Below are 1,153,433 nucleotides of genomic sequence, written 5' to 3' on the forward strand. Positions count from 1 at the left end.
CACTCCTAATGCGTACTCCCAGACAATTTATGGAATTAACTGCTTCCAATTGCTGACCTGCAATTTTGTAGCTAAATGATAAGGGACCTATCTTTCTATGTATTCGCATCACATTAAACTTGTCTACATTGAGATTCAATTGGCATTCCCTGCACCATGCGTCAATTCGCTGCAGATCCTCCTGCATTTCAGTACAATTTTCCATTGTTGCAACCTCTCGATACACCACAGCATCATCTGCAAAAAGCCTCAGTGAACTTCCGATGTCATCCACCAGGTCATTTATGTATATTGTGAATAGCAACGGTCCTATGACACTCCCCTGCGGCACACCTGAAATCACTCTTACTGCGGAAGACTTTTCTCCATTGAGAATGACATGCTGCGTTCTGTTATCTAGGAACTCCTCAGTCCAATCACACAATTGATCTGATAGTCCGTATGCTCTTACTTCGTTCATTATACGACTGTGGGGAACTGTGTCAAACGCCTTGCGAAAGTCAAGAAACACGGCATATACTTGTGAACTGCCCTCGTGGGCGAATAGCGCGAGCTGGGTTTCACACGACCATCTTTTTCGAAACCCATGCTGATTCCTAGAGAGTAGATTTCTAGTCTCCAGAAAAGTCATTGTACTCGAACATAATACGTGTTCCAAAATTCTACAACTGATCGACGTTAGAGATATAGGTCTATAGTTCTGCACATCTGTTCGACGTCCCTTCTTGAAAACGGGGATGACCTGTGCTCTTTTACAATCCTTTGGAACGCTCGCTCTTCTAGAGACCTACGGTACACCGCTGCAAGAAGGGAGGCAAGTACCTTCGCGTACTCTGTGTAAAATCGAACTGGTATCCCATCAGGACCAGCGGCCTTTCCTCTTTTGAGTGATTTTAATTGTTTCTCTATCCCTCTGTCGTCTATTTCGATATCTACCATTTTGTCAACTGTGCGACAATCTAGAGAAGGAAGCACAGTGCAGTCTTCCTCTGTGAAACAGCTTTGGAAGAAGACATTTAGTATTTCGGCCTTTAGTCTGTCATCCTCTGTTTTAGTACCATTTTGGTCACAGAGTGTCTGGACATTTTGTTTTGATCCACCTACCGCTTTGACATAGGACCAAAATTTCTTAGGATTTTCTGCCAAGTCAGTACATAGAACTTTACTTTCGAATTCATTGAAAGCCTCTCGCATAGCCCTCCTCACACTACATTTCGCTTCGCGTAATTTTTGTTTGTCTGCAAGGCTTTGGCTATGTTTATGTTTGCTGTGAAGTTCCCTTTGCTTCCGCAGCAGTTTTCTAACTCGGTTGTTGTACCACGGTGGCACTTTTCCATCTCTTACGATCTTGCTTGGCACATACTCATCTAACGCATATTGTACGATGGTTTGGAACTTTGTCCACTGATCCTCAACACTATCTGTACTTGAGACAAAACTTTTGTGTTGAGCCGTCAGGTACTCTGTAATCTGCTTTTTGTCACTTTTGCTAAACAGAAAAATCTTCCTACCTTTTTTAATATTTCTATTTATGGCTGAAATCATCGATGCAGTAACCGCTTTATGATCGCTGATTCCCTGTTCTGCATTAACTGATTCAAATAGTTCGGGTTTGTTTGTCAACAGAAGGTCTAATATGTTATCGCCACGAGTCGGTTCTCTGTTTAACTGCTCAAGGTAGTTTTCAGATAAAGCACTTAAAAATATTTCACTGGATTCCTTGTCCCTGCCACCCGTTATGAATGTTTGAGTCTCCCAGTCTATATCCGGCAAATTAAAATCTCCACCCAGAACTGTAACATGGTGGGGAAATCTACTCGAAATATTTTCCAAATTATTCTTCAGGTGCTGAGCCACAACAGCTGCTGAGCCCGGGGGCCTATAGAATAATTAGCAATAATTAGCGTAACAAAGTAAGACAAAGCAAAGATGATGTTCTTTGCAGGAAATGCTAAATAAGTCCACCATCATTCCTCAACAATAGCTGTAGTCGAGGAATAATGTTGTGAACAGCACTGTAAAGCATGTCCGGAGTTATGGTGAGGCACTGGCGTCGGCTGTTGTCTTTCAGCATCCCTAGAGATGTCGGTCGATCACGATACACTTGCGACTTCAGGTAACCCCAAAGCCAATAATCGCACGGACTGAGGTCTGGGGACCTGGGAGGCCAAGCATGACGAAAGTGGCGGCTGAGCACACGATCAACACCAAACGACGCGCGCAAGAGATCTTTCACGCGTCTAGCAATATGGGGTGGAGCGCCATCATGCATAAACATCGTACGTTCCAGCAGGTGTTTATCAGCCAGGCTGGGGATGATGCGATTCTGTAACATATCGGCGTATCTCTCACCCGTCACGGCAGCAGTTACAAAAACAGAATCACGCATTTCCTCGAAGGAAAAAGCCCGATAACGGTAGATGTGGTAAACCCAACCGATACCGTGACTTTCTTGTCGTGCAATGGAGTTTCCACGACAGTTCTAGGATTTTCAGTAGCCCAAATTCTGCAGTTGTGGGCTTTGACAGACCCACGGAGCGTGAAACGAGCTTCGTCGGTCCACAACACGTTACTCAACCAACCGTCATCTTCCGCCATCTTTTGAAACGCTCGCACCGCAAATGCCCTCCGCTTCACTAAATCGCCAGGTAACAGTTCATGATGCCGATGGATTTTGTACGAATAGCATCAGAGGGTACGCCTCAGTGCCAACCAAACAGTAGTGTATGGAATGCCGGTGCGACGAGCAACTGCACGAGCGCTGACTTCCCCGTGCATAGACGAACCCGCTACAGTCTCCATTTCTTCCTGAAATGTCTCAGCAGCATTACGCGTTATCGTATAAACAACCCGTGTCTTCGAAATTCGAAATCATTCTCGAAACAGCTGCATTTGTCAACGGACCTTTACCCGTTCGAATCCCCTTCCTATGGCGATAGGATCGTAACGCTGAACTAGCACATTCCCCATTCTGATAATACAGCTTCACTAAAAGCGCCTTTCAGATACCGTCAACATGCTGCGGCTGCTGGCGCATCTGATTCTCTCTCTTTTTTCCCTTTATTGTTATTTTAAACCTGTTTACAGGCAGGCCTGCAGCAGCATACTACGCCGCTCTTCGGCCGCAGAGAAACATACAAGACAGAAATGATGACAATGTGAGATAAATAGATGGTGGACATATAAACGGAGACAAACACTTTTTAAAATACATGGAGCCGTTCACAGGTGTAGAGTCCAAGATAAAAGTTGTTCAGACACTTGGACACAGACATGGACGAAAAATAGTCACACGTGAACGTAGGTGCACAAAACGAATAACACTGAACCACTTAAGCACAAAACGACGGCGCACACAGAAACACAAGGCGTCGATCTCCGGCGCGCGAATGTTCTCTGAGCGTGTGCGAGTCCGGGGACCTGCCAAGGGAGGGGGAGGAGGAAGGAGAGTGGGACAGGGAGAGGGGAGAGCAGATGCCATGGGCAAGGGAGATAGGGGGAGGGGGGGAAAAAGGGGGGAGCCTGGGGGAAGAGGGGTGGAGGAAGGGGACGGGCGAAAAGGAAAGAGAAAGGAGGGATGGTGCCAAGAGGAGAGGACACGGGAGTGGGGTGAGGAGGGTCAAAGTTGATAGGAGGGGTAGATGGAGGGGAGGAGGACATCATCATGGAGGGGGAGCTGGCGAAAGCCACCTTGGGAGAGGGTAAAGAGGGTGGAGAGATGGAGACCGGGTGGGAGATGGGAATACAGATGCAGCAGCGGGTGGGGGTGGGAGAGGATGGAAGAGACAAGTGGGAGAGGAGGGTTGAGTTTGCGGGAGGTGTACAGGATCCGTATCCTTTCAAGGAAAAGGAGGAGGTGGGGGAAAGGAATGAGATCATACAGGATCAGTGTGGGGGAGGGGAGACGGATGCGATAGGCGAGGCGGAGAGCATGACGTTCAAGGATTTGAAGGGATTTATAAAAGGTAGGGGGGGCGGTGACCCAGGCCGGATGGGCATAGCAGAGGATAGGGCGGATGAGGGATTTATAGGTGTGGAGGATGGTGGAGGGGTCCAGACCTCACGTTCAGCCCGAAAGGAGCTTCAGGAGATGGAGTCGCGAGTGTGCCTTGGCTTTGATTGTCCGGAGATGGGGGGTCCAGGAGAGGTGACAGTCAAGGATGACGCCAAGGTACTTGAGGGTGGGAGTGAGGGTGATAGGACGGCCATAGACGGTGAGATAGAAATCAAGGAGGTGGAAGGAAGGGGTGGTTTTGCCTACAAAGATCGCCTGGGTTTTGGAGGGATTGACCTTGAGCAACCACTGGTTGCACCAAGCGGTGAACCGGTCAAGATGGGATTGGAGAAGGTGTTGGGAGCGCTGCAGGGTGGGGGCAAGGGCAAGGAAGACGGTGTCATCGCCAAACTGGAGAAGGTACACGGGGGGGGGGGGGGGGGGTGACGGCGGCGGCATGTCCGCCTTATACAAAAGGTACAGAAGGGGGAGAGGATGGAGCCTTGGGGCACACGGGCGGAGGGAAAAAAGGTGTAGGAATCCGTGTTATGGATGGTGACGTAGGAAGGACGGTGGGGGAGAAAGGAGCCGATCAGACAGACGTAGTTAATGGGAAGGGTGAAGGTTTGGAGCTTGAAGAGCATACCGGAATGCCATACGCGGTCATAAGCTTGTTCGAGGTCCAGGGAGAGGAAGATAGCGGAGCGGCGGGAATTAAGCTGGTCGGAAAGGAGATGAGTAAGGTGAAGGAGATGGTTGTCAGAAGAGAAGGACGGCCGAAAGCCACACTGAGTAATCGTAAGGAGGCGGTGCTGGCGGAGATCCTGGTGGATGCGGCGGGAGAGGATAGATTCCTGGACCTTGCTGAAGACCGAGGTAAAGCTAATGGGATGGTAGGAAGAGACGGAGGATGGCGGTTTGCCAGGTTTAAGGAACACCAGGATACAGGAGGTTTTCCACAGGTCGGGGTAGTAACCAGTGGACAGGACTACATTGTATCGCCTGGCCAAGGTGGGTAGGAAAGAGGCAGGAGCTTCACGAACGTGACAATAGGTCACACCATCGTGACCAGGAACGGTGCTGCGTTTTGTGCGGATTGTAGCAATGAGATCCTGTTTAGTGATTGGGCATTGAGTTTGGAGTGTGTAATGTTGTCCAAGTACTGGAAACCAGGTGCGAGGGGAGGGAGAGAGGTGTCAGTTCGATCACGGACATCCGGGAAGAGGGAGTAATCGGAATGGGGATCATCAGGGATGGAAAAGACATCAGACAGGTAGGAGGCAAAGTGATTGGCCTTACTAAGGGTGCCAGGGAAGGGGTGATAATCATGGAGAATAGGATAGCAGGGGGAGGGTTTAGTTCTGGTAAGGCGACGGAAGGCGGACCAGAACTTGGATGATTTGATAGGTAGGGTAGCATTTAAATGGGTGCATGTCTGTCGCCAGTCCCGACGTTTCTTAGCCGCGAGCAAATTACGAATGTGTCGTTGGAGTTGCCTGTGGCGTCATAGTGTGTCCGGGGTCACGCGTGTGGAGGAAGGCACGATAGAGACGGCGGGATACTCGGAGGAGGAGGACAGCCTGTGGGGGTAAAGTAGGACGGTGGGGGTGGATAGCGACAGTAGGGACGTGGGCCTCCACGGCCTCAGACAAGGTCTGCTGGAGAAAGGTGGTGGCATAGGTTACATCGTCAGGGTGACGGTAGGTGAAGGGGTGGCTATCGACCTGGGTGGAGAGGGTATCCCGGTAGGCATTCCAGTTAGTAAGGGAATAGTCATGGACATACTTAGGGGAAGGGTCATTACGAGGGTCGGGGCGGGGGCGACGACCGTCTGAAATGGTGAGGAGGACAGGGAGATGGTCGCTACCAATAGGTTCCAGGACATCCACCGTTATGCGGCCAAGGAGGTTGGCGGAGGAAAGGACAACATTAGGAGTGGAGTTGGATTCGGGACAGGTGTGCTGGGGGATGGGGATGAGGTGACCTTGAAGGGAGGAGAGAAACCGATGCCACCGCTGTAACTGTGCGGTGGATCGTCTGTGGATGTTGAGGTCGGCGGCGATCACGTAGGAGGAGAAGGTATGGTCAACGTGGGAGAGGAAGTCGAAGGGAATAGGGCGTTAGGGCGGACATAGATGGTGGCTCAGGTAAAGGTAAGGCCGGGGAAGAAGAGACTAAGGATCAGGTGTTCAGTGGCGTCGGGAAGGAGAGGTTGGAGCCGAACAGGGATTTGGCAGTGGTGACCAATGGCAACTTTGCCACGCGCAATAGGGAGGGGATTATCAGAACGGTGAAGGAGCTAAGGCGAAGTGTGGATGGTGTGGTGGGGTTGGAGGAAGGTTTCATTGAGGAGGAAGGCATCCATGCGGTGGGTGGCAAGGGTGTGCAGGAAGAGGTTCTTGTTGGCGGGAAGGGAGCGGATGTTGTTGCAAAAGGATACGGTGCTGTTACGCCATGACAGGGATCTAGACAAGTATGTCAAGGCGGGAGGAGGTGAAATGGGCCTGGTTGTTGGAGTACGTGGTGTACATTTTAGGTGGAAAACGGAACGGGCGGCGAGGGATACCTGTTGGAGGGTGTGGGGGCGCTGAAAAGGATGAACATTCTGAAGGACGATGGTGAGCAATCTGATGATGTCCTCAGCGGTCGGGGGTGGACGAAGGGAATTGCCGGGAGGGGTGGGGGCGTCCAGAGGGCGGAAAGGAACGGTGAGCTTGGGAGTGGTAGGAGGGGGTCAGGCTTTACATTTCTGGGAGTAAGTGGGGTGAGGGAGGTTACAGGTATTACTGGAGGGGGAGGACTGGAGATTGGGGCACTGCCTGAGAAAGTGGGCTTGCCTACAGTTCGGGCAGGTGGGGACCTCGCGGCACTCAGATGTAGGGTGCGCATTATACCGCAAGCACCTCTGGCAGCGGAGGGATTGAGGAGAGGAATGGGAAGGGTCAAGTGGGTAGCGGTGATGAAAGAGAAGGGCACCCTCCTTCAGGAGACGGTCGATGGAGGGGGCGCGCTCGGAAAAGACCCGCATAAGATGGGTGGGGCCGGCGGAGTTATGAATGCGGCGAACCGCACGCACCTCCGGATGGGGATGCGCCTTGAGCTCTGCCAACACCTCCTCCTCCGTGATCGCCAGACTAATCCGAGTGATCACGGCGGTGAGGGTTGGCGGGTGACGCAGGGGTTGGGGTTGGTGGGAGGGAGATGGGGAAGGAGCAGGGGTGAGGGAGGCATTAGGGCCAAGGCGGGTGACAGGGATGCGGGAAAGGAGGTCGTGTGGAGGGTAGGGCTGGGGGAGGAGATGAGCAACGAATCACGGCAAGGAGTGAGGAGGGAGATGGAGCACCAGGAACATTCTGGCGAAGGAAGAGGGTGAGGTTCCTGACTTCAAGAAAGGAGGGATCAGGACGGGAGAGGAGGTAGCAGTAGGAGGGGGTGGAAGAGGAGGAGGAGGAGGAGGGGGGCAGGTGGGGAGACATCCATGGCATCATGAGTTGGGGAAGGGGGACGAGGAGGAGCCTTTTTGGGAGTAGAGGAGGCAGGGGTGCCACTGGGGCGCTTGACAGCGGTGGAGGAGGTGTGGGGGATGGGAAGGACTGGAATGTGGCGGGGAGTGACAGGTCCCGGTGCTGGAGTCGGCGCTGGAGATGGTGACAGCAAAGGCGACGGTGAAGATGATGACGATGAGGACGAAGGGGAGAGTTGAGCACGAGCTGTAGCTCTCCGGGCAACCACCCTAGAGGGGGCCGCAGAAACGGAAGGAGCAGGGGGAGGAAGGGGAGGGAAGGGATCAGAGGAGGCACGGGAGGGAGGATCCAGGGATGAGGTGACAAATAGGGAGGGAGATGGGAGAGTGAGCAGTGCGGGGATGGACTGAGGTGGGAGTGATGCGACACACCATGTGATAGTGGTGGCAGTGGCTAAGGGGGAGGTGTAGACGATGGCAGTGGTGGTGGCTGTAGAAGAGGTGGTGGGGATTGACATTATGAGGAGAGGAAAAACACAGGACAACACAAGGAAACAAACGAGAGATGGGCAGGGCGACGAGAAACACAGAGTAGAAGGTGGCGGAGAACGACGAAGGAGACTGGGGCCGAAGCCCCACTCCGCTGTCGCTGGCGGTGGGGGCGACCCGGCTGGCTGGCCGGTGGGGACGCCTCCGCTGCTGCTGCTGCTGCTGCTGCTGCTGGAGGCAGCTAGGACCACCGCTGGCTGCTGGCTGCGACCAGGGCTGGCGGGGACCGGCGCTGGCGGGGACCGGCGCTGGCGGGCTGCTGGCGGGACCGCTGCTTCCGGGGACTGTTGCTGGCTGCTGGCTGCTCGCTGCTGGCGGGTACCGCTGCGCGTCGACGGGCGGGCTGGCTGACACGTGCAACACCTATCGCTTTGATTGGTACCGCAACAGAACAATCGAAGGGCGGTATTCAAACGAATTACCGCCAGAGAATGATTTCTCTCTCTCTCATTAGAGCTCCTTTTGTACACGATTGCTATGCGTAGTCGCTGACGTTTTGCTGTCCAGCGCTATTTGTCGGACATTTTGTGAACTTTTTTTGTTCTAATAAAACCCCATGTCATTCCAAGCATGTGTGTCAATTTTTACCTCTCTACCTACCTAATTCCGTGGTTTATTAAGTTTTCAATTTTATACTGAGTTTTTGATCACTCAGTACATAATGGATGCACAAGGGCGGGATGTAGATTCATGTTTGATGACATATGGCGAATGCGAGGTGTGCTCCGCTAGCCTAATTGTAAGGCGACCGCTCCCGATAAGCGGGAAATCCGGGTTCGAATCCCAGTTCGGCACAAATTTTAATGTCACCATTCCATTATACAGCTGCTGATGATGGTGTTGGTTTGTGGGGCGCTCAGCATTGTGGTCACCAGCGCCCGTACAAGTACCCAATCCTTCCATTTTCCAGTCTCACCCCTTCCCGAATGCTGATGAGATTAAGAGGACAACACAAACACTCAGTCCCCGGGCGGAGAAAATCCTCTAGCGGGCCGGGAATCCAACCCGGGATCCAGAGGCAGCAACGCTAGCTAATAGCCCACGACTTTATATTATACAGCTGATGGTTTCCCATATCCGCAAATAAGAGTACATTTCATGTAAAGAAATACAGCTCCGGTAGGCAAGGAGAGGAACACTGACGCGCAATTCACCCCATGTTAAAACCGTCTTCTCAATAATGGGATGGTACAACTGCCACAAAGGAGACAGCTCTCTTTTTAGGTGACGTTGAACACTGTTACTAATAATCGATGAAGAAGAATTGCATGACGTCTTCAGTGGAATTAACAGTGTAATGAGTACAGACTATGGATTGAGGGTAAACCGAAAATACACGAAAGTAACGGGCAGCAGAAATGACATTAGCAATCAAAATTGGGAACCATTAAACAGACGAAGTTCGGGCGTTTTGCTAGCTTGGTAGCAAAGTAACGCATGAGGGACGTAGCGAGGATGACATACAAGCAAGTCAGCACAGGTAAAGAGGGGATTCCTGGCTAAACGTCAGATGGTATCAGACATCGGCTGCAGTATGAGGAAGAAATTTCTGGGGAAGTACGTTTGGAGTACAGCATTGTATAGCTGCGCTAAAACCGGAGAAGCGGAGAACTGAAGTATTTGTGATGTTCTCCCATAAATGAATGTCAAAAATTCAGTAGACAGATGAGATAAAGATTGAAGAGATTCTCTGCAGAACTGGCGAAGAAAACGCTGAAAAGAGGAAGGGACAGGCTGATAAAACCATAGGCGAAGAGAAAGCTTGAATACATCCAATGAATAATGAGGACTTAGGGTGGAAATATTACGCTGAGATGAAGAGGTTGCCACAGAAGAAGAAGTCGTGGCGGCTCAGAAGACTGATGACTCCTAAAAAGAAGTTGAAAAACGTTGGACACTATATAAACAATGCTCATGAATATCCTTGTTTAATCATTATAAATGAAAGAATTTGCGAAGTTGGATACCCGTATGTTCCCTCGCCACTAGCTCGTGTCCGTTTTTTAATAGGACGCTGCCGTCAAATCTTGAGCATGCAAAATTAGAAGGAGCAGAATAAACCTGAATATAACAACAACACTCTTTTTTCCCTGTCGAAGGTCTCCATCTTCATCTACATCTACACCTACATCGATACTCCGCAAGCCACCTGGCGGTGTGTGGCGGAGGATACTTTGAGTACCTCTATCGGTTCTCCCTTCTATTCCAGTCTCGTATTGTTCGTGGAAAGAAAGGTTGTCGGTATGCCTCTGTGTGGTCTCTAATCTCTCTCATTTTATCCTCATGGCCTCTTCGCGAGATAAACGTAGGAGGGAGCTATATACTGCATGATTCCTCGGTGAAGGTATGTTCTCGAAACTTCAACAAAAGCCCGTACCGAGATGCTGCGCGTCTCTCCCTCAAAGTTTTCCACTGGAGTTTATCTATCATCTCCGTAACGCTTTCGCGATTACCAAACGATCATGTAACGAAGCGCGCCGCTCTCCGTTGGATCTTCTCTACCTCCTCTATCAACTCTATCTGGTACGGATCCCACACTGGTGAGCAATATTCAAGCAGTGGGCGAACAAGTGTACTGTAACCTACTTCCTTTGTTTTCGGATTGAATTTCCTTAGGACTCTTCCAATGAATCTCAGTGTGGCATCTGCTTTACCGACGATCAACTTTATATGATCATTCCATTTTAAATCACTCCTAATGCCTACTCCCAGATAATTTATGGAATTAACTGCTTCCAGTTGCTGACCTGCTACATTGTAGCTAAATGATAAAGGATCTTTCTTTCTATGTATTCCCAGTACATTACACTTGTCTACATTGAGATTCAATTGGCATTCCCTGCACCATGCGTCAATTCGCTGCAGATCCTCCTGCATTTCAGTACAACTTTCCATTGTTACAACCTCTCGATATACCACAGCACCATCCGTAAAAAGCCTCAGTGAACTTCCGATGTTATCCACCAGGTCATTTATATATAATGCGATTAGCAACGGTCCTATGACACTTCCTTGCGGCACACCTGAAATCACTCTTACTTCGGAAGACTTCTCTCCATTGCGAATGACATGCTGCGTCCTGTTATCTAGGAACTCTTCAATCCAATCACACAATTGGTCTGATAGTCCATATGCTCTTACTTTGTTCATTAGACGACTGTGGGGAACTGTATCGAACGCCTTGCGAAAGTCAAGAAACACGGCATCTACTTGGAAACCCGTGTCTATGGCCCTCTGAGTCTTGTAGACGAACAGCGCGAGATGGGTTTCACACGATTGTCTTTTTCGAAACCCATGCTGATTCCTACAGAGTAGATTTCTAGTCTCCAGATAAGTCATTGTACTCGAACATAATACGTGTTCCAAAATTCTACAACTGAACGACGTTAGAGATATAGGTCTATAGTCGTGCACATCTGTTCGACGTCCCTTCTTAATAACGGGGATGACCTTTGCCCTTTTCCAGTCCTTTGTAACGCTACGCTCTTCTAGAGACCTGCGGTTACCGCTGCAAGAAGGGGGGCAAGTTCCTTCGCGTACTCTGTGTAAAATCGAACTGGTATCCCATCAGGTCCAGCGGCCTTTCCTCTTTTGAGTGATTTTAATTGTTTCTCTATCCCTCTGTCGTCTATTTCGATATCTACCATTTTGTCATCTGTGCGACAATCTAGAGAAGGAACTACAATAGTAGTCCTACTCTGTGAAACAGTTTTGGAAAAAGACATTTAGTATTTCGGCCTTTAGTCTGGCATCCTCTGTTTCAGTATCATTTTGGTCACAGAGTGTTTGGACATTTTGTTTTGATCCACCTACTGCTTTGACATAATTCCAAAATCTCTTAGCATTTTCTGCCAAGTCAGTACATAGAACTTTACTTTAGACAGGAGGCACGATTTAATTCAATGTCCCTAGTATGGTTACCTTCGAATCACTTCAGATTACTGCCGTACTAAGTGGCTGTAAGCTGTTGTAAAGTTAAATTAGAGAAATATGAACGGCTTTGAATTTTCCACTAAAATGTGGTCATGCTATGTCAGTACTGTAGACAGTCAAAAGGAAGAAGGGAAATTACAAACGTTTTATTTCTCAGGGACATGAAGATCTAGCCGGCCGCGGTGGTCTAGCGGTTCTAGGCGCGCAGTCCGGAACCGTGCGACTGCTACGGTCGCAGGTTCGAATCCTGCGTAGGGCATGGATGTGTGTGATGTCCTTAGGTTAGTTAGGTTTAAGTAGTTCTAAGTTCTAGGGGACTAATGACCACAGCAGTTGAGTCCCATAGTGCTCAGAGCCATTTGAACCATTTGTACATGAAGATCTACTGCACCGTTTAACGATAATTGTATCCTCCTGGGATAATATTAATATAGCCCAACGCGGATCTGGGGACTACTCAGAAGGATGTTGTTATGAGAAGGAACAGAACTGCGATTCTTCAAATCTGTGGACTCTACCTTTAATCGGGTAGGTAGGTTAAAAATTTGAAAAGAAAACTAAATGTGTTGAAATTGGATTTAGTGGTAATTAGCGAACTGTGGTGGTAGGATAGCAAGGTATCTGTGTTGCGAGTATAGCGTTACAAAATGAAACAACAATAGGTCTAGCATCAACAATGAAATAAGAGTGCACAATGGAGTCAACGCATATCACAGCGAAGATAGACACCATTTCCGCATATGATGAAGAGATTAATCTAATGTATGAAGAATTTATTCATGATATTAAGGGAAACGAAAATTTATTTGTAATTGGGGAATGGATTTCAGTAGCAGGAAAAAGGTGAAGGGGAAAAATGTGAGGAGAACGTGGACTGGGGGAAATAAATGAAAAGCGAATCCAGCTAGTACAATTGTGTACTGTTTAATCATTGTAAACACGTCGTTTCAGAGTAAGGAAAGAAGACTGGATGCCTTACTAGCAGACACCGTAAGTTTTCATATAGATTATATGATGTTAAGACACATATTTTGAAACCAGATTTTAAACTACCAAACATTTCCAGGAATATTTGGAAATTAGTGGTAAAGTCTCGCGAGATACTGGCAGAAGTAAAGCTGTGAGTACCGGGCGTGAGTCGTGCTTCGGTAGCTCAGATGGTAGAGGACTTGCCAGCGAAAGGCAGAGGTCCAGAGTTCGAGTCTCGGTCGGGCACACAGTTTTAATCTGCCAGGAAGTTTCATATCAGAGCACACTCCGCTGCAGAGTGAAAATCTCATTCTAGTATAGTATAGTTCGCAAACTTACCTTTAGGAGGGAGCGCGCAGTTTATGAAGTAATGCCACCACGGCCGCATTAACACTTTCGCTGCTACAGTGACGTGCTCCCCGCATTCCGCGCTGAGCGCGATTTTGTCATCACTGCACTGCTCGCCTGTACTGATACATGGTGTTCCGACTACTTTGACACACGTATCATTCGATTTCACAAAAACTATTTGGGCCCAAAAATTTGACTTTTACACATCATCTTGACTAATACCTTCCCCCCCCCCCCCCCCCCCCCCATAGATGACTTAATTTTGTTTCGATGTTCAACGCAGTTATTATGCAGCGTTAAATGTAGTAAACCATTGCACGAAATTTTGAAGAGTTTGCACAGGTAAAAGTCCATAGCATATACTTTCCGTATGGTCGATTTTAGTTGCCACAATGTTGAGAATGAAATGTGGACAAGATCCCTAAGTTTGATATAAAATTTACTGTATAACAGTATCTCATTTAATTTAAGTACCAGATAGGTGTCGTATGTAATACTGAGAAATATTCCGTCTTTCGCGACTGTAATAAAAGTTTTATTTATACCATAGTCATTTTCTAAAAAGTTCTGATTAAAACAAAATTGGCGAAGTACACAAAACTTAATTGTGGACGAAATAAAACATACAAACTAAAATATATTTTCAGCGAGGCGCAGTGCGCAAAAAATTTGTGTTTGTCACAATGGATAGCCAATACTTGCCAAAACATAGATCAGTTGACAAAATATGATGATATTGCCAAGGCAGCGAAGCAAAGAATTGCCTCAGACAATCAAGTAGCTCGGCAACGAACGAGCAGAAATTCTGATCTAAATAATACTTTTAATACTGTCGCAAAGAATATATCTCAATATGGATAGTAAAACAGCTACTGCGGAAGAGAAGATATACAAACAAAACAGATAACATGAATATTGTATGTGTGCCTTTTCATTGTTTTTAATTGCTGTGAAAAGAAATATTGGAGGACAAAATAAGAAAAACCGAAAACTTATTATGACTGTAATGAAGAGACAAAGCACTAGAAATTTCAAAAAAATTACATTCAAACGAATAAAATTCCTGAAGTAAGACACTTCGATATTGTTTTAAAATAAAGAAAATATAAATTACCAAACAAGGTTTTAACTCAGAATCTTTTGCATAGCAGCCAAATACCTTCACCACTACGCTAACGCAGCTCCTTATTCGAATGAACTACTGGAGGACTTTAAAAGCGCACGCAAAATATCGACAAACACTGTTGGTATGACTATGAATTATTCACGTTTCGTCGAAGTACAACAGGAAATAAACAATTACTGCTGTTCTGTATTGCGAAAGAGCGGTTCGTGAGAATGATACAAACACCTTCCCGTGCCATCGCCTGAATTAGGAGGCTTATTGCTTGTTTGGTTTAATTAATTAATAGAATATGAAGCAATTGGTATAAAGAATGCTTTTTCTAAACTTTCTATAAAACAAAGTCTGCTATCAAGACATTGCTTTTGTTCAGTTACTTTATTTATTACTGAACGTTTCTAATACTGCAGCCACTCGTCCGTTCTCTGCTCTGCAGTCGAGCTCTGGGAACGTCGTTCTCTGTTCATTGGCTGACTGTGTTTTGTGACGTCAGATGCGCAGAACAAACCTAAACTCGGCCGTCGTCGTGAGTGACGCGCATTATAGTTAACTTGGTGAGAGCTCCCACTACCCTGAAGCGTGCATTAACATATCAACTGATTAAACTGTTTGGTTTTTATAGAAATTTTCTGTTAACAATGTACCCTTTTCAAATCATTGTTCACTTTGTTAAACATAGTACTGTTCAGACCAATGTTATGTGTGAAGTTCACGCGAAATTTTACCTTGTCTCTTTGAATACACACTTAATGCTAAAATCGTTGTCTTGGAATATCATTTCATAGGGATAGTTACTCTCCCGATCCCACAGTTTAAAGAAGGGATTACGCATTACCACCCTGCACCATGTGGTACGCAACAGTTTGAATATTTATCTAGAAATAGAAATCTAGCTTAACCACTGCCTGCTTGCTGTTTGCAGATGTGCTTTCGAGAAATCTGAAACAATGTTGTCAAGACGCGAGGTAAGTGGAATTTTTGATTAGGGCCAGAGAATTGTTTTACTTCAGTTGCGCATTTCATATAAAGACGAGCTGTATTCAGACCAATTACAGTTCAGCTCAGATCAGGTTATGTTTCGTCAAAGGTCAGCATACGACTTTAAGTTGGATCACTGATGGTGGGCACATAGTTTTGATAATACGTATATATTTGTAGAGTGGGAGGTAAATGTGGGCTAAATTTCATACAGATACGTGTAGTGAGGAGATTACAGGACGTGTAAACTGATATTCCTCATAATCTCATCACACTCTTACGAGCATTCTGGAACGTACTGTGACCTGTGCCCTCCGGGTATCGTCCTTTTTGCTACCTCTTTGACAGCATTAATAAATCTGTCATAGTTCTTAATTTGCACGGAATGAAATCAAGAATATCGTCGAGTTTGTCAGCTCGCTTTTTTAATAATTCCGGCGAGCTTTAGCAGTTGAATTTATCAACGGTATCCGTATGCCATATCATAGAGAATGGGCCTATTTTTGCTGTATGGGAAAGTGTTTAAATTTTCTTGTTTGCCAGTTCATTTCCAAAAGTTTCATAGGTAGTGATAAAGCATAGGTCTTGTAATGTGTCTTTCTGCCATATTGCGATCGGAACGTTCTTTTGTCCTTTGCGCTAAAAACGAAATACAGGTTACTCAAGGACAGCCGATCGCGTAAGATGTTGCCATTCATGTCATTATCCTTATATACCCAAGCATTGTGGTGGATACTAAAGTCTCCAACATAGATACGGCTATGACGCCATACGGTGTCAAATGCGGCCATAAGGTCAAAAAATGGCTCAAATGGCTCTGAGTACTATGGGACTTAACATCTGAGGTCATCAGTCCCCTAGACTTAGAACTACGTAAACCTAACTAACCTAAGGACACCACTTGGTCTCGCGGTTCTAGGCGCGCAGTCCGGAACCGTGCGACTGCTACGGTCGCAGGTTCGAATCCTGCCTCGGGCATGGATGTGTGTGATGTCCTTAGGTTAGTTAGGTTTAAGTAGTTCTAAGTTCTAGGGGACTGATGACCACAGCAGTTGAGTCCCATAGTGCTCAGAGCCATTTGAACCATTTTTTTGACACCACACACATCCATGCCCGAGGCAGGATTCGAACCTGAGACCGTAGCGGTCGCGAACTATGGGCACTCCTGAATCGATTCCATACGAGGCATGGAAGATGTGGTGCCTGTTTGTATGAATGAAATGTACCAGCTTTTAACTGTAGTGACCCTGTACAAACTGTGCAACACCTGATTGAGAAGTGTATATAACGAAAACTTCCTGGTGGATTCAGCGAGCTGTATTTGGTGACACAAAGAGGTGTAGAGTGAAACTTCCTGGCAGATTAAAACTGTGTGCCGGACCGAGACTCGAACTCGGGACCTTTGCCTTTCGCGGGCAAGTGCTCTGCCATCTGAGCTACCCAAACACGCCCCTTTGTCACAGCTTTGCTTCTGCCAGTACCTCGTCTCCTACCTGTGGAGGACGGGGCGTGAGTCGTGCTTGGGTAGCTCAGATGGCAGAGCATTTGCCCGCGAAAGGCAATGGTTCCGAGTTCGAGTCTCGGTCCGGCACACAGTATTAATCTGCCAGGAAGTTTCATATCAGCGCACACTCCGCCGCAGAGTGAAAATCTCATTCTGGAGGTATAGAGTGGTTAAGACACCTAGATATTCAGTTATTCGTAGCATTTGTTCCGGATTGTTTTTTTTGCTTCTTTATTTTACCTACATTTGTGTATATATTTAACGTTTTATTACGAAGTTCTTAAATAAACCTGTAAATTGGCCACATACGCCATACGAATAAATAAATTTATAAATAAATCCCCATACTTCCTGCAGAGCGGAAACTAACAAGTAGACGGGGTTACGATGGGCCCACCTCTGTCAACTGTTGTGGCGAACTTTACGCTTGAAGAATCTGAAAAGCTTGCCTAAGGATAGCGCTTCTCCAAGCTACGCACTTCTATACAAAGGTGGGCGACACGCTCATAATATGGCTATATGGGAGGGACTTTCTAGACAAAATCTTCGACCAGCTCAACAAGATTCATCAAAACATTAAATTTACTGTGGAGGTAGAGGAAAACAATTGTCTCCTGTTTCTGGATGTCCACGACGGCACTTGGAGACATGGACTACATAGCAAACCCAACGACTAGGTCCTGTGTCTTCTAGTGAATAGCTGCCAATATTCAGGACAGCGATACTCTAGTCAGATGGCGCTAGTGCATAGACCGCAAACCTTATGTGATTATAACTACTTACTCAAGGAGCCGGACCACCTAAAAGAGACTTTCTTTCCAACAGCTACAGGAATGTTCAAATTAAGAACAAGCTGGGGCACATAGACGCAGCAGTAGACACCAAGGGTAAAACAATGAACGGGAACAGAAGACTGATTTCCTACCTTATGTTGGCGCAGCTTCCAAAAGAACAGGTAGAGCTCTGTCTGAGAAATTTATCAAGACCATATATTGACCACCTGCCAAAACAAGGAACCCTGTGGGCTGCGTGACAAGTATCTGCGGACTTCGCCACCAGGTGTCTCACATTCCGCGCGAAAGTGGAAAATTTTGCGTCGGACAAACGGAGCGCTGTATATCCACGCACAACGCTCAACACATACGCAACATAAAACTGGGGCAGGAAGATAAATCTTCTCTGGTCGAGGACAGATTAAGGGATTTCGATTTCGAAAAGGCGTCTCTCATCTGCTCGCCTAATTGTTTCTAGGATAGTGTTATTAAGGAGACAATCGAGATACGAGTGTCGGCGTACCTTATTAATCGAGATATGGTCTTTGGCCTCGGCGCTTCTTGGCAAGCAGCCTTTGAAGCAATTAGACGGGAGGGACAGCAGTCTGCTTTTCTTGGGGCAGCAGTCGACGGTGAACTCGAATTGCGAGATATTAAACAATTGGTCGGGCCAGTGTAAAACTGCTATGAAGCAGACGTTGTGAGATTTAAATGTTCAACTCCAGTACCTACGCAGGATGGTCAGAAATAGTGTGCTGAGAAACAATTTTTTTACAAAAAAATTCGATACATTGCGCCGTTTCCTATGTAACTGGCATTGACAGCCAATCAGGTTGATGCGCGCGCAATTTCGTGCACCTACAAGCGCTAATATGCAGTAGTGCCCATATATGTGTGGGTAAAATGCTCATTACCAGTTAAAATGTGCCTTTTTCAAAAGTGATAAACTTAAGCCAGGTGAGCAAAGGCTACGTCTGTTCGGTTGCAGGGAACCAAACGAAGAACACGTTTGACGACACTATCTGCGGCAGGCTGCTTAAATTTACCCGTCCAGTGACCGGACTGGCTAACTTCAACGCTAATTAAATCTGAAACAGTGCAACATATCGAATATTTTTCTTAACAATTATTTCTCAGTACAACCTATCCTGCAACTGATTTTCCATCTGTTTCTGATCACTCTATATAACGATGATATGCCGATCAATGTCAGGAGATGGAAACAGAGAGCAGTCTTTCTGAAACGCATGAGAAAAAAACAACGTTTAGCTTTTACTGCGATGACACACCGTGAAAACTTTCCAAGACGTTTACAGTAGCAGAAATAAGTGTAAAGGCATGTTTCCCACGAAAGTAATAGTAAAATGTTTACAGTATATTGTATCGAATTTATTATGGAAGTAGTAGATACATCTAAGACGTAAACGATCATGACGGAATTAGGTAGTTTATTTCGAGACGCCGACCGGTGTGGCCGAGCGGTTCTAGGCGCTACAGTCTGAAACCGCGCGACCGCTATGGTCGCAGGTTCGAATCCAGCCTCGGGCATGGATGTGTGTGATGTCCTTAGGTTAGTTAGGTTTAAGTAGTTCTATGTTCTAGGGGACTGATGACCTCAGATGTTAAGTCCCATAGTGCTCAGAGCCATTTATTTCGAAACACAAGTAACGGAATATGGCGTTTACATTTCCTGGGTGGAAATTGGTGTAAAACCACTCACTGTCCAGTTGTTTGATTGTTAGAACTTTTCCCACCTCCACTCTTCCTAACTGCCTCAAAAATTCTCTTCGGCATTGATTTTGTTAGTCTCTGTAGTTCTTACAGTGAGGCTATCGGCCACTCTTCTCGTATCGCTTTTTTCAGCTCACATACGACCCTAAATTGCCTTCCATTTCTATCAACATGGTTTTCTACAGGGCTCATATATGGGCTACGTGCAGTCCAAGGCAAGACATCGATTTTTTTTATCTTCAAACCACTTTTATTTATAGCAGGAACATGCACAGATGAATTATCTTGTTGAAACATTAGACTTTCATTCCCTAGGTCCTCATACTGTAAGTAGGCTGTTTAGGTTTTTTTTATTGGTAACGCCACGTAGCGCTCTGTATGAAAATCGCTGGCTGTGTTGTGTGCGGTCTGTGGCTGGTTTGCATTGTTGTCTGCCATTGTAGTGTTGGGCAGCGGCAGCTGCCTGTTAGCGGCGCGTAGCTTTGCGCAGTTGGAGGCGAGTCGCCAGCGGTGGTGGATGTGAGGAGAGAAATGGCGGAGTTTTGAAATTTGTAAGAATGGATGTCTTGAACTGATATATATATACACTCCTGGAAATTGAAATAAGAAAACCGTGAATTCATTGTCCCAGGAAGGGGAAACTTTATTGACACATTCCTGGGGTCAGATACATCACATGATCACACTGACAGAACCGCAGGCACATAGACACAGGCAACAGAGCATGCACAATGTCGGCACTAGTACAGTGTATATCCACCTCCCGCAGCAATGCAGGCTGCTATTCTCCCATGGAGACGATCGTAGAGATGCTGGATGTAGTCCTGTGGAACGGCTTGCCATGCCATTTCCACCTGGCGCCTCAGTTGGACCAGCGTTCGTGCTGGACGTGCAGACCGCGTGAGACGACGCTTCATCCAGTCCCAAACATGCTCAATGGGGGACAGATCCGGAGATCTTGCTGGCCAGGGTAGTTGACTTACACCTTCTAGAGCAAGTTGGGTGGCACGGGATACATGCGGACGTGCATTGTCCAGTTGGAACAGCAAGTTCCCTTGCCGGTCTAGGAATGGTAGAACGATGGGTTCGATCACGGTTTGGATGTACCGTGCACTATTCAGTGTCCCCTCGACGATCACCAGAGGTGTACGGCCAGTGTAGGAGATCGCTCCCCACACCATGATGCCGGGTGTTGGCCCTGTGTGCCTCGGTCGTATGCAGTCCTGATTGTGGCGCTCACCTGCACGGTGACAAACACGCATACGACCATCATTGGCACCAAGGCAGAAGCGACTCTCATCGCGTCTCCATTCGTCCCTCCATTCACGCCTGTCGCGACACCACTGGAGGCGGGCTGCACGATGTTGGGGCGTGAGCGGAAGACAGCCTAACGGTGTGCGGGACCGTAGCCCAGCTTCATGGAGACGGTTGCGAATGGTCCTCGCCGATACCCCAGGAGCAACAGTGTCCCTAATTTGCTGGGAAGTGGCGGTGCGGTCCCCTACGGCACTGGGTAGGATCCTACGGTCTTGGCGTGCATCCGTGCGTCGCTGCGGTCCGGTCCCAGGTCGACGGGCACGTGCACCTTCCGCCGACCACTGGCGACAACATCGATGTACTGTGGAGACCTCACGCCTCACGTGTTGAGCAATTCGGCGATACGTCCACCCGGCCTCCCGCATGCCCACTATACGCCCTCGCTCAAAGTCCGTCAACTGCACTTACGGTTCACATCCACGCTGTCGCGGCATGCTACCAGTGTTAAAGACTGCGATGGAGCTCCGTATGCCACGGCAAACTGGCTGACACTGACGGCGGCGGTGCACAAATGCTGCGCAGCTAGCGCCATTCGACGGCCAACACCGCGGTTCCTGGTGTGTCGGCTGATCATTGCTTGTACAGCCCTCTCGCAGTGTCCGGAGCAAGTATGATGGGTCTGACGCACCGGTGCCGATGTGTTCTTTTTTTCATTTCCAGGAGTGTATATTATGACTATTAAGGTAAATACATTGTTTGTTCTCTATTAAAATCTTTCATTCGATAACTAAGCCTATCAGTAGTTGTGCCTTCCGTAGTTTGAATCTTTTATTTAGCTGGCAGTAGTGGCGCTTGCTGTATTGAGGTAGTTCGAGATTTTTGTGAGGTAAGTGATTTGTGAAACAGAATGTTTAATGTTAGTCAGGGCCATTCTCTTGTAGGGATTACTGAAAGTCAGATTGCGTTGCGCTAAAAAAAAAAAAAAAAAAAAAAAAAAAAAAAAAAAAAAAAAAAAAAGAATTATTGTGTCTCAGTTTAAGTACAATCTTGTAGAATTGTTCTAAGGGGACGTTTCAATACATTCTAATCAGTTCTGTCTCTAACATCTCAGTGTACATGTTATAGTTCATTCTAGTGTTCAGTCAAGCAATACCGGACTTACCTTTAGTGTAGAAGTCTCATCTAATCAAATATTTTCGACACCAAAATTTTAGTCCTGTCTCACCTGCTGCTATGTTCTCCTATCACGCCAGTAATACTGAAATCCATGCGACCCATCTAAAATAAACTGCTTCTAGTCACTGAAGATCACTTTATCCCATTCTGAAGTCCATGAGACACAGGGTGAAAATTAATAAAACCGAGAACCTGCAAGGGCGGATTCCTGACTGAAAGTCGAGAAAAAGAGGTCCTGTGACCGTGTGTTCTGAAATGCGTCGTTGCCACAGTAAGCAGCAGGGCGGTGCGGTATTCACGTAGGGGTCAAGGCGAGATGTGCACGGCTAAGCACCTGGATACGGTCGAGAGGTAGCTCGGCTATACACCAAAATAAATACCTTCACAGCCACCAACCACATCACCCAACCTTTCAAGCCCTTTTTGGGCGTTTGTGTGATCATGGGTCTTTTCAGACAGAAGGAAGTGCAGGGAAGCGGTGAACTGTGCGTACGCCAGATTTGGAGGACCGGCTTGTACAGGATTTTGAGACGAATCCAAGTACAAGCTTCAGTCAAGTGGCCCGCCAACATGGTGTAAGCCGAAGTATGATTACGTGTATCCCGCATGACAATCGCTACTACCCCTGTCACCTTCAACAAGTGCAAGGATTATCAACAGCGGACAGAGGAACTTTCATTCGTCAGCGTGATCTACCGCGGCAACGATGCGTTTCTGGCCAAATGTTCATAGGACTTCTTTTACTCCATTTGCAGCCAGGAATCAGACAATGCCGTTTGGCTATTTTATTGTGTTACCCTGTATGTTTTTCAGCAGAATCCAACACAGACTACTTATGTTTGGGTGTTAAAGCTCGTTTCTGCCACTGTTTCCTGAAAACAAAATTTTTGTCAATTGACAAAACGTGTCAAATACGTCGTGCAGTTACTGACAACTGTAAATCAGCAATAAGCTGAGAAGAATAACGGTTTGTGGCCCTTGCTTTGCGCAAAACGAACCGACTCGATGCATCAGATAATTTTCTCGCCCAGTCTAAAGAGATTATCAAACGCTGTACTTGAACGGTTCAACTTCTTCGCAATTTGCCGATAACAAAGTGTAATTTCGTTGTACTCACCAAAAACGTTTTCATCTCACGATAATTGTTTTTCCACGTGGCTCTGTCACAATCATTGTTTCTGTACACAACACACACTGGCACGAATGGTGTCTGTTTCCCACTTCCAGTAAAGGCACACACACACACACTAACACCACGCACAGCCGACTGCCTTTGTACTGAGTTCCACCGTCTATTACACTACTGGCCATTAAAATTGGAACACCAAGACGAAATGCAGATGATAAACGGGTATTCATGGACAAATATATTATACTAGCACTGACACTTGGTAACATTTTTACGCAGTTTGGGTGCATAGATCCTGAGAAATCAGTACCCAGAACAACCATCTCTGGCCGTAATAACGGCCTTGATACGCCCGGGCATTGAGTCAAACAGAGCTTGGATGGCGTCTACAGGTACAGCTGCCCATGCAGCTTCAACACGATACCACAGTTAATAAAGAATAGTGACCGCCGTATTGTGACGAGCCAATTGCTCGGCCACCATTGACCAGATGTTTTCAGTTGGTGAGAGATCTGGAGAATGTGCTGGCCAGGGCAGCAGTCGAACATTTTTTGTATCGAGAAAGGCCCGTACAGAACCTGCATTATGCGGTCCTGCATTATCCTGCTGAAATTTGGGGTTTCGCAGGGATTGAATGAAGGGTAGAGCCAAGGGTAGTAACACATCTGAAATATAACGTCCACTGTTCAAAGCGCCATCAATGCGAACAAGAGGTGGCCGTGACGTGTAACCAATGGCACCCCATACCATCACGTCGGGTGGTACGCCAGCAGGGCGATGACAAAATCATGCTTCCTATGTGCATTCACCGCGATGTCGCCAAACACGGATGTGACCATCATGATGCTGTAAACAGAACCTGGATTCATCAGAAAAAATGACGTTTTGCCATTCGTGCACCCAGGTTCGTCGTTGAGTACACCATCGCAGGCGCTCCTGTCTGTGACGCAGCGTCAAGGGTACCCGCAGCCATGGTCTCCTAGCTGATAGCCCGTGCTGCTGCAAACGTCGTCGAACTGTTCGTGCAGATGGTTCAGAAGGTTGTTGTCTTGCAAACGTCCCCATCTGTTGACTCAGGGATCGAGACGTGGCTGCACGATCCGTTACAGCCATGCGGATAAGATGCCTGTCATCTCGACTGCTAGTGATACGAGGCCATTGGGATCCAGCACGGTGTTCCGTATTACCCTCCTTAACCCACCGATTCCGTATTCTGCTAACAGTCGTTGGATCTCGACCAACGCGAGCAGCAATGTCGCAGTACGATAAACCTCAATCGCGATAGACTACAATAAGACCTTTACCAAAGTCGGAAACGTGATGGTACGCATTTCTCCTCCTTACACGAGGCATCACAACAACGTTTCACCAGGCAACGCCGGTCACCTGCTGTTTGTGTATGATAAATCGGTTGGAAACTTTCCTCATGTCATCACGTTGTAGGTGTCGCCACCGGCGCCAACCTTGTGTGAATGCTCTGAAAAGCTAATCATTTGCACATCACACCATCTTGTTCCTGTCAGTTAAATTTCGTCTCTGTAGCACATCATCTTCGTGGTGAAGTAATTTTAATGGCCAGTAGTGTATGTGAATAGTTGGTATCTTGTTATATACTGTGCTACTGACTTCGAACCTGATACCATTTGATTGGGTCAGTATACTAGACCTCATATTATTACAAATACACTGTGCACAACTACTCTAAGCGACAGTGTTAATTTTTCTACTAATATCAGTGCATTCCTAACGATTTCCACTACTGTACGAGCAAGTGTGTGTTTAGGAACTGATGTCAGATTACACACGTCCATGGAATTCGTCCAGATTAAGAGACGAAGATACACCTGGCACTTCATTTCAGATTCAAGCCAGTTCCGGCACTATCTGCAGCGCTTACACGTGAGGTCTGGCTGGAACCAGCAGACGGGCGTTGTTGCCTAGGGCGACCACGCGCGCACCTCTGCGCGGACTCGTATCTACTGAATCATTTAGGTCCAATTGAATACAAATCCGCAGATAATCTGGCCGTTTGTTTCCTTAATTGGGCGACCGAGCCGCTCGGCAGCAGCCAATTGAAGAGCACAAATTAGCCACGGCCGGCGCCGTAAATCTCAGCGCACTCGTATCTGGCGATCGGCCGGGCGTCGCGCGGTTTCCCGCCGTGGAGGCAGCAGGGTAACCCCCGCTGGGCGCTGCCCACGGGAACTGCGGCTCGAGGTCCGGTCGGCCATTACCGTCCAGATAAATGCGAACGTAAAACCAATTACAACGCGCAGAGGTTTTTCGCTAAATGGCACACGCACAGATCAATCAATATTCTGTAGATTAACGAATATCTCAGCACACACAAATCTTATTTATACTGAGTGTGCCGAGCAGGGTAGCAACGCGGTCTGAGGCAAGTTACATTAAGTAGTGTGTAGGCTTAGGGACGGATGACCTTAGCAGTGCCGGCCATTGTCGCCGAGCGGTTCTAGGCGCATCAGTCTGGAACCGCGTGATCGCTACGGTCGCAATTTCGAATCCTGCCTCGGGCATGGATGTGTGTGATGTCCTTAGGTTAGTTATTTTTAAGTAGTTCTAAGTTCTAGGGGACTGATGACCTCAGATAGTAAGTCTCATAGTGCTCAAAGCCATTTGAACCATTTGAACCTCAGCAGTTTGGCCCATAAGACCTTACCACAAATTTCCAGTTTTATACTGGGTCTCAAATATTGTGCTACATAATTTTGTTTTTGCCTTGTGTTTGCATGTCAAGATGTGCGATACGAGATGGTAACGTCAGGGGGAATGTTCCTACGAATAAGAGGATAAGGCAAGTTTCTATACAAGATGAACGCCAATAAAATTTCGGACGTTCTTGTTTTCTGATTATTTAGTATAAGAGCATGTGGTCTCCCGTGGATCGGTACAGATTGATCATGTAATTACGAGGATGACTCAAATGAAAACCTTAAATTTGTAATAACAAATCGAAATTTCGCTCCATTATCCTGTAAGTTGGTAAGCGTGCTACAAACAGCGTGTAGAATGGCCTGTAGGTGGCAGCATAGTGCAGATGCAAACGTACCGTCGCAGTATCAGTATAAAGATGGCCGCCCCACTTGCACCAGGGAAGAAAAGCGTTCTGTTATTCGAGTTTTGCGTAGTGAAGGTGTGAAACCGATTGAAATTCATCGACGAATGAAGGTTCAGTACAGTGATGCATGTTTGTCACAGCAGCAAGTCTACGAATGGAGTAGGAAGTTCGCAAATGGTGTGACTACAGTGGAAGATGTTCCTCCTCCAGGTCAGTCACAACGAATTGTGACTCCACAGAACATTGCAGCAGTTGAAGCCATAGTGAAAGAAAACCGCCGAGTGACACTGAATGACACTGCTGCATGTTTACAGATTAGTCATGGGTCAACTCACCACATTGTGCGTGATGTGCTCCAGTTTCACAAAGTGTCTGCAAGATGGGTGCCACAGCAGCTGACTCCTGAAATGAGAGAACGACGTGTTGATGCTTGTGAAGAACTTCTTCGGCGCTTTGAACAAGAAGGTGTTGGCTTCCCTGCAAGAATCGTTACTGGGGACGATAGCTGGGTTCACTTCCACCAACCGGAAACGAAGAGAACGAACAAGGAGTCGCGCCATTCCTCATCACCAAAACCAAAGAAGTTTCGAAAAGAACCATCAGCAGGGAAGGTTATGCTGACTCTCTTTTGGGACGAAAAAGGCGTCATTTTGGATCATTACATGCGTAGAGGGAGCATTGTCACCAGTGCATCATACACATATCGCCTAAAAAATCTTCTGCGGCCTGCAATCAAATCAAAGCGACGTGGACTGCTGTCAGCAGGTGTCCTTTTGCAACATGACTATGCAAGGCCCAACATTGCCCGTGCAACAGTTCCAACAATCACAGATCCGCATTTTGAGTGTCTTCCTCATCCACCATACTCACCAGACCTTGCCCCAAGTGATTTCCATATGTTTGGACCACTCCAAGACGCAATGGGAGGAAAGAAGTTCCGTTCTGATGAAGAAGAACGCCACGCAGTGCATGAGTTGTTGCGCGAACTACGAAAAGATTTTTTTTTTCTAAAGGAATTTATGCACTTTGTAAGCGCAGGAGGACTTACATTGAACGTGGGGAAGATTATGTTGAAAAGTGATACAGCTTTGCACCACTTCTGCACAATTAATAATATGTAAGAAATATTTCAGGTTTTCATTTGACTCACACTCTTATGATTAATTCGGTTTGTTAGCCCAGTTACCAACCTTTCTATGAGAACCTGTGAAGGCTCTTTTAGTGGAACTTGTCTGGATATGTAATTAAGCTTGATATTGGTCATGCTTTAGACAGAGGGAGCAGGTGCAGTACCTGCTGCTTCGACGGTGTGGAGAATAGCTGGCTGGAAAACGACTATCTGCGATGGGGAGGGTGACCGGTCGCTCGCTCGGTGACGAGAGACCGGGTAACGCTGGACGCAGAGAATTAATTCCGTTTTCGGAAATGTTTGTGAAGATGCCTTGCGACCCTGCAGTCGCTACGGAATCGTAGAGTATGAGAAAAGTCAGAGGCTGTTGTACATACATAACACGGAGATTTCCTGGGAGCTGCCAAACACCAGACACAGCCAAGTTAAACTGCTCCCGGAAGTATCCGGAACGATGCCTTGCGACCCCAGGGGTTATTATGGAACCATAGCAGCAATGAGAACTCCGAGGTTATTTTGAAAGGCAGAATGGTTCAAAATGGGTCAAATGGCTCTGAGCACTATGGGACTTAACATCTGAGTTCATCAGTTCCCTGGACTTAGAACTACTTAAACCTAACTAACCTAAGGACATCACACACATCCATGCTCGAGGCAGGATTCGAACCTGCGACCGTAGTGGTCGCGCGGTTCCAGACTGAAGCGCCTAGAACCGCTCGGCCAAACTAAGCCAGAATGGAGCTGTGTCGGCAGCTGCCAAGTGTTACATTCCGTTGACAGTAAAATCTGTTTCCCATGCCTACGTTGTACCAGGAAATTCACCTGGCAGGATCAAGAGAGGCAGTGAGGGTTGCAGGGAACTGAGTGACCAGCTCGTCGTTGTGGTTGTTTGTGAGACAGACATTCGAAAACGGGCTGAGGCCAAGGTTTCTGTACAGGGTACAGAAGTCTTGGTCAGGAGTCAGAACCGGTGCCCGTAGTGTAATTGTGAAGTGATGAGAGGTTGTGAGGGGTTGGAAGCAGCCACGGGAGGACGAGGATAGCAGTTCGGCAAGGGCCGGTGGAGAACGGTGTGTCACGGCGCTCACTCACAAATGTAAAGCGCGGCAGTAAATTTTCTGTTGTTTCATTTAAGGGTGGAAGCAAATGCACTGCTGGAAAAAAATAGTAGATCTGGAAAGACGACATAGATTTTGATCCGATGATGGTATATGGCACCTAGGGGATAGTAAATGTACTGATAATGGTTTCAACGTCGTCCACCAACAGATAGTGTAGTCGCTTCGCTACTGGGGCGTCATCTGAGTCTACTCTTTAATAGGAATTCTGTCAGCCAGAAGGCTCAGTGTGGTGCAGACGTGTGAAGCAAGCAGGCAACCATGCCAATGAGATGCACTCGTGCTTTCTACAGCCAACTGAGTGAGTGTGAAAGGGGTCAAATTATGGCCTTCTGAGTGGTGGGATGGACATTTTCGAGAATTGCGACGCAAATTGGACATGCTGCGTCATTTGTACAGCGATGTTGGTATCAGTGGTCACGTGAACATCCTAACATCAGTAGACGAGTTTCTGGAATTCCACGCAGCACCGCAGACGGCTGCCAGGACCGCCTTATTGTAAGAGCAGCAGTGGCTAATCGTACAGCGACCAGAGCACAGATAAGAGGGCTTGTGAGTCCAGACGCGTCAACACGAACCTTAATAGCCGGTTATTAGCACAGAGACTACGGGCACGCACACCTCTAGCGCGTCTTCCATTCACGCCACGGCGTCGGCATGCACGGCTCAACTGCTCCCGTCAGAAGAGCACTTGCAAGGTGGAATGGCGCGCCGTGGACTTCAGTGATCAAAACAGATCGTGCCTGCACCCAAGCGACGGTGGTTTGTGCGTTCGACGTGGACTTGCTGAGCTATGTCTCGTAGAGTGCGATAAGCTTCAACTCTCGTTCACCTTAGGTGTTCTGGAGGCGACTGTACCCAGCGTTCGGTATTTGAAGAACGTTGTCGGTGCGACTCTTCTGCTGTTCTTGCAACAAGGTGATGTGTACTTCCACGAGGATAATGGTCGTACACGCACTGTTCGAGAAACTCTATGTGCTCTGTAAGACGTGCAGCAACTTCCCCGACCAACACGATCTCCAGATATCTACATCTACATGGATACTTTTGCAAATCAAATCCAAGCAGAGGGTTCATCGAACCACTTTCACAATTCTCTATTATTTCAATCTCGTATAACACACGGGAAGAATGAACACCTATATCTTTCTGTACGAGCTCTGATTTTCCTTATTTTATCTTTGTGATCGTTCCTCCCTATGTAAGTCGGTGTCAACAAAATATTTTCGCATTCGGAGGAGAAAGTTGGTGATTGGAATTTCGTGAGGAGATTCCGTCGCAACGAAAAACGCCTTTCCTTTAATGATGTCCATTCCAAATGCTGTATCATTTCCGTGACACTCTCTCCCATATTTCGGGATAATTCAAAACTTGGTGCCTTTCTTTGAGCGTTTTCGATGTACTCAGTCAGTCGTATCTGGAAAGGTTCCCAAACCGCGCAACAGTATTCTAAAAGAAGACAGACAAGTGTAGTGTAGGCAGTCTCCTTAGTAGGTCTGTTACATTTTCTACGTGTCCTACCAATGAAACGCAGTTTGTGGTTAGCCTTCCCCACAACATCTTCTATGTGTTCCTTCCAATTTAAATTGTTCGTAATTGTAATTCCTAGGTATTTAGTTGAATTTACGGCTTTTAGATTAGACTGACTTATCATGTAACCGAAGTTGAACCCGTTCTTTTTATCACTCATGTGGATGACCTCACACTTTTCGTTCTTTAAAGTCAACTGCCACTTTTCGCACCATTCAGATATTTTTTCTAAATCGTTTAGCAGTTTGTTTTGATCTTCTGATGACTTTATTAGTCGATAAACGACAGCGTCAACTGTAAACAACCGAAGACGGCTGCTCAGATTGTTCCCCAAATCGTTCATATAGGTAATAAACAGCAAAGGGCCTATAACACTACCTTGGGGAACGCCAGAAATCACTACTGTTTTACTAGATGACTTTCCGTCAATTACAACGAACTGTGGTCTCTCTGACAAGAAATCACAGATCCAGTCACATAAATGAGACGATATTCCATAAGCAAGCAATTTCACTACGAGCCGCTTGTGTAGTACAGGGTCAAAAGCCTTCCGGATATGCCTCCAGTCGAGAACGCGTGGGATATGATGGGACGATAAGCAACTCGTGCGACTGGTCATCCAACAACTCTTGCAGAACTACGTGAACAGTTCGGGCAGACGTGGCGCAACGTATCCCAGGACAGTATTCGCCATCCATAGGATCGACTGTGTAGGGCGGTGGGTCAATAATATTAATAACTCGTAAGTAATAGGAAGTATTAGAATACTGTTCGCCTTCTTTTACGAGAGCCTGGAGACTATTTCTGTCGTCAGGCAGAAAGCGATCGAGAACATACTGACCATAGCTCCCAGTCTGAAAGACCACAGTCTTGTCTAGTCCTCTGAAAGAAATGTTTCTATTCTCTATTCTATTTCTATTCAGCGAAATCAGGACTATGATTATAAATAAATATTTTAAGTTCTAAATGATAGATATATTTGGTAAATTTTTACATGGGCAACATCGTAATATTCATTATTTTAATACTAATAATAAATCTCTCTATTCTAAACAGCACTGTGAGCAATTCAGAGGCGACCTCTATGGTAAGTTCCCATTAAACGGTTTTACGCCCTGACTTCAGATAACGTAAATAATATTGCTCGCCACAAAAGAAAATAATTGTTACCACTTGCGGATCTGTTAACATTACTGGCGGCACACTCAAGTTACTTCCGCGAAGTCTAAGAGATCCAGGTCGGTGTACAGTCACGCGATTTCACTTCCTATTTGTACCGAAAACATGAGTTTAGTTGCGGCCTGGCTGTAACGTCATCCGAGGCATCGCATACTCCAGCGTTTGACTGACGTGGACCGTATGTTAGCTGCGAAGTGAAGCCTCTCAGGCCGTATTTATACACGGTCGCAAGCGGAAGACCAAGGGAACATCTGCTGTTATCCGCTCTATGCCCAGGGTAGTAGCCTCTAAAGGGTTACTTTCTCAGACACACAATATTTTATAACAACGTCATGAATCAATTTAGAATCTTCGCAATTTTTGTATGAATGTAGTTGAGTAGGTTTCAATCACAGAAAAACTTATAGCTCGCCTACATATAAACTTTGCCGTCTAGAATTTTTGGAACGTAACTGACAGTAGAACATGACCTCTGAACTACAAATTTAAGAAAAAAATGTTCAAATGTGTGTGAAACCTTATGGGACTTAACTGCTAAGGTCATCAGTCCCTAAGCTTAGACACTACTTAACCTAAATTATCCTAAGGACAAACACACGCACCCATGCCGGAGGGAGGACTCGAATCTCCGCCAGAACCAGCCGCTCAGTGCATCAACTTTAAGAGACCTCGAAATTTGTTTAATAGGTTTCATCACGTCCTGTAACCAGAACTTTCTAGCATTAATATAGCAGATACTTAATCTACTACAAATTAGGATATTTTGTTCCAAATTTGGTTTTCAGTAAATTACTCGAAAACTATTAGAGGTAGCTCAATGGGGACACGTAGTTACTACTTTTATGTTGAACTGAAGCGTCATACAAATTTTCATATTTCTAAGTCTAATATTCAGCGCTTTCAATTTTTCTTAAAAAAGTGGATTCTAGCCAAAGTATTCCTCTAATCAAGCCGAAACTTGTAACAATTTTGACATGCATTTGGACATTATGACCAAATTTTGGCTTTCTAGCTTTATTATTTAGCGCGACTTATTTTTTTCTTAAAATGATGTATTTAGGGAAAAATATTCATCTGATCAGTCTGAGATTTGGCAATTTAAACGTTAACACACCGAAGCATATGTTGACAAAGTTTGGAAGAGCAACTTTATCTGTCAATTCCATTCTTAAATTATGGCGCAGTACTGGTGTGCTACGCACAGACGCGTTGTGGTGGCGTGGCGCTACTAGGAGTCTCGGTACTCTCGCTCACCACTCTATCTCTTAAATGTTGCAGCGCTTGTTTCGCCACAGCTGGATGCCGGAGTAACCGCTTGCGACACCACGAACTAATATGGGTGTTTCAGCATGGGTCGTAAACTGGTACCTCAGAACCGCTTGTGCTACTAATCTGTAAGCGTTATCGTTTCATGTACTCCGTGTGTACTGCTCCAGCAATAAATCTTGAGTGAATTATAAACCTCTAAAAGGATGTATTAATTTTGTTCTTATCCGTCGGGACAGGTAGTTGTGGGTTTCACTAGTTGTCAGTAAGAGCTAGAACAGCCTATGGGCATAACAGAGGCTAGATTAAATCTTATTTGTCAGACAGCATAAATACAGTATCAGTTGCAAAGCGATTTAGAAAAGATTGTTGTATGGTGTGGCAGGTGGCAGTTGACGCTAAATAACGAAAAGTGTGAGGTGATCCACATGAGTTACAAAAGCAATCCGTTGGAATTCGATTACTCGATAAATAGTACAATTCTCAAGGTTGTCAATTCAACTAAGTACATGGGTGTTAAAATTACGACCAACTTCAGTTGGAAAGACCACATACATAATATTGTGGGGAAGGCGAGCCAAAGTTTGCGTTTCATTGGCAGCACACATAGAAGAAGCAACAAGTCCGCTAAAGAGACAGCTTACACTACACCCGTTCGTCCTCTGTTAGAATATTGCTGTGTGGTGTGGGATCCTTACCAGGTGGGATTGACGGAGGACATCGAAAGGGTGCAAAAAAGGGCAGCTCGTTTTGTATTATCACGTAATAGGGGAGAGAGTGTGACAGAAATGATGCGCGAGTTGGGACGGAAGTCATTAAAGCAAAGACGTTTTTCGTCGCGGCGAGATCTATTTACGAAATTTCAGTCACCAACTTTCTCTTCCGAATGCGAAAATATTTTGTTGAGCCCAACCAACATAGGTAGGAATGATCATAAAAATAAAATGAGAGAAAGCAGAGCTCGAACAGAAAGGTTTAGGTGTTCGTTTTTCCCGCGCGCTGTTCGGGAGTGGAATGGTAGAGAGATAGTATGATTGTGGTTCGATGAACCCTCTGCGAAGCACTTAAATGTGAATTGCAGAGTAATCATGTAGATGTAGATGTAGATGTAGATGGAACCTTACTCGCCGAAGTGTGAAAGGATGGGAACGGTAACTAAATGATATGAATAAATCCCTTATCGTGTTTAAATTACATTGGCAAGTCTCTTTAACATTTAGTCTCTCCACCAGTAAGTGTTATGTGTCCTATTTTCCGCCATTACTTTCTCAATGTTTGCCGTAATCTATGTGTGATGTTAGGCTATGTTTGTATATATTGCTGAACTGATTTCCCAACGATTCGAAAATCATTTCGAAAGGACGTTGGGTCCTTGTGACTGTCAGACGGGCCAGCGATTTCCGTTTATAATAATTCCCTTTTCCTGCTGCTGTGAACCTTTTATAGTAAGGCTGGCAACCCACAATAATTAGAATTATGGTGACGGGAGAGTGGATATGAAAGGCTTTCAATAGCAATTAACCTGATTTAAGTGGTACATTTAGGGGACGGAGCATTGCATCCTCTTTTGAAGCAGTGAAAAGTCCTGTAATATTCTATTATCAAAACGTACAACTTACACACTGATGCAAATGTACTGCTGTGTGGTCGCCTTCGCTGCGGATAAAGCTTACCATTACGTTTCACTGTTTCCTTCCAATGGGTAGCAGGCTGCACAAAACAGCTATCAGCTGCACTCCTCCCGAGCAGTTACCGTTTACATCTATATCTGTATCTATCATCCACGAGTCACCTCGCGGTGTGTGGCGGTGTGTATCACAGCCCTTCACCATTTACCTGCTCCAGCCGCGAGTAGCCCGCAGGAAGTACGGTTATTGGTAATCCGAAGTGTGAACTCGCATCACTCTACTTTTACGTTCGTGGTCTTTTCTCGCGATTTACGTTGGATGAAGCAATTATGCATACACTGTTCTAAGGCTGTATCTTCTCACAATTTCAAAAGTAAACCACATTATGATCCCAGACTGACGAGCAAAGTTCAAATGTTGGTCGAAGGGGAGTTTTGTAACGTACTCCTTTCTGGTTGGACTGTAAATCCTTAAGATTCTAGCAATGAATCTGTCTGGCATCACCTTACCTGCGATTAATTTCATGACGTCGTCCCACTTTAAATCGCCCCATACGCACACTCCTAGGTATTTTACGGATATGACAGTTTCCAGTGATTGTTCTGCAGTTGGGTCTTTCCGCCTATTCCTCCTATTTATGAACAATATGTTGATGTTTTTATTTTGAGGGTAAACTACCAATGCGTCCAGCAAGCATCGACCCTTGTTGCGGCATTCTGGCACGCCTTCGGAGCGTTGAGGCTTTTCTGTACGCAACAGCACCATCTGTGGGGAACCTCACGGAGCTTCTAATGTTATCCGCTGAGTCATTCACATGCAGGGCTCCAGTAAATGATGCATGGTTTCCAAAACTCTGTATTTTCAAAAATATTACATGTATAAATATGATTGTTGCGTGAGTAAAACCGCCAAGTTTGCATTTTACGCACTACGAATGTTCTGTGAGTGCCCCTCTGGTCACACGACACACGTCCAAGCAACAGTGACAGTTCTTTCCTTTCGCCGTGTAGCAACATCCTATAAATGGCCACCACAGCAGTACTGGCGCATTCTCTGAGCTGTTCCGGTGTTCTTGGCAGAGGGAGTACGTAATCACAGCCCTTAATGTATCCCCAAAAGACAAATTCACAGGGCGTTAGGTCAGGCGACATGAGGAGCCAAGGAGAAAGAAGCACATCCGCTTCACCACTATGGCAGATCAGCGATGCCAAGGTACGCCGTTTAGGGGGCGACGAACATCGATGCTGCAATGACGGTGTGCCCCATCTTGTTGGAAGATGAAATTCTCGGAATCAGCATTCTGTTATAGAAACAACCATAGTTGCACCTTATAAAGATAACAGATGTCCGTCACAGCCTCCTTACAGAAGAAAAATTGCCCACACAAACACAGCTTCGCTATGCGCCACAATTTCATGTGTGTGTTGATCGTCCTCGATTAATTTGTTCAGCTAACTGGAAGGTTGCTTCGTCCCTGAATATCTGAAGGGAGACAAAATGTTCATCGAATGATGATGTCTAGTTTGTGGGGCGCTCAACTGCGCTGTTATCAGCACCCTTACAAATTCCCAACATTTGCACAGTCCAGTCTCGCCACTTTCATGAATGATGGTGAAATGATGAGGACAACACAAAAGCACCCAGTCATCTCGAGGCAGGTGAAAATCCCTGACCCCGTGCTCGGGAAGCGAGAACGCGGCCGCGAGACCACGATGTGCGAACTGTACGTTGAATGCTTTCTGCATTGTGATGTGAAATTGAAAGCGCCGGACGTATAATGTTCCCGTTTTAATTGGTGCACAAGTTGCAGGCGGTACGGTTTGAAACATATTCGCAGTCGCAAAATTCTCCACATAATTTGCTGCGGTAGTCCTTGTTCGTGGTCTACGTGGGAAGTTGATTTTCTTTTCTTTTTTTTTTTTTTTAACTGCGTACGACACTTTCTTCACTGTCGCTACGCGTATTCAAACACAAAAAAGCTCTTTTCTTGCTTTGTCGCCATTTTGTCAAGAGCACTGCACTCGTAACACCAAATGGTGAACACGGTGCCAACTTGGTGAGTTTGCGGTTCTATTCAAGCATCAGTCATACACTCAGGAACATTGGAAATAGCGCACCCAGAGGGGAGCATTGGATCGAAATGAAATTTATTAGACATAACGATACAGATAAGAGATTCGCTTGATCCCAAAATCAAGACATGTAAACAATTCCACTGACTACAAGTAGACAGATACAGTGCAATATCAATAAGGGCCGGCCGAAGTGGCCGAGCGGTTCTAGGCGCTACAGTCTGGAACCGCGCGACCGCTACGGTCGCAGGTTCGAATCCTGCCTCGGGCATGGATGTCTGTGATGTCCTTAGGTTAGTTAGTTTTAAGTAGTTCGAAGTTCTAGGGGACTGATGACCTTAGAAGTTAAGTCCAATAGTTCTCAGAGCCATTTGAACCAAGCCATCAATAAGGCGTTCAACCACTTTTTTCTGCAGTACAAGGGCAACACGTTTCGGCATCGAGTTGATTAGAGTGTGATGTTGTCCTGAGGCAGATTTGCCCAGCAATCTTGAACAGCCACCTGCGCACAATGTACAGAGTAACACGGACGGTTCTGCTTTATCAGCTGGTTCCAGGCAAGCTGTATTGGAGACAATTCCGATTAAGAGGCCGATCATGGAAGTGTGGGAATGTCGTAGGAAGTCTTGAGGAACTCAAGCTGTATGGAGACGAGTATTATTTTGCTGGAAAAGTGCCCCTGGTACACCAGTAGGTCCAACATGGCGTCGAAGAAGAACGCTGATCTATTGAGGATACACGTACCACAATTGGAGGGGCTTACTAACGTAGGCCGATGCCTCCAGACTATTACGCGAGCTAGGAGGGTGGTGAGTCGCGCGTGGTTGGAACTGTACCGTTCACCAGCCTGCTTTCACACACGTATGTGGATGTCATCTGTCCCAAAAACCAGTCAGGACTCATTACTAAACAACACGTTTTGCCAGTCTCCGGCAATTCATGTCGCTCTGGCTTGGCACCACTGTAGACGGCGGCGGCGATGTCTCGGTGTTAACTGCATCTACGTCTACATAGATACTCTGCAAATCACACGTAAGTGCCTGGCAAAGGGTTCATCGAACCACCTTCACAATAATCTCGAACAGCGCGGTGGAAAAACGAACACCTACATCTTTCTGTGCGAGGTCGGCTGTGGTGGCCGAGCGGTTCTGGGCGCTTCAGTCATGAACCGCGCGACTGCTACGGTCGCAGGTTCTAATCCTGCCTCGGGCATTGGATGTCTTTGATGTCCCTAGGTTAGTTAGGTTCAAGCCGTTCTAAGTTCTAGGGGGCTGATGACCTCAGATGTTAAGTCTCATAGTGCTCAGTGCTATTTGAACCATTTTTCCGTGCGAGCTCTGATTTCCCTTATTTTATTATGAAGTTAATCTCTCCCTATATAGTTCAACGCTAACAAAATATTTTCGCATTTGGAGGAGGAAGTTGGTGATTGGAATTTCGTGAGAAGATTCCGCTGCAGCGAAAAACGCCTTTGGGAGTAGAGACTCCTGAGGAAAGTTAGCCCACGTGCTCTAGTGACAAGGACTCCACAGTAAATGTGCCCAGGAAATCTAGTACTCTTTCCGTAGTGATAGGGCGTGAGGATGGCGGCAACGTGCTGCCAAAACTGGTCGTGCGGGGCAATAACGACATTCTCAAGATATGGCTGTGGTGGTACTTTTTCTCGTACATATCATCAGCAGAAGTCCATCGTCCAAGCAATAGCTTGGAAATCCATAAATAGAACTAGTTGTGTTTCTCAAGAACGATGGTTTCTAAATCAGTGTTGACTGTGTGTCAATAGACCGTTCTCATGGAGGTAATTCATAATGTTCTAACACAATATCTGTTCCGAAATACTGCTGCATATCAAGGTTAATGCATTGTTACGTAGCTCATAGAATCCCTGTAAGTTACCTGATCATCAAATTACTCATATCAGGATGCAACCTCTCCTTCCACAGTGACCTCTATCTGTCATTCTATAGCCCTTGCCAACCTAGTTCTGCAAAACCATGTAAATCAGGCCCAAACCTCCTTGTAATACTTTCTCTCCATCTGTAAATCTCTACTGCTCTATCTCTTACATTGAAACTCTTGCCCTCCAGGAAAAAGAGGAGCATGCACAATGCCCCCTCAAAAAAACTGTTCACTTTCCAGTCTTTGGGTACGCATCTTTCATCGAGCGAACGGCTGTTAAGTATGGAGCTAGTGTATCAGCGTACTCTGAAAGGAACATAACTGATATACAGTCTGGACCGGAAGACTTGGTTTTGTTAAGTGATTTCAGTTGCGTCACTACTCTGAGGATGTCTAAGTTACTTATGTCGGCAGCTGTTCTTAATTCGAATTCTGGAATATTTACTCCGTCTTCTTGGGTGAAGGAATTTCGGAACCACGCTTTGGCAGCTCTGTCGTCGGTAGTATTTCCATTGCTCACGCACAGAGAAAGCACTGATTGAGTCTTGTCGCTAGTATACTTTACATACGAAGATAATCTCTGTGGGTTATCTGTAGGTTTCAAGACAAAGTTTCGTTGCGGAAGCTATTATTAGTATTTCACATTGACGCCCGCGCTGCTCTACACGAGAAGGGTGCCTGGACTGCAAATTCGCATCCGAAATCCGTCCGGAAATGGTTTGTCGAATAACCGGGACACTTAAGTCTGCTTGTATCGAAGAGCAAGACACTGTGATCTCTGATCGCCTGCTGCACGAACCTTCGATCCCCTGACCTAGAGTCGCCTTCATGGTCGCTCCAGACCCGGTACGTCGCACGTGGGTGCCATCTTGGGCCCATTGCTCCAAACTTCGTCTGACGGAACACTCCGACCGATCGAACTGGCAAACCACAGGGCGTGTCGACCAGCCTGTGGTTTTCATGCCGATGTTCAAAATGTTCAAATATGTGCGAATTCCTAAGTGACCGAACTGCTTAGGTCATCGGTACCTAGACTTACGTACTACTTAAACTTACTTATGCTAAGCACATCACACACAGCCATGTCCGAGGGATGACTCGAACATCCGGCGAGAGGTTCATGCTGATGGTTAGGCCCCTCTCATACTGGCTTATCTGTGAGCAATGTCGCCAGACACCACTATCTGGCACTCTGCACCTACTAAGGAGGCTGCAGTCGGGATGTGATCGACACATGTACGGCTGGTCCACTGTGCGCCATTTAAAAAGAGTCGTCCGTCCGATTGCAGCGCCAGAAGTGCGGTTGCAGCGTTTTCACACTAATGTGCATATACAAATGTTGGTTACTAAAATGTTATTGCAAATTTTGGGTCTCACGTGAGTGTCAGGGGATGATTTCCACACTTCCACACCCGAGCATTTTTTATAGTTTTGAATTAATTATTCACTCAGACATAACTACAATTTATGCTAGGGAACAAGAGTTAGGCGGACTTTATATTAAAATCAGTTTATCACGACACAGTTCAATCACTATTTATTGGAGCAGTCCTTTTCTTTCACACAATGAAATTATCGCTGGTGAGACGGTTTACAGTTTTACTTTAATAATAATTTGACTCCGAGGCCCCAATAGCAGTAATGTAGGCTGCTGTAATCCAAAGTTATTCAATCAATTCGAACAGAACCACAAGTCCCACTGTCCTCTTTGTTCAAACAGTTTTGGCGCGAAATCACAGTTCGCCACATGTTCACTTACGACGATGTATACCTCGTAAATCGCACTCACACAACTGATCGTAGCACTTCCAGTTCACCAAATATATGCTTGCACACCTGCACCATTAAACAATACTCTTTGTCAAAATAAATCGGCGCAAAAAAGAATTCACAAACGACCACATGGGCCACCCTCAAGTGGGGCTTGCTCTCCACCCACCCTCCAAAACGATTGACCAACGACTCACCCTGGCCAAGATGGCCGCTCGCTTATGCTCGGACGTCAACCCCCTGGTTATGCAAGTACCAATCCCACGAGTTAAGGTTACAAATTTTGATACATACATCCCTCGACAGAAATACGTACACCGCGCTAAAAAGTATATGTTATTTACGATCTTACATTAATTTCTATGATTATTCTGTCGCCCGTAAATCAAATTTTAGTTTTTGCAAAGTTTCGCCACTTAGCGCAAATTTGTTTGTTTACATCTGTGCTGCAAGGTTTTAACATAGAATTGCATATAGCACCGTTTTTAAACGTTATCTATAGCGATCTACACATTTCACTGCTCAAAATCTTCATATCTATAATAATTAATTATGGGCGATAAATGTTAATAATAATTTCCAAACAATGAAAACTATTGCAATTTAAGTTTATAGTATAACTGAACTAGTTTAAAATACGTGTGATTCCACCCAAAATATTATATAGTGCCGTTTTTTACGTAATGAATTTTCTATTGAATTTTACACACAATTTTCCCTAAAACTTTGTTTATTGCTCTTTACGGGCTTAACTATTTATGATCTTAACATATGAGTACGGCACTCGATCCGCTATGACAAAACGTTTTTAATGAGTGCTCCCTCATCCCTGTAAGTTGGTATTTACAATTTTATTAATCTTTCAGCATTCGTGATATTAACCGATTTTGAGGTTGCTATAACTTTTGCGCCTCGTGACTTGAAATAAAGATCGATCTTTCAGAAGGTGCATATTGCTGACCACAATCCACTGCCGCATCGCTCTTCGCCGTAAGTGACACAGTTTTCGCGTAAAGCGCGAAAAACCAAACAATGCCCCAAGCTGCCGGCCACGTGGTCGCCCGGCGGCAGAGACCATCGCACCGACCGTTGCAAATCTCGCGCGGGCTCACAACGTGCTTCCGCGAATCGCGCACCATGTAGCGCGCTCGCTCTCCACAAAGAAATCCTTGCATACTAGAAATACTCATCTAGTAACGGGGGTTTGTACCGTCAAAATTGGCAGCAAACTCCGATTATTTCCATATCGTAAATTTCTGTGCTTGTCTGCAAAGTTTCGCCATTGTACCTTTGTTCCCTCTGGGTGCCCTATTTTCAGTTTCCAGAGGTGTATTTGCGCATGAAGTACTTCAGAAAAGATAGAACTCTAAAAACGGATGAATCTTTTATAGAAGTACTGTATGTATTGTGAGGACCTACACTCCTTTGTGGTACGACCGAAGTTACTCCTACGTCTGAATGTTTCCCTCTGTCAAGACTGACCCGCTGTGTCCTACTTGCTGCTACATGTGTCGACATTAGAATACGAGCAGCCTCTGGTGCAAGCGAGCTGCCGGCGGAGACTGGAGGCGAGTATTAGGCGGAATCGGGCGGCCGGTGCCGGCGTGCCGCGCCAGATAATCTAATTAACGCGATCCGCAGATGCCGGCCGGCGATCGGCCGCGCCCTCCATTACGGCCGGCGGACGTGATTATATTTATTATAGATCGTATCTCGCCGTACCGCGCCGAGCTGCAGCAGCCCAGGCCGCCTTTTTGGGGCGCGCGCGCCTGCTCTCCACATTCCCGGACGCCGAATCTTTATTAATGAATGTATTCTCCGGCCGCCGTTTTAATCGCCAGTTTCGGCACTCCTGCGCCGTCCTCGGGAGGCCGTTATGTGGTGCGGGGCCGGCCGGCCAGCACAGCGGCACGCGCGCTCCACGTAATTGCGGCGGGCGGGCGGTTCCGGCCGTTTGGGATACGGCGGCGGCGCGCCAAGCCGCCCGGGCTGCGCTGCGTGACTTCCTCACTGGGTGCGAGACACGCGAGATCGCTACAGCTGCCAGCGGGTGGCGGACCCCTTGTCCGAGCTGCCCTCGCAATCGCTCTCTGTGGACCAGTTTGTGATGGCCGTCTGCTGTCTGGTAACAGGTCCTTTTCGAAAACCAAACCATGGTAAAGAACGTCGTTTAAAATGTTACGACAGTGTGCCGTCCTCTCACCACAGCAACTTCCTCTGATACTCGGTAAAATTTGGCTATAGGCAGATAATTTCGTGAATATTTGCAGGTTCACTTCATTTGAGGAACTCTGGGGTATCAGAAGACGGACGATCGAAAACTACAAGACAAATCTTACAGAAACGACACATGTCAGGATTCAAAAAATTCCGGAACTGTGTCCACAAAATTTGTCTACTCTTAACTATTACACTACTGGCCATTAAAATTGCCACACCACGAAGATGACGTGCTACAGACGCGAAATTTAACCGAAAGAAAGAAGACGCTGTGATATGCAAATGATTAGCTTTTCAGAGCATTCACACAAGGTTGGTGCCGGTGGTGACACCTACAACGAGCTGACATGAGGAAAATTTCCAAGCGATTTCTCATACACAAAACGGCAGTTGACCGGCGTTGCCTGGTGAAACGTTGTTGTGATGCCTCGTGTAAGGAGTAGAAATGCGTACCATCCCGTTTCCCACTTTGATAAAGGTCGGATTGTAGCCTATCGCGATTGCGGTTTATCGTATCGCGACATTGCTGCTCGCGTTGGTCGAGATCCAATGACTGTTAGCAGAATATGGAATCGGTGAGTTCAGGAGGGTAATACGTTACGCCGTGCTGGTTCCTAACGGCCTCGTATCACTAGCAGTCGAGATGACAGGCATCTTATTCGCATGTCTGTAACGGATCGTGCAGCCACGTCTCGATCCCTGAGTCAACAGATGGGGACGTTTGCAAGACAACAACCATCTGCACGAACAGTTGGACGACGTTTGCAGCAGCACGGACTATCAGCTCGGAGACCATGGCTGCGGATACCCTTGACGCTGCATCACAGACAGGAGCGCCTGCGGTGGTGTACTGAACAACGAACCTGGGTGCAGGAATGGCAAAACGTCATCTTTTCGGATGAATCCAGGTTCTGTTTACAGCACCAAGATGGTCGCATGTGTGTTTGTTGACATCGCGGTGAACGGACATTGGAAGCATGTATTCGTCATCGCCATACTGGCGTATCACCCGGCGTGATGGTATGGGGTTCCATTGGTTACACGTCTCGATCATCTCTTGTTCGCATTGACGGCACTTTGAACAGTGGACGTTACATTTCAGATGTGTTACGATCCGTGGCTCTTCATTCGAACCCTGCGAAACCCTACATTTCAGCTGGATAAAGCACGACCGCATGTTGGAGGTCCCGTACGGGCCTTTCTCGATACAGAAAATGTTCGACTGCTGCCCTGGCCAGGACATTCTCCAGATCTATCACCAATTGAAAACATCTGTCAATGGAGGCCGAGCAGCTGGCTCGTCACAATACGCCAGTCACTACTCTTGATGAACTGTGGTGTCGTGTTGAAGCTGCATAGGCAGCTGTTCCTGTACACGCCATCCAAGCTCTGTTTGCCCCACGCCCAGACGTATCAAGGCCGTTATTACGGCCAGAGTTGGTTGTTCTGGGTACTGATTTCACAGGATCTATCCACCCAAACTGCATGAAAATGTAATCACATGTCAGTTCTAATATAATATATTTGTCCAATGAATATCCGTTTATCAACTGCATTTCTTCTTGGTGCAGCAATTTTAATGGCCAGTAGTATACATTTCTGACAAAACGATTAAAAATAATTTTGTGAAGCAAGTAATACTAGAAGTGTTATATATAAACCAGAAGCAAAAAGTTTATGTACACATGTGATAATTGCCAGTGTCTCAATAGTAGAGCACACCAGTAATGACGAAATTAGAAAAATTATGAACGTGGAAAGCAATAACGTGGGAGCTCCTCAGCAGAACAAAAATGTTCGAATGTGTGTGAATTGCTACGGGACCAACCTACTGAGGTCATCGGTCCCTAAGCTTAGGCTTACACACTACTTACACTAACTTATGCTAAGGTCGGAGTGGCCGAGCGGTTCTAGGCGCTTCACTCTGAAACCGCGCGACCGCTACAGTCGCAGGTTCGAATCCTGCCTCGGGCATGGCTATGTGTGGTGTCCTTAGGTTAGTTAGATTTAAGTAGTTATAAGTTCTAGGGGACTGATGACCTCCGCTGTTAAGCCCCATAGTGATCAGAGCCATTTGAACCATTTCTGAACAGCACACACAGTCATGCCCGAGGGAGGACTCGTATCTCCGGCAGGAGGGGCTGCGCAATCCGTGACATGGAGCCTCAAACCACGTGGCCACTCCGCGCGACTTCAGTAGAACAGGATGTTATGGTATGGCCATTTAGAATGAATGGATGGATGATAATAGATGACCAAATAAAGTAAGGAGTAGGGTCCCAGAAGGAAAACGAAAACGATGTCGAGAGTTGTAAATCACTGGACTCAGGTTAGAGTTCAGTTTTTAGAAGTAAAACACAATTAGCCTTATGGACCAATAAATAAAGAATATTAAATATTATTTCAGTTCTAAAGTAAGGATGTGGCAGTATTGTTAAACTATTTGCATACTTCATGGGTCTATCTATATTATAAGCTGTATAGGGGTTTGTTGCTCAATTGACGTGCAGTTTGTCATTGTTGGTTCACCATTTCTATGTTATCAAGCGTTTTAAGCTTTTTCAAATTATAGTCCGAATGAAAATTAAAAGTTATCGTTCGTCTGGGAAGGATTAAATCTGTGAAAATACAGGGCTGTAATTACTGAACTACATGAAATAAAATGGTCGTAACTTCTGAACACTTTGTGTTAGGAAGTTCAAATTATACAGTTGGCCGCGTGGCATGACGGGAATTAGTATGCGCTGTGTGGTTTGGTTTAGCGACGAAGCCCACTTTCATTTGGATGGGTTCGTTAGCAAGCAAAATTGCCGCATTTCGGGCACTGAGAATCCGCATTTCGCGATCGAGAAGTCTGTTCACCCTCAACGGGTGACTACGTAATGTGCTACGTCCAGTCACGGAATAATCGGTGCGACATTTCTTGATGGCACGGTGACTACTGAACGGTACGTGAAGGTGTAGGAAGATGATTTCATCCCCATTATCGAAAGTGACCCTGATTTCGATAAGATGCGGTTCACCCAAGACGGAGCTCGACCTCATTGGAGAGTGATTTCCTGGAGGAGCACTTTGGGGACCGCATTCTGGCTCTCGAGTACTCGGAGGCCACTGGAATAGGCCTCGATCGGCCTCCATATTCTCTGGATCTGAACATGTGCAACGCCTTTTTGTGGGGCTATATTAAAGACAAGGTGCACAGCAATAACCTCAAACCATTGGTGAGCTGGAAACAGCCATTCCGGAGGTCATCGACAACATCGATGTTGCGGCACTTCAGCAATCATGCAGAAGTTCGCTATTCGTCTACGCCACATTATCTCCAACGATGACAGGCATATCGAACATGTCATAACCCAAATCCGAATATCTGTAGTGACATTTATATTTTGTTTAAAGCGAGTACCGGCCGTAGTTTGTAACTAATTTGTGTTTTTTTCATATAGTTCAATAACTGTCACTCTTTAAGTGGTTGTTTATTCCAACATCATTGCATTATCAGATGCAAGTTTATAAAAATATTTATAATTATAGTGCGTATTGTAGTACTGAGGTTCAGATTCTTAGGCACGGTGATTCAGTGCAATTGCTGTCCGTTATTAGCAATCTGTGTCAGAGTGCCTGCTAAACTTTTTCCTGATTTTAATGCACATGTGGCTATAAGATACGTGAGCCACTACTCGATCCTGTCAAAATGAACTGGTGACCGTTTCGTTTGAAAACTGTTCATGTTGCATGGTGCAAACAAGTAGTTTGTAAACATTTTGGCCCGTATCATTTCCATTCCTGACATCCACTACATTGAAATAACTAATAAAAAATAACTTGGTATCATAATTTCATGAATGCCGGACATTTGCCACGCCGAACATTAGCTGCATTTGCCCCTTCGTCAAGTAGCTTGAGTACCGATTCCTCAGGTAAGGGACGCCCTTCCTCGTACTTCTTCTGTCCGCTTTCAGGCCGCCGTCTCGACATCTTACTCGATACAACCAGTACCTAAGGGACCTTCTTCTTCAACATCTTGGCGAAATACAGAGCTTCTTTTCCGAAATCAAAATATTTATAACTTTTGGGAAACGAAAGCAACATCGACGATTATGTCAGTATGTAATCTGTTCTGGCAAGTATAAATATAGATCCCTCTGTCTGTACGGTAGCTTCCTTTCACGCTTATTGATCGCGATAGAAACAGTCGATCGGCAGGGGAGCAACAAGAAAGGAATGTTGTAAAGAGAATGCGAATGTACGCTACTCATTTCTTTTTGATCACTGCATTTGTGCCAACTTTAATTACTACAACTGGATGCCCAAAAGACAATAAGGGAAGAAGTGGGAATGTGAATGTTTGAAAATAAGAACGACATACTCCATATTAATTTACTCACTAAAATCTGATATCCCTTGCAGCGAAACATTAGTTAATAAAGTGTAGCGGGACAATGTTCAAAACATGACTGAAAATACGTTCACTAAATAGAGATAGGAACATTTACGATGGACATGTCATCTAAAGTCGACGTACAATTTTAAATGTTAGAAATAAGGAAATGAAGTAATACAGAATTCTATGCTTGTAACGTACGTTGTTATTCTACATTGTTTAGCTCGAGTATTTACAGGGTCACAGAGAAAGCATCCTAGGTTTTGGAGGGGAAAGCCGTAATTGTAATGATCTGCACTACAACAGAAACAAGAAGCACAACTTAAGGAAAAATGCTGTAATGTGTGTTTCAGCTCACAAGTGACATGGAAGCAAATAGTTCCTGTGACTTAGTATGGGTACAGATTATATTCGACAACCGGAATAAATTAATAACTGGCTCCTTTTACCGACCGCTGCTCTCAGATGAAACAGTTGCTGAACAGTTAAAAGAAAACTTGTGTCTTATCACAAATAGGTACGCTACTCATACAATTGTTGGCAGTGACTTCAATCTACCTTTCGTATGTTGACAAAAATACATTTTCAGACCCTACTGCGAAAATTATTTTGAACAATTAGTTCACGAGGCCATTCAAATTGTAAATGATTACGAAAACACACTTGACCTCTTAGCCACAAATAATCCTGAGCATCATGACGGATACAGGGATTAGTGAACACGCAGTCGTAGCGAGGCTCAAGAAATTCACCAAAACTAAACGCGAAATATATCTATTTATAAAAGCAGCTAAAAATTCGCTTGACGTCTTTCTAAGAGACAGTCTCCTTCCAAACTATGTAAGTGAACACAATATGTAGCTTCAGTTCACAGAAATAGTATCAACAGCACTCGAGAGATTCACACCAAATAAATTAAAAGAGACGGAACTGATCCCCCATGGTACACAAAACACGACAGAAAGCTGCTGCAGGAGCACCGAAAGAGGCACGTATAATTTAGACGAACGCAAAATCTCCAAGATCGGCGAAGGTTTACTGAGACTCGAAATTTGGTGCAGATTTCAATGCGAGATGCATTTAATAGTTTCCACAACGAAAGTTGTGGCGGAAAATCCAAAGAGATTCTGGTCCTATGTTAAGTGAACCAGCGGAAAGGCTCAGTAAGTGCCTTTACTGCGTGACAGCGATGAGGAGGAGGAGGAGGCGGAGACGAGGGACCCAACCCTTCGGAGCAGGTAAAATAGTGGCAAATGTCCAGTGTGGCAAATGTCCGGCGTGGCAAATGTCTTCGCACCTAATTTCATAACTGGTGTGGAGCCATTCTCATTTTTGCTGTCGCACTGTATGCGTCTCCCGTTTTGGTTCGCCAATACTCGCAGTCGAGAGCCGTATTTCCAAAAGCACGCAGCGGCGCGACCACAGGGTCCGGTGATGGACCGCTCGGCGCGGTCTGACGGTGTCACATTAGCGCGCACGCGCGGACCGTCTGCCGGTAGCGGTGGCCGGCGTCCGTGGCGAATCTGTAAGCTGTGCCAATCTGCGCTCCAATTTGCATCCGCGTCATCCCGGCGGCCGTTCCTCGCGTGACGGCGTTTTCACGACCCGCCTCCGTGACCGGCTGCTTTGCGACTCGATTAGCCGCCATAGAAAGCTGCCGGCGTTACACACGAGTTCAACATCTGGTGGCGACGTCGCGGCCGTGTCCCGCAGGTATGCTGCGAGGCATGGCGCGGCAACTAAAACGAGGTTACGTCTCTCGCCATGTTCCACTCGTTGCAACGGATCATTCACTGTACGAGGGGGTAACGAAAAAGGGCCGGGATTATTTTTTAAAAGCTATATAAGTCTTTTGACACTGTACCACACAAGCGGCTCTTAGTGAAATTGCGTGTTTATGGAATATCGTCTCAGTTATGTGACTGGATTTGCGATTTCCTGTCAGAGAGGTCACAGTACGTAGTAATTGACGGAAAGTCATTGAGTAAAACAGAAGTGATTTCATGCGTTCCCCAAGGTAGTTTTATAGGCCCTTTGCTGTTCCTTATCTATATAAACGATTTGGGAGACAATCTGAGCAGCCGTCTTTTCAAAATTACAGTAGTTACAATTTTCAACAACAGATGGAGCTGCAAGTGATGTGAAAGATATAGAAGACAACGCAGTCTGTGGGTGCGTCATTCTGTACGTCGTCTTTCTGCTGTAGGCGTGTGCTGTTCACAACGTGCAAGTGTGCGGTGGATAACATGGTTTATTCCTTAGACCAGAGGATTTTTCTGGTGTTGGAATTCCACCGCCTAGAACACAGTGTTGTTACAACAAGACGAAGTTTTCAAAGGAGGTTTAATGTAACCAAAGGACCGAAAAGCGATACAATAAAGGATCTGTTTGAAAAATTTCAACGGACTGGGAGCGTGACGGATGAACGTGCTGGAAAGGTAGGGCGACCGCGGACGGCAACCACAGAGGGCAACGCGCAGTTGGTGCAGCAGGTGATACAACAGCGGCCTCGGGTTTCCGTTCGCCGTGTTGCAGCTGCGGTCCAAATGACGCCAACGTCCACGTATCGTCTCATGCGCCAGAGTTTACACCTCTATCCATACAAAATTCAAACGCGGCAACGCCTCAGCGCCGCTACCATTGCTGCACGAGAGACATTCGCTAACGATATAGTGCACAAGATTGATGACGGCGATATGCATGTGGGCAGCATTTGGTTTACTGACGAAGCTTATTTTTACCTGGAAAGCCCCATGTTGCAGTCCCATCGTCCCTGCATCCTCAAAAAGTACTGGTCTTGGCAGCCATTTCTTCCAAAGGAATAATTGGCCCATTTTTCAGATCCGAAACGATTACTGCATCACGCTATCTGGACATTCTTCGTGAATTTGTGGCGGTACAAACTGCCTTAGACGACACTGCGAACACCTCGTGGTTTATGCAAGATGGTGCCCGGCCACATCGCACGGCCTACGTCTTTAATTTCCTGAATGAATATTTCGATGATCGTGTGATTGCTTTGGGCTATCCGAAACATACAGGAGGCGGCGTGGATTGGCCTCCCTATTCGCCAGACATGAACCCTTGTGACTTCTTTCTGTGGGGACACTTGAAAGACCAGGTGTACCGCCAGAATCCAGAAACAATTGAACAGCTGAAGCAGTACATCTCATCTGCATGTGAAGCCATTCCGCCAGACACGTTGTCAAAGGTTTCGGGTAATTTCATTCAGAGACTACGCCATATTATTGCTACGCATGGTGGATATGTGGAAAATATCGTACTTTAGAGTTTCCCAGACCGCAGCGCCATCTGTTGTTGAAAATTGTAACTACTGTAATTTCGAACGTTTGTCTGCCTGAAAATGTACTGTTGTCCCAAGCATATTGCAACAAACGGTGTATTTCTATCGCTGCTCGTTTAGTTTGTATTGCCGTTTCAAATATACCGGTCATTTTTGAAACGCCCTGTAAATACCTAGATATTACAATTACGAACAAGTTAAATTTGGAAAGAACACGTAGAAAATGTTGTGGGGAAGGCTAACCAAAGGCTGCGTTTTATTGGCAGGACACTTAGAAAATCTAACAGACCTACGAAGAAGACTGCCTACACTACGCTTTTCCGCCCTCTTTGGGAATACTGCTGCGCGGTGTGGGGTCCTTACCAGTTAGGACTGACGGAGTACATCGAAAAAGTTCAAAGTAAGGCACCACGTTTTGTATTATCGCGAATTATGGGAGAGAGTGTCACAGAAATGATACAGGATTTGGGCTGGAAATCATTAAAAGAACGGCGTTTTTAGTTGCGACGGAATCTTCTCACGAATTTCCAGGCACCAACTTTTTCCTCCGAATGCGAAAATATTTTGTTGCCACCGATCTACATAGGGCTGAACGACCACCACGATAAAATAAGGGAAATCAGTGCTCTTACGGAAAGATATAGTTGTTCATTCTTCTCGCGTGTTATACGAGATTGGAAAAATAGAGAATTGTGAAGGTGGTTCGATGAACCCTCTGCCAGGCACTTAAATGTTTCTTGCAGAGTATCCATGTAAATGTAGATGTAGATGTATTTGCAGACTGTTGACAAAACAACCTTATCACCTTCGAAATGCTCTCCATTACAACTGATACGTTTGTCGCACCAGTGCTTCCACAGTTCGAAGCATTTTTTTGGGTCTCCCTTAGAAATGGCTGACGGCTCCTCTCTTGACTTCTTCACTGTTGTCCTTTCATACCTCTTGCCATGCGTGGAAATAAGAAAATGTCGTACGGAACCAGGTTAGGTGAGTAAGGTCCGTGGGGCAGCAGAACCATGCCATTTTTAGCCAAGAACTGTGTAACAGTGCAAGTGCGTTGTCGTTGTGGAAGAACCAGACTGCCACAAATCGGCTCTTTTTTGACAAACGCTGTTGCGCAATCTTCATAAACTTGCAAATGAAAGGTTTGATTGACGCTGTGACCTGGGGAAACCAACTCTGAATGAACTGCTCCCTTGGCATCAGAAAAGCAAATCAGCACAGTTTGATGTTTGGTTTGACTTGACAACTTTTTTTTTTTTTTGGTTCGATGATGATGGCTTGACTGTTGCTTTGTTTGTGCATCGTAACTATAGCACCATGACTCACCACCAGTAAATGACCTTTGACAGAAAATCTGGATCAGTTACTAGCTGTTGTTTCGAAGCACGACATGTTTCAACTCGATGTTGCTTTTGATTGTCAGTCAGAACTCGAGGAAGAGACTTGGCAGCAACTCTTTTCATTTGCAATTCATCCGTTAAACTTCGCTGAACCGAGCTCCAGGATAACTCACTAATCTCTGACAGTTGATCAATTGGTTATCCATGGTCTGTGAGCTCTGGAATTTTTTCAATACTTCCGTCGATTTGGGCAGTCGATGGACGACCAGCACGAGGTTTCTCATCAATCGACATGTCGCCATTTCTAATTCGAGAAAACCACTCGTATTCGCACTCCTGAGTTTTTACCATAGCGTCATTTTGGTGAGCTATTTTCAACATTAAATAAACGGTTACAGCAGCATTCTTACCGAGCAGGAAACAACGCTTCATAGTTGCACATTGTTCACTTAATCATGTTGTTGTTGTTGTTGTCTTCAGTCCTGAGACTGGTTTGTGCAGCTTTCCATGCTACTCTATCCTGTGCAAGCTTCTTCATCTCCCACTACCTACTGCAACCTACATCCTTCTGAATCTGCTTAGTGTAGTCATCTCTTGGTCTCCCTCTACCATTTTTACCCTCCACGCTGCCCTCCAATACTAAATTGGTGATCCCTTGATGCCTCAGAACATGTCCCACCAACCGACCCCTTCTTCTAGTCAAGTTGTGCCACAAACTTCTCTTCTCCCCAATCCTATTCAATACTTCCTCATTAGTTATGTGATCTACCCATCTAATCTTCAGCATTCTTCTGTAATACCACTTTTCGAAAGCTTCTATTCTCTTCTTGTCCAAACTATTTATCGTCCATGTTTCACTTCCATACATGGCTACACTCCATACAAATACTTTCAGGAATGACTTCCTGACACTTAAATCTATACTCGATGTTAACAAATTTCTCTTCTTCAGAAACGCTTTCCTTGCCATTGCCAGACTACATTTTATATCCTCTCTACTTCGACCATCATCAGTTATTTTGCTCCCCAAATAGCAAAACTCCTTTACTAATTTAAGTGTCTCATTTCCTAATCTAATTCCATCAGCATCACCCGACTTAATTCGACTACATTCCATTATTCTCGTTTTCCTTTTGTTGATGTTCATCTTATATCCTCCTTTCAAGACACTCTCTATTCCGTACAATTGCTCTTCCAAGTCCTTTGCTGTCTCTGACAGAATTACAATGTCATCGGCCTAACCTCAAAGTTTTTATTTCTTCTCCATGGATTTTAATACCTACTCCGAATTTTTCTTTTGTTTCCTTTATCGCTTGCTCAATATACAGATTGCATAACATCGGGGAAAGGCTGCGACCCTGTCTTACTCCCTTCCCAACCACTGCTTCCCTTTCATGTCCCTCGACTCTTATAACTGCCATTTGGTTTCTGCACAAATTGTAAATAGCCTTTGGCTCCCTGTATTTTACTCCTGCCACCTTTATAATTTGAAAGAGAGTATTCCAGTCAACATTGTCAAAAGCTTTCTCTAAGTCTACTGATGCTACAAACGTAGGTTTGCCTTTCCTTAATCTTTCTTCTAAGATAAGTCGTAAGGTCAGTATTGCCACACGTGTTCCAGTATTTCTACGGAATCCAAACTGGTCTTCCCCGAGGTCGGCTTCTACTAGTTTTTCCATTCGTCTGTAAAGAATTCGAGTTAGTATTTTGCAGCTGTGGCTTATGAAACTGATTGTTCGGTAATTTTCACATCTGTCAACACCTGCTTTCTTTGGGATTGGAATTATTATATTCTTCTTGAAGTCTGAGGGTATTTCGCCTGTCTCATACATCTTACTCACCAGATGATACAGTTTTGTCATTACTGGCTCTCCCAAGGCTGTCAGTAGTTCCAATGGAATGTTGTCTACTCCGGGGGCCTTGTTTCGACTCAGGTCTTACAGTGCTCTCTCAAATTCGTCACGCAGTATCGTATCTCCCATTTCATCTTCATCTACAATCTCTTCCATTTCCATAATATTGTCATCAAGTACATCGCCCTTGTATAAACCTTCTATATACTCCTTCCACCTTTCTGCCTTCCCTTCTTCGCTTAGAACTGGGTTGCCATCTGAGCTCTTGATATTCATACACTTGGTTCTCTTCTCTCCAACGGTCTCTTTAATTTTCCTGTAGGCAGTATCTATCTTACCCCTAGTGAGATAAGCTTCTACATCCTTACATTTGTCCTCTAGCCATCCCTGCTTAGCCATTTTGCACTTCCTGCCGATCTCATTTTTGAGATGTTTGTATTCCTTTTTGTCTGCTTCATTTACTGCATTTTTATATTTTCTCCTTTCATCAATTAAATTCAATATTTCTTCTGTTACCCAAGGATTTCTACTAGCCCTCGTCTTTTTACCTACTTGATCCTCTGCTGCCTTCACTACTTCATCCCTCAGAGCTAACCATTCTTCTTCTACTGTACTTCTTTCCCCCACTGCTGTCAATTGTTCCCTTATGCTCTCCCTGAAACTCTGTACAACCTCTGGTTCTTTCAGTTTATCCAGGTCCCATCTCCTTAAATTTCCTCCTTTTTGCAGTTTATTCAGTTTTAACCTACAGTTCATAACCAATAGATTGTGGTCAGAGACCACATCTGCCCCTGGAAATGTCTTACAATTTAAAACCTGATTCCTAAATCTCAGTCTTACCATTATATTATCTATCTGATACCTTTTAGTATCTCCAGGGTTCTTCCATGTATACAACCTCCTTTCATGATTCTGAAACCAAGTGTTAGCTATGATTAAGTTGAGCTCTGTGCAATATTCTACCAGGCGGCTTCCTCTTTCATTTCTTAGCCCCAATCCATATTCCCCTACTACGTTTCCTTCTCTGCCTTTTCCTACACTCGAATTCCAGTCACCCATGACTATCAAATTTTCGTCTACCTTCACTATCTGAATAATTTCTTTTATTTCATCATACATTTCTTCAATTTCTTCGTCATCTGCAGAGCTAGTTGGCATATAAACTTGTACCACTGTAGTAGGTGTCTGCTTCGTATCTATCTTGACACAATAATGCGTTTACTATGCTGTTTGTAGTAGCTTACCCGAATTCCTATTTTCCTATTCATTATTAAACCTACTCCTGCATTACCCCTATTTGATTTTGTGTTGGAAACCCTGTAGTCACCTGACCAGAAGTCTTGTTCCTCCTGTCACCGAGCTTCACTAATTCCCACTATATCCAACTTTAACCTATCCATTTCCCTTTGTAAATTTTCTAACCTAACTGCCCGATTAAGGGATCTGACATTCCACGCTCCGATCCGTAGAACGCCAGTTTTCTTTCTCCTGATAACGGCATCCTCTTGAGTAGTCCTCGCTCGGAGATCCGAATGGGGGACTATTTTACCTCCGGAATATTTTACCCAACAGGACGCCATCATATTTTAATCATACAGTAAAGCTGCATGCCCTCGGGAAAAATTACGGCCGTAGTTTCCCCTTGCTTTCAGCCGTTCGCAGTACCAGTACAGCAAGGCCGTTTTGGTTATTGTTACGAGGCCAGATCAGTCAATCATCCAGACTGTTGCCCTTGCAACTACTGAAAAGGCTGCTGTCCCTCTTCAGGAACCACTCGTTTGTCTGGCCTCTCAACAGATACCACTCCGTTGTGGTTGCACCTACGGTACGCCATGTTAGAATCTATTCTGAGGGATTCCAGGGGAATGCCCGTTTGAAAATGTTCTATTTTTCCTCTTGAACTTCCTTCTCTCTGATGTACGACAAATATCGCCTACAAGACGTCAATTCAGCCACAATCTGTAAAGACTGGGTTTCTTTCAGTTAGTTGTAGCTTCATTCCCCACACTCTTACGAGTCTTTTCACATATGTGAGCGGGTAGCGGGTGATGGAGGGAGCTAGTGGAAGCAGTAAAATTAACATCCGCTCTACAACCAAAGTAGTTTTAAAGAAAAAAGCAGTGGGAATTTCTAGGTTTTGAAGATGAGGTGTGTAGTAAGTGTAGGGGAAAGTCGGAAGAGGGTACGCACCTAATATTTAACCGCTGACATCTTGTAGATGAAAAGCTTAAAAAAAACTTTTCTTATAATAAATTATTGCTGGTTTATTTGGGAACAACATACATCAGGTACACCTGCCTAACTTTTAACGCAAATCTTAAAATCAACACATGTAAGACATTGCTCTTTCGCACCCATAGCCGCGTCCTCTGGTAAGAGCACGCAAAATGTAGTCAAAGAGTACGCTCTAACCTAATCACAAGAAAATTCACCATGTGCTCCATAACCTGTGCATTCTTCGTGCCTCCATTGGGAGCAGTTACCACACTTAATCCAGTCCTCCTTGTTACGTTCCTTGTAGGCTTCAACACACCCTGGGCAATTCAAAACATTAGATTCCTTCTTAGATTTGTACCTGGTTGTTTCTGAAGATGACGGTGCGGTTAAGTCCGGATTAGTGCAAGAGATTCGGCACTGTTGGTACTGGTATTTTGCCTCTTCTTGGTTTTGTCTGGTTCAGCTTGTTTATCTAACAATGTATTTTTGTACGGAGACCCACACAAAATCTCGGATTTTTTTCCCATTTTCTTCATTGTTGTGGGTCGATCATATTTTGGCAGTAGATAAATACAGGATAGGTTTATACCTGTTCGTACATCAGCTCTCTGAACTTCATTTTGTCACGTTCTTCATTTTTTCCTGGTGAGTACACAGACAAATAATCTGTCACTAAGAAGCAGCAATTGTCCTTGGGCTTCTGTTCAACTACTTTGCGTTCTTCAGTTGTTGGAAATTCTGTTCTCTCAGTAGTTTCTGATGGAGCAAAGTCTTCTGCTGTGAAGACATCCAGATTGAACGAAAATACGTCGACTAGAAGGATTTCTCAGCTGCTCGAACTGCAGCTACTCTAGAATGTGCAGCTCGAAACAAAACACGAAAATCTGTCTGCCTAATGGGTGTTACTGTATTAGCGTTAGAAGCGAAGAGGGTGGAGGGTTAAGAGTACGCGCGTAGCCTTTCCCGCTATCTTAAAGTACTCTTAACCGACATGTATCAGATAGATTATATAATGGTAAGACAGAGATTTAGGAATCAGGTTTTAAATTGTAAGACATTTCCAGGGGCAGATGTGGACTCTGACCACAATCTATTGGTTATGACCTGTAGGTTAAAACTGAAGAAACTGAAAAAAGGTGGGAATTTAAGGACATGGGATCTGGATAAGCTGAAAGAACCAGAGGTTGTACAGAGTTTCAAGGAGAGCATAAGGGAACAATTGACAGGAATGGGGGAAAGAAACACAGTAGAAGAAGAATGGGTAGCTCTGAGGGATGAAGTAGTGAAGGCAGCAGGCGATAAAGCAGGTAAAAAGACGAGGGCTGCTAGAAATCCTTGGGTACCAGAAGAAATATTGAATTTAATTGATGAAAGGACAAAATATAAAAACGCAGTAAATGAAGCAGGCAAAAAGGAATACAAACGTCACAAAAATGAGATTGACAGGAAGTGCAAAATGGCTAAGCAGGGATGGCTAGAGGACAAATGTAAGGATGTAGAAGCTTATTTCACTAGGGGTAAGATGGATACTGCCTACAGGAAAATTAAAGAGACCTTTGGAGAGAAGAGAACCAAGCGTATGAATATCAAGAGCTCAGATGGCAACCCAGTTCTAAGCAAAGAAGAGAAGGCAGTAAGGTGGAAGGAGTATATAGAAGGTTTATACAAGGGCGATGTACTTGAGGACAATATTATGGAAATGGAAGAGTATGTAGATGAAGACGAAATGGGAGATAAGATACTGTGTGAAGAGTTTGACAGAGCACTGAAAGACCTGAGTCGAAAAAAGGCCTCCGGAGTAGACAACATTCCATTAGAACTACTGACGGTCTTGGGAGAACCAGTCATGACAAAACTCTACCGTCTGGTGAGCAAGATGTATGAGACAGGCGAAATACCCTCAGACTTCAAGAAGAATATAGTTATTCCAATCCCAAAGAAAACAGGTGCTGACAGATGTGAAAATTATCAGTTTAATAAGTCACAGCTGCAAAATACTAACTCGAATTCTTTACAGACGAATGGAAAAACTGGTTGATGCGGACCTCGGGGAGAATCAGTTTGGATTTCGTAGAAATGTTGGAACACGTGTGGATACTGACCTTACGACTTATCTTAGAAGAAATATTAAGAAAAGGCAAACCTACGTTTCTATCATTTGTAGACTTAGAGAAAGCTTTTGACAATGTTGACTGGAATACTCTCTTTCAAATTCTGAAGGTGGCAGGGTAAAATACAGGGAGCGAAAGGCTATTTACAATTTGTACAGAAACCAGGTGGCATTCATAAGAGTCGAGGGGAATGAAAGAGAGACAGTGATTGGGATAGGAGTGAGACAGGGTTGTAGCCTCTCCCCGATGTTACTCAATCTGTATATTGAGCAAGCAATAAAGGAAACAAAAGAAAAATTTGGAGTAGGTATTAAAATTCACGGAGAAGAAGTAAAAACTTTGAGGTTCGCCGATGACATTGTAATTCTGTCAGAGACGGCAAAGGACTTGCAAGAGTAGTTGAAGGGATTGGACAGTGTCTTGAATGGAGGATATAAGATGAACATCAACAAAAGCAAAACGAGGATAATGGAATGTAGTCAAATTAAATCGGGTGATGCTAAGGGAATTAGATTAGAAAATGAGACACTTAAAGTAGTAAAGGAGTTTTGCTATTTAGGAAGTAAAATAACTGATGATGGTCGAAGTAGAGAGGATATAAAATGTAGACTGGCAATGGCAAGGAAAGCGTTTCTGAAGAAGACAAATTTGTTAACATCGAATATAGATTTATGTATCAGGAAGTGGTTTCTGAAAGTATTTGTATGGAGTGTAGCCATGTATGGAAGTGAAACATGGACGATAAATAGTTTGGACAAGAAGAGAATAGAAGCTTTCGAAATGTGGTGCTACAGAAGAATGCTGAAGATAAGGTGGATAGATCACGTAACTAATTATGAGGTATTGAATAGGATTGAGGAGAAGAGAAGTTTGTGGCACAACTTGACTAGAAGAAGGGATCGGTTGGTAGGACATGTTTTGAGGCATCAATGGATCACAAATTTAGCGCTGGAGGGCAGCGTGGAGGGTAAAAATCGTAGAGGGAGACCAAGAGATGAATACACTAAGCAGGTTCAGAAGGATGTAGGTAGGTTGCAGTAGGTACTGGGAGACGAAGAGGCTTGCACAGGATAGACTGGCATGGAGAGCTGCATCAAACCAGTCTCAGGACTGAAGACAACTACAACAACAACCGACGGTAAAAAAAAATCACAAATCGCACTGATTGGTTGGTTCCGCTGTTTGTTATGCCGTGATTTTCTTCCTCACAGAGTGGTGATTCTTTTGGCTAATAATGTTATTTTCTAGTACATACCATGGTAGTGTTGATTACTTAAGACATACAACTTTAAGATTACATTATTTTAAAATAAAATTTACATTTACCAGCTACAGCCAACAAATCTGGCGGAGCTCTTCAAGATTACTTGTTACGGCTTCTCTGTAGAACCAACAACTAAATGTAGTGTTTCATTGTCGGTCAGTATTGCCAACGTAGAGAATATGCCATTGCGAACTCTTACCAGACGCCTAGTTTTACCCGACCTTATCTTAAGTTTGGTGAAAGAGAGAAGTGCTTTCGCTTTTCATGGCGGGCGCAGTGTTGCAAAAATGAAGGGGCTGATATGATCACAAAACGGACCCTGATACAAATTTTTGTAAGGAGAGGAGTGAGTAGCAGAGGAAATCTGACATGCAAAGGAAACGATGGGACCTGTTACATCAGAACAGATACGCAGGTCTCTCTCATTTTATTGTCACGTAATGGATGACAGTTAACGAGCCGTCGGATGTCGAAAATATGTTACTTAGCCTGGACTTATCGTGAATCTTTCGCCCAGTGAGAAGCCCCAAGTGAATGGAGAAAAGCACAGGTGATTCCTGTATACAAGAAAGGTAAAAGAACTGGGCAGCACAATTACAGACGAATATCTGAGCCGTGCTGCGGCTAGCGTTGGTGCTGTTTGTAGGTTTTCGTCCTCTTTTGGAGGCCAGACCATATCGTTTAGTTGACGTAGTTGCTGTTGTTTGTCTTCTTCTCGTGTTGACTGGCGCCACTTGGTTTCACAAGCGTTGCCTGTCCGCTAGTGGCAGCAGCGGTGGTTATCGATATGTAGTAACTGTGGCCCTTATCTTTGGGGCGACGTCGTGGTTCTTCCGGGTCGTGTCAGTGTGCAGTTGGGTTCGGGACTTCGGAGGAGCCAGGTCCGCACACTGCGAAAACATGCCGGGACCGCTGGTGGCGCACATGGATCGAAGGCCTGTGGTTACGAGGGTCCTGCAAGCTTTAAGTTGAGTGCATTTGGATACAAGTAGAGAAACCTCCACCACTGTGAGATCTTGCGATTGTCCAATGACTTGGGTTCGTGTTGCTGCTCGTAGTGTTGCCGACGCGAAGAGCAGCTAGTGCAGTGCTTGGGGAAGGCGGATCTGATTAGCTTTCCTGGACTTCTAATTACTATTCATTGCATTCAGTTTGTTACTATTTATTTCGTCAACCAGTGGTATTTTTCTTGCCTCGAGGCCGCTAACGCCCCAGTTACCTTCACTGGGGTTAGTGTATGAAATGGCAGTGTATGTTTCCTCGCCTTGCCGCTGCTGTCCGGTGAAGCATTTAGTTTGGACAGCTTTCTTGATTGTAAATTGGTTGGCGATTCTTCTGCTCTGGTGGTAGTGATTCCTTTCTCGTTGTGGGAGCTCTCAGCACACTATTCTGCACACGGAGTCCAGACCGTCGATTCTGGCTTCCGCGTATTTTCACATATTTGCATTTGGTTTATTGGACGTCATGTAGCATCATCAAGATTATCATTAGTCATTCGTTAGACTGCCACTACTATGAGGTACCATCTTGTGAAGTGAATGCAACTCTTGGCTGCCTATCTCATCGCTCGCGAAGGCGTTTTGACGGACCTACTGAGAGGTCGATTCCTGGTGCACCATCTGTGACTGGCCCTTGTGTTTTATTATTGTATTTGCTGTTTTATTGTATGTTTCTAAAATGTTTTATATAATTGCCATTCTTGGCGTTACAGCAGGTTTCAATGGTTGTGGCACCAAGTTTACTATCATTTTTATCTCACCCGTTTGGTGATCAGTTTCCTGTCTTTTTAAATTAACCTTTGCTGCTGCATTGCTGTTTTACAATGTGTTTGATAAATTTTTAATAATTGCCGTTCTTGACGTTAAAGGCATTCAGCCGCGATTGTGGTCACTTGCCTTAAAATTCTAATTGGGATCACAATGGCTTATTTTTAAAACATTATTTGCTCATTTGATAAATTGCAACCACTGAAAGCATTATTAATTACTCAGTCTTCAGGTCACGAGTGGCCTACCGGGACCATCCGACCGCCGTGTCATCCTCACATGAGAATGCGGATGGGAGGGGCGTGTGGTCAGCACACCGCTCTCCCGCCCGTTATGATGGTATTCTTGACCCAAGCCGCTACTATTTGGTCGACGAGCTCCTCAATTGGCGTCACGAGGCTGAGTGCACCCCCTAAAAATGGCAACAGCGAATGGTGGCCTGGATGGTCACCTATCCAAATGCCGACCACTCCCGACAGCGCTTAACTTCGGTGATCTCACGGGAATCGGTGTATGCTCTGCGGCAAGGTCGTTGCCGTACTATTAATTACACAGTTGTTTATTCTTACATTAACGACATGTGATATGTTTATTTATTGCTGAGTCTGGAATTAGCGTTTTAAAATAAATGTGTGTAATTGTAAAAGAGAACCAGTAGTAACTGATTACGGCCCCATTCACAATCGTAACCGAATCCTGCCTTCCTTGACTACCAGGTGTCAATATCCTTATCTTCGGTTTGCTGTAGAATTCATGAACACGCTCTGAGTTCCAGTATTGTACATTTCCTTGAGACACTAAAGCTTCTGTCTACAAATCGGCGTGGATTTAGAGAGTATCGGTCTTGTGAAACTTAGCTTGACATTTTGTCTTATTATATCTTACGGATCACTGATGGATGACAACAGGCATGTTCCATATTCGTAAATTTTCAGGAAGCATTTGGCGAGGTACGCCACTGCAGACGGTTGGCGAAGGTCCGAGCATCGTTTAGATTTCCAGATATGTGAGTAACTAGGAAACGTTTTGAGTAATAGAACCCAGTACGTGGTCCTCGACAGCGAGTGTTGATCAGAGACAATGGCATCGTGAGGAGGTCCCAGGTAGGGGTGTCAGGACTGCTTTTATTCTTTATATACAGATATGACCTTAGGCACGGGGAGAGCAGCAATGTGCGGTTGGTTGTTGATGACGGTGAATTGTACGGGCAGGTGGAGTAGTTGAGTCAGAATTTCTGTTCGGTATGATGTTGCAAATGTTGAAAAGTGTAAGTTAATGCGAATGAGTAGGCAAGGGAGTCCTGTCATGTTCGAATACAGCATTGCTAGGGTACAGCTTGACACAGTCAATTGGATTAAATATCTAGACATAACGACACAGAGCTATATGAAGCGGAATGAGCTTGTCAGATCAGCATAAAGGAAGGCGAATGCTCAGCTTCGTTTTATTGGAAGAGTTATGGTAAAGTGCAGCTCATCGTTGAAAGAGACAGCGAATGGAACACTAGTGCGACCCATTCTGGAGTAGTGTTCGAATGTTTGGGATCCCCGCTAAGTCTGCTCAAAGGGAGACATTTAAATCAATTCAGAGGTGTGCTGCTATATCTGTTACCGTTAGGTTCGATCAGCACACAACTGTTGTTAACCTAACCTAACCTAACCTAACCTAACCTAACCTAACCTCCGTGAGGTCTAATGCGAATCCCTGGCGGAAAGACGACGCCCTTTCCGCAAGGCACTATTGGGCATATTTACTGAACCGGCACCTGAGCCCGACTGCAGAACGATTCTCTTACCGCCTAAGTACACTTAGCGTAAGTACCATGAAGGTGGGGTGCGAGGAATTGCGGGTCGTATGGTGGATCCCAGACTTGTTTTCCGTCGCTCTATCTGTGAGTGGAACATGCAAAAAAATGACTAGAAGTGGTAGGAGATGCCCTCCGTCATGCTCCGTGTGGTGGTTTGCAGCGTATGTACGTAGATGCAGGCGTGCTGGTATATGTACTGTAGCGTACGCGGATTGGTAATAGAAGAGAAAATGATGCGGTGCTTGAAGCCACGTTTTTACCTTCCATTAGAATTGAAATGTAATTTTTGTGCACCTAAAACTTAATTTAAAGTCCACTTTATTGTCCATCTGTTGTTACTTTATAAACTACATATTCATCGTTTGGTATGTTTTGTATCTTCTGTATAAGTAAATTTGTATGTTGCATACATATTTGCTGTTGCCATCTGACGAGGGACTAAGCAGTCGCTGGCAGGTGACCAAGTAAAAATAATTTTTTCGCAACACTGGGGAAATGTTTTCTATTTCATGCTGTCGTCATGTCTATCAAGTACACTACTGGCCATTAAAATTGCTACACCACGAAGATGACGTGCTACAGACGCGAAATTTAACCGACAGGAAGAAGATGCTGTGATAAGCAAATGATTAGCTTTTCAGAGCATTCACACAAAGCTGGCGCCGCTAGCGACACCTACAACGTGCTGACATGAGAAAAGTTTCCAACCGATTTAACATATACAAACAGCAGTTGACCGGCGTTGCCTGGTGGAACGTTGTTGTGATGCCTCGTTTAAGGGAGAGAAATGCGTACCATCACTTTTCCGACTTTGATAAAGGTCGGATTGTAGCCTATCGCGATTGCGGTTTATCGTATCGCGACATTGCTGCTCGCGTTGGTCGAGATCCAATGACTGTTAGCAGAACATGGAATCGGTGAGTTCAGGAGGGTAATACGGAAAGCCTTGCTGGATCCCAACGGCCTCGTATCACTAGCAATCGAAATGGTAGCCATCTTATCCGCATTGCTGTAACGGATCGTGCATCCACGTCTCCATTCCTGAGTCAACAGTTGGGGACGTTTACAAGACAACAACCATCTGCACGTACAGTTCGACGACGTTAGCAACAGCATGGACTATCAGCTCGGAGACCATGGCTGCGGTTACCCTTGACGCTGCATCACAGACAGGAGCGCCTGCGATGGTGTACTCAACGACGAATGGCAAAACGTCATTTTTTCGGATGAATCCAGGTTCTGTTTACAGCACCATGGTGTCGGTGTTTGGTGACATCGCGGTGAACGTAAATTGGAAGCGTCTATTCGTCATCGCCATACTCGCGTATCACTCGGCGTGATGGTATGGGGTGCCATTGGTTACACGTCTCGGTCACGTCTTGTTCGCATTGACGGCGCTTTGAAAAGTGGACGTTACATTTCAGATGCGTTACGACCCGTGGCTCTACCCTTCATTCGATCCCTGCGAAACCCCACATTTCACTCTGTTTGACTCAATGCCCAGGCGTATCAAGGCCGTTATTACGGTCAGAGGTGGTTGTTCTCGGTACTGATTTCTCAGGATCTGTGCATCCAAATTGCGTGAAAATGTCATCACACGTCAGTTCTAGTATAATACATTTGTCCAATGAACAGTTTATCATATGAATTTCTTCTTGGTGCAGCAGTTTTAATGGACAGTAGTGTAACAACGGAAAAACTGAGTTAATATTATAATAACAAATTATTAATGAGCTGTTGAATGAGAACATAGAGGTGGTGTTAAGGTAATAACAGAGTCAACGTGCAGAGTAAGCGGATGAATAGAAAGAAGCCAAAATTACCTACGGAGTGAAGGCATCAAGAGCGTCGCGTACAATTTGTGAACGTCACAGATGAAGATCTCCCAACGAGTTTCCACACAGTTGCGCAACCGGCGAGCTCCGTGCCTGAGGAAGCCTGCCCGGCGCGGTCCCGAGTTGCCTGTTGTAAGGAAGTGTCCGACAGGGTCGTACGTCGCCGGCCACTTTGTCGTGACACGGCGCAGGAATTTCGGTAAGCGAGCAGGAAGGGCCGCCGTTATTTACAGCCCTGCCCTGCCGTGAGGTACCGCAGAGGCGATCGGAAGATGCCCCGCCACGGCTTTACGAGCCGACTCTACGACCTGGGCTTCTTCCGGGGGCATATCTCAGCCTCGCCATCCGAGCCCGACTCTATCTCTCTCATTCCCCCTTCCCCGGCATCTAGCCCTTTTTCGCTCTCTAGTAATTTATCCCCTTGTTTCTGGAAGTTGACAAGCATAACTGCATAGTTCTCTCACAGATGCTATCCTCTTTCCATTCGGCCTCAATGTAGAAAACACAGTTGGTATTCAGAATACCTGATCCCAGTCCTGCCAACTGTTCCGAAGCTTTTTACCGAGTTGTTGGATGCCTGACCTCTATGCCGTTTCGCCGGCCGGAATGACCGAGCGGTTCTAGGCGCTACGGTCGCAGCTTCGAATCCTGTATCGGGCATGAATGTGTATGATGTCCTTAGGTTAGTTAGGTTTAAGTAGTTCTAAGTTCTAGGGGACTGATGACATCAGAAGTTAAGTCCCATAGTGCTCATGTCCATTTGAACAATCTATGCCGTTTCCTCTGCAACTTTTCGTTAGTCCCAACTATTAGCTCTTCATGTGCAGTTCCTTCATATGTGCGACGCACCCAATACGAGGCCATGAAAAAACCTATTGGTCTGGCAGATAAGGTCTGCGTCTTATGTAACAAAAGAACGCACTTTTTTGTTTCCCGCAGTTACTCATAGGACAAGGCACTTTGTACATACATCGAGTAGTGCCAGAATTGCAAGATGGTAGTGTACGCGTCGATAATTAGAGCGGCGTTTTATTACTGTCGTTAAGATCCTGTCCAAAGCACTCCAGAGCAGGCTGGTAAGTACCTGACCGGTTTCAGAGAAGGACGTTCCTGCCCAGAGCATGCTTTTGACCTGAAACATTTGATCAGGTACTAGACGACTCGTAGGTAATGGCGTCTACATCTACATCTACACCTACATTTATATTCCGCAAGCCACCCAAAGGTGTGTGGCGGAGGGCACTTTTCGTGCCACTGTCATTACCTCCCTTTTCTGTTCCAGTCGCGTATGGTTCGCTGGAAGAACGACTGTCTGAAAGCCTCCGTGCGCGCTCGAATCTCTCTAATTTTACATTCGTGATCTCCTCGGGAGGTATAAGTAGGGGGAAGCATTATATTCGATACCTCATCCAGAAACGCACCCTCTCGAAACCTGGCGAGCAAGATACACCGCGATGCAAAGCGCCTCTCGAGCAGAGTCTGCCACTTGAGTTTGCTAAACATCTCCGTAACGCTATCACGGTTACCAAATAAACCTGTGACGAAAAGCGCCGCTCTTCTTTGGATCTTCTCTATCTCCTCCGTCAACCCGATCTGGTACGGATCCCACACTGATGAGCAGTACTCAAGTATAGGTCGAACGAGTGTTTTGTAAGCCACCTCCTTTGTTGATGGACTACATTTTCTAAGGACTCTCCCAATGAATCTCAACCTGGTACCCGCCTTACCAGCAATTAATTTTATATGGTGGTGGTGGTGGTGGTGCTTAGCGTTTAACGTCCCGTCGACAACGAGGTCATTAGAGACGAAGCGCAAGCTCGGGTTAGGGAAGGATTGGGAAGGAAATCGGCCGTGCCCTTTCAAAGGAACCATCCCGGCATTTGCCTAAAACGATTTAGGGAAATCACGGAAAACCTAAATCAGGATGGCCGGAGACGGGATTGAACCGTCGTCCTCCCGAATGCGAGTCCAGTGTGCTAACCACTGCGCCACCTCGCTCGGTTAAATTTTATATGATCATTCCACTTCAAATCGTTCCGTACACATACTCCCAGATATTTTACAGAAGTAACTGCTACCAGTGTTTGTTCCGCTATCATATAATCATACAGTAAAGGGTCCTCCCTTCTATGTGTTCGCAATACCTTACATTTGTCTATGTTAAGGGTCAGTTGCCACTCCCTGCACCAAGTGCCTATCCGCTGCAGATTTTCCTGCATTTCGCTACAATTTTGTAATGCTGTAACTTCTCTGTATACCACAGCATCATCCACGAAAAGCCGCATGGAACTTCCGACACTATCCACTAGGTCATTTACATATATTTTGAAAAGCAATGGTCCTTTAACACTCCTCTGTGGCACGCCAGAGGTTAGTTTAACGTCTGTAGACGTCTCTCCATTGATAAATATTCAAAATGGCTTTCACAAAGTGTACGACTCAGCTGACCATGAGTCGAATTGAATGCTCTGTGAGAACCTGGGATGGCTGATGCAGCCTGGTACCTGATAACAGAGATCCTAACCGAAACAGTGTTAAAAGTGAAATTCGTTGGCGAGATATCGGACCCCATTGTAAAATCAAAACTGGTGTCAGACAAGATGACAGATACTCTCCACTCTTTTAACTGTGTCTTGGAAACTGTCATTCGAGAGTGAAGAAACATACTGAGAAGAAAAAGAGGGGAGTGAACAATGGTTCAGAGTATGGTCGAAACTGAAAGGGGTGTACGCTGATTGGTCGTCCTGTACGGACGACCTAGTCATATTTGGCGACAATATTATCACAGCATTCACAGAGATTGATCGATTGACAAAGATTGCGAGAAAATAGGAGCACCGGTCTTCTTTGGGAAGACAAAATACATGACAAACATCAACAATGGATCACACTGGATGATTTTAAACAAAGAGAAGAATAATCGTTTGAAGAAATTCGGATACCCACAGTAGGTAAGTTGACGGAATAGCGTAGAACTGGAAAAGATCAATCTTAGGATAGGTAAAGTGGAACGAGAGCGTCACCTGGCCAAAACTTCTGTAATAGGAAATCGCTGAGCATTAGAGCGAAATTAGGACACCATGATACGGGACTGATAGATGTAGTAGTCAAAAGAGAACGCAGAATATTCAGGATGGATTTAGGCAACATATTCATTAATGGGGACACATGTTTCAGAGAAAAAAAGGGACTGCACAGAATGATAGAACCAGTAACACCAACGTTTGAAAGGAAAAGGTTGTTATTCTGTGGGCACATTATTAGAACATTCGATGATCGCCTAACAAAGAAAATCTCGAATTTCATAAGGCTAAAGACGAATAGACTGGAATAGCTCCAAAACGTGATGAAGATCTTATAGGAATCCATGTCCTAGAGGACAAAATCAAGACTAAGAAAGAATTTAGTGAATGATATAACACTACCGAGGTTTTAAGCTGGGAGAAGAACTTAAAAGACGAAAGTGGCCTCCCTCAAGAGACTGGAAGATGGCACTGAGTGAAGGGCTCAAGAAGTAATGGCAGCTCGTCAAAGCTGGCGGCTGGACAAGAGCTAAAAATTGAAAATGATGCTGAGTGGCTCAATAGGCATATAAAAAGTATTTCTACTCTTCCAGAATGAGATTTTCACTCTTCAGCGGAGTGTGCGCTGATATGAAACTTCCTGGCAGATTAAAACTGTGTGACGGACCGAGACTCGAACTCGGGACCTTTGCCTTTTGCGGGCAAGTGCTCTACCAACTTTTTTTTTTTTTTTTAGATCCAGTTAAAGGAATAAAGTAATAAATGTGTAAAGTAACGTATGTGATTACTTGAAATATTGCATAGATGGGAACGAAAGTAAGAGGTTTCTTCGTCTGAAGCTTAAAATGATGAGTATTTCGTTTCAGAGTTCTGAGCTGTTTAGGTATGACTCACAACCTCCCTGGCACTGTCAGTTGTACCAACACCTCTGTCCTTTCAAATTGTGAGCTGTGTCCAAACCATTTCTCCCCGGTAGTCTGCTAGTCCAGTAAGACATACAAACGACCTTTTGTTAAGTTTGTAAACTAGGACAGAGGGCGATCCTGTTGGAGGAACATCCGCAACTGACTATTAAACCAGAGGTTGAAAATACCGCCACAGCTGTAAAGTTCTTTTATTATCACACGACCGGTTTCGGGCTCTTATAAGTCCATTTTCAGGTGTTGTACTGAAAATAGCAAGGGACGGGGGATAACTTTTACACGTAGCAATACACATAAGAACACGAAATTTCTTAATTTTTTTTTTTTTTTTTTTTTTTTTTAGAAACATTTCGAAACCGCCGGTCGGGCTACTTGCTGTGAAACTTATGCCAATATGAAAGTGACATAATACAGTGCTATGGACGACTGCCTGGGTAGAGAAATATACAAATAATAGGACACTTACATTTTGTGCTGTGACCCCCAAGCGCCGCGGTAGACGTGAACACATGTAAAGGGAAAGTTTCATTGCGTTTTACGTTTTATATATTAATTTTATATCGCTGCTTGCACTCAGTTTTACTACAGTTCTGTACTGACCTGTTCAACATGCTTCTTTACTTCATCTAATGCACTTTTAGCGTCTTTCGTGTATTTTTTATGATTTTTTTCGTCTTTTTTTCATTTGAAACGTAAACCACTGATTCAAACTGTGAACGGCCGGGCTAGTGGCCCCGTCTTCTTCTCCCCATAAACAGATGGCAGCACTTTTGCCACTCTGGTTCATCAGTTTGCTTTCTCCTTCGCATTCGCTTCTTCCTGTTCTGCGCTCTTAGGTAGCACACCGCGCCTTGTACACATCCACTGAGACGCTCAGGGATCATAGGACAAGGTGTAAGTGTCCTGCCACTATTTGTATATTTCTCTACCCCAGCAGTCGTACACAAGGTTCTGTGTTCGAGTACCAGTTTGGCATACGGTTTACGTCTGTTAGGAAGTTTCAGAACAGCGCACTCCCCGTTGCAGATTGATTTATCCTGGAAAAATGAATATCAGTTGATCATTACAAATACGAAAATGTCCCTTATGAAGAGCATAGATAACAACAACCCTTAGCTCACAAACGAAGCTGATCAATGCAGAAAATAAGATGTCAGGAGGTGAGAATAGTATAAAATTTGTGAAAAACCGTCTATATCGCAATGGTTATTTTATTTAAAATGGCTGGTTTCGGTTTAGTCTTAGGGCATGTTCAGAATAGCACTGCGAAGGATAGAAATCTGATTGTTGCACACCATTTTTAACTACCTGTTCTGTCCTATAGGCGCGACTTTTTTTTATAATTATTCAATTTTAGGTAAGCTGTGACTTCAAATGATGCGTACTTTATGCAAATCGTTCCTCGTTGGCTGACGTTGATGTCACACATAACGAAACGCCTTCGCCAGATTTACATAAAGCAATGCTGTCTAGCCAACAGGAGCACTTGCAGTAACTAAGGTCTAGTGACCGTTCTGAACATTGTCCACTTCAGCTGATGGGTAACGACTCTTCATTTCAATAAGTATGAATTACTTTATTTTAAGCCACTGACTTATTTAAGTACGATTTCTGTCCTTCACAGTGGTGTTCTGAATATGGCTTAAAACTAGGCCAAAACCGGTCATTTTAAATAAAATAACCTTTGCGATCTAGACTGTTTTTCCATAATTTTTTATAACTTACAAGATCGAAGTATGAAATGAGAGTGGGGTATCGTGAACACAAACCATTTTCCTCGTCAGTGGAATGATATGGATATTAATGACAACTTTTTTATAATTCAGTAACATGTATAGCAGAAATCGGAATAACTTAATGTGACTTAAGAACTTGTCTCAGAGGAGGCAGTACACGTGGTTAAATCCTTACTTCATCGCAGGAGCGACAATTTAATTAACGGGAAAAGACATTGAAAAAGGATATAGATTAAATGCTGCTGACAGTTTACTGTATTTCGAATTGTGGTCTTAAAATGTTGAAAACATTGGAAGCTCGACATACTGTTCGCCATTACCAGAGCATCATCTAATGAGGGTTCAAAGTTACCATACTGAACGCGGAGAAACCTCAGTTACTAGCTTCTTAGCGCATTTGAAATAAGATTATGGAGATCAACGTTATTGATAAACATACCGCGCAGAAATACACTTAGTTTAGTTAATAAGATGAAAAGTCGAAGTAATAGATTGACCCGCATTTCTTCTTTGCACCTCCTTGAATCCCTTGTAGTGGCGGCTGAATATTTATTGCATGGTTACCACACAAGGAACTTGAAACACTGTACTAGTAATAAAACTCATTGCTCTGTTTTCTTCTCTTTCAGATCCAAACGCCAGGTCAAAAGTGGAGGTAAGAGGAAAATTCACTTTTTTGATTAATACTGTACTTATGTAGATAAGCTTCGTAAATAACTATCGAATTTGCAACAATAGAACATAAAATTTTATCTCAGTTGTCTCAATCAAGTTGGACGTATATCACGGAATATAATTTTTTAACATACAAGTAATGCAGTAATCAATTACTGACACTTACGTTACTGAGAGGAGGGACCAACTGAGCTACCCAAGCACGACTCACGCCCCGTCCTCAAAGCTTTACTTCTGCCAGTACCTCGTCTCCTACCTTCCAAACTTAACAGAAGCTCTACTGCGAACCTTGCAGAACTAGCACTCCTGAAAGAAAGGATATTGCGGAGACTTGGCTTAGCCTAGCCTGGGGGATGTTACCAGAATGAGATTTTCACTCTGCAGCAGAGTGTGCGCTGATATGAAACTTCCTGGCAGATTAAAACCATATGCCAGACCGAGACTCGAACTCGGGACGTTTGTCATATGCGGGCAAGTGCTCTACCAACTGAGCTACTCAAGCACGACTCACGCCCCGTCCTCACAGCCTAGCGAAGTTTGAGTATTTCTTCTCTTACTTTCTTCATACAGTTGTTCTTTTAACATTTTCTTTCAAATAAATGCTTTTCAGTCATGTAATTACTAAAGAGAGAATTAGTTGCCTATGCCAAGGAATAAGTTCTGAGATTGGTCAGATGATATCTGTTGCTTCACATTTGAGAGAAAAAAATTTCAGAAAACACTGATTGCTACTGTCTTAAAGCTTTGCAAGAGCTTCAGCTACAGTCGCTGAATTACTAGACAGAACATTCCCAAAGCCACCACATGCCCATTTTCTAGCATGTTGCGGGCTGATGCTTGCAGTTAAGAGCACTCTTATGATATTGATTCTCTAAAACTTTTTCTGCGTTGAAGACTCGATGATACACATTTCTTTTGGAAGAAAGAAATCAGCGTTATACTGAAAGTATGACCGTAATACTCTGGTTTCGAAACTTGTGTAGATATCACAATTTCCTGCGATTAACAACTTACTTCACACTGCAGGGCACTAGAGACGAGGTCGGACTGCAGTCACAAATTCATTGGAACATCATACAGTAGCATAAATTACTTGCTCAAAGGAATTTTTCTGATGTGTTTCATGAACTTTGGCTTGTATTGCAGCAGCAGCAAATGAAATAACTTATATCTAAACATGACAAAGCTGAAGCAGAAAAAATATTACAGTTAAAATGTTTAATACCTATGTCACATCTTAACACTAGAGTGATGCATCACGAGAACATACGCTAGCAGATAAGTTACCAAATCGTAAAAAAATTATTTTTGCAATTCCTGTGAAGGGAAATGTCTATTTGTGCTCTCTTTTCTAAGAAAGTACATCATAAAATGATCCTTTATTGCGTCTGTAGACAGAAAATAGTTATATTAGTATATGTATTAAATTTTATTTTAACCAATGCTGCAGTGCAGCAAGAAACTAGATATTAAACAAAATGAGCAATCTCTCAGCTAGAAAGACAATAGATATAAAATGTTGCTCATCATTTCATTTCAGTAAATGTCATAAATTAAGAACTCTACAGTGTAATCATGTTTTCAAGTTTGAGGGTGTCGTATTTACGATACTTTCTACAAAGGAATGTCAATAGCGAGGATAATGGCTTCCCTTTTTTTTTCACCTGTGCCTCTGAAAGGCACATACTAATGGCTTTTTTCCCAGGCGACTGTCGCACAGCTGGGTGCCCACGACGCATTACGTGCAGGTGGTCACTTACCTTTCTTACTGAAAAATTTACGACAGCAGTTTCCGCTACAGTGACAGTCTCATATAAAAATATTTTCACAGGTTGAGAATTTGCGTTAGAAATCTGTAGAAACAAAATCCTTTAAATATAATAGTGTCCAAAAAATTTTCGTCGGCATTGTAATACATTCATGCATTTACATACATTTCATAACTCTTAAAGTACGATTCTCGGTTTCCGACATCCTTTTTCACAAACCAGAGTCCCTAACCACTACTCTTTATTCCTTACCTTATTCGTCGACACTTCTTCAATATTTCATCATAACAGATACATAGCATAATCAAATAACTCATATAGCATCAGCTTATTGACCATAAACATACCACAACAGCATAATACACATAGTTATCGTAATAATAACATCATAACACCTCAGTCAAATCTCAAAATCGTCGTAGCTTTCTCCAATAATTTCAAAACCTAAAAAAAATTATCTGCTCATGTCAAAAGTGTCACCTGCCTCAAACGTACTTTAAAAATCATGATCCCATACCAAATACATCATTCAAAGCTCTCATAGTATCACAATGGTTCCGAAAAAAATATGAAGGTTTCAACAGTACAGACAAAATACAATTTCATAAGTGTGAAGTTATCCAACTGTGTAATTACGTAAACATCTGTCATTGATGTAGTAAAAAAAGTTTGTCTCTCAGTTAAATTATCAGATAGCTGTGTAATTTATGTGTTAGAGAAATATGGTACCGATGTGTAAAGTTGTATAAGTAAATACCATATTAGCTAGGGCTCCTTGTGCTTGCCAAACACATGGTACACAAAGTAAGCGTGTACCCCCCTGAGGATTAATGTAATTATATCCTCAGATGTTACAGATTACAGCAATGGAATGAAATGTATCACGGAAAACCTTTGTATCATTGTATTTCAAATATCTTTAAAAATAAATGCTTTAAGTACAAAATTAGTCACTCAAATACGCGTACTGTAGCGCTAAACTGTGCGTCGTGTTGTAAGATAATCTCTGTGGAAGTGTCGTAGTTATCGTCCTCCGAAAGCTAAGTTCTACAGAAGACAATGTACTTATCTCATGATAAACAAAAGTGAAATGCTTTGCGTATAGATATCGTAGTTACTACGCTTATTGCCGTGATGAAGGAAGTACTATACTGTAACGTATTGTTGTGCTACAGAAAAGGTTGTCTCATTGTAGCTATACCACAAAGTTACTACTAAAACATGTTTTACTTTCCAGAAAAATTCAGAAAAACTATGCAGATATAAAACAGAAAAACTGCAAAAGCAACATTGTAAATTGTCACTCATTAGTAGCGTCGTGATAAAATCGTGTAGCTGTCACATAAACTAACCACTGTGTCATCTGGTATCTCACAGAAAGTACTTTAAATCCAGAATTGTATTTTCAAGTAAACCAAAATGTTGCATTAAAATCTCATTAGCAGTACTGGTAACTGTTCTAAATATGTCAGCCTTATAGTCGTTACGTAATCGTGCAACTAACAAGCAAGAATGTACACACACAGTAACATTGTGTCCTCTGTTCACTATCACAATGCAGTGGTAATTACTGTATGTTCCATAGGTTCTAGACTGGATAGTTAACTTCAAAACATTGTTGCATGATAACAGTTTCAATATGTCAAAGCATACTACTAGCGTGAAGTGAAAAATTTTATGGCAAAGACAAAGTTAAAAAGCAGATTATCTCTCAATAAACGGTTTTACATGTGAAATATGGTGCAATCCCTTACTCTTCATAGTACTCAGAGTATCAGCTTGAACGCAATTATCATGCGGTAACGTCGGTAAACAATATTGAAGTTTTCTCAAGGTTAGCGTCTATGTTATTTTTCTCTGAGCCAGACGGCGCACGTGGCTGCCTGCGGTGCGAGTCATTGTCTGTTTCTTTGTTGTCGCGCGTCGTTATTGGGATTAGGAGACTTAACTTCTACAAATTAACCTTGCCGAGAGGACCCAGCTCTGTTTGGATCCCGCCAGTTCTGATGAAATTCCGGTCTGTCGTTATGATTATATCGTCTGTCGTCATGTCGGTAGATTCCATAGTTTCTTTCTTGTCGGTCACGTGGTGAAGAATTTCTCCCTGAATCGTAACTGCGCTCTGGACTGTTGCGTCTTAAGTTATTCTGTCTCCCTTGATAATAATTATTTTGGTTTCCATATTGTCTGTTTCTCTGATTGTCTCTGTGATAGTCATTACTACGGAAATGCGATCTTTCTCTGTAACTATTATTACTCCGCCAGTGGTTGTCATATGGGTGGTGTCCGTTTTGGTCACGATTTGCGTTGTAAGAATAGACTTGTCGTGTCCAGTTATTGTTTCTGTCGTCACGGAATTGTGACGGATGTGAACTGTAGTGATTGTTTTCCTGTTTTCGCATCCCGCGACTGTCTGTGTCAATTTCTAATTCTTGTAAGAGTCCCTGAAAAGCTTCAATGTCGTCTTGCCTTAAATGTTCAGGCAATTTCATTATGCAAATGCAGAAGAGTTCTGAAGGGCTATATGTGTTTGAAAGATATTGGTTCTTATGCAACATGTCTTCAAAATATTTGACAAGACTGGAAAATTCAGATTGTTCAAAGTGTTTCATCATCATTATGCTATGTTTTACTCTGTCTTGTGTAGCTTGAGACCAATATGCTGAGAGGAAAGCATGATAAAATTCTCCTTCACTGTGACAATCGTGAATGACCGATTGCATTCTTACAGCTGGTTCATTCTCCAAGTAGCCACACATAAATTCTAATCTGTGTTCTAATGACCAGTTGGGAGGAAAACAATGAGAGAATTGATGAAGCCACGCTTGTGGATGAATGTCGTTGCCAGAATTCTTAAATGTTTTGAATTTACGTGTAGTAATGAACAGCTTATAGTCAAAATCATCATGTCGGCGAGTCGCATGTCGGTCATTGTTACGTCGTTTCGGCGGTTCCATCTCAAAATTCGGTGTACCTTGCCAATTTCTTTCATAATTTCCGAAGTGCCCTGTGTTATTATTTTGTGGCTGTTCCGTATTTCTGTGTCCCTCTTCCCGTATTGGAGCGCGAGTGTCCTCTGAAATACGTAATTGTTGTATTACCTGTGTCAGCTGATCTTGTACTTCCCGGATTTCTCTTTGGTGTTGCGTACTAATTTGATTCAGACTTTGTTTGAATTTCCTAATTTGTTCGCACTCTTCTGTGTCATTAAAGACTACCGGTTTTGTGTCATTCAGATTATCATCTACCTTCGTAGATAAATTAGTGAACTGATCCGAAAGTTCGGCTACTTTCTCCGATAGTGAACACATTTCCTCAGTGTGTTTTTCTGAACCAAATTTCAGAGTGTCCATTTGAGTTGAAATCGAATCTACTGTGTCCTTTAAGTTTTCCTGAGTTCTTGCAAGTTGCGTAACCGAATCGGTGGATGCAACTGAGTCCATTTTAGCTTGCAAGGTGTCGTGATTTTCACGAACAACAGTTTGCAATTCTTTTATGGCTGCTTCGTGATTCTGTAATGCGTTTTCATTCCGCGAAAAAATAGGTTGAAAATGCTCACAAATTTGTGTTTTTACGTCATTACAGATTTTTTGACATTTCGATTCAATGTTATGTAACTCAGTAGTTAAATCTTCACGTGTTTGTTAAAGTGTGGTGTCTAACTTCCGAAGATTTTGTACCATTGTGTCTAACTTTTGAAGCTTTTGCTGTGTTTGTCTCTGATTTTGTTCCATTGTGTCTAACTTTTGAAGATTTTGCCCCATTTGTTTCTGATTTTGTTCCATTTGTTGCATTAATTGCAATAATAATGTATTAGTGTCTGGAATCTGTTTTTCTATGCTTTTTGGCAATGCATTTTCACCAGCAAAATTTACATTTTGACAGGCAGAAAATGTGTTTTGACTCATTTGAGAAGTCTACAGTATTTGCAATATTATGCTCTGTCATTTCGGATTCCTGAGGCGAGCTGCTGCCGACTGATCGATCGATAATTGTTCCCTGTTCACTACTTGTTTCATTGTCTACACCATTATTTGCCGCCCGATCCATTTCCCTATGCACAATTACCAAATTACTACTTCGAATGTCTGTTAATTCACTACACATTGGTGCTGATAAGCGACGCTCATCGTCACTATTATTTCTCAGTTTACTTTGGAGCCTAGTGTTACGTTTTTCACACGCCATTATTGTCACAATATTTCACACGATAACACATAAAAGCACAATTTGAAGAGCAAAAAATAAGAGAACACATTAACATAGCACTGAAAATAATATCTAGTTAATTGCAAGCGAAGCTGCGAAATACTTGATGCAAATCAACATGCATGCCACAATTGTTTTACTGTACAACAATGAAAGACTGCAACTACAAAGGAAATTGTCTCTATGATTACGCGCTAGCAATAAACAAAGGCTACACTAACTACACAAACTACAAGAAAAAAACAGAAGATTCCAGTGAGGTATCCTTGGCTAAGGGTCGACATATGAAACGTCCCCTTAGAATAATTTATACACGACTGTGCTTAAACTGACACACAATATTTTTTTTGCGCAACGCAATCGGACTTTCAGTAATCCCTACAAGAGCATGGCCCTGACTAACATTAACCTATACGTTTCACAAATCACTTACCTCACAAAAATCTTCGTTACTCAAGCTACTGCAATACCGCGAGCGCCACTACTGCCAGCTAAATAAAAGATTCAAACTACGGAAGGCACTAACTACTGATAGGTATAGTTAGCAAATGAAAGATTTTAATAGAGAACAAACAATGTATTTACCTTAGTAGTCATAATATATATATATCACTTCATGACACCAATTCTTACAAATTTCAAAACTCCGCCACCTCTCTCACCACGTCCACCACTGCTGGCGGCTCACCTCCAACTGCGCAACCCTACGCGCTGTTAACAGCCAACAGACCAACGCTACAATGGCAGACAACAATGCAAACCAGCCACAGACTGCACACAGCACAGCCAGTGATTTTTATACAGAGCGCTACTTGGCGGCGGCGTTACCAATAAAAAAACCTAAACAGCCTACTTACAAAACCTTTCGCCGAGACGTCAGTTTCGCCCGAGCCTGTACCAGACAGAAATGGTGAGCGGGGAGGAGAATAGTTGGTTAGGGTCCGTGAAAGCTGATGTCTGTTTCTTCGTTGACTTTTTGCTGCATATACGTAGGAGAAAGTAACAAGTTCGTTAACTCTAGTAGGAACGCATGCTCCCGAAATTTTAAAGATATATCATACAGTGATCCATGACTCCTGTCTTGTAACAACTGCCAGTAGAGTTGTATGAACATCTTAGTAACGCTTTCACTCTGAGCAAGCATACTTGAGCCTAAACGTGCTCCTCTTCTTCGGATTTTCTCTATTTCGCTTGTCAGTCCTACATGGTATGGTCACAAACTGAGGAGCGATATTCAAGTATTGGTCAAACGAGTGTTTCGTAAGCTGCCACCTTCGTGGGCGGGCAACACTTTCTTCCAAGGAATCTGTCTGGCATCTATCTTTACTGAGGTTAATTTTGTGTGATTGTATCACTTGAAATCCCTCCGTTCACATAGCCCCCTATATTCAATGGACCTAGCTGTCTCCAGAGGCTGTCTGGCAATAGCAATACTTTGTAGCTATTTATGTGCAACGCAATATATTTGTTTGTTTTGAGGGTTAACTGGTAATCCCTGCATTAAGCGTTGATTATTGGCAGGTCATTTGCATTTTTGCTACAGTTTTCTAGCGTTGCCACTCTTCTATGGGCCTATACAACACTACCATCCGAAAACAGCCTCATGGAAATTCCGACGTTGTCCTTCAGGTCGTTTACATACATGGATTGGACAAAAATATGGACACAGCAACACTCAACACGTTACGGCGCCTAAAACGGTATACGAAAACCGTTGGAAATCCAAACAGCTTTCAGTAATCTGGGAATGGTTAAATATAGGTTCTGTATGGGTTTAATGGGTGTCTTATACTGTTCTTCCTGCAAAACAGTGAAAAGTTCAGGTAATGACGATGGGGGTGAATAGCGATTACGCACCCTTCTCTCCAAAGTAAACCACAAAGGCTCAATAAAATTGAGATCTGCTGACCATGGTGGCCAGGAGAAACGTAACAGTTAAATCTCCTGGCCAAAAAAGCAGTCCACGCTATCCGAGCTAAGTGGCTCCTGTCGGCTTGAAACACACCATCACCGTTGGGGAACAGACAATGTACCATAGAAAGGGCACGATCATCCGGAATGGTCACATAATCCTTTGCAAAAATGGAACCTTGCAGAGTTACCATGGGGCCTGCCGTACCAGGGTACGGCTATCGATACCATCACCGAACACTCGCCATGTTTCACTCTTAGGAAGTGAACTTGGCCCGAAGTTGCAGGCATTGTACAACAAGACTCATCCGATTAGATGAAATTCTTCCATTGCTCCACAGACTATGTTTTATGGTATCGGCACCACCCTTCCTTGTTATGGGCATTTGCATCACCGACGTGTGGTTTTGGAATTTAGCTTGCCGCGCTATTCCACGTTAACGGAGTTCCCTTCGTATTATTTTGATGCTGTCAGGATCCTCGAGCGCGACGTTCCGGTCTGCAGTGACTATTCATCTGACGCCTTCATATTTTTCCTCACAATCCTCTTCAATGACCGTCTGTAGCGACCACTCAACACACACTATCGTCCGCATTGTGACTTAGCGGTCGATGTTTTTCCGCTCTCCCTGTACGCGTTGTCAATATTCGGTACCTTGCCTCTTGAGGTACCAAAAACTACGGCTACCATAGTTATGGTAGCGCCCTACATACGAGCATCAATAATTTGCTCAAATTCACTTAGCTGCGACAGAGTGCACTCGCAGCTACACAGAATAATGTTCTGACCACGAATGACACTCGCAACGTATTGAGAATTTTTTTTTTTTTTTTTGAAATTTGTGGTAAGGTCTTATAGGACCAAACTTCTGAGGTCATCGATCCCTAAGCTTGCGCACTACTTAATCTAACTTAAAATAACTTACGGTAAGGACGACACACCCACCCATGCCCAATGGAGAACTGGAACCTCGGACGGGGGAAGCCGCGTGGGCCCGCACAAGGCGCCTCAGACCGCGTGGTTGTTGAGAACATTGCACAGGCGCCACCCATGCTCGAATACAACAGCGCAGTCTTCAGGCTTGGCTACCATCTGCGTATATGCTCAGACATGCATTTCTCGGTGTGTTTCCATGTCTTTGTACGGCCCCTGTATATTGTGAACAGTAATTGTCCTTAAATACTTCCTTGCCGTCCGAACGAAGTTACTTTTAGGTCTGAAGATTGTTCTCCGTTAAGAATGACATGCTACCTTTCATTTTCTAGGAACTCTTCAGTCCAACCACAGAGCTGGTCTCATATTCCGACGTTCGTACTTTGTGTCAGGATTCTCTGCAGAACTGTGTCGAACGCCTTCAGAAGTCAAGGAACAATGTCACTACATCTACATCTACATCTACATCTACATCACTTGTCGTCTCCACTCAAAATCGAGCGCTGTGCCTCAGTAGTTAGCACGCTGGACTCGCATTAGGTAGGACGAAGGTTAAGAGTCGCAACAGGTCATTCAGTTTACGTTTTACGTGATTTCCCTAAATGACTCCAGACAAATGCTGGGATGGTTCTTTTGAACGGGCACGGCCTATTTCCTTCCGCATCCTTGACACAATCCCAGCTTTTGCTCCGTCTCTCATGATCTCGATGTCGATGAGACGTTAATCCCAGTCTTTCTTCCTTCCTTCTCCATCCAAAACCAATACGAGCTTGTGCTGTTGTCTACTCCATAATCTGCTTTCTTCTTCTTATTCTGTCTTCTCTTTTCTAATTTGAAAGTGTACACAGCAAGTAATTCTAATTTTATCAGTAGGTACATATTAAGTCCTGCACGCTCTATGTCTCTTCCTCTTTTGTTTGCAAATCACACACTTAGTTCGTTGCTCTGCCATCAGAGCTGATTCCTTTGAAGTGCTATATTCGTTCAGCAACTCTCTGAAATTTCTGAAAATACTTTAAGCTTGGGAAAATGCCAAAAAAAGTTTAATTCATTCAAACGTTATCTCTGGAAACCGATGTAAAAGCCAACAATGATGGTGACAACTATTTGTGTATTCTTAACAACCAGAAACATACTTATTCCTTTAACATGCGATGAAGAATTCAGGAAATAGTGCTATGACTTAGTATCTGTAATAGGAAAGGAGAAGAAAAAGACAAATTAGTGTTGTAAGCGGTTCTATAAACATGGACAATGCTTCGTAACCCACTCCCAGAGCATGGTGTCAGCCATTATAAGGGGGATTTAATTTCGGTAAGACTCATTGATGTCTGTGCACAGCACTAGCAGAACAACAAACGGAGGGCTTCGAGCCAATCGCTGGCATTTACAAATACAGCCAATTTGTAGAAATTATCTGCCCGCTTCAGCATAGCTCTGTGACTCAAGACTGATCACGTAGGCAAGCTGCCCGGCTACATGCCAGCACACGCACCTGTTTCCTGGCCACCAGCAACTGTCGCGACTGTGGAACCAGTAGACACGTGCTGCCCACTGTGCAAATATCTTCGGAGACATTTCTGACCTAATTAACATTAAAAAATAGACTCTCTCCGTTATTGCGAATTAGTCTAATTAGGGCCTACGAACTTGACCTTTTACTGAAATCGCGTGAAATCAATACTCTCTACCCGTTTATCACCATTACATCAGCAAGGCCAAAAGAAATATTAATTCGGCAACAGTCAACTGAAATAAAGCCATCTTTCCAGGCTACAAAAAATGTTTCCAGACATCATAAAACATCACCGTCGCAATGCTCTGCTGCTTGGCATAATTTATGTGGAGAACACTAAGCACCTTATCGTTAAACCATACAATCCCTACACATGAAACGTTGCATGTATCAAGGAGTTTGAGTAAACGAAAATTTCAAAGAAAGTTGAGAACATGTCAATAATGTCCAAATGAAACGGTAATACAGCTATTATAGAATTAATGTCATTAAAATAGGTGCAAGGAAACTTTTGTGAGAATATGTCAGCTACCTAGTTACATGTTATATGTATCATTTGAACGATCAATCGAAACTGTGTGGGACAAGTAATTTTACGTTCACATTACACATTCATATTTAAATATGGCTACATGCTTACCTGTAAAAAGGTGAGTCACTTATTTCTACCCATGACCTTCTACACATTACAAGAGTAGAAGTTATTCTACGGATTATAAGAAATTATCAAGGAGAAACTTTTGCAGCTTGATTTGAAATCTGATTTTGCTGGCTGTTAGTCCTTTTATATCATTGGGTTACTGATCAAAAATTTTGAAAATTTGTGATAAGTTCCTATGGGATCAAATTGCGAAGGACATCGGTCTCTGGGCTTACACACTACTTAAACTAACTTAACGCTAAGGACAAGACACACCCATGCCCGAGGGAAGACTCGAAACTCAGACGGGAGGAGCCGCGCGAACCGTGGCAAGGCGCCAGAACCGCGCGGCTGTGTTCTTTTTTGTGCTGAAGACAACCTTAATGTGGAGTAATGAATGTCAGTTATTCTTCTGATATTGTAGTTGTGCAGTCCTAAAGCACAGACTGAACACCAACCAGCACAGTGCCGCGAAGCAGCATCAGGAAGGCTAGCTACCCCGTGTACCAATGGAAAGGGTAGGCATTGCCACAGCTCCAGCAAGACAGCGCCCTTCAGTCCTCCAATCGCTTGTCGGCCCAGTTCCGTCACAGGCTTCGAGAGCATCAGTATTAATAGAAAGATGATACTTAGCCTCCGTGTTGCGAATGGTAACAGTAGCTAAAGTACTTGCCAGTAGGAGGCCCATAAGCCACTTCATAAGGAAAGGTTTTGATTACTTTCTTTCTAGAAATAAAGCGTCCTTCTAATTTGAAAGTTTAACGCCAAGGTCATTTTTTGATTCTTGCCGCGGCCCATCGCAACTAAGCTCCATGTTTGTGTCAGTGCTGACTCCTACAATAGCAATCACAACTGGCACCGCGGATTCCGGAACCAACGCTTTCTTCTCTCCACGCCGCTCAGTCACAGCTTGTCACGAATATTACTCCTTTCAGAGGTGCATTGCTAATAACTGCTTTTTCTTTTGCCTTGCTCTTACTTATGTACACTACTGGCCATTAAAATTGCTACACCGAGAAGGATTGCAGATGATAAACGGGTATTCATTGGACAAATATATTATACTAGAACTGACATGTGATTACATGTGGTGGTCGAGCGATCCTACGCGCTTCAGTATGAACCCCTCGAGCGCTACGGTCGCATGTTCGAATCCTACCTCGTGCATGGACGTGTGTGATACCCTTAGGTTAGTTACGTTTAAGTAGTTCTACGCGACTGATGACATCAGCTGTTAAGTCCCATAGTGCTCAGAGCCATTTGAGCCATTTTTTTGTCATTACATTTTCACGCAATTTGAGTGCATAGATGCTCAGAAATCAGCACCCAGAACAACCACCTCTGGCCGTAATAACGGCCATGATATGCCTGGGCATTGCCCATGCAGCTTCAGCACGATACCACAGTTCATCAAGAGTAGTGACTGGCGTATTGTGACAAGCCAGTTGCTCGGCCACCATTGAGCAGCCGTTTTCAATTAGTGATAGATCTGCAGAATGTGCTGGCCAGGGCAGCAGTCGAACATTTTCTGTATCCAGAAAGGCCCGTACAGGTCCTGCAACATGCGGTCGTGCATTATCCTGCTGAAATATAGGGTTTCGCAGGGTTTGAATGAAGCGTAGAGCCACGGGTCGTAACACATCTGAAATGTAACGTCCACTGTTCGAAGTGAGCTCAATGCGAATAAGAGGTGACCGAGACGCGTAAGCAATGACACTCCATACCATCACGCCGGGTGATACGCCAGTATGGCGATGACGAATACACGCTTCCAAAGTCCATTCACCACCATGTCGCCAAACACGGATGCGACCATCATGATGCTGTAAACAGAACCTGGATTAATCCGAAAATATGATGTTTTGCCATTCGTGCACCCAGGTTCGTCGTTGAGTACACCATCGCAGGCGCTCATGTCTGTGATGCACCGTCAAGGGTAATCGCAGCCATGGTCTCCGAACTGATAGTCCATGCTACTGCAAACGTCGTCGAAATGTTCGTGCAGATGGTTCAGAATGTTGTTGTCTTGCAAACGTCCCCATCTGTTGACTCAGGGATCAAGACGTGGCTACACGATCCGTTACAGCCTTGAGGATAAGATGCCTGTCATCTCGACTGCTAGTGATAGAGGCGTTGGAATCCAGCAAGGCGGTCCGTATTTCCCCACCTGATCCCTCCGATTCCATATCCTGCTAACAGTAATTGGATCTCGACCAACGCGATCAGCAATGTCGCGATACGATAAACCGCAATCGCGATAGGCTACATTCCGACCTTTACCAAAGTCGGAAACGTGATGGTACGCAATTCCCCTCCCTACACGAGGCATCACAATAACGTTTCACCAGGCAACACCGGTCAACTGCTGTTTGTGTATGAGAAATCGGTTGTAAACTTTCCTCATGTCAGCACGTTGTAGGTGTCGCCACCGGCGCCAACCTTGTGTGAATGCTCTGAAAAGCTACTCATTTGCATATCACAGCATCTTCTTCCTGTCGGTTAAATTTCGCGTCTGTAGCACGTCATCTTCGTTGTGTAGCAATTTTAATGGCCAGTAGTGTAATTTGTTGTGGTGCTCCTATCATCAAAATGGCTTGTAACCCACCTCCTACACCAGCTGCGCCTACACCTCCGGTTGCCATTGGCTTTGACCTAAGGCAGTTTATTGAGTTTCAGAACCAACAAACGTCGCAGTTGATGCTGGCCGTCCAGCAGCTCATTAATACGCAAGCCGCTGCTGCATCAACTCTGACACAACAGACAGATACGTCCACACCACTGGCTCCCTGCACTCCACCGCTAGGAGCCTTCGATACACAGGAAGAGGAGTGGAACAAGTACCAGGTTCAGTTCAACGCTCATTGTGCAACGCAGCAACTACAAGGTGCTGTGAAACTTTCTTATTTCTTGTCAACGGTCGGCACAGAAGTTTACCTCCTTGCTCGGAAGTTATTCCCGACTAGTACGTCGGAGTTTCTAGTTTTCAAGAGTTAGTTTAAGCCCTCACTAAGTATTACGAGGACCTAACCTGTATGCTGCAGCAGGTTACAGGTAGCTGCGCGGGATTAGCCAAGCGGTCAATGGCGCTGCAGTCATGGACTGTGCAGCTGGTCCAGGCGGAGGTTCGAGTCCTCCCTCGGGCATGGGTGTATGTGTTTGTCCTTAGGATAATTTAGGTTATGTACTGTGTAAGCTTAGGGACTGATGACTTTAGCAGTTAAGTCCCATAAGATTACGCACACATTTGAACATTTTTTTGAGGTTACAGGTTCTCTCGATTGTAGAAAAAGCGGGAACAGACAACCGTCAATGGGTCACTGAACTTAAGGGTTTCACATGACAGTGCCGTTTTCAATGCTATTTTGAAGCAAGTGTGAAAGGTCCTTGTTGGATTCCTTTCATGTTAGTTTCTTAAATCTGTTGTCATTTATGGCATAAATTCCTCTTCTAAATTTACTGTGGTGTTTCTGACTATCTGGGAGGAGACTGAGTAGTGGAACGTGTTACTTTCACACATAAACAAGAACGATCTGTCACACTACTACACTTTAAAACACAGTTTACATGTAATTCATGTCACACAGTCTCATCAGAACCTACATACGCTTTCTTTTATATACTGTATATGATAAGATACTGTCATCCCTCTTCCCTTCTGTGTGAGAGGATGAATGAGCAAAAGTATTTCTAGTTGCATGCTTGATGGTAGCAGACAAGCCAGTCTGCTGGAGAACAGTAGGACCAACATCGGAACAGGTAGCTACACTTTCTAAAAGCACAGAGGTTTCTATTCTTAGTATGGTCCTGTCCGTCCCTTGTCATGTTGGTATAGGAAGCTGCCTCTCTGGTCACTTCCGTTTGTATCTGCTAAGCACGCTCGGTAGGGACCCAGGTCAGTCTGTCCACGGCGAGCGTCTGAAGTGGTAAGATCTCCGGCTAGGCGCGTGTCTGCTAAGTCCGTAGGACAAAGGATTTGTTAAGTTCAACCGAACTGAAAATTTAACTTTTTTAGACTTTTCCACTGAACTATAGGACAACTGCACACTCCATAGAAGCGGACCCTAACTTTAATCTTTCGTTGCACTACAGCCATATTGCTTGGTTTCGTTCCGGGAAAAATATTCAGAATTCTTTTGTGCCTCCCCGCCCAGCAGGGTGTGACTTTATTGCAAAATGACTCTGGAAAGTCGCGTTTCAAAAAGATGTGTTGCGTTTGCTCCGCCAAGAACAATGGGGAATTGTGTTCACAAAACAGTCAGCGCGCCGGCACTGTACTTGGCCAGGCATGGACGCCCCCGTTGGACAGATGACGTTAATGTCGCCCTTGTGCTGAAACTCAGTCTTCCCCGCCGTAAGTGTTTTCATCTTGTCACTCCTACAGCCACAACCTACCAAACCTGAGCTCACTGTCCCAATCCATCTCATTGGTAACCTCAACAATTTTCCCCGTCCAACTACCAGTACTGAAGAAACTATCATTACAGTTGTCCTCTAAAACATCCGTTCATTCCAGTGTCCACACACCCTCCAACACACCTCCTTTGCTGCCCACTCCATCTTCGATGTCAACACCCAAGTTACCTACACTCAGAACAAGATGCTCTTCGTGTTCACCAACCTTGACACTCTTGTCTAAAACTCCTCAGGCTTCATCCACACAAGCTTATTTAATCCTTATAATGATGCGAGAACAGTACAAAATCGTGTCCCGCAGCACTCACTACCTCCCTTCCAATAAACATCTTTTGATGCATACGCTATCCCAATACAACATTCATATATTTAACCTCAACGAAACGTTCCTCCAATCCAATCACACCATCCAAACCTCTCCCTATATCCTCCGCCACAGAGATAACCCCCTTCCCTTAGCCAGAGGTAGAGTTGCAATTGGCCGCAACAAGAACATCCTCCTTCGGCGACGACCATTACACAACACTCCCACTGAACATATTATCCTTACCCTCTTCTCCAAACCCTAACCATTATCCGTGCCACCATCTACATCCAACCTCATCATCCCATCTTCTATGACTTCCCCACCCACATAGATCGTACCTTTCCAGTCTATATTATTGCTGCAGACTTCAATACCGCCGGCCATGGCGGCCGTGCGGTTCTAGGCGCTACAGTCTGGAACCGCGTGACCGCTACGGTTGCAGGTTCGAATCCTGCCTCGGGCATGGATGTGTGTGATGTGCTTAGCTTTGTTAGGTTTAAGTAGTTCTAAGTTCTAGGAGACTGATGACCTTAGAAGTTAAATCCCACAGTACTCAGAGCCATTTGAACCATTCTTGAACTTCAATACCCTTAGTAGATCCGCCGCAAACTCCAGCGGTGGCATCAGATTACCGACACCCGGCAAGGCGACGTTCACATCGCATACACATATAGTGGTAAAGCTTTAAAGTATGCCCAATGAACAGTATGAAGTACCAGCCTTGGCAGGATGCAAAGTACCGACGGATACGCAGCTTCTGTACTTAATGGAGCTGCACGGCGAGGCAGGTAAACCCTGGCGGCCTGCCAGAACAGTGTTTCCATTACTTGGGGCGGACTGAATCTACAGAGGAAGCCTGGCGAGAAAGCCACATCAGAGCGGCCCATAAACACTGTGGCACCGTCTAACAGGGCGGAAGATAAGCAACGAACATTCAGCTGTAATGGTTGCATCACATACAGCTCACGAAAACGAGGTGATTATGGCTAATCTAACCTAAGATAGAACAACTGGGTAGAGTCCAACATAAATTACGTATAGTGTCTTCAAATAAATTCAATAACCAGTTCCTGTTGAAACACTCCTGCTCATTAAGTAATCGATGTGATTGCAAAAATCAGTATGTATATACGTATGTCAAATTTGATCCAGGGTGTCTAAAACAAGACTAGGAGGCCGACGTGCGAAACCTCAAGCCCATCAGTTGTCGGGAACACAGTATCCTCCTTCGTTTTTAAATGTTGTCCCACAGCACTACGATTAACAGGACATGAAAGCTCCATCTATTTAGTAGTGAAATCCCTCCCCTTCTTAACTATACAGGGTGTTACAAAAAGGTCCGGCCAAACTTTCAGGAAACATTCCTCACACACAAATAAAGAAAAGATGTTATGTGGACATGTGCCCGGTAACGCTTAATTTCCATGTTAGAGCTCATCTTAGTTTCGTCAGTATGTACTTTAATTCCTCGATTCACCTCCAGTTGGCCCAATTGAAGGAAGGCAATGTTGACTTCGGTGCTTGTGTTGACATGCGACTCATTGCTCTACAGTACTAGCATTGCTCTACAGTACGTAGCACCAACAGGTTAGTGTTCATCACGAACGTGGTTTTGCAGTCAGTGCAATGTTTACAAATGCGGAGTTGGCAGATGCCCATTTGATGTATGGATTAGCACGGGGCAATAGCCGTCGCGCGGTACGTTTGTATCGAGACAGATTTCCAGAACGAAGGTGTCCCGACAGGAAGACGTTCGAAGCAATTGATCGGCGTCTTAGGGAGCACGGAACATTCCAGCCTATGACTCGCGACTCACGACGAGGACCCCTGCAATGGACGAGGCAATTCTCCGTGCAGTTGACGATAACCCTAATGTCAGCTACAGAGAATTTGCTCCTGTACAAGGTAACGTTGGCCACGTCACTGTATGGAGACTGCTACGGGAGAACCAGTTGTTTCCGTACCATGTACAGCGTGTGCAGGCACTATCAGCAAGCAGCTGATTGGCCTCCACGGATACACTTCTGCGAATGGTTCATCCAACAATGTGTCAATCCTCATTTCAGTGCAAATGTTCTCTTTACGGATGAGGCTTCAATCCAACGTGATCAAACTGTAAATTTTCACAATCAACTTGTGTGAGCTGACGAGAAACCGCACGCAATTGTGCAATCACGTCATCAACACAGATTTTCTGTGAACGTTTGGGCAGGCATTGTTGGTGATGTCTTGATTGGGCCTCATGTTCTTCCACCTACGCTCAATGGAGCACCTATCATGATTTCATACGGGATACTCTACCTGTGCTGCTAGAACATGTGCCTTTACAAGTACGACTCAACTTGTGTTTCATGCACGTTGGAGCTCCTGCACATTTCAGTCGAAGTGTTCGTACGCTTCTCAACAACAGATTCGGTGACCCATGGATTGGTAGAGGCGAACCAATTCCATGGCCTCCACGATCTCCTGACCTCAGCCCTCTTGACTTTCATTTATGGGGGCATTTGAAAGCTCTTGCCTACGCAACCCCGGCAGTGATACAATACGCCATTCTCCAGGGCTGCATCAGGGATTTCATGCGACAGAGGGTGGATGCATGTATCCTCGCTAACGGAGGACATTTTGAAAATTTCCTGTAACAAAGTGTTTTAAGTCACGCTGGTACGTTCTGTTGCTGTGTGTTTCCATTCCATGATTAATGTGATTTGAAGAGAAGTGATAAAATGAGCTCTAACATGGAAAGTAAGCGTTTCCGGACACATGCCCACGTAACATATTTTCGTTCTTTGTGTGTGAGGAATGTTTGCTGAAAGTTTGGCGGTACCTTTTTGTAACACCCTGTATAGAAATTAGCGCATTTACCACACTGTATCTTATACAGGGCGAACATTTTTAAAACCGACAAACTGCAGGGACGGATTGCTGACTGCAAATGGAGGAAAAAAGGTCATATGGACATGTGTCTGGAAATGGACGGCGTGCTTGGAACGACAGGACATCGTCGTAGACCACAGAAAAAAGAGCTGCATCACATCCACGTCACAACAGATTTTCAAAGTCAAGTCCGTGAGTTGGAGGTGACAGGCATAGTGGTGGGTGTCATGCAGGATACACGTTAATCTTACTTTACCTTACACCATGTAGGCAGGTCACCTGCCTGGAGCTTGTGCTAGGGTTTGTCAAAACATGCTATCGAACCCGGTCCTCCAAAGCTGATGTACGCACAGTCCGGCGCCTCCCTTTACATTCGCCTGTCTGAAATGACCCATGATCACACAAACGCCAAAAAAAAGCACTTGATATGTGGTGTGATGTGTTTGGTGTCTGTGAGGGTACCTGTTTTGGTAGAGCCGTGCTGTCTCTCGACCGTTTCCCTCTGCTTGGCCGTTTGCAAACACCATCTCGGCCTGTTCCCGACACGAATACCGTTCCATTCTCATGCTTACAGTGCGCTGCGTCTATCTCACAGCCTGCAACGCACAAGGAACACACGGCACGTGGTCAGAGGAACTGTTATTCGTCAGCCACATCTACCGTGCCAACGATGCATTTCAGGACACACATTCATAGGATCTTTTTTCCTCCATTTTCAGTCAGTGCTGCTTGTCGCTTTTAGTAATGTTCACCTTTTATATACCTGGTTTACCAAAAATACTTCTTGGTTTCTATCCTCTGTCACACCTTAATCGCATGTGGAAATTACCTCTGGTTTTAAACAAAACGTTGATATTAGCCTTTTCAAACTTTCTCAATTCTGTCACAGTCGGGATCATTGTAGATTAGACTAACAATACGACCTTTTTATCCTTTTTTAAATCATTTAAGATCATCTTCTGTATAGAATAAAACAGTTTACGAACACAATTAACTTGCAGTCATTTGCTAGTCCTTGTATCTTTCCTCCTGATTTATATGTAACTTCAAAATTCTGTGTATTATGGAGCGAAGATACGCATTATTCTAGGTGCTCGAATTACATAAATCTCTAATTATAACATCAGTGCAAGCAAATTTAAGTAATTTAATGACTCATTCACTTCCTCTAAAAAGTGAATTTAATGTTATGATACATGGAGCTGAAGTAGCCACAAAATTTGTAAATGTTCTCATCACATCCTTCATGGAATAATAATGTCATTTACATAACGATGAGATACTTTAATTTTTGGCATGAACTCTGAACGGGATTAAAAAATGTTGGTTCCAAGTGATTGTCAAAAATGTCTGCCAGTGTACCAGTAAATGAATTACCCATAGCTAATGCATTTGGCAGTGAGTAGGGTTTATTACTAAAGGTAAAGGCATGGAAAGATAAAAACGGTTCCAGTAACTCAGTCAGATCAACAACCTCATCGTGGGAAACCATATTAGGGGACTATAAATTATTTCTAACTACATTAAGAGTTTTATTAATTGGTATACGTGAGTTCAAGTTGACAGTATCCATTGAAGCTAAACGGATGACATTTGGGACATGAAGGGTTTTGATTTTGTCCATCAGTTCATAGGAATTTCTTTTTATGCAGAACATAATTGGAAAAGTGTAAGTTTCTTTTGATTTTTTATTTAAAAATCTATCAAGTTTATGATTGGGGCTGGAATAAACATTAACAATTGCCCTTATAGGAAAAGTTACTTATGTAACGTCACACTTCAGATATAAAATTTGGTATTTTTGGGTTCACCATAAGAACGCTATTCTTCTCAAAACCAGTTTGAAACAAAAAGTTACAGTTTCTGATAAATACATTTACCTTCTAGCGAAATCTGTTTACCGGACTGCGTTTGATCTCAACTATTTCTGTGTCCTTGAAGAAATTTTCAATTTTTGTTACGTAATACATGTCAGAAGGAAGAATCACAGAGTTACCATTAGCTGATTTCGTGACAAAAACATGCTCGTCATCGAGCTTTTATTAAGCTGTTTTAAAATGCGTCTTCAGTCTAACGTATACTTGGGTAAAGCATTGAAACCTGAGTGCCTTACCTGACGCTACCGCAACTTCGGCTTGTTGACCCTTTGAAATCTTAGCATATTTATACTGTTTTAACCTCCGCAATTGTATTTTTTACAGTTTGTCTATTCATACGAGGAACGACGTTATGTTTGAGACCTTTATTCAAGATATGTAATTCATTTGGGGAAAATCTAACTTATTAAGATTACCTACAAGATCTGCAAATTTATGAACACTCGTAGTGTGTCAAGCATCATATCCATAGTAATCACACAGTCTTGACAGTTTACGTTCCTATCTATGAAAACCCTTCTCTTTTTCATACTCAATAGCGTCAGGTGACGAATTACAAACTTTAGAGAAGTCTGCCTGAGGAAACAAATGCGCTAAACAACACTGAAGATAGAACGCTTACTGAATCATTATGGCTTCTATCCTGTAACCATTGGGAAGCTTACTTTTGACGAGAGCCACTTCACACCTATGTATTATCATATGAAACTTTGCTGAACAATTTTTGCTCTTAAGTTTTCTTAGTTAACTGTAACACTGTGAGATAAACATTTTCTTTTGAAACGCACTTTCTTGAACGCTTTCATAGCCCTCAGGCTAGAATGATACAACCAGTTAATTCCATTCATAGCTCTGCGATGCACACATTCTATTATTTTACTTCTTGAAACAGACGTATGGCACTTGTAGCCACTCAAAGATTTATGAGGAGCTCTTTTGCAAGTCTACTCGCGTCGTTTTCGGCATCTTCTGCTGACTTACGACTTACGAATCCGTATTGATAGGAGTTCATAGTCTACCACATAGCAGGTTCTTCAGGACTTTCACTAAAGTATCGAATAGGCAAATTGGTTTGTACGACTTTGCAGCTAAGGGATACTTGTCTTAACCATGCTTCAAGATGCTGACATTTGCTTTATTCTATATATCGTCTATATACATTTATCTACGAGGGTTATTCGGAAAGTAAGGAACGATCGGTCGCCAAATGGAAACCACAGCGAAAATCCAATGAAGTTTTGTGCAGGTGAGTTGCGTCGCCCTTTTTAGTTCTGAGCACACATGGGGCACATAAAGATACCTAGAACAATAGAGTCTCCCGCCAAGTACGAGGCCCTGGTGAGAAATTGCGCCTGAAGCGATGCAGCCAACATTACATAACTGTCGTGCGTTTTCTTCTTCAGGACAATTCTCAGCCGCATTCTGCAGGGGCAATAAAGGTTCTCCTGCATCGTTTTCAGTTTGAAATGTTTGATTACCCACAGTACAGCCGATAATTGTCTCCCTCTGAGTTTCATCTCTGCTCACTTGAACCTCTCGCTATGAAGACAACATTTTGGCATAGACAACGAGCTGTAGGCCAGCGTAGAGAATTGGCGCAAAGCACTAGCGGCTGCCTTCTATAACGAGGGTATTGGAAATTTGGTAGAACGCTACGCAAACGTCTAAGTCGGATCGGCGACTACGGAGATAAGTAGCTGGAAGTTGTAGCTAACTGTAGCAAATAAAATAGTTTTGATTTTCACTGTGGTTTCCATTTCGCGACCTATCGTCCCTTACTTTCCGAATAGCCCTCGTACAATACACCTGCTTTATAGAGTTGGCACAAATACGAAGTTATTTGTGTACGAAAAACATGCAGGAGTGCAGTCAGGACCATGTGATTTATACCTTTCAATTTTAGGACTTCTTTCTCACATCCTCAACCGAAAACGGAGAAACTGTCCCGTCTCCAAAGTATGCTGCCCCACGTTTATTCCTCATTCCTCTGTGCTCATCCAAGTCGCCTTCTGCAGTGTCGCCTGAAAAAAAACCTCATTCAGTAACTGAGGAGAGCTTCCAGATTTCTGTCATGCTCCCATCCGCTCGTTTTGGATTTGACAACATTGTCAGAGACTTTATCTTTTTCCGACCATTTTATACGGCGTACTCTATAGGTCAAGATGTGGATTATGTGTCACAAATCGGTCCCAGCTCTCTGTTCTTGCCTGCTTCAGGCGGTCTTTAAATTTCTGCTCAAGTTGTAAGTAGGCTGTTTAGGTTTTTTATTTGTAACACCACCTCTGTATGAAAATCACTGGCTGTGCTGTGGGCAGTTAGTGGCTGGTTGGCATTGTTGTAATACCCGCCATTGTAGTGTTGGGCAGTCGGATGTGAACAGCGCGTAGCATTGCGCAGTTGGAGGTGAGCCTCCAGCAGTGGTGGATGTGGGTAGAGAAATGGCGGAGTTTTGAAATTTATAAGGCTGGATGTCATGAACTGCTACATATATTATGACTTTTGAACACTATTAAAGTAAATACATTGTTTGTTCTCTATAAAAAAATCTTTCATTTGCTAACTATGCCTATCAGTAGTTAGTGCCTTCAGTAGTTTGAATCTTTTATTTAGTTGGCAGTAGTGGCGCTCGCTGTATTGCAGTAGTTCTAGTAAAGAAGATTTTTGTGCGGTAAGTGATTTGTGAAACGTATAGGTCAATGTTAGTCAGGGCCATTCTTTTGTAGCGATTATTGAAAGTCAGATTGCGATGCGCTAAAATTATTCTGTGTCAGTTTAAGCACAGGCTTGTATGATTTTTCTAAGGGGACGTTTCAAAGTCTCTATGTATACCAAGTCTGCGAGATCTTTCTTCCGCAGTGCAGCCTTCCTGGTAAAATCTTCTTGCCTTTGTGACTTCTGTTCTCAGCCTTTGGGGACCCTTTTTCTATGACACTTGTGAACTCCAACCCGTTTATCTTACGGCTGGTGTTACACATTACATGGCCTCTTGTACTGCAGTGACGAGTTCTCGAAGCATTTGTGTCCTCGTTGTCATCTGCTTCCACCTTACTTCTCAGATGGTTCGAATCGGCGTAATTTATGTGCCGTGACTTTAAGGTATTTAAGGCATCGTCATCTCCGCATTCATTTCTGCAGGAGTCAGTTGTGAAGATTACGCTGAAGTGACAATAATCGTGATATATCCCTAATATCATCAATAGCCGTCCATAATATTGTGAAAGTGTTGCCGGTGCAGTGTTTTGTGCACTAGCTCACCTCTCGAACATGTCTCAGAAATATTTGATGGGATTTATGTCAGGCGATATGGATGGCCAAATCATTCGCTGGAATGGCCCTGAATGTTTTTCAAGACAATCGCGAACAGCTGTGGCTCGGCGAATTGAGGCCTTGTCATCCATAAAAATTCCATCGTTGTTTGGGAAAATGAAGTCCATTAACGGCTGCAATTGATTCCCAAGTAGCCGAACATAACCATTTCCTTGCAATGATCAGTTCTAGCAGAGGACCCAGTTAGTTCCATGTAAACACAGACCACAGCAATATGGAGCCACCACCAGCTTGCACAGTGCCTTGTTGACAACTTAGGTCCATGGCTTCGTGGGGTCTACGCCGTACTCGAACCCTACCAACAGCTCTTAACAACTAAAATTGGAACTCAGCTGACCAGACCACGGTTTTCTTGTCACCTAGGGTCCAAGCTACATGGTCACAAGCTCAGCAGAGGCGCTGCAGGCGATGTCGTGCTGATACCAAACGCAGTCGCGAAGATCGTCTCCTGCCATAGCCCATTAATTCCTACATCTACATCTACATCTACATCCATACTCCGCAAGCCATCTGACGGTGTGTGGCGGAGGGTAGCTTGAGTACCTCTATCGGTTCTCCCTTCTATTCCCGTCTCGTATTGTTCGTGAAAAGAAGGATTGTCGGTATGCTGCTGTGTGGGCTCTAATCTCTCTGATTTTATCCTCACTGTCTCTTCGCGAGATATGCGTAGGAGGGAGCAATATACTGCTTGACTCCTCGGTGAAGGTCCAGCTTGCACAGTGCCTTGTTGACAAGTCCATGGCTTCGTGGGGTATACGTCATACTGGAACCCTACCAACAGCTCTTAACAACTGTTTTCGCACTGTCCTAGCAGATACGTTCGTTGTACGTTCCAAATTAATTTCTGCCGTTATTTCACTCTGTCTTGCTTGTCTATTAGCACTGACAACTCTACGCAAACGCCACTGCTCTCGGTCGTTAAGTGAAGGCCGTCGGCCACTGCGCTGTTCGTGGTGAGAGAGGATGCCTGAAATTTTGTACTCTCGGCACGCTCTTCACACTGTTGATCTCGGAATACTGAATTCCCCAACGATTCCCCAAATATAATGTCCCATGCGTCTAGCTCAAATTTCCGCGTTCAAAGTCTGCTAATCCCCGTCGTGCGTTCATAATGATGTTGGAAACATTTTCACATACAAAATACAGCTCCCCACAATGCACTTTCCTTTTACACCTTCTGTATGCGATACTACAGCCTCCTGTATATGTGCATATCGCTGTGCCATGACTTTTGTCAGTGTATAACATTGTGGTCATACCAATTTCAGCTTTCCGAGTTTTGATCTTTCCGACCGCATGTTCGTTAACTATTGTGACATCTTTATTGGACTACACATGAGCCCTCCATTGACACGTCGATGGATTTCCTCTTCCGTCTGCCACTTCCATATTTAATTCCGTTATGGCTTTCTGTAGTATAATGTATTTTATTCTGCACTGAACTAATGTATAATGGTGACATAGCGTTCGCGTCCATGGTATAGATTAGTGGCTTCCTTTGCGTGAGGTAACTGATGTCTTCAAATTGCTGTACTTAGTCATCTATGACGCCACTGCACTGGAAATACATTGAGACAAAAATCAAACTTCCGTGAATGTCAGAACTCCAACACAATTTTCGTGTTCATTAAAGTTTTGTCCTATTTTTATAGATTAGATATTCTTTTCAAATATGACAATGGTTGCCATCGGTTTTGGACCGTGTGTGACGACCTGCGCTGCGATACGTTTTACAAGGATTCTCCTCGTTTTGTATATTGTTCCTGTAATCGTAGAATGTCGAACTTTATTTCCTCAGCTGCTCTGCGAATTTCATGACTGAGATAACGACTTCTCATATAACTTAGTTGGGCTATTTTTAAACACCTTGCGCCCATCTATGGATAATATATGTGGAAATAGCAGGGTGGGAACCGTTACTAAGGGTCAAATGCTGTTCTACCATGCCTCATAAAGAAGTGCTTATACAGCTTCTCAGTATCAATTGCTCTATTTCGTCTATGAATAACCTGAAGCAGTAAGTTCTCCAGAAACTGAGGCTAAGTAGACACGTTGTTCTTCGATTCCAACTGCATCGGGTAGAGGAAACATTGTAGATTATCCTTTCGGTTGTTTGGTTCTTCTTATTAGTCTCAGTGCTGTTAGCAGGTTTGAAGTTCTTTCAGTCTGGCAAGGGGGAGTGCATCTTCACATCCTTGATAGATCTCAGACTTGTGCTCCTTTTGCTCTCAGTTAAAGTTGTACATCTCTGTCTGTGCTATCTCAGTGCTTGTGTTACGAATTCTTGACTGTGCTGACTCGCGACTTTAAAGTGCTACGGCTTCTCTTCTTTGGAAACTGCTATTTCGAGTCATGAGTGGTTCTTTTCATTTAATAGTTCTTGGCTGCACTGGGATTCTGCTGCGGGGTATTTTTCGTATTTACTATTTGTTTTCGATATCTCATTGTACTTAATTTCGGTACCTTCGCTTGTTGGAGCGTTATTGTACCCTTTCCCAATGTGCGACACACGTTTCCAACTCTGCCAAATTCTGTTCGTATTACAGTCGTTGTTACTGTTTGCTGATGAGTGGTTCACATATTGAGTAGCTGCATCTCTACTATAACCCCTGTTTTTATATTTTCTGCCAAAAAATTCCGTGCTCTCTCAGCATTTCACTTTATTTTGGACGGGAATTTCTGCTTCCAGAATATTCGGCAAGTTATCTTCTCCTCTGGTAGTGCTCTGTCATTAAGTGTCATTAATCTTTTACCCATAATCGATGAGGATGATAAGTATACCCAGGAACATCTGAAACTTCGGACAGTCCTTTCGATTTACATTCCACGACCTTCCCCTTCTCAAATACGGTATACACGTTGGGCTCTGTGTGTTACTTCCACAGTCTGCTTTCCTATGCGCGCTTTCCCAGCAGTGAGTACAAGTGATTTCTAGCCTGGCGCAGCTCTTTATCATAATGCTGTCACGTGTGGTAGCCGGATACTTCTAGGTGGTCCTTCACATCTTCGAAGCCTACTACACATACCTCCTGCTTGTAGAGAAGGGCGTCCTTCTTGTTAGGTTTTACCTCCACTACGTGATTAACTACATTCCTTTTTTACGACACAAAATTTTGATATAAACTGTGAGTCAAAATGATGCCTTTCTAGTTCCCACTTTCGTGGCAGTTAGTATTATTCACTAATTTTGCAGTATCTTCTTCTGACATTGTTTCCACGATAAGTGTATCTTTCGTTTCACACATCAGCTTTACGCAGAGTTTCTCCTATGTTTGGGTGACGATAACAGTTATTTTCCGCTGGACCACTTTTGCATCCTCGTTTGTACTAGAGCTTATACAAATAGCATTGCTGTTTTGCTTAACTGCTACGTTAACTTTTTGGTCATACTTTTATCGGTTCCTTTGCTGCACTGAGGTGTCTAACCGCTAGACTGGCGTAAATTTTCCTCTCTCTTTCTCTCTCTCTCTCTCTCTCTCTCTCTCTCTCTCTCTCTCTCTCTCTCTCTCCCTCCCTCCCCCGACAGTTTACAGGCACTCATTTTCTCGTTGAATTTGCTGTAATCTTCCCAATACTGTAGCTCGATGAATTGCCCAAAAGTTGCATTTTTTCTTCATTTTATCTGCCTTAGCTTTTCGTCTAATGTCCAGAAAGCTCCTTATTAATGAACTCTGTAATTTCCTCAAAAACTGGCGCCGCAGAGACACAATTATCATAAATACTGACACAATAAACAGAACTGGAAGAGAACTAAATAAGGCTCAGTAGGTTGGCATTAACGATTCCTGTTATAAGAAACCTGTGAGCGCTTGACGCTAGCTACCGAGTACAGACACAGCGAGCTACCGAGTACAGACACAGCGAAACAGAACGGTTCCAAAGGAGCGATGGCCGACGTCAATACAACGTACAGATGGCATTGACACGGCATCCAACTCCGTTACTAACATAACCTATCATTGGATGGTCTGTCGCAGATAGCAAGGAATCTGCTATTGCTCTTACTGTCAATCCAGAATAACGCTGTAGTTTTTCTTTCTTTTTGCTTGCCTTAGCACTTTTTCCCCCACTGCTCTTAAACTCTTTCTTCTTTCAAGCTTTTAGACCACTTACGGTCTCCCGATATGCCCATATTAGTGGTAAGGTATTCACATGTTTTCTGTCATTGTAAATAATTCACTTTCACTGTACTGCGACAAAGATAGATGAGCGCCGCACGAGTAGTGAATAAGATCATTTACTGTTTTTAATATTATCTGTGGTTCACTTGCTCGCCAGTCAGCTGTGCAGCGCTGGAGCATTCTTATCTGAGGCAGAGTAGCAAGCAGTTTTCAGAGAAGGCGGTTTCGTATCTGTGAAACTGAGATAAGTTACCTGGAACACTTTATTATGAAGATGAAAACTTGTTTGTAAACATCCGTTATTGATTCCACTGATGAGAAGAGATTTTGGAGGAATTCTGCAAGGTAACCAATGCAAGCGCAAGAATGAAATCTATGTTCGTCAGAATTAATAACTGAAGGAAATCTTTGTCCCTCAGGTAACTGAAAAGTTCATGATTAATGTAAATTTTCTCTCTTTGTTTTTATTATGTCACAAATAACACAGTTGTCTGTAAAGTCTGTAATTTTTGTACTGACAGAATTTCGTAATTCTAGGGTCTTCTCATGTTGTATAGTCTTCTTTGACAATCAACAGAATTTAATTTTTTGAGAGCGACTTTCTTTAAATTAAAACCCTCCTCCCTCATTATTAATAAAGCCTAGTATATTTTGTCGTCTGTGCATTGTATCTTACGTCACACGAAGCTACAAATTGTTCCTGACAAGCAAAACAGTGTACGAGGTATCACGAGAAAACCAATTAGCCACCAGCCATAGGGGGCCAAAAATTCTGAAGATTCAACATAAGGCGAAACCGGTTAATAAACAAATATTGTTGAGATCTAGATTGTTGCTTTTAACCTAAATATAGCAACAGGTCCCTGTATTGCATGGGCAATGCTGTCTAAAGTTATGAGAAAACGAACTTTTTAGTGAGTGGTTTATTTTTCTTTAGCTGCTTCATCTGCTGATTTCTGTTTGCTTTCGAGAACATCAGTACATCAGACACAAAACAACATGCGGAGCATGAGGTAAGTTACTTTTATTTCAGGGCAGATCACACTTTGCATTCTTATGAATAAACAGTTCGAAGTCATAATTATCAATTGTTACGGTAAGCAAGCAGATTAATTTACAGTGAACACTGTAGATAATCTTAAACAGCTGTTTTTCTTCTGAGTAGAGCAGTATTTCATTTTTGTCCATATTTCAAGTCATAAATTGCACTTCATGTTACGCAGCTTTAATAATGAACTTCACTGTTGAGTTGCAGGCAAATAGTTTTCACTAAGCACTCAATTAGTTACTTCTGGCATTTCATTATATTACTTTTCATTATTTCAAATTCATTATTTCACTGAGTCTAAAGTTTTGTATCACAAATCAGTTCACTTGTGCATCACAGGGCCAACCAACAGCCAGTATTGGTCAACAGTTGCATACAACATCAAAAGCACAGTCACACGAGGAGAGCGTTTTTGAAAAAAATGATGTTCAGTATTTTCAATTATAAATAATTTTTTATGGAAAGCCTACATAGTGTATAATCCTACTCAGATGTACGCACAACATCACAGACCCCGCTCCTGTGATCTCCTCGATATATATGGTAACAAATTGCAGCTGTGACTGGGGATCTTTTGAGATGGTCACCATCCTAGAGCGGGCGTCGAGGGGCTGCACTTATATATAACACAAAAGGCAGTCGTTACCACCTCTGTATTTCTTATAACCTTAAAAATAATAGTTGGCCACTGCAAGCAACAGGAACTTGTCACAATGAAGCAAACCTCCTGGAAATGCAGCTGGTTCTGTTTATTATTTAAGGATCGCCTAACCTTGGGAAAACTGTGGGACGTTCAGAATCTCAAAGAAATAAACACGTGAGTTCAGAGCATGTTCGTAAGTATTCACCTAAAGATGGCCAGAAGACATTGCGCCTAAATACCATGACAGGAAATTGCAGACAACTGGCAGTTGTCCCGAAATTTTATACAATGAAATAAAATGACTCTGAAACGTGTGCACTCACTGTCAATTGGGGGACTGTAGGAAGCGAACGATGTAAGACTTCCACGTCCGGCCAGCTCACGAAGACAGATATTCAGCATAGGTAATCTAGTATCCAAGATATATACCGAAATAAGTTACATACGAGCTACTAAAAAGATGGGTTGCCCTACTACATGGGTGAAACCTACATTTTCCAAGTACAGCTTTAGAGGGCGCCGGTCAGCCTCAGACGGGAGCTGAGAAGTGAACACTCTGCCTTAATAATAATAATAATAATAATAATAATAATAATAATAATAATAATAATAGTAATAATAATAATAATAATAATCTGTCTAGAACCCTCACCATTACAAGCTTCACGTGGAGCGGAGACTGAATGCTGCTGTCAGTGTGATGAACGAATATGTTATCTTTCCTACGCAGAAACAGAGGAAACCAACGGACATTTTCCACTCTAACTTTGCAAAAAAGGATTAATACAATTAATACACCACAGTGACACAATCGCAGGAGAGCTTCTGTAAAGTTTGGAAGGTAGGAGACGAGGTATTGGCAGAAGTAAAGCTGTGAGGACGGGGCGTGAGTCGTACTTAGGTAGTTCAGTCGGTATAGCACTTGCCCGCGAAAGGCAAAGGTCCCGAGTTCGAGTCTCGGTCCGGCACACAGTTTTAATCTGACAGGAAGTTTCAAGGATTAATACGATTCGCGATTTTGGTACTGGTTTTGAAGAAGGATTTGGTCAGGATCAACTGCACTGCTTCTGGTAGCGGGGCTGTCAGTTTGGAATTGGACAGTAAATAATTTTTGGACGAAAGAAACTAAATTTTCTGCAGACAGAACGGACAAGCACCCGCAGGGGAAAGCTGTGGTATTCGTGGACATCTGTGTCTGTGGAAAGCGGATTGGCACCAGCAACCGTCCACAATAAGCATTTCCTGAAACACGACCATGTCTGTGGAAACTTTCGGTTACCGGGAAGGCGCCTGTTTGCCGATATTGAGACACGGTAAAAGCCTTCTGCACACGTTGTAAGACGATCGAGTCTCCTTTCTGACGAGAAACTGAATCCATTCCACTCCCAAGAAAATGTACAAAGCTCAAAAAAATGGTTCAAATGGCTCTGAGCACTATGCGACTTAACTTCTGAGGTCATCAGTCGCCTAGAACTTGGAACTAATTAAACCTCACTAACCTAAGGACATCAAATACACCCATGTCCGAGGCAGGATTCGATCCTACGACCGGAGCGGTCGCTCGGCTCCAGACTGTAGCGCCTAGAACCGCACGGCCATTCCGGCAGGCTACAAAGCCCACATAATTATTGAGTAGTCATGACAAAGCTGAAACATAATTGTAAGACGATACGTAACAGGCATCTCACAGCCTCCCTAAATTACATTTATTCCTCTTGCAGCATTATATTATTTCCAACTGAGACAGACGAGTCTGTTTTCCGTTACACTTGTGAAAATTAACTGTTGGCGATACATAATTTATAGCCAGAAGCATTTTTATCATTTACATGTGACTGAGATTCTTTTGGTTCAGTAATGAATTTAAAAAAGGCAACTTTTAGCTTTCTATGTATACAGGGCGATAAATTGTAACATTAATATTTTTCTTCCAGTTTGCCGATTCTCAGTTTTGAGCTAATGGATATAATTTATAATGTGATGACGATGTTTGGTTTGTGGGGCGCTCAACTGCGCGGTCGTCAGCGGGAATCTAACCTGGGACCCACTGATCCAGAGGCAGCAACGCTAGCCTCTAGAGCACGAGCTGCGGACAATTTCTAATGTATATTGCAGCTGTTCGACGTATGTGACGTTCTTAGCAGGACTCAGTAGCTTGAAGTTCGACACACTAAACGGAGATGAGTCCACTCCAGGAAAGTAAAATTTTGCACGCGTAACCCGTTCAGTGGCCAATAACGCAGCCTTCAAGAATATATGAGAAAGAGCGAGTAATGAAACCTGCAGTTCTCTTGTAGTCTCGTGTTCTAACGTTACGCAGTGCAGTAACACGCAGCTACGGACTACATCTTGGAAGTCTTCCAGTGCACATGTATTTCAGCGTAAGCTTATCGTAGAATAGCTTGCGTAGAGAGAATCACCTGGTTCGTACCTTTGACTGTTTCAAGGACACGTGGTTTACAGTCTTGCTGCTGTTCTTGCAGTTTAATCTGAAATTTAATGGTAAGTGACTCTCCAAAAGAAGAAAACAGCAACCTGCCTCTGTTGAAGATGCTATTTATTTATACAAATAGCGCCATTGCAAGTACCGAACCGGTAGTTTCATCTACGGACGGCTGTTGATGCTTACGTAAGCATTTGTCGTTGTGTTTGCATTACTTGTCGACTGTTTCTCTCTCACTTGTGGTGAAAACTGCTCAAGGTGGTAGTGCGCTACGAAAGTAAACGATGTGAGGAGTGGTCTTTTCAACTGCAGCTGTTGCTAATAACAAATGGGAAAAAATGGAAAGTAGTATATTTTTGGGTTACTGACGTCGAAATTCCTGCGTCGTTATGTTGCATTGTTGACTGCTTTTGTCCACAAATGTAAAAAATGTACGAAACATATTTTTTACACGCAAATATGCACATAGTGTACAGTACCACATACATACAGACACCGAATTGTTTTATATACAAAGATGGTGATATCAGAGGTACAGCTCCAAAGAATTTCTCTCTCGTAGATGTTACGATATGTACACTGAGCTGACAGCAAAGAATTTACAAAGTATAAACGCTGCATTTCATACCATGTACATTAAATAAGCATTAGTTTCGATTAAATTAAACGAATAAAGGAAACATTATTATAGAGTGTTATTGAAATAGATATTATGTAAACATTGTGGTGGACTAAAGAAACAAAGTAAATGATAAAAACCACTGTACATAAATAAATATTACGACAGTGCAAATTATATTAACATATGATACCTAGCTGACAGTTTAATTTAACTTTGGTATTAATGTATGAATAAGCAGGCTGTTATATTCTAGTGTAATGTCTTAAATTTTTAAATACGCCATCTCTCACATCATTTAGCTCTATCTCACCACACCGAAGGACCTTTCGCCGCAAGGGGGGAATTAACAGCCGAAAACAAATATAAGCAACAACAAATGTAATACAAAAGCAAACACGCACCGAAGATGAACCACTCGATTCCAAATAGGTAATGACGCTGTTTGCGTAAATAAAGAGCATTATTAACGTGTGCTGGTTGCTGTTTTCTTCTTTGCAAGCATCAGTTTATATTTCGTACACAGCCACGGTCTCAGATATGTCAGTTTTCAACAAAATACCACGAACTTTAACTCTCTGTATCTCCGTCCATCTCTGTCTTTCGCTATTCTCTGGCTTGATTTTATAGTGTGACATTTGGCAGCTGTGACTATACAAAACAAAACGTCGTTCATCATGTGTTTCATTTCGCAGTCATAGTTCAGAGTGAACAATGGCTCATAAACACAACGAAATGCACATCACTAAAATATAAAGGAAATCGGTTTTAAGTAAAACCTATTTTACATGTCACAGCACAGCTGGGCACCATACGTAGAGGCTGTGCTAATACCAATGTTTTCTAATTGTCATACAACAAACAGTGGCTAGTTACAGCCTTACAACGTTATTCGTAATCATTTCATCACTCAGAACACTCGTCACTGTCCGTTAGGCGGACAGACTGCTATCCGGTACCACTGTCGAAATATCCACTTTGCTACTTTCAGTGTATTTTCCTAATCTAAAAACAGCAAACAAGTAATTGACATGAACTATGTACAAAATAACTAAACAACAACAATCTACCCAGTTTCATACGCTGTATAATTCAGGGCTCAGCTAGCGCTGAACTACAGTGTTACTTAGAAGTACCGGATTGAGCAGCTGCCGTCGAAGTGATGACCAATGGCTGCAACAATGCGGCAGTGAGGAGCGAGCCGTTGTTGCTTCCACTGTCCGCCGTTTATCTTCGTGGCGGAAACCTTCACCTTTCCTCGTCGCTGGCTGTCCACTATATTGCAACACAGTGTAAAAGCTTTAACCTGCAAATTATCTGATTTTCAAACCTTTGCTATTAAACGCTGTGGTATGAGAGTTGCCTACGGACGAGACTTTTAGCTGATATATCGAAAAAAATCTTTGATAAACTTCAGTTCGCATAAGCTACAGCCACCATTATCTGCTTAATACACAATGTATCATTCTGAGTGTAATTAGTGCTGTCAACGTGATTTACGGCATTATTGCCTGAAATTTAGGCGAGCCATTTCTCTACAAGAATGTTTGTCGCCTCCAAACTGAATACCTAAGGAACAAGTAATAGAATTAACCCAGTTACAAGCCTAGTAGGGGATACATGAGGGCTTTGGTCTTTCTAGACGAATTTTTCAACAATTTCGTTTTTAATTCAACGCACCCTTGCCACCTGTTACACAATGTGGATGCAGCAAATAGAAAAGTGAAGACCAATTCTTGTCCGAAATAACAAACTTAACAAGTATAAATATGCCAGTTTTATCTGCGAGCTGAAGAAAAAGTGAGTTCAAATGAACTGAGGCAAAGACAAACAGAGCGAGCAATAATCGACGCTAACAAAGGCTTTAAGATACAGTATTTCTTATAGCTATTAGGCAGTTCATTTCCATATAGGAATAGCCAATACTCATACATTCGATTGGATCAATAACGCAAGACCTGGGTAGAAAATGCACAACAGCACTGTAAAGTTCCTTGGTAATATAATCCTTGTGGAAAGAAATCTTGCAGCTTAATTTCGCGCATTTCATGTTCACCCGCAGTGAAATAAAAGAAGAAACAAGTGAAATTATATGCCTATTAAGAACATCACCTCTTTGGCGTGCAACTTAAAAGCAAACGGCCTTTACGAACAAGCAGTAAGTTAACTACTCCTATCACTCAGTTTGTAGTTACGAAATATCCTATGATTACCCCTTGAAAATCAAATCAAGCATCTCATGGCACAGAGAAGATTCTTTAAAAAGCTGTGACACTTCCTATGCCAAACTAAACAATTGGTACAAGATGAATTTACAGTGTAAGATCCTACTTGTGTGTCAGTTTAGTGATGATCAGAATAAGTAAAGTGAGAAATGTCTGAGTACGTTCAGTTTTGCTCAGCTGTTTGAAAATCAAATAACGTAAGGGGTTTACCAGCACAGTAATTCAAAAATTTTTCTAATGGGACGTTTCAATATTACACACAAATACTGTGTTTCCCGTTAAAATGATATCAATCAGACAATCTGGTTTGAGAATCTTCTTTCTCATTATTAGGTATACAAGTAAGGGGTGAGTAAATATTGACACACGATACGAAGATACGACTGAACTAATCCGGAGGAAAGAATGTACACTACGCAATTTTTAAGCAGACTATGATAACTGAAAGAAAGTTTTCTGCAAGTGACATGACCAACGTTTCGCAGTGTTTTTGTACTAAGTATAACTAACTTACCTGTACTAAACTAAAGCACCTACAACTTTCTTTAAAGTGAAACTCTGTGTCTATAGCTGTCTCTCGATATATATATACTGTGTATTAATGTAACACTTGTTTGTTCGAAGTGAAACGATTGACTCAAATAACAGAAAAGTATGATAAATCAGAGGCCGAACAAAGTCTGTACACATAGCCCCGCTATTGAATGTTTACACGACAATGTAAGAAAAGCTCCGCCGTTGCGACAGTGATAATTATAATTTTTAGGTGTACTTTTGCCAATAACTTCATTTCAAGTAAGTTTTATCAATGAATTTCCCTTTCATAACTTTTTCTTCCCTTTCATAATTTATTTTTAATTCAGTTTATATCTTTAATTTTCCCCTTAAATATATCAATTTTATAATAACTTCGTATTAAGTATTAGAAATATTTCACATGAGTTTAAATCAGGACTAAAAGTTGTTGTCTCTGAAGAAAAGGGTTCACATGCAGTTCACATGCAGTTTGGCAGACAACAACAAATGATACCTTTGTAAAAATCTTACTAAATATTGATATTAATTAAGGACTGCAACAGAGTTACGGATATCGAATACTGAAAGCGTCCAGATGTGGTATATGTCATATGGAATTGTGGTCTTCAGTCCAGAGACTGGTTTGATGCAGCTCTCCATGCTACTCTATCCTGTGAAAGCTTCTTCATCTCCCAGTACCTACTGCAACCTACATCCTTCTGAATCTGCTTAGTGTATTCATCTCTTGGTCTCCCTCTATGATTTTTACCCTCGACGCTCCCCTCCAATACTAAATTCTGTTCAATACCTCCTCATTAGTTATGTGATCTACCCATATAATCTTCAACATCCTTCTGTAGCACCACATTTCGAAAGCTTCTATTCTCTTCTTGTCTAAACTATTTATCGTCCACGTTTCACTTCCATACATGGCTACACTCCATACAAATACTTCAGGAATAGACTTCCTGACACTTAAATCTATACTCGATGTTAACAAATCTCTCTTCTTCAGAAACGCTTTCCTTGCCATTGCCAGTCTACATTTTATATCCTCTCTACTTCGACCATCATCAGTTATTTTGCTCCCCAAATAGCAAACCTCATTTACCACTTTAAGCGTCTCATTTCCTAATCTAATTCCCTCAGCATTACCCGATTTAATTACACTACATTCCATTATCCTCTTTTTGCTTTTGTTGATGTTCATCTTAAATCCTCCTTTCAAGACACTGTACATTCCGTTTAACTGCTCTTCCAAGTCCTTTGCTGTCTCTGATAGAATTACAATGTCATCGTCGAACCTCAAAGTTTTTATTTCTTCTCCATGGATTTTAACTCCTACTCCGAATTTTTCTTTTGTTTACTTTACTGCTTACTCAATATACAGATTGAATAACATCGGGGAGAAGCTACAATCCTGTCTCACTCCCTTCCCAACGACTGCTTCGCTTTCATGCCCCTTCGACTCTTCTAACTGCCATCTGGTTTCTGTACAAATTGTAAATAGCCTTTCGATCCCTGTATTTGACCCCTGCCACATTCAGAATTTGAAAGAGAGTATTCCAGTCAACATTGTCAAAAGCTTTCTTTAAGTCTACAAATGCTAGAAACATAGGTTTGCCTTTCCTTAATCTAGTTTATAAGATAAGTCGTAGGGTCAGTATTGCCTCACGTGTTCCAACATTTCTACGGAATCCAAACTGATCTTCTTCGAGGTTAGCTTCTACCAGTTTTTCATTCGTCTGTAAAGAATTCGTGTTAGTATTTTGCAGCCGTGGCCTATTAAACTTATAGTTCCCTAATTTTTACATCTGTCAACACCTGCTTTCTTTGGGATTGGAATTATTATATTCTTCTTGAAGTCTGATGGTATTTCGCCTGTCTCATACATCTTGCTCACCAGATGGTAGAGTTGTGTCAGGGCTGGCTCTCCCAAGGCTGTCAGTAGTTCTAATGGAATGTTGTCTACTCCCGGGGCGTTGTTTCGACTTAGGTCTTTTAGTGCTCTGTCAAACTCTTCACGGCGTTTTATATAGAGAGATTAAGGTAATGTATGAGAGTATTGCTCAGTGTGAAGAGTTTCCCATTACAACTTTCGGTAAAAATATGAATGTCGAGAAAGCTTACGTGTCTGATACTGAGCGTAACTTTTATTTATTGGAGATGATGATTACAACTGCTTGACTGTTCTTTCCTTACGAGTAAATCGCCTGTGGACGGAAATACATACGGAAACCGATGTTGCAGCAGGCAGGACGTCGGCGCCCGCCGGCCTCCCTTACGCGGCTGGAGATTGCGGAACCCTGCGCGGCTTTCCGTGACCCGGCGGCGGCCGTAAGCGCGGCGTCACGTTTCTGCCGGGGCCGGCTTACCTTTGACTCCGGCCGACTCTTCTTCCGCGTCGCTCTTCCGCGGCGCTACGACAGAAGCGCCAGCACGCACGGTGGTAGGGGAGCTGGCACACTCCGCAGTCGGTTACGCAATTAATTAGTCGCTCGAGGCCCGTGACTATCGCGGCCGCAGACTGCGTTATGGCCCGATGGCCCGCTGGCTGGGTTTCTCGCTGCCTGCCGCCTCCTGGATGGCGCGTCGTGACGCCTGCCGCCCATTAGCGTTTATCTGCGCCACTCCGACACTCGACCTCGCCTTGGGAGAGCCGACAACTCTGCAAGGCGACGCTATTTACTTGAGTGAGGAGGTCCGCCTTCCTCGCCGCCGAGCAAAGTAATCGCTCACGTAGGCCAGCACGACCATCATTCTCGTCGCGTCGCCACAGCGCTATCAATCACTGGCTTGTTAGGTGGAAGCTCGAGGTAGCCAACCACGTTAGACTGCGTTTCTTCTGAGACTTACTAGCGTGGCTGACAGATGTACAGTGGACTTGTAAAAGTCACTGAACAAATGCTCTCAAAATTTTATTGTTTACTATTTAGTAAAAGATAGTTGTTATATAACTTGCAACGGAGGTGTGTCATTTTTGGTGAAAGTGTAGCTTAAAGCCCAAACTAAAAATATCACTGTAGGTTTTCGAAATGGTCACCATTAACATCTACACACAAACGATGCCGTCGAACTGCAGCACGAACTACTGACTGCAACGTTTTCAGCCGGCCGTTGTGGCCGTGCAGTTCTAGGCTCTCAGTCCGGAACCGCGTGACCGCTACGGTCGCATGTTCGAATCCTGTATTGGGCATGGATGTGTGCGATGTCCTTAGGTTAGTTAGGTTTAAGTAGTTCTAAGTTCTAGGGGACTGCTGACCACAGACGTTAAGTCCCATAGTGCCCAGAGCCATTTGAACCATTTTTGCAACGTGTTCAGTTGGATATTTGCACGTGAATGTACGATGGATTCTCGAAGTTCATCCAATGTGCGTCGCTTTTGTCGATAAACGACGTCCTTTAAAGTTCCAGAGGACTTTGGTCTGGGGAACGTGATGGATACTCCACAGCACATCTACGCCTTATCCATCTTCCTGGTAGATTATTTACCGGTGAGGTGTACCTTCAGAAGCTTCAGACATCCATTTTACATGCCATTCGAGACTTCTATAGAGATGGAAGAGTTTACTTTCAACAAGATGTTGCCCCAGCCCACTACCAAATTCGTGTTAGGGCTTATCTCGACGAAAACCTACCAGGAAGATGGACAGGCCGTAGAGGTGCTGAGGAGTATCCATCACGTTCTCCAGACCTAACTTCTCTGGACTTTTACCTGTGGGGAACACTAAAGAACGTCGTTTATCGACAAAAGCCAAGCGCATTGGATGAACTTCGAGAATCCATCGTACATTCATGTGCAAATATCCAACTGAACACGTTGCAGTCAGTAGTTCGTAATGCAGTTCGGCGGCATGTTTTGTGTGTGGATGATAATGGTGACCATTACGAACAACTACAGTGATATCCTTAAGTTGGACTTTAAGCTACACTTTCTCCAAAAATGAGACAACTCCGTCTATTTGCTTGCAAGTTATGGACTTATAAACAGTGGATACATTTTTTTGGACCCTGCTTATCTGATTTGCCAGATAAAAGACCGCTGTTGATATTAAAATTCATAAAAGCTGCCTGATCACTTGAATTTATCAAAATGGTAGGTTAAACCGGGCCAACGCTACAAGTAGCTTATACATTTTGATGATTAATTGATAAATACCTAGAAATCATTTGACTTCCTTAGTTTAACAATTTTCGATCAAAAATCAACGCACAGAAGATACGTCTCTACCACTAAAACACAGTGCACATTTGAAGATAATGTTTTTTTTCCTTTTTTTTTGGGGGGGGGGCAAGTGCGGAAGGCTGAAAGTAGGTGAATAGCAGGTTAGGCACATTACTGATCAGATAACGAGTCTGCTCCTAGTATCAGCGTAAAACAAATCTATCTCCTACTTGATGAATGGCCCTGTATACATTTACGCAAAGGGAAACATCGTACGATGTAGCCTAGGAAACAGAAATTGGTACGTGTGGGATAAACCACTACGAACAAGGGTGAAACTCAATTAAAATTACACTGAAGCATTTATTAATTCCAGAATTTTGGGGAGAAAGCACAGCATATTCAGATTAGAACGCAATGCGTTGCTGGCCCCTAATTTTTAAGCAAGCAATAACAAAAATTTACAAAATATCTGGGCTCATGGGCTCGTGTACCACTGGTAACTTATTACATGAGAATAGTTTGATGGACAGGTTATCACACATTTCCACTTTTACACTAACACCACACAGAGGAAAGAAAGTAAACGAGAAGAGTTGAAACACACACTGAAATCACGGACGGTCGGCAGAAAGGTAAGTTCCCACCGGCCTGACACATTAATGACGAACACCATGGAATTCGATGAAAAGTCACGACACGAAAGGCAATTTAGAACATAAATAGTGACTCAATGATGCACAGAAGGAACCACGTGACCAAAGAGGTTGACATGCACAATAAGCCACGAAAATTCCACAGTTTCGGAAGTAATAAAAATGAACGACAAGAAATCGGAAACCTAAAAGAACACTGCAAAACTGAATTAAACACAATCTCCTACATGGACTAACCACCTCCGGTACTACAGTCACACAAAGTAGCTGTACAGAGAAGAAATCACGGAAAACTACGAACGATCAGGAATATAGGTCAGAATTAACACACACGTGAATGGAATGGAATTAGTAGCCTACTGGTAAAGAAAGCAACTGTACGGCGAGGATCTGAAGGCTCATTTGTCTTTGAAGCACATGGTCCAAGTCACACAAAACGAGACCACGAGAATCCTGAAAATTTCGTAATCCTGGAGAGAGATTTACCCACATAAGAAAATTACTGAGAAATATGTACAAAATAAAACAGCCAGAGAACTGAAGGCTCTACAAATCACCTACAAATACGTGGAATCGACCCTAAAGGAGACCCGTTTGAAACAGAAATTGCCGAATAAACTGAAATTAATGATAAAAGAAGAATTATAAGGCAAGAAACAAAAACACATGCACATATACAATACAGAAAATATGAGTATTAGCCGAAAGTAAGTATAGTTCGTCCACTACGCTTCCAAATTTCTCAGTTCTAAATAAAGTAACTACCCAAAAAAAGTCGAATAATAGCGAAAATCTGAGTACCCCCTATGTTGAATTAACTATACTGCATGGTTACCAAGATCTGAGGCTGTAAAAGAAATGGATTAACACTTCCACTATGCTGAAACTTACACAATCTCAATTGCCACACTAAAGGCTACTGTAGACGAGCTGTGAAGAGCAACCTAACCCAACTAGAAACCAGGGTGAGTGCCTGAGCACGCTAGCAATATTTAGGTCTCCACAGGTAGCGGATGGGGCCAGAGAAAACCTTACCGTAGCGTGCCAACTTAAGTACAATAGCGTTTCGATCAGAGGGGGGGCAAAACTCTCCGCCTCTCTCTAAGTACACACAAGAATTGGCTAAATTACCAGAGCAGCAGACGGAAACTACACCCAAAGTCAACAAACACTATGAGGTCACCATAACCAGACACATTCACTCATTCTGTCATTCAAAGAGGGGAGGAATGGGAAAGAAATCATAGGGTCACAACATTAAAACATCATAACAGGAGTGTGGCAGGTAGACGAAACACAGATATTTACTGAATCTACATATATACGAGTAATTAAGTTACGAAACAGACTTAATTGCATAAAATATTTGAAATTGTGGCTGGTATAGACACATTCAGATCCTCACTCCTTATCCAGGTGTGTGTCACTAAATGCACCGAGAGTGTGAGATGCTGATGACTCGAAAAATGGTATTAATATGAGTAGACATTATGGATTCCCTCATATAGAGACATTTCAGTAGCATTTAGGGCATTGCCCCATTCTAGTTTCTCAAATTTCTCATCTTCGCTAGTCTGAAACACATCTCCTCTCTTAAACAAGTGCTGACAGCTCTTAAGGTATGCGTTTTACAGCCCAAGTTTACAAAACATTTGTTCTTGTTTCGGTCCATACCACCACCTCACAAAGCTGCCTACCCAAAAATCTTAGCAACAACAGTACCAGTACAAGTATTCCATTGTCAGAGGTATTAGACTGATTCTCGCTTATAGCTTTTGACTCGATCGTTTCCAGTACAGGGACTCTTACCTGAAATTGGTACATTTATTCTTCTTCATCATCCCTGAAAGTCTGTAACATTATCACGGAATCACCCTGCGTACACATGCATTTACAGGTGCCGTCGCCTGTAACTGACGCTCTGTAGCATCGTTGGATGACGATTCCGGACGTGGGTTCCTTTGCAAAACCTGATGTACTAAGTCTCCTCTACAACATATACAAGTGTGTAACATGGATTGTGAAACACCCTGTATAAGGAGAAATTACGTGCGCGTTTCTCCTTTAGAATATAACATGCGAAAGTTGTTTGTGAGTTTATCGTGTGTGTTGTGTATTGTGGCACCTGTCGGATTTCATCAGCGGCAGGACCGCGACATGTCGTTCGGCGTTACCAATTCATTTAGGTTACCAATTAATAATGATATCGGTACATATGCGGCTCAAAGTGACACACCACAATACCACTGTTAACTCTTCAGCAAAAAAATCTTTGACGACCACTGATCTTATTATAATTCGCCTCCATTCTCCCCTACAGTCATCTCTTGCCCTCGCCAAATGTACGTTCATCGGCCAGGGTTCTGTGCCATTGTTAGTATATTTCCACTTCCACATACTGAAATATTTGACATTTTCTAAGGCGAAGGTTTTAATTTCCTACTGCTGAAATCAGGAACCACTATATCACTACCTACGATCTGGAACACGGATATCTGTAATCTGGAGCCTTCCTGAAGGAGGGGGGATCACCCCAGAAACACGGAGCTTCTCGTTTCGTACTCGAGACGCCGGACGTGCGCGACCTCAGAGCTGATCCGTGCGTACACACGCCGGGGTCGATCTGCGCAGTCGATGACATCACTGCGTGTGGGTAATGAACAGTGCGTTGTCGGCCTCGCGGGGCTGAGCAATAAAGCCGGGGGCGAGCATGGAACATCCGTCTGGCGTCTGACGTCTGCCTCGTAATGAGACTCGCCGCGGACCTACTGGAGGCGGGCTTCCTGGCTGAAGACCTCGGGAGGGCTCCGGCGCTTCGGGACATTACTCACATCCCAGACAACGGCGGCGCCGTAATTGTGCCTTTTAATTACCGATGCCGGGCTAAAGATATTCTATGCTTTCAATGGACGTCTAAATTTATTGGCCAATTAAGACGTTACGTGGGAGGACGTCTGTGTCTTCCGTTATCCTCTCGGACTATTAGAATCGGCGAGAGTGTTTGCATCCTCTCAGAGGTAATTTTACATGAAATCTAGCACGGTAAAACGATTTTGTTTAATTATCCAGTTCGAGTGGTCTCTCCGTGGATAAATGAGAAATTTATTTACGAGCGTAATGAGAGACATGAAGTACGTAATATCTAATGGTTTTACTCGGCAGTGAGACAGGAATGAACACCAGTTTCAATAACTGAAGTTATTATGCACTCATGAGAAAATGAGTTAGGGATACCTCCTAACGATTCGAGAGAGCGCGACTGTTTCAGTAGCCGTGGCCTGGACAGCTGTATCATCCAGAAGCAACTCACTACAGGACGCCTCGCACGATTACCTCTATGCAGCACACATCAGAGATCAATGACATTACCAAGGACGTGGGACCAGCTCCACTGTGCGCTGGATGTACTCAAAAGTATGTCTCGCTACAGTTTTGGAACACACAGATGGCGAGATACGAATATGTTGAAAACTGTCTAAAACACTGCATCCAGTCGGGTATCGCTCATGCTGTGGGGAAGGCTGTTTTGACATGGGGGATGTCCACTTGTGTGAAATGGGGAGCTTTATGCTCTGATGAGCGACAACAGGACGACAATCTGCTTCGTAACGTGCTGGTCCACCTTTGGAACGTATTACAGCAATAACTCAGTGGTATGGGTTCGGCATGTTATGTTTCCGGAGATGTATGCCACCAGGAGTCTACGCAGTTCCCGTAGATTACAGACATGTGGCTCGTGGACGCAGACCTGCGGCTGATAGTGTCCCCAGTGTGTTCCATCGAGTTCTGATCACGTGCATTTGGTAGCCAAGATAACAATATGAGTTCACTGTCGTGTTCCTGACAGCAATTCTGGCCTTGTGGCGCAGTTATCTTGCTAGTAGATGCCAACGCTGCCAGGGAAGACATCAAGCATGAAGGGATGCAACGGGTTAGCAATAATGTCTACTTAGACCACAGGTCTTACGGTGACTTCGACCACTACCGTAGGTCTCTTGGAAGCCCGGGTGCGTGATTCCAGCATCCGTGTGCCTCGATGACGGCGTACCCGTACACGATAGTCGATTCTGTGTGACAAGAAACAAGATTCGTCCGGCGAAGTGACAAGTTTCCATTGATCGACTATCAAATCTCAATGAACCTGGCCCCACTGCAATCGTAATTAGTATCAATGTATCAACATGGGAACACGTAGGGGTCATCTGCTGTGGGGTGCCATGTTTAATAATGTACGCTGAACGGTATCCTCCGAAACAGTTGTGTCAGCATCAGCACAGTATTCTGCCGTCAGATCTGCCATTAGCTCACTGGACTCGCATTCGGGAGGACGGCGGTCAAGCCCGCGTCGGGCCATCCTTATTTAGGTTTTACGTGATTTCCCTAAAATATCTTCGCACAAATGCCAGGATGGTTCCTTTGAAAGGGCACGGCCCATGTCCTTCCCCATTCTTCCCTAATCCGTTGGGACCGATAACATCGCTGTTTGGTCGCCTCCCCCGAGTCAACCAACCAACCAACCAGGCCTGCCGTTCGCCTGCTGTCCTGCTTTATAGAGAAGGTAAGGCTCCGCAGACCCCATTCTGTGATTAGGCGTGCTCATCCAACAGCTGTTCTAGTCATTTTTCATTGTTCTTTAAACGTTTTACACAAGTGCTCACGAAAGTAGCACACGAGCAGCCGGCCAGTTTCGCCCTTAGCGAGAAGCACGTTCACAGCCGCCAGACCATAACAGTCAGCCCTTGTGTCGTGTATTGTGTATTAAACTGGGGACCTAGAAACGACGGAGAGGCTTCATCCTGCAGTAGCCATCAGTGGTTCACAACCCCACAACAGGCCACAGCAGTCCACCTACTCTACCGCCGCCCCACACAGAACTCTGGGTTACTGGTTACTGAGGTGCAGCCCCCAGTGGACACCCACTTCCCCCCTCCCCCCCCCCCCCCCCGGTAACGTCTGATACCACACAAGTGTTACCCCAAATTAACCCCAAATGTTGGCCATGGTAGAGTAATTATGGAGTAGGCATACATGGAGACAGTGTTTGCGCACAGCAATCGCTGACATAGTGTAACTGAGGCGGAATAAGGCGAACCAGCCCACATTCGACGTGGTAGAAGCGAAACCGCCTTAAAAACCATCCGCAGGCTGGCCAGCACACCAGATCTCGACAGTAATCCGCCGGGCGGATTCGTGCTGGGGACCGGCACGTTTTCCCGCTCGGGAAGCAGCGCGTTAGATCGCGCGGCTAGCCGGGCGGGCACAGTCGGCCCTTAATCAAAGTGGCTTACGCCGATGGATTTCCCGAGTTACTGTCCATATCGTGTCTAAGCTGTGTGTGTGTGTGTGTGTGTGTGTGTGTGTGTGTACTTCCTCACCGCGTTCCGTGACTGCGACGTCATCAGACGGCAGTCAATATCACGATCGGCAGTGCTCACCGTGTTTTGGGTGGCCAGCGTAAGGCTGCCTCTCATAGGCGAACGATATTTAAGTGCCTACAGCCACATCGTTTGCATCCATTTATTCAACTACAGTTCATCACAAACGGACTTTCAGCAAGATAATTCATCAGTGCATCATTTTGTAATTGTGCCAGATCTATAATATAGAGTTGATGCTCCTGAGACGAATTTAATCTCATGTTTATCTAAGATAATGATGAGGGCTGAAGAAATGAATTAAATTTGAAGCCGGCTACTGTAGCTGAGCGGTTCCAGGCGCTTCAGTCCGCAACCGCGTTGTTGCTACGGTCGCAGGGTCGACTCCTGCCTCGGGCATGGAAGTGTGTGATGTCCTTAGGTTAGTTAGGTTCAAGTAGTTCTAAGTTCTAGGGGACTAATGACCACAGATGTTAAGTCCCATAGTGCTTAGAGCCATTTGAACCATTTGAACCATTACATTTGTACCACTGATGCGAATAGCAACGGGCTGAAACGTGAAATGGAATCTGTATCGGGCTGGGAGACGTACCAAGGTAATCCTTACAGCTGCGTCAGATGCACTGCCAATGTGGCGGAACAGTTAGCGTGCATCTGTCTAGTAATTGGCAGACTCGGGTACGAATCCTAGCGCTGGTAAAGATCTTAATTCATTGCTTTAGCATGTATCATTACGGTAGATAAATGTGACAAATCAGTTGGTGGAACACCCGACGATGCTTTCATGTCTTCGTCGAACATCCTACCAAAATAAAGCATAAGATCTAATTTTTCCTATCTGCTTTTACTCCTTAGTGATCCCTGTTTTGAGAGTTGTAGGTCGCTGAACTTTCAGTACATCAAAATAGAGATTATTCTTTCAATATCACCAGTTAATTACAAATTTTATTTTTAATTGATGACTTGTTTCCATTATTCGTTTCGAATCTAATAAGAATAAATAGATCTCAGTTTCAGAGAACATGTAAATAAAATATTAAAAACATAATGCAAAGTCCTATTTCTTAGAGGCAACCAAAACACATTACAGAAAGAAATTATTGTCCATCATCTAAAATACATTTATTTTATTGTGAAGCCATATTTAAAATTTAACGAATTGAATGTTCCTGTTTCTCTGACCAGACTTAGCAAGACGTGATGTGATAGTGTAAACCGCATCTCTTAACTGAGAGTCATCACTGCTCATGTCACAGCACGAGTTAGACATACTAAAATTGTGTGGTGGACTTGGACTAAAGCCCATAACTACGCTCTTCGTAGCTAATGTTCTTTCCAACTGAAATACTTAAGCGTCACTCACGACACTCTTTAAGAGCTCCAATTCTCTTTCGAAATTCCCGAATCCTCAAAAGTTCTCCAGCATATATTTCTCGACTGTCACTTTTGGAAGAAAGGATCCTTAGAAGAAATGCCTTAGGAGCAGCTCAGGATTTGTTTCGAGAATGAATATTTCACTCTGCAGCGGAGTAGGCGATTTTTGACACTTTTCTTTTTGAGTCATCAGTCTTCTGAATGGATTAATGCCGCCTGTCACGAATTTCCCGACTGCGATTCTCAGAGTAGCAATGGCAACCTACGGCCTCAATTATTTGTTGGATGTATTCCAATCTCTGCCTTACGCTACAGTTTTTACCTTCTATAAATCCATCCAATACGATGGAGGCTATTCGTTGATATCTTAACACATGTCCTATCATTCTGTCCCTTCTTTTTGTCAGTGGTTTGCATATGTTCCTCTTCCACGGAGATCCGCCCCATCCTTTATACACGGTGTTTCAAAGAGAATATACGTATTAAAAAGTATTATTTTGTTCAAACTATCGATCCCTGCGCCTCGGCTTGGTTATTGCAGAAACGAATATATAATCTAGTTTATATTAATAGCCGATAGTACCCGTGGTCTAGGGGTTGATTCATAATAAAAAAAAAGTCTTCGGTCCCGGGTTCGATCCCCGCCACTGCCTAAATTTTGATAAATAATCAGCATTGGCGGCCGAAGACTTCCGGTATAAGAAGTCAGCCTCATTCTGCCAACGGCCTTGTCAAAGAGGGCGGAGGAGCGGATAGAGGTTCAGGGCACTCTCTTGTCCTAGGGGTGGGAAATTGCCCCTAAAGGCGGAAAAATCAGCAATGATCAACGACATGAGGATGCAGAAGGCAATGGAAACCACTGCATTAAAGACACGTAACGTGTATCCACAGGACATGTGGCCTGTAGTTGAAGAAGTGTCATGATGATCTCTCCATTGGCAAAAGATTCCGGAATAGTCCCCCATTCGGATCTCCGGGAGGGGACTGCCAAGGGGGAGGTTACCATGAGAAAAAGATTGAATAATCAACGAAAGGATAACGATCTACGAGTCGGGGCGTGGAATGTGAGAAGCTTGGACATGATAGGGAAAATCTGAAAAGGGAAATGCAAAGGCTCAATCTAGATATAGTAGGGGTCAGTGAAGTGAAGTGGAAGGAAGACAAGGATTTCTGGTCAGATGAGTATCGGGTAAATTCAACAACCGCAGAAAATGGTATAACAGGTGTAGGATTCGTTATGAATAGGAAGGTAGAGCAGAGGGTGTGTTACTGTGAACAGTTCAGTGACCGGGTTGTTCTAATCAGAATCGACAACAGACCAACACCGACAACGATAGTTCAGGTATACATGCCGACGTCGTAAGCTGAAGATGAACAGATAGAGAAAGTGTATGAGGATATTGAAAGGGTAATGCAGTATGTAAAGGGGGACGAAAATCTAATAGTCATGGGCGACTGGAATGCAGTTGTAGGGGAAGGAGTAGAAGAAAAGGTTACAGGAGAGTATGGGCTTGGGACAAGGAATGAAAGAGGAGAAAGACTAATTGAGTTCTGTAACAAGTTTCAGCTAGTAATAGCGAATACCCTGTTCAAGAATCACAAGAGGAGGAAGTATACTTGGAAAAGGCTGGGAGATACGGGAAGATTTCAATTAGATTACATCATGGTCAGACAGAGATTCCGAAATCAGATATTGGATTGTAAGGCGTACCCAGGAGCAGATATAGACTCAGATCACAATATAGTAGTGATGTAGAGTAGGCTGAAGTTCAAGACATTAGTCAGGAATAATCAATACGCAAAGAAGTGGGATACGGAAGTTCTAAGGAATGACGAGATACGTTTGAAGTTCTCTAACTATATAGATACAGCAATAAGGAATAGCGCAGTAGGCAACACAGTTGAAGAGGAATGGACGTCTCTAAAAAGGGCCATCACTGACGTTGGGAAGGAAAACATAGTTAAAAGAAACCATGGGTAACAAAAGAAATACTTCAGTTGATTGATGAAAGCAGGAAGTACAAACATGTTCCGGGAAAATCAGGAATACAGAAATACAAGTCGCAGAGAAATGAAATAAATAGGAAGTGCAGGGAAGCTAAGACAAAATGGCTGCAGGAAAAATGTGAAGACATCGAAAAAGATATGATTGTCGGAAGGACAGACTCAGCTTACAGGAAAGTCAAAACAACCTTTGGTGACATTAAAAGCAACGGTGGTAACATTAAGAGTGCAACGGGAATTCCACTGTTAAATGCAGAGGAGAGAGCAGATTGGTGGAAAGAATACATTGAAAGCCTCTATGAGGGTGAAGATTTGTCTGACGTGATAGAAGAAGAAACAGGAGTCGATTTAGAAGAGATAGGGGATCCAGTATTAGAATCGGTATTTAAAAGAGCTTTGGAAGACTTAAGGGTCGAATAAGGCAGAAGGGATAGATAACATTCCATCAGAATTTCTAAAATCATTAGGGGAAGTGGCAACAAAACGACTATTCACGTTGGTGTGTAGAATATATGAGTCTGGCGACATACCATCTGACTTTCGGAAAAGCATCATCCACACAATTCCGAAGACGGCAAGAGCTGACAAGTGCGAGAATTATCGCACAATCAGCTTAACAGCTCATGCATCGAAGCTGCTTACAAGAATAATATACAGAAAAATGGAAAAGAAAATTGAGAATGCGCTAGGTGACGATCAGTTTGGTTTTAGGAAAAGTAAAGGCACGAGAAAGGCAATTCTGACGTTACGGCTAATAATGGAAGCAAGGCTAAAGAAAAATCAAGACACGTTCATGGGATTTGTCGACTTGGAAAAAGCGTTCGACAATATAAAATGGTGCAAGCTGTTCGAGATACTGTAAAAAGTAGGGGTAAGCTATAGAGAGAAATGGGTCATATACAATATGTATAACAATCAAGAGGGAATAATAAGAGTGGACGATCAAGAACGAAGTGCTCGTATTAAGAAGGGTGTAAGACAAGGCTTTGGCCTTTCGCCCCTGCTCTTCAATCTGTACATCGAGGAAGCAATGATGGAAATAAAAGAAAGGTTCAGGAGTGGAATTAAAATACAAGGTGAAAGGATATCAATGATACGGTTCGCTGATGACATTGCTTTCCTGAGTGAAAGTGAAGAAGAATTAAATGATCTGCTGAACGGAATGAACAGTCTAATGAGTACACAGTATGGTTTGAGAGTAAATCGGAGGAAGACGAAGGTAATGAAAAGTACTAGAAATGAGAACAGCGAGAAACTTAACATCAGGATTGATAGTCACGAAGTCAATGAAGTTAAGGAATTCTGCTACCTAGGCAGTAAAACAACCAATGACGGACGGAGCAAGGAAGACATCAAAAGCAGACTCGCTATGGCAAAAAAGGTATTTCTGGCCGAGAGAAGTCTACTAATATCAAATACCGGCCTTAATTTGAGGAAGAAATTTCTGAGGATGTACGTCTGGAGTACAGCATTGTATGGTAGTGAAACATGGACTGCGGGAAAACCGGAACTGAAGAGAATCGAAGCATTTGAGATGTGGTGCTATAGACGAATGTTGAAAATTAGGTGGACTGATAAGGTAAGGAATGAGGAGGTTCTACGCAGAATCGGAGAGGGAAGGAATATGTGGAAAACACTGATAAGGAGAAGGGACAGGATGATAGGACATCTGCTAAGACATGAGGGAATGACTTCCATGGTACTTGAGGGAGCTGTAGAGGGCAAAAACTGTAGAGGAAGACAGAGATTGGAATACGTCAAGCAAATAATTGAGGACGTAGGTTGCAAGTGCTACTCTGAGATGAAGAGGTTGGCACAGGAAAGGAAATCGTGGCGGGGAGCATCAAACCAGTCAGTAGACTGATGACCAAAAAAAAAAAAAAAAAAAAAAAAAAAAAAGGTTAATAGCAGCTAGATGTCAGTTGTCTTCTGTTTTTCTTGGTAACAGTCATATGTTTAAAATGACTACTACGCAGTAGAAATCATTTTGTTTTCTTGAGTTTGCGAAGTGCAATTCCGCGATTACAGTGCAAAGCCGTTTCGAGTTTAGGTATCAAATTGATCATCCGATTCATTTTTCAACAGGACGGGGCTCCCCTCACTGGAGTCGCCAAGTTCGTGAATATCTGAATGAAACTCAACCGAACCGTTGTATTGGTCGTCAAGGAGCAGCTGGGTTCCATGGTCACCAGATTTGACAACCTCTGACTTCTTCCTATGAGGTTTCGTTAAAGAGAACGTTTATGTACCATCTCTTCTACAGAACCTGGAAGAGCTGAAGAACCAGATCCGTACTGCCATAACATCCGTGACGAAGGACATGCTTCACCGAGTATGGGAGGAATTTGAGTATCGATGTGATATTGTTCGCGTCGCTGATGGAGGACATATTGAACGTCTGTAATCTGAACTTGAGAGGTTCGTTAATATGTGTGTAAAGTTGTAAGTAGGCTACTTAAGTTTTCTTATTGGTAACGCCACGTAGTGGTCTGTATGAAAATCACTGGCTGTGCTGTGTGCAGTCTGTGCCTAGTTTGCATTGTTGTCTGCCATTGTAGTGTTGGGCAGCCGGATGTTAACAGCGTGTAGTGTTGCGCAGTTGGAGGTGAGCCGCCAGCAGTGGTGGATGTGGGGAAGTGAGATGGCGCATTATTGAGAGCGGGTGATCTGGACGTGTGTCCATCAGAAAGACTACATTTGTAAGAAGGGATGTCATGAACTGCTATATATATTATGACTTTTGACACTATTAAGGTAAATACATTGTTTGTTCTCTATCAAAATCTTTCATTTGCTAACCATGCCTATCAGTAGTTAGTGGCTTCAGTAGTTTGAATCTTTTATTTAGCTAGCAGTATTGGATCTCGTTGTATTGCAGTAGTTTGAGTAACGAAGATTTTTGTGAGGTAAGTGATTTGTGAAACGTATAGGTTAATTTAGCCAGGGCCATTCTCTTGTAGAGATTATTGAAAGTCAGATTGCGTTGCGCCAAAAAATATTGTGTGTCAGTTTAAGCACAGTCATGTATAATTTTTCTAAGGCGACGTTTCATTAAGTTTCATATTCGTATGTATTAAAGTTTAATAAATATATGCGTTCGAAATACGTATATTCTTTTTGAAACACTCTGTTCAAATGGTTCAAATGGCTCTGAGAACTATGGGACTCAACATCTTAGGTCATCAGTCCCCTAGAACTTAGAACTATTTAAACCTAACTGACCTAAGGACATCACACAAATCCGTACCCGAGGCAGGATTCGAACCTGCGACCCTAGTGGCCACGCGGTTCCAGACTGTAGCGCCTAGAACCGCATGGCCACACCGGCCGGCGAAACACCCTGTGTTATCAATTCATTTGATTCTTCTGTAGTACTACATCTCAAACGCTTCGACTCTCTTCTGTTCCAGTTTTCCCAATGTTCATGATTCACTACCATATGATGCTGTTATCTAGTGGTACATTCTTAGAAATGCCTTCCTCAAATTGAGACCCATATTTCGTAGACTGACCTCTCTTGACCAGGAATGCCCTCTTCGCCTCTGTTAATCCGCTTTTTATCTCCTCCTTAATTCATCCGTTATGGTCCGTTGTGGGTTATTTTAAAGTAGCAGAATTCCCTAACTTCGTCAGCTTCCTGACCACCAAATTTTGCTGTTACGTATCTCGCTAATCTCTGGTCTGCTACTTCTCATTACTTTTGTCTTTTTCCGGTAATTTGTACGTCTATATTAGACTGTTCATTCCATTTAACAGACCCTTCCTGGCAGATAAAAACTGTGTGCCAGACCAGGACTCGAACCCGGAATCTCGCCTTTCACTCCAGTTCTGTTACCAGAGATCCCTGCAGAAACATTAAATCTGTAGGGCCGGTCGCCAGTCTTCACTCTTATCTGTATAGCTTAGCCGGAAGCGTAACAACAAAGAAGGTGAATTAATGCGTTACTACCACATTAAATTTCAGAAATTTGAAGGAATGGCTAAGACAATACGAACATTTTGTGAAGTGAAGAAGAACTGTGGGCATGGTAGTTACTCCATTATGACGCCCATGGAGTGCCAGGTAGAAATTTTCCTCATTGAACTATCTATGCACTGCTTACGACCTATCTTCGCAGCTTGAATTATTCTGCCAGTACGTTTGGTGACTGTATTTTCCACAAATACAAATCCGAGGACTGACCGCAACTTGGTTTACCTATAATTTTTCAATCCACGTATTTGACAAAGAATCCTGTTGGGAGAACATCCGCAACTGAGCATTATAGCAGAGATTGAAAATACCACTTCAGTTGTAAATTACTTTATTTTCACAGGACCGGTTTCGGACTGTTATAAGCTCATCCTCAGGGGTCGTAGCTGTGCTGTGCTCCCCGAGCGCCGCGTGTACCAGGCGCGGTGTGCTGCCTCTGAGCCAGAACAGGGACTCCCTCGGGAACTACAGTACAGCTACGACACCTGAGGATGGGCTTATAGCAGTCCGAAACCGGTCGTGTGAAAATAAAGTAATTTACAACTGATGCGGTATTTTATACCTCTACACGTATTTTATTTCCGCTAAATTTAAAATTTCAAATAAAGTATGCTCGTAAAATGCATTAAAAACTTTCTCTGTATCGCTAAACGTTATAAAACAGGATGTGTCTTTCTTCATTCTTCTACGTCGTATGGTCAGTACTGCATCTCGTGTAATACTCCCTCTTGTATTATGGTCACTATATTATTCTTCAAATGTGGGTGTATTTAAATGGACAACAGGTAATCACAAGTCCAAACGGTAATGGGATGTTGAATCTCTGGAAGAGACCACAAGGGTGAGATCTTTATTTTGTGCAAGTAATAAAAATTTGTTTTACTGCTTTTATCTGCTGATATTGACTTTCACTCACAGCAAATACGTGGGCGAATTTGCGTCTTTGGGGTATCGGAATGACTGCCATAGCACTGGTAGTAAACGCTTGAGTTAGGGGACGCTGGTTGTACGGAGTGGCGCCGGTCAGAGGACAGAAGTAGTTGTGGAGGTTTCCGCTGCTCGAGACGATAGCGCGTGCAGATTTATCTTTACTGCGAAATAAATAAGGCGCTTTGTAGCCGCACGTGCAGTTGCCGCGGGGTGCAGGAGTCGCGCCTCACACCACACCCATTGCTCAGGAATAACGAGGGACAGCCCGCGAGGAGAAGGGCAGAAGGGCACCAGAGCGGCCTGCAGCTGATATACGGCTTCTGCAACTCTCGTGCTGGTAAAAGAGTGGAATCTCAGACAGGTGCAAAGCCACAGGAGGAGGAAGAGGCGAGTGAAATTTGCCGGACCGACTATATCGATTCTTTTAGAAGTGCGGGAGTTAGTTGGTGAGTGGTACGGAATGGAGGAGGCAGTAGAAATCTTGGAGGAGCAATCGCAGTTTTCACCGTAGTGTCTGAGCGACGTAATGAGGATTTGTAAGACCGGAATGAGATTTGAGAATTGCTCCCCACACTCAGGTGTACGACAGGACTTTCCAATCTGGGATGATTCTCTGTCAGGGCACACCGAGGAAGGACCAGACTACCCCGGATCCCGGAATACTGACAAATATTTCTCCATATTTCAGTACTGTTTGAAAACGAATTACGGCTTGTACTGTAAAAGATCATCTCGACTAGGAGAAAATTTTGTACGTATCACTAAATGTAAGAAGATACTGTGTTAACAGTGGCCCAAAGAGACTTCAGTAATCCCCTCCCACTCAGCAGAAAGACAGAAAGGAAGAATCAGACAACCAAGGAAAGGACTCGCCCGTGTCAGGACATACAACTTCACTGGCGCCTCTTTCTCCACCTTCAGAGAGGTTGGTGGAGGAAAACTGCTGCACTCTGCCTCAGATTTTCATGTGAATCCACGTGGTAGCTACTCAGTGGTTGAATACGTTGACAAATACGAGAGACCTCTTCTTTAGAACTGTGATGGCACGTATATCTTCGCATCTACATCTACAAGTACATCTACATCCATACTCCGCAAACCACTGCGAAGTGCATGGCTGAGGGAACGTCCCATTGTACCAGCTGCAAGAGTCTATTTCCCGTTCCATTCGCGTATGGATGGCAGGCCTAACGACTGCTTGAATGTTTTGTGCGCGCTCTAATTTGTTTTCGCAATATGTATAGCAACGATGCGTAGGGTCTGTGGTACGCTGCTAGTTCCATTACTTAATGTCGGTTCAAGGAACTTCCTAAGTAGGCTTTCATAGGATATTCTGCAGCCATTCTTAAGCATCTGCCAGTTCAGTTCTCTCCCATGTGCCAAATAAACATGTGACCCTTCATGCTGTCCTTTTTTACCACTTCAGTAAATTGTATTAGTCCTATTTGATATGGGCCCCACGCACTTGAGCAATTCTAGAATGTAGCGCACCAGTGTTCTGTATGCAATCTCTTTTGTAGACTGACTGCATTTTCCCATTATTCTACCGATGAATCACATCCATCACCTCCTTTACTGACGGCTGAGACCACGTGATTTTTTCCATTTCATATCTCTACACATTGTTACACCCGGGTATTTGTATGCTTTCACTGACTCCACCTGTGGCTCACTGATATTGTTCTCAAAGGATACTAAGTTATTCGTAGGAAAGTGCACGTTTTTCATTTCTGAAAATTTAAAGTGAATTGCCAATATTTGCACCACTTTGAATTTTTACGCAGATGTGACTCAGTATTTGTACAGCTTTTTTCTGTCGGTAATTTGTTGTAGACAACTGTATCACCTGCAAAAACGTCTGACACCACTATTAATAATGTCTGCAGGGTCATTAATATAAAACACGAACAGCGACTGAAAGGCTGTGAAACTGACGGTTTCATCGACTTTCACATAATCGATACACAGCTCCAGCCCATTGACATCTGCCGCAAGATTTCTGCATAGTCTCAGACGCGGCAAGGAGGGGGCATGGTGTGGATATCTTTCAAGGATATGAAGAAAGAAACAGAATGGTTAGGAAAATAATAGCATTCGGTAGTAGGATGCTATTTAAGAGTGAGCGGAACTATTACGTGAGAGAACTAGAGGCACTGACAGTAATGTGCCCCTTCCTCAAATTTATTTATTTTCTCTTCGGGAGAAAGAGACGATGCCGACCACAAAGCATTACTGATTCTCCTTACGACAAAAGTGAAACCAGATCGTCCTACCAGAAGGATCTTATATCTTCAGAAGTGTGATTTTTCACTAACATACATAGCTGGTTCGACGAATGTTGTGGCAGTCGCATTACCACGGTCTCCAATAGTGGTGATGGAAGATATGAATGAGAATGCTGAATAAAACCACTTCAGTTTCTTTTATTTTAAGAAAGTAGCTCGGAAACAGTTCACAGTCACGTCACAAAAGCACATTGCAAAAAGACAAGATAAAAACCCAGTACTACTTGCTATCAAGAATAGATGGAAGGACAAGAGCCAAGTGAATATCAGGCAGTGCTACTTATTGAGTAAAGGGTTATTATTCTATAGAAGGAACACGGAAAAGTCGCAGTGGCTGCTCTGTCTTCCAGAAGAATTTAACGACAATATGACACTCCATTTGAGCCATGCTCACTTTGGACCAAGAAAATGCTTTTCGAAATTAAAGAAAAAATGTCATTTTATGAATATGGAATGGAGGTTTACAAAGATGTTGGCTAATTGTAAGGAATTCCAAAAGGGTAAACCTTCGACACAAGGTATGCTGGCACCTATGTTTCCGATTATTCAGCACAAATCAATGCAACTCGTGTACTATGACCTTTGAGGGTACCTTCCCAGGACAAAATGAGGTTTCTGTTATGTTTTTGTATTTATACCTAGAAGTAATTTCAAAAATACAGGACACCCACGCCACTGCGCAAAGCAACAGCACTGACAGTTTTGTAAGCATTCTACAGGGATTTCTTGAAATAGGTGAGTTGGAAAGGATTATTTTGTACACGGTCCACAATTTCAATCGAAAAGATGGGTGCAAACGTTAAAAAGGCTAAGATTAGACCTACTTTCATTTCATCCTACAGACCTAACCCTGCAGAACGTATTATGATTGATTTAGGAAGTCTATGTACGATTTATTGCTCGAAACAGCACAGGAGCTGGAACGTTTTCTTACCAGACTTCCAGCGTGTCGTGAATGAGCTTCCCCATGGCTCCAGAAAGTTTCCGCGCATTGCTGTACTGAAGAACCGACAACTGCGAGATCAGATGAGAGAGGAATGACATGAAAATACTCCCAAACAGGCGCTGATCCATCTCAGGACGGCTGCCATCAAAAGGAAGGGAAGACCAGCCAGAAAGCGAGGATGTGGCAGTTACAGTTACGAGTGAAGCTGTTGATAAGTTCTCACCATCTCCCGAACAAACAAAATGAGGTGTGCCACAAATTCTTTTCGGCCTATGAAGGAGCCATGCGAATCCGCAGAACTGCACATGACAACGTTTTGGAACTGGAATCGATGAAAATAGGAAAATCAATTGGTGTCCACTGTATCAGCAACTTTAAGCCCTTGACGGAATAAGGAGTTTGTGTGAGGAGAAACAAATGCAGAGCTTAAATGCAAGTTGGAAGTAATCGGCCTTGCATAATGGAGCAGAAATTGATATTACATTTTCTTTTGTTAATATCGTTTATCTCATATGGGAAACATACGCTTGGATAAATTACTTCGCAGTCAAAGGACAGATTAGTAATTGAGAGGAGCAGTGATTGTTACCTTAGATTTTTGTGCTGTTTTCTTCTGTCACGGTTGCTATTTATGCAGTAATTAAAACAGTCACTGCCGCTAAAAAAAAATTGTAGAGTTTTAAAAGGTGTCGACGTATTTTAAAGGCGCGAACAGTTACTGCATCAGATCAGTAACATGTTTTAATCTGAGGGAGAAACATGGAATTTTCACGATGAATGTGAAGATCAGAGAAGTAGGCAGATGGAAATAGAAAGGGGACAGACTGGGTTACCTTTTGTGAGAATTTCGTATAACGTGGAGAAGATTTCTGCTATTCAAAGCACCAAGGGTGACTATGTGGTTGATGTCTCACAGGGTTGTTGTAAGAATGGAGGGAAGTAGTATTGAATTTGTGGTGTTAAGGTCCACGCCGAGGTTGCATTTGGACACAGAGTAATATAGTGAAAAAACTTGGAGGGGGAAGCCGAGGATCGTTTGCACCCGCATATAGACAGGAAAGGAAAGAGGTGTTATGTAAGCCACACCAAAGTGCGTTTGTGCTCAATTTTAAAGGAATTATAGAGAGAAGGAGATGGGAACTTTCATGTTAGTTTAGGGGCATGCGAATAGTGGAAGATGTGGGACGTCAAGGATAGCTAGAAACAGAGGCTGTACTGTGTGGATCGATAGAAACTGGATGTCCATCAGCCAAGAACTGTGCTGTAAACCTACATATACCAATTGAAACAAAGGGTGAATTATGGTTAATGAATTTATTTTCTTAGGTAGATGATACGACTCCTTTGGCGTGAGAGCGAAAAGGAGGAATAAGATGGAAGGAAATACTCGATGATATATCAGATGCCTGAAGAGGAACTTGTCATGGGAAATAAAGGTTCACAAAGGAAATGAACAGATGTAGAGAGCAACTGTCTCTATACTTTACATTATATTTACAGAGTTATTCTGTTAACGTTTGTTCCACACCACATTTGAATAATTCAGAGTTGAGGGTTTGTTTGTTTGCATTGCTGTTTTCTTTGTTTAAGTTTGTTTAAGGCAAGATCGACACCCAGTCTGAGAGAAGAACCATGTGAGGAGTAATAAGGGGAAGATTGGATACAAAAAGTTGATTGACAGGTTGTTTAATCGAGTATATAAATATATATATATATATAAGTAGAAAAGCATGATTGTTAAGAAGTCATTTGATCTAGCTTCTTGTCTAAAGGTGAGGGAAATTGTATTAGGTTAAAATTACATAGGGGTATGAAAGAAAGTACGATTATACTAGCATGATGGCGCTGAACGGTTAAGGCATGTTGAATTATTGAAAACGCTAGCTTAGTCTCCTCGAATGTAAACATGAGTTATCATAAAGGAATTAATGCAAACTTTAAGGCTTGGGATTCTTCCTCTATCGTTTCGCCCCATACAAAACCTGTGTTCTTTCCTGTCAAGGTACACAAACATGGGGTCACTATTGTTGCAATCTCCACAAATTTTTTTTATTGTTTGCGAAAGGGAGCAACTGCCTCAATCGTCCCTGGATCAAGTTACATTCCTTGTGTTCAGACGATGTGTCCTAAAACCTTTACACGCAGCGACCCAAAAGATGAGTTGTCTAGATTGACAGTAACACCACGATTTTTTAGGGTGATGGGAATGTCCTAAGTACCTTATTGGCCTCTCCCCTTGAGCTTTCAATTAACAGTATATCATCCACATAGCTGGTGATACGTTGCTTTAAGGTATTATCCAGTACGCCATCCAAACAACGGATAAAAGCAGCTCACGATATACGCAATCCAAACGGTAGAGCCGGCCGCAGTGGCTGAGCGGTTCTAGGCGCTTCAGTCTGGAACCGCGCGACCGCTACGGTCGCAGGTTCGAATCCTGCCTCGGGCATGGATGTGTGTGATGTTCTTATGTTAGTTAGGTTCAAGTAGTTCTGAGTTCTAGGTGACTGACGACCTGAGATGTTAGGTCCCAAAGTGCTCAGAGCCACTTGAACCAAACGATAGACTTTTGAATTGGTATCATCTGCCGAAAGCAAGAAATTTCATATATTTGCGACAGCATGGGTGGAGCTGTACTGCGAGAAACTTGCTTTTAATCCGTCATTGTAAATAATGACATTCTATTAAACTTCTGTTACAAGGTCTCCAGCTTCTCTGGCCTGTCTGTTTCTGGCGCAGTTATAGTGACCATCTGCCAATTGATTGATCCTTCTTTACCACCACATGCAAGGGACAGTTAAAAGGTGATGTTGCGTGCTCGATGACTCCTTCATCAGTATCTTGTTCAGTTCTTCACAAACCTTATTTTCATGTACAAGTGATAAATTAAAATAGCAGAATGTCTGATTGTCACTAACTGTGAATTTGTACTGAAGATTTCTAGTTGCACCTGTATTGAGCAACAATATCTCCTCATTGCCCTCTAAAACATCATATAATTCTTGCTTGTGCTGATCCTCGACATCATGCTTGCCTTCACTATTTCCTTGATCTTCTGGTCCATCTCACGTCTCATCAGTATCTCGTATTGTCGGAATCGCCGCAGCTGGTTCCGATAAAGTTTTTCGTACGATTCTACCTTCGTTTCCGGTTCCACGATCATTGATAGACAACTCATTGGGATCTGTGCACATCCTATGTCAAATCTAGCCTCATTTTCCCTCATGAAATCTATGCCGAATATTAGTTATGTGGAATTCTTATGCACTATGATGAAGTTACACTCCTGTCCATGTACCTGACATGTAAATTCTATTCTAGCTTGCCTGTTTAGTTCTGTGTATTCGTCCATAATTGCCCACTTATGTATGGCTTTTTTGAAGACAGCATCGGCCATCGAGACTCCTCCTCACATTTTTCGAAGCTGACATCGGGCTGGGGTTGTTTGGGGAAGGAGACCAGACAGCGAGGTCATCGGTCTCATCGAATTAGGGAAGGACGGGGAAGGAAGTCGGCCGTGCCCTTTGAAAGGAACCATCCCGGCATTTGCCTGGAGCCACTGAGGGAAATCACGGAAAACCTAAATCAGGATGGCCGGACGCCACCTCGCTCGGTAGCTGACATCGACAATCGGAGAGCTTTCACTGGCACTATCAAAAATTCCCTTCAGTTCTACATTCCCCACTTTTATCTTTACCACTGGTGTAGCTTCTAACTGTACAACCCTTCCTTTTCTTCCAAAAGTGTCTTCGATATATCTTTGTACTTCAGTGAGTTATATGTTCTTTATCGCTTCCTTTTTCACCCTATGCTCGCTTGATATTCCTGTGGTATCTCCTTTCTTAATTCAGTTTACCTCTTTCCCATCTCCTCTGCTCTGGCATAGCTTTTCCACTACCTTTGGTCCAGCTTATGTTTCTGAATCCTCTCATCATACCCAAAATTTTCTTTCCGAAGTCCTAATTATAAAACGTCATCTACGTGTTGTTCAAAGTCTGGAGTCGACTCCCAGTCTTCGTCATCCTCTACTCCCTCATTTCCTCCTCCTCTCAAGCATGGCTTAACGTATAATGTTTTCCTATGATCTCCATCATTATTTCCCAGTCGTTCCTATTCACCACTGCCGTCACCCCCATATTGTGCATCTCTCTCATCATTTTAGTCTCTCTTTTGCTGCTCCACCTCTGACATATTTACGCAATCTACAACTTAGTTCACGCAGACTCCTAGTTGTTCTGCGGGTGTTCTAATGACCGATCCCGCCTCTGACATTTGTCGTTGTTTTCACTTAAAACTTCCGGGCTGATAGGCCGTCGCCGAAGTATAAAACTCTCTCCTGACGTTTCGTCTGCGACTGCGGGAGACATTTTCGGAGGTAAAGCGGCGAACTGCGAAGAGAACTCGAGGAAGCGCTGATTATATAGGCACTACAGAGGGCGCCACTGTCGATCACGTGGCATCGGCTATGTGATTGTCTCTGGTAATGCCAACATTCTCGATTGAAAGTAATCGATCGTCACGCTTGCGGTGCAACGCTGACATCCAAATTTTATCCAGTTTAGAGAGGCTATCGAGATTGATTAACCACTGCGCCACCTCGCTCGGTGGAAAGACGAAGGTGTTAAACTGAATGAAATTTGGATGTCAGCGTTGCACGCAAGCGTGACGATCGATTACTTTCAATCGAGAATGTTGGCTTTACCAGAGACAATCTCATAGCCGATGCCACGTGATGGACAGTGGCGCCCTCTGTACTGCCTATATAATCAGCGCTTCCTCGAGTTCTCTTCGCAGTTCGCCGCTTTACCCCCGAGGATGTCTCCCGCAGTCGGAGACGAAACGTCATGAGAGCGTTTTATAACGACGACGGCCTATCAGCCCGGAAGTTTTAAGTGAAGGCAATACCGGCCGTGAAAGCTTACATTGTATGATTTGTCGCTGTTTGTTAGGTTTTGTTGTGTGATTTCTGTCGCGAGCGTCTGGTGGTCTAATCTCCGCACCCTTTCATTAGGTTGTGACGACGTTGGTATAAATTGTGGGCGATTGTACAATTATTTCGTGGCTGTTATCCGTCTCCAAACGTGAACGCGGCACAATCGGCTCACGAAACCTATTTTCATTACTAATTCTTCTTCCTGTGTTGTACTCGACTGAACCAATGACCCTGGTTGAAGTTATATTCGAATTTCCAGAATCCTCGTGTCTCTTCTGTATTTCGCGTGAGATTAATTTCTCCTTGCGCGATTCTTACAGTACTGTGGCTTCACCTAATTTCGTGACAATATTAACATTAATGTTGTCCAGTCATCTTCCAGTTTTCACCACGCATATTTCTTGACTCATGATGGGTATCGCCTTCGGCGAACACTGCCCTATCTGGCATTCGTGTCACCTTTTGCAACCTGCTTTAAGTTAATGGTGCCCTTCGGCTTGCTTTCATCTGATGTCTACCGGCCGCGGTGGTCTCGCGGTTCTAAGCGCGCAGTCCGGAACCGTGCGACTGCTACGGTCGCAGGTTCGAATCCTGCCTCGGCCATGGATGTGTGTGATGTCGTTAGGTTAGTTAGGTTTAAGTAGTTCTAAGTTCTAGGGGACTGATGACCACAGCTGTTAAGTCCCATAGTGCTCAGAGCCATTTGAACCATTTTTTCATCTGATGTCTGTCTGTAAATTTGCCAGCACAGCCAAACGTAATTCTCAAGAAGTAAAACTCCTAAGAGTACTTCGTATGTTGGCAATCACTACTGGATAATCTTTAACAAAAATTAAATTATAAAATCTGAGGAAGACTGATGTCCACGCCGGTGGTCTCGCGGTAGCGTTCTAGCCCTCCGAGCACGGGGTCCCGGGTTCGATTCCCGGCGGTGTCAGGGATTTTCACCTGCCTCGAGATGACTGGGTGTATAGTGTCGTCTTCATCATCCTCATTCATCGCCATTGCGGTCGGCGGAAGGCTACGGCAAACCACCGTCCTAGTAGGACCTTGCCTAGTACGGCGGTGCATGTCTCCTGCATCGTTCCCCTATGCTCTGTCGAGAAGCGAGGGATCTCATCACCATCATCATCAGGGAAGACTGAACTGATGATGCCGCAGCTAAAGAGACACTTCTCTGAATTAAGTGTGGCTGGCTGTTTGTTTTTCACTGAAGAGCTGGATCAATTTTCTTTTCGAAATATTTAAAATTATTTTAATGTATATATATTTGTGTGTGTGTGTGTGTGTGTGTGTGTGTGTGTGTGTAGGTCTTGTGGTGTCGTGCGTGCTTGTGATGTATGGTGATGAGAACAGGAAAGTGTGAAGAACGATGCTGGCACATAGCATCAAAAGGGACCCCGGGCTTAACGCTTCCATCCTAGAGACGCATCATCAACAACGTCGCACACCCTCCCACCGTGAGACAGTGTCGGGAGGCCTGAAATATAGCCCGGTCATTGGCGCGACGTCCAGTTTTCAGAAACTTTACGCCATCACCTACCGTCCCCTGGTGATGGAAATTTCACCCCGCACCAGGATTCGAACCGAACCGACTGCCTCCGACACGAAAGTCAAATCACACGCGTGCTTCAGCGAACCTTGCCGTAAAGGCGGATTTAGTTCTTCAACATAAGTAAATTTATACTTCCATACACTTACGAGCCTCGCATCTAACTTCACATAGTTTTTGTCAGAACTGTGTAGCTGTTGCACCCTAACAAATTCGATACGAATATGATCATCGTGAATATGATGCATGAAATATAACTATTTACCGACTATCTGCTCAAGCAAAGTCTATCGAAACTATTGCATTGATGTAGTGGGTTTGGTGCATCTGCACTTCCAAAGGCTGTTGACGTCTGCCATTACAACGTTTCACAACGAGAGGCTTACGTAAGGCGCTGAAACGAACGCGGCTGGACGTAAAATAATTGACGTAAGGCCAGGCGGTGACCTCACACCGGTCAGGACAAGGGATGCATCGGCCGCCGGAGGTCTCTACTGGCGATGCTATCTGCTCCGCATGGGATGCTATCCGCTGATGGATATGAATTAGAGATCCCGCTCAGATACGGAGTCCATTAAGAGAGCCAACGGTAGTCGTGAGAGCGAGGGTACAACCTACAGACGTGCCGTGGCCCCGCGCCTGCTCTCTCCTAAAGACGTTGTAATCACCCGTATTGTTTCGTTACAGCAAGAACAGGTGTTGTGACAGTGGGGTCTGACAGTTCTGCAACTCCAATTTATGTTGGCAATTACTGTCCAGATCTCTCCCGCAGCGTTCCTGCAGCTCTGCGAGAGAAAAGAGATAGCGGAGATATGTTGAGATGAAACGAGCTTAGCCTCTTTATCACTGTATCTGTGACAATTGCCTTCTACACCTTTCTATATGATGTACACATACAGTGAAATTACTCCGTCTAGGTATGCATTTAAATACATGCACTCATGAAGTCGATTGTGCAACTGAAAACATATTTCATTACCTTCTGTTTTTGTTGTTCCGTAGGCGTATCTTACTTATTTCGTAAAAGAATCATAAAAAAATATTTGTGAAAGTAGTTGAAGTACTTTTGTCATTTGTTACACTTTTCGCAGCTTATGTCTTTGATATTTTTATATATTTTAAAAAGGCCTATGATAGCATACACTGACAGACACTCGTAAACGTAATGAAGGAATAAAAAATACCTTCAGAATTAGTCAGATTATAGATGTGTATAGATGAAACTTTATGTCACATAAACACAGTGGTAGGAGAAACTGAAGATTTTAAGGTGTACACTGGACTGAGACAAGGGGATGCCATTTCACCCATTTTATTTAACCTTGTCCTAGAGAAGATTGATAGAGAATTTTCTAAAACCAGTCCACAATGGATCCAGCTACAGGATGTGAACATTACAAGACTTGCCCATGCAGATGATGTAACACTAATAAGTAGTTCCAAAAGAGAATTAATGCGAATGATGCAAAATTGCTGACAAAACAGGATTACATGTTAATGAAGAAAAGACAGAATACCTGCCCTTATGTAAGAAAACCAGAAAAGATGCACCTCTGACTGTAGATGGATTCAATTTCAAGCCTGTTGACCACTTCATGTACCTAGGAAGTCTTTTTAACAATAACAACAGAACAGATGTACAAATAGATGCCTGTATATCATAATCAAACAGGAAACTTTTTAGTTTCATCAAAATTATAAGAAATAGATTACTTAGCTGTAACTTCAAAATCCTCTTATATCAATCGACCATTATACGTGTAATGTTATATGGAAGTGAAAGATTAATATTTAGAAAGAAAGATGAAGAAAAACTGTTAATATTCGAAAGAAAAGTACTAAGGAAAATTTTTGGACCTGTATACGACGAAAATAAATGGAATGGAGAATAAGAATAAATGAAGAATTAAGAGGGCTGTACAAACACCTTAACATCGTCGAAGTGCTCAAGAGGCGAAGGTTGAATTGGTCAGGCCACGTAGCAAGAATGACAGCGAATAGACTACCTAGACTAGCATTCGGCAGAACAATAGATGGAACGAGAGGAAGAGGGAGACCCAGAATCAGATGGCGGGATAACATTCGGGAGGACACAACTAGGATGAACAGCAACAGCAACTGGACAAACAGCGCATTGGACAGGCAGAAGTGGAACAGGCTATTGGATCAGACGTATGGTCGATAAGGCCCTTGCCCCCTGTAAAGTAAAAAAAAGAGTCTGTGAGCCTTCGGGTAGTCGGGTACAGACTGACTGTAAGTCCCTTCTGGTTTCTGAGAAAAGTTTCAGGTTTAATTAACGCGAGGGCGTTCAATAATTACTACGATACATTTATATCGACCAATTTCTGCTGAAAAAATGCGCAATTTGTCGTGGGATATAGTGGAATATTCCCACTTCAGCATCCTAGTTTCAAGAAGTTCTGATAGGTGGCGGAGCTATAAGCAGCCTTCAAAATGGCATCCGTACCGAAGGTGCGTTCCAAGAAGAGAGAACTGTCATTGGGTTCATTTTGCCGTGAAACCAGATCGTCGCAGATATTGAAGAATGTCATCGGAGACCTGGTAGTGAGAAGAAAAAGCACAGTGAGTCGTTGTGCGAGGCGTCTGTCGTCATGGCAACATGGCCACGCTAACTTGTCCAGTCTCCCGCATGCCGGCCCGCCGCACACAGTTGCGACTCGTGCAGTGTCGGAACGTGCGGACACTCGTTCGAGGTTTTTGTATCCCGCTTGTGAGGCGCCGCGTGGGTAAGGAACAGGAACAGGAAAAGGTACTAATCTCTCGGTACTGCAAATACGGTTTTAGCACCTTTACTAGTGGATAAACATATTACATAACTTGTAAGGTGGTGCGAAGTTGAAGCGAAGCGTCCTGGTTGGCTGCAGCTGATGAAATTGGCTGAAGCTGTAGCGATGCTCGCAGAGCTCCCCAGCGCCGGCTAGCGAGCGCTTGTCGTCGGTGTCTGTCGTAGTGCCAACCTAAGCACTGGCATCGTAGCTATCGATACCACTGAGGTGATCGACGGATCACAATCAAACACCTCGCTCTTCCATGACTACGCAAGACGTCACACAAGGCTGCGCACACGAGCGGAGCTCAAAAAACTTCACTGGATTTTTTTCTCATTCACCCTACAGCTCAGATCTCGCATCTTTCATCTGTTTTGCCCAATGAACGATGCAGTCTGTTGGAAGCAGCAGGTGGATGTGGAGAAGTTATTGATTTAGCAAGACATTATCTCCGTCGTTAACTAGTAGAGTTGTACCATGCGGGAATACAGGCCCTCCCAGATACGTGGCGCAAGGTCGCCGCATTAAATGGAGATTATGTTGGGAAAGAAAAACAGGATTTTTTAGCCGAAAGAATGGGGAATAATGTGGTGTATTAGAATCCAGAATAAAACCTACCTGCTCTCAGAAAAAATATATGCTGCGTTCCTTATGAAAGCTCCTCGTACTTTAGAATGTTACATAGCTCCTCCGCTCACACGCCATCATTCACACTTCTCTATAATACTTCTACAATAAGGAAAACTGTAATTTTTCTGTTACTTAATTGGTTTCAATAAACAGATATGCAGGGTGTAAACTCAAGGAGCAAGAAAAACATAACTTATATTCACTGTTAAAATATATTTTCAGGTTAACATGGAGCGCGCATTTTGCGAAGCAAACACTAAATTTTCAGCTGGACAAAAGACAGAACGCTCGATGAATAGTTAAATAAGTAGCTAAGTGGAGAGACATCAAAAAAAGAAAACAAGTTTACGTCCTTAGGCTGCATTTGCCACAAAAGTGGAAACTTGTTCTCTCAAGAACGGGTGAAGATGGAGCTCTTAGTCCCTGTCATTTAATTTTTGCTCCCGCTTTGTCATTTTTTTAGTGGATGGCTACTGCGACGCTGCTAATGCTTGATTTAGTGAATGTAACATACATCTCATCTCTCTACGGTTTGTTTAGAATTCTGCTACTTTATCAGCTGCCATAAGTAAATTAGTTTTTGATGTGCCAAAAAGGAAATGTAAAATGAGGTTTCCGAGGCAAAACTAATAAAATTACGTTACACACTTACCATACACTTACACTTATACTTACACACACTTTATTCATATTCCACAGAACACTGCGCTGAGCATAACGCCGGCGATTACCAATTCTACCGTGTGTTAGGTTTCTTCTCACTCAATAGCATATGGCGCACAGGAAGAGTGGTTCCTTAAATGGCTTTGTGCTTGCTATGTAAGGTGTCAACGGTCTTGCACCTTACATGAGTCCATTTAACGTGAACACAATCGCTTTGCAAATAAGTAATTGTTGTTTGTTGGAGTAGTACTCTAAATTACGGTGTAGGAAATCTATGTGGAAACGCATCGGCACGCTGGCTAATACAGCGAGAATAACGCGATTTTGTAATTATAAGATTCTGCAAGCGAGACAGAGCTCGGTTACTTCCCCGACTAGCCGCCGAAGGCCACAACCTAACGGCATGCATGGTGAACTGGGGAACTTCTGTAACCCGTTTAGAGAGGCCAGAGCGCCCGCCAGCCTCTGAGGGTCGCGCAGCTTCAGATGCTCAAGTGTTTGCCAAAACAGAGCAGTGGATAGCTGGACGGGCTTTCCTGTGCGAGTTCTTGCCTATGTCCCACTAATTTTACGCCTTCGAGTAACTCAAGTGGGGCAGGCCAAGAGTTCCGAACAACAAAACTTTCAATGCAGGAGTCTGTATTCGCTACGACGGGGAATCTTGCTGGGAAAATCTACAGTGGTCCCTTAGGAGAAAACTTCCAGTAAACATTCATACAATGTAAGTTTTCACGGCCGGTATTGTCTTCACTTAAAACTTCCGGGCTGATAGGCCGTGGTCGAAGTATTAAACTCTCCCCTGACGTTTCGTCTCCGACTGCAGGAGACATCCTCGGAGGTACAGCGGCGAACTGCGAAGAGAACTCTAGGAAACGCTGATTATGTAGGCAGTACAGAGGGCGCCACAGTCGATCACGTGGCGTCGGCTATGAGATTGTCTCTGGTAATGCCAACATTCTCGATTGAAAGTAATCGATCGTCACGCTTACGGTGCAACGCTGACATCCAAATTTTATACAGTTTAACACCTTCGTCTTTCCTGTTAAAATTATTGTGGTGTTTATCAATATCGATATCCACTCTCTACATGATAATGCGAGGTTTTTGATATGACGCTCGTCTCGCTGAATTTTATTTCATGATCACCTTCCTGGTAAACATGTTCCGCTACGTCCGATTTATCCATGTGACCCAGTCGGAAACTCCTCTTATGTTCAACAAGACGGATATTAACACTTCTCGTTTTGGTACCGCTATAAACCTGTCCACAACTACAAGGAATTTTATATACCCCCGGTGTAGCCAAAGGGTGTCGTGCATCTTTTGCAGATCTTAAATATTCTTTTATTTTCCTGGTGGGTCTGAAAATAGTTTCCACCCCATACTTGGTTAAAACTTTCCCAATGCGATCTGTGACCTTACTAATGAATGGAAGAAAAACTTTGCCCTTGGGCGACTGTTGTTCGTCGTTGCTCCTGATTCTCTGCCTAGAGCGAAGTGCTCGATCTATATCCTTGCTAGAAAAGCCATTCTAACAGGAAAGACGAAGATGTTAAACTGGATAAAATTTGGATGTCAGCGTTGCACCGCAAACGTGAATATCGGTTACTTTCAGTCCAGAATGTTGGCATTACCAGAGACAATCTCATAGCCGACGCCACGTGATCGACTGTGGCGCCCTCTGTACTGCCTATATAATCAGCGCTTCCTCGAGTTCTCTTCGCAGTTTCGCCGCTGTACCTCCAAGGATGTCTCCCGCAGTCAGGGGAGGGTTTCATACTTCGACCATGGCCTATCCGCCCGGAACTTTTAAGTTCCAGTAAACGTGTTATTGCCCACAGCTGTGGTTCTTCCCAGCCGACGTGGGCGGAGTTAACTTGTGAAATTTTGTAGAAATAAAAGATATGTGGAAAAGAGTTCTATTCGCAGGCCTCACATTGGTCACCACTGGCAAACTGGGTATTTTGAGAGCTTCTACTGATGTGGTGATTCGGCCGGCCGGGGTGGCCGAACGGTTCTAGGAGCTACAGTATGGCCCCGAGCGACCGCTACGTTCGCAGGTTCGAATCTTGCCTCTGGCATGGATGTGTATGATGTCCTTAGGGTAGTGAGGTTTAAGTAGTTCTAAGTTCTAGGGGACTGATGACCTTAGAAGTTAAGTCCCATACTGCTCAGAGCCATTTGAACCATTTTGACGTGATTCGCTCGGTAAAAGTTGAGGTGGGAAGACAGAGGTGAAGAGCGATCTTGTTCGGCTCTCGGCAGAGGTCTTCCGTTCTGGGTTCTCGTACTGAGAGGATGTTAGCCACATCGTCTCTGGTCTTGGTCTTATGCTATGAGAGGACATTAGCCGCGCCGGCTCTTTGCTGCCGGGAAGATTGTTACAAATAGTGAAGTTTACGGACAGCAGTCTGTTGTCCGAGTATCGTAGGAGTGTACTTACAGAGACGCCATACGCCGACTGTACAGCCGCGCCGTCGCCGTCGGAGACCGCCGCTGCAACAGGAATATTACGGTGAGATCTCTCCCTCTTCGGCCTGTGGTAGGATAACGTTAAATACACTCCTGGAAATTGAAATAAGAACACCGTGAATTCATTGTCTCAGGAAGGGGAAACTTTATTGACACATTCCTGGGGTCAGATACATCACATGATCACACTGACAGAACCACAGGCACATAGACAAAGGCAACAGAGCATGCACAATGTCGGCACTAGTACAGTGTATATCCACCTTTCGCACCAATGCAGGCTGCTATTCTCCCATTGAGACGATGGTAGAGATGCTGGACGTAGTCCTGTGGAACGGCTTGACATGCCATTTCCACCTGGCGCCTCAGTTGGACCAGCGTTCGTGCTGGACGTGCAGACCGCGTGAGACGACGCTTCATCCAGTCCCAAACATGCTCAATAGGTGACAGATCCGGACATCTTGCTGGCCAGGGTAGTTGACTTACACCTTCTAGAGCACGTTGGGTGGCACGGGATACATGCGGACGTGCATTGTTCTGTTGGAACAGCAAGTTCCCTTGCCGGCCTACGAATGGCACCGGTGTGTCAGACCCACCATACTTGCTCCGGACACTGCGAGAGGGCTGTACAAGCAATGATCACACGCACGGCACAGCGGACACACCAGGAACCGCGGTGTTGGCCGTCGAATGGCGCTAGCTCCGCAGCATTTGTGCACCGCCGCCGTCAGTGTCAGCCAGTTTGCCGTGGCATACGGAGCTCCATCGCAGTCTTTAACACTGGTAGCATGCCGCGACAGCGTGGACGTGAACCGTATGTGCAGGTGACGGACTTTGAGCGAGGGCGTATAGTGGGCATGCGGGAGGCCGGGTGGACGTACCGCCGAATTGCTCAACACGTGGGGCGTGAGGTCTCCACAGTACATCGATGTTGTCGCCAGTGGTCGGCGGAAGGTGCACGTGCTCGTCGACCTGGGACCGGACCGCAGCGACGCACGGATGCACGCCAAGACCGTAGGATCCTACGCAGTGCCGTAGGGGACCGCACCGCCACTTCCCAGCAAATTACGGACACTGTTGCTCCCTGGGTATCGGCGAGGACCATTCGCAACCGTCTCCATGAAGCTGGGCTACGGTCCCGCACACCGTTAGGCCGTCTTCCGCTCACGCCCCAACATCGTGCAGCCCGCCTCCAGTGGTGTCGCGACAGGCGTGAATGGAGGGACGAATGGAGACGTGTCGTCTTCAGCGATGAGAGTCGCTTCTGCCTTGGTGCCAATGATGGTCGTATGCGTGTTTGGCGCCGTGCAGGTGAGCGCCACAATCAGGACTGCATACGACCGAGGCACACAGTGCCAACACCCGGCATCATGGTGTGGGGAGCGATCTCCTACACTGGCCGTACACCTCTGGTGATCGTCGAGGGGACACTGAATAGTGCACGGTACATCCAAACCGTCATCGAACCCATCGTTCTACCATTCCTAGACCGGCAAGGGAACTTTCTGTTCCAACAGGACAATGCACGTCCGCATGTATCCCGTGCCACCCAACGTGCTCTAGAAGGTGTAAGTCAACCCTGGCCAGCAAGATATCCGAATCTGTCCCCCATTGAGCATGTTTGGGACTGGATGAAGCGTCGTCTCACGCGGTCTGCACGTCCAGCACGAACGCTGGTCCAACTGAGGCGCCAGGTGGAAAAGGCATGGCAAGCCGTTCCACAGGACTACATCCAGCATCTCTACGATCGTCTCCATGGGAGAATAGCAGCCTGCATTGTTGCGAAAGGTGGATATACACTGTACTAGTGCCGACATTGTGCATGCTCTGTTGCCTGTGTCTATGTGCCTGTGGTTCTGTCAGTGTGATCATGTGATGTATCTGACCCCAGGAATGTGTCAATAAAGTTTCCCCTTCCTGGGACAATGAATTCACGGTGTTCTTATTTCAATTTCCAGGAGTGTATATTTCCATACGCTTCCATGTTCTTCTTGACATATTTTTGAGCATGTCGAGTGTTACAGTACGAAACAGCATTGCGCAGCCCTTTGTATGCAGCATAACGTCGAGCAGAAACGTGGGCCTTAATGACTCCCCACAACGAGTCGTTACGTGTGGCGAGATGAGGACTTCTTGATGGCCATTTCAAGGGAGCTGGTGTTGCTGATGAACCACGACCTATCTACGGTCATGGAAAGTGTTTATTTATGAACGCGCACTGAGTTGCTGCAACCACATGCGTTCTCTGACGCCCCTTTCCTCAAGCTAAGGTATTAACCACGATTGAAATATGTGTAAATAACTTACGCCATTTACAGTCTCTTCAAAAATGTACGGCCGAAGCAGGTGTTTTGATGTCATCACTGCCCGTATCATTACTTGAGGCGGGTTCCTTTCCAGCTCGACTGTGTAACGAGGATTCTCTTTGGCTCAAACGACAACATTCCTAGCACGTGAGCTGCGATTAATGGCGCATTCATCTGAAAACGTAGCCTTGGCTCGGTTCACTGCCTTTGGAGCTATTGAATTTACAAAGGATGGATGCTATAACGTATTGACGTTATCCAAGCGTAAATTCAAGCAACCCGCCAGAAACTGTGTCCCCTAACGTGTTCTTCGTTTGATGTCCTCAAACGGAGCAAAAAGCGATATATAAACTGGACGTGAGACGGTAGTGATGATCGAACCCGAGCCAACGAGTGATCGGTCTCGTGCACTGCCACCTCTGCACTATGACAACACGTGACACAGGTTGTATCTGGCAGACTGCTTGAATTTGAGTGCGAAGCAACCCGATTGGCTAACTTCAATGCTAAATAGCTCGGAAAATACGCAACTTACAAATTTTTCCCTAACAATTAGTCTCCAGCACACCCTCTCCTGCAACCTTCAATGCGAGTTCTTCAGACTTTTTCTGACCATCCTCTACATGAACTGAGAACAGTTGCCTGACAAGTTAAGGAACACGCTTCAGTAATTAAAGGTTAGTCTGAAGAGCCATTCCTGTCAATATAAAGTGTTACCTAATCTTGTTCCTGTGACTGATGCATCACACAACGTTCCTCAGATAAGCTTATTCAGATAACTTCTGATATTGCATTAGTCTCACTGTGTGATGCACGACTATACTGCACACAAGAGTGCTTATAAATGATTTGCCACAGAGGTAGCTGCGCAATTCAAGACAGTCATTAGCACTGAGGATCATAACTAATGGGACTACTCCAGATAGATTACATCAAATTAAAAGTACCCAAAGTTAAATTTTGACACACATTAATGAAAACCATGCGTGAAGTTGCTAGAGAATCTGCAATGCGTCTAAAATTAAAAGTACTTTCCTTCTGATTACAGCATGTCCCTAAGAACAAACAAATTTCTCACTCAGCCACTATAAATGTTGGCGCAGCGACAGCAACTGTAATCGTACGCGCAGAAATTCGCAGTAGCCCACGTCAGATAATTTCCAGCCAGTTAAATGTTGCCTCCACAACTAACGTTCCAACGTGACTTCAGAGCTACCCCGCAGCGTTAACGTGGGCTCTCATCCCCTACTCAACAACGACAGATAGGACGGCACTCAGCTTGCCACTCAAGCTTATCTCTAGATTTTTACACGTTCTGCTCTCTATACTTTCATTTCTCCAGCGCAACTCTTACAACATGTTTACAACTTCGGTATACTTTACTGCGACACATGCCTTTGTTAATATCTGCTCATAAACACATTAACAAAGTTCATTGGATACCTTTTACAAATATGAATAAGTACCCAAAACTGTACTAAGAACTACATCACAGACACATCACCAATTACATACGATACACCCACATAGTGTTAGTGAACCCAACAGAAGCAAAGGAACTATCAAGACTTCAATGAACTTCCCTAGTCTCCAAAGCCACGTATGTAACTCTTCATGAAAATCGGTAAGACCACATTGATCGTCACATTCTCTACGTAAACCCCTCACCTTGCATACATTAGCAGATCTAAGTAGTACTACAAGTATGGGACAGTAAAAGAATTTAAAATGGATAATCACTTCTCACTCGTTTTGGTATTTACGGCAAAAGTCGTTTTCCACACCTACTACCAGCCGATCGCCGTAACACGACTCGACACCGTACCTTACAACGTGAGAGGAAATTGTTGTGTTATGTAGACGATTTCAAACAGGAAATTCAAGTAAAGAAAACCACTAGGTTTCTAAAATTCTTCTTCATAAATGGCAACGTGGTTGCCATCAACTCTATTGTTTATGACAATTTCCATGCCTGCAATTTTGGCCTTACATCATTTATAAAGTTGTACGGTGCTGAAAAGAAGCAACTGTCTTCTTCATAAATCCATACAAATACAATAGCTATTTTGAGCGCGAAAGTGTTCCGTCAGAATGCATGTGCGGTTTTGAGATTTGGAAAGTAAACTATACTCTCAAGCTAAAGCAATTGTCTCGAATTATTTACGGTGTATACTCATGTACACTCATGTTATCCTACATAAACAAGTTCGGAAATGTGCCATGATATATGGTTTCAAGTGAGTGACTACGTTTCTTTCACATAAAATTGATTACACGCTATTCAGTAAGATTTGTGTTCTGCTCACCTACTCATTCTTACGAAGCACGTGAAAACTGCGCTGCGGGCAGAGGCTGAACGGTCGAGTTTTGAGTCATGAAAAAGAAAAATATCGCGGCTGAGACACTTTCCAGAAACTTCATTTTAATTTTTTTTGGGAAATCCCTTGATTGTGAGCAAATTTTGTAGTCCCTTGGGAATATGTACTGGAATAAGCGACCCCAGGTTGCAGACTGTAAGTGGGATACTCGCAACGGAAATGACACGACGAACGCTAAAATTGCCTTGTTAGCGAGGAAGGGACACCGTGTCATTATCTCCAGTTTTACGGCCAGTACTTCTAGAAAACGTCTCTCGGTTTCCCAGTTACGACTTGCAGGTGCAGGTGTCTCGCGTGGGGTAAGACAGTAACAGCCGACACTTCGGCTTAATTCACTTCAGACGGTGGTTACGTTGCACTCTGCAGAATACCGCCTGTGTTGCCCCCCATGGCTGAGCAGATAATTGGAACTCGTCGATATCGCCGACACGTGTGTGGTACTGTGCTCTGCTGGAATCGTAAACCGAGTTGCTTACACACTGCAATTTGTCGCTCCGTTAGATGAAACGGTATGAGGCTGCATCACACGTCTGGTTCGCCCTGTAGTCACGAGGGAAGCCTTCTGGATCCAGTACAACTTCTTGGAGCGTTACATAAAATTCGAGGGTGCTCGATGAAAGGATACAGGTGAAAAACAGAAGGGTGGAAGTCAATGACACCAAAGCGAAACGTTCCATACGTTAGTGTTATTTCATCCACCAGATGTTGGTTTACGCCAACCAAACTTCTTAACTTATTGCAACGACATTTTACACATACTTGGTTTTTCCAGTGAAGATTCACTCATTCACTGAGATTTTCAGGGTAAATACTCAAGGAAAGATATTATCACGAGAAATAATGTAATTCTTTTTTATTGATTTAAAATGACTTGTATAGGAAATTTAAGTGGATATCTTTCAGTCATGGGTTGTAGTTTATCAGTAGCGTTTCTCACTAGGAAAAAAGGAAAATAAAGAGTTAACGTTCGGTCAACGACGAGGTCATTGAAGACAGAGCACTAACTCGGACTACGGAAATGACGGCTAACCTAAATCTTGAACGGCCATCCTGCCTAATACGAGTGCACTGTGTTACGTCTGCCATAACCACCTCGCTTGATTCTCTCACGGGAGAATAGTGTTCGAGCTGACTAGACGAACGAGCCACGAATCGCTCGCCTTGTCAGAGAACCTCTTTCAGTTTTCCTGTTCATCCAGTTGCGTTTTTATCCCAAGTAGATGAATAAAGAATCAGTCAAACGAGAGTTAGGGAAAAAACGACCTCCACCGATGCAGGCGTGCTTCCAGTAACACTTCCCATCCTTTTTTCTCATAGAGATAGTTATGTTGTCTTATCTTAACTCATTTAGGACTGATACCAACAGATCATTGTTGGCGTTAGTTTTAGCGATTGCTCTGCAATTTTGTAGTGGCAACATAACTGTTTTTTCAGCAACTGATGCACTTGGATGCATTGGATTACATTTGCGTAACTTGGCGCTCAACTACCGTTCACTGCACGAAGCGGCGATAATCTAAAGATTTCCTGCAATTTGCGACAATTTTCTAGCGATCTGGCTTTGCGAGCATACCTTCATCGTTGACGAACAGTCTCAACGAATACTGGTTAATTCTTGCAGAGAATAAAACAGCAACGAGCCACTTTTAATGGAGCTGTTTATTCACACAACTAGCGCCATTACCGGTTTCCAACCAACAGATTCATCATCAGACGTCTGTTCACGCTAAGATTCGATGTTTTTTACGGTAGGTTTAACTTTATATTCCCCTTGTGATGAAAATTCCTTGGGATATTGGTGTCCTACAAGCAAAAAACGATGTGAGAAACGACCTATTTCACTGCAATTGTACCAAATAACTATTGAAAACAATGTAAACAAATCATTAAAGTGAAACTCTTTCACTTTTGAGTTACTTGCGTCGCTACTTCTCAGTGCTAACTGATTGTGTTCATGAAGACTACAGGGTGTTACAAAAAGGCACGGCCAGACTTTCAGGAAACATTCCTCACACACTTAGAAAGAAAATATGTTATGTGGACATGTGTCCGGAAACGCTTACTTTCCGTGTTAGAGCCCATTTCATTACTTCTCTTCAAATCACATTAATCATGGAATGGAAACACACAACAACAGAACGTACCAGCGTGACTTCAAACACTTTGTTCCAGGGAATGTTCAAAATGTCCTCCGTTAGCGAGGATACATGCATCCACCTTCTGTCGCATGGAATCCCTGATTCGCTGATGCAGCCCTGGAGAATGGCGTATTGTATCACAGCCGTTCACAATACGAGCACGAAGAGTCTCTACATTTGGTACCGGGGCTGCGTAGACAATAGCTATCAAATGCCCCCATAAATGAAAGTCAAGAGGGTTGAGGTCAGGAGAGCGTGGACGCCATGGAATTGGTCCGCCTCTACCATTCCATTGGTCATCGAATTTGTTGTTGAGAAGCGTACGAACACTTCTACTGAAATGTGCAGGAGCTCCATCGTGCATGAAACACATGTTGTGTCGTACTTGTAAAGGCACATGTTCTAGGAGCACAGGTAGAGTATCCTACATGAAATCATGATAACGTGCTCCATTGAGCGTAGGTGGAAGAACGTGGGGCCCAATCAAAACATCACCATCAATGCCTGCCCAAACGTTCACAGAAAATCTGTGTTGATGACGTGATTGCACAATTGCGTGCGGATTCTCGTCAGCCCACACATTTTGATTGTGAAAATTTACAATTTGATCACGTTGGAATGAAGCCTCATCCGTAAAGAGAACATTTGGACTGAAATGAGTATTGACACATTGTTGGATGAACCATTCGCACAAGTGTACCCGTGGAGGCCAATCAGCTGCTGAAAGTGCCTGCACACGCTGCACATGGTAGGGAAACAACTGGTTCTCCCGTAGCACTCCCCATACAGTGACGTGGTCAACGTTACCTTGTACAGCAGCAACTCCTCTGACGCTGACATTAGGGTTATCGTCAACTGCACGAAGAATTGCCTCGTCCATTGCAGGTGTCCTCGTCGTTCTAGGTCTTCCCCAGTCGCGAGTCATAGGCTGAAATGTTCCGTGCTCCCTAAGACGCCGATCAGTTGCTTCGAACGTCTTCCTGTCGGGACACCTTCGTACCACGTCACGGCTTTGCCAACTCCGCATTTGTAAACATTGCACGGTCTGCAAAACCACTTTCATGATGAACACTAACCTGTTGGTGCTACGTACTGATGTGCTTGATGCTAGTACTGTAGAGCAATGAGTCGCATGTCAACACAAGCACCGAAGTCAACATTACCTTCCTTCGATTGGGCCAACTGGCAGTGAATCCAGGAAGTACAGTACATACTGACGAGTCTAAAATGAGCTGTAACAAGGAAATTAAGCGTGTGCGGACACATGTCCACATAACATCTTTTCTTTATTTGTGTGTGAGGAAAGTTTCCTGAAAGTTTGGCCTTACCTTTTTGTAACACCCTGAATATGCGGCGCTATGCACACACTAAAGCCTTTTGCCAAATGGAAAGATGTATGCAAATATGGCGGTATTGCATTTACAAAGGTGTAATACAAATTCTGTTTAATAGATGTTTCAATGTGTAAACAGGTGTGTCAGCAGAAAATTTACAAAATACAGACTTTTCATAACATGCATTTTATATTCAGTGAGACGTGGTTATAGTTAAGATAAACAAACAAAGAAGCCGGTATGTTAGTTACTATTACTGAAATAATAGTATGTAAGTATTAAGGTAAACTACGCAAAAAGTAAATCATGGGACACACTTTTAGGTAAATAAATGTTACAACAGTGGGCATTATGTTGAATTGTGATAGATAGTTGAAGGGTTAAATTAATGAGACTATTGTAATGATGCATGACTAAGCAAGCTCTTATATTTTTTGTGCTGTTTCATGTTGGTTTAGAGTCTGCGTGTTGTTACTGTCGACGGGAGAAATGTTTATTTATGTTTTAAACTGGAAATCAGCTGAATGAAATTTTGAGGAAAGGCTGCGATGGCTAACTCAATCTGTTCATAGAGGAGATTATGTGGTGATTTGTCGTTATGTATACGCATTTAGAGTCACTTCAAGCGGATTCATAATTAGAATGGCTTTATACCCCCAAAGTGACATTATTTCCTCAATGACATAATTTTCATTATTACTGCGTGTGTGTCAGCCTCATCTCTTTGCGTACTCAAATACAGCGCCAGAAAAAATCTGTACACCTAGAAAAGTGACGTCGAGTTGGATCCGATGACGACTTATGTCACTTAGGGGGTTTAGATATACCGACAATGGTTTCAACGCTGTCCGCCAACAGATAGCGAAGTGGCATAGCAATTAGAGCGTCATCTGTGTTCATCCTTCAATAAAGAATGCTTACTGCCAGAAGACTCAATGTGATGTAAACGTGTGAAGCAAGCAGACAACCATGCCACGGTGACGCACCCGTGCTTCCTGCAGCCAACTGAGCGAGTTTGAGAGGGTTCAAATTGTCACCTTCCGAGTAGCGGTACGATCCTTCCGGAGAACTGCTACACAAGTTGGATGTGGTCCGTCAGTTGCACAAGGATGCTGGTACCAGCGATCACGTGACCATTATATCATCCGTAGAAGAGGTTCTGGAAGTCAGCGTAGCACAGACGGTCGCGAGGAAAGTCGTATTATAAGGGCAGCAGTGTCGGATGACACAGCTACCGCAGCACAGAGAAGAGGGCTTGTGGGCCCAGACGAATCGAAACGAAATGTTGTAAACTGGTTGTTAGTTGTAGGACTACAGCCGTGCAAACCTCCAATCCGTCTTCGATTCACGCCACACCATTGACTTACACCGCTTGACTGGTGTTGTCAGAGGATCATTTGTCTTGTGTAGATAGTTCCGCACAGTCAGCCAGTACACAACTTTCCCACTAGAGTGCGCCCCGCTAAGCATAACAGCGCAGGCGCAGAACTCGTCCCTCTCCGTACGAAGAGATGGCGCTGCCATAGAGACAGATCAAATTCTGCTTCCGCCAATCCGCGTATTAATATGTAACGCACCCAATGAGATTGCTGCTAACGTAGAACTTTTCTCCTCGCGGATCACACTCGTGCAGTGATACATGAATGCGCAAGGTATTATAATGAGTGTACAGACTTCCGATTAGTACGTGGGGTCTGGACCCCTCCACCATCCTCCACACTTATAAATCCCTCATCCGCCCTATCCTCTGCTACAACCATCCGGCCTGGATCTCCGCCCCTCCTACCTTTTATAAATCCCTTCAAATCCTTGAACTCCATGCTCTCCGCCTCGCCTCTCGCATCCGTCTCCCCTCCCCCACGCGGATCCTGTACGATCTCATTCCTTTCTCCCACCTCCTCCTTTTCCTTGAAAGGATACAGATCCTGTACACCTCCCGCAAACTCGACCCTCCTCACCCTCTTGTCTCGCCCATCCTCTCCCATCCCTGACCGCTGCCGCGCCTGTTTTCCCACGTCCCACCCGGTCTCCATCTCTCCACCCTCCTTACCCTCTCCCAAGGTGTCTTCCGGCAGCTCCCTCTCCGTGATGAAGTCCTCCTCCCCTTCATCTACCCCTCCTACCAACTTTGATCCTACCTGCCCCACTTCCTGTGGCCTCTCCACTTGGCACCCTACCTCCCTTCTCTCTCTTTTTCCCCCGTCCCCTTCCTCCACCCCTCTTCCCCCGGGTTCCCCCCTTTTTTTCCTCCCCTCCCCCTGTCTCCCTTGCCCATGGCGTCTGCCCTCCCCTCTCCCTGTCCCACTCCCCTTCCTCCTCCCCCTCCCTTGGCAGGTCGCCGGACTCGCACACGCTCAGTGAACATTCGCGCGCCGTAGATCATCGCCATCAGTGTCTCGTGTGTGTGCCTTCGTTTTGTGTTCAGTGTCCTTTCGCCATCACGCCACCACCGTTCACGTGTGCCATCGCAGTCATCCGCGTTCTGTGCGCTGTGTCACCAAGTGTTAGTGTTTTTCTCATCCAGCGTGAACGGCTTCATGTTTACTGTTTTTTTTTTTGTATCTACATTTTTTTGCCCGTCGTTTTTATTGTATTGTCTGTGCCACCTATATGCCATGTTATTGTACCACTCAAGGCTGAAGAGCAGGGTAATATGCTGCTGCCAGCCCACCTTGTATTGAGGTGATTAAAATTACAATAAAGTAAAAAAAAAATTCCGATTAGTCAGTCTCCATTTGTCTGCACCAGTCTGTACCAGTCTACATTTGTCTGTACTAGTCAATAGTCTAGTCTCAGTCTGTGCCTAATAAGATTACCATATTCCTGTACATATCCATGAAGATAAATGTATAGGCACTTTTGTCAAGTATCAGAGATATATGTGAGAATAACATTAACGTACCAATACCAAAGGGATTTCAGATTGTCAATTGTAAATAGCATCCAGAACCAAGTTAAGTAATTTTTATGCTTGTTATTATTTTAATAAATGTGTGTGAAAATTAATGAAGTTCTGTTTAAAGTTGGTCTACTACTCTAAGCATGCCAGTGGCATTTCTATCGTCTGACCTAACGGCAGAAGATAAACACGATAAGACCATGAGACATATTGCTGACAATCGCCTACTTCGTTAGAGCGACAAATCAAATAACCTGATGGTGTGTGTACAGAAGGTCTTACAGTACGCACACCACAATTTGGAAGATGGAATGGCGCGCCATGATCTTCAGTGAAGAAGCCAGGTTTTGCCTGCTCGCAGGCTATGGTCGTTAGCACGTACAACGGATACCTGGTGAGCGCTATGTTGTTGAGTGCGTTCGTCCAAGACGCAGTGGCCCTAACCCAGGCCTTACGGTCTGGGATGCGATAAGAAACAACTGTCGTTCACGTTTGATGTTTCTGGAGGGGACGCTAACCAGATCTCGGTCATGCAGACTGTTGTTAGACCGGTTCTTTAGCCGTTGTAGCAATAGGAATGCCATATGTTGTTCCATCAGGAAAATGCTCTCTCTCTAACTGCTCATGAAACTCAACGTGCTCTGCAAAACGTCCAGCAACTTCCCTGACCAGCACGATCTTCAGACTCGTCTACAATCCAGGACGTGCTGGACATGACGGAACGAGAAGTGACTCTTGCGATACGTAAACCAACAACTCTTACAGAGCTACGTGAACGGTTCGAGCAGGCATGGAATAACGTGTCCCAGGACAGCATTCATCACCTGTACGACCGAATGGATGCCAGAGTCTGCGGCTGCACTGCCGTCCATGGAGGCTACAGCACCTACTAAATTGAGTTTTTCAGCGTCTGATGACACCAGTTACATCAAAACTGCTAGTGCTTTGTATCTGTAAAGGTAATCATTTAAGGTACTCTATATGCACTGCTGCAACACTATATTTTGAGTGAATTGAAAATCTCTACCAGGGTGTAACAATTTTTTTTTCGGCATGTATCTGAAGAAATCTTTACTGCTCGTACTACTTTTTTTTAATGACTCAACTATCTGCGACCGTAAATGATGAAGTTCCTTTTCTTTACACTCCATTTTTAACTTTTCTTGTTTGTCGATACTATATGGCTGAGCACAAACTATGTGATCAAAAGTATCCGGATAACTGTCTGAAAATGGCTTAGAAGTTCGTGGCTGCCTCCATCGGTAATGCTGGAATTCAATACGGTGTTGGCCCACCCTTAGCCTCGATGACAGCTTCCACTCTCGCAAGCTTACGTTCAATCAGGTGCTGGAAGGTTTCTTGGGGAATGGCACTCCATTCTCCACGGATTCCTCCACTGGGAAGAGGTATCGATGTCGGTTGGTGAAGCCTGGCACGAAGTTACCGTTCCAAAATATCCCTCCCAAAGATGTTATTGTTGTGGTCTTCAGTCCTGAGACTGGTTTGATGCAGCTCTCCATGCTACTCTATCTTGTGCAAGCTTCTTCATCTCCCAGTACCTACTGCAACCTACATCCTTCTGAATCTGCTTAATGTAGTCATCTCTTGGTCTCCCTCTACGATTTTTACCCTCCACGCTGCCCTCTAATACTAAATTGGTGATCCCTTGATGCCTCAGAACATGTCCTACCAATCGATCCCTTCTTCTAGTCACGTTGTGCCACAAACTTCTCTTCTCTCCAATCCTACTCAATACATCCTCATTAGTTATGTGATCTACCCATCTAATCTTCAACATTCTTCTGTAGCACCACATTTCGAAAACTTCTATTCTCTTCTTGTCCAAACTAGTTATCGTCCATGTTTCACTTCCATCCATGGCTACACTCCATACAATAACTTTCAGAAATGACTTCCTGACACTTAAATCTATACTCGATGCTAACAAATTTCTCTTCTTCAGAAACGCTTTCCTTGCCATTGCCAGTCTACATTTTATATCCTCTCTACTTCGACCATCATCGGTTATTTTGCTCCCCAAATAGCAAAACTCCTTTACTACTTTAAGTGTCTCATTTCCTAATCTAGTTCCCTGAGCATCGCCCGACTTAATTCGACTACATTCCATTATCCTCGTTTTGCTTTTGTTGATGTTCATCTTATATCCTCCTTTCAAGACATTATCCATTCCGTTCAACTACTCTTCCAAGTCCTTTGCTGTCTCTGACAGAATTATGATGTCATCGGCGAACCTCAACATTTTTATTTCTTCTCCATGAATTTTAATACCTACTCCGAATTTTTCTTATGTTTCCTTCACTGCTTGCTCAATATACAGATTGAATAACATCGTGGACAGGCTACAACCCTGTCTCAATCCCTTCCCAACCACTGCTTCCCTTTCATGCCCCTCGACTTTTATAATTGCCATCTGGTTTCTGTACGAATTGTAAATAGTCTTTCGCTCCCTGTATTTTACCCCTGCCACCTTCAGAATTTGAAAGAGAGTATTCCAGTCAACATTGTCAAAAGCTTTCTCTAAGTCTACAAATGCTAGAAACGTAGGTTTGCTTTTCCGTGATCTTTCTTCTAAGATAAGTCGTAAGGTCAGTATTGCTTCACGTGTTCCAAACTGATCTTCCCCGAGGTCGGCTTCTACTAGTTTTTCCTTTCGTGTAAAGAATTCGCGTTAGAATTTTGCAGGTGTGACTTATTAAACTGATGGTTCGGTAATTTTCACATCTTTCAACACCTGCTTTCTTTGGATTTGGAATTATTATATTCTTTTTGAAGTCTGAGGGTATTTCGCCTGTCTCATACATCTTAATCACCAGATGGTAGAGTTCAGTCAGGTCTGGCTCTCCCAAGGCCGTCAGTAGTTCCAATGGAATGTTGTCTACTCGAGGGGCCTTGTTTCGACTCAGGTCTTTCAGTGCTCTGTCAAACTCTTCACGCAGTATCGTATCCTCCATTTCATCTTGATCTACATCCTCTTCCACTTCCATAATATTGTCCTCAAGTACATCGCCCTTGTATAGACTCTCTATATACTCCTTCCACCTCTCTGCTTTCCGTTCTTTGCTTAGAACTGGGTTTCCATCTGAGCTCTTGATGTTCATACAAGTGGTTCTTTTATCTCCAAAGGTCTCTTTAATTTTCCTGTACGCAGTATCTATCTTACCCCTAGTGAGATAAGCCTCTACATCCTTACATTTGTCCTCTAGCCATCCCTGCTTAGCCATTTTGCACTTCCTGTCGATCTCATTTTTGAGACGTTTGTATTCCTTTTTGCCTGCTTCATTTACTGCATTTTTATATTTTCTCCTTTCATCAATTAAATTCAATATTTCTTCTGTTACCCAAGGATTTCTACTAGCCTTCGTCTTTTTACCTACTTGATGCTATGCTGCCTTCACTACTTCATCCCTCAAAGCTACCCTTTCTTCTTCTACCGTATTTCGTTCCCCCATTCCTGTCAATTGCTCCCTTATGCTCTCCCTGAAACTCTGTGCAACCTCTTGTTCTTTTAGTTTATCCAGGTCCCATCTCCTTAAATTCCCACCTTTTTTCAGTAGATACCTTAGGGGTTGCGAAGCAACTCAAATCGCATGATTCGGGCAAGTCTTCAGGTCCAGATAGTATACCGATTAGGTTCCTTTCAGATTACGCTGATACTATAGCTTCCTACTTAGCACTCATATACAACCGCTCGCTCACCGGTAGATCTGTACCTACAGATTGGAAAATTGCGCAGGTCGCACCAGTGTTCAAGAAGGGTAGTAGGAGTAATCCATTTAACTACAGACCTATATCATTGACGTCGGTTTGGAGTAGGGTTTTGGAGCATATACTGTATTCAAACTTTACGAATCACCTCGAAGGGAACGATCTATTGACACGTAATCAGAATGGCTTCAGAAAACATCGCTCTTGTGCAACGCAGCTAGCTCTTTATTCGCACGAAGTAATGGCCGCTATCGACAGGCGATCTCAAGTTGATTCCGTATTTCTAGATTTCCGGAAAGCTTTTGACACCGTTCCTCACAAGCGACTTCTAATCAAGCTGCGGAGCTATGTGGTATCGTCTCAGTTGTGCGACTGGATTCGTGATTTCCTGTCAGGAAGGTCGCAGTTCGTAGTAATAGACGGCAAATCATCGAGTAAAACTGAAGTGATATCAGGTGTTCCCCAGGGAAGCGTCCTGGGACCTCTACTGTTCCTGATCTATATAAATGACCTGGGTGACAATCTGAGCAGTTCTCTTAGACTGTTCGCAGATGATGTTATAATTTACTGTCTAGTAAGGTCATCCGACGACCAGTATCAGTTGCAAAGGGATTTAGAAAAGATTGCTGTATGGTGTGTCAGGTGGCAGTTGACGCTAAGTAACGAAAAGTGTGAGATGATCCACATGAGTTCCAAAAGAAATCCGTCGAATTCGATTACTCGATAAATAGTACAATTCTCAAGGCTGTCAAATCAACTAAGTACCTGGATGTTAAAATTACGAACAACTTCAGTTGGAAGGACCACATAGATAATATTGTCGGGAAGGCGAGCCGAAGGTTGCGTTTCATTGGCAGGACACTTAGAAGATGCAACAAGTCCACTAAAGAGACAGCTTACACTACACTCGTTCGTCCTCTGTTAGAATATTGCTGCGCGGTGTGGGATCCTTACCAGGTGCGATTGACGGAGGACATCGAAAGGGTGCAAAAAAGGGCAGCTCGTTTTGTATTATCACGTTATAGGGGAGAGAGTGTGGCAGATATGATACACGAGTTGGGATGGAAGTCATTACAGCATAGACGTTTTTCGTCGCGGCGAGACCTTTTTACGAAATTTCAGTCACCAACTTTCTCTTCCGAATGCGAAAATATTTTGTTGAGCCCACCCTACATAGGTAGGAATGATCATCAAAATAAAATAAGAGAAATCAGAGCTCTAACAGAAAGGTTTAGGTGCTCGTTTTTCCCGCTCGCTGTTCGGGAGTGGAATAGTAGAGAGATAGTATGATTGTGGTTCGATGAACCCTCTGCCAAGCACTTAAATGTGAATTGCAGAGTAGTCATGTAGATGTAGAATCTACAGGTCATAACCAATAGATTGTGGTCAGAGTCCACATCTGCCCCTGGAAATCTCTTACAATTTAAAACCTGGTTTCTAAATCTCTGTCTTACCATTATATAATCTATCTGAAACCTGTCAGTATCTCCAGGCCTCTTCCATGTATACAGCCTTGTTTTACGGTTTTTGAACCAAGTGTTAGCTATGATTAAGTTGTGCTCTATGCAAAATTCTACCAGGCGGCTTCCTCTTTCACTTCTTTGCCCCAATCCATATTCACCTATTACGTTTCCTTCTCTCCCTTTTCCTACTAGCGAATTCCAGTCACCCATGACTATTAAATTTTTGTCACCCTTCACTACCTGAATAATTTCTTTTATTTGATCATACATTTCTTCAATTTCTTCGTCATCTGCAAAGCTAGTTGGCATATAAACTTGTACTACTGTAGTAGGTGTGGGCTTCGTATCTATCTTGGCCACAATAATGCGTTCACTATGCTGTTTGTAGTAGCTTACCCGCATTCCTATTTTCCTATTCATTATTAAACCTGCTCCTGCATTACCCCTATTTGATTTTGTGTTTATAAACCTGTAGTCACCTGACCAAAAGTCTTGTTCCTCCTGCCACCGAACTTCACTAATTCCCACTATATCTAACTTTAACCTATCCATTTCGCTATTTAAATTTTCTAACCTACCTGCCCGATTAAGGGATCTGACATTCCACGCTCCAATCCGTAGAACGCCAGTTTTCTTTCTCCTGATAACGACATCCTCTTGAGTAGTCCCCGCCCGGAGATCCGAATGGGGGACTATTTTACCTCCGAAATATTTTACCCAAGAGGACGCCATCACCATTTAATCATACAGTAAAGCTGCATGCCTTCGGGAAAGATTACGGCCGTAGTTTCCCCTTGCTTTCAGCCGTTCGCAGTACCAGCTCAGCAAGGCCGTTTTGGTTATTGTTACAAGGCCAGATCAGTCAATCATCCAGACTGTTGCCCCTGCAAAGACTGAAAAGGCTGCTGCCCCTCTTCAGGAACCACACGTTTGTCTGGCCTCTCAACAGATACCCCTCCGTTGTGGTTGCACCTACGGTACGGCTATCTGTATCGCTGAGGCACGCAAGCCTCCCCACCAACGGCAAGGTCCATGCTTCATGGGGGGAGGACCCAAAGATGTTGTATAGGATTCAGATCAGGAACCTGCGCAGGCCAGTCCATTACAGGAACGTTATTGTCGAGTAACAGCTCTGCCACAGGGCGTGCGTTATGGTCAAGTGCTCGATCGTGTTGAAAGATATAGCCGCCATCTCCGAATTGCTCTTCAACAGTGGAAAGCAAGAAGATGCTTAAAACATCAATTTAGGCCTGTGTAGTGTGGTAGTGCCAGACAAAACAACAAGGAGTGCAAGCTAACTCCATGAAAAACGCGACCATACCATAAAACCACCGCCTCCGAATGTTCAAAATGGTTCAAACGGATCTGAGCACTATGGGACTTAACTTCTGGGGTCATCAGTCCCTTAGAACTTAGAACTACTTAAACCTAACTAACCTACGGACATCACACACATCCATGCCAGAGGCAGGATTCGAACCTGCGACAGTAGCGGTCGCGCGATTCCAGACTGTAGCGCCTAGAACCGCTCGGCCACTCCAACCGGCCCTCCGAATGTTGCTGTTGGCACTGTACACGCTGGCAGATGACGGACATTCGCCATACTCAAACTATCCATCGGATCGCCACATTGTGTACCATGATTCGTCACTCCACACAACGTTTACCCACTGTCCAGTTGTCCAATGTTTACGCTCCTTACACCAAGCGACGCGTCGTTTGGCATTTACCGGTGTGATGTGTAGCTTATGAGCAGCCGCTCGACCATGAAATCCAAATTTTCTCACCTCCCTCCTAAATACACTCCTGGAAATGGAAAAAAGAACACATTGATACCGGTGTGTCAGACCCACCATACTTGCTCCGGACACTGCGAGAGGGCTGTACAAGCAATGATCACACTCACGGCACAATGGACACACCAGGAACAGCGGTGTTGGCCGTCGAATGGCCCTAGCTGTGCAGCATTTGTGCACCGCCGCCGTCAGTGTCAGCCAGTTTGCCGTGGCATACGGAGCTCCATCGCAGTCTTTAACTCTGGTAGCATGCCGCGACAGCGTGGACGTGAACCGTATGTGCAGTTGACGGACTTTGAGCGAGGGCGTATAGTGGGCATGCGGGAGGCCGGGTGGACGTACCGCCGAATTGCTCAACACGTGGGGCGTGAGGTCTCCACAGTACATCGATGTTGTCGCCAGTGGTCGGCGGAAGGTGCACGTGCCCGTCGACCTGGGACCGGACCGCAGCGACGCACGGATGCACGCCCCAACATCGTGGAGCCCGCCTCCAGTGGTGTCGCGACAGGCGTGAATGGAGGGACGAATGGAGACGTGTCGTCTTCAGCGATGAGAGTCGCTTCTGCCTTGGTGCCAATGATGGTCGTATGCGTGTTTGGCGCCGTGCAGGTGAGCGCCATAATCAGGACTGCATACGACCGAGGCACACAGGGCCAACACCCGGCATCATGGTGAGGGGAGCGATCTCCTACACTGACCGTACACCTCTGGTGATCGTCGAGGGGACACTGAATAGTGCACGGTACATCCAAACCGTCATCGAACCCATCGTCTACCATTCCTAGACCGGCAAGGGAACTTGCTGTTCCAACAGGACAATGCACGTCCGCATGTATCCCGTGCCACCCAACGTGCTCTAGAAGGTGTAAGTCAACTACCCTGGCCAGCAAGATCTCCGAATCTGTCCCCTATTGAGCATATTTGGGACTGGATGAAGCTTCGTCTCACGCGGTCTGCACGTCCAGCACGAACGCTGGTCCAACTGAGGCGCCAGGTGGAAATGGCATGGCAAACCGTTCCACAGGACTACATCAAGCATCTCTACGATCGTCTCCATGGGAGAATAGCAGCCTGCATTGCTGCGAAAGGTGGATATACACTGTACTAGTGCCGACATTGTGCATGCTCTGTTGCCTGTGTCTATGTGCCTGTGGTTCTGTCTGTGTGATCATGTGATGTATCTGACCCCAGGAATGTGTCAATAAAGTTTCCCCTTCCTGGGACAATGAATTCACGGTGTTCTTATTTCAATTTCCAGGAGTGTATCATAGTAATTGCAGTGGATCCTGATGCAGTCTAGAGTTCTTGTGTGATGGTCCGGATAGATGTCTGCCTATTACACATTATGACACTTTTCAACTGTCGGTGGTTTCTGTCAGTCTACAGAGGAGGTCTGCCTTTACGCTTTTGTGCTGTACGTGTCCTTTCACATGACTACAGAGGTCTCAGATATGGAGTACTTGGCAGTAGGTGGCAGCACAATGCACCTAATATTAAAAATATATGTTTTTAGTGGCGTCCGGATACTTTTGATCACATAGTGTATGCTTACTCTAAACTGCTTCTCTGCGCTTGCTGACCAGTGTCTGCAATTATCCAATCATTTGTAGTCAGTTTTACCTCTTCACTGTCTTGAACGATGTCCTCGTTCCTTCCTCTTCGTGGTCTCACTAACCTTCTTACGTGTTTACAAGTAGAAAATGGTGCTGTCTCTGCAACGAAGATTGCACAAGCGGTCATCCACGAACAGCGACGTCTCCTATTTCGACCTACACACTTACCAGCTATGAACGACGTAATCATTTTTCATCTTCCATATTCTCGTCAGCCTGAAGTTATATCTTGTCTCCATCAAGCATCTGAGAACAATCGATGAATCAGTTTGGAGTTTAAATTTTCAACAGGATTCCATAACCAACTAAAGTGAATATCTCAAGTTTATAAGCTATCATAGAACAAAGTTTAATTGAATTCTTATTTGCAAGCGAAAGTTGAAGTAAGCCAAAGCAATCATATCTAGGCCGAAAGAGCTAACACTGATAGCAAATTTTTTTAATGTAAAATTGTTGAAAAAAAACCTACGTGAAATCGGTCAATGGATCAAAATCGTCTGTTGAATAATTGTTTTTGCATTTACACAGAAATGAAAAATGTTAAAGTAAATAATGAAACAACAACTACCTTTATTCGATATTCTTTCACTGAAGAAAATCGCGGTATAGTTCCTCCTTTCGATCATCGCTTCTGTGCGCAGATAGTAGATACACATCGTGGCGTTTCCCCTAGTTGGGATGTGTGGGTGTGTAGGAATATAATTTGAACTATATGCTGTCTGCTCCCGCGCTTCGAATCCTGAGTGCTCAAAGAGTTACTCTTCTCCATGTCATGTGAAAGTACCTACAATAGGGGCCTAATATGCAAATCCGCAAGTAAGTCCAGCGGATATATAACTTATGCTCACACTAAATCTAAAGTTCAATTTCTCAGATATTCTGTCAATTCCCAGGAATAAATAGGACCTTCAGCTCTTTCAAGTAATTTTCAAACAACGCAAGAAGTTGCACTGCAAGTCATTCTACAAACCAATAACCACGTTTGATTATTACCACTCAGATATCTTCCAACAACGAAGAAAAATCACTAAATCCTGTGCAATACACTTTAAATATATTCTTCAAAAATACAGTGTTTCACGTACCTCTCTATCTAACTAAATATTCAATTCAGTTTTAACATTAAATTCAGCTGATGATCTGGCCCGGCGTAGCGCCAATCTTTACGTCAGTTAATTTACACAGACCAAAGACTGGTGTATTATACAATTAGTTTCATTTCCTCCTGAGCAGCAATGGCGTGCTGATGCTGCTTGGCGACGGGTGCATTCTCACACCACGTTCAGACCTGGCCATACAGTTTTTTTTCTTCAAAAATGGTTCAAATGGCTCTGAGCACTATGGACTTAACTTCTGAGGTCATCAGTCTCCTAGAACTTAGAAATACTTAAACCTAACTAACCTAAGGACATCACACACATCCATGCCCGAGGCAGGATTCGAACCTGCGACCGTAGCGGTCGCGCTGTTCCAGACTATAGCGCCTAGAACCGCTCGGCCACTCCGGCCGGCAGTTTTTTTTTTTTTTTCAAACCGCTTCCGAAGTGTGAGTTGCTTCGCAACAACTGATTCTAGAACATTTTATAACGAATTAATATAGTGTTTACTCCCCGCTTGTGACTTAATCTTGTCTTTCAGCAATTTCTCTTTTCACATTCTCCTAGCGGTTATATTTATGAGAGGAGTAAAACATTTGTGTGAACGGTCGACATAGGAGGATCGTTACAACGGTTATGTGGTCGTCGAATAAAAACAACAAATGAAGTTTCTCGATAAGGAGAAGTACTATGCACATGATGAATTATGTGATAATTATGTATCAGTTCACCGATGCTTTTTATGCTTATCATGAATATGTCGATATACTTTCACACTAACAAGCAGTAAAAAACATATATATGTTCTTAAGAATTTTGGACCAGGTAAACAACGGAACTGAGAACTTCCTTGCAAATACAGCTCGATATGTCCTTCTCAGTCGCGAGACGTTGTCGAAGAAAAACCAGTGTCAGTGTTACCTCAAGGGAGTGTGATAATGCCGTTATTTCTGACCACATATCTTTGTCTCTTGTCACTTCTTTTACCTCTCTCAGTGATTTGTATGTGGGAACACTGGCGGGTTCCGAAGTCAACAATGACCTAAAGATGTGCCTGTAACTCAGGGGCATCACTTACTGCCCGTAACACGGTTATGGCTAGTAAAGCGCCGCCGTATTTAAATCATATTTTGGGCTGACTGCAGTTTTACCTATTGGGACACAACGTCAGTTCGTCCTTGAGACTGGTATTTTGTCCAAAACTGACATTTTGAGAGCTTGGATACAAATACAGTTTGATTCTTGCAGAGAAGAAAACAGCTACCAAACTCTGTTAGTAGTTCTATTTATTCATATAAATAGCGAATTTACCGGTTTCACCCCGATTGGTTCGTCATCAGAATGCTGTTCACATTAAGAGAGCAGCGCGGGATTAGCCGAGCGGGCTCAGGCGCTGCAGTTGTGGACTGTGCGGCTGGTCCCGGCGGAGGTTCGAGTCCTCCGTCGCGCATGGGTGTATGTGTTTGTCCTTACGATAATTTAGGTTAAGTAGTGTGTAAGCTTACGGACTGATGACCTTAGCAGTTAAGTCCCATAAGATTTCACACACATTTGAACATTTTTGAACATTATTATTCACTTTCTATTCCTCCTTGTGGTGACAATTTCTTAGGCAGGTGGTGCAACAAAACATTGAGTCTTTGACACTGGTATAGATGTACAATCATTATATTTTTAATAACAAAACATAGAAAGATGAGTTGCCAACGGGTAGCTGCTTACATGGGAAGTTAGCAAATATTTACATAAACCACGTTGAGCAACCATTTTTAAAAGTTAACAGTCGCATCAGCGGAAAATCATCTACTATAAGAGATAGGTTGATGATAAAATTATTCTTTTTAAGGGCACGAGTGAAGTTCAAATGGTTCAAATGGCTCTGAGCACTATGGGACTTAACTTCTGAAGTCATTAGTCCCCTAGAACTTAGAACTAGTTAAACCTGACTAACCTAAGGCCATCACACACATCCATGCCCGAGGCAGGATTCGAACCTGCGACCGTAGCGGTCTCGCGGTTCCAGACTGCAGCGGCTAGAACCGCACGGTCACTTCTGCCGGCTACGAATGAAGTAATTGATACATTATCAACAAACCTCAGCAGCTTGCAGAAAATCATTGAATCCACTATTGAGCATGAGACCAACAACAGCGTCAGTTTCTTCGAGTTAAAAGTCTCTAACAAAAACCATAAACATCATTGAAATGAAATGTTCTGTGGCTAGGGTCTCCCGTCGGGTAGACCATTCGCCTGGTGCAAGTCTTTTAAGTTGACGCCACTTCGGCGACTTGAGTGTCGATGGGGATGAGATGGTGATGATAAGGACAACACATCACCCAGACCCTGAGCGGAGAAAATCTCCGACCCAGCCGGGAATCGATGCCGGCCCCATTGGCATGACATTCCGTCGCCCTGACCACTCAGCTACAGGGGTCAACATAAACATCATTTAATGATGTTAAAAAACCAGCAGCGACTCAGGTGTGCATCCACAGCTCACCTTGTCGTCCAAACCATCATAAGAGGGCATATTTTAGATCAAAATTGAATCGCTTAGATAAAATTCCACCAGTTGCTAAAGAAAAACAAATTATTATCATTAACACCGTACACCCAAATAGTGGATAAAGCCCTCTCATGATAGATAAACTACTACAAAAAATTGAAAAACCAGCAGACAGCAAAGCTTCACACCAGACAACCGTACAGCTAACACAAGACGCGGTAGATAGCAGCAAAAAATATGTTGCATCCCTTTTAGGGAACATGTCCTAGAAAATGAGCGATCTGTTCAAAAACACAAACATTAAGATAATCTTTCACACAAATAACAAACTTCAGCAGGCAGAAATTCAAAAATTAAAAAATAAGAAACCGCATACAAAAAATCTCAAAACTGCCCTCCACCCCCCTCCCCCCCCCCCCCCCACCACCTGCTGCCGTATACAGGACAAACTGGAAGAAGTTTTGGGACTTACAACGAAGAACATGTAGATGTCATACACGAATAAAAAAAACCCCGAAGAACATATCCAGGAACTGCATCATGCTGGGATACGTCTCTCCATGCCTGCTCGAATTGTTCACGGAGCTCTGAAGGAGCTGTTGGTTGACGAGTCGCAAGAGCCACTTCTCGTTCCGTCATTTCCCGCACGCCCTTGAGTGCAGATGAGTCGGAAGATCATGCTGGCCAGGGAAGTTGCTGCACGTTTTGCAGAACACGTTGATTTTCATGAGCAATGTGAGGGAGAGCATTTTATTGTTGGAAAAAAATATCGCATTCCTGTTGCAAGAACGGCTAAAGAACGGGTCTAATAACAATCTGCACGATCGAGATCTGATTAGCGTCCCCTCCAGAAACACCAAAGGTGAACAACAGTTTTGTCTTATGGCACCCCAGACCATAAGGCCTGAGTAAAGACCAGTGTGTCTTCGACGAATCATGTAATTGTTCTTGTTCGAAGAAGGTACACGAGACATAAACAACTGTAGAACCATTAGCCTGTTCTCTGTAATTTACAAGGAATTCATATAAACTGTCAGTAACCTTACCAAAAAGACAGTTTATTGAAGAATGTCTGGGGGCGAATTTTGTACCTTGGAACACTTTCCGGACTAACGCCTTCAGCTGGCCGTGCTATAGAAGTTTAGTGTAGGTTCTGTTTCTATTTCTAATGATAGCATGCACTATATGTGCACTGCAATTTTTTTCTGAAATTGCAAAAATTGTTCCGGAAAAGTAAGTTTTCCCTCAATGTGAGAAGTTGATCTAAGGTGTGACGTAGTCACGTATCTAGTAAAAAATATTCAACTCAAATTTAAAAGTGTTGCAGTCGAGAAAATCTTGCCAACACTGTATTTAATATTCTATGAGTTACGTTAGTACTGTACCACGTTCCAGTAATCATTAAGTGAAATCAGATTAAGAAGAAATATTATCAGAAACCAATTACCAGCCAGCTAACACTTTTTGAAACAGAAGCTATTGGCCCTGCACAGGGATTTCCATTTACGGGACATGGAAAATTATTGACACATCAAAGCAACTCATTTCATTTGCAGATATCACGTCTTCTATGGCAAAATGACCTTGTGGGTCAAGGCACAAGAGGGTGGGCGACTGACGAAATAAGGCTTAAACATCCACTCGTTATGTAAGTAATTTTAAAAATATACATAATTTTAATCAACATAAAATAAGAATTAACAGCATCCTCCTACACCTTTAATATATTACATATCATTTAAATAAATAGAACACGTAGTACAGAAAACACAATCGCGTCTCTAACAACAATAAAAACAGAAGAAAATGCTGGAAACCGGCCATGGCGGTTTCTAGAGACCGTTCCTTCATGTGGTTCTAAAATCAGTCACTAGATTCAAACATCTACCAGGAAACATCACGGGTTCGTAGGTACACTATCCAATAGGCACAACACTTCCGTACATCGGTCCTACGTCTTCTGGTATGGGTTATCAATATTGTGAGAATTTCAGAAGAGAACGATTTGTCAGGCAAGAAGATTTCATACTTCCGTAAACTATTCCCTGCAGGTTTAGCGGAGATCTTCAAATTAAGCATCAAGTCTAAAACCTGGCCTGGAAACAAGTATAAGAAGACTAAAATAGAAAGTATCCAACGTATCAAAAGGAATACAGAACAAATTAAGAATGAAGACATGGAACAAATTGAATAGATTTCTGTTTGTTATAGCTGAAGATAGTGACTAGATGGGGAACAACAGTAATAACCGGTACAGTAAAATCAGCTAGAGTGATTTTAGTGAAGTTAATGGTTTTTTACATACTGTTGTGTACATGGCTCAAAAGGTACACATTCAATGCACGAAATTCCGCCACCATACAGGCGCATCACCGCCCGGCTCCTTAGTTCTGACCAACCACCTCCACATGGCGTTCGCTACTAGGGACTTCCTGTTTCTACATTTACATACATACACCGTTAGCCTCAGAATGGTGCATGGTGGAGGCTACGTATACCACTACCAGTTATCTACATCTACATAAATACCCTGCAAATCTCATTCAAGTGCTTGGCAGAGGGTTCATCGAACCCTTCCCTTTCCTATCGCAGAAAGAGTGAGAGAAAAATTGCTGTCCATATGCTTCCAAACGAGCCCCAATTTATCTTACCTTATGTTCGTGGTCCTCACTCGAAATGCACGTTGACTTCAGTAGGATCGTTTTGCAGTCACCCTCAAACGCCGGTCCTCTAACTCTCCTCGACAGTGTTCATCGAAAAGAAAGTCACCTTCGATCCAGGCAAACCCGAAGCATCTCCGTAATACTTGCTCGCTGATCGAACATACCAGTAACAAACGAGCAGCCGCCTCTGAATTACTTCGGTATCTTCCTTTAATCTGACCTGAGAAGGGGGGAGGGAGGTTGTACGAAAAACTAGAGCAGTACCCATGTTTTCGAAATAAACCGTTTTCAGCTGTGTATAAACTTTTACGTGATTTCAAAGCATATATTCAGGTGTACATCTACAAGACAGGAAACACACAATTGACATTATGATAAAAAAACATATATCTAACCTAATAATCTATCCTATGTGATAGTCAATATGATACACAGGTGAGTAAAATATTAAAGCTCTGCTACGGGAAGGACTGGGACTCAACTTCCTCCAAATGAAAAACTGTTACCCGTAACAAGCAGAGTGCTGTAGTTCAAACTGACCAGTTGAAAAACTGACATGTTAAAAGATTGTTTACCTACAATGAAAAGAGTAAAATAAGGAAACAAGAAAAGGTAAAACCCCAGCTAGCAACATTCAAAGCCCATGCTTCAGTAAACTCACTTCTTACCTGGAAGCGGTTGACAGGAACCCTCCAACAGCCTCGGCGTGCTGGACCACACTGTTTGTCAATGTGTTCATGTGGGGAGAACTACAAATATTTTCATGCGTATCATGTATATCATGGGAATGACTGAGCCCCGTAACACAGCATAACCATATAAACTACAAAATACTCCCGTGTAAAAATCGTTAATAGCAAATAAACGAGACGCAAGAGCACAGAGCATCAAGCCCAGGATCAATAACCAAGCAGTCGAACAACTATGACATTATGCCCTTGAAAAGGCAATCAGTGTTCGACAGTATATTGTAATGTCTTAACTCGACCTCATTGTTAAGTGTGTGTTGAGGTTTTACTTTAGCAACATGGATTACTTCATCTGCGGTTGCCCTCAACAGAAAACTACTTTGTAACTAACGCAGTAATCAACAATGGGTTGCACTAGTGTTCTGCATGCGGTTTCCTTTACTCAGGACTCTCTCAATAAACCGAAGATGACCATTCGCCTTCCCCACTACAATACTTACACGTTTGTTCCATTTAATATTGCTCTGCTAACGTTACGCCTTGGGATTTAATCGACCTGACCGTGTCAAGTCGCTCAGCAATAATGTTGTATTCGAACATTATGTTATTTTATTTCCTACTCATCTGCATTAGCTTACATTTCTCAACTTTTAGGCCTAGCCGCTACTAATCACACCAGCTAAGTCACCTTATATCCATCTACTGTTACTAAACTACGATACCTAACCGTACAGCCGTGCGGAGTCAAAAAATGGGTCAAATGGCTCTAAGCACTATGGGACTTAACATCTGAGGCCATCAGTCCCCTACACAAAGAATTACTTAAACCTGACTACCCTAAGGACATCATACACATCCATGCCTGTGGCAGGATTCGAACCTGCGACCGCAGCAGCAGCGCGGTTCCGGACTGAAAAACCTAGAACAACCGTGCGGGGTGGTCGGGTGGTTTAAGGCCCCATGTGACGGATTGTCCCCCCCCCCCCCCCCCTTCCATGAACCATGGACCTTGCCGTTGGTGGGGAGGCTTGCGTGCCTCAGCGATACAGATAGCCGTACCGTAGGTGCAACCACAAAGGACGGGTATCTGTTGAGAGGCCAGACAAACGTGTGGTTCCTGAAGAGGGGCAGCAGCCTTTTCAGTAGTTGCAGGGGCAACAGTCTGGATGATTGACTGATCTGGCCTTGTAACAATAACCAAAACGGCCTTGCGGTGCTGGTACTGCGAACGGCTGAAAGCAAGGGGAAACTAAGGCCGTAATTTTTCCCGAAGGCATGCAGCTTTACTGTATGATTAAATGATGATGGAGTCCTCTTGGGTGAAATATTCCGGAGGTAAAATAGTCCCCCATTCGGAACTCCAGGCGGGGACTACTCAAGAGGATGTCGTTATCAGGAGAAAGAAAACTGGCGTTCTACGGATCGGAGCATGGAATGTCAGATCCCTTAATCGGGCAGGTAGGTTAGAAAATTTAAAAAGGGAAATGGATACTTTAAAGTTAGATATAGTGGGAATTAGCGAAGTTCGGTGGCAGGAGGAACAAAAATTCTGATCAGGTGACTACAGGGTTATAAACACAAAATCAAATAGGGGTAATGCAGGAGTAGGTTTAATCATGAATAGGAAAATAGGAATGCGGGTAGGCTACTACAAACAGCATAGTGAACGCATTATTGTGCCCAAGATATATACGAAGCTCACACCTACGACAGTAGTACAAGTTTATATGCCAACTAGCTCTGCAGATGACGAAGAAATTGAAGAAATGTATGATCAAATAAAAGAAATTATTCAGGTAGTGAAGGGAGATGAAAATTTAATAGTCATGGGTGACTGGAATTCGGTAGTAGGAAAAGGGAGAGAATGAAACGTAGTAGGTGAATATGGACTGGGGAAAGAAATGAAAGAGGAAGCCGCCTAGTAGAATTTTGCACAGAGCATAACTTAATCATAGGTAACACTTTGTTCAAGAATCATAAAAGAAGGCTGTATACATGGAAGAAGCCTGGAGATACTAAAAGGTATCAGATAGATTATATAATGGTAAGACAGAGATTTAGGAACCAGGTTCTAAATTGTAAGACATTTCCAGGGGCAGATGTGGACTCTGACCACAATCGATTGGTTATGACTTGTAGATTAAAACTGAAGAAACTGCAAAAAGGTGGGAATATAAGGAGATAGGACATGGATAAACTAAAAGAACTAGAGGTTGTACAGAGTTTCAGGGAGAGCATAAGGGAGCAATTGACAGGAATGGGGGAAAGAAATACAGTAGAAGAAGAATGGGTAGCTTTGAGGTATGAAGTAGTGAAGGCAGCAGAGGATCAAGTAGGCAAAAAGACGAGGGCTAGTAGAAATCCTTGGGTAACTGAAGAAATATTGAATTTAATTGATGAAAGGAGAAAATATAAAAATGCAGGAAATGAAGCAGGCAAAAAGGAATACAGACGTCTCAAAAATGAGATCGACAGGAAGTACAAAATGGCTGAGCAGGGATGGCTAGAGGACAAATGTAAGGACGCAGAGGCTTATCTCACTAGGGGTAAGATAGATACTGCCTACAGAAAAATTAAAGAGACCCTAGGAGAAAGGAGGACCACTTGTATGAATACCAAGAGCTCAGATGGAAACCTAGTTCTAACCAAAGAAGGGAAAGCAGAAAGGTGGAAGGAGTATATAGAGGGGCTATACAAGGGCGATGTACTTGAGGACAATATTATGGAAATGGCAGAGGATGTAGATGAAGGTGAAATGAGAGATACGATACTGCGTGTAGAGTTTGACAGAGCACTGAAATACCTGAGTCGAAACAAGGCCCCCGGAGTAGACAACATTCCATTGGAACTACTGACGGCCTTGGGAGAGCCAGTCCTGACAAAACTCTACCATCTGGTGAGCAAGATGTATGAGACAGGCGAAATACCCTCAGACTTCAAGATGAATATAATAATTCCAATTCCAAAGAAAGCAGGTGTTGACAGATGTGAAAATTACCGAACTATCAGTTTAATAAGTCACAGCTGCAAAATACTAACACGAATTCTTTACAGACGAATGGAAAAACTAGTAGAAGCCGACCTCGGGGGAGATCAGTTTGGATTCCGTAGAAACGTTGGAACATGTGAGGAAATACTGACCCTACGACTTATCTTAGAAGCTAGATGAAGGGAGGGCAAACGTACGTTTCTAGCATTTGTATACTTAGAGAAAGCTTTTGACAATGTTGATTGGAATACTCTCTTTCAAATTCTGAAGGTGGAAGGGGTAAAATATAGGGAGCGAAAGGCTATTTACATTTTGTACAGAAACCAGATGGCAGGGACATGAAAGGGGAGCAGTGGTTGGAAAGGGAGTGAGACAGGGTTGTAGTCTATCCTCGATGTTATTCAACCTGTATATTGAGCAAGCAGTAAAGGAAACAAAAGAAAAATTGGGAGTAGGTATTAAAATCCATGGAGAAGAAATAAAAACTTTCAGGTTCGCCGATCACATTGTAATTCCGTCAGAGTCAGCAAAGGACTTGGAAGAACAGTTGAGCGGAATGGATAGTGTCTTGAAAGGAGGATATAAGATGAACATCAACAAAAGCAAAACGAGGATAATGGAATGTAGTCGAGTTAACTCTGGTGATGCTGAGGGAATTAGATTAGGAAATGAGACACTTAAAGTAGTAAAGGAGTTTTGCTATTTGGGGAGCAAAATAACTGATGATGGTCGAAGTAGAGAGGATATAAAATGTAGACTGGCAACGGCAAGGAAAGCGTTTCTGAAGAAGAGAAATTTGTTAACATCGAGTATAGATTTAAGTGTCAGGATGTCATTTCTGACAGTATTTATATGGAGTGTAGCTATGTATGGAAGTGAAAAATGGAGGATAAATAGTTTGGACAAGAAGAGAATAGAAGCTTTCGAAATGTGGTGCTACAGAAGAATGCTGAATATTAGATGGGTAGATCACATAACTAATGAGGAAGTATTGAATAGGATTGAGGAGAAGAGAAGTTTGTTGCACAACTTGACCAGAAGAAGGGATCGATTGGTAGGACATGTTCTGAGGCATCAAGGGATCACCAATTTTGTATTGGAGGGCAGCGTAGAGGGTAAAAATCGTAGAGGGCGACCAAGAGATGACTACACTAAGCAGATTCAGAAGGATGTGGGTTGCAGTGGGTTCTGGGAGATGAAGAAGCTTGCACAGGATAGAGTAGCATGGAGAGCTGCATCAAACCAGTCTCAGGACTAAAGACCACAACAACAACAACGTGACGGATTGCGCGGCCCCTCCCGCCGGAGGTTCCTCCCTCCGGCATGGGTGTGTGTGTGTGTTGTTCTTAGTATAAGTTAGTTTAAGCTAATTTAAGTAGTGTGTAAGTGTAGGGATCGATGACCTCAGCAGTTTGGTCCCTTAGAAACTCTCTCTCTCTCTCTCTCTCTCTCTCTCTCTCTCTCTGTCTGTCTCTCTCTCACACACACACACACACTCACACACACACACACACACACTTACCGTACACCACAGCGGCTTAGAGACAAACGCAGATTGCTGATCCTGTTCGTCGGGTCATTTATGGACATAAACAGCCGTCATATTACGCTTCCCAGGGCACTCCTAACGACACCCTTACCTCGGAAGAACACTTGCCGTTGAAGACAAAGCGTTCGAGCCACTCATGTTTGGGGAACTGATCTGTATGTTCGAATCTTTTAACAGTCTATCAAACACTTTTCGGAAATCTAGGAATATGGATTATACCTGTTGCCTTCTTCCATAGTTAGCAGGATTTCATGGTAGGAAAGGGCAAGCTGAGTTACCCATTACCGACTCTTTCTAAAATGGTAGTGATTTGTGGACAGAAGCTTTTCCCTCTCAAGGAACGTAATTATATTCGTACTGAGAATACGTTCAGAAGTTCTGCAGCAAATCGATGTTAAGGATACTGGTCTGTGACCTTGCGGGTCCGTTTTTTTACCCTTCTTATATACGCGAGTCACCTGCTCATTTTTCCACTAGCTTGAGGAGTCGCGCTGGGCTATAGAATCGCGAAAAATGGAAGCTAATTAAGGGGGAATTGCCGTAGAGTGTCCTCCTTAAAACAGAACTGAGATTACGTCCGGACCTGGCAACTTATTTGTTTTCTGTCCAATGGTCGAACGACGGTATGTTTGTACGATCCTGGTGCCCGAAGGATTTCTTCAACGTGAAATTTAAAATTCCAGCTTACCTTTTGCTCTATTTCCATACCAGGATGGTCAACGAGGGACTGAATAGAAGCCTTCGACCTGTTTAGTGATTTTACGAACAATCAGAATTTTCTTGGGTTCTCGAGTAAACCTTTCGCTAAGATATACCGGTGGGAGTTGGTGTATGCTTCGGGCATACATCTTTTTACAGACGCACGAATCTCTACCAACTTTCGCCATTTGCACGTCATATTTTGAACCGAGAGTGCATCAGTCTTTGTTTGTTCAACATTTCCCAAATTTTATTAATGAACTACGATGGGTCTTTTTCTGTCCTTAATCTACTTATCGGCACATACTTCTATAGAGTACGATTTACAATCCGTTCAAACTTCGCCCGTAGTTCCTCTACTTCCATAATACTGGAAGTAATTGATGCCTATGCATTCTCTACGTGGGATGCTAGCGAGTGCTTATCTGTTCTCTCGAACAAAAATAATCTCCTTGCCGTACTGATTGATTATTAACTTTATCAACCATCATCACTATGATATCACTCTATACTGAACACCGTCGATAAGGTCAAGCCTGCTTGTAGCTACAAGGTCTCAAATGTTTTCTTTGCGTGTAGGCTGTAGAACTAGCTGCTCAAGATAGTTTCAGGAAAATGTGTTCAGAAGCACTTCGCAAGACTACCTTTCCGTGTCTCGTGCAATGAATCCATAAACATTCAGTCCATACTCAGTAGGTGAAAGCTGCTTGCAACTAATGTTTCATGATCTGCGAATGACCGCACTACACAGCGTCCACTTGGTTTGAACAACTCTAAAGACGTCAGGGAGGAATCAGGTGGCCAGTAAAAACGTCTCATAGCTAACCTGATCTCTCCTAGATCTGTTATTCGCGTCCAGGATACTTCACAGTCACACTCAAAATCGACCTAATCATATATAATACTGTTGTCGACTGCAATGAGCACTCCGTCCTAATTTGCCGTCTAATCTGTCTTTTCGATAAACGTTCCACGACTCGCTAAATATTTCAGAGCTTTCTGCTCAGGGTTCCAGCCAACTCTCCGTCCCAAGAATAATTTGAGCACGACAAATTTTCTGGATGGGAGTAAATTCTGGAGCTTTGCTGTGAATACTATGATAATCGAAACATCTTTATTCTGACCGTGATCTAAAATCGCTGTCTGCTGTTTACTGTCGGACGTCCATCAGAGTACCTCAAACTGTTGCCTAACCTTCACAAAAAGCTCGACAAGTACATTTGCTACCCGATTAGCTGCTTCCTGTATGTAGGGCACCCCTGACCTATTATGGGCAGTCCTACAACTGCTCACCAAATGACGCTAGTCTAGAAATCTGCAGCCAAGTCTGTCACAGTGTAGATCTCGGTTGAGACCCTCCACTCGACTCCTAACCAAAGGACGCCGATCAACTCTGGGAACAAGGTTGCAAACTGCGAACTCTGCTTACACCGCGCGAGAGACCAGAGGCCCTCACCACCCCCGCCAGCCGCCCCCAGACGCCGACGCCAGACACAGCTCGTAGACGACTGCACCTTGCACGCTCAGCAGTCGCAGACGAGGCCTCCCCCACATCTCGGATGTTGCCTCACGGCAGACATACCGGGTGCAGCCCCGAATGCTATTTTCCTAAGAACTTCCATTATGCGCTCAAACTTGGAGCGCCTGATAACCAGAAAACCCTTCCCCTCCCCCTTGTGCATGCTCGGATTCTGCTGAAGAAGCGCCCACCTGTCCACTCACGCAGTGAATGAGCGAGACCTGACAACCAGCCTCCAATTTGGCCCTCTAGCTCGAGCGACACGAACGCTTTACCAGTTACGACTCAGCCTGCACTGAGTGCGGATCCCTCGCGTCGGGTCCACTGGAAGGTGCTGAAGCATCCCCTTAGAAAAATTAGGACTGATAGTGCTGGTAAACCTCGTACATTATTTGATTTTCAAACAGCTGAGCAAAACTGAACGTACTCAGACACTTCTCTCTTTACTTATTCTGATCAACACTAAACTGACACAATATTTTTAGCGCAACTGACTATCAATGATCCCTACAAAAGAATGGCCCACAATAACCTATACCTTTCATGAATCATTTACCTCAGAAAAATCTTCGTTTCTCAAACAACTGCAATACAAAAAAAGGGTTCAAATGGCTCTGAGTACTATGCGACTTAACTTCTGAGGTCATCAGTCACCTAGAACGTAAAACTAATTAAACCTAAGTAACCTAAGGACATCACACACATCCATGCCCGAGGCAGAATTCGAACCTGCTACCGTAGCGGTCGCTCGATTCCAGACTGCAGCGCCTAGAATCGCACGGCCATTCCGGCCGGCTACTGCAATACAGCGAGCGCCAATACTGACAGGTTCTAACTACTGAAGGCACTAACTACTGATCGACAAGGTTCGCAAATGAAAGATTTTGATGAAAGTGTTCAAAAGTCATTATATATATAAGTTCATGACATCCGGTCTTACAAATTTCGTTATTCTGTCGGACACACGTCCAGATCGTCCGCTTTCAAAACTCTGCCATCTCTCTCCCCACATCCACCACTGCTGGCGGCTCACCTCCAACTGCGCAACGCTACGCGATGTTCACATCCAACTGCCCAACGCTACAATGGCAAATACTCCAACAATGCAAATCAGCCACAAACTGCACAAAGCACAGTCAGTGATTTTCATACAGAGCGCTACGTGGGCCTACCAACATAAAAACCTAAACAGCCTAGTTACAGTGCCTCGACAGCAGAGCTCGTGGGCGAATCAAGCGACACATTAGGTGGGCCATTAGGAGCGCTAGATGCTGCTCCACCGCCACACCCCGAGGCAGCAGCCGGAAGATGGCTGTCCATAGCCAAAAGCGCCTGCAGCTGTTCGTAAAATGCGACCAAGCCCTCCTGCGTCACCATACAGCATGTACGCATAGTATTTGTCCCAGTACCGCAATGAAAACAGAGGAAAAACTAAATGGTGCTCTGTCGCGCTCTGCTCTGTATGTGTGTAGCAAGTGACAGTGCGAACCTGACTCCACTCTGGCACCACATCCATCAGGTAATCATACTAAGCCGCCGATAGTGCTGTCGGTTGATAGAGAATTAGTGTATTGGTGGGGGCGGAGATGCTTCCGCCGACAGGCACAAAGCACAGCAGGGCGCAGACACTTTCGCAATTCAGTGCCCGCAGGCAGCTCAGTTCAGTTCCTGCAGCTCAGTCGTTTCTACTTCCTTGATTTACGCTAGTGAGCACAGTTTCGGAAATTAAGTTTAGAAAATAACAATACCTACTTATTAGTCACTGTAAACGGAGAATTAGGACAGTCACATGAGTGTCTGCAGATTTAGTTTCATTCACCGTGACATCATAGACAGCCAAGACACAGAAAAGTTATTTAGATACCATTACCATAGGTGTAGGACAAGTGCCTCACATCCAACTGTTACCACAAGTTAAGCAAAATTTGTATCATACATTTAAACATATTATTGGTTTTTCTCAGTCTATTGCCACATTTCTTTTCTGCTGTTGCCTTGAAAAGCTAGTGTATGATTTGATAGCACTAACGCGCAGTCACTTATTTTAGTGAACTATTGCTGAAACACATTCTCGACTACTATGGATGTTTTGAGAGAATTAATAGTAACGGACAGTTACAACAGCTCATCACATACGAATTTTTTAACACATCTGAAACCAAGTACCCACTCAATGTGAGCTACCAATTTTACTTTAGGGAAAAGAGATATGAAAACATTCAGAAATTGAGGATAGGTCACCGAACAATCGGGGGATGAATTCTGGAATTTACTACGAGAAACAGGAAAACAATCAAATATATCAGGGAACAAACTGGAGTATCAGTAGTGATTATGAGTGTCACCAAGATGGAATGCAGTTGTGCCGGAGATGTAACTATGCGAATAGATGTTATACAGACCAAGAATGTTTTTCGTTGGATTCCGAGACGTAAATAATTAGCGAGATGAAGTACTAACTGAAAGTGGGTATATGACATCAAAAAAATGTACGAGCTCTAACTATGCTAGAAGTCAATAGTTCTTGGAGAAATCTGATAGCGGCGTTTGTAAAGCAGTGGATGAAGAATGGCTGCTGTTTATAACACTCCCGTCTGCTACTGCTATAAAATAACCTTAAAGTTGGAGGCAGGTTGTGAAAAAAAACTATCTTACTAAAGCAGGAAGTGCAAAATGGCTAAGCAGGGATGGCTGGAGGACAACTGTTCAAATGGTTCAAATGGCTCTGAGCACTATGGGACTCAACTGCTGTGGTCATAAGTCCCCTAGAACTTAGAACTACTTAAATCTAACTAACCCAAGGACATCACACACATCCATGCCCGAGGCAGGATTCGAACCTGAGACCGTAGCAGTCGCACGGTGCCGGACTGCGCGCCTAGAACCGCGAGACCACCGCGGCCGGCAGAGGACAAATGTAAGGATGTAGAGGCTTATCTCACTAGGTGTGAGATAGATACTGCCTACAGGAAAATCAAAGAGACCTTTGGAAATAAGAGAACCACTTGCATGAACATCAAGAGCTCAGATGGAAACCCAGTTCTAAGCAAAGAAGGGAAAGCAGAGAGGTGGAAGGAGAATATAGAGGGTCTATACAAGGGCGATGTACTTGAGAACAATATTATGGAAATGGAAGAGGATGTAGAAGAAGAAGAAATGGGAGAAACGACACTGCGTGAAGGGTTTGACAGAGCACTGAAAGACCTGAGTCGAAACAAGGCCCCCGGAGTAGACAACATTCCATTGGAACTACTGACGGCCTTGGGAGAGCCAGTCCTGACAAAACTCTACCATCTGGTGAGCAAGATGTACGAGACAGGCGAAATACCCTCAGACTTCAAGAAGAATATAATAATTACAATTCCAAAGATAGCAGGTGTTGAAAGATATGAAAATTACCCAACCATCAGTTTAATAAGTCACAGCTGCAAAATTCTAACGCGAATTCTTTACACGAAAGGAAAAACTAGTAGAAGCCGACCTCGGGGAAGATCAGTTTGGATTCCGTAGAAATGTTGGAACACGTGAGGCAATACTGACCCTACGACTTATCTTAGAAGCTAGATTAAGGAAGGGCAAACCTACGTTTCTTGCATTTGTAGACTTAGAGAAACCTTTTGACAATGTTGACTGGAATACTCTCTTTCAAATTCTGAAGGTGGCAGGGGTAAAATACAGGGGGCGAAAGGCTATTTACAATTTGTACAGAAACCAGATGGCAGTTATAAGAGTCGAGGGACATGAAAGGGAAGCAGTGGTTGGAAAGGGAGTGAGACAGGGTTGTAGTCTCTCCGATGTTATTCAATCTGTATATTGAGCAAGCAGTAAAGGAAACATAAGAAAAATTCGGAGTAGGTATTAAAATCCATGGAGAAGAAATAAAAACTTTGAGGTTCGCCGATGACATCGTAATTCTGTCAGAGACAGCAAAGGACTTGGAAGAGCAGTTGAAGGGAATGGATAGTGTCTTGAAAGGAGGATATAAGATGAACATCAACAAAAGCAAAACGAGGATAATGGAATGTAGTCGAATTAAGTCGGGTGATGCTGAGGGAATTAGATTAGGAAATGAGACACTTAAAGTAGTAAAGGAGTTTTGCTATTTGGGGAGTAAAATAACTGATGATGGTCGGATATAAAATGTAGACTGGCAATGGCAAGGAAAGCGTTTCTGAAGAAGAGAAATTTGTTAACATCGAGTATAGACTAAAGTGTCAGGAAGTCATTTCTGAAAGTATTTGTATGGAGTGTAGCCATGTATGGAAGTGAAACATGGACGATAAATAGTTTGGACAAGAAGAGAATACAAGCTTTCGAAATGTGGTGCTACAGAAGAATGCTGAAGATTAGATGGGTAGATCACATAACTAATGAGGAAGTATTGAATAGGATTGGGGAGAAGAGAAGTTGATGGCACAACTTGACCAGAAGAAGGGATCGGTTGGTAGGACATGTTCTGAGGCATCAAGGGATCATCAATTTAGTATTGGAGGGCAGCATAGAGGGTAAAAATCGTAGAGGGCGACCAAGAGATGACTACACTAAGCAGATTCAGAAGGATGTGGGTTGCAGTGGGTTCTGGGAGATGAAGAAGCTTGCACAGGATAGAGTAGGATGGAGAGCTGCATCAAACCAGTCTCAGGACTGAAGACCACAACAACTACAACTAAAGCAAATATGGTATAACGCAACAGAACAGTGTTACCCTCTGAGAGGAATTTTGTTAGGTTGACCGTGTTGTACCTAATGAAGATGGCTTATCGGAAATGAAAGTCAGAATTACGTAAATATTCGAACAGTAACAAACAATATTTTTGCCTAGGTATACTATTTAAAGAATAAGGACAACGGTCGCCAGCCTAATTAGGCAAGAGAAAGATTAACGTTCTCGTTTAAGAAAGTAGGTATGAGTAACTTTAATGGACAAACACCACCTATACTTGGCCACACGCGAGTGCAATGAACTCCGACACATACATATGTTTACGGTAAGATTGAAGCTAGCAGCTAGAGCAGCACAAACTATACCGAAACACTCTATTACTTTCAGGACTTGTTCAAACTGAATGGTCTTTATAACATTACTATTAACTTTCACTGCAGGATTATAAATTGGACATGGGTTAAGTCTCTCTCAGTTAAATACTTTACTATTTGAGATGGAAGTTAATTGGAATCCACTAACAGGTTGCTTCTCACTATCTTTTGAATAAAGAAATTATGGTTTTCATAGATAGTGGTCGTCCCATTACTTGTTACCTAGCATTAACATAATAGACAAACGGTGGATCCCGTTATACTATTAATATGCACTTCCAATGCACAAGAGAGAGAAACACTTAGCAGTCATGAACATATAATTTTCTACTATTGCAGTTTTCCACTTTTACTACAGCGAAACACAATGCTGACAAAATTGCAAGAAACTGACTCACCTTTTAGAATTTACTACAGACAGCAATGTGATCATTTACTAAGCAAAACTTTATAAGCCTCAGTCTTAAGAACTTTTAATTTTGAAGTTGGCAATAGAACTTTAATAAGCGGATTTAATAGGAAAATAATTTTCAGCAAACAACATTTACTTTAACTCACTCTCTTGCCACATCAACTTTAACTTTCTTTTTACTATGTTGGAGAGGCATTAATTAGCAAAATACTGGGCTTTAATGTTCTTTCAGTAAGGACACTCGGTAATCACTTTATTTCAGACGAAGAGGAACCTGAGAGGTGCTATGATAAGGAAAACAAAAATCAAGGTAGGTACATGAATTCAGTTATAAGTTACCTTATATTTGAGCACACTATCACATCCAATAAGCTGATCCTTCACTGTACATTATTATATAGTATTCCGTTACAGCGATTGCGCAATGTGGTGGCAACTGCATGTTGGTAGGTGGATTTTCAGGCACAATTGTTGGACTCTGTCCCTTCTTGGTGGCGATGATGGATACCAACCCCAGAATCGTTCCAGCTATTTATCCATCCATCCGAGGCATTGGACAGTGGCAGGAAAAGCCTCTCTCGGAACCAGCACAATATACAACTTTTACATGGCAGTGCACAGTTTGGTAGCTAGTCCCCGACTGACTCTTGATTCTACCTTTTCTACCTAGACCAACCACAATTTGTACGCGCTACACAGTTCCGTTCCTGAGGGGAACCACTACACCTTTTACATACAAACTAACTAAGAATCCTAAGTGAAGGTCAGCAATTTACATAACAGCAACCAAACGCATTAAATAACACAGAACATTTGTACATATTAACATTTCTACAAAAAAATTTTCACACAGAAATTACAATTATATATAAAAAGTTTTGTTCCCTCCAAATGGGATAAGTAATTTAAATGACAGATATACTACATTGCATAGAATCAAATCGTGACATCAAAGTTTTAACAAAGAAAGGAGTAAACAATTTTGTGTTGTCTATTCAATCAAACATATTTACAGAAGCTCAACGATGTAAGATTAAATAAAACAAAAGCAAAATTAAATCTGTACAGCATAAGAGCTATGGTGTTACATGTTGACAGAAAAACACTGTATCAGTGTGTAGCAGGCGCCGCTTGATGGCCCTCTCGACTCTGCTGACCGTGTCTGTGTGGCGCCTTAGATGTAGGCTGCCCGCAGCTCGACGTTGGCCAGCTAATTACACGCTGGAGCTGTTGCGCTACCCGTCGACTGCGACCCGAGTACCTATTGCGTCCCTGCTGCTCTGGCATCGCATAACGCACGTCCGATCAGGGAACACCTGGTAGCCGGCAGCAATTATACGCTTTCTCGCTGACCTGTCGGTTGCCACTGAGCGGTGCGCTGAAACGTAGGAGGAAGTAAAATGCAGGTGTGCGGTTTAACGACCTGACGGCATGAGTTAATTAGAGACGGGGCGGTGGCTCTGGCCAAAGACGGCAGAGGGATATCGACTGCAGCTTCTCAAAGTCACACTCCCAGCATTCTCCTTAACTGATTTAGGAAAATTAAAAAAAAAAAAAGTTGAGCGTCAATGGATACAATGGGATTTGAACCACACTGTGCCCTAATGCGAGTCCCGTGTGTTATTAGTGCAGCACCTCTCTCACTGTGGAGCGCAGAAGAAACCAGACTATCTCAGATGAGAGCCTCGTAGTTTAATATTTCTGTGTCAGTATGGCGCTAATCAATACTGTTGAATCCTGCCTAGTCGTCAAAGATGAGGTGTGTCGGAAACCTGATTCTCGAATCGCTAGACAACGTCTTGAAGTGCGTAATGCTGGTGGCTGGTGTAGAAGCGGTCCACGCCTAGTCGGCGCGGCGCTTGTGTCCTCTTCGCACAGAGGCCGCTGCTGTTGCGTTGTCGTCATGGAGAGGGGTCGGTCAGCGTGCGATTGGCTGACGTCTTCTTCACAGCCCTCTGTGCTCTCTCGATTCCCGCTGGCGTGCCGGCGCTTGACTTTACGCCGTAACAAATATCATCTCAATATTCAACAGGATTCTGTAATGCATAACATTATGTTAAAGGTCTACCATTTTATTTGAATAGTAGATGACGAAAGCATCCTTGTCAAGCGGAACAAATAATCACCCACAAGGAAAATAGTATATCTTGTTTCTGTAAAACTGGTTTTGTAGAAATAAACAACTCTCAGTTATAGAAACAAGAGGAACGAGAGTCATGTCTTCAAGTTTGCCCAGCCTCCTAGTAAAAAGCGCCCAATTGAAAATAATGCACAGCATAGACAGTTTTAGTGCTGTGGGCGTGCATGTTGCTGAAAACTTAAACTATATAGTAGTCCTGCAGAAGGGATTAGTTGCAGGTATTGTTGCCATAATTGTCAGCTTTCAAGATATGAGTATCAGTACGTCAACACCTTCCGCACGCTTTTATTCACTGATGTCCCAGATAAATATTCTGGTATAGTTCATTACAGACAGAAATTAATTAGAATAACGTGTGGAGGTTTACATACACACATCTTGCAGACATCTGTTCAGCCAATCATAAACATTAATCAGTGTCTCAGAATAGATTTATGAATATTATTATCAAGAAGATTATTAAGCTCTAAGAAAATGGGAAGCGTACACATGCAGACTGAAACGACGAATGAAAGTTTGTACCAAGGCCAGGAATCGAACCCGCGTCTCTAGCTAACTAGGCAGAAGTGCTAACCACAGCGTGGTCCTGGCACAGCAGCTTTGCAAACCTGCGCGACTACCCTAGCACGGCTCCCCCTTCAGTCCAAATTCAATTCACGCCTCAGGCAATTTGGTATTCCCATAAACTCACGCAGCTTTGGATTGGAGAGAGGCGTGCTAGGGTAATCGGAGCAAGTGTGGAAAGTTAGTGTGCCAGGTTAGAGTAGTGGTTACGGCATCTGCCTACTGAGCAGGAGGCCTGCGTTCGAATCCTAACGTCGGCACATATTTTCATTCGTCGCTTCAGTCTGCAAATATACGTCATAGATGTTTCAGACTTGAAAAGGTCTCTGGAACAATATGGTTTCATTTGATTAAAATGGGAAGTCTTTCGTGAGAAACCCATACCCAGCACAGTACAAAGTCAAAGACGTTAATAAAAAATCGGATCCTGACCCATGAGCACCTGAGTATCTTCCTTACTACCCTCAAAGGACGGATCATACCCAAGGGCATGACGAATATAAATCGTGCCACTAGAGCAGCTAAATCCTCAGAAGCCCAATCACAGGAAATAACCGTAGAATCTACAACATGAAATTAGTTATGAACTTAGGGCTCTCTACGCTCGATCCATTATATTCAGTGTGACCAACCCCGTGATTCTGTGGAAGAAACTTCGTAATGTGAGTGTTGAAACAATGAGAATTTTTTTTCAGTTTCTAGCTGACAAACACATCAGCCAGCCCCCATGAGGCAACAAAATATCGCCCACGAGCACTCCAAGACCACGTATCTACATACCACATACAATTTCCACCGCAAACACGTCACAGTAAAGACAGCAGGACAAGCAATAACGAGAATTTATTCTGAAGCGACAGATAACGATGGTACCAGAACAACGACGATCAAATTTTTCGTGGAGACTTGAAACACGTCAGCATCTAGCGGTCGGAACTTTCTCTGCGAAGGTCACTTGCTTACGAATGTCTTACAAGAATCGATAGACAAATGGCAAACATCTGTGCGCCATCTTACCTTAGTGAGCTCTGTTACTTGGACCTGCGCGAGACATTCGTTTTCCGGCATGCTCCGAGCCCTGAAAGTCACTCTTGCTGCTGGGTCCGGTGTAGTTATGGTGACGATGCTTCAGTGTTTCAGCATGTTGTTTGGGTCAGACTGCTTTTAGTTGCGAGTGCTGATCAGATATTTGATTCGCGGTCTGTTCATGGTTTGCGGTTCACGAGTTTCGAATAATGTCCCGTCAAGGTAATGCCTCGAAATGCGTATTTGACGATATACTACGGGACTTAGAATGTGCACGTGGATGCTAAAGCCTCAGTAAGGAATCTCTCTCTCTCTCTCTCTCTCTCTCTCTCTCTCTCTCTCTCTCTCTCTCTCTCTCTCTCTCTCTCTCTCACTCACTCTCTCTCTGCCTTTCTCTTAAAAGGCATTAAAATTTTTATAAATTTCATTATAGGCGTAATCATAAGTTATTTATGAATTTAGGCCTCAGTTGTATTACTGAACTATACTGCCCATATAGGACTACAACTTTTGTAATATTTATTCTCCATCATTATATCGTTCATTCGATGAAATTTTTCGTTCTCATTATACTGAAGTACACTACTGGCCATTAAAATTGCTACACCAAGAAGAAATGAAGATGATAAATGGGTATCGTTGGACAAATATGTTTTACTAGAAATGACATGTGATTACATTTTCACGCAATTTTGGTGCATAGATCTGAGAAATCAGTACCCAGAACAACCTCCTTTGGCCGTAATAACGGCCTTGATACGCCTGGACATTGAGTCAAACAGAGCTTGGATGGTGTGTACAGGTACGGCTGCCCATGCAGCATAAACACGATACCACAGTTCATCAAGAGTAGTGACTGCTCGGCCACCATTGACCAGACGTTTTCAATTGGTGAGAGATCTGGAGAATGTGTTGGTCAGGGCAACAGCCGAACATTTTCTGTATCCATAAAGGCCCGTACAGGACCTGCAACATGTGATCGTGCATTATCCTGCTGAAATGTAGGGTTTCGCAGGGATCGAATGAAGGGTAGAGCGCCGGCCGGAGTGGCTGAGAGGTTCTAGGCGCTACAGTCTGGAACCGCGTGACCGCTACGGTCATAGGTTCGAATACTGCCTCGGGCATGAATATGTGTGATGTCCTTAGGTTAGTTAGGTTTAAGTAGTTCTAAGTTCTAGGGGACTGATGACCTCAGCAGTTAAGTCCCATAGCGCTCAGAGCCATTTGAACCACTTTGTTCTTGGGCATCATGTCCTTTCTTACGACTGCTGGGTTTATCTTTTAGTTTTTCAAACTGTCGTACCGATTTTCATGTCAGTGTGTTTGAACTCATCCTTTGAATACACTTTTCGTAATTTCGCCTGTAATTTCTTCTACATGATTGTACACTCCTGTGTTATTTCTGAATTTAAATGGTTCTGCTATAGATATGTTTCCTAATATCTCTCATAACATTTCTTTCTTTTTCCTGAATTTTTAATTTCCTTTAGTTGCTCCTAACCTAGTGTTTCACATGCACAGGTGGATTCTGGCCGAATTACTGTCTCGTAAGGATGTATTTTGTTATTTCTGGAGAATGACTTTTATTATAAATTTCTTTTTAAGTGAAATTCTATATCCACCTTTCGTAATTTTGCTCACAACATTATTCCTCGACTACAGTTATTGTTGAGGAATAATGGTGGACATAGTGAGCATTTCCTGTAAAAAACATCATCTTTCCTTTGTCTTACTTTGTTATACTAATTATTGCCATTCTGATCAGATGAAGCGCTATCTGCCAGCCATTTTTTGAACTTTTGTATTTTTTGTGGTTCTAATAAAACCCCATGTCATTCCAAGCACGTGTGTCTATTTGTACCTCTCTATCTACATTATTCCATGATTTATTCAATTTTCAATTTTATACTGACTTTTTGAATACCCGGTAGTTTTGGAAAGCTCCGGTTTACCTAATATTATAGTATTCTCACTAGCAGTTGCCACTGTAAGTCTTACTCCTGCTCCGTCGAGGTAACTGACGTCCTCCAGTGACATACATTGTTAGAAATGTCCGAGCAGAAAAGAGAATGTAGAGCACTGATATTGATGTCCGCTGCGCAGCTGATCGACTTGCGAGGGCGCTGTCCCTGAGGTAAGCGGGCTTTATTAAGGGGACAGTGCCTCTGGAGCGACGGGGCGTGACGGCGACACTGACGGAGTTCCAGCAAGGAGCGGGGCGTGGCCGCCTGCTCGCAGCACGGCTCCAGGCAGCCATCTCGCAACCAGAGTGCGCCCTTCCGTGCCTCTCGGAACATTGTTCGCTTGCTCCTGTGATTTACTGTGGATATTAGAGCAAGGACTTCATCTCACCCAGCTGACACGCGCTACAATGTACTAACGGCTCTGCCCAATTGAAGCTATTTTCATGAGATACATATGATGCCAGACCAAGGAAAGATACGAGTGTTCATTTTGTTCAATGACGGTTAAACGGTCCCCAAACACAGCTGAGATTCACGAAGTTCTCTAGATGGCTCACGGAAGTTTGTTTGGCTAATGCTGTTTGAAACCGAGTTATGTTGTGCAGTGGGGCATCACTAGACTCATATGCGAAACACGTAAATCTGACCCCACATCGTTTATTATAATTACTCCTTTTTTTATTGAGTCACCATATTTCGGATTGGTTTTACGCGACTCGCCACGAATTACTCTTCTGTGATAACCTTTGTATCTCAGAGTAGCACTTGCAACCAATGTCCTTCCTCATTTGCTGAATGTTTTCCAGTTTCCATCTTCCTCCTCAATTTCTAACCTCTACAGGTCTCTCTAGTACCACTGAAGATATTCCCCATTCTCTTAATAGACGTCTTGGATGTTAAATTGTTCCAGCTGTATTTAGCAATTATTGGATGACTAGTGGTTTCATAGCACTAAAAGCCACATCTTCAAATGAACATATAACTAAAACACTAGAGTTGAAAAGCTCGGAACTTCGTAGCCAACATCCGTTGTCCGTCAGAAAAAAACACCGCGGTATGTCTTAGAATAAAACAGCCGGACTGCGTATAGACCGGAGGAGCGAACCCATGCACTATATTGGAATCCGCGTGCTTTATTTTATGAAATATCGCTTTAAGGGGTGTTTTTTTCTGACCAACAACGAATGCTGGGTACAAAGTTCCGAGCTTTGCAGCTCTAATGTTCTACTTACATCTTCACCTGTAGATGAGGCTTTCAGTGACACGAAACAAGTAGTGATCCAATAAAAAAGGACTAAATACAACTGAAAAGGTTTACTAATAACCAAGACATCTCATGGCTGTGGTTGTGCTACCTACAAGGTAGACTTTATAGGCGTCCTATCATCCTGTCCCTTCTTCTTGTCAGTGTTTTCCTCGCAGATTATTCGGAGAATTTCCTCGTTCCTTGCTTCATCAGTCCATCTAATTATCAACATTCTTCTTCAGTACCACGTCTCAAATGATACAGTTCTCTTCTGTTCCGGTTTTACCACAGCCCATGTCTCGCTGCCATCTAGTCCTGAGATGCAAACGTACATTCTCAGAAATTTATGACACTAGTAGACTTCTCTTGGCCAGAAACGTGCCTTTTGCCACTGCTAGTCTTGTTTTATGTCCTTGTTAAGCTCGTCATAGGTTAATTTACTGCCTAGGTAGCAGGATTCTTTAACTTCATCTACTGCGTGTTCACCAATTCTGATGTTAACTCTCTTGCTCACCGTTCATCTTGAATTGAACTGGCTACTGAGCTATTCATTACCGGAGCCTACGTCACCATTCCTTAGTGCGAGTATTTCCACGTCCGACTTCTTTACTCATTGATTCTTCCTGACCAGTCTCCTAAACTTCAGCCTACTCGTCATCATTACTAAGTTGTGAACCGAGGCCATATCCGCTTCTGGGTATGCCTTATAATCTTATTGATGAATCTCTCCTTGACCACGATGTAATCGAATTTAAAACTTACTGTATATCACCGTCTCTTCCAAGTAGACCTCATCCTCTAGTGATTCTTCAACAGAGTATTCGCTATTACTAGCTTAAATGTACTGCGGAACTCAGTTGGTCTTCCCACTAGCTGACTCCTTGTACCGAATCCATATTTTCCCGTAACCCTTTCTTCTACTCCTTCCACAATAATCCCATTCCAGTCCTCCATGACTATTAGATTTTAGTCTACTTTACGTACTGAATTATCCGTTCAATATCCTCATATACTTTCTTTCTCTCTTCATCTTCTACTTGTGACGCTGGCTTGCTGTCGATTCTGATGAGAGCAATCTTTTCGCTGAACCACTGACAGTAACTGACTCTATGCTCTATCTTCCTATTCATAACGAATCCCGCTTCCGTTATACCATTTTCTGCTGCTGTTGATATAACCCTTTACTAAATTCTTGTCTTTTTTTCCATTTCACTTCACTGACCCCACTATACCTGGATTTTGCCTTACTATTTCCCTTTTCATAGCTGCTTGATTGAGAATTAGCGACTACGGTCTCGTAAACTGCCATACGTCCAGCAGAGCGGTGTGCTGACCACACGCCCTCCATAGCCATATCCAGTGACGCCTGTGGACTGAGGACGACACGGCAGCCGGTCGGTGCCGCTTTCAGATGTTCTAGCTTCCTTATCACGTTCAAACTCCTGGCATTCCGGAGGGGGGGGGGGGGGGAAATTGCTGGTTCTAAACCAAAAAGTGTTGGTTGAATTTATCTGCTGCAAACGTTATAGTAAATGTTTTCTGGAATCCGTGTACCTGATTGTTGTTGAGTTGTCTTCAGTCCTGAGACTGGTTTGATACAGCTCTCCATGATACTCTATCCTGTGAAAGCTTTTTCGTCTCCCAGTACCAACCGCAACAAACATCCTTCTGAATCTGCTTAGTGTATTCTTCTCTTGTTCTCCCTCTACGATTTTTACCCTCCACGCTGCCCTCCAATGCTAAATTTGTGATCCCTTGATGCCTCAGAAAATGTCCTACCAACCGGTCACTTCTTCTTGTCAAGTTGTGCCACAAACTCCTCTTCTCCCCAATTCTATTAAATACCTCTTCATTAGTTATGCGATCTACCAATCTAATCTTTAGCATTCTTCTGCAGCACCACATTTCGAAAGCTTGTATTCTCTTCTTGTCCAAACATTTTATCGACCATGTTTCACTTCCATATACGGCTACACTCCATACAAATACTTTCAGAAACGACTCCCCAAATAGCAAAACTGCTTTACTGCTTTAAGTGTCTCACTTCCTAATCTATAGGTAATTGCCTTACATCACCCGACTTAATTCGACTACATTCCATTATCCTAGTTTTGCTTTTGTTGATGTTCATCTTGTATTATCCTTTCAAGACACTGTCCATTCCGTTCAACTGCTCTTCCAAGTCCTTTGCTGTCTGTGACAGAATTACAATGTCGTCAGCGAAGCTCAACGTTTTTATTTCTTCTCCATGGACTTTAATACCTACTCCGAATTTTTCTATTGTTTCCTTTACTGCTTGCTCAATATACAGATTGAACAACATCGGGAAGAGGTTACAACCCTGTCTCACTCTCTTCCCAACCACTACTTCCCTTTCATACCCCTCGACTCTTATACTGCCCTCTGGTTTCTGTACAAATTGCAAATACCCTTTCGCTCCCTGTATTTTATCCCTGCCACCTTTAGAATTTGAAAGAGAGTATTCCAGTCAACTGTACCTGATTACCTCTTCGGAATTGTTGCATGATAGAGGTTAGTACAAGGCAAGTCTTCTTGATCAAATTATGAACGGCGTATTTAAAAGTAAAAGGATTTTCATCAAAACAACGAATCTGCTCTCAAAGTGCGTTTGATAATAGGAAAATTAAAGGATATTGTAAGCACAACCGCGCACTGACTAGTACCTTTTCCCAAGCCGAAAATATTTTGTATCCGGTGGAGAGGTAGATGGGTATTTAGTATAATATGCACATTCGTACTTCACAAAATGCATCCTCTCTCTGGAAAGAGGTTGAAAAAGTTCTCTGACCTAAAGGTAAGGAAAACAGAGTATCTCGGAAGTTTCACCTTAACTTCGTACAATGATCATCCAAAAAACAAATTGCTAGTTGATGTTACCCAACACGGAAACGGAAGATAAAACGGAACCTCATAGAAATGTATGATAGATTCAGTACTATGTCTGGCTCTCGAACTCATAAAAATCGTCGTTCCGGAATAACGCGCTTATCGTGTGAGGTATCCAGAGACTAATCACAACGAGCCTTCACAGCTTCACTTCTGGCAGTATCTCTCTCCTGCTCTATAAAACTCAAAGAAGTATATCTTGCTGTACCAGCGCTCCAGGAAGAAAAGATATCGGTGCATGATAGCTCAGCCTGTAAGAATATTGGCATCGACTGGGTGTTTCCGCTTTGCAGTTCTGATCGATCACAGAGTTTTAAAACAACGCACCCCATGTTGCAGCTTAAAAGCATACTTCTCTAAACAGTTTAACTCTTCTTCAAAGCTGTTTATAAAAATTCTGGAAACAGCCTCTATACGGTCAAACTGTTGAAGTCACAAATTTCTTGGGTATTCGTCGTAATGTGATTCAGGAAGCTGCGCGCTGCTGCCAGGATTGGGCCCGCACTACTCTGCATCATAAAACTGATATCAGTGAGTGTCATCAACGTCTGGATCTCTACCACACTTGTCAGGAATTCTCCAGTAGTTCTTATGCAAGTTGTTTCCCACTCGACAGAAAATCTGTGCGTTATAAATCGGAAACAGACTTTTCGCTAGTACTATTCTTCGCAAGTCACGTACACACGGTCATTACGACTTTGTGCTACAGACAATTGCACTTAATCGGTGTTGCCTGTCTTCAGGTCAATAGGAGCTTGACCCGAAAGTGGCATATCTTTGGTAGTTTCCTCTTCGTCCCGAAGCGACTGAGCTAGTCACAAACACAACTCTCGCAAGAAACAGTGAAGAAAAGACAATGTTTCTGCAAAATAACGTGTTTCTTCATCGTCGTTTCTCCCAATTTATGACAAAACCTGTCGATTGACCATTGTCCTATTTGGCTACTTGATGAGTCATTACGCTCACTATGTTTGACTTGTCGCAAAAGGAAAAATAGGTTTAGCTTAAGAGTGTTATTCTGTATGAATTATTAGGAGACGCTCATATACACTACTGGCCATTAAAGTTGCTACACCACGAAGATGACGTGCTACAACGCGAAATTTAACCAACAGGAAGAAAATGCTGTGATATGCAAATTAACCATGGACCTTGCCGATGGTGGGGAGGCTTGCGTGCCTCAACGATACAGATAGCCGTACCGTAGGTGCAACCACAACGGAGGGGTATCTATTGAGAGGCCAGACGAATGTGTGGTTCCTGAAGAGGGGCAGCAGCCTTTTCAGTAGTTGCAGGGGCAACAGTCTGGATGATTGACCGATCTGGCCTTGTAACATAAACCAAAACGGCCTTGCTGTTGGGGAACTGCGAACGGCTGAAAGCAAGGGGAAACTACAGCCGTAATTTTTCCCGAGGGCATGCAGCTTTACTGTATGGTTAAATGATGATGGCGTCCTCTTGGGTAAAATATCCCGGAGGTAAAATAGTCCTCCATTCGGAATTCCGGGCGGGGACTACTCAAGAGGACGTTGTTACAGGAGAAAGAAAACTGGCATTCTATGGATCGAAGCGTGGAATCTGGAATCCCTTAATCGGGCAGGTAGGTTAAAAAATTTAAAAAGGGAAATGGATAGGTTAAAGTTAGATATAGTGGGAATTAGTGAAGTTCGGTGGCAGGAGGAACAAGACATCTGGTCAGGTGAATACAGGATTATAAATACAAAATCAAATAGGGGTAATGGAGGAGTAGGTTTATTAATGAATAAAAAAATAGGAGTGCGGGTAAGCTACTACAAACAGCATGGTGAACGTATTATAGTGGCCAAGATAGACACGAAACCCATGCCTACTACAGTAGTACAAGTTTATATGCCAACTAGCTCTGCAAATGACGAAGTAATTGAAGAAATGTATAACGTGATAAAATAAATTATTTTGGTAGTGAAGGGAGACGAAAATTTAATAGTCTTGGGTGACTGGAATTCGACAGTAGGAAAAGGGAGAGAAGGAAACATAGTAGGTGAATGTGGATTGCGGCTAAGAAATGAAAGAGGAAGCCGTCTTCTAAACATTCATGGTCGTGTCTGATTGTTATATATCGTGTCTCCCTACCACTTTCGCGCAACGACGCTCTGAGTGTGTTTTTTAGGGAATTGACTAGTTTGAACCTGGGACCTGTTGCTGGTAAGGAGACGCCAGACCACACATGACATGTAGAATTCAGAAGAGTTCAGTGAGACTAGCGATGATATAACCCAATACTAAATGATCTCAGCGTCAGCTCCACTGCACTCCCTGTAAAAGAATCTTAATACTAACTAAATATAGCGGAAAGGGTTCAAGGCTTTCCTATTTTTAGTTAGCTGGTAAAATAACGTCGAAAAAGCAGTTAAGTTTACCATTGGAAATTTTATTCTACTCACAAAACATCATTTATAAATTGCACTATTGATAAAAGGAAATGTTTTAATACAGGATGGTAAAAACCAACTGCGTTCAACAAAAATGTGAACGAATATTCCCTGAATGGGTTTCCAAGTTCTACAATCGATCGAAGGATGACCTATGCCATATCACATCTATAGTCTAGGTTTAATTTAAGTTTCACAAAAGAGAAAACTATCAAAATGGTCTACAGTGACCCTCAATTATCTTTAATTACTTATCTAACTTGTCGTAAATTACAGTGGATGATGTGGCTTCTCAATAAATATATAAAAGAAAAATCATCGCGTTTCAGATCTGTTCTTCAATTGGCAAATGTGAACACCATGAGTTTTAATTAACGATCGACACTAGTATTAAGCAAAAAGGGGGTGTAACAGATGAGACTTCTGCAGTTCTGAGTGAAGCCTTATGCGCTCAAAAATGCGGCATCGCGTGCGTTCATTACCTTGTCGGTGTTTAGGCAGCGTCAGGGCGACAGCGGCTGGCGCACCAGCCATCCAGGTCGCCGTCTCGGAACTCACTCTCATCTAACTTCTCCTTACTACAATTTACCGAAGTTAGTTTAAAAAAAACTATCTGGCTATGTTTTCATCTGACCAATCAGGGTCTCAATGTTAACCTTAAGCTCCGCCTACAAAGATTCTGTCTATCCAATGAGAAACGTTATACTTTTCGTGGTGGGGCAATGTTTTTAAAGTTTGCAACGTAACACGCTAAAACGTGCGGGTGGTGTGGTCCTTTTAGCGTTATCGTGAGATCTATACTGTTCTTCTGGAGGCCTCTATATTTTAACATGGGCTGGAGGATTGTCCTAATGTAACAGACACGCGAAAAAGTCTCACGCTAAAACTTGCGGGTGGTAGTGGCCCTTTTTGTGTTATCGTAAGATCTATACTGTTTTTATGGAGGGCTCTAGCTTTTAACATGGGCTGGGGGATGGTCCTTGGCGTACCTGAGACGCTTTACCTCACACTAAAACGTGCGGGTGGTGAGCCCTAGTGGTTAGCTGGAGACGTGGGTGTCCGTCCCTTATCGTAGGGCCTTCTAGCTTAACACGGTTCTGCTCTCGGCTTCTGTCCTCGTTTCTCCCCTCGGAACTGCGTCTGCCTCACGGTGGGAAGGTACGACATGCATTTAGGCATTCTTGTGTTAGTCTGTGGTATTCAATTTCCTCACTCGTTACTCGTATTACTTTGGTTAATTTAATGTCACGATTTATTCGGAGCTATGTGACATACTAGTAGATTTGCTTATTATGTCAGGGTTTTCATGGAAGGTGTGGGATTTGCCTGACACCTTACAGTCTGTTAGAATTTTTGCACAGACCATAACGTAATCATAGCTAATACCTGGTTCAAGAATCATAAAAGAAGGTTGTATACATGGAAGAATCCTGGAGATACTAAAAGGTATCAGATAGATTATATAATGGTAAGACAGAGATTTAGAAACCAGGTTTTAAATTGTAGGACATTTCCAGGGGCAGATGTGGACTCTGACCACAATCTATTGGTTATGAACTGTAGATTAAAACTGAAGAAATTGCAAAACGGTGGGAATTTAAGGAGATGGGACCTGCATAAACTGACTAAACCAGAGGTTGTACAGAGTTTCAGGGACAGCATAAGGGAACAATTGACAGGAATGGAGGAAAGAAATACAGTATAAGACGAATAGCTAGCTCTGAGGGATGAAGTAGTGAAGGCAGCAGAGGATCAACTAGGTAAAAAGACGAGGGTAGTAGAAATCCTTGGGTAACAAAAGAAATATTGAATTTAATTGATGAAAGGAGAAAATATAAAAAATACAGTAAATGAAGCAGGCAAAAAGGAATACAAACGTCTCAAAAGTGAGATCGACAGGACGTTCAAAATGGCTAAGCAGGCATGGCTAGAGGACAAATTTAAGGATATAGAGGCTTATCTCACTAGGGCTACGATAGATACAGCCTACAGGAAAATTAAAGAGGCCTTTGGAGAAAAGAGAGCTACTTGTATGAATATCAAGAGCTGAGATGGAAACCCAGTTCTAAGTAAAGAGCGAAAAGCAGAAAGGTGGAAGGAGTATATAGAAAATCTATACACAGGCGATGTAATTGAGGACGATATTATGGAAATGGAAGAGGATGTAGATGAAGATGAAATGGGAGATACGATACTGCATGTAGAGTTTGACAGAGCACTGAAACACCTGAGTCGAAAGATGGCCCCCGGAGTAGACAACATTCCATTAGAACTACTGACGGCCTTGGAAGAGCCAGTCCTGACAAAGCTCTACCATCTGGTGAGCAAGATGTACGAGACAGGCGAAATACCCTCAGACTTCAAGAAGAATATAATAATTCCAAACCCAAGGAAAGCAGGTGTTGACACATGTGAAAATTAGCGAACTATCAGTTTAATAAGCCACAGCTGCAACATACTAACGCAAATTATTTACAGACGAATGGAAAAAAATGGTAGAAGCTGACATCGGGGAAGATTAGTTTGGAATCCGTAGAAATGTTGGAACACTCGAGGCAATACTGACCATACGACTTATCTTAGAAGAAAGATTATCTAGCATTGATAGACTTAGAGAAAGCTTTTGGCAATACTGACTGGAATACTCTCTTTCAAATTCTTAAGGTGGCAGGGGTAAAATACAGGGAGCGAAAGGCTATTTACAATTTGTACAGAAACCAGATGGCAGTTGTAAGAGTCGAGGGACATGAAAGGGAAGCAGCGGTTGGGAAGGTAGTCAGAGAGGGTTGTAGCCTCTCCCCGATGTTATTCAATCTGTATATTGAGCAAGCAGTAAAGGAAACAAAAGAAAAATCGGAGTAGGAATTAAAATCCATGGAGAAGAAAAAAAACTTTGATGTTTGCCGATAACATTGTAATTCTGTCAGAGACAGCTAAGGACTTGGAAGAGCAGTTGAACGGAATGGACAGTGTCTTGAAAGGAGGATATAAGATGAACATGAACAAAAGCAAAACGAGGATAATGGAATGTATTCGAATTCAGTCGGGTCATGCTGAGGGAATTAAATTATGAAAGGAGACACTTAAAGTGGTAAAGGAGTTTTGCTATTTGGGGAGCAAAATAACTGATGATGCTCGAAGTAGAGAGGATATAAAATGTAGACTGGCAATGGCAAGGAATGCGTTTCTGAAGAGGAGAAATTTGTTAACATCGGGTATAGATTTAAGTGTCAGGAAGTCGTTTCTGAAAGTATTTGTATGGAGTGCAGCCATGTATGGAAGTGAAACATGGACAATAAATAGTTTGGACAAGAAGAGAATAGTAGCTTTTGAAATGTGGTGCTACGGAAGAATGTTGAAGATTTGATGGGTAGATCACGTAAGTAATGAGGAGGTATTGAACAGAATTGGGGAGAAGAGAAGTTTGCGGCACAACTTGACTAGAAGAAGGGATCGGTTGGTAGGACATGTCCTCAGGCATCAAGAGATCACAAATTTAGCATTGGAGGGCAGCGTGGAAGGTAAAAATCGTAGAGGGAAACCAAGAGATGAATACACTAAGCCTAAGCAGATTCAGAAGGATGTAGGTTGCAGTTGGTACTGGGAGATGAAGAAGCTTGCACAGAATAGATTAGCATTGAGAGCTGCATGAAACTTGTCTCAAGACTGAAGACCACAACAACAACAACAACAACATACAAATCATTAGCTTTTCAGAGCATTCACACAAGGTTGGCGCCGGTGGCGACACCTACAACGTGCTGATATGAGGACCGTTTCCAACCGATTTCTTATACATGAACAGCAGTTGACCGGCGTTGCCTGGAGAAACGTTGTTGTCATGCCTCGTGTAAGGAGAAATGCGTACCATCACATTTCCGACTTTGATAAAGGTCGGATAGTAGCCTATGGCGATTGCGGTTTATCGTATCGCGACATTGCTGCTCGCGTTGGTCGAGATCCAATGACTGTTAGCGGAATATGGAATCGGTGAGTTCAGGAGGGTAATACGGAACGCCGTGCTGGATCCCAACGGCCTCATATCACTAGCAGTCGAGATGACAGGAATCTTATTCGCATCCTTGTAACGGATCGTGCAGCCACGTCTCGATCCCTGAGTCAACAGATGGGGACGTTTGCAAGACAACAACCATCTGCACGAACAGTTCGACGACGTTTGCAGCAGCACGGACTATCAGATCGGAGACCATGGCTGCGGATACCCTTGACGCTGCATCACAGACAGGAGCCTCTGCGGTGGTGTACTGAACAACGAACCTGCGTGCACGAATGGCAAAACGTCATATTTTCGGATGAATCCCGGTTCCGTTTACAGCACCAAGATGGTCTCATGTGTGTTTGTTGACACCGCGGTGAACGGACATTGGAAGCGTGTATTCGTCATCGCCATACTGGCGTATCACCCGGAGTGATGGTATGGGGTGCCATTGGTTACACGTTTCGGTCACCTCTTGTTCGCATTGACGGCACTTTGAACAGTGGACGCTGCATTTCAGATGTGTTACGACCCGTGGCTCTAACCTTCATTCGATCCCTACGAAACCCTACATTTCAGCAGGATAATGCACGATCGCCTGCTGCAGGTCCTGTATGGGCCTTTCTGGATACAGAAAATGTTCGACTGCTGCCCTGCCCAGCACATTCTCCAGATCTCTCACCAATTGAAAACGTCTGGTCAATGGTGGCCATTGCCACTGACTCCTCACAGTACGCCAGTCACTACTCTTGATGAACTGTGGTATCGTGTTCAAGGTGCATGGGAAGCGGTACCTATACACCCCATCCAAGCTCTGTTTGACTCAATGCTCAGGCTTATCAAGGCCGCTATTATGGCTAGAGGTGGTTGTTCTAGGTACTGATTTCTCAGGATCTATGCACCAAAATTGCGTGAAAATGTAATCACATGTCAGTTCTAGTATAATACATTTGTCCAATGAATACCCATTTATCATCTACATTTCTTCATGGTGTAGCAATTTTAATGGCCAAGAGTGTAGTTTGCCTAATGTTGGGACGAAGCTTAGTGGATGGTGATGCTGAGGTTTTTGAGTTCTGGATAAGCTGACAGGAAATGGATAGCAGATGTTAGCTACGCAAGTGAGCAGAGCATATTAACGGCACAAATTAGACAAAAATCAAGAGAATGGAAAGAGAGACTGTTGCAATCTTCTACTGTATTTCGTGTATAGTTGTGCAAAATTACTTCCTACGTATAGACGAAAACCCCGAACATGGGGCTAAAAGAATTTTGGTAGTTAGACCACGATAATTAACCGCTCACGACCGATTTTTTTTTTAATTTTTTGCGCAGAAACCACATCATCATGATGATTCATCTTCTAAATGCGCGGAACCTGGCGCGTTGTGACATCCTCCTACTCTCCACTTGAAATGAAAAGAATCTTGAAAAGACGAAGTTCTGCCTTCTTTGTAGATATAAAGGTACGACAGCTGAAGGAGACAAACGAAGTAACGAAGTCTGTGTTTTGAAGCGTTTCAAGTATCAGAAAAATCGGTAGCATATAATGTGTTATATCCCGTGAAAAGTACTTTAAAGGAGGTAAAATAAAGGTTTTTTGAGAAAAAATCGCAACACAGCCATTGGTTTTCAGTAGCATAATGGTAAAAGAAGCTAAAATTGTATAGTTAAGTAACAGAATACAAAAGAAAAAACGTTGAAAGAGGAGGTTAAAGGTTTATGAAACAAAAAAGCACTTTCTATCAGGAAGTAAAAGATAAATATAGCAAAATATGCATATTACGTATAATGCCTAAGTAGTTAAACTCGGTTTGAGAATATATTCGACACGTTTTCCCTAGAGCTTCAGTCTAAGAGTGTTTGGGGAGAACTTAACATTAAACAAAGTCATACCCGGTACTGGACGATATATCACCAGTTAAATGATGGGCTATTCCATCAAAATGTGGAGAACTGTTAAGACAGGAGTAACACTGGTGGCTCCTCTTGGAGAAATCCTTTCTTTAACGGGCGACGTCCTCGACGAAGGGGAGCTAGAATTGCTTGGTTCATGTATGATATCTAGCGTCAGAACCATCAGTTTAATAAAACAGGGCTGCACTATAATTATGGATTTAGAGGAAGCTTTTTATAATGCAGACAGAAAGACACTCCTTGAAATTCTGAAGGTACCTGGTATGAAATTCATAGAGCGGAAGGCTATACAGGTGTCCCAGGGGGAATGAACACTACTCAGGGATATGAGAGGCACGATCATTCGAAGCAGAAAAGCCCAGTGAACGTGGATTCTAAAATGCAGACCTTAAGAGCTGTGAAATTGCCTTCATCTTGGACAGTGTACAACAAATTTCTTCTGCTGTAAGCTCTTCGTTTTTCTTATTATGAAGGTTGGTAGTATGGACTAAAAAAGAAGAAATGTCCATTGAACATGGGCTCTAAAGTGGATACCTTAAGAACAACGAGCACTTCTTCATGTTCGCTAATTTGAAACACGTCTCTTCTATTAAACAAGTGCTCATAGCTCTGGATGTATGCACTGTAGGGCCCATGTTTATTGGACACTTTTTTGCTGTTTTGGTCTATACTACCAACTCTCAAAATATGGACGCCAAAGAGCTTACAGTAAAAGAAATTTCTGCGGAAACCATACAGCAGTTAGGGGAAGTTTGGAAAAAGAGTTAAAGTTTAGGGAGAAGAAATAAAACTTCTAGGCTTGCCTATGTCATTGTAATTCTTTTAGAGACAGCAATGAACGTGGAAGAGTAGCTAAATAGAATGGACAATATCTTCGTATCATATTAGGTATGAATATCAACAACAACAAAACAAATGTAATGGTATGTGATCCACCTAAATCAGGCAATGCTGATGGAATCAGGATGGGAAATGAGACACCAAACAGCACATACGTTTTTCTAGTTGTGGAGGAAAGTAAATGAGGATGACCGAAGTAGAGAGGATGAAGGTATTAACCTAAAGTGTAGTCTCGTACGGAAGTGAAACATGTACGACTGAAGGTTGAAGCAAGACGAGAATAGAAGCTTTCGAGAAGTGGTGCTAAAGAAGAATGGTGAAGAGTAGACAGGCAGGTCGGGTTACTATTGAGGAGGTAGTGAATGGAATTGGGGAAAACAAAAATTTATAGGAAAACTTGACTAAAAAGCGGGATCGGCTGACAGGGCACATAGGTATTTCATTTGGCAATGGAGGGAAGCGCGAGGGATGGAGTTGTAAAAAATGTGTGTGAAATCTTATGGGACTTAACTGATAAGGTCATCAGTCCCTAAGCTTACACACTACTTAACCTAAATTATCCTAAGGACAAACACACACACCCATGCCCGAGGGAGGACTCGAACCTCCGCCGAGATCAGCCGCACAGTCCATGACTCCAGCGCCCTAGACCGCTCGGCTAATCCCGCGTGGCGATAGAGTTGTAGAGGAAGAGCAAGTCCTCTTGCAGTAAGCAAGTTGAAATTGATACAGAATGCAGAGTTATGCAGAGATAGAGTCTTGCACTGAACAGACTATATTAGACAGTTGCATCAAACCAAGTTTTATGACTGAAGACCACAACAAAGAAGTATCATCCGCCGTCATCTCGAGTATTGCCACCCTGACAATTGAAATCTATGGCAGCGCTTGTTTATTTGCTGAGACGAGAGGCAATGACGCGAGTTAACGTAACAAATGGTTCAAATTGCTCTGAGCACTATGGGACTTAATGCTGTGGTCATCAGTCCCCTAGAACGTAGAACTACTTAAACCTAACCAACCTAAGGACATCACACACTTCCATGCCCGAGGCACGATTCGAACCTGCGACTGTAGCGGTCTCGCGGTTCCAGACTGACGCGCCGAGAACCGCACGGCCACACCGGCCGGCAGTTAACGTAACACATGAACATGTTTTTTGCTCGCGTATCATGTCATTTCTGGAAACCCAGAATCTACTCTGTAAAAATCAACATGGATTCCGGAAACAGCGATCGTGTGAGACCCAACTCGCTTTATTTGTTCACGAGACCCAGAAAATATTAGATACAGGCTCCTAGGTAGATGCCATTTTCCTTGACTTCTGGAAGGCGTTCGATTCAGTTCCGCACTGTCGCCTGATAAACAAAGTAAGAGCCTACGGAATATCAGGCCAGCTGTGTCGCCGGATTGAAGAGTTTTTAGCAAACAGAACACAGCACGTTGTTCTCAATGGAGAGACGTCTACAGACAAAGTAACCTCTGGCGTGCCACAGGGGAGTGTTATGGGACCATTGCTTTTCACAGTATATATAAATGACCTAGTAGATAGTGTCGGAAGTTCCATGCGGCTTTTCGCGGATGATGCTGTAGTATACAGAGAAGCTGCAGCATTCGAAAATTGCAGCAACATGCAGGAAGATCTGCAGCGGATAGGCACTTCGTGCAGGGAGTGTTAACTGACCCTTAACATAGACAAATGTAAGGTATTGCGAACACATAGAAAGGAGGACCCTTTACTGTGTGAGTATATATGATAGCGGAACAAACACTGGTAGCAGTTTCTTCTGTGAAATATCTGGGAGTGTGCGTAAGGAACGATTTGAAGTGGAATGATCATATAAAATTGTTGGTAAGGAGGGTGCCAGGTTGAGATTCATTGGGAGAGTCCTTAGAAAATTTAGTCCATCAACAAAGAAGGTGGCTTACGAAACACTCGTTCGACCTGTACTTGAGTATTGCTCATCAGTGTGGGATCCGTACTAGTTCGGCTTGACAGAGGAGATAGAGAAGATCCAAAAGAGCGGCGCGTTCCGTCACAGGGTTATTTGGTCAGCGTGATAGCGTTACGGAGATGTTTTGCAAACTCAAGTGGCAGACTCTGCAAGAGAGGCGCTCTGCATCGCGGTGTAGCTTGCTCGCCAGGTTTCGAGAGGGTGCGTTTCTGGATGAGGTATAGAATATATTGCTTCCTCCTACTTATATCTCCCGAGAAGATCACGAATGTGAAATTAGAGAGATTCGAGCGCGCACGGAGACTTTCCGGCAGCCGTTCTTCCCGCGAACCATACGCGACTGGAGCAGGAAACGGAGGTATTGACAGTGGCACGTAAAGTGTCCCCCTCCACACACCATTGGGTGGCTTGCGGAGTATAAATGTAGATGTAGAAATATCAAGAAGAGAAAAACTCTTGGTAGAATGGAATGTTGAGTCAGTGTTATTTAAAGCCTTACGACATGTTTCGTGTTGCTGACGTCACCAAAGCAGCAGGGGCTTCGTTAACCTGCGAGCACTTGGCTAAACCATAACACGCGTAATTAAATTACTTTACGAGCCTAGAACCTCTGGCAGCGCCATGTTCCAACGGCGCAGCCGGTGGTGCTAATACTGGCGTGTTACTGGTTTCCCCTGGTATTAATGAGCCAACAGCGTCCACGAGAAGCGGTGAGTACGACCGCGCCCTCCGTTCCGCTAGTGAGAGTGTGGGGTCTGCTCCGTCCCGGTCCGCTGTGGCGGCGGAGGAAATGGACCTGCACGCGGCTACACACACCTGCGCTATGAATATGAATGACGACAATCCCAGTTGGACACGTTGCTAGCGAAACGATCTAGTACTCTGTCGCCGTGAGCCCTGGCTGCTCGTGCGGAGCCGATGAAACAAATAGACAGCACTCAGAAATAGCCAACAGCTTTCTCGTATACATTGCTAATATTAGACCTATACAGCGCGAGCATGTACCTGTCCTTGTGAAAGGCGAGAAATAATGCGCCATAATATAGTGTTGTACTTACAATTCGTTCTCGAGGTTGCACAGGGAAGGATCGAAGCCTCCACCTGCGTAACGAACGAGTTATTAGGTCGCTGATCTGTTGCTAGTCCTGCGAGGCAAGGAGGAGAGTTTCTGTGTAGTTTGGGAAGGGGGAGATAGGTACTGCCACGAATAAGCCTGTGAGCAGTAGTTCTCTCTTTAAAGACCAGCGCTACCTCAATGTGTACCAACTCGGCTAGAAATTGCAATGGGACAATAAACACAGAAAAAAAGGAAATGACTGGTTGAGGGTTTCATTTAGTTTCCACTGAAAATATTATAGGGAGGGAGGAGGGGGAGGGATAATGTTCATCACCACAATTTACTGAATTGGAATTCATTTTTCAAATGTTGACTTAACACTTCAACTGTATGATCGCAAGAGAAATGTTAATAAAATGTGACGACATATCCATATCACACACATATACACTAAGACAGGATTTTAGGCCTTGCGGTTTTAGGCGCTTCAGTCCGGAACCGCGAGACTGTTATGGTCGCAGGTTCGAATCCTGCCTCGGGCATCGATGTGTGTGATGTCCTTAGGCATCGATGTGTGTGAGTTCTTAGGTTAGTTAGGTTAAAGTAGTTCTAAGTTCTAAGGGACTGATGACCTCAGATGTTAAGTACCATAGTGCTCAGAGCCATTTGAACCATTTTGAACAGGATTTTATCACCGTTTCTGGCGCTCGATATATCTGACAGCTACAAACTGCAAACAGTTGATGTTACATGAATCGCTTACTGCTGAAAGGCAAATAGTCCAAAAATTATAAATTTCTGTTTTCTCTCGTTTATTGCCCTGAGTAGTTCAGTGTCTTGTTTACTGCAGAGACGAAACCTGTTCGCACGGTAACACAGGTGTGGCAATTTTCCGTTTGCTGCAGATAGGGAACTAGTCTGGTACTAGGTGGAAGGCGGAAAGATACTACACAGTGGATGACATTGATTAAGTCAAATTTTCCTCAGATAACGACAAGTTTTCCGTTGTTCAAAGAAGAAGGATTCTTTCATCCATTATAGTTCCTGATGGCCTACATTCTATAAATGAAATTGCCTGATCAATGATTCGTATGGTAAAGTCGTTCCTAGGTACTTGAAAAAAGTCCTCACTACATCAAAATACAATGAGATGACTTTTCAGCTGAAAATCTACACAGCGTTACGTATAACATGAATACTGCTGGCTTGACGATGGAATCTTTTATGCTGAGAAAATCTGTAAAATCATTGCAAATCGTTTCAAGGAAACACTACATATCTGTACTGCATACAAATAACATCGAAATAGATGGTATCAAGAAATCATTCGTCAATGCCCATCTAGACAAGATCTAGTTTTGAAATTCAGCCGCATCATGGCCGACAACAACAACATCTCGTGATGTACATGAAGATTACTGAACAATATAAACATGCATAACATCAAATCTTGTTCAGAAATATGTCCGAAATAATGTTATTTCAATAAAACTCCTTTATATGTACAATTCTACTGACAAGTAATTAATTTAAGCCTAAAATTAATTTGAAAATATAGTGTGCCGCAGGAAGAGAACATGTCCAACACCATTACAAGTTGTTCCCCTCTTTCCTCTTGCGACATATTTGAAATTTGCGTATGTGTATTAAGCAGTTGTAACTACATCAAGAAACCAGAAATACGTGTGGAGGACAATGCAGAATGTGCATTTAACCCGTAGTATTTCCATAGTACAAATTATGAGACTGTTTTTTGTGTAGAAAAATTATTACTTTTTATGAATAGATTGTGTTATCATTCATTCCCTCAGTAACACATCGTGATTCAGTTATGTGTTTGTGTGTGTGTGTGTGTGTGTGTGTGTGTGTGAGAGAGAGAGAGAGAGAGAGAGAGAGAGAGAGAGAGAGAGAGAAGTAATGGTTACTAGAAATCACAATATTTGGCATTTTAAATATACAGAGGTATACGTGTGTACGTATGCAACTCATTTATCTGATCCTTGGAATATTTTAGTATTAGCCAGAGGCGTGTATGTGCTGAATTTTGACACTGATATCACTTTAATACGAGTGTGTGGTTGTGTGTGTGTGTGTGTGTGTGTGTGTGTGTGTGTGTGTGTGTGTGTGTGCGTGCGTGCGTGTGTGTGTGTGTGTGTGTGTGTGTGTAAAGAATGTAACATGATAGCCTTCTTATTCTAGAGATTATGTTAGTCTTTGACTTTCAAAGCGATAATGAATATTTTTGACAAGAAATGTTTGCTAGTAATCATGTTAAATACAGATGGTGTGTATGTGTAAACACGTATTGTACACTGCTGGCCATTGAAATTGCTACTCCACGAAGATGACGTGCTACAGACGTGAAATTTAACCGACAGGAAGAAGATGCTGTGATATGCAGATGATTAGCTTTTCAGAGCATTCACACAAGGTTGGCGCCGGTGGCGACACCTACAATGTGCTGACATGAGGAAAGTTTGCAACCGATTTCTCATACACAAACAGCAGTTGACCGGCGTTGCCTGGTGAAACGTTGTTGTGACACCTCGTGTAAGGAGGAGAAATGCGTACCATCACGTTTCAGATACTGATAAAGGTAAGATTGTAGCCTATCGCGATTTCGGTTTATCGTATCGCGACATTGGTGCTCCCGTTGGTCGAGATCCAATGACTGTTAGCAGAATATGGAATCGGTGGGTTCAGAAGGGTAACACGGAACGCCGTGCTGGATCCCAACGGCCTCCTATCACTAGCAGTCGAGATGACAGCCATCTTATCCGCATGGCTGTAACGGATCGTGCAGCCACGTCTCGATCCCTGAGTCATAAGATGGGGACGTTTGCTAGACAACAACCATCTGCACGAATAGTTCGGCGACGTTTGCAGCAGCATGGACTATCAGCTGGGAGACCATGGCTGCGGTTACCCTTGAAGTTGCATCACAGACAGGAGCGCCTACGAGGGTGTACTCAACGACGAACCTGGGTGCAAGAACGCCAAAACGTCATTTTTTCGGATGAATCCAAGTTCTGTTTACAGCATCGTGATGGTCGCATCCGTGTTTGGCGACACGCGGTGAACGCACACTGGAAGCGTGTATTCGTTATCGCCATACTGGCGTATCACCCGTCGTGATGGTATGGGGTGCCATTGGTTACACGTCTCGGTCATCTCTTATTCGCACTGACGGCACTTTGAACAGTGAACGTTACATTTCAGATGTGTTACGACCCGTGGCTCTACCCTTCATTCGATCCCTGCGAAAGCCTACATTTCAGCAAGATAATGCACGACCGCATGTTGCAGGTCCTGTAAGGGCCTTTCTGGACACAGAAAATGTTCGATTGTTGCCCTGGCCAGCACATTCCACAGATCTCACCAATTGAAAACGTCTGGTCAATGGTGGCCGAGCAATTGGCTCGTCACAATACATCGGTCTCTACTCTTGATGAACTGTGGTATCGTGTTGAAGCTGCATGGGCAGCTGTACCTGTACACGCCATCCAAGCTCTGTTTGACTCAATGCCCAGGCGTATCAAGTCCGTTATTACGGCCAGAGGTGGTTGTTCTGGGTACTGATTTCTCAGGATCTAAGTACACAAATAGCATGAAAATGTAATCACACGTCAGTTCTAGTACACTATATTTGTCCAATGAATACCCGTTTATTATCTGCATTTCTTCTTGGTGTAGCAATTTTAATGGCCTGTAGTGTATATCTTTGACTTTGGAATCATTTTAGTATTAGACCAGAGGTATGTAAGTATGTATGTGCATTTGGAGTCGTTTTTCATTACACTAGAGACATGTATCTGAATTATTATGCCAGAAATAATGTCTATGTTTGACTTTCAAGGAAATAATGAGTATCTTTGACGAAGAGTTGGAGGTCACATTATTTTTTATTACTCATCCTTCACCATTTTCAAACAAAATTTAAATCCTATGCTTTCACATGTTGGAGATAAGGAGAAGGGGCGTTGTGTATTAAACCGCAATTAGACTATTTCCATCATGTTGGATTTTTGGTAGTGCAAAATTGTTCAAATGGTTCTAAGCACTGTGGGACTTAACATATAAAGTCATCAGTCCCCAAGACTTAGAGCTACTTAAACCTAACTAACATCAATGCCCGAGGCAGGATTCGAACCTGCGACCGTAGCAGTAGCACGGTTCCGGACTCACGCTAGCAGTGCACTATGAGTGGTTGGAGAAATTGAGTAGGGGAGGGCAGGCCGGACTTTTAATTTCCAAATAACGCATTTGCGCTGTTTCAACATATTTGATTTTTAATGCTGCTCTGTGATTGGCTGAAGATGAGGGGAGGTGTATAAAACGCAACTGGTTTGTATGTTTTATTTTAATTTATTTTTCCTGATTGAATGCCTTCTTTTATTGTTTCTCTGTGACTGGCTGGACAATTTGCTTATTTTGCTGCGGCTGCTGAGAGGCAGCACCGACGCAAATAAGCAAGGAGAGAAGTTGCGATAGCCGGTGTGAGGAATCCCAAAATTATCTGTACATAACACTTGCAGTTTAACGGAACACTTTATTACTAAAAAGGAAAGAAACATAACTTTTCTTTATGAGGTGGCTTGATATGCTTCCTGCCTTCTGTTACATATACACGCTGTTACAACTCGCAGGAGACAGGCTAAGTATCGTCTTCCTTTTACTCACTATTGGTGCTCTCGAAGTCTGCAACCGAACTGGTCCCGACCACCGATGGGCGGCTGGTTAAGTCTGCGTTGACAGGGAGCGCTGAACACTCCCTTCTTGGAGGTGTGGCGCTGCCCGCTATTTCCATTAGCGTACGGGTCAGCACCTTACTGATGCCGTTTCGCGGCGCTACGCTGGTTGGAGAGCAGTCGATGCTTATCGACTGCACGTCTTTTTGCAACACTTTAGTAATAAGCACACGCGACTGTCCAGAGTCATTTTGTAATAAAATCACGTAACGATGGACGGGGAGGCTAAGCCGGTGAGCAGAATATCGACGTACAAAAGAATTCTGAATGTTTTTCACTGGACGGATGTAGTGCCACAAAAGGTTCAAATTAGGTCTGCTTCTGGGGCCTGTGCAATTTTCCTATACTGCATTGGAAAAGTCTGTAAAAGTTCAGTGTCCCGCGCATCAATCTGACAACAAGACGCGACAGTGATGGCGAATTCAGAATCAGGACCAACAGGAAACTGAAAATTGGCGTCAGCATTTGCATGCCTCAAAGTGGGCCCGTACAACATTTCATACTGATACTGTGACAGTAACAAAGCCCAACGTTGCTGGTTCTGAGCCGTTGTAAGTAGGCCGCTTAGGTTTTTATGTTGGTAACGCATCGTAGCGCTCTGTATGAAAATCACTGACTGTGCTGTGTGCAGTCTGTGGCTGGTTGGTATTGTTGGAATATTCGCTACTGTAGTGTTGGGCAGTTGGCCATGGACAGCGCGTAGCGTTGTGCAGTTGGAGGTGAAGCCGCCAGCAGTGATGGATGTGGAGAGAGAGATGCCAGAGTTTTGAGAGATTACTATGTGAGCACGATATGGACGTGTGTCCGCCATAAAAACGAAATTTGTATATGATGACTTTTGAACATTTTTAAGGGATGTACATTGTTTGTTCTCTATCAAAATCTTTCATTTGCTAGCTACGCCTATCAGTAGTTAGTGCCTTCAGTAGTTAGTATCTTTTATTTAGCTGGCAGTATTGGCGCTCGCCGTATTGCGGTAGTTCGAGTAACGAAGATTTTTGTGAGGTAAGTGATTCATAAAAGGTATAGGTTAGTGTTATTCAGGGCTATTCTTTTGTAGGGATTATTGAAAGAAGTCAGATTGCGTTGTGCTAATAAAATATTGTGTGTCAGTTTAGTGATGATCAGAATAAGTAAAGAGAGAAATGTCTGAGTACGTTTAGTTTTGCTCGGCTGTTTGAAAATCAAATATCGTAAGAGGTTTACTAGCACAGTCGTTTATAATTTTTCTAAGGGGATGTTTCACCGTGCGAGACAGCACAGCTCCGATCCCGTACGAAGAAGCGTCCACTGCCAAAACCAGCGGGATCGAAATGAACAAGGCTTCTGTCACTCAACGAGGCGTTTTTTATTTTCTGGACTGCAGCCCGGCACTCTTTGGTAAAAAAAGGCAAATTCTTCCGGCGCAAACAATGCAATGGAACAGAAATCTGGGCTGCATTGAGTATAAACCGGATATAATATGTCAACTTTCAGAGAACTGACTGCAATTCCTTCATATTTCGTGGGGCGTGGAGTCCTTAAGGGTTAGAAAAAGTGTTTGAAGGGGATGAACACCTTCGCTATTAAGAATATGGCATTAGTGCTGAATTTCGGTTTGAAAAAAGTCACATTTGTCCAGGTGATTCTTCAAACCTGCAGCTGAAAGTACTTGAAAAAGGGTACGATGTTTACTGATACGTTCCTCTGGTGCACGTCATGACACCACAATATGGTGAAAGCAATTTGAACAGAATGGAACTTCTGCAATAAGCCGTTCTAAGCAGCGTTAAGCGAAAAAATTAGAACAACCCCATATGTGTGTTGACCACAAACACTTTCTGAGACTCCTCATCTAGCGGAATTTGCAAACACGCATGGCGTAAGTCAACTTTTGAAAAATAGCAGCCTGCACCAAGCTTGTCCATAAATTCCTCAGGCCGAGGCAATGCATAAGTATCAATTTTTGTTTGTGGATTCACTGTGGATTTAAATTCATCACACAGACGAAGCCTTCCAGAAGGCATTGGTAAGATTAGTAAGGGAGAAGCTCATCGACTAGCCTGGATAGGAGCAATAATACCATTGTCTTGCCATTCTTTAAGTTCACCTGCGACTTCGTCTCTAAGTGCGTGAGTGACGGGACATCCCCGAAAAAAGTTACGTTGGTCCTTGTCCCTCATTGTAATGTGAGCCTGAAAACTATCTGCTCTGCCAAGTCCTTCAGAATACAAGTCAGGAAACTCTTCAATCAATTGAGTGAAACTGTCGTTTGGGTTGAAAGCAGTAACAGAAAGTACATTATCGTGAATATGAAGACCAAAGAAATCGAAAGTGTATAACCCAAAAATACTTCCACAGTCTCGCCAACGCAGAATTGTAAATGTCACTGTGTGTGGTGTGAGATCAGAATGTGGCGGCAAACGACAGGTACCAAGGACTTGCATGTGCCGACCGTTATACTCAGTAAGCTTCATGTAAGATTTTGGCAATTGTACAGAGGCAGACTTTTCTTAACTGGCACGATTAAGGAATGTAACGGAGGTGCCATTGTCTAACTGAAGTCTGTTCGACTGTCGTTGCATTGCACTTGAGCAGGGTGAAGGCACATCCTTAATTTGGTGATTACTAGTAAGGCAGCTAGTTTAGAAAAAACTACATTCACTGAGTGAGAAAGTGTCCCACGCTTACGAAAGCATACAAACTGTACATGACCTGGCTTTCCATAAGCAAAGTAAGTCGCGTTTCGCGAAAGGCAATTTTGCATTTTATGCGTGGAAAAGTAGCGGAAACGTGATTTCATAGCAGACACTCGCGTTGACACTTATTTACACTCCTGGAAATGGAAAAAAGAACACATTGACACCGGTGTGTCAGACCCACCATACTTGCTCCGGACACTGCGAGAGGGCTGTACAAGCAATGATCACACGCACGGCACAGCGGACACACCAGGAACCGCGGTGTTGGCCGTCGAATGGCGCTAGCTGCGCAGCATTTGTGCACCGCCGCCGTCAGTGTCAGCCAGTTTGCCGTGGCACACGGAGCCCCATCGCAGTCTGTAACACTGGTAGCATGCCGCGACAGCGTCGGCGTGAACCGTATGTGCAGTTGACGGACTTTGAGCGATGGCGTATAGTGGGCATGCGGGAGGCCGGGTGGATGTACCGCCGAATTGCTCAACACGTGGGGCGTGAGGTCTCCACAGTACATCGATCTGGTCGCCAGTGGTCGGCGGAAGGTGCACGTGCCCGTCGACCTGGGACCGGACCGCAGCGACGCACGGATGCACGCCAAGACCGTAGGATCCTACGCAGTGCCGTAGGGGACCGCACCGCCACTTCCCAGCAAATTAGGGACACTGTTGCCCCTGGGGTATCGGCGAGGACCATTCGCAACCGTCTCCATGAAGCTGGGCTACGGTCCCGCACACCGTTAGGCCGTCTTCCGCTCACGCCCCAATATCGTGCAGCCCGCCTCCAGTGGTGTCGCGACAGGCGTGAATGGAGGCACGAATGGAGACGTGTCGTCTTCAGCGATGAGAGTCGCTTCTGCCTTGGTGCCAATGATGGTCGTATGCGTGTTTGGCGCCGTGCAGGTGAGCGCCACAATCGGGACTGCATACTACCGAGGCACACAGGGCCAACACCCGGCATCATGGTGTGGGGAGCGATCTCCTACACTGGCCGTACACCTCTGGTGATCGTCGAGGGGACACTGACTAGTGCACGGTACATCCAAACCGTCATCGAACCCATCGTTCTACCATTCCTAGACCGGCAAGGGAACTTGCTGTTCTAACAGGACAATGCACGTCCGCATGTATCCCGTGCCACCCAACGTGCTCTAGAAGGTGTAAGTCAGCTACCCTGGCCAGCAAGATCTCCGGATCTGTCCCCCATTGAGCATGTTTGGGACTGGATGAAGCGTCGTCTCACGCGGTCTGCACGTCCAGCACGAACGCTGGTCCAACTGAGGCGCCAGGTGGAAATGGCATGGCAAGCCGTTCCACAGGACTACATCCAGCATCTCTACGATCGTCTCCATGGGAGAATAGCAGCCTGCATTGCTGCGAAAGGTGGATATACACTGTACTAGGGTCGACATTGTGCATGGTCTGTTGCCTGTGTCTATGTGCCTGTGGTTCTGTCAGTGTGATCATGTGATGTATCTGACCCCAGGAATGTGTCAATAAAGTTTCCCCTTCCTGGGACAATGAATTCACTGTGTTCTTATTTCAATTTCCAGGAGTGTATTTTGTCCTTGGCGAGGTGGCTTACTTGCGCCTGGTGGACAGTTGCAAGGCCGTACCTGTTTGTCGTTTTGCATTCCCCTGTAAATGGGAGAGACTTCAAAGTTTCCCACGACGCTATCACACGGGTGCTGATGTTCAATAACTTGCAATACTAGTTTAAAAGTAGGATCAGAATGTTTGAGAATTTGTTCACAATTCCTACTGTCTTGCACATTGTACATAATTGCATCATGAAACATTGTGTCCCTACAGTACTGTCCACAGCTACATTGAAAAGGACACTTTTGTGTCAAACCCTGAAGTTCAGTGAGCCACTGACAGAATGTCTGTTCTGGATTTTTCCGAAATCGAAAGAACTCGCAACAAGATGCAGAAACCTGCACCTGATTCTCGTAACACTTAGGAAAGGCAGAAAATAAATATTCAAAAACTACCAACTCTGTTCTACTAGTTCAAAATGGTTCAAATGGCTCTGACCACTACGGGACTTAACACCTGAGGTCATCAGTCCCCTAGAACTTAGAACTACTTAAACCTAACTAACCTAAGGACATCACACACATCCATGCCCGAGGCAGCATTCGAACCAGTGAGCGTATCAGTCGCGCAGTTCCGGACTGAAGCACCTAGAACCGCGGTCGGCCTGAAAAAGAGAGGGAGAGGACATAAAGAACACAGCTGGTTTATGTCCTTCATAGCGAATTTTTTCAGTGGCTGAAAACAAGGGTGGGTAGGGGAGAGCGTTTAAAATTTCCCATTAACGCATTGGACTATTTCCGCCATTTTGGGTTTTTTCATACTGCACTGTGATAGGCTAGAGCTAAGGAGATTTGTGCTTTTCCGCTGATAAAGGTGACGTCGCTGATAAGGCTTATGACATCAGGAATTCGTGGTCATTGATGACGTGATGCATAATGACCATTGAGGTCAATGACCATGTTCAAGGTCAAAATGCTCCAGAATTTCCAATTAGTGCGACTGTACCAATCCTAGATACCTATAATGCTACAGTCCGTGTTTTATTTGGGCTACCGCAATTATTTTATGATTCCGAAAGTCGGATCTGCTCTAAAAGCGACTTATTTTTGCGTCACTGGAATACATTAAGGCAAAAGGACGTGGCTCGTGCACAGACTAGCATAAAACTTGTTGTGCTTGGCAGGAGAGCCAACCCGTATAACTAAAGGAGGCCGAAATGCACGCGTTTTAGCTCACGCAGGCTGGCGTGATGTCTGGGACATGGCAAGCGAATTAGACTTGAGAAAAACGGACGTAGCTGGTGGAATACTTAACTTTAATCCATTAATGGAGAACGTCGCTCTTTATGGTACATGATTCACAATATCAATAGTACGGATACTGGCGCCTTGCTACGTCGTAGCAAATAACGTAGCTGAAGGCTATGCTAACTATCGTCTCGGCAAATGAGAGCGTAGAAGGCAGTGAAATATCGCTAGCAAAGTCGTCTGTACAACTGGGGCGAGTGCTAGGAAGTCTTTCTAGACCTGCCGTGTGGCGGCGCTATGTCTGCAATCACTGATAGTGGTGACACGCGGGTCCGACGTATACTACCGGACCGCGGCCGATTTAAAGGCTACCACCTAGCAAGTGTGGTGTCTGGCGGTGACACCACATTCCTCCGCCGCAAATCGGCCTACGGTTGTGGCATAAGGCTTCCGCCCGCCGTGGGGAGGACCGGATGTTGACGTATGCGACGAGGTGGGGAGCCTAACAACAGGCGAGGCTGTGCCACCCGCACCCTGCCATTCGGACCGCGGGGAGCTAGGGAACGCCTGAAAACCTGCTCCAGGGTGCACGCCAACATGCGGTGTCTGCGCCCGTAGAGATACACGAGGGGCTGAAGGGTCGACCTCCATCGGGCCGGGGCACCCGACGGGCGAAGACGACATATGGTCCGGAGCGGGCAAGAGTTCCATGACGGAGGACAACTGGTCACAGGAAGCAATCGGCGGCGCGTGACCGCGGGAGGCGCTTAAAGCGACGCGTCCACTGCGGGCGTCGCCGGCGGGAGAACAGGCGGCGGCGGCGGCGGCGGTGGTGGCGGCGGCGGCGGCGCGTCGTCATGGGGCAAAATGGAAGGCAGCGTCGGTAACACCTGGGGCTGAGGCGAGCCAGTAGATGGGTCCCCGGGGCGCTGACCGGACGGCACCGTCGCTGAAAGCAGACGGCGAGCGGCAGATCCCGTGCGACGACAGAGGCGCAGCTGATTGAGATGCCGACGCACCTCACCAGAGGCCCCCAAAACCAGATACCGAGGCAGCGAAGAATGCGCCCTTCGAACCAACGCCGTGAACCTCGGTAGTAACGATAGTAGACAACGTCGCCTGGAGCAAAAACAGGTGTCTGCCGCTGCACAGGAACCTGATGCGGCGGATGTAGCAAAGACATCAAGGTTCGATGATGACGACCGTGGAGCAACTAAGCCGACGAGCGACCATCTTGGGGCTGAGAGCGATACGAGGACAAAAAGAGCAATAACGCGTCCTCCCGAGAATGCGACTCTTTCAACTTCAACATCTGTGACTTGAAAGTCCTGACCAAACGTGCAGCAGCACCGTTTGACTATGGCGAAAACGGCGCGGACGGCAGATGTTGAATACCATTGGCCTTGCAGAATGACTGAAAATCATTGAATGAATCTACCACAACCAACCATCGAGCATTCCAGAATGGACCAGCAAAATCGATGTGTAAGCGCTGCCAAGGGGAAGTGGCTTTTGGCCATGGAAAGAATTTCCGCGGTGGTGCTGATTGTTGTTCGGCACACACCATGCAAGAAGAGCACATATGCGTAATCGCGGCATCGATTCCGAACGAAGTACAGTGCTGACGAGCAAGTTGTTTCATTCTCACTATACCCCAATGTCCTTGGTGGTGAAGCTGTAAGACAGAGGACTGTAACGAACGTGATACCACGACCCTGGACTGATCATTATCAGAACGCAACAGCAAAACACCACGTCGTACAAAAAGTCTCTCCTTGTGAGCAAAAAATCGGCGAACCAACGGGTCCCCGATCCGTGACTTTGACAAGGGCCATTGCGTAGCAACAAAACGCAGAACGGGAGCAAGGACAGGGTCGGCAGCTGTGGCTGTAGCTACACGACGAAAATCAATCGGAAACGATGCGACCACGTCATCGGTTTCCGCATCAATGAACATGCAAGCTAATTCGTAGGAATCGAATGCCCTATCCTTAACAACAGGCAAGCGGGACAACGCATCGGCGTTTCCGTGCTTAGCAGTGGGCCGATACAAGATATCGTAGCGGTACTGTGAGAGGAAAATAGATCAGCGAATGAATTTCTGCGCTGTACGTTGGGGTACAGGCTTGGTAGGATGAAAAAGCGATGTCAAAGGTTTTTGGTCTGTGATTGTGGTAAAGTGACGACCATACAAGAAATCATGAAACTTTGTGACACCAAAGACGAGAGCCAATGCTTCTTTCTTGATCTGTGAATAATTTCTTTGCGCAGACGAGAGCAATTTGGACGCAAAGGCAATAGGGCGATCGTGCGATCCATCTTTGTGCGCAAGCACAGCTCCGATCCCGAAATCCGATGCATCCACCATCAACAAAAGAGGCTTCTGGGGATCGAATGGCGTAAGGCAAGTATTGGAAAGCAACGCCGATTTCAACTGGCGAAAGGCGCGTTCGCATTCCGTCGTCCAGACGAACGGAACACCCTTACGGTGTAAGCGATGAAGCGGAGCTGAAATGGAAGAGGCATGCGGCACATAGCGGTGGTAATAATTTATTTTTCCCAGCACACTCTGTAGCTGCTTCAAATTCTGTGGCGACGGCAAGTCTTGTATGGCACGAAGGTGTGTGGGACTGGGATGTATGCCTTGGGCATTGAGTACATGTCCTATGTATGGCCAGTCCCGAGCAAAAAACACAAATTTGTCCTTACGCAAGCGAAGACCATTTTGTCGCAAGACCTGAAATAATGTTCTGAGATTGGCCAAATGTTCTTCTTCCGTCTTTCCTGAGATCACAACATCGTCCAGATAATTTGTTGCAGTAGGGACCGACGCACAAACAGTTTGTAGATATTACTGAAACAATGCAGGGGCGGATGCACACCCGAATGGCAGTCGTTTGAATCGATACAAACCAAGATGCGTGTTAACCACCAAAACGCGCTGGGATTCTTTGTCCACCGGTATTTGCAATTACGCATCTGCTAGGTCCAACTTCGAAAAATATTTACCCGGGACAGTTTGTCAAAAAGATCTTCCGGGCGGGGTAAATGAAAAGTTGCAATCACTATTTGTGGATTCACTGTTGCCTTGAAGTCCACACAAAGTCTTAATTTGCCGGAAGGTTTCGGCAAAATTACTAAGGGTGATGCCCAGAGAGAAGCCTGCACACGTTCAATTACACCTTGTGATTCCAAATCGTGTACTGTTTTTGCGACCTCATCACGCAATGCGTGGGGAACATTGCGCGCTCTGAAAAATTTCGGTTGCGCATTTACTTTCAGTTCCAAATGCGCTTTATAGTTCTTAGCGCAACCGAGGCCCTGTGCAAAAATGTCTGCAAAGTCTTCACATAGACGAGTAACACTGTCTGAAGGCACAATCTGGTTGACTGATAGGACCTGATTTACTATAGACAAGTTAAACAACTGAAATAAATCGAAACCAAACAAGTTCACTGCAGAAGAAGAACGAAGGACGTAAAATGACACAAGTTTTGTTTGTTCTTTGTATGTTGCAAGAAGGCTGCACTGTCCTAACACAGGGATATTTTGACCTGAATAGCTAGTTAATTTAACATTTGCGGCACGCAACGGAGGTGTTCCCAGCAGTTTATAAGTGTCTTGATTGATCAGTGAAACTGCAGCTCCGGTATCGAGATGGAATGGTATCACTAAGCCGTTAATGTCCAAGTCTACAAAAATTTTATTGTCCTGCTGACGACAAGAGCGACTGTCTCATGCAATGTGAACTGACACTGGTACAGAATCACTTGTGACTTGACAGGAGTTCCGGCGATGGCGACGTACTCTATTTTTGCGACGAACACAGTCACTGTTAGAGAGAGTGGCACTGCGCGGAGTGGAATGAACTACATGAATTTCCATGGGCGAAGTGTCGCGAGCCTGAGTATCCTTGGATCGATTCCGAGTCCGGCGCGAAGCAAAGGGCCTGGAACGGTTTTGAGCTTCCGATCTGAGCTTTTTCTGGCAAACACTCTGAACATGTCCTTTTTTTATTACAATAAAAGCAAATAGCTTGGCGTGACGGGCAATTCTCACGCGAATGTTTAGTAGCACACCGCGGGCATGATTTGATCACTGCATTTGCTTGCCTGCGCTTGCCTGCGCGGTACACGTGGCTGAGAGCCTGGCGGCAGCGGCGCGGCCGGGCGCGAGGGCTGTTTACAGCTCCGTGCAGCTCGCCCGGCAGGCCGGTTAACCTGACACACTGCTGGCGAAGTTTCAAATGATTCCTGAGCAAAGTCAAGTGTCCAATATGTCCATCACTTGTTGAAGGGAGGGATTTACAAGTTTCAAAATCTGTTCCCTTATACGAACATCAGAAACGTTCTGTGCAATTGCATCACGTACCATAGTATCTGAATAAGGGAGTCCACATTAACACTCAAAAGCACAATCCCTAGTAAGGCTTTGCAAGGTTGCAACCCACTCCCGATTAGTCTGACCTGCCGTACGTTTTGTACGAAAGAAGCTATACCGTTTGGCAACCACATTGACTGATTCTTTGAAATATACATCTAATGCAGACAAAATTTCTTCGTAGGACATAGTTGCTACGTCGCGTAGGGGAAATAATTTGACTATCACACGGTACGTGTGGACCCCGACGGATGAAAGGAGAAAAGGCTGCCGCTCGTTACCTTGAATTCTGTAGGCGGCGAGAAGGAACCCAAATTGGCGTGACCACTCTATCCAGCTTTCCAGTGCAGCATCAAAAGGTCGAAAAGTGGGTGCAACAGCGTGTTGTGGCTGCGTTAGCGGTGAAGAGGCTGCTGCCGCATCGTTTTGCATCGCACGTTGACCCTGGACGAGCTGTCCAAGGGAATCCAGCAAGGCCAGCGTCTGCTGATTCTGTAAGCGATAAAATTCGGATCGTACATCTGGTGATTGTGGCGAAGCCAATACACAAGTAAATCAGGGCAGTTTAGATAAGAACACTTTTACTCTCGTCGCCAATGTTGTTGTTGGCAGGAGAGCCAACCCGTATAACTAATGGAGGCTGAAATGCACGCGTTTTAGCTCACGCAGGCTGGCGCGAGGTCTGGAACATGGCAAGGGAATTAGACTTGAGAAAAACGGACGTAGCTGGTGGAATACTTAACTTTAATCCATTAATGGAGAACGTCGCTCTTTATGGTACATGATTCACAATATCAATAGTACGGATACTGGCGCCTTGCTAGGTCGTAGCAAATAACGTAGCTGAAGGCTATGCTAACTATCGTCTCGGCAAATGAGAGCGTAGAAGTCAATGAAATATCGCTAGCAAAGTCGGCTGTACAACTGGGGCGAGTGCTGGGAAGTCTCTCTAGACCTGCTGTGTGGCGGCACTATGTCTGCAATCACTGATAGTGGTGACACTCGGGTCCGACGTATACTACCGGACAGCGGCCGATTTAAAGGCTACCACCTAGCAAGTGTGGTGTCTGGCGGTGACACCACAAAACTACTTGTTCACGTCTGTAGAGGAAATGTGTCTTACCACCACTGCCTACTGTATCCTAGTGCCAGCCCCACCCTTTCTATTGTGTCAGGTCAGATCTCGAGGCATCCGGTACTTGTAAACTACTCTCTGAGAAACTAGACTTGTCTAGATTGACAAGTCATTGTAATTGAAAAAGGAAACATATTTAAATTAATTTTGCATCCTGCGATACTATCTCGTGTCGGTTTAGATAAACGTGTTGTGTTGCTACTTTTGATATGTGCAGTTTCTCTTTTTCCTTTTCCTTTTATTGGAAACAAATGTACAATGAATGCAAAAAATACATTCACACTATTCATTTGTATCACATCGCTAGCCACTGACCACACTATACATAAATACTCTCTGTAGTACACTATAATACACTGCACTTACGCCTCCCCCCCCCCTCCCCACTCCCACACACACACACAAACGCAAATATTATTTCAGTTGGCAACAAGCCCTTGCCCTTGTGTATACCTGTGTCATTCTATTGAATTCTTAGCGTTGTCCCCTTGGCCTGCCTGGAAAAGCTGAGTCAGCACCTCACAAAAGTGGCGGAGGTGTTGAGCTCAAGAAAATGGAATTACCCATTACAGATATAAGGCAAGAGATCCTACAGTAAGATTCATTAAACTATAACTGTTTGCTGAAAAATGATAGTTATTTATTACTAAAGAGTATCAATTTTTTGCCGTTCTATACTCTGTGATGTCTAAATTAATCCTTGTGATATAATAAACATACATATTTGAGAGACTTGTCAATAGCATCAACCATGGACATTGAAATGCGTCAGGCAGTAGCCAGCCTCGCGTTTCATTCTTTTTCACACAGTAAACTTTATTCCTCCATGTGGTAGGACACTTTCATCATTGAGTTCTAATGTGTATGCAAAGTATCCTTTGATTCTAAAATGAATGTTGAGTCAGCAGGGATTGGAATTACGGCCCCGTGGTTTCCGCCAGCCTTAGCAGGCAAGTCAGCAGACATACGATAGGTTTGTTGGCGGGGGAAGGGGGGGGGGAGGGGGGTGGCGGAGGGAGAGAAGAGCGGGACCACCGATGTACCTGAGCTCCCACGTAGCAGGACTAGGCCCATTCTCTGTGGCTGAGGGTAGCGTGAACCTTCGATCGAACTAGCAACGCTGGTGGAAGATGGTGCTTGCGTGCTGAGAGTTCAGTGAGTGCCCTCAGACTTTGCCACGGTACCGAATACGAATACAGAGATTTCTCCAAAAGGTCTCAATCCCTCACTCATTGCTGCGTGTCTCGTAAAGACAATATCACACAATTCAGCTGGGGCCACAGGATGGATCCGCAGGTGAGTCTTCTGTTCCGTACCACTGGGCCAGTAGTGCCGCTACCGTAAACACTGCGAAAGGAGAGCTACAGGAAGTTTTGGTGGGACGGCTTTTGGTTGGTCGGCGCTCGAAACTTTGGGAGCGACGAATTGCGATAGGTCGGTAGTGGCAACTTCTTGGAATTTGGAATTGTCATAGGCTCTGTCACTCACAATCTTCCTGAAAGTTCCGCCAAGCCTTAAGTAGAAAAATTGTTAAAAGTTTTCTGGTTGACAGAATAAATTAGCTGTCTGAGATTAACTTAAACTGTAGTTCTGGTGGGCTCTTATCACGAAGGAATAGGGAACATAAGGTTACAGAGGAATTCGATGTTTGGAATTCGGCGAGGCAGTCGGATTCTGGAGTCGACTTTGGGCTCTGGAACTGGAAATAAGCGATCGATTAACAGCTTTAGAAATCCAGTGGACAGTCAGTAGCTTTCTGGACAGCAGATGGGCCTCACCTTGTCACTTTATCTCCGTTTGCAATCTCACTGTAACTTGTATCACAGAACTGATGTAAGTTTTGCAGCAAAACAGCGTTAGAGAATCATACCAGATAACGGGTGCATTGTTTCGTGTTAATTGACCAGTCACTTTTAAAGTGACGTTGTAAGTAGCTGTTTAGGTTTTCTTATTGGTAACGCCACATAGCGCTCTATATGAAAAATCACTGGCTGTGCTGTGCGCAATCTGTGGCTAGTTTGCATTGTTGTCTGCCATTGTAGTGTTGGGCAGCTGGATGTGAACAGCGCGTAGCGTTGCGCAGTTGGAGGTGAGCCGCCAGCAGTGGTGGACGTGGGGAGAGAGATCGCGGAGTTTTGAAATTTGTGAGACTGAATGTCATGAACTGCTATATATATTATGACTATTAAGGTAAATACATTGTTTGTTCTCTATTAAAATCTTTTATTTGCTAACTATGCCTATCAGTAGTTAGTGCCTTCAGTAGGTTGAATCTTTTATTTAGCTGGCAGTAGTGGCGCTCGCTGTATTGCAGTAGTTCGAGTAACGAAGATTTTTGGTGAGGTAAGTGATTTGTGAAAGGTATAGGTTAATGTTAGTCAGGGCCATTCTTTTGTAGGGATTATTGAAAGTCAGATTGCGTTGCGCTAAAAATATTGTGTGTCAGTTTAAACACAGTCGTGTATAATTGTTCTAAAGGGACGTTTCAACGTCTCAGCACGATTTTGCTGTTTGGGGTTCCCAGTCCTTTCTTTACTCACTAACTTCCCGTCGTAATCATCACCACCAATTTTATTTAACGATTAATAGTCAGTTAGCACGGGCAGACACGTCTCTTATCCATTTGGTTTATATTGTCAGATCATTTTCGGTCCCTTCCTTGCCACTAATCCATAATTACCATGCACTGATAAGCATTCTGCACTCATTCTCTCGTAAAGAGTTATTTGACCCAAAAAGCACTCCGTCTTCAGGCCACAAGAGGCCCATCGGGACCATCCGACCGCCGTGTCATCCTCAGTTGAGGATGCGGATAGGAGGGGTGTGTGGTCAGCACACCGCTCTCCCTGTCGTTATGATGGTTTTCTTTGACCGGAGCCGCTACTATTCGGTCGAGTAGCTCCTCAATTGGCACCACGAGGCTGAGTGCACCCCGAAAAATGGCAACAGCGCATGGCGGCTGGATGGTCACCCATACAAGTGCCGACCACGCCCAACAGCGCTTAACTTCGGTGTTCTCACGGGAACCGGTGTATCCTCTTGTTCTGAAAACAATCACCAACAAATATTCGTCATTTGTAATCCTTGTTTCATTGCAGTAGCTATTCGTCACCATAACTACTTATTAATTGTTAGTGTTTATTAGACCAGGCAGCTACAGCCCACGTGTTAGGACCTACCCTCCCTTCCGTTTCCCTGTGTAGTAGCTAGATTTCAACCTAGGCAGCCGCACTGTCATAATCGGCCCTCAACCAGTTTCTTTGCAGTGATTCTCTGAGGAAGGCCCTTCAGGCTTAGTCCCTGAGAATATGTTGTATTAGTTCATGGTATTCCATGTTACGAGATGCAGTCCTACAAAGATAAGTAATTTTCATTGTACTATGTGTTTCTTGAATAATAATCCTCTCTAACAGTGTGCCGTACCTGGGCTCCTTCAGCTCCTATCAACTCGGCCTCCTCCTTATTTACATTTAGTAACGAGCTGAAAACACCCACGCGTTTTGTGCCTCTAAACAGTGAGACACAATACCCTGTGCACAATTCATTTTCTACATCTACATCCTACTCCGCAAGCCACCTGACGGTGTGTGGTGGAGGGTACCTTGAGTACCTCTATCGGTTCTCCCTTCTATTCCACTCTCGTATTGTTCGTGGAAAGAAGGATTGTCGGTATGCTTCTGTGTGGGCTCTAATCTCTCTGATTTTATTCTCATGGTCTCTTCGCGAGATATACGTAGGAGGGAGCAATATACTGCTTGACTTATCGGTGAAGGTATGTTCTCGAAACTTCAACAAGAGCCCGTACCGAACTACTGAGCGTCTTTCCTCCAGAGTCTTCCACTGGAGTTTATCTATCATCTTCGTAACGCTTTCGCGATTACTAAATGATCCTGGAACGAAGCGCGTTGCTCACCGTTGGATCTTCTCTATCTCTTCTATCAACCCTATATGGTACGGATCCCACGCTGCTGAGCAGTATTCAAGCAGTGGGCGAACAAGTGTACTGTAACCTACATAAATATTGACCGTAGTGGGAGACTTGCACTTTGAGCGAGGATACTCTGTGCATGCCACAGGCAAATTATATCGAATAGAGCCCTAACCCCATTAGCATCTTCCAACGTACCCCTCCGGGAACAAGACGTGTACCTGCTAAACAGAAGGAGTAGTCCGTTTCTTGAAGACACTTGGAGAGCATATCCTTAACAAAAGTGTTCATTAATATTTGAGTAGTTCATTGTCGAGTCATTTCCTTATAACTGCCCCTCATTCTCATCTATCTTTACTGCAGATGTCAGAAAGTGTAGTACGTATGGCGTTCTCTCTCCGTCAGCTAGAAAGCAAGCCCCAATCTTCCTTCTAGCATTCATCGTCTCTGCTGATAACCTCTGGTAGCTGCCAGTGGTTTTCGGCAATTCAGCACGTTACCTTTTCTCTCACTGTCGTCCTACAGCGAGTGCGATAACAAGCTACACAACGGCCGTGGTTTATGCGAAAGCGGTGTGATTCATATTTGGAAACCTGCTTTCGCTGGTCAAGGCTTGGGCAGGAGAGCCTAACCGACACCAGACGCATTGTGTCGTGTGGTGGGTGAACGGGCTAGTTAAATTCTGGATGGGGCAGTTTCATTAGCTAATCCTCGTACGTTAATACATGTAACAGAATAACTTACATGTGGGATGGAGCTGTCTTCTTTTCCTTTCGTTACAGACAGACCAACTAAGAACCACGTTTATACCACTAAGTCTGTCTTGAGAGACGTGATTCACGCACGTCGACAACGAATCTAATGTTATTTCAGGTGATATGAAGTGGTCAGTTCATCCTCTACCCGGAACCTGGTTCGGATCGCATCCTTAACCCTTCCATTTGACGCTGCTTCAGCCGTAACAACTGCGCCTTTACATTCCTAACGCCTGCAGTCCGCAGCGGAACCTGGTGAGCACATTCACATAGTACACGTGAGAGAGTAAAAAAAAAAAAGGGTTGCGTTTCCCCGAAATACCGGCACTCTATCAGCACAGAATCGTATCAGCGTTTGTCTGAGCGTCGGCTTTGCCACCTGAACCCACCATTCCAAAATAGAGGGATTTCGCGCAGTTGAACGGAGACTACGGTGCCACACATCCCGGATCGCCTCATATTGAGAGGTATCCTTCATGCGCACCACACTTAGCATTCATGGATTTCGAAACAATTTCACCCACTGTCACCAATGATTTAAAGTAAGTAACTGAACGGGGCCGGCTGGGGTGGCCGAGTGGTTCTAGGCGCTACAGTCTGGAACCGCGCGACCGCTACGGTCGCAGGTTCGAATCCTGCCTCGGGCATGGGTGTGTGTGTTGTCCTTAGCTGGTTAGGTTTAAGTAGTTCTAAGCTCTATGGGACTGATGACCTCAGAACTATTTTGAACTGAACAGGCAGTGGTGCTAGCGGGGAATACATCGACAACCAGAATCCTACCACTCGCCCTATCAGACAAATAAAATCTGTCAAGCCTACTGGTAGAAGTATCAGTAAAATAGGTATATTTGACAAGGGTCGGATACTGACAGACCCAAACATCTTGCAGTTTCATGGAACGAACTAAATCTTGCAATTCTCGGCAGAAATTAAAATTGGGAGACTGATCTAAAGAGCGCAACACAGTTAAAGTCGCCACCTATCAAAATATTTTGTGGACTCTTCCGTAACAAATAAACTACCTGTTCCTTATGAAGTCAGGGCGATCCAAAGTGCGTCCATACTGGACTGTGCATAAAGGAGAATCAAGGTCTGGTAAAGAAAATTACATCATATACCTGTATCATTATTAAGAATTTCAATTCCTTCAGTGGGAATACTCTCCCTAGAAAACAAGGCAGTCCTCCTGGAACGTTCAGTAGCCACAGGAAACACGGTGCAAACACCGTGGACAGTAAATTGAACTTCCTGTAGGAACAAGACATCCTGAAAGGAATCATAGATAAATTGACGCAATGAAGCGAGCTGCAGGTTCGATTCCGCCTATTAACATTCAAAGGTAGAAACATATAAGTCTGCATAATCCGTCAACAAGAAACGAAATTCGTGATGCTGACCAACTGAGTTACGTATTCAGTGTGTGTATAGATGCGTTGCTGAGTCCAGTGAAAAGTCAGAGGATAGGGGGCTCCCACCCTCGACTCTGTAATTTTTATGTTTCTTCTTCTTACGAGCCACCACCCGCTTAGGTTGGACGCGTTGTTCGCAACGACTACAAGGCAAGACCGCATCGGCAATCGGGGACGTAGCCGGTTCTGGAGCATTAGCCAAATTACGTGACACACGAGGAGCCTCAGAGGTTCATTCCGCAGGATGAGATCCTTGCATTTCAAATCAAGATGCAGGAGTGGGGTCAGGCATCACAACATCTGGGTCAACTGCTAGTATTTCATAACCACAAATCGCCTCCACAAGAGTAGCAATAGTTGGTCATTCCGATAACATCTGAGTGGGTGACATCAAGGTAACAGGTAATTTTAGGGGCATCTCAATTTGCTGCTATTGCATCACTAGAACTTCAAATGTCTGAACGACTTCACCGCCCTTGGTGGGTTCCGTAGGAGTTATCTCATCTGCGGGAAGAATACTAGGAGAAACACTAGAAACCTCAACACCTGTTTTCGCTTTATTGACTCATTAGGACTGCGGGACCCTACACTACAAGATACATCGTCCGACAAAGTTACTTCAGAGAGGCGTGACTGACAAGTAGACGATCCGGCTCTTCACCAGCCTGTGTACGACGTCTCCTTTGTTACACTGCGGACACTGTTAGCTTGGCAACAACAATTTCACGACTATGCTGCGAGGGTAAAGGCGGAAATACATTTGGTAGCAGTTCCACTGCAACGGGGAAAACGTGTCAACAGCCTCGTCGTGAGAAGCAGAAACGAGGTCAGCTAAGGTCAATTTGCATAGCTATTCAAATAAGGACTTCAGTAAAAATACCTACCGCGGGCAACTGGATCTAAGATGGCCACTTTCACTGGAAAGAATACATGTGCCCGCTTGCCCACTATAAGTTATATGGATGCGCTAATTACAGAGCAGTGGATGGGAAGGGAATGTTACGTATGATTACCACCTTCTATGAACAGATTCCGTAACCGCCGTTCCCATCGTATTCCCTCACATCACCATAAGGGAGAAACAACTCCATAAGTAAACTGTCATCAACTTTCGGTGGGAGATTCAGCATTCGGACATTGATATAATCTAGTTCCGAGTTAGCAAGAAGCACCATACTAATGGAAGCATCTCGATGCTTAAAGGGAACTTGAGAACTATGACGCAGAAGCAACCTACCTGGTTGTAGTAGATCCAAAAACTTTATGAAAAAGATATATTTATGATACTCAAAATAGACAGTATGATCCGGAATAGATGTTACATCAATGGTATCAACGAGCCAATCATGAATTTCCAGGCGCGCGCGAAGCTGCGGTGAAGTGATAAACTGACAATCTTCCCGCTCGGTGCTCGCGGTGGAACTACCCCTAAGCCGCGGTGGGATATTTAACCCATACAGACAAAGGCTGAACTAACGGTCACAGATTTGTTTGACCCATGAGAAAATGTCACGGAGATGGTGATGAAACTGAAGCAGACGCTTGAAGGTCGAGGAAAACTATCCCGAGGTAGCCTACCTAGTATCAAGAATCAGCTTTAAATGATGTATTCAGGAATATATTACAATCCCCTATGTATCGGTCCCGTAAGGATCTCGAGGACAGGATTAGAACAGACACCGTTGATGACCCTCCGCTGTATGAAATACTGTGAAATTAATTCTCCGAATGTGAATTCCTTGAGATCAACTTTGTTATGTACAAATCAGCTGCTGTGGTCGAGCGGTTCTAGGCGCTTCAGTCCAGAACCACGCGGCTGCTACGGTCGCAGGTTCGAATCCTGCCTCGGGCATCGATGTGTGTGATGTCCTTAGGTTAGTTAGGTTTATGTAGTTCTAAGTCTAGGGGATTGATGACCTCAGGTGTTAAGTCCCATAGTGCTCAGAGCTATTTGAACCAAACGATAGACTTTTGAATTGGTATCATCTACCGAAAGCAAGAAATTTCATATATTTGCGACAGCATGGGTGGAGCTGTACTGCCAGAAACTTGCTTTTAATCGGTCATTGTAAATAATGACATTCTATTAAACTTCTATTACAAGGTCTCCAGCTTCTCTGGCCTGTCTGTTTCTGGCGCAGTTATAGTGTTCATCTGCCAATAGTACAGTACATTTTCTATGTGTTTTTTTCCAAATGAAGTAGTTCGCAATTGTAATTCCCAGGTATCTGGTTGAATTTACGGCTTTTAGATTAGACTGATTTATCGTGTAACCGAAGTTTAACGAGTTCCTTTTAGCCACTCATGTGGATGACCTCACACTTTTCGTTATTTAAGGTCAGCTGCCACTTTTCTCAACATTCCGATATTTCTTCTAAATCGTTTTGCAGTTTGTTTTGATATTCTGATGACTTTATTACTCGCTAAACGACAGCTTCATCTGCAAACAACCGAAGACGACTGCTCAAATTGTCTCCCAAATCGTTTATATAGATGAGGAAGAGCAAAGGGCGTATAACACTACCTTGGGGAACGCCTGAAATCACTTCTCGTTTCCTCGATGACTTTCCGTCAATTACTACGAACTGCGACCTCTCTGATAGGAAGTCCCAGATCCAGTCACGTAACTGAGACGATATTCCGTAAGCAGGCAATTTCACTAAGAGCCGGTTGTGTGCTAGAGTGTCAAAAGCCTTCCGGAAAATACGGAATCGATCTGAAATCTCTTGTCAATAGCACTCAGCTCTTCATGTGAATAAAGAGCTAGTTGTGTGTTATTATTAAAGTGGTGGGCATCTAATCCCCCACAACTGAAACCTACATTCTTGCTATATTCAAGTGGCAGAAAAATGTGATTGTGTCTTTCCTGTTGCTTCGCTCGTTCCACATGCGCAGTGTCTCTTCCCGTCTTGCAGGTGCCTCAGCTGGGAGCGTTCGGCGTCGCCTGCTGGAATTTGGCGGCCGGCCGGCATGGCGGCGCGGATGTGCTGGGGGCGTGGCCGCCGCCCCCGCACCCACCCGCCGCCGCCGGGCCGCCACTGGCCGTGCCCGGGGCCCGCGGTTGGCCGTAGCCCGCGGCCAAACACGCCGCCCGGGCCACACGGCACGCACGCACGGCGGCGAGGGAAGGGCACTCCGTCACCGCAGTCACAGCGTCCTTTGTCCTCTGCGCCGGACGTCGCTCCCTACACACGGAGAGCGAGCAGACCGTGGCGCCACGTCGGACATACTGTAGGTAAAGGACGCAGTTCGACAACAGCTTCCTCCTTACGAGGAAGATGCCGAATATTCGTAATCCGTAACTTGCGGTGCTCGCGTAATACGGGGATCTGTTACTATTTGTTTTTTTTTCCATTTTAAAGTATGTTTTTCGTCAGACGCGATTCGATTTCATTTATAAAGCATCCTCTATGACCGTTATGTAAATATGGATACATTACACCGGGTAATCAAAAAGTCAGTATAAATTTCAAAACTGAGTAAACCGCGGAATAATGTAGATAGAGAGGTAAAAATTGACACACATGCTTGGAATGACATGGGGTTTTATTAGAACCAAAAAAATACAAACGTCCAACAATGTCCGACAGATGGCGCTTCTTATGATCAGAGTAGCAGTAATTAGCATAACAAAGTAAGACAAAGCAAAGGTGATGTTCTTTACAGGAAATGCTCAATATGTCCACCATCATTCCTCAACAATAGCTGTAATCGAGGAATAATGTTATGAACAGCACTGTAAAGCACGGCCGGAGTTATGGTGAGGCATTGGAGTCGGATGTCGTCTTTCAGTATCCCTAGAGAGGTCGGTCGATCACGATACACTTGCGACTTCAGGTAACACCGAAGCCAATAATCGCACGGACTGAAGTCTGGGGACCTGGGAGGCCAAGCACGACGAAAGTGGTGGCTGAGCACACGATCATCACCAAACGACGCGCGCAAGAGATCTTCACGCGTCTAGCAATATGGGGTGGAGCGCCATCCCGCATAAACATCGTACGTTCCAGCAGGTGTTTATCAGCCAGGCTTGGGATGATGCGATTCTGTAACATATCGGCGTACCGCTCAGCCGTCACGGTAGTAGTTTTGCTGTCCAGCGACATCTGTCGGACATTTTGCAAACTTTTTTTGTTCTAATACAACTCCATGTCATTCCAAGCATCTGTGTAAATTTTTACCTCTCCATCTACATAATTCCGTGGTTTATTAAGTTTTCAAATTTGTACTGACTTTTTGATCACCCTATATATCTGTACGTTTAGATTTTTATAGATTAAAAACACTATTTTCTTATACACCGTCCAGCCACATTAATGTGACCACCTGTCAAAAGCCAGCACGAACACTGTCAGTCAGACTCTGGAAGGTACCGATGGGGATGTGGAGCCATTCCGATCCAGTAGTCGGCCGATGTGGCCTAGCGGCTCTAGGCGCTTCAGTCCGGAACCGCGCTGCTGCTACGGTCGCAGCTTCAAATCCTGCCTCGGGCACGGATGTGTGCGATGTCTTTAGGTTAGTTAGGTTTAAGTAGTTCTAAGGTCTAGGGGACTGATGACGTCAGACGTTAAGTGCCATAGTGCTCAGAGTCATCTGAACCGATTCCAGTGCTGTGGCCAGCTGCGCCAGGTTTCTCGGTTGAGCATCCACGTCGCGAACAGCCCGATCGAAATGGTCCGATTGATTCTCGACTGAGTATAAATCTGGCGAGTTGGTAACTCATCCTGGTGTTCTCTGAAACACGGACATAGAAACGAAGTAACATCTTGTATGGTGCTGCTGGTAGATGCCATCGGGCTAAGGAAAAACTAACTGCACGTAGGGGTGGACGTGGTCCCCAAGTGTAGACGCGTACAATTTGCACGAAAATACTGTGAGACGACGGAGCCATCTCGATGCACTTTTAACAGCTTTACTTATGTCTTGACCACAATTTTATTTTTTATTAACCTTACGTGTTTCGACTTCGCGTCGTTTTCAAAGGCATTCCTAAGTGAGTCATATAAAACATTAGATACATTATATGCAGGGTTTACTTCAATAGTGGTACAAGTTCATTACCTCTACTTCTCTGATTATCGTGCTTCTGACATTAATGATCCAAATAAACAGAAAGAAAGGTTCATATCTAGCAAAAAGCCATATGCTGCAATATTGCTGGTATCTCTACTGCAGATTTTTCAGCGCTCATTTAACATTAGGACTCTGTATCTCAAAATGAACAAAATTGGACTTGTACCACTATTGAAATAAGCCCTTCATATCACGTCAACATTTCGAGAAGAGACAAGTGCAAACTGTTGATGTGATAAAATGTATCTAATGTGCTAATATGACTGACCTAGCAATGCCCTTGAAAACGACGGAAAGTCGAAACGCGTAAGACTGATGAAAAATAAAGGTGTGGTGAAGGCATAAGTAAATATATTAAAAGATAGATGCATAATTGTGTTGATCCATTGTGCCTTCCTGAATGACGAGATCACCCAGAGAATGGGCGAAAACATTCCCCAGACCATAATGCTCCCTCCTCCAGCTTTCACGGCTATCTGTCCGATGGAGCATAAAACGTTATTCCTCTGAAATGGCCGTCTGTTGCCAGTCAGTGGACGTCCAGTTACGATACTGGCGAGCAAATTCCAACCTCCGTCGCCTATGAAACACAGTCTACAAGAGTGCTTGGGCAAGGCGCCTGCTGCTGAGGGTCGTACTCATCAACGTTTGGTGAACGGTCGTTGAGGAGGCACTGTTGGTAATCCTGTGGTTCATCTGGGTGGTCAGTTCCTCAACAGCTGCACGTCTACTCACTAACACACGTATCTGCTGCGGTCGTTCAAAAACAAAATGGTTCAAATGGATCTGAGCACTATGGGACTGAACATCTGAGGTCATCAGTCCCCTAGACTTAGAACTACTTAAACCTAACTAATCTAAGGACTTCACGCAAATCCGTGCCCGAGGCAGGATTCGAACCAGCGACCGGAGCAGCAGCGCGGTACCGGACTGAAGCGCCTAGAACTGCTCGGCCACAGCGGCCAGCTACCGTCGTTCACCTGTGTCATTTATGGCCCGTGGTGCACCGTAACTGCCACGCCGACAGCTTTGGATAGAGCCATTTTGTCACGCACGGTATACTGTTAGCTCGGCAGTACCTTGGCAGCTAACAGACTCATCCGTTTCAGAAATGCGTTCGCCATTGGTCTGGTAGCCAATGGGCACGCCGTTTCGTACGTTAGACAGTTTGCTCCGTTTATGCACTTCGACAACGACTGCATTGTTATCCACGTCGTCCTCGTCCCCCCCTCCCCCTGCCCAACACAGTTTGTATGCCCTCCACTGGTAGTGGTCGCACCTCCCGTCTATGAATGGTTATTTCACGGTGCCATCACATTAATGGACTGTACTGTGTGAAATTAGCATACTATTTTCTTACGGTGTTTTTGCCTTTTGTTTACATACTCTGCAAACCGCTACTTCTTTCTTCGTTGTTAGCGGACGTTGAAGTCGAAAGAAACTTGGTTGCACATTGACTTTCTCAGTATTTCTCCCTTTATGAACCAACATTTTCTTACGTTGCATTGGTCGTTTTTCCTCTTCACCTCACTTTTATTTAACTTGATAAGAGAAATACTACTCTAGTTTGACATGTTCCACTACTGTTTATGTCTATTCATTTGTTTTTCTGTAATACGTGAGTTTTGTCAACCTGTGATGAGTGGAAATTAGTGAGGATGTGTTACACATTCAGCAGAGGAGTGAGTGGGAATAGGACGAGGGCCAGATTAGTCGTCAGAAGCTGTTCGGTGGTGACAGTAGTTATGGGGGAAGCAACTGGGAGGAGATAGTTGTAGTGAATGGGAAGTAAGTGAGTTTTATGGCTTTATGAACGTAGTAATTTTCTTCTGAGATGAGAAGATGTTTTTGGTTATTTATCACCGCTATTGCCTGGTGGTACATTCATGCTGGAACAGTGTAAATGTTCTGCAAAACTTGAATGATTTGTGCTCTACTTCCATGATTTTACAAGGTCTTTGTACCCAGTGTGAGATATTCTCCAGATCTGTATAAATTTCAGCACATTTACTATGTTTTACTTAATGTATTTCTTACGTATATCTGCTTTTTGTAATGCTTTTGGAAACGACTTTTTGAATTGAATTATGGGTTTGGTGATCTATTTTTATATCCTGTTTCCTGAAAATATTAGACATTCAGTGTGCGTGTTTCTATTTACGTGTCATTGAAAACCTCCTTTCTCTTTTCGTTCTTCTTCTTCTTAATCTGTGTTGTTCCTGTTCTTTGTCTTGTATGGTTTTTTTTTGCGTGTGCGCCTTGTGTTGTTGCTTGCTGGGTATTTGCTATTTCCTGTTTCTACAGTCCACTGAGCTTAGTTGCTAAGTTATCTTTGTAATACGTAAATTTTCATCGCCGGAAATATCGCACTTATTAAAGTATTACGTGCTTTTACGCAGTGGTCGGATGAATTTCATAAGAAGCCCGACATTTCGTCCCTATTTACGGAGAATATCTTGAAAGGGCGTTGCAGTTTCTTTGAAGATCCGATGCTCACCCAGGCTCGCTACTAACTGGATTGGAATTCGGTGAGCAGAAACGTTTTGAATACTCGAGCACAACTGACCGTTATCGTTTGCTGTCAACCACGATGGGGTGAAAGACGTGCGTTTGTTTCGCACCCCTTTCACATTTTTAATCACTGGCCATTCCGCCTCGTTCGACCGGTCTGCTAAAACAGCGACTAGCGTTCGCGGCTTTCCTGCCAATCCTGACTGGCAGGTGGAGTGGGTGCCACCTCCCTAGAGGTCGACATCGCTAGGGAGTTGTGTTCGAGCCTTTGGTTGGTAACCATGTGTGTTCCTAGTTTACATGTTTACATGAAGTTAGATTAATAAGCGACGCGCTTAGTGAATTACAAAGTCAATAAACTCCAAAGCATCAGCGCTTTCTCGCTCCCCTTAAAATTTTTCCTTATTTTTGTATTTATTGCGTGGGAAGTTAACTGTACCGTACAATCCTTTGTGACTGTCAGTTTTCATGCATGTGGATCCACTTGATACCCACTTTCTGTAACGCCTCTCGCACGAAATTTGTTTCTGCCCCTATCGATAATCCATCCTGTTCTGTAATCCGTGTGCCAGTTGAGTGTATTTGATTTAGTAATTTCATGAGAGAGAATCTTGTCGCTTTATGTGTGAGGTGTTGAGATTGCGTCGCGAATGGCTGACTTTATACCATACTGGAATTAATATTCATGCTCGCGATAATACTAAGTTTTGCTTTCAAATAATGCAAGTACATAGTAACAAATGTTCTCTAAACTTACGTAAGAGGCAGAGAGGAGGCCATTTTGTTCTTTTACCGACCCGTATTGAGTTATTCCTCAGTTTGTCTGCTATCAGTGTAGTGTGTAGGCTAACAGTTTCCATCTCTTTGCAATCACTAGCGTGTTTTTAATTCCGTAACCTTCCTTTTCCCTCCTAATCATTTCATCTCATTCTTTATTGTGATATGCTACTGATGAGATGTGTGTTAACCCTGTTATATCAGGTTAAATTGTGAGAGAGTAGAGTGAATTTCATAAACCGGCCTATTCATGCGTTCTGTATTTGAAAGTGAAAACTTTTAATTAATCTGATCTGAGCACATGAATTCTTCTTTTAATGAGGCTCCACCCCCCAAAAATTACTTTAAAGTAGAAGAATTTGGAAAGCACTTGTAAAGAATTCCAGACACAGTGGTAAAGGGAACAATGTAATTCGAAATCTGACTTTATATGGTCTATCGGATCCTGCTTTTCCTGTGGGTTGTTGCTTTGCTGATTTAGAGTCAGATGCCTGTGCTTAACTTTTCTCTGATCCATCACGATTCTTGCTCACACTATAGACAACATGTAGATGAATGATTTTTTCATTCTTCCATTGACAGAAAATAACATGTATGATTATTTGGCACTAAAGGAAAATCCACTTGATGTGTTAAAAGAGGATTCTTTATTAGGAAGGCTACAATGAAGTACATATTAATATAAATCGCCCTAGGCATTTTTCTTGCTCTTTTCCCCTAAATCCTATATCCTTTTAGATCGAGTGGATTTGTTAAGTGAATGTAATCTGTCCTAGAAATCCCAGAATCCTACAACTCACTACTAGGGACCTCTTTTATTGTGATAGAAACATAAGGCCACAGCAGCCAACAGTGGCCAGTTGCCCTCAAGTATTCAAAACGTATGATGTCACGGAATTTCATTTCAGTTAGTAGCGAGCCATGGTGTGGATCTGGCCTTCAAATACTCTACAACCTCCTCTTGAAGGCGTACTCTACAGATGGGAACGAATCGTAGGATTTCAATAACAAATTCAGCCGACCACAGCATAATATCCCAGGATATTTTAATAAGTTCAAAAATGGCTCTGAGCACTATGAGACTCAACTTCTGAGGTCATTAGTCCCCTAGAACTTAGAGCTAGTTAAACTTAACTAACCTAAGGACATCACACACATCCATTCCCGAGGCAGGATTCGAACCTGCGACCGTAGCGGCCTTGCGGTTCCAGACTGCAGCGCCTAGAACCGCACGGCCACTACGGCCGCCTTTTAATAAGTGTAAGTTTCCTTTGCGTCCATTGCGTGTGGCTATTTGTACTATGCTATTCATATGTTTAGTCAGTGGAGTATGTACTTCAGTAGTGCTTCTTTGCGCAAGGTCGGTTGACCTGATGTTTGGTGTATTACTGTAAGAGGAAAAAACACCATAAGTGAATATTATTGAAATTTTATGAGTAAATACTGTTTCCAGTTCACAAATACCAAAATGTAGAGCACACTCTGCATCGATGTTTACTGAATGGTCATAGAGGATGCTTTACAAATAAAAGCGAAACGGTTCTGATGGGACATACTCTTTAAGTGCAGCCAACACCAGCCGTGGAAGATAGCCATGCAAACGGACGTATCAGTCCGGGGTATTCAAAACGTTGTACCCATTTCATTAATTTTCTCTTCATGGGATACAAATTGCATATGAATAATCTATACGCCGTTGGAAAGAAGAGAATCCAAAGCTTGCATAAACACCGTTGCAACGATAGTAGTTGCACAGACGAACAGTATAGTGCCGCGCCAACAGACAGACGGTTAGTCAGATGAGTGTGAAGGTACTTTCCCACCTAGGGCAGCACACTAGCGGGAGCCGTTTCCGTGGACTTCAGTACAGCCCTTGTGTACGAAGCGTGTGGGAAGTCCTATGACTCCAGAGCTAGGCGTGAGGACTAGCGCCGCGTATCAAACCTCTCTGAATTTCAGTCGTGAATTTGGCCTTCGATGTGTCAACAGGTCGGGTGATAAAAATTAGAAGAGAGTAAATCTCCGCTGTTTCGGGAACTGTGTGTAAGTTAATCAGGAAGAGAGACATGAGAAAGGCAACGACAAAGAGCATTTGCATTACGCTAGCAGTTCCTTGTCTTAGTCCAAAAGAGTTGTTTGCAAAATTTAAATTCTGTAGAATAGTTATTGTCAGGAGTTGAAGATACATAATCGAGCGGTCAGGCTTCTTCACTGATCACATTATCGCACCAAATGTATTCGATAAAATGAGTCCTTATTTTGGCTCTGAGCACTATGGGACTAAACTGCTGTGGTCATTAGTCCCCTAGAACTTAGAACTACTTAAACCTAACTAACCTAAGGACATCACACACATCCATGCCCGAGGCAGGATTCGAACCTGCGACCGTAGCAGTCGCACGGTTCCAGACTGCGCGCTTAGAACCGCGAGACCACCGCGGCCGGCAAAATGAGTCCTTACTTTCGTCCGTTTGTTCAGCAATCTAATTCTACAGAATCTAATTTAGTAAGCGAAAGAAACGTACGTATGTATCTACAAATTCTTTACGTTCCTTTCTGATAGCTACGCAGATATCCGACACTAATCTACTAATTGTAGTTTTTGTACAACGAAATAAATATTCGGGACTCTGTAAGCCGTGTAATTTTTTTAACTCAACAGAGTACACATGCAATAAAATTTCGTGAACGTGTACCCATTCTTTACAACATTTTGACGCAATAAATAATTTATTACGCTACTGACCTCGGATTATAAACATAATCAAGAGTAGGAGATGCTTGCACTGTGCAACAGGAAGAAATTGGGGCGCGTATGAACATTTGGATGGATTTAAAATAATAATTACTTCAACAACTTCCTTAGCGTGATTTAGTGAGCGTGTAATGGATCTTACTTGTAGAAAGACGAAGTGCTACGAGGATCTAACGCCTGTCCACACAATATGAAATATATTACTCGCGTCGAAAATAATCTGATAAACAGGAAGTAGTCTGAGAGTCGCAGCAACATCACTTGAGCTGTAAAGGCATGCAAACACATTGAAAAGGAACTCCTGTTAGTTTCAGGCTGACTTCGCACTTATTAATATTTTTGCTTAAGTTAACGTTCACTGGTTCATAGTAAAGTTCGCACTCATATTCAATGAAGAATGACGAGTGAAATAGACAATCACGTGCGCTGTCGAATTTTAACATGTATTTCAAATAGTGTCTTGCAATAAAAATAAAAATCATAGGTATTCTACTTAAATTCGTGATTCCTGAGATTCATTTGAAACGCAATAACACATGAATCATTACACTTGCGCATGAAGATGGACCACGTGGTATACAGGGCCACGGTAAATGAATAGCTGAAGAATGAAGAATTCTAGACACATCAACAAATCCTGAACACATTTTAATTAACGAGAGTGTGAAACAGTTAGTACGCCTATCGCACGGATGAACAAGTGAAAAACCGATACTGTACCAAGTGCTCGCTTGTAATGAAGTTTCTGGCGACGAAATCTCTTTTGTAACAAGCAACATGGGTAACGAAAACAACAATCGTGTGAAAACCAGCTTGCTCTGTCCGTCCACGAAACCCAGAAAGCAGTAGGTATACGAGCGCCCAGGTAGATGCCGTGATCCGTGTCGTCCGGAAGCCGTCGCTACAAAAATTGCTCTGAGCACTATGGGACTTAACATCTGAGGTCATCAGTCCCCTAGACTTAGAACTACTTAAACCTAGCTAACCTTAAGACATCACACACTTCCATGCCCGAGGCAGGATTCGAACTTGCAACCGTAGCAGTCGCGCGGTTCCGGACTGAAGCGCCTAGAACCGCTCGGTCATCCCAGCCTGCCCATCGCTACAGATCCGCACTGCTGCCTAACGAACAAAATATGAACAGACGGAATATGAGAGCAGCTGTGTAACTGGACTGAAGAGTTTCTAGCAAAGAGAGCACAGCAGATCATTCTGAACAGGAAAAGTCTTCAGACGTAAAAGTAACGTGTGGCGTGCCGAAGAGAAGCGTTTAGGGCCATTACGTTTCACAGTATATAGAAATGACCTCGAAGATAAAGCAGGACGTTCCATGATACTTTTCTCCGATGATTCTGTTGCATATGGAGAAGTCGCGACGCTATAAGATTATAGCGAAACGCAGGAAGACCTGCAGAGGATCGACTGCTGGTGCAGAGTGACAGTTGACCCTCAGTATAAACAAATATAAAGTCTAGGCATGATCTAGCAGCTGTGAAGCCACATTGTTCTTCCTGGGTTCTAAAATATATTTCCAGCTTATTTATAATTTTTTACCCAAATATTCTCAGTAATGTGTTTATGTCACAAATTCCTCGGTAGTTCGAGCAGCTTTTGCGATATCCGTTTTCAAATATAGTATTAAAAATACTCCAGTTTCATTTCCTAGGATACTGATTCTCCACGTAACATTCTACCGAATAACCGTGTTATTAGCAAATGGTTCAAATGGCTCTGAGCACTATGGGACTTAACTTCTGAGGTTATCAGTCCCCTAGAACTTAGAACTACTTAAACCTAACTAACCTAAGGACATCACACACATCCATGCCCGAGGCAGGATTCGAACCAGTGAGCGTAGCAGTCGTGCAGTTCCGGACTGAAGCACCTAGAACCGCGGTCGGCCTGAAAAAGCCACCTTACTTTAAGAGCTCTTGTTTACATTGCCTGGTCCAGGTGATTTACCATTTTTCCCTGTTCTTAGTACTTTATTCACTTCACTTTCTAAAACTTAGATTCCTCCCTTTCCTGCTACTTTTCTTCCACTGTTGCTTCCGCTAGATGCTTTTCTCCATCCTCATTTAATAATTTCCGGAAATATTCTTCCCATTCTTTTGGAGTTATCAGTTGAATATTGGTTTTGGCTTTCGTCTCCTGTCGAAGCACTTTTAATACTGACCACGCTTGTTTCGCTCTCCTAAATCCTAGTTTGCTATTGACATTAGCACATGTCCTTTCCCATGCTTCATTCTTTGCTATCCTTATTTTTTTATCACTTCGGTCTTCTTTTCCTTATAGAACTTCCGAAAGTGTCAGCTCTGAAATCTTTCCATCGGCCATCCATAAGGAAACCGCTTGATTACAGCGCTGGGTGTCGTCGTTCTGAACTCCTTCGAAGAGGCGTCAAAAGAACGGATGAAATATATGTTATAGAGGGTGTGGCTACCTTCCCATCTTGTGGTGAAATTTGGTGCCAATGTGACATTATTAAGCTATCCTACAGTTCATATGAAGGTCTGAGGTCTGGCCTTTTTTCCCCAAGTGTTGACACCGTGCTGTTTGAAGCGTGGTTGAGCCCAAGGTTGATGCCACAGGACGCCACTCTTTTGAACCATTACACAGGAAGGTTTTAGGCACCTTTGAACCAGATTTCGATCTTATCCTTCGCAATGGGAATCAATCAAGGGTTTTCGAAAAATTGATCGTTCTATTCTGCGGCGCAGTAGGTTTACTTACGTATTTCTGAAAGCACTATTTTAATGTAGACCTTATGGCGTAAAATCTTTTGTTACTTCGTTGCAACTGAAACACTAACGCTAAAAGGAATTGAAATGCAAATTCAACACAAAACGTGACTGGATATCTTCAGATCCCCTGCAGGTGAAAGATAAAGAAAGTATTACGTGAAACAGCTCTGGAGCAAGCAAAGTAAAGTTGCCATTGGGAGAAACATGGCAGTTCCAATACACTCCATAGTACTTAATAGACTGCACCTTTGATTTACTAATTTTCATCCATGATCATCTTAATGAAAAATGCAATCTCTTAACGTTAAAAGGGAGACACATCCGTCTGATATCCACTGTTTCACCTTTTCCTGTGTAGACTGCCCCTTCATCTGAATTGTCCAGCACCTTCTCTATGTAGAGTCTTGGTAATTTGAGGATCCGAAGTGAAACAATTCGGGATCCCACTTTAAGCAAAGTATGATTTGGTGGTAACAGAATGAATGGGAATTTTTTTCTGTTGTAGTTCCACGTTCCATTACTATGCTCTCTGCGGCTTTCTCTAAAGGCTCCGTGACGTCCTATTGTAATGGACGCTCCCAGCTACTGTTTCACGGATAATTCAAATGTGTTTACTATTATTCAACAGAGATTGCATAACTCATTCCATATGGAGCTTATACGTAATTAGAGGCTGTGTGGAGTTTTCTTGAGGAATGGTATGAACGCTGTTGACTCTGTATTCCTTTGGGGTTCAAAAGTTTATTGATACTATCGTTTAAATACGAGACCGTTGTCTGCACCAGCTATTACGAAAGTCTGCTATTGGCTGTTCGTTTTGCCTTTCTGACTGGCATCCGCTCATATTTTTTCTATTGGTATTGTTAAATACAGATGACTTACGTATCTTTACTGTCACTGTCTAGCTTACTTTCTAGTTTCCTTGCTTTTGTTCCATTTTAATATCCAAGAGAATTACTTTAAACATTCAGATCAGCCTATTCGCTGTATTCACCAGTTGCGAGCTGTCGCAAGCATTTCTTTACTTGGTCTTCTAGAGACGACACAACACTAATTTGCTTATACTCCACAACATTGTGCAAAACATCACCACCGAAAATGTGACATTTTTTTATTCACTAAATGAAGCATAATCGTTACATATTTCTTCACGTAATTAATAAATAACGGACAGGAATTTGCTTAGGACACGTAACAGAACCTTCACGTTCAAAGTTCAAAAATAACAGAACACTACCTCTTCTTATCCAATAGACAACTCAAAGGTCTGTGTCTGATTTACAGATAATCGTTAAGACATTCTTTCACAATAATGTGTGGATCTTTTTCTCCAAAAGCAGTGCACCATCACTAAGTTTTTAAATTTTCTATTATTAATTGAATCCATTTTGCCCAAAAGTCATAACCTTACCAAAACAAGATCACGCTCACTAATTTTTCAAATCTGAGAATACTTCCTTTCCAAAAAAAAAGAACTTACCGTTATTTAAAACTATAAAAGTGCTGAGCTCAATCTAGACGCAGAGTATCAGAGTATTAACTAAAATTAAGAAGACGGAAAGCTGCGTATTGATTACAGCCCAGAAAATTAGTCAACGTATGGGTATTAGCTAAACATAGAACTGAAAAATAAATATTAATTAAATCTGAGAAAGAATGGAAAAGCTAGGTATTTTGGAATTAATTAAGATCAAACATCTACTCCCACTTAAAAAATTACTTTCTACAAGTTTTCTTCCATAATGTCTCATTGTTATATATTGACAAATAATATTATCTCTGTCACATTGGGATCTGCTCTACAGTCGTTATACCGTTGGACCAAAGTTTTGTGTGATCTACAACACAGTCTATATATTATTAGTTTATTTTTTTAATCCCATTTCACCGCTACCTCCACCGGTCCACTGGTTAACCTTTAGCTTTCATTTATCTTATTTTACTTCGAGATTAATTTAAACAGCTTCGAGAAGGTATTGTTAAATACTACAACACACAAAAACAGTCTCAGGCCAAAGATAGAAATGCAGGACTTGGAGCATAATAGACATCGTACGAAACGCTACTTACCTACGAATACGTAACAGTCTACCTTTAACTAAAAGAAACATTAACACTCAGGCCTTTCTTTGACGAAATATCGGAATGCTTACTGCAAATTAAAGTTGTCATACCTTCATACTTTCTTTTGGCTTAGTCATTTTAACTACTGTACCCTCTGGAGGGATTACTTTAAGCATCGGTGTTTTGGACTCCAAAGATTCAGATTTTCGACTATTCTGTCAGTTAAATCTCGACTGGTTTATAGTACTAGTTCACTCTGCTTTTGGTGTGTTTCTCCCGTTATTCACGTTTTTTTTGTATAAATTTTTGTTAATAACTATCTATTCAACGGCTATTTTCCATAGATATCACTGTAATTGTTACCATTTTTATTATTTCCATCAAATCTACATTCTGAAAGGTATCCTCTGCGATTATTTTTTTCTTTGCCTTGTGGAAACTCAATTACTCTTTTGAGCCTTATTTTACCTTTGCAGATCACATCCCCTTTTGATTATTTTCCGACATCGCCAGGGATTCTGTCATCGTTACTCGGTATTTACCTGTCCCTTTTTTACGTTTTATGCCCCTTTTTTCTTCTTCTTCTTCCGAATTCTTCAGACTTTATAACTCTCACTCTCCTCCTTTCGTATCCATTATTCTTCTCAATAACACCATTTTTAACGTTCATTACCACATGTTTATTGGTTACGTTCCTTTGACTTTTCCCATAACAAACTTTTTTTCCTCCTTAAGATTGACGTTAATGTGCATTTTCACCTTTATTTTCCTTTAAAATTTCTTTTGTGAGTAAGGTTCTCCATTTATCTGTTCTTACCAAATTACAATAGCTTTTCTGACTTACACCACGTAGCCATTATCAAACTTCTTTCTTGCACTTTTTGTGCACACTAGTCCAGAAATTATCGACTTTATTTTTTTTCTCTATTAAGTCGTAGTCCATCCTTTATTACTGTTATTCTCCTCTAAGTTACTCTTATGACAATTCCTGGGATAGTTTCCATAACAGCAGTGGAGTCAAGAGACTGCAGTTCGTAAAACTAAAATGAAGGATATCTGCAAACAGCCTAGGAAGTCCAGTGTCCTCCACACGTATTCACTTAGGTAGCGAATTTTCTGACCCCATATTTCTCTTATTCCCATTAGTCATTGGACGACTCATCACCCACTAATGCCGCTTTCAACTTTTTATCTGATGGCTTTCTCCTCTTTCTCTTAATGACATCTGCTTCAGTGTCCTTCCTCTCTCAATAATATTCTAAAAGCCCCTTTTTTCCACTTTCATTTTTTGTATGTATGGTATATCCCACAACATCGCGCTTCCGCATCATTTTCACTACAATCCTCATCCGAATATAGCTCACGTAACTCATTTCTGCTCTCATAATTACTGTCTTTCTCATTTTCCTCTGATTCTTTGCCATTGTTTTATTATAACATTTTTCGTTTTAGTATTTCCACCTGATCCTCGTTTTCTGGCCTACCAACACTATCAAAATTTGCTTTGTTTATCTGCCTATCCAACTCAGTTGATGTATCAACTTATTCACCAAACTTGTTTTTAGTTTTTCTCTCCCAGTTAACACAATCCTTTAACCTAATCTGTTCTCATTTTGCTTACGCACACCCTGAAAGAATGAAAACAAGCATTAATAAACTTCACTACGTCTGCACTCAGAGAACTGCTGCCTGATTTTATTTGTGACATCATAGACTTATAATTTTATCACAAGGAACCTATTTCTGATTTCCACGCTCCAATCAGACTCGTTATTTAACCTTGGCTCTGATTTCAAAGATTTCTTTCTGATTCCCAAGACTATGTTGTTTCTTTCCAAGATTCTGAAAGCGAATTCATTTCTGATTTCAAAAATGCTTTCACTTCTAGTCAAAAGACCCTGTGTTTACTTTAACTCACAATTTCTGAGCTGCTGTGTTTGCTTTCATTGATGATTTCAAAGCTTCTTTCTTTGCTTTCACTGCTTATAAGCATGGTTGGAAAAACGTTGACCCATTTTTGGTTTTTAGTTCTCTTTTGACATCAAAATTACAGTCAACTTAAATTTTAATAAGCCTCTTGCAGTCACTCAAGATTATTAAATACGTGTCACTTACTGGTGATGTCTACTTTAAGCAGGAAACTTTCTATAGATAAGCACTAGATTGCCCTGTCATCTGGTTCACCACATGGAACAGTCGCTGTCAGTAAATCTTTCACATCTAATCCAACTTCAAACGATAACTTTACTATCATACAACCGAGATTCTGTCACTCTTACCACTTGAACCTCGTACGTAATTATAGATCGTGTGGAGATCTAAATGGTGCTGTTCTAGTACAGGATATTCTTTCTTACATGCAGATGAATTACACATCATCACTGTCTCTAATGTAACTTTTAGTTTTCTTATTTTTTCAATTTTCATGTTTAGGACAATTTAAATACTCAAATCTGCCTGTTTGCTTTATCGGCCAATCAGTGGGGTATTTAGAACATCTCCTTACTTGGTTATCCAACAGAGGACACAGTACTGCTTGGCTTAGACGACACTACATGGAGCAAAACTTAGCGATCACAATTAAAAATACATTTCTTTTCATGCACTGAACGAAGCACAATCGTTACAGTACCATCCTTTTCCATCTCCTACTTAGTGTTTTGCGCCTATCCGTTCCTCACCTATTCTGCGTACGGCCTCCTCATTTCTTATCTCAGTATTTCAGTTAATTTTGAGCACTGTTGTATAATACCACATCTCAAGCACTGCGAATCTTTTCTTTTATGGTTTTCTCACACTCAATGAGTCATTTCTATACAATGGGGTCCAGACTTTTTTTTCTCAAACTGAGGCCTCTGTTTGATACCAGTAGACTTCTTTTAGCGAAAAATGTTATTTTTGTGCTTGCTTGTGTGTTTCTTGTATCCTCCTTGCTTCGTCCGTTATGGGTTGTTTTCCTTCAAAGGTAGCACAATTCAATCAATTCGTCTACTACGTCTTCCTTAATATAAAAAAATGGTTCAAATGACTCTGAGCACTATGGGACTCAACTGCTGTGGTCATTAGTCCCCTAGAACTTAGAACTACTTAAACCTAACTAACCTAAGGACATCACACACATCCATGCCCGAGGCAGGATTCGAACCTACGGCCGTAGCAGTCGCATGGTTCCGGACTGCGCGCCTAGAACCGCGAGACCACCGCGGCCGACTCCTTAATATAGATTTCATTTTTATTGCTAATGGCTTTTACACTACTACTAATTACTTCCGTCTTTCTTTGGATTACTCTCCCTCCATGTTTTACTAATTAAACAGTAAATTCTATTCAACAGGTCATCTAATTCTGCTTCTTTCACTGAGGATACCACTAACATAAGCGAATCTTATCTTTGATATCCTTTCACACTGAATTTCTATCCCACTCTTGAATTTTCCTTTTACTTCCTTCAATGTGTTTTCGATGTACGAGTATATACTGAACATCAGCGGAGAAATTCTGTATCCCTGTCTTACATCCTTGTTAATTCGAATACTTCGTTCTTTGTCTTCCAGTCTTATTATTCTCTTTTTTCCCTATTGTTGACATATAATTTTCTCGGAGTTTCAAACATCTTGCACCATTTTACGTATCAGAATGCATTTTATTGATCGACAAATGCTATGAAAGTGTTCTGGTTTTTCTTAAGTCTTAGCTCTATCATCAAGTCCAATGTCGGAACTGCCTCTCTGGTAACTTCATCGTTTTTGAAGCGAAATATGTTGATATCTAACTGGTCCTCAATATTCTTTTCCAGTTTTCTGTATTTTATTCTTGTCAGCAGCATCTCGGCTGTTAAGCATTTGTCTCTCTTTGGTATCTTCGGTATTGTGTGAATGATATTCATCCGTAACTCATATGGTGTGTCTCCAGTCTCTCAGATATCGCTTATTAAGTTGAGTAGTCTTCTGGTTGCGACTTCATCCAATGATTTTTGAAATTCCAAAGGTATGTTATTTTAAGTTGTACTTCCTAGGAAGTTCTATTTCGTAAGCTCCTTCAGGCTCTATGTCTTCCAAACCGACGCCCATTTAATCTTCTATCAAGTTGGGAGGCAGTTCCTCCCTATCGTAGAGAACCTCAATGTTATTTTTCCTCCTATTCCTTTTGCACCACTGTACCTTTTCATTTCATCGATAGTTATTTTGGTTCCTTTACGGGCTGAATATATCCTTACGATGACTTTCCTTTTTTAGTTTTTCAATTTGATCACATTTTTCTTCGCAGTTATTCAGCATTTTCTTCGCTGCGATGTTGATCTCATTCCTAAGTGACTTATACTGCAGCATTTCTTTCTTTACCTCCATACTGTTGTATATTCCTGTTTCGTAGATCAGTTGTAGTGTTTTTTGGTCATCGTAGATTTTTTAGCACTTAACTTCCATGTACCATAATTGTCTGTCCAACGTTTCCCATTGCCCTTCATAATGATGTCCATGGCGCTTCGAATGAACTGTCTTCTGTGATACTAAATGATGATCGGAGCATCAGCATTAATCCATTTTTATATGTTTTCTCTTGATAAATGAAAAACCGCAACAGCTGTTAAATGATCCTATGTTGAAACGACCGTTTCGCAGCTTGTAGCTGCATCCTCATGAATTGATTATGTATACCTGAGGATGCAGCCATAAGCTACAAAACCGGTCGTCTCCTTTCAGGATCATTTAACAGCTGTTGCGGTTATCCATTATCAAGATATATTTCCACAGCTGTGGCTGCCTGGAGTATAAAGGGTTTTGTACGTTTTTTTATTTATTTGAGGCAACACGACAGAGTGTCCACAGTGTTACATATCGTCTCAGCAAGCAAGGTAATGGAATATTCGTGCACTGGGGCGCATCGTTGCTTTAACTGTGTTAATTATTTTTAAATGGTGTGAATTAACAAAAATGTAGCAGTGAGCTTCAGTCTACGGGTTTTTCTGACTCTATTGATATGTTACGTTCGGCAAAAATTTCGTTCTTATTTTAATAATTACAATTTTTACAAACCGTGTATGAGAACCTGATTAACTGGGTACTAATTATACAACTAAGTAGGTATACAAAGAACTGCTTCAGCATCACATCCATACTCAAATAATAACTTCGCTTTGCGTAAATTCCAGTAACGATTACATGACCATTTTCTTGTTAAATCTTAAAGTGCAGAATATGCAGCTTTTCCAGCAAGATTTAAAATGCTACTTTTGTATACGTATTCTGGACTGAATTAAGATCATTTCACATATCCTATTTTTTTTTTTAAAAAAAAAGCGTATAAAGCATATAGAGTCAGAGATTTCTAAGGCTGGCAGCACATGATCGACAAGCAATACGAATGCGAGAAACACGTAAAATACCACCGTAGTCAAATAAAGAAATGAAGGATCTTCAACGAGGAATCGTTATAAGGAATACTAGCTGTTTCTTTTCAAACTATTATTCCGAAAAACACATAAGTACAAATACTTCATGTGTTATTTAAGCTTCAAATATTACTATGAAAATTACAAAATCAAAAATATTTTTAACGTTTAATTTAGGATTTCTTATGATAAAAGTATGTTAGAGACTTCTACATCTACATCTACATGATTACTTTGCAATTCACATTTAAGTGCTTGGCAGAGGGTTCATCGAACCACAATCATACCATCTCTCTACCATTCCACTCCCGAACAGCGCGCGGGAAAAACGAACACCTAAACCTTTCTGTTCTAGCTCTGATTTCTCTTATTTTATTTTGATGATCATTCCTGCCTATGTAGGTTGGACTCAACAAAATATTTTCGCATTCGGAAGAGAAAGTTGGCGATAGAAATTTCGTAAATAGATCTCGCCGCGACGAAAAACGTCTTTGCTTTAATGCCTTCCATCCCAACTCGCGTGTCGTATCTGCCACACACTCTCCCTTATTACCTGATAATACAAAACGAGCTACCCTTTTTTGCTCTCTTTCGATGTCCTCCGTCAATCCCACCTGGTAAGAATCCCACACCGCGCAGCAGTATTCTAACAGAGGACGAACGAGTGTAGTGGACTTGTTGCATCTTCTAAGTGTCCTGTCAATGAAACGCCACCTTTGGCTCGCCTTCCCCACAATATTATCTATGTTGTCTTTCCAACTGAAGTTCTTCGTAATTTTAAGACCCAGGTACTTAGTTGAACTGACAGCCTTGAGAATTGTACTACTTATCGAGTAATCGAATTCCAATGGATTTCTTTTGGAACTCATGTGGATCACCTCACACTTTTCGTTAATTAGCGTCAACTGCCACCTACCACACCATACAGCAATCTTTTATAAATCGATTTGCAACTGATACTGGTCTTCGGATGACCTTACTAGGCGGTAAATTACAGCATCATCTGCGAACAACCTAAGAGAACTGCTCAGATTGTCACCCAGGTCATTTATATAGATCAGGAACAGCAGAGGTCCCAGGACGCTTCCCTGGGGAACACCTGACATCACTTCAGTTTTTCTAGATGATTTGCCGTCTATTACTACGAACTGCGATCTTCCTGACAGGAAATCACGAATCCAGTCGCACAACTGAGACGATACCTCATAGGCCCGCAGCTCGATTACACCCTTGATTATATCCTTCCCTTGATGTTGTCCCACCCTTCCAGTGGCTGGCGCTACTCGTCACAGTGTTGCACGTTGCACTGAACCACCTCATCTTACCAAGTTCTATTGTTTACACATTTTATTATTTCTTTAAATGGCTGCTTATGAAGCTAGCGTAGATGGTTTTCTTATTATTAAATATGTGGACTTGATTGAACTTGGATATACAAGGGCTATTCGGAAAGTAAGGAACGATCGGTTTGCGAAATGGAAACGATAGTGGAAATCGGATGAAGGTTTGCACAGTTATGCTGGAAAATGTCTTTATTATGTCCGTACAAAGCGCCACGGCGCTTTTCTCACTAATGGTTCAAAAACTGGCTCTGAGCACTATGGGACTCAACTGTTGTGGTCATCAGTCCCCTAGAACTTAGAACTACTTAAACCTAACTAACCTATGGACATCACACACACACCCATGCCAGAGGCAGGATTCGAACCTGCGACTGTAGCAGTCGCACAGTTCCGGACTGCGCGCCTAGAACCGCGAGACCACCGCAGCCGGCTCTCAATAATGGCACAGTCAGTGCGTGAAGATACCTAGAAAACCGGGTCTCCCTCCAAGTATGGGTGACTGATTTCATCCAGCCCCACACAACGTAACCATCAAGCATTTCCTTCTTCATGGCACTTCTCGGCCGCACACTACAGGGCAATGAGGACCCTTCTTGCAGCGTTTTCGGTGGAAGGCCCGCAGCTTGATTAGAAGTCGCTTGTGAGGAACGGAGTCAAAAGCTTTCCGGAAATCCAGAAATACGGAATCAACTTGAGATCCTCTGTCGATAGCGGCCATTACTTCGTGCGAATAAAGAGCTAGCTGCGTTGCACAAGAACGATGTTTTCTGAAACAAGCTGTAACCAATCGTCTGCTAATGAAATGAGCAGAGATTGTAAGCTAGTGCACGAGATGTGAATTTTGTTGTTTGGAATTGCAATGGTGAAAATTAGATTTGCGTAATGGCTATGAATGGCCAAGTATACTAAAACAGAAGATAAGTAATATTACGTGACATCCTTTTGAATTTCGAGGAAGTATTTTGTGATATGACCCATTAAATTATTCACAAGTGTTAGAAGGCTAATATCGTATTAGTAGGAAAGCCGTGATGTGCATGTGACTTGTCACATGACACTTGTTACAACATACTTGTCTGGCATCCGAAACAAAATTCCAAGATCACAACTGGGCCAGGTGTTGCACTGGTTAGCACATTAGACTAGCATCGGTGCTGAGCAGGGATTACTTCAATGTAGATCCATTCTGATACTGATTTTCGCTGGTTTTCCTAACTCAGGTGTGGTGAATGTTACGAGTATAATGCCCCTTGGCTCCAACCGATTTCCTTCCTTAACGTAGTTGGCATTTATTCCGCCTTTCAAGACTGCATTCCTCTTCAGGAAACTGGCAACGCAATAGAACTGGATAAGTAAGCACTGGACGCTTCTGGTACAACACAGGTGATTTACGCAGTATGAATATAGATGCAGACATTCATGCATAGCAACTGCTAATGTATAAGGCACGCACACATAAAAATGTTTGTTCGACCATTTTATAGAGAAATGTCAATGAGCCTGGAAAAAGAAGACGAAATGCGCAATTAAGAGTTGATCAGATCGTTCATATGAATGAAACATTCTTCAGCTCAGTGATCACACGAGTGGCGGGAAGTGTAAGCACCAAATACGGCTACAGCAACTCTTAACTCTTTCCGTGCGCTCTACATGCTCGACAGGAAAATTATAAGCTTGTAATTAATATTCATCGTTTAGTTTATTACTTAAATTACACGCCATTCCTCGACGATGTGTTCACTTTCATCAACATTCTGTTATATCAGCATGCGGCGTAAAAGAATTTTTGCACATAGACACCTCAAGAGGCTACTGAATGATCTCAACAGGTAATGGTATTAAATATCAATCATAAGTCAGCAGTGACAGACTACAATTAATTAACAATTACTGTTGAATGTCGCTGTCGAGATACAACCTCTGCGTAGCACTGTGCTGTGCTACCGCCTCAGTCCGTACACCGCTTCAAGGATACTTAGGGTGTACTCAACGAATGTGACGACAAGACTGTAAGAAGCTCTTACGGCCTAACTTTACTTATATTTACGCCCGGAAAGAGCGTGAATATAGCACTTACTTGGTGGAGCGGACACGAGAAAGAATCATGATAATATTGGAGACCGGAATCAATACTGTCGTAAAACAGTTCTCTGAGCTCCAGTTACTTAACAGCGCGCGTCTCACAGCCTTGTTAGTATAGGATTGCGTAAGATGCTTTTAGAATTTGTTAAAACTGATGTCTAAGCGGAGCGTTCATACAGACGAAAAGCGTAACCATAATCTCAGGGATTGTATTTAGTGTCGTTAAAATATTGCTGCAAGGTTCTTTGCTGTATAGAAATTTAACTAAAATAAACCTTTGAATTAAAGAAAGTTTTTCCCTTTTTTAAACGAAATAATCATTGGTTTGGCGAGAAGCGACCAATGTCGGAACAGAATGTTCTTATTTTTTATCCTTAATACGACGTAAATTAATATATTTCATTTCTTTTCCTTAATAATAATGGCGTGAGTCTTTTAAAGCATACGTTGATGATAGAACGCAATGAAATTATAATGAAATTATTCCTACGCAAGATGTCTGTCAAGAATGGTCGATTGTTCGAGCATTCTTGGTGTTAAAGTTGCATTCTGAAAACCTTACAAAAAATATTTTTACTACTGCACGAAGGTCACTAGGCATATGAAAGAAAAATGCACAACAGCACAAATTACCATATATTATTTAAAATTCAGAACTTACAATGCGAAATGGCCGTCGTAGCGTGCGTTATCTTCAAGACTAGAAGAGAGAGTGAGTAATAACGCTGGTCCTTTTAGTTTCTTTCGCTAGCGAGTGAAAGAACAATTAATTACCAGAAAGGTTCTATACGGTTATCTTATAGAGCCTTTTTGTACCATTATAATTTTACTTCATTAAAAATTACAGCTAATTGCAAGCGCTTTTTCAGAGTTATTTTTTTACAATTTTCATTTTACTTTGTTTTGTGCCCGACTTAGCATGGCACGATTTACTATTTTGTACTGTGTATCGGTACAACTGCCTAACAACCACATTACCCAATAACAAAATGAAAAAGATTCCGTAAAGGCCATTTGATGGTCGATGCTGTATTCAGCTTGCAACAGAAAAACTAAGGGCGCTGACAGTATGATTTTGGGAAGAGACATTCCACTCACCGGAAGTACAAAATCATTCGTTAAAATCATAGGACAAAATTTGCAAGAAATACTTTCTGAAAAGCACCTTAAGCTATATCATGGAAGATATAAAAATATGTACAGATGTTCCGCAAGTTTAATCGACAACAACATTGACTAGCTTCATATTAGCGTATAAGTGGCCTAGAAGGTTAGATCAGGCTGTAGCCTCTCGCTGTTGTATTGTTCTCGTTACATACTGGCGACATGTTTCGAACACCGGCAGCAGAAGTACCCTTTGAGATTCAGCTTAGTCATCAGAAAACCCTCTTATTTGCATTTGACCAAGACGTTTTTTAACCACGAGACATTCACCTGCCAAACAAGATTTCTGAAACATACAATTACAAAACGTCCAAAAAATAAGAAAAAAGGTTTGGCATTTTGAAGGATAAGCTTTGTGCTACAGTATTAAAAACCTATATCAACAATGTGATATTCTAAAACTTCAAATCAAATATCTAGAATGTAATAACACGCACAAGTATGACATTCACTGAAGATACTGTTTGTGATTTTCTCTAAAATGTGTGGTACAATATCTATGGTAAAGTACTGCAGAAGAAAAACGAAGGAAATTTCTATGAAACAGAGGCTGGCTAGTCTCTGTTGTTTGGGGTCGAGAAATGGATGATAAACGGAGAGATGAATCCCAGATCGAAGCAGCAGAAATGAGATTGTATGTCCTCCTAACGCCTGATAACAAACAGTTAAAACCTGAGATGAGAATGGATGAAAATCACGCACAACAATTATCTCTACTTAATAACTCTTCAACAAGTATGTTCCACCACAGCTCCAAAAACGTGCATTACATAGAACACGAATAGCGGTGGCTGCGTGGAGTGGACTGGACAATTTTTTGGTTGGAGGGTCTCGGGAAAGAGCAAAATGAGGGGTACATTCTGAAAGGGTTCAAGTCAAACACAGGGCAAGGATAGACATACCAACCATAAGTATTGTAATAAGTAATAAACAGACGTAGCTCTGTTGGGAAAGAATAAGAGGTTCAAGCACTTATAGAAAGCACTGAAGCTCAAATCGTTAGAGGTACTGAAAGCTGCCAAAGCCGAAGATAAGTTCAGGCGTGATTTTTTTCAAAGGACGGAACGGTAACTCGAAGGGATGGATTAAATACAGTTTGTGGTGGCGCGTTTGTTGCTGTTAGAAGTAGTTTAATTTGTAGCGAAACTGAGGTAGATAGTTCCTGTGAATTACTATGGGTAGAGGTTATACTTGATAACTTTTCCCGACCCCCTGAGTCAGCTGAAAGAGCTGCTGAAAGACTCAAATAAAACTTGAATATTATCTCAGGTAAGTAGCCCTCTCAACAGTTATAGCTGGTGGCGACTTCAGCCCGCTCTGGCGACAATACATGGTCAACGCCAGTGGTAGCCATAAAACGTCGTCCGAAATTGTACTAAATGCTTTACCAGAAAATTATTTTGGACAATTAGTTCAGGAACCCATTCGAAAAGTAAATGGTTGAGAAAATATACTTGGCCTCTTAGCCATAAATAATCCAGAGCAAATGGGGAGCGTTATGATGGGTAAGGAGATTAGTGAGATCAAGGTCGTTGTAGTGAAACTAAATCTATTAGAAAAAGCAGATAATAATTCGTTTGATGTCTTCCAGAGGGACAGTCTCCATTTCCTCCGAACTAATTATGTGATTGCTGACTAGATGTGGCTTAAATTCATAGAAATAGTATCGATAGCGAGTGAGAGCTTTATCAAAAAATCATAAGACACGTAAATTATACCCCAAGGTACATAAAACATCTCGGAACACTGTTGCAGAAGCAACGAAAAAAGCATGCCAAATTTAAAAGAATGAAAAATCGCCAACATTGGTTATGGTTTACAGAAGTTCGGAATGTGGCACGGACTTCAATGTGAGATGTTTTTAATAGGTTCCACAAAGAAACTTTGTCTCGAAATCTGGTACAAAATCCAAAGAGATTGTGGTAGCATGTAAAGTGTACCAGCCGCAATCACTATAAATACCTTCACTGCGGAACAGCGGCGGTAATGTTATTGATGACAGTGGTATTAAAGATAGTTTCTAAATACTAAATATCGACAGGGGATCACAAAATGGTTCCATGTATCTAGACTTCCAGAAGACTTCTGATATCATTCCTCCCAAGCGGCTTGTTATCAAATTCGGTGTCTATGGAATATCGTCTCAGTTGTGCGACTGCATTCTTCATATTCTGTCAGAAAGATCACAGCTCATAGTAATGGCGGAAAGTCATCGAGTAAAACAGAAGTGATGTATGACATTCCATAGCTGTTGCTGTCATTTCCCATACAGTAAAGTCATCAGAAGTTCAAAATCAATTGCAAAACTATTTTGACAAGATAAGTGTATGGTGTGAAAAGAGGCAATTCATCCTAAATAATGAAAAGTGTGAGGTCATCCACGTGACTGCTCAAAGAAATCTATTAAATTTCAGTTATAAAGGCCGAATAAAAGTAGTGGCAATACTATTATAGTTCATAACATATTTTATTAACAGACGTTCACGGTATTATATGCCCTCAATATGATTGTACCACGTCTCGATCACCTTCTTCCACAAACAAGGTAGCCTTCGTACGCCGTCAGCCCGACCATCTTTGTCAATATCTCGTAAGGTCCGCCCTATGCCATACACCATGTCTTCTCTTCTGTTGCAGCATGTACTATGAGGAGGGTGCTTCATTTTGGCGAACAGTTCGTAATCGCCAGGAATCATGTCTCGTGAATACTGTGATGTTCCAGTCTCTCTCACACGAGGAGCTCCCGCACGGCATTCATGTGGACTCGCGTATTGTCATGAAGGATGATCAGATGCAGCCCGTCGCTTTCTTCTCAGTGCGGAAAGAACGTTATGTCACAAGAAATTGCAGTATTATGGTGCAGTGATCGTCTGCCCCTGCGGTACAATGTGATGGATGTAAGCCACAATAAGCATCGCTTTGGTACCTTCTGGTTCACGGCACGTTCTGGATGGGGAGGACCAGGGCGTTCCCGTTGATTGTGCCGGTCTTGAATGACATTCTTGCCATCCCGAAACATTTTCATCCACCCCGCCGCCGTGTGGCATGGCGATGCTGCATTACCACACGCTTCATGCAGTCCCTGAAAACACTACTGTGCACTCAGAGCACGTGTCACTTCAGTCTTGATGCACACGCTGTTTTCGCGTTTACTAAACATACTGTTAGGGCGCTTGAATTGGCTTCCCACATTTTCAGACAGTACACGCCGCAAATGACTCAAACACAGCCGTCGCCGCTCACTGCACTGCTGCAACTGACCCTCTCTTATCAGCTACACGTATTGCGTATGCCACTGGACGCACATTCTTCATATTACAGCAGTCTTGTCACTGCTTCTTATCCAACCACATTACACGATAAATCACACAAATCTACAAGCTGTCAATTAAACTAAATACCTAGGGATTACATTTATGAACAAATTAAGGTGAAACGATCACACAGATAAAGTCATGAGGAAGGCGTAGGAGAGACGGCGTTTTACTGGCACGACAGAAGATTCAATAGGATGCATTAAAGAGAATGACAAACCTATGCTTGTCCGTCCTCTGCTAGAGCATTCCTTTGCGGTATGGGACCCTTACCAGACTTGCAAAAAGTTCCGAAAAGGGCAGCTCGTTTTATGTTACCGCGACATAGGGAAGATACCCGAGTCAGGATTACAATAATTAAAGCAAAGGCTTTTTTCCGTCACCGCGAGATATGTTCATGGAATTTATGTCTCTAGTTTTCTCCTTCGGACGCGAAAGTATTTTATTGACGCATATCTAATTGGGGAGAAACGATCATCGTAATAAAATAAGAGGGCTCAGAGCCCGCACGGGAAGATCTAAGTTTCCATTTTTTCCCCACGCAGTTTGATAGTGGAACGGCAGAGAAATAATGAGAAAGTGGTTCGATGAACCCTCTTCTAGCCACGTAAGTGTGAATGTGCGAAAGCCATGTAAATATAAACAGAAGCGCGAGGGGACTACTTTGAAGATGACGGTGGGAATTAAGATCTAAGGTAAGCAGCACCAGGTATAGCAGAATTATTTTCTCCTTTCGCAATGAGTCTACAGGTGTTACCTGCGTACAAGGATTGTTGGGATACCTCCGTATGAGATATAAGTTTTAGAATTTTACTATTATGGTCATCATGTTAGACTTATGTTGTAAATAATAAAGTGTTTAGCATGACAGCAGTGTGCCTCCTAAAAGTCGTTATACCGGCTGTGAAACAAGTGAGTTCGCTACGATATTGCAATACCTGTGCGCTTGTCCGAAGACAAGCGCACAGGTCATATTTCTTAACAACACAGGCACTGCAACGTCGTATTTACCTGCTGATACGAGACAGCGACTTTCAGTTAGATAGTTCTATCATTGTACGGGAATTACATAATGTGCTTGAGTGCAGGTTGAGACGCTCATATGGATGTTTGGGTCTGGCTGTGACTTATGCACGGATAACCAAAGCGGTTAAAACGACCTCTCTTGTAAAAGGGGAAAATCCGGGATCGAGTACCGGCCCGGCACAAATTTCCATTTTAGGCATTCCCTTATTCAACTGATGGTTGTATTCGCAACTGCGAATGCAATTTCACGTAAGTAAGGAAGTAATTGGGACTTACAAGTTCTGCGCCCCCTCGCCCCTTACCACAGTTGTGATTAGCCAGCCAGGGAGCTCGCACCTATTTGTCGCAGAGCGTTGTTAATGAAGTACCCTCTTCGGGTATCGATGTCGGCCGGCCTAATGACCATCCCCGAGCCAAGAGCGAGAGCTGTGCCTGCCAAACATTGACGACAGCTGCGGTCGCTGCGTGACTAATGGTGCGTCTCTGCTGTCGCCAGGGACGGGACGGCCACTGACTCCTAATTGACCAGCGATTGTTTCCCAACACAGGACGCTATCGGCTCTCCGCTTGGACCCGTTATTGCTGCACTGCGAAGCTATTTGTTCACTAATGTCGCATTCACAGCTCATCACCGCAGTTAATGCGGGCGCCCGTCATTCTAGGCAGCATGGAAAACCATTGTGTACATCGCCACATACCGCTGTTGTCATTTTTTTTTCCAAACTGGACTGATGAGATGAATGTAAACTTTTTGAGCTTTCTCCAGTGATAGCGACATACTTCTACTTTCACAAACAGTAGAAAATATCCCACTTAAAAGTTGTTTACAACTTTGCCTTTACACAGGGAGCTAAAAATTTTAAAAGTAGTGAGAGCTCTTTTCTCAGGATGGGGCAGGATAAGGTTCCGATTGTACATGGGCCGTAAACTTTATTTAAAGAAATTAAAATGGTAAAACAATATCTTAAAAAACACACAGTTGACTGTATGACGACTGAAGGGCTTATCACAAAAAAAAGAAAAATTCCAGAATTTTAGGGTCGAAGGCTACCAACGTTAACCTCAAACAACAAACGGCTGAAAGCCTGAATTAGAAGTCAGGAAAACATTTCCAAATATCATTTTTTAAAATAAATCCCTTGCTTTTAAAACAAGTGTGCTCAGCAAGTGTTCCGATGGTCGGCCTGGGAAGGTAACTCAAACATATGGTAAGGTGAGACAGGCGGCCAAGAGTTGTACTCACGTAACAGGATGGCAACTCAAAATAGGGGCAGCTTAAGCGCCGACCGACCGATTAACCAATCCGCCTAACGTCCGATCACCGGTACAACGATGGAATATTTTTAGGCAAGGGCGAACTGACAGACAGCACTACGTCTTCAGAAAATATCCAAGGCCGAAGGAAACACTAGAACCGAGGTAGACCTTCCCCAAAAAAAAAAAAAAAAAAAAAAAAAAAAAAACAGTACAATACAAGAGGCTGTCGAACTACACGCCGTGTCTGACAGCATCAACACGACGAGGAAAGGTACGCTGCCGGAAAAGTACGCTAACCTCCAGGGCAGGTAACTGGGGCGTAAGCGGCCACAATTCCATAAATACTACTGGTTATTCAATGATGAATAACGAATAGAGAAACACGGCTGCAATACTTCTCCGCCTCGAAACACTTCATTCATTGCCACCAGCCTCAGCGGCCCTGGGAGCAACAACCCGCCGACCAAACGCGGGATCCCAGAATGGTCGAGGTTGCCTTAGCAGTTAACTCTTCACTCAACGTAAACGTCCAGGGTTCGGTGTGCAACGAAGTCGTCGCTTTCGCAGCTACCCCTCCTCGATCCGGTAGTGCCAGCTCGTCGCCAGCGGCCCCGGCTTGCACTCGCGCTGCTCGGATCTGCTCGCTGCTGCGCACCCACCAGACCAGATCTCCGTTCGCGACTCCTCTCCAAAGCCAGTACACAGACAGCGTTCAAACAACTGCTCATTCAAAACCACACGATATATACGTATCCGGGAAAACAATTGCACCAAACAACTGACAATACTAAAACCAGTCACTGTGAAACAACACGGATGAATTTTAAGTTGGCACAAATACAGAGAAGCCAGAAGCGGTCGGAAGAACCAAATGCACGTCGTCCGCTGCGACGACCGACCGAACGAATAAACCAACGGTCGTCGCCACTCAAGTCAGGCACAGGAAAGATCCCGGTATAATCGTCGACTAACAAGGTACTGCCATGATATCACTTTGACGGGTGGACATACACACACAGGTGAAAGTGGCACTACTCGAGTATCACGGTCCATTCAACTGAAACTCGCTGAATGCGGTCCTTGACGTGGCCGTGCACTCTCGCGGTCACACCTTTCCTTTGGACAGTGCGTGTGTGTCGCCAGCGGTCGGGCGACTACTGGCTGTCTGGACGTCACTGCTGCTCCCTCCCAACTCAACTCGCTCGACACAACGACGACCCTGAAATACTAGAGGCCGCTCTAAAGGGGGTACTACAGTACGCGCTATCGATAAGCGCTGCTGCTGCCACTCGCGGACAGACAAGGCGAGCAAACGTAGTGGCGCCAGTGGACACACTAAGAAAACGAGACGCCACTATGACTGTTACAAGACCACAAGCTATGAACGGTATCAACTCGAGCTGTGCACGGCTCAAGTATCTACAACGATGTCACAGGGAAAGTTTACGGGACTGTTTTGTGGAATGGACCTGCAAAATATCCAAATTCACTAGACTCAGATTAGAGACCCAGTCTCGATCTGCGCAGTTAATTGGTCTTACATATACGAGTGATCATTATTTGCAAGAGTATAAAAAAGGACCTGCGTGCTCTCGAGCAGTAAGGAAACGTTCTGTAGCAAATGTGGCATGTGGCCAGTAAAATCTACAAACAGATAGCCAGGCAGCTGGTTGTGGTTCTTCTGAGAAGGGACCGTGTGGGGTGGAGGTCACATTACTGTCGAAGGCCGGTAGAGCTTTCTCTGACGCCCTGCGTCGCCGCCGTGCAAAAGGGAGAGTTTCCTGCAGCGACCACTTGCGAGAACTTTTTATGAAGGGAGTGAGTAGAAACCCTACCAGAAAGCGATATTGTCAGCCGAACGTAGGCAAGACTTGTGGGAAGGGTACGTGCAAAGAAAACTCTCAATCTCTGAAAACTGTGAGGTGCTGCTGAATGCGAAGCTCTTACACAAGAAACTTTGTTTAGGAACATAAGAAGGGCATTGGTTCATCTGGAACTTTTCCCAGAGTGATCGAGAGCATGGCAGTGCTGCTTTAGCTCCTTTTGTGGCTGCAGGGAGAGACAGAGAGTGCGAGGAACAGCTTTTTTCCCTACGAACATTTTAGGAACAATTTAACTGGTTCACGAAATTAAACAGGGCATAGGTAAGGGAACCAGCACTCTCAGAGATGCGTTTTTAGCAGTCAGAGATCGCAAGAAACAGAATTCCGCCAGTCAGGTCCAAACGGTTGCAAGCTTTCTACTTTCAGAACTATCAAGACTTTAATGAAAATTGCAAAGATAAGCACATTGGGAAGAGTTATGGTCTAAATAACAATAGATTTATTCATTCGTAACATCACAAGACAAAAAAAATGGGTAAAGAAACGGCACACAAGCATATTTTTACTGGACAAACGCTTTCAGTGATATGAGGTCTATGATGAACAAAGTGATCAGCTGAGGATCAACACACGACACTAATCGCTTTACCTGACTTCATACATGTGAATCCGTGGTACAGCCCAAAAACTACACTGCTATCAAGCATCTTTACTCTACTGTTCCATAAAGAAAAATATAGTTTCAAAGAACAGGGTGCTGAGAAGCATATGTTTGAACCCTACGTCGTAGCAGCGAATACTTCAGCCTCCTGCCGCAGGCCAGCACGCCACGATGCGTTCGGCGACTGGAGTCATGGGCGGCAGCAAACTGTTATTAAAGGAGCGCCCAAAAAATGCAAGTATGCAGTCTTGCGTTTGGTCAATTCGGAATGCAGGTATTTCCGTATGAGCCTCTGAAACCCATGTGCATTCCAGTGTGCAGGTGGACACGTTTGCTGGTCTGCCAAACCAGTTTGACACCATGCCACAACTATGCATGACAGAATATGTCAAATGTTTAGACAGATGACTCAAAACAAATGACTATACACACGCATCACTCGTGTGTGTGATGCTAGAAGCAGTACCTCTGATGGTTCAGATGGTGATTGTTACAGGCTCTAAGTGGCACACTAGGAAAGGACACAAGTCTCACTGTTTAGGTAAAGACCTGCAGTGCCAGTACAAGAGTGTCCTCTTCTCTTCCTCTCAGATTTCCTCGCCTTCTCGGTAGCATAGAACATTTACATTTTGTGCTACTCCCAGCACTAGCCAATCACAAGCTGGAGCGCAGCATTCAAAGCTGGTGAGGCGTAGCGCCGTATAACGATCCCGCCTTGGAGGCGGTTAAGTGTGAGATGTGTCTCAGAGCTGGATAGTGGTAGATGGTGACGAGAGACTGGACGCGCAAGTAGTTTATGTATGAGCCGATAGAGGACAGTATTGGATAGGGGGACTGTGATTTAAGTTTCCATTGTGCCCACTAGAGTGCACTAAAGTAATAGAATGGTTTTTCGTAAACTGTTCTAGTATTTTCATAAAGTATTATTATATCTTTTTGTGTATGTAAAATGTTATAAATGTGTTTTCGCAGTATGAATGATGCGTGAGTGTGGTTTAAGGTTATATGAACAAATTTCTTTAACGAGTTATGTAGTAGGATTTACTGTGGGAACATTTCGAAGAAGTATGGATATGGACAAAGGGGATTTTTGTAGAATAGATTTGTAAAGTAAGTTTATGGTAAAGGGAAAGTTAATTCAGGTGTAAATAACAATAGTAAATAACTCTAAGCATAATCAAAAGGTCAGCATATTAGAGAATTACGTCGGTAAAAAGTGCAGTCATTAGGTTTACTATTTTGCGATTGGTTATTGATGAAAAGCGCTGATTGACGCGGGAGAATGTTGTTTTGCTATCGGCTGTTGAGTAAACTGACCAATGGTAAAGCAATATTCTTCGCGCGCCTTTCTCTGCTGCTAGAGAAGACTTAGAGTATTTTAGGGAAGACTGGAAGCCTAGCCATGAAACAGTTCGGACGTGTGTAGTAGTAGTTCAGATGGAAACAATAAGTAGCCGGATCTAGCAGTGTTTCATACATCAAAAGTGTGGTAAAGTGACGGCATAATTATACCGATGGGCGTGTAGAAATTTCGGAAATTTTAAGTGAATTTTGTGACAAAAAAAGACATATATTCTGCATGGTGTATTGAGCAGGACGATGGCTAAAAACTTTGCATTTGGTAACGACAGACTTAATATTTGGCGAGCATTCTCAATCAAAAACAATCAGTATTTTTGTAGCTATTACGTTTTCGGGAAATGCAACACCATAAACTTGCTAACGTGAGTGAAAGGGATTGCGAGTGACTGTGTTAAGACTAGCACAGGCTTGGCACTGATACTTGTTCACCTAAGTTTCACAATATATTAATTGAGGACAACATTTCTAACCTTTCATTTGTGTGAAAGCATTCTCCCGAAACGTAGATTAGTGTCTTTAGTTGCAGCCTGGTTCACGTCGACGTACAGTAGGTTTCACTCGGCTTTCCTACTGATGATCTACTGAGACAATGTTCACAGGTAGGCGCAGGTTCGTCGTAAAGGGACGGAAAGAACCGCGCCGCCGCACTGGGAGACCGCCCCCCTGCCGTGCATACACAGATTTGACCAATTAGCGACTTTAAAAACTAATTTGGAAGAAAGGAAAAAAGATTCAGCTTCACGGCCTCTTTCCCACGCATTTACGCCGTGTCTTTTGCTAGTAGCATGACCTGGGTGGAACCACAGCCCTCCATAAAAAGATCGATATCTCCCATGTAGAGCCCATTTCGAACTTTCCAAAGAACGGCCATAAACTCACTAAAAGCCTCGTGGCTTCACAAATATGTTTTGTACTAGAGACTGGACGTCTGGGTGCCACTGACCTGTCCCACGGAGAATCTCAGAAACACGCAGTTGTAACATCGGCTTCCTGCCTAACGAGGGCCCATCCTCTGCTTTATTGCCGGCCATCAATGCTCTGGCCATAGCAGTGACGACTCCTTGGTGCTAGTCAGCCTACCTGAATGCAGCCACAGACCGACCGGGGCCATACAACCTGTCTGCACAATGAGACCAAGAGACTGGACAGTCCGCAAATCTCTTCACCCAGGTTCCAACGAAAATACGCTCCGCTCGGCCCTCAGCCGGCATAAGCTTTTACGGCAGTCGTTTAAATTGGCACCCTATTCCTTTGAACGCAGGTAAAGCTTACCGCTATTCTGTCAGTAGTGAACACAAGCAAAAACGCTAACTACTGCCAACCATTTCAGCATATGAATGAAGTTAGATCGTAAGCAGTATAGCAAGCAATTAATAGAGATCAACTTCCCTAAGAACATTATGCAGAATAACACCGTATCAGAACTGAGAGTGCCCTGCAATCTCTCCCGGTAATGAAAAATGCGGTAAAACGTGGCTTCTTGATGGATGCTGTCGCACAGTAAAATCACTATTCATCTTATTCTTCCCTCCTCTTTGTCCTCTCATAGAGCATCTCCGTAGGGCATCTACTGATATCTCCATCACAACTCTTCAACTTGTGATGCCATCTTAGAAGGAAGGACCATAACGCTGCCACAGATTGAGGTCCAGGTTTTTCTGCCACCAACAGCTACAGTGTGTTGAGACTGAGCCACTACTGCATGAGTTGTAGGGAAAGTCAAATCAGTTTACAACTTAAACATCTTAGAGGTTCAGTCTAATGATATGTCTTGAACATCATGAAACGCTTCTAAATTCTACAACAGGTACAAAGCACTATCTTCCGTAATTGTATATGTTTTCCGTTGCTAACTCATTCCACGGTGGTCACTCAGTAATTAAACGAATTATTTTCAGTTTCGCTCGCCCCTGAACCCCATGTCAGGTTACTAGATTTGAGTTCGGACAAGTCGCCTTAAGTGGAGACGTTGTCACAGAATGCCTTTATGAAATATTATTGAGCATTTAACACTTTATTTATAGTTGTGAATTGTTGAGATGATACCCGGCCTGTGTGGCCAAGCGGTTCTAGCCACTACAGTCTGGAACCGCGCGACCGCTACGGTCACAGGTTGGAATCCTGCCTCGGGCATGGATGTGTGTGATGTCCATAGGTTAGTTTGATTTAAGTAGTTCTTAGTTCTAGGGGACTGATTACCTCAGCAGTTAAGTCCCATAGTGCTCAGAGCCATTTGTTGAGATGATACGCTATTCACAGAAACCGCAGTGAGAATTAAATCTTCTTTACTTGCAACCCTTAGCTACACCTCCCAGCTATATATCTACAAAGTCGCCACTCCGACTTAGACATCTGTCGCAGCATTGTACGAACTATCCACTACCCTCGTTACAGAAAGCGCCTCGTGTGCTTTCTAACAATTTTTACGCTGGACTGCAGCTTGTTGTATGTGTTAAAATGTTGTTTTCATAGCCAGAGGTTCATTTGAGCAGAGACGAAAACCATAGGAGCCACATCTGAGCTGTAGTGTGGGTGATCACTTCCACCGAAAACGCTGCAAGAAGGGTCCTCATTGCCCTGTAGTGTGCGGCCGAGAAGTGCCATGAAGAAGGAAATGCTTGATGGTTACGTTGTGTGGGGCTGGATGAAATCAGTCACCCATACTTGGAGGGAGACACGGTTTTCTAGGTATCTTCACGCACTGACTGTGCCATTAGTGAGAAAAGCGCCGTGACGCTTTGTACGGGCATAATAAAGACATTTCCCAGCATAACTGTGCAAAGCTTCATCCGTTTTTCACTGTCGTTTCCATTTCGCAAACCGATCGTTCCTTACTTTCCGAATAGCTCTCGTATATCCAAGTTCATTCTAGTCCACATATTTAATAATAAGAAAATCATCTACACTACACACTAGCTTAAAAAGCAGACATTTAAAGAAATAATAAAATGTGTAAACAATAGAACTTGGCAAGGTGAGGTGGTTCAGTGCAACGTGCAACACTATGACGAGTAGCGCCAGCCACTGGAAGGGTGAGACAACATCAAGGGAAGGATATAATCAAGGATGTAATCGAGCTGCGGGCCTATGAGGTATCGTCTCAGTTGTGCGACTGGATTCGTGATTTCCTGTCAGGAAGGTCGCAGTTCGTAGTAATAGACGGCAAATCATCGAGTAAAACTGAAGTGATATCAGGTGTTCCCCAGGGAAGCGTCCTGGGACCTCTGCTGTTCCTGATCTATATAAATGACCTGGGTGACAATCTGAGGAGTTCTCTTAGGTTGTTCGCAGATGATGCTGTAATTTACCGTCTAGTAAAGTCATCCGAAGACCAGTATCAGTTGCAAAGTGATTTAGAAAAGATTGCTGTATGGCGTGGTAGGTGGCAGTTGACGCTAAATAACGAAACGTGTGAGGTGATCCACATGAGTTCGAAAAGAAATCCGTTGGAATTCGATTACTCGATAAATAGTACAATTCTCAAGGCTGTCAGTTCAACTAAGTACCTTGGTGTTAAAATTACGAACAACTTCAGCTGGAAAGACCACATAGATAATGTTGTGGGGAAGGCGAGCCAAACGTTGCGTTTCATTGGCAGGTCACTTAGGTCCACTAAAGAGACAGCTTACACTACATTCGTTCGTCCTCTGTTAAAATATTGCTGCGCAGTGTGGGATTCTTACCAGGTGGGATTGACGGAGGACATCGAAAGGGTGCAAAAAAAGGGCAACTCGTTTTTTATTTTCGCGTAATAGGGGAGAGAGTGTGGCAGATATGATCCGCGAATTGGGATGGAAGTCATTAAAGCAAAGAGGTTTTTCGTCGCGGCGAGATATATTTACGAAATTTCAGTCACCAACTTTCTCTTCAGAATGCGAAAATATTTTGTTGAGCCCAACCTACATAGGTAGGAATGATCATCGAAATAAAATAAGAGAAATCAGAGCTCGAACAGTAAGGTTTAGGTGTTCGTTTTTCCCGCGCGCTGTTCGGGAGTTAAATGGTAGAGAGATAGTATGATAGTGGTTCGATGAACTCTCTGCCAAGCACGTAAATGTGAATTTCAGAGTAGTCATGTAGATGTAGAAGAATTGGGGGGGGGGGGGGGAGGGAGGGGAAGTCGCTGCTCATAGGTGGATGCTGACTAGTGACGGAGGCGGGTAGAGACATCGATCATCCTGTGCCAGGATGTGAGGGGACAGCGCATCATCAGTTGGAGGGTCATCATCTTGTGCACATACACGATGGAGGCAGTTAATAGTAGAGTTTTGTTTCGGGTTGCGGACTGCTGTCGTCCGACACATTGCAAGACGGAGTCAACGACCATGGGGTCGCGACAGACGGCTTGCATCTGCTCACGGCTAACGGACGTTGACACTGCCTTCGGCGGCATTGTAGGAGCGACAGGAAAAACGACCATCACGTCATCGATAGGAGTCGACGCCGGTGATAACTGATTCAGAAGGGGCGCGACAGGCAGCTCCTACTCCTAAGATACATATAACACAGTGGGAGCTGTAAGGAGAGCGACGTCTTCGATCGGCGTGTGAACCAGTCTACGTCGGAGACAATAAAATTGGTGCCGTACTTCTGGATTTCCAGAAGGCTTTTGACACTGTACCACACAAGCGGCTTGTCGTGAAATTGCGTGCTTATGGAATATCGTCTCAGTTATGTCATCGAGTAAAACAGAAGTGATTCCTAGGTAGTGTTATAGGCCCTTTGCTGTTCCTTATCTATATAAACGATTTGGGAGACAATCTGAGCAACCGTATTAGGCTGTTTACAGATGACGCTGTCGTTTATCGGATAGTAAAGTCATCAGAAGATCAAAAACAAAAAATATATATCAAAACGATTTAGAAAAGATATCTATATGGTGCGAAAGTTGGCAATTGACCCTACATAACGAATAATGTGAGGTCATGCACATGACTGCTAAAAGGAATCCGTTAAACTTCCGTTACGCGATAAATCAGTCAAATCTAAAGGCCGTAAATTCAATTAAATACCTAGGAATTACAGTCACGAACAACTTAAATTGGAAGGAACACACAGAAAGTGTTGTGGGGAAGGCTAACCAAAGACTGCATTTTATTGGCAGGACACTTAGAACATGTAACAGATCTACTAAAGAGACTGCCTACACTACGCTTGTCGGGCCTCTTTTAGAATACTGCTGCATGGTGTGGCATCCTTACCAGATAGGACTGACGGAGTACATCGAAAAAGTTCAAAGAAGGTCAGGGCGTTTTGTATTATCGCGAAATATGCGAGAGAGTGTCACAGAAATGATACAGGATTTGAGCTGGAAATCATTAAAAGAAAGGCGTTTTTCGTTGCAACGAATCTTCTCACGAAATTCCAGTTACCAGCTTTCTCCTTCGAATGGGAAAATATTTTGCTGACACAGACCTACATAGGGAGGAACGATCACCACGATAAAATAAGGGAAATCAGAGTTCGTACGGAAAGATACAGGTTTTCGTTCTTTCCCTGCGCTTTACGAGATTGGAATAATGGAGAACTATGAAGGTGGTTCGATGAATCCTCTGCTAGGCACTAAAATGTGATTTACAGGGTATCAATGTAGACGTAGATGTAGAACGGGCATGAGATTCCTGGCCGCAACCTGAACAAGTACGCTGCTCGCCATCGTAAATGACAACAGCCCTGCAGCCGGCAAAAACCAAGTAGGTAGGCACGTCTTTCCTCAGTTCAGTTTTTGTCTGATGGGCACCATAGAGTACGAAAACCCGCAACGTTCGGAGGCCAAAATTAGTGTGATCAACGACAGCTCCGATATGGCCGTCAGAACATCGGAAATTGAAGTCGGTTTCATGGCGCCGTACAACGACGGCGTAAAGCTCTTCATGGATCACCTTTATGTACACAGTGGTACTAAGAATCGGAAAATAAATTACGGGAACATCTTGCGGCTCGAGACGCATTTCCTTTTTGTCGTTCATGATTCAGAACTTAATTTAATCGTGGCTTAGGACAGGAGCCGGCCGCTGTGACCGAGCGGTTGTAGGCGCTTCAGTCCGGAACTGCGCTGCTGCTACGGTCGCAGGTTCGAATCCTGCTTCGGGCATGGCTGTGTGTGATGTCCTTAGGGTAGTTAGGTTTAAGTGGTTCTAAATGTACAAGACCGATGACCTCAGATGTTAATTCCCATAGTGCTTAGAGCCATCTGAACCATCTTAAGACAGCAAAACGCCATGTTCGCTGATGAATTCGGATACGAAGACAAGCCGTTATGCGAGAGTAAACAAACGCGCACTCTCTCGTAAGCAGCGCAACAGACAAGTTGTGCTCGTGTCGCCACTGTCGAAGGCAAAATGATGTATTTGACCACGAACGGAGCCCGTGCAATTTCTTCAATACGTTGCGAGGTCAGATATGGTCGGAACAGTACTCTGTGTAGCTGTGAGAACATTACGTCGCAGCTATGTGCACACGAATGTGGGAAAAATGTTTGTGGTCATAGGGTGGGTGCTCTGATAGTCGAGGGTGCAGAAGAGTTTGATGTTTCACGAGGCACCGTATTGAAGATTTGTATCACATACAAGGAAATCGAGAAAAACATCACCCGGTGAGACACAAACTTACGAAAGTGTGTGCTGAATGATCGTTACAGACGGTCATTGAAGATGCTCGTGACAAGAAATAAGAGGACGACATGCACAAAAGTCATTGCAGAACTGAATGCCGAACTCGCGAAACCTCTCAGCACCAGAGCAACACGAAGGGAGCGCCGCAGTTCCATAAGCAGGGAATTACAAGGCGAGCTGGAATCCAAAACCACTAGCTAGCGATGGAAATGCGCGTAACGTGAAAACGCGGTGCCGAAGCCATAAAACCTGGACTGTGGAGCAATGGAAGACTGTCATTCGGTCACATGAGTCTTGTTTCACACTGTTTCCAACATCTGGCCGCGTTTACGTTCCAAGAGTGGAACTTGTAGGGGGATCGTTGATGATATCGGTAGAAACATCATAGTATTCCATGGGCCACGTAGTTACTCTGGAAGGCTGCATTGCTGTGAAGGATTACGTGACCATTTAGGCTGATCAGATTTCTTTGTTCCTGAATTATGACGCTGTTCACAGGTCTAGGACTGGTTTTCTGAGCACAAAGATGAATTGAATCTCCCTTGGCCATCAGTCACTAGATCTCAATATTATTAAGCCTTTGTGGTCTACTTTGGAGAGAAGGGTAGTTATCCCGATCCAGGTCCATATCCAGCACCCGCTCTTGCCACAGTTTTGCAAGAGGTGATATAACAGTCCCTTGAGAACCATACAGGACCTATGCAGGTCCGTTCCGAGACGAGTGGAAGCTATTTTTGAATGCCAAAGTGTTTCGTACACAGAATTTGGCACGGAACTTAGCTGTGCTTTTGGTGTTTCTATATTTCTGTCCAACCTCTGTAATTATTAACTGCGTGCAGCTATATTACAGTACCAACGATACTTCTAGCACGTGCCGACTTCTGCTGTTGCGCCCTACTGGCGTTGGCTTAGCTTACCCCGGACAAGTGGACTCCGAATGTACTTGTACGTGAAGCTCAATGCTGAATACTCTCATTCGCTAAGCAGGGATGTGTACCAGAGCTTTCGAAACAACACGCCGATAACACTCCGTTGTTAAGTACAACGGCAATCTCTTGAGTGTAAATTTTAATGAATTTTTCGGACTCTTCTAGGTAAATTGTGGGCTAATTCCTCATTTCCGCCTCATAAACACCGTACGTTGTGAGTTAAAATGTGAATAAACACAGAAAAAACGTCTCACGACTCACGGAGATTGTGCACATGACTTTGCTTCCTCAGGACAAGTGACCGCAGCCACAAAAAGAAAGGCTTTACGTAACACAGATAAAGTAATATTAAACAGGAAACACTTCCTGATGTTCTCCAAAATTATATTTATTTGGTCACGAAATGGCATTCGGCCTAGGCAATCTTCATACAATAACTGACTGTTCCAAACACATATTCAGTGCCTTGCGACTTACAAATGCTATTTACATAGAAGATACAAATGATAAAAAAACTATAACATGTAGAATATATACGAAAGTAGTAAATTTTTTCTTCTGACGGTAATAAATAGCATCAACTAAAACAAGCAGATTTTCTTGTAAAGATACATTTAACAGCTGGTATAAAATAATTTTGAAAGTACAATTTCAAACCAATATTTGTAATTAAAACTTAAATTTAAAGAGGAAAAAAAGGAAACAGAGTTGATCATTTAATCATATGGTTGTTGATTCTGAGTTTTGCTAGTAGCTTTATATTTTTACTGTTCTTTACGGACACAGAGTTGATCATTTAATCATATGGTTGTTGATTCTCAGTACTGCCGGTAGCGTTATATTTTTACTGTTCTTTAGGAATGCAAAATTTCTGATTCTACATCACATGACTTGTTTTTTGTTAAAAGGTATTGGGAAAAAGTTTAATCTTTCTCTCTTAATCTCCAGATAACGTACTTGGTACAGCTTTGCCTATATGGCTAATATACACTTTTACACAACGCTTCCATGTGATTTCAAATACACCACTCTGTGCCAGGGGTTACAGTTTGTCTTTATTATTGAATAAGATCTTTGATACAGTGTTGGTAATATGAGATGCAGATCAGTAGTTGGGAAAATTCAACTTTTCATTGAGCTTATCTGAAATTTTGACATTTTACGAGATGACGCACCAACTTTTGTTGCTGCTGATTAGCTCCTGTAGGCTTGGATACAGGGGTGGCGTAATTTTACAGATTTTCTTTTTTGGTAGTACATCATTTATCAGGGCAAGAGCTGTAGTCGTTACTTGAAGAGATATGTATGATAGTCTGCAATTCCGATTGAAACGTGGATACAGGTAGTGGAACAGATACGAGGCGATTCGCAGTTGTATGGAAAGCTGCATGTTTGTGCCTGTGTGGGTGCCGGAAACTTGCAGAAATTATTGTATGAGTGTGGTTATTGTTTTTATGTAAATTCTAATTAAGTGACTCTTTATGTTAATGTTTATGTTAATGCCCGAGATATTTCTAGAAGATCCTCCTAGCTCCACTGTGAACTGAATTTTCTTAAGTTGGAAGTTTACCTGCTGTAGTAATAAATCTAATCGTTTAGCGACTCCGGGACATAAACATTTATTTGAGCCAATAATTAATTTGGCGCATTCATTCACTCTTTCTGTTTCCGGAAGTAATGTTGTGGTCTTCAGTCCGAAGACTGGTTTGGTGGAGATCTCCATGCTATTCTGTCCTATGCAACACTCTCCATCTCCGGGTAACTGTATTCATCTGTTGGCCTCCTTTAACGATTTTTACCCCCCTCACTCCCATCCAGTACTAAATTGGTGATCCCTTGATGTCTCAGAATGTATCCTAGCAACCGATCCCTTCTTCTAATCAGGTTGTGCCACAAACTTCTTTTATTCCTGATTATATTCAGTACCTCCTCATTATTTACGTGACTTACCTATCTAATCTTCAGCATTATTCTGAAGCACCGCATTTCGAAAGCTTCTGTTCTCTTCTTGTCTAAACTATTTATTGTCCATGTTTCACTTTCAGTCATGGCTACACGACTTCCTGACACTTAAATCTATACTCAGTGTTAAAAAATTTCTCTTCTTCAGAAAAGCTGTCCTTGCCATTGCCAGTCTACATTTAATATCCTCTCTACTTCGACCATAATCAGTTATTTTGCTCCCCAAATACCAAAATTCGTTTACTACTTTAAGTGTTTCATTTCCTAGTGTAATTCCCTCAGCATCACCTGATTTAATTCGACAATATTCCACCGTTCTTGCTTTGCCTTTATTGATGTTCATCTCCTGTCCCACTTCCAAGACACTGTCCATTCCGTTCAACTGCTCTTCCAAGACCTTTGCTGTCTCTTCCAGAATTACAATGCTATCAGCAGATCTCAAAGTTTTTGTTTCTTCTCCATGGGCTTTAATTCCTAATCTACATTTTTCTTTCGTTTCCTTTACCGCAGAGATTGAATAACATCGCGGACGGGCTGCAACCCTGTCTCACTCCCTTCTCAACCACTGCTTCCCTTTCCTGCCTCTCGCCTCTTATAACTGCCGTCTGGTTTCTGTTCAAGTTGTAACTGACCTTTCGCTTGTCGTATTTTACACCTGCCACCTTTAGAATTTGAGAGAGAAAGTGTTCCAGTCAACATAAATGCTGTAACCGTAGGTTTGCCTTTCCTTAACCTATCTACTCTGAGAAATCGTAGAGTCACTGTTGCCTCGTGTGTTACTATATTTCTGCGGAATCCAAACTAATCTTCTCAGAGGTCGACTTCTAATAGTTTTTCTAGTCTTCTGTAAGGAAGCTCAACCGTGACTTATTGACCTGGTAGTTTGATAATTTTCATACCTGTCGGTACCTGTTTCTTTGGAATTGGAATTATTATATTCACCTTGAAGTCTGAAGGCAATTCGCTTATCTCAGACATCTCTTCCGCAGTTCGTGGTCTTGCAATAGTGTTCTCGCTTCCCGCGCACAAAGTCCCGGGTTCGATTCCCGGCGGGATCAGGAATTTTTCCTGCCTTGAGATGACTGGGTGTTGTTGTGTCGTCTCCATCATTATCATTCATCACCATTAAGGTCGGAGGAAGGAAATAGCAAACCACCTCCGTTAGCACCTTGCCTATTACAGCGGTCCTGGTCTCCCGCATCGTCCCCTACGCTCCCCGGAGTATGGGACCTCGTCATCATCATCATACATCTTCCACACCAGATAGAAGAGTTTTGTCTTGCTCTTCCAAGGCTATCAGGATTTCTAACGGAATATTGGCGATTCCTGGGGCCTCATTTCGACTTAGGTCTTTAAGTGCTCTGTCAAATTCTTCACTCAGTATCATATCTCCAATCTCACCTTCATCTACGTCCTCTTCCATTTCCATAATACTGCCCTCAAGTACATCTCTCTTGTATAGACCCTCTGCTGGTTCGCTGTTCGCATGCTACTCTCATGAGCGTCTGTAGAAAGTGGTCGAAGGACGGTGAAACCACGAATAGGTGACAAGGTGTTGGACTTACACGCCTAATTATAGAAGAATGATGTTGGAGGCTTGTCCGCTCTGTGAAGTACTGCACACAATGATCTGTGCCAGATGTACAGTGCTCATGCAGGCAAAAGTGTTTCTGAGCACGTCTTTGAGTGGATATGGCTGAGCATGAACCCTCTTGAACTGATGGTACAAGACAAAGGCCTGGGATATTACTACTATGAAAACTTCTTCCCGTACGTCATGGCAAATATAAAACTGATTATTATTCAATGCCGTGACGGGTGAGAGAAACGCTCAAAGACTGCAAAACGGAGCAAAAAATATACAGGGTGATCAAAAAGTCAGTATAAATTTGAAAAATTAATAAACCACGGAATAATGTAGATAGAGAAGTAAAACTTGACATACATGCTTGGAATGACATGGGGTTTTATTACAACAAAAAAGTTCACAAAATGTCCGACAGATGGCACGTGAAAGATCTCTTGTGCTCAGCCGCCACTTTCGTCATGCTTGGCCTCCCAGGTCCCCAGACCTCAGTCCGTGCGATTATTGGCTTTGGGGTTACCTGACGTCGCAAGTGTATCGTGATCGACCGACATCTCTGGGGATGCTGAAAGACAACATCCGATGCCAGTGACTCACGAGAACTCCGGACATGCTTTACAATGCTGTTCACAACATTATTCCTCTACTACAGCTATTGTTGAGGAATGATGGTGGACATATTGAGCATTTCCTGTAAAGAACATTATCTTTTCTTTGTCTTACTTTGTTATGCTAATTATTGCTATTCTGATCAGATGAAGAGCCATCTGTCGGACATTTTTTGAACTTTTGTATTTTTTAGTCCTAATGAAACCTCATATCATTCCAAGCATGTGTGTCAATTTGTACCTCTCTATCTACATTATTCTGTGATTTATTCAGTTTTCAAATTTATACTGACTTTTTGATCGCCCGGTAGATAAATTAAATTATTACTGTCAAAAGATGTAAATTATTTATTTACGTAATTATCAGTTTACAGCCTATTAATATGGAACCACGAAAGTGACTACCGAGGTCACTGCTCGAAGGTAATTGACCGAGCAACTTTACATGATTCTTAAGTAAAAAATATACGTAAGGTATGAAAAGAAATGATCGAACTCTCGTTCTCAGGGTGGTTATGCTTAGTGGTAGTGAGTAGGTAACGAGTGAGTACTTAATGTGTTCGGTTGTTCTATCTTTGAACAATTCGTCACCAATCCTTCCTTTACGGCGTCTGAAAATAAAGACCAAATTTTCATGCTAAGTTATGGTCATGGGACACTATCAGGACTGGTACTATAATTAAATTTCACTTAAACATTCGCAAGAAATATTCATATTTTATTTATAGACATGATACATTTGTGTTCACTCTCCAACAGCCAAGTACACAGAGACGCCACAAAGCGGCGAGAATAAATGAAATGCTGTGTCATTTGTTTTACAGCAAAATATACACAGAGTTCAGTTACGTTTGGCTTCTTTAGCAAAAGTCTCTGACCAAACGTTTTTATTACGATTTTAATTACAAGAAATATTTTTAGATAGTTATGAAGCTACATTGGGTCATTGTATATTTGTATTTCGTGGCTAGCATATATTACGCCTTAGGTAGTACACGCCTGCCACGTGTTCTCATTTTTATCCAACGACATCGTAAATTATGATGAAAGAGGGCAAGAGGGCACGGGATCATCGAGATTTGACCTTGGATCCACGGAAACGCGTCGCCTGCTCGAATGAATCACGTGTCTTGTTACACCAAATCGACAGTCGTGTCAGGATACGTCGTCATCCAAACGAAGGACTGCTCTAAACATGAACCGCGTCACGAACACAGGCCCGTGTGCGCAGTTTTGTGCTATGGGGCACATTCTACCGGGTTTCTGTGGGACCTATGGTAGCAGTCAAGGGCACCATGGAAGCTGTAGACTACGTGGAAGTAACTGCGTACCACCTGCATCCTTTAATGCTGGATGTTTGATGATAGTTGCAACTTCGAGCAGAGTGTCTGTATCCCAGGCCCACTGGTTTGAGGAACATGAGGGTGAACTCCAGTTGGTATCTTGTTCACCAAATTTGCCTGATGTGTACACGACGGAGCACATCCTGAACACTATCGGGTGCTACGACGCCACTATAGTAGTGACTTCCACGTATAATAAATTATATTCCAGCCAAAAGCAAGCAGTCTTCCTCCTTCAGCGTCGAACAGTTAAGTTTGCACAAAATTCCTTAAAAAAGTAAAAAATAAATGTGGTTAGACTCAAAAGAAGCAGGACACGAGTTCCATAACATCAGGTGCACGTCAAACTAAAATTTAACGCGACAAATGAAAATATATGGCGAACCTACTTGTGAAAACAAACTTTGACTCCGAGGTTGATCTATATGCAAATTAATCACTGCAGGCAATGTACTGGTACCGGTTGCCGTCATGAGCAGAAATGTGGGTATGAAGATACCTTCAGGTCTTACAAATGAACTCCAGTAGACGTGATGAGGGCACATACAAAAAAAATAAAATACACTTGTTTGATCATGAATTTGCTGTTCATTACAGAACAACATGACAGATCTTTCAAGAGAGCTCTCTTAAACGAAAAACCAGTCGCACCCGTTGAATAACGCGCTTAGACTTCACTTGGGGAGTCCTTCTCACCACAGCTGTTTACTGCTGCGCTGTGCTACCTTCATTTCGAAGGCATCACCCTCCGGACACGACAACCATATATCTTCACAGTTCCCTATTCAGAGCTCTTACTTCTGCAGCCATTACATATGCATCTCAGCCTGTTTCATTAGCGGCGCCGTGCATTCCGGTGTCACCGCACCCTTTATAAGTGGTCCATTAGTCTCACTCACTGACATGTCTCTCTTAGTGCTGTCTAGTTCGCGTACGTAGTCTATTTAGCTGTCAGCAGCGACTATGACCTTTTTTCTAGGGAACGGGGGAGGGAGGGGGGTTGGAATGAAGCGATGAAGCGTTGATCAGTCATTCGATAGTGAAGAAAACGTTCCTTACGCTAAAGTGCATCCATCAAGACGTAGCATATTACTGATGTTTATTTACATTCGTCAGTGTTCGGTGGAGTAAGATGTTATTTCAGTCTTTTACTTTGGATGACAAGAGGCAGATGGAAAGCAGGCTTCTTCCAGCATGTAGAAGGGTTTTAACGAGATGATATTTGACTTAGTTCAGGACAGTCATACCACAAATGCTGTTACGAATATCTGTCACAGGAAGTCCACTGAACTCTAAATGGAATCTCAAGAAGGAAACACACAGTTCTTCTCCGGAAAAGATTGAGGAAAATATAAAAATTACTGTCGACTACCCAAACTTGTTAACGTTTTATACGTCTGACGGCGAAATCAGCACTATTGCCCATCCCATGGCTAGCTTATAATTCTTTAAAAACCTATGTCAGAATGTCATATACTAGATAGTATAAAGGTACTAACCGTTCGCAGCACACGAAAGAAGTGGAGCGAATTGAAAATCGTTGCAGTATAAAAAAACTGGAAAGAATGTAGAGAGACCTAACGATTACAGGTCATTTCTCTACTCTGTACAGTGCATCCTGTACCGGTCAAAGGAATGACAAATAGCTAACATGATGGTAGCGGGAATCCACAGGCAGAACAACAATTCTGAGCTCCCCTAAATGTGGAACGCGAAAAGGATGACATGAAACAGTGGAGAACGTGAACGTCAGTCCCTCCAGCCGATAAAACTCGAATGCCTTGAGAAAGATAGCCGAGATGTACACCGAAGCCAGAAAGCCTAACCAAGTTACACCTGACTTTCTAAAATCATCTGAGATAACTGTGGCAACACTCTATACGAAACCAATACGGAAATAAATGGCCAAGTTCTTAAAACTCACTTCAAGAAGATCAGTGACAGGATTAAAAGAGAATTAAGGTGTTGAAATATGGGTCTGACTCAGATTTATAGAATTTGTCTATAATAAAAGAAGTCACTATAGTTTTTCTTGACGTTATATTAGTGCAGACAAACAGACTACTTCTGAAACAGACAAAGATTGAAAATGCAATGAAATAATGCTTCTGTCCCCAAACATACTAAAGAAAACTACTGTTTACAGTCCGCTTAGATGGAAAAAGAGGAAGGAAATGTTTATTAACAGTCTGAGCCAGGTATTGTCACCCGTGTTCTTTAACCTATACAAAGGTTGTAACAGATACAAGTTCAAATACTTGAACTGAATTTTTTTAAAGGGGCGTAACTCATCATTTCACCAATTTTCAGTTTTTGTTGTTTCAGAAACCCGATAGATGTGGTTCAAATGGTTCTGAGCACTATGGGACTTAACATCTGAGATCATCAGTCTCCTAGAACTTAGAACTACTTAAATCTAACTAACCCAAGGACATCACACACATCCATGCCCGAGGCAGGATTCCAGCCTGCCCATGACGGAGCCGATTGTTCATCGCCTGTGAAGTGCGTGAATTGCTCTGGGAGTCACCCTGTCTGGAGCCGGATCTGCCCCATCTATCTCGAAGAGCGGAAGGTACAGGAGATTAAAACATCTAAGCGCATCCCCTATGGTGAGGCCAAGAAGATCTTTAAGGCCATGCAACCTCCTGTGTTTTCCACATCCTTCGCTTCCGCTCTCAAAAAACCGGTACAACTGGCCACTGTTGCTACACAAACGGAGGTTGCTAGTGTTAGCACTAAAACCTGCGCTTGCCAATGCACTTGTGCTGCTGCGGTTGTTTTGCAATCTGCGGCTCTCCCCGCTACATCGGACAAGGCCGTGGTTGCTGACATTGAGGTACTTCCAGCCTCCCCCCATATGGCGCCTTCTGCCCAGGCAAGTCAACCTCCAACTGTTGACAAGGCTCTGCATTCCAAGCCCCCCAAGACAAAGCCTCAGAAGATGAAGGTTCTGCCACCTGAGGAGACTAGTCAGCGTCGGTCCGATGATGATGCCATCGTACTGTCTGACATCTCCCGTGGGTCGTCATCGGATCTTATGGACATTGATGTCGACCGGGGGCAATCTTCTCGCCCCAGGAATAAATCTCCGGCCAGTACGGTCTCTCCTCCAAAGCACAGAGTCAGGGTGAAAGTTCAGCCACCCTGATCACTGGCTCCCATATTACAGTGGAACCTGAATGGGTTCAGGACGCATGTGGCCGAATTACAACTCCTCATACGAGAGTGCCCCTTGTGCTTATGTATCCAAGAGACACATTTTCGGGCCACTGATTCTCCTTCTTTACGCGGCTATACCGCATATCGAAAAGATGATCTGACGGGGCAAAGGGCAAAGGGTGGTGTTGCGGTTTTTGTCCGTGATGTGCACCCCTCATCTGAGCTCCCTCTCGTCACCGATTTGCAAGCAGTTGCAGTTGACATTCTTGTGGGTCGGAGGCTCACAGTCTGTTCTGCTTATTTACCACCTCCGGATGCGATAGACTCTGAGGCTCTCACGGACCTTATTAGCCAACTCCCTCGCCCATTTCTTCTTCTGGGGGACTTCAACGCTCATAATGTCTTATGGGGCTCTCCGACTACTTGCCCCAGGGGTCGCATTCTGGAAAGCGTCATGATGTCTGAAGAACTGTGCCTCCTCAACTCTGGTGCTCCCACTCATTTCTGTACTGCTTCCGGATCGTCATCGGCTATTGACCTTTCCTTTTGCTCTCCAGCACTCGCGGATTCTGCTCTGTGGGAGGCTGCAGCTGACCTCCATTCTAGTGACCACTTCCCCCTCTGGATTCGCCTCCTGGATGAGGCTGTGGCATTACCAGTGCCGCCCCGGTGGCACCTTTGCAGAGCTGACTGGACACTTTTCAGCCAACTGGCTGTTTTGGAACACCGTGCCAGCGTCCACGAATGGGTAGACCATGTTGCAGCCGTGATCTCTCATGCTGCTGAATTGTCAATCCCACGATCATCCGGTCATCCCAAGAGGCGTCCTGTCCCTTGGTGGACCACTGAGTGCCACTCAGCCGTCCGCGCCCGCTGTGCAGCACTGCGCCGCTTCAAGTGCCGTCCCTCAGCTGACAATCTTGCGGCCTTTCGGGTGGCAAGGGCCAGAGCGCGGCGAGTGATTAAAGAGAGCAAACGACGGTCATGGCAATCGTTCTTGAATTCCATCTCTCGCTCCACTAGTTCAACGAAAGTATGGGAAGCCATCAGGAGGATTTCCGGGAAACTCAGCCAGCTACCTGTCACGGCATTGCTGCATCAGGGATGTCTCCTCACGGCGCCGAGAGACATTGCCCAGACACTGGCCATGCATTTTGCGGAATCTACCGCCACTATTAACTGTGATCCAGATTTCTGCCGCTACCGCACTGCCGTCGAAAGGGGTCACTTGGACTTCCGGTCTCTAAATTCTGAACCCTATAACTGCCCCTTCACAATGTGGGAACTGGATTCTGCGCTGTCTGTGGCTCATGATACTGCGCCTGGTCATGATCAAATCCGGTACAGCATGCTGCGGCACCTGTCGCTGCCATCCAAGGACGTTCTCCTGAACTGTTTCAATATGATATGGTTATCTGGCACGTACCCTGACTCGTGGAGGGAGGCAATTTTGATTCCCCTCCTCAAACCAGGGAAGGACCGAACGCATCCCAGTAGTTATCGGAGTATTGCCTTGACGAGCTGTGTTGGGAAGACGTTGGAACGCATGGTCAACCGCCGCCTGGTTTGGCTGCTCGAGACCAGGCAGCTCCTTAGCCCCTCTCAGTGTGGCTTTCGGAGATGTCGTTCCACTACAGACAACTTGACCCTGCTTGAGGCCGCCATCCAGCAGGCCTTTCTACGTAACCAGCATTGTCTAGGGGTCTTCTTTGACATTAATAAGGCGTATGACACTACTTGGCGCCGCCTTATCCTCAATCAACTCCATGAGTGGGGCTTTCGTGGCCGTCTCCCCATCTTTCTTTCTCACCGCCTCTTTCGGTATCGGGTTGGTAATGTGCTATCGGATTTGTACGTGCATGAGAATGGTGTTCCTCAGGGCAGCGTTTTAAGTGTCACCCTCTTTGCCGTTGCTATTAACAGTATCACGTCCACTATCCGGAGTCCTGCCCAATGCTCCTCGTTTGTGGACGATTTGGCTGTTTTCTGTTCTTCCTCCAGTCTTGTCAGTGCTAGTCGGCAGTTACAGCTTACGATAAAGCGCTTAGAGGCATGGACTGCAAAGACGGGTTTTACCTTTTCTGCAGACAAATCTGTGTGTGTTCATTTTAATCGTTCTCGGCGTCTTTTTACCTCCCCTGAATTGCGTCTGAGGGACACCGTTCTTCCTTTTAGAGACACTGTGAGGTTCCTGGGCCTCACTTTTGATTCCAAGTTGTCGTGGTTGCCTCACCTTAAAGACCTCAAGGTGCGGGCCCTGAAGGCACTGAATATTTTGAAGTGTCTGAGCCATCGGTCCTGGGGAGCAGATCGGGCGCGTCTGCTGCAGTTTTATAGGGCTTTCGTCCGATCGCGTCTTGACTATGCTTGCACCGTGTATGGGTCAGCAAGGCCTTCGTATCTGAAGATCCTTGACGCAGTACACCATGAGGGTATCAGGCTGGCCACTGGTGCCTTCCGTACCAGTCCCATCCCCAGCCTGTGTGCTGAGGCAGGGGAACCGCCGCTCGCCATCCGGCGGAAACTCCTCATGGTGCGACGGGTGTGTCATTTCCTTGCCTGTCCTACCTCCCCTGCGTACCCTACCGTTGCCCGACCGCCTATGGAACGTCTCTTTTCCAGTCGTCCCAGGGCAACAAAACCATTTGGGATTCGTGCCAAGCATTTGCTTGAGTCCCTTGGTGTGGAGCGTGTGGCCCCCCAACGACAAGGTTTTACTCGCCTGCCTCCCTGGTTGCTCCAGAGGCCCAGCATCCTTTTAGACTTGTCGGAGAACCGGAGGAACTGCACTCCGGCGTTTGTTTTTACCTCCTTATTTTACGATATTTTAAACCAGCATCCGGACCATGTACCTGTATTCACAGATGGCTCTAAACAGGGGGACACTGTAGGTTGTGCTGTTATTTTCCCTGATCGAGTCGTCAAGTTACGGCTTCCTGCGGTGTTTACCATCCTCGATGCCGAATTGTTTGCAATATTGCGGGCATTGGAGCAGATGAGATGTGTTCCCAGTATTAAGTTCCTCATCTGTTCTGACTCCCTGAGTGCCCTTCAGACCATTCAACACTTGTACCCAGCGGATACGGTCGTCCAGAACATCCATGATGCCCTACTCCACCTGCAACGGCAGGGGAAGGAGGTTTCTTTCTGCTGGGTGCCGGGGCACGTGGGTATTAGGGGAAACGAACTGGCGGATGTGGCTGCCAAAGATGCATGTTCCCTCCCTCACGTTGTTGAATGTGCCGTCCCCCTCCATGCTGTAACCTCCCTTTTGCGTTCTCGTGTTATGCATCAATGGGAAGAGGAGTGGTTGGCAGTTTCTGACAATAAGCTGCGTCTGGTAAAGGCCACTACGCGACCATGGCGTACGTCCTACCAGTCATACAGGCGGGATGAGGTTCTCCTCACTCGCCTCCGCATTGGACACAGTCCCTTCACGCATGGTTTTTTACTCCGGCGGGAGGACCCCCCAATCTGCAGTGCTTGTGGCGTCCAGATTACTGTCCGCCACATTTTACTTGACTGTCTTTTATTCTCTGACCAGAGGGCGGTGGTTTCCTTGCCACCGGATTTGCCCTCTATTTTGCAAGACGACGCAGCGACTGTGGTTAAGGTTTTACGGTTTTGTGTCCTGTGCAATCTGTTGCCTCGGATTTTAGGGAGAAGGTTTTAATGTGCTGCTGGGTGACTGGCTCACCCAGGTTTTAGGTAAGAGGTCCGCCAGTCACGATTACCTCCTTGTTTCACTTCGGTATCTGTTCTCTTTTCCTTGTGTTTCCTTTCCTTTTTTAGTGTGTTTCTTCTCCTCTTGTTTTGCCTCTGTATGTGCGCATTTGGAACTGCGTCAGGCCTGTGTCTTTTAGCCGTTCTCATTGTTCGGCGTCCGTCTTCGTCCCTTCACCGCCTGTGTTCCTGTTTCTATGCGCTTGGGCGCTGATGACCACGCTGTTTAGCGCCCGTAAACCTCAAACACACACACACACACACACACACTCGAGCCTGTGACCGTATCGGTCGCGTGGTTCCAGTCTGCAGCGCCTAGAACCGCTCGGCCACTCCGGCCGGCCGATAGATATGCCTATCGATTAGTTCTAATGTGACAAAATAGGTGCCAGAACCAGAAGTCTCTCTCCCTCCATGGCAGGACGTCAAAACTCTCTCCATCCACTGCAGGAAGGCAAGTACCCCAAAATTATCTTCTCTGAACCAAATTCCACACTTTTAGAAAAACTCTATGCGGGGGGAAGAATTCCCATCCATTGGGCCGGAGTGGCCGAGCGGTTCTAGGCGCTACGGTCTGGAACCGCATGACCGCTACGGTCGCAAGTTCGAATCCTGCCTCGGGCATGGATGTGTGTGATGCCTTTAGGTTAGTTAGGTTTAAGTAGTTGTAAGATCTAGGAGACTGATGACCTTAGAAGTTAAGTCCCATAGTTTAAATGGCTCTGAGCACTATGCGACTTAACTTCTGAGGTCATCAGTCGCCTAGAACTTAGAACTAATTAAACCCAACTAACCTAAGGACATCACACACATCATGCCCGAGGCAGGATTCGAACCTGCGACCGTAGCGGTCGCTCGGCTCCAGACATTGGCGCCTAGAACTGCACGGCCACTCCTGCCGGCTAAGTCCCATAGTGCTCAAAGCCATTTGAACCATTTTTGAACCATCCATTGGCATAGTGACCAGCGAGAATTTCGCTTTTTTCACTTGGATACAGGAGGACCCTGCAGAAATGTTCTATTCTTGACTTACAGAATGCATCTTAACATGTGAGCCATGTTCCATTCAGTGGTGAGACCTTTGTGCCTGAGCACAGTGGTGGACAAGAAGCAACTGACTGGATAATCAGATCTCTACAGAGAGGTAACAAATAGTCTCACAGCGACCGAGCAGCACTGTAGCGGCCCATTCTTGCGCTGGCCAGGTCAGTGAGTCGGCCAACCCTCCCATCCCATCCCTGCGCAGTGGGTCGCCGATCCGTCTGTGTGTGGGCACACTGCGACCTCATGGCGGACCCTACCTGTATCCAGCCATATGGCAGTTTTCACCATGCCTAAACAGAAGGGGAAAGGATGGAGTGTGGTACAGCAGGTAGAGGTCATATTGGTGGGTAGCAGCGCACTGGTGGACTTGATGCACCCAGACCCTGCACCCGACTGCTACAAAATGGTACACGACAACGTGTCGGGGCAAACGAGCTTGGCAGGGGTGGTAGGCCGCCTGATCGGCCTGCAAATGAGCGACTTTATATCTGCATTCAGGAAGGTGAACTTGTCACACAGTATTATATTCTTGGTACTTTCTGTGGCCTAGCAGCAGCTGCCTTCAAAGGAGGAGACAGCAGTCGGCTCCAAAACATGGTGCAGCGGGTTACCACAACTGCTTCTGGGAACTATAGTGCCCAGGTGACCCAGTATCCCTCTGAAGAGCTGCTGTGGTCGGAATCAACACCGTTAAAACAAGATAATTTGTAGGCCTCTTCCTGAGTTAGCAAACCTTTACACTCCTCAAAAAAGCCAAGAAATGAGCAGAAAATTAACCAAATATCATTCAGTAATTTGTGACTGTCAGTTTAGAAAAGGAAGTGTCGAGACAATTTTGTCATGAACAGTTTTTTCAATCACTGACTATACTTAAACTTGTATTCTTTGTCAGCTGGAAGTAGTGCTTGAACACATGAAGTGTGGTAAGATTTCAGGTGTAAGATAGTAAGTAAAAGTATGACAGATATATAACAAACACCTGTTGTGAAAGACACCTGTCTGATACTTTTCGGGTAAGCAGTAATTTTCTGCAAAATATTAGCTACCTGAAGGCTTATGATTACTTTTAGAACTGGACACATTGACACTGACTGCCATTTTACTACCAATTTCTGAAACACTACTTTTCGGCAGAAATAGATACTAGACTAAATGAAAACTTTCAAGAGGCTTCTTAAATGGACTAGTACAGTTTAAAGATTTAACTCTAAACACTCTGCCAGTCACATTGTGCCCGGCCTGATGGTCTAGTGGTAAAGCGGATGCATACGAACTGAGAGGTCATGGGATCGAATCACCGCCGAACCAAGGAAATTTTCAGTCTACCCTTAATCTAGCCTTCACTTTTCAATTATGTGTTACGCCTACAGGAGTAACACCCGATTTGGAATACACGTAAAAATGTAAGTCTTTTCACAGGTTGGATGGCTGGGATGGATCAGTGACACACTTGCTGAAGAGGCATTCAAATGAAACACTTGTATCTGGTTAGCCATCTATACGAAATTATTGCAGTTATTTACAGAATAAGAAACAGAACAGCGAAAGTCCTCTCACAGCGTTATCAACCATCACCTACAGTTACGAAATTAACCAAGCTATTCATATGATCAGAAGATTGGAAGCGAGGGAAACAACAGAAACGTGTGGAATTGCAGATGGCAGCATCCACTTTTCTCTTAGGGATACTGATTTGTTATCCACACTCAATACCTACTTGGTTTGCATTGCCCCAAAAACTCTTACAACTGTATAGAACTGAAGTTGATCCAGTATGTGACTGACTGTAAGGAAATACTGACGGTTGGTTGGTGGGGAAAGAGACCAGACAGCGAGGTCATCGGTCTCATCGGGTTAGAGAAGGACGGGGAACGGGGAAGGAAGTCGGCCGTGCCCTTTGAAAGGAACCATCCCGGCATTTGCCTCGAGCGATTTAGGGAAATCACGGAAAACCTAAATCAGGATGGCCGGACGCGGCATTGAACCGTTGTCCTCCCGAATGCGAGTCCAGTGTCTAACCACTGCGCCACCTCTCTCGGTGAAATACTGACGATGGACCAGTATATGACATGTATAAAATTCGTTTGAACAGATATGATGTAAAGGACTACATAACAGACAGTACAGAAGAAGAGATGATGACATAAATGGATGGAGGTGATCGGACGTGTAACCTAACAGAGTCGTATCTTGACGTATCAGCGGTCCCATATCACTCCGACTGCACACGCCCAACCCCATTACAGAGCCTCCATCAGCTTTTACAACCCGCTGCTGACATGCAGGGTCCATCGATTCATGAGGTTGTGTCGTACCCGTACATGTCCGTCCACTCGATACAATTTGAAACGAGACTCGTCCCACCAGGCAACATGTTTCCAGTCAGCAACAGTCCAATGTCGCCCAGGCGAGGCATAAAGCTTTTTGTTGTGCAATCATGAAGGGCACACTAGCGGGTCTTCACCTCCGAAAGCCTATATCGATGATGTTTTGTTGAATGGTTCGCACGCTGCACATGTTCACGGCCCAGCATTGAAATCTGCAGCAATTTGCGTAAGGGTTGCACTTCTGTCACGCTGAACGATTCTCTTTAGTCGTCGTTGGTCCCGCTCTTGCAGGATCATTTTCTGGCAGCAGCGACGTCGGAGATTTGATGTTTTACTGGTGGACTTTAGTGTAAGGCTGAGTTTACGCAGAGATTTTCAGTAATTACGACCTTCATGTCTATGCCTTATTTGCAGAAGTTCAAGATTCTTTCAAATCCGGCAGTAGACGCACATTATTATCCTTCTGTACTATTTCCGATCTCTGTGTGCTAACCTACAGCAGTCACGACCTCCACGGACATAAATGTTTTGTTCACATACGCATTTTCCATGAATTATCGGTCCAAATCCTTTATACAAGTTGCGAAGGCATTAGTTTATTGATGTCAGATATTCTTAAAACAGTTTCTTGGAACACTTGATTATTTGAGAATAAGAAACTGAATCCACTGTATTCACAGTTCGATTCAGTAGTCAGGTGCATTTCTTCATCATTGATTTCATCTGTATTTATTCACTTGTATCAAATATTCCGGGGCCATATTCATTAATGTTAGTAAAGAGCTCCACCCACTCAATAGGCAAAATACAACTAACAGTGTATCCGTACAATAGACAGATGAAGGGTGTTCTTTGCTGTGTTCCAGTTGCAAGTAGGCTGTTTAGGTTTTTATGTTGGTAACGCCACGTAGCACTCTGTATGAAAATCACTGGCTGTGCTGTGTGCAGTCTGTGGCTGGTTGGACTCATTGTTGGAGTATTCGCTTGTGTAGTGTTGGGCAGTTGGATGTGAACAACGCATAGCGTTGTGCAGTTGGAGGTGAGCCGCCAGCAGTGGTGGATGTGGAGAGAGAGATGCCAGAGTTTTGAGCGGACGATCTGGAAGTGTGTCCGTCAGGAAAAAGAAATTTGTTTAAATGGATCTGACTTTTGAACATTATTAAATTAAATACATTGTTTGTTCTCTATCAAAATCTTTCATTTGCTAACTATGCCTATGAGTCGTTAGTGCCTTCAGTAGTTAGTATCTTTTATTTAGGTGGCAGTAGTGGCGCTTGCTGTATTGCAGTAGTCCGAGTAATGAAGATTTAAGTGATTCATGAAAGGTATAGGTTATTGTTAGTCAGGGGCATTCTTTTGTAGGGATTATTAAAAGTCAGATTGCGTTGCGCAAAAAAAAATATTATGTGTCAGTTTAGTGATGATCAGAATAATTAAAGAGAAAACTGTTTCAGTACGTTGAGTTTTGCTCAGCTGTTTGTAAATCAAATAACGCAGAGGTTTGCCAACACAGTAATTCATAAATTTTCTAAGGGGTGTTTCATATGCTGACCCTTAGTCGAGGATACTCCACTGGAATCTTCTGACTTTTTTCTTATAGTTTGAGTAATTAGTGTAGTTATTGTTTATTACTAGGGCATAATTGTAGAGAGAATCTCTTTTGTAGTTGTAGTTTTTCACCGTTGTACTTTAAAACAGTTGTAGCATGCATGTAGATTTGCGCCAAGTATTTCGCAGCCGGGCTTCCAATTAATTGGATATTATTTTCAGTGCTATTTTAATGTGTTCTCTTATTTTGCTCTTCAAATTGTGCTTTCCTGTGTTATCGTGTGACATATTTTGACAATTATGACGCGTGAAAAACGTAATACTAGGCTCCAAAGTAAAGTCAGAAATGACAGTGAAGAAGAGAATAGTGTGTTAGAGCAACCATGTAATTAATTAACAAATATTCAGAATAGTAATTTGGTAATTGTGCACAGGGAAATGGACCGGGCAATAAATAATGGTGTAGGCAGTGAAACAGCTAGTGAACAGGGTAGTATGTCGATCGGTCGGTCGGCAACAGCTCACCCCAGCAACCCGAAATGACAGGACACAATCTTGCAAATACCGTAGATTCAGGTTTTGCGTCCTCACCTTTTTCTCAATTAAGTAAGACACATTTTCTGCTTTTCAAAATATGAATGCTGCCGGTGCAAATTCACTGCCGATAGGCACAAAGGAACATGTTCCAGACACTGATACATTATTATTGCAAATAATACATCAAATGAAACAAAACCAAAAACAAATGGAACAAAATCAAAACTAATCACAGCAACAAATGGAACAAAATTAGAAACAAATTAAAGAAACACTTCAACAAATGTGTGAAGGTTTAACTGCTGAGATACTTAAAATTGAATCTAAACGTCAAAAAGTTTGTAATGACGTAAAAACACAAATTTGTGAGCATTTTCAACCTATGTTTTCACGCCATGAAAATGCATTACAGAATCACGAAGTAGCTTTGAAAGGACTGCAAACTATTGTTCATGAAAATCACGACACCTTGCAAGCTAAAATTGACTGAGTTGCATCCACCGATTCGCTTACGCAACTTGAAAAACTCAGGAAAACTTAAAGGACACAGTAGATACTCTGAAATTTGGTTCATAAAAACACACGGAGGAAATCAGTTCATTATTCGAGAAAGTAGCCGAACTTTAAGATCAGTTCAGTATGTTGTCTACAAAGGTAGATGATGGTCTGAATGACACAAGACCTGTAGCCTTGACTGACACAGAAGGGTACGAACAAATTAAGAAACTCAAACAAAATCAGAATAAAATTAATACGCAACACAAAAGAGAAATCCAGGAAGTACAAGATCAGTTGGCACAAGTAATACAAGAATTACACATTTCAGAGGACACTCGCGCTCCAATACGAGAAGAGGGACTTAGAAATACTGGAAAAGTCACAAAGGAATAACAAAAGGAATTTCGGAAATTATGAAAGAAATTGGCAAGGTGCACCGAATTTTGAGATGGAACCACCGACACGACGTAACAAACACCGATATCCCACTCGCCGACATGATGATAGATTCAAAACATTTAAGAATTCTGGCAATGACATTCATCCACAAGTGTGGCTTCATCAGTTCTCTCATTGTTTTCCTCCCAACTGGTCATTAGAGTACATACAGGATGTTTCAAAAATGACCGGTATATTTGAAACGGAAATAAAAACTAAACGAGCAGCGATAGAAATACACCGTTTGTTGCAATATGCTTCGGACAACAGTACATTTTCAGGCGGAGAAACTTTCGAAATTACAGTAGTTACAATTTTCAACAACAGATGGCGCTGCAAGTGATGTGAAAGAGATAGAAGACAACGCAGTCTGTGGGTGCGCCATTCTGTATGTCGTCTTTCTGCTGTAAGCGTGTGCTTTTCACAACGTGCAAGTGTGCTGTGGACAACATGGTTTATTCCTTAGAACAGAGGATTTTTCTGGTGTTGGAATTCCACCGCCTAGAACACAGTGTTGTTGCAACAAGACGAAGTTTTCAACGGAGGTTTAATGTAACCAAAGGACCGAAAAGCGATACAATAAAGGATCTGTTTGAAAAATTTCAGCGGGCTGGGAACGTGACGGATGAACGAGCGGGAAAGGTAGGGCGACCGCGTACGGCAACCACAGAGGGCAACACGCAGCTAGTGCAGCAGGTGATCCAACAGCGGCCTCGAGTTTCCGTTCGCCGTGTTGCAGCTGCGGTCCAAATGACGCCAAAGTCCACGTATCGTCTCATGCTCCAGAGTTTACACCTCTATCCATACAAAATTCAAACGCGGCAACCCCTCAGCGCCGCTACCATTGCTGCACGAGAGACATTCGATAACGATATAGTGCACAGGATTGATGACAGCGATATACATGTGGGCAGCATTTGGTTTACTGACGAAGCTTATTTTTACCTGGACGGCTTCGTCAATAAACAGAACTGGCACATATGGGGAACGGAAAAGCCCCATGTTGCAGTCCCATCGTCCCAGCATCCTCAAAAAGTACTGGTCTGGGCCGCCATTTCTTCCAAAGGAATCATTGGCCCATTTTTCAGATCCGAAACGATTACTGCATCACACTATCTGGACATTCTTCGTGAATTTGTGGCGGTACAAACTGCCTTAGACGACACTGCGAACACCTCGTGGTTTATGCAGATGGTGCCCGGCCACATCGCACGGCCGACGTCTTTAATTTCCTGAATGAATATTTCGATGATCGTGTGATTGCTTTGGGCTATCCGAAACATACAGGAGGCGGCGTGGATTGGCCTCCCTATTCGCCAGACATGAACCCCTGTGACTTCTTTCTGTGGGTACACTTGAAAGACCAGGTGTACCGCCAGAATCCAGAAACAATTGAACAGCTGAAGCAGTACATCTCATCTGCATGTGACGCCATTCCGCCAGACACGTTGTCAAAGGTTTCGGGTAATTTCATTCAGAGACTACGCCATATTATTGCTACGCATGGTGGATATGTGGAAAATATCGTACTATAGAGTTTCCCAGACCGCAGCGCGATCTGTTGTTGACAATTGTAACTACGGTAATTTCGAAAGTTTGTCTGCCTGAAAATGTACTGTTGTCCCAAGCATATTGCAACAAACGGCGTATTTCTATCGCTGCTCGTTTAGTTTGTATTGCCGTTTCAAATATACCGGTCATTTTTGAAACACCCTGTATTAGAATCTATGTGTGGCTACTTAGAGAATAAACCAGCTGTAAGAACACGTTCGGTCATTCACGATTGTCACAGTGAAGGAGAATTTTATCATCCCTTCCTCTCAGCATATTGGTCTCAAGCTACTCAATATCGCGTAAAACATAGCATCATAATGATGAAACACTTTGAACAATCTGAATTCTCCAGTCTTGTCAAATATTTTGAAGACATGTTGCGCAAGAATCTGTACCTGTCAAACCCATGCAGCCCCTCAGAATTCTTCCGCATTTTCTTAATCAAATTGCCTGAACATTTACGACATATTATTTTGGCAGGACGTTCCAACTATGATACTGAAGCTTTTCAGGGACTCTTACAAGAACTGGAAATTGACACTGACAATCGCGGGATCCGAAACCAGGAGAACAATAATTGCAGGTCACATCTGTCACAATACCGTGACGACAGAAATAATAACTGGACACGGCAAGGCTATTGTTACAACGCAAGTCGTGACCAAAACAGACACCACCCATATGACAACCGTTGGCAGAGTAATAATAATTACAGGGAAAGCTCACCTCTCTGCAGTAATGACTGTGACAGAGACAATCAGAGAAACAGACAATATGGGAACCAAAGTAATTATTATCAAGGGATACAGAATAACTTCAGACACAACAGCCCACCGCACAGTTATGACTCATGGAGAAATTCTCCAACCCGTGACCGACAACAAAGAAATTACAGAAACCACCGACATGACGACAGACTATATATTCATAACAACAGACCACTGCTACGGTCGCAGTTTCGAATCCTGCCTTGGGCATGGATGTGTGTGATGTCCTTAGGTTAGTTAGGTTTACGTAGTTCTAAGTTCGAGGGAACTGATGACCACAGCTGTTAAGTCCCATAGTGCTCAGAGCCATTTGAACCATTTTTTAACAACAGACCTGAATTTTATCTGAGCTGGCGGGATTCTAACAGGGCAGGGCCCTGTCGGCAAGGTGAATTTGTAAAGTTAGGTCTCCTAATCGCAATAACGATGCGCGCCAACAAAGAGACAGTAGACAATGACTCGCACTGCAGGCAGCCACGTGCACCGTCTGGCTCAGAGAAAAATAATATAGACGCTAACCTTGAGAAAAATTTGAGCATTCTTTACTGACGTATACCACATGATAATTGCGTTGAAGTTGAAACTCTATATACTAGGAAGAATAAAGGTTTACAACCCATTTCACATGTAAAATCAGTTACTGAGAGACAATTTGCTTTCTGAGTTAGTGGTTTCTATAAGATTTCTACTTCACATTACTAGTATGCCTTGTCACACGTAGAAACTGTTAAGATGCGGCAATGTTTTAAAGTTAACTATTCATTCAAAACCTAAGGAACTTATTTAGACAGTAATTACGAATGCATTTTTGTAGTGAACAGACGACACAGTGTTATTGTGTGTACATTCTTGCTTGTTCATTGCGTGATTACATAACGACTATAAGGCTTACATACTTAGAACATATACTGCTAATGAGATTTTAATGCAACATTTTTTTACTTGAAAAGACATTCTGGATTTAAAGTAATTTCTTAGAGATACAGATGACACAGTGGTGAGTTTATTTGACAGCTACACCATTATATCACGACACTATTAAACAGTAACACAATTTATATTATTGCTATTGCGCTGTATCTATTTTATATCTGGACATTTTTTCTACATTCTTCTGGAAAGTAAAATATGTTTTAGCAGTAACCTTTGTGGCATAGCTACAATGAGACAGCCTTTTCGCAACACAACAATACGTTACAGTATGGTACATTCTTGGTCACGGTAATGCATGTGATAACTAAGATATATATATATATATATATATATATATATATATATATATATATATATATATATATATGACATTACACAATCGTTTATGACAACGTAAGTACATTGACTTTTGCAGAACTTTGCTTATAGAGGGCGATAGTTACGACAATTGGCACATTTTTACCGTTAAGTAATGACAGAAATTATCCTACAGCAAGACACACAGTTTAGCGCTACATGACAAGCATTTGAGTGATTAATTTTTGTACTTAAACATTTTTTAAAGATTTTTGAATTACAAAGATACAGAGAAGGTTTTCTGTGATACATTTCATTCGATTGCTGTAATCTCTAACATCTGAGGGTATAATTACATTAATCCCCAGGGGGTACACGCCTACTTTGTGTACTAAGCGTGTGGCAAGCGGTAGGACCCCTAGCTAATATGGTATTTGCTTATACAACTTTACACATCGGTACCTTATTTCTCTGACACAGAATTACACAGCTATCTGGTTATTTAACAGAAAGACAAACATTTTTTAATATGTCAGTGACACATATTTATGTAATTACATAGTTAAATTAATTCACACTTATAAAATTGGGTTTTGTCTGTACTTTGTAAACTGTTCATATTTTTTTGGAACCATTGTGATACTATGAGAGATGTGAATGAGGTATTTGGTATGGGATCATGATTTTTTAAGCACATTTGAGGCAGATGACTTTATTGAAGGTTTTGAAATTACTGAAAGAAGTTGCGATGATTCTGAGATGTGATTGGTCTGTTACGATGATGTTATTACGACATGGATGTATATTATGCTGATGAGATATGTTTATGATCAATAAGATGATGCTATACGAGGAATGTGATTATGTTTTTATATGTATATGAATAATGAGTAGTGGTTAGGAACTCTGACTTGTGAAAAGGATGTTGGAAACCAAGAATCGTAATTTAAGGCATGCATGAATGTATCACAACACTGCTATTCATGAGATTTCGTTTCTACGCATTTGTAACGTAAATTCTCAACCTGTGAAATTTTTTATATATATGAGACTGTCACTGTAGCGGAAACTACTGTCGTAAATATTTCAGTAAGGAAGGTAAGTGACTGTGCCATAATGCATTCTAGGCGCCCAGCTGAGTGACAGTCGCCTGGAAAAAAGCCATTAGGTGGAGAAAAAAGAGGCCATTAACCTCGCTACTGACATTTCTTTGTAGAAAGCATCGCAAATACGACACGCTCATACTTGATGACATATGATTACACTTTGTAGCTCGTAATTTCTGATTTTTACTGAGATTCCATATGGCTAGTGAATGACGTTTCATGATTTGCTTTATGTATATATGTGCTTATTTTGTTTAATATCTAGTTTCTAGTTGCACTGCAGCATTGGTTAAAATAAAATTTAATAGATGTAGTAATATCACTATTTTCTGTTTACAGATCGGTTAAGTAATAATTAAAGGACCTACTTTCTTAAAAAAGGGAGAACAAATAGACATCTCCCTTCACAGGAGTTGCATACCTAATTTTTTTAATGATATGGTAACTTTTTTGGTAGAGTAAGTTACTGTGGTGCATCGCTCTATTGTTAAAATCTGACATAGGCATTAGACATTTCCTATCTTTACTGTGGTATTTTTTCTGCTTGAGCTTTGTTGTGTTTAGATATATGTTATTGCATTTCCTGCTGCTGTTTGTCAGGCATAGGGCTACTGAATTTTACGTTTTGTTAAGCCAGTTTTACTACTAATTTATTTTTGCTGCACATTAGCTCATATTAGTTATAATGTTGCATTTGCTCTGCTACTGTATATTTATTGCTGCTTGTTTGTCAATTTGTATTTTTTGTTATTGCTGTTTGTTTTAATTGTCTTGTGCTGCTGCACTGCGACGTTCTCTAGTATATACAGGTGTCACAAAAAGGAACGGCCAAACTTTCAGGAAACATTCCTCATACACAAAGAAAGAAAATATGTTATGTGGACATGTGTCCGGAAACGCTTACTTTCCATGTTAGAGCTCATTTTATTACGTCTCTTCAAAACACATTAATCATGGAATGGAAACACACAGCAACAGAACGTACCAGCGTGACTTCAAACACTTTGTTACAGGATATGTTCAAAATGTCCTCCATTAGCCGTCCACAATACGAGCACGAAGAGTCTCTACATTTGGTACCGGGGTTGCGTAGACAAGAGCTTTCAAATGCCCCCATAAATGAAAGTCAAGAGGGTTGAGGTCAGGAGAGTATGGAAGCCATGGAATTGGTCCGCCTCTACCAATCTATCGGTCACCGAATCTGTTGTTCAGAAGCGTACGAACACTTTGACTGAAATGTGCAGGGGCTCTATCGTGCACGAACCATATGTTGTGTCGTACTTGTATAGGCACATGTTCTAGCAGCACAGGTAGAGTATCCCGTATGAAATCATGATAACCTGCTCCATTGAGCGAAGGTGGAAGAACATGGGGCCCAATCAAAACATCACCAACAATGCCTGCACAAACGTTCACAGAAACTCTGTGTTGATGACGTGATTGGACAACAGCGTGCGGATTCTCGTCAGCCCACACATGTTGATTGTGAAAATTTACAATTTGATTACGTTGGAATGAAGCCTCATCCATAAAGAGAACATTTGCACTGAAATGAGGATTGATACATTGTTGGATGAACCATTCGCAGAAGTGTACCCGTGGAGGCCAATCAGCTGCTGACAGTGCCTGCACACGCTGTACATGGTACGGAAACAATTGGTTCTCCCGTAGCACTCTCCATACAGTGACGTGGTCAACGTTACCTTGTACAGCATCAATTTCTCTGACGCTGACATTAGGGTTATCGTCAATTGCATGAAGAATTGCCTCGTCAATTGCAGGTGTCCTCGTAGGTCTAGGTCTTCCCCAATCGCGAGTCAGAGGCTGGAATGTTCCGTGCTCCCTAAGACGCCGATCAATTGCTTCGAACGTCTTCCTGTCGGGTCACCTTCGTTCTGGAAATCTGTCTCGATACAAACGCACCGCACCACGGCTATTGCCCCGGGCTAATCCATACATCAAATGGGCATCTACCAACTCCGCATTTGTAAACATTGCATTGACTGCAAAACCACGTTCGTGATGAACACTAACCTGTTGATGCTACGTACTGATGTGCTTGATGCTAGTACTGTAGAGCAATGAGTCGCATGTCAACACAGTCACCGAAGTCAACATTACCTTCCTTCAATTGGGCCAACTGGCTGTGAATCGAGGAAGTACAGTACATACTGACGAAACCAAAATGAGCTGTAACATGGAAATTAAGCGTTTCCGGACACATGTCCACATAACATCTTTTCTTTATTTGTGTGTGAGGAATGTTTCCTGAAAGTTTGGCCGCACCTTTTTGCAACACCCTGTATATCTGAGCTCAGTAGATTTAAGTTAGCTTAAGAGGAGGTAGGCTATATAAGAGAATGAGTTGTGATGAATTGGAAGAAATGCATTGAAAAGCTACAAGAAAAAGGTTGGGCCAAAAAAGTAGTGTAAAATGAAGAATAATTATTTTGAAAGATGATATGAACAAAAAAGTATAGTTTAGGGACATCGGGTATAGATAGGACTTTTTGGGAACAGTGATGAACAAAGGGAGATCTCCGAGAAGTAAATAAAATTTTGTTTGCAAATCAAATACTATAAATACTGCAGTACCGAATGTCTCACTGAAAATAAACCCTGTTCTGTCCTTTTGTGTTATTCTGCTATGTGATTGTGTACCCTTGTGTATTTGTGTTCTTCCTGTTTTTTTCCTGATAAGAGTTATGTTGTAGAATTTTGCCAATACTAAGCTACATTCAATGTGACGAGGAATACTGTAATCCTCAAATATAATTGGCATTAATAATATGTTATTTGCTTTATAATGTTTAGGCATTCTTTATCCTGTTCTGTTTTAATGCTCATGTGTGAAGTTAATGTTTCGAAAACTATTCTCATAATTTTATTTGTTTACTTATGTCATAATTCCTGTAACACTGACTTACATGTTTATTTCTATTCTTTAGTATTACTACTAAAGTTATCTGTATTATTATGTCCTTTAGTTAAGTATTTTGTACCTTTGCAATTGTATTTTCATTTCGTAAATTTGTAATTGTATAGACGCCAGTTATTCAAATTAAGTATTTTCATTTCACTGCACACATGTCTGTTGGTCATAGTATATGCACAATATGTGAGAAGTTAAAAAAATTAAAAAAAAAAATGGACTGCTGGTGCTCGCACGTGTGTTGATAATTCAGCAAGGGACTGGTTAACAGCACTACTGGTTCTAATGACATTCCTAAAAGTTTGTGAGTCCAGAAGTGGTGGTTTATGGACTTGCTATGTTATCCACAAGACTCTTCAATGGTGAATGTGCACCCGCACAGTCGCTACACATGGCTGCTGGCCCTCTCTACAAGGACTACAGTGGGACTGCGCCTTTGATGGCCCACCAATTTCTCTACAAGAAATACTGGGGGTCTGCCCTGTGATGACCTAGTTACCAATATTCTTCAAAACTTTGACTGACTCTGCTGTGGATTTGTTCTGTTGTGGCCCATTATCTGTCTGCATGTCAAGAGTAAGCACTATCTATCCGTTGGAAGGACAACACTACTTCTTCAAGACTACATGGAAATCCACTACTTCTGTGTGCATTTTCTTTTACTCATCAGACTTTGTGCAATGTAATTACTACTGTGATGAATGATCAGGACTGTCTTTAAGAGAAGAATTTTTGCTTTTGATCAACATTGTATCAATAATTGTGTGCATTTGATATATTTGTTATCATTAATATAAAAAATTTAGCAAATAATTATTGGGGACTGCCCAAAACAATTTTTAATTTTTTTGTGGGGAGCATGGGGGCTGTGTAAGTAGGCTGTTTCGTTTTTTATGTTGTTAACGCCACGTAGCGCTCTGTATGAAAATCACTAACTGTACTGTGTGCAGTCTGTGGCTGGTTGGACACATTGTTGGAATATTCGCTTGTGTAGTGTTGGGCAGTTGGATGTGAACAGCACATTGCGTTGTGTACTTGGAGGTGAGCCACCAGCAGCGGAGGACGTGGACAGAGAGATGCCAGAGTTTTGAGCGGACGATCTGGACGTGTATCCGCCAGGAAAAGGAAAATGGATCTCACAAAATTATATATATATATATATATATATATATATATATATATATATATATATATGTGTGTGTGTGTGTGTGTGTGTGTGTGATGACTTTTGAATATTGTTAAATTAAATACATTGTTTGTTCTCTATCAAAATCTTTAATTTGCTAACTATGCCTATCAGTTGTTAGTGCCTTCTGTAGTTAGAATCTTTTATTTAGGTGGCAGTATTAGCGCTTGCTGTAGTGCAGTAGTTCGAGTAACAAGATTTAAGTGATTCATGAAAGGTATAGGTTATTGTTAGTCAGGGCCATTCTTTTGTAGGGATTACTAAAAGTCAGATTGCGTTGCGCTAAAATAACATTGTGTGTCAGTTTAGTGATGATCAGAATAAGTAAAGAAAAAACTGTTTCAGTACGTTGAGTTTTGCTCAACTGTTTGTAAATCAAATAACGTAGAAGTTTACCAGCACAGTAATTCATAATTTTGCTACGGGGACGTTTCACAGTAAATCAAAAATGAACAGAAGGCTAGTAATGGACAGCAGAAAAAGTGCTCGGAAACAAGTAAGCTCAGTATACGAAAAAATTATGATGAGGTCTGAATCCAACAGTGGCCGTACTATAATCAATACGGAAAATTGTTTAGACTTTGCGTGTGGCCCACTTATTAATTCATATTCTGCTGCTTTTTCTCTTTGTATCCTCTACCGACTGTAATTTCTCCATTTTTAGGATGTTTCACCAGTCTCAGTGGCTGCTATTTTTAAACAATCATTCTCCATTTTTGTCATAATCAATCCATTTTTTCTGATGAATTACCCCAAAATTCCATCAGATATTACTAAACAAAAAAATGCTAAATATGTTGTGGTTAACCGAGAAAACAAAAATGCTGATCAGTAGTTAAAACTTCCGGGCTGAGAGGCCGTGGTCGAACAGTAGAACTTCTTCTCCCTGACGTTTCGTTGCCAGCTGCGGACAACATCTTCCGAGATCTCGGAAAGCCTACACGCTATGAAAAATGCTGATATTCCTGCTTAAAAGTTGTAGAGAAATAATGACTTAAAAAAGCTTGAGCAGTCAGCAGCATACTTTCAGCTCTTGATAGGAGTATGAGGGAGATAGGGAGATCTTGTAGATCAAGTGAGGTATTTTGAGGACCATGCGCTAGTGGAAGGGGTAATTATGGTTCAGTAATAGTAATGGAATATTACTACGAAAATAGAAGGAGGTGCATGGTAATTACAGACGAAATCGACACTGCTCACAACTAAAACCGTACGAATTCATCTCAGGCATGATTCCGTGGGGAGCGGAGCACGATCACCTGTGTGGATGGCAAGGCGCACAGGCTGCCCAATCCATAGACTTTCTCAAACGATTGAAAGAAACTATTATGTAACAAAATTTGATTCTCTCACATTTTGTAGCTACTACGTTCATCAGCTCCATGATGAACTGCCTATCGTTTCGTTAATGGGCAAACTTAATGTAATATTTTGAATTTAACTAAAGTAATGCAAGTAACTTTAAACGTTTGCAGTGCAAAATTGGGATCGCTATGAATTTTCATTCGGCGCATGTTAGGTCATATGTTGTAGTGTATGAAATGTAGTTAAGATATTATATTGATTTATTCTTCAAACTTAGAAGGATATGATTTGATCCATTATAAATGAGTTTTGAAAGCCTGCGACTGTAGAAAGAATATGTTTGTTTATAAATAAATAAATTTTTCACTACCAGTCACGATTTTTCTTTATTTTACTTTTCGCACGACGCGTTCCCAGAAATAATTCCAATTTTCAAGTGCCTTTTTTGTGTGTATTAAGTCATTTCTTTTGATGTTATCCGTGTGTGAGTCTGCTTCATTCCGTTGACTTTTACAGCAATACATAAGAAACATTAGATTTTTTAGTTGGGTATCAATTCTTTTAGTGAAGAAAAACACAATGACTGACAAGACAAACACTGCAACGTCATGCAAACCAAATATCCATAAACAGGCAGCATACAGGTCAATGATGCATAGGGCAAGAAAATATGCAACAAGAAATAAACACATTGAAAAGGATTGCAGTTGCCAATGGTTACAATGCTTCCGTGGTTGACACAATCGTAAACAAAGTGAAGAAAAACCCAGGTGGAAACTGCAGCACAGAAGAAAAAGAGAAAAACAATTGTATATCTAGTATTCCATACATAGGCCAAGTCTCACAGAAGATTGCAAATATTTTCAAAAATCGCAAAGTAAAAAGTTGGGTTTTCTACATCTAATATACTATAGCAAAAACAAATACATAATATAAAGTATAGTTATGAGCCATATTCAGACTCTGGAATTTACAGGGTACCATGCCAGGAATGCTCCGTGTTCTACCTAGGACAAACATGCCGAAATTTCAACACCAGGTACACAGAGCACATTAGAGTATACACACACAACAAAAACACAGCAATAGCAACACACATACATAATACAGGACACCCATATGGAAAAGTGGAGGAAAATGTCAAAGTACTCCACCGACTAAGTCTAGGACATAAAATGGATTTGCTAGAAGAACTGGAGATAAATTCACGTTGTAGAAAATATGAAGATAAAGTATTAAATGAAAAACTTGAAAGTGAATCAGAGAATTTCTTCAGATGTTTCGATAATATATTTAAATAAATATAGTAAAACATAGAAATAAGCACAATTGTAAAATCAATATAAGTAATTTACGAGCCAAATTGTCACGATAAATAACCTTTGTACAAAAACATATCATAATTGTGGAAGACCTTTAATGTTGTCTCTGTGGACTACCTGTAAGAAGATCTTTGTAATTGCTTTGTTTATAAAAATATTTTCGTTGTTTAAAGTGCACAACAAGCAATGTGTGATGTTTAATGTGTGTGATACTCTGCACAAATGGACCATTAGAAAACTGTAAGTACAAATTCTTCCAAATTTCGCCACTAACCTCACCAAAAGAACTGATACCCAACTAAAAAAATCTCGCCTTTCTTATGTATTGCAGTAAAACTCAACGAAATGAAGCAGACTCACACAAACTGACAACATCAAAAGAAATGGCTTAATACACACAAAAAACGCACTTGAAAAAGGGAATTATTTCTCGAAACGCGTCGTGCGGAAAGTAAAATAAAGAAAAATCGTGACTGGTGGAGGAAGATTTATTTATTTATAAACAAACCTATTAGAAGGATATCACTATGTATCACCAAACTCGAGAAAAATGATTGTATATAAAGCGCTTCATCCCGAACTCGTGCACCAGCAAAAAGGCCGGAAGAAAGTATTACTAACATTCTTTGTATCTCGTAAGTGGTCTGACATTTCGAAACAAGACTGGAGCATATTATAGTATGCTAATATGAGAGAATTTTTTACCATATGATTAATATACGAAAGTTCCATATTTAACGCGTTGGTCCTTAAAAATTACATTATTTCACTGAAAAAACCTTGTAGTTGCTTGCATATCGCAGTAGATACGGAACTTTCCGATGTAAATCATATTGAAAAATACTCTCCCCTTTGCATAGTATTATTTTCCAAAATCTTGTTTCGATATGAAAAACCGCTTGACAGATACAAGGAATCTGCTGATTGCTTTATTTTGTCTTTTTCGCTAAGGCACGTCTGGGATGGAGTGGTTGACGTCCAATCCACGTTCTCGAGGTTGGAGAATAGCGATATCATTCCAAGTTATATACATCAATTCAATATGTTATGTACATTTCATATAGTAACTACATTTCATGTGTTATCTATATATGATATAACATGCACCAAACCCAAATTTACAGGCGACCCTGTTTATCACAGCAAACTTTAAGAATTTCTTGCGGTACTTTACTTAACCTGAAAACTATGGCCATTAACGAAATGACAGGTAGTTTATCATGAAGCTGTCGAATGAAGCTGCAAGTTGTGCGAGAATCCGACTTTTTTTATCGAAAAGTTCTTTCAATATACACTCCTGGAAATTGAAATAACAACACCGTGAATTCATTGTTCCAGGAAGGGGAAACTTTATTGACACATTCCTGGGGTCAGATACATCACATGATCACACTGACAGAACCACAGGCACATAGGCACAGGCAACAGAGCATGCACAATGTCGGCAGTAGTACAGTGTATATCCACCTTTCGCAGCAATGCAGGCTGCTATTTTCCCATGGAGACGATCGTAGAGATGCTGGATGTAGTCCTGTGGAACGGCTTGCCATGCCATTTCCACCTGGCGCCTCAGTTGGACCAGCGTTCGTGCTGGACGTGCAGACCGCGTGAGACAACGCTTCATCCAGTCCCAAACATGCTCAATGGGGGACAGATCCGTAGATCTTGCTGGCCAGGGTAGTTGACTTACACCTTCTAGAGCACGTTGGGTGGCACGGGGTACATGCGGACGTGCATTGTCCTGTTGGAACAGCAAGTTCCCTTGCCGGTCTAGGAATGGTAGAACGATGGGTTCGATGACGGTTTGGATGTACCGTGCACTATTCAGTGTCCCCTCGACTATCACCAGAGGTGTACGGCCAGTGTAGGAGATCGCTCCCCACACCATGATGCCGGGTGTTGGCCCTGTGTGCCTCGGTCGTATGCAGTCCTGATTGTGGCGCTCACCTGCACGGCCCCAAACACGCATACGACCATCATTGGCACCAAGGTAGAAGTGACTCTCATCGCTGAAGACGACACGTCTCCATTCGTCCCTCCATTCACGCCTGTCGCGACACCACTGGAGGCGGGCTGCACGATGTTGGGGCGTGAGCGGAAGACGGCCTAACGGTGTGCGGGACCGTAGCCCAGCTTCATGGAGACGGTTGCGAATGGTACTCGCCGATACCCCAGGAGCAACAGTGTCCCTAATTTGCTGGGAAGTGGCGGTGCGGTCCCCAACGGCACTGCGTAGGATCCTACGGTCTTGGCGTGCATCCGTGCGTCGCTGCAGTCCGGTCCCAGGTCGACGGGCACGTGCACCTTCCGCCGACCACTGGCGACAACAACGATGTACTGTGGAGACCTCACGCCCCACGTGTTGAGCAATTCGGCGGTACGTCCACCCGGCCTCCCGCATGCCCACTATACGCCCTCGCTCAAAGTCCGTCAACTGCACATACGGTTCACGTCCACGCTGTCGCGGCATGCCACCAGTATTAAAGACTGCGATGGTGTGTCCGCTGTGCCGTGAGTGTGATCATTGCTTGTACAGCCCTCTCGCAGTGTCCGTAGCAAGTATGGTGGGTCTGACACACCGGTGTCAATGTGTTCTGTTTTCCATTTCCAGGAGTGTAGTTTGAGAAACATTGCATATCGGCTAGCAGGCACGTGATATTCTGTTTCGTCTTGAGGGTTAACTGGCGTTGTCTGAGACTTCCCGCCCTGTAGGCTATTTGTCAGATGCCAAATAGGACTCCCGATTGGCCAGTGCAGGTAGGAATCACGTAATCTTTCAACGAGTCACAAGGAATACAACACGATGGCTAGTGCAGAAAACCTGCACAACTCGCTGCAGGGCACCAGGTTGCGGAGGATAGAGCCAGCAATGGAAATGTCGCGAGAGTCGGCAAGTAAGCCCTTCGTAAAATATCAATGGAACTAAGTAATCTGCCCTAATGCCCGGTGATCTCTATGGTACCAAACAGATCATGAGAAAATGAAGACTAAAATATTAAACTCCATGTTCCGAAAATTCTACACTGAAGACTGTTCCGACTTCCCACTACTGCACATATGCGAAAATAAGATAGAAATAATGGAGCGCAGTACTGAAAATCATCTGAAGCAACTCTATACAGTAAAAGTGCTGCCAACCTCTCTCTTCCCGCAGACCATCCGAAAGTGGAACACAATAAGAAGGCAACATTTCTCGTAGATTATTTATCCTCTGCGATCGGAGTAGATGTAAGTTTACGAACAGTCCTCGTACATGGAGGGTAGTAGACTTATTCACAAGTGTGTAGTGTTACTGTCTGAAACACAAAATGTCTGTTGCCTAGGTAGGTATGTCTTTATAGATGCTACATGTAACATTTGAAATATTGTTGAGTATTAACGCTACCTCTGTCTGCTTACTGATGTTTGAAGCACACATCCATTTAGCTCCTGGAATCTGTGTGCACCAGAGAGGCACCGCTGTTTCATTGCTACCAACTGCTGAATAAAATACAGCGAAGCCTAAGCGACCTGCAGAGTGGTCTAAACATTCATGGTGGTGTCTCTTTGTCTTATATCGTGTTTCCCTACCACTTTCGCGCAACGACGCTCTGAGCGTGTTTTTTTAGGGAATTGACTAGTTTGAACCTGGGACCTGTTTCTGGTAAGGAGACGCCAGACCACACATGACATGTAGAATTCAGAAGAGTTCAGTGAGACTAGCGATGATATAACCAAATACTAAATGATCTCAGCGTCAGCTCCTCTGCACTCCCTGTAAAAGAATCTTAATACTAACCAAAATTAATTGGAAGGGGTTCAAGGCTTTCCTATTTTTAGTTAGCTGGTAAAATAACGTCGAAAAAGCAGTTAAGTTTACCATTGGAAATTTTATTCTACTCACAAAACATTGTTTATAAAATGCACTATTGATAAAAGGAAATGTTTTAATACAGGATGGTAAAAACCAACTGTGTTCAACAAAAATGTGAACGAATACTCCCTGATTGGGTTTCCAAGTTCTACAATCGATCGAAGGATGACCTATGCCATATAATATCTATAATCTAGGTTTAATTTAATTTTCACAAAAGAGAAAACTATCAAAATGGTCTACAGTGACCGTCAATTATCTTTATTAACTTATCTAACTTGTCGTAAATTACAGTGGCTGATGTGGTTTCTCAGTAACTATATAAAAGAAAAATAATCGCATTTCAGATCTGTTCTTCAAGTGGCAAATGTGAACACCATGAGTTTTAATTAACTATCGACATTAATATTAACCAAAAAGGGGTGTAACAGATGAGACTTCAGCAGTTCTGAGTGAAGCCTTATGCGCTCAAAAATGCGGCATCGCGTGCGTTCATTACCTTGTCGGTGTTTAGGCAGCGACAGGGCGGCAGCGGGCAGCACAGCTCCGCTCACCTCGCCATCTCGGAAGCAACTCTCTTTCTCCTTACTACTATTTACCGAAGTTGGTTTAAAAAAACTATCTGGCTGTGTTCTCATCTGACCAATCAGGGTCTCAATGCTAACCTTAAGCTCCGCCTACAAAAATTCTGTCTATCCAATGAGAAACGTTATACTTTTCTTAGTGGGGCAATGTTTTTAAAGTTTGCAACGTAACAGAGACGCTAAAAAGTCTCACGCTAAAACCTGCAGCTGGTGTGGTCCTTTTAGCGTTATCGTAAGATCTATACTGTTCTTCTGGAGGGCTCTATCTTTTAACATGGGTTGGGGGGTGGTCCTTGACGTAACAGACACGCGAAAAAGTCTCACGCTAAAATTTGCGGGCGGTAGTGGCCCTTTTTGTGTTATCGTAAGATCTATACTGTTTTTATGGAGCGCTCTAGCTTTTAACATGGGCTGTGGGGTGGTCCTTGACGTAACAGAGACGCGAAAAAGTCTCACACTAAAACGTGTGGGTGGTAGTCTTAGAGGTAGGCTGGCGAAGTGGGTGTCCAGTCCGTCCCTTATCGTAGGGCTTTCTAGCTTAACACAGTTCTGCTCTCGACTTCTGTTCTCGTTTCTCCCCTCGGAACTGCGTCAGTCTAACGGTGGGAAGGTACGACATGCATTTAGGCATTCTTGTGTTAGTCTGTGGTATTCCATTTGCTCACTCGTCACTCGTATTTCTTTGGTTAATTTAATGTCACGATTTAATCGGAGCTATGTGACATACTACTGGATTTGCTTATCATGTCAGGGTTTTCATGAAAGGTGTTGGATTTGCCTGACACCTTACAGTGGTACCAAAAAGGACCACAGACTCCATCCTGCTGGTGATATTAGGAGCTGCATTTTCTGCAGCATCTCGCACACGTTCGCGTTTTCCTTCTGGAATTTAACATTCCTGTAGCAGTATCACTTAATGCCTGCTTTATGGACAACAGTCAACCTGATGGTAGCTCGGTTCAGTGGTTTCCCGTTCTGTGACCTGTCGACTGCAGCAGCCGCTGGCTCGGTGCGTGCAAGTTATTCACGCCGCAGAATGCGAGGACTTGCACTCAGCAGGGCGCGCCATTTGCATTTCTAATTAACCGCTTCATCAGAGCTCTTTCATATGCTGTCTGCTTTCCAGGCTATTTGTGTTTGCTTCTTAGCATAAGTGGCGTTCGCTGACTGTATTTAGAAATTCCGTTGACAGCTGAAATTTCAAAATGTGTCGTCAATTGCTAGGCTGTCTAGTGTGTCGTGTTTACTGAGAATCTGGACCATTTCGCGACATACAGAATGCAGGCATTAAGCCTCTGTGACACACTTCGTATCGCGATAGTTGGGAAGAAATTTCGTTACTGACGTCTGGAGAGGTAAAGACGCACATTTCGTAATACCGAACTGCGTTTCTCGCCGCATAATGTCTGTTCTTAACGTTAGTTGTAAATTATCCGTGCGGTAACAATCTTGATTCATTCCTGTAGGAGCGTTCTTCATACAAATGTGAACTTCGGCCTCATATTTCAGTAGCTTGGATTTCGGATTGCTCTCGTGCTAGTACATTTACATCTACATGATTACTCTGCTATTCACAATTAAGTGCCTGGCAGAGGGTTCAAGGAACCATTTTCAAGCTGTCTCTCTACTGTTCCACTCTCGAACGGTGAGCGGGGAAAATGAGCACTTAAATTTTTCTGTGCGAGCCCTGATTTATCTTATTTTATCGAGAGGATAATTTCTCCCTTTGTAGGTGGGTGCCAACAGAATGTTTTCGCAATCGGAGGAGAAAACTGGTGATTGAATTTTCATGAGAAGATCGCGTCGCATCGAAAAACTCCTTTGTTTTAATGATTGCCACTCCATTTCACTTGTCATGTCTGTGACACCATCTCCCATATTTCGCGATAATATAAAACGAGTTGCCATTCTTTGTACTTTTTCCATGTCATCCGTCAGTCCCACCTGATGCGGATCCCACGCCGTACAGCAGTACTCCAGAATAGGGCGGACAAGCGTGGTGTAAGCAGTCTTTTTAATAGACCTGTTGCACCTTCTAAGTGTTCTGCCAGTGGATGGTAGTCTTCGGTTTGCTCTACCCACAACATTATCTATGTGATCGTTCCAATTTAGGATTCTTGTAATTGTAATCTCTAAGTATTAATTGAATTTACAGCCTTCTTATTTGTGTGGGTTATCGTGTAATCGAAATTTAGTGGCTTTCTTTTAGTACCGGTACTCAAGTGCAAAACTTCACACTTTTCTTTATTCAGGGTCAATTGCCACTTTTTGCAGCACACATATATCCTATCTAACTAATTTTTCAATTCGTTTTGGTCTTCTGACGACTTTACAAGGCGGTAAGTGACAGCATCATCTACAAATTATCTAAGAGGGCTGCTCAGTTTGTTCCCTATGTCGTTAATATAGACCAGGAACATTAGAGGGCTTGTAACACTTCCTTGGGGAACGCTGTATGTCACTTCTGTTTTAGTCGATGACTTTCCGTCTGTTACTACGAACTGTGACCTTTCTGACAGGAAATCACGAACCCAGTCGCACTCCATATTCCATAGGCACGCAGTTTGGTTAAAAGACGCTTGTGAGGAACGGTGTCGAAAGCCTTCTGGAAGTCTAAAAATATGGAATCAATATGACATCCCCTGTCGATAGCACTTATTACTTCATGAGTATAAAGAAATAGATGTGTTTCACAAGAACGATGTTTCCTGAATCCGTGCTGACTATGGGTCAATAAATCGTTTTCTTCGAGATAATTCACAGTGCTCGAACACAGTATATGTTCCAAATCCCTACTGCAAATCGACGTTAGTGATATGGACCTGCAGTTCAGCGGATTACTCCTATTTCCCTTTTTGGGTACTGGTGTGACCTGAGCAATTTTCCAGTCTTTACGCACGGAACTTTCTGTGAGCGAGTGGTTGTATATAATTGCTAAATGTGGAGCTATTGCATCAGCGTACTCTGAAAGGAACCTGACTGGTATACAATTTGGACCGGAGGCCTTGCCTTTATTACGTCATTTAAGCTGCTTTGCTACACCGAGGATATCTACTTCTATGTTTCTCATCTTGGCAGTTGTTCTTGATTGGAATTGAGGAATAGTTACGTCGTCTTCTTTGGGGAATGCGTTTGGGAAAACCGTGTTAAATAACTTTGCTTTGGTGGTACTGTCGTCAGTGACTTACTACCGCGCAGTGAAGGTATTGATTGCGTCTTGTCACTGGTGTGCTTTATTTATGACCAGAATCTCTTTGGGTTTTCTGCCAGATTCCGAGACACAGTTTCGTTGTGGAAATTATTAAAAGCATCTCGCATTGAAGCACGCACTATATTTCCAACTTCTGCAAAACTACGCCAATCTGCGGGGTTTTGCATTCTTTTAAATTTGGCATGCTTTTTTCATTGCTTCTGCAACAGCAATCTGACCCATTTTGTGTACTCATTTTCCTGTCAGTGTTAGGGAACAAATCCAGAAGATTCCAAACTTCCATTCGTCCTAACGCCTAGCATTCCCCCCTTGTGCCCTCTACCTAAGTTTCCAGAACCGGTCCATCCATCACATCAGGACAGCTCGAATTAACTCTTGATCAAAAACTTGATGTAAATCATGACCTAATAATGATGAAACGGAAAGCAGAAAAAGACTAAAATTTCTAAGCAGCCGAAAGTGGAAGTTAAATATCATTATCATTATGCACACATACAAGACATTCATTCTTGCCATTCTCACATTTGGAAATGTTGCACCGATCCTCGCAAGTCTTGCTGCTTTCCCAAATCCATGAAAGACGGGTACTCTACCTGGCTTTCCATACGAGACTATATTTCCCATTCGCGTTTTGTACCATTACTATACAATGAGGTAACAAAAGTCATGGTAACGTCATAACATGGCATCGGACCTCCTTTTTTCCGGCAAAATGCAGCAACTCGTCGTTGGATGTCCCCTGCAGAAACACTGGGCCACGCAGCCTCTATGGCCATCTATAACTGTGAAAGTGCTGCCGGTGCAGAATTTTGTTCGATGTGTGGCCAAATTATTCGCTCGAATTGTCCAGAATATTCTTCAATCCAGTAGTAAACAATCGCGCCCGTTGAAATGTCTGGGAACGTAAAGTACATGAATGGCTGCAAATGGTCTCCAAATACCCGAGCATAACCATTTCCAGTAAATGGTCGGTTCAGGTGGACGAGAGGACCTGGTCTATTCCATGTAAACACGGATCACGCTGTTATGGAGCCATCACCAGCCTGCACTGTGCCTTGTTGACAACTTGGGTCCATGGCTTCGTGGGGTTCTGCGCCACACTTGAACCCTACCAACGACTCTTAACAATTGAAATCGGGACTCATCTAACCACGCCACGGTTTTCCAGTCTTTAGGGTCCAACCGATATAATCACGAGCCCAGGAGAGGCGCTGCAGGTGGTGTCATGCACTGCTGTTAGCAAAGGCACTTGCGTTTGTCGTGGGTGCCATAGCCCCTTAACGCCAAATTCCAGCACACTATCCTAGGGAATACGTTCGTCATACGTTCCACATTGATTTCTACAGTTACTTCACGCCGTGTTGCTTGTCTGTCAGCACTGACAACTCTACGCAAACGCCATTGATCTCGATCGTTAAATGGAGGCCGTCAGTTGCTGCGATGTCCGTGGTGAGAGGTAATGCCTGAAATCTGGTACTCTCGGTACACTCTTAACGTTTTGGATCTCGGTATATTGAATTGCCTAATGATTTCCGAAACTGAATGTCTAGTTCCAATAGCATCCCGTTTTCAAAGTCTGTAATTCCCCTCGTGCGATACAATCACGTCGGAAGGCTTCCCTCAGGAATCACCTCAGTGCAAATGACAGCTCCGCCAATGGACTGTCTTTTTATACCTCACCTACGCGATACTACAGCTATCTGTATACGTGCTTATAGTTATCCCGTAACTTTTGTTCACCTCAGTGTTGTTTCAAAGCCCACAAACACCTTATCCCTTCATATATTCCCCATGAATTTAAATTCAAGAGTCCCTTTGTCTCACACATCCTTCAAAACTATGTCCGACTCCTAACCTACAATAAACAATAAAAATAGAGATGGGGCCCCTCCACTCTCGCATCAACGTGGTGACCAGACCAAAAGTTCTACTGTCACCTCCGTCAACATGTTAGTTATCTAATAAGTGGATCACAAGATGCTGTGCTGTGATGTTATCCGTGCGTCTAGGTAAGAGCACACATTAACACGGTCCATCAGGTGATAGATAGTGGAAGAAATGCGAGTGAGAGTAGCAATTTGAAGAGCAGAGGGAAAAAAGTGCCAAGGCTCGTGCCGTGGGAAAGAAACCTCTGCGACAGTGAGATGGTTAGTAAGAGCAACAGTGGCTTACTAGCTGCGATAGTTCATGCAAGTTTGGGTTTGTTAGTATGGGTATCATGCATCTTTACCTTGGCAAGCGATGGCGATGTATCCCAGTTGCTGCAGCCGCTACGTTCCTGGAATAATCAAAATCGTTATATAACAGTAGGAGATCGGCCATAGATCATCTCACTTTGTGTGTGTGAGGGGGGGGGGGGGGGCGGTGTGGAGCTTGTCTGCCTGCAGTGTACGTACGGCTTCCCTGCGTGGTGCTAGTTATTCGGCAGTGTGTTCCAGCTGGATATCCAGTAACGGCGTCTGATTAACAGGGGCTCACCTGTACCGTTGTGTTTGCGTGTGCTTGGCCATTGATGTTAGGTCCTCACAAGTATGTCTTTTGGTCTTTTATGTTTCCATCTATTGTTGTGGTCGTAGTTCCCCAGATTCAGAATAAACTAGTTCTGCGAACTTCTGCAGTTTCTGTATAGTCTTGTGTTTGTGTATTACCTCCATGAGAGTCTCAAGTCGGTATTCCTGGTGAAGGTCCGCGATGCGTATTTATCGTGGAGCATTGCTTATGATTTTGAGTGCTTTGTTTTGTATGAGCTGCAGACTAAACAATCACCATCGTCCTTAAAGTCATAACGTCAACTTCATAACGACGCATGCTGTGAACGGGCATTGCTAGGATTGGTACACCGGTTCTTGACAGATCACCGAAGTTAAGGAGCATCAGGTGTGCCCAGTGCTTGGATGACTGTCAGGGTACGCCGCGCGTTGTTGATCACTTTCCCTTTGCATCTACAGTTAACGGAGTAGGAGGGGTGATGGAATAAAGTCCATGATCACTGGACTTTGCGCCAACGTCCTAGTTTAATTACCAAAACTCTCTGTCATGATCAGGACACTACACTACACACACACACACACACCATTACGTCATCTACACTTCCCACATCGAAAAGGAAAGGTGAGCGTGGGTGCCGAGAATATGTAAAAACCTTTCCAATTCAGCGGCTGTACCTGCCCTTCGGGGTCTCCCAGCCATGCCTGTCATACGACACAGACAATTCATTGTGTGTCCTTTATTTTTCACTTCAAGTACTAAATTTTTGCCTGTTGCGGTGCCCAGCCTTATCTTCGGCTTACCAATCTTCTTTAGCCCAACGAATTATTATTTCTGACTTCGTAAGGTAGTCCGCCACTGTTCAGTCTATTGAGATGCTACCTCCATTTTCTTCTGTTGTCTTCTGTTTTGCTTATTACGATAAATACGTTTAATTCCTTCCTAATGCTGCTGTTTCTAAATAGTAAAGTTTTGAACATGGGTGCGCTGTCAGCAACCGTTACAAAGTAAAATTAAACCAATAACAGCCTTCGGTCGCAAAAATGAAGTCCCTTTGACCTATGTTTCGTCCACTACTAAGAGTGCCTTCATCACAAATAAAACATTTAAACTGGCCTATAACGTAAGTACAAAGTTATGGGAAAAAAATTTCGAAGTGTAAGTACTGACTAGCAGTATAAAAAAAAGGCATAGTACTTACAAGTTGCGTATAAAATAAATATCAAGCGATAAAGGTTTAGTAGCGTTCTCGCTTCCCGCGCACGGGGTCTCGGATTCGATTCCCGGCGGGGTCAGGGAGTTTTCCTGCCTCGAGATGACTGGGTGTTGTTGCGTCGTCTTCATCATCATCATTCATCCCCATTACAGTTGGAGGAAGTCAATGGAAAATCACCTCCACTAGGACCTTGGCTAGTACAGCGGTGCAGGTCTCCCGCATCGTCCCCTACGCTCCTCGCAATATGGGACCTCATCATCATCAAAGCTTTAGTCGCAAAATTTTAAAATAGAAAACATGGAAGGCAAGCCACTATGGGCTGCTCACACATGTCGAGCCGTGGTAGCATCAGACTGAGGCGACCGCTTTAGCATCTGCAGCCGGGTGAGCATTACACCAAAAGTGCCATTTAGTAGCTGCAAACACAAACAGGCTACTTAACATTCAACATATAGACAGACGAATATTGTGATGAACATTATTTAATACATGAAGTAAGAGGCAATATTTTATCTGACAGCAGCAGACATGGTAACAATTTGTCTACATAAGAGCTTACACACAGATTTCTATGCATATTTTTCTGGTCTGTACTTCACGTATTAAGCCTTTTGCTTGTTACGATGCCGAGCTCCTGCTTGGCGTACCCAAACTTCTTTAGCCAAGCGAATTATAATGTCTGATTTTGCAGTGCTGAAAAAAGTTACAGGCATATCAAGGTAATTAAATCACAAATAATAATTAAACAATCATACTCCAAGAAGGAAGCAATGAAAACGTCAACGTGCTCGCAGAGATGGATGTAAGCTCGGACTGGCTAATGAAATAGGCTTCGTCTTTTTCAAGGGAAATGTTGTGAATGTGTGTATGGAGAAACTGAAAGCTACTATTAATTCAACCCAGATATCTACGGTATCAGAAAACTGTTTCCTTGGTACCATTCCTTAATGTGGCTGAATTGCGTGCCTGCAGGTAAACACTTGTTTGATAGGGTGGCACTATGATAAGGATGTGGCAACACAATAAGAACCAACAGATTACAGTTTTAAGAGTGAATTACAAATGGTACTTAACTCTGGTACAATTTGACACTTCATATCCTACACCTGAAAGGACCCTCAAATGTTCAATATTTATTGCTCAATATTGAATATTGCGCAATAATATTTACCGTCTGAGATCAGTACTGACGGTTTGTGCGGTACGTTGAATGTATTGAAGATGACTGAATACTGATGTTAACTCAACATATGGCGCAATATATTCTGCCACTTAGGTGTGGTATTGCGCAATAAACGTCAGTTCCTGCCGAGATCAGCAGAAATTCAACTTCCGCGAAGGACTGAAGAAAGTAAATGCTGAAAGATCAGAGAGTGTGCGGGAGAATGTATTTTAAAGCACCAAGCGGTGCTTTGAGGAATAAAATTCCTGACTCACTAGGAAACGCCAGATATCTCATCGTCCACAACAGCAGAGGAAACTGAAAATCATGGTCTCATGATAGTAAGCAAAAATATTTATCTAACTTGTAGCAGTTTCTAGAATTGACAAATGAAATCAGATCAGTTGTCCAGTGAGCATCTTATTTTTTCTCCAACAATTCTCACATCACGCACGTAAGATCATGTAATCTTTCATTCAGTGCTCAGTCAGCAATTGTTTTACTTTGTTATCAACATTTGTTACCGCAGAGAAATACGTCGAAAACAGAATGTGTACATGGCAAATAACGCAGTACACTTGTTTAATTTGTAATTAGTTGTTGTGGTAATGGAGCGAATAAGCACCTGATATATTGAAATGTTCACGGGAGGCTTTCCAGACTTAATTAATCCGTTCTGCGTAATTTCTGCTTGTATTTTGCAAGACAAGCAACTCATAGCAATACATGCGAGTTTCACATCGTAGCCCACCGAATGTTTGCTGCGAGAGCAGAGCTTCTAACTGACACGTCCTGGGAATGAATACTGCGGAGCCGTCACAATCTCCACTGCTTGGGTCATCAAGAAAGTGGTCACTAAGCAGCTTTAGGCAAAGAGTTTACTAAAGCAGTGAATCGATACACCACACCCGCAGCTCTATTCTCCGCGCCTTAAAGGAAAAAACACGATTAAGGGGGCAGGTCTCGTGCCCATGTCATATAAGGCAACTCTCACCGGTGTGCAAGAAAAATACTGTTGTCTTCATGGCCTCTGTATTACAAACCTCAGGAAGGAGTTCGTTTATTGACCACAGATTTTATATCAGCGAATGAACTGGAAATGAAAACACCAGTCTGGCAGCTGTAGTCTTAACAGGTGTTAAGAGCGAAATTAACCCAGTTGATGGATTGATCCTACTTGGTGTGAGACGGGCAACGAAAAACTGTCAGAGACGATTTCAAATTACGATTGACTCGTTCCGCGAAAAACGGCTGCAGATAATAGGGAGTGGTCACGATGTAAGAAACAGAACTATTGAAACAAAACCTCCACAATTTCCAGGACAAAATGGCTGGCACGTTATCAGTTACTAAAACCTTGGGTGCCCCCAAACAATGAACATATATTGGCCAGTTGCTCTCATGGATTTACTCGGAAGCAACCAAACAGAATTAGTAAACGCCTCAATCACCGGACGTATGGGCCATTTAGTGCGAGCTAGGAGCCCCAAATAGTCTATAAACAGCTTATCCGTGGAGTTCCCGACTGGAATGAGTATGCCCCCCCCCCCCCCCCAAGGAGTATTGGAATTTGGCTTAGCTATTTTACATTATTGACATTGGCCGACAAATTTCCTCACGTCATTAGCCAACATTGGGCACGTTAGATGTTCCTTGATACACATAATGGTATTGTAAATACAGAGACGTTCACCAGAAACAGACTAATGAAAGTATTAAAAGACAGCTGTAATCAATTTATACGGGAAAAAGATCATAGTCTTCCTGTCGTAGTGGTTACAGAAGCATGAGAGACCTTTACTGATACAATAAACCGGTATCAGTTTACCTTCATTAAGCTGTTATTTCACGTCCTTTAATCGAACATCCTCATCTTGTTATTCATCTAAGTTACCAAACAGCGCAGCCATCTCTCTGAATACATTAGAAACGCACACTGACTCCCAGTGATCTTTCGGAGTCTCACTACATCCAAGTGGCAGTGGAACATGCGACTGAGAGCATCAGACACTTGGTTGTCCGAACCTCTAATATGATTTACATGAAAACGGAAGGCGTAAATTCTAACTGTCCAACATGCAGTCCTTCCTGCTTTACAGAGTCTATCCAAAACATAGGTCAAAGACGATGAACTGTGAAAAGCCCGAATCCCTGCAACGTATAAATAAATACAATGATGTTCACATACAAATTATTTAAGGAGCACAAATCATCTCCGTCACATTTCCGTGAACATGAATAGGAAGATATTATTGTTTTCAAAATAAAATTAATGATGTATTATAGGGGAAGAAATCAGCTGCACTGTAGCACTGTTCAGTCGTTCTATAAACAGCTGAGAATTTCGAATCCGTCTATTACAGCTCCTTGGCTGCTGTTGTACATAAAGCCTTGTAAGTAGGCTGTTTAGGTTTTTTTATTGGTAACGCCACGTAGCGCTCTGTATGAAAATCACTGATTGTGCTGTGTGCAGTCTGTGGCTAACCTACATTGTTGTCTTTAGTGTACTATTTTTTCTGCTTGAGCTTTGTCATGTTTAGATGTAAGTTATTGCATTTGCTGCTGTTTGCCAGGCATAGTGCTACTGAATTTCACTTTGTATTACTCTGTTAAGCAGTTTCACTACTGATTTATTTTTCTTGTTGCTGCACATTGGCTCATACTAGTTGTAATGTTGCATTTTCTTGGTAATTTAGATTTACTGTAGCTTGCTTTGACAATTTCCATTTTTTTCATTGCTGTTTGTATTAATGGTTTTGTGCTGCTGCATTGCGTCGTCCCTTAGTTTAGCTCACTAGATAAAAGTTAGCTTAAGAGGGGGTAGACTATATAAGAAACTAACTATGGTGAATTGGAAGAAATGGATTGAGAAGCTATAAGAAAACGGTTTGGCCAAAAAAAGTAGTGTACAGTGGAGAAAAACTATTTTTGAAAGAGGATGTGAGCAGAATACAGAAAGCATGCTTGGATAGGATTTTTTTGGTGGAAACAAATGTTGAAATAAGAAGAAAGATCTACAGAATGAAGTTTTGGGTTGGACTGCAGTACCAAATGTCACACTGAAAACAAACCCAGTCCTGTATTTTTGTGTTATTACACTGTGTGAATTTGTGTTTTTCCTGTCTTTATGTGTTTATCTAATACGAGTTATGTTAAGAATTTTTCTGATAATATGTTATTTTCTTTGTAAAGATGTTTAGACATTATTTATTCTGTTCTATTTTAATGCTCATGTGTGAAATTAATGTTTCGAAAACCATTCTCATTATTTTATATATTCACTTATGTCATAATTCCTGTAACACTGATGTATCTGTTTATTTCTATTCTTTTGTAAAGCCTGTACTATTACAAATTTATCTGTATTGTTATGTTCTTTAATAATGTATTTCGAACCTTTGTTATTGTATTCTTATGTTATAAAATTGTAATTGATACCAGTTCATAAAATTAACTAACTTGTAAGTTACATTTCACTGCACACGTTTCTGTTGGTCATAGTACATGGACAATATGTGAGAAGTAGGGACTGATAGTGTTTGGACGTGTGTTAATAAGTCGGCAAGGGACTGGATAACAGCATTGCTGGTTCTAAGGACATTTCAAAAAATAATTTTGTATGTGCACAAGTGGTGCTTATGGACTTGCTATATTACCCGCAAGACTCTTCAATGGTGATTGTGCACCTGCACAGTCAAACAGATGGCTGCTGGCCATCTCTATAAGGACTGCAGTGGGTCTGCTCTGTGATGACCTACCTACCAATATTCTTCATAACTTCGACTGACTCTGCTGTGGGTTTGCTCTGTTGTGGCCCATTACCTGTCTGCATGTCAAGAGTCAACACTGTCTTTCCCTTGGAAGGACAACACTACTTCTTCCAGACTGCATGGAAATGCACTACTCCCGTGTGCCTTTTCTTTTACTGCTCAGACTTTGAGGAAAAAAACTGCAATCTTACTATGATGGATGATCAGGACTGTCTTTATGGACTGTGAGAAAATTTTAGCTTTTGACCAACATTGTATCGATAAGTGTGTGAATTTGATTTCTTTGTTATTGTAATTATGAAAAAAATTTTCAAATCTGCATGACCACTGACCAAAACAATTTGTAAAATTTGTTGTGGGGAGCATGGGGTCTATGTAAGTAGGCTGTTTAGATTTTCTTATTGGTAACACCACGTAGCGCTCTGTATGAAAATCGCTGGCTGTGCTGTGTGCAGTCTGTGGCTAGTTTGCATTGTTGTCTGCCATTGTAGTGTTGGGCACTTGGCTGTTAACAGCGCGTAGTGTTGTGCAGTTGCAGGTGAGCCGCCAGCAGTGGTTGATGTAGGGAGAGAGATGGCGGAGTTTTGAAATTTGTAAGACTGGATGTCATGAACTGCTATATACATTATGACTTTTGAACACTATTGAGGTAAATACATTGTTTGTGCTCTATCAAAATCTTTCATTCGCTAACTATGCCTATCAGTAGTTAGTGCCTTCAGTAGTTTGAATCTTTTATTTAGCTGGAAGTAGTGGCGCTCGCTGTATTGCAGTAGTTCGAGTAACGAAGATTTTTGTGAGGTAAGTGATTTGTGAAACGTAGAGGTTCATTTAGTCAAGGCCATTCTCTTGTAGGGATTATTGAAAGTCAGATTGCGTTGCGCAAAAAATATTGTGTGTCAGTTTAAGCACAGTCTTGTATAATTGTTCTAAGGGGATGTTTCAGCCTCAGTTTATATTTCTTTGGATGTAAGCACTGAAAGCTGGCTAAAGCCGGACATAAGCTCAGCCGAAATTTTTACGAAGAACCTAACTGTGTTCCGAAAGTACAGGCTAAACAGGGTGGCGGTGGAGAGAAACTGAACTAGATAGTACCTGTGAGTTAGTATGGGCAGAGGTCATTGTAGTCAACCGGAATAAAATATAACTGGATCCTTTTACCGACCTCCCAATTCAGATGATACAATTGCTGAAAGGTTCAAAGAAAACTTGAGTTTGATTTCAAACACGTACTCGACTCATACGGTTATAGTTGATGGTGACTTTAATTTACCCTCGATATGTTGGCGAAAATACATGTTTAATTCCGGAGGTACGCATAAAATACCATCCGAAATTGTGGTAAACGCTTTCTCTGAAAATTATTTCTAGCAGTTAGTTCATGAGCCCACACGAATAGTAAACGGTTGTGAAAACACACTTGACCTCTTAGCAACAAATAATCCTGAGTTAATAACGAGCATCAAAACGGATACAGGGATTAGTGAACACAGGGGTGACGTAGCGAGACTGAATATTGTAACCCCCAAATCCTCGAAAAATAAACGAAAAATACACCTATTCAAAAAGGAGATAAAAATTCCCTTGACGTCTTCCTGAGAGACAATCTCCACTCATTCCAAAGTAATAGGATCGGCAGCAATTGAGAGATATATACCAGATGATACACAAAACGGGTCATAGCACTGTTTCGGAAACAACGAACCAAACATGCCAAATTTAAATAGACACAAAATCCCCAAGATTGGCGATCTTTTACACAAACTCGAAATTTAGCGCGGACGTCAATACCAGATGCTTGTAAAAGTTTTCACAACAAAACTTTGTCTCGATACCTGGAAGATAATCCAAAGAGATTCTGGTCGTATGTGAAGTATGTTCGCGGAAAGAAACAATCAATGCTTTCGCTGCGCGATAGCAATGGAGATACTATCGGAGACAGTGCTGGCAAAGCAGAGTTACTAAACACAGCCTTCCGAAATGCCTTCAAAATAGAATAAGAAGCAAATGTTCCAGAAATCGAATCGGAAACAGCTGCCAACATGAGTAACGTACAAGTAAATATCCTCGAAGTAGTGAAGCAACTCAGATCACTTAATAAAAGCAAGTCTTCTGGTTCAGAATGTATACCAGTTAGGTTCCTTTCGGAGTATGCTGATGCATTAGCTCCATACTTAACAATCATATACAACCGTTCGCTTGACGAAAGATTCGTACCCAAAGACTGCAAAGTTGCACAGTTCACACCAATATTCAATAAAGGTGGAAGAGTAATCCACTTAATTACAGGCCCATATCATTAGCATCCATATGCAGCAGGATTTTTGAACATATATCGTGTTCTAACATTATGAATTACCTCGAAGAAAACGGTCTGTTAACACACAGTCAACATGAGTAGAAAACATCGTTCTTGTGAAACACAACTAGCTCTTTATCCGCTTGAAGTGTTGGGTCCTATTGACAAGGGATTTCGGATTGATTCCGTATTTCTGGATTTCCGGAAGCTTTTGACACTATACTACACAAGATGCTTATAGTGAAATTGCTTGCTTATTGAATATCGTCTCAGTTATCGGAGTGGATTTGTGACTTCCTGTCAGAGGGGTCACAGTTCGTAGTAATTAACGAAAAGTCATCGAGTAAAACGGAATTGATTTCTGGCGTTCCCCAAGGCAGTGTTATAGGCCCTTTGCTCTTCCGTATCTATATATATATGATTCGGGAGACAGTCTGAGCAGCCGTCTTAGGCTGTTTGCAGATGACGCTGTCGTTTATCGATTAATAAAGTCATCAAAAGATCAGAACAAACTGCAAAACGATTTAGAAAAAATATCTGAATGGTGCGAAAAGTGGCAGTTGACCCTAAATAACGAAAAGTGTGAGATTATCTACATGAGTGCTAAAAGGAATCCGTTAAACTTCGGTTACACGATAAATCAGTCTAATCTAAAACCCATAAATTCAACTAAATACCTAGATATTACAATTACGAACAACTTAAATTGGAAGGAACACATAGAAAATGTTGTTGGGAAGGCTAACCAAAGAATCCGTTTTATTCACAGGACACTTAGAAAATCTAACAGACCTACTAAGGAGACTGCCTGTACTATGCTTGTCGGTCCTCTTTTAGAATACTGCTGCGCGGTGCCTAACCCTTACCAGATAGGACTGACGGAGTACGTCGAAAAAGTTCAAAAAAGGGCAGCACGTTTTGTATTATCGCGAAATATGGGAGAGAGAGTCACAGACATTTTACAGGATTTGGGCTGGACCTCATTAAAAGAAAGGTGTTTTTCGTTGCGAAGGAATCTTCTCACCAAATTCCAATCACCAGCTTTCTCCTCCGAATGCGAAAATATTTTGTTGACATCGACCTACATAGGCAGAAACGATCACCAAGATAAAATAAGGGAAATCAGAGCTCTTACGGAAAGATACAGGTGTTCGTTCTTTCCTCGCGCTACACGAGATTGGAATAAATAGAGAATTGTGAAGGTGGTTCGACGAACCCTCCGCCAGTCACTTAAATGTGACTTGCAGAGTATCCATGTAGATGTAGATGCGAATGAATCCAGAATTTTCTTCATTTTCTTATTCGTGTGAAATAATACAAGAGAACAAGTCCTTCCTCTAGTTTCGAATCTGCGCTTCAGATGGCGAGTGTAAACAAGAGACGCTCTGGTGCTAGAAGTGATTCTCTCTCATCGCCACGCCTCGCAGACGACAACTGCACTTGACTGCTAGCTAGTCGGGATCGCCTGCCCGTTGTGTTCCTTTTCAGTCGCTCCAAGTGCGGACGGCGTAACGGTTCAAGTGGGAGTTGCAGTCAGACGTGAATACTTCAGACACAATTCACAAAAGTTCTGTCCACTCGCCTCGCATCTTGTAGTGGTTGTGACCGCCTCGCAGAAGATCTCACAATTCGTATGTGCGCTCATTGCACCCATCGTGAATGCTGTGTATATGCTCGGTTCTGTACCGATATTGATTTTTTTTTCAGGTATACCACAATAATATACTAATATAGCGCACTGTGTACCTCTACACATCGTCATAATGACAATGCAAAAATTACACGTGAATTAAAACCGCCGCACTGTGTAAATGTCAGAGCGGCCTCATGATCCCAATTCTCCTTCCTAACTTTAACTTCCAAACCGGTTTTCAAAACTGAACTGACACCATGGACCTAGTACCAAACTGTTCTTGAGTCCCTCTTCTCGACTTTAAGCCAATTAGAGGCCAGGAAACGCAACGCTTCCTTATAAGGAGAAGCAAGTGGGAGACGAGAAGACGCATTTCTCTATTATTAATTCATTTATGAATCAGTTTTATGACATTAACTTACTCCTTTTAGTTTTACTGAAGGGGAGCAACAATATGGAAATTCGGAACATATTTCTAATAAGGGCTGCATATCAACTGCGTAAAATCCCCCTACTCTAAGAAACTCACGATGAAAAACTTAATCAAATGATATGTTTCTTTCAATTAAACTCTCTGAAACTGCTGTACGTTACAACAGAAAGCAAATCATTATGTAAGGTGTGTAAGATGGCCTTGCAAAAAACTCATCGAGCAAACCAGAATAATAAATTTTATAAAAGTGGGGAAGTGCTCAGTCTGCTTATAACCAGCTGTGTAAATGAAAACCAGAGTTCAGAGGAAGGGAAAGGCATTCCACTTTCTATAGGACCATGTCTAATAAAGCACTGAAGTGTTGAAATCAACTTGTCCGCTGAAGACAGGATTATTAATTTTCCCCTTTCTTTATGCTCAGGGCAGAATGATTCAACACGCGTTGTAAATTTATTCGTACGGTACGCATCAAAGGCAAATTAAGTGGGCTCTTGTCGCCATTCATTTTCGAAGCTTCAGAAGTCTCATACACTTAAATCACGAACTCAAGAGCTGAGAAGAATAAGCTCCATTACAAAAATGATAATCTGTGTGTGATCTACGCCACCAGTCGTTGGTCAAAGTCTGTCAATGAGATCCTGAAATATCGGGTATACTTACATACACTGCTGAGCCAACGCGTCATGACAACCAACCATCGTGAGGTTGAATGCCACCTCGTGACATGGTGGGCGCGAGATGCTTCGAAGAATGTTTAGAAGGGAAGTAGAGACGAGTGGGGAATCATTTAGATGGCGTCATTCTATTTGACGCAAGAATACCAAGGACCCCAAGTGCAAAGATCTAGGTGAAACACTTGAGCGACATTAGACGAAGTCTGGACAAATCAGCTCCCATCTTTGATTCTTTACAGCCAATGATTAATGAAAGCTGTACACTCACTGTGAGCAACAACAAAAAAATGGTTCAAATGGCTCTGAGCACTATGAGTCTTAACATCTGAGGTCATCAGTCCCCTAGAACTTAGAACTACTTAAACCTAACTAACCCAAGGACATCACACACATCGATGCCCGAGGTAGGATTCGAACCTGCGACCGTAGCGGTCGCGCGGTTCCAGACTGAAGCGCCTAGAATCGCTCGGCCACACCGGCCGGCTGTGAGCAACAGTTGCATCAAAAGAACTGCCAACGCCTTTTGCGCAGCCATCGTAATAACACCGGAGACAAACTCAGCCTTGGGCCGCGTATGACCACCCAAGGAACTAGAACAGCGGTGAGGTCGATCGGCGTATGGCTGCTCTCCTTACTAGCAACAACGATTCTCCCTTGTAACAGGGGAAGCCTTCCCTACAACCAGAGAGCCAACAAACAATGGAAGAGGCAGAAGGAACTATAACGCCCTTCACAGCGCCCAAGGACCCAGCAGGACGTGCCTATGGACCGGGAAACGACGGAGTGCATTGTGGAACCTGACAGACAAGAACTTAGGTTTACGTAGGAGAAGAAGAACTTCTTCGCCGATATCGCTACAAAAAAAATTTACTGTAGATAACCGGTTTCGGTAAATCTAAGTTACGATTTTCAGGTCTGCAAGAAAATTACAAGAAATACTATAAAATGTTATACAAATAATGCAACATTAGCCATACAAGAACAAAATGACAACATTCCTTCATAAAGGTTATTACAAACATCTTGTGCCACCTACACACACAATCTTTCCATTGAACTTCCAGGAACATAGAACATGAAATGAGCGATGCGTTGGCTCTTGAGAATTAAAATTACTGTGTACATCACAATGCGCTAAAACATCGTTCCCATAACATAACAAGTCATGAATACCAGAGCGCCACAATACTGTCGAAGTGACCACATGCACCAAATCTGTCGCTACAGTACATAGATTCTATCACTAAAAGCCAAATACGTAATTTAAAAACAACCACGATGAAAAATACAGATACATAAAAATTCTGAAACGTTTATACAATAATTTAAGTGGTTTCTTCATGACAGAATACTGCTAAGAAACCCTCTTCGCCATATTACATTAAAAAACTGCACGTACCTTTTATCGCAGTACGCTAAGTAAGTGACAGACATAGGTAAAAAAAAGAAATTTTTTTAAACGTGTTGTAACAAACAGCAGTTAAACTGTCTTCTAAAACATTTATTACTAAATTATTAAAATGAAAATACAGCAGTGTTCAACCCAATACCTGCGGCTAGCGCAACCAATATGAAAATTATACCGTTATAGTTCAAAGCATCATATTTAGCTCACAAAAATAAGGCGATGCGGTATCCTATATCAGGGCCATGAACACTACGTAGGACACCAACGGAAAACGGTCAGAAATAATTACAGCCGGCATCTGAGATTGAGTACATGGACGTTTGTAGCCAAAGAATACTGAACATGAGAAACCAAAACACAATCCTGACTCACAGACCTATGAAAGTTCATTCATTGCATTATATAAGTACTAATATATAACTTAATGTCTAGGGCTATCGTAATGTAGCCAACCAACTGTCTTCACACATGAACGTACGGAAAGGCTATACAGTGTGGGTGGAATCTTGAATACACCACAGGATACACCATTGCCGTTCATCAAGGTAGCAACACTCAAGAAAAATGCAGACACGTTCATACGATTTTTCGACTTGGAAAAAGCGTTCGGGAGTGTAAAATGATGCAAGACGTTCGAAATTCTGAGAAAAAATATGGATAAGCTGTAGGGAAATGCAGGTAATGTACAATATGTACAAGAGCCAAGAGGGAACAATAAGAGTGGAAGACCTAGAAAGAAGTGCATGGATTAAAAAAAAGGTGTACGGTAGAGAAGTAGTCTCTCGCCCTACTGTTCAATCTATACGTTGAAGAGGCAACGCCCGAAGCAACGTGACAGAGTATCAATGTTAAGATTCGCTAATGACATTACTATCCTCATCGAAAGCGATGAAGAATTACAGGATCAGTTGAATGGAATGAACAGTCTAACGATACGGGATATGGATTGAGAGTAAATCGAAGAAAGACGAAAGCAATGAGAAGGTGCAGGAATGAGAACAGCGAGAAACTTGACATCCTAATTAGTGATCATGAAGTAGATGGGGTTACTGAGTACTGCTACGTAGGCATCAAAATAACCCATGACAGTCGAGCAAAAGCAGACTAGCACTGACAAAAAGGGCATTCCTGACCAAGATAAGTCTATTAGTATGAAACATAGGCCTTAATTTGGCGAAGAAATATCTGAACATGTACATTTGGAGGCTAACATTTTATGGTAGTGAAGCATGGATTGTAGGAAAACCGGAAACGAAGAGTATCGAGGCATTTGAGATAAAGCCTTACAAAAGGATATTGAAAATTAGATGGACAGATGGGATAGGGAATGAGCAGGTTCTCCACAGTATCGGAGAGGAAAGGAATATAGGGAAAAAATTGCCAAAAAGAAGGGACAGGGTGTTACGGGACACCTGTTCAGACATCAGGAAATAATTTCCAGAGTACGAGAGGGAGCTGTAGAGGGCAAAAACTGTAGAGGAAAACAGAGATTTGAATGCATTTAGAAAACAACGTAGGTTACAAGTGATATTCTGAGATGAAAAGGTTGCCACAGGTGAGGAGTGCTTGGGTATATCTTGCGTAGGGTTGTTAGATCGCCTATTGGGAGCCTTCTCAGATGGAAGATAGGGAAAATCTTCCGAGATATGGATGGTACTAGGGAAATGAAATACCCAGGGTAGACCAAATACTAACTGAGTCCTAAACCCGTTAATGTCTGCTCTGGCTTTCAGCAGCTAGTGGTCAGCGTCTGTTCATCTTGGTGGTGCTGCGGATGCTACAAATGTGTATCAATCTCAACAATTATGTCTTTCACATGTGTGATCTCCAACAGAGATCACCAAAACACCTTTAGCTTGAGAAAACAAAGATCTAACAACAGGAAAAATATTTACTATCCTAGTACTCAAAAAATATACTGAACGTTCCAGGTCATCGGGTTCTGTGGGACCAGGCACATCATGGCAAGCAGAAGTAGGAGCTTCTCGAAATTCTTCGCAAACACTATATTGGCACGCTCAACACAAATACGCTGGTCAAGATAGGCAAATTCAAACCGCTTACGGATGTTCTGGAAAAACTACTCATCAAAGTCCTCGCAATACATGAGACGCGTTTTACCGACGAGAACCACTTCAGCACAGGGAACTACAAGATATACAAATAAAACCCTGATGTCAGAAGAGGAACACCGACAATGTTTATCACAGGATTTGCCGTTCACAAATCAGTCATAGACAACATTTTAGATTTAAGTTCGGTATCAGAAAGGATCTCTATAATAACCTTCAAATCAGGAAACAAAAGATACACAGTCATCTATGCACGTGCACCGGCAAACTATCACAACAGCAAGAAATTACTTTTGGAAACACATATAAGAAATAAGAAGCAAAATACCAGAGAGACATTTTAAAACTGTAGTATGAGATTTCAATGCACAGGTGGGCAAAGATAAGAAATACAAGAAAGAGACATGGCAAGATTTCCACACAGTTTAGAATCAATCCACGAAAGATATTAGGAAAGTGGAAAGAACATACGACAAAAATATAATAAACGAAATCAAGGAAGACTTCAAGAGAAGTAACACGAGAAATTTCTAGAAAATATTCATGGAAAATGTAAAGGGTTATCAGCCTCCTTCAAAAGAACAGACGGATCTCAAGAAACAAATACTAAATAAAACTGCAAAACTATTAAAACCTATTTTGATAAATTCCTCAGCTACAAGTAGCCTAAAGAAAAATTACACTTCACAGAAACAGTACCAAATCTAGATTCAAAACAACCTTCAACAATAAATTATAAAACAACTGAGAACGACAGAGCCAATGACATTGAATCCGATATCTGGAGACTCAAAGACCAGACAATGACAAAGAAAATCCATAAAATTCTCACAGAAATATGGAATCCAAAGAAAATTCCACAGGAATGGAAACGTGCGCTGATTCATGCACTCCACAAAATGAGCGACAAGACAGACCCTAATACTACAGACGTAGCTCGTTATTACCGGTCACCTGCAAAATTCTCTCCAAGGCATTACCCAAAAGACTAGAACTACAGGCTGATACAAAGACAGCTGAATACCAAGCAAGCTTCAGCTAAAGAAGGTCCTTTATTGACAAATTTGGAACCTGGGAACGCTCCTGAAGGTAAGATGGACGAACAACACTGTAGTCACATCCGAGGACTTAACAGTCCTACGACTCCATAGACAATCAGATTATCTTTGACATATTGGAAGAATATAGAGTAGACAGAGAAACTAGGACATCCATACAACAGACATTTACAGACATCACATCCAAAATAAAATTTATGGAATAAATCTCAGACCCATTCGACATACATACAGGTGTCAGACAAGGAGATGGTCTCTTACCGCTTTTATTTGATATGGCCTTGGAGAAAATTATCAAACAACGATAATAAAAAGTAAAAGGAATTCAGCTAGGATGAAGTGTGCAAAGAAAACGATCATAAAGTGACGGGATTTTGCAAATGACCTGGCAATATTCGAAAACAATAGACAAGAAGCACAAGAAACACTCGAATAGTTACAGGAAGTCTCTACCTAACAGGTCTATAGATACCGTATGAGAAAACGCAACAATGAAAGACGAACAAAACCAAGCCATGTACGCAAAATATGGAAAGGTTAACAGAGTGGAAAAATTCAAATATCTTGGGGAGTATATTGAATATATTCAAACAGGAGGATCGAACAAGGCATCCAACATAGAAAGAACAGAAAATTTGAGAAATCGGACTAACTGACATGGACGTACTACAATAAAAAAGATATTCCAAGACAGGCAAAACCACTACAGTACAGTTGCAGTATCACAAGCACTCTACGTATCAGAAAAGGCCACAAACGGAGCATCAGGGATCACAGAGGCAGAAAAATTGTTTGAGCAATACACAGAGGTGGTATATGGATGAACAGACCAACCAAAGAATTGTATGAACACACAGACAGGTTCACAGACATGATCATAAAATGCCAACTAACATTCAATGGTCACATACACAGAATGAACAACAGTAGACTCATAAAGCGGATTTTTTATGTTGTAAACAGTTCAATAAAAACCCGGTTGGTTTCAAGAAATAGAAGAAGACCTAAAACAAACAGGGATAAGTATTGAAATGATAAATGAAAGAGACAAATTCAGAAACAAAATTATCAACATGAAATTAGGGGTAAAATAAAGCAAGAATGCACTTAAAATATCGACAGAGCAAAGGAAACAGGAACACAGCTTAAGAATGAAGAGATTTTGGGAAGAGAAAAATAAGAAGGAAACAAGAAAAAATGAATAATCGTGTAACATACAAGTTTACCACTGTCCTGGAAGCAAATATGTGTAATAATAATAAATGTTTTGGAATGAGAGTTCTGTAAATACTAAACAAGAACCATCCCATGATGCAATACTAAAAACAAGAACCATCCCATGATGCTTTCTAGGAGCACTGTGAAAGTTACTTTTGTTTCTCGTGACCACTTGCTGTCCAGGTAGATTATTGAGTTTTGTGACTGGAGATCATTTCATCCAATCCCGTACGTGAAGATATTCAGCATGTATATATGCAGTGTCTTTTTCTTCGGACGTATCTGAAACAACAGACACCTTTTTGATCCTCCAGCCACTATGAGTCAAGACACAAAGGAATTAAGGCATTAGCTGCCTGAAGGAATTAATTTGTATGAATATGGCACGTTGAAAGTTTACAATGGACAGGGATTCGAATACGGGTCTCCGGTGCTTATGAGCTAGATGCGCTGACCACTATGCCATCCAGACGCAATGGTCACCAGAAGCGTATGGGCTACCCTAGCACGCCTCTTGTATGACACAAGTTGTCGACTCCTGATTACTCGCAGCATATATACGTGGTGTCTGTGCCTTCAGATGTGTCCAAAATATTACAGCTATGACTGCCAATAATCCCTTCAGTGCAGATGCACACCAACCTCGCTCTTTCGGAGATCGACGAGATGTCGCAATTAATGAAGCTAATGAGTAGGGGCACTACGTCAGCAGCGTGTTGAGAACTTGGGTATTTTGGGAGGTGTGCTAGGGTAGTCCGTGTGGTTGTGGCGACCACTATGTCTGGTTGGCGTACTGATCAGCGCATCTACCTAGTAAGCAAGAGAACCGGGATCGAATTCCGGCTCAGTACAAATTTTCAACAACCTGCCCCATTCATGTAAATCAACGCCCACTGGTAGCTAATGTCTTTAATTCCTTCGTGACTTGATATTGAGCATGTTACCACCAAGAACGTACGACTACCAAATACTGCTGGTCATTAACGTACATAAACAGTATGGTAGTCAGGGCTCGACACTACATAAAGGTAATCACTGGACGACGTCTCCGGGATGCACGCCGCTACTCTAATGAAGGGAGAAGGTATGGGCGGAAGAGCCACTGCTGGTAGTAACGACGCTGAACGGAGTGCCCCAACATAAGCGAAGGCACGCGATACTGGTCCGGCGAGTCTGACGTCTAAGTAGCTGGCTGGCTCCTCTCGCCCTCTTTTTATTTTTCTCGCTTTCCGTTGGTATCCGGCAGACGGAGAGAGCTTTTTGTTGCAGTTGTCGAATTAGAGCCTCCCAGTGAAGCGGCCGCTCGCGTGCCATTAACACCCCGCCTCGAACTCCGGATTACGCGCAATATTTCATTAACAGCAGACAGCTGGAACTAATCGTCTGGATGCCAGTTGCTCCGTTCTTTTTTAGCGGGTCTGCGTCCGCATAAGCTTCGTACTACAGCGGTGCAAGAAATCGGGTGGGATGCGGAACGAATATACAGTCTTAAGCGGTGCACTGCACGCTAATGTGATTACTCTCTAAAGCCAAGAGTCACGAAGCTAGTGGTGGTGCACGTGTTACGGAATTTTGTTCTGGCTGTCCACACGATCACACTTTGTCCTCGTTTAACCAGCAATGCCATTAACGCCGGCCACATTTGTCACGTAAGTACGAGTTTTGTATTTCACTGGTGATCTAGTAGGTTATCTCAGGAACTAGAACATTCATCTTTGGAGCTAAGAAAACCAACATAAAACGAAATGGTCCAGCCCCTCTTTGCCACATCCAAGATTTCCTATTTAATATTCTCTACGTATCAGTTAGGACCGCCATTTTCTGATTTCTATAAGAGCAATTAACAGCTTCTTTGAGACCCCCAAGGACACGTAGAGAATTGCTGATGCTGGAGCTGGTGTACATCATGACATTCGTGTCCAAGAATTCTCCAATGACACGTTTCGAAATGTTTCTAGAGCCCTCGTCAGCACATTTGCCTGTTTTCCTGATCTCTCCTGAGATGACAGCGCCCACTGGAACATTACTAAGCAATATATGCCACGTCAATCGCAGGAAGCAACGACTGAGTTAAGCATATCTTATGCTTTGTCATTCAGATAAGTAGCATAGGCCATACTTCCTGAAGTTTCCTGGATAGAACACTAACTCTTTATTCCGCACCGGGTAGACCTCCAGTTAGTTGAGTTGCACTATGAATATTTTTGCTTCAGTCTATACTTATACATATTTCCTCGAGTGTAGGACGGAACTGGGCTTTTGGTGAGCAGTGCGTTTCTAATCTCATCACAAGTTGGGCTCTTAATTCAGTGTGTTCAGTGGAGACCCTGAATATTATACAGCTGTCGACAGGATAACTTCGTCGTTTGTCGCATACACTTGTTAAAACCATTATTTATTATTCAGCCAAAGTTGCAGTGAGAAAAATCCTTTATTTGCTGTGACTAATTTCGGACATGCATCCTTTAGTAGTCACCGCAAATAAATGATTTATGTCACCGCATCTTTAACAGAATTACTGATAATAGTTTTAATACATCTCATTTACTGAGGTATTTTTCCTGTCTCATGCTGTAGCTCCATGAACAGTCTTATATTTATCAGGTAAGTGCATATCTGGACGCAGAACATACTGGAACAGTGTACGCAAGCACTTAAAGCTATTCTATGGCATTACCAGACTTATTCTTAAATTTATAGTGAAGTTTTAACCACTATATGTGGCCTCGAGCTGTGAGCAGAATTCCACGTTTGCATTTAACATGCGCATTTGTTGAATTAAATGCGTTTGATATTGAACTCTGATCTCGCTACTGGACAAAGTTATGTGCATGCTGTGCTCATGAACCACCTAACAGTTTTATGCTCTGATTATGCGTGTTTAGGCCAATTAATTTGAGGTTTATTACTGAATAAACGACAGTTACGGTCTCTAATACTTCGGTAAAGATACGAGGCAAAGGAAATATATATAATTTTATTCTCTTACAGTCGCAGCAATGTGAAGATGGAAAAAGCTACCATGTCGCAATGAAATGCAGGAGTAATACATACATCGGTGGTATTAAATTAGAATATTACATATTACCGAAATTTCCATGTATGGAACGTGTTACTAACGGTTATACACTCAAGAGCCAAAGAAACTGGTACACCTGCCTAATATCGTGTAGGGCCCCCGCGAGAACGCAGAAGTGCCACAACAGATGATAGGTAAACTCCAGTGGAAGACTCTGCTGGAGAGACGCTCAGTAGCTCGGAACGGGCTTTTGTTAAAGTTTCGAGAACTTACCTTCACCGAAGAGTCAAGCAGTATATTGCTCCCTTCTACGTATATCTCGCGAAGAGACCATGAGGATAAAATCAGAGAGATTAGAGCCCACACAGAAGCATACCGACAATCCTTCTTTCCACGAACAATACGAGACTGGAATAGAAGGGAGGACCGATAGAGGTACTCAGGGTACTCTCCGCCACACACCGTCAGGTGGCTTGCGGAGTATGGATGTAGATGTAGACGTGGCATGGATTAGGCTAATGTCTGAAGTAGTGCTGGAGAGAACTGACACCGTGAATCCTGGTGGGCTCTCTATAAATCCGTAAGACTAAGAGGGGGTTGAGATCTCTTCCGAACAGCATGTTGCAAAGCATGACATGTAAGCTCAATAATGTTCATGTCTGGAGAGTTTGGTGGCCAGTGGAAGTGTTTAAAGTCAGAAAAGTGTTCCTGGAGTCACTCTGTAGCAATTCTGGACGTGTGGGGCGTCGCATTGTCCTGCTGGAATTGGTTAAATCGGTCGGAATGCACAATGGACATGATTGGATGCAGGTTGCTTACGTACGTGTCACCAGTCAAGTCGTATCTAGACGTATCAGGGTTCCCATATCGCTCCAACTGCACACGCCCCACACCATTACAGAGCCTCCACCAACTTGAACACTCCACTGGTGACATGCAGGATCCATAGTTTGAGGAGGCTGTCTCCATGAACGTACACGTCCATCCGCTCGATGCAATTTGAAACGAGACTCGTCCGACCAGGCAACATGTTTCCAGTCGTAAACAGTCCAATGTCGATGTTGACGGGCCCTGGGGAGGTGTAAAGCTTGGTGTCATGCAGTTTTTGATGGCCCAGCACTGAAATCTGCAGCAGTTTGCGGAAAGGTTGCACTTCTGTCACGTTAAACGATTTTCTTTAGTTGCCGTTGGCCCCGTTCTTGCACGATCTTTTTCCGGCTGCAGCAATGTCGGAGATCTGATGTTTTACCACATTCCTGATATTCACAGTACAATCGTCAAATGGTCGTATGGGAAAATCCTCACTTCATCCCTACCTCGGAGATGCTATGTCACATCGTTCGTGCGCCGACTAACACCACGTTCCAACTCACACAAATCTTGATAACCTGCCATTGTAGCAGCAGTAACCAATCTAATAACTGCACCAGACGCTTTTTGTCTTATATGTGCGTTGCCAACCGCAGCGCCGTATTCCGTCAGTTTATATATCTCTGTACTTGAAAACGCATGCCTGTACCTGTTTCTTTGGAACTTCAGTGTATAATGTGGACACAAAAATTCTGTTTCAGAAAATTCTAAGGCAGAGTGGCAGCTGGATTTAGGTTGGCTATAGGTGTAATTTTGATTCTAATAATGACTGCAGAAAACTGGAAGAATCATTCTAATTTTAGTGCTTCACACATGATTTACAGTACATCAGACACTGATCACGTGTGCTGTGTTAGATAGTAGTGACTAGTAAGTACTGGGATTCCTTTTAAAATGAAACCGAGCTTGTAATATTTTGAGATGCTGTTAAATGTGGTCACACTGCAGGCGATGTTGACAGTAAATGTGACTGCGCCCTGCATTTCGTTACTATACAGGGTGAAAAGTGTTTAAACCGACAAACTCTCGGAGGTTGTACGGGACATCAAAACAAATATCTTTCCCTAATGTCATTTTTTCCTATGAGGATTATTTAAACTAGTGGAGGCCATATTTCTCTCTTCAGTTGTTAGAGGCCTTATTACAATCTTTACTTGTTAGAGGGCGTATTACGCTCTTCAGTTGTAGGCAACCGCTGTCCACCAGTGTAGTAGTGCATTGTCTTTGTTTACTAATGGAGCGATACACCTGGAGTGAGTACACTGATATGGTTGGTGCGTACTACGAAGCGCACCACAACGGCCGAGCTGCACAGCGGGTTTATCAACAACAATATCCTAATCGCCGTATCCCTCATCATACGACCTTGCTGCTGTGTACCAATTTCTGCGTGAGACCGGGCCATTTAGCACATTACCTGGACAGGGATGCCATCGCACGGTAAGAACGCTGCAATTTGAGGAAGCTGTCTTGCAGCATGTGGGGGAGTAGGATCCTTCAATCAGCACTCCTGCAATTGCACGTAACATGGGGACAAATCAGCTGAATGTAAGAACAGACCTTCCAGAACAATTACTACGTCCATTTCACATACACCGTGTACACAACCTGGAACCAGTTGATTATCCACCCAGAGCACAGTTTTCGCAGTGGTACCTGGAACAATGTGAAATGCATCCTACATTTCCATCCTCTGTGTTGTTTACTGATGAAGCAACGTTCAGGCGTGGTGGAGTCTTCAGCATGCACAATTCGCAATTTGGAGTGAGGTTAACCTACATGCCACAGTTACTAGCGCTCATCAAGTGCGGTTCTTCGATAATGTGTGGGTCGGTGTTGTTGGGGACTGTTTAACTGGGCCGTATCTGGTACCTAGGCCATTAAATGGCAGGCACTAATAATTTTCTCGCCAGAGCATTGCCAGAATTGCTGTAAGACGACCTCCTCCCTACAAGACAACGCATATGGTTCTTACACAATGGGCTTGAGCGCCTGGCGGGGCGACTGACCTCGATCGAGTTTCGTCTATTGTATGGAGGGTGAAATGACCTGCGTGCCGTCTGAATGTCGCCACAGTTTATGTGTTTACCGTTCTGGTGCATCTGGAACGAAGACTGCTGGCGCCGGCTGACACTATTGTCTTCATGATTCTGTCTGGTGACAGATGGCTGGTGGTCTTGGCATGCTGTTTTCACAGGCGGTCAAACGGTAAGCTCAGTGCCCCCAGCTAAATAGCAGAGGTACGACTGATCAACTTAAACTGAGGCCAGTTGGCGTGATAAAGCTCTGCACAAAATTGGAGGGAATGGTCACTATTGGCGTGAATGATGTTCTGAGATAGTGTGAGGAAATTTTGGAATCAGCATTGAACGCTTATTCGTGGCTTTTCGAGGGTAGTGGGGAGTTGAACAAGGTTGGCTTCGCTCTTGCATGGCGCGGGCGCATGTTTGTATTTTTGTGTTTCTTTATTTCCGAGCTCTCAACCGGGATAAAGTTCACTCACTGAATAATTTATAGCACCACAGAATGGGTGGAAAAGATGTTGCAAGACATGCAGCAGTACCAAGAGAAGCAGCATTACCATATTATGAATGTAAGCATTTCAGCTACCAGTACTGTAGCGATTATGGACACTGTGTCTTTAGAGTTTCCTGCAAGAGGAAGCCTGATTGACACCCAGGCTTACTTGTGCACCATTTACATGTTGCCTGATTTAGTGATATGACAAAAGGTAATACTGAGTAAGTATCTCGAATCATACATCTATGAATTCTTAAGTACAGGATAAAGAGTGGTCTGGGAATTAGTGGCATTCATTAAGGAATTACATGTAAGGGATTACGCTTTGTGTAGTTAGCTTTAATATACAAAATAATGGGAGAATTAATTATGAAGATGTGAACATGTTTATTAGTTAGTGAAAGGGAGGATCTGAGTGCATGAACTCGGCACGAATTTTCTAAAGGATGGCGGAATGTTGTGCAGCAAAACAGTATTAGGGCGAATAATGGAATTTTGAGAGATCTGGAATATTGTCCCTGTGTATTGCACCTGCGGGATACACAATGGTTGCATAACGAGTATAAAGGTGCCAGAACACAAACAAGCAAGGAGAACATTGCTACAGGCAGTGCGAGAGAGAGCATCGTGACATCACTGCATATGAGGCGTAATGATATTCCTTTAACAGAGCAGCGTGAAGTAACTACACCTAAAGAGTAGACAAGAACATCTTTACGGCTGCAAACCTTACGTAAAAGAACGTGCAGAGGCTCCGAAACTAAACATTAGTCCAGCACAGAGTGCTGACAGGCTAGAAAAACTGGAACACATTCGGTCACCTGTACTGGGGGATCTTGTTATCGACAACAAAATACAGCCCTCAACCCCCCCCCCCGACCCCCTCCTTCTACTCAGGGCCCACAGCCAGGTCATTCCACTTGCATGACTGATACAGACAGAAGGCCAGCTCCGTTAATTATAGGATGACGTGCTGACATAAGACGAAGTGGTGCCAGGGACTGCCATTTTGGAGTCTATGTCTACGAGTCCACAGCCATCCAGCTGTGAGAAGGAGGAGGATTTCAACACTGGAAGCTGCCATGTTGCCATTCCAGCTCTTCACTATGGTGACTAACTGAAGATGACAGCCAGACAGGTCTTTCACGCATCAAGAACTAATCTGTCCAACTGCAAGGTGTTCGACTTCGGAGTATGACGCCTGATACCAACACCCCTTGCCAGTACACGTTTCACCTTAGCAGCTGCATGCTGGGATTGCCCTCACGCTGTCCTACATGTTGCTGTCGGGACTCTCTGACACCATCACGAGAACCATCATTAGGAGTATACAGAGATCTTAGGGAGGGAGGGGGGAAGGGAGCCTAAGCACACTGCACACAACGAGAGCGCTAAGGCTTTGGTGGACATCCACAGTCGTGCTAGGCTATGGGGACTCAACGACTGGCGATCCGCCCCCAACGATGCCATGGAACTCGTTGCCTGCAACACCTTGAGGTATTTCTACATCTGCAAGTAGCTGGATATCAGCGTATTTGTCAGACCCAGGAGAGAATCACAGAAGTCATAAGGAAGAACCAGGCACCAGGTCTACGACGACAAATTCGACAACAGGGGATGACACTACACTTAGAGCATTACTGCAGTCTGGACGCAGCACGACCGCTACCAGGGCGCACTGTGGATGTTACTGAATCACTGTAAAACTTTCAGCTATAAATGGACGTTAATTTAATGCTATCTCACTGACGACTAGGGCGTGACGCATGTCCTCGTCATAGGGTGTCTGCTGGACTGTCCTGTACCCCTGTAGGGGTTCACATCCAGTGAAATCCAACAGCGCTATTTGCAAGGCATTGGCTATGTTCCAGCATCAGGTTTCACCCTCCCCTTTCCATTCCTCCACAACAATATGAACGCAATACACGACACAGATACGGACTTGACATGCAAATCATCTCCACTAGAACATTGCCCAGAACTGCAGTGCAGAATGACTGCATCTGTACCCAATGCTCATTTCTTGAGTATAGGTCAACCTTGCTCATTAGATAATCGACATGCCAGCTCTCTTACAGCAAAGACAATGTAAGCTAGAGTAACGTTTCGGTGACGTCGCTATCTTTAGACATTGTCATACACTATCTGATCCTAAGTGTTGTAGCGGCACCACCGTTTAGGATAGGGAAAGTTAGTTTTGTGCAATAATCAGTGCACACGTTGCAGCCAGGTGTGGGCCAGATTGGAGTAAGTTATGCATACCAGCAGTTGCAAACGCAAATAGAGGCTATGTGGACGTAGAACTGCTGGAGAGGGCGCACACAGCAGTTTCCATGGCACAAGTCAGAGGCAGAGGAAGGTCACTGGCCAACCTAAGTGTTATGCGTACGTGATATGAAGCAACACGCTTGGCAAAACAGAGGCGCACAGCCGAGTATAAATAGGTAACGCTTTCTAACGAGATTCATACAAGTGTGGCACCTCTCCTGGATGGCGAGGCAGGTCACCGCCGGGCTGCACACAGCAACAAATGGGGCGACAGCGTTCCAGTCCATGGCGGGTCATTGGTTCAAACGTCTGAGGCCAATGCGGGGTCCGCAGCCAGCCAGGGCGGGCCACTCTTCGGCTTGCTATCACGGGCAGTTGTCTCGGCTCCCGACACATGCTGGAGACTTCTGAGGCGAGGGCCTCAGATTCGGACGCCGGATCGCGGGCAGTCATTGCCACCACGTTCTCAGCTACGCTAGCAGGGACGAAGCAACAGCGGGACTGGCCTATGACTCCTCGCGCAGCAGTGCAGAGTCAACAGGGACGGTGGCCGCTGATTCAGCTGCTGGTGCAATCATCCTGTCATAATCGGAACCCTTCAGCTGGCGTACTAGACCAGCACGATACAGCATTGCGTTGCACAGGCTGCTGAGGTGCTTCCTCAGCATTGCAGGGCCCTGTGACACAGACTGAGGTGAACAGAGCACTGTAGTGGCAACAAATAAATCATTTGGAAAGTTCACGCTGAGTTTTAATACAGCACCTCCTGGCACCCACACACTAAATTTAGTGTCTTCCTGTTACTTTTGGTCATCCTGATACATTCGGTGGCAGAAGCCACCACAACAGTATCTAGACACTTATTAGTGGATATTAATAAGGAGTGTGTCCACCCTTCACCTTTATGGCGGCTTCAGATCTCCTGGGGACACTTTCAACTAAGTGTCTGAATGTCTCCTGAAGAAGGACGGCTCATTCTTCCTCCAGAGACGAAATCAGAGAGGATAGTGTTGTAGGACAGTGGGGCCTGTAGCGAAGTAGACATTCCAACTCATCCCAACAGTGATCAATGGGATTCTTGTCGGGAAAGTTATTGTCCACAACAGCTGCTTCGCAGATGCTATTATATGACAGATTGTGCTGTCATGCTGACAGAAACACTCACATTCTCCGAACTGTTGCTGTACTGTATACAGTATACAATGCTGTAGAATATATTCATGTGCACGCGCATTTATCGTTTTCTTCAGCGCCTTAAGGGGACCACAGTGCAACCACGTAAAACACCCCTGTGCCGTTAACAACACTTCCTCTGCACGGTACTATTAGCACCAGATATGATGGCAGGTAACGCTCTCCAGGCATTCGTCGAAGCCAAACACTTGCATCAGGCTGACACAGTGATTCATCACTCGTTTCCAGTCATCCAGTGGCCAGTGGCTTCCCCCTTTACGCCAGCTCATGCCTGACTTATCATTGGCGGCAGAAATGTGTGGCTTTTGGGGAGCTGCTCTACCTTTGCACTCCAATTTTTTTAACTTCCTGTGGACCTCCACGGCGGGTAGCACTGTGGAATTCACGGAGGATTCCCTGTGCTGGTTTCACGCGATTTATTATATCCGCCATCTGCAATGCTCGACAGCCTCTACCCATCAGGAAACGTCCGCTAGATCTTGGTTGAGCTGTGGTTGTTTCTTCGCGTTTCCACTTCCCATTCACATCACCAACCAGCTTTAGGGTTTAACGTCCCGACGACGTCGAGGTCATGAGAGACAAATCAACAATCGACTTTGACAGCTTTTGGAAGGCTGAAATGTCTGACGGGTTTATTACTCAGATGACATCACTGAGCTTTTCTGACCGATTCAATTTGCTGTTACTGTTTAGTGGCAACACAATATTCTCTGCCTCATTGTATACTGATTGGCTAGATCTAGTGACATGTGATAGTAAATTCCGCGTTATACATGGTGTGTCCGACACTTCAGATTGTGTATTGAGCACGCGGAAAAATGTGCTAGGAAATTGGCTTCTGTCTTGTTTAAGGAAGCAACCCGACATTCGTCTCAAGCAATTTGTGACAACCACAGAAAACTTAAATCAGGGTAGCTGGGGTGGGGGGGGGGAGGGGGGGAGATTGAATTCCTCTCTTACGAACACTAGGTTCGTTGCGACACTGAATACTGTGCAGCAATGTTCGTTGCCTCCCAGTGAGGTCATTTCTATCGGCACCACTGCCACGAGGACAAGGCTTCTCTGCATTTTTTTCCTCACCTTCACATGCTGCATGCGTTACTGTCATTTTCAGGATCTTACTGCACTGACCTACTGCACGATCGACATTATTCTTGTCACATATAAAGACCAGATCTCTACAGTTACATGCCTAAGCTTGATCACTAATAATTCTCGGATTAGCGACGCACATATTCAAATGGGTCTCAGAATCGTAATTCTTTTGCGCAGGACTGTACCGCGGCATACGAGCGTGCGGTATTAGCACTCTGTCTTGGTTCTGCTGTCAGAACGGTTTGTTACCGTCTCCAGTGGACGAAAGACAGGCGACGACGTGGGTGACCGCCGAGCAAGCCTCAAGAAATGCGACCATTAGCATTTACACAGGTCCGTGGCGCCAGCCTTTGTTGTGCACCTCGTGCTCGTCAAGTCCTGCAGTCCCCTGTGTGCAGGCAGCTTTTACCACGTCACTTTGCTTACGTCTTGCTTCAGATTGTGTCGTTCGCAAATAAATATATCGTATCCAACGAAGTATACAGTTTTTAATACTAGGAACTTTCATCGAAAGATTTTTCTCTACATCATGTGTCTCTGCCAAGTAAAGGACAGTCGGTGCACGAATACAAAGGAATTAAAATTACTGGGCGATATCATTAGGCTGTATTTTGACGATGAAACAACTTGTCACCACTGTAAAGAGGGAAGTAAGGATTTTTATACTAAACTTATTTAGTAGCAGATCTCCTCGATCGGACATAAGTTTTCTATTTATATATAACCAATGATAAAGGGTGACTGAAGCACCCCATTTGTGAACCATAAATATAATACTCGATGGACAGTTCTAGTCAGTGACCAATGTTCATTCAAATATGTGTTTAAATTCTTTGCAAAATGAATGTAAAAAGTGTAGTGTGAATTGTTTACATAAACGAAGAGTAAGATTAACACAGACATGGCAAATCGACAAAAAAGAAGTTGAGTCATAAATGGTAAAGCAAACAAAACTGCACAAAGGAACCACAATAAGTTTGTAAGTAGGCTGTTTAGGTTTTTATGTTGGTAACGCCACGTAGCGCTCTATATGAAAATCACTAACTGTGCTGTGTGAAGGCTGTGGTTGGTTAGCATTGTTGGAGTATATGCTATTGTAGTGTTGGGCAATTGGCTGTTAACAGCGCGTAGCGTTGCGCAGTTGGAGGTGAGCCGCCAGCAGTGGTGGATGTGGGGAGAGAAATGGCGGAATTTTGAGAGCGGATTATCTGGACGTTTGTCCATCAGAGACAGTAAATTTGTAAGGCTGGATGTCATGAAATGCTATATATATTATGACTTCTGAAAACTATTAAGGTAAATACATTGTTTGTTCTGTATCAAAACCTTTCATTTGCTAACTATGCCTATCAATAGTTAGTACCCTCAGTAGTTTGAATCTTTTATTTTGCTGGCAGTAGTGGCGCTCGCTGTATTGCAGTAGTTCGAGTAACGAAGATTTTTGTGAGGTAAGTGATTTGTGAAAGGTATAAGTTAATGTTAGTCAGAGCCATTCTTTTGTAGGGATTATTGAAAGTCAGATTGCGTTGCGCAAAAAATATTGTGTGTCAGTTTAGTGTTGATCAGAATAGGTAAAGAGCGAAATCTCTGAGTACGTTCAGTTCTGCTCAGCCGTTTGAAAATCAAATAATGTAAGAGGTTTATCAGCACAGTAATTCAATAATTTTTCTAAGGGGACGTTTCAAGTTGCAGCAAGTGATGTGTAGCGTTATCTCTAACAGGAACACAATGAGAAAATGCAGATTATAGTAAACAACAGAGAAATTTGAGATCTAGACTCCGTCACAAGATTGGAAAGAAACGCAAGACTTGTGATCGTGTGAGTAGGGTTGCAGTATGCAATCAGTTACACGGTCCGAAGAATAAAGTCTCGCGCTTACAAAACTCCACGAAAAGTTTTTCCATGTCTAGAAATGATTATAGCTTTAATGCACTTGAAGAAGTAGTTTGCAAACAAGAAGAAGCTGCTATAGTCAGTGCCCAATCTGCAGATAGAGTACAGACTTAAGAGAGGTATATTTAAGCAGTTTACCGGCATGAGTGAAGGCGAGAGCTGCTGCAAGTACTCTTGTTTGACAGTTTCGTATTTCGTGTCCTCTAGGGTTGTCAATGTGTGCTGCTGGGTACACTACAAGTAAGTTTTCCTACATCGTCCTCACACGACAAGGAGTTCACCTTGGGATGAAGTTGATTCACTGGGGTGCTTCGTGTATGAAGTTCTTATATTATAGAAATAAGCTTTGATATTAATGGAATATTCTTACGGCTATATGCCTAAAGCTCATCAGTTTTAGTATTAAATTTAAGTACGTAAATGCTTGTTGGTTAGTTTTAAATCAAAATCACTCTTTAATAGAACAACACTGTTATTTTATGAAATAGAGAATTTCGCAAGTTATCAGCCTTGGGACACTATTGCACTTGTAAAGCGAGTCATAGTCTTTTTACTATTACACTCACATACAAGTTAGGATTTTTTGACGAAAATAGTGTTTCATAAATAAATAAAAAAATAGATCACATTTCTCGATTCTGAGCTACATTTTCTGGAGATTTCCTTACATAAGCACCGCAGCTGACAATCCGTTACCAAGGATTCCCAATTGCAATCTTCTCTCCTCCATTCAACCTCTCAGGATTTAGCTGAACGAACAGAATTGTACAATGGGCCTATTCTCAGACAGATCACTTTACGTATGGACGTCAGGAATAAAACGAGTAGAAAAAGTTACCTGTTTGACCAGCAAAATTCCACCGCGTCTTCGGTTTCAAACAGCTTGCACCGCTACCGCTTCTCGACTCACACACACTTTCTCATCACCTTCATATACATGATATCATGCCTAAAATGTAGCCTTAACAGGCCACCAATTCGCGTAAAAATGCATTTTCCTCGTACCCACCCTTCCATTTACACGTCCCAGGAGAAGCCACTATATCACAAGAGCACAGCCATATATCCTTGTACAGCACCATGTTCATCAACAAATTTTATGAATTTTAACCATTCATTAATTATTTCTTAATATTTTAAAACACTCCTATAAACTTTCAAAAATTCATAAAGACTAAAAGCGCTATAACGGCAGCTGAAAGCTCAACCCTGTGGCGGACGATTGGAAAGTTACACAATATAGTACTGAGAGTTTGAAATTCCTCGTGGAGTCATGCAGGAGCTCGTAGGACGCAGAACGAAATAATGTTTTCCCACTCGCCAATGACGGCCTTCCGTAGCCTGGAGTGCGTTCTGGGTTTCCGTCTGTCACCTAATGTACTGTGTTCGGTCTCGCCTCCTACCAGTTCGTTGCTTTCAATTCTTCTTGTTATCATCGTCATCATCTTTGTCCTCTTCCGTGTCTCCTTTTCCCCGTCATTTGGTACTTTTCTCCATGTTACCTGTCGTCTGCCAGATGCCACCATTGCATCATTGTCCACGGAGGCGGATAGCTGGATGGCTCTGATGGTTCAAATGGCTCTGAGCACTATGGGACTTAACATCTTGGGTCATCAGTCCCCTAGAACTTAGAACTACTTAAACCTAACTAACCAAAGGACATCACACAACACCCAGCCATCACGAGGCAGAGAAAATCCCTGACCCCGCCGGGAATCGAACCCGGGAACCCGGGCGTGGGAAGCTGGAGGCCGGCCGTTATGCATGGAGAAATAGGCAGGTGTCAATTCTCAAGAAATGATTGTTAAATATTTGATCATAATGATAATGGAAGCTTTATTGTCATCTCGGATACAGTAGGAGGAATGCTGATTTCTATAAAACACCGCACTGTGTTGTACAGATATTACACATATCTAATTAACAACGTCTATATATAGCTCCGGCGCCCAGTGGAATCCTGACACATTCTTTACAGAATCTGCGGTCGAGTTAGCCCCTTTTTTAAACATAATGTACCGCAGTCCACTAGAACATAAACCTGTTACCCTGTAGTTGGAAGGAAGCACAAGTCACACCCGTATGCAAGAAGGCTAGCAGAAGTGATCTACAAAACTATCGTTTATTATCTTTGACATCTATGAGTTGCAGTCCCTTGTAACATATTCTGTGCTCAAACGTAATGAGGTATCTCGACCAGAATAAACCAGTCCACGACAACCAGCGTTGTGACTTTACAGCTCATCTCTTTATGGGACTTTATAAATACCTTCGTTGGTCTAAGTTGCGCTTGTGCGGCAGTGGAGGGGGAGAAGGGAGCAGTGCCAATGAGGAGCGGTATTCTTTCACTTTTTTGACAGCCAAAATCTAACAGAGGCATCAGGCATGAGAATTGCGCTGCTTTTCGAAATATGCGTCATGCGTTGTGTTATAAAGAAGACGTATATCTATAAGTAATTAGCTTATTCAACGTATGTGGGAATTAAACGTAGGTATACAAATTGTTCCTACACTGGATGCATGCCATAACTGACACGAAAAGCGACACAGTTAGCAGGCCAAGAAGAGGTAGGAAAAAAGGTTCCACCAACTTCTTCTGCTACAAAAACGTGTGAGCGTTTCACACTGGCTATCACCTCTGCATCCCTTAACATTTTCTAAAATAGTGCTTGGCCACTGTGCACAACAGAAAGTCGTCACAGTGAAGCAAATATGACAAACGCAGCAGGTTATATTTACGAGGCGCATTCGGAAAGTAATGTCTAATTAGGCGCGTAATGGAAACCTCTGTGAAAATCCAATGGAACTTTGCTCTGATGTGTTGGGCAGTGTCTTTAGTGAGCCTGTCGATCGCTTCACGTCGTTCTTTTCAGTTCAGAACGCAAAGCGATAACATAGAAATGCCTAAAACAACAGTCTCTCCCGCCATGTACATGGATCTGGTGAGAGATTTCGCCTGAAGCTATGCAGCGCACATAACATAAATGTCATGCGTTTCTTTCTTCAAGACAGGTTTCAGCCGCATTCTGCAGCGATGCGAAGTGTATGATCACCCACAATAAAGTTCTTAATTGGCTCCCTCCCTTGTTCATCTCTGCAACATTAACCGATGGCTACGAAGACAATATTTTGGCAAAAACTACGAAAGGCAGACCAGTGTAGAGAATTCGCAGAAAGCACAGGAGCTTGCTTTCTGTGACGCCGGTACTGTAAAGCTTGAACAACGCCACGATAAATGTCTAAGCCGGAGTGGCGACTATTTAGAGGTAGCTGGAAGGTGTGGCTAACTGTTGCGAATACAATTTTTTTAAATTTTCACTGTGTTTTTAATTTCGCGACCGATCGGACCTTATTTTCCGAACAGCCCTCGTATTATTTACGGATCACCTAAACATAGGGGTGTTGTAAGACATTAGGGTACTCGAAATGTAAGTCAGATCGAGAATACAAAACTATTTAATCAAGCAAGTGATCAATTGACAATGAGTAAGACATAGCAATGTTCTGAAAATTGTAGTAAACTCTAGAATAATGACTGAACTCCGTCGGACTGGCATTTAATTGGAAGATTCTTCTTATTCTCCTTCCTGAAACGTTTCTGTTTAAGCACGTCGTTCACAGACACTCCTCTAAGCTTCTCTTTTCTCCCACAGATTATCATTTAGCATCTCTAGCCATTGCAGTTCTCTTTGGTTCACATCGTCCTTCACCTCGTCTCTCTATCTTGTTCGTGGTCTTCCAAGGGCTCTTCATCCAGATTATGTCTATTCTAGGGTTCTTATCGAAAGCCTCTCTGGTCCCATTCTTTTAATGTGGCCAAACCATTTAAGCTTATTTCTCTCCTTAGTTACTCTGGAGGTCTCGACCTGCAGTCTGTTTCATATTTTTTCAATCCTTATCCTGTCCTTTCTCACCTTACCCGAGATCTCTCGTCGAAGGCGTATCTAATTGGAAGACTGCAAGAAGCAAAAATGAATAACGCTTCCACATCCGGACAACTACCAGAAATAAGATAAATGAGACAAATATTCATACAATAACTAAGAAATCATTTAAAATGCATAACCAAATGAGTAAAATGGGAAATTCTCAGAAGGTTTATTATTCTACTGCCTAAGCGAAACTTACACCCTTCAAGTACAGCGAGAGGGAAGCAGTCAGCACCAGATAAGAGCTGGGGGGTCAATCTTCAGTCTAAGTTCTTTCCTGAAATCGCACAATTATCAACCTCTGTTGAATGCTGCTGCGAATCTGATGAAATCAGCAGAAACTTCCCACTAGGACTTATAAAAAGCATCATTACGATTAATGAGGTTTTTACCGGTTTTGAACAGTTTCTCTCCATTGGTCAGTGCCGTCTGCACCACATCTGGTGGTGGGAGGCAGGGGGGCCGGGGCGGGGGCGGGGGGGGGGGGGGGGGGCATTACTTCAGATTTGACAGCCAGTAATTTGTGACGTAAGCTACGAACTTCACACCAGGGAAGCACCGATGTGATGTGCGGACAGAAAGGCGGACCTTCAAGCAGCTCCCAAGTAACCTGTGGGCCGGTGACACTGCACTTGTGGCAAGAGGATTAGCGCCGGGATGAAGGGCACCAGGCAGATTAGATTTTTCTAGATTTCCTAAAAGCATTCGATACGGTACCCCACTGTAGCCTGTTAAGGAAGGCAAGAGCACACGGCGTAGGCTCCCAGATATGTGACTGGCTGGAAGAGTTCGTAAGTAATAGAACCCAGTATGTTGTCCTCGACGGCGAGTGTGCATTGGAGACAGAGGTAACATCAGGGATGCCCAAGCGAAGTGTGATAGGGCCGTTGCTACTTTCTGCATACATGTTTGTAAACAATCTGGTGGCCAGCGTGGGCAGCTATCTGTGGTTATTTGCTGATGATGTGTGGTGTACAGGGAGGTGTCGAAGATCAGTGACTGTAGAATCATACAAGACGACGTACACAAAATTTCTATTTGGTGTGACGAATGGCAGCTGGCTCTAAATGTAGAAAAATTGAAGTTAATGTGGATTAGTAGTTAAAACAAATACATAATGTTCGGACACAGCGTTAGTAGTGTCCTGGTTGACACACGTCGTTTAAATATCTGGGAGTACCTTTGCGAAGCGATATGAAATGGAACGAGCATCTGAGGATAGTGTTAGGGAAGGCGAATGATCGACTTCGGTTTATTGGATGACTTTTAAGAAAGAGTGGTTCATCTGTTAAGCATACCGCATATAGACGCTAGTGCGACCTATTCTTGAGTACTATTCGAGTGTATGGGATCCGCACCAGGTCGGATTGAAAGAAGACATCGAAGCAGTTCAGAGGGGAGCTGCTAGATTCGTTACAGGCACGTTCGATTAGCATGATGTGTTACGGGTATGCTTCGGGAACTCAAGCGGGAATACCTGGGAAGAAGAAGACATTCATTGTGGAGAACACTACTGAGAAAGTTTAGAGAACCGGCATTTGAAGCTGACTGCAGAACAATCCCACTGCCGCCGACTTACACTTCGCTTAGGGGACACGAAGATAAGATATGAGAAATTAAGGCTCATACGGACTCGTTTTCCCCTCGCTCGGTCTGAGAGTGTAACGGGAAAGGAAAAGGCTAGTATTGGTACAGCGTTCCGTCCGCCACGCACCGCGTGGTGTCTTGCGGAGTATGCATGTAGAACTGTCCACAATAAGTATGTGGGAAACAAGACCATCTCTCTGAAAACTGCCGGCCACCCAGGAAGAGCCCGTTCCCTACTATCGAGACTTCTGCCAATTCTACGGGAATGACGTGCCGTCCATACCTGTTCCCACCTGGCGAGAACTCGAATACTTCCCACTCCCAGCAAAATATAGCACCCTCACACAATTGGTTACCGCGTAATCATGACAGAGCTCAAACAAAACATCAAAACCGATGTGTGATAGGGAACTCTAAATGAAACAGCAGGCTACAGCCACTGCGTTTATTGGTTCCTCAGCGCAAGAATATAATGCGAATCCCATACGTTTTCATTGGCTACGGCTCAGTTTCTTGTTGCTGCCACGTCACTGCTTCATATGAAATTATTTCAAGTTCAAATTTCGACTGAAATTCAGAGCTGACTATAGAAATACAGTCCGCATGAGCTTATATAACTCTTCTGAACAAGTATCAGAAATAATTCGATGTTCGGTGAAAGAAGAAAATATTACAAAATCCAAAAGCACTCGAAATATTTCTAAGTGTATATAGTCGGAATATTTATAAATTCCTTGATCTAGCAACTATTAGGATTGCTCCAACGATTGTCGAAAATATTACGAAGTCCAACATCAGATGCATTATTTCCAAGTCTGACAGCTTAGCAAGTAGTAGAAGTCCACATGCGGGCGTTTCACGGCCTATATCGTGGTACTCGCTAGCGACCGTCCGCAACTCACGATCGCCAAAGACTGCTCGCACGGCAGACAACGCGTTGGGCTTGTGTGTGACCTACAAGGTCCGAAAACATTCTTTCTTGTATTCTGTATTTACTAGCATTTTTATGCTTAATTCGATGAGTACTTACATAGTCTTACTGGAAAGTGTACATACCTTTTAATAATGTTTGATACAATTAAAACCAAAATTGGTGGGTAATGGCGCTTTTGGGAAGTTTAAATTTAGAACTGACCATCTCGAAAGAATTTTTATCACTCGATATTGCCCGCCTTTACTCAAACGTACCTATTCAAGAAGCAGTATGCGTAATCTAGAAGAACCTTATGAAACTTGCATACATATAGATGGTTGAATTCATTACAGTCCTCCAGGAAACACTAAGTTACGACTACTGTACATTTAACGGCAACATGTGTAAGTAGCGAGATGGTCTGTCAATGAGATCATAAATAAATTGTACCATCGCTTACTTATACATACATAATTTGGAACAAAAATTGTTTAACAGCCAAGAACCTCGCCTAGAGAAACCTGTATCATATAGGAGATGACAGAGTACTATTAGTAAAAGGGGATACCAGAGAAACAGTAGAGCCGCCCAGAGTCGCCGAGCGGTTCTAGGCGCCACAGTCTGGAACTGTGCGACCACTACGGCTGCAGGTTGTGTGTGATGTCCTAGGATTAGTTAGGTTTAATTAGTTCTAAGTTCTAGGGGACTGATGACCTCAGATGTTAAGTCCCATAGTGCTGAAAGCCATTTTTAGAAACAGTAGGCAATATAAACTGCTTCAGTAGTCTACACCAGAAAATAACACAGTGGAACATGACCAAGTCAAAAGCATCAATTACCTGGACCTAAATATCGTAAGACACAAAAATACATGCGCACTCAAAATTTTTAGGAAAAATATAGTGACGAAAATCACAATTCCCGCAATTTTTCATGACACACAAACACTCATAAACAAACGGCGTATACGAGTAGATCAATAAAGCACAGCGCAATTAAAATACTTCAGAACCAAGGTAACATCTAACAGGAAATAAATATAGGTACCAATTATTTCAATTCATCATAGAAGCGAAAATACTTGGGAAAATGTTTGTTGGAAGACGAAGGAACTCGTAGCTGAAGAACATTCGAAGGTGGTACAACTGTATGCCAACAGATGTCATCCATTCTCGCAAAGTTACATCCAGAGCTGAGTAGGTGGACCGCCAATCTCCGCCAGAAGAAGGCACCTTCAGAAGAAAGATGGTATCTATATCATCCATGTACTGCTTCCCACGGAGTGCATCCTTCATTGTGCCAAACACATGGGAGTCGGCAGGTGCGAGATCCAGGCTGTACGGTGGATGAGGAAGAACAGTTCAATTAAGTTTTGTAAACTCCTCCTGGGTGTGCAGATATGTCTTAGGCCTTGCGTTCTCATGGAGAAGGAGAAGTTCGTATGCATTTTTGTGGCGGCGAACACGCTGAAGTCGTTTCTTCGGTTTCCTGCGCGTCGCACAGTACACTTCAGAGCTGGTCGTTGCACCACGAGGGAGTACATCAAACAGAAAAGTCCCTTCAGAGCTCCGAAAAAACTACATTACTGGCCGAGGGTGTGGCTTTGAACTTTTTCTTCGGAGGACGAGAGGTGTGGCACCACTCCATGTTTTACTGTTTTGTTTCCGGTTCGAAGTGCTGAACCCATGTTCCATCGGCTTTGACGATGTTCGACAAAAAATTGTCACGATCAGCCTCGTAACGCTCAAGCAATTTAGCACATATGGTCCTTGGTTGCGCTTTATTCTCTTCTGTTGGATGGAGATGAACCCAGCGGGCACACGCCTTTGAGTACTGGAGGACACTTGTGTCAACACGTGACAGAGACGTCTGTTTGACTGTGATCCGTCAGTCACCTCGAATGAGAGTGTCCGCACGTCCCAACACTGCAGGAGTCACTGCTGTGAGCGGCCGGGCGGCGCGCAGAAGATCAGGTAGATTTTCGCGACCTTGTTGCGATGGTGACAGACGCCTCTACGAACGACTCATCGTGCTTTTGTTCACTGGCAATTCTCCGTAGACATTCCGAAAGCGGCTATGAATATCGGCGATGCTCTGGTTTTCAGCAAAAACAAACTTAATGACAGCAAGTTCGATTATCCCCTGGGACCCAAATGTTCACATTATTTGTTACCTTTGGAATTGTTTCTCCGTGTGTATCTGACGACTTAGTAACTAATGCAAATTTCTAATTTTTCCTCGTTACTGTTAAAATAAAAATAAACAGGCAGCCTTGTCTTACAGAAATACGTTATTTATCAACTTCATAAAGGCTGAGAGACACCGTGAATGCAAAACATTTAGCTATTTGCCACATATAGAAAACATTAGCCTAATTTTAAGCATTACTAGATCGTTTTCTGAATTTGACGGTGAAGAAATGTGTTTTTAGGTACAATGGTCAATATTATTTGTCTACAGTCTTTCAAAATAGGTTCAACTGCTTAAGTGGAGTACCGAAAGGTACTCAAAATACCCATCTACTCGTGCTGAATCTCTTCACTGTGCTTGAAACGTTTTCCAATCACAAATTTCTTACTTTGGGAGTACGTGGAAGCTAGCAGGTGCGGAATTTTGTGAATAGGGTCTGTGTTCCAACAAGTCACACTTCAGACTACTTACTTGCTTAGTTTCCAAACCGCCTTTGGAATCAGGTGTAAAATTCCTTTTTTTCGTTTTTGTACGCTTCGATGGCTGTGTTATTTTCGACATGACAGAGGAAAAAATCTATTGACCTCTCTACAAAACTGTCAAAACATTTCAACGTGTACATTTGTGCATTTAGTTCTGTCAACATTCAGTAAATGTGCAATTTACCTTGCAGAAATATTTCTCACAGATAAGTCTTCTCAAAAATCTAAGTTGTTCATTCTAATAAGAAGCCTTTAATTACCGATCCCTCACTACCATAGTGTACAGTTGCTCGTCGTTTTCATCTGGTGTACGATTTTGGGACATCCTTTACGTACACGATTTCAAGAGAAATTCTTCAACACCTGAATATAGCAGTCCATTGCTTAACTTGGAAACTGCAGCATCAGGCTCCTTATAATCCAACACCAACTTTCTAGATTATTCATCGGAACGAGGACTACATATTACTATAACAGCCGTATATAGAAACATACTCTGCAAATCAAGTAGACCCTAGGGATGCGTCATTGTGCAACATGTTCAGTTTGTTGTGGCTATCAGTCTTTTGATTGATTTGATACGGCCACCTCTGTTTCTTCTTTTGTGGCAACCAGTTTACCTCAACGAACACTTACACACTACGTCCTCAGTTTCTTGTTCTATGGATTATACTACTTGTCGGACCTTACAAATTTCTACTCTCTACGGCTCCCTCTAGTATAATGAAAGTTATACCCTCATGTCTCAATACATGATATATCAACCTATCCCCCCCCCCCCCCCCCGTCTTATATCACTGGTTTATTAGGTCACTAAAATAAACGAATCATTTGTTAAAGATTATATTTGCTGACGCGGTTTCGTAAGTAGCAGTAGAACATCTGCCAGATAAAACTTAAATGGCATAAGCACACCTTTTGCATAACGCTAAGAGGAAAAATGCTTAAAAACAATCACAATTAACTTTGCACGTCATATAAGATGCTTCAATATATAGTAATAGGTCATACAATTACATTCTGTAGATCATATCTCAATTGATGTCTGGCTGCCGTTTCAAAAACTAAATTCCAACGTATGTCAACTGGTGGAATGGTTGTATGGCAAATATAGTACTAGGAAAAGATTAAAGATAATAGGAGCAAACTTAGCTAAAAGAAAAATTAAAAACAGTTCTCAAAACAGTGTAGAAACAGTATATCAATAAACTATGTGATTCATTTGAGGACTGATGGAAAGAGGATGAAAGAAGAAAAGGGTGGAGCTTTTCGAGAAAGTCACAAACAAATCGGAATTCATAAAGCTGAAGGCCAACGCATACAGCATTGTTGAATCTAACACTATGGAAACAAGAATCACCTAAGGTTTTCTAGAAAATGCACATAAACCAGAATGGGGACAGAAATGACAGAAGACAACGTACGTGGTCGAAGTCTTCTCATTGACGTGCGATGCTACTGGACTAACAAAATTATAGATACATGTACTACCTAAATATTTAGGCTATATCAGTGTTTCGTACCTTTTGTTAGCCCTGCAGCACCATGAGTTAATAACGATATTTCTTCCCATATACACCATACATCACCTGTCCCCTCCTCACCACTGCTGTTCTGGTTTATGTTAATCATCTAAAGAACCTTACGTAAGTTTCGCTTTTACAATTTTAGTTTCGACAACGCTATATGTTATTGGCTCTCATCTGTATGAATGACGATTGATATTTTTACTATTCTAACACGCTCCCCCTCTTCTTCTTTCATCCCCTTCCTATGGCCCCCCAAATGAATCACGTAATTTATTGTTGTTACATAGTTTTGAGTATTGTTTTTAGATTTCTCTTAGGTATTTTCTCCTATTATCTTTACATTATTTCTAATACTGTTTTCTTTATTAAATTTTCCATCTACATTTAATATATGCTTTTAAAGCCAATGCAAAAGTACAAGTATACCACCTACTGGCTTTTGTTTGTGGTTTGTTTCTGCTAAAATGTTTCACTGTAACGATAACTTGACCCACTACGAATAAAACACTCGGTTTTTGTCCAAATTTTCTTAGCCAGCGAAGAGTGGGAAATGGACAGATGGGGTAACAAATTGATCTGCGAGAGGTATAATTTTTTTTTAAAAAGGTTAAGATACTTTAAGTAACCCGTGTAAATAAGAGAAACTCAATTAGTGGTTTGAGGAAAATTTTTTGTCCTAATTTTCATTGCCAAACGAAGAGTGCGAAATGGACAAATGGAATACGAAATTGACCAAATTCAGGTCTAGTTTCGCATAAAAGAGTTTGAATACTTGAAAGAAATCAGGGAAATTAAGAAAAATTATTTGTGTGAAAATTTCAGTCCGAATCCTCATAGGCAAACGAAGAGCTGATAACTGACAGTTGGAATATCAAATGACCAGCATGAGGTATAGTTTTGCAAAATAAGATTTAATTGTTTGAAACAAATCAGGATACTTTAAAGAAAACCTGAAATACACTGCCGGGAAAAAAATTACACCACCAAAAATTACTTATCGTAGAGTAATGAAATTTCGGGAATAAATTTGTGTAGGTAACATATTTAAGTAATTAATATCGCAGGATCACAGATTAATGTAAGCGCGAGATAAGCCATTGCAAATGTGAAACGTTGGTACATTAATTACCTGCGTAACCGCCAGAATGTTGAATGCAAGCATGTAAACGTGCATGTATTGTGTTGTGCAGCTTCCGGATGTCCATTTGTGGATTGGTGTTTCATGCCTTGATCAGACAATATAAAACAATATACAGAGGGTTAATGCTGTTTGAGGATGACGCTGGAGCTGTCGTCTGATGACGTCCCATAAGTACTCGATTGGGGAAGGCTCAGGCGATCGAGCAAGGCGAGGCAAGACACACAGTGTCTGCAGAACGTATTGGGTGGGCTTCAACAGCGGTATGTGGGCGAACGTTGTGCTCTTGGAAAACACCCAATGGATTGCTGTTTCTGAATTGCACCACATCAAGGCGGATCACCAGATTTATAGTCAGCGTGCATGTGATAACCACGAGACTTGCTACAATACAAAATCGCACACCAGACCAAATTCCAAATGTAGATCCAGTGTGTCTAACACGCTAACAGGCTGGTAGCAGGTCCTCAACTGGCCTCTTTCTAACCGAAGCATGGCCATCCCTGGCAGTCAGAACCAGCTTTCATCAGGAGACACTACAGACATCCACCCTGCCCTCCAATGAGCTCTCGCTTCCCGCCACTGAAGTCGCAAGTGACGACGGTTTGGCGTCGGTGGACTGCACGCTACAGTGCGTCTGGCTCGGAACTGTCCTCGAAGTAACCTATTTGTAACAATTCGTTGTGTGACTGTGGTGCCAACTGCTGCTCGAATTGCTGCAGCAGATGCAGTACGTTCATTTTCGTGACCACCGTTGCCAGCAATCATGTACAGTGGTTTCATTCCTGCGAAGTCTTTCTGCAGTATTGCAGAAGGAACATCCAACTTCTCGTACCCCTTTTGCACGACCTAGTTCAAACAATGTGAGGTGTTCAAATGAAATGAAATGTTGTGTGGCTAGGGCCTCCCGTCTGGTAGACCGGTCGCCTGGTGCAAGTCTTTTCAGGTGTTGATATTGAAGTCTTTGCCGCCTAAAGGATATTCTTGACTGACATGAACTTACCACGTCCAGTCTCAAAGGTAAATAATGGTTTCGACCGTTGCCGAGTGTATATAAAGCAAACCGGATTTGAATCCTCATAGTGATGCTACCAGCGCCCCTGTTACGCTTCCGGCGTGAAATTTGAATAGATATCATCTTTCGGAGGTAGGAACATGCCTACTAACTTCCTTTAATATCGCACACCTCCTTATTAGTGTTGTATTTTTTTCCGTCAGGGCGTATCACGGAAAACTGTTCTTCCGAACGTAAATGAAGTATCGAAAGTCCATCTCCTTTAGAGCTGGCGATTTTGTATATAAATTGTGGCATTTGTGTGATATTTAACTGTCAAAAAGCTTTCCTTCGAATCAAGTATTAAATTTAGGACATTTCGAGAACATAAGACGCTAGGAAGGCAAATTGGGTGTCAAAAAGTTCATCTCTTCAAGGTCTGGTTGTTTCGAGCATAAAACGTTGCATTGGTACTATATTTAACCGTCCGAATGGCTTCCTTCGAACCAGGTACTAAATTCAGTTCATATAAATAACCAGAGGACGCCACAAAAGTGATTTTGTAAGCGTTTCTACAGTGACGCCCCAGTTTTGTCGTTGCTCTCTAGATGACTACTGTATCTTACGGAATATAAGATGCTACGAACTACAAGACGCACGTTAATTTTTAAGCAGTTTTTAAATAACATTTTTACCATGTTTATTATCAGATCAGTCTAAAAAAATCTTTGCTTATAAAACCGAACTGACCATTAAAATCCATGAAAATCGCCATCTGAACTTTCTTCTTTGTCGTCATCATTGTCCTCTTCATATGTAACATGGTCTTCACTCCCATCGAAAGTGTTACTTTCGCCGTACTTGTTGAAGGATTTAACAATACTCTCACTCTAGTCCATGACTGTTTTGTTCACTGACACACTTGTTTGATTGTAGGTCGTTTTAAAGCTCCCTTCGGCTTGAATTCCTGTTGAATTTCACCCATCATCCATTTTCTCCATTACTATCTCATATACGCTTTAAACTGTTCGTTTATGGAGACATCAAGAATTTGCAGTTGTGAAATAAGCCCTCCTGGAATAACAGAAAGTTCTGTATTTCCCTGTCTGAATTTCTCTTTCATAGAATTTTTCAAACGACTGCTAAACTGATCTTTCACAAGAAGAGACTCTTCTTCAATAAAGCACCTTTCCTTCTATGCGACACTCCATAATTTCATACCAGCCTCGTCCATCTAGCCCTTGTCTTGCACGTGAACAGCAACACCTGGCGGTATTTTAGAAGGCTTGTTTTACGCTTGAAAATGATCATTGGATACGTCTAGTGCCGTTAGCTCAACGTGAAAGGACAACAGTGTAGTGCATTTTTCATGTTCACTTGTTTTTATAGTTACAGTTTTAGCACCTTCCTTGGCAACAGTTCTATTACTCGCACATCAAATGTCAGAGGAGTTTCGTCCACATTCGCTGTTTGGTTTAGTTTCACAATTGTTTTCGTCCGATGTTGAATAGTTAAGGGGACTGGTCCGTGAACACCAGGGGAAACCTTGAAAGAATTGTCAGTTTTCTAAACAGTGTAACTCAAAGAATAAGATTTGTAAAACCAGATTATGATTACCATCTTTTGAAACACCTTTTTGGAACATTTTTCTGTATGAACCACAGCTTTACCCCTCACACTTTTTTAAAATTGTATTATTATGTTGCTAGTGAAATAATTATATTATTAATGTACACCTTAGCTACACATTACTCAAAATATAAACAAAGTAGGAGGTTTATTTTTTCTGTAAGTTCTTTACACTGTTACCTTTAAGGCAAACTAATGAAGAGACGGTGCTGTCACAAATTGTGGTACAAAACATTTGTAAATATGTTTGTCAAAAATGTTGGTAATGAATTCTGGGTTTTTCTTCAAAAAAGCATTTTATTTTCAAAGTTAAGCCACAAGAGTAATCCACTTTTTAGTCAAGCAGGTTTTAAGACAGTATACAAAACTTCAGCTCTCCATCTTTAACAGTTGTTAGTCAAACTGTACCAGAACATAAATTAATTTAAATTTGGGGGACTTCGAGTTAAAATTAAAACTTCCTTCTTCTATTAAACTTGCATGGCACTAATGGACCCCAGGTCCATATTTATCTTGTTATCTGTGTTGTTCTCCTGCCCTTCTCTTTTTCACACTACTTCTTATTTTTGCTCTTACTTCTATGGAGGCTTCCAAACTCTGATTTTTCTGCTTCGGCGAGTCTCCTTCGGTCAATCGCTATTAGAGCTCTATGCTTATTTAGCCCACCAGACACTCTATCAGTTCATAACGTTAGGCCTTGACACTGCACCTCATTGAAACATACAATAGCATCTAGCACACTTATTTTCAAAGTATTTAGTCCTACTAGAAGAGTTTGTGGAATCTGTTCACATATACAATTTTTGAAACGTTCATTTGGATTCTGAGTCCTACAATGTAAACATTTCTCTAATAACCTTGTTTAACTAAGGTCCCTATATATAGGTTTTATAACTTACATTATAGCAAATGGCAAAGAATGTTTATGGCTGTAGGTCTCACCGTGAGTAAAAGCCCTCTGGTAGCCACACCATGAATCACTGTCAGGTGGGCAGAGTGCATGACTTTGGTTGTCATCTGTAGAGGATTTATTTCATTCCCTGAAGGTATTTTTATTTTGTCTTATGGCTTGTCTATAATAATACTGCAACCTGTCTATTTCTTCATCTGCAAACCAAGCATGTCCACTAATACACTTACCATCAGCTAATTTCTTTTCCTTAAAATTCCTTTTCAAGTTCCTCAGTCTTGTACCTAACCTTTTTTGGATATGTCCAACATTCCATTTTTTAAATTTTCGTGTCAGCATAATGTTTGGGTATACAAACTTTTTCGTACCCTTTTCAGTCTACATCTCCTAGGTAAGATGCATACATCACACCACTAATCTGTAAAATATCTTGACAACAACTTCAGATTCCATACCTCCACTATAACCATTAAAATTAATCAAGTATTTATGATTTTCTAATACAGCTGTGACAGTACTTGATAATACATTCTACATCAATGATTTTAGCATTGTCAAAGGCGGTAGCTGCCACTACACCATTAAGGGAACTATGGACTCTTCGGTGTCAGTACACATCCAGGGCTCCAGACATACATGTAGTGCTGTAATTCCCGTCTACAATTTCCTGAACAGCGTTTTTCATATTATCATTTGCTACTTCTTCTAAGGTTTGTACAATAATTTTATTGCACATGTCCATAGGAGCACGCAAAATTTATACATTTCGGTACCCTTTGCCTATACATTTCATGGCATAAGCAAGTTTAATTTTTGTGTTATATATTCTCTGTTTAGTTACGCCACAAGTATAACAATATTCGCTTAAGTCACAAAAATTACAAACAATTCTTAATTTTTATGCACAACCTCATCTAGCACATACATCCTCGAGTACCTTCACACAAGTATTGTCACATTCCTTACACTGCAAACACTGTCAAGTCCATTGTCCAAATAATTCAGTTTTAGCTTCGTTACACTTGTAATAGTTGAAGCTGATTGATGTGTTGTATCACGCTGTATTTCAATATTAGCAGAGTAAATCCGTTTGGTGAACCTATTTCCATAAAATTTACGTTGTTTAACACCGAACTGCTTATTTTTCCCCATTGTTTTCAAGTGGAATAGGAAACTCACACACACAAATACTTCACTGTAAACAGAACATTCGCGGCAAAACAACAGCAACCAATAATTAAACTCTCCGTATAAAAAAAGATAAGCAGCTGTAAAGCTTTGCAGGTTAGCCAACTTAAGCCACTAGAAAGTCATAAAAACGAAACAAATGAGAGCTTAACTCTATTTTTAACAGAGCTGGCTGTGTGCCACGAGGACGTCGTGGTGTGTGCAAAAACTTTTAAAATCCTCTAATTTTTTTGGTTCTTTCTGTGGTCCATTTACCTGGAAGTAGTTTAGAAAACTACACAGAATTTTATAAGACAAAAATTAAATAATCGATTTTCGGACAGTTACTCACGTACAAGTCCCCTTAAGTGATGGGAAGATAATATTTTCTCGTCATATTATTGAGGCATTTTGTGAGATATTTTGGTTTTGGTTCGCATGCTAAGTCCATGAAGCTTCATGAACCTGGAGCACCAACCCAGACCACCCTTAACGTCTGTTAAGTCCACCTGTAGCACTAGCTTACGAGCGTGTGCTTGAATCATTTTTGCATTAATTCCATTGCCATTTTGACGGTGTCCTTGAACCAGTTTCATTACGTTATTTTCTAGTTTTGGCCATTTTGCATTCAGTCCTTTACTTGCACATTTAGTCTTCCTCATACTTTTTTTTTAATTCTGCTTTACTGGCCCGCTGATTGCGAATGATTTTTTCTGTTGGTGGAGGGTCAATATGCCACTCAGCTGCTCTGTTTCCAAGTTTTTCTGCATATGCTATTACTTTCAATTTGTAGCTCACATCATATGAATAGCAATTTTTTTCTTTTGCTAAATTATCTACAAAAAAAAATATTGTACTGTTACCGAAATCACAAATCACCTTCAATTCAAGTTCACTGGCACCATAGACTGCAATGACGCATCATAGGCTAGATAGTGTTCTGGGTTTGTAACGGCGGCGCTGTAGGAAGATAGTGGTAGCAAGGTTGTGAACCCCGTGACTGGTGTTCGTCGAATCGATGCACTGATGCTGACTGTTGAAGCCAATGTTGCTAGATAGAGATGGGTTTTCCACTGCATCGAATATATGGCCGTTTTTCAGACTGGCGAGAATTTTAAATCAAACGCTGGACATTTTTACACTATGTTCCAGTATATGACGCACCCGAATTTTGGTTGCAATTTTTCGAAGAAAAATGTGTGTCTTATAATCCATATAATACGGTATTATTTCTCCTTCAGCCGTTAGTGCATCACAGTTCAGCTGGAAAAAGCGCTGCTAGCTGTCAGGAATCTTCTTACACCGACTCGACTGAAAAGAGTCTCACGCATCATCTGCCCAAGCGCAGCCGACCATCAAAAAGACCCCAACTTAATGACAGAGACGTCTGATTCTGACGAAGATAGAATCGCGAGTGAAAAACAAGCTCTGCTGGGGAATAAGGAATTCCAGCCTTAAGTCACAGAAAAAGTGTTTGAAGAAAAAAACTTAAAAATGAAAAATAATTTGAAAAAATGGTCAAATGTTTGGTGAAATTATTTGTCTAGAAGAAGTAAGGAAAATATATTAGAGAAACATTTGACATAGTCGAAATCACACACAGTAAACCAAATCAAGTGCTAACTGACACTCGAAAGTTTTACTTTGAATTTTGGAATTTTAAAGCGCGAGCGCGGCAGCGTTGGCCACAGATGATCCGATCGAGACCGGTCGACTGCCATGTCATCCTCAGCCAGTGGCGTCATCTGGATTGGTATGGAAGGGTGCGGAGGGGGTGGGGTTAATCAGCACACCGCTCTCCCGGCCATGGCGCTTAGCAGAATTGTGCTGCTACTTGCCATTCAAGTAGCTCCTCATTTGTCATCACTTTGTTAAGTGGGCGTTGTTCCAGTCTTCTCACCAGAAAAAATTCCCGACAGTACCGGGATTCGAACCCAGGTTCTCTGCCTAGCTACGGAGCCGGACGATTTTGAGGACTGCAGAATATGTGTCTTGTGGACTGTGCAGACTGCTCTCGTGTAGTTTTGACATATTTTATCATCTCTGCCCGTAGGTTAAAAGAGTTCCAACAAATATTGCAGCCCCAAAAATTTGTCAATAGTGAATCTTTTAAATACGGGGAAAGAGACTGTGCGCTCACAATCAGCATTTCGCTTGCTGTACATGACTTCGAGCATTCTTCAAACGCACCTCAAATGTTTGTCTAATCTATTTTCTTTCTTGATATTTGACGAATGATTTCACGAAACAAATGACCGTTTCTTTCAAAAAAATCTTTTTACTGAAATTGCATCCCGCCATCAGTTGAGCACTGATACCGAGAATACAATTGTGTGACATAATACTATGCATTTATGCTTTTTATTGGGTATGTAAACTTAATTTTGAATGTTTTAAAATATTTTTGGTCTTGTGTAAATGCTCTTAATGTCATGTACACGCTGTGCTGTGCTTTCATGTCAATTACGTTTCATTTAGCAGATGTTCTGGTGATGGGTTACACCAAAAGTGAGCCATCGAAGAGTCCAGAAAGTTTCGGCACTGGCTTCAAAAATAATAAAATAAAGCAAAGAAAACAAAATTTAAGACCTTGGCTTTAATTCGTCAGGTGCTCTACATAGTCTCGCCTCAGTTGAGTACATCGCAGAGACAGTTCATACAAACCATGTGGAACTGTCAGAATAGTCCTTTCTGTGATCTTGTTCAATTCGCATGCCACACTGGCTTCAATGATGTTCATGTCATCAAAAAGTTGGCCCTTCATATGATTTTCTGCACTTCCTCGTTTTGTAGTATTTTCGTATCTATAACTCGTCACTGCTGAGGTTTTTTTCCAGAAAATAATTATCCGCATTTTGGGTTTCAATCAAATCGTGGCAGTTGTTCACGCGTCGTTGTTACTGCTCGAGAGTCAGGGTGTGAGGCACTAACTTTGCACACACTTTTCTCATCTTGAAAGCATTCCGGAGAATACGATATTGCGGTGCCTTGGTTATAAGAAGACCGATAAAGCATGTCCGAAGGAACACGGCATGATACTTCTTAACAACTGAGGCACAACAATATTGCATTTATCTACCTGTACCAGGCAGCGACTTGAATTAACATTCAAATGTCTATATCAATATTTCATTGTGGCTCACCATCGCAGTGAAACGAATATGAATTTCATAAATCGATATACCAACGACCAGAGTTATGGTACGTGGGAAGTAATGTATAATTATAAATCCTCGACAAAAACTATGTAATCGATTATTAAATAATAAGTACCAAAAATAAAAATTATAGTTCTTGAGCAGAATACAAAAGGGAACAGGCAAAAAGTTGCTGACTTGATGACGCCTGATGACGCTTCAGAGAGTTGCAGAAGGTAGAAACATCGGTAGAATACAATTATGGCTCATTGCTAAGATCTACTACGATAATATCAGTGAAAATGTCCTTGTCAGATTACGGTATCTGTGTATACTTAATTACTTTCTCTCTTCTTAAGTTTGGTCGTAGACGTGCGTATCACATCTATGAAACTCACGGCTCTCTTATTTGTCCACTTCCGCACTCCTATAGACAACAAATAAATCGAATGCCTCTGCATAGCCTCGCCGTCTTTCGAACGGAAACGAAATATTATTGTTTCAGTGCTAAGAGTACGTGACTTAGTACTGCAGTGCTTTTGGCGTAAGAGAGAGAAAAGCAGAGAGTGATAGAGAAGCATTTAAAGAAAAAGGCTAAGGTAGACAGTGTCGCAGGAGGATTGGTAAGTGTTGAAGGATATGACAGTAACGGTCACTCGAACCAAAACGTCCAACAGACATTGGCTCTAAAATGCATATCTTAAGAGCTATGACCACTTCTTCATCTTAGACAGTGTGAAACATATCTTCTGTAGCAAGATCGTTGCTCTCCATGCTTTGAGAGGTGATAGTAAGGATCAACACAAGGATAAAATGTCTCAAAACAAGGGTAAAATGCCCAGTTAACAAGGGCTCTGAAACGCATACCTTAAGAGCTAGGAGTAGTTGTTCATCCCCGCTAAAGTGGAGCACCTCTCTTATAGTGAACAAGTGCTCACAGCATTTTAGAGCCCATGTTTAGCAGATTTTTTTGCTTCGAGTGGTCTTCCTTGTTATATCCTTGAATACCGACCATTGTTCCTAGAACAACCAGTGAATGGTCCAGTCAAACGAAATATCTAGACGGCTCTGGCGACACATAGGCAATACGTCTATCTTTAATAGCCTACTCCGTCAGCAATATGCCTCGCCAATACCGAAACAATGTCCTGTATTACAGCCACACTGCCGTAAAATATGAGCCGTCTAACTCATCATAAAAAAATTCTTTCCTATGTTAAGGCCTATGTTTGATCTGGCAAACTTCTTTCGATGAGACATGTCTCTTATATCCTCCTTGTTTCATACGTGATGCGTTATTAAACTTCCAAAGCAGCAGAATTCATTTACTTCGTCTACCGCAGCTATTTACATAACTGTTGTTCGTTAATACTTTGGTATGGATCACTGTGCAAAGATCTAGACGTGAACTGCAAATATTAGCGTCAGGCCGAGGAACTATCGCATTGCCCGCATTGTGCGTGACACCTCGGCCCCTGGCAACTGCTGGCGCCTCACCTCGCCTCACCTCACCTCACCTGGGCCCCAGTTCCAGCTGAGCTCCAGTTCGGCTCCAGCTCCAGCATCGGCGCGGCTTTAATTACGCCCGTTCCAGCCCACTGGCCCACATACCAGTCACCGTCGCCAATGGAGTCGGCCCGCCTGACGCAACACGGCCGGCCCAGCTCTGTCTCTGTGAGTGCGACAGTTGCATCACCGGCACGAGTTTAATTCCGTCTGCTCTCGCTAGATACGCACCTCTTAACATAGTAGGTGTTTTCAAGTCAATCATATTCCCTGGGACTGTAAACTGTCCTTCCGTCTCGACTAATTGCTAGTATTCATACAAAACAATGAACACAGTTTGTGCCCCGAAATTTACACCCAGGAAGTGAATATACCCCAATGATAAAGCGATCTGAGCTTTTTATTAACGATAGCAGATTTTTGCTAGGTTCGTTGTAAAATGCTGCAATATTAAACAGAAAAACAATGTGGTCCATGCTGCTACCGCTAGCTCGTGCCCTTCGTGGGAATTTAAAGACGGGGCTGCAGTCTGGGTAGTCTTGTTCCTGTTTGGTATTTAGTACCATGTATTTAAGAATGTAAGATCCAACGTATCTGACCTTCGGCTAATTCATATTTCATGAAAAACAATGCCCTGTATTCAGTTATTGCTCAAGAAAGTGGTGTAGGATGTCCCTGGATCAGAGGTGGCCGCGCGGGATTAGCCGAGCGGTCTGAAGTGCTGCAGTCATGGACTGTGCAGCTGATACCGGCGGAGGTTCGAGTCCTCCCTCGGACATGGGTGTGTGTTTGTCCTTAGGATAATTTAGGTTAAGTAGTGTGTAAGCTTAGGGACTGGTGACCTTAGGACTTAAGTCCCAAAACATTTCATACACACTTGAATGGGACGCGGGGGGAATATGAGTTACTGAAAGTTTGAATACAAGGGTAAAATGGCCATTTACTGGCTTCGGTATATTAATTAAAACACTTGTGAACATAACAAAATGTGACAATTGACTGTGCCTGATTTATATTAAGTTAAAAAAATGGCTCTGAGCACTATGGGACTTAACATCTCAGGTCATCAGTCCCCTAGAACTTAGAACTACTTAAACCTAACTAACCTAAGGACATCACACACATCCATGCCCGAGGCAGGATTCGAACCTGCGACCGTAGCGGTCGCGCGGTTACAAAGTGAAGCGCCTAGAACCGATCGGCCACTATATTACGTTCCACGCTTGACAAATCTTAAACCTTCGTTGTGACTCCGACCATAAAATCGTGGTTTATGCAAAGGAAATAGGCAAAGGACGGATTAACCGTACACGCACTGAATACCCACTTGCAGTTGATGAGGTCCACGTAGAGGAGAAAAGAAAACAATGAAGGTCGTCCACCAAGACCACGCGTGCCTAGCAAAGAGATTATGCTCGTGCGCTTTTAACACGCGAAATGAATATGTAAACACACAAGCGATGGCTAAAACATGGACAAAAGAACACATTTAATTTGAACACACTGTATAACAGCAAGGTTGTGTAAGCCTTTGCACAAAAAGCTCTTAAACTTCAACATGAACACGTGGAGGTAACGAACGAAAGAAAGTACCGAATAACAAGGAATTTTAAGATAAACGGATTGGAAGAGCACTGAATTTGTCTTAAGATGTGAGAGCAGAATTCTCTTAAACATTAACAGCAATACGTAGTGGTAATAAACGGAGACAAGTACGGAACAATGGAAGGTACAGGATAAAACGGATTGAAAAGCCAGTGAAAAAATCACGTTGGTCCATATAATGCAGGTGCACTCGAGGTTAATAAAATGAGAAACTGATTGTACTGAATCGTTATCCATTCAGCACACTACAACGTGTTCAACTGACTAATGGAATCAGACAATAGAATACGAAATCACCTAAATTTCAAAGTAATTAGCACTCCTGATATTCAAATAAAATACGTCACACGAACTAATACACCATAAAACTGCAAAAGAAAACGGTTGTGACTTCCGGTAGACTGAAAACTTACAAAAATTTAAATATCAACTAAACTATCGAGAAGAAACTCTTACGAGCTAACAACCTTATCAAAATTCTCAGCGGACAGCGAAGAGCTCCTCCCATGAAACATAGGTTTATCCCTCTAACGGAATTGATTAGAGAGCAGGTCTAATGTATTGTGCAAACCTATACGAAAGGTTCGACCAAACCAAACAGAAACCTCTTTGCTACTCTTACCAGGCATTGACTTAAGTTGGCCTTACTGTCACAGTACCCGAGTACTTTACTCTTACGGTTTTGCACTTAGAATTTGTAGATGCAAACACACACTCATTCGTCTTATTATTCCAGGAGGAAAAAGAAAGGACAGGTACAGTGGAGTATGGCACTGATAGACTGTTAACATCAGTGTGGGACCCAAAGAAATAGAAAAACTTAGTGGACTTTGCACAAATGCACCTGAATCGGACAATCAGCAGAGTTTGGCAGGAAATATGACAAATATGTAAACTGTGGCTGATATGAACGCATTAAGCTGCTCACTCTTTTTATACCGGAGGGGGGGGGGGGGGGGGAATTTACTAACTGCACCATAAACTGAGGTGCCAGAGATACTGAGATGAGGTCCACGTAGAGACATTTCAATAGGAGAGGGCGCTTTCACGTAAAGTGCAACAGAAAGGCGGAACGTTACCTTTAAGTAACACAACTGAATATCGAACGCGTGGATCAAAGTGTTAACCACATGAAACACAACCTCCAAGTGACAGAAATCGCACCTTATAATTCCGATTTGTCGTGTGTTACAGTCTTTGCCTAATACTCTATAAACAATTAGCCTGTGTACTGAATGCAGTGGTCCGCAACCACATAGCGTCAGGAGCAGAAGTCCACAGCTCATAGTCTAGACGCTAGATCACGGGGTCCCGGGTTCGATTCCCGGCCCCGACGGGGGTTTTCTCTTCCAGGGGACTGAGTGTTTGTGTTGTCATCATCATTTCATCACCATCATCATCATTTGTGAAAGTAACTAGATCGGATTGTGAAAAGAAAATGGACTGTGTGAAAATTGGGACTTTGTACGGGTGCTGATGACCGCGCAGTTGAGCATCCCTCAAACCAGACATCATCATCATCATCATAATCAGTAGCAGAAAACCTCGGAGTAACTGCAACAGCTTCAACTTACGTTGCTTACTGATCGTTATTTATAAAACAAGAAATTCTAATAGACGCGTGTACAATGTAATTCCAAATTCAGTTCCAAGCAAAAGCAAGAAGCACAACACCCAATGAAAGTCCTGGAGAACTCTAACATCGAGGAAAATACATTTTCCTGAAATTAGTAACACTGGAAAATGTGTGAGTTAATAATTTCGCAAAATATAAATGCAATAGATAAACAGTATAATTTACCAGTGAATTAGTTGTACAACTTGGCGAGTTGTTCGCATCTTGTCTATAATCGAGACGTGTCATCAAAGGAAAGTACGAAATGGCGTATGAAGTAAGAACCCATGCATTGGTTTCCTCAAATAAGGGTAAACTCACTAAATAACAACTCGAAACGTTATTTCTTTTGTGGAACCGATTATTCTACTCCAATCTGTATTTTTATTTGAAACAAATGCCTATTTCACGTGAAATTAGCTAATTTCAGTGCCCTGGGCATTTTAAAGCAACATTACACAAAAATTTTGTGGTATAACAGTCACTTCGTCAAATGCATGTCACAAACGTCTTTGCATCGAGGAGTATGCTAATCTGTAACAGCGGCCCATAATGCCCTCACATGGGGTAACATAGTTGTTTCACAGATACCAAGTTCCATACCCAGAACGTGTACTCGTGTGTGACTGGATGAGTAATAGACGGAGTAACTATTAACGTTTTGTTTCGTAAGGCGATATTCATGGCATAGTAAGCAATAGGCATTACTGAAAAATTGTTAAATTACTGAACTGTTTTTCATACGCAGCATTTTAATACAAGTTTTGTGACAAGGAATTTTTTGTTAATTCTGAATCGTATTTTAGTTGCGCATGAAATTCCCTTAGTATACATTTTTATGCTTGTGAGTCCGAGTTTGAGTATACCTTTTAAATTAGTCGTTTCTAACAATTTGTCCTTACTTGTTAAGACTGTAAAAATAAAAAACCACTAAATTATATTGGTTCAGTTAAGATTAAAAAAATCGAAAATGATCGAGACCAGCATGTAACTAGTTAGCTGTGTGTAAGGCCCAACTTTTGAGTGAATAAATTTATGGTCCATGTTGTATGTTGAGAATCTTGTAGACAATGTGCTGATATTTCCACAATAGGTACAATCCATCCATCCAATAACTGAAGGAAATCAAGGGAACTACAATTGTTTTGCGATCCTGTACCCATCTTCTTACCTTATACACTAATGGCCATTAAAACTGCTACACTACGAAGACGACGTGCTACAGACGCGAAATTTAAGGGACAGGAAGAAGATGTTGTGATACGCAAATGATTAGCTTTTCAAAGGATTCACAGAAGGTTAGCGCCACTGGCGACACCTACAACGTGCTGACATGACTAAAGTTTCCGACCGATTTCTCATACACAAACAGCAGTTGACCGGCGTTGCCTGGTGAAATGTTGTTTTGATGCCTCCTGTAAGGAGGAGAAATGAGTACCATCACGTTTCCGACTTTCATAAAAGTCGGATTGCAGCCTATCGCGATTGCAGTTTATCGTTTGGCGACATTGAGGTGAACGCACATTGGAAGCGTGTATTCGTCATCGCCATACTGGCGTATCACCCGGCGTGATGGTATGGGGTGTGCCATTTGTTACACGTCTCGGTCACCTCTTGTTCGCATTGACGGCACTTTGAACAGTGGACGTTACATTTCAGATGTGTTACGATCCGTGGCTCTACCCTTCAATCGATCCCTGCGAAGCCCTACATTTCAGCAGGATAATGCAAGATTGCATGTTGCTGGTCCTGTACGGGCCTTTCTGGATACAAAAAATGTTCGGCTGCTGCCCTGGCCAGCACTTTCTCCAGATCTCTCATCAACTGATAACGTATGGTCAATGGTGGCCGAGCAACTGGCTCGTCACAATGCACCAGTCACTACTCTTGATGAATTGTGATATCGTGTTGAAGCTGCATGGGCAGCTGTACCTGTACACGCCTTCCAAGCTCTGTTTGAGTCAATGCCCAGGCGTACCAAGGCCGTTATTACGGCCAGAGGTGGTTGTTCTGTGTACTGATTTCTCAGGATCTATGCACCCAAATTTCCATGTAATCACATGTCAGTTCTAGTATAATATGTTTGTCCAATGAATACCCTTTTATCATCTGCATTTCTTCTTGGTGTAGCAATTCTAATGGCCAGTAGTGTACTTTCACCACATTGTATTAGTTTTTTTTTCCTTTTTCTTTGACATTTCCATTATATAAATTATATTCTAATCAACTAGTTAGTTACAAATTATATGGAACCATTTTAACAATTGTTATGCGTTCAATTCGCTGCAACCTCAGAGAAATATATATATATATATATATATATATATATATATATATATATATATATATATTATGTTCTTCATATTATTTTTTAAAAAGCATTAACACCTGTGCACCAATAAGATGGTAACAATGAGAAGTCTTTGCCGCTAGATTCAGAAGCATCCGATCCGCCTTAAATTTAAAGGTGTTGGGTTACTCTGTACTGTTAATGAAATAAATAAAATAAATAAATATCACTCCAGGTGTGGTCAAGTCGTTTCCGGCACATACGTGGACTGCTCCAAGCAGAGGGCCCCGCTCGCCGCCTTCCTCGGGCTAATTCAAGACTCCTGTCGCTGCCCGTCAGACGCCGCTTCGAGGACCACATCCACACCACAAACCTCTCTGCGAAAGGGGTTCTAGACAGCCACTAGAGAGGCACAATGTCGAAAATTACCAAACTTTGTGGACGGTTTCGGCGCGCGGCACAAGAACCAACCACACTTCTCCTTCCTGAGAAGGGAACTGAAACAAGCAATAAAGCGAAAATATAGATTGCGTTCGTAGCTGCATGATCTGATATTAAAGTTTCAGAGACTCTTTCAAAAGCGAGGTGAGTATCTGATTTTTGCCCAGCGTTGCCTGCCACGGCCGAGTATTAGATAGTAAAACTTTTACTGATGTTTCAGACTTCACCAGGAATGTTAAAACGCGAAACTATTACATAGTGACTGAAATATTAAGAGTAACGGAGGCGGAAGAAAGCAACACTTTTGTTTTTTCCTTCATTCTTATTAGCAAAATAGAATGTCGTTTTGCGATTTAACTTACCGCTCGATTAAAGCCAAAGGAAATTACCGTGAACTGATCAATACCAACTCCCCGTGATAAACGTCTAGTTTCCTGTGTCAGAATTACAATTGCACTTGATTAATAACCTTCAAGGAGTCGGCTGAAATATGTGGATATGAAGTCAAACAGATCTATCATTGTAAAGCACGCGTGCGCAGACACCACCCCAGATACTCGTAAAGCACACTCAAACACACACACACACACACAAAAGTGTGCGTGCCAATGCTCTCTATACTCTTCCAGTATGTTAATGCATTGCCTGTGTCCACCTTTTGATATTATCGCCCTCCATTGTAGAGAACTAACAGCAGGGTGGACAATAAATAAGAATACAAAGAAACTACTCGGTATCAAGTGAGACTTGTATCTACTCAGGGCCTCGAGCACGACAGTAGCTTTCAATGTAGCTCAAGCCTGACGCTTACTAGGACAGAGGCCTGGGTTGCCAGGAGCACGCTAATACGGAAAATCCACCATTATCTTCGATCGAACCCAGAACCATTCACTTCAGCGGCACATATCATTGTTTCCTTTGCATAACAGCACGGCTTCATTCGTTGAATTGTCACGTAATATCTACAGCGAGAAAGCACAATACATCCATACTGCTGTCTTTGGTTACATTCTAGAAATATCCGCACTGCGTTGGGAAATGAAGACGTTCTTTTGTAGTCATTCTACTGCATTTCTCATAAATTTTATAACCTTAGCAATTCCGGCCTGTTGAGAACAGTGTTTTATATGGCTATTTGATTTTAATAGTAACGAAAATGTAATAAGGCACTTACGTTTTAAAGTTTTATGTTTGTGAGAGTCTACACCCTCAATGCGTTTTTAGAATGAAAACGTGGTCCAGGCAGGCTGTAATTCTTCTATTTTCTACGTGTTTGACAAGTTTCAACCTTTGATCAATTTCAAGGACTTATCTTAAGCTTCCAGCTTCACTGAAATTGGCCAACGGCGTAGATAATAAAAGGAATACAGCTTACCTGGACGATGTTTTCATTCTCAAAAGGCACTTACAATTGTTTCGCCGCAAACCATTACATCCAGCGTTGGTATAAATTGTCGACAAATTACAAATTTAGTGACTAGGAAAATATTACAAATGAAATCCTCCCACAGCTAACTTTTGCAACCACTTCCACACCTTGTACATGCGAGCCTATATATGTACACTATATTAAGCACAGTTTCAACTTTTTGCTGTTAAAAAAGTTAGACAGAAACGCAATAAATTATCGATCATGTTTTGAAATAAATCTGAATTAGTTCTCTGTAAAATATTGAATTTATTCTAATTTCGAAGAAATACAGGTTATTCATTTCCATACAAAAATTAGAAAGAAGCAAGAGATAAATGTAGTACATTAACAGGAAAACTCTTTCGGAAGGTAAACGATGAAGATTTGAAATGGTTCAAATGGCTCTGAGCACTATGGGACTTAACTTCTGAGGTCATCAACCCCCTAGAACTGAAAACTACTTAAACCTAACTAACCTAAGGACATCACACACATCTTTGCCCGAGGCAGGATTCGAACCTGCGACCGCAGCGGTCGCACGGTTCCAGGTTGAGGATTTTAGGATGCAGACGTATCAACTGGAAGAAACAATCAGATGTTCGCAGACATCCAAGTAGAGAAAACCGTCATACGGGGACTGATGCCTGCACAAACTGTCAAATCACATCCGGGGGCAGAAAACAGAGAAGATTTAAATGCTCGTAATATGCACAAGATTTAATTGCAAGCCGAAGCACCTCAGACACGACCTGCAACACTTGATACCATTCTGAAGAGCATTCGGTACTCCATCAGTTCCATACGAAATGTTACGAAATCCAACACTCGGCGAAGTGAAACACTGGAAGAAGAAATGTCCGGAACGGCCTTTCTGACGTTCCCAGGGTAGCGGACATAATCAGCCACATATTGTGCAAACACGTAGTAAGGACTATTTATAGACGAAAAGAGAAGATCAAAGAGTGTCTCAGATAGGCAAAGGAGAAAAGGGACCAACTTGCAATGCCGGTAACGTACTGTATACACGTCTAAATTTCTGTGTTGGACTGACTGAATAATAAATTAACACCAAGATCACCAAACGTAAGCGGCATTGCAGGTTGCGACTGGTGGAGAAATATATCCTGGCTGAGAATACGCTGTGTGAGAGCGACCACAAAGTTCTCGCTATGCAGATGACTTACGACACCCGCTTGTTTAGTGAAGCTACAGAGATCCACAAACATGACAACAACAAGAAAGAGGAAAGACTCGCGGTGAACGAATAGTGGATTCCTGTGGTGCCGCAAACTACCATTGCATCCAGGAAGAGGAGAACCACAGTAATGACCACGGAAAAGCCCTCGGACGTTGGCACGCCAGGCACATACGAAGTAAATACGAAGTACACTCGTATAATCTGCAGCCGCGGCCTCGATTGGCGCCCACCACGAGCAATGAAGGGTGAAGCTTTGACAACGCCAGCCACTCGTGCTGGTGAAACGTCAGAAAAATAGTCAAACGTCGGCCGAAGGGCCTGAGACAGGACCCAACAGGCTATTTGTCCACCGTAGTGTCGGCTTCTGCCACCTCTCTATCGTAATCACGACAGAACTGCCTGCCATTGGATCCAGCCGCACTGCTGACGAGTCGAGGGCCAAAATGAGGCTCTCCCAACTACTGAGCCACTCAGGCGCCCACCAGCGCCAGATACCATCAGCCAGACCAGCGTTCGCACCCCAGATGTCTATACTCTTGTCACTCACTACAGCTTGGAGAGGCTGCCAACACGCCCTATAAGCGGCCAGCCATGCGAGTCTGCCACATCAGGTCCTGACGTAGCTCATCCGCACAGCCAGAAATGCTCGCGTTGCAAAGTCCGCCATCGTAACGATTGTGGCCACTAATGACATCTACTCAACACGTCGCTGCCGAGGACCTACAAGTCTGACGTCAACCACCCAGTGCCCACCAGATATGACCACGAGTAATTAATAAGAACTGTCGGAAAGTAAATAAAAGGCATGTACTGACAACGAACTGCTTGAGTCGCGCCACAGGAGCACTTACGACCTGAACTGTCAGTTTTGAAACATATTGTCAGAGAAAAGATGCGTCATCCTTCTCCAGTCCTTCTCGGTTAGTAACTTTTCACGACAACGGCTTTTACAGCGTATTACACGTCTGTGAGTGGAACACCATTCCTTGTATACAAGTTGGACAGTCTTCGTTCATGCATCAACAAAGTCGGGCAGCGAACACTTGGCAAACCACCGTTTACGTATCTTTCACTGTTTATTACAGTTATCAAACGCTCCACGGTGCAAGCCACAAAGCTACAATATTAATAGAGCCGGATACAGTATCACGATTTTCGCAGAACAACGTGGTGTTTTAGTCTTTCAGTATCCAAGAAACTGTAATAACAACTGTACCTTAATGGCATTTAAAAGAAGAACAGGCTGCTCCTTTGTTCAAGCGCCTATCACCCTTGTTGGACACGCCTACTTTCCACGTTGTCTGTCTGCTACCGTGGCGCAGCAACGCTACTGGACTACTGGATATTCTTCTGGTTTTGCGTCCCGCTTAATGCACATATCGCTAAACCTACGTCGTTTAGAATAAAAGGGGAGCGTTATATCAAATAGGCATGTGAATTCTATTTATGTTTTCCGTCGTCGGAACAAGAAACCACAGTGTTTCGATGTAAACACCTGCAAATTGAAATAAGAACACCGTGAATTCATTGTCCCAGGGAGGGGAAACTTTATTGACACATTCCTGGGGTCAGATACATCACATGATCACACTGACAGAACCACAGGCACATAGACACAGGCAACAGAGCATGCACAATGTCGGCACTAGTACAGTGTATATCCACCTTTCGAAGCAATGCAGGCTGCTATTCTCCCATGGAGACGATCGTAGAGATGCTGGATGTAGTCCTGTGGAACGGCTTGCCATGCCATTTCCACCTGGCGCCTCAGTTGGACCAGCGTTCGTGCTGGACGTGCAGACCGCGTGAGACGACGCTTCATCCAGTCCCAAACATGCTCAATGGGGGACAGATCCGGAGATCTTGCTGGCCAGGGTAGTTGACTTACACCTTCTAGAGCACGTTCGGTGGCACGGGATACATGCGGACGTGCATTGTCCTGTTGGAACAGGAAGTTCCCTTGCCGGTCTAGGAATGGTAGAACGATGTGTTCGATGACAGTTTGGATGTACCGTGCACTATTCAGTGTCCCCTCGACGATCACCAGTGTAGGAGATCGCTCCCCACACCATGATGCCGGGTGTTGGCCCTGTGTGCCTCGGTCGTATGCAGTCCTGATTGTGGCGCTCACCTGCACGGCGCCAAAAACGCATACGACCACCATTGGCGCCAAGGCAGAAGCGACTCTCATCGCTGAAGACGACACGTCTCCATTCGTCCCTCCATTCACGCCTGCCGCGACACCACTGGAGGCGGGCTGCACGATGTTGGGGCGTGAGCGGAAGACGGCCTAACGGTGTGCGGGACGGTAGCCCTGCTTCATGGAGACAGTTGCGAATGGTCCTCGCCGATACCCCAGGAGCAACAGTGTCCCTAATTTGCTGGGAAGCGGCGGTGCGGTCCCCTACGCAACTGCGTAGGATCCTACGGTCTTGGCGTGCATCCGTGCGTCGCTGCGGTCCGGTCCCAGGTCGACGGGCACGTACACCTTCCACCGACCACTGGCGACAACATCGATGTACTGTGGAGACCTCACGCCCCACGTGTTGAGCAATTCGGCGGTACGTCCACCCGGCCTCCCGCATGCCCACTATACGCCCTCGCTCAAAGTCCGTCAACTGCACATACGGTTCACGTCCACGCTGTCGCGGCATGCTACCAGTGTTAAAGACTGCGATGGAGCTCCGTATGCCACGGCAAACTGGCTGACACTGACGGCGGCGGTGCACAAATGTTGCGCAGCTAGCGCCATTCGACGGCCAACACCGCGGTTCCTGGTGTGTCCGCTGTGCCGTGCGTGTGATCATTGCTTGTACAGCCCTCTCGCAGTGTCCGGAGCAAGTATGGTGGGTCTGACACACCGGTGTCAATGTGTTCTGTTTCCCATTTCCAGGAGTGTATGTATTTAAGCGTAGGGTTTGTCGCTAAGAGAAGCTGGGTAAGGTCCGAGGGAAGCAGCGACATATGACTTGCAGTAGGACGATAGCTACTAAAGCTCTGTAGAGGTGAAACGAACCTTCTTGTTGATCACATCTTTAGTTGCATTTCAAAAGAAAGAAAAATGAGATTAAAGTTTAACGCTCCGTCGGCAACGAGATCGTTAGAGACGGAGTTAGGGCTCGGATTGCAAAATAACAGAAATGAATAAAATAATATCGGTCATTTTCTCTTCAGATGATTCATATCGGCATTTGGCTTAAGTTTGTGCCGCTTGGCGGCAGATGCTAGTTGTCATGAGGACCTTCGGCTCCGTGCCGTGACACCACCGGTAAGCGGTTACTGTGGAGACTGCCAGGAGCGGCCTGAGTGAGCCCACGGCCCACAAGATGACAGCAGTATTCGTAAACTGTCAGTCGGCGGATTGCTGGCGTAGTAGCTATGGCAAGTGCACCGTGGCAGTGATCTGGCTCTTGGCCTCGTTCTCGGTAGCACGTTGTTGGGTTGCATTTGTACCGTAGTCGAGACTAGCGCCCAGCACTCTATAAATTCTAATTATCCATGACACCTTGGAGAATTATACGAATACAGCTGAATTTCCAAGATGAGAAAATATTTTTTGAATGGATACACGGCATTCCAAGTAATATGAGTTACAAGTGGTACGTTTCTTCTGTTACCTAAGGTGGCCTGCTTAATCGAGACTGTGTTCGAGTGTACACCCTCCCCAAGATTTTGTTTATCATACTGACTGTAGTGAGCTTCCATTTCCGGACTCGCATGGTTCGTCTTTGTTCAGAGCTTTCAGGTGGTGCCTCCTGTTTGGTAGTAGTTGTTACTGATGTAACCAACTAGGAACTGAGGCGTGCGTTTATGTAGTTGTTAGCACTGTGGGTGGTGAGTGTTAATGTTATACGGCTCAGTTGTAAGAACTGGTATCCTGACATAAGTTTTACCCTGGTGCTTGAGGTAATAAACTGATTTGATATTCACGACCACAGTGGGGTCAGGAAGTGTCATGTAAAAGTTATATACAATATATTTTAAGACTTATCTTGCAGTTATTTTATACCTACCTGCTTGCCTTGAATTTTAAAAGTGTAAGCAGGCTCCTCATGATAGTAATATAATGAGATGTTATTTTATTTTACTGATTTGCTAGGTAAATGGTGAGCCTTGATCTGGTAAGTTTTTTTATATTCTGTCATACATAATAATTATTTTACGGAGTATGATTTGTGGACTTGTAGTGTATTCTGAAGAGTTAATTTCAAGTTGGGACTGGGTTATAGTATTCATATCTCGGGCGGTGCTGGAAGGAAGTTAATAACCACGAATGCATAATAGTTAGATAAAAATTTAACATTCTGTCTCGGCCACTGCTAATGTTGTTTATTTTCCAGATGACATAATCTGTAATGGAATGGTCAGTATGAAACTCAAGTATCGACCACCTGCAAGCTGCGGACGCACCCTCCGTCTAAATAGCTACCACTCCTATTCATTGTACTGCAGCACTTCTGTAAATTGTATAACTTTATTCTTTGGCATATAAATTCTGTTTCTTCGAAAAACTACTAACAAATTGTATGTGTTTAGTTAATAAATGTTTTTAGTTGTTATTCTGCACTATAATAAACTAGACTTAGACCTCGGTCCAATCTACACTGTAGTACAAATTACTAAGGAAACCAAGGGAAAACGTGCATAGCCGAACGGGAATATGAACCACCGTCCACATGAACGTCAGTCCAGTATTACAGCCGGCCGCTGTGGCCGAGCGGTACTAGGCGCTTCAGTGCGGAACCGCGCAGCTGCCACGGTCGCAGGTTCGAATCCTGCCTTTGGAATGGATGTGTGTGATGTCCTTAGGTTAGTTAGGTTAAAGTCTAGGGAACTGTTGACCTCAGATGTTATGTCCCAAAGTGCTTAGAGCCATTTCAACCATCCAGTATCACACCAACCCCTCATGTCCCTCAGTTTCCTTTGAGAGATACAAACTGATGTTTTCCTGGAACACTAGGAGTCTTGTGCTGAATGTTGTGAGCGGTGTTTGTTATTGCAAACTAAACTCCAAATATTAGCAGAAACCAGGGAAAAAATACTTTTAATGACTCTTAGGAACAACACGACAGGATATCGCTAGTGTTATAGAAATTAGTTATGCATTAACTGGAGTGAGTTTCCAAAAACCTAGTAGCCAAGAATTTCCTTTTGTTGTCTGTCACCTAGCAGTCCTCCGAATAGGCGTCCAATGTCCTAAAACTGAGAAAAATCAGTCGGTAACTAGTACACGAGATGACTTGAGAGTAGAATAAATTTGCCCATAGCGTATGTTTACGAATACAACCGGTGCCAGTTATCTCTGTCAGGGTCAATCTATTTGGATGATTACCGGGGTTCTTGGTAACGACGCACATCACTGAACACGTCCTAAGTCTTTTTTTTTTCGAAATAGCATGCACTATAAATGCTAGCAATAAGCATCATTAGCGAGGAACCTTGTACGACGAATAGTGGTGTGTACAGTGCCAACGAATAGCACAGATCGCGAGTACGGCCCTCCTATTTGCAGCTGGCGAGATCACCTCTGCACTTTGCGACGTGACTGATGTACTTGTCGCCTGCACAGAAGGAGTTCTAACGAAGCGTGCTGTGGGTGCGATCGGCCGTGGATCGGTGCCGTATTAGCGACTGCATTATATGGAAGCCAATGCGGTAGTTGCTCGCAAACGACCTTGCGTTTTCCTTTTGCAGCAGACACACACACACAAGCAAGCCTGCATGTTCATGCACACACGACTCTTCGTTGCAGATAAAACGGCTGTTGACTCTTGCCAACACAGGCTCGTAGCTGGTGACACTGAACGTAAAGTACACTTTGAGGGATGCAGTACAGGATATTGTCTCGGAAGCCAATTACAGTTGAAGTTTGCTCTCAGAATGAGAAACGTTAAGAGGTAGTACGTGATATAATGACTGCAGCGATTCTAGAATTTAAAAGCAGTAACTAGTAAATACTTATCCTTATGCGTACTAAAGTTGTGTCGAACTGCTTTACTTATCTTACTACAAACTTCTCCGTGTCAACATAGACTTCGACAAAATTCGCCTATATCATATCTATCAAACGATCTCTTTCATTCAGGCTTATCCGACCTGCACCACACTCCTTCCCACTTATTCACTTCACACACACACACACACACACACACACACACACACACACACACAAGCGCGCGCATCTGCATCTACACGAATACTCTGCAAATCACACATAAGTACCCGGCAGAGGGTTAATCGAACCACCTTCATAATTCTCTATTATTCCAGTCTCGCAAAGTGCGCGGAAAGAACGAACACCTGTATCTTGCCGTACGACCTCTGATTTCCCTTATTTTATCATGGTGATCAGTTTCTCCCCATGTAGGTCGGCGTCAACAAAATATTTTCGCATTCGGAGGAGGAAGTTGGTGATTGGGATTTCGTGAGAATGAAATAAAATGAAATGATCGTAAGGCATTGTTGGTCGGGAGTGAGAATATTCGTCCGCAACGATAAACGCTTTTGTTTTAATGATGTCTATTCCAAATTCTGCATCATTTCAGTGACACTCTGTCCCCTATTACGCGATTATACAAAACGTTCTGCAATTCGTTGAACTTTTTCGATGTACCTTGTCAATCCTATCTGGTAAGGATCCGATACACAAACACGCACGTCAATACGTTAACACAGTCAGATACGGAGAGAGCTGCGGAACTGATCTGTACACAGCCTCTCTTCGATAGCACCTCTTCTTGATCACCTACAGCTGAAAGTTTACTAAGTGCGAAATGGTGACGTTGAAAAATGTACACGACGTCAAGAATTTAGTTGCCATTAAAACACACACACACTTTGTTCTCTGCGAAATACATTAATTAATTACGGTGAAGAGCTTTTACACTTCGACGGAATATGTAGCATAAGTCTACAGATCAGCAGACAGTTCACATCTATCAAAAAACTACACAGTTCACATTTAGCACAGTCCTCTTAATCGTATCTGTACGCCCACCCTGTATTTATGTACATTCACAAAAGACTGTCACACCGATTTCTCGGATACTAATTTCCTCGTGGGCCCAAACTATAATTTTGTTGCTCGGCACTGCTCGGTCGGTGTCTAGGGTACATAACGTAATTTAATGTCTACATCACGAACGTAGTAGTAGTACTTCATTAATCGGAGGTGCATCGGCAGTTTTATCAGACGTTTAAGCCATGGAATGTACTTAATGAAAATTATGATAATGAGGACCATGAAGTGTTGGAATAGGTCATACTTGTGTGTGTGTGTGTGTGTGTGTGCATGTGTGTGTGTGTGTGTGTGTGTGTGTGTGTGTGTGTGTGTGTGTGTGGCGCGTTTAGTGTCTGTTCTTTATGTTCTGAATTAGTTTCATAGTAATTAAAAACTTTACAACTGTAAAAAGAGACTGCTGTAACGACCTGTACATGAAAACTATGTAAATTAACGTCAATAATAAGTATAATCTTAAATATTAATTAATATTTACTATAAAGTATAGGGTGTTGAGTCTTAGTTAAAAACAATTCACACTACGAGACTTGTTTGTCTATAAATTTGATTTTCACAAACGTCTGTTTTTCTCAGAACTTTGTTTCTGTGCTTTGGGCCTTTAGGGTTCACCATGCCTCAATTACACTTCCGTGGTTTATTTAAATGAGTGTATCACACTAATTACTGAGGCCTACAATCACTAGTTTCGATGGCAGCAACGTTATACGTTCCTGACAATCACAACACAGTTCAGTCACAATATTGGTTAATTAGAGGTACTCAAATAACGCTAAAGTTTTTCACATAAAGTTCTTGACTTTCGCGGTGAAAAGAATGCATCTTCTCACTTGCAGAATATACACAGTTGTGGTTAGAATCAAACAACGATAGCGCCTCCGACAGAGACGTTACCTGTTCACTTTCAAACAGCGGACTGAATCTTCCGTGTGACGACCGACTACTTACAGACGGGCGTAAGAACAAACTGGTATTCTGAACAGTAGTTAATTATCTAAAAAATGGCTGTTTCTGATGATCTGCGACAAGCAATGGAATTCTGGATTAAAGAAAATATTGCAGGTTATAAATTTATAAAAATACGAACACATCTACGCTATTTTTTTGCGTTGAGATTCTCTTCACTTACATTAATATACGCCATATTGCAAGTCAAAATGAATAACATGAAATTATTAATTAGTGAAGCCAACAAGCCAACGGCCTTGCCGCAAACACCGATTCCCGTTAATCACCGTCGGGTTGGGCTAACACTTGGATGGGTGACCATGAGGTCTGCCGAGTGCTGTTGGCACGTGGGGTGCACTCAGCACTTGGGAGGCAAACTGAGGAGCTATTTGATTGAGAAGTAGCGGCTCCGGTCTCATAAACTGACCTACGGCCGGGAGAGCGGTGTGCTGACCACATGCCCCTCCGTATCCGCATCCAGTGAGGCATATGGGTTGAGGATGACACGGCGGCCGATCGGTGCCACTGGGCCTTCCAAGGCCTGTTCGCGCAGAGTATTAGTTAGTAAGTTAACCAATTAATGCTGCATGCCAAATGAAGCAGAGAAATGACGGAAACAAAAGTATTCATTTATATCCGTATCTAACATCGATTTTGGCGAGACCTGCGATGGAAAATGGTACTGGTTCAGAAATTCCAGTTTAATTTCGCGGAAGGTAATTAGTTTTCGGCAATTTTAAATATTTTACAAACTAAGTCGGAGTGCTTAAATTTCAAATGGTGTAGGTCACTTTCTCCAAACATAAGTATTAGCTCATGCGCTTTTGTAACTTACATAGCGCACTAGTTTGCTAATTACACTTAAGTGTAACTTCTAATTAACAATGCCCTCGTGAAAATTAATCACACAAATAGAATCGGAAAACTTTAAGCAAGAACCTCAATAATAAATTCTAGAGGAATTTGGTCTAAACAAGAACTCGAGATTTCCAACTAAGTGTCACAGGATCAACAAGTAAACCTATTGCATATAATATGAAATTTAGCGAAAAAATTGGTTATTTTTGGGAGTAGAAAATATAACAAACGAAAAAAATTCACCTGCTTTGTCACAAGAGAGATGAAACGATTGGCTGCAACGAAGTTATTAGCGATTTGAGCATCAAAACTTAGACTTTAAATTATTCAGTAACTTTTGGAGTTTGTAGTAATTAAATTTTGGTCCCAAGGATGCAAAATACCATAAATATTTTGAGATAAATTGCCAAGTAAAATAAGTAGTAAGATACGAACTTCAAGTTTTTCTCGGCGTATACAAGCACCATATAACTCGTGGAAACGCGATAGGGTATGTTCGTCTAAATATGGAACTATTTCCGCGACTGTGAATTATGTCATTGAGAAAAACTGTATTGATGTTGCCTTCTGTATAAGGTTCTTCGGCCCACAAAAGGAAAATATATGTTTATCATCGCTGGCGCGTTACAGGAACGAAACCTGCCTACTGGAACGCCTTCCATGCCTATTTGAATCTGCTCGCGCTACTCTACATATCCGTAACCATAATAACTGCGACTGCCACCTAAATAAACAGCAGCGGCAGGCATCGGGAATGCGTTTTTGTGCTGGGACGTGCAGTGAACACTGTAGTTCTATCACCCATTAACAGTCAACTTACTGACTACAGTACGAGTGGACTTTAAACAGTAATTTATTACGGCAGGACAAGGGACTTCTGTGGAATGTTGCACTATACTTCAAAGTGATAGGGATAAATGGCTCTGTTTTCAACGTAGTCGCCAGGTCTCTGTTAACAATGGTCGGAACGTTGTACCAATCGTTCAGTTCCTTGACGACTGAAATCTACTGCTTTCTCACATAGCCATTCAGGAACCACTGTATTAACATCTTTGCAAAATCTGCGATTGCTGCGAATCCACCGTCGATTGCCTTAGGTCGATGACGAAGGCCTTCGTTCCTGACCAGCATCACCTAAGTCTGTGCATCCTTGGTCAAATTGTTGTCATCGTTTCGCTATGGCTGGACGCGACCCTGCATTTGGTCCATATACCGGCAGAACTTCACAGCGAATCTGTGTACAGTTATAGACTTTTTCCCACAAGAATTGTATTGCAACATTAAAGTATCAGTATATTCAAAAGTTGAGCCACAATTTTTAAACAGAGTGATTGCACAAAACGATTAATATGAAAAAATTACGAATAGTACGCCAAAACTTTCTCTAAAAAGTCTTCATGGCACGATGACACATGGAGGGTCATAAAGTCTCATAATCCACAGGTTGGTATAACGAGCAAAAATCGCTCAACATTCGATTTACTGTTCTCAAATAAACTAAACTTGTTTAGAAAGAGCAGCCATTCTACGGGTGATTCAGCTGCCCCTACTGATTCGTTTGATGCAATCCAAACTACATCTGTATCAGGAACGCTTTCCAGACAGGTAAGAGCCACATAATTGATGTAAGTGCCCTCTCGAAACTTTGCCATAGTTATTCAAGTGTCTCCAGTCTTTCTTCTCGCGAGCAGGAGTGTAGTCATACAGAGTTTGGATGATTCTCTTAAGGTTATTCCATTCATCCTTAATCTTTCGTAAATGACTCAAAACCTTTCTCTCATAAAGTCAGTTTCACCATCAGGAACAACGAAATTAATAGGAGATATCAAGAAGGGAAGGACTGAAGTAACAACTTTCCAGTATATAACGTCTGAACCATTTACGAAAGACTGAGTATTATAAACGGAATAACCTTACAGAGACATCCGAAACCTGTATGACTACACAGCTAATCACACAAAGAAAAACTGGAGACACTTGGATAAGCATGGCTGAAGGAAGGTGTAACTTCGTCCAAAAATACCGTGTAACTCAAAGCCAATACTCACTTGTACTTTTTACAGTAGATTCCGTTTTCTAATTGTCGCACAAAGCTTTGAGAGAGAACTTACATCGATTACGTCGCTGACGCCTGTCTGGATACTGGTCCTGATACAGACGCAGTGTGGGTTGCATAAAACGTATCGGTAGGGGCAGCTGAAACACCATCTGCATAAGAATTTATTTCCCAGAAGACTCAAACACGGAAATCGATTAGACAAACACTGAGTGAAAAGCTGCCTACAAACTATGGGATGCACAAAATCCACTTTCATTTGCTCACTGCATCTCCAAAACATTTATGAAACGTATTGAAAATGTTGCTAACGGTCTTGACGCAGTGGTAACACCGGTTCCCGAGAGATCACAGAAGTTAAGCGCTGTCGGGCTTGGCTAGCTCTTGAATGGGTGACCACCCAGTCTAACGAGCACTTTGGCAAGCGGGTTGCACTCAGCCCTTGTGAGGCAAACTGAGGAGCTACTTGATTGAGAAGTAGCGGCTCCGGTCACAAAAACTGACAACGGCCGGAGGAAGAATGTTCCGACCTCATGCCCCTCCATATCCACATCCAGTGAGGCCTATAGTCTTAGGATGACACGGCGGTCGGTCAGTACCGTTAGGGTCATCCGAGACCTGTTCGGACGGAGTTTATTGGAAAAGCCATGCGAATACACCAACAGTACGACTATGGAATGCAGTTCCATAGATTCGAGAGGACACAGAGGACGTGAAATGGTTCAAATGGCTCTGGAGCACTATCGGGCTTAACATCTGAGGTCTTCAGTCCCCTAGAACTTAGAACTACGTAAACCTAACTAATCTAAGGACATCACACACATCCGTGCTCAAGGCAGGATTCGAACCTGCGACCGTAGCAGTAGCGCGGTTCCAGACTGAAACACCTAGAAGCGCTCGGCCACAACGGCCGGCAGAGGACGTGAATCAATGCGAAGTAACTTGGTAAAAACCACAACGGTTAACACCTGGCACAACATTAAAATAACTGGTAGCAATGATTAAGAGATGAGATTATACTACGTTTCTTTGACGCAAGCTACGTTGAACTGCAGTGATCTCACGAAACCAGCAATTGCTCTGCATTCATCACTACCAACTTGACATCCCAACATCTCACGAACAAATGCCCCAAAATGATTCAACTTCCGTATGGCTGGAATGCAGCTCCCGCTCTCCTTTGTTCAAAGACCGCGCCAGTGCCTGCTTCAGAGGTTTGCGCAGACCTCACACATCATTTAGCATGGGCAGTGTGGCCTTTTGTGTCGACTGTTTCCGTTAACTGAAATCTTTTCAGCCACAGCCAGACTAAAGTGCACGAGCTTTGACCCACTTCCTTCCTTATCTTGCGGCAATAAGATGTACAAAAAGTTGACTCAATTAATGGAAACAGGAGATCTCTTATCAATGTAAATTTCACAGCGAATTTCGCTGGTTAATTCCATCTCGGGGTATCAGATGAGTAAACTGATCAACGTGTACCGGCGTGTTCCGAAGCTTCTCTGGGAGATAACGGGAGACCGTGTTTAAAGCTTTGTGTTGTCTCCAACTGCAGTAAATCTAACTTTCAGATATACATTCTTGGTGTACGTGAGACAAAAACTGTTGGGTCATAATTATATAGATGACAGAAAAATATAAACTCATATCTATGAAGTCAGTAAATAATGGTGGATACATATTTAAAATTCTTATTTTCAGAATAATTTACACTTTAAAGTAAAAACTTTAGCTCATTATAAACCGGTGATCAAAATCCTTAATATACATTTTAAAAAGTGATTCACTGACAAAATTGAACATTTAGCCCCATTACTTCCAAAAGTTGGATGTAATGGGGGGTAATTGCTTCTCCATCATCAATGTCCTGACTCCATTCTCTGAAATGACAGACTTCACGACCAATTTAATGAAACTTCCCCCATATGATCCAACACAACCAGGAGCGAATTTTATATCATCATCTGTGTGTTAATTTAATATCTAACAGCCACAGATCTCGAATTTTCGTTTGCGTCGAAAAGTAAAGCGATTTTGTGACATATTACAAATTCCTAATCAGGGTCCAATTGTTTAGTTTAACCTGAGTGCTTCGGTAGCTAGGTTTTTGTATCTCTACATATTAATCTAATTTATTAGACACAGTTCTGGCGTTTTCGTCAGTGTCTACAGTAGAGTTGCACAGCATGTGATGATAGTCCGTTTACGTGCATAATTTAGTTCTCCACAGTTGTAAGTATGGACAGGGACTGCGATTGTCGTGTGTGGATGGGAGCCGAGTTGGTGACACTTCGCTCTCAGCTCCAGGCTATGATGGCTTCAGTTACACAGCTTGAGACTGCAGTGGATGGGTACCACTGTTGTGGGCTGGCCGAGTCCTCCAATTGGTCCTCATCCGTGACCAGCACAGTTACTGCACGACCAGAGGTTGACCCCTCAACTGTGGTCGAGTGGGAGGTCGCCCCAGGGCGAAGCAGGGGATGAAGGATTTCCTAGGCAGCCACACGTAAGGCCTCACCGGTTTGTCTGACAAACAAGTTCCAGGTGTTCTCTGTGGCTGACGCTATCGCTGAACCAGATCCCATTGCCTGTCCTGTATCAGAGGAAACTTCTCAGCCTGCAAGATCCAGACATTCAGGGGGTTGGATTATTGATAGTTGGGGTTCCAACGTTAGGCTCTTTATGGGGGCCCTTAGCGACATGGCTGCAAAGAAGGGAAAGAAAACCAATGTGCGCAGGAAGAACGTAGATACAAGATGTGGAACAGGCTCTCGCAGATACCATGAAGGGCACAGGGTGCATCCAACTGCGGCTGGTGGCTCACGTTGGTACCAGTGGTGTGTGTCACTTTGGATCAGAAGAGATTCTCTCTGGTTTCGAGCGCCTGACAAAAGTAGTAAAGGCTGCCAGGCTTGCATGCAAGATGAAAGCAGAGCTGGCCATTCGCAGCATAATCGAAAAGGATGATTGTCGACCGCTAGTACACAGCCAAGTGGAAGGTCTGAATCAGAGGCACAGACGGTTCTGCGACCGTGTAGGCTGCAGATTTGCGCCACGGGGGTTGGGTTTCGGGTTCCGCTGAATAGGTCAGGTGTCCACCATACGCAGGACGTGGCTACACGGGTGGCAGGGGCTGTGTGGCGTGGACTGGGCGATTACTTAGGTTAGAGAGTCTCGGGGAAGCACGAGAAGGGCTTCCGGCACAAAGTCAGCAGGCCTATCACAGGAAGAACGTAGATACAAGAACCATCGGTCTAACAGTTGTATATTGTCGTAGCTGTATTGGGAAGTACCAGAGCTCCAAGCATTAATAGAAAGCACTGATGCTCAAATCGTTATAGGTACTGAAAGCTGGCTAAAGCTGGAAATAAGCGCAGCCGAAATTTTTTAGTTTTTGCCTAACGATGTCCCGAAAGGATAGGCTAAACACCATTGGCTGTGGCGTGTTTGTTGCTGTTAGAAATAGTTTATCTTGTCGCGAAATTGAAGTAGATAGTTCCTGTGAGTTAGTACAGGCAGAGATCATTTTTGGAAGTGGAAGAAAACAATAATTGGATCCTTTTACGGACCTCCCAATTTAGATGATACATTTGCCGAAAGGTTAAAAAAAACATGAGTTTGATTTCAAACACTTATCCGACTCCTACGATTATAGTTGGTGGTGACTTTAAATTACCCTCGATATGTTGGCGAAAATGCATGTCTAATTCCGGAGGTACTCATAAAACATCATCCGAAATTGTGCTAAACGCATTCTCTGAAAATTATTTTGAGTAGTTAGTTCATGAGCTCACGCGAATACTAAACGGTTGTGGAAACACACTTTACATCTCAGTAACAAATAATACTGAGTTAACAAAGAGCATCAAAACGGATACAGGGATTAGTGAACACAGGGATGTCGTAGCGAGACTGAATATTGTTACCTCCAATTCTCCAAAAATAGACAAAAAATATACCTATTCAAAAAAGCAGATAAAATTTCACTTGACGCCTTTCTGAGAGACAATCTCCACTCCTTCAAAATTAATAATATAAGTGTAGAGAGATTTATTGTACCAAATAAATTAAAGAAACGACGGAGCTGATCCTACTTGGTGCGGACAGAACGCTGTTGCAGAAACAACGAAACAAACATGCCAAATTTAAACAGACGCAAAATCACCAAGATTGGCGATTTCTTACAAAAGCTAGAAATTTAGCGCGGCCGTCAATACGAGATGCTTATAATACTTTCCACAACAAAAGTTTATCTCGAAAGTTGGCAGAAAATCCAAAGAGATTCTGGTCGTATGTGAAGTATGTTAGCTGCAAGAAACAATCAATGGTTTCTCTGCGCGATAGCAATGGAGATACTATCGAAGACAGTGCTGCCGAAGCTGAGTTACTAAACACAGCCTTCCGAAATGCCTTCACAAAAGAAGACGAAGTAAATATTAGAAAAATCTAATTAAGAACAGCTCCAACGTGAGTAACGTAGAAGTAAATATCCTCAAAGTAGTGAAGTAACTTAAATCACTTAATAAAAGCAGATCTTCTGGTCCAGATTGTATACTAATTAGGTACATTTGAGAGGATGCTGATGCGTTAGCTCCATAGTTAACAATCATATACAACCGATCGCTCGACGAAAGATCCATACCCAAAGAGTGGAAAGTTGGACAGGTCACACTAATATTCAAGGAAGGTAGTAGGAGTAATCTACTAAATGACAGGGCCATATCATTAACGTCGACATGCAGCAGGGTTTTGGAACATATATGGTCTACTGACACGCAGCCAACATGGATTTAGAAAACATCGTTGTTGTGAAACACAAAGAGCTCTTTTTTCGCAAGAAGCGTTGAGTGCTATTTATAATGGATTTCACATTAATTCCGTACTTCTGGATTTCCAGAAGGCTTTTGACACTGTAGCACACAAGCGGCTTGTAGTGAAATTGCGTGCTTATCGAATATCATCTCAGTTATGTGAATGGATTTGTGATTTCATGTTAGTAACTGACGGAATGGCAACGAGTAAAACAGAAGTGATTTATGGCGTTCCCCAAGGTAGTGTTACAGGCCCTTTGCTGTTCCTTTTCTATATAAACGATATGGGAGACAATCTGAGGCCGGCCGCGGTGGTCTAGTGGTTCTAGGCGCGCAGTCTGGAACCGCGCGACTGCTACGGTCGCAGGTTCGAATCCTGCCTCGGGCATGAATGTGTGTGGTGTCCTTAGGTTTGTTAGGTTTAAGTAGTTCTAAGTTCTAGGGGACTGATGACCACAGATGTTAAGTCCCATAGTGCTCAGAGCCATTTGAACCATTTTTTTTTGAAATATTATTTCACTTTATTACATGGATGATAAAAAGATTTACTTAGCTTGATACAGTTCTTTGCCACAAGAGCGCTTGATAATTTACAGCTGTCACTGACTATTAAAGTATCACTTGAGGCACTAATTAACAAAGTGTGCTTTTGAAGTGCAGTGGTCAACCTTTTTTTTTTTTTTTTTTTTTTTTTTTTTTTTTTTTTTTTTTTGACAATCTGTGCAGCCGTCTTAGGTTGCAAATCACGCAATCGTTTATCGACTAATAAAGTCATCAGAAGATCAAAACAAATTGCAATACAATGTAGTAAAGATAACTGAATGGTGTGAGATTTGGCAATTGACTCTAAATAACGAAATGTTAGACGTCATCCATATGAGTGCTAAAAGGAATCCGTTGAACTTCGGTGACATGATAAATCAGTCAAATCTAAAGGCCCGAAATTCAACTAAATACCTAGGAATTACAATTACGAAGTACTTAAATTGCAAGGAACACATAGACAACGTTGTGGGGAAGGCTAACCAAAGACTGCGTTTTTTTTGCAGGACACTTAGAAAATGTAACAGATCTAGTAAGGAGACTGCCTACACTATGCTTGTCCGTCACCTTTTAGAATACTGCTGCGCGGTGTGGGATCCTTACCAGATAGAATAGAAGGAATACATCGAAAATTTCAAAGAAGGGCAGCACATTTTTTATTATCGCGAAATATGCCAGAGTGTGTCGCTGAAACGATACAGGATTTGGGCTGGACATCATTAAAACAAAAGCGATTTTCGTTACGACGGAATCTTCTCACGAAATTCCGATCACCAACCTTCTACTCCGAATGCGAAAATACTTTGCTGACACCGACCTACATAGGGAGAAACGATCACCACGATAAAACAAGGAAAATCAGAATTGGTACGGAAAGATAAAGGTATTAGTTTTTTCTTCGCGCTATACGAGATTAGAATAACAGAGAATTGTGAAGGTGGTTCGATGAACCCTCTGCCAGGCACTTAAATTTGATTTATCTGAGTATCCATGTAGATGTAGATGTAGATGCAGAACACCATGTGTCTAAATTTAATTTTGCTAGCAGCTCTTTTTCTAGAAGATTGTACAGTTCTCTACGACTTGAACGACCCACTTTCTGTCATCGGGGATAATTTTTTTCGAATTTTGATTGCTTCTTTTGCGCAACTTTACCCCTTTATTTGATCGGTTTTCCCGGGAGTATATCCTGTTATACCATATATTAAATGTTTGTCTGTCGTATGCTTAGAAGTAAATATGTAGATATGTAGAATAAAGACGTGAATCTTCCGCTTTGTATGTGAAGAATGTCAGTGCTGGAAAAACTCTTACGTTATTTGATTTTCAAACAGCCAAGCATAAATGAACGTATTCAGACAGTACTCTCCTTACTTATTCTGATCATCCCTAAACTGACACACAATATTTTTACCACAACGCAATCTGACTTTCAATAATCCCTTCAAAAGAATGTCACTGACTAACAATTACCTATACCTTTCATGACTCACTTACCTCACAAAAATCTTCGTTACTCGAACTACTGCAATGCAGCGAGCGCCACTACTGCCAGCTATATAAAAGATTCAAACTACTGAAGGCACTAACTACTGATAGGCATAGTTACCTCCAACTGCCCAACGCTACGCAAGCGAATATTCCAACAATGACTCCAACCAGCCACAAACTGCATACAGCACAGTCAGCGATTTTCATACAGAGCACTACGTGGCTTTACCGACATAAAAACCTAACCAGCCTACTTACAGATGTAGTGAGTTAATAAAGTTTAATCTAAAACAGTTTTAAGAATTTTCACACAAGAAATTCGGAGGCATTACTTTTCAACACGCCCTTGTACTTCACTGTCGTCGGTAACTGTTCGTTATGAGATATAAGCGGTTTGTAAACACGTGTCTCTTCACATTGCCCTGTTAAGACCTCGAATCACCTGAGATACTCACTTCTGGCTATTTATTCCCCATCTCAGAATACTCAGTTTACTATTCTCTACCGGCCGCATAACTTTTATTGTAAAGATTAGACACTGCCTAATTTCCACAGTTCGCTGTCTAGTACTGGCTGAGATGATTTTACGCTGCTTACAATGTCAAATGCATTATTGGAACATCCTACTCAATGACAGAAGTGAGGGGTGGAAGCCATATATTCTCCTATTTTCTTAAGGGTTGTGTCATCTTGGATCCACAGTTAGTGCAGCACGTAACCACAAAGAACCGTTTAAGGGGTTTGATGAACACAGCTAGCCGCGTGAAACTGCTGGATTTGTGTTCGGATCAGACTTTCCCAGTGCAATCAGAAAGAGACCGGTGCTTCTTGTCAAAACAGTTTCGAAATTACGGGATTATGGAACGTGTATTAGAGTCTACCATCGAAACTGTTCATTTGGTATAAAACTGTATCCTCTAAAAATGAACAGAAAGGAAAGGGGACTAATAAATCACGAATGGAATTTCACCTCATCTACGGTAATTCATGGCATTTTGCAGAATTTTATTACACTACTAAGCCTCCATACAGCAGCGAGTAGGGTAGGTGTCGCATGTTAAACCAGAATTAACAGCTACTTACGGCAGTTTAGCCAGCGTCGCGTAATTAGTTCTCTCAGTATGGTGGGCAATTACGTTTGCCTTGTAAGGAAGGATATCAGTTGCCGAGCGTTCTAACTAACGATCCTTGATGTGATGAGTCTGAAAGCAGGCCGGACTCGCATGGGAGTGAGCTAAGCTCGAGACTGTAAGAGTGATCAACCTGCCTGTCTTCATGATGACACCTGATGACATACACTTCCTCATGTTGTTTTCAAAGTAGAAATGTGTGTCTGATGCACCAATACAACACTACTGAAACGGCAACACACTACAAAAGTTTGCTCAAAGAAAGACAAGTATTAGTAAATAAAGTATTGTGGATCATCACAATCGGCCCTCTCTGTCTCGGTTCTTCTGGGAAATAGTACGTTTTCAATCGGCAACCCTGCTAACTTATATGGGGTGACAATTATTGAACTACATGAAAAGGTAAATTAGTTACAAACTACGCCGTGCACACACTTCATTCAACATGTAATCGTCACTACAGATACTTTGATTTTGGTTATGACATATTCGACATGCCTGGAATCGATGTGGCGCAGACGAATAGCGAAATTCTACATGACCCGCCGAAGTGTCGAAACATCGATACTGTCGATGACTTCCTGAATGGCTGTTTTCAGCTCAGATATGGATTTAGAGTCCTAGAAAGAGGAGTAGCATGTATTCAGATCCGGAGAATATGGTGGCCAATCGAGGACCATTCCAGACGACTATGGGTACACTAGAGCCAGAATGTGGTCCCCAAAGTTCTCGTACCGTTTGGTAGTCACCATGCCATCAAGGAATATCGCAGCGATTATTCCGTGACTGGACTTTGCACACCACACAGTCACCCGTTGAGGGTGAAGGCTTCTCGATCGCAAAATGAGGATCATCAGTCCCCCAAATGCGCCAATTTTGCTTATTGATGAACCCATCCAGATGAATGTGGCTTCGTCGCTAAACAGAACCATACAGCGATTACTAATTGTCATTATGCCTGGCAGCCAACCGTCCATTTTGAACGTCCTAACGCAAACCGTTCAAGTTATGACGGTTTTATTATTATTATTACTATTATTATTATTATTATTATTATGTGCGTATGGACCATGTCGGATCAGTCATTACATTTATGATTCGTCATTCAAATAGCCCATATCGCTTTCATTCTTTCGCTATGCGTTTTCTTCCTTTATTCTGACCACTTGGTCCCTTATCTTTTAGGGACTTCATTCTGTGGCTATACTACCCATCTATTTATCTTCTGACGGTAAAGTTTCCTGTCTAGTATGTCCGATGTTCCTATCTGTGATTTTTTCAAGTCAAATTTGACTTCTTCTATCCAGGGGATGTTCTTCAGTTTTCCCAAATATTGTGAGTTACCCTTGAAGATGGGAGTCTATGAATGTGTCCATAGAATTTCAGCCTTAGTTTCCTGATATCCGCGGCAAGGTTGGGCAGTTCTTCTGTTGATTTGGCGATTTGACTCTGTACCCCTCTTTTGTTTTATCTGGTCCCAGCATTTTCCTCATTATCTTCATTTCCTCCTTCAAGATGTTTTCCAGATCGCCTTTTCTATTAAGTACCAAGGTTTCGCTCCCTTATAGCACTTCAGGTTTAATCACTGTATTATAATGTTTGATCTTTGTATGAATGGACATACTTGTCGTAGATTTAACGCACTCTCCCTTTTCCGCTTTGAGCTTTTGTAACCGAAATTTCTGTGCTTCCTTTTCCAACTCTGTTCGTTCTATAATCTCACCTAGATATTTGAAATGTGGAACTCTTTTTGGTCTGTCCGTATTTTGTGTTCAGTTCCTGAATGTCGAATTTAGTGCAAATGAACTTGCTCTTCTCGAATGAAATCTGTAGTCCAGTTCTCTCAGAGCATTCCTTGAGGACTTCGATCTGTTTGACCGCTGGTCGCTAGTATCGCTAGGTCGTCTGCGAAAGCTAAACAACTGACGTTGATTTCATTTAATGGTTTCCAGTGGTCCTGGGTTTTCAGTTCCTTCTCCCATTCTCGGATGACTTTATCCAGAACAAGGTTGAAGAGCGGTGGTGGCAATTCATCACCTTGTTGCACACCTGTCTTTATCTCATTTTACTTAATATAGTTCAAAACTTGTCAGTCTGCATGTGTACTCACGACACGTGCGTGTTAGAATGAACTGCCATTTCCATGTTACAGACAAAAGGACAGTACCCACGTTGATGAAATAATGGTGTGAAATGGGTTCCTAACCAACGTAAAGCATAAGAGACCTAAAATGACAGTTATAAAGGTGGAAAATATGCGACGAGCCCGGGCAGCTCTTATAGCGATCTCTCACTCGCCGTTCCAGAACATTACAAATCTCTTACAACTCTTTGCAGAGTATTGTGAAACTGGATTTAAAGTTTCATCCCTTAAGTTTCAAGTGGCGCAATAGCTATGACGGGAGATAAAGTGAGTAGGCGCAATTTCTGCACAACATTACTAGGCGAAATTGACGTGAGTGAAGCATTTCCAGCATGTCTGAAGAGACAAATTTGAAATGGCTTGTCAATAAACAAAACGTCCGATTTTTTCGAACACATAGGAGGGCCGCCGAGGTCGCCAGATCTTTCAGCCATTAATTTTTTTTTTGAGATTATCTCAAGAAAATTGTTTTTTAGGTAACTCCAATATACTCATGACAGTCGAAATCAGGGAAAGGACAGATACCTTTTCTCAATAAGTAATTGAGAACGTAATGAGGCGGTTACACGAAAGTCTTCAGCACTGCATCACCTATGATGAAAGCCATTTGTGAGATGTATTTAACAACAGATAATGTTGAGTTTGGAGTTTCAGTGATGTCAATGTATATAGATCAGTTACCTATAATTTACACTGACATAAATATTCGATAAACCTAGTAATAGCCAAATGAAAATGTACTGTTCGCCGTCAGCCACTCTTTATAAAGTAACAACAGTCCAGACTGAACTTTTGGATAAGTTACACCAGAGCCAAACCTATTATTCACGGTAAGGATAAGTGTTCTCGTATATTACTAAAAAATAGATTCTGCAGTATTTTTTAAAAGTTGCCAACCTTCTTTGTGTTTTAGTCCTGTGACGAGATTAGTTAAAAGTGTGCAAGCACGTTATTTCAGTACACTTGCTATGAGGGGTAGTCAAATGAAAACAGAACACCCGCCACAACGGGATCGTGGAATGGTTGCATTCAACAGTAATCACCAAACACGTTAAGACATTTATCCCGTTGGGAGATGAGACGATCAATTCTTTTCGTAGAATGCGGTCGCCTGCTGACGGACCTACAACCGTACCCACTCATGTACCTCCTCGTCCGATTGAAATCGTTGTCCACGCAAGTCTTGCTTCAGGTTGCCAGAGATATAAAAATCACACGGTGAAAGATCCAAGTCATTCGGAGGTTGATACAGTGTTTCCCAACCAAATCGTTGAAGCGTAACCTTCGTCCGATTGACAGTGTGGTGGCGGGCGTTATCTTGCGACAGCTTAATTCCACCCGACAGCTTCCGACAGCACATCACAAATCTAACAGTGGGAACGTCCCACATCTCCCCCGCTGAAGAAATCCAAAGCTGTTCACACAAGTTCCGGTAAGGTCATGATGATCTTCTTTGACTGCAAGAACCCTCTGCTCATCGAGTCCCTCGAGCGTGGAACCACAACCAGTGGGCAGCGCTATTGAAGCAATTTGGAGAAACTGTGACGCGCCGTAAACTGAAGACGCCCATGGTTGCTGTCGAACGTAATCGTCCTGTTGCATGATAATGGCTGCCCTCACGTTACGAATCGGACGAAAGCTGCGCCGCGGCTGTTTGATTGGGAAACGCTACTACACCCTCCAGACAGTCTGTTCTTTCACTATGTGGTTTACACATATTTGGCTACCTGAAGAAGGTTATTCGTGGTGTCAGTTTCAGTCGGAGTGCAAGAGCGTGTCCAGTTGTAGATCAGTCAGCTGGCGTTTGTCTCGTCTCCCAGTGTTATTAACGTCTTAACGCGTGTGGAGATTACTTTTGACTATTCATGGTCCTGCTTAAGGTTTTCACGTGACTGCCCCTTATAATTTTCTATGGTAATTCTTTGTTGGGCACCAAAGCTATTTGACGAACATAATTATCATAGTTTTGTAAATACGTAAAAGATGTCGTTCGCAAGGAGCGGAAAGGATTCATGTTATATTCATATTGTGGAATATTTACATAGGCTTCTGCAGCGTGTACGAAACAACAATGACAACATGTGAGCGGTCCGATCTCCGCGCATGAGACATTAATAATTTCGAAGCCATGAATAAAGACATTATCGCCGTTTACTCGCTCCTGAGGAAGAGGTGCACGCCTGGGTATAGTCATGGTTCCGTAGCAAACCGCAAACATTTTTCCCCGAAGGCACTGACAGTCGTGTCACACTTGGGAAATGTATTAACACCAATGTCGATGACTTTTGAAGTATTAAACAGTTAATAATTTTTCCATTTATCTCATTTTCATGTGACTGCCCTTTATAAATGAGTCTCAAAGTTTGTTGCAAATATGATTGAAATCTTTAAACTGCGGTTAGGAAACAATTTGTGGAAAAACTATTGACGGCCACTGTGACCGAGCGGTTCTAGGCGCTTCATTCCGGAACCGCGCCGCTGCTACGGTCGCAGGTTCGAATCCTGCCTCGGGCATCGATGCGTGTGATGTCCTTAGGTTAGTTAGATTTAAGTAATTCTAAGTCTAGGGCACTGATGACTTAGATGTTAATTCCCATACTGCTCAGAGCCATTTGAAAAAAAACTATCAACAACATTGTTGTAGTAAATTCTACATGTGTGAGACATTTTCTTTAATTCTGACTAATGAAATATGAACCTCGTCACATTCACTGCTCCGCTCATTACTTAGCACGGTGCGGATACCTATTTCTGAAGACCACGCCCTCTCTTGTATTCCTAGTGGGAAGGCCGCACAGTTTTCAGCGAGTTCTAAAAGTTCAGCACATTCCTCAGTACAACGGCGTTCCACCGGCGCACAACTGCGCTTTTAAGCAGAGCCGATACACGAAGCAATGAGGTGCTTTATATCAGCTTCCTGACACTAATGCGCCGGATTTTGCATGCGTACGGCCAGCAAGCGCAATTACGCCTTGTCGCTCACGTGCTGGCAAACTTTCGTACGATGCCCCGGAGCAGCCATAAACGGTTCGACGAGCAGAGATCTAAGGAAAAGGCGGCCGCTTTCATGATTTATAAATTAAACCAAAGTAAATTTACTGTGGCAGTCTTTCAATAACGTATAGACAAAAACTAGTGCTCCCGAAGGATAACTTGATAACGGTGGTTGTCGTATGAAAAATTATTTATTTTTTTCCCTTCCTAACGGACTTTTAATGCGGAAAAACGTGAACTTAAAACGCCAGCTTGTTCTCGACATTTCTCTACACAAAAGCATCAGCGGACTTTCAGATCAAGTTACATTTTAATGAAAAGACTTTCGGCGTAAGATCGTCTCTTGCAATTGAAAAGTATTGGTGCGGAACATACACAGTTCAAACAAAAGTAACAAAATAAGAACAAAATTTCCACTTCATCAATAGATTCTTGGAGATAATATGAGAACTAGCTGCCACAATTACTTGGGAACGTTATGGCATGCTCTCATTAAAATGTTACAAGATGTCTGCAGAGTGCTGACAATCGGTGTCAGTTCTTTGAGAAGGGTGGGGGGAATGTACAAACATTTAGAAAATTTTTGGGTGTATGCTTACTATGGTACAGCGATCATTTTTCGTCTTCATACTGCATCCCAAATATCAATATCACTTTCCTTACAGACGAAAATGGGAGAAGATACTGTATCTGTGGCCGAATCCTTAGCTATTTGTCACTGTTGACAACAAAGCCACGTTGAATAACATAGCAACGGAAATACACTTCTGGAAATTGAAACAAGAACACCGTGAATTCATTGTCCCAGGAAGGGGAAACTTTATTGACACATTCCTGGGGTCAGATACATCACATGATCACACTGACAGAACCACAGGCACATAGACACAGGCAACAGAGCATGTACAATGTCGGCACTAGTACAGTGTATATCCACCTTTCGCAGCAATGCAGGCTGCTAATCTCCCATGGAGACGATCGTAGAGATGCTGGATGTAGTCCTGTGGAACGGCTTGTCATGCCATTTCCACCTGACGCCTAAGTTGGATCAGCGTTCGTGCTAGACGTGCAGACCGCGTGAGACGACGCTTCATCCAGTCCCAAACATGCTCAATGGGGGACAGATCCGGAGATCTTGCTGGCCAGGGTAGTTGACTTACACCTTCTAGAGCACGTTGGGTGGCACGGGATACATGCGGACGTGCATTGTCCTGTTGGAACAGGAAGTTCCCTTGCCGGTCTAGGAATGGTAGAACGATGGGTTCGATGACGGTTTGGATGTACCGTGCACTATTCAGTGTTATCAGAGGTGTACGGCCAGTGTAGGAAATCGCTCCCCACACCATGATGCCGGGTGTTGGCCCTGTGTGCCTCGGTCGTATGCAGTCCTGATTGTGGCGCTTACCTGCACGGCGCCAAACACGCATACGACCATCATTGGCACCAAGGCAGAAGCGACTCTCATCGCTGAAGACGATACGTCTCCATTCATCCCTCCATTCACGCCTGTCGCGACACCACTGGAGGCGGGCTGCATGACTTTGGGGCGTGAGCGGAAGACGGCCTAACGGTGTGCGGGACCGTAGCCCAGCTTCATGGAGACGGTTGCGAATGGTCCTTGCCGATACCCCAGGAGCAACAGTGTCCCTAATTTGCTGGGAAGTGGCGGTGCGGTCCCCTACGGCACTGCGTAGGATCCTACGGTCTTGGCGTGCACCCGTGCGTCGCTGCGGTCCAGTCCCAGGTCGACGGGCACGTGCACCTTCCGCCGACCACTGGCGACAACATCGATGTACTGTGGAGACCTCACGCCCCATGTGTTGAGCAATTCGGCGGTACGTCCACCCGGCCTCCCGCATGCCCACGATACGCCCTCGCTCTCCGTCAACTGCACATACGGTTCACGTCCACGCTGTCGCGGCATGGTACCAGTGTTAAAGACTGCGATGGAGCTTCGTATGCCACGGTAAACTGGCTGACACTGACGGCGGCGGTGCACAAATGCTGCGCAGCTAGCGCCATTCGACGGCCAACACCTTGGTTCCTGGTGTGTCCGCTGTGCCGTGCGTGTGATCATTGCTTGTACAGCCCTCTCGCAGTGTCCGGAGCAAGTATGGTGGGTCTGACACACCGGTGTCAATGTGTTTTTTTTTTCCATTTCCAGGATTGTAGTTCCTACAGAATGCCAATTGACCCTCCACACACCACACATGGTAGCCCAAGATAATATTTTTTTTTTGTCCCAGACGTGCATTTTTGAGTATGAGACTTGCCCAGCAAATTCCATGTTAGAGAAGGATTAAGGACTCAAACCTAAAATCCTCGAGTTGATTACCAAACTAAAAGTTGTAGCTTGCACTGGCTACGGAGGCGATCCAGTTGCTCTCATGCACTTACACGAGCTGTTAATATGTACGGCAGTATCCAGGAGTGCCGCATGCCGTATGATTCTGCATTTTTCACTGCACTACGTGTCTTTAGAGATGATCAGCGGGGCCAGTTAAATGATGAGTACATCGAGCTTTTGGACAAGGATGTTTCCTCAGTCTGTGTACCAAAGTGGGCGATGAGAAGACTTGACGACTGTAGGAGGAAATGAAAGAGGAACAAGATTCGGCCAACGTAGGGGTCGTGAAGGTCCTTTCCGGAAACAACCAACACTTTGTGGGTAAACCACAACTCTGAATAATATTTTTTCCTGTAACTATAGTCCAGCGAAGTCTGTAGTGTAACTTCTGTGAGATTTAGAAAGTATGGGAGTGCTATTGGTAGACATTAAATTGAGAGGACCATTTGTTGGCCACGTGTAGAATGATTGAGAGGTGCAAGGGTGGAGAAGAGTTTGTATCTCTCTGATTCTGACGAATTTTGCATGAGAACGAGACATGCCCTCAAACCCCTTCTTACCTACCACCTAATCAATTATGCGCACAACGTTAACGAAAGGAAATGATGGTGTACCTTCCTAGTTGGTAAAATAAGGAGTGCACGCTCACAATAATTTAATAATCTACTCAGAGAAAAAAAAAGAGAACTTTATCATAACAAACAACGGGAAATTGGATACTCCGTATATCTACGAAATAATATGCGTATTAAATATTACAATGACATTTATTATACATAGGATAGGGTATACTGAACTGTTATGAGGATAAGAGTTGGCTAGAGAACAAGGGGCTCCTACTCTCTGTGATGCAGCAGATTGACGTTAAAGACTGGAGGTCCTAATGAATCATATATTACTCTCCCGACTATATAGCAGTATCGCGATTAGTAATGAGAGCTCAAATGGGATCACATGGAGAAACAAGCATGGTGGACTTGTAGCAAAGCGAGCGCGCGTGCTGTTGAGGACTACAGTAAAAAATTGATAGGGTCTACAACGCCTGAGCCGCAAAATACTTTACCAATCCTGATATCTGTAGCAGGTCATCGGTAGGCAGCGTTCTGATGATGTAGGTGCCGACTTCTGCTGTGCAGCAACCCCTGGCCTCGAAGGCTGCCCGAGAAATCTAAGTTCTGCCGAAAAGGTATGACTAAGCCACAAGACCGTCCGATTCCGACGAAGATCAGATCCCGAATCCACGTGCGCCCCCGCAACGCAAGAGTGAAGCCAACATTGCTCAACTCCCTACCATCCTCGAAAATCGCGAATCAGCATTCAGAGCTGATTCCAAAATTCCCCCAAACTGTCTCAGAACATCATTCGCGCCAATAGCGACCGTTCCCTCCAACTTCGAGCAGGGCTTTATGACGTCAGCTAGCCTCAGTTTAAGCTGACCAACCATGTCTCTCCTGTTCAGCTGAGGGCACTGAAGTTGCTGTTTGACCGGCTACGATAACAACATGCCTAGTACACCGGCCATCCAGCGCCAGACAGTCGCACCAACCAGGGCACGGTTCACAAGCATTCTCAGAATCATGTGGACAATGCAGCCAGTCGGTGCCAGGAGTCTTCGTTCAAGACGCGCCAGAACAGTAAACACATAAACTGCGGCGACACTCAGACGTCTCGCAGGTCATTTCGCCCTGCATACGATAAGCGAAACTCGACCGAAGTCAGTCGTTCCGCCAGGAGCTTAGGCCCACTGATGTCCGACCCCCATAGTATTCGCAGAAGTGCAGCCCTCAACCGGAAACGCAGTGTGCCACGTCCACCGGCGCTCGCTTCGCACAGGCCATCCAGAGAAGCAACCCAACATGCAAAGGAATCAAGTGAAAAGCATTTTGAGCTCTCAGTACTAACACTCTCATTGCAATACCTGTATTCGCCCTGTTACCATCGTGCAATAACATAAAACATTAATATAATTGTTGAAAATGAGAGGCGACATGCAAAAGAGGGCATGGAACCTCTCAAGATAAGGTTCTGGTGCAACACACTGCTATAATCCATCAGGAAGTCTCAATGTCTTTTAAATCTCTCATTGGCAAGCGACTTAATCCTTGTTTTTCTGTCCGTCAGTCGTACGACTCGTTTGATGCGTCCTGCAACGATGTCCTCTTTTCTGATAACTTCTTCAACTCAGTGTAATACGAGGGCTGTCTCGAAAGTAAGTTACGACCGGTCGCGAAATGGAAACGACTATGAAAATCCGATAAAGCTTTGCAAAGATGTGTTGGGCAGTGTCTCTAGTATCACTCTAGGTAGAATTATGTCGCTCTTTTCATTCCTGAGCTCTTAGTGAGCGCGTAAAGATGTTATAGAAAATAGTGTCTCCCGCCAAGAACGAGGGCCTGTTGAGAATTTTCCCCTGACGCTATGCAACCAACATTACATGACTGTCGTGCGGTTTCTTCTTCAAGATAATTCTCAGCCTCATTCTGCAAGGGCAATGAAGATGTTCCTGCATCGTTTCAATTGGAAATGTTTGGTTACCCACAATACAGCCCGTAATTGTCTCCCACGGAGTTTCATCTCTGCTCAAACGAACCGCTGGCTATGAAGACAACATTTTGGCACAGACAACGAGCTTTAGGCCAGCGTAGAGAATTGGCGGAATGCACTGGCGGCTGCCTTCTATGATGAGGGTATTGGAAAGTTGGTACAACGCTACGACGAATGTCTGAGTCAGAACGGCGACTACGTAGAGAAGTAGCTGAAAGGTGTAGCTAACTGTTACAAATCAAACATTTCTGATTTTCACTGTGATTTTCATTTCGCGACCAATCGTAACTTACTTTCTGGACAGCCCTCGTACTTACATTCACTTCCTCAATCATTTGTTGGATATCATACAGTCTCCACCTAATTTTTTTCCCCTTCCCGGCTCCCTCTAGCACAGTGGCTGCCAACCTCTCGGTAGACTGCTACCTCTGAGTGCAGTTAGACGTTAGCTAGTACCGCCGACTTCATTCTCCCCCCACCCCCACCTACTGTCTGTCTGCTGCCGCGCCCCCCAAATCCCGCATTATCACCAAATTTGTCACCTAACTGAACTGTAGAATATAAGACTTTTCTTGGAACACTTATTTTCAAAATGATGAAATATTAATGATATTTAGTTTGTGTGTGTGTGTGTGTGTGTGTGTATGTGTGTGTGTGTGTGTGAGAGAGAGAGAGAGAGAGAGAGAGAGAGAGAGAGAGAGAGAGAGTTGTTAGAGTGAATCACAAAGGAATTCGCAGTGCATTGCGAAGTGCTACCGACAACTATTTCTCAGATAAGAAAACTAACTATCTACAATGAGTGTAGACACTCGTTAGAAAACATACTTCCCCTGCGTTACTCCTCTCCACTGTGGCACTTGCTTGACCTGCATACTGAAACCCCATTTAAAAATCAACCAACTTAAAATGTGTGCATATGCTTACTGTTCGTAAATCACTTGATTGCTGCAGTCCTTACTTCTGAACTGGCAGGAACTGGAAGACTTCAGCTGTTAATGGTTCTTTACAGACGCTAATAGCATTAATAGTAACAATATAATAATAACACTAGATCGCGTGTTGACAGCACTATATAGCCCTTATGTAGTTACTGCTGTGTCACGCTGTCAATTGATTCATTTATCTATTTCGAAGCGAGTAATGAAGCAATTGCTGGACTACTGCAAATACTATCTACAACTTAGAGAAGACATTTTCTGGAGATATTTAGCATTTTTTTGTGTATAAGTCTCACTTTTAACATCAGCGATGTACGGGACAAAGCACAACATGAGTGTAATGCGTGGACTATATGAGGAACCTCTAACTTCTACCACTTTCGGACTACTAATTGGGAAGAAGTCATTACTGATAAGCTATATAATTATTATTAGAGTCTTACCAAACTGAGACAATAGTAATGACCTTTTGAAAATAATTCAGTTTTGTGACAAACAGAATTGAATTATTTATTTTCTACCCCTCAGAAAATTTCCTTTTTCCCCTCAGGGGGCAATTACCACTAGGTTCGAAACCACTGCTCTAGTACCATGAAAGTTATTCCTTGACGCCTTAACACATGCCACACTTTCCTGCCCCTCCTCCTTGTCAATGTTTTCATCATTTTAATATCATCGCCAATTCTGTGGAGAGCCTCATTTCATAGTGAAAGCCACCTTGCTCTATCTGAACTAGGTCGCTGGATAAGAGTTAACCTCATTCGTCTTTAGATTTAACATTTAGATTTTCTGCGCCAGGAGTTCCCACATGTCTTCTCACTGTGTACCACTTGAAATTTTTAGAAACATCGGCGTACCAGTGTATGTTGTTTAAAATGTTTATTTGGCACCACAAATGACCGTCAAGCCATAGTCACCAAACAATAAAATTTTTAAAAGGTTATATTATTAGTTTCGACGCACTGAGTGCTCATTTTCTAATGTAATCATAAACCTGGAAAACTGCATTAATAACAACAACCACACTTCTTTCAAGTATTATAAAAAATAAACTGAAACCAGTAAACTGAAGCGAAAGCAGCAGAAACAGTCCACAACACATCTTGACAAGTTTTGATTGACCATTAATTTCATACCTTAATGCAGTGTAGATGAAAACTGTATAGGGATGAAAGATATTGTATACTCTTGCACTACCTACAGTTATGTTGAAATACAATATCTTGTTTACTTTTTAACGAATCCTGATATAGGGGAGAGAGGTCGAGTGTGTGGAAGATTGAGTGAGAATTTCTGCAGGTTTGAGGAAGGATACAGAGGGAGTAATTTTCTTCATCTCGTTGACAACACACATACTGTTACTGTGTAATTGTGGTCAACTATTATGTATGCTAGAAATGTGACACACACAAGTAATAATGTTTTGAGGAAACACAATTTTAAAGTGTCATTCATGTTCACATTTGGTACTTTCTTGTAGCAAACAATATGAAATTAAATTAAATAAGTCCTGATACAAATATTCAACGAGTGAGAGATAAATAGCATTTCAAATATTTGTTAAACATTATGTCACGAATACTACACCACATAAGTTAGCAACAGTTGCTAAGTTCACAAAATCTTTCGAATAACAACTGACAAGTGAGTGAGGACAAGTTACTCTTTCACCTGTTTTTCGTATACAGAAGATTATTAAAGATTTTATTACAACCTGACGCCCCTTTAGCGAGATTCTAGGAACTTAATGGCCTGAGCAGACATTGATGGAGGCTGGTAGGATATTAAAGGCATGAGGTATTTTTATAGTTCTTAACCCATAGAAACGCCATGTTGGGAGTTAGAAGCAATTGGCGGCGAGCCCATTCCTCCCAGTAAATCTTGCCAGACAGGCCCAGAGCCACACAGGGCAGACAGAGCTGCCCCTTGTCAAGACAGGTCTCCAGCAGAACAATGGCGCTGCATTGGCGCCAGCCGAAAGCTGGGCTGGGGACGACAGGCTGAAGGAATGCATCTATGCAGTGGAGTGATAAACCGGGGATTGTGTGCAGAGCCACGTATAATAAAAATTCACAAGATTTCGTGTTTGCCAAAATTGCAAATAGGCCTGTGAACCACTTCCATTGGACGCCTCGGATGTGTAAGAAACTCTGGCATCTGAGAAACATTTGGAGATTTATTACACCTCATAGCTAGGACTAACAAGCTCCAAGGCACAGGTGATTTAGATAAAATCTTTAAGATTGTATCTGTTTGCTTGTTGGCATGGGAAGCAACACAACTTTGGAGAAAACTATATCCCCCCCGCCGGTAACGGGCGGTTTCTTTTTTTATTTTAGAGACACATGTTTCTCAAATCTTGCCCTGGTTCAACATGGGTTTGTGCTGTCGTTTGGGAAGGGAGATTTTTGCGCCTCTAGAGCCCTGTGATTCGTTTAGATGGCGTGAAGGCGGTGTCATTCATGCACTTTGCGAGAAGCGGAACTTTTTTTGGGGTGTCGGGGGGGGGGGGGGGGAGATGTGTGAGGCACTCAGGTGCTGGACTTTGGTCTGGTAAGAAGACTTCTGGTCGAAGCACTGGCATGTGTTGCTGGTGCTTGGGACCTGTCTTAAGACTGATTTCACTTGCAAGTAGTTAGACAGGAGAGCTTGCAGTGAAGTTCTTACTGTACCGACAATGTGTCGTCCAACATCTGGGACTACGTGTTTGCTGAGGGCACACTTATTCGTTTTTGTTTACCAGTCTTAACGTTTGGTATCCTTGTGCGCTCTGTCGCATATGTGAGCCAAATTGGTACTTGGTACGACCAGCAAATGGGTGTGTCACACACTGAAATCTATTGTGATTTCAGGGCTTTGGAAGAGAGTAACTTGTGATCCGTCTGCCTGATCGCTAGACCGTGAGACGTTTGCATTTCTTTCATGGCCATGACCGATTCACAGGTGCCAACTCACATCCTACCTCCACCGCACACATCTCACCAGCTGCAAGTTACATCACCGCAAGAAGCAAACAGGGTAACGTACTGATGCTCTGCCCTTGTACGCCACTTGCTCTCAGCTGCACCTATTTAGAGAAAGTTCTGGAGATTTGAACAATCAAAGTCTGCTCAGTGTCAGATCAATTCAGATTGCGTTATCCACATCTTTAGGGTCAGAGTACTTCACTCACCAAGGATCCTTGTCCATTGTGGTCTTAAACTACCTATTAGTTGTTTACAGTATTCAATCAATAACTTGTTTAGCATAATTTATGTCTGATTTTTCTTTCGAAAAATAAATGTTGTTAGAACTGTAGTAAATTTTGTTTCATTCTCAGTCTTTTATGTAGTCCCCACAGCGTTAACCTTTCAACGAGATCTGATCAAAATATCTCCAAAGTCAAAACAAGACAAATCATTCCCAACCAAGGCAGCGACAACTGATGAAAGGAACGGGATGGGGGGAGGGGAGCCACAGTCTGACCTTCCTGTGCCATGCGTACAGTTTGAAACAAACAATCTGTGGTAAATCATGTTTCTTTAACATTCTACAGATGCTCCTTTTATCAACTAGTTTTCTTGCTATCATTTTTCTGTAAAAATAAAATAAGAGAATAATGTTATTTAAATCAACATGTGTTTTGTTTACTTGTATGTTTACCATCTGAAATGTCCTTGCGTACCGCAAATGGAACGTGTACCAGCGTTTGCGAACCCCTGTTCTACCTCCTGCTCCCATAGTTAGGTCTTGCTCATCTCGTGGTCTTCTCCTCATCGTGTGCCAGTCGGAACAGTTACGTAATATTTATGGCTTAAACTGCCCAATAAACTGATTATTAAGAAAGGTATTTCTCATGCTCAATGGATAATGGCAGTAGGAATCAACTGAGTACTCTATGGGCTTACATGCAGTAGGGGAAAGAAACGTCGTGAACGGTTCTTTTAATACTCGATATACTCATCCTCAAATTGTTATCTGTCGAGGCCCTCAAAGTGACTAGAAACGGAAACTGAGGTGAAACGTTGGGTGTGATTATTCATATCAAGATCTATTGGTCACAAGACTGATTTATTAATTAATATTGTAAATGAAACCCTTTCTGTGGTATAAATTTCCAAGAAATTGAGATTCAGAAACAATCTGACATTTCGTACAATAAAACTGATCCCTGTATTAGTAATGGTTCTTACTGAACAGTGAAGTGATTGGAACAACTTAGTTGGATACAGCCATCTTATGATGATATGAGGATCATGACAGGTGCCAGCGAGAGATGGGATGAAGAGATTCACACGTAACATTCATACTGGATGCCTGCATATATTCAACTATTCTGGCCTAACTTTCTAAACCCTTGGTAGAGCACTGGAGAGTACGGGAGGCTTAAACCTAAGTAAGGCAGCCAGAATCGTCCACCAACACATACAAGGAGACCAAAACATAAAATTCGTTAACTGGCAGAAATTTTACACAAATATATGTAACTACTTTAATGATTTTTGTAAACGTCATTTGAAGAACAGTGATCTCTGGAGAATATTTTTTAAAAGTAAAAAATCAGAACAGTCTTGGGTGCATAAAAAAACATATATTACAATCGCGATCGGTTTCAGTCTATTTTTAGACCATATGACAATGGTCTGAAGACAGTCTAAAAATAGACGGAACCTGTCATCACAGTAATAAATGTTTTTAAGCAGTCAAGAGTGCGAGAGTTTTCCAGTTTTGAGTTTTCGAAAGTAACCATCTTACTTTCCTAAAAAGGGGCTTTACTGGCTGCTTGAGCAGCGTTTCACTGGGATACACACTCATGACACATTGCTTGCCAGTGGCTGAAGATCAGCCCTTTTCCATAAAGTCAGAATGAGTGACATAATCCATAGTCATTCTTGTTGGTGGTTATTAGTTGAACTCACCGGAAAGAGATCCATCCATTAAACATAACCACAAGAAGATAGCTTTCAACTGTTGATGATGACCAAAAATGCAGCCTCCGTAAATTCGGAAACCCTGAAACAATTAGAGCAGACTCACTATGCAAGTATTGGTTCAAATGGCTCTGAACACTATCGGACTTAACATCTATGGTCATTAGTCCCCTAGAACGTAGAACTACTTAAACCTAACTAACCTACGGACGTCACACAATGACCAGTCATCACGAGGCAGAGAAAATCCCTGACCCCGCCGGAAGTCGAACCCGGGCGTGGGAAGCGAGAACGCTACCGCACGACCACGAGCTGCGGACATGCAAGTATTCATTCAGGTCACGGGAAAAAGATATATCCATTAAAAACTACTACAAGAAGAGATAATTGAACTAAGAGGCACATAGTCGGCTGATGGGCACAAATCATTCAGTTTACACTAAGAAAAAAACACTAAAATTGGAGAAATGGAGTGGTCGAATGAAATTCCCTGATAGTAAGAGTATGGAATCTCTTTATGTTATATAGATCGCCACAAAACCTCGGATTTAATAATTATTCCCTCAAAACAAAGCTAAACTCATGGAACTCCATAAAACACGTCATATACCCTGACAAATTTCAAAATACTCCAAACTCGCGAAAGCTATCCATTATCACATTGGGAAACTGTTCTGTTTTAACTTCAAACACAAATCGGAATAATTTAATTGAATGCTTCGTCCATGATATAAGAGTGGGGAAAATGGGTTTGACTGTTGTCAAACTTTGCACCTATATTCAGTGACACAGGACATCAGCGCTCTGGTCCTTCCTCGAGGCTGCCTTGGCCCTACAAGCCTACAGCTCTACGAAGACTTCTGAACACGCTGAAGCAAACTTCAAACCACCCGTATCCTCCGTGTTACGTATGCTCACGCACGCTCAAGGAGAAGGTCAGAAAACAAACGGCTTGCATAAGAGGAGGAAAAAGTGAACACACCTCTTTGCCAGTGGTTATTTGACTGATTGTGGAGCGAAATGACAAATGTGGAGAAAAAAAAGGGAGAAACCAGCTGAGGTCAACAAGTAAAGGTACAAACTGCTCTCAACTTTTATTAAAACAAGTCTTCTTGACAACTTCCCACAGGATACACGATTAATTTGTTAACGAGTGTTAGATGTCATAGATGAAAGAATGTCGCTGTTAGGGAATATGTATAAGGTGATGAATAACTACAAAAAGGCCAGAATTTTATAAAACAGCGGCCATTTCCATGACATTATAAACGTAAACGTTGCTCCTAATCAAGGATTAGGCCTTAGGCTTGTTCCGATTAGCTGACTAGCGACAGCAAGGCAGTACGATGAGCGATCTATCATCGTGGGCCTTGCGGTCAGAATGTCGCCAATCCTTCTGGTCGTTTTTGCCAGAAGATGAATCTTTGTGATGCCGCTACATTTTTATTCGAGTAGCATAGAATTTGGCCTCCCGAGGCGGCTTGTACCCCGTTCCAGACCTCCCTACCTCAGAAAAATCTGGAGACGTACTGTGAATTGAATCTGGACCTCTCAGCACCGAAGTTGACTACGCTCACGAGTTTGCTACGGAGGCGGCCTCCAAGGTAACATACGGAAGAGATTTACTAGTTTCCAAAAATATGATGAGAGAACCACACTGAAGCATAAGAAAATGAATCTTCTCAAAACCCTACAGATATATAAAAGGCGAATCGATCTCAGAAACAGAAGATGTCTGCACCAATGAAGAATCCGTCGGTAGCTAGTCAAACAAGCATACGTAACATCTGAATGTAGGTCAGTGTCTTCTTCCCCCCCCCTCTCTCTCTCTCTCTCTCTCTCCCTCTCTGCCCCCCCCCTCTCTATTATACAGGGTGCCCCTTTGATCGTGACCGGGCCAATTATCTCACGAAATAAGCGTCAAACGAAAAAACTACAAAGAACGAAACTTGTCTAGCTTCAAGGGGGAAACCAGATGGCGCTATGGTTGGCCCGCTAGCTGGCGCAGTCATAGGTCAAACGGATATCAACTGCGTTTTTTTAAATAGGAACCTTCCTTTTTATTACATGCTCGTGTAGTACGTAAAGAAATATGAATGTTTAGTTGGATCACTTTTTTCGCTTTGTGGCAGAAGGCGCTGTAATAGTGACAAACGTGTACGTACATGGTATCACATAACATTGCGCCAATGCGGACGGTATTTGCTTGGTGATACATTACCAGTGTTAAAATGAACCGTTTACTAATTGCGGAAAAGGTCTATATTGTGTTGATGTATGGCTATTGTGATCAAAATGCCCAATGGACGTGTGCTATGTATGCTGCTCGGTATCCTGAACGACATCATCCAAGTGGCCGCACCGTTCGCGGGATAGTGAAGTTATTTAAGGAAACAGGAAGTGTTCAGCCACATGTGAAACATCAGCCACGACCTGCAACTAATGATGATGCCCAAGTAGGTGTTTTGGCTCCTGTCGCGGGTAATCCGCACATCAGTAGCAGACAAATTGCGTGAGGACCGGGAATCTCAAAAACGTCGGTGTTGAGAATGCTACATCAACATCGATTGCAGCGGTGCCATATTTCTATGCATGGCGACGACTTTGAACGTCGTGCACAGTTCTGCCACTGGGCACAAGAGAAATTACGGGGCGATAACAGATTTTTTTGCACGCGTTCTATTTAGCGACGAAGGGTCATTCACCAACAGCGGTAACGTAAACCGGCATAATATGCACTATTGGGCCACGGAAAATCCACCATGGCTGCGGCAAGTGGAACATCAGCGACCTTAGCGGCTTAATGTACGGTGCGACATTATGGGAGGAAGGATGATTGGCGCCCATTATATCCATGGCAATCTAAATGGTGCAATGTATGCTGATTTCCTACGTAATGTTCTACCGATGTTACTACAAGATGTTTCACTTCATGATAGAATGGCGATGTACTTCCAGCATGATGGATGTCCGGCAAAAAGCTCGCATGCGGTTGCATCTGTATTGAATAGCATATTTCATGACAAGTGCATTGGTCGTCGAAGCACATTCATCGGATCTGACGTCCCCGGATTTCTTTCTGTGGGGAAAGTTGAAGGATATTTGCTATCGTGATCCACCGACAACGCCTGACAACATGCGTCAACACATTGTCAATGCAGGTGCGAACATTACAGAAAGCGAACTACTCACTGTTCAAATGAATGTCGTTACACATATTGCTAAATGCATTGAGGTTGACGGACGTAATTTTGAGCATTTATTGCATTAATGTGGTATTTACAGGTAATCACGCTGTAACAGCATGCGTTCTTAGAAATAATAAGTCCACAAAGGTACATGTATCACATTGGAACAACCGAAATAAAGGGTTCAAACTACCTACGTTCTGTATTTTAATTTAAAGAACCTACCTGTTACCAACTGTTCGTCTAAAATTGTGAGCCATATATTTCTGACTATGACAGCGCCATCTATGACAAAGCGAGAAAAATGGTCCAACTAAAACAATCATATTTCTTTACGTACTACGCGAATATGTAATAAAAATGGGTGTTCCTATTTTTTTTAAAACGCAGCTTGACCTATGGCAGCGCCATCTAGTGGGTCAACCATAGCGCCATCTGGTTTCTCCCTTCAAGTTAGACAAGTTTTGTTCTATGTATTTTTTTCGTTTGACGCTTATTTTGTTAGATATTTGGCCCGGTCACGATCACAGGACTACCCTGTATATGATAATGTCAAAAGGAGGAGGTGTTAAGGTGTTAAAACTTAATTTCTGAAAAAGAAAATATTTTGCACTGCTCCCATGGTCGCAGGATCTGAAACCTCATTTGCATTTCACTTTTAAATAGCTCTTTGCAGTTTCGAAGAGCGCTCTATATTTCTAACTTGCCTGTGTACACTGCTGACTACATCAACATGACTCTACGGGTCGTTTCAAACTAGGCGTGTGTATGCATTGTCACTTTTACGGCAAGAAGAGTTGTTGGCAGGTGAAGTTGCCAGTTAAATGGGCGTACACCAAGCCACGTCACTAACACATTCAACCGATATCGTGAGGCACAATACAAATGGTCACTGTGGCCAACAATTGTCAGCTGAAGAACGCTACCTGCAAAATTTGTCACGCAGGTCACCCGGGGAGAATGCAAAGAAATTGTGCGCTGCTATTTTGGAGGCAAATGGGGGGGGGGGGGGGGGGGTTGTACTCAGACAGGATGTAGCCGTTTCTCCTCACGATCAGTTTGGTCTCATAGGTGCCCATTACGAACACAGTACAGCCCCCCCCCCCCCCCCCCCCCCCCCAACACTGTGGTGCGTGATAAATGTGAGAAGATCAGTGGCTTTGGTTTCTTTTCATCAAGGGGTGCAGAAACTATCTGATGCCTCGTGATGGCCATACAAAGCCTCCAAGGCTACCAGATACCGCTGTCCATTTAAACCGCGCAATCCCACAAGTTAAACAGGAAGGTGAGTAAGTCATATTTTTGGCCGGTGTTATACACGGATGGCAGGCGCCTCTCCCTCTTATCAAGAGCGCTCTGAGGACTGCTCAGTATCAGGACAGCAGCCTCTCATGTTGACCACGGTGGTGTTTCAAGAAGATAATCTACGAGCGAGCCGTGTCTACCTTGTGAACACCTTCCCCCCACCGAGTTATTGAACGCAGCTTTCCGAAATTCCTTCACCAGGGAAGACGAGTGGAATATTCCAGAATTTGAAACACGAACAGCTGCTAGCATGAGTTTCTTAGAAGTAGATACCTTAGGGGTTGTGAAGCAACTCAAATCGCTTGCTAGTCTTCAGGTCCAGATTGTATACCGATTAGATTCCTTTCAGATTACGCTGATACAATAGCTCCCTACTTAGCAGTCATATATAACAGCTCGCTGACCGATAGATCTGTACCTACAGATTGGAAAATTGCGCAGGTCGCACCAGTGTTTAAGAAGGGTAGTAGGAGTAATCCATCAAACTACAGACCTATATCATTGACGTCGGTTTGCAATACTGTTAAGGAGCATATACTATATTCGAACATTATGAATCACCTAGAAGGGAAAGATCTATTGATACGTAATCAACATGATTTCAGAAAACATCGTTCTTGTGCAATGGAACTAGCTCTTTATTCGCTCGAAGTAATGGCCGCTATCGACAGGGGATCTCAAGTTGATTCCGCATTTATAGATTTCCGGAAAGCTTTTGACACCGTTCCTTGCAAGCGACTTCTAATCAAGTTGCGGGCCTATGGGGTATCGTCTCAGTTGTGCGACTGGATTCGTGATTTCCTGTCGGGAAGGTCGCAGTTCGTAGTAATAGATGGCAAATCATCGAGTAAAACTGAAGTGATATCAGGTGTTCCCCAGGGAAGCGTCGTGGGACCTCTGCTGTTCCTGATCTATATAAATGACCTGGGTTACAATCTGGGCAGTTCTCTTAGGTTGTTCGCAGATGATGCTGTAATTTATCGTCTAGTAAAGTCATCCGAAGACCAGTATCAGTTGCAAAGAGATTTAGGAAAGATTGCTGTATGGTGTGACAGCTGGCAGTTGACGCTAAATAAAGAAACGTGTGAGGTGATCCACATGAGTTCCAAAAGAAATCCGGTGGAATTCGATTACTCGATAAATAGTACAATTCTCAAGGCTGTCAATTCAACTAGTACCTAGGTGTTAAAATTACGAACAACTTCAGTTGAAAGACCACGTAGATAATATTATGGGGAAGGCGAGCCAAAGGTTGCGTTTCATTGGCAGGACACTTAGAAGATGCAACAAGTCCACTAAAGAGACAGCTTACACTACACTCGTTCGTCCTCTGTTAGAATATTGCTGCGCGGTGTGGGATCCTTACCAGGTGGGATTGATGGAGGACATCGAAAGGGTGCAAAAAAGGGCAGCTCGTTTTGTATTATCACGTAACAGGGGAGAGCGTGTGGCAGATATGATACGCGAGTTGAGGTGGAAGTCATTAAAGCAAAGACGTTTTTCGTCGCGGCGAGATCTATTTACGAAATTTCAGTCGGCAATTTTGTCTTCCGAATGCGAAAATATTTTGTTGGGCCCAACCTATATAGGTAGGAATGATCATCAAAATAAAATAAGTGAAATCAGAGCTCGAACAGAAAGGTTTAGGTGTTCGTTTTTCCCGCGCGCTGTTCGGGAGTGGAATGGTGGAGAGATAGTATGATTGTGGTTCGATGAACCCTCTGCCAAGCACTTAAATGTGAATTGCAGAGTAATCATGTAGATGTAGAGTGAGGTCGTACACAAGTAAGACACTGGGCTCGTATTTGGAAGGATGGCTGCCGAAATCCCTATCTACTAACACAAATTAGGTTTAATGTGTTTTCCGCAAATCGCTGAAGGCAAATACAGGTATAGTTTATTTGGAATCGACACATAGAATTACTTTCTCATGCATCCGCAATCATGGCTTGAGTTCCATCTGTATTGACTTTGTCAACGAGACGTTAAATCTTAATCTTCCTTTTCTCCAATCGAATGGCGTGTCCTGCAACATCTGCTGGCGTAAATCTGGTTTAATCTGCTTGGGATCAGTTGAAACTTATCACAGCAACCCACCTCACTTATTGTATCACCTCAGGATGGCCACCGTCGAAGGCTGGAACAGAACTGAGTAGCAGCGTTGGGCGATCTTGTACACAGCGTGCCAAACGGAATCCAACCACGTGGCAATTTGCGGGGTAAAGCAGCTTGGTACTGAATGTCAACTAGCAGTGGATTTTAATTCCACAGATGTTTTAAGATGCCCTCTTTGGAACAGACTGCCTTTATTTCGTTAGTGAATTGTTTTATTTCACAGTAAAGCTATTTTTTCACCTTATTGAGGCTTGTTCTTTCATTTCCTGCTTCGTACTGAATCTCAGCCCACAAAACGCTTTAATCAGATTGTTAAATTATTGTTATATATTGCAATGCGATATCTACTCATTTCACGGCAAGTATTTTGCCATTAAGTTTGTGGGCACTTGGATTGTGTGTTGGAAGAGGAAGATTAGCATCATGCTGGCGTTGAGCTTAGGGCCTTTCGTCGGCCAAAGAGCCCGTCGGTAAATCTCTCTGCATCAATTACACCTCCGAGGGGGCGGGCTAACCTTGGTTAAGTCAGGTCTGTCGGCGCGACCAATACTGTGTGCAGGCGAGCGGCACCAATCAGAGTGGTGGAAGCTGCATATGCCTCGCCACCGCCAGGAGATAAATCAGGTGAGAGACCTGACTTCTCTGTGCTCGCTTCGAAGGCCCGACACCACGATGCCAGTCAGCTGGTGTGGGAGTGTGGTCTCCGTTTTTGCTCCGAGAATTTGAGTCACCCAATGAGATTGCAGCTCGGCACCTAGTGCAGCGTGCGGATGAGCTGAACAATCGAAGTAGTATTGCTTCACTCCAGTGCCAATCTGGTGAAGATGAAATGTGTGTCGTGTATGCAAAAGAGGGGAAGTTTACTGTCTTTACCCCGACTTTTAGAAAATTTTGTAACACTTCTTGCCTGTCATATTGGCAATAGTATAGACGCAGCCTTTCCACGTGTAATTTTGAGAGGTATGTAGTCGAGCAGGAGGAAGGAAGTTTATGAAGATTTAGGGACGGAGTTGGTGGTCAAGGAAGACGGAATCTGACGACCGTCGGTGGCTAGCGAAATCTGCTAACTTGGAGCAGAGGTAAATTTTCGAAATCAGTGGTAGTGTGATACATAATCCAAGCAGTTGGCTTCCCATATGTTTTGGACGTGCAAATTAAATCTCTCACATATTTTGAATTTGAATTTGCGTTCTTTAATCTTGCATCTACGCCGATAAAGATATCTTGGTGCTACAGCCTCTCTGCAGTCTTCCTTTCATAACATTCCTTCTATAGTGTTATTCTCACCTTCTGTTAACCTAATTCAAGCTTCAACTAACTTTGTGTCACTGCTAACTTCTGATGAACCTTTCCTCCATTTAAGAGTAAATAAGATTCTGTTAAAGGCAGATTACGTTTGATCAACCTTTGTTTCAATTGAGAGGAAAATGAAATTATGTTAATGGGAAAAACTTTTGCTTTACCTTTGTTGAAGTTTAAAGTAAATAAAAATTTTATTAAAATCAAATTGGACTTCCACTGCAAGATCCTTAACTGGTCATGTAGCTTTCCTGGTTAGATGGTTTAAAGATAACCTGGTCTACTACCAAGTTGTGCTTTGCGTACAGTGTCCAGATTAAATTGTTGTTTCACTGGCTGCAGTAGAAGCAGCTTGAGCACACACGGTCATCCACATATATTGAACTTAATTTAAGACGACCTCCCTTCAAGTTTATTTATATTTTTGATGAAAATGACACACAGTTTGACGTAAAACAGTAGGCCTAAAATCGCCAGTTGAAATACGAGTACAGTGTTACTACGTAACATTACAGACTTGTTCACTACTAGAGCTAATAACAAACTAAGAAAAGAAACGATTGTTATCAATACCTTGATTATTATAAATGCACTATGTTGCAGGTTATTTTCAATTTACGAGCCTGTACTGCAGGTGCTAAAGTCTAATACACAGTCGGATACAATAAACTTCTCCGATTCCTAACCTGGCCCGTCCCGTCATGTAGCCAGTAGCCGTTGTGGTTTGCGCCGTAGGCTGCCACGTATTAACTTGGAACTCCAGGAGGTCCGACGTGCTACCTCTTCAATAACCAATTTCATTACTGCCTGACACCGGTGTAAATTAATTTTCTAGTCCGACTACCACAGGGGCTCCTTAGTGGCCGTAATTCCTCGTTACCTCGACCCTGCTGCGCGAAAAGAATGTTCAAAAGGATACGCTTTGCGTGCACCTGTATGTGACTGCACCAGCGATAGGGTTTGGCGAAATTCGCACGTTATCAGGCAGCACTCGCACACTGTTACTGTCCCTGACTTAAATAAAATAAATCTGATGAATATTACTAATGCACATTCGCTCCCAGGTCCTATTACTGAGCACCAATTTCTTCATTGCTTAATGCCTTGAAAAGAAGTTACTAGATTAACACCAGTATATTTAACATAAGGGAATGGAGATGATGCTTGAGAAATTACATTAATAAAGAAACTGGAAGTAGTAGAGAAGTTTTGCTGTTTGACTGACAAAATATGTGTTGAGGGCTGAAACAGATATCACACAAAATGCAGATTGGCAACAAGCAGGAAGACGTACCTGCAAAAGATGCCGGGGACCTAGAAACGACGGAGAGCCTTCGTCCTGCCATGGCCCTCAGTGGTTCACAGCCCCACAACAGGAAAGAGAAAAATGTGTGCAAAACTTGTACCGCTCATCTAGACTACCCAACAAAAACAACGACACTTGGATACATGTGATGGGTCGGCTGAAAGAATGGGTGACGTGATTTAAAACGCAACTTGATTCAAATGCACAACGCGGACAACTCTTTTCTGGACAATATCATCTTTGGGAAAAGAATTCAGATGTGGTTATCAGTCGATGTTACACATTTCTGTAGAAAACCAAACAACAGCGCCAAAACGACAGTGGTAGTATACAGACTGAGGCACATGATGAAATAAGTGCCATTTAGTCTTCAGTACTTCAGTTGCAGAGAGACCTGCTTACGATAAGAGCCTTCTATAATGTTACGGAATAGTTGACAGCAATTTCTTCGTGGTAACCTACAGTAATAATGAATAAGTGTAAGATCTAGTGACTGTTGGCAATGGGACAGGTACTCCTGCGCACATTTGCATCAAAATGCAGCCATATTATCTGCCGAACCGATAGCGGCGATTCACCCAGCACCATAATTACTCAACAACGCAAACATTTGGCGTGACACTCGTCTGGTATGAGATGTCCGGGGGGTGTCCAAGGGGACCGAACCGCACAATAACCCTGAGTGGGGCGGCGGTGGGGTGGGTGGACTGCTGTGGCCTGTTGTGGGGCTGTGAACCACTGAGGGCCTCTCCGTCGTTTCTAGGTCCCCGGTTTAAATACACAATACACCCGTCTGTAGGGTACGATAAATCAACTACGCTTCTTACTGATGTTCTTGTTACTGATATTCTTTGTTCCTAGGTTTCGTTCAACCTTCGAAAGTGACTCTTTCTTCCTGAATATATTTCCCTACATTTGCTAACGTCTTTCGTTCCTGAAATCCTGAATTTTGTGTTGCTTCTCTGAAAAACTCCTTGTTACCTTTTGTACGCTATACAATTCCAGTGTTTTTCAAATTTTTTTCAATTTAAATGAATCATGTGTATCCAGATTTGTAGCAGGTTAGTAAGTTGAGAATGTGCTTGGTTTGCCAGTTACTATCTATTCGATATACGTATGTGACCTTAAAACTGTGGTCTTCTTTTCCTTGTTACATCGGTTAGCTGTTCGAAGTTAATATATACACTCCCGGAAATGGAAAAAAGAACACATTGACACCGGTGTGTCAGACACACCATACTTGCTCCGGACACTGCGAGAGGGCTGTACAAGCAATGATCACACGCACGGCACAGCGGACACACCAGGAACCAAGGTGTTGGCCGTCGAATGGCGCTAGCTGCGCAGCATTTGTGCACCGCCGCCGTCAGTGTCAGCCAGTTTGCCGTGGCATACGGAGTTCCATCGCAGTCTTTAACACTGGAAGCATGCCGCGACAGCGTGAACGTGAACCGTATGTGCAGTTGACGGACTTTGAGCAAGGGCGTATAGTGGGCATGCGGGAGGCCGGGTGGACGTACCGCCGAATTGCTCAACACGTGGGGCGTGAGGTCTCCACAGTACATCGATGTTGTCGCCAGTGGTCGGCGGAAGGTGCACGTGCCCGTCGACCTGGGACCGCACCACAGCGACGCACGGATGCACGCCAAGACCGTAGGATCCTAGGCAGTGCCGTAGGGGACCGCACCGCCACTTCCCAGCAAATTAGGGACACTGTTGCTCCTGGGGTATCGGCGAGGACCATTCGCAACCGTCTCCATGAAGCTGGGCTACGGTCCCGCACACCGTTAGGCCGTCTTCCGCTCACGCCCCAACATCGAGCAGGCCGCCTCCAGTGGTGTCGCGACAGGCGTGAATGGAGGGACGAATGGAGACGTGTCGTCTTCAGCGATGAGAGTCGCTTCTGCCCTGGTGCGAATGATGGTCGTATGCGTGTTTGGCGGCGTGCAGGTGAGCGCCACAATCAGGACTGAATACGACCGAGGCACACAGGGCCAACACCCGGCATCATGGTGTGGGGAGCGATCTCCTACACTGGCCGTACACCTCTGGTGATCGTCGATGGGACACTGAATAGTGCACGGTACATCCAAACCGTCATCGAACCCATCGTTCTACCATTCCTAGACCGGCAAGTGAACTTGCTGTTCCAACAGGACAATGCACGTCCGCATGTATCCCGTGCCACCCAACGTGCTCTAGAAGGTGTAAGTCAATTACCCTGGCCAGCAAGATCTCCGGATCTGTCCCCCATTGAGCATGTTTGGGACTGGATGAAGCGTCGTCTCACGCGGTCTGCACGTCCAGCACGAACGCTGGTCCAACTGAGGCGCCAGGTGGAAATGGCATGGCAAGCCGTTCCACAGGACTACATCCAGCATCTCTACGATCGTCTCCATGGGAGAATAGCAGCCTGCATTGCTGCGAAAGGTGGATATACACTGTACTAGTGCCGACATTGTGCATGCTCTGCTGCCTGTGTCTATGTGCCTGTGGTTCTGTCAGTGTGATCATGTGATGTATCTGACCCCAGGAATGTGTCAATAAAGTTTCCCCTTCCTTGGACAATGAATTCACGGTGTTCTTATTTCAATTTCCAGGAGTGTATTTAGCATTTTAGGTCCCAATATTTTCCTTACAACTCTTCTTTCAACTTTTTCCAGTTTCCGAAGATTCACAGATGTTGTTAACTTAAGTGCTTCAACTTCATAAGTGTTTCGGGCCTTACCATTGTTTGATAGCGGCTCAGGACGAAGTTTTTTTAATATGCTTTTTTGTCAAAAGGGATTCCTTTGCCATTTTATGCTACATATGCATTCTGTTGCCACTATTTCTTTTTTATTGGTTTTTATCCGTTCTACTGCGTATTTAAAATAATTACGAGGGTAATCCCAAAAGTAAGGTCTCCTATTTTTTATAAGTACATAGACCTTTTTATTTCTACAATGGTTTACACCAGTTTACAACTTGAACATTTGGCTTTTTTTGACATGTCCATACAAAAACTGCCACATCGTCTACAAAATGCATCGACTGAAATGGTGATTATGTCGAAAAATAGCTAAATGTTCAAGTTGTAAACTGATGTAAACCATTGTACAAGTAAACACATCTGTGTACTTATAGGAGACCTTACTTTTGGGATTACCCTCGTATGTTATGAATATTTTAAGAGTTTAAGGATATCACTGATATACGTCATGAACAGCTTTTTCCCCTCCAAATGGCATTTTAGTCCCATTTCTGTTGTTCTGAGATTTGTTCTTTGGTACCGTCCAGTAAGTCAGTAATTAAAACTATTTCAAATGCAAAAGCTAGACAGCCTATGGTTAATTTATTCGGATTTCTTCTTAGTTGAAGATCACTAGTATTGGTAGATTTCCTGCATTTGTTGAAAGATGGAATTGACAAACCAGCGTATAATAGGATGTTCAATCCTTATTTACTTTATGTGGCAAATTCTACTGTTCTGGATCCTTCGTAAGGGTTTGTCACGTCAACAACTTGCGTTCCTCCTTAGAGAGGCCGTGACGTTGCAGAGAACGTGTGAAGTGTGGCAGCTATCAGCGCCGCCCGTGGCCACTGATGAGGCGGCCCGTCCAATTGGAAGTGCCAAGTTGCCGGAGGCGGCTGCGCACCAGTGCTGCGTTGCGTCAGCTGGCTCATTACAACTGAAAAGCTGCCAAACGCGCCACCTCGCGAACAATGCCGCGCCCGGCCTCGCCGCAGTTCCTGCTTATTACGGCCGAAGACCGACTAAACAATGGTATGACTGGTGGTTAGGCGGCGTGCGCGGGCGGCGACGGGTTATTTTCCCGGAATGAGCGCGGAACACTGTCATTTTTCACTTTAAATTGGCGCCGCCCAGCGGTGAGCCTTGCCGGGAGGCTGCGTTAGCAGCGGGGGAGCCGACAAGCCCAGGGCTGCGCCGAGCTGATAACCCGCGTCTCTGTTTGTCGCTGATACGCATCGAGCAGCGCTCTGCGACGGTAAAGGAGCCCGTTTGCCGCTCTGATCTTATTCCTGCGATGCCATATACGTTATTCCAAGGGAAGACAAGTTTCTGATTCCATCAGATATGGAAACGCGCTACGGACAGCTGAGAACGATTTAGCAGCCGGAAGTCTGAGCAGCGTATTGCGGCAATCCTCTGTAACAGTAGAGACGGCCGTGGGCACTTAAGGCTGTGTGGTACAGACGATGACAGTTACACTGTTCTGTAACTATAATTAAAATCTTCTGATTGGCTCCGCCACGTCACATTTCTTCAGACAATGGACGTTTCGACACTTCTGTTGGAATCTTCTTCAGCATCTTGTCGTGTCCACTGTACATTGCCCAATCTACTGTGGACATCATAATATTCTGAAGAAGTTCCCTGGAGAGGGGTCGAAACGTCGATTGTTTGAAGAAATGTGTCGTGGCGTAGCCAATCAGAAACGACATTTCGACCCCTCTCCCGGGAACTTCTTCAGAATATTATGATGTCCACTGCAGATTGGGCAATTTACAGTGGACACGACAAGATCCTGAAGAAGATCCCAGTAGAAGGGTCGAAACGTCCATTGTCTGAAGAAATGTGACGCGGCCTAACAACACAGAAGATTTTAACTTCAGTGACAATGACCACGAAAGCCTGTAGCCTTACTGTTCTGTAAACAGAACATGATTCTGTATTTTAGGTAACAATTCTCAAAATGATCCTTAAACTTACAGTTTTTTTTTGTGGTAAGTTTCTATTGGACCAAACTACTGAGGTCTTCGGTCCCTGGGCTTAAACACCGATTAATCTAACTTACGTTAAGAACAAGACACACACCAGTGCCCAAGGGAGGACTCTAACCTCCGAGGGGGGGAGCCACGCGAGCCGGCCGCGGTTAGGGCGCTCAGTCCGGAACCGCGTGACTGCTACGGTCGCAGGTTCGAATCCTGCCTCGGGCATGGATGTGTGTGATGTCCTCAGGTTAGTTAGGTTTGAGTAGTTCTAAGTTCTATGGGACTGATGACCTCAGATGTTAAGTCCCATAGTGCTCAGAGCCATTTGAACCATTTGAAGCCACGCGAACCGTGCAAGGCGCCCAAGACCGCGCAGCTACACGGTGCAGCGAAACTTACTGAATATCTAATTTCTTACTTAATGACATTTATTGCATTGATAGCTACACACCAAAAAATGAAATAAAAGCAGCTAAACAACGACTGGTTTCGATCTCCTTCTTGCAGTGTGTTGCAGGGAGCGTCTCTTATCACGATCAAGCGATAATCACGTAATATGACCGAATCTCATCTCCCTTCGTACCTAATCTCAATCAGTGAAATATCTTGGAGAAAGTAATCATCATATTCATCGTCCACATCACTACAACATACTGGGAAGCAAAAAGCGCATGTTTAGTAGCCTCCCACATTGCAGACAATCAAACAGGAGCTCAGACATCAGTTGCTGAAATTTTCTGGTTTGAAGTTTTCCAGACAACCAAGTAAGCTACGTATTTGCGGTATGTCGAGCCACCCTAATTCCTGTACAAGTTATTCAATTCTTCAGTTTTAGTGTGGTATGGGGACATCCTCGTGGTGTCGTGTAGATACCTACACCGGTTTAATAGAGACCTCAGATGTCCTACCTTATTTGTAGGAAATTCTAGATCCCTGGTAATATATCACTGATCTCCCCTTATGTTATGATATGTAACCAGGAGGCTGTGTTTAACGACATGTCTGCGTCTCTTGAAGTGGGTATTTCATGATCACTAGCTGTGGATTCATTTAAGTTGAGCGGTGTTTCAGGAACAGAAAGTTCTTTGTCATGACATACACATCGAATTTCAGAGAGTACATTAGGGAATAATCTCTGAGTTCCTTCTTCATGAAGGCTACTTTGTTTACACGGGGAACCATACTGGCGTAACAGCCAAGTAGTGTGGTTTTTGGGCTCCATCCAAATAATCGATAGTCTAAAAGACTTACTATAATCGACGCACTGATGTTGAACAAACATGTAGTACAGAAAATAAATGGCGCCCAATCTTTATCACGGGTCGCACTTAAAAACAAGAAATATGCTGTTTTACAAAAGGTTTAATAGAATCCTTCCTCGAAGCAGAAGATATTTCTCTGGAATTAAGGCATAAGGCGTCTACATTGTTAACATAATTACGTGACATTCTTGCATGTGCCTGTTAATAGCAGATTATCAGCGGTAATGCATTTTTATGGAATCAGTTGAATATCAAAGAACGACAACTTCACTGTAAAATTTCTCAGGAACTGTGCTACTTCTTTGGACCCCCTACTGTCCAGTCGCCTCTTACACGTACCTACGACCTGTATTTAATTTTCATTACGCAAAGTCGAAATTACTTCTTCCGTTGCACTCTGTTCCCTGATCCTTTTCTTTCTATTTTTTCTCCGAAGATGCATCTCTCCGTTGCTCGCTGAACAACTCACAATTTTTTACTGGTTTTAAACTTGTAATACACACTGATCGTAAATATTCATTTGATACCTAACGCTTAGTTCTGAACACTGTTTACTTAATAAAAAGCAGCAATACCTTAATTGTTCTATGTCTTCTTTCTTCATCTGTTCCATTATCATTTCGAAATTCTGATTACACATTGTTTTAGTCGTATTATTATTGATTTCAGTCTTCCCTGGAAACTTACTGTATTAAGTTTTTCCATTAGTTGTTTACGTTTATCTGTACTTGACCTAAGCCAAAATGCTTCTTTTTAATAATTTGTTGCTGACTTTCCCTTAGCGATGGTAAACACCCTGAGAGTAACCAGTTGGGGAAAACGAGAGTGGTTGGACGAATTTGTCGTAGTCATCTATTTGACTATAGCTCAAAATGTGTGATTCGTAATTCAAGTTGGAAAATAAATTTGTACTAACACCAAACTGATGAAGACGCTTAGAGGGAGCAATTACTGAAACAGTTTTTCTCGTAATGGAAAGAAGGAAATATGATTTATGCTCTTAAAATTTCGCTGCTAATCTGTAGTCGTAGCCATCTTAAAGGATTCTCCCACGACTTTCACAAGGTTCGAGAAGGTGACAGTTCCCTGCTACAGTCTGATGTGATTGGAGAGAACGTGGACACGCGTAAGGTTTTCATATGTTTTCTGCGGTTATAATGAATTCACGTTTGCTTTAGTTGGACAAAGATGCATGAGCGTACGGCACGAGTCGTCGACGAGATGTTTGACTCTGTGTGTAATGTTAATCTGTGGTGCACTTGCTTGCCAGTCAGTTCTGCAGCGCTGTGGCATTCTTATTAGAGGCACAGTAACGATCAGTTGAAATTTGGAGAAGGAGATCTGATATTTGTGAACCTGGGAGAAATTATGCGGAATACTTCATAACGAAGATGAGATGTTGATTTTAAAGCAATTTTATTGACTGTATTGAAGGAAAAGATTTGTGAAGGAATATTTCAAGGAAACTCGTGCACACGCAGAAATGAACTGTTTATCAGAACTTTTAATTGAAGGAAATCTTTGTCCCTTAGAAATAAATATTAATCATGATTTATGTTAATTTTATGTCTCTGTTTTCCTTATGCCATAAGTTAGGAAATTGGTTAAAACGTCTATAATTTTTGTAACGATACGATTTCGTTATTGTCAGAACCTTCTTACTTATGTCGTACAGTATTTGTTGACAGCTATCGTAGTAAAATTTTTCAAGAACGATTTTTTTAAAAGTAACACCCTCCTCCATCATTCCTAGTAGAATTTAAAATATTTTGTAGTATGTGCATTGCACCTTAAGGCTCACGCAGCCACAGACGTTTCCTGACAAAGAAAAATTTGTAGAAGATCTTTTTTTTTTTTTTTTTTTTTTTTTTTTTTTTTTTTTTTTTTTTTTTTTCTGCTGCATTAGCCGATTTCAATTCGCTTTAGAGAAAATCGGTACACCAGACAAAACAGCATTCAGGGCGAGAGGTAAGTTACCTTTATTTCGAAGGAGATTTCACTCTGCATTCTTGTGAGCAGTATTTTATATCGTGGATATTTCAAGTCAGAAACTGCACTTCATGTTACGTAAGTTTCATAATACAGGGTGTTACAAAAAGGTACGGCCAAACTTTCAAGAAACATTCCTCACACACAAATAAAGAAAAGATGTTATGTGGACGTGTGTCCGGGAACGCTTAATTTCCATGTTAGAGCTCATTTTAGTTTCGTCTGTATGTACTGTACTTCCTCGATTCACCGCCAGTTGGCCCAATTGAAGGAAGGTAATGTTGACACCGCCAGTTGGCCCAATTGAAGGAGGGTAATGTTGACTTCGGTGCTTGTGTTGATATACGACTCATTGCTCTACAGTACTAGCATCAAGCACATCAGCACGTAGCATCAGCAGGTTAGTTTCATCAAGAACGTGGTATTGCAGTCAGTGCAATGTTTACAAATGCGGAGTTGGCAGATGCCCATTTGATGTATGGATTAGCCCGGGGCAATAGCCGTGGCGCGGTACGTTTGTATCGAGTCAGATTTCCAGAACGAAGGTGTCCCGACAGGAAGACGTTCGAAGCAATTGATCGGCGTCTTAGGGAGCACGGAACATTCCAGCCTATGACTCGCGACTGGGGAAGACCTAGAACGACGAGGACACCTGCAATGGAGGAGGCAATTCTTCGTGCAGTTGACGATAACCCTAATGTCAGCGTCAGAGAAGTTGCTGCTGTACAAGGTAACGTTAACCACGTCACTGTATGGAGAGTGCTACGGGAGAACCAGTTGTTTCCGTACCATGTACAGCGTGTGCAGGCATTATCAGCAGCTGATTGGCCTCCACGGGTACACATCTGCGAATGGTTCATCCAACAATGTCTCAATCCTCATTTCAGTGCAAATGTTCTCTTTACAGATTTCAACGTGATGAAATTGTAAAGCCGCCCGCGGTGGTCTCGCGGTTAAGGCGCTCAGTCCAGAACCGCGTGACTGTTACGATCGCAGGTTCGAATCCTGCCTCGTGCATGGATGTGTGTGATGTCCTTAGGTTAGTTAGGTTTAAGTAGTTCTAAGTTCTGGGGGACTGATGACCACAGATGTTATGTCCCATAGTGCTCAGAGCAATTTTGAGCCATGGGCTGACGAGAATCCGCATGTAATTGCGCAATTACGTCATCAACTCAGATTTTCTGTGAACGTTTGGGCAGGCATTGTTGCTGATGTCTTGACTGGGCCCCATGTTCTTCCACCTACGCTCAATGGAGCACGTTATCATGATTTCATACGGGATACTCTACCTGTGCTGCTAGAACATGTACAACACAATATGTGGTTCATGCACGATGGAGCTCCTGCACATTTTAGTCGAAGTGTTCGTACGCTTCTCAACAACAGATTCGGTGACCGATGGATTGGTAGAGGCGGACCAATTCCATGACCTCCACGCTCTACGGACCTCAAACCTCTTCACTTTCATTTATGGTAGCATTTGAAAGCTCTTGTCTACGCAACCCCGGTACCAAAGTAGAGACCCTTCGTGCTTGTATGGTGGACGGCTGTGATACAATACGCCATTCTCCAGGGCTGCATCAGCGCATCAGGGATTCCATGCGACGGAGGGTGGATGTATTTATCCTCGCTAACGGAGGACATTTTGAACATTTCCTGTAACAAAGTGTTTGAAGTCACGTTGGTACGTTCTGTTGCTGTGTGTTTCCATTCCATGATTAATGTGATTTGAAGAGAAGTAATAAAATGAGCTCTAAGCGTTTCCGGACACATGTCCACATAACATGTTTTCTTTCTTTGTGTGTGAGGAATGTTTCCTGAAAGTTTGGCCGTACCTTTTTGTAACACCCTGTATACTTCAGTATGGAGTGTCAATTAAATATTTTTCATCGAGAACATAATTAGTTTGTTTTAGCATTTGATCCGATTAATTTTCATTGTTTTAAATTCAGCATTTCATTAAGATTTAAGTTTTGTTTTTCATGAAACTGCTTACATGAGCAACACAAGACAAACTAGCATCGGTTTTTCTCAGCAGTTGAATACTTGAATATGATATAAAAGCACACGTTGCATGAAAAGGAAGTTGTTGAAAACAAAGAATATTCAGTATTTCCTTTATACACAAATTACATAGAGTGCTTACATAAGGTACGGAGGAGGCTTAAACATGCATCAGCGAAGGCGAACTCATACTAGTGCTGTCCGTAGCCACCGCACTCTGTCATTCAGTACATTTAGAAATAAATGTAGGGAGAAAATCTAACACAAAAAGAGAGGTAACTGAGAAAACAAATATTTAGTTTTAATTTGTGATGCTGGACGCGGAGGTAATTCTGGTGGCGAAAGTACTCCCAATATGGCAAAGACAGAAAGAGCTGGAGGGGGGGGGAGGTTTTCCGGAGAATTAGCCTTCTGCTAAGATCATAGTTTAAGTTTCAAGCGTCCCTTCAAAGTTTGGTAACGATACTTCCTGCCAGACTACAGATTAAAACTACGATATTTCGCTTTCTCATATTATTTCTGTTCGATCAAACAGTTTCTGTTCGAAAGGCCGTACAGTTGAGAATCGATATGTCAATTAGGCAAAATCGCCGTGAGCGTTGAGGAATCATCCCACCGAAGTACCAGGTTGAAGATACCCGTTTAGTTGAACACCGTGACCTGCTGCGTGAAGAAGTCCGTAACTGCCTGCTGCACATCTTCGTCCGACAGCAATCGTCAACCCCTCAAGGCCTTTTTTAAGGGACCAAAGCTGTGATAACCACTTGGGAGGGATGAGGACTACGGGGCTGGTACTGGAGTGTATCCCGTTTGAGTCGGACGTAATGGATGACGGTAGTCTTCCAGGTTGACCGACGTCTTGTTCCGAATCGCGCACCATTCCACAACGGTCGTTATCGACAGATATGCTGCTCCATAAACATCCTTCATTCTCCGATGGATGTCTACCGATATTTGTCCTTCGGCAGTGAGGAAAACAGTGACAGCACGTTTGGTAGTAACGTTGTCACAATTCACGTTTCCTCAGTTACCACACGCACGTCGGAAACACACTAATCCCTAGCCTACATGTTGAGGCTTATATACCCACATAGAAGTCGCGCTACGTTTCATATATGCTGTAACAGCACCATAAAACGGAGACTTTTTTGATTGCGCTTCTATCTGTAGAAGTATATCACCAACTACTTAGTTATTTACATATTTACTAGCTGACGGACCGACACTGGCCATGTATAAATTTTTCAAATTTTCTTTTAGAAAAATAACCTTTCATGTACCTCTGCAGCAGGATCAGTGTGAGCTGATCCAGGACAGTTGCTGACCCCGGGCAGTTTTCGTACGCTCGGCGCAGCTATTTAGTGAGTCCACAATGCCTCTTAACAGCTATGTGGACGGCTATCTTTTGCGCCTACAGCCGTTTGCGCTTCGCAGTTGAAGACTGCCAGATGTCAGGGAATTCTTTCAGTTGCCTCTACTGCAGGAGTGTCCTAGTAGTAAAGAATAAAGGTGTTGAAGCTTATGCATATGCGACATTTTTTCACTGAGTTCAGTGTTTATGACTTCATATAATTGGAACTATGTGCGATATCACGATGGAATTTTATAGGTGCGTTTAGCGGCATATGTGGATACTGTCTGAGAGATTTATTGCGAACAGAGTTCGTAGCACAGAAGAAACAAATGTAAACGTCATACATGATGTGACACTGTATCAGGTACCTCATTGTTTACGACGTCACATCTCTTGAATTATGGTTGGTAGGTGGTTCTTACCCCCACAACGATTTTAGGCTGACAATGGGATGTGTGGTGCTGGTAAGTTCCCATAGGACCAAGTTGCTTAGGTAATCGGTCCCTAGGGTTACAAACTACTTAATCTAACTTAAACAAACTTATGCTATGGACAACACACACACCCATGCCCGTGAGAGGATTCTAACTGAGGCGTAGCGCCGTATAACGATCCTGCCTTGGAGGCGGTTAAGTGGGAGATGTGTCTCAGAGCTGGATATTGACAGATGGTGACGCGAGACTGGATACGCACGCAGTTTATGTATCACCCGATAGAGGACAATATTGGATAGGGAGACTGTGATTTTAGTTTCGATTGTGCCCACTAGAGTGCACTAAAGTAATAGAATGTTTTTCATAAACTGTTATAGTATTTTCATAAAGTGTTACTATTTCTCTTTGTGCATGTAAAATGTTATAAATGTGTTTTAGCAGTATGAATGATGTGTGAGTGTGGTTTAAGGTTAATATGAAGATAATTGTTTAACGACTTATGTAGAAGGATTTAGTGTGGGAACATTTCGAAGAAGTATGGATGTGGACAAAGGGGATTTTTGCAGAATAGATTTGTGAAGTAACTTTATGGTAAAGGGAAAACTAATTCAGGTATAAAAATAAATAGTAAATAACTTTATGCATAAGCAAAACTTCGGCATATTAGATAATTACGTCGGTAAAAAGTACAGTCGTTAGGTTTACTATTTTGCGATTGGTTATTGATGAAAAGCGCGGACTGATGGGGGAGAGTGTTGGTTTGCTATTGGCTGTTGAGTAAACTGATCAATGGTAAAGCAATATTCTTCGCGCGCCTTTCTCTGCTGGTAGAGAAGACTTAGAGTATTCTAGAGAAGAGTGGGAGCCTAGCCATTAAACAGTTCGGACGTGTGTAGTAGTAGTTCCGATGGAAACGATAAGTTGCCCGATCTAGCAGTGTTTCATACATCAAAAGTGGTAAAGTGACGGCAGAATTATTCCGATGGGAGTATAGAAATTTCGGAATTTTTAAGTGAATTTTGAGACGAGAAAAGACATAAATTCCGCGTGACGTATTTAGCAGGTCGATGGCTAAAAACTGTGACTGCATTTGGTACCGACAGACTTAATATTTGGCGAGCATTCTCAATCAAAAACAATCAGTATTTTTGTAGCTATTACGTTTTAGGGAAATGCAACACCATAAACTTGCTAACGTGAGTGCAAGGGATTATGAGTGACTGTGTTAAGAGTAGCATGGGCTTGGCAGTGATACTTGTTCACCTTAGTTTCAGAATATATTAATTGAGGACAAAATTTCCATCCTTTCATTTGTGTGAAAACTTTCCCCCGAAACGTAGATTAGTGACTTAAATTGCAGCCTGATTCACGTCGAAGTACAGTAGGTTTCACTCGGCTTTCCTACTAATTATCTGCTGAGACAATTTTCACAGGTAGGGACGGAAAGAACCGCGCCGCTGGAGAACCTCCAACGGGGGGAGCCGCGCAAACTGTGGCAAGGCCCCTGGACCGCGCAGCTACCCCGTGCGGCTTGGGACATGTGTACCAACTTCACTTGAAATCGGTGCAGTGGAACACGCACAAGTGCGCGCACGCACACACAAACACACACACACACACACACACACACACACACACACACATTTTCGTAATATGTGTGGATTTCGTTTTACTATGTGAAGGAAGGAGGTGCAACAGACGTATGCCCTCCGCAGCGAAAGAGGAACTGCTATGGAAATGTAATCCTAATTTGCTTCCTTTATTTATTCTGAAGCAATCTACCTGTTCACGGAGGCTATTGCGACGCTTCTTGTAAGAATTTAAAACAAAACTGCCCTGAAAAATGTTAACGCTTGTACCTTTACTGGGAATTGTCGGAATGAACTACTGACATCGAAACACGATTGGTTAACTGTTTAGATTACATTGTTATAAAATGCTGAAACTTTTATTTTTAACTACTTCATATTACTAGACGAACTTATGCAATTATTATACCGGGTGATCAAAAAGTCAGTATAAAAAAATCAAAAAATCACGGAATAATGTAGATAGAGAAGTACAAATTGACACACATGCTTGAAATGACATGGGGTTTTATTAGAACAAAAAAATACAAAAGTTCAAAAAATGTCCGACACATGGCGCTGCATCTGATCAGAATAGCAATAATTAGCATAACAAAGTAAGACAAAGCAAAGATGATGTTCTTTACAGGGAATGCTCAATATGTCAACCATCAACAATTGCTGTAGTCGAGGAATAATGTTGTGAACAGCATGTCCGGTGTTATGGTGAGGCATTGGCGTCGGATGTTGTCTTTCAGCATCCCTAGAGATGTCGATCGATCACGATACACTTGCGACTTCAGGTAACCCCAAAGCCAATAATTGCACGGCCTGAGGTATGGGGGCTTGGGAGGCCAAGCATGACGAAAGTGGCAGCTGAGCACACGATCATCACCAAACGACGTGCGCAAGAGATCTTTCACGCGTCTGGCAATATAGGGTGGAGCGCCTGGTTCTAATAAAACCCTATGTCATTCCAAGCACGTGTGTCAATTTTTACCTCTCTATCTACATTATTCCGTGGTTTATTAAGTTTTCAAATTTATACTGACTTTTTGATCACCCGGTATATTATTATTTTTTTTAAACGATAGTGTTCCTAATGAACGGGTTATCAGCGAGCTTTCATTAGAACTACGACAGTAAGAATCCCGAAACTGACGCTAGCTGCATGCAATCAAGCTATCGATCAGTGTGTACATCTGCATGCAGCCGTGAAAACAGTACGACGGCTCTCGACCGTGCGCCCCGGCAGCAAGTGCCGGGCACGCGTCCATTATGTCGTAACTGGCCAGCGCCGAGGCGAACGTGTGATTTGCAGCGTAACTCGCAGTTTCATGCCCGCCGCGGGTCCACCTCTGGTTACGTCAGGCCGGCCCAGCTCCGGGCGAGCGTGCGTGCGCGCTCCTGCTTGGCCGGCCGCGTCCTAGCTCCACTTACCGGCTGCCAGCAGCAGCGCGCCGGCGGCCCGGTGGCGGCTGGGGCGTTACAGTCTCAGACGCAGCTCCACATCAGGCGCACAGTCTTCACACGCGTTATTTGATAGAATTTTGTTTTAGAAGAAACTCTGAAACATTCAAACACCGATAGAAATTTCCAATGAAGAACCAACAACAACCGCCGACATGAGTAACTTAGAAGTAGATATCCTCGCCGTAGAAAAAGCAGCTTAAATCACATAATAAGGCCAAGGCCTCCGGCCCTGATTGTATACCATTCACGTTCCTCTCAGAGTATGCTGATACAATAGCTTCATATTTAGTAATCATATACAACCCATCGTTTGTCGAAAGATACGTATCTAAAGACTGCAAAGTTGCACAAGTCAACACCAATACCCAAGAAAGGAAATAGGAGTAATCCGCTGAATTCCAGCCCCATATCGCTAATCTCGATTTGCTGTAAGATTTTCGAACATATAGTGTGTTCCAACAGTATGAATCAGCTGGAAGAAAACGATTTATTGACAGACACCCAACACGGATTCAGAAAATACCTTTCCTGTAAAACACTACTAGCTCTTTACTCTCACGAAGTAATGAGTGTTATTGACAGGGGATGTCAAATTTATTCTGTATTTTTACATCTCTACGTTTCTGACACCGTACGTCACAAGCAACTTTTAATCAAATTTCGTGCCTGTGGAGTATCGTCTCAGTTGTGGGACTGGATTCGTGAGTTTTTGACAGAAAGGTCACATTTCGTAGTAACTGATGTACAGTCATCAAGTAAAACGGGTGTAATATCTTTCATTCTATAAGGACTTATTGCAGGCCCTCAGCTATTCCTCGTCTACATAAACGATTTACAAAACAATCTCTTAGATTGTTTGCGGATGATGCTGCCATTTACCGTCAAATCATCAGATGACCAAAACGAATTGCAAATTGAGTTACATAGGATATCTATGTGGTGCGAAAAGTGGCAATTGTCCCTGAATAAAGAAAAGTCGTTCACATGAGTACTAAAAGAATTCTGCTAAATTTCGATTACGAGATACATCACACAAATCTAAAGGCTGTAAATTCAACTAAATACTTACGGATTACAATTACGAATAACTTAGGTTGGAATCATCACATTGATAATGTTGTGGGTAAAGCAAACAAAAACTACGATTAACTGGCAGAACATTGAGACAACGCAATAGCTCTACTAAAGAGACTGCTACACTACCTTTGTACACCCCCTTCTGGAGTACTGCAGTGCGGTGTGAGATCCGCAACAGATAGGATCGACAGATGGCATTGAGAAAGTTCAAAAAGGGGCATCTCTTATTGTATTATCAAGAAATAGGGGAGAGAGTGCCACGGATGTGATACGTGAATTGAGGTGACAATCATCAAAAGAAAAGCATGTTTCGTTGCGGCAGGGTATTGTCACGAAACTTCAATCGCCAACCTTCTTCTCAGAGTGTAAAAATATTTTGTTGGCGCTCACCCACGTAGGAAGGAAAGATTATCGTAATAAAATAAGATCAACCAGAGCTCGCACAGAAAGATTTAAGCGTTCGTTTTTCCTGCACACTGTTCAAGAATGGAGCGGTAGAGAAATAGCTTGAAGGTGGTTCGATGAAACCTCTGCCAGGCACTTAATTGTGAAATGCAGAGCATGGACGATAAAAATAACTGAATAATGTTTCTTTGTAACATACCAACAACACGACGTTTCAAGCTCCCTCTTTTATGTTATGGGAACGCTTTTCATAATGTTAGAAGCAGCTAGATTCTTCTACCCACGCACCTCTGTCCTGGAAGAAAATATTTATATGCGCGGCTAGGACGAGGGGAACAGCTCGGCAAAGAATCTCATCTACATCTGTAGCATATACCCCTTTCGGGCGTTCAGAGCATCCAAGATTTGCTGAACTGAAAATCTTATTTCCTTAGATATATCCGTTTTAGACAAGTAATCAGATAGTAGTACCTCAGTGCTGGATAGATATTTCTCATGTATCTACTTGTTTCTTTTTCTTTTCGCAGCACCATTAATCCTGTTTAAAATCGCATTTGGACATTCTCCTTCCCGTGTTTATTTCCAACCAACTGCAATTGTGTGCAGCCAATAGAAACATTTTTCTAAAACGCATGCTCGGTTTATTGTCGAATTCTGACATTTTGTTGTTGACTGCGGAGTATACCGGTAGGCGTCAAGCTGGTACTGCGGTTTGTGACGATTTTTTAGGATTGTGCGTAACGCGATCATGTTCGAAGAAGAAAGACTGGAACTGTTGAGCCACAAAGAGTCCACGTCAATCAGAATGGCAGAAGTATCTACCATATGCTAAAACCAGAATAATTTTCTTTTATTTATGTTCATACGGTGACAAGAAGTATCCATTCACTCAAGTGTAATGCGGAACTCACCACTAGAAGTCACGAGAGGCAGTAACAGCTGAATACGTCGATCAGAAGAGCTGAGTAACTTCGAACGTGGACTATTCAGTGAATACAGGAGTGACGCTTTAACCCCTCTAACTCTGCCCACATGGACTGTTCATGTGGCTGTGATGTGGAAAGGTGAAAGAGGGACGACAGCTAAACCCAAACCAGGCAGTCCTCTTGTACTGTCGGACATGGACTTTCCAGCATTACGGAGGGTGGTTGTAAAAATCGTTTGAAATCTGGAGAATTAACGCCCTTGAGCTCAAAAGTGCTACCAGCATTGCAGCACTCTACTTAGTGAGTTAAAAAACATGGAGTACAATTTAGGAGCAGCTACTCGTATGCCACACATTTCTGTAGTCTGCTTGAGGTGCTGTAAATAGTGACGCCACTGGACAGTGCCCGACTGGAAACGAGTGATCTGGAGTGATGGACGAAGCTACGCCATGCGGCAGTCCGATTGAAGAGTCTGAATTTGACGAAAGCCTGGAGAACATTACGCGCCATCATGTATAGTGCCAATGGCGTATACGGAGGAGGTGTTGTCACCCTACGGAGGTGTAACTCGTGTTGTGGTCCCTGTACTGAGCTTAGATGATAATGATGAAGTCCCACACTCCAAGGGGCATAGGGGACGATGCGGGAGACCTGCGCCACCGACTGAGCAAGGTCCTAGCGGAGGTGGTTTGCCGTTGCCTTCCTCCGACCGTAATTGGGATGAATGATCATGATGACGACACAACAACACCCAGTCATCTCGAGGTAGGGAAAATCCCTGACCCCGCAGGAAATCGAACCCCGGACTCTGTGCGCGGGAAACGAGAACGCTACCGCAAGACCACGAGCTGCGGACGTTTTAAGCTTAAGGAAACGCTAAATGTGAAAGATATGAACAGATTTTACTGTAGAGGAACAGTTCGGGGACGATTGTTTGTATCAGCAGGAGGACGCACTCTGTCATATAACAACATATGTGAGGCACTGTTTTGTGGCCAGCAACATTCCTAATATGCACCCAGAGGAGCACCTTTGGTATGAAGTAGAACGCCGACTTCGTTCAAGGCTCCAGTATAGAATATTACTACCATCACTAGTTTCGGCTCTTGAGGAAGAAGGGGGAGCCATTCCTCCACAGATGCTTGGACATGTCACTGAAAACATCCCAAGCACAGTTGAGGCTTCGTATAAGTGAAGGGAGGTCACATCTCATGTTAATGTCTACTAACAGGTTTCCGGAGACTTTTGATCAGGTTAAGTTTTTATAACACAAAAGCATAGCCATGTGCCAAAAATTAAGCTTCAGGAACGAAAAATATGAAGATTATTTAAAAGTCCAGCTTTCTGGAAATTGTCATTTCTTGGAAATCTTACGATCTTCAGCTGTACGTGGAAAAGCACAAATGGGACAGAAATAGGGGAAGAGAACACTTATTTTGCGCCTCATCTAACTTTTATTCAGTCATATGAGCTAAGCTACCTGTCTTATTCTCCTTTACCTCATCAAATAACATTTAGGATGATAATGTTAATACGTAGTGATTTTCCTCTATTGTGTATGGATGGTCAACTAAAAACACGTGGTCTGTTGAATGGGATTTGTGTATGAAACAAAAGACTTTTTTATTCAATTATTGAACAATAAATTAAGTGTGAACATAATTTGGGACACCTCTTGAGCAGTAAGGGGCGAGCTGCAAAAACTACTTTGAGAAAGGTGAACTTCTTAGCCGAGATCGCCTGTAAACAACCTTTATTGTCTTGGCTAACAAGTTCACCTTCTCTCAAGTAATTCATACGAACTTACTTTCCTCCCCTTTATCTTTGTTCCAACTAAACCTCCATTAACTCTCTGTTTCCACACGTACTCACTTAAGAACTACGTTCCCGAATGTACCACATTTCCTTTAATTGCGTTTATGGCCGAGAGAGAATAAGCTGCCTTTCAGCTATGCAGGTAACTTCGTGCTAACGGAGTCGGAGACTTCGAGATAAATTTTTGCTATCACACTAGATCAGTTCTTTTCGCTTTGGTAGATGTTGTAGAATATAAAGAACAAAGCCAGTTAGTGGCACAAATTAGATACACAAGATATAATTTGTACACTTGGATCGTTAGCGGCTGCATGAGGTCTATTGCAAAGATTGAAGTTTCAGTTCTGCCTTGGCTTAATTTTTGCTAAACCCATCCTTAGCTATACTGCTGTGGTATGTGAATGTTCTTATCACCACGAAAGTTAAAAACAATGTTAGATTTTATATAAAGGGGTTATGTTTCAAGAAAGGGGTTATGTTTCAAGACGTTTAATACCGGGGTCATAGTATCTTATGAAAGAAAAATGTAGTGGAAGGCTTTCAACATACATACAGTCACATTCAAACATATCTTTTCCGCCTTTGTGTGGCACATTTTACATCCCCCGGTTACGAACATGTGTTTTGTGAGATACCCGTGGAACAATAAGTAGCAAACCCCTTTCTATTCCCAGTTGCGACCCCCTTGTGGCCCACTACAACCTTGCCTAGAGTGGACGACATGCCCAATAGGCCACGCCGCTCGTTGGAATACTACAAAGGAGATCAACGCTATCGATCTGAATTTTCAGCACCCCATCATACTCATTGTGCGTCAGAACTGTTTGACGAATGGGGAGGGAGGAGAGGATGGTTTTGTGATCTTCCTGGCTATATTATCCCAGACCCGTTGAGGCCATCTGGGGCGTCAACAAGCGACATGTGTATCCTTTGGAGCCAAATGCAACCAATTTCCATGAGTGGTCATGCATCAAAATGGGTTCTCACGCTTTCAAAGTCTCGTGAGTTCATGGTACGACGGGTCGCTGACATCATTAAGGCGAGAGGACGGGGTACTAGCTAGTTCGTAGATTCTCAACGTGCGCTGCTGATTTCTATACCAATAGAAGGCTACTTCAGAGTGGTGTCAAGCGAGAGCTCATTGGAGGGAGGTGTGGAGGTCTCAGGATGGAGATCTGTTGTGTTATCTGATGGAAGCTGGTTCCGACTCGGTGCCAGTGATGGCCACTTGTTGGTCAGAAGGAGGCCAGTTGAGGGCTAGACACACTGGACCTACACATGGAGTGTGGGATGCGATTTCGTACGACAACAGGAGCACTCTCGTGGTTATCCCACGCATCCCAACTGCAAATTGTACGCCGCGCGGGATTAGCCGAGCGTCTCAGGCGCTGCAGTCACGGACTGTGCGGCTGGTCCCGGTGGAGGTTCGAGTCCTCCCTCGGGCATGGGTGTGTGTGTGTTTGTCCTTAGGATAATTTAGGTTAGGTAGTGTGTAAGCTGAGGGATCGATGACCTTAGCAGTTACGTCATGAACTGCATTCCAGGGGGCTGTTTTCCAACAGGATAACGCTCGCTCACACACCGCTGTTGTAATCCAAGCTCTACAGAGCGTCGATACTTTGCCTTGGTATGCTCGATCACCAGGTCTGTCTTAAATCGGGCACATATGGGACATGATCGGACGACATCTCCAAAGTCATCCACAAACAGCATTAACCGTCCATGCATTCATCGACGATGTCCAACAGGCATGGAACTCCGTCCCACAAACTGACATCCAACATCTGTGCAACACAATGCATGCACGTTTGCATGCTTGCATGCAACATTCCGGCGGCTACACCGGCTATCAATGTACCAGCATTTCATAAATACAATTGCTTAGCTCGCGCTTGCGTTAATCTGTGATCCTGTAATGTCGATCACTTGAGTATATTATCTAGACACATGTATTCCCGAAATTTCTTTACTCTACATTAACTATTTTAGGTCAGTGTGTGTTGGGAACAATAGTATTCTTGTAAGTATTGCTTCGAGAACAAGCGAATTTACTTTGACTTTTGAAGATTTGTTTCCGTCAAGGACATACCGTATTCTGACCGTAAGCTACCACCTATTTTGGCGAAAAAAGTCAAAACTGCAGAAAAGTATGAATGAGATTTTCACTCTGCAGCGGAATGTGCGCTGATATGAAACTTCCTGGCAGATTAAAACTGTGTGCCGGACCGAGACTCGAACTCAGGACCTTTGCCTTTCGCGGGCAAGTGCTCTGCGGTAGGTAGGTAGCAGAGAGGTACTGGCAGAAGTAAAGCTGTGAGGACGGGGCGTGAGTCGTGCTTGGGTACCTCCGTTGGCAGAGCACTTTCCCGCGAAAGGCAAAGTTCCCGAGTTCGAGTCTCGGTCCGGCACAGTTTTAATCTGCCAGGAAGTTCCATACTTGTAAAAAAATATTTGCAGGCACGTTCCAGAGACTGGTACCATTCACTTAGCACAAGTAAATTAGATTACAGCCAATACAAGGAGGCTTAGCAAAGTAGCCACGCCCACTCGGCCAGCACCTGCGCCGGCTACCGGCGAGCCTGTCAGATCCGACGTCAAAAAGGCGAGACGGCGGCCGCATTGTTGCACACGGCGGTGAAGGCTGTCACCCTTTTTTCGAGCCGTTGGAAACACACTTGTAAGAGCGCTAACCTTGGCGTCGATGACCGTCGGAGGCCGGTAGCCGGTAGCGACGGTAAATTAAGCGGCCCTCATATCCGCATTCAGGGCGCTATCTGGGCGCGCATCTCGCGCCCATTGTGGCGGGGGCACGGGCATGTGCATCAGCTGACCTCGATACGGCCGCCGATAGCAGGCTTTCGCGTTTAATTATGAAAGTCGCGGCCGCCTGCCGCCGCGCTGTCCTCGGCCCGCAACTGCACCGCGGCCGCCGGTAATAAAGACAGCGGGCTGCCGCTACCGGAGCAACGCCCACCGGGCAGCCTGCTGCACCTGCAGTCGACGTACAGCAGCTGCGCCGACGCGCGGAAGACTTATGGCCGCGGCAGCCAAAGACTGTTCGTTACGTGAAAAATGTAACTATTTGAACTGTATCACGACGCTGTCTCTTTCATCTCGGTGCAGACTGTCCAACATTTCTCCAGTCAGAAAATTCCTTCGCGCGTGCCTAATTCTGGAAGATCAGCCACAGCTCACCTCAGTGTTTCTTTTCTTTTTCTTTCTTTTTTCTCATCTGTGCTCTGACTTTTTGATGCGTCTCGCCACGACTTCCTCTCCTGCAGAAGCCTCTTCATTTCGGAGTAGCACTTACCTCTGTCTTCTCCGAGATTTCTGACCCTTGCAAGATCCCCTCGCTTCTAAACTGATACTGTTATTACGCAGCTTAGCCGCGAGTCAGTAGAGGGTGGTATATGTGACCTACAGTATAATTGGTCAGCATTTCCACCCGGAATTTGCGCGTGTAAGTCGGTCCTTCCTTGATCCGCCTTGGTGGGTCGTGTCGTCAATTTTCCTCCCACCTGTGTGCGTAAATATTGTCCCGCGCAGATTCTTCATTGGCGCATTGGATGTCTCTGTCTGTGAAAGCTAATTATCTGAAATTGCTGTCGGTCAACTCTGGGGTATCTATTTACTCGAAATTAACATTCAGAATGCCGTAATATCACTTTTATTCCTATTAGATCAATAATGAAACACTCATGTCACCAACTACTTGTAACCGAGAGCATGGCTACCATCGAACAAGACAGGAAGAGCTCTTAAAGCCGACTGCCGATTTTGGCGCGCAGTACGTATCTCTTACTAGTTTCGTCACAGTTCGTGGACTTCCGATCAAGTTCGTACTTACTAAGATATGCCTTTGTTAATGAACGGGTGTGAATCTTAACGAGGCAAAATTATGATAAATAGTTTTAAACATCCAGAGGCTCCTCCTAGTATTCATGTTGCCATAAATGACTTTAATTATTAAATATAAATAAACAAAATCGGTGACTTTGGCGCCAAGATGGCGGTACTTCCCGTCATGTATATTTCCCAGGCTAACGCTTGTTGTTACGGTCCAGCGCCGAGCCCCACCCCACTACGCGCCACATATGGTCGCTTCGTCACCTAGCCACCCAGGGTGGGAAAAGCTATCCGATTCATGAACCGGCTACGGACTACAGCACTTCCTAACTATCGTGAATACATCAATGAGAGACAATAATTTATTAAAACTGGTAAAAATGTCTTCCTCACGTTAGAGGCACCTTACACAATCCACAACTCCCTTTAGTACCATGGAAATCATTCCCTGATCTCTTAACAGGCATCCTATCATCATGTCGCTTCTTGTCAGTGCTTTCCACGTACTTCTTTTCTCAGTAGTTCTGAAGAGAATCTTCTAATTTCTTACCAGTCCATGTAATTCTCAGAATCCTTCTAGAGTATCACAACTCAAATAGATTCTGTTCTTTTCGTGTTTTCCCACAGCCCATGATTAACTCACACACAATTTTGTGCTGCAAACGTGAATTCTCAGAAATTTCTTCCTCAAATTAAGAGCGATGCTTGATACTAATTGACTTCTTTTGCTCAAGAATTCCATCTTTTCTTATGCTAGTCTCCTGTCTATCTCTTCCTTGTTTCTCCCTTTATGCTTCATTTTGTTTCGACTTAGTACAATTTCTTCGTGGTCACCAATTTTAATGTTAAATTTATTGTTAATCTCATCACTGCTGTTCCTCATTATTTTCTTCTTTTCTTCTGTTTATCTCTTTAAATCTGTATTCTGTACTCATTAGATTGTATAGTTAATGAAAAACATCCTGCAGATGTTCTTCACTTTCACTGATGATTACAATGTTAACTGCGTGCCTTATCTTTGATAGTCTTCCACCACGAATTTTATGCCGCTTTTGAACCTTTTTTTAATTTCCGTCATTGCTTCTTCCACATAGACATTGAACAGCAGGGGAGAAAGACTGCATCCCTGTCATATCCTTTTCAATCCTAACACTTTGTTCTGGGTGTTGCATTTCTATTTTTCTTTCTTGCTACTTGTACATACCTCTCTTTCTTCGTACCTTAGGCCTATTTTTCTGAGAATTTCGAACATCTTGCATCCTTTTATATATTCGAATTCATTTCCTAGGTCGAAAAATACCATGAAAGTTTCTTGAATTTTCTTAAGACTTGTTTCCATTATCGACCACAACATGACGTCTGGCTTTCTGGTGCCTTTATCTTTCCTAAAGTCAAGTGGACCGTCATCTAAAAATCATCAGTATTTCTTTTCCGGCTGTGATAAAATCTCCACTGAACTCAGAACGTATTCTCAGCATAAATTCTACATCTCATATATACTCCGCAAGCCACTATATAGCGTCTGGCGGAGCGCACTTCTTACAAATATTATCGCTTCTCTACTCTTCTCCATCCGACTACTGAGCACGAGGAACAGTGACTGTATGCCTCCGTACGCACACATGTCTCTCTTATCTCTTTCTCATGGGCCACACGAGAGATACATAATGGTAGCAGCGTAATAGTCGCACAGCGTTATTCGAATGCACGTTCTCTATATTTACCCGAGGGCTGAGTCGTCTTTCTTCCAAAGATCACTTACGTTCTATTACGACTTCCTTTGCACATTGTGTGGTTCTTTAGCGGGTACAGGGTCGAGGAACAGAAGCCGTTCATGAACAGAGAATTCAGATATCAATTTATTCTACAAATAATATCAAATCGTAAAAACAATACTTAGCTTTGTTGCTGTAGTAGTACCGTTAGTTGCTAACAGTGGATCTGACTGTAGAAATATGTACAGACACAAAAGATTTAAAAATCTGACACTCTTTAGTACAATGTCTATACAGAAGATGTCGAGCCCTGACCACTATGAAAGTCTGTAAATGTTATTCGAGTGGGATACTCACAAGAAGGGGTCAGTGCGTGAATGTTCGAACCTAAGTGCACCCGCCGATGGAGCTCAGGAGATGGGATGCTTGCATTTCATTAGCGGCGTAATCGGCCGTGGCAGAGCCCTCATGCCTCTTGATGGCTGTAGCAAACACGGCGGCGTAGTTGGCGAGGCGCGTATTTAAGAGTGCGTCCGATATCTCACGTTCCTCGACCACTTAAGTTACACTTTGGTGTTGGCTATGATGGTACGCTGAAATCCTGGCACCGTGTCTGCGTTCGTTCGACAAGTCTTCTCATTCCTACTTGATTAGACGCCAAATACCGGAGCAATACTATAGAACTGGTCCCACCTGCGTTCCGTATGCGATTTTCTATGCAGATTAACTGCACTTCCTCAGAACCTTCACAACAGGTCATACATTCTCGTTCCGTAGTACTTATTTTACGTGACTGTCCCATTTCATATCGCTACTAAGAATTATCGCTAAATTCTTATGCTATGTGGGTCTATCAAGATTTCCAGCATTAACTTTGTAATTGGAAACTGTGTTCTTTCTCTTTGTTATAGCAATACCTCAACTCTATCCACATTTAAAGAGACCTGGCATTCATTATACTAATTCGAAATTTCCGTAGGCGAGGGAACAAGTGGAAGACAGAGAGTAAATTTAGTTTATCGATCGATTTTCCTCAATTCTCACTTAAAACACAGGAGTTTTTCAAGTCACGAAGTATGCTCCTGTGCTTCTGTGCTGTCCTGATTTTTTTAATGCAATGTAAACTGCTCTGCAAGTAAACATCCAGTCAGTATACAAAGCTAGCCAATTAATCTTTAACCGATTGCAAAGCAAATAATAGGAAGAATTTGTTTTACACCGCTGAAAATTGTCACATTTCTGCCAGAATAAACAAACTCTATTTTGGTGCAAGGCCAGTGGATTCCACCCACTGGGTTGAATTCTGTTTCATTTTTGAGTAAAATGCTGAACACAAATTTTGTCAACATTAACAAGTTGCCCAGAAAGTAAGCTGAGTTCTTTCGAAGACAGCCCAAACATTACGAACAAAATCGTGTTGGCATACGCTAAGCGGAACCTGTCTTCCTCAAAGCTTATTTTCACGTAAATCTAGTGCACTTTTTTTATTCTGATACTGCTGTTTCATACGCCTTTAATCACCGGACATGCAACAGCCTGTAGTGCAAATTGCGGCGCTACGATCTGTGCTCAAAGTTTTACGACGTCTTTCACATACTAATACGTGCCACTTTTAAAATCAAACGAAAATGAACGTTATGGTTCAACATCACATCAACGGCGAGGTCATTGAGGGACACAGCTTATGTCCGGATTGGGGTCATATAGAGGAAGACTTTTGTAACTGAATAATACCGAATTGTCCGCAAAAGAAGTATAGCCATCGTTAAATTCTGAAGTCCATTTCTTAACCACTGAAAATGCGAAAGCAGACATAAAACTTCGTCAGCTTCTGTTTCTGATAAACCGTCCAAAACAAAGAAATTTTAGCATGATTTTCCAGTTTATCTAACGCAGCCGAACACAGAATCTTAAAATGTGGTATCAGCAAAACCCATTGTACTCATCAATTAAACATTTGAGTTATTTTGTTGTGCAACATGCACCCTGATGACGAACACCAAATTTCTTCGGTGTTAACGCTGTATCCCTAACTGACAAATTATTTCGCTGCCCTAGTTATTCTGGCGACGTGTTTTATAGAAAAAAAATACATATCAGTTACAAATGCAAATCTTCCCCTACGAGTATGATTTCATTCCACTATACTGAAGCATCTGCAGTAGTGCCATTCTTAGTAGTCTTAATATTCGTATACAGAACCACAGTAAGGCTGTCTTTTGAATCAAAGTAACGTCCACTGTCACTAATATTCAAAGCGGAAAGCTTTTTAAGTTGCTCTTGCCACTCCGTCACGGCCTGTGGGATAATTTTGTGTATTCCGAAAGGATACCCATGTTACAGAAATTTTATTTCAGGAAACATTCCTCACACACAAATAAAGAAAATATGTTATGTGGACATGTGTCCGGAAACGCTTAATTTCCATGTTAGAGCTCATTTTAGTTTCGTCAGTATGTACTGTACTTCCTCGATTCACCGCCAGTTGGCCCAATTGAAGGAAGGTAATGTTGACTTCGGTGCTTGTGTTGACATGCGACTCATTGCTCTACAGTACTAGCAACAAACACATCAGTACGTAGCATCAGCAGGTTATTGTTCATCACGAACGTGGTTTTGCAGTCAGTGCAATGTTTACAAATGCGGAGTTGGCAGATGCCCATTTGATGTATGGATTAGCACGGGGCAATAGCCTTGGCGCGATACGTTTGCATCGAGACAGATTTCCAGAATGAAGGTGTCCCGACAGGAAGACGTTCGAAGCAATTGATCGGCGTCTTAGGGAGCACGGAACATTCCAGCCTATGACTCGCTACTGGGGAAGACGTAGAACGACGAGGACACCTGCAATGGACGAGGTAATTCTTCGTGCAGTTGGCGATAACCCTCATGTCAGCGTCGGAGAAGTTGCTGCTGTACAAGGTAACGTTGACCACGTCACTGTATGGAGAGTCCTACGAGAGAACCAGTTGTTTCCGTACCATGTACAGCGTGTGCAGGCACTACCAGCATCTGATTGGCCTCCACGAGTACACTTCAGCAAATGGTTCATACAACAATGTGTCAATCCTCGTTTCATTTGCAAATGTTCTCTTTACGGATGAGGCTTCATTCCAACATGATCAAATTGTAAATTTTCACAATCAACATGTGTGGGCTGGCGAGAATCCGCACGCAGTTGTGCAATCACGTCATCAACACAGATTTTCTGTGAACGTTTGGGCAGCCATTGTTGGTGAAGTCTTGATTAGGCCCTATGTTCTTCCACCTACGCTCAATGGAGCACGTTATCATGATTTCATACGGGATACTCTACCTCTGCTGCTAGAACATATGCCTTTACAAGTACGACACAACATGTGGTTCATGCACGATAGAACTCCTGGACATTTCAGTCGAAGTGTTCGTACGCTTCTCAACAACAGATTCAGTGACCGATGGATTGGTAGAGGCGGACGAATTCCATGGCCTCAACGCACTCCTGACCTCAACCCTCTTGACTTTCATTTATGGGGGCATTTGAAAGCTCTTGTCTACGCAACCCCGGTACCAAAGTAGAGACCCTTCGTGCTTGTATGGTGGACGGCTGTGATACAATACGCCATTCTCCAGGGCTGCATCAGCGCATCAGGGATTCCATGCGGCGGAGGGTGGATGCATTTATCCTCGCTAACGGAGGACATTTTGAACATTTCCTGTAACATAGTGTTTGAAGTCACGCTGGTGCGTTCTGTTGCTGTGTTTCCATTCCATGATTAATGTGATTTGAAGAGAAGTAATAAAATGAGCTCTAACATGGAAAGTAAGCATTTGCGGACACATGTCCACATAACATATTTTCTATCTTTGTGTGTGACAAACGTTTCCTGAAAGTTTGGCCGTACCTTTTTGTAACACCCTGTATACACCTAGATATAAATTACACAAGTCACGTTGCGGTGTGTGGCAGAGCCGAAATCCTTTAGGATTGTTAATCTTACTACAATTTATTTGTCACGCGTTTAGAGGCTCTAGTGCTCATCTTCAGGCATGAAAGCATACAAAGCGCCGAAATATTACTTACGTTACTAACACCGTTCACTGTATTATCTCTAGCAGCTTGAGCTGTCAGGTCTTCATTACATCCAGAACGTATGCCTCACGATGCACGTCCACCAGCTGCTTATACTACATTTTTTAATGTTAAGTTAATACACTACATTGTACTCGTAACACCTCAATGTGTATGTTGTACTAATAGAAGATTAGTACATTAAATTCGTTATATTCGCGCGGAACATCATAATTCAAACATCAGATGGACGCCATATAAACATATCTTGTTTATATTACGATTTGTGTGAATCTAAAGCACTAATCTCTCACTGCGATCTAAGGTCAGAAGACTTACTCGTAAGCCGTGTTTAGTACTGTACTCCATGGCGCACAGGTGGTACTGTATTGTATGACTGTTCACTGTTCGTCGCTGTCCAGCACTGAACTGGAGAGTGTCTTGCCGCATTGTGGCTTGCTTGTCCACTGCTGCAACCTGCTACAGACTACGATGACGCCCGTTATCAACATTTGATTACGCGTGGCAGCTGACAGGTTGCGGCGACTTTTCCAAGCCAGATATTCACGTGATGTCTTTGTTACTGTAGTTCGTAAAATGCCCAATGCCTGCGAATTGGGTCTGACTCAAAGGCGAGCCCAACTGGTCTAATGGACGACGAAAGCTTGCAAAAAGGAATAACGAGACAGGGCCCCGCGTACTAGCGCACAGTTTTTGTTCAAGATAGTACACTGCGTCATGCTAACGTTTCCTCCTGCTCTGTTTCCACTCCTCTGTACATTTGCAAGCACCGCAGAATTATTCAAAATCCTTGAGAAATCGTCACCAGATTAACAAAGAGAGACATAGAAACTACACAGGGTAACTTAAAGGCAGTCACCGTGTTTTATAACGTCATTAACATTTTGATTCCGCATTTCGCTGTTGTCAATATTCTAAATATTGATGAAAACGACAAGCAAAATCCATGCCGTGCTTCAAGGTCCCGAGTGAACATAGCGAAGAGAGCCGCATGCACTGGACATTTGGAGGTTCCTCAAAAAATGGCCATTGTTCACAGCGGCGCATGAAGATTCACGTCTTCAATGGGCCAAACCACAATGAAGCTAGTGGCGTATAGTTTGGTCCGGTGAATCGCGATTTGTCTCGTTTCAAGTGAGGCGAGGCTTTGAGTCCATCGACAGCCCAATGAGGAGTTCGACACACAGTGTGTGGAAGGTGTAATCTAGGCAGGAGGTGGTGCTGTGATGTTTTGAGCTTGTTTTTCGTACTATTATGATTAGTCGGCTACCGTCGGCTACCGTGAACCTGACCGAGATGTTTATTTCAACGTTTTCGGTGGCCCAAGTCCTACCCCATCATGTAGGTCTCGCCTCCTCCAAGATCACAACAGCCGTGTTCACAGTGCTAGACGTATACTTGCCTGGTTTGACGAACTCGCAGGTATGCTATCGCACCTCGAATGATCTGCTAAATGACCCGATTTTAATCCCACAGAAAATGTGTGAGAGTATCTGGAACAGCGGATGAGACGCAGCAGTCAGCATCTCCGCAGTTTGTAGGGTACACGGGACATAGCAATGAGTGACTTCAGCTCGATACCGCATAACTGAAGAAACTTGTGGGCATTCTTGCTCGCCGAGAAGAGGCCATAATCAAGGCTGGAGACTGTGTTTCACAGAATTAGCGTGACTCCTGGAGTGGCTAACTATTTGTCTGGTGTGCTCATGTGTAATGTGGATAAAGTTGGGCTTGTCACCAAAACGTAAAAATCGTAATCTGCCGTATTATCTGGAACAAATCTGAAGAATCAGGTGTAGACAGAGCTTCGGATTTATTAGTAGCACACAAGGAAACGCATGTGTGTTGACTTGGTGCTATGGTCAAACGCGTGGGATCTGTCAGATCGGAATGATAGCATATACAAAGAATAGGCTTATCATTTCGGAATGAAAACAGTCTTGGTTGCGAAATTATTCATTATCAATCACGTGTTTCACCCATTTGAGGCATCATCAGATTGTGTAAAAGTATGCAACCGAGCTGTCGTAAAGCTACATAAAATGGAAAATGGACGAAGCAGTAACTGGATCTGTAATCCATCCAGTTAATGCTGCGTCCATATTCCATTTTATACGGCTTTACGACGAATGGCTTGCATATCCAGCTATTTTTACACAATCTAATGACGCCCGAAGATAGTGAAACGCGTCATATTAAACAATATCGCAAACAAGACTGCTTTTATCCTGAAAAAATTCAAAACTGGTTGCTGTAGCACCCGGCCACAATGGAATGGAACAGGCAAATGGCTGAATGACTCAAGGGACAGTGTCACAGCAGTGATACAAAACCTGAACAGACAGCCTCTGAAAGAAAGATGCTTCATATCGTACAAAAACTTACAAACAATTTTCGGAGAAGCAATTCTAGAGGCGGAGTTCACTCATTTATGTAAGGTTGAATTACAAGTACACTGTTTCTGTTCGACTGATTTTTGTTTATTTCAAACTAGAAACAGAAATCAGTAGAACAAAAACAGTGTACTTGTTATTCACCCTTACATATGAAAATGTTCTATCAAGAAGTAACAGATGAATCCATAAATAAGATCTTCATTCTTTATTACATCGTGCTCGCAGGGAGCCGGAAGGCTAAAGCGTCGGGCATGAGGTATGGTGAGACCGTTGCATCCTTGAACGAAATGGAAAGAATTATACGCATTATAATATAAAGTGTCCTCTGTCACACATCTTATACTTGTTTGCGATGTATATAAAGAATGCAGATACCGCTAAGTCATTTAGGGTACAAGAAGGCGATTAAAGTGCACGTTGTGTTACCCGAATGGTGTCTACTGTAATCGGGAATTCTTGGTGAGAACATATGTGTATAGATCTGAAATTAATGGTGCCATTGTTAAACGTCAACTTCCGCCTGTCGACATTTCCATCATCCGATATAAACTGAGGTGACATTACACTCTCGTATTCTGGCTCACCTTGCACGTCAACGAAAGCGATCTCCAGTGTTTGGAGTGGAACGGTGACGCAAGTGGATCCCCGCGGGTTCCCGACAGCAGCGGCCCCGGACACGCTGCAGGCAGTGCCCGGCAGGACTGCTTGCGATACGTCGCAGATGCGGACCGGACACACTTCGGCCATAGCCGCGACAGAGTCAGACTTGGGAAGTCATACCAGCGCGGAGATTCTGTTCTCTCATAGGTCGTGGCCCAGCGGTTGGTTGCGACTTGACGGATAGGACAGTGTGCATCTGTTGAGTGATATTTTATGAAAGCAAGCTAAAAAGTCCTAGGCGTTGCACAGAAGTACCGTTGACAACAGCGAAATTTCGTATATGTTGGCACAAAACTCTATATGTTAAACATTTCCGTATATACTGTTATTAAGTTCGAATGCCTTTTGTTCCTATGCAAAAACAGAAATCGGGCTGCTGTAGTTCTTGGATGGGTGACCGTTCGGTCTACCAAGAGCTACTGGCAAACGGGGTGCATTGAGCCCTAGAGAGGCAAACTCAGGACCTAATTGATCGAGAAGTAGAGGGTCCGGCCTCGTAAAATGACATACGGCAAGGAGAGCGGTGTGCTGACCACGTGCCCCTTCAATCCGCATCCAGTGACGCCTGTGGGCTGAGGATGACACGGCGGCCGGTTGGTACCATTGGTCCTTCATGGCCTGTTAGGGCGGAGTTTAGTCTAATAAAGTCGAAAGAGGCAGTACGTCTCTCTACGATAATTCATCCGTGGAATTCAAAATCTGTAGCCGACAATGAGAGAGCTTAATATAATATTTTACATTCAGTAATGAAACATGTATACCAAAAAATTACTCTGCAGGCATGTGTAAAGGAACACCATACTCTGTTTTGTGGAACAGGGCACTCAGAGCAGTAAATTACAAACTTCAAAACTTATTTCAGCAGTTATTTTACGTATGTAACGATCTACTTGTGAGGTTGACATACTTGCACACAGGACGCTACTTTTAAAGTCAGGAAGAGGAATGGTTGAGGCCCCCGGTGTATTGTCAACTCTATTAGATATCACTAGCTGGCCAGAGTGGTAGCCTGCTTTGTATGTGGACTTCCCTATATGCTGTAAGTTTTTCTGTCTGGAGGAGTTTCCAGAATTCACAGAGTTCAGTTTTAAGACATCTCCCGGTTTGCTTCAGTGGCCAGCAGTTTTTCATTTCGTAAGGAAATTTGTCTGTATATGAGGTTTTAAAGTTGTGCGAGAAGTCCCGGCGGGGTAACACATTTTAAGAAAGTACTATTAGCAGTGGCATAAAAATCTTATGTGCTGAGAGTTACTTTTATTTTAGTAAGCGTAGATATGAATGGTGGCTGAAGCAAAGTTCAGATGACAGTGAGTTCGTTAACAGTACTCCTGGCTGGTAGTTACGATATAAACTTTAAGAGAAAAAAAAAAACAGACGCTCCATGAAGAAACTAAACAAATGGGCGGAAGTCGGTCGATGTGAAGTACATGTACAGACAAACAAATTATTAAAATTTCAGGAAAAATTGAACGATTTACGCAAGAGAAAGAGTTTTACAAATTGAGTAAATCAACAGCGTGTTGGCCTTCCTCTGACCTTCATGCACTCAGTTACTCCGCTTGGCACTGACAGAGCGGGGTAGCGCAGTGGTTAGCACACTGCACTCGTGGACTCGCATTCGGGAGGACGACAGTTCAAAAGCACGCCCGGCCACCCTGATCTAGGTTTTCCGTGATTTCCCTAAATCGTTTCAGGCAAATGCCGGGATGGTTCCCTTGAAAGGGCACGGCCGATTTCCTTTCCCATCCTTCCCTAATCCGAGATTGCGCTCCATCTCTAATGACCTCGTTGTTGACCAGACATTAAACACTAATCTCCTGCTCCTCCTCCCTGGCACTGACCGATAGTTATGCCCTCCGAAGAGGTATCGGTCATATTCAGTTCACGATGATTACGTGACATTGTCATCTGTATTGGACACGATCTCAGAGTCAAAACGTGGTTGTTCTTATTACAGAAGTTCATTCACCCATATCGCACAAAAATACACCAGTTTCAGCGAAATTAAGTCGCCATCATCAAATAATTTGCATAAAATAAAGATTTACATGGTCAGTCCATTTCACTGACTTTCATGTTAACTGGACACAACTTATAGATATATTCCGTTGTAGTCTCTTATTGTATGACAATGGACGGTAGTATAAGATAATTCATATGAACTGTGGACGATATGGTTTGAACATGTGAGCCATGCGTGGCTTGTGTTCGTGCTGTTATTGCTCAACATCTTGTCTTGGCTGTACTCCCATCTCGTTTCTTATTCGATTTACTGGCTTGCCTGCCCATGTGTTTGCAGAAGCACCACTTATAGATAAGAGCATTGTTGTACTATCTTGGGAGCGACCGCTAGTATCTGCAGGTCATCGTGTGTCCGGAGTTCAGTGGGGACGGAGCAGCAGTGAGGGCTGGACATCCTTGACTCGCCCGACTGTTGCCGACACACATGACTTGAGTGGGGATGACCTTGGTTGGTCGTTCGGTCTGTCGTCTCATCGGACGACGTGTATTTGGTCGCCGACCACTTCCGGGTACTCTGTGTGTGTCGACTTGTGATTGCTCCTAGTTGTTCCAGAGTCACTGGTTTTAGAACTGTTCGAGTTGTTTGTGGAAGTGTTTGGTGGAACCATGTGCAGCTTGTGTGGTTTTGACTGAGCAGCTACTTTAATGCTGTCTGCTTGGTGCAGGCAGCCAATCAGTTTGGGCGGAGGAGCGAGGAAGTCTCAGCGGTGCTAGGCCAGACTGGGACCGCTGGCGGCGTGCGCGCGCTGTCGAATCGTGACGTGCTAGCTGCGAGAGCGACAACGTTCGTTGCGCACCGAACCTGGGCGCTGAAGTTGAGTGATCAGTTAACCTGTTATGAAACCTCAACTATTGTGTCATCTCTTCGTTCATTTTCGGGGTGTTGCTTCCAGGGAAGTTCGGGCTAGCAGCAACGTATGATGTGTTGGAGTTGGCGAAACTAGTGGTGTGGTTTTGGGCCTTCAGCCCAGAGAGCATCTCATGTTTTCTTTAACTAGGCCTTCAGCCGTATTGTCGAATTGTTATCTGTTAAAGCAATGTGTAAACAAGTGGTTCTTAGAAAAATAAAGTTGTGTGTTTGATTGTGCAACTCACAGTAACCGTTTACGGCCCCATCCACAACCGTAACCTTGTCCTGTTCACTCTCTCAGTACCTACCATCTAGATTTCAACATGTAAAATGTTTTTCTATGCAACTGGTCTGAAGATGGCGATTTAATTTAACTGAAACTAGCGTATTTTTATGCGATATGGGTGAATAAACTTCTGTAATAAGAACAACCACGTTCTGACTCTGAAATCATGTCCAATACAGATGACAATGTCAGGTAATCGTCATGAGCTGAAGATGGCCGATACCCCTCAGGAGGACATAACTATCGTTCAGTGCCAGGGAGGAGCAGGAGATTAGTGTTTAACGTCTGGTCAACGACGAGGTCATTAGAGATGGAGCGCAAGCTCGGATTAGGGAAGGATGGGAAAGGAAATCGGCCGTTCCTTTTTAAGGCAACCATCCCGGCATTTGCCTGAAACGATTTAGGGAAATCCCGGAAAACCTAGCTGAGGGTGGCCGGGCGTGGGTTTGAATCGTCGTCTTCCCGAATGTGATTCCAGTGTGCTAACCACTGCGCTACCTCGCTCGGTGCTAGTCGTATTCTCTTGGATACTGCAGAGGGGTTGCTGGATGCGGAATGAAGTCAAACATGTCCATTTTATTTAAGTGCAACAAATAAAGCATAGAACATTATGCTGTATTATTGTATTACAGTGGCAATACCGGTGAGCATCCAACGTCGTCCTTATATCTGCTCTGAGGTGCTAGTAGAATTGCATCATTAAAGTTTGGTTAACTTCGCGGCCGTTTTTAATTTAAAATTAAATTCTGCGAAACTACTATCAGCAATACTGCAGCTTACAGTCATATAAATCATGAGATATGGAACTGTAAACAACCCACAGGCATACCGGGTTTAGTAAAAGGTACTAGAGATATGCCATTAAAGGTTTGACACAAGCTACTCTCATCTCTCGTCTGGAATGTTCCACAAGTTTCTGGATGGATTTGAGAAAAAAAGGCGATAAAAGTCACCAGTTAAATGAAAGCAAAAACGTTTATTTATACTTCTGACCCCTGTTGAAGTTTTTCGCCACCTAGCGTCAACAAATTTCACTCATCATTTTGTTGCAAACAAAGTCTTGCCCAAAAAAAACTTCGTTAGCAAATTTCGTAAATCACACTTTCAACACAGTGACATTTATTGCTGAATTTTTATTCTGTTATTTCGATCAAATTTCGCAATTGTTACCACTACAGACTCGTTGGTGATTTTTAAGTTTTCTGTAAACTGATAGTAGCTGATGATTTGTAGATAGTATTCTGGAAATTGACAGCAATGGTACATTTCTTCGGCTAATTCGCGCGATGTCATAGGCGTCACTCCCCTTCCCTGTTTCCCGTTTCATAACATTTCTCTGTCAAAGACATCGGAATACTTACACAAAAGATTCTAGGCGTTTATAAATGAGAAGTTACCAAACTTCCATTGAGTATAAAAGTAAAAAATGCACAATACAAATTATTTTACACGCGACACCGCAGCAACAAGCAACTATGTAACCACGATTGAGACCAAAGCAAATCTTTGGTAGCGATTTCACAGATAGCTTAAAAAATACTTAAATCTTAATTATTTTAGAAAGTAGTTCGGATTATGCGAAATGATTCGGTTGTGGTTCCTTGTAAAGCGCAAAGGGAAAAATGTGGCGTCCTATAGGATGCACAACACAGAGGATTACTTCTGACTGTTTGTCAAATTCTTAAGATTTGCGTTGCGTTATATGAGGATGGGTAAAGCTACATTTCTTATGTGGCATAGGTGATAAATCTGGTAGGTCACAATTAGAACACTTCCTGCACGGCGTGCAGTTTTATCAGCAGATCCGATTTTCGTAGGCGAATGTTGTGTCTTTGTGGTAGAGTGTGTCATTATTTGGAAGAAACCATGTACTAGATTGTGTAGCTGATAACATGCTGGAAGAAGTGATGGCACAAGGAACGATTTTCACGCGATTCTTTAAACTTAAAACAATTCATGGAGTGTCACTGGAGTATTGTTGTTGTTGTGGTCTTCAGTCCTGAGACTGGTTTAATACAGCTCTGAATGCTACTCTATCCTGTGCAAGATTCTTCATCTCCCAGTACTTACTGCAACCCACATCCTTCTGAATCTGCTTATTGTATTCATCTCTTGGTCTCCCTCTACGGTTTTTTCCCTCCACGCTGCCCTCCAATGCTAAATTTGTGATCCCTTGATGCCTCAGAACATGTCTTACTAACCGGTCCATTCTTTTTGTCAAGTTGTGCCACATACTCCTCTTCTCCCCATATCCATTCAATACTGCATCATTAGTTATGTGATCTACCCATCTAATCTTCAGCATTCTTCTGTAGCACCACATTTCGAAAGCTTCTATTCTCTTCTTGTCCAAACTATTTATCGTCCATGTTTCACTTCCATACGTGGCTACACTCCACTGGAGTATAAGTCGTTCATATTAAATTGCAGTATGGGTCCTACGCTTGTTTAATGTCGGCTTAAAGGAACTGTAAAAATTTATTTCTCACTAATGTACGAGCAGTTTTAAATGATATTAACATATTTTGTTCCTCAGTTTTTACTGTGGTTGATACTTGGAACCAGCAATTCACAGATGATACTACAGTCGAGGAGGTGGTTGAAAACAAGCACTTCACAATAAATGATGAAGCGGAAAAGGCTACAGTTTGGATTTTCTAGGCTGCAAACGACGTTGTATTCATACCCGACAACGGTTTTTTAATTAATCTAAATGATGTTTATTACATAAATAGGGACATAACACACATTATCTAAATTTACGATCGATACATACAGAGTGCAATAATGAAAGCAACAGGATAGATAGTCTTTTAAGATGTAAATTGTGCGTATATGCTGATAAAACTCCAAAGGCGTTAATGTTTGTTATGTCACAAAAGTAATTCTTGTATTCGACGATCCGAAGATAAGTAAATTTACATATTTTAGTACCTTCATTCATTTATATGCAAGGAAATAATATTTTGGAGTAGATTTTCATTCACTGGACAAAGTAAACTAAAATCAAGCAAATTAATAGAAAGTGAAGGAAATAGTTCTAGCAGTTTTAATTCTGAAAATATTAAATACAGCCTCAGAACACATTAATTAATGGTGAAATTTGTCTCAACAACCCTTTCCACTTTTAGGGTAATAGTCATAACTGCAAATAATACTAGAAATGTCTGCATCTACATCGCGTATGAATCTAATTTGCTTAAAAATATATGATGTTCACAACTACAAATTTCATTGGCAATTTACTCACAAAAAGTGTGTACGCCACACAGCAGTTGTGTTTTAGATGTAGCATATTTCTTTTGTATCATGAATTATCGACTATTTATAAAAGAGCCAGCACATAGAAACGCCTTTCACATCCTAACATTTACGATGAAGATAATATACGGAACACGTGAAGGGAGTGGTATAGAAATGCCTACCTGTCTGAGAAAATACGAAGTAGGCTTCACGGCTGGTGTCTGCTTCAGGTAAAACTTCCAGCTGACAGATCCTCATCGATGCATAGAACTACTCCCTGGAGTTGCCGTTTTGCCTCCCACACTCGGTAACGAAACGTCAACAATTGTTGCAGTTGCTGTTTTACCGCCGAGGATGTCTCCCACAGATGAATGAAACGTCAGGGGGTTATTTTTATATAACGACCGCGACCTCTCAGCCCGGAAGTTTCCACTGAAGTGTCTGAAAAAATGATGGTGCGTTTGGAACGGATCACGATATAGACCGACGCAGGTGTCGTGTTCCATAAGTGTATGAAGGAAAATTCCCTATTCAGTGAGACCCAGTTTCAGAGGCACAGTGAGTAAAAACCAGTACAGCATGATTTAGCATGATCCTGAAGCAGTGTACCTCGTTAAGTAGTGGAGTTATAAATCATTTCCTGGTAATTAGTGCACTAAACGGTTTCATGAATATTCAGCACAACTAATAAGAGAGGCAGCCTCACATTCAGCAAGTAACAGAAGGCAGCAAAGAGTCACGCGAAGCAGGAACGACCGGTGTGGCAGAACGCAACACTGTTGTAAGAGGCTATTAACTACTGTATGATGCAAACATTAGAAGAAATATAATTGGGAAGAACAGTATCAGGGTTAAACACCTACCCACAAAACCAAAAAGTTTTTGGAATTAATACTGCATGATACTAATTTCCTAACTTATGTCAGACCATATCTCCAGTGACGATACATGAGTGTTGGAAGCGACTGCAGTTGCATTCAGGTTACTCACATCCATTGATAAAAATGATGCATAAAACTACTCCCTGGATTTGGCGTTTTGTCTCCCACACTCGGTAACGAAAGGTCAATAATTGTTGCAGTTGCCGTTTTACCGCCGAGGATGTCTCCCACAGAAGGATGAAACGCCTTCTAGTATTACAGGTGATTCAAAAATATTTCTGTTTGCTGATGACACCAGATTGGTAGTGGAGGATCTTGGGTGTAATATTGAAACATTGTCAAATAATGTAGTTCATGAAATAAGTTCGTGGCTTGTGGAAAATAATTTGATACTAAATCATAGTAAGACTCAGTTTTTACAATTTCTAACTCACAATTCAACAAGAACTGATATTTTAATCAGACAGAATGGGCATGTTGTATGCGAGACGGAACAGTTCAAGTTCCTAGGCGTTCGGATAGATAGTAAGCTCTTGTGGAAAGCCCATGTTCAGGATCTTGTTCGGAAACTAAATGCCGCTTTATTTACCATTGGAACAGTACCTGAAGTAAGTGACATTTCAACCCGAAAAGTAGTCTTCTTCCCATATTTTCATACTCTTATGTCATATGGTATTATTTTTTGGGGTAATTCTTCTGATTCAGAAAGGGTATTTTTGGCTCAAAAACGGGCTGTTCGAGCTATGTGTGGTGTAAGTTCGAAAACCTCTTGTCGACCCCTATTCAATAGTCTGGGAAATTTGACATTGCACTCACAGTATATATTTTCTTTAATGTCGTTTGTTGTTAGCAATATTAGCTTATTCCCAAGAGTTAGCAGCTTTCACTCAGTTAATACTAGACAGAAATCAAATCTGCATGTGGAATGCACTTCCTTGACTCTTGTGCAGAAAGGAGTGCAGTATTCTGCTGCATCCATTTTTAATAAGCTACCACAAGAACTCAAAAATCTTAGCAGTAGCCCAAACACTTTTAAGTCCAAACTGAAGAGTTTCCTCATGGCTCACTCCTTCTATTCTGTAGAGGATCTCCTGGAAGAGCTTAAAAATTAAGCAAATTCCAGTGTTACATTCTTGATATTCTTTATTTAAACTAACGACTTGTCGCCTGAATATATTTCTCATATTTCATTTTATGTTCCTACAATCGTGTTATAATTTCATGTACTGACTCGATCCATGACCATGGAGACTTCTCCTTAATGTGGTCCCACTGAACAATAAATAAATAAATAAATAAATAAAAAACTGATCCACGAAACTAAAATCTTGTAACATCCATTTGTATCAAAATTCTAGCCCACATTAAGAGTAAAAAACACAATGATCTACTATAACCAAATTATCTATTCAATAACAACTGAGAGAAAATCCTAAAACAATGATGATATATAACCTGATTCTTGCTGCTCAAGTGCGATGTATTAAACAACGGACATGGAGACAAAAAGGACTATATTTGCAGCGGCAGATCAGAGCTCTCGATGGTGAGCGATACGACTGGGTATTAGAACTCAAGTTTTCGAGAAATTTAGAAATACGAAGGTGTTATAGGTGTCTGAGAAGCTGGTGGAATACACGGGCAGAAGAAATGATGTAGACATGGAAGGCAAGACAAGTATCTGGAAGGAGTGGTAGAAGACGAAGTAAATATTTCCGAATTCGAAGCAAGAACAACTGCGAATGTGATAAACATGTTAGTAGATATCCTCGGTGTAGCAAAACAGCTTCAGTCACTTAACTGTTAGTCGTAAGTCTTGCATTGATTTCTACGGCTATTTCATGCAGTCATGCTCGTCTGTTAGCAATGACTACGCAAAGGCCGCTGCTCTCGATCGTTAAGTGAAGGCCGTCGGGCACTGCATTGTCCGTGGTAAGAAGTAATGCCTGAAATATGGTATTCTCGGTACACTGTTAACACTGCGTATCTCGGAATACTGACTTCCCTAACGACTACCGAAATGGAATGCCTCATGCGTTTGGCATCAACTACCACTCCGCGTTCAAGATCAGTTAGTTCAAGTCGTACGTCCGTAACCACACCGGAATGCTTTTCATATGAATTACGTAAGTACACTACTGGCCATTAGATTTGCTACATCAAGAAGAAACACAGGTGATTGAAAGGTATTCATTAGACAAATATATTATACTAGACCTGACATGTGCCTACATTTTCACAAGTTGGGTACATACATCCTGAGAAATCAGTACAAAGGACAACCACCTCTGGCATTGATACGCCTGGGCATTGAGTCAAACAGAGCTTGGATGGCGTGTAGAGGTACAGCTGCCCTTGCAGATTCAGCACGATACCACAGTTCATCAAGAGTAGTGACTGGCGTATTGTGACGAGACAGTTGCTCGGCCACCATTGACCAGACGTTTTCAATTGCTGAGAGATCTGCGGAATGTACTGGCTGGGGCTGCAGTCGAACATTTTCTGTATCCAGAAACGCCCGTACACGACCTGCAACGTGCGGTCGTGCATTATCTAGCAGAAATGTAGGTTTTCGCAGGGATCGAATGAAGGGTAGAACCACGGGTCGTAACACATCAGAAATGTAACGTCCACTGTTCAAAGTGCCGTCCATGCGAACAAGAGGTGACCAAGACGTGTAACCAATGGCACCCCATACCAGCACGCCGGGTGAAACGCAAGTATGGCGATGACGAATACGCGCTTCCAAAGCGTTCACCGCGATGTCGCCAAACACGGATGTGACCATCATGATGCTGTAAACAAAACCTGGATTCATCCGAAAAAATGACTTTTGTCGTTCGTGCACCCAGGTTCGTCGTTGAGTACAGCATCGCAGGCGCTCGTGTCTGTGATGCAACGTCAAGCGTAACCGCAGCCGTGGTCTCCTAGCTGATAGTCGATGCTGCTGCAAACGTCGTCGAACTGTTCGTGCAGATGGTTGTTGTCTTGTAAACGTCCCCATCTGTTGACTCAGCGATAGAGACGTGGCTGCACGGTCCGTTACAGCCATGAGGATAAGATGCCTGTCATCTTCACTGCTAGTAATACGAGGCTGTTGGGATCCAGCACGGCGTTCCGTATTACCCACCTGAACCCACCGATTCCATATTCTGCTAACAGTCATTGGATCTCGACCAACGCGAGCAGCAATGTCGCGATACGATAAACCGCAATCGCGATAGGCTACAATCCGACCTTTATCAAAGTCGGGAACGTGATGGTACGCATTTCTCCTCCTTACACGACGCATCACGACAACGTTTCACTAGGCAACGCTGGTCAACGGCTGTTGTGTATGAGAATTCGATTGGAAACTTTCCTCATGTCAGCACGTTGTAGGTGTCGCCAACGGCGCCAACCTTGTGTGAATGCTCTGAAAAGCTAATCATTTGCATATCACAGTATCTTCTTCCTGTCGGTTAAATTTCGCGTCTGTAGCACGTCATCTTCGTGGTGTAGCAATTTTAATGTCCAGTAGTGTACAAATGACAGCTCCGGCAATGCACTGCCGTTTTATACATTGTGTACATGATACTACAGCCATCTGAATAGGTGCGTATCGCTATCGCATGACTTTTGTCACCTCAGTGTAGGCGGTCCTAAATGAATGGATTCACATACCAGTGGAGGGTTAACAGGAAGCTGGAATATCACGCTACGTCGCAGATTTTCCATGTCTAGGAGAAGAGAAAGGAAAGGTCAACGGTTGCTATGTTGATGATGCAGCTACAAGCAGGGACAGTGTTGCTCTACTGATTGCAATATTCGAGTACTGCAAAAACAGGCCTGACATGTAGCTTCATCTTCAGAAAAAGCCACGAGCTTCTTTAGAATCAACGGTAGTCACTTGCAGTTTCAGCCTGTCCGTTTGCGGAAAGCCTGGGCCATGTTAGAGGGACGTGGATAGCTCGCCAGCGCATGCGGGCCCACGTGGCGTCGGCGCGCGTCCCGCTCAATTTGCAATTGCCGGCCGTGGCGATTGATTTAGCGCGGCGCGGCTCGGCTCGGCGCAGTGCGGCGCTCGCCTCTCAAGGCCCCGAAAAGCGGCGATGCTATCGCCGGCCACAATGGGCTGACTGATCGGTACAGGGCACGCGCTGGAATCTCGCAGTGAAAGGCGAGACCACTTCCCGGGAAGAGGCGGCGGTCCTCGCGCCAGAGCGGCCATAGCCATACGACCGCTACATAGAGAGATCTGCAAGCGGAGGCACGAATGGGGCAAGAAGGCGTTGACGTCTGGACCGTGAGACTCTTCTGAAGATGCATTCTGCAGTTTCAAGCAGGTCATTCCTGACGATTGTGTACACAATAAAGTGTTAACACTTACGGACTGCCGTAAAGTATTCCATGAAGTCTCGGGGTTGCAGCCGTATTAGGTCGACTACTTGCCACGATATTTCGGCTGATAACCACTGTCATCTTCAGGTGAGAGTTTTGCACTGGACGCTAGTTCTCATCCCTAACTTCAGACACAAATTGGCGCGGAGACGCATGCGCAAAGGCAGTCGCTAAATGAGCGACCACTGTCGAATTTCGCGCCCTCTTCGAATGTTGCTCCAACCATGGCGCGCAGGCGCCTGCATCGTGGTGATACTCCTAGCATAAGCGCCCTCTCTGCCGGAATGTGCTCTCACGAAGTTACATTACTAGCCATTAAAATTGCTACAGCACGAAGATGACGTGCTACAGACGCGAAATTTAACCGTCAGGAAGAAGATTCTGTGATATGCAAATGATTAGCTGTTCAGAGCATTCACACAAAGTTGGCGACAACTACAATGTGCTGACATGAGGAAAGTTTCCAAACGATTTCTCATACACAAACAGCAGCTGACCGGTGTTGCCTGATGAAACGTTGTTGGGATGCCTCGTGTAAGGAGGAGAAATGCGTACCATCACGTTCCCGACTTTGATAAAGGTCGGATTGTAGCCTATCGCGATTGCGGTTTATCGTATCGCGACATTTCTGCTCGCGTTGGTCGAGATCCAATGACTGTTAGCAGAATATGGAATCGGTGGGTTCAGGAGGGTAATACGGAACGCCGTGCTGGAGCCCAACGGCCTCGTATCACTAGCAGTCGAGATGACAGCCATCTTATCCTCATGGCTGTAACGGATCGTACAGCCCCGTCTCGATCCCTGAGTCAACAGATGGGGACGTTTACAAGACAGCAACCATCTGCACGAACAGTTCGACGACGTTTGCAGCAGCATCGACTATCAGCTCGGAGACCATGGCTGCGGTTACGCTTGACGCTGCATCACAGACACAAGCGCCTGCGATGCTGTACTCAACGACGAACCTGGGTGCACGAATGGCAAAACGTCATTTTTTCGGATGAATCCAGGTTTTGTTTACAGCATCATGATGGTTGCATCCGTGTTTGGCAACATCGCGATGAACGCACCTGGCGTATCATCCGGCGTGCTGGTATGGGGTGCCATTGGTTACACGTCTCGGTCACCTCTTATTCGCATGGACAGCACTTTGAACAGTGGACGTTACATTTCTGATGTGTTACGACCCGTGGCTCTATCCTTCATTCGATCCCTGCGAAACCCTACATTTCAGCAGGATAATGCACGACCGCATGTTGTAGGTCCTGTACGTGCCTTTCTGGATACAGAAAATGTTCGATTGCTGCCCTGGCCAGCACATTCTCCAGATCTCTCACTAATTGAAAACGTCTGGTCAATGGTGGCCGAGCAACTGGCTCGTCCCAATACGCCAGTCACTACTCTTGATGAACTGAGGTATGGTGTTGAATCTGCATGGGCAGATGTAGCTGTACACGCCATCCAAGCTCTGTTTGACTCAATTGCCAGACGTATCAAGGCCGTTATTACGGCCACAGGTGGTTGTTCTGGGTACTGATTTCTCAGGATCTATGCACCCAAATTGCGTGAAAGTGTAATTACATGTCAGTTATAGTATAATATATTTGTCCAATGTTTATCATGTGCATTTCTTCTTGGTGTAGCAATTTTAATGGCCAGTAGTGTACAATGTATATGTGAAAATAGTAATCTTGACTGTCCCCAGACGTGTCACTAGTCACAAAAACTTTTCTTTCTGGCGAATTAAAGAAATCACCGGTACCCACGCCTTACCCAGTTGAAAGCCGCCTTCGTGATTAGTTAGGTATTCCACCAACGTGTTTCCACCCATTCCTTAATAGCAGATCTGGTCGAAGCCAAGATTTCCATGGCAGAGTAATCTATGGAATGTTTTGCCGAGATGCAATATTCAACTGTGGCTGACGTAGGTGGGCTGCGAAAGGCGAGTGCGGCGTTCATGTTAAAGTTATCTTTCATGCATTGTGCGCGTCGTCTGACCAACGCATGCTTTCTCGCACTCACAAGGTATTCTGTAGGGTCCAGCCTTCTGCAGTCTCATATCATTCTTTGCCGAACCGAAAAGAGTAGAAATCTTTGTAGGTGCGCGGAAGATTACTTTGACATGATGTTACCTTAAGATTCTGCCTAATTTCGAGGAGACATTCTCGAAGTACGATAGGAACGCTCTAGACTTGAACCAGTCCTTCTCCTCCTGATCTACCGGTTAGTCACGTTTCTTCTTCCTTAACGCCGTGCTATTCTGATGTGGAGAATATTCATTATCTTTGAACACACTGTAGGTGTTCCTGGTCCTTTGCAATGCCGTCTCCATCGGACACATATACCCGATGCACAAACTTTCGAAGAACGCCCGTAGTTTGTGATGGGTGGTGGCAGCTAAATGCCTGCAAATACAGGTCTGCATATCTGGACTTACGGTAAACGGAATGCTCTAATGTTCCACCCCCTTTCCGACTGACCAACACGTCCACAAACGTCACGGAATACTCTTCACGCAAGAATCATTTCAAGAATCACGTGTGATAAGGTAATTTCTTAGCAGAGAAAAAGATTTCTTTTGTTGTCAGATACTTCTTTTTAAGAAATCAAAACCCTAGGAAAGCAAAAGAATAGTCATATTCGACAATTAAGCTTTCTTTCTCCCTGTTCTCTATCACAAAGAAGTTGGCTGCTGGATTTAAATGTTGAAGTGCATTCATTTAAGAATAAAAGACAGCAGATCTCTTATCAAACTATATACCAAATCACCCGTCCGCCCCCGGTAGCTGAATGGTCACCGCAACAGACTGTTAATCCTAAGAGCCCAGGTTCGATTCCCAGCTGGATCGCAGATTTTCTCCGCTCAAGGACTGGGTGTTGTATTGTCCTTATTATCATTTCATCCCCATCGACGCCCAAGTCGCCAAAGTGGCGTTAAATCGAAAGACTTGCACCTGGCGAACGGTCTACCCAACGGGAGGCCCTAGTCACACGACATTTATTTACCAAATTGCCCATAACAAACACCTGATCAAAACTAACTTGGAATTTCGTCCTAATAATCATACAAAAGAAAGCGATCATAGACTAAATCCACTAACAGGTCCAACATTGGAAATGAATCGCATTGTTATCATCAAAACATACAACACATGGACTTCACCTCAAAAGTAGCATGGGCCCCTGCTTCTTCTAGATTTCACTTTTTTTGAATGACATACACTCTGTCATACTTTTCATGTGTAATTACTATACCATACTAGGGTCCTTAAAATATCATTAACTTTCCACAAACCCTCAAACACCTACACAACCTCCATAGGTCCTAAAGGAGATATTGAATTTAATTGATGACAGCTGTAAAAAATAAATAAATATAAAACAGAAAATCATGATTAAAACAAGTACAAAGCAAAAATATAAAAAAGGAACACGGAAAGGTAGAAGGAATACTCCTGTATACAGAGTAATTTAGCTGCCATTACCTATGGGTTTTATGCAACCTGCTACACCTTCAAAAACCACGTGTGACATTTCATATTCTCTTGCCCGCTACACGCAGACTATTAGCCCTACAGAAGAATGAACACCACATATTTCTAGGAAATTTAATGTAGTTAAATTTTGTACTGGGATAAGTTGATTTGGAGGCCACAGTTAGCGAATCACTCAAGAAAAATTCCTTTAAAGGTCACTTTTCTACTTTTTTTCTTCAATGAAAACGAGGGCCTCTAGCTAAAACTTATCCCAATACAAAATTTAGCTCATTACATTTCCTACAGAAAGGTCCTGCTCATTTTTTTCCGTAGGACTAAGTTCGCGCAAAGCGAGTGAGGGAGTACGAAAATCAGTGCGCGACATTTTGAATTTGTTGCTGGTTGCATACAACATGTAAGCAGGGGCAGCATAATCGTCGTGTAGAATTCCTATACAAAAGAAACAAACTTAAATACAGCACTATGAATCCGAAAAAGTAAATACACTCCTGGAAATTGAAATAAGAACACCGTGAATTCATTGTCCCAGGAAGGGGAAACTTTATTGACACATTCCTGGGGTCAGATACATCACATGATCACACTGACAGAACCACAGGCACATAGACACAGGCAACAGATCATGCACAATGTCGGCACTAGTACAGTGTATATCCATCTTTCGCAGCAATGCAGGCTGCTATTCTCCCATGGAGACGATCGTGGAGATGCTGGATGTAGTCCTGTGGAACGGCTTGCCATGCCATTTCCACCTGGCGCCTCAGTTGGACCAGCGTTCGTGCTGGACGTGCAGACCGCGTGAGACGACGCTTCATCCAGTCTCAAACATGCTCAATGGGGAACAGATCCGGAGATCTTGCTGGCCAGGCTAGTTGACTTACACCTTCTAGAGCACGTTGGTTGGCACGGGATACATGCGGACGTGCATTGTCCTGTTGGAACAGCAAGTTCCCTTGCCGGTCTAGGAATGGTAGAACGATGGGTTCGAAGACGATTTGGATGTACCGTGCACTATTCAGTGTCCCCTCGACGATAACCAGAGGTGTACGGCCAGTGTAGGAGATCGCTCCCCACACCATAATGCCGGGTGTTGGCCCTGTGTGCCTCGGTCGTCCTGATTGTGGCGCTCACCTGCACGGCGCCACCATCATTGGCACCAAGGCAGAAGCGACTCTCATCCCTGAAGACGACACGTCTCCATTCGTCCCTCCATTCACGCCTGTCGCGACACCACTGGAGGCGGGCTGCACGATGTTGGGGCGTGAGCGGAAGACGGCCTAACGGTGTGCGGGACCGTAGCCCAGCTTCATGGAGACGGTTGCGAATGGTCCTCGCCGATACCCCAGGAGCAGCAGTGTCCCTAATTTGCTGGGAAGTGGCGGTGCGGTCCCCTACGGCACTGCGTAGGATCCTACGGTCTTGGCGTGCATCCGTGCGTCGCTGCGGTCCGGTCCCAGGTCGACGGGCACGTGCACCTTCCGCCGATCACTGGCGACAACATCGATGTACTGTGGAGACCTCACGCCCCACGTGTTGAGCAATTCGGCGGTACGTCCACCCGGCCTCCCGCATGCCCACTATACGCCCTCGCTCAAAGTCCGTCAACTGCACATACTGTTCACGTCCACGCTGTCGCGGCATGCTACCAGTGTTAAAGACTGCGATGGAGCTCCGTATGCCACGGCAAACTGGCTGACACTGACGCGCGGCGGTGCACAAATGCTGCGCAGCTAGCGCCATTCGACGGCCCACACCGCGGTTCCTGGTGTGTCCTCTGTGCCATGCGTGTGATCATTGCCTGTACAACCCTCTCGCAGTGTCTGGAGCAAGTATGGTGGGTCTGACACACCGGTGTCAATGTGTTCTTTTTTCCATTTCCAAGAGTGTAGATGAAGAGGGGATGGAAGATACACTACTGTGAGAATAATTTGACAGCGTGCTGAAATAGTGAAGTCAAAACAAATTCACTGGAGTAAACGACGTTCTCACAGGTTTACTGAGGTTCTGGAAAGAGCCATCAATGACAAAATCATTATTCGTAAACTGCAAGACATATGAGCGAAATACCCTCAAACTGCATATATTAATTCCTGTACCAAACAGGCAGTCGTTAACAGGACAGAATGTTATCGAACTGTTAGTTTAATAAATCATGGTTAGAAAATATTGACGAGGATTATCTACAGAATAAAGCAAAAACTAGTAGAAGTCGGCCTTCTGGAATATCAGTTTAAACTCCAACAAAGTGTGGGATCACGTAAGGCAATACTGATCCTACAACTTTACTTCGAAGACAAATTGAAGAGAAGCAAACATACGTCTATAGTGCCTGCGGTTTGAGATTCTAGAGGTATCAGGGATAAAGTACAGTTAGCTTTAGGATATCTGCAATTGTTATTGAAACCAGACTACGGTTTGTATCATTCGAAGGCTATGAAAGGGAAGCGGTAGTTGAGAAAGAAGTGAGATAGGGCTGTAGTAACCCCTGTCGGAGGTTCGAGTCCTCCCTCGGGCATGGGTGTATGTGGTGTCGTTAGCGTAAGTTAGTTTAAGTTAGATTAAGTAGTGTGCAAGCCTAGGGACCAATTACCTTATCAGTTTGGTCCCACAGGAACTTAACACAAATTTCCGTTTTCCAGGGCTGTAGTATATTCCCGATGTTACTAAATCTGTACACTGAGCAAGCGGAAATAGGAACCAAACAGACATATGGAAGTGGAATTAAGGTGAGAAGAAATAAAAGCTTTGAGAATTGGTGATGATACTGTAATTTCACCAGAGACGTCAAAGCACTTGGAAGAGCTGTTGAGCGGAATGGTTAGTATCTTGTAAATAGATGAACGTCAACAAAAGTTAAAGTAATCAGGCGATGCTGAAGTAATTAGGTTTGTAAAAGAACGCTGTTTCCTACTTGGACAACAAAACAAATGACAGTGGATGAAGTGGAGGTGTTATAAAATATAGACAGGCAAAAGCATGAAAACGGTTTCTGAAAAAGAGAAATTTATTACCGTAGAATATTAAGAGTTCCGAAAGCCTTTTCTGAAGTTATTTGTCAGGAGTGTAGTCTTATACGGAAGTAAAATGTGGACGATGAACAGTTCCGTGGAAAGAAAATAGAATCCTTTGAAATGTGGTGCTGGGTAAGAACACACAAGATTAATTATACGAGTAAATGGAATAATTACTGAGAAGGCAGTGAAATGATGTGAGGGCAGAAGAAATTTGTGGCTCAATTGTACTGAAAGGAGTGATTGATTGAGAAGTCAGAGGGCACCTCCTGACGCAGCAAAGAATTGCAAAAGTTGATAATGGAAGTAAGTGGGGGAGATAAAAATTGTAGAGGGAAATCAAGGTTGGACTACAATAAGCAGGTTGAAATGGACGTAGGTTGTGGCACTTACGCGGAGATGAAGAGGCTTACACAAGATACAACAGCGTGGAGAGTTCCACTGACTTCGGACTGATGTCAACAACAACAAACGTGTTAACCTATTTTTCTATATCGACAGAATTGTGAGGGCTGTAGCATTGAAAGTTCTGGGAAAAATATTTACATTCCAGACAAATTCTTAGAAAGTAGTTTGAGCCAGATGCAACTCATCGTCGCGCAGTTGTTCCACACAGATGGGGCGATTTCAAAGCACTGTCTAATTTTTCTCTAAAATTCTGTAGCACCTCGGGCGAGAATAAATTTGGTTCCTAGTAAAGAACTCGTTCACTTAACTACGACCCGGAAAACGCACTCCCTCGACGCAAAACGATGTGACGCTGTGAGAAAGCCAAGACGGGATCGTTGGCGTCGCAAGGCGATGCGTTCACAGTGGCCCAATTATGAGGTGGACGAGTTGATGCTACGCTTAAGCTGTTAAGCGAGGCCGCATGAATAACTAGGCGCCTTTGCCGGCGGCGGGCTAGCTTTGGCGGACGCCGAGTTCTCCGCGGGGGCATAATGAGACAAGAGCAAGACAAACAGCGGGACCCGGGCTTGTCAGCTTCCGCCATTACCACTCTTATCTCCCATCTGACACACTGCGCTTTTCCTCAAGCTGGCTTGTAACTAAATTCTTTGCCTTCAGCTGCCGCGGCCTCGACACTGTGTTAATAACGGAGAGCATCGAAAATTAAAAAAACTTCTTGAGTGAGATGTTGCATAAATCGCAACATTTCATACGTACTAGACATGTGTTCCAAATACCCGCGCAACATTTCGTGGGCACTGGACATGTATTCCAAATACCTGCACAACTGTCACGAATGAGGCATTGGCTTTCTTGCCTTAGTTTACAGGAAATCATTTCCTATCTCAGTTTACTGGCTGTTTCCGAACCGCAATAAAAGATTGCACCTTCTTTTTCTCAGTATCACCCTAAGATAAAGCCAAAAAAGAGTGCAATGCTCAGTTGAAAGTTATAATTGTTGTAAGTTTACCTGTAGAAAAAGTTCTTTGATTCGTTTCTCAGAACCATCACTAGAGTCGTTATACGAATCTTAGCGTACAAAATAACTTCCTGCATGTGGCAACAGATAGTGAATGTGTTTAAATACATTGTGGCGGTTTTTGTGTATCATCAATATGGACAAATGCAATGAATATGGATGATATGGTACTCTATGGTATTCTGCGGTTTGAATTCACTCTGTTTTTCAGCAGTTGCATTGATTTGATTTTGTAAATGCTACTGACAATATTATACACATGTATAATGCATTATTCATACTACAACTTCTCCGTGATAATAATCTTGTTCAAATTGCACAAGAATTCCACCTGACGTAGTGTAATAATGTTGACTATAAGTTGTGTTCATATCACTAAAATTACAGATCGTACATCAGAGCTTTTATAATTTTTGTCTTTGATGGATTTAATTATGATTAGGAAATTGATCATGAAAAGGAACCACAGAATACCACCCGCACACAACACTGACGTATGCTACCAGAAATAATTTTCTCCGTGATTCGTGCGTAGTTTAATTTTCGCTTCAAACATCAGCAATGAAATCTTGTTCAACAATAAATACCATCAGCACTGTTCTCAGAAGATGCAGTCTGATTCGATTATTTTTTTCTTTTATAAATAGAGTTCAGTACCACCGGTGCACATTAATTTTTTACACATCGGAATATTGTTTGCAGTTTCAAGTAATTTAATTTTTCCGCTGTAATAAAAGATCGCGGCCAACAAGAGATAGAAGATTTCCTTTTTAATTAAGATTTTCCTTTGCTCAATAAATAATTAATCATTTAAATTGATGCCACCAATAAAACTAAATATTAAATTGTTTTGCAAGTTAGTTTAACACAAACCCATGGTATTTTCAACTAGAAGCACAGACGAAGTTGCTATATAATCGCAACTAACAATGGCTGCCCTTCTTGCAGCTATGAAAAAACAATTAATGCAAAATTATAATGAAAAGAGGAAGCGATTTTTCAATAATTAATCATAAATAGTTTTAACGCATTTGGCGCTATTTGGTTTTTACCAGCAAATGAACATAAAAGTACAATAATTTTACATTAAATGTTTTTCATTCAACAGACCTCAAATCGATTCACGTCATGCGTCACCGACGTACATCAGAAGAAGACGACAAAAGGGTACAAAAGAAAAGAAAAGAATGACATAGATTGACAAAGAATGTGAGACATTATGTTTTACATAATTATCATCTTTTTAAGAAATAATTACATAATTGAATGAATATTATTAAGTTACGTAATTTTCCACACGTTCATATATATATATATATATATATATATATATATATATATATATATATATATATATATCGTGGATGTTATAACATCGGACGCCTGTAGTGATACCATTCTCACAAGTGTAAGTGAGTTCATCGTAACACAGTTTTCGGTGTTAACAGACAAGCAACACTGCGTGAAATAACAAAGCAATGTGCGACGTACGACGAGCGTATCCGTTAGAAGAATGCGGCGATGTTTGACGTTAATGGGCTATGGTAGCAGTCGACTGACGCGAGTGCCCTTGCCAAAAGCCCGACATCGCCTGCAGCGCCTCACCTGGCCTCATGACCATATCGGTTGGATCCTAGACGATCATAAAACCGTGGCATGGTCAAATGAGTTCTCATTTCAGTTGGTAAGAGCTGATAAGACGGTTCGGCGTGGCGCAGATCCCAAAAAGCCATTGACCCAAGTTGCCAACAAGGCACTGTGAAACGCTGGTGGTTGCTCCATAATGGTGTGGGCTGTGTTTACATGGAACGGACTTGGTTCTGTGGTCCAACTGAATCATTGATTGAAAATGGGTTATGTTCGGCTACTTGGAGAGCATTTGTAGCCATTCATGTACTTCATCTTTCCAAAAAACGGTAGAATTGTCTCCGGGTCACAGTCTTTCACGAGCGGTTTGAAGAACATTCTGGGCAATTCGAGAGAATAACCTGGCCAACCAGATGGCCCGACATGAATCCCATCGAACATTTATGGCAGATAATCGAGAGGTCAGTTCGCGCACAAAATCCTGCACCGGCAACACGGCAATGCTCTGATGAAAGCTGCAGCTGTTTTAAGATTAAGTTTAACTTTACATCCTTAATCTGAAGGAAAAGCTCTTTACCTCATTTCCAAGGACCATCACTACAGTCATTACCTGAATCTTAGTCTACAAAATAACTTGTTGCACGTGGCAATAGACTTTGACTGCTTAAGAAATACATTCGACGGCTTTAATGATAGCAGTGACACAAATATGACTTTGTTCACCCAACCAAACTGACCTTCAATTTAATCAACTTTTAATTTTAGCGCCCTTCATGTTAAAGAGTTTCTGTTAGGTTTTTACGACTCTGAAGTTGGCGAATGCCTTAGTGAAAAGCGGTTATGGAACTTGTGAGAAACGTCGGGTATTTATTTTCTTGTTGCCTGGGCTCGAGGCCGGTTAACACCAGCAACTTGCGTTTCAGGAATCACTTTATACTTGTAGAATACATGCTGTAGCTAACAGCATTCAAGAGTTGTTGAATGTGTCAACTGCTGTAAATGTCTTACGAAAATCGTTAGTTTCCCTCTGCAGTATTTAACTGCGTGCGCTTCCTAGTCGATAGCATTTCACGAATTTTACTGTGTTAATATACCATTTTACATTTCATACACTTTCCCCGCTTTCTGTATTCGCTCAGGTATTATAAATTTGTCTGTGAAATATCTCCGTCATTAACTTTTCTCCGAGTTTATTTTACGTCTCTGCTGTAAACCCGAATGAAGTCATTCTGGTTGAAGCACGATTAATGTGTAAAAGGGCAACTATAAAACAGATATATCTAAGAGAGCGTAACGTATACATTTGATAGCATTTCTGTATTTTGTACTTAGCTTCGTCTGTAACTTATGTGTGGTTCAATGTAGTGTCTTATTCCAGCGAAATACTTGCGTTCATCAGCCACTTTTTCACGTGAGATTATGTGTTCATTCCGACGGGCATTAGCTTCACCTGACAAAACTATTTTAGCGTTAAGGTTTGTGGCAGCGTAATTCATGTAAATAAATTGTGCAAGGAATGTTCCTTCTATCACAATTTACACCAATGAATATTTCCTCACGCCACCCTTCTGGAACACTGAAGGTTTGGATGGAGGGGGGATGGGTGGTTACATTGCTGCTAAACAATTGTAAAGTAAACTGCTCCTCATTTTATTAAAAGGAAGTCATATTCTCCAATGAAATGTTACATACCATATTAAGTAAAAAATCTCCAGTTTTATACTCTACTGCGAAACATAAATTTGACGAGGGTTTAGTAACATAAGGTTGATGAAGTAATATGCCAGAAGGAATTACCAGAGAAATTATAAGCTATTTATAGCTCTGGCAGCAAAGAAAAAGAAAATATCACATCTTTCGTATTACGGGTGTTTCGAAGGAACAAATAAATCTATCCAAGTATAGAGATGTTGAACGCCTCTGCCTTTTTGAACAGGGATTTTTCTTTTCGGTCATTCATTGTTAATTCATACTTTTATCAGATACGCAAGGCCCTTCTCATTTATAATTATTTTTAGTTCTGTGCATATTCTCATTCAGTGTTCAGTTGTATGAATGCCAGAATTTAACACCGGCAGTGAATTAAACGTCATCGGGGCTCATTTAGCAAGACAGCAAAATTTTCTTGCTGGTAGCACGTTCATGTCATTATTTCGCATGGAAACACATGACGTATGCATTAGGCGGAACCGGTACTTGCTAAGAATTGTTTTGAAATGCTTCGTGCGTACTTTTTATGTGAACAACAGAGTAAAAACAATAATAGGCCAAACACGAAGAAAGAATTACAGACTGACGTAAATATATTCCATCGTTAAGATGGTAGATGCTACAGTAACTAACTAAGAAGTGAAACTGGATACCCATTCGAAGATTCGTTAATATCTGTACGAGTATAGTTCAAAAGATGAACCAGAAAGAGATCATGAAAGTTTAAAGTAATGACAGATGAGATGAATAAATCTGTTGAAGGTGTGAAGATGCTCGTGAAGATTATATCTGAGCTGGAGGAACACTAATCTAACAGGAACTTTTAAAATTATTTACAGACTAACTGTGGAAGAACTAATATTCATACCGGTCGTAAGTTACGACATTTGCTATAAACTCTCAGTGTTACAGTCCATCATCACACACCGAAAGACGTGTAGAAGGAGATAAGATCTCATAGATATGTAGGCGCTTGGTGGATACGGAACGACAGAACAATTCAAAACTAGGCCGTCTTCCTAAATGAAGTGCCTTTTAGCTATAAAATGGGTACATTTTAACACCAACGTAAGGCGACTGCGTATGCTTTTCAAACAAACAAGCAAATGAAACTCTTTTGATCCTAAAAATATATAGAAAAGTAAAAGAATTTCTGCACCCACTGTATAGAAATGACTACTCCACGAACCCACGAATATGAAAACTTATATGCTGCATTCAGACTTCGCGTTACACGTTTCTTATACAGGATTGCGTAAGATGCATCCAAAGCGTACCTTCTGTAATTCAATTAAAAATAAGTACAGAAAAAATATATTTAAATTTTTCAGCATTATCCTGGAAGATCGCCGACTTTTTCATTTCTTCCAATACAATTTAATACCAGCAAAAAACGTTAATCATGTCACAGCGAACGAATGTCCTACAATGCTAATTATCTTGTCAGTGGAAGTACATTTTCTGTTAGATCTTGCTTGGGCGTGGTAAGAGAATGATCAGGACATTGATATAGTAAGGGGATGTGAGAGGTAAATAGCTTTTGATCAGCAGTTTTTAAGATGTCTACAATGTTTTAAGTGTCATTGATTAAATATTATGACGGGATCACAGCATGAAAAGAAATTCATTTTACAACTCATTTCAATGTGCATCATCATCAGATCTTAGACGCTTACTAATACAAAGTGTCTCCTTCATTTTCTGCTGAAGAAACTATAAAGAACTCACTTTTGTAGTTCCTACGACGCTTAACATATTCTGTACCCAGCAATAATAACTCACTTTTCTGAGACAAATGTTCTGTCAGAGTGAGCTGTCTATTCTGTCTTCCAGAGATTTCTCGTATTGCTCTGACGTTGTAGCTTCAGTCAGTTACTATTACCCTTATCTGACACACAGCGACACAGCTGAAATTTAATTCACTGACAAATGTTGAGAGTAGCTGGTGAGGTCTGTATTATCTCAAGGCTGTTCTCAACATCCACATTCACGTAACCATTCCTTTATGGCTGTCTGCAGCATTGTCCTTGGCAGATCATCGTTGATCTGCTGTGATGTAAGTGAGACATACTTTATAATTACCTTTAATTCACGTTTTTCCTTTCTGAGCTACGCTGATGTAAGAATTAAAACACGAGCGTGTAAAACTGAGCGCAAATGACTTAGGAGTCTGTGATTAGAGAATATTTCTGAAAGTTATATTCAGGCAAATATTCATTTTGATAGGGTGCCAAGACCGAGGTCGGGGAGGTAGCTTAATCCCTATGACGTCCTCCATACGCTGATGACTTCTGAGTGACTTAGTTTTGATCCTCAAAAATGGTATTCCTAAGATATTTACATGCGACAAGAACAACAGTGTCAACGGAGCGATGTGGCGCAGTGGTTAGCACACTGGACTCGCATTCGTAAGGACGTCGGTTCAAACCCGCATCCGGCCATCCTGATTTTAGTGTTCTGGGAATTTCCTAAATCGCATCATGCAAATGGTAATCCGAGTTTGTGCAACGCCTCTAATGACATCGTCGTCGACGGGAAGTTAAACTCCAATCTCCTTCGTCTTTTAGACAGTGTCAAGAAACACTTTAATTTTTAATTTTTTGTTAATGTCCTCCAGACGGTATCCATTAAGTCAGCTGCCACAGTACAGAATGCATTACAATGAAGCATGGAAAACCATCTTCATATTAGAAATGTCTCCTAGAAATGCAGTTCTGAAAGACTTGACGCCTGTCACATATCTTCTACTACAAGGAAATGGTTATTTTCCACCGACAGAACGTAGTGATCAGTCGTTACACGTTTTATTGAGCTACTTAGAATCAGAAACTGCATTTGCAAGTATAAAAATGTAAGTTAATTCGGATGAGTAAAGAAATCAATCTTGTAATGTTAGAATAATGTGTTAGTGGTTCACTGATTGTCACGTCGATATCTAAGCAGGCGTAATGTTGCAAAGTGGCATGAAATGTAACGAGACGTAAGATTGGTTATAGGGAAGGTTCAAATGGCTCTGAGCACTATGGAACTCAACTGCTGTGGTCATTAGTCCCCTAGAACTTAGAACTACTTAAACCTAACTAACCTAAGGACATCACACACATCCATGCCCCAGGCAGGATTCGAACCTGCGACCGTAGCAGTCGCACGGTTCCGGACTGCGCGCCTAGAACCGCGAGACCACCGCGGCCGGCTATAGGGAAGGGCGAAGGTCGAAATCGTTTCACAGAGTGAATTCTAGGGAGGTGTAGCTCATTTATACAGCCGACCGCGTATAGAACTCTAATGCGACCCATTCTTGAGTACTGCACGAATGTTGGAGAACCCCACCAGCTGGGATTAAAGGAAGACATCGAATCAATTCAGCGGCGTGCTGTTGCTGGTAGGTTCGATCAACATGTGTCTATTAAGGAGATGCTTCGTCAACTCAAATGGGAATTCCTGGAGGGATGGCGACTTTCTTTTCGCGAAACGCTATTAAGAAAATTTAGAGAATCAGCATTTGCAGCTGACTGCAGAACGATTCTACTGCTGCCAACGTACAATTTGCATAAGGACATCGACGACAAGATAAGAGGAACTAGGGTTTATACCGAGGAATATAGACAGTTCTTTTCCCCTCGCTTTATGTGTGAACAACAATGGTAATAACTAGCAATGGAACATGGTACACTACGACATGCACCGTATATTGGCTTCTGGAGAATGTATGTAGATTTAGATGCATTTTGGGTCCGTAGTTAGTATGTTCATAGTTTTATACTCTTCCTGTCGCCAGGTGCTTACACATTGCGCAGTCTATCAGGCGTGATGTTAAATGTATACCGAGGCACATTTGTATCGGCAGCTTCGCTTCCAGAGTCCAGTTTATTTGGTGTGAACGTTGGCGGCACTGACAGTGGCTTCCCTCAGGCAGCAGTTGCCGGGTGGGGGACCTGTAATTTACGTCGGGAGGAATCGCCCCTGGCAGGTACACGCACACCGCTCTAGCCTTTCGTTCAACATGACACCCAAAAGCGCAAGAAACTTACATCGCAATAAAAGCTAGTAAAAGTTCTCCGCTGCTGCGTTCAAATTAATTACACGAATACCGCAGGCTAAAAATTACAGAGCTATTACAGAATCGATGTCAATGTCCCCATTCCATATTAATAACGCCAACAATATCATTGAAATTGCATACTCAAAAATAAGCTTAAGAGACATCTGTTCTTCGCTCATTAAACTTCTGTGTGAACAAGTTGGTCTACTCTATAGTACCTCCATTACTTCGAAATCATGCATAATACTGAAGTCAATATTCGGACTTCACATACTACATCTTAAAAGTTGTACTCCAAGACATACTGGTAGATTTAGGGTTCTTTAGTTTCGAGAACTATATGTGTAAATATCACATACACAATCAGAGTTGGCGAACCCCTATTCTATTTCCAGTGCCGAAATGTCGTCGTAAACGTAAACTACTTGACAACCACTGCTGGAGAAACATCTAGAGCAGTCTTTATCATGCATGGCGGTTTTCAGATATTTGCCTCACTAAGCTCGCTTACTTTTTCTAATGTCATACACCAAAATTTCTTTAGGTCGTCCTATCGGCCTTTTCTTCTCTGCGAGAATACAGTAAAGAACTTCCGTGCTTCATCTACCAACTTTCCATCTCGCTATACATCCAGCACACCCCAGTTTCCTTGTCATTACAATCACACTTATGTCTTATTTTCCAGTCTGTTCCTGATCCATTTGCCTGTTCGTCTCTCTTTAGTAATTCCTAAAATATATGATTCCACAGCTTGCTCAATACCGTTTTTTATCAATGGCTTTCACATAAAACTCTACGAACCACTACCTTAAGACAAAACGTAACCCATACTGAATGACAAATCTGTTTCAGACATTTTGAAAACCCTGTTCCGTTTACAAAAAGCACTCCATGCCTCATTCATGTTAATTTCTTTTGCTGATAGTCCATCTGTTGTCTACAAGTGAATAAATACAAAAATTTCTTTTTCGATTTGATCACTGTACGTTATTTCAGTCTTTCCCTGATAAAATTTCAGGGGCCAGTACTAAAATCTAAATGAATACAGATTTTTAGAATAACTGATGCCTTGGGCGTCACTTCGGTGAGTAATGAATAATGATTAAAGGTTTTTAAACCAGGCAGCATTGTGATTGCTGGCCACATTTCTAATGGGAGCACAGTCACATGCACGCTTTGTCACGTATAGGTGGGATGAAATCGTCAAGTTATGTTTGGCCTCATCGAAAGAATTTATGATCCTCTTTCAAAGCATTCATTTGGTCAATAAAGGAGATGTAGGATGATAGAAAAAATCAGTATTATATATTTCTGTTTTACTGTTTTTAGAATTATAAAAGATAGGCAATCCACATTCTAAGACATCAGTGGGTTCCTGATATATTATAGACTACGTTAAAAGGTGAGAAGCCTGTCACTCACTTCGTTGTTTCTGGTATTCGTACCCCTGCATTTAAAATGACAACATGCTGTGGCGAGCAGCGGATAAGGAGATCGATTATATTTTTGGTGTATTTCCGTTATGTTGGCTTTGATGGGATCCATATTGGATGGGTCTGTTAGTAGTTCCTTAGTGAAAAATCGAGTTTTGTGGATTGCTGCAAAAAAATACCTAAAACAACAAGGTAAGGTGCGTGTGCACGCGGCGCAGGCCTAGACTTAAAGAGATCCGCAGGAACTCTTTCTAGTACACATATGAGAGTTTCCATACATTCGCCAAAGCTCGTATCTAACTGCGAGGTGAAAAAACAAATGTGTCCTTTGCGAAATAATAGTGGTATATATGACAAAATGCAAGTGCTAAAGTGTAGCATGAGCTTCAAAAGGGCTACAGAAAGACGTGCCGGCCGGAGTGGCCGAGCGGTTCTAGGCGCTGCAGTCTGGAACCGCGCGACCGCTACGGTCGCAGGTTCGAATCCTGCCACAGACATGGATGTGTGTGATGTCCTTAGGTTAGTTAGGTTTAAGTAGTTCTAAGTAATGGGGGACTGAATGTTCAAATGGTTCAAATGGCTCTGAGCACTATGGGGCTTAACATCTGAGGTCATCAGTCCCCTAGAACTTAGAACTACTTAAACCTAACTAACCTAAGGACATCACACACATCCATGTCCGAGGCAGGATTCGAACCTGCGGCCGTAGCGGTCGCGTGGTTCCAGACTGCAGCGCCTAGAACTGCTCGGTCACACCGGCGGGCTATAGGGGACTGATGACTTCGGATGTTAAGTCCCCTAGTGCTCAGAGCCATTTGAAACATTTGGACTACAACGACGTAATCAAGCGATTATAGTACGTTTGCGCTCTTACTTCGTCAGCTTACGTGGCTCGACATCGTGACAGAAGACTCCACGTGGTTAACTAATATAAAATGCACCTCTATCGACGGGTGTAAAGGCACATACACAATTGCTACAGTCATGTCGTCATGCTTCGAGGAGACAACATTTGTCTCCCATTACTACATTCATTACTAGCTGCCATGACTGAAATATTTTACTCATTACATTGTCCCTGAAACACATCTCTACATTCATAACGAATGAGACAGGGCAACATGGTTAGTTAATCGACAACACAACACCCCCCCCCCCCCCCCCCCACTCAAGACGAATGCTAGAATGGTTCGTACGAAAATGACACGACCATTTGTTTTCGCGTCCTTCTCAATACAAAATTTATGCTCCAGCTCGAACGATCTTCGTTTCCGCAGGACGATAAACTATAATCTATTTAATGTACCGGTCATTTTACTTTTCTTTGAGCCTGTTACCTGTCTTCACTCCAACTGTATATAGCGTGCTTACTGCCATTTCATTTCTTAGTATTGTGCTTCACTTTGTTTACCTAACAGAAACCCATTTCAGCCTAATGTTTCTGTCGTATTACCTGTCATCACTAAACTCGCTTTTCAAAATGACGCCTGGATTATGCTTAGCTATTGTAAACTGAGTAAACGTGGCTGCTGTACTGGAACTGTCTTAATTTATGTGTTACAATGTTGCTCATTCTTCTTATTCTGAGCTGAATTTTCTGTAGGGTTAGAGGGACTGAAACAATCTAAAGAGCACCAAAATGTGCACGACAAACTATACGAGTTTTACTAATTCTTTGTGTAAGTACCACATACACAACAGCATTTTTCGATAAATTTGTTGACGTTCAGTTGTTTCGGGACGAAGTCAGATGGCTCGTTGTCGCAAAGCAAGGGAAACAAATAGCCCTGTAGATAGAAAGTGACCAATGATCAGCAGCGGCTCCGCTAGGAGTGACTGGCGCATTCAGGTAACAGGCTGCCGCTGTTAACTGATATGGAGTTGAACTCGCGCCAAACATTCGGAAGGTTAACGAAATTACGGCTACGCAGGGTGCCCGAGAAAAAGTTTCATTATTGATAGAGAATGTTGTATGTAACAAGGAAAGAAAAAAAAATCGTATAAACATTGGTTGTAAACTTCATATTTCCAGAGCTATTATTTATACCACTAATGTCAATGATCGTCACGTCCCTGCGCTACATTTCACAACATGTGCTCGTTGTGACTGCCTTCCATCGCAGTGCAGCCGTCCACCCTACATCTCACGGAAAAACGCTTTCGTTGGAACACACCATCTTGTTGTCGGACCTGCGTCGCAGGCAATGAACATGCGTTGATTGGCGACTCCACGGAGTGTTGAGTGCACAACGACCATACACGTGAAGTTAGCAGGAAGGTCATCGTTGACCGTAATATTGATGGTTTATTGGCAGTAAAATCGATTTTCAATCACGTAGTGATCATCTTCAGTACTGTAGTGTACAAATTAAACCCATAGGCACTGGTGTCGAGTTACTATCAGTAACCAAAACTATGAAACGTGGGTAAAAGTAAGGACGTGGCAGAGAGGCGCAAAGGGACCATTGTACACTCCTGGAAATGGAAAAAAGAACACATTGACACCGGTGTGTCAGACCCACCATACTTGCTCCGGACACCGCGAGAGGGCTGTACAAGCAATGATCACACGCATGGCACAGCGGACACACCAGGACCCGCGGTGTTGGCCGTCGAATGGCGCTAGCTGCGCAGCATTTGTGCACCGCCGCCGTCAGTGTCAGCCAGTTTGCCGTGGCATACGGAGCTCCATCGCAGTCTTTAACACTGGTAGCATGCCGCGACAGCGTGGACGTGAACCGTATGTGCAGTTGACGGACTTTGAGCGAGGGCGTATAGTGGGCATGCGGGAGGCCGGGTGGACGTACCGCCGAATTGCTCAACACGTGGGGCGTGAGGTCTCCACAGTACATCGATGTTGTCGCCAGTGGTCGGCGGAAGGTGCACGTGCCCGTCGACCTGGGACCGGACCGCAGCGACGCACGGATGCACGCCAAGACCGTAGGATCCTACGCAGTGCCGTAGGGGACCGCACCGCCACTTCCCAGCAAATTAGGGACACTGTTGCTCCTGGGGTATCGCCGAGGACCATTCGCAACCGTCTCCATGAAGCTGGGCTACGGTCCCGCACACCGTTAGGCCGTCTTCCGCTCACGCCCCAACATCGTGCAGCCCGCCTCCAGTGATGTCGCGACAAGCGTGAATGGTGGGACGAATGGAGACGTGTCGTCTTCAGCGATGAGAGTCGCTTCTGCCTTGGTGCCAATGATGGTCGTATGCGTGTTTGGCGCCGTGCAGGTGAGCGCCACAATCAGGACTGCATACGACCGAGGCACACAGGGCCAACACCCGGCATCATGGTGTGCGGAGTGATCTCCTACACTGGCCGTACACCTCTGGTGATCGTCGAGGGGACACTGAATAGTGCACGGTACATCCAAACCGTCATCGAACCCATCGTTCTACCATTCCTAGACCGGCAAGGGAACTTGCTGTTCCAACAGGACAATGCACGCCCGCATGTATCCCGTGCGACCCAACGTGCTCTAGAAGGTCTAAGTCAACTACCCTGGGCAGCAAGATCTCGGATCTGTCCCCCATTGAGCATGTTTGGGACTGGATGAAGCGTCGTCTCACGCGATCTGCACGTCCAGCACGAACGCTGGTCCAACTGAGGCGCCAGGTGGAAATGGCATGGCAAGCCGTTCCACAGGACTACATCCAGCATCTCTACGATCGTCTCCATGGGAGAATAGCAGCCTGCATTGCTGCGAAAGGTGAATATACACTGTACTAGTGCCGACATTGTGCATGCTCTGTTGCCTGTGTCTATGTGCCTGTGGTTCTGTCAGTGTGATCATGTGATGTATCTGACCCCAGTAATGTGTCAATAAAGTTTCCCCTTCCTGGGACAATGAATTCACGGTGTTCTTATTTCAATTTCCAGGAGTGTTTTTAGCCGTGCCTATGGCCACGTGGCGTGTGAAGTTGCTGGATTTGTTGGTGCTTCAGGCGGTTGGTCAACGTGTCTATCAGGAGCAGTGTAATACACGTCGCCACGGAACACATCAGACTTGTGATCGGAAAAATACTTTACTGTGAGGGAGCGGAGCATTTCAGGGCTTGTGAATTAAAATCGCTTTCAAACACGACAGTAATAGCTGTCGGTAGTGAACGTAGGTTCATCCCAACCTGTTAGCGTGAGAACATTTGGACGGGGACTGCCTCCAACGAAAATTTGAAGTCGGCCACCTCGGAAGAGGCCTCTGCTCGCAAAGGCACGGCAGTAGTGAAGTTCATCGGGCTAGAAGAATATCTCACAGGTATTATGAACACTTCGTCACCCTACGACATAACGACTGGACAGTAAAGTCACCTGACTTGAACCCCAAAGAAATCTTTTCGAATTTTTGGAACAGCTATTAAAACGCCTAAATCAGTGTCCCCGCAATTTGGTGAAACTGCGCGGTCATATCCTTATCGAGTGGCTTAACCTGGATACGATGCATCTGCACAACGTTATGGAATCGCTTTCTACCCGAATACAGGTTGTTATCTTGTCCAGGTGCGAAATTATACGGTATTAAATTATGCTTGCAATGATTCCTCTAGGAATGACAAATTTTTAATCCGGTGAACTAAACCTCCCGAGAACATACAAACATAAAAAGAGAACAGTAATTAGAAGGAAATACTTATCGCCTTTTGGCTTTTCTCTTGCGACTTTCTTTCTGATTCCCAAACAACATCGTAAATAACTTATTCATCAGTGGCGTTGAATAGCGTTTAAGAAAGTTTTCAGTATTTATTTTCAAGTTCTTATTTAAACATATTGTAAATCTTTTGCCTTGTCACTATATTATAAAATAATTACCTTTTCGTTTTCGGACGTATTTTTTTACACTGAAGCGCAAAGAAACTGGTATAGGTATGCGCATTCAAATGCAGAGATATGTAAACAAACAGGATGCACCTCTGCGGTCGGCAACGCCTATATAAGATGGCAAGTGTCCGGCGCAGTTGTTAGATCGGTTACTGGTGCTACAAAGGCAGGTTATGAAAATTTAAGTGAGTTTGAACGTGGTGTTATAGTCGGCGCACTAGTGACGCGACACAGCATCTCCGAGCTAGCGATTAAGAATGGATTTTTCCGTACGACCATTTCTCAAGTATACCGAGAATATCAGGAAACTGGTAAAACCCAAATCTCCGACATCACTGCGGCCGGAAACAGACACTGCAAGAGCAGGACCAACGACGACTCAAGAAATCGTTCAACGTGACAAAAGAGCAACCCTTCCGCAAATTTCTGCAGGGATCAATGCTGGGACATCAACAAGTGTCAGTGTACGAACCATTCAAGGAAACATCATCGATATGGTCTTTCGGAGCAGAAGGCAAACTGGCGTATTGTTGATGACTGCACGACACAAAGCTTTACGCCTCGCCAGTGCCCGTCAACACCTATATGTTACTGTCGATAACTGGAAACATGTTGCCTGGTCGGACGAGTCTCATTTCAAATTGTATCGAGCGGATGGACGTTTACTGGTATGGAGACAACCTCACGAATCCATTGACCTTAGGGTCAGCAGGGGACTGTTGGAACTGGTGGAGGCTCTGTAATTGTGTATGGCGTGTGCAGTTGGAGTGATATGGGACCGCTGATACGTCACACGTACGTAAGCATCGTATCTGGTCACCTGCATCGATTCACGTCCATTTTACACTCCGACAGATACTGGCAATTCCAGCAGGACAGTGAAAAACCTGACACGTACAGAATTGCTACAGTGTGGCTCCAGGACCACTCTTCTGGGTTTAAACACTTCCGCTGGCCATCAAACAGGTCTGCCGGATTGATGGTGTCAGTTCCCTCCAGCACTTCTTCAGACATTACTCGAGTCCATGCCATCTCGTGTTGCGACACTTCTGCGTGCTCGCAGGGGCCCTACGCGATATTAGGCAGGTGTACCAATTTTTTTGGCTCTTCAGTGTATTCCTTAGCTTTTGTGTCTGACTCAGTGAAATATCTGTGAACATATTCCGTTGAAAACCGTGAATGACTCCGAGGAGACAAACTACCTACAACCATATCTTAGTTGTTATTAAACAGTTTGGCAGAACGTGTTTCGAAAACCTGGACAGACAAAATCTCCCCGCTCGTCAACTGCTTCGTCAGTTATATGAAAGAGCTGCTGTTTACCCCTTACAGCTAGGTTAATATTACGTGACGAGTTGATATTTATCACACGCTGTAAAACTAGGTGCTTATTCACGGTGAACACTGTTACTTATCGTGCTGCTAACAAGTATCTCCTAAGATTAGCAGATCTACAGTAGTGGAACGCAGCGACTAGACACGCAGGAGGCGGAGGCGACGTACGGCGGGTGTCACGGAGTACCGACCGCCAGCGGGAGACTGACGGGGGAAACAGAGCTCGTTACGGCGACGTCGGGGGCCGCGTCATTAGCGATCGGCCGGTATTTGTCGCTGGCCGGCTGCGCCGCCGCCGCCGCCGCCTGCCTGCAAATGCGCTACAAACTGCTCTCGCTGACTGTCAGCTGCCCGGATTGTCTCGCCCGACCGGCCGCACGTCGCATTAATACCGCGGCGATGCCCGCGCCGATACACGAACGGCTCCACCTCTGGACGGTAACATGCGTCAGCTTACGCGCCGCGCGCACGGCGGCTTTTGATCTGACGCTAACTCGGCCATTTTATCGGTAATCTTAAACGCTCAAGTTACCACACGGGCTCCTTCCAGACCTGCCGTAGAGAACCGTGTCCAGAACGTTATTACCGCTCAGTCACGACAATATTTTCCACCTCCTGCCCTAAACGGTACACGAATACTGTTTCTCCCTCTCAGCAAGGAATTGTACCATCATTTAAACATGAACTAAACACGGAACTGCTGTTGGAAAGAATGTGTCTGTGTGTCCTCCAAGCGCAACGGAAGGAAAAGCGAAAATTATGGTAAGCTGTAGCGTACGCTGTACCACTATGTCAAAAAATACTATCATACAAAGTACCTTCAGAGATGTGAGATCAGATAAAAGAATGTTTGGCCAACACAACTTATTATGCTACAATGGACGGGGCATGTTCAACAGAAAATGAAGTATTTAACATGAGGCATGTCCCAAAGGAGTGCAATGGTCCCTTTAAATTACTCAGTGTACGTAAAAGATTTATCAGACTGGCTTAGCAATAATGTCACATTGCTCTTTGTACATACCTCTGTTCACAGGAAAGTATTGCTGCAGGACAAATGAAAGACGGATTTTTCACTTGATGTGCTGAATGGTAGCTCTGTTATGAATAAAAGTATGATGATGCCCGTTAACAAAAGAAAGCGATTGTATGTGATTATGTAATTGGTTGTAGGGTAATGGAGCCAGTATATCTTTTAAATTTTTAGCGACAATACTTTCTATCCCCAATATCATTCAACCCGTACACAGAGCAAGGAATAAAGAAAACCAAGGTGACACTTAGAAAGGGGAGAGGCTACAACCCTGTCTTACTTCCTACCCAACCACTGATTCCCTTTCATGTCCCTCCTCCTGTAACTGCCATCTGGTATCTGTACAAATTGTAAATAGCCTTTCGCTCCCTGTATTTTACCCCTGCCACCTTCCGAATTTCAAAGAGAGTATTCCAATCAACATTGTTAAAAGCTTTCTCTAAGTATATAAATGCTAGAAACGTTGGTTTGCGTTTCCTTAATATAGCTACTAAGATAAGCCGTAGGGTCAGTACTGCCTCAGTGTTCCAATATTTCTGCAGAATCCAAAATGATCTTCCCCGAGGTCAGGTTCTACCAGTCTTTCCATTCGTCTGTAAAGACTTCGTGTTAGTATTTTGCAGCTGTGACTTATTAAACTGACAGTTCGGTAATTTTCACATCTCTCAACACCTGCTTTCTTTGGGATTGGAATTATTATATTCTTCTTGAAATACGAGAGTATATCGCCTGTCTCATACATCTTGCTCACCAGATGGTAGAGTTTTGTCAGGACTGGTTCTCCCAAGGCCGTCAGTAGTTCTAATGGAATGTTGCCTACTCCTGGGGCCTTGTTTCGACTCAGGTCTTTCAGTGCTCTGTCAAAGTCATCACGCAGTATCGTATCTCCCATTTCATCTTCATATACATTCTCCTTCCATCCTTCTGCTTCCCTTCTTTGCTTAGAACTGGGTTTCCATCTGAGCTCTTGATATTCATACAAGTGTCTCTATTTTCTCCAAAGGTCTCCTTAATTTTCCTGTACGCAGTATCTATCTCACCCCTAGCGAGATAAGCCTCAACATCGTTACATTTGTCCTCTAGCCATGCCTGCTTAGCCATTTTGCACTTCCTGTCTATCTCATTTTTGAGACGTTTGTATTCCTTTTTGACTCCTTCATTTACTGCATTTTTATATTTTCTCCTTTCATCAATTAAATTCAATATCTCTTCTGTTACCCAAGGATTTCTACTAGCCCTCGTATTTTTACCTACTTGATCCTCTTCTGCCTTCACTACATCTCTCAGAGCTACCCATTCTTCGTCTGCTGTATTTCTTTCCCCCATTCCTGTCAATTGTTCCCTTACGCTCTCCCTGAAACTCTGTACAACCTCTGGTTTAGGCAGTCTATACAGGTCCCATCTCCTTAAATTCCCACCTTTATGCAGTTTCTTCAATTTTAATCTACAGTTCATAACCAATAGATTGTGGTCAGAGTCCACATCTGCCCGTGGAAATGTCTTACAATTTAAAACCTGGTTCCTAAATCTCTGTCTCACCATTATATAATCTATCTGATACCTTCTAGAATCTCCAGGATTCTTCCGTGTATACAACCTTCTTTTATGATTCTTGAACCAAGTGTTGGCTATGATTAAGTTATGCTCCGTCCAAAATTCTACCAGACGACTTCTTCTCATTTCTTACCCACAATCCATATTCACGTACTATGTTTCCTTCTCTCCCTTTTCCTACTCTCTAACTCCAGTCATCCATGACTATTCAATTTTCGTCACCCTTCACTGCCTTAATAATATCTTTTATGTCGTCATACATTTTATCAATTTCTTCATCATCTGCAGACCTAGTTGGTATATAAACTTGTATTACTGTAGCAGGCATGGGCTTCGTGTCTATCTTGGCCACAATAATGCGTTCACTATGCTGTTTGCAGCAGCTTACCCGCACTCCTATTTTTTTATTCATTATTAATCCTACTCTTGCACTACCCGTATTTGATTTTGTGATTATAACCCTATGTTCACCTGACCAAAAGTCTTGTTCCTCCTGCCATCGAACTTCACTAATTCCCACTATATCTAACTTTAACCTATCCATTCCCTTTTTAAATTTTCTAACCTATCTGCCCGATTAAGGGACTTGACATTCCACACTGCGACCCGTAGAAAGTCAGTTTTCTTTCTCCTCATAAGGATGTCCTCCTGAGTAGTCCCCACCCGGAGATCCAAAGGGGGGACTATTTTATCTCCGGAATATTTTACCCAAGAGGACGCCATCATCATTTAACCATACAGTAAAGGTACTTGCCCTCAGGAAACATTAAGGCTGTAGTTTCCCCTTGATTTCAGCAGTTCGGAGTAACAGCACAGCAAGGCCGTTTTGATTAGTGTTACGAGGCCAGATCAGTCAATCATCCAGGCTGTTGCCCCTGCAACTACTGAAAAGGCTGCTGCCCCTCTTCAGGAACCACACGTTTGTCTGGCCTCTCTCAACAGATACTCCTCCGTTGTGGTTGCACCTGTGGTATGGCCATCTATATCTCTGAGGCACGCAAGCCTCCCCACGAAAGGCAAGGTCCACGGTTCATGAGGCAGGGAGGGGGGGAAGGGGAACGGGCAATCGTAATTAATACAGCCTCTTCCGCCCGTCCACTGTCCCTACTCCTGCTCTAGACATCTGGCCGGCGCACATACATGATGCCACCGAAAATGGTACTCTCTTCTGCGAGAGCCTTAACACTACACTTCCGCACACTACAAGCGCTGGAACCCGTCTCTCTTCTCTATCCGTGCGCTCTGGGCGTCAACTCCCTACTCAAAGATTTTATAACGCACAAGCACTGCTATTATCGTTGTTAGTCGACGCAAATAACAATTCCTTTGGCTTTTCCCCAGAGCTTATAAGTTTCACAGTAAAACACAGATAAATACAATGAAACGTCAACAGACTATTAACTAAATGTTCACATACATTGAAGCAATGTCCTTACTTATTGAATGAAAACATTTAAATTACAAATACTTACATACAATTCAGAAAAATATTATATATCGGTAGCGACGCATCCTGCATTTTCGGTGTTGCTACCTTACCGGGAGGTCCTGTATGCCTGCATATTACCACTCTAATGGTCAAAGTCAGAGCCAACGACTTGCTGCATCAATAACCTCGCCCTCACTCACGAGCTATATGTAGCCTGCCCCTTGCTAATCGTCCTACTGCAATGCGATATAACTGACCGTGGTCACATTTGCCTAATGAAATTTTACAGTTAGTAAAGCTCTCGTTACCGAAGGAAGATATTACCGGTTACTAGGAGGAAAGTGTACAACAAACCTTTCTGTAGAAAGAATCCATTCTGAACCTAATCTAAATACTAATGAAAATTTTGAAATGGGTGGAGTATAGTGCAACTGCTCACGAACCACACAGGTGGGACAAGTTAACCACATAATATTTAATACAAAAAATACTGATTAGTTAAGGAGGGGCAATCAAACGGTCACCAGCACACTAGCAAAGTAAATCTCCAGAATGTTAAGAAAGGTAAAGGAAAGAAATTAAAGCAAATAATCACTGGTGTGGCAACGGAAGATTGTCTGTCACGCGTTTCCGCAACACAACAGTTCACTAGAAAATAAATTAATCAGAAAGCACTGAGTTTGTAGCTATTTATTCTGAAATACTATATTTTGAAAGTAAAGTTAAATGAAATTATCGGTTAATAAATGTAACTAAAACTTTCTTACACAAACAATAATTTCAGTAACCTCAATGAAGCGTAATGCAAAATTTAGAAAAAGGCAAGCAATTTATTTTTGATTATTGAATGATTGAACTGAATTCACTTTAGGAAAATGAGCTACTCATTTTACGTTTTATACAAAACAGTAAAATACATGCCCGACGAGAAGAAGTCACTCGTAAGTTAAATACAGAATACATGAAACTGCGCGCTCGTAAATTGTGCTGTATCTTTTGTTATTAGTTTTGCAGTGAAATTTCACGTTACTGTAAGTGAATGAAGTTAATACTCAAAATTGAAAATTATTTAAGCTTCTTCTCAGTGTAAGTAGGCTGTTTAGGTTTTTTTATTGCTAACGCCGCCACCACGTAGCGCTCTGTATGAAAATCACTGGGTGTGCCGTGTGCAGTCTGTGGCTCGTTTGTATTGTTGTCTGCCATTGTACTCAGTGACAGATGTTTACGTAATTACACAGTTGGGTAACTTCACACTTAAGAAATTGTATTTTGTCTGTACTTTGTGAAATGTTCATATTTTTCAGAACCATTGTGCTACTATGAGAGCTTTGAATGATGTATTTGGTATGGGATCATGATTTTTAAAGTAAGTTTGAGGTAGATGACACTTTTGACATGAGCAGAGATTTTTTTTTAGGTTTTGAAATTACTGACGATTTTGAGATTCGGCTGAGGTTTTATGATGTTATGATGACGATGTGTATTACCCTGTTGCGGTATGTTTATGATCAACAAGCTAATGCTATATGAGGAATTTGATTATGCTACGTATTTATTATGATGAAATATTGAAGAAGTGTATACGAATATGTATATGTATAATCAGGTAAGGAATAATGAGTAGTGGTTAGGGACCCTGGTTTGTGAAAAGGTTGTTGGAAACCAAGAATCGTACTTTAAGAGTTATGAAATGTATGTAAATGCGTGAATGTATTACAATGCCGACGGAACTTTTTTGGACACTGTTATCTCAATCGGATTTTGTTTCTACAGATTTGTAACGCAAATTCTTGGCCTGTGGAATTTTTTTATATGTGACTGTCACTGTAGCGGAAACTGCTGTCGTAAATTTTTCAGTAAGAAAGGTAAGTGGTCACCTGCATCTAATGCGTCGTGGGCACCCAGCTGTGCGACAGTCGCCTGGGAAAAAAGCCATTAGTGTGTGCCTTTCAGAGGCACAGGTAAAAAAAAAGGGGGCCATTATCCTCGCTATTGACATTTCTTTGTATAAAGCGTCGCAAATACGACACGCTCAAACTTGAAAACATATGATTACACTTTGGAGTTCTTAATTTATGATATTTACTGAAATGAAATGAAATGATGAGAAACTTTTCATGTCTATTGTCTTGCTAGTTGGAAGATTGTTTACTGCATTGTGAAATGACTTATGGCTATGAACTGACGTTTCACGCCTTGCTTTGCCTATTTTGTTTAATATCTAGTTTCTAGCTGCACTGCAGCATTGGTTACAATAAAATTTAATGGATGTACTAATATAGATATTTTATGCCTACAGATACAGTAAATAATAGCTTTATGATGTACTTAAAAAACAAAGGAGCACAAAAAGACTTCCCTTCACAGGAACTGCATACATAATTTTCTTTTCAAGTACTTGGTAATTTTTATGGTAGAATAAGTTGTGGTGCACCACTTTAATTATATAGACATTGAGATGTGAATCGACATCTCCCTTTTCTGCATTGTTGTCTTTACTGTAATATTTTTTCTGCTTGAGCTTTGTCATGTTTAGGTATAAGCTGTTGCATTTCCTTCTGCTGTGTGCCAGGCATAGTGCTACTGAATTTCACTTTGTATTACTCTGTTAAGCCAGTTTTACTACGGATTTATTTTTCTTTTTTGCTGTGCATTGCCTTATATTAGTTTTAATATTGCTGCTTCTTTGACAACTTCCATTTTATTTCATTGTTGTTTGTATTAATTATTTTGTGCTGCTGCATTGTCTCGTCCCTTAGTTTAGCATCTGAGCTCAGTAGCTTTAAGTTAGCTTAAGAGGGGGTAGACTATGTAAGAAACTAACTATGATGAATTGGAAGAAAAGCATTAAGAAGCTATAAGAAAATGGTTTGGCCAGAAAAGTGGTGTACAGTGGAGAAAAACTATTTTTGAAAGAGGATGTGATCACAATACAGAAAGCATGCTTGGATAGGATTTTTTTTGGCTGGAGCAGATGTTGAAATAAGAGGGACGATCTATGGTATGAAATTTTGGGTTGGACTGCAGTACCAAACGTTACCCTGAAAGCAAACCCTGTCCTTTCCTTTTGTGTTATCCCACTATGTATTTGTGTACCGTTGTGTATTTATTTTCTTCCTGTCTCTGTGTACTGTTTCATAGAATTTTTTCTCTTCTAATACTAAGCTACATTCGCTATGATGAGGAATACTGTAACCCTAAAAAATATAATTTGCATTAATAACATGTTATTTACTTCATAAAGATGTTTACACATTATTTATTCTGTTTTGTTCTAATGCTCATGTGTAAAGTTGATGTTTCAAAAGTCATTCTGATCTTTTATGTATGTACTTATGTCATAATTTTTGTAACACTGATGCATTTGTTATTTCGATTCTTTTGTAAAGCCTGTATTACTGTAAATATTATCTGTACTTTTATGTTCTTTGATTATATATTTTGTACCTTTGTTATTGTATTCTCATGTTATAAAATTGTAATTGACACCAGTTCATCAAATTAAGTAACTTGTAAATTACATTTCACTGCACACATTTCTGTTGGTCATAGTATATGAACAATATGTGAGAAGTAGGGACTGATAGTGTTTGCACGTGTGTTAATAATTCAGCAAGGGACTGGATAACAGCATTGCTGGTTCTAAGGACAATTCCAAAAACTTTGTGAGTACACAAGTGGTGGTTTATGGACTTGCTATATTCTCCGCAAGACTCTTTGATGGTGATTGTGCACCTGCACAGTTGCAACAGATGGCTGCTGGCCATCTCTACAAGGATGACCCACCAATACCATTATTTCTACAAGGACTGCAGTGGGTCTGCACCTCTGGTGGCCCACCAATACCGTAATCTCTACCAGGACTACAATGGGTCTACTCTGTGACGACCTGCCTACCAATATTCTTTAAAACTTCGACTGACTCTGCTGTGGGTTTGCTCTCTTGTGGCCCATTACCTGTCTGCATGTCAAGAGTCAGCACTGTCTTTCCGTTGGAAGGACAACACTACTTCTTCAAGACTGCATGGAAATCCACTACTTCCGTGTGCATTTTCTTTTACTACTCAGACTTTGAGAAAAACACTGCAATTTTACTTTGATGAATGATCAGGACTGTCTTTATGGACTGTGAGAAAATTTTAGCTTTTGACCAACATTGTATCGATAAGTGTGTGCATTTCATTTCTTTGTTATTGTAATTATGAAATTTTTTTTCAAATCTGTATTGGCCACTGCCTAAAACAATTTGTAAATTTTTTGTGGAGAGCATGGGGGCTATGTAAGTAGGCTGTTTAGGTTTTTTTTTGGTAACGCCGCCACCACGTAGCGCTCTGTATGAAAAGCACTGGGTGTGCCGTGTGCAGTCTGTGGCTCGTTTGCATTGTTGTCTGCCATTGTAGTGTTGGGCAGCGGCAGCTGGATGCTAACAGCGCGTAGCGTTGCGCAGTTGGAGGTGAGCCGCCAGCAGTAGTGGACATGGGGAGAGAGATGGCGGAGTTTTGAAATTTGTAAGACTGGATGTCATGAACTGCTATATATATTATGACTATTAAGGTAAATACATTGTTTGTTCTCTAAAATCTTTCATTCGCTAACTATACCTATCAGTAGTTAGTGCCTTCAGTAGTTTGAATCTTTTATTTAGCTGGCAGTAGTGGTGCTCGCTGTATTGCAGTAGTTTGAGTAACCAAGATTTTTGTGAGGTAAGTAATATGTGAAACGTATAGGTTAATGTTAGCCAGGGCCATTCTTTTGTAGGGATTTTTGAAAGTCAGATTGCGTTGCGCTAAAAATATTGTGTGTCTGTTTAAGCACAGTACTATATAATTGTTTTAAGGGGACGTTTCATAAGCAATACAAGACTGGACAGTTACTGAGGCACAAAATTTTGACTGAAACTGGTCATTAGCAAACACATAAAACTGGCAGCAAACTGTTAATGAATTTACATATTTTTACGACACTCGATGATTGCAAGGAAAGGAAAGAGACCCAGCTTGGTAATATGTCTGAGGACAATGACAACACAGGTGCCCTACAAGTTAGTCATTAAACTTCCTGGCAGATTAAAACTGTGTGCTGACCCGAGACTCGAACTCGCTCCTTTGCCTTTCACGGGCAAATGCTCTACCATCTGAGCTATCCAACCACGACTCACGCCTCGTCCTCACAGCCTTACTTCTGCCCTACCTTCCAAACTTCACAGAAGCTCTCCCGCGAACCTTGCAGAACTAGCACTCCTGGAAGAAAGAATATTGCGAAGACATGGCTCAGCCACAGTCTGGGGAAGTTTCCAGAATGAGATTTTCACTCTGCAGCGGAGTGTATGGGATGTATGGTGCGAAAGAAATAGTGCAACACTTACATTGCTGTTCACTACATTCTCTTGCCCACTAACGTTTGTCAACAGAAAAACAATATCGAAAAAATGGAATAAATTTGAACACTTCATCAGACAGCTGTTGGGATGATTTGCCGAATTCACTCTGTTGTCTCCTTATGTTTCTAACTAACGAGAATCTCAGCTGCCGCGGTTAATGATCAGCAAAGCAGTAGTAATTGTAGCGGTAAAATACTGAACCGCTTGACTTTCCATAGCAGTAGTATCACAACTCAAAATTCTAAAAGTTACTTCACAAAAAAATTTAGCACTTTTTTCAATTTTCTTCCATTGCTTATTCCATTATTTCCCACTGCCTGCTTATTCGAACTTCTCGGAATTTTAATTTCATAAAATTTTTTCCGATGACTGTTAGATTTGCAACCAATTAATTCTTGTTTTCGTACGTGTGTTGCCAATTCAATTTAAAAAAGCATTTGTTTCACGTGTTGAAGTCACTTCATCTGACGATAATGTCTCTTCGTTCGAAGTTAACAGTACCACCAAGGGATGTTTAACTTGTTTCTTTCTTTCGCTCCGCTTACATCTGATACTTCATTGCTGTAATTTTAATTACTTTTGATCATGGCTTGCGTGGGGCATACAGATTGCTGTTGCGCATTCATACTTCGCGGTAAAGTGGAAAAACTATTCGCTCCCTACTTCGACATCAGCTGCAAATTTCGGTTCGTTTTTTCCCGTCATATTATATTTGAAATTCTTCATAACATTTCGATGTAGAACGGCCACGTTTAGAATTTTTACAAACACAAGCTGAATTTTTTTAATAAAAAATGGTTCTATTGTTTCTCAAACTATTTGCCTTAGAATTTACACACTTCTGTCTATGTAAGAATCAATTCCGAATGTATTCTTCCACTCTGATGCAGTTACTTCAAAACTTTTTTCCTCCGTTAAATAATCAATTGTTTGACGTATTGTGTGACAGATGGCACTGGTACTATGAACAATAATGCGACGTTTTCAGTTGTTTTTTCTGATTGTTGTATACCATACAGCATCAACTTTCTTCGACTCTCTATATGATGAAGTCAACATGTGTAATGCAACCAAAAATCAAGTGATCACTTCCCTGGATGTGCCTGACGAACGAGCCACTTCGGTTAATAGCGGTCCGTCTTGGAGTGGCCGAGCAGTTGAGAGCTCGTATCGAACCTTCGTCTCAAGTTACGATGCTGCGTACGGTACCGATTTTGAGTTACGTCTGCCGAATGTTTCGAGCAGTTCCTCACATAAACTGAATGTGCCTGTTTTTGAGCTTCAATCAAATTTTCGAGAAATCTACCGGAAAAATTTTTCATAGCGCAATGTTGATGCAAAATCGAATTTACAGCATTCTCCGGTATGCCTATGAATGCCTCTGTGTCACGGTAAATCATGCGTTTATCCTCTTCATTTATGTTGAGGGAAGTATCGACGTTCTTTCAGAACAACTGATTTTGGTCCACCTTCACAAAATACACTGCAGGAGGAAGTACGACCAGTACGAAATTCTGCAAACGAATTGTAACCAGTTTTTCTGATTGCATTTGATTACCAAAAGCTGAACGAAGTGATTCGAGGCATAACTTTCGAAACAGGTACTTACGAAAATCGTGAAGATCATTCAATAAAATCCACGACAGGAAATTACGATCTTTTTCAACACCTTTTTTAAACACTCGCTGTAAACTGACTACCAGGACAGTTTTTGAGCTGACATCGTTTAAACAACAAGAAATTTAAAACAAGAATGATGTCACATTTTGGTGGGGCGTCAGGAGACATGTGGAACGCAGACCAGCGAACACCGGAAGTTCGCAGACACCACAGGCTCACGGAAGGATATAACTGGTATGAAGGGATGAGTACCCCCCTTCCCTTCTCCCTCCTCTCGCTCGCTTGTCGACAATAGTTCGCACTTTACAATACCAACAAGTAAGTAATGAACACAATACCGCCAGTCAGAAATTTTATTGTGGACAGATAACACGAAAATCCCTTCACTGTCTTGGTAGTGCAGTGGCCAGTTTTCTGAAATTGCAGGCTTGTCTACCATGTTACCATTACGAAATTGTTACCAAATTGACACAGTGTTGGTTAACATGAAACAGGCCAGTTGTTTAAATAATAGTCCGCGTTTTCTAGTCTACAAACAAGCAGAAAGCGTTGTCTGGCTTCAGAATATGCCTGATATAACAGTGTAAGCACCCATGAGTGTCTCTTTACTATAAATTTAAACGAAACGGAAACCTAGTTTCTCAGATAGAGTTCCTTTCAGTATTTTAACATAAAAGTATCAGGTAGTATTAAGTCTATGCAATAATAATAACATTTAACACTTCTGTAATGTGGTTAGTTGCTCTACAGTGGCACTGATCTTAATTCAATACGAAATAATAATCACAAGAAACAAAAAAAATTCTTTAACTGAAAACGTTATAATCTTAACCCTTTCTCAAATGAAATTTCCTGGCTAATTACCACGTTTTCCTTCCATATCCTGTCCTATGACGTCATTAATACAGCCGTCGTTAATCGAGCGATTTCAGTGAGTAGATTAACTAGGAGAAGGTCATTATTTTTCCTCAGCTATTCACGAACTCATTTTTTCTCTTGTTATTGTGTATTGACAGTCATCTTTATGCATAAAAGGCGATATCCAGTCTGACTGACACACTCACTCATTGCCTCATCATCGCCCAGCGCAAAACACTAAGAGCATAAACTTGAAATCTTATATTGTAGGCGTCGTTTAAGAAGGAATTTTTCGAAATTCCACCCGTAAAGGGGTGAAATAAAGAATGTAAGGTTTTTTGAAAACATGTCTTTATTAAGGCCATTTTGAAGCTAGACATAAGAAAATCGGTACTTGGTTTCTCGGTCAGAAATAAAAAAAATACGTGTTTCACCATTTTTTAATTTGTCCCTGTCAGGGTAAAACAGTGGGTGACAGGTTTTTTGATTATAAATTATTGTTAAAGAACTTCTATAGCATTTTTAAAGCTAGATATGTGAAAGCTATTATTTGACTTCCCAGTTAGAAATAAAAAAAGTGCATATTTCAGCGTTTCTGAAAAATGAACTCTTAAGGGGTGTTTTATGAAATATTTCATTATGAAAGCATCTTTACAGTCAAATCTATGAAAATTTGATTTGGATTGTTGGTAGAAATAAAAAAAACACATGTCTCACTGTTTTTGGAATTTGAACCCCTATGTGGGTAAAACAGAGGCTGAAATTTTTGAAGCTGTAACTACGAAAATTGTTATTTGGTTTCTCAGTCAGAAATTAAAAAAAATCATGTCTCAGTATTTTTGGAAACTGAACCACTAACGGGGCAAAATCTTTAGGAACTAAGGTAAATCTATGAAAATTGGCTTTCTGCTTCTCGGTTAGATATAAAGAAATATGTATTGGGTGACGACGTTTCTGTGGAAATACCATCACAAGAACGCAAAAGGTATGATTAACGAAAACCGTGAACTCTAGCTGCCAGAACTGTTTTTTGGTCAGAAGAACATTCGGCAAAGACCATGCTTCGCATTAGCGTGAAAAGCTTGATACATGTTGCAATTCGGAAAAATATAAAAATTGTATTAAAGAAAACAAAACAAAAAAATCTATGCAGGCCACACAGTCTACTCGAGTGAGGCAGACGGCGCTGAGCTAGTAGTTGATGAAGTAGCAACAAACACTTCATAGTTCTCCGACATCTGGGCTTCTCAAAATCAGATTTATCAAATGTAAATATCAACATAGTCACTGATGTTATGATGGTGGCTTCAGTATAATGAAGGATTGACAATGTAGTATTGCAAATAAATATTGAACGTGTGCGGGCCACTTCATATTTTCGGTGTCGGGAAAGACGTAGACACGACGGCTGGGGAGGGGAGATTTGCGGACACTGCCATCTCGAGGGAGGCCTTCCCTCGTTCCGAGGAATTGATGGGCAAACTACATGACACAAAGACGTGTGCGCAAATCTCCGGCAAGCGCTGCTTTCTTCATTCCCCCGACATTCCGCAACAGCACCTCATAGTACAAACTGAAAAGACACGCTCTGCGCAACCAAAGTATAGTTGCTCGTTATTTATGAGAGTGGATGACTACTTTATACGGAAAGAGATCTTCAATGTGTTTGCCGCTGTGGGAAGGCAGTGAACGCACACGGAAACTATAGTGGCCAGTACACGCAGTAATAGCGCCGTTGCGTAAGCCGCATCTCCCCCCCCCCCCCTCTTTCCGTGGCTTTCACTGGCTGCCAGCCGCCCCTAGCAGGATGACGTCACGGCTGCGCGCCGAAAATTGGCCCTCCACCTGTTGCAGTTCCTCATTCTCGCTGCTGCTTACAACCTCACGTCTGCTCAGGAGCCGAGAGGGTGGGGTCGGAAAAGTGAAATTTTTATACGCAATGCGCAGACTTAACGTGAGCGTGAGCTCTTTCACCAAACACGCACGCGCTCGTTAGAGAAGGTTCCCCATTCCCTTCCGCATCATGAATAACGGTTTTATCCCTTTCATATGCAAGTAGTTCGGCAAATGGAAACTTGGCGCAAAATAAAATTTGTCTTCAAAGCAGTAAATGAAGCAGAGATAATTAGATGATAGCTTTAGTGGAAATCCGTGAAATTATTTCTTAGGTTGCCAAATTATCACATTTTACCCATTTAGCATCTTCATAAACATGGCGTACCATCCGCATATGAAATCTCCTCCATGTTGAAGCTGTGTCACATTTGAATTAAAATTCGAGCTTTCGAAAGGCCGGGGCTTATCTCAACGTAGAGTGGTTTGCATAGAGAGAAAATCTTAAACGTGGTGCAGTGTCAGAGATTCTATTGCTTAATAGTGCTACTTTGAAGTCAATGTAGCACAAAGAGTCACGATTAATAACGTCACTGAGACACTATGAAAGAATGGCGTCGCTTTTCTTTCGTGACTATTTTAGACACTGCATGTGATCCTATTATGGTTTCGTGGGGTTTGGTATTGTAAACTGGACACTACCCGTGTTGTTCCAGTGTTAATCTATGAGGAGGAGCTGGGAGTCTGGACGATGGTGTTAACACGTAACAATGGATAGGCGGAAACTATGTTTAAATTGCCGTAAATGAATCCAGCAAAGTCAATAGAAGCATTTTCACTATATCTACATTTATCATGCAACGCACATCGCTGCAACGCATAAAAACGTATAAAATTGTAAAATTACAAGTTGCACTTATCTGCATAAGGAAATCAGAAATGTGGTAGTACGAATTTTAAAGCTACACAGAAAGCGGCCCGTCTAAGATGAGCGGGAAAACGCAGAGTTCAGGCCATGTGCAACATCTGCCTGAAAAAACGAGGAGCCAAAACTAAAAATAAAAGTATCAAGTGACGTAGCAGTGTGGCGTGGGGCGCCCATACTGGTTCAGACAAAACCATCAGCGCGACTCGATGCTCATGGATTTCTCCTTGACACTGTGTGCCCTGATCATTACCAAGTTAAGATATGGTGACGGATCGCCTATTGCCAACTTTCTGATCTATACTGATAGCTAACAACGCGGTGTAGTTCCTAGTTTATGTTGAATAAAACATTTGCTGAGAGATCAATAATGTGCCCACTTGAGGTACTGTCTGTGTGTTAACTGAGTTCAAAATGTTGCAGAACACTTTAACTGACTGAGCTTCGCTGCTGCTGGTACGACGCTACGGACTGACTGACATTAACCAGTCGGGGCGATAATGCAGCGGGTGTCAAAGAATATCCGACTATGGCGGCTGCAGAGTAAAAAAATGTAATTACATCGTTAACTAACAGTCTGGTATGATCTGCTGTACAAGCTATGTTTAATATTGCTTCCGAATGTAATTACATGATTTAATGGCTCAATGGCTCAATGGCTCAAATGGCGCTGGAAAAAGTATGCAGCACTGTGTCACGGTTATAACTTGTTATTTGTGATCTTTAGATTTCATTTATAGATGTGACTTTATTCTTGTGGACACTGCGTGGAAGTTTATGAATGAGCAGTTCTAGCTCATTTGTGATTTAGAATCCTTACTTTGAAGTGAGAGTTTATTTACACTTAAGAAAGGCGCCATACTTTTGAGGAAGTTACGAATTTTTGCCATTTGTCTCCTCACTGACCCTAGTAGTCAGATCATTACGTGATTTCTGGCTTATCAGCTAATTCTGATAGCGATTTATAGCCAGCCGCTGTGACCGAGCGGTTCTAGGTGCTTCAGTCCGGAACCGCGCTGCTACTACGGTCGCAGGTTCGAATCCTGCCTCGGGCATTTCTGTGTGTGTGATGTCCTTAGGTTAGTTAGATTTAAGTAGTTCTAAGTCTAGCGGACTGATGAAACGGGTCAAATGGCTCTGAGCACTATTGAAATTTAACATCTGAGGTCATCAGTCCCCTAGAACTTAGAACTACTTAAACCTAAGGACATCACACACATCCATGCCCAAGGCAGGATTCGAAGCTGCGACCGTAGCAGCAGCGCGGTCCGGACTGAAGCGCCTAGAACCGCTCGGCCACAACGGCCGGCGTGGTCTGATGACCTCATATGTGAAGTCCTATAGTGCTTGAGCCATTTTTAAGCGATTTATAAGGGGATTTAATTAATGGCCGTCTTATGTGAGATCTTCCTGGATGGTGGGCTTGGGATACAGAGCCGCCTGATAGAAAATTCGCCACAACATACAGATTATGCCTCGCTGTTCACTTAAACAACGTTAATGACAAAAACGTAACTGAGTACATTTTAGTTTCTCTTCGGACAAGCTGGAAGCAAAAGGATCAACGAAGTAAACCAGCTTTGCCCGCGATATTTCCAACTGTACGGCACTCCACTACTTTGTATGTCTGGCAATGCAAACTTGACCAGACGCCAGCTTCCATATCCCTACCACAGGAAACGTCTAAATTTTCAATGTTAACGTTACAGTAGATATGTGTTGACGGATTGCAAATCCTAAAGATGACGCACAGATACTCCAATGCCTACAGCGGCAGCACCACATAAACATAAACACACGGCATTTCGCAGCACTATGCAGTGATTCTGAGGTAGCGCTTTCGCCGACGTCGGCACATAGTTACGAGTAGTGCCACTTTTTGAGGAGGCCACTCGTGGCGTACCAGACGGTCAGCAGTGCCGCAGTTTAGAGGCTGTGATTGTGTGTGAAAGAGCTGGTATACCTTCAGCATTCGCCATCGGCAGCTGGCTGCTATGTCTGAAAGCGCCGTTAACGGTACACACAGTATACAGTAATGAAAGTAACGTCAAATTCCGCCAAATATCAGTTGCACAGGAAATATTGCAGTAGTTAAAATACCTAGCAAATTCAGTTCCTAAAAAACTGTATTTCAAGTATATAGCTCAGCTCCATGTTAACATTTGTTTCAGATTTTATGTACATTCAAATCGTTTTCATTTGCCACGCATCTACCCAATCGTTCATGGAGTACCGTAGTCAGCAAATGCTGTCCAAATGCATTTCGTAGTGTTTCCAAGTACGGGGTTGTGTACTGACTTCTCACCACAAGGTATGTCCTCAAAATTATACCTATTTGTTTCCCTGATGAAGCTGCGCGGAAGATGGCAACATTTGATTATACACCGAAGCGCCATGGAAACTGGTATGTGCATGTGTATTCAAATACAGATGTATGTAAACAGGCAGAAGACGGCGCTGCGGTCGGAAACGCCTATAGAAGACAACAAGTCTCTGGCGCGGTTGTTAGATCGGTTACTGCTGCTACAATGGCATGTTATCAAGATTTAAGTGAGTTTGAACGTGGTGTTATAGTCGGCGCACGAGCAATGGGACACAGGATCTCCGAGGTAGAGATTAAGTGGGGATATTCTCGTACGTCCGTTCCGTGAGTGTACTGTGAATATCAGGTGAAACGGGTAAAACATCAAATCTCCGACATCGCTGGGGCCGGACACAGATCCTGCAAGAACGGGACCAACGACGATTGAAGAGAGTCGTTCAATGTGACAGAAGTGCAACCCTTCCGCAAATTGCTGATGCTTCCAATACGGGCCATCAACAAGTGTCAGTGTGCGAACAATTCAACGAAACATCATCGCTGTGGGCTTTCGGAGTCGAAGGTCCACTCTTGTACCCTTGATGACTGCACGACCCAAAGCTTTCGCCTTGCCTGGGACTGTCAACACCGACATTGGACTGTTGATGACTGAAAACATGTGTGGGTATGGAGACAGCCTCATGAATCCATGGACCCTGATTGTCTGCACGGGAATGTTCAAACTGGTGGAGGCTCTGTAATGGTGAGGGGGGGGGGGGGGGTGCAGTTGGAGTGATATGGGACCTCTGACACTTTTAGATACGACTCTGACAGGTCACACGTACGTAACATCCTGTCTGATCACCTGCATCCATTCATGTCCATTGTGCGTTCAGACGGACTTGGGCAATTCCAGCAAGACAATGCGACACCCCACACGCCCATAATTGCTACAGAGTGGCTCCAGAAACACTCTTTTGTGTTTAACACTTCCGCTGGCCACCAAACTTCCCACACATGAACATATTACGCATATGTGGAATGCTTTGCAACGTGCTCTTCAGAAGAGATTTCCACCCCCTAGTACTGTTACGGATTTATGGACAGCCCTGCAGGATTCATGGTGTCAGTTTCCTCCAGAATTACTTCAAACACTCTTCGATTCCATCCCAAGTCGTGTTGCGGCACTTCTGCGTGCTCGTGGGGCCACTACATGATATTACTCAGGTGTACCAGTTTCTTTGGCCTATCAGTGTATTTTCCGCAAAATCTTCTTGAAAATAAATGGTCAATGAAATATCTTCCACATATTGGTCAGTATGTCAAAACAACATTCGATGTATCATGAGGCTGATAGATCATGGTCCATATACAAAACAATAAAGGGCGATCAAAACGTTTCCGTTGGAGGACGTTGCTGTAGTGTGTATGTACCTCGATGCACGTTTATAAGCGCCGACGTAAAGGCAAGGGATTTGTGTGGCATTCGTGCTTTCCTGACGTGGGTGCAGTAAATGAGGAAACGTTAACAATAGCGTCGTTTTTACCAAATGTATCTAAACAAAACTAACGTGCTGTTATTTTTCTGTAGGCTGTCGAAGGACAAACAGCGAGAGAAATCCACTGAGGAATAGAGAATGAGTATGGAGCGGCATGTCTGCCGAAAACCGCCATTGTGGAATGGTGCGCCAAGTTATGTGCTGGTTGCGCCACCATACATCACGTGATGACAAATGCGTGATTATCTCTGGCTGGCGTGATCATTCTCGATTAAAAGTAATCGACCGTTATTTTCTTGGCAGACATCTGTATAAAATACGTTGTAGACGAAACGTCAGGAATAGTTTAGCATATCGACCACGACCTCTCAGCCCGAAAATTATATCTAAAGTAGACATCAGCTGTGCCTGCACAATAGGGTTTCATCGAAATTTTAATGCTGAAATAAAGACTTAAAAAATAACAGATTTTCTACCCAAAAAACGGTAATGTACTGTATACAGACTTTCATACAATTCATAGCCACAAGGGTACATTTTTCAGGAAATGAGTAATTGCACTGCAATTAAATTTTCGAGATTTAAAATACAAGTTATTTGCCGCGTTCTACGATTAACACGAAAAAGTATTCCGGTGCTGTAAGTATGGTGTTAAGTGTTTGTCACTCTATGGTTGTGATGATAAAACATGAATAAATTTATAATTAAATTCCCGTGCTGCAAGCGTTGACGTATAATGAACCGACCTGTCAGATTAAAAGTATGTACCAGTAAGGGGATGGCCTTCTAAAGGTAATATTGTACGTTTGTGTTCCGGAGCAGCTCACAGTTTTAATTGCCTGTGGGTTTCAAAACAGTGCACTCTCCAATTCGGAGTGAATGATTCCTTTTATAAGACTCAGACCATGTTTTTCAGAACAATTTGTGCCAGGCGGTGTAGAATACTTGCCTTCTAGAGTAAAACCTAGGCTGTATTTGAAATTAGTCCGTTGAAATGTATTAGGTTTAGCAAAAAGTAACAAAAATCAGCATACACAATTTGCAAGTCTCCACTCTATTCGCATATGTTATATCTGTGCAACATTCTGACAGTGAACAAATTAGCAGCCCACTGAAGTCTACAAAAGCGAAAAGGCTGACTACCGCCTCAAGGAAAAGTTTCTGCAGCCAGTTCTCAGAAGCATCAGCTTGCTGTGTACAGTACAGCTAGTTTTTTTACGAGTATTAAAAGCAGACGTATTACATATTGCATTCCGTCGGACACTTTAATTAAAAGCTGAGTTCTGTATGGACCAATACACATCACTGACTTCGGTTGTAGACGTTTCGAGCGACCGACGGTACAACGAGAAGTTTTTTTATTATAGTTGATAATTCAGTTCTGACTCGTATGGGCAAAGTTGGAAAACTGGAGGTAAGAAAAGAGGCTAAACGTTTGTTAAACTAAAAGTGTGTAGTTCAACCGATTTTATACGCACAGTTAAGCGATGAAGCTATTGGTGACTAAAGAGAACAAACATACAGCACTCCACTGAATAATCAACATGTTCACTGGGAACTGTGAAGCGTATAGCTGTGTCCTAGAACATTACATGATTGCAGTCTATTAACTTACTGCAGAGACTGAATGTAGTCTTCCACTGAATAATCAACATGTTCACTGGGAACTTTGAAGCGTATAGCTGTGTCCGAGAACATTACATGATTGCAGTCTATTAACTTACTGCAGAGACTGAATGTAGTCTTGCAAAAAAAACTGTGAATAGAGTAGAACAGCTACCAAAATATATAGATTAATTCCTCTGTGCCTTTCGTAGCTTAATTCGAAGTTACTAACGACTATAGACTCCTGATAACGTGAAACAAAACGTCACTTAATAGATCAAAAAGTTACTACCAATTAAAAATATTTAACAACATCCGATAAAGAGAACACACAACTATTTGCTTTCAATATAGATTTAGTCACCACAGTTAAATTAAGTAAGAACAAAATCAATTACTGAAGTTTAATGCGCACATAATTACGTGGCAGTTTCACTGCAGTTAAATTCATCCGCAGTTGCAAAGTGCTTGCTGTTGCTCTCTGCGGTTTGTGTTAGTTGTGAACCAATGTTTTTACAGTTGCTGCGAGGGACACAGTAGAGAACTCGTCTTTTTTTACGTTAATGAACGAAATAAGATTTTAAAACTCGTTAAATTATCCGTAATATTCGTATTACAATTCTTCAATACTCACAATAAGATTGCTAGAGTTCTCGAAACGAATAAACACTAAAAGATCTATCCTGATGCAAAACTAAGAAGGAAACTTTTCGCGAGCTATCCGAGTGAAACTCATTCGGCTCCCACATATCAATGAAAAAGCTTTCTAGCACTTTCTTTGTAGTTGTCATTTCTGTAACGTACCATAGCTGCTGTATCTTGTAAATCTTTGTTGTCCATTTCCATTATTCGTTTTTCTAGAGCTTTTCTGCATTTTCACTTGTCAAATACACTTGTGAAACGTAGGTATTTCATTAACTCGTGATGTTATCTACACAAACTGTCATCATATCAGGCTCGTCGCTGACAATTAACATATACTGCACCCTCTTTGCTGCAAAGATACTACGACTACGCACCACAGTGCAGTCACGACAATCCTGCATACTTTGTTATAAACTGCAACAGCAGCGCTCCAAGCGGACAGAAAGCTACATTGCTGAATATGTTATCGTATGAGTGCGAATAGTATCGTCGATTTTGATCTGGACCATAATGTTTGCTACAGGGAGCATTTGTGGTGCCATAAAAATCTCCACTAACTAAAAAACGACACAACGCTTAGCTTTCTTTTGTTTCCAAGGAACATAGGGAGATATAAAACGGCACATTACAGGGCAGCTTACTTACGATTCTCTTGTAATTCAAAGATATTTATTGAAGACCGTCGTTTTCATTTACGCACAGAGAAGACTAGTAAACTGCTGAAGACCTGTCCATTTCCAGAAAGACGTCGTATATCTACTTAACAACGTGAAATTCTCTTCACCCCACTTCCACTCAAATCAGTGGACATATAGCGTAGAAAATCTATGAAATACAATACCTACATTATTAAACGTACCAAATAAGACACCACAACTGCAACTGAAGGGAAAGCCATACAGACGGCAAAAGCAATAAAAATGTTCCCCAACAGACAAGAAACCAATTCCCCAACTATAGCTACATCTGAAGCACAAACGCAAAAATCTTCAGTACGTTCGCTTTTAAAGCAAAAGTAATTACATTCATAAAAAATATTAGCCCTGGCAAAGTCTCGTGAGGTATAAGAACGTGCGAATCATTAAGCTCCAGACAAAATTATTACCTGTCTCGGAAATCGCCTATCATCATGAGAACAGACAACAACAAATATACTGTATATGCTTCTCATTCACGAAACAACTGTTTATATTCGCTTGATTACAGCGGAATAAACTGCAGTTATACATATATTCGAAAGAATTTCATGAATAAATTGTGTTTTATGGCACTGAGTCAGTGAGATTCGGCTGTTTTTACATTTATTTCACGATTATTCATCCCACTTGATAATTTACTAATGCTTGGAAAGCAAAAATATAGTAATTACGTCATTAATTAACCCTTTCGTGAGCCGTGGGAAACATGCTTCCCACTACAATGAACTCGCTCCTAGTCCCCTGGGATTCACAGTTCCCAATTAGTGAACAGTATATGGTACTACCTCCAATCGGAAGTTCCCGCCGTTTTTGCTGTAACTTGGCGCAGAGGCATTGTATAGCTGAGTGTTGCTCTATAGAGGAGCCTTTCAGTGCTGTTTGCGTGACATTTTGTGATTTTTCCCTCAAAGCTATAGCATAAAGTAAATACTTTTGATTGTTGCTATGGTGTCTTAGTATTTGGTGTTATCTGTTAGTTTTAAATGTGTTTCACTTACATTACTTGTGGACTTTACTTGTAGTATCCTTCCCACCGCCTCTTTGGTAGCCCATTGTTTTACGTCTCTAGAACAAATATTTCTATATTTTACCACATTTATTTGACATTTTTGACGAAGTGGGTTTCAGAAATAATCCACAGATCATTATGATACTAAAGAATGTCACGTTTACCATACCAAACCAAGTGCTTTCTTCCGTTGAAACTCTCATAGTACACTCCTGGAAATGGAAAAAAGAACACATTGACACCGGTGTGTCAGACCCACCATACTTGCTCCGGACACTGCGAGAGGGCTGTACAAGCAATGATCACACGCACGGCACAGCGGACACACCAGGAACCGCGGTGTTGGCCGTCGAATGGCGCTAGCTGCGCAGCATTTGTGCACCGCCGCCGTCAGTGTCAGCCAGTTTGCCGTGGCATACGGAGTTCCATCGCAGTCTTTAACACTGGTAGCATGCCGCGACAGCGTGGACGTGAACCGTATGTGCAGTTGACGGACTCTGAGCGAGGGCGTATAGTGGGCATGCGGGAGGCCGGGTGGACGTACCGCCGAATTGCTCAACACGTGGGGCGTGAGGTCTCCACAGTACATCGATGTTGTCGCCAGTGGTCGGCGGAAGGTGCACGTGCCCGTCGACCTGGTACCGGACCGCAGCGACGCACGGATGCACGCCAAGACCATAGGATCCTACGCAGTGCCGTAGGGGACCGCACCGCCACTTCCCAGCAAATTAGGGAGACTGTTACTCCTGGGGTATCGGCGAGGACCATTCGCAACCGTCTCCATGAAGCTGGGCTGCGGTCCCGCACACCGTTAGGCCGTCATCCGCTCACGCCCCAACATCGTGCAGCCCGCCTCCAGTGGTATCGCGACAGGCGTGATTGGAGGGACGAATGGAGACCTGTCGTCTTCAGCGATCAGAGTCGCTTCTGCCTTGGTGCTAAAGATGGTCGTATGCGTGTTTGGCGCCGTGCAGGTGAGCGCCACAATCAGGACTGCATACGACCGAGGCACACAGGGCCAACACCCGGCATCATGGTGTGGGGAGCGATCTCCTACACTGGCCGTACACCTTTGGTGATCGTCGAGGGGACACTGAATAGTGCACGGTACATCCAAACCGTCATCGAACCCATCGTTCTACCATTCCTAGACCGGCAAGGGAACTTGCTGTTCCAACAGGACACGTCCGCATGTATCCTGTGCCACCCAACGTGCTCTAGAAGGTGTAAGTCAACTACCCTGGCCAGCAAGATCTCCGGATCTGTCCCCCATTGAGCATGTTTGGGACTGGATGAAGCGTCGTCTCACGCGGTCTGCACGTCCAGCACGAACGCTGGTCCAACTGAGGCGCCAGGTGGAAATGGCATGGCAAGCCGTTCCACAGGACTACATCCAGCATCTCTACGATCGTCTCCATGGGAGAATAGCAGCCTGCATTGCTGCGAAAGGTGGATATACACTGTACTAGTGCCGACATTGTGCATGCTCTGTTGCCTGTTTCTATGTGCCTGTGGTTCTATCAGTGTGATCATGTGATGTATCTGACCCCAGGAATGTGTCAATAAAGTTTCCCCTTCCTGGGACAATGAATTCACGGTGTTCTTATTTCAATTTCCAGGAGTGTATTTTTTACACTTTCCAGTTCTCTATTTCGTGGCATTGCTTTCCTTTCAGATGTCTCACTCCCTAGACCTCAGCAATCTCAAAGATGTTGACGAAGTTTACAACACATTATTTTCATTACCTGATGAATGTGATTCAGAAACTGAAGGAGATGAAGGTGCTGCAGATGAACTGAATGTTCTAGATAAGACCGTCACCAGTGCTTCAAGGCATGTTTCTGTGGAACAAGACATTTATGGTGATGAACATGACAGTGAATCATTCGTGCTTCCGACTGTTGCCAGTAGTGATACATTGGACAGTGAGAGTGAGAAGAATGGAACGGCGACTGTTCTTACTTCAACAATGTAAACAACAACTTTGAAACACGGATGGAAGGAAAACCAAAATCTCCTTTCAAAGGACGATCATCTATGAAACAGTATATGCCTATGAAGCCGGTGGAACGAGGCTAGGAAGTGTGGTCCTTGTCAAATTCACGCACTGGATATATAATGAACTTTGATGTTTACACTGGCAAGTATAGGCAGATAGTGACATTGGGCGTAAAGGTTGTAGTAGATCTAACAAAGGAAATAAATAATAAAAATAATGTAGCTGCATTTGACAGATTCTTCACCACCATGAAATTGACGTCAACTTTTTTTGAAGAAGGGTGTGTATGGATGTGCGACAGTGAAGACCAACAGCAAAGATTTACACAAATTTATGAAGGAAAACATAACATTGGAACGAGGAGAATTCCAGTTTGAAACAAAAGGACCTATTTCTGCAGTAAAATGGATGGATAACCGTCCAGTCACTTTCCTGTCCTCAATTCATGACCCAAGAGAAACAGCCACAGTGAAAAGGAAAAACAAGGATGGTACTAGTACAGAGACTTCTTGTCCTGAAGTTGTGGAAGAATACGACAAAATAATGGGTGATGTCCATAAGTTTGATCAATTACGAGAAAGGTATGCTATTGGCAGATGTTCTGTTAAATGGTGGCAAAAAATATTTTATTTCCTGGTGTACGTTGCTGTAGTGAACAGTTTTATTCTGTGGAAAATAAGTAAAAGAGAGAGTGGATCATGATCAGCTCACATACAGGATCCATCTAGCCAGACAATTGATCGCTGGCTTCTCATCGCGAAAAAGGCGTGGACAAAAACCTGTCTTTCTGGCAGAAAAGGGTAAAGTACCTGAAAATGTTCGTCATGTGGCTGTAGGGGAGTATCAACCCATTTTAGGAGAAACCTACTGGACGTGCCGTCTTGTAGTCCCAAAGCTGTGGAACAGAGCACTCGCTGTGTTTGTACATATTGTCAAATACCACTTTGCGTAGACCCATGTTTCAGAAAGTTTCATGGCAAGTAATTGTGAACAATCATTGTAACAAGAGAAGTAAATTTATCAAATAAATAAGACATTTATTGAGAAAGTTGTTTTGTCATTTAACTCCAAGGAAGGGCAGTGGGAAGAATACTTCCCACCTTGTTGTATGAACTCACCTTCACTGTTGGAGCAAATTTGATATTCTGTATGATAAATATACCTATCTGTTATCTACTATCTGCTCTCCATTGATTAAAAAAACTTGCTCAATAATTTTGCCCACGAAAGGGTTAAGTATAAAAATAATGATAAAATAGAAATTAATCTTACGGCTGGCTTTCTCGCCGCTAGGGGGTAGTGTCGTTCCAACTACCGCATGGTAACAATTTTCACAGTAGTGAGTGTCGCGACTGTATACATCAGACTGTGCTGTAGGTATTTCAACAGATACTCTCGACGGATCATGTCTATAGGTTCAATAGTAATTTATGTGTATCAATGAAAATAATTTTTTTTAATATGAAATTCTACAGACTTTTATAGATAAACTAAGCTGAGAAACGATGGTGCCTAAAACAATTTGTCGGCTACTGAAACCATCAAAGTGCCGATCGTAAAGTCATCAGTTAAAAGCGAACATTTGTGTAGATATTGTAATGAACACTTACATGCCACTTGGCACTGGGTACTGCTATAGTAAGTTAGGTGTCAGTCAATTCCGTGTTCCTTAGGTAATATTCACGATAAACGTTATGAACTGCAACTTGTCAACTAAACAAAAACCGAAAACACACACACAACACACACACACACACACACACACATACACACACAGAGAGCGAGAGAAAGAGGGAGAGAGAGAGAGAGAGAGAGAGAGAGAGAGAGATGCTGGTCATTTTTACAGGGTTTTCTTTTTCAATGTAATGACGAATTATTTACATTGAAGAACTCCTCCATGGTACAGAATGAGTTGTTAAGGAGAAACAACTTTAATATGCATTTGAACACGCACCTACTGTTTCGCAGACATTTTATTTCCATTGATTGTTGTCAAAGATAGTTTTAGCTGCGTATTTCACTCCTTTCTGTGACAAATTTACATTAATCGAAGGGCAATGCAGATAAGTTTCTTAGTATTTTACTTGTGGATATCTCCTTCACTCGCAGTTTCATATAGATTGCTGATACAAACGCTGGGCATTTCGTGGGAACCTCTTCTCACTAAATATAAATAAGAAACGAAACACAAAATCCAAACAAGAAGTATCGTATTCTTGATTTAATATACACAGGAAACATCAAGAATGTGATACACTCAAAACTGCGAAACGAAAAGAATTCATCATTCCATAGGACGCATTATTGGCTTTCACTGCAAAGTGTAAACTTTTCTGTAGCTGACAAAAAAAGAAAAAAAAACACCATATTTCTCCACTGCAGACTTACGTATCGCCTGCTTAACTTCAGGTATATATCTTGAATATAACGTATTAATGTTCCTCAACAATATTTAATAGTTCGTTACGAAGCGGTTTCTGACTCCTTGGGACATTGTCAGATAACTTAATGTTTAACAGGTAGTCCACATAACTTCACTGAGGATTTCTACCTGTACAAAGAATGCTGTCCAAAGATATGTGACATTTTATGAGTACATCGAAACAAAACACAAGCATGACCTAAAGAGACACCGAACGAATAAATCTTATATTACAGTATGTTCAAATATTGAAACTATGTGAGTGTATAAACAGAAAACTCGTGAATATGATGATCAGGCTGAATAAAGGGAGGGGAACAAAGATGTCTATGGAATGTGGGTATGGAATAGTTGCAACAGACTTATTAACAATGGTGTGAGGAACAATAACGGGCTGCTACATTAGTAAGGGTCAGTTATGGAATTGTGTTTGGCCATTAAGGACCATGTCAGGATTCTCTGACTGGTGTATATTAATGGCCATAATTACAAGCAATGTTAGTTTCCTCCCTTTAGTTCCTATATGCAGAATATCACTTTAACATCATATGAAAGACATTAATTCATATTACTCTAGGTAACACCTACGTATCGCATTTCTAACTTGAGCTGGAAAAATGAAGTCAAGACTACAATAAACATGACTTTGCGAAACGAAACATTGTTCACGATCTTTCGCACTTCATCTTTAGCTTCTGCTGTTAAAATGTAAGTCAAACATGCGATATATCTAAAATTGCGAATACAAAATTAAACTGCAGCAAACAGACTTAAAGAACTACAAGGGATGTCCCGTAAGTCTTTCTCTGATAACAAACATTCATAAGGCATAAAATAGGAGACATAGTCAAATATCTTTTATCTTGAATTGCATGTGACATATTCAAGTTTTTGTGTACGAACATAGTTACTGTTACTTTTTTTGGTTACAGGTCCCATTGGCTTAACAACAGCGGAATCGGACACCATTTGAAAGCCATGTGCAATCAAACCAGGGTAAAGGACAATGTGTCATCTGGTATCTCGAGACATAGTCACTATAAACAGTCATGAATAAATTCCAGACCTCATATCACAGACAACCACCAGATGTTGGAAGGATTGGGATGTGGTATGCGAAGCAGACCTTGACGTAGGACGCAGACAATTCAGTGAGAGACGTCTTCGTGAGAAGTCCCAAGAATTCAGTCTGCAGAGCCTCGTGTGAGTTGCAGATCCCTAAGACATCAGTGCACCGCATGCTACATGAAAAACTTCTTTCTGTGTGTACAAAGTCCAAATCGTACAGTCTCTCCAACCACGGCATTACAGTGCTCGTTATGAATTTGATGTTGGCATGCTGGCTGATATTCAAGAAGATGATGCCAATCTGAAACATATCCTTTTCTCAGGTTAGGCCACACTTCACAATGCTAGGATCCCCATGCTGTATTGGACAGTGTCAAGGACGGTTCTAAGCTTATGCACAATAAAATCAGAGAACCATTTTTCTTCAGTGGAGTAATCACAGCCAACACCTGTCTTGTTAAGTTTCAGTTATTTGTTGTGCCACAGGTTCAAGATATTACGGACATGATTCTCCAACAACATCGTTCGTCATCTCATTGGGGGTTAAATGTTTGTGCCTATTTGGATAAAACATTTCCAGGAAGACTGATCGGGCGTGATGGTCTCGTCAACTGGCCTCCATTATCTCCGGACGTAACATCACTGGATTTCTTCCTTTGGGGTTACGTCAAGGACCAGATTTACCAAACATCAGTGAACGACGTCGCCGTATTACGGCGCAGAATTACATTACGTCATAACGTCCACCCCTACTAAATGTTGACATGGGTGGAATTCGAATATCATCTGGATAAGAGAATTAGTAGAAATTTGTTAATTGTTTGTGTGAAAACAAAAACTTGAAATAAAAGATATGTGTCTATGTGTCATATTTTCTACCTTATGCAAATTTGTCGTCAGAAAATGACTTTTGGGACACGCTGCGCAATGGGGAATCCGAGCAAGATGGCGGAACGGTAAGACACTGGACTCCCATTCCGGAGAATGGTGGCTTAAATACCCGTTCGGCTATCCAGTTTTAGATTTTCTAGGCTGGCAATGTTTGTTGATGTGATAAATGCCGAGGTGCTCCGTGGTTCGGAGTCACATTAAGATGTAGATCCCACTATAACTGGCGGGGTAAGTCATATCTAAGATCAGAGGAGGGCAACGCTGTAGCCACCTCCTATAGGACCAGGCCTAGTAAAGCACTGCTGTGTTCAAATCAGTCTTCGGATTGATTACTGCTTTACTGTACTACGGTTTCCTTCAATCGCTTATGACAAACGCCAGGACACCCTTTTAAACCTGTAAATGTTACTACTAGACCAACCTTGTCGACCACACAACCGGAAGTCACGATTCGAAAATGTGCGAAATGCAATGAGCTCCCGAGGTTAAAAATAAAATAGCAAACAAGATCACAATTCGTATGATAATTTTATCCATGAAGGGCTTCAGTGAGAACGAACTTCTTCATTCATTGGTGTACACAACTGTGTGGAATTCTTGCAGATAATATGTGATTTGAATAGTGTGCGAATTTCGGAAGATGAGTTGCCTTACTCTTGTCAAATGTAGATGCACGACCACCGTCAGCGATGTACGAGGATTGACTGAAAAGTAATGCCTCCACCTTCGTAACTCTTCAACAGTTGGCAGCATTGGTATGCGGCAGGTACTGGCTTGTTCCGTAGCCTCTTCTCTACAGCTCCAGTTGGCGGGAAGCCTTAGCATTGAACGGCAGTGTTGTTATAGTGTAAAGTATGGAACCCTGCGCAGACGGACGGCCAATGCGATTTAAGGAACGTGCAGTCATTGAATTCTTGACAGCAGAAGGTGTCACCCCAAAGAAGATTCATCAGAGAATGAAAGCACTTTATGGTGATTATTGATGTGAGTACTGTGAGTTGCTGAGCGTATAAATTCAAAGATGTTGAGGTGGGAACATCTGATATGCGTGACAAACGGAGATTTGGAAGTCCTGTGACAGCAACCAAAGGTTTTATAAGCAAAATGTTGACAGATTGATTCAGGCCGATCGTCGTATCACTCAGAGAGAAACTGCAAGCACAATCGGCATTTCACAAGAACGTGTGGGTCAAATTATTGCTTTGCTTGGCTATCGGAAGATCTGTGCATAATGGGTAACCCAGATGCTGATTCCTGAAATGAAAGCACACAGACCTGAAATTTGCCAGGAACTCCTCTCGGGTAACGAGAATGAAGGAGACGCCTTTCTCCATTCAAGTGTGGCAGGAGACGAAACGTGGGTTCACCATGTCGACCCGGAAACGAAACATCAGTCTATGGCATAGCGGCACAAAGCGGCAAAAAGAAGTTCAAATCGCAGCCCTCAGCTAGAAATATCATGGCCCAGTGTTCTGGGACGAAGATGGTGTTATCCATGCTGATTTCCTTGATTGTGGAACAACAATAAATTCAGAGCGTTACATCACAACGCTGAGAACTTTGAAACGACGGCTAACAAGGGTCCGAAAGGAAAAGGAAAATGTATTCCTGGAGCATGACAATGCCAAACCACACACTTCACGTGCCACTACAGCAGAATTTCAGAGAGTGAACCTCACCACCTTACGGCATCCTTCCTAAAGTTCAAATTTAGCACTGTCTAACTTCCATCTGTTACCGATAATGAAAGACGATATGTGGGGACATCATTATGCTTTTGATGAAGCCGCAGAGAGAATTGTGACACTGTTGTCGCGGAAACAGAGTGTCGACTTCTTGTGTGAGGGGTTCAGACAACTTGTTCATCGTTGGCAGAAATGTATCCAATTGGCTGGTGATGATGTCGAAAATTGAATATTGGTAATTAATGTTTGCATTCTAAGGATTATTTCTGCGTTTGATTTATTAAAATTTTCCAATCCAAACCCAATTAACGAAGGTGGAGGCATTGCTTTTCATTCAACCCTCGTAAAACTTTGTTATTTAAAATTCTGAGGTATTTCCTTAGCATTCTCAGAAAATATTGTTTGCTCCAAATTACATGGTCGGGAACCATTACACCTATATCAATGACGTGCCATTACGAAACAGCAGAGACATAAATTATCCTTGCTCCAGGCTGTTTCTACCGACATGTACCATCCTGAACATTATGACCACCGATCTACTATCAAGACAAACCCGTCCTGGCAATAGCAACGTCACCTGGCGAGAAATGCCTGCTAGTCAGACACACGCACGGTGTATTTAGTATCAGTGGACGTGCTGTCCGTGTGAGAGTCGGGAAGGCGCGCCATCTGTCTGCTTCAGCGAGGGCGGACTGTGATGGCCCGGAGGCTCGGCACCGGAATTTCGGAAACTGCACTACTTGTCGGGTGTTGGAGGAATGCTGCGATGAGTGTCTTCAACACGTGGCGAAACCAAGGTAAAACCACGACAAGATTTCTTGTGGTTCGGCGGTCACCTCTCATCGCAGATGTCAGACATCGTAGGCTGGGAATACTGGTAAAACAGTACAGATGGCGAATTGTGGCGGAACTAACATCAGACTTTAAAGCTGGGCAGAGCACAAGTATGTCCGAACGCACGGTGCATCGAACACTCTTAACGATGGGCCTTCGCAGCGGACGACGTCGGCAGCTGCGACAGAAGTGGGCAAGTGACCATCGGCTCTGGTGCAGTGGCAGAGCGTTGCGTGGTCTGATGAATTCCGACACGTTCTTCATCATGTCGATAGGAGGGGGCCAATCCGTCGTCTCCCAGGGGGACAGCTCCTTGACACCTGTACAGCGAGATGGAGAAAATCTGGCGGCGGCTCCATTATGCTCTGGGGTACCATGGCGGCCAAGGAGTATCGCGCACTGGTGCAGACAACGTACGCACCTTCATGAAGATAATTTTTCCCCACGTCATTGGTATTTTTCAACAAGATAATTCGCCGTTTCACAAGGAAGGAGTGCGATGGAGTGGTTCGAGGAACGCAGTTGCAAGTTCCCGTTGACGTGTTGGCCCAACAACTTGCCAGATCTGAACCCTATCGAACACATCTGAGATGTGGTTGAACGTAGCGTCAGAGCTCATTGCCACCCCCCCCCCCCCCTCCTCCGCGGAATTGACGGGAATTAGGTGACCTGTGGACGCATCTGTTGTGCCAGCTTCCTCCAGCGACCCACCAATACCTCATAACTTCCATACCACGACGCATCGTCACTGTTATCCATGTGGTAGGTGGGCATAACGGCTCTAAAGTACGTGCTCTTATTGTTCTGGCTCATCATTTGATTTAATAGCTGAACGGCAGCCACGATATAGTGTCTTGTGGAGTGATTCTTCCATCGCTTCTTGGTTGAACGGCCCCGTAATTATAAATGAAAAGTACAATAGTGTGTACGTTCTACAATAAAAATGGCTCTGAGCAATATGGGACTTAACTTCTGAGGTCATTAATCCCCTAAACCAACCAACCAACCAACTTTACATAGGAGGTCATCAGTGCCCTAGAACATACAACAAATTAAAACCTAACTAACCTAAGGACATCACACACATCCATGCCCGAGGCAGGATTCGAACCTGCGACCGTAGCGGTCACGCGGTTCCAGACTGTAGCGCCTAGAACCGCTCGGCCACTCTGGCCGGTCGTTCTACAATATTAATTTATTTTGTTAACTGGTTTTCGGCTTTAAGTGCCATCATCAGAATTTACTGTAGAACATACGCATTATTGTGCTCTTCTTACACAAGCTTCATACAGATTTGAGAGACAGTTGTTCGCTGGGACCGAGCTAAGATGTACAGATAGAGTAGAAGAAGAAGAAGAAGACGAAAAACAACTTTTTCGCTGATATTAAACATTCATTTGAAATATTAGGCAGTCGTGTAGACCAAACATCTATTAGATGAATCGCACGTAGTCTGTTTATAAGGTAAAACGCTCAGGAGCACAGATGATGAACAAAACTGCGTTCGACCATATGAGGCGATTATACAGGAATGCACTGAAACTGTACGTTATACTAGAAGGGAAGGTCGCAAAATGAAATTCTGTAGTGGTTCCAGCAGCACCAGTATGCTACATCGTGCTGAAAAACGTGTGTAACCTTCGTGCGCCAAGGGCTCTCGAATTTTTTTAGAAAATAACAATGCAGAGACTCATAATGTTCAGGCACAACCTGTAGAGCATTTTGGTATCAAAATCACTGATCATTGGTCAAACGTAGCTCTATCATCACATACTCTCAAACGAAGTGCTCTAGTTCGAACACCTAAAACTGAATGAAGACAATTCTAAGGTACGGAGATGCGTCTGTTACAGATGCCATTCATCGAGATCAGTTATCCGTAAAACTTGTGTATAATCGACTATGTACCATTGCAGTTATACCTAAAATCTGTGTACAGTCGACTGTTCAGCAACGCAGGTTTAAAGTAAATGGTCTTACTCAGCAATAGAAAAGACACAGCTCTGTAAATTGACAACCATTTGATTTTTGCCTTTCGAGCTGAGATACTTCCCTTGTGGATGTAGTCATTAATGAAGTGTGTGTTTAAAAAAAAAATGGTTCAAATGGCTCTGAGCACTATGGAACTTAGCATCCCTAGAACTTAGAACTACTTAAATCTAACTAACCTAAGAACATCCCACACATCCATGCCCGAGGCAGGATTCGAACCTGCGAACGTAACGGTCGCGCGGTTCCAGACTGAAGCGCCTAGAACCGCTCGGCCACTCTGGCCGGCCTGTGTGTTTAGAAACAAAGTATTTGTATGTGTAGCTTTTCTACTACTTTATGCTGGAACACCCTACATAACTCGAAGTAAAGCTCGACCGCACACTCACTTTCAAAGACCACTGCGAAAACGTGAAGCTCAAAGTCTGCACCAGAAATAATGTTGTACTCAAGCTCACTAACAGCACCTGGGGGGCTCAACCAAACGTTCTACGTACGTCTGCTCTATCTCTATGCTTCTCTGCGGCGTAATATGCTGCACCAGTCTGGCACAACTCCGCAAATACCAGGCAAGATGACACAGCTCTTATCGAGAAAGGTCGCATTATAACCTGTCGCCTAGGACCAACTGCAGTTGACAAAATCTACCATCTTATAGGCGTCACAACTCCGGATATCAGACGCAGAACGGAGACAGACGCTGAGAAGAAGAAACAGAAAATGATTCCAGGTATCCCATGTTTGAAAGCGACACATCGTGCCCTAGGCTGAAGTCGAGAAAGCGCTTTTTTCGAATAAAAAATGGCTCAAATGGCTCTGAGCACTATGGGACTTAACTTCTGAAGTCATCAGTTCCCTAGAACTTAGAACTACTTAAACCTAACTAACCTAAGGACATCACACACATCCATGCCCGAGGCAGTATTCGAACCTGCGACTGTAGTGGTCGCGCGGTTCCAGACTGTAGAGCCTAGAACCGCTCGGCCACCCCGGCCGGCTTCTTCGAACAACTGAAGCTATTAGATCATCACCTTCCGCTCGCGTAATAGAACTATGGCGAAAGAAGGAAACAGGAAGTAACAACCAAAACCTAAAGGAAGAAGTTGCTGCTCGTTTACAACTACCCTACCAGGCACGGAAAATTTTGACAGACTGCGAATAGAAGTGATGCAGTGCCAACAAAACTTGAAGCGGTAGGGCTACATTGCTGGAGATGCAACATGAGAATATGGAGACCTTCAAGATACTGAAGACCTCTTAGTCCGACCGAAATTACGTGAAGCCTGCATGCTGGAGGACATGGTCTCAGCAAATGTCACGGCAATCAAGACTGCCGAATTTTGGGCCTCAAAATCAGTTTGACATGTACAGAGTCTAATATATATGCTGTAGATATTCTACTGTATTGTATTATTTTGAATCTGTAAATAAATTTACTGTACTGGACACGAAAATAATAGTAATAATAATAATACTAGTTTTTAAAACTGCCCTCGTACGAGAACGCAGTATACGAAAAGAATGTTTTCATCTTGAAGTGAATAATTCGTCTCGACCTTTTGGACACATATCTTCAGTGTCTTCGTTTCACTTCCGCTCCAGCGCAAGTGGTGATGAGAGTTAACGGCGACCACAACGGAATGCGCAGTGCCGTGTGTGTATCTAGCCGATCAGGGGATTACCCACGTCCCCTGAATTAAAGCCGTTGTTCTCGTGCGTGTGCCTTGCCTCTTCTTGTTTTACACTCACATGCTGTCGAGGTCTATGCATAATTGAGCAGTCAGCATTGCTAGCGACGCCTGTTACCACTTGAGCTGTTGCATCATTTCATCCGGCTCTGTAGCCGAGCTGTTAAAGATTGGTAATGATACACCGCAAATAGCACGCGCCTCTAGATGTGTGCAGGATAGCAGCTAGAACGCACGTCAAAACGAATACATTTGCCTCTCTAGCATTAGCCGGTGGTTTCTATCCCTCCCTCCCTCGCCCCCCCCCCCTCTCTCTCTCATTCTTTTTTTCTTTAATTTCCCATGTCAGTATGTCAGTGCAGGCATTACCTACGTCTCATTGGCATGTAAAAGCAAAGCCTTGGAGCGCAATACATGAACTAATAACGTAGCGAAACAAGGGGCGATAGAAACAATGGTTCGAATACTTTGTCACCGCGTTATGCGCTTCACGAAAAACTTCGTGGACATAGTACTACGATTAACAAATCAAAACCTGGAGAGATGAAGGTCATGACAGTGAGTACAAGCTAAGGTGGGCGATCAAAAAGTTTATGTTCGAAGTCTGTGTAGTCCAGAATTGGTACCCCAATCAGGCAAAATAGCAGTGAGCGTTAAGGCAATCACCAGGTCGAAGACACCCGTTTGGTAACGTACTGTGTTCTGCTGCGTAAAGAAGTCGGTGACTGACTGATGCACATCCTTGTCCGACAGGAATCGTAGACTCATCAAGGCTTTTGTTAAGGTACCGAAATCCTAATAATCACATAAGCAATGATAATAATAATGTCCCGTCGGGTAGACCGTTCGCTGGATGCAAGTCTTTCGATTTCACGCCACTTCGGCGACTTGGGCGTCGATGGGGATGAAATGACGATGATTAGGACAACACAACACCCAGTCCCTGAATGGAGAAAATCTCCGACCCAGCCGGGAATCGAACCTGGGCGCTTAGGATTGACAGTCTGTCGCGCTGACCACTTTTTATTTTTTTATTTTTTTTTATTTTCATTTTGTTTGCTTTAGCTCGTTGCATCTGCTCGTGGCGGACGTCGTAAGACATCCATTTAAGTTCGTTGTTGATCTGTTAACTCAGTTTTTTATTACAGAGTGCACATTACCCACTGACCGAACACGCTGAGCTACCATGCCGGCTGCCACTCTGCTATCGGGGGCGGACATAGGGAAAGATCAGTACTATAGGGTGTTTCCCACTAGCGTTAGCGTTACTTCTGCGTTACGACATACACGATATGGGGAGGTGCGTTACCATGAAGCAGCAGCACAGAACTTTTCGCACCATTCCACAACCATAGTTTTCAACAGACATACTGTAAATTTTCTAAAGAAATCGTTATGAAGATAATTATATGTTTAACTGCCAAGCCAAATAAGATAATTATTTATTTGTAAATATTAAGTAAGATAAATATTTTTATGTAAGGTTTGTATATAAATTATATGTAAGACAGTTATACATGTTTCTACACAGAGGTGCAATGCAAAGGCGTGAAGCAGAAGCCGAAATTCCGATCTTGGTACTTAGCAGAGACAATGTAAAAATGGATTACTGTACAAGTTTAGAATAACTGAGTGTCAGATGAAAGGCAATAGCGATATACTATGAAAGAGGCAACAAAACTTGAATTTAGTGAAGCAAAGTGTTGTGAACAGTGATGATCACAGTAAAATACTGGACACAATAAACGGACTGACCATTATGTAACAAAAATAACTATCTAGTATTTTAGGGTCAACTATGACTGCTGCGATACTAGATCATCTAGTCCAGTATTGTTGGAAGGATTCTGCTACAAGAGCTGCATTATTAGTTTGAATTCCGATAGTGACAGTGGGAGAACGCTTTTAACCCAATGCATGCTGAGAGCAAAGGTGAATTTAAATCGTTCCCGTGTCAATAACTATCTAGTGTTTCGAACAATGGTGTATGGGCCGTGTATTTCCGTGAGCAAAGAGCATGGAACGATCTATTTAATTTGGTTTGGGGGTTTCACTTAATTTAGCATAATCATAATAATAAACAGTACGAAAGCTCAAATTTAACTGTGGGTTCTTTAAACCGGTTTTTCCATGACTCTGACGGTGTGTGAGTCAGTCCTATTTCGTCGATCTACTATTATCTTTGTAAAAACGCACTTTTTTACGCTCAGTCAGTAATTGTTGACTCGAAATTCAATAAATCGTATATCTCTTTTACCCAAGAGGATGACATCATCATTTAATCATACAGTAAAGCTGCATGCCTTCGGGAAAAATTGCGGCTATAGTTTTCCCTTGCTTTCAGCCGATCGCAGTACCAGCACAACAAGGCCGTTTTGTTATTGTTACAAGGCCAGATCAGTCAATCATCCAGACTGTTGCCCCTGCAACTACTGAAAAGGCTGCTGCCCCTCTTCAGGAGCCACACGTTTGTCTGGCCTCTCCACAGATGCCCCTCCGTTGTGGTTGCACCTACGGTACGGCAATCTGTATCGCTGAGGCACGCAAGCCTCCCCACCAACGGCAAGGTCCATGGTTCATGAGGGGGAAATTTTCTTTTATGGCCTAAAAATTCAGCAGAGAGTGTAGGAGACAATGGATTTTTGTTATACATTCACTTTTATTATGTTCTTTTACATGAAACAGTTGAAAATGAAAATAAAAAAGCCGTGTTACGATCTAAAAATTGAAGCGAACGTGTCATACATTAGAAATTAATACTTACTTGTACATAGATGCGTTCAAAATTAAAATTATTATGGTTTTATGTTCTCATAACTTGAATGTGTAGCAGATAAAAAAAAGTTCGGTATTAATACGTGAATCTATAGGAAAGCGTAAGGAATGAAAATGAAATAGGGATTTCGGTGCACGAACTAACAACTAAATACAGACGAACAAACACAGAACTAGATTTGCTATTTCATGTTTTAGAATCTAATAGCTAACGTGTAAACGATTAGGGTCGGTGTAGCTAGATGCAGCATAGTAAATGTACTTAATACCTTTAATCCATGTAAGGGCTAAACAGTTTTGTGCTGCAGCTACCACTTTCACCATGGCACTTTCACAACCCATCAGACTGGTTTATTCTGAAGTAGAAATGCTGTTAATTGAATTAGAAATACTATATTTATTTAATCATTTTCTTACGATGCAAAAAACTACATGAAGCTCTGGAATTTGCAACTATTTACAGTTCATTACCGTTTTTCGAAGATGGAGCGTTACTGATTACAGGAACTTGCACACTTGGATTTAATGTAGATACCTGATCAAAAGTACGCGGACAATCCTATGTACTGCAGAACTGACCACTGGATGTTACCAGAGGCAGACCGGCAAGTATAAAAGAATGCATGGGGATATTGTGTTGTCGGCAGAGAAACAGGAACAGCATAATTGGTCATTCGGTCAGGTGGGTTCAGTAACTTCGAGCGTGGGCTAGTTATTGTATGTCACCTACGTAACTGATCCATCAGGGACATTGCGACCCTTCTACAGATGCTCAGGTCGACTCTTGCCTGATGTGTTATGAAGTGATAACGCACAGAAAAAAACCACAGCTTAACCAAGACCAAGGACACCTCATTTACTGACGGACAGGGACCGTCGAGTGAGTACGGCGGAGGGTGGTTGTACAAAAATCACATGATATTAGCGGGAAGAATCGCTCGTGAGTTCCAAAGTGCTAGCAGGTAAAAAATGACGCAATCGTCGTGCAGCTCCTCATAGGCCACACATTTGTGTGGTTAAAGCTACGCGACGCTTGGTAGTGGATGCCTGGAAACGAGTGATTTGGAATTATGAATCGCGCTACACCTTATGGCAATCCGATGGAACGATTTGAGTTTGAGTTACAGGGGGCTGTGGTTCCCTTATTACGCTTAAGGAAAAGCTAAATGCCGAGTGACATGAACACATTTTGGAGTACTTTGTACTGTGTACAGTAGAGGAACAGTTTCGACGCGATTATCGTTTGTATAAACATGACAGTGTACTCTAGCATTATTAGGCCTGCCCAGAGCCGTGACCTGAACCAATTTGAGCCATACTTGGATGAGTCAGAACGACTTTACTCCATGTCTCAGCGACCAGTATCACTACCTTCATGAGGATGATGATTTTGGTTTGTGGGGCGCTCAACGGTGTCAATATCAGCACCCGTACAAATTCCCAATCTTTCCCTTTCCAGCCTCGCTACTTTCCTGAATGTTGATGAACTGATAAGGATAACACAAACACTCAGTTCCCGGCCGGGAATGGAACCCGAGACTCTGTGATCAACGACAGCAATTCCAGCCACTAGACCACAAGCTGCGGACATATCACTACTTTCTGTGGTTTCGGCTCATAAGGAACAGTGAGCTGCTATACCTCCACAGACATGCAGACGCCTCATGGAAGTGTTCCCAGCAGAGTTCAAACCGTTATAAACGCAAAGTGTGGACGATCCATGTTAATGTTCAGTCATAGGTGTCCGAATGTACGGGGAAGAGTTCCACAACAAACGTCAGCACATTTGAGAGAAATTTATCTCCTTCGATAGAAAATCACGAAAAGCATGTTTGTTGAAGTCATAGACTGAGATTTTAGACAAAGAAGTGCATGGTTAGTACAGTTTGAGGAACTAGCTTCGGATGGTGTAGAAGAAGTAACTATGCGCCGCCTGGAACTGAAATGTCCGCTTCGAAAATTACAAACCATTTGAGAAAATCTGTATTTAAGTAATATGAGCTACCTTCTCAGAATGAGGTATAAAGTTAAAACTTAGTTGAATTCAATAGAGAATACTATCAAAAAGATTAAATAATGTGTAATACAGTATTATGTTGAATTGGAAGCGAAAAGTTAATTTGAAATAACTACGTTCGTTTGAATAGCCGTACTGGAATATAATTTGCGAGTGATGCGTAATTGTTCAGTGCCATAAATTTTTGTTATTTAATCGATGTTTTCCTCGTTTTAGTACCTGAAAAACGATCTAGAATACGTTAGGAAAATTAATTTAGTTTTCTTTCATTTTGTATTGATGGTACTGGCAAACTAGTTAACCGTTCGTAACTCATTGTGGAGCGTAAGGAGGTTGGTCGAAGGTAGTGTTGGATGCATTAGGATTCCTGGAGGACCACGATACCAGTGAGCTATGTTTTACTGATAATAGCACTGATAGACTTTTCACTCCAGACACTTTCGATATTTCTACATTAAACGAAGTTCTAAACGACTTAAAATGCGCTGGTAACAAACTAGAAATCTCGCCGGGAAATACTACTGAAAATTTAAGTCCATTATTTGTAAGATCTACGTCATAGGTTGATGTGAAAAAGAGTTGTACTGCTCTATATGGATATGCAATTTCCTGCATTCTTTGAAGCTGCGTACTGTTACTTAATGTTTTGTTACTGGCTCTGTCAGCCTCTCGTCCTCTCAACGCTTGTCGAACTGCCTTTTCAGTGTTTCTGTTTGATTGCTAGAAAATTTAAACACGATACCTCATTTTTCATAGATATTGAGATCTTGATCAATGAGTTTGCCGAGTGATGCTTTGATCCTAGTTGCTTTTGACACGGCCGTTCCTAAGACGTCATACGCAGTTCCAACATCTGTACTGCCAGATTAAATGCTTTGTTCTAGGGCACAAAACCACAGCTTATCGATCCACTTGCACCAGCCCTTTTCTTCCACGAAGGGACGGTTCGTTAAGGAAGTCAAGTATCCCTTGCATCACTAATAACCGTCAGTTTTCTATGAACTATTGCCACAGCTAGAATGGACCAGACTCCCTCCCTCTCTCACATTCAGAGGACTAGATCCGGGAACAGCTGCTGAATACAACACGCTGCAAACATTTTTTAACATATGAGTTCATCGATGTATGTTGTACTTTTCATGCTTACATTTTTCCATTCTGTTTTAATTTTTATCCTGTCTTTAACTTGGGTCCAAGGGGCACCTTTTCCTTGGGGGCTCCAGAGCATTGCCCTGTTGTCCGAGCCTAGTTATGTTCTGAATCGGTTTAAATAAAATATGTGACTTAAGGTCTCTTGTGTAAAAGTTACATCTAATGGACACGTTGAGCGAAAGCAATGAAAATACACTGATGTGCTAAACTTAAGGACGAAAGTAACCTTTACATAATTCATCGCTGCCAACTGACATGGTTTTACGAAATTTTGACCGTACACTGAGATGTTAGCACAGGAGAGGAATTCGAAAACAAAACCTGAGAGAATTTCACGAATATGGTACTGAAAGAAACCCACGATGCGAACAGAAATGACACTTTTATTCAAAAGCAGCGATTTTACTGAAGACACCGCAGTTAATGGTGGTCATCTGGACATATCGCATGGAACACGTTTGGGACGCGTTGTTGGAGACTTTCTACAGCACGTCCGCATGCACTAACGGCCATACAGCAGTTGACAGTCGCGTTAGTGGAGGAATAGAATGCCCTACGACAAGAACTCCTTATCAACATTGTGGCTAGCATGGAAGCATGTGGCAGAGCATGCATTACAATTCGTGGTGATCACAAATCATATTAACAACTTTGTAATGCCCAGGGGAACATAACGAATCGTGGTGACTTCGTTGTAGTTATTGTCTTTGAATAAAAGTATCATTTCAGTTCGCCCCATTGCATATTTCTTTCCGTTACCTTCAGTGCTACACTGTAGCAGTTCTTTCTATGCATGGTCTCAGTTTCATCGAGTTAATGTTACTTGGCACTTTCGTCCTTAAGTTTTGCCCGCCGACGTACTTACCACTCGACTCATAAGTCGTGTAGTTTTTTTGGATTTGAGGTCTGCCAGTTATTCAAAACACCGATTTTCTCAGCGCCCAAACATGTTTCGGCACCACTGTGCCATCATCAGTGGGTTTTCGTTTTTATTTTTCTCCAATGTGAACATTTTTGTTACATGATTATAAAATTATGTGTATTTTTAATTCAAACAACAGATCGTTCCTTTTTGTAGATACCTTTCCATTCGGTGAGCATGAATTTTCTGGACCACTTTTGTGTTGATTATTAGAGGTAGCTTGTCATCTGCAACCAAACGATGTTGATGAGAAAGTTTTTTTTTTTTTCGTGAGAGTTAACCTGTCTTTTAGAGTGTAATTTAGTTTCTCGCGACGTTTCCGCGCCTATTTCTGTATTCACTTACATTTTCGTGTGGCAAGCACTTCCATTCTCCGCATCATGCTGAGATGCTATGATGTATACGTAACTATAACAAGTATTTTCCACATATAACGTAATAAAACGCTTTTCACTACAACAGAACACATTTTATTTGCATTTTTTTATCATCGTGTGTGTCTGTGTTTGTGTGTGTGTGTGTGTGTGTAGACTCTATCTGTTTGTGCTGTTTTTATTTGTAAAGTTCCTTTAATGCGTTAAAAGTTTGCCCTTGTGTGTAGTGTATTCGTTTAAGACCTGTTTACTTCCGCTATTGCCTTCTGTACATGAAAGTTTTCCTCAATGGTCAGTTTGCTGTATAGGCTGTGGCTGGGTTTTAGTATTCTTAAGTCTGTTTCTATTGTGGTTGGGTGCTGGTTGTTGGCTATAAGTGGTCAGCAAATGTGCTATGAGAGCCGTTGCTTTTTAAAGCTCTGAGATGTTCCGAATATCTTGTTTTGAAATTTCTGCATGTTTGTCCTATGTAAACTGACTGGCAAGTTTTTGCACGTACTGGGAGACGTAGTGGTGTGGGAAGTTAAGTGGAAAGGCCACCGACTGGGCAGAGCGCAGGTAGCCCAGCTGCAGTGGCTGCAACGACCGCCTTCCGCAGCCTAGCAGACAGCTACTCGTGCCACGACCGCGGCCGTTAGGCCGGGCAAGCGGCTACCGTGAGCTCGTTTCGCACTCTCTCTAACAGATGGCGACTTCGTGGCTCCAATAGTAGCTCTTTGTCGACGCCACTTCCTTTATCGTATGCAGTTACGTGAGCTGTGCTTCAATTTAACTTGTACTGTCCTTCTTCGTACAAAGTTTCTATCGAATATGTCAAAAACGGTAGTGTTTCTTATACCGAGATAATTTGAAACTCTTCTAAAACAAGGAACATCGCTTCGTGGCACGGCACAAAGCGAATAGACTTTACCTAGGATCTGGGATTTCCGTAATTAAATTAATGCACAGAAACACGTTTATACTTCTCTTGCCAATTTCCTTTTTATACATGATGATTTTAAACGTTTCTCCATCTTCAAAGAGCTTGCCTGAAGACAATAAAGGAAAGAAGCAACTATTTCACATCCGCCCATATTATAAAATGTATTTGTGTGTGTGTCTTCCACATCTCCTCTAAACGACTGCGCGATTTCATCCAAATTTAGTACACGTATCCCTTACCGTCACCCAGCAATCACTGTTGGGGTAAGAACAATCTATCATAATTTAGGAGATAAGCTATATCGTCATTAACAATGAGACGCACGAAAAACTGGCGCTTCTAGCGTGACGTTTAAATTTATTGCTTCTGTGCTACTAACTCTACTCTCTCTAACAGATGGCGACTTTGTGGCTCCAATAGTAGCTCTTTTTTTACACGCCACTTTCTTTATCGTATGCAGTTACATGAGCTGTGCTTCAACATAACTTGTAGTGTCCTTGCTCATTCAAAGTTTATATCGAATATGTCAAAAACGGTAGTGTTTCTTATACCGAGATAATTTGAAACTCGTCTAAAACAAGGAACATCGCTTCGTGGCACAGCACAAAGCGAACAGACTTCGCCTAACAATTGGGATTTCCGTAATTATTCTCTGTATCAATGAAATGCACAGAAACCGGTTTATACTTCTCTTGCCAATTGCCTTTTTATACTTGAATACATGATGATTTTAAACGTTTCTCCATCTTCAAAGAAACTGAAGACAATCAAGGAAAGAAGCAACTATTTGGAATCCGTACATATTATAAAACGTATTTGTATGAGTGTCAAGATTTTAAACATGCGTACAAAACTGCTGCATTGTGCATGACGTTTAAATTTATAATTTATTTGTGTGTTTGTCTTCCACATCTCCTCTAAACCACTGCACGATTTCAAGCAAATTTAGTACACATATCCCTTACCGTCACCCAGCAATCACTGTTGGGGTAAGAACAATCTATCATAATTTAGGAGATAAGCTACGTCGCCATTAACAATGAAACGCGTGAAAAACTGGTGCATCTTGCGTGACGTTTAAATTTATTGCTTCTGTGCTACTAACTCTACTCAAAATTTAGCTGACAGTATCCACATATTCCGATAGACACATCTGTAACAGTATCTCATGGTACCACATTTGTCTCGGGAGATATGACGTCTTAAACACTGAGATGCGTAAAAAACTACTGCATTGTGCATGAAGTTTAAATTTATAATTTCTTTGTTACCAACTCTGTTCGCAACGTATTTCCCAAGCACTATCCATATATGCCGCTAAATGTACCGTCACAAATGTATGATTTTAAGGCAAATTTATCAAGAGACATGGCGTCATAAACACTGAGATGCTTGAAAAAATGTCGCATAATGTGTGAAATTTTAATTCACTCTTTATTACTGACACGCCTGCTGTCGAGCCAACTTAAGGAAATTCCTCACACCTGGCACTTCTTTTGACAGCTTTCAACAGCAGGGCGCAAACGGCTGTAGAAGAGAACAATCGCCTGCGCCTGCTGTAGAACTACGAAGAGGCGTTGCCGTACAGACATTAACAAAATCGCGTTGTGTATAGGCAAAGCAGCTGTGTCCAGAGTACAGAAACTGTCCGAGATTTTACACTACAAACACAGTTCACTTCTTGCTTTCCTTTCGAATAGAAAACTGGCAAAATGAATGACCGGCCACTGTAGTGTTGTTCAGTTACAGGGTGTTTCAAAAATGACCGGTATATTTGAAACGGCAATACAAACTAAACGAGCAGCGATAGAAATACACCGTTTGTTGCAATATGCTTGGGACAACAGTACATTTTCAGGCAGACAAACTTTCGAAATTACAGTAGTTACAATTTTCAACAACAGATGGCGCTGCGGTCTGGGAAACTCTATAGTACGATATTTTCCACATATCCACCATGTGTAGCAATAATATGGCGTAGTCTCTGAATGAAATTACCCGAAACCTTGGACAACGTGTCTGCCGGAATGGCTTCACATGCAGATGAGATGTACTGCTTCAGCTGTTCAATTGTTTCTGGATTCTGGCGGTACACCTGGTCTTTCAAGTGTCCCCACAGAAAGAAGTCACAAGGGTTCATGTCTGGCGAATATGGAGGCCAATCCACGCCGCCTCCTGTATGTTTCGGATAGCCCAAAGCAATCACACGATCATCGAAAAATTCATTCAGGAAATTAAAGATGTCGGCCGTGCGATGTGGCCGGGCACCATCTTGCATAAACCACGAGGTGTTCACAGTGTCGTCTAAGGCAGTTTGTACCGCCACAAATTCACGAAGAATGTCCAGATAGCGTGATGCAGTAATTGTTTCAGATCTGAAAAATGGGCCAATGATTCCTTTGGAAGAAATGGCGGCCCAGACCAGTACTTTTTGAGGATGCAGGGACGATGGGACTGCAACATGGGGCTTTTCGGTTCCCCATATGCACCAGTTCTGTTTATTGACGAAGCCGTCCAGGTAAAAATAAGCTTCGTCAGTAAACCAAATGCTGCCCACATGCATATCGCTGTCATCAATCCTGTGCACTATATCGTTAGCGAATGTCTCTCGTGCAGCAATGGTAGCGAAGCTGAGGGTTTGCCGCGTTTGAATTTTTTATGGATAGAGGTGTAAACTCTGGCGCATGAGACGATACGTGGACGTTGGCGTCATTTGGACCGCAGCTGCAACACGGCGAACGGAAACCCGAGACTAATGTTGGATCATCTGCTGCACTAGCTGCGCGTTGTCCTCTGTGGTTGCCGTAAGCGGTCGCCCTACCTTTCCAGCACGTTCATCCGTCACGTTCCCAGTCCGTTGAAATTTTTCAAACAGATCCTTTATTGTATCGCTTTTCGGTCCTTTGTTTATATTAAACCTCCGTTGAAAACTTCGTCGTGTTGCAACAACACTGTGTTCTAGGCGGTGGAATTCCAACACCAGAAAAATCCTCTGTTCTAAGGAATAAACCATGTTGTCCACAGCACACTTGCACGTTGTGAACAGCACACGCTTACAGCAGAAAGACGACGTACAGAATGGCACACCCACAGACTGCGTTGTCTTCTATATCTTTTACATCACTTGCAGCGCCTTCTGTTGTTGAAAATTGTAACTACTGTAATTTCGAAAGTTTGTCCGCCTGAAAACGTACTGTTGTCTCAAGCATATTGCAAGAAACGGTGTATTTCTATAGCTGCTCGTTTAGTTTTTATTGCCGTTTCAAGTATACCGGTCATTTTTGAAACACCCTGTAGTAGAAAAATATAATTCGGGGTGCACTTTAAAAAAATATAAAACAAGGGTGCACTTAGCCCTTGTGCGCAAACTGAGGAGCTGCTTGATTGAGAAGTAGCGGCTTTCGGCCTCCGAAACTGACAAACGGCCGGGAGAGCGGTGTGCTGACCACATGACCCTCAATATCCGCCTCCAGTGACCCCTGCGGCTGAGGATGACACGACGGCCGGTCGGTACCGTCGGTACCGTTGGGGCCTTCGTGGCCTGTTTGGCCGGAGTTTGTTTTAGTTTTACAAAAATATAATTAATAGACAGCACACAACAAAATTAAGAATGTCTTAAAACATGCCCTTGGCAGGTAGATTAATTTCGAGATGACTGATCCTCAGGAGCAATTACAGCGACTAACTTGTTTGCCTTTCACTGCTGGTAACAGTTTACTATCGTTTGTTCCAAAATATAATTTTATGTTACTAAAATACATTTGAGAGTTTTCGTATGCTAGAAATACATTCATAAATGTTATAATTTCACACGCTAGCCGAATTTGTCTCACAGAAACTCCTGCGTGATATACACAAAAGTCACTAAGGCACGGAGAACAAAATGGCTCTGAGCACTATGTGACTTAACATAGACCGAGCGAGGTGGCGCAGTGGATAGCACACTGGACTCGCATTCGGGAGGACGACGGTTCAATCCCGCGTCCGGCCATCCTGATTTAGGTTTTCCGTGATTTCCCTAAATCGCTCCAGGCAAATGCTGGGATGGTTCCTTTCACAGGGCACGGCCGACTTCCTTCCCCATGCGCCCCTAATCCGATGAGACCGATGACCTCGCTGTCTGGTCTCCTCCCCCAAAAACCAACCAACCAACCAACTTTACATAGGAGGTCAATCAGTCCCCTATAACTTAGAACTACTTAAACCTAACTAACCTAAGTACATCACACACATCCATGCCCGAGGCAGGATTCGAACCTGCGACCGTAGCGGTCGCGCGGTTCCAGACTGAAGCGCCTAGAACCGCTCAGCATCAGCGGCCGGCGTACGGAGAACAACATTCATCGTTAACGCACAAGGAAGATTACTGTTATATACAGGGTAATTCTAAATGAGGGACTCATTTTCATAAATTTGTAGGTATTCAAGTACAAATCCAAAATGAACAAGCTTTATACCAATAAAAAGAGGAAGTTACAAAGTTTTTGGGAGGCGGTGGCAGGCGGAAAGTGACGGTTTCAGAAGCTGCCGGTAGAGTTCGCGCGGCAGTAGGACCATCATTCCGTTTCACTGTCATTTGTGAGCGAGATTACGACTGTGGAGCACAGGGTTTTCTGCGTTATTGAGTTCGCTAATAGTGAGTCGCTAATTGTAGTGCAGCGGGCATTTCGTACCAAATTCGGTATTCAACCACCAACTCGCAAAAGCATTAGCCTTTGGTTTAAGCAATTTAAACAGACTGGGAGTGTGTGCAAAGGAAAAAGCACAGGCTGACCGCGTCTGTCAGAGGATGATGTCCGACGGATTCAAGACAGTTTTGTGCGCAGTCCCATTCAGTCTACCAATAGAGCCAGTCGAGAACTTGAAATACCCCAAGCAACTGTATGGAAAGCTGAGACGGCGTTTGCTGTACAAGTCCTACCGATTACAACTTGTGCTGGTTCTCAACCCCAATGGCAAAGAGAAGCGTTCGCATTTTGTGGTTATGCGCTAACAAAGATGGAGGATGACGTATTTTACAGCGTGAAATTTTTAGCGATGAAGCGACGTTCAATGTTAGTGGAAAAGTCAACAGACACAATGTTCATATATGGGGTTGGCAAAATAAAAAAAAAATGGTTCAAATGGCTCTGAGCACTATGCGACTTAACATCTGTGGTCATCGGTCGCCTAAAACCTAGAACTAATTAAACCTAACTAACCTAAGGACATCACACACATCAATGCCCGAGGCAGGATTCGAACCTGCGACCGTAGCAGTCGTGCGGTTCCGGACTGAGCGAGTAGAACCGCGAGACCACCACGGCCGGCTCTGCAAAATCCACATTCACCATTGCAACACGAAAGAAACTCACCAAAGAGATCAAAGTGTTCTGTGCCGTATTCCGTACAAAGGTCTGTGAACCATTTTTATTTGCGGAAAGAACTGTAATGGGAATCACGTACCTGTACATGTTGGAACAATGGCTGTTCCCTCAAGTTATGGAAGATTCCCAGGACTTCATTTTCCAACAGGATGGAGCTCCGTCACATTGGCACCGTGGTGTACGAGGCTTTTTGAATGCATCAGTTCCTCAGCGCTCGATCGGTCGAAGGGGACTTGAGGACCTGTCTTCCCACCGGGATCTCCTGGTCTCACACCCTGCGACTATTTCTTATGGGGTTATGTGAAGGCAGCTGTTTACGTCCCGGCTCTACCTACCAATCTGAACGATTTGCGGAACCAGACCACTGCTGCCGTGAACTCAGCAACGGCAGATACGCTTTCGCGTGTGTGGGACGAGTTAGGCTACCGTGTCGATGTTTACCGTGCAGCCAACGGTGGCCACATTCAACATTTATAACATTTATCACATTTCTAATTATTAAATAAGCATTAAAACTAATTCATTACAAATTATTAGATCTATTAAATTGTAATCAAACATTATGAAAGAAAAAAATATTGAAACTTCCTCTTTTCATTGGTATAAAGTTTGTTCATTTTGGATTTGTACTCGAATAAATATGAAGTATTGAAAATGGGTCCATCATTTACAATTACCCTGTATTTAAAACTTGGCAGGTCGCACCGATTAGAGAGATTTCCGTGACCTATCACTTTTAACTGCAGTGACATTAAACAGTCATGTGTGTAATAACTCCCCTACAAATACGCCGATTTGTTCTTACTCTAACGTTCGTTTCAAAGCCCTTCTTAAGTGCAAAAGGCAGGTACACTCTTACCTTCCTGAAACAGGCGACTCACCTGTTCGTGCACTGCTTTTATAACGGATTCGCCTGATTTAAAAAACAAAAAACAAAAAAAACGTACTTCAAAGGATACCACAAAGAACAAGTACACCCTGTTTAATTTCGTTTATCTTTCCGTCTGCAGGATAATCCTTCCCCATCCCAAATAAAGACGAAAGCAGTCTGTGCATTCAAGCTCCCTTTATGAATGAGTGAATAAATTTCGCAAATGTCAGCACCTGCCAATTTCAGTTACGTCGTTTTTATTTGCCTCCCTTATCCCAACTTTAAGTTGAATCCGTATTCGGCTAGTGGCTTTTTTTAACGCTATTCTTTATTTTCGAGACTATTTCCGTTTGTGATCACTGAATGAACTGTAAGGCGTCCGTAGCTGTCCATAGAATGTGGGCACTATGGAAACTTCTCTCAAGAAGAGCCTTCGCAGCATGACACCATTTTTTGGATTTGTTATGCGCAACTGATATTTCTGTGAATAGCTGTCGTAAGCTCTCACTTGAACTCTGAGTGTGCTTCAAGGACAAGTTTCCGTTTTCTGCATACGTTACAAACGCACATTGTCTCCAAATTATTATTCAGTTGTCGTAGTCTTCCATGAAGACAGTCAGTCACTAAAATTTGCTTCTCAGGACGACTTTAACCTATTGCATGGCTACCTTCGCAATGTCTGACATGAATGCACAATTCCTCAACCGAGAATCATGCGTTTTTATTTGGGCTAATTAATTAGCATATGGTTTCATACAACTCAGTATTTATTCTGTCTGTGCTGAACTGTAATATCTCATGGTTCCAAATGGTTCCTATGGGACCTACGGGACCTAACATCTGAGGTCATCAGTCCCCTAGAACTTAGAACTACTTAAGCCTAGCTAACCTAAGGACATCACACAGATCCCTTCCCGATGAATGATTCGAACCTGCGGCCGTAGCGGTCGCGCGGGTCCAGTATGACGCGCGATGTCAAGTTTGTGTCGGTAATTATCTTGTCCACTTTCATTCGTGCGGAACATCGGGACTCCACACTAAAAGCCGACACATCGTGAAATTGTAGAAGGCGTATTTTTCTCCAACTGAAAGCTCACACAAGTGTTACCTATGATAATAAGATGAAGCATGACGCAATAGAATAAACAGAATTGTCTGTTGCAAAAATTACTTCTGTGCACACAGGAAACAGAATCACACGCTTATAATTCAAAACATTATGACCAGTGACCACCGTGACGTTGGATGCCGCCCGGTGCCATTGCCGGCAAGTGACATGGTAACAAGAGTATATAAGCGAAGCAAACATAGATGGGGGATCACCCTAGCGAAGATATGGGCTGCAAATGGGGAAATACATTGAGATAAGTGACTTTCCCACAGGGCAGATTATTATTAAGCAGAGCCTGTGAAAGAATATCTCCAAGACGGCGGAGCTGGTCGAATTTCCACGTGCTACTGTTCTGAGTACCTACGGAAAGAGGCAGAAGGACAATGAAGATACCATTGGGCCCTAAATGGTTGAACATCCACGATTAGTCACAGGAGTTCGCAGGTTTGTCTGCTCTGAAAAGTAGGACAGATGGTGGTCTGTGGCATCTCTGTCGAAAGAGCACAATGGTGGTGCACGCACAAGTGTTTCGAAGCACACCACTCATCCAACATTGTTGAACATGGTGCTCTGCAGCAGACCACCCCCAAGTGTTCACATGCTGACCCAACGACATCGTCAGTTACGATTGTAGTGGGCACGGGACCATCTGGATTCGACCGACGATCAAAGGAAACGTTTCAGCTCTGTGGGTGAATGACAATTTTGTTACACTAGGTCGATGGTCGTCTCCACAAATGCCGTCATCGCGGTGAACGGCGGGTCGAATCGTGCAGCGCGACACGGACGCAGGCTGGTGGGAGCGGTGTTATGCTATGGGAGACGTTCTCTTGTGGTTGCATGGGACGTGTGATAGTAATTGAAGAAACGTTAATACTTGCCAGCCGCCTGTAGCCCTTCACACTTGATGTCTTCGCCGACGGCGATGTCATCTGTCAGCAGTATAATTGTCTTTGCCTCGGAGCCAGAACCAAGCTACAGTGGTCTGATGAGCGTTAAAGTGAACTCACGTTGTCTCTCATGTAAATGCTAAGTAAACCATCAGGGTCGCTAACGGGCGCCAGCACCACCTTACGCAAATCAGCGGCCTGTTATTTACGGAAATTACCTGCCCTTTCCGTAGACATCTAACGCTTCAACAAACCTATCAAAAAACTGTCGGATCCTTGATAAGCAGAATAAGTGATATATTTCGTTCCAAAGACTGACAAACAACCGATTAAGCAAGGGGTGATAATATTTTCGCTCGTTAGTGTACAAAGTGACTGCTCCAGTTGTAGAAGGCATCACTATGACCCTCTTCTGGCTTATTCTCTGTGCTGCTGGTTCAGATACTACTCAAGCTTCCCAACATCTAATATCCATTGTTTACAACAAAAATGGGAAATTTTGCTAGAGATTTCACTCAGTGGTTGTGGGATATAAAGGGGCTAATTGAATAGATGGATCATATGAATAAATGTAAGGTTTTATGCATGCGCCGTGACATCGACACCAATGAAACACCATTATGTAAGTGACTGTGGTGGTCGGAAGTCTTGTCCATCGAGTGAACAAATCTGTTTACTTTTGTGACTTCAGATGTTTAGCCAAGATTAGTTTAAAGTGTAAAAGTTAAATGATTCAAAACAATCATTCCACGGTTTGTAAAACTGACTTAATATTCGCTAGGCATTGCCTGCAGTTTGTGGTAAATGAAAGAACGAAGTAAGAAGACACTTGATACTGCGTCCTTCGTACCCCATAGCAGTGCCTGTATAGCACTTCGGTCCGTTAATGATATACCATAACCTTAAAGTTGGGGGCAGGTCGTGAAATAAAACTATCTTGTTAAAGAAACAGAGCAGTGTGACCCTCTGAGAGGAAATTTGTTATGTTGACCGTGTTGTACCTAACGGAAGTGGCTTATCGGAAGTGAAAATCAGAATTACATACATATTTAAACAGTAGCAAACAATATATTACCTATCTACACTGTTCAAAGAATAAGGAAAACGATCGCCAGCCTAATTAGGCGTGAGAATGATTAACATTCTTGTTGAAGAAAATAAGTATGACTAACTTTAACGGACAAACACAACCTATACTTTACCACACGCAAGTGCAATGAACTCTGACACCTGCATATGTCACGGTAAGATTGGAGCTGACACAGCAGAACAAACTATTTGCAGAAATATAACAGATAACAATGCACACTATTTCTTTCAGGGCTTATTCAAACTAAATGGTCTTTATAACATTACTATTAATGTTCACTGTAGAATCATAAATTGAACATAGGTTCAGTATTACGTTTCAAACATTTTCCTAGCTGACATAAAATTGTAAATGTAGTTCACTGCAAATTTGTGAACTGATCACAGGTTAAGTCTCTCTCAACTAAATACTTTTCTATTTAGATTGAAAGTTAAATGGAAATCACTAACAGGTTACTTCTCACTGTCTTTTGAATAAAGAAATTGTGTTCATAAATAGTGGTCTTTCTTTTTATTGTTATTTATCATAAGCATAAAGGATAACCTGTGGATCCTATCACACTATTAATATGCACTTTCAATACACAAAATAAACAAGTGCTTAGCAAGCATGAGTATATAACTTTCCACAATTACAGTTTCAACTTTTACTACAGTGAGACACAACATTAACATATCTGTAAGATACTGACTCACCTTTTGTGATTTACAACAGGCAGCAATGTGATCATTTACTAAGTAATACTTTATAAGACTCAGTCTTAAGAACTTTTAATTCTGAAGTTGGCAAGAACATATTAATAAGCAGTTTCAATAGGAACATCATTTTCAGCGAGCATAATTTACTTTAAATCACTCTCTTGCCACATTAACTTTAACTTTCTTTTTACTATCTTCAAGAGGCATTAATAAGTAAAACACTGGGCTGTAATGTTCTTTCAGTAAGGGCACTCGGTAATCACTTTAGTTCAAACGGAGAGGAACCTGAGAGGTGTTATGATAAGAAAAAAAATCAAGGTAGGTACATAAATTCAGTTATAAATTACCTTGTATTTGAGCACCCTAACACAGCCAATAAGTTGATCCTTCACTGTACATTAATATAGTGTTCCATTACGGTGATTGCCCAATATGGTGGCGATTGCATGTAGGTAGGTGGATTTGCAGGTAGAATTGCTGGACTCTGTCATTTCTTGGTGGCGATGATAGATACCAGTTTCTGAAAAGTTCCAGCTCTTTATCCATCCATCCGAGTTATTGGAAAACGTCAGGAAAAGCCTCTCTCGGAACCAGCACAATATACAACTTTTACATGGGCAGTTCACAGTTTGGTAGCTCGTCCCCGACTGACTCTTGGTTCCATCTTTTTTACCTAGGCCATCCACAATTTGCGCGCGCTACACAGTTCCGTTTCCGAGGGGAACCACAACACCTTTTACATATGAAATAACTAAGAACCCAAAGTGAAGGTCAGCAGTTTACCTAACGGCAAAGAAACATTTTAAATAAAACAGAACATTTGCATGTATTGGTAGTTCTACACAAAATTATTTAATTTTAAAGATAACCAAAGAGATTACATGACAAAGGCAAAATTTGCTCATAGATTACACTTTCTACACTCTAAAAAACATCACAGTTTTTTTACAAAGAAAGGAGTAGACAATTCTTTGTTATCTATTCAATCGAACACATTTACAGAACCTCAACGATGTAACATTAAATAAAACTAAAGGCAAAATAAATCAGTAGACCATTAGAGCTATGGTGTTATAACTGGTGCTGTCATGTGTAAATATATCGAGAACTACGTCTTGAAATAGATTTAATATACTTTGCGGTTATATGAATGACTGAGAATGGTGTTTAAGGACTGCCAGTGGAAAAGAAATCGAATATGAGGTAAAGTGCATTTACAAAATAGTTTCTGTTTTGTAATATTATCGTACTTATCACTTCATCTACTTCAGATGGTGAGAACCCCCAAAAGAAACGGCAGCAGAAAACATTGCTGTAGTAAGGTTAAAGAAGGAGTTACTGATGCAGAAAGAAGCAAAAACGGGAGCTTCTGTATGGCGGGAAAAAGAGCAGCGGTCGGGGAAGGGAGCCAGTGCAGCCTGTTCAGGAAGACAGCCGCTAAAACTAAAGGAAAAGATTTAGACTCCAAATCAGCTTGCAGTTTCGACGATATTGTGACGCTAGATTACTTTGAGAAAGAATCCGTGGAATGGAAATGAAAATTTTGCCAAGGAAAACTGTCAAGTATTGCACATGCAAATAAAAGTGAGCAGATACAATGCCTGCTCAGTACCACATGGAATCATGAATACTGTGTCAGTGCGAGAGGGCACAAGCAATTTCTCTCTGGATGCTGCAGGTGATTTATAGCAGATAAGGAACATTTCATGAAGGCTAATTTCCATTAATGTGAAATTATTGTTGTATCATTAGGCCTAATCCGTATTGAATATAAATTAACGTCGTGCTAAATATCGACGTAATTTAATTGTATATCTACCATAATTAACCTCATTAAAATAGCCCTGACCACTACCCGAGTAGCCGCATTCTTGCATTTGGCTCTATCGAAAGCATAAATCGAATAACTGTATGACATAAATGTATGATAATCTTGCACAATCATTTTTCATGCATAGTATAGGTATGGCTATAGAAGCATCATTACATGGCTAAAAAGAAAATTTAATTAATGTTTTCCCAGAAAACATTATGTAATTTCAAATTATTCTTATCACTCCGTTGAACCTTACCTGTGCTTTTGTGCCAGCAAAGCGTGGAGTATTTTTCTCTGTTCGTAATTTATAAATCAGGAGATACGAATAAGTGTACGTCAGTTACTGCACGTGTAAGTTTCGGACTATAAATACAAGTCTTTAGAATTCTCTTCTTAGTCAAACATAAAATTTTTGGGTTCCTCTATCACCAAGCCACTATCTTCTGAAAATAGTCTAGCTGCCCTGTTGTTCAGGACACACGTTTATTTATATATGAGCCTGAATCTGTTTGGGTGAGCCGATTATCTGTCTCCTACAGAACCATGCCTTAATAAAATTTCCGCTCGGTATGACGAGTCTCCTAACCTCTCGGTTAAAGTATGCAAATGCAAGGCAAAGTTTTTGATGAACAGAAAGAAGACGATGGCAAACTACTGCAAAATAAGTGGTGAACTTCAGGAGTGTGTCACATTGATCAGGTATTTGGGAGCTAATAAGTCATATGAAAAGGGACGGTCATGTAAAATCTATAGCGGCGACGGTTCACATTTGTTGGACGGGTTCTAGTAAACTGCCGTACATCTGCAGAGGAAATCGCAGTTATAGAGTAATGCTGCAGTGTTTGAGTCCTTATCGAAATTACACTGCAGCAGACATCGAAGGGATTCATACACAGACTGCTGGGGTTGTAACAGTTAAGTATTGGCCGTACGGAAGTGCAACTGAGATAATCAGTGAACTCCAATGGGAATTCTGGAAGAAAGGCGACGTTGTTCCCTGTTTCCCACACTGAATTTTTGCTTAGTGCTACATTTTCTTGGGGGTGTAGGCTAATCTCTGTCTCACTCTCAGGAAACATGGGGATTCATCAGGCTCATTTCAGCGCTTCTTAAAATAACGTTTTAAAATACCGCTTGAAAGATGGAAGATAGGCTTAGGAAGCGTAAGGTCACGACGCGATGAAACGAAATTCGTGCAGAGAGCAACGTGACAGATGGGCCGGCCGCAGCTGACGTGCCCTGTCGCGACGGAATGCCCTCCTGTGCGCCCTGCCTCGCCGCCCTAGTACCGCTCGGATGACCTCGGACGTCAGTGTTCTTAATTATGCCGTTCTGCGGATGTTTACGAATTTCCATATGGCCTTCTGCATAAGACGATCAGCAATCAGTAATTGAAGGCCAACGCGTCGCATTTTGTTTCTGTTGTAAAGGACATTTATCATCGGAGTGAAATCAGAGTATGATGCAACAAGTCGCTGCTGAAAACAAGTTCAAAGTACTGGTCATTTTCGTTCGCAGATGTCGCAGATAGTGGCGTGTCTTACATTTCAATAGACATGAAAGAACATAAAGAAATTTGTGTGACAGTAATTTATATATGGAGAGCATCAGAAAGCAGTTTCTTTTAAGTAGTTAATCATTTTAAATCCGTAAAAGCGACACCTACATTTTTTTCAGATAACGCACCGAAGTAATTTGGAATCTACTTGAAAAATAAGTAGCTGAGTTTTGCTTGCTGGGAACAAATTCTAGAGAAAAAAGTAGCAGAGTTTTGTTTGCTGGAACAAATTCTGTTAGGAGTGCCACAAGACTCAGCCAACTATCTTTCTCTTTGTATGTCAATGACATCTCATCGGCACTACAGTCTTGTAGATTACTTTTACGCAGAGAATCTTCTAGCTTTACTTTTGTGACAAACCTTAATACACCAGTACTGAGATCGCCCATACTGATGGCCACAATCGTCCAGTCTTAAACGGGTGTCGATCCTGTGCTTAAAATTAAATGCAACGAAGTCTAAGGCAAATTTAGTATCTCTACAGAAATTAATCTTTTTCTGGTGTAGCGTTCGACCGGCACCTAAAATGGGCAGTAAACACTGCTGCAACATGCAAGAGTACGTATGGCTGTCAGTGTGTCCTCAAAGAATTTCGAAGCGTGTTGCACAGAGTGCGTAACGAAATTTTGTACAGTCTTTATTTGGATCATATATTCGTTATTGCGTTGTAATCCAGCATGGAACGAGTGACAACTTTAAAAATCAGAATAAACTATGGATTATTGTGCACCTTACGCATGCAATGTCCTTCTGTTTGACGAAATAAGTGGCTCATATGCCCAGTTTGGAAGTTTGCGAAGAGACAAGTGGTGTGATTAGCACACGTTACGGCTAGTTCAATAGTTTCTCGGAGCACGTCCGTTAGTGGTGGGAACAACCGAATGGAAACAATCGATCCAGTCTATTGTAGTCGTACGTGTCGGTTGCATTACTATTCATTTCTTTCTTTCGAGTGAGGCCATTTTGTGGTAGCAAATAATCGATACAGTTCGTTGTAGTTTTGCGTACTGACTGAATTATAAATTCTTTCAAGTGAAAATAGTCTGTGTTCTTTCAGTCAGTTTTGCTGGTCAGTAGTAGGTGGTTTCCTGGCGCTTTCCCACTCGTCTGGGTGAACGCTTCACTGGTTAACCATTCAAAGAAAATTAACGACTGATAAATATTTTTCGTGAAAAAATACTTCCGACAAGTGGCAGTAGATGCTTAAAAACATGTGATTAAGTCACCAAAGAACTGTATCCTATAACTTTCACTCAGCATTTCCCGAAAGCGAATTATCGTTGAGGGTACAAATTAAATTAAAAGTAATTGTTCGTTTATTGAAACATTAATTACAATATAGCACCAGGTATTAAACTTTTAAAACCAATCAGAGATTGATAGTTAATGTTTTGACACTGTACCACACAAGCGGTCCGTAGTGAAAGTGCTTGATTATGGAATATCGTCTCAGTTATTTGACTGGATTTGTGATTTCCCGTCAGAGAGATCGCCGTCCGTAGTAATTGATGGAAAGTCATCGTGTAAAACAGAAGTGATTTCTGGCGTTCCCCAACTTAGTGTTACAGGCCCTTTGCTGTTCCTTATCTATAGAAACGATTTGGGAGACAATCTGAGCGGCCGTCTTCGGTTGTTTGCAGATGACGTTGTCGTGTATCGACTAATAAAGTCATCAGAAGATCAAAACAAACTGCAAATCGATTTATGAATCATATCTGAGTGGTACGAAAAGTGGCAGTTGACCCTAAATAACGAAAAGTGTGAGGTCATCCACATGAATGCTAAAAGGAACTCGTTAAACTTCGGTTACACGATAAATCAGTCTAATCTAAAAGCCGAAATTGAACTAAATACCTAGGTATTACAATTACGAACAACTTAAATAGGAAAGAAGACATAGAAAATGTTGTGGGAAAGGGTAACCAAAGACTGCGTTTTTTGGCAGGACACTTAGAAAATGTAACAGACCTACTAAGGAGATTGCCTACACCACGCTCGTCCGTCCAGTTTTAGAATACTGCTACGGGGTGTAGGATCCTTACCAGATAGGACGGACGGAGTATATCGAAAAAGTTCAAGGAAAGGCAGCACGTTTTGTATTGTCGCGAAATATGGGAGAGAGAGTCACAGAAATAATACAGGATTTGGGCTGGACATCATTAAAAGAAAGGCGTTTTTGGTTGCGACGGAATCTTCTCACCAAATTCCAATCACCAACTTTCTCCTTGGAATGCGAAAATATTTTTCACAATATATATATAAATGACCTAGTAGATAGTGTCGGAAGTTCCATGCGGCTTTTCGCGGATGATGCTGTAGTATACAGAGAAGTTGCAGCATTAGAAAATTGCAGCGAAATGCAGAAAGATCTGCAGCTAATAGGCACTTGGTGCATGGAGTGGCAACTGATCCTTAACATAGACAAATGTAATGTATTGCGGATACATAGAAAGAAGAAACCGTTATTGTGTGATTATATGATGCTGAACAAACACTGGTAGCAGTTATTTCTGTAAAATATCTGGGAGTATGCGTGCCGAACGATTTTAAGTGGAATGATCATATAAAACTAATTGTTGGTAAGGCGGGTACCAGGTTGAGATTCATTGGGAGAGTCCTTAGAAAACGTAGTCCATCAACAAAGGAGGTGGCTTACAAAACACTCGTTCGACCTATACTTGAGTATTGCTCATCAGTGTGGGATCCGTACCAGATCGGGTTGACGGAGGAGATAGAGAAGATCCAAAGAAGAGCGGCGCGTTTCGTCACAGGGTTATTTGGGAACCGTGACAGTGTTACGGAGGTGTTTAGTAAACTCAAGTGGCTGACTCTTTAAGAGAGGCGCTCTGCGTCGTGGTGTAGCTTGATGTCCAGGTTTCGAGAGGGTGCGTTTCTGGATGAGGTATCGAATATATTGCTTCCCTCTACTTATACCTCCCGACGAGATCACGAATGTAAAATTAGAGGGATTCGAGTGCGCACGGAGGCTTTCAGACAGTCGTTCTTCCCGCGAACCATACGCGACTTGAACAGGAAAGGGACAGTGGCACGTAAAGTGCCCTCTGCCATACACCGTTGGATGGCTTGCGGAGTATAAATGTAGATGTAGATTTTGTTGACACCGACCTACATAGGGAGGAACGATCAGCACGATAAAATAAGGGAAATCAGAGCTCGTACGGAAAGATATAGGTGTTCATTATTTCCGCGGGCTATACGAGATTGGAATAATAGGGAATTGTGAAGTTGGTTTGATGAACCCTCTGCCAAGCACTTAAATGTGATTTGCAGAGTGTCGATGTAAATATAGATGTAGAACGTGAGATATACGAAAAATTCCTATTTACGTAAATAAGTACATGAGATTTGAAAATACTTCATTTTCAGAAATATTCTATTTGTTTATCTCTTTTTTAAATGAGATGAGTGGTTTGTTTCTAAAACGTTGACGTTCCTCGTCGTATATAGCTCCATAGGTTGAACAAGTACGTAATTGAAAACACTCCATCCGGAGACTGAATGAAAACACTCATAAAGCTAATGTAACCGCCATACAGCTGTCTCAGTCACTTGTCTTGCGTTAAGTGAAACAAAAAAAATGATTCACATGGCTCTGAGCACTATGAGACTAAACATCTATGGTCATCAGTCCCCTAGAACTTGGAACTAATTAAACCTAAGTAACCTAAGGACATCACACAACACCCAGGCATCACGAGGCAGGGAAAACCCCTGACCCCGCCGGGAATCGAACCCGGGAACCCGGGCGCGGGAAGCGAGAACGTACCGCACGACCACGAGCTGCGGCCTTAAGTGGAACAACTCAAACCTGGCTGATCGGCTGTTAAAACCATTCGATTGGCTCGTCGCTACACTATGAACCATGTCGTATAACACGTCAAGTACTCCATTATAAACGCAGCACAAGATTTCACTCATCTAGTTCCCATTGTTGCTGCCTGCTGCTTCTGGTATGGAGGGTGGTCGTAAGATTTTATCACATCCAAACAATAAAAGTACATGTGCAAATTTTACGTTTGCTTGTAGGTAGATGCTTACACACCGGGAACAGACTGAAATTTCTACACCACAGTGCCACAGCACGCCGTTGACGAACCACAATAAAATGGAACAGTCTACAGATCAGGGGGCGTCAAGAATTCGACACGCGATCTGTTCCTTGGCATCAAGTGCTGTACCACCAAGATTCCACTGTGTTTTATACTAAAGGAAGAGATCCATTACAAATATTGCAGCACGTTCCATTATTTCATTGTAATTCACCTTGAATCCGATCTGGAAAGGATCGCACACACACGGAAAGTTGTCTCGAATGTACATTGTCTTAGACAACGTTGCCTACAAGGCAGCAGTGATAATTCCTAGATTTATCCCAAAAGATCTCCTACGTCGACTTTGTGTAGCACTTCCATTTGATACTGCTTAGTAACGTTGTGCTAAGCCGTTTGTCGACGTGACTGAGTCTAGTGGCATGACGTTAATACTGCCCGCAAAAGCTGTCCCACTTACGTTGCATTTAACCGCATTCAATGAAAACTGTCATTTATCACACAATGGCATTTTTGTCACGAATTTTGTTGCAAACTGCACAACAGTTCTATCGCGTATTTTCTTAATGTACTATTACTGTGGCCAAGGAGTTGCAAGGAGCAGTTGGAAATGACTGTCTGCAGTGGTAACAGCAAAAAAAAATGGCTCTGAGCACTATGGGACTCTACTGCTGTCGTCATCAGTCCCCTAGAGCTTAGAACTACGTAAACCTACCTAACCTAAGGACATCACACACATCTATGCCCGAGGCAGGATTCGAACCTGCAACCGTAGTGGTCGCGCGGTTCCAGACTGTAGCGCCAAGAACCGTTCGGCCACACCAGCCGGCAGTGGTGACACCAGTCCTAATAAAATGACAATGGGTGATATTGGTCATGACACCGGGCAAATGCTTCAAAGGTGACAGTTCAAACTGATGATGTAGGAAACGCCATTGGACTCCTGTAACTGAGAAAGTCTGTGCCGGACTACGACTGATTGGCAGAAATGTAGGGATGTTTAATTTTGGGTGTGAAAATGTTGTGTTCTATATGAAGAGGTAATGATTGAAAAAGTTCAAATAAAAGCCGTGTGGGTGGCAGTCGGTCAGTTTCTTTCTCGAACGAGCGTTAGCCATCTTAATAATACCCAAACATGAAAATCGACAACTAAGGCCAAATTTAAACTTCCGAGAAGCTATGGTCAGAAACGTTGTATGAGACGACCACTGCCCATATGGGTATGTCATACAAGCATCAAAGATTTTAAATAAAAGAACAAAAATGATGTAGTTAACAAACAATCCCATCCAGCATCCAGGCCAATTAATACTGGTAGTACGTGCCCTCCACCGTGTCTCATAATAATGTAGGCTGTCAAGTAAAAATTAATGTGTCGTAAGCTGCTATTAATCCGTATATCAAACAGTTACCTCTCCTAAGAGAAACTGAAGGAACGTAGGTACCTTGTTCGTTTGCGTCAGGGCGCCACACTCTGGCAGTCGTAACTCATATCATTCCGTCTATTTCCTTCCATTCCTTCCTACTGTAGGTGAGCGATCTACTGTTTTCTTCATTATTTTGTATTTGTCAGTCAGTCGACTAGACAATGACAACATCCGTTTATTTATTGTCACTCGAATCCAAATTATTTAATCCCAATACCCGATATGTTTTACAATCTGTGCTACGGAATTCAGTTTATATCCTCCTCTAGAACTCAAACGTGTCTCTCTCGAAATTAATAGTGTTTAAGATGTACTTGTTATATTAACTACTTTATGCATCCTTTTAGTTTCATACTTTTTCCTTTTATATTTAGCTCATTCTGAAGCACCACATTTCAAATGTTTCTACTTTAATTTTGTCCATGTTTAAGTTATAAGCGTGATCTGCATCGAAGTTCCATCCCATTCGCTTTCGCATTGTGAAAATCTGTTAAGCTACAAATCCTCTTTTGGTAATAAACAGTCCTCTTATTCCGTGCACTCAAAATGTCGGATACGTGTCAGGAATTTAAATTCATTCAGGAATTTAAATTCATTCTTTCACATTACTGTTGCTTCCTACACTCTCGGTGAGCGCCGAATACAAGCGATCATATTACTTTATTGGAAAGTTGCGGTTGCAACGTGAATAGGACATATTTGTGTTCTGCAGATAGTTTATGGGGCCATTACGGCCATTGTTCTGCGCAGTATAATATTCTGTAGACGTCATCGATAGCTTCTTTATCGATACGAAATCTCGCAACATTACTGCTGCACAGCCAGGCCTTACGTTCCGGTGGTGCAGCCTACTGAATATACATCCCATCTTCTCTCTGAGAACAGAAGCGCTAGAGGCGAGTTTTTATACACGTACAACTGCGTGCACATTGTGAACCGTAATTTTAAGATCCTCCTCACCAGGTCTCTGAATCGTCTCCAGATGCTTGAATGCCGAGCGCAGCGATTGTACGTACGATACCCGCAGCTCCGCCGAGTCGTAACTCAGGGGGAGGATCGTTGAGTGTTTAAAATGCAGCCGCGCTTTATGCCCGACCTGTTGCGTCCATGAAGTCTCTGACGTTTACTGCCTGGCTGAGAGACAGCTACAAGTCATGCAAACGCAGCCGTCCACAAGTCGTTGGGAAAGCTCATTCAGCGCTTCCAGTTTAGACCCGCTAAGCAGTTACGAACGTCTGAGCGATAACAAAGTGAAAGAATAAATAAAAGCTACAGAAAACTGATTGAGATTTTGACAACCATGCCAGCTTCCTGACTACCAGGGACTAAAAACGTCTAAATCACTACTCTGCAAGCCACTCAAAGGACGTTATGTAGAGTAATACTAATATCACTTTCTCTTTCCGTATTCCACTCGTGGATGTTACCGTGGAAAGAAATCTTGACGGTGATCTGCATTTAACGCCATTACGCGAGGTGCATGTTGAATAACAAGTACGTTGTGATACTTTTCCCGGATTTGTTGCCTGTATCTTCAAGTTAAGTTCGCGCAATATTTCGGTTATCCACCTGGGCGCCATCTTCAGGTGAAACACTTCTGTTACTGTTCCGTCTAAGTGATGCTGATCTTCAGTTCGTTTCACTTCGTCGTTGTTTCCAAGCCTGTCGCCCATTCGATTTGCAATGCATTTTTCTATAGCTAAGGGAAAAGATTTCAGGTTTCCTTATTTACAATAAATTTCTCCTGAAGGAAAAGGTTTTGGTGGACCTCAAGGGTCGTTGATATCGTATCGTTGTTTATGTTTCCTTAGTTGAAGAACTTATCGTCTAGTGCTGATTGTTATCAATTATAAGACATATAATACCTTGTGGGCTGGTTAGGGATGTGCAAGGACTATTCCGTGAAGCTGTAGTGACACGTGTCATATTTGGTCAATTTTCAAAACGAGTTTGACTGCTTTCTTCCGCGCATCCTACCGCAGTCGTATCTAGGTGAGTGGCTACGTGCATATCCCGGATCCGTTCCCGGCGGTATGTTCTGAGGATGCAACGTAGGATTTTTTGTTTTATTACCTGAAGTTTCTGGAGTTGGGTGACCGAGGCGACACTCCAAGCAGTAATACCGTAAAGGAGGACCGAGATCTCCGTTGCTTGATAGAGGCGGATTTTTGTCTTTAGTTACAGGTCGTGGCTGATGAAGAATGGGAGGAAAGCTTTCACTTCCTGGATATATTTCCGTTGCTTGTCTTGAATGTGATTTTACAGGAACAGGCTGGTGTCTAAAGTGATGCTAAGGTATCTGACTAGGAATGACCATGGAATCCTGTGGCCCTGTATTTGTAGTTGGTCTAGGCTGGGTCGCTTTTTCGAGAAATAGACCGCTGTGCTTTTGTTGGCGCCGAAGATAATTTTATTGGTTCTGCACACTTGGCCACACGCCTCGCTTTCGATTCAGACGAGCAACGTTGGCAAATAGTTGCCTACCATTCGTGGAAAGTTTGGTAGTTAGTTACATGTTTTCACAGATAATTTGAACGATTCTTTTATCGAAATGATGTGGAATGAGTCAGTTTACAGGCGATGTACACATGATTAGTGGCTCTAAGCACTATGGGACTTAACATCTATGGTCATCAGTCCCCTAGAACTTAGAGCTACTTAAACCTAACTAACCTAGAGACATCACACAACACCCAGTCATCACGAGGCAGAGAAAATCCCTGACCCCACAGGGAATCGAACCCGGGAACCCGGGCGCGAGAAGCGAGAACGCTACCGCACGACCACGAGCTGCGGACACATGATTAGTGTTAACATTAATAACTATATTGCGTTTTTAGTCTTACTAATGCAGCTACACTTAAAAATGAGGTTTCTTTTATACAGGCTACCCGTTTGTAAATAAAAATTTGTCACGGAATATAATAAGTCGTCCGAAAAAATGATTTTAGGTTAGATTTAAAAACTTGCTTTGTTACCTGTTAGATATTCTATGCTATTGGGCAAATGATCAACACTGTCTGCTGTCGCATATTGAACTCCTTTTTGAGCCACAGGCAGCTGTAATAACAGATAATAAAGGTCATTTTTCCTCTAGCGTTACGAGTACCGACATCACTGTTCTTTTTAAATTGTGATGGATTATTTATGACGAATTTCAGTGGCGAAGACATGTATTATGATGGTGCAGTTGAAGTGCCTGACTCCTTGAAGAGGTGCCTACGTGATGACTGCCGATTAATACCCCCTATTACTCTTACTCTTCGCTATTTGTGCAGTCCATACTTTTTAAGCGATGAGTTACCCCAGAAGAGTTTTCCGTAAGACATTATTGAGTGGAAATATGGAAAGTATGTCAGGAGGATTTCTACGTTTCCAAGACTAGCAATTATGCGAAGAGCAAAAGTTGCTAAAATTAACTGTTTGAGAAGATATGCTACTTCCAGCTCATTTTTTCATCAGTGTGTACATCCAAAAATTTGGAGGATTCTACTCTGTTTAGTGGTTCGCGTCCATGTGCTACATCAGTTGTTAAGAGTTTACTTGTTGTAAGGAACTGAACATAGCGTGTTTTCTCAAAATTAAGGAAAGTCCATTTTCAGAGCACAAATTAATATTTCTTTGACAAGCATAACTAACAATCCCCTTTGCTGCTTTCTCTGTAATCTGATTCATTATAACACTAGTATCGTCTGCAGAAAGTACCATTTCTGATTGAGACTGTTAAATGAAAGGTTATACTCATCAGTAAGGAAAGTGGACTATAAATATTTCAGTCTTGTTTGAATCCTTCTTATAATGACCTTTAACAAATCGTCTTTCTTTTCCTTGTACCTTTGTCCCTCATCGGCGAAGGGCCGGCATAGTTGTTTAGAGATTTGGCATTGTTAGTTTACGAGTTGCCCGGATGCCCTCCCTGTCGCCACCCCGGTTACCCACAGTATATAATATGTACGGTGTACCCCAAGTGTGAACGTGTTGTGTTATTTTTGTGAGTGTTAGAATGTTTTCTAAATGTTTGCGAGTAGTGTGTCTGATGCTGGACTTTGGTACCAGCCCAGTCTTCACCTCGTGGGATGCGGAAAACAGCCTAAAAATCATATCCAAGAACATCGGCACACCTCCCTGTCCCGGAAGCCGCGCTTTAACGCGCACAATTATCCTGCAGTATCGTCCACGTACTGACCGGTTTTCACATTGGTACTTATGAGTAGAGCATTGATGTACACACTTTTGTTTATTTAGCTTATGGCTAATACAGACATGTCACGAAATTAAATTACATGTACGTATGTTCATATTAACACACAAGAAACTTAAATTTGTCTTTACAACTGAATATCCAGTCCTTCAATCCAGCGCACTGCATCTGGAGTTGCTAGCAGGAAGTCCTCTTTGGCGCCGTGATAGGCTCGAGTCTTGCATTCACTGACAATGTGGTGAACAGTCTGGTATGGAGCTCCGCAGTCACAGGCTGGATTAGGTAGCTTCTTCCACTTAAAGAGAGCATCCCTGCATCGGCCATGGACGGTACGGATTCTGTTGAGAGTAGTCCAGGTCTTGCGTGGTAGGTCGAATCCACTTGTAAGTTTAGTACCTAAGAAGATGTTATGCAGGTGCACATCTGTCACTGCTTCCCACCGACCTTTCCATTCTTCAAGAGGTTTGAAATTCTTAGCAACCATATCAGCAGCATCGCACAGAGTTGGATAGCGTGATTTCAGTCTCTTACCATTTAAAAGCGGCAGGTCGCTATGCATGGGTAGGTTAGAATTCCTGGAGATATTGTGGAATTCTCTCATAAGGGCAGTATATCTGCGTAGATCAGGTTCAAATGGTTCAAATGGCTCTGAGCACTATGGGACTTAACTTCTGACGTCATCAGTCCCCTAGAACTTAGAACTACTTAGACCTAACTAACCTAAGAACGTCACACACATCCATGCCCGAGGCAGGATTCGAACTTGCGATCGTAACGGTCGCGCGGTTCCAGACTGTAGCGCATAGAACCGGTCGGCCACTACGGCCGGCGTAGATCAGGAGGCATTATACCGGTTTACAGTGGAAGCCAATAAACTGGAGTAGATCTGATTGCGCCAGATATTACGCCCATTGTCGTATTCAGCTGGGTATCAACAAGCCTTGTATGATGACTGTTCGTCCAAACAGGTGCACAGTACTGAGCACTTGAGTACACCAAGCCCAGAGCTGAAGTTCGCAGGGTGGTTGCTGAAGATCCCCAGGTAGTTCCGCATAGCTTATGGAGGATGTTGATTCGAGTCGTCAGCTTTTGAGCTAAGTTAAGTAGGTGTTGTTTGAAGCATAGTGTACGATCCAGGATGACACCAAGATATTTTGGTTTCCAGTTATGGCGAAGAATTCCGCCTCCGAAACTTACTTCCAGTTTTACGTCCGCCAACTGATTATTTAGATGGAAGCAACACACGTCCGTTTTACTCACACTGGGTTGGAGTCTCCAGATTTTGAAGTAATTATCTAATGCAGACAGGTCCTTGGCTAGAATCTCTTCTGTTGTCTTCATTTCTTTATGTTTTACGCCCAGAGGCAGGTCCACGGCATAGCAGTATTTTCTGGACACAATGAATAAGGTCGAAGAAAAGATTGGTCCCTGTGAGATACTGGCAGATAAAATTTTATTATGTTTGCTACAATATTCCTCTGTTATGGAGAAGAAAACAGTTCAGAGAACTCAGAGCCACGTACATCAGTGCGCAGCTGCCCGCTGACTGTCTGAGACCGCCACGACGCCTTGCGACCGAGCCACGTGGACGGTGAGTTCGCGGCGAGCCGTTTAGGCACGCGCTGCAAATGCGAACCGAGCAAAAATTTATCACTGCCGCCGCAGACTTGGCGGACGCTTGTAGCCGTGGCGGCGACGCGTTCCGCGAACACAATATGAGATACAGATTCAAGGACGAAATATTTCACACGCAATTATCCCGGCGCGGCGAGCAGCGGAATGCGCCGCGATTTGCATAGCACGGCCCGGGAAACGACAGCGATCGAAACTGACACGCAGGGCGCTCCGTCTGCATGTGTGTGTGTGTGTGTGTGTGTGTGTGTGTGAGTGTGTATGTGTATGTATATCAAGGCTACATACCTTGCGCTAGCCTTGTGCGCCGGCACGGGGTGGGGTGGGGGGGTCTGCGATTACCGATGTAGCGCCTGCCCTCCGTGGGTCGACGTGCGTCTAATCGCGCCCGCTGCGAGTGGGCCAGCAGTCTCGGCTCTCGGTTCTCGAGGCCAGCCCCAACTTCCTGGGCCGCTGCGGGACACCACGTGAGTCACCTCGCCTTATCTCAATGAAACGTGTTCTACATTTGGAGGTTCGTTCCGAAGGTTACCAACCGAGGTTGGATTTCTAACAGTTCAAGGACGACAGGGTCGTCAGTGATGAAGCACTTCTTCAGATGGTCGTGGGGGAGACAAAAGCAACCAAGACTTACTTCACAGTAGAATAAAATTCTAGCCACGCTCATATTATCGAGACTATGCAATCTAGTCAAGCAAGAAGATGTTACGTAACTCATACACAGAATCTTTAAATTGCAGTGAGGTAAAGTTGTCTTGAACGCGTAAGTTAGTTTTGAACAACGCAGTGCTTTACTAGACAAAAATGACCTAGTAGACAGTGTCGGAAGTTCCATGCGGCTTTTCGCGGATGATGCTGTAGTATACAGAGAAGTTGCAGCATTAGAAAATTGCAGCGAAATGCAGAAAGATCTGCAGCTAATAGGCACTTGGTGCAGAGAGTGACAACTGACCCTAAACATAGACAAATGTAATGTATTGCGAATACATAGAAAGAAGAAACCGTTATTGTATGATTATATGATAGCTGAACAAACACTGGTAGCAGTTACTTCGGTAAAATATCTGCGAGTATGCGTACGGAACGATTTGAAGTGGAATGATCATATAAAATTAATTGTTGGTATGGCAGGTGCCAGGTTGAGATTCATTGGGAGAGTCCTTAGAAAATGTTGTCCATCAACAAAGGAGGTGGCTTACAAAACACTCGTTAGACCTATACTTGAGTATTGCTCATCAGTGTGGGATACGTATCAGGTCGGGTTGACAGAGGAGATAGAGAAGATCCAAAGGAGAGCGGCGCGTTTCGTCACTGGGTTATTTGGTAAGCGTGGCAGCGTCACGCAGATGCTTAGCAAAATCAAGTGGCAGACTCTGCAAGAGAGGCGCTCTGCATCGTGGTGTGTGTTGCTGTCCAGGTTTGGAGAGGGTGCGTTTCTGGATGAGGTTTCGAATATATTGCTTCCCCCTACTTATACCTCCAGAGGAGGTCACGAATGTAAAATTAGAGAGATTCGAGCGCGCACGGAGGCTTTCCGGCAGTCGTTCTTCCCGCGAACCATACACGAGTGGAACAGGAAAGGGAGGTAATGACAGTGACACGCGAAGTGCCCTCCGCCACACACCGTTGCGTGGCTTGCGGAGTATAAATGTAGATGTAGATGTAGGTGCTAAAGGGTTTGAAGAGCAACAACGTGAAATCACGTCGATGTCTTGGTCATCAAATTCGCCCTTCTCGTTCGCTATCGGTCTCTATCACCACGTACACAAATAAGTGGCCCGTTATTTACGGCAACTACATGACTTGTGTGTCAGCATCTGGCACCATATACCTCAACAAACCTACCAACAAATTGTAGAATCGATGGTAGTCAAAATCGGTGCTGTACTGCGTTCCAAAGATGACTAGTAAGCTATTAAGCAGGTGCTTATAATGTTTTGACTCGTCAATTTATATGTGCAGAAACGCAGAGATAAGAAAAATCCACTACAAAAACACTATTTAATTCCACACGTTTGCAGTTATTAAAACACGAACGAATTTATTACTATGTCTATAAATATAATAATCTACCCAGTCATTAAATTACACTTTATGTTCGGTACAGTTTAATAACGTCGAACTACTTCCAAATTACAACACCAGTTTCACATCACTGCTGGTGGAGTATGGTGCTGCTTAAAATCTACGACGCAGATTCCACTTACAAACAACACAGTAAAAGCACTAACGTAGTTTAAATGTATGAATTAAATGAGAAATTGCCTTGCATTGTGCAGTTAATTTCAGCTTGGAGAACCTTGTCTTATTAAACAAGTATATACCGAAGCCTTGTAATATTTACTTTTCATTCTCCAATAGAGGAATGTCTCCTTCCCTATGAGCGCTGTTCTTTTCTGTAGTACTGTAAACAACAATTGAAATTTTTTGAGGTGGAATACACAAGCGAGCTTTTCTCAGCTAGCAGTACAGTGGCAGACGTTGAGTTTTAGCTGGAGAGAGACGGGAAAACGAGCAAAAGAATCAGAGAAGGGACTGGAGTAAAAGAGTGTTTACGGTTATAATGAAAATTAAACAGAGATCAGATTATCATTTAGTCTAGAAACGAATAGCAGATGGACGGGGGAGGTTCTCTGCGGGATTCCAACAGATAATACAGGGCCTAATAGTAGGTGTTTAGATGGCGGTATAAAATATTCAAAGCGATATGGAAGCGCACAATTGAAAACCTTAATCTATTGGAAACAACGGAGAAGGCTTCTGTCCAGCAAATATAAAATTGATAGACGTAAATACTAACCAGTGAAATATATCATCAGTGTCGAGAAATATGAAAAACAATAACGCAAAATATAAAAATAAAAAAATATTAGAAACCAGTATCGTACTTATTGATAACTACTTACTTTTCACTTTACCTGTAGACTCAACATAATAAGTTCCGTTCAGCCAGCTTATGTCGACGGTACATCAAGTTCGCGTACTAAATTTGTGTTACACGCCGGCAGAAACAGCTAAATACCTAAGAACTTACATACACGATGGCCACATATGCATCTTAGCGCAAAAGACGATAAATGTGTGGCTGAATCTATCTGGAAAATGTAGAAGCCGACATGAGCATTATAGGATAGAAAGTCATAATACTGTAGTTGGGACTGCCAATCACATTCTTCACACCTGCTGCCAAAGTCACATAACTGTCAAATAATCTTCTTCATGACTGACGTACATTCATCTCTCATATAATCGTACGTATATAACACGTGTGGTATAGTATAGCATTGCACTATTTCACTGGCTGCGTATCCTCTGTCTGTAGTATGTTTGAATTGGCGGTATTTTCCTGCAAGCGACAATTTTCTTTACTATACATTAACTTTATCTAATCAACGATCTCGTTTTAAATTTACGGAAAGTTCGTATTTCACGACGTTATTCATTTGGGCTGAGTACTGAAGAAGAAGGCTACATTCTTAGTGACAGGCAAGGTACTGCACAAGAAAGATTGGACCAATTACCAAACTAACATGTTTGATCTAATAATAAAAAAGATTAAATAAAAATTTGATTTCTGACTACAAGTGAAGCTTTTTGCATTCATTGCATAGCTCCTGGAGCACATGATCTTTAAAACCGTGGCTAATGTAACACTCTGCATTAAAAAAAAAAATGATTTGCGACTAGCTTAGCTCCTTCGCTGTAGATGGGTTTCACGAACCGCCGGGAGGTACATACAAATACGGAACTCACAGCGTGAGGTCACGAACCCATTCCCGTTGCTCAGGACACCAATTTAATTTGCCTGTAATACCCCTTCAGTTTTAGGCGCCTGATAACTTGTTTTATGCCATCAGAGGAGTGGAAATTCTCGTCTTCTAGAACCAGTCCGTGGCTGTTAACTAAACACCGTCCTCCTCTTCGATTATACAGAGTAATTGGATCACGAGGACGGGCCGAGATCACTTGGTACAGATAAGCATCTCCAGCGAGAGAGCGGCTTATATTGAATTGTACGGGGCAGCAGGTCTGCCTCCGGACATCCGACACCCGGCAGCTATGAGAGAAGATGACTGATATCTGATACAGCCGTCTCTGGCTATTGTACAGTGGACTCGATACATCTGAAACTAGCTACCACTGCAGTCCTGCCTGATTAGAAACCTACGTGTTTCTGAGTGCAGTTCATGAGCAGTAAATTCCATGCATATATAGCATGTGGACCACAAAAATTTTAAGGAACGCACGTTATGAATTTCAAATAATTCTAAAATTATGATAATGTCTGTTCTGTCTGTAGTATGGCAGTTCCTGCCTACTTATTATTTTTCAAACCAGCTTGATTCCCCACACGGTACTAAAATATTTGGCTATATCCCTTTGCCCTTTACCAATCTCACCACAAGGAATAATGTTGCTACAATGAAAGCTCTTTTGGCGGTTTTAGAAAGAGGCTTTATTCATCTGTTGTTATTTAAACACGTCCAAAGTCATTCCATAACTGACATACCAATATGCACTGAACACTTTGTGATTTAGAAGAGGGCATCAGTAGCATACAAAGGCAACTGTGAGATTATTCTACATCTACATGACTACTCTGCAATTCACATTTAAGTGCTTGGCAGAGGGTTCATCGAACCACAATCATACTATCTCTCTACTATTCCACTCCCGAACAGCGAGCGGGAAAAACGAACACCTAAACCTTTCTGTTCGAGCTCTGATTTCTCTTATTTTATTTTGATGATCATTCCTGCCTATGTAGGTTGGGCTCAACAAAATATTTTCGCATTCGGAAGAGAAAGTTGGTGACTGAAAATTCGTAAAAAGGTCTCGCCGCGACGAAAAACGTCTATGCTGTAATGACTTCCATCCCAACTTGTGTATCATATCTGCCACACCCTCTCCCCTATAACGTGATAATACAAAACGAGCTACCCTTTTTTGCACCCTTTCGATGTCCTCCGTCAATCCCACCTGGTAAGGATCCCACACCGCGCAGCAATATTCTAACAGAGGACGAACGAGTGTAGTGTAAGCTGTCTCTTTAGTGGACTTGTTGCATCTTCTAAGTGTCCTGCCAATGAAACGCAACCTTTGGCTCGCCTTCCCGACAATAATATCTATGTGGTCCTTCCAACTGAAGTTGTTCGTAATTTTAACACCCAGGTACTTAATTCAATTGACAGCCTTGAGAATTGTACTATTTATCGAGTAATCGAATTCCAACGGATTTCTTTTGGAACTCATGTGGATCATCTCACACTTTTCATTATTTAGCGTCAACTGCCACCTGACACACCATACAGCAATCTTTTCTAAATCGCTCTGCAACTGATACTCGTCTTCGGATGACCTTACTAGACGGTAAATTACAGCATCATCTGCGAACAGATAACTGCTCAGATTGTCACCCAGGTCATTTATATTGATCAGGAACAGTAGAGGTCCCAGGACGCTTCCCTGGGGAACACCTGATATCACTTCAGTTTTACTCGATGATTTGTCGTCTATTACTACGAACTGCGACCTTCCTGACAGGAAATCACGAATCCAGTCGCACAACTGAGACGATACCCCATAGCTCCGCAGCTTGTTTAGAAGTCGCTTATGAGGAACGGTGTCAAAAGCTTTCCGGAAATCTAGAAATACGGAATCAACTTGAGATCCCCTGTCGATAGCGGCCATTACTTCGTGAGAATAAACAGCTAGCTGCGTTGCACAAGAGCGATGTTTTCTGAAGCTATGCTGATTACGTGTCAATAGATCGTTCCCTTCGAGGTGATTCATAATGTTTGAATACAGTATATGCTCCAAAACCCTACTGCAAACCGACGTCAATGATATAGGTCTGTAGTTAAATGGATTACTCCTACTACCCTTCTTGAACACTGGTGCGACCTGCGCAATTTTCCAATCAGTAGATACAGATCTATCGGTGAGCGAGCGGTTGTATATGAGTGCTAAGTAGGGAGCTATAGTATCAGCGTAATCTGAAAGGAACCTAATCGGTATACAATCTGGACCTGAAGACTTGCCTGTACCAAGCGATTTGAGTTGCTTCGCAACCCCTAAGTTATCTACTTCTAAGAAACTCGTGCTAGCAGATGTTCGTGTTTCAAATTCTGGAATATTCCATTCGTCTTCCCTGATGAAGGAATTTCGGAAAACTGCGTTCAATAACTCCGCTTTAGCGGCACAGTCGTCGGTAACAGTACCATCGGCACTGCGCAGCGAAGGTATTGACTGCGTCTTGCCGCTTGTGTACTTTACATACGACCAGAATTTCTTCGGATTTTCTACCAAATTTCGAGACAATGTTTCGTTGTGGAACCTATTAAAGGCATCTCGCATCGAAGTACGTGCCAAATTTCGCGCGTCTGTAAATTTTAGCCCATCTTCGGGATTTCGCGTTCTTCTGAACTTCGCATGCTTTTTCCGTTGCCTCTGCAACAGCGTTCGGACCTTTTTTGTGTACCACGGGGGATCCGTTCCATCTCTTACCAATTTATGAGGTATGAATATCTCAATTGCTGTTGCTACTATATCTTTGAATTTGAGCCACATCTCGTCTACATTCGCATAGTCAGTTCGGAAGGAATGGAAATTGTCTTTTAGGAAGGCTTCTAGTGGCACTTTATCCGCTTTTTTTAAATAAAATTATTTTGCGTTTGTTTCTGATGGATTTGGAAGAAATGGTATTGAGCCTAGCTACAATGACCTTGTGATCACTAATCCCTGTATCAGTCATGATGCTCTCTATCAGCTCTGGATTGTTTGTGGCTAAGAGGTCAAGTGTGTTTTCGCAACCATTTACAATTCGCGTGGGTTCGTGGACTAACTGCTCGAAATAATTTTTGGAGAAAGCATTTAGGACAATCTCGGAAGACGTTTTCTGCCTACCACCGCTTTTGAACAAGTATTTTTGCCAACATACCGAGGGTAGGTTGAAGTCCCCACCAACTATAACCGTATGAGTGGGGTATTTATTTGTTACGAGACTCAAACTTTCTCTGAACTGTTCCGCAACTGTATCATCGGAGTCTGGGGGTCGGTAGAAGGAGCCAATTATTAACTTAATTCGGCTGTTAAGTATAACCTCCACCCATACCAATTCGCACGGAGTATCTACTTCGACATCACTACAAGATAAACCACTACTGACAGACACAAACACTCCACCACCAATTCTGCCTAATCTATCTTTCCTGAACACCGTCCGAGACTTCGTAAAAATTTCTGCAGAATTTATTTCAGGCTTTAGCCAGCTTTCTGTACCTATAACGATATCAGCTTCTGTGCTTTCTATTAGCGCTTGAAGCTCAGGGACTTTTCCAGCGCAACTACAACAATTTACAACTATAATTCCGGCTGTTCCTTGATCCAAGCACGTCCTGTAATTGCCATGCACCCTTTGACATTGCAGCCCATCCCGCACTTTCCCGAGGCCTTCTAACCTAAAAAAACTGCCCAGTCCACGCCACACAGCCTCCGCTACCCGTGTAGCCGCCAGCTGAGTGTAGTGAACTCCTGACCTATTCAGCAGAACCCGAAACCCCACCACCCTATGGCGCAAGTCAAGGAATCTGCAGCCAATACGGTCGCAAAACCGTCTGAGCCTCTGATTCAGACCCTCCACCCGGCTCTGCACCAAAGGTCCGCAGTCGGTTCTGTCAACGATTAATAGCCTCAAAGAAGTAATTGTAGAGTTTCCAGAAAAAACTCCACATTTTTTGACGAGCCATGCTGAATTAACTAAAAAAGCAACAATTCAAGCTAGGGTGACAAATCATATAAAGGAATAGTTACAAAATTTGAAATTTTAATCGTTTTGAAAACGGAAAACTAAGGAAAATCCGAAATATTGCCAGGAAGTTAAAAAAAAGTGCTTTCACACTATACGTATGGTTTTGAGATACATTTATTCTTAGGCATATTTTATCGTTTACAGTAAATCATCAAATGTAATCTGAGTAATTAACCTCTAATATTTTGATTTCTGCGGGCATGTGTGGCCGAGCGGTTCTAGGCGCTCCAGTCTGGAACCGCGCGACCGCTACGGTCGCAGGTTCGGATCCTGCCTCGGGCATGGATGTGTGTAATGTCCTTAGGTTAGTTAGGTTTTAAGTTGTTGTATGTTCTAGGGCACTGATGGCCTCAGATGTTAAGTCCCGTGGTGCTCAGAGCCGTTTTTATTTAGATTTGTGAAAGCTGATTGAAGATGCATAGAAAACTAAATAAGAATTTAGTTATGAAGTGCCAGGGGAAACATCGTTGCCACATAAATTTCTGTGGTCATTCCCAGAAAACAGCAAAAAACAATATTTTGTAACTCTGTCTGGTCTCGTAAACTGCAAGGAGCAAACACTCCATTGCCGAAGTCTCATCAGATGCATCCATTGAGTATAAGAGTTCATGTATTGAAATAAATAAGTTTCACGCTATTCCAGTTGTCTATTCACAGATCACGGCCGTTATTCGACGGTTGAGGTGCAATCGTTTAGCACCAGGAGTGATCTTTCTTTCTTATGATGAATCCTTGTATTTAATGTCTTTGGCCGTTTCTTGTTTCATACGCAGTTCTTCTCCATAACCACGGTTGAATGCAGTATACTCAGTTGGGGCGACAAGAAACAATACTGAAGGTCACATAGTAAGTAATTTGTAAACGATAATGAGAGGTACAAATTTGCTATCAACTAGACACTATTGTTTACATTAAAAAGTGAATAATTAAACTGACGTTGTGGGGAGATTCGAGATAATCGGGGAAATTTGAAACTTTCGTGTAGCTTGGTTGAGGGCCATTGTGTGTGAATTCCTAAGGGACCAAACTGCTTAGGTCATCGGTCCCTATACTTACACACTACTTAAACTAACCTACGCTAAGAACAACACACACACACACACACCCATGCCCGAGGGAGGCCTCGAACCTCCGGCGGGAGTGGCCGCGCAGTCCGTGATATAACGTGTGAAACCGCGAGGCGAGTGCGATTGGGTAGCCACTTAAAATGCTGGTATGAAACTAGCAGAAATGGGATGTTTTAAATTCTTTAGCTCGGACATCAAGGAGTGATGGATCACGTCGTAGGGAACAACTTCTTTTAGAGAGAAAAGGTTCGCTGACGTTGACGGAGACGCTAGGCGTCCGTGGTATTTAACAGTCTTGGTGGACGGTATTTCCCGAACTAGCAGAGCACCACGTGTGCTGTGCGTGATATAACCCAGTAAAACGACAGATTTTCAACAAGAAAACCTTAAGCTAGAGTGTCTCTCAGCGGATAAAGGTATTTTAGAAGCGAATCAGGGACATTAATTTTGCTGGGCCTACGGAGCCGAGGATGGACTGTAGGTAACACACGACGCATCATCAGGTCACGGAGTGCCTACACCTCGCTACCTCTTAGAGGCCTAATCGATACAAAAGGACAACTAGAATACTCGGAAAGCGTTAGCGGACATTTTCTCTCTAACAAAAGCTGTCGCCCATGATATCATCTGTCACTTTGCCACGCCCTATATATTACTGAACCCTGTGAACGAGATGGTGATGTATGTAAAGAAGTCAAGGTGAGTATGTGAGGTGAAAAGTACTGTGAAGTATGAGTGAAGAAGATCTTAACTTGAAAAAGAAACCGAAAACAAAACTGGCGTTCTCCACGGATAGTTCACTCTTATGTATGTATTCATCAGTCTGTCGGTTGATGTCTTAACCTTCGGGATACGACATTACAGTTCTGTGTTGTTCCAATTACAGTCTAAAGGAATAGGCTCTGCGGCGACTACAGCCATTATAAAATACATTAAATGTATCCCAATTGCGAATAATAACCACTATTAGCAGTTGAATGGAATGACGACAGTGAAAATTTGTAGCGGATCGGGTCTCGAACCCGGGTTTCTCTCCCTACCATTTCTCTATCCGTGCACGACTCACCTCTCGATCAAAACTTCCATATGTCGTCGACCATCCATGTACGATCTGGACTCGTACATCCATTATTACATTCCCATATAGGTCAGACGTTGTACTTTGAAACTCGCTTGCCCGGTATCGACAGAGAAATGCGATATTGTAGTGCCTGTGTTATTCTAATGACGATGCAAAGTTCCTTCGGACATGCATGCATTTAATTTCCCGTGATATAATATGCATATTTTTGCCCCACAGAATAGCCAACATACTTTTCATAAATGGCTTTCGGCTGTGAGGTATGTCGTTCGAAACCTATTGATGGATGAAATTTGGCTTACAAGATAGGAGATCTCCATCTGAACAGACCTCGGAAGGCCCAATGATACCGACAGCCCTCTGTGTCATCCTCAGCCAATAAGTGTCACTGAATGCACATGTGGAAGGCATGTGATCAGCACATCGCTCTCCCGATCGTTGTCAGTTTTCGTGACCGGAGCCGCCACTTCTGAACCAAGTAGCTTCTCAGTTGACCTCACAAGGCCTGACTGCGCTCCGCTTGCAAACAGCGTTAGGCGGACCCGGACGGTCACTCATCCAGGTGATAGCCAAACCCGACAGCGCTTAACTTCGATAATCTGACAGGAACCACTGTTACCACTGCGGCAAGGCCATTGGCTTAGGAGAGGTAATAGCTTAAAGTCCCTCTTCATGAAACTTTTACCAATGTTGTCTGATATATTTCAAACCCTCCAACCCATGAACCATGGACCTTGCCGTTGGTGGGGAGGCTTGCGTGCCTCAGCGATACAGATAGCCGTACCGTAGGTGCAACCACAACGGAGAGGTATCTGTTGAGAGGCCAGACAAGCGTGTGGTTCCTGAAGAGGGGCAGCAGCCTTTTCAGTAGTTGCAGGGGCAACAGTCTGGATGATTGACTGATCTGGCCTTGTAACAATAACAAAACGGCCTTGCTGTGCTGGTACTGCGAAGGGCTGAAAGCAAGAGGAAACTACGGCCGTAATTTTTCCCGAGGGCATGCAGCTTTACTGTATGGATAAATGATGATGGCGTCCTCTTGGGTAACATACTCCGGAGGTAAAATAGTCATCCATTCGGATCTCAAGAGGACGTCGTTATCAGGAGAAAGAAAACTGGCTTTCTACGGATCGGAGCGTGGAATGTCAGATCCCTTAATCAGGCAGGTAGGTTAGAAAATTTAAAAAGGGAAATGGATAGGTTAAAGTTAGATATAGTGGGAATTAGTGAAGTTCGGTGGTAGGAGGAACAAGACTTTTGGTCAGGTGACTACAGGGTTATAAACACAAAATCAAATAGGGGTAATGCAGGAGTAGGTTTAATAACGAATAGGAAAATAGGAATGTGGGTAAGCTACTACAAACAGCATAGTGAACGCATTATTGTGGCCAAGATAGATACAAAGTGTGGTGTCACCGCCAGACACCACACTTGGTAGGTGGTAGCCTTTAATTCGGCCGCGGTCCGGTAGTATACGTCGGACCCGCTTGTCGCCACTATCACTGATTGCAGACCGAGCAGGTCTAGAGAGACTTCCTGGCACTCGCCCCAGTCGTACAGCCGACTTTGCTAGCGATGGTTCACTAACTTCTACGCTCTCATTTGCCGAGACGATAGTTAGCATAGCCTTCAGCTACGTTATTTGCTACGACCTAGCAAGGCGCCAGTATCCGTACTATTGATATTGTGAATCATGTACCATAAAGAGCGACGTTCGTCATTAATGGATTAAAGTTAAGTATTCTACCAGCTACGTCCGTTTTTCTCAATTCTAATTCCCGAGTCATGTTCCAGACCTCACGCCAGCCTGCGAGAACTGAGACGCGTGCATTCGGCCTCCTTTAACCATACGGTTGGCTCTGCTGCGAACCACAACACAAAGCCCACACCTACTACAGTAGTACAAGTTTATATGCCAACTAGCTCTGCAGATGACGAAGAAATTGTAGAAATGTATGATCAAATAAAAGAAATTATTCAGATAGTAAAGGGTGACGAAAATTTAATAGTCATGGGTGACTGGAATTCGGTAGTAGGAAAAGGGAGAGAAGGAAACGTAGTAGGTGAATGTGGACTGGGGCAAAGAAATGAAAGAGGAGGCCGCCTGGTAGAATTTTGCACAGAGCACAACTTAATCATAGCAAACACTTGGTTCAAGAATCATAAAAGAAGGCTGTATACATGGAAGAAGCCTGGAGATACAAAAAGGTATCAGATAGATTATATAATGGTAAGACAGAGATTAAGGGACCAGTTTTTAAATTGTAAGACATTTCCAGGGGCAGATGTGGACTCTGACCACAATCTATTGGTTATGACCTGTAGATTAAAACTGAAGAAACTGCAAAAAGGTAGGAATTTAAGGAGATGGGACCTGGATAAACTAAAAGAACCAGAGGTTGTACAGAGTTTCAGGAAGAGCATAAGGGAGCAATTGACAGGAATGGGGGAAAGAAATACGGTGGAAGAAGAATGGGTAGCTTTGAGGGATAAAGTAGTGAAGGCAGCAGAGGATCAAGTAGGTAAAAAGACGAGGGCTAGTAGAAATCCTTGGGTAACAGAAGAAATATTGAATTTAAGTGATGAAAGGAGAAAATATAAAAATGCAGTACATGAAGCAGGCAAAAAGGAATACAGACGTCTCAAAAATGAGATCGACAGGAAGTGCAGAATGGCTAAGCAGGGATGGCTAGAGGACAAATGTAAGGATGTAGAGGCTTATCTCACTACGGGTAAGGTACATACTGCCTACAGGAAAATTAAAGATACCTTTCGAGATAAGAGAACCACTTGTATGAACATTAAGCGCTCAGATGGAAAACCATTTCTAAGCAAAGAAGGGAAAGCGGAAAGGTGGAAGGAATATATAGAGGGTCTATACAAGGGCGATGTGCTTGAGGACAATATTATGGAAATGGATGAGGATGTAGATGAAGATGAAATAGGAGATACGATGCTGCGTGAAGAGTTTGACAAAGCACTGAAAGACCTGAGTCGAAACAAGGCCCCCGGAGTAGACAACATTCCATTGGAACTACTGACGGCCTTGGGAGAGCCAGTCCTGACAAAACTCTACCATCTGGTGAGCAAGATGTATGAGACAGGCGAAATACCGTCAGACTTCAAAAAGAATATAGTAAATCCAATCCCAAAGAAAGCAGGTGTTGACAGATGTGAAAATTATCGAGCTATCAGTTTAATAAGTCACAGCTGCAAAATACTAACGCGAATTCTTTACAGACGAGTGGAAAAACTAGTAGAAGCCGACCTCGGGGAAGATTAGTTTGGATTCCGTAGAAATGTTGGAACACGTGAGGCAATACTGACCCTACGACTTATCTTAAAAGCTAGATTAAGGAAGGGCAAACCTACGTTTCTAGCATTTGTAGACTTAGAGAAAGCTTTTGACAACGTTGATTGGAATACTCTCTTTCAAATTCTGAAGATAGCAGGGGTAAAATACAGGGAGCGAAAGGCTATTTACAATTTGTATAGAAACCAGATGGCAGTTATGAGTCGAGGGACATGAAAGGGAAGCAGTGGTTGGGAAGGGAGTGAGACAGGATTGTAGTCTCTCAACGATGTTATTTAATCTGTATATTGAGCAAGCAGTGAAGGAAACAAAAGGAAAATTCTGAGTAGGTATTAAAAACCATGGAGAAGAAATAAAAATCTTGAGGTTCGCCGATGACATCGTAATTCTGTCAGAGACAGCAAAGGACTTGGAAGAGCAGTTGAACGGAATGGATAGTGTCTTGAAAGAAGGATATAAGATGAACATCAACAAAAGCAAAACGAGGATAATGGAATGTAGTCGAATTAAGTCGGGTGATGCTAAGGGTATTATATTAGGAAATGAGACACTTAAAGTAGTAAATGACTGTTGCTATTTGGGGAGCAAAATAACTGATTATGGTCGAAGTAGAGAGGATATAAAATGTAGACTGGCAATGGCAAGGAAAGCGTTTCTGAAGAAGAGAAATTTGTTAACATCTAGTATAGATTTAAGTGTCAGGAAATCGTTTCTGAACGTATTTGTATGGAGTGTAGCCATGTATGGAAGTGAAACATGGACGATAAATAGTTTGGACAAGAAGAGAATAGAAGCTTTCGAAATGGGGTGCTACAGAAGGATGCTGAAGATTAGATGGCTAGATCACATAACTAATGAGGAAGTATTGAACAGGATTGGGGAGAAGAGAAGTTTGTGGCACAACTTGACCAGAAGAAGGGATCGGTTGGTAGGACATGTTCTGAGGCGTCAATGGATCACAAATTTAGTATTGGAGGGCAGCGTGGAGGGTAAAAATCGTTGAGGGAGACCGAGAGATGGCTACACTAAGCAGATTCAGAAGGATGTAGGTTGCAGTAAGTACTGGGAGATGAAGAAGCTTGCACAAGATAGATTAGCATGGAGAGCTGCATCAAACCAGTCTCAGGACTGAAGACCACAACAACAACAACATACTTCAAATCCCTCTGCTGTGTCTCAATAAATAAGGAGTAGGCTACGAGCAGGCATGAGGTTTAGTCTTGTCTCCCCTCTCCCACGATACACAGGCTTGTCATGAACAGGGTGACTATTATTGAACTATATGAGATAAAGTCGTCATAATTTCTGAACGGTTTGCGACAGGCCGTGCAGACTGCACTGTTGCCCGCGGGACATGATGGAATTAGTTCCATGTGAATATGGTTTGGCTGACCTACGAACCCCCCTTTAATTTGGAAGGCCCCGTCAAAAAGCAAAACGGGGCACATTCGGGGTCTAAAAATCCTCTTTACGCGATCTAGATGTCTCTTCACCCTCAATGGGTGACTGTGTGACGTGCAATGTCTAGTCACGGAATAATCGGTGCGATATTCCCTGATGGAACAGTGACTGCCGAACGGTACATAAAGGTTGTGGAAGATGATTCAATCCCTGTTGTCCAAAGCAACCCCGATTGCGACAAGATGTTGTTCATACAAGACGGAGCTGGACCCTGTCGAAGCAGTAGAGTATTTGATGTCCTGGACGAGCACTTTGGGGACCTCCTTCTGGCTCTGGGTACCCAGATGCCACTCGCATGGGCTGTATTTCTATTCTCCGGATCTGAACACACGCGACTCCTTTATATGGGGCTATATTAAAGACTCGGTGTACGGCAGTAATCCCAAAACCACTGACCTGAAAACAGCCGTTCAGGAGGTCGTCGACAGCACCGACGTTCCGATATTTCAGCGGGTCATGCAGAATTTCGCTATTCGCTGCGCTATATCGTCTGCAATGATGGCAGGCATATCGATCATCTCATAACGTAGATCAGAAGATCTGCAGTGACGCTTACTCGTTGAACAAAGTGTGTTCATGCTGTAATTTGTGACTAATTTAGTTTTTTTCATACAGTTCAATAACTGTCACCCTGTGTACAGCTACGTCTGCGACAAGTCATATGCACATGTCGACCATCTGATGGCATGTCGACCAATTGATGTCTGGTTAAACTCTCGTGCCTGCGGAAAGAATTTAAAACTTATAATTCTGAATGCAAATTACTCTCTTACCTCGTTACATCATTCAGAATTTTTATTCATATACAGAGGACATGATCAAACATAAGCTCGGGAGATCGTCTGCTTGCTTCTGTACGTTCCGTTCGTATCAAGAGCAGTGTTTTGGATGGCTATGTTGCGTGCTTTCACGGTGTGGTGTTGTGTTCGTTATGTAAGTAAAGTAATCGCACTGTGCTGTTGGTTGGAAGACCCTGAGGGGTTGACAAGTTTCCTAACTAGACAGGAACTGTTTCAGAGACTTAGCTTGTTCTCCTGGTGTGGATGAGTTAGATGAACGTAAGTGTAGGACATTTTTTGCGTTACTGAGTAAAGACAAAGGGTGGGATTTGGTTGAAGGGAGTGAGGGAAAATTTGTCATTTCATATAGATTGTGCTTCATGAGTAGCAAATAATGGGTAGTCGGAGGATGGCATTCAACAGACAGATAATCATTAACATTGTTTCGTGTTGCCAATCAACGAGACACTGCGGAGGTGTTTAGGAGCCGAACGTAGGATACTATTTAGTAAGTATGTATTGTTCTCTAGCAATTCTTCTTTTTTTGTTTCTGAATAAAAAGGCGCACAGTGCGCAAATACAAAACAAATAAACATCCAAACACAAATACAAAACTGAGTAATGCTACTCTAGTCCTAGTTCTTTTACTGACATTAGACCTTTTCTGCAATTTTTTGCATTAATCAAATACGCAGTCTTCATTCGGCCCTGGGGAATCTCTTGTTCTCGCGGAACAAGTGGTGAGAGCTTTGTATTGCTTACAATGTTATTGCATATCGGATTTCGTATTTTGCCGGTTTCCGTTCCTATGTCCTTATGGCATGGGTTGAGTGGAAGTCGTTCCAGAGAGAGTTGCGTTTTTCTTTGAGTATTTGGCGTGTGCTTTCGCAGGTCTTGGTGTTTGGCAGGAGCATATGCGTTCTAATGTTTCCCCCAAAGAAGATTTCTTTCGTTAAGACGGAAATCAGTCCTCAAGGTGCTGTCTTCCCGATGCTCAGGACTCGTTTCATATAGAGGGATTCGATTATCTGTAACTTTACGAAGCTATCGACTGTCAGTTTCTGCCAGATTACGTGGATCCTGTAACTTTGCTTTGGTGTTACTGCCGTTTTAGATAGTGACAGTGTGCGCTGAACCGCCGACCCTGTGGCAGCAACTCAGCAACGATGTCTGCAGCAGGGGAAAGAAAGGCAACCTGCAAACCAACAGGCTTCACCCAATATCGACGGTCCGCCGCAGGTCAAATTATGAGTTCTTTTCCCAGTTACTTGAGAAATCCATAAAGCAAAACATTGAGCTGTAGCAGATTCAACCTAGAAGATAAGGATAGACGCAGCAGAATTCACCAGTCCCTGTTATAGAAAAGTTTTATCGTAAAATTTTTTTTTCACGTTTCAACAAAGTCAGAGAGTTTCTGTATGTTCGTTGTGCGGTCTGACACTCCTTGATATCTTTGCCAGAATAAAACGAAATTCTCCTAATTTTCCTTAAATGATTAATTAATGTCATTAATGAATCAATCTTGTTCTCATTTAACGAAATATTCCCCTCTAAAGCCGATCTTCTTGACCAAAATCACCGATGAAGTTTTAAAACAGAATTTTAATAAACTTCACAGTATCGATATTTTTCAAAATGTCAGTACGTGTCGACTTCTCACTAATAAAACTTTACACTAATTAATTATAAAAGAACGTCCACACTCGTCATAAAATTCTGCCAGAATATCTTCAAGAAGTCTGAATTTTAATACAATTACCGTATTTCACACATAGGCTAAGTAATATTTACGATGTGTGTCGTAACAATAGAGCCTACAGACTGTTTTTACTTCTAACTCGAAGTTTATTTAACAGTTGATAACCAACTGACATCCAACTGACTTTATCATTCCACATTCAACATTGAACTCCTTTTCATTTTTACAAAAAAAAACATAAAACATATTTTAATAATGGTCAACATGATGTTTCAACGGTTCTTCCAGCCGCCGGCCGTCGATTACGATACAATAGTAGTTAGCTCTCGTCGTCCGCCGCGTCTGGAGTCTCCACTGGATCATCTAGCTGCCACGCTCGCCATGAAAGAAAAGAAACAAAATCTTTTTAAATAACAAGTCTCCACTTAACATACTACAAATATATATACTCCGGGAAATTGAAATAAGAACACCATGAATTCATTGTCCCAGGAAGGGGAAACTTTATTGACACATTCCTGGGGTCAGATACATCACATGATCACACTGACAGAACCACAGGCACATAGACACAGGCAACAACCATGCACAATGTCGGCACTAGTACAGTGTATATCCACCTTTCGCAGCAATGCAGGCTGCTACTCTCCCATGGAGACGTTCGTAGAGATGCTGGATGTAGTCCTGTGGAACGGCTTGCCATGCCATTTCCACCTGGCGCCTCAGTTGTACCAGCGTTCGTGCTGGACGTGCAGACCGCGTGAGACGACGCTTCATCCAGTCCCAAACATGCTCAATGGGGGACAGATCCGGAGATCTTGCTGGCCAGGGTAGTTGACTTACACCTTCTAGAGCACGTTGGGTGGCATGGCATACATGCGGACGTGCATTGTCCTGTTGGAACAGCAAGTTCCCTTGCCGGTCTAGGAATGGTAGAGCGATGGGTTCGATGACGGTTTGGATGTACCGTGCACTATTCAGTGTCCCCTCGACGATCACCAGAGGTGTACGGCCAGTTTAGGACATCGCTCCCCACACCATGATGCCGGGTGTTGGCCCTGTGTGCCTCGGTCGTATGCAGTCCTGATTGTGGCGCTCACCTGCACGGCGCCAAACAAGCATACGACCATCATTGGCACCAAGGCAGAAGCGACTCTCATCGCTGAAGACGACACGTCTCCATTCGTCCCTCCATTCACGCCTGTCGCGACACCACTGGAGGCGGGCTGCACCATGTTGGGGCGTGAGCGGAAGACGGCCTAACGGTGTGCGGGACAGTAGCCCAGCTTCATGGAGACGGTTGCGAATGGTCCTCGCCGATACCCCAGGAGCAACAGTGTCCCTAATTTGCTGGTAAGTGGCGGTGCGGTCCCCTACGGCACTGCGTAGGATCCTACGGTCTTGGCGTGCATCCGTGCGTCGCTGCGGTCCGGTCCCAGGTCGACGGGCACGTGCACCTTCCGCCGACCACTGGCGACAACATCGATGTACTGTGGAGACGTCACGCCCCACGTGTTGAGCAATTCGGCGGTACGTCCACCCGGCCTCCCGCATGCCCACTATACGCCCTCGCTCAAAGTCCGTCAACTGCACATACGGTTCACGTCCACGCTGTCGCGGCATGCTACCAGTGTTAAAGACTGCGATGGAGCTCCGTATGCCACGGGAAACTGGCTGACACTGACGGCGGCGGTGCACAAATGCTGCGCAGCTAGCGCCATTCGACGGCCAACACCGCGGTTCCTGGTGTGTCCGCTGTGCCGTGCGTGTGATCATTGCTTGTACAGCCCTCTCGCAGTGTCCGGAGCAAGTATGGTGGGTCTGACACACCGGTGTCAATGTGTTCTTTTTTCCATTTCCAGGAGTATATATATATATATATATATATATATATATATATATATATATATATATATATATATATATATATATTACCTGGCGTCGCTCAAGCGGTAAAGAAACGCGATGTTTCCCGATTAGACTTTTGAAACGCCACAAGATCCGTTTTTATTGAGCGTTTTATGTTGCTGGATGTTGCAATTTCATTTTGTTGCGGCTGTTGCTCTGTCTTTGACACAGGTGTTGAGTGATGTCAGTATTGTTTGCAGAGTAACTGCGAGATATTTGTCTTTTGGTACGAGTTCTAGTGGTTTAATTGCAAGGACCAATATGCCTCTTGGACAGAGTTTATCACCTCTTCTGAAACTCATCTGTTCGGCTTTACTGTGGTTTATTTGAAGATCATTTTCTGGAGCGCACAAACTGAATCGGTTCACACGTTCTGTAGCTTATCTTCCTTTTCTGAACCTGTTACTGTGTCATCTGCGCTAACTGAGAGTGTTGCTAAGCTGTCCGTAATGATCAATGTGAAGTACTCTGTTATGACGTTGAAAAGTGTCAAACTGGCCGAGTCTCCTTGTGGTACACAATTTGCTTTATTCCTTTCTGAGTGGAGAATTCTAGTCACGATCATTTCTTCCATCACCAGGATTGACACTGGCTCTCTCCGAGTCAGGTGCCACTGATTTAAAGAAATAAATTACAGAATGCATATGATACAAGCAGCACAGTTTTGTGAAAGCAGTGTGGTTTTACTCAGGATTCCGGTACACCGTACCGTTCCCCACTGGCTACAAGACATTGTTTTTCAACACAATATTCTCATTGTGACACCTTGACGCCACCTCACTGGGAGGGCCTGAATGCTCGCATGGTACTGCTGTCCTGGAGCCAGCGTCTCGCTGCATCGTTAACGTGTAAACGATCCACGTCCTGCTTCCCGAGTAGTGTGTCAGACAGGTTAAAGTCGGAAGGTGCGAGATCCGCGCTGTAGGATGGGTGAAAGAGGTCAGTCCAGTGAAGTTTTGTGAGTTCCTGTCGGGTGCGTAGACCTCTGTGGGGCCTTGCATTCTCATGGAGAAAGAGAAGTTCGTTTGCATTTTTGTGGCGGTGAACACGCTGAAACCGTTTCTTTAATTTCAAGAGGGTAGCACAATACAGTTCAGAGTTGATCGTTGCACCATAAGACAGAACATGAAACAGAATATCCGCGTCACATTCTCCGAAGACGGTCGCCATGGCTTCACCGGCTGAGAGTGCAGCTTTGGACTTTTTCTTCGGAGGAGAGGTCGTGCGGTGCCATCCCATGGAATACCGTTTTGCTTCCGGTTCGAAGTTATGAAACCATATTTCATTACCTGTGACGTTGTTCGATAAAAAATTGTCACGATCAGCGTCGTAGCTCCACAGATGGTCCTCCGTTGCTCTTTATGGTCCTCCGTCAGGCAGCGGGGAACCCAGCGGACTCACACAACTTGGAGTACCACAGCTGGTGAACGAGCGTGTCGGTACTACCAACACAGACGTCCAGGTTGTGGAGCGAGACGCCTACTTGTGATCCGGCGCGTAGATAGAATGAGAGTTGCGAGGTGCCGGGGTGGAGAAGAGTTTGTACCTCTTTAATTCCGACGAACCTTGCATGAGAACTGGACATCCACTCGACCCCCTCCTTACATACGCCTTAATTGATTATGTGCCCAACGGTAACGGAAGAAAATGGTGGTGGACCCTAGTAGTTGGTAAAATAGGGAGTGTACACTCACAATAATTTAGTAAAAATTGTAATCAACGCAGAAAAAAGAGAACTTTATCATAATAAACAACATTAAATGGGATCCTGCATATATCTACGAAACGACAGGCGGATTAAATATTACAGTGAGATTTATTATGCGTACGTCACAACGTAAATTTACGTGATTATTGACACAAACAGTGGGTTAAAGGACAGAGTATACTGAAATATTATGAGAATAAGAGTTGGCTCGAGAACAAGGGGCTCCTACTCTCTGTGATGCAAACGATTGACGATAATGACTGGAGGTAATAATGAATCAAATATTAATCTCCCGACTATATAGCAGTATCGCAATTAGTAGTGAGAGCTATAATGGGATCACACGGTGAAGAAAGCAAGGTGGACTTGTAGCAAAGCGAACGCGCGTGCTGCTGAGGGATTCAGTATAAAATTGATAAGGTCCTACAATGGTGGAGGCGCAAAATGTTGTACCTGTACTGAAGTCTGCAGCACGTCGTCGGTAGGCAGCGCCCTGATGATGTAGGCGCCGACTTCTGCCGTGCAGCAACTCTGTGTCAACCGCGAAGGCTGTGCGAGAATTCTAAATTCTTCCGAAAACGTGCGACCAAGTCGCAAGCCCGTCCGACTCCGACGAAGATCAGATCCCGAATCCTCAGTGATGCGATGCAAGAGCGAAGCCAATACTGCTCTACTCCCTACTCTCCTCGAAAAACCGCGAATCAGCATTCAGTTCTCATTCCAAAATTCCCCCACACTGTCTCAGAACCTCATTCGCGCCAATAGCGACCGTTCCCTCCAGTTTAGAGCAGGGCTTTATGACGTCAACTAGCCTCAGTTTAAACTGACCAATCACGGCTCTGCTACTCAGCTGAGGGCACTGAACTTGCCGTTTGACCAGCTCCGAGAACAACCTGCCTAGACCACCGACCATCCGGTGCCAGACAGTCGCACTTAGCACGGCACAGTCCACAAGTTTTCTCAGAATCGAGAGGACGATGCAGTCAAACGGTGCCAGAAATCTTCGTTCCGGACGCGCCGGAACGGTAAACACATGAACTGCGGTGACGCTCAGACGTCTTGCAGATCGTTTCGCCCTGCATACAATAGGCGAAACTCGAGCGACGTCAGTCTTTTTCCGCCAGGCGCTTAAGCCTATTTTACGAACCCTTCAGAATTCAGGGTAGTGCAGCTCCCAACCGGAAACGCAGCGTCCTACGATGCACGCCCCTCCTAGGGCACCCGCGGAAGTAAAACATGTTTAGGTATCAAGTGAAAAGTATTTTTTTTTTAGCTCTCAGTACAAATACTCTCATTACTATAACCTTATCCGGCCTGTTACTACCGTGCAATGACATAGAACATTAATAAAATTGATGAAAATGAGAGGAGACATGCAAAAGAGGGCATGGAACCTCTCAGAGTGTCCGTACGCTCTTACACTGTACGAGTCACACAGCTGTGTGCGGCGGGCCGGCTCGCTGGAGATCGGACAGGTGTGCGCGACCTGGTCGCTATGATGACAGACCCCTCGCCCAACGACTCACCGTGCATTTGTTCAGTGCCAGGTCTGCGTAGACATTCTGCGAGCGACTATGAATATCTGCGATGCTCTGGTTTTCTGCCTAAAGAAACGCAATGACAACTCTATTCTGGGATCGCACCTCTGTTATAGACGGTGACGTATGGAGCCACCACCTGTCGAAACTTCATGAAACCATAGAGGCTGAAGCGGGGGTATACCATGCTGTCCCACAAGAAACGCAGCACTTTTTCAACCGAAATTGGCGATGATAAAAAAGATGCTGCATTATTGAACGCCCTCGAACAAGGAAGGGTGGTTCGTTTTAGTGTACTAGACACGGTTAACAGGCAGCGTAGAGTTAATTGGGAATGACGCGTCGTTAACACGAGGTTGGAGGTTAGCCCGGCAGGTGAAAAAGCGCCAAGGCCCGAGCGGTCCAGCGGAGGCCTCGGCGCGACCGCAGCTCGGCGTTTCCGCAGATTGCCGCTGTTTTGCCCCCTCTGCAGCCCTGCGAGGCCGGGGGCGGCGGCCGCGCATCCTTGCAGCTCCGCGAGGCCCCGGAGACCGCATCCTTGGGCACGGCTCTTGCGGCTGGCGCTGCGGCTGTGGCGGTGCGTCGGAAGGCAGCGCGATCGTTCCGGGGCAGTGGACACGGCCGCGCGGGACGAGCGGGCTAAACAGGCAGTGGGTAGCGGGGATTATGACGACACCGTGTTTCTTGATTTCCAGAAAGCCTTTCATGCAGACCCGCACCTTCATCAAGTAAAAACCTACGTGCATACGAAATATTAGATGTAGCAAAGCGATTGGCCTGAAGGTTTCTGAACGAACGAAACTCATTGTAACAAGTTTGGTTGTGTGGACATCCTCCGGAGCAAGCACATAAATACTTGTATTGCAAATCAAACTGCCTTTTCCTGCTGCTAGTTACTTTATTTATCTCATATGCGTTTCGCCTTCTCCTGTTCTAAGGCATCATCAGTGGGATCTATAACGATACAGCTATGTTAGTTATAGATTATCAAACAATTCACTTCACGACTTTTTGTAAAAAAAAAAGTAATTACTTACGATTTGCTGATGGGCGCCCTCACATCTGGTCTGGAGGTCTGACTGCCACTTTTCTCACTGCCTTCTGTTCACATCTTTGTGTTCTCGCCATCCACAAACTGTTCACCATGTTTCCCACTCTTTTTTGTGGTGGACTATTGCTCTTTTGTCACTCGATACAACTATTTCGTAATACACTTCTTTTCACAGCGTAAATATTGCGACTCCATTACAAAACAGCTGTTAGCAAAGTTTACGACTCTCGCCAACAGCTAGTACACTCGCCAAACCACGCCCTCCCCCCCCCCCCCCCCCCCCGCGCTCCAAAAATTAAAATTAAAAATTGGCTCTAGCCCCCCCTCCCTCTCACTCACACACAAACACACACACGGTATAAACATCATAAATAGAAGTTAGCAACGAACATACACTTCGTTAGGTTGGCAACAAATAGGTGAACATACCAAAGAAGATGAAACACGTAAGGGAGTCGGAATATTTACGCTGTGGAAAGAACTTCACGACTAAAGACTTGTATCGTGTGACAAAAGAACAATAATCCACCACAAAAAAGATTGAGAACCGTGGTGAACAGTGTGTGGATGGCGTGAACACAAAGATGTGAATATAGGGCAGTGATAAAAGTGGTAGTGAGACCTCCAGACCAGATGTGTGGCCGGCCGGGGTGGCCAAGCGGTTCTACGCGCTGCAGTCTGGAACCGCGCGACCGCTACGGTTGCAGGTTCGAATCCTGCCTCGGGCATGGATGTGTGTGATGTCCTTAGGTTAGTTAGGTTTAAGTAGTTCTAAGTTCTAGGGGACTGATGACCTCAGATGTTAAGCCCCATAGTGCTTAGAGCCATTTTTTTTATGTTAGTGTCTAGTGGACTTCAAGGTAGGATTAAGCTGCCTGTTATCCATAAAATAGACCGAGTGTTTCACGTAAGACTCGTCAGGAGCATTTTCTCTGCTGTTTCGGCGAATGTTTGCAATTTCGGTCTTGAAATGTACAGCTGCAGTTACCCTATGAAGCACAATTGTAGATGTAGACATGACAGTGAAATGTTGTTTTTCGAGTAAAGTTAATGAGAATAAATTTTCTCTGTGTACATAAATCTGTAAAGTTATCAGAAAAGGTCGTGATCTACTATTAAAAAATGTATTTTTTATACTGTTCATATAAAGAATGTTCTGGAGTAATGTTGATATATCGAAACTTTATAGAGGACGAACTTTAAGGCAAGCTGAAGGTAGTCCCCGTAATTTGTTATGACTATAAAAGCAGAAGCTGTGTGCCTGCTCTCTCTCTGCCTCGTTTGAAATTGATTGCTGTCACATAAAATGAAAGTGTGCCCTCGTATCAGTAACTTTGGTTTAACAGTTACATTAATTTAATGGTATCAGCCACGTTTGAATCAACAAACTAATTTGCTCTTCCATTAATGCCACATCTCCATTTATTTTGTTACATTTTAGAACTTTTTCAGGCTGCAGCGAAGGAGAGCTGTCAACGAATTGTCTGGTGGCCACAGCCGAACGCCACTAGTGCTCAATCGACAATTACTTTATCAACTTTCTATTTCAGGATCCCTGAGAACTCTTTTACGATCTTTTCTATCAGTATCCGGGAAATGTAAAATGTCTAATTTTGAGATCTGCCACTGGCCTCGAAACAACGCCGTCGGTCAATGTTCTCGTCGGTCTGATGGGAATCTGGATGTTGGAACGCAAATTAATTATTAAGCAAGTAAAAATTTTCTATGCACCATGTTACCATTTCAGAAGCTTTGCCACCAGCAGACGTGAATAAAAGATTTTCAATATTTTATTATTGTAATATTGTAATATTGTTGCTTTAATTTGATGTGAAAGCGGTGCTGATAGACAATAAAAGCTGTGAGCTATCTGAGGAAGTTAACGTTGCATTACTGCGCAACTGTTTCACCAGGTATCCAGTCTAGCTTACCAATTCCCAACCAGACTAACATTAATTATAATCTTCTAATATTCTTTTTATTTAAATTCTCTTTATATATATATATATATATATATATATATATATATATATATATATATATATATATAATTTAAATAAAAAGAATATATATTTGGAAATTTATTTTAACATTGATCATTGAAATTTCAGGATATTAAACTTGAGTCATAACTAAGCTGGTGCCTTATTTAGGATTGTGAAAATGTGAGTTTGTAATCTTACGGAACACATCAAATATGGAGCCAAGATTGGGAGGCTGCATACAACACTGCATTCATAAATTAACACACGAAGAACGTTGAAACGTATGCGAGACGAAATTGACCACAACCAACCGATTCAATTGTCACCCAAATAAGTTACGTTCGTAGCGCAATCCTGTCCGTCATGTAATTACCACACACTGGTATACTAAATTCATACTAACTCTCTGTGAAATCTTCCCGAAAAAATAGCTGAGGGCTACTTTGATGCTTACACCGCATGCTTCACGTGGTCAACTTAGTTTACACAAATAGTGTAACTCCACAATAATTTTGATAATTAAAATAAATTAGATCGAAAAGCAATTTACAAAAGAATAACCTCGAACTGGTTACTATCGTCTTACTATTAACCTGATGGATCAAACAATTGTATAAGCACGTGGTACTGGTCTCACAAAGTACACCCCACGTGGATTGAACATGAAGAAAAGTTGCTACATTGAAGAATATTGTTAAGGCGAGCAGATTCAGAAGGATGTAGGTTGCAGTAGGTACTGGGAGATGAAGCAGCTTGCACAGGATAGAGTAGCATGGAGAGCTGCATCAAACCAGTCTCAGGACTGAAGACAACAACAACAACAACGAGACGTTATAATCTCACGCACATTCGCATTTAAGATTGATGATCTTAGTTAGAGTTACTGATCAACACCTGGTTCCACTTTACTCACAAAGTAGTGACAAAGCAATTACTGGAAAATATTCTGAAGTTCACACTCGAAATACACTGCGTTGCAATTTAAGATAACATTAGATATTTTAGCGCTAAACCTAAAATAAAGGTGATTACATTTTCAGCTAGGCTGAACTTAAGAAATCCATTGTCCTTCGGACTTAGCAGACACGCGCTTAGCCGGAGATCTTACCACTTCAGACACTCGCCGCGGACCGATTGACCTGCGGGGCTTCTACCGTGCGTGCTTCACAAATACAAACGGAAGTGACCAGAGAGGCAGCTCCCTATACCAACATGACAAGGGACGGACAGGATCATACTAAGAATAGAAACCTCTTTGCTTCTAGAAAGCGTAGGTACCTGATCCGACGTTGGTCCTACTGTTCTCTAGCAGACAGGCTTGTCTGCTACCATCAAGCATGCAACTAGAAATACATTTGCTCATTCATTCTTTCACACAGAAGGGAAGGGGGATGACAGTATCTTATCATATACAGTATATAAAAGAAAGTGGATGTAGGTTCCGTATGAGACTGTGTGACATGAATTACATACAAACTGTGTTTTAAAGTGTGGTAGTGTGACAGATCGTTCTTGTTTATGTGTAAAAGTAACATGTTACAATGCTCAGTCTCCTCACAAATAGTCAGAAACACCACAGTAAATTTAGAAGAACAATTTATGCCGTAAATGACAACAGATTTAAGAAAAAAACATGAAAGGAATCCAACAGAGACCTTTCATACTATAACAGCTCCCCTGTCCTGAGGCACTGACCAGTGACAGCATTAAGCAAGAACGACATGCCGAACTTCCCGTCATCTCCGTAATGTTGATTCTGATCACTGGAGTTTAATTGAGTCGTTCTTGCAGCCGTCAGTATTAACGAATAAACCATTCGCCCCCCCCCCCCCTACCCATCACTAAGTCCTTAAAGAATCGATCTCCCTTGTATGAAACAAATTCAAACTTCTGATTACTCTACAAATGAGTTAACCTGTTAAATACAGGACGATAAGCATGTAAGCGAGAAATTTAGAGAGGGTTAAAAATTGGGCGTAAACTTTGTACGAAGACACTAAGTACTCTCATTATCAGACCCTGAACAGTCTGCGTAATATTTGTACTACATTTTAAGCAAAAGCTAGTTTTTCGGGAATCTCAATGTGTACGACGTCATATTTTCTGAGCTGTGTGTCGTACAATGAAATAATTTTGCAGTTACAATCGGTCGTATGTGTGGGTACTGTCGACAAAATAAAGTTGCGAATAGTGTCAGGAGTTCAGAAACAATAAATTAATACCTTTTGCCCGATAATGAAGTTTTACTGTATGTACAGCGAAAATGTAGTAAGCGATACACTTCTTTTCTTTCATCATTTTGCAGGGCAGGGGTGAAGGGGGTACCAGCGACAAAAGGCATCGTAAATGTTTGAAATTATGTGTAAAGTTTGTTGGAACTCTATAAATGCTCTCCTTCTCAAGTAGTAGATGAATATAGTCTGGGTAACTTGCGCGCCATGAGTTACACTGCCTCAAGATACATACTCAGTTTCTAACTGTAATACTTGCCTTCTTATGTCAAAGACTTAGCAGAAGATTATACCTCTTCATGAGTAAATTACGACAGCGTTTTAAAATTATAAATTCGGTCGATAACTGTAGGAAATACTGAAAATGAAAGTTTCGTTGCCCCTTCAAGCCGTTAGATACGCAACCTGCAAGTGGCCTGTGCGCCTGGCTTGCACTTTGGTGAAAGTCATCCTCTTACGTCGTGCCAGTCCCTTATCGACTGTATCCCAGCTAAGCAATGTATTGATAATGTGTACTATACAAGTATATGGAAACACTTTAGTTCTCTGCAGTTTACCTGACAATTGCATTATTGATCAGTCTAAATTCTAAGTATTCTAAATACAGAAGGAAGGTGCAGAGAAAATGTTGAAAAAGGGAGACGTTTGACGGTGAAGTAACTTATAGCACAAACAGTGTCGACTACAAAAGAAATCGAACCACAGCTCCTGGAATAATGGCAGTGTTTCCGGGACACGGCAACAATAGGGAGATGTGTGCGGTTTTATTCCAAATGTAAAGGAGCAGCAGAGTTTAAAATACATGGAACCGCCCAGAGGAAAGGTTCACGATCTGACCAAACGCAGATCACATGAGAGCTATCTTAAAGAAGACGCTTTTCTTAAAGTCTTTATCTCTAAGACCGTCCGGGGTAGACGAGCGGTTCTAGGCCGCTACAGTCTGGAACCGAGCGACCGCTACGGTGTCAGATTCGATCCTGCCTCGTTCATGGATGTGTATGATGTACTTAGGTTGGTTACGTTTAAGTAGTTCTAAGTTCTAGGGGACTGATGACCTCAGAAGTTAAGTCCCATAGTGCTCAGAGCCATTTGAACTATATTTTTATCTCTAAGATCATTTCCACTACTTTATTTATAACGGTAAGTTTCTTGTAACTTTCATTTTTTTCTCCTAGGTGAGCTTCATATCCTATCACTATCTCATGGACTCAAAGAATTTCTTCTGGGTATTGCACCACACCAAGTCTTTCAGCACTTGTGTTCCATGTAGGCTGGCCAGACTAATTACATACATCATTCGAACAAGTGCCTCATCGCAGGCCAACTTCCTACATGTCTTACTCTCTTCAAGTTAGTATTCTGATGATAGTGAAAGCGCTGAGAAAGTGACGTCATATAAACTGACTGCTCGTTCAAGACTGCGCCGTGTGTCGAAACCTTCCGCAAAGGTTTCATGTTGTTCGCCTTTGTGCCCCTCTGGCGGAATCGCTCGTTGTGTAGGATCTCTTTACCAAAGAGGTATGTGGAGATGTGGTCCGCGAAACGGCGTGGCTCGGGCAGAGAGCGAGTCTCTGACTAAACAGCCTCACGAATAAGGTGGCGAGCGTGGCCCTGTGCTGGGAGAAGTCCATGAGTGTGCCGAAAAAAGACTTGGCCGCACCTGGAGTGATATCGCGGCGTAGTTGTAGTTGAGAGCCATTGTTTGGAAAGTTGTAATTTGGAAAGGAGCTCCCCTTTTGCAAGCAAGAGCGCTTCTGTTGCACAATACTGGTGTCGCCCGAAGGAGATTGGTGGTTAAAGCAACAGTTGGAGGTTCAAATGGTTCAAATGCCTCGGAGCACTATGTGACTTAACATCTTAGGTCATCAGTCCCCTAGAACTTAGAACTACTTAAACCTAACCAACCTAAGGACATCACACACATCCATGCTCCAGGCAGGATTCGAACCTGCGACCGTAGAGGTCGCGCGGCTCCAGACTGCAGCGCATAGAACCGCTCGGCCACTTCGGCCGGCTACTGGAGAACAAATGAAGCCTTGAGCGCTTAACACTTTTACTGTTTTTCTTAAGTAAGACGGACGCAGATTTGTGACGGACTGATCTAATTTTTACTAAATGTATAAAAACGTGTTCTGTCTAAGTTTGAGTGACGTGTAAAAAGAAGAACTGTTATAACTTATCGTGACGACGCACGGGCGACTCAAGAGGACAATGGCTATATAAAAGAGCGCTCAATGGACATGAAACGGACATAAAAATCTACCGTCATTGTTGTACTAAACATAAGGTACGATATATATTTTACTTATAATAAATATTTGTTATGGAAATATTGAATCATTTGGCAGTGCTCATTCCTGTCATCTCCTCAGTATTATTTTCATTTTAATTATGCAATTTGCTAAGATTACAGACACTAAGATCAGCAGTCCAATGCACGAGTGATGTTACAGTTGTTTTTCGCCATTAAGAACTTTCTGGTCCCTTCGGAAATTGTTTTGTCATAATAATAACTTCACAACCTGGTATGATCGTATCTACGACCATGAAGTAATTAGAAAGACGATAATCCAATTTCTTAATCGGTAGTACAAGAGCTGTGACTGCTTCAACCCACCCGAAACTGCAAGTAAAGACTATTCACATTTCATAATGCCATATCTTATGACAATGGTCAATCCATGATTCTTACGCCAATTGTGATTGATAAAACAGTAAACTAAATCTCAAATTCCAACTTTTCCATTGAATAACGATATCATTTTTATTTTATTACATCAAAACTGACACTCCACGTGAAGCTGAGTAACTTTATTATTTAGTACCTGTGTTTTAGTTATTCATCTTGCAAGATTTTAAATGAGTCTATCCTTGTGGGGCGCCGCTAGTTCCACTTTTTCGTGACGCTCATTTGCTTTTTTAACTGTTCATGTTACAAGATTATCATTGAGTTTGCACTGATGGGGGCCATTACTTTACATGCATGTGTGGGACCAGTGGTAAGTGATTCTTGTTTCAGGTCTTATCATGCCAATTTAATGATGCGTGTAATGAGTTGCCAGGAATTTTGTGCAAGACTGACACGTGAAATGAAATACCATTGCAATATTATGGCTGTGTAAGCCCACTGAGGTAGCAGAGGGTGGATTCTAATGCTGCAGATTTGTTCTTAAGTAATTATGTTTTGTAATTGAACAGTTCACGTTCATTAATTTGGCGCTCATCTGAAGAAGTTTTGCATCTACACTTGTTTTGAGACTGTTCGATCCACCTGTACAGTAAATGAGCAAATTTTAAATTGTGGCACAAAAAAATTGGAGCGTATAAAACTTGTGATATGGGGATCCCGCTGCAGTTTTTTGATGTGCATTTTAAGTGCTTTTGCTAAATTGGATTCATCTGAATATTGTTTTCAAGTATGAATTGCTGTCAGTTCGTTATTATAAATTTTTAAGGGTTACTACATGCATTTTTAAGATAACATTGGGAATTTTAATTTTTTTTATTACATGTAGTTATTGTGCTTGAGTTGAATCTTTTAATTGATGTTATAATTACTTACGGTTCAAATTTGACTCAACTTTATCAACGGTATTTTACCGTTGATATTAGATCAGCGTAAATATTATCAGTTAAAATTAATCCTTGTAATGGCTACTCTTTCAAAGGAGAAAAAATAAAGGAACTGGGACAATGCGTTTTTAATAACTGTTGAGAAAGAATTGATTGTTAATAAATTTGTTTTAAAGAATATCTGAACTTTACCACTTCTTCATAGCTCCTCCTGTACCACAGACATAACTTACTATTTAAGAGTTCTACCGGGATAGAACTGCTTACACATTTGCTTGTTATTTTGGGGTCTCCGGATCTCTTCACTTAGTCGCATATGGAGTAACAAAAGGGAGATAAGAAGAACTTCCACCTCAATCGAAGTATAGAGGAAAATATTTGACCGCCTTTCAACGAACAACGTATTAACTGAAGAGACATCAATTATTTTGATCATACATAACGGATGTTGCGTAAAATAATTAAATGCGAAAAGCGAAAGTAAAACAGCCCATTCAGGGGACCATTAATGTACATTCGGAATGGAGGCAGCTGTGCTTCACTGGGAAAAACGTTCGATAATTTATGCGGGGCCCGGCGTTGATCACTAATTGCTAATTACAATTACCTCTCCGGATTCAATCTTTGGTCGTTATGGTCGACGAACCGTATTAATGCACCACATTTACTATGAATATCAGCATAAATCTGCTAACTGTAACAGAGTGTGCGACAGTTTTAACCAGGGCCATTAGCTCTGCTGCCTTGGGACAGAGACTGCTCCTATCGGGCATGCAAATATGGAAGCGTAACCCGTAACCAGGCACATTTCATTAACGCTGTCTTCACCGAGAATTCACATCGTGCTCTCCAGAATTTTCGCTCTCGCAAAACTCATCTTCGGCACGTAGAGAGCGAAACATACGCTGCTCTACTTTTATTTGGCGTAATCGAGATAGCGCTCACCCAGCAACTAAAATACGTCGATTCTGTCATTGTTCCTTTAGATTCCCCGAGGCCGGCCCTTGAATTTCGTGTTATATTGCTCCGTTCGGAAAAAAACACTGAATGGAGCAGAGCTCTACGAAGTCCTCGATGACAGCGGACTTAAACTAAGAAAATTTATTCCCGGAGTCTTACGTATTGCGTCACGAAAAATATTCGTACCATCAGCTCTTATAATGGCACCTCTTACTTCTTATCAAGAATACAGGTGATAAACTCATCCTTTAACAATAGAGTTAAAAATCGTGGAGTTGTGTAGGTCTCGAAACCAGAATAGCACAAGTCGCTTTTGCCGAAAAAATAACGACTTCTGTGCACTAGAAACAAAATGCTCAAATAAAACAATTATCTGCGCCAGTCACTCCTTTTATTTCTATATCTTCAGATGAAAAAATGATATTGTGATACATTTCTGCCAGCCGGAGAAGCCAGTTGTTTGTTGTGGTTCCATTTTACAACAAAAACGTGTAACAGGTACTTGTTTGCGTTGTACGGCACTAAGATAACAAATTTTAGAGGGTGGTAGTAGAGCTACTTACAATCTGTTCCAGTGCACAGATCCCTGCAGTTCGTCCTAAATATATATTTTTAACTTAATTTATTTCATAGAACACAAACCAAGAACATAAACGAGACAAAGATTGTAACGATCTAAAGATATGTTGCCCTGCCTCAGATAGCACTTACTACTATCTTCCATTGTGGACCATAGATACATATAACAATTGTAAAATTAATTCATGATTTACAAGAACTTGTTAGCAGTATTGCTATTGAAATACATGACAGTAAAGACACATAGAAGAAAAATAAAAGTAAAAGTATGAAACTTGCAGAATTAGTACCAACATAATCTAAGTCTTAATGTTTCTGTATAGTGCTCTGGGAACTGTCTTTTACTAAGGTCAGTCAGGAAGTAGAAAATGGAAAGAGTTATTATGCATTGCTATCTGCGAAGCTCTTAAAGAAGCTCATTGCCCCTATCTCGGCCTTTTCATTTATTGTGTTCTGCCTATGTTTTCAGTTTCACTGAAAATTTCCAGTTCTTCATAAGGACTGAGTTTGTGGCCTCTATTTTGTAAACTATTGTAAAGTGTCCTCTGTGTTACCGAAAGAATATCCTGTGTCCCGAAAGTGTGTGGCTACGCAGAGTTACTAGGTTTGTGTACCTAAATGCACTAATTACTGCACTAATTGTATTCAATCTTGTATACACCTGAGTTGCACAATTTATCTTCACTTGTTTTTGCTTTGTGTGCCACATAATTAAGTTAAAAATGTATATTTATGACGAACTGCAGATTTCTGTGCACTAGCACAGATTGTAAGTAACTATATCACCCTTTAAAATACGTTTTTCAACAAAAATGAAACCACAACAAACAACCGCCTCAATCCAGCTAACAAAAATGTTGCATAATACCATCGTTCTACCTGAAGATGACATAGTTAACTCCCGAAACGAATCGTGGGATGAAATAAAAAGAATGAATGACGCAGATAATTGTTTTATTTGAACTTTTATTGCCATAAACAGACTCAGTGTGACATGAAGATGAGGAGTAGAGTAGAATTTAACACTGCAGATGTAACAAAAGTTTGAAATTGACTAGTTTCAGTCCATTGTATCCTTTTAACGTAACCATTTCACCATTCGTCCATCTCGTTGTATGTGAACCTCGGTAAACCTCAGTCAGTAAGTCTGGCTGGGAATTTGAACTTCACTCCTTCCTATTGCGCGATTTCGGTCGTTTAACTACCTCGTCACCTCTCTCATAGGCTTTGTCAGTAGCAAGGTCATACGGACATATGGCCGAAAATGTGTTCCATGGGATGTAGACTACACCCACTAGAAAGTGGAGATCAAAGTTCCTTGAGTGTGGGTTTCAGTGACTGAAGGCACATGTGAGAACACTTCAGGAAAGCGACAATATTCTGTCTGTACTAGTGGTTTAATTGACGGTGGCAGTGGACTATCAGCACCTGTTCAGCCTCAGTGTGTGGGCTGGGTGGATGTGGTCGAGGTGTTTCCGCACAGAAATACGGTGGTAAGATGGAGCACCACCATGGAGCAGCTTGTTATTATCCTTCTTACTATCGCAGGCACGTCTTCAAGCAGCGGACTCAGGGTAACCCGTAGAAGATGACGTATCCCTCGCCTGTGACAGGTTGTGGAAGCATGACTGGTCCACGAGGTGGTCCCCAACAATCCCCGCCCACACACTGAGGATAAATCGGTGCTGATGGTTCGTTGTAACCACATGCCTGGTGTGTTCTCATGTTTGTTTTCAGTCATTGGAGCCACACTTCCTTAAGTCCCACTCTTTCTAACTTCAATCAACCTCCCTATCTTTTTAAATTCTCTAACATATTTGGTAATTCTGGCTTTAACAGCCATTATATGTAGCCAAAACAGTCTTTCCTCAGAGCAGTAGAGGTTGCAGCTTTATGCGTGGTGTGAGGTATCAGTAGCAGATGGTAACTTTCTGGTGGGAAAGACCGTCAGAACTGTAGTCTATCAGTGTGATTGGCTTACACGTTCGGAGGCTGCGTTCAAAAATGCTAACTTTCTTTCATTAATATTTTAATAACGGTGCATCAAAAATACTTAACATTCTGGAATAATTAACAGTAAGCTATCGCCTGCTTGTTTTGAAGGCCTGAATTACATTCATAACTAAACACAAAAACTAAACGAAAAGGTAGGCGAAGCTGTATGGGTGTCTTCGGAGTTCCACCTGGAGCAGGCTCCCAACCTGATCGGAAGCAGCACTCTAAAGTGACAGACGTGTGGCTGGCGCGATTAATTGTGTTTAAGTTTCACGCAAATTCAGTAGAGTGTTAACAGAGCTGGAAGGGCAGTCATGATAGACGCACATATTGTCGCGCAGGAACAGTTATGTTCCAGTTTGACAGACGTTCATTAAAATATCAGATCGGAAGGGGAAGTCATGGGGCACAGGCGTGTTGCCTGGTGAGGTCGGTCAAATATTAATTTTGTGCAGGAATAATAATCCGTAACATGTAGCCAATTACGGATGCCGTGTGACTTATTAAAAAGTAGTTAAGAATGTAACTTGCAGTTTCTTGTGTTGTGCTAAAATAACTGCGAGTGGCATATCTGAAAAAAGAGTGAACGAAATATTTAAATACATAGCATCAGTACCTCGCTAACGGTTTGTTACAGCCTTAAGACAGCGCATCTACGACGTATGCACTGGTGTCTGCTCAGGGGACCGCAGGCTGATCAGCTCATTAGAACTTATGCATTTCACTTGGGACAGTGAAAGCAACTAGGCACCTCCAGTGTAATGCTTTCCCAGAACGTACAGGATCTTTAACATGTGATCTGTGGTAACAAAGAAGAGGTTAAGGGGAACCAAATTAGTGTTTATCCCTTATATCGCCGCACTTACCATCCTGGTTAAGATCTCAGACAATCCACGCTCTATCTCGTAGAACGCCACTTTTCTAGAACCAGATTCTAACAGCAAAATAAGTCAAGAGCGAAAAATCGTTACTGTAGATCACGAAGCTAAACAACAGTTTATGAAGCAGCCAAGGGAGATGTACCAAGATAAAATCTGTTTCTGGCCCTCCAAATTAAGAATTTCCGGTTTTTTTCTAATATATTTAGGGGAAATGTCGGCGTGTTTCCCTTCAAAACGACGCAGCTGAAATCCTTCCTCCTCCTTGCCCAGTCGGCGACTGCGTTCTGTCTGAAATGACCTCAGTTTTAGAAACATTGAATCCCAAGTTTCCTTCCTTCTTACTCTCAATAAAGTACCGTTGAGTTTCTGGACAACATTATGAGCATGTTATGTTCAGGAAAGCTTTTCATCTATCTTCAAACGTAAGAATTTAAAAGTTCTACCTCTCCGGTTATTTGATCACTATGTGATAGCAAAATTTCACTTTTGCGAGAGTTGTTTGTAAGAAAACGTCAACCCTGTGTTTTCTCCCATCCCTCATATGCCACTTGCTGATCCGTTCCAACGCAAAACAACAGTTGTAGCATATACAGCAATCGTGCTACACTAAACGAGCCTTTACAAAGGTGAGTACTGTAGCGTCGTATACAGGACCGACAGGATTAAATGCTCAACTAGGTTCACTGATTTGTATTTTCAATGTTTGACATCATCTACCTGAAAAGGTAGTTAAATAACATGTATTATTCGTATGACTTTGATCTTCCACTTCATATTGTTTGTGTATAGGATTTGCACATTGGTTTGGGTTCGTATGAAGATGTACAACTTGATGGAGATGAAGTGATGTTGCGAACTGCAGTGTTGTAGTTGCAAATGCAAGAAACTTATGTTCCGTTTCATACAGCTTGTTGTATATGGAATTTCTACATGAAAATATGCGCCTTGATGGCGATATAGTGATGTTGTGAACTGCAGTGCTTTAGATTGTTGATGACTGTTATAGTTGAAAATGCAAGAAATTTTGCTCCTGTCGTCTCTGGTAATTTTTATAAAAAACTTCTCCGGTTTCCTACCTTTCCTTAATTCTGATATCTGCGTATCTATCACATACCAAGCAACAATTTCGTTGCGTTTCCGTAAGGTCGACTTCCATAAGGATAATTCTGTAAAACACTTTTACCTAAGCTGAATACATTTTGTTTTTAGTTAATTTCAGTCTTCTCTGTGTTGCAGCTGAATAGCAAATAATGGAGATCTTGGGAAGTATAAAGGTTTTATGCTGGATCTGAACATTTTTCGGCAAAGCAGTCCTGCATTTCGTTTCGTTGATGGGCTTATGGCTATTGTAGGAAGACCGGAAGATATACAGGATGTTCCAAGAGTTCCAGGAGGAATCGTCACTATTCACGAATGTGCTAGGAACGCGTGTTTGAAGCAGAAAGCTTCATATTGACAATTTCTCCTGGGACACCCTCTATACAAAAGGACGCCACTTGTTAATGATTTCTTTACGCAAAAAAGTACATTCCCTCTTATTTTCCAGTGGGTCATGAAAGTCTATACATGAGAATGAGTCACTGACGCGGGTAGAAACCGTTGCACTGGCATTCCTGAGGAGCAGTAGCAGTTTCTGGGCGTACTGCCCGGCACGTGTCGACGCAATTTTCATTACGTCGCCGTTTCCGGTACTCAACTCGTTCGCATTAATATTGCATAGTTTACTCTAGTAATGAAAATCACACATTGTAAATATTACTGTAAAGGCTGAAAGTGATTTAATTTATGATACAAATTTTCTGTTACTGTTAGCAAGTTTGATTTATTAACATTGTTTGTTAAAAAGGTCTCCAGATACGCAAGATAATCGTAGTTTAATACGTAACAAGTAGCACAGTAAGTTACCATAAAGTATTCCGACATAAACATGAGATGTAAAATAAATCAGAAGTTTGGAAAAGAGCAAGATAATTACCAGGAACTGTTTTTTTCCATTTCGAAAGACGAATTAACGGATACTGTGTGTATAATAGTTCGTGGCTGCTTGATTGCAGATAATCGTTAATAAACTGGCTGCCGCTCTATGGTGTAATGCATTGCCACAAGGTACATCACCTGCTAATCTCTGAAACTAAGAAAGAGGGGAAACTTGAGCAGATCGTACGGTTTCGGATATCTGGCCGACTTGAGGATTCTATTTTTCATCCAGTGTTTCGAAAAGTGAGCGAGATCTCTTCTTCAGGCGTTCTGAGATCAAGTCTTGTGTGTGGTCGGTGTCTGTACTCCACCAAATCTTCATCCCTCTATAAACCCGAAAACATAGCATCAAGCAATCTGGCAGAGGCACTTTCAACTTGTTTCAGGACCGGCAAGTCTTGCCATCGATGCAAGAATTTTTCAGTGCCAGAATTGTTTCGAACATTAAATCTGAACCCCATTTAGAAGGTTGTTCAGGGTTACTGCTACAGTATTTGGGAACCAGCGGAAAAATTCTCCTATTAGAGCCCAAAAAATGGGGAAATGTTCCCGTTTACTCTAAAGGACTCATACTGAAAAGTGGAATACCAACTGCCTCATTTTAGGATCCTCAGCACCTTAAAAAATTTGGGCATGCGAGTCTGTTCGCGCTTTTTTAACATGCAACTCGCCTCAAACTCTCACAAGGTTCTGTAACTGTAACTCACTGACACCCCATACTCCATTGCTGTGAGTCGCCAGTATCCATCCACTCAATCATTCACTCATTGAGCCTAACTGACTGTCACTATTTCTTAGTGTTTCTTTGTCACTGTCTCCTATGTCACAGTCACAATCCCCTTAGTTCTGTCCTACTACTACACTCTCTTCTCACTTTCACTGTTTCCATCTTGCTCGCTCTTACTGCTAATGTCTCATTCCTTGCTTCCTACTGCTGCTGTCTCTTTTCGCTGCCGTTATCACTTTCTTCTTCGTTTTCATTGCCACGTACTCTTACATTATCACTAGCTCTCATCCACCTCCACTTTCTCTTTCTCCTATGGAACAGGTTCCATTGCCAATGTGTCCCTCTCTTTGTCTCACGTACCCATTATCTCGTTCACTCTTTCTGTAACAAAACCACAGTCCTCTGTCTTCCTCTTTGCCACTGCCATTGTCTTCTTCTCTCTCAGCGATGATCCTGTACTGCAGGATACTGAAAATGAGGCGATCCTTCTGTTAGGTATACAAATGGTCCCTAGCAGAAGGGCGATACAAAACACTTCACCATACCTTTCTATCACCGATAGAACCCGATGAATGAGCACCGGAAAATCCTGTTTTTGTACGCGGCTTTTTTGAACGTATTGTGTACGCTTGCTGTCGGATGAATACCGATAAGGGACCCGTGGTCCCCAGTGGCTCGTTATTGAGTAATAATGAATTATTCAGTTCGTTGTTCCAGTTACCTTTGTTGCTGCGAAAACGTCTTCATAACAGTGAAAAAGCCTGCAATAAGGAAACAGCAAAATACATAGAACAAAAGACAGTGTAATGCGACAAAATTACTGCGACGGTGTGGCAGTCGGTGTGGGAACAGTTCAGCATGGTTTCTTTCTGCTACTCTTCCGTTGCTTTTAGTGTATCCATGTCGGTTTCTAACGTTTCTACTACTGTTAACGTACAACTAACACTTCCCGAAATAGAATCTCGAGACAGAACTGAGGATGCAGCTGGTCCCGGAGGAGGTCCTCCCTCGGGCATGGGTGTGTGTGTTTGTCCTTAGGATAATTTAGGTTAAGCAGTGTGTAAGCTTAGGGACTGATGACCTTAGCAGTTAAGTCCCATAAGATTTCACACATATTTGAACATTTGAACAGAACTGAGGAGTAATGAATACAAGATTGGGGCTTTAAACACCAAGTGCCGTGAATGAATAAAACAAATTTGTTTCCAAACAAGACGGACACCAAACCTGGCAGCACATGCCGTCGAAATTGGCACTCTTGTACAACCGTTTTCACTCCGTTTCATTTTAACAGAGCTACCAGTGCAAGCAGTGGTAAGTACAGTTACAGTTACGTGTGCTTTTCTCTTGTAGTTTATCGAATTACCCAGGCGAGCAAATGACCACGAAATTGTTTCTGATATGAAAAACAGATTCGTCATTTTGAAGCAAAGATACAAAATGCCGTAACGCACATCAGCAATATTGTAAGCGAACAAAGTCGGTCGCATTCCATTCCATGGGGCAGGAACGCCTTATTAGGCGTGGAAAAAAGTCTAATATTTTGTGAAAAGAATTGACCAAAAGTAGAAAATAAACTAAACAAGAGAAAATATGAAAGGGGTTCCAAAACTGAAGTTTTATTGCCCAAATCGCGGTTGATATACATCCTGATAATTAGTTTCAGCGAAGATATAATGGCATCTTCAGATCATCGGATGCTTGACAGTAGTTGTGGCTTTATAATTCGCATATCCGACGAGCTGAAGATGGCAATATGTTGTTGTTGTTGTTGTTGTGGTCTTCAGTTCAGAGACTGGTTTGATGGAGCTCTGCATGCAAGCTTCTTCATCTCCCAGTACCTTCTGAATCTGCTTAGTGTATTCATCTCTTGGTCTGCCTCTACGATTTTTACCCTCCACGCTGCCCTCCAATACTAAATTGGTGATCCCTTGATGCCTCAGAACATGTCCTACCAACCGATCCCTTCTTATAGTCAAGTTGTGCCACAAACTCCTCCCCAATTCTATTCAATACATCCTCATTAGTTATGTGATCTACCCATCTAATCTTCAGCGTTCTTCTGTAGCACCACATTTCGAAATCTTCTATTTTCTTCTTGTCCAAACTATTTATCGTACACGTTTCATTTCCATACATGGCTACACTAAATACAAATACTTTCAGAAACGACTTCCTGGCACTTAAATCTATACTCGATGTTAACAAATTTCTCTCTTTCAGAAACGCTTTCCTTGCCATTGCCAGTCTACATTTTATATCCTGTCTACCTCGACCACCATCAGTTATTTTGCTCCCTAAATAACAAAACTCCTTTACTACTTTAAGTGTCTCATTTCCTAATCTAATTTCCTCAGCATCACCAGACTTAATTCGACTACATTCCATTATCCTCGTTTTGCTTTTGTTGATGATCATCTTATATCCTCCTTTCAAGACACAGTCCATCCTTTTCAACTGCTCTTTCAAGTCCTTTGCTGTGTCTGACAGAATTACAATGTCATCGGCGAATCTCAAAGTTTTTATTTCTTCTCCATGGATTTTAATATCTACTCCGAACTTTTCTTTTGTTTCCTTTACTGCTTGCTCAATATACAGATTGAATAACATCGGGGAAAGGCTAAAACCCTGTCTCACTCCCTTTCCAACCACTGCTTCCCTTTCATGCCCGTCAACTCTTATAACTGCCATCTGGTCTCTGTACAAATTGTAAATAGCCTTTCGCTCCCTGTATTTTATCCCTGCCACCTTTAGAATTGGAAAAAAAAAGTATTACAGTCAACATTGTCAAAAGCTTTCTCTAAGTCTACAAATGCTAGAAACGTAGGTTTGCCTTTCCTTAATCTTTCTTCTTAGATAAGTCGTAGGGTCAGTATTGCCTCAATTGTACTAACATTTGTATGGATTCCAAACTGATCTTCCCGAAGGTCAGGCTTCTACCAGTTTTTCCATTCGTCTGTAAAGAATTCGAGTTAGTATTTTGCAGCTGTGACTTATTAAACTGATAGTTCGGTAATTTTCACATCTGTCAACACCTGCTTTCTTTAGGATTGGAGTTTTTATATTTTTCTTGAGATGGCAATATAGCTTTGCTGAAACTAATTATAAGGATGGCAATATAACTTTGCTGAAACTAATTATAAGGATATGTATCAATTGTGCTTTTGGTCAATGAGATTTCTGTGTTGGAAACTCTTTTATTTTCATATAGAAATCGCTCTCCTTCTGATAAATCCAGGAAGCTGGAGGTTAGAGGAACAACTGATACGGCTTTGACTCACGCTAGAAGTTGTGTATAGCAAATAACCTCCTCTACTACTCTTTAAATTCTAAGTTAAACTTTGAACTTAAAATTCTCAATCACCACCTCATATCCTGTAAGTAATGTTGAGCATTATTCAAATGCACTTCAGTTGCTTTTCTAATGTATTATATTTCTTACTTTTATACATATTGTTTTACAAAATATGTGACCCTTTGTATTTTTCAGTTTTAGTGTTTTCAATATTTTCCTAAAGCGCTAATTAAGATTGTCTTTCTTACCTTGATTATTTTATCGCCTTGATTACTTTGACGGAATTTTTCTTCTTTTTTTTTTTTAACAGTAGACATCAAGTTTGTGAATTTGATACTTCATTTGTCCATTCGTACTCTTTTTTGGGTATGAGAGTTCGTACACAGATCTGTTGCGTTCTTTCTAGGAAGTTTTGTTTCCGTTCCGGTCAAACATTTGACCAAAAAGAGAAAACTGTTACTAGCCATATCTGACACTAGGTTTGGAGTTTTTACTAGAAAGGCAACCGTTGGAATGCATGAAGGGCTTGAAACATGCAATCTTGGAAAGCGTAGTACTTCACAGGTGCAGAGATAGTCACCAGTAAACGTAATCTAGCGCGAAGGAGCTTAGTATAGAGAGCATCTCTCACATATCCGAGGAGCTGAAGAAACAAGTAAAAATAAAATAATGTTGTCCCGCACAAAATTATATCAGTGTCGTGAGGTTACAATATACCGGGTGATCAAAAAGTCAGTATAAATTTGAAAACTGAATAAATCACGGAATAATGTAGATAGAGAGGTATAAATTGACACACATGCTTGGAATGACATGGGGTTTTATTAGAACCAAAAAAATACAAACGTTCAAAAAATGCCCGACAGATGGCGCTTCATCTGAACAGAATAGCAATAATTAGCATAGCAAAGTAAGACGAAGCAAAGATTATGTTCTTTACAGGAAATGCTCAACATGTCCACCATCATTCCTCAACAATAGCTGTAGTCAGGGAATAATGTTGTGAACAGCACTGTAAAGCATGTCCGGAGTTACGGTGAGGCATTGGCGTCGGATGTTGTCTTTCAGCATTCCTTGAGATGCCGGTCGATCATGATACACTTGCGACTTCAGGTAACCCCAAAGCCAATAATCGCACGGACTGAGGTCTGGGGACCTGGGAGGCCAAGCATGACGAAAGTGGCGGCTGAGCACACGATCATCACCAAACGACGCCCGCAATATATCTTTCACGCGTCTAGAAATATGGGTGTTTTTTTCGGTTCTAATGAAATCCCATGTCATTCCAAGCACGTGTGTCAATTTTTACCTCTCTATCAACATTATTCCGTGTTTCATTAAGTTTCCAAATTTATACTGACTTTTTGATCACCCGGTATAGCGTTTTACCCTCCTTTGTTGACGAACTAGAGACGATGCTGCTAGAGTAACTGTAATACCATGCGCAGCAGCAGATGCCAGACGGCACTCGCTAAAGGCGAGCAGCCAGCGCAGCGGCCGCGAACAGCTGTTGGCTCGGTGGCACGGGGACGCCGCCCTCCGGCCGCTGATGTTATCTGGGCGCCGCGGTCCGGCCGCTAACCACAGTCTTCTGGACGCGGGCGGCCGCACAATGGCTGTCGTTAGCGCCGGCGCGCTTCCGGCCTCGGGAGCAGACGGGGCGCGGCCGCCGCGTGTCTGCAGGGCGGGCCGCCAGCCGCCGACTCAGCCGCTACTGGCACTGTACTGTAAGCAGCGGGACACCGCCGTGACCACCGCTACACTGCAGGGGGACGGCCGCTTGCGCTACACACGACGTTTCTCAGAGGTAGCGAGTGCCGTAGTCGATCGGGTTGTAGAAACAGATTTACGAGGGCTTTTCGGAAAATGGAGACCGGTGTGCTGACCACATGTCCCTCCTATAGGCATCCCAATATGAGGATGACACGGCGGTCGGATGGTCCCGATAGGCCACTTCTGGCCTGACGACAGATTGCTTTTTTCGGAAAGTGAGGTCCGGTCGGTCGTGAAATGAAAAACTCAGAGAAAATAAAAAATTATTATTCGCAACAGTTAGCCAGGCCTTGCAGCTATCCCTCTAAATAGTCGCTGCTCCATCTTACACATTTTTTTAGCGTTGTACCATCTTTCCAATATCCTCGTCACAAAAAGCAGCCGCCTGTGCTTTCCACCAATTCTCTACGCTGGTTTACCTTTCGTTGTTTGTGCCAAAATGTTTTCGTAGCCAGCGGTTCATGTGAGCAGAGATGAACAACGGAGAGAGCCAATTAAGGGCTGTATTGCGGGTGACCAAACACTTCCCATCGAAAACGCTGCAGGAGCGTCTTCATTGCCCCTGCAGAATGCGGCTGAAAATTGTCTTGAAGAAAGAAACGCAGGCGAAATCTCCCACCACATATATATACTTGGCGGGAGACACTGTTGTTTTATGCATTTATAGATGATCACTTTGCGCTCTGAACTGAAAAGAGCGACAGGTTTACTATAGACACTGCCCAACACATCTGTGCAAAGTCCCATTGGATTTTTACAGTGGTTTCTATTTCGCGCCTAATCGGACCTTACTTTCCGAATGCGAAAAGTTGGAAATTTGTGGTAAGGTCTTATGGGACCAAACTGCTGAGTTCATCGGTCCCTAAGCTTACGCACTACTTAAACTAATTTACGCTAAGGACAACACACACACCCATGCCGGAGGGAGGACTCGTCTACCCTGCACGGCTTTCCGAAAGCGCCTCGTACCTAGCAAAATCAAGACCCACCTCTTCTTTAGGAAGCTTCTTAAGAACCAACATTTTCTGTATACTGCTAATACGCAAATGTTAATCGAAATGGATACAGCTACAGTGTAGCCGCCTCTGGCGAAGTAAAGTTCCTTCTACCTCTGCTAGGTGGCGCACTTGACCGTTGCATCGTAAAGCTCTGTGTACGGAAAGTACAGCCAAGTTGCCAATGGCCGTATCACCAGCGGCGCAGTGGGCGCAAAATGGCGGCCACTGGCAACTTGGCAGTACTTTCCCTATACAGAGGTTTATTGGATCGCGGGGAGTGGAGACGAGAAGCTCGCATGTCCAAGCTAGCACACGATATGCATTCAGCGCAATCGGTGAAGGGCCCGCCGTACGTCAGTGGCAGCGTTGGCAAGCTGGCCCTCCCGCTCTCTCTTTAAAATCTTTCTCAAACAATGTGAAAGAAGCCATTTTTCACAAAAATTTGATTCTTTCACATCTCAAAGCTTCATTCGTGAGGTTAACGACGAACCGCCTATTACTAGTATCAAGACTGACACAGTCAAGTCGTTTAAATATCTGGACGTAGCGTTGCAAAGCGATATGACGTGGAGCAAGTATGTGAAACTTGTGTTAGGGAAGGCAAATGGTCGACTTCCGTTTATTGGGAGAATTTTAGGAAAGGGTAGTTCACCTGTAAAGGGGACCATATATAGGAGGATGGTGCGACCTACTCTTGAGTGCTGCTCGAGAGTTTGGGGTTCATACCAGGTCGGATTAAAGAAAGACATCGAAGAAATTCAGAGGAGGGCTGCTAGATCTGTTGCCGGTAGGTTCGAACTAACTTAAGTGTTACGGAGATGCTTCGGGAACTAGAATGGGAATCCCGGGAAGGAAGACAGCGTTCTTTTCGCGAAATGCTATAGGGAAAATTTAGAGAACCGGCTTTGAAGCTGACTGCCGAATGATTTTGTTCCCGTCAACAGATATTGATTGTTATAATTATCCTTGTACTACTGTTATAATCTATTTTTTCCCTCAACGTTAATACCGTGTAACACGTGGTATGTCCATAATGTTCTGTACAAACTGAAATTCGTTCAATCTGAGTATGCCTGGTTAGGTGTAAGAGAGGGCCTGAAGGCCCTAATCTTGCCAGGTAAAATAAATGCATAAATAAATAAATATCGCGCGTAAGGACCACGAAGATAAGATATAAGAAATTAGGGCTCATACGGAGAGAGTGGAACAGGAGGGGAAATGACAAGTTGTGGTAGAGGTTACCCTCCGCCATGCACCGTAATGTGGCTTGCGGAGTATCTACGTAGATGTAGATGTAAGTTTCTTTAAAAGTTACTCTAATATTTCGAAATTAACTAGTGCTAATACACTAAAGTACTCTACAAAACTGGAATGGGTTGCAATGAAAAATAGAGATCGCTATGAGTTCGTGTATTGTGCATGTTAGGCTATACACTGTTACACATGAATTGCAGTTAACATAGTGAATTATCCTTTAGGACAATGGGGCAAGTTAAAAATTAGTGCCAGACCCAGGTGTCCATATACTATGGAGATGCCATGACCACTACACCATCTGGACACAATGGCCACCACAACCACAAGGACTACCAAAGCACAACTTCTGTCAGACCCGAATTCTCAATTTGTACCATACACTACTGACGTAGTGCTCCTTGCCCATTATGCTCATTACTCACTGCATTTAACCAATTCCTCTAAGAGTTCAAGTCTGGTGCGCCTCTGCACTTAACGGATGATTGGCCGTCACTGCTCGAACTGTTATTGGAACCAGCGAGGTGCAGCGAGTAATGAGGCTAATGGGGAGGTTCACTATGTCAGTAATGTGCAGAAAAAGTTGACAATTTGAGCCTGATGGGAGACATAGTAGGATGGTGCGCCAGGTTGCTGTCACCACCCCCCCGGATCATGGAGTGGTCAGCATATCTGCCTAGCAAGTGGAAGACCTGGGTTTGAATCACGGTTCGGCACAAATTTTCGACTTGTCCCTTTGACGTAATTCAGTGCCCATTGACAGTTAATGTCATTAATTCCTTTGTCTTGATTCATAGCGTCTGCAGGATCAAAATGGCGTTTGCTCTTTTGGTCATATCAAAAGATAAAGATAGAATGAAATACCCATAACTTACCCCGTGTCTCATACATCTACATCTAAATCTACGTCTATGTGATTACATTGCTATTCACTAGCAGGTGCCTGGCAGAGGGTTCAATGAACCATCTTCAAGCTGTCGTTCTACCGTTCCACTCTCGAACGGCGCGCGGGAAAACGAGCACGTAAATTTTTCTGTGCAAGCCCTGATTTCTCATATTTTATCCTGATGATCATTTCTCCCTATGTAGGTGGGTGCTAACAGAATGTTTTCGCAATCGGAGGAGAAAACTGGTGGTTGAAAAGCGTCTTTGTTTTAATGATTGCCACTCCAATGGTTTGAGGGATCAAGACAAGATTTTGGCAAATGACAGCATACATTTATCACGTTCACAACTTTGCTTTCATCAGGCCCATAAAACAATGGTTAAGTCCTATAATGAGACAGCAATTAGTAAAAGAAAGTCAAAATATCCACGGGTGTACTGCCGGTCTATAGTGTCCAACGGGCACAATATTTCGGCGATCAAACATGTCGCCATCATCAGGTGAACTGACGGACTGAGCACCTGTGAACGTGTTTGATCGCCGAAATATTGTGCCCGTTGGACACTATAGACCGGCAGTACACCCGTGGATATTTTGATTATCAAATACGCCGGGAGAAACTCAAGAATCAAAGTAAAAGAAAGTGTTTAGAATGGTTTCATCGCATCAAGAACGGTGATTCTGACGTCGAAGATCGGCGTGGCAGCGAAAGACGGAAGGTTTACGAAGCTACTGCAACCGACGGAAACAATCACATGAAATCGTTATCAAAAGCGGCAGAAGCGTTTGAGCTGAGCACAGGAAGACAAACGGCCACAGTACAGTACACTCATGACAAGGCGATTTTGAAGAGTAAGAATGCTCGACCTCATGTCGCAAAACACGCCGAAACATGCTTGCAAACGTTCAGATGGGAAGTCCTACCCAACACGCCGTATTCCCCAGACATTGCTTGTCTGACTATCTGCTTCATCGATCAGTGGTACACGGTCTGGCCGATCAGCACTTTGGTCGTATGAACGAGTGCAAAATGAGATTGATGCACGTATCTCCCCAAAAGACGCCGAGTTCTTGTCCCGCGGGATTCGCAAGCTGCCCGAAACATGTGAGAAAGTAGTGGCCAGCGATGGCAAATGCTTTGAATCGTACGTTTTTCATAATAAAGCCTCGAGCTTCGAGGAAAAACAGTGGAAGCCAAGTTGTACACCTAATAATATGCAAAACTTCCTTGTCTGCTGCGTTATGCAAGTAAGTTCAAAATGGTTCAAATGGCTCTGGGCACTATGGGACTTAAGATCTGAGGTCATCAGTCCCCTAGAACTTAGAACTACTTAAACCCAACTAACCTGAGGACATCACACACATCCATACCTGAGGCAGGATTCGAACCTGCGACCGTAGCGGTCGCGCGGTTCCAGACTGAAGCGCCTAGAACCGCTGGGCCACACAGGCCGGCATGAAAGTAAGTTCACATTTTTTTCAATACAACAGTGTAATTTTTGAGGACCATCAATAGCTGGTGAAACGAAAATTGCTGTGGGATGTAGAACAACATAAGTGAATAGATTACATGTTTATTTTTATAACGAGAAAATTTTGCAGCACATAGTATACCATCTTTTATATCCTATTGCTATAAAGAGTGAAGGATTGTATTTTTTTTACCTCAAATATATTTTAATTCGTCAAAGATATTGATAATATGTTTACACCTCTATGGGTAGTTGACAGGATTCTGCAAACAATTCTTTTCTTCCGTCCAGATCATTGAAATAACCTCTGGTAAATTTCAGTTCTGCTTATTCATTATTAAAAATACACTGGGAAATACGATTCCGCCGAAGTTTAACAGAAGTAGCGATTCATTTTCCTCTGATTTAGTACTCCTTTTTTTCTTCAGAATGAGTTTACTCTCAAAGTTCTTGATGGCGTGATACAAAGCAAAACATAAATTATTAAATAACTGAGAGACTGACGAATGAAGCTATGAGATGAGAGAACATTAAATTTTTTCATCGAATAGTTTCTTTAAAGACTGTCTCAAAAGACTGCAAAGCAAATGATGGATCCCTGACATTCTCCTTTGCCTCGCGGGTTAATCAGTGTTGTCTGAGAGACCTCGCGTCGCAGGCTGTGATGTCAGACGTCAGACAGGCCTTGTGACAATACAGCGCAGTTGTCAGCCAGAGAATCCCAAAGGAGGCATTCAGTAAGTAACGAAACTCATTTTTTTTTCTAAAGCAGATTGATTTTATTCAGGGTACAATTCACCATACTGTTCCCCACTCTTTCGGCTACAAAACCCTGTTTTTCAACAAAGTCTCCGTTTAATACGACGGAAATGACGCCGCCTTACTGGGAGAGCATGTATACCCACATGGTACCACTCTAATGGTCGACGACGAAGCCAACATCTTGCTGCTCCACTAACTTCTCAATCATCCACGTAGTACTTCCCGCGGAGTGCTTCCACCATTGGGTCAAACAGATGGAAGTCTGAAGGTGCGAGATCTGGACTGTAGGGTGGATGAAGAAGAACACTCCAATGAAGCTTTGGGAGCTCATCTCGTGTGCGCAGACTTTTGTGAGGCCTTCCATTGTCATGGTGAAGGAGAAGTTGTTTTGCATTTTGGTGGCGACGATCACACTGCAGGAGTCACAGCTGTGTGCGGCTGGTTGACATGCCGGAAATCGGACAGGCTTGCGCGAACTTGTTGCCATGACGACATACTGCTCGCCCAACTGCCCACCGTGCTTTTGTTCACTGCCAGATCTCTGTAGACATTCCGCAGGTGCCTATGAATATCTGCGATGCTTTGGTTTTCCGCCAAAAGAAAGTCAGTGACAGCTCTCTACTTTGAATGGATCTCCATTGCAGACGCCATTTTAAAAGCTATGTATAGTACCGCAACCTACATGAATTTCATGTAACTACAAGGGCTGAGGAGGGAATATTCCACGATGCCCGACAAGAAATTCTGCATTTTTTCAACCGAAATTTGACGAGAAAAAATGATTGCAGTACTTATTGAACGACCATCGGATAACACCGGGGCTATCACGGAAATCATGTGAAACTCCCTGCAAGGAAGCCCGCTAGCAGGCTGAGCGAGATTGCTTGGGAGCTGCTGCTGGAGCCAGGAAGTAATCTAACAGCGAATGATACTCCATGGGAGGTAGGCTTAAGCATAATACGAGAAGCCTTCTGTTGAAGTGCGGACGAAATACCGCGATACAGAGGAGTTTCAGGAGATCGTGATCCACTTACCACTCCCGAGACAAATGGCTGACGGCACATACGACCAGCCCTCGGCGTTACGTCATTATGGGGCAACACTGCGGCAATCCGCTGTGCGTTCCGTCACCTCCAAACAGCGAAAGAGCTCGACGTCAGGGTGCTACAAACAGGCAGACTCGATGGGCTACCATCAGCGATGCTTAACTGCCCTGTACATCAGATCGGGCAGCCTTTGCTAGGGGATCGCTGCCCACGTTCCCTGGGGTCAAAGGTTCAACGCGCCAGGCTGGTCGTTAAATGCAGTCAATGCTGCGAGCCATCGCGAGGTCGCTACCAGCTGTTCTATCCATGCCGTTCCTGCCTACTGGGACGCTTTGTCAGTCGTGGAACGACGGCAGACTGTGTCTGCTCCAGCCTCATGTTACAATAAAAAGGTTTATTTCAGTTCGTCTATGTTGCCTGGCCACCTTCACTTTCGACACAAGAGACATTCTCCCAAATGTTTTCAAATGGAACTCTGTACGCCCCACTGTCAGCTCGCCTTATAGTTGGCTGAAAATTCTACGACCGTTGGAACTCAAACAACCCACTGAACCTTAAGGGTTAGAGAATTGAAAGAATAAGCAAAAAGAAAACTGCACTGTAAACACTGGTTACAGTGGACTAAACCAAAGCAAGTAGAAAACTGCTCTAGTTTACGAACTAACATATCTGTGGATGGCATGCTAAGTCCATGTACCCTTATTCCTATTTGTAACAAATTTCTTCCGTAACTGCGTAAATATTTACCACATGGATTTCCCTTTCAACTCAATTCATGTGAAGCGCTAGGACATCACTTACGAAAGACTTCGAGGTTTTAGGCAGATTCAGTGGTATCTATTCGGTTTATAATTGCTTTCCGATATGAGAGTGATATTAAATCCTGCAGTAATGGTACAAGGACCCGTTGCGAAGACCATTGGTACAACCGCTACATAATAGTCAAGTACTGTTGCGTTGGCATCCTCGACTCTTTCGCTCCTAGACCGTTGGGAAATTTGATCAAGTTATTAGCCAACGAACTGAGGATGAACTTCGAAGATTTGTGTATTATGTACTGTGGAAGTAGATCTAAAGCTATGCACAAAAGACCAATCCGAAGAAAAATAAACTTAGATAACGATCCTACTGAACAAGTGTCTCACTTCGAATATTATGGCTGTGACGTCAAGTGGTCTTCATATCGAGCACCACGCTGTATCTGTAACGCTACTAGAAAAACGAGAAAAAAATAAAAAGTAAATTTTATAAATTCATGGCTGTGTCAGTTAATCTGTGAGGCTTACAAACATGGATAACAGAGTGCTGAACATCTTAATATGATTTTGTTATTGTTGTGGTCTTCGGTCCGAAGACTGGTTTAATGCAGCTCTTTATGCTACTCCATCCTGTGTACATGCCTCTTCATCTCCGAATAACTACTGAAACCTACATCATTATGAATCTGCTTACTATATTCATTCCCTGGTCTCCCTCAGCCATTTTTTCGCGCCACGCTTCCCTCTTCCCCCAATACTAAATTGGTGATCCCTTGATATCTCAGAATGTGTCGTATCAATCGATGCCTTATTTTAGTGAAGTTCTGCCACGAATTTCTTGGTACCCAATTCCATTCGGTGCCTCCTCATTAGTTATATGATCTACCTATCTAATCTTCAGCTCTCTTCTGTAGTATCACATTTCAAAAGCTTCTGTTCCCTTCTTGTCACACTGTTTATCGTCCCTGTTTCACTTCAGCAGCCGGCCGGGGTGGTCGAGCGGTTCTAGGCGCTACAGTCTCGAACCGCGCGACCGCCACAGTTGCAGGTTCGAATCCTGCCTCGGGCATGGATGTATGCGACTTCCTTAGGTTAGTTAGATTTAAATAGTTCTAAGTTCTAGCGCCTCCCCCCATGAACCATGGACCTTGCCGTTGGTGGGGAGGCTTGCGTGCCTCAGCGATACAGATGGCCGTACCGTAGGTGCAACCACAACGGAGGGGTATCTGTTGAGAGGCCAGACAAACGTGTGGTTCCTGAAGAGGGGCAGCAGCCTTTTCAGTAGTTGCAGGGGCAACAGTCTGGATGATTGACTGATCTGGCCTTGCAACATTAACCAAAACGGCCTTGCTGTGCTGGTACTGCGAACGGCTGAAAGCAAGGGGAAACTACAGCCGTAATTTTTCCCGAGGACATGCAGCTTTACTGTATGATTAAATGATGATGGCATCCTCTTGGGTAAAATATTCCGGAGGTAAAATAGTCCCCCATTCGGATCTCCGGGCGGGGACTACTCAGGAGGATGTCGTTATCAGGAGAAAGAAAACTGGCGTTCTACGGATCGGAGCGTGGAATGTCAGATCCCTTAATCGGGCAGGTAGGTTAGAAAATTTAAAAAGGGAAATGGATAGGTTAAAGTTAGATATAGTGGCAATTAGTGAAGTTCGGTGGCAGGAGGAACAAGATTTCTGGTCAGGTGACTACAGGGTTATAAACACAAAATCAAATAGGGGTAATGCAGGAGTAGGTTTAATAATGAATAGGAAAATAGGAATGCGGGTAAGCTACTACAAACAGCATAGTGAACGCATTATTGTGGCCAAGATAGATACGAAGCCCACACCTACTACAGTAGTACAAGTTTATATGCCAACTAGCTCTGCAGATGATGAAGAAATTGAAGAAATGTACGATGAAATAAAAGAAATTATTCAGATAGTGAAGGGAGACGAAAATTTAATAGTAATGGGTGACTGGAATTCGAGTGTAGGAAAAGGGAGAGAAAGAAACATAGTAGGTGAATATGGATTGGGGCTAAGAAATGAAAGAGGAAGCCGCCTAGTAGAATTTTGCACGGAGCACAACTTAATCATAGCTAACACTTGGTTTAAGAATCATGAAAGAAGGTTGTATACGTGGAAGAACCCTGGAGATACTAAAAGGTATCAGATAGATTATATAATGGTAAGACAGAGATTTAGGAACCAGGTTTTAAGTTGTAAGACATTTCCAGGGGCAGATGTGGACTCGGACCACAATCTATTGGTTATGACCTGTAGATTAAAACTGAAGAAACTGCAAAAATGTGGGAAATTAAGGAGATGGGACCTGGGTAAACTGAAAGAACCAGAGGTTGTACAGAGTTTCAGAGAGAGCATAAGGGAACAATTGACTGGAATAGGGGAAAGAAGTACAGTAGAAGAAGAATGGGTAGCTCTGAGGGATGTAGTAGTGAAGGCAGCAGAGGATAAAGTAGGTACAAAGACGAGGGCTGCTAGAAATCCTTGGGTAACAGAAGAAATATTGAATTTAATTGATGAAAGGAGAAAATATAAAAATGCAGTAAATGAAGCAGGCAAAAAGGAATACAAACGTCTCAAAAATGCGATCGACAGGAAGTGCAAAGTGGCTAAACAGGGATGGCTAGAGGACAAATGTAAGGATGTAGAAGCTTATCTCACTAGGGGTAAGATAGATACTGCCTACAGGAAAATTAAAGAGACCTTTGGAGAGAAGAGAACCATGTGTATGAATATCAAGAGATCAGATGGCAGCCCAGTTCTAAGCAAAGAAGGGAAGGCAGAAAGGTGGAAGGAGTATATAGAAGGTTTATACAAGGGCGATGTACTTGAGGACAATATTATGGAAATAGAAGAGGAAGTAGATGAAGACGAAATGGGAGATACGATACTGCGTGAAGAGTTTGACAGAGCACTGAAAGACCTGAGTCGAAACAAGGCCCCCGGAGTAGACAACATTCCATTAGAACTACTGACGGCCTTGGGAGAGCCAGTCATGACAAAACTCTACCAGCTGGTGAGCAAGATGTATGAGACAGGCGAAATACCCTCAGACTTCAAGAAGAATATAATAATTCCAATCCCAAAGAAAGCAGGTGCTGACAGATGTGAAAATTACCGAACTATCAGTTTAATAAGCCACGGCTGCAAAATACTAACGCGAATTCTTTACAGACGAATGGAAAAACTGGTAGATGCAGACCTCGGGGAGGATCAGTTTGGATTCCGTCGAAATGTTGGAACACGTGAGGCAATACTGACCTTACGACTTATCTTAGAAGAAAGATTAAGAAAAGGCAAACCAACGTTTCTAGCATTTGTAGACTTAGAGAAAGCTTTTGACAATGTTGACTGGAATACTCTTTTTCAAATTCTAAAGGTGGCAGGGGTAAAATACAGGGAGCGAAAGGCTATTTACAATTTGTACAGAAACCAGGTGGCAGTCATAAAAGTCGAGGGGCATGAAAGGGAAGCAGTGGTGGGTAAAGGAGTGAGACAGGGTTGTAGCCTCTCCCCGATGTTATTCAATCTGTATATTGAGCAAGCAGTAAAGGAAACAAAAGAAAAATTTGGAGTAGGTATTAAAGTCCATGGAGACGAAGTAAAAACTTTGAGGTTCGCCGATGACATTGTAATTCTGTCAGAGACGGCAAAGGACTGGGAAGAGCAGTTGAACGGAATGGACAGTGTCTTGAAAGGAGGATATAAGATGAACATTAACAAAAGTAAAACGAGGATAATGGAATGTAGTCAAATTAAATCGGGTGATGCTGAGGGAATTAGATTAGGAAATGAGACACTTAAAGTAGTAAAGGAGTTTTGCTATTTAGGAAGTAAAATAACTGATGATGGTCGAAGTAGAGAGGATATAAAATGTAGACTGGCAATGGCAAGGAAAGCGTTTCTGAAGAAGAGAAATTTGTTAACATCGAATATAGATTTATGTATCAGGAAGTCGTTTCTGAAAGTATTTGTTTGGAGTGTAGCCATGTATGGAAGTGAAACATGGACGATAACTAGTTTGGACAAGAAGAGAATAGAAGCTTTCGAAATGTGGTGCTACAGAAGAATACTGAAGATAAGGTGGATAGATCACGTAACTAATGAGGAGGTATTGAATAGGATTGGGGAGAAGAGAAGTTTGTGGCACAACTTGACTAGAAGAAGGGATCGGTTGGTAGGACATGTTTTGAGGCATCAAGGGATCACAAATTTAGCATTGGAGGGCAGCGTGGAGGGTAAAAATCGTAGAGGGAGACCAAGAGATGAGTACACTAAGCAGATTCAGAAGGATGTAGGTTGCAGTAGGTACTGGGAGATGAAGCAGCTTGCACAGGATAGAGTAGCATGGAGAGCTGCATCAAACCAGTCTCAGGACTGATGACAACAACAACAACAAGTTCTAGCGGACTGATGACCTTAGAAGTTAAGCCCCATAGTGCTCAGAGCCATTTGAACCATTTTTTCACTTCAGTACATGGCTACACTCCAGACAAATGTCTTCAGACAAGGCTTCATAACACTTAGATCTGTACCGGCCGGTGAGGCCGAGCGGTACTAGGCGCTACAGTCTGAACCGCGTGAGCGTTATGGGCGCAGATTCGAATCCTGCCTCGGGCATAGATGTGTATGATGTTCTTAGGTTAGTTATGTTTAAGTAGTTCTAAGTTATAGGGGACTGATGACCGCAGAAGTTAAGTACCATAGTGCTCAGAGCCATTTGAACCAATTGGACTTAGATCTGTATTTTGTGTTAAAAAATTTCTCTTCCTCAGAGAAGCTTTTCATTCCGTTGCCAATCTACATGTTGTATCCTCTCCAGTCATCCTCTGTTTTTTGCTGCTCAGATAGCAGAACACATCAACTAATTTAAGAACCTCGTTTCATGACCTAATTCCGTCAGCATCACCTAATTTAATTCATATAGAGGGATCAGAAATATGATTCTTGACATTCGCGAAAGGATGAGTGAGACAGCATAACGTTAAATTGACTACTTTTTCTCTGAAATGAATATTTTTAAATATAGAATCAACGAAAATAAACTAAGATCGCTCTTTCACTTGAACAGAACGCAAAAAGGAAGAATAGCAAAATAATTTTATCACGTGGACATAAAAGTAAAAGGAACATTGGAGACCAAAGAAACGTTGGAAATGAGGTATCACTTATCGATACCACCTCACGAGCACCCTCTGCCAAGCACTTAAATGTGAATTGCAGAGTAGTCATGTAGATGTAGATGTAGAAGTTGGCAGCGGGACTGCAGGTTACCGCCAGACGCCGATAGGGGCCGAATAGGATCCGGCGGACCCAATGGTACACCCACTGAGCCACGCCTGCAGCAGCTGTGGACGACGAACGCCCCCTGTCGCTGCAATGTAGGAGCGTCGGCGGCAGCCACCCAGTCCACTCGCACTTGGATCCTATTCGCTACGCGACGCTACGCACACGACCCCTAGTCACAGCTCTGACACCATCACACATGCTTCAGTTCAAGAGACTCATCGTTGTGCATTTCTATCAGCTGCGTCATTTGTAGTGAGTCTTCTTACGCTTGGAGAAATACAAGTTAAATAAACGCTTCTGTTTACTGTGGTAACTTGTTTGCTAATCATTTCTGCTCCTGTTCAGCTTTCCTACGTTGCCACACCTCTCCCTACCATTGTGTAGCAAGTCGTACAGAACAGGGAATAGCTTCCCTCTGTCACCGGAAAGGCGAATCGCCAACGCCTTGAACAAAGAAGAAGACACGTGCGTACTTTGAGCAGCGTGTGTCTGCTGAAGTTGTTGGCGCAGGGCCGTCACGGGCTCAACAGACGGTGAGCTGTCTGTCAGCGGGCGCCAGAGACGGATGTCCTGCCGGTAGCAGGGCGTGCGCCACACGGCTGCAGTGCTGGACTGGTCGGCTGGGTGCCGTGCCATGAATATGCATGAGGCCAGGCCAGGCCGCCGGCTGCCGTGTAGATGTAGATGGGCGGCGAATTAGCCGCGGCCGCGCCGCCTTGTCCTGCTGAGCCCCCTCCTCCCTGCAGCGCTCCTAGCCACGAGGCGAGCTCAGCAGTACGTGCTCCACGTGCCGGGCGCGAAGGCGACTTCTGTAAGGCGACGGGGCGTTCCCCGCGAAGGATCAAACGAATGGTAGGAAAAATACCAGCTCCAGCTGCCATAGATTCATACCGAAAGTCACGACTGCTTATCGACTCTTACGAAAGAGTCATCAAGTGGCAGTAAATCGATGTTTAATTGTTTCTGATTCTGCGTCCACTGTAACACACTGTACATAGCTATAACCACACAGACTGTCATGCGACGGCGAGTTTCCAGTGTGGCACCACACAATTATGATTAGTTGCCACATGAATGGCGCACATGACTCACAACAGTTTGTTACATCCTACAAATGAGTGACGCAACATTACTGCTGTGGCGCCTACTTGCAGGCATGTGGAATTTCAGGGTTGTCAAAGGGGTTGCCTACCTGCAGGAGCATAGGAATGGCTGAAATGTCTCTGCACAGGTACATACGGTACATGCAAGGGCCACTCCAAAAGAAATGCACACTATCTTTTTAAAAATCCAGCTTTTATTCTACGTGTTTGAAAGTTTTACAGTGTGTACATAAATCCTTTAGGAACAATATTTTTATTTCTCCACATAATTTCCATCCATCTCATCTGCCTTACGCCATCTTGGAACTACCGCCTGTATACCGCACGGTGAAATTCTGGACCACCATCCATGTCAACTGCCTTACGCCGACTTGGAACCAGTGCCTGTATATCCGCACGATAAAATTCTGGACCAAGCAGTTGGAGCCACTGTTTCGCAGCCTGCACAAGGGAGTCATCACCTTCAAACCTCGTTCCACGAAGAGAGTCTTTCAGTTTTCCAAAGAAATGATAGTCACATGGAGGCAGGTCAGGACTGTAAGGCGGGTGCTTCAGTACTGTCCATCCGAGTTCTGTGATCGCTTCCACGGTTTTTTGACTGACATGTGGCCGTGCATTGTCGTGCAACAGCAAAACATCCTGCTTTGGCCGACGTGGTCGAACACGACTCAGTCGAGCTTGAAGTTTCTTCAGAGTCGTCACATATGCATCATAATTTATGGTGGGTCCACTTGGCATGAGGTCCACAAACAAGTGTCCATCGGAATCGAAAACACCGTAGCCAAAACTTTTCTTGCAGAAGGTGTGGTTTTGATTTTTTTTCTTGGGTGAATTTGCATGATGCCACTCCATTGATTGCCTCTTCGTCTCTGGTGAAAAATGATGGACCCATGTTTCACCCCCTGTCAGAATTCTTCCAAGAAATTCATCTCCAACATTCTCGTACTGTTCCAAAAGTTCGGTGCATACTGTTTTTTCTTGTTTCTTTGACAGCCAATGTCAACATCCTGGGAACCCACCTAGCACAAACCTTTTTTGACGCCAACACTTTCAGTATTCTGCAAACACATTCTTCCCCTATCCCAATGTAGCGTGACAATTCGTTCACTGTGATACGTCTGTCAGCAGTCACCAATTCGTTAACTCTCAGAACATTGTCTGGAGTATGTGCAGTACGGAGCCTACCGCTGTGAAGAAAATCCTCAATATTGCCGTGCCCGCTTTCATCACGTAACCTGCTCGCCCACCGATTAACTGTACTTCGATCGACAGCAGCATCTCCATACACCTTTTTCAACCTCTTGTGGATGTTTCCCACTGTCTCGTTTTCACAGCACAGGAATTCTATGACAGCATGTTGCTTCTGACGAACGTCAAGTGTAGCAGCCATCTTGAAGACATGCTTGACGGCGCCACTCACGGGAACAGGTTGAACTAAGTTTGAAAACAAACGGGAAGGATATATCTACACACTGTAAAACTTTCACACATGCAGAATGAAAACTGTGTTTTTACAAAAATAGTGTGCATTTCTTTTGGAGTGACCCTCGTATTTAAAATGCTCAACAAAGGCGAGCAAGTAGCATCGATGGTGTTTCCAAACTGGGGCTCTAAGTGACACCTTTTCTCCTTTTTTCATGAACAAGGTAATGATATACCCTCGTCCCCAACTATCACGCCACAGGAGGGCGTTAAACAGGAAGTACGAAAAAGCATAATGACTTTTGTTGCTTTGGATCACGTTCATGTTTCGTCAAACTGTTTTGAGTTGCTGTTCAAAGAGATCAAATTACGTTCAATGTAATTGCAGCTCCACAATGTCTTTACAGAGTGCCGGAGAGAAGTTTCATCATGTGGGGTTTATCACCAGTGTCAAAGGCTGCAATGAACGGCGTTCGATGCACATCGCACTGCAAACTGTCGTTTTCGACCGCGAAATGTGTATAAGTGAACGCCTCAAGGGTAGGGCTGATTTTATTTAAGGCATTTATGCCATCTGATGAGGTCTTGCCGCATCTGTGTGTGTGGAATGTTTTTCATAGCAGAGAACCACGTAATTTCAACGTTAGGCGTCGCGGTTTTGACTTCAGTCGTAGAGGTATCAAGAGAAATGGTGAGATGTTGGTAGGGGGGAGATGGTGTTTGTGACGACCTTGGCACCATGTGACACAAGTGACACGTTAGGCAAAAATGTCGTTAAATTTGGTACCAATGTGACATCATTAACTGACACTTCACATGAACTTCTCAGCTCTCGCTTTTTTTATGTATTAGGAGCGTCGCCGAGATCAAGCGTGACTTTGCACGGCCCCAGGCCTTTACATCATTACAGAAGAACGTTGAATCAACGTTTGAGCCCCATTTCAGACTACTGTGTCGTAAATGAACAAAACGACGGACTCCAAAAAAGTGATCCTTCAATTGTTTCACTCAGTGCAGTTCGTAAATGCAACTATCTTCCACCATTTGCGGTTAAAAGCGACCGCACACTCTTATTCGATCACCAGTTGCCGACCAGTTCCAGTTATCTACATTTGCCGCAGTTGCAGCCCAGCAGCTACCAACGCCGCGTGTCGAAGTGTTCATCATTACTTGAGCCTAAACTCTACACTAGTCCAGACTGAACAACAGTTCAGTTAGTTAGCCAACATTCACTGAGTGGGGCACATCATTGTACATACTTTAAATAAACGATCGTTATTTCTTACTTATGGTGTTTCTAACATTTATCTTGTTTTAGTTACTATCGCCCAATGATAAGTCAAGATGCAAACGTGCAAAAATGCCACCTAAATACGACAAGTGCTCTTCTGTAATGGGGCATTCGCTTTCCTTCATGTTTGATGACAAACTTTTTTGGTGTATACAACTCTTTTTATGGGGTCCGTATTCAAAGCATTATTTTCAACCAAGGAATAAAACTGTACAGTACACTGCCTGAGAGGATTAAAGGCATTACCAAAGAACATGTTATTTAAAAAGCTTTTAAAACGTATCCGTAGCTTTGAAATTTTCCTGGCGTAGTGTATAGTCGATGACGTTTGCCAACTGCAAACGATCGCCGTTTACTGCCACGCACAATAATTCATCTAGACGTCTCCCAGACTTGATGGCTAACTTAAAGATGCCTGGCGTGTGCCCAGACTTAGCAGTAGCCGACGACCGCCTGCACCCCCAACACATCATCGAATAGGTAGTACCTGTTGTGCGCTACATCCTATATGAAGTGCAATGAAGGATTACTACCATTATTCGGTGTATGAGTTCGGCAAAAAATATAGTACGAGGGCTATTCGGAAAGTAAGGAACGATAGGTCGCAAAATGGAAATCACAGTGAAAATCAAACGGTTAGCTACACCTTACAGCTACTTCTCTACACAGTCGCCTTTCAAACTGTCGTAGCGCTGTACCAACTTCTCAATTCCTTAAAAAAATTGGCTCTGAGCACTATGGGACTTAACTTCTGAGGTCATCAGTCCCCTAGAACTTACAACTACTTGAACCTACGGAGATCACACACATCCATGCCCAAGGCAGGATTCGAGCCTGCGACCGTAGCGGTCGCGCGGTTCCAGACTCTAGCGTCTATAACCGCTCGGCCAGCCAATTCCCTGATTATAGAAGACAGCCGCCAGTACTTTTCGACAATTTTCTACTCTGGACTTCAGCTCATTGTCTGTGTAAAATTATTGTCTTCGTAGCCAGCGGTTCATTTGAGCAGAGATGAACCTCAGGGGTAGCCAATTACGGGCTGTATTGTGGGTGATCAAAGACTTCCCATAGCTGCACGATCATCTTCGTTGTCCCTTCCGAGTGCGGCAGAGAATTGTCGTGGAGAACGAACTGCATGACAGTTATGTTATGTGGATTGCATAGCTTCAGGCGAAATCTTTCGCCTGGCCTTCATACTTGGCGGAGACGCTAATACCTAGCCATCTTCACGCTCTCACTGTGAGTTCAGAACTGAAAAGAGCGACATGATGCGATCGACAGGCGTACTAGACACAGTTCCCAACGCATCTGCGCAAAGCTTCACCGGATTTTCACTGTATTTTTCATTTCGCGACCGATCGTTCCTTACTTTCCGAATAACCTTTGTATAAAAACGTAAAACTTTAACTCCCTCCACAGACCCTGGCGAGCCTATCGCCGACCGACCACCATGTCTTCCTCTGCCAATGGCGTCTTTGGATGTGGTGTGGAGGGTCATGGGATCCCAGCAGTTGTCAGTTTTCATACCTGCAGCCGCTATTACTAGGTGCAATAGCTCTTCAGTTTGCATTACAAGTCAGAGTGTATCCCATTCCTGTCTCGTCACTAAGAAAAAATCACTGGCAGTACCGGGAATCGAACACGGATTTTCACATGGCAGTCAACTGCACTGACCACACTGCTACACTAGCGCACAAAGAAGTGTAACAGAAGTAATTAATATTAAAACACTTCCATCAGTGCATTACACACTTTAGCACTATACTGTATTTTTCTTCTGAGTAAAATATTACACCATAACTCGGCAAAGGATAAAACAAAGCTCTAGTTATCTTCCTGAAAACCACCTGACTTTTTCGTGCAATCATATGGAAAGTAGTGATTCACAAAATGGAAACCAAACATCTGTAATTATCAGTTCAACAAATAGTTCTGTAAAATTTGTTCCAGCCATTAGAGTGATTTATCTGGATTTTTTGCTATATTTCCTCACTTTTCATTGCTAGACACCGCCTTAAGCAATTGCCTGGCCCTGATTATTCTGTAATTGTTTTGTATAATTTTTGTGCAGCTGTCTTCAGTTTTGTAACTTTCCACAGCAACGAAGTGATGTCTATATTTCTCATTATTTTCAGCTTCGTCACAGTACGTTCTGCGAGTTGTGACCACGTGGAGTACTTGTTCTTTGTGTGAGTCACTTATGGAACTCACTTGAAGCCTACAAGTAAAGTTAAAAAGTACACCCATGATTTCACTTTCCTCTGAGCTTTTAGACAAACCAATAGAGGTATTACTACTATACTCAGATGCATAATACGCATTCTATCATTTATGAATGCATATAATCATTTGTTGACTGAACAGAGAGTGTATTATCAGTTTCGAACCAGAGGATTCTATACTTATTTATTTATTCGGATAACCCTTTTGGGGCGTACGATAAATCAAGTTTGGATTTGCTTCTTTGTAGTTAATTTCCGTTGCTCCCAGACTTCCTTCACCTTTTGAGAGTACCGTTCCTTTTTTTCAACGATCCATTTTCTTCCTTTTACAAACTTCTTTGTTTTCTGAAATCCTGCCTTTTGTATTGCTTCTCTAAAAAATATTCTGTTATCTCTTATGTCCATTCTAATTCCTTTGTTTTTCAGGCATTTATCAGTTTGTGTGAACCACGTGAGTTTAGGTTTTTAGCTGTTCAGTAAATTGAAGATCTGCTTGGTTAGACTTACTATCCATTTATTGTATGTGGCCATAAAACTATAATCTTCTTTTCCTCATTACATCAGTTAGCTTTTCCATTTTCACATAGGACTCTCTGTTTGATCATAATTTGTGTTCAACGTCACTATTACTTCTAGGTCCCAGTATTTTCCTTAGAATTCTTCTTTCAACTCTTTTCAGTTTTCAGGATTCCCAAATCTTGTTGGTTTAAGCGTTTCTACTGCATACAGTGATTCAGGCCTTATCACTGTTTGATAGTGTCTTTATTTTGTGTACCAGGCTAAAGTTGTATGAATGTTTTCTGTTATTTGGAATGCTCTTTCCAGTTTATCTAATCTATTTTCTAATGCTATCTTTTCTTTTGTGATGCTTGTTTTATCCATTCACATAGGTATTTAAAATGGTTTGGTTTAGATATTACATTGGTACAAATTTTAAGGTTTGGAGGGGTATCATTGATATTTGCCATGAAATGTGTTTCTTCAAATGATATTTTTACTCCTGTTTTGTCTGCTTGTTTTTGTAGATCTGTGAGTTGTTCTTTCGCACTATCCAGTGAGTCAGTAATTAATGCCATATCATCTGCAAAGGTTGGACAATCGAGGGTAATTTTATTTGGATTTCTTCCTAGTTGAACACCGTTACAATTGATACATTCTCTCCACTCTCTCACTAACTTCTCTAATGCGCAGTTACGAAGCAGGGGTGACAAACTATCTCCTGAGGTACTCCTGATTTCATTTCTAAAGGTTTTGACAATTCCCCATAAACTCTACTTTGGATGTGTTTGTTAAATTCCATTTAATTATTTCTGTTGCATTATTAACGACTCCCAATTCCTGTAAAGTGTAGATCAGCACGTTTGTATCAATTCACTCACATGCTCTTCTTAAAATCTACAAACGTTGTCAAGTAATTCAAGTTCCTAATTTTCCTCATTTCTTTATGTTCTTTAGATTTAGTATTTACTCCATACAAGACTTTACTTCATTAAATCATGCTTGATATTCGCGTAGTTGTGGGTCGAGTATTCCTTCACCTCTCTTTAAAAGTTTCATGGACAATATCCTATATGTCACTGTTAAGAGGTAGTTACCTCTGTAATTGTTAGGATTAGTTTACGTTGTTGTGGATGTATTAATATTTATGACCATCCTGATTATAAGAAGCTCTTTGTTGTCCAGATTTCATTAATGATTTCTGTTAGACATAGAATAATGTTGCCACTAGAGTGGTTCCACAATTCAGCAACTACGTTCTCCTGATGGTTTGTCATTTCCCAACTACACTCCTGGAAATGGAAAAAAGAACACATTGACACCGGTGTGTCAGACCCACCATACTTGCTCCGGACACTGCGAGAGGGCTGTACAAGCAATGATCACACGCACGGCACAGCGGACACACCAGGAACCGCGGTGTTGGCCGTCGAATGGCGCTAGCTGCGCAGCATTTGTGCACCGCCGCCGTCAGTGTCAGCCAGTTTACCGTGGCATACGGAGCTCCATCGCAGTCTTTAACACTGGGAGCATGCCGCGACAGCGTGGACGTGAACCGTATGTGCAGTTGACGGACTTTGAGCGAGGGCGTATAGCGGGCATGCGGGAGGCCGGGTGGACGTACCGCCGAATTGCTCAACACGTGGGGCGTGAGGTCTCCACAGTACATCGACGTTGTCGCCAGTGGTCGGCGGAAGGTTCACGTGCCCGTCGACCTGGGACCGGACCGCAGCGACACACGGATGCACGCCAAGACCGTAGGATCCTACGCAGTGCCGTAGGGGACCGCACCGCCACTTCCCAACAAATTAGGGACACTGTTGCTCCTGGGGTATCGGCGAGGACCATTCGCAACCGTCTCCATGAAGCTGGGCTACGGTCCCGCACACCGTTAGGCCGTCTTCCGCTCACGCCCCAACATCGTGCAGCCCACCTCCAGTGGTGTCGCGACAGGCGTGAATGGAGGGACGAATGGAGATGTGTCGTCTTCAGCGATGAGAGTCGCTTCTGCCTTGGTGCCAATGATGGTCGTATGCGTGTTTGGCGCCGTGCAGGTCAGCGCCACAATCAGGACTGCATACGACCGAGGCACACACGGCCAACACCCGGCATCATGGTGTGGGGAGCGATCTCCTACACTGGCCGTACACCTCTGGTGATCATCGAGGGGACACTAAATAGTGCACGGTACATCCAAACCGTCATCGAACCCATCGTTCTACCATTCCTAGACCGGCAAGGGAACTTGCTGTTCCAACAGGACAATGCATGTCCGCATGTATCCCGTGCCACCCAACGTGCTCTAGAAGGTGTAAGTCAACTACCCTGGCCAGCAAGATCTCCGGATCTGTCCCCCATTGAGCATGTTTGGGACTGGATGAAGCGTCGTCTCACGCGGTCTGCACGTCCAGCACGAACGCTGGTCCAACTGAGGCGCCAGGTGTAAATGGCATGGCAAGCCGTTCCACAGGACTACATCCAGCATCTCTACGATCGTCTCCATGGGAGAATAGCAGCCTGCATTGCTGCGAAAGGTGGATATACACTGTACTAGTGCCGACATTGTGCATGGTATGTAGCCTGTGTCTATGTGCCTGTGGTTCTGTCAGTGTGATCATGTGATGTATCTGACCCCAGGAATGTGTCAATAAAGTTTCCCCTTCCTGGGACAATGAATTCACAGTGTTCTTATTTCAATTTCCAGGAGTGTACTTCTTGTAATCATTTTCTGTAGATAAGTTCTGTGTGTCAAAGTTTCTGGTTTGGTATGAGTTATTTTTTCTAACCCCAAATTCAAATTCAGATAGGTATTAGACTGAGTACCTCCATTGCAGTGTCTACTTATAGCAATGTGGTGGAGTTGCTATCAAGTGCAAGTGCTCTACCAAGAACACTTGCCCGCGAAAGGCAAAGGTCCCGACTTCGAGTCTCGGTCCAGCACACAGTTTTAATCTGCCAGGAAGTTTCATATCAGCGCACACTCCGCTGCAGAGTGAAAATCTCATTCTAGTGTAAATCTTGTTTAATGATTTAAATGTAAGGATGGAAAGTCTGTCATTAACTGATTTAATTTCTGTTATTGAATTTAATGTGTTTTGCTTACAATGCAACCTGTTCCAAATTGGGGTATGTTTTTCACAACTCTTTTCCCTAGTTTTTCCTTAAATGCCCTGAACCCTTCTCAATCGAAGGATATTCATCAGTAAGTTTTGTTTCCTGCACTGCTATCTTTATTATATATTTTTTTCCATTTAGGAAGTATACTATTGTTTTAAGTTTTCTTATCTTTAAGAGTGAATTTACATTAAAAGTGGCCAGGTAAATTATGTTTCTGTGTTTGATCTTATCGGTTTGTTATTTAAAGCGGGTTTCAGAATGTTCCAACCCGTTCTTTGCACTATGTCGTAGGCCCCCAGAATCCGAATGCCTTTTCATTTCCTCGGAAACGGGAGATTGCATGCTCGCTGGGGTAAAATTTCTTACGAATTACATCTCCATTGTTGACTGCTTGTTGCATTAGCGCAACAAGTCTCCTAAAGTTGCCACACAGGGCTCTTATCTCTGAGGAACATGTTTGCACCTGCACATCTGGTGAACAGGTGCTGACCACTTTGCCGCTTGTTGCAAATCAGACACATTGTGGATCTTTTTTCTTGTGATGCTTCTTCGGCTAGTTCCGCTGTTCCAAGACACATTCTTTCAGTCTTCACTACCATTGAAAGCTTTACTATAACCCTTGGATGGAGACCTCATAGGGTGCTACCACTCGGGCCAAGTGAATCCTATTTTTTTTAAAGGTTATTGCTTCCGCCTCCTCCTTTCTCATCACATGCACAACGAGACCCCGTGCTTGGGACCGGCATAGCAGAGTTTCTATTTTTTCTTAATTATTCTTTTATACAATTATTGATGTAATACAGACAACACAAATATATGCCTTTCACATGAACGTTCCTAGAAGGAATAACTAACACATCCATATCTACATATATAATCCGCAGCCCACCGTAAGGTGCGTGCCGGAGGGTACGTTGAGCGAAAGAAAAGCGGCTGTCTATATACCTTCATACGGGCCCTTTTTTTTTTTTTTATTCGTGATCCCTATATGGAATTTAGCTCGGTGGCAGTAGGGTCGTTCTGCAGTCAGTTTCAAATGGCCGTTGCCTAAAGTTTCTTGATAGAGTTCATCGAAAAGAACGTCGCCTTAATCCCAGGGAGTTCCCAAAGCATCTCCAGAAAACCTGCTTGTTGATTGAATCCACAGGTTGCAAATCTAGCAGCCCGCCTCTGAATTGGTTCCTTTAATCCAACCTGGTGTTGATCACAATCAAAAGTACTCAAGAATGGGCCAGCCTAGTGTTCTATAATCGGTCTAATTTACAGGTGGACCACCGTTTCCCCTACTTCTGTCAGTAAACTGTAGTCGACCATTCACCTTCGCCGCTACTGTCCTTACGTGCTTGTTCCATTTTACATCGCTTTGTAACTTGGTACTAGATAACGGATCGATCTGACTGTGTGAAGCAGCACACTACTAATGCTGTTTGCGAACATCAAGGGATTGTTTTCCATACTCATTTGCACTAACTTACATTTTTCTATATATAGAGCTAGTTGCCAATCATCGCATCAACTACAACTTTTGTCTGTGTTGTAGCCGCCTACAGTCACTCAACGACAAAAAAAGGTTCAAATGGCTGTAAGCACTATGGGACTTATCATATGAGGTCATCAGTCCCCTAGACGTAGAATTACCTAAATGTAACTAACCTAAGGACATCACACACATCCATGCCCGAGGCAGGATTCGAACCTGCGTCCGTAGCAGCCGCGTGGTTCCGGACTGAAGCGCCACCACGGCCGGCCACTCAACGACAACACCTTTCCCTACACCACAGCATCACCTACAAACAACTGCAGACTGCTGACCACCTTGTTTGTCAGATCATTTGTAAACATAGGGAACAATAAAGGTTCTATCATACTTCCCTCGGGCACTCCTGACTATATCCTTTTTTTCTCTGATGGACACTCACGGTCGAGGACAAAGTACTGCATCCTATCACTTAAGACGTCTTCAAGCCACACACATGTCATGGAACCTATTCCACGAGTTCACACCTCCGCCAACAGTTTGCAGCGAGGCGGTATGTCAAAAGCTTTCGGCAAATCTAGAAATATCGAATCTCCCTTTTGCCCTTCATTCATAGTTCGCAGGCTATCATGTGAAAAGGCGCAATCAGAGTCTCCCACTAGCGATGCATTCTAAAGTCGTGCTGGTTTGTTAGTGCTTATTTGTAAACGGGGTCTTTTCCGTCTCATGGAGCTTTTTTATATTCAAACTGTGGTCTGTAATTGTGCAGGTCAGTTCTGTTACCGCGCATTTTGCCTGTTGCTTGATACTTTGCACTTGGCGAGAGATTCGCGATAAATGCAAGCTAAGTAAGGGCCCAATGCCGTAGAGTTCTCTTTGTAAAACCAAACTGTGGATTCCATCCAGGGGAGGCTGTGCGATGGTCCAATGACGGTATGTTTATAAGATCCACCTTCAGGCTTTCATTTGGTATCTACTATTACCACTCCAGACTGGTCAGTGATCGACTAGACAGAAGCCTTCGACCCGCTTAGCGATTTTTCATGGACCAGAATTTTCTGGAGTTATGCTTTGCTAAGATATGACGGTGGTAGTTGTTATTTCCTTCGTGTATTGATCTTTTTATAGACGCACGAATCTCTACTAATTTTTGCCTATTGTCTTTTGCTGGTTCTCTCTTGAACCGAAAATACAGCAGCTTTTGCATCCTCAGGTTTTTTCGAATTTTGTTAGTAAACAACGGCGTGTCTTTTCCGTCCTCCACAACTCTTACTCAACAATTACGTCTTCAGAGTGCGATTTGCAATCTGTTGAAGTTTAGATCATAGTTCCTCTGTCTGATAAAAAGTATCCGGGCACACTTCTGTTATGCTGAACTGACCACTAGATGCCGAGAGCGGCGGACCCGCCTGTATAAAAGGCGACTGGGAGAACTGCCAGCACATAAACAGGAACAGCAGAATGAATGGGTCAGCAGAGCTCAGTGATCTTAAATGTGGACTAATCGTTCGATGTCACCTGAGTCATAAATCCATCCGAGACGTTTGAACCATTGTACGTCATCCAGGACAACGGTTGTTGATGTACCGGTGAGGTGGAAACGCGAAGGAACAACCACAGCGAAACCAAGACCAGGAATAACTCATTTACTGACAAACAGCGCCCGTCGAGCACTGCAGAGGGTAGTTGAAAAAAAGTGGTACTATGGACAAGCAGCTCCTTTTAAGCCACAGATGTCAGTACTAAGCGACGCTTGAGCTGGGGCAAACAGTGATGTCAATGGTCAGTGGATTGTTGGAAACGAGTGATTTGGATTGATGCCTCACGCTATGCCCCCTTGCAATCCACGAAACGGTTAGGGGTTGCCGAATGCGTGGAGAACGTTGCAGACACCAAAGCAAGCGTATTCAAATACAGAGATACCTAAACAGGCAGTTACGGCGCTGCGGTCGGCAACGCCTATATAAGACATCACGTTGTTAGACAACAGTTGTTAGATCGGTTGCTGCTGCTACGATGGCAGGTTATCAAGATTTAAGTGAATTTGAACGTCGTGTTACAGTCGGCTCACGAGCGATGGGACACAGCATCTCCGAGGTAGCGATGAATTGAGGATTTTCCCATACGACCGTTTCAGAAGTGTACCGTGAATATCAGAAATCCGGTAAAATATCAAATCTCCGACATTGCCGCGGTCGGGAAAAGATCCTGTAAGAATGGGACCAACGACGACCCAAGAGTATTGTTCAACGTGACAGAAATGCAACCGTTTGGCAGATTTCTGCAGATTTCCATTCTGACCCATCAACAAATGCCTGCGTGCGAACAATTCAATGAATCATCATCGATATGACCTTTCGGAGCCGAAGTCCCACCCGTGTACCCTTGATGACTACACGGCACAAAGCTCTACTCTCGTCTGGACCCGTCAACACCGACATTGGACTGTTGATGACAGGAAAGATGTTGCCTGATCGGACGTCTCTTGTTTCAAGTTTTATTGAACGGATGGACGTGTATGGGTATGGAGACAATCTCATGAATCCATGGGCCCTGCATCTCAACAGTGGACTGTTCAAACAGGTGGAGCCTCTGTAATGGTGTGGGGCGTGAGCAGTTGGAGTCACATGGGACCTCTGATACGTTTAGATAAGACTATGACAGGTGACAGATACGTAACCATCCTGTATGATCACCTGCGTCCATTCATGTCCATTGTGCATTTCGACAGACTAGGACAAACCAAACAGGACAATGCGACACCCCGCACGTCCAGAATTACTACATATTGATTATAGAAACACTTTTCTGAATTTAAACACTTCCGCTAGCCACCAGGCTCCCTGTACATAAACATTATTAAGCATATCTGGGATGTCTTGCAACGTGCTGTTCAGAAGAGATCTCCACTCCTCGTACTCTTACGGATGTATGGGCTGTCCTTAAGGATTTATGGTGTCAATTCTCTCCAGCACTACTTCAGACATTAGTCGAGTTCATGGAACGTCACGTTGTCGGACTTACGCGTGCTCACGGGGCCCTACACAATTTTAGGGAGGTGTAACAGTTCCTTTGGCTCTGCAGTGTAGCATCAAGTGTACATCCAGTAGTAAGGTACAGAGGAGGTTGTTTAACAGTACAGGGTGTTTTTCGTGGTGAGGGTATGGCCCCCTTATTCCTAAATTCTGAATGATGTGAACCCACTTTGCTATGTACTGTGGAGGAACAGATGGGAGACGACGATCTTCTGGATGAGTTAGAACTTCAAGTGCCCTCTGGACCCCAGCACCCAACAGCATTAGCTTCTCTGGTTTGGGTCTTGAGAAAGAATGGACTGCAGTTCCTCCACAGACATACAGAGGCCTCATTGAAATGGGTTCCCAGCAGACTTCAATTCATCATAAAGGTGAAATGAGGAAAGACCCCTTACTAATGTCCACTGACAGGTATCTGCGTGCTTTTGATCAGACAGTTTACGTGCACCTAGATATAATCAAGTTAAAAGATCGAACAGTCCACGGGTATACTGCCGTCCAACGGGCACAATATTTCGGCAATCAGACATGGCGCCATAGTCAGGTGCGCTGATGAACTGAGCTCCTGAGGGCGGGCGGCAGACCGCCGTCAGCGCCTGCGTGCCGGCGGTCGTGAAGACGTGGGCATCGGAATCTGTCGTAGCGTCGATGTGCTTGCTACGTCCGCCCTGGTCGCCAGTTCGTACCCGTGGACTGTTCGAGCTACAAATACGCCCATAGAAACTGAAGAATCACAAGTTAAAAGATGTTTGCGAGTGATTAAAAAAGCAAAGCTTACTCCCAATGATCAGGACTTGATACATTCAATATACGCAAAATGTATCGTTCTAACCCCCTACAACAACAATATGGAAACGCTATCTGACCCGTGAAGTTGAAAAGAAATAGTCACACACAAGCGCGCTTACCGAGCCAGGTAGCCCATTGAGTTGCGCACTGGACTCGCATTCGAGAGGACGTCACTTCAAACCTGCGTCCGGCCATCCAAATTTGGATTTTCTGTGATTTCACAAACTCGCTCTGGGCAAATGCCAGGATGGTTCCATTGAAAGGGCACCACCGATTTCCTTCCTCGATCCTTGACATAACCCAAGTTGTGCTCCGTCTCTAATGACCTCGATATCGAAGGGAAGTTAAACCCAATCAACCTTCCTTTTCTTACAAGCGCGCTTTCATAAATTCAGCTCCGTGTGCGGTAACCGCGTGTTCTAGGCCGCCTTGCCACGGTTCGCGCGGCTCGCCCCGTCGGAGGTTCGAGTTCTCTCTCGGACATGGGTGTGTGTTTTGTCCTCAGGGAAAGTTTAAGTTAGATTTTGTAGTGTGTAAGCCTAGGACCGATGAACTCAGCAGTTTGGTCCCATAGGAACTTAAAAAAAAATCATAAATTCAGCGGTACGGATATAAACAAGGCCTCCATATGTGATACTCGTATATTGCACAGTATGTACCGATTCATAAAATTACAAACCGAACATTCTTTAGCACCCAGCTGCTAAGTGAGGATGTCTTCTCAGTGTTGTGATTATCAATTTTATGTGCAAAATTAGTTAAATCATTTGTATGGGCATATAAATCCTGGCTCTCTTTCTTATGTAACACTGCAATAGCAAGCGATATTATATAACACAATGTTAAAATCGCTCCACTCTATAACTACCACGTTGGCACTGGTGCAGCAACCGTGACAGGCCTTTAGATACAGGAAAAACAGACTTGGTTGTACAAAACTGGTTTATTTAATCCTCACACGTGACTTGTTTCATGTGTTCTAATCAAAATCAGACAATTTGCAGAAATTACAAACTGGAACAAGTATTAATTGCTACCACATGGTGCAATATTTGTGCTTCAGGGGGTGGTAAGGGGTATAAATTAAAACCCATAAAATATTGTACCCTCACGATCCACTGGACTACTAATATTACTCTGTGTTCCATGGTCCAATCGATGTTTCCCTTCCTTCTGTTATTTTTAATTAATTTATTATTGTCTTCAATAGTAATTTATACTTTACCAGTTTATAATTTCCCCAGATTGACTGATGATGCCTACAAAAGGCGAAACGCATCACACGTAAAGATTAAATGAACCAATTTTGTGCAACCAAGACTGCAATCATCAGAACAGCACCTGTTGACAACCTTTATCATCACCTGAAAATTAGTAGCATACAAGGAAAAGCTGCTTATTATCTATGTCTTACGAGATCGGCATTAAGCAATTTGTACATCGTAAAGCAATGTTCGACAAAATGGTGCCCATGCAATATGGCATACTGTAGTGACTTAATACAATCGTTGGTGGGGTATATTTCGAAGGAAAGCCGAAAGAAACCAATTGATAAGCAATTATGTTATCACTAAATTCCAGAAAATAACTTTTCAGTCCCGCAGATATACCAAAAACCAACAAGTATAAGGTTTAGATTTAAGGCAAGCAAAGGAACATTGTTTTCTTATCTTTCATTTCTTGAACGAGTGAAAACTGTTTTAAGCTCGAAGAGAGGGTGACATCTTTGAATTTATGAGATGATGAAGTAAAAAAAAAATGTAGGAAGCCATGATCAGCTTTTATTTAATTGTGTATTAGCAACCTACTTAGTTGCATGTTCCATGAAACATTTTGAACGATAAATCGTAACGATGTGGAAAGAGACATTTTACATTCACATCGCAAATTAATTTGTGAATACTGTTACATGCTGAATATTTTCCAGTTCTTTTATTCTATTTTTTAAAAATATACAGAGGTGTTAGTAATTCACACATTACATTTACATAAATTCTTCCACATAATCGAAAAGAGTTGTCAAGAAGAAATAATTTCAGTTTGCTTTAAAATTTTACTTTGCTGTCAGTCGGACATTTTATATCACTATTTGATAAAAAATGTTTGTTGCAGCATTGTGTCTCTTTTTTGTGCTAAAGGTAGTCTTAATGTGGAGTAATAAATATCATTTTTCCTTCAGATATTGCAATTATGTACATCATTGTTCCTTTTTAACTATAGCGGTTTATTTGCGACAAACTTCATGACGGATTAAATAAGCTGTGAAGCTGCAGTCGAATGCCCAACTCGTTGAACAGATAGCTACAAGATCATTGTGGATGAGCACCACATATTATTATTATAGCACGTTTCTGAACGATGAAAACTTTCTTTCTTAAAGACGAGTTACCCCAGGACATTATTCCATATGCCACTATTGAATTAAAAGATGCAAAATTTGTCAGCTTACTGATTTGTATCTACCTAACATTTGCAATGATTCTAAGTGCAAATGTGGCTGAAATAAGTTGTTTTAGAAGTTCTAAAAGGTGCTCTTCCCAGTATAAATTCTCATCCATATGGACATCTACGATTTTTGAAGAGTCCTCCTATTTATTATTTCCTCAGAATGTGTTACATTTATTATCGGTGTAGTACCCCTAGATGCGCAGAACTGAATATTTTTTGTCTTTTCAAAAACGAGGGTGAGACCATTCACAGAAAACCAAAGATACTTTTAAGAACATTGTTTAGCATTTTTTCTGTTTCTCTATGTATCCTTGGGTTGATTACAATACTAGTGCCATCTGTAAAAACGACTAATTCTGTTTGTTGTGTATTATACAGATAATCGCTTACATGCACGAGGAACAATCGTGGACATAAGACTGAGCCCTGGGGGAGAACGTACGTGATTTCTTCACAGTCAGAGTTATGTCCCTTGACTAGCTTGGTTGAAGGACAATGTACAATTTTCTGCATTATTTTCGTTAGGTATGACATTACCCATTAGTTTGCTATGCCATTAATCCCATAATATCTTGGAGAATACTGTGATTCACACAGTCAAATGCCTTAGACAGGTAGCTGAAAATACCAATCGGTGCTATTTTATTATTTGATGCTTGTAAAATTTGGTGAGTAAACATGTAAATGTCATTCGCAGCAGATCAACTCTTCTGAAACCCAGACTGTGATTTGCTGAAGATGTTATTATTGTTGAGATGAGATACTATTCTAGAATACATCACATTCTCAAATACTTTGGAAATGGTCTCAGCACTAAAACAGGTCGACAGTTATTGATACCTTTCTTATCTGCTTTCTTAAGCAGGAGATTACCGTTTAACTTCCCGTCGACAACGAGATCATTAGAGGATGCAGAAGGAATGCGACCGTGTACTTTCGAAGGTACCATCCCGGCATTTGCCTTTAGAGAGTTAAGGAAATCACCGAAAACGTAAATCAGAATGGCCGGACGCTGGTTTGCACAAGATTTGACCGAGTAAGCGAAAAGAACAATATTTTATACAGGAAAATAAAATTAGTGTATGCATCTGATACGTACTCGGGTTTCCAGGGCGGTGTTTCCTATTAACTACAATAGAAAAGAGTTATTCAGTTCGTTGCATGTATGTACACACAACTGTTTTCACTGCATTATACCTGAAACATTTGAGGGACTTCCTCGCATACTTCATCCAGGTGCTCCGAGACTGTGGTCGGGTGGCGCAGCCGATGCCGGCCGCTGTGTGACACTGGGGAGGCTTCAGTGGCAGTCCTCCTATGACTACGAGAACCTGGAGACCCCGTTCTACCCCCATACTAAAATGTTTGTAAGATGTTCTCTAGGTCGGGGTAAATGATCTATTAAGATATTCCTGCAAAAAATGCCATGCACTTGTCCACAAATAAACATTTGTTTCTACCTTGGTACTTCTTCGACATCATTTCCGCCATCTGTTGCGCAGCTGCCAACCCCTGGTGGCTTCGTCCGCGCTAGTTCCAAGACTGGTGGCGAGGTCCGGTTCGTGGCGAAATTTAACTTCCTCTGCCTGTCGATGCGAGGGAACACGTCATAGGGATCAATATGTGCGCCAGGAATGCGAGCAAAGCTCATACGACAAGACTTAAATTGGGGTTTTTTTCTAAGCTGTGTCGCTTCTATAGAGCATGTATACAAAGAACGCAAATGGTGCCGGGTAAGCATTCGTAGACCCAGATAATACAGGTTTGACGGTGTTATAAATTACCATTGGAAGTATCTATTGTGGTGGCAGAGCTAGTAGCCAATTCAGAAGCTCGTAAGTGTTCAGGAAACCGTACAGAGGGCAAAATTATTATCTTAGCCGACCCTCGAGCAGTAGCCATGTTCATGAAAAAGCATTTTACTCAGCGACACAGCAATTCAGTCATTTATGAAATTATGTAGTTAGTCAGTTGGCTATACAACCAGCACAATCTGGCTCAAAGGCCACAACGCCATCCGCGGCAACGAACAGGCCGACCAGCTGGCTAAACAAGGCGTAGTTTGAGGGACGCTATTTCATCGAAAGGTACCGCACACAGACTTCATATAACGACTCAAAAAGACGATGCGACTGAGATGGAACGAGGAGTGAAGTAGCTGAACTAACGACAAAGCTAAACGTTGCAGAGCGATATATCCTGTGATCCCGTCAATGCATAGGTATATGAAGCAAATGATACCAAGAGGATTTTGTACAACCATTGTACCATTGAAATTGCATCAAGGTCGTTTTAAAACACACTTAATCGCCTGGGACTGATCGGCAATCCTCTTTGTTCTTGTGGAGAAGAAGAAGAAGACGTGAAACACATAAAATTCGGATCTCTCGAAACGAGACAGGATAGATGGAACATCAAATCAGCTGAGGGAGTGGGGTACAAAGGCCCCGCACGGCATTACCCCTCTTTTGAGAACGACAAACATTATGGTGTATCCACCCGTCACACATCTCTCAAGGAATTAATAGTGTCCATATGATTAAATATGGCAAACACTAAATCCTGCCAGTATGACAAAGGAGGACCGACCGCAATTGACCAAAACGACAGTACACAAATCCGACTCACAAAGTGTAGTGTACATGTATCGTTTCTTTTTAGCTGAAAATAATACTCCTTTTGTTGTAACTGAATTTAATTAATATTTTGTACATGAATAAGAGTAGTGTATACATACAAATGTTATACAAATTATGGCTCTGCTTCCACAAACTGATTTAAATTTCGTACTCATATATTAGTCAAAACTGACTATTGTTACTAATATGTATACATTATACACTATGGGTGGCTGTATGGTCGTGAAAGCAAAAGCGAATATACATATAGTTTTCCAACCTAAGCGTGAAAGTATTGTAGCGCAGTTGGAGCTTAACATTTGGAACGTTCATAATTCCTAATCACTTTAATGAAGTTCACTAACGTCTTACCACACGCGTATCTACTATAATCATATAAAATGACCTTGTTGTTGACAGGAAGCTGATCTCTAGGCTTCCATATTTCTTTTGACTGTGAAAAATAATAATTAAACTAGAAAATGAGAGCAATTCTTATCTATCCTGAAACAAAAATGTGATAAAAACGGAAAGTATAAATATTGATTCGGCCTTATTACGATTGTATATTTTGTTTTGTAGTTTAAGATGAGATGGTAGCTGGTGCTTTTCTGAACACCTTCCGAAAGAAATCTCCACGTGTTCAGAAACGAAAACCTGCTTTCACTCGTCTTCATCACGACAGTCAGAAGGGAAGTGATTAAACGCGACAGGAGCTACTGATCTACAGCTGTCAGGAACCGCCGAAGGCGATGCCCACCGCTGCCTGTGTTCTTCCACCTGCAAGGTTTCGCTGCGGAGCTCTATCGGGCTGGTAATTTTCTGGATAATCAGCCAACCTGAGAAAAGAAAAGCAGCTTCGGCATGTTCTGCAGCTGCCGCTTTATTAAAGTATCCGGTATGGAGTGAAGAAAATCGCTCATACGAAGCATTCAGGAATTTTCGAGGAATGTGTTCTGAGACGTCTCGAGAAATGCCAATCTCTGCAAGCGGATGACATTCCGATTCTACTTGCTCCCAGACCATAACTTTTTTGTAAGACTTACACCAGTCTCGATACACGACACCTGGCATGTCTTAATCTATTACTGCGCAAGGTTAATAATTTCAATTTCCTCCGCTAACCAACTACGGTGTCCTCCATTTGCGCGTTCCTGGAATCCAGTCATGGTCGACGAATTACGCATTTTCTCACAAGGCTGCCTCAGCGCGAACCTTCCTCTATTTCGTTACGCTGTGCCAAACGGTTTCCTCCTTTCTTGATGCTCTCTGCTATTAGGATGGGTGGTTACACAGAATCTGTATAGTTCTGACTAATTCTGCATCATAAAAATAGTGTTGTAAAGGGTATGCCTTTTCGTTACAACTAGTTTCTATGCTATCTTGCTTCGCTTTCGTTACTTGATAATATTCGAGCCACTCTTCAGTTCTTTCAGTAACTGTTTCTTGACTTTACCTCAATATCTTTTACACAGCATCTTGTCTTCGAAATATTCAACCATTTATCATGCCTCAGATTATAATCTATGAGCCTTATCTTTTTCAGTATCTATTGCCGATATCATCTTATGTTACACAAACGATCTTATTTCCTGTGGTGTAGGATAGCTCAAGTGTTACGTTTATTTCCCCTTTTCCCGCTCTGTTTGTTATCGGAGAGCGTGAAAAGTCATTCCTTCAAGCTCAAATTTCACTAATTTTACCTTTATGGTCATTTCATGAGATGTGTATGGAAGAAACTAATTTGTTGTGTTATCATTCCTGGATTTACACTCAGTTTTTTCTACGAAAGTTGCCTTTATTCGACAAATCCTTTAATGATATCATTGTCTTTCCGTGGATCCAATTGTTCATATTTATGGCCACCATATTTCATTACTGATTCTGTATATCGTCTGACATTATTTTGTGTAAATTTACGAAATGAATTACAGATTGTGTTTCCACGAACCACCAGAAACCTCTCTGGAGAGACAATAGTGTGGGCGCGAATATCTGTGCAATGACAGAAGCCCACCTGGTCTCAGTCGTTATTCAAATCTGATGAGCCTGCACGAATCAGAAATAATGTATGTTCCGTTAGGAAACTGTTACCGTAAACATGCAACGAATGTATCATGTCAATTAACGAGTGCAGCAAGTCGCATTTTAAATCCTGGTGCATGATTGTCGGATGTCTTTAACTTATTAAAAGTACCATAAAACGTTTGCTTTTCCGGCTCTATCACGTTTCAAATGCATCTGTTATGTTCTAATAGTGGACAAAGGGTACACTCACACACTATACAACCAATTAATCCTTAAGGTATTATGGGGAATTTGATTGTTGTCAGTGACATAATGTGAAAAGTGTCCATACATACTCAGAATTGCGTTAAGTTTTGATTGGACGCGAGTGGAAACTTTCTTCAGCGTCGAGTAACCCGAGAGATCGTTTTCCCTAAATGAAATTATGTACAATATTGAAATTATCAATTCAATAACACACTGAAGAATGAAGGTTTCGAGAGAAAATCGTGTCACGAAAGACGGAGATAAAAAAAATCAGAGGAAGGAGATAAGCTATATCGTAGTTTAAAAGCAATATAAGTTTCTCCATAGATGGGAGGCCATTGGAGTTGATGGAACAAATGCATACTGTGTTCGACAAAATTAATGCGCTGCAAACGGCACCTCTTCCAACAACTGAGCTAAGTCCCATGTGACTGGGAAAATGTCTTGTCAGTTTAGTTCCAAAAGTTGGGTGAAGAGACGTGAAAAGCTACAACCATGTGCAGCTGATGCTGGTTTGTCGTGCAACTATAGAGACCTATTGGTGCTCAAGTTTCATGATGATTTTGAAGTTCACACTCCACTGTACAACGCAACACGGCCTCAAGAAGCTCAGCACACACTATTGTACAAAGCAGCACTTATACCGATGTACGGTTTTCTGAATTCCCGCCCTTTGTCGTTTTCTAGACAACTTATTTATTCCTATGCATTCAATTTAAGCTTATCAAATATCTTTCGCCTTAAAACTCCTATTTTTTCCATCATTTTTCTAACGATCTCTGGTAGACCTCAGGTTATTGTGAGGGTACTGAAAATTCTTGCTGTTCTTGTAATATCTTGGTCTTCTACAAAAAGCTCTGTTCCTGTATCTCCTAGAATTTTGACAGTTGTTTGCTAAGGTATTTCCCGAGGACTGAATTATTTACTTCTTCAGACTTTCGTTTCTGAGAAGAGATATGTCCCAACAAAATAGTTGTCTGTGCTGAACTTAAATTGGTTTCTTATTTGTAGGTTGTAATCTATGTCATTCTTCATTCATACGTGTGTAGGTCTCCAGGTCCAGCAACCGGCTCTTTTCTTCCAGAAAGTGTTCATTATTCAGAGATCTAGGTTAAACGAATTTCTAGCTTGACAATTCTTTCTTTATTTCTTAATATTCTTTCATTTAGTGTCAGTTTCATTTCTATTTTCTTATCATGAGCTGGTTTATATTGCGTCTTAAAGAGTTCATCAAGACCGAGGCTAGGGGTGGGAGCGGGGGTGCATTATCACCACATGTAGTACAGAAATGGGTTACTAATAATTATAACCCAAGAAACGATTGTAGACATACTCAACGTTAATCTCTGCACACTGTTCTACCTTGCTGGAGGCGAAATTGACCCTTAGTCATTCTGTACGGCTTTCCGAAAACGTAATAACTTCCCCCACCACAAGGTCTGCTCACTTCTCATTTGCAGATTGACTATACCTACCCAGAACTTTCTCTCCAGTTCTCTTATGTGAGCGGACAACTTCACTGACCTTGTAATTATGTAATGGAGTTAATTTCAGTTTATTCTATGACTATTTATTATGTAAACTGAAGATGGATGGGAGGGAAGGAAAGAAAGGAATAATGTCAGCTGCATCGGGACTTATGCGGAATCAGCGACGATGAGGGAAGATGTGTGCCGGACTGGGAGTCGAACCAAGAATCACCCAGTTATTAGGTAGTTGCGTTTTTTTTACGTTACCTCTCTTTTACTTATTACAAAACTGCAGCGCTACTCTTTTTTATCGCAATTCCACAAATTTTACAATAAAGACGAAGTGGAATATGTACTGTAAGATTTGAACAAGGAAAAGCTACTAATTTTTCCTCTTCATACTCTGACATTCATCTTTTTTAATTTATTTTTTGAATATTTTTTTCTTTTTCCATTTTTTATAAGTTAGTGGACGCACCTGTACCTACCATCAGTTGTACAGAATAAAATTCCTACACAAAAAACTTTCGGACAGCGTTGTAATTTATTAGTAAATAGTATAGAACAGAATATAACCAAACTGATGATATCGTTCGCGTAGTACAATATAAGAGCGACGACCACTGGAAAACATCAGGAAATAAACGCCGTCTGGTCTCTACTGCCCACAGTGGGGACTAGCGTATGTCTTCCAGGTATAAAGCCTTGTTCAACTCTCAGTTTCTAAATTCAGATCAGTGTCTACCAGAATCAGCTTCTCATACCCGGTACTATCACAACCACGGAAGCGGCGAGTTGGTAACCCTTGAGTACACTGCTTAAGTACATAGCAAAGGTCTGACGATATGTGATGTGTACTGCAATTGATCGTGTCGTTCCTGTGAGAAAGTCCAAAAGTCAGGCACGTATTTGAGACCATCCCGAAAAAGATAGTACGCAGAAATTCCTTTGATCCTGTTAATCAGGTGTATCTTGGGTTGGGGAAAACCAGGAGAAGGAGCTTTCCTGGCTCGATCGAGTGGGGTGACATTCGGAGATAGAAGGCAAGCAACTTCTGAATTAGAAGAACCTATAAAATGAACGACCTGTTATAAAATGTAAGGCAACCGGTCTCTAATTGAGCAATAAATCAAATCATACAACCCGCGGAAGGTCCACATTCCAGGCGATGTTCGTCCGTGTCCATCGCACGGCACCGCAAGCACATGGGGCAACGGGCTAGAGCAATGTTGTGCAGTCTTTGTCTTTTCGGAAACTTTTCGTTGACGACGAGGTACCAGATGGTGCGGATGTCTGTCACAAAATATTTTTGGTGAACCGGTTGCCATCGCAGGTCACGCCACTCATGAGTGACGTCTTTTGACCACATTCCGAAGGTGATTCGTCATCAGCTTGCAGTATTCATCTCTCACCATAGGTGTAATGGTGTAGGGGAGATCTGTGAGCACATCGCTATAAACGATGAAGAATGTTTGATGTCGGAGGGTTCCAGGCGCGCAGCGCGGGATAAGCCACCGGTCTGGGGCGCTGCAGTAATCGACTGTGCGGCTGGTCCCGGCGGAGGTTCGAGTCCTCCCTCGGGCATGTGTGTGTGTGTTTGTCCTTAGGATAATTTAGGTTAAGTAGTGTGTAAGCTTAGGGACAGATAACCTTAGCAGTTAAGTCCCATAAGATTTCAAACACATTTGAACTTTTTTTTTCATTTTTCCAGGAGCGATGTGAGCGAGTGCAATAGGGGGCAGGCAGGACGGTGGCACCAGTTCATCAAAAATGAGGTCAGTCAATCTGTCTAGACTATGGGTTCACATCGTGAGCATGGTGCTGATGTAAAGAGCCTCCACATTCGCTGGAACGTTGATCAGTCCCAGTCCTACGCTGCAAGAGGGAAGGGTGAGGGCAACATTACGTATCTTTAAGAGAAGTCCATTGCTAACGCAGTAACCAAAGGCCGCCTGGATCCGCTGTGCCATCACTGGAGTCATCGGAATGATCTGCGCCAAATGAGGTGTCCGGGACGCCATTGGTCTATATCCCAAGCTCAGAGGAGGTTGACTCGGAGGCCTATGCGGGGCGCTTGTCAAAGGCGTTTAAAGTTCAGCACCGAAGTACGGCGGGCATCTTTCGTAAATATGATGCCCAAATACCCAAGTGGATCCATCATCCACAGCATTACTACACTCCCCTCCCGCAGCTACCTGCGAATTTCCACGGCATGTGACTTGACTGTGTTCATGTTGCTGCCTGCTGCATTCCCATACTGCTCAATCAATCCTAGCGCCATCCAGGTATGCTCCTCAGAATTGGCAAAAAAGACTAGATAATACGCATAAGCGCGGTATTTGAAATTGTGTCCTCTCAATGTGATCCCCAGAAGTCGTTGTTTCAACCCACATAAAAGTGGCTTTGTCGCTATTGCATAGAGGATCATTGAGAGAGAACAGATTATTGGTTAAAACAGTTATTTATATTATATGGGTTAAAATATAATTTTGTAAGGTAAATTTTAAAACTTATTTATAGAAATTCTTGCAGTCCATATGTGGCATAACAGCAAACCAGTGCTTAACAGTACTGGTAATCCAAGTCTGCACAACGCGATAGCGATTCTTAAATAAATGTGTTTGTTCTCTGTTTTCTATGTAGTTAACCTAAAGATGCCGAAATAAGGCGAAACGCGTTTTTGAAAAATAAAAAAACTTATTTATACACTCCTGGAAATGGAAAAAAGAACACATTGACACCGGTGTGTCAGACTCACCATACTTACTCCGGACACTGCGAGAGGGCTGTACAAGCAATGATCACACGCACGGCACAACGGACACACCAGGAACCGCGGTGTTAGCCGTCGAATGGCGCTAGCTGCGCAGCATTTGTGCACCACCGCCGTCAGTGTCAGCCAGTTTGCCGTGGCATACGGACCTCCATCGCAGTCTTTAACACTGGTAGCATGCCGCGACAGAGTGGACGTGAACCGTATGTGCAGTTGACGGACTTTGAGCGAGGGCGTATAGTGGGCATGCGGGAGGCCGGGTGGACGTACCGCCGAATTGCTTAACACGTGGGGCGTGAGGTCTCCACAGTACATCGATGTTGTCGCCAGTGGTCGGCGGAATGTGCACGTGCCCGTCGACCTGGGACCGGACCGCAGCGACGCACGGATGCACGCCAAGACCGTAGGATCCTACGCAGTGCCGTAGGGGACCGAAACGCCACTTCCCAGCAAATTAGGGACACTGTTGCTCCTGGGGTATCGGCGAGGACCATTCGCAACCGTCTCCATGAAGCTGGGCTACGGTCCCGCACACCGTTAGGCCGTCTTCCGCTCACGCCCCAACATCGTGCAGCCCGCCTCCAGTGGTGTCGCGACAGGCGTGAATGGAGGGACGAATGGAGACGTGTCATCTTCAGCGATGACAGTCGCTTCTGCCTTGGTGCCAATGATGGTCGTATGCGTGTTTGGCGCCGTGCAGGTGAGCTCCACAATCAGGACTGCATACGACCGAGGCACACAGGGCCAACACCCGGCATCATGGTGTGGGGAGCGATCTCCTACACTGGCCGTACACCTCTGGTGATCGTCGAGGGGACACTGAATAGTACACGGTACATCCAAACAGTCATCGAACCCATCGTTCTACCATTCCTAGACCGGCAAGGGAACTTACTGTTCCAACAGGACAATGCACGTCCGCATGTATCCCGTGCCACCCAACGTGCTCTAGAAGGTGTAAGTCAACTACCCTGGCCAGCAAGATCTCCGGATCTGTCCCCCATTGAGCATGTTTGGGACTGGATGAAGCGTCGTCTCACGCGGTCTGCACGTCCAGCACGAACGCTGGTCCAACTGAGGCGCCAGGTGGAAATGGCATGGCAAGCCGTTCCACAGGACTACATCCAGCATCTCTACGATCGTCTCCATGGGAGAATAGCAGCCTGCATTGCTGCGAAAGGTGGATATACACTGTACTAGTGCCGACATTGTGCATGCTCTGTTGCCTGTGTCTATGAGCCTGTGGATCTGTCACTGTGATCATGTGATGTATCTGACTCCAGTAATGTCTCAATAAAGTTTCCCCTTCCTGGGACAATGAATTCACGGTGTTCTTATTTCAATTTCCAGGAGTGTATGATACATAGGCAAAATTCTGGTGAAGATCATGAAATCACAGTTGAGGAGGATGATCGTGTGGTAATGCTTAGTACCTGTGCCTCCAGGAGGCTTTGGCACCGAAATAACGATGTCTTCTAAGAAAGCCGTCGGTATGGGGACCGCTAATAACTTGGCACTTATCCTTCCACGGCGGGACGGTCGGAACCTTAGAGGTCTGGAAGAATGCCAACAGAAAACCATCTGGTTCTGGTGATGTGTTAACTTCCCCCTTTTCATGGGTGTCGGCAACATCATCACTCGTCATCTCCACCAAAAGAGATACTGATGCCATATCATCAAGTGTGCCAATGAGGGTTTGGGGGACCACTGCTAAAGCCGCGTCATCGTGGCGCACCTTCTGATATAATCTGTTATAGTGACTGATAAACGCATGTGTGATGGTCATCTGGATTGTCACCCGACTGCCTTCTGCGAAATCCAGAGCGTGTATCAGTTTTAGTCATCTTTGTTGTTCTTCGGAGATAATGTGGTGCATGGAGGGGGGTTCTTTGCTGATCCTCTCCTGGCTTCTCGGTTGCACCACTACACTTTCAGGCCTATGGCTGGTAAGGATGACAACCTTCGCTTTGCGCGATGGCTCTCCTATATGGCGATCAGGGGATGGGGAGTACACTGTAAGTTCTTTGATGAGCACATAATAGAATTCCCTCGTTTGTCGGTGCCTGAGCTATTTTTGTTTACCATGACTAACCAGCACGCATCGTAAAGCTGGTTTTACACACTGAAGCTACCACTGAAGCCAAGGTGGATATTGCAACAATCGAGGCCCTTGTCTTTACTGTGAGTTGCCTGCATTCCTGACCCCATAGCAGCGCGACACACAGCATTCATAATCCCCGACTTCTCCACACCATCTGTCTTCAGAGGTTGACCGCACAGACGTATATCTTATGATAGAAGAAAGCCGTGGGCCAGCACTCCGCAGCTAGAATCGCTGTCACAGGGTCAGAGGAGACGCAGGTGCGATCGAATCTGCTGTCGGAAAGACTGGCCACATAAGTAAAGCCATGGGGATCATCATTTAATACTTTCCAAGTAACAGCAAGACGCAGGTGTTGTACCAACAGACACAGTTGGAGCATGAAGCGTGTTTTGACGTTGATCTTTCTTAGACAGCACAGCATTAAAGTCTCCGCCAATAACGATGTGGTTATAGCGGCCCAAGAAGAGAGTCGTAATTTCTTCCGCAAACAAACGTGATCAGTCCCGCCTTTTATCAGTCCCAGAAGTGGCATAGACCTCAAGATCTCGATTCCCTTGCATATTGAACAGCAATCCCTGTGCCGGCGGCAGGTACATCAGTCTATTCGATCTCGCAGCAGAGCAACCGTTCCACTGTCTCCCGTAGCAGCAGGAGTGACGTAAGCAATAAGCTCGTAGAAGTCCACCGTAGAAATCTGGTAATGTCTCCAGCCGACCTTCCTGCAGTAGAGTAACATCCCTATCCGCTGCCCTGAGCATGTCGCGCATCAGCTGAAGTTTGATATGTGTGCCTATCACTTTCAGATTGATGGAGGCAATCGCGTAGGCTTGCAGGTGGTTCGCAGGCCGTGGGATGTTCATAACAAATAGGGGAGGACGTATAATCGCAGCGACAGATCAACCGTTCCGAGCCTGCCCTTCGTCGCACAATACATTCAGTCGTGCCGCAGAGGCAACAGTCACCTGTGCATCCTCGGCCGAAGATTCGGGGACTATATCATCCGGTTACGCCATCAGGTGAGTGGTAAGGTCTTCGGACTCCTCCCCAGTGGGATGTGATAGCTGCAGGATACTTCGCGTGACGTAGGGCATCGTTAGTCGCGTTAGTCACAAACAACGGCTGCCCATTCGACAAGAACGAATCGGCGAGTGACCCGGTGGAAGGACACGCGGCAGAGTCCGGCGTGGAGGGGACCCATTGGAAGTTCATCGTGGTGGTGAGAGATTGCGTCGATCCGCGACTGTGTTGTGGGCTCACTGGCTGAGGTCGTCTTTCGCTTCTTATGCATCTTTGGGGACCGCTTTTTCCGAGAGCGCGTCTCAGCGTCAGATGACAGGAATTTACCCGACATCCAGGTCCATTGGGGGCCGCTGGCACAATCATCGCATCAACGTCCATACCACCATGGCACTGCTCTTCACTTCCTTCTAGAGCCGGCGGGGAATAAAGTGGAACTGTGACTAGGGTCTGGAGCGCCGCTACATATGTGAGAGATAAAGATGTCGGGGTGGTTGAAGGCATCACATTCACAGGTCAGAGATGGGCGATCCGTCACTGCAGATACTCTGAGCGAAAGAGGCACTCTTTTTCGCAAACCCAGCAGGTCTTTGGCTGGCTGTCATACACAAAGACAGCTCTGAATCCCCCGTTGTGTGGGTAGGACGACACATGCTTACTGAGTTCAATGTGTACCTGTAGCTGTCCATCCAACACACGGTAGGTGGTGAATTATGCCCACTTCTCCGTGACGTGGCTGTGAATCGTTCCTCATGGTCGAGTGCAGCCACCGCATCGTTGCCGGCACTTTGAACGGGAGCCCGAGACCAGACCCATATGATCCACAGTCACTGGGCCAATCTTCCCGCCCGATTGTCGGAACTTGAGCCCTCCCTCATCTTCTCTAAAATCGCGTCACACACAGCATAAGTTACTAATTTAACGTAAACCACGCTGCTCGCAATTGAGAGGTGGATGCCAAGAATATCAGTAGAGCGGATCTTCACATTGTCTCGAAGAAATTGTGCTTCCATCGCTTTGGGATGTGCATACTCATTCGAGAAGCTGAATTTTACCGTCGATTTCCGTTATGAATTTCCCATTTGTTTCGAAAGACACTTGAGTGAAAACCGCTGTAGCACGTAAACGCCTCGAAAGTGAGCGCGGCAAGGATGTAAACAGCCCCTTGCACACCGCTCCAGCGCAGAAGGCAGACTGTTTACTAGTGCGCCGCCTGGACGCAGTGTTTGTCACGCTCCCACCTGTCGCCACCTACCCGCAGCCCCCGTCCCTCTCCACTATGCTCGCTAATCTTAGATTCCCACTGGAGGACGAAGGCAAATGTGCGTCTGCAGCAATGGCTGTGGATTCATTGTCCATCGAGGTAAACGAACAGTACGAATGCGTGGCGTCTGTTCTCTCCGCCATTAAAACAGTTAACGGTGAGAAAATTGCAGTAACCTTCTGGTCGTTCGTTGATTCACCATATAACATTTCAGCTCCTCAACACCAAATTAAAACGTTGCATTAGGAGGTGTCTGCTTCGTGCAAAAGGTCTTGAGTTCATATTGACGACAACAAGTAATTCTTCATTACAGACGTTTATTTACAAACAGAACTGACAGACTTCACAGACTCAACAACTGACTCTCAGAGCTAACCGCACTGCATATCCGAACTGGCAACTGACAACTCCTAGGTGTATTAATATCTTTCCAAACAATGAGAGTCTTTGACAATGTTTTGTTTACAATACGATAGCAATTCACGACTTAAAACTAAATTAGACATTACAGAATTTTAGTACAGATTAAAGTAAGTAAAAGGATCAGTACATATAAATTCTTACAAGCATAATTTCCAAATAGATTTTATAACATTTTTCTACCAGCTTCTGGATAACCTTCACCAGATTTGTACCGATGTTTCCAGAAATATCTTGACATTTGATTCTGGATATTTCTTGAGTGATTTAGAACAACTATTTATATGTAAAATGATTTAAATCGTGTTTCAAAACGTAAATAAATCTTTTTAGCAATATTTCTTGATACAAATCGTCTTTCGAAATTAGGTTATGAAACAGTTTTCACAAGTTTTCGTATTTTTGCGATCATAATATAGAATTTCTCCATAGAAAGTTCCAGAAGCGTGCATTAAACGTTCATTTACAGACTTTCTCTTTAGCTGGTGAGTTTTTAAAAGTATCTTGTCCATATTATACGAAATAATTTAGCTCAAAACTGATAATTTATACAATTAATCAGAGCTACAGCAAACAGTGAGTCTTTCTTTTACAAAATGAAATATAATTACATAATTGAATGAAAATAGGTTACTAACACTAATATATATTTACATTAATTCTATTTTTGTTCTTTCTGTGCAAAATGTCCTAATATTGACACAGTACAATATTTAAACATCACCAAAGTTTCCCTTTACATTTTGCATATCTGTATCGACATCCCCTAAAAGTCTACAGTATCGAATACTTCAATATGTCCCAATATGTCCTGTAATGTTACAAACCACCAACTAACTAAAGCACAATTACACAACTTCACAATATCACAAGCTGTCAGAGATAACAGCAGCTATTACCCACATTTACCAATTCAATTCCCTTACCACCAACACTACAAAGCTCACTGATAACACTGAGTCATGCGTGGCTCGTGTTAGCGCCATCATGTATTTTACACCCTGTTTTTCTTTCTTCCACCTCACTATGTTGATTTAAATTACTACTGTCACTGAGTTGCTGCTTTGCCTCACCGTGAGCAGCATTAGCAGGGCGTTTCGATAGATTTCCTCTCGTAGTATCTTTGCTGGACTGCTCTGACTTCCCAGTCGTTGTCTGTCTCGAGGGAGTTCAGGTCGCGAGTTCTTGTCTGCCAGGCAATTGGAACGCCTCTGGAGTGCAGTCCGGACCTGCCAGTCGGGGAGTTGTAATACGGCACTAGTGCAGTCGGGTTGGAGCTGTGAGCTCTGCGTCGACATGGCTCGCCCGACCATTGCCGCCATGCATCACATTAGCCGGGCCACGGTCTTGGTGGATCGTCGGTTGGTCGACCTACCGGACGACGTATTTTGGCTCGCCGATAGTTCATGAGTCGGCTGTGTGTGTACATCGACTCCCGATAGTCTTCATGTATGCTTCGTTACTGTTGGGTATAGTTCACGTCATCGTGCAAGTGTTTGTCGGGTTGTGTGTGTAGTTGGTGTGATTTCCATTCACGACGATATTAGATGTTGTCGGCATTCTGCAGAGTAGGTCGGTTGTGGTGGACGATGGACGTTATCTCCGTGTGGTGCAGTCGGAGGGGTCCACTGGCGGCCCTGCGCGTTGTCGGAGCTGTCCGAATGCTACGAGCTCTGCGGTTCACCGGGCCAAAGTTGATTAGCGGTTTCAACTACCCAAGCCACGTCCATTCATGTTGTGGTGGTCTGTTTCGATGGTTTGTTGTTGGAAAGATTTTCTTGTGAACAACACCAAGTGTTACTACTGCTGAAATTTAGCCGCCATGCAGTGCAATTAACTATTTTCATTGACTACAATTCGAGTGCACCAGTGGAATTTTCTGCCTTGGGCCCGTTAGTGTTCCGGTTACCTGCCTTAGCCACTAACGTAATTTCAGGCAGCATCCTTTCCTCATCTGTTGTCGCTGTCCAACATGGTGTGTAATTTTGACAGCTAATACATGCTCCTTTATGGGTTATCACGCTTGTAACCTTTTCTGTTTGAGTTCTCATGTACGAACTGAGGGGAAGCAAGTCGTTGTGTTTGTCGGTCGGTGGCTGTCCCCTGGTTGGGTTCCGACGGATCAAGTGTAGCTGGGCTCACCACCTGTCTCACCTAAGTGAACGAGGGCAGACCGACCTCCCTGGAGGCTTCTGAGTGCCACCGTTGTTTAATTATCTGTGTTCAGATACTTAAAATTTAAGGATTATAGTTATTCTTCCTTTTTTTCTTAAAAATTTTGCAAAATTAATTCTGAAATTTATCTTTCAAGCTTAAACATTGCGGCCTTCTGACTTTAAAACATTATGGTAATATATTTTAAAATTTTGAAACTTAATTGTGGCCTTCAGTCATTGGTATCGCACCTTGCATATGTTTGTTCTATCTCCTTTGCTGTGATGTTTTTTTAATTATTTTACTTACTGCTATCTCAGATTTTTTATGTTCTTGTTTTGTTAACATTTCTTGTTTAGAGGCCTTCACCCGTGAAAGAGTTGCATTCGGTAAAGGTCCGGCTATGTGCCGCTTTGGTTGTAAAAGTGTTATTAAATTACAATATATTACAATTAGAAGGTGAAACTGATCCCAACCTATTTGGCCCTTTCCACAATGCTAACTACCTGTTCTGCCCAGCGGTTTAGCGGGCGTATCAAACACCACAATTATAATTTATACGCTTCTCAGCCAATGTTTAAAGGAACGGTATTTATATAAAAGCTCACGTAACAACACCAGCTAATTTCTCATTTAATAATATGGAAGAAACTTCACTACATAAACATGAGCTCAGTGAAGTCATTTTGTCTATTCACATAAGAGAAATGGACAGGAAACCCTGGGGAGATGTAGTCCATCAGCAAAATGAGAAAGGAGCAGTACTCGCTTTTTCTGGAAGAATGCCACCACTGCCGCACAAGATGACCAAGAATCAGTTTCCCCTCTAGTACTGTACAGCAGTGAGCTGGGATTTACGTAGAGTCCATCCATATGCTGTAGTGTTATCAGTAACTAGTTCCAAGTAGTTGCACGCATCTGGTGGTCGTGCGGTAGCGTTCTCGCTTCCCGCGCCCGGGTTCCCGGGTTCGATTCCCGCCGGGATCAGGGATTTTCTCTGCCTCGTGATGGCTGGGTGTTGTGTGTTTTCCTTAGGTTAGTTAGGTTTAAGTAGTTCTAAGTTCTAGGGGACTGATGACCATAGATGTTAAGTCCCATAGTGCTCAGAGCCATTTTTGTTCCAGGTAGCTTTAACGCGCTTTGCGGAAAATAAACACCATCCTCTTCCCCCTTCGGGCATGTATGCGCACTGCGTATCAGTGATTTATAAGGCGCACTGGTGAGACTCCATATAACTCTGTGAAACACCTTGTAGTTACTTATTTTGATGTCGAAGGGCAGATACCTCTTCAGTTTGTAGACCCACGACGGAAGGAATTGGGTGACCACAATCCGGCATTCTACCGTGCTTTGCACTTCGGCGATAAATGACCATCCCATTCTGTTACACCCTCAGGGCATAATTTATCCCATAACGTGGCTCCACTGCACTTAGATGTGATACACAAAAATGGTTCAAATGGCTCTGAGCCCTATGGGATTTAACTGCTGAGGTAATCAGTCCCCTAGAACTTAGAACTACTTACAACTAACTAATCTAAGGACCTCAAACACATCCATGCCTGAGGCAGGGTTTGAACCTGCGACAGTAGCGGTCTCGCGGTTCCAGGCTGTAGCGCCTAGAACCGCTCAGCCACCCCGGCCGGCCCGTGATACACACATTTAATATTTCTTCTTAATGTTCTTTATTTAACAGTGAACGGTTTTTGTACTGTTAAAACTCTGTTTTTAATAATATGCGTTTTTTCCATCGCCTACAACGCACAAACTATTACGAGTGGTCCTAGAGAAAAAGTGAATTTGACCTTTTCTGTAGGATATTTAATGTAGTCTGATTTTGCACTAGGAAGCATTTTTGAGAGTTGCCGCAGTTTTCGACCTACTTGTAACGGTAACGGTACAAACCCCGGTTACTAGATGGATATTTCTAGTAGGCAACGATTGCTTTGTGGAGAGCGAGTGCGCTGCATGGTGCGCGATATGCGGAAGCGCTTGGCGCGCCCGCGCGAGATAAGCAACGGTCGGTCTCTGCGGCCGAGCGACCACGTGGCCTGCAGCTTCGGACATTGTTTGGTTTTTCTCGCATTACACGAAAACTATGTAACTTACGGTGAAGAGCGATGCGGCAGTGGATTGTGGTCAGCAATATCCACCTTCTAACAGATCGATCTCTATTTCAAATCACGAGACGCCAAAGTTATAGTAACTTCAAAATCGGTTAATATCACGAATACTGAAAGATTAATAGAAATAGTAAATACCAACTTACAGGGATGAGCGAGCACTCATTAAAAACGTTTCGTCATAGCGGATCGAGTGCCATATCCATATGTTAAGATTCATAAATAATTAAGCCCGTAAAGAGCAATAAACAGAGTTTGAGGGGAAGTTGTTTATAAAATTCAGTAGAAAATTCGTGGCGTAAAGAACGGCACTCTATAATATTTTGGGTGGCATCACACGTATTTTAAACTCGTTAAGTTATACTATACATGTAACTTGCAATAGTTTTCATTGTTTGCAAATTTTTATTAACATTTATCGCCTATAATTAATTAATTATTATAGATATGAAGATTTTGAGCAGCGCAATGTGTAGATCGCTATAGATTACGTCTAAAAACAGAGCTATATGCAGTTCCATGTTAAAACTTTGCAGCACAGATGTAAACAAACACATTTGCGCTAAGTGGCGAAATTTTGCAAAAACTTAAACTTGATTTACGGGCGACAGAATAATCCTAGAAATTAATGTAACATAGTAAATCAGATGTACTTATTTCTGTCGAGGGATGTATGTATCAAAATTTGTAACCTTAACTGGTGAGGTTGGTACTTGCATAACCAGGGGGGCGTATACATCCGAGCCTATATAAGCGAGCATCCGTCTTGCCCAGGGGTCAGTCGTTGGTCAATCGCTTCGGAGGGTGGGTGGAGAGCAAGCCCCACTCGAGGCTGGCCCAAGTGGTAGTTTGAGAATTCTTTTTCGCGCCGATTTATTTCGAGAAAGAGTATTGTTTACTAGTGCAGGTGTGCAAGCATATATTTAGTGAACTAGAAGTTCTACGATTATTTGTGTGAGTGTGATTTACGAGGTATACATAGTCGTAAGTGAACATGTGGCCGCTACGGTCACAGGTTCGAATCCTGCCTCGGGTATGGAAGTGTGTGATGTCCTTAGGTTAGTTAGGTTTAAGTAGTTCTAAGTTCTAGGGGACTGATGAAGTTAAGTCCCATAGTGCTCAGAGCCATTTGAACCATATGAACGTGTGCCGAACTGTGATTTCGCGACAAAACTGCTAGAACAAAGAGAACAGTGGGACTTGTGGTTCTGTTCGTATTATTTGAATAAATTTCGTTTATAGCTGCCTACATTATTGCTATTGGGGGCTCAGAGTCAAATTATTATTAAAATATAACTGTAAACCGTCTTCATTGTGTGAAAGAAAAGGACAACGACAATAAATAGTGATTGAACTGTGTCGTAAAAAACTGATTTTAGTATAATAATCGCCTAATTCTTGTTCCCTAGCATAAACCGTACTTATGTCTGAGTGAATAATTAATTCAAAAACTATAACAAATGCGCGGGTGTGGAAGTGTACTAATGCACCAAGTGTGGAAATCATCCCCTGAGAATTGCGTGAGAATCAAAATTTGCAATAACATTTTTTAACCAACATTTGTACATGCACATTCGTGTGAACGCTGCAACCGCACTTCTTTATTTACCGCCCTGTCGCATACTCAAGAGAAACACATAAAAGTGACCTTTAAAAATCTCCCTTTCCCTCCCCCCTCTGCCCTACCACGCTCGCACCCTACCGGTGGATAATTTTAGTATGTCATTCATGACACTCCCTCTAACCACCAAACAAAAATTTCCCCTAATTTTCAATCATTGACAGAACTAAGCGACCGAATACAACACAAGCCATTGCGTTGCTGCACACGGCAGCCAGTTAGCGACCGGAAATCAGACACCGCTGGTATGAAAGCAATGTATGGACGCCTTGCTACCTGTTCCTTGCCACGTGCTGCCCTCTGTGTTCAGGTTGTAGAATTGCTTCGAAAGAAACGGGAGCGAGCCCTGTACACATGCCGTGACTGATGTCCCCATTGTGTGCTTATGTAGTCGAAAGATTCGTACCTGTGCTCGCCAGTTTGCACTGCATTTTGCAATACTTCTCCATGTCACATTTGTTGAGGGAATAGGAAATTTTGAGGCCTCTAGACGAAGAACTGGATCATTATAAATCAGAATGAGAAATACCTGAGTCGGAATAGTACGAATAAGCTCAATGCTATGATAAGTTTATGTAAGGTTGAATTTATCGTTACTGTTACTGCCGCTATTGATACTACAGCTATTTTTACAACTGTTTCGTATTTTATTTGTTTTCCGTTCATCAACTCGCACAGGGATCTGATTTGGATCTCACAGCTTTGGAACCACTCTTCAACCAACGGTACATATGTTCTCTGAACTTCTAAGATTAACCGAAGAACGTAACTTTTCTTCCACTCCTGGTGGCTGGAACAAATCCTTTCGCTCCCTGTCGAGAGGCTAAGAACCCGTCTCAGCTTTCCTTTCTCCGTTTTGGCAAGCGAGATATCAGCGTGGTGCGAAAAGTGGCATTTGATTCTAAATAATGAAAATGGTGAAGTCATCCTCATGAGCACTAAAAGGGATGAGCTAAATTTTGGTTACAGGATAAAACACACAAATCTAAAGGCTGTAAACTGAACTAAATACAGGAGGATTATAATTACGAACAACTTAAACTGGAACGATCACATGGATAATGTTGTGGGGAAAGCAAACTGAAGACCACGATTTATTGACAGAACACTGCGGAAGGTCTACTAAAGAAACTGCTTACAGCACGCTTGTCCGACCTCTCTTGGACTACTGCCGGCCCTCGTGGGATCCACATCAGATGAGATTGAGGGAGGACGTCAAGAAAGCTCAAAGAAGCGACAGCACATTTTTATTATAACTAAATAGGGGAGGAAATGTCACGGATATGATACACCAATCGGGGTGGCGATCATTAAAACAAAGACTTTTTCGTTGATACAGGATCTTCCCATGAAATTTCGATCACCAACTTTGTCCTCAGAGTGTGAAACTGTTTTGTTGGCGCCCATCTAAATACAGAGGAGCGAGCATCAGATAAAATAAGAAAAATCAGAGCTCGGGCGGAATATTTAAGTAAATTATTCGTTCTTCTCGTTCGTTGTTCGAGAATGGAACGGTAGAGAAATAGCTTGAAGACGTTTTTTTAATCGTATAGGTGGAGACGGATAAAGCGTTTACTTAGAAGGAAAATGGCGCACTGCTTTTTTGTTATTGTCAAAAATCAAATTAGTCAGAGAAGTTACCTTTCTAGATACTGCTGTTTCGTGAGTATACATATATCAATTTAAATTGATATATCAATTCAAGTTTTGTCAGTAACCTTTAAATAAATGAATAATAGGCCACGAAGTCCAAGTCGATGCTAAGAGTCTGCTAGAAAATCTTTAAAACAAAGTGTATGATTACGGAAAATCATATTAGATACGGCTTTGTATGTCGCCCCTAATATGCAATGCGGTAGGACCGGGATATTTAATTGAAATTGCGTTCCGTAGACGCCGTTTGTATATAGAGACGTTGATTATTGTTAAATGTTGGGAAAATTGAGAAGATCTGTGTATTTAAGCATTCAGTTGAAATATCGGTGGCTGATTCTCAGTATAAGCTGATCTACTGTATGTAATAACTGAAAACAGCCCAGAAGTTCCTGTTTCGTTTCTTTGTGCTACTAATCACATGACACAAGAGCTGGTGGTAACGGTAATCAGACTAGCTCTCCGGAGCTACTTAAGACAGAACTATAACATAAATCTGTCTGTCGGTGTAGCAGGTGCCCATCTAAGATACGTTGCCGTATATTACCCTTCGATGAGCGAGGGTGATTATGGAACTCTAGTTCGAATCATTATTGTGGCCGAGTGTTGTTTCTGTGGTGTCGTTAAAAATCTAGTTTGATAGAAAAGTTACAGTTGTTAGGAAATGAAGCTTAATTCGACGCGAGATTCTTTTCACAAGGCCAGTATTACAGAAGCATGTATGAAGTGCAATGCCACATGCTAAAACAAAGATATTAAACCTCACTAAATGACTTCTCTTATAGTACGAATACCATGTTCCGTGAGAGAAATCCAGGACTGCCCGCACTGTGTTGAATAACGATCACGAATTTAATAGTAGAGAATTTCGGACTCTGACAGTAGGTTGTAAATTCTACTCATCATTCCCTAAGGGAGGGACGGCTAAAAAGAATGCCTCTGGTGCAGTTTATAGATTCAACTGTATAGCGCACAGAGACACACTGAGTTCCAATGTAGATATAATGTAGACATACGTGTAGATATGAATGGGAAAGGTTTCCGTATCGGTGGCATCTGTAAATAAAATGAGTAAATTGGTAGATGCCTCGATTCTGGTAATTATCAAGTTGTTTCCTTATCACTGTTTATTACTATAATACTCCTCACACTGAGCAGGTGCACGTTAGTGCTTGACCGACCTTAAGAGAGCCAGATGATTGGGCAATTGGCAGACGTGCATCAATTTTTCAAATCTGTTTGGAAACATGGTCTGTGTGCCGCTAATTCCCCGCACCCCTACCACCCTCATTTTTTGTTACACTCCTCATCACGAAGGTTGCTTTGGTGTTGTTATACATTCCAACTCTTACCAGCTATCCTGTTCATTTTGGGATAAGTGTTGAATTCTACTGCACCAAAGAACTGTTTTTTACGCTCATACGTATGCTAGCCCCCAGCGATCCTTTCCATCCATCATCCAATCAACGACATTTTTCAGTGACCACCTTTGTCGTAATACAAAACTAAAAACTCTACCCAAAAAGGTCATGAAGGCCCAACGGTAGCGACAGGCCGCCGTGTGATCTTCAGCCCACAGGCCTCACTGGATGCGGTTACAGAAGGGCATGTGGTCTGCAAGCCGCTCTCCCACCCGTATATCAGTTTGCTCCCCACAGTTCCATCTTCTCGATCTATCATATTCTCTATTAAGCATTTTTCCTCGTTTACTAGTTGCAGGATGTCTCCATTATGTAGTCGATCAATCGACCAGTTCCTCAAAGGTGAAAACATTTCAAATGGATCTAAACGTTTCATTTCTGTATTCCCCGCTTTCTACATCTCGCAATCATAGAGCTTTATTTCGAACATAGCTATTCGTCAATCAGATTTTATCTTCAGGTTTATGTTATTGCATAGCACTTAATCTTTTTGTGTTTTTCCTCTTTACATGTTCTACTTTCCTAACAGCAAAATTCAGTCAACGATGTAGAGTTCAAAATTCGTTATCATAATAGGGTTTGACGAACTATCAGTTTAATAAGCCACGGCTGCAAAATACTAACGCGAATTCTTTACAGACGAATGGAAAAACTGGTAGATGCAGACCTCGGAGAGGATCAGTTTGGATTCCGTAGAAATGTTGGAACACGTGAGGCAATACTGACCTTACGACTTATCTTAGAAGAGAGATTAAGAAAAGGCAAACCTACGTTTCTAGCATTTGTAGACTTAGAGAAAGCTTTTGACAATGTTGACTGGAATACTCTTTTTCAAATTCTAAAGGTGGCAGGGGTAAAATACAGGGAGCGAAAGGCTATTTATAATTTGTACAGAAACCAGATGGCAGTAATAAGAGTCGAGGGGCATGAAAGGGAAGCAGTGGTTGGGAAAGGAGTGAGACAGGGTTGTAGCCTCTCCCCGATGTTATTCAATCTGTATATTGAGCAAGCAGTAAAGGAAACAAAAGAAAAATTAGGAGTAGGTATTAAAATTCATGGAGACGAAGTAAAAACTTTGAGGTTCGCCGATGACATTGTAATTCTGTCAGAGACGGCAAAGGACTTGGAAGAGCAGTTGAACGGAATGGACAGTGTCTTGAAAGGAGGATATAAGATGAACAGTAACAAAAGCAAAACGAGGATAATGGAATGTAGTAAAATTAAATCGGGTGATGCTGAGGGAATTAGATTAGGGAATGAGACACTTAAAGTAGTAAAGGAGTTTTGCTATTTAGGAAGTAAAATAACTGATGATCGTCGAAGTAGAGAGGATATAAAATGTAGACTGGCAATGGCAAGGAAAGCGTTTCTGAAGAAGAGAAATTTGTTAACATCGAATATAGATTTATGTATCAGGAAGTCGTTTCTGAAAGTATTTGTTTGGAGTGTAGCCATGTACGGAAGTGAAACATGGACGATAACTAGTTTGGACAAGAAGAGAATAGAAGCTTTCGAAATGTGGTGCTACAGAAGAATACTGAAGATAAGGTGGATAGATCACGTAACTAATGAGGAGGTATTGAATAGGATTGGGGAGAAGAGAAGTTTGTGGCACAACTTGACTAGAAGAAGGGATCGGTTGGTAGGACATGTTTTGAGGCATCAAGGGATCACAAATTTAGCATTGGAGGGCAGCGTGGAGGGTAAAAATCGTAGAGGGAGACCGAGAGATGAGTACACTAAGCAGATTCAGAAGGATGTAGGTTGCAGTAGGTACTGGGAGATGAAGCAGCTTGCACAGGATAGAGTAGCATGGAGAGCTGCATCAAACCAGTCTCAGGACTGAAGACAACAACAACAACAATAGGGTTTGTGGCATTATTTTAAAAAGATAACCCTGGTTCTAAGACAAACGACTGCATATCATTAATGGATGCGATATATTACTGTATGCATGCGTAAGAAAACTTAGGGTTTCACTTACCGTGTATAACAATGTTGATCGAGACGGGACATTATGACGGTTAGGCAAGGATGGGAAAGGAAATGCGTCACAGTATTCGCCTGACGTGATTTTAGGAAAAGGCAGTAAAAACAGCTGGATGTTTGATCACAGCTGCTTCCACACGTGCCCCCTGTGGTTTAACCACTGCCTCACTTCCCTCAGCATGTCTACACGGGTCGTTCCGCTATTTCTGTAGCACACTTTCAGACGCGGTAGGACGGAGCAGCATTCCGCTCGTGTAACGGCCACATGTGCGACAGGACGGGACATTATGACGGTTAGGCAAGGATGGGAAAGGAAATGCGTCACAGTATTCGCCTGACGTGATTTTAGGAGAAGGCAGTAAAAACAGCTGGATGTTTGATCACAGCTTCTTCCACATGTGCCCCCTGTGGTTTAACCACTGCCTCAGTTCCCTCAGCATGTCTACACGGGTCGTTCCGCTATTTCTGTAGCACACTTTCAGACGCGGTAGGACGGAGCAGCATTCCGCTCGTGTAACGGCCACGTCTGCGACAGGAATTGCCGTCCGAGGGCGGTAGAGCCGGCGACGAGCCCACGGGGGTCCGTCAACAGGTTGGTCCGGCAGGAAACCCGGCGAGCCTGCCGCCGAGTGGCCGCTCCCTAGCGCGGTGGGTCCATTTAACGTCGGCGCTCATTGAAAATATACGACGGAAAATCACCTGGTAGGCGCCACGTTACTGCGGGCAAAATACTGCCGGCCGTAAAGCGTCGCGTGCGGGTGGAATGCGAAATCAGCGCCGGGTCGGGGCACGGCCTCTCCCCGGCGCGCGTCGCGGCTGCACGGCTGCTCGGAGCGGCGATTAAGTCACAACACAGCCGCTGATGATAGGAGGCACTGCCGCTGCGCTCGTCATTAGCGAGTCATCGGCGTCACGCCTCTCATCTGGCAATATCGATTAACTCCCTGCAGCACACGACACGAACCGAAACCCGGCCGAAGTTATCCCGTACTGGATGCTCTATCGTTTCAGAGTGCCGTCTTTTATACCAGTTATTATATCTATCTGGGTGTCTACTTTCAACCCTACAGGGTTCGTTTACGGCGTTGTAGCAGCAACACGAAATGCTGATGAAAGTAGTCGTATTTCCAGGATGAATATACACCTAAGATCCAAAGAAACTGGTACATCTATCTAATATCGTGGAAGATCCCCGGGAGCACGCAGAAGTGCCGCAACACGACGTGGCATGAACTACACCAATCTATGATGTAGTCTAGTGTCGCGGAATAGCAAACAGTTGGAAACGTGGAATATTCTCAAAGTTTCGTTGCCTATGCCGAAAGCCAGAGGCAGTAGGTTAGCCAAGAGATAAGAGGATTGCACATGTATCAGAATGTGTCATGAAGCAGGGACAGCGTCCTGGTTACACAAATAAGGCGAGAGAGAATTGCTTAGCACACGGGTTTGTGTTAGATGGAGAATTTCGTAGTGCGTAAGAGAGAGGTATAGCGTCAGCTGTACTGTATTTCATAACTTCGCGTAAGTCTGTCATAACAACACGTAACTCTGTCACAAGAACACCCAAGGGGCGAGTATGACAGATAAATCAGCAGTATAAGTGGAACGAATGCGTTCATTACAAATGAGCTTGACGTCAGGACGTCGCTCGTGCTTCCTTTAAAATACGCCAGCTTTGATAGCAGGCACTCGCAGTTAGACTTGCAGTTAGATGTGTACTGGGACGCTGTGTAGTGCTCAGCTCGGTGATCGACATGGAGATGTTGCAGTAAGGGCGGCCCATCCAGCAGCAGACGTGAGGGGACAGTACCAGCTCTGGTCCTCTCTGCTGCCGCTGTCAATCATCAACCCACGATTAGCAGACATCGCGGCAGACTCGCTCGCCACCAATGCTGACCACATCAGTGAGCTGTCGTCGAGATCGCGCAGGGCCTAGGCCCTGTGCAGCCGCCGTCACAACCAGGTGAGCCGACGACGATGGAGGACTGCAGCCCGTTCCGCCCGCCCACCGCGGACGAGATACCAGGAGGAGCAGCGAAGAAGACGGGCTGGGACAGATTACACTCCGCACTACAAGAACGCCTCTCGTGCCGACAGCGCCGGGACTCCAGCCCGGAGCCTCCTGCTGTCCGCCTCCGAGCCGGCCGGCCAGCCGGGCGCCGCCAGCCACGCGTGGCCGAAGTAAAGGCATTCCACCGCTACGCCAGAGCACGCGCCGCTGCGCTAGCAAGACTGGTGCGGCCTGCAACTGGTGTCATCGCTCCGAGTCAGCGAGGAGTCGGCGAAGGTCGTTAATATCACCAAGCTCAGCCAGCCTGTGTTATGCGGGCCACATTGTACTCGGCAGGAATAAAGGTGTCATGATTTAATAATGTTTCTTTGGCGTTTCTGGCGCGTCCACAGTCATTTCCTAGCATCCTGACAACTGGAGAGGTCAACGCTCAGCTTCCAGTCCACCGTAGGCGACCGGGACCACCAGGCCGCCAACAGTAGTAAATCCTGAAGAGCTGTCCATAAGAGTACGAGGGGCTTCTTCTGAACAGCATGTTGCAAGGCGTCCAAGAATGTTCAGTAATGTTCATGTCTGGGGAGTTCGGTGGCCAGCGTAAGGGTATAACTCAGAAGAGTGGTTTCGGAGCCACTCCGTAGCAGTTCTGGACGTATGAGGTGTCGCATTCTGTTGCTGAAATTGCTCAAGCCCGTTGGAATACACAATGGACATGAATTGATGCTGGTGATCAGAGTCGTATCTAGAGGTATCAGGGGTCCCATACCACTCTAACTGTAAACACCCCACAGCACGACAGAGCTTCCGCCACCTTGAACAGTCCCCTGCTGACATGCAGGGTCCATGGATTCGTGAGGTTGTCTCCATGCCCGTACGGATCCATCCACTCGATACAATTTGAAACGAGACTTGTCCGACCAGGCAACATGTTTACAGTCACGAACAGTGCAATGTCGGTGATCAGAGTCGTATCTAGAGGTATCAGGGGTCCCATATCACTCTAACTGTAAACACCCCACAGCACGACAGAGCTTCCGCCACCTTGAACAGTCCCCTGCTGACATGCAGGGTCCATGGATTCGTGAGGTTGTCTCCATGCCCGTACGGGTCCATCCACTCGATACAATTTGAAACGAGATTCGTCCGACCAGGCAACATGTTTACAGTCACGAACAGTGCAATGTCGGTGTTGACGGGCCCAGGCGAGGCGTAAAGCTTTGTGTCGTGCAGTTGTCAACGGGACACGAGAGGGCCTTCAGCTTCGAAAGCCCATACCGATGATGTTTCGTTGAATGGTAAAATCCCCACTTCATCGCTACCTCGGAGACGCTGTATCCCATCGCTGGTGCGCTGACTATTACACCACGTTCAATCTCACTTAAATCTTGATAACCCGCCATTGAAGCAGCTGTAATGAGCTAACAACTGAGCCAGACACTTGTTGTATCATATAGACATTGCGTACTGCAGCGTCGTATTCTGCCTGTTTACATGTCTCTCTGTTTGAATTCGCATGCTTATATCAGTCTCTAGGCGCTTCAGTGTATAATGGTGACTTTGGAGCATGCAGTGTTTCGTTAGGCCTAATCTTGACGTGTTCTGTTACATTACCGGGCTTTAGAAACTAGTTTATGTTAACTATATTTATTAACCGTATCACTCAGTATGAAATACGAGAAGTGGATATATTAGCTTCAGAAATATAAGTATTTTTCCTTACAACTGATTTTATTTTTAGCATTTTTATCTTGTTCTGGAGTACAGCTAAATTTTAACTTTCTAAAAAACTAAAATTAAGTGGCGGACCGGGACTCTAATCGTCGATCTCTGCCTTCCACGGGCAAGGATTTCTACAGACTTTTCCTCTTTTTTTTCCTTCTGTCTTTCGATCTGCTTCTTCGTCTTTATGTCGTCAGTTGTGCTTTGCGAATGTCGTATAACATATTGCCAGTTGTATCGATGAACACCCTGATCTACCGTACAGGCAAACAGCTACCCACACCCGACTCGCAGCTTTACTTCCGACAGTATCTGATCTCCTACCTTCCAAACTTCACATAAGTTCTCCTGCATACCTTGAGGTGGTATCAACCACGGAAGAAGGAATTTAGGGTAACGTCGCTTAGAGACAGCCTGGGGGATGGTTTCCACAATTAATTTTTACTCTACAAAGGCGCGTGCGCTGATCTGAAACTTTTTAGCAGATTAAGCAGCTGAGGTATTCGCGTAGCGAAGCTGTCAGGCCTGGTCGTGAGTTGTGCTTGGATGGTAGATGACTTGCGCGTGAAAGGCAAAGGTTCCGCCTTTGAGTCCAGGTCCGGCACACACTTTTAATCTGTTCGAAAGTTTCAGATCAGCGCACACTTCGCAGAGTAAAAATTCGTTCTACTGCTAAACTGATGCAGTTACCCGTTATAACTCTTATCCTAGAGTACTCTGCATCCTTGCACGTCACACTGGCATTATAAAGGAAAGAATATTTTGTTCTTTGTATTAGTAATTGGTTTTGAGTGGTTTCCCTGTATGTTAGTTACCACTTCGAGACAAACATAACACGTAGCCAGACAGTACCCGGGTGCTGCAATGAATATGTTGCACACAGTGTATAGACAATGTGCTATTATTTGCAGGATGTACATCTGGGTGGTGTCTCTTGTGGTGTACGGAGACACTGGTCACAGTGGCCCAGGAATTATTGACTTTGAATGATTACACTCAAAACCAGAGTTGTGTGACATTACAGCAGAACTTGGAGTTTATCATCTGAGGGCTAGCAGTGAAATGTCTTCAGGTAGGACTATCCCTCTCCCCTAGCGTTCCGCAAAATTCGCCGTGGGCATTTCCCTCCGTTTCATTTGGAAACTGTGATTCTATGACTCACCAGCCGAATTATTTGTTACCAGTTTCATTGCTGTATGTAAGAAAAGCAGTTACTATACTGAAAGAAACTCATACTCTCCTGAAACGCTCTTTTCTAGAACATTTCTTGTGTGGTTATCAGTTTAGCTGATGTCTTCAAATTCCATGTAAATGTACATGTCATGCGACTAGGGCGTCCCATCGGGTAGACCGTTCGCCGGGTGCAAGTCTTCCGATCTGACGCCACTTCGGTGACTTGCGCGTTGATGGGGGATGAAATTACGATGATTAGGACAACACAACACCCACACCCTGAGCAGAGAAAATCTCCGACCCAGCCGGGAATCGAACCCGGGCTCTTAGGATTGACATTCTGTCGCACTGACCATTCGCTACCGGGGGCAGACTTCAAACTCCATTATCACACAATATTTTACACGCTTTCACCTTCAGTCCCATCACCCCGGTAACTTCGTGACTGCAGCGCATTATCATCCGACAACTTTTGACCCCTTTTATCACTCAAATTATTTCGCACTCTTACTCACTTCATATCCAAATATGAAAAGCTCGTTGTTACCGTTGATAATGGAGAGTAATTCTGAGGTCTTATCTTGAATCGCACTCCATTTCACTAATATTAAGTTTATAGTTTCTTTTTATGAGCTGCTATGATCTGTATTCCACTCCGCAATGAATCCAGTGACACCCTCCTTCCTCCATGGTGTATTGCACCGAACTCCTCATCCGTCAAGTATAAGCTTTTCCATGACCTAAATGTCGTCATTTGCACAACATACATACATTACCACTCGAGTAGCTACATATGGAGTGCAGTGTGCACCTCACCTAATGACCACAACCCCGCAATTCTGCGTTCTAATGCGTAGATCAAGTAACCTCCACTCGACATTGTCGAAGAATCGACGGAGCCTCTGGTTTTAACATTCCACCTTGGTCTAAATCGGAGGGTCATAATCGGTCCTAAGGATCGGTCATAAACGGCAAGCTGCGACTTGACACCGTGATCTAGAGACTAGAATAGATTATACATTACCACTGGTAGCTTGGCTTTGCTGAGCAATCTATTTTTACGGACATATTTTATTGATTTACGTTAATTGTTGAAGTATGTTGAACTCATTTTCTCGATGTGGTGCCGCTGAAATACGACTTTTTATGGTATCTTAAAAGCTAGCGTATTAAAGCGGCTCAATAATTTGTGTTTGTGTTATTTGGTAAATTAGTTTTAATTATTAACACCTGACAGTACAGATTACAGTAAACTTATTTGCTGTTGCATATTACTTTACGCATGTTATTTTCACATACACAGTTAAATACAACTGAAGGAGTTTCACAGGGTGAACATGGAAAACACGTGTTTGCAAATGAACGGTGTAATGCAACGACAACCAACCCTTCCGGAACAAGGTACAGAGCTTCATCGTATCCACACCACAACAGATGTTCAACAGTTGGCTCCATGAGATGCAATGCACGTTCACACGTCGCATCATGGAATGCCACACTCTTTCGTGCGTTCTGACCTCTCTCCAAAAACCTCCACAGGTGTCGTGAACGCTCTGATGAAGGGTCTGCACATCAAGAACTGGTTCAGCATGTTGTTGTTGTTGTTGTCTTCGGTCCTGAGACTGGTTTGATACAGCTCTCCATGCTATTCTGTCCTGTGCAAGCTTCTTTATCTCCCAGTACCTACTGCAGCCTACATCCTTCTAAATCTGCTTAGTGTATTCATCTCTTGGTCTCCCTCTACTATTTTTACCCTCCACGCTGCCCTCCAATACGAAATTGGTGATCCCTCGATGTCTCAGAACATGTCTTGCCAACCGATCCCTTCTTCTGGTCAAGTTGTGCCACAAACTTCTCTTCTCCCCGATCCTATTCAATACTTCCTCATTAGTTATGTGATCTACCCATCTAATCTTCAGCATTCTTCTGTAGCACCACATTTCGAAAGATTCTATCCTCTTCTTGTCCAAACTAGTTATCGTCCATGTTTCACTTCCATACATGGCTACACTCCAAACGAATACTTTCAGAAACGACTTCCTGACATTTAAATCTATACTCGATGTAAACAAATTTCTCTTCTCCAGAAACGCTTTCCTTGCCATTGCCAGTCTACATTTTATATCCTCTCTACTTCGACGATCATCAGTTATTTTGCTCCCCAAATAGCAAAACTCCTTTACTACTTTAAGTGTCTCATGTCCTAATTTAATTCCCTCAGCAGCACCCGACTTAATTCGACTACATTCCATTATCCTCGTTTTGCTTTTTTTGATATTCATCTTATATCCTCCTTTCAAGACACTGTCAATTCCGTTCAACTGCTCTTCGAAGTCCTTTGCTGTCTCTGACAGAATTACGATGTCATCGGAGAACCTCAAAGTTTGAACTTCTTCTCCATGGATTTTAATACCTACTCCGAACTTTTCTTTTGTTTCCTTTATTGCTTGTTCAATATACAGATTGAATAACATCGGGGAGAGGCTACATCACTGTCTCGCTCCCTTCCCAACTACTGCTTCCCTTACATACCCCTCGACTCTTATAACTGCCATCTGGTTTCTGTACAAATTGTAAATAGCCTTTCGCTCCCAGTATTTTACCCCTGCCACCTTCAGAATTTGAAAGAGAGTATTCCAGCCAATATTGTCAAAAGCTTCCTCTAAGTCTACAAATGTTGAAACGTAGGCTTGCCTTTCCTTAATCTTTCTTCTAAGATAAGTCGTAGGGTCAGTATTGCCTCACGTGTTCCAACATTTCTACAGATTCCAAACTGATCTTCCCCGAGACCGGCTTCTACCAGTTTTTCCATTCGTCTGTAAAGAATTCGCGTTCAGCATACACAATGCTTTTCAAATGTCCCCAGAGGTAAAAACCCAGGGGCTTCAAGTACGATGATCTATCAGGCGATGCTGCAGGGCCTCCGCGTCTTATCCAACGTCCAGAAAAGATGTTGAGGTGCCGTCGAACTGTAATGCGGATGTGGAGTGGTGCTCCGTCTTGCAGAAACCACATGACCGTGGTATTGCCAAAGGCACATTCTGAAGCAGCCGAGACAGAGTATTCCACTGGAAGTCCAGGCACTTTCTTCCGTGGAGGCATTGTGGAATAATAACGCTCCAAGTATGAGGTCGCCAAGAATCTCTGACCACACATTGTTGCTGAGCCAATGCTCATGAGATGACGCAACCATTCCCGAGAATTGCCTGTAGCCCACAGGTGACAATTATGCAGGTTGATGATGCCAGTTCGCAACGCACAAGAAACACACGGCACGTGATCAGAAGAACTTTCATTCGTCAGCTCCATCTACCGTGACGACGACGTATTTACGGGCACATGTTTATATGAACTTTCTTTTCTCCACTACCAGTCAGAAATCCGTCAGTGCAGTTTCTCGGTTTTATTTAATGTTCACGCTATACATCCGTAGCGGGAAGTTCGGTGTTTTGGAACGCAGGCTCTGCACATATTACTTGAGAAACACTACGTTTCAGTACAAGCTATCATGATTTTTGTTTTTTTACTCCATGTAAATAAAGGGGGCTGCAGACAGTCTGTGACTCACGTAGTTTGGGTTGAACGGCGGCTGACGTCATTTCAGACCTCAACCCAGAAAACGTGGTGCGGCCGGAGATCAGCAGCGCATCGAAAGAGGTTAGCCTTGTTCTGCCTGCACGAGGAACGTCTCAGTGACGCCTAACTGACGCCATTAAATATTACAACGAGCTGGCTTACAAAACGAGGATAGCAGGCAACCGCTACTTAATAAGGTTTAGAAGGGCGTTACAGCAGACAACAACGCACTAAAATTTATTGACGCTTGACGCAATGTGAACGTGAATGGCTCACTGACGAAAGGAAGATAGAACAGCTCGGCACGAAGCAAGGCAGACTTCAAGAACATTCCTACAGCACCTCCGTTTCACAGGAAACTAAAATTATTCAAGTTCTTCATGCAGAAAATAAGTCGAAAAAATGTGCTACTTCCTGTCACGTTAGCGTAATTTCTCCAAGGAGACTTCAAGGTATCTGTTATAGCTTTCGTTAGCAATTAACGTGCTATAAACGCTTTTGTTTCCAATAACGTCAACTTTTCCTACCATACGTGGTAAGGCGGTAAAGAACGACAAGGAGTCTTAGGTGCATTTACGAGCTGCTGAAGCCGTCATTGTATCGGATGTACAACGTATGGTTGGTTTTTTGGAGTTCTTATTTGCTATCGTTTAGCAGCTATGCTCTTTGTTTCAGAATATAGGGTGTTCCTAAATGATCCTTACAACATAGATCACATTGTTACTAAACGATTATGACGCGCGCTTCATGGTTCATTGTCCCAGTTCCCGGTAGCCTATCTAGAAGCTCACAGAGGCAACAATAATTTGTTTCTCAACATTTCCTCTGGTAACTGATAGAAGTTAAAGAAATGAAAACTCTGTCATAACACAGTTATTAAGAGATATAATCTTGAGTCAAAAATATAACACAGTATGTCTTGAGGCAGTGCGCGTTCACAGACACTATATTCACCCCGTAGTTGAGAAGGAAACATTCCCATGTGTAAATAAAAGAACCTGATGAAACTTGACTGGTGTGCAGAGAGGGCAAAATAATGCAATGCTTATGTTTTTGTTTGTACCCAATTTCACTTTTCAGGTTTAAAACACAAACCGACAGATAAATCGACGTATTATGCTCAGAGGGAATGTCTTCTAAACGATGATACATCAAAAATATTTTTCGTATAAAAGTTTATGCCTAATTAAGTTCTTGAAAATTGTATAATCAACTTCTTCAATAATTTGAAATTTTGCAAAATGCCCCACTATTATTAATGAATTTGGAAATATCCTGAACTACTGTTACAACATAAATTAACGACGTTTTGAAGCCATGTCAATGTGCAATAAAGTTAGCTTCAGAAATAACATTTCTGGAAAATAAATTATATATCAGTGTGCTATCGCAGCGTTTTCAGTATACCTAATTAAAATATCTACACATTCCTTACTATACCAACTATCTACTTTGCTTATAAATGTTTTATGTTTTAAATTGCTTTTTTACGTTTTACATTCACGGTTTTTTGTTTTCTAATTTACCCTTCCACACACGTGTATTTTGTTAATAGAAAATAATAAATTCTTCATTATTATGATACCAGATCATTACAATAATGACAGTCCTTAAGAGTATGCTTATAACCCAAATATTTTTACACCATACACATAAAATGAACGAAATTTACGTAATATACACGACAGAGAACCCAATATAAAACAAAATTCATCAGGACTTCAAATTGTAGCAGGTGATCCTCTAAACAGCCTAATTTGTATAATGCATAGTTCAGTACATTAACAATCCTTGGCGAAGAGAAATGATTGTGTCCTAGTGATTGCCGCTTGATTATATCATTCCTCAGGGGGAGACTGGCAGCCTAATTATTTAGCAGAACTAGATCTGGAAATCTTCTCACAAAGCTCTTCCAACATCTAAAGCCGTATACGTCCCACCACTGTACCTTTTCCGTCTGCCGCCAAGACCTTTTGGATCACCAGCTAAACAAATCCCTTGTCCTCAGGTACGATGCTCTAAACGGTCCTTCCGAACCGACTGTAAGAATCTAACAAAAATACAGAAGTCAACAGGGAAAAAAGAGCACAGAAAATATGTCGCAAACAGCGCCAATAATTGCTTAAAACATACTGTAACACACAATAAATACGGTAGTATGAAAGTATCAATAGAAAACTTATTTCAAAAGACGAATTGTAAAAATGTAATAATGTTTTACTATGTTTGTACAACCATGCCCATTCTCTGCATGTTTTAGATTTAAAAAACTCCACTGATGATAGTGATATTTGTCGCCGAAACTAGTTTGGGATAATAAAGAAATAAACGAATAACAAGTTGTTTTGCATCAAGGCGGACTCAATTTCTAGAATTACTGTTTTCCTTTGCAGACACGGACCAAATGAAAGAGTTCCAAGATAATATTATTCTTCACCCTTACTGAGAAATATGATGTTTTACAAATACCTGTTGATCAGATTTCGATGCTGTCACAAGGACATTTGGGGCGCCCTAGAGAGATTCTCGAATTCTCGATCCAAAGTCACCATTAGTCTCTTTTAAAATTATGAAAACGGGGGCTACTAAGAGTCTAGGTGTGTGCGAATATTATGCCTCATACAACACCTTTCTATCTATACCCATTTCTGAAATTTATATGATAACATTGTATAGATCATTCTGGAACAACCTTTACTTGCTGATCCAAAATTATCGACAGTGTGGCGTATGTACACATACAAATGACTGCCTCTAAGATTACTTCCTACCACCATCTCTTCAGATGCGGTTTCCAGCAACCATTCGTTTCGTAATACATACCCAACCATCCATTCTCTTCGATCCGTTATGTTCTTTATAAAGTTTTTTTTTTCTTTCATCCGTTGTAGGACGCCCTTTCGGTTTACTCGTTCAGTCCACCTGATTTTCAACAGTCTTCCGTAACGCCAGATTTCAAAGGCTTCAAATCTCTTCATTTTTGTCTTCCCCGTTACTCACATCACGTTACCAAACAGCTTTTCATTAATCTTTCGGTGGCTTCGAAGTTTATTGCTATAGAAAGCACTTTTACCTTGAGCTGTCTTTGCTAGTACGTCTTTCGTGCTCGTCTATATGTTGTGCCACCAATAGTAATCCACCTCTTCAAAGCAGTCTTGTCCAAGTTATGCCATCCAGTAATTCTACCTTGAGACTATACCATGCCCAAAGTTACATTTTTTAAATTTCCGTATTGACCAACTAGCATCACGTAAAACCCTCAATTTATTATTCTTTCCTTGTTGTGTTCTTTTTTTTTCAGTACTCCTTCATCTTCCCCCCATGTCGTCTTTTCATTTCTTCTGTCCATGTTGTCCCCGATTACCGATTTCTTCTGCGTTCAAACCTTTCTAAATTTAGCTTTCGATTCTAAAAAGATTTCTGGCTGGCATTTCTGATTCTTTGACATTTATTTCTAGATCTTTCCTGTTTTTGTAATCCATGCTATTGTCGATTTCTTCTTCCAGAAATACAGGAACACTTGTTTCGTGAGCCTGTTCTCATTCATTAGGTTGAAGTGTCCAAAACACAGTAATCTTCTTTTAGTCATTACTTCTGTTATTTTCTCTGTATTTTTGTAGATTTCTTCTTTACATCTCCTCCCCAGCCATCTGTAATTTATTCTGCACCAATTTTTTCTAACTATCGGTCTTTCAGGTTCCTGTATTCAGTCCAGCTTGTAGTTCATTGTCAGGCATTCACAATCATATAAATGTTATGGTCGTATCAGTGTAGTATAATATTTTAGCTTTGTTTTTCTAGATATGCATTTCTTCTTGTAAATATTCTTTGTCAGTCCATATACTCCCTCCATTTTCTTAACCGTTACATCTTCCGCAAATTTTTCGGGTTCAGTCTGTTGTATAGTTTCTGCAAGATATTTGAATTTATTTACATGCTTTATTTTACCTGTTTGTGACTCTATGAATTTTGGTGAATTTTTTTATGTTTGTCGTAAATTTTGTTTTTTTCACCTGAAATTTTGGGTCCAATTATATTTCCTATTTCTTCCAGAAAATTTATTTAAATATCTGCGTCTGTCATATTTTATAAAAGTATTGTAAAATCGTGTGCAAAAGCCAGACAGTTTACCTTAATTCCATTTGTTATCATTCCTAGAACTACTGCTCAATTCTGTGAATCTTTAGCTACAAATTCCAGATCCTTACAATTTTTTTCTAGAACTCAGTCAAATAGTGAAGGTGATAAACCATCTCCGTGTCTAACACCAATTTTTATTTCAAACAGCTGACATACTTCGGCCACAAATTTAACTTAGATATCATATTTTTAAGAATTTCACGAATTATCTTTGATAATTTTGCTCTAACATCAAATTCTCTAATGATTTTATCTATTGTTTCTCCATCTATCAAATCAAATGGATTTTGAAATCGATAAATCATACTATTGTAGGTTTGCTGGTTAAAATTCTGTGGCGAGTTAATGATTGGAAGTTCAAATTTGTTCTGAGCAGGATCTTACCTTTCGATAATCTCATTGATTGCAATTATTTGTTGTATTTACTTATGTTCTTGTGTACACATGTTAATATCGTGTAAAAATAATTTACAGAACAGCAGCTCACTAACGCAGTCAGTAATAGGTTTATTACAATGCGAACTAATTCCATTCCAACAATGGTGACTACGAGGGTTAGTTACGTGCTAGGGACAAGCGAGTGAGTGCGGTTGATGCACTCCCGTGAACTTTCCGACCGTGAGGTTTCGGTCGTCTCCAACTATTTTTTAAGAGCCGCAAGTAAAGTGGCACTTGCGGCCAACCAGTTCTGGACCGTGTTATTTCCGACCAGACCCGTCCCCACTATTGCTGCTTACTTTGACGTGGCAACAGGAAGGCCTAACGTCATCGCTCGTTTCTCTCCCAGCAATTTAAGCTGAACTCTAAGGTTCCTGTCTAGACACACCCTCGGAAATCGCGACACATTCGGAAATGAACAGTCAAATATTTGTGGCAAACAAGAGTATAAATGCCGTTGCAGCTCATTGCACTCACACCAATTTAAACTATATTTTAGGCTCCTGCTTAACAACACCCTAGGAAATCGCGACATATTCGAAAAAAACAACCAGAATACAAATGTCGTTGCTGCTTTTTTCACTTGCAGTGATTTAATTTTTTGTTTTTTAATTATACGAAAAATAAAAAATAAACATTTAAACATGCCAACGTACAGCGTGGGCCAGGAGACCCCGTGCCCTTGTAACACCTATTTAGCATCAAGTGTTATTATGCAGGCTGAAAGATGTTACATCTTATCGGTTGATGGGGTTCATGTTCACATGTTTTTTCAGTAGCAGTCGAGTTTTAATTTGTAGTCATCGCAGATGTGGCCGGTCATCGTTACGGTGTTGAGAAGCGCTTAGTAACAAGCGTGTGGGTCCTCGAACAAAACACAGGGCAGACAGTGAGACTGCTTATGGAAACATTCCAGGAAAGACTTAATAAGGTTCCACAACGAAGGGCAACCAACACTCCTGGAGTGGGAGAGATGTGTTTTTGCTTTTGGCAAAGTTAAAGACAGGCCGCGGAGTAGAAGAAAGCAGACACAAGAAGAAATACGTACCGACATCTCTGCTCTAATTGAACTATCTCCTACGAAGTCCACACACAAATTGTGGTTCGTAACTCGACATATCGAGGGCAACAATGCGAGATCGCACGAAAAAAAGACCTTAATGTCATACTTTTTCGATCGACGTTAGTAAACGAAGTATCGAATACAGACCGGAATGAGTTTTCAAGCATGCTGTGCTTTGTTAACTCAGTTTCCAAATCCAGTGAACAGTGCGAAGGTTATGGTTTCAGATGAATGTGACATTTATCGTAGTTCACGTGCAAGAAATATTGTTGTTTAGGCCAAAGAGAATCCTCATTACACAGTCGAGTTAGAAAGGAACTCTCCTCACGTGGAGATACAGGCAGCAATGACATGACAACATCTGCTTGGACCGTACTTTTTTGAATGGAGTGCGAATGGATCATATTGTTTACACGTGTTACAAAAATGATTAATACCTTAGTTTGAGGAAACGGGCTTCACAGAACGCAAATGGTTGCAACAAGACGGAGCGCCACCTGCCTAAGTTTTTGCAGTGTGCGAGTTTCTAAACGAACACTTTCCAGGACATTGGACAGGTTCCTTGAAATGGCTGTCAAGACGTCCTGAGCTCACCACACGTGACAATTCGTTAAAGTGAGTCATTAAGTCACGTCGTCGTGCCATAAACGAAGAACTGCATAATGCAATTTAGAATGCATTTCGCACTCTAACACCGGATATGCACAAAACTATGTGAAGAAGAACATGGAGGCGCATGGAAATGTGTTTACAGCATGATGGGGAACATACGAATGTAACTGACACTTAATACATAAGTAAGTACTTGTGCTGAAACAAATCAAATCAGTTAGCATTCGATACTAGCGGGTACAGGAACTTCTCACCCACCCTATACTACGTGCGTAGCCATTTCTAAGCTTGGGTAAAATGTGAGGGGCTGTTCTTATTACAAAATGGTCAGAAAGAAACAGTTAATACCAACCAATTTTGCACCGTGGTATTTCCGACCAGAGCCTTCTCCTCAGTAGCTGCTCCCTTTGACAGTCGGAAAAGCGACGGCTAAATATTTGAGGTTGGATACACGACGTTGACGTCACAGGTCTCAAAGTGCACGGTCGGTAAATCCACTACACTGTCGATGCATATGTTGCATGCAATTAGGATCGCTCTAGAATTTACGGAAATTAAATTCCATATAGGACATTAGACAGGAAAATTATTCGTAGTACAACACACATATTCTCCTTCATGTGTTGTTTTGTCAAAACGTGATATTACTAAAGTTCATCGTCTATTAAACAGATATGCCTAACCTACAACTGATTTTTCGATTCATGTGACAGTCCTTAACAGTCGTCATCCAAGTTCTTAGCCCTCAGTTAACACTACCCACGCTTTTCGGCGCAAGACAGCTGAGTGGCGTGTTTGAACCAGCTGTGCACACTGTCGCCCTAGTTTTCTTCTTGTTTAGGTGGCCATTATAGCCGTCAGCCACCACAAGTTCCACTTGATTAAGCGAGGACGCAGTATCACTCTGATACTACGTTCGAGAGAAAATATCATATGAAAGACAGTGCTTTACTTCTCTCGGTACCTCTTCGAAATACAAATTAAATATCGGTGGTAACAAAGAGCAACCCTGCATTACACATTTCCTGCTTACATCGTGATGCTCCATTCTTCCAATGCAGAATACTGGGTGCTCTTCATAGTATTACAATTGGAATGGTCTCAGCTCAATGGTAAGAGTTTTTTTTCTTCTTACGTTGCATAAGGAGAACTAATGCTATAATTAGAATTGCCGAGGCATAACTACACGTAGATGTCGCAGTCTCGCCTACAAAACTTATTAATGATAGTCCACACTCCACACTGTAGATATCCTTTATCATTCTCTATTAAGATAAAATTTGGACGTATTACGATGGAAAATCCCAAAAGATAAAAATATCTTGAAGTGAAGGATGACTCAAAAGTCTGTTAACATTCGAAAATGCACTAATTCACGTAATAATGAAGGTAAAGAGGTAAAAATTGACCCACACGCTTGAAATGACATGGGGTTTTATTGAAACCAAAACGAGTGCAAAACCTGCAGACAGATGGAGCTGGACAGCAACATGTCAGTGACGCCGTATGCGTATCGTGTATAGAAAGAGCGGTAGCGAGAGAGAGAGTCAGATCATCGCTAACCTGCTGTAAGGTACGACTTGTATGCAGCATAACTCTCCTCCCCTTATTGGTACACGTGTGAAAAATATGTTGCACACATCGTTCGGTGAGATCACATGCTGAGCCGCCATGCCACGTCCGTCATGCTTGGCCTCCAAGGTCGCCAGACAACAATGATATGATTATTGGTTGTGCCGTTACCTGAAGTCGCAAGCCTAGCAGGATCGCCCGACATCATTAGGGATGCTAAAAGACAACATCCAACGGCCATCTCTCACCATACCTACTCATATCGTTTACAGTGGTGTTGACAACATTGCCCCTCGACTACGCCGGCCAGTGTGGTCGAGCTGTTCTAGGCGCTTCAGTCTGGAACCGCGCAACTGCTACGGTCACAGCTACGAATCGTGCCTCGGGCATGGATTTGTGTGATGTCCTTAGGCTAGTGAGGTTTAAGTAGTTCTAAGTTCTAGGGGACTGATGACCTCAGATATTAAGGCCCATAGCGCTCAGAGCCATTTTTTTTTTGTTACAAAAATGGTCCAAATGGCTCTGAGCAACTATGGAACTTACTTCTGAGGTCATCAGTCCCCTAGAACTTAGAACTACTTAAACCTGACTAACCTAAGGACATCACACACACCCATACCCGAGGCAGGATTCGAACCTGCAACTGTAGCGGTCGCGAGGTTCCAGACTGAAGCGCCCAGAACCGCTCGGCCACTACGGCCGGCTACATTGTTACAGATATTACCTTATGGACAAAATCATAAATGCTAGTACACTGTCCAAGAATTCATCCGTCCTTTAACCACAATGCACAGTACTGTGTAGGAGAATTCTCAAGTTCTAAACTATCGTTGTAGCTGCTTGACAAAAAGGCTTTCCTTCTACCTGCTCTCAAAAACCATTGTTTGCTTCGAAAAATAATTGGCCCCGACACGGTGTCGTTACAGTTTATCGTTATGATTGATGAACTCAACATTTTTCGTTATAGAATTGATGCCAAGAGTAAAGAATTATTTGACGGCGGCTCCTTCCATTAAAATTGGCGTGTACCGCCATAGTAACAACAGTGTGGTACCAAATCAGCGGTTTCCTGTGAGAACAGTAGTTTTTCCTGAACCGCTGCAGTGGCCTGGAACATTCTCGGCGCTACTGCATTTTGTTCACACGATATCGACGCTCAGGCTAGAAATTGCTACAACCGGAATTTCCCTTCCCGGCGCGGACAGTGTGGCCTCACGCTCAAGGCTCGCTATTAGCAAGCTTTGTGCCGGAGAAGTGAAGGCGCGGCCTGGACACTGGCGCTGGAGCTGGAAGACTGAGGCGCTGCTGGACACGCAGCCACGCGTCCCTGCGTACACAAGGCTGCAGCCGAGCCGCTGGAATTATCCCGGAGATTTATGGCGGAGGCCGTATCAATTTTAGAGCGCTTTTTTTCTCGTCTCGTGCCGTGTGCACTGGAGCGATTACAGCGCAGTGGGAGTGACCGCTGGGCTCCGGACTGTACTTAAAAGCCTCGCGAGTCCACCATTGGGGGCACACGCGCTCTGTGATTAATAGATAAGCGATTCATTAGGCAGCGCCGAGTTACAATTACGGCCGTCCCAAGGCCGTGCGTTTCTTGGCGAAACGTATTGTTTTCCTGAAATTGGCAGTACGGTCTCACTCTCTCTGGAGGCTACGGCGAAGCGGTCTGCTCCATTCAGGGTGCTGGGTGCAGAAAACCAACTCAAAAAGACGACTTCGTTCACGTTTACACAGAGAGGGAAATCATTTCCTTTCCCCCTCTACCCCTCCCCCGTCACTGTCCCGTGGAGTTTACGTCTCTACCTAGATCAAAACTCTGCAAGCCAACTGACAGTGTATGGCGTAGGGTTCTCCTGGTACCACTAACTGATCCCCACTTCCCTGTTCCATTCGCGAACGGCGCGTGGGAAGAATGATTGTTGGTAAGCCTTGGAATTAGCTCTAATATCTCGAATTTTCTCATTGTGGTCATTTTCCGAGACGTATGTGGGAGGAAGTAATATGTTGACTGATTGTGGCCGAGCGGTTCTAGGCGCTTCATTTTGGAACCGCGAGACCGCTACGGTCGCAGGTTCGAATCCTGTCTCGGGCATGGATGTGTGTGATGTCCTTAGGTTAGTTACGTTTAAGTAGTTCTACGTTCTAGGGGACTGATGACCTCAGAAGTTAAGTCCCATAGTGCTCAGAGCCATTTGTTGCCTGATTCTTCCCGGAAAGAACTCCTTCGAAATTTCAATAGTAAAATTCTCTGTGATGCACACGCCTCTCTCGCAGCGTCTTCCACTGGAGTTTGTCGATCTCTTATGGACAGCTAAACGGGCAGTACGGCTCAATATTTCTGCTGGGGACTCCCAAAGACTTGTTGAGTCCACGCAGCCCCCAGTTGCTGCAGTGCAAAAGGAGGTCCGGCACGGCATGTTTAATGTGCTGCAAATATATAGAAACAAAGACCCTTTATCATTTAGCTACAAAATAGCAGGTTAGCAACTGGTAGCACTTAATTCCATAAATTATCTGGGAATAGGCATTAGGAGCGATTTAAAATGGAATGACCATATAAATTTAATTGTCTTTAAAGCACATACCAGACTGAGATTCATTGGAAGAATCCTAAGGAAATGCAGTAAGAAAGCAAAGGAATTCGTACCAGATAGAGTTGATAGAAGAGACAGAGAAGATCCGGCGGAGAGCAGCCCGCTTCGTTACAGGATCATTTGGTAATCACGAAAGCGTTACGGAGATGATAGATAAACTCCAGTGGAAGACTCTGCAAGAGAGACGCTCAGTAGCTCGGTACGGGCTTTTGTTGAAGTTTCGAGAACACCTTTCACCTAGGAGTCAAGCAGTATATTGTTCCCTCCTAAGTATATCTAACGAAGAGACCATGAGGACAAAATCAGAGAGATTAGAGCCCACACAGAGGCATACCGACAATCTTTCTTTCCACCAACAATACGAGACTGAAATAGGAGGGACAACCGATAGAGGTACTCAAGGTACCCTCCGCCATATACCGTCAGGTGGCTTGCGGAGTATGGATGTAGATGTAGATATTAGGAGGTATCCCATGACTTCCGTCAGTTGAATGTAAAATTTTAAAATGCTGTGCGTTATTTTATTCAGTTTTGGCTCCCCAACAACATGCATTAGCTGGCCTCTTATCACATCATAATCGAAAACAATACGCGATGAACTGAGCGTTCCAAAACCCTTCTGCCTGCAATAGGATTGTAGTCCGCCGTTGGATCTGCCACAAACCGCCTACTATTCTACTTTACAGAGGGGGCAAGCCATCGACCTCCACGCCCTCTGATGACACGAGGACGTCCAAAACATTGCCACCTACTCGTGATTTCGTGCACCTTCAACAATTCCCCATTGACGCCCACGTCAGAAGCAAGCGAACAGCTGACTAGCATCGCTGTTTCCGAGATGACAGTTCCCGTCAGTTCGTCCTCGTCGGAGCCGCTTGTGGCAGTGTATTTTGTCATTTGTAGCCAGTATCGTCGCTGGTATAATTCCCCATTCGTCGCTGCTCCGCTGCTATACTTCCCTTACCGGGTCACGTGTGCGTGACGTCACCAGACGCCATTCAGTGTTACAGTGTCGAATGCTCACAATGTTTTCTGTCAGCAGGTAATATGGTACCGCAGGAAATCCAGAGCAACTGCCATTTATTTTCCTTCTGCATTAATGAAATTTCTCAGGAGAAACACTGTAATCAAATGATACTTCCACAACACGTGAAAAATGTGTCAACATTTTTAATAATCTACAATGCTGACCTTGACCTCTCTTGTGCTCAAGAGGGATCTTATTATAATACAAGTTGGAGCTTTCAAAGAAAATTATTAACTGCCATGAGTGATGTGTAACTCTTGTATTCAGTTGTTTAAGCATTTATTTTGTGCGGAAGATTAGCGGCCTTCTTGCCTTGTCTAACATCCAACTGGGGATGGAAGATTTCGATAAGTCATCGATGCTGGTTTCGATTTCATCATCGACGTCTAAAAGTAAATTGCTAATAATAATCGACCCTAAAAACATCGACAGTTAAACATCGACCTTAAATGAAGTATTTAAAGAATGGACTAAAAAGAAAAAGAAAATAGTCATCGATGCTGATTTCGATTTCATCATCGACGTCTAAATATAAATGGCTAATAATAACCGAAACCAAAGACACCGACAGTTAAACATCGACTTTAAGTGAAGTATTTAAAGAATGGAGTAAAAAGAAACATAAACTAGATCTCATACCATAATTATTAATCACTAAATACAGCAATATTTGACATCATATGTTCCACAGATTTTGTCTGCTATAATGCTTTTTTATTCACTGTTTACAGTTTCAGTAATTCAGGTACAAACCGATTCTTACTGTTCGTTCCACGTTTTATGTAACAGGGAATTATCAATTTTTATAGCGCGTTTCGTATCGATGTAGGTGTAACAAAAATAATGTCTTAATAACGGCTCATATCACTCCTCGGCGAACACGGAGTTCCTACACTGTCGTACCATTTCATAATCAGATTTAATGTTGGCGCAGATCACTTGAGACTCAAAGAGAATGGCAGCGTTTGTAAGTCGTAATAACTACGTATGTTTCAAAGCAACAAATAAAAAGGGTAAAATCTTTAATGGTGATTTGTTAGTTTCCTTTACGCAAGTACATATATTTATTTGGATCTACTGTAATCTTACCGCGACCGCTATGGTCGCAGGTTCGAATCCCGCCTCGGGCATGGATGTGTGTGATGTCCTTAGGTTAGTTAGGTTTAAGTAGTTCTAAGTTCTAGGGGACTGATGACCACAGATGTTAAGTCGCATTGTGCTCAGAAACATTTGAACCATTTTTTTGTAATCTTACCTACCAAATCAAAAATGTTTATACATAATTCGAAGCAGCAAGTTCAGAAAAAAGAATTTCACGCAATACGCGCACGTACGACAATAGAAAATTTTGAACTAAGTGAACAATGAAAGCCATTAATCCACACTTAGCTATAACAATAACCAAAGGTGCTGCCTTAAGTGGTTGAAAGCTATTGCTCCCCGTCTCCCCATGTCTACGTTCGACGAATCGGTAATTTTGACAAGTCGAGAATGTATTACAACGGTGTCATTAGGATACGTGTTCAAAAAAAAAGATTCGTTATAATGCTGAAAAAATTATTGACAATGGTAAAAGTAGCCTGGCTTTTTGCCAAAGTCGATAGTTCATATCTACCTTACATGAGAAGATTACAATACCCATCAACGTTCTTCGGGATATTTACTTGGTTTAGTCCCTCACACAAGGAAATTTGACAACAATAAATCATCTGCCTTTATAAAATAGAAGGGCACCACTCGCAAAGAAGCAAAGAGGCAAACCTATTCCCACACAAATCCAATTGCGATTTGACCGGCGCGTCTGCACCGTCCGCATATACACATCGTACTAGAATCGGACTTATTTATTGCCTTGTTTGAGTTCCTCCACCTGATCAGAGTCCTGCAGACGGCAAAGTCCTTCCCTTCACCGCCGCACTGCGCCACGCTACCGTACGTGGTATGCGCCGCTAGTAAAAGCAACTGAAATTAGCGAGCGAACTCTCATTGTGTTCACTGCGCAGTGCAGCCAGAACAGCTTGTGTTTTGTTCCATTTTCCAGATAACATTTGTCAGTAATCCATTTCGTGCCAGGTACAGTTCTGACAATCTGTAACGGTATTACATTCTAGTTATAAATTTGCAGATGTGCTTTTCTCCCCAATAAATACCGAGTGAAGCTCCGTCTTCCGTCTTTTTAGAAGCTGCATCGTATAGAAACAGATTGCTAAATAACTCCCGTTTCTTTTTCCTAGTTAAGGTAGTGGGACATTAATATTCAACATCTGCACCAACAAAGGATTTGTATGGGGGAGAGTGGAATATTTCTCAGACATGTAACTGACAGATTGGCAGTGTAGACATTCGATGAAACATGTTGCACAATTCAAGCAGTCGCTTGTGGAGTCGATGTGCCACGTAACCGCCAGCTAGTGTTGACTGGCCATGCTCCTGTTGTGGTGAGCAACAACTGATACTTGGAGGATTCGGAGCGGCATTAAGCCTACCAGGCAGACAGCGCACGTGGTCCCAGGCGTGACGCTAAGAAGGCCGTTGCTTAGCAACAGGCAAAGAGGCTGTATCACGCTTTCAGTCACGTATGGAAAGCGCGAACGGCTCAGTAATCGTCCACAGACACTTCCGTGCCATCCCGACATTCCATGCAATGACTTTGAGAAATAACGCAGACATGGAATGGAACGTCTTAGCAGATATCAGAAACCCAATTCGCGAGAATTTAATTCAGTGTGCAAAGCCCACCCTCCATAACAGTGATGAAGATTCTTGTGACAGCCACCAGAAGTATTTCATATTTTACAGCGGAACGACGTTATTTGGCGTAACGAAGAGCAGCGCTATTGACGCTATTTTTTGAAGATGTCTTATACACTGATCGGCCAGAACATTATGACCCCCGACCTACTATCGATATAAACCCGTCGAGCCAATAACAGCGGCACCTGACAAGGAGTAACTTCTAGACAGACACATGCACGGTACATGTAGTGTCAGTGAGCATGCTGTCCGTCTGTAGAACTTGCCTCCTTCTAAGTCTCTAGAGGAACGGAAGGTTCCAAATGATTGGAAAAGAGCACAGGCAGTCCCAGTCTTCAAGAAGGGTCGCCGAGCAGATGCGCAAAACTGTACACCTATATCTCTGATGTCGATCTGTTGTAGAATTTTTGAACATGTCTTTTGCTGACGTATCATGTCGGTTTTGGAAACCCAGAATCTACTCTGTAGGAATCAACATGGATTCCGGAAACAGCGATCGTGTGAGACCCAACTTGCTTTATTTGTTCATGAGACCCAGAAAATATTAGATACAGGCTCCCAGGTAGATGCTATTTTCCTTGACTTCCGGAGGGCGTTCGTTACAGTTGCGCAGTGTCGCCTGACAAACAAAGTAAGAACCTACGGAATATCAGACCAGCTGTGTGGCTGCATTGAAGAGTTTTTAGTAAAGAGAACACAGCATGTTGTTATCAATGGAGAGACGTCTACAGGCGTTAAAGTAACCTCTGGCGTGCCACACGGCAGTGTTATCGGACCCTTGCTTTTCACAATATATATAAATGACCTAGTAGATAGTGTCGGAAGTTCCATGCGGCTTTTCGCGGATGGTGCTTAGTATACAGAGAAGTTGTAGCATTAGAAAATTGTAGCGAAATGCAGAAAGATCTGCAGCGGATAGGCACTCGGTGCAGGGAGTGGCAACTGATCCTTAACATAGACAAATGTAATGCATTGCGAATACATAGAAAGAAGGATCCTTTATTGTATGATTATATGATAGCGGAACAAACACTGGTAGCAGTTACTTCTGTTAAATATCTGGGAGTATGAGTGCGGAACGATTTGAAGTGGAATGATCATATAAAATTAATTATTGGTATGGCAGGTGCCAGGTTGAGATTCATTGGGAGAGTCCTTAGAAAATGTAGTCCATCAACAAAGGAGGTGGCTTACAAAACACTCGTTCCACCTATACTTGAGTATTGCTCATCAATGTGGGATCCGTACCAGATCGGGTTGACGGAGGAGATAGAGAAGATCCAAAGAAGAGCGGCGCGTTTCGTCACAGGGTTATTTGGTAAGCATGATAGCGTTACGGAGATGTTTAGCAAACTCAAGTGGCAGACTCTGCAAGAGAGGCTCTCTGCATCGCGGTGTAGCTTGCTCGCCAGGTTTCGAGAGGGTGCGTTTCTGGATGATGTATCGAATATATTGCTTCCCCCTACTTATACCTCCCGAGGAGATCACGAATGTAAAATTAGAGAGCTTCGAGCGAGCACGGAGGCTTTCAGACAGTCGTTCTTGCCGCGAACCATACGCGACTGGAACAGCAAAGGGAGGCAATGACAATGGGCACGTAAAGTGCCCTCCGCCACACACCGTTGGGTGGCTTGGCGAGTATAAATGTAGATGTAGAATGGGGAAGGCGCGTAATCTATCTGCGTTTGACCGAGGTAGGATGGTGATGGCCCGGACGCTCGGCACGAGCTTTTCGGAAACTACGCGACTTGTCGGGTGTTCGAGGAGGTCTATGGTAAGTGTCTTCAACACCTGGCGAAACCAAGGTCAAACCACACCCAAATGTAGCGGGGTTGAGCGGCCACCCCTCATAAAAAATGTCGGACGTCGTGGACTGGGCAGGCTGGTAAAACACGATAGTCGGCGAATTGTGGAAGAACGGCTGAAATGGGGACGTGACCATCGGTACTGGACGTTGTGGTATTGGCAATGTTTTGGGAGGGCAGATGAATCCCGATACCTTCTGTGGTATCACCGCCAGACACCACACTTGCTACGTGGTACCCTTTAAATCGGCAGCGGTCCGTTAGTATACGTCGGACCCGCGCGTCGCCACTATCAGAATTGCAGACTGTGCGCCGCCACACGGGAGGTCTAGTCTAGAGAGACTCCCTAGCACTCGCCCTAGTTGTACAGCCGACTTTGCTAGCAATGGTTCACTGTCTACATACGCTCTCATTTGCAGAGACAACAGTTTAGCAAAGCCTTCAGCTACGTCATTTGCTACGACCTAGCAATGCGCCATGTTGTTCAAGAATGTATTCTGAACAGATAATATTGTGAATCATGTACCATCAAGAGCGACTTTCATCATTAATGGATTAAAGTTACGTAACAAAGTAATTACGTCCGCTTTCTGAATTCTAATTCCTTGTCATGTTCCAACCTCACGTCAGTATAGTTCTTCCCTCCTCATGCCAGCCTGCGTGAGCTAAAACGCGTGCATTTCGGCCTCCACTGGTAATACAGCGTTGGCTCTTCTGCCAACACAAAAACCTTCATCATCATGCCGACGGGAGGGCGCGAATCTGTCGTCTTGCAGAGGAACAGCTGCTTGACACCTGTACTACGGGACGGAGACAAGTTTGCGGTGGCTGCATTATGCTCTGGGGAATATACACGTGTGCATCCATGGCTCAAATAGAGCTCGAGCAAGGCACAATGTCGGCCAAGGAGTATCAGGAGGATCGTACCCCGGCTACGGAGTACGTACGCCCCTTCTTGATGATCATGTTTTCTGACGGCAGTGGCATTTTTCAACAAGATAATGCGCCATGTCATAAGGCTACGCGTATGATGGAGTGGTTCGAAGGATACAGCGGCGAGTTCCAATTCATGTGCTGCCCCGCAGCTCGCCAGATCCTAACCTGAACGAGCAGATCTGTGATGTGAATGAACATGTTCCATGTTCCATGTGGCATTGTTCCATGCCACGATGCGTCACTACTCTTACAGGTGCCAAAAATGGACATGCCGTTGGCTGGCTGTGTATCAGACAGCTTCAAAGAATAGCGTCAATAGCGGAGCTCTCCGTTACGCCCAAGAAAATCGTTCCGCTGTAAAATATGAAATATTACTTGAGGCTGTCGCAGGAGTCTTCTTCGCTGTTATAGAGGAGGGCTGTGCGCACTGAATTAAATTCTCGTGAAATGTTTTTGATGTCTGCAAAGACGTTGCATCTCATGTCTCCCTTATTTCTCAAGTTCATTGCTTGCAAATGTCAGGATGGCAGTCATGAGTGTCTGGACGATTGTTGAGCCGTTCACGCTTTCCATAAGCGCGATACTGACACTTTGCCTGTTGCGGTCCGCAGCTCGTGGGCTTGCGGTAGCGTTCTCGCTTCCCGCGCACGGGGCCCCGGTTCGATTGCCGGCGGGGTCAGTGATATTCTCTGCCTCGTGATGACTGGGTGTTGTGTGTCTTTCAGCATCGTTTCATCCTCATTCACTCTCAAGTCGCCGCAATGGCGAGCGGCGGCCCAACCGCCCCGCGAGGGGTCTTCCTGCCACCAATGCCATACGCTCATTATTATCGTTATTATTATTTGCCTGTTGCTAAGCAACGGCCTGCTTAGCGTGACGCCTGAGGCCACGTGCTCTGACTGTCGCCCCGGTTCCGCTCACCACAACAGGAGCATGACCATTCAACAACAACTCAAAATGATTCAAAAGGCTTTGAGCTGGGAGTTAACATCTATGGTCATCAGTCCTCTAGAACTTAGAACTATTTAAACCTAACTAACATAAGGACAGCACACAATACCCAGCCATCACGAGGCAGAGTAAATCCCTGACCCCGCCGGGAATCGAACCCGGGAAACCGGGCGTGGAAAGCGAGAACGCTACCGCACGACCACGAGATGCGGGCCAACAGCAACTGCTGGCGATTGTGTGGCACATCGAAGCTACAGGTAACTGTCTGAACTGAGCAACACTTTTCAGTGAAAGTCTACACTGCCAGTCTGACAGTCTGAGAAATGCGACGCTCGAATCTAGTGAGAGAAGGCCTTCGTATTGTGTCCGTTGTGTCTTATAGACCGAGATTATTGGTAGGGCGGACTGGCTGAGCCATATGCTCTTCTCTGATGAGCATCTTAATGTGTAGACTGTACTTGGAGCTATCTGGAGTTATCTGCTGAGCCGTGGTGTTCTTTTAGCGTGTGTATTATGCTTCAGTTAATCATGTGATGTCAAGACACATCTGCCAATAGTAATCGTAATAAACTTGCGTTCACTTCATGATAATTTATTTATGTTACCTTTGTGCTCTCTTGATAATTTAGGAACATTATGATTGGTTTCTGTAATGTGTACTAAGCATAAAGACATTTTCAGTTGTCTTAGTTGTAGCCGTATGGGTATCCTAAATCATATTTTGTTTTTGTACGTTTCTGCTCGAGTCTGAAATCAAGCCATGTGCACTGTTGACGGTCTCTGTCCGTTCATGTTACAAATATTCGTGTTTACTGGGTGTATTAGGACTTTTATTTACGCTCGCTTGGACATGCTGGATTTAAAACCAACTGGGTGTTTTTTTAAATTTTTAACCATCTTTTAACGTTGCCCATTGGTTCTACAGTGTTCTTTAATAGTGGTTCATTGTCGGTTCTGAACTGATAACTAAATGTTCATTTATGCTAGTTTTATTGATGTATAATCTTTGCAAATAGAAATCTTTTTCTATCTGCTGTAGTTCGTATGTGCCTGTTTAATCTATTATATAAGAGATTAGTTCAAATGGCTCTGAGCACTATGGGACTCAACTTCTGAGGTCATTAGTCCCCTAGAACTTAGAACTAGTTAACCTAACTAACCTAAGGATATCACACACATCCATGCCCAAGGCAGGATTCGAACCAGCGACCGTAGCAGTCGCACGGTTCCGGACGGCGCGCCTAGAACCGCGAGACCACCGCGGCCGGCAGTACTGCTTGAATTCGTGTTTAAGTTGTATATCTTTAAACCACTGCTCAGGCTGTGATCCTATGACACGAGGAAATAGCACACAGAATGTAAGTTTGCTACAAGATTAAATTCTTCTGCCTGTTTAACACATTGCGAGAAGCTGTGTGTGACCGTACCGCCGGGTGTTTCCTACCCACCATCTAAGCAATGGAAGCTTGTGTTCTGTTCCTGATGACTTACACGTTGAAGATGCCATCACCTCTAACTTTTGTTCATAATACACAGCGTGTCCCAGACATGTTAGGGCAAACTTTGACCGTTTGTAGAGGGCCCCTTGAGCACAAAGAGAGGAATGGAACTCATGTCCACAAACGTCACCCAACGACGCTACTAAGTGTCGAAGTTGTAGACAACAATCCCCCCCTTGGGCACCACTTCGGCAGCAAACGTGACTTTTTAAGCTGACGGAAGGTGGGCGCAATATGTCGTAATATTGTTTCTTATTCAGTGATCGCGACTGAGCTGCGAAGATCGCTAGTGGAGAAGATGGCGCTAGCTTCTTCATAGAAAGGCCTTGTCTCCTAGAATGCAATGGTCTGTTGCCTCGGTGGATGACGGTTTTAGACACGGATTTCAATCTGCAGTTTTATTTTGCCACCCTCTAAAATCTCCCGTGTTTTTCGGTATACAGGGAAAAAATAAATAGCAGGTGAAAACCCTTGTCCGAAACCGTCATTCACCGAGGCCCAGAGTGTCACATCACAGGAGACAGGGCCTATCTACGCAACAGCTGGTTCAATCTTCTCCATTGCCGATCGTGGCAATCAATGAGTAACAAACATCATTGCGAGACGTTACGCCTGAGGTTCGTCAGTGTAGAATGTCACGTTTCGGGCCGAAGGGGTGGCCTATTGGCACCGCGTGGGCGCCTAAACTTTGATGCTCTGTACCGCCGTTGGATGACGTTTCCAGATGCGGGTTCCTACCCTCGATTTGCTCCTCGAGGCACCCCCTATAACCCCTCGAAGTTTCTTGCAACCTTTCTTGGACCTCCTGTATAACTAGATGCTTTACAAAAAAACTAACAAAGAAAGTAACAATAACACAGGCGTCTTGTTAGTGTGGCGACATGAATCTCCTTTCGGTGTGTGCTTTTTAAGTTTGATAATTAATCAGAAAACCTACAAGAAGTGTTTGTTTGTAATTTTGTGTCGCCGCATTGCACTTGATGGAACATAGTGTCTGAAACTGAAGCATGACGTGCATAGAATACTTGCACGTACTCGCATTTCACTGGGCAAGACTTTCTTTTCTTTAGCTGGTTTACTGCTGCTGTATTTTAATGTTCATCACATTTGAGCAGAAACGAGTTCCTGTTGACGCGGGAAAGCCATGAAACTTTGTTGGAGCCGTTTAATAACAGTCAAGATGCAGTTAAAGCATTCACAATCAGACGTTCCAGTTCAACATTATTTTTCAGGAACAGTGTAAGTGAAGTTAGTTACAGATTTCATTGCTTATGCAGACATTCTTATTCTTACAGAACAGTGTTACATTCGCGAGTGTCGTTTTTAATGTTTAGAATTTTATTTAATCGGTCTGCACACGTAAGTTTACAGGGAATTTTCACATAATCATTTTGGACATTTATTTCTTCAAAATTCGATTTCCGATTTTATGAAGTTTTTTTGTATGGCTTTCTGTGTTGGAAGTCCAAGTGAAGCATTGTAACGTCACGCATTGTAGCACTGTTTACTGCACTGTCAATACAGAATTTCACAGCACAGCTTACGTTTCTAATTAATCTGGTAAAAGTTAATTCAAATACAGTTATATAGTTTCAGATTGTTTTGACGACTTATTTTATCAGACAGCGTTTCCATAAATAAACCATTTGCAGTGTTCAGGATTACAACACAAACACTCACGATGTTAAGAATAGGAAACCAGTTCAGTTCATTGTATCAAACACAAACAACAAGTTACACAATAGACGGAGTTATTCGTAAGTACTGTTAGGATATCAGACGTCGATGCTCGAAAATTACAAAACATACAGAAAACAAACACGTATCAGTGGAGACAGCATTTCTCCACTTTTGAAGTTGCGTTACAGGTGCTCAATATAGACAACGTGCATGCCGTAGCAGACGTCAACACGTGTGAGGAATTCATTGAAAACGCTGACACGAATTGCTCGGAAAGGCGCTTTCGAAATTCCTACATTGGGTTGATTATATGCAGGCACTAACTAATTCGGTGCGACATTATGCAGCCGATTTTTTGTCTACATGTTCTGAAACATCTGACTCCTAGGGCGGCTATGGCACGGCGCGTATTGCGTATCGAAACTTGGAGAAATGTTCTGTCCGCTGATACGGTTCATTTTACTGTGCGTCTTGCAGTTTTCGCTCGCTCGTCTGAAACCCTGGAGGTACTTATGAACGGCCCTGTATGTTAACACGTGCAGTAATTGCAGACTAATATGTCCTCACAGAGAAGTCACATGGTATTAAATTAAGTGATTACACTGAGGTGACAAATGACATTGGTTAGCGATATGCACATATACTAATAGAGGTAGCATCGCGTTCACAAGTTATAAAAGGGCAGTGCATTCGCGAGGTTGTTATTTATACTCAGGTGTTTGTGTGAAACGGTTGCCGACATGATTATGGCCGCACGACGGTAATTAAAAAGCTTTGAATGCGGAATGGTAGCTGGAGCTAGACGCATGGGACATTCCGTTTCGGAAATCGTTAGGGAATTCATTACTCGTAGATCCACAGTGTCAAGACTGTGCCGAGTATACCAAATTTCAGATATTACCTCTCACCATGGACAACGCAGTGACCGACGGCCTTCACTTAATGATAAAGAGCAGCGGCGTTTGCGTAGAATTCTCAGTGGTAACAGATAAACAACATTGCGTGAAATAACACCAGATATCAATGTGGGACGTATGACGGACAGTGCGCTGAAATTCGGCTTTAATGGGCAGATGACCAACTCGAATGGCTTTGCTAACAGAACGACATCGCCCCAGGAGTCGCGACCATATCGGTTGAACCGTAAACGACTGGAAAATTGTGGAATTGTCAGATGAGTCCCGATTTCAGTTGGTAAGAGCTGATGGTAGGGTTCGAGTGTGGCGGAGACCCCACGAAGCTATGGAGCCAAGCTATCAATAAGGCACTGTGGTGGCTCCATAATGATGTGGGCTGTGTTTACATGGAATGGACTGTGTCCTCTGGTCCAGCTGAACTGATCGCTGACTGGAAATGGCTGTGTTCGACTACTTGGAGGCCATCTGCAGTCGTTCATGGACTTAATGTTCCCAAACAACGATGTCATGTCACCGGGCGATAATTCTTCAAGACTGTTTTGTAGAATATTCTGGACAATTCGAACGAATTATTTGGCCATCCAGTTCGGCCGACATGAATCCCATCTACCATTTATGGGACATAACCGAGAGGTGTGTTCGTGCACAGGCAACACTTTCGCGGTTATGGACGGCTGTAGAGGCAGCATGACTCAATATTTCTACAAGGGACATGCCACGTCGAAGTGCTGTACCATGCCGGTCAAAAGGAAGTCTGACACGATATTAGGAGGTGGCCTATGACTTTTGTCACCTCAGTGGAAGACACAGCGTAATGGAACAGTATACACGCTCGACAAGGGCAATATGTGGAAATGCTACATCATTTTCGGTGCATCCAAGCCACACTAGTCTAATATCAAGGCTACAGCGATCCTTACCACGAGCCTAGTGAGGAATAGGCTGACAGTGATACCCTTGCCAGTCTCTACAGCCTCCTAACGAGAAGGAAAAATGAAGGTGCCGTGCTAGCATAATCTCACTGATTCCAGAACCACGCGTCAGCCCGGTAGCGGCTAACGACTTAGACCACATGAGAAAAATTTTACCTCCCACTCCAAATACTGTAACTTTGTATTGTGTATCATGTAGCACTGGAGTATAGTACAATAGTAAGTGGCTTGTGGATTTGAGATGAGCATGTATCTACGAGGTACGACAATAAAGTAAAGAGACCTGTGAAAAAAATGTTTCTTACCGTTTTAGTCAAGTTTAGTGTTATCTCCTTCAAAGTAATTCCCTTCTGATTGCACACACTTTTTGCAGAGCTTCTGCCGCTGATGGTAACATTTCTGGGAACTGATCTTCTGTAATATCATCCAAGACCCTGGTCACAGCTTTCTGGACATCTTGTGTGATCACAGCTTTCTGGGCATCTTGTGCTCTTTGAAAACGGTGTCCCTTGACCACCGTTTTGACTCTTAGAAATAGAAAAAAGCCGCACAGAGCGATATCTGGTGGATAAGTTGGCTGTGGTAATACTGAAATTTGTTTTTAGGTTAAAAATTGCTGCACTGACAGAGCAGTATGGGATGGCGCATTATCGTGATGCAGAATCCAATTATCAGCAATGTTGGCACGGACACGAAGAACTCTTTTACGAAGTCTTTCTAAAATTTCTTTGTATTCATATTGGTTAACTGTTGGTCCAGGAGTCACCCGCTCCTTATGAACAATTCCCTTGGAATCAGAGAAGCACACAAGCATGAATTTCAGTTTTGACTTTGACAGGCGAGCTTTTTTTGGTCTGGGTGATCCCTTTGAGCACCATTGCGAACTTGAGCATTTTGTCTCTGGATCGTAATGAAAAAACCAACTTTCATCACCAGTGATAACACGGCTCAAAAATTCTGGATCGATTTCCGTTTGCTCTAACAGATCGGTTGCACATTATTCCGTGTTTCCCGCTGTTGCAGTGTGAGATTTTTGGGGAGCATTTTTGCACAAATCTTTCTCATACCGAGATCTTTAGTTATTATTAGACGAACCATTTCTCGACCGATGTTAAGTTCTTCTGCAATCATTTTCACGGATAATCTTCGATCAGATCGTACGAGTTCACGCACCCTGGCCAAGTTGACATCCGTCTCTGAGGTTGATGGTCGTCCACTGCGGTTTTCATATTCAACATTCTTTCTGCCTTGACTAAACATTTTATGCCAATGAACAACTTGAGCTCTTGACATAACCTCCTCTCCAAAAGCCTTTTGAAACTTACTTTAAGTTGTCACGTTTCCACCCAATTCAACGCAAAAAGAATTGGCATACCGTAGCACAATATTATGCGGTTCCATTTCTGTGACGAGAGACACAAACACTTGTTAACTTATTACAGGAAAAAGTCACGACTGAGCAATTACATCGATGTGCTGCTTTGACTAGAAGCAGCTTATAGAACAAGGTCAAAGATATTGTGCCTACCCAAGCCTGCAGGGTTGCCACATCTTACAAAGAAAATCAGTCTCATTACTTTATTGTCGCACCTCGTATAACTGTATCTGCTTTTGTACTTCTCATACCACCGTCCTGTGTATGATGGAGAGCACTTATTATATTCCTATCTGTCTCCAATCTTCCCTGTTTCACTTGAGAAAAGATCATAGAAATAATGATAATCAGTAATCCTATCAGTTCTTATTTTTCTAATTTTTTTGTCATGGTTAGTTTTCGAGACGTATGCGGGAAGAAGTAACATATTTTCCGTCTCTTCTCGGAACGTACGCTCCCGAAATTTCAATGCCAAAACTCTCTGTGTTGTGCAAAGCCTGTCTATAAGACTTCTGCCGCTGGAGGTTTTTGATCATCTTCATAACGCTCTTTCGCTGACTCAGCGATCCAAAGACTAAGCGCGCCGCTACTCGTTGGATCTTCTCTTTTCTCTTATATTAATGCTAATCAAATGGTTCAAATAGCTCTAAGCACTATGGGACTTAACATTTGATGTCATCAGTCCCCTAGACTTAGAACTACTTAAATGTAACAAACCTAAGGACATCTCACACATCCATGCCCGAGCAGGATTCGAACCTGTGACCGTAGCAGCAGCGCGGTTCCGGACTCAAGCGCCTAGAACCGCTCGGCCACAGCGGCCGGCTAATGCTAATAGCTGACGGTTACTCTCTGATGAGCAATGCTTAAGGTTCGGCCGAATGAGTGTTTTTTAAGCCACTGTATCGTTCTCTCAACGTGACATCTGCTTTTCTTACAACTTGTTTCATGTGGTAATGTCACTTTAGATAGGTGCAGTAGCTAAACGACACTGCTGTCTTCAAAGTTTTCGCGTATAATTCTCTGGGGGATAGTGTAACCGTTCAGTTAGTAGCCAGTATTTTCGCTTAAATCATGATTATTGAAATGTATGCATCTGTCTGGGCCAACAAATATGAATGTTTAAAAATATACTTCAATTTATTCTATTCACGACTGCTCATCAGCTCTGTTCCAAAGGGAAGACTCCGAGCAACATATACCTATGTCCCTCGAGACCTCTGCTACCTGCGCCAGGGTACCAATACAAAAGGTGACATTCCTTTTTACAATTTCCACACATTCTGGCTTTGTCAAATGAATTACCGTAGGTTCAAATGGTACTTCGATTATTCTTGATAAAATATAATTATTCTACCAGAACTAAGAGTAGAAAATCCTCCACATTGCGTGGCGCATGCGTGCAGAGAAGCTTAAAGTGTTGCGTGGCGCATGTATAGAATGGCCAACTGCTCAGATTTCCGGTGGAAACATCTGTCGTGTGAAACTAATATCCTGGAGATCTTCACAGTCTCTGAGATGCTGTCTACTAGCGGTATTGCTGTAATCTTACACAGGTCGATTCTACGAGTACTTTTTACCTATGGGCGAGAGGGCGAAATGACAGTGGAAAACTTATTTGATTACTTTTCCCTTAACGTTGAATTACTCTTCTTCTCACTTTCTTTATTTGTATCAGTTCTTCTTTCCTACCTATTTTATTTCTCTCTGTAAAAAGTCATAATTCTGAAACTTACTACCACATTTTAAATTTTATGTAAGTATATCATAATACGTTATATATGCACATTTATGTGGAACATATGGTCTTTTTTAAAATTCACACGACAGACTAGAAGAAAACAAAATAAATAAATACATTGTCTAGTTGCTGCGATCTTCAGAGATCCAATTATGTCTTAGTATTCGTAGTCATGTTCTAGAATCCTCTAGTTTGTCAGACTACAATATTTTGATCTACATGAAAACATAAGCTTTATAACAGGTTAACAGTAATTTGGTTACGAAAACCTGCAACAAAATTACGGCCGGCCGATGTGGCCGAGCGGTTCTAGGCGCTTAAGTCTGGAACCGCGCGTCCCGCTACGGTCGCATGTTCGAATCCTGCCTCGGGCATGGATGTGTCTGATGTCCTTAGGGTAGTTAGGTTTAAGTAGTTATAGGTTCTAGGGGACTGCTTACCTCAGATGTTAAGTCCCATAGTGCTCAGAGCTATTTGAACAATTTTTGAACAAAATTATGCCTATATTAAATAAAGGTAGAGCACTGTATGAAGAACTAACTAAAGAAAAATAAATTTAAGTTTTCATTGCCTGCATAAATCACTTTTGGAGTGGGGCTTTTAAATGACGACAAAGCCGAGTTGTTTCCCCATCGTTGTTCAATACGAGGCAGCGCTCCACGTGTCGTATATTCCACGTCAACCCTATGATTTCACGGATCTATTGATTCTTCAGAAGCCGGCGCGTTGACAGTCCACATGACAATTTAATCGTTATACATTGCAATTTGTGTAAGATCGCTGTCTAATTTCTAAAATCAATTTCTAAAATTTATGAGCCACAAGATACACCCTCTTTCAAGTATAATTTTACTGGTTTTTCGAGTTCGTAGTGTTCACTGTAAGGCCCATATTGTTCAACACACGTATTCCAGATGGCTTAGATATACAATTTAATTTTCTTCATCATGGTTCTACCGTCAGCCTCTATTCCAATTCTCCTAAATATTTTCTGGTTTTAAAATGCAATGCACTAAGTTTTTGTCTGTTGATCCTCATCTTTTGTTGCTTTATCCCGCGCCCATGCTTCTTTTCTGTACAAGATTATGTAGACTAAGCATCTAAATAACTGTAGTTTCGCCTGAATACTCAGAAGGCGGATGTTATGTGATCAATATATTGTATCACTCAGTTCATCATTGAATTTTTCACTTTACTAGTAAAGGACAGGACAGGTTTATTTCTCAAACATTTGTACCGATACTGTACTAAAGGCAATGGATCAAGGATTTAGATACAAGCCTTGTTCAACCGCACACGCGCTATTCATTTGAATAAAGGTGGGGTAGCCTTGACCAGAGCGATGAATATGCCACTGGGCTATATTTCTCAGTCTGTCATTCAGCAGAGCGATACGTTTCCTTGGGCCATATACCGTACCGGCTCGTGTCATTCTCAGATGTATGGCGTTCGTCAGGCATTAATTTTCCTTTTAGTGGTTCCTTTCTCGGCTCGTTCCCGGCTAAGAGCAGTCTGGCACGCAAATCTGTGCTCGCCTTTGTTCAACATTCTCTGTGGGCGCCGGCGGCGCGTATTCAACAGCGGTGCTCAGCCGTAACAGCCTTGGAAGTATGTTTCCGGTTACACCTTTCTTTGGGATCATACACTCGTAAACATAACCTCATCACAACTATATCATTTACTACAGAGCTTGCCTCTAACAACTTCGCAAGGTGCACAACTTACCAGGCAGATTGTAACATCGTTAGCAAGAGCCAGATTTGACTAAGCTAGTGCACATAATATTAAAAAAAACTTGTCGAATATCTACGTTCAGCTCAGACTAATTACTGACGTAGCGTATGTAATTTGTAAAGGCATCACTATGTGCAAGACATATTTTATTTTCTCTGACGCCGAATACAAATAATTTGGTTCCGTTGTGCTTCACTTTTATCAATTTATTTGTTCCAATGTTGCTTTTTTCATTTATTTGTTTCGCTCTTCGTGTAATGTACTCCAGATTTCATGGTATCTTCATTGTTCTTGATTGATGGTGCAATTACTCTATCAGATAATGTACCTCTCATTAGTAAGTTGTCCGCGACGATATATCGCCAATCTGTAAAACAGAAAAGCCTTTGCTTCAAGTTTTTAAGGTCTTCTCCTGAGAGTTCATGCCGACGAGTCTTTTCTGTTTCATCTGTAAGGTGTCCAAAAAAGAGGTTGTTTTTAAATTAAATAACTTGGAAACAAAGATCGATAGAATAATGCAAAAACAGTATGTTTACTGCGAACAGCTGTAAGAATTTTGTACAAAAGCTTCCAAGCAGTAGTTACGAAAGCTACTAACAGATGGCGTCGTACGCTGCGTAGCTCGTATCAGCATGCATAAACAAATTCGTCCTCTGAAAGCACTCTTCGATTTCTCATCAGTATTTTTCAAAATGTGTGCCGTACGCGGTAGACAGGTGGTGTAAATGAACAACGAAGTTTGGCATCGCATCCTCGTAGTGTCTCAGGGGTGAAGGCTTCAGCTGACACACAGATCGATTCCTTGAAGCATGGTGGGGTAGTTCGGCGGACAGTGTCTTTCACTCTGCCCCACCTAACGGAGTCACAAGGAGTCAAGAAGTTAGTCCAAGCCTCTGTCAGTGAAACTGTGGTAATCCACCGCATTTACTTTAATTCCGAAGTGTTCATCAAGAAAGCTATGCACCTGTCCAGTGCGCTATGGTTAGGCCCCGGTTTAAAGGAGGCGGCCGGTGTCCGGTCGCTCCTCTAACACCAGCTGGGTGGCGACAAATTATTTAAAAATTGCAACATACCGTTCAGTAGTCATCAAGTCTAGCGTGAAAGCCGGTAGATAAAGCAGTTGCTGCAAAAAAAACGCCCAAACAGTAGCTTTCGAAAAATGCAATGGATTCGATTCACACAAATGAGGGTTTTCGGAACCCTAAACTCCCTACTTCTTTTTTTTTTCACGAATGCATTCAGGAGGAAGTCTGCTTTACCTGTGAACCTGATGCATACAACATCAAATCCTTCATTTTCAGTCATTGTGAGAATCTGTTTTTCAGTGTCAATCATTTGAGGACAGCGCATGCAAGTATCACTAAGTTGCTACCGATTTTGAGTGGAAAATGTATAGACTGTTGCATGAGTGCTGGATCGCTTTAAACCAATAGAGTGTAATTCTTCGTATGGATTTCCTCGGATGTTGCTGAATGACTTCAGAACGGTGGTGTCGTTTACAACAGTAACTACAGCTGCTCTGGGGTCAGTATTTCCCACTACAGGAACAACCGCATTGCCTGTCCGTTCGGATTTGGCGAAGAGCTTGTGAATGACATCGGGTCCTTTGAACTTTAAATCGTGTTCGAAAACTACACTTTGTTGGCATAATACTGTGTTGTAATCTGTGACATTCCAGTACTACAAACAAAAGTTGGTCAGTGGAGTGCATGATTCCAACCTCTTCCTGCGGTACGCTAACCTCCTTTCACGTTCCAGCGGCGCAACGAATAGCCTTGGTCTTCGGAGTACTGTTTACAGCCACTGGATATTGCAATTACAGCGATGTCTTTTAGCAGCTCTTTTAAGTAAAACTTCTACAATAAAAGTAGTCTGTCACATTCTTCTACAGAAATTTGGGCCATGTAATTTAATTTTAAAATCAGGGAGTTATTCGTTCAGCACAATGTAATTTGCTCTTATGTTCACTCTTCAGCCATGAAGAATCTTCATTTCGTTTTATTTCAGTTGCTCTGTGTTGCACTGTTCTGAGGTTCTAGGAGTGCAGTCCGGAACCGCGCGACTGCTACGGTCGCAGGTTCGAATCCTGCCTCGGGCATGGATGTGTGTGACGTCCTTAGGTTAGTTAGGTTTAAGTAGTTCTAAGTTCTAGGGGACTGATGACTACAGCTGTTAAGTCCCATAGTGCTCAGAGCCATTTGAACCATTTTTTTGCACTGTTCTGAGAGTTTATGCGGCAAAACTCATAGGAACCTTCAAAAACATGTTCTGCGAAGCGTTTAGACATTCACATTTTTAAATTGCACGAATTCTTTCAGCAGATTCACAATTTCACCCTAGCTAAAAGTAATCTGTATGTTTGTATTTAATACGCCGAATTAACTGCAGCATAATGAACGTTTTTCGATATGTATGCAACAAGCCGATCGATTAATGCCATGGACAGATAGCATAATTTCGTGTCTACGAATTCCCGTGTGGAAAAATAGGACTTCGCTTCAATATTTATGTTATTCTCACTTAATGTTGTCATTAACTTTATGTGATACCAGTACAAAGTCCACATCGTATGTACGAATGCCCGATGCAGGAGCCAAACACCACCGCTAAGACACGACTAATGAAATTCAAAGACGGAAACACAGCTTATCACAGTAAAATGGTCCAGATCTTAAAAAGATGTTCGTTCATGAAATGTGCTTAGCGAAGTTTTCTAATTCCTAGTTTCAAAGAACCATATCCTGCAAGAGTCTGAAGCACTTTAAAGGTGCGAAGTTGTCATTATGTGTAAACTGATATTGTTTTTAACTCCTCTTTCTTGTACTGCGCCCTACTTCAATTATGGTCACGAAATCACAATTGTTAGTCAGTTTTTTCAGTTTCGCCTAGTTCGGCGCACAGCAAACAGTTCTACAATTTTGATATTGGACTGCCTTAGGGATTATTATGAGTGTGAAGAAGAGGCTTGAGCGACTAAACTTTGTACCGATGATATGACAGGCCACTACGTATTTGAAACAGCGCATTTATGTAGCAGCTAATATGAACTTGAGAAGGAGAAAAGGTGAGGCGGAGGTTCTGGTGTTACAAGATGAGTTCAGTAAAATTGGTCGAAATGGAGAGAGAATGGTACGTGTCAGAAGTATACCAAGTTCTCCTGACTACGATATAAGTTTTGTGTTGTGATACAAACGGCAGAGAAGCGATTGCAAACAACGATTCTGTTGTTCAGGGAAGGGTAAGCAGAAGAAAAGGCCGCACAAATCAGCCAGTAAAAATCACGAATGTGTACGACTTGCGATGTAGTTGCAGGTGTATGATTATAATAGCTAAGCAGTTTGTATAGTTGGACAGCATCGGTTACCAGCAATGTAGGCTTACGTTTTTTTTTTCTGGTGTTGTCCTTCATCTGTGCTAATACATTACGTATCTGGAAGACCGCTTGTCGCGCAGGGGTCCAGCGTCCACGTTTAGTTATATCGGTTTCCATGAATGCCCGAGAGAGTTTTGTTAGAGGTTGAAGCAAGGTAAATGTGTTTTGAAATAGAGTACAGTCTTGCCTAGCGAGTGGTGATCGAAGCAGTAGTCACTATAATGACCTGAGAACTATGTGGAGAAGGCAATCAGCCTGAATTTTGGACAAATTTCAAGAACGGAAACAGAACGGCGACGTCTACGGTAATTTACACTCAGAAGACAGTTACTTAATGTTGCAGACGTCGTAGTTCTGTCTGTTGAATGTTGCGGGTAATGACACATGGACAGTATAGTCACACAGGGCCTGAAAATTCCTTTAACTTATTTGTGCTATATGGAGGGTCCGCTCGCTGAAGTAATACCAGCGAGGAAGAGCCGGACGCCAACACTAAACTATACGTTCCTCGTTGTCAATCATCTAACGAACCGTAGGAGATACGTCAGCTTAGGTGCTACATAAAGATATTGGATAGCAATGTCACCAGAATGGATCTAAGAGTAACATAGTATTCTTTATTAGCTCATGTGTAATTAAGCTGACATGGAAAACACAACACACCTATTTTCAGTCCGTGCGCAAGTTTTCTTGCGTGACTGGTTTAAACATAGAGTTACGACGTGAGACTGCACAATGACTTGTTGCGCGCAGTAATTTATATTTATTTATATCCACTTGTAATTCAGTTAGGAGGCCGGCTCCAGTATTTGAGTCCGCCCTCTTCCATAAACATGCCGGCATTGTATCGGGAGGTAAGCGGCTTCCAGCACTCTGCGGGGAGGCAGGCAGCTGATCCGATGACGTCACGGCTGGACCTGTCCGGCGGGATGACAATGCGGACGCCGCGCTGTGGGCCACGTGGTCTGGCTACAGCTCTGTGTCAGGGGCGTGAAGGGCAAAACCTACCAACAGCTCCAGACGGTGACACAGTTCGAATTTCATGCAAATACACTACTGGCCATTAAAATTGCTACACCACGAAGATATGCAAATGATAAACGGGTATTCATTGGACAAATATATTATACTAGACCTGACATGTGATTACATTTTTACGCAATTTGGGAGCATAGATCCTGAGAAATCAGTACCCAGAACAATCACCTCCGGCCGTAATAACGGCCTTGGTACGCCTTGGCACTGAGTCAGAGCTTGGATGGCGTGTACAGGTACAGCTGCCCGTGCAGCTTCAACACGATACCACAGTTCATCAAGAGTAGTGACTGGCGTATTGTGACGAGCCAGTTGCTGGGCCACCATTGACCAGACGTTTTCAGTTGGTGAGAGATCTGGAGAATGTGCTGGTCAGGGCAGCAGTCGAACATTTTCTGCATCCAGAAAGGCCCGTACAGGACCTGCAACATGCGGTCGTGCATTATTCTGCTGAAATGTAGGGTTTCGCAGGGATCGAAGGAAGGGTAGAGCCACGGGTCGTAACACATCTGAAATGTAACGTCCTTTGTTCAAAGTGCCGTCAGTGTGAACAAGAGGTGACCGAGACGCGTAACCAATGGCACCCCATACCATCACGCCGGGTGATACGCCAGCATGGCGATGACGAATACACGCTTCCAATGTGCGTTCACCGCAATGCGCCAAACACGGATGCGACCATCATGATGCTGTAAACAGAACCTGGATTCATCCGAGAAAAATGGCGTTTTGCCTTTCGTGCACCCAGGTTCGTCGCTGAGTACACCATCACAGGCGCTAATGTCTGTGATGCAGCGTCAAGGGTAACCGTAGGCGTGGTCTCCGAGCTGACGGTCCGTGCTGTTGAAAACGCCGTCGAACTGTTCGTGCAGATGGTTGTTGTCTTGAAAACGTCCCCATCTGTTGACTCAGGGATCGAGACGTGGCTGCACGACCCGTTACAGCCATGCGGATAAGATGCCTGTCATCTCGGCTGCTAGTGATACGAGGCCGTTGGGATCCAGCACGTGTTCCATATTACCCTCCTGAAGCCACCGATTCCATATTCTGCTAACAGTCATTGGATTTCGACCAACGTGATCAGCAATGTCGTGAAACCGCAATCGCGATAGGCTACAATCCGACCTTTATCAAAGTCGGAAACGTCGTGGTACACATTTCTCCTCCTTACACGAGGCATCACAACAACGTTTCACCAGGTAACGCCGGTCAACTGCTGTTTGTGTATGAGAAATCGGTTGGAAACTTTCCTCATGTCAGCACGTTGTAGGTGTCGCCACCGGCGCCAAACTTGTGTGAATGCTCTGAAAAGCTAATCATTTGCATACCACAGCATGTTCTTCCTGTCGGTTAAATTTCGCGCCATCTTCGTGGTGTAGCAGTTTACATGGCCAGTATGTAGAAGCCTATGCGAATAATGACGTGTGAATGAAAGAGTTAGATTCTGAGACGCCACAGAGAGATTAATTATGTTGTTTACTTCACAACGACAGCAATGACAGTAAATAAGTCCCTTCATTGCAAGAACAGTTATACACTGGCACTAGTAAAGTCGATAGCTAGCGATATGCACATATACAAAAGGCGATAGTATCGTGTACACAAAGTATCGAAGGACAGTGCATTGGTGGAGCTGTCATTTATACTTAGGTGATTAAAGTGAAAAGGCTTCCCAAGTGTTTATGGCCGCAAGACAGAAATTAACAGGCTTTGAACGCGGAATGGTAGCTGAAGCTAGACGCATAGGACATTACATTTCCGATATCATTAGGGAATTCAGTATTCCGAGATCCACAGTGTGAAGACTGTGTCGGGAATACCAGCTTCCAATCACTACATCTCACCACGGACAACGCAGTGGCCGACGGACTTCACTTAACGACCCGGAGCAGCGGCGTTTGAGTAGAGTTGTCAGTGCTAACAGACAAGTAACACTGCGTGAAATAACCGAAGAAATCAATGTGGGATGGACGACTAACTCATCTGTTAGGAAAGTGCGGCCAAATTCATCTACATCTACATCTATATACATACTCCGCAATCCACCACACGGTGCGTGGCGGAGTGTACCTCGTACCACAATTACCATCTTCTCTCCCTGTTCCACTCCCAAACAGAAAGAGGGAAAATGACGGCCTATATGCCTCTGTACAAGCCCTAATCTCTCTTATCTTATCTTTGTGGTCTTTCCGCGAAATATAAGTTGGCGGCAGTAAAATTGTACTGCAGTCAGCCTCAAATGCTCGTTCTCTAAATTTCCTCAGTAGCGATTCACGAAAAGAACGCCTCCTTTCCTCCAGAGACTCCCGCCCGAGTTCCTGAAGCATTTCCGTAACACTTGCGTGATGATCAAACCTTCCAGTAGCAAATCTAGCAGCCCGCCTCTGAATTGCTTCTATGTCCTCTCTCAATCCGATCTGATAGGGATCCCAAACGCTCGAGCAGTACTCAAGAATAGGTCGTATTAGTGTTTTATAAGCGGTCTCCTTTACAGATGAACCACATGTTCCCAAAATTCTACCAATGAACCGAAGACGACCATCCGCCTTCCCACAACTACCAACACATGCTTGTCCCACTTCATATCGCTCTTCAGTGTTACGCCTAAATATTTAATCGACGTGACTGTGTCAAGCGCTACACTACTAATGGAGTATTCAAACATTATGGGATTTGGCCTTAACGGACTATGGCAACAGATGACAGACCCAAGTGGCTTTGCTAACAGCACGACATCGCTTGCAGCAACTCGCCTGGGCTCGCGTCAATATCCGTTGGACCGTAATCGAATGGATAGCCATGGCGTGGTCAGATGAGTCCCGACTTCAATTGGTAAGAATTATTGGTAGGGTTCGAATGTGGCGCAGACCGCACGAAGCTATGTACTCAAGTTGCCAACAGCGCACTTTGCAGGCTGGTGGTGGCTCCATAATGGTGTGGGCTGTGTTTACATGTAATGAATTGTCATCTCTCGTCCAATCGAACCGATCACTGACTGGTATGTTCAGCTACTTGGAGAACATCTGCAGCCATTCATGGAATTCATATTCCCAATCAACGATGTCATGTCACCGGGCCACAGTTCTTCGCAAATGGTTTGAAGAACATTCTGGACAATTCGAGCTAATGATTTGGCCACCCAAATCGCCCGACATGAATCCCATCCTACATTTATGGGACATAATCGAGAGGTCACTCCGTGCACAAAATCCTCCACCGGCAACACGTTCGCAATAATGGACAGCTGTAGAGGCAGCATGACCTAAAACATCTGCTGGGGGCTTCCCCACGACTTGATGAGTCCATGCTACGTCAAGTTGCTGCAATACGCCGGGCTAAAGAAGTTCCGGCATGGTATTAGGAAGTATCGCATGACTTTCGACACGTGTGTTTAACTTCCTGTACCATAGCGATATTCTTGACTTTCCCATGACGATGACGTTGACCGAGCGTTTACTGGTTGTAAAACAAGATCGTAAGAACAATGGCGACACTGAAATGTTTGTGATGGTGACGGTGCAGGCCCCTGTAAACGGTCAAATTCACTTTTTGCTTTTGACAGATTTCTCAAGAAGTGCGCAGATCTAAATACCGAGTTTGTCAAATTTGACCTCACTTTTGGAGCAGCGCTTGCGTCGAGTAGTTATCGCACCGTTAAGTGTGCAAGTGGGAACGGTTACCAGCGCAGACGCAGCATTTCTTACATTGAAATTTCGCACTCTATAGAAAGAAACTGAAAACAAGAGATCCGTTCAGCGAAGGGCTGAAATTAAAAAATTGTTCATAGAAATCTGCTAAAGCAAATATTATGCACAGAACCTAATGATTACGTCCACTTCATCCAAATTTACAGCCTAACTTTCAATAACCTGTTAAAATTACTTGACACACCATTGAAAAAGTACACATTTGTGGAAATCTTTTCCAGTTACTCAACGATCAATTATAGCTTTAAGATATCTTCTAAAATTTCATTTCATTTAAGTACCACAGTGTTTGCACGTATAACTCATTTATGGAAGAACCGGAAACCACTGATTTCCTTATTCTGTCGCACTCCCACCATTGAGCCACACGTAGAATGTGAGTTTTCTTATTTACGTCGTACTCTGTTTTATTGAGATGCGAAAGTCGTAACATCTATAGTATTTTCGTAACGGTCTGTGATCATTTATTCTTGTCCGTATATCCCTTTGATCTTAGTTTCCACAATTGTGGGAACGCACTATACAACGAGATGAACTGCAACACGAGTTCTTTTTCGCTGTAAACACACCTTCCAGCGGAGGATCTGTTACCGATTTACACGAAGAGGACTAGCGCTGAGTGGCACAAAGATTGGGAACCTTCCCAGAAAACAAAAGAATTAGACCTACGTACCATGTGCAAACACCACCAATGCTACCAACATGGCGGCCTTGATATGATGGACCTACGCGCTCAAGGATATTTGCAGTTTCCATAGCACGGTTAAAGTTCAGAGACAGTCGATATGTGCAGCACCTACATCTTATACGCGCAGTACGCGTTCGTGGCTGCAGTGAAGTGGAAGACACACATCATACGTATATTTTTTGGATGACTCAGCCAGTTCAACGTTGCTAATGAATGCTGTGAGGAAAACATACTTGTTATCAAAATCTATACTAAATTTAAAATGTAAAAAAAGAATAAAAATAATCCTTATAACGGAAGCGACAAGGGAGATGTGAACTAGCTCACGTAAACTAAATAACTTTGTGTAGCCTCAGTATGTTACATCAAGTTGCTTTTGTCTTTGCTTTATTTCATCGTCATTAATATCTGTTTTTATCAACTTGCTGTATCAATTGTACATCGTGATATACTTCTGTGGATGGCTGTATCGGGTATAGCCAAAGGCAAATAAAATCAAATAGAAGAAAAAAACACGAATAGGGTCCGGTGTCAAGTCAGGCTGGCCGGCAAACAACTTAGCTTGACATCACCAGCGTGAACGGTCAAACTCGTTTGTTACATCGCTCGGCAATCCAAAAACCTCTCAGACACTTCGAACACAGTCATTGTTTGACAAACATATCATAAAAAACAGCATACTGGAAAATTAATCGACAAACTCGCGATCTTCTCATCCGAAGTCCATTTCAATAAAATTATTTTGGGTGTGTGACCGCTTCATGTCCTCCTTCTTTGAAAGAATATGCGATTTGTCTATTGCAGTGACGGAGGAAGCTGTTGCTAATGTCTCTTTGGGTTTCCAGACTTCTTTATTTTCCTTGATTCTCTCTTATAACAGAAAAATAATCGGTTCTCTTTACAGTTCGACATTTTTAAATATGTGCATTTTCTTGTACTATTTCACGGATATCAGGACCCTAATTTCTGATTCCTGTTTCTTACTAGGATGTACCACTCCTCACGCATGTCTCTGAGTCATAAAGGAAGGTTGGTCCAACCATTACTTACCAAAATTTCATCTCGCTGCTTTTTTAATTGTTCCACATATGATCTGGCACTTATTCAGTTTGTAATCGATATCAAGATGAATTTCGTAAACTGTGCCACAGTCAAGTAATTGGAAGTGAAACTCTAGATAAATAGGTCTGTTGTCTAGGATCATTTTGATCGGACTGGGAAACTGCCTCTAAAAGTCTTGGCATTTTGTGTCACGTGTCATATGTGTTTATCACTTACGTGCCGGTAGCACACCCAGAAGAATTTCAGTGAAATGGAAAACATCGCGAAAATCTCGAGTGTTATTCACCCAAATCTGACGTTACGAGTACATCGATTACTTTACACGCCGATTATTCTTGATTGTCCGTTCATGTTGCCGCAGTACTAATTCATATGACAACTGGCGTTTGTTAATTAATAGTTCCACTGTTAATTTCGTCAGATATCTGTATGTTTCATCTGATCCTTCATTTTACAGCCACAGAATCATATCAGGAACGGCGTCTCAGTTGTATATGATGTTTTCACATATTTCCTCGCAATCAGCCATGCCTCACAACCATATATCAGGGTTGAACCGCTGTAGGTTTGCTCAGTTAAACCCGTATTTCTTCTTTCGGGTTTCCGTTAACTGAACCATTTGCACAGATGAATACCTTTTTTCCTACCTCATCAAAAAAGCTATGAGAACTATCGCAAACCATAAATCTAAACTTTATACCTGTTGAGGCATGTAACTGTTAACTATCATGTTAATTCGTAATGTAAGTCTTCTAGCAGATATCATCTCCTTTGACTTCCTGATCAACACATAAAAACTGCAGTCTCTATGGAAGGAGAAGGATGAGAGAGGACAATAAAGTATTGGACGAGAACAGAGAAGAAAACTGACTGTGTTCTTTGCAGAGGCGTCATCTCAGAATTTGCCTTAATGGCACGTATATCTGGAAAAACAGTCTCCTAGCTTAGAAATCGGCAATACGGCCAGTCATGTTGTATGCGTGCCCCATATGGGGATATGTCACCTCTACGCATCTCCACAAACTTCAGATTGTGCAAAATAAGGCATTGCACGTCATATTAAATGCTCTGAATGCCTCATGGTTCGTTAGGAATACAACGATTCACAAAGACTTTCAAATGAACACTGTTCCAGCAGAGATTCCGTTCTATATCTGAACGCTTTTAAGCCAAATTTCCTTCCTCATCTAACACATTCATTCGCCAACTGTGTACATATGAACTCAATAACCAACACAGACATAAGTGTCCTAAACTGATATGTTGTTGATCCCGACTGATGCTGGCATCTGGCATGTTATACCCTAACCAATGTCCTCGCATATTCTTGAATGTTTAAGGTCACGCACCTTTGTACGAATGCTTTGTAATATTGTTTATCGTAATGTAGTAATTGTAATACTGTACACTGATAATAAGGCTATTTGTAAATCTGCCTTTACATATTCTTTACTAACAACTCAGACCTTGTAACAGAAGGCTTGAATCTATATTGTGCATTCATTTGTAGCTTGTCATGTTGTGAGATTTTTATTACCTCCATTTCAGATTTTTTGTCCGATTATTGTAATGTACAGATAATTATACAAAATGTGTTATGTAGTTGGATATAAGGGTCCTCGGCTGGGAAAGCAGCCTCCCCCCCCCCCCCCCCCCCCCCAAAAGTCCCTGCAGCCAAATGTGACATTCTCTCAGCTGCTGTCACTGAGGTCGCTAAGCAGGAGATGCAGTTGCTCACTGAGTATCGTTCTATCTATCCTTGGATATATATATATTTCTAGGCCATAAGTCTACAAAACCAATCCGAATAGTGAACAGCTATCATCGCTATCCTTTAGTACATACTTACTTTGAATGTCTGTTCTCTTTCTTTTGTTACTAATATTTTGTAATGCTTTGACAGTCAATATCAAATATTATGGCAAACTGTCAAAAGCTTTTCATATATCAGAAAGAAGTAATGCGTCTTTTTTATATAATTAGGTTCATTAAGCTTGTTTATTCTCTATAGTAATATATTAGAAAAATTTAGCGCAAAAGATAGAGGAGAGGTTGTTATTTATGTAGTCAAAAGATTCTCACGGACCAGAAAAATTAATCTTCTGTTTTCTGCATTATTAGAGTCGCTGTTATTCTTTACCCTCTACCATAATACAAAAACTTTTCAGCGTTGTCTCTTTGAAAGGCTTTTGACATTAGCAGCGTTTTGAAGCCATGCATTCTGATTCATTGCCAAAGTGATATCAGATTAGTTGAATTCGTTATTTTCAGCATAGGTATAAAACATCAAAGTAATGCTTACTTTGATACTCGAAACACGTGCGTACTGTAGTGGAAATATTATTCTGCAAATACCTTTTGTTTGGTCTCATAGAATTAATTACATCTTATTACTTGCTATAATGTTGTTGCGGTCTTCAGTCTGAGGACTGGTTTGACGCAGTTCTCAAGGTTGATATACGAAGGGCCTATTTCAATAGTGGTAGAAGTCCATTACCTCCACTTTTCTGCCTATAATGCTTCTGAAATTAATGATCCAAACAAACAGAAAGAATGGTTCATCTCTAGCAAAAATACATATGCTCGAATATTTCTGGTATCTCAACCGCAGATTTTTCAGCGCTCATTTAACTTTAGGACTCTGTATCTCATAATGAACAAAAATGGACTTGTACCACTATTGAAATAAGCTCTTCATATGTTGTTCAAGTCCCTTCATGACTACAGAAACCTACATCCGTTTGAATTTGCTTACTACGCTAAAGCCATGGTATCTCCCAACACTTGCTACTCTTCTCTCTTTAGTCCAATAGCAAATGGAGTTCAGTGTCCTGTTAGTGTATCCCTTGGTCCCTGATTCCTCCCCATTTTAATACTATATTTTCTCATTGTCTATCCAATATACATATCTAATCTTCAGTATTTTTATACTTCGAACTGAAACGTGGTGACAGAAGCAGATTTCAAGAACGATTCTAGCTGGCAGGTATCAGCTCCACAAGGAATACTTCCAAAACCCTGACTCTGATTAGGTGTCCAAGATGGAAACAGCTCAGGTGTATTGCAGTTACGATTGCAACGTTACTATCATATTTCGGAAACAAATGCTTAGGCAACTCGATTCACAGTTACGTTGCAGTATAAGAACGATAACCAACAGGCACTGTGATGTTGTATGTTGTACCTCTATTGTGACAGTGACGTAAGTGCGTACGCTTCCGAGAGCAGAGTCAGTAATATTAAAGTTCATTTCATTTGGTTACAACAAATACTATGAAATCTATGACAGATTTTCAATTTTAAAGCTGTACTTACTGCAGCAATAAAATGAGTTGTTTGTACGTAGACTACTTTTATAATGCTTAGCATGAATCTTTTGATCTCTTGTGTACTTTGGTAAAAGCTTTTTATGCCTATCGAATGTGTTTGGCATTCACTTTAACAAAGATATTTCACAAAGCCACGTTTATTATCCTCCTGTACCGTTAATGCTGCCACAAACTCATAAAAATTTGTGTGAGATGTCCTTCGCTTCTCATCAGTCTGCGATCACAATGAGTCGTTGCCGTTTATTCCGCTGTGCATTTCTCTACATATGTATTACTCTTTTAAACTACAGGTGAACATGACTTACAAATAATATCTTATTACGTCGATCGTTCATACACTTAGCAACACTTCTGTTTACTTCATTTCACTAGAAGTTTTAATATCGTTCGTAATAAGGATACTGTAGATTTTTTTCACCGCGCCTGCTTGTATCTCTTACTTTCACATGCTGAAGCAATTTGTAGACGAGTAAACTGCGACGGACCACATAATCTATAATTCAGTAACAAACACGTGGGAAATGCACGCCCTAGCGTCAGAAATTTTATTGAACCGTATGTGCAGTGAGCTCAACGGTCCATGTAAATATGTTAGATTGTACTCAGTGTTACGTACTACTTACCACTGACGTAAATCACGTGTATTGTTGAGGGATGAGAGAGCTCACATTCGCATTGAAGCTGCCCCTGTACCAAGGCTATATGGCAACCCATTTTTCCCATTAGCTATCACAAAATTACCGAACGCAGAAACTGGACAGGGTACTGAATTTAATTTCAAATGAAAACTGAGTACAAAGGAAAAGGAATGAAAGTAAAAGAAACATAATGAAATTATAGCCACATGACACGCGCCACATCTGGTTGACAGAAAAGTAGACTCCTCTGAAATCTGCTTCAGGTATGTAAAGAGACCATCAGAAAATTGCTTGTATAACACTTAACGTCTTCGTCTGTGCCTTATAAGGTACAGAGTTAATTTCGTTGCTCGAGATTGCGAATATCTAATGAATTACGAAGTTTATTTTGCTTTCACTACTTCTTTGGTTATTAATGTCACCTATGAGGTGTTTTGCTTTTTAGAGCCTTTCAAATTATACGCAGATGACGCTGGTGCTACTTACAGGCTCGGCACAGCGTGGGAATATTAGCTTCCAACGGCTCAGAGACGACTCCAGGAGCGTAGATCCTAAGTCCTCCGCGGCGACGCATTTCCTGGGCGACAGGTCGGAGATTCCGCCAAACAGGTGACAGTCAGAAAAGGGCGGCAACATCCTGCCACTTATTAACTCAAAGTTACTGTCAACGTAACAACTGTTAGGCGACAGATGGGGATTGGCAGTACCGGAATAAATCTAGGACGTGTTATATCTGCAGCCAACCTTACAGTTACGTTAACCTAATTTTATAGATAAGAAGCCATTCCGTTACTGAAACCAGAAGCAGCGACATCGTTGGTTTTTTTTTTCCCATCCCCCATAACACGGTGGGATCGCCTGACCTGCCATGTTAGCAGTTACACACACTGTGAAGTGATTTACTGAATCGCACAAACAAGATTTGTACCTTCTCGTATTCCGGTGGCAGAGGTATCTCTTAACAGGTCTGACAGTGTAACATTCGTCTGAATCCTTTCCAGACCAGGTTGCCTCACTCCGGATTGATATGTTTACCGTGCAGCATCGTTTCTTGAATTTTGTGTCATCATCTGTAAAACACTTACTAGATTTACTGCACTTGTGGAAAACTCCACAACCCAGAAATTATTAGTAAGATTGCGAGCCGAGACATAAGCCCAAGGAAACAAAATATTGTATGTGAATATTCTGTGTCTGGCAAGAACATCACTTTACACGTGATCTCGGCGTAATTCATTAGCGGTGTGGTTCCGAGTGTTCAGCTGAATTGTTCTTTCCGTTTTATGCCGAATATTTCGACGACCGGTCTGAGGCTTCTTCAGATGCTGTGCGTTGTGCTGCCACGTTACTCTCTGCCGGGGTGTTATTCCAAGTCTCCGAAATGTTGAACAGTAATCTTCCACCACTTATCACTTCGCTTTTTTTTCCACGACGTGTACAGCAAAATAGTTTCGAGCACGTTAATCGTCATTAACTAGGTTCACTTACATCGCAAGAAAATATTAAGAAAGTACTAATCACGTGGCATCAACACGTGGACAAAATCGGAACAGCTAATTTTACAGACACCATTCGCGTACAACTCACACTCGGAACGATATTTGACCGCGCTCGCAGAACTGACTCGGCCTAATACGTAAACGAATTTAGACATTGAAATGGTACAAATGGCTCTGAGCACTATGGGACTTAACACCTGAGGTCATCGCTCCCCTAGAACTTAGAACTACTTAAACCTAACTAACCTAAGGTCATCACACACCCTCATGGCCGAGGCAGGATTCGAACCTGCGATCGTAGCGGTCGCGCGGTTCCAAACTGTAGCGCCTAGAACCGCTCGGCTACCACGGCCGGTGACCGCTACGGTCGCAGGTTCGAATCCTGCCTCGGGCATGGGTGTGTGTGATGTCGTTAGGTTAGTTAGGTTTAAGTAGTTCTAAGTTCTAGGGGAATGATGACCTCAGATGTTAAGTCGTTAAGTCCCATAGTGCTCAGAGCCATTTTGAACCTTAGTCACCGCGTGTGCCTGTTGACGGCCATGGAGGTCAAGGACAATAACATCATGTTGAGGTAGTACGTGCTGGAAGGATGTAAACAGTCTTTGGTTTGTTTGCATCTTGTCAAGCACGCGCCAATTGTTGCTTGCGGCAAAGCATGGACAGCGCTGTGGAATTAAGATGTTTTTTAGAGTGTTATTTGCACCAGAATTACTCTAAAGGATGGTGATAACTTTTTACAATGGCCCCGCACAGTGCTTCAATCAGAGGTGTTGCATACAATTTGATTACGAGTCCCTAGGGTAACAGAAACTGACCGAGATGTAATAAAATTTGATCCATCACAAAAGGCGACTGGTTGCAGATATTTATGGAAACCTTTCGAAATTCAGTTTTCGTCTTCCGCAAGTTGTGTAGCACGCAAAGGTGATAGGAATCTATGGCGAGACGGCGGCTGCACACTGGAGGTGATGTCGAGGTATGCGACGGCGGCGGCAGCGGGAGAAGGCGCACGCCAGGCTGAGGCTACGGCGGTGACGGCCCGGCCTCCCGCCGAAGGCCTGTGGCCTGATTCGCCCGTTAGCCCAAGGCCGGCGGCCGCACCGCCCCCCGCGGGAGGCGGCGGCATCCGGAAGCGGCCGGCCTCGGCGCCGGTCCGACACCGCCGCAGCCTGCTCGCCTTCGGAGGACCAGTCCCGCGCCACGGCGGCCGGAAAGATGCGCACCGGGAAATGCACTCACCCGGGCCCCCCGCGTTCCAGCAGCACACAGACGCCAGGGTCCGTGCGCAGATGCATACGACGCCGACGCTACGGACGTGCCTGTTAGTGGAAGTTAAAATCGCCACACGTCAAATTAGACTACTGGCCATTAAGGGAACCCGGAGCCTAAAAATGATGAAATTTTGGGTTTACAGTTTATTCTGAAATAAAATACTACAGATCTTCCTCTTTAAAACGACATATTAATCTTACCTTTAGCTCAGCTCCAAGTGTTGAAAATATTATTTTCAATAATGTGCTGTAGAGGGCATGTCACGACATTGAATTTCCATGGATACATGTTCATTGAAAACATCGTTTTTCAAAATTTCCGGTCTTTCCAAAGACTTTATATTATGTTGGCAACACGATTTGATAGGTAGTTGTTTTGTCTGCGTATTGTAGTCTTTGGATACTGTTGTTTACATTGAGCATTTGGTGGTTATTGCGTGATTTGTGTTATATTTCTATTGCGTAACTGGAACTTATCAAATATGCCTCGATTTAGTAACAGAGTTTACAGGAGGAAGAAGCCTACTCCTAGGTACACTAGTGGAACTGTGACAATTTCTCCTACCTTGGGAAATGATTCTGAAAATAGTGAGGTAATTCATGAAGTGAAATCTACTGCTGTCTCTAGCACAAGCAAGAAGTCGCATGGATCAACTGAAAAATATTGCAGTTTATTGGAGAAGTGTCGTGAGGATAATGTGAACGAAATAATTAACATTTCGTTGCTCTCAAAGGTGATTGAGAGTTCCGTACTCTTTAAGGAATGTTGCAAATTGAGTATGTCAGTAAATGTCAAGCAACACATATGACTTGCTGCAGAAATCTGTCTCCATTGTACTAGTTCTCATTCATTTTAGAACTCAGAATATGTCGAAATAGGCCAAGGTGAAACTGATAGTGAGAAAAGCAAGTACTACGGTGTAAATATTAGATGTGTTTATGCTTTATGGTCATTCGGTAAGGGATACTCTGCTGGTCAAATGTTTTGTGGTGTAATGAAGCTACCAATACCATCAACGAAATTCTCAAAATGTAACTCGGTTGTTGGATCCTGTGTTGAAGATATTGCCAAAGAATCCATGAAAGAAGCAATGGAGGAGGCTGTGGCGGCGAATGGAGAAATTCCAGATGTTCAGAATCCTTGGGACCTGACTGTTGCACTAGATGGTACGTGGCAGAAGCGCGGACACACTTCACATAATGGGGTAATAAAGGCAACAAGTGCTGATACTACAAAAGTTATAGATGTTGTAGTTAAATCCAAGCACTGTGGGTGTCCTAAAAGAGTGAAGGATGAGGATGCAGAAAACTGTTGAAGGAATTACGGTGGGTCTAGTGGGGCCATGGAAGTTTCAGGTGTGAAAGACATTTTCAGTCGCTCTCTTCTGTGGTACAAGGTCAGATACCTACACTTCCTGGGTGATGGTGATTCGAAGTCTTTTACTGCTGTACATGAGCTGAAACCTTATGGAAATGATGTTACCATTACTAAACAGGAGTGCATAGGTCACGTTCAGAAACGTATGGAAACAAGGCTGCGTCGACTGAAGACCACAATGCAAGGCCAACTACTCAGTGATGGAAAATCTTTGGGTGGAGCTAAAAGATTGACAGACGAGGTAATCAACAGATTGCAGAGAGACTATAGACTGGCAATAAGACAATATACTCACAGTGTTGATGCAATGGAAAAGGCTGTAATGACACTTTACTACCACACCTTATCGACTGACGAGGAACTGCTACGTAGACTAGGCCCACAGGGACCCAATTCCTGGTGCAAGTACAACAAACATCAGGGATCTGAACGTGTAAACAAGCATCATCACAGTCTACCAGAAACTGTCATGAAGGCTATAAAACCAATTTTCAGAGATCTTTCTGCAACTGAACTTCTGAAGAAATGTCTCCATGGAAGTACACAAAATCAAAATGAGAGTGTGAATAATGTAATTTGGACCATGATCCCAAGAAATGTGTTTGTGGAAATTCATACTCTTCATTTTGGAGTATATGATGCCATTGCTACTTACAACAAAGGTAACATTAGAAAGTGCAATGTGCTGCAGAAGTGGATGTGATGCCCGGAAAGTACATGGTGAGAGTAATGATGTCGATAGACAATCAGAGGAAACGGGATGCTGAAAGGAAAGAAAAGGAGTGTGAGAGGCAAGCCAGACAAAGCATGAAAGGTGTGAAAAGAAGGCTAGATAGGGAGATATCTAGTTACATTGAAAACCCCTCATATGGTGTTGGACTCCACTAAAATGTTAGTGGAATTTTGAAACTCGTTTTCCACAAGTTCACTTTTTTGCCATATAAGGAACATTTTCTGCTAAACTATTAGAGATAAAGACTTAAAATTTTCAAGGAATGTATACAGTGCCAATATACACCTTGTATCATAGCCTTTTTGTGATACATAATTGATTAAAGATTCTATTTCAAAGATACTATGCCAAAAAATGTGTCAGTTGTTTTCAGTAACAAAATAATTAATATCTTCCCAAAAAACACCAATAAATTAAAATCCATATGGTACATGGTATTAAATATACACTCCTGGAAATTGAAATAAGAACACCGTGAATTCATTGTTCCAGGAAGGGGAAACTTTATTCACACATTCCTGGGGTCAGATACATCACATGATCACACTGACAGAACCACAGGCACATAGACACAGGCAACAGAGCATGCACAATGTCGGCACTAGTACAGTGTATATCCACCTTTCGCAGCAATGCAGACTGCTATTCTCCCATGGAGACGATCGTAGAGGTGCTGGATGTAGTCCTGTGGAACGGCTTGCCATGCCATTTCCACCTGGCGCCTCAGTTGGACCAGCGTTCGTGCTGGACGTGCAGACCGCGTGAGATGACGCTTCATCCAGTCCCAAACATGCTCAATGGGGGACAGATCCGGAGATCTTGCTGGCCAGGGTAGTTGACTTACACCTTCTAGAGCACGTTGGTTGGCACGGGATACATGCGGACGTGCATTGTCCTGTTGGCACAGCAAGTTCCCTTGCCGGTCTAGGAATGGTAGAACGGTGGGTTCGATGACGGTTTGGATGTACCGTGCACTATTCAGTGTCCCCTCGACGATCACCAGAGGTGTACGGCCAGTGTAGGAGATCGCTCCCCACACCATGATGCCGGGTGTTGGCCCTGTGTGCCTCGGTCGTATGCAGTCCTGATTGTGGCGCTCACCTGCACGGCGCCAAACACGCATACGACCATCATTGGCACCAAGGCAGAAGCGACTCTCATCGCTGAAGACGACACGTCTCCATTCGTCCCTCCATTTACGCCTGTCGCGGCACCACTGGAGGCGGGCTGCACGATGCTGGGGCGTGAGCGGAAGACGTCCTAACGGTGTGCGGGACCGTAGCCCAGCTTCATGGAGACGGTTGCGAATGGTCCTCGCCGATACCCCAGGAGCAACAGTGTCCCTAATTTGCTGGGAAGTGGCGGTGCGGTCCCCTACGGCACTGCGTAGGATCCTACGGTCTTGGCGTGCATCCGTGCGTCGCTGCGGTCCGGTCCCAGGTCGACGGGCACGTGCACCTTCCGCCGACCACTGGCGACAACATCGATATACTGTGGAGACCGCACGCCCCACGTGTTGAGCAATTCGGCGGTACGTCCACCTGGCCTCCCGCATGCCCACTATACGCCCTCGCTCAAAGTCCGTCAACTGCACATACGGTTCACGTCCACGCTGTCGCGGCATGCTACCAGTGTTAAAGACTGCTATGGAGCTCCGTATGCCACGGCAAACTGGCTGACACTGACGGCGGCTGTGCACAAATGCTGCGCAGCTAGCGCCATTCGACGGCCAACACCGCGGTTCCTGGTGTGTCCGCTGTGCCGTGCGTGTGATCATTGCTTGTACAGCCCTCTCGCAGTGTCCGGAGCAAGTATGGTGGGTCTGACACACCGGTGTCAATGTGTTCCTTTTTCCATTTCCAGGAGTGTATGTAATATTATACTGTAAATGTTTCATCAGTCTGGTGATAATAGCTCATAAGAAAATGTTCCTTACATTTAACATTGAAGGTATAGGACGTTCAGGGTCCCCTTAATGTAGCAATACGGCGAAGCCGACATGCTACAAAAGTCAAACTGATATTAAGCGTACTATATTCTTGGAGAGACAAATGATCAGCGTTTCAGTACAACATACAAAGCAAGTAGGAGCAACACCATTTACTGTATATAAGAAAAGATTACGCAGCGAGCCTCTAATTCTGAAACAATATTTTAGTACTGCTTGTTTACGAAACGATTACGTCATGCCTCGTGTAAGGAGATACACCTGCAAGAGTCAGAAATCGACTGCGGCAGCTCCGTGCTATATAGACACTGTACTTCATCTTTCTGCAATATTGCTGCTCGATTCAGCCGGGACTCCACGTTTATAATGCGAATGATGAATGCACAAGTTCAGCAGGACCATACTCAAACGCTACAATAGAATCTCAACAGTCACACTCGACTAGTGCCTGAGAGGATAGGCACACGAGGGCTAGTCGGAAAGTAATGTACGATTAGTATCAAAATGGGAACCACAGTGAAAATCAAAAATTTTTTTGTGTTCAGCTGTACCAACTTTCCAAGACCCTCGTCACAGGTGACAGCTACCTGTGCTGTCTGCCATTACTCTGCGCCGATCTACAGATTGTTGTCTGTGACAGCGGCTCATTTGAACAGAGACGAAAATCACAGTGAGCCAAGTCCGGACTGTATGGCGGGTGATCACACACTTCCCATCGAGAATACTCGAGTAGCGAGTGTGGGCTGCATATCAGGCATATCTCTCGCAGACACTCATACTTGGTGTGAGACACTATTTTGAACTCATCTTTATGTGATCGCTGTTCTCTGAGAACTGAAAAGAGCGCTCGTAACGCGATCGACGGGCATACTAGAGTTACTATCCAACACATCTACTCAGATTTTCATCGGATTTTCACTGTGGTTTTCAATTTGCGATCGATCGGATCCTACTTTCGGAACAGCCCTCATATTGTTCGGTCGGTCTTGCAAGTTAGTACGGTCACCACAGATGCTTTGAATCAGGAAAGGGGCCTGTTCACAGCACGACAAGCATCAACACGAACAGTGTGAGATGTGGAGAAACACAGGCTGCCAGGACTGTAACACTGGCGCGGCTTTCCACAAAGAGGCCACAGGAAGAGACCAGCTGATAGACGAGTGCTGCCTGGCGATTACAAAAAAGTTATCAACGTATGGAGGCTCCGTAGTGATCGAACGTTGCCTAATACCGGCCCATTACTTGACATGATGGTAACAGGCGCCATTGGGTAGACAAGATGATCAGCTTTGTTGCACATATCCTGTAATTTAGACAGCAGCTCTTATATTCCTGTCGTGTTAAGGTCTCTGGGATGTTATATTTCAGCAACGTAATGCAAGACCGCATATTGCCCTTGCTGTCCCGACCTACCTCGACACACAGAGTGTTCGACTGCTGTCCTGGCCGGCACATTCTCCAGATTTCCCATCCTAGGAAAATGTCTGGTAATGGGTTACCGAGAGATTTGCACGTCACCACACAGCGGCCACTATAACCGATGAACTCTGGCATATATTTGAAGCAGCATGCAATGGCGCACTTGTCTCTGTCATCCAACCTCTGTTCTACTCAACTCGCAGTCAGGTTAGAGTTGAACTTGATACTACGTGGCAGGCCTGTCTACTCCAAATCGTTTACAAATGTAATCGTATATTCCTCCTACTTTACTGTCTACGCACAATAAAGAAAATTTAGTTATTTTCTGTCATTCGTGATTTTGCAGTTTTAATGACCTCGGTTGACACGTTCCTTCGTGTGGTCTTTGAAATGGCAGTGGCGTCTCTCGAATTCTCAGTCGTATTTCACGCGCCCTTTGACAAACGACACAAATTAAGGAACATTTCTCGGCGGACTGAGATTCAGCGGATCTGTTCAGCACTGCAACACTTCAGAAAGAATGAATTGTGGAAACATAGTCTAGGCTGTGGCTAGGTCATGCCTCCGCAGGATTTTTCCTTCCACGAGTGCCAGTCCACCAAGTTTTGTAGGAAAACTGCTGTGAAGTTAGGAAGGTAGAAGCTGAGGTATTGGTGGAAGAGGGGCTGGCAGGACGGGTCGTGAGTCCTGCTTCGGTAGCTCAGTTGGAAGACACTTACTCCTGAAAGAAAGTGACCTCCGGTTCTAGTCCCGGCAGACACACACTTTCAATCCGCCAGGAATTTTCGTAGTTACACTTTTTAGTGCTCCCGAAATCCCGTTTCTATGAAAATGCATTCAGGACCATTCCGAAACCTGACAACTTAATCAAACAATGTTTACCATTAATAGCTCATACAGTGTCCTCATCTAGCTGCTAGTAGCTTTCACCAATATCCTCCACAAAAAATTCAAGCTCAAGGTGCATAAAGCCACAAAAAACACCGCACTTCAGGTTTCCAAGACAACAATTGTACTTTATTGGCTTCAATTAGAAGTCGTGAATGGCATTCGTTCATAAAATTTCACCTTAGCTTAGCGAATGACTGCATGATTTGATACCTACTTTATCTTGCCAACCATGCACGCACGACCTAAACTGCACACTTACCTCCTGGAACTAGGAAACTAGCACTCCACAATCCCTTGCCGGAAAACGCAATTGCGGATTATTTCACGTTTCCCATATTGAAAGAAATATTTCCTGGATTTCAGTGGATCACTATATACACAAACTGATAAAGGAACAATGTTCTCAGACGCCCACCGATGACTCACTGATTTCGGGAGCTACACCCACTAGATGAAATTGTTTTAAAATTCAGGCCTTTTAGCAGATCAGCCATAGGAGCGGATTGCAGGTATTTTCATTCGCCGTTTCTCATTTCCGATTACAGCACTCCTCTGCAATGTCGTGCTTCTTGAGAGGCATTTAGGAGGCTTAGTTTCGATAACTGCTGGAAAACTCGTGCCTACCTGGGAAGTTCACTAGCCCTAAGACAGCATGGTAGGTCCCGGCACATACCACTTCAAACGAATAACATCTACAAAACAACGTCCTCTTGCCTCCAGGTTTTTCCATCTGAGTTCACGATGCGTCTCCATAATACTGATGCTCGAACCAACCGGTAACAAATCTAGTAGGCGATCTTCGTTTCTTATTTTAATCCGATATAATAAGAATCCCAAACACTCTAGAAGTACTCAAGAATGGGCCTCACTAGTGTTATACACGCGATGTCCTTACACGTTCTTACAATTATCCCAATAAACCGGAGCCGAGCATTTGCCTTCTCTGTTAATAATAAAAGAGGCACACTACTGACGTGACACTCACATTTTGTAGATCTTTAGGTAAACATGGAATGTTCATATTGTTGTTGTTACTGGTCCGAAGACTAAATGGATGTAGCTCTCCACGTTGACCTTAGCAAACGTTTTCATCTCTGCATAACTACTGAAACCTTCATCCATTTGAAACCGCAGTTAAGCCTTGGTCTCCCAGTACCATTATTATTCCCCCCAACTTCCCCCCAACACTTCCCTCCCTCACCAAATTAATGATTCCTTGATTTTCGATGGAGTGTCCTATCACATTGTGTAATAATTGTACTTTTCCCCAGTTAAATTTAATACTGCCGCATTATTTATAGGATCTACCCATGAAATCTCCAGCAAACGTCTGAACTACCACGTTTCATAGGCTTCTATTCTCTTATTTTTTTAACCATCTGTCCCCGACATTCCACATCCATATAAGGCTTTACTCCAGGCAAATACCTTCAGAAAAGCCTTCAGAAATTTCACTTTTTCAGAAACGCTTTCCTTGCTACTGCAGGTCTGTATTTTATATCCGCTCTATGTTGGCCATCGTCAGTTATACAGCAGCCCAAACAGTAAAACGTATTTAGAGGAAGATGGGTTAAAGCGGTCAGAATGAAAAAAAAGTGGCCGCTGTATATTTTTTGCTTTGAACTGCCTGTAGGAAAGTGATCCGGCCTTCCTGATTTAGGGTTTTCCTGAATCGCTTAAGGCAAATTCTGGGATGTTTCCTTCGAAACTGGAGTTTTCTTCTCCATCCTTCCATAAACCGAGCTTGTGCTCCGCCTCTAATGACGGGACGATAAACAGTAATCTCCTCCTCCTACTCCTTCAACTTCTGTCCGTTTTCTGGCCAAGTAACATCTAATCATTGCCTCTCTCTCTCTATAGATTATCCCTGATACCTTGACAATTACAATGATGGTGTAAGTAAAATTCCAGTTATCATTTGAAATGATGCCCACGAGGGTCCCAGAGATGCCCATCTGTGGTATCCCGTCGCAACTCAGTCCGCTCGGATAACTGAATGGTCAACGTGATGGTCTGCCGTGCTAAGGGGCCCCAGTTCTATTCCCGGCTGGATCGAGGATTTTCTCCGGCCAGGGACTGGGTGTTGTGCTGTCTTCATCATCAACTCATCCCCATCCGCCGCGCCATTGTGGCGTCGAATGTAATAAGACTTGCAACTCACAACTTTCACCACCGGGGGCGCCGCAAATGCAAGGTGCTGTAAGTCGTCGACAATGCCGTCCTCGGCGCGCCTCTTGGGTAACGCCCTTGGCAGTGACCTGGTCATAAAGCGCCCATCACTGCAGCTCACACCTCGGCTATCGCCGCTGTGTATCGAATTGTGTGAAATAGGCTCCGATGCAGGCACACAGCGCGTCCAGGACGATTCATCGTCTTTACTCTTTGCACACGAGAAAAATGAGTGGCAACATACACTAGGCTGTCCTGACGTCCCAGAACCAAAATAAAATAGTTCTCATCATTCGGTTCTGACCATGGTTTCCAGCAGATCTCCGTTGGATGTAGGCCAAATCCGGAAACTGCGCACATATTTCCTGTGCCCCACAAGCACTCGTACTGGTATTTGGCTGGAAAGACCCTACCTCTACGACTGACAAAACTTCCAACAGGCCACTCTGCGTTCAGAAACAGGAAATTACAAGCATTAAAAGAAGCTCGCAACTTGTAGCCAGAGCTGCATATACGGCGAATGTGGTATATTCCTTCTCGTTACACCAGCTGTCGGGTCACTGTTGAGGACTTGCCTTCTCTTCGGTGGCTTCCTTGTAACTCTGCTACTGAACGTTGTGGTATGGACTGGGATTGTATGGAGGGTGTTGATGTTGTTGTTGTTGTGGTGTTCAGTCCTGAGACTGGTTTGATGCAGCTCTCCATGCTACCCTATCCTGTGCAAGCTCCTTCATCTCCCAGTACCTACTGCAACCTACATCCTTCTCAATCTGCTTAGTGTATTCATCTCTTGGTCTCCATCTATGATTTTTACCCTCCATGCTGCCATCCAATGCCAAATTTGTGATCCCTTGATGCCTCAGAATATGTCCTACTAACCGGTCCCTTCTTTTTGTCAAGTTGTGCCACATACTCCTCTTCTCCCCAATTCTATTCAATACTTCATCGCTAGTTATGTGATCTACCCATCTAATCTTCAACATTCTTCTGTAGCACCACATTTCGAAAGCTTCTATTCTCTTCTTGTCCAAACTATTTATCGTCCATGTTTCACTTCCATACGTGGCTACACTCCATACAAATACTTTCAGAAACAACTTCCTGACACTTAAATCTATACTCGATGTTAACAAATTTCTCCTCTTCAGAAACGCTTTCCTTGCCATTTCCAGTATACATTTTATATCCTCTCTACTTCGACCATCATCAATTATTTTGCTCTCCAAATAGCAAAACTCCTTTACTACTTTAAGTGTCTCATTTCCTAATCTAATTCCCTCAGCATCATCCCACTTAATTCGACTATATTCCATTATCCTCGTTCATGTTATATCCTCCTTTCAAGACACTGTCCATACCGTTCAACTGCTCTTCCAATTCCTTTGCTGTCTCTGATAGAATTACAATGTCATTGGCGAACCTCAAAGTTTTTATTTCTTCTCCATGGATTTTAATACCTACTCCTTATTTTTCTTTTGTTTCCTTGCTCAGTATACAGATTGAATAACATCGGGGAGAGGCTACAACCCTGACTCACTCCCTTCCCAACCACTGCTTCGCTTTCATGCCCCTCGACTCTTATAACTGCCATCTGGTTTCTGTACAAATTGTAAATAGCCTTTCGCTCCCCGTATTTTACCCCTGTCACCTTTAGAATTTGAAAGAGAGTATTCCAATCAACATTGTCAAAAGCTTTCTCTAAGTCTACAAATGCTAGAAATGTAGATTTGCCTTTCCTTAATCTTTCTTCTAAGATAAGTCGTAAGGTCAGTATTGCCTCACGTGTCCTAATATTTCTACGTAATTCAAACTGATCCTCCCCGAGGTCGGCTTCTACCAGTTTTTCCATTCGTCTGTAAAGAATTCGCGTTAGTATTTAGCAGCTGTGACTTATTAAACTGATAGTTCGGTAATTTTCACGTCTGTCAACACCTGCTTTCTTTGGGATTGTAATTATTATATTCTTCTTGAAGTCTGAGGGTATTTCGCCTGTCTCATACATCTTGCTCACCAGATGGTAGAGTTTTGTCAGGACTGGCTCTCCCAAGGCCGTCAGTAATTCTAATGGAATGTTGTCTACTCCCGGGGCCTTGTTTCGACTCAGGTCTTTCAGTGCTCTGTCAAACTCTTCACGCAGTATCGTATCTCCCATTTCATCTTCATCTACATCCTCTTCCATTTCCATAATATTGTCCTCAAGTACATCGCCCTTGTATAGACCCTCTATATACTCCTTCCACCTTTCTGCTTTCCCTTCTTTGCTTAGAACTGGGTTTCCATCTGAGCTCTTGATATTCATACAAGTGGCTCTCTTTTCTCCAAAGGTCTCTTTAATTTTCCTGTAGGCAGTATGTATCTTACCTCTAGTGAGGTAAGCCTCTACATCCTTACATTTGTCCTCTAGTCATCCCTGCTTAGCCTTTTTGCACTTCCTGTCGATCTCATTTTTGAGACGTCTGTATTCCTTTTTGCCTGCTTCATTTACTGCATTTTTATATTTTCTCCTTACGTCAATTAAGTTCAATATTTATTCTGTTACCCAAGGAGTTCTACTAGCCCTCGTCTTTTTACCTATTTGATCCTCTGCTGCCTTCGTTACTTCATCTCTCAAAGCTACCCATTCTTCTTCTACTGTACTTCTTTCCCCCATTCCTGTCAATTGTTCCCTTATGCTCTCCCTGAAACTCTGTATAACCTCTGTTTCTTTCAGTTTATCCAGGTCCCATCTTCTTAAATTACCACCTTTTTACAGTTTCTTCAGTTTTTATCTACAGTTCATAACCAATAGATTGTGGTCAGAGTCCACATCTGCCCCTGGAAATGTCTTACAATTTAAAACCCTGTTTCTAAATCTCTGTCTTACCATTATATAATCTATCTGATACCTTCTAGTATCTCCAGGAGTCTTCCATGTATACAACCTTCTTTCATGATTCTTGAACCAAGTGTTTGCAATGAGTAAGTTATGTTTTGTGCAAAACTCAATTTGCGGCTTCCTCTTTCATTTCTTAGCCCCAATCCATATTCCCTACTATGTTTCCTTCTCTCCCTTTCCCTACTCTCGAATTCCAGTCACCCATGACTATTACATTTTCGTCTCCCTTCACTACCTGAATAATTTCTTTTATTTCATCATACATTTCTTCAATTTCTTCGTCATCTCCAGAGCTAGTTGGCATATATACTTGTACTACTGTAGTAGGCGTGGGCTTCGTGTCTATCTTGGCCACAATAATGCGTTCACTATGCTGTTTGTAGTAGCTTGCCCGCATTCATATTTTCCTACTCATTATTAAACCTACTCCTACATTACCCCTATTTGATTTTGTGTTTATAACCCTGTATTCACCTGACCAAAAGTCTTGTTCCTCCTGCCACCGAACTTCACTAATTCCCACTATATCTAACTTTAATCTATCCATTTCCCTTTTTAAATTTTCTAATCTACCTTCCCGGTTAAGGGATCTGACATTCCACGCTCCGATCCGTAGAACGCCAGTTTTCTTTCTCCTGATAACGACGTCCTCTTGAGTAGTCCCCGCCCCGAGATCCGAATGGGGGACTATTTTACCTCCGGAATAATTTACCCAAGAGGACGCCATCATCATTTATCCATACACTAAAGCTGCATGCCCTCGGGAAAAATTACGGCCGTAGTTTCCCCTTGCTTTCAGCCGTTCGCAGTACCAGCACAGCAAGGCCGTTTTGGTTAATGTTGCAAGGCCAGGTCAGTCAATCATCCAGACTGTTGCCCTTGCAACTACTGAAAAGGCTGCTGCCCCTCTTCAGGAACCACACGTTTGTCTGGCCTCTCAACAGATACCCCTCCGTTGTGTTTTGCACCTGCGGTACTGCCATCAGTATCTCTGAGGCACGCAAGCCTCCCCACCAACGGCAAGGTCCATGGTTCATGGAGGGTGCTGACATCTAATTTCTCTTTAATCTAAGGCGACATGGGACTCTAAATCTAATCGATTCTTCTGGATTCCTACTGAGCTACAGCAATAAATTTGTGTCAGTGTAAATAGAAAAGGGTCAACGAGACTCATTTATTGGCAGTTCAAGACGTGTACGTCTATTTCAGTTACGTAACTGTAAAGTCCATACCGCGTTTCGAAACCGCCAGATTTCTAAAACAGTAGAGGCACTTCCTGCTGCAATACCTTCGCTGCGCAGTGCCGATGGTAGTGTTATCGACGACTGTGCCGCTAAAGCGGAGTTATTGAACGCAGTTTTCCGAAATTCCTTCACCAGGGAAGACGAATGGAATATTCCAGAATTTGAAACACGAACATCTGCTAGCATGAGTTTCTTAGAAGTAGATACCCTAGGGGTTTCGAAGCAACTCAAATCGCTTGATACGTGCAAGTCTTCAGGTCCAGATTGTATACCGATTAGGTTCCTTTCAGATTACGCTGCTACTATAGCTCCCTACTTAGCACTCATATACAACCGCTCGCTCACCGATAGATCTGTGCCTACAGTTTGGAAAATTGCGCAGGTCGCACCAGTGTTCAAGAAGGGTAGTAGGAGTAATCCATTTAACTACAGACATTGACGTCGGTTTGCAGTAGGGTTTTGGAGCATATACTGTATTCAAACATTATGAATCACCTCGAAGGGAACGATCTATTGATACGTAATCAGCATGGTTTCAGAAAACATCGCTCTTGTGCAACGCAGCTAGCTCTTTATTCGCACGAAGTAATGGCCGCTATCGACAGGGGATCTCAAGTTGATTCCGTATTTCTAGATTTCCGGAAAGCTTTTGAGACCGTTCCTCACAAGCGACTTCTAAACAAGCTGCGGAGCTATGGGGTATCGTCTCAGTTGTGCGACTGGATTCGTGATTTCCTGTCAGGAAGGTCGCAGTTCGTAGTAATAGAAGGCAAATCATCGAGTAAAACTGAAGTGATATCAGGTGTTCCCCAGGGAAGCGTCCTGGGACCTCTGCTGCTCCTGATCTATATAAATGGCCTGGGTGACAATCTGAGCAGTTCTCTTAGGTTGTTCGCAGATGATGCTGTAATTTACCGCCTAGTAAGGTCAATCGAAGACCAGTATCAGTTGCAAAGCGATTTAGAAAAGATTGCTGTATGGTGTGTCAGGTGGCAGTTGACGCTAAATAACGAAAAGTGTGAGATGACCCACATGAGTTCCAAAAGAAATCCGTTGGAATTCGATTATTCGATAAATAGTACAATTCTCAAGGCTGTCAGTTCAACTAAGTACCTGGGTGTTAAAATTACGAACAACTTCAGTTGGAAGGACCACATAGATAATATTGTCGGGAAGGCGAGCCAAAGGTTGCGTTTCATTGGCAGGACACTTAGAAGTTGCAACAAGTCCACTAAAGAGACAGCTTACACTACACTCGTTCGTCCTCTGTTAGAATATTGCTGCGCGGTGTGGGATCCTTACCAGGTGGGATTGACGGAGGACATCGAAAGGGTGCAAAAAAGGGCAGCTCGTTTTGTATTATCACGTTATAGGGGAGAGAGTGTGGCAGATATGATACACGAGTTGGGATGGAAGTCATTACAGCATAGACGTTTTTCGTCGCGGCGAGACCTTTTTACGAAATTTCAGTCACCAACTTTCTCTTCCGAATGCGAAAATATTTTGTTGAGCCCAACGTACATAGGAAGGAATGATCATCAAAATAAAATAAGAGAAATCAGAGCTTGAACAGAAAGGTTTAGGTGTTCGTTTTCCCCGCTCGCTGTTCGGGAGTGGAATAGTAGAGAGATAGTATGATTGTGGTTCGATGAACCCTCTGCCAAGCACCTAAATGTGAATTGCAGAGTAGTCATGTAGATGTAGATGTAGATGAAATAGCCGGAAGAACAAGACAGGCGATTTGAACAGCAACAAATGGGAAACAAGTAGTAGAAAAGCCTGATAAAGCGACAGTTACAGTAGAAACCACAAAAGCAGTAAATATTAAATGAGAAACTGCAACTGCGAATGCAATATTGCTGCAGTCTCCAGCGTTTGAAGTGAAGGATCAGGACTGAGGCTTCTGTCAGCATCAAGTGAATCTGCATTTTCAGGCAAGAGGCGTATGAGATACTGACTTGCAACGTGACTATTTGCTTTTTTTTTTACTGTACGGCGGTACTAGTTGATACAGAAGTTGTAACTGTTGGTAGACTTCGTAGTATTCCTTAGAAAGATGCCTGTGCCATGCTGTCTAACCACAGTCGGTTGACGGGCGTGTAACTTGAAGCACAATACAATCGTAGGCACTTGTTGTCTTCTTCATTTTCAACTTGGGCACAATCTCAGCACAGCACTCAAATGAAAGAATGTATTACATTAGAAGCAAGTCAGATTCCCAGATATAAAATAACTTATCAGAAAGCAGCATCATTATCGCTTTATAAAACAGCTAATGTAGATTGTTTCCAGACCCATACACGAAAAAACTGCCCGAATCATAATGCTGTTTGCTTGGACCGCCGTAAATCCGGTCGCATGATCCCAGAAAACAGACGCAGCTCCACCACGCTGGCAAGGTGACATAAGTGTGACAGTTCCTCTTCACAACAATGAAACGGCCGCCCCTACCAAACCAACCTTAATATCTAGAGTGAAAATCACGGAAGTACAATTTCAGCTTGGCGCTGGTAGGGGAGAGGCGGGAACAGTGGCAAAGGTGGTCAAAGTGGTCTTTGGGGTCATGGGGCCTATAAGGTGCTTGCATAGTTCGGGAAATGCCTTAACGTATTTTCGCTGAAGAGCCCGGGCACCCCATGAAGGCTAGCGTGTTTTCTGTGTCACTCTTCACACCTTACAGTTATAATTATTTTCTTGTATCTTAGTAACCCTGATGTAAGGTAAATGGTTGGTTTGTATATTTGTTGTAGAGAGGAAATGTGACTTGTGTTTTTTAATGAAATTGTGTAGAAATTGTCATAACTTGACTCCATAGTTCTGCTTTAGTTATTGAAATTTCGGTCAAGCTGTTAGAGGGTAAACTGCTTTTGTGTGAAGATGTCAGTGCGGGCAAAGTGTCCATCTCGGCGGCGACTTCTGGCCACGGTGCGTAGTGAGAAAACGTAAAAGCCACCTGACACACCATACAGCAATCTTTTCTAAATCGCTTTGCAACTGATACTGGTCTTCGGTTGACCTTACTAGGCGGTAAATTACAGCATCATCTGCGAACAACCTAAGAGAACTGCTCAGATTGTCACCCAGGCCATTTATATAGATCAGGAACAGCAGAGGTCCCAGGACGCTTCCCTGGGGAACACCTGATATCACTTCAGTTTTACTCGATGATTTGCCTTCTATTACTACGAACTGCGACCTTCCTGACAGGAAATCACGAATCCAGTCGCACAGCTGAGACGATACCCCATAGGCCCGCAGCTTGATTAGAAGTCGCTTATGAGGAACGGTGTCAAAAGCTTTCCGGAAATCTAGAAATACGGAATCAACTTGAGATCCCCTGTCGATAGCGGCCATTACTACATGCCAATAAAGAGCTAGCTGCGTTGCACAAGAGCGATGTTTTCTGAAACCATGCTGATTACGTATCAATAGATCGTTCCCTTCGAGGTGATTCATAATGTTTGAATACAGTATATGCTCCAAAACCCTACTGCAAACCGACGTCAATGATATAGGTCTGTAGTTAGATGGATTACTCCTACTACCTTCTAAAACACTGGTGCGACCTGCGCAATTTTCCAGTCTGTAGGTACAGATCTATCGGTGAGCGAGCGGTTGTATATGAGTGCTAAGTAGGGAGCTATAGTATCAGCGTAATCTGAAAGGAACCTAATCGGTATACAATCTGGACCTGAAGACTTGCCCGCATCAAGCGATTTGAGTTCCTTCGCAACTCCTAAGGTATCTACTTCTAAGAAACTCATGCTTGCAGCTTTTCGTGTTCCAAATTCTGGAATATTCCATTCGTCTTCCTTGGTGAAGGAATTTCGGAAAACTGCGTTCAATAACTCCGCTTTAGCGGCACAGTCGTCGGTAACAGTACCATCGGCACTGCGCAGCGAAGGTATTGACTGCGTCTTGCCGCTTGTGTACTCTACATACAACCAGAATTTCTTCGGATTTTCTACCAAATTTCGAAGCAATGTTTCGTTGTGGAACCTATTAAAGGTATCTCGCATTGAAGTTCGTGCCAAATTTCGCGCGTCTGTAAATTTTAGCCTTCTTCGGGATTTCGCGTTCTTCTGCATTTCGCATGCTTTTTCCGTTGCCTCTGCAACAGCGTTCGGACCTTTTTTGTGTACCACGGAGGATCCGTTCCATCTCTTACCAATTTATGAGGTATGAATCTCTCAATTGCTGTTGCTACTATACCTTTGAATTTGAGCCACATTTCGTCTACATTTGCATAGTCAGTTCGGAAGGAATGGAGATTCTCTCTTAGGAAGGCTTCTAGTGACACTTTATCCGCTTTTTTGGATAAAATTATTTTGCGTTTGTTTCTGGTGGATTTGGAAGAAACGGTATTAAGCCTAGCTATAACGACCTTGTGATTATTAATCCCTGTATCAGTCATGATGCTCTCTATCAGCTCTGGATTGTTTGTGGCTAATAGGTCAAGTATGTTTTCGCAACCATTTACAATTCGCGTGGGTTAGTGTACTAACCGCTCGAAATAATTTTCGGAGAAAGCATTTAGGACAATCTCGGAAGATTGTTTCTGCCTACCACCGGTTATGAACAAGTATTTTTGCCAACATATCGAGGGAAGGTTGAAGTCCCCACCAACTATAACCGTATGAGTGGGGTATTTATTTGTTACGAGACTCAAATTTTCTCTGAACTGTTCCGCAACTATATCATTTACGAATGTGGCGAGTTTAGACTGAGAAAAGGTTGGGAATTTGTACGGGCTCTGATAAACGCGCAGCTGAGCATCCCAAAACCCAATCATCATCATCATCATCATCGTTAACAGGCGGCTCACAGAAAGGTAGCTGAGCTCGCGCCGACTGCCATTGACCTCTGTTCACCAACAAGCACGTTTGCCGTGATGTCGGGCACATTCGACCTAGAATCTGACTTGTCTTCAGTGACGAATCCCGCTTTGAAATGAGCACCAATGGCCAGCGAAAATGCATCCGGTTACGCCCAGCCCAGTGGTGGGATACCAACCTGACTGTTGCCCAACAACCAGGAGCGGTGGTCCGGAGTGTCGTCTCATTTCTCAACAGGACCCTTTTGGTTGTCAACCGCTGCACCCCCTATAGCAGAGTGGTACATCGACAACGTTCTACGCCCCGTTCTGCTGTCCTTCACGTCTTCGTGCTTGTCATACCCTACCGTGCCCAGCAAGGTCACCGAATCTGCGCCGACTGACATCGTTGAAACCATTATGGGCAAGACCCTCCAACCGCCTCGGGATTCTGATTATCTAACGCGCCTGATGAACAGAATTCGGCTTGATATCTCTCAGGAGGATATGTAATAACTCTGTCAATCAGTGGCAAGCCGAATAGCTGTTTGCGTAAGGGCCAGAGGTGGACCAACGCGTTATTGACTAGCTCAATTTGTGAATCTCTGCCTCTTAAATAAATTCCGTCCCATTAGGGTGATTACTTTGTGGTGCGCCGCTTGTCTCTTTCCTTTCTTGGAGTGTATATTAATGAGCTACAGTTTCATCTTAATAAATAAAAATTTGAACTAGAGGAATCTGATACCTGTAAAATGAAGGCGATGTTTTAAGAAAAAAAATGAAAGAAGATGTTGACTTGAGAGCTCTCACCTCAACTGCCGTGACGGGATGGACGCTTTGGCATTTGCCTCGAGTCTACTAACTTACGGCGGCAGACGGCTTCGTGCGTACTAAGACATAGTATCGTTGCCCGTCACACTGATCTGCGTTAATTTATTCTTAGTGCTCATAATGTTACTTTGTCGAATGTAGAGTTCTTTGGTATTTTTTAACGTCATTGTCTAAATGTAATGAGTTGCTCTGTTTACTACGCCACAACAATTACTACGCGCTATTTACGTTCCTTGCATGGCCTTGTGGCGACAAAAACCCGTCACGAATTATTATATAGGGCGCTCTAGACTACTTTACGTCTTTAAACGTAAGTTAATCTGTTACGCTCTTATTTATAGCTTAATTCTAATTACACCCACGCACAGAAGTAATACACGAGTCTGTGCTTTGTCACCACTAACTCCAGGGTGCACACACAACGTGTTTCTGGCAGCCACTAGCACCGACAGATTCTTGTAATCTCCTCCTTGTTGATTGGAGCATGGCAGTGCCAACAGAATACTTCGAGGTAGAGATCGCCGATAAGATCACTATCTTACGCGATCATGTTATAGCTCAGAGCTACCGTAACTCAAGAGTAATTAATTTTCACTGCTGCTGTGAGCATAGCCGTCTTGTCTGGGAGAATTTATTATAAATGGGAAGCTATTGATTTCTGTTTACAATTAACTCTATTAATGTCTTTCATTAATTAGGGGGCGAACCGAATGGAAAATTAGTGACAGTGTTTAGGAAGTGGACAAACATTTCTTTTCTCGCTAGTAGAGAAGAATCACTTATCTTATTACTCGTAATTTGTCAGTCTGATGCAGGAAAACGGGTCTGAATTTACACCGGGAACCTGTCAAGGTATGTAGGGAAAGGTTGCTATCAATGAGATACCTAAAGGAAATGTATAATAAAGTCCTATGGTATTGCAATTAATATCCCATTTTATGTGCAACCTGAACCTCATCTTTTGATTTCAGTGCAGTAGAGGCATAATGCATAAATATTCACAGTTAATGAAATATTTGAAAAATACAAAAATGTGTCATCAGCCAAACAAAGGAGATGGCTTTCCTTCATTGGGCCAGGCAGTTTCCGTGATTGGGTTGTATTTTAACAGCTATTAAATACTGCTCACATTAATACATTTCAATATATTTCGTCTTTTTTTACGAGTTGTTTGAAGATATTTACTTACAATTTGTTCGCAGCAGCCTAAGATTACATAAAATTCGAGGTGGCTCATTCAAGGCAACTCGCACTACATCGCTAACGGTACTTAGGCTCTCTCCACAGCACGTAACTTCATATTGTGAATATTATAAAAAGGTGCGAATTGCTCGTATTTTCCAGTGAGGACTGCTGAAATTTAATCATTGTTACCATATCAGTAGGATGTTTCAATCATTGATACTAGTCATTCACAAGAACATAGAGCAAAGCGAATCCTACCTTTCTCGCTGTTGCTTTGTGTCCTGGTGGAGCAACTGACGACTAAGATGGCGAATCTTTGACAACACGGCTTAATCATTGGTGGCATGAGCTGTTGTCAATATCCACAGCGAACTCGAAGAGGGCCATCGAAGGAGCAGGCGAAGCGATATCAACCTTCCCCTATATTGTTAAACACGAGGACTTCCAGCAATTTAATACGATGAAAAATTATAAGTAATGGAATAAGCGACTTCTCCAAATATCTGGAGATACGAATACGCAATGATACGGTGCAGAAGACCCATAGACTTAATCACAATGTTAACTCACAACTCTCATTCGGGAGGACGGGATATAAAACCCTGTCCAGTCACGCAGACTGTATTTTCTCGTACTTTTCCTACGTAGCACCGACCGGATTCTAGGGGTGGTTGCTTTGAATGGAACAGAGCCGCTTTCGTTCTACGCCCCTGTCCACCCGATTTGGCGGAATCATGAAACGTGTAGTGTCATACGTATTAGAAAATTGATGGGTATATATGTTGATAACTATACGGCACTGGCCGAACGCCATTTAAAACAAGGAAAAGCTGATAATTAAGTGCCGCAGAAACGCTAGCAAATATCTTAACTCGTTAATACTTTAAGGAAGGCCTCGGTTGTCCAGTGAAAAATCTACTTCAGAAACTTATTTTCACTTAATAGAATGGCTTGTATCTACCAGTTCACTTTTCCAGTGCCCGAGATCAGCCTCTAACAACCTTTCAATTCCTCTGTAAATAAAATGTGTTATTACTTTGTAACCATGACTTATAAAATCAGTGGTTTCGTAACATTCAGACCCCTGCCTTCCACGGAAGTGTTATTATTTACATTCTTTTTTAAGTCTGAGGATATTTCGCCTTTCTCAGAAATCTCACACATCACTTCGAATAATTTTGATGTGGTCGGTTCTCCCAAGGATTTCAAAAATTCTGAGGGAGTGTGATCCACTGGAGGGACCTTGTTTCGACTTAGATGTGTCAGTGCTCTGTGTAAAACTTCTCACTGTACCATATCTCCCGTTTCGTCTCCACCTACATCCTCTTCCCTTCCTATTTGGCTTCGACTTCAATTTCTTGTAGTGCCCCTCTGTGAGTCCTTGCCCCTTTTAGTTTTCCCTTCTGTGCTTATTGCTGGTTTGTCTTCTGACCTCTAGAAATTCATACAGTTCCTTCTTTTTTCTCCAAAAGTCACTTTTACCTTCCTTGACACGATCTCTACCTTTCTCCTAGTTATGCATGCTTCTAAAGCCTTTATTTCTGCTCTATCCATTCTTGGTTTGCCATTTTGCACTTTACATGCCGCAACAAATTCGGATTACAAGTTTACGGGGAACTTCCATTTTGCTTTCTTCATTAGTTGCATTGTTGTATTATTCATTTCTTCATTTAAATTCAATGTTTCGTGTTTTACACCGTGACTGCACTGTCATATTTATGTTGAATCTGTTTGTCCTACACAATTAATTCTCTACTTTATGAGACCTCTGTAATCCTGTGATTCCGGCTTCCTTTGCTGCCGCTTTGTTAACAAAATATCCTGTGAATGATACAGCGAGAGGTGAATGTAGATCGTGTGAACACGAGCCAGGACTCCGGTGTCTGTCTGTGCAACTCCCCAGTAGTGCGAGGCCTTCGCCTGGCGCCGTGTCGGCCTCGGACTCGCCTTTCTTGTTTTCTTGATGGACTGACTTTGACGTGTTTCAGCCTTCGGCACCCATGTGCAACAAATGTTCATAGCCAGATGCTCTCCTTTAAGAGGGGTGATCAAGAAGGATAGCGGTCAATATACAACGAAAGAAAACTATTGCCAGTAGCATTATACACTATGTGATCAAAAGTATCCAGACACCCCCAAAAACATACGTTTTTCATGTTAGGTACATTTTGCTGCCACCTACTGCCAGGTACTCTATATCAGCGACCGACCTCAGCAGTCGTTAGACATATTTAGAGAGCAGAAATCCGCGGAACTCGCGGACTTCGGACGTGGTCAGGTGATTGGGTGTCACTTGCGTAATAGGCCAGATTTCCACACTCCTAAACATCCCTAGGTCCATTCTTTCCGATGTGATAGTGCAGTGGAAACGTGAAGGGACACGTACAGCATTAAAGCGTGCAGGCCGACCTCGTCTGTTGACTGACAGAGACCGTCAACTGTTGAAGAGGGTCGTAATGTGTAATAGGCAGACATCTAGGCAGACCATCACACAGGAATTCCAAACTGCATTAGGATGCATTGCAAGTACTATGATATTTAGGCGGGAGGTGAGAAAACTTGAATTTCATGGTCGAGCGTCTGCTAATAAGCCACACATCACGCCGGTAAATGCTAAACGACGCCTGGCTTGGTGTAAGGAGCTTTAATATTGGACGATTGGACAGTGGAAAAACGTTGTGTGGAGTGACGAATCACGGCGCACAGTCTGGTGATCCGATGGCAGGGTGTGGGTATGGCGAAAGCCCGGTGAATGGCATCTGCCAGCATGCGTAGTGCCAACAGTAAAATTGGGAGTCGGTGGTGTTATGGTGTGCTCGTGTTTTTCATGCAGGGGCTTTCACTCCTTGTTGTTTTGCTTGGCACTATCACAGCACAGGCCAACATTGATGTTTTAAGCACCTTCTTGCTTCCCGCTGTTGAAGAGCAATTCGGAGATGGCGATTGCACCTTCCAAAACGATCGAGCACCTGTTCATAATGTACGGTCTGTGGCGGAGTGGTTACATGACAATAACGTCCCTGTAATGGACTGGCCTGCACACAGTCCTGACCTGAACCCTATAGAACACCTTTGGAATGTTTTGGAACGCCGGCTTCGTCCCAGGCCTCACCGACTGACATCGATACCTCTCCTCAGTGCAGCACTTCGTCTAGAATGGTCTGCCATTCGCCAAGAGACCTTCCAGGACCTGACTGAAAGTATGCCTGCGAGTGTGGAAGCTGTCATCTAGGCTAAGGGTGGGGCAACACCATACTGAATTCCAGCTTTACCGATGGAGGGCGCCACGAACTTGTAAGTCATTTTCAGCCAGGTGTCCGGATATTTTTGATCACAACTCTTCCTTTCCTATCTTCTTTCCTCTTACCCATTCTAAATCATATTTTTGTATTTCTTTTCCAAAATTTTAACTTCATGTAAATTTTTGTTAAACGCTTTGGGAAAGCTGCCATAAAGAAAAGAAGGATAATTAGAAAACAAAGATAACCAAGTAAAAGAAAACATAATAAAAGAGACAAAACGAAACAGTATGAACTATGACCCGGCTCCACGTGGCGGGACACGGGTAACGGTGCGATCGGATATGGGAACTGGTGTGGAGGTTCAGCCATGTCAGCGCCCATATACCGATCGCAGCTGCTAAGTGGTCAATAAGAACCCACCTTAAGCAATTCGGTGGTGGGTCGTAAAATCAGTTCTGCAAGTGAAAAGAAATCACATAGTGTATTTCTTTGATTTACTGTCCCATTATAATCTTGAAGGAGACGTCTTATACCAGTATGTTCTTTATAGTATGTTGAAATACATATTACACATCCACATCTTCGTATACAGCGTGGTTTTCCCACCGTCTACAAACTCTAGGTACTGATCGATGAGAAGATACGAAACAAAAATGGTCTAACGGGCTTGTGCCCGGAAATGCATAGTTTCCATGCTGGAGACCATTTATTCAATCATTCTTTCGTACACAGGCTGCGGTCTAACATGCGCCGGACCACGCAGCCACAAAACAGTGTGCATGGTTTACTCTTAGAGGGTGGTATTGCTTTTCATGCGCTCTCCCTTGCCGTAGTAATTGGTAATGCTGTGACCAATTCACTTCTCTTGCTGACTCACCTTCTAGTGCACGTGATACAGAGTTGTACACAATGCTTCCGTATTCCAATCCAGAGCTTGCCGACAAGGTGTTTTCTTACGGAAAGGCAAATGGCAATGGGCGGTGGGCAGCAAGATTGTATCAGAAAGCCTATCTCCACCGACAACAACCACAGTGTTCAATGTATGCAACAGTTTCTCGCTTTTTTTCTGAGACAGGTTCGTTTCAGGAAGAAGGAAATAGTGAAGGACGTACCAAAAAGTACGGACGCCAGACTTGAAGGAAAATATGATTAACAATGTGGAAGGCGACAGCCATGTCAATACCAGGCAGTTGGCTCGCCAGTACAGGGTGAGTCAGGTGACCGTGTGGAACATTCTAGATGACAATCTTACTACCCCTATCACTTACAGGGTGTGCAGGGCTTACTAGCGATAGACTTTCCACATCGGGAGCAGTGTTGTCACTGGTAGCTTCACGAGGCAACCGCCATTCACGGATTTGTGTCCTCCATCCTGTTCGCAGATGAGGCCACTTTTACGCGGAGTGGTATCTTCAACTTTCATAACAGTCATCTGTGGGATAGCATGCAGAACCTCCATGGTACAGTGATAGCGGATCATCAGCATCGGTGCAGCCGAAATGTGTGGGCCGGGATAATTGGCGACCGTATTTTGGGACCAGTTTTCCTTCACCGTCGCCTAACTGGCCGGAACTACAGGCGTTTCTTGCAGGTGACTTTGCCTCCCCTGCTGGAAGAAGTGCAGCTGATGATTCGAAGGGTTATGTGGCTACTACATGATGATGCTGCAGCCCACTTCGTGGTTAAAGTCCGAATGCATCTCAATCGTGTCTTCACTAGTCGATGGAGCGGACGAGGAGGTCCAGTTTTATGGCATGGTCGTTCACCGGATATCAACCCGAGCGATTTTTGGTAATGGGGCCATTTCAGAAGTACAGTCTATGCAGAGCCCATTCCAGATGTGGAGACACTGGAGCAGCGTATTCATGCTGCCTTTGACTCTACCCGGAAGCAGCCTGGCCGATGTGAACGCTTAAGACAGAACATGCATGCGTTGAGGCACATGGAAACCATTTTCAACACCTACTGCAAATGTGGCTGCATGTTACACCGCATATTAGGCCGCAGTTTCTATGACAATGTATGACTGAGTCTAGCATGGAAACCATGCATTTTAGGACATAAGTTCAAGACCCTGTATATCCGCAAAACCTAAAGCCGAAAGTAACTTTCAATTGAACTGTCACTGCCAAGTAACACAGCTCGATGAAACTTGGACTACGCATAGAAAGAATTTTTGCAGTATGGTAAAGAAGGTAACTCTACGAAACATGCAGCGAGACGAACAGGAGTTATTATGGTAGGGCGTTCCTTTCATTCACTGTGGACGTGCCGAAATACGTCTCCCTAACGCATCTCACACGTTCTCAATGGGATTTATGCCAGGGAAACGGACAGGCCAGTCCATTCGCCGACCATGCTCTCGTTTCCACAGTCCCCCACAGACCCGCATTGCCATCCATGAAAATGAAGTCATGGCTGAATGCACCCCGGAAAAAACGCACACGGGGAAGGAGTAGAATGTGTCAATAAGGTTGACTACTCAGTGAACAGCGTTCAAAGGTTTGGAGGTCAGCACACCCATGCAGCTTATGCCTCCCCACACAGCAAAACCTGAACCACAAAAACCGTCATTTTCGGCCTTGGCGGTCGTTTTGGTGGTCCAGGTGCTACGTTGTGGGGAGGCATGAGTTGCATGGGCGTGCTGACCTTCAGATCTTTGAACATGATCCTTTTACCGGTCGACGTCATGGCGTCACTCTACTACTTCCCCACGTGCGTCTTTTTAAGAGTGCATTCAGCCCTGACTCCTTTTCATTCTCTCCTACATGTTCGAAACTGTGATTAACAAGATAAACCGTAGCCTTACTTCTAAAGATTTCCATTTAAGTTCTCCTAGTAGCTCTACCGCACTTTTGTTTGGCCTATACCGATCTTTCACGATCGTTGCATGGTCTCTGAAATTGTTTCTCCGCCTGCTGCCACAGTTTCTTAGTGAGTCCACACGTTGGAGCAGTACTTTAGAACTGGTCGCCCTCGGGTCTTGCGTGCCGCTTACTTTACATATGAAGTGTCCTTTTTCGGAATCATCTCAACAGATCTGAATGCTCCATTCACCTCCCCTACTGCTGATTTCACGCATTGATCCTATTTCATATGGCTTCGCAGCATCACACCTAGAGACTTAAACGATTTGACTGGTCTCAAAAGTTTTCCACTAGTGTTGTAATTGAACACCATAGAGTTGTTTCTCTTTCTTACAAGTATTATCTTTAGTTTATTTACATTTCAAGGGAGCTATCGTTCACTACACCGAGTGCACGTTTTATATTTTCGCATTTGCTTCCCATCATCGAACACAGGTACAGAGCATCTTTAGTGAACATCATAGTTCTACCGATTCTGTCTAATAAATCGTTGGTGTATAATAAACACACTAGAGGTCCTGTCACGCTTCTTTGAAGCACACCAAGTCCTACTTTCATTTTCGTTGAAAATTCTGGAGACAAAGCCATTGCAAACAAGATATAAATAAGAGTCATCGCGTGTTTCATATCAAATATGATACTTCAAAATTTAAGCGAGAGTGTAGGAAAAATCGAAAATCCTTGCGTACTCGAAAGCTGTGATTGTAAAAAATGGTAAGTGTACGAGAATAATCTGAAAGCATCTACTCTGGCAATGAAGAATTGTGTTACTTCACCAAAAATGCGCTTGTTATGTGGTGCGGTCTCCACATACATGAACGTGCTTCGTGTCAGAGTTTATCAGTGAGCTAAGTCCATCCACCTGTCTTGTGATTCTAGAACGTCTACAAAATAACTATCTAAAACTGCCATAGGCTTTTTGAATCGACTCAAAAATTTTACAGTAAGAAATTATCATGCTTGTCGAAATACATACGTCCGAATCAAACATTTTTTCAAGCAGATAATAGCCTGGATGATGATCGAGGACTGAAAGTGGTTGTTTTAGATAAGAAATACAATACAGCACTGTGTATGGCATATCTCTAAATGAAAATCTTAGGCTGAAAATCTTGCGAATTAGTTGACTACTCGAAATTTCCAACAATTCGTTTTATTATTATCGAAACACCTTTAATTATTCTGAAGAAAGATGATTCCATTTTCTTTCGCCGCTTATATTTGTACTCTTGTACTGTTTCACGCAACCGGTCCTGAAGACACTAGGCAGAACCCTCCCGAAAATAAAACCGAATTCTTTCTTGATTCAACTGATGCAGGACCACCACTAAAGCTTTGACTGCTGTTTTATTTCTGGCGTGAAGCGGTGTATCCACATCCCATCAGCAATGAGACACTGACACACGAAAACAGTTGGATTCTTCTTGAAATGGTGGAATATTGCTGAGAAATTTGTTTTCTCTTTTGTATCTGGCGGACACTCATCTTGCATGCACGCTTTTAATAGTTCACTGTTCATTTAAAATGAACCATCTACTTTTTCTCAGATACCTACGGGGCCATTTATTACACACACATTAAATCGCCGACTGCCGACACCATGCTGTCTGCTGCAGTTTTAAACTGGAAAATAGATGATGTTCATAAACATTCGCCAGATGTGGATCATTTCACTCAGTGATGCAAAGAAGTATACTATTGCATTCGAGTTAATCCTTTTTGAAAGAAACAGGAAACGATTACTGTAGGAAGAATTATAAACAAAAATAATATGTGGATCAAGTTAAAACCCGGCTTCATTTATTGCGCAGCATACACCAATATAAGAAAAACTGCTTTGCTGTCAATATCTTCCGTGGGTGTGACGGAATTTTTTTTTTTCTTACTCCTGACGAGCATCTTTATTCTTTCAATTTAGGGGCGTTCGGGCCGTACCCATTCAGCCGTCTCAATAGTAACGTCAATTACGTCGATACGAAAACAAGGCAAGACAATATTCAGCCCCGAGCGCACAGAATCTCTGTCCCGGCCAGGAATCGAACCCAGCCCCCTTCGTTTAACGATGCACTGCGCTATCGGCGCAGCTACCGAAGCGGATATCGCCAACCTCTTTCTACGTAGTCTACCTGAAAGTAAAGTTTACGCAAGTGCACTTATTCACTTACAGCGTTTAGAGTAATGTTGATGATGTCATTATCTGACGAAATCCGTTACGAGGTTTGAAACCTTCGTTTAGAGCTACAGACAATTTTTTTAACTTAAAATTTTCTCCACGTGTTCACCGAGGCATTTTTAAGTGTTTAACATATTCATGTAGCACCTTTCCTTTCGCATATATCCTACTGGTGTAGAAGTGCATCCAGGATGACAAGTGAGTGTAAGTAAGCACACTAAGACGGCAAAAATCATGTGATACCTCCTAATAGCGTGCTGGGCCTCCTTTCGGGCGGCGTTGTGCAGGAGCTCGACGTGGCATGAACTCAGAAAGTCCAAGTACTGAGCCAGGCTGCTTCTACAGCCGTCAGTAATTGCGAAAGCGTTGCCGGTACAGGGCTTTGTGCACGAACTGAACTGCCGATTCTGTCCCCTAAATGTTCGATGGGGTTCATGTTAGAAGATATAAGTGGGCAAATCACTCACTCGAATTTTCTAGAAAGTTCTTCAAATTAATCGAGGACAACTGTCCCCCTGGGACATGGTGCATTGTCATACATAGAAATTCAATCGTTGCTTAGTAACATGAAATCGGTGAATGGCTGAAAATGCTTTCTCAGTATGCCACACTCGAACCCTACCATCAAATATAACCACCTGAAATCGGGACTCATCTGACTAGGCCACTCTTTTCCAGGCTTCTAGGGTCCATCGGATGTGGTCAGAAGCCCAGGAGAAGCGCTGCAGGCGATGTCGTGCTATTGGCAAAGCCACAAGCTTCGGTCGTCTGCTGCTATAGCCCATTAACACCAAATTTCGCTTCACTACTCTTATGGATACGTTCGTCATACGTCCCACACAGATCTCTGCGGTTATTTCACGCACTGTTGCTTGTCTGTTAGCACGGACAACCCCACGCAAACGCCCCTGCTCTTGGTCGTTAAGTGAAGGCTATCGGCCACTGCGTTGTCCGTGGTGAGAGGTAATGTCTGAAATTTGGTATTCTCGTCACAATCTTGACACTGTGAATCTCGGATTATTCAGTTCCGTAAAGATTTTCGAAATGGAATGTGCTACACGTCTAGCTCCAACTACCATTCCGCGTGCAGTCTATTGACTCCCGTCGTGCGGCCATAATCACGTAGGAAATATTTCATGTGAATCACCTAAGTACAAATGGCAGATCCTACAACGCACTGCGCTTTTTCACCTTGTGTAAGCAATACTACCGCCATCTGTGAAAAAACTTTTGATTCGTGATTTTTACCGAAAATCAGACCTAATAATGTCGTTTAAAAGTGCGCTTACACTTAGATATACAGTCGCTCAATAAATACTCGAGGACCACTTAGACGAAAAACAACACGCGTTGGCTATAGCGGTCAGGTATTCAACTCTGTCTGGAGTTATAAAAGAAGCATCGAGTGAGAAGGACCGAGTGTTGAGGAGATAGCCATCGGATAGTGTGGGCCGCAGGGCCTGGGTCCATTACAATGCGTTTTTATGGGACGACGCAGTGCGAACCGGCCGTCTCGCCTGTGGGTTCGTTAATTTTATTAACCGTCGCCGCTGCAATATCCATTTGTTCCGTTCTGCACACTCAGTGGTGCAGAACTTATAAATAACGGTTGAAGTAACCTTTTTTTCACCTCGGAGTATAGCCCTAGTATCTTTTAACACAAGCTCAGCTACAAAATGCAAAGAAAATATATTTGAGAAATCGTGTGATGGCTGGAGATGCAGCTCACTTCATGGTTTTAGGTGCCCGCTTCTCATTTATGTAGACGTTGCCCTCCTGTCTGAATGATCTAAGAGCTTGTTCTGTATCTAACGCAGCGGATTTCTAAGTCGTTTGGTACGTCGAAGACTAAGCACAGTGCATTTTAAACATCTGAAATACGACAGTGAGTGTTGAATTTTACAGTGCCATATTTCACAAGGAAATGGTGTAAAATTTGGTCTACATGTGCGCTGACGTATCTCAGCATCTTAACAGGTCGAACTTTGGTAACACGTATCAAGCTAATAACTTTCCACATTAAATGAAATTTAAGTCAGAAAATGTTCTGTTTATTTTGAAATTTTTTTTACCGTGAAGGTTCTGAATTTTAGAGACGAAATAAATGCCGAAGTAGAATCCATTTATTCCAAAACTCTCGCTAAACGCCAATGAAACTTTCAGATATGATAGTTCCCTGAAGAGTGAACTGTTCTCTTTAACCCTCAGACAAGCAACATGACTTAGATGGACAGTACTCATAATACAATTAAAACACGGTGATAAGGATTAAGTTTCTTGGATTGGCTGTAGTAAACACTGAACTTATTTTTCTTGGGGGTTTGCTGTATGCCACTGTACTTTGCCAACGTTGCTCCACAAAATGTATTCTAGTCATGAATAAAGGTTCTGGAAGATCTGCAAAATCAACAGCTACAGTAGCCTACTGATTAGATTCAAAACACTTTTCTGGCGCAAATATCTTTAGACGTCGTACGTTGATATATCAAGTGAATGGGGAGAATTCGTAAAACAGTTTTTGGTATGGATCCCTCAGCTTCCACAATGTCAAACTATTTTCTTGGGCAGTCGTGCTGTTCTTAAGTAAGGGCGATTTATTTTCTTCTCCCAAATAAACTGTCGTTACCACATTTATTTTCAGAGAATAGTCAACTAATTTGGCACTAATTTTGCTCAGTACTTTATCTAAGTTGATATTTCTTGTAAATCGAACCATAATATTTCTTCTGATACGCATACGAGATCAGCCATTCCCATACAACTTTACTCGCCTATCGTCAATTACCATACGATTCACTGTCTCTAAGCATTCTGTTATGAGTGCAGTTTCGGGATGTCCTTCAGGTGGATAAATATCGAAAGAAGGACAATTAGCTGTTGAAAAAGCAGATTCCGTATCAACAATTACCAAATTTGGTTCAACTTGTGGTGTCGCTAAACCATGAAGACAGAGAATTCTATGACAACACAGTAATCCATTTTATCAATTTGAATTAAACGCTCAACAGGACCCCTCAGTTCTGAAATAGTTAACAAACACCAGACGGGTGAAAGGTTTTGACGCGTTTATTGCTGTTTTCGATTACGAGTTCCAAACAAAGCTGATATCCATCCGTCAGTATTAGAAAAAGGAAGAATTCTGATATGCACCAGCCTCAAGAGGATGCAAGCTTATACTGTAGCACAAAGACTACCGAATGCTAAATTACTTTCGTCCTCGTACATATACTAATGAGGTGGGTAATCTTTCTACGGAAATGATGTGATAACCCGTCCACAAAATGTGACCTGGAAAAGTAATTTAACTTACGATCATGAACTAATAAATTATGTGCTAAGCTAATAACAACTGGATTTATTCGATTAAGGACACAATTAAAACCTGAATCCTGACACAGAATATCAGAGTGGCAGGTTGTACAAAAATCACGAACATGAGCAAGAATTCAGCTCGTTTGCTAACGATACATTCCTATATTTGTAGTGTGACTGCAGAAAACGTGCTACTGACTCTCCTGTGGGTGGAGTGTCATTAATACTAACATAGAACATGCCTAACTCCGAACGGTGATTGACCACACATGGCAACGACGTGTCTTTGCATGTAGAGAGGCGCTGACTGCGACTACTGCAGATGGCAACAAGGTAGCAAGTCGTGGTAATGTAATTCAGAATTCCCTACCTGCGGGTGCTGCGACACTTCACCAAATGCGAAGACGTATGACATGAAGCCGACGAGTATATGGTGACGATGTCGAAACTGCCAGAATCGTCATCTGCCAAGTACCCCATCTGCCGTACTCCCGAGTGGAGCAAGATTAATTTTCGACCGGGTGTCCAGACGAGAAAACTCTGCATGAATTTCTCTGCGGATACAGAAGAGACACAGCGACTTTACTCTACGACCTCTTTTTCAGTCCTTCGCGACACAACACGGGCACCCATCACACTGCTCTCCAAAATTGCCAGTCCTGGCATAGCAACAAAATCGTCACCAATCGTGACCCCGAAATAGATGCTCTCTGATCCCACTACAAAAACAGGAAAATGCCCTGCGCCAGTCTAAAGACGTCCCGCCAAAACCAAAGTTCGGCTTTGAGCGTCGGCAGACGTCAGAGTCCGCCACGATCACAGGTCGCGCCTAGATCGCGCGTGGGACAACTCAGGCGTGGAATGCAATGACCGAAACGTAAATTTTCTGGTCCGCGTGTGATGCCACTTCGGCCGGCGTCTCGCAGAACCAGAGGGCGATTTCTGCGAATTGTAACACACCAAGCCGTGCGGGCACTGCAGGCTAACACTCTACCGTGCGGAAACGAAACAAGGATTCCGGCGCAGAGCCGGGGCAATCCTGAGGCAACTTAAAAGACGGACTGTGATTGTGAGGGCTTTTACCACTTTCACGAATTGTCCTTCCTTCGAACCGGGATGGTCCTCTACTCACTATATTTACACGACCATTAGCTGCCGTGCTTCGACCGAATGCATCTGCCGCTTACAACGGGTGATACGTAGTACTGAAAACTGAAATCTGTTGCGGTTGGCAGGAGAGCCAACACCGTGTGACTAGAGGAGGCCGAAAGGCACGCGATTTAGCTCACTTAGGCTGGCGTGAGGTCTGGGACGGACGTGGCTGGTGGAATACTTAACTTTAATCCATTAATGACGAACGTCGCTCTTGACGGTACATGATTCACAATATCAATAGTAACTGAATATGGTGCCTTGCTCGGTCGTAGCAAATGACGTAGCAGAAGGCTATGCTAAACTATCGTCTCGGCAAATGAAAGCGTATTTTGTCAGTGAACCATCGCTAGCAAAGTCGGTTGTACAACTGGGCCGAGTGCTTGGAAGTCTCTCTAGACCTGCCGTGTGGCGGCGCTCGGTCTGCAATCACTGATAGTGGCGACACGCGGGTCCGACGTATACTACCGGACCGCGGCCGATTTAAAGGCTACCACCTAGCAAGCAAGATTGGCGTCTGGCGGTGACACCACAAAATCCATCCTCTCACTTATAAAATTCCCCAGGCATGCAAATACTGGGACCTGAATCAATGATTCGTGCTTCGTATTCCACAACAAATTATGGCCTACTATTTGCATACTGAATTATGAAAAAAAAATACAAGTGAATGAGACGGGACTTGATGATCCTTCCAACGAGAGTTTAGGGGCCAGAAGGCCCTGTCACCATTCAGGTTTCTGTATCCGGCTACAGCAGGGAATCACATAACTATGGGGACACTACGGGATACAGACATTGCGATAAACGGATGTCTCGGTCGGTCCCGGACGCGTGCGTGGATAGCCGAAGTAGTCAAGGCAACATTACGCAGTCAGTAGGAAATCTGGTCTGGCACTCATTTTCATTTGTCTGCAGTACATTGTTATAGCTCCTGTCGTACCCTATTCACAAGTTAAGAATGCTCTTCATAGTAGCAAAGAAAGATCTCAGACTTGGTGACACAACACACATCAAATTCTGGAAATGGTGGTTAGCCCAGCTAGGCACATGGCATCACTATCCAAACGGTTATTAGCGTTACCACTGTTACTCGCTTGAGACTACGGATTTTCTAGTAGGTGATTTTATATGCACAAATATGCAGATATTCATTATTTCATCTAACAGTTACAAGCTATTTTTTTAAAAAAATTATTACCATAAATTTAAGGAAATTAGTTTTCCATGCAAGTAATACTAAGAATCTGATTTCTCTATACGAATATATTTTTGGTTTCGAGATGTGAACTGGCTGTTATTTTACAACGGGCAACAATAAGTACATATCGTAGTTATACATTTTCTTTGATCCGAATTAAATAAAACATGTCTTCTCACCTGACGTTGACTAACGAATATACCAAAGTTATCTTTGAACAAAAACAACAAAAGCAACCCTGGTGTTCATGACCGTAGGACACAATACACATTTGCACATTTGCAATACACACTGAGGAGACAGAAGCCACGGGATACCTCCTAATATTACGCCTGACTGCCTTCTTCCCGGCGCAGTGCAGCGACCCCCGTAAAGTGGACTCAACAAGTCGTTGGAAGTCCCGTGCAGAAATGCTGAGCCGCGCTGCCTCTACGGCTGTCCATAATTGAGAAAGTGTTGCTGGTGCAGGATTTCGTGCACGAACTGACCTCTCGATTATTTTCCATAAATGTTCGATGGGATTCACGTCGGGCGATCTGAGTAGCCAAATCATTTTCTCGGATAGCCCAGAATGTTCTTCAAACCAATCGCGAAAAATAGCGACCCGTTGACTTGCCGTATTGTCATCAATAAAAATTCCATTCTTTTTGTGGGGCATGAAGTCTATGAACGGCTAATAACGGTCTCCAAGCAGCCGAATATAACCATTTAGTCAATGATCGGTTCTTTTGCACCAGGGGATCCAGTCCGTACCGTGTAAAAATATCCCGTGTCATCATGGAGCCACCATCAGTTTGCACAGTGCCTTATTGACAACTTGGGTGCACGGCTTCGCGGGGTCTGCCACACTCGAACCCTACCATCAGCTCTTGCCAACAGAAATCTTCTAGAGTCCAACCGATATGGTCACGAACTCAAGAGGAGCTGTAGGTGATGTCGCGCTGTTAGCGAAGGAGCTCGCGTCGCTCTTGTGCTGCCATGCAGACGCCGCTACTCTCGGTCGTTGTGTGAAGGCCGTTGGCCCCAGTGTTACCCGTGGTGAGAAGTAGTCCCTGAAATTTGGTACTGTTGGGACACTGTCGACACTGTGGACAGCGGAAAACTGAATTCCTTAACGATTTCCGAAATGGAGTGCCCCATGCGTCTAACTACAGCTAACATCCCGCGTTCAAAATGTGTTAATTCACGGTGTGCTGCCATAATCCCGCCGGAAATCTTTTCACATAAATCACGTGAGAACAAATGACAGCTTTGCCAATACAATGCCCTTTTATGCCTTGTGTACACGATACTATCCCCATCTGAACATGAGCATATCGCTATCCCATGACTTTCATCACCTCGTGCCTATGTACCAAACAGAAATACATAAAAAAAACTTCCTCGCAAATTAAAACTGTGCTCCGGACCGAGACTCGAAAGGTGGACCTTTACCTTTGGCGGGCAAGTGCTCTACCATCTGAGATACCAAAGCGCGACTCACGCCCCTCCCTCACAGCTTTCGCCGGCCGCGGTGGTCTCGCGGTTCTAGGCGCGCAGTCCGGAACCGTGAGACTGCTACGGTCGCAGGTTCGAATCCTGCCTCGGGCATGGATGTGTGTGATGTCCTTAGGTTAGTTAGGTTTAAGTAGTTCTAAGTTCTAGGGGACTAATGACCACAGCAGTTGAGTCCCATAGTGCTCAGAGCCATTTGAACCCTCACAGCTTTACTTCCGCCAGTAACTCGTAGCCTACCTTCCAAAGTTTCAAACTGGCTTTTTATTTATTTATTTATTTATTTATGCATTTATTTTACCTGGCAGGATTAGGGCCTTCAGGCCCTCTCTTACACCTAACCAGGCATACTCAGATTGAACGAGTTACAGTTTCTACATAACATTAAGGACATATAGCCTATTATGCAGTATTGATGTTAAAGAAAAAATAGATATTATAACAGGAGTACAATGATAATTATAACAATAAAAATAATTATAACAATCAAGAATAATAATAATAATAATAATAATAATAATAATAATGACTATGTATATGAAAGTAAACATACTTTTCTTTTCTGAATGTCAGTCACATTGTTAGTTGGGAATTTTCTTGTTATGTTCTTGCAGCTTGTGAGTTATTCTCATCTGCAGCTCACAATGGGAAACAGATTCAATATTTAGCAAACAGTACAGGGTGCCTATAAAGACCCACTATCATTTCAAAAAATCGTGACAGACTGTTGTGTACAACGTTTAGGAGCTCTAATTTTTTTTCTGTTATGATAGATTTTCAATGTGTATTCCACTGGTCGTTTTCAGAACATCAAGGCGGTATTTGAGTTCTGGCCATGAACGTACCAGCACTGCAGCATCAGTGGTACTGATTGCTTCATTTATTCATGCGCGATGGGTGTTACATTTAATATACTGCATTTTTAAAGACCTGCTGCCTGATAATTTATGAAAGCTGGCAGTACATTTTGCAATTTTACGTGTAATTGTTCCACATTGCTATCAGAAATTATTTTGAACCCTAAAAACATCAGTAATAACAATGAATCAAAAAGGAAATTAAATTAATTGTAGGAAACGGCGTTATAATAATTAATATTAGTAATTTAGAAGAAAATAATAGAGAAATAGGAAAGGAACGATAACCAGATTTTCTTTTACTGTTGAAACGAAATATAGCATATAAATTATGGTTTGTGTTATCGCCAGGTGTGGTAGGGCCTCGGCAGAAATATCGAGCCTGTCCCACCTGAAGTAGCATATAAAATCATGTCTTCTTATATTACTAAATGAAATACATCTAGAGCGAATCTCTGTGTATTTATTTCTACCGTCTGACAACTACTACTACTTGCTACGTATTTTATGTGCTTATCTAGGGTGTACTCACTACGCTATTTGTGTTGCTATATCTAGACTTAGTTCTGCATGTTGTACGTGTGCTGTTGTGTTTTACGTTTGTAGACACGATGTTGTTACCCTTATCCAATGCCACAGGGACTTAAAATTCGAGCCTCGCCTCCTCATACGGCGTATTCGTTGGAGGAAATCACACACTCATTGTTTACGTAAGTAATGTTCCTTTGTATTACTTAGTTACCAATCTTAAAGTGCAAATTACATATATGGACCAATCACGTGTTATGTCAGTTTTCTTATAATTATTTATGTACGAGGGTTGGAACTTAAATAGTGGCAACTATTTATTCACAACCGATAGAAAAGAGTTTTATGTTTGCACCTGTTACTGTCCTTCAAAGTAGCCACCAGCGTTGTGTAGAACCCGATGCCAGCGATGTGGAAGGCGTAGTATACCGTTAGCAGAGCCTGTTCTGTTGATGGTGCGAATGGAGCGGACTAAAGTTGTAGTGATTCTCGTGTACCACTGTGATGGCGTTATCCTAACGCATTAGTTCCTCCACTGCAGACCGTCAATGCACAGTATTACTGTTTGTTTCTGGAGCATCACCTACGACCAGCTTTGCGAAAGAAACGGTGATACTTTCTGCGCAACCCACCCATCATCTTGCATGACAATGCGTGGGCGCATATAGCGCAAGTTGTGGCTGCTCTGTTCGGTCGATGGGACTGGGAAGTACCGTACCATCCACCATACTCCGCAGTCTTAAGTCCTTGTGGCTCTCATTTGATACCGAAGATGAAGGACCACTTCGTGGTATTCACTTCACAACTGTTCCAGAGTTTCGACAGGCTGTAGACAGCTCCATTCCTACCATCAACAGAACAGGCTCTGCTAATGGTATACTACGCCTTCTACATCGCTGGCAAAGGGTTCTACACAACGCTGGTGGCTACTTTGAAGGACAGTAACTGGTGCCAACATGTAAGTCTTTTGTATCGGTTGTGAATAAATAGTTGCCACTATTTAAGTTCCAACCCTCGTATTTTAGGTATTATAATCCTTACATTGCGAGTCTGTGTCTGATGTTGTTCTGTTTGTGTAATTTTCTGTGTCTGCACCTACATCATTGTCTATGTCTTGTTGTGTTCACACGATCCTTGATGTATCCCCCCAAATGGACGTCTAAAAGGGTGAAATCGGGAGTGAGCGGGGGCCATGCTTTGGGACCATTACAGTCCACCCATCTCTCAAGAAATGTTTCATGCAGCGCACCCAGTGCGTTCAAACTTCAATGTGGGAGTGCGCTATCATTCTGGAAGATGATGGACGGCTGAAACTCTTCGATCTGTGGTGAAAGAAACTGTTCGAGCATGCCCAGGCAAACATTTTCTGCGAAGAAAAATGGGACTATCACCCCACCAACCATAGGCCACACCAAACACTAAGCTTCGGGCTATCCCAGATGTGTTGTATGGATTTTCATAGGTCCAAATCCCAATGCTGTGGCGATTCACAAGTCCAGACATGTGTAACGTTCTTTCATCTGAAGCCAAGCATTTTTTCAAATGGTTCAAATGGCTCTGAGCACTATGCGACTTAACTTCTGAGGTCATCAGCCGCCTAGAGCTTAGAACTAATTAAACCTAACTAACCTAAGGACATCACACACATCCATGCCCGAGGCAGGATTCGAACCTGCGACCGTAGCGGTCGCTCGGCTCCAGACTGTAGCGCCCAGAACCGCACGGCCACTCCGGCCGGCCAAGCATTTTTTCAGGTAGTCGTTGTCAGTATCTGTGGACACATGAATGCATGCCGCAGAGGGCCACCGTTTTCTGCCATGCGTGGAACATTTCCTATATGTACGCAGAAAGGTGTGACCGCTAATGTAACACTCTATGGACCGACGCTCTTACTTCTTGAAATTCACGCCATGCAAGACGAATTGACTTCAACAGACAGCGTTGAAATGTAGTATGCACTCTGTCAAAGCATGCTGGGGACACAGGGGACTCCACTTTTTGACTTTTTGACTCTATGTGGGCCACCTCATAACGTTAGTTTATGCCGCTGGTACCCTCTGATAGTAGCGTCGATAATTCCGCAGTACCGTTGTCACAGGTTTGGGTTCTGTATATCAGATGACATATTGCGCGCCGGCTGGTGTGGCCCAGCGGTTCTAGGTCCTTCAGTCTGGAACCGCTCGACCTTTACGGTTGCAGGTTCGAATTCTGCCTCGGGCATGGATGTGTCTGATGTCCTTAGGTTAGTTAGGTTTAAGTAGTTCTAAGTTCTAGGGGACTGATGACCTCAGATATTAAATCCCATAGAGTTCAGAGCCATTTAAACCGTTTTGAAAATATTGCGCCTTCCCCTTTCAGTCGCCATTTTGATGCACTCCAAGTGAAATTTGCAACAAAAGACAAAGAAAGAAAAACATTGAGATTTGATAAACTTTTAACAAGAAATCACTATTCTTTATGTTTAATAATTTCCAAGTTGTGACTTTTGAAATAGTAGTATGACTTTGTGGAGATCCTGTAACGACATTTCGTATTATTCACTGATTTATATATACATAAAGGTATACGTGAAACTGTCATGCGTTGCAGACTACCCACTGATGTGTAGTCAAGTACACTTACCACTGCCTCCCCCCTGATTGGCGGAACACATCGTTCTACATACCCCATACTTTCATAAGGCCTGTTATCAACAACAGAGAGGCAGACATTGAACCAACAGGCCCTCTTGTATGAATTATCTGCTCTATTCAAATGCTGCTCGCAGGCTGTAGAGCCGTTCGTAGGATTTTTGTACACCAATATGGAGCTAAACCGTAGTTCGCGTGATAATTGTTTTATTTGGAGCTTTTCCTTAATTTGTACAGTGCACTGTATTTTAAACTGAGGTTGGGCAGTACCTACTAGGATTTAGACAGGGAGGTCCCTTTCTCAGATTCCCGGGTAAAAAAGAAAAGTAATTCAGAGTTTATGTATTTAATTTCGAGTTTCCTGTAAATGAAATCAAATAGAAAGTTTTCTTATCTTAATTTTTAGTGGTTACAGAAAGTATGCTAATACTCAGATATTTCGTGGACACCGTTCCTACATGTCACTTATTTCAGTTTGCGAAATCAGGTACTGCAGCATAATGTCAAATGTACATCTGCCTCTATAAAATAATGAGTCAGTCACCTTGAACTCTTTCTTTTCCTTGTAAGACTATAAATGACCTTATGAACCGGTTTCTCTGTTCGCTGTCTCACTCTAATTACTGTCTGTGTGTCATACAAACATCGTTGAATTTTACAGTCACTTTTCGAATAAGCAAGGGATGCCACATTCGATTTCGATCTTAGATGGGAGCTAAGTATAACTTTGCTTTTTAGCAAGGAGGTGAAATGAAAAAGAGACAGCTCACATTTATTTTAGACTAATCAGATACATTAAATCTATTTAATGTCCACGGAGATGAGCAAAGCTCTTACAGAAGATTGCTTCATCACCGTGTGCCACGATGAACACAGTAATCAGTGGGTCATAAAGAAGACTGCTCGCGAGAAGACGTCCACACAACGACCAATTGGCGACAAGCAAGAAAATTAATTTCATCCAAACGGAAATAGTCTGTTTGTTTATGTAAATCAGCTATCAGCTGTCACTCGTTTGCATTAGTAGACCCCTGTCCACCATTGGCTCTTGAGGCTTTATTTTAGAATACTTTACCGTGTGAAACAAGACACTAGACTTGGATTCTCTTGTTTTCAGCTGTCAACCGATATTTGTTCAAAAGATGCTGGATTTTATGTTTTCTTCCAATGTGGAAGCGACCCACATTCATTGAGGCGAAACCTCAGATTATATAATATGCTGACTGCATTTCGAAAAGTAAGATTGATCACAGGGCAAAATTACCTGTTATTCATGTAGACTGCTGGATGACTCCTTATCCTTTAGGAGCAGCTACGAGGTGTTACTCAGTGCTGATAACACTTCTGAGCCGGCACGGGACACTTGTCCTGTTGGACCGCCTTGCCCGTTTTCGTGTCCTATCTAGACAAGTGCAGCGGGCAGGAGCTCCGACGCCAGGCAGGGTATAGAGCTCTCAGGATACTACCGGGAACAACGGGAAAATGCCAGTGTTCAGTTGGTAGGTTTTGACTGAGGGGGTCGCAGATTCTCGTCCAAAGTGCGAAGGAGGCTCTGGCGGCGGCTATCAAGAACACTGAGTTGAACCGGCTGCAAATCGAGTCTCATGCCGGTACGAGTAATGCCTGGGTTCCGAGATCATCCGTGGTTACTTCTGGCGGATGGCTGATTCGGTGAAGGTAGCTATCATCACATACGGAGTGCAGGTTAAGCTCACTATTTGTAGCATCGTGTCGAGGGTAGACCGATGTCCTCTGGTCTGGAGCAGAGTGGAAGGTCTAAACCAGAGGCTCAGACGATTCTGCGACGCTATCGGGTGCAAATTTTTCGACCTCCGCTGTCGGCTGGAGAGCTGTAGGGCCCCTTAATAGATCAGGAGGGCACAACACGCTGGAATCAGCTGTGAGGGTAGTGGAGTATGTGTGTCATGTACACGGAAGTTTTGTAGTTCACAGAAACCCCCACACACTGTCGCATGCTTGAGATCGGAGATGAATTGCCTGCCGAAGTCGAATAAACGTCAGGCGCGTAATTCTCTGGAACGTTCGTCCTCGCAGATCAGAAATAAGAAAGGTTAATATTATATTAGTAAACCGCATGGTAAGGTCCCATAATTCGAAGTTCTGAAGTCTGACTGGAATATTTATCCTAAGGGTAGGTTAGACGCCAAAGATAGTAGTGTATTTATTGCAATAATATGATGACATCTACCAGTGTTGTCATGGATTCCGAATGTAACTCAATCTAAGTGAAGTTAAGGATCAAAGACGTTAATCAAATTCTTTTATAGACAGCCTGCATCAGGAGCTGTAGTGGTAGAGCCCTTCAGAGAGAACTTGCAAAATTTCACGATGTGTTTCCTGATCATGCTCTCGTGAAGGGGGTCACTTCTGTTAGCCAGGTATAGAATAATAGTCGTGCGATCAAACCTGGTGCCCAAGACAGGAATTCGTGTGACATTAATCTGAATGTCCGAAAATTACTTCAAGCAGATAGTTCGAGTACATGTTAGTGAAGGTAATGTCTTACACCTACAAACTTTCTTCTTTTGCTTGTGACTTTTCCCGCAGTTTTCGCAGGGTCGGCATGGTTACAATCGGATGTGGCATGGTTGATTTGAAGGGGTGGTTGTATGCCCTCCTGCCACCACCCTGTACCCCCCCCCCCCCCCCGGGACAGAATCAGTGTACTCCAACTGTCTGCGTCTAGTGTAAATCATGAAATAGTGCGAAGGTGTTGCAAATGTCTGCAAGTCGTGTGAATGAGGCGTGATGTGGGGACCATCCCGGTATTCACCTAGTGGGCTGTGGAAACCCGCCCAAAAACCACATCCAGACTGGCCCTCGTCGTCAATCCACCGGGCGGATTCGATCTGGGGCCGGCGAGCCTACCCGAGTCCAGGAAGCAGCGCTGTCGGCTAACCTGTCGGGTATCATACACCTACCAACTAACAGATCTGAAGTTTTCGAATCATTTGACATAGAATAAGGTATCAGTGACCGAAGTCAGTGATAAGAGCTATGGCTGTGTGTATTACAAACAGTTTTAAGAAAGGCAGAAAAATATTTTTGCTTAACAAGGGCGATGGGCTACAAATTGCTGAATACCTGACTAGTAAACATCAAGTCTTCAGTGCTGAGGACGAAGATGTAGACCACAAATGGAAAACATTCAAAAGCATCGTTCAATATGACGTAGGTAATTATTTCCGATCAAGTTGTTAAGGGATGGGAAAGACCCAAGGTGTTTGAAAACTGCTGTGTAAAAAAAGAACGCTTCATTACAGATTCAAGAGAAGCCAAAACCCAGCTGAAGAACAGAAACTGAACGTTGTGAAAATAAGTCTAAAGAGGGCTTCGAAAGTAAAATTTTGCTTGCCTGTTTGACTAAAATAACGAAAAGATTTTGGTCTTACGCAAAATCTATAAGCAAATCGAAATCATCTATTCAGTCGCCCTGGGAACGTACTGGTTCCAAACAGAAGATGATAGAGAGGAGGCCGAAATAATGAATTCAGTCTTCAGAAACTGTTTGAGGGGGGAAGATGGTAATACGATTCCTCCTTTCAGTCATCGTACAGACATAGAAATGGCAGATATTCAGAAAATGAACGCGGAATAGAAATGCAGCTACAATCTCTTATAAGTGAAAAGCCATTAGGACCAGGGGAGATATCTGTAAAGGTTCTACTTAGGCTGTGCCAAAGAAATTGCTCCCCTCTTAGCAGCAGTTTAGCATAAGTCGCTGAACAAAAGAAGGGTACACAGCGACTAGCAAAAAGTGCAGGTCATTCACTTTTTCAAGGAGGGTCGTAAGACAGATGTACATGATTATATGTCTATACCGTTGACGTCAATCTCTTCTAGAATTATGGAGCATATTTTAGGCTCACGTATTATGACGTTTCAGGAGGACGAAAATCTCTACCATAAGAATCTACATGGATTCCGCAAACAGCGATCTTTCGAAACTCAGTTCAGCTCAGATCCACAGTGCTGTAGACATCAGCGCTCCGGGTGATGCCGTGTTCCTAGAACTCAGGCACGCATTTAACATTACCCCCGCACTGCTGTTTAGTGAAAAAAAGAAAAAAAAACGAGCTTGCCGATTATCGGACCAATTTTGCGACTTGATTCAAACTCAACACGTCGCTCTTAACGCAACAAAATCGACAGATTTAAAGGTAATTTCAGCGGTACCCCAAGGAAGTTTGATAGCGTCGTTAATATTTGCATTATATACAAAAGATGTAGTACAAAATGTCGGAAACTGCGTGTGGCTATGTTCAAATGAAACGGTTGTCTACGAGAAGGTAGCATCGCCAGAAGACTGTAGCGATTTGCAAAAGGACCTGCAGAGGATTGACGAATGATGCAGCGATTGGAAGCTGACTCTGGACGTAAATAAATGTAACATATGAGCATACGTAAGAGAAGCAATCCACTACTATAGAGCTACACTGGTGATGAGAAGTTGCTGAAAAAAGTATGTACCTTAAAATATGTAGGAGTAACTGCCCAGAGCGATCTTAGGTGGAATGAGCACAAAAAGAAATAATAGGAAAATCAGGTGCTAGACTGATATTTTAGGAAGAATCTCATGTAAATATCACTCATCCACGAAAGGAAAGGCTTACAAACACACTTGTTCGACCGATTCTTGAGTATTAGTAATCCTTCTGGGACCCATACCACATAGGACTAACAGATAACAGAGAGAGAAAGAGAGGGATGGAGAGGGAAAAATAAAATGAGAGAGACAGAACAGAATCCAACGAAGAGCGGTACGTTTCGTCACAGGGTCGTTTAGTAGGCGCGGGACGTTACGGAGATAGTCAACAAACTCCTATTACAAAAGGGGTGTTCTGCATGACGGAGGTGTTTACTATTGTAATTTTATTCTGGGAAGAGTCTGATAATGTGTTACTTCCTCTCACCCACGTCTCAGTAAATGAACACGAAGAAATAGTAGGGCAAATTAGAGCAAATACAGTGGTTTACCGACAATCATTCTTCACACTCGCCGTTAGCGGATGTTACAGAGAAAGGGGGATCAGATAGTGGTGCCAAAGGTACCCTCGGTTTATTGCATGAAACTTGGGTCAACCACAGGCTGGATAACATTAACGGGTCACTACTGCAATTATCATTCATTATGCATCTGTAATATATACATCACAGTAATCGTTGTACAACGCATCCAGCGATTTCTTTCTGATAACCCTATCTAGTTCTGTCGACTTCTCTTGCGATTATCAATTGTAAGTGCACAACAAGATACCATTTCTTTCTCATTTGACCGGAAGTACGTTTCTTAGTAACTGGATTATAGAAAGTAATTTGCTCTATGCAAACGCAAAGAAGAAAAACCTTAGAAAGCGTTATTGCAGCTATGCAACGCAGTGGGTAATTCACAAGGTTTTCCTGACTAAGGTGGTTTTCGCAAATTTGTCTCTCGCCTGGACCTGGAAGTTGCCTGTTCATCACTATATTCTTTCTATTCTTAAACTGTCACATTATCTTTCCAGTACCTTCGGTGTTTCTGCTATAGTGACCTTCGAAATAATTTCTTTGAATAATCTTTTTGTATGTCAGTTAAGGCATTTACCATCTTTGGAGGTTGGTTTTGGCTGTCAGCCAATCAGAAGCCTTCGCAGTTTTGAAACTGCGAGGTGCTCTATTTCGAATTTGCTTTTGCTATTCTGATGGTGCTTTTCTTCGAGTTCTATTCTGTTTGATTTGCGAGGAAGACGCTTTGTCCGGTATTGGTCTGAGCTAGTTCGGTGTTTCTGCCTCGATAAGCAAATCGGGTGAGATCTTTTCAATTACTTGCAGTGTTGAATATTAGACGAAAGTACAGGTTATTTCACAAATATATTCTTAAGTTCTGACCGGTTATCTTGTGATTCTTCCTTATTCAGACTCGAGAGGATATCCTTCCACATGAAGAAATGGAACCTCATAGGTTGGTAACTTTCTGTTAAATGAAGCTGATTATATGATCGAACATTACATGCTCTGTCCGTCGTGTTACGGATTCAGAGTTTTCATTCCTTTGCGAACTGTAAATGAGTTACTGTGTTGCAGGGTGTAGTATCTAGCGAGCATCTCTTTTCGTTACTCATTCTGAAAAGTTTGTCTTGTTTGAGTATTTATCACTTCAAATCCATACGGGTCCTGTAAGTGAACGTAATTTCTCTAAGGCAAGGAAATATACATACATATTTATAACCTCTTCTTCATTATTAGACTCCATCCGATTTATGACGTTTACTTAAAGCAACTACATGCTGGCACGCCGCCACGTTAAGCACACTTCTTGAAGCCGAGTGTGGCATGTAAATGTTCTAAGATGGTACAAACAGTTAACAGACTTAATTAAATTCTGGAACAGCAAACTATCAGCAATAAATATTATTTTTTGCACGAGATTAAGTTTCAGAATGAGAAAGGTTGGCCGTCGGTTGCTGTTAAGGACAATCACTCTGGGATCATTGGTTAGAACCTAGCCACTGTTGAAATTATGAATATAAATTGTAAGTAATGGCAGCGGAAGAATTCCGGCATAGTATGTCGCTATTATTCAATCTATATATTGAGCAAGCAGTAAAGGAAACAAAAGAAAAATTCGGAGTAGGTATTAAAATCCACGGAGCAGAAATAAAAACTTTGAGGTTTGCGGATGATATTTTAATTCTGTCAGAGACAGCAAAGGACTTCGAAGAGCAGTTGAACGGAATGGACAGTGTCTTGAAAGGAGAATATAAGATGAACATCAACAAAAGCAAAACAAGGAAATGGAATGTAGTAGAATTAAGTCGGGTGATGCTGAGGGAATTAGATTAGGAAATGAGACACTTAAAGTAGTAAATGAGTGTTGCTATTTGGGGAGCAAAATAACTGATGATGGTCGAAGTAGAGCGGATATAAAATGTAGACTGGCTATGGCAAGGAAAGCGTTTCTGAAGAAGAGAAATTTGTTAACATCGAGTACAGGTTTAAGTGTCAGGAAGTCGTTTCTGAAAGTATTTGTATGGAGTGTAGCCATGTATGAAAGAGAAACATGGACGATAAATAGTATGGACAAGAAGAGAAAAGAAGCTTTCTAAATGTGATGCTACAGAAGAATGCTGAAGATTAGATGGGTAGATCACACAACTAATGAGGAGGTATTGAGTCGGATTGGGGAGAAGAGAAGCTTGAGGCACAACTTGACTAGAAGAAGGGATCGGTTGGTAGGACATGTTCTGAGGCATCAAGGGATCACAAATTTAGCATTGGAAGGCAGCATGGAGGGTAAAAATCCTAGAGGGAGACCAAGAGATGAATACACTAAGCAGATTCAGAAGGATGTAGGTTGCAGTAGGTACTGGGAGATGAAGAAGCTTGTACAGGATAGAGTAGCATGGAGAGCTGCATCAAACCATTCTCAGGACTGAAGACCACAACAACAAAAAACATGCCGCTAACGGCCAGGTCAAAGAGAGCGGAGGAGTGGATAGAAGATCAGGGCACTCTCTTGCCCTTTGGGTGGGAAACTAATATCGATTGATTCATCTCTTATCTTTATACTATGCCCATGTTACAGAACTACTCAGTAAATAACGTTTTTTTTTCATACTGTGATATTAAGTGTCCGCCGGCCGCGGTGGTCTCGCGGTTCTAGGCGCTCAGTCCGGAACCCCGCGGCTGCTATGGTCGCAGGTTCGAATCCTGCCTCGGGCATGGATGTGTGTTATGTCCTTAGGTTAGTTAGGTTTAATTGGTTCTAAGTTCTAGGCGACTGATGACCACAGATGTTAAGTCGCATAGTACTCAGAGCCATTTGAACCATTACGTGTCAGTAATAATAATAAATCTTGCATTCCGAGTATATAAATTTGCTACATTGGTTACTTTACTCATATGTAACACCATTTATTTCTCTTGCCACTATATAATTGATACAGACTTTGGAAGCAAATGTGCTACTTCGACTTCACGTATTTAAAAATGCTAATGTAATTAAATTCAGATCTTCTTTAGACATAAACATGTATTATCCTAAAGACAGCAGGATATTCCTTAAATACAAAAATATTTAATGCCAGTACGGCATTCTGTTTATTTAATACTAGTATGTAATTGTTCTTCTCAGACAACACTTTAAAGACTTCATTAAAGTTCATGTACTACATATTTCAAGCAAATATGCTGCACATACAGATTCACTGTAGTGAATATAAGGTATATTATACAGATACCCGTAACGCACCTACGAGAATTTTGTTTAAATTGACACTTACGCATTGTTGTGCAAAGTGAACGATTCTGTTATACCAGTCAGGCTTGTACCTCAGCAGTTAAAATCAAGGAAAACTTAATAACACTTCTTGTATTACGTAAATATTTAAATTACCATAAATTCATTTCTACATTAAAAAACAAATAAATAAGTGGACAGATAAGGCTATTTTGCTAGGTAAGTAAATGAAGTAAATATACTTGTAAAACCTAGACTAAATAGCTTTGAAAAAACTATAAGCCTTTTACCAGTTCTCTCACTGCTTAATGTGAAGAACGCCACCCACCTTCACCTGGATCTGGGCAATAAAGGCACCTAAAGCATCCAGAACCCACCATTCCATTAAATGCGTTCTAGTGAACACCTTACATCTGTATAATGTAGCAGTTTTGACACAACATGTAGTCCACTACTAACCAACTTTGCTCTTTCAACAGACAGTAACCGACATAATGAATTATGTAATACATATTCATAGTTTAAGGCACCATTCATATACTCGTTCAGTTTATATGCTTCTCACAATAATGCTTAAAGACCCTATATACGTTGTTAGCTCTACTAACAACCAGATTTATTTTGTCTTCTTCTGAGTATTCATTACAGATCAAATATTTTCAAAAATTAGGTTTATAATCATCACATACTCTAGTATACACATCAGAACACAGAGATATCCTTTCTTAACCATCCTAGTATTACTGGGTTCAATATGACCCCAATATAAACTGTTTGTTTGTTTCTTAAGTGTTACATTTATGAAAACAGGGTAGTGACTTTACGTTCAACATTTGTTATACGAAACAGCTACACCAACGAAAATATAATTTCCCACTTATTTTTGTGCCCATTGTTAGGATTTCTTACATCACGGTTTGTCGTACCTTTCCTAGTACCACTAGGGCCAGTATGACCCCATAGGTTCACTAGAAATAAATAACTCGATTGTTTTTGAAACTATTATTTTCAAAATACATGACTTTCCCCCTCTGAATCAACTGCACCCAGTGATGTTTTGTTCAGTTTTAAACGTTCAACACATTAAAACTTATTCACGGTGTTTTGCATCAAGTACCACTGGAGGCAAAATTACCCCAGCCTAAATTTCGTTTTGTTCCTGAACGTAATGTTTTTGAAAATAGAATGATGGCTGCTACGTTGAACGTGTGGCATGTATGCTTTTTATGGTGGTGGTGGTGGTTAGTGTTTAACGTCCCGTCGACAACGAGGTCATTAGAGACGGAGCGCAAGCTCAGGTTAGGGAAGGATTGGTAAGGAAACCGGCCGTGCCCTTTCAAAGGAACCATCCCGGCATTTGCCTGAAACGATTTAGGGAAATCACGTAAAACCTAAATCAGGATGGCCGGAGACGGGATTGAACCGTCGTCCTCCCGAATGCGAGTCGAGTGTGCTAACCACTGCGCCACCTCGCTCGGTGTATGCTTTTTATGTCAGTGCATTTAAAAGACTAACAACACACACTGTGTCAATTACTTTGGGTGTATGAACCGACGGTACTCAGTGAAACAAAAGCATTCTGATAGTATGAGGATTACGTGCCACTTGGTACTCATCGAAAGCTTTTATTTTATTTTATTATTTAAAACCCCATTCAAAACTTGATATCTTAAATGGCCAACAATAACACGGAATCTCTTAAAATCTGTCCAACTTTTAGGAAACATTACGTCAGATGACTTTGAAGATGTAGCTGTGAGTATGTTGCTACTTAGAACTCACTTAACGTCTTAATTTTATTCTGGTATTTAATACCCCATTCAATAGCTTGATCTCTTAAATGACCAACAATGACACTGATTCTCTTAACGTCTGTCCAACATTTAAGCAACATTTTTCGAATGATATTGAAAATGTAGCTGTGAGTATATTGCTACCGGAACATACGTAACCATCTTAGGTAGCGCTGGATGCACTTCTCTCATTGCGCCTATCTTAGTCACAGTTTTCGCACAAACTTTACCTGAGTTATATTGCTTGACAAATTTTCACTGCATGTCCAGATACTATTGCTTGTCCTACAGATACCCCTGCCGTTAAGTTAATTCGCCGCTTCTTTAACATTTCTTGACTAGCACCCTGAATTTCCTTCATCAGTTAACTAGTTTCAGATTTTCAAAACTACTTCATTTAACTGCAGTCAGATTTTAATATTACTTTACATTTAGCAGATTCATTTTTCATATCTAATTCCTTGGGCACAGCACCTAACTTACGAAAATCGGGTATCAGTTCCACGTAAGAGATGGAAAAGAGCCACCGTGGTACAACAACCGAGTTAGAAAACTGCTGCGGAAGCAAAGGGAACTTCACAGCGAACATAAACATAGCCAAAGCCTTGCAGACAAACAAAAATTACGCGAAGCGAAATGGAGTGTGAGGAGGGCTATGCGAGACGCGTTCAATGAATTCGAAAGTAAAGTTCTATGTACTGACTTGGCAGAAAATCCTAAGAAATTTTGGTCCTACGTCAAAGCGGTAGGTGGATCAAAACAAAATGTCCAGACACTCTGTGACCAAAATTGTACTGAAACAGAGGATGACAGACTAAAGGCCGAAATACTAAATGTCTTCTTCCAAAGCTGTTTCACAGAGGAAGACTGCACTGTAGTTCCTTCTCGAGATTGTCGCACAGATGACAAAATGGCAGATATCGAAATAGACGACAGAGGGATAGAGAAACAATTAAAATCGCTCAAATGAGGAACGGCCGCTGGACCTGATGGGATACCAGTTCGATTTTACACAGAGTACTCGAAGGAACTTGCCCTCCTTCTTGCAGCGGTGTACCGTAGGTCTCTAGAAGAGCGAAGCGTTCCAAAGGATTGGAAAAGGGCACAGGTCATCCCCGTTTTTAAGAAGGGACGTCGAACAAATGTGCAGAACTATAGACCTATATCTCTAACTTCGATCAGTTGTAGAATTTTGGAACACGTATTATGTTCGAGTATAATGACTTTTCTGGAGACTGGAAATCTACTCTGTAGGAATCACCATGGGTCTCGAAAAAGACGGTCGTGTGAAACCCAGCTCGCGCTATTCGTCCACGAGACTCAGAGGACCATAGACACGGGTTCACAGGTAGATGCCGTGTTTCTTGACTTCCGCGAGGCGTCTGACACAGTTCTCCACAGTCGTTTAATGAACAAAGTAAGAGCATACGGACTATCAGACCAATTGTGTGATTGGATTGAGGAGTTCCTAGATAACAGAACTAAGCATGTCATTCTCAATGGAGAGAAGTCTTCCGAAGTAAGAGAGATTTCAGGTTCTGCCGCAGGGGAGTGTCATAGGACCGCTGCTAATCGCATTATATATAAATGAGCTGGTGCATGACATCGGAAGTTCTCTGAGGCTTTTTGCAGATGATGCTGGGGTGTATCGAGATGTTGGAACAATGAAAAATTGTACTGAAATGCAGGAGGATCTGCAGCGAATAGGAGTGATTTAAAATGGAATGATCATATAAAGTTGATCGTCGGTAAAGCAGATGCCAGACTGAGATTCATTGGAAGAATCCTAAGGAAATGCAATCCTAAAACAAAGGAAGTAGGTTACAGTGCGCTTGTTCGCCCACTGCTTGAATACTGCTCAACAGTGTGGGATCCGTACCAGATAGGGTTGATAGAAGAGATAGTGGTGGTGGTTAGTGTTTAACGTCCCGTCGACAACGAGGTCATCGGAGACGGAGCGCAAGCTCAGGTTAGGGAAGGATTGGGAAGGAAATCGGCCGTGCCCTTTCAAAGGAACCATCCCGGCATTTGCCTGGATAGAAGAGATAGAGAAGATCCAACGGAGAGCAGCGCGCTTCGTTACAGGATCATTTAGTAATCGTGAAAGCGTTACGGAGATGATAGATAAACTCCAGTGGAAGACTCTGCAGGAGAGACGCTCAGTAGGTCGGTTCGGGCTTTTGTTAAAGTTTCGAGAACATACCTTCACCGAAGAGTCAAGCAGTATATAGCTCCCTCCTACGTATATCTCGCGAAGAGACCATGAGGATAAAATCAGAGAGATTAGAGCCCACACAGAAGCATACCGACAATCCTTCTTTCCACGTGCAATACGAGACTGGAATAGAAGGGAGAACCGATAGAGGTAGTCAGGGTACCCTCCGCCACACACCGTCAGGTGGCTTGCGGAGTATGGATGTAGATGTAGATGTAATTAGATCTAGTTGTTGAGAGACACACCCCCACCAGCTGCCGCACACTGCGATGTATGTCAACGATTCGCCCGGTGAGGTTGACAGGAAGTACAGCGACCTCTCCTAGCGGGTACTGGACCCAGGACAGCACGAACTCGCTCGTATAGCCGGAACAAACTGAACTAGCTAACGTTGTCAGAGGGCACTAATCTAACTCAGCAGTCACACCGGCCGCGTTGCCACGACGACAGCTTCGTCGACCATCGGAGCTCTGTTTAGGCACCAAATACCAAGCTGTCCATCGCAAACCCGTCAAGCGCCGCAGCAGAAGTTGTGAGGAACGAGCTAAACCGCACCCCGCGCCGATATGAGTTCATTTCCACAAACCGGAAACATTCCATTTAAAATTTTACAATGCGACTTCTACGGGTGCAACCGATGCAGACAAAACCTCCAACGTATGTATGGGACAAACATGGAGAAACTTCCAAACAAGGTACACAGAGCACATGAGGGTAAAACACAAGGTGTAACCCGTACACATTCCAGTTTTGCAAAACACCTAATGAATTGAAACCACCAAGCCACTAATAATCTATCGAAACTCATCAGCACGTCCTGAAACAGCATCAGTTTACTCCGAAAAATAACAATAGAAGAAAATAATCACATACAAATGGCTATAGTGGAAGGGAAAAACGTAATAAATGAAAACACAGCGTGAGACCTTAAGTTTACCCGGCGAATTCAATGTTCAAATAATTTATGCGTTTGCTGCCGGGAGACGTCCCTGCACATTGCTTCCTCCTTGCAGTTGTGCCTTGAGAATGGCAGGGTGTTCTCCTGCCGAAATATCGGCGATGGTCGACGACGTCACCCGGCAGCAAACCCGTAAATTATTAGAAAACACAGCGCTTTGCAGCAGTTCTATCTTTACCACGCTAAGAGAACTGAAACAGCACGCAGAGAACATGGGCGCCACAAACAAACAAACACACACACACACACACACACACACACACACACACACACACACACACGCACGCACGCACGCACGCACGCCTTATCCACTCACCCTTCACACACAGAGACTTAAATAAAGAGTATAAGTCGACAGCAGCCCCGTTACAGGCAACAGAAAGTCGTCTAACGAACGTGACTACATGACAAACTACGTAACAACACTATCGAAATCGCAATAGTATAGAGCTGACGTATGTAAGTTAATTTTTCATGTCTTTTTACTAACAGCCACTCATACCGTTGCAGATGATACGCTGTATACCGAAGCAACGGCAAGAAAAACACAGAAAATATACCAGTAACAACGGCAACAAACGTAAAAACCATGCTGTGAGTTAAAGTAAACAAGGTATCATGAAGATATAAACAGAGCACAATATTTGGAACCAAACAGTACACATATAATAATGTTTTATAATGTTTACAGCGTTGCTATTTTATGGATCTTTTACAATTAAAAAAAAAGCAGTGATGATGGCGATATTGTCGCTGAAACTATATTCGAATAAATAATCAAACAAACTAAAAAATGTTATGCATGAAGGCGGACCCACCATCCCGTATCGTTGTTCTAGGTACCAGATAAATCATCATTGTTTTTCTCACCCTGGGAGAGTGTCACGAAGATGCTGAAGAAGCAGAACTGGCAGACACCTGAAGATGGACGAAAACTATCCCCAGAATGCCTACTTACAAAGTTTCAAGACCGAGTTTTACATGGTGACTGTAGGAATATACGTATTACAGCGCCCTACGCATCGCTCCTGACGAAGTCCTGAGGACAAGAGCAAATTAACAACAGCGCGAGCTGAGTCGTTTAAACAGTCATTCATCGCGCACCTCGTACGTTAATGGAACTGCAAGAAGCCCTATTAACTGGTACATAGGAGGTACCCATTACCATGCACTTTCATAACGGTTTGCAGAATGTGGATGCAGATGCTGATAACAGCTTTCAGTTGTTTTAAGGCATCTTGTCTGAGCAGAGAAAATTAAGTTTGTGTCCAATTTCTTTCGTTAGTGAGCGAGTCTATGCCTCGTGGAACATATCATTTGGACCTCAGATTCATCTCAGTCCATTTCTATTGCTACTGTGTAACGAATTGGTAATAAAGATATGTGAAAGGTAGCACAGCTGTGCTGGTATTAGAATATAGCCTTCAGGCCTATTCTAGCCGGCGGCTTTCGTCTTTAAAGTGAGCAAAACTGTAATGATCAGAACTAAGTAAATAAACGTAAATTGGCGATTGTGAATAAGAACAATAAGTGCACGCTCTCTCAGAGGTCGTTCAACGTCGGCGATTAATTCGCTGTGGTCGGTGTACGGCGTGGTGTAGCTATAACGTACGATCGGTACCTGACGTTGTATAAGAGCGCCTTTGTAAGCATTCTGCTTCCTAGATGAGCCGTAATTGGCCACTACCTCTGCCGGCGCAGTCGAATGCTTATCTCGTTGTTGCACTTAGTATCTCCAAGCATTGTTGTTTCTGTGTAATTCGACGAAGTAGGTGGTTTCAGTTGTTGCTGTTTAATGGTGTAATGGAAGGTTATTAAGTACATCTGTGCTTCATAGCTTACTACTTCCAGCTCGTAACAGCTGCTGTCGGACTGCAAGTCTAACCGCAAGTTTGCTGAAACGTATTGATTGTTGGGGAGATATTATTTAAAAACCGTTAATAAAACACTGGCTTTCGATAGCGGCGTCTTTTCTTTTCTTTTCCTTTACGGTCGTCAGTCTTCTTAATGGTTTCACGGGGTACCGCCATATTTCCTCTCCTGAGCCAATCATTTTATCTCAAAGTGACAGCCTCCCTTCACTCTTCCCAGTGCCTCCTCCAACTATCCGTCCACATAAGCACCTTACTATGTACTATCCGTGTCCTCAGTAAATGTAAGGTGTCCCAGGAGGAATGATCGATTTTCAGGAACATGTCAGGATTCATTCGAAGACTCGGAAACATGCGCTGTAAAATGCATACCTTAAGACTACGAGAACGTCTTCATCTTCGATACTATGAAACAAATCTCATCTACTATAAGCTCTTTGCTTTCCATATTTTGGGAGGAGGTAGTATGGACCAAACAAGAAAAAACTGTAATAAAACATGGGTTCTAAAGTGCAGTCCTTAAGATCTATGAGCATCTGTTCAGTAAAAGAGATGTGATTTACAGAGCGGAGACGAACAAGTGCTCATAGCTCTTTAAGGTAAGCGTTTTAGAGCTAATGCTTATTGTAATTTTTTGCTTCGAGTGACTGTTCCTGTCATATTCTTGAATATTGATCATTTCTCCAGGGACAGTATTTTGGAAGCATTCTAAATCTCTATCTTTCCCCCAGATTTACCGTCTATTGTTCGTGCTAGGACCATGGGAGCTATTCCCTGATGTTTTGAAACATGTCTTAACATTCAGAACCTTTTTGCAGTTACTGTTCTCCTTAACCGTTTATCAGCCACAACAATGTGACTACATAACTAATAGCCGGTACGTCCACCTTTGGCACGGATAACAGTGGTGATGCGTCATAGCATGGAAGCAGTGACGCCTTGGTAGGTCGCTGGAGGGGACTGGCACCACATCTGCTCACACAAGTCACCTAATCCGCGTCAGTTACAGGGAGGTGGGCAATGAACTCTGGCGCCACGCTCAATCACATCCCTGATGTGTTCGATCGGTTTCAGATCTTCGAGTTGGGGGGATAGCACATCAACTTGAGCTCGCTGTTGTGTTCCTCGAATCACTCCATCACACTTCTGGTCTTATGACATGTTACATTATCTTGCTGAAAAATACCACTGCCGTCGGGAAACAAGTGGGGGTGTACACGGTCTGCAACCAGTCCACAGTACTCCATTATGGTCTTGCACGAGCTCCACCGGACTCATGGATGCCCACGTGAATGTTTCCCGGAGCATACTGGAGCCGCCGCCAGCTTGTCTCCGTCTCACATTACATGTACCAAGGAGCTGTTCCCGTGGAAAATGAGGGAGTCGGGCCCTTCCATCGGCATGATGAAGCAGGTATCGGCGTTCAACAAACCACGCAGCACTCTGCTACTGTTCCAACGTCCAGTGCCGATGGTCACGTGCCCATTTCAGTCGTAGTTGCCGATGTCGTGGTCTTAACATTGACACATGCATGGGTTGTCTGCTGCGGAGGCACATCGTCAGGAGTGTTCAGTGCACCGTGTGATCAGACACACGTGTACCATGCCCGGCATTAAACTCTGACGTTAGTACCACCACAGATCGCGACCCCTGCCCAGCCTACGACATCTGACATTTGTAATGAGGTGTGGCCGTCCAACCCCACGATATCTGCACATAGTTTCAACCTGGTTTCGCCACGTGTTGAAGACACTAACCATAGCACTCCTCGAACACCAGACAAGTCTTGCAGTTTCCGAAATGTTGGTACCGATCGTCTGGATAATCACAATCTGCCTCGGTCAAATTCAGACAGGCCCTTCCCATTCAATACACAGACAGCATGTTCATTGATACTACATGCACTATGCGTGAGTCTGAGTAGCAGTCATTCATCAGCAGGTGACGCTGCTATCGCCTGAACGAGTTTATATCGACAGTAGGTCGGTGTCCGTAATAATTCTGGCTGATCAGTGTATTCCTTCCTCGCCAATCCTGCTGAGATCTTCCTCATTTCTTATCGCACCATTCCGCTTCGTTTTCAGCAAATTACTCTAACAACAGATCTCAAACATCCCGATTCTCTTTTTCTCCGATTCAGTTTCATACGGTGTACACTTTTCCGAAATTTCTTTCTTAAAATAAATCCTGTGCTTAGAAAGTAAGTTGAGCATGCAGCCTAAGACCATTGTGCCACAAGGGTGGCATATTTTATTGTAACTTTTTCGCGTCTCCTGCGCACACACAGTTCTGCTGCAATGCAGATAACAGTTGCAAAACACGGTGCGAATGAAATGGCGCGGCAACTGAAAGCGTATTCCACAGCTGAAGTACCGCGACTGAAAGATTCTTCTGGGCAGAAAGTCTGAATTCTACAAATTTTTAAAAAAATTCACTTTGAATTTCTGGCGTTAAGTGGAACAATAAAATGCCGCTTTCAGCCGTAGTGAAGTGGTGCCAACAATTTGACAAAGGCCGCAGAGATGTTCCGTACAGCACGGGCTTATAATTGCCACAGAAGGTACTGAATCCAGTTAATTTTGGCCCGCTGCATACGATTCTGTTCACTGAACATGAAAACGGCTGTGGATGGCAGATTATGCTTGGGGCCTTAGGATGACGTCATTTGGTGTCGAAACTGGAAACCTGTGTTAAAATGAATAAACGACTTTGGTTTCAAATACATCCGCTGGTTTTGTTATCATTGCTCAGGTACTCCGTGTCTGACTGCAGTCTCACTTCCCTTGATGGATTTTCATAGACGTGGATGATGGTGATGGGGAAGGAAAACCATCGACAACATAGGATAATACCCGGACAGCCGAGTAAAAACATATGGAGGAGAGATATTTTCCAATTACGAGGAGGTTCACTCAGCGGCTCTCGTATAGATCGGTGATCAAAGAACGGATTTCTACAGTCGAGGAACTGAGCGACTGGTAGAACGTTCCAACAGGTGTTTACAGAGACTTGGTGACTATGTTGAAAATTAGTGTCATGTATTTGTGTCACTTTTAAATGTAGTTCAGCATTAAGTACCTGCCATAATAATGTGTAACTTACATTTGAAGTTCCCTCACTCAGAAGAACCTTTTAGCTTCAAATGGCTCTAAGCACTATGTGAATTAACACCTGAGGTCATCAGTCCCCTAGGACCCGAACAGGATTCGAACCTGCGACCGCAGCACATGATAGTTCTTTAGAAATGAACACCACTCTAAATTAGTGACAACTAAAGTAGACATTTCTTAATAGGCGAAAGAATCTTGAACAGTAAAACGTGGACATGTTGGTAATATCAAATCACTCAGACCAACCAGCTGTTTCATAACATATACGCTCAGTAGAGCAGTCAGGTCATACGGTGACATGTAATAGCGTAACTGTATTCGTACTTCTACTGTAGCCAGGCTGTGGGACACACTATAACTTTAACCAGCCGTTTGGCCACCAAGCCAACCGAACTAATAAACGACCACCGCTGTTCGTGAATACCAGTGAAGACTGGCCCTCAGAATCACAGCGGACAACGCGCCCCTCACTGCACCTCTCTCAGTCTACCAGCAGCTGCGTGACACGCCACCTCGCGGATTATCCTCACACCACCACGGAACCAAACGTGAAGGATTGGAGAGCAAGTAATGTTCCAGTGAAAGACCATCAGACCAGCGTCTCTGTTCGAAAGACTAAACCACGGACGACCATCGATAACCAGAAAGGCACTACTCTGATCGCGAAGCCAGCGCGCACAGCTCGAAGGTAGTGAGCTTTCATTGATATCTTTCACCAAATTCTTTGATCTGAAGCCAGTGGAATACATATGGGAATATATCGCGCTCCTGCTTCGCGATCACAAACCATCGGTCTGTAATTTACGGGCATTGCATGACCAGTGCTCAGACATTTGGTGCCACATGCCTCCGGAAACTACAGGAGACTTACTGAATGGATGCCACGAAAAATCACTGCTGTACTGCGTTCCAAAGTTGGACCAATGCGCATCAAGCAGGCGGTCATGAACTTTTGGCCCATCAGCGTACGGTCTTACGGTGGCGTTTTAGAAGATGGTTTGATGTCCTTAGGTTAGTTAGGTTTAAGTAGTTCTAAGTTCTAGGGGACTGATGACCATAGATGTTAAGTCCCATAGTGCTGAGAGCCATTTGAACCATTTTAGAAGATGGTTTTGGAACGTGTGGAGAAGAATATTCAACAAGCATCTGTCAAGTTGTTCGTGAAATGCTCAATTACCAAGAGGGAGTACTGGATTACTGTTGGAGCAGCAAGTACATTACTGTCAAAATAAACGTATCCAGGGAATGCTTCGAAAATGTCTTGCTATAAAGTGTAAGTTCTTTTATACCAAAGAAAGACTACGTGTATCTTATCTCACAGTGCTCATTTAGGATAAGTACCATATGTATAATTTTGAATCGAAGGCTTTACGGAGCATTTATTTCAAAAGGAAGAAATGTTACCGTTTAACGTCTCGTTGACATTGAGGTCATTAGAGACAGAACATCAGCTGGAAATGATTCAAGGATGCGAAGGAAACCGGTGGGGCCCTTTTGAAGGAACCATCGTGACGTTTGCCTGGAGCGATTTAGGGAAATTAGGAAAACTTACATCTGCATGGCCAGACGCGAGTTTGAACCGTCGTCCTCCAGAATACGAATCAAGTGTGCTAACCATTGCGCCAGATCGCTCAATATTTTGATGTCTTCCATCATTCATCCAGAGAAAATGGCAGAAACAAATTTTCCTTTTTCTTGCAAAGGACTTGGGGCTATCACCAACAGTGAACTGAAGACACAAATTCTGACTCTGTAAGGATACCAGCGTCACTTCATTCAGTGCCCAATTATAAAAAAGTATTTCTTTCCAAATTTAAGAAGAAACTCGAAGAATCGCAAACAGTACTCAGATTTAATTATGGTGACACTGTTCTCCAAGGACTTTCCTCTGAGAGGTGGAACTGGCGATGATTGCTAGTGCGCGGTACATTTGTGACGTTCGCCATTTCGACAGTGACACTCCTACCTATGAACAATTATCACAGCCACGTGCCGATAAGCACAGAGACTATAATATTTCGAGTTTACTCTATCATCTTCCCAATCACTTACCTTCAGATTCTACACTACTATCCAAACAAGACAGCAGAAATGTTCTCCAAAAAGTAAAATCCACTCTGTACTATTACATAACACAACCATCTTTTGAAAATAATTTTCTGTACCGTGAACCAGCTAATGGCCCACCAAAGCTTTCTCTTCCATATAGTCGTAGATAGCACACACTTGTCACCCCCCTCACCCGCCACTTTTCCCTCCCCTTTACCTACAGAGCCCTCTACTGAAAGTCTGCCTTTCTTTAAAGCCATTGTCATTAGCAGTTCGATCTTCTCCTCTTTCATTATACCTCTCGTTTCTGATGTAATAAACACGACTTCAGAAATGCTAAACTAACCAATATTATAGTTATTCCTAATACCTTATGTTATTGTTACACTGACGTGCAAAACTTAACTTCCGCATGACGTTCCACTAACAAGTAACAAAACTGGACCATACACAGAAAGAACTGATACATTAAGGTCCAGCACAAAAGGTAACTGAAAGAAAAACAAAATGAGTCAAACAGAAATGACACTGTTATTCATAGATAATAATTACACTGAAGTCACCACGAGTTATGACTGGGTGTTGTGTGATGTACTTAGGTTAGTTAGGTTTAAGTAGTTCTAAGTTCTAGGGAACTGATGACCATAGATGTTAAGTCCCATAGTGCTCAGAGCCATTTCACCACGAGTTATGAGGGTCCCCTGGACATCACAAAAGGCGGGGCACGGAATTCAGCAGGGTGTGTCGTCACCGAACATAGGAATGCAAGCTCTGCAACGTTCATCCATGCAGACCATGAGGCTGGTAAAGTGTTATCGTAGTAGGGTGTTCGGTTCCTCCATCAGCGCCATTCACAACTGGCAGATGGTCGTTGGTGCGTATGGACATGCTGCAGCACGTGTCTCCAACGCATCCCACACGTGCTCAACGGATTTCAGCCGAGGGGACGGGCAGGCCAGTCCATTCGCCGGATATCCTCTAGTTCCAAGAGCTCCACGCCTGCCCTTTTCGATGCGGTCGCGGCTGTAATCCATAATAATGAAGTCAAGGCCGAATGTACACCTGAATAGACGCCAGTGGGGTAGGAGTACAGTGTCACAATGACTCTGGCCGGTGAATGTGCCGTTTTTAAATATTTGACCGTGGGTACGTCCTTGCAACACTATGCCTCCCTACACCATACCACCTGGACCACCAAAACTATCATATTCGAAAATGTTTCTTGGTGCATTACCTATTTGCAATTCTCGCCCTATGGGGCTACGTTCGGAATGACTTTTATGCCTGAATCTCAGAGAAGAGCACGCGACTTCCTCCCTCAACGTACTGGTCTTCGGGCAAAGTCACCATACCCACGCAGTCATCGTACCACTTTAGAGCGTGAGGCTGCGTGCCTTTCAATCCTGTTATATGCCATGTCATTTACACCAGCTGTTAGACGTGGGTCTCTTCTTGCCCGTTGCACAGTGTAGCGGTCGTCTCCTGCTGTAGCTGACCGTGGTCGACCACCTCCTCTCCTTCGGGCAGCAGTGCCTGTGTTTCGGAATGCGCCCCATGCTCTTGAAACAAAGCTATGAGCAGTATCAAACTCCTGGACTAAACTCATCACACTTCGTTGATCTTCCAGTTCCTGATTCTTCCCAGAGGCCTACGAGAAAGACAGGCCGCGGCGCGTACGTTACGAAGGTAGTCCTACGCTCGCTCAAATCAGCATGTTTCTACACCTAACTCGTAACTAGGCGTGTCCGTACAAACGAAAACTGAATATTCTTCTGGAATCCGCTGTTATCGTTCTCCCCGAGTGAAGTCAGCTAAATGTTGTCTCAGGGCGATGTTGTAAACACGAAGAACAGCACATTGCACTGTAACTGCTAGCCGACGCCCACGGCCTTTTTTCTGTTCCTCCAACTACTTCGTGTTGCGGTGCCTACCTCTTTTGGAGCAATAGTCACGCCGACCTCAAACCATGTGCCCGCTGTTTTTGGACACGAGAAGCGATGGGAAATACCTACCGTTTAAAGCTGATACCGGTATTTTACTTCTCAATAATTTTGTGGTATTCGGAATTTGTGCGGTATCGGTTGTAATAGGTTTTTCATGTTTTACTAATAACTGGGTGCCGGCCGTTGTGGCCGAGCGTTTCTAGGCACTTTAGTCCGGAGCCGCGGACTGCTATGGTCGCAGGTTCGAATCCTGCCTGGGGCATGGATGTGTGTGATGTCCTTAGGTCAGTTACGTTTAAGTAGTTCTAAGTCTAGGGAACTGATGACCTCAGACGTTAAGTCCCATAGTGCTTAGAGCCATGTGAAGCATTTAATAACTGGGTAAAAAAAAGGGATATTAATTTGCCACAGCAACTGGGCGAAATTTTTTTGTTTTTAAATAAAATTACTTTTGAAAACGAGTGAGCTTTATTCGTAAAATTTCCCCTTCCTCTGAAATATTGGTTTATTGTAGAAACTGGGAAAACTACCCAGCACTACTTTAATAACAACGCCTCCGGTTAGGAAGCATCAACAGACAAACGACGTAAGAATCAGTTTAGCACTGTAGAGATAACAATGTACCTGTCGCCGTATAGCATCTAGGGTTGTCAGATCCAAAAACAGAAAAGCCCAACACTGCGTTATGTTTAACCGGACTTTTTACCCTAACGGCCGACTAACTCTTTCAAATATAAATGATTATTAGTAACCAGTCAATGAGTTTTTAGAGAGACCATCCTTAAACGTGATTACAATCAATAATCTGTAAAGATCCTTATAATTTGGTATTTTTTAAATGTATTGGCATTCATAACGAGCCCATTCAATCATATCACGAGTGACTTGTCAGGTATGAAGATACCAACGCAGGGGCAATACAGTTCCCAGTCACCGAGCGGAAAAAACCTCCGACCCGCCAGGGAGTTGAACTGATGCCCTTTCGCTTAGGAATCACCCGCGCTGAGTGCGCAGCTACCGGGGCGGACAAGGGCAATTAGCATAGCAGCTAAGTGCTCTGTCTTCTTAATTGATGTCTTCATATTGAGATTATCTTGTGTCAAAATAAACTAAAAGTTCTTCAGCGAAATAAACAACTACACTCCAGGAAATTGAAATAAGAACACCGTGAATTCATTGTCCCAGGAAGGGGAAACTTTATTGACACATTCCTGGGGTCAGATACATCACATGATCACACTGACAGAACCACAGGCACATAGACACAGGCAACAGAGCATGTACAATGTCGGCACTAGCACAGTGTATATCCACCTTTCGCAGCAATGCAGGCTGCTATTCTCCCATGGAGACGATCGTAGAGATGCTGGATGTAGTCCTGTGGAACGGCTTGCCATGCCATTTCCACCTGGCGCCTCAGTTGGACCAGCGTTCGTGCTGGACGTGCAGACCGCGTGAGACGACGCTTCATCCAGTCCCAAACATGCTCAATGGGGGACAGATCCAGAGATCTTGCTGGCCAGGGTAGTTGACTTACACCTTCTATAGCACGTTGGGTGGCACGGGATACATGCGGACGTGCATTGTCCTGTTGGAACAGCAAGTTCCCTTGCCGGTCTAGGAATGGTAGAACGATGGGTTCGATGACGGTTTGGATGTACCGTGCACTATTCAGTGTCCCCTCGACGATCACCAGAGGTGTACGGCCAGTGTAGGAGATCGCTCCCCACACCATGATGCCGGGTGTTGGCCCTGTGTGCCTTGGTCGTATGCAGTCCTGATTGTGGCACTCACCTGCACGGCGCCAAACACGCATACGACCATCATTGGCACCAAGGCAGAAGCGACTCTCATCGCTGAAGACGACACGTCTCCATTCGTCCCTCCATTCACGCCTGCACGATTTTGGGGCGTGAGCGGAAGACGGCCTAACGGTGTGCGGGACCGTAGCCCAGCTTCATGGAGACGGTTGCGAATGGTCCTCGCCGATACCCCAGGAGCAACAGTGTCCCTAATTTGCTGGGAAGTGGCGGTGCGGTCCCCTACGGCACTGCGTAGGATCCTACGGTCTTGGCGTGCATCCGTGCGTCGCTGCGGTCCGGTCCCAGGTCGACGGGCACGTGCACCTTCCGCCGACCACTGGCGACAACATCGATGTACTGTGGAGACCTCACGCCCCACGTGTTGAGCAATTCGGCGGTACGTCCACCCGGCCTCCCGCATGCGCACTATACGCCCTCGCTCAAAGTCCGTCAACTGCACATACGGTTCACGTCCACGCTGTCGCGGCATGCTACCAGTGTTAAAGACTGCGATGGAGCTCCGTATGCCACGGCAAACTGGCTGACACTGACGGCGGCGGTGCACAAATGCTGCGCAGCTAGCGCCATTCGACGGCCAACACCGCGGTTCCTGGTGTGTCCGCTGTGCCGTGCGTGTGATCATCGCTTGTACAGCCCTCTCGCATTGTCCGGAGCAAGTATGGTGGGTCTGACACACCGGTGTCAATGTGTTCTTTTTTCCATTTCCAGGAGTGTATATGTTCTTCTCGGGCAGAAAGTGAAAAAATATTCAATAACTTTCATTTTAGATAGACTTATAAACAGATAACAATGAAATGTAGTTAAATACTAATATTTCTCATTTGAACGCTCTTTACGAAGAACAAGCTTTTTCTTGAAAATCATCTCTTGAGACTCTTGACAAGATAATTTTAATTTACACCACAACAACATCTTTGTGATCGTGCCTGTTTGCAATGCATTGCGTTCCTTTGTGCATTGGGAGCTTATGAAACAAATGAACAATTCAACGTTGTCATCAGGGTTTGGAACTGCAATGTAATGTGGTGGACAATTTCAGTAATTTCGAATAAAATTATCCATTATGCACTTGCGTGTCTCAGCGCGCTTAGGGGCGACCAGCGAACGTGCAGCAGTGGGCGGTTTGGCAACGGCTGATCGGCAAATTTAATTATATTTGCCTCGCTCGTTATGCCCGTAATGTGATTGTGACGTTGCTCGTTAGAATCGTTTTTCCTACGAAGAAAACATACGGCACAGGCATACGAACAGCATCGATTGTTACATCTATATGTCCTTATGCTAATCCCCTTATTCATTTTCGTACTTATCATTCGTGTTTACGTCATTATCTAAGAACGGGCGTATCGCTAATCAGCCTAACAAAAACCATACATACTTGGTCGGTTAAAGCCGGACTGCTCGAAAAACCTGGTGGCGTGAACTATTAGACAGTACACGTGTGAGGGTGTGTACAATACTTTCCCCCACCTGGTCCGTAAGGTACTTTATTGCTGTCGTCCTCAAATATCAGTTGAAGTGCGGTAGCACCGAAATATAAAGATGCATTTGCTTTAAAAGATTAAAAACCGAGCGAGTCACAACAAACTTGCTTCATCACAGAAGGAGAGAGCACCCACTATGTTCCTTGGAAGAGAAGGTCAATGTGACTGATACACCTACTATTTTATTGAGATGCTAGAAACTTGATATAAGAACCTAACTATTAATTCTGTGGTTGGTTCAGCGCGAAAAATTCATACCATCCAAAAGTGACGGTGCAGGGAAGTCGTCAACTCGTGACTGCTTTCGCCGCAATCTTCGCTGGAGGGAATGAGACATTTCTGTCGCAGCCTCAATCCCATATAGATCCTGATCTCCTATTTCATCATCATCAATAGGATTTTTGAATCTTCCTTAGAAGACTACGTTTGTTACTGCAATCATAGCAAAAAGCATAGAAAATCTGTTATTTCAGAGACCGGCTATTTTAAGCGGTTGTAAGAGTCAGCTTAAGCTGGAGATGAAAAGAACGGTGTTACAGAAAACCAGTTGTTTCAACGATAACCACCATTCCTATGCACAAATAAGAGAAACTCTGGCAAGATGCTCCTGCCCTTTTGTTCATTTCATCGACTAGTTACTAAGTTACGTCACACTACCTATTTTGACCCTAAGTTGTGCAAAGCAGTGTATTATTAACGCTTATTATTATTATTATTATTATTATTATTATTATTATTCACTGTTATTATTTGGGATGAAATTATAATTATTCTCAAAATAACTTCTGAGTGGCACATAGTTGGACGAGAAGTATAGATAGAAGCTTAGAAAGTTATATAATATTTTGATATGTGTTTTTACTGGTTCGACAGGAGAGTTGGCCTTATAGACCTATTCAGGTCAGGCTAAATGAACAATAAATAAATAGTTTTCCAGGTCAAAGAAACCTTGTTATTGACGAGCTCTTAATTTCCACCAGGAGAGCATGAAAGGCAGGACGGGTGTTGCAGTACGAAGTACAGTTTTACTGCGATGTCGCTTTTCGTAAGAGTTCCTAAAATGAAAGATTAGCTTAGGGTTCGTGGTTAGAAAAGGAAGAAAGTCTGGAACCAGTTCAGAGATTGGCGACATAAAAAAATACAATAAAATGAACGGCAAGGAATGAGTTCCTGGTGAATGTCCGTCTCATTTTGATATTCTGTTGCGTAGCGTTGCATTTAGAAATCCTGGCTGCAGATCTAAAGCACTTATGAGATCTTGGAACGCCGAAGTGATCTACTTCTGATCGATGCGAAGGAAAAACAGAAGAAAGCAAAAGGCGTAATGACTGGCTGGGGTGAGACGCGGCCGTGACTGTTGAGGCATTAGTGCCACTCGGGCCGGTAATTGATACGCGGATCGGATCGGCGGCGGCTGTTCCAGAGGGACCGACGCGGAGAAATCGGTCTCTGGCCGCCGCCTCCGAACTGCACGCGGCCGGCTGTTTAGGGGCGAGGGGAGAGGCAGATTTATTCATTTTAATTATACGCTGCCGTATTTTTGTGTTCTTTTGGGACTCAGATTTGCAATTTTAATTACGACCGATGTTTATCTCGGGACTGAGTTAATGGGCGAGCGACAAGGATGATGCCGATCCTAAGAGGTATTTCTGGAGAACCGTTCGGCGTATTTAAATGGACGAGACCGTTTGTGCCGCGAGCATTAAAAATGTAAGAGGGCGCGGACGGACGAGCAAAAACAATGAAGTGTTAAATTATCCGCTGCGAAGAGCAAACAGATAACATCTCTAGATATTGGCGCGTCAGACACCCAACATTAAGACCTAATTAGCATACATCGAGAACTCTGGATCGACAGATATCACTGTCTTTTTTTCCAATTTTTTCTTAAATGTCTGTTGGTGAAACAGGAAAACACCAGCGTCACATCAACGTACCTCTTAGAAGAATGATGGACCTCCAAATTAACACATGTAAAGTGTATCTGTAAGGATTGTTGTACACGTTAAGCGTTTCAGATTTGATGATAAGGATACATTGAGAGCAGGCATTCATTTATGAATCAGAAGGAGCTAAAGGGTGAAATCTATGGCGCAGGCCCGTGATCGACCTGGCCGTAGGTGGGGTGGAGCTTCTCTATACGCCGAGGCACTATGAGAGGTAGGGTTGGCGGATCAATCACCCCGGCCGCCTTTTAGCACCATAAAGATCCACGGTACTGATTTTCAAACCAAGCGTCTGGGTCCGTCGTTGAGGAAATGGAACGAGAAAAAAACCCGTGCCTTCACCTAGGACTGAACATTTGACCTCTAGCATTGAAGTCCAGTGGTCTACTTCCTAGACTACAAATGCTGCTGAAACAGAACGAGAGAAAGTTTGATACTCTACAATAACTCATAAAAACACAGGTTCACAAAAATAATTGTCAGCTGAGCAGAGTATTCGTGTGGAGCATTTTCTTGTCTACAGCTGTTACGTGATTGAAAAAAGCACATTCCTGCCATCACCTTTAAAACTGTACGTCCATTCTCTACCGGTTTCGATCATTACATCATCTTTACAGGAGAAAAGCAATGTACGTCAACGGGCCAAATATACAGTTTCGTCATATATAAGCCAACCAAATGTAAAACATATATAACTATCATAACTGTCTTGACACAGATCATGTAAAGGCGTTGTATCTTGGCACACGTACAGTAGTCCACACTTGGTGATAACGCCAAACTTAATAATTAATAAATAATATCAATTCTAGTATTAAGTGTGGAGTTATCGCTAAATGTGGACTTTTCTAATTGTGCCAGGGCACAGCGCCTTTATGTGGACTGTATTAATACATAGTATTATGACACTTATGCATGTTGTGTATTTGGTTCACTCAAATACAGTAAGACGAAAATGTGCGTTTGATACATAGCTAACCCAAACCGATACAGAATAAACATACCGTTGTACAAATGATGCCAGAAATATACGTACTTTAAGAACAACTGGAAACGTTTGAGAGGGTCACCGTCGTTATCATTATCGTTATTTTTTCTGCGTATTCTTCTTCCTCTACTTCTTTTGTTCTCGATCCGTAGACAGCTGCAGACAGTGTCTGCCGTAAAATATCTAGGAGTAACTTTCCAGAGCGACCTTAAGTGGAATGACCATATAAAACAGTGGGAAAAGCAGACACCAGACACATATTCATCGCAAGAATCTTAAAGAAAAGTAACTCATCCACGAATGAAGTGCCTTATAAGGCGCTTATTTGTCTGATTCTTGAGTATTGTTCATGTATCTGGGATCTCTGTCAGGTAGGACTGATAGAGGAAATAGAGAAGATCCAACAAAGATCAGCGAGTTTAGTCGCGGGATCGTTTAACTGGCGAGAGAATGTTACTGAGTTTCTAAACAAACTCCACTGGCAGACGTTACAGGAGAGGCGTTGTGCATCACGTAGAAATTTACTATTGATTTTTCGGGACATCACTTTTCATTAGGAGGCGGAAAGCGTATCACTTCCCACAATATACATCTCGCGTATTGATCACGAAGAAAATTCGAGAAATTAGAGCCAATACGGAGGCTTACCGACATCCATTCTTCCCACGCACTAATCGTGGGTGGAACAGGCTTGGAGGGATCAGATAGTGGTTGCAAAAGTACTCTCCACCACTCACAATTAGGCGGTTTGCGGAGTATGATGTAGATGTTGATTAGTCGGAATCGTATCTCGTTCTTAACGTCCTCTTATCTTTCGCAAATCACATCACATTACAGTGTTAAATTTAGATCTAGGGTAATCTGTTTGATGCACTAAAGCTTTGTGCATTATTTGCTGGCATTCCTCCTCCACCACCAGTGATTTTGAATATGAAACGGAAATGTGTACGCAGATGCCCAGTCCATGACTCCTCTGTTTGAAAGTTCCTCACGATGATCTTTTATCTCCTATATTTCTGAACTTCTCACAGCTCGTTTTGTCTGACCACGAGATCTTTTGAACTCTTCGCCAACACCTTGCCTCAAAGATCTACAGTCTTTTCTTGCTCTAGTTCCCCTTTTTGAGCCATACGGAGCAACGATCCATACAGTTCCTGGGTCTTTTAACTAATATTGTTCTACATTAGCAGTTTCCTCTCGTTACTGACTTCTGTTTTAGCTTTTGCAGTTCTACATCTAATTTCCTGGCAGGATCTATCAACCTCTGTTACATTGCTATCTCTGTTTTAACGGCTTGTTAAATAATTTGAGTTCTCAGCGTCCAGTTCAGCGGCTGTGCTGTTGACAATATACTACAACCCAAGATTTCCGTTTTTCTTCATTTATGTTAATGTTACATGTTTTTGAAAAGATCACACTCATGGGAATTTCCACTAAAATAAACAAATAAATGTGAATCCATTTTTATAGATCTCGAGTACAAGCAGAATCCGACGCATGCAACATCACGAAGGATTTGATTCGATAAGTGACGATTTGGCTGTTGTCTGCCCTTTGATCGCTAATTTATCCTATTAGTGGAATGAAATGAGGAGCTGTGATATCGAAAATCGCTATTACGCAGTCGCACCTTCATTTCAGCATCACTGCTCTATCCATATCTGCTGTGGTGTGAGGCACAATCAGATGCCTAAGTCCGTTTCCTTATGGAGATAAATTTCAAGACTAATGTTTGTTGGTTTCGTGTAAAATGAAATTTCGTTATTAACTGCGAGTATTCCTTTACGTTACAAGGCGCATAACGCCTGGATGATATAACTGTTGTACTTCCATCCTGCATGGTGACAAGACGATCTTGATATCTGCAGTTTTGCTACTATACAGGCACTTGGTTTTCTCTGCTACTTAGCTATGTGACTGTACAGTCTACAAGTCTGCGCTCGAACATCTGAGATTCGAAAGCCGCTCCTCCAACAATCTGCCCCGTTTGCATAATGTGGAGCACCCATGAAAGGAACAATGCCTATTTGCACTCAGCATCGAGAATAGCGAACAGCTTTGTTCGAGTTGCGTCCGACATCTTTCCAATAATGGCTTGATGCAAATTACTTCTCCACCTGACTGCTTTACTCACAATGTACGATAATTCACGTGGAGCACACGGTTCGCGAGACTCCATTCATTCACTATATTGCAGACCATAAAAAAATAGCAATGAAGCAAACTAAAGGAAATAAAATGGTCTAGTAGCATTAGGACTATTCTATTGTTTTATTTTATTTGCATAATCATTCTACTGAGTAATTTGAAGCAACCCTCCACGAATTCATTTCTTACACTAACCTCGCCATTTGAGATTATCACTCCCCCCCACACCATCAATTTTTGTTGCATGTATTCCAATCTCTATCTTCCCCTACAGTTTTTACCCTCCACAGCTTACTATAGTAGGTTATTCCCTCACGTCTTCATACGTGTCGTATCATCCCGTCCCTTCTTTTTGTCAGTATTTTCCACATATCCACCCTTCGCCGATTCTGCGGAAAACCTCCTCATTTCGTACCTTAGCAGCCCACCCAATTTTCAACGTTCTTCTATAGCACCACATCTCAAACGATTCGATTCGATTCTGTACCGATTTTCCCACTCTCCATGATTTATTACAATAGAGTTCTGAGCTCAGAAATTTCTACCTCAAATTAAGCCCTACGTTCGATACTAACAGACTTCTTGTGGGCTGAAATTCTCTCTTTGCCACTGCTAGTCGGCAGCTTATGCCCTTGCTTTGTCTGTCATGAGTTAGTTTTCTTCCAAGATAGCAGATCTCCCTAACTTTGTCTACTTCAAGACCATCAATTTTGATGTTAAACTTCTCGCCATTTTTACTAGTGCTGCTTCTCATTACTTTACAGCCAAGCCAAAACAGCATAGACTAAGCTGCAGTTTACTCTCAGTCCATATTCTGTGCTCATTAGACTGTTCATTCCACTCAACAGATCCTGCAACTCTTCTTCTCCTTCTCTGAGGCTAGCAACGTCATCAGAAAATCTTGTCATTAAACCTTGAATTTTAATTCTACTCCTGAATCTTTCCTTTCGTTTTCGCCATTGTTTCTTCTAAGTGAATACTAAGCAGCAACTCTTCCGAACACACTTTTTAATCCCAGCACTCCGATTCTGGTCTTCCAATCTTATTTTTCCCTCTTTGTTTTTCTACAGTTTGCACATTACCATCTGTCCCTATTATTTACTCCTATTTTTCTCAAATTCAAAATATTTTGCACCATTTTACGTTACTGAACGCTTTTTCCAGGTCGACAAATTCTATGAACGTGTCCAAATTTTCTTGAATCTTGCGTTCGTTATCAGGCGCAATTACCTTTCATCTAACAGATCCTGAAATTTCTTTTCCATTCTTCCACAGATTATTCTTGTCAGCAGTTAGACTGAATAAGCCGTTAAGCTGATTGTGTGTTAGTTTTCGCACTTGTCGTCTCTTTCCATCTTCGGAACTGTGCGAGTTATGACTGATACTTTCCCCAAAGTCTGATGGTATGAGCAAGTCTCATAATTTTACACACCAACGTAAATAGTCGTTTGGTTATCACTTCCCACAATGGTTTTAGAAATTCTGATGAAATGTTATCTGTCCTACCCACCTTATTTGATCTCAAGTCTTCGAAAGCTCTTTTAAATTTTGACTCTAATAATGGATCCGCTATGTACTTTATATAGACTATAATTACTTGTTTTATCACGTCTTCAGACAATTCCTCCTATTATAGAGGCATTCAGTGTACTCTTTCCATCTATGAGGTCTCTCCTCTGTGTTCAGCAGTGGAATTCCTATTGCACTTTTAATGTTACCACGCTGCTTTTAATTTCACCAAAGAATGTTTTGAGTTGTTTATGTGCCGAGTATTAGAATCAAAATTTAGAAGAGCTTTGGAAGGTTTAGGATCAAATGAGGCAGAATGGATAGATAACAGTCCATCATAATTTCTAAAATCATTGAGGCTTTTCTAGTTAGTGGGTAGAATGTATGAGACTGGTGATACATGGCCTGCCATCAAACTTTCGGAAAAACAGAATCCACATAGTTCCGAAGATTGCAAGGACAAATGCGATAATTATCATACAGTCAGCTTAATAGCTCATGAATCCAAGTTGCTGACAGGAATAATGTACAGAAGAACGGAGCAGGAAATTGAGCATCTGTTATATGAGGATCAGGGAGAGCATCATTATTAGTCGAGTGTCTTGGGAAGCAGATGTGGAATTGAATATTCAGGAAATATTTATCTGGAATTGAGCTGCTGAATACATACAGAACAATTTCATTAAACAGTTAAATCAGTCAATATGTTTGACAGCTTATATTCAGTTTGGAAGTTATTTCTTTATTATACAAACCCATTTCAGAGTACAGTGTAATACATCCGTGTGTGTAACATTTATCGTATTCTGAGTTTTGTTTCGCAAGTTATCAATGTAAATCAGCACCAGCGTTTTATTAAAATAATTTGAATAATTTATTCAGAAACTTAGTAATTCATTTGAAGTGTAAATGTTGACAAATACTAAGCAACACTGGTAACAAGGACAGCGAACCTGGGAGCATCTGATAATAACAATAAGACTGCAGACTTGTATCCGGAAACAAACAAAAGCTCAACAAGACAACTCTATTTTTTCGAGGATTTAACATTTTCATTTGCTGCCCAGTTCTTTATTGAAACCCAAAAAGTTATAATTTAGTGCTGCGATTCTTAACATAACCTTTCTCGCAGCTTGTAGCCTTTAAGTGTAACACGGTAGTGGCGAATATTACAATTGCTAACTATTACTGCTTAATTATGAATGAAAATACACACAACATTGGTGAATTTCCTACAATATTATTTATTTCACAAAGCGGTTTTCGGCTGTTTTGCCATCAGAAAGTTCAAAGATAAATATGTGACGCAATGAAATTTTGTAGAATCAAACATTTTAAACTAATGCATGTACAGAGTACCTCCATTTCCAGAGATGAAAATGTTGATGTAATATTTAGGAATAAAACAAAAGGAATTACTTACGTGAAAATGCGATGTAAGTTTATTTAACCAAGATAAAATATGTGACACATTAATTAGTGGACTACACACAAATTACAATTGTGTTCATAGAAGAAAATGAATTGAACAACGAACTTTGGCGACCTGTTCCAAAAGTGTGGCTCAACAAAATAATCTTGCCTTTAATAGGTCCTAAATTACAAGCAGACTAGTGAGATAAAGCATATAGGTGAAGCAGCTCTGATTATGCAAAGTACAATTCTTTTAACAGAACAAGAGAAATTATACTAACTGAGACAAAGAAAAATTGGACATGGGAGTAAGAGGGGTAATTTACAACATGGCCTGGGTGTTATTTTGAGTACTGTATGCTGTGGAAATGGAGAGGAAGGGAACTGTGTCTTGTCATTGAGTACTAAGCTTGGTCTACTGCATATATCTTTATTAATTTCCATAATTTAAAGGTAGTTCATCTTTCTTCTCCTATGGATGTTATGTAATACTTCATGTTTCACACTTTAAATATGGCCTACTTTAAGGTGTAATACAAAAGAAGAACCTTTTTCTTTGTTTCCAACTTCTGTGGTGTTCCTCCAAGCAGGTGCAATTGTCCTACCAGACTGATCTATACAGAATTTTCCACAATTACAACGGCTTTTTTCAAAGCCAGCTCTCATAGTAATATCAATTAATAGTGAAGGTATATAACCAGATAAAAAAGTGTTATTGTCAAGACATCTGCAGTAATACAGCTTGTGACATTTAGCTGGTCTAGGAGACCAACAGAGGAGGAGAAGACCTAAGGCCAAAAATAAATGTAATGGACCTTTGTCTTTGAACGACCATGTACAAAATTTGGTAGTGCTGCGTTTGTCAAATCTGACCTAAACGTCCCGTCAACCAGTCTAACCTCCAAAAACGATATATAAATGCTGACTGTTTAGATCTGGTCATGCATGGTGACATCAATGCATAAATCACCACATGTTGAGCTCATGCTCATGGGACCCCCTAATTTTCAACCCCAGTCAACAAAGCTGGTCGTAGGTTACTTCAGCTGCACATCTTGGGGTGACCAGGCGACTAATAAGAATGGAAAAGATCTCGAAGAAAGGGCTGAACAGATGAGGTTGACGTGAATACATGACCCAAAGTTGTCATCCTCCTTCAACAGTGGGAGATGGCGTGAACATTATAACCTAGACAACATATCTGTTAGTGACCACATAGACCAGGAGGCGAGAAGGGAGTTTCTTGGGCCTCTCCTCACACTCAGAACCGACCAGTCATCTGCACTGTGGTAACAGTGCTGAAGACACAAACTGCACACTTAAAAAGACGATTCAATTTTAAGCGAGTCGAGTGGCAGAAATTCAGTCACGAACTCAATAAAGATGTAAAAGCTTAAGCCAAACCCATAAATGTGTGCTAGGTTTACCATATTTGTTAGAATCATCTCTCGTAGGTATATTGATACGGGATGCAGAAAATCTTACATCTCTGGACTCAATAATTATTCAAGATCTCTCCTCCGCAAATATGAACATCTGTTTGAAGTTGACCCATTCTCTGAAGAAACAACTTAGCAGGCGACAAACTATATCAGCAACACGAAGAGAGAAATGTCGTTGTTTAGTGACACAACTAGACATGACACAAAACAGCTGTAAGGCGTGGAAGCTGCTGAAGAAACTTAAAAATGACCCTACAAGTTGTCCTCCAAGCCTGTTTAACAAAACACCTAATCGAACTGCACGTCAACTACTGCTGAATGTGAAAACTAAGAGAAGAAGTATGGACAGGAATCTTCAAAGAAGCATTGGCCAGAAAGACTACATTGGTACTCCCTTCACCATGGAAGAAATGGAAGCAACTTTTCGATTTACGAAGAACAACAAAACTGCAGGCCTAGATGATCTAAGAACAGAGCAAATTAAAATGTTTGGGCTAGTAACAAAGCAACGAACCTTAAATTAACGAACACCTAAATCTCAGAATTACAGGTCTTTAAGATGTGGCGCAAAGCCGAAGCTAGAGCACTTCTGATGACTGGAAGGGAACCAACTGATCCTAAAAACTTCCAACCGGTTTCTCTTCTTTGTCAACTGTACAGAGTCCTGGAAAGGCTGATCCTCAATCGCATCTCTCAACATATTGATAAAAACCTTGTAAATACGCAGTCGGGTTTCCGCCCAGGAAGGTTATACAGCTATTAAATCCTCAATTTGACTCAGTGTGTAGAATATGGATGAGAAAGAGGAAAAGTCACAGGAGTGGCTTCATAGATTTTTTAGCAGTGTATGACACTGACAACCACAAGAAGTTGATTTGAAAGGCATATTCAGTTACAAAAGACTACCATTTAACACAGGTCATCCAGTGTACAGATGAAGAGATGTTGGCTGGAGTTCTTAATTCATGTAAAAATGTGAAAATGGACCCTTTATCTGACATGCGTTAATTAATGACCCTCCAAAATAACGAATTAGCAGTCGTACGACTCTAAATGAGATAACAGTCACAATTAATTTGGTTTATTTAATTGACAAACATAGACAATATTAATTCAATAACACCTTGGCACATCTTATATCCTCCTTTCAAGACACTGTTCATTCTGTTCAACTTCTCTTCCAAGTCCTTTGCTGTCTCTGACAGAATTACAATGTCCGAGACAGCAAAGGACTTGGAAGAGCAGTTGAGCGGAATGGACAGTGTCTTGAAAGGAGGATATAAGATGTGCCAAGGTATTATTACATTAATATAGGTGCTACAGAACAATCCTGAAGATTAGATAGGTAGATCGCAAAACTAATGAGGAGGTATTGAATAGGATTGGGGAGAAGAGGAGTTTGTGGCACAACTTGACTAGAAGAAGGGACCGGTTGGTAGGACATATTCTGAGGCACCAAGGGATCACCAATTTAGTATTGGAGGGCAGCGTGGAGGGTAAAAATCGTAGAGGGAGACCAAGAGATGAATACACTAAACAGTTTCAGAAGGATGTAGGTTGCAGTAAGTTCTGGTAGATGAAGAATCTTGCACAGGATAGAGTAGCATGGAGAGATGCATCAAACCAGTCTCTGGACTGAAGACCACAACAACAACAACAACAACAACAACAATGAAAGTGAACCCTTTATCTGACATGCGTTAATTAATCACCCTCCAAAATAATGAATTAGTAGTCGTATGACTTTAAATGAGATAACAATCACAATTACTTTGGTTTATTCAATTGCAATTATTAATGTAATAATATCATGGCGTAATGACAACAGGGTCAGGGAAGGATTCTAATAATCGTGCAAGTTAATTAATTTTCAATAGTCATTTGCACAGTGATTGTGGCGATGTTAACTGAAAGGCAACTAGTACTACAGAAGGGAATATGTCGCACCTGGGATCAGAGATGAAAACAGACTACAAATATTTCTTATATTTTTCAACCTAATCTTTTGAGAAGTAATTTCAGTACAAATGGGGACGACTCAGCTCATCAGAACCCCAAGTCAACACGAGTGATCCGAAGAACTAACTAATTACTTTACAGAATTTACAACTTACTTCTCCAGACGAAGAGGACGACTCTTGATGATAATTCGAATATAACTGAGCAGTTTTCATGGCACAGAAATGATAAATAACCTTCATGCGCAGTTAAATTCAGTTCGGACAATTAGTCAGATGTCGTCAAAAACGCATTCAGATCGACTAGTATAAACTGTCAGGGGTAAAATACAGGGAGCGAAAGGCTATTTACAATTTGTACAGAAACCAGATGGCGGTTATAAGAGTAGAGGGGCAGGAAAGGGAAGTAGTGGTTGGGAAGGGCATGAGACAGGGTTGTAGGCTGTTCCCGATGTTATTCAACCTGTATATTGAGCAAGCAGTAAAGGAAACAAAAGAAAAATTCGGAGTAGGTATTAAAATCCATGGAGAAGAACAACAAAAGCAAAACGAGGATAATGGAATGTAGTCGAAATAAATCGAGTGATGCTGAGGGAATTAGATTAGGAAATGAGACACTTAAAGTAGTAAAGGAGTTTTACTATTTGGGGAGCAAAATAACTGATGATGTTCGAAGTAGAGAGGATATAAAATGTAGACTGGCAATGGCAAGGAAAGCGTTTCTGAAGAAGAGAAAATTGTTAACATCGAGTATAGAAGTGTCAGGAAGTCGGTTCTGAAAGTATTTGTATGGAGTGTAGCCATGTAGGGAAGTGAAACATGGACGATAAATAGTTTGGACAAGAAGAGAAAAGAAGCTTTCGAAATGTGGTGCTACAGAAGAATGCTGAAGATTAGATGTGTAAATCACATAACTAATGAGGAGGTACTGAACTAAGGAGAAGAGGAGTTTGTGGCACAACTTGACCAGAAGATGGGATCGGTTGGTAGGACAAGTTCTGAGGCATCAAGGGATCACCAATTTAGTACTGGACGGCAGCGTGGAGGGTAAAATCGTAGAGGGAGACCAGGAGATAAATACACTAAGCAGATTCAGAAAGATGTAGGCTGCAGTAGATACTAGGAGATGAAGAAGCTTGGACAGGATAGAGTAGCATGGAGAGCTGCATCAAACCAGTCTGAGGACTGAAGACCACAACAACAACAACAAGTATAAACAGTTACATATATTCCCATTGCGCACTATAATAACTTTTTTCAGACACATGCCATAAGTGGATAAAAACTGAGCTGAAATTCAGCATTATTAAGACATAGCTGTGTAAGCTGTATTATACTTGGCTCTACATTCCGTAGTCCAATGAGATAATCTTGGCGTTCATTATACGTGTCACAGCAGAAAAGATTGCGTATCAGTTTCATTACGTTATATTTGTTTCCCCTTAAATTAATTAAATAACGACAGTGACATACTTGTATTGCAAGAGCAGCAGAGACAACAGTTGTGGTCATTGTATATCTGTATTCAGATACAAGTAAGGCACCGGTAGCGTCAGCAGGAAAGTTCTGGAAAAGCCACTGTGAAAACGGCTGGAGGTTGCGTGTGCCGCCTACATCCGTCACGACTCGGAGTTCCAGGTGGGAGGAGCAAGTGCTCCTGGGAAGGGAAGGCCTTGACGGGCCCGGAAGACGCGGCCAGGGCGACGTCCGTGGCATTTTGATGAGGTGCCGCCAGCTCGGCTCGGTCCGGCGCTGCTCAGACCTAGGCCAGAGGCTCGTGGCGAATCGCTCTGCTGGTCGCCGCCCACCGGCCGCCGCGGAATTGGATTCCTCCCACCACCTCACGCCTTGTCCTGTCCTCCCCTTCTGTGCCAATCCAGCTGCACCGGCAATGGGGAAGGACCCCAGGATGCTTCACGGAGAACGACATTCCGTGAGGCGTATTAGGAGCTCTAGTGTCCTCAGTAAACATAAACCATTCATCAGATAATATCAGCAGTACTATAAGAACTTCCTCTGGCGATGCTGTTGTCTGCAGTGAATTATCCACGTAGCACTGTCTGAAGGAAATACAAAAAAAAAAACAACTAAAATATGGATAAATACTAACGAATGCCTATCACGAGTATAGAGAACCCAGCAGTATCTGATTAGCAGTGCCAGATTAGTGTTTTTATGTCATACGAGGGAGAGTCAAATGAAAACCTTAAATTTGTAATAACAAACCGAAATTTCGCGCCGTTATCCTGTAAGTAGGTAAGCGTGCTACAAACAGCGTGCAGAATGGCCTATAGGTGGTAGCATAGTACAGATGCACACATACCGTCGCAGTATCAGTATAAAGTTGGCCGCCCCACTTGCGTCTTGCACCAGGGAAGAACAGCGTTCTGTTATTCGGTTTTTGCGTAGTGAAGGTGTGAAACCTGTTGAAATTACCGACGAATGAAGGTTCAGTACGGTGATGCATGCTTGTCGCAGCAGCAAGTCTACGAACGGAGTAGGAAGTTCGCAAATGGTGTACTTCAGTGGATGATGCTCCTCGCCCAGGCCAGGAGCAATGAGTTGTGACTCCACAGAACATTGCAGCAGTTGAAGCCATAGTGAAAGAAAAACGCCGAGTGACACTGAACGACATTGCAGCATGTTTACAGATTAGTCATGGGTTAGCACACCACATTGTGTGCATGATGTGCTTCAGTTTCACAAAGTGTCTGCAAGACGGGTGCAACTGCAGCTGACTCCTGAAATGAGAGAACGACGTATTGGTGCTTGCGAAGAACTTCTTCGGCGCTCTGAACGAGAAGGTGATGGCCTCCTTGCAAGAATCGTTACTGGGGACTAAACGTGGGTTCACTTCCACTAACCGGAAACGAGGAGAGCAAGCAAGGAATGGTGCCATTCTTCATCACCAAAACCAAAGAAGTTTCGAACAGAACCATCAGCAGGGAAGATTATGCTGACTCTCTTTCGGGACGAAAAAGGCGTCATTTTGGAGCATCACTTGCCTAGAGGGCCACTGTCACCAGTGCGTCATACACTGATCTCCAAAAAAATCATCTGCGGCCTGAAGTCAGATCAAAGCGACGTAGATTGCTGTCAGCAGGTGTCCTTTTGCTACATGACAATGCAAGGCCCCACACTGCCCGTACAACAGTTGCAACAAACACAGACCTACATTTTGAGTGTCTTCCTCAGCCACCATACTCACCAGACGCTTCCCCAAGTGACTTCCATATGCTTCGACCACTGAAAGACGCAATGGGAGGAAAGAAGTTCCGTTCTGATGAAGATGTACGCCACGCAGTGCATGAGTGGTTGCGTCGACTACCAAAAGAATTTTTTTCTAAGCGAATTTATGCACTTTGTAAGTACTGGAGGACTTGCATTGAGCGCGGAGGAGATTACGTTGAAAAGTGAAACAGCTTTGTACCACTTCTGCACAATAAATAATATTTGTAAAAATAATTAAGGTTTTCATTTGACTCATCCTCGAATTAAGAAATAATGTGAGAGGTTGTCATAAAATTGTAAGTATCAATTTGTAATATAGCAGACCAAGAAACACTGTACTGAAATGATTGATACCAGAAGTAAAGTTCAACCCGATCCATACGTACCAAACAGCACAAATGTTTTGTAATTACTGTTAACTTTTCCCTCCTTAATTTTAACAGAACAATAGTCTACAAATGTCATTACACTTAAAAAAGTATACTGTTGGGTTTCATAATACCATTATTTTATGGGCTATAAAATTACTGTTTGTAATGTTCGACAAGACAGTGCGATATCGTGAAACAAGTCTAGAGATTTAAACGCTGTATTTAACAAATGTTTGACCATAAGAAACTGTTGAGCTTTTGATCCTCTGTCTGTGAAAATGTTTCTAAGGAAAATAAACAGTTAAGTTAGAATGATTCGTGCTTCATTGTTTCGAAAGCATATTTCATTGATTTTCGTACTGAGAATGTATTTCAACAGAATTGTGTTTAGGTAAAATAATCGATATATTTCGTAAATCTAAAGTCTGCGTCTGAGCCCCTGCAGAGTTTTAAATATTACTTACAACTCTAATTTCTTAATTGTATTACTAATGACACGCAAAGTTATAATTGTTGTGTGGTGTACATAATCGGGCATCTGAGCCCACCTGATAGTTAATTGTAAGAGTACATCTACAGAATATCTCCATTCCAAGAGATGAAAAATGTTAATGTTAGATTTAGGAATAAAAGAAGAGGGATTGCTTCAATGTAAATGCGATGTAAGTTTATTTAACTAATAAAAATATGTGACACATTAAGTAATGAACTATATAAAGACTGCAGCAATTGTTCATAGAAGAAAATTAATTGAGCAATAAACTCTGGTGACATGTTCCAAACATCTGACTAAACAAAATCTTTTTGTCTTTAATAGATCCTAAATTACCAGCACATAAGGTACACAAATGAGATTAAGTACGGAAATGAGGCAGTCGTGATTATACAAATACAATTTTTCAATACAACACGAAATTTTTTGTACTGTGGTAAAGGCAGCACCCCAGCCTTGGAAAAGAATGGAATATATAAAATCATTCCTTATTTCTTTATTTTATTTTATGTGTCCAGGAGTTACATATAAAACCAATTAAAATGAAACATGATAAAGAAAAGTATAGTAAAGTAAAACAAGATACTGAAAGTAATAACATAATACAGCAAGACACATACGAGTTTCTATTAAATGGACCGCAAGCTCGAAAATTCCGCGGTTTTGATAGTCCTCTTACTTGCTGCCTAACGATCTTCTGCAGTGAAAGGCTCGGTCAGGGTTCTGTAGACCATGTGACCTTGAGTGTCCTGTAGGTTACCACTGTCACATAATTCCTCTTCATTGGTGTAGCCCCACTTCCTGAGATTCTCTTTACGTCCTGAAACTTCTGTCCTCAGTCGGTTTAGAGTCTTTCACGTCGCACGTGGTATATGAAAGCCGGTGGCAGGTTCCTTTTTGATCTTCTTCCCATCCATTGCAGTCACTGAAGCTTGCCATAGCTCTGTTTGACGAGTTCCACATGCTGACGTAATTGCTGATGTTGTATGCATGAAGCTCCTTCTTTGCCTCAGCGTCTTTTTCTCAATTTCTGCAACTCTTGTACTGCGGATGTCAGGTGGCTCTATATTCATAATTTGACAAATTTTGGTTACAGGATTTGGTCGTAAGCAGCCATTCACAATGCGTCCAGTCTCATCCAACGCCGTGTTCACCTGTTTAGCATTTGTGGAGTTGCTCCAGACTGGTGATTCTGCTGCAGAGAAGCATAGTGCTAAGGCGGATTTACGGAGCACGTTAGGCTGTGATCCCCAGGTGGTGCCTGTAAGTTTACGTATGGTGTTATTCTGATTGAGTCTCGTTTCCTTGCAATGATTCTTGTGTCTGAGACTACGATCCAACTTTACTCCTAGGTATTTTGGAGTATCATAATGTCATAATTCTTGCCCTCTCCAGGCAGTACTTAAATTTCTCCTGGCTTTTCGGTTTCTCAGACGAAAGGCACAGACCTCTGTCTTTCTGGGATTTGGCTTCAGGTGGTTATCATCACAATAATTTGCCAAGATCCAGTGTAGAATGTAAGATGTCTGCCTCGAAGGAGGAGAGGACTGGTTCATTCTAACGTGATGGTCATAATAAAATAAACGGAGATCGATAAACCTGGGCAAAAAAAGAAATGAAATGAGCGTATGGCACTGTAGGCCGGGGGGCCCCATTCGGGGAAGTTCGGCTGCGAACTGCCGGTCCACGAGCGGAGAAACGAACCCGGGCCCGCTTGCATGGGAGGCAACCACGTTACCACTCAGCTAAGCATGCGCAAACTAGTCTGAAGCAAGAGAAATGAAACACAGCGAAACAACGAAAGAATACCGGGAGAAAAGAAAGGAACAATAAAAGAAGAAGGAATGAAAGTGGGGCATTATCCCTACGAGCCTCTAAAGCAGAAAGAAGTAGAAGATCGCTCGAAAGTCAGTCAAAATGCTCAATAATCCACCAGCTATGAAAACAAAGTTTTCTCCTGCATGGTGCCATATGTTTGTTGCTCTTACAACTCTTACATCGACACTTTGGATACAGTCGAAAGATCAGCATTATTATGACAACGTTTAAATTTAGACTTAAAAATCTGTATCACAGTTCGGAAGGAGGTGACATGACTTGTGTCCGTTGCTGAAGTTGGCCCAGTTTGACTGCAGCGGTTCCTCCGGCGGGCACTTTGTCTTTGGCGGCCGCCTCAAAGCAAGAGTTCCCACGACAGCAGCTGCCCGCCATCACGGCTGACGAAACTGTTCCAACGGCCACTTACAATTGCCTCTCCGACCGCAACGACTCGAAGATACTGCAATCACGCCCGACGGCTGACACCAATCTCGCAGCCGTCTTCCAAGGCGCCCGCTTTCAGTACACTTTTCTCGGACTATGCCCAGCGAACGCATCTTTAATGGAGAACACCGATGGGTGCTCCTTCAGGGCAATCTTCAGACGCTTACTCGATTTATATTGAAATCCACCTCCAGAAGTATACAAAAGTTAGACAAAGAGATATGAAGACTCATATGACGTAAAACCATTCCGTCCGAACAGACCTCGAGAGGCCCAGCAGTACTGGCCGACCGCCGCGTCATCCTTAGAGGATAGTCGTCACTGGATGTATACAAAGAGGGGCATGTGGTTAGAACACTGCTCTGCCGGCCGTTATCAGTTTTCTTGACTGGAGCCGCTACCTCTCAACCAAGTAGCTCCTCAATTGGCTTCACAAGGGGTGAGTGCACCCCGCTTGCCTACAGCGCTCGGCAGACCCAGACGATCAGCGATCCCATGGCCGACAGCGTTTAAATTCTGTGATCTGACGAGAACCGGTGATGCCGTTGAAGGATCACCAGCTACATTAAAAACAGCCTGAATTCTCCTGGAAATGGATGCATGCCTATTCAGACTTGGGATCAGTCCAGTTCTGTACCATGTATCTCAAACAAAACTGCTCCAGTTCATTTAGACACTCTGGGAACGAATAACTAGCCCTTTATTGGCTCTCCTATAAAGACCATGAAGTTTGATTAATATTTAAATCCGATGACTATGAAAACCAGTGAAGACATGTTATTTGATGTTCGCCAAAGGAAAATACAGAAAATACACTTTTCCGGAGTGAAGGCAAAAATGTCCTGGTCGATTCAATCCTTTTCTTGCAAACAATGTCTGCGTCTCGCAAGAGGAAACGGTCACCTGGAAACTTAGAAGCTCACAAAATAGAATTAATATTATTTGTGAAACAAGCATCAGGACAGATGGTGATTGTTCAGCCTATTTATTCTCTTCGATGGTAGAAACTATTAGCCATCCACCACACTTACGCAAAGTTTTTTTACAATCGTTTCCTGTCCGCAATTGATTAAAAAATGTCATTTATTATAGGTAATGTGGAGTTGGTTGTACTTTTAAAAGCTGACTATCCGACGTAATAATGTCAATTGCAGCTACCGGAAAGGGGCAAAGAAAATAATTAGTCAACCATCTATCACTAAAACTGTAAACTGACATGGGCGTTGTCCTGCACTCACTCAGCAGTGCAGTGTTTGTTCCTCATACAGTGAGATTCTTGATGGGTTAAAATATTCATCAGTGAAACTAATCTATAAGAAGAGAGAAAAGAGAGAAAATGAGAATGTAAACAATTAAGAGTTGAATTTCTTAGTGTCCGCGTTTTCAAAGAGAGTAACTGATCCTACAAGTTATGAAAAGTGTGACTTCATCAACCCCACTAAAGAGAGTCCGCTAAATTTCAGTTACACAATAAATCTCACAACTCAAAACTCTGTGAACTCAATAAATACTTACAGATTACAATTACGAGTTAACTTAAATTGGAACGAACTCATACATAATTTTATAGGGAAAGCAAGCCAAAGACTACGATTTATTGGCACAACACTTAGAAAATGCAGCAGGTCTACTAAAGAGACTGCTTACACTACGCTTGTCCGCCCACTTCTGGAGTACTGCTGTGTGGTGTGTGATCCGCATTAGAAAGTATTAATGGAGGACATCGAAAAAAACCGAAGAAGGGCAGCTCGTGTTGTATTCTTGCGAAATAGGGGGAGAATGCCATATATAAAATACACGAACTAGGGTGGCAGACATTAAAACAAAAGCGTTTCTCGTTGTGGGAGGACCTTCTCATGAAATTCAATCACCAACTTTCTCCTCAAAGTGCGAAAATATTTTGTTCGCGACCATCTGCGTAGTGAGGAATGGTCGTCATAATCAAATAAGAGCTAGCACGGAAAGATATAAGCGTTCGTTTCTCTCAAGCGCTGTTCAAGAGTGGAACTGTAGAGAAATAGCTTGAAGATGCTGCCAGGCACTTAGATGTGAATTTCAGAGTAATGACGTAGATGCTGAATCGTACCATCTATCACTATATGCCCTTTGCTGTCTCTCTCACAGTTTGACTTGAGGCAAGAAGCAGCAACAGAAAATGAAGTTCATAACTGACATGTTTCTCAAGCATTTTTGGAGCTACATGACAAAATTGTACACCGTAGATAGGTAGTTTCCTATTTAATGAAGCCATTTTATTGTGCTGACAATGCATAAGTTGGAACGTTATGGACAAAAGTTACTGCTGACTCCTTTTGATGTTGCAAATAGGAAGAGAAAAAAATGGTTCAAATGGCTCTAAGCACGTTATCAGTCCCCTAGACTTAGAACTACTTAAACCTAACTGACCTGAAGACAGCACACACACACATCCATGCCCGAGGCAAGATTCGAACCTGCGACCGTAGAAGCAGCGCGGTTCCGGACTGAAGCGCCTAGGAAGAGAAAGATAGTCGTCAAGTTATAGCAAACAGGGAACAGATCGGAATGTCACTGGAGTGCTATAAAATGAGAGGTGGCACATAGTTCTCTTTTACGACTTCAGAATTTTGAGATGATATGTGTTAAAGGTTTACCTCTAAAATTAACAGGTGGCGGAGAAAAGTGCCGTGAAAAAGAATTTACGGGAATGGGCTATGTAAAAGAAGTGGAAAACGAAAAAGTTTGAGGCAAGAATGGACCGAGCGGAAAAGAAGAGTGTGGCAGAGATAAGCTTACAAACAAGGCACTGATGAGGAAGGGAGATCTTGCGCTCAGTATCCCACAAAAGAACGGCAGAACTGTGAAACTGTCAGCAACAGGTCATTGCTTCTCGTTTGATGGTTTTGTGGTACTAGTCTGTTTTGTACAATTTGCTACCCCTAGCATTTGGTCTTCATTTATGCAGCGCTTCTACTGTTAAGTGCGATGTAGAAAGATGTTTCATGTGGTGATGGATTTTTTTTTCATGCTATCCAGTACGAGAAACTAATCTGTGTTAATAACAATATAACAAATGCACTTAAGTGGCGTACTGGCGACGTCATCATCATCTTCTAAAGGCCATGTCTTGTCGATGTAACTGTTCTCCCATTTTTGGTGCCGTCCTATTCATTTCTTGATAATTTGCACCTTGTTATTTCTAATTGATCTTCGACTGTTTTCTTTCTTGGTCTCACCTTAGTTTTCTCCCTCAAAATATTTCCTTTCAAGATGTCTCTAAAAATGTGCTGCGTCACAAAAAATGACCAAATATATATATTCTTTCCTTTTCTATGAGGAGCGTTCTATAAGTCATGCAACACATTTCTTCTGCCAGTTTCGGTTGAAAAACTGTGGAATTTGTTGTAGGACGTTGTGGAATATTCCCTTTTCAGCCCCTTTGGTTTCGATAGGTGGCGGCGCTTTGCGTAGCATTGAAAATTGTGTCTGTAACGTAGGTACGTTCATAGCAGAGAGCTGTCATTGAGTTTCTTTTGGCGGAAAACGGGAAGACAGCAGAGGATTCAGAGGTGCTTGTAGAGAGACTGCCTATACCTGGCAGTGAACAAAAACACGTTGAATCGTTGGGCGAGGCGTCGATCATCGTCGCAGCAAGGTCGTGCAAACCTGTCAGATCTCCCGCGCCGCCGGCCGGAGTGGCCGAGCGGTTCTAGACGCTACAGTCTGGAACTGCTGCGGTCGCAGGTTCGAATCCTGCCTCGGGCATGGATGTGTGCGATGTCCTTAGGTTATTTAGGTTTAAGTAGTTCTAAGTTCTAGGGGACTGGTGACCTCAGACGTTAAGTCCCATAGTGCTCAGAGCCATTTGAACGATCTCAAGCGCACCGGCCGGCCGCACACGGCTGTGACGTGCGGACTCTCTCATTCCAGGTGACCGATGGATCATCACAACGCAAGGCTTCACACAAGTCTGTGCAATCGACCTCACAAAGGAATAACATCAGCACTGGCAGTCAATAATAAATATACAGATTAACATACTCGAAGGTAATTAAGAATGTCGTAATTAGTTTTAAACTCACAAAACTGATCTACAATGGAGCACAACTAACCTGATTATTTAATAACTTCTGAAACACTATCTTTCCACCCATAGAGGAATATTAGATAGAAATCAGTAATCTGCTAATTGTAGTAATAACTATCTCTGGGTCACTATGTTGACTGTTAGTAAGTACCGTACTTCAAGCAAAACAGTAGGGGGTATATAAGTTTTAATTTATGTGCCGTTAAGAAAATGATTGGCTAGTGTGTTAATGATAAAAATCGGTGGTGTGTGTGTGGAACCTCAACGTTTCTGGATGGTGCTGTTGTCTGCGTGGTGGCGACCAAGTTCAGCTTCACTAGGTGTCTCCTGGTAATGACTGTGGGAGTCGTGAGTACTTGTTTTTTGTTTTTATTTTATTTATTATTTTCTTGAGCCATCAGTCTCAAGACTGCTTTAATGCGACCCGCCAAGAATTCCTCTCCTGCGCTGACCTCCTCACCTCAGAGTAGCACCTGCACCGTACGTCATCAGTTGTTGGATCCATTCCAGTCTCTATCTTCTCCTGCAGTTTTTACCCTCTACAGCTCCATTTAGTATCATGGAGGTTATTCGCTGATGTCGTACCACATGCCTTATCACCCTGTCCCTCCTTCTTGTCAGTGTTTTCCAAACGTTTTCTTCATTGCTGATTCTGCGGAGTCTTTATCTGATCAATCCACCTGATTTTCAATATTCTTCTTTAGCACCACATCTCAGACGCTTCGATTCTCTTCTGTTCCGGTGTTCCCACTGTCCATGATTTACTACTGTGCCGCTTTGTGCTACAAATGCGCATTCTCAGAAATTTCTTCCTCCAATTAAGGCCTTTGTTTGACATAAGTGGTCTTCTCTTCGGCATGAACATTCTCATTGCTTATGCTACTCTGCTTTTTATGTTCTTCTTATTCCGTCCGTCATGGGATGTTTTGCTTTCATAGTCTGGTAGACTATGAAACGACATCTGTTTCCTGACCACCAGTTTTGGTGTTAAGTTTCTCACTATTCTCATTTCTGCTACATCTCGTTTCTTTTGTCTTTTTCCGGTTTACTCTCAATCGACGTTCCATTCTGCAGATCCTGTAATTCTTTTTCTCCGTCACTGAGTATAACGATATCATCAGCGAATCTTGTGACTGACATACCTTCACTTTCAATTTTAGGCGCTCTTTTATTCCCTTCATTGTTTCTCCAATGTATAGGTTGAGCAGTAGGGCCGAAAGACTGCATCCCTGACTTACAACTTTTTCAATCCGAACACTTCGTTCTGGCCATCCACTTTTATTATTCCTGTACATACACTGAAGCGCCAGAGAAACTAGTGTAGGCACGCATATTCAAATACAAAGGTATGTAAACAGACGGAATACGGCGCTGCGGTCGGCCACGTCTATAGAAGACAACAAATGTGAGGCCAAGAGACGCGAACGAGCTTCTAATTCTGAAGTGTACTCAGTCTGATAGTGAAAAGGATGCCATACCTGAGTCTAGTTTGTGATTGGCCTATTCAAAATAACTAAATCTGTGAAATAGAGAATTAAATTCGAGAATTTTAAGCATAGCGAAGAACCCAGAGCGTTGCAGGGATGTTAGCATATGCCGAAAAAATTTGCTAGGCGACTGTGAATAAATATTGTATATCTGCTTACGTAACAAAGTAACTGAATTATTCGTAGCATGAGGTAGTAACTGAATTATTCGTAGCATGAGGTAGTTGAAAGTAGCCGATATCTGAAGCTAAGTGTGCTGACTGCAGTTCAGTAGAGAGTCTGATGAGGGAGCATGAACCAGCTGGAAGTAAAGAATTAAACTGCATTTAATTTTGAGAGACTTTCGTTATTTCAAGAAAATCATTAATTATAATTCCTATGCATAGAAGAAGACTACACAGGTTGGTCTAGACACACGGTTCAAATAATTAGCCGCCTGTACAATTGATTTACAGAACCCATTTCACTCGTCGGAAAGGCGAAACTTGAATGAACCTCTTGAGTTAAATTTCGAAAAGAAAACATAAGCGATAGATACACACTCCATCCTGCTTCCTGCTGTATTTGTTTAATTCCTTTTTTCTGCTTCTTAGAGTGATCCTCAACAGGTATCCCGCCGCGTCTAGATACTCAGGAACTCTCTCTTTTTGAACGGTGCTGGTATTTGAAGTTCATGTCTGACACCGTAATGCAAAATTGGTAACAAACACTGATTTTCAACTTTTCTTTTCACACAGATCGGAAGCTTACTTTTCAAATTCCTGTTTGGGCCCTCAACAGCACTCCAGATAGTTTTTACTTAGTTGACCATCCCGCCAGTGTCTGTAGCTGCCCTAAACATAAAAGCTCATCAACTAGTTCAATGACTTCATTGTTAATTTGTACAATTTTATGATGTGTTGAATATAGCTACTCGATACTCTTATCGTAACTGTTTTCAGGACTGCTTTCATATTTGTTGTATGAAGTTCTTCCACTCGTTGTTGAAGTCTGTATGCGCTGGAGGCAAACGTTTCCATGATGTCAGAAATACGAAGACACTTCATATACGTTGGATTTGTCGTGTACAGCCAAACAAATACAAATTACGAAGAAGACAGAAAGAGAAAATTAAAGAAATGGGCTACTTGAGACCGATATTCTTCGTATAGAACTTTTATGAAGCAAGGAAAACACATGACTCAGATAAAGGGAACTCTCTCGGTCAAAACACATTTGTAGGTGACAGACAAGGACCTACAATTGTAGAGGAAGTGTCTCACTTTGAATTCTTGTGCTAAAGTAGCTCGTTTTCAAACAATGACGCAAAATAGCAAATGAACGGGTGTTGGTTAGCTTTCAAACTGAACAAAACAAGCAATATAGCCTAGAAGCGGCATATGAGAATGATCACTGTGGGGGACCAGAAGTATATTGTGAGACGTAGAACTGGTTATTCAGGAAGTTAACTGTAGAAATAATGTCGAGATGAAGAAATTGGCACAGTATGGAGGACGGCGGCAAACCAGTCGACACAATGATGGAAGAAAAAAGTCGTCGTCGGACTGGACTAGTTTTGCAGTACCTCTGCAATTTCATTTCAAGGTCGCTCCAGGGCTTTTACCTTTAGATACCACAATTACTCGAAATGACAGATCAGATTTCAGTAAATTCTACGTCGCTGGGAGCCATATACATTATATCGATGAAGAAGACGTTGATTATGTTATATTTTCTTACTTCCATTTTTATTGTGTGATGCTGGCAGTTACTGATTAGGAGAATAATTTCTTTATGTGCGGCCTAAAGACTACTTCATCTATATCAAATGACAAATCATTTGCGTATTTCGTAACTGTTCCAAGGTCTAAAAATTATCTAAATAATATCTTAAGTGGAAGTAAGGTATTGGTTAGGCTGGACCCTCCGTGACTGTGTAAAGCAAGAACTTAAAAAGCAGAGCGACTTCTGCAAGCAGAAAGCAATGGTTTTAACAACACTGCACGACGAGTGTCAAGATTTGAATGTTCATATTGAGCTAAATCTGTTCTTTATACGATACGCAGTATCAGCAGTGATGCCCATATGTGTAATGTTGGCGTTGTGTTGCAGCAGAACGTAGTGTTTTTCATGGCTTAAAATCCCACGAGCTTTCGACCGAGCTCTCCTCAGTCATTGTCAACCGGTAAGACTGAAGAAGAAAGCAAGAACCTTGTGTTTTTGCCTTTCTGTGGTACAGTTTCGAAAAAGATTAGCCGGCTCTAGAAGAGATATAAAATCTCATCCTTGTTCAGGCCCCCAGCAAAAATTCGACAGCTCATGAGGCCTATGAAGGGCGATCTAGGGCTTAGAACGCCTGGAGTGTACAAAATATCATGTCAGTGTGGCTGTTACTACGTCGGCCAAACACTATGCACTGTGGAGCAACGCCGACGGAACACGCCTACGCTATCTAGTAAAATCAGCCGTGGCAGAACACGCCTTAGAAAATGGATACCGAGTTCTATTCGACGAAACAACAGTCGTTATGAGGCCGAGCGGATTCTGGGATGGCGTCATAAAAGAAGCTATTGAAATAAAAACCTCTGAAAACACCATCAACAAGGACGGCGGTTTGCAGCTCAGCACAGCCTGGGACCTGACCATCGCGAGGGTAAAGCGGGCGCTACGGACGCAGGATGAAACATTACAATATATGGCGAGGAAGAGAGCACTAGTGACGTCACAGCCAGCAGTGCGGGTATATAATGACGCGGCCACGGCGACACAGCAGTCTTACCACTTGACAATGACTGAGGAGAGATCGGTCGAAAGCTCGTGGGATTTTACCACCTGACGCGTTTGGAAGACGAAGAATTTTTTATTAATTCATAACGCCGCGAAACCATGTATTCATACATGCTGTTAAGATTATTATTCAATGAACTGATTTATCACGACTGTATTATCCGTCTGTAGAGCTATTTTAAAGTGATAGCTAACTATGAAGAGAGTCAGTTGCACAATCCATTCTATTAAGAAGATGCTGTCTCCGTGTCAAATACGTTTACATGTTCTACGTGTACAATAAGCTACGGGTCTTCGAAAAGAGCCACACCAGGTAGTCGCACGGTGGAAATTTTTGTGTTCAGTTGACATGGATTCGGTACGAATTATTACATGAAGTGTACGTTCTTTTACACAAATGACGAAGACTGTCGTTTTATTATACACATGGAATATGTAAACACGCTTGACATGACGACAAAACCACTGACGCCCTTCACCATGGGCAATCGCTTGGTACTGGCGTAACAGACCGAAATAGCGATCGAGATGGACAAAGAATGTGATAAGAGTCCAGTCGGTAAACGTTGCAACTGTTAAAATCATAGTAAACATCTTTATGGCACCTCGCAGTGAAAGCGGGTGTAACCGTACACTTGGAACGTTTCTTCGCCTGACCCTTGGTGCTGCCATGGCGTCGAGCTGAGTTACATGTGGAACTAATCTCTTACTGCTCTGGAACCAGCAAAAAGTAAGGGAGAGTTACTGTACTGGATGCACCTCATAAGAGTCGTCAAGTGCATTTTCTCTGTTGTAGGGTCAGATATTAGTAATTTTGTTTTTGCAGCGTGTAGATGATGTCAGCCCAGACAAATACTGTCCATGCGACGGTCAGTGCCAACAGAAAGCGTCGGTTTCATTCTCGTTAAAAACAAAAAGATTTTTAAAGTGGGAGTTTAATTGCCCATCGGTAGAGCGGTCCCTAGTTAGTCTCGTGTGGTATTTGTTTTATCGAGACGTATTTACAGCGCCATTAAAACACGAAGAATTACCAGTATTCCTGAAGCGACAGCACCTCCGTCACCTGCGGTGACTACTGGTGTCTTGTACCAGTGCTGCTCAGTTGCTGCTACAGTACTGGCTATTCTTCGTGTTCTACTGTCCGTGTTAATATATATGTCGATAAAACAAATACCGCAGCAGGCTAACATGGGACCATTCTATCGAACGGACACTTAAAATTACGCTTAAAAACATCTTTTTCCACCCGACGTGACACAAACCGATGCTTTCCGCTGACATTGGCCATTGCATTAAAGACACGATGAGCAGTACCTGTATGAAAATAACAGCCGGCCGCGGTGGTCTCGCGGTTCTAGGTGCGCAGTCCGGAACCGTGAGACTGCTACGGTCGCAGGTTCGAATCCTGCCTCGGGCATGGACGTGTGTGATGTCCTTAGGTTAGTTAGGTTTGAGTAGTTCTAAGTTCTATGGGACTGATGACCACAGCAGTTGAGTCCCATAGTGCTCAGAGCCATTTGAACCATTTTTTTTTTAAATAACACGGAAGACAAGAGTACTGAGACTGGAACTGAACAACCCAAAAGAAAAAAGCCACCAGATAAAGAATTCATTGAAAAAGGGGCGAAAAGTTTGAAACATTTAGTTGTACAAAGGAGTGATGAAAATGTCGCAAGGGCACAGCAAAGAGAAAGGGAATATATAAGAGACATTATGAAAGACCTGCTAGAATAGGAAGTGATGGAGGAAGAGCTGAATGTATTTCGACCCATAACTAACAAAAAGGTGTAGTGCAAGGAAAAGTATGCATTAGTCCACTTGGGTACCAAAATATCAAGTCATCTTGAGATCTATGAATGAAGTTTTAAAAGACCAAGTTAACAGGGATGCCAGTGATGAGTGTCCAGTTCGTAACGGCAACAGGTAAATTAAATAAGCCTGAAGATATTTACAGAGTGTGATGTAGGACAACTTAGTTTTGAGAATGAGGTTTTAATAATTCCTAACCTAGTATGAATGTAATTTCAGGAATGACAGGGTAATACATACTGTTTACAAGTTGAAAAGGAGGAATGAGTACCCACAGTATTTATTATGAATTAACAGTAAATATGGGAGAGAAAAGGGGCTATTATAGCTGAAATTGCTCTCCACAAATTGAAGAAACGAAGAAGTTGAAGGGTTACATGGAAAGGAACGGAATGTAGCTGAGGATGAGAGCGAAGGAGAAGTTAGAAAAATAATCAGCAGACTTGAAGAAATAAATGAAGACCAAAACTATACCTACTCCATGTTGTGAAGAGAAATGGAAATGTATTTTGCGATAGCCCTCGACAAGTTATGAAACATGAATGCACACTCACTATCAAACCACCCAAACCACTGAGTTCAACACCCTATCGTATTCCAGTTGATAAGAGGGAGCCCGTGGCTGAAAAATAACTCAAGATGGAGAAACTGAGATTAATACAATGAAGCTGAAGCGAGTACAGCCCACTGGTGGTGGTACGGGAACGATGGGAGCCTCTGACTATTAATCGATGCTAGATTGCACTCCAAGAGAGTGATTGACCAGAGAATATGGACAAGATCATTTAGAAATCTGAGGGCACAAAAAAAGTGTTTAACGCGCTTATATCAGACCCTTGGTTATGGCAACTAACACTGGCCAAAGAAGATCGAAAATATACATCATTCCTTCTGGGGGCAAATGTTCCAATTCAAAATTGTCCTATTCAGGTTAATTGGATCAGAGTTTCTTAGGGCACTAGATCAAACATTAGGTAAAGAGCTGAGTTCTAGAATTACGGTATATGTGGATGATATACTGACTGCAATGGAAATGGAGAAATATTGAGTTACTGCAGTCATTGTTATCGGAACTTGTAAGAGGAGGCATGATGTTGAAATTAAAGAAATCAGAATTCGCGGAGAAACAATTTTACCTTCTGAGGCCTGTCATTTCAGCAGAGGGTATCAGCAGGGATCTGGAGAAAATATTATGAATTGAAAAATATCCATTACCCCAGAATAAAAAAAAAAAAACAAGTAGGGCAACTTTAGCTCTCACTGGACTTTAACACAAATACGTATCAGATGAAAGTTTCAATGTACTGTGTTTTAAAGAACATTTGACAGGAAACGTCACCTTTATTTGGACTGAGACTTACCAAACTGAGTTGGAAAGATTAAAAGACGAACTCCTGAAAGGTAAGTTGTTGTATCACTCTGATTTGGGTTTACCATTTTGTGTGGGAGTGGAATTGTAGAAAAATTCTTCCAATTAGTGGAGATGGAAAGGAGAGAGGAGCATAGGATTAATACTAAATAAACATGAGACACACCATAGAATTTCAGACAGAGGCATTAGCTGCAGTGTGGTGTTTACAACAATTATGAAACCATGTAGGGAGGTAGGAAACTATAGTATTCGCCGGTCATGAAGCGCTGACCTTTTTGAAAAGTTATCAGTTACTGCAGAGTCAGTCGACACAGGGATCTTTGTTTCGGCTACAATTTAACATAACAATGTAGTACATTTTGGGAAACAAAATCAGGTACAAATGCTCTGTCAAGATTACCAGTGAGGATGGAGAAAACGTGTTTAACAAGATCTGACTATATGGGAAAACCAAGGTTACTGAAGCACGAACTACTTCTTTCCAACTAGGTGATCCCACAAATTAACTGTTCTATAAATTCTAGCTTGTGAGCTCCGCATGCACCTGCGGCTGTAATAAATTCTAATTTAGGTTAAGGTCATGGTTCACAGGTTTTTGAAAGTGTGGTTTAATTGCTAAGAGTCTGCTACACTGAAATCTAGCGGCCAAGCAACGTATTTATAGCATTAACCCGAAAAAAGTCAAAGAGATCGAATAAAGCAGGCTGGTCATGGTGTTTTTAAGATTTAACAAAAGATTTAACAAAAGCTAATGTATTCAGTTCGCTGTAACTCTTACCACGGATTAAAGAATTGTTTGTCATTGGATTAATGTACATATGAACGAGAACTGAGACCAATGTTTTTTTGTTCCACCATTTGGAATTAGCTAAATTCCCAGTGCAGATCTCTCACAAAAAACAGTGGTAAAGTTTTTGAATTCAGACCAATTCGCCTAATGTGAAATATTCCAAGTCTATAAGTTGAATATATTTCAGAATAGTCGGTAGTGACATATGTGAATATTACAAGTCTGCAATTCAACACTTAGAAAAATTCCGACATGCATGAGACACGACCTATGCGTCACGTATACATAGACTCCTAGATCTCAAAGGTGACTGGCCTATGAATCCGAACAAAGTGTTCCTTGCGCTACCATATTTAAGCCGACACTTTGCGTATGTCAAGGGCACACATTTCCGACTTTCACAACGTACTTAAAAACTGTAAGTTTAAAGTTAAATATGTATTTAATACAACAGGTTGTATGTAAATTTCCTCAGCTTTCTATTACTGTTCTTGGTTTTTCTCAAAATTAAACAGTTTGTTCGGAAATAATGATTCTGTCAAGGTAAACGGTACTTTACGATGTTTTGTTGCTAATAAGTATAAACAATCAAAACTAAGTTCAGTCATACTTCCCTATCTATGTTTACTTAGTAATTCTGCTACTATTTTCACTGTTTCATTTTCTATTTAGGTAAAAGTTCATGTTTTTACACACGCAATGCACATTCCAGACTGCAATTTAAAGTAGGTAATGTTTATGAAAAATCTGTTTTGATAGTCTTTTAGTACTCCTTGGGATTTTTCTGTAGACACTTACTTAGTAATAACTACTTAAGGCATAGTTGAGATATTAATTTTCAAAGTTTATTTTATACACAAAATATTTTACATTAAGTTGCTAAAAAACTACTATCCATTTATGGGAGCGTTTTTATCCGAGCACTCGTCTTATTATTGTCTTTATAGTACCATGAAAAGGACAGACTGTTACTCACCATACAGTGGAAATGTTGAGTCGCAGATAGGCACATCAAAAAGACTGCTAAACAAGTAACTAGCAATCTACCTTTTTCATAATATTTTCATTATTCCGTCCTTTATAACCTTGCTACCGGTTTCTCAGTAACTAGCTGGGTTCCGATCTATTGAATTTGGTCTTATATAATATTTTTGCTGGTCACTCGTTTAGCAAAGGCAGTCACTCTTTTCACGTTGTAAGTAGGCTGTTTAGGTTTTCTTATTGGTAACGCCGCTTAGCGCTCGCTATGAAAAATCACTGGCTGTGCTGTGCGCAGTCTGTGTTTAGTTTGCATTGTTGTCTGCCATTGTAGTGTCGGGCAGCGGCAGCTGGATGCTAACAGCGCGTAGCGTTGCGCAGTTGGAGGTGAGCCGCCAGCAGTGGTGGACGTGGGGAGAGAGATGGCGGAGTTTTGAAATTTGTAAGAATTGGTGTCATGAACTGCTATATATATTTTGACTATTAAGGTAAATACACCGTTTGTTCTCTATTAAAATCTTTCATTTGCTAACTATACCTATCAGTAGTTAGTGCCTTCTGTAGTTTGAATCTTTTAGTTAGCTGGCGGTAGTGGCGCTCGCTGTATTGCAGTAGTTCGAGTAACGAAGATTTTTGTGAGGTAAGTGATTTGTGAAACGTATAGGTTAATGTTAGTCAGGGCCATTCTTTCGTAGGGATTTTTGGAAGTCAGATTGTGTTGCGCTAAAAAATATTGTATGTCAGTTTAAGCACAATTGTATATAATTGTTCTAAGGGGAAGTTTCAACGTCTCTCTCCAGATACCGGACGCCCGTGTTTTTCCAACCATTGGCCAGAGCATGTGTTTACTTGGCTGCTGTTCTGCAGTCTCATTCCGAGAGTGTCCGCCAATCACTGAGGCTCAAAGATTGCCACCATATACTGATGATACGGCGAGACTCATGCGGCTCACGGAGTTCCGCCCAGGGTGGCCTCTACGCCTCTTCAGCTGTCAAAACACTTGCTGGCCGGTCACGCTTGCTCCTAATATCACACCACGACGTGCCCGTGGCCGTGTCTGCCTCTTTTAACAGTTTGTGGTCATTCTTATAGGGATGTACCCGCCCAACGAGTGGTGAAGGGTGTCTAAATATGTTTTGTGTTAGAGACGTGGTGGGGAGAAATAAGGTCGCGGAAATTTGTAAGATTTTCATACATAAGTAAATTGAGGATAAGGTAAGGGAATTCATAAAAACAAATTGAACAAGGAGAAGAAGACGAAGGTCAGGAAGTTCTACAAAATTCACGCTATAGTTTTGATCTAGAAAATGATTGTTGGTTATGCTGGCCTAAAAAGTTGATTGAAGAGTTAACAGAGATGGTACATATAAGCTACAAGCCATTATCCATAATAATGTGAAGGAATATGCGAGTGTACGGAGTGTTTACAGTATGCAGCTAGAAGGCGTTTTCTGTGAAATTTACTAATGTTGCCCCGTACTGAGCGAAGAGGCCAAACATGGACGCCGTAATAGCACTCACAAACTGACCAATGGGAGCGCTGCGTACCTACGCTCGTGCGCCGACTATAACACCACGTTCAAACTCACTTAAATCTTGATAACCTGCCATTGTAGCAGCACTAACCGATCTAACAACTGCGCTGGACACTTGTCCTATATAGTCGTTGCCGACCGCAGTGCCGTATTCTGTCTGTTTACATATCTCTTTGAATATCTCTTTGAATACGCAGGCCTGTTCCAGTTTCTTTGGCGCTTCAGTGTATATTACATATTTTGATGCACGTAAGATGGAAGAATACAGGCGGCCGTTGTGGTCCATTGGTTTTAGGCGCTTCAGTCCGGAACCTCGCTGCTGCTATGGTCGCAGGTTCGAATCCTGCCTCGGGCATGGATGTGTGTGATGTTCTTAGGTTAATTAGGTTTAAGAAGTTCTAAGTTCTAGGGGACTGATGACCTCAGGTGTTAAGTCCCATAATGCTCTGATCCATTTGAACCGTTTCGAAGAATACATAACGTCATAAGATCCGCGTTTATGCAATGAAACAGCATTGTAAAAATCGAAGAATGAATATAAAATGTAAAAAATAAACTGAGTCCACTGATAACAGTATCTATATATGAATTACATGCGAGAGTAACATTCTCCTCTCTAAGACGAAAAAAAAAATCTGATGTCTCTACCAGAACGTCGGTTGCTGTCGCTGGAAATACGCTTGGTGCGCCCGCTAAACCCGCTGGGCAGAACAGGTAATAGGATTGTGGAAAGGGTCGAGGTCGGTTTCTGCTTCTAATTGTCATTTATTGTAATTTAATAACCCTTACAACAAAAACAGAAAATAGCAGAATCTTTACCGAATGCAATTCTTTCACAGCTGAAGGCTTCCAGCAATAAAATAATTTTTTTAAAAAATGTACGCAAAGTGCAATAAAAATTGCTGAGGGTCACAATTAAACTCCAAAATTTAGAATATATTACCATAGACCTTTAAAGCCAGAAGGCCAACAAGAAATCTTTACAAAAAATTCAATTAAGACAGCAATAAAATAATTTAAAACCCAAAAAGGCAAGGTGCAACACAAATGGCTGAGGGCCACAATTAAATTTTGAAACTTCAGAATATATTGCCATAGACCTTTAAAGGCAGAAGGCCAGCATGTTTAACAACAAGAAATCTTAAAAATCAACAAGATAAAAATCCAATTAAGATAGCAATAAAATACTTTAAAGAAGCAACATATGCAAGATGCAATACCAATGGCTGAGGGCTACAATTAAAATACAAAATTTTAAAATATATTACCATAATCTTTAAAGGCAGAAGGCCGAAGTGTTTATGCTTGAAAGATAAATTTAAAAATTAATTTTGCAAAATTTTAAGAATACAAACAAATAACATAGGCCTAAAATTTAAAATAACTGACAACAGATAATTAAACTCCGGTGGCACTCAGAAGGCCTCCAGGGAGGTCACTCTGCCCTCGTTCACTTAGGTGAGACAGGTGGTGAGCCCAACTATACTTGATGTGTCGGAACCCAACCTGGGGCACAGCCACGGACCGACCGATTGCTTCCCGTCGATCACTACATGAGAACTCAAACCGGCAATGTTACAAACGTGATAATCCACAATGGAGTATGTATTAGCTGTCAAAATTACACACCATGTTGGACAGCGACAATAGGTGAGGAAAGGACGCTGCCTGAAATTACGTTAGTGGCCAGGGCAGGTAACCAGAACACTAACAGCCACAAGACAGAAAATTCCACTGGTGCACTCAAATCGTAGCCGACCAAAATAATTAATTGCACCCCATGGCGGCTAAATCTCAGTAGTAGACCCACTCGGAGTTGCTCACCCGAAAACCTCCCCAACAGCAAACCACCGAAGCGAACCACCACAACATGAATAGTCGTGGCTTGAGTAGTTGAAATCACTGCTCAACTTTGACGTTCTGAGTCGGTGAACCACGAAGCTCGTAGCGATCGGACAGCTCCACACACGCTCCGACACTGCGCAGGGACTGCCAGTGGCCCCAGCGGACTGCACCGCGCGGAGATAACTTCCCTCGTCCTCAACAACCGACCGACAGACTCCAACCAGACCCCCCTTTCTTTAAATTTATTTTGTTCGATATTTTTCGTTGCGTTTTGGTCTGGGCGGATGTCAAAAGACATCCGTTCCAGTTCATCGTTGATTCTTTGACTCAGTTTTTTTATTACAGAGAGCACGCAGCCCTCTGACCGAACACGCTGAGCTACCGTGCCGGCTAGACCGCCTTGTCGGAAACTATATGCACCACACCAAAGATGGTGCACGGCGCAAATATCGATACACATCACTGCTTCCACATGTAGAAGGAAGAAGAACCCCAACGTAACCGCGACAAGGGCGGGAAACCTAACACAGATAGACAGTGAAGTTCACGAAAACGCATAGTTGGGTGTGCACGGCTCAACGCTCGTATGAAATTGTCTTCGTACAAAACACTGCATAGTTTCAGCGTCTGCAACTGAGGCAATCCTGAAAATGTCAACTATACTTAATGTGTCGGCTAATCAAAAAATAAAATTAGACAACGCAAAATCCAGGATGGAATGTAACAATGGCATCAATAGCCAGAGACTGAGGTAATGTTCGTGTGACTGCATTTGCTTGTGTATATGTATGTGTGTGTGTGTGTGTGTGTGTGTGTGTGTGTGTGTGTGTTTTCGACTAAAACCTCGTTGTCCGAAAGCTCACTTTGTGACAGTCTTTTTCTTGCGTCTATCTGCCACCCACCATCTCCGCTATATCGTGAGTAGCAGCTTTACAAAATCCTGAAAAATAAAACTAGTTTTGTCAAAAGTTATAACCTCCCTACCTTTACTCTCGTTGTTCACCATACCGGCGATCTCTTCTGCCCCCCTCTCCTAAATCGCGATGCGATACGAATCAACCAACTGAATTTAATTATTTGACAGAAGGACTCCGCTTGATAATAGCTATTTATTGTCACTGACAGCGTTCTTTGCTACCAAACATAACAGAATATTATATGCCACTGTCTTTACCTGAGCTGTCCGGTAAGCAAATTAACTGAAAGTTGAACCATTTTGCGCGATCTAATTTTTATCGTCCACAGGCAAATAAAGTTAAATACTCGCAACGGACCCGTGCAATCATTCACTACGAGCGCTCGCCGACGCACTGCCGACCGACCACCACTGCTCGCGACATAAACACCGGACAAACCGACGCATTGTTAACGTCAGACATGTAGCTCAACTCATTCTCACAACCTGCCACCAGCTAGGATAGTATACACATACTAATAATCGGAGAAACCATGAGAACGGCAACCTTTGAAGGTGCATCTGAAAAGATTTAAGTCTGCCTTGCAAGCACGGAAAGAGGAAGAAGAGTAAGATTCATAAAAACAAAAATACGTAGGACAGGCAGTATAAACTGAGGTAGTCCACAATCCCGGAAATGTAGCCCGTGCAGGATTTTGTGCACGAACTGACCTCTCGGCTAAGTCTCATTAATGTGGAAAGGCGGCTAAATCATTCGTTCGAATTATCCAAAATATTGTCCAAAGGAAATGCTAACAATTGTAGCCCACAGACATGGCGCATTGTCATCCATATAAATTCCATCGTTGTTTGGGAACATGAAGGCCATGAACGGCTGCAAATGGTCTCCAGGTAGCCGAACGTAACCGTTTCCAGTCAACGATCGGTCCAGTTGGACCAGAGGACCCCAGCCCATTCCTTGTAAATAAAGACCACACCGTTGTGGGGCAACCACCAGCTTGTACAATGCCTCGTTAAAAACCTGGCTCCATGCCTTCGTGGGGTCTGCACCACACACGAACCCATCAGCTCTCACCAACTGAAATCGGGACTCATCTGACAAGGTCGCGGTTCTGCAGGCGTCTAGAGTCCAACCGACATGGTCACGAGCCCAGGAGAGGAGCTGCAGACGATGTGTTGTTACCAAAAGCACTCGCGTCGGTCGTCTGCTGCCGTAGCCAATTAACGCCAAATGTCGCCGCACTGCGGTAACGGATACGTTAGTCGTACGTTCCTCACTGATTTAGGCGACAAATTTCAAACAGTGTTGCTTGACTATTAGCACTGACAACTCTAGGCAAAAACTGCTGTTCTCAGTCGTTAAATGGAGGTCGTCGGCCAATGGACTGTCCCTTGTGGGAGGTAATGCCTGAAATTTGGTATTCCCGGCAGAATCTTGACACTGTTGATCTCGGAATAATTGAATTCCCTAACGATTTCCGAAACTGAATGTCCCATGCGTCTAGGTACAAGTACCATTCCGCGTTCAAATTCTGATAATTCCTATCGTTCGGCCACAATCATGTCGGAAACCTTTTCACATGGATCACCTGAGCACGAGTGACAGCTCCGCCAAGGCATTGCCATTTTATACCTTGTGCACGCGGCACTACGGAGATCTGTATATTGCATATCGCTATTCATGACTTTTGTCACAGTGTGAAGAGGTTTAAAAAATCAGCAAACCAGTTGCAAACCAAAGGTTTATTTAGGCTTTGACCTAGGTTTCGACATTTCTAAAAATATCTTCTTCGGAAGGAATGGTTCTTGTTATAGCACACGGTGGTAAATTACATTAGTTGAAGCCGAACAGCTCTTGTCATATATAAAATTGATATAGAAACCAGAAGCATCACATACCATGGCTTAAGACAGCAGCCAGATTACATTCAGCGTACGTCAGAGTAAATGCACAAATGTACGCGCTCACTGGTAAAGGCTCTTGTCTACATAAAATTATAACAGGAACCAAAGGATGAAGTATTTCCATAATGTAAGTATTGACCATGCCAAGGACAAAGGCCAACTAGCTGAACGTAATCTAGCTGCTTTCCTAAGCCATGGCATGTATGTTTCTGTTTTTTATAACAATTTTATGTATCACTAGAGCCGCTCGGCTTCAGCTAACGTTATTTACCATGTTGTGATGTAACAAGGCCAACTCCTTCTGAAGAAGATATTTTTAGAAATATCGAGACTTAGATCAAAGGTTAAATAAAAGCCACTGCCGGTCCCAATCCCAGGGTCTCATCTTGCAAGTGATGAGGAAGGAGAGGGGGAGAAGTAAAACCTCGATAAAAAAACTTGGATCCATTTGGCTCCGGATGGTAGCACACAGTAAGAGCCCCTGCCTAGGGTTACTAGGTGAAACCTGGTGAACGGTCTCGAAAGTGGAAGAGGAATCTGATTCCCAACGGCGGAGAGAGCGGAAGAGCCTGGTGGAGTTAACCATGAATTAAATATCAAATCAAAATCCAAAAGCGACTGCTCTCAAATTGGGCGGCCTTTGATCAGCGTCTGTCTCCACATAAGGGGCGACTGTGAATAATCCTCCGGCGTTAACAACCTCGGTTGTAAAAAAGGTGGCTCTAGATGTCACTCTGAGAACTCAAAGAATTATCAATCATGGAAAAGTGTGATGTGAAATTAATTACCCTAGGTGGTCAATACAACGCACATAAGTGCGCAAGCAGACATTCGGATTCTGGGGATTGTGCAACGTCACGCAAAGACGAATCGGGGTGTCTTGCAACCTCAAACAAAATAAAATACAGGAAAGCAAACTACTTAGCAACTTTTAATGCAAATTCGCTTTTGAAAGTGGGTAAACTTAAGACTCTAGCGGAGACATTAAATGAGCATAGAATCATCATTACAGCTGTGCAAGAGATCAGGTTCTTGGATGAGGACAGCTTTGAATCGGGAGGATTGATGCTACTTAAGGGGAAGACGGGAATAAGAGTTATGAAAAATGTTCCCCACCTTAGGACAGGTTTCGTAATTGACAAGAATGTATTAGGCTCCATTATAAGCTTTGAGTCTGCCTCTGAAAGGCTATCCAAACTCACGTTTAAGTCGACCAACAAAGTATATACCGTTGTAAATGTTCACGCCCCTATAAACATTGACAACAAAAAGGATGAGAACGTGGAACTATTCTGGGGCAAACTAGGTGACACGATCCAAAACATAACGTCATCCTACTACGGTAGAGCCTCCCAGCGTGTGGTTCACGGACCCCTTAGGGATCCGCCAGCTCTTTCTAGGGGATCCGCGGCCATCTTTCACCAAATCGTGTACAATAATGAGTAAAATTATTGAATAAAAATGTGAAAATCAAGTTCATCAAAAAATTTTTTCTTTTGAAAAACATGTGTACATTATTTAACTTCAGGTAGTATTCCCAAGCAGCCTTTACGGTTCCTAAGTGAGAACGCACACACAGTTTAGTGCCGGAGCTGATCGGCTGTTTCGCAACAATACGGGGGTCGTTTGTGCGCCGGCTCACGGCGGCAGATGCGCTGAAACCTTTTACGCACGCGCGGAGCGAGCTTTGCCGATCGCTGCCACGTATGTGGCCCCAGGCATAATTAAATGTTAAACTTGCTTTGTCAGTGCACTACCTATTTCATAAGTCGATTTTTGAGCAGTTTATTACTTCTAATATGCATCGGTGGCTGAAGTCAGGATTATTGAAGAAGGGTGCAGTTTCTCCATTGCCTTCAAAACAAGAGAAGTTTCCAGTTGAAATGAATGAAGAGGCAGGACGATTAAAGGAAGGACAATCACGAAATATGCATGCTCCGGAGGAAGGCACCTCCAAAGTGTAAATGTCAGTTACCAAGTAATTTTAATCAGGCTACAGTGTGTTGAACAAAGGGAGTAAATGAACTAGTAAGTGTCTGAATACAGCGGATCGTTAATTTCGAATTGTTTTCATTCATCTCTAAACCAAAGACTATTGATACTTCGAGGGGGGGGGGGCATTGGGAACATGGCACTTGCATTAAGAAGCTTTCAGTTTTCATGGGTTACGCTCTGAAATTTAAAGTTACTGTGCTCTTGACTGACTAGGGGTCCGCCATGGATTTTCGACTGTTCTAGGGAATTTCAACACCCAAGTGGGGAGAGAGAAAAGGTTGTGGCATATAGTGGGGACATACCCGGCACATAACAGGACGAATAAAAATGGTATCAGGCTCAACGAATTATGCCAGGCGCAGAGTTTGGCCCTGAAGTCAACTAGCTTTAAGAAAGTATCAAGAAAGCAGAGGACGTAGGTTTCACCTAACCATCTCCTGGGAGAATTCCAGTTAGATCATGTTGCGATAAAGCGGAAATTTCATAAGGAAATGTTAGGGTTCTCAGAGGAGCCAACCTCGACTGACCACTACCCATCTAAAGTGGTGTTACCAAGATGAAGAAGCACAGGTGGTGGAAACGATGAGTATGATAGACTACTTGATCTGAGGAAGAAGGCGTGGCACATCTGGCCAACCGAAAAGGACGAGAGTGCCTTGTAGCACGTTGTGGAAACTAGAAAGATGGTGTCCAAGGAGATCAAGAAAGTTAAGAATGCGCAATAAATCCAACTTTGCAGGAAGATAAATGACGACTTGGCTAATAACAAGATGAGAAACTACTATCGGGTCTTCAGGGAGAAGTTAACAGATATGACCCCCCAACTCTCCAACTTCAGGGCAAAAAAGCGAACATGGCGTATAGTAATGGGGGAAACTGTAAGATACTAGCAGAATGCTTCAAGGAACATCTAAACTGCCAGGAACCACACCAAAATATAGCATTCGATGGTGGACCGAAATCATCCCCCATCCCAGACTCTAAGTCCCCATCTGCATCAGGGGAAAACCAGATAACAGCCGAATTATGGAAGTATGCAAGCAAAAATACAGTTGTCTTACTCCAGAAACTTTTTAAGGAGATATGGAAGAAAGGCCTCATTCCAAAGGAATGGAAAATGGCTCTGATACACCCTCTTTACAAAAAAGGTCCTAAATCTGATCCCAATAACTATAGAGGGATTTCCCTAGTGAATGTGACCTACAACATATTGTCCAGAGCTATACTAAAAAGCGCAGAATCCGAGCTGGATTGCCAGGTTGAGGAGTATCAAGCAGGGTTTAGGAAAGGAAGATCCTACCCTGAACAGATTTTAAACCTCAGAAACATTTTAGAGTATCAGAAGCACAGGGCGAAACCGTATATAGTGACTTCTGTAGATTTCCAAAAAGTTTACGATTCCATAGACAGAGAGTCGTTGTTTAATATTTTGGAGGAGTTAAGCTTTCATGGTAAAACTCTAAACATCAGCAACATGGCGTTCACAAATACGTCCTCTAAAGTCAGATTCATGGGTTAACTATCGGAACCTTTTGAGATCAAAACAGGGGTCCGACAATTGGATGGTGTCTCATTCCTGCTGTTTAACTGGGCACTCAAAAAGGTTGCGAGGGAATGGAATGCAAGAACGAGAGGGGGAATAAGACTTGGAACAAAGAACAAAGGAATCACGATTAAGTGTTTGGCATTTTCTGACGACATGGCGCTGCTCACGGAAACGTGGGAGGAAGCTAAATAATAAATCGCTGAGTTACAAGAGCAGACAGGGAAGATAGGTCTTAAGATTTCTTATGAAAAAACGAAGATTATGGTGAATATACTAGATACTCCTAAGAGAATTAAAGTAGGAGCTCAAAAAGTAGAGATGGTTAGCAGTTTCAAGTACCTAGGGGAATAGATTGAATGGAACAACACTGAATGGAAAGCAGTGGAAGCAAGAAGAAGCAAAATGGGGCCGGCCGGGCTGGCCGAGCGGTTCTAGGCGCAACAGTCTTGAACCGCGCGACCGCTACGGTCGCAGGTTCGAATCCTGCCTCGGGCATGGGTGTGTGTGATGTCCTTAGGTTAGTTAGGTTTAAGTAGTTCTAAGTTCTAGGGGAATGATGACGACAGAAGTTAAGTCCCATAGTGCTCAGAGCCATTTGAACCATTTGAGCAAAATGGAACTAGTTTTCCAGAAAACCAAAAACACATACAATAAGAAAGCTCTTTCGTAGATTACCTAAATAATACAGTAATTAAGCCGGAAGCACTCTATGCAGCAGAGTCTTGGGGAGGAAAGGGCAAATGGAAAAATTGGAAATCAAGGAGAGGAAAAGTTTGAGGAAGATCATGGGTCCCAAATTCCAAAATAAAAAACAAGTTTTCTATAGAAAGGTAGCCATCTATGTAAAGTCGGAGAGACTCTCGGAAACCATGAGGAAAAGGAAGACTGATTTCTATTTACACACACTGCAAATGAATCCCGCCAGACTAACTAAACAAAACTAAGAGGCTACAAGTTCAGATCAACACCAGGAAACCGAATCAGATGAAGAAAGAATGAAGAGATCAGATAGAATGAACTATTGGCAGAAAAAGAGAGCACAAGCATCTAAGAAGTGTTTGATTGGCTGATTTTTTTTCACCTCTACAAATTTTCACCTCTACAGATTTTTTTCACATCTACAAATTTATGCAGTTGCACCTCAGTGAATTTCCCGATGTTGTAAAGAGAAGCAGTAAAGATACGTGAAATTCAACTAAAAATTGACAGTTTCAAGCATGTAAATAGTCCAAACGACGTAGCGGTTTAAGAACAAAGGTTTGCAATTAGAGTATTTTTCTACTAATGACGTCAGCCAAAAGCGAAAGGATAAAATTTATGACAGCTATTAACAAAGCTGAGTTCTTAATTCAGCTGCTGAAAAATGTCTGAGAGTAAAAATCGGAGAGCAAATATAACAGATGGTATCTGCGAGCAGAAGCGATGTGATTCCCAAAAGAGGGTGCCTTGTATGCGCGCGCGCGTCAGCGCCGTTCGTCCCGCGACCGTATTAGCGTCCTCCCGGTCTCTAATTACGGCCCAATCTCGACCGCCAGGCCAGAAGCAACTGTTGCCGTAACTCAATTATCTTTATGTACCTCCGCGAGATTTATAACATCACGAGTTTGTCGACCGGTCGGGGAAGCGTATCGCCTGTAGGCAAATGAGCGGCCAGATTGCTAAATTCCGAAGAAAATACCGATCTTTCGTTCGCAGGGGTTGGCCGATAGCGTGATTATAAAATGGAGCCGCGCGCGGAAGGAAATTACAGGTTTCGGGCTCTGAGCGTTTTTGATAACTTGTATCGTAATAAATGCGGCCCGCTTTCAGCCGTAAACGGGTACTTAGAGCCCTATCGACCAGCAGGGCTTCTGGGCGAAAAAGAAAAAAAAGGAGTGCGGTGCGGAAATGTGGCGCTGCGTTTCCCGAGGACGGGCTGCGCCCCGCACACGGGCCGTGCGGTTTCTTAATCACTTCACGACGAGGCGCAGATGATAAATGCAACAGCCCGATTCACGCCTACCGGCTAACACCTCTAATACTCTTAATACCTGCCAGATGAAATGATAAATTTCTCGCAAATACACCGTCGGATCCGACACTTGTGATCTTGTGCAACAGGTTCTGTGCATAGCTTCTGTTTGTCCACATGTGCGGTAATTTGTGGTGATGAACTCGTCGTAATACAGGGCATCAAAATTAATCACATTAAATTATTATCACTAAACAAGATTTTTCAAACGCTGTCGTCATCATCGTCATCAGCCAGTTCGATCACTCGGTGATTTGGACTCGGGTGGGTCGGTGTGCAACGCTGGGGTCCCTGCAGCTTCTTTCATATCCGCCTATCTTGAGCTTCCCGTTGCCAATTCAGTCCGGCTGTCTTTCTTACGTTTCTGTCCTAGGTTACAGTCTAGCACTTGTTTTGATTACCTGTCATCTTTTCTTCGAGTGACAAGACCAGTCCACTGCCATTTCAAAGCATTCACTCTTTCTATTACGTCACTGGCCTTTGTCCTCTGTCTGATATCAGCTGCTTTCTTTCTTTCTTTCCATCTTTCCTTGTATAGCCCAACAGTGATCTTTCCATTCCTCTTTGGCCACTATTAGTTTTCTAACAACGAATTCATTTAATGGCTTTGTCTCACAGCAGTAAGTTATTGCTGGCAGTATACATAGATAAAAAAAATCTTTTCTTCAGCTCGGCTGACGTCTTCCACAAGCTTGCCAGCCTAATTTAACACGACGAAATGCTTTTACTTTTAGGCCACTTTTCGTATTTAGCAGTTGATCCAGATAGATATATTTCTGTGACCCTTCGATGTTAAATGGTTCAAATGGCTCTAAGCACTATGGGACATCACATCTGAGGTCATCAGTCCCCTAGACTTAGAACTACTTAAACCTAAGGATATCACACACATCCAAGCCCGAGGCAGGATTCGAACCTGCGACTGTAGTAGCAGCGCGGTTCCGGACTGAATCGCCTAGAACCGCTCGGCCACTTAAGATGTCCATTTATTCATGATGATCTTGATTTTATCGTAGTTCTTTTTTAGGCCAACTTCAGAGCAGAACTGACGGAAGTTCACTAATCAATATTTCTTCTTCTATACTACTGGCAAATAGAACTATTGTCATTAGCAGACCTCACCTTATTTAATCTCATTCCCAGAATTTTGATTCCCCTTATTTTCCAATCCAATTTCCACATCGCTGTCTCGAGGACAGCTGAATATAATTTTGGAGATATACGGACTCCTTGTTTTACAACCTTTTCGGTGGGAAATCCATTGGTTCTTCAGCTACATTCACAAAGGCTGTGGAGGTTTCGCATAAGACTTTAATAGAGGCCTGTTTTATTCCTTGTTGTGTGAGAGACTCAAACAAATCTTGGTGACTGAAAAATCGAATGCCTTCTCAAAATCTGTGGAGACAAAACAAAGAGATAGACGGTTCTCAATTAGCCTACTGATTTCTTCGCTCATAGTGGAAGTATGGTCAATTGTACCAACCCTTGCGCGGATTCCAGCTTGTTCAATGAACTGGGTAGGTCAAGAGTAGTGCTCACTCTGATAGCCAAAATTTTACTAAATACTTAGTGCGTTAGGGACAGTAGGCTGATAGAGCGACATTTATTTATGTCTTTAGTACCACCTTTCCTATGTATTGGGATTATTTTGGCTTTATTCCAACGTCTTGGTAATTTCCCACTGTCCAAACAACTTGAAAATATTTTAGCTAAATGCTTTGTAGATTCCTCGTCCATGAGCTTTAAAATATCGACTGAGAAATTGTCACTACCTGAAACGATACAGCGTCCAGTATTTAACAATTATAAGAGAACGAACGTAGTCCGCAGTATAAAGGCGATTCCGTGATGACGTAACAGACTTCGTAAATGTATCAATCTGAGGTAAGCGTCCCAACTCCGGAAACTACTGAGTCGAACAGCAGAAGCGAAAATCGACTCCAGTTCTGCCTTAGCCTCGGGCAGACCCTGATCATTACGTAGAGCATACCCACTGTCTCCAGTACCCTCACCCAACTTCCCCTGTCGTGGTCTAGTAACGCCGCACGCAGCTTGATGTCAGAGAGACCGAAAACCCTAAGTCTACGGTACAATTATAATAAATTCTATTTACCTGAACAAGTTTCATCAGCTGCTACATTTACAACAGTTGTTAAAAATGGTGTTCCCCAGTTTCGATAAACCCAAGGCATCGTCGCACAAAGTTCTGTCATAACCGTTCTAATATCCCAGGTGTCGTTTGAATAGCGTTGCAGACAGTGAAAATTCTTGGCAGGAGATGCTATTCAGTCTGGACACACGTCTCGTACACAAGACTTTCCACGTGGATTCACAAGAAGATATCAAGTGGGATGAGACCAGGTGAACGTGCTGTCCACGAAACAGGTCCTCCTCCGCCTGTCCGCTCTTCAGCGAATGTCTGATCCAGGTGTTCACGAGCCCTCAGTTTCATCATGCTGGAACCACACCTGTTGACGAATAGCAAGTCTGGGATATTTTTCAGGGACCTGGGTGGTACGTCTCCAATAAACACAGTCTCCATTGTCAGAGGTGTCATAACTATTTTCGCTTATAACCTTCGAATAAGTCGTTTCCGGACCACGGCCCCTACCCCAAACTGATGCATTTGTCCTTCTTCATCATAGCTGACAGTTGCAACATCATTACAGCATCACTCCGTACTATTTCTTAACTTGAGACGTTTGTGAGTTTGTCGAATAAACACGAAAATAAACGAATCATATAGCAGTGGATAAGGCCTTTACTCTGACGTCAGTTACAATCCTCTTGTGAAACCTGAGCAAAGTAAAAATCCTACCTAAAGTGAATATCAGAACAAAATAGAGAACCTTAAATACGAAAATGGATACAATATACTCACTGTAACTTAAGAGTAGCTTACCTTGAAAAGAATCATGATTTACACAGACAGAAGGCCTTTCTATCCAATACATCCGACATGACATAGAAACCGAGAGAAACATAGCACTCGTATACAGGGAAGTCCTCAGTTTATCTCGCATTACTTTTGTTATTTTTAGGTCTGTACCCAAGTAGCCATGTACCTACAATTTTTAATCTTTAATATTTAATTCTTACAATTTCTTAGCATGCGTTTAACTAGTTAAAATAGGTCGGCTACAATATAACCAGTTAAAGTGAAAGTTCAGAATTAAACAGTATGTGGTGTTGTGTTAGGTCAGTTAAAACAAAATAGAGAGTAAAACAGAGAAAAGTCCGTTATGGAAGGTACTCTCTGCATAAAGATTATTAATAGATTGCTGTATAAATCCTAGAAGAGTCGGTTTTACTCTCAATTACTCTCTTCAGATTTCTAAATCTGGGAGCAATCTGCACTGTGAGATGCCGCTGCGTGCTTTCAGTACTAGAAATGTTAGAAACAACAATTTGGTAAGACTGTTAGGAAAGAGATGCGCAAATGACATTTCAGTCTATTATGACTAATGATCTTAAAGCAGTTAATAATAGTAAAGATAAACTACAGGCTCTTACAAGCCCCATATTACTGTCGAAGTGAAGATAACGGTAGGAAGAAGCCAAGCTGCAAGGGAACGTAGTGCTCACGTATCACTCTTCAAATGACCTGACTGCACGGCAAGAACTGTAAAAAATATTTTCCTCCTTTTATGTACAGCCGCAACGATGACATAACGAAAACAGTTGCTAGCTATTGTTCAAGAATGAAAACATTGTGAACGTTATTCCAGATAATGTTAACAAAAGTTCTTTCTCAAAGAGTTTTGGAGTCTTTGGAGAATTTTATTCTGCTCAAGAAAACGATACTTTGAACCAAACGCACACCCAATGTCGTTTACGTGTATCGATCTCTACCACCAAACTTTCGAAAATGGCTGAGAGTGCTGAGCGAGCGTTTGCCTACAAATTACTTTGGTCTCTTATGGCTAAGATCAGGGAGTCGAATGCATTTTTAGCGTGAAAATCGTTCGTGTATTCAGAGGAAATTAATTTTGAGTCCCGACCTGGAATAATTTTGTATCTGTTACTTCCACACGGCAGGGTTTTCCAACACACGCAGTGAAGGGCTGTTCTGATAATATAAACGTTTGACTATAGAATACTATTTCTGAGAATAACAAATAGTCTTCATACTAATAAAGTAGAAGATATGTCTGCATTCAAAGCCAGTTTTCACTTTTGGTTTCGTCTTACGAGGGCATGTCTAACGCTGCCACTGTGTACTAAGAGTCAGAAACAGCTTTTGTTAAGAGTGTGATCACAGATTTTTCGGGGGACGGCTTACACGAGTTAATTCTACAAAATTCGAAACACAAAATTACTGCACAATATGGTTTTTCATATTTGTAAGCAGCATTTTGAAATTAATGATCTATTTCGTCCGAAACTGAAAAAAATACGTACCATTATTTAGATGCAACTACACTCCAGAGATATTTAACAGACTTAACAACAACATCAACGAAATATTCATTGCGTTAAGAACCTGGACCTTGAGCGCCCCATACCCAAACCAACGAAAAACATTAATTATTTTTCGTACGTGCTACCTGGACCAAATCCGACTTCACATTCGTGAGTTTGAAACTAATTCCAACGAATGAACCACATATTAACTGCTTTAGGTCATTTGATGTTTCATATGAAAGGTAGTCATCTCGATTTAGTAATTCTGACCATACCAAAATCCTCGGAACAACTAGAATCAATACTTTTTTTTTGTAATGTTGTAATGTGTAATGTTAATATTCGCATTCTCAACAGCACTTCTTTTATGGTTCCAACATCTTCTACCTCATCTTCTACCTGTTACATTTTGGTGTGCAGTCTGAATATTCTTGCCAATCAAAGATCTCATCATCCCAGAAGCGAGGCAGTGGGGCTCTTCCAATTGCGAATGTTTGAGATGTGGTTCCTACTTCCGACGTTTAATTTTCCCAATAGTCGGGCAGTTCAGATGTCTGAGCAAAGACGTTAATTCTATGTCAGGCAAACAGTTAGGCATTCTCGTGCGAGAGAGAGAGAGAGGCAGTCGACACTAGCATACATGTTCAATGCGCGAGAGACGTCTTGCAGTCATATCCACTTTTCTCTTAATGCAAGTAAAAATAATTAAGTTGACATGTGTGGGTTGAATTTTCCATGATTACATATAGGATTGATACTTGACTTCATGTTTACACATCATTCGCCTCAAAACGTAACTGTTGGTCGGTTTTAGTTCGAATTTATCCGACAACAACGCGAGTCTTCCAGTTAGTTTGCGTATCAGTTACCTTCCTTTCGGATTGTGCTAATGTGACAGGTCCATATTTAGCAAACATATGTAACAGCTCGCTCGACGACAGATCCGTAACTAAGAAGTGGAAAGTTGCACCGGAAACACCAATGCACTAGAAACGTAACAGAAGTAATCCGCTGAATTATAGACCTATATCACTCGTACTACTCTAAATATGTTCGCTGGGGTTCGCTTACGTTCTATAGATGTAACCTTTATCGTGGGTATCAGCCACTGATGAATATAACGAAGAAAATGGTGTCTACTACCACTAATAACACGGTTGCTAAAAGAAATAATTATCTGCAGACCAGGTAGTTCTCATTTAACGCTACATTTAAATTATCGATGTGTTTATCATCACGTTGGCTAAATACTGTCCACTGAATGCTGCTCTTGATTACCTTAAGCAGAACGATATTAATCAAAAAGCGTTATAATTATGTGGTTCTGCGTTTCCTCTAGTAGAACACGACCTTCTGATGGGTCTCTAGACATTAGCGACACCTCGCGGAGCTGCTGAAGTACAGGCATTTCAAAAGACGACGCCAGATTTAAGAGTCCTTTGAAAGATATTACGGGGAAGAAAGAGCATTGTTATACCAGATAATATGTGTTATGAAATCGTGTGTCTTAATCATGATTTTATCTCTTCATAAAAAAGTTATTGTCGAAATCAAGGGACAGTGTTGAAACTGTTGTTTTCCCACAACAGTGAACTAATGGAAACGGTACGACACTTGGAGAAAAAATACATCACAATATAGTGCACAGAGTTCGCGGTATAAAAACGTTATTAGTAACAGAATTTTTTTCATATTATTAAGTAACTTAGTTTTCTTCTCAGGATAATTGTTCTAATTTTTCATATAGTTCATTATTTAATGTTTTACATATTATATCTAAGTTAAATAGTTTCACATTGCATTCTACTGAAGTAATTTCTGTCGTTTAGGCTTCATTCGAACATTAACAATCGCCAACTTTGAAAACCCACTGAGATACTCTGTTAATGCACCCAGTTTAAATTCTTTGGCCGCACAAACGTTTCACAGCCATACATATTCATCTTTGTACCCGAATTGCTGAATATTACACCAGTATGTTGTGTTTTTCATTCATAACGTATAAAATATTCTACCGAGAACCAACGGAACAGTGAATTAAGTAGATTACTGTTTACAGTGTTTTTGAGAAATAACTTAAGAGTGCAACAGGCTGCTATTTTTGAGCCTGACTATGCGCACTCTCGGAAGTATAACCGTCTGGCCACACAGAAGACATTCTTTATGTGAGGTTGTCTTCAATAACACTTCATTACGAATTTTAAATTTTGAATCCAGTCAGCAGTACGTCACCTGCGTTGTTTTGATTGGGTTAGTACGTGATTTCGTAGCGTTTTTCCGTAAATTTCAAAAATACAACAGATAAACATAACAGAGAGTTCAGTCATAAGCAATGTATTTCCCTTAACAACAGGGTGGCTCACGAAATGTGTTACCTATTTTTTGTTTCACAATTTACGACGCTGGGATGTCTACAGCAGTACCAGCAGAGCTTGGAAAAACAAATGAGTTACGAAATGGCGTGTAATTCACGATACTGCCGCTAGGAGACTAGTAACCAGCAATGGCTGACAATGGAAGACTGACGACGCAGCAACGATCGGCAATTGTGTTACTTTTTCATGCAACTTTTAAGCCTTGTTGTGACCCAGAGGCGTTTTCGGCAACAGTTTAACACACGATGTTTCCCTTGCAAGAATACCATCCACAGGTTGTACGATAAATTTGTACAGGAAGGAACAGTATTGGAAGCGAAGCGACCTCGGCCTAAGGCTGTTTGTTCGCCGAAGAATATTGAAGCGGTACGAGTTGCTGTACAGATAAGTCACGGGAAATCGTGTAGAAAGGCAGCAGTGCAACTCGGAATATCCAGACGCTTCGTTCAACGCATTCTTAAAAGTGACCACCATACGTACTCATATAAGATGACTTGTGCGCAGAAGCTCACTGAAGAACACAAACAGCAGAAACTACTGTTTGCTCAGTGGGCGGAGGATAGGGAAGAAACTCTCAACAACGTTTGGTTTTCAGGCGAGGTGCATTTTCATTTAGACAGTGTGGTTAAGAAACAAAATGTACGCTTTTGCGCCACTGAAAACCCACAAGTGCTTCATGAACGACGACATTATGCACCGAGGATTGCAGCATGGCCAGCAACTTCCAGTCACGGACTTATTGGACCCTTTTTCTTTGAAGAAACTGTGAACAGGGAGCGTTATTTGAGCATGCTACGCAATAGCTTCATTCCACATCTTCTTGCTACTGCCTTTCCCTCCAACACGCAGTGGTTCATGCAAGATGGAGCAGAGTCACATACTGCAAAGACTGTGTTGTAAGTTTTCACACGAGCATTTCGACATGCGGATCATTTCACTCAGGTTTCCAGGTCGCTTCAGTGACGGACAAAATTAACCCCCCAGTAGTCCAGACCTCAATCCATGTAACTCTTTTCTTCTACATCTACATCTACATGACTACTCTGCAATTCACATTTAAGTGCTTGGCAGAGGGTTCATCGAACCACAATCATACTATCTCTCTACTATTCCACTCCCGAACAGCGAGCGGGAAAAACGAACACCTAAACCTTTCTGTTCGAGCTCTGATTTCTCTTATTTTATTTTGATGTCATTCCTACCTATGTAGGTTGGGCTCAACAAAATATTTTCGCATTCGGAAGAGAAAGTTGGTGACTGAAATTTCGTAAAAAGGTCTCGCCGCGACGAAAAACGTCTATGCTGTACTGACTTCCATCCCAACTCGTGTATCATATCTGCCACACTCTCTCCCCTATAACGTGATAATACAAAACGAGCTGCCCTTTTTTGCACCCTTTCGATGTCCTCCGTCAATCCCACCTGGTAAGGATCCCGCACCGCGCAGCAATATTCTAACAGAGGACGAACGAGTGTAGTGTAAGATGTCTCTTTAGTGAACTTGTTGCATCTTCTAAGTGTCCTGCCAATGAAACGCAACCTTTGGCTCGCCTTCCAGACAATATTATCTATGTGGTCCTTCCAACTGAAGTTGTTCGTAATTTTAACTCCCAGGTACTTAGTTGAATTGACAGCCTTGAGAATTGTACTATTTATGGAGTAATCGAATTCCAACGGATTTCTTTTGGAACTCATGTGGATCATCTCACACTTTTCGTTATTTAGCGTCAACTGCCACCTGACACACCATACAGCAATCTTTTCTAAATTGCTTTGCAACTGATACTGGTCTTCGGATGACCTTACTAGACGGTAAATTACAGCATCATCTGCGAACAGTCTTAGGGGGTACCTAAAGGAAAAAAATTTTTCCGGAACGTCCACGTGATTTAATGGAGCTCAGAAGACTTATTCTTCAAGCTTGCAGTGAAATTACGGAAGACATGTACCGTAGGGTAATCACTAACTCCAGTGTTCGTTTGAAGGAAGTTAGGAAACGAAATGGTGGACATATTGAGCATGTGCTGAGTTAGAACAAATCTCCATTGACGGCTCTTCATTGTAGGATATGTTCCTTTCAGATTGTATTGACAATAACGTTTATATTCAAAAACAAAATGGTAACACATTTAGTGCGCCACCCTGTACTTACAATAGTCTGCCACCGCTGGGATAACTTTTCGTTTCGGCGACTGCAGAAATCACGTGATTTTGACGCGAACTAGTCGAGAAAAGGTTTTGAGTGCATCTTCATCCGGAGAGGAAGTTCCTGCAAGATAGTTCGATGAGAGCAGAAAAGGTAAAAGTCTGAGGGTGAACAATGTGGGTCCGGAATGACTCCCCAACCCACATCCTGTGTATGTTTTTTGTCACTCTAGCAGAACGCAGGCAGGTGTTATCGTGGAGTAGCACCACTTCGCACAGTCTTCCTCACTGTTGTTCTTGGACCGCGTCTTGAAAACATCTCAGTTGTTGACAATAAATGTCAGCAGTGATGATTACATCTCGGGGAAGCAATTCGTACTACGCCACTCCGTCGATGTTGCACCAGATACATAACATGATCCTTTGTGAATGCACTCAGGCCTTTGTATGGGGAGATGCTGCTTTCCTTGGGAACAACCATTCCTTTCTTTTCCTTGGTTCAAATGGCTCTGAGCACTATGCGACTTAACTTCTGAGGTCATCAGTCGCCTAGAACTTAGAACTAATTAAAACTAACTAACCTAAGGGCATCCCACACATATATGCCCAAGGGAACCTGCGACCATAGCGGTCGCTCGGTTCCAGAATTTAGCTCCTAGAAGCGTACAGCCACTCCGGCCGGCCTCTTTTCCTTATTTTAGCATAAAGACACCATGTCTCGTCACCGGCAACGATACAGAATACGAATGGCCGGTGTTGTTCACGAGCCAATTGATGAGGAGGAAGCAGAGATGCACATATGATACCTGCTGATTTGTGTAATTTTGGCTTACAGCATGCTGTAGTCATAAACGAAATTTTTGGATCTTTCCCACGGCCTGCAAATATCGCACTATGGTGGAATGATCACGGTTCATCACATTTGCCAGTTCTCGAGTACAATGACGTCTATCATTGTGGATTAATGCGTTTAAACGATCTTCATCAAACCCCGGATGTCTTTCTGAATGTGGAGGGACACTAGTGTCAATACTATGTTACTTAAAACGAGAAAACTATTTGCTTCCGTGCTCTGTCCAGTGGCATTATCCCCATACACGGTGCAAAAGTTTCTGGCTGCCTCTGCTGGTGTCACCCCTCTACTGAACTCAAATAGAATAGTGTGTCGTAAAAGTTGCGATTTCTCTACTTGGCACTCAATTTTGCATCGTCCACAGCTCCACTCACTATCTCCAAGTGACAATATGACATCGTGTAAATTCAAATAGCAACAGTGAACTTCTAATAAAAAGTGACAAGCCATAAATAAACTGACAGCAACAGTAATACCAACATGCAAAACGAAAACTCTACGAACCTAATACCATGCCATTCTGTGACCTGTGTAGAACACGTGGTGCAACTGAGAGGCGCTGTTTCAGTGCAGACGCTCCACAACTCCGCGCGGCCGCCCGCTGACTCAGAAGGCGAGACGAGTCCACCAGGAAGACACCGGCTGCTCCCGGCTGCGGGTGGACAGCCGGTGATGCGCTGCGACCAGCCGAGCCGCCGCCATATTTGGAGCCACCACCTGTCGACCAGAGCACGCAAAAACACTCAAAGGCCGAGTAATTGAGGGATGCCGGCGGCTTCTCGCTAAAGGAGTTCTGCACTCGATCAGTCTCGACTGGCTGCTGTCGCGAGAGCTTCGGTAAATAGTGTGGCTACAACAGCGGTACCGTTTACTGAAAAGCTGTGACTTCAAAGGCGGAATCTGCTACTGAAGAAAATTTTTGTCGTTGATACTACAGTCATAAAAATGTGAGTATAGCAAAGTATTTTTAAGAACTACAGCCGCTTTATCCAATCGTTTCCAACAGATCAGTATGTGCTATTTTAGTCGAAAACTGATACTTTCAGACAGTGACTGTATACAAAATGCAGACAGAATCTTACAATGAAGATAACAGCAACCAGCTACATTTTATAATGCTGTTTATTGACATAAATAATGTCGTTATCGGTTTCGAAACGACAGTTTCATCATCATGTGGTTTGTTCATGTTAAGATACAATTTTGTTAAAACTTCCTTGCAGATTAAAACTGTGTGCCGGACCTTTGACTTTCGCGGACAAGTGCTCTAGGAGGTAGGGTACAACGTACTGGCAAAAGTACAGCTGTGAGGACGGGGCCTGAGTAGTGCTTGGGTAGCGCAGTCGGTAGAGCACTTGCCCGCGAAAGGCAAAGGTCCCGAGTTTGAGTCTCTGTCCGGCACACAGTTTTGATCTGCCAGGAAGTTTCATATCAGCGCACACTCCGATGCAGAGTGAAAATCTCATTCTGGAAGCATCCCACAGGCTGTGGCTAAGCCATGTCTCCGCAATATCCTTTCTTTCAGGAGTGCTAGTTCTGCAAGGTTCGCAGGAGGGCTTCTGTAAAGTTTGGAAGGCAGGAAACGAGGTACTAGCAGAAGTAAAGCTGTGAAGACGGGGCGTGAGTCGTGCTTGGGTAGCGCAGTTGGCGCCGGCATGGTAGGATGTCTTGCGACGTCCGCAACGACCAAACATAACGATCAATAAAAATGTAACCTACAACAAAAATGTATCTTATCGTGAACAAGCCGTTTGGGGATGAACCTTCGGTTCGAAACCGGTAACGGCGAGTAAAGAGCTTTATAAAAAATGGTTGGTGGCTGCTACCTTCTGTGCAAGAATCCGACCATTAACTCACAGTCCTAACCTAATCGCTGCATCCCAAATAAACCTACCGTTCTAGGCAGCCAGTGTAAACTTTCACATTCCCTAAAACTTTTACCTTTTCTTCCTGTTAGTTCTACATGACAGTATTTCCAAAGACAGTTTTGTTCTCAGATGAACATCAAACCTTCAATTTTTTTTAAAATATCTGACTTTTTAACCTCTAACAGTGCGACGCACACATACCTTTTTGTTATTTGTGTTTGTTCTCCCAATACTCACAAAGTATCTAATGCTTTTTGCTAACGTGTGCTACAGAGGATGGACAAATACATGGGAACACCAAAAACACCAAACATTACCATGACTAATACTGTGTATGAAACCCGGTGGCATTCAAAACAGGTTTCAGTCGTCTCAGGATGGACAAATACAGGACCTGCATAGTATTCAAGCCACTCCTACACCACTCTTCCTGCAAAATAGTGTCAGGTTGAGCAATCACACACTCTTCTCTACAAAGCCGACGACCAAATCTTACTGAGATCTGTTGTCTATGGTGGCCAGGGAAGACGCGAAAATTCATCCTCGTCCTCGCACAACCAGTCCTGGCTGAAGCGGACTGCGTGAACAGGAATCCTGACGTCTTGAAGCACAGCATCAGCGATGAGGGACAAACATTGTAACACGGGATGGACTTGGTCAGCCACAATGGGCGCATAATCCACGGCAGTAATGCTGCCTTGCAGAACAGCCGTGGGGCACGTGGAATACGACGATATGGCTGCCCAAAACATCACCGAACATTCTCCGTGCTTCGCTCTTGGGATGTGGACTCGACCAGGAGTTGAAAATAGTGTCAAGAAGACATCCATTCTTCCATTACTCCGTAGCCCACGTTTTATGGCCTCAGCACCACGATTTCCTATTACGTGCATTTGAATCGCTGTTGGACGGTTTTGTAATTCCAGCTCGATCTGCAGTTCTCTGCTTACGGAGTTCCCTTCGTGCTGTTCTGGTAGTGACAGTATTCGCGAGTGCGTACAGTTCTACAATGACTTTTGATGTGGTCGTCCTCTTACTTTTCGTCGTAGTGCTCTTCAGTGACCAACTGTAATGATCTCCCAACACACACTTTCGTCCTCGTTGTGGCTTAGTGGATGATTTTTTTCGCTTTCCCTGTATGCAGTACCAATCTTCGATACGATGACTCTTGAAGCACGAAACGCTTCAGCTACCGTTGTGGAACCTCCCACCATGCTAGTACCAAGGATTTGTCCACATTCAAATTCATACAGCTCCAACTACACACAACACCGCTCTGACCACGACTCACACTTGTAACGAACTGAACACATTGCACAGATGCCGTTCGTGGCCAAACACAACAGCCCCACGTGAAGAGTTGTCTAGCATCTGCATTTATGGTTAAGCATGCATTTCGCGCGATGTGTGTGTTTCTGAATCTCTAAGGGACCAAACTGCTGAGATCATCGGTCCGTAGATTTACATACTACTTAATCTAACTTAAACTAACTTACGCTAAGGACAACACACACATCCATGCCGAGGGAGGACTCGAACCTCCAGCGGGAGGGAATCTCGCGATGTTTCTGTATTTCTGTCCAACCCTTGTACCTAGGCCAGTGTTAGACATAGCAGATTTCGCCGACGGATAGATGATTTCTACATCAATAACCGCCTGCTTTTGGTGTCTGCGTCACTTTAGTCAGTACGTGTAATTTTCCTCCGACTGCCGTCACTCATTGTGCTTCATTCTTCATTGCTCTACACCAGGGCTTCCCAACGTGTGGTCCGCGGACCCCTTAGGGTTACGCCGGCTGTTTCTAGGGGGTCCGCTGCCACCCATCACCACATCGCGTAAAATAATGAGTAAAATTATTGAATAAATTTGTGAAAATCAAATTCATCACTATTTTTTTTTTCGTATGAAAAACATGTGTATCTTTACTTCAGATCGTATTACCAAGCAGCCTTTGCGGTTCCTAAGTGAGAACGCATACACAGTTTAGTGCCGGAGAACGCAGTTTCTCTGATCGACTGTTTCGCAACAATACGGGGGTCGTTTGTGCGCCGGCTCACGGCGACAGATGCGCTGAAACCTTCTACGCATGCGCGGAGCGAGCTTTGTCGACCAATCACAGCCCTCGCTGGCACCTAAGCGGCCACAGGCATTGTTAAATGTCAGTGCACTACCTATTTCATAAGTCGATTTTTGACCTTCAAGTTGTTTTCATTCATCTCTAAACCAAAGACTATTGATACTTCGGGGGGGGGGGGGGGGGGGTCGTTGAGAACATGGAACTTGCATTAAGAAACTTTCAGTTCCCATGGGTTTCGCTCTGAAATGTAAAGTTACTGTGCTCTTGACCGACTAGGGGTCCGCCATGGATTTTCGACTGAAGAAGGGGTCCACCTGCTGAAAAGGTTGAGAAGCCCTGCTCTACACCATTTAACTTAGCTTTGCAATGCTACTAGTCGTATGGGGATTAGTTTTAATCCATTTCTGATGGTTTCTTTTTGGTATTTAGTTTTAAAGTGTCCCTGGGTTCAGGTGCTTTCTTTCAAAGAGCAAGAGAACTTCAGTTTGCAGTGAGTAATAAGTATAGCTGTTCTTCCTCCCATCGAAGGTATATAAACTGATTTATGTGTGACAGCTCACAAAGTAATAATATGATTTTTGTTTGCCGTACATGTATTTGGATGGTTTCTCTGTAGTTCAGATTACACATAATTCGATTGTGAAAGGTTTTTCTTTATGTCTACATTGATTTTGGAATCTAAAGTATTTTCGTCATGATTACGTTTGTTGCATTAGCAAAGACTTCATTAAACATATAATCTTGATATTATTTCAAATTACACACAGAAAGGCAGTAATTCCATTGTGAAATTATCAGCTTCCTCAATGTGAAACTGTATTTCAAAAACTTCCATTAATTTCAAGACTGAAACTTCCGGGCAGGTTAAAACTATGTGCCGATTCGGGATTACGGACTCGAACTGGGAGTTTTTCCTTTGCCTTTTGGGGACAAGTGGTCCACCTACTGAGCTGCAGAAACACGGCCCACGATCCGTCCTCACAATTCTGCTTCCACACTTCACAGGAACTCTCCTGCGCACCTTCCAGGACCTCCACTCTTGGAAGAAGTGTTGGGACTGCTTGTCTTGCAGTATACACAGGAGAGCTTCTGTAAAGTTTGAGAGGTAGCCAATGGGGTACTGGCTGAAGGTGAGCTGTGAGGATGATTCATGAGTCGTACTTGGATAACTTTACACCCAAATGCAGTTCAGACAATATATGACAACAGCGTAAAAAGATGTTTTGCAAGAAGAAACTAAAAATAGTCTGTGTTGTTAAAAAGGTAACATATTCCTATGGATACAAAATTTTCACTGCTATAGGTACTCTTTTTATCATCATCATCATAATATTATTATTATTAATGTCATTGTTATTATTATTGTTAATTCCTTATTTAATGTAGATCATTTGAAAGCTATACTGATAACTGTTACAATATATATCCTAACTTCTGAAAAGGCTTATATTTCTGGTATTTCTCTTCATTATAATAATTAAAAAATTATCTCAGTCGGTAGAGCACTGGCCTCCTAAAGACAAAGGTACCAGGTTTCACTTCCAGTTCGCCACAAAATTTAAAATCAGCACACGCTCCGCTGCAGTGTGAAAATTTGTTGTAGAAGTTGAAAACTGGTTTCCCTTCTTTTTTTTATTTGCTGCTGTAGGTTGTTCGAAATTGTTGTGTTTTTGTAAATTATACTAACGTCTTAGAAATTTGAATTGTAAAGATATACCGGAACTAGAAGCATAAACATGAATTTTTTCATTTCAATAGTGGTGGAACTCTCTGACAGTGGGTTAAATTCTTAAAAATAATAAAATAAAATACGGCAGTCTGCCACTTCATGAGTGCCAAGCCGCATTTCGGGTTCTCACCCACTTTCATTTGGCGTATTATAGGTACACATTTACCATCATTTTTTATGTCGTGGCAGCATTCAAGATGGAGCCGACAAGATCTTAATGCAAAAAAGGGCAGCTCGTTTTGTATTATCGCGTTATAGGGGAGAGAGTGTGGCAGATATGATACACGAGTTGGGATGGAAGTCATTACAGCATAGACGTTTTTCGTCGCGGCGAGACCTTTTTACGAAATTTCAGTCACCAACTTTCTCTTCCGAATGCGAAAATATTTTGTTGAGCCCAACCTACATAGGTAGGAATGATCATCAAAATAAAATAAGAGAAATCAGAGCTCGAACAGAAAGGTTTAGGTGTTCGTTTTTCCCGCTCGCTGTTCGGGAGTGGAATAGTAGAGAGATAGTATGATTGTGGTTCGATGAACCCTCTGTCAAGCACTTAAATGTGAATTGCAGAGTAGTCATGTAGAGGATGAATATACAAATGCATTACGTCCAATGAAGGTGAAGGAAGAAGCCGTAACGCGTCTGGGCATAAATAAAGTTAAAGAAAAATGTGTAATTGGTGGATTTTTAAGTGTTTCGAACCACGTAATTTGTGAACTGCGAACATTAACTATGACACAAAAAAGTACTGACTAGGTAAGGCACTAGAATCGTATTCAGGTTGAGTGGTGTTCGAATTCTGTCCGATACCCCTAAGTAACTTGACATGTATCCTGGAATTATTTCTTTAGATGTTCCACAGCCTATTCGTCTCTCAATACAGACCAACGTAGAGAGCTTCTGTAGAGATATCTCTAGACCAGTGGAACTTGAGCTCCTCCTTTAATTATTTTGATATAAACCTTATTCGAAGAGCGTTCAGTAAGTAATGCAACAGGTTTTTTCTCGACCAGTATCGCTTGAAAAAATGCGGAGGTTGTTCTGGGACATTGTGGAATATACCCGCTTCAGCACTGTAATTCCACCTATAGGTGATGGCGCTGTTCGTAGCCTTGTAAGTGGCGAAGGTGCATTCCAAGCTGATATCCATAGTCACTTGCAGAATGCCTACGGAGACCAGGCAAAAAAACAAAAGCACAGCGAAATGTTCGAGGAGTCGCCTCTCATCGACGCCACAAGGTTGCTCAAACTCCTCCGGTCCACCGCGTCTCGGCCGACAAAAAACCACACAGCTGTGACTCCTGCAGTGTTGTGAAGTGCGGACACTGCCATTCGAGGTGACTGACGGATCACAGCCAAATTCGTCGCTGCACCGTTGGGCTCTGAATGGTTCATTCTGTCTGAGGTTCTCCCTCGTGGTGCAACGATAAACTCTGAAGTGTATAGTGCTACCCCCAGGAAATTGAAGAAACATGTTCAATGCCACAAAAGTTCAAAAGATCTTCCTCTTATCCACGAAAACGAAAGGCTTCACACAGGTCTGCACACCCGGGAGGAGCTCACGAAGACTCATTGGACTGCTCTTCCTCATCGACGCTACAGCCTGGATCTGGCACCTTCTGACTTCCATCTACTGGGCCCAATGAATGATGCACGGAAGCGGTACGTGAATGATGGGAAGGTTATTGGTGCAGCAAGTGGTACCATGTAGGCATACAGGCACTCCGGGTACGGTGACGTCAAGCGGTCGAATTCGACGGAGATAATGTGGACCAACTGTGCTTTGTATCTGGAAGAGCGGGGAATAGTATGGTGTACTGGGATCCTGAATAAAACAAACCTGCTTTCAGAAAAAAATGTTGCACTACTTATTGAACGCTCCTTGTATCTTACTTATTTCTACTATTTTAGTCTTCTCACTACATTATTTTATAAGCCGTGAAAAGTACTTCCGCTTTTCGTAATTCTCGGTGTCGCGTTAGGATAGAGATTTAGAGCGAGGCCATATTTTACCTGCGATAGTTACGGATAGGTTAGCTTCTGGAGAAGATTTTGTACGCATGATACTTATACAAGAGATAAAGGTGAATGCGAAGAAGTTCATGTTCGTCAAACTGGATCCGTCGAAGTTGCATGGAATGACGGCTGTCTTGGAGGGATTTTTAGGAGTTGTTCGCTACCGGCGGCTCGAGAGCAACAGGTTGTTATATTGAGTGGCAATGCTGACATCGGTACGCCTCTGTCAGGATGGGCACTGCTGAGATCGGCAGACAAAATCGTTACAGAAGGTGTACTAGCGTTGCGACTCTACCACGTACAGCGTGCATCTGTTGTCAGTACAAGGCGAAATGGCTCAAATGGCTCTGAGCACTATGGGACTTAACATCCGAGGTTATCAGCCCCCTAGAACTTAGAACTACTTAAACCTAACTAACCTAAGGACATCACACACATCCATGTCCGAGGCAGGATTCGAACCTACGATTGTAGCGGTCGCGCTGTTCCACACTGAAGCGCCCAGAACCGCTCGGCCACAACGGCCGGCAGTACAAGGTGACGTGCAGCTGAGGGCCCGTTGTGGTTCTACTAATAGAAGTGCGATATACGGTTAGCACTGTACTTTTCAGTGGCTCCATTATATCTACATTTGAGTCTAAATCTATATTATGCATGTCATTGTAAACGGGGCAGCAGGGACCATATTTCGTTCTTCGTCTTTCTTCTCCATATTTCTAAATTCCCAGAAGGCGTGTGACACTGTACCTCACAAGACTTCTAATCAAACTGCGTGCCTACGTAGTACTGTCTCAGCTGTGTGACTGGATTCATGATGTTCTGTCAGGAATGTCACAGTTCGTGGTAATGGACGAAAAGTCAACAAGTCAAACAGAAGTAATATTTGGCGTTCTCCAAGGAAGTGTTACAGGCACTATGTTGTTCCTATCTGCATAAAGAATTTTTGAAACAATCTGAGCAGCCACCTTAGATTTTATGCAGATGATGCAATCATTTACCGTTCCGTAAAGTCATCAGACGATCAAAAACGATTGCAAAATGTTGCAGACAAGATACCTGCATGGTGGGAAAAGTGTCACTTGACTCTGTGAAGTCATCCACTTGAGTACTGAAAGGAATCCGCTGAATTACGGTTACACAATAAATCACACGAATCTAAAGGCTGAAAATTCAACTAAATATTTAGGGATTGCAAATACGAATAACTTAATTAGAATGAGCACAAAGATACTTTTGTGGGGAAACCGTAAGAAAGATTGCAACTTATTGACAGAACACTTCGAAAATGAAACAGTTCTACTGAAGAGACTAGTTACACTACTCTTTTCCGCCCTCTTCTGGAGTACTGCTGTGCGGTGTGGGATCCACATCAGATAGGACTGACGGAAGACATCCAGAAAGTCCAAAGAAGAGCAGCTCGTTTTGTATCACCACGAAATAGGGGAGAGATTCTCACGGATATGATACGTCATTTGTGGTGGTAATCATTAAAGGAAAACCGTTTTTCGTTGCGGCAGTATATTCTCGTGAAATTTCAATCACTAACTTTTTTCTGAGAGTGTGAAAATATATTGTTGGTGACCACCTCTTCTGGAGTACTGCTGTGCGGTGTGGGATCCGCATCAGATAGGACTGACGGAAGACATCCAAAAAGTCCAAAGAAGAGCAGCTCGTTTTGTATCACCACGAAATAGGGGAGAGATTCTCACGGATATGATACGTCATTTGTGGTGGTAATCATTAAAGGAAAACCGTTTTTCGTTGCGGCAGTATATTCTCGTGAAATTTCAATCACTAACTTTTTTCTGAGAGTGTGAAAATATATTGTTGGCGACCACCTCTTCTGGAGTACTGCTGTGCGGTGTGGGATCCGCATCAGATAGGACTGACGGAAGACATCCAAAAAGTCCAAAGAAGAGCAGCTCGTTTTGTATCACCACGAAATAGGGGAGAGATTCTCACGGATATGATACGTCATTTGTGGTGGTAATCATTAAAGGAAAACCGTTTTTCGTTGCGGCAGTATATTCTCGTGAAATTTCAATCACTAACTTTTTTCTGAGAGTGTGAAAATATATTGTTGGTGACCACCTCTTCTGGAGTACTGCTGTGCGGTGTGGGATCCGCATCAGATAGGACTGACGGAAGACATCCAAAAAGTCCAAATAAGAGCAGCTCGTTTTGTATCACCACGAAATAGGGGAGAGATTCTCACGGATATGATACGTCATTTGTGGTGGTAATCATTAAAGGAAAACCGTTTTTCGTTGCGGCAGTATATTCTCGTGAAATTTCAATCACTAACTTTTTTCTGAGAGTGTGAAAATATATTGTTGGCGACCACCTACGTATGAAGGAATGATCATCATCTGAAACTAAAAGAAATCAGAGTTCGCACGGAAAGATTTAAGTGTTCGTTTTTGAACGCGCGCCGTTCAAGAGTGGAACGGTAGAGAAATAGATTGAAGGTGGTGCGATGAACCCTGTGCCAAGTACTTAACTGTGAATTGCAGAGTAATCGTGTAAGTGTAGATACAGATGTAGATACCGTTTACGTCATGTGGCTAGGGCCTCCCGTCGGGTAGACCGTTCGCTTGGTGCAGGTCTTTCGAGTTGACGCCACTTCGGCGACTTGCGCGTCGACGGGGATGACAAGATGATGATTAGGACGACACAACACCCAGTCCCCGAGCGGAGAAAATCTCCAACCCATCCGGGAATCGAACCTGGGCCCTTAGCATTGACAGGCTGTCACGCTGACCACTCAGCTACCGGTGGCGGACATGTAGATAGCGTGAGAGGTGCCATGAGCCCCCTCTCATATTTCTATCTTACTCTGACTAATTCGATTTTCCTCTCTAATTGCATGCGGTGAAAAGTCGCTATTCCTTCACACGCAGACTGCCCACGCAGCGTCTCTCGTCACCCGCGTGGTCCGGTGACAGGCGGGTTCTGCTGAACTTGAAGGAGTTAAGCCACGGGTGTGAGGGAGTCGAGTGGATGCTTCCCAGAAGCCAACATTGTCATAAGAGCGGGAGCGACATGTCCACAGGGGTCTGACGGAGCGGCTGGGCTAGAGATTCCGTCACTTCGCAGAAACTTAATGAAAATACTTTCTGGCGGGCTACCAGCGAGGCGTGGGAATGACTTGTGTTCCCAGGCAGACTTGGCGTGCAAAATCCCGCGTTTTCTGCAAAATCATAACTGTGATTGGCTGGCTCAGGAGATAGCTCTGTGACGTAGCAAAACCGGCGCAGAAATTGGCGCCAAGTATCTCCATTGGTGGAATAGTAATGCGTCGGCAATAGAGTGGAATTTTCCGCCGGTTTTCGAGTTGCTGATTGGAACGTTTAACCACGGCCACTGTCGTGGGGGCGGGAATGTTCTGTGTTCGGCTTGTACAGGTGCTCTTGAGAGAGTCGGCTCTCGCCTTTCGGTCGGAGTAGGTTACAAGGCTGTCTTGTACACTTTCGTTTAATTGTAACTGGTTGACGAAGTTGCTGAAGTTTCGACTTCAACGTAACTTTCCGAGAACAGTTGGCAATTGAGCGTTCTGCGTACAAGCGCCCTATGTTGTCCGTCTTGAGCAGTTTTGGCTAAAGTTGACTGTATCGGAGTTACTGTGTGACTTCGCTTGTTAAAATCAATCACTGTACCGTCAGTGATTGTGTGGTGGGCCTTCTTCGTCTCCCTTAGAGGCGCATTTGTATTGATAGGAAGTCTTTAGTCTGGAACAACCACACCAGGATAATTTATTTCGGACTATACTCGCGACATTATCATCACCACGACAGGACGTCGAAGCAACCAGCCATCGCTTCCGGTACGCTAGATCGCGTCCTTGCAGTTACGAAGACGGTTTGGTAATGTATGTCCGCAGCACCGGCAGATTAGGGAATTTTGCTCTGTGATAATCAGAGCTCAGCAGAGCGGGCCTGTTCGTCTTTTCTAACGTGATTCTGTCTTGGGTGTTCATTGTCTGAGTTCTCACTACTGTAACAGCAATTAATGTTGGGTTGGCTGGGTGTTTCTCTTAACATTTGAGTTGTAAGGAATTGGCTCCACATGCTACTTGGTCATAAACGTTACAAGCTAGTTTACGGACAACTTCACCTTCACAGCATTTATTTGAGTATCCAATTTGACGTATTGTAAATGTTTCATGTGTTGTGTTTGTTATTTTGTGTTTAGTCATAATAAATCAAATTGTTATTTTGGACAGAACTTTCATTCTGTAGATCGGTAGAGCAACCCTTTCATTCCTCACCACGTTAATGTAACTTATTTATAAAATTAAATTATTGCAGGTGCCAAACACTTTTCTACTACACTTGCAGGATCGATTAGAGTCAGTTTGCGTTTCTTCTTAATCCATGTGCAACAGCAAAAGTTGGAGTTAGAAAAGGGAGTCTTAGAGCGTCATTTCCACATGAAGATTGTAGAAGAATTTAGTGTCAGATACACTGCTAGCCCCGGCACCTCGCAACCGTTACTGCTATGAACACTTGTTCATTTTCGCTACTGTGAGACATGTCTTCTACTGAACAACTGCCCTAACTCTCTAAAGTACGATTTTTTTTGTTTCGGTTCAAAAATGTGGAAACTGGAAACCAAAGACCACAGAAATACATCCTTTTTGGCGCCTTTCCTTTGAGAGCAAGCTACCAGAGAGATATGAAGAGACAATGAAACGCCTCACCAAACATTTGACGGGAAGGGACGTTTCTTCATTTGTGCACTCACTACAAGTCACGTAGGCCACACAGGCATGTGCCGTTGTTTGTCCCTCCGTTTCTTTAGCCACTTTGCCACGGAAGATAACGGACATTCCCTGTCCTCTCCACACAGCTAAACTTATACTGTCGTACAACGGAATAAACAGAGTAATTGCCAATCAGAAAGGGCATTCAAAAATAAAATAAAACGCAGACTACGCGCACACTTATTCTGGACGTCGGTAATACCCCATAGAATTAAAACAGGCAAAAATTGATATGATTTCTAGTTAAGTTAATGGGTCCTATAATCATTGAAAGAAGTGCAAAAGACAACGCATGTCTTACAGTTTATCAGTGGTACATATATTTATCAATGTCACTTAACGGGTTATACCAACACAAACCTTCACTTGAAGATGGCTGACTGAGTAACGGTGTGCATTTTTCTAGTGTTTAGTATTTTCGAGGTATTTTGGTTACACACAAGTGAAAAATATATAGGAAAATTTATAAGAAAGAAAGATCATAAGAATCTAGAAAAGTAATTTTAACAGAAGATGTGAAGTAAACTATTCGAGTTACGCACTCACATCTACTCATTTTTACTAATATGTAAGAAAAAGTTCCAATCCAATAATAAAATTTATACGTGTGAAAATTCGTTAATAGAACGTCGTCTGTGGACTATCTTCGGAGCAGCAGAGTCATAGAATTGCTGCACCTTTCTACATCTGCAGCAAACTGTGCGCGACAAAAACGGTTTTCATAACGACAAGAAGTTTTCTCCTCCCGCTAGCTTAATTCTACCAGTGTCTAGCAAGCTCTAACACTGCATGGAGAAAACAGGTCACAAATATCGAGTAACGAAAATGTATAGAAAAAAGCGTCGTAATAGTGACGACGCTGAAGAAATAAAGTGACCACGAAACGAAGGTGTGCATCCCGCTGCATTTAACTGCTTATTGGTAATGCCCGGAGGAGGAGCCGGAGCGTGTCAGCAAAGTCAAAGCGTACTATTACATCATCTAAAAGATTTTACTTATTCCAAAGTCATTCCCTCTAATGATATTTTGACGAAACTTTCATGTTTGCTGATTCTCATCACTTTAACCTTTCCTATAACTATCCTAATTTCATACTCTTTTCCCACTTCTACGATCCTCCTCACGATGAATTGCAGTTCTTCCTCTGATACAGCCAACATGCTTGATCCCTTGCATACTTAATCGTTTCTCCCTTCCTACCAAAATGCAAAGATTACAAGACAGTTACTTTCATATGTCACATTACAGAGGCTGTGTGTAGCCTTTTACTTGAAAGATTAGAACGAAAAACTGATGCAAACACAGTGGTGGATCACATTGGGTTCAGGAAAGGAAAAGGAATACGAGATGCCACTGAAAATTTTAAGATAACAGGAGAAAGAGTGTTAGAAGTCAGTCAGAATGTGCACTTGCTTTGGGCAGTGGACCGGAGTATCCACCTGAAGATCTTGAAACAAGTTGAAACAGGCTGGAAGCACAGAAAGCTGACAAAGGAAATCGATACGAGTCAGGACGTGGTACGAAGGACTGGAGATGAAGAAACAGATGAAACAGGTATTGCGAGACGTGGCAGACGGGATTGTTGTTTGTCCCCTACGCTTTTTAATGTTTATACTCAGAAACTAACAGAGATAAGTTATAGGCCTACAGTGAACAGCAAAAGTAGACGGGCACAGGCCATTTTTTGGTTGGCGCAACTGAATAATCACCGTCTCTGAAGTAAAATCGCAACATTCTCAGTACCGCCATGAATTGCATTGAAACAATGTGTTTGCTGGAGCTTTTACTACGAAACAAAAATCGTCACTGGGTGCATCCAATTGTAAATCAAAAATTTGTGAAAGACATGTTTTACAAATTAAATAGGAGTTACCAAATTACCCAATAAATTCTTTCAATACTACCGAATGAGTAAAAATAGTTTTGACGCGCAGCTTCAAGCAGTAGGGCATAAAATAACAAAACAAGACACTACATGGAGGAAGTTTGTAGCACATGAGGAGCACTTAGCAGTGACCTTAAAGTAAGCACACTTCACTTCATTCAACAGTTTTTATTTGCCCTTGTACATTGCTGATAAGATACGACAGGAAAATCGCTACGACAAGTCGGAAGTGGTGAACTTGAGCTGGCCTCGCTGGCCGAGCGGTTCTAGGCGCTTCAGTCCGGAACCGCGCGACTGCTGAGGTCGCAGGTTCGAATCCTGCCTCGGGCATGGATGTGTGTGATGTCAATAGGTTAGTAAGGTTTAAGTAGTTCTAAGTTCTAGGGGACTGATGACCTCAGATGTTAAGTCCCATAGTGCTTAGAGCCATTTTTTGGTGAAGCTGTTTCCTGTGAAAATAGGAAAACCATGTTACCTGTGGAAGTTTCTGGATTCTTGTTGCGAGACGGGCACAGGAACAAAATTTGTGGAGGTCTCGTTTGATTTAGGATATTTGGCGAATACGACTGAACGAATGCAGCTGCTGGAGAATACGTTGCGTGAGTGGTATTGATATGAGGCATGTTCGGATGCCGTGGCAAAACTACTGGGGGCTGATAACAGCTGGCATTGCTCATCACGCTCAGCAGTTCTACTTTCACGTAATGTTTTTGTTCTTCGTTTAACTTCACGAGCTAGGGGAAAAGCGTTAAACCAAATTTTTGTGCGTGCTAATTTACTAGTCTTTTACTATATTTAAGATAGATTCCTCGTTTAAAGTAAGTTTCTTGGCTTCTTTATTAGCAGATTGTCTTACTTTTCTGCTCTGCACTACATTTTTTTTTGTGGTGAAAACCTGAGAAGTAACAGTCTTCTTCGTTTCGTTTATCTACCAGAGTTTTGATGTTGCTGTCTTACATTTGAGGAGCTACCTGACTTACCACTGCATTGAAATACAGATATTATGAAACGTCCCTATAGAATAATTATAAATGACTGTGCTTAAACTGACACACAATAATTTTAGCGCAACGCAATCTCACTTTTAATAATCCCTACAAAAGAATGGCCCTGACTAACATTAACCTATACCTTTCACAAATCACTTACCTCAAAAAAATCTTTGTTACTCGAACTACTGCAATACAGCGAGCGCCACTACTGCCAGCTAAATAAAAGATTCAAACTAGTGAAGGCTCTAACTACTGATATGCATAGTTAGCAAATGAAAGATTTTGATAAAGAACAACCAATGTATTTACCTTAATAGTGTTCAAAAGTCATAATATATATAACAGTTCATGGCATCCAGTCTTACAAATTTACTGTCTCTGATGGACACGCGCTTCCAGATCACCCGCTCTCAAAACTCCGCCATTTCTCGCCCGACATTCACCACTGATGGCTGCTCACCTAATACTGTGCAGCGCTACGCGCTGTTCACATCCAACAATGCGAACCAGCCACTGGCTGCACACAGCACAGTCAGTGATGTTCATATAGAGCGCTACGTGGCGTTACCAATATGAGAACCTTAACAGCCTACTTACAATATTTTCTCCATTTTCTTGCATCCTCGCCAAACGGAGTCCTTTTCTGTGATGGCATTTCTCTCGCGAAACAGTCCTTCAGAGTCTTCCACTTCTTTTGCATTTCTTAGCTATCGTGAATGAAATTAAAAGTTTATATACTTTACTGTAACTATGTAGCCTAATATTTCTATGAATAAATATTAATAATGTTAATGAATGTTATTTCTTCTACATAGCTTGCGACTGGAAGTTGCTTTCACTCATCACACTGCGAATATCTGCTAGGATGATGATGACGTTTGGCTTGCGGCTCGCTCAACTGCGCGGTCATCAGTGCCCGTACAGAGCCCCAATTTGTAGACAGTCCAGTTTTTACACAACCAAATCTAACCACTATTACGGCAGAGATGATGAAATGATGAGGACAACACGATCACTCAATCCCCGGGCAGAGATAGTCGCTAACCCGGCCGGGGAATCGAACCCGGGACCCCGGATTCCAGAGGCAGCAACGCTAGTCACTAGACCACGACCTGCGGACTGTCTGCTAGGAGCCGCTACAGAGAAATTGCGAAGGGAAAATGCGAGCAGCTGTGGGAATGCCTACAGCCTCTTTATATGGCAGAAAAAACTAAGATGACTCGAAGGTTGTTGCCACACTGTTTTTAGACAGGAATGACTTTCCAGTAGTGGGTTGGTGCTGTGGATTGACAAGATGTAAGACTTAAGAAACCTGCTAACAGTGGACCAGAGTTTTATAACCACAATATTTTTTTTCGACAGTACTTTTGGGTTTAGGGGACGCTGACTATTATTTCACTATGATAGACGTGGGCTCATACGGCGCCAGTGGAGATTCTGATGCATTCAAGAGATCCAAAGTGTGTCAAAAACTGAAAGCTGATCAGTGAAACGCTCCAAATACACAAAAAATATCTCATGAGAAAGGAGAACCTCAGCCTTTTAATTTTGTAGGAGATCAAGCATTTGCAGTATCTAGACGTATTCTGCGGCCTTACTGTAAGAGAAACCTCACAATGAAACAGTGTGTTTTTAATTATAGAGTTCGCCGTGCTGGTAGAATGGTGGAATTCACTTTCCAGATTTTGGCCAACAAATATAAACTACTTCATGCTTTCCCGGCGATCTGTTGGCATCTTGGATATTCGGGAATCCAGCCGGATGTTCGCGTCGTTCTCGCACGATATTTCAACAGCGTGCGAGAACGACGCGAACATCCGGCTGGATTCCCGAATATCCAAGATGCCAAATATAAACTATATCATTGACCTACCGATGTGGATGTCGGTTTTTCAGACACGATCACAAAATCATGTTGTATTCTACATAATTTCGCAAGAAGAAATAGCGGTGTGCAAATCCAGGTCGAGCCATACTAATGCTTTTGCAACACTAACAGCCTACAGGAATAAGAGCTGATGGTTGCGTTACGTAGTTAAGGGATTATTTTGCAAACCTACTTTTTGATTCCCCAAGGACCGAGTGAAGTTGCGTCCGTGGTTTCCCTAAATCGCTTCAGGCAAATTCCGTGATGGTTTCTTCCAATCATTTCCTAATCCTATGCGACCGATAGGAACGCTGTTTGGTCCCCTCCCCCCCCCCCCCCCCCCTTCCCAAACCAACCAACCAATTCCATAAGGGCTAGAAACTTGGCAATACGACACAATTTAAATTGTGGTACTGGTAATGTCTACATCAATGACTAAAATTAATGAAATGTGAGCTACCTTTTTAATTATTTTCTGATCCATACAATTCAGTGTAATTCAGAAAGACGCTGCAGCACACTTCTCCTCATACTTTCTCTTCCAAATTGCGATCACTGCATTCTTTTACTTCCATGTTGTAGAGAACTGGACTAATTTTTTGCTTCTGCAATTAGTCTTTATGAATCGACAATACAACTTGCTTTGTAACCCATATCGCAATTCTCGTTATCAGACACACTTCTGGCTCACAGAACATGTCTGTCTGCAACTCAATGCGAGAGCGACTAAGAAAAAGCGCCGCTAGTGCCGTGCTTGCGATTCTTTCAACATCTGCGACTATCGCCTAGCGTGAGAAATGGCGCCGGTTGTGTCTTTTAAATCGTCGCTACTGTTTCATCGCAGGTTTGGTACTCTAGTACTGTATTCCATTCTTGCGTCATACAAATCTTGCGCGACGGAAAATCGCAGGTGCTCGCCTAGCCTAACCGGTGTGCAGCTGCAGCACTGCAGGATTTCACGGTTGCAGCGAGTGACTGAGCTGCACGAGAGGACTGCAGTCAGTTACTTTACGGCTGTTCATTGTGTACCGGCGTTGCAGCAGCAGTGAAAACGGCGCGGGCCACTTAGCCGCCATTACGGCGACGGTGGCGGCGCCTAGCCGGGCGCCAGCTCGTTAGCCGGGCCAGCTGTTGCGTCATTGGTTGCGCCCGGTCTGCCGCGACTGTCTCCCACGGCGCATGCGCACTTGCGAAACAGCGCGAGCCTCCGCGGGCGTGCCCACTTCTGACCCACTTGCGCTAATCGAATACAGCTGTACGTCTCCGATAATGCGCGAACGCGCGAGGAGGGGAAGAGAAACAGAGAAAGAGAATAGTACGCGTGGTTCGACAGCCCTGGGACGCGTATTTCAAGCAGCTGCCACTTTCTGCCATCGTGTGTGTGTGTGTGTGCGCCCCACTTCTGCCAGCCGAGTGCTTATTGTCTTCCCCCTCTAACAAACGGCCGATTGGTATCTCACCGTTTTATATTCGTCTCCGCGGACCGCGGCAAATTGCGGTCGTAGCTCGGCCAGTGAGGTAATATTATATTACCCAACGCCAACGTCGCTCGCTGGACACAGCAGTGGCCGACACCTAATGGACAGCGCTCTCTCTTACGAAACCCGCGGTTCAGAGTGACAGCAGATTTCTCATGCCTGCCCTGTCGTCGCCTCTCAAGTAATACTCTACTGAATACCTACACATCTGCCTTCGTAAATTGCCTAAATTGCTAGTGATTTACACGTCTTGTGTCACCGAGTATGTACATATATCATCCTTCATATTTCTTCTATCGTTCTCGATCTCCGAACTTGCCAACCATATAACCTCTATCCTCTTCATCGCAATGATGGAGCCTGACAGCGTCTGTCATTACACATCAGCATGAATCACAATTCGTCGTTCTACGTCTGTCGTAACTCTCCGGTCGACAGCTGCCTCCTCTTATGTGTTAGTCTTCACGGAAGTGACGTACGGTCAGAACGCTGTTCCATTTTCCGTTAATTTCTCTTTTCTAACCTGGAGCAGCTACTTCTGCTTTACGTAGCTCTTCTCATGAGGTTAAGTCGTCACTATTCCAGCCAACGATGGTTCAAAAAATGGTTCAAATAGCTCTGAGCACTATGCGACTTAACTTCTGAGGTCATCAGTCGCCTAGAACTAATTAAACTTAACTAACCTAAGGACATCACACACATCCATGCCCGTGGCAGGATTCGAACCTGCCACCGTAGCGGTCGCTTGGTTTCAGACTGTAGCTCCTCGAACCGCACGGCCACTCCGGCCGGCCCAGTCAACGATGACGCACTTACTTGACATTTCATACATCAGTGTTTTATACAAACTGGACGGTATAGCAAGAACTGTGAAGTTTGAAGTGGCATATCAGGTGACGAAAGATACATTGAATTTAAAAAAGAAATTTGCATGGGTAAAAGAATCCGAGTCCACAGCATAACGTTACAGTTGTAAGATCAGGAAGAAATTGTGCTGCAGAATGTTTCAGGATAATCTAATGACTGTTCGAAACAGAGAAAGCCCAATCTCGATTCCTCTGTTATTATTATTATTTTATGGCCAACAATGGGCCCCTTTAGTCAGTATTATGAATTAGATTCTTCTGTTTTTTGTTGGTCCAATACTTTTTCATTATTTCAGAGCGTGCATTTTCTCCTCATCCGAAGTCCCTCTTCCTATTCTCTGTTTATTAATTTTTATTGGTAGTTTGAGATGTTTGTCATTAAATATGTTGAGCGCCCCGGTCTTGCCTTTCAAGTCCTCTACCGTAATCTGTAATTTTATCATGTTCTCCTTCATCTCTGCTATCCATCTAAAGCCACTCTTACCATTCCATAACTTCCCAATTTTTCTGCTGTTAATTCTGTTTTCTGTTGTCCTCATCAAATGTCAGAGGAAAAAGATCAGTTTCTTTTTCATTGTACTTGTCACTTATTCTATTTCTTTATAAACTCTTGCAGAAGCTATTCTTCGAACTCCGTTTTTGCGGTATTTTTTATTTATACATGTTCTGAATATATTTCTATTTTGAGTAATCTGTCTATTGTTACAGCGTTGGTTGTTTTGAACATAGTTTCGCTACCTTATGTTATTCGCGGCTGTGTAACTGCTTTGTAGTATTTCAGTTTTGTGGCGATTGAGAAGTATTTTTGTTATAAGTATTCTCCGTAACGTAATGTGTTTTAATCAATTTGTTCATCTACTCTTCCATGAGGGTTTCTCATTCAGGTTGTGTGTTATTCTTTCTGTCAAATATTTAAACTTTTCAGCGGTTTTTATGTCGTGTTATTCAATTTTAATTTTGTTTGCCAGTGGCGGTTCCGTTAGCATCATTTCTGTTTCTTCAAAAGGTATTTTAAGGCCAATACTCTGGGCTATGTCCTGTAATGATTCCTCTATAAGAAAGAACAAATGAAAAAAATCCGACAAAGGAAAAAAGGAAAGAAACCTTTGCCCACGTAATGAAGACGCGAATGCTGAAAGAGTAGACTTACTAAAAGAATTTCCAAACATGCTGTCGAAAGTAAAAAATCAGTGTATATCGAAGGAAAAACATGGTGCAGCAAAAATTTCATTGTCGGCGAAACTACATTATTTTAGAATTACGATACAAAATTTAAGCTTTATAGGACAGGTAAGGTAAGAAGTAGGACTATTGAAGAGGGAAAGTTGTACTTCTGTATCATCAACAGCATCAGCAGCACCGACAGTAGCTGTTTTCCAACCTCTGTGCGACGCGCCCGACCGATTATTGACCGCCGGTAGGCTTAGGCATCATGTACGTTAACGAATGTCCAAAGCAAAGCAGTTTTCATTGTACTACACCTCGCTGCTCTCAGCCTACTCTTTTAGACTTACCAGGCACCTGAAAAGATCGCAGCGCTCATCGTGTCTCCTACTACTTAACACCAGTCAAAGGACAGAGAGCACAGAGAAAAAATATTCAAATTCAAATAGCTCTAAGCACTATGGGACTTAACATCTGAGATCATGTCTCCTAGACTTAGAAACTGCTTAAACCTAACTAACATAAGGACATCACACACATCCATGCGCGAGGCAGGATTCGAACCTGCGACCGAAGCAGCAGCGCGGTTCCGGACTGAAGCACCTATAACCGCTCGGCCACAGCGGCCGGCAAAGAGAAATATTGCAGGAGTCCATGTACTGTGTCTATATTCATTCACTGGGTATCAATAAATAGATGTTTCCAAAACACAAAATATTTGCAATTTGTTACCCGCTGGTAGTGAAGTCTATAGAAGCAGCAGCTCTCTTCCCATCTGTAGGTGGAGACTACTCGAGACCTGATACCAGGGCCTGCAAGGGTGACTCCACTTTCAGCTCCGATCTGCCTCTGTTCGTCTGGCCAGGGTTTCATATAGCGTCCCTGGTTTTTTCTCGCTTTCACATTTCGTTCTGTGTTTTTCAACGTTCAATACAATGTCCAAATTCTACTCTCGGTGGAAGGGGATTTTTGCAGCATAAGCAATATTTCCTTGCCCAGTAAGATCATAACGTAATAAAGAGAAAACGATAGTACTCTTTTGGGCCACAGTGTGATGTTTTCCTTTGCAGAGAGCTTCTCAAAACCTGCCAACGAAATGTTCTTGAGGTCGTCTTCTCACGTGATGTCTACTTAGACAACTACAGATGCAATCTCTGACAATGTCTCCATCAACTAGCTACCTCGTGTCGGAAATGTAACATGCTGAAGAGTGTGTTTGAAACTCAACTGCTGAAGCAACCTACGGGAGTTGTATTTGTGACTGACATCTCTTTGCAGTTGCCGAAACTAGCACAGGTCTACACTGTTAAGAATAGCAATTAACTATTCTTCCTGACCACACCTGCTTCTTTTAAAGCTAAGCTTGGCTTTTCTACTTACTTCCGCACTGATTTCTGAAGGTGAAAACCGCCTTTGGTGCAAATTGTCTGGATCACCACCAGATGGCAACTGTTGTCGAGGGTTGAGGAGAGGCCCGCACCACCTTAAACTGCCCGTCTAATGTATGCGGCACAGGTTGAAAACTGCATACGAAATAAGCGATTTATCACAAAAAAAAACTGTTCAACAGTGTGTGGAATCCTATGGGACTGCTAAGGTTATCAGCCCCTAAGCTTACACACTACTTAACCTAAATTATCCTAAAGACAAACACACACATCCATGCCCGAGGGAGGACTCGAACCTCCGCCGGGACCAGTCGCACAGTCCATGACTGCAGCGCCCGAGACCGCTCGGCTAACGCCGCGCGGCTTATCACAAAAGTTTAGATACCTTTGCAGCACAAGGATTCTACATAGGTGCTGCCACTAAAAATTCTCCACCTTACATAGAAATTAGAATATTTGGACGCAATAAATTTAATGGCTCTGTTATTTTCATAACTGCTATTACCATGTTGATTTGGGGATACAGTTGCAAAATGTGCTGAAATCACAAATCTTTACGCTCCGAAAACTATCGCCTTCACTGGATAAGAACTGGTTTGTAGTTAAGTTATAGCATACGTGCGGACAATATGATACACATTATTTTCTGTTGTAACGCAAAGCTGTGTTGAAACCGATGAGGCATTGGATCCTAACTGAATGACCGTAATTGGCAAAGGCTCAGTGGGCTTGAGTCTAGTTCTTAATCTGTTTCCCGTTTTCATCTAGACAAAATACGATTTACTCCGCCGTTTCCGATGAACAAATACGAATACACGGAAAACGAAGTAGCCTGCACAGTACACGTGGTCGTGTAACACACAAAACCTATTCTCCTCTTGTAGAGGCTACCCTGTACCAACATGAACGAATTCCGGCTGAAAATGATAGCGGCGAATCACTTGAAAATCCAGCAGTTACTCAGTGACAGAAATTATGACAGAATTACGTTTTTTTGGTATCACGCTTATGTAATTACTACTGCAAATATCTCTAATCGAATACGTCCTCGTAGCTATTTGTGAGAATAAGCCCTGATTATGTTTATTAATTTTATAAGTATTGAGCAATAATCATTTTCCGCTGTTTTGAGTTCATAGACAAAAGACACATAAGCGAATATGAATATTTTTTATAACATTGACTCGACGTCTTATGTCTCTACGGCGTTCAAAAACGTACATATCAGCAAAAAGTTAGGAACATACAGATGTTACACGGACGTTTGGTCTGTTTTGTAACCCGAATTTTACACCTAAAAGTGAAGTACAAGCTGCGAGTTAGGTCGTCGAATTTTCATTAACATTACAGCTTTAACATGAAAACGACAAAGAAAAACAACACGAAGGCCGAGAGAGGTCAGTGAATCAGTTAGCGAAGGAAGACAGCCGGTGGAAGATGCGCAGTCAGCCGTGGCCGCGTTTATCTGGGAGTGGGTGCGCAGCGCGCATCTGCATAGCTTAGCATACAAGCGGCGCTGCCGTCGACTTCGGCGATGTGGTTGCTCCTATGCAGAAAGTATGAACAACAACATCCTTAGCCTACATGCAACTTAATGAGGAGTGAATAATATCTCACAATTGCAGGCTGTAGTCTACTATATGAAACCGCATCATAGTGAACACAAAAGCCCTACGAATGCAAACGGAAAACCGATGACAGTGTACTGTTTATTTATTATTCGTGTCTGTATGAATTACACAAAGTACATTCCGTTTCTATCGATCTCACTATCGACGCTGTGTTACACCGTACTTATTATTTATTTCTAATTTCAAAATGCAGTGGAATATGTATAGCGTTAAATTCCATCACGGTCACGTGTTACTCATACGGTAAAACCTGCTGAACTACCATGTAGCTGGACTTGCTTTTTTTGTGTGCCATAACTGAACATTTGAATACACATCAAAATGTGACTTCTCAGGAATACGACAGACATTCTTTTTATGTGTGTCATACATTACACACCCATAATTGCACTGGAACTAATAAAAACGAAGCTAGCTGTTGATTACTTCATTCTAAAAGTAGTGTAGGCCCTGACGAAACCAAATATTTCTAGTATACCAGTGTGTTTGTGAGCAATCTACTGCGATACAAAATGTTAGGCTCATATTTATGAGCGAATAATAATATCCACCTGTGTATGGTGTGGAATAAGGTGAGACCGCTGACAAGTACGTCACGACTGCAAGTAAGTATTGCAGTATGCATGGAGGTGGTGCAGCACACTGAAGTTCTGATGTGATAGACTTGCAAATTAACATGTTTTACGACAACAAACTCCCTAAGTTTCTGAAAGTAGCCTGCATCCACCTTAGTGTCTGCCGGTGTATACAGTGTTCAAATAACTTACGTGAATGCAGCTTGGTGGAGTCGTCGACAACCGCCGACATTTCCACAGGAGCACACCCTGCCATTTTCAAGGGAAAATGCAGCAAGTAAGGGCTGAGCAAGCGCATTGAATACCTTGGTTTTCACAGAAACTCCGTAAAGATAACACACACACAAACACACACACACACACACACACACACACACACACACACAGAGAGAGAGAGAGAGAGAGAGAGAGAGAGAGAGAGAGAGAGAGAGAGAGAGACCCACACACACACTAGAGTATCACGCACCAAAGATGACCCACGTCACAAGTTATCGATAGTGAAATTAATAATCGACGGGTGAGGCAGTATAAACTGTGTCCCTCTGTTTTTTTGACAAGTGAAAGAGCAGTATTCCTCGCAGAATTTAAACAAAAACCACCGCCTCTATTTAAAAGGTTTCTTCCTAATTTAATTCCAACAACTTTCTTAATAACACTGTCCCAATAGGTGGAAGTCCATGCCAGAATATCCGTGTTGTTATATACCAGAGGACGAACGGTACGAAGTCGGAGTTCTGCAAAAGCGGATTTGCTCCGATGCAGTGAGCGTGTGAAGCGTTTATGCTCATTACACGGGTCCTCCACAATCCTGATTGTCTGGCCAATGTATGAGATGCCACAACCGCAAGGAATACAATAGACAACCGCCTTATGCAAAGCAAGATCATCCTTTACGGAACATAAAATGACCCTGATGTTAGATGGTGGTAGAGAAATACGCTTCACATCTTATTTTCGCAAAATGCAACAAGTCCTATTCGAAGTGCTCCCTCCTGTTCGAAATACTGCAAAAAGGCAGTAGACTTTGGTGCCCCCTCGGTGTTATCATCACCAACGCTGTGCACAATTGGCCAATGGCGCAACGCACGTCTAACCTGTCCTTCACTAAAACCATTCCGACGAAAGGTGACTCCGTGACGGGCTAACTCAGCTGTCAAACTCTCAAGGTTAGAGATGACATGGGCCCTGTGAACTAAGGTACGAAGCACCCCTTCAAGTCGAGCCGGATGGTGACGGCTGTCAGCCTGCAGATACAAGAGATACAAGTCAGTGTGAGTGGGCTTCCTGTTAACAGCGTGTCCCAACGCACCATCCACCCATCCACCTTCCTCCTGACCCACAACTCAAGGAAGGCGAGACAGCCATTCTTCTGCACCTCCATAGTGAAACACCTATTCAGGTGCCCTAAAAAAGTCGTTCAAATTCTCACTGCCATGAGGTCAAACAACAGAAGTATCTTCTGTATATCTTAAAAAAATGAAAAAAAAACACGCTGATTTCAAAGCCGCCGACTCCAAGGCATGTAGGCATGTTGCTTTAAATGTTCCGTAAACAGATTGGCAATAACAGGTGACAACGGGCTTCCCATCGCAACTCCATCTATCTGCTCGTAGTATTTGTTACTGAATAAAAAGTAGGCTGAAGTCAAGACGTGTCAAAATAGGTTTGTTAATTTGGCACCAAAGCTAACCTCAGTCAACAGTAACGAATCAGGCAGTGAATCTGTGAAGAGAGGGACCACGTCTAAAACTACTAGAATATCAGAGTCATTCAAACGCAGTCCCTTTAATCGATGTAAGAAATCCGCCGTTCTTAATATGGTGCTGCTCATATCCACTTATTATAGAGCTCAAGAGGGTAACAAGATGTTTTTGTACACGATATGTCGACGCACCAATGTAAACTCACAGACGAAGAGGAGCCCCTTCCTTGTGGACATTATGGAGGTCATGTGACCTAAGGAGAACAGCAAATAGGAACTGAGAGTCTTGATACTCTCGTGCGATAAGGAGCTTTTCCTCAGGAGGCTGTTAGTCTTTCTCTCAACACTTTAGGGTCAGTACTGTTACTGGGATATGCTGGTCTTCCAAACCAATTTGACTCCGTGCCACAACGATGCGTGACGGAATATGGCAAATGTTTGGACAGGTATATCAAAACAATTAAATACACCCACGCATCACTCGGTGTGTGCGTCATGATAGAACCAGTACCTCTGACGGTTCAGATGGTGACTGGCATAGGTTCTAAGTGGCACACTAGCAAAGGACGCAAGTCTCACCGTTTAGGTAAAGATCTGCAGTTCTTTACTAGTCAAGCGCCAGTCCTATTTTGATTCTCTCGGCTTTCCTCGCCAGCTCGCTAGCAAAGCACATTCACATCTTAGACTACTCCCACTTTAGCACAAGCCAATCACGAGCTGGAGCGCCGCATTCGAAGACGGGAGACCGCCCCTTGTTCTGCATACACAGATTTGACCAACCAGCGACTTTAAAAATTAACTGGGAGAAAAGGAAAAAAAAATTCACCTTCGCAGCCTCTTTCCCAAGCGTTTACGCCATGGGTTTGCTAAAAGCATAACCTGGGTGGAACCACAGCCCTCCATAAAAAGGTCGTTATCATCCCTGTTGCGTCCATTTCGAGCTTTCCAAAGAATGGTCATAAACCCGCTAAAAGTCTTGTGCCTTCACAATTATGTTTTTGTAGCTGAGTCTGGATGCGTGGGCGCCATTGACCTGTCCCACAGAAATTCGGAAAGCGTTCACAGTCGTCTCATTGGCTTCCTGCCTAACAAGGGCCTGTCCTCTGATTTATTGCCGGTCATCAGTGCTCTGCCCATAGCAGCAGCGACTCCTCGGCGATGGTCTCCCTACCTGAACGCGGCCGCCGACCGACCGGCGCCATCCAACGTGTTGCACAATGGGACCGAAGAACTGGGCAGTTGGCCCTCAGCCGCCGTACGTTTTTACTGCAGTCGTTTAAAACAACACTCTCTTCTTTTGAATGCAGGTAAAGCTGAACTGCTATTCCTTCACTAGAGCACACAACCAAGAGCGTTAACTACAGCCAACCATTTCATCATATCAATAAAGCCAGATCGTATACAGGTATAGAAACCAAGTAATATAGATCATCTTCCCTAAGAACATTAAGTGGCATGACACTGTATCAGAAGTGAGACTGCCCTGCAATCGCCCACAGCCTCTGCTAAGAGCTGCAGTGATCAGGCGTCTAAAGGCACAATTGTTACTGTTGAAGCAGCATCAAATGGAACGGTTAAGATATAATCCAAACAATGTACCTTGGTAGCGGATAAAAGGACTTCTCTATGGCACCAAATTCAACACCAGACTCATAGTCGCCGTGCGTGTATCACGTCTCTCAAGACCGTGTACAGCAGTGTTGTGATATTCTACTTCAGTTCTGTGTTGGTATCTATGAGGTCGTAAACTTACACCTGCACAAACTGCTGCTTTGCACTGTGCCGATGCCTAAGACCTTACTGTCAGATCGCCTTCTCATAAGTCGCCGGCGTCCGACGGTCTGGAAAATGTTTTATGAGTGTTTTTGATCATTGCTCAATACAACTTTCACATTGCTTTTGAACAAAATGTTGAGAGCGGGCCTTTGCCTGACTCATTTAAAGCTGACAAAATTGTGATAACTTCTAAATGTTCTGATCAGGCAGCAAGTGATAAATTTCCCCCAATTATCTTATTAAATTGAGATTATAAGATTGTGGAGAGGCCGGTGAATGGCGAGGTCTCTGCGTTGTTGTAGAAAGTTGTTACGGACTATCAAAGTTGTATTCTTGGTCGTTATATTCTGACCGAATGTCGTGATGTCATATTGGTGACAGCTCTCTTCCTGGGGCTCTGGCTTTTTTGGATTTTGGCAAAATATTCGACTGCGTCAGCCATGGCACCCTGATGCAGAAATTGGAAGCCGTTGGATTCACAACTGACAAATAAAGGGTCTCGTCTAATTTGTTTATAGGTATTGAAGTTTCGGTGGCTGTCAGTGATCAACTGACACCCCAGATTAACAGCCATAGGGGTTTTCCTTGGGGAAGTCTGCTTTCAATGTGGTTTGTTAAATCGCTTGAGCTCCTATTTCGAACGATCGTCGCTTACTTACAAGGATGGACACTCTTGCGCGAGATGATCTTGGCGAGCGGATATGCTGACGATGTGATGGTGTTGTTGCATTCTCCTGCTGAGATTCCTTCTCTCAAGGCTACATTGGATGCCTTTTGCGTTGTATCAGGCGCCCGCATCAACGAGAGCAAACGTGAGTTGGTAAAATTAGGGACTTCTGATAATGCTGTCACTTTGTGGGCGACGGAGGTCGATTGACATAAATCTTTGAGAGTCATAATTGATTGTTCGCCACTCAAAATGGCTATACATAACTGGGAGTCAGTTACAGAGAAGATACAAAGCACAATCTTGGAACTTGAACAATATTTCTCTGAACTGCTTGAGAAAGTTCGGATCCAGATTGCGTACGTCTTGCATAAAAGCATACGACATTGCTCAGATCTTGCCGCGATGATGGCTAAGAAACTAAAACTGCTGTCTATTCGTTTATTTATAAAAGCATCACGTTTTTCGATTGCCATTGGAAGTAGTTGCGCGTCCTCATTTCCTTGGAGGTTTGGGACTGTCAGTATTAAAAAGGAATGCTTCTGTGTCGACAGAAAGAAGCTGAACATAGGTCGTAGTGTCACCTGCCTCTTTTATTGCATTGCACATCTAGATAGCAACTGGCAGTGCGGCTGTCGTCAGTGCATTATGAGTAGTTTTATAGAATGTACGTAATTGCAACGACATACATTCCACTCCCAGGCATGTACAAGAATTATTAACTTAGGCACTTATACCTGCACATACCTGGTTACAATGGAATGTGTGTCGTTGTAAGTACTTTCAGTCTTCATGACCACTTATAACGCACTGACGATAGCTGCACTGTCAGCTGAAAAAAAAAAAAAAGATGATATCACGAGCGATGCTGAACTTCTTTCTATCCTGGATCACATCACGGTCGTGGGTCACAATCATTCCCATGGAACTGAACATGATGAAGCTTCTGTTATTTATCCGGCGCCGTGTTGACTACCTCTCACGCCATCTACACATTCACGTCCCGATTATCTTACTGTCTGCGGCCGGACAGTCTTGATGCGCCTGTCGATATTGGTTTACTGAATATGCAGTTAAAACGTGTGCGTTAATTTTACATTGCTATCTTTTATTATTAGACTGATACTGTACAGAGGCAACATCTCAGTACCACACTCCTGTTAACGCCCGGGCAGCGATTGACTGTACGGTGCCTCTTGAAAGGGCATCGCTGCAAACTTCTTGGAAGACGGTGTGGTTCACCTTAGCCTTGCTGTCCTACCAGTGATGGTGGCGTCCTCGTGGCATAAAGTGATACACAAGCTGTTATCCACTAACGAGCGCCTATTTCGTATAGGCCTCGGTGTCACGAATCATTGCGGTCGCTGTCACAGCGTAAATACGCTACAATGTAGATTCATCGGCCATGGTGACGAAGCGAACTGGCACTGGCTTAAAACACAATTAGCGGTTCTAATTCAATCTGCTTTTTCGGCCGATGTCCTGTTGCATCCCGACTCCTCCTACCTTTCGAGGGAAAAGTCAAATAGGTATAACTGCATGGCTGTTGCGACACTACGTTCATTACATTGGGGAGAGGACGGGGCGATGCTGACCCCGTCGCCTTCCGCCAACATGTGGCGACTGCATACTGGAAGGGTTTGCGTATGTATATTAAAACTGAAGAAACTGCAAAAAGGTGGGAATTGAAGGAGATGGGACCTGGATAAACTGAAAGAACCAGAGGTTGTACAGAGTTTCAGCGAGAGCATAATGGAACAATTGACAGGAATGGGGGAAAGAAATACAGTACAAGAAGAATGGGTAGCTTTGAGGGATGGAGTAGTAAAGGCAGCAGAGGATCAAGTAGGTAAAAAGACGAGGGCTAGTAGAACTCCTTGGGTAACAGAAGAAATATTGAATTTAATTGATGAAAGGAGAAAATATAAAAATGCAGTAAATGAAGCAGGCAATAAGGAATACAAACGTCTCAAAAATGAGATCGACAGGAAGTGCAAAATGGCTAAGCAGGGATGGCTAGAGGACAAATGTAAGGATGTAGAGGCTTATCTCACTAGGGGTAAGATAGATACTGCCTACAGGAGAATTAAAGAGACCTTTGGAGATAAGAGAACCACTTGTATGAACATGAAGAGCTCAGATGGAAACCCAGTTCTAAGCAAAACAAGGGAAAGCAGAAAGGTGGAAGGAGTATATAGAGGGTCTATACAAGGGCGATGTACTTGAGCACAATATTATGGAAATGGAAGAGGATATAGGTGAAGATGAAATGGGAGATACGATACTGCGTGAAGAGTTTGACAGAGCACTGAAAGACCTGAGTCGAAACAAGGCCCCGGGAGTAGACAACATTCCATTGGAACTACTGACAGCCTTGGGAGAGCCAGTCCTGACAAAACTCTACCATCTGGTGAGCAAGATGTATGAGACAGGCGAAATACCCTCAGACTTCAAGAAGAGTATAATAATTCCAATCCCAAAGAAAGCAGGTGTTGACAGACGTGAAAATTACCGAACTATCAGTTTAATAAGTCACAGCTGTAAAATACTAACGCGAATTCTTTACAGACGAATGGAAAAACTAGTAGAAGCCGACCTCGGGGAAGATCAATTTGGATTCCGTAGAAATGTTGGAACACGTGAGGCAATACTGACCCTACGATTTATCTTAGAAGCTAGATTAAGCAAGGGCAAATCTACGTTTCCATCATTTGTAGACTTAGAGAAAGCTTTGGACAACGTTGACTGGAATACTAAAGGTGGCAGGGGTAAAATACAGGGAGCGAGGGGCTATTTACAATTCGTACAGAAACCAGATGGTAGTTATAAGAGTCGAGGGACATGAAAGGGAAGCAGTGGTTGGGAAGGGAGTGAGACAGGGTTGTAGTCTCTCCCCGATGTTATTCAATCTGCATATTGAGCAAGCAGCGAAGGAAACAAAAGAAAAATTCGGACTAGGTATTAAAATCCATGGAGAAGAAATAAAAACTTTGAGGTTTGCCGATGACATCGTAATTCTGTCAGAGACAGCAAAGGACTTGGAAGAGCAGTTGAACGGAATGGACAGTGTCTTGAAAGGAGGGTATAAGATGAACATCAACAAAAGCAAAACGATTATAATGGAATGTAGTCGAATTAAGTCGAGTGATGCTGAGGGAATTAGATTAGGAAATGAGACACTTAAAGTAGTAAAGGAGTTTTGCTATTTGGGGAGCAAAATAACTGATGATGGTAGAAGTAGAGAGGATATAAAATGTAGACTGGCAATGGCAAGGAAAGCGTTTCTGAAGAAGAGAAATTTATTAACATCGAGCATAGATTTAAGTGTCAGGAAATCGTTTCTGAAAGTATTTGTATGGAGTGTAGCCATGTATGGAAGTGAAACATGGACGATAAATAGTTTGGACAAGATGAGAATAGAAGGTTTCTAAATGTGGTGCTACAGAAGAATACTGAAGATTCGATGGGTGGATCACATAACTAATCAGGAAGTATTGGATTGTGGTGAAGAGAAGTTTGTGGCACAACTTGACCAGAAGAGGGGATCGGTTGGTAGGACATGTTCTGAGGCATCAAGGTATCACCAACTTTGCATTGGAGGGCAGCGTGGAGGGTAAAAATTGTAGAGGGAGACCAAGAGATGAATACACTAAGCAGATTCAGAAGGATGTAGGTTGCAGTAGGTACTGGCAGATGAAGAAGCTTGCACAGGATAGAGTAGCATGGAGAGCTGCATCAAACCAGTCTCAGGACTGAAGACCACGACAACAAGATGGTATCGCGACTTATTCACCAGTATGCTGAACCTCGTGTTTCATCGTCAACGTATCGGCTGAGTTCACAGGTGGTCGTGACATTCTATTCATGGTCCCTAATAAAAAGTTGCATACAACGAGTGACTAGGGGAAATACATTTTTTGGTGGGGGGGGGGGGGGGCGAGGGAGAGTGTAAAAGTGTCGGTGTCATGTAGGATTAACTCCGATTTTTCTTTTATTCTTGTTTGGAAGAAAAAACTGATAAGGTGCGTGTCTGCAAACCGAGAGATACTGGGACCGAATATCTATCTGAATGGTTAGGGGCACGCTCTTTATGAAGACTTGCACTAGGCCACTGAGCCACACGAAATTATTATTATTTTTATTATTTAGAGACTTAGCTCATTTTTACGGAACACACAGCGCGCGAATCCTCTTCGCACTAGTCCAGTTTTTTTAATTCTTAATCGCTGTTACCATAGCTGTGGAAACTCAAGTACAGTGAGGTAAATTGTTATAAAAAACCTTTTCGCGGCGCAACAATGACACAAACAACGTGCAACACCTTGTGAAGCCTGCTGTTTGTCAAAATTTCTCTCAAACACGCTGTGTCTCTGACAAACACATCAACCAAACCCATACACGGTCAAATATTTGACAAACGTTGTGGAATATGACAAATCGTTTGATCCTGTTCAGTTATTACTTTAGTTTAAGTTTCAAGTACACGATATTCTTTCGTGAAGAGAGCAATTGAAGTTCATTGCGTATAACTTTTCTCTGGAACTTAGTTAATATAACATCTACTATCTGAATGACAGGTGCAAGCCGAGTCTGGAAGAGGGAGGACATCGTCAACGCTAGTCTTATTTGTAGTATCATTGCCACAGATACTACTACAACGCCGCGCCAACACAGGGTTGGCAGCCCGTCGTCTGCCGAGCATAACACACTCTAGCGGGCTGTGCAGCTCGACGGAACTGGAGTGTGCCTCGTTCACTCCTTAGCTAGATTTCAACCTAGGCAGACGCACTTTCATAATCGGCCCTCAGCCAGTTCTGTTTGCATTGATTCTCTGAGGAGGGCCCATCAGGCTTAGTTCCTGAGAATATGTTGTGTTAGTTCACAGGCACCGCTGCACTCCTACAAACTACTGAAGATAAGTAATTTTCATTGCACTACGTGTTTCCTGAATAATAATCCTTCTCCCTAACAGTGTGCCGTACCGCATATTATTCCACCCTGCACTCCTTCCGCTCCTGCCAACTCGGCCTCCTACTTATTTGCATTTTGTAACGGGCTGAAAACACCCACGCGTGTTGTGCCTCTAAACAGTGAGACACAATATTATTATTTTATCGTTTTTTTTACAAAGAATGTTCCAAGTAAGATCCATTACCAGAGCACGAAGGAAGCAATTGAAGGAAATTTTCAAACAAGGAAACATTACATTCTGAACCTGCGGGACAAAGACGTCGGCGTCGGCACCTGCAGTACAAAAGGGACGCCGGCAAGCTGGGAAGGATTGTTGAGAACACGTCTGCAAGAGAGGGAGGCCAGTAGGCAACCGCAGAAGATCATCCGAGAGCGGCGGCGGCGGCGGCGGCGGCGGCGGCTCGGCGCATCTCCGTTCCCGCAGAGCTATATCTGGTTTCACTCGATCGCGTTGCGGGCGCTTCGCCCGTAATTCGCACCTTGAGAGTCACGGCCTGCAATAAGCCGTGCGTGAGATTTCATTCTGCTCGCGGTTTCTGCTTTGGGGAAATAAAAAGAAATCGGTGGGGCCTATTTCCCGGCTTTCTCACTAGCGGCCCAGCAGAGGTGAGGCAACAGCGGCCCACGCCAGCGCGTGCGCACGGCGGGCGGGGGAGCCAGCTTGCTGATGATGCCGACCGGGCCAGCTACCGAAACACACTTCGTGATATGTTCTACAAGTCACCGAAGTATTAACCACGACAATACAGCTCCTTCTTCAAGGTGATGCGTCACTGATATTCGTGTGCTTTTTCTTTATACGGTAAAGGGTGCAGTTTACTACGTTCCGCATAACGATGTTTCTAAGAAGTAATCACCGTTTATCGACTTTGGCACTGTTTAAATTCAGGAGCGACTTCAACATTTCTAACTGGGATAAAGTATAGCGAAAAAATTTAGTGTTGGAAATGGAGTGAAATTAGTGGAAGTTCGATTGCGGAAAAATTTGACTCAGAGAGCCAGTGAAACGGCAAATACGTGAGTTTTGGTTGTGATTTGTGACAAGAGCGAACGCTATTTTGCATAATAATAATAACAATAATGGCGTGTGACGAGGGCCTCCCGTCGGGTAGACAGCTCGCCTGGTGCAAGTATTTCGATTTGATGCCACTCCGGCGACTCGCTCGTCGTAAAAAGCCAGTCCTTATTGGTTTATTTCTGTCTAAATTTCCTTCCTTTTTGTCGTTTGTTGTACGGTTTATATTTTTGTTAAATACTTCACTAGAGTAACAACGTGACGTGTATTAAAATAAAGTGTTAAGTAGGCTACTTTATGTAACCTAGCGGTCTGCTATTTTACCGAAGAGTGCTGGTCACAGAGATACGCAGCACAGATATTTTTGTGAATAACAGAGTTAAAGAGGCTCAGTACGCTAAATGCTAAGCAACTATGGTTCACATCGCTTTGCGGTACACGTTTGCAAGGCGAAAAGTGATCAGCCTCAGAGTTTATGGTACAATAACATCGGGTGCAGGGCCACGATACGCAGAGGGACTTCATAGGCAACGCTCTTACCGGGTAAGCTATCTGGTCACTCAGCAACGGCAGACTCGGAGATTCTGTCTGAAAGCACAGCTCTCAACTTACAAAGAAGCTGTCCAGGCAACCTATAGGAATGCAGCCGCCGATGTTTCGGCGCATGAGCATTCCTTCATTTTCAATACAGGTTTGAAACGAGAGGTCACTAGGCATGGAAACTTACACCCTCGGTAGACGGTGGTACGTCGCCCAGAAAATCGCATGCAGAAAGACAGCACACACTGAAAACAAGTAACGCTACCACAAAACCAAAGATAATTTCGGTACATCGGGAGATATGTTCTTTTAGATCAATTCTCCAACATATCTGCTATATTTTTTCGGGATTGCGTCTTAGTCCTGTTCTCCTGTAAAGTGTCGTTACATGGTGTGGAGGTGTATACGTGGTAATACGCACAAAATTCTGCGACAGAACACGCACGGACACGTATGCCTCTTGTTATTTATAAATTCCTCCAACATCATAGATTCCAGATCAGAATTATTCCAACGAATCATCACTATCGTCGACACATGATAATCTAGCGAAAGAGAGAGAGAGAGAGAGAGAGAGAGAGAGAGAGAGAGAGAGAGAGAGAGAGAAGGAAGCTGGATAATTGGAGCTATGTAATCGGAAGTCAGAAACGAGTCAGAGGAGAAAGAGAGTAATTTTAAGGCTTAACATTGTTTAATGTTGAAATCCTTACAGACGTTGCTCTCGCACAGCTGAATAATCAAGAGCTTGGTCTTTGTGAGGATACCGTAGAGATGATACTGTACTCTTTGCCGGGTGAACTAGCTTTTTCAGAGGCTGTGCTTCTCTGGAAAAGTCTTGTGTGCATTAGGTGTCGTTCTTGAGTAGGGTATTGTCAGGCGCTTCTGTTTGGCTCCTGTAAACGGTTATGTATTAAGTATTCTAGAGAGAGGGACCACGCAGCCGACAGTTTGTGATGTTTTAAAATGAACTGCCAAGAGATAAAAGTAAAAGAATTGAGTGTTCAGAAATTGATGCATTTCTCGAGACCAGAGGAGTAGAATTCCCTTTATGGAGACATTAAGTTGTTATACACCATCAAAGACACAAAACTGAAGTGGAAGCTCCATTATCGCTTTGTAAATTGTGAACTAGTGCGTAATTTATCTCAGAACGAAAGATGACCTGTGTTTAAGATTAAAACGGACAAGTATGTATTAAAAATTAGCAATGACTTGAACTAAGAAGTGCATTACTAGTAAGATCTACCTTCGTTTAAGAAAACTTTTAACTTGCTGATTAATAATGTGAGCAACTACACATGACTGACAATTAAAGCTCCTGAGACGCGGCAAGGCAGAAGTAGGCAAAATGCAACAAGGAATAACAATATTAATGTGCTAATAGTAAACTGCAGGAGCGTCTATAGAAAGGTCCCAGAACTGCTCTCATTAATAAACGGTCACAACGCCCATATAGTACTAGGAACAGAAAGTTGGCTGAAACCAGACGTAAACAGTAATGAAATCCTAAACTCTTGGAATGTATACCGCAGAGATAGGCTGGACAGTGAAGGGGGAGGCGTGTTTATAGCGATAAGAAGGGCAATAGTATCGAAGGAAATTGACGGAGATTCGAATTGTGAAATGATTTGGGTGAAGGTCACGGTTAAAGCAGGCTCAGACATGGTAATTGGATGTCTCTATAGGCCCCCGGGCTCAGCAGCTGTTGTGGCTCAGCACCTGAAGAATAATTTGGAAAATATTTCGAGTAGATTTCCCCACCATGTTATAGTTCTGGGTGGAGATTATAATTTGCCGGATATAGACTGGGAGACTCAAACGTTCATAACGGGTGGCAGGGACAAAGAATCCAGTGAAATATTTTTAAGTGCTTTATCTGAAAACTACCTTGAGCAGTTAAACAGAAAACCGATTCGTGGCGATAACATATTAGACCTTCTGGTGACAAACAGACCCGAACTATTTGAATCAGTTAATGCAGAACAGGGAATCAGCGATCATAAAGCGGTTACTGCATCGATGATTTCAGCCGTAAATAGAAATATTAAAAAAAGGTAGGAAGATTTTTCTGTTTAGCAAAAGTGACAAAAAGCAGATTACAGAGTACCTGACGGCTCAACACAAAAGTTTTGTCTCAAGTGCAGATAGTGTTGAGGATCAGTGGACAAAGTTCAAAACCATGGTACAATATGCGTTAGATGAGTATGTGCCAAGCAAGATCGTAAGAGATGGGAAAGAGCCACCGTGGTACAACAACCGAGTTAGAAAACTGCTGCGGAAGCAAAGGGAACTTCACAGCAAACATAAACATAGCCAAATCCTTGCAGACAAACAAAAATTACGCGAAGCGAAATGTAGTGTGAGGAGGGCTACGTGAGAGGCTTTCAATGAATTCGAAAGTAAAGTTCTATGTACTGAGTTGGCAGAAAATCCTAAGAAATTTTGGTCGTATGTCAAAGCGGTAGGTGGATCAAAACAAAATGTCCACACACTCTGTGACCACAAAGGTACTGAAACAGAGGATGACAGACTAAAGGCCGAAATACTAAATGTCTTTTTCGAAAGCTGTTTCACAGAGGAAGACTGCACTGTGCTTCCTTCTCTAGAGTGTAGCACAGATGACAAAATGGTAGATATCGAAATAGACGACAGAGGGATAGAGAAACATTTAAAATCGCTCAAAAGAGAAAAGGCCGCTGGACCTGATGGGATACCAGTTCGATTTTACACAGAGTACGCGAAGGAACTTGCCCCTCTTCTTGCAGCGGTGTACCGTAAGTCACCAGAAGAGCGTAGCCTTCCAAAGAATTGGAAAAGGGCTCAGGTCATCCCCGTTTTCAAGAAGGGGCGTCTATCAGATGTGAAGAACTATAGACCTAAATGTCTAACGTCGATCAGTTGCAGAATTTTGGAACACGTATTATGTTCGAGTATAATGTCTTTTCTGGAGACTAGAAATCTACTCTGTAGGAATCAGCATGGGTTTCGAAAAAGACGGTCGTGTGAAACCCAGCTCGCGCTATTCGTCCACGAGACTCAGAGGGCCTTAGACACGGGTTCACAGGTAGATGCCGTGTTTCTTGACTTCCGCAAGGCGTTTGACACAGTTCCCCACAGTCGTTTAATGAACAAAGTAAGAGCATACGGACTATCAGATCAATTGTGTGATTGGATTGAGGATTTCCTAGATAACAGAACGCAGCATGTCATTCTCAATGGAAAGAAGTCTTCCGAAGTAAGAGTGATTTCAGGTGTGCCGCAGGGGAGTGTCATAGGACCGTTGCTATTCACAATATACATAAATGACCTGGTGGATGACATCCGAAGTTCACTGAGGCTTTTTGCAGATGATGCTGTGGTGTATCGAGAGGTTGCAACAATGGAAAATTGTACTGAAATGCAGGAGGATCTGCAGCGAATTGACGCATGGTGCACGGAATGGCAATTGAATCTCAATGTAGACAAGTGTAATGTGATGCGAATACATAGAAAGATAGGTCCCTTATCATTTAGCTATAAAATAGCAGGTCAGCAACTGGAAGCAGTTAATTCCATAAATTATCTGGGAGTACGCATTAGGAGTGATTTAAAATGGAATGATCATATAAAGTTGATCGTCGGTAAAGCAGATGCCAGACTGAGATTCATTGGAAGAATCCTAAGGAAATGCAATCCGACAACAAAGGAAGTAGGTTACAGTACGCTTGTTCGCCCAAGGCTTGAATACTGCTCAGCAGTGTGGGATCCGCACCAGGTAGGGTTGATAGAAGAGATAGAGAAGATCCAACGGAGAGCAGCGCGCTTCGTTACAGGATCATTTAGTAATTGCGAAAGCGTTACGGAGATGATAGATAAACTCCAGTGGAAGACTCTGCAGGAGAGACGCTCAGAAGCTCGGTACGGGCTTTTGTTAAAGTTTCGAGAACATACCTTCACCGAAGAGTCAAGCAGTATATTGCTCCCTCCTACGTATATCTCGCGAAGAGACCATGAGGATAAAATCAGAGAGATTAGAGCCCACACAGAAGCATACCGACAATCCTTCTTTCCACGTACAATACGAGACTGGAATAGAAGGGAGAACCGATAGAGGTACTCAGGGTACCCTCCGCCACACACCGTCAGGTGGCTTGCGGAGTATGGATGTAGATGTAGATGTAGATGTAGTTCATAAAAATGAGGGGGAACGTCTACTAGATCAAATTAATTGGCAATAATTAAAGTGAGGAATGAGCAGATGACGGGATGGTGTGGGGAGGAGGAGTGGGAAAACACAGCAGCCGTTTGTTAGAGGAAACAGGGTTATAAATCATTGACTCATTTCAATGCAGATTAAAAATCTGCGGTGCTGTATGAAAAGGTGCAAAGTTTTCACACGGCGGAAACACCACTCTGGATTTGGCGAACAAAGCAATCCAGTCAATAATAGACACCATAGAGAATAAACGTCTAAATGGTGTGTACATCTAGAAAGAATAGACGATAGCCAATGGCCAAAGAAGTGCGGCAGTGGACCCCAACGGCAAGAAGAAAGCCTGTGGAGCCTAGGAGGAGATGAGGTCGAGTTGTCTGGAAGGCGATGGATGCCAGAGGAGACTGGCAAGGAGGAGACTGGCGTGATCGGAGGATGTGGAGTACGGGAAGCGAGAAGCGGCGCCAGCCGTAGAATAGTCACAATGTGATAATGATAGGCAGCACACTCCGTGTACCGCCGACAGAAGGGAGCTGGCGACGTAAAGCGATCTCTACACTCAAACTATCCAAGGAAACAAATCCCGTGCGAATTAGCGTTCGCTGTTATTGAACAACTGCCCCTTCCAAATATGACAGTTCACATCGTGAAGAACCGGTCAGGGAAGCCGACGTGTGCTCGTTGTCACCGATGCGGTTTCTCGGTTGCGGTTATGGATCTTCTAAGTTACTGTTTGGACAGCACTCATGATTTCATTAATTCATTGTAGACTTCGACTAATTAAGTTCGCTCTGTAGCGTGCGCGTTTTATACTTCATTGATGAATGTCCACACTATTGCTCGACGAAATAAATGTCCTATATTTGGCGTCTACTTCACTGATCTACATCTACATCTACATGATTACTCTGCAATTCACATTTAAGTGCTTGGCAGAGGGTTCATCGAACCACAATCATACTATCTCTCTACCATTCCACTCCCGAACAGTGCGCGGGAAAAACGAACACCTAAACCTTTCTGTTCGAGCTCTGATTTCTCTTATTTTATTTTGATGATCATTCCTACCTATGTAGGTTGGGCTCAACAAAATATTTTCGCATTCGGAAGAGAAAGTTGGTGACTGAAATATCCTAAATAGATCTCGCCGCGACGAAAAACGTCTTTGCTTTAATGACTTTCACCCCAACTCGCGTACCATATCTGCCACACTCTCTCCCCTATTACAAGATAATACAAAACGAGCTGTCCTTTTTTGCACCCTTTCGATGTCCTCCGTCAATTCCACCTGGTAAGGATCCCACACCGAACAGCAATATTCTAGCAGAGGACGAACGAGTGTAGTGTAAGCTGTCTCTTTAGTAGACTTGTTGCTTCTTCTAAGTGTCCTGCCAATGAAACGCAACCTTTGGCTCGCCTTCCCTACAATATTATCTATGTGGTCTTTCCAGCTGTAGTTGTTCGTAATTTTAACACCCAGGTACTTAGTTAAATTGATAACCTTCAGAATTGTACTATTTATCGAGTAATCGAATTCCAACGGATTTCTTTTGGAACTCATGTGGATCACCTCACACATTTGGTTATTTAGCGTCAACTTCCACCTGCCACACCATACAGCAATCTTTTCTAAATCGCTTTGCAACTGATACTGGTCTTCGGATGACCTTACCAGACGGTAAATTACAGCATCATCTGCGAAAAATCTAAGAGAACTGCTCAGATTGTCACCCAGGTCATTTATATAGATCTGGAACAGCAGAGGTCCCAGGACGCTTACCTGGGGAACACCTGATATCACTTCAGTTATACTCGATGATTTGCCGTCTGTTACTACGAACTGCGACCTTCCTGACAGGAAATCACGCATCCAGTCGCACAAATGACGCGATACCCCATAGGTCCGCAGCTTGATTAGAAGTCGCTTGTGAGGAACGGTGCCGAAAGCTTTCCGGAAATCTAGAAATACGGAATCAACTTGAGTTCCCCTGTCGATAGCGGTCATTACTTAGTGCGAATAAAGCCACATAATCTGGTTGATATCAGCTAATATACTGATGACCAGAACTTAAGGCCGAAGCCGAAAGTAACCTTTCCCTGATGTGTCAGTGTCAATAACACAGCCCGATGGAACTTGGACCAAACACAGAAACAACTAGTAATGTACAGTCCAAGAGGTAACTGAAAGAAATACGCACAGTCAGGAACATAAGTGACACTTTAGTTCAGAGACAATAATTGCATTGAAGTCACCACGATTTATGATGGCACGCTGGACATCAGAAAAGGCGATATATGGATGTTAATGGGATGCGTGATTATCACGGGGGCAGCGCATTCTCTGAGACGTGCTTCCATGCTAGCCACAAGGTTGGCAAGGAGTTCTCGTGGTGGGCCGTTCTATTCCTCCTCCAGCGCTGTCAAGCAGTGCTGTATGATCGTTGCTGGGTGTGGTACGTCTCCCTAAAGCATTCCACACGTATTCGGTGGCTTTTAAGTGGGAGGAACGGGTAGGCCAATCCATTTGCCGAACATCCTCTCGTTCCACGAGCTCCTCGACCTGCCCAGTTCGACGCGGTCGCACGTTGTCATCCACTAAAATGAACGCATCTCCGAGAAAAAGCACTCGGGGAAAGGGTACATTGTCATAATAACCTTGGGTGCTGAAAGTTTCCTTGTTAAAGATTGTCCGTGCAACATCAAACTACCAGAACGAGTATGTTCGACAGTGTTCCTGGGTGCATTTCGCGTTCACTCATCTGACCATATGAGGGACAGTCCAGCGTTGTCGAACACGATCCTTTTGGTGGTCCATGTGTTATGGTGTGGGGAGGCATAATGTTGTATGGGGGACTGACTTCCAGATCTTTGATTGCGGTACATTCACCGGCCAGTGTTATTGTGACAATTTACACCACGCTTTTTGTTTTCAAGGATACGTTCTACCAAGACTTCATTATTACGGATAACTAGAGGCGGCCGCACCGAAACGCGCGGATGCAGGATCTCTTGGAATGAGAGGCCATTCGGCGAATGGACTGACCTGCCTGTTACCCCCACTTAACCCTATCGAGCACGTGTGGAATGCCTTAGGGAGACGTATCGCATCGCGACCGCATACACCAGCGACCGTTTAGCAGTTGTCAACCGCACTCGTGGAGGCATGGAATACCCTCCAGCAAGAACTTCTTAGCAACTACGTGGCCAGCATTGTGGGGTGTTGCAGAGAGTGCACTACCGCCCGTGTAATCACATACACACACTATTAACAACTATGTCCCGCCTTTTAACACGTCGAGGAGACCATCATAAATCGCGGTGACTAAATTGTAATTATTGTCTTTGAATAAAAGTGTAATTTCTGCTCGTCCAATTGTGCATTTCCTTCAGTTACCTTCTGTACTATACTGTACTGTATTATACTATAGCAGTTCTTTCTATGTACGGTCCAAATTTGATCGAGTTGTCAGTGGCACATCATACAAAAGTTACTTCTCTCCTTACGTTTTGCTCACCAGTGTATTATTTCCAAACTGAGTCTGGTGATACCCATCTGGATTGCCAACCATTAACGAGTTGGCTTTCAATAACTCTCTTCTGGTTCAGTGTGTTGCGTTACAGACGGTGAAATAAAGTAACGGAATCTCCGAAGAAGTACATGAGGCGAAAGATCAGGGGTCACAGGTAACAACCCATGTACAAAGCTTAGTTATCACGTGCAATCCAATACCTATCCTTTGACTGTATGACGAGTATACTGGATGGTAGGTCTACATCGTAGTTAAAGGAACCACCCAGATATCAGACATAAGATATTCATGTCTCTCACGGAAAATCTTTATGAAAATGGACGGACGGGGATTTAGCTACGCTGACAATAACGACTGTAGCGATCTAGACACCGCACCGCCCACGGTAAAACATCCATCGATCACGCTGAATCACAACGTGGCCTGCGTTTTTGAATGTCACATTACCGTGAACTGGCGAAACATGGCTGGAGAACAAACTGTCAGCAAAGCGGTCAACAATCTGCTGATGGGCTGTTCCCTACGTCGGGTTTATTGCGAAACGGGAAATGAACTGGTCTCTGTTGAAACGATACATCACATTGATCCATGGCTGTTAAGCTATCTCTAGGAACGCGAGATAGAAGGAAGATGCTATCGAGCCATGGATTAATTGATATTAAAAGACAAAGACCTTATTGACTGTGGATATCAAAATATTGTGCTGCAAATAAGAATAAATTATCATGATTACTCCAGAGCAACGTGCCGGCCCTACCTGTGTAAGGAAATCTGCTGCAGAAGACCTTTAGCATCTTATCTAGCTGAAATAACATATAATTATTCAACAAAGCAGAGATGTAATGGTACTTTACTAGGCGGCGCGCTCTTACAGCTTACACGAAAACAAAGTAAAACGACAGTAATCCTGTTAGCGAAGCCACAACTGTATTTAATAATGTCCCCTCGACTGTCATGGGAATGACGTATTGATAGTAAACAGGAAACATACACAATTCTATTACTATGTTACGTTTTCAACAGCTTGGCGATAAACTGTTCAGTACTGTTCTGTTACAATAACATTAAGCACAACGGAAGAGCTTGTTACGGACTGACAAGCGGTTCGCAAATTTCCCTAGAGTCCTTCTAGATGTTTAATAGTGCACTCCAGCTATCTTTGAAAAAGATTACTGGTTACACGTCTTGGTCACCTCTTCTTCGCATTGAGGCAGTTTGAACAGTGGACGTTACATTTCAGATGTGTTACGACCCGTGGTTCTACCCTTCATTCGATCCCTGCGAAACCTTACATTTCGGCAGGATAATGCACGACCCCATGTTGCAGGTCCTGTATGGGCCTTTCTGGATACAGAAAATGTTCGACTGCTGCCCTGGCCAGCACATTCTCCAGATCTCTCGCCAATTGAAAACGTCTGGTCAATGGTGGCCGAGCAATTGGCTCCTCACAATACTCCAGTCACTACTCGTGATGAACTGTGGTATCGTGTTGAAGCTGCGTGGCCTGCTGTACCTGTACACGCCATCCAAGCTCTGTTTGACTAAATGCCCAGGTGTATCAAAGCCGTTATTATGGTCACAGGTGGTTGTTCTGTGTACTGATTTCTCAGGATCTACGCACCCAAATTGCGTGCAATTGTAATCACATGTCAGCTCTAGAATAATATATTTTTACAATGTATACCCGTTTATCATCTGCATTTCTACTCGGTGTAGCAATTTTTATGGCCAGTAGTGTACGAAAGACTAACATACGACTAAATTTATATGTCTACGTATTTAACAGAATGAAGGCAATGAGTTGCATGAAACGTTCAGCGTACCTCCGTCACTGCCAATCGCAGGTGTTCTAATGAAGTCGTGAGATGCTGAAACCTGGAATTGAGAAATACAGGAACGAAAGGGTTCTACAGCTGCGAGAGAATCAAGATTATTTACTCTATCGCGCCATTCTTTATAGACATAGCGTTCTGAATACTTCATCCGCACATGCTTCTGAGAGCAATTCAGTACATACTGGTCCACTCACGGTTCTTCGGGACTACTAGTCAGCCGTTTTGGCATCAAAACTCACTAACAGCTTCAACAGAAGTGATCATCCACGTATTATCTCGTTACCGCCGAATTAAACGTTCCCATGGACAAAAGCAGACATCTACTGCCTTATAATCAGTATGAGTAAAACATATTACATGCAAAATTAATTGCACCATTTATCGTGGCGAAAAAAAGAAGCGCATCGCTCGCAGCGGTAACAAAAGTTTTCTGTAAAGAGTTGAAAACAAAATGGTGGAGTACATAAGGATTTTCATAGCTCAACGAAACTAAACATAAATGATAACCCTCCAGACGATAGAGAATACCAGGAGTAGCTTATGCGCGTGAAAAACTATGTTAGTTTGTTTGCGAAGTTTATTACTGTATAAGTAATCTGCAGCTATTCGCAATACCAGCAAGTCAGGTTTCTTTCTTTCACCCGTGAAATCTTTAACGTGGCATAGAACACGAAGGCCAGCAGCGTGTGGGGCCGTCGCTCCGTTCTTTGCTGGTACAATAAATTGTGGTACGTAATTTAAGGATAAAAGCCTCGCTGATGTAACTCCCATCCTCAGAGCTTCAAAAGCGAGCGCCGATCGAGCGAGGCGAATATTACCGCCACTTACCCACAGCTCCTCTGATGTACTGTACGTGATTTCCTACGCACATAACGCACGAGCACTTCACCAGTACACGGTGAAGAACCGTGTGAACCGCGGAGTCGAGGAGTTTCTCCAAAACCTTTTTGCTCTTTCGAAGAGCTCGATAAAGAGCTGTTTGTTCGTCCAATTTAGCACCCACTAAGCAGCTGGTAAAATTCATTATTTATAAGCAGTACCTGGGCAACTTTACGTCAGCTTATATCAGCAGGTCTGCGATGGGTTCTCTAAACTCACCGCCGCGAGCAGGCAGCACACGTTAGCATCGCTGTTTCTTTGGATTAAGGATCGCTTTACGTCTGAGGGGCTCTGATCGTAAAGGAACCTCCTGTAACATACGGCTGACGGGCGCGGCCGTTCATTAGCCGACTGTTCTCCGAAGCCGTCAGTACCCGTCCAGGTGCAGCCCCGGTACCGGTGGATGAGGCGCCACATCGACATGAAGATTGCAGTGAGCACTTCTGTTCGGCTCATAATTGCTGAGAAACTGAGCGCTTCTCAGCGATCGCGATTACAGTGCTTCGCTTGTAAAGCATCAGCGCGTTCGCCGAGGAGGAGTTGGGAACTGGACCAGGAGCATTCACGCTCTAAAGCAGCTGCACTCCAGACTTTCTTCAGCTGCTCTAATCCAGTTATGTAAGACTCGGATCGTTTGCAAAGTACGCGTTGGTATTCTTTCCCTTCGAATTCCACTGATTTTTCCATGTAAATTTCGAGGAATAACCCAACTGCTAGTTGGCTCAAATGGCTCTGAGCACTTTGGGACTTAACTTCTGAGGTCATCAGTCCCCTGGAACTTAGAACTACTTAAACCTAACTAACCTAAGGACATCACACACATCCATGCCCGAGGAAGGATTCGCACCTGCGACCGTTGCGGTAGCGCGGTTCCAGACTGTAGCGCTTAGAACCGCTCGGCCACTCCGGCCGGCCCCAACTGTTAGTAGATTTGAAACAAGTACTGAAACCTGGTAGTCAAGGGAAGGCAGAATTCGGTTACGATTGTGGACGGCGCCGTAATCAGCTACTATTGGTTGCGCTTTACAGTTACACACAATTTATTTCAAGCCAAGAATTCCAGACTCAACAATAAATAAAATTACCACACGTTGTTAATGAAGAAAATAAGTGTATAAATAACAGTGATTTCAGTGGGTTACAATTTAGTAAATCACCATTAAATATAGATACAGCAGATAATGTTTTGAAAGCAAGCAAGCCTTACACGCCACCAATGGTAATAAATTAAGTATTGTCTAACACTCGCTGCAACTTACAAATTACAGGTATTGAAATATTAAAGGCAAGTCGCCACAAACACAGCAGAAGGCATCAGGCGCAGGAATTCCAGTAAATAGGTTTTAAAAGCTTTCTGCGTAAATACAAATACCAAATTATAATTTTAAGGCAAGTGACCACAATCACGACTGAAGGCCTTGCGCAATAAGAATGGCAACAATAAAAAAAATTGGAAACCTGCTGTAAAACAGCAAATAAAATAGCAAAGGTTAACTAAAAAACAAGCAACTTACCACCAAACGGGCGATATAAGATAATGGTAAATTTTATAACACAACCCTTAACATCCACTAAACACCACACTGCTAGATGTAATCCAGAAGCCGAAAAATCTATTAACTATATATATATGTATTTAATGTAAGCATTACAAGGCACTGTAAAATAATAGAATAATAAAACACAAGGAGCAGTACATAGGTTCTTTAAAGGGTACCGAGGCAGGCTATACCCGCAGAAGACGTGGGCTGAAGGAGCGTTCACACTGAACTACTGGCCATTACACCTCCTTTTAGAACAAACATGTCTTACAAGAACCAAGTGGCCACAGACCGTGCTCCAGGAATCGACCTCTGAGAAGGTCCGGCAACAAACACTTTCGCGAGCGATGAGATAGGCAGCCAAGAGTTACATTCACTTCTCAAGATGGTAACTCAGACTAGTGACAGTCTAACGAATGACTAATGATAGTCTTGCTGAAGCTACCTGACGTCCGGTAAACCAAATGCAACGATGGAACAATACGCCATAGCCGGAACCGGCGGTGTGCACTACATCCACAGAATGCTGTGTTTAGAGCGCCCGAAACGAGAAAGGAATCACTACCACCACAGTAGAAGATTCACCAACCGGCCTACAATCAAGAAAGCTGTCAAAACAACACTCCTTACCGGACAGCAGCGGCAAGGCGAGAAAACGTACACTGCCGTTACATACAGTAACCCCCAGGGCAGGTAACTGGGGCACTACCGGCCACCAGGCAAGAAAAATTACCGCTGGTTGAACTTAACAAATTGTAACAAGTTGAACGCAGCTAATCAGATCCGCCTTCCCCAAGCACTCCACTCGCTGCTCTTCGCCTAGGCGACACTATGACCAACAACAAGAACCCATGTCAGCGGAGAACTGCGAGATATCACAATGGTGGAGGTTTCTCTACTTGGATTGAAATGCACTCATCTTAAAGCTTGCCGGATCCGGTTTACGACGAGGTCGTACACCTTCGAGACCACAGCCCTTCCATTCGGCAGTCCATGCGTGCCGCCAGCAGTCCCGGCGTGTTCTGGCACTGCACGGACCTGGCTCCTCCTGAGTCCCCAACCGAACTGCCCACTCACACGACCCGGAGAAACTACCGACGTTGCCCCAGACATACGGCAAGAGTTATTACATATTGATAAACACCGCTGCTGCCACCAGCGGACAGGCAACGCTTCCGAAACCGCGTGGCGCCAGTCAACATGAATAGAAGATAAACAACCGCAGCCATGCCAACTAAAGGATACCGTCTGGCCTGCAACAGGGGCAGAAACCTACAAACAGCGCAAACGCGAGTCGCAGCATGGTTCAGATTCAGTTTCATTCAACGAAATTTTGCAGGGCAGACTATCACATTACTATTTTTGTTTTTGTTTATCTGTACCCTGTGAACTGCGACACCTGGATGAGTTTCCTGTTCCCAGATACAAATTCCGCATTACACAGAAGAAAGATTTATTCAAACTAGGTACTAATATGAGGGTTGCCCAGAAAGTATTGCAGCGCATTTTTTTCTTCAACTATTCTGTATTGAACATAATGAGAATTAAACACACGAAAGAATGTTGTTTTATCTACACATCCTATTTTTACACGTGATCTCCATCCAATTCTACAGCTTTCGTCCAGCACTAAACAAGGGCGTGGATGACCTGTTGGTACCAATCTTTATCCTGGTGGCGGAGACAGTGCTTCACTCTGTGAATCACCTCCTCGTTGTCCTCAAAATGTCGACCACGAATGGCATCCTTTAATATACCAAACAAGTGGAAGTCCGAGGGAGCTAGGTCAGGACTGTAGGGTGGAGGGGTAACATTGTCCAACCCTGTTTTGCGATGTGTTTTCAGCGGCCCTCAGACTTGTGCGGGACAGAGTGTTATCATGTTGCAGCAAAACATCTCCTGGGTTGCTGTGGTGCCGAAGTCGCCCGGAAGTGCGTCTTGAATTTTGTTGATGAATTGACATATGCTGCTGAATTAATTGCACCACCTCTTGGATCACATCAGTGAAAATCGCACCTTCACAGTCCCAGAACACGGTGATCATGACCTTACCAGCAGAAGCAGCTGCTTTTAATTTTTTTCTGTGGGGAGTAAGAATGGCGCCATTCCAACGACTACCGTTTCGTTTCTGACTCAAAATGGTGAACCTAGGTTTCACCGCCTGTCACAATCCAGAGGCCTCCCCCTCGGCTTCAAAACTTTGTAAGAAATCAGGACAAACTTTTTTACCGCGCTATTTGTGATTCGTCGTTAGACTTCACGGGACCATGTTACACACACTTTTATATATCCAAGAGTGCAGATAACTGCATCCACCTTTCCTTTGCTGATCGACAGATGCACCGGCAACTGGCGCGAGTCGTAGTGCGTCTGTCCTCGCGAATGAAATCAGCTCGCAGCAGCATGTCAGTTGTGACAGCCGTGGATGGTCTCCCTGACCGCTGCAAATCGGGGAGCTCCGCTGAGCCACCTTCTGATCACCTCGCGCTCCGTACACAACAAGTAACTGTACTTCTGTTGACAGCAGATGCTCCACAGACTTTGTAGAAGCGTTTTTGAATATTCCCCCCAGTTTCTTTCTCTGCAGTGAGAAATTCAATGACGGCACGTTGGTTGTAAGGTACATCACCTACTGATGGCATTTTGAAACTGTCCTGCAACTACGCTATCTTTCGGAAGCGATGTAAACTTGGCGCTCTCACTCTGGAGGCTTCTACTAACACATACGTGACGTTTAATATTCGTAGCATTGTTTTCGGCTGAAAAAAAGGCGGAAATCGTTAGAGAATTCAATATCCCGAGATCCATAGTGTCAGAGAGTGTGCCAACGATACCAAATTTCACCATGGACAAAGCAGTGGCCGACGGGCGTCACTTAACGACCGAGAGGTGCGACACTTGCGTAGAGTTATCAGTACTAACAGACAAGCAACACTTCGTTAACTAGCCGCAGAAATCAATCTGGGACGTACGACGAACGTATCTGTCAGGTCAGTGCGGCGAAATTTCGCATTAATAGGCTATGGTAGCAGACGACCCACGAGAGTGTCTTTGCTAACATCGCGACATCGACTACAGCACCTCTCCTGGGCTCGCCATCGTCTTGGTTGGATCATGGCCTGGTCAGACGAATTCTGATTTCAGTTCGTAAGAGCTGACGGTAGGTTTAGAGGCTGGTGGAGGCTCCATAATGGTGTGTGCTGTGTTTCCACAGAATGAACTGGGTCCTCGGTAATGTTCGGCTGCTTTGAGAACATTTGCAGCCATTTATGGACTTCATGTTCCCAAACAACGACGGAACTTGTATGGCTCATAATGCGCCATGCTACCGGGACACAGCTATTCGCTATTCGTTTGAAGAACATTCTGGACAATTCGATCGAATGATTTGGTCACCCAGATCACCCGACATGAATCCCACCGAGCATTTGTGGCACATAATCATAAAAATTAGTTCTTCCACGAAATGCTGCATCGGCAACACTTTCGCGATTATAGACATTACGGCTCAATATTTCTGCAGGGGACATATAATGTCTTGTAGAGTACATGCACCTCGAGTTACTGCACTACAGCGGGCAAAAGGAGGTCCGTCACGATATTAGGAGATACCCGATGAATTTGGCACCTCAGTGAGTGTACATCATGAGGAGCTGCTCGATCATTGTACACCATCGTTTCTAACTCCGTATGCGCAGTCACTGTACTAGCTGGACCACTGGTTCCGCTCCGGAACTCACGATTGATTCTTTGAGCTGATTTCATGCGATTTTTTACAGCCAGCTTCCGCATTTATCGACGTCCCTTTCCATGGGTACGTGAGGTTGTAATATTTCTGTCTTCGTCAGCCATCATATTAGGCTCCAAGAAGCTGTTCTCAGAGCAGTGGAGATGCAAGAAGTATATAGACGACGAAATGTGGTGTTAAGTACCTGTGACAGATGTTAGAATCGGTACCATTCCCGTGAGGAAGACCGCGTGCATGATGTTACTGCTCTATGATTGGCTGCTGTGTTCGGAGCAAGGGCGCCAAAACGTTAAAGTATAGTTATTATTATTAGTTAAACTACTCATTGGAATGGCTTCACCTTTTAATATAAATATCTCTTAACAGCTGACTATAAATCATTCATTTTAGAATTGTTACAAACAATTTAAATCAAAAACGAAAGACTGACGATATTGAAGACGAAGCACTTCGGAAGCGTTCGGGTCACGCCTTTTCTGGTATGGCGCGCGAAGTGTTTCGGGCTGCTCATCGTTTTGGCTTAGGCAGTCGAGAAGGACAGACATGTTGTCTGACGAATGATGCGTTTCCAATTTTTATTTAAGTTCCTGTTCTTCACATTGGAATAGACAGTCGAGATGTACAGTCATGTTGTCTGTGGAAGGATGTGTTTGCCAGTATTCAGTATTAAAAGATTCACTCCGGTAGTCATGAGGCACAGACACGTGCCGCAAATAGTGTAAAGATACATTTTCGTAAACATTGTCTTTGATCATGTACTTTGCTGTATCAGAAGGTGTTGTATTAAGATCATGTAGTCTTCTCGTGTGGCTATATTAAAATACGCGAGTGGCATCCCAAAGAAGTGATACGTTATTTCAGAACAGATCCTTGCTAAAAGTCAGTTTCAGCCTCACGACACAGAACCTATGACCTGCGTGCTGTTTTCTGCGCTGGGCACATCAACTTGAAGACAGCAGGTCAGTGACCTATAACAGAACCTTCGTATTCCACACAGTGCAGCGGAAACAACTAGGCGCCTCACGTGTACTGCATGCACAGAACAAATGTGCTCAGTGACACGTCGTCTGCAGTAATGCAGAGGAGATAAAGGAGGATATCGTTATTAACACCAACAATCAATTCATTCTTCCTTTCTTGTCGTAAGGTCTGGCTAGTCTCGGTTTAGCTGTGGTTGTTCCATCACAGTCACATCACGAAATCTTCTTTTTCGGTAGGTTTAGAAGGACTGAAATGTCTTTGATGGATTTATTACTCAAGTGACATCCAGTAACGTCAGAGTGAGGAGCTCTTCTGACGAACCCATGGGCCAGATGGCCCGTAGTCAGTTGTCACGGAGACACGCAGAGCACGGGAATTCTGTGCCGTGGCTGCGGGCTTGCCGGCTGTGGACTGGAGACTGGAGTGGGTGTTCCGGCTGGAGTCATTAGCTGGCACGACGTGCTAACGGCGCGATGCGCTATCGGGCCCGCGGTTGTTCCGTGCCTGCCCGGGCCACGGCTGGCAAGCCCGCTCTGCTGCGGACACACTTTCGGCCCCCTCCCGTTGTTCCGCCCATTACACACCCTCGCGAAGGGCCCGAATTAAGATTCCTCCGATTAGCGTCTCTTTACGGTCTACCCCTGTACTTGTTCCCATGAAAATTACTAACATTTATCTCGCCTGCAATTATCGCTTCGGTGAGTAGCCTCTTTTCCCTCTCATACAGGAAAAAAAAAGTCCTGCTGCATTTGATCAACGGCGGAACCTTGAAACATCCCCTTAGAAAAATTTATGAATTACTGTGCTGATAAACCTCTCACGTTATTTGATTTTCAAACAGCTGAGCAAACTGAACGTACTCAAACATTTCTCTCTTTACTTATTCTGATCAACACTAAACTGACACACAATATTTTTAGAGCAACGCAATCTGACTTACAATAACCTATACCTTTCATGAATCATTTACCTCACAGAAATCTTCGTGACTCAAACTACTGCAATACAGCGAGCGCCAATACTGCAAGCTAAATAAAAGATTCAAACTACTGAAGGCACTAACTACTGATAGGCATAGTTAGAAAATGAAAGATTTTGATAGAGAACAACCAATGCATTTACATTAATAGTGTTCAATAGTCATTATATATATATATATATATATATATATATATATATATATATATATATATATATATATATATATATATATCAGTTCATGACATCCAGTCTTACAAATTTACTCTCTCTCATGGACACACGTCCAGACCATCCGCTCTCAAAACTCTGCCATCTCACTCCCCACATCCACCACTGCTGGCGGCTCACCTCCAACTGCGCAACGCTACGCGCTGTTCACATCCAACTGCCAAACACTACAATAGCGAATATTACAACAATGCTAACCAGCACAGACTGCACACAGCACAGCCAGTGATTTTCATTTAGAGTGCTATATGGCGTTACCTACAGAAAAACCTAAACAGCCTACTTACCTAGCCCCCATGCTCCCAACAAAAAATTTTACAAATTGTTTTCCGCAGTGGCCAATACAGATTTGAAAAATATTTCATAATTACAATAACAAAGATATCAAATGCACACACTTATTGATACACTGTTGGTCAAAAGCTAAAATTTTCTCACAGTCCATAAAGACAGTCCTGATCATTCATCACAGTATTAATTACAATTTTATGCACAAAGTCTGAGCAGTAAAAGAAAATGCGCATGGAAGTAGCGGATTTCCATACAGTCTTGAAGAAGTAGTGTTGTCCTTCCAACAGAAAGACAGTACCGACTCTTGACATGCAGACAGGTAATGGGGCCACAATAGAGCAAACCCACTGCAGAGTCAGTCGAAGTTTTGAAGAATATTGGTAGGTAGGTCATCACAGAGCAAACCCACTGTAGTCCTGGTAGAGATTATGGCATTGATGGGCCACCAGAGGTGCAGACCCACTGCAGTTCTTGTAGAAATAATGGTATTGGTGGGTCTTCAAAAGTGCAGACCCACTGCAGTCCTTGTAGAGATGGCCAGCAGCCATCCTGTCGACGATTTCATTGTGTGCAGCAACGTATAAGCTGACAAAGTACGTGTGGCAGATTTTCAATCAACACGACACATAAGCGAACGCCTCATTCGTCTAGCGACTGCGATTTCGGGGTCAGTTTTGATGATCATCTCCCCCGTTTTTTACGAGAGTATGTCTATACAAATACTTGGAAATTATTTGCAATGGAGAATTCTGGTGTATTCGGTTCTTTTTTCTATTTCATTTATTCATCACCGATTTCGAAGCAATTGAGGATTTATTTTGATCGTTACGTTATGATGTGATACAACAACGTAAGAATATCCTGTTTCTTACTCTGGTATCCTATAGAGTGGTAAATGTAACAACGCCAGTAGTGAGGTCGATGTGATACATCACTCAACGAACATTCGACTATAGAGAATGCACTAACTTTTCACTTTGCTGTGGAGTGTCTGCTTTTCTGAAATTTACTCGGAAATTACATTATGCTAGGCTGGTCCCCCTGGAAAAAAAGAGAGGACTGAATCCTGTGCGCTAAAGTTCACTTTATTTCAGGTTACTACAGTCAGTCTCGTGTGACCCACAGTTATAAGGGGTCTAAAATTAAATCCTGTGAAAATATAAGTATAAGAAATGTAACTGTAAGGCTAGAACACGTACGTGAATGCTCTCAAAAATGTTCCATTGCTCCGGGCGGTAATTGCCTCTGCTTCGCACAGCAATTAAAGTAAAATTGCAATATTTTCATTTCACTTCACTAGATAAATGAAATGACGGACTGCTGACAACAAAATAGAAAATACGTTCCTGAAAGGATTTTACAGAAAATGCGCCTCAGATTAAAAAATTCCTAACAGTCTCTAAAGACAAAACAACGGTAACTGCGATAGTTCTGGCACAAATCCATATCGGGCAGTCCAAAACGAGTACAAAGCAATGACTAACTAAATAACTTCACTGTTTTCTTGATTCTGCTGTACAGTGGTTGGCTGTGGATCCCGTGCTCTTTAGTTCATTATTAGAACCTCCATCACACCCATGTCAGTTCACCAGATACTGCATTCCTCAGATCTCGAAGCTGGAGGGCTTGTCGAATATTCTTCGCCGATTAGGTGAAACAAGTTTTTCGCAAATCGTTAATAAAAGGATTTTCCCCACTTGTTGCTCTCCTCCTGAAAGACATCCACTACGGAGGGAACTATGTGGATTCCTTGGCAGTGTGAGTTAAAAGAAAGGAATCTACTATTGGGGACTACGTATCCTGGCAGGGTGAGCTAAATGAAAGCGTCGTACTACTATCGTATATATGCGGAGGTACTAAGTATACTGTCGCTGTTATATTCTACTAATGGGTCAATACAAGAGTAGCCAGATGCCTAAGCATCAATGACTAATACACAATAAAGAAATTTATCCTATGGTCTGTAGACTGATCTGAAGGTCTTATTTAAAGTTATACCTTTAACAGGTATTTAAAAATACAAATCCCTTAACAGAAAATAATTTCACTCACCTTTTAGTTAAGATATATTAGAAGAGCTTAAGGAACAACTCCTGAAAATGTAATCTGGCCAATATAAGTAGACCCAGAGAAAATACACATTATATAGAAAAAAATTAAAGTTTCGCGAAATGAGCTTCAAAGTTTTTACTTCAATGCACCTGCTCTATAGCTAGTGTCATCATAACTGCGCCACAACCTCCTTTTGATGACTGTTCAAAGCTGTCGAGCCCTCTTCAAACAGATTTTTACTCCATTATCTGAAGACCTTGTCTAAAGAAAGCATAGCTGCTGCAGTTCGTAATACCACGCAGAGACACACATTCTTCAAAAATTTTCATTTTGTTATTCTACCGTGAGAGAATGATGAAACAACATCATAAACACCAAATTGAAGAGTGTTTATAACCACAGGAACAGTTTTAGGTAGTCTGCTCTATAACGCATGATTCAACACTCGTTTGGATTTCGAGTCCGGCCACGAACGCATCTCTTTAGGAGACTAATATCTGCGAGGTTTTGCAATATCGGTTTCATTTCGTCCATTATGGCAAGTGGCAAGTGATGAGAGTGACTGTACTGTTGTTTGGTTACCTTGCTTATATTACACTTGCACCAAGTATCTTCTCCTTTCGTACATAGTGCATGTTAGAAATCCTCATTACTTGAAGCTGAGTGAAAAAAATAGAGTCCAGATTGGTCTTCTCATTAATTCTGCATCTACTGTACTCTGCCTAATTGCTAGAACATAGAACTTCTGAATATGGTCTATAGCAGCATCTGTCAGTCTGTTTTTGCCAACTGAAGTTTCTGCATCCCTCAGTTTCTTGATTTTCACACGAGTTTTGCGCCGCCGATGTCTTGGTTCCATCCCTTTCTGAACATTGCCAATACACTCTAGTTTACAAATGTTCCCATAGGTCCACAGTTTCCCAATTTCTTTGATTCCGTTTGAGTCACCATCTCTAAAATAACGTTGTACCATTTCATAGGGCGCTGATAAATATTTCTTATCCTAGCTACTTCCTTACCCCTTCTTGAACTACAATGATTTGTTACCCACTCTCATTCACCTTTAGTTTTCATTTTATCCTTGCATCTGCAATGCTTGGAAAGTATTGTCACATCAGCTACTCTGCCAGTGTCCACATTTGTAGCTGTTAGAACGCCATTCAAAGATATGTGGGCCTCTCTTTTGCCAGCTCCCATCAAAAGCTATGGACAAGTACCAGTTGTCATTAGTCACAACAATAGCTTCCTCAACAGCATCTTTCATATTTTTCTGCGCTACGGCAGAGTCTATTGCAATGGCGTGGTTATCAAATTTTGAGGGTTGCGCAGAAACGTTCATAACACAATGTAACATGTACCCTGCAGCCCTGCCCTTACATGTAGACAGTAATCCATAACACTGTCCAATGTTTATATCATATAGTTTACTGCATCTGAAAGAACATGTAGGAATTCAAAAATGTAATACAGTGTTTTCAATAATTGCACGACACTCTCATTCACAAGCACTCCTACACGTACGTTTGTTTTCAGTGAAACGCCACATTTTCCTTTTCAGCACACACTGTTCTCCAAAACATCTGATAATGAACATCCATTAATTATCTCATATTTTGTAATCTCAGAGTTTATTTTCTTATGCCGTTTTTGAATTGCAGCTAGTTTTCTTTTTGAAACCCTTCCACTTGTAGTGGCAGGACCAACACTCAATGTTTCACCACCATTATATAGTTTAGACGCTACTTGGACATCATATACTGATGTAGACGATGAATCAGAAGAATTATGAGCACCCTCTACTTTCTTCCGCCAATGTACAAACTTTCTAAGTATCTTCATACTATTCTTGCACGTTGAAGGGAAGAAAACTCAATGACTTCATCCGATACGACTTTTACAACAAAAACGTGAATTTACTCAGATAGAAAAAAGTACAAATAGAGCAAAATCAACTGTCAGCTGTCTCGCACTGTAGCCAACAGAAAACATAACTCTCTTGCGCTCAGCTATATCTCTGACAAGGCAGGCTATATCCGGCGTGTTTTGTGTCTCATACACGCGGTGCGGATGCCGCAGTTTTTAAGAAAAGGATTAAAATACCTCCACGCACATCATCCCAATATTTTACACATAATTTTAAACGAGAGATTCTAAATAGTTCAAAAATGTATTTTCCCAAAAACCGATTTTCTTTCCGTATAACTCATTTCGTATACCCTGAAAAGATGACCTGCTCCACGGAATCGTGATAGGGTAGAATGTCCCTAACATATAAGTATGGCTGATGATTTTGATTAATTTATAGGTCAAATGACATGGGATCGACTAACTAGTGAAATGACATCAAGAATTCGATGACCATATATTTATTTCACAAAGATCAACACACATGGGAAAATCCAAATATGGCGAACGTCGTGGTTCAAAATAACTAGAAATACATGGAGTATTAAACTGTGTCATTTACAAGTAAATCACGTGTGGTGGGTCCGTTAAGTACTGGGAAACACAGTGTAAGAGAGGCGCTACTTCCAGAGTTCGTGAACGAAAAGACTTTAAATACCAGAATTAATACGTGCCCCAGGCAAGTTAACGACCAAATCAATGGTAAATCAAAATTCAATGTAATAAACGTTGCGTTCCGAAACGTGAAGGGATTGAAATGAAAAGTTATCGTTACTACTGCTGTGAAACGATTCTAAATTTATCGCAAGGTTCCTAAACTCTACACGACGCCCATCTCAATTAATTCTTAATACTGCAGCGAGAACACTCACCATTCTGGCTGCCGCCTTAGATCTCGAACAAAGTAAACTGCTCTCCACCGATCTCCGACAGTGGAAGTTCTCTACACAGCTCTCCTGAACAGAATGTTCTCTGAGCCCTTCTGCGAAACCGAATGTTCTCTGTACTTTTTCATTTCCCTGAACCTGGTGTCTCAACAGAGATCATTCCGACAAAAACTCGCGTCAGGCAACCAGGTCTCGTGCTTATTTGTTTGACCTACTAGAATATCGTCTTACGAGTTTGAGAAAGATCTATGCTGCGTATCAGCGGCCAATGACGGCGCTAGTCTTAGAGTTAGTCTGTGAGGCATGAGCATATGCTCGTTTCTTTCCCTGCCATCCGGGGAATTTTTTGAAAGCGTCTAAACTCTCCCGAAGAGTTTGGTAAACTCTTGTGGCCCTGGTATGAACGCCGCGGGCGTTACTTCCTACTTAACAGCCACGCTGTCATCTTTCTACTGGCACCAGTATGTCGCCTGAGGGCGCCTACAGTGAGCATTTCCTGAGACGTCTTTTCGGCGCTGGAGCCATCGCATTTGTTTTTCAGTGAAACGCACTCCTCTGAGAATGTACGACGATGAACCGCTGGCGGTCGCGTCGAGCGCCTGCCCTGAGCGGCGCCTCCTCTGACTGCACTGTGCAACGTTTATGCTTTCTCTGAGGGACACAAGGGACACGCCTTGCCAGAAAGGGCACACGACTCACGTGTCAAACTCAGCCATAATGCCATTACTTCTTACAAGCAAAAAACCTGTTATTTCAGTAACATCTGACCTGCTTGTTTCTTCACCTGTTAAGATAAGTACCAAATTGTCTGTCCAGATTCTATTGAAAGAGGTTAATTATGGGGGTGACTCCAATTGTATCAGCTCTGTTCACAGTGAAATTACTCGTGAAACCAATCTTAACCGACCTCAAATCACAGCAGGCAAATGTTCAAGCAGATGTGTCGGTCAAAATACAAGTAGTGAGACACACATCAGTACCTTCTCGCTTTCCTTTTATTAATCTACATCTTTGTTGTTCAAATAACTTACTCGTTTTCTGCCGGGTGACGTCGTCGAACACCGCCGATATTTCGACAGGAGCACACCCTGCCATTCTCAAGGCACAAATGCAAGGAAGAAGAAATGTGCAAGGAAATTTAATACCTCGGTTCACAGAGGAGAAACAAGTAAGACACCGCTCACAGAACAAGTACCAACACAACCAAAGAGAACCAATATCAGAAATATCGATAGTTACTATTAATCAACAGGTGAGGTAGCACTAATTCTGTCCCTCTGTTTTTTGATGAGAGATAGAGCCGGATTCCAAGCAGCATTTAAACAAAATCCATCATCTCTGTTGGTGGGGTTGCTTAATAGTTTGATTTCAACAGCTTCCTTAATAACACTATCCCAATAGCTGGACGTGCAAGCCAGAATCTCCGTGTTTTTATATTCCACTGGATGACCGGTGTCAAGGAAATGTTCTGCAATAGCGGATTTGCTCGGCTGTTGTAAGCGAATGTGACGCTTATGTTCAATACACCGGTATTCCACAGTCGTGATTGTCTGACCAATATATGACATGCCACAACTGCAAGGAATACGATAGACCCCAGCCTTACGCATAGACCCATATCGGCGGTGTTCGACGACGTCACCCGGCAGCAAACCTGTAAGTTATTTGAACATTCAATTCGCTGGGAAAAGTTAAGGTCTTACCTCTTTGTTGTTTGTTGTCAGATTGGATTTTCATAGTAGTTGGATTAGGAAGGAAGTACGTACGAACATGCAAACCTAGAGAAAACAATAGCCCTCTTCTTTTCAAGAGGGTGGTTATTTTTGCAACCATTTAGCAAGTAATAAGAGCCAATGAACAGTTCAGATAATCGAAACAATATGAAAAGGAGCTGAAAGATCTCTCTCATCAATCATCAACAGATTGAAATTAGGATTTTTCTAGCTTCGTATTTGAAATTTGTATTAAATTGGATAGTTAGACCGAATTCGAACGCGGAATGTTGACTTTCGCTCTTACCAACTGAGTCATCCGGGTACAACTTATTACTAGCCTTTACAGTATCTCGCTCCTATCTTCACAGACGGTCTCCTGCATATTTTGTGGGACTGACACTTCTGGGAGAGACGATATGGCAGAAAAACAGCTTAGGCACAACCCAGGAGATTGACTGTAAAATCTAGATCGTTGAGACAGGTCGTATTATTCTTAAAATTTCTTCAGTGCTCTATGATTTGATCTCTCTGCTGCAATGTTATTCAGGAGTACACTGGTGTCTCTTGAAGGTTATTTCATAATGTTCACATTTTTGTACTGGGTTTTCGTTTAGTCTTCCTACAGGAGTTTCCATATAAACTGGAAGTTCATTAGATTTATTGTCCTTCCAATTTCGATGTACCAATTAATGGTTACTCCATACTTAAGAAGGCTTTCATTTTAATTAGATATCTTGATTTTGACGCAATTCGGTATTTACAAAATATTTTATTTTAGCTACGTCACTCACACAAGCTATTATATCATTTAAACGCATTATTTTGAGTTGGGAGTCTGAAATATTTTCAATTGCAAGGCCATTTACATTTTCTGGATATTTCATTTAGAGCACGTTCTGTATCTCTTCTGTTGCAGGTTCTTAAGCGATACCTGAACAATTTCAGAACGCATGTAGCGGACTGTAGGTGTAATTATGCTACCTATGCAATATTTGCCACCAGAAAGTTCTTTTGTAGTCACCTTCAAAGGTGGCAGTATATGGAGGTCTGATGCCGCAACAGATATTTCTGATCCACTCGGCATTGCCGTTACGTTGCTGTGACGATGATGAATATAATTTACAAAACTATACAGTTTTAAAAATAATTTTTTATATAGTAAGTACTGTTCCAACGAATGGGAACAACTTATGTTAATGTTGTCTTAGAAATAGAAGCTTTCTGTTGTACTTCATTAGTAGTCCACTGAAACTAGTGAAAGAAGAGTTCCAACATACATCTCGGTTCGTTCAGTCAGTAGAGTGTCACACAAAAGGCTCAACAGACTGTAGCGGAAAACGCTACTAGGAATGTGATGTGAGTCTTACCCACAAAAATCCTAACTCCCATTCCATATTGAATCAAGAACCATGCATGCGCAGAAAGTAACTGTCTGTGGTGATAATCGGCTGTGGTTCTTTGTTTTTTGAGCGTTGGCAACACTAAGTGATAGAGAGGGAGGATGGGATCCCGAGACCAGACCGAGCATCGCAGGCACATGGTATTACGTATACGCACATTGTAGTGTCCAGTTACGTGTTGATGTCGGTAAGAAATCCCGCCAAGTGTGAGCCACTCGCGGAAGGAATAACACCTACCGATTTTTTTTTCGCGAATGAAAACGGTACACGGTCAAGGTGCTACGTACGGAACGAGTGTGTTTATGTGATGTGTAAAATGCAACGGGTGCAGAATAAACGTTCCTGACGAACAGAGAAGTGGAACACTTTCTATCTCGACTGATGATTTGGCGCAAAAAATCGATGAAACTGTTCGTGAAGACCGCTCGTTGACAGTGGATAAAATTTCTAACATATTTCTACAACTCTCCAGAACTCTCTTTTACGAAACAGAAAAACGCTGGATACCGGAAACTACGCTCAGGATGGATCACATAACAGCTGACAGAGCAGCCGAAGAAAAATCGGGTCAGTAGCAACCGCGCGTTTCTTGAACGGCTTGAATTGGAAGATGAAGGTTTTCTGAGCCCTAGGGGTAGTGGCTAAGTACACACCAGAAAAAAAAAGACAGTCGTCGCAGTGGCGTCACATCAACTCCTCATCGGCCAAAAAGTTCATAAGCGGAATTTCGGGCAAAAAATTGTGGCGTCAATGTTTTGGGAATGGGATGACATCATTTTGGTCGAATTTCTGCCTCAGGGGGGACCATCAATGCACAACGATATTGTGAGACCTCAAACAAATTAAAAAGCAGCAGTCAGCGCAAAGGGAGGGAATGCAGCTGAGAAAGGTGCCCCTGTTGCATGACAAATTGGCCGTCCTCACAGCTGCCTTAACCACCAAGGCGATCTTGCACTTCTTTGGTTGGGTCATTTCGAACCATCTCTCGTATTCCCCTGAGCTGTCGCCGTCAGATTATCATCTTTTCACTTCCCTTGGGGCACACTATGTAGAATTAAATTTTCAGCCGAAGAGGAGGTACAGAAGTGGATTTTGAAGTAGGAGAAGGAGGTGTAGGGAGAGATCTTCGAAGAGGGTATAAAGAAGCTTAGGGCATGGCCCACACATGCACATGGCGATTATATGGATAAATATGGACAGTATATCAAACATATCCTGTACTTTTTTCCAGATATACTTCTTAAAAAAATACAAAAATCTAGTACACTTACTTTCTGAAGAAGCCCAGTACATCACCCTTAATTTGGACCCAAGAGGAAGTCTTATGGTTTCTCTTCTCGCGTACGAGTTGTGAATATGAGGAGGGCAAGGTAAGATCGAACGCTGCAGTATGCACTACGCGCCACAGGCAGTGCGTTAGCCAGACGTAGATGTTGGTGGGAGGCTGACGGATTGAGTCGTCATCTCAGCTAGGAGCAACGCGGAACACTTGCTGATTTTAATGCTTTTACGTCCTCGTATTTCAGAGCGCACCGGTCCGGTTGCTTCTCTGACTCGGTTACGAGACGGGGCCCGCCGCCTGGCGTGCAAGCTGGGCGGACCCCGGTGATCCGCGGAGATGGTATCGCGGGGCTGTGGCTGCCGCGGGCCAGTGTTGGCTGTGTAGCGCTGAAAAGTGTAATTATGCCGCCTCGCAGGCGATACGCACGCGATTCCTGCTGGCGCACTGCGCCCCGGGCACCCGCCGATGACCTGTTCATTAGCGGGTCGCACGATCCGAGTCTAGGGCAGGCGTAGCGGCTGCCCGCCGTCTGGCTGCCTCTCTCTCAGCACACAGCAGGCGGGTCTCTTCCTTCTTTAACAATTACTGAGGCTGTCCAATTACACGACCATCTTATAAAGCGTGTAAGGCAATTATTACCCGCAAAGTAATTATAAAATTTATAGTAATCAATAGTGGTTCCTGGTGTGGGTTCCTGTAGTCATGTCCTAGTTCATGAACCCCGGGCAACGTATGAGTGGCCAAGTAAGTGGTCCCGACAGTCGGGATACCAGTTATTTTGGAATAAGGCTGGGCACGTCGGACATATTCTGAGTCGTGGTCACCTTTCTGCTCATACGGCAAAGACTACCAAATCCACCGGTTAGTCCCTCAACCGTTAGGGGTAAAACTCAATGGGACTCGGGGCAAGTAAGGCTAGCAACCTGCTTCCCCGATACTTTAAATATGATGCTGGCAACAATCATACTATAGGTCAAGCGACTGGAAAACCATTCTGGAGTGTAATTAGCAGTCTTCGAAAGGGAGGTACGAAGGAAATGACAAGTATTTTGGACAGATCAGGAAAACTGCTGGTGAATCCTGTGGATGCCTTGGGCAGATAGAGGGAATATTTTGAAGAGTTGCTCAATGTAGGTGAAAATACGATCAGCAATGTTTCAGATTTCGAGATAGAATGGGATAGGAATGATGATGGAAATAGGATCACGTTTGAGGAAGTGGAGAAAATGGTCAATAGATTGCAGTGCAATAAAGCAGCTGGGGTGGATGAAATTAAGTCGGAACTCATCAAATACAGTGGAACGTCAGGTCTTAAATGGCTACACAGGATAATTGAAATGGCGTGGGAGTCGGGACAGGTTCCATCAGACTGGACAAAAGCAGTAATCGCACCAATCTTTAAACATGGAAACAGAAAAGATTGTAACAACTACAGAGGTATCTCTTTAATGAGCGTTTTGGGTAAAATCTTCTCAGGTATTATTGAAAAGAAAATGCGAGTATTAGTTGAGGAAAATTGGATGTGTGAGTTTAGGCCTCTTAGAGGTTGTCAGGACCAGATCTTTAGCTTACGGCAAATAATGGAGAAGTGTTACGAGTGGAACAGGGAACTGTATCTATGCTTTATAGATCTAGAAAAGGCATATGACCGGGTTCCTAGGAGGAAGTTATTGTCTGTTCTACGAGATTATGGAATAGGAGGCAAACTTTTGAAAGCAATTAAAGGTCTCTACATGGATAGTCAGGCAGCAGTTAGAGTTGACGGTAAATTGAGTTCATGGTTCAGAGTAGTTTCAGGGGTAAGACAAGGCTGCAATCTGTCTCCACTGTTGTTCATATTATTTATGGATCATATGTTGAAAACAATAGACTGGCTGGGTGAGATCAAGATATGTGAACACAAAATAAGCAGTCTTGCATATGCGGATGACTTAGTTGTGATGGCAGATTCAATGGAAAGTTTGCAAAGTAATATTTCAGAGCTAGATCAGAAATGTAAGGACTATGGTATGAAGATTAGCATCTCCAAAACGAAAGTAATGTCAGTGGGAAAGAAATATAAACGGATTGAGTGCCAAATAGGAGGAACAAAGTTAGAACAGGTGGACAGTTTCAAGTACTTAGGATGCATATTCTCACAGGATGGCAACATAGTGAAAGAACTGGAAGCGAGGTGTAGCAAAGCTAATGCAGTGAGCGCTCAGCTACGATCTACTCTCTTCTGCAAGAAGGAAATCAGTACCAAGACTAAGTTATCTGTGCACTGTTCAATCTTTCGACCAACTTTGTTGTATGGGAGCGAAAGTTGGGTGGATACAGGTTACCTTATTAACACGGTTGAGGTTACAGATATGAAAGTAGCTAGGATGATTGCAGGTACTAGTAGATGGGAACAATGGCAGGAGGGTGTCCACAATGAGAAAATCAAAGAAAAACTGGGAATGAACTCTATAGATGTAGCAGCCAGGGCGAACAGGCTTAGATGGTGGGGTCATGTTACACGCATGGGAGAAGCAAGGTTACCCAAGAGACTCATGGGTTCAGCAGTAGAGGGTAGGAGGAGTCGGGGCAGACCAAGGAGAAGGTACCTGGATTCGGTTAAGAAAGATTTTGAAGTAATAGGTTTAACATCAGAAGAGGCACCAATGTTAGCACTGAATAGGGGATCATGGAGGAATTTTATAAGGGGGCTATGCTGAAGACTGAACGCTGAAAGGCATAATCAATCTTAAATGATGATGATGATGATGATGACACTGTAATCAAGTACGAAACTTACGAGAACATCATTTTCGGTCAGTCTTCTCACTTTCAACGCACTTGGTCCATCGTTGTACAAGCTTCCAGATGCCCTCATAAAAGAAGGCTCTCGATTGAGCTGCGAGCCAGGAATGCACCGCTTCTTTCACTGCTTCGTCCAAGGTAAATCTACGGCCCCTTAATGCCTGTTTCAGGGGATCAAACAAGTGATAGTTAGAAGGGGGCAAGATCAGAACTATACGGAGGATGATCCAGTACTTGCAATTTGAATTTCTGGAGCGTTTCAGCAGTTTGGGCAGCAGTATGCGGTCGTGCAACAACACAACACCTTTTGACAGCAATCCCCGGCGTTTGCTTTGAATTGCAGGCTTTAACCTGCCAGTAAACATCTCACTGCAACGTACTCTGTTTATTGCTGTGCCCCTTTCCACGTAATGTTCCAGTACTGCACCTTGTTTGTCCCATAAGACCGTAAGCATCAGTTTTCCTGCGGACGGTTGGGTCTTGAACTTTTTTTTGTACGGCGCATTTGGATGTTTCCATTCCATACTCTGCCATTTACTCTCTGGCTCGTAATGGTGGATCCATGTTTCGTTACCAGTAATGATCCTGTCTAAAAATTTGTCCCCTTCGTTACAATAGCGATCCAAATGTTTTTGGCCGATGTCCAAGCGCGTCTGTTTATGCAGCTGTGGGAGTTGTTTTGGGATCCATCTTGCACAAACTTCATGAAACCCAAGTGAGTAATTTTCAGACGATGTGCCACTTCGTCAACAGTTAATCGTCTGTCTAAGAGAATCATTTCACGTGAACGCTCAATGGTTTCTTCATTTGTGGTGATAAACGGTCGTCCGACTCCTTCAACCTGCCTAACGCTTGTGCGACCATTTCGGAATTTTTCAATCCATTAGTAGATACTCCGTTGTGGAAAAACACTGTTCTCGTACTGTAACGGAAGTCTTCTATGAATTTCGGCCCCTGATACGCCTTCCGACCACAAAAAACGGATCACTGAACGCTGCTCCTCTGGTGCAAATAGACAGCGGAGAAGCCATGATTAACAGTACGACAGCGATAACGAAACTAACCCAGCAGCTTGAAAATTGCAAAGATGTAACAACAAATAAACAAAGCATGCGTCATCAACGTAAAACGACAGCACTACCAAAATAAACAAAAATTTAACTAAATTGCTGATAATAATTGACTTACCCTCGTATATAAACAAAAATGTAAATGTTCGTCTGGTCAAAATCGTGTATCTCCGAAAGTTCTTGACTGATTGGTTTGAAATTTGGACACAATGTTCAAGTTTAAAATGGCCGTACTTTTAGGAATCTAATTCTTGAACACGTTGTATAATTAATATATATATAAAGTTCATAAGTAACAGCTTTTCTAGTGCTGCCTTCTAGTCCGGGTCTACAGTGTCCGTCTTTCAGCAGCGGCTCGCGGGAGCGGTGCTTATGTTGTCTTCGTATAGAGGCCGCTCCTGTCGTGCTGCGGTCCTGGTCAGGAGCCTATTGGCTGACGTCGTCTCACAGCCTTCTCTCCTCTTTAGTTCTTCATCTTCGTGTCGGCGTTTCTCGTTACGCCGGAACACGTGCTCATACGGATTTATGGACAGCCCTGCAGGATTCATGGTGTCAATTCCCTCCAGCAGCACTTCGGACATTAGCCGAGTCTATGCTACGTCGTGTTGCGGCACTTCTGCGTGCCCGCGGGCGCCCTACAGTGTTAGACAGATGTTCCAGTTTCTTTGGCTCTTCAGTGTATATGTGATATGTAAAGGGTAAACACTGTTACGAAAAATGTCAAAATGTACCTTTCCGAGTTACTCCAAATTTTATATGTTAAGAAAACGTGAGGACACATATAAACTGGACATTAATAAAATCGACAGACTTTAGGGACGGATTCCTTACTGGAAATGGAAGAAGGAAAGTCCTTTGAACATGTGTCCACAAAGGGATTGTTGCCGCGGTAAATGGCGCTGACGAATGCAAATTCTTCTGACAACGTGCCATGTCCCCCGTCCCCCCCCCCCCCCCCCCCCCCCCTGTGTGATCGGCACAATGTAGTGTAAGCAGCACAGTGGTCCGATATTCATGTCGGGAACAAGTCGAAATGGTGTTTATGTATAGCCAAGTAGAAGGAGACGGTCGAGAGGCAGTAAGGCTATACCAGAACTAGCACTCTCACAGACACCTGCCACGTCACTCGACATTTCATGCCATCTCCGAGCGCCTGTGCGTTTATGGATCCTTTCAGACCTCAGACGCAGGGAGTAGGTGGACTGTGCGTATAGAGGTGATGTATTGAGGGGGGAGGAGAGAAACTGGGGTCGACAGGAAATGAAAAGGGAAAGAACGAAGAAACAATGGGCAGACAGAGAGGGGTGGAGGAGGTTATGGACAGACAGGGAGAAGGAAGAGGAGATGGACATAGACAGTGGGAGAGGGAGATGGACAGAGAAAGAGGAGAGAAGGAGATTAGGACGTGTATATAGTTCCCACACATTTTAGAAACGCGTTCCTTCTCTTTTCTTTCCTTTCCACTTAAGCAGACTGAGCCCCAGCAAAAATTCTTAAAATCACTAAAATAGTTACGGCGATTGTCCATGACACGCATTTTACAGCCGATGTTATTTAAAAGTAAAGAAAAGAATCAAATTATAATATGAGTCTTGTTATGTAATTGCAAAACGTTAGTCTGCTGCCCGTGATTGTGCGGTAGCGTTCTCGCTCCCCACGCCCGGGTTCCCGGGTTCGATTCCCCGCGGGATCAGGGATTTTCTCGGCCTCGTGATGACTGGGTGTTGTATGCTGTCCTTAGGTTAGTTAGGTTCAAGTAGTTCTAAGTTCTAGGGGACTGATAACCATAGATGTTAAGTCCCATAGTGCTCAGAGCCTTTTTTTTTTTTTTTTTTTTGCGAAACGTTATCCTGTCTGCTCATTTTCGAAAGACTGTTTTATTAGTGAAGTTAAGTACATTTTTATTGAATCTACAAAAAATGCTAAACTACGAATAGTGCACTAAAATGTAATATGAAATGTTATATGTACACAACTAACTTCTTCATTGTGAATGAGACAGATCTATAACGAGGTTCATACACTACGTAATACCATTTTTACGGTTCGTACAGTGTCACTTACTGTTCTGATATCTTTCAAAATTCATAGTATTTCTTTAACTTTCTGTTTTTAAGAATCAAGTAATTGTAGCAAAATGTATACAAATAATGCGGAACCACTTTGTGCGCCCAGTTTTGCTCAAAGATTCGAGGCGGCGTTCTGATTTGTACATATGTAAATGACTCTTAAAGGCATACACTGTGCCAAGTTTGCACATTTGTACCGTGGCTTGTACTATTGCTGGAACGATTTTAACATAGAAATAAATTACGTTCAGACCTAAAATGAAGCATAGAACGAAATAATGTGTGCATTACTATTCACTTGGTCATTATTATACCAGGACTTCAGCTTATTTCTTTTCTACACTAAGAACATGAAGTCAGCTCTACGAAGCATTTGATCCTAGCCAAAAGAGGGAACATTTCATTACCCTTGTAAAATAGTAAACTTAATCGTGTGTACAGACGGTTTATCCATCAGGGGAATCGAGAACTACGACGATTTTTGCCTTTAACGAACTTCGATATCGGCGCGATATCGGTCCTGCGAATTCTAAGATCTTCGAGAATGTTTTAAGTTTGAAATCGGATAACAAATGGCAAGACAATATTTTTGTATGATATAATTACAATTAACAGTTTTCTGATTCTTTTTCTTTACTTGTACTGTGAAACGATGCTTCTTGCCAAACTTCGTGATTCTAGGTCAATCGGAAGTAGCTTATAGGTTTTACTAAGTGAGTATCAAAATGTGTGACTTCAATGACCGTCTCTTTTGATTGCAATGACTTAGAAGCGCTACGTTTCTGCACCACTAAGGACGCATAGACCTTAGTATGACACACAGATCTCAACTAGACACGTATACCCCTTCGTGAGCGGTGTTAACAGACGGACAGACAGACAGTCGAAAAAAAGCGCGATATAATTACAAATAACACATTTCGGATTTTTTCCTTTACTCGTACTGTAAAATCTTGCTTCTTGTCAAATTTCATGATCCTAGGTCAACGGGAAGTACCCTACAGTTTTTGATAAGCGAGTTAACGAGTATCAAGTATGTGACATAAATGGCTGTATCTTTTGACGGCATTGGCTTAGAAGCTTACACTTGTTACGCCGCCAAGGGACTATATTTACATTTGATACGTGTACCCGATCCTGAGAAAAAGCGGTCGTAACAGACTGACGAACAGACAGTCCGATAACAAACAACAACAAAAAATTTTTGTGTGATATAATTACAGTCATAATTTTCGGACGTTTTGCTTTATTTGTTCTGTGATTTGATTCCTCCCAAATTTCATGATTCTAGGTCAACTGGAAGTACCATACAGGTTATGATGAGTGACTTGGTATCAAAATATGTGGCACACATGGTCGTACCTTTCGATTGCACTGAGTATGAAGCTTAATTTTTTCACACCGCCTAGGCATCATACACCTTAATGCTTCACATGTATTTCAACTTATACGTGTAACCGTTCCCCAGAAAAAGCGTTTTTAACAGTCGTAGTGACAGACGTAGAGAGAGACAGACGGACAGAGAAGAAAGTGATGCTAGAAGGGTTCCCTTTTCACCGATCAAGGTAAGCAACCCTAATAAGATTTATAAAACTATGCAGACAGAAATGCTTAACTTCTTCACCTCTCTTAAACCGTGTGTCTTGAAAGATATTTGTAATCTCTGTTCACCCAGACAAATAATCTGACAAGGGACTCGTGACACAAAGGCCAACAATTTTTTTACAACTTCATTAATCACCCAGATACAAGTATTTACTTTTTTTCCTTAATTGTACAACAATTTTCTTGTGACAGAATAGCAAACCTGTATGAGACAGATTCAGTTTGTGTAAGTCTTACAAGAAATACTTGTTATTGTTGTTGTCTTCCGTACGAAGATACAGTTCTGCACACTATCCTGTGTAAGCCTCTTCATCTTATAATAACTACCGAAATATAATTCCCTCTGCATCGCCTGTTCAAGTGCGAATATTTTCCGTTACTATTATTTCGACTTTGGTGCTGTTCATCTTATATTCCCCTTTCAAGACACAGTCCACTCCGTTACGAGCCCTTTGCTGTCTCTGGCAGAATTAAAATGTCATCGGCAAATCTCAAAGTTTTTATTTCTTCTCCATGAACTTTAATTCCTGCCCCAAATTGTTTTTTAGCTTCCTTTACTGCTTGCTCACTGAATATATTGAACATTATCGGGGATAAGCTGCAAACCTGCCTCACTCGCTTCTTAACCTCTGCTTCCATTTGATGTCCTTTGGCTGTTGGAACTGCGTCTGGTTTCTATACAAGTTGTATATAACCTTTCACTTCCTGTGTTTTACCGCTGTTAACCTCAGAATATCTACGAGTGTATTTCATTCAACATTCTCAACAGCTTTCTCTAAGGCTACAGACAAAAATCACTGAAAAAAACCACGAATGCGGATACTTGTTTGCCGTTGCGGAGGCCATTTGAATGGCGCGCTGACAGGAGGTTTACTCGACTCCCACGAAAATTTCAGTGTTGTGAGAACAAGCGGTACGTGATGTTTACGCCGTGCGCGTGGAACAAAGATGGTGCGGCACGTGTAGCACTCAGTTACTCGACAAACATGAGTGTGAAGTTCCGAAATATCCGATGTCGTGGCATCTTGCATGCTGTGTGCAATCAGAAGCCACCACACACGTATCCCGTATGATTCCAGTCGAAAGTAAAGTCCACTCTATTCGCGTTATGTGTTCACTCTTTACCCATAAACACTGACGTTTCTTGGGAGCTGGAACTGCTCGTCCACAAAAATGATGGCAAGGAACAGAATAGCGGAAAGAGTCAAATATATCTCTTTTTAAGATGATGTTACAAGAGCTACAGAATAAATTTAGTCGCAGTCTGAAGTTAGAATACCAAAGCGTGCAAAGCTGGTAATGACAGAAGTTGCTAAAAAGAAAGCACATAAAAACTCATTTGAAAAATCCCTTCCACAACAACAAAACAGTTAATATGGGATACGATTTCCCTTAGATCCACATGGTTAGCACACTGGACTCGCATTCGGGAGGACGACGTTTCAATCCCGTCTCCGGCCATCCTGCTTTAGGTTTTCCGTGATTTCCCTAAATCGTTTCAGGCAAATGCCGGGATGGTTCCTTTGAAAGGCCTGGCCGATTTCCTTCCCAATCCTTCCCTAACCCGAGCTTGCGCTCCGTCTCTAATGACCTCGTTGCCGACGCGACGTTAAACACTAACCACCACCACCTTCTAGATCCACACATGCCTGGCAGCGGAGTGTACCAGCAGTACGATGACGTCTACTGGTTGTCAATCCTGTTCATAAAAAGAGCTGTGCGGGAATCTTCATGGCTTGTTTATCGTTCACTTCTTTTTGCATACTTCTCTTTTCCCATTTACGTTTGACTTTTGAAAATTCTGTATTAATGAAAATTGTAATACATGTCTTCCTCGCGTCCTATAGTACATTTTTTGTCGACTTTCACATTCACAGAAATCCCCAAACAAGGTCAATTGTTTCTTGAGGTGGTATTTAGGTGATCTCAGATAATAAGCGAGTATTCAAAACGGACAAATCTGTTTCACTTTCTGGTAACTGAGGATGATGATGTACCAGAGACTCATCGTTGAATATCCGTTAAGTATGGTGAATGCCGGATTCTTTTTTCAAGACTGCTCTTGTACTGCTTATTTCAAGTGATATCAATGAAACTGATGTAGGGTTGAAGATGTAAAACGTTACGCTTCCTTGTTCCCTATCTGCTTTACGAAGGAAACGTGGAGTTAGCACTCATATAGACCCAAAGCTGAAGACAAATGGAGTAGTTAAAGCGCAGTGTTTGTGCGTTACGCATGTCTTCTGGAAGAACAGTGAGAATGTTCTTTCTCGACACAGATGTTTCTCCATCCTTCAGCGCTCAACTCAGGTAAGACCTAAGGCCCAAGTTAGGGGTGCAATAAACTCAAAACGCTTTGGAATGCTGTCTAAAGGTATTACACGTCTTCGTGATGAGGTCCGCCCATGGCTTTCGAAAGCGGTGGAGAATACGCTTCAAGGTATTGGCTGCTTTAGCTCAAACACCCTCCGTCAAGACGAGATATTTCACCACGCGCTCTTCTTGTTTCTACAGACTGGAAGAAGGAAACTCTTGGAACACATTTCGGCACGAACCAGGAAATGACAGCATTAGTGCTTTTCTTCACAGACAGAAAGCCTTTACTAAAAGTTAGTTAACCAACTTGTTTCGTAACATCTACAGAAATTGCTTCTAAAAGAATATATTTTAGTACGTAATAAATGATGGAGCAAATGTGAAGGTAGTAGCAGTTTCTTGGATTTAGGTGTCAAACTCTGTGCTTGTCTTTGTCACGAGACAGGAGAAAATAATGAATGGAACATGACCTTTGTAACTTATAGCTAATTTTAGTTCATTTATTCTGTGTGTATCAGGCTTAAATAACTATTAGAATTGTCAATAGTAAAACTGGCCTCAATATCTTCGCGTTTGCTTTTAACGCTGACATTTACTATCACACTAGGGAATAAGTTTCTATATCTTTCACAGTGTACGAAACATTTACAACATAGTATTAAATAAGTCACTATACCTGTTACAGTGTACAAAGAGCTAAAATAACGGTTGGAAATTATATTTCTCGTGTTAAAGGGAAGAAATATCGTTTTAGAACGTCTGTTTTATTACCTCTGCCTCTCCATTTAAACATTTTATAATTTGGCAGGAAGAATTTAGAATCTTAATCGTAATTAATATCCTATATATATTTTTTAAATGATTTATCAGTTACATATGACTGTCACCCGTTGTCTCAGGGTGCCGGCACGGTAGGTCAGCGTGTCTGGTCAGAGGGTTAGCTGCTCTCTGTAATGAAAAAAACTGAGTTAATCGATCAACAACGACCTTAAACCGATGTTTTATGACGTCCGCCCCGAGCAGGTGCAACAAACGAAACCGAACAAAATGAGATTTTTTTAAAAAAAGGGGGTGCCGGCACGGTAGGTCAGCGTGTTTGGTCAGAGGGTTAGCTGCTCTCTGTAATGAAAAAAACTGAGTTAATCGATCAACAACGACCTTAAACCGATGTTTTATGACGTCCGCCCCGAGCAGGTGCAACAAACGAAACCGAACAAAATGAGATTTTTTTAAAAAAAGGGGGTAGCGTCTTCGATTCATAATCAAAAACATCTTCGGTCCAGGGTTCGATCCCCGCCACTGCCTAAATTTTGAAAAATAATCAGCACTGGCGGCCGAAGACTTCCGGCATAAGAAGTCCGCCTCTTTCTGCCAACGGCCTTGTCAAAGAGGGCGGAGGAGCGGATAGTGGTTCAGGGCACTCTCTTGTCCTAGGGGTGGGAAATTGCCCCTAAAGGCGGAAGAATCAGCAATGATCAACGACATGAGGATGCAGAAGGCAATGGAAACCACTGCATTAAAGACACGTAACGTGTATCCACAGGACATGTGGCCTGTAGTTGAAGAAGTGTCATGATGATCTCTCCATTGGCAAAAGATTCCGGAATAGTCCCCCATTCGGATCTCCGGGAGGGGACTGCCAAGGGGGAGGTTACCATGAGAAAAAGATTGAATAATCAACGAAAGGATAACGTTCTACGAGTCGGGGCGTGGAATGTCAGAAGCTTCAACGTGGTAGGGAAACTAGAAAATCTGAAAAGGGAAATGCAAAGGCTCAATCTAGATATACTAGGGGTCAGTGAAGTGAAGTGGAAGGAAGACAAGGATTTCTGGTCAGATGAGTATCGGGTAATACCAACAGCAGCAGAAAATGGTATAACAGGTGTAGGATTCGTTATGAATAGGAAGGTTGGGCAGAGGGTGTGTTACTGTGAACAGTTCAGTGACCGGGTTGTTCTAATCAGGATCGACAGCAGACCAACACCGACAACGATAGTTCAGGTATACATGCCGACGTCGCAAGCTGAAGATGAACAGATAGAGAAAGTGTATGAGGATATTGAATGGGTAATGTAGTATGTACAGGGTGACGAAAATCTATTAGTCATGGGCGACTGGAATGCAGTTGTAGGGGAAGGAGTAGAAGAAAAGGTTACAGGAGAATATGGGCTTGGGACAAGGAATGAAAGAGGAGAAAGACTAATTGAGTTCTGTAACAAGTTTCAGCTAGTAATAGCGAATACCCTGTTCAAGAACCACGAGAGGAGGAGGTATACTTGGAAAAGGCCGAGAGATACGGGAAGATTTCAATAAGATTACATAACGGTCAGACAGAGATTCCGAAATCAGATATTGGATTGCAAGGCGTACCCAGGAGCAGATATAGACTCAGATCGCAATATAGTAGTGATGAAGAGTAGGCTGAAGTTCAAGACATTAGTCAGGAAGAATCAATACGCAAAGAAGTGGGATACGGAAGTTCTAAGGAATGACGAGATACGTTTGAAGATCTCGAACTCTATAGATACAGCAATAAGGAATAGCGCAGTAGGCAATACAGTTGAAGAGGAATGGACATCTCTAAAAAGGGCCATCACAGAAGTTGGGAAGGAAAACATAGGTACAAACAAGGTACCTGCGAAGAAACCATGGGTAACAGAAGAAATACTTCAGTTGATTGATGAAAGGAGGAAGTACAAACATGATCCGGGAAAATCAGGAATACAGAAATACAAGTCGCTGAGGAATGAAAGAAATAGGAAGTGCAGGGAAGCTAAGACGAAATGGCTTCAGGAAAAATGTGAAGACATCGAAAAAGATATGATTGTCGGAAGGACAGACTCAGCATACAGGATAGTCAAAACAACCTTTGGTGACATTAAAAGCTCTAAACATTCATGGTGGTGTCTGTTTGTTCTATATCGTGTCTCCCTACCACTTTCGCGCAACGACGCTCTGAGCGTGTTTTTTAGGGAATTAACTAGTTTGAACCTGGGACCTGTTGCTGGTAAGGAGGTGCCAGACCACACATGTCATGTAGAATTCAGAAGAGTTCAGTGAGACTAGCGATGATATAACCAAATACTAAATGATCTCAGCGTCAGCTCCACTGTACTCCCTGTAAAAGAATCTTAATACTAACTAAATTTAGTGGAAAGGGTTCAAGGCTTTCCTATTTTTAGTTAGCTGTTAAAATAACGTCGAAAAAGCAGTTAAGTTTACCATTGGAAATTTTATTCTACTTACAAAACATTGTTTATAAATTGCACTATTGATAAAAGGAAGTGTTTTAATACAGGATGGTAAAAACCAACAACGTCCAACAAAAATGTGAACGAATATTCCCTGAATGGGTTTCGAAGTTCTACAATGGATCGAAGGATGACCTATGCCATATCACATATATAATCTAGGTTTAATTTAAGTTTCACAAAAGAGAAAACTATCAAAATGGTCTACAGTGACCCTCAATTATCTTTAATAACTTATCTAACTTGTCGTAAATTACAGTGGCTGATGTGGCTTCTCAATAACTATATGAAAGAAAAATGATCGCGTTTCAGATCTGTTCTTCAAGTGGCAAATGTGAACACCATGAGTTTTAATTAACGATCGACACTAGTATTACGCAAAAAGGGGGTGTAACAGATGAGACTTCTGCAGTTCTGAGTGAAGCCTTATGCTCTCAAAAATGCGGCATCGCGTGCATTCATTACATTGTCGGTGTTTAAGCAGCGTCAGGGCGGCAGCGGCCGGCGCAGCAGCCATCCAGCTCGCCGTCTCGGAACCAACTCTTTTAACTTCTCCTTACTACAATTTACCGAAGTTGATTTAAAAAAACCTATCTGGCTGTGTTTTCATCTGACCAATCAGGGTCTCAATGTTAACCTTAAGCTCCGCCTACAAAGATTCTGTCTATCCAATGAGAAACGTTATACTTTTCGTGGTGGGGCAATGTTTTTAAAGTTTGCAACGTAACAGACGCTAAAAAGTCTCACGCTAAAACCTGCAGCTAGTGTGGTCCTTTTAGCGTTATCGTAAGATCTATACTGTTCTTCTGGAGGGCTCTGTCTTTTAACATGGGCTGGGGGGTGGTCCTTGACGTACCTGAGACGCAAAAAAGTCTCACGCTAAAACTTGAGGGTGGTAGTGGCCTTTTTGTGTTATCGTAAGATCTATACTGTTTTTCTGGAGGGCTTTAGTTTTTAACATGGGCTGGGGGGTGGTCATTGATGTAACAGGGACGCGAAAAAGTCTCACGCTAAAACATGCGGGTGGTAGACTTAGAGGAAGGCTGGCGACGTGGGTGTCCAGTCCGTCGCTTATCGTAGGGCCTTCTAGCTTAACACGGTTCTGCTCTCGGCTTCTGTTCTCGTTTCTCCCTTCGGAACTGCGTCGGTCTCTCGGTGGGTAGGTACGACATGCAGTTAGGTATTCTTGTGTTAGTCTGTGGTATTCCATTTGCTCACTCGTTACTCGTATTACTTTGGTTAATTTAATGTCACGATTTATTCGGAGCTATGTGTCATACTACTAGATTTGCTTATTATGTCAGGGCTTTCATGGAAGGTGTTGGATTTGCCTGACACCTTACAAAGGAACGATGGTAACATTAAGAGTGCAACGGAAATTCCACTGTTAAATGCAGAGGAGAGAGCAGATAGGTGGAAAGAATACATTGAAAGCCTCTATGAAGGTGAAGATTTGTTTGATGTGATAGAAGAAGAAACAGGAGTCGATTTAGAAGAGATAGGGGATCCAGTATTAGAATCGGAATTTAAAAGAGCTTTGGAGGACTTACGGTCAAATAAGGCAGAAAGGATAGATAATATTCCATCAGAATTTCTAAAATCATTAGGGGAAGTGGCAACAAAACGACTATTCACGTTGGTGTGTAGAATATATGAGTCTGGCGACATACCATCTGACTTTCGGAAAAGCATCATCCACACAATTCCGAAGACGGCAAGAGCTGAGAAGTGCGAGAATTATCGCACAATCAGCTTAACAGCTCATGCATCGAAGCTGCTTACAAGAATAATATACAGAAGAATGGAAAAGAAAACTGAGAATGCGCTAGGTGACGATCAGTTTGGCTTTAGGAAAAGTAAAGGCAGGAGATAGGCAATTCTGACGTTACGGCTAATAATGGAAGCAAGGCTAAAGAAAAATCAAGCACGTTCATAGGATTTGTCGACCTGGAAAAAGCGTTCGACAATATAAAATGGTGCAAGCTGTTCGAGATACTGAAAAAAGTAGGGGTAAGCTATAGGGAGAGACGGGTCATATATAATATGTACAACAACCAAGAGGGAATAATAAGAGTGGACGATCAAGAACGAAGTGCTCGTATTAAGAAGGGTGTAAGACAAGGCTGTAGTCTTTCGCCCCTACTCATCAATCTGTACATTGAGGAAGCAATGATGGAAATAAAAGAAAGGTTCAGGAGTGGAATTAAAATACAAGGTGACAGGATATTAATGATACGATTCGCTGATGACTTTGCTATCCTGAGTGAAAGTGAAGAAGAATTAAATGATCTGCTGAACGGAATGAACTCTCTAATGAGTACACAGTATGGTTTGAGAGTACATCGGAGAAAGACGAAGGTAATGAGAAGTAGTAGAAATGAGAACAGCGAGAAACTTAACATCAGGACTGATGGTCACGAAGTCAATGAAGTTACGGAATTCTGCTACCTAGGCAGTAAAATAACCAATGACGGACGGAGCAAGAAAGACATCAAAAGCAGACTCGCTATGGCAAAAAAGGCATTTCTGGCCAAGAGAAGTCTACTAATATCAAATACCGGCCTTAATTTGAGGAAGAAAATTCTGAGGATGTACGTCTGGAGTACAGCATTGTATGATAGTGAAACATGGACTGTGGGAAAACCGGAACAGAAGAGAATCTAAGCATTTGAGATGTGGTGCTATAGACGAATGTTGAAAATTAGGTGGACTGATAAGGTAAGGAATGAGGAGGTTCTACCCAGAATCGGAGAGAAAAGGAATATGTGGAAAACCCTGATAACGAGAAGGGACAGGATGATAGGACATCTGCTAAGACATGAGGGAATGACTTCCATGGTACTAGAGAGAGCTGTAGAGGGAAAAAACTGTAGAGGAAGACAGAGATTGGAATAATTCAAGCAAATAATTGAGGACGTAGGTTGCAACTGCTACTCTGAGATGAAGAGGTTGGCACAAGTAAGGAATTCGTGGCGGGCCGCATCAAACCAGTCAGTAGACTGATGAAAAAAAAAAATCAGTTACATCGTTGATGTCGGAAAAAGTAATTCCGGGATGTGAACGTTTGTATTGCATAGTCTGAATTAGTGATCAAATAAACAGTCATAGTAATTTGCAAAGTGCATCAAATGGTTTAAATAGTCAGTTCAATGAGAGCCTATGAACGTAACCAAAGGAAACCGTATTGCACTGTGGTAACGGCACTCTAAATCTCTCAGATATTCGGCTGTAAAGGTGCAGGACACACGAAATCTAACTAAGGAGCTGGACGATAAATCTCCTTTGGTACTATTGTCGCCCTCCACATTCCAGGACCTAGTTGTTAGTGTATCGGGTTAATAAGTTACTGCCATGTTCTTTCCCCATATATATCAACGCAATGACCGTTGATTGAAGATAATAAAGGTCTGTTATTCAGTCATTGCCTCTCGATGGTGAATGAGAAAGATCACATACGCACCTTGGAGTTTTTCTGCAATATTTATGCATTCGGAAACCAGTTTTCGGCTTACAAGGTCATCAATGCCCTTTCGACCAATACTTGAAATTGCTCGATACTTTGAGATTCTTAAAAGATACATGAAACAGAGAAGATCAACGCGTTTCGCTACAGGCTCATTTCGTAAACACGAAAGCCTCACGATGATGCTAAGCTAATTCCAGTGGCAGACGTTGCAAGAGAGGAGTTCTGCATCAAGGTGTGATTTACTATTAAAAGTTGGAAGAGCATACGTTTCTAGAAGAGTCAACCAAGAGATATTTGAGCCCACATATAGGCTTACCAGCAATCGTACTTCGCACGAACCGTTCGCTACTGGGACAGGAAAAGGAAGCAGTGACGGTGGAACATAAAGTACCCTCCATCACACATCGTAAGATGGCTGGCGAAGTACAGACACAGACGTAGATGGCGTTGTAAGTAGAATTCTTGTTAACGAAATAAATGAACGCTGTCGTAGTACCGCAACAATGCGATCAGCTGAAGCAGTTGCCTTCACTATATTTATCTCACGCTCTGCATTCCGACCATTCCAGTGGCTGGCTCGCCACGAGCGCCGGATGCAGGGAAAACGGATCATCCATCAAGGTCCGGCTAGCAACGGCTCTGCGCCGCGCGGCTTTCGCCCGTGGCAGACGTTACGCAAGTGCGGTTATAGTTTCCCGGTATGGCTTTCACCGGCGTGATACGGCCTCGTTGTTCTGCGAACGCGGCGTGTGATTAGAACACATTAAGGCGGCAGAACACGTCGCAGGCAGGCGCAGTCGACGGACGGCGCCCCCTGCCGGCTCCCCGGGGGTGGTCCAGCCGCCGCGAGCCGGCACCGCCCACTGCTCCCTGCTCGGCACACGGGCGTGTCGTGTGCACGCACGTAGCGGAGCGCGGGGGCCGCTCCTCAACTGCCGGGCCCCGACTGCTCGCGCAGCGTTAAGCGCTGGTCTTGGAATCAGTCGAGTCCTACAAACACCGGAATGTAGCAAATTGCCGGAGTATGGGATGGAAAGATCACATGCGCACAACATCAAACAGAGTAAGTGGCAGAACTACGGCTCATAGGTATGTTGAAGGAAAATGTTCTTGAGAATGCAAAAACTGGTAGAAGTCGGCCTTGGCGAAGATCAGTTTGGATTCCGGTGAAATGTAAGAACAACAGTGGCAATATTGACCCTATGACTTCCAATAGAAGATACGTTAACGAAAGGTAATACCTACGTTTATAGCATTTGTAGACTTTGGGAAAGATTTTGATAATCTTGACTGGAATACCCATTTCAAATTCTAAAGGTGGCAGGAGCAAAATGCAGAAAGCGAAAGGCTGTTTACAATTACAAGATGGCGGTTACAGGAGTCGAGGGGCACGAGAGGGAAGCAGTGGTTGGGAAGGGAGTGAGACAGAGTTGTAGTCTATCCCCGACGTATATTGAGCAAGCAGTAAAGCAAACAAAAGAAAAATTTGGAGGAGAATTAAACTGCATAGAGAAGATACAAAAAATTGTTGCTTTCCGATGACATTGTAATTCTGTCTGAGAAAGCAAAGGACTTTGAAGAGCAGTTGCACGGAATGGACAGTGTATTGAAAGAAGGATGTAAGATGAACAGAAACAAAAAGCAAAAGGATGGTAACAGAATGTAGTCGATGAACCAGATGATGCTGACCGAACTAGATAAGGAAATGAAACATTATGTTATTTGGGCAGCAAAGTAACTGATGATGGTCGGAATAGAGACTATATGAAATGCAGACTGGCAATGGCAAGAAAAGCGATTCTGAAGAAGAGAAACTTGTTAACATCGAGTATAGATTTCAGTGTCCGGAAGTCTATAACGAGTCACCCTCCTCTAACATTACCTTTTTTTTAAAAAAAAAACACTAATAACCGATAACATATATGCTTGCATACGTTAAAATTATCTCAGCTGTTTTACTAAAAAATTCATATGATTTTATACACGATGTATTATGTTTCAGGCTCTGTATAAGAAAGGAATTAGTATGTTACAATCGATATGTACTAACAGTAAAAATTACTCTTCTTTTACGAGTAATTGAAATTACAATATTTCTGGCATACTTGAAATGCAGGTAATTAATTTCGCAATATAACGCTAATTATGAGGTTTGTTTCCTGATTTATTTATGAAATAATTTGGTAAAAATTATACTCCTGTCGAGAAAGTTTGTAAATTCTTTTGCTTTGTAAACTCTTTGGAAATTGTGACTCCGCAGAATGTAAGTAGTGGTGGGCATTCCTCAGATGGAAACGCACGTATTTTGCTTATCTTGTCTCTCATAATATAATTTCTGGTGTGACAAAAATGAAGATTGTGAAGCAAGTGTGATATAGGAAAATGGGATAAAATAAAAAGATATTTACAGCAAGAGGCAAATCATCATCAGTTATTTAGTGCAACAAGAAACCGTAACGTTTAATCAAATTTTTCAGCAGCAAGAATGTACTCCTAGACACAATAAGACATTGAGCCACCAGTAGCAACAACAACAACGAGATAATCAAGATAAGTCACAAAGGTCTTATTTTGTAATCTTACTCCTCTCGAAGTTATCAAAATTTGTGCCAAGAATGAGAACTTTTATGGTGATGTACGGGAGGATAACATTACAAATCTTTTCTGAAAATATTTGTATGAAGTGTAACCATCTATGGATGTGAAACATGGACGATAAGCAGTTTAAGCAGGAAGAGAATACAAGCTTTTGAAATGCGGTGCCACAGAAGAATGCTGAAGATTAGATGAGTAGATCACATAACTAATGAGGAGGTATTGAATAATATTGGAGAGAAGAGGCGTTTGTGGCACAACTTGACTAAAAGAAGAGATCGGTTGATACCACGTATTCTGGGACGTCAAGGGTTCACAAATTTAATACTGCAGGGGAAATATGGGGGGGGGGGGGGTAATAATCATAGAGAAAGATCAAGGGATGAATAACGTAATCAGATCCAAAAGGACGTAGGTTGCGGGAGTTAGTCGGAGATGAAGAGACTCGTACAGGATAGAGTAGCGTGGAGAGCTGCATCAAAACACTCTTCGGACTGAAGACCACAGCAACAGGGCACCGTATAAAACTCGTGTGACCCAACCCACAATACTTTTCTAGAGTGTAGAGACCATACCAAACAGCACTAACAGGTATGTACACCAAGAAGGTCAGCATGAAAGGTCATAGTCTTTTTAGACATCGGGGCGACCATCTTCGAAATTCTAGCAAACCTGAACTGGCAGACGTCTTTTGATACACGCCAGCTATCCTGCGAAAGTCTACTTACAAAGTTTCGTGAGTGAGAGGTCCAAGAATATGCTACAGCCTTCTCCTACCTCTCAGTCTGGTAGATAATTACAGGATACGCAGAGGCATTCCAGCAGTCATTCTCCCACCGCGAGGTACCCGAATGGAACGAGAAGAAACTTTAGTTGGTGGTATGATGCGAAGTGTTTGTACCATGCTTTACAAGTTCTATTCCTACCGTTTTTGCAGTGATTTTATCTTTTCTCCAAAAGACAAGTCATCACATGAAACTTTTGGAAAATTGACAGAGCTTGACTGCATCGTAGATCATCACTACAGACAGAAAATCATTGGCAAGCTTCACAGAGGAGAAGCTGTTATTCTTCACTTTATCCGTGTTGCATAGCATAATCAAAGGAACCAATGTTGACTGCTATAGTCCTTTGTTCTCTCTAAGCAGAGTATGAGAAGCGTGAAATGGATGAGCAGACGTGGCAAATGGAAATATATGCGAAATTATTTTGCAAGCACTCTCAAGTCACTTTAAGATGCATGGATAACTATCTGAGATCAACAGCGCCATGTTGATCAGACAACATCATGTAAAAAATGGGGTAGGGGGTTGGGTTGTTTGGGGGAGGAGACCAAACAGCAAGGTCATCGGTCTCATCGGATTAGGGAAGGAAGCAGAAGGAAGTCGGCCGTGCCCTTTCAAAGGAACAATCCCGGAATTAGCTGTAAAAAATGATTGCAAGTATATGATCGAAGATATGCAAACATCTGTTAATGGGCATTAATATGGGTTTTGTCCGCTCTTCACCTTTCAGACGGCTTGAACTCTGCAGGGGACACTTCCAATTAGGCGTCTGTGAAGGAATGGCAGCCCATTCTTTCTCAAGAGCAGACACCAGAGAACGTAGTAGTAATGTTGGACCACGGGTTCTGGAGTGAAATCGACATTCTAATACATTCCAAAGGTGTTCCCCTGGGTTCAGGTCGAGACTTATGGCAGGCTTGAACTCTGCACGGGACACTTCCAATTAGGCGTCTGTGAAGGAATGGCAGCCCATTCTTTCTCAAGAGCAAACGCCAGAGAACGTAGTAGTAATGTTGGACCACGGGTACTGGAGTGAAATCGACATTCTAATACATCCCAAAGGTGTTCCCCTGGGTTCAGGTCGAGACTTATGGCAGGCCAGTCTTTTTCAGGAACGTTATTGTCCACAAACCATGGCCTCACAGATGCTACTTCCTGAGAGAATGCGCAGTAATGCTGATACAGAAAGTCAACGTTTGACAAACTGTTCCTTCACTGCACAAAGTACACAGTGCAGTAAAATGACTTCACATCCTTCCGCATTAAGCGTTTTCTTCGGAAGAATAAGGGGACCACACACTAACAATGAAGGGTCTCTGTTGGATTCCTTTCATGTTAATTTCTTTCATTTACGGCATAAATTTCTCTGTTAAATATACTGTGGTGTTTCTGATTATCTGGGAGGAGACTGAACAGTGGAACGTGTTACTTTTACACATAAACAAGAACGATCTGTCTCACTACTACACTTTAAAACACAGTTTATATGTAATTCATGTCACACAGTCTCATACGGAACCTACATCCGCTTTCTTTTATATACTGTATATGATAAGATACTGTCATCCCCCTTCCCTTCTGTATCAGAGGATGGATGAGCAAATGTATTTCTAGTTGCATGCTTGATGGCAACAGACAAACCTGTCTGGTAGAGAACAGTAGGATCAACGTCGGAACAGGTAGCTACGCTTTCTAAAAGCACAGAGGTTTCCATTCTTAGTATGGTCCTGTTCGTCCCTTGTCATGTTGGTATAGGAAGCTGCCCCTCTGGTCACTTCCGTTTGTATCTGTTAAGCACGCTCGGCAGGGCCCAGGTCAGTCTGTCCGCGGCGAGCGTCTGAAGAGGTAAGATCTCCGGCTAAGTGTGAAGTTCAGAATATCTTCCGGTAGTTGCTTTGTCACTACTTTGTGAGTAAAGTGGAACCACGTGTTGATCAGTAACTCTAAGATCATCAGTCTTAAATGCGAATGTGCGTGAGATTATAACGTCTCGTCTTAACAATATTTTTCAATATAGCAACTTTTCTTTATGTTCAACCCACGTGGGGTGTACTTTGTGAGACCAGTACCACGTGCTTATACAATTGTTTGACCCATCAGGTTAATAGTAAGACGATAGTAACCAGTTCGAGGTGTTTATTTTGTAATTTGTGTTTCGATGTAATTTATTTTAATTATAAAAATTATTGTGGAGTTGCACTCTTTGTGTAAACCAAATTTCTACAACGTGAAGCATGAAGTGTAATCATCAAAGTAGCCCTCAGCTATACTTTTCGGGAAGATTTCACAGAGAGTTAGTATGAATTTAGTATACCAGTGTGTGGTAATTTCATGACGGACAGGATTGCGCTACGAACGTAACTTCTTTGGGTGAAAATTGAATCGGTTGGTTGTGGTTAATTTCCTCTTGCATATGTTTCAACATTCTTCGTATGTTATTTAATGAATGCAGTGTTGTATGCAGTCTCATAATCTTGGCTCCATATTTGATGTGTTCCGTTAGATTACAAACTCACATTTTCACAATCCAAAATAAGGCACCTGTTTAGTTATGAATCAAGCTTACTATGCTGAAATTTTAACGGAACAATGGTCAATGTTAAAATAAATGTCCAAATATAAATTGATTTTTAAAAAATTGTCTTTATATATATATATATATATCACCGGTTATCGTAAGATGAGTACTAAAAGATTATAATTAATGTTAGTCTGGTTGGGAATTTGGTAAGCTAGACTGGATACCTGGTGAAACAGTTGCGCAGTAATGCAAGGTTAACTTCCTCAGATAGCTCACAGCTTTTAAGGTCTTGAATATCAGCACCGCTTTCAGAACAAATTAATGCAACAACATACAACCACGATGAACACCATACTGTAACACCACCCTTTTCCGTAATTGACTGTCGGCACTAAACACGATGGTCAATAACATTCTTCTGGAACTCACCAAAGCCAAAGCATTCCACCGGCCGGAGTGGCCGTGCGGTTCTAGGCGCTACAGGTTGGAGCCAAGCGACCGATCCGGTCGCAGGTTCGAATCCTGCCTCGGGCATGGATGTGTGTGATGTCCTTACGTTAGTTAGGTTTAATTAGTTCTAAGTTCTAGGCGACTGATGACCTCAGAAGTTTAGTCGTATAGTGCTCAGAGCCATTTGAACCATTTAAAACAAAGCATTCCACCGCATTACCACAGGGTACAGCATAATTTATCGTTCCAAATTGCTCATCTCCAGACAATCACTTTACACCAAAGCAAGTTTCGCTCACCACTGGCTATAGACACGTATAGCTTATGACGAGCTGCTCGGCCACTGTACCCCATTACTATAAACTCTCCAAGCACAGTCGTTGTACTAGGTGGGATGCTGGTAACATTGTGGTACTCCCTAGTGATTCCTTGCGCTGATTTCATGCTATTTTTTCAACCAGTTTCCGCAATGCTCTACGGTCCCCGTCCGTCGGTACACCAGGTCTCTCTGGTTTTGGTTTAGCTGTGACTGTTCTCTCGCTCTTCCATCTCACAATCACATCGCCAACAGTCGACTTACACAGCTGAAATGTCCGAGATGGATTTGTTACGCAGGTGACACCCAATGACGTAAACCACTTTCGAACTCACTGAGCTCTCCTGGCAGACCCATTCCACTTGTCTACTGGCAACGAAACACTCCCCGCCTTCCTCCATACTGGTAGGTCCACCTCTCGCGACATCTACAAGTCAGTTCCGCATTACACAGTCGTGTCCGGCTGCCTATAGTGAGATGATGTAGCTGTGCGCAGACGGACTAAAAGCTGAGTTTCTTGACAGAGTAAGTACCTCTTCTATACTTCAGTTGTGTGGAGAAGAGGGTCGTTAGAAGCTAACACTGAAGTGTCAGTCATATACAGGAACCAGACCATGTTCGAAAATAATAGGAACGGAAACAAAACAAATGTATCAGGAAACATAGTGGAATGGAAAAAGTAATTATGATCACAAAGAAATGGTAATAGAGGAATATGTAGGGAGCCGATTGGATAGAATAAGGATGACGGAATTACTTTGCTAGATTCCTTGAGACAAGGAAAAAAACAAGACGAGGGAATTCTAGATGGGTAAACGACGTCATAAAGCCAACAGGTGCAGCGTAAATACGTGCAGATGGAGACTGAACTGCATGAAAAAGTCTAGAAGAGGTCTCTACTCGGCATTGGATGTAAAGTGATTGTTGTTATCATTGTGATAATGATCTATATGACGATTCTGATTTTGCCAAATAACAGAAATCCGACAGAGTGCAATAGTCTTGCAGCAAAAGCAATGAAACTGTACACTTTTCTCGTTCCCATATGCTGAAAGAAACATACCTGAAAGATAATGACGGCTTCTTGTCGTTCGGCGGCCCCGTGCAGCTCTTTCAATTTGAGGTCGCTTCAGCAACTTGCGTGTCTCTTACCTAACCCCGTAATCTTATTGGTGAACTGTGATCTACAGTACAACGTGGAATCTTAACAACGAGTCGTTCCTGGAGAATGTTTACCTAACTAAAAGTCTAAGACTAGGTAAAAGACAACAGTATTCCTTGATCCGATAGCGGTGTTTGATCCCTCAACCTTTCAGTTTATAGACACTCGTGGTACTGCTGCGCCGCCAGATGAGGAATAGAAGTGTATGCCTAGCACGTGTGAAGCGTAAGTGAAGCATAAACTGTTCTGTTGAAATGACCACGCTGGTTGGAGAACTACTGCTCCGAAAGTTACGTGGAGAATATACCTTTCGCGAATGGGAAAGACAACATTACAGCGAGATCCTTAATACCTTCCACTTCACTTTCTTTTCTTCTTTTTACACGTCTTGGAAAACAGACTTCTGGCCTTCGCCTCCCATCGACATGCCCTACGCTGCTCATATAGATATCCTCACCCAGGGATACGTCAAACACAAATGCGCCTTCGTCGCTGCCGGATGAAGGTACGCCATAAAATGAGCTGTTACGAGGCTTAATGGCTTATTTGCTTTGTTTCAGAGCTCAGAACAAATAAATATTTATACGTCAGGTTTTCAACCTTACTGACAAATGGTGCAGAGCTGCAGAAATAGCTGGTACAGATTCGTGAGGGAATAACACCATTACTAGTGCAAAATTAATAAATGCAAGGTGAAGGGTGTCAACGACCTTGCCGCAGTGGATACACCCGTTCCCGTCAGATCACCGAAGTTAAGCGCTGTCCGGCGTGGCCGGCATTTGGATGGGTGACCATTCTGGCCGCCATGTTCTGTTGCCATTTTTCGGGGTGCACTCAACCTCGTGATGCAAATTGAGGGGCTACTCGACCGAATAGTAGCGGCTCCGGTCAAAGAAAACCATCATAACAACCGGGAGAGCGGTGTGCTGGCCACACGCCCCTCTTATCCACATCCTCAACTGAGGATGATACGGCGGTCGGATGGTCCCGATGGGCCACTTGTGGCCTGAAGACGGAGTGCTAGGTGCACGGTAAATGTTCTTTGATCTTCCGATATTTTGTGCAGTAATTAGCGAACCTTGAAACAGTTATTTTAGTATCAGGCCTGTATGTGATGAAGGTATAATATCTGTCTCACGGTTGTGGAAATGGTGCCTTGAATTTGCGTGGGATCGATAAACTGTCCTTTTAAGACAGGCATACATGAGATGTACTTGCAGTCCCGAATATGGACGGCCATCAGACGTATAATGGAATGAAGACCATGAAAATCTGTCCTGGAGTGGGACTCGAACCCGGATCTTCCACTTATCGCGAGCTGCCGCCTTACCACTAGGCAATCCGAGTACGGTTTACAACCAAACTGAACTTCCATATGTCGTCAACCACGTGTCTACAGCCTGCACTCGTACATCCATTATGTATTTTCCCGTATAGGGAAGACAGTTTAATTTAAAGCCGCTTGACCGGTGTTGGCGGATGAACACAACATTTCCGTGGCTGTCTTTTTCAGAGGTACGATAAACAATACAGGTACTGCAATATCGTATCTTATAACAGAAGCTGTCTTCCGCACCTCTGATGAAATGATGTTTCAAAAATAGAACTGGTCGATTTTAACTATGCGTTATGAAACAGGGCGAACGTTTCCAGTATTGACGAATATAGTTCAGGTGCTTCGTATCATAAAGTAACTATCGGACGGAAAGTAGTCAGAGTTAATGGACCATCACTACGGAAGCTGCAACGTTATGTGGCTGACTGACACATGGTATTATTTAATGATAAGAGTGTCATACTTCAGGATGCGAAGTGTCACGCGTAGATTGTATATATTCTTAAAAACCGCTGAAAAAACCTCAAACAGTATCGGATGATAGTAAAAGCAGCTCCCAGGAACTTGCTGTGCGACAGCATTGACTATGTTTTATTACGTAGTTGTGTAAGTTCGCAGCGTTTTCCGTAATTTTAATAAACACTACAGATACACATAAAAGAGAGTTTTGTCATCAACAATATATATTCCTCCACAATTTATAAGTCTGCCAACGCTAGGGTGACTTCCCGATTCCGCAACCGCAGAAATCACGTGGTTTTGAGGCGGAGAACTCGTCGAGCCATGTTCGGAGAGCATTTTCACCCTGAAGGGAAGTCCCCTGAAGGTCGTTCGACAGAGAGCGGAAAAGGTGAAAACCTGAGATCGCAAGATCAGGTGAATAACGTGGGTTTAATGCGACTTCCAACTCAACTCCTGGAGAATCACTAACGTCAAAACGAATCTCTTTGAAACTAGAAACAATTTTCTTGCAGTTCTCTGTCCAGTGGCATGATACCCATGCACGGCGCAGATGTGTGTGGCTGCCTCTGACGATGTCACCCCTCTAATGAAAACAACAGAAGAATATGCCGGAAATGTTCCAGTTTCTCCACTTGCACTCCCTTTTAAAATCACGCGGCTCCACTCACTATTTCCAAATGATATAACTACAATATGTCAACTCAAATAGCAGCAGTCAACTTCAAATAAAAAATTATAACTCATAAATAAACTCTTAGCAGCAGGAATACCAACACGCAAAAAAAAAAAAAAAAAAAAAACGCTACCAACTTAGACGGCAACGGCATCGACAACGGCAACCTAACAATAACCAGCGTCGTGGCAACTCTAGATTTCGACTCAACCCCCCCCCCCCCCCCTTCGCGGCAAAGATATTTATTAGACATATGAAATGAAATGAGTCTTTCTTATTCTTCGAAATTACTATTTGAGTTTAGTATGTGTGGCACATCATTTGTCTGCAAGAAACGAATCTTGAGCCACGAGAAACCCATGAGGAGATGTTGAACAAGTACTTTCTAACGACAAAGAACTGAACAATTGTACTGCATCTTGAGCGGTCCTTGGGTGACATTATCTGCGAAGAAAATATTTGTGTTGCCGAAGTAATACAATGTCTTTGATTTGAGTGGTTGGTTTACCGTTCAGCCAGAAATGTCGGGGACATTCCACTTCTGAGGTATCCTGGTAAACGTACACGATTTCAGCAAACCTGTCCGCCTGTTCTCAGCGTGAGACCTTATTTAGCTAGCTGCTGAATAAGACATGTACCTGTACGGCCAGCACCGTCAGACTACACAGCCACAGCTATGGCCGCAGTGGGATACCGTCGAACCAGCAACAGGAGCGCCGACTGATGTCGGCGACGACGTATGTCGGCAGCCGCCGAGAAGAGCCCCGGCAGCGGCGCCTCCACACGTGTCACAGGTTGTCCAAGCGGCGCCTCTAGCCCGTCTTCTTTCCTTATGAATTGCGCAGACTGTCTTGCACTGCTTATAATGAGACTACAGGTGTTGACAGTGATCCGTAAACAATCTGACAACGAGCAAATGACTGCACTGCTGGTTATGATACAGCAGTAATCAGTACGCTGTCTTGTAGTTTCCACATATTTATCACATCGCTTCACTTGGCTAGAAACAGGAATACGACTGCCCCTCCTTTTAACGGTGTCTTTTATAGACTCCTCATCTTTAGGTGGGGCCTCAAGGAAGTCACTGGCAAACACAGTAATCGAACAAGGCATACAAATTCTCCAGAGACTGTAGTTTAAATATACACTTCTTGAGAAAAACCATATTTTGAATTACAGTCGCGGTATATTGATACTGGCACAAATGAAAGACCTGTCGACACGAGTGATAAATCGCCTTTAATAACACGAAATTAGATGCCGATCCACACTGTTCCCTAGTACGCAAAATACGAGCTTATATACAAGAATAGACAGAAGGCTTTGCAGCAAAAGTTGTAAATAATTCTTACTAAGGATGCATCGTCGAAGGAGAAAGTAGCATCAGGTGTACCTCAAGGAAGTGTGACACGATTTTTACTGTTCGGGACATAACATATATTATACACTGAAGTGCCAAAGAAACTGGTATGGGCGTGCATATTCAGAGATATATAAACAGGCAGAATGTGGCGCTGCAGTCGGCAACGTCTATATAAGACAACAAGTGACTAGCGCAGTTAGATCGGTTACTGCATATATAGCAGCTTATCAAGATTTAGGTGAGTTTGAACATTGTGTCATAGTTGGCGCACCAGCGATGGAACACAATATCTCCGCGGTAGAGATGAAATGTGGATATTTCCGTACAACCATTTCACGAGTGTACCGTGAGTATCAGGAATCAGGAAAAACGATAAATATCCGACATTGCTGCGGCCGGGAAAAGATCCTGCAAGAAAGGGACCAACGTCGACAGAAGCCGGCCGTAGTGGCCGAGCGGTTCTAGGCGCTACAGTCTGGAACCGCGTGACGGCCACGGTCGCAGGTTCGAATCCTGCCTCGGGCATGGATGTGTGTGATGTCCTTAGGTTAGTCGGGTTTAAGTAGTTCTAAGTTCTAGGGGACTGATGACCTCAGAAGTTAAGTCCCATAGTGCTCGGAACCATTTGAACCATTTTTTTTTTCTGTCGCAGAAGAGGATCTTTCAACGTGACAGAAGTACAATCCTTCCGTAATTTGCTGCAGATTTCAGTGCTGCGCCATCAATAAATGTCAGAGTGCGAACCATTCAACGAAACATTGTCGATACAGGCTTTCGGAGCCGAAGGCCCCACTCGTGTACCCTTGATGACTGCACAACAAGAATTTTTACGCCTCGCCTAGGCCCGTCAACACCGACACCGGGCTGTTGATCAGTGGAAACATGTTGCCTGGTCAGAAGAGTCTCGTTTCAGATATCGAGCGGATGGACGTGTACGGGTATGGAGACAACCTCATGAATCCATGGACCCCGCAAATCAGCAGGGGACTGTTCAAGCTGATGGAGGCTCTGTAACGGTGTGGGCCGTGTAGTGATATGGGACCCCTGATACGTCTAGATACGACTCTGATAGGCGACACGCACGTAAACATCCTGTCAGTCACCTGCATTCCATTCATGTCCATTGTGCATTCCGTCGCACTTGCGCAATTCCAGCAGGACAATGCGACACCCCGCACGTCCAGAACTACTACAGAGTTCCTCCGGGAACACACTTCTGAGTTTAAACACTTCTGCTGGCCACCAAACTCCCACGACATTAACATTATTGAGCGTATCCAGGATGCCTTGCAACGTGCCGTCCAGAAGAGATCTACAGCCCATCGTACTCTTACGGATTTATGGACAGCCCTGCAAGATTCATGATGGCAGTTCTCTCCAGCACTACTCCAAACATTACTCGAGTCCATGCTACGTCATGTTGCGGCACTTCTGCGTGCTCGCAGGGGCCCTACACGATATTAGGCAGGTGTACCAGTTTCGTTGGCTCTTCAGTGTATAAAAGACAGGACAGACAAGAGTTTGAGGTCCCTAAGGCACTTCACACACGATGCAGGAAATGGTGCGTATTGAGGAAAGTAAATGGTGGATGGTTGATAACAAACATTCAACACAGAAGTATAATGTTATGGACGTAAATAAAAGAAAAGCAAGTGAATTTATTGGAGGTTTTTGTGTTGCAGAAAAGAATGGATTTTCTGCACTAGGATGGAATGTAGAGAGTTATTCAGGTAAGATTGAGGAATGATAGTGTGAGACAGCGGGTAAAATAGCTCTGCCGTTTACAGGAGTTTGAAAACAATTTTTACGTTCAGCCAGAAATCGGTGGAGGATGTACTGAGTATAATTTCCAGTCTGCAAGTCCACATTATTCTTCTGCTCACTAAAACAATATGTTTCTATTTAATATTCAGTCGCGGGGATCACGAACTACAAAAATAAAAGTTTTGAGCTGTAATTGATTGACTCACCCGTACTCAGGAAAAGTTCACATGGAGACTCATAATAACATTCCTGCTAATAATAAAAATGTCCCTATCGGAAACAGCACTGTTGAGAGTTCAGAGGTGACCTCTACGGGAATTTCCAGGCAAAATGATCTATCATCCTAACTTCAGTAATCATCAAACTGAGGCTACATAGAATTGTCATATGTCTGAGTATAATAATTAGCGCCATCAAACTTCATAAAACCGCCGATTTTGACTAAAATATTGCCCCGATCAAATTGAGACATGTAACTTTCGGATGTGACGTACATCTGGACAGTCTGATCAGTTCTTAGCTGTGTATTTTCATTATTTAGCACCACTCAGTTTCCTCTTAAAGTAATATATTTAGCGAAACATATCCAGTAGATCATTCTGAGATGTAACAATTTGAACATTAATGTATTGAAGCATACTCTGACAAGACTTGAAAAAGTTATTTCAGTTACTAATTTCATCCTTAGATTATTATGAAATACTTTGATTACTACGTACAGGTGCGTTATAATGACGTGACGCTAGTAGCAGAGAACTGGGGTGAGTCCTGACACACTCTTTCCCCTCTGTACCTCTCACAATGATACACCGCCGCAGAAAGATGCATAGGGATGTTTAATTCAGGTCTGGCGGGAGGGTCCTTTGCTTTACATTTGAATTAGTTGCAGGGGCTACATGTGGATGTGACCCTTTCAGCGGGAGAGAGTTAGGCACTCAGTCAATAATATGCGTGCTTTCGACAGGCGACCTCAAGTTGATTACCTATCTCTAGATTTCCAGAAGGCTTGTGATACCGTTCCTTACGAGTGACTTCTAATCAATTTGCGTGCCTAAGGAGTATTGTTTCAATTGTGTAGCTGAATTTGTGGATTCCTGTTAGAAACGCTACAGCTGGTAGTAACTGAGTGGAAATTATCGAGTAATATCTGGGGCAGCCACATAAAGACTAGTCCAGGCGACGGTCGAATGGTAGCGGAGCGGACGTTGCAAGGATATACTCGTATTGTCCACCGCAAACTGTGACGTTGTAATGGGAACGAATACGGGACTACGGCACTTTTCCAGGAGATGGAAGGAGAGAACATGCATTCCGAAGAATCGCGAACTCGCTGCGAAATAAAGCATGAAGAAACGCGACAAGATTTTTTTGGCACTGACACGCACAGGAATCCTTAATTTGCAACAGCCAATATTTTGGCTCGCGTACGCTGGTACTTCTTGAATGAAACAGTGGCTCTTTTGCGCACGCAAATATCTCAGCAAATGTCGTTCAGATCACAGTTTTTGCGTCATTGGTGTGTGAAGAAAGTCGGTGAGTCAGCTGGCTGGCGTGGCAGGGCCGCATAGAGATGCGGCGAGCGTGCCGCCCCCCGCTGTGAGGCTCTGGCCAGATATGAAGCAGGGGCGGGGCGACCACGTGGGGCGGCGCGCAGAGCGCAGATGACCTCGCAGGTAAGTCTGCCGACGGCCCCAGCTGTGCTCCTAAGGCGACCGGCCAGCAACTTCACGAGATCGCCCTCAGGGCTGACTCGAGAAAATTCCTCCAAAATCACTTGCTACCACTAGCTTGCAAGATCCAGCGAAGGCAATACGTGCTACAGGTTCAGGACAACCTCTCGTTTATTAAATAGTTTTTTAACTAAAGAAGATTGGGGAACATAAGAAATACACTACTGGCCATTAAAATTGCAGATGATAAACGGATATTCATTGGACAAATATATTATACTAGAACTGACATGTGACTACATTTTCACGCAATTTGGGTGCATAGATCCTGAGAAATCAGTACCCAGAATAACCACCTCTGGCCGTAATAACGGCCTAATTCGCCTGGGCATTAAGTCAAACAGAGCTTGGGTGGTGGGTACAGTTACAGCTGCCCATGCAGCTTCAACACGATACCACAGTTCATCAAGAGTAGTGACTGGCGTATTGTGACGAGCCAGTTGCTCGGCCACCATTGACCAGACGTTTTCAGCTGGTGAGAGATCCGGAGAATGTGCTGGCCAGGGCAGCAGTCGAACATTTTCTGTATCCAGAAAGGCCCGTACACGACCTGCAACATGCGGTCGTGCATTATCCTACTGAAATGTAGGGTTTCGCAGGGATCGAATGAAGGGTAGAGCCACGGGTCGTAACACATCTGAAATGTAACGTCCTATGTTCAAAGTGCCGTCAATGCGAACAAGAGGTGACCGAGACGTGTAACCAATGCCACCCCATACCATGACGCCGGGTGATACGCTAGTATGGTCATGACGAATTCACGCTTCCAATGCGCGTTCACTGCGATGTCGCCAAACACGGATGCGACCATCATGATGCTGTAAACAGAACCTGGATTCACCCGAAAACATGACGTTTAGCCATTCGTGCACCCAGGTTCGTCGTTGAGTACACCATCGCAGGCGCACCTGTCTGTGATGCAGCGTCAAGGGTAACCTCACCCATGGTCTCCCAGCTGATAGTCCATACTGCTGCAAAGGTCGTCGAACTGTTCGTGCAGATGGTTGTCGTCTTGCAAACGTCCCCATCTGTTGACTCAGGGATCGAGACTTGGCTGCACGATTCGTTACAGCCATGCGGATAAGATGCCTGTCATCTCCACTGCTAGTACACGACGCCGTTGGGATCCAGCACGGCGTTCCGTATTACCCTCCTGAACCCACCGATTCCATATTATGTTAACAGTCATTGGATTTCGATCAACGCGAGCAGCAATGTCGTGGTACGATAAATCACAATCGCGGTAGGCTACAATCCGACCTTTATCAAAGTCGGAAACGTGATGGTACGCATTTCTCCTCCTTACACGTGGCATCACAACAACGTTTCACGAGGCAACGTGCTGTTTGTGTATAAAAAATGGGTTGGAAACTTGTCTCAGGTCAGAGCGTTGTTGGTGTCGACACCTGCGTCAACCTTGTGTGAATGCTCTGAAAAGCTAATCATTTGCATATCACAGCATCTTCTTCCTGTCGGTTAAATTTCGCGTCTGTAGCACGTCATCTTCGTGGTGAAGCAATTTTAATGGCCAGTAGTGTACTTCAATTCATCAACGAAAGTACGAAGTATAAAAACGCTGAAGAAAAGACAGGAATACAACAATATGTCCACCACCGTAGGCAAGTGCTCAACACGATAGTCCATCATGTTGGGGACCTGATTCCTGTCAGGGATTTTTTCTTGGCGGGAGGACGCGACTGGGGTGCACTCAACCTCGTGATCTCAACTGTGCAGCTACCTGATTGAGAGGTTGCGACTCCAAGGTTGAAACATCGACAACAGCCGGGAGCGCGATGTGCTGACTCCATGCCCCTCGAGCCCGCATCCTGTGCCAAATACTGAGGATGCGCGGCGATCGGTCGACCATTACGTGTTCTTCAAAGCCTGATCGCACAATTTCTTTTCCTTTTATACACCAATATAAGTGAGTCACAAATGGCCGCGCGGGATTAACCGAGCGGTCTTGGGCGCAGCAGTCATAGACTGTGCGGCTGATCCCGGCGGAGGTTCGAGTCCTCCCTCCGGCATGGGTGTGTGTGTTTGTCCTTAGGATAAGTTAGGTTAAGTAGTGTGTAAGCTTAGGGACTGACGACCTTAGCAGTTAAGTCCCTCAAGATTTCACACACTTTTGAACATTTTTGAACTCACAAATGAAACAAACAGGAAGTGCACAGAAAATAAGGCAAAACGTCCGCAGAAAAAATGAGAAGAAACCGATACAGAAATGATTGTCAGGACAGATTCAGCGCACAGAAAAGTCAAAATAATCTTTGGTTCAATTACCAGGTACGGTGCCAACAATGAGAGTGGCGGAGGAATGCCGCTGTTAAATGTAGAGAGAAAACTGAGATGAAAAGACCACATTGATGGCCTCTGCAGGGCCAGGGATCTGTCTGCAGACTTTACACACTGCGGTGACAAAAGTCATGGGATATCTTCAAATATCGTGTCGCACCTCCATTTACCCAGCGTACATTGTAGAACAAAAAATGCAAGTCGCTTTGGAAAACACAGGAGATCCCGTACTACAGTCAGGGCTTGACAGAGCTTTGAAGACTTGCAATCAAATAAGGTGGAAGGCATAAACTAGAGTCTTTCGGAATTCTGAAGTCATTGGACGAAGTGGAAAGCAAGCTTCTTAGAATATATGAGACTGGGTACATACAATCAGTTTTGGAAAAATGTCATCCACAGAGTCCCGACCATAGCAAGGTCAGATAAGCACGAAGAACATCGTATAATCAGCTTAACAGCTTACGCATACAAGTTGCTAACAAAAAGCGTATACAGAAGATCGGAAATGAGTACGAAGGTGATGATCAGTTTGGCTTAAGGAAAGAGTCTGTTACCGGAGAGGCGGTACAGACATTGCGCTTGATAATGGTAGGACGACTCGAGAAATATCAATAAGTGTTCTTAGGATTAGTCGATCGAGAAAAAAACATTCGACAGTGTGAAATGGAGCAACTTGTTCAAAATTCTCAGAAAGGTAGGTGTAAGCTGTATAGAAAGGCGGGTTATATACAGTACGTACAAAAACCGTAAGGGAACAACAAGAATGGAAGACGAAGAACGAGCTGCTCGGATTAGAAGGGGTGTAAGAATTGTAGTCTTACGCTCTCAGTTTTCAATCTACACATCATAGAAGTAATGGCTAAAATCAAATAAATCTTCTGAGTGGGGTAAGAGTTTAGGATGAATGGCAAGTAGAGTCTAATAAGTACAGGAATAGCGATTGAGAGTAAAATGAAGAAAGGCGAAAGATGGGGGGTGACAGAAATGAGATTAGCGATCAACATAACGCCATAATTGATAGCCACGAAGCAGATGAAGTGAAGGAATTCTGCTAGTCTTGAAGCAAATTAATACTTGACGGACGATGCATGGAGAGAATAATGAGCACACTAGCACAGGTAAAGTGAGGATTTATGACTAAAATAAGTCTACTAATATCAAACAAAGGTTTTAATTTGAACAAGAAATTTATGAGAACGTACGTTTGCAGCACACCTGTGTATGGTAGTGTGTCTTGGGTAGTGGGAGAACAGGAACAGAGGGAAACTGAAGCGTTTGAAATGCCGTGCTACAGAAAACTGCTGAAAATTAGGTGGACTGCTGACATCTGGAATTGGGCTCTGCAGAATAGGCGAGGAAAGAAACTTATGGAAAATACCCAAGAAGAGACAGTATGATGACATGCGATAAGATATTAAGGCATAATTTCCATGATGTTAGAGGGAGCTGTAGAGGGTGAAAATCGAAAGGAAGCCAGAGACTGAAATATGTCCAACAAGTACTTGAGGACTTTAAGTGCAAGTGCTATTCTGAAATGAAGACGTTATCACAGGACAGTAATTCGTGTTGAGCCACGTCAGACTACTCAGGAGAATGAAGATGCAAAATAAAGACCTAAAAATTAGTTCCACAGGTCGGATAACTGGTGCAGCGGTACTGAATCGAATTGAGGAGAAAAGAAATTGACTAAAAGTACTGATCAGTTTATAGCACACACACTTGGACATCGTGGGAGATGTGCGGAGTGTGCGACGGTACGTAATGGTAACTGCTAATGTGATTGCACTTCCGAACATCATCTCATACGAGCAAATCAGTTACTCGTACTTTATTTAAGTCTTTGGGATATGTATGGATCTGCTAGAAAAGAATAGTTCAATGTGATCACATTGTCGAGCCACGCACGTCTACTTTCATGCCCGTCAGCTAATTCGCTGCAAATAATAAAATACAAGGTGATTCAAAATGAATACCACAACTTTAAAAATGTGTATTTAATGACAGAAACATAATATAACCTTCTGTTGTACTTCATTACAAAGAGTATTTAAAAAGGTTTTTTTCACACAAAAACAAGTTCAGAGATGTTCAATATGGCCCCGTCCAGACACTCGAGCAATATCAACCTGATACTCCAACTCGTTCCACACTCTCTGTAGCATTTTAGGAGCAACAATTTGGATAGCTGCTGTTATTTCTCGTTTCAAATCATCAATGGTGGCTGCGAGAGGTGGCCGAAACACCATATCCTTAACATACCCCCATAAGAAAAAATCGCAGGGGGTAAGATCAGGGCTTCTTGGAGGCCAGTGATGAAGTGCTCTATCACGGGCTGCCTGGCGGCCGATCCATCGCCTCGGGTAGTTGACGTTCGGGTAGTTACGGACAGATAAGTGCCAATGTGGTGGCGCTCCATCCTGCTGAAATATGAATTGTTGTGCTTCTTGTTCGAGCTGAGGGAACAGGCAATTCTCTAACATCTCCAGATACTGTAGTCCAGTTACAGTAGCACCTTCGAAGAAAAAGGGGCCAAAAACTTTATTGGCTGAAATGGCACAGAAAACGTTCACCTTAGGCGAGTCACGTTCATACTGAGTTGTTTCCCGCGGATTCTCAGTGCCCCATATACAGACATTGTGACGGTTGACTTTCCCGTTAGTGTGGAAAGTTGCTTCATCACTAAACACAATCTTTGAAACGAAAAATTCATCTGTTTCCATTCGAGCAAGGATAAAATCACAGATTCTTTTAATATTATCAGCTGCAGACAGTGCTTGAACCAATTTCAGACGATAAGGTTTCATAACTAACCTTTTTCGTAGGACTCTCCATACAGTTGACTGTGGAATTTGCAGCTCTCTGCTAGCTCTGCGATTCGATTTTCCTGGGCTGCGAACAAATGCTTGCTGGATGCGTGCTACATTTTCATCACTCGTTCTCGGCCGTCCAGAACTTTTCCCTTTGCACAAACACCCATTCTCTGTAAACTGTTTATACCAACGTTTAATACACCACCTATCAGGAGATTTAACACCATACTTCGTTCGAAATGCACGCTGAACAACTGTCGTCGATTCACTTCTGCCGTACTCAATAACACAAAAAGCTTTCTGTTGAGCGGTCGCCATCTTAGCATCAACTGACGCTGACGCCTAGTCAACAGCGCCTCAAGCGAACAAATGTACAACTAAATGAAACTTTATAGCTCCCTTAATTCGCCGACAGGTAGTGCTTAGCTCTGCCTTTTGTCGTTGCAGAGTTTTAAATTCCTAAAGTTGTGGTATTATTTTTGAATCACCCTGTATAGCTGTGACCACGCAGTCAAATAGTCTGTGCATTGGCTAGGACAGCAAGTTAATAAAATATGCAAAAAAATAAAAGATAACTGCATAAGTTAATAATAAGGGTTCTAACTTCCGTAACTGATGAAGACGACAAAAAATTATGTTGACTAATGTTTATTGAAGAAAGGACATCTAAAATAAACGGGAAGTGTAGGTTGACTCTTACATACAAGATAGCAGCAACCAGCCACTTTTTACATTGCTATCCATTTATTTAAACAGCGCCGTTACCGGTTTCGAACCGACAAGGTTCATCTTCAGACCGCTAGTTCACATTTACATTAGCTTTCGTCTTTTGTTTCCCCAATGGAGAAAATTTTCTTGTGATGGCGGAGCGATGAAAAATCCGCGCCATTGTGTTCCAGTGCAGACTGCGTATGATCTTGCGGCAGCGAAAACTGTATGATGCACTTTTTTATGTATTTGTATGCACATAATGTAAAGCATCACTCACACACTAAGAAGTTTCATCACATGGAGGTACGTATACAAAGATGGCGAAATTACAACCATAACAAGATCACAAGTAGCCAGCACTGGAACGTAATGGCGAGGATTTTTCATTAACACCACCACCCTAAGCAAATTTCATCAATTGGGAAAACAAAAGGCGAAAGCTAGTGTAAAACGTGAACTAGCTGGGTAATTATGAACCTGCCGGTTCGAAACCGGTAACGGTGATGTTTAAACAAATAAATAGCATTGAAAAAGGTGACTGGTTGCTGTCATATTCTTTGTAATAGTCAACCTGTATTTTATGCACAGTTACGGGCTCAAAATGTCTTTTTGAGAAGATAGAAAACGGGAAGGGATCCTACGATAATCAGATAAAATACAGACAAAAATACATTTATCAAACGCAGTGACGTTGCGTTGAGAGCGTTACGAGAGTGGTAGCAAAATTCTAAAACTAAACAGTCATCAAAGATACGTGAAAACTAAGTCCATTTCGAGATCACAAATATTCACCAGCTCAGTACAGTTCAGAGTTCAGAATATTGATTCACAAACTGACACACACGAAGCAAAGAACAGTAACTCGCACTCTATCCTCAGTTTCTTAACACAAACGGAATGAGTTAAGAGTCCTACTCTGGAGCACATTGAGGTCTCTCGGAATATAAAGTCCCCTCAAAAGTAGAAGTACTGTAACGGCCTTTCACCGCTCTGGGTATACCGTCCACACGACCGAATAAAGCAGAACGTCACTAGCAGGCCTGCCTTCTCCAAGAACGAACGTATAAGCCTCCAGAATCGCTCCCTTCAGCTATCCACTCGGAAGGTCCCAGTCCCCATTCGACTCCAGCAGTGTCCCGCCACTGTCCAATTCCCAATGGCTGAAGGCCGTCCCCGGGAAATATAAGTCGTTCTCACGTTCTACATACGTGCTTTGACTCATCTTGACCACTCATCTTGACCAATCTAGTACATAACAACAATTTTTAAGTATGGAATTGCTACAAACATTCTGTCACCCTCAGATAATTTACAGTAATCAAACATAAGGTTTGTCCATTGATAAATAAGCCAGTACTCTTGCGCATTTGCGCTCGCGATAAATGACAACATACTTCCTTTTGGTTCTCTGTTCAGTTTTGGTGTCCGCTAACACATGCAACTGTCCACGTTTAAACCAGCATAATTTTTTAATAGCGCTTGCAATCAACATTTAAAGAAAGTGACTGACAAAATAGTAAACTGTTCATTAAATAACTACGCAAGTATAACAATATATGAGGTACTGATGCTGTGTTCATTTGCTGTGTAAATGTGGAGAATACAATGTTCTGATAATGAATTAGATGTAAAAGATGACTTAAATCAATAAACAATGTAGATACAGATATGTAGCTTTCAGGGATGATAGTTAAAATGTAACACTGTCATTTGAGATAACGTTTGTTGAAATCCCTCAAAATTATTAAAAGTTGTTAATTCAGAGGGAAAATCTCTATTCCCTGTCAGATATTAACTTCTGTAATTATAAAAATACTGAGACATTGTTGTGCCACTGAATATGCCTCATTTTTCTGAGATCGCAGATGTACGCAAATTTGCTTTAATATTTGATGTGAGCTATTTTTGAATCTCAAAGAGCTGCAACTTAGTCATCTTAAAGAGTGTCTTACACTTCTCCATTTCCTGGAATATATTATGCATAAAGGCAGTGCAAGCATCAGGCGTCCAAATTCTCTGACGCACCCCTTGTCTCTGCACCTGGACGACTGGGAGCGGTGCGTCCTGTGCCCTGCGCCCACTAATGTCCAGCTGTGCGGCTGGGCAGCAGATTAGCTCGCTTACTTACACGTAATATTATTTAGCCGACGAGAGGAGGGGGCAGTAATTTAATGTGGAGGTAAGGCTTGATGTAGTGAAGAGGTTGAAATAGATGTAGATTTTAGTAAGTATTCTCTACAAAGATAATTTGGTCTACTCTATATATACGGCAGTGGTGTGAGAATCTGCTTCGAAAATGCCTATAATGACTAGCTGTGTACCCGGCATTGCCTGGGTATGTATGTCTGCTCCTCCCACTCTCTGTCTCTCTTCTCCTTTCCCCCCTATCCATCTTCTCCACTCCCAGTGTTCATCTCCTCCTTCCCTTACTCCCTATCCATCTGCTCCTGCCCCTCACTTTGACACTTCCTATCGCCCTTCCCTCTCTCCAACCGTTGCTTCTCAGTCTGCCATCAGCTCCTTCCCCCTCTAACACTCTCCTGCTTCCTCACCAAGTCCACCCTCTTCAACTCTCTCTTTGTCCACCTTCTCCAACGCTCTCTCCTTGTCTATCTTGTTCTCCCTCCATTCCCTGTCCAGTTGATCCTGCCCCTCTCTCTGCCCATCTGTTCTTCCCTCTCTGACAATCTGCACCTTCGCCCTCTGTTCATCTTTTCTTCCCTCCCTTAAGGAGATGGGACCTGGATAAACTGACTAAACCAAAGGTTGTACAGAGATTCAGTTAGAGCATAAGGGAACAATTGACAGGAATGGGGGAAATAAATACAGTAGATGAAGAATGGGTAGCTCTGAGGGATGAAGTAGTGAAGGCAGCAGAGGTTCAAGTAGGTAAAAAGAAGAGAACTGGTAGAAATCCTTAGGTAACAGAAGAACTATTGAATTTAATTGACGAAAGGAGAAAATATAAAAATGCAGTAAATGAAGCAGGCAAAGAGGAATACAAACGTCTCCAAAATGAGCTCGACAGAAAGTGCAAAATGGCAAAGCAGGGATGGTTAGCGGGCAAATGTAAGGATGTAGAGGCTTATCTCACTAGCGGCTAGATAGATACTGCTTACACGAAAATTAAAGAGACCATTGGAGAAAAGAGAGCCACTTGTATGAATATCAAGAGCTGAGATGGAAACCCAGTTCTAAGCAAAGAAGGGAAAGCAGAAAGGTGGAAGGAGTATATAGAGGGTCTATACAAGGGCGATATACTTGAGGACAACATTATGGAAATGAAAGAGGATGTAGATGAAGATGAAATGGGAGATACGATACCGCGTGAAGAGTTTGACAGAGCACTGAAAGACCTGAGACGAAACAAGGCCCCGGGGGGAAGACAACATTCCATTAGAACTACTGACGGCCTTGGGAGAGCCAGTCCTGACAAAACTCTACCATCTGGTGAGCCAGATGTATAAGACAGGCGAAATACCCTCAGACTTCAAGTAGAATATAATAATTCCAATCCCAAAGAAAGCAGGTGTTGTCAGATGTGAAAATTACCGAACTATCAGTATAATAAGTCACAGCTGCAAAATATTAACGCCAATTATTTACAGACGAATGGAAAAACTGGTAGAAGCCGACCTCAGTGAAGATCAGTTTCTATTCCGTAGAAATGTTGGAACACGTGAGGCAATACTGACCTTACGACTTATCTTAGAAGAAAGATTAAGGAAAGGCAAACCCACGTTTCTAGCATTTGTAGACTTAGAGAAAGCTTTTGCAATGTTGACTGGAATACTCTCTTTCAAATTCTGAAGGTGGCAGGGGTAAAATATAGGGAACGAAAGACTATTTACAATTTGTATAGAAACCAAATTTCAGTTATAAGAGTTGAGGTGCATGAAAGGGAAGCAGTGGTTGGGAAGGGAGTGAGACAGGGTTGTAGCCTCTCCCCGATGTTATTCAATCTGTATATTGAGCAAGCGGTAAAGGAAACAATAGAAAAATTCGGAGTAGGTATTAAAATCCATGGAAAAGAAATAAAAACTTTGAGATTCGCCGATGACATTTTAATTCTGTCAGCGACAGCAAAGGACTTGGAAGAGCGGTTGAACGGAATGGATAGTGTCTTGAACGGAGGATATAAGATGAACATCAACAAAAGCAAAACGAGGATAATGGAATGTAGTCGACTTAAGTCGGGTGATGTTAAGGGTATTAGATTAGGAAATGAGACACTTAAAGTAGTAAAGGAGTTTTGCTATTTGGGGAGCAAAATAACTGATGATGGTAGAAGTAGAGAGGATATAAAATGTAGACTGGCAATGGCAAGGAAAGCGTTTCTGAAGAAGAGAAATCTGTTAACATCGAGTATAGATTTAAATGTAAGGAAGTCTTTTCAGAAAGTATTTGTATGGAGTGTAGCCATGTATGGAAGTGAAACGTGGTCGGTAAATAGCTTAGACAAGAAGAGAATAGAAGTTTTCGAAATGTGGTGCTACAGAAGTATGCTGAAAGTTAGATGGGTAGATCACATAACTAATGAGGAGGTATTGAATAGGACTGGGGAGAAGAGGAGCTTGTGGCACAACTTGTCTAGAAGAAGGGATCGGTTGGTAGGACGTGTTCTGAGACATCGACGGATCACCAATTTAGTACTGGAGGGCCGCGTGGAGGGTAAAATCGTAGAGGGCGACCAAGAGATGAATACACTAATCAGATTCAGAAAGATGTAGGCTGCAGTAGATACTAGGAGACGAAGAAGCTTGCACAGGATAGAGAAGCATGGAGAGCTGCATCAAACCAGTCTCAGGACTGAAGACCACAACAACAACAACAAGTATTGTGCACTGTCAAAGTGTCAGGAAAATATTTTCACTGCTATCGAATCGACGCTGCACGGTCAATAAACTTCTATATCAACACGATTACTCTCCAATCCACAATCAAGCGCCTGGCAGAGATTATGCTTGCAGCGCCAGTGTATTCCAGACGTGAAATTGACCGTTAAATTCTTCCTTAATCTTTGGACGAAAAAACGTTTTTTCCAGAAAGGTTGCCACACAGTATTTCCGGAAAAAAGCGCTGGTACGGTCGTTGTAAGACACCGATGTCCATAGTAGTCTGGTCCCTTTACTCCCACAAACCAACCAACCAACACCGCATACCCAACTGATGTTCTGCAGTCCAATTGGAGTGTGGTTATTTATATGGGCAACGCACTCGACGTGCGACTGTGTGATGGAAGAGGACTGGAATGATCTTTGAGAAGTCATTCTAACAAGAATTACATTTTGTCCATTAGCTCGGGGTAACAACACTGACGTTAAAAAATATATACTCATTTACGAACATTTTCATGTAGCAGTTCGGCGTCATTGCACAAACAGGTGACAACTATGATAGACTTATTGCCTTGAGTCTGTAAGAAACTCTTGTTGTATGTAATTAGGCACACATTGCACGGAACGAACACGCTGAAATGCAATTTCTGTAGGGCGTAGTGAGCGAACAGGCGTAAACGTGTCTGTACATTGCAGTTGACACACTCTTTAAATAGCTTTATCACATGAAAACAGCAATGACAGTAGTTACAAGACGCAATGCTTATGATACCTTATTTGCTCTTTTGCTTCATAAAGACTGTGTTATGCTAGCAGCCATAAAGTGACACTTAACCAACAGAAAACCATCGTGATTGGTTTGCGGTTGTTATAATCCTACTTAAGAATGGCTAACTTCTACAGACTGGCAACCATGAGAAAAACTCGCCGTAGAAATACAAACGTTTAATGATCTTCAAAGGACGCAACGCTGCAAATAGATGTCCGATACAAAAGAGGTTGCTACAGGCTTTTCTGTAAGTTATCATTCCGCTCTTAATGGAACGCTGCATAATTCTCAGGTAGGTCACTTAGTCACATCGCAATCCGTGTCAACTGCATGCTCTGTCGTTAACCTGTGTAGTTCCTTCTCTTTTTCCTGCTACTGACATTAAAATAATCATATGTTTCTAAGAAACCTTGTAGCCGGAGAGCGTCTCAGGGAAACGGCAGCATCGAATTGTTCATTACAAATTCTCGTTCAAAGAAGGCCTTTTCTTTCAAAATGCGGGGTAATCATAGCACTGTTTTTAGCAGATATTTTAAGTTTTGAACTTCACTGCGTTTTATGTGTAAAACGAACCCGCTCCTTTTTTCGTGTAACGTTAAACACATAATTGCGCCAAGAATTCATTTATCTCTGTTCTCAGCGAAACTCGGCAGTTTTGCGGGAATTCAAACTTGACCACTTCAGCAAAAAATTGTTCAAATGGCTCTGAGCACTATGGGACTTAACATCTGAGGTCATCAGTCCCCTATAACTTAGAACTACTTAAACCTAACTAACCTAAGGACATCACACACATCCGTGCCCTAGGCAGGGTTCGAACCTGCGACCGTAGCGGACGCGCGGTTCCAGACTGAAGCGCCTAGAACCACTCGGTCACACTGGCCGGTCCACTTCAGCTGTTCCGCTCTGCAGTTACAGTTTACAGAACTGGATCGAGCCAGTATTTGGCCAGTATATTCGTAAATGCATAAGCGACATTTATATCCTACTCAAGCCAGCGAAACGCTTGAAATAGTAATATCTGATTTTTCTGTATGGAAGATAAAGCAATTGGTTTGATAAAAAGCAACAAGCAGTGTTGATCGCATATACACATTTATTTTAAAATGTTGACCGGTTTCAATCAGTTTTAGCTAATTATCAGATCATACTTTGCAATACGAGTAAAAGTAGAGACTTACAGGGATGTCTGAATGAGAATTCCAACACAAGTCTAAAAGTAGCTACTGTATTTAACTGAAGATATACCCAAAGGTGGTAGACACAGACCGTGGCACGAGGAGGAACGGTAAGCGGGAGACAGGGATGTCAACTGCTGGTTGGCATAAAAAAAACTGCGAGTTAAATAGAGGAGGCTTCACCCACCTTTCCCAATGAAATATTATGTACAGAGAAGCGTGACAAAACCACTGAACCGTCTTGATTACAATAGAAAATATGAGTATAAACAGTATAATTCTATGCAAAATGATAACAGATTTTAATATTGTATGAAGTAATTTACCAAAAACGCTATAATTAACATTATGGAAGTGAACCCATTACGAGAGGTACCACTAACAGTAGTTGCTGTCTATGGGGAGCCGATGTTATTACGCAAGTCGTAAGACTTGCAAACATAATCGAGGAGACATCATCGGTAACTAAGGCGACGGCGTGCAGAATATCGACACGTCCCGGATGAAGAGACCGAGGAGGCAACAGCGATTAAATCCTCTATTCCGCTAGCATGGAACAGAAGACACGGAGAGCCCATGGTGTATCAGTTGGACGCCGTCGTCTGTAAAAAATGCCAGCTATACGCGATGAATTGCCAGGAAATGTTCAAATGGCCGTACGAGCCACGACGTGACTGCACCGAAACTAAAGATCATCCAGCGATGAAGCGTCAAAGATCGGCAGACACGATAGAAGCACAAAATTCGAAACTCACAACGTTGGAACAAGCGAAATAGGATAGGAATTAGCTCAAAATGGTCCAGGATAACCAAATACAGTCCAGACGCCAATAAAACAATGAAAAACCAACAGTGTAACACAAATGCAGTAAAAAAAAGGCTTAATATCGCCTACACCAAATTAGTTACTTTTTATATGCCGGGACTATATTTTGTTATTTTACTGACGTCGGACGGAAGACGGAGAGCGGATTCAAAATGGTTCAAATGGCTCTGAGCACTATGCGACTTAACTTCTGCGGTCATCAGTCGCCTATTACAACTAATTAAACCTAACTAACAGACTGCAGCGCCTAGAACCGCACAGCCACTCGAGCCGGCGGACAGCGGAGGCTTCTCCATTTAACCCCCAGTTTTCTTACGCTAACCAGCAGCTGACATCTATGTGTCGCACATACAGTACCTTCTTCGTATCACCGTCTCCGCCTTCCACCTTTGGGTGCATCTTCAGCTAATTACTGTTGCTATTTTCAGATTTAAGCAACGATTCTTGTTTAGAAATCCCTTTAAATCTCTAATTTCACTCTTTTGCAGAGTACGGTTTGATGATGATCTAAACTCGATTGATACCGGCCACCATTTTTAAATAAACGTGTGTTACCCATTGAGAAAATCTTTTAAATTTTAGTTTGATGATGTCTGCTATTTCCAGTTATGTTTACAAAAATAGAAAGTAATTAGTAGAAATGGAAACTGGAAGAGAACGATCGACCAGAAGCTGAAACAAAGGGATGTCGTAATTTTCTACAGGTTGCGCACGTTGTGATAGCGTCACAAGGAACTCGCTTATAAACTGCAAACTGAGGTCACTGTCAGCTTTGTGTAAAGAATTAAATAGGTGTGGGAGTTTACACATTACAACAGATGGTCTGGATAATAGGACTATGGCAGGAGGTGATTTTTTCCTCTAATGCGAAAAGCTCACGGCCGAGAGGACCTAAATAAGAGAAAGGCCAGTAGTTTCACAGTTTTGTACAGAAAGACAGTGTGTACCCCAGCCCTGGAAGATTATTTGCAGCTACTTCGAAGAAGTCAATCGTAGGGAGTGGAAAACATATGATTGCTCAAGCGCCTAGGAAAAGCATCAGGAGAGGAGAGATAGAAATAGACGAAGGAATGGAGGTGGCAGTGGCCAAGTGTTTCGAGGGAGCTGGTGCAGCCCAGAACGAGTGCAACATCGGGCACTAATGAGTCATCCAACCGAAAACGCGTTAGGACAATTAAACATTTCATTTGTTTCCAGAATGAGTTTTCACTGTGCAGCGAAGTGTGCATTGATATGAAGACTGCTGGCACATGAAAACTGTGTGGTATGCCGGAACTCGAACGTTAACTCTTCGCAGGAAAGTGCTCTACCGAGGCACACGTCGCAGCTTCATTACCGGTCCGGTACACAGTTTTCATCTGCCAGGAAAATCCATTTCGTTTGAGTATAACGAGTGCGACAGATACTGAGATACTCTGCAGGAGGGGAGACTGTTGATCAGGAAGCGAAAAGAACACTTCTGTGAAAAGTAGCTTCCTGTAACCAACAGTAGAAGTCCGTGCTGTCACTTAAATACTTTACGCTATGCTGGTGAAAATTGAATTGACTATATTTGAAGATCTGTTTCTATTCATGTGTCTACTTTTCATTTTTCTGAAAAAATCCTGTTATTGAATTTTTTGAGCACTGGGTCACACAAGTGGTATCGTACCAGCGTTCGCAATCTTCGAAAGTCCGTTCGCAATCTTCGAAAGTGATCATCGGATGGACTGCTTAAAAGCAATAGAAGTGGGTATAGTAAAATGCTGAGAATCTGAGCTACAAACTATAACATAACGGGAATGGTCGTCATAAATTTGAATAGTGCAAATGACCGCGTAATCAAATGGTGGCCTAATTTGGTTATGTAACTCTAAATGAAGTTCTGAGCGTTAGTTGACAGCTTCTTCTGTTCCACGTGTAAGATTCTGAGCCAAAAGAATTAAATTAAATGTACTGTGCAGCTAGGAATCAATAAAACTGTATTAAATATTTTCCCTATTCCTTCACTCAAACATGAAAAAACCAAGATCAAGAAAATCAAAACAAAATCATTTTCTGGCATAAAATATAGTGGCAAGAAGTATATAGAGCCAATGTTGTTGAATAATAAGAATGCATGCGCCCAGAAAGAAACTCAGTCACTCGAAATACACCAACGCACTCAACAAATGCAAGTGGTGTAATATCGTAAACAAACCAACGCCAAACGCGTGTACATCAGCGATTAGATTCGAACTTCGGGGGGTTGCGGATCTCGGCCAAACACCTCCGATAGGTTCGCACACACGCCGTATAATGGCGAGTGCAAAGCTATTCATGTGACACAACTAATTGTTTACGTGAGATATCAGAATCTGCGACACTTGACAGGTCTGCTGTATGAATGGGAGCAGATATGACAGTTACTTTACTAGCTAGTAGAAACAATGCAGGGAGGGAGGGGGGTGGGAGAACACTAAATTACCGTTACAATGTCACATGTTGTCTTAGATAGAATATTTACAATCTTAAGACTGAACGAACATCGTATTTTTAGAGAGAAAACGGGCACATTACTTTTGTAACAGGCTTTTTCAAAAATTCTCTTGCCAGCTGCACTTACCTCGCTGCAAGATTCGCAGATAGCGTGGTGACGACGACGCCTGATGCTACTTGGTATCTGGCAATTATGCGTTGGAAACACATGTCTCCAAATCAATTTTACGTCTGTGAATTTGTCGTCAGGAGCCTGATGTCGTGGGGTTGTAGCTCCAGAGTGTGCACAATTTGAAATACGCAGCACTGACATGTTTGCGGATAACATTCGTCTATAAAAACATCCTGCTTTGTAAAACGTGCGAAACAGTTTCCTTGCAATCGTACTATGAGTGATTTGACACATTCAACGCGTATTCACATCAAAGCACAGTCCTCTTAATGTGCAAACTTGATGTGCACACGCATTGTTTCACGAGTGACCCACTTATTTGAGTTCATTGCGCACGGGAAAACCATCTTAGTCTATCGAAGTATAAAGGGCAGAACACAGTTCACAATTTATTCAGCATTTATCATTGTATTTCCGCCGTCCATATGATACGAAGTACATATTAATTTAAATGTTTTATACGTATCTATACACGCGAAAACCAACACACCAGCGACGACAACTTTCAACAATCACCATTCCTCTCGCCGCTGCCTTGTAGTCGATTGTTCAGTTTCGATAGTCAAGAACAGGCTCTCGTGCACCAAAAATACGTTCAGATACATTGAACTTTTTATGTGCTTGTAATAAATGTATTTACATTTATTCTTGAATATCGCATGTAGCTAGATCGTGGCTTGGGGTAACGTATGGGCTTTATTTGTTCAATATTGGATTCACGAAAAGAAAAACGTATCGTAATGTTGCGGGATGTTGGGAAACATATTTAATCTTTGAAGAAGCTTTTTACTCTTTGACGTCCTAACTGTATCATATCTGTGACAATACTTTATTGATTTATACGTTCTACGTAAAACGATTCAACGTAATAAATACAATGCTTATGCAGTCCTCAATCTGTTTAATCCATAATTCCGTAGTAATATTATTAAATGTGGAAGTAACTACTCAATACGCAAACATGGCAGCAAGTGCTGCAGAGAGCTAAAATACTGTAATGCGAAGCAATGTTGGAAACGCCTACCGTCAGGTATGAGGGGAAAGCGAGATGCTCTGTCCACAGCCAATTTTAAGTGACTAAGTACTGAACTGCAACAGACGGCGCGTTTTGCAGCCTAACCACACCCTTTTGAAATGAAAAGTATCAAAGTACAAGTTTGCGGCAGAACTATCAAACACGCTCGCTTTGTTCACGACAATCTGTACCAGCAAACTCAAGACAGGAAAATTTTGGTTTCAGCACTAAAATCTAGCTGTAATTCTTCGCTTTCATTGACTAACTTAAACAATCTTAATATTGGCTACAACTAACGCGATATTAACTTCTGAGGTCATCAGTCCCCTAGAACTTAGAACTACTTAAACCTAACTAACCTAAGGACAGCACACACATCCAAGCCCGAGACAGGATTCGAACCTGCGACCGTAGCAGTCCCGCGGTTCCGGACTGAAGCGCCTAGAACAGCACGGCCACCGCGGCCGGCTAACGCGATATCATCCGATGAGCCGTCCTGGTTGGCACTCGGTTACAGGTTATAGGTGATACACGCAGATTCCAACCAAAAAGAGAATGTTAGAAAGGAAAAATTAAGAGCAAATAAAAAAATCAATACGATGATGAAAAACGAGTCGACAAAAGGCTAAAATTGAAAAAAATTGCGTTTCATCCAATTAATCCAGTAATATAATAATTAAAGTAATTTTGATAATGATTTAAAAATAAAAGTAATTACATCGCTTGACGTTGATTCGAACCTACAACCACATGCTCATGAGGACTGCATTTTAACCAGAGCGCCACACCCCACATTTCAGTCGCAACATGTATTCTGCTACAGCAGGAGGTGCAACGATGACTTGTTGCCTTCAGGAAGTTCGGCCTCATGGAATTTCGTATAAAGCTGATCTACTGTTGGCCGATATTTGTGAAGACAATAATTGAATATGTGACTCCGAATCGCTTGTACGGAAGGATCCAACAGTGCTGGTGCTGCACATGAAACTTGCGTATTTCGTTATCATCGTTGTGTGTGAGCGTGTATTGGTATGATTATCATGTCTGATGACATAGAAAATGAAAGAGGCAAATCCATAATTCGGTGTCATGCAAGAAAGCCGGACAAGGAAATGGAAGTGAAGTGACCATTTGTTGTGGCAGCTTGTCAACGGCGAGCCGTTCTGGACTGATCTGAGCGCTCTGATTGGAGGAAATGAACTGCCACGAATTAAATGCCAACTAACAAGCAATTTTATTAAGAGTAATAATACAGGTGTATTGGCCATTTACTATCTAACAAATTCGAGTGCATGTAGCTCTACATAGAAGACAAACTGAGTTTTTAGCTAAGTTTCTAAATATTTCTAAATATTTCCCTTTTTTCTTTATTTTAAGCAGATCATCTGATAATAATTTTTTAAAAGAGCTGAATTGGTTTATATCATACGAGTGACGCCTTTCTGGATAAAAACAATAAAAAATTAATTACAAGACAGTTACTGTGTGCTCCTTACGTTTATTCTGTTGGTGCGCTATCTGTCTGTGCGCTATAGGGAAAAATAACAATGAAAGGCAAGAACATGGTACTGGGTTTAGAGGGGGTATAAGACAGGCATGTACTCTTCAATCTATACGTATTGTGACATAATCCCATTCAGTAGCAACTCTTCTTACAAATCCGACATGGGTTGTGATCACTCGATCTATTCCATATCGACTTCTTGAGATGAAAACCGCTTGTTTGTCACAACCTGAATTCTACCTAATGAAGTTTGGTTCTGATATAACATAAGGCACTTTCGATCACTTCGTAAAATTGCTTGCTTGTTATTATCAGAACCTTTCTATATCGATTTTTTTACTGATATTTGCCTTATCAACTTTCTTCTTGTGGCTAAGGTTCTGGTATTTGGTTTCTCTATCAGAAATTATGGTCAACTTTACTAATACACTCCTGGAAATTGAAATAAGAACACCGTGAATTCAATGTCCCAGGAAGGGGAAACTTTATTGACACATTCCTGGGGTCAGATACATCACATTATAACACTGACAGAACCACAGGCACATAGACACAGGCAACAGAGCATGCACAATGTCGGCACTAGTACAGTGTATATCCACCTTTCTCAGCAATGCAGGCTGTTATTCTCCCATGGAGACGATCATAGAGATGCTGGATGTAGTCCTGTGGAACGGCTTGCCATGCCATTTCCACCTGGCGCCTCAGTTGGACCAGCGTTCGTGCTGGACGTGCAGACCGCGTGAGACGACGCTTCATCCAGTCCCAAACATGCTCAATGGGGGACAGATCCGGAGATCTTGCTGGCCAGGGTAGTTGACTTACACCTTCTAGAGCACGTTGGGCGGCACGGGATACATGCTGATGTGCATTGTCCTGTTGGAACAGCAAGTTCCCTTGCCGGTCTAGGATTGGTAGAACGATGGGTTCGATGACGGTTTGGATGTACCGTGCACTATTCAGTGTCCCCTCGACGATCACCAGAGGTGTACGCCCAGTGTAGGAGATCGCTCCCCACACCATGATGCCGGGTGTTGGCCCTGTGTGCCTCGGTCGTATGCAGTCCTGATTGTGGCGCTCACCTGCACGGCGCCAAACACGCATACGACCATCATTGGCACCAAGGCAGAAGCGACTCTCATCGCTGAAGACGACACGTCTCCATTCGTCCCTCCATTCACGCCTGTGGCGACACCACTGGAGGCGGGCTGCACGATGTTGGGGCGTGAGCGGAAGACGGCCTAACGGTGTGCGGGACCGTAGCCCAGCTTCATGGAGACGGTTGCGAATGGTCCTCACCGATACCCCAGGAACAACAGTGTCCCTAATTTGCTGGGAAGTGGCGGTGCGGTCCCCTACGGCATTGCGTAGGATCCTACGGTCTTGGCGTGCATCCGTGCGTCGCTGCGGTCCGGTCCCAGGTCGACGGGCACGTGCACCTTCCGCCGACCACTGGCGACAACATCGATGTACTGTGGAGACCTCACGCCCCACGTGTTGAGCAATTCGGCGGTACGTCCACCCGGCCTCCCGCATGCCCACTATACGCCCTCCCTCAAAGTTCGTCAACTGCACATACGGTTCACGTCCACGCTGTCGCGGCATGCTACCAGTGTTAAAGACTGCGATGGAGCTCCGTATGCCACGGCAAACTGGCTGACACTGACGGCGGCGGTGCACAAATGCTGCGCAGCTAGCTCCATTCGACGGCCAACACCGCGGTTCCTGGTGTGTCCGCTGTGCCGTGCGTGTGATCATTGCTTGTACAGCCCTCTCGCAGTGTCCGGAGCAAGTATGGTGGGTCTGACACACCGGTGTCAATGTGTTCTTTTTTCCATTTCCAGGAGTGTATGTACCTGCCTGTTATTTGTAGTGAGAAGCGCGTTCCAGACGCATTAATGTGACCATCACCTACGTTGAAAGTCAACGTTCAATAACCACTCACAGGCTGGAGGTGGCAGCACTAGTACAGCAGGGTATACAGAGTGTGTCGGGGGGACGCGGACAGCAGTGCAGTAATACGGAACCGGAGCGATTTATCTGACTCCAAAAGCTCATGATCGTTGGTTTTTGGGCCAAAGGTGTAAGCACTTCTGAAACGGCCTAGTTCGCGTGCTCCTCTGAATAAACTATAACGTGCGTGGCAAAATGGCGCTATACAAACCTGCGCCAAAGCACCGTGGTGAACCACGGGCCATAGATAACAGGGGTGAACGACAGCTGCGGAGATTTTTCCGGGCAAATAGACGGGCAACTCTTCAGCAAGCGACTGCCCAGAAGAACCAAGGGGCGTCCAACAGTGTCTCCTCAGCGACCGTTCTGCGAAAGTTGCTGCGTTTGGTTCACGCACGCACGCTGACTGATGTTTACAGCGACGAAGGCTGGAATTTCCCCTCCAATACCGCAATTGGACGTCCATTGAATGGCGACAGGTGACCTTTTCCGATGAATACGGCTTATGTTCCATTGGCGTGAAGCGCCTGAAAGCGTAGAACCTACAACAATCGTCGGAGGAGAGGGCGTTACAGTCTAGTGAATGTTTTAGTGGCATTCTATGAGTGATCGTGTCATTCTGGATGTCATGCTGGATCAACACAAGCATACATCTATCCTTGTGGACCATGTCCACCTTACATGCAGTTTGTTTTTTCCTCGGCACGATGGCATCTGTCAGCAGGACAACGTATCATCTCAGGCAACTCGCAATGTTGTGTGGTTCGGAAAGCACCAGTATGAGCTTACCGTTCTCCACTGGCCAAGAATTGAGGCTCTGTGGGACCATCTCGATCGTGCTGTACGCGGCATAGACACTCAACCTAGCGCAGCTGGCGTCGGCACTGGATTCTACATGGCTGTTGTCGATACCTTCCAAAACCTCACTGCCTCCGTTCCTGAACGCTCACAGCGGCCCGTACTGCGAAAAGTGGTTATTGAATCTCTTGACAGGTGGTCACTTTAATGTAACCGCACAGTGTAATAGGTTTCGCGGTATATTACTTCCATCAGTTAATGCTGCGAAGCCTGATTTAAGAGCGCTCCTCATCGTAGATTTATTTAGTTAGAAAAGCCTTTTGAAACCATTTATTTACGTCAGTCAAAGTATAGCATCAAAATACCTCGCTTGTAACGAATAGTATTAGTTGAAAAACTGTGTTTTTATCACTACCAATTAATTTAAACATTGAGAAACGTGCATTGTTAAGTCTTGTAATACTTTGCCTGGAAAAAATTCACTTTCAGTTCCACAATCCTCTGATCAAGAGGAAGCCTTTGATATACATCACGACAAAATTACGCCTGATTTTTGTTTTTATAAGGGTTTAGGAATCACATCCAACTTGGTTCAATCAATATACTATAAACACAATTTGCACGAAAAGAAATGAAATTTTGTTTGAGACTCCAAATGTCATTTGTATGCACTGAATCATCTGTATAAATGCTCATCAGCATTCCTTAAAATTACATGAAACTTAATTTGATTCATGAGCGTATACCGATGCCTCTTCTTCTGTCTTCTTCATGTTTCTTGTTTATGCCGACTTCTTGTGATGTCTTGTGAAGAGACACGACACAACAGGTTCAGTAGTGCCGTGGGACAACCAATGAAGTTATACAACAGGTAGTAATTTAACTTTTGAAACCGCCGGTTTATTGGCGTTTCTGGAAATAAAATCACTCTCTTACTCTCATGCGGTCAGCAAATTTCGTTTAACAGTTTGTATGTGTAATGGGACTTACTACGCTGCAAATCGTTCTAATGATTTATTAATCTGCAATACAGTGTTGCTAAGCAACGTGATCAACAAGGTGATGTGTGTCTCAATTAAAACAGAACCTTGATATTTTGAATAAACTTTCGGTTCATATTTGTCAAAATTAGCACTAGTCTCAAAATTAATTTCCAACGTCGTGCATTAAGTCCAAGCGCGTTTGCGACTATGGTTCGCAATTCACTGGGCAGCTCGATTACGCACTATAGTGAAACGTATTTCAAATCGAGCGCGCGGGTTTCAGTTTTTCCTAATGGGCTAAACGATTGTTTCGTAATAAGATGATGTGTCTATCTCACGTAAAATCTAAATTAAACTGGATTTGTCTCCATTAGAGTCAAAGTCACAAAAAAAATCGTCGCGCAGGTCAGTGAACTGTATACGCGCACTTTTTGCACTCGTAAGTGATAACTCGTCTCACAGTAAAAGCAGCAGATTACTTCACACTTTTTCATGCACACAAAATTCAAAACACGTTTATGTTAAACAGATAAGTTATGGCCTGCAATTACTAATTAACATTTCTCATTCTGAATAAAGTTCAAGAACTCGTATTTCATATACAATAAAATCTTATCGCCTGAAAGAAACTATTAGTTTGCTAAAACGGATTCAGATTACAGTCAACTCGCGTCTAGACGACAACTTCACGGATCGATACTAGCTCGGAATGAACGAAGTACCTGTACTGAAAAACACTGTCCGTTGAGTAACTTACTGACTTCTATAACAAATTAGATACCCCTTGCAATGCTACAAAACCAAAAAAGCAAACGGCTCAGTCGCGACCGATCTCTGCCAACGGCGTCGTTCAGATGCGATATGGAGGAACATGGGGTCAACACACCGCACTCTCGGTGCAGTAGGATTCCTTAAAGGAAGTTGCTTCTCAGCAGGGATCCCGGGGCTGAGCCTACATCGCTCCAGTCCTCCAAACGATGATAAATGCTTGGTAGTATTGGGAGTCGAACGCAGGTCCTCCGCATAGCAACCAGATACGGTGACCAGTGAGCTACGGTGATGGACGATGTGACGCAAAAAGTGCGTCGCATTTGTGACGCAGGACTTGTCCGACGACATGGAAATTACGTTAGAAACTGTAAGGTGGTCAGATCATTCTGATTTTTGTATTATCGATGTGCCCGTCAAAGAGACTGTTAAACAAATTTCGGTCTCGTTGTGGCACAGTCTTTGCCTTTGCGCAGTCTGGTACATTCTTAGTTAAAGTGTACTACGTGATGGACTTATTCAGTAGTGCTGTGTTGACTTGCGACTGTGCCTATTAGATGAAGAAATATATATTGTACAGGACAAAAAAAGAATGGCTCTGAGCACTATGGGACTTAACTTGTAAGGTCATCTGTCCCCTAGAACTTAGAACTACTTAAACCTAACTAACCTAAGGACATCACACACATCCATGCCCGAGGAATAATTACTGTCAGCTAGTTTCCTTGCTCAGAGCCGAGAGAGAGACCATCCCAATTCCCTGAGTAATGCAATTAGCTGTCGACTGATTAAAGTGTCTTGTTTCTATAGAAATTCTCTGTTAACATCGAATCCTTTTCAAGTTATTGTTTACTTTCTCAAGCACAGTATTGTGCAGATGAATGTTATGTGTGAAGATCACGCGAAATGTTACTGTGTCGTTTTGAATACACACTTCATACAAAAATCGTTCACTTGGAATGCCATTTCACAGGAATGGTTACTCTCCCCATCCCAATGATTGAAGAAGCTTTATCATTCTGCATTACCACATTGCACCATGTGGTATGAAACATTTTGAAAATTTATTTATAAATAGAAATCTACCTTCGGCGTTGCCAATTTGCTATAGGGCTTTCGAGAAATCTGCAACAATGTAGTGAAGAAGCGAGGTTAGTACAAATTTTGAATAGGGCCAGATAATTGGTTCACTTCAGTCGCGAATTTAATATAAAGACAAGTTGTTCTCTGACCAATTACTGTTCAAATCCAATTAGGTTCTGTTTAATCAAATGTTAGATTACGAGTTTGAGTTGGATGGCACATAGTTCTGGTAGTGCGTAGATTTTTTTATAGAGGGGGACGTAAATTTGAGATAAATTTCATACAGAAACATATAATGGGGAGCTGACAAACTCACTAGAATAAAAAAAAGCAATCTAACTGGAGGTATAGGGCACTTGATTAATACTGGTGGCAGTTTGACACCATATCGATGATTGCAGTCTGTAGCCACTTTGACTGTTGCAAATGTGTACAGGGTGACAGTTACTGAACTATATGAAATAAAATCGTCATAACTTCTGAACGGTTTGCGTTAGGACGTTTAAATCGCACGGTTGACTGTGGGGCATGATGGGAATCAGTAAGCGCATGCGAAAGCGCCTTGTTGTCGGCCACTTTCATTTGGATGGGTTCGTAAATAAGAAAAATTGGCTGCATTTTTCATGCAGTTCAATAATTGTCACCCTTCATGTTCGCAAAACGACGCCCTACTATTTTTGCCTAGAATGAACAACACTGATGCAATGAGATATATCGGAGCAACTTAAATCTTTTCGTACTGAACAATAATAAACAAACATCACTCGGAACTGTTTTCTAATTTTTAAAGTTAACATCACGTCATATAAACACTACCGGAAAAATGCAGCCCGCTCAAGGACAAGGCCAGTTTATTGACAAGTGATTAGATAGACAGCTCAACGTTCTGGGAGCATGCAGGGTGATTTTTATAAGCGTTTAACTCCCCTCCTCCCCCCCCCCCCCCCCACCGCCCCCCGAAGCGACGTAGATGACGCTGGTACAATTAATTTACTATAAGACACGTGGGGTAGCAAAAGTCGGGAAATGCCCCAAAAGTAGATGACAAATGTCGGGCGTGTGACGTCACCATATAATGTACCTCGCTTACGTGCAGCGGCTGAGCCTATAGGTGTGTCGCACCTGATTATCCAGCTTTAGCACGTGGGGCTCATGGTTGGAGTCTTGTGTTTGGCAGGTAGTTCTTTTATCATTGAGTTAGACAATTAAGTGTTTATGTTGCGGTAAGTGGTGAGACGGTCTCCACTGGTTTATTGCAAAGTACAGTACAACAAAAATCTGACATATTGCGTCGCAAGTAAATGAATATTAGCTTCCGAACTGCGTCGTTATCAGTGAGTGACTTGGGTTTTGTTTACTAAATTACGTCTGTGAACAAAAAAGAAGAGATAAGAGAAAGAAACACAAAATCAGAACCATTTTTACCTGGTTACAGCGAGGGCAACAATTTTGCAACTTTTACGCTTACTACACATCATATTTAGAGAGAATGTCAGAAATTTGCACCATTTGCTCGAATGCAGGTATTACATCGCTCAATCACCCATTCATGCCCAAGCTCAGCCACAGCACGTCACGCGAGGTACGTCATATGGTGCCGCTACATGTTCAACATTTCTCAACCATTTTGGGGGAATTTCCTGACGTTTGCGACCCCATGTGTGTGGTATTAGGTTAGTTGTCTCAGCGTCATTTACGTCGCTTCGGGGCATTTAAAATTAAATAAGAATTACCCTGGATAATAATATATTCAGACCAAATGAAACACAAATGCTACTGTAAAGAGGGCCCAAAGAGTCATATTATTCACGATGTAACCTCCACCCCTCTGGTACTTACGCAGGCGTATATTCTCGCCTCTCGGCTGCAAACGGTCGTAAAGGTATCGAACGGTAAGCTGGGACAGACTGTCCCAGACACCTGGCACCTCCTCTTGCAGTTCGGCAATGGTTTTTGCAGGCTCTGCAGCGAGGGTAACTTCCCGCTTCACCACGTTCCGACAGTAGTCAACTGGGGAGAGACCTGACGATCTTGCTGATCAGGGCAGTTGTTGTCCACTACGAGGAACATGAGTCGTATGTGCAGTGTCCTGCTGGAAAAGCACATCACCTTCCTTTCGAAGGAATGAAATTAGCACGAAGGCCATGACCTGTGCAGTGTAGCGGGCACGGGGTACTTACCCTTCAGGAGCACCAAATGTGACGTCTAGTGATAACTGAAGGCCCCCCACAGAAAGCTCACCAGGTCTACGCCGTACCCGTATACTTTCATCATTCGCATACAGACAGAACAGCACTGAAGACAACAGAGTGCCATTCCATTCTTCAGTCGTCATTTTTACTACACGAGAGCAGCCGTGCTTGACAGTGTCGTGGCAGCTGTGATAGCCTGGCCAAAGGCACACGTGATCCTACTCCCGCAGCGAGCAGACGGTTCCCGATGGTCCTTTGAGACACATCAGGTGCAGCATGTGTCGGGATTTCTTTCCTGGATGATGTTTTGTCTGCTACTGCTGCTCTCACAGTGATTCGATCTTGAAGTGCGACTGTATTAGGTGGACGTCCAGGACCTGGTCTACGGGAGTGGGAATGTTCCACTGACCACTGCAGACGTACCGCCGACACATTGGGCTCAACATGTGTAGCAACCCATCAATACGTAAGCCCAGTTTCCTGCCGGTCCCTGTTAAAATGGCTGAAGTTGCTCAGCACGAGTACGGACTTAACGGCGAGGCATGATTGTACCTAGAATGAATGTTGCGCTCATCGCTCACCTCCAAAGTCTAAAAAGGTACTGCCTGCAGAATCAAAACAGAGGGTGCACAGTAGGCCTCCAGACCATCTGATCGCCGATGACCGTGACAAATGAGTCGCTAACACTACAGTCCCTCAGTATGCACATATTACACTCTCACGCAACTGAATACAGTCCCTTGAGGGCCTTCGTGCGCCGTGGAGTATTACAGACAAAAGGCCTCAGACACGGCCAGTCGATTCGGCTCATATTTGGCAGGTCGCTTGTGCGCATTCTAAAGTGAAAGACTCGAGATATTTTGGCTCAAAACCTCGCCCCCCGTCTCCCACACCGTTGTTTGAGAAAGCCACCTCTAAAGTTCATTCTGTGCAATGAAGTCAAAATTGACGAGATCGTCAGATAATTGATAACTGCGGTCTGCAAACTCATATTTTCTCAGAAATAGAGGAAATAAATCTTTTTGTCTGTCGCTGATGTGCCCGTAAGGTAGTCGTTGTGAAACGAAAGTGTCACTGGCGTAACAACCAAGGCTAAGGATCAGAGAACCTGTGTTCAATTCCCAAGTGCATTAATTTGTTTTCATTTGTAAATTTTCTCTTCGAAATTGATAGGAGTGTTAATGAGGTAAGTATATCAATGGAAATAATACAAGGTAGGAAAATAACTTTCTCAGGCGACTTGGGTTAGTAAAGAATGAAAAATTTAATCAAGGCCGCACAGTGGCTCTCTCACTCTGTTACATGTACTCCATTTCTTTCGAATTACTACATGGATAGTACGTGTCATAGAAACTATCGAAGTAAATGCACTTGAGACAACAAGAACATCTAATGAATGCGGTTTTCGTGAATTTACATCGTTCACTTAGAAGATTGGGCGGAAAAAGGAGTTGGTTTACATCAGAAAATATTTATTTTTTTGGAGTTAATTTTGATGCATCCGACACATACGATTTAACGTTGCCTGAAAGATCGGTGATCAAAGGTTGTGCTGGACATTCTTGCTGCGTATGCGCAGTTGTGCATTTCCCGCTAGCTTACTGGAAGCAGATTGCTATTCTGAAGCCTTGAAATAAAGTTTTACCTTGGTGAAAAAAATAAACAGCACATAGCTGGCACACAGGCTTACAGATTGCCGTTATTACTTTTACCATGTAAGTCGGTTGACCTTGGCTATCTATGGCCATCCGTAAACGTGCTTTATACACGACAGTATTAATTTCTCCACCACAGCAATCCATATAAGACAAAACTTGTTCTCAGCAACGTATTGTTTTAAAATGTTCTCAAGATATGTTTTGAAAACTTAATTTGTCAGTTTACTGGATCCGGAACAAGTGACGTAAGCTTTTTGAAAGAGTTGCTTTAGACTGACCTCTTCCACACCCCGAGGCGCAAATTAATCATTAGCGCCTGATCAGCACAGAAAAACTTTAGACAACAGTTCTCCAGACGATGTGATGGAATACTGTGCTGCATAAGGTTGCGTTATTTTATATATACGTACAACCAACTGCAACAATGGTTCGTTTTTTTCTCCCTTATGCGAAAACATACATCGAATTCTTGTAATTACATAACTCTCATTCGGAATCGTTTTAATACAACGAGCCTAAAAATTTTAATTCTTCACTAATCCACATCGTTTGAAAAATTTATTTTCCTACGTCGTTGTAGTATTTCTTACTAATTTACGTCCCTTATCAACTCCCTTATCAACCCTCCTGTTCCTACCAGTTTCAAATGGGAATAAAATACAACTGAAAGAAACGAATCGAATGCAGGTCCTCCAATTCATATCCAAGCGCATAGGTCGTTAGGCCAGCAGTGCCATGCCGTTTACATTATGGCTACGTTAGAAGCAATCAAAACATTTCCTGTCCTCCGTTTATAGGAAAATATTCATTTTGTAAGGTGTCAGGCAAATCCAGCACCTTCCATGAAAACCCTAACATGATAAGCAAATCCAGTAGTATGTCACATAGCTCCGAATAAATCGTGACATTAAATTAACCAAAGTAATACGAGTAACGAGTGAGCAAATGGAATACCACAGACTAACACAAGAACGCCTAAATGCATGTCATACCTTCCCACTGTGAGACACACGCAGTTACGAGGGGAGAAAAGAGAACAGAAGCCAAGAGCAGAACCGTGTGAAGCTAGAAGGCTCTACGATAAGGGACTGACTGGACACCCACGTTCCCAGCTAACCACTAGGACAACGCCAGCTGCAAGTTTTAGCGTGAGACTTTTTCGCGTCTCTGTTACGTCAAGGACTCCCCCCCCCCCCCAGCCCATGTTAAAAGCTAGAGCCCTCCAGAAAAATAGTATAGATCTTACGATAACACAAAAAGGGACACACCACCCGCAAGTTTTAGCGTGAGACTTTTTCGCGTCTCTGTTACGTTAGGACCACCCCTCCCAGCCCATGTTAAAAGATAGAGCCCTCCAGAAGAACAGTATAGATCCTACGATAACGCTAAAAGGACCACACCAGCTGCAAGTTTTAGCGTGAGACTTTTTCGCGTCTCTGTTAAGTTGCAAACTTTAAAAACATTGCTCCACCACGAAAAGTATAACGTTTCTCATTGGATAGACAGAATTTTTGTAGGCGGTGCTTAAGGTTAACATTGACACCCTTATTGGTCAGATGAAAACACAGCCAGAAAGCTTTTTTTTTAAACCAACTTCGGTAAATGATAGTAAGGAGAAGTTAGTTAGTTCCGAGACGGCGCGCTGGATGGCTGCTGCGCCGGCCGCCGCCCCCTGACGAACACCAACAAGGTAATGAAGGCACGCGATGCCGCATAACAGCGCATAAAGCTTCACTCAGAACTGCAGAAGTCTCATCTGTTACACCCCCTTTTTGCGTAATACTAGTTTCGATCGTCAATTAAAGCTCATGGTGTTCACATTTGCCACTTGAAGTAAAAATCTGAAACGCGATGATTTTTCTGTTATATAGTTATTGAGAAGCCACATCAGCCACAGTAATTTACGACAAGTTAAATAAGTAATTAAAGATAATTGAGGGTCACTGTAGACCATTTTGATAGTTTTCTCTTTTGTGAAACTTAATTTACACCTAGATTATAGATGTGATATGGCGTAGGTCATCCTTCGATCCATTGTAGAACCTGGAAACCCATTCAGGGAATATTCGTTCACATTTTTGTTGAATGCAGTTGGTTTTTACCATCCTGTATCAAAACACTCCTTTTATCAATAGTGCAATTTATAAACAATGTTTTGCGAGTGGAATAAAATTTCCAATGGTAAACGTAACTGCTTTTTCGACGTTAACTAAAAGTAGGAAAGCCTTGAACCCTTTCCACTAAATTTAGTTAGTATTAAGATTCTTTTACAGGGAGTGCAGTGGAGCTGACGCTGAGATCATTTAGTATTTGGTTATATCATCGCTAGTCTCACTGAACTCTTCTGAATTCTACATGTCATGTGTGGTCTGGCGCCTCCTTACCAGCAACAGGTCCCAGGTTCAAACTAGACAATTCCCTAAAGACACGGTCAGAGCGTCGTTGCGCGAAAGTGGTAGGGAGACGCGACATAGAACAAACAGACACCACGCAGAATGTTAGACTTTGTGGACCCTTTATATGATGATGAAAAATCCTAAGTTATCAATTATTTTAATTTTGAGATGGTTTTCTGGAAAACGGAGGCCGGTGGGAGGTGTTGAGCCGAAGTATTGTAGTGTCTTTCATTTTAGATCGTACTCAAGCGACCGGCCAAGTATGAGCGGAACCGTTTGGCAGCCTCTGAGACCTCCTCCTTTGTTAATGATTCTGCACTGCGCACAGACACCAACTCGACGTGGTTTGTTCTTGCAGTGCCCTGTTTCTTCCCCACCACACCACCTGCTCTTACCTTGTGTCTGCTTAGCGATTTCACGCTGTAAGTAGTTAGTGCGCTCTGTTGCCTTATGGTTGACGTTGTCCACAGTGGGAAGAATCCAGCCAACTAGCAATTATTATACGACTTCCGGTAAAGAGTGTGGTCGTTTCAGCTACATTGTGTACTCATTCTAGATATGCCCTTGCGGATTTTCTCTTGTGCCATCCATTTAACCATTAGTTTCAGCAAAGCCTCATGTCGTAATATGTGTTGGAAGAATATTTTCGATTCATTACGGTTTGTGTCAGGAATTCTGATTCTTCGTTGACTCACTGAAGAAGGTTCTGCTTTCTTACTCGATCAGTCCAGTTAGTCTTCAATAGTGTCCACTCACTCAACATTACAGTGACTTCAGTTTCATATGTCGCCATCCTGTTGTCGATATTTCGTATCCAATACAGCTGTCCTAGACATATAGCTTTTTTAAATATTTTTTCTGCTCTCGAGGATTATATTTTTGGATGTGCGCATAATGTGTGTGAATAATTGACTTCTGTAATTATTTCCATTATCTTATCCTTCCACCCTCGTTCGTTATTATTTGTCATTAAATATGTGTGAGTGAATAATTGACTTCTGTAATTATTTCCATTATCTTATCCTTCCACCCTTGTTCGTTATTATTTGTCATTAATTATGTATGTTTTGGAAGGATTCTTACTTGAGGAATAACAGTTTTTCTTCCTTATTTCTTCTATTGTGCATTGATCTTCATCTGTTCTATATTCAAATACCTCTTGAACGCTCTCTCTTACAGGTTTGACATGCATGTACACTTCATTACATTTATTTTCACTATTTTAATGTCAACAAGGCACGTTCCATTCCACTATGTGCCCAACTCGATTCTTGTCCACTTCCTATTTACCATTCCTGCTTTATCAACGATTTTTAACATTCCAACTACTTATCTACTAAGACAAATAACTCTCATATCGAGATAGTCTAATCGTAGATCCCAGAGTTGATATATGCATAGTAATTACATGTGATTTAAATATTAACACAATAGAAAATTTGCATTTCTCTAAGATATATTCACATAAAGAGTAAAAAGACAGATAAACAATCAAAATATGCAGTTCTTAGAAACCAATTTCTGTGGTAGATATTTAATAAACAATGTTCAAGAGTATACATGCAATTCCTTCTTATAAAGTATAAGTGACTTGAGCTCACTAAAAACAAAAACAAAGTGAATATATCATTCGAAAGCCATATCTTATAAAGCAACTAGCGATGACATATCTTTCTCTAAGATCCAACACAAAAAAGATTTATCCTCCAACTGTTCAGTAGTAGCTTAAAGAAATAGTTTATTAACCGAAACTGAAGCAAAGGTGTTCTCTCGAGCTTCGGTATTGCTTAATGACAAGAGAAAAAAAATTGTCGTCTTACAATCATGAATATAACGTGATAGAGTCAGCACTGCATCACTGCTGTAACAGAACCATAAGAGAAAGACTGAAATAAAGTTTTTTAAACAGAGAGACACTGAAGTATTAAAGTAACTTATTTTACGTAATTATTTACAACTTGCAGAAAAATGTTGCTGATCAACTTGCATCAAGGTGCAAAAATACTACAAGATGAAAAGAAAAAAAATGTTAAAATAACGTATTTATATGGAAGTCACGGATCAATGTTTTTAACTCGACGGGTACTTCTGGAATGCCTAGGTCTCCGTAACAGACCACCGCAACTTTAGTATTGTTAGAATGTAACTCGCACGCAACGTACGTTATACTCCGATGTGAAAATATTGTTTAGTTCATACAAACGCATAGAGCTCTGTGTTCTTTTTATTTCTTCTGCAACAGAGAAAAATTCAGTTGTGACCATGTCACACACAAAAATAAAGTATAGCAAGTGTACAGAAAAATAAAATTTTACACTGAGGTAATTTCATTTTACGACTTCGCAAAGCGAGAAAATTCATTTCACACGTAATTCAGCAGTTGAGAAAAAATCTTTGTAAAGCTATTCGTGCCCATTACTTGACAGATACATCCACATATACACTCTTATCTCCAACTAGGTAAAAATAAAATGTGTCATGTACAAACGCTAATGTTTCATACAGGTAAAAATTTCGTGTTTTCTGGAGCTTTAAATGTATACAGCAGGCATAATTGGTATCTGAAACTGTAATTCGTGTTCTTTCCATAATCGGAAAGCTCTTAACGTCATAATACGTCTCGTCAGTAGCAACAAAACTTCAATAGTACTGATCTCCCAGAAATCCTTTCATGACAAAATGACTCTTTTCTGAAGATATCATTGTGACTCTACCTTCGAATAAAGTGTGCACAAACGGAACCTCCATGTATCTAGTACAGCTGTGGGTTGCTTCGTCTAAAGAGTGTACATTCCTTTGTCTTGTTCCACAAATAGCTACAAAAAAATTCTCTCTTACTAAACAGTATATAATGCCTCGTCTGCCTTCCTAACAAGAACATATTTCATTAACCTCGTGCATAATACCCTACGAATCATAACACACTTTACATAATATAACATAATTGCACCACAGTATACCACAGTTGCATCATTATAAACCATAATAACATCACAAGCCTCAGATGGCAATTCTAAAGCAAAATATCATTTTATATTCGTGTATATTTGTAATTATTGTTTGTTCTGCTGAAAGACGTACGGGAATATGTGATGTTGTATCTCTAGTAATAACAGAATTCTGATTGAGAACTAAAAGAAACAGAAATTATTTACTCTTCCTACAAATCATAAAGATATCAATACTCAAGTGTCTGAGTGCAAGTTTAAAAATATTTTCGAACAAGTCCTAACTTATGTTCGGCAATGCAATACTGCAAACCATGCAGAGTGCAACGCATGGTCATAATAATTGTAACACTGCTGCTATTTCTTTAAATATATAGAAACTGAATGATCAGGTGGGGTTTGGTCAAATATTCGTAAACGGTGCAAAAAATGAAGGAAACAAATTAAGAGTTTAATTTACTATATTCGAAAAATAAATTAGTTAAACACTGACGAACTTTACACAGATCTACATCTGCATCTACATCTACATCTGCATTTATACTCCGCAAGCCACCCAACGGTCTGTGGCGGAGGGCACTTTACGTGCCACGGTCATTACCTCCCTTTCCTATTCCAGTCGCAAATGGTTCGCGGGAAGAAAGACTGCCGGAAAGCCTCCGTGCGCGCTCGAATCTCTCTAATTTTACGTTCGTGATCTCCTCTGGAGGTATAAGTAGGGGGAAGCAATATATTCGATACCTCATCCAGAAACGCACCCTCTAGAAACCTGAACGGCAAGCTACACCGCGATGCAGAGAGCCTCTCTTGCAGAATCTGCCACTTGAGTTTGCTAAACATCTCCGTAACGCTATCACGCTTACCAAATAACCCTGTGACGAAACGCGCCGCTCTTCTTTCGATCTTCTCTATCTCCTCAGTCAACCCGACCTGGTACGGATCCCACACTGATGAGAAATACTCAAGTATAGGACGAACGAGTGTTTTGTAAGCCACCTCCTTCGTTGATGGACTACATTTTCTAAGGATTCTCCCAATGAATCTCAACCTGGCACCCGCCTTACCAACAATTAATTTTATATGATCATTCCACTTCAAATCGTTCCGTACGCATACTCCCAGATATCTTACAGAAGTAACTGCTACCAGTGTTTGTTCCGCTATCATATAATCATACAATAAAGGATCCTTCTTTCTATGAATTCGCAATACATCACATATGTCGATGTTAAGGGCCAGTTGCTACTCCCTGCACCAAGTGCCTCTCAGCTGCAGATCTAGATGCATTTCGCAGCAATTTCCTAATGCTGCAACTTCTCTGTATGCTACAGCATCATCCGCGAAAAGCCGCATGGAGCTTCCGACACTATCTACTAGGTCATTTATATACACTCCTGGAAATGGAAAAAAGAACACATTGACACCGGTGTGTCAGACCCACCATACTTGCTCCGCACACTGCGAGAGGGCTGTACAAGCAATGATCACACGCACGGCACAGCGGACACACCAGGAACCGCGGTGTTAGCAGTCGAATGGCGCTAGCTGCGCAGCATTTGTGCACCGCCGCCGTCAGTGTCAGCCAGTTTGCCGTGGCATACGGAGCTCCATCGCAGTCTTTAACACTGGTAGCATGCCGCGACAGCGTGGACGTGAACCGTATGTGCAGTTGACGGACTTTGAGCGAGGGCGTATAGTGGGCATGCGGGAGGCCGGGTGGACGTACCGCCGAATTGCTCAACACGTGGGGCGTGAGGTCTCCACAGTACATTGATGTTGTCGCCAGTGGTCGGCGGAAGGTGCACGTGCCCGTCGACCTGGGACCGGACCGCAGCGACGCACGGATGCACGCCAAGACCGTAGGATCCTACGCAGTGCCGTAGGGGACCGCACCGCCACTTCCCAGCAAATTAGGGACACTGTTGCTCCTGGGGTATCAACGAGGACCATTCCCAACAAACTCCATGAAGCTGGGCTACGGTCCCGCACACCGTTAGGCCGTCTTCCGCTCACGAACCCATCATCGTGCAGCCCGCCTCCAGTGGTGTCGCGACAGGCGTGAATGGAGGGACGAATGGAGACGTGTCGTCTTCAGCGATGAGAGTCGCTTCTGCCTTGGTGCCAATGATGGTCGTATGCGTGTTTGGCGCCGTGCAGGTGAGCGCCACAATCAGGACTGCATACGACCGAGGCACACAGGGCCAACACCCGGCATCATGGTGTGGGGAGCGATCTCCTACACTGGCCGTACACCTCTGGTGATCGTCGAGGGGACACTGAATAGTGCACGGTACATCCAAACCGTCATCGAACCTATCGTTCTACCATTCCTAGACCAGCAAAAGAACTTGCTGTTCCAACAGGACAATGCACGTCCGCATGTATCCCGTGCCACCCAACGTGCTCTAGAAGGTGTAAGTCAACTACCCTGGCCAGCTAGATCTCCGGATATGTCCCCCATTGAGCATGTTTGGGACTGGATGAAGCGTCGTCTCACGCGGTCTGCACGTCCAGCACGAACGCTGGTCCAACTGAGGCGCCAGGTGGAAATGGCATGGCAAGCCGTTCCACAGGACTACATCCAGCATCTCTACGATCGTCTCCATGGGAGAATAGCAGCCTGCATTGCTGCGAAAGGTGGATATACACTGTACTAGTGCCGACATTGTACATGCTCTGTTGCCTGTGTCTATGTGCCTGTGGTTCTGTCAGTGTGATCATGTGATGTATCTGACCCCAGGAATGTGTCAATAAAGCTTCCCCTTCCTGGGACAATGAATTCACTGTGTTCTTATTTCAATTTCCAGGAGTGTATATTGTGAAAATTAATGGTCCCGAAACACTCCCCTGTGGCACGCCAGAGGTTACTTTTACGTCTGTAGACGTCTCTCCATTGAGAACAACATGCTGTGTTCTGTCTGCTAAAAACTCTTCAATCCAGCCACACACCTGGTCTGATATTCCGTAGGCTCTTACTTTGTTTATCAGGCGACAGTGCGGAACTGAATCGAACGCCTTCCGGCAGTCAAGGAAAATGGCATCTACCTGGGAGCCAGTATCTAATATTTTCTGAGTCTCATGAACAGATAAAGCGAGTTGGGTCTCACACGATCGCTGTTTCCGGAATCCATGTTGATTCCTACAGAGTAGATTCTGGGTTTCCAGAAATGACATGATACGCGAGGAAAAAATATGTTCTAAAACTTTACAACAGATCGATGTCAAGGATATAGGCCTATAGTTTTGCGCATCTTCTCGACGACCCTTCTTGAAAAATGTAACTAACTGTGCTATTTTCCAGTCATTTGGAACCTTCCGTTCGTCTAGAAACTTGGGGTACACGGCTGTTAGAAGGGGGGGGGGGGGGCAAGTTCTTTCGCGCACTCTGTAGAATTGAATTGGTATCCCGTCAGGTCCAGTGGACTTTCCTCTGTTGAGTGATTTCAGTTGCTCTTCTATTCCTCGGACACTGTTTTCAATGTCAGCCATTTTTTCGTTTGTGCGAAGATTTAGAAAAGAAACTGGAGTGCGGTCTTCCTCTGTGAAACACCTTTGGAAAAAGGTGTTTAGTATTTCAGTTTTACGCGTGTCATCCTTTGTTTCAATGCCATTACCATCCCAGAGTGTCGGGATATGCTGTTTCGATCCACTTACTGATTTAACGTAAGACCAGAACTTCCTAGGATTTTCTGTCAAGTCGGTACACAGAATTTTACTTTCGAGTTCACCGAATGCTGCACGCATAGCCCTCCTTACGCTAACTTTGATATCGTTTAGCTTCTGTTTGTGTGAGAAAAAAACACCTCTCTGACCACAGTAAAGATACGAATATTATTCTCAATGTATGCACACACAAATCTGACTAAATCTGTCCAGTGCGCAAGCAAGCAACAACTACGTGCAACTAAGAGGCAAATTACTAAAAGCACTCAATTAATAGTAAAGTCTGCTCCGGCGCTACTATCACGATCACGGTAGGCTGCCACCTCTCGTGTTTCCTTACCGAAGGCTCCGTCCGGCCACTCCTCTCAGAAACATTTCGTTCGCTACTACTGGCGATAATACAAATTTCTCAGACTCAGAGTTTGTGAGTGAACACCAGAACACAATCACTGGCCAGCTTTTCAAAGAGGTGTTAACGTCTAATTTTCAAGTGTCGTCAACGCTATGACAAAGAAAAACCAATACTGTACGTCCAAATGGTCGAAGAAATTTATAAACTGGTGTCTCGGGCATTTATACTGTACTGTAATACAGTAACTTTTGATTTCTTCTATTAGAATAATATGCAAATCTGTACAATTAATGGCGCTATTTCTTTCATGTACCGCCCATTGTCACCCGTACTTCTTACTCAGGAGCAACACACCTTCCTCTTATTCGCATAAAAAGCATTGACATCAGCAGAGTGCCAGCAGACCGACCACATCTCGTGACTGTAATTATCGTAACATAATTTTCTTTACGATGTGCGATAATTGCTGTACAAGAGTGCGGCCGAGCAGTAACTTTAGGCATTTATTTTGCTTCCCTCTTATAGTGCGCTCTTCACGGAAAGCGCCGCCTATTATATATTTTAACAGCCTTCAACTTCACGACGTATTAGCATTTCAGGTTTAGAGTGATTTAAAATATAAGCGTACAGTGGTAAATCGAAATACGTTGCAGACCACTCTCTCTTGACACAGTCGTTTCTCATAATTATTTTTAAGTCCAGTGCTGTACTGTAAGCATCTCTTTCAGTGAGAGTCTTATTTCGCTGATGCCGTTCCAAGAAAATCATTGATTATCACACTTCTTTTTCAGCGAACTCAGAAGGATGGCTCCTATCACGTGAAGCATCGCCTATAACTGCCACAAACGTATTGGTGGTTTGTGCTCTTAACTGTCCTGTAGTTCTTTGAAGAAAACTTGCAGTGTATTGTTCAGATGCCTGTCAGAAGTTATGGTTTTGGGGGACAAAATCGATTCAGTAACTCGTGCTTCATACGACACTCCAGTTTTCATGTAATTTTGGGGTGGGGGGGGGCGGCTTTACATAGAGCTGATAAGGATATTTAAGAACTATTGTCGAGATTGTTCTGCGAGTTTACAGACTCCCCAAGAATGCAACAATGCGTCATCAGAAAAAATAGTATTTTTATTGTGTGGGCTACGTAGAAGATAAGGGGCTGGTCACATAATGTCCGACTTGATTTTGTTTTTCATTTAAACTCAACTACTACAGGGCCTGTGTCAAGACATGCGCTGACTAGGCACGTATTTTTCAGCGCCAGATGAATTACGCGGCATTTGTGGAAACTAGGTCAGTAGAGTCTTATGTCTATGGTGACGTTTAATTTTATATGTAACGAGCATGCATAATGGATGTAGACATTGATTTAGCCCCTTTCAGACGTCGAATCGAAAAGCCTGCAACTGAATATTTTTATGTAACAAAATATTCGGAAATAAACAATTGTTTGTTTGTATTTACAAAAGCTCAGTAATGTTTTAATTGGAGGCAATTTCTATCCATATAAACTGATCACAGGAGACCTAATGAAATTGCTACTGCTATGTTTAAATAGATAGCGCATTTGTTCGTATAGAATTTCCAGTTATACTGTAATTCTGTTGAAAATGTGTGAAAATTTTGTCATTAAGTAGAGGAGGATGGTTTTGAGTATTTTGTAACTACATTTGTATTCCACAAATCACTGTAATGTTGTTTCATACAGTTAGCCTTTTTCTGTTCTCTCGATTGATAACGGACTGTTTTCAGTGTTTAACAATTTTTTTCAGTGATTATGTGTAGAATTTCGTTAGGCGTATGTATTACGGGACTTCTTCCGCAGCTGATTGCTCAGTGTAAATAACTTTTGTGTGGGGAACCCCAGTTCGATTCGCGGTACTGCCAAGGATTTTTCCTTGGTAGTAGGACTACTACGGCGTGCACTCCTAGGAGAACGGTATGCAGGTCACAAGCCCTTACAAACCGCGTCAGCATGATTCAGAATGGCATAGGATGACACGGCGGCCGGCCGAAATTCCTTGGGCCTTCATGCTCTGGACAAGGAACTCCTACATATTACGATATAGACTGTGGCTTGAAATACAACTGCCACAAAAAAACAAAATTATTAATTAATTTGCTTGCTCCTTGACCTTTCGCCTTTGACAGAGATAAGACAGGAACTGCATTAAAAAACTTTCTTTTGATTTTTTTGTCTTGATGCATTCATTGTAAAAAAAATTTCTGTCTAAGACAAAAAAAATCTGTGAAAAAAATTGACTATCGATGAATACGTTTCCTTTGTGGTTGCTGTCAGGAGAGAACTGGTTAGGTACAGGGCGAGCTGGCGGTCGGAGGTTTCCGCTGCTCCGGTTCTCAGTGGACGCCAGGCAAGGATTGGAGAAAACTGCTACAACTTGCTATGGACTCCGTCTCTCTATTGGCCACAAAAGTACTCACAGTCGCCGTAAGATTTTCTGGAAAGCACTTTCCGTATGAGAAGGTTGAACAAACAGTAGCAGCATGACATCTAACAAACTGGTCGCTTAGGGAACGTCTTGAACATACAAGCAGACGGCGAAATATTGTGCGTCGTTCGGGCCATGGTAGTAGCAGATTCGCCCAGTATTATTAATTCGAGAAGAAATCACTATGCACTATATTATGAAACACTCTGACAGTTTCTATGAAGGTCCGGGGATCCAACACCGAATAAAAGTTAGTAAACGATATTTACTTTTTTCACAAATTAATTTATTTTTATTTTTGACAGTTGCGATTCAAGTTGCTCTTTGCACTTCATATTACTTCTACATGCAAACTTATCTGTCCTCAAAAGGCACAATGTCCTATAGGTTTTTCTTATTACTAACAATTACCATAAAACATAGATGTTCATCTTTTTTTTCAGCAAACAGCGTAGTAGTCAGAGCAAAGAGCTTTGTCGTATCAAATTCCGGTAGCGCGTCATCGTTGGTACTCGCAGCCAGAATATTACAATCGTATTATATTATGAAGGACAATAGATATTGTGAAGTGCTTCCCCTAGGTTCGTTGGGGGTAATTCGGGGGTGCAGCTTGAGGGGGAAATTAATTGTCTCTTACAGGGTTTCCCAAATCGCGTTGCGTATTGTAGATATGGTGGTTTTCGGTATTCTGATGATTGTCATTTAATGTTTTACCGATAGCTGTTGGTGAAATAAAGTGGTATGTACGCGTGATTGCTAATTACGTTAGCTATTTCTTCCCATATACTTTGGTAATGAATTATCTCAAACTGTGTTGCGGCGATTAATTTGGTCCGTACCCCTTATTAATAATGGTCGGTAGGTGTTCGAAGTTGCCACAGTTGGAATAATTGTCAAACTATGCGATCAAGCAGAGTCGTTACACGCCTTGACGTTATTTAGGGGTCCAAAATATCATCGCTCTTTTACTCATTGAGCTGCTGAGTTACAACAGCCTCCAAGGGATGGGAAAACCCGTCTCATTTAGTATTTCTTTGGTCTTGGTTGTAACAGTTTTTTTCCATTTTTCACCAATAACTGGAATAACAATTTACCGTAGTAGCACTGCAAAAAACTGTAGTTTTTAGGTAAATCTTTTTTAACAATGATTAATGTTTATTCATAAAATTTCCATTGCTTTGAAATATTGGAGTATCTCAGAAATTCGAAAAAAATGACCGGCCCTATTTTGGTAATGATGCCTAGAATTAGAAACATGCAGCAAACATATGGCATAAGAGTTTATGCAGCATGGCTGAGACATTAACGTCCCCGTTGCCGTGTGTCATGTTCGTGCAGTGTGCAAGACCTGTCCCCACGTGGTCTACATGGTAGTTTCTCGCTGTCGCCCTCAGACGTCAGTTGCATTTTGCAGAATAATACCACCGTAGTCTGGATGGATTTTACGAAGTGCTGTAGCAGTGAAATACAGTGTTCGAATTACTTTAACAGATTAAAAACGGGAGGAGGCACGAAAAACTTCAGACATCATATAAGAAACAGAAACATCCGCAATGTTCCTTAGAAGAGTAACTAAACTTGATTGGTATACCCATAATTTTATTGACGTGCTAAAGACCTGGGATAATGAGTTAACCCTTAATTTTGTGGTTGCTTCGGACTGAAAAACTGATGCTATCCAAAAGCGACGACACAGAGTAGTTACCAGCTTGCGAACTTCTGCTCCCCTGCCACCGATCGCTTTCACTTCACCTTCGCAATCTTTGCTCGAGACAACGAGACCGATTTCTGCAGCAGCCTCAATTCCCTATCGATCGTGATCTGCTACTTCTTAACCTTCATTAGAAATTTGCAAACTTTGTTCGAAGTCTACGTTTATTACTAGAAGTAGAAATAGTAAAAAACTGTAATTCTGTTATTTCAGAAATTGGTTATTTTGAAATGTTTTGTCATGTTAAACTGAAGACGAAAACAATCGTCGTAACCGAAAACCGATTGTTTCAGCGACAACCGGCATCCCTATCCTTCATATAACTAATTTCACAGCCACTGCCAGAGATAAGCACCACATTTCATCATGGACATCTATGTAATATACTTTCACGAAACCCTGTACGGCGTGATTTGTGTTGTCGGCACATAAAGAAGATGGCGAAAAGTCCTTTCACCACACCTCCAACCCCCACAACAACTACGATTGCTTTCGTTCTCTTTCCTCTGTCGCCGGCATTCTGCGCAACAAAGAACACAATACTGTTGATTTTACTCTTATACTTTCTTCATAAATCTGATCCAAAGCCGCGAGGTGTAGCAGCGTGCTCTAAGGCGCCTTGCCACGTTTCGCGTGGCTCTCCCCGTCGGAGGTTCGAGTCGTACGTGAGGCATAAGTGTATGTGTTGTCCCTAGCGGAAGTTCGTTTAAGGCTAGATTAAGTGGTGTGTAAGCATAGGGACCGATGACATCAGCAGTTTGGCCCCATAGCAACTTACCACAAATTTCCAATTTCTGATCACAATACATCAGCAAAATACTTGTTACGTGTTTAGCATATTGACGTTGAAATTCTGGAGGAAACAAAACTGCTGCAATTATACGTAATTCACAGGTAAGTTTGTGTTTCTTACGGGCGGGGACTACTCAGGAGGATGTCGTTATCAGGAGAAAGAAAACTGGCGCTCTACGGATCGGAGCGTGGAATGTCAGATCCCTTAATCGGGCAGGTAGGTTAGAAAATTTAAAAAGGGAAATGGATAGGTTAAAGTTAGATATAGTGGGAATTAGTGAAGTTCGGTGGCAGGAGGAACAAGACTTCTGGTCAGGTGACTACAGGGTTATAAACACAAAATCAAATAGGGGTAATGCAGGAGTAGGTTTAATAATGAATAGGAAAATAGGAATGCGGGTAAGCTACTACAAACAGCATAGTGAACGCATTATTGTGGCCAAGATAGATACGAAGCCCACACCTACTACAGTAGTACAAGTTTATATGCCAACTAGCTCTGCAGATGATGAAGAAATTGAAGAAATGTACGATGAAATAAAAGAAATTATTCAGATAGTGAAGGGAGACAAAAATTTAATAGTAATGGGTGACTGGAATTCGAGTGTCGGAAAAGGGAGAGAAGGAAACATAGTAGGTGAATATGGATTGGGGCTAAGAAATGAAAGAGGAAGCCGCCTAGTAGAATTTTGCACGGAGCACAACTTAACCATAGCTAACACTTGGTTTAAGAATCATGAAAGAAGGTTGTATACGTGGAAGAACCCTGGAGATACTAAAAGGTATCAGATAGATTATATAATGGTAAGACAGAGATTTAGGAACCAGGTTTTAAGTTGTAAGACATTTTCAGGGGCAGATGTGGACTCTGACCACAATCTATTGGTTATGACCTGTAGATTAAAACTGAAGAAACTGCAAAAATGTGAGAAATTAAGGAGATGGGACCTGGGTAAACTGAAAGAACCAGAGGTTGTACAGAGTTTCAGGGAGAGCATAAGGGAACAATTGACAGGAATAGGGGAAAGAAATACAGTAGAAGAAGAATGGGTAGCTCTGAGGGATGTAGTAGTGAAGGCAGCAGAGGATAAAGTAGGTACAAAGACGAGGGCTGCTAGAAATCCTTGGGTAACAGAAGAAATATTGAATTTAATTGATGAAAGGAGAAAATATAAAAATGCAGTAAATGAAGCAGGCAAAAAGGAATACAAACGTCTCAAAAATGAGATCGACAGGAAGTGCAAAATGGCTAAACAGGGATGGCTAGAGGACAAATGTAAGGATGTAGAAGCTTATCTCACTAGGGGTAAGATAGATACTGCCTACAGGAAAATTAAAGAGACCTTTGGAGAGAAGAGAACCACGTGTATGAATATCAAGAGCTCAGATGGCAGCCCAGTTCTAAGCAAAGAAGGGAAGGCAGAAAGGTGGAAGGAGTATATAGAAGGTTTATACAAGGGCGATGTACTTGAGGACAACATTATGTAAATAGAAGAGGATGTAGATGAAGACGAAATGGGAGATACGATAGTGCGTGAAGAGTTTGACAGAGCACTGAAAGACCTGAGTCGAAACAACGCCCCCGGAGTAGACAACATTCCATTAGAACTACTGACGGCCTTGGGAGAGCCAGTCATGACAAAACTCTACCAGCTGGTGAGCAAGATGTATGAGACAGGCGAAATACCCTCAGACTTCAAGAAGAATATAATAATTCCAATCCCAAAGAAAGCAGGTGCTGACAGATGTGAAAATTACCGAACTATCAGTTTAATAAGCCACGGCTGCAAAATACTAACGCGAATTCTTTACAGACGAATGGAAAAACTGGTAGATGCAGACCTCGGGGAGGATCAGTTTGGATTCCGTCGAAATGTTGGGACACGTGAGGCAATACTGACCTTACGACTTATCTTAGAAGAAAGATTAAGAAAAGGCAAACCTACGTTTCTAGCATTTGTAGACTTAGAGAAAGCTTTTGACAATGTTGACTGGAATACTCTTTTTCAAATTCTAAAGGTGGCAGGGGTAAGATACAGGGAGCGAAAGGCTATTTATAATTTGTACAGAAACCAGATGGCAGTCATAAGAGTCGAGGGTCATGAAAGGGAAGCAGTGGTTGGGAAAGGAGTGAGACAGGGTTGTAGCCTCTCCCCGATGTTATTCAATCTGTATATTGAGCAAGCAGTAAAGGAAACAAAAGAAAAATTTGGAGTAGGTATTAAAATTCATGGAGACAAAGTAAAAACTTTGAGGTTCGCCGATGACATTGTAATTCTGTCAGAGACGGCAAAGGACTTGGAAGTGCAGTTGAACGGAATGGACAGTGTCTTGAAAGGAGGATATAAGATGAACATTAACAAAAGCAAAACGAGGATAATGGAATGTAGTCAAATTAAATCGGGTGATGCTGAGGGAATTAGATTAGGAAATGAGACACTTAAAGTAGTAAAGGCGTTTTGCTATTTAGGAAGTAAAATAACTGATGATGGTCGAAGTAGAGAGGATATAAAATGTAGACTGGCAATGGCAAGGAAAGCGTTTCTGAAGAAGAGAAATTTGTTAACATCGAATATAGATTTATGTATCAGGAAGTCGTTTCTGAAAGTATTGAATAGGATTGGGGGAAGAGAAGTTTGTGGCACAACTTGACTAGAAGAAGGGATCGGTTGGTAGGACATGTTTTGAGGCATCAAGGGATCACAAATTTAGCATTGGAGGGCAGCGTGGAGGGTAAAAATCGTAGAGGGAGACCGAGAGATGAGTACACTAAGCAGATTCAGAAGGATGTAGGTTGCAGTAGGTACTGGGAGATGAAGCAGCTTGCACAGGATAGAGTAGCATGGAGAGCTGCATCAAACCAGTCTCAGGACTGAAGACAACAACAACAAACAACCTATTAAAATTAACTGAATCCCTGCATTCGCGTCGCTAAGTTGAGCTTCAATGCCCTGCTTGTGAACGGTAGATGAGAAACGAGTGAGCTGATGAACTCATCCGAACTAAAATAAGGATGGGCAGCAGACATGCACGAGTGTGTCCGCACTTTTGCTTTAATTCATACGTGCCATTTGGAGACACTTTCTAAGTTCTGATCGAGTCTGTTACAAAACTGAAATGGGACAGATGCTGGATCGGGCGACTTTGCCCCTCTTAGTACAACTGGCAACCTACACAATTAAAACATGGCACTCGACGGCCAAATTACCTTGAATAAATGCTGCGAAATCATGAAAAGTAACAACGCACAGAATCAAAACAGAACATCTTCCATTCCCCACTAATCAGCTTGTAGCTGTAATGTAGAATTCGGCGGAATAGGTGCCGTTATAATAGAACCAGATTGGGCATATGAATTGTACCGACTTACACTCGTACCGGGTACAATATTCAGTGCATGAAACTGGTTTTCTGGCTTTTTTTTAAGTACTCAGAATTAGGATTAAAGATTACATCCATCGGCCTAAACTCATGAGTCTTGCAAACAAAACTGAATTATGGTTGAGTGAAGGCCATGAAAAAAAGCGCCAAATATTTTACATTCCATGTGCAACCTACCGACCCAGTTTATTGTTTGGAGCATGACTTAGTGAATAGTACATGTATACACAATATTTTATCATTGGCCATTGCTGAGCTTCTAACCAAATAAATTCTTCAATATGAGCCCAGTCAGTGAAGAATAAAAAAGTAGATAAGCTGACATATGTTTTGATTCTCCACTGACAGTTTTCACATATAACAATTATGTATAACCTCTTGTGTATATACACTGAAGGGGAGAGTGAAAATTTGTTCTGAGGTCGAGAATCGAAACCGAGTCTCCCACTTACTAGGCAGGTGCGTTAGCCACTAAGCTACCTTGGGACAGCGGTTCACGCATCAGCACGGATTAACCTGGTACGCTTCCCGTCTCTATCCAAATTATCAGTGGCGCCCCAGTCTGCTTTAAATTCCCCATTACATACGAACAGAATTGCTGAGGCTCTCCATGTTCTGGAATAGCACCTCAGCGTCGAACGTAAATTAGCGATCTAGCCTGAAACCCTGGCGCAGGTTCCTATGCAAATGAAAGGACACAATTCCGGAGACTTTACTAGTCTCATATAGATACGATTTTATGTATATACTCGTAGACTGAAGAGGTGAGTGAAAATTTGTGCAAAGGCGGAGGCGTGCAAGGGTAGTCGGTGCAATTGTGTGAAGTGCTGTGCCAAGGTGGCTTATTGGCCGACGCACCTTGCTAGTAAGTAGGAGATCTGGGTTCGATTTGCGGCCTTGGTTACAAACTTTTACGTTCTACTTTAGTCTATATACGTAAAATCATATCTGTATGAAACCAGTAAGGTCTCTGAAAGTATGTCATTTCAGTTATATATAAATGGCCGTCCGATGTGGCTGAGCGGTCCTAGGCACTTCACGCACCGCGCGACTACTACGCTCGCAGGTTCGAATCCTGCCTCGGGCATGGATGTGTGTGATGTCCTTAGGTTAGTTAGGTTTAAGTAGTTCTAAGTTCTAGGGGACTAATGAACTCAGCTGTTAAGTCACCCAGTGCTCAGAGCCATTTGAACCACTTTTTTTAATATATAACTCTAACTGAATAACAGACTAGTTTCTGTTTTCTTTCCTAAATTCAACTGAGAACTGAATTTACAGTTAAAATGATAATGCACATGGTGCTACTTGATAAAATTTTATATCGTACAACTGGGTATTCACATTCATTTGCTCAAGAAAATGATCAGTCTTACATGATGAGAAAGCTATCGGTGGGGTGCTGTGCTATAAATTCCAAAGTAGCACATGTCGTAACAAGTGGGTACACTTTGAAACCGCTGTCTTTTATTTCCGACTGCTGCCAACTCAATGATCTAACAGATGTGACAGTATCGTGACGAAGTCATGTTATATGTATAAATTGAGAAACAACTAACGTAATTGGTGAGTTGGACTAATGTGCAAGTCTCTGTGATAGACTTCAATGAAATTCGTTACTTCCATTTGTAACTTACACCGCAGTTAGTGAGGCGGGTGAACACTTGAATGGTCAACAGTGAAAGACAAACATAGCAACATCCTCCTCTCACGTCATGTTCTTCCTCCGCTTGCTGAGCCTCATTTAGGCCAAACCTCGTCTTAGCATTAAGAAGTTATAGGCCCGTACACTCTTGTAAATATATTGTTTAAACAGTTAACAATGGATTCCAAGAACGCCGTTTTTTTCTCATGTAGTTACATACTGCTAAAAAGTGTCCATGGATTAATGGTTAAATAGAGGAACATTGAGGGAAGGAGGTGCTGTAGTTCGGCTGATAGATCTACTATTCAAGAAGAAAAGCATACGCAAACCGGGATCGCTTCAAGATTCGTCCCGTAGAAACAGACCTAAACAGAAGTACGATAAAAGCTATTTAAAATTTGAATTCACATGTGCTGGTGAGTCGGATGCTTCAGCTGCAGCGCACAGAGGAAAATAAATTCACTTTTTTAAATAACACGTGACTTAGTTAAGAAGTCAAAGCATCAAATAATAATTATTTTTTTAAACTGAAAATGTGAACGAGACCGTTACACCTTACTATGTAAGTTACCGTATTGCGCTTAATGGTGAAGCTCATTCCATTGGGAAAAAAAACTTATTAAACAAAAGACATTAACGAGCACTCTGCCAAACAACTGATGCGTTACAATTACCTAATCATACTGTTTCACGACGAAAGGATCTTTCTGGTGTCATAAAGAAGGAGACAATTTATCAACTTGGGCTTTGCATGAGTATGCACAGCAAATGGATGATTCCACTGATGTCACAGGACCAGCAGCACTATTAGTATTTGTTCGGTAACATTTGATAAGAGTATTGAAACAGAATTAGTCATGAACGTACATTTACACGAAACAACAACAGGAGAAGATATATTTATTTGTATTAATAATAACATTATAAAACATGAGATCGGTTGCGAGGGGAGTATTGGTATTTCCACAGACGGTGCTACGACCATGATAGGCAAAATCAAGGAAGCTACGTCACGCAATCTGCAGGTAGCTTGAAGAGCCACCACCAGTCATTGTATTTTACATAGGGAAGCTCTAGTAGCAAAGAAAGCTATTGATTTCAAATATGTTATGGAGGAAATCCTTGGGTAACAGAAGAAATATTGAATTTAATTGATGAAAGGAGAAAATATAAAAATGCAGTAAATGAAGCAGGCAAAAAGGAATACAAACGTCTCAAAAATGAGATCGACTGGAAGTGCAAAATGGCTAAACGGGGATGGCTAGAGGACAAATGTAAGGATGTAGAAGCTTATCTCACTAGGGGTAAGATAGATACTGCCTACAGGAAAATTAAAGAGACCTTTGGAGAGAAGAGAACCACGTGTATGAATATCAAGAGCTCAGATGGCAGCCCAGTTCTAAGCAAAGAAGGGAAGGCAGAAAGGTGGAAGGAGTATATAGAAGGTTTATACAAGGGCGATGTACTTGAGGACAATATTATGGAAATAGAAGAGGACGTAGATGAAGACGAAATGGGAGATACGATACTGCGTGAAGAGTTTGACAGAGCACTGAAAGACCTGAGTCGAAACAACGCCCCCGGAGTAGACAACATTCCATTAGAACTACTGACGGCCTTGGGAGAGCCAGTCATGACAAAACTCTACCAGCTGGTGAGCAAGATGTATGAGACAGGCGAAATACCCTCAGACTTCAAGAAGAATATAATAATTCCAATCCCAAAGAAAGCAGGTGCTGACAGATGTGAAAATTACCGAACTATCAGTTTAATAAGCCACGGCTGCAAAATACTAACGCGAATTCTTTACAGACGAATGGAAAAACTTGTAGATGCAGACCTCGGGGAGGATCAGTTTGGATTCCGTCGAAATGTTGGAACACGTGAGGCAATACTGACCTTACGACTTATCTTAGAAGAAAGATTAAGAAAAGGCAAACCTACGTTTCTAGCATTTGTAGACTTAGAGAAAGCTTTTGACAATGTTGACTGGAATACTCTTTTTCAAATTCTAAAGGTGGCAGGGGTAAAATACAGGGAGCGAAAGGCTGTTTATAATTTGTACAGAAACCAGATGGCAGTAATAAGAGTCGAGGGGCATGAAAGGGAAGCAGTGGTTGGGAAAGGAGTGAGACAGGGTTGTAGCCTCTCCCCGATGTTATTCAATCTGTATATTGAGCAAGCAGTAAAGGAAACAAAAGAAAAATTTGGAGTAGGTATTAAAATTCATGGAGACGAAGTAAAAACTTTGAGGTTCGCCGATGACATTGTAATTCTGTCAGAGACGCAAAGGACTTGGAAGAGCAGTTGAACGGAATGGACAGTGTCTTGAAAGGAGGATATACGATGAACATTAACAAAAGCAAAACGAGGTTAATGGAATGTAGTCAAATTAAATCGGGTGATGCTGAGGGAATTAGATTAGGAAATGAGACACTTAAAGTAGTAAAGGAGTTTTGCTATTTAGGAAGTAAAATAACTGATGATGGTCGAAGTAGAGAGAATATAAAATGTAGACTGGCAATGGCAAGGAAAGCGTTTCTGAAGAAGAGAAACTTGTTAACATCGAATATAGATTCATGTATCAGGAAGTCGTTTCTGAAAGTATTTGTTTGGAGTGTAGCCATGTATGGAAGTGAAACATGGACGATAACTAGTTAGGACAAGAAGAGAATAGAAGCTTTCGAAATGTGGTGCTACAGAAGAATACTGAAGATAAGGTGGATAGATCACGTAACTAATGAGGAGGTATTGAATAGGATTGGGGAGAAGATAAGTCTGTGGCACAACTTGACTAGAAGAAGGGATCGGTTGGTAGGACATGTTTTGAGGCATCAAGGGATCACAAATTTAGCATTGGAGGGCAGCGTGGAGGGTAAAAATCGTATAGGGAGACCGAGAGATGAGTACACTAAGCAGATTCAGATGGATGTAGGTTGCAGTAGGTACTGGGAGACGAAGAAGCTTGCACAGGATAGAGTAGCATGGAGAGCTGCATCAAACCAGTCTCAGGACTGAAGACAACAACAACAACAATAGAGGAAGTGGTCATAATGATAATTCTGTGTAAAATCTTGACCGTTGCAGTCCAGGTTGTTTCAAAGTAGTATGTAGTCAACAGAATGTAATTTTACTGCATACAGAAGTGAGATGGCTATCCAGAGGAAGAACACTGTTGTGCCTTTATGAACTCACTGCGCAAAACTGCTCAGTTCAAAATTCTATTGAACTGTTAAGGAATCATCTAAGGCTGGTAAAACTGCAATCTCGCAGACTTTTTAACAAGATGCATCGAAATTAACTTGTCATTGCTAGGAAAGAGTGTTACAATTTTTTAACACGTGTAAGACACAAAGTTTCATCTTTTGAGGGAAAATTGATCTTTTGTATCTGTTCAATTCAGGTAAACAGTTTTAGTTGTTGCTTCCCCCTTTACAAGAATGTTTGAAAGCAGTTTCAAAATAGAACAAATTTCTGTGCTATTTATGGAGCATTTGAATGATTTGGAAAAAAAGCTTTTCTACGATATCTTCCGAATATTAGTGAGGATAATTCCTGGGTTGAAAATCCATTTTTCGTTAAAGCTAAGCCAGCAATCTTACAAGGGAACCTCCTCATCGCACCCCCCTCAGATTTAGTTATAAAATGGCACAGTGGACAGACATTGAAGAACTGAACCCAGATCAATTGAGAAAACAAGAAGAACTTGTGTGGAACTATGAAAAAAAATAAGCAAAATATACAAACTAAGTAGTCCATGCGCAAGATAGGCAACATCAAGGACAATGTGAGCTCGGGAGCGCCGTGGTTTGCGTGAGAAGCTGCGGAGCGAGACGTCCTGGGTTCAAGTCTTCCCTCGAGCGAAAAGTTTAATTTTTTATTTTGAGACCATTATTTTCTGTCCGTCCGATGCGATCACTTTTTTACACAAGAAAACCTAAATCGGGCAAGGTAGAAGAATCTTTTTACCCATTCGCCAAGTGTACAAGTTAGGTGGGTCGACAAAATATTCCTGTCATGTGACGCACATGCCATCACCAGTGTCGTATAGAAAATATCAGACGTGTTTTCCTTTGGAGGAATCGGTTGACCTATGACCTTGCGATCAAATGTTTTCGGTTCCCATTGGAGCGGCACGTCCTTTCATCTACTAATCACACGGTTTTGCGATGCGGTCGCAAAACACAGACACTAAACTTATTACAGTGAACAGAGACGTCAATGAACGAACGGACAGATCATAACTTTGGGAAAATAAAGTAATCTTCTCACTCGAGGGAAGACTTAAACCAAGGACCTCTCGTTCAGCAGCTGCTCACGCTAACCGCGGGACCACGGAGCTCCTGAGCTCACGTTATCCTTGATGTTGCCTGTCTCTCTCAGTTTGTATATTTTGCTTATTTCTTTCATAGTTCCACACAAGTGCTTCCTGTTTTCTCGAGTGATCTGTGTTCAGCTTTTCAAGATCTATCCACTGTGCCAACTTATAACTAAATCTGAGGGGGGTGCGATGGGGAGGTTCCCTTGTTAGTGAAAGAGACTGTTGTTGTTGTGGTCTTCAGTCCTGAGACTGGTTTGATACAGCTCTCCATGCTACTCTATCCTGTGCCAGCTTCTTCATCTCCCAGAACCCACTGCAACCCACATCCTTCTGAATCTGCTTAGTGTAGTCATCTCTTGGTCTCCCTCTACGATTTTTACCCTCCACGCTGCCCTCCAATGCTAAATTTGTGATCCCTTGATGCCTCAAAACATGTCCTACCAACCGATCCCTTCTTCTAGTCAAGTTGTGCCACAGACTTCTCTTCTCCCCAATCCTATTCAATACCTCCTCATTAGTTACGTGATCTATCCACCTTATCTTCAGTATTCTTCTGTAGCACCACATTTCGAAAGCTTCTATTCTCTTCTTGTCCAAACTAGTTATCGTCCATGTTTCACTTCCATACATGGCTACACTCCAAACAAATACTTTCAGAAACGACTTCCTGATACATAAATCTATATTCGATGTTAACAAATTTCTCTTCTTCAGAAACGCTTTCCTTGCCTTTGCACAGTCTACATTTTATATCCTCTCTACTTCGACCATCATCAGTTATTGTACTTCCTAAATAGCAAAACTCCTTTACTACTTTAAGTGTCTCATTTGCTAATCTAATTCCCTCAGCATCACCCGATTTAATTTGACTACATTCCATTATCCTCGTTTTGCTTTTGTTAATGTTCATTTTATATCCTCCTTTCAAGACACTGTCCATTCCGTTCAACTGCTCTTCCAAGTCCTTTGCCGTCTCTGACAGAATTACAATGTCATCGGCAAACCTCAAAGTTTTTACTTCGTCTCCATGATTTTTAATACCTACTCCAAATTTTTCTTTTGTTTCCTTTACTGCTTGCTCAATATACAGATTGAATAACATCGGGGAGAGGCTACAACCCTGTCTCACTCCTTTCCCAACCACTGCTTCCCTTTCATGCCCCTCGACTCTTATTACTGCCATCTGGTTTCTGTACAAATTATAAATAGCCTTTCGCTCCCTGTATTTTACCCCTGCCACCTTTAGAATTTGAAAAAGAGTATTCCAGTCAACATTGTCAAAAGCTTTCTCTAAGTCTACAAATGCTAGAAACGTAGGTTTGCCTTTTCTTAATCTTTCTTCTAAGTTAAGTCGTAAGGTCAGTATTGCCTCACGTGTTCCAACATTTCGACGGAATCCAAACTGATCCTCCCCGAGGTCTGCATCTACCAGTTTTTCCATTCGTCTGTAAAGAATTCGCGTTAGTATTTTGCAGCCGTGGCTTATTAAACTGATAGTTCGGTAATTTTCACATCTGTCTGCACCTGCTTTCTTTGGGATTGGAATTATTATATTCTTCTTGAAGTCTGAGGGTATTTCGCCTGTCTCATACATCTTGCTCACCAGCTGGTAGAGTTTTGTCATGACTGGCTCTCCCAAGGCCGTCAGTAGTTCTAATGGAATGTTGTCTACTCCGGGGGCGTTGTTTCCACTCAGGTCTTTCAGTGCTCTGTCAAACTCTTCACGCAGTATCGTATCTCCCATTTCGTCTTCATCTACATCCTCTTCTATTTACATAATGTTGTCCTCAAGTACATCGCCCTTGTATAAACCTTCTATATACTCCTTCCACCTTTCTGCCTTCCCTTCTTTGCTTAGAACTGGGCTGCCATCTGAGCTCTTGATATTCATACACGTGGTTCTCTTCTCTCCAAAGGTCTCTTTAATTTTCCTGTAGGCAGTATCTATCTTACCCCTAGTGAGATAAGCTTCTACATCCTTACATTTGTCCTCTAGCCATCCCTGTTTAGCCATTTTGCACTTCCTGTCGATCTCATTTTTGAGACGTTTGTATTCCTTTTTGCCTGCTTCATTTACTGCATTTTTATATTTTCTCCTTTCATCAATTAAATTCAATATTTCTTCTGTTACCCAAGGATTTCTAGCAGCCCTCGTCTTTGTACCTACTTTATCCTCTGCTGCCTTCACTACTACATCCCTCAGAGCTACCCATTCTTCTTCTACTGTATTTCTTTCCCCTATTCCTGTCAATTGTTCCCTTATGCTCTCTCTGAAACTCTGTACAACCCCTGGTTCTTTCAGTTTATCCAGGTCCCATCTCCTTAATTTCCCACATTTTTGCAGTTTCTTCAGTTTTAATCTACAGGTCATAACCAATAAATTGTGGTCAGAGTCCACATCTGCCCCTGGAAATGTCTTACAACTTAAAACCTGGTTCCTAAATCTCTGTCTTACCATTATATAATCTATCTGATACCTTGTAGTATCTCCAGGGTTCTTCCACGTATACAACCTTCTTTCATGATTCTTAAACCAAGTGTTAGCTATGATTAAGTTGTGCTCTGTGCAAAATTCTACTAGGCGGCTTCCTCTTTCATTTCTTAGCCCCAATCCATATTCACCTACTATGTTTCCTTCTCTCCCTTTTCCGACACTCGAATTCCAGTCACCCATTACTATTAAATTTTCGTCTCCCTTCACTATCTGAATAATTTTTTTATTTCATCGTACATTTCTTCAATTTCTTCATCATCTGCAGAGCTAGTTGGCATATAAACTTGTACTACTGTAGTAGGTGTGGGCTTCGTATCTATCTTGGCCACAATAATGCGTTCACTATGCTGTTTGTAGTAGCTTACCCGCATTCCTATTTTCCTATTCATTATTAAACCTACTCCTGCATTACCCCTATTTGATTTTGTGTTTATAACCCTGTAGTCACCTGACCAGAAGTCTTGTTCCTCCTGCCACCGAACTTCACTAATTCCCATTATATCTAACTTTAACCTATCCATTTCCCTTTTTAAATTTTCTACCTACCTGCCCGATTAAGCGATCTGACCTTCCACGCTCCGATCCGTAGAACGCCAGTTTTCTTTCTCCTGATAACGACATCCTCCTGAGTAGTCCCCGCTCGGAGATCCGAATGGGGGACTATTTTACCTCCGGAATATTTTACCCAAGAGGATGCCATCATCATTTAATCATACAGTAAAGCTGCATGTCCTCGGGAAAAATTACGGCTGTAGTTTCCCCTTGCTTTCAGCCGTTCGCAGTACCAGCACAGCAAGGCCGTTTTGGTTAATGTTGCAAGGCCAGATCAGTCAATCATCCAGACTGTTGCCCCTGCAACTACTGAAAAGGCTGCTGCCCCTCTTCAGGAACCACACGTTTGTCTGGCCTCTCAACAGATACCCCTCCGTTGTGGTTGCACCTACGGTACGGCCATCTGTATCGCTGAGGCACGCAAGCCTCCCCACCAACGGCAAGGTCCATGGTTCATGGGGGGAGGTGAAAGAGACTATGAAAAATTAATTGACTTAATAAATGACTATGATTTAAATCAAAAGCACAAAGATAATTCATTGTGTAATTCATTGACTAATGTATCAGGAGAATATTTGAGGTTATCAAAACACGCAGTTTTGTTTTTTTTGTTTTTTTTTTGGGAACCTTTACCACTACATGTGAAGCAGTATTTTTCTTATTATGCTGCAATGAAGACAACGTTCAGGGAAGCTTGATATTGAACCCGGTATTAGAATTAAACTTTTAGTACTGTATCTGATATTAAGAACGTTTTAAGTATCGGAAATGACCGAAACAATTGATAAATATGTTCCACTTTGTTGTTATGCGCTAAAGGAAAAAATAAAATAATTACTAAATACATTTAACATAATTAATTTTTCTTCTTCTTTAAAAAGGTTTATTATGATTTCTGTTTCATTACTTATGATTTAAAACTGAAGCAATCATTGAATGAAACTAAATTCTTCACATTTTTAAAAATTTTGTTAATTTCATTAACGTTCAAAATAAACAAGGTGTTGTGTGAAACTACCAGGATTCTTGAAGTGTTCTACCAGTGGATGAGATTGGGTACGCCTGTTCTATAGAGACATCATACGCGTACTTTTGCAAACCTATCATAAAATACGCACCCAATCATATTTCTCCATCTGATCAATTCATCTGAGCATTCACTAATCAGATAATAATTACTATTTCTCTTCAGTTTCAATTTCGCTATCTGAAGCAACAGATCTACTGGCTACCGGTACCCTGCTGATCGTAGTATTTATTTTTGATTACTCTAATTATACAGAGCAGTATTTCATTCGCATTCTGAACCTTTCATTTGGAACAGTGTTTCATACTGTGCTGATAAGTTCATTTCCTGCGTGTTTCCCATGATTCATGTATAGAAGAGTTCTAGAAACTGAACTGTAACAGAAATCAAGCGCTTCTGGAATAGCGTCCATATACTTTCTTTCTCTGCATGTGAGGAACGCATCCTGAAACTTTGGCTGTACTTTTTTGTTGCATCTTCTGTTATATTTTCGACTTTTTGACTTACCGGAGACATAACTCAACATTTATTATTTTGTGGTTATTTGTACCAGTTCGTTAAGGCTTTCTACGGAAAATAGACAAAAAGCGATAAAACGCATTCACGGTAATCTAGTTTCCAAATGCTTCTTATTTTCATTTTCTCTTGCCAACTAGCCACGACGCATAAAAACAATTGAACAGGAGAGAGAGAGAGAGAGAGAGAGAGAGAGAGAGAGAGAGAGAGAAGAGGGAAGTGGGCTACGGTGTGTCTTTTGATACATCTGTGGGGGAATTAAATTTGCAGGTTGCAGATATTGGGGCTGTTCAGTATCTCGTTAAATGGTTAACCGCTTTTTCCACTTTTGCAAAGAATAGGTCCTTATGTAGACTGAAAAATTATTTTTCTGTTACCAGTCGCAATTTATTTTATTTTCATTAAGCGTTTCAGAAGCTTAAACCTCCATCAGCTGATGAACTGATGTGAATAATCTCACTTAAATTCACGTGATGATGGACACCGAGTTCTCTGAAACGCGTAGTGCAAATAGAATAAATTACGGTTAGTAACAGTAAACGTGTTGTTTCAATCGATATAAATAACAATCAAGTTAAAATATAACCAAAATCGTTTACATTCAAAGCTAAAGCAAGTCAAAATTAAAAAAAACAGACGGTTTTTGACTTCCGCAAGAAGCAAACTGATCTCAGGACATTTTTCAGTTATGACTACTACAGGAGAACACTGCTGCCTTGCCTCATAAACTGCGCTGTGCGATGTGGGCAACTAAAACGACCGAAATCTGCGCAATGTGCAATCTCTCCGCTCTTTCCTGCTGGCTTTCACAGATGCATAGAAACACAATGAGCTTCGAACATAACTAGTTTTCCCGTACTCCAATGTCAATAAATGGCACTGGCTACTGCAGCATCTTTCTGAAACACCTGTATCAATTTAAAGTGAAACATGTCTCCCTTTTCACAACAGCTCCTCACCCCAGAGGGTGTTAAAGGTGTCTTAGCTCTGAAGTACAGTTGTTTCCAGAACCACAGAGGGCGTTAAAGGTATCTTAGCTCAACAATACAGTTGTTTCCCGATAGTAAAATCATACCCATGGTTTTAGGCGTATGAGTGCAGATATTTATTTTGATGACTAAGGACAGTGCACTGAACAACATTACACCACTATTTACCTCATTTGTAGACTAATAATTGTAGTTTTCCGAGTAGTATATTCTTTGGTTGGTTAGTATACATGGTACAAGCAAGCCATTAAATATGTATATTTGATATCTGTTTTTTTTTCGGACAGGTATGGATGAACACCACGTTCGAGCTCTTGGGGGGATCGGCTACATGCCGCGAGCATTGAGCATAATGGGCAAGGGACTCAACATTAGTACTTTGTGGATATGTACTATATATACATCTGCATCTACACAGATAACCCGCAAGCCACCGTACGGTACGTGACGGAGGGTATCCTGTACCACTACTTTTCATTTTCATTCCGGTTCGACTCACAAACAAAGTGAGTGAAAAATGACTATCTATATGCCTCCGTATGAGCCCTAATTTCTCGAATCTTAGCATTGTGGTCCTTACGCACAGTGTATGCTGCCGGCGGTAGAATCGTTCGGCAATCTTCAACTGCTGGTTCTCTAAATATTGACAGTGGTGTTTTTCAAAAAGAACGTCCCCTTCCCTCTAGGGATCCCCATTTAAGTTCCCGAAGCATGTGCATAACACTTACGTATTGTTCGAACCTGCCCGTAACAAATCTAGCAGCCCGCCTCTGAATTGATTCCATGTCTTCTTTCAGTCTCACCTGGTATGGATCCCAAACACTCGAGCAGTACTCAAGAATGTGATGATGATGATGTTTTGTTTGTGGGGTGCTCAACTGTGCGGTCATTAGCGCCCGTACAAAGTCCCAATTCTTACACAGTCCACTGTTTTTCACAGTCCAGTCGAGTCACTGTGACGAATGATGATGATCATCATGAAGTGGTGAGGACAACACAAACACCCACCGCGCGACCGCTACGGTCGCAGGTTCGAATCATGCCTCGGTTCTAGGTGACTGGTGACCTCAGCAGTTAAGCCCCATAGTGCTCAGAGCCATTTGAACCATTTGAACAAAGACCCATTCCCGGGGCGAAGAAAATCCCCAACCCTGCGGGGATCGAACCCCGAAACCCATGATCCAGAGGCAGCAACGCTAGCCACTAGACCACGAGCTACGGTCTACTCAAGAAAAGGTAGCACCAGCGTCCTGTATGTAGTCTCCTTGACAGGTGAACCACTCTTTCCTAAAATCCTCGCAGTAAACCGAAGTCGACCACACGCCTTCCCTGCCACAGTTCGCACATGCTCGTTCCATTTCATATCGCTTTGCAACATTACGCCCAGATGTTTAAACGACTTGACTGTATCAAGCAGGGCACAATGAATACTGTAACCGATCATTATAGGTTTGTTCTTCCTACTCATCCACATTAGCTTACATTTTTCCACATTTAGAGCTAGCTGCCATTCATCACACCACCTGGAAATTTTGTCTAATTCGCTTTTTATCTTCCCATAGTCACTCAGCTTCGACACCTTATCGTACACCACAGCGTCATCACCAAGCCATCGCAGATTGCTGCCCGCCCTGTCTGCCAAATCATTTATGTACATAGAGAACAACGGCTGTCCTATCACACTTCCCTGGGGCACTCCTGACGATACTGTTGCCTCTGATGAACACTCGCCGTCGAGGAAAACACACTGGGTTCTATTACCCACTCACATATCTGTGAACTTATTCCATATGCTCGTACCTCCATTAACAGCCTGCACTGAGTCACCGTGCCAAATGTTTTCCAGAAATCTAAAAATATGAAATCTGGCTAATATGGTGTTAGGGCCTGACAGGAGGAATTTTATATCACCCCCAACCGTCCACCCTTGTCCTAAAACTATAGGTGCTACAATACTTTCCACAGGCAATAAGTAAACTCTATACCTTCGTGGTATTTTTGGGAGACATCCTTAGGACGAAGAAATCTATTGGTTGTCTCTTCTAGGAACGTACGTAATCGGAATGTTAAAAAATGAAACGATCGTATGGCATTAATGGCTGGGAGAACCTGTCTGTGACTGTTCGGCCGACTGGTGCGAGACACACTATTCCATGCAACGTCGGCGACTTGCACGACACGATTAGTACACCACAAACGCAGAGTCCTCGAGCGATCAAAATCTCCGACCCTGCTGCAAATCGAACCTGGGATGCCACGGGCTGGAGGCAGCTTCGCTAGCCACTATACCACGAGCAGTGGACATTTCAACAGCAAACCACACCGTGATGCAGAAGGGCTCTCTTACAACGTCTGCCAGTGGAGCTGCCTGAGCATCATCGTGACGTTTTCGCCCTCACTGTAATGAAAAGCGATGCTCTTCTGTGGATCTTCTCAATATTTCCGTCAACGATTATCTGACAGGAATCCCTAACTGACGAGTAATATTCAAGTATTGGTCGAACACAGATTTTGAATAGTAGTACTTTGTCCGCAGCTCGTGTTCGTGCGGTAGCGTTCTCGCTTCCCACGCCCGGGTTCGATTCCCGGCGGGGTCAGGGATTTTCTCTGCCTCGTGATGTCTGGGTATTGTGTGATGTCCTTAGGTTAGTTAGGTTTAAGTAGTTCTAAGTTCTAGGGGACTGATGACCATCGATGTTAAGTCCCATAGTGCTCAGAGCCATTTGAACCAATAGCGCTTTCTTTGTGGTTGGTTTACACTTTCTGACTATCAATTTCTGGCATGTTCCTTTTCTACGATTAGTTTTATCCCGTCATTCCACTTTAAATCGCTCAGTACGCGTACTCCCAGATATTTTAGGAATGTACCTGCTTCCAGTGATTATTCTACAGTCGTGAAATCATGCAATAATACGTCATACTGTTTATGTATGCGTATTACGCTACATCTGTTTATGTTGAAGGCCAACTGTCAAGCCGGATACAAGGTGTCGATCCTCTGCAGGTCTTCCTGCATTTCGTTTCAGTTTTCTAGCGTTGAAACGTCTCTATATACGACGGCTTCATACACGAAAAGGCTCATGGAACTTCCGAAGTTGTTCACTACGTCATTTACATAAATTGTGAAAAATAAAATTCCCATAACACTCCCTTGGGATATGCCCAAAGTAAATTTTACGTCTGAAGTCTTCTCTCCATGCTGTGTTCTCTTTGCTAGAAACTCATTGGTCCAAACGCAGAGATGTTCACATATTCCATACTCTCGTATTTTGTACATTTGGTGGCAGTGCGCAAATGAGTTGAATGCCGTAAAAAGTCAAGCAACAAGGCATCTACCTGGGCACCTGTATATACTGCTTTGTGCTTCTCGTGGACGAACAGAGCGAGCACGGTTTCTGATGATTATTGTTTTCGGAACCCATGTTGGCCCCTACAGAGGAGTTTTCTTGTCTCCAGAACACTCATAATAAGCGAGCTAAATCACCAACCAAAATTCTTTAACAGATCCATGGCGGAGATACGGGGCTATAGCTTTGTGTGTCTGTTAGATGACCCTTCTTGAAAGAGAGAATGACGTGTGCTTTTCTCCAGTCGTCAAAAACACTTCACTCCTTCAAAGACTTGCGGCACACTGCTGGTAAAAGAGGGGCAAGTCATTTCGCATAATCTACGTACAGAGAGGTGACAAACTTCATGGAAAACCTCACAATATCGTGCCAAACCTCATTTTGCGCGGCGTAGTGCAGCAACTCAGCATGGCAAGGACTCAACAAGCCATTGGTAGTCCCGTGCAAGAATACTGAGTCATGCTGCCTCTATAGCCGTCCATAATTGAGAAAGTGTTGGCCGTGCAGGATTTTGTTCACGAACTGACCTCACGATTGTGTCCCATACATCTTCGATGCAATTCATGTCGGGCGTTGTAGGTAGCCCAATGATTCGCTCAAATTTCCAGAATGTTCTTCATACCAGGTGGCAACAGTTGTGAGCCAGTGGCGTCTTTCGGAACGTGAAGTCCATGAAGGCTGCAAATGGTATCCAAGTAGTCGAACAAAATCGTTTACAATCGATGGCCGGTTCAGTTGGATCAGCCGACCAAGTCCATTCCATGTAAACACAACAGACAGCTTTATCGAACCACCACCAGCTTGCACAGCGCATTGTCGACAACCTGGGTCCATGGCTTCGTGGGGTCTGCACCACACTCGAACCTCCCATAAGCTCTTACCAAATAAAATTGGGACTCATCTGACCTGGCCACGGCTTTCCGGTCGTCTAACATCCAACCAATACGATCACGGGCCCACGAGAGCGCTGTAGGCGATGTCGTGCTGTTACCAAAGACACTCGCATCGGTCGTCTGTCCATAGCCCGTTACCGCCTGATTTCGCCGTGATACCCTGACGGATACGTACGTCCCAGATTGATTTCTGCGGATATTTCCTGCAGTGTTGCTTGTCTATCAGTACTGACAACTCCACGCAAACGCTGCTGCTCTCGGTCGTTAAGTGAAGGCCTTTGGCCTCTGCATTGTGTGGTGAGACGTAATGCCTAAGATGTAGTATTCTCGCCACACTATTGACACTATGGATCCCAGAATATTGAATTCCCTAGCGATTTCTGAAATGGAATGTCCCACGACGTAGAGACGTTGTACTGCCACAGTAGTTTTCTCCTGGTACTAAGTAATACGTATACCGTGTTCGGTTAGCTACTGTAATGTTGATGGATTAATTTGTTCTCATAGCGATGCTGATATTCAAGACAATAAAAGCGGGTTAAGAGCTGTGAGCTATCTGGGGAAGTTAACCTTGCATTACTTAGCAACTGTTTCACCAGGTATCCAGTCTAGCTTACCAAATTCCCAACCAGACTAACATTAATTATAATCTTTTAGTACTCATCCTACGATAACCGGTGATATATATATAAAAAGACAATTTACATGAAAAGAAATAAATCAGTTGGTATTTGGACATTTATTTTAACATTGCTCATTGTTCCCTTAATATTTCAGCATATTAAACTTGATTCATGACTAAACTGGTGCCTTATTTAGGATTGTGAAAATGTTTGTAATTTACGGAACGCATCAAATAGGGAGCCAATATTGGGAGAGTGCATACAACACTGCATTCATAAAATAACACACGAAGAACGTTGAAACATATGCAAGAGGAAATTAACCACAACCAACCGATTCAATTTTCACCCAAAGAAGTTACGTTCGTAGCACAATCCTGACCGTCATGAAATTACCACACATTGTACACTAAATTCATACTAACTCTCTGTGAAATCTTCCCGAAAAGAATAGCTGAGGGCTACTTTGATGATTACACTACATGCTTCACGTGGTCAACTTGGTTTATACAAAGAGTGTAACTCCAAAAAAATTTTGATAATTAAAATAAATTACATCGAAACACGAATTACAAAAGAAAAACCTCGAACTGGTTACTATCGTCTTACTATTAACCTGATGGGTCAAACAATTGTATAAGCACGTAGTACTGGTCTCACAAAGTACATCCCACGTGGGTTGAACATAAATAAAAGTTGCTATATTGAAAAATATCGTCAAGACGAGACGTTAAAATATCAAGCACATTCGCATTTAAGACTGATGACCTTGGTTAGAGTTACTGATCATCCACACGTGGTTCCACTTTACTCACAGTGACAAAGCAACTACTGGAAGATATTCTGAACTTCACACTCGAACTACACTGCGTTACAATTTAAGATAACATTAGACATTTTAGATCTAAACCTGAAATAAAGGTGATTAAATTTTCAGTTAATCTGAACTTAAGATATCCATTGTCCTACCGACTTAGCAGAGACGCGCTTAGCCGGAGATGTTACCACTTCAGACGCTAGCCGCGGACAGACTGCCCTGGGCCCCTACCAAGGGTGCTTCCACATACAAAACGGAAGTGACCAGAGAGGCAGCTTCCTATACCAACATTACAAGGGACGGACAGGACCATACCAAGAATAGAAACCTCTTTGCTTTTAGAAAGCGTAGCTACCTGTTCCGACGTTGGTCCTACTGTTCTCTAGCGGACAGGCTTGTTTGCTACAGTCAAGCATGCAACTAGAAATACATTTGCTCATTCATCCTTTCACACAGAAGGGAAGGGGGATGACAGTATCTTATCATATACAGTATATAAAAGAAAGCGGATGTAGGTTCCGTATGAGACTATCTGACATGATTTACATATAAACTGTTTTTTAAAGTGTAGTAGTGTGACAGATCGTTTTTGTTCATGTGTAAAAGTAACACGTTTCACTGCTCAGTCTCCTCCCAGATAGAGTCAAAAACACCACAGTAAATTTAGAAGAGGAATTTATGCCGTAAATGACAACAGATTTAAGAAATTAACATGAAATAAATCCAACAGAGACCTTTCACTACATACTGGAACACACACACACACACACACACACACACACACAACTACGCATCCGGTTTTGTGTACATAGATAGATGTTTCAGCATCTCCTAAATGGAGAGCAGTCGGGTCCTTCAACTGAATTAAACATGACTTCAGTAGTCATAAACTAGAAATGCGCACTGAATACAGACAGCGAAACACACTTACGTAAAGTAACGACTGCAGGAACATGATCACGGGTTCTCATCGATTCCATCACCCTGTATGAGAAAATTAGGTTCAACATTGAATCACGTAATTGTGAAACGGGAAAAATCACGGAATTAAGAAAGCACCAACCTCGTCCACCATGTATCCCATAAAAAGTAACGGACATGGACTACTGATACTTACAAGATAAGAAGTGAGTAGGCCTTTATGGATCTTTAATCACATTCATCTGATAGTGTTACCACATCCGAACTATTCACAGAGAATTGTCTCTATTCTGACATTATGGCTAATATATAGCTAAAACCAGACTAGACGAATGACCTTACTCGTAGCTGCAGTATTACGAGCTTGTATGAATATTGGCAAAGTAATGGCTAGCCAAGAGCGCCATATTCTCCATGTGGAATTTGGCAGAGGGAGGATTTTGGCAGTTTGCTCTGTTTAGCTTTGTTTTTGTTTTTTCCCGTTGTAACTGGACATCCTCCACTAGCATTACTTTTCCTCGACAGAAGTAAGCATGCCTCTGATGCGATCGGACGTATTTTTGTATTTTGGGCGAACAATGTAATTTACGACTTTGGTAATGTGAAAATTCAAAAGAGTGTATGATATACCAGAACGTGACAAAATACAATCTTCAAATTTATTTAGATCAATTCAGCCGTGATGAATAAAATATGAGATTTTCAACTGCAAGAATCAGACCCTTGACAAGAAGAACTGAAGCCGACTCTACACGAAAAGCTAAGTAAACTAGAAAGGGTGTCGTAATCTTCGCTCTTCTCAAATTTTGCATCAAAGCCTTTGCTTATTGTGGAAGATAGCTGGAATTAGGAAGGAGGGGGAGATTACATTGTGAATGATTCTCATTTTCATAATTAACTTCTCCCGTTCAGAAAACGAAGGCTTTAATCGCAAAGAACACACAAATGTTATGTGAGTGAAATCAAAGCCAGCTCACTGCTGATCTTAACTGAAACGTTGGATGGTTTACTACACAAGTTTATTGCTAAATAAAATAGTTTGCAAAAGGACAGTAATCTTTGTTGCAGTAGGAATGAAGAAAACCAATTAAGAACAAAGAAAGGGCTTGTAAATATCAAGTGCAGCTTGGTACAAAATTTTCCCTGAGTGTTGTGGCTGTGTTGAATAAGAGAGGATGAACCCGTGTCATGCTGACATGGTAAATCAAAATATGCAATTTTCTACCAATATTCCGGTTGTACGTTAAACAGAGTACATTCTGGAGAAGCAGTGTCTCATCTAACTTCCTCACTCTTGTGCCTCGTAATAATCATCTAACCCAAACTGACTTGCGGTAATTCTCTCACCTTTTTCCCCCGGAATGTAAATACCTTGAGTGAGACAAATGTGCGCGTCTTCAACGCTTTATCTGACACACAAATTTGGTTGCACCGTTTGACCCACGGTATTTTATCAAACAAGTTGTCATTACGCAGGCAATACTAGAACGGTAGAACATTATGAAGAGATACAATGTTGATTTTTCTTTACTTTCCATGTAAATTTACATAACATGCAGTATTTAATTAGGCAAAAAATCTTGTGACTGTAATTAAAATAACAATTCATCATTCTATAATTTACAGAGGTAGACACTCTGCAAATAAACTTCATCTGCAATCCATAGAAGGAAATCGAGGAGTAATACTGTGTATGCTCATGACAGTCGGATTATGCTTGGACAATGACGCTGAAGCGGACATGACGAGAAACAAAATTAGTGAGTCGGCCGTAGTACAACTCTGATTTATAAAATATTTTTAAACATTCGCGACTGCTAAGATGTTTCTTGATAACCGTATTACATAATGCCAAACAATTCTAGGCCCAAGAACTGTGATCAACGCAGTATAGCAGTAAAGTGTTAGATGTTTTTGTACAATCATGCAACATCAGATTATGCTTTGAATAATAGAACTCACAAGATCTTGCACAAACCTATGCAAGTTAAAAAAAAAAGAAAAGAAAAAAATTTTTGCGTTGGCAACCCAACCAGGATCATAAACAGCAGTTCGCCTCAGAATGTCACGCTCTTTCATATTACACAAATCGATGTAGGTGGTCACTAATCAGCTTAATTTTTTGAAATTGTTACTTCTCTTACAACTTCGAGCTGACGTCACTCCGTGGCTGCTGTTGTAACAATCGCTCAATTCTCAAAGTGATGAATGCGGGACGCCAAGTTGCATAACATCCATATTGCAGAGAGGAGAGGGAACTATGTCACCGTTGCGTCAGTTTATATTCAGTAATTTCGTATTACAATACCGCTATCAAGAGCTCAATGTTCTCCTTGTACGCCAGCAATTTATGGTAGCTGTTATTGTTGTCTCGGCTACTTAATGTTTGTTTCGTGACTGACTGCTGCTCGTCCTGAGAAGGAGGAATGAAACTCGGAGGACGATCGTGTGCCGAGATTGCAGAATCGATCGTCCTGTGGGAATGTAGAGTATGGAGCTGAGACAGCAGGTGCATTTATTCGCTTCCGTCCGCACGCTTCTGTGTCAAGGCTTCGAGCGAGCCTCACGAAATGATCAAGTGCACGAGTTACGGACTTTATTTGTGGAGGGGAAGGTTTAAAATGGGCGTTGCTCTGAGATTCGTGACAGCTCTTCCCGCGTGTCAGTACGCTGCCGCCGACAGTTAAGATGACTTACTTTCGTTAGAACGATGGCCTGCATCGAGCGAATACGAAGAAGAGTCAGCAGCGTGGGTGTTTGCTCGATAATGTATATTGAACAGGGTCAGTTTTCAGAGTTTGGTTGAAACCTACATGTTGGTGTCTCTTAATCATAGAGATAGTGGTATTCACAATTTTTTCATTGCTCGCTCTTAAATCCTCTGTTTTAAAATGACTTCCATATTAAAAAACTGTGACTAGCTACAGTAAATTGAAACTGATAATTAATTTGGAGGCTGCGTGGTAACTGGTAAAATCAGCAATATTGAGGAAAAGGGCATTTTGGTGGTGTTGGCAACGGGTGGAGGCGGACTTAATTTGCAGAGGCTTCAAATTAGGTGGATGTACAGAGCCATCTCTGTGTGGTGAAGTACCAAATGTTAAGAGAGTCATCAACGAACGAAAGCAAGCACTGAGTGATAATAGTAGTCCCTAAAAATCTACATCAGACTGAAAAAAATACAACATGTAAACAAGAAGTTTTTAGAAAATAAGAAGAGAACGAGTTGGAGAAACCCTTGCAGCTCTATAACTAAAGATACTAAAATCTCATGTGTGTGAGAGAAAGTGAAGAGTTTAAAGAAACCCTCGCTACCTCTCCACTAGAATTCGTTGCTTACGACCTGCATTATGGAACAGATATTACAAAGGCAAACATCTCCCTCTTTCAAACGCCATCTGTTACAAAGACAGTCTCCTTTTTCACACCTATTCTCGGCGGTCGAGCTGGAGAGAGCTTTCTCGGCAGGCAATAATACTCACTCAGCCCAGATAATATGCACTGAATACGCTACCGTTACTGCCATATGAAGGACAGCATTTAAGCCGTATTTTGAATGAAATGTAAAATGTGGTCGGAATATTCCAACACTCAGCAGAAAAAGATAACCGTGATGATATTTGTGTCCAATCAGGGAAAACTCTTGGTTCGGCGGCTTAGCATCAGTCAGTAACACTTCAATGTCTCTACAAAGTGTTGGAAAGAACAGTCAAATAGAGTGCCCGATTGAGTACCATGATCTATTCGCTAGTAATCGTACATTTTTTCGCAAAATGAAGGTATTGAAAATGTTCTCATGCATCTGATTATTGACATACTGCTCTGTTTCCGCTGAAACGCGTATCTACAGCTTCTTTTCTGGACCTAAGCAACGTCTCTGATGACGTGGGCTCCCAATACTGAAGGAACAACGCACACGCCACAAATTTGCAGAACGCCTGTTGTCTTTTCTCTCTGATCGGTTTCCGCTAATTCCACGTGAAGGATATAGGATAGGACCACAAACTGGGAGTATGGGATGGGCGCTAGGATCTATTTAGACACCTCTTCTCTTTATCATCCACACCGTTGACCTTCATAGGATACTCCCGGAGAACGTGAAAGTTTTGCAATACGGAGACGATATATCTATTTACATGGAAAATACATCTCTATAAGAATATAAGTCACAACTGACAACCACAATGTTCGCTCTCAAACAATGGTGCACAAGAGACGGACTGAATATCTCAAAACTAAATCAAATGCAGTACTGTTTTCCCGAAAATGGTAGTCTTACATGCAACGCTTTATCAACTATTAGGTAACCTGTGAGCTACCAAAATATTCAGAGCTGCGACATGACTTGGGTGGGCCTTGAGCGTCGGCACAGAGAGCACTAACATTTTCCGAACGATGATTCATCCAATCAGGACGGGAGAGGTAGATATGAATCTGCACATAACAGTTACCTCTACAGAGTTAATAGACGCCAATATAAGGCACTGATAGCTTGTTCCGGAGCAATGAGTTGCACCCCTACCAATGCATTCTTCGTCGAAACAGATGAACCTAAAATCCCTCTACGCCGACAGTATCTCTGCGCCAATTTTTTTCTTAGAAGCAATTGATATGAATCCATCAATCTGAAATCGATCACGTCAAACATAAATCTACAGTACTTAACTGGTAGCTTAAGGATCACTAGAACACTTCCAACACTGATGTTGTGGTCTTCAGTCCGAAGACTGGTTTGATGCAGCTCTCCATGCTATTCTACCCTGCAAGACCCTCTTCATCCTCAAGCAACTACTGCATCCTACATCCTTCTGAATGTGCTGACTATATCTCTTGGTCTTTTCTCTATGATTTTTACCTCCTACATTTCCCCTCAATACTAAGTTCGTGAGTCCTTGACTTTTCGGAATGTGTCCTATAAACTGATCCCATCTTTTTGTCAAGTTGTGCCACAAATTTCTTGTCCCCCCAATTCAATTTAGTACCTCCTCATTACTTACGTGACCTACTCATCTAATCTTCAACATTCTTCTGTAGCACCACATTTTGAAAGCATCTTTTTGTCCAAACGGTTTATCGTTCATGTTTTACTTCCATACATGGCTACTCTCCAGACAAATACATGTAGAAAAGACGTTCTAGCACTTAAATCTACACTGGTGTCCAAAATTAAAGCAACAAATCGCTATTTCAGCATCCGGTGTCTAATTGACTATACAATCATATTAACTATCAACATATGTTCGTACGATGATATTCTGAACGGAAGATGGCATTCCGATCGACGGAAAACCACGCCAACAATGCTGTAAGGGCACCTGTCAAACGAGGTAGTATTCGCTGGCTTGTTGCACATCCACAATCCCTGAGTTGATCATCACTGACGGTGCAGTATGGGACAGAGAAGATTCCTACCAGACTCTCTGCAGTGGAGTGCCGTAGAAAAAATGGAAGCAGGAGTCGCAAACTGACGTGGTTCCATGGCTTAATGTGAACCGTTCTGTTGTTTCCTGGATCTGGCGACAGGTTATAGAGAGTGAAAGTGTATCCTAAACACCAGGGCAAGGCCGGCCACGTGTGATATCAGAAAGAGAGGTACCACCTTAATACCGCAAGGCAGCTGGCATCGGACCTCGCGACATCCACAGGATGTGTTTTATCGAGACAAGCGGTGTACAGAAGGCATCGACAGAGTGGCCTTTATTGCCAGAGGCCTGCTGTATGTATTCCTATGACGTGTCTTCACAGAAGGGAACGTCTAGAGTGAAGTCGCCAACATGCCACATGGACGGTAGACGAGTGGGCCAATGTTCTTTTCACAGATAAGTCCCAATCTGGTCTGGAGAGTTACTCTCGACAGATTCCCATCAGGAGGTAATGTGGAACACGATTTCTGGACCCTGACATTGTGGAATGAAGCTGATATCGAGGAGGATCCCCAATGGTAAGGGCAGGGATTTTGTTGACCATTCGAACACCTCTTCATGACATTCTACGGATGTATTGGAAAATGTAAGTGCTGTCAGGTATCGTGACGAGATCTTGGGATCTCATGAGGCGTTGCTGCGAAATGCCAGACTTCGTATTGCTGGATGATAATGCTTGACATCATAAAGTACGGGTGTTTGCTGTTTTCTTGGAAACGGAAGATGTTACAGGCATAGCATGGCCTTTTGGCTCTCCCGATCTGAATCCCATAGAGCACGTCTGGCACGCACTAGGGAGACAAACTGCGTCACATCAGCATTCACCAATCACTCTCCAACACTTGCGAGCAGCTGTGCAAGAGGTAAAGGCGCTAGTGCTTCAACATAAGATTGATGACATCATTCGCAGCATGTCCTGCCATCGTCAGGCCTGAACTGCTGCCAGAAGTGGTCACAAGCCATACTGAGCACATTGGCGGGTTGTCGGAATGTGTGTGAAAAACCGTTCAGTTGAAAAAAATGAACAGCACTTTTGTCTACCGTTTTGCATGTTGCGTTTATTTACGTTCTGTATTCTTTACGTTGTTTCTACTTTACAGTCAACCGCTTATACTGTTATGTGGTAAAATAAAGGTAACCTTGAAAAATGCACATTTGTTGCTTCAATTTTGAACACTAGTGCCAATTCGATGTTAACAAATTTCTCTTCTACAGAATGATTTCTCGTCCTATTGCCAGTCTACATATTATATCCTCTCTACTTTGGCCATCGTCTGCTGTTTTGCTATCCAAATATCAAAACTCATTTACTACTTTCAATGTCTTGTTTACTAATCTGAATCCCTTAGCAAAAACTGACTTAATTCGACTGGGTTCCATTATGCTTGTTTTGCTTTTGTTAATGTTGATCTTATATCCTTCTTTCAAGACACTATCCACTTCATTCAACTGCCCTTTCAAGCCAAAAGCTGTCTCTGACAGAATTACAATTTCGTCAGCAAACCTGAAAGTTTTTATTTCTTTTCCCTGAACATTAACTCTTACTCTAAATTTTTCTCTGGCTTCCTTTACTTCTTGGTCAATACACAGATTGAATAACATGAGGTATAGGCTACAATCCTGTCTCACTCACTTTTCAAACACGGCTTTCTTTTCACGTCCATCGGCTCTTATTACTGTCGTGTGGTTTAAGTACAAGAAGGAAACAGCCTTTCGTTCCCTGTAATTTACCCCTGCTGCCTTCACAATTTCAAAGAGAGTATTCAAGTCAACATTGTCAAAAGCTTTCTCTAAGACTACAAATGCTAGAACCGTAGGTTTGTCTTCCGTTAACGTATCTTCCACTGTAAGTCGTAGGGTCAGTGCTGGCTCGCGTGTTCCACCATTTCTACGGAATCCAAACTGATATTCCCACAGGTCGGCTTCTATCAGTTTTTCCATTATTTGGTAAAGAGTTCGTGTTGGTATTTTGCGAACATGACTTATTAAACTGACAGTTCTGTAGTTTTGACACTTGTCAGCGCCTGCTTCCTTTGGAATAGCGATTATTACATTCTTCTTGAAGTCTGAAGGTATTTTGCCTGTCATATACATCTTGCACACCAGATGGAAGAGTTTTGCCATGTCTGGCTCTCCCAAGGCAAGCAGTAGAATTGACGGAGTATCGTATACTCTTGGGGCCTTGTTCGGAGATAAATCTTTCTGATCTCCATCAAATTCTTCTCGCAGTAACGTATCTCCCATCTCACGACCACCAACGTCCCTTTCTATAATATTGTCTGCAAGTATTTCTCCCTTGTATAGATTCTCTATATACTCTTTTCACCTTTCAGGTTTCCATTCTCTGCTTAGGACTGGATTACCTTCTGAGCTCTAAATATTCATGTAGCTGCTTCTCTTTTCCCCAGAGGCCTCCTTAATTTTCCTGTAGGCGGTATCGATCTTCCCCCAGTGAAATATGCATCTAAATCCTTACATATGTCCTCTAGCCATTGCTGCTTAGCCATTCATTTCTTAAACCCACCCATTCTTTTTCTACTGTACTCCTTTCCTCTGTTCCTGTCAGTCGTTACTAACGCTCCTTCTGAAACTCACAACAATCTCTGGTTCTTTCAGCTTACCCAGGTCCCATCTATTTCATTTCGTACATTTGTATAATTTCTTCACGTTCAGTCTGTAGTTCATTACCAATAAATTGTGTCAGAGTCCACATCTGCCCCTAAAAATGTTTTACAGTTTAAAATCTGGTTCTTATATGTCTATATTACCACCATATACTCAATCTGAAACCTTCCGGTGTCTCCAGGTCTCTTCCACGTATATCATTTTTTTATGATTTTTAAATTATGCTCTGTGCAAAACTCTACGAGGCGGCTTCCTCTTTCATTCCTTTCCCCGAATCCATATTCATCTAGTGCTTTTCCTTCTCCTCCTTTTCCTATTGTCGATTTCCAGACCCCTATCACTATAAAATTTTCGTCTCACTTAACTATCTAAATGATTCCTGTTATTTGATCGTACATTTCTTCAATCTCTTCGTCGTATGCGGGTATAGTTGGCATATAAACCTGTACTACTGTGATAGGTGTGGTCTTCGTGTCTATCTTGGTTGCAATAACGGGTTCACAACGCTTTTCATAGTAGATTACCTGCATTCCTATTTCCTTATTTATTACGAAACCTCCTCCTGCATTATCCGTATCTGATAGCTGATTTTGCATTTATATCCCTGTATTCACTTGACCGGAGTCCTGTTCCTCCTGCCACCGAACTTCACCAATTTCCACTATATTTAACTTCAACCGATCCACTTCCCTTTTTAAAATTTTCCATCCTACCAACCCGATTAAGGGATCCAATATTACACGCTCTGATCCGTATAACGCCAGTTTTGTTTCTACTGATGACGACATCCTCCTGGGTAGTTTCCGCCTGCACAACCGAATGGGAGACAATTTTACCTCCTGAATATTTTACCCAAGAGGACGCCATATCCTTTAACCGTACAGTAGAGCTGCATGCACTACGCAAAAATTACGGCATTCAGCCGTTCTTAGTATCAGCACAGCAAAGCCCTCTTGGCTGATATTACAAGGCTTGATCAATCATCCAGATTGTTGCCCCTGCGGTTACTGAGAAGGCTGCTGCCTCTCTTCTGTAACCATACGTTTCTTTGGCCCTTCAACACATAACTTGCCCCCTGCTCGACCCGACCCGTTGTGGTTGCACCTACGGTACTGCTATTTGTATCGCTGAGACATGCAAGCCACCCCACCGACGACAAGGACCGTGGTTCACAGGGGCCTGGCTTCGTCCCCTAGCCCATTCATATTTAGATACTCAGGAGATTTCAGTGCAGGTCATTATAGTAACTTCACTGAAAACTTTTAGCTTGCTATTATCAATGAAATTGTCTAAGGTGAACTGGCATTATCTTTGACTGTGAGAATCAAATTAACAACAAACATAGGTGTAGCTTTTAAGACAGTATACGTAGTCAAAAAAATACGGAATGTGGACAGAAAATGGAAACACCACGAGAAACGCATGCTTGAATGTAACTTTCGATGCTAGCCAAGCATGCAGATTGCGCTGTTGTATTTGACCACAAACGGCAGCTCTGCATTGTCCTTAATATTTCGCAAGTGTCAGTCGTGGTCACAACAGCATTCTGTGTCGTTGAGAGAGCACTGTGTCGGATCTCAGTGCATTCGAATGTGGGACAAATTCTTGGTGCTCGTATGGTGGATGGCTGCGTAACCAAGGTAGCCGGTAGTGTTTGGTTATTTCTGGAGGCAGTGTATTGAAGATTTACACCGCATGGAGGGGAAGCGGGAAAAACATCATTCGCTAGATCACAAAGCTGATGAGAGTGTGTGTTGAGTGGTGGTGATGGACTGTCACTTAAGAGAATTTTGACGCGAAAGGTTGCAAAAGTCGTAGCATAGCCGAATGTAACACTCATAAACCCTGTCCGCACCAAACCAACGTGAAGGGAGCTCCATTAACTGGAGTGCGAGCTGTAATTACAAATCCGCTCATCAGTGATGCAAATGCCCGTAAAACGTAAACGTGCTACTGAAGCCATTATACCTGGACTATGGACCAGGAGAAGAAAGTAATTTGGCCTAATTAGTGTTGTTTCACACTGTTTCCAAATTCTGGCCGAGTTCACACCCCAAGAGTGAAACATGGTCGAGGTTCGATGATGATTTCGGCAACCTTATCGTGGTACACCAGCGATCCCAATCGTTCTCAGCAAGTCGAATGACTGCCAAGGATTTTGTGACCATTTGGTGGATCAGGCTCATTCTGTGATACAATGGTGATGCTGAGTTCCAAGACGACGGGGTCCCTGTTCACACAACTCACATCGTCCAAGACCGGTTTTGAGAGGACGAGAATCTCCCCTGGCCAACAGTCAGCAGATCTAAATGTGACAGAGCTTCTGAGGTCTACTTTGGAGAGATGGACGCGTTATCACTATCCACCTCCAACATCGTTATCGGAACTTTTTACCATTTTTCGGGGAGAATTGTATCAGATTCCATTGAAAACCATACAATAGCTGCATTAAACCATTCCGAGATGACTACAAGCTATTTTTCCTACGCGTATTAGACATGGCATAAAATGTTCGCACAAGTCTGGGCTCTTCAGCATCGCCAAAAAAGACAAGTAGCGTGACCGTAGGGGACACTAGACACACTTAATTTCTATTCTCTGATGACAGAATCATTGCATTTCCAACACACTTACTCCTCCAGTTTGAGTAAAGACTCCCTTGTATAAAGGATTGTCAAAGGTCTTGGAATAGATGCGTGAAAAAGGCCACCGTGTTATTTCGTTTCTGTTAAAATAACCTGTGGTATCGCTGGCGACGAAGCTGTCGACCGCTTAGCCAAAGAAGCTGCAGTGACTGGAGGTACCACTCGGACTGCAATCCCAAGTACCGATTATCGATATCTACTACACGGGTGCATGACTGGAGACTGGCAACTGGAACAGGATGGAACAACAACAATTAACCCATCGGTCCTCAATCCAACGAAATAACCTAGAAATTCAACGCCAAAGCCCCTCGCCTCACTAATAATCAGACTCATATTTACTCTCGGATGCTTCCGCCAACATCTTCACATGATACACATCGTAAACACGTTTGTGCTCTTGTGGGGAAGTAGGGGTTACAGATCACCTTTTCGTTTGGGTACCGCAAACTAGATGGAAGTACTACAATCCTTTTACAAGAACTTGTGAAGCTTGATCATCCGTTGTGTACCAGAATGACGACCTTGTTAGCAACACAGGATCTCAGACTTTTCTTCACAATGTACTCGTTCACTGCTGCCACATATTTCCGCATGTAACACAAAAATATCACTCGCAATGGACTGCAAAAACATGTTCTATAACACATGTTTTTTTAAATGATTACAAGTTATGAGTCCGTCTATAAAGTGTTTCTGCGAACAATCAAACAAATATTGAAACACAAATTTGCTATGAACACCAGTATAATTTACAGGGACGTAACAGAAGTCGTGGCACAGCGATACGCGTATATACATATTGCGGTATTATCGCGTACGCAAGGTATGTAAGGCCAGTGTATTGATGGAGCTATCATTTGCGGTCAGCTGATTTATGTGAGAAGGTTTCCGACTTGATTACAGCAACACAACTGCAGCATATCCGCAGAAATCAATGTGGGACGTACCACGAACGTATTCGTTAGGTCAATACAGAGAAACTTGGCGTTAATTAGCTACGGCGACAGACGACCGACTCAACTTACTTTGCTAACAGCATGACATCGCCTGCAGCGCCTCTCCTGGGCTCGTGACCATATCGCTTGGACCCTCGAAGACTGGAAAAGCGTGGTCTTGTCAGGTGAGTGCCGATTTCGGTTGGTAAGAGCTGATGGTGATATTCGAGTGTGGCGCAGACCCTACGAAGCCATGGACACAAGTTGTCAACAAGGTACTGTGCAATCTGGTAGTAGCTCCATAATAGTGCGGGCTGTGTTTACATGGAATGGACTGGAGCCTCTGGTCCAACTGAACCGATCACTTCGTGGAAATGCTTATATTCGACTACTTGGAGAACATTTGCAGCCATTCATGGACTTCATACTCCCAAACAACGAAGCCACTTTTATGGTTGACAATGCGTCATATCAAAATATTCAGGACAGTTCGAGTCAATAATTTGCCCATCCAGATCACCCAAATGAATCCTGTAGCACATTTATAGGAGATAATCGAGAGGTCAGTAGAAAATTATGCACTGGCAATACTTCGGCAATTACAGGCAGCCGTAGAGGCAGTACTATCAGTATTTCTGCATGGGATTTCCAACGACTTGCCCGCCTGGATGGCCGAGCGGTTCTAGGGGCTACAGTCTGAAACCGCGAGACCGCTACGGTTGCAGGTTCGAATTCTGCCTCGGGCAGTTTACGACGAGATGGGTTGTTACACTGGAAAGTTGCCTGCAGAATTTAGATGCAACACAGTGACGTCATTTGAACCTCCAGCCACTGTCTTGATATACAAAACTTGGATTGTAGTGGTCGCCTGACCTGGTGACTGCTACATATAAATTACAGCTCATAGATAGTCCGAGTAGAATCCAAAATAACTCGTGCTGACTTCCGTAAGTAGCACGCAGCACTTTGTTGAAGCAGACGGTATGCTATTATCCCACACGATCAATTTGGTCGCTAGGAGTACATTACCAATTACAGTACTAACCTCCCAGCACCGATTCACACATAGAAGATGGGTAGGGGTCCTGAGTCAGTTCTATTGTGTTTGTCTAAAGCCTGATGACCATTGCAAAAGTGTGCGGCATTGGCCAAGCACCAAAGCACATTCAAGTTTGTAGTTCAACGGTTTCAGCTGGGAGGTGGGTCAGGGTAATATCACAAGTGATATAGGCATACTGGGCACCTCTTAGCACCATTGACACTAGTCTGAGCTTTCTTCCAAATAAAGGTCCAGCTTTTCCGTCAACACTGATGTGTTCGCCTCACCACATCTACTGCGCGAATCCCTTATCCAGAATTTTTGAATTAAACGAATGGGTGGGCTAACAGTAATGGCAGAACTGAACTCGAATGAACGTGTCTGTGATCTGCTGAAGCTTGCGGCACGTCGTTGCAGGAGTCCTGGTCACATCCTGGATGAACTCAGGAGGGCAGCCGTCCAATAGATTGACAGACTTAAGCAGCAGCAGCAGCAAGATCATCTTGTGGAGAGCGTGTCAAGGAGGATCCAAGAGTGTTGCAGTGCGTGGGGTACAGCAGCACGGAATTTAACTGTATTCAACATTGTATTAATTTCACACTGACTCTAAGATGTGCATTTTCGAGCAGAATGCCTTTACATTGTTTTTTTCTTCTTTCTTTTATATTTTATTTCTACGTTGTCTTCTTTTTCTTTGATTTCGGCCATCTATGTACCATGTGAATTAAAGTTCTCATAATTTCCCCTACTTTCCCAGTTTTGGGATTTTTCAGTATTTCTTCAACCTTTCACTGGGTTCTTTTCTTCTTTCATCTGCACATACATTGCCACACTTTCTGACAATTTTCTAAAAACTCTCGAACTTCCCAGTCCTATTTCTAAAAATAAACCTGACTAGAATTTCTGCTATGGTAGCGTTAATTTCTGATAAATCCTTTTTCACTTTCATGAACCAACTGATTTGTGATTTTAGCCAGAATCGTCAAATAGTATTTTAGTTATTCTCTCCAGGCTCATTTGAGCAAATTCACCATAAAACGGAATTCTCCTTTCGCTGAGAAGATCATGTATTTTTTTCAGTTTGGGTGCTGATTTCTTCATTTCTTCTCTTCATCTATGTGCTCCCCACTTTTCCTCCAGCTCGTCAGTTTCTCTTTGATTGTCGACCGCTTAACATTTAGTCACATAAGGTCTCTCCTGTTTGGTAACAGTTTACAGAGCTGGATTTTTTTTTTTTTTTACTGAGGGTGATTCTTTTTCCAAATGTCAGCAGTAAGGCAAAGCAAGTTCTGTGCCACTTTTGCTATCAAATTCCTATGATAATTAACTAAATTGATCAATTAAACCACCCTTTCCCCTCCTACTTCCCTTAACCTAGTTCTACTGAGTGAAATTTCATGTAACCCACCCCTCCTCACCCCCTTAATCTATTGTTCTGATAGGTGGTTTCCCCTAGCCCTCACCCATAACTTGTTGTCATGCTAATTTATTTATGAACCACTAGGGGGTGGATTTATTTCCTACTGGGGATAATCCATCCTTTTGAGAAATCCCACACCCTTCCCTCCCCTAACCCTCTGGGAAAAGGAATGCTTTTGTTGTCACCTTTTTCCCATATTAGTTCTGCGTCACTTTTCCTCCTCCTGAGAAATTCCACAACCCTTCCATCCCCATCAGGAAATTGACAGGAAAAAGACTCAGTGTTGAGCTGCCGTACTGAATGTATCTCATGACAGGAAATACGTTTTAAATTCTAGCAATATGTTGTTTATTTATTTAAACATTAATTAAACTAATCAATTAAATTGGTGGTAAATGCTGGGCTGCAATTCTCTTTATTTGGATGGAAAAAGTAGCCCACTCTTATAACATCACAACTGATGTATCAAAAATGGCGGGAAATAGTCTGTTTGCACTACCCTATGAATTAATTGTTTAACGATTTGCAGGACTCATACAGATCGCTTAAAACACAAACCACCAACTTATAATGATTCTTCTTCATCATAACGCATATATGAGGTCTCCAACACACATACATTTGGCAAATCAAGTAATTAAATTTCCACCACAAATAGATTTTAGTGCTAAATATACCTGAGATCTTGTATGCACTGACATCTGAGAATACAAGCACCCTCCTCCACACACTGTCCACAGCCCACACGCCACTGAGTGTAAGTGTTGAGTGTCTTCATCTGGCGCTGCTAAGCCAACATAGTGGTTAGTTTGTCATTCACCCACCCAAAAGGCAGTACGAGCACCGCCACCTAGACAGCCCACAGCCAAGGGACGGCAGGTCCCTTCCATCACACAGTCCAGCGACTGTGGCGCCCTTTGATGTTCGATACCTGGGAAACCACCTCCACTATATCTCAGGTGGTTATTTCCTGTCATAAGATCTGCACCTCAATCCTGTAGACCAAGAAGTTCTGCCCTCTTCTCAAGTTTACTTTCCCTCCGACCCCCACTTGTGAATTGGTGAGAATACGACACTGTCTTAGCTAGGCTGCTGCAGAGGAAGGGTGTAACCTAAATATTTAATTAATTTATTTTTTATGGTGTTATCGTGGTGGATTGTCCTACAGCTGCCTCCAATATCCCCCCCCCCACTTTCCATAGCCTTACCCCTCACTTTTTCCGACTGTGAATGTATGTCTGATTGTGTTCACTTTGATGTGTGCTCTACTCCACAATACCACTCTAAATTGACAGGAAACAGTTCCACATCTGCACCCACTTTTTCTGATGACTAAGCCTGCAGCTGTGGTGCTTCTTCGACAGGTATTTGCTTGCAGGATAAAGACTCACAGTGTGGGTGGTCCACCTCCGACTTGTTATTGACTATAAGATCTATGGGAGCCACGCACAACACCTGCTTGTCCTTCTGCTGCTTGCTCACTTTGTTGTATGGCGCCCCACTCAGCCACTTGACAGAGAGCTTTCGCAATTGGTGAGAATGCAGCATTCCACACTTATCCACCTTTACCAGTCTCTGGGTACCTGAGTGTTGTCTTTATTTCTGAGGGTATTACCCTACAGGGCCCACCTCCAGTATCTGACATACATTCACACTGCAAGTTTCTCTCAGAAACATTATGGTGACAAACTTTAAGCTAGTAAAAACACCTACCTTTCTTTTTTTTAGTCATCATTCTTCTGGCTGGTTTGATGTGGCCCATCATGAAAACCTCTCCTGTGTCAGCCTTTCCATCTCAGAGTAACAACTTCTCCCTACATCCTCAATTATTTGCTGAATATAATCCAATCTCTGTCTTCCTCTAAAGTTTTTGTTCTTTATTGCTCCCTCTAGTACCACGGAAGTTATCCCCTGATGCCTTAACAGAAGTCCTATAATTCTGTCCCTTCTTTTCAGTATTTCCCTAATGATCCTTTCCTCACTGATTCTGTTGAGAACTTCCTCATTTCTTTCCTTATCAGTCCATGTAATTTTCAACATTCTTCTGATACATCACATCTCAAATGCTTTGATTTTCTATTGTTCTGGTTTTCCCACAGACAATGTATCACTACCATACAATTCTGTGCGTCCAATGTATATTCTCAGAAATTTGTTTCTCAATTTAAGACCTATGTTTGCTACTAGCAGACTTCCCTTGCACATGAATGCCTTTTTTGGCAGTGCTAGTCCGGTTTTTATGTCCACCTTGCTCTGTCCATCATAGGTTATTTTGCTACCTTGGTAGCAGAATATCTTAACTTCGTTTACTTGATGATCCTCAACTGTAATGTTAAGTTTCTCCCTGTTCTCATTTCTGTTACTCCTCATTACTTCGATTTACTGTCAATCTATAATATTTGCTCAAGATATTCTTTATCCCATTCAATACATCCTGCAATCCTTCTTCACTTTCACTGAGGATAGCTACGTCATAAGCGAATTTTATCACTGATATCCTTTCACCCTGAACTTTAATCCCCTCTTGAAACTTTCTTTCACTTCCCTCTTTGCTTACTTGTTGTATAGGCTGAACAGTATATGCGAAAGACTACATACCTTTCACAACATTTTTAATCTAACCCCTCTGTTCTTACCTCCCAGTCTTATTGTTCCCTCTTGGTTCTTGTGGTAGTGTACATTACCCATCCTTCCCTATACATTACCTTATTTTTCTCAGAATTTCTAACATCTTGCACCATTTTACATTCTCGGACGTTTTTTACAGGTCAGCAGATCCTAACACATCCTCAATATTCTTTCCCATTCTTCAGTACATTATTCTTGTCAGCAATTTGTATGGATCTGTTAAGCTGATTGGGGGGAAAATATCACACTTTTCAGCTCTTACCATCTTCGGAACTGTGTGGCTGAAGTTTTACCAAAAGTTTTTTGATATATCGCCAGTTTCACACGTTCTACACACCAAAATGAATACTCGTTTTGTTGCCACTTCCCCCAATGATTTTAGAAATTACTATCGAATGTTATCAATCCCTTCCGCCTTTCTTGATTTTAAGTCTCCTAAAGTTCTTTTAAATTCTGATTCTAATACTGGATGCCCTATCTCTTCCCTATCGATTCTTGTTTTCTCTTCTGTCGCATCATCAGACATATCTCTTCCCTCACAGAGGCCTTCATTGCACTCTTTACATCTATCCACTCTCTCCTCTGCATTTAACAGTGGAATTCATATTGAACTCTTAATGTTAAAGCCCTTGCTTTTAATTTCACTGAAGGTTGTTTTGACTTTCTTGTACGTTGAATTAGATTTTTCAATAATCACATCTTTTTCGATTTCTTTACATTTTTCATGTAGTCATTCTGGCTTAGCTTCCCTGCACTCCCTGTTTATTTCGTTTTGAAGAGACTTGCATTTCTGTATTCCTGAATTTCCCTTAACATTTTTGTACATCCTTCTTTCATTGACTGGCTGAAGTCGATTCATCTGTTGTCCCTGGTTTCTTCAAAGTTGTGTTCCTTGCACCTACAGTTTTCTTTCCAACTCCTGTGATTGCCCTCTTTTGAGATGTACATTTGTCTTCAACTGTACCGCCTTCTAAGTTATTCATTATCGCAGTGTCTAGTGTTCCTGATTGGACTCTTAAGCTTTGGTCTGCTCCTCATCATTATTAATTTGTGATCAGAGTCTATATCTGCTCCTGAGTACATCTTGTAATCCAATATCTGATTTCGGAATCTCTGTCTGATGATGATGTAATCTAGCTGAAGTCTTCCCATGTCTCCTGGCCATTTCCAAGTATATGTATATATTGTGAGTCTTGAACAGAGTATTCACTATTAATAACTGATATTTGTTGCACAACTCGGTTAGTCTTTCTTCTCTCTTGTTTCTGCTTCCGAGTCCATATCCTCCTGTAACCCTTTCTTCTACTCTTTCCCCTACAACTGCATTCCAGTCCCCCATAATAATTAGATTTTCATCTCCCTTTACGTACTGTAATACTCGTTAAATATCCTAATATACTTTTTCTGTCCCTTCGTTTTGGGGTTGAACATTGGCATGTATACCTGAATTATCATTGTCGGTACTGGTTTGCTGTCAATTCTGATGAGAACAACCCTATCACTGAGCTGTTCACAATAACTGACTCTCTGCCATACCGTCCTATTCATAACGAATCCTAGTCCCATTATTTATACCATTTTATACCATTTTCTACATCTGTTTATATTACGCTATACTCGTCTGACCGGAAATCCATGTCTTGCGTCCATTTCACTTCATTGACCACCACTAGATCTAGACTGAGGTTTGGCGTCTCCCTTTTCATATTTTCTAGTTTTTTCTGCCATGTTCACTTCCGACATTCCATGACCCGACTAACAGCGTGTTATCCTTTTGGTGGTAATTCAGACTTTTTCTCATGGTCATCTCCCCCTTGGCAGTCCACTCCTGGCGATCCGAATGGTGACTATTCTGGAATCTTTTGCCAATGGAGAGATCATCATGATACTTTTTCAATGACAGGCTACATGTCCTACGGATACACATTATTTGTCTTTAATACTGTGGCGTCCATTTCTTCTGCATCTTCATGCCATTGATAATTGCTGATTCTTCCACGTCTTCCTCGATGTGCTACTCTGCTCTCTTTGACAAGGCTGTTGACTGAATGAGGATGACCCCTTATGTCAGAAATCTTTGACCGCCACTGTTGATGATTTTCATTCAAAATGTAAATGGTGGTAGGGCTAGAATCCAGGACTGACGACGTTTCGATTACTTATCAAAGCCGCTGCCCATAGATCAAGGATTTATCACCTTGTGTACCAAATAAAACATCAACTCACAATACCATTCGACAAACATCCTACTTTCGACAGGTTAATCTTTACTCTCCACCACCTCCAGCCCCCACCCCCTCCCACCACTGCCCCCACCATACACGTATTAACCTATCACACATCTCTTGTACATGTCTACCATGTATAAAATCGACAATACATCGAAAGCTTCCACTGTTTTCTCGTGAAATTTACTGATCACCACACCATGCCCTTGCTATTTTGGGACATACACCCAGGTGAAAGCAAGAATTACTTTGAGTCAAAGCTCTGAAACATCTTTGTTATAAGCTATTGTGTTACAGAACCTTCCAGTGCAACAGTCGTATCTATTGTTAACCTGTCTCTTATAAGCGACTAGCTATTAAAAAGCACAATCACAATGATAATAAAGCAATCTTGGTTGCATGAGAACAGATGCAACTGATTCAGTTTGATGGACAAATTGGTGTAGTTTGAGAGTGCTCCTCACTTTCAAAATTAGTGTTTGTCGAAGTCTTGTAAATAAATTGCCATGCATAAAGGTATTGCATACATTCAGATGCATTAAATATCAATGCAGAATAGCGTCTTTCACACATGCCAGAAAAAAACATAGTGGTTTTTATGTTTGACAGAAAGTTACATTGCTCATCTGTCTCTTTTCTCATTATTTTGTAATATTCAACAGAGTGAAACTAAGAACTATATTAACAGCACTCTGCGCTTGATTTAGAGACAAGTTTCCTCTTCATTGAAACCTATCAGCTAAGGATCCTAAGCAAAATGCTAGACGGTCTCTCTCTTTCTTTCTCTATACATTGAGTAACTGTTCCTCTGTATTTGGCCAGTCCTCTCTGCAACAGTGTCTCACATCACACCTGACCAGTATGGGAGAGCTCAATGGTGACTTACGCTTTAATGTGGGAATGTCCATTCATTCCATTCACACCCAAAATCGTCAGCTGTCAGGCACATCACACACACCATGCTGCAACCTGTGACCAACAAATCAGTTAACACACCTTGCTATATCGACTCATCTTTCTCTCATCATATTTACTGCAAATGTTGATGACCATCATTCCATACTCACTATTTACTATTCCACAATTACCAACATTTAATCCCTTGGATGCCACACTTTCAACAATTGTTCAGACCTCATATTATCATTACAACTCCAAATTCACATTGAATGTTAGATGCTATCAATATGTCTCATGATCTCGGTGACCCAGTGATCAATTCTAGCTGTAAGTCCAAACAAAACCTGATAAGCACTGTTAAATTTTTTATTTGTCATCCAACTGGAAAACATACCATTTCTCTTAATAATAATGTCCCTTCAACACAGAAAGAAATGTCTTAATAACGTAACAGTGCTGCCTCTAAGATCATGAAGGGTTTGTGTGTTGTAGTTTGATAAGCAGGGTGATAGAGTGCTTTATTTATGTAAAACATCCCAACAGTGTATGATTATAGCTTTACACTCTATCGTACATTTTCTTACCATACCAAGACTTAAAGGTCTACGACAGGTGCTAAACTGACATTTTTCTCTCACAGACTGCTGAACATCACATAGTATAGGATGTGCTGCTCCTACAACACACAGGACGGTGGAAATAAAAGACATTTTCTAGAAAATGCGGAATACATCTCAATATATGGAAGCTGGAAGAGTTTGTAGCATTGTGGAGCTGTTAGAAGGTGATGATCTCTACATTCAATCTCATGTTCCACTGTGATGGGGTAGCAGATGTCATGGCGCTCCATTTTCAAAGAAACTAAGAGCATTATTTCTTCATTTTGCACCCAAGTACATGATCACTGTTTTGGTGTCTTAGGTGTTGGTCATCCTGACCTCAAAATCTTTGCAAACTTCATCTTTCGTTTTTGTAACTGACAGTGCGTAACTGCAGGTGGAATAGGGTGAATTCTGCACGACTTAAGGTCATGGAGCATAGATCGCATGCACTATCAGTTGTCAATCACACTGGTGGAGAAATGGTATGATTTTCATACACCAAGGTGAACATGGAAGCACCCTCATTTTTGATGCATTTTCCTCATTTTTACATACTTCCCTTCAATTCTCACTGTTTCACCAGATTTTCTGTATTTTCAATGCATTTTATCCAATTACTCAAGGTCAAAACACGTGAGGTACTCAGCCAATAATATTGCAGCATCGTTCTCAATTTCTGTATCATTGCTAAGCCACATCTCCGATACTAATGTGTGTGTGTTTGTGTGTGTGTGATGTTGACTGAAATAATATAACAAGCAACATTCACCATGAAAACTGTTAAATGTCGAAACATTCTGTATGAGTGTGATCCTAAAGATATGTGTACATCAGACAGTCATACCTTATCGCCAACATGTTTGTGCTTGCCGAGTTGTAACAGTGACTTCAATGGATTTCTTGGTATGATCCACCACTTAAATGTCACTCAGGATGACCAGAAATGCTAGCTTCATTGAGTCCACTGGCACCAAAGAAATCTTTAGACTAAGTCAAAATTACTACAACTGTGCATCTCTCAGGGTGCATTCATTTCTATGGCGTACAATGCGTAAACCCATGTAGGGAGGAAGTGAGCTCTTGGTATGCAGCAGTCATGATCTGATGTTAGATAGTATTGCTGATGTGTAGGGGGATATTGCAACTTCATCTCCTCCCAGTTCAGCAGCTCAGGCGCAATCTTTTTCACACCAATTCTCACATGGGAAAGAGGATAGGAGGAGCCATGTCGCCTGCTAACTGATTAAATAAAGAATATGCTAACTGAATTAAGCAATATATTATTATGTAAACTGACTTTGGTTTAAATTTTGTTTCGTGAGAACCATCGTCTCTAGTGTCTCAGCACCGTCTTTTTCCTACCAGTTCCCAGATGGGATAGGGAAGGTGGGAAAATGGGGTGGGAAGGGGGAGGGCTGGGAGGTCTCATGGAGAGGAAAACGTGGCTCAGAACTGAACTGAGGAGGGGTGACGAAAAATGTGTACCTTTCTCCAGAGGAGTGGGGGGAGGGTGAGGGGATATGGGTTTCTCAGAAGGATTGCTTATTCCCAGTATGTCATTCAGTCAGCTCTGAGGGGATCATAATTTAGTTGGCATAACAGTAGCTTAAGTGGGAAGTGGGAGGAGTGAATGCAAATCACTTAGCAGAACAATAGGTTGAGGCCCAGAGGCGAGGAGGGGTTTGGGTTAAATGAAAAACCACATAACAGAACAATAGAGAGCAATAGATTAAGGGGAAGGAGGATAGGGGTGTTGTAACAGATCAATTAATGAGCATATCAGTTTAATATTATAAGTGGTACAGAACCCACTTTGCTCCACTACTAATGTTTGAAGTTAATTCAGATACTACTCCCATTTCCAGGGTCTTATTTGCATTTGCTTCTTTATCCATATCATTTGGTTGCATTATTCCCCACAAGTATTCAAAATTTCTTCATTCTGCTAATTCTACCATAACTTGTGGCTAGGAAATTTGGAACATTTTTAACGGTTGTAATGAATTTCTTCTCGAAAGAATTTGTAATCCAGCCTTTTCCACTGTCTCTTTCAACAAGTTGATTGGCACTGTTGCTGATCGATGTTTTCTGATAATATTGCTTCATTTTCTGCAAATGCTAGAAAGTTGGGTTTGATGTTTGAGTTGCTTTATCCCAATCTGATTTCTTGTATTTCCTTCTTTTAAAGTCTGAGATTCCATTTCGTTACTACTTACTCCAAAAACGCAATCTTGTGTTACACCAGTTGTGTCTGACACTGTACAGTATAATTAATTGTTAGCTGAGCGGGAAGCTGACCAAAGGGGTGTCTTTGCTCCGCCACAGTGTTGCAGCTGAGTCTGCACAGGACACAACACAAGCTGCCTCATGAAATTGTGTCACTCCCCCATCCCGTCCATGTTTTTTTCCTCACACATCCAATAAAGACAATGCGTGGCAGGCACCTCCAGCACCAGAGGTGGAACGTTTCCTGTACTGCTGAAACGCAGACTTCCGCAAATAAGCTTCCGACAAGTCTACCACTGATGGAAGAAATTTCACACTGAAGGCTGAATGAGAAATGAAGGGCTAACAGCACCACCATGCCTCATGGCCGCTGCTTGAAGTTTTCGAGGTGATAACGAATTCGCCTCGTACTTGTGTGAGACAGACCGGTCTCGGCGCCTGGCAGATGCGGAGCAGTGAGGTTCTGGCAGGCCTTGCTCAACTTTTGAGCCTGAAGAGGCCGCAGGCACGCGATGGTCACCTCCTGCCGCTCTCACTGCGCTGACCGGCCGCGCTCACGCGAGAGATCGCCGATCTGGGCGCCGTTGCAGGAAAAACTGCCGCTCCGGCACCGTGCCCTAGCTCAACGTGAACCACTTAACGCAGAATCCGGAGTCGTAATGGCCTGTGTGCGGCTGCTGGCTGTCACTACATTACCGGGACACACACCAACTGAGTCATAACTTTAAGTTACTGTTCCAATTGTGCATTACGGTAAGGTGAACATGTGGGGTATAATTTTTTGATGTGAGGTCCGCCAGTTATGCAGAACGCCGTTTTTCTCAGTACCCATTCATGTTTCGGCACCACTGTGCCATCATCATCAGTGGGTTTCTGCAGTGTGAACATATTTGTTAAATCATTATAAAATTATGTGCATTTTTAGTTCAAACAACAGATGGTTTCTTTTTGTAAATGCCTCTACATTTGGTGAGCGTGAATTTTCTGGATCAGTTTTGTGTTAATTATTATCGGTAACTTGTCGCAAAACTGATCGAGAAAATTCATGCTCACCAAATGCAAAGGTATTTACGAAAAGAGACGATCTGTTGTTTGAACTAAAAGTGCACATAATTTTATAATTAGTTAACAAAAATGTACTCATTTGCAGAATAAATAAAAACGAAAACCCACTTACGACGGCACAGTGGTGCCAAAACATGTTTGAGAACTAAGAAAAACGGTGTTTTGCATAACTGGCGGACCTCACATCCAAAAATTTTAACTGCAAACACGGCCGATACAAGGAGCTGTAAATCAAAAAGATGGATATGTGGGGTATATTATTACGTGTAGTGTATGATGGAAGACTCTTGGTCAAGGATTAAGGGTGATTAACGTTTAAAATTCCGTGGATGATGGGGTCATTCGAGCACAAGCTACGATGTAAATAGGAGGGGTAAGGATATCTCCCACATTCTTTCCAAAGCATATGCCCTGATTTTCCACTTAAAGCGATTTAACGATGGACAGCAAAACTAATGGTGTATGTACAGTCGTTGTTTTCAATATGAAATCTGCAGTGCACAACCATAAGGAGAGGTGATGGGATCAACTGCCTTATTTCTCCGGTAAGGAAAGGCAGCAAATTATTCACAAAAGCTCTCCCGTGTGCGGTCGTCGGATTCTGAAAAGGCACTTCCCTGTTGTTCTCAAAGATTGATGAGTGGACTTTTCCGGTGAAAGAAGGACTCAGAGCAGAGCCTGGAGACATTAGCTAGCTGGAATTGGTGTTGAATAAGAGTGACGTGCTTGACTAGTGTTAATTGATACAAATAAATTTCATTTGTTTCATGGGAAATTTATGCATAATATTTTTGAGGTATCTTTACCCTGTTGACTTAAAATGTCTTAATGTTTTTTGCTATGGTGATTATTAACGTCAGTTTCTAAAAGCCAGTTGAAGTTGGTGCATTGAACTATTGCCGTGAACCTTTCTATTTCTGTGTTTGGATCTCGTAATTTTCCTCAAAGCTGTTAGACAGTTACGGGACTTGTAATTATTGACGTCTGAGTTGTGAACTTTAACCCTATCTTGCGGAACGAAACGAGTTTGGTTGAAATGGTTCAAATGGCTCTGAGCACTATGGGACTTAACATCTGAGGTCATCAGTCCCCTAGAACTTAAGACTACTTAAGCGTAACTAACCTAAGGACATCACACACATCCATGCCCGAGGCAGGATTCGAACCTGCGACGTAGCGGTCGTGCGGTTCCAGACTGAAGCGCCTAGAGCCGAAACGAGTTTGGCGATCCTTATTGAAACTGATTTTACATGTATATCAGTTTAGGAAATTAACCCAGATCCAGCATTATATGTTTCCTATTAGGCCTGTGGAACAGGAAATCAAATGATTCGCATTGCGTGCCTCCACTAACAAGAGGTCGTGGATTCACGTCGCGATCGCGAGTGTGGTTTCGCGCGACGCCACCGAAACTTCGAGAGCGACGAAAGGAACATTTAAAAGCAGTAGGAGAGAACTTAATCTAGAGGATAAGTTAATTACTTCTGGAAAGAGTGAGGAATTATAGACATCACTCAAATGAAGAGCTAATGCAAAAAGAAATAATGGAAAGATAAGAGGGGCAATTGAAATGAAGAAAGGTAGGTCGTGGTTCACGATAGTACAGAGGAAAAAGCTAGATTACTTCAATATGAAATGATTCAAATGCCCTGCAACATGAATTTTAATCGAGCGTAATTTACTGGATAGGCCGTTCCACAGACATATGGCTGAAATGTGCAGGAGATAATACACATAAGTATAGTGAAGAAGCAAACTCAAGATCAGTGGACAAAATATAAATGAAAGAACACAGGTCGCTTTGGAGCGCTGTGGGTGATGGACAGTCGGTACTGGCAGTCACGTGACGCTCAGACGCCGGCATAAGTCATGGCACTGAAATGCTATGTACGAGACAGTCGGTTGTATGAAAGGAGCGCGACGTGGAGACGTGACCTAGTGGCAGGAGAGAGCTACAGCGTTTGGACGTGTCCGTCACCACACCGTGAATGCATTAGTCCGATTTGTTCGTGAATCGTCTTGGCTGTCCAGTGTGTCTACGAGAAATGATGCACAGCTCTTAGAAATGTATCACTGCACAAGAAAAGAAGAGGGTCCTAACCAACAGAGGGCCGGAGACGAGTGTCACACCTTGTCAGTAACAACTGATTTCATGCCCGACAGAGAAATTGTTATCAAAGAATTCAGATCTGTTTCAGTAATACTAATTTTAACAGTGTCTGGAAAACAGACATGCATGACCATCTTGCAGCCGTACTAATCGCAAATAAATTTCGTAAATTTGGTACAGAAGCAAGATCGTCACCAATATCTGTTTCTTTAGACACTTCTTAAAATAAAAATTGCAAGCCTCGCCGGGTAAAATGACGATCGTAATACTAACGTTGAGTACGTTGGTCTCCCAGAAACCCTGTGGCGGGAATCCAAGTAAAGTCTCCAGCTATGGAGTCGCGGATGGTGTAACGTGTGGATGTTTGGGTCGGTCTTGGAAGTGTGCCCGGATAGCCAAAGTTGTTAAGGCGGCCGCTGGCGGAGAACGAGAAGTCCCGGTTCGGCACAGATTTTCATGTGTCACGAATAGGTAATATCTCCACATCTAACGAAGCTATTGTCAGAAAGATTCTGCAGTTGCGAATAAATTTCATTAAGTTGATAAGTTCCCAAGCACCATTGCGAAGGGAACTTCATGCAATCGACGTTTGGAATCAGTTACCTCGCTAAAGGTAAGCGGCGTATTAAGCTGCACATCTTCAATGGGAAAAACAAAACAGCAACTGGAAAGTGACTGGCGCTATGTATGTAGTGTGGTTTTGCGAGTCGCAGTATTTACTCATTTCAAGACGTAGAGTTTAAAAACTGTCGAATCATGAGTTTAACCCCCGTTGTGTGGGAGGTACACTTCAGGCCGAGGGTGTTCTGTGACGAAGTGGTAGTATTTTTCGTAGGATGACTTAACCCAACTTATTCCGGTTACTGTTTATTTCAACATTTCCAGTGACAAAGAGTTGCCTTTTCTGGTACAAATCCATAATGATTATATGCTATGGACATTCCCCTCTTGCAAGATAACAGCTGTCATCGCAACCTGCACGAATACGTTCAAATGGCTCTGAGCACTATGGGACTTAACTTCTGAGGTCATCAGTCCCCTATAACTTAGAACTACTTAAACCTAACTAACCTAAGGACACCACACACATCCATGCCCGAGGCAGGATTCGAACCTGAGACCGCAGCGGTCTCGTGGTTCCAGACTGTAGCGCCTAGAACCGCACGGCCACTACGGCCGGCCCGAATACGTTCCTGGTTTGACGAACACTCAGATACCGTATCACACATCAAGGGGCCCGCTAAATCATATGATCTTAATTCCACAGAAAATGTCTGGACTATTAAATTCATTGCAGTTTTACTTTACAAGACTTACTGCGAAAAAATTAACAATCGTCCATCAGTAAAGTGACACCCGGATGACAGACCATGAGTCACGATAATTAGATTTAGGTCTGAGTTGCAGTTACTTCCTTGTATGTTGATTAAACAGCATTGTCTGACATATAACTAGGAAGCTAGATGTAAAGAACAGCGGTCGTCGCATGGTCTTATCAAGTTTGATTCGGTAATCCTTGACTTTCGAAATGTATTCAATATAGTTACTCTTTATCGATCAATGAACAAACTACAAGCTTACCGAGTATAAAACCAGATTTGTGATATCATTCAAGATATTCTGATTCAAGATTTCCTGCCACACATAACTCAACACATTGTTCTTAAAGGTACGAAATCGACAGATGTAAATATAATTTAGGGGGCTGCCAGAAAGGATTTGTTATATTGTCATTACTGTTGGGAGTTTACATAAATGATCTAGTGTACAAGGACCGAAGCTCTATGATGTTTTCTGCGCACGGTGTTGTTGTCTATCGAAAGGGTGCAACGTCAGAAGAAGATGGTGGTCGTGAGAGACGGTAGCACCAGCAGAGAATGGAACATTGGTTCAGGGACTGTCAGTTCACTCCGAAAGTAAATGATTGTAATGCAGTGCGTATAAACATGTGTGTTACAGTTCGTTTACCCTATCGGCGATAAACAACTGGAAACGGAAACAAGTGTGAACTACATCAGAGTAACCGCCAGATACCATATAACGTGACAAACGATGCAATAAAACTAGTAATGGGGAAAGCAGACGACACTGTAGGTTCACAGGAAGAATCTTAAGGCAACGTGATTCATCTATGAAAGTCGTAGCTTACAAAAAGATTCGTTCGACCAACCCTTGAGTATCGCTCGTCAGTCTGAAACACATATCAGGTCGAATTAGCAGGAGCGAGGGAGACGATTAAAAAAAGAACGGATTGTTTCGCCAGGGATCATTTAGAACGGGCGAGAGCGTTACAGGCACACTCAGATTCGAGTGGCAGATGCTACAAGTCAGGCGTTACGCTGAAGTGGCAACAGTCTTATGTGGTAGCATTATACACATTTACAAATGACTGTAGTATCACGTACACAAGGCATAAGATGGCAGTGGATTGACGAAGCTATCATTTATGCTCAGGCGATTAAAGTGAAAAGATTTCAGGTGTGATTATGGCAGCACGACGGGATTTAACAGACTTTGAACGCGGAACGGTAGTTGGAGCTATGCGCGTTGTACATCTCATTTCGGAAATCTTTGGGGAATTCCATATTCCGACATCCACAGTGCCACGAGTGGAGCAAGAATACCAAATTTCAAGCACGATCTCTCACCACGGACAACGCAGTGGCTGACTGCCTTCAATTAAAGAAAGGGAGCAGCGGATTTTGGGTTAGAGTTGTGAAATAACCGCAGATATCAATCTGGGACGTACGACGTTAGGACAGTGAGGCGCAATATGGTGTTAATGGGCTATCGCACCAAATTATTGACGCGAATGTTTTTGCTAACATTACGACATTGCCTGAAGCGCAGACCTCACGAAACCACATACCTAAGTTTTCAACAAGGCACTGTGCAAGCTGGTGGTGGTCCAGTAATGGTGTGGGCTGTGTTTACATGGAACAGACACGGCCTCTGGTCCAATTGAACCGGTCATTGACTGGAGCTGCTTATATTCGGCTACTTGGAGACCATTTGCAGCCATTCATGAACTTCATGTTCTCAAAAGACAACACGTCATGCCTCAACTGTTCATGATTGGTTTGAAGAACATTCTGGACAATTCGAGTGAAAGATTTGGCCACCCAGATCGCCGGATGTGAATCTCATCGAACATTTATGGGGCATAATCGAGAGGTCATTTCGTGCACAAAATTCTGCTCCCCAAGACTTTGGCAGTTATGGACGGCATGGCTCAAAATTTCTGCAGGGGACTTACATCGACTTGTTGAGTCCAGACGACATCGAGTTGCTACACTACACCGACAGAAAGGAGATCCCACACGATATTGGGAGGAAGCCTGTGACTTTTGTCACTTGAGTGTATGTGTCAAGGTGAAGGTGAAATCCCAAGAGAGTTAGAGCAATATATTGTTCCTTCCCATGTACATCTCGTGAATGACGACGACGAGGAAATGTAAAAATTGTTCATACGGAGGCTTACAGCCAGTCGTTCTTCCTAAGAATTATACACGAATGGAGTAGACAAGATGATAAATGATAATAATTATGTAAGAAGTATCCTCTGCCATAATGTATTAAATAGCTTGCGTAGTATTGATGTTGATCCATATGTACCGTAAGGAGCGCCTTGGGTTAAGTTTGTCCGCCCTGATACCTCTCATTCCAGTCCTCATGTGGTGCCTTAGCAGCGGTTGAGTCACCAAATGGAAAAGGCTGCCGCCGATTGCGTAGTGGTGCTTTGTTCACAAAAAGCACTCAGTTTGGCCAGTTATCGCTTGTGCTGCTATGTTACTGTGCCGAGTGCTTTCCGGAGGGCCGGGAGAGAGTGCAGATTGGTGGGGTGCCAGCATTCCGGCGCTCGTGATGTACGGGGGCGAGGCGAGCACAACGCTCGCCAGCTGCCTGGAGTTCCAGGGCGCGGCGCGGCCGTAACTCATGCTTCTGCTGGAGAGGAGAGATCGTCCAGGCTGGAGCCGCGCAGGCACGTAGCGGCGCTTTGAAGAGCTCACCGGCATCTCACGTGCTGCTGCCTTCCATCTCCGCCGACTTCCACAGGAATTAGCTAATCAGTGTCTCAAAGGAAGCCGGCGAATTCGCTTACTTCGTACCAGAACTTTCCGAGAACAGTCAACATCTATCGCGTACCCAAGCGACCGGCTTCACTAGTGTAGAAGAGTGCATTATTTTGTATGTCGATGTAGAATATGATAAATTACGCAAGCACACAATTGTACCAATCGCTACTGCGTGGAAGCGCTCTCACAAATTTGTCTGGAAGCGATGGGCGCAGATTCATGGGGAGCTTGTAACACCGAACATGAAGATAAATACCTTCTGCACCATCCTAAATTTTCGCCGGTTAACATCCGTTGATAACTTGCACTGTACTTTTGATTCTGAAGCTGTAAGCTGTATTGAAGAACTGTATTTAAAACGTAATCGATGTACTAGTATATTTATTTTTGACTAGACATAACTGATTGCAATGATGAAAATATTGTAAATTCCTGGGTAATAGCCAAAGGCACTTAACTGAAACACATCGAGAGCAACAACAAAATGATAGTCGCTGTGCCGTTGTTAATCTTTGCGTATGGAGCTTATTTATTTATTTATTTACTCGTCAAGATCCATTGGACCAACTTGAGGAGCAAGTCTCCAAGGTCATGGAACTTGTCAGTACATGAAATTACAACATAAAAGTAATAACAGGTAAAAATAAATGTTAATGAACGTGAAAAATGTCAGTCCATAAGTTTAAGTAAACGCTGTCAGCAATACAATAAGAATCAGTTTAATTTTTCAAGGAACTCCTCCACAGAATAGAAGGAGTGCCTCATGAGGAAACCCTTCAGTTTCGATTTGAAAGCGCGTTGTATTACAGCTAAGATTTTTGAATTCGAGTGGTAGCTTACTGAAAATGGATGCAGTAGTATACCGCACACCTTTTTGCACACGAGTTAAGGAAGTCCGATCCAAATGTAGGTTTGATTTCTGCCGAGTATTAACCGAGTGAAAGCTGCTCATCCTTGAGAATAAGGTAATATTGGTAACAAGAAACGACAATAAGGAATACACATATTGAGAGGCCAATGTCAAAATACACAGATTCGTGAACAGAGGTCGACAAGAGGTTCGTGAACTTACACCACTTATTTCCCGAACCGCCCGTTCCTGAGCCAAAGTATCGTTTTAGAATGGGAAGAGTTACCCCAAAATATACTACCATACGACATAAACGAATGAAAATAAGCAAAGTAGACTAATTTTCTTGTCGAACGATCATTCACTTCTGATATATTTCGAATAGTAAAAACTGCAGTATTAAGTCCTTGAATAAGATCCTGAACGTGGGATTTCCATGACAGTTTAGTATCTACTAAATCACCTAGAAATTTGAACTGATCAGTTTCACTAATCATATGCCCATTCTGTGAAATTAAGACATCAGGTTTTGTTGAATTGTGTGTTAGAAACTGTAAAAACTGAGTCTTACTGTGATTTAGAATTAGTTTATTTTCTACAAGCCATGAACTTTGGTCATGTACTGCACTATTTGAAACCGAGCCAATGTTGCACACAACATCCTTTACTACCAAGCTAGTGTCATCAGTAAACAGAAATATTTTGGAGTTACCCGTAATACTAAAGGGTATATCACTTATATAAATAAGGAACAGGAGCGGCCCCAACACTGATCCCTGGGGCATCCCCCACTTGACAGTACCCCACTCAGACCCAACATCACAGCCGTTATCAACATTGTGAATAATGACCTTTTGCTGCCTGTTGCTAAAGTATGAGGTGAATCAATTGTGAGCTACTCCCCATATTCCATAATGGTCCAACTTCTGGAGCAATATTTTGTGAACAACACAATCAAATGCCTTAGCTAAATCAAAATATATGCCAATCGTTCGAAACCTTTTTGTTTAACCCATCCAGTACCTCACAGAGAAAAAAGAATATAGCATGTTCAGTTGTTAGACGACTTCTAAAGCCGAACTGTACATTTGATAGCAAATCGTATGCTATACAATGATCAATTACCCTTATATACACAGCCTTTTCAATAACTTTTACAAACACTGATGGCTTAGAAATAGGTCTAAAATTATCTACATTATCCGTTTCTTCCTTTTTATAAAGAGGCTTTACTAATGAGAACTTTAACAGCTCAGGAAACTGACCATTCCTGAAGGAAAAAATTACAAATACGGCTAAATACAGGGCTAACATGTGCACCACGGTACTTTAATATTCTGCTAGACACCCAGCATAACCATGAGAGTCCTTAGTCTTCAGTGATTTAATTATTGACTCAATCTCGCTCTTGTCTTTATCACAGAGGACCATTTCAGACATCAATTTCGGAAAGGCATTTGCCAAGAAAATTATGATTTCCTGTAGAAATTAAATTTTTATTTAATTCACAACAGTGCTCAGAAAGTGATTGTTAAATACTGTACATGTATCTGATTCATCAGTAACAGAAATATTTTTACTGCGAACTGGCTTTGTATCGTCGGCCTTGTGTTGCTGACCACACACTTCGTTCACAACTGACCATATGATTTTTAAAAAATGGTTCAAATGGCTCTGAGCACTATGGGACTCAACTGCTGTGGTCATCAGTCCCCTAGAACTTAGAACTACTTAAACCTAACTAACCGAAGGACATCACACACACCGTAGCAGTCACACGGTTCCGGACTCCGCCTAGAACCGCGAGACCACCGCGGCCGGCATATGATTTTAATTTTGTCCTGTGAATTAGCTATTCTATTTGAATACCACATACTCTTTGCCTTCCTAATAACATTTTCAAGCACCTTACAATGCTGTTTGCAATGGGCTACTGTACCTTGATTGTGACTACTTCTAACATTTTGATATAATTCCTGCTTTGTTCTACATGATATCCTTATCCCACTAGTCAGCCACCCGGGCTGTCCAATACTGCTAGTACCTCGTTTAGAATTTTCTAATGGGAAGCAACTGTCAAAGAGCAAAAATATGTTCAAATGTGTGTGAAATCTTATGGGACTTAACTGCTAAGGTCATCAGTCCCCAAGCTTACACACTACTTAACCTAAATTATCCTAAGGACAAACACACACAGTCCCATGCCCTAGGGAAGACTCGAACCTCCGCCGGGACCAGCCGCACGGTCCATGACTGCAGCGCCTTAGACCGAAAGAACAAGAGAAATGTACACTCCTGGAAATTGAAATAAGAACACCGTGAATTCATTGTCCCAGGAAGGGGAAACTTTATTGACACATTCCTGGGGTCAGATACATTTCATGATCACACTGACAGAACCACAGGCACATAGACACAGGCAACAGAGCATGCACAATGTCGGCACTAGTACAGTGTATATCCACCTTTCGCAGCAATGCAGGCTGCTATTCTCCCATGGAGACGATCGTAGAGATGCTGGATGTAGTCCTGTGGAACGGCTTGCCATGCCATTTCCACCTGGCGCCTCAGTTGGACCAGCGTTCGTGCTGGACGTGCAGACCGCGTGAGACGACGCTTCATCCAGTCCCAAACATGCTCAATGGGGGACAGATCCGGAGATCTTGCTGGCCAGGGTAGTTCACTTACACCTTCTAGAGCACGTTGGGTGGCACGGGATACATGCGGACGTGCATTGTCCTGTTGGAACAGAAAATTCCCTTGCCGGTCTAGGAATGGTAGAACGATGGGTTCGATGACGGTTTGGATGTACCGTGCACTATTCAGTGTCCCCTCGACGATCACCAGAGGTGTACGGCCAGTGTAGGAGATCGCTCCCCACACCATGATGCCGGGTGTTGGCCCTGTGTGCCTCGGTCGTATGCAGTCCTGATTGTGGCGCTCACCTGCACGGCGCCAAACACGCATACGACCATCATTGGCACCAAGGCAGAAGCGACTCTAATCGCTGAAGACGACACGTCTCCATTCGTCCCTCCATTCACGTCTGTCGCGACACCACTGGAGGCGGGCTGCACGATGTTGGGGCGTGAACGGAAGACGGCCTAACGGTGTGCGGAACCGTAGCCCAGCTTCATGGAGACGGTTGCGAATGGTCCTCGCCGATACCCCAGGAGCAACAGTGTCCCTAATTTGCTGGGAAGTGGCGGTGCGGTCCCCTACGGCACTGCGTAGGATCCTACGGTCTTGGCGTGCATCCGTGCGTCGCTGCGGTCCGGTCCCAGGTCGACGGGCACGTGCACCTTCCGTCGACCACTGGCGACAACATCGATGTACTGTGGAGACCTCACGCCCCACGTGTTGAGCAATTCGGCGGTACGTCCACCCGGCCTCCCGCATGCCCACTATACGCCCTCGCTTAAAGTCCGTCAACTGCACATACGGTTCACGTCCACGCTGTCGCGGCATGCTGCCAGTGTTAAAGACTGCGATGGAGCTCCGTATGCCACGGCAAACTGGCTGACACTGACGGCGGCGGTGCACAAATGCTGCGCAGCTAGCGTCATTCGACGGCCAAAACCGCGGTTCCTGGTGTGTCCGCTGTGCCGTGCGTGTGATCATTGCTTATACAGCCCTCTCGCAGTGTCCGGAGCAAGTATGGTGGGTCTGACACACCGGTGTCAATGTGTTCTTTTTTCCATTTCCAGGAGTGTATTAAGGAAAGCATTGTGTTTATCCTCTGTTATTGGCACTATAAACATCCTGCCACTCTTGTTCCTTGACAAGGTTTAAAAAACTCTCTACTTTTGTTGGATTAACTTTCCTACATAGTTTGTAATTAAATATGACATTGGTTTGAGTACAAAAGTCTTTTAGTATTAAAATTAAAATGTGTGCATCGTGATCTGAAAGAATGCCCATCTAGTAATGAAGAATGAATAAAAATATTGTCTATGGCTGTGCTACTGTTCCCCTGCACCCTAGTTGGAAAAAACACAGTCTGCATCACATTATATGAATTTAGGAGATCTACTGACTTCCTTTTTCTTGCACCGTCATATACAAAATTTATATGGAAGTCACCACATATAACTAGTTTCTGGTACTTCCTACAAAGTGAATCAAGAACCCTCTCTAGCTTGAGCAGAAATGCTCTGAAGTTGGAGTTAGTGAACCTGTAAACAACAACAATTAGAAGTTTAGTTTCACTAAATTCAACTGCCGCTGCACAACATTCAAATATCTGTTCAGTGCAGTGTCGTGATACATCTATGGACTCAAATGGACTACTGTTTTTTACGTACATAGCCACTCCCCCACCCTGCAAGGAACTCCTTGAGAAACAGCCAGCTAATCTGTATCCTGGTAAAGGAAGCCTCTGAATTATCAAATTATTTAAGTGGTGCTCTGATATACCGAAAATTTCAGTGTCAACATCTATAAGCGGTTGACTAACTTTATCTCTAATACCTGTTATATTTTGATGAAATATGCTAATTCATTCTCTACTTGGAAACATTATCCTTGGAAGGTGAGCCCTTGGTTAGAGGGACTTCCTTTAAGCAGGTATACCTTTCAGCTGACTTCAGTCTAACAAACGTGCAGCTCTTACACCAACTACTACAGGAATTTTTCCATGAGTGACACCACCTCCACCATTACCACACACTACACTGTCACCTATAAGCTTAGCCAGCCTCCCTTTCCCACACCTATTGAAGTGCAGGCCATGCCTAGTGAAACCCAATCTACTGATAGACCCAGCTGGCACCACTGAGATGTGCCCCATGCCCTCTGCCAACAGCGCCCTCCCCAGCCCCACGTTAAAGCGCCTAACAGTCGCATTAAGGTAAGGGCAAATGTGACGCTGAAACAGTTGCACGAAATGCACGTTAGTGCCACCAGTTTGAGTAGCTATCTTTATCAGGTCACCACCTACATCATATTCCCCGTCCCTATCAAGACTGTTCCCTGCTCCTTCGTAAAATTCTTACATAACTCCCCTATGCTGTCAGTCACTTGAGACAGCCCTGCATTAGGCTTCACAATGCTGGTGACCTGGTACTCACTGCCCAACACTTCCTGCAACTGCTGGCCCACACTTCTATCGTGGGAAGTACCTAGCAGCAGAACCTTCTTCTTCCTGCTAGAGTTTGCAACTAACCTACGCCTCCTAATTTCTGAGGACTGCTGCATGTTCTTTACATTTACAGCTAGACGAGGCTCCTCTCCACTCAACTCCGACAGTTGATCAAATCTATGGCATGTACGCAAAGTAAAACTGTCTGAATACCTCGTCTTCCTAGCTGCCTTCTTGCCGACTGCCAGTTGCTGGCGTTGCGAGCAGAGCAGCTTGAGTCATGAAAGAGTGCGGAAGTGTTTGTTGGGCGCTCCCGCCGCCGCGGCGTGCGGCTATGCGCGCGCCAATTTAGATGCGCCGGGTTCTTAACCCGCGAGTATTTGAGAACACGGTAGGAGTGGACAGGTGGAGGAAGCTGCAATTCCAACTGTTGCCTCTCCCATAGTTATCCGTGGCTCTGGAGACGACTCGGGGTTCTTTTCATCGAAGAGCAGCAGCAGCAACAACTGCAGCTCAGTATTGTCGTCGGCTACATTCTTCGTCGTCCTCACAGCTACAACATCGCAAGACTGTCAAGTGACAAATGTAATAATGTAGAGGCTTTGCCCAGTAACATTTCTTTCACAAAGTATGAATAATTTGAATAATAACTTGCAATAGTTAATATTTGTAGGGCAATTGTGTAGCCATTGTCCTCATACATTATTACCAAGCAGGGTCCGTTTCCTTTCCATGCAATCACCGAGTGTCGTAAGAATATGAAAAGTCATTAACTATTTACTGTCACTTAGTGTGCACGCTAAAATCCACCTCCAGTCTAAATTTTCTGCCACAGTAACTGTTTATTTTTGTGTTGCGTAACATAGGCTACTTAAAGTAAAATTTCACTGGCAAAACTAATTACTACAGATACAGCACAAATTAAGAGTGTGCAATTTCATTTATTCTGTATTTAGCTTAGCGAGTGACTTCTGCTTGCTTGGTATGTAATTTATTGTTGTTATTTGAAAGTAAAACCCGTTGCTCATTTGCTTAAATAAAATTCAGTTCAATCTTTCAACAATCAAAAGTAAATGCTTGCCTTCTAAGTTTTGCGTTACGTTACACTGAGGTTACTGAAAGTTATTTTTTTACATAACAAAGTTTAAATTAAGTCAGTTGTTTGTTTAACCAGTAATTTCATTTAACTTTACTTTCAATATTTAGAGTAACACTTGTCTGGTAGCCATTAGTCGCACTTGACAAACTAATTTCTTTTTTGGTGACCAGGCACATAGGAAGAAGTCATTAACTATGTGGGTAGAATTTAAGTAACTGAAATACTCTTAACGAACACAAGATGTGATTGAGCAGGATGCCTATTGTTGTACTGAGAAAGGGCAGATCAGGGCGCATACAGTTACTCTATGTGAAATAAAACTGTTCATATTGAGTGATTTTTATCGTTTCTGAACACTCATTGAACACATTTATCTGTTACGTATAGCATGCAGTGTGTAGGTAAGCTTAGGAACATGGTTTAATTCAATAACTTCTTTCGTTTCAGATGTGAAGGAAAAATTCCACTCATCCGCTTGCCGGAAACTTCTACGAACATTATTATTCTAAGATACGAGGGGTCGTTACAGATTACAGGATATTATCTAATACAGAATATTTATTACATAAAGAAGTGACTATTCATAACTTGACTTCAAATCACTTCGTTTAAAAAGCACAGTTACTGTTTCGGAACTTTACAAATTCATCACCGGCGACTTGCTTACATGGTACATGACGTTCTATTAAATGTCCACCCACAGGCAAGGCATTATAATGAAAAATTAATGCTTTCGTTTCTCGCCTGTAACCTCTTTCATTTGCCACATTAATATTACGTATTCAGTCAATTCCAACCCTAATAAGGACGGGGTCAGATGCCAGCTTTCAGCGAGCCCTCATTTTACTATTGTCCAGAGTCTGTTGCAGGGCTCGTCCAGGCGTGGGTGTCGACTACTTAGGTGAGAGGATTATTGTGGAGGTATAATATTTATTTCTAAAAGGCAGACGGAGTGGTTGACAGATATATATGGGACTTACGGTCCTTCCTGATGTAAACCACTACAAATATTTATTTTATCCGAACTAGTTTGAACTGGATTCCGTCATCATTAGTGGAACTTTAACTCTGAAAGAACACAGAAAATACAGGAAGTTCTGCAGTGAAATTAACTTTATTTTCGACATTATTTATTTCCTAATGTGTGCCGAAGTGTTTCAGAAAATTTTCCTTTTTTTTCAAGCCACCCAGGGTCACGCGTTTACGTGCAATAAAGCATAAAACTATCTCTAAAACGACGTTGAACATGACTGAAATTTACTGTCTAAGGCAAAAAAGCTTACATTAAGAAATAATGAATTTGTGATCCAGACTTTTGCATGTAGTGTAGTTTCAAACTCCGCAGTCATTGTCATTTCTATCACCTGTGGCCCTACGGTCACTTATTCGCAAATTAGTCCAAAGTGTCGTTTTTTTGTGTGTTTCTGGGCGTCTTATGGGAATAGAAGTTATATTTTTTGGTTTACTTTCACTAATAGACAGAATAAGCTCAAAGGTCTAAGCTGACGACAGGCATTAAGGTTTGCTCATGCTGCATTACGCAGGTTCTATACACTGTAAGTCCCGTGAAACTATACTAGTTGCTGAATGATGTAATTTGTTATTCCCTCATAACTAATTTCTTCCTTTGGTCATTCTCAAAGGGCACACACAAAATTAGCATGCAGTGGCTGATCTAAATGCATCAGTAAGAAAATTGTATGCACATCCCATCATGTTTCTCGTAATCTCAGGACGTATCGTGTTTCAAAGCGTAAGTGCAAAGAGAAATAAGATAGTGAAGCTAATTTTATTTCTCAGATGGTTCAACTAAGGAGCAAGTTCCATTTTCTGTTGCTCATTCGTTATTCTCTTCTTGCACTATCCCATTTGCTGAATGTGATTCTTCTCCATGTCTTTTTACGACTTCAGGCCAGCTTCTCCATTCTTCTACCTTTTAAACCTTCCATATTGCCTACCTTTTGCCTCTTCATTTCTCTGTCAGTTTTTTCTTCAGGTTTATATTACAATTTCTAAATCTTTTTTTTTCATCGATCCATCTTCCTGCCTTCTTCTCACACAAATGTTTGAAGATCGTTTTTTAGTCGATATAAATGTCCAAAGACTACCAGTCTTCTTTTTCTCATAACTTCTGATACGTTTTCTATGTTACAATTAATTTCATCATCACTACGTAATTTCCAACGTTCCTTAGCTTCCTCGTGGGCCTCATATTTTCCCACTTATTCGCCTTTCTGGTGTTTCTAAATCACCTGAATTATAGTTTAATGCTAGGCATTCGCTTTCAAACCGACTTTCTGGATTTACTACAGGGTATTTGTGCAACTTTAGACAAGTATTTTTTGGTTCTAAGATTCTTTGGTTGTGCCGTATGATCTTCCCATTTTATGTAACCTTTCCGCTATAGATGCTTTTATAAATCATTTTTTTTATTGTTTCCCGTAAGATTTTAAATTTTTTAACGTTTTTAATTTGGCCAATATCTGTTTGAAGATGTTTGGGTGCATTTTTAATGTTTGTAAACAATATACATTCCTCTCCTCCCCTCACCCATCCCGCATTTTTCTTGACTATCCTCATTCATTGTCTCATAGCCTCTCTTCGCTAACTATGGCAACTAGTCGTTCAACGTCCTCTGGATAGGTCCAGACCACATCTCCTCGTACGAGGGGCATTCAATCAGTAATGCAACACATTTTTTTCGGGAAGCAGGTAGGTTTTATTCAGGGTTCCAGTACATCATATTATCCTCCACTACAAAAACCGCCGGCCGCTGTGGTCGAGCGGTTCTAGGCGCTTCAGTCCGGAACCGCGGTGCTGCTACGGTCGCAGGTTCGAATCCTGCCTCGGGCATGGATGTGTGAGATATCCTTGGGTTAGTTAGGTTTAAGTAGTTCTAAGTTCTAGGGGACTGATGACCTCAGATGCTAAGTCCCATAGTGCTTAGAGGCATTTGAACCATATTTGAACTACAAAAACCTGTTTTTCAACATAAAGCCCCTTCAGTGCGACAGGCTTACGCCTGCTTACTGGGAGGGCATGTATGCCCACATGGTACCATTCTACTGGTCGACATCAGAGCCAACGTCTTGCTGCATCAGTAACCTCCCCCTCATCCATGTACTGCTTCCCACCGAGTGCATCTTTCCTTGGACCAAGCTAATAGAAGTTTGAAGGTGCAAGATCTGGGCTGTAGTGTGGATGAGGAAGAACAGTGCAATGACGTTTTGTGAGTTCCTCTTGGGTGGGAAAACTTAGGTGAGACCTTGCTTTGTTACGGAGAAGGTAATGTTCGTCTGCATTTTTGTAGCGGTGAACACTCTGAAGTCATTTCTTCAGTTTCCTAATCGTGGCACAGTACACTTCCAAGTTGATAGTTACACCATGATGGAGGGCATCGAGCAGGATAACCTCTTGAGGGTCACTGTATTGGCTGAAGGTGCAGCTTCGAACTTGTTCTTGGGAGGAGAGGTGAGGTGGTCACCAACCCATTTAGGCACACACCTCTGAATACCCCAACTGGTGGACGAGTGCGTCATCACTACCAACAGGAGCGTGCAGTTGTCCAGTGAGATGTTTCATTGTGATTTGGCGATCACCTCAAATGAGAGTGTCCGCATGTTCCAGCATTGCAGGAGTCAGAGCAAGCGTCCGGCCGGTACGCGGAAGGTTGGACAGGTTTGCGTAACCTTGTTTGATGATGACAGACGCCTCGCGCAACGCATCACCATGCTTTTACTCATTGCCAGGTCTCCGTAAACACTTTGCATGCACCTATGAATATCTGTGTTGGTCTATTTTTTCGCCAAAAGGAATTCAGTGAAATCTCTCTGCATGCGTTGTTCCACCGTTACAGACGCCATTTTGAAGGCTACGTACAGCGCGGCCAACTATCGAAATTTCATGAAACTATAGGGGCTGAAGTGGGATCATTCCACCATGACCCACAATAAATTCCACATTTTTTTCAACGGAAACTGGTCGGGAGAAATAAATGTGAAACGTCCCTTTAGAAAAATTATGAATGACTGTGCTGGTAAACCTCTACATTATTTGATTTTCAAACAGCGGAGCAAAACTCAACGTACTCGAACAGTTTTCTCTTTACTCATTCTGGTCATCACTTAACTGACACACAATATTTTTTAGCGCAACGCAATCTGACTTCCAATAATCCCTACAAAAGAATGGCCATGACTAACAATAACCTATACCTTTCATGAATCCCTTACCTCACAAAAATCTTCGTTAGTCGAACTACTGCAATACAGCGAGCGCCAATACTGCCAGCTAAATAAAAGATTCTAACTGCTGAGGGCAATAACTACTGATAGGCACAGTTAGCAAATGAAAGATTTTGATAGAGAACGAACAATGTATTTGCCTTAATAGTGTTAAAATCTCATTATATAAAGTTCATGACACCCATGTGTCCAGATCGCCCGCTCTCACTCAAAACTCGAGCTATCTCTCTCCATACATCCACCACTGCTGCCGCCTCATCTCCAACTGCCCAACGCTACGCGCTTTTCACATCCAGCTGCCCAACACTACACAAGCGAATATTCCAACAATGCCAACCAGCCACAGACTGCACACAGCGCAGTCAATGATTTTCATACAGAGCGCAACGTGGCGTTACCAACATAAAAACCTAAACAGCCTACTTACAAAAGTGTTGTACTACGTATTTAACGTCTCTCAATAATCTTCTCACGAGATTTCGTATTTCAATTTTTAAGAATGTCCGTTTTTCGGATTCCATGCCTCCTATTCCGTTTTCCGTTACCAGGCTGTGAAATTTTATTCCTTTCTAAGCATCCAAGATTTGCAGCCATAGGCCAACTTCGTGATGTAGCTGTCCGCTGCATATTTTGTCCCATTTATTAGCCCTCTCTTATATAGTGATGCATAGTAAATATATAGTGATATCCTGATGTATACCGATGTGATGTTCAGAGTTAGGTTTCCTGTAGATCTGAAATTAAGACAGATGTAAGACACTGACGGTAAGTGTATTTTACAGTTTCCAGTGATATTCTACAGTTCGTAAATCGAGGAAAGCGTTAAAACGATGGCGGTGTCATACGCGTTACAGGAGAGATATCGTCGGAGTAGAAGCACATGTTCTGCACACGGGCCGTTTTCTCTCCCTTCTTACTCGCGGCCAGTTTAGCGTAGCTTTCCGTTGAAGACATACCGATACATACAATGATGGCGACTTCACGTCCAGCTGCCCGCTTGCTGTACGGAGTTATGACGATTACGGACTGCGCAAGAAGTGGCGGTTCTCGCAACACGCCAGTAATGCGGTTTCGCAGCATGCCGGCCCACAGCGCTAAACGGTCGGCCGTTAAGTGGCCACCGCTGCCGCCGTCTGCGCCGCTTACCCTGCCGATCGGAGGCTGTTGTGTCCTTCCCTGTCCCAGTGCTGGCATTTTAGGCATTACGAAAGATCAGCTTACCAGAAGAGGAGACAAAGCATTATGACCACTGCTTGTAGGGAGAATCTAAGACCCCTGACGACGTTTCGGGTTCGTGGAACTGTGAGGAAGGTGTAGCGGGGGGTCATAATTAAAGTGCAGCTACTCACGGGGATCTATTATGGCCTGCAATTGAGGCGTTGAGATCAGAAACTGGACTTGTCATCATTTTTGGGGTATTGAGTTATTACATACTGACCCTACGACTTATCTTAGAAGATAGATTAAGGAAATGCACACATACGTTTCTAGAATTTGTAGACTTAGAGAAAGCTTTTGACAATGTTGGCTGGAATACTCTCTTTCAAATTCTGAAGGTGGCAGGGGTAAAATACAGCGACCGAAAGGCTATTTACAATTTGTACAGAAACCAGATGGCAGTTATAAGAGTCGAGAGGCATGACAGGGAAGCAGCGGCTGGGAAGGGAGTAAGACAGCCTATCCCCGATGTTATTCAATCTGTATATTGAGCAAGCAGTAAAGGAAACAAAAAAGATTTCAGAGTAGGAATTAAAATCCGTGGAGAAGAAATAAAAACTTTGAGGTTCGCCGATCACATTGTAATTCTGTCAGAGACAGCAAAGGACTGGGAAGAGCCGTTTAACGGAATGGACAGTGTCGTGAAAGGACAATATAAGATGACATCAACAAAAGCAAAACGAGGATAATGGAATGTCGTCGAATTAAGTCGGGTGATGCTGAGGGAATTAGATTAGGAAATGAGACACATAAAGTAGTAAAGGAGTTTTGCTATTTGTGGAGCAAAGTAACTGATGATGGTCAAAGTAGAGTGGATATAAAATAAAGACTGGCAATGGCAAGGAAAGCGTTTCTGAAGAAGGGAAATTTGTTAACATCGAGTATTGATTCAACTGTCAGGAAGACATTTTTGAAAGTTTTTGGATGGAGTGTAGCCATGTATGGAAGTGAAACATGGACGATAAACAGTTTGGACTAGAAGAGAGTAGAAGCTTTCGAAATGTGGTACTACAGAAGAATGCTGAAGATTAGATGGGTAGATCACATAACTAATGAGGAAGTATTGAATAGAATTGGGGAGAAGAGGAGTTTGTGACACAAATTGACTAGAAGAAGGGATCAGTTGGTAGGAAATGTTCTGAGGCATCAGGGGATCACCAATTTAGTATTTGAGGGCAGCGTGGAGGGTAAAAATCGTAGAGGGAGACCAAGAGATGAATACACTATGCAGGTTCAGAAGGATGTAGGGTGCAGTACGTACTGGGAGATGAAGAAGCTTGCACAGGATAGAGTAGCATGGAGAGCTGCATCAAACCAGTCTGAGGACTGAAGACCACAACAACATCATGAGTTATTTCCGTAGTTGGTATTTTCACACGATTCCGCATCTGTTGGTTCTAAAATGGGACTTGTTCTGTGATTTTTCCCTGTCAAAATCAGTGCTCAAACTACGTTTCGTGCTGAAAAAGGACTTGTCACAGAGACAAATCCCTATATTGCACGAAAGAATGTTAGGCGTGAGATTTCCAAATGGCTTCGGTGACAGAATCGTCAGACGAGTCCGAAGACGAAAATGTTCAGATATGTGTGAAATCTTATGGGACTTAACTGCTAAGGTCATCAGTCCCTAAGCTTACACACTACTTAACCTAAATTATCCTAAGGACAAATACACACACCCAGGCTCGAGGGAGGACTCGTACCTCCGTCGGGACCAGCCGAAGACGATTTACATGAATTTAGAAGCAAGAAAAGACGCCCCGAACTGTGGAAGAGGAATGTGATTAAATGAAAGAAGGTCAAGGGTTTGTCGCATGCCAGCTGGAATGACAACATTGTTCCTAGGAGGGAAACAGGTGCAGAATGCAGGTAAATAGTCATACAATGTTCATTGTTGGAACTCTCTGTGCATAATGTAATATTCTGTAGCAGAAGCAAGTTGTTTACAAACATTGTACTAAAATGTGAGTATAAATTCCTTTCATTGACGCAAAGTTGAAATTTATGTTTTAGTTGTAATACAGGAAATCGGCAAAAATATGTTATTCACCGAGTATATAGGTTAATAATACGCTAATATCTGTTTACAGATGCCGGATTAAATGTTTTGAGAAGGTCTCATTTGCTGAAAAGGAACTATTGTTGATAGAATTCAACAATAGACCCATCAATAATGGACAAGATGGGTACTTGAGAGCTCACATTCCTCCCTTCTTTCCAAAACCAAGGAGACCACGCCGTTATTCCATTACCAATCGTGGAAGGACAGTAAATTATTATTATAAGGTAACTGGCATGACAACTGTAATATTATTTTATCAACCATTTCGTTCCCAAATTATGTACATCTTTGATCCACGTTTTGTGAAATCTTTAAGGCAAATAGTTAAGGCCTACATTTAATAGGATTACAGTATTACGATTATGCAGATTTTTGTTTTATGATACTAATTCACTTGTATCTGCAGATTAAAGTTGGCCTCAAGGGAACTATGGTATGCAAGAAAGCTTAATTATTGCACTCCATGGCATATCAAAACGCCGAGTGGCGAGACTGTGCCGCTTAAGTCAATATTTCAGGACAATGGCTGTTGTTTAAATCAAAAAGGGGATATGTCAGTCATTTTCTATTACCATTTTCTGTAAGCTGCCTTCATTCTATGATTACAGATTGTTGATATAACATTGCATTCTTCCTCACGAGTCTTTGGGCCTAACTATAACGTTTGGGGACAACGCTATTCAGAATTATACAGTTTTTTCAATATACCTCGGAACATCACTTGAGTGACATAACCCCTTTTTGATCTCAATGCCTCAATTATCGTATGGAGTGAAACGTGGCAGATATGCTAATGGCCGGCCAGGGTGGCCGAGCGGTTCTAGGCGCTACAGTCTGGATCCGCGCGAGCGCTACGGTCACAGGTTCGAATCCTGTCTCGGGCATGGATGTGCGTGATGTCCTTAGGTTAGTTAGGTTTAAGTAGTTCCAAGTTCTAGGGGACTGATGACCTCAGAAGTTAAGTCCCATAGTGCTCAGAGACATTTGATATGCTAATGCCTTAATGCAGAACCGATTTAAGCTGGAAAAAATTAGATCGAATTTTGGCCATGAATTGCAGATCTGACGCTCTGGATGTAAGAAAGTCGTGTAGAAATTTTGCCATATGTAACGGATTAGGAACGGTACTTGGGCAGAAATGGTCAAGGAAATGAGAAAGGCATAATGTTGATTTTATTGTTAGGTGCCTGTTATATAATTTGTTCAACAAGTGTGTGTGTGTGTGTGTGTGTGTGCTTGTGTGTGTGTGTTTGTGTGTGTGTGTGTGTGTGTGTGTGTGTGTGTGTGCTTGTGTGTGTGTGTGTTTGTGTGTGTGTGTGTGTGTGTGTGTGTGAATCCCTAAAAGGGATCAAACTGCTGAGGTCATCGGTCCCCAGACTTACATATTACTTAAACTTACTTAACGCCCATACCCGAGCGAGGACTCTAACCTTCGGCGGGAGGGGCCGCGCGATTCGTGACACGGCGCCTCTAACCGTGCGGCCACTCCGCCCCTCTGTTCAACATGAACACCGCCGATGTCGACAAGAACCATAAGACGACGTGATCAGCAGTTTCTCGCACCACTTCCAGTGGTATCTGAGCAACGTGTTCCTGTATACTGACCTTCAGATTAGGTAGAGACCGAACGTGTCCCTGATAAACGCGTTCTTTTATATATCCCCAGAGCCAAATGTCACATGGCTTCGGATTAGCTGATCGTACAAGCCATACAGCAGGAAAACCTCTGGAGATAACACGTTCGTCTAAGGTTGCATTAATCGGGTCTTTCACTGGTCGAGCGACATGAGATGTTGCCCCATCTCGCAAGAGAACAGTGGTTTCCACATAGTTGCGCCATTCCAAAGCAGAACTCACGTGCAGTACAAGCAGGTCTCGACAACGTCGAGATGTCACGGTACACCGGTACATCTGGCAGACACTTTGGGTGTATTCTCTTCCATGAAGAACTAGCCGAGAATAAAGGTGATTGTGAATCCACACACACAGTCCCACGTGGCGTCTGCAAGTGCTCTTCTTGCACAACACAAGGTTTAACAGCACCTCAAATTCTGCATTTCTATATATTCGCTGCACCCTGTAATGTAAAATGTGCCTCGTCAGTCCGCAGAATACATGTCGGCCACACGTCATTGACTTCGATCTGTGCCAAAAACTAAAGAGCAAATTCATATCGTTGCTGTGAATCGTGAAGTTTCAGTTGCTTCACCGTCTCGATCTTGTATGGATACCTGTGTAAAATAGACCACAAAACTTTCTGTCCTTTTTAACATGGGATGGACAATACCCGTGAGGACTAACACTGCCTGTGGCACGTGCTGCGTTGTCAGTTACAGCCATAGCAGCTTTGTCAATAACTTCCACCGGGGTAGAGCGTCTTCCTCCTCCAGCTGCCACACTAATTTCACCCGCGTTTTCGGATTTCATTATCATCTTCTTTGAACCATTTAATGACTTCGGACCTCTCCTCAAACATTTCAGTCGTCGATACTCTCTCATCACAGTACTATAATGCTGCCGCTCACATAAAACAGTTTCACTATAAGCGCACGATCTCCCGTCTCGATACCCATACTGTTCACTTACTTATGGTTTGTGAAATGAGAGAGTGAATGTCATATCGTCATACTAACAGTGTACTGCGTCAGATGTGCACCTGATGGGTGAAACTGAAACTATTTTTTTTCAGCGTGAATCGGTTCCGCATTTAACGCATCAGCGTATCTACAAAGTTCCGCTGACATAAGATCCTTGCAGCTCACACCGGATCTCCGTGAACAGCTACACTTTAAGTATAACAACCTGGTACAAATGGAGCAGAGGCGAATGGCGAATTATACTAGTGACAATACAAGTCGAAAGTGGGGAAAATCCACCGATATAAACAACTTTGACAAAGGAAAGATTGTTGACTGGGAACGAGAATCTCGGAAACGGTGAAGCCGGTTGGCAGTTCGCATGTTAGTGTCGTGAAAATGTGTAAAAAATACTGACTGGACTGTAAAGTCACAAGTAGGCGACATGGCATTAGATGTCCACGCCCTGTCATAGGATACAGAGGTGGAGATTTGCCCTCTCTGTAAAGCACGATAGGCGCGATGTGTAGCAGATCTCACGACACGGTGGAATGCTAGTGCAGGCGCAAGTATTTCGAAGCACCTCGTCCTGCGCTCATTGTTGAGCAATGTTTCTCGCAGCAGAGGACCCGTACCACGTTGACCAAACGACATCGCCAGTCATGAGTGCGACAGGCGCAGGGTCATCGAAATATCACCGTGGATCGACTGAAACGCGTCTCCCCCTGCTGGTGTTTCGAGTTCCTCTTAACACCGGGTCGATGGTCGAGTTCGGATAAACCGTCATCCTGGCGAACGGCTACTCGAAACGTGCACCCGGCCACGTACACAGGCTGGCTTGGGCGGTGTTACGCTATGGGGACATTTCCCCACCCTTCCGTGGGACCCGTGGAAGCAATCGATCACATCGTGTCACCTGTGGACTACGTAAACGTTATTGCAGATCATGTCCATCCCTTCATGGCTGATGGCTTTAACAAAAGCTATGAGACGTATCAGGAGGATAAATATCAGCGGAAAAAAACTAAAAATCGAGTTACAGTGGTTTGAGCAGCATGTAGTGATCTCATGTTAATGTCTTGTCCACTAATCCAAACCAGGGCTGCTGATAAAATCTCGATATATCGAAACTTTTCCAAATAATATCGATAAATATCAGAGGCATTTTCCTACCCGATATATCGATATCGAAATGACAATATCAAGTGCCGATATTTTTATTTTATATTATATTTTTTCCCAACTTAATTTTACTTTCGCTCTGTAAAGGAGTGTTACTACTATTTGTGCTTTCATCACGTCCAGTCTTTCTCTTTGACTGCTTAAAGCAAGTATAGGTGACACAAAGAAGAGGTCCGACTGCACTGGAAGCAGGAAGGTGGGGGGGGGGGGGGGGGGGGGGGGCGTTGAGTGGAATAACAAGATTTTCAATGTGAAGAAATAGCACACCAGTTCCGTTAAAAACAATTTTTAACGCAACTAGCGAGCTACTTTTTTATATTGGCATTCTTCAAAAACAGTTTCTGAAAACGACGAACAAAAATATATATGATAATATTGGTCTTTCCGGTGGACGGAAACGTCTGTTGTAAAATGCTGACGTAATCGGCGCTATTAACAGAAACTGCAATCTTCACCACGCTGGGTGCGTGCAGAAAAGAAAAAAAAAAGAAAAAAACAGAGATTCCACATGAACTGTCGCATACAATTCAGATATGAGATGAAAACGAACGACGGAACCATCGGACACCTTTTAGTGTGCCACTTAAATGCAGTTACCATTCTTAGCGAAGTGATTCCCGCCTAGCGTTAACAAGCATCGTTTTCCTTTCAGTTCTTGCTCTAAGGGGATAAGCAGTTTGCATGCTTGTTGATGTACAGAATACGTAATAATAAATCAATACTAAAATACACAGTTCTGAAACCGGCAGTATATTTGCAGTGTGCAGCCGATATTTTTGCAGGCCGGTACGTCGATACCTTTACCACCGATATATCGATAAATGGAAACTTCATTTCCAAATATCGAGAGCCGATAATGGTATTTTTTTTAAATGTCATGTGCCGGCCAGTATGGCCGAGCGGTTCTAGGTGCGTCAGACTGGTACCGTGCGCCCGCTACGGTCGCAGGTTCGAATTCTGCCTCGGGCATCGATGTGTGTGATGTCCTTAGGTTAGTTAGGTTTAAGTAGTTCTAAGTTCTAGGGGACTGATGACCTCAGATGTTAAGTCCCATGGTGCTCAGAGCCAACCATTTTTAAATGTCAGTGTACTAGATTTCCGACATTTTTAAAAATGTGAACAGCCCTAATCAGAATCCGATGGGAACATCTAAGATGCTAATGGGCACCAACTCCAGGCCCAGAGGCTCTGAGCACTATGGGACTCAACTGCTGAGGTCATAAGTCCCCTAGAACTTAGAACTACTTAAACCTAACTAACCTAAGGACAACACAGACATCCATGCCCGAGGCAGGATTCGAACCTGCGACCGTAGCGGTCGCGCGGTTCCAGACTGTAGCGCCAGAACCGCTCGGCCACAAGCGGCCGGCATCGGCACATAATTTTACGGGAATGGCGTGACCTATGGCTAGACATCTGGTGCCACTTATATCCTGAAACCCATTATGGAGTTGTCGAATCGATGACACTCAGAATCGGTGCTGTATTTTGTTCAAAATACTGTCCAGCACGCTAAAGGGTGGTTATAATGTTTTGATTTTTTCACTGTACATGAAGATTTCGCAAGGAAAGGTGTGAGTAAGCTGTTCCCTTTTATGAAGGCTATACAGACATGATACATTGTTTACATGAACAAGATTGACCACCGGAAGAGAGCACTAAAGAATGATGCATGTGTTTTACTAGCTATGTAAATCACTGTTACAGATTAATGTTGTTGTAATTTATCATCGCAGTAGCAAGAGAAAAACGAAAGAAAGGACAACACACACACACCCATGCCCGAGGGAGGACTCGAACCTCCGACGGAGGAGCCATGCGGGCCGTGACAAGACGCCTGAGACCGCGCGGCTATCCCGCACGGCCTTATTGATGTGAAAGCAGCTCTAATTTCATGACCAATTTCGCAGACGACATAACCATTTTTTCCGAAGGATGGATTTAGAAGAGATGTTAAAACGTATGGGATATTGGCGTGTGCTTCATGTAAGTGAATCAGTAAGCATACGTATGCTCAATGGAAATTATAAGCCCACATTATTCATGTTTTCCAATAAGAGAACATAATACACTGCGAAATTGTTGAAGTATACTCATCTCTTACCTCAACTGTAAAGGACAGACATTGATTGTATGAAGTGGTAAACAGTTTCCCAATTGTACGTTATGTGTGTATGCCAGACGCCAAACATGAATGCATTCAGGTAATAGCGATACATTATTGTGGTTATAGCAACAAGCATATTCTGAGTCGAAAGATGCATGTTGCTTGAGTTTTTGGGTTTACTCTAACTGAAGAAATACTCACTGTAAAGGAGTTTCTTTACAAAGATCACACATACAGGATCTGACATCAATAACAAGTTAATTTATTCATGAGAAATAGCTAAATGACATCTATGACTTTTACATTCAGAGTGTTTTACGGGTGAGATAGTGTCGGGAGAGAAAGATAACCATTCCGCAGCCACTGTGCCCGCTTATTGCATCTTACGTGCACTACGGCACCGTTCCGTCGTTTTGCACTGCCGTGTGGCTAGGGTCTCCCGTCGGGTAAACCGTTCGCCTGGTGCAAGTCTTTCGATTTGACGACGCTTCGGCAACTTACTTGTCGATGGGAATGAAATGATGATGATAAGGACAACGTAACACACAGTTTCTGAGCGGAGAAAATCTCCGACCCGGCCGGGAAATGAACCCGGCCGTTAGGTATGACATTCCGTCGCGCTCACCACTCAGCTACCAGGGGCGGACGTTTTGCACTATCTGTTGCTCATAATGTAAGAGATCACAGGCGCCACCTTGCAGACTGAACCTTCTGTTTCCAAATTCCGCAACAGAATGCCTATATCTTCGCTCGCCAGACCAAACGATCGCATCGCCCCCTCTCTTGTCACTCGGCAACCTAGTACGACGATCCTTCGGATTTCCTCTGCCGCATCAGAAGTAAGCGGTTCATGTGGCTGTTAGCGGTACTCTTTGGTATTACCAGCGAACTTTTTACCACTGCTTCTGGTAGAATTCGGTGTTGGTTCCCGTTAATTTCGTGGCATTTCCTACCAACACTCAAATTTCGAACCGCAGCTTCTGTTCTCTGGGAATGCAAGAGCAAGCAATGTGTAAGTAGGCTGTTTAGGCTTTTATATTGGTAACGCCACGTAACGCTCTGTATGAAAATTACTGCCTGCGCTGTGTGCAGTCAGTGGCTGGTTTGCATTGTTGGAATTTGCTATTGTAGTGTTGGGCATTTGGATGTGAACAGCGCGTAGCGTTGTGCAGTTGGTGAGCCGCCAGCAGTGGTGGATGTGGGGAGAGAAATGACGGAGTTTTGAGAGCGGATGATCTGGACGTGTGTCCGTCAGAGACAGTACATTTATAAGACTGGATGTCATGAACTGATTATATATATATAATCAGTTCATATAATGACTTTTGAACACTATTAAGGTAAATACGTTTTTTGTTCTCTATCAAAATCTTTCATTTCCTAACTATGCCTATCAGTAGTTAGTGCCTTCAGTAGTTTGAATATTTTATTTAGCTGGCAGTAGTTGGAGTAATGAAGATTTTTTTGAGGTAAGTGATTCATGAAAGGTATAGGTTAATGTTAGTCAGGGCCATTCTTATGTAGGGATTATTGAAAGTGAGATTGCGTTGCGCTAAAAATATTGTGTGTCAGTTTAGTGTTGATCGGAATAGGTAAAGAGCGAAATGTCTGAGTACGTTCAGTTCTACTCAGCTGTTTCAAAATCAAATAATGTAAGACGTTTATCAGCACAGTAATTCATTAATTTTTCTAAGGGGACGTTTCAAATGAAGTTCGCTGCAGTGACAGATCTGCCTCTTCTGCCTTGGCCAACGTAAGGGCACTTCAGGAAATTTGTCTCTGTGGTAGTTGTATGTTGCGATACAGGATTGTGCTTAATCGATCTTCCTACCGGTAATGATCGTGTGCATGCAAAGCCTAAAAAAATTTAGTTGATCTGTTGAAAGTAAAATCTGGTGAATAACATCAAAGAAATTGGAAGGAACCTGATAACTCCTCCGTGAAGGGAGTACACCATTAGTCGTATGTAATTCCATCTGGTAATTTTCGTTTACACCGGTCCACAAAATAAACGAAAGTAGTCCTGTTTTATAGATTTAGATGTACAGAATATGAATGTCAAGGTTAAACTTTTCTTCTAGCTCAGGGTTACAAGGAAATATGTAGTTCACGTTTGACAGTCACACTTCGGAGACAGGGTAAGAGCTACATGCAAAGCTGTTGTGTCAAGAATTCCTCTAACGTAAGTGAGTGAAGTGGACGCATCCAGGACAATTTGGCGACACCTCTTTACACCATGACCGATGTGAACACCATCCAGTCAAGTGAGCACTGTCGGAGGTAGAAGCCAGAGCCAGTTTTAATCGTCGTTCGTCACGGCTGCGTGCTCTTGTGCTGCCTTAGTTCACTTGTTACTCGAACGAGTGTCGTGATGGTTCGCTATTACAAAAATGCCCTCACCTGCAGTAACAAACATGATAACATTTGGGCAAATATTATTTGCGATTCAAGAAGCCAACCAGTCAGTAAAACAGTGAAGCAAACGTATGCCTTGTATTTCGACTGTCGAGTTGGAGACCAAGATAAATCTTGTCCCACGTGGGTGTTGCACCTCACGATCGTCTACGCTGAATGCTTGGATACATGGTAAGAACGTCTCCATGCAGTTTGGTGTGCCTACTCTTTGACGAGAACCTGCAAATCATGCATTGGATTGCTACTTTTTTCTGGTATTTCTCTTGAAAGAAGGAGTCAGTTCCAACAGGATGAGTAATATTCAGCACATACAACCGGTCATTCGCCCTTTAGCTCATGGCAAAGGATTGCCATTTCCTGTTCTGTCGCGTGTACATCCACCAAGCAGTGACAGCGATGATGCTGCACCGACACGTGTAGCCGAAAACGTGCAACCATTCGCCGGTGTTATTGACTGTACTTTTATACCGATATTGTCATCTGGAAAACCACACAAAAACGCAGAATGTGAAATCTGTTATCTTATTAAGGGATTTAGATGTTTCAAAACGTCAAGCTGAACTTTTGATCTCACAACTGCAGCAGCTGAATATCCTCGCCGACACTATAGTTATGTTTGTGTTCCGGTGTGGAGAAATAATAGAGTGTCATTTCAGTATGGCAATCGACATTGATGGGTTGTTGGAAGATGCGAACGTTGCATACAAACAAACCAGTTGAGACCCTTTATAGATGACTATTGCTCTGTAGGCCACTGCTGTGTTGGCTGATTTCTGTTGGATGGTACAGATAGATGCTTCAGACACCACCAACAAGAGCAAACTAAAGGAACGCCGCGAATGAACTAGGTAAGTTCAATTAATGTAAATACCCTCGTTGTTACGGTAGCAATATACAAAAAACGCAAAGTCTCAACTTGCTTGTAACCATGAGCTAAGAGACACCTTTAATCGTGGTATTCAGGTTCAGCGCGTCGAAATCTATCGAGACCACTTACTTTGGTTGCTGCAAAAATCCGCTGTGGACCAATATTATTTATGAAATTCGATTCGTTATTAAACTTCTTGACTTCCTGACAGAATGAGGCGATATAAAATGGTGATTTTAAATGTCATTCCCTTGCCATTTCATATAATGTAGCTCGCTACTTAAAAACTAAGAGAATGCTCAACTTGGCATCAAGGGGCGAAGATGATGATACGGTCACGCCCCATTACATACTGTGAACTTCATACTACGCGTAGATTAAATCTGTGTAAACCAGTGTAAATTGCATGTCAGAGCGTACGTGTCATTGTAACACTTCTTACGGCTTTCTCTCGTTCGATTCAGGTATGGAGCGAGGGAAGAATGATTGCTTGAACGCTTCTGTGGCTGCTGTAATTAGACTATTCTCCTGTAAAGAACTGCTGTATATTCCTAGATCCGTCAGCTCAGTTGGTTCTACAACATGTCTGAATATGATGGGATTGTGCCCTCATATGAAACTTCCTGGAAGATTAAAACTGTGTGCCGCACCGAGACTCGTAATCGGTCCCTTTTCCTTTCGCGGGCAAGTGCTCTACCGCCTGAGCTACCCAAGCACGACGCATGACCCGTTCTCACAGCTTCAATTGTACCAATTCGAGTTTCGGTCCAGCACAAAGTTTTAATCTGACAGGAAGTTTCATGCGTGAATAGGTTTTCACGGGATAGCCAATGTCAGTCTTCAGGCGTTGGCCAGTCTGTTCTCTGAGCATTTCTCCCAGGGGTCAGACAAACTTGTGACTCTTCGTGCCGCTTTTCCTTCTACACATTCATATTTCCTTTACTCCTGTCTGGTGTTAGGCGAGGAAACTTGAGAAATATTGTAGAATGGGTCGCATGAGTGTATTATAAAGAAACTTCTAGTAACTGACCGCATTCTGCCACTTGCTTCACTTCCTTCCTTGTCTATCTGGTTTCATTTCTCCATAAACTGCTACATCGATGTATTTGTTGTATGAGGTGACCGTTCCAAACTGTGATTGACACTGTAGTCATAAGATAGTTCGTTTTCTCGTCCTGTGAATGTCAACATTTAATATTTCTGAACCTTTAAAGCAAGCTGCCACTCGTTGCACTACGTCAAAACCTTATCAGAATCTGAAAGAATATTTGTGCAGTTCTTTTTGGCCCAACGGTACCGACCGACCATCGTGTCATCCGCCGCCGATAGGCGCCAATGGATGCGGATGCGGGTATGGAGGGACATGTGGTCAGCACATCGCTCTCCCGGCAGTTGTCAACTTTCGTTGCAGGAGTCGCTATTCCATGGTCAAGTAGCTACTCCATTGCCCTCACAAAGGCTGGGTGTACCCCGCTTGTCAACAGCGGCGTACCCGGACGGTCACCCATCTAAGTTCTAACCAAGACTGACAGTGCTTATTAGCTCTCGTGATCTGACGGGAACCGGTGTGACAACTGTGGCAACACTTTTGGCGTGAACAGCGTCTGCAGGGTCTTTGATATACCGGGTGATCAAAAAGTCAGTATAAATTTCAAAACTGAATAAATTACGTAATAATGTAGATAGAGAGGTACAAATAGACACACATGCTTTGAATGACATGGGGTTTTGTTAGGACCAAAAAAAAAAAAAAGTTCAATAAATGTCCGACAGATGGTGCTTCATCTGATCAGAATGGCAATAATTAGCTTTACAAAGTAAGACAAAGCAAATATACAGGAAATGCTCAATATGTCCACCATCATTCCTCAACAATAGCTGTAGTCGAGGAATAATGTTGTGAAAAGCACTGTAAAGCGTGTCGGGAGTTATGGTGAGGCATTGGCGTCGGGTGTTGTCTTTCAGCATCCCTAGAGATGTCGGTCGATCACGATATACTTGCGGCTTCCAGTAACCCCAAAGCCAATAATCTCACGGACTGAGGTCTGGGGACCTGGGAGGCCAAGCATGACGAAAGTGGCGGCTGAGCACACGATCATCACCAAACGAAGCGCGCAAGAAATCTTTCACGCGTCTAGCAATATGGGTGCTTTTTTCGGTTCTAATAAAATCCCATGTCATTCCAAGCATGTGTGTCAATTTGTACCTCTCTATCTACATTATTCCGTGGTTTATTAAATTTTCAAATTTATACTGTCTTTTTGATCACCCGGTACAACATGAGCAACAAGGATCCCAACATGCTTCCCTGGTGCACACGTGAAGTTACTTCTGCATCTGTCGATGACGCTCCGTCCAAGATAACATGCTGCGTCGTCCCCACCAGACACTGCTCAGCACAGTCACATATCTCGCTTGATACCACATACGATAGTACTTTCCGTGATAAGCGTGTGTGTTATATTAAGTAAAATGCTTTTCTGATTACAAGAAATGCCGCCTTTTAAAATTCTGAAGGTGGCAGGGGTAAAATACAGGGAGCGAAAGGCTATTTACAATTTGTACAGAACCAGATGGCAGTTATAAGAGTCGAGGGGCATGAAAGGGAAGCAGCTGTTGGAAAGGGAGTAAGACAGGGTTAAAGCCTCTCCCCCATGTTATTCAATCTGTATATTGAGCAAGCAGTAAAGGAAACAAAAGAAAAATTCGGAGTAAGTATTAAAATCCATGGAGAAGAAATAAAAACTTTGAGGTTCGCCGATCACATTGTAATTCTGTCGGAGACAGCAAAGGACTTGGAAGAGTAGTTGAATGAAATGGATAGTGTCTTGAGAGGAGTATATAAGATGAACATCAACAAAAGCAAAACGAGGATAACGGAATGTAGTCGAATTAAGTCGGGTGATGCTGAGGCAATTAGATTAGGAAATGAGACACTTAAAGTAGTAAAGAAGTTTTGCTATTTGGGGAGCAGAATAACTGATGATGGTCGAAGTAGAGAGGATGTCAAATGTAGACTGGCAATGGCAAGGAAAGCGTTTCTGAAGAAGAGAAATTTTTTAACATCGAGTATAGATTTAAGTATCTGGAAGTCGTTTCTGAAAGTATTCCAGCCTTCCTGAAACATGGACGATAAGTAGTTTGGACAAGAAGAGAATAAAAGGTTTCGAAATGTGGTGCTACAGAAGAATGCTGAAGATTAGAAGGGTAGATCACATAACTAATGAGGAGGTATTGAATAGAATTGGGGCGAAGAGGAGTTTGTGGCACAACTTGACAAGAAGAAGGGACCGGTTGGTAGGACATGTTCTGTGGCATCAAGGGATCACAAATTTAGGATTGGAGGCAGCGTGGAGGGTAAAAATCGTAGAGGGAGACCAAGAGATGAATACACTTAGCGGATTCAGAAGGATGTAGGTTGCAGTAAGTACTGGGAGATGAAGAAGCTTGCACAGGATAGAGTAGCATGGAGAGCTGCATCAAACCAGTCTCAGGACTGAAGACCACAATAGCAACAACCTGACTAGCTTGACGTGTGGCTTTCGGGACACCATATGAGAAAAGTACGAGATGCAATTCAGAGGAAATAAACGTAGTGGCACAGAGTAAATTTCTCGTATTTGGTCGTTAGGTGACAGAGTTTCCCTTAGCGTGTTGTGACTCGCTAATTATTTCTTTCACGACAAGCGACGCTGTCGTTCAGAACGCTTCCGGAAGTGGGTACGCAGACGTCGACGCCGTTGCTCATTGGCCGGCGGTCGCGGACAGCTGAAGGCCGCTGCGCCAGCTTTTGTTCGCCGGCCGCGAGCGCCAGGAAGGCCGGAATACATTCAGCGCCGGCCGGCAGACCGGCCTGAAAAACGTGCCTGTCCGCTTCAGCAGTGGAGTGGGGGGAGCCGCCTGCTGCCCGCTGCCCGCTGCCCGGACGGGGGATAAAGCATCGGCGTGGCGGCACGCAGTCCTGTCCGTCCGGCGACATAATTCCCCGGCTCGCCGGTCGCCATCACTCAGTCACGCCAGCTGCGGCTGCCTGCGGCACACGCCCCTCAGCTTGGCGACGCTTTGCGATGCGGTGCGATGTCTCCGCGACTCTTCAGAACGCTGCCTTGCTGGCTGTCCGATGCGGCGCGCGTCCCTAAAAGGGAAGCGGAGCGTTGCGTCCGGTGCTGTGCGTTCTGCGGAAACCACTTAAAACGTTCCAGTCCTCCGTGCCTCAGAGATTGCGTGGCTTCGCGCGATGTCATAGTAGCGGCCACTGCCTGCGTTCAAGTACGGAGCGCGTATCAAGAATTATTGCACGACGTATTGCTTCACTGGTTTGAACGGAAAGGTTTATTGGCGGACGTGGATTAATTCTGTGTGCTGCTACATATGTAAAACCATTTTAAAATAAGGGTAGCTAGCCTAGCCTAGCGTTAAACTTCCAGCAACTAAGGTATCATTCCACGATCCGAGCACTGGTCACTAGCAGTTTCCGCCGATACCACAACAGCCGGCCGGAATGGCGGAGCGGTTCTAGGCGCTACAGTCTGGAACCGCGCGACCGCTACGGTCGCAGGTTCGAATGCTGCCTCTGGCATGGATGTGTGTGATGTCCTTAGGTTAGTTAGGTTTACGTAGTTCTAAGTTCTAGGGGACAGATGACCTCAGAGCCATTTTTGATACCACAACAACAAAATAGGAGCACACATTGCCGGAAAGGGAATTGGTATATCTGGAGAGACGACGTCGATTTTGATTCGATGACGGCATATGACACCGCCGCGTGGGAATAGCCAAGCGGTCTAAGGCGCTGCAGTCATGGACTGAGCGGCTGGTCCCGGCGGAGGTTCGAGTCCTCCCTCGGCCATAGGTGTGTGTGTTTGTCCTTAGGATAAGTAGTGTGTAAGCTTAGGGACTGATGACCTTAGCAGTTAAGTCCTATAAGATTTCACACACATTTGAACATTTTTTTTTTTGGCATATGACACCAGCGGTACAGTTGCTCTACTGATAATAGTTTCAAGGTTGTCCGCCAACAGACAGCTTAGTGGCATATTTACCAGAGCGCCATCTGTGTCTAATCTTTAACAGGGAAAGCTCACAGTCAGAACCTTCCGTGTGGTGCAATATTGTGAAGCAAGCAGACAACCTAGCCACGGAGACGCGCTCGTACTTCCTACAGGCAACAGTGCGAGTTCTCATGTCTGGTCTTCTGAGTGACGGGATGGTCCTTTCAAAATGTTCAAATGGCTCTGAACACTATGGGACTTAACTTCTGAGGTCATCAGTCCCAAGCATAGGGGCTATACCCGTTTGGTGTGAGACGTTGTCTGAGGGGGCCTCTCGGGGCCGAATCGCACGATAACCCTGAAAGAGTAGTTCGGTGTGGGGCGGATAGGCGGGGGGCGGGGGGGGGGGGGGGGGGTGAAGTGGGCGAAGTGGACTGCGGTAGTCGTCGTGGGGTTGTGAACCACTGCAGCTGCGGCGGGGACGGAGCCTCTCCGTCGTTTCTAGGCCCGCGGTTAAAATAAAGCACTTACAATACCGTTGCACAGCTGACGCAGCACGCCCAACTTATGCGGCAGTTCTCCGAAAGGACCGCCAGCCGGTGTGGCCGAGCGCTTCAGTCTGGAACAGCGCGACCGCTACGGTAAAAGGTTCGAATCCTGCCTCGGGTCTGGATGTGTGTGATGTCTGACCCCAGATGTTAGGTCCCGTAGTGCTCAGAGCCATTTGAACCATTTTCTTAAACCCAAATCCACGATTCCAAATTGGGCACTATTCTAGGCTCAGAAAAGTTTATCCGTATAAATACCTCGGATCGCGCTTCAGCAGTAAAAATATCATAATACTGGGTAAAATGAAAGAATAGCGTCAGGATACAGGTTTCTGAACGGTCTGAATAGTAAGTAAAGCTTTGTCAGTCACTACTAAGATGAAGATATATAACACCATCATCTACACGGTAGTACTGTATGGTTCGGAAAGCTGGACTCTTACCAAGAAAGAAAGATAAAAACTGAATGTTTTCGGAAGAAAAGTGATGAGGAAATTCCTGGGAGAATGACGTGAGCAGAGTTCAAGAGAACGCTGAAATTTATCAGTTAATGGAGCAACCCACTGTCGTTCAGATATTAAAAAGTAGGGGACTGCAATGGGCTGGGCATGTGGCTAGAATGGAAACCAACAGAATTCCGAAGCAGGCGTTTAAGGGCACTTTCCAAACAACAAGACCACTGGGTCGACCGCGCACACGTTGGAAATACGCCATAGAGAAGGACGTCGGAGCATTAGGAATTTCTGATGGGTGGAGAGAGACAGCAAGAAATAGAAGAAGATCGAAGCAGATCGTGATGCAGCGCGTGGTCTACAGGGCCTGCGTTCACTGAAAAGAAGAAGAAGAACCATCTCAAAACAGAACTTCCGACAGAGAGGGCCCGCGAGTTGCCGTCTAAACTCCACTAAGTCTGACGGTCGACTCCTCGATTCCATGAATTCCAAACCGCTCCAGCAAATTGTGTAATATTCAGGCCTTCCAGGCAATCAGAACTAGAATGTAGACATTTCCATTGGCCACAGCTCTTCTGTACAGTGCTGCCTCCTATCAGGCTCTTAGCAATCTGCAACGTTGGAAAATACCGGGCGACTTGTTGAAGGTACTCCATTTAGAGCCGACCTTGTATGCTCAACCACTAACCATTTACGAGGGCTAGGAAAAGACAACTAAATTACCTCCAGGCTGGAGAAAATCTACTTCCCTGGCGTAGGGAATAGTCAGCGAAACGAGCAAGCAGACGCGATTTATCATATGTTAACACACTGCACGATCTGTGTCGCCAGTGCCAAGTAATGTAATGCATCTGAGAACGAACCTTTTCCTCTGCAGAGAACGTTCCGCTGTTTTAAGACTTATTTTCAGATGAGAACTAAGTGCTGGGCCGGAACTTGTGTGTAATGCTCTTATCGACTGTGTTATCGTAGTAGGGAAGTATAATGTTGGGAAACGATCGAAGCTGATTTCCATTTCATAGTTGACCTCTAAACAACGATGACTGATAATAATCACTCCGAAACAGTGGTGTTAAATGATAAATTTACAGAATAGCGCAAGAAGCAACATTCAAATGCCGGCAGTTATGGCTGAGCGGTTCTAGGCGCTTCAGTCAGGCTGTCAGGCACTCTGATGCCGCTTCCGAATGCTGTGGGGCTTACACCCAAGATTTCAGGTGCCACCACAACCAACAATTAAAGGGGCTAAGATTACAGGGACGAGCTAGCCAACGTAACCGATCCCCTCAACCAGTCCATTGCTTATTAAGTGTCTGTGTCAGACGTTCTCGAATACTTCCGAGAATACTTCGGAGAAAATGAGATGATGCTCCATCATGCATGAACAGTATCTGCGGCCGTTGTTGGGGTGGTGTCTCCTCTAACAGGACAGTTAAGTCGTTTGGTAGGAACTGAAGTTATCTTGCACTAGTCAATCTGCTTCGTAATAGGTAAGATCCTGTCCATATGTTATTTGATAATCGGCGGTAATGCGTTGTTTCTTCAACTGTGTGCGGTTTAGCATCAGCCCACACATGTTCGTTGTGAAAATTGACAGTTCTGACTCGGGTGAAACCAGCCTTGTCTGTAAACAGAGTTTTTGTTTTGAAAATTGAATTTTCACCATTTCATCGTAACAGACATTGGCAGAACTGCCAACAGGCAGGCTGACCTTGTGGCCAAATGGTTTGGATACGCTGTACATGATATGGGTACAGCAACTGTCCATGCAGGATAGCCTCGCTAGACGATGAATAACCCCGATGGTTGCTGCAACACAACGCACTTTAGCTCCAGGAACTTCTTCCAGTCTTTGCGATATTCGCTCCACAACAGGAGTGCAAGGTCTGCCACGATCGCAGTTGTTGGAGTTACGGAGCCTGAGTCTGCTTGTAACACCATAGCTCTAATGCTGTACGGAATTAGTTTGCCTTTTGCTTTGGTTTAATGCTATAACACTGAGTATCTGTAAATGTGTTTGAATCGATAACATAAAATTGTATACTCCTTTCTTTGATAAAACTCTGATGTCGTGGTTTGATTCTATGCAATGTAGTATATCTGTCATTTCAATTCTTTGTCACATTTGGAGGGAACCAAACTTACTATATATAATTGAAATTTCTGTGTGAATAATTTTTTGTAGAAATGTCAATATGCGCTTGGTTGCTGTTATGTAAATTGCTGACCTTCACTTAGGATTCTTAGTTAGTTTGTATGTAAAAGGTGTAGTGGTTCCCCTCGGGAACGGAACTGTGTAGCGCACGCAAATTGTGGTTCGCCTAGGTAGAAAAGGTGGAATTGAGAGTCAGTCGGGGACGAGCTACCAAACTGTGCACTGACCATGTAAAAGTTGTATATTGTGCTGGTTCCGAGAGAGGCTTTTTCTGCCACTTACCGACTCCTCGGATGGATGGATAAATAGAACTGGTATTTATCATCGCCGCCAAGAAGGGACAGAGTCCAGCAATTCTGCCTGCAAATCCACCTACCAACATGCAGTTGCCACCACATTGCGCAATCACTGTAACGGAATACTATAGTAATGTACAGGAAAGGATCAGCTAATTGGATGTGTTAGTGTGCTCAAATATAAGATAACTTATAACTGAATTCATATACGTACCTTGATTTTTTCCCTATTACAACACCTCTCAGGTTCCTCTCCATTTGAACTATGATTACCAAGTGTCTTAGTCTGTGGAAAAAATGAAAGCCTCAAAACAGTAAATGATGTTGTTTGATCTTTGGTAATAAGAGAGTATTCAGGTTTACTGTGGATTTCATGAAATTGTGGGAGGCAGTAAATGTAGTTTTGTGAAAGCCGCTCAGTGATGGAAATAGTCCAACTTATAGTTTTGTGGAGTTTCAGAGTCACCTATTTAATCATTTACTTGCGAGTAGAAGACTTTGGTAATAAAGACAATTTGCTGTTTCTTTTAAAGATTAAAAGTTCATAAAACTGAGGCTTATAAAGTTTTGCTTAGTAAATGATCACATTGCTGCCTGTAGCAAATTTTAAAAGGTGAGTCAATTTCTTGCAATTTTGTCAACATTGTGTTTCATCGTAGTAAAAGTGGAAAACTGCAATAGTAGAAAATTATATGTTCATGATTGCTAAGTGCTTGTCTCTCTTGTATATTGGAAGTGTATATTAATAGTATAACAGGATCCACAGTTTGTCTCTTGTGCTAATGCTAGGCAACAAGTAACGGGAACACCACTATTTATGAAAACCATAATTTGTTTATTCAAAAGACAGTGAGAAGTAATCTGTTAGTGAATTCGATTTAAATTTCATTCTAAATAATAGTATTTAGTTGAGAGATATTTAACCCGTGACCAGTTCATAGAAATGCAGTGAACTGCATTTATAATTTAATGTCAGCTAGGAAAATATTTGAAGAATAATACTGAACCTATGTCCAATTAATGATTCTGCAGTGAATAGTGATAATAACGTTATAAAGACCATTCAGTTTGAATGAGCACTGAAAGTAATAGTGTGTTTCGTTATTTGTTATATTTATGCAAATAGTTTGTGTTGCTCTAGCTGTTAGTCTCAACCTTAACGTTAACAATGCACGTGTCAGAGTTCATGGCACTCGCGTGTGGGAAAATATAGGTCGTATTATCCGTTAAAGTTACTCATACCTAATCTCTTAAACAAGAATGTTAGTCATTCTCTTGCCTAATTAGGCTGGCGACCGTTTTCTTTACTCTTTAAACAGTGTAGCTAAGTAAAATACTATTTATTACTGTTTAAATGTTTACGTAATTCTGACTTTCACTTCCGATAAGCCACCTCCGTTAGGTACAACACGGTCAACATAACAAAATTCCTCTGAGAGGGTAACACTTCTCTGTTGCTTTATACCATAATTACTCTAACAAAATAATTCTGCTTTGCAAACTGCCTCCAGCTTCGAGGTTATGGTATAGCAGTAGCGGACAGTGGTGTTATATGCTATTTGCTAGGAAAGTCGGGTGCGTAATTGTCAAATGGTACACTACGTTCTGGGTATTTTTCAGCATAGAGGGCACGAGCTCAACAATTGATTCCATTTATCAGACCATAGCAGATAATTATGTCTTCCGTTTGCGGTGGCGAATAATAGGCTTCCCTTATGGTGGTTAGAAAAAAGATAAAACTGCAGTGGAAAAGCAATTCACAAACTTATCAGAACAGAAAATGGTTCCATAACAGATGTTTACTGCATGGTTTGTCTCTGGATAATAACAGATGAATGCGTTCTCATTGGTTTACTGCATTCTGTACCTCGTTCGTAACAATACAGAGCTTGCAGTTGAAGGGAGATGTTTCTCAGTAGCAAAGAAGAATAAGCGTTCATAGCTCTCAAGGTATAAATTTTAGAGAACCTGTTTACTGGACACTATTTTCTCTTTTATTGGTACCTCTGAAAATATGGAACACTTTCTTTAAAACTTGTTTGTCGCCACCTCCGATATTATAGTAGCGTTACATGTTACATACACTGAGGTCACAAAAGACGTGGGATACCTTCCAATATCCTTTTGCCCAGTGTAGTACAGCAACTCAACTTAGCATGAACTCAACAGGTCGTCTGTAGGGGTGCAGAAATATTGAGCCATGCTGCCTCTGTAGCCGACCATAATTGGGAAAGTGTTGCTGACCTCTCTGTTATGTCCCCTAAATGTTCGATGGGTGACCAAATCATTCACTCGAAATATCCAGATTGTTCTTCAAATCAATCGCGGACAATTGTCATCGATAAAAATTTCATCGTTGTTTGAGAATATGAGATACATGCTTGGGTGCAAATGGTCACCAAGTAGCCAAACGTAGCCATTTCCAGTCAATGATAGCTTACTTGTACCAGAGGATCCGATCCATTGCATGTAAACGCAGCCCACACCATTATGGGTCCACCAACACACTGAACAATGCCTTGTTGACAAATTGGGTCCATGGCTTTATGGAGTCACACTCGGTCCCTATCATCATCTCTTACCCCAACTGAAATCTGGACTCATCGGACCAGGCCACGCTTTTCCAGTCGTTCAGGGTCCAACCAATTTAGTTACGAGAGCAGGAGAGGCGCTGCAGGCGACGTCCTTCGGTTAGCTAAGGACTGCTGCTGCCGCAGCCCATTAACGCCACATTTCGCATCTCTGTCCTAACTGAAAAGCTCGCCGTACATCCCACAATTGACTTCCGCGGTTATTTTACGCAGTGTTGCTTGTCTGTTGACACTGATAACTCTACGCAGACGTAGCTGTTCTCGATCGTTGAACGAAGGCCTTTGGCCAATATGTTGTCCGTGCCGAGAGACAGTGCCTGAAACTTCGTATTCTCGGCACATTCTTGAAACTGTGTAACTCGGAATATCGAATTCCCACAAGATTTCCAAAATGGAAGGTACGGTGCATCTAGCTCCAACTACAATTTCTCGTTCCAACTGTATTAACTCCCGTCGTGTGGCATTAATCAGTCGGAAGTCTTTTCACGTGATGCACCTGAGTACAAATGATATCTCGACCAATGCACTGCCCTTTTATACCTTGTGTACGCGATACTAACGCCAACGTGCTATTAATCGTAACCCAGTGGTTTCATTCGGGAGGATGACGGTTAAATCCCGCGTCCGGCCATCCTGATTTGGGTTTTCCGTGATTTCCCTAAATCGCTCAAGGCAAATGCTGGGAGAGTTCCTTTGAAAGGGCACGGCCGACTTCCCTCTCCGTCCTTCCCTAACCCAATGAGACTGATGACATCGCTGTCGGGTCTCCTCCCCCAAACAATCCAATCCAATCCCAATGGTTTCGACCATGCTGTGTTTTTAGTTTGTGACTGAGAAATTGTTAAGCCGAGAAATGACGAATTGCTGGAGCCAATGCAAACAGCTGTGCAGAGAAGGAATCGAGAGCGCCGTTTGACCGCACAACTGGCGAGCGCGTTCGATCGCATGGGAAGCGAAACGGGTGGAGCGGCCACGCGGTGCGTGGGATGTCGGAGCGCCGAGTCGTGCTGCGTCTGCGCCGTGTTCGCACGTCCGGAACAGCCCGGCCGCCGGGTCGCACGCACTCGCACTCACGCCCACGCACGCCTTGTACGAGGCGCAGGCCCCCAGCCCGGGCTCACCTCCCTCCTCTCCCAGCTCACCTCACGTTCCAGCTGTCGTTTCTCGTGACCGTGTAGTTGTGTTTACTTCCACTTAGCCTCTTGCCTTTTTCATTTCTTATTTGTTTCCTTTACGCGATGTTTCTGAAGTACCTTCGCTTACGGCGATCCAGACCATCTGAGATCTCTTTGTTTCTTCAGAATTCGAAGATAGGCTTGTCACGGTCCTAGAGGGTTCTTTGAGCTACCTTCTAATTAGTTCTCCACGCTTGTCTAGCTTCGTGATACTAGTTACCTTGCAAAAAATTGGAAATTTGTGGTAAGTTCATCTGGGACCAAACTGCTGAGGTCATCGCTCACATTCTTACACAATACTGAATCTAACTAACTTACGCTAAGGACGACATACACACCCATGTCTGAGGGAGGAATCGAAGTTCCGACTGCGGGAGCCGCGCGAACCGTGACAAGGCGCCAGACCGAACGGTTACCCCGCGCGGCAGTTATCTTGCAATACGGAACCGGTGTCAATGTTGTTGTTCTGTTCTAGATATCTTATTAAAGTCGCCGTTGAAGTAATCTATTTTTCTGTGTATCTTTATGACTCTCTTGTCAATTGTATGGCGTACCGTTTCCGTTCACAATTCGCCTGTTTGTAGCGAGATCACTGTTGCTGCATTTCAATCGATACGAGAGCAAACACAGCCCTGAGAGGCGCGATAACACGTTGTTAAGCATCCCTCGGCTGCTTTGTTTTCGAGTGCGCCTGAGCGTGGAAGTCGTTGATGAGGAGTCTTCAGGTATGGTCCGTCGCAAACTCGCGGACGCAGAAAACCAAGTAGTGTACTGAAGCTTACGGTCGCATGTCGGAAGAACACTGAATAGTAATTGGCACGTACGGAATGTCGTCCAAGATTGAAGCATTCAAGAAACTTGAAGTTTTATTCGGATTGTATGACACGATTTTATGACTCTGACTCAACAATACCATTCGACAAAAGGTATACCAGGGGTGTTCAATAATTGATGTGACAAATTTGTTTCTGTTATTCAGGATTTCAATACACCGTATTATTTGCTTATCTTCTGGCTACAAATAATTATTTTCCGATATAATCTCTGTTCAATGCGACGGCTTTACACCACCTCACTGGGAGGGACTGTATGACTCATGGTACCACTCTACTCGTCGATGTCTGAACCAACGTCTTGGTAAAACAATAACCTGCTTGTCATTCACGTACAACCACCCACAGAGTTCATCCTTCATTGAGCCAAACAGATGGAAGTAGGAAGGTGCGAGATCCAGGCTGTAGGGCTTACGAGCAAAACAGTCCAATGAGGTTTTGTGAGTTTCTCTCTGGTGCACAGACATGTGTGAGGCCTTGCGTTGTCTTGGAGAAGGACAATTTCGCTAGCATTTTTGTGGCGACGAATATGCTAAAGCCGTTTCTTCAATTTCCTGAAGGAGGAGATCAAACAGAATAACCACCAGAGTCCCCGAAGATTGGTGCCGTGAGTTTACTGGCGGATGGTGCGGTTTGGACCTTTTTCTTCTCCCAGGAAGAGATGTGGCGGCGGCAATCCATGGACAGCCATTTTCTTGTCGTTTCGAAGTGATGAACACATGTTTCATCACCTGTGACGATGCTCGACAAAAAAATTTCAGGATCAGCCTCGTAACGCGCAGGTGACTCCTCCCAGAAGATCCTTTGCTCCTCTTTCTGGTCTTCTGTTAGGCGTCGAAGAACCCATCGGGCCCACACCTTGAGTACACCAACTAGTGGACACGTGCGTCAGCACTACCAACAGAGATGTCCAGTTGAGCAGACAGATGTTTGACTGTGATCCGGCGGTCATCTCGAATGAGAGTGTCCGCACGTTCCAACATCGCAAGACTCACAACTGTGTGCTGCCGCCCACAAGCACAAGATCGCACAGGCTTGAGCGACCTCGTTGCTGTGATGACAGACGCTCGTCCGAAGACGTACCATGCTTTTCTTCACTGGTACGTCTCCGTAGACATTCACAGCTCTTACGAATATATGCGATACTCTGGTTTTCCGCCAAAAGAAACTCAATGACAGATCAACAGCTTTCTAGAACGCATCTATGTTGAAGACGCCATTTTGAGTGCTACATACAGCGCCGACAGCTATTAAAACTTCATGAAACCATAGAGGCTGAAGCGAGATTATTCTATCATGTCCCCCAAAATATTCCGCATTTTTTCAAAAAAAAATTTGTTGCATTAAATATTGTCGCCCCCTCGTATATTAGAACACCTTTCGGCCAACAGCTTCAAGAACAGAATTAAAACATTTCAGCTGTCCGAAATTTCCTGGCAGATTAAAACTGTGTGCCGGACCGAGACTCGAACTCGGGACCTATGCCGGCCAGGGTGGCCGAGCTGTTCTAGGCGCTCCAGTCTGGAACCGCGCTACCACTACGGTCGCAGGCTCGAATCCTGCCTCGGGCATGGATGTTTGTGATGTCCTTAGATTAGTTAGGTTTAAGTAGTTCTAAGTTCTAGGGGTCTGATGACCTCGGAAGTTAAGTCCCATAGTGCTCAGAACCATTTTTTCGGGACCTTGACCTGTCCCGGGCAAGTGCTCTACCATCTGAGAAACCCAAGCACAACTCACGGCCCGTCCTCACAGCTTTACTTCCGCCAGTACCTCGTCTCCTACCTTCCAAACTTCACAGAAGCTCTGCTACGAACCTAGCAAGACTAGCAGCTATGGAAGAAAGGATTTCAGTTGTCCATTTTTAGTTCCCACTCTGAATCCATAGTGCTTAATGAACACCCAGCCGATAATTAGATAATATTAGTGATGAAACAGTCGATGGACGACATTCGCATTCTTCTACCTGCAGTTCAACCGAAGACTTCACACAAGACACAAATTGTCGACGTGCCCTTTCAGCAGAAGGGTGGGAAGCACTAAGTTGTGATTCTTAGCAACAGGAGACAGTTACGCTAGAATTAAACATCTATTTAGTGCATCAACTGCATCTGTGTCCCAAACAATTCCAGAGGTATGTAAGTATCTTCTGCGAAACTCTCTTTATTTTTATTAAGGTAAATGTGAGGTACACACTGTTAATAATTGTGAAAGTCATGGCAAATTACTACCGCTGTTTGATCCAGCAGAAGAAAGTGGAACATGTGCTTACCGGAGCGTGGAAACAGTAGAACTGTGAATTCGGGCGGCTGTACTAAGCATTTATACACCCCATGTAAGTGACATATCATGCTTAACGTCTTAAACTTGTGAAGTTGACATGAGTCACGTCTATGGTTTCCAGTTGGCCCCCTCTGCCTACACTGCTCATTTCATTTGATAATTCTGGCATCTGAAAAACAGCTTTTACGAATATGGTTTTCTGCATACGATGAGGTGCAACGCCATGGAGACCTTCCATAAACTGAACTGAGTTATCTACAATGATCTCGGTGAGCAACTAATTTCTTAATCTTCTTTTTCTTTCAACTTTTGTGGCAAATTGTTCCTCTCATGAAGTGCAACCACTTCCTCGATTTAATACTAACTCTAAATCTTGCAGCCGGACACCATTTGCACTGACATCTGGGTAGAATATCATGCTCAATATATGACAAACCTACCTACGTCCGTAACATAAGTTATTTCGTGATACAAGACATGTTCTTTGTCCCTAAGTGTGATAGGATTTCTACACACAATTCCAACGTCCTCTACCAATGGCAAATTGTCTTCACACGGGAAAGACATTGTGGGCAGAAATGAACGCTGTGTGCGGAAGAGATAGTTTATTGTTTGTTGTGTGGAGGGAAACACGTCGTTTGCTGCCCTGATACTGTAATACAACTTCATTAAGGTGAATTGTTCAGGTAATTAGTCAGACACTTCTATGTGGTTTGTATTACCAGTGGAACATAATTATAGTCTTAAGTTTTGTATTCATTTTGGAAACAGTGGCTCCATCTCTAAGCCAATATGTCAAGAAGGACAAGCCAAAGACGGGTTATATGAGCAAATCAAGAAAATTCTATTCAAAAGACGAGTATCGTGGAGCACTTCAGAAGGTTCTGGAAGAGAAATGGTCGATATACGTAGCTGCTAAGCTTTTTACCGTTCCATGCACTACTTTAAAAGACTATGTAGACAGCAGTGGTAGTGCCAAAGACAATGTGACCACTGACAAGATGAGAAGACCGTTTTACCTTACAAGTGACCCGGAAGTTAGTTAATTTCATAATACAAATGCAGGAAATATGATTCAGCCTGAACGTTAACCGAACAATCCACTAACCATTGTAGCACAATAAAATCAGTGTCTAAGATAAAACAAAAGTCAAAGAATAAAAGAAATGACATCTGTGCCATTGGTACAGCCGTGGAAAGACTAATAGTGCTTTAATTCGGTGTTGATTTTGTAAGCGATGTTTTTGCAAAAGTTGCCAGTCCATCGATTCTCCTGATGCTGGAGTGTTTGAGTGTGATGTTTGTGCAAATGTTGGTGTCAGTGACACCGATGCTGAAAATACATGAGAAGTGCGTTAAGTGAATTTTAACAATGCTAAAGAAAATTATCACGTGATTAAGCGCATTACAACGAAGTAAAGTAAAAAATCATAGAATCAGATATGCAGCAACGTTATGCGGAAATTAGGTAGCATGATCGCTTCGTTTGCTGCATTTTATAAGTTTACCAATTTTTCATTTCTTAAGTGTTCTTTATCATGGATTAGTTGAGCAATGCATTGGTCTCTCGCATGTAAAATATACAATATCGAGGGTAAATATTTTTTTATTTATGATCTCTAATATCATGAAGTCTGATTTGTTTACCGAGCACCTGTGAATCGTATGCATCATTCTCTGCACATATTCTTATATCGGTCATCTGAGCACTGTGGTTTGAAGGCGTGATGAGAAGCCTAGAGAAGTGCGTAAAGCTCCTGGGAAATCTCACTTAAGCTGGTTATGGTACCAGAATAACAATCGCTAGTCCGGAGTGCAAATTGTATTCGTATTCGGTTAGTTCAGTTTAGTTAAAAAAATTGTTCAAATGGCTCTGAGCACTATGGGACTTAACATCTATTGTCATCAGTTCCCTAGGACTTCGAACTACTTAAACCTAACAAACCTAAGGCCATCACACAACACCCAGTCATCACGAGGCAGAGAAAATCCCTGACCTCGCCGGGAATCGAATCCGAGAACCCGGGCGCGGGAAGCGAGAACGCTACCGCACGACCACGAGCTGCGGACTCAGTTTTGTTATTTGCATGTTCCATGAACCATATAGGCGACAACTCTCTGTGGTGTAGAATGTGTCAACAGATTTATAAATCGGATAAATTTCCTCTCCGAAAATGTAGCTGTATGCTCGACCACTTACCTAAACAGATTTTTGAAGTATTAATCTACAAAGTATTAATCTACAACAAAATTTGATAAATGTAAACCAGCCGCATGCATAGTCTATTCAGAAATTCATCTTTGAAGTAGAACGACTTGTCAGGCAGAAATAATTACACTTTGTTTCTATAGTTTTCATTATCTGCCAGCACCCACAAATCACAAGTGAGGTAGTCAAATATTTTTAAGTTGCGTGCTTTGTTGTTTTCTGTACAAATTGCGGGCAATGGATGGATTTTTGTTCCCAGTATTATATGAGATCTGCTATTATATTTAAATGGTGCCATATTGCTCGCAGCACAACGCTATAAAAGAGTAAATGTTGTTAGTACACTTGAATTTTTAAACAGTTATCAGCACAAAGTTCTGAGATGGACGATTTTTATAGCACGTTTCTGTGCAAAGAATATTTTGTCTTAGTGTGCGAAACTGCTGCAGAACATTATTCCATTTCACACCAGTGGATGTAATTATGCAGAGTAACCTAATTTTTCATAACAAGATCAGCTGCTATACGTAGAACGTCTGCTGATGTCCTCAGTCAGTGGAAAATACCTACACTGATGGGCAAGAACATTATGACCACTACCCACCCCGAAGTTGAATGCTGCTTGGTGGCATCAGAGGAACGTGACGCGATAACAAACTGTGTAAGCTGAGCAGACAGGAACGGGGGATCACCCTAGCGAAGATAAGGGCTGTAAATACGGAGATCCATTGGGAGTTTAAGATGGGCAGAGCCTGTGAACGAGTATCTAGAAAACGGCGAAACTTGTCGAATTTTCACGTGCTACTGTCGTGAGCATCCACGTAATGAGGTAGAAGAACAGTGAAAGTACCACTAGGCGCTAAATGGTTGGACGTCCACGACTCTTCACTGAACGTGAGGTTCGGAGGCTTGTCTGCTGTGTAAAGTAGCCTAGAGACGATATGTGGCTTCTCTGCCGATAAAGTACAATGCTGGTGCACGCACAAGTGTTTCGGAGCACACCATTCATCGTACATTGTTGACGTGGAGATCCGCAGCAGACTACTCCTACGTCTTCACACGTTGGCGCAACGACATCTTCAATTACGATTTCAGTGGGCACGGGACCATCGGGATTCGATCAATGGAAACATGTCGGCTCTTCGGATGAATCATATTTTTGCTGGTGGTATCCACTAACACCGTCACCGAGATGAACGGCGGCTCGAAACGTGCAGCGCGCCACGGACGCAGGTTGATGGGAGCAGTACTATGCTGTTAGAGACATTCTCTTGCGCTTGACTGTGGTAGTATTGGAGGACACGCCGACACCTGTGAACCACCTGCATCCCATCAAACTTAATGTCATCTTTCAGCAGCATAATTTTCCGTGCCAGAATCGTAATTTGAAGAGCTTTATAGTGAACTCACGATGATGCCACGGTGACCAAATTACATGACCTGTGCATAGACATCTAATGCCACATACCTCCTCGAAACTACTAACAAACAGCTAGATCCCTGATACGCAGCCGGCCGCTGTGGCCGAGCGGCTCTAGGTGCTTTAGTTCGGAACCGCGCTGCTCCTACGGTCGCAGGTTCGAACCCTGCCTAGGGTATGGATGTGTGTGATGTCCTTAGGTTAATTAGGTTTAAGTAGTTTTAAGTCTAGGAGACTAATGACCTCAAATGTTAAGTCCCATAGTTCTTAGAGCCATTTGAACCATTTTTGAACCTTATACACAGAACCAGGGATTTATTTCGTTCCATAGACGGGCAAACAAGCTACTACTAAAGTGGTCATAATGTTTTGGTTTATCAGTGTATAATATGTGAGTTTAAGTTTTAAGTGACTCACTTCCCAGTTTCACAAAGCACAGCTCTGCACGTTGATTTACTCGTATGCATGCTGTTTCTGTTATCCACTTCTAGTTGGATTCTGGACAAAGGGCTTCAGCATAAAACTGCTCACTGCAGACTATTTTTATATCGAACAGCTTTAGTGTGGGACCAGTGGCCACCGCTACAGCAGGGAGAGGCTCGCTAAATATGGCACACAATCGACCCCGGCCGACGCGCAATAGATGGTGCACTCACACTGACAGGCAATTAGCGACCAAGTCTCTCGAGGAGGGCAGCCGGAGCTAGCCACTCTTCCATCATGCGAGGCAATTCAATTCCGCCCCATTAATCGACTTACAATCTGCCAGACGTCAAGCCAGTGCTCTCGGAATCTGCATGCAGTCCAGACTGAGCAACCAGACAAGCAGACTATAGGTATCAGTAACTGTACGGTGGCTACGTACAAGCCTCCCAATAAAAAAATAAAAATGCTAGTACTAGAATAACGGAAATGAGACCTCTCTGAATCGGGACTGCAGACAGATTACAATAGTATTAGTTTTTCTAGCTATATGGAGTAACCAAATGAAAACGAGACGGAAAAAATAAGCAAACAGTTTACGAGCGGGAAAATGGTTCTATGAAGGACAAAAAAGGCGAATACGCTTCTGTTTCTTAAAAGACTGACTGAAATGAGGGGTACCAGCCGCCTCATTCTACCTCCCTCAACACCTTTAAAATTTTTGCAGAAATTTTGGCAAGCGATCCTAGTTGCACATTTTTAACATGCAACTCACCTATCACTGCCACAAGCTACCCTAAATGTAACTCGTTCGTACCCAGTGGCCCATCGCTGTCAGTCGCTCAAACCCGCCAACACCCAGTTGCCCTTACTCACTCAAGCATTCACACCAACGTATTTTCATTACCTCTTTGTCTCTCTCTGTCACTTTCTCCTGTCAAACAGCCACAGGTTGGCGCCTTCGTACTTTCTACTGCTATTGCCTTCTCTCACTGTAATTGTCTCCATCTTCCGCTCTCTTACTGGTACTATCTCATACAATCTTTGCCACTGCTACTGGCCCTTTCACAGTCACCATTTCTCTCTTCCTCTTTGTGTCTCATCATCACTGTTTCTCACGCGCTTCTACTTCCTCCTTCTATTTATTCCACTCCCACTGGTCCGTCTCCTTCACACTTTTTCCTGCCACTGTTCTGTCACTGTCTACTACGTTCCACTGTCACTCTGACTCTCTCTTCCTCTCACCCTGCCAGTGTCTCCTTCGTTCTCTCTATATCACAACCACTGTGTACTATTTTCCAGAGTTATTACTTTCCCATTTCCTTCAATTTGCCACTGCCCCCTTGTAAGCATGAAAAATGATTGAATATGTTCGCATGACGAAACTTTTGGGAAGGTGCCGAGGAAGGTAGAGTGAGACAGCTGGTACCCCATTTTTCAACCTTTTTTTAATAAAGAGAAGCATATTAATCCTTTCTGTGCTCCATGGCAATAATTTTCCGCGGGTTGCCTTTTTTCCTCCTAGTACAGCTGAACATGTCACTCATACGGGTTAGTAAATTTTTGACAGTTTAATTTTGTGAAATTGAAGTAATCCAAAACTATATAATTTACACCTTATACCGAATCTTAGGTGCATAAAAACTTTGCACATGCTTCAGTACTATAACATTGGGTTTCCAGAACCCTTGATGATAACGGAGACACTTTACACAGTATTTGTGCGTCAACTGTGTTTTCACCTCACACCGGTTTGTAGTGCATATTTTATGTGTGCAAGGAGGATAACTTTGTGCTTGTCTACCTCGGAAACAGGTAAAGATATCAAGAAAATTTTCAAGGTTGTTCGAGAATGGGATCTTAGGAATGTGTCGTAGAAATTTGAGTCAGCTACTGTGCACAGCCGTCTTGGAATACCAGGCTCAGTTTCGGTACCCAAAAATCATGTTTTTCTGGTTTTCTCAGTAACTGCCCAAGAACTAATCGGTGGCACCATAAACCCCCAAAGGCTCACCGTACACGACATTTAAGACAAAAAGAACTAACCGATTTGCTTCGTTTGCCTATGCTGGAGGAAATATGTTACACTCAAATTTTGACTTGTGCTGTAGGATAGTTACAGTAAGGCGATCCTTTAGTTGGATATGCAAATGGTTCCTTGTCCGAGAGCTATCCAAAACACTTGCGTCTGCCTTTTTATCACCAACAGAACCAGAAGTACGAGGCAGGGAAATATCCCGTTTTTGTGTGCGCCGTTTTGGAAAATATCAGGCATTATTTCAAAAGCAATAGCCATAGGTGTTAGTACATTTATCCCACTGTGAGTCAAGATCGTCAAGACCTTCATGGAAAACTGTTTACGTTTGCCATGGAACCACGATTGTGTACCGACGTGCACCTCTTCGTCTGAAACAAATCGACGGCCACGAATATCTTTGTTCAGGGCTCCAGAAGTATGGAATTAGCATGGGAGTAGGCAGCGTGTGTGTGGAGGATGTGAAAGGCCTTCCAGCGATACTTCTACAGCGTCGTCGAAACAACAGGCACACCAGCCCCGGGAAAGTCTGATGCCGTTTTTCTTTGACTGCAAAGACCGACCGCTGTTAATTTACTTGCTGGAACACGGCGCCACAACCAACGCACGGCGGTATATAGGCCCTTTACAAAATCTGAAGTGCGCCATCAACTCCAGACGCCCAGGAAAGTTGACAGACGCCATAATTTTGTTGCAGGTTAATGCATCCCCACCTGCTGCCACTTTTGTTTCGACTACGCCACAAAAGTTTGTCTGGGGAGCCCTTATACACCCTTCATACTGTCCCTGCCTTTCAAATACGGTTTTCATATTTCTCTTTGACCCTTAACTTTTTGTGATTTAGTTAGAAATTTTGTAAACCCTGTCTTACGTTGGAATTTAGCTACAAACGATCCATTTTTATTCGTTGCTCAAATAATACTGACGCATGCTCCACGAACTTGGCATTAGAGGTTCAGAATTTATAGAATATAGCATCTACAATTTCTGGTTCTCGAACATTTGCAGGGGAGACCATGAAGGTTTATGTATCCCACCTGTAAGGCGGAGTGTGGATCTGCTCCTGAGATCTGAAAAATAGGCCGAATGAAGGAAGCGAGTAGGAGCAGGTGAGGTAAAGCACTTCGTTACTGCAAGTAAAGTTAAACCACCTCTACTGGTGTGTAAACATACACAAACACATTACTTAACTTTTGGTACAGATGAGCACGTAGGTACGAAGCTAACAGTTATTAGAAGTTATGGAGGCAAAGTCAAAATGGCTAGCCTCCCTACAAGTAGAAGCTAAGTTGCTAGGTCTGCTCTAGATCAACTGGGGCAGAAAGTAGAGCGGCGTTCGTTCAGCTCCACACCGTCGGCTCGATGGTGCTGTGGTCGGCGTAGTTCGTCCGCTCTCGCAGTACCAACCTACGAGCGTGGCCCTACGCTGTGGCATCGGAACTATCGACATCACAAACGTCAAAATTCGAGAGATTCGAGCTCATGCGGTGGCTTTCCAGCCATAGTTCTTTCGACGAACAATTGTCGACTCGAACAGGAAAACGAGGAAGCGACAGTGGTGCACGAAGTACCCTCTGCCACACGCCCTAAGATGGGTTGCAGGGTACGTACAGATGCAGATGTAGATGTATGTTCTGTAACTTTCTACCTGATTCCAAATTAATCATACACCCGACTTTAGTTTTTATACTTCAGAGGATTCAGATTTGTAGAAGATGGCGTCAACAATTTCCTGTTCCATAACACTCCTAGAAAAGCTCCTTCTCGAACATTCTTCCGTACTCGTACATATTTCATCTCTTTCGCGCATGTCCTCCTCGCTCGATCTGTGCTACTCACGGATGCACGCGGCCACCCAAAATGTTTTCAAGTCTTTTCGGTCTTCTCGTAAGAAAAAAAGTGTTAAAAAACACAGAGAAATGATATACAACGTACCTTTGTGCTACCTTTATAAATATTTTATTTTTATTTTATTATATAACTTGCATATCTCCGAAACTACCTAATTTAGGACCGCTTCTCTTTATATGCGATTCTAAAGCATATAAATGTGTAGCTGAATCAGTCCTTACGAAAATGTGGAGTTGAAGAAACTGGATTGCAATGGAGACACACAAAATTTGGTGTGCACACGTCTCAGAAAAATATAAGAAACTCTTCGCACTTCCACCCTGTCATACAACAAGCCACTGAGTGATCCACTGACTGATAAAACAATAGCTCAGCTTCAGCAGTGCTGTGGCCATCAGGAATAACTGAAATGATGTAGGAAGTATGAAGAAAGCAGTCATAGCTTCATAATTGAACTAAGTTTCAACTGACAGAAAACATTCACTTGGCCACCTAGACCTGCATCCTGGCCTAAATTCCGGAAGGACGAAGTTTCGGGGGTGTATTTTGAACGCAAGAACTGAATTCCTGAAACCAGAAAAAAATGTCTCTGAGCACAATGGGACTTAACATCTGAGGTCATCAGTTCCCTAGAACTTAGAACTACTCTAACCTAACTGACCTAAGGGCATCACACACGTCCATGCCCGAGGCAGGATTCGTACCTGCGACCGTAGCGGTCGCGCGGTACCAGACTGTAGCGCCTTGAATCGCTTGGCCATCTGAAACAGTTATGAATGCCATGAAGCGAATTTATTGGAACCTACCTCACACAGACCCAGACCACCTCAGAAAGTGTTTACATGGGGAGATAATGTTATTTCGATAAGAGTGTAGGGTTTAGCAGACCGAAACGGGTAATTAGTGATGCTGTATTAAAATTTAATGATGGACACATAGGGAGAATAAGAGGTCTAGTCCATGTTAACATCACCCCATCATACTATAAAGTGATTGAAAATATTAGACAATTCGAGACATGCCAAGGCACAGCATACAGCCGAATTCACCGCCAAAGAAGCAAGGTTAAGTCAGAAGGAAGAAGCCTTCACAGAAGGGGGGCGGCAAAGAAGACGATGCTCACAATGCCGCTGGGTGCTTTCGGGCTTTAATTTAAAAATTAGACAGAGTTTTTATCATTTTAATCTTCAAACGCAAGTCTCTCAAAATGACTTTTTCATACTATGTACCCGTCTACCAAAAACTACTTGTGACAGCAACATGAAGCTTTGTGACCTCTTTTATTATAACATATTGTACCTACTGAACCAAAATCATGGTAGTGATTTGAATAGTTATGAATCTAGGACCTCATATGTGCAAATATTCACAGTAAGAAATCGTATAATTTAAAAACATATGTCTCATGTTATTTTGTACCTTATGTCTTAATTCTGCTTCAGTAGATCATAAATAACGTGGATAAATTACCTCCAAAATTTTGCATTGTCACCTTCATTGGTTCCAGAGATAGAGATACATAAACTTGGCTTACTTATCATTGACGGCACAGGGCCTGCAAACTCCGGTTGAAGTTTTCAGTGCTTTTCAGCCTGGTGTCCACGTTTCCTGCAAGTGGTTTAATGTTGTCATTCCACTTTAGGTTGCTCCGATTAGGTACTCCTTGGTATTCTATGCTTGTTATAGCTCCCACAGATTTATCACCAATAGCCTAATGGAGTAATACCGTATAATTACCTGTGTTTAGTTTAGCGTCAACAGTCGATACCTAAAACAATCGTCGATCCTCCACGGATCTTCCAGGATTTCGCATACAGTCATCTGGCGTTGCAATCTTCCTTCAGAAATCTACACTACTGGCCATAAAAATTGCTACACCACGAAGATGACGTGCTACAGACGAGAAATTTAACCGACAGGAAGAAGATGCTGTGATATGCAAATGATTAGCTTTTCAGGTTGGCGCCGGTGGCGACACCTATAACGTGTTGACATGAGAAAGTTTCCAACCGATTTCTCATACACTAACAACAGTTGACCGGCTTTGCCTGGTGAAACATTGTTGTGATGCCTCGTGTAAGGAGAAGAAATGCGTACCATCACGTTTCCGACTTTGATAAAGGTCGTATTGTAGCCTATCACGATTGCGGTTTATCGTATCGCGATATTGCTGCTCGCGTTGCTCGAGATCCAATGACTGTTAGCAGAATACGGAATCGGTGGTTTCAGGAGGGTAATACGGAACGCCGTGCTGGATCCCAACGGCCTCGTGTCACTATCAGTCGAGATGACAGGCATCTTATCCGCATGGCTGTAACGGATATTGCAGCCACGTCTCGATCCCCGAGTCAACAGATGGGGACTTTTGCAAGACAACAACCATCTGCACCAACAGTTCGACGTCGTTTGCAGCAGCATGAACTATCAGCTCGGAGACCATGGCTGCGCTTACCCTTGACGCTGTATCACAGACAGGATCGCCTGCGATGGTGTACTCAACGACGAACCTGGGTGCACGAATGGCAAAACGTAATTTTTTCGGATGAATCCAGGTTCTTTTTACAGCATCCGTGTTTGGCGACATCGCGGTGAGCGCACATTGGTAGCGTGTATTCGTCGTCCCCTTACTGGCGTATCAACCGGCGTGATTGTATGGGGTGCCATTGGTTACAAGTCTAGGTCACCTCTTGTCCGCATTAACGGCGCTTTGAACAGTGGGCGTTACATTTCAGATGTGTTACGACCCGTGGCTCTACCCCTCATTCGATCCCTGGGAAACCCTACATTTTAGCAGGATAATGGACGACCGCATGTTGCAGGTCCTGTGTGGGCCTTTACGGATACAGAAAATGTTCGACTGCTGCCCTGGCCAGCACATTCTCCAGATCTGCAACCGATTAAAAACGTCTGGTCAATGGTGGCCGAACAACTGACTCGTCACAATACGCCAGTCACTACTCTTGATAAACTGTGGTATCGTGTTGAAGCTGCATGGGCAGCTGTACCTGTAGACGCTATCCAAGCTCTGTTTGACTCAATGCGCAGGCGTATTAAGGCCGTTATTACGGCCATAGGTTGTTGTTTTGGGTACTGATTTCTCAGGATCTATGCACCCAAATTGCGTGAAAATGTAATTACATGTCCGTTCTAGTAATTTATATTTGTCCAGTGAATACCCGTTTATCATCTGCATTTCATCTTGGTGTAGCAGTTTTAATGGCCAGTAGTGCGTTTGTAGTGCAAAGCGATGTGCAATACTCTGACAGCAAGCGGTCGCCGCGCCAGGATTAGGAATGTCCGAAGAAGCGGAGCGGAAGCGCCCGTCAGGACGGCTCGCCGACCGCACACATCAGGACACTAGTTTTCCCCCACCGGCCGCCAGAGGCCGCCACCTGGCTTGCGGGCCTGGGATCGGTGCCCGGCTTTCGCGACGGCCGCTTTCCAATTAGCGGGCTGCGATCCATCAGGACCGGGTTTTGCGCCTCGCTTTCCTCCGGCGCGGAAAAGCGGCTCTAAAAATTAACGGCCGACTGCCTGCCCACCTCCGTGCGTCGCGCAGCTGACTCGACTCGCACCGCCCAGTTGGCGTAGGCTGGTTCTGCTGCCTTCGCTTCCTGCAGTCCGCCCCGTGTCGCAGCAGCGTTCAATGGGACAGACGTCGCCCGTGTTTAGAGGCATTACTCAGTAATAGGTGGGAGAAACATCCGAAAAGACAGATGATAATGTTTCCTTGATAAGTTCCGTCTCAACCGACATCGGAGCTTGCTTGGCGTCGCGCTAGACCACCCACACTGCTGCTTCTAAGTATCCACTCACCCTGTGAGATGCGTGGTACGCGAGAGAAATCAAGCTACGCATTCCTCCGAAGAGTTATTCAAAAACTCTGCACTGCTATATCACAGTCAGCATCATCATCATCACCGTTACCATCAGTGCCATGTCAGCCCTTTCTTAGCCTTGGCCTTATGTAAAAAAATGTTCCAGTCATTTCTGTTCACTTCCGAATCCAATTTTCTTTATGTCATCTCTGATACCTTGTTCCAAATTAAGATTTGGTCTTCCAACTGTCCTGGTTCCTTCAGCCGCTACGTTGAATAGCTTCTTAATTACTGTGTCATTAGCTTTCAGTATGTGTCCTGCTAATTCAAGCCTTTTAATCTTAATATAACTGGCAATATCTGCTTCTTTGTATACACTTATAATACGCAGTTGAATCGCCTAATGTCGTCACCAATAACCTCTGCTGGCCCGAGAATTTATTTCAAGACCTTACTTTAAAATATGACAAACTGCTTTTCATCGAAATTGGATAGTGTCTAGGTTTCATGGTTCAAAATGGCTCTGAGCACTATGGGACTTAACATCTATGGTCATCAGTCCCCTAGAACTTAGAACTACTTAAACCTAACTAACCTAAGGACAGCACACAACACCCAGCCATCGCGAGGCAGAGAAAATCCCTGACCTCGCCGGGTATCGAACCCGGGGACCCGGGCGTGGGAAGCGAGAACGCTACCGCACGACCACGAGATGCGGGCTCTCTAGGTTTCGTCACAGCATATTTGCACAGTCCTCAATAAAACTTTACTCCTCATACCTTTAGTTTTCCTGAACAGTAGCCTAGATTCCAGATTACACACAGATAGTGTCTGTTCTGTTGTACATGCATGTCAGAGACTACAGTGTTGTGCTTTCATACATTTATGTCAGAATATACTGCACATACACTAGAAGGCATTACGATATTTCAGTGCGCATGCCCAACAGTATACTAAGTGTTCGTTCGGACACGCATGCATGTCCGAAGGAAAGGGTACTGTGACGCCTACAGTCGCTATGAAATTCATGAAAAGTATTCGCAGTTCCGAATGCAGACAACTATCAGCAGTGTAATGGAATGACGATAATGAAAATTCGTGCCGGAGTGGGACACGAACCAGGATTTCCCTCTTATCACGGCAAGTCGCCCTACCAATAGGCTATCTGGACACGGTTCATGCGTGCATGCATTAACGTTCAAACACTTCAAGTGATCGTCGCATCATTATGAAGGTCATGCATGATGTCATCAATGACCTTGAAGATCAATGATGGGTCCAGAACAGACATAACATTCTTACAGAGATGCGCGGCTAGGATTATAACAGATTGCAAATATTCGTATGAACGTGTAACAGAAACATTCATGAGAATCTCGCGACGACATACGGTACAGCTCTTGCGAAGAAGATTGTGCAACAACTCTGCTGCCACCGTCGTATATCTTACATAAGTATCGTGAGAGAAAGATAAGAGGGAGAAAGATACTCATGTATCCATGCAGACAACCATTTTTCCATTGTTCATTGTGAGAACAGAGGACAGAATACGGCAGGAAATCGACAATAAACGTAGGAAGTACCCTGTACCATGTACAGTACAGTGGTTTTCTGTATACATAAGTAACTTATAAATAGTAGTACAGTCGAAGAAAAAGTTGCTCCTATTTAATCGTATCGAACAAATTTTCTTAGCAGCCCTATTCTTCACATGTTCATTACACAATCAAGTGACGTCGAGTTTCTATAACCTCTGCAAAAAAAAAAAAAAAATGGGTCAAATGGCTCTGAGCACTATGCGACTTAACTTCTGAGGTCAGCAGTCGCCTAGAACTTAGAGCTAATTAAACCTAACTAACCAAAGGACATCACACACATCCATGCCCGAGGCAGGATTCGAACCTGCGACCGCAGCGGTCGCTCGATTCCAGACTGTAGCGCCTAGAACCGCACGGCCACTCAGGCCGGCTAACCTCTGCAGCGTAATACATTTCATTTATGTTTATATCATATAGGTGCCTTAGTATGTGGTCGTATGGCACTGAATTCGATCGCACTGTAAAATGAACAATGTAACAAAATAGTGGAACTGAGAGGAAAATCTCTTTCACGGAATCAAATATTGTAGAATTGTTGTTCTTTAGCTTCTTCCTTGCATTGCTGCTTTCTTCTCTTTTAATTCTCTATAAGTTTTTTTACTATTTAAGGTTTATAAACTAATTGCTAATATTTTATTGAGATAGTGGGTCGACATTCAGTAGTTTACCTGCAATGTGGAATGTGCCGCCTGAAAATTAATTTCTCTTCGTCTGTCATTTAAAAGTTTTGGAAATGTCTGCCACTCTTTGAATATAGAGTTATATCTCACCGAGAATAATTATTTATGTTAGTAGTCAGTTTTTAATAACTGATTTATTGCGCTAGCCACTACAAGTTTCGAGTATCCCATCTTATTTTCAGGTCCTGAGACTAACATTTCATCATCGAGTTCATGTTTATGTAATTTCTTTTGTCTAGTATGTTTGAACATGACACTTCATGGTATCCGCATCTTTAGTGGTTAACTGGATATAAATTACGGTACCAGTTGCAATTTTATTTCATTTGGTTATGCACCGGGGTGGAAGCAGGTTGTAGGCACTGTGCAGGATGCGTATGACTTATGTGCTGCCTGTAATCCAGTCACCTGCCCTACATGAAAGGGGCTGGGCCCTGAAAAATTTAAGTTTCTGATTTTGGCTGTTGATATACTTTCCGGGATGTGAGGTCATGGTCCAAGAACTTTTTCTGCTCCTTACGTTTCGTCCAGGACTGCGCTGGACTTCCTCAGAGGCGCTGCTCCGCTGAGTCTTGCCGACTGACTGGTCGGGTGTCAGAGCGACTTATATATTGTGAGAAAGGGGGAGCTTGGTTCAGGTGACACGTGATGAGCAGTGATAATCCATAGCAAAGATAAGGTTGACTATCGATTACCACCTTGTCAAGATAAAAAATGTTAGCAATTTTGTAGAGCCACTGTCCATATATCGCTGAGTTTCATAGCCTCCTCTTTCCTATTAAAATTATCGTGATGTTTATAAATTTCAATAGCTTCTCTGTATAGGCGTGGATAGTAATTTAACGTCGTAGATAAAACTTCGGTATCCGAAAACTTCACTTGGTGGTTTCCTGGTTGAAGAGCATGTTCCGCTACAGCTGATTTTTCTATTTTTCCAAGTCGACAAAGACTTTTATGCTCTTTCAGTCGCGTATTTACGCTTCTTTTGGTAGAACCAATATAAACTTTCCCACAGGTACATGGAATTTTATACACACCACATGTCGACAGAGGAGGGCGTTTATCCTTCACAGATGTTTTCTGTTTGCTCATAACAGCATCACTAAGTGGGCTATGCCTATCATACAGATTACCCGTTTTGCGTCCACGCTTCAACACCTGACCTATGCCTCAGAGTAAAGTAAGCATTAATGCCTTGCTCTTGTCACATGCACTTGGAGGTACTAACCAACCTAATAACATAATACTCCAAATAGCTACAATTATTAGTCTGCAAATGAAGTAAATACTGATGTAATGTTGTACAGCAAACTGTCTTCAGTCACCAATACAAAGATCTGTAATTACACTCCTAACAACCTGTATATATTTATATATACGGGGTATTCTAGAACTACTTGTTCAAATTGGTACTGCACGCAGAGAACACAAAAAAGCAAATAAATCTGAAAAAGAACATATGGTCTCTGAAGTCAAAAAATGGTTCAAATGGCTCTGAGCACAACGGGAGTTAACGTCTGAGGGCATCAGTCCCCTAGAACTTAGAACTGCTTAAACCTAACCAACCTAAGAACATGAAACACATCCATGCCCGAGGCGGGATTCAAACCTGCGACGGTAGCAGTCACGCGGTTTCGGACTGAAGCGCCTAGAACCGCTCGGCCACCGCGGCCGGCCTCTCTGAACTCAAATTGTAATGTTAGGGAACATTTTGTTAGTAGTGCTGGTGTAAGCTGTTGTATCAGTGTATCTGAATGGGAATATGTACTGACGTTCAAAAAAGTTCTGTGTACAGATCGTTGGCTCTGAGGTCTGCTTGGAAACGCACCGATCCAGCCACAAGCATCGCATTTAGTGTTAATGTGTGGGCCAGCATTCTCAGCTATAAAATGTGTGTGAAATCTGATGGGACTTAACTGCTAAGGTCATCAGTTCCTAAGCTTACACACTAGTTAACTTAAATTATCCTAAGGGCGAACACACAGACCCATGCCTTAGGGAGGACTCGAACCTCCGCCGGGACCAGCCGCACAGTCCATGACTAAAACGCCAGAGACTGCTCGGCTAATCCCGCGCGGCTCTCAGCGATAGGTTGACTGGACCATACAGTCTTCCATATCATCTCAAAAAGTGGAGATATCACATCTTCGTCGAATGTGTGTTGCCAGAACAGCTGGAGGATTTACATCTGAAGGTTAGACAAAGGATTTACTTCCTGCACAGTGGGACAGCAACCTGTTTCAGCATTGCTGTGAGGAATCATCTGACGGCAACTTTCAGGAATCGACGGATAAGCTGTGGTGGCTCTGTGGCCTGGCTAAACAGGCCACCTCACCTCACGTTTCTGGATTTCTTCCTTTAGGGGCATATGAAGCAGCTGGGTATGAAACCATTGTGGAAATAGAAGAAGACCTCATCGCTAGAATAGCCTTCGCTGCTGGTACCACTACACGTAATCCAGTATGCCAGTAATCGTCGTACTGGTTGTCCGACCACGTACTCCGTGCATACAGCCCAGTGGTCGCGGATTCGAGCAGTTCCTGTGAATGCCACTGTTGCTATTAGCATGCTAAGCTACCTTCTGTGTAAAACGTCCCCAGCATCAGAAACTGCTGTCAGGGGCCATATTTACCACAACTTAATGTATTTGTTTTGCTGTTCTCTAATTCTTGTATTAATTTGAACAAACAGCATCCGAACACCCAGTATATATCCACTATTGCATTTCCGGCCTTTAGGAGTCAAGAGGTGCAGTAGTTCGACAGTACTTGTTTGAAAAAGATATGGAAAACATCATACAATCAGGCAGTGGTGATGAGATTTGTAGGTAGTCAGAAACAGTCTGAAAAACTCGTAAGGGTGTGCAATGTAGGCTGCGGCGAGAGATAATTGTTAAGAAAGAAATGTGATGTGTTGCACGATTTCTGAGTTAATTAGTATTTAACTTAGCCAATCAGAAGGTTGCGCAAGCAAATTCAAGCGGCCCGCTAGATTCGGTCTTCGTTCTCAGAAAGAATTTTCACTCTGCAGAGGAGTGTGCGCTGACATGAGACTTTGTGGCAGATTAAAACTGTGTACCGAACAGAGACTCGAACTCGGGACCTTTGCCTTTCGGGGAGAAGTGCTCTACCAGCTGAGCTACCGAAGCACGACTCACACCCCGTCTTCACAGCTGTACTTCCGCCAGTAGGTCTCGGGTTCGAGTCTCGGTTCGGTACACAGTTTTAATTTGCCACGAAGTTTCACGTTCTTCGTTCGATTTCCTAAAACTGATCAAGGGAATAATACACGAATTGGGCATGGGACAGTAGGAAGGCCCGAAACCAAACCAAAGACTGAGCTGTCTTGTGCACTTTCATCTACATTAGGAGAACAGGTGGCACTAATTGTATCTGGAGGGCTACTTGAACATGCATGTGCAATGGCGTGATTGGCTTACTTCAGTGCTAATTAACTCGGAAAATAATTAACTCGGAAATGGTGCAATGTATCGAACTTCAGCACAAATATCCTGCAACAGCCTTACAAGCCTTTCAGACTGTTCCTGACTACCCTGTTATATTGTTATATGCAGGGTGTAAGTTGCTATACTTCCACTGGACTGAGAACGGGGCACTGAACAGCGATGCACACTGGCAAAAGCAAGCCCTTAATGCTTAATTTCCTCTGGGCAGCAGGTGAGGTGTTGAAGTGCGGACGTATACACACAAAAAAAGTTAGTCTAAACTGACAGGTATAGTCCACTTAGTAGTGCAGAACGCCCTTGCAAAGAACGTCAGGATTACGGCAAGAAAGGAAGAATGAATTAATTGTTGGTGTTAGTAACGATCATCCTCCTTTACCTCCTCTGCATTACTGCATTTGACGTGTCACTGAGCACATTTGTTCTGTGCGTGCAGTACACGTGAGGCGCCTAGTTGATTCCACTGCACTGTGTGGAATACGAAGGTTCCGTTATAGTTCACTAACCTGCTGTCTTCAAGTTAATGTCCTCAGCGCAGAAAACAGCACACAGGTCGTAGGTTCTGTATCTTGAGGCTGAAACTGCCTTTAGCGAGGTTCTGTTCTGAAATAATGTATCACTTCTTTGGGATGCCACTCACGTATTTTAATATAGCCACACGAGAAGACTCCATGATCTTAATACAACAGCTTCTGATGCAGCAAAGTACATAATCAAACACAATGTTTACGAAAATGTATCTTTTACACTATTTATGGCACGTGTCTGTGACTCATGACTACCGGAGTGAATCTTTTAATACTGAATACTGGCAAACACATCCTGCCACAGACAACATGACTATACATCTCGACTGCCTAATCCAGAGTGATGAACAGAAACTTAAATGAAAATTGCAAACACATCCTACGACAGACAACATGTCTGTTCTTCTCGACTACCTAATCCAGAGTGACGAACAGCCCGAAACACTTCGCGCGCCATACCAGAAAAGGCGTGACCCGAAAGCTTCCGAAGTGCTTCGTCTGCAATTTTGTAAATCTTTTGTTTTTTATTTAAATTCTTTTTAATAATTCTAAAATGAATGATGGATAATCAGCTGTTGAGAGATAGTATATTAAAAAGTGAAGTCGTTCCAATGGGTAGTTTAACTAATAATAATAACTATACTTTAACGTCTTAGCGCCCGTGCTCCGAACACAGCAGCCAATCACAGAGCAGTAGCATTATGCAGGCGGTCTTTTTCACGGGAATGGTACCGAATCTAACATCTGTCACAGGTACCTCACATCACATTTCGTCATCTATATACTTCTTGTATGTCCACTGCTCTGAGAACAGTTTCTTGGAGCCTAATACGATGGCTGACTAAGCCAGAAATATTACGGGATGTAACATGACGTGTCTGTAGAAAGAGTGTTCGATGGAGAGGAAAAACAGCCAACACATTGATGTGTGTACGTGTTAAGATGCCACATATAAAAATATCTGGACTTACACGCGTTACCCCTTTGTATATTTCATGTATCTCCTATGCGTCGTCAAGCGCATTTTCTTTGGTGTTTCGGCAGATACTTGTAATGCCGTCTTTGTATTGTGCAGCGGCAGTCAGCCCAAGCAATTACTACTCGTCACGTCTTCCATGCGGCACTCAGTGTCAACAGAAGGCTTCGATTTGTTTCCAATTACAAACAATATTACTCTTCAACCGGAAGGTTGCCTGTCCATTCTACAGAGTGCTCCCAAATTAATATAGTCCGATAGTCGTTTTATCGATATATATTAACAGGGACAGTAAAACGCAAGGACGGATAAACAACCATCCAGCAGCAGCTCAGAAAAACTGCAGGCTTGGCTGAGGCAGTGAGCGCGGGCCAGATCAGCGCTGTTTGCTGCTGATGTGATGGCCACTCCCCGACTTTTACTGTCCCTTTTACTATACCGGGTAATTGTAATTAAACTTTCCCTATTTAACACGCTATAACACGGAAACTAATTGCTGTACGAGAGCCAAACTTCGTAGCATTAATGTCAAAGATATGGGAAAGATAAATAATGCAGAATCAATTCAGCTGAAACAGTTTTAATGTGCTGCTATGGTACATCATACCATTACATACCTGTACCACTACTGCTAGAAAAGGGGCTCCGTGTGGCGCCCATGAGTGTCCAGAAGAGTCTGAAAGCGCAGAATTGCTTTCTGCACAGCAAAACGAAGCATATCCCTAGGTATACCTCTCTTGATATGGTGCACTTCAGACTAGCACAAGTTTGAATGTTCTCCTGGAAAACCCTGTCCTTCAGGTAGCTCCACAACCACAACTCACATAACCGTGCCAGCCAAGCATCTGGAAACGATCGGCTAATAATTCGATCGCTTCCAGTTGTGTTTCGAAGAAGCAGGTGAACTTCACGAGGGATGTGCGGTGGGGACCCATCTTGCATGAAAAGTGTCTCTCCTGCAGGGTGGGTATGAGATGCTGTCGAAGCATATCGCAGCAACGCTGGCCAGTGACACTGCACGTCTTCGGCCCTTTAGCACCAGCCTGTTCAAGAAACAATGGGCCAATCACGAACGTAGCCGTGAAACCACACAACACGGTGACACTTTCACCATAGAGAAAAAATTCATGCACAGCGACTGGAGGTTCGGATCCCCATGCTCGGCAGTTCTGTGTGTTCACCTCGCCCGTCAGAGAAAAATGAGCTTCGTCTGCCCATAGGATGATCCAGGGCCAGCCCTTGTCAACTTCAAACCCTGCGAGAAAGTGGAGAGAGAAGTCAACACGTCGTTGTGCATCTTGTGGTGCAGATTGCTGTAAGATATGGATCTTGTACGGACACTGTTCGAGAATGGTTCGAAGCACCTTCCGTACAGTGGATCACGGGATGTCCAACTGTCGTGACACAGCACGCACACTGCCTGACGATCGGGAATTATGCGCAGCGTTCTCTACAATAGCAACAGCGATTTCATCAACCAGCTGTGGTGCAGCCGATCGTCAGCCTCTTCCCGGAGCGACGCCCAGTTCTCCAGTTGATTCGAATGTCTTCATCAAGCACTGCACAACTGGTGAAGAAAGGGGACCCTTCCGTATTCCTTTCAGCGCACGATATTCTCGAAGCGCAGCTGCAGCATTACTGTTGTTTTGATAACAGAGCTTGACCAATGATGCCCTGCTCATTTGTCCGGCTCGCGGTCTAGGGCGTCTTGCCACGGTTCGCGCTGCTCCCCCCCCCCCCCCCCCCCCGTCGGAGGGTCGAGTCCTCCCTCGGGCATGGGTGTGTGTGTTGCCCTTAGTGTAAGTTAGTTTAAGTTAGATTAAGTAGTGTGAAAGACTAGGGACCGATGACCTCAGCCGTTTGGTCGCATAGAAACTTACCACAAATTTCAATTTTTTTTTCCTTTTGTCCAAGCTCATTTGACACGTTGTATGTAGGCTTTTAGGTTTTTATATTGGTAAATCCACGTAGTGCTCTGTATGAAAATCACTGGCTGTGCTGTGCGCAGTCTGTGGCTGGTTTGCATTGTTGTTGGCTTTTGTAGTGTTGAGCAGTTGGCTGTTAACAGCGCGTAGCGTTGCGCAGTTGGAGGTGAGCCGAAAGCAGTGATGGATATGGGGAAGTGAGATGGCGGATTTTTGAGAGCGGGTGATCTGGACGTGTATCCATCAGAAACAGTACATTTGTAAGAATGGATGTCATGAACTGCTATATATATTATGAATTTTGAACACTATTAAGATAAATACATTGTTCGTTCTCTGTCAAAATCTTTCATTTGCTAAGTATGCCTATCAGTAGTCAGTGCCTTCAGTAGTTTGAATCTTTTATTTAGCTGGCAGTAGTGGCGCTCGCTGTATTGCAGTAGTTCGAGTAACGAAGATTTTTGTGAGGTAAGTGATTTCTGAAAGGTATAGGTTAATGTTAGTCAGGGCCATTCTTTTGTAGGGATTATTGAAAGTCAGAATGCGTTGCGCTAAAAAAATATTGTGTGTCAGTTTAGTGTTGATCAGAATAGGAAAAGAGCGAAATGTCTGAGTACGTTCAGATTTGCTCAGCTGTTTGAAAATCAAATAATGCAAGAGATTTATCAGCACAGTAATTCAATAATTTTTCGAAGGGGACGTTTCAACGTCAAGTGCACTGCGACTCGTCTGGTGTGTGAGACTCTCGATGACTGATGACGGCACCTGGTGGCCATAGTTGGAACTGGACGATGGCGCTGTGACTATACTCTGGACATTAATGCTACCAAGTATGATACTCGTACGGAAATTAATTTCCGTGATATAACGTGTTAAACAGGGAAAGTTTAACTATAACCACCCGGCATATCTATGAAACAAATATCGCACTAGACTAACCTAGGACCGTTCTTTCGATTGCGCAAGTGAAACCTCGTTTTTAAAACCATTTTCTCTGTGACCGAGTGGTTCTCGGCGCTACATTTCGGAACCACGCGGCCGCTATGGTCGCAGGTTCGAATCCTGCCTCGGGCTTGGATGTTCTTAGGTTAGTTAGGTTTACGTAGTTCTAAGTTTAGTTGACTGATGACCTCAGATGGTAAGTTACATAGTGATTAGAGCCATTTGAACCATTTTCTATGAAACCGGAAAGGAACCTATACTTTCCGTTAACACTGGGCGTCGAGTGACCGACTTGATGAGCACTAATGGTTTGGGCTGGCTCCAGCTACACACTGCAAAAACGAAATTACGAATATAGCAGAAACACCAGAAAAAAATATGCCTGTCGACTCTTAGGAGAGACATTCTGTATATAAAGCAGATCAAATGGTTCATTCCTGTTGGCTGATTGTATAGCATTTTTCTTATCTTATTTTAACATATACACTCCTGGAAATGGAAAAAAGAACACATTGACACCGGTGTGTCAGACCCACCATACTTGCTCCGGACACTGCGAGAGGGCTGTACAAGCAATGATCACACGCACGGCACAGCGGACACACCAGGAACCGCGGTGTTGGCCGTCGAATGGCGCTAGCTGCGCAGCAACTGTGCACCGCCACCGTCAGTGTCAGCCAGTTTGCCGTGGCATACGGTGCTCCATCGCAGTCTTTAACACTGGTAGCATGCCGCGACAGCGTGGACGTGAACCGCATGTGCAGTTGACGGACTTTGAGCGAGGGCGTATAGTGGGCATGCGGGAGGCCGGGTAGACGTACCGCCGAATTGCTCAACACGTGGGGCGTATAAGGTCTCCACAGTACATCGATGTTGTCGCCAGTGGTCGGCGGAAGGTGCACGTGCCCGTCGACCTGGGTCCGGACCGCAGCGACGCACGGATGCACGCCAAGACCGTAGGATCCTACGCAGTGCCGTAGGGGACCGCACCGCCACTTCCCAGCAAATTAGGGACACTGTTGCTCCTGGGGTATCGGCGAGGACCATTCGCAACCGTCTCCATGAAGCTGGGCTACGGTCCCGCACACCGTTAGGCCGTCTTCCGCTCACGCCCCAACATCATGCAGCCCGCCTCCAGTGGTGTCGCGACAGGCGTGAATGGAGGGACGAATGGAGACGTGTCGTCTTCAGCGATGAGAGTCGCTTTTGCCTTGGTGCCAATGATGGTCGTATGCGTGTTTGGCGCCGTGCAGGTGAGCGCCACAATCAGGACTGCAGACGACCGAGGCACTTAGGGCCAACACCCGGCATCATGGTGTGGGGAGCGATCTCCTACACTGGCCGTACACCTCTGGTGATCGTCGAGGGGACACTGAATAGCGCACGGTACATCCAAACCGTCATCGAACCCATCGTTCTACCATTCCTAGACCGGCAAGGGAACTTGCTGTTCCAACAGGACAATGCACGTCCGCATGTATCCCGTGCCACCCAACGTGCTCTAGAAGGTGTAAGTCAACTACCCTGGCCAGCAAGATCTCCGGATCTGTCCCCCATTGAGCATGTTTGGGACTGGATGAAGCGTCGTCTCACGCGGTCTGCACGTCCAGCACGAACGCTGGTCCAACTGAGGCGCCAGGTGGAAATGGCATGGCAAGCCGTCCCACAGGACTACATCAAGCATCTATACGATCGTCTCCATGGCAGAATAGCAGCCTGCATTGCTGCGAAAGGTGGATATACACTGTACTAGTGCCGACATTGTGCATGCTCTGTTGCCTGTGTCTATGTGCCTGTGGTTCTGTCAGTGTGATCGTGTGATGTATCTGACCCCAGGAATGTGTCAATAAAGTTTCCCCTTCCTTGGACAATGAATTCACGGTGTTCTTATTTCAATTTCCAGGAGTGTAGTATCAAACTACTGCACTTGTTGTTGACAAAGGCCGAAACTGCTGTAGTGGATTTGACAGTCTTAGACGACCACGATGTCTCATGAAAGGTTTCATTCGACTGTGACTTATTGAATGATGTTCAGTCAGTGGACAGAAATTGACGAGTTTGAGGTGTCCAGCTCGTTGTGGGCTCGTTGCAGGCGCTAGTTCTGCCTCAGTGGTGTGTCAGCGGCAGTGGCGGTGGCAATCACGAGGCGAGTCTGGGCAACACCGACTCAAAGGAAGGCCTCGGCGCTTGTTGGTGACGTCACGTCAGCTAGGCACGGCGAACGGCAGGTCTGTTTCAGGCAGAAACACCTGGGCGTGCTTATCACTATAAATCTCTTATTTCTGGACAAAACGTTTGGCATTGTTTTGGATTCTGCAGTTTTATTTAGATGAAAGATTTTCTTACTATCGTAAAGCTACAAATGAAGACCATAGTTCTATATTACTGAATTCTGTCGAAACAAACGTAGATCAATATGAGAAGATGCTTTGCCCCATTGCAAGCTTCAGAAATTTTACTTTCAAGTAAATATATTTACTTGATCCATTTTGTTATCGAAACTTACCCCAATCCCTTACAATTAACTCTTTTCTTTTATTTATTTTCGTTTGACATTGTCAGTGGAAATGTGAACTAATTTACATGTGTAAATGTCCAACTGTTGTCAGTCATCAGATTACAGTCGTTTTCAACGAAAGGAATTCTAAACAGGAAACAAAATAGCTCTATACATCGAAATTACAGCTGAGCTTAAAGTTTTTTGAACATGCACATTAGAAAGATAAATGTTCATCTCTTGTTACTGAAAGGAGAAACTTAATAAGATAAAAAAAATTATTTGATAAAACATGTATCTCTCTTTTGCTCTTCTTCTGTCCCCCACCCCCTCCCCCAACGTGTACAAGATAATTCATTAATATTCAGTGCTCCTCACCCCACAGTTACCAAGATACCTAAAGAAGAGCACCAATATGTTCACAGTTTCTCTTAAAAGCAGCCCAGTAGAAACGTAAGTTCCTCAGATTTACAAATAAGGTAAAGAAGCACGAATTCTGTTGCTGTTGGACCATGAAGTTGTTTTTCTATGTCAATCCTTAAAACAGGTGGAAATGTAAGTTCAGGAGTACACTATTTGTTAAGAAGTGTAATGAACTGCACAATTAATTGATTGCAGAAATCTTTCAGAACAATGTGTGTTGGGCAACTACCGCCAATACGAGGGTTGTCCACAAAGTAAGTTACGATCGGTCGCGAAATGGAAGCCACAGGTAAAATCCGGTAAAGCTTTGCACAGATGTGTTGGGCAGTGTCTCTAGTATACCCATCGATTGTGTCCCGTCACACTTTTCAGTTTTGAGTGAAGAGTAAGCACGTAAAGGTGCGTAGGGAATAGCGTCTTCCGCCAAGTATGAGGGCCTGTTTAGAGATTTCGTCTCTGTCATGCAGCCCACATAACAAAAGTGTCGAGCAATTCTTTCTTCATGCCAGTTCTCGGCCGCACACTGCAGGGACAATGAAGAAGCCCCTGCAGCGTTTCGGATGAGAAGTGTTTGATCACCCACAATGTAGTCCTTAATTGGCTCCCCCTGTGTCTCATCTCTGCTCACAAGAACCGCTGGCTATGAAGACAAAATGTCTCCACAGACAACGAGCGGTAGACCAGTGCAGATAACTGGCCGAGAGTACAGGCTGCTGCTTTCTATGACGAGGCTATTGGAAAGTTGATACAACACTATGACAAAACTCGAAGTTGGAGCGGCGACTGTGCAGAGAAGTAGATGGAAGGTGTACCTAACTGTTGTAAATAAAATGTTCCTGGTTTTCACTGTGGTTTCCATTTCACCACTGATCGGAACTTACTTTCTGGACAGCCCTCGTAGTTTCACATTTCCCTGTGTCAGAGAGGGAGACACCACCATTACGAGTACGCCTGCAACAGAGCTGGCGTTCGCCGTGCCTAGCTGACGTGTCGCCACGAACAAGCGCCGAGGCCTTCCTTTGAGTCGGTGTCGGTCTGGTAGAGTTCCGGTCGCAGGGCACGGCAGCTGACGGCTGGCGTAAACATGGGCGCCAGCAGCCCCACTGTGCTCGCACCTATCTGCGCATTCCGATCTGCGCGGCCACCGCCGCCGTCCGCCGTGACAGACGGCCGTCTGGCGGGCAGCCGCCGCTGTCGAGTCTCGCGTGCGCTGCAGGCGCAGGTGCCTGCGTGATTACTGGCCATTATCACTTCATTAGCAACCGGCGACAAGGACAGTACCTCTAGCCGTGCGACTACGGGCGAGCGCAAGCTCAGGTACAGCGCGGTACTCGATCGTAAGAAGCGCGATTATGGCATCGTTCTTCTGGGCCACGGTTCGAAGAGGCGAGTGAAACTGCTGCCACGTCTTACATTTGCATACCTCCACCAGAAGCTATCGCAGGGCGTGAGGTGCAGAGTACGTCGCATGTTTTCAGTTCTCCATGGGCCTTTCCGTTCCATTCGAGGGGACGCTGAGACCTCCAACGAAAAGGACACGCGTATTGTTAAAGGCTTCTTCGACAGACAAGAGTGTGTCTAGGTGCGTATTACACACTACTGGCCATTAAAATTGCTACAGAACGAAGATAACGTACTACAGACGCGAAATTTAACCGATAGGAAGAAGATGCTGTGATATGCAAATGATTAGCTTTTCAGAGCATTCACACAAGGTTGGCGCCGGTGGCGACACCTACAACGTGCTGACATGAGGAAAGTTTCCAACCGATTTCTCATATACAAACAGCAGTGGACTGGCGTTGCCTGGTAAAACGTTGTTGTGATGCCTCGTGTAAGGAGGAGAAATGCGTACCATAACGTTTCCGATTTTGATAAAGGTCGGATTGTAGCCTATCGCGATTGTGGTTTATCGTATTGCGACTCTGCTGCTCGCGTTCGTCGGGATCCGATGACTGTTAGCAGAATATGGAATGTTGGGTTCAGGAGGGTAATACGGAACGCCGTGCTGGATCCCCACGGCCTCGTATCACTAGCAGTTTAGATGACAAGCATCTTATCCGCATGGCTGTAACGGATAGTGCAGCCACGTATCGATCCCTGGTTACACGTCTCTTTCACCTCTTGTCCGCATTGACGGCACTTTGAACAGTGGTCGTTACATTTCAGATGTGTTACGATCCGTGGCTCTGCCCTTCATTCGATCCCTGCGAAACCCTACATTTCAGCAGGATAATGCACGACCGCATGTTTCAGGTCCTGTAAGGGCCTTCATGGATACAAAAAATGTGCAACTGCTGCCCTGGCCAGCACATTCTCCAGATCTGCGACCAATTGAAAACGTCTGGTCAATGGTGGCCGAGCAACTGCCTCGTCACAATACGCCAGTCACTACTCTTGATGATCTGTGGTATCGTGCTGAAGCTGCATGGGAAGCTGTACCTGTACACGCCATGCAAGCTCTGTTTGACTCAGTGCCCAGGCGTATCAAGGCCGTTATTGCGGCCTGAGGCGGTTGCTCTGGGTACTGATTTCTCAGGATCTATGCACCCAAATTGTGTGAAAATGTAATCAAATGTCAGTTCTAGTATAATATATTTGTCCAATGAATACCCGTTTATTATCTGCATTTTTTTCTTTTTGTAGCAATTTTAATGGTCAGTAGTGTACTTGAGAGCAGAGCGACTCATGAGCCGCTCGCGAGCACGTTGGTGGCAAGTGTCAGTTGCTTGCAGACCCACCTGCCGTCGGCCTTTCCTGCGAATACAACAGCTCGCTCAGGCTTAGTGGGGACTGAACTGTTACGTAAGAGTCTACTCGTTCAGGAACAATGTGGTTCACAGAAAGCTCAGGCCATGATCGGGCTGTGGTCAGTTTCTTTTCCCCATCTCGTGGCTCGTGAGAACATGTTGGTTGCAAGTGTAACCGCACCTTAACAACAATGCTAAATATTCTTTAGCGGATGACCGGTAAAATTTCGTGAAAATTTTCAGACTCCAAAATGTCGCTCCCAGAAGAGACCATTCTAATAAGTGGAGGGGTAACGCCTGTATGCCCAGAAGCCTGTGAATAACCATTGTTTTCACACTACAGATGCGTCCAGAACATTACAAAAATCCGTTAATAGTACTAAAGTAATTTATAGGATTTCTGAACGTGTCTTTGTTCCAAACCTTTAGGGTCAATATTGTACAAATAGTGGAGCATGCTGAACTGAGTTTCTTTTTCCAGATAACGTGTCGATTGCCGGATACTTATATTGGTTTATGCCTTAACCCTAGCATTACCAATGTATTTTTTGTTACATGTAATACCAACGGGGGAGCCTCAAAGGCCCATAAAGAATACCACAATTTATTTTATCATAAATCAAGTTTATTTACTTCTGATACCTCTAATAAGAATTCAAAATGCTTAGACATTGTTTTCGTATACTGGATAATAAAAGATGTTCTTATAATAGGAAAAAAATGAACAAATCACGAGATTCAGTTTATATATTTTTTGGAGTAATGTTTCAAAATAGTGTTTTCTTATAAAAACGACTTTTTTAATTCGATACACTACATGAAGCAAACAAAATTTACTGTCTCATTCTGCAACGCATTTTTCTCACAACACTGTCTTCCTGCAGTGTTTCCCACAGACGTGTTTGTGGCACTGAGAGCAGGTAACAGTTGACTTTCCCAGCTTGCTGTACTTGATCTTTTTAGATGCAGCTTCTTGGCAGCATAGGTGGCACCGTCCACGTGTTCCTGGTTCTGCTGTTGAGGATGATGGTTCTACAAAGCAGCTGAGCTTCCGTTGTGTGATGCTTTCCATTGCCATTATTACTGGCTTCTGAAGTCCATACAAATTTTGTGCCCGTTTATCTACTTGAGATCTTATTAGTTCGAGACCTAAGTTAGTGATAAAAACCCTTCTGCGGTTTAGCAAATTCTTTTTCCAAGTTGAGGAGGAAGAGTGAATATGCATTTATTGCTGCTATGTCAAAGAGTGTGTAGAAGAGGGACAAAGGCCATCTTCTTGTTCCTCTCTTTGTGCTGTAGTGTCTTGCCATCTGGTCTATGGTGTCCACGCCTCCCTTTGTAGAATTATAAAAAAGATTTATGTTAGTCTTTTTTGAGTCTTCATTCAACACTCCTTCTGAGTGATAAGTTGAAAGCATCAACAGCAGTCGCTTTGGCTTCTCGCGGACTAGCGTTTATGCAAGAGTAACTGGTGGCCTCTGTGTCTGAGGGTCACTATAAGCAAAGATGGAAGAGTGTAAACTCCGGCCAGTTGTAGTATTCAGCTCTTCAGGTATGTGTCGTCTGTTAGACTGTAGGGTGCCAACAAGTGTGAGGTGAAAATCATTCCATAGAGTCTCAGCAAGCTCCACTGAAGTATAGTACCGATCTGTGGTAACATTACGGCCTGATTTTTCAATAGGTTTTATTAGTCTCTTTACAATTTCCATCGGTCCATTTGAATGCTGTGTATTTCCTGACTTGCCTGTATAGCTGTCCATGCTGATCACATATCTAGTCTCAGAATCAGACAGCATTCGAATTAGAATGCCGTATTTTCCAGGTTTTTCTTTTAGAAACACCTTGAATGGACAGCGACCACGGAACAAAGAAAACATCTCATCCACTGTTGTATGTAGACCAGGAATGAAATACAATGGAAGTGAAGAATTGAAACTGTCAAAAATTTCCCTCATTGGAGCAAACTTGTCAGTCTGGCGACGAATTTCTCTTGTGTTCTTATCATCAAACCTCAATATTTTAGTCAATTCGAAAAATCGGGTCCGACTCATTGATCCATAGTACACTTGTCGGCCCTGAAGCAAAGACCATAAATCTTGGACAGGTATCTTATTGTCATGATTTGAACCCATGATTAGCAAGAGTCCTATATAACAAAATAACTCATCTTCATCTGTGTGCTGAATACCTAGTCGAGAAGCCTCTTCATTTGAGTGTAGTTTTATTAGATTCATAATTTGAGGTGTAAAAAAAAAGAGCTCTATAGCCTCTTTCGGAGACGCAATTCTTCCTTGTTGTCGTAGCCCCATTCTTTCTCGCACTATATTTTGTACAGAACGCCGATATTGTCGAGATGGCTTCGTAATATACTCTCGTCCACTTTTTGCAACGAATTTATCACATTCCGTATCATTATCATCTGGTGGATTGGCTTCAACCTCATCTTCATTCTCAGACGATGAATCAGTTCTAATTTCTTCCACATCATCATCCACTTCACTTTCCTCTAAATCTGATTCGTTCAAAACTTCTTCTAGCACTCTTTCATTGGAACTATCACGTAAACGTTGTCCACTCATGTTGCTGGTTCAAGAGCAGCAGAAACGCTGAAAATAACAATGGTCCGCTTCATAATAATATGTCTGAAGGCAACAATGCCAAAATTCGTTTCATGGTAAGAATTAGAAACGAAAGACTCAACCTCGTAAATCTTTCCTTGATATTACCAACGGGTGGGCTTCTAAGGCCCACAGAGAATTAAATCAAGTAAATGAATTTTAATTACATTTTTATTCCGAAATTCTGTAATGATTCAATAGTACATTCAATAACGAACAATTTCCTTTGCTTTCAAGTTCATATAACAAAGGGTGTGGATACAACATAGAAAAACTGAGTCAGTGGGCCTACGAGCCCCCCCCCCCCCCCCCCCCCCCCGTTGGTAATGCTAGGGTTAAACATGGCTCTGAGCACTATGGGACTCAACTTCTGAGGTCATTAGTCCCCTAGAACTAGTTAAACCTAACTAACCTAAGGACATCACACACATCCATGCCCGAGGCAGGATTCGAACCTGCAACCGTAGCGGTGTCGCGGTTCCAGACTGCGGGGCCTAGAACCGCACGGCCACTTCGGCCGGCGTTTATGTCTTACAATACCTTACAGCATTATGTACGTGTCATAGCAACAGCTGAAAGTGTCAACCATCAGCCAGTATATTTATCACAACATAATCCACTGACAGAACTGTCTGGCATGAAAATCATTTGTCCCCCTTCCCGCACTTGTTGCTATTGATAGGAGTCTACCTGTTGCCCTAGCAGTTCTGTCCACACCACGGGGTGGGGGATACAGCTGTTCCGCAGAGTGTCAGCGTAGGGCTTTACGAGGAAAGAAGGTTATGGTTTCACGTCCCGTCGACAACGAGATTATCAGAGATGGGGCACTAGCTCCGACTGGGGACGGATGGGGAAGGAAACTGACATTGTCCTTGCCAAAGGAAACATCCCACCATTGCCCTTAACAAATATAGCGAAACAACGGAAACCTAAATACAGATGGCCGCAGTGGCATTTGAACCCCGTCCTCTCGAATGCGAGTTCAGTGTCTTACGACTGTTTCACCTCACTCGGTGATGCGCCTTAATATCGTGGCTTTTTCTATAGCGATCTGTGTCTTAAGAATACACGCACTAAGCTCATTGATCTTACTGATAGTGTTACGAAGTGTCATCTGCAACAATTTTGATCTGGTTCCCTTACACAGCCCATCGTCGTTAATGACCAGTTATCGAGAGGTATCTGTTCCTGAATTTCATTTGGATTTGATCTACAGTAGCAAAGGTTTGCTCCGGCATCTTATGGTTCAAGTGTTGGCCACCAAAGCATCCTCTGATTGTACGTTATTCGAATCACACGAGCCTTTGGTCCACCGTTCTTTTACAAGTTCCTCCCACGTCCTAACGTACACTGATCACTAGCGGGAAAAATAACTTGAAAAACTTGAATTGCAAATGATTTTGGGTGCTACGAGCGGTGACGCATGCCAACCTCCGTTCGCGGGAATCAGGCAACAAATTTTCTTTGGAACATGGACAGCTGGATCTTGTTTCACTGTCGATTTGCAAACCATGGAATCTTCCATTCACAGAATATGGATTTCGTAAAGTCTCGCACTTAAAGTAGTTTCTGTTCATCTGCAATAACAGCGAAATGTATCGATTGTAAGTGTAGAAAGAAAAGACGTGGAGTTTAGCCTGTGATGGTCGCTGTAGTGAAAATTGATAACTTTATATTGGTAAGTAAAATGCATATCTGACTTTTTTAATTTTTATTTTGTATCCGGTAACTATTATTATGCATGTAATTTACGCGAGGCGCAGAGAATTTTATCCTAATTTAAATATGGTCACAGTAGTTGTTTGAACACAAGCAGCATCTCAGGAACTCAGATGTTGTTGTTTGTGGAAGTTCGAGCGATGACTGATGTGGTATGAATGTGGCGTAAGGTTATCTCAGTAAATATGTAGATGTGAGAAAGGCCGTACGTTGTGATGTCATCACCGGTAAAGGCCTAATGTGAAGAGGGTGACGCCGAAATCAGAACAAAATCTTAACAATGGGCGCAAGACGGATGACTGACCTGTGGCGTGAAGACGGAAAACCCGCGACGTCCGACGGAAATGTTATCAGGCGATATCTGCTGTGCTAGCAGCTGCTTTAAAATAGCCTCAAATAATCTATTGCGCATTATTCACAGCTTTGAAATTTTCCTTTAAAATCACCCAGTTTCCGAGCCTGCGTGAGGTACCAGGAGAAGTGTGTGTTGTCCGAGAGTTGGTTTCAGCCATTTACTCAACTCTCTTTCTAGGAGGACCAGGATTTTCTTTAAGGTTTGTCTTCCTTAGTCGATATTTTCTGGTTACTTAAACGCGCCGGAAAACTTGCCTTTTATTCTCTCCCGTTGGCTACATAACGTATAGCCACTGTACGCCAGGCACTGTGTGGGGGTCTTGCAACTCATGACATCTTGGGCGTTGTAGGAGGGTTTGTCGGCAGAGTGGTTATTCCCTCAGACTACAGTAGACGTTTCTCAGAATTTTCATTCTCAATCGGTATCAGCAGTCTGGACACACTTCGGAATCTTTTACAAACATTTCACCACTGGAGACAGAAAACGAAAATGAAAGGCATCTTCATGCCTCCAAACATAACCCGTTGGGGTCGAAAACAACAGGAGTTGGCCAAGGGAGTCCGACAGAAAAGAAAAGAACCGAAGAAGCCTGAAAGAAGTAAGCGGAAATAATGTCAGAATTGGCTAAAAGCCCGTGTGAATGCCGCCCACATACTCCCGAAAAGGGAGCCCCTAGGGCTGGTATCTCACCAGCTGATCAGAATGGCATAGGTGACCCTACCAGATGCATTGCTCCCGCCAGCATAACTCCATGGATCATTGAGGTACACCAACATCACCGTCAACGTTAAGATGATAGTTCATGGGGAAGTGTAATGCGTATACCGTAAATAGACAGGAGGTCCCTTTTAAATAACTTATTATGTTGCTGACGATCCGGTCATCCTAGCAGACAAAGAAGAGTATCTTCAGAAAGGAATTTACCCACTGAAACAAATAAAGTATGATTTGACCTAGGGATCCCAACAGAAAAATTTAAGACAATGTTCTTCATTGAGAAATAACACATATCCAAAAAAGCAGATCAGTAGATTTTCGAGCAACTGAGTCACTTCAATTCCCTGGGACGTGAGGTGACCTACGGCTACAGCAAAGATATAGAAATTAAGCTAAATAAATTCAGCCAGGCATGTGGAACAGTTAGAGAAAACTTAAGAACAAAGCCAAGAAAGACACTGAAATAACATTATACACAACAGTTGCCGTCCCCACGCTGCTCTGTGGAAGCGAGACCCTGGTGGTTAGCAAAAAGCAAGGAAACCGTATTCAGGCAGAAGAAATGAAACTTCTGAGACGAGTTAAAGGTTTACAATAAAAGTCTGCCTAAAGTATCACAATGTGTAAAAAGAGCTAAATTTTTTTAGACTAAATGGTAAAGTTATGGGATGTAGCAGAAAATGAAACGAGCACCTAGAAAGAACTCCCCTCAACTCTACAAATCGTAACTACCGAGCTAGAAGAGATGGAGGAAAACCCCAGGAAAGATGTGTACAATAACAGGTAATTTCGCCTGATTCCTGACGAGAAGAAGAAGTGGAAAACAAAGAAGAATGAATTGTTGTAGCTGTACCCGCATTTTAAGATTCCTTGTTGTTGTTGTGGTCTTCAGTCCTGAGACTGGTTTGATGTAGCTCTCCATGCTACTCTATCCTGTGCCAGCTTCTTCATCTCACAGAACTCACTGCAACCTACGTCCTGCTGAATCTGCTTAGTGTAGTCATCTCTTGGTCTCCCTCTACGATTTTTACCCTCTACGCTGCCCTCCAATACTAAATTGGTGATCCCTTGATGCCTCAGAACATGTCCTACCAACCGATCCCTTCTTCTGGTCAAGTTGTGCCACAAACTTTTCTTCTCCCCAATCCTATTCAATACTTCCTCATTAGTTATGTGATCTACCCATCTAATCTTCAGCATTCCTCTGTAGCACCAAATTTCAAAAGTTTCTATTCTCTTCTTGTCTAAACTATTTATCTTCCATGTTTCATTTCCATACATGGCTACACTCCATACAAATACTTTCAGAAAAGACTTCCTGACTCTTAAATCTATACTCGATGTTAACAAATTTCTCTTCTTCAGAAACGCTTTCCTTGCCATTGCCAGTCTACATTTTATATCCTCTCTACTTCGACCATCATCTGTTATTTTGCTCCCCAAATAGCAAAAACTCCTTTACTACTTTAAGTGTCTCATTTCCTAATCTAATTCCCTCAGCATCACCTGACGTAATTCAACTACATTCCATTATATTCGTTTTGCTTTTGTTGATGTTCATCTTATATCCCCCTTCAAGACACTATCCATTCCGTTCAACTGCTCTTCCAAGTCCTTTGCTGTCTCTGACAGAATTACGATGTCATCGGCGAACCTCAAAGTTTTTATTTCTTCTCCATGGATTTTAATACCTACTCCAAATTTTTCTTTTGTTTCCTTTACTGCTTGCTCAATATACAGCTTGAATAACATCGGGGAGAGACTACAACCCTGTCTCACTCCCTTCCCAACCACTGCTTCCCTTTCATGTCCCTCGACTCTTATAACTGCCATCTGGTTTCTGTACAAATTGTAAATAGCCTTTCGCTCCCTATATTTTACCCCTGCCACCTTCAGAGTTTGAAAGAGAGTATTCCAGTCAACATTGTCAAAAGCTTTCTCTAAGTCTACAAATGCTGGAAACGTAGGTTTGCCCTGCCTTAATCTAGCTTCTAAGATAAGTCGTAGGGTCAGTATTGCCTCACGTGTTCCAACATTTCTACGGAATCCAAACTGATCTTCCCCGAGGTCGGCTTCTACTAGTTTTTCCATTCGTCTGTAAAGAATTCGTGTTAGTATTTTGCAGCTGTGACTTATTAAACTGATAGTTCGGTAATTTTCACATCTGTCAGCACCTGCTTTCTTTGGGATTGGAATTATTATATTCTTCTTGAAGTCTGAAGGTATTTCACCTGTCTCATACATCTTGCTCACCAGCTGGTAGAGTTTTGTCATGACTGGCTCTCCCAAGGCCGTCAGTAGTTCTAATGGAATGTTGTCTACTCCGGGGGCCTTGTTTCGACTCAGGTCTTTCAGTGCTCTGTCAAACTCAACACGCAGTATCGTATCTCCCATTTCGTCTTCATTTACATCCTCTTCCATTTTCATAATATTGTCCACAAGTACATCACCCTTGTATAGACCCTCTATATACTTCTTCCACCTTTCTCCTTTCCCTTCTTTGCTTAGAACTGGGATTCCATCTGAGCTCTTGATGTTCATACAAGTGGTTCTCTTATCTCGAAATGTCTCTTTAATTTTCCTGTAGGCAGTATCTATCTTACCCCTAGTGAGATAAGCCTCTACATCCTTACATTTGTCCTCTAGCCCATCCCTGCTTAGCCATATTCCTTATTATTCGGAAATAATAATTTAATGAAAATATATCCATGTCTTGATATAATGTTACACCCCAGGATATTACCTCCAGCGGACATTAAATCGTCAGAGTTCTTTCTTGGAAGCTCCCAGAAGCCAAAGGCCTGTGTCAGTGACCAGTAGCCTGCCAGATAGGGGGAAATGCAGAGCGAGTAGCGACAAACATGGAATATCCAAGTCTGCAAGCAAAGCATAATGAAATCATGGAAGCTGAGAGTTACCGTATTACTGGTGACAAGGCTGAGTGTCGTAAGGAAGGCTAGGTATAACACAACAACGAATATTCAGGTGCTGAACCAGCATAAAAGAGTCTCTGTCAGGTGAATTTCGAAAGTCTGAAGTCACTAGGAGAGCTGACAGCGAGGGAAAATCAGAAGGCTTGTCGGCATAGCCATCCACACTGGCTCAGAGAGCGCTGGAAGTGGTAACATAAATATCCCACCGTTCTTAACAAATGTCTCATTTTTGGTGAGTACTGGCTGTGAGCACTGACTGCCAACTGCCCACTGCATAGTCTCATCCCTTATGTCAGCTGCAGCTATCCAGTGGGGGGTCGAACCTTGGCAAAACCAGCTGTCTTCGATCATCTATGCAACCACGAATCCGGATGGAAGGACGTTGCTGGTGCCAGCTGCTCAGACAACTCCTGAGGCAACGCTGAGGCTCGAAGGCCGCCGTCACCCTGCATGCCTGCTGGAGGTATGACCCGCATGACCTGAGCACAGTCCATCATCTGCCTTCGAGAGTGGGGGCGGGGGGGGGGGGGGGGGGGGGGAGGGGGAGCAGGGACCTGCTGCAGCTTATCCCATTACTGTGGCGAATACCGATGCTGCTAACTCATGTCTCCTAAATGGGGACGGAGCGACGGTCCCTGCAAGCGAGAGAGTACTTCATGTGGACCTGGGGCAGAACTCCTGAGAGCAAATCTTCAACGCCAACAAGAGCACCTCGGAGATCGATAGGTAAGCTGGAAGCCCCTGGAGACCACGGGTTGACACCCGCCCCATAGTGCAACAGCTGCCAGCTGACACTCTGCTGCCCTGACGGTACTGCAAGTCATGCCCACGTCGGCCTTCCATTGCTGACAAGGGCTGCTCTGCCGGCCTGGCTGAGGTGTGGCGCTTTGGTAGACAATCCTGCATTGTCGACTAGCAAATGTGTTATTGTCAATGACGTTATCTTTGTGCTAAAAAACTAGGTCCTCACAACTCATCCAGCTCTCTCTTGACAACTGTAGGAGCCTGGGACTGGACAATACCTCACTGAGAAGCTCAAAATGTGTTCCTAGTTTCTGCCAACCTAAGGGAAAAGTCTCATTATTGTGTTTACTAGTTATTCAAGAAAGCTATTAATATGTAAGAGCAATGAATCGATGGAGAGTAGATTAATGAACTGCTTTATTACATATTGTATTTTGTTTACTTATTGTTTTAAAAAATGTTTCAAATGGCTCTGAGCACTGTGGGACTAAACTTCTGAGCTCATCAGTCCCCTAGAACTTAGAACTACTTAAACCTAACCAACCTAAGGACATCACACACATCCATGCCCGAAACAGGATTCGAACCGGTGACCAAAGCGGGCGCGCGGTTCCAGACTGTACCGCCTAGAACCGCTCGGCCACCCCGGTCAGCCTTACTTATTATTTAATTTAACATTGTATTGTTATTGGTTCGCAAATAGTTGTGTTTCCCAATGTCCTAAACTACATTCCTAACATGCCAAAAGTAAGCGAGTCTAGCAACTTTTAGTTTCATATTTAACCATTTGAGGAAGGAGACGCGGAAGTAGATTGTTTCTATTTTACACTGTTGTGGGTCAAGTTCGCTTTAGACGAGAAGTAGAAATTCTTCATTGTCCTCCGTTAGGCAGCTGGATAACTGTGCTGAGCTAACCCTTTAATGTTATTGAAGAGGAATAGATTACGCACCATATCCGATTTCATCATCGCTCTGTCGTGCATAACAACACACAGCAAGAAAATAAAAGCAGCTGTTCTTAAAACTTATGGACTGAAGGAAGACAACGGTGAATCTATCGCATCGTTTTATTAAGATAAAGCTGTCATGAACCCGTAGGTTTCTTTGAAAAACATCTCAGTGATTTACTTGGCTTGGGCTTGTTGGAGAGTATATCCTCTTTCCATGCTTCCACCTTCAAAGCGTTATAGGGGTCCTGCACTTTATCATGAACTCCACACTACAGAGCGGCTTGGGACTTTCCAAGCATCTATAAATCGTTGGCAGTGGTATTCAGAAACAAATCCGGGATTCCCGCATTGTTCCTAAGAGTCAGTAGTCTCATCTCTTATTGCTGTTTCGAACGCTGGCTGGTCGTGAGCGCCCCGGGAGCTATCTAGTGTTCCTGCGAGGAGCTCAGGGGCCCCCTCCAGCCCTTTGTGCCTCTGGCGGGGCAAAAAGAAGTGGCGGTGAACAAAATCGCCGACCCGTCCGCGCGGAGGCGGCGTATAAATCTGGGACGCGAAATGGAGCCATTACCTGTGACTCACGGCCGCAGCTGCCCTATCGCCGGACGGCCACGACGAAATATTCGCCGAGCCGTATCGTGATTAAGCCGGCCAGCAATTGCAATTTATATCCTATTGAAAGCGAGCGGCAGCGGGTGCCTTCGACAGTATTCGGCGCTGCCGGCGAAAGTGTAGCAACCCTGCCTTATTCTGGTGAATTTTCGATGATCATGTAGACCGCTCTGTGCCTGCTCCATGTTGTGCTAAAGGCACAGGGCAGACTGGGCAAAATAATGGAAACGCTCGATCGTGATACGTGTTTCATTTTATGTCAACTGAAGATGGAAATGGAGAAAGGATAGGAAAGGAGAGGGACTATTGCATCGGAACTTCTCTGCGGAATTGCGGAATCAGTGGCGACGAATGAAAATATGTGCTGGACGGGGATTCCAACCCGGAATCTTCTGCTAACTAGGCACTTGGTTTAACCACTGTGCAATTCGGACACAGTTTAGCGCAGTTGCGCCAAGTATCTGGGCAAGCCTTTCGGCCGACCCACAATCTCACAGTCCCGTCCACATCCCCCATGCTCGCTACATTGAGATACCTCCAGGAGGTAGAACGTAATTGCGCATCCGCTCTGAAGGTGGTGAATTCACTGCTCATCGAGTCGAATCAATTGTACGAATGCATGTGTCTGTTCTTTTGGACATGTCCACAAGAGAAGACAGCCACGCATTCATATTACGTGTTTCATTAGTAACATAGAGTACAATATACTGCGTTCATGGAAGCCGCTATTAATCGTTACAAAGTTTCATTCAAACACAGGGCATTCCAGGTATATCTTCACGATATAATTCCGGAATTAAGCTCGGAATCTACGTCTAAATATATACACAGCACGCCACTGTACGGTACGTGCCAGATGTTACCCTGTCCTCCACTAACCATTTCCATTCCTGTTCCATTAGTAGACAGAGCGAGGGAAAAATGACCGTCTATATGCCTGCTTATGAGCCCTAGGTTTTCGTATCTTATCCTTGTGGCCCTTACACAAAATGTATGCTAGCAGCAGCAATCTGTTTCAAATGCCAGTCCTCTAGATTTTCTCGGTGATGTTGAACATCATCTCCCCTTAGGGGATACCTATTTGAGTTCCTCAAGCATCCCAATAATACTTACGTGTGTTCGAACCCGCCTGCAAGGAATGTAACAGCCCTCCTCTGAATTGCTTCGATGTCTTAATGTGACCTGTTGTGAATCTCAAACACTAGAGCAGTACTCACGAATAGGTCACACTGGCGTCCCATACGCGGCCTCCTTTACAGATGAACCACATTTTTTCAAAATTTTCCCAACAAACTGAAGTCGGCCATTCACCTTCCTTCCACAGTCCTGACATTGTAGTTCCACTTCATACCGCTTTGCAACGTTACACTTAGATGGTTAATCAACGTGGCTGTGTGAAGCAGCGCTAAACTCGAACGCTATGGGTTTGGTCTTCTTACTCATTTGCATTAACTTACATTTTTATACTGTAGCAGCACCACCGTTTAGGATAGGGAAAGTTAGTTTTGTGCTATATTCGGAGCACGAGTTACAGCCATGTACACTACTTTTAGAGGTAGCTGCCATTCATCACCCACCTAGAAATTTTGTCTAAGAGAGCTTGTAGCGTCCTACAGTCACTCATCTTCGACACCTTCCTGTACATTACAGTATCATCAGCAAACAAGCGCTGGTCACTCTGTCCGCCAGATCATTTCCACAGGTAAGCCAAAACATTATGACCACTGCCCACCATGAGGTTAGACGCAGCCTGGTGACGTTGCGGACACGTGACTTGCTATGAGAAGTATGTAAGGGAAGCAGAGACAGAAGGGGAATCGCTCTAGCGAAGATATGGGCTGCAAATACGGAGATCCACTGAAATAATTTGTCCTTTGAAAAAGTCGCTTATCATCACGCAAAGCCTGTGAACGAGTATCTCTAAAACAGCGAAGCTGGCAGACTGTGCACGTGCTACTGTCGTGACCATCTACCCAAAGATGTAGAAGGACACTGAGATTACCAGTAGGTGCTATATGGTAAGACGTCTACGATTCTTCTCAGAACATGGGGTTCGGAGGATTGCCTGCTGTGTAAAGCAGGATAGATGGCGATCTCTGGCTTCTCTGCCGAAATAGCACAATGCTCGTGCATGCACAAGTGTTTCGAAGCAATGTAGCTGATTGGACAAGGAGCTCAGAGCAGAATACCCCCACGTTTTCACATGTTGACCCAAAGACATCGTCATTTACGATTAAAGTGGGCACAGAACCAGCGGGATACGACCATCGATCAATGGGAACGTTTCGGCTCTTCGGGTGAATCACGTTTTTGCTACACTAGGTCGATGGTCGTCTCCACAAACGTCGTCATGGAGGTGAATGGCTGCTCGAACCACCGAAGCAGGCTGGTGAGAGCAGTGTTATGCAATGGAAGACATTCTCCTGCTCTTGCATGGAACCTGTAGTAGTAATCTAAAGCACACTGACAGCTGCGAACGACCTGCATCCCTTCATGGTTGATGTTTTCCCCGGCCGCGATGTCATCTTTCAGCAGTATAATTGTCCGTGTCTCTGAGCCAGAACCGCGCTACAGTGGTTTGAGGAGCATTATAGGAACTCATATTGGTTTCTCCCTACCAAATTCGCGTGATGTAAATCCTATGGAACCCATCTGGGTAGCTAACGGGTGCCATCACCCCGAACGCAAATAAGCGGCCCATTATTTACGCGAATTCATGACCTGTGCCTAGAAATCTAGTGCTACATACCTCCACAAACCAACCAACGAACTGTCGTGTCCGTGATATGCAGAATCAATGATATATTTCCATAGACGGACGAGCAAGCTATTACGCAGGTGGTCATAATATACTGGCTTATCAGTGGGTCTATACTGCATAGAAAATAACATCGGTCCTATCACACTTCCCTTGGCAGCTCCTGACGAATCCTTGTTCTGTTGATCGCTCGCCATCGAGGACGGCAAACTGGGTTCTATTACTTAAAACGTCTTTGAACCACTTACTTGTCAGGGAATATATTCCATCCGATATGTGATGAGCCCAATGGCTTAACGGGTATAATTTTTTCACAATTCATTCCATTTTTCGAATGATGTTCAAGGAGAAGGATTGTCAGTAATAGGCCGTACGAGCTAGAATTTATATGATTTTACTCTCTTGATCATTTCAGAAAGTGTTTGTGTTCCGTTGATCCTGTATGAGGCGGATCCCATACCGCGCAGCAGTATTCCCTAAGAGGGTGAAGAAGCGTAGTGTAGGACTCTCTCTCTAGAAGAGCTGCTCCATTTTCTAACTGTTATGCCAATAAATCGCTGTCCTTGATTTGCTTTCCTCACAACGTTACCTACGCGATCGTTCAACTTTAAGTTATTCGTAACTTTAATCCCCGAGTGTTTAGTTGAGTTCACAGGATTTAGATTTTTGTGTTTAATCGTGTAACCGATATTTAGCGGATTTATCTCTGTACTTATATGGATGACTACACACTTTTCATTATCTAAAGTCAAATGCCACTTTTAACACCATACCGATGTCTTGTATAAATCATTCTGCAGTTGGTTTTGGGCATCTGATGACTTTACAAGACGTTAAATAACAGCGGCATCTGCAAACATTCTAAGAGGGCTGCTCAGATTGTCCCCTAAATCGTTTATGTAAATAAGATACAGCAGAGGACCTATAGCGCCTCCTTCGAGAACTGTAGATATTAATTCTTTTTTGCTCCATGACGTATCCTCAGTTACAACAAACTGCGATCCTTCTGGCTGCAAATCAGGGACGAATCCAGCCGTACAACTGAGACGATACTCCATATGCACGCATTTGATGCGAAGCCACTTGTGAGGAATAGTGTCACGTCTTTTGGAAATCTAAAATATAGAATCGGTTTGACATCCCCTGTCGATAGCACTCATTACTTCGTGAAAATAAAGAGCTAGTTGTGATTCACAAGAACGATATTTTCTGAATCCCTGTTGGTTGTATGTCAATAAATCGTTTCCTTCGGGGTAATTCCTAATGTTCTAACATACTATATGTTCCAAAATCCTACTGGAAATCGATGTTAGTGATACGGGTCTGTAATTCGGCGTATTACTCCACCTTTCACGAGTATTTGTGCGACTTGTGCAATGGTCCGGTCTTCATGTACGAATCTTTCGATGAGTGACCGGTTGTATGTTTTTACTAAGTACGAAGCTATTGCATCAGCATACCCTGATAGCAAGCTAGCTGGACGGGAGATGATGCCGTTGTTAAGTGGTTGAAGATGCTTTGCCAAACTGAGGATATCTATGTCTAAATTAGTCTTGTTGGCAGTTGTCCTTGATTTGAATTCAGGAATGTTCACTTCGTCTTTCTTCGGTAAGAAACCTATTTTAGTGGCACTGTCATCACTAACTTTATTATTGCTACTGCACAGTCAAGATATTGAGTGCGTCTTTCCGCTGGTGCACTTTACGTACGACCAGAATCTTATTGGGTTTTCTGCCGGAGACAGTGTTTCAGTGTGGAAGCTGTTAAAAGCACCTCGCACTGATGTTCGAGATAAATTTCCAGTTTCCGTGAAACTCTGCCAATCCTGAGGAATTTGCATTATTTTCAATTTGTTGTTGTTGTGGTTTTCAGTCCTGAGACTGGTTTTATGCAGCTCTCTATGCTACTCTATCCTGTGCAAGCTTCTTTATCTCCCAGTACCTACTGCAACCTACGTCCTTCTGAATCTGCTTACTGTATTCATCTCTTGTTTTCCCTCTACGATTTTTACCCTCCACGGTGCCCTCCAATACTAAATTGGTGATCCCTTGATGCCTCAGAACATGTCCTACCAACCGATCCCTTCTTCTGGTCAAGTTGTGCCACAAACTTCTCTTCTCCCCAATCCTATTCAATACTTCCTCATTAGTTATGTGATCTACCCATTTAATCTTCAGCATTCTTCTGTAGCACCAAATTTCGAAAGCTTCTATTCTCTTCTTGTCCAAACTATTTATCGTCCATGTTTCATTTCCATACATGGCTACACTCCATACAAATACTTTCAGAAAAGACTTCCTGACTCTTAAATCTATACTCGATGTTAACAAATTTCTATTTTCAGAAACGCTTTCCTTGCCATTGCCAGTCTACATTTTATATCCTCTCTACTTCGACTATCATCAGTTATTTTACTCCCTAAATAGCAAAACTCATTTACTACTTTAAGTGTCTCATTTCCTAATGTAATTCCCTCAGCATCACCCGATTTTATTTGACTACATTCCATTATCCTCGTTTTGCTTTTGTTGGTGTTCATCTTATATCCTCCTTTTCAGACACTGTCCATTCCGTTCAACTGCTCTTCCAAGTCCTTTGCTGTCTCTGACAGAATTACAATGTCATTGGCGAATCTCAAAGTTTTTATTTCTTCTCCGTGAATTTTAATACCTACTCCCAATTTTTCTTTTGTTTCCTTTACTGCTTGCTCAATATACAGCTTGAATAACATCGGGGAGAGACTACAACCCTGTCTCACTCCCTTCCCAACCACTGCTTCCCTTTCATGTCCCTCGACTCTTATAACTGCCATCTGGTTTCTGTACAAATTGTAAATAGCCTTTCGCTCCCTATATTTTACCCCTGCCACCTTCAGAGTTTGAAAGAGAGTATTCCAGTCAACATTGTCAAAAGCTTTCTCTAAGTCTACAAATGCTGGAAACGTAGGTTTGCCCTGCCTTAATCTAGCTTCTAAGATAAGTCGTAGGGTCAGTATTGCCTCACGTGTTCCAACATTTCTACGGAATCCAAACTGATGTTCCCCGAGGTCGGCTTCTACTAGTTTTTCCATTCGTCTGTAAAGAATTCGTGTTAGTATTTTGCAGCTGTGACTTATTAAACTGATAGTTCGGTAATTTTCACATCTGTCAACACCTGCTTTCAATTATTTTCAATTTGGCAATGTTTTTTGTTGCCTCTGCAACAGTATTCCGTCTTGTTTTGTGTACCGTGGGGGATAAGTACCATTTCTTATTAATTTATTTGGTATATATCTCTCAATTGCCGTCGACAAATTTCTTTGAATTTAAACCGCATCTGGGCTACAGATTGGAATGAATGGAGACTATTTCTTAGGGAGGCGTGAAACGAATTACTGGCAACTGAAGCGCATTTTTTCAGCTTTTAATTGTTCCTCAGTTGCGGATGTTCGCCTTATCAAATATTTTCCAAATTCAAACATCAGGCAGTGTAATCTTATCCTCATTACTGATTACGCGGCAACTGGTTTGTCAAAATAACAGCTTTCTTTCTAATTAACTTGGTTGAACCTGCCTGACACGAACATGAATTGCATTACGAAGGACAGTGATAGTCTATAGTTAACACATTCTATAGATTAAGTTTCTATGATTTGCTTGTCTTTCATTAACGTATACCTTCACTCTACCTACGTTCCCGAAGTCTGTCTTCCTTGAAGCTCTCTAAGGAAAGAGATGAATGAATAAATCAATCAGTGACTTGCGTAACAGGAAAAAAAGATAAAAGAAAACGCGCCACCCATTCATATTATTGCCAATGTCTAATCTCTTAACACACTTGGTGCATGTTTGTTTCACAACGTCTTCACTCCAGAGTCTGCCTTATATTTTCCTGAATTCACTGCATCCCTTATTCATTTTAAATTGTGTTCTTTGGCATTGTTTTCGGTCTTGTACTTTAATTAAAAACACAGATCTGAAACCTCTTTAAAATTGTTTTGATATAGTATTCTTTCAAGATTGTCACTTTTCAAACTTGTCATCCTTCGTAACAGCGTTATTCCCTCAGGCCCAAGTGTAATTCGAATAAAATTGTTGTCTTTTACGAAAAAAGACCTTTCTGAGAAGATACAAATCCATTGTTTGACCACAATGTTTTCCATCTTGTGACATATTGGCTTTATAAGACATTCGATGGTCGTTCATTAAGTAATGCCCTACATTTTTTAAATAGCCATTAATATACATGGACGAACGTCCTTGTTGATACTTCACATCTGATGTTTGATCTGTGCGCCGGTGAAGTTTCGAACCGTTCTGGCAGAAGGCAGAGCCGCAGCGTAGCATCAAAATGGCGTCTGCATACGCCTCACGGTACAAGCAACGTGCTGTTACTGAATTCTTGCGTGCAGAAAAAGAAGCCGTGGTGTACGTCCATAAACGTTTGTGTGTAGTGTATGGTGATGCTGCAGTTGATAGGAGTATAGCTGGGAGATGGGTAAACAAAGTTACAGCCTCAGGAAATGCAGAAACAGAGCTCCACCACCAGCCACGCTCGGAACGTCCTGTCATAGCCACTGTTCCAGACATGTCGAATCGTGTGGGCATCACAACTCGACAACTGGCTCTCCACTAGTCGGTCAGCATTGGAAGTGCGTCCACACTGATCGAGACTCTCGGGTATTCACAGAGGTACTCACGATGGTTTCCACAAATTCTCACAGCGGACCATAAGATTCAAAGGAAGGACATTTAATATGAATTGTTCGAGCGTTTTCAGATCGACGGAGAGGACTTTTTGCCACTGACCGTTACGAGGAACGAAAGTTGAGTGCACCACTTTGCGCCGGAAAGAAAAACACAGTCCATGGAGTGCCATAATCCTCATTCACCACAAAAGAAAAAAATCAAGACAACCACCTCTGTCGGAAAAGTCGTGGTGACAGTCTTCTGGGGTTATGATGGCGTCATTCTCGTGGATGTGATGCCAAGTGGGTCAAACATCAATTCAGAGGCATACGTGAAGACTCTGAATAAACTCGAGAACTTTTTCCGAAGTGTTCGATCGGACAAGAATCCAGCAGAAATCTTGCAACGATAATGTATGCCCATGCACAAGTCTAAGAACCCGGGAACATATCGCCAAAATGTACTGGCCATCATTGCTTCACACACCCTACAGTCCAGACCTCGCACCCTCGGACTTCCATCTCCTTGGGCCGCTTGAAGTTTCTTTACAGGAAATACACTTTGAAGACGACGAGAGTGTCAGTCATGTAATGAAAACATGGCTACGCCTGCAGGACAAGAGCTTTTACCAGCAGGCAATACATGCTGTTCCACAACGTTGCCGTACAGCCATAGAAAGTGAAGGAGACTACGTAGGAATATAGAACATGGACAAGACATGTATATTTTCACCAAATTCTGACTCTTAACAATAAATATGTTCCGAGAAAAAAAAGTGAGGAATTATTTATTGAACGACCCTCGTATTTTCAATGAGACTGTTAGTTCCATTTAGAATCTGGGATGTAGTGATGCGAATATTAGTAAATTTTCAATGTCTTTGTTCCAGCCGATGATGCTGTTACTGAGTTTCTTGTTACGTGAAAATATGTATATATTACCATGTTAACAACCACTGCTACTAACGTCACTTACTGAATAACTGCAGTGATCTGTAATATCACTCAAGAACGCTGATTCGTACACTGAACGGAGAAATAGCGATAATATATGCGACAGACAGTCTTTTTAAACTACGCGATAATTTTACGTTCCGACTTGTCTATAGCGTCTTTAAAAACAGCTCTGTTTTACGTATTGTCCAGTTCTTCGTGCACAAAATGCATCTACTGAGGCAGGAGAATTTCATTAGACCACAAAATATACAAGATTTCGAAATCTGGATTCGGGCGTTTATTGTTTAAGAAGCCACGTGAAACGCAAGGTACTGCCCAGCTATTTACAACTACGTCTTCTACTTTTTATTAGCAACAAACGACCACTTGTCGGAGCGTTTACGACTCATCGGTATTCCGTCTCGACGTAGCATAAGCGGCGTTGATTAGAAGCCCACCCAGGACTCAGGCTGTTGGACTCTCGAAAATTATCGCGTGCCTAACTAGTTCCGAACCGCCAACTGCATTCTGTGAATTATTCATATCCTTGTGATACCCAGCCGTCTAATTCTATGAGGCAAGTGTCCGAAATGCCGTGACGTGGTTCATCCTACCATGTCTCTTGGAGACTGGCTTGTGTAATAGCACAGAGCTGACTCTGGTGCTTGGTGCGTAAGGAATTCAACTTACAGGTTTCACGCTATGTTACGTAAACAATACCTACATCTGTAACGTGTCTAGAACATTTTTATACAGAATTTAAGCGTCATTACAACATTACAATTTATAAGTTAGTTCTCGGAGCGAGAAAGGATCGTTGTAGCTTCGCTCTTCACTTTTCCTGTTTTGAAATGAGATGAGCTGTGTTCACACTTGTGTAGAATTTATCACTACAGGTTTCGAATGTTAAATGTAGTCGCAAATTTGTGAACCTCACTCGTTCAAAATACATTCATCCGTTTTCTTTGTTTTGTAAGCTACTGTATCCACTCGTTCCTGAGAATTTTCCTTAAAAAACTATGCTTTAACGTCTGGGAAGCGAACTAAATGTAAATAGTATTGTGTCCTGGTTTTCGTTTGGTAGTTACATAGTTTTTTTGTACACTGTGATATAATGAATATTTTTCAATAATTTCAAACGTTTAGGAGTGCTGTGGATGGCGGATTTCGCACGTAATCGATATTTGTTGCCTCCAGCTCTGTGATCTATAACTTTTGATGGGAGTATCTTTTTCAACTCTAACTTGAGTCTCTAACTGTATGATAGAGCCAGAATGAGATTTTCACTCTGCAGCGGAGTGTGCGCTGATATGAAACTTCCTGGCAGATTAAAACTGTATGATAGAGATTTACCTACAATTTTTTTTTCTAAAGTTGCCGTGTGACGTGTTTAACTTGCATGTTATTAAATCTATCGCTGTTACGTTTATTTAAGTATGCCACAAATTTTTTTAGAAACACATTGCATCGAGTAGTATTCCCCCTTAATTTCGGTGCTTATTTATGCCCATGAAGTTGTACACTGATGAGCAGAAACATGATCAGTGTACACCGGGACACTGAATGCTGCCTCTCGGAGTTGCGGTAGAGTGACGCGATAAGGGAAGAGTACAGGGTTTATCCTAATTAATAGCGTAGACGCGTGTGGTTGAGCATTAGACTAGAAGCAAAAGAGTCTCAATAAACACAGGTCCGTTTGCGAGAGAACCGAGACTTTGTGGCTGTAAACACCGTATGCCAGTCGCTGATGTGGTATGTGTTTAAGTTTTCGAGACGTGTTCGTGATAACATGGAACATTACAGCAACAAGGAGTACACAGATGTGCATTTCGTGTCTGGTAGGACTAACGGCAATGCACCAAGAAGCGTAACCTGCGCGAATGCACCGTCAGAGATGAATGTTTACAGTGTGCGTCAACGGCTCCAAGGAACTGGGAGCTTTGAGCATACTGCAGGAGCGGGTAGGTCTGCACGAATTACACCTGCGTTTGAAAATATGATGCTGGAAACAGTCTAACACTCTGCACGTGTCCCGACAAGGAGACTTGCCACAAAAGTTCCTGGATGATCCACAGTAGTGCATGGAGAATAACGCACAGCAATGCAATATACCCTTACCATCTGGAACGCGTTCAGTGTCTCAGTGAGATGGAATCTGGTCCTAGATTAAGGCTCTGTCAGTGGATGCAACAGCAAATTGTAGGGAACGTAGGTTCGACAGTAGAGGGTACACTCGTGATGGTCTCTTTAATTACCACAATTCTCTCGTCTGGAGTCATCTAGGCCCCAACGCACAGGCTGTGCATGTGCAACGCTTCTCAATGAATGTGTGCTTAGGGGTACTAGGTGATCGTCTTCTTGCGCAGTACATGTTATCAAACAAACTCAGTGGACGGAATTACGTTCGGTTTCTGCTGCATCATCTTACATGACTGCTTGAGGATGTTCGGTTAGAGCAATGCCAAGGGGGAATGCTACGTGCATGAAGGAGCACTAGCACATTTTGCTACTATGGTGAGGCGACATCTAACGCGATTGAAAGGATTCAAAACTAACTGCGGCGACGGGTACAGGACTGCATCCGGGTACAACAACGACACTTTGATTATCGCCTTTAGCTACGAGTACGGTCATGTACCTGTTGTCGTGTTCATTCAAAAACACCTGCACTTACACCAAAGGTCTGTAATTACTTTTCTTAATGTTATGCAGTATTATTACCTTCTCAGGATTGGGATCACGCTTACACAGAGTAAATCAGCGTTGGCTGGTAACCGCGAAGTGGCAACTACCACGCTAACGGTTCGTTTGCGGACCCATGTTTACGGAGACTTTTTTGCTTCTGCTAACGCGTACTTTCTACTGCATGCGTTCATACCATTAATTATGGTACACACACATAGGAAATCATTCTAGCGACGGCATGTGCTGCAAATGGCGAAATCCACACAAGCGACGTTGACTAAAGGCAGGTTTTTAAGGGCTGACGCCTGGTTACGATTTTCTCGGGGATGGCGAACCTGGTCAAATATTGGCATGCTGCTGTCGTGAGCATCTATGCAAAGTGGTTAAATGACGATGAAGTCATGAGCAGGTGTTGGACGTCCATATCTCATCACAGAACGTAGAGGTAGAAGGTTTGCTCTCTCTGCCAAGCAGGATAGATACCGATTTGTTGCGGATATGATGAAAGAGAACAGTTCTGGTGCAGGCACAAGTATTTCGGAGGACAAAGTTCAGCGTTCATTGTTGAATATGTGGCTCCGCACCAGACGACCCCTGCGTGTTCTCATGTCGACCCAACGATAGTCTGTTACGATTGCAATGGACATGGGATGATTGAGATTGGACAGTAGACCAGTGAATGCAAGTAGCATCGTCGGTTGACTCACGTTTTTTGTTAAATGAGGTCGATGACAGTACTCGGATATGCCGTCATCCAGGGTCGAAACATGCACTGCGTCACGGATGCAGGGTGGTGGGGTAGTATTATCGAAAGGAAAGAAGAATGGGTTCAACGTCCTGTCGACTTCACGGAAAACATAAATCCGGATGGTCAGACGCGGGCTTCAGCCGTCGTCCTTCCGACCAAGAGTCCAGTGTTCTGAGCACTGCGCCACCTCACTCGGTCTCTAGCGTTACCGGAGACACCATGACAAGTGTGGACTACGTGAACACTACAGCGGTCCACGTGCATTCCTTCACGATAAACGTCTTCCCCGACGCAATTACATCACTCAGCAGGATAAATTTCCGTGTCATAACGCCATAATCATATACAGTGGTTTGATGTTCAAAATGTGTTCAAACGGATCTTAATTCCTGACGAGACAAACTACTGTGGTCATCGGTCCATGGACGTGCTCACTACTTGAACTAACTTAACGCTAAGGACAACACTCACACCCATGTCCGAGGGAGGACTCGAACCTCCGGCGGGAGGGGCCGCGCAATCAGTGACATGGCGCCTCAAACCGCGCGGCCGCTCCGCGCGGTACAGTGCTTTGATGCACTTGATAGTGAACATACAGTGATGTCCTGGCCACCAGCTTCGCCTGATTAGAACATGATGGAGCGCTGTCGGGCGGCAGCTCGGCACTAGCGGTCACTGATCCATAATTTATGGGACTTGCGTGACCTGTATGCAGACGTGTGCAGCCAAATATCTGTAGTAACCCTTCAAGCAACTGCTACGTCCATGCGACGCGTAATTTCTGCTACATTGTGTTTTTTTAAGTATTATTGTTCTGTGGGACCACATTAAGGAGAAGTCTCCATGGTCATGGAACGAGTCAATACATGAAATTATAACACGATTGTAGAAACAGATAAAATGAAATATAAGAAACATATTCAGTTGTAGATTGTACAAACAGATAAAATGAAATATAAGAAACATATTCAGGCGACAAGTCGTTAGTTTAAATCAAGAAAATCAAGAATGTAACACTGGAATTTGCTGAATTTTTTAGCACTTCCAGTAGCTCCTCGACAGAATAGAAGGAGTGAGCCATGAGGAAACTCTTTAGTTTACATTAAAAGTGTTTGGGCTACTGCTAAGATTTTTGAGTACTTGTGGTAGCTTATTGAAAATGGATCCAGCAGAATACTGCACTCCTTTCTGCACAAGAGTCAAGGAAGTACATTCCACATGCAGATTTGATTTCTGCCCAGTATTAACTGAGTGAAAGGTGCTAACTCTTGGGAATAAGCTACTACTGCTAACAACAAACGACATTAAAGAAAATATGTAATGTGAGGGCAATGTCAAAATTTCCAGACTATTGAATAGGGGTCCACAAAAGGTTTTAGAACTTACACCACACATAGCTCGAATAGCCCGTTTTTGAGCCAAAAATACCCTTTTTGAATCAGAAGAATTACCCCAAAAAATAATACCATATGACATAAGCGTATGAAAATATGCGAAGTAGACTACTGTGCGTGTTGAAATGTCTCTTATTTCAGATACTGTTCTAATGGTAAATAAAGCGGCATTTAGTTTCTGAACAAGATCCTGAACATGGGCTTTCCACAACAGCTTACTATCTATCCGAACGCCTAGGAACTTGAACTGTTCCGTCTCGCTTATAATATGCCCATTCTGTCTGATTAAAATGTCAGTTCTTGTTGAATTGTGAGTTAGAAACTGTAAAAACTGAGTCTTACTGTGATTTAGCATCAAATTATTTTCCACAAGCCACGAACTTATTTCATGAGCTACATTATTTGACAATGTTTCAATATTACACACAAGATCCTTCACTACCAAGCTGGTGTCATCAGCAAACAGAAATATTTTTGAATCACCTGTAATACTGGAAGGAATATCATTTATATAAATAAGAAACAGCAGTGGCCCCAGCACCGACCCTTGGGGAACGCCCCACTTAACAGTGCCCCATTGGGACTGAACATCACTACCACTCTCAATATTGAAGAGAATTACCTTCTGCTGTCTGTTCGTGAAGTAACAGGCGTACCAATTGTAACCTACTCCCCTTACTCCATAATGGTCCAACTTCCGCAGCCATATTTTGTGGTCAACACAGCCTTCGTTATATCAAAGAAAACACCTAACGTCCGCAACCTTTTATTTAATCCGTCCAAAACCTCACAGAGAAAAGAGAATATAGCATTTTCAGTTGTTAAGCCATTTCTAAAACCAAACTGTACATTTGACAGCAAATTATGTGAATTTAAATGCTCCAGTAACTTTGTATATACAACCTTCTCGATAACTTTAGCAAACACTGATGGCATAGAAATAGGTCTATAATTGTCAATATTATCCCTGTGTTCCCCATGTTAACTAACATTCTGTTACGTAGGTCGCCATAACGTTGTGTCGCATCGGTATATTTCTACCATTTACCACTCTTTATCCAGCCACGAATATAATTTTTGCCTGAGTTGCAATGAATAAATTCTTGATCCGGAGATCCAGTCCAACTGACTATGGGCCAGTTATAGCGAGAAACCTATCAGATGTATCAGAAACATCTTCTTTCACAGAGTCGTACAATAGTAGTATGTGTCAATAATTTACTAAGATGGTACAATAGTTCAATATGAAATCAATTATTTCTTTATATCGACATTGATTTGCGCTAAGCGTGCAAAGCGACCATTTAATATGTAAGTTTGTTCATAGAACGGTCCACAGGACTATTTAAAAGTATCTAATGAAAAATATTGAATGATGGGAAGTAGCAGAAGGCATCTAATAAAATGAAAACTAATTTCGAAATTTCCATTGAAAGTGACTTTGATCATTCACAGTATTAAATGAAACTAACCTTGGCTCGGAATTGCTCACTCACAGTGGTTGTACTATAGTCTTGAAAATGTGTTCACCTTCAATTTGTTTCACTGCAAACAACAACAAATCTGTTTCAATCTGAATTCTGTAATGAGGTCCTGATAATGTCTTGTCTGCAAAGAACGCTTTTTTCTATTCTATGTCGGCGTAGCTGCCAACAACAGTACTGTCGCAACAGAGAAATGCGCAGCACTGCATGCTATAATTTACCGCTAGTCAAGAATGACAACACCCTATCCACGCGTCGTTCTGTTCATTTGCTAACAGTTCTCTTAGTAGTATGTATGTCATTTAAGAAAGAGGAGCGATAATGATAAATTAAAAATAAAATGCAGAACTTATTTAATTTTCTCAAAATTGTAAATCTAACATTTAAACTTCTTTTATTAAAATCACACATTCTTTTTAATCCTGCACAGATATCAAGCATTACTCAAGTATAAATTGCCATTTTTACTATTACATTATTAAATTAATAACTCCTAACACAATTGGATGGAACTTGCAAAGACCTTGGAGGTATGACTAATAAATCGCCTGCTTTACCTAACACTTGAAACCACTGAATATTAAAAATTAGCAACTTACAATAACTGCTAAATGCACTCATAGCAATGTAAGAAGTACCATTTCATTACTACTTCGTTCCTGCATCAAAATCAAATTACAAAAATCTTTCCTCCAATGATATTTAATTCTCAGCTATTCTCCACTTGTGAAAATTTCTTATCTTCAAAAGGGAACCATTTGCTCTGAAGCAGAACTGCTCAGCTAAGCCAACTGATCATCATCACAACTAGCCAAGACACCGACTACGACTCGCTCTCCCTGCTGCTGTTGTTCTGCCTACCGCGCCCTATTTTACTCAACAACGCATTTCTTAATATACAAAGACAGTGTATCCTTCCATATGTTCAAGCTTTACAAATGTCTCTATGGAGCCGGCTGCTGCGGCCGAGCGGTTCTAGGCCCTTCAGTCAGGAGCCCCGCGACTGCTACGGTCGCAGGTTCGAATCCTGCCTCGGACATGGGTGTGTGATGTCCTAACTGACCTAAGGACAACACACAACACCTAGTCATCACGAGGCAGAGAAAATCCCTGACCCCGCCGGGAATCGAACCCGGGAACCAGGGTGTGGGAAGCGAGAACGCTACCGCACGACCACGAACTGCGGACGGCCGTAGTTCTTATACTCGTACAGTTAATAGTTACATAAAGTATATTGTAAGAATTATAGTTTTAGTTTTGTCTTTTAGTTTTTTGTTTAACGGTTCTTTAACGTCCCTTAAATATATTCCACTGTACTTTGCGAAAGTTCTTAGCACTGTGAAACTAAAAAGCAAAGTTAATCAGACCGTGTTTATTCACATCTAGGTCAGGTTGTTATGTAATATTTCAGGGCATTAAAAGCCGGGATCGTCGTCTCTCGTGACGTCATAGGTTGACTTGAAAAGTAGTGGAAGACTTTCACTCTAAATATTCTTACCGAAAAAAGAATCGGCTCTTTTCTCACAAAAAGAAATCTTACAGTTTACATTGGCAGAAATGGTGTAGTAGTTACATCTACCGGAGGAATCATCAAAGGCAATGTTAATGAGCTAAAGTATAAAAGTGAAGCATCTTGAAAGCGAGACCGTAAGTTATTTTCAGAAGAGGTCTTGAAATTCGCATCATGTGCTGCAGAAAGTTTGATGAGATGGACCGAGTTAATAATTAGTTTGCGTAAGCATACGCTGCCTGCTCTCATACTTATTCGTTTTTAAGTTTTAATGAGCTAGCCGTTAGCGCCTGCGCGCCGCGCTGGTTCCAGACCAGAGAACACCTAATGAAGATACAAGCTTGCCGAGCGCTTCAGATTGCTTCGAGAGTCTGTAATTACTGCCGCACAGCAATTTAATGATTGACGATAGCAGAGCGGCAAATGAAATGGCCGGTCTCCAGACTGCAGATTAACGATCCCTGCTGTCTCGCGACTCGGCTCGCATAAAAGCCCGGTAGCGGGGCGACGCTAAAAACAATGCGGACCACTCAATGGCCGCAGGACCCTGAGTCCTCTGGGGCCGATTCAAACGTCTTCCCCCATGCGCTGGCCGCTCCGTTTCTCCGCGGCGGGACAATCGAAATGCCGCACCCTTTTTGTTCCTGGTAGCGTCGTAAACTTCAGCGTTTAGTCCGCCGCTGCAACCCACAATCATTAATTACAGGCTCGGCGAGTTTTATGGACTTATTGCACTGTTGGCCGCTTTTTGTACTCCATCAGCGCGCTCGCAAACACATTGTATAAATGACTGTTAAAAACGTCTTAAGAAGTCGTTAGAAGTAGCGATTACTCATTATTGATAAGGTTGGGTGTGTCTGTATACTGAGCATTAACTGCCGGAAATGTGACGTCAGTGAGCATAAGACATCTCACTAAAGAAAGACGAAATAGTCGTCAAACGGTGTGTGGGAAGCCATATTGTTAGAGTTTTATTGCACTTACCGAGACTGTACATTCACCGCTGTTCTTCGTAACTGCAGCGTTAAAGAGAATGATACTTGCCACTGATCTAAACTTCATATATGCTGCTTGAGTTACTCTTTATTTATTGAGTAAAAGAAACAGTATTTGTAAAAACACTGTGGATTATTTGTCGGGTCCATATTGACTATAATAGAATTAAAATTTTGACTCATAGTACAAATGTTCTGAAGTGTAGATTCAGAATGTTTCTCCTTAACAGCTTTTTGTATATGATAGAGGAAGTTTGAATAGGTTTGTTTATAAATAGATAAATCTTCTGCTACCAGTCACGATTTTTTCTTTATTTTACTATTCACACGACGCGTTTCGAGAAATAATTCCCATTTTCAAGTGCGTTTTTTGGTGTCTATTAAGCCATTTCTTTTGATGTAAAATGAAAATGGGAATTATTTCTCGAAACCGCGTCGTGCGAATAGTAAAATAAAGAAAAAACCGTGACTGCTAGCAGAAGATTTATTTATAAACAAACCTATTCAGGCTTTCAAAAACGATTTATAATGGATCAAATCAGAAGTTTGAATAGAAATAATTAGTAATATTTACAGAAGAAACCTTTAAATTGTCAGCAGGTAACCATATAAATATTTTTTTTTCATTTACATGTAAATCCTATGCCTCACTTGGGATTGATCTTCGAACTCTTGACCATCTATGAGAACTAACCACTTTTTTTAGCCACCGAGCCACACACTTACCACGGAATAGTCATAATAGGAGGAGGAACGTGAGCTTCAAACGAATATATACCTGCTGATTCAGCTGCCACTACCTAAGAGTTTTATGCAATCAACAACGCCTTCGGCGACTACGCGCAAGATTTTCATATTCTCTCGCTCGTTATAAGCAAACTATTAATGCTACAGAAGAAATAAACAGGACCTTTTCGTAGGAAATTTAATGCAGTTCAATTTTGTACCGGTACGTTTTCATTGGAGGCCACGGTATTCGAATTATTCAAGACAAACGCTTTTGAAGGTCACTTTTGTACCTTTTCCTTTAATAAAACGAGAACTGAGGCCCCTAACAAAAACGTATTCAGTACAACATTTAACGGTATTAAATTTCCTGCAAAAAGGTCTTGTTTTAAGTATTACTAACAGCTTGCACGCAGCGAGTAAGAAAATATGAAAACCTTGCACATGGTATCTGAAGGCGTATAAAACCCATAGGTTGGGGCATCTTTATCACACCGGATAATGTTCCTTTAAAAGAGTTCTACGGAAATGTAATTCATCCACGAAACAAATAGCTTACAAAACGATTGTTCGATCGGTTTTTGAGTAGTGCTCGTCATTCAGCGTCAACCGGTAATTAGTAGAGGAAATAGAGAACACTTAAACAACCGAGGTATGAGTGTGTTTAGTAAGTGCGAGCGAGTGTCGGAAATGTTCATCATGGACAGATTTACTGTTAACATTCCGAGAAGAATCAGGCAACACATTGTTTTCTTCCATATAAAATGTAAATCTCTCATCAGCAAGAAGGTCCGTTTGAACACCACTGATAGGCTGGTCCTGCTGGAGCTGATATGGCCTTGCCTTCATCTGAACCTCTTAAATGATTCACCAGCTAGCTATAGAGGAGCCTACAGTCTAAAAAAATGGTTCAAATGGCTCTGAGCACTATGCGACTTAACGTCTGAGGTCATCAGTCGCCTAGAACTTAGAACTAATTAAACCTAAGTAACCTAAGGACATCACACACATCCATGCCCGAGGCAGGATTCGAACCTGCGACCGTAGCGGTAGTTCAGCTCCAGACTGTAGCGCCTAGAGCCTACAGTCTAACGCGTACTGGAAAACGCAGTGCAGCTCGGCATTTTTCAAGTATCGAAAACATTGCTAGAGATTAAGAAATACCATAAAATCCTTGGTTCCGCTGGGAATTGATCTTCGAACTCTTAATTTAATGTATGACAATTAATCACTTAGCCACCATTCAGTTAACACGAAATGGCAATGACGGGAAGACAGAGATGGGCATTAATCGAATAAATTTCTATCTAGATAATCATCTGCGCAAGTACATGATTCAAAAATATTTATTCGCGAATAGTTAATTCACAGATAAAGGGATTATTCCGCTCTACAAAATCGAATAATTATTTATTATTTGTCATACTTTAGTTAAATAATGAATTACATATGATGTCACAGCAGTTTCTTTGTTTATTTCTAGTGGAGAATACTGTAATTAGTGTTTGTTCCCGTGGCTTAGTGTAGTTTCTATTTCATAAATAAACTCATCGTTGGATTCCATGCAAATGTACCTCGGGGTTTCAACGACGTGTTAGTTCAGCCTGTTTGGTTATAGAACTGGTCACGCTCTTAAAAGAAAAAAATAGAAAGAAAGGCGATAGACGATAGAAGACGAAGGAACAGGTCGAAAGAAAGAGGCCAAAAACAATTACAGTTTAAATTTCAGACTACAAACTCAAATATTTAGCGTTCATTTCCCCTCTCTTCTACGATTTATTTGTCATTTATTGCTTTTGTCATCTGTAATAACGAGAAAAATGCATCGTGTTTAGGAATACGTGTTGAGCTCTAAGTCCATGGTTCAGACGGGGTTGGAGCACATGGGCTCACCACCATACCAGCTAAAGGGAGTGCGATTTGGAGGTGCTGCACCAGGTCTTCTCGAAAAATCGCAGTTTATTAGAAGTTAAGTGGTTGGTGATAGGTTGTTTGATTTACTCTTGTTATATTCTACTTGTTTTCTTGGTGAGGTCACCATCCGTTTTGCTTTGGGGTCGTCCCAACATTCTTCTTCGTTTGCCCACTCGTGGGAAGGTGGTTATTTATAAATTGGGTGGTCCGTTTTTACCTTGTGGAGTAGGGGCGACTTAGAGCAACCTGCTCTTCGGGTTGTTCGGTAATCTCCCTATCAGTCTACCGTACGTTAGTAGCTGCCTCTGTCATGTTTGTCGGATTTGGTCTGTTAACGAATTTATTGCTCGGAGTGTAACGGCCTAATACCTGAAATACACTCCTGGAAATGGAAAAAAGAACACATTGACACCGGTGTGTCAGACCCACCATACTTGCTCCGGACACTGCGAGAGGGCTGTACAAGCAATGATCACACGCACGGCACAGCGGACACACCAGGAACCGCGATGTTGGCCGTCGAATGGCGCTAGCTGCGCAGCATTTGTGCACCGCCGCTGTCAGTGTCAGTCAGTTTGCCGTGGCATACGGAGCTCCATCGCAGTCTTTAACACTGGTAGCATGCCGCGACAGCGTGGACGTGAACCGTATGTGCAGTTGACGGACTTTGAGCGAGGGCGTATAGTGGGCATGCGGGAGGCCGGGTGGACGTACCGCCGAATTGCTCAACACGTGGGGTGTGAGGTCTCCACAGTACATCAATGTTGTCGCCAGTGGTCGGCGGAAGGTGCACGTGCCCGTCGACCTGGGACCGGACCGCAGCGACGCATGGATGCACGCCAAGACCATAGGATCCTACGCAGTGCCGTAAGGGACCGCACCGCCACTTCCCAGCAAATTAGGGACACTGTTGCTCCTGCGGTATCGGCGAGGACCACTCGCAACCGTCTCCATGAAGCTGGGCTACGGTCCCACACACCGTTAGGCCGTCTTCCGCTCACGCCCCAACATCGTGCAGCCCGCCTCCAGTGGTGTCGCCACCCAACGTGCTCTAGAGGGTGTAAGTCAACTACCCTGGCCAGCAAGATCTCCGGATCTGTCCCCCATTGAAGATGTTTGGGACTGGATGAAGCGTCGTCTCACGCGGTCTGCACGTCCAGCACGAACGCTGGTCCAACTGAGGCGCCAGGTGGAAATGGCATGGCAAGCCGTTCCACAGGACTTCATCCAGCATTTCTACGATCGTCTCTATGGGAGAATAGCAGCCTGCATTGCTGCGAAAGGTGGATATACACTGTACTAGTGCCGACATTGTGCATGCTCTGTTGCCTGTGTCTATGTGCCTGTGGTTCTGTCAGTGTGATCATGTGATTTATCTGACCCCAGGAATGTGTCAATAAAGTTTCCCCTTCCTGGGACAATGAATTCACAGTGTTTTTATTTCAATTTCCAGGAGTTATTTCGGTGTTGGGTACTCTATCCTCACAAGAGATCGGAAGGGTCTTAGACAGACAACAGATATGGAAAGTGTTCAGTCGGGATTCGTGTTTACCAAGAGTTGTCCATGTCTCACAACTAAACATAAGGGTGCTGATAACACAAGCGTTATATACTTGCACTTTAGTTTTTAATGTGAGTGTTCCATTCTTCCATACTCTGTTTTTCAATCTACCTATGACAGCACTCCTGAGCCACCGACGTCTAAGGTGGCTGGGACGTGTCAGGTGCTTGGATCCTGACCGAATATCAAAAAAGTTCCTTATAGAGAACTTCGGGAGGGTGTGAGGCCAGTTGGAAGACAGCACCTTCGCTTGAAGGATGTCTGCAAGAGAAATCTGACCAAGGCCAGCATCGATCCAACTACAGCTGGAAAAATATAGCTGGTGACCATGTCAAGTGGAGATGGGGATGAGCCTGCAGAGAACGAGCGCATGCAAAAGACATCAGGAAGAGGGCAAGACGGAAAGAGTGAGCAGCCTCAGGTGAAAGTCCTTCACATTTCAAGTGCCTAAACTGCAGCAGAGACTACCACTCCTCTAGTGAGACTTTTCAGCCATAGCAGATGTTGCAGAGTCCGAACCAGCTATGCTAAACCATCATCCTTCGAGGATGGACGGGTGTCATTATCTGTTAGAATTTGACCAGAGTCCGTAGAAATTATGACTCCAGTATTAATTCCTAGAAAATATTAACGTTTGTATAAATTCTGACCCAAGAATGATCAACAACGCAATGTGACTATTGTCAATAAAATATTAAGTAGTGAAGATGTATCTCTTCTTGTAAAAGGGATATGTGCAGAAGTTAATCCACCTTGCAATGGTTAATACCTAACAACAAGAAACACGACTCACAAAAAGGCAAAATATCGATTTATTGAGGTGTGCAACACGTGCCTTGAAGTTCTCTGCAAGTCAGACCAATGGTGTTTGGCAGGAAGTTGCATGAAAAGATGATAATACTTCGTCTGCTCAAAGCAGTTTATAGTACTATTAATTTTGCTGAAGGTTGATCATTAGCAATAACCTGCGTTCGTACTGGCTGCTAATGTGACCAAAGGCTCGAGAACCAAATATTCAACTGGACGTAAGATTGATAGATCAACATAATTCATGGCAGATTTTAAATGAACTTCACTTATTATTAAATAAATACGTGAGAAAATTCAAGAACAACAGGTATAAATGTTCTCCAAGGGACCATGTGAATGTATCTGGTGTCCATAACTGAAGTTCCATTTTCAAAACGCTGTAAAAAGATAACCACTACTAAGAATGACCTAAAATTTGAACAGCGTTTACTGAAGCAAGGGGAAACGTTATGGGATCCAAAATATTACGCAATTTTTACCAATGGGTGGCGTTCTAAACATTTTAACGTAAACTAGGTCGGCTACAAATGACAGATGAATCGCAACACGACGGCCATGGTGTGTGTTGCGTATTACACCACCCGTACTGTTCAAGGTCCATGACTGCACAAGTTCTGGACTCTACAGTAGTAGTATTGTTAGTTAAGTAAGCCCATCCCCCACGGCAGAGTTGTGCAGTATCGGATGGAAAACATCGGTTTTTAACCGTCTTGAGGCCAAAAACCACATAAAAAGCAAAATGACTTTGGTCTTTAATAGTCCTGGGGCCAAAAAAGCATAAAAAGCAAAATTACATCAGTTTTTAATTATTCTTTGTTCAAAAAAAACTGACATCGGTTTCTAATTGTCGTGAGACTGACGTAAGACTTGTTCAGTATGATGTCTACCGTTTCCTGCCGCAAGTTGAAATCGAGAAACTGTAATGTTCCACAACATATCGGAGTGTCTCGGGGTTCACGTTCAGAACACATTGCGCAATGCGTCTTCAGTTCAATTGCGTTGGAGCACTTGAAACGTCCCCTTGGAAAAATTATACAAGACTGTGCTTAAACTGACACACAACATTTTTTAGCGCAACGCAATCTGACGATGTATTTACCTTAATAGTCATAATATATAGCCGGCCGAAGTGGCCGTGCGATTCTAGGCGCTGCAGTCTGGAACCGCGAGACCGCTACGGTCGCAGGTTCGAATCCTGCCCCGGGCATGGATGTGTGTGATGTCCTTAGGTTAGTTAGGTTTAACTAGTTCTAAGTTCTAGGGGACTCATGACCTCAGAAGTTGAGTCCCATAGTGCTCAGAACCATTTGAACCATAATATATATCGCAGTTCATGACATCCATTTTTACAAATGCACTGTTTCTGATGGACACACCTCCAGATTATCCATTCTCAAAAATCCGCCATCTCACATCCCCACATCCACCACTGCTGGCGGCTCGCCTCCAACTGCGCAACGCTACTCGCTGTTAGCATCCAGCTGCCGCTGTCCAACACTACAATGGCAGACAACAATGCAAACCAGCCACAGACTGCACACGGCACAGCCAGTGATTTTTATACAGAGCGCTACGTGGCGGCGGCGTTACCGATCAAAAATCCTAAACAGCCTACTTACACACTGAACACATCTTTCCGGTGACCTCACAGTCCGATGTCACACGGATTTAGGTCTTTGATCTGGACGGCCAGGCTGTAGGGAAAGGAGGGCTGATAATTCGAGCATTACTGAAACGCCTCTGCAGCAACCGCTTCACTAGCTGTGCTGTTTGCGGAGGAGCGCCATCTTGCATAAGAATGATGCTACCCACACATCCATGCTGTTTATTTATTTAATCGTGTCTGAGCTACATCTGTAATTAATTAATAAGCTATATATACTAGATTAAAAAATACAAGTAAATGATAGTTATACATTCATACAGTATATACATTCATGATCTTCACACATTGTAAGTCGTCATTATTGTCTAAAGCAAGGCTCATATCTCTCTCCAGTGTTCGGCACACTTCACTGCAGCGTCGTTGGCCAACCACAGGTCTTGGAAAGTGCATGGGGCCAGCAAAGATGGACAGGTCAGCAGGTGTGTCATGGTTTGTTTTCCTCCACATTGGCAGGGTTCTTCGTCGGCGTATCCCCACTTGATCAGGTTATCCTGTGATCTTCCCATTTGACATCTAAGTCTATTTAGGCTCTTCTAGACTCTCCATTCCAATTGTGATCCAGCAGGAAATTTTTCTTTAATGTTCCAACTTTTCAGACTGCCTTTATCCAATTTCTGTTTGCACATTGATTCTCTAGTTGTAGACTGACTTTCGGTTAGTGGACGTTCAACTTTTATGAAGTCTTTCCTAGGTTTAAGTCTTGCCTCCGCTGGCTGATGTGCGTACAGGGGATGTCTTCTATCTTCGCACTGCCTGCTTCGTTCGGCCATCGCCAACGTTTGCCGTCTGATCTGTGGGGAGGAGGGGGGGGGGGGGCTATAAAGGAGATCACGGTTTGTCGGCTTCAGGCATCCCGTGATTAATCGACATGAGTCATTCAGTGCTGCGTCTAGCTTCTGAGCATGTGTCGATCTTCTCCATACGGGGCATGCATATTCAGCTGGGGCAAAGCACAATGCCAAGGATGATGCACGTAGAATTTCAGGGTTTGCTCCCCAGTGTAAGTTGGTAAGTTTACGGATTATGCCGTTCCTTGTGTTGACTTTCGCTCTAGTTTTTTCTACGTGTTTCTTGTTAGACAATGTTCGATCTAACGTGACTCCAAGATAAACTGGGTTTGGGCAGTGTTGAAGTTTAACTGAGTTGCATTCCAATTGTAATTCCTGTTTGCTTCCTTGTTGTTTATATGAAACAAACAAGTCTGCGTCTTTGCTGGATTAGGTCGAAGCTGGTTCCCGTTGTAATCTTCAGTTAGTACTTCTAAGGCATCTGTTAGGTTTCTCTCAATCTGTTTGATTTATCTAGATTGGCATGCAATGGCTACATCATCAGCATAGATAAAGCTTCTTGTCGTCCGTCCAACTGGTTGGTCATTTGTATACAGATTACAGACACATTATAGATAAGATATATATTGTATACAGATACATGTCGTATACAAATACAGATTTGTATACGACATGTATCCATGCTGTTGAAAGGTTACAATGACGCTGATGCGCAAAATCCTATCTTAGCGTTTATCGATGACGGTACAGGTAACAGGACCCGAAGCACCCATCTCCTTGAAACAACAGGGCCCTTCTATAAACGACGACGTCAACCCGCACAACAGAGTCAGCTTTGCTGATTGAAGAGGCACCTGCTGAAATGCGTGCGGATTTTCCGTTGACCATATACTGAAATTCTACGTATTGACATGTCCTTGGAAATGGGCTTCGTCTGTCCAAGAAATATTCCATGGTAATACGTTGTCCACTTCCATGCGAGCAAGAAATTCCAGAGCGAAAGTCTGTTTTGCTGGTAGGACAGCTGGAAGCAGCTCCTGAACGTTGGTGATTTTGTATGGATAACAATGCAGGATGTTTTGTAGGAATTTATACACCGTCCTCATAGGCATGTCCAACGTTCAGGCAGTTCTCCGTGCACTACATGTTTATACACCACCGCTCGACCCGTCCTGCAGTGTTGTGGCCACGTCTTCGCCAGACTTCGGATCAACTTTCGTAATCATTTTCTCCGGACCCTTAACAGACATTGGACCAATGGCTTTTTTCATACCCCTGAGTGTCCGAAACTTCTGCAAAGCTACGGGCGCACAGCAAACGCTCAAGTAAAAGAACTTTACTAACAGTGCGCTATCCTTCATGGAGACAGTCCAGTCACATTGCGGCTCTCGGACGCAAAATGAGGAACAGCCATATGCCACGCATCTGTTGGTGCGCGCATTCTAATGCTTACAGCACCATCTATTGTAAAAATTCTAGTTAATTTCTTTTGTTCCATGACGTTTTATCCTGAGTCAATAATATGCTGTTCAAATTTGATGCCATTCTGAGCAGTTAGACCTGGACATCCTCCTCTAGCATTACTTCTCTTCAACAGGAATGTTCGATACAAGTACTACTTTTTCGAATTTTGGACAATTTAATAGTACCTCAGTTGTTTTTCTCAAACGTATCGTATTATTTTATGCACAGTACGCCATATTTCAATCTAGAATTTACGAAAAGAAATTACTTTATGAAATATTTCAGTTTCGATGTTATAATCGATAAGTACTAGTTCTGAATGTACAGTTAAACTTTTTTTTTAGAAACGTTCGAAATTACGAATTATTTGCACACTTAAAATTTGTATTATTAATTATTCAATCATGTTCTGTTTATTATGTTTACTTCTGGATTTATGTATGAAATAATAATCGAAAATAGTGTAACGAAAACTAGTAGGAAATCATTTGTTAAGAAAAATTGTAAACTCTTTGGAATATTGTAATTTTCGTATAGTGTGACAGCCTTAAGCTTGCCTCTGATGTGATCGGGCGTATTTTTGCATAATAGGTACGAACAACGTAATTTCGGTTTTGTTAATGTGAAAAATCAAAAAAATATGACATATTAAAATGTTAGACAATCAGTGTAAAATACATTTAAGTAAAAAATTCTGCAAATATAATCTTCCAGTTTATTTAGTTCAAAACCAACCATGAGGACCTGATGGTAGCTTTTCAGCTTCAAGAATCAGACCTCTAGACAAGAAAACTGGGGCCATGTCAACATGACAAGCTAAGTTAACTTGAAAGTTTATTGTAATCTTCGCTCCTCTCAAATATTAGTAAAAGACTTTGCTTATTAATTACTTCGCCTGGGCATTATTTAATGTGGACAGTAGGTGGAATAGAGACGGAGGGGCGAGATTACACGGTTGCTCTCTTTCTAAATCGTTTTGAAACTGGAAATTCAATTACAGACACCCTGTACAGTATCGCACATTCACTAAAGTAGGAAAATATACCCAATATGCTGTCAAATTCTTGTAATACTGTTTATGGAGCTAGAAAGTAAAAAGGAAGTAGTTATTACACGCAGATTACTCAAGCAAAAACAGATACTAACACTTGCAGGATCAGACAAAGACAAGAAGCGAACCAAGGGCTGACATCGCCCACATAAATACACATGTGCAATCCTGAAAATAATGCAATATAGAATTACGGTAATGTAAGTCATCAAGCAACTCTCTCACTATAAATCCTGAATACTGCAGCTTATAATTTTCGTCTCAGTAACACACAAGATAAAATGCATTAACTTAACAAATCGTCAGTAACTAGAACTGTGTTAACTGTTACAAGCGGCTTCATTAGAACTTGAAACTCTGTACCAAGTAATCTAATTTGCTTACAAGGCTCTGCGCTCAAAGTGAAGCTAGCACATATGCTGCCCACTGTACAACCAAAGACACGATTAACAGAAAAGGGCATAAATGTTCTTTGAGCCACCCATGCCCTTCGCAACTGCGTTGTTGTTTGTTGTGGTCTTCAGTCCTGAAAATGGTTTCATGCAACTCTCCATGCTACTCTATCCTGTGCAAGCTTCTTCATCTCCCAGTACCTACTGCAACCTACATCCTTCTGAATCTGCTCAGTGTATTCATCTCTTGGTCTCCCTCTACGATTTTTACACTCCACGCTGCCCTCCAATACTAAATTGGTGATCCCTTGATGCCTCACAGCATGTCCTACCAACCGACCTCTTCTTCTAGTCAAGTTGTGCCACAAACTTCTATTCTCACCAATCCTATTCAATACTTCCTCATTAGTTATGTGATCTACCCATCTAATCTTCAGCATTCTTCTCTAGCACTACATTTCGAAAGCTTCTATTCTCTTCTTGTCCAAACTATCTATCATCCATGTTTCAAACACTTTCAGAAAAGACTTCCTGACTCTTAAATCTATACTTGATGTTAACAAATTTCTCTTCCTCAGAAACGCTTTCCTTACCATTGCCAGTCTACATTTGATATCCTCTCTACTTCGACCATCATCAGTTATTTTGCTCCCCAAATAGCAAAACTCCTTTACTACTTTAAATGTCTCATTTCCTAATCTAATTCCCTCAGCAACATCCGATTTAATTGGACTACATTCCATTATCCTCGTTTTGCTTTTGTCGGTGTTCATCTCATATACTCCTCTCAAGACACTGTCCATTCCATTCAACTGCTCTTCCAAGTCCTTTGCTGTCTCCGACAGAATTGCAATGTCATCGGCGAACCTCAAAGTTTTTATTTCTTCTCCATGGTTTTTAATGCTTGCTCCGAATTTTTCTTTTGTTTCCTTTACTGTTTGCTCAATATACAGATTGAATAACATGGGAGAGGGGCTTCAACCCTGTCTTACTCCCTTCCCAACCACTGCTTCCCTTTCATGTCCCTCGACTCTTATAACTGCCATCTTGTTTCTGTACTAATTGTAAATAGCCTTTCGCTCCCTGTATTTTACCCCTGCCATCCTTAGAATTTGAAAGAGAGTATTCCAGTCAACATTGTCAAAAGCTTTCTCTAAGTCTACAACTGTAAAGAATTCGTGTTAGTATTTTGCAGCCCTGACTTATTAAACTGATAGTTCGGTAATTTTCACATCTGTCAACACCTGATTTCTTTGGGATTGGAATTATTATATTCTTCTTGAAGTCTGAGGGTGTTTCGCTTGTTTGATACATCTTGCTCACAAGATGGTAGAGTTTTGTCAGGACTGGCTCTCCCAAGGCCGTCAGTAGTTCCAATGGAATGTTGTGTACTCCGGGGGCCTTGTTTCGACTCAGGTCTTACAGTGCTCTGTCAAACTCTTCACGCAGTATCGTATCTCCCATTTCATCTTCATCAACATCCTCTTCCATTTCCATAATATTGTCCTCAAGTACATCACCCTTGTACAGACCCTCTATATACTCCTTCCACCTTTCTGCTTTCGCTTCTTTGCTTAGAACTGGGTTTCCATCTGAGCTCTTGATATTCATACAAGTGGTTCCCTTTTCTCCAAAGGTCTCTTTAATTTTCCTGTAGGCAGTATCTATCTTATCCCTAGTAAGATAAGCCTCTACATCCTTATATTTGTCCTCTAGCCATCCCTGCTTAGCCATTTTGCACTTCCTGTCGATCTCATTTTTGAGACGTTTGTATTCGTTTTGGCCTGCTTCATTTATTGCATTTTTATATTTTCTCCTTTCATCAATTAAATTCAATATTTATTCTGTTACCCAAGGACTTCTACTAGCCCTCGTCTTTTTACGTACTTGATCCTCTGCTGCCTTCACTACTTCATCCCTGAAAGCTACCCATTCTTCTTCTACTGTATTTCTTTCCCTCATTCCTGTCAATTGTTCCCTTATACTCTCCCTGAAACTCTGTACAACCTCTGGTTCTTTCAGTTTATCCAGGTCCCATCTCCTCAAATTCGCACCTTTTTGCAGTTTCTTCAGTTTTAATCTACACGTCATAACCAATAGATTGTGGTCAGAGTCCACATCTGCCCCTGGAAACGTCTTACAACTTAAAACCTGGTTCCTAAATCTCTGTCTTACCATTATATAATCTATCTGATACCTTTTAGTATCTCCCAGCTTCTTCCATGTGTACAACCTTCTTTCATGATTCTTAAACCAAGTGTTAGCTATGATTAAGTTGTGCCCTGTGCAAAATTCTACCAGGCGGCTTCCTCTTTCATTTCTTAGCCCCAATCCATATCCACCTACTACGTTTCCTTCTCTCTCTTTTCCTATACTCGAATTCCAGTCACCCATGACTATTAAATTTTCATCTCCCTTCACTATCTGAATAATTTCTTTTATTTGATCATACATTTCTTCAATTTCTTCGTCATCTGCAGAGCTAGTTGCCATATAAACTTGTACTACTGTAATAGGTGTGGGCTTCGTATCTATCTTGGCCACAATAATGCGTTCACTATGCTGTTTGTAGTAGCTTACCCGCATTCCTATTTTCCTATTCATTATTAAACCTACTCCTGCGTTACCCCTATTTGATTTTGTGTTTACAACCCTCGCAACTGCGTAAAGATGTGTAATATTAAAGACTTTTCTAAGAGATGGCTCTTATTATGGATTTATAAACTTCTGTATATCTCATTCGAAGGTTCACTGAAAAAGAATCAAAAACTTGTTAATTAAAACCAAGAAGTATTTTATAACCGCCTGGACTCTGCTATCGGCAGTTGTATTTCATTTACATTTCACATTACAGGTGTGCTACCTTCGACAGGTACAGCAGAAACTACGAGGTGTTGAGCACCTATCAGTGTGCGTGGGGAATTGAAAGGTCATGCACGCCAAGAATACTTTGAATAAACAGAGTTAGATCTTCTTTGGAGCAACATAAGTACATTGCCGAGAAAACAGAACCTGTGAACACACACGTCAAATTCTCCTCCTCTTCAAAGACAGCATTTTCGTAAAGCGAATTGATGTTGTCATATATCAGTCGCAGTTAGGTATAGATGCATCAAGTTCACCAGCAGTTATCGCTCTGCGTGACTCCAGCATGTAGGGGTTGGTTACTTTAGTGTTCTACGGGGTGGCCACATGTCCTGCGTTAACTGCAGTGTAGCTATGTAAAGGCGCTGCGCAGTTTGAGTGACCTCATGACATCCTGCTTGTTAGCATCTACTGGAAAACCAGGTAAGCTCTTATCGTAAGAACTCCTACTGCGATACATTGGTCGTCGGCAGTTTTACACTCGTAGGCCTGTGTTGGTGAGTGCAGTTGACAGTGGCAGTATTGAACTGTGCTTGCTATGGGACAAATCAGGAATTTATTTTCATGTGTGAATTTAATTTCTATTACTAAACGACCCTTGTCGCGCCTTTTTATAGTTCTAACCCGTGTCCGTTCGTTCACATTTAGCAGGACTGACTGAACACCTGTTTTGGAGTCAGCCTTCCGTGCACGAAATTGAATTCTCAGATATCGTACCAGTATTTTATGACGCAAGTTACACAGTGAGCATAGGTTATGTAATTTACCCTGCATACTCTGCATACTCATGTGACTCATTAATTTTAGATCTTCATCGAATTCTGTGGCTTAAGATTTTATGTTTTCGTTCTATACCGATTTAATTTCATATTTTATTTAGACCTTTCTAGATCTAACTACAACATTAACAACAATAAGAAACGCACTTTTAAAGTTTACAGAAATCATACTACAAAAAATGCAGGAATAAACAATAAATCCTTTCATCAATGACTACTTAAAATGAATTTATTTGGATCAATAATTAACTACCTAAATAACAGTGACAGAGCTATTATGAAGACAATTGCCATTAATAATGGTCGCACTGAACAATTACATCATAAAAATAAATCTACTCTGTCTCATTCCATTCAGAAACTTAAAAAGAAAGAAAATATGTCAGTATCCTACATCTAGGAAATATTCATTACCAGACAGTTATCTCTTCCGGGTGTCACTATAAGATTTAGCACAAATTATATTGGTAGATTCAAAGTCATTCATAACGTAGAGCAGATTCACCCCTCCATAATTAGTAAAAAATATATAGAAACCAATGTGGCTAATACTCCAACTTCTACATCGAACAGACAGATACATACTTCACAACAAGGTTCCAAGAACAAACTGATGTATTTAAGCTGGCGAACTACAGTAAATCCATTTTTTCTAAAGAGTTCAGAGATGATGTCATGCTTCTGTTGAAAAAGAAAACCTCTAACAGAGCCTATATCCAAGTAAAAACGTTAAAAACAATAAGTTGCTAGAAGAAATGGGTACATAGAAACTAGCGTAATAAACCGTAACATCCCACGAATAAACTAACAGGTGAAGCAAATAAAAATTCCCTTGAGAATTTCTACGTGGGGGAGTTTCCCCTGTCGACTGTGGTCAGAGTTGCGTGTGAAAGGAAAAAAAAGAGAATGAGATATAAAGATAACACATATCTTTAAGACATATCTTTATTTTTCTACATAATTTCCAAGTACATTGAGACATTTGTCGTACCCCTTTATAAACTTCAAAAAGCCTCCCAGGAAAAAATCAGGGCCTTTCATACGGAAGAAGCGTTGAACGGCTTGTTTGACGTCAGCATTTTTTCCAAAGCGCCTTCCGCCGAGAGTCTTCTTCAAAGCAGGAAACAGATGGAAGTCACTTAGCGCGAGATCCGGACTGTAAGGCGGATGGTGTAGGCGCTCCCAACCAAGAGTGCTATATGGTTTCGCGTTGCCGTCGTCGTATGTGGTCTCGCATTGTCATCCAACAGCAGAACGCCAGATCTGAGAAGGCCAGGCCGCTTTTTCCGAATCTTTAAGTTTCAATAGAGTGGCGCAGTACCGCACAGCATTGATGGTTGCATCCCCAGAAAGCCCAGCAGCAAAATTTTTTTGGCATCCCAGAAAACGGTGAGTAACAATTTACCTGCAGACGAAGTGATTTTGAACTTCTTTCTGACAGTTAATGACAGATGTTTCCACTCCATGGATGCGGCCTTCGATTCGGGCGTGTAATGGTGGACCCACGCTGCATCCCCCGTCGCAATCCGAAACAGGGGGTGATTCCCTGATTCATGGTAACGCACGAGCTGTTCCATGTGTGTTCGGATTAGTTGGCGGGGAACCCATCGTGCCGACACCTTCCTGTAACGAAGAATGTCGTCGATGATCTTGTGAGCTCGCTCATGTCCGATTCCCAGTTCTGCCGCTACTCTATCGATGGTGATACGCCGGTTCGCTTTAATTATGTTATCCACCTTCTTGGCATTTCCATCTGTAGTGGCCGCGCGATTCAGCCCAGGTCTCGGTATGTCCTGCTCTTGCTGACGTCCATCACTGAATTGCTGGCACCATCTACGCACCACGTCGACATCACACCTGACCCATACACCTCAACAAGGCGGTTATGAATTTATGTATCTGATACTCCACCTGCCCGTTGATAGGGGATAACAACTCTCACTTCAGCCTTTGACCACGACAACAAAACGCAACTTCCCTCCAAAAATGGCTCTGAGCACTATGGGACTTAACTTCTGAGGTCACCAGTCCCCTAGAACTTAGAACTACTTAAACCTAACTAACCTAAGGACATCACAAACATCCATGCTCGAGGCAGGATTCGAACCTGCGACCGTAGCCGTCGCGCGGTTCCAGACTGTAGCGCCTAGAACCGCTCGGCCACTCCAACCGGCTTCATTCCATAGCTCCGGGAAAAGACTGAGAGGCTGGCCTCCGCTTTGCGCAGGCACTGCGACAGCGCCATCTGCTTGATCGCGGTCGACCTCTACCCAATGGTGTATCGGTGTCTTGCACGCGCGCGTTCACCTGCCGTGCCGTCTTTCGCCCATGTCACACAACTCTGCCCACCGTCGACAGGGTAAACTTATTTTCCAACTCCCCCTTGTATATTGTGTTCCATAACACACACGAATATTACATTAACTAAGTTAATTTCTTAGGATTATGTACTAAAAATACCTTTGTGCACCATTTTGCCTTACATATAAACTATTATTAGAAAAGTAATAGATCAACTGTTCTACATGAAAACATTGTTTACTACAAAATGCATTCTCAGTATGTTGTCTTATGCTCAGATACTTGTAACTTTATGAACTTCTCACTTTATAAATGTTGACGCATAGCTTTAATTTAGTACAATCTATTTTTAAAATATGTAGCAATGATATCTGAAATGCCTCGTAATGTGTTCATGCCTTGTTGGACTACAGATAGTTGTAGGTTAATATAGAGACCTGGTTATTCAGTATCCATACGAAACGCTCTTTCTGTATAATGCTTGCAATTCAAAGCAGAAAGTTCGAGCGTGGGTACGGAAAAGTGCCCTCTGCCCCAACGATACGTTATTAGGTGCGTGGCCAACTCGAAGCCATTTGATCTTTTCCTTCTGATGCCATAAAAGAATATGTTTGCTCTCAGAAAGCTATAAATATAAACCAGTTGCGTGAAAAATAGTGGAATTTGTTGCAAGGAAAATGATTACACGAGAAAGAATTTAGAAATAGAATAATCCTTACATATTTGTTGTACCATTAGTTGTGTACATATATTCTACCATATATAGACGAAAATAGATAAATTTTAATTAAAAAAATTCGTCTCCGTTAGTCTTATATAGATTTCGCCGCTGTGTTCCTCGGTTACTCTTCTTGTCTCCTTGACGCCTTCATATCAGTGAATAACCAGAAACTATAGGAAGTGCAACTTAGTGACAATCACAAATATGCCTTCAGCATTTTTCTGTTGTATTCAGAATTAGTTAGCGTTGTCGATTATTTAGTACTCAGTATTCCTAGTGGGATGTGGCTATACATCAGAATGGCAACTCTGCCACGGATAGGTAAAATTACTAACGACGACATTCCCCAAAAATGAAGAAAGAAAAAGAAGTTCCAAAGATAATAAAACCTGCGATATCTCGGCCACGTAATTAGGAATGAAAATAGGTATAATGTGTTCCAAAACATTCTTCGCGGAAAACTATCGGGTGAAAGAAGGTGAGGGAGAAGAAGAACGTACTGGCTCGGAAACGTATGGACATGGACTTCACACAAGGATAAAGAACTTTTTAGAATAAGCGAAAATGATATTGCTATGATATTCACCAGCTTTTGAAATGGATATGCGCTAGAAGAAGAAGAAGTGAGATTGTGAACAGTGGAATGAAACACTCATTTGTAGAAAGCACGTCTTGCTTGTATTACGAACAGCTTCATTAGAAACCATTTACTGTACGGCCTCCGACAGCAGAACATTCCACTCGTGGCTCCTACCCATAATGCACCGCGGGCGATCTGGAGCACTGCTAGCAAACGGTCATTACTGCAGGCAACATGGAACTCGATTCATTTACATATTTATTATCAAGTACGTTACTCCCCGGGTGTGAGTGCTACGTGCTGACATGTAGCTAATGCCTCAAATTAATTGTTGTAAAGGTGAACACAACCGAAGTAATAATTCAAAACTCTAACAGAGCCCTGAGCAGTGCAAGGCCTTGATAAAGTATGACACTGAAATCATAGCTGAGCTAGCATTGCTTAGAGAAAGAGATTACCCTTGAAGTGATAATATACTAACAGCCTCATTTATTGTGCCTGTCAGTAATCTATGCAATACCAGGTGCAGTCTGTACCTAATGGATGTTGAAAATGCTCTGCGGTACAGAGCAACTATGAAAGCCAATATATTAAGTTAGTGTTCGCTAGTCAGTGCAAAAGGAACAGAACAGGGTGGAAGAGATTAGTCCCGCGCACAGCGAGAATACTGAAAACGGAGCCAACTGGACAAGAATTAGGTTCTTCCTAATATTCACTTGAAATGGTTCAGTAGAGGAAATCTAATCAGGATCACTGAATGGAGTTTTAGTTCACTTTTTAAAGACTGCGTACCCTCGTTGTACTGTGTAGAATATTCAAGAACAGCTACAGGCAGAAATCATATGACATAGATAATGTAAAGCTAATGTGTGTTTCTCATTAACAATAATTCAAGGAGAAGCAGTATAATTCCTATGTACCTTAATTATCATCATGAAAGCGGTGCAACTCACAAAGTTTCCCAAGTGAAGATAAAATAAAAACTGGATTTGGTCCTGTGAAAGAAACGCCGAACAAGAAAAACTCCTGAATGCAGAACTTTTTCCCGCGTGGCTCGTACGTTCCGACGTGTCGTTGTACTGTTGCACATTCATATCGCGGACAGTACTTTCCTTATGTCATTGACACAACCGCAACGCTTCGACCGCCTTCTACAGGCTGTTCGCAAAGGCACTTAAAATGCAGGAGATTATCAGTTAGTTTAACTGATTTTTATTTTACTGGCCTCGTGCTGGTGCTGCGTGTTTCGTCAGATGAAGCAGCAGTGGACAGACTATGTCCGACGTCTTTCACTTGCCGCTGAAAATATAAGAATACAACGGGTCTCCAAAAGTAAGATACATTTTAAAATTTTGCCGCACTTGTACTGGAATTACAGGAACACACATGTGTGCCGAACAGTGCAGTCCATCAGATGAAGAGATGAGTCACTGCAAGAGATGCCTGGAACGTTCGCGTTTGATAATACAGCGCAAAAATTTTCGAACAAATCTACATATGCGATTCATTTGAAGTGCTTTTATTTTTTAAAGTTGTTCGAAAGTCGCAAAGCTTTCTAGTGGATGATATATCGAGCACATTATAATACTGCATGAGTTACCAGTTCTGTATTACTCGAATAGCTGTAAAAGAAATAATATAATATTGTCTTTAAAATAATGTGAACATTTCTTTACAAGACAAAAGTTACATTTCTCCTTGATGATACTTTAGAGAAGCTCCTCTCATTCACGATGATTCATGAGCGATCTCGCGGACAGGCTGGACAGCGATCTGCGATTGTTTGCTGATGATGCTGCGGTATACGGTAAGGTGTCGAAGTTGAGTGACTATAGGAGTATACAAGATGACTTAGGAAAAATTTCTGTGCACTTGTTCTTCATAGTGGTGATTGAATCTATAATACATTGTGCCACGTCAGTTGGCACCTTACGAGAGATCAGTGTCATCATTCATTCAATAAACGCACTCTTCAAAGTACCTTTTTCATTCTAAAGCGCTTTGAAACTAAGAAAGTTCAGAGACGAATTCGGCAGCGACACAACAAACTGACGTACATCACCTACAGGGTGTTTCAAAAATGACCGGTATATTTGAAACGTCAATACAAACTAAATGAGCAAGGATAGAAATACACTGTTTGTTGCGATATGCTTGGGACAACAGTACATTTTCAGGCAGACAAACTTTCGAAATTACAGTAGTTACACAATTGTCAACAACAGATGGCGCTGCGGTCTGGGAAACTCTATAGTACGATATTTTCCACATATCCACCATGCGTAGCAATAATATGGCGTAGTCTCTGAATGAAATTACCCGAAACCTTTGACAATGTGTCTGGCGGAATGGCTTCACATGCAGATGAGATGTACTGCTTCAGCTGTTCAATTGTTTCTGGATTCTGGCGGTACACTTGGTCTTTCAAGTGTCCCCACAGAAAGAAGTCATAGGGGTTCATGTCTGGCGAATAGGGAGGCCAATCCACGCCGCCTCCTGTATGTTTCGGATAGCCCAAAGCAATCACACGATCATCGAAATATTCATTCAGGAAATTAAAGACGTCGGCCGTGCGATGTGGCCGGTCACCATCTTGCATAAACCACGAGGTGTTCGCAGTGTCGTCTAAGGCAGTTTGTACCGCCACAAATTCACAAAGAATGTCCAGATAGCGTGATGCACTAATCGTTTCGGATCTGAAAAATGGGCCAATGATTCCTTTGGAAGAAATGGAGGCCTAGACCAGTACTTTTTGAGGATGCAGGGACGATGGGACTGCAACATGGGGCTTTTCGGTTCCCTATATGCGCCAGTTCTGTTTATTGACGAAGCCGTCCAGGTAAAAATAAGCTTCGTCAGTAAACCAAATGCTGCCCACATGCATATGGCCGTCATCAATCCTGTGCACTATATCGTTAGCGAATGTCTCTCGTGCAGCAATGGTAGTGGCGCTGAGGGGTTGCCGCGTTTGAATTTTGTATGGATAGAGGTGTAAACTCTGGCGCATGAGACGATACGTGGACGTTGGCGTCATTTGGACCGCAGCTGCAACACGGCGAACGGAAACCCGAGGCCGCTGTTGGATCACCTGCTGCACTAGCTGCGCGTTGCCCTCTGTGGTTGCCGTACGCGGTCGCCCTACCTTTCCAGCACGTTCATCCGTCACGTTCCCAGACCGTTGAAATTTTTCAAACAGCTCCTTTATTGTATAACTTTTCGGTCCTTTGGTTACATTAAACCTCCGTTGAAAACTTCGTTTTGTTGCAACAACACTGTGTTCTAGGCGGTGGAATTCCAACACCAGAAAAATCCTCTGTTCAAAGGAATAAACCATGTTGTCGACAGCACACTTGCACGTTGTGAACAGCACACGCTTACAGCAGAAAGACGACGTACAGAATGGCGCAGCCACAGAATGGGTTGTCTTTCACATCACTTGCAGCGCCATCTGTTGTTGAAAATTGTAACTACTGTAATTTCGAAAGTTTGTCAACCTGAAAATGTACTGTTGTCCCAAGCATATTGCAACAAACGGTGTCTTTCTATCGCCGCTCGTTTAGTTTTTATTGCCGTTTCAAATATACCGGTCATTTTTTAAACACCCTGTAGTTACTTCACTGTGAGATTCTGCAAGTCAGGTGAACTGCTTTACAGGAAAACATCTTCTTTGGTTTGTCACTTCACGAAGTACCTTAATAATACCTGTATGTCCCCTGCCCCCCTTTGCGAAGTGTTGGACTTCCGAAAATAAGGATAAATTTGTGTAATCTCAGAACATACACAAGCGTAGAGACAACACATCTTCCCACAGTCTAAGAACAGACCAGAGAAGCATGCACAGTATAAAGATAGCAGGTTCCTACCGCTGTGTTCCTGAGAGTGTCTTTCGTTTTGTAATACCGGAGACCACGACGTTGGGATCACAGATTTACTTCAAGCTTTGTGCACCTTTAGTAGGCCATTAAAACAACATAGTTTGCAAATAGTAAGGTGCGCTACTCTGGCAAATCCAAGAAGATCGCAAGAAAAGGTTTACGCTTCTATTATGTGCCCTCTATACCCTTGAATAGAGTCCGGACGTGAGGGGTTCTGGTGGTCAACCGGCAAGGTGGCTCAGCGGGTTCAGTCAGAGGGCTGCTCGGGCCCTATAATAAAAAAAAACTGAGTAAAGGAATCAACGATCAACTTGAACGGATGTCTTGTGACGTTAGCCCAGGCCAAATACAACGAACAATACCGAACAAAATGAAAAGAAAGAAAAAAAAGCGGTTAGCATTCGAACGTCGTAAACCAATCGCGTATGAAGTGGCGGTTCGACTCAAACTCTTTATTTTTTGTCACTGGTTATATCATTTAAATTATATGACATTTAACAGGTAATATAATGAATGAAAAACAGGTGTATATGCATGAAGTTTCAATTTATTTTTTCCATGTTTGTTTGAAAAATACAACTCTGGAACGAGTGATGTCGACGGCACATTCGACGATGAATTGTACATCGCTCTTGTGGTCTGGCATATTGTGATTTACTATGTTACTGATTGTGAATAACGTCATTCGCAATATTATTTATCGCGGTTTGACTTGGGCTTTCCAAGGCTTGCCTCGTCCTCGAAAATTTAGTTACAAATAGTAAATACTGAAATAACATATGAAATTCACTACAACTTCATGGTTCGTTTTTCATTATATTACCTCCCAAATGTCATAAAAATTAAATAATGTGACCAGTGATGAAAAAATATGGATTAAAAAAAGTGTTGGTGCGATACTGGTATGTGGTCTCGTATGGCCAATTTCTTCGTACATTTGACTTGATTCTGTGATCACTGAATAACATCGCTCCTCTCGTTCTGGGTGCAATACTTTTCTTTGTCGGGCATTGTAAAATGTTCCGTATATCACATAAGGTTTCGTTTGTTGGGACTCGTATGGAGAGAGAAATAGTGAAAACTACATACTGTCGTATGCAGTAAACTGTACAAAAAGGTGTATATAGGAACAATGGGTAATTAGCAAAAAAAGCGAACATCAAATTTCCCAAAGATATGGCTGTGCTGAAGATACATACCAGTTCTATGCAGCACTAACTGGATAATGACTAAGGGCAAAGCAGATGGAAACAGCGAGACATTTCGTTGAGGTGCTATAGTCACCTTCCCTACATACCATGACGAAAATGGATAAGATTCCGTGTTGCCATTATCATCTGGGCTAGGTTACGCAGGCAGTACATGGCTGTATCTATCATTTCGATCGTCGTTCACTGACGAGTGAATAAATAATGTGAACATTCCAAAAGAAGCCTTCGTTGATAAAGTCTTCAGAGTTTACAAAAGGGAAAATCAGAGTTTAACGTCCTGGCCGGCCGGTGTGGCCGAGCGGTTCTAAGCGCTTCAGTCTGGAACCGTGCGACCGCTACGGTCGCAGGTTCGTATCCTGCCTCGGGCAGGATGTCTTTAGGTTAGTTAGGTTTAAGTAGTTCTACGTTCTAGGGGACTGATGACCTCAGATATTAAGCCCCATAGTGCTCAGAGCCATTTGAACCATTTTTTAACGTCCTGACGACGACAAGATTATTAGCAAAGACGGAGCACTAGCTCGGATTAGGTGAAGGAAATCTATCGTGTACTTTTCAAAGGGGTCATCCCGGCAGTCGCTTTAAGCGATTTGGGGAAACAACGGAAAATCTGGATGAAAGGACGGGTATCTGAACCGCCATCCTTCCGAATGTGTGTCCACTGGGTAGTCGCTGTGCCATCTCGTTCAGGGCATTAGAGTCTAAGAGTGAGACAGAGTTCAACAGAGATATTTTTGTTTTCTATGTGTAATAATATCACTTACAGACGTACTCTGTATTCCGCAGACGTTAGGACGTTAATCCATTGCAGTAATCTACTGTTTATTTTAAGGAGAAATACTTTTAATGATACGAGGTACCTAAAATATTTCATTCGCTTTCAAGGTTTTATATTTTCCAAAGTATCACATCGACATGTATGACTGATGCATGAATAGAACAGAAATTAACCAAGTTAGCGCCAATTAATTGGCGTTATGAGTGCAGTGTCTTGAGAAGATGGCGACAAACGAGGAACAGAGTTTTTGTGTGTTGAAATATGCGAGATGTTGAAGTGTTAGAAAAACACAGCGTACATTGAGAAGGAATTGTGGATAAGAACCGCCATGTGAATAAAACACTGGCCGTGACATCGACAATTTTGGGTAATTGTTGGTCTCTGTAAACAGAAAAGTTCTGGTCGACCAAGGGTGACAGATGAACAGTTTCGCACGCAGTCCAAAAAATCAACTGTCCGCGCGAGCCATGAACTTAGAATAGCTTAAAACATTGCGCGGAAGATTTTGCGACAGCGGTTACATTTCATACCGTATCTACAGCTCTTGCAACAATTATAGCCTGAAGATTGTGGCCAGCGCCTTGCCTTTTGCATCACATTTCTCCGCCAGGTCGATATTCAGCAACGAGCGACCTGCAGTTTACCTGGAGAGCTTAATCGCCACAAAGTGAGAATGTAGGGCACTGAAAGTCCTCATGAACTTGTGACTCATGAATTCACCGAAGGTTAATGTTTTCTGTGCACTGGCACTGGGGAAGCTGTAAGGGCCGTATTTCTTCAGTGAGAAGATTGTGATGGGCGCCTGTCAAGCCAATATGCTGCAGTTGTCCTTATGTCCACAGGTGACTGTTGCCACCGAGAATTTCATCTTCCAATAAGACTGGGCTCCCATTCATTGGAGCATCTATGTCCGTCGCTGCCTAAACGACGAACACCCGTACTCAGCGTAATGGTCAAGATGATATGGCTCTGAAGGATCGTCTTCTGTTCTGTTAAGAACATCGAAACAGGTCAAAGAACGCATCATCACTGGTGTGAAGATGGGATGCTACTGCATGAGGTATGGAACGAACTTGACTACCACTTGGACGTGTGTCGTGACCAGAGAGGGACTCATAGAATAGTTATAGAGCGGAAGACCAAAATTTACTGAGTTTACGGTTCTATTGATGCATCAGTCATATTCATACATGTAACAGTTTGGAAAATATAGTGCTCTGCAAGCGAATGGAAATGGCCATAGAGACGGGTTCCCAGGTAGATGTCGTGTTTCTTGACTTCCGCAGGGCGTTAGATACAGTTCCCCACAGTCGATTAATGAATAAAGTAAGAGAATATGGACTATCAGACCCATTGTGTGATTGGGTTGAAGAGTTCCTACATAACAGAACACAGCCTGTCATTCTCAGTGGAGAGAAGTCTTCCGAAGAAAGAGTGATTTCAGGTGTGCCGCAGGGGAGTGTCGTAGGACCGTTGCTATTCACAATATACATTAATGACCTTGTGGATAACATCGGAATCCCACTGAGGCTTTTTTCGGATGATGTTGTAGTGTATCGAGAGGTTGTAACGATGGAAAACTGTACTGAAATGCTGGAGAATCTGCAACGAATTGACGCATGGTGCAGGGAATGGCAATTGTATCTCAATGTAGACAAGTGTAATGTGCTGCGAATACATAGAAAGAAAGATCCTTTATCATTGGGCTACAATATAGCAGGTCAGAAACTGGAAGCAGTTAATTCCATAAATTATCTGGGAGTAGACATTAGGAGTGATTTAAAATGGAATGATGACATAAAGTTGATCGTCGGTAAAGCAGATTCCAGTCCGAAAACAAAGGAAGTAGGTTACAGTACATTTGTTCGCCCACTGCTTGAATACTGCTCACCGGTGTGGGATCCCTACCAGATAGGGTTGATACAAGAGATAGAGAAGATCCAACGGAGAGCAGCGCGCTTCGTCACAGGATCATTTAGTAATAGCGAAAGCGTTACGGAGTTGATGGATAAACTCCAGTGGAAGACTCTGCAAGAGAGACGCTCAGTAGCTCGGTACTGGCTTTTGTTGCAGTTCCGAGAACATACTTTCACCGAGGAGTCTAGCAGTATATTGCTCCTCCTACGTATATCTCGCGAAGAGACCATGAGGATAAAATCAGAGAGATTAGAGCCCACACAGAGGCATACTGATAATCTTTCTTTCCACGAACAATACGAGACTAGAATATAAGGGAGAGCCGATAGGGGTACTCAAGGTACCCTCCACCACACACCGTCAGGTGGCTTGCGGAGTATGGATGTAGACGTAGATGTAGAATGACTCATTTACAGTAGCCCTGTCTAACCATAAGATGTAGACACTGCAGAGAGTAAGGCGGATTGGCGAACCTTGGAACTGCAGAGAGGAGTGCGGTGGCGTTGCCAAACCGCCGTCCCTGAGCCGCTTGTAGACACAATGTCCGAGGTGCCAACACGGCTGGCACACAAACTGGACGGCAGCGATTCGACCTCAGGTCGCGGCATCCCACGCCCGCTGCGAAAACACGCGTCTTAATTGGCGCGGGCTCCGTGCCCGAACGGTCGCCAAGGTGTCGCAACGAGGCCACGGCAGCCCGCGGCGCGTTTCGCCGCCGAGATCCGATCGGCGACCCGCGGCGTCCGTGCAGCAGGGGGGAACCCGCAGGAATGAGGCGTAGGAACGCCGCACTTGGACACTCTCGCGACAGCGGTCAGGTGCTTGCTGTGCCGTCGCAGTAAAAATAAACTGACGCCATCCGGATTTCTCTGTAAACTTTCACCACTGGCCATTACAATTGCTACACCAAGAAGAAATGCAGGTGATAAACGGGTATTCATTGGACAAATATATTATACTATGACATGTGATTACATTTTCAACCAATTTGGGTGCTTAGATCCTGACAAATCAGCACCCAGAACAACCACCTCTGGCCGTAATAATGGCCTTGATACGCCTGGGCATTGAGTCAAACAGAGCTTGGATGGCGTGTACAGGTACAGCTGCCCATGCAGCTTCAACACGATACCACAGATCTTAAAGAGTAGTGACTGGCGTATTGTAACGAGCCAGTTGCTCGGCGATTATTGAGCAGACGTTTTCAATTGGTGAGAGATCTGGAGATTGTGCTGGCCAGGGCAGCAGTCGAACATTTTCTGTATCCATAAAGGCCCGTACAGGACCTGCAACATGCTGTCGTGCATTAACCTGCTGAAATGTAGGGTTTCGCAGGGATCGAATGAAGGGTAGAGGCGCGTTTCATAACACATCTGTAATGTAACGTCCACCTTTCAAAGTGCCGTCAATGCGAACAAGAGGTATCCGAGACGCGAAACCAACGGCATCCCATACCATCACGCCGAGTGATACGGCAGTATGGCGATAACGAATACACGCTTCCAATGTGCGTTCACCGTGATGTCGCCAAACACGGATGCGACCATCATGATGCTGTAAACAGAACCTGGATTCATCCGATAAAATGATGTTTTGCCATTTGTTCACCCAGGTTCGTCGTTTAGTACACCATCGCAGGCGCTCCTGTCTGTGATGCAGCGTCAAGGGTAACCGCAACCATAGTCTCCGAGCTGATAGTACATGCTGCTGCAAACGTCGTCGAACTGTTCGTGCAGATGGTTGTCGTCTTGCAAACGTCCCCATCTGTTGACACAGGGATCGACACGTAGCTACACGATCCGTTACAGCCATGCGGATAAGATGCCTGTCATCTCGACTCCTAGTGATACGTGGCCGTTGGGATCCAGCACGGCGTTCCTTATTATCCTCCTGAACCCACCGATTCCACATTCTGCTAACAGTCATTGGATCTCGGCCTACGCGAGCAGCAGTGTCGCGATACGATAGGCTACAATCCGACCTTTATCAAAATCGGAAACGTGATGGTACGCATTTCTCCTCCTTACACTAGGCATCGCAACAACGTTTCACCAGGCAACGTCGGTCAACTGCTGTTTGTGTATGAGAAATCGGTTGGAAACTTTCCTCATATCAGCATGTTGTTGGCATCGCCACCGGCGCCACCCTTGTGTGAATGCTCTGAAAAGCTAATCATTTGCATATCACAGCATCTTCTTCCTGTCGGTTAAATTTCGCGTCTGTAGCACGTCATCTTCGTAATGTAGCAATTTTTATGGCCAGTAGTGTAGATACTGCGGCAGTCATGGAGTGCGCCTTTACACTGCTGTTCATTAAAACTCCAACACCACGTAGACGACACGTCAGGTGATTCGAAGTGGGAGAATAAAATTTCGATCTGCAGTGGAATGAGTGTTGATTTGAAACTTCTTGGCTGATTAAATCTTTTTTAGGACCGAGATCGGAACCTGGGACTTTCACTTTTAGGAGACAAATCCTTTACCGCGTGAGCTATCTTTTTTGTCAGGCCGGCCGTGCTGGTCTCGCGGTTCTAGACGCGCAGTCCGGAACCGTGCGACTGCTACGGTCGCAGGTTCGAATCCTGCCTCGGGCATGGATGTGTGTGATATCCTTAGGTTAGTTAGATTTAAGTAGTTCTAAGTTCTAGGGAACTGATGACCACAGCAGTTGAGTCCCATAGTGCTCAGAGCCATTTTTTTTTGTCATTATGAAAAAACATTTATTTGCGTTTTAGGACGGACATACAACTACAACGTAGGACAAATAAAAGTGACCCGGACGAGTTGATACGACTAGACGTGAATGTAGGCATTTGTGGCAGCATTGACGGAGGAGGAAAAGACCTACAGTTCCTTCCAACAGGATAGAGTAGTTGCCCATACAGCCGACCGAGCCCTGGAGCACATTTTCACAATCTTCACGCCTGACAGATTTGTTAGCAGGGATGAGTCTGCACCCTAGCTGGGCACCCAGTTCACCTGATTTGTGTGCGATTACTTTGTGTCGGGAGCCCTCTAGATAAGGTGCATCGCAGCATCCCTCACAGTCTTGAAGAACTAACTGCAGCAGAAAATTTCGGATGAGACTGCAGCAATTCCAGCAGTCCAGCTTAGATCCGCCTTCAGCAACTTGCTGACCATAGCCCAAAAGCGCTAAGAGATGAGTGCTAGTCACTTTCAACATCTGCTACAGTCTGGTTAGTACTGTATTTCCTTTCCTCTGCTGTGTTTCTTTGTACGTAGGTACTTCGTTCTCCGGTCCACTTTTATTTACCCCACCCTGTATTACTGCATAAAGCTTTTACTGAATTAAGAGAAACAGATGAAGTGCTTTCATTTATGCCTCCTGCAGAATCAGGGCCTCCAAAATGTACCATAAAGTCCATGTTCATACATTCCAGTCTCACATCATATATCTGTTTGCCCAACAAGCAAATTATTATTTATTAAGGAATGTTATTGATGGCCCACCTTATTCGTTAAATGTTCGTGACATTATCTGTAAGTGAGTTTAAACAAGGAGAGGGTTAGGGTTGGGATGTTTGGGAGAGGAGGCCAGACAGCGAGGTCATCGGTCTCATCGGATTAGGGAAGGAATTCGGCCGTGCCCTTTCCGAAGGAACCATCCCAACATTTGCCTGGAGCGGTTTAGAGAAATCACGGAAAACCTAAATCAGGATGGCTGGTCGCGAAATTGAACCGTGGTCCTCCTGAATGCGAGTCCAGTGTGCTAAACAAGGGGACACCCTTAGCTTGTACACTACTACGTAACAATATATGGACTCGACAACAATCAATTCCTCTCCAGAATGAACAGAAAAATACAGGCCACTGGAAATGTTAAATCCTGTTCTAATATAGTAAAGACTCTTAGGGATTCACAAAAAGAAAATCAGGTTGAGCAGTGAGAAACAACAGTAAAAATTTGCTGTCACTCAATCACAAAAGGTCTCCGTAAATTCACTGTGATGTTTATGAAACAGTTCATCTAGCCACACTTGTATTCACTACTGCAGCAGTCACATTAAACACAAAAGATGTGCCCGTATCTCACACACTCGCTTGAATTCCATTTCTCTCTTTCAACACCATCCCATATCATTGTGTGTCAGAGTGCCATTACTTTCGATTATACAGTAGAAGGTAGGTTTCATCCTGTGGGCCCAGTGGTTCATCAGCCCAGGGTACAATGTTTTGCTCCTCAGACTTTCCTTGGAGCTCATGATATTCTTTGCTCTTTGCCAAGCAACACAATCGTAGGTGAGATTTCATTGACCTTCTTTTCCATTATTTCGTTTTTTGGTATTCGAGAGTGGAGTCTGGATTTCTCTTCTTAGCGTCTCCGCTACTTTCCGTTCGAACAAGGCACTCTTATTTCTTTGTACTTACACAATGAAGATTTAGAAGGACGTCGCAGTGAAGATGAGCTTTTGGTATCGTGTCCATTTTTCTCGAATTTTTCCAGCATGTTTCCTTCATCTTTCATATAATCCTATTCGCATTTGTCTCCTACAGAGTCAGAGAAGCTAGTTTAACTGTTTTTGAATTATTGTTTGCAGTCACTGACGCTTGCTGACGTCTCCACATCCTGTGTCATCAGTAACTGTCTGTGTCGTCTGTGTCATCTGTGTCACCAGTAACTCTGAGAGCGTTCATGTCGATTCATTCACTCGTATCATTAGTTTTATTGATCTTTTCTTGCTGGTCGGAGATGGACTCTACAACTTTTCCCACTGCCAGGTCCTGATGTACCTATATTGGGATCATTTCGTCCTGAAAGAAAGTTTCATGTGCCATCACCCTAGGATGACTTTTTTCAGTATATAATTGTTCATGGTGCATACGGTGACAATATTCCCGCAGGTGTTCAGTGGAATTGCATATGAAGCATGTGCGGAGTTAGTTTTAGTGCATAACATGTACCATATGAGTGCATACAGTCACATAAGAGGGTATGTGCTTTTGTAATTCTACTTTAGCTATCCGTATGCTATAGACCTTTACCTGCCAAAAGGTTTCTGAGCACACTTCTTTTCTAATACTGCTAACTGTTGCATATAGATTAGGCACTTTTCCGATCCTGTCCAGCATCACCTCAAAGGGCAAATTACAGACTCTCACTGACCGCAAGGCAAGACCTACCTGTTATATACGCGTGCGGGCAAAGTTCATTGTAAAGGAAAGTATGTCAGACACCAGGTAAGGTATTTCGGCAACTCATGTTACTGAGCAGACAAGCAGAGGTAACCACGTTGCTTACTGTTGTTTTCTCATCGCGTTAATTTCGTTTCTGCTAATACATGCGTGCAATCTGGAATGCAGGAAACGGCGGAGATGTTCGTTCCCTGTACGGTGCGTCAACCGCCGATACATGCGAGGTAATCATCTCAGATTGTGTTCCGCTGCTACCAGATAAACTCCACCCTGCTATCGTTCATTTAACCTGTCCTTTATATGTGAACATGATTTACTGGAGGCTAACATTTTCATATTGATCTCTCTTAACGTTCACACAGTCAATTTTCGGATGGTTGCAATCACTTCCTTGTTCTATAAAGTCTTACTACACCAGTTAACCCGTTATGAGATGATTGAACGTATAGTAAATAAAATTTTCTAACTAAATTTTTATGCTGTTTTGAAAACTGTTCTTAGTTGTTTCTGCCACATTCAGGTTTGTCACTATCAAATGACCCTTTCTTTATTTTTAGTTATAGGGATTTTTCCCTACTTTTTATACGGCTGAATTGGTTGGTCAATACTAAGACACTGGAGTGTAAAGTTTGGCGAAACATGAGGCTTTTTGGGCTCATACTAGAAAAATTTTGTGTGAATCGCTTAAAGACTACAGAAAACATTGCTTCCGCCGCTGCATATCAAACTGGGTTTGATGAAACAGTTCCAAAATGTGGTTTCTGCTTTAAGTACCTTTTTTATGAAATTTACCTTCATCGTTTAAAGATGAAAGAGGGGATTTTTGTTACGCATCAGAACCACATGTTAGTGAACGATGAAGAATTTGAGAATACAAAGAATGTGCGAAAAAAATTCCTTAGACTGCCCTCAGATTTGTTTTTGAAAACTTTCTAGATAATGAGCAACACCAAAAATACAAGAACGTTTTCAAAGCCGTGTAAAATTTCAAGAAGATGGCTGTGTCATGAAAGTAAATGTCCCCTTCTTACACTCACAAATCTACTAATTCCCTGATAACCTGAGAAATTATACCGAAGAGCAAGAAGAACGCTCCTATCTGGACATTAAGGAAATTAAGAAAAGGTACCATCCACGATTGACTGATAGAATGATGGTCGAATATTGTTTGGTATTGAAGAGGGACAGTACACATGAAAGCATAAAAGAAAACATTTGAAAATTAAATGTAACAGAGTATTCGTAATGTTGCTAAAGGAATTTTAGTATTTTAAATATATTAAAGTATATTAAAAATAGGATAATCTTCCGAAAAAAATTGAAGAAGTTGAGGACCCTGTTTTCAATGACATTCTCTCATTCACCATTAACCTGCTTGCTTTAAATTGTTTCTGTCCTTTACGTCGTTCCAGTACAGAGGAGTTGTTACCACCATTGTGTAATCCGGTACTGGTCTTGTAAGGTCTGTAGTGTATAACAAAGAGAGGTTTGAGATAGCTGTTGATTGGAACATGTCCTATTACCGTTTCCTTATTCCTGCGGTTATAACGCAACTTAAAGTAACTTCAGAAATACCAAAACAGGCATAATGATTTGCTGAAGTGGTTCAGCCTCAATGCGTGAAGATCTTCTTGAAATCTTCCGAAGATTCCAGCGATACCTGCAGAATATTAGAGCACTTGCAAAAACCCAATGGATACTCCAGTACACTTGTCAGCAAGTTACTCGTATTTACAAATATTCCAGCATTCAAAGAAAGCAAAAAATGTATAGGTAATGCATCAAAAATAAAAATGCCAGCACAGCCTCACTTGGCAAATTTCTCAGAAAATTCTCAACTTATTTAGAAAATCAAACGTTTCTTATAGCATTCTACGCCAGGGTCACACTTTGACAACAGTTAACATATCACATAAAAACATGCAGGCAGTGACTAACCCCACTCAGCCCACCACCAGTCGCTAGGAATACATCTTCTTAATCTCCCTAAAAAGAAAAAAAATCTTCGCTACATAATTTTCACGTTTCATAGTCTCGAAGACACATTTCGGCTGTTCTCCGCTCATTGTAAATTTGATACGACATTGCACAGTGGATTCTCCCGCACTAAATGTAACACTATTAATGGTACAGTCTAACCATCGCAAACAACCTCACTGTGCAGTGCCGATAGTAATCTCGCTTCACACTTCTCATCCATCATATGTGATGGCAGACATAAGTCACGGAAGTAACCAGGTTTTGTGAAATCTCATTATACAGAATTTCATGTTCAGATTTGGTGTTTATCTGGTAAGTTATTTAAATTAAATCTACTGTGATACAATTATTCATTTGATCGTTAATGTTGTCAATAGTGGTACTTGGTCGTAAATATGGCGACTATTACCAACCAGTCGACCAAAACTAGTGTGTAGGACTCATTGCATGTTGTAGTAACTCTGCAATGAACTCAACTGTTCAATGACATTTGAAATAAAAAGTACACAGCTTAAATGTTAAAAGCTTTGATTAGAAAACAGTAAAAGAATTTTAATGCTAGAGAGAGTCTCAAAGTTTGATTCACTGTAACATAAGAACAAAATATTTCATAGATGAACAGGACGTATTTCCAGTAACGTAGCGACACCTGGTGACGTGTGCTATGATCATTTGTCAAACGCCAGTATGCTACGATCGCTGGCCAAAAGCCGGCGTTTGTTTATATGGTGTTTAAACCAAGGATGGAACGAGTGTACAGTCTACTCCCATTGTGTATGCTGTCTGCTCGGGCCCATAGTTCTCCTCGATACATATCCGTGTAAGTCGACAGTGTCCGTGATATCTTGTTTACAACTGTTTCCAACTGCAGTAGGCTAACAGCTGTCGTAAGTGCTTCAGAAGCCTTAATTTGTTTTATATGTTATATCAAATTAAACATGAACGCCCCTACAAAGCGATTTCGCAGAAATTTGTTACTTCCGTGTGTGTTTTCTATCACAGCAGCTAATCGGTACACGATACTAAGTTGTCAGCAATGTACTTGGATGTGAAAAATATTTCTCCATTTCATCTCTGGTCACAGCGCGGCGCCCATTATCTTCTGTCTCTGGTACCCACCTCATGTAACATCTCGACTGTTTTTATTAAAGGATCGAATATTTCAGTGTCTTTCGTGATTCTCGTTATGAGGCGAGTAAAGTCTGTGTTTTGCATATGTACTTATTTGGAAATTTTTCGTTCTGCGATTGCACTGTTTCATTTCCTATTTATAGATATCTGTCACTAATGCAAACTGGAAATAAAACACGAACAAATACGCACCAGGCGCGTTTCCCCGTTATTTTAAATACATTTTCAGTGCATAAAATTTGTGTGCACAGTAAATATGCTACATCAGTATATTCTTTGTGAATATATTTGAACCGTTCGTTTGTAATAACAGTTGATGGCGTTAAATGGCAACTGTATTGTTGCAGACGATACTGTTCACCGTGGGGCGTTTTCTCTTATCGTCAAAACTTTGCTTGGGTTTCATGGGACTGTATTCTGGCGCCTAGCACAACACGACATGTACTAAAAGTTGCCGTATGATTATTTTCGTTTTGTATGCTTGTTGGTAATTCGTTTGTTTCTTTATGGAAGTTGCCAACGTAGTTTCATTTGTGTTTGGATGAATTTTATTTTTGCTGTTCTATTAAATACTTGTGTGTCGGCAGTATTGCTGCTGTATCACCTAGAAACACATTATAAAATAGCGCTGAATCTGGCTTTCCTGTGAGTTCAGTATTAACAAAAATTCTTTCATTTCAAGATATAGAACCATGACAGACCTTTAAAAAAATTCTAAAATTGAAGTCAGATAATGTTGTTGTGCCCTACTAACTGTCCTTAATCATTACATTTTTCAGTTTCTATTAATATTTATTTTTCGCATGAATAACTATATTAGTATATTTTCATTACTCCAGATTCCAAAACCAAGAAAAGGAGTAACGGAAGCAAATTTCTTTGCTTTAATTTTTTCAAGGTACAAGATCAAAAAGTAACGTGGTGAAAGTGATATCAATCAAGAATAGTGAAGGTGGTAACGGTAGCGATCGTCATACTTCCTTATTGGTAGCAGAGAGCTGTATTACAGTGATGGGTAATGGAAAACCTAGTTCCATTTGCCATGATGTCATAGTACTAAAGATAGTAAGAACAATGAGGAGAGTTAGTTGTGTTCCCAGAATTTAAGTGTAGAAAAAAAGTTGCAGCTAACTGAAATTATTTAGTGAAGGATTTAGGAAACTTCAATAAACACGAAGTTTTTCTTTTTTACATTACACCATCTTCACGCACATACACAATAACAAACAAATCTGTGGATATTTTATTGGATAAAAATCAAATCAAAGGGACTAAAGAGAAACGAGAGCAACTGAACCCCTTAATAAAGCGATAACGTATGGAAAACAAGGTTTGGCATTACGCACACATAGGGATCATGATACAGTTAATTTGGATAGTTCACCCTCTAAAAACAAAGAAAGTGTCAGAGTTCTGTTAAGATCTGCCCTTCAGTCTGGAGACAAATCTCTGGAAGTTCATTTGAGAACTACGAATAAAGATGCACTGTATACAAATTCTGTGATACAAAACTAAATACTTGAAACCTGTTGTTTCCTCATACAAACAATCTAAATGTTTCTCATTCATAATTGATGAGACAAATGGTGTTGCATCTACTGCACGATTATCTTTCTCTCTTAGATATTTTGGCTAGGAACAATTCAAGATATGTGAACATTTTTTGTGTTTACTGTTACTTCTACAAGTGCATTAAGTATTATTCATTGCTTAAATCTTGTGATCTCAGCATGTTTCCAAGTCCAAGACATCATCATTTTTTTCGGGATCATTGAAAGGGCATATTCGTTTCTTCACAATGCAAAGAGCGACATTTTATCAGAGAAGAACGCCGAATTTTACCCTGAATAAAAAACATTCATTTACAGAACCTCTGTGAGACAAGATTGGTGGAGACTTTTTTTGTCGAACTTCTGGATGCTGTATGTGAATATTTGGATGACATCAGCCAGTGGAGTGACCGCCACGCCTCGACTGTTGTCGCTCTATAAGTGACTTTCATCCGCGCGATGAAGTTTATGATTACCCTTATTGTAAGTGAGTTCATTTTTACCAACACTATTTAATTAAATATATTCAACAAAGAGAAGATTTAGAATTGGCTGTTGCAATAAAAGATTCCCAAATTCTCCAAAATCAATTTGGACATCAGAAAACGTGTGGATCATCATTTGAAGAAATTTTGTACTAGTGCAAGAGCAAAGTGTGATAGACATGAAATGCTGCCAGTAATTAAGAAGACAAATAGCAAGTCGATCGGTCCAGTGTAGGTATTGCGCAAATCAGTTTAGTAAAAGTAAAGGCTGGTAAACAATTACAAAAATGGTTCAAATGGCTCTGAGCACTATGCGACTTAACTTCTGAGGTCATAAGTCTCCTAGAACATGGAACTAATTAAATCTAACTAACCTAAGGACATCACACACATCCATGCCCGAGGCAGAATTCGAACCTCCGACCGTAGCGGTCGCTCGGCTCCAGACTGTAGCGCCTAGGCAAGCCGATGTGGCTTTGCGGTTCTAGGCGCTTCAGTCCGGAACCGCGCTGGTGCTACGGTCGCAGGTTCGAATCCTACCTCGGGCATGGATGTGTGTGATGTCCTTAGGTTAGTTAGGTTTAATTAGTTGGCTGGTTCAAATGGCTCTGAGCACTATGGGACTTAACATCTATGGTCGTCAGTCCCCTAGAATTTAGAACTACATAAACCTAACTAACCTAAGAACATCACACAACACCCAGTCATCACGCGGCAGAGAAACTCCCTGACCCCGTCGGGAATCGAACCCGGGAACTCGGGCGTGGGAAGCGAGAACGCTACCGCACGACCACGAGCTGCGGACAATTAGTTCTAAGTCTAGGGGACTGATGACCTCAGATGTTAAGTCCCATAGTGCTGAGAGCCATTTGAACCATTTTTGTAGAGTCTAGAACCGCTCGGCCACTACGGCCGGCACCCAATTGCAGCCTGAGTTGTTCCAGCCACGGCAAGGGGTAGCTGTCAAAGACCGAAAATTCACTGTTTTCTTAAAATCGGCGCACAACCGAAGTCTCCTGGATGGCTTCCTTAGAATAAGATGAGGGGACGCCCACTGAGTGGCAGTAATGGGTGCTACGATCCCACTGGCTTGCAAAGAAATAACTTCTTGACTCTCTTGATCTCGAAGAGCATGAAGAACAGGACGAGCCTTAACAAAACGTGGCAGCGCCTTGTCATTGTCACACAGGAAAGAAAATTATTGGCTTTGCCTAAACTCTCTGCAGACAAATCCTGTTAATCTGCACGCAACTTTGCAACACTCTCCCGAAGATCAAAGGAAGAAACAGAAAGCAATTTGTCCTGAATGCTTAATCCAAACAAATTAATATAGTCTAGACCACAAATATTAGCGCTATCTCTGAAGGTAAGTACTGTAAATGGCAAATTTCGGAAAGTTGCAGGATGGCTGCAAGTGCCTAAGACCGTCAGCGTATCGTATAATGTGCACGACTTTGGTTAGTCAAGCAGTTTGTAAGTTCCGGGATTGGGCAAAGTCACTAAACCTCCTGTGTCAAGTTGCAAATTGACTGATCGTCCTGCAAGAGTAAGAAACACAGTAAGTTTGCCGTCCTCATGCAGAACTGCGGATGAATTGCGAGCCTTTCCTGGAAAGGTATGACACTGTTTTGCACTAACGACCCCGTGAGGCTTTGAGATCACACTACACATTGTTTGTGACTTGGACTTGAGCGAAGGAGTAGCAGAATGGGGCGCTTTATGTTTCTGTAAGCACACAGACTGTACATGACCATGTTTGCCCCCAAAAAAGCAACTCGCCTCACGTGAGGGGCAAGACTGGCGATCAGGTGCCGTATTACAACGAGGGCACGACTTCGCTTCTTGCGCCGGACGCGACATGTGTTTACAAGAGCGCTGCGTCTGTGGCCTGTGGGCCCGCTGTTCGACAACCGGCTGCGAGGGCTTTTTGTCACGGCTATCTACAGTACAAACAGGGGCCATCTCAAAACTGTATGCTGCACTTTCACTGGAATTCTGATGGTCTGGAATCTACAGAACTCCTTGCAAGCCGGCCGCTGTGGCAGAGCTGTTCTAGGCGCTTCAGTCTGGAACGCGAAGCGAAATGTAGTGTGAGGAGGGCTATGCGAGAGGCTTTCAATGAATTCGAAAGTAAAGTTCTATGTACTGACTTGGCATAAAATCCTAAGAAATTTTGGTCCTATGTCAAAGCGGTAGGTGGATCAAAACAAAATGTCCAGACACTCTGTGACCAAAATGGTACTGAAACAGAGGATGACAGACTAAAAGACGAAATACTAAATTTCTTCTTCCAAAGCTGTTTCACAGAGGAAGACTGCACTGTGCTTCCTTCTCTAGATTGTCGCACAGTTGACAAAATGGTAGATATCGAAGTAGACGACAGAGGGATAGAGAAACAATTAAAATCGCTGAAAAGAGGAAAGGCCGCTGGTCCTGATGGGATACCAGTTCGATTTTACACAGAGTACGCGAAGGAACTTGCCCCCCTTCTTGCAGCGGTGTACCGTAGGTTTCTAGAAGAGCGTAGCGTTCCGAAGGATTGGAAAAGGGCCCAGGTCATCCCCGTTTTCAAGAAGGGACGTCGAACAGATGTGCTGAACTAAAGACCTATATCTGTAACGTCGATCAGTTGTAGAATATTTGAACACGTATTATGTTCGAGTATAATGTCTTTTCTGGAGACTAGAAATCTACTCTGTAGGAATCAGCATGGGTTTCGAAAAAGACGGTCGTGTGAAACCCAGCTCGCGCTATTCGTCCACGAGACTCAGAGGGCCTTAGACACGGGTTCACAGGTAGATGCCGTGTTTCTTGACTTCCGCAAGGCGTTTGACACAGTTCCCCACAGTCGTTTAATGAACAAAGTAAGAGCATACGGACTATCAGATCAATTGTGTGATTGGATTGAGGAGTTCCTAGATAACAGAACGCAGCATGTCATTCTCAATGGAGAGAAGTCTTCCGAAGTAAGAGTGATTTCAGGTGTGCCGCAGGGGAGTGTCATAGGACCGTTGCTATTCACAATATACATAAATGACCTGGTGGATGACATCGGAAGTTCACTGAGGCTTTTTGCAGGTGATGCTGTGGTGTATCGAGAGGTTGCAACAATGGAAAATTGTACTGAAATGCAGGAGGAGGGAGTACGCATTAGGAGTGATTTAAAATGGAATGATCATATAAGGTTGATCGTCGGTAAATCAGATGCCAGACTGAGATTCATTGGAAGAATCCTAAGGAAATGCAATCCGACAACAAAGGAAGTAGGTTACAGTACGTTTGTTCGCCCAATGCTTGAATACTGCTCAGCAGTGTGGGTTCCGCACCAGGTAGGGTTGATAGAAGAGATAGAGAAGATCCAACGGAGAGAAGCGCGCTTCGTTACAGGATTATTTAGTAATTGCGAAAGCGTTACGGAGATGATAGATAAACTCCAGTGGAAGACTCTGCAAGAGAGACGCTCAGTAGCTCGGTATGGGCTTTTGTTAGTTTCGAGAACATACTTTCACCGAAGAGTCAAGCAGTATATTGCTCCCTCCTACGATTATCTCGCGAAGAGACCATGAGGATAAAATCAGAGAGATTAGAGCCCACACAGAAGCATACCGACAATCCTTCTTTCCATTGGAATAGAAGGGAGAACCGATAGAGGTACTCAGGGTACCCTCCGCCACACACCGTCAGGTGGCTTGCGGAGTATGGATGTAGATGTAGATGTAGATGTAGAACCACGCGACCACTATGGTCGCAGGTTCGAATCCTGCCTCGGGCATGGATGTGTGTGATGTCCTTAGGTTAGTTAGGTTTAAGTAGTTCTAAATTCTAGGGGACTGATAATCTCAGATGTTAAGTCCCATAGTGCTCAGAGCCATTTGAACTTGTATCAAGGAACGATCTGGGTATTAGAGAATATGTTCCTGAATTCGAGAATCAGCTACACTGTGGATGATGGCATCACGAGTCGTAGATTGCACTAACATTACGTCATTTCTCTTCGAACGTATTTTAGTATGTAAAGAAAACGGCCGGAAACATATTGTATAGCGCTCGTCTGCGGATACCATAGTGTCGCGTGCTGAAAATGATCTCAGCCGCAATCACTGTTGGAGAAGAGGCTCAGCTGTCTGTGGGCGACTGCGCATGCTCAATTCTGATGTCATTCCTGCAAGCACTAGTCGTGCTTCAAAACGGGAAGCATCACGTCACTAGAGGCAAGAGAGGAAATAACACGGTGTCTAGCAATATCCCCACCTCGCCTAACCAAGCGACAAGTGAAAAGTCAGAACTGGAAGGCCAGTCGAAAAGCACTATGTTCCAAAGGTTTACGTTACTTCCGTGGTCATCTGAAGAACGAGTTGCCAAAGCTAGGCTTGTTTCTGGAAACGAAACCACAGATGAGTATAGTCGTTGCATGCCACACCACCTACGAATGAGGAACGTCTGCTCAATGACGCCTCCTAGACTTTTATTACAGAATGCCATCGATGGTCTACTTATTGCTTCGCCGAGGAACGCTAGCCACATTCGCACTCTCAATTGAAGACGACAGCACTGCCTTAAATAGGCCGCCAGTGCATTAAATGTGTTGGGCAGAACATTAGGTGAGCATTGTCAATTATACTACAAGTAGGGAGTCTTATAAAATTGTCTGTATCACGTGATACTTTAGTATTCATAGACAGATGTAAACACTCAGAACATTCCTATGAAAATGGATTGTAAGAAATTAAGTAAATCTTAATATCTCTACTGTAATGAAGTGAACTAATATTTTATGTGTTGCAGTTCCACTCTGTCTCCTCCCAGAACAAACCAAAGGACCCGGCACAGTATAGGCGAGTTTACTTTCGTCTGACACAACATCATTAAGTTTTCAACGATATTTCTGCCATTTAACTGTACCAGCGTCTTTATTTTATATCACTACTAGTATCATGCTTTTAATCAAATGGTCGAAATATCATTGAAACAGTATCACGTGACTCTCCACCAAAAATATGAAATGATTATCAACATTATTAATGTTGTTTTTTTGCACTGAAGATTTATCGCGAACACGTTAACCTTGCTACGATTTCCTATAATTAAATGTCGGGTAATGACGGATTGGTGGTAAAAAAACTTCTGAATATCCTAACATAAATAATGTTCTTATAGGTTGCGTGTGTACAGTGTGGTTCTGTGGTCAGACATGTTGACTTACAGAATCGAAGGTAGTAGGTTCGTATCCTGCTCTAAGCTAACATCTATGTTCCTTCTTCGCGTTTGTAATACATTCTCAGATCAGCAACGATATTTATATTCTTCCTTCTCACAAATATTTGGCCGTTTTGTACGAATATGTCGCGAATTCCAACGATGTGATTGGGCAGAAGAACTGAAAAGAATTTAGAAAAATTTCCGCTACCAGTCACAATAAAAGGTTATTTGTTTGTCACACGACCGGTTTCGGGTTTGCGCCCACCCTCAGGAGTTTATACATTAGTTAACATGTTTATATTGCTGGAGATCACTGTATAAACACAAAAAAAATATTTGCTCGTGGTTAAACAGATACAAATGGGACAATTGTCACCAACAAGTAATTTTTTTGTATGTATACAGTGATCTCCAGCAATATAAACATGTAAATGAATGAATAAACTCCTGAGGGTGGGCGCAAGCACGAAACCGGTCGTGTGACAAACAAATAACCTTTTATTGTGACTGTAGCGGAAATTTTTCTACACCTTGCAAAGGATCAGTCACGGAGTTCAACAGCATCCACTATGGATAAAATTCATGAAAAGAATTTGGTAACCAACGTTAAAGGCTTTAATTCGAAACTTATAGGCAAATTCCGCAGCAGGAAATCGGCGACATATGGACTGTATTTGTCGTCACTGAGTCAGTTCTACTTTTTATATATTTTTTGTGGATTTTTATGTTTATTTTCATGATGTTACAGCACACGGGTAAAATTTTGCACGAGCCACAGCTGGCATCTTTGCAGAAGAACAAGAAAGCAATCGAGCACCGTCCGAACAGGTCTGAAGATCCAACGATACTGACCGACTACCGTGTCATCCCCTCAGCACTTAGCCGTCACCGGACACAGATACGGAGGGGATGTAGTCAGCACACCGCTCTCCCAGACATTGTCAGTTTCCATGACCGGTGCCGCTATTTCTCAGTCAAGTAGCTCCTCAATTGGACTCACAAGGGCTGAGTGCACCCCGAACTCTACATGCACGCCCAATGCGTTTCCGTGAGAAAGTCAAATACCTCGGTGTCTGGCTGGACCGGAAATTACTCTGGGGGGACCACATTCAACACATGACCAACCGAGCAAGCGCGAGGCTCAAACAGCTCTACCCTATGCTCAACAGGCGTAGCACACTGTACAGAAGGGTGTCGAGGTCCATGTACATGACACTTATTCGACCCCTGATGACGAACGCTGCCCCTGTCTGGGGATACGCTGCGCCCACACGCCTGCGCTGTCTGCAGCTCACACAAAACAAAGTACTCAAAATCATAAGCAATGCTCCACGATACACACGCATCGCGGAACTTCACCGGGAATACCGACTTGAGACTCTCACTACGGTAATCCACAAACTCACAACAAGACTATACAGAAACGCCAGACATTCGCAGAACCCGTTTATTCTGAATCTGGGGAACTACGACCACAACAATAGATGGAAACATAAAAGACCGAAAAACATACTTGTAAGGACCTAACATCTATGGCCAAGCACACGCAAACACAACGGTACAGGTGAGCCCCTGTTAATCAGACGCCATTACTGGACATGCAGCTGGAACACACTGTCGAATATCTGGCACCACGCACGGAAGCCATACCGTACACTGCATGCAGTCAAGCTCCATACATCTCCCACACAGTGAGATGATCTATGGACGATCTCCCACGACTATATAACGATCTTGATTGTTCCAGGAATGCAGCGGCGGCAGGTTGGTTGGGTGTTTTGGGGAAGGAGACCAGACAGCGTGGTCATCGGTCTCATCGGGTTAGGGAAGGATGGGGAAGGAAGTCGACCGTGCCCTTTCAGAGGAACCATCCCAGCATTTGGCTGGAGTGATTTCGGGAAATCACGTAAAACCTATATCAGGATGGCCGCACGCGGGATTGAACCGTCGTCCTCCCGAATGTGGGTCCAGTGTCTAACCAATGCGCCACCTCGCTCGGTACAGCGGCGGCAGCAACTGGGATACATCGCCATCGCTTGCCACGGTAATGATGCATGATACCCATACTAACAAATCCACCCTTGCGTGAACTATCGCAGCTAGTAAGCCACTACTGCTCTTACTACCCATCCCACTGTCGCAGAGGTTTTTTTTCCCACGGCACGAGCATACCGCTTGCCAACAGCATTCGGCAGACCCGGACGGTGAGCCATCCAAGTGCTAGCCAAACCCGACAGCGCCAGACATCGGTGATCTGATGGGAACCGGTGTGACCACGGCAACAATGCCGTTGGCTTTCTAGCAATACATTTTTTTAAAAAAATTACTGGCTTACTGGACCTGGCAGTACAGCCATCTCAATACTGGATGGTCAATTATAAGGTTGTGAACGTAAGGACAGCACATCATCGAGTCCCACAGCGGCGAAAACCTCCGACCTCAATTCTGCAGCGGGTATGTTTGGATTTATATGAACGGATCGAAAGGCTTATTACACAATCCCAAACCCATACGAGGTAGTGGCAGGCAGGCCTGTGTTGAGCCTCGCCGTGTCTGAAGCGTGGGCCCGCCAGCTGTAGAGTGGCCGGTCACCTGTTGCGCCCTGCCGCGGAGGCCCGCGTGTGTGGGAACAGTCCGACAGCCGGCGGGCGCGCGCGGTCGTGAGTTCCCATACGGGCGCAAGTGGGTCAGCGGCGCGGCGCCGCCCGTGATGGACGCTTCTGCGGCCGGCAATTAAAGGCGGCCGTGCTGGGAAACCAGTCGCCGACCGGCGTGCCGCGGTGCGCCGTGCTGTGGGAACCCCCGCGGCCGGGCCCTTCAATTCGCAATTCGCCCGCTCCGTCTGCTGTCTGCGGTCCCGCCTGCCGAGGAAACGACTACACCAGCCTCCCGTCCTTCCTTCAGCGTCTCCACGCATTAGAAAGGAAACAACCTCACATTCGTGGCAGCAGGCAAGGGGATGAAAGCCGGTTCCAGAAGATTATATGTTGACTATGCTACAAATATAGCACCATTCTTATCCATCATCTATCAGAGATCATTGGAACAGCGGAAAGTTCCACCGGATAGCAATCTATAAAAAGGGTAGAAAATCGGATGCACATAATTACCTGCCAATTTCACTGACGTCGATTTTTTGTAGAATCATGGAACATATTTTGTGCTCAGACCTTTGTAGACTCTGAGAAGCTCATCTGCAGAAACCAGCACGGTTTTAGCAAAAGTGGTCATGCGAGACACAGCTGGCCTTCTTTGTGCATGACATACAACAGGCTCTAGATCCCGTCTCCCAGGTTTATGCCATGTTTCTCGACTTTCGGAAGGCGTTCGACTCAGTCCCGCACTGTCGCTTGCTACAAAAAGTGCTCGCTTACAGTCTATCATATGACATATGCAGTATGTCGTGCTGAACGGAGTGGCTTCAATGGAAACAAGCGTAGCTTCAGGTGTGCCCCAGGGCAGCGTAATAGGTCCGCTGCTCTTTACGGTTTACATAAACGATCTGGTTGACCGTTTTGACAGCGACATTAGACTGTTTGCCGGTGATGCTGTATTCTACACTAAAGTAGTGTCACACGTAAGTTCTGAACAAATGAATGAGGATTTGCAGAAAATAAATCCGTGATGTAACGACCGGTAGCTATATCTCAATATTAGTAAGTGTAACCTACAGCGTATAACAAGGTGAAAATCCCCATTAATGTACCAGTACAAAATAAATGCCCAGTCTTTGGAAGCGGTAACATCCGTCAAGTATCTTGGTGTGACTATTCGAAATGATCTCAAATGGAAAGATCAGATTACACAAATAACGGGCAAGGCGAACTTTAGATTGCGGTTTATTGGTAGAATCCTGAAGCGATGTAGTCCTTCAACAAAGGAAATTGCTTACAATACGTTAGTTCGTCCAGTCTTAGAGTATTGTTCGTCTGTTTGGAACCCTTACCAGTTAGGTCTTACTCAAGAGATTGAAAAGGTCCAAAGAAGAGCGGCAAGATTCGTGACTGGAACATTAAGTCATCGCGAGAGCTTTAAAAATTTCATAGAAAGATTGAACTGGTATACACTTGCAGACAGACGACGCACTAAACAGAAGGGGCTGCTCACTAAATTCCGAAATCCGATCTTCGCCGAGGATGTAGAGCATATATTATTACCACCATCTTTCAAATCGCGCAATGATCACCATTCGAAGATAAGGGAAATTTGAGCTCGTACTGCGGTGTTCAGACAGTCGTTTTTCCCTCGTGCGATCCGCGAGTGGAACAGAGGGGGAAAATATGACTTTGGTGTGAATTGCGCCCTCCGCCACACACCGCTTGGTGGCTATCGGAGTATAGATGTAGAAGTGGTTTTCAAACAAATTTTACCATCGAGCTTTACAATAAGGCCACAAAAGTCATGGGACAGCGATATGCACATATACATATGGCAGTAGTGTCGCGTAGCACAGTGTAAAAGAGCAATACATTGACGGAGCTGTCATTTGTACTTGGGTGAGTTATGCGAAAATATTTCCGACTTGATTGTGGCCGCACGACGGGAGTTAACAAAAAAATGGTTCAAATGGTTCTGAGCATTGTGGAACTTGACACCTGATGTCATCAGCCCCCTAGAACTGAGAACTACCTAAACCTAACCAACCTAAGGACATCACACACATCCATGCCCGAGGCAGGATTCGAACCTGCGACAGTAGCGGTCACGCGGTTCCAGACTGAAGCGCCTAGAACTGCTCGGCCACAACGGCCGGCGAGAGTTAACAGACTGAGCGATGAATGGTAGTTGGAACTAGACGCATGGGAGATTCCATTTCGGAAATCGTTAGAGAATTCAGTATTCCGAGATCAAAATTGACAAGATTGTGCCGAGAGTTTCAAATTCCAGACATTACCTCTCACAAGGTCAACGCAGTGGCCGACGGCCTTCACTTAACAACCGAGAGCAGCAGCGTCTGCGTAGAGCTGTCAGTGCTAAAGGACAAGCAACACTCCTTGCAATGACTGCAGAAATCAACGTGTGGCATACGACGAACGTATCCGTTGGAACTGTGCAGCGAAATATGCCATTAACGGGCTATTGCAGTAGACGAGTACCTTTGCTAACATCACGACGTCGCCTGCAGCGCCTCTCCCGGGGTCTTGACCATATTGGTTGGACCCTAGACGACATGAAAAACGTGACGTGATCAGATGAGTCCCGATTTCGGTTGGTGAGAACTGATGGTAGGCGCAGACCCCGCGAAGCCACGGATCCAAGTCGTCAACAAGGCACTGTGCGGGATGGTGGTGGCTCCAGAAATATGTCGTCTGTGATAACGCGGATCATTGACTGTAAAAGGTAATGTTCGGCTACGTGGAGACCTTTTCCAGCTGTTGATGGACTTAATGTTCCAAAACAACGACGGAATGTTTATGGATGACAACGCGCCAGGTCACTGGACCATATGAGCGAATGATTTGGTCGCCCAGATCGCCCGACTTGAGTTCCATCGAACGTTTGTGGCACATAATCGAGAGGGCAGTGCGTGCATAAAATCATTGCACCGGCAACACTTTCGAAATTACGTATTGCTATAGAGGCAGCATGGCTCAGTATTTCTGCAGTGGACTTCCAACGACTTCTTGAGCCCATGCCATATCGAGGTGCTGTACTGCGCCGGGCCAAAGGAGCTCCGACACGATATTAAGAGGTACCCAGTGACTTTTGTCGCCTCCGTGAAGTAGTAAGACCATCAGAGATTGTTGCTTAGCTTTGATGGACCGACGTGTCGTAAAGATAAGACACTGGACTCGTCTTTGGGAGAGAGGCAGTTTAAATACCCGTCTTGCCTGCCTGATTTGGTTTACCACGTATCCCCTGAATCGCGTAAGTAAAATGCCTTGCTGATTCATTTGAAAAGGGCATTGCTGGTTTTTTTCCCTGCCTTTGCCCCAGTCCAAGACTGTGCAGGGTCTCCAATGACCTAGTCGCCGAAATGACGTTGAGTCCTAATCTTCCATTTTTTTACATTACACTGTGAATTCTGGATTGAACAATAACGTTTTCGATATTAAATGTAGAATGAAGTTCCTTATTACTTAAAACGTTATTGTTTGCTTAAAAACCTCCTCTCCTTGGTGGACCCGGATCAATTTGAACTTCACATACCTCTGAAAGTGATTTTAAAAAGGTTTCCAGCCCCGCTTCGACCCACGAGACACGTTCCAACATTCGCAACTCCTCTCATCTGTTCCGACTACAGTGCCATTATGATAGTCTTCTTTCTTTCTCGTCATCGGTCTGTTGACTCCTTTGATGCGGGCCGCCACGAATTTCTCTCCTGGGCTAACCTTTTCATCTCTCAGTGGCGCTAGCACCCATCGTCCTCAGTTATTTGTCTCTGTCTTCCTAAACAGTTTTTTTTCTCCGCAACTCACTCTACCACCACAGGAGTAATTCCGTCATGTCTTGACTCATAGCGTAACAGCCAGCCCCACCGAGGGAGGCGGCACTGTAATTAGCACACTGGACTCGCATTCGGGAGGACGGCGGTTCAAATCCGCATCTGGACACCCGGATTTAGAATGTCCTTGATTTTCCTAAATCATTCCAGGCAAATGCCGGAATGGTTCCTTTGGAAACGGCATATTTCCTCTCTCATTCTTGACACAATCCGAGCCTGTCCTCCGTCTCTAATGACCTCGATGTCGATGCTAAGATCAACCCAATCGTCTTTGCTTTCTTCCTTTAACATCCAGCCCCTTCTTTTCGTCGGTGTTTCTACGTGTCTCTTCCCTCGCCGATTATTAAGAGAACTTCCTAATTTCTTATGTTAGCAGTACACCTAATTTTCAACATCCTCCTGCAGCACCGCATCTCAGACGCTTCTCTCTTCTTCTCCTGTTTTGCGACACTCCATGATTCGCATCCATACAACGCTGTACTCCAAACGGGCGTCATTCCTTCAATATGCCCGAACAATTTCCTATCGCAGATCGAAGAGCAGCAGCCGCCATAATCTTCCAGCATGACGCTGCACCACTGCAGAGGATGTCTGAAAGTGCAGGATTTGCTGACTGTCAGTTTAGCCGACAGGTGGACGTTTGGTGGTGGTGGTGGTGGTTAGTGTTTAACGTCCCGTCGACAACGAGGTCATTAGAGACGGAGCGCAAGCTCGGGTTAGGGAAGGATTGGGAAGGAAATCGGCCGTGCCCTTTCAAAGGAACCATCCCGGCATTTGCCTGAAACGATTTAGGGAAATCACAGAAAACCTAAATCAGGATGGCCGGAGACGGGATTGAACCGTCGTCCTCCCGAATGCGAGTCCAGTGTGCTAACCACTGCGCCACCACGCTCGGTCAGGTGGACGTGTCGTGTGGTCTGTTCGCACGGCCCCCGGGCTTTTCTGATGTCACACCACTAGACTTCTTTTTGTGAAATTAACGCTACCGATCACGTGTGCACAACTCCAGTCGAGGACACTCAAAAATGTTGCGGCAATGCTGACCTGTAGCCTATATGGGCAGTATTCAGGCACATGCATACTAGAGATGGGTCGTTCGCGAACTAACGGGTCCAAAGGAACGGTTCACCAAGATAAACGGAACGAGAGAGGAACAAATTCTACGGAACTGTCTTTCGTAGTTCACTTCGGTCGCGGCTTTCTACTTAAAGTTACCGGGAACGTGCAACGGTTGACCTCGTTCCCGAACGGCACGTCGGCCGGTCTCGTTCCAGTTTCGGTCCCGTTCCCGTCTGTCTCGGTCTCGGTCTCGCTCGGCTGGACTCGTCCTTCTTCGCGTGCCGACCGCTCATAGTTAGTTCAGTATCGAGATGTTGTTCGTTTCGTTCACTTCGCAAGCCCAAGATCTGTTCAAATGGTCAAATGTGTGTGAAATCGTATGGGACTTAACTGCTAAGGTTATCAGTCTCTAAGCTTACACACTACTTAACCCCAATTATCCTAAGGACAAACACACACATCCATGCCCGAGGGAGGGTTCGAACCGGCCGCACAGTGCATGACTCCAGCGCCTCAGAGCGCTCGGCTAATCCCGAGCGGCTAGACCTGTTTCAAACCTTTTTTTAACTCTGAACTTCTGGTTCTCTTCGTATTCTATTCAGCGTCCACGACCGGTAATTAAAATGATTTAAAGGTATTTTAAATTATGTAAACTACATAGAAATTACGTGGTATGTAATACATCCACTTTCCATGTGGAAAAACGGCGTGTCTGCTTACTTCACCACTTCGATAAGCTGCAGAAGAAATGCTTCTAAAAAAAGGCAAGATTTTTTGTTATTACACATACAAAGGACGTCGGCACGGCACACACGAGTGGCCATTTTCCGTCTTTTTTTGATCCAAGGTGAAAGAGCATGTTCATTGCTATGGAAGGCAGACCGACTTACAACCGAATGAAGCCTGCGCTTCGTTATCGAGTGTATGGTGTCACATTTTGTAAAGAGAATATGGTAACTCCTACAGTGGTACAGGGTGGAGCACGAAAAATCGGCCCCAAGTACTAGACTGCTAGTTGTCACTTACCAATCGTCATCTGTTGTTTCGAAGATGTTTGCATTAGATTATTTTGTTATTTCTTCACTGCCTAATTATTACATGTTTCTCTATTCCGCTCGTAGCGCTCAACAAATGGTGCGTAATTGGCGAGCAGTCTGTACTCGGGGCCGGTTTTTCGTGCACCACCATATATTCACTGCGATCAGTCACATAACGCTACAGTCGGCTGAACGAGATGTTTTGCAGAATCACGAAAATTACAAGTGTGTGAGAATTCTGTTATTAAAAACTCTGTACTCCATGGCGGGAGGCAAGTACCCCCTCTTGGCTCCTTCCATCTTCAGTCACCTATGCTATTAATTTTCAATTTTTCATAAGAACCATATACCAAGCACGAGTAAAAATGAAAGGTTCCCAAAAAAGAGCGATCACCAATGAACTAGTTCCCAGGGATGAACGAATATGCCCATCTCTAGTACACATTACGCCAACCAAGCCCAACGAACGACAGCTAACCGCTTCCTTGGCCGAGATATGCTTTGTGTGTACTGGAGGAAAATCGAAGCCAACGAAGGGGTTAACCTTGTTTGCGATTAGCTCTTCTGGCAGTAACATCAAAGCGTTGGTGATTCGTTGGCGTTGAAACGTCCCCTTGGAAAAATTAATGACGGACTGTGCTTAAACTGACACACAATATTTTTTTCAGCGCAACGCAATCTGACTTTTAATAATCCCTACAAAAGAATGGCCCTGACTAACATTAACCTATACCTTTCACAAATCGCCTACCTCACAAAAATCTTCGTTACTCAAGATACTGCAATACAGCGAGCGCCACTACTGCAAGCTAAATAAAAGATTCGAACTACTGAAGGCACTAACTACTGATAGGCATAGTTATCAAATGAAAGATTTTGATAGAGAACAAACAATGTATTTACCTTACTAGCGTTCAAAAGTCATAATGTATATAGCGCTTCATGACATCCAGTCTTACAAATTTCAAAACCCCGCAATCTCTCTCCCCACATCCACCACTGCTGGCGGCTCACCTCCAACTGCGCAACGCTACGCGCTGCTAACATCCATCTGCCCAACACTACAATGGCAGACAACAATGCCAACCAGCCACAGACTGCACACAGCACAGCCAGTGATCTTCATACAGAGCGCTACGTGGTGTTACCATAAAAAACCCACACAGCCTACTTACAGCGTTCGGGCCCCTCTCTTAGTGCGGACGTCGGGTCGAATGTTTTTTGGTTCAGTGGCGATTTCTTGTCTCAAGAACGGGTGTATGTTTACGTTTTTGAGCACAGGCACAACTCTCAGTTAGTATGTTTTATTTACTGGTTTCGATCTTTACTTTAACAAGACCATCATCAGAAATTCTGGAACTTATTGTTTGAAGTACACTACATTGCAGTTGAACTAAAAAGCTAAACGGGTCAATAAAACATACTGAGTGCGGTTTGTGGCTGTCTTGAGAGATTTGATTTCAACAGTCGCTGTTTCCTCTGCAGGCAATTCCTGCTTTCGCTAAGTGTGCGCATTTATTGTGTTTAAAAATACTGTAGTATAGAGCGAAACATGGAGAGAGCACTGAAGCTGACATAGCATTATCGTGAATGGAAATGTTTATGGACCCATAAAAACTGGGTTTATATAAACGAACCGAACGATTGGTCGGAAATAACTCAGCTATTAGACAGTGACATGCACGACGTGAAAAACAATATGACGTCTTTATTGACATCTTTCATCAGTGGACGACAAAAGGAAACGAACAAAACAGGGAGTGACTATTAACTTTCTGCTGCAGGTACAGCTCTTCTAAAAGGGGTGCTATCTTCGGAAATTTTAGGGCCTACACCGACCAGGGTGGCCGAGCGGTTCTAGGCGCTACAGCTTGGAACCGCGCGACCGCTACGGTAGCAGGTTCGAATCCAGCCTCGGGCATGGATGTGTGTGATGTCCTTAGGTTAGTTAGGTTTATGTAGTTCTAAGTTCTCCCACAGTGCTCAGAGCAATTTAGGGCCTACACAATTCAATAACCATTTGAATCTCTAGCTATCATTAGGGAAAAATTTATGAAATAGCCTATATTCCATTCCAGCTTTAACGTAGAGATAAGTTTTGTACCACCACACTGCTCCCTAACCTTTAAACGAGAGGCCGTGTACTAGCGTCATTTCTTCTCCATCTTTCCCTGATGATCAGCTTCTTGCACTACAATAAATGCTGCACTTGCGAAGATTGCTAAATCCTCCTCTTCCCTCATAAAATTGATCGGTAAAATTGTCATTAAAACGCTACTTTACAACAATAAAAAAATGGGAACAAAGTCGGCCAGTTATCAGAGCCACCTGCGAGTCCACTTTGTAGACTCCCTTGTCCCCTCCTTATGTTGTGGGTGAAAGCCGACCGCAAATGCATTGGGACCAACTTTCGGCCGAATCCTGTCTCTGTCTTTCGTTGGCCCTTTTGTTGGCCTAGTGCTTGCGCTTCTTTCGAATATCATCTTGACGTTCTAAGAGCAACGAGTGGGGTGCAAACTAAAATTCGGGCTTACTAAATGTTTCACTAGTGGAAGCCGACCTTGGGGAAGATCAGTTTGGATTCCGTAAAAATATTGGAACACGTGAGGCAATACTGACCCTACAACTTATCTTAGAAGAAAGATTAAGGAAAGGCAAAGCTACGTTTCGAGCATTTGTAGACTTAGAGGAAGCTTTTGACAATGTTGACTCGAATACTCTCAAATTCTGAAGGTGGCAGAGGTAAAATACAGGGAGCTAAAGGCTATTGACAATTTGTGCAGAAACCAGATGGCAGTTATAAGAGCCGAGGGGCATGAGAGGGAAGCAGCGGTTGGGAAGAGAGTGAGACATGGTTGTAGCCTCTCCCCTATGTTATTCAATCTGTATATTGAGCAAGCAGTGAAGGAAACAAAAGAAAGATTCGGAGTAGGTATTAAAATGCATGGAGAAGAAATAAAAACTTTGAGGTTCGCCGATGACACTCTAATTCTGTCAGAGACAGCAAAGGACTTGGAAGAGCAGTTGAACGGAATGGACAGTGTCTTGAAAGGAGGATATGAGATGAACATCAACAAAAGCAAAAAGAGGATAATGGAATGTAGCCGAATTATGTCGGGTGATGCTGAGGGAATTAGTTTAGGAAATGAGACACTTAAAGTAGCAAAGGAGTTTTGCTACTTGGGGAACAAAATAACTGATGATGGTCGAAGTAGAGAGGATGTAAAATGTAAACTGGCAATGGCAAGGAAAGCCTTTCTGAAGAGGAAAAATTTGTTAACATCGAGTACTGATTTAAGTGTCAGGAACTCGTTTCTGAAAGTATTTGTATAAGGTGTAGCTATGTATGGAAGTGAAACATGGACGATAAATAGTTTAGACAAGAAGAGAATAGAAGCTTTCGAAATGTGATGCTACAGAAGAATGATGAAGATTAGATTGGTAGATCACATAACTAATGAGGAGGTACTGAATAGGATTGGGAAAAAGAGAAGTTTGTGGCACAACTTGACTAGAAGAAGGTTCGGTTGATAGCACATTTTCTGAGGCATCAAGGGATAACCAATTTCGTATTGGAGGGCAGCCTGGAGGGTAAAAATCGTAGAGGGAGACCAAGAGATGAATGCACTAAGCAGATTTAGAAGGATGTAGGTTTGCAGTAAGTACTGAGAGATGAAGGAGCTTGCAGAGGATAGAGTAGCATGGAGAGCTGCATCAAACCAGTCTCAGGACTGAAGACCACAACAACAACAACAAATGTTTCACCGCATATACGATGCTCTGGCTGTAATAGTTTCGACGCTGCTGTGAGTGAAATTGATGGCGATGGATATTTCACTTGGTTGTAGTAGCATTCATCCAAAATGGGTGGGTAAAATCCTCCCAAAGCAGGGACTACGAGCCTTAAACAGGGTTGTTGTTCTCCTGGTAGGAGTGGGGGGAACAGAGAGACATTCGTCACAGCCGCCACAATAGCTGCAATTAGCCGGCACATCAGCAGCTGGTGTGTGTGTGTGACTGCAGCGTGCTGCAGCTGCCCTCCCGCGGCTCTGCGCGTGCGCCGTGGACCGCAGAGAGATTAATTGCCTGCGATGGGAGCTGCAGAGCATCCGGCAATGGCCGGGCCGGCTTATTAAATCAGCGGTCTATCACCGCCAGTCAGACAGCATCGACTCACTGCCGCTAACGGACCTCAAGTCCACCTCACGAAACGAGGAAGCTGTCTGCCCGACACCACGTCACTGTCGCCTCAGTTAAGCGGACAGCATGTGGTCAGATTTCACTCATAATTGCCACCTGGGGTGGCTTAGCGGTTCTAGGCGCTACAGTCTGGAACCGCGCGACCGCTACAGTCGCAGGCTCGAATCCTGCCTCAGGCATGGATGTGTGTGATGTCCTTAGGTTAGTTAGGTTTAAGTAGTTCTAAGTTCGAGGGGACTGATGACCTCAGAAGTTAAGTCCCATAGTGCTCAGAGCCATTTGAACTACTCATAATTTCACCCATAAACTCTGGTTTATAGACTGCCTGATAAGAAAAGTGAGGCACTCGGATGGGGAGGAGGAAGCAAAATTAAAGCTTCCGGGTTGAGAGTGTATGTGTGTTACTGCAGGTCGGATCAAATTCACAAAGTATTTAGCAGTGTTAGCCCACTGACCAGTATGACGTTGTGTAAGTAGGATGTTTAGGGTTTTATGTTGGTAACGCCACGTAGCGCTCTGTATGAAAATCACTGACTGTGGTGTGTGCAGTCTGTGGCTGGTTGGACTCATTGTTGGAATTGTGTAGTGTTGGGCAGTTGGATGTGAACAGCGCGTATCGTTGTGCAGTTGGAGGTGGGCCGCCAGCAGTGGTGGATGTGGAGAGAGAGATGCCACAGTTTTGAGAGGTTGCTATAAGCGGACGATCTGGACGTATGTCCGCCAGAAAAAGGAAATTTGTAAAGATGGATGTCATGATTTACAGGGTGTTACAAAAATGTACGGCCAAGCTTTCAGGAAACATTCCTCACACACAAAGAAAGAAAATATGTTATGTAGACATGTGTCCGGAAAAGCTTACTTTCCATGTTAGAGCTCGTTTTATTGCTTCTCTTCAAACCACATTAATCATGGAATGGAAACACACAGCAACAGAACGTACCAGCGTGACTTCAAACACTTTGTTACAGGAAATGTTCAAAATGTCCTCCGTTAGCGAGGATACATGCACCTACCCTTCGTCGCATGGAATCCCTGATGCGCTGATGCAGCCCTGGAGAACGGCGTATTGTATCACAGCCGTCCACAATACGAGCACAAAGAGTTTCTATATTTGGTACCGGGGTTGCGGAGACAAGAGCTTTCAAATGCCCCCATAAATGAAAGTCAAGAGGGTTGAGGTCAGGAGAGCGTGGAGGCCATGGAATTGATCTGCCTTTACCACTCCATCGGTCACCGAATCTGTTGTTGAGAAGCGTACGAACACTTCGACTGACATTTGCAGGAGCTCCATCGCGCGTGAACCACATGTTGTGTCGTATTTGTAAAGGCACATGTTCTAACATCACATGTAGAGTATCCAGTATGAAATCATGATAACGTGCTCCACTGAGCGTAGGTGGAAGAACATGGGGCCCAATCAAGACATCACCAACAATGCCTGCCCAAACGTTCACAGAAAATGACGTGATTGCACAATTGCGTGCCGATTCTCGTCGTCCCAGACATGTTGATTGTGAAAATTTACAATTTGACCACGTTGGAATGACGCCTCTTCCGTAAAGAGAACATTTGTACTAAAATGAGAATTGACACATTGTTGGATGAACCATTCGCAGAAGTGTACCCGTGGAGGCCAATCAGCTGCTGATAGTGCCTGCACACGCTGTACATGGTACGGAAACAACTGGTTCTCCCGTAGCACTCTCCATACAGTGACGTAGTCAACGTTACCTTGTACAGCATCAACTTCTCTGACGCTGACATTAGGGTTATCGTCAACTGCACGAAGAATTGCCTCGTCCATTGCAGGTGTCCTCGTCGTTCTAGGTCTTCCCCAGTCACGAGTCATAGGCTAGAATGTTCCGTACTCCCTATGACGCCGATCAATTGCTTCGAACGTCTTCCTGTCGGGATACTTTCGTTCTGGAAATCTGTCTCGATACAAACGTACCGCGCCACGGCTACTGCACCGTACTAATCCATACATCAAATGCGCATCTGCCAACTCCGCATTTGTAAACATTGTACTGACTGCAAAACCACGTTCGTGATGAACACTAACCTATTGATGCTACGTACTGATGTGCTTGATGTTAGTACTGTAGAGCAATGAGACGCATGTCAACACAAGCACCGAAGTCAACATTACCTTCCTTCAATTGGGCCAACTGGCGGTGAATCGAGGAAGTACAGTGCATACTGACGAAACTAAAATGAGCGCTAACATGGAAACTGAGCGTTTCCGGACACATGTCCACATAACATCTTTTCTTTATTTGTGCGTGAGGAATGTTTCCTGAAAGTTTGGCCGTACCTTTTTATAGATGTCTTTTGAACACTATTAAGGTAAATACGTCGTTTGTTCTCTTTAAAAATCTTTCATTTGCTAACTATGCCTATCAGTAGTTAGTGCGTTCAGTAGTTATCATCTTTTATTTAGCTGGCAGTTTTGGGCTTGCTGTATTGCAGTAGTTCGAATAACGTAGATTTTTGTGAGGTAAGTGATTCATGAAAAGTATAGGTTATTGTTAGTTAGGGCCATTCTTTTGTATGGATTGTTGAAAGTCAGATTGCGTTTCGCTAAAAAATATTGTTTGTCAGTTTAGTGACGATCTGAATAAGTAAAGAGAGAACTGTCTGAGTACGTTCAGTTTCACTCAGCTGTCTTTGTATCAAATAACGCAGAAGTTTTCCAGCACCGTCATTCATAATTTTTCTAGGGGGACGTTTCATACTTCATAATTTTTCAGTTGTACTCCCTTTGGACTAGTTTGAATGCACTGATTCTGTTGGGAAGGCTGTAATAAAGTCACTGCATTCTCTCACGAGGGATGCTGGCCCAGAAGTGTTGTAACTGGTCTGTAATGTCCTGCGTAATGGCACTAGGGCTGATCTGGCGCCCGACCTGGTTCCACACATGTTCTTTTGGGGAGAAATGTGGAAATATCGCTGGCCACGAGAGTATGTCAACATCACGAAGACATTTCATAGAGACACGCGCCATGTGTGGATGAGCAGTGCCCATAGACAAATTGCATCGCAATACTGTCGCGTTGGAAGTAACATATGAGCATACACGGTGTCCGTGATACGAGGGCTATCCAGAAAGTACGTTCCGATCGGTCGCGGAATGGAAACCACTATAAAAATCCGATGAAGCTTTGCACAGATGTGTTTGGCAGTGTCTGTAGAACGCCCGTCGATCGCGTCACATCGCTATTTTCAGTTCTGAGCGCACAGTAAGCACGCAAATGTACCTAGAAAATAGCGTCTGCCGCCAAGTACGAAGGCCTGGTGAGAAATTTCGCCTGAAGCTATGCAGCCGACGTAACACAACTGTCACGCCGTTCCTTCTTCATGAAAATTCTCAGCTGCACTCTGCACGGGCAACGAAGATCCTTCTATAGAGTTTTCAGTGGGAAGTGTTTGATCACCCTCAACACAGACAGCAGTTGACCCCCTGAGTTTCATCTCTGCTCGCACGAACCACTGACTATGAAGACAATAAATTGGCACAGACAACGAGCTGTAGAACTGCGTAGAGAATTAGCAGAAAGCAGTGGCGACTGCCTTCTATGACAAGGTACTGAAAATTGGTACAAAGACACGAGAAATGTCTAAGTCGGGGCGGCAATTATTTAGGTAATTAGTTGGGAGTTGTGGCTAGCTGTTGCAAATAAAACATTTTTTATTTTTACCGTAGTGCCCATTTCGCCAACGATCGAAACTTACTTTCAGGATAGCCCTCGTATATCCACGTGCCGTCACAGTTCTCTCAGTCACTACCATCCTAGACCTGAAGACGTATCCGATGGCTCCCCACACCGTGACCGCTGTGTCTCTCCAAAACAATGGAAAAATAGGGGTTCTCCTTAGGTCACCTCTACACTCGCCGACGATGATCATCAGGGAGCAGAGCAGAAACACGACTCATTACTGAAAACAAGTGATGACGTTCATCAGCAGTTCCCACGTTTCATTCACGTCACCACTGGAAGGTACAACCGTTGTGCTGCTGTTTGTCACCGAAACCACTGATTCGATGTGTTAACGATTCGCCTTTGTATTTTAAATGTCCGAATCGCTGGCAATCGAACCGTTTTTATCATTATGTAACTGGTAAAGGAATGCTTTTTGACTACGAATGTGACAATACTTAGCTGTATTGCCGGCTAATATTGCTTAAAATGTAAGTAATAATGTGCTGAATAATATTTGTATCTTTCCAGAAGTTAAAATACGGCGTTGGCCGCGATGCGGTTAGTGGTGGCGTTTACGACATCCCGGGCGTGTACCACTGCCTGCCCAGTAGAGCAATTGCATTAAAACTGCACAAAATTTCACTGTTTTTACTAATAATTTCTAACACAAATTTGACAAGTGTTACCTAACGCAATACTATTATTAGCAAGGCACTTAAACTTTTCTTTAAAGCCAGGGGTGGATAATAGGGTTCGATTTTGAGCATTGGTGCGCCACACGAGTTGTCACACACAATACTTTATATAACCTACCTGGATTTGGTTTTATCCGCACCGCTGTTCCAAACAGCTTCTAGCTATTTGGCCTTACCTGTGCATGTAAGCTATACTAGCGCCAAAAGTAACTGCTTTGGTTACATAAAAGCGCAAGTAATTTTTATCGCAATTTACATTCTGTAAGCATATAAAATACACAATGGAGTAACAATGAATGATTTGCGGTTCTAATTACGAGTGCAAAACAAACAAAAAAAAACAAGTCGTCGGCTTCCTGTTTCTCTGTTACACATTCGTTTATGTTTCTTTCCTTTCCAGTACTATCAATGCCAGCGGTAATCCTACCGTTTACTACGTCATTTATGTAGTGTACCTAAACTACCGAACTGTAGTTTTGGTAGAGTGCAACTCTAATCATACCAAAACAGTTTTGGGACAGACGGGGATTCTCAAGCGCTAATTTGCCCTTTAGAAACCAAACAGATGGCCACCTTGTCATCGCGACATTTGTTGTGACGCGGACCGTCAGCACACTTTGTATTACTTGTCTGTGATGTAGAGCAGCTCAGTGAGGACAAAACACGCAGCGACACCACGCCCTGAAAGAACCCACCGGCATTAACTCGATGTAAATAACGTCATTTCTCGGGGACAGCACGGCTGTTTGCTAGTGCTCGCGCAGCGCGACGGGCCCGGAATCTCGGTGTTTATGTGCAGGGGTCTCCGCGGGAGGTGCGGCCGTAACTCAGCGCTCTCGCAGCGGCAGCCGAGCGTGTCGTCGGCCGTAGCAGCGGGGCGGCTACTGCAGGCTAGCCAGTTGCCTGCTGCGTACACTTCTCCTCGTGCACAGTCGGCTTGATACGACGTGCGTGTAAAAAAGCTGAGGTCCCGCGGGCTAAACACAGTGCAGAGGCCTCACTTTGAAAGGAGGCTATTTTATTTGCAGTGATAATTTTCAGGTAGTTTTGGCCATAAATGTGAATGGCATTCTGAATTTGATAAATGTGCTCAATTTTCTGTAGTATCCATATAGCCATATTCTTTGTAAGCCCGTTCTTGAGACCACAGATCATGATTAGAGAAGTTAGTTTTACTTTGGCAGAGTAGCAGACAGTGCGTGTTAGACAGTCTTGGCAACATATTTGGTTGGAAACAGGTGGATACTGGCCTGCCGTGCAGTGGGGGCAGCATTTATTTAGGAAGGATTTTGTAGTAATATACCTGATAAAAAATATCGAGTAAGTAGGATCGCATTAATGGAGGAATTATGTAAGCCAACGTGTCAGGTAACCCAATTTCTTATATTTGTAATTGTGTAGTTTCTTATTATTAGAACATTGCGTCTGATTGAAGATTGGTGTAGAAATTTTATAATGATTCAAATGGCTCTCAGCACTATGAGACTTAACATCTGAGGTCATCAGTCCCCTAGACGTAGAACTACTTAAATCTAAC

Source organism: Schistocerca gregaria, chromosome 5 (assembly GCF_023897955.1).
Source record: "Schistocerca gregaria isolate iqSchGreg1 chromosome 5, iqSchGreg1.2, whole genome shotgun sequence".
In the NCBI taxonomy this organism is placed as follows: Eukaryota; Metazoa; Arthropoda; class Insecta; order Orthoptera; family Acrididae; genus Schistocerca; species Schistocerca gregaria.